General features: G+C 47.1%; 56 protein-coding genes, 1 long non-coding RNA gene, 1 other non-coding gene and 1 pseudogene across 170 annotated transcripts; 27 read left to right on the top strand and 32 right to left on the bottom strand.

The window, feature by feature from the left end:
- The first annotated feature begins 2,831 nt into the window (after positions 1–2,831).
- On the top strand, positions 2,832–10,338 carry LOC133495565 (carbohydrate sulfotransferase 15-like). The gene is made up of 7 exons (XM_061810388.1): positions 2,832–3,342; positions 4,703–5,042; positions 6,936–7,079; positions 7,861–8,020; positions 9,086–9,242; positions 9,361–9,508; positions 9,807–10,338. The coding sequence occupies exons 1-7, from the start codon at positions 2,869–2,871 to the stop codon at positions 9,998–10,000; spliced, it is 1,617 nt and encodes a 538-aa protein (XP_061666372.1). The 5' UTR covers positions 2,832–2,868; the 3' UTR covers positions 10,001–10,338.
- Positions 10,339–13,751: 3,413 nt separating this feature from the next.
- LOC133495564 (potassium voltage-gated channel subfamily H member 4-like) lies at positions 13,752–38,278 on the bottom strand. 3 transcript variants are annotated; one of them, XM_061810386.1, is made up of 19 exons: positions 38,023–38,278; positions 36,169–36,426; positions 34,710–34,903; positions 31,086–31,427; positions 25,604–25,837; positions 24,689–24,820; positions 24,348–24,484; positions 22,002–22,245; positions 21,640–21,797; positions 21,076–21,277; positions 20,794–20,988; positions 20,085–20,284; positions 19,687–19,936; positions 18,828–19,042; positions 17,267–17,305; positions 16,417–16,754; positions 15,969–16,063; positions 15,471–15,547; positions 13,752–14,642 (listed from the first exon to the last, which is right to left on the bottom strand). In XM_061810386.1, exons 4-19 carry the CDS (start codon positions 31,159–31,161, stop codon positions 14,088–14,090), a joined length of 3,147 nt encoding a protein of 1,048 aa, XP_061666370.1. In that variant the 5' UTR covers positions 31,162–31,427; positions 34,710–34,903; positions 36,169–36,426; positions 38,023–38,278; the 3' UTR covers positions 13,752–14,087. The 3 variants fall into 3 exon arrangements, with proteins under 3 accessions (XP_061666370.1, XP_061666371.1, XP_061666369.1); XM_061810387.1 differs by having other exon boundaries at positions 37,838–38,278; XM_061810385.1 differs by having other exon boundaries at positions 37,627–38,278.
- Positions 36,464–36,536, top strand: trnat-ggu (transfer RNA threonine (anticodon GGU)). The gene has a single exon. It is a non-coding gene; the product is annotated as a tRNA-Thr (tRNA).
- A 480-nt stretch (positions 38,279–38,758) lies between the features above and the next one.
- Positions 38,759–55,320, bottom strand: gpam (glycerol-3-phosphate acyltransferase, mitochondrial). The gene is made up of 22 exons (XM_061810655.1): positions 55,218–55,320; positions 54,950–54,980; positions 52,125–52,266; positions 51,320–51,439; positions 51,029–51,102; positions 49,271–49,384; positions 49,037–49,168; positions 48,490–48,589; positions 48,258–48,394; positions 48,068–48,167; positions 46,253–46,465; positions 46,066–46,179; positions 45,388–45,473; positions 45,020–45,138; positions 43,977–44,047; positions 43,431–43,698; positions 43,096–43,265; positions 42,403–42,480; positions 42,196–42,333; positions 41,920–42,109; positions 41,012–41,070; positions 38,759–40,917 (listed from the first exon to the last, which is right to left on the bottom strand). The coding sequence occupies exons 3-22, from the start codon at positions 52,206–52,208 to the stop codon at positions 40,801–40,803; spliced, it is 2,484 nt and encodes an 827-aa protein (XP_061666639.1). The 5' UTR covers positions 52,209–52,266; positions 54,950–54,980; positions 55,218–55,320; the 3' UTR covers positions 38,759–40,800.
- A 438-nt stretch (positions 55,321–55,758) lies between these two features.
- On the top strand, positions 55,759–58,597 carry LOC133495557 (large ribosomal subunit protein eL19-like). The gene is made up of 6 exons (XM_061810367.1): positions 55,759–55,864; positions 56,693–56,799; positions 56,873–56,995; positions 57,346–57,466; positions 57,543–57,653; positions 58,292–58,597. Exons 2-6 carry the CDS (start codon positions 56,694–56,696, stop codon positions 58,413–58,415), a joined length of 585 nt encoding a protein of 194 aa, XP_061666351.1. The 5' UTR covers positions 55,759–55,864; position 56,693; the 3' UTR covers positions 58,416–58,597.
- A 6,339-nt stretch (positions 58,598–64,936) lies between these two features.
- LOC133495567 (SH3 and cysteine-rich domain-containing protein 2-like) lies at positions 64,937–82,654 on the bottom strand. The gene is made up of 11 exons (XM_061810391.1): positions 81,658–82,654; positions 74,266–74,614; positions 73,880–73,974; positions 69,816–69,900; positions 69,606–69,718; positions 69,474–69,537; positions 69,342–69,397; positions 69,077–69,165; positions 68,171–68,222; positions 67,287–67,424; positions 64,937–66,918 (listed from the first exon to the last, which is right to left on the bottom strand). Exons 1-11 carry the CDS (start codon positions 81,745–81,747, stop codon positions 66,820–66,822), a joined length of 1,230 nt encoding a protein of 409 aa, XP_061666375.1. The 5' UTR covers positions 81,748–82,654; the 3' UTR covers positions 64,937–66,819.
- A 1,254-nt stretch (positions 82,655–83,908) lies between these two features.
- On the bottom strand, positions 83,909–94,757 carry med1 (mediator complex subunit 1). Its single transcript, XM_061810390.1, has 16 exons — positions 94,609–94,757; positions 93,588–93,694; positions 93,371–93,449; positions 92,811–92,865; positions 92,593–92,725; positions 92,476–92,504; positions 92,192–92,263; positions 92,010–92,084; positions 91,109–91,269; positions 90,925–91,036; positions 90,480–90,604; positions 90,177–90,307; positions 89,870–90,071; positions 89,659–89,754; positions 88,826–88,931; positions 83,909–88,712 (listed from the first exon to the last, which is right to left on the bottom strand). Exons 1-16 carry the CDS (start codon positions 94,724–94,726, stop codon positions 84,926–84,928), a joined length of 5,388 nt encoding a protein of 1,795 aa, XP_061666374.1. The 5' UTR covers positions 94,727–94,757; the 3' UTR covers positions 83,909–84,925.
- Positions 94,758–110,164: 15,407 nt separating this feature from the next.
- LOC133495834 (neurogenic differentiation factor 2-like) lies at positions 110,165–113,100 on the bottom strand. The gene is made up of 2 exons (XM_061810840.1): positions 113,019–113,100; positions 110,165–111,503 (listed from the first exon to the last, which is right to left on the bottom strand). The coding sequence occupies exon 2, from the start codon at positions 111,495–111,497 to the stop codon at positions 110,388–110,390; it is 1,110 nt and encodes a 369-aa protein (XP_061666824.1). The 5' UTR covers positions 111,498–111,503; positions 113,019–113,100; the 3' UTR covers positions 110,165–110,387.
- Positions 113,101–115,921: 2,821 nt separating this feature from the next.
- LOC133495836 (protein phosphatase 1 regulatory subunit 1B-like) lies at positions 115,922–121,327 on the top strand. Of its 2 annotated transcripts, XM_061810843.1 has the most exons (4): positions 115,922–116,666; positions 118,499–118,698; positions 119,416–119,518; positions 121,199–121,327. In XM_061810843.1, exons 1-4 carry the CDS (start codon positions 116,559–116,561, stop codon positions 121,241–121,243), a joined length of 456 nt encoding a protein of 151 aa, XP_061666827.1. In that variant the 5' UTR covers positions 115,922–116,558; the 3' UTR covers positions 121,244–121,327. The 2 variants fall into 2 exon arrangements, with proteins under 2 accessions (XP_061666827.1, XP_061666828.1); XM_061810844.1 differs by lacking the exon at positions 118,499–118,698 and having other exon boundaries at positions 119,435–119,518.
- On the top strand, positions 121,313–141,000 carry aldh18a1 (aldehyde dehydrogenase 18 family, member A1). 3 transcript variants are annotated; one of them, XM_061810808.1, is made up of 20 exons: positions 121,313–121,327; positions 128,804–128,908; positions 129,046–129,183; positions 129,253–129,368; positions 131,148–131,290; positions 132,065–132,214; positions 132,980–133,084; positions 133,173–133,325; positions 133,929–134,019; positions 134,118–134,242; positions 134,379–134,523; positions 134,605–134,678; positions 134,868–134,967; positions 135,049–135,254; positions 135,322–135,459; positions 136,138–136,336; positions 136,418–136,539; positions 137,242–137,419; positions 138,351–138,446; positions 138,557–141,000. In XM_061810808.1, the coding sequence occupies exons 2-20, from the start codon at positions 128,904–128,906 to the stop codon at positions 138,748–138,750; spliced, it is 2,478 nt and encodes an 825-aa protein (XP_061666792.1). In that variant the 5' UTR covers positions 121,313–121,327; positions 128,804–128,903; the 3' UTR covers positions 138,751–141,000. The 3 variants fall into 3 exon arrangements, with proteins under 3 accessions (XP_061666792.1, XP_061666791.1, XP_061666793.1); XM_061810807.1 differs by having other exon boundaries at positions 134,868–135,254; XM_061810809.1 differs by lacking the exon at positions 121,313–121,327 and having other exon boundaries at positions 128,898–128,948; positions 134,868–135,254.
- On the bottom strand, positions 122,588–124,027 carry LOC133495800 (phenylethanolamine N-methyltransferase). Its single transcript, XM_061810764.1, has 3 exons — positions 123,771–124,027; positions 123,131–123,341; positions 122,588–123,032 (listed from the first exon to the last, which is right to left on the bottom strand). Exons 1-3 carry the CDS (start codon positions 123,940–123,942, stop codon positions 122,594–122,596), a joined length of 822 nt encoding a protein of 273 aa, XP_061666748.1. The 5' UTR covers positions 123,943–124,027; the 3' UTR covers positions 122,588–122,593.
- Positions 141,001–143,843: 2,843 nt separating the features above from the next.
- LOC133495835 (gamma-crystallin S-1-like) lies at positions 143,844–171,566 on the bottom strand. 2 transcript variants are annotated; one of them, XM_061810841.1, is made up of 5 exons: positions 171,557–171,566; positions 161,594–161,702; positions 156,571–156,742; positions 144,826–145,068; positions 143,844–144,331 (listed from the first exon to the last, which is right to left on the bottom strand). In XM_061810841.1, the coding sequence occupies exons 3-5, from the start codon at positions 156,613–156,615 to the stop codon at positions 144,056–144,058; spliced, it is 564 nt and encodes a 187-aa protein (XP_061666825.1). In that variant the 5' UTR covers positions 156,616–156,742; positions 161,594–161,702; positions 171,557–171,566; the 3' UTR covers positions 143,844–144,055. The 2 variants fall into 2 exon arrangements, with proteins under 2 accessions (XP_061666825.1, XP_061666826.1); XM_061810842.1 differs by lacking the exons at positions 161,594–161,702; positions 171,557–171,566 and adding an exon at positions 145,807–145,960 and having other exon boundaries at positions 156,571–157,189.
- On the top strand, positions 146,887–150,286 carry LOC133495712 (uncharacterized). 4 transcript variants are annotated; one of them, XM_061810640.1, is made up of 4 exons: positions 146,887–147,634; positions 147,704–147,788; positions 149,328–149,436; positions 149,682–150,286. In XM_061810640.1, the coding sequence occupies exons 2-4, from the start codon at positions 147,774–147,776 to the stop codon at positions 150,200–150,202; spliced, it is 645 nt and encodes a 214-aa protein (XP_061666624.1). In that variant the 5' UTR covers positions 146,887–147,634; positions 147,704–147,773; the 3' UTR covers positions 150,203–150,286. The 4 variants fall into 4 exon arrangements, with proteins under 4 accessions (XP_061666624.1, XP_061666623.1, XP_061666622.1 ...); XM_061810639.1 differs by having other exon boundaries at positions 146,887–147,788; XM_061810638.1 differs by lacking the exons at positions 146,887–147,634; positions 147,704–147,788 and adding an exon at positions 148,911–149,195.
- An 11,362-nt stretch (positions 171,567–182,928) lies between the features above and the next one.
- On the bottom strand, positions 182,929–276,825 carry tcf7l2 (transcription factor 7 like 2). Of its 29 annotated transcripts, XM_061810831.1 has the most exons (16): positions 275,656–276,823; positions 275,376–275,442; positions 275,122–275,246; positions 242,909–243,010; positions 234,501–234,560; positions 202,568–202,700; positions 200,459–200,561; positions 198,962–199,048; positions 194,318–194,458; positions 194,070–194,232; positions 193,857–193,965; positions 192,445–192,507; positions 191,639–191,689; positions 188,793–188,865; positions 188,231–188,303; positions 185,680–185,816 (listed from the first exon to the last, which is right to left on the bottom strand). In XM_061810831.1, exons 1-15 carry the CDS (start codon positions 275,842–275,844, stop codon positions 188,261–188,263), a joined length of 1,509 nt encoding a protein of 502 aa, XP_061666815.1. In that variant the 5' UTR covers positions 275,845–276,823; the 3' UTR covers positions 185,680–185,816; positions 188,231–188,260. The 29 variants fall into 29 exon arrangements, with proteins under 29 accessions (XP_061666796.1, XP_061666795.1, XP_061666800.1 ...); XM_061810812.1 differs by lacking the exon at positions 188,793–188,865 and having other exon boundaries at positions 182,929–185,816; positions 200,471–200,561; positions 275,656–276,824; XM_061810811.1 differs by lacking the exon at positions 188,231–188,303 and having other exon boundaries at positions 182,929–185,816; positions 275,656–276,824.
- Positions 276,826–293,974: 17,149 nt separating this feature from the next.
- On the bottom strand, positions 293,975–398,136 carry vti1a (vesicle transport through interaction with t-SNAREs 1A). 4 transcript variants are annotated; one of them, XM_061810676.1, is made up of 9 exons: positions 397,915–398,136; positions 395,073–395,131; positions 393,858–393,968; positions 376,953–377,030; positions 371,379–371,399; positions 364,687–364,771; positions 326,083–326,153; positions 323,537–323,598; positions 293,975–294,571 (listed from the first exon to the last, which is right to left on the bottom strand). In XM_061810676.1, the coding sequence occupies exons 1-9, from the start codon at positions 398,006–398,008 to the stop codon at positions 294,478–294,480; spliced, it is 675 nt and encodes a 224-aa protein (XP_061666660.1). In that variant the 5' UTR covers positions 398,009–398,136; the 3' UTR covers positions 293,975–294,477. The 4 variants fall into 4 exon arrangements, with proteins under 4 accessions (XP_061666660.1, XP_061666662.1, XP_061666663.1 ...); XM_061810678.1 differs by having other exon boundaries at positions 323,526–323,598; XM_061810679.1 differs by lacking the exon at positions 371,379–371,399 and having other exon boundaries at positions 323,526–323,598; positions 397,915–398,124.
- A 166-nt stretch (positions 398,137–398,302) lies between these two features.
- zdhhc6 (zinc finger DHHC-type palmitoyltransferase 6) lies at positions 398,303–403,575 on the top strand. 3 transcript variants are annotated; one of them, XM_061810675.1, is made up of 11 exons: positions 398,303–398,455; positions 398,819–399,307; positions 399,394–399,485; positions 399,570–399,729; positions 399,934–400,092; positions 400,410–400,463; positions 401,266–401,433; positions 401,520–401,561; positions 401,927–402,072; positions 402,381–402,427; positions 402,928–403,575. In XM_061810675.1, exons 2-11 carry the CDS (start codon positions 399,053–399,055, stop codon positions 403,026–403,028), a joined length of 1,224 nt encoding a protein of 407 aa, XP_061666659.1. In that variant the 5' UTR covers positions 398,303–398,455; positions 398,819–399,052; the 3' UTR covers positions 403,029–403,575. The 3 variants fall into 3 exon arrangements, with proteins under 3 accessions (XP_061666659.1, XP_061666655.1, XP_061666656.1); XM_061810671.1 differs by having other exon boundaries at positions 398,304–398,455; positions 401,924–402,072; positions 402,928–403,570; XM_061810672.1 differs by having other exon boundaries at positions 398,441–398,576; positions 401,924–402,072; positions 402,928–403,570.
- Positions 403,576–404,389: 814 nt separating this feature from the next.
- coasy (CoA synthase) lies at positions 404,390–409,692 on the top strand. Of its 2 annotated transcripts, none has more exons than XM_061809451.1 (10): positions 404,390–404,528; positions 405,200–405,904; positions 406,601–406,815; positions 406,999–407,130; positions 407,557–407,746; positions 407,819–407,883; positions 407,940–408,024; positions 408,533–408,630; positions 408,729–408,875; positions 408,983–409,692. In XM_061809451.1, the coding sequence occupies exons 2-10, from the start codon at positions 405,241–405,243 to the stop codon at positions 409,040–409,042; spliced, it is 1,656 nt and encodes a 551-aa protein (XP_061665435.1). In that variant the 5' UTR covers positions 404,390–404,528; positions 405,200–405,240; the 3' UTR covers positions 409,043–409,692. The 2 variants fall into 2 exon arrangements, with proteins under 2 accessions (XP_061665435.1, XP_061665436.1); XM_061809452.1 differs by having other exon boundaries at positions 404,426–404,847.
- Positions 409,607–417,350, bottom strand: LOC133495158 (myosin light chain kinase, smooth muscle-like). 2 transcript variants are annotated; one of them, XM_061809450.1, is made up of 15 exons: positions 417,077–417,350; positions 415,195–415,305; positions 415,012–415,110; positions 414,475–414,605; positions 413,909–414,065; positions 413,534–413,845; positions 413,362–413,461; positions 412,999–413,202; positions 412,701–412,918; positions 412,489–412,612; positions 411,744–411,896; positions 411,523–411,652; positions 411,122–411,203; positions 410,479–410,619; positions 409,607–410,162 (listed from the first exon to the last, which is right to left on the bottom strand). In XM_061809450.1, the coding sequence occupies exons 1-15, from the start codon at positions 417,213–417,215 to the stop codon at positions 409,957–409,959; spliced, it is 2,307 nt and encodes a 768-aa protein (XP_061665434.1). In that variant the 5' UTR covers positions 417,216–417,350; the 3' UTR covers positions 409,607–409,956. The 2 variants fall into 2 exon arrangements, with proteins under 2 accessions (XP_061665434.1, XP_061665433.1); XM_061809449.1 differs by having other exon boundaries at positions 413,362–413,458; positions 417,077–417,216.
- A 3,097-nt stretch (positions 417,351–420,447) lies between these two features.
- On the top strand, positions 420,448–423,287 carry pus3 (pseudouridylate synthase 3). The gene is made up of 7 exons (XM_061809453.1): positions 420,448–420,600; positions 420,894–421,266; positions 421,356–421,624; positions 421,765–421,948; positions 422,119–422,228; positions 422,523–422,695; positions 422,877–423,287. Exons 2-7 carry the CDS (start codon positions 420,895–420,897, stop codon positions 423,119–423,121), a joined length of 1,353 nt encoding a protein of 450 aa, XP_061665437.1. The 5' UTR covers positions 420,448–420,600; position 420,894; the 3' UTR covers positions 423,122–423,287.
- Positions 422,954–433,550, top strand: dcakd (dephospho-CoA kinase domain containing). Of its 4 annotated transcripts, none has more exons than XM_061809455.1 (6): positions 423,908–424,453; positions 425,012–425,126; positions 425,324–425,527; positions 426,183–426,270; positions 427,218–427,542; positions 432,973–433,550. In XM_061809455.1, exons 2-5 carry the CDS (start codon positions 425,015–425,017, stop codon positions 427,501–427,503), a joined length of 690 nt encoding a protein of 229 aa, XP_061665439.1. In that variant the 5' UTR covers positions 423,908–424,453; positions 425,012–425,014; the 3' UTR covers positions 427,504–427,542; positions 432,973–433,550. The 4 variants fall into 4 exon arrangements, with proteins under 4 accessions (XP_061665442.1, XP_061665439.1, XP_061665440.1 ...); XM_061809456.1 differs by lacking the exon at positions 432,973–433,550 and adding an exon at positions 428,629–429,195; XM_061809458.1 differs by lacking the exons at positions 423,908–424,453; positions 432,973–433,550 and adding an exon at positions 422,954–423,086 and having other exon boundaries at positions 427,218–429,201.
- A 1,899-nt stretch (positions 433,551–435,449) lies between these two features.
- LOC133495658 (C1q-related factor-like) lies at positions 435,450–440,119 on the bottom strand. Its single transcript, XM_061810554.1, has 2 exons — positions 439,499–440,119; positions 435,450–435,750 (listed from the first exon to the last, which is right to left on the bottom strand). The coding sequence occupies exons 1-2, from the start codon at positions 440,099–440,101 to the stop codon at positions 435,571–435,573; spliced, it is 783 nt and encodes a 260-aa protein (XP_061666538.1). The 5' UTR covers positions 440,102–440,119; the 3' UTR covers positions 435,450–435,570.
- A 3,277-nt stretch (positions 440,120–443,396) lies between these two features.
- LOC133495156 (vinculin) lies at positions 443,397–465,988 on the top strand. Its single transcript, XM_061809442.1, has 21 exons — positions 443,397–443,768; positions 453,531–453,601; positions 455,260–455,410; positions 455,488–455,596; positions 455,727–455,849; positions 455,930–456,090; positions 458,650–458,740; positions 458,814–458,961; positions 459,099–459,252; positions 459,330–459,505; positions 459,731–459,921; positions 460,787–460,986; positions 461,245–461,373; positions 461,476–461,625; positions 461,701–461,809; positions 462,605–462,907; positions 463,017–463,144; positions 463,362–463,547; positions 463,619–463,822; positions 463,889–463,993; positions 464,238–465,988. Exons 1-21 carry the CDS (start codon positions 443,601–443,603, stop codon positions 464,382–464,384), a joined length of 3,204 nt encoding a protein of 1,067 aa, XP_061665426.1. The 5' UTR covers positions 443,397–443,600; the 3' UTR covers positions 464,385–465,988.
- A 104-nt stretch (positions 465,989–466,092) lies between these two features.
- On the top strand, positions 466,093–549,488 carry LOC133495157 (adenosine kinase-like). 6 transcript variants are annotated; one of them, XM_061809444.1, is made up of 11 exons: positions 466,093–466,371; positions 468,431–468,505; positions 468,603–468,656; positions 481,696–481,774; positions 503,898–504,070; positions 506,542–506,650; positions 531,216–531,386; positions 539,084–539,119; positions 541,730–541,844; positions 548,989–549,075; positions 549,161–549,488. In XM_061809444.1, exons 1-11 carry the CDS (start codon positions 466,322–466,324, stop codon positions 549,283–549,285), a joined length of 1,074 nt encoding a protein of 357 aa, XP_061665428.1. In that variant the 5' UTR covers positions 466,093–466,321; the 3' UTR covers positions 549,286–549,488. The 6 variants fall into 6 exon arrangements, 5 of the variants coding, with proteins under 5 accessions (XP_061665428.1, XP_061665429.1, XP_061665430.1 ...); XM_061809443.1 differs by lacking the exon at positions 466,093–466,371 and adding an exon at positions 466,401–467,368; XR_009793499.1 differs by lacking the exons at positions 466,093–466,371; positions 531,216–531,386; positions 539,084–539,119; ... (1 more) ...; positions 548,989–549,075; positions 549,161–549,488 and adding exons at positions 466,397–467,368; positions 525,748–525,913; positions 525,983–526,921.
- A 3,088-nt stretch (positions 549,489–552,576) lies between these two features.
- On the top strand, positions 552,577–582,688 carry kat6b (K(lysine) acetyltransferase 6B). Of its 3 annotated transcripts, none has more exons than XM_061809298.1 (17): positions 552,577–552,751; positions 555,505–556,358; positions 564,458–564,566; positions 565,671–565,786; positions 566,657–566,738; positions 566,999–567,128; positions 567,193–568,184; positions 569,681–569,802; positions 570,264–570,376; positions 570,467–570,608; positions 570,733–570,894; positions 571,762–571,855; positions 574,530–574,761; positions 575,481–575,640; positions 575,977–576,216; positions 577,859–578,129; positions 578,401–582,688. In XM_061809298.1, the coding sequence occupies exons 2-17, from the start codon at positions 555,738–555,740 to the stop codon at positions 581,070–581,072; spliced, it is 6,258 nt and encodes a 2,085-aa protein (XP_061665282.1). In that variant the 5' UTR covers positions 552,577–552,751; positions 555,505–555,737; the 3' UTR covers positions 581,073–582,688. The 3 variants fall into 3 exon arrangements, with proteins under 3 accessions (XP_061665282.1, XP_061665281.1, XP_061665283.1); XM_061809297.1 differs by lacking the exon at positions 552,577–552,751 and adding an exon at positions 553,514–553,864; XM_061809299.1 differs by lacking the exon at positions 552,577–552,751 and adding an exon at positions 553,624–553,736.
- Positions 582,481–585,138, bottom strand: LOC133495093 (dual specificity phosphatase 29-like). Its single transcript, XM_061809303.1, has 3 exons — positions 584,802–585,138; positions 583,654–583,877; positions 582,481–583,564 (listed from the first exon to the last, which is right to left on the bottom strand). The coding sequence occupies exons 1-3, from the start codon at positions 584,921–584,923 to the stop codon at positions 583,347–583,349; spliced, it is 564 nt and encodes a 187-aa protein (XP_061665287.1). The 5' UTR covers positions 584,924–585,138; the 3' UTR covers positions 582,481–583,346.
- A 48-nt stretch (positions 585,139–585,186) lies between these two features.
- LOC133495091 (dual specificity protein phosphatase 13B-like) lies at positions 585,187–587,862 on the bottom strand. The gene is made up of 4 exons (XM_061809302.1): positions 587,700–587,862; positions 587,082–587,241; positions 586,633–586,853; positions 585,187–586,177 (listed from the first exon to the last, which is right to left on the bottom strand). The coding sequence occupies exons 1-4, from the start codon at positions 587,737–587,739 to the stop codon at positions 585,960–585,962; spliced, it is 639 nt and encodes a 212-aa protein (XP_061665286.1). The 5' UTR covers positions 587,740–587,862; the 3' UTR covers positions 585,187–585,959.
- An 82-nt stretch (positions 587,863–587,944) lies between these two features.
- Positions 587,945–590,478, bottom strand: LOC133496014 (dual specificity protein phosphatase 13A-like; annotated as a pseudogene).
- samd8 (sterile alpha motif domain containing 8) lies at positions 588,707–596,871 on the top strand. 2 transcript variants are annotated; one of them, XM_061809301.1, is made up of 6 exons: positions 588,707–588,840; positions 591,457–592,025; positions 592,901–592,996; positions 593,098–593,215; positions 593,335–593,485; positions 594,324–596,871. In XM_061809301.1, exons 2-6 carry the CDS (start codon positions 591,469–591,471, stop codon positions 594,626–594,628), a joined length of 1,227 nt encoding a protein of 408 aa, XP_061665285.1. In that variant the 5' UTR covers positions 588,707–588,840; positions 591,457–591,468; the 3' UTR covers positions 594,629–596,871. The 2 variants fall into 2 exon arrangements, with proteins under 2 accessions (XP_061665285.1, XP_061665284.1); XM_061809300.1 differs by lacking the exon at positions 588,707–588,840 and adding an exon at positions 589,587–590,631.
- A 275-nt stretch (positions 596,872–597,146) lies between these two features.
- On the top strand, positions 597,147–601,297 carry LOC133495448 (voltage-dependent anion-selective channel protein 2-like). 2 transcript variants are annotated; one of them, XM_061810085.1, is made up of 9 exons: positions 597,147–597,302; positions 597,848–597,919; positions 598,000–598,049; positions 598,491–598,643; positions 599,286–599,338; positions 599,640–599,867; positions 600,089–600,239; positions 600,375–600,432; positions 600,741–601,297. In XM_061810085.1, exons 2-9 carry the CDS (start codon positions 597,853–597,855, stop codon positions 600,830–600,832), a joined length of 852 nt encoding a protein of 283 aa, XP_061666069.1. In that variant the 5' UTR covers positions 597,147–597,302; positions 597,848–597,852; the 3' UTR covers positions 600,833–601,297. The 2 variants fall into 2 exon arrangements, with proteins under 2 accessions (XP_061666069.1, XP_061666070.1); XM_061810086.1 differs by having other exon boundaries at positions 597,147–597,298.
- On the bottom strand, positions 600,962–607,310 carry LOC133495447 (catechol O-methyltransferase domain-containing protein 1-like). The gene is made up of 7 exons (XM_061810084.1): positions 607,031–607,310; positions 605,919–606,043; positions 605,590–605,695; positions 603,509–603,627; positions 602,883–602,937; positions 602,630–602,763; positions 600,962–602,559 (listed from the first exon to the last, which is right to left on the bottom strand). The coding sequence occupies exons 1-7, from the start codon at positions 607,209–607,211 to the stop codon at positions 602,407–602,409; spliced, it is 873 nt and encodes a 290-aa protein (XP_061666068.1). The 5' UTR covers positions 607,212–607,310; the 3' UTR covers positions 600,962–602,406.
- Positions 604,162–711,237, top strand: LOC133495449 (uncharacterized). 7 transcript variants are annotated; one of them, XR_009793570.1, is made up of 10 exons: positions 604,162–604,713; positions 608,092–608,204; positions 608,300–608,394; positions 609,019–609,094; positions 636,164–636,324; positions 673,992–674,210; positions 680,947–681,049; positions 709,096–709,221; positions 710,278–710,942; positions 711,098–711,237. It is a non-coding gene; the product is annotated as an uncharacterized LOC133495449 (long non-coding RNA). The 7 variants fall into 7 exon arrangements; XR_009793574.1 differs by lacking the exons at positions 604,162–604,713; positions 636,164–636,324 and adding an exon at positions 652,950–653,636 and having other exon boundaries at positions 607,458–608,204; XR_009793569.1 differs by lacking the exon at positions 604,162–604,713 and having other exon boundaries at positions 607,465–608,204; positions 710,723–710,942.
- Positions 633,624–639,583, bottom strand: LOC133495446 (zinc finger protein 503-like). The gene is made up of 2 exons (XM_061810083.1): positions 636,286–639,583; positions 633,624–635,722 (listed from the first exon to the last, which is right to left on the bottom strand). Exons 1-2 carry the CDS (start codon positions 636,562–636,564, stop codon positions 634,277–634,279), a joined length of 1,725 nt encoding a protein of 574 aa, XP_061666067.1. The 5' UTR covers positions 636,565–639,583; the 3' UTR covers positions 633,624–634,276.
- On the bottom strand, positions 710,010–740,437 carry LOC133495445 (calcium-activated potassium channel subunit alpha-1-like). 2 transcript variants are annotated; one of them, XM_061810082.1, is made up of 28 exons: positions 739,778–740,437; positions 736,247–736,405; positions 733,379–733,440; positions 732,721–732,814; positions 731,989–732,100; positions 730,038–730,113; positions 729,328–729,403; positions 729,044–729,214; positions 726,700–726,791; positions 723,874–723,984; positions 723,258–723,363; positions 723,089–723,171; positions 722,712–722,781; positions 722,149–722,304; positions 721,948–722,057; positions 721,746–721,814; positions 721,176–721,262; positions 721,006–721,082; positions 718,806–718,838; positions 716,750–716,846; positions 714,508–714,631; positions 713,958–714,182; positions 713,065–713,257; positions 712,028–712,141; positions 711,823–711,953; positions 711,545–711,739; positions 711,362–711,480; positions 710,010–711,296 (listed from the first exon to the last, which is right to left on the bottom strand). In XM_061810082.1, the coding sequence occupies exons 1-28, from the start codon at positions 740,012–740,014 to the stop codon at positions 711,023–711,025; spliced, it is 3,453 nt and encodes a 1,150-aa protein (XP_061666066.1). In that variant the 5' UTR covers positions 740,015–740,437; the 3' UTR covers positions 710,010–711,022. The 2 variants fall into 2 exon arrangements, with proteins under 2 accessions (XP_061666066.1, XP_061666065.1); XM_061810081.1 differs by lacking the exon at positions 726,700–726,791 and adding an exon at positions 726,888–726,979.
- Positions 740,438–742,427: 1,990 nt separating this feature from the next.
- Positions 742,428–765,836, bottom strand: LOC133495444 (disks large homolog 5-like). Its single transcript, XM_061810080.1, has 33 exons — positions 764,887–765,836; positions 760,973–761,041; positions 759,666–759,834; positions 759,189–759,332; positions 757,330–757,513; positions 756,588–756,844; positions 756,168–756,474; positions 755,578–755,808; positions 754,044–754,228; positions 753,847–753,972; positions 753,651–753,783; positions 753,436–753,560; positions 752,553–752,728; positions 752,181–752,284; positions 751,997–752,089; positions 750,877–751,722; positions 750,591–750,714; positions 750,248–750,380; positions 750,039–750,154; positions 749,207–749,290; positions 748,961–749,123; positions 747,732–747,894; positions 747,535–747,668; positions 747,310–747,465; positions 747,034–747,217; positions 746,312–746,460; positions 745,938–746,108; positions 745,672–745,868; positions 745,458–745,601; positions 745,149–745,276; positions 744,341–744,453; positions 744,035–744,144; positions 742,428–743,174 (listed from the first exon to the last, which is right to left on the bottom strand). Exons 1-33 carry the CDS (start codon positions 765,173–765,175, stop codon positions 743,071–743,073), a joined length of 5,811 nt encoding a protein of 1,936 aa, XP_061666064.1. The 5' UTR covers positions 765,176–765,836; the 3' UTR covers positions 742,428–743,070.
- A 2,419-nt stretch (positions 765,837–768,255) lies between these two features.
- Positions 768,256–776,153, bottom strand: anxa11b (annexin A11b). Its single transcript, XM_061809939.1, has 15 exons — positions 776,011–776,153; positions 774,579–774,930; positions 774,466–774,503; positions 773,649–773,774; positions 773,463–773,550; positions 772,818–772,912; positions 772,591–772,704; positions 772,136–772,226; positions 771,855–771,934; positions 771,143–771,199; positions 770,969–771,062; positions 770,803–770,898; positions 770,228–770,286; positions 770,030–770,152; positions 768,256–769,729 (listed from the first exon to the last, which is right to left on the bottom strand). The coding sequence occupies exons 2-15, from the start codon at positions 774,919–774,921 to the stop codon at positions 769,670–769,672; spliced, it is 1,464 nt and encodes a 487-aa protein (XP_061665923.1). The 5' UTR covers positions 774,922–774,930; positions 776,011–776,153; the 3' UTR covers positions 768,256–769,669.
- Positions 776,154–776,380: 227 nt separating this feature from the next.
- ppifb (peptidylprolyl isomerase Fb) lies at positions 776,381–780,769 on the bottom strand. The gene is made up of 6 exons (XM_061809940.1): positions 780,523–780,769; positions 780,385–780,415; positions 779,191–779,279; positions 779,010–779,106; positions 778,130–778,205; positions 776,381–777,093 (listed from the first exon to the last, which is right to left on the bottom strand). The coding sequence occupies exons 1-6, from the start codon at positions 780,661–780,663 to the stop codon at positions 776,958–776,960; spliced, it is 570 nt and encodes a 189-aa protein (XP_061665924.1). The 5' UTR covers positions 780,664–780,769; the 3' UTR covers positions 776,381–776,957.
- A 721-nt stretch (positions 780,770–781,490) lies between these two features.
- LOC133495499 (zinc finger MIZ domain-containing protein 1-like) lies at positions 781,491–852,215 on the bottom strand. Of its 5 annotated transcripts, XM_061810234.1 has the most exons (26): positions 851,944–852,215; positions 849,853–849,916; positions 849,463–849,586; positions 829,746–829,913; positions 822,523–822,623; positions 803,509–803,627; positions 801,828–801,941; positions 800,616–800,721; positions 791,114–791,249; positions 790,830–790,944; positions 790,540–790,757; positions 790,021–790,222; positions 789,672–789,947; positions 789,403–789,585; positions 789,222–789,299; positions 788,967–789,135; positions 788,737–788,878; positions 787,644–787,854; positions 787,461–787,566; positions 787,190–787,356; positions 787,048–787,115; positions 786,865–786,933; positions 786,337–786,572; positions 786,102–786,265; positions 785,186–785,458; positions 781,491–784,612 (listed from the first exon to the last, which is right to left on the bottom strand). In XM_061810234.1, exons 6-26 carry the CDS (start codon positions 803,575–803,577, stop codon positions 784,505–784,507), a joined length of 3,210 nt encoding a protein of 1,069 aa, XP_061666218.1. In that variant the 5' UTR covers positions 803,578–803,627; positions 822,523–822,623; positions 829,746–829,913; positions 849,463–849,586; positions 849,853–849,916; positions 851,944–852,215; the 3' UTR covers positions 781,491–784,504. The 5 variants fall into 5 exon arrangements, with proteins under 5 accessions (XP_061666218.1, XP_061666219.1, XP_061666220.1 ...); XM_061810235.1 differs by lacking the exons at positions 822,523–822,623; positions 829,746–829,913; positions 849,463–849,586; positions 849,853–849,916; positions 851,944–852,215 and adding an exon at positions 839,095–839,195; XM_061810236.1 differs by lacking the exons at positions 800,616–800,721; positions 801,828–801,941; positions 803,509–803,627; ... (3 more) ...; positions 849,853–849,916; positions 851,944–852,215 and adding an exon at positions 796,811–796,931.
- Positions 852,216–855,526: 3,311 nt separating this feature from the next.
- On the top strand, positions 855,527–870,761 carry polr3a (polymerase (RNA) III (DNA directed) polypeptide A). Of its 2 annotated transcripts, XM_061809697.1 has the most exons (32): positions 855,528–855,559; positions 855,673–855,735; positions 856,163–856,298; positions 856,398–856,535; positions 857,368–857,539; positions 857,627–857,781; positions 858,549–858,788; positions 859,053–859,215; positions 859,566–859,702; positions 859,784–859,887; positions 859,956–860,097; positions 860,577–860,717; positions 860,811–860,880; positions 861,065–861,192; positions 861,286–861,424; positions 861,651–861,815; positions 861,921–862,093; positions 862,688–862,799; positions 863,363–863,481; positions 863,561–863,698; positions 864,443–864,613; positions 865,266–865,379; positions 866,538–866,624; positions 867,201–867,283; positions 867,397–867,567; positions 867,640–867,733; positions 867,804–867,896; positions 868,042–868,206; positions 869,332–869,496; positions 869,586–869,717; positions 869,870–870,002; positions 870,085–870,761. In XM_061809697.1, the coding sequence occupies exons 2-32, from the start codon at positions 855,692–855,694 to the stop codon at positions 870,231–870,233; spliced, it is 4,173 nt and encodes a 1,390-aa protein (XP_061665681.1). In that variant the 5' UTR covers positions 855,528–855,559; positions 855,673–855,691; the 3' UTR covers positions 870,234–870,761. The 2 variants fall into 2 exon arrangements, with proteins under 2 accessions (XP_061665680.1, XP_061665681.1); XM_061809696.1 differs by having other exon boundaries at positions 855,527–855,735.
- Positions 870,762–870,884: 123 nt separating this feature from the next.
- On the bottom strand, positions 870,885–875,174 carry qrfprb (pyroglutamylated RFamide peptide receptor b). Its single transcript, XM_061809701.1, has 6 exons — positions 874,789–875,174; positions 873,312–873,470; positions 872,921–872,982; positions 872,359–872,594; positions 871,746–871,843; positions 870,885–871,675 (listed from the first exon to the last, which is right to left on the bottom strand). The coding sequence occupies exons 1-6, from the start codon at positions 875,159–875,161 to the stop codon at positions 871,281–871,283; spliced, it is 1,323 nt and encodes a 440-aa protein (XP_061665685.1). The 5' UTR covers positions 875,162–875,174; the 3' UTR covers positions 870,885–871,280.
- tbata (thymus, brain and testes associated) lies at positions 875,163–880,105 on the top strand. 3 transcript variants are annotated; one of them, XM_061809702.1, is made up of 9 exons: positions 875,163–875,295; positions 876,136–876,303; positions 876,421–876,613; positions 876,693–876,763; positions 877,136–877,273; positions 877,679–877,760; positions 878,354–878,462; positions 878,532–878,572; positions 879,251–880,105. In XM_061809702.1, the coding sequence occupies exons 2-9, from the start codon at positions 876,174–876,176 to the stop codon at positions 879,303–879,305; spliced, it is 819 nt and encodes a 272-aa protein (XP_061665686.1). In that variant the 5' UTR covers positions 875,163–875,295; positions 876,136–876,173; the 3' UTR covers positions 879,306–880,105. The 3 variants fall into 3 exon arrangements, with proteins under 3 accessions (XP_061665686.1, XP_061665687.1, XP_061665688.1); XM_061809703.1 differs by having other exon boundaries at positions 876,482–876,613; XM_061809704.1 differs by lacking the exon at positions 877,679–877,760.
- Positions 880,106–880,237: 132 nt separating this feature from the next.
- On the bottom strand, positions 880,238–898,766 carry LOC133495265 (A disintegrin and metalloproteinase with thrombospondin motifs 14). Of its 2 annotated transcripts, none has more exons than XM_061809699.1 (22): positions 898,709–898,766; positions 898,203–898,621; positions 894,936–895,080; positions 894,213–894,412; positions 891,936–892,019; positions 890,531–890,687; positions 887,296–887,401; positions 887,003–887,146; positions 886,769–886,901; positions 886,563–886,676; positions 886,333–886,481; positions 885,864–886,036; positions 885,650–885,783; positions 885,077–885,200; positions 884,780–884,860; positions 883,662–883,825; positions 883,414–883,594; positions 883,047–883,179; positions 882,644–882,851; positions 882,364–882,496; positions 881,849–881,953; positions 880,238–881,755 (listed from the first exon to the last, which is right to left on the bottom strand). In XM_061809699.1, the coding sequence occupies exons 1-22, from the start codon at positions 898,725–898,727 to the stop codon at positions 881,337–881,339; spliced, it is 3,525 nt and encodes a 1,174-aa protein (XP_061665683.1). In that variant the 5' UTR covers positions 898,728–898,766; the 3' UTR covers positions 880,238–881,336. The 2 variants fall into 2 exon arrangements, with proteins under 2 accessions (XP_061665683.1, XP_061665684.1); XM_061809700.1 differs by having other exon boundaries at positions 890,540–890,687; positions 898,709–898,765.
- A 6,373-nt stretch (positions 898,767–905,139) lies between these two features.
- Positions 905,140–942,503, bottom strand: pald1a (phosphatase domain containing paladin 1a). Of its 3 annotated transcripts, none has more exons than XM_061809386.1 (20): positions 942,369–942,503; positions 924,755–924,913; positions 923,973–924,075; positions 923,416–923,598; positions 923,180–923,344; positions 922,361–922,521; positions 922,213–922,288; positions 921,941–922,092; positions 921,500–921,602; positions 921,334–921,438; positions 921,034–921,129; positions 920,827–920,961; positions 920,485–920,601; positions 920,221–920,400; positions 919,547–919,744; positions 919,329–919,469; positions 919,181–919,252; positions 917,591–917,731; positions 911,150–911,305; positions 905,140–906,663 (listed from the first exon to the last, which is right to left on the bottom strand). In XM_061809386.1, exons 2-20 carry the CDS (start codon positions 924,898–924,900, stop codon positions 906,505–906,507), a joined length of 2,589 nt encoding a protein of 862 aa, XP_061665370.1. In that variant the 5' UTR covers positions 924,901–924,913; positions 942,369–942,503; the 3' UTR covers positions 905,140–906,504. The 3 variants fall into 3 exon arrangements, with proteins under 3 accessions (XP_061665370.1, XP_061665371.1, XP_061665369.1); XM_061809387.1 differs by lacking the exon at positions 942,369–942,503 and adding an exon at positions 934,728–934,846; XM_061809385.1 differs by lacking the exon at positions 942,369–942,503 and adding an exon at positions 930,229–930,431.
- On the top strand, positions 935,085–940,261 carry ndr2 (nodal-related 2). Its single transcript, XM_061809388.1, has 3 exons — positions 935,085–937,284; positions 938,725–939,443; positions 939,928–940,261. The coding sequence occupies exons 1-3, from the start codon at positions 937,011–937,013 to the stop codon at positions 940,078–940,080; spliced, it is 1,146 nt and encodes a 381-aa protein (XP_061665372.1). The 5' UTR covers positions 935,085–937,010; the 3' UTR covers positions 940,081–940,261.
- On the top strand, positions 940,381–944,181 carry lrrc20 (leucine rich repeat containing 20). 6 transcript variants are annotated; one of them, XM_061809396.1, is made up of 5 exons: positions 940,381–940,824; positions 942,072–942,153; positions 942,458–942,607; positions 942,690–942,857; positions 943,831–944,181. In XM_061809396.1, exons 2-5 carry the CDS (start codon positions 942,084–942,086, stop codon positions 943,965–943,967), a joined length of 525 nt encoding a protein of 174 aa, XP_061665380.1. In that variant the 5' UTR covers positions 940,381–940,824; positions 942,072–942,083; the 3' UTR covers positions 943,968–944,181. The 6 variants fall into 6 exon arrangements, with proteins under 6 accessions (XP_061665380.1, XP_061665378.1, XP_061665377.1 ...); XM_061809394.1 differs by lacking the exon at positions 940,381–940,824 and adding an exon at positions 940,985–941,170; XM_061809393.1 differs by lacking the exon at positions 940,381–940,824 and adding an exon at positions 941,190–941,468.
- A 146-nt stretch (positions 944,182–944,327) lies between these two features.
- On the top strand, positions 944,328–948,784 carry ppa1a (inorganic pyrophosphatase 1a). Of its 3 annotated transcripts, none has more exons than XM_061809390.1 (11): positions 944,328–945,297; positions 945,390–945,451; positions 946,217–946,270; positions 946,352–946,471; positions 946,540–946,626; positions 946,817–946,943; positions 947,013–947,140; positions 947,388–947,473; positions 947,687–947,756; positions 948,139–948,178; positions 948,264–948,784. In XM_061809390.1, the coding sequence occupies exons 1-11, from the start codon at positions 945,237–945,239 to the stop codon at positions 948,290–948,292; spliced, it is 864 nt and encodes a 287-aa protein (XP_061665374.1). In that variant the 5' UTR covers positions 944,328–945,236; the 3' UTR covers positions 948,293–948,784. The 3 variants fall into 3 exon arrangements, with proteins under 3 accessions (XP_061665374.1, XP_061665375.1, XP_061665373.1); XM_061809389.1 differs by having other exon boundaries at positions 944,760–945,297; positions 945,387–945,451; positions 948,264–948,771; XM_061809391.1 differs by lacking the exon at positions 948,264–948,784 and having other exon boundaries at positions 944,755–945,297; positions 945,387–945,451; positions 947,896–948,181.
- Positions 948,785–950,203: 1,419 nt separating this feature from the next.
- Positions 950,204–957,050, bottom strand: LOC133495136 (testican-2-like). Of its 8 annotated transcripts, XR_009793492.1 has the most exons (10): positions 955,990–956,106; positions 955,561–955,632; positions 954,770–955,246; positions 953,930–953,981; positions 952,722–952,823; positions 952,339–952,557; positions 952,184–952,246; positions 951,724–951,864; positions 951,114–951,410; positions 950,212–951,019 (listed from the first exon to the last, which is right to left on the bottom strand). XR_009793492.1 is itself a non-coding variant. In XM_061809399.1 (9 exons), the coding sequence occupies exons 1-8, from the start codon at positions 957,016–957,018 to the stop codon at positions 951,241–951,243; spliced, it is 993 nt and encodes a 330-aa protein (XP_061665383.1). In that variant the 5' UTR covers positions 957,019–957,050; the 3' UTR covers positions 950,204–951,019; positions 951,205–951,240. The 8 variants fall into 8 exon arrangements, 1 of the variants encoding a protein (XP_061665383.1); XM_061809399.1 differs by lacking the exons at positions 955,561–955,632; positions 955,990–956,106 and adding an exon at positions 956,973–957,050 and having other exon boundaries at positions 950,204–951,019; positions 951,205–951,410; positions 954,770–954,969; XR_009793490.1 differs by lacking the exons at positions 955,561–955,632; positions 955,990–956,106 and adding an exon at positions 956,973–957,050 and having other exon boundaries at positions 950,211–951,019; positions 954,770–954,969.
- Positions 956,036–962,440, top strand: LOC133495135 (prolyl 4-hydroxylase subunit alpha-1-like). Its single transcript, XM_061809398.1, has 15 exons — positions 956,036–956,099; positions 958,074–958,148; positions 958,416–958,512; positions 958,590–958,741; positions 958,815–958,952; positions 959,126–959,371; positions 959,436–959,593; positions 959,659–959,835; positions 960,052–960,122; positions 960,436–960,535; positions 960,739–960,792; positions 961,005–961,070; positions 961,162–961,230; positions 961,337–961,433; positions 962,205–962,440. The coding sequence occupies exons 2-15, from the start codon at positions 958,076–958,078 to the stop codon at positions 962,273–962,275; spliced, it is 1,569 nt and encodes a 522-aa protein (XP_061665382.1). The 5' UTR covers positions 956,036–956,099; positions 958,074–958,075; the 3' UTR covers positions 962,276–962,440.
- A 712-nt stretch (positions 962,441–963,152) lies between these two features.
- Positions 963,153–967,190, bottom strand: arg1 (arginase 1). The gene is made up of 8 exons (XM_061811124.1): positions 967,005–967,190; positions 966,811–966,883; positions 965,938–966,112; positions 965,381–965,540; positions 964,700–964,794; positions 964,388–964,495; positions 964,189–964,325; positions 963,153–963,548 (listed from the first exon to the last, which is right to left on the bottom strand). Exons 1-8 carry the CDS (start codon positions 967,188–967,190, stop codon positions 963,385–963,387), a joined length of 1,098 nt encoding a protein of 365 aa, XP_061667108.1. The 3' UTR covers positions 963,153–963,384.
- Positions 967,191–967,811: 621 nt separating this feature from the next.
- Positions 967,812–984,448, bottom strand: heatr1 (HEAT repeat containing 1). 2 transcript variants are annotated; one of them, XM_061811304.1, is made up of 45 exons: positions 984,017–984,448; positions 983,234–983,389; positions 982,941–983,157; positions 982,557–982,698; positions 982,383–982,484; positions 981,514–981,654; positions 980,966–981,177; positions 980,295–980,425; positions 980,147–980,219; positions 979,864–979,965; positions 979,513–979,630; positions 979,329–979,436; positions 979,151–979,249; positions 978,637–978,725; positions 978,319–978,530; positions 978,142–978,244; positions 977,846–978,014; positions 977,602–977,773; positions 977,390–977,538; positions 977,073–977,265; positions 976,514–976,686; positions 976,165–976,320; positions 975,099–975,338; positions 974,880–975,011; positions 974,693–974,796; positions 974,291–974,437; positions 974,095–974,213; positions 973,857–973,978; positions 973,642–973,770; positions 973,362–973,574; positions 973,135–973,264; positions 972,451–972,629; positions 972,328–972,377; positions 972,138–972,261; positions 971,872–972,012; positions 970,911–971,206; positions 970,529–970,679; positions 970,226–970,399; positions 969,917–970,051; positions 969,747–969,851; positions 969,441–969,603; positions 969,057–969,211; positions 968,687–968,845; positions 968,501–968,609; positions 967,812–968,241 (listed from the first exon to the last, which is right to left on the bottom strand). In XM_061811304.1, the coding sequence occupies exons 2-45, from the start codon at positions 983,373–983,375 to the stop codon at positions 968,153–968,155; spliced, it is 6,369 nt and encodes a 2,122-aa protein (XP_061667288.1). In that variant the 5' UTR covers positions 983,376–983,389; positions 984,017–984,448; the 3' UTR covers positions 967,812–968,152. The 2 variants fall into 2 exon arrangements, with proteins under 2 accessions (XP_061667288.1, XP_061667287.1); XM_061811303.1 differs by having other exon boundaries at positions 977,846–978,043; positions 978,123–978,244.
- An 88-nt stretch (positions 984,449–984,536) lies between these two features.
- On the top strand, positions 984,537–994,412 carry LOC133496089 (SUN domain-containing protein 1-like). Of its 10 annotated transcripts, none has more exons than XM_061811305.1 (22): positions 984,537–984,679; positions 985,629–985,777; positions 986,470–986,619; positions 987,031–987,212; positions 987,299–987,325; positions 987,775–987,990; positions 988,272–988,388; positions 988,693–988,761; positions 989,301–989,414; positions 989,904–989,976; positions 990,244–990,287; positions 990,365–990,507; positions 990,738–990,980; positions 991,064–991,144; positions 991,216–991,259; positions 991,349–991,475; positions 991,625–991,822; positions 991,950–992,034; positions 992,097–992,212; positions 992,623–992,790; positions 993,198–993,343; positions 993,922–994,412. In XM_061811305.1, exons 3-22 carry the CDS (start codon positions 986,519–986,521, stop codon positions 994,061–994,063), a joined length of 2,436 nt encoding a protein of 811 aa, XP_061667289.1. In that variant the 5' UTR covers positions 984,537–984,679; positions 985,629–985,777; positions 986,470–986,518; the 3' UTR covers positions 994,064–994,412. The 10 variants fall into 10 exon arrangements, with proteins under 10 accessions (XP_061667289.1, XP_061667291.1, XP_061667293.1 ...); XM_061811307.1 differs by having other exon boundaries at positions 990,247–990,287; XM_061811309.1 differs by having other exon boundaries at positions 988,272–988,376.
- On the bottom strand, positions 994,082–996,027 carry armc7 (armadillo repeat containing 7). Its single transcript, XM_061811324.1, has 3 exons — positions 995,618–996,027; positions 995,275–995,418; positions 994,082–995,195 (listed from the first exon to the last, which is right to left on the bottom strand). The coding sequence occupies exons 1-3, from the start codon at positions 995,691–995,693 to the stop codon at positions 994,849–994,851; spliced, it is 567 nt and encodes a 188-aa protein (XP_061667308.1). The 5' UTR covers positions 995,694–996,027; the 3' UTR covers positions 994,082–994,848.
- A 379-nt stretch (positions 996,028–996,406) lies between these two features.
- LOC133496091 (prolyl 4-hydroxylase subunit alpha-1-like) lies at positions 996,407–1,002,176 on the bottom strand. Its single transcript, XM_061811318.1, has 15 exons — positions 1,002,123–1,002,176; positions 1,000,020–1,000,094; positions 999,652–999,748; positions 999,423–999,574; positions 999,212–999,349; positions 998,793–999,038; positions 998,571–998,728; positions 998,329–998,505; positions 998,032–998,102; positions 997,645–997,744; positions 997,520–997,573; positions 997,314–997,379; positions 997,114–997,182; positions 996,811–996,907; positions 996,407–996,750 (listed from the first exon to the last, which is right to left on the bottom strand). The coding sequence occupies exons 2-15, from the start codon at positions 1,000,090–1,000,092 to the stop codon at positions 996,680–996,682; spliced, it is 1,569 nt and encodes a 522-aa protein (XP_061667302.1). The 5' UTR covers positions 1,000,093–1,000,094; positions 1,002,123–1,002,176; the 3' UTR covers positions 996,407–996,679.
- On the bottom strand, positions 999,689–1,005,118 carry LOC133496093 (cytochrome c oxidase assembly protein COX11, mitochondrial). 4 transcript variants are annotated; one of them, XM_061811321.1, is made up of 7 exons: positions 1,004,319–1,004,544; positions 1,003,596–1,003,879; positions 1,002,656–1,002,811; positions 1,002,433–1,002,574; positions 1,002,123–1,002,367; positions 1,000,020–1,000,094; positions 999,689–999,748 (listed from the first exon to the last, which is right to left on the bottom strand). In XM_061811321.1, the coding sequence occupies exons 2-6, from the start codon at positions 1,003,860–1,003,862 to the stop codon at positions 1,000,068–1,000,070; spliced, it is 837 nt and encodes a 278-aa protein (XP_061667305.1). In that variant the 5' UTR covers positions 1,003,863–1,003,879; positions 1,004,319–1,004,544; the 3' UTR covers positions 999,689–999,748; positions 1,000,020–1,000,067. The 4 variants fall into 4 exon arrangements, with proteins under 4 accessions (XP_061667305.1, XP_061667304.1, XP_061667303.1 ...); XM_061811320.1 differs by lacking the exons at positions 999,689–999,748; positions 1,000,020–1,000,094; positions 1,004,319–1,004,544 and adding an exon at positions 1,004,980–1,005,118 and having other exon boundaries at positions 1,002,014–1,002,367; XM_061811319.1 differs by lacking the exons at positions 999,689–999,748; positions 1,000,020–1,000,094 and having other exon boundaries at positions 1,002,014–1,002,367.
- A 64-nt stretch (positions 1,005,119–1,005,182) lies between these two features.
- On the top strand, positions 1,005,183–1,010,511 carry LOC133496090 (chromobox protein homolog 2-like). 2 transcript variants are annotated; one of them, XM_061811317.1, is made up of 6 exons: positions 1,005,183–1,005,733; positions 1,005,806–1,005,849; positions 1,006,792–1,006,857; positions 1,006,922–1,006,991; positions 1,007,417–1,007,799; positions 1,008,151–1,010,511. In XM_061811317.1, exons 1-6 carry the CDS (start codon positions 1,005,443–1,005,445, stop codon positions 1,009,076–1,009,078), a joined length of 1,782 nt encoding a protein of 593 aa, XP_061667301.1. In that variant the 5' UTR covers positions 1,005,183–1,005,442; the 3' UTR covers positions 1,009,079–1,010,511. The 2 variants fall into 2 exon arrangements, with proteins under 2 accessions (XP_061667301.1, XP_061667300.1); XM_061811316.1 differs by having other exon boundaries at positions 1,007,417–1,007,808; positions 1,008,151–1,010,510.
- A 1,491-nt stretch (positions 1,010,512–1,012,002) lies between these two features.
- nog3 (noggin 3) lies at positions 1,012,003–1,014,539 on the bottom strand. Its single transcript, XM_061809753.1, has 3 exons — positions 1,014,061–1,014,539; positions 1,013,885–1,013,946; positions 1,012,003–1,012,641 (listed from the first exon to the last, which is right to left on the bottom strand). The coding sequence occupies exon 3, from the start codon at positions 1,012,639–1,012,641 to the stop codon at positions 1,012,003–1,012,005; it is 639 nt and encodes a 212-aa protein (XP_061665737.1). The 5' UTR covers positions 1,013,885–1,013,946; positions 1,014,061–1,014,539.
- A 2,449-nt stretch (positions 1,014,540–1,016,988) lies between these two features.
- On the bottom strand, positions 1,016,989–1,048,427 carry ankfn1 (ankyrin repeat and fibronectin type III domain containing 1). 11 transcript variants are annotated; one of them, XM_061809745.1, is made up of 26 exons: positions 1,047,405–1,047,515; positions 1,045,433–1,046,302; positions 1,043,773–1,043,881; positions 1,042,869–1,042,996; positions 1,042,585–1,042,740; positions 1,040,904–1,041,067; positions 1,038,599–1,038,768; positions 1,032,357–1,032,394; positions 1,028,617–1,028,730; positions 1,025,815–1,026,010; positions 1,024,902–1,025,103; positions 1,024,637–1,024,831; positions 1,024,447–1,024,560; positions 1,024,179–1,024,276; positions 1,023,890–1,023,980; positions 1,023,211–1,023,318; positions 1,021,277–1,021,376; positions 1,020,612–1,020,744; positions 1,020,191–1,020,523; positions 1,019,950–1,020,116; positions 1,019,399–1,019,579; positions 1,019,162–1,019,330; positions 1,018,924–1,019,090; positions 1,018,639–1,018,852; positions 1,018,253–1,018,478; positions 1,016,990–1,017,619 (listed from the first exon to the last, which is right to left on the bottom strand). In XM_061809745.1, the coding sequence occupies exons 4-26, from the start codon at positions 1,042,982–1,042,984 to the stop codon at positions 1,017,049–1,017,051; spliced, it is 4,023 nt and encodes a 1,340-aa protein (XP_061665729.1). In that variant the 5' UTR covers positions 1,042,985–1,042,996; positions 1,043,773–1,043,881; positions 1,045,433–1,046,302; positions 1,047,405–1,047,515; the 3' UTR covers positions 1,016,990–1,017,048. The 11 variants fall into 11 exon arrangements, with proteins under 11 accessions (XP_061665733.1, XP_061665729.1, XP_061665732.1 ...); XM_061809742.1 differs by lacking the exon at positions 1,045,433–1,046,302 and adding an exon at positions 1,048,404–1,048,427 and having other exon boundaries at positions 1,016,991–1,017,619; positions 1,018,639–1,018,855; XM_061809743.1 differs by lacking the exon at positions 1,045,433–1,046,302 and adding an exon at positions 1,047,801–1,047,826 and having other exon boundaries at positions 1,016,991–1,017,619; positions 1,018,639–1,018,855.
- Positions 1,044,918–1,048,468, top strand: LOC133495287 (uncharacterized). Of its 2 annotated transcripts, XM_061809752.1 has the most exons (6): positions 1,045,032–1,045,356; positions 1,046,224–1,046,311; positions 1,046,666–1,046,757; positions 1,046,831–1,046,995; positions 1,047,397–1,047,488; positions 1,048,144–1,048,459. In XM_061809752.1, the coding sequence occupies exons 1-6, from the start codon at positions 1,045,079–1,045,081 to the stop codon at positions 1,048,218–1,048,220; spliced, it is 792 nt and encodes a 263-aa protein (XP_061665736.1). In that variant the 5' UTR covers positions 1,045,032–1,045,078; the 3' UTR covers positions 1,048,221–1,048,459. The 2 variants fall into 2 exon arrangements, with proteins under 2 accessions (XP_061665735.1, XP_061665736.1); XM_061809751.1 differs by lacking the exon at positions 1,046,224–1,046,311 and having other exon boundaries at positions 1,044,918–1,045,356; positions 1,048,144–1,048,468.
- A 2,524-nt stretch (positions 1,048,469–1,050,992) lies between these two features.
- Positions 1,050,993–1,052,545, top strand: LOC133495290 (transmembrane protein 100-like). Its single transcript, XM_061809754.1, has 2 exons — positions 1,050,993–1,051,073; positions 1,051,933–1,052,545. The coding sequence occupies exon 2, from the start codon at positions 1,051,951–1,051,953 to the stop codon at positions 1,052,389–1,052,391; it is 441 nt and encodes a 146-aa protein (XP_061665738.1). The 5' UTR covers positions 1,050,993–1,051,073; positions 1,051,933–1,051,950; the 3' UTR covers positions 1,052,392–1,052,545.
- A 2,500-nt stretch (positions 1,052,546–1,055,045) lies between these two features.
- si:ch73-256g18.2 (small integral membrane protein 36) lies at positions 1,055,046–1,056,659 on the top strand. The gene has a single exon (XM_061809757.1). It carries the CDS (start codon positions 1,056,111–1,056,113, stop codon positions 1,056,414–1,056,416), a length of 306 nt encoding a protein of 101 aa, XP_061665741.1. The 5' UTR covers positions 1,055,046–1,056,110; the 3' UTR covers positions 1,056,417–1,056,659.
- The last annotated feature ends 6,330 nt before the right edge of the window (positions 1,056,660–1,062,989 follow it).

A 1,062,989-nucleotide genomic window follows, 5' to 3' on the forward strand; every position in this document is an offset into this window, starting at 1 on the left:
TTACATTTTTAAACATCTCGTTTGCGTTCTGGCTTCAGCCGCACGTGAGATGAAAAGAGAATTTTGAAAATAGACGCAAAGCCTTCAACAAGGAAGCCACGCAAGTTTCCTACCTGGGGATGCATCAAATAGTTATGGAAAGTCTGCACACCCCTGTTGAAATGCCAGGAAGCTGGCAGCGACCGTGAAGGTGCCGCAGGAATTGCTGGCGAGTAATGACCATGTGACAACGTTTTCTTTTTTTTTAGACCACAGAACAGGGGTGTGTAGACTTTTTATATTTACTAAACCTTGACACCCCCCACACACCTTTACCAAATGCGCCAATTTTGTAGAATTTTAGTGATTCTATTCAGATTTTATTTATTTCTAGTTAGGATTTAGGGTATAATTTGTTTCATTTTTACATTTTCAACAAATCTCTTTGATTTCAATAATATAAATAAATAATGTAAATGTATTTAATTTCTGTTTACACCGTTCATAAATGAAATTTTGATGTATCATGAATAAATAATAAATACTTTTTTTTTTAAAATAACTTATTTTTGAATTCATAGCCGGGACATTTTTAAATTGATTTACTTCTTATTCTTTGGTAATCATTTAAATATTTCTCCATTTGGTTTGTGTGCCTTTCGCTACATGTTGAAAATTGAACAAGACCGCCGCCCCCCCCCCGCAAGCCCGGGATGCATTGGCCAAAAGTGAATAATGCAACGAGAGCGCCCCCCGCAGGCCCGGCATGCGCGTAACAGCCTCTGTTCTCTGAGTGCCGCGGAAGCGAGCGGATGTGGACGCCGGCGCCGCCGAGGAAGAAATCCAATTTGCCGTCTGTTTATCGTCTCGTCGGCCGGATTAATTTCACGCTCGGCTCGTCCGCTTTGCTGGCGCTCCATTTGACGCCTTAGTGAAAATTGATTTCCTTTGTTGACACACTTAAGACGCGTCATTTGCACTCGTCACTGGTCTCTGCCGCAAAGAATCCAGAAACCGAAAGTCTTCCCAATGCGTCGGCAAACGTGTACTGTACGGCTTTTCTCCTCCTCCTTGATCTTTCCTTCCACCAATCGGACGGTGGCGGCACGGTCACATGACTGCGGCCTCCCGCTAAAATATTCTATTCCTCACCAAATTTCAGGCTAATTCACTAAACTAAACATTTCAGATTGGTCCGACCAAAGTGAGCACAAGCGCTAGCGTTAGCGCACTGTTCTGTCTGGAGATTGCGCCGTTCTGCTCCACAGTCTCCACTTGGCTGCAGCACTGCCCCCCCCCCCCATTTCCAACTCCGCTCGCTCCATTTTTGACATTTCTCCCATCTTTTTGCTTCTGAGTGATGTCGGGTTATCGTTTTTTTTTTGGGGGGGGGGGGGTGGGGGGGGGCTGTCATCGCCCCTCACACAGAGAAAATAAATCAAAGTTCCTATCTGACCAGTTCCAGTTGCCCCCCCCCCTTTGCAGAGATGGGAGGGGGTTGGGGGGGGGGGGTTCGTTGTTATTCCCCGGCCTGTGTTGATGTGGCAAGATGGCGAAGTAAAGGACAAAATCGGCAGAGCGAGGATGAGGCCTCGCCTTATCAGTGGGCGTGCACCTGTGGGTTGATGAATCACCTCCACGGCGCTTCTTATCGCCTGATGAACGATCGCACGTGTGGCGGCGCGTCCTCGCTCGATTACGCCCGCGTACGCGGCTCAGACGCCCCGCATGGTCTGCTGTTGCATTCACTGACCTGGATTACCTTCAAGCGTTCGGTTCTTTAGAAGAAATAAATGAATTTCCCCCCTTTCGTCCATTCTTGACTCTTGATCCGCGTGCGAAACTCGATTTTCTGATGATATAATCCCCTTCTGACCGGCTCAGATTGGACGTGCCGGAATCCTTATCGGCGCTTCCATATTGCTGCTCGGAGCGCCGCCGGTTGGACGGGAAGCCTTTCAACGACGGCGACGACGACGTTTGGTACGGTCGTCGTGGCCTCGGGAGATTGAGGTGAAAATGGCCCAATTGGCATTTCGAACAAAATGGTGGACTTCCTGTGCCTTTCCGGGCAGGGATTCCGCACACTTGTGTGTTGGTCCGCTTAAGATGGACGCGTGTACCAAGTGAAAGTGACTTCAGGGGCTGACTAGTTGCAAAATGTGCGGTTGCAAACACAGCGGAACCTGAAATGTCCCCTTTGAACCGGAGTGATGAAGAATTCTTCATCGCGTCGTGGTACACCCACCTGACTTTGGGTTCAGTTCCCACTCAGTGTCACTATGTGCCCTGCGAACGGCTGGTGGCCAGTTCAGGGTGTGCCCCACCTCCTGCCCCAAGATGGCGAGGATGGACTCCAGGACTGCCGTGACCATCTTGAGAATAACGGCTTGAAAACTGAATGGACGACTTCTCGAGACTTTTATGGGGCGATTCTGATGATGAAATGCTGACTGAATTACTAAGTGAACTAAGTGAAACGGGGCCTGAATTTGTCAACAGTGACTGTAGTCAAAATTTCGCTCAAAGACCAGAAATCCAGAAGTGTCCCATTCCAAAGCATTTCACGTTTCAGTTTAGCTTCATGTTTTCAGAACCTCCGAAAGGTTGTTGAGGGTTCAAGTCAGCAAGGTGAATCGTTTGCCGAGATTTCAAAACGGTGACATGTTGCGGCGCCATCTGACTTTTCCCAGCGTCACGCGCAAGTGAGTCACGACCGTGTCCAGTTTGCTACGCCAGCAGAAAGGCCCCGACTTCCTGGTTTTGCGCCACTCGCCCTGCGGTTTCTCGTTCTGGGACTCGCGCATCAGAAAACATGAATCAACGCTCGTTTCTCTTCCCGTCAGGGAGGCGTCATCGGAAGAGGAGGCCCCTCGTCACCGCCTCATCATGGACAGTAGCCGAAGCTCCTCCGAGTCGCGGACTCTGAGCCACGTGGACTACAAGTACAGCCTGCTGGCTTCAGACGGGGACGACTATCTCAAGAGGCCGCTGCTGCTTCAGGTGGACGCGGCGCCCATGAACCTGTTCGCCGTCCTGGAGGTGAAGCCCGAGCCCCCGGGGAGGCGCAGCGTGCCGGGCTTCTTCCGCAGGGCGCGCCTGTGCGGCGTCCTTCTCTGCACGGCCGTCACGTTCGTCATCGTGGCCTCGTACGTCCTGACGGGGGACAGGAAGGACCTCCTGCTCACGCCGTCGCCTTATCACCGCTTGCTCAGCCCCGCGGGACCTTTGGCCTTCAACTTGTCGTCGGTCAGGGACGACGCGCACTTGCAGTCGGTGGTCAAGTCCATCGCGTCCAGGGTGGAGTTCCACGCCGGACGACAGTTGCCGGAGGTCAAGGACCTGATTCACAGTGAGCAACATGTGAGTAGCGACGTCGGGTCAGTCGGGTCACGCCGGCTGCCTCGCAGTCGTCTGGGAAAACGCCGGACGGCCTTTTTCTTTTCAGACTTTGCTGGCTTTTGAAAAAGAATTCAAATGTTCTGGTGGACAAGCCTTTCAAATTTCACCATTAGTGAATTTTGGGAACCGGTGGTGGTATCGGTAGATGGGGCGAGGCCATTTTGAGCTCCATGGCGACGGCAACACTAAGCTAGGGACGTCAAAGTGGTCAGGGCATTCCCCCTTGCTATCTATGGGCGTCGTGCTAACCAAGTGATTGTCAGCCTCAAAGTTCTTCCTTAAAACCAAAAATGGAGACTTCCTGGGTCATTGTAGGCGAAGCTTTTTTCCGACTTATGAGAAACATGCTTACAAAATGTCACGTTGCTAATAAAATGAACAAAAACAACATCAAAGCCAGAATTTTTTACAAAGATACTCCTCGCCAATCACGTTGTCAGTCTTCCACAAAACTCAAAGTCATCCCGTCACGGCCGCGGCCTCACCGCCTCTTCGCTCGGTCGTTAATTCCAATGATAACGACCGGTGGCGGGGCCATCCGCAACGTAACTCATTTCTCGGCCTCGGCGCTAATGAAAAGGAGCGCGGCCGCCGCACGGGACGATCGATACCCAGCGTCCGACGTATCTGGCCGTTAATTGCATTTGGAGGAGACGCCGTCTGGCTTCGTTCACGCTTCCAGCGTGAGGAGAATGTCAGCGTTGCCGGTTCCGCGCCTAACGACGCTCTTCAAACCTTTTGCGTTTATTTCTCTGGTGAAGACGCCAGCCGTCGTCGATCCAAGTACCGGAAAGAATACCGAGATCGGCATTGATATGGCTCAAAAGCAACGTAACGTGATCAATACTTTAATTTCCGTTCAGGACGGATAACACTGCACGCTTTTTTTGTCGTATTTACACGCGCTGCATTCTAGAATCTCGTGTCGATCCATTTTTGTTTTTTCTCAAACCTCGAATATTCTCGCATTTATCCGGAATGAGAGCTACACCCGAATTCTGCGATCCTGACGCTCATCATCTGATTTTGGATCAACTCTGTCCTGACGAATTCCACTTGACGCGAAAATATAACAAAATGTCATCCTGGCATCAAGACTCGCAAAAGACGTCACCGTTCCAGTTATTGTCCTCGTGCGCCGACCTGTGGTTGGATTCTAAAGTGTAAAAAAATCAGTTTTTGAAACGCTTAACGGTGTCTGGCAAGTCCGCCGTTGCTCGCAAGTCGCGTCGGCGCCTCGAGATACGAGCTTAACGGGGCCTGACTTACGTTTGGTTTTCGAGCCGCGTTGAACGGACGCGTTTCTTTCTCGTCCCTCCAGATGTTTTCCGTCACCCCCCGCCGATTCCTCCCGGGCTTCCGCAACCCCTGCTGGTACGAGGAGTACGCCGGCAACGTGACGTCGGACCCGTACCGCGCAAACTCGTACGCGCGCTACGCTCGCAGCTTCCGCGCCGTCTTCCAGCACTTGAGGAGCACGTTCCGGAAAAACTTGCTGAGCCGCGACGGGAAACTCTTCCGCATCCGCTGCCTGCCGTACTTTTACATCATCGGACAGCCAAAGTGCGGCACCACCGACCTTTACGACCGCTTGCGGCTGCACCCCGACGTCAAGTTCTCCACCTTCAAAGAGCCGCACTGGTGGACCCGCAAGAGGTTCGGTGAGTCCGCCTGATGCTCCCAATGTGGCTTTACTCCAGTTATCATCCTTGAATTATGATCATTCATTTCCCAGCACACCAATTGGATCAATACATTCTTGAGTGACTAAATACGGGTACAGCCGGATTATGGCCAGGGGGGGCGCTCTCGAGTCACAGTAAGACTCAAGTCACCAAAGGCGGCAGGCACCTGACTGATTTGGCTATTTACAATAACACTGAACCTTCAAACTTTCCAATTTGATGTTCCCGTGGCTAAAAAGCCAAGCGTGGAGAGTCTCTGTCGTCGAAATAGAATAAACCCAGTCAATGAATCGCTGACACAAGCTTCACAAACACCCCAATTCCACGCTCTTCCTCATTATTATTATAATGAAGTTATTATGCTTCTTCCTTGCGGTCGCACAAAAGCCAAAACACTCATCACGTGCGGTATAACTGCGGCCTTCCCACTGAAAACGTAAGCGGTTGCACTTCTTCCACAGTCGCCAAATACGTGAAAGTCGACCGCCGGAAGATTGTGCGCTTCCGAGTCGGCGACTTTATGTCGCCGCAGGATTGAAAGTCTGAATGTTTTTCAGGCAATTACGAAATAAAAACATTTGACGTCACGCGTTTTGTACGACGTGCAGATCTGTTTCCGCCTGTCAAGATTATTATTATATTTTTAAAATTCCTGTATTGCATCACTCACGGCTGTTAGACTTATGAAAACTTGTTTTGTTGGGGAGGGGGGGGGGGCATACTTGTAAAATTTGCAATATTACAGAAATAGGCCCAAATCTTTTTTAAGTGCACCCTTGATGACGCTCAAGTTGCAAAAAAATATAATTAGCGCACGGCTCATCCCCCGCGCAGTACTCATTTTACACAGAAGAGATAAAGGTTTGATTGACTTTAATCTGTATGACTCATAAGTTTTAATTGACCCAGCGATATTCCTCCATTCGCGGCGGTTCTTTTGCGCCTTTGGGATTTGGGTCTCGCTCCTTTATGGCACTTAAAAGCTGCGCTTCAATTTGAGTGAGTGGATTGCAATCAACGCGAAAGAAAAGTACTTTACCAGTACTTTTCGTCGTGTTACCAATTCATACGCACAAAATACAGCTCCGAGGCAGGAGTGACCACAGTTGCCAATTTTTTCCGAGATACGAGCCAAATCGGACGGTTTTGCGGTTGACGCGCGTGAACTCAACTCAAGTCCCTTCTCATCAAGGACAGAAAGTACGAAGATAGTAAACAATTCTTCAGAAGTTGAGGTTGCATGTCAAGTTAAAGAAAACTTAAATCGAATGACACGTTGTGTATTAAAAAATAAGCACATGCCACCATTGCTTTGCCATAACAAGCTTCGTTAGCTCGACGCTAACACCCGATGCAAAACACCGCAGACAGGCAAAATAATAGCGGCATTAGCATTGTGCGTCAACTCGTCAACACTGTATTGAAACCAGTAGACAAGCAATATATACTCACAGGCATTTATTCTTTATCCTCTGCGAAGACCAGTATTACCGCAGCTCACCGAGGAGCTGAGACCGTCTCCATGATTTGTACATCGCCAGGCCTGTCTTATACTGACCCCCCCCCCCCCCCCCCCCCGGTGGCCGAGACGCGCAGACCAGGATTTCTGTTTGCCGACGTTCACACGAAACAAAAAAAGTCGAGCGACGAGGGTGCTACTAATTTGGAAAGTCGGCATCCAATCGCACGGGTCCTTTGCGTGAAAATTAACTCGACATGACTCGGCCCAGCCGATTGCGAGCCCTCGAGAGTCCTTTTTCCGACCCTGGCTCATAATTACGTCGCGCTAGCTCATGAAGCTCGCCCACGTAGGTCCAAAAGCAGCTAGTCAAGCGTGTCCGTGGCGTTCTGATTGGTTTTGCCCTTCAGGGATCGTCCGTCTGAGCGAGGGCTTCCAGGACCGCTACCCGGTGGAGGACTACCTGGACTTGTTCGACCAGGCCGCTCACCTCATCCAAGGCAGCCCGCCGGCCAACGGCAGCGGGACGCCCGCTCGCCCCGACCTCATCATCGGTAAAAGCCGACGTCGCGGCGCACACACTTGGAGAAGAGCACTCAACAGAATCGAGCGTCCGCTGTACGCATGGCGACGTCCGAACCGGCATCCAAACAAGCAATTTAATGACTAACCGGCCAATCAAATATTTAATAGCGCCGTGATGAACATTTCCTTGCGCGTCGCTGCTATTGAGCGCATCTAATCTCGCCGGTCTTGTTTTCATCATCATTCAAGGCCTTAAAACCCTCGATCAGCATTCCCAGCGACCACACGAGTCCCCCTTTGACTTTTCATAATTGTTCTCCACTGCTGCGTCATTTTTTGCTGCACTTTATTCCGAGAATTGTGCATAAAAGCACTTCAAAAGAAGGAAAAAAAAAAAGTGCCTCTCACAAGACATCCGACAGTCGCCGTCGTGAATTCGATGTGCAACTCCAAAACTCCAGCGGGGGGCGATGATGCGCATTTAAAAAGTGAATCAAGAAGAAAATCTGAGATCGGAACCTGAATCTCAAAGCACGGTCACTGAAAACCTTCTAAATAATGTTACAAGCTGAAAAATGTTTAAAGTTTTACTCCCAAATTAGCCCTTGTAGTCAATGTAAAATAACGATTGTTTTATTTTTACAAAAAGTGTGGAAAAACCGTTAAATGTTGCGAGTAACGTGAATGATTAACTTTTCATTGTAAATTAAAATAGCGGAATTTGTGCATACTCTTGGACAGCGACGCTACGCGAGTCAAACTTGTCACCATAACCATAAATAACCATAAAGTCGTGTTGAATTCCCGCAGGTGAAGCCAGCGCCTCCACCATGTGGGACAACAACGCCTGGGTGCACTTCTACGACAACGCCAGCGCCGGGGGGGAGCCGCCCTTCCTCATCCAGGACTTCCTGCACGCCCTGCAGCCCGACGCCCGCTTCGTCGTCATCCTCAGGGACCCGGTGGAAAGGTGAAAACGCTCATTTTCGCTTGACAAGTTCAACAATTTCAACCCTCCCCCTCCCAAAAAAATATGACAACTTCAAATGGTCAAATAAATATAAATAATGATTCTTATAGTTCTTATAGTCATTTTTGGGTTGCATTTCATGCCTTTTAAAGCCACGCACACACACGCTCAAAGTGACAGACACTACAGTACAATGCTGACAAAAAAGCCAGGATGGTGCCCTCAAGTGGACACCAACAGCAGCTGCACCTCACTTGCCCATGCGGCGATCGCCGGGTTGCTCCAGACCCGTCAAACAATTCTTAGCACCGTACACAGAGTACCTTTGAGAATCCCATCGCCAACTCGTCACGTCAAACCGAAGAAAGCGACGGCAAATGCGAGAGGCCGACGACAGAATTTCAAAACGCGCAAAAAAAACCCCGAGCGCCGCAACGTACTCGGAGCTCCTCGGCGACGGTTGCTTCCGGTCGGTTCCAGCATTTCCACAAGCGAGCCGGGTCACGTGGGCCTGGCGCCCTGGCGACGACCCGCTCCGTGGGCTGCACCCGAAATTAGCCTCCGAGCTCCTCAGGCGTACTTGGGGGCGGGGGGCGTTCAGCGGGAAACGCTCCAACAACTGCACAAGGTTGCCATTCATCAAGCGCTCGACAGCCGCTCGCATTCATCCGGGACGAACTACACTATTTTCCAAAAGTACTCGCAGATGCACGTACTACATTTGTGCCGGCACGCTTGAATCCGGCATAATATCGGTCGGATTTCAACCTGGGCCCACTTTTTTTAAACCCCGCCTCCCTACAGCAAGGCCGTGATTGACTGCCACAGATTCGATTCGTTTGGATAGTTTTATAGTTAGATAGTAGATAATAATAGATAGTTAACAAAATATTTTCGGGGTTTAATCTTTAGATCTGTGTATTGGGGAAGGAACATTCATCTCGAGGGGCGAGGCCAGCAGGCCCCAGTGGCAGGGTCTGGTAATGTCTAATCATGCAATTTTTACCCGCACAATCAGCGGGCGAATCCTTCTGAACATCACGTTATCCCCCCCCCCCCCCCCAGGCTCTACTCGGACTACTTGTACTTCGGCATCGCCAACAAGTCGGCGGAGGATTTCCACGAGAAGGTGTCCGAGTCCCTGCAGCTGTTGGACGGCTGCCTCGCCGACTTCACGCTTCGCTCCTGCGTCTACAACACCACCCTCAACAACGCCATGCCCGTGAGTTACGCCCCGCCTCAAGCTTGCCACCCTCCCCGTCCAAAAAAAATTGCAATTTCGAGACGACTCCAAAATAAAAAGACAAACAACAGCAAGATACATTTGCGGCGTTTTGCAGGTGCGACTGCAGGTGGGCCTCTACGCCGTCTACTTACTGGACTGGCTGAGCGTCTTCGGGCGGGATCAGATCCTGGTCCTCAGGCTGGAGGACCACGCCTCGGACAGGAAGCGCACCATGCACACCGTCTTCCGCTTCCTCGGCCTCGGTGAGCGCCGGAGAGCAAGTCGACCCATTCCCTCAGAAAAAAAAAAGATAGGAAGGAAAAAATAAAAATCTTGACTGCATTCTAGTCCTTTTCATATCCTCTCTTCTATTTTGGGCCTACAAATGACACCCCCCCCCCACACACACACACACGAAATATTAGTGGCTAGTGCAACACTGGCCTCTAGTGTGGAGACACAGTAACGGCAACCCAGTTGGATTTGAGGTTGCAAAACAGGGAAAAAATCCCCAAACTGCGAACCTTTGCTCCATTCTTATTTTGATTTTATCGCTTGTAGATCCCCTGAGCCCGCAAATGGAGTCGGAACTGGACAGAAGCCCGGCGTCCAATAGCAGGAGGCCGGCCGACAAGAACCTGGGCCCCATGCTGCCCGCCACTCAAACGGTCCTCCGGCACTTCTACGCGCCCTTCAACCGCAAACTGGCCCAGGTCTTGCGCAATGACTCCTTCCTGTGGCACGCCCGAGTATGACCTCTGACCTCTACCTTGAACCCCGCGTAATTGACGTCCGGCCCAAAAGATTTGTACTTATTTATGAACCCCGCAAGATGGCAGCAAAGGACTTTTTTATTTTCCTCTCGGACGAGGCTACGGCCTGACTCAGTGAAGCTCCTCAGCTCACGTCAACACAGTTGCTTGGTACCAAGATGCCGCTAGCGAACTATATTTCCCATCCCTGCTCAGTTTCCGCTGGCATCAGTCGTCTTTAACGAGTGCCCTTAAATTATTTTTTTAATTTATAAAAGTAGCAGAAGTTAATCAAAGATGGCAAATAGCACAAGTGTGTTTCTGTGTACAAGATGTACAGTATAAAGACTTTTTTTTTTTTTTTTTCAAAAAAATGTCAGTGGTCCTTTTCCTGAAAGACAGTATACAGAGTTTAATGCTACCGCGGCGCTAACGCTATCGTTAACACTAGCACTAATGCCCGTGCTAACGCTAACAGGGCCGGTTAAAATAAAACATATTGGTAAATATCACTGAGACAAGCCAGTAACGCAGCAGCAACACGCTAGCACAGCGCAAACAGGGCAGGTATAAGTCACTTCCTCGGCACATATATTCCACCATTCATTCTTACCCTTTCCGCTCGAGTGCCCCCTTGCGGCCGTTAGAAAAAAAATACACAAATTAGCCGCATCACCTCATAAACCGCAGGGTTGAAAGCGTGTTAAAGAAGTCGCAGCTTGTAGGCCGTAAATTACGGGTATACCAGTGCAACACTACCCCCTGGTGGCAATTATATGCCCTTGCAATTCATTTTTTTGCAGGGGTGAAAAGCATCTTGAAATCCTGGAAGTTGATGCGCCAGAATTCATGATTGAATCTAACTAATAATGCCAATAATGGATTGATTTGTTTTGCGTAGTTGTTGCACGCCTGAGTCACATTTTCCAGCACTCAACCCCCCCCAAAAAAAAAACACCAAAGACAAGGCGATATGATGAAGCCATACCAAGTGCATATTTATTATGTATGAGTCTTCTTCATAAGTGCTGCGCGGCGTCTTCAGTTGTTGCACAAGTCAGTGACGTCACATACTAAGAAAGTGAATCTGGATTGGCTGGGTGTTGGCTTCTGACCTGAAGTAACCCCGCAAAAACGACAACATTTCTGCTTCTGAGCAAAATGGCAGACATACTGAAACTTTTTTGTGCACCTCTTCGTGAAAGGTGTTGTAAACTGGACCGTTATTGGATTTATACTCATTAGGAAGCAAAAAAAAAAAAAAAAAAGCAAAAACATTCCAGCGCAAAGCAACAACACGATGAGGGTGCAGTTTGGTAACTCTTTCTTGGGGTTTTAAAAAAAAAAAAACAAAGGTTAAAGGTTAAGAAAATGTTGGCAGCAAACTATGAAAGACATCTCGTCCGGCAAAGCGCACAGCAAAAGATGAACCTTTGCATACAATTGATAAATAAAAAAATAAAGCACACAATTTATTGACTTAGCAGCCAATCAAATAGCGCCACCATGAACGATGAACTTGCACGTCGCTGCTATTGAGCGCATCTGATCTCGCCAGTCTTGTTTTCATCCCGGTAATATTATCTTGAGAGCATACAACTTTACTCTCAATATTATGTTTTCCTTTTAGTCAGGAATGCATATTTGTGCAACACTACCCTCTGATGGCAATCACATGCCCTTGCAATTATTATTTTTTTCTTCCAATTCTTGAAGTTGATGTGCAAGGATTCATCGAGTCTAACTATCCATTTTCTTAGCTGCTTATCCTCACAAGGGTCGTGGGGAGCGCTGGAGCCTATCCCAGCTGTCGACGGGCACCCTGAACTGGTTCCCAGCCAATCGCGGCGCACATCGAGACAAAGAACTGTACTCACAATCACACTGATGGGGCAATTTAGAGCGTCCAATTAATGTCGCATGTTTTTGGGATGTGGGAGGAAACCCGAGTGCCCACTCCGAGAAAACCCACGCAAGCACGGGGAGAACATGCAAACTCCACACAGCCGGGTCCCGGATTGAACCCGGTGCCTCAGAACTGCATGAGTCTAACTAATAACGCTAATTATGTATTGATTTATTTTGCTTGTTTGTGTGTAGCGCGCCCGCATCGCATTTTCCTGCACCGAACCCCCCACCAAAAAGCACCAAAGACAAGCCGATAAGATGAAGTCATACCAAGTGCATATTTATTATAGATGCATAAGCGCGGCGTGGCGTCTTCATCGGTTGCACAAGTCGGTGCTGCAGCAGGCCGCGCTGGAGATGCCGGGCCTGTTCAGCAGCTGGCAGCTAAACTTAGTCATGCAGCCTTTAAAGTAGCTTGGAGCTGGGGGGGGGGCACATAAACGTACGAGTCAAAACCAATGCAGCCACCAGACAAAATGATACTGACGAATTTTGTTGTTGAAAAAGAGATGTACTGTACATCACATATTTGGATGAAAATATAGACACCATATTACTCTGATAAAGTCACAATCGTGATTTCTTTTTTTTTAACAAGGATAACGATTGTGAAAGTAAGTACGTTTCTTTCAGCTTGTCCCATTTTTTTTAAGTTGCAAGGTTATATGGCCATTACTTATAAAGAATATGTGATTTTCTTTTAATAGACACTACCAAAAGTATCTTTCTAGGGATAAAAAAAATTCTCTAGAAAAAAACCTCTTTTTATTTATTATGATTTCATACAGACGAGAGGCCTAATATTACGATTTTTTCCCCCAGAAAAGGGTGAAATATGAGAAAGACTAAGTCGAACTGTAATCTCTAAAACTTTGAATGCAAAAATTGTCTGAAAAGAAACACTCACGGTAGCCAACTTCAAAGATGACGGCGCCGCAGGTGGCCTCGTCGGACGTGGCGCAGGTCTCGATATTGCCGTGACACTGACGCCGGCCTCCGCAGTAACACCTCAAGGCCTCGCCTGGACGGCAGCAACAGAACGTAACTTTTCAATCAATACGATTCAACATTTTCCTTCTTCCTTCACACTCACCCTGACTGGCGAGCAAAATGACGAGAAGAGCGACGACGACGATCTTCATGTTGCTCTAGCAAAACCCGAAAAATCCGATTGAGCTTCTTGTTCCGCGGGGCGTCCTTTAAATGCAACCTTCCTGGCCAAATATGGCGTCAAAGCTAGTTCATTATTAACACTGACCCAGTTTGTTGACGGGAACTTACTTCCTTACACAATAGAACAGTACATGCGGTCCAGGTAATAAAATCAGAAAAACACCGTATGTTGACCGCGTCCCAAAAAATACGCAATGAAGCAATTCGGGCAATTCTCAGCTTTTCAGTTATTTGATACTTCTCAGTCTTATGAATAATAATTCATCTGTGTGGTAGTTTGGTAGGTGGCAAATGGACAAAATCTCAAAGACAAGATTGTTTTGAAAAGACCCTTGAAATAGACAAGCTGACCCTAAAATGGCCGCTTCAAATCAAAATAGCAGACTTCCTGTGACCGCCGAATTACGTGTTGTTTCTTTACGAGGCCTCCCTGGAAATGTTCCAAACGACATTCCTGCTTCTGAGTAAAATGGTAGCATGCCAGAACATAATGTGGAGAGAAAATACTGGCAGCAAACTACGAAAGACATCTCGTCCGTCAAAGCGCGCAACAACAAAAAACGGGGGGCTTTTGCTAATTGCTAAAAAGCACACAGGACAATTTGGGCCCATAAAAAAAAAAAAAAAAAGTGAAACATTCAATTCAAAAACTACAAAAGTCAAGGTCAACAAGATCTGTCAATATTCTCAATTTATTCCTTTAAAACAATCCACCCCCCCTCACTTTAAAACGAGCTTTTTTCCCCCCTGTGGTATAATATCATTCTTGTGAAATTTGCATTTTCATATATCCTTTCCCAATTGAATTCTTGCCCAACTGACTTTTTTTTTTTTGCATTACATTATTTTTGTGAATCAGGACTCTCCCCCCAAAATACATTAAGACTGCACCTTTCGTCTTGCAAAATGTTTTGGCTGATAATAGTTTGAATTTAATGTTTTCAAATTGCAACGCAAACATTCCTCCATAAAAAACTTTGAGCCGCACCAATTTTTTTTTTTTTTTTTTTTAATCCGTGAGGTCCAGACACCACGACTGCTCGCTGTTCTGCGTCTGCACGCCAACACTGGACCTGGACGTGCTTTCGCTGTCCCTGCGGCTGCCCAGCAGGCACTCCAGACTGGAGCGGTCCAGACCGGGGCGGTCCACTCGGAGCATAGAATCAGGGACAAAAGGAGAATCCGAATCTCGGATTAAACGGTGAATATCCTCGTTGGAGGTCGGGGTCAGGCCGGGAAGAGGGTACAAACCGGGAGACGGGGGCGCGGTGAGGGGGTCCGCGTCGGCCCGCGGGCACAAAGCGGGTTGGGATTGGCTGATGACGGTCGGGCTGGCGAGACCTCCGCCGGGGAAGCCACCTCGCGTCCACGGCACCGGTGGGGCGACCAAGGTGGTCCCGTGACATTGGTGGACAGAGGCAGGGTGGCTGCGGTAGCCCGGGTGGGCGGGCGCCGTCTCCTGGAGGCGGGAGTTCCGATGGGCGCTCGGATTGGGCTGGAGGAGGTCCGTCATGCGGCGCAGGCCGGCGGCCAGCTCCGATACTTCGCGGTTTAAGTCGGCCAGCTGCCCCAAGAAAAGTCGACAAATGGGAATTAATGCGGGAGTGACGCAAACAGGCCAGCGAGCCCAAAGATATGCCAAGTGCTGGCTCGTCATCAAATTCTCGAGGTTCTTGACAACGTTGTGTCAGCTCTCCCCCGAGAACCTCACTGATTGATTAATGAACGTTGGCCTCGCCCACCGCACCTTTCACGCAACGCTTCACCTAGCAGGAAATCACATCTATTGATGGTACGGCGGCTCCTTCACAAACGAGCCAACTCACCTCAGAGTTTTTTTTAGCTTTGATTGCACGTCCCCCCAAAATTTTGCCGATAAGACCAGTGAAGTCAGGCCAACAGCAATTCCTCAAAAAAGACGCTTCAAGACTTTTCTTGCTATTTGCAATTGAAGTTGAGGGTAAAACTAAAGAACAAAACTAAGACACTTACACGTTGTTTTAATCTAGCGTTGTCTCCAGAAAGTTAGTTCGGGGGTTTGCAGCCAAACAATTCAAAACGCTGCACACGGGTTACCGAATGGCATCACGGATAATTGAGCATGAAAATACTCACGGGAATATATTCTTTATCGTCTGCGAAGGACAGCAAGTTTACTGAGGAGTTTGGAGCATTTACGTGTGGAGTGTGAATCAGCATGTTTGTAATGCGAAATGTAAGACGGAGACCAGAAGGACGAGCATCGTGTCCGGTGAATTGAAGCAAAAAAAAAAAATGGGATGAAAGCTGTTTCACCATCTCAAGGCCCCGCTGTACTCAGCGGTAACTTCAAATTCTGCATTATGGCGCCGTCGAGCGATGAACAGCAATACCATTTATTTATTTTTTTTACCTTTTGGTGGAGTTGACCGATGCTCTGCCGGACCTCGTCGGTCTCCGGCGGCAGACGAGCGTTCGCTTGCGTGGAATCTAGCACAGCGACAAAAAAAAGCAGGATGTTAGCGCACGCTAGGAGCGCTAGTACAATGCAGCAGTCATCATGCAGTGGAACGTGGATTTTTACGCACAAGAACTTGTGACCAGTTGGAACGCAAAATTGGTGCTCTCATGCGGCGCTTTTCAAACAACTGGACCAGGCGTTTTTAGGCCATGGCAAAGTAAGACACAGTCATTTTGTACAATACTCTGAGGTACTGAAAAACGACGACGGGCTCCTATTCGTCCATTGAACTGAGACCGTACTGCACTTTTTCCACCAACTGCATTTATGAAATTGATGTTTTTATTCTGCTAACAGGCCTATTATAGAGCAAATATGGAAATTCCAGTAAAAGACTTTTCCCCCCACAAAACGCGGACGGACCCGGGAGGAGGGAGGTGGGGGGCTTACCTCGGGTTCCGCTACTTCCTCTTCTGGCTGCGGGGCCTCCGCGCTCCACGTTGAAATGAAACGTACCCCCGTTGTCCTCGATGCCGTCCACGACCCTTGAGCAAAAGGAAGTTGCAATCAGGACCGAAGCCAGCGGGTGGGGGAGGGGCTTCAAACCCGAGCTGTCTGAAGCAGCACTTAGACACGTCCCCCCCCCCGAGTTCCTGGAGCCATAGCAAATTTGCCTATTCACAATTTTTTGGGCTGGACAGGCGGGAACTATCATTTGTTACTTCCTGAAAAACTCTCCTTGTGCCATCTGGAGGCAAGTTAGCCGTGGATCTCTTTTGAAGTGAGTTGGGAGCTTTATTTGGGGGGGGGGGTAGTCCTTTGTCGCCATCTAGTGGTACCTATTGGCAACTAACAACCCTTTTGGATGCAACGTGAGCAGACGTGCATGCAGGTTCACCTTGGACTAAGTTCCGGCGGGCCGAAGCAGGTGACGACGGGGACGAGGAGCTCAGACGGCTTGCGCTCATCGCCGTCGCTGTTTGGAGAGGAGTCTCGCTCCGGTTTTGCCGGCGTCCGAGATGAAGAGCCGCGGCCGAGGTTGGGCGAGCGGCAGCGTCGCAGCGCGTTGAACTGCCGCAGCTCGTCGCCCAGCAGGTTTCCCAGGGAGGTGCGTCGCACGGGGCTGCTGAGGCTGGGCAGCAACAGGTTGTGGCGGGACCGTGCCGACGGAGACGAGTGGAAGCGGTCCCAGGAGTCCTCGAGCTTGCCTTCCGCCGTGGGAGTCCATCGAGGCTCCTGATGGATGCAAAAAGCGTGTCAAGAGGGCAACTTTCAAGACTTTTACTCCAAAAATAGGACGCCAGCTACGGTGTGGCCACAAAATAAAAAATTAACAGCCAAATATGTGAAATTTTGAATGAATGCATCATATTCAATTAACCTAAAAAATAAAAGTTAATTTTTTTCCTCTTCTGTAACACTTTCCCTCGTGCGGGTGGCGGGCGCGCTGTCGCCCATCCCATCTGAATTACACTAACCACTGAAATTATGATGAACACTTTTAAATAAAAATATTAGATCCATCTGTCTTGGATACGATTCAGTTTGAAATGAACTGGCGCTCAGCAAACAGTACGTTGCTCCCCAGCGGTTCTGACGGGAACCACTGACCCAGTTGGGTCGCAACGGGCGACACGGACCCCCGACCCGCCCCACCCCACTGGAAGGGGAAGTCCTTCACATCGCCACATCCCAGAAAAAGCAGCACAGACACGTGCAGCGTTCGTAGCAGGTGACGATGAACTCACATGTGGGATCCCGGGCGACCTTGAAAACCTGCCGAGACCCTGCAGAGACAACAACAAAAAAGGCAGGTGAAAGCCACACTTGACTGTATTTGCATAGTCATTTCCAGCCCCCAAGCCCCCAAAACAAAGTCTAAACAAACCCAAACTAAAGAATCCTCCTCCAGAGATATTGGCAGGGATCAGATGGATTGGAATGCCAAACCACATTTGCCCTTTTCCTCATTAAGCGTCGCTGGAGCCAAGCAGACTTTGTCGCCGTCTTCGTCTTATTATTATTATGTGGGCATTAGTTCAGCATCCTACGTTGATACAAGTAGTGACCTAAGCTTTAAAGGTTTCGGGGGGAATTTCAACATCAATTCGAGTTGCGTTCCCTCACATTTGTTATAACTTCACTTCTCTACACCAGGCAAAAAATAAATACTTCATCCGACATCCGACATTCCTCGTTATTTTTAATTGGTATTTCAGTCATGAGCGGGTCCTTAGGGAAAAAAAAAAGAAAAAAAAAAGCTCCAGACGCCCTTCATTGGAGGTCAAAACTGACAAATGTGTCGTTTTTCGAGCTTTTCATCCATGCGTCGAAAATGACTGACTCGGCGAAAGCGCAGCGGGCTTTGTCTGCGCACTCCCCCGCCGAGAGGCGCGGTCATTAAACGCCACAGCGCTCGGACGGCGGCCGAACGCCGCTCGCAAATCTGCTGGCACCGGCAAATTATTATGAAGCGGCAGCTTGAAGCCAGGATTTAAGGGTTTTCCCTGACTCGGAAAATCCTAAAAATAGCGGTCCATCTGGCAGATTGGACACTGCCGGACTGTGGTATTTGCTTTTTCCTATGGTCCGTTTCCCTGGCAACGTCTGAGCATCTTTTCTGACTGTGGGCAACACAAAGTGGACGGCGTCCTCCCCGAGCGTGTCCCGTCCTTGGACGCCGTCATTTTGTTCAACCTCAAATTCTGAACAAATGGTGTGAGACTGGTTGGATGCTAGCAAAGCGTCTGCATACGAAAATGCTGTTTTATTTTTTTTTCCAGGGGTGGAGTGGGCGGGGCAGAATTGCCCGTAAATTTTCTATGTAGGGCAGTGCCCCAACAAAAAGGCCAAAGCCCGGATTCGAACTAGGAGGTGGACGTGCTGCCAAGTCGGCTAGCTGACTAGCTAGCTACCTTCCTTCCTATCATAAGCAAATGGAATAATAAATGTTGATGGGATTACGAAAAAACAAATTGGAAATAAAATATATGAATTACTCGTTAAACGTGGCAAGTTAGGGAAAAAAGGCCGGCATGTTGAATCTATTTTTAATTGATTTAGATACTTCCATAATAAATTCCTAAATAACTCAAGAAATTGAATAGATTTTTACATTTATATAACAAAACTAAATTTATTTAATTTCAAAAACTGATTTGAGTTACAGTTGAAATTACATGGACATATTAAATATCTAAAGAAATAATAAATGATCCCAATTTTAAAGTACATATGTTAAACTAGGACTGTTTTGTTTTTTGTTTTTGTTGTCTCTTTGTCCTCGCCGAGCCCATCGTGGCGCCGTACCTGTTCCTGGCTGCCCTCGCGCAGGTTGTAGGTGATGTTGCTGTGGATGTCGGAGGCGAAGACGCCGGCGTACTCGGGGTAAAGCCGGAGGACCTCGCGCAGGCCGCGCACGCCCACGTACTGGAGGTCGCAGTATGTCAGCGCCTTCACGTCGGCGTTGGCCTTGATGACCCGCTCGCTCTCCGGCAGGTCGCAGCCGATCAGGTCGCCTTTCCCTACGACGCGGGGGCGACAACATGAAGCGCCGCCGCATTCTTGAAATGATAAGATTTTATAACATCTAAAGGCAATATGTATTTCATTATCAAATGAAATACATTGTACTTGTATTGAGTGAACACCTTTAAATCTCATTTCTTGTATTAGAATATAACATTGACTATATTTCCATACACTTTAGGTTTTAAAAATGAAATCAATGATGAGTATTTGTACCAAATATATTGAAAAATAGTGGAGGTGATTCAAGTACGTGTATGATTCAATTTCAGACGTTTCTGGAGAATTTATATGTTTTTAGCTCTACTTCGTCGCGCCCCGGTCGCAGTGAACTTTGGTCAGATGATCCGCAGTGTTCCATCGATGTCAGGCTGGCGCCGTTTGATTAATTAATCAATGTCCAGCGTAGACTGGCAGAACCAAGGCAGGAGGGATCGATTTAATCGTGTCAGCGTCAGGTTACCCGCGCGCACTCGTTATTTGATCCCAACTTTTGGCCACTGGACGTTTTATATCATGTTTGTACCCAAGAAAACATACGCCAACTACGATGAATCCTGGCGTTAAGCGTGTGTCATAATGTCGGGACACGGTGTACATAAACGTTTTTCCGAAGCGGCGGCGGTCTCTCCGAACTAACCCAGTATGGCCAGCACCACGCCGTCCTTGAGCACCTCCAGGGAGCCGGAGCACACGAAGTAGTTGGCGTGCAGCGCGTCGCCCTGGCGGATCAGGTACTCGCCGGGCACGCAGAAGGAGGTCTTGATGTGCAGAGAGAGCGAACGCAGGCACCCGCGGCTGGCGCCCTTGAAGACGGGCAGCTGCAGGATGTCCTTGTTCAGGTGCATGGCGATGTCGGCGCGAAGCTCGTCCGGGAAGTCGTGCAGGAGCTGTCGGGAGCGTTAAAAGTGTCGGCCGGAAAAAAAAAAAAAAAAAAAAAAAAAAAAAAGACCAAAAGGCCCAACGTGGTTTTCCCTCTGGTAATAAAAGTGTCAATAGAAGCTACGCTGCACAAACGCCAGTTGCCAAACTTCTGACCTCGTTGGCGTCTATGCCGTTGTTGACGGACCAGGTGGTCTGGAAGTACTCGAGCATCCGCTGTTTGAGCTGCTGGGGAAGACCGTGCACGCGGATGAAGTCCTTCAGGTCCTTCATGCGGGTGTGGTAGAGAGAACGGCGCGAGTACATGCGCTGGATGATGGCCGTCACGTTCCCGAAGACCAGCGCGTGCATCAGCGCTGCGGCCAAACAGAGCAATTATTGGCTAAAGCGGTTTCCTTGTTTGTAGTCGGCTTTGAAACTTTTCGGCTAAATTCACGGAACGCTAGGACATTTCCGCAGGAAGGTAAAAGGGTATAAAATATCCAAATTTGGAAGGACGAATGGCAATAGATCATAGTCAAGTTCAAATATGAACATAAAGTTTTGTCATAGGTAGGGGTTGAATCAGATAGTTGACAACTTGACCAAACTACTCACCTTCCGGTCAGCTAATTTACAGAAGCTGGACTGTAACGCGTTGTGGGGCAACAAAACGTCCCGCCAACATGGCGACACACTTGGCCCAAAGTAAAGTTGCTACTGACAAAGAAGCTTTTCTGTGATTCTTTATTTAGTGTTGGTCATTTTTGTCGCCTTGAAAAAGTCGTTCCACTGGGATCACTTTTAGGACTGCTTCTCTTTTTTTATTATGTACCACATTTCCGTCCGTGCGGGTCAGACAAAAAAAGGTGATGGTCTGACATACCGCCCACTAGCATGGTGCAGATGGAGAAGATCTTCTCCGCATCCGTGTTGGCGCAGACGTTGCCGAAGCCCACGCTGGTCAGGCTGCTGAGGGTGAAGTAGAGGGCGGCTATGTACGAGCTACGCACCGACGGCCCCCCCACTGTGGTGTTGGCATAGGGGGTCTCCAGACGCTTGCCCAGCTCGTGAAGCCACCCTGTGACCGCACACGAAGACCACTCAGGTGCACAGTGACCCTTTGAATTGCTTGTATTTAGCTATTCAAAATAGTTACTGTACTTACCGATTTCCCAGGACTCACTGGTCTCCAGCTCCTTGCGCCCGATCATGTACCAGATGCAGGCCATCCAGTGCGCCAGCAGGGCGAACACAGACATGAGCAGCGTGAGAACCATGGCGCTGTACTGCGAGTAGCGGTCCAGCTTCTGCAGCAGTCGCAGGAGCCTCAGCAGACGCACCGTCTTCAGCAAGTGCACCAGCGACGTCTGGGAGCATTTAAAAAAAAAAAAAAAAAAAAAAGAGATATGGCTTTGCCCGGAGTTCAAAAACTTTTGCAGCAAATAACGGAGAGCATATTCCGCCACAAATATGAGAATATGTGAATTTGCAAATGCAAATTTGCAAAGAGAATTTTTTTTGGTTACTGTTTAAAAAAATAGCACTAATTGCAGAGAAATAATGCAAAGGAAAAAAATCGTTTTATGTATGAATTACTGTACAGTGTAATTATTGTAGTAATTTTGTGTTGGATGTATGCCTTTAAGGGCTTGGTGAGTGTTTTTGTTCTGTATAAACTCGTCAGACAAGGGGGGGGGGGGGGGCTGAATACGTGTACATCCTTCCTCACCACTGTGATGTTGAAGGCATAGAGGAGGTCAAAGGGCAGAGCGGCCACCAGGTCCACAAAGAACCAAGTGGTGGCGTAGTGAATGCAAATGGAGCGAGACCGGTACACCACCTGACCCGACTGGCTCACGAAGGTCGTGCGGAAGTTCAGGATTATGTCTGCAAGATAAATTGAATTTTAAAAAACATGGCGCAGTGAGCTACTCTAAAAATGATTTCATAAATCAGTCAAATGATTTTTTTTTTATGTTTTCACTTCATTGGAACTTCGATGATTGAATACTTGACTTACATTTGTATACATCATTATTATTAGGAAAGAATGTTTTTGACCCGAATGACACCGACAAAGTCATCGGTGACCTGCGATGAAGAGCATCTCCACGGCGATGTCGCTGACGATGGTGGAGCGGCCGGCGGCGACGGCGTCGTCGTCGCGGGGGGTGAAGCTGACGTTGTACGGGACGGTGACGGCCACGTAGAAGGTGGCCAGCAGGATCAGCCAGTCCCACAGCGCCTTGGACACGCTGTAGTGCAGCAGCAGGAAGCGAGAACGCTGCACCGCCGCCACCTTGTACTCCGGGAGCGACGGCCGCTCCGTCGACATCTGATGGGGGACCAGCAAAAACATTACAGTCAAAATGCAAAGTATTACATTTTGTAAATTCTGCGCTTAAAGGCAGTTTCTCTGAGCAACGTGAAATTGGGTTGGTACAGTCTCTCTCTCTCTCTCAGAGAAGACCAATAAAAAAAGTCTCAAGAAGCCACAGGACATCCGCCATTTTGTTTTGAAGTGGCCATTTTCGGGACACTTTGCCACAAATGTACTCTTTCAAGAGGCCATGTGGGTCCTACAGAAATGTACTTTGTTGGCAACCGACTACAAAACCTGACCCACAGAGGTCATACGTGGCCCGCCCGCTCGCCATCAGTTTCTGACCGGCGCTCGAGAGCCACAGCGTAACGTCACCAACAGCTGTGGACGCTAATGAGCATCCGGGCCACGTCCACGAAAGCTGCTGCCGTTTGACCCCCCAGCTTCTTTTTCATTTGCCTTGTATCCCAGATGGCATGGCGCCAGCCCAGTGATTGGAATGAGGACCGGACGGACCAGGGCGGCCCGGTGGGTACAGGGCACTTCATTAAGTCGAGGCGAGGGAAAGCAAAAGAATTCCCAGCAGGCCTCGGGCTTGATGGAGTGACGGGATTGTCGATTCCTTGACATTTTGGGATGGAATATTTGAAAAATGACAATGGAAAAAAAAAAGCCAAAGTACAACGAGGTTATCATCTTTCTCCATTGAAATGAATGCAAATGCCAATCGCCACCCCCCCCCCCACACAAAAAACCCATCCAAAGTAGAATAACACTCCATAATATTGTACCTGATAATGTCACTCAATACAATGTAAGGAAAGTAAACGTTTTTTTGCCTAATTTTTTTGCTTCAGTCCATTGGACATTGTGCTGCTCCTTTTGATGTGTGCGGCTTGGCCACCTGGGGGCAGTACAATCCAGAAATACGGCTGAACCCGTTCAAAACTCCTCAGGTAGTCTTAAAAACATTGATGGGTTATATAATATATGCCTGTGAGTATTTTTGTGTTGCTCCACCACTTGTTTTGAAATCTCACTTGCTTAAAGGGTGACAATAACAAACGACCAAAAAAAAAAAAATCTCATTCAGGGGACATTATTTGCAACGATGTGGTATTACACAACTATGGAACTTGTTACCTGCGTTCTTGTATTTTCGTGGCTATTTAAAGTTTGTCTATGTGTACAACGAAGGGTTAGCTGGTGCTTTTATCCTTTTTCTCCAAAGAAGTGCGGAGGCAGACCCACGCGAATGTTTGCACTGTGAGAAAAAAAAAGTGAAGAAAGAACGGGGGAGGCAACCACGACGAAGGAAAATAGAACGAAAGGATGTGGGGGGGGGGGGGGTGCTGGACGAGCAGCAGCATTGTGGGAGGGTGGAGGCGTCCGACAAGACGGCTGGCAAACACAACACTCCATTCAGAAAGTCTTTAAAATATCTTCACCCATTGGCAACTAAATGTTTTTTTTAAATCCCAAAATACATTTTAAAAAAATGTAACCTTTTGGTATAATGTAATGTTGGGAGTTGCTCAATATATAGATCTGCATGTCCAAATTCTGTGATTTTTAAAAAGTTGTACTTTTTGCAATTTAGTTTTGAATGTTACAAAAACTGAATTTATTTGACTGATGAAATGTAGCTATTTGAACGCAATTATTTTATTACTTCAAAATAATAAAAGTACAATTTTGTTTGAGCAAGGTCATATTTTTGGGGTCATGCTGTATGAGGTCGTCAACAATTTGGATTTTGTGTGTAACAGTAGGAGCAATACTAGATGCCACAAGATGTGAGGCCAACGTTTTACCAGCCGAATCACCAAACAATATTATATTTCTTAATATCAACTAGGACTTGTTGAAATACTTTTTTTTTTTTTTTTTTTTTTTTTTTAGGACTTGTAAAATGTAAATTGTCTTTTTCCTCAAATAAATGTTGGTACTACCTGCATTTTTTTAATTGGTATAACTTTATGTGACTTGTGTTTTACATGTTACATTTTTAAAAAATGTTTTATATATATATACACATCCTGAACACAAAAGCAGTGAATAGGTGACTTTTTCAGTGAATACCCCCAGATCCCGAAAACGCAGGCGCAACTCACTCCACCGGCGTCGATGTCGCCTTTGCCGCCCCGGGAGAAGCGGCTGGTGAGCCGGTACAAGATGTTGCGCCCTCGCTTGCGGGCCTCGCTCAGGTGGGAGCTGCCCTTCCTCCGCCGACGCTTGTCCTCCTCCGAAACTGCCATACAAAAAAACGCAGCGAGCGCTTAGGCTGAGAATCGATGGAAGAAAGCAACCCGAGCGCAAAAAGCGCAGAAGCAGCCGGATCGGGATTTGACGTGATGCCGTTCCATTTTAAGAAAGGCTTCAATAAAAATGAAAGGGAAAAAAAAAAAAAAAGTTAATTGCTACTGTACGGCAAGTAAGGCGAGAAGGCACGCACCTTCCCTCCTGCTGTTGTGGTGACATTTCCCGTGGCTGTCGGTGATGTCCTTGAAGGAGAACAGGAAGAGAACCATCTCACCCTTCTCGTTCTTGATGGGCACGATGTCCAGCAGGCACCAGAAGGCGACCCCTGATGCACACAATATATAAAAAAAAAAACATTATTATTACTATTATTATTGGTGCTTTCAAACAGTCATTTGATGTTTTAAATGGAAGATCAGTTTTTATTCATGAGAAATCAATGAGTCAGACAATAATAGTACAAAAAACATATTGATACCAAAGCCTGGACGCCTACCTCAAAAAAAATAGTACTCAATGATCATTATTTCGGTGATGGTTTTTTTGTACTATTTCTTCCACATGTACCATCATTTAATGTTGAACATAGCACAGCAAAAAAAAAAAAAAAAAAAGGCAATTGCACCAGTGAATGCACCATCTGGTCCTTTTCATTGTTTTACTTACATGAATTTTTCATGTACCTGTATATCTATGAAAAACAATCTAAAAATGCTTTATAATATTTATTTTTCAAAATTTTATACATCTGTTGAGAATACATATATTTTTCACATTTTATTCTTTTTTTGTTTACATTCAGGATCATTTTTTATTTGTATTTGTATAGAGCTCTGGAAAAAAAATGAAGGGACCAAAATAACACGGGAGCTCAAACTATTATTATTTTTTTTAGATTTATGTTTAGAATTTGAGTTATGTCGTTAAGTAGTTGGTAAAATAAAAGAAAAGGCAAGAGCGAGAAACTCCGAACATCGCTTTGCTCTCAAGTATTTCCAGAGCATTATTATATTTAGATTTTTTAAAAAAAATGGATTTAACTGGACTAAATGTCTGGTCCTCTAGATAAACTGATGAGGATGAGGATGGCTGCGGGCGCGTCCCGTACCGTTCTTGCGGTAGAAGTGCACCTGGGCCTGGTACTCCTGGCGGCCCTCCAGCGCCTTCTCCATCTGCTGGGCCACGCGCTCGCTGGTGTCGGCGCCGCGCAGGAAGCGGCAGCTGCAGTTCTTCTGCATGACCTCGGTCCGCGTGAAGCCCGTCAGCTCGCAGAAGCCGTCCGAGCAGTACACGATGGGGTAGCCGCGCTGGCCCTGCGCGTTGCCCAGCAGGAAGTTGCTGTCTGCAGTGTTTAAGGTGACAAAAAAATTCACGCAATTATTTATTTGGGGAGGTTGAAAACAATCCTAAAGGATATTTTCTTTGAAATTTGAAGCAAAAGGCAGAATGCTAGAAAAATACAGGAATTACTAAACTAAAATGCTCAATTTGACAATATTCACACCGTTAAGAAAACTGAAAAAAGGTTTGTTTCATTGCGTTAGGTAATGGTCAATGTTTTAATTGAAAAATAAAAAAAAAGAAAAAAAGGTAAATTTATAAATACAATTTAAAAAATATGATTTCTTATTCAATGTCAAAAATAGTGTGTAAAATGTTGACGAGAAACCACGCAATTTCCTTAATCCATCCATCTACACAGGTGGTCAGGCAGGGGGCGGGGCACAGCCTGGACTCGTCGCCAGCCAATCGCAGGGCACGTGGAGACATGACAACAGTCGTACCAACGGGGCAATTTCGAGTGTCCAATCGATGCAGAGGTGTTTTTGGGATGTGGGAGGAAACCGAAGTGCCCACCCGTAGAAAAGCCACGCAGCCACCGTGGGGAGAACATGCAAGCCCCGGGATTTGACCCCGGGTCCTCAGAGCCGTGAGGCCAATGCTCTAACTGTGCCATTTAAAAAAAAAAACAAAAAAAAAAAACATTGAAGACTAACAGAGTCCATTTTTTTTAATTAAAATTTACAATTTAAAAAATGTACAACTGAATGTTGAATGACAAAATTTCAATTTCTTCAATGCAGGAATATGAATTTGACACTAATACAATTTTCTTTGTCATCAATAGCCCAAAGCTTTTTTTTTTAAAACAGCCAAGCATACGCTGAAGTGATTTGAGCAGGTTTACTAAAGCCAGTGCCAAGTGGTCCCGTTCGTTCCCAAAGACACAAAGCAAGAAAACAAAAAAAAAAAAAAACAAGATTGCAAATAAGATTTGAGTGCTGCTCTGAATGCAATAAAGACACGAGGAAGCTTCACTTGAGGGCAAATTCAACACGAGCGTGTGTGTGATGACGGCCATTTTGCCACGTTCATCATCATCCGGCAACTTCAGCTTCATTTTTGACCCGTTTTTGGACATCATCGTTGCCTATTGTAGTTTCGTAATGTAAATCCTTCCCAAAAAATGTCTTAGGTAAATGTTATATAAACAGTCTCACTGGACCAATGGGTTGTGTGCATTTTTAATCTTCCCTCTTCTGCACTTTGCTTGTTTTTATCTTTTTTCCCCTCTCTCCATTTTCACTGACATTATATGTGCACCCTTTTTTTTTTTTTTTTTAATTCCCCCCCCAGTCTTAGTCAGCCTGCTGTTTGTTGGATGGCCCGACCTCACTCTGGGCTCTTTTAGGATTTTTTTTTTTTTTTTTATCCCCCGTGATTATAAGGACACTTTTTAAGGAATGGTCTGGCAGAGATTTGCAAGAGTGGTCCCGTGCGAGCCCGGCAACGCTCTGCCATGACGTATAGTTGCAATTGGAACAAATCTGCGGGGGGCCGTGAAGATTTTATTGCGCCGCACGCGACATACGAGGTGGACGCTGGCGGCTTTTTTTATGGGCTCCGTGTTGTCCATAAAAAAGGTTTTTAAAAACAAGATCCAAAATAAATGCAGGTTCTGCAGCGGCTTCGTAATGAAAGCTTTGTCATTTGAAAACGAGACTGTAAAACGGCGTCACTGCCGAGCTCGGTTCAATACATTTGGATTCGATCTTTAACTTGAACACTGCCACAGACGTATAATTACATCAAGTGCGTTTTGCACGGAAGAGGGTCTTGCCCAGCTTCTGTGTGATATTCAGGTTTGTAAACCACTGTAATGACCAACAGATGCCAGTAGTTGAGGGTATTGCGCCACTTTGGATTGGAGTGGAGCACAGCCTTTGAGTAGAAGATAAAGATTAGGTGGGAAACCGAGTCACGTCAATTATAACGGAGATAAAGGCCATCATGTTCGAAGTTTGACCATTTTTGCCACCCCACACTCAAACAGAATTTGTATGGATGTGGTATAAAACTTTTCTTGCAATCGTGAGAAACTGAGTTAATGGTGAATGCCTTACACAAAAAAAAAAAGGCATCGACATTCAGCTAGAGCATGCGGCGAGTCAGTCGCTCACACTACGTTTCATAGCTGATCTGTAAATACATTTTTTCTTGTTTTTGATATCTTGCAGTTCGAGTTGTGACAACGGCAAAAAAAAAAAAAATCAACCCATGTAAATCTCCTGCTGGGATTTCTATTGAGCAAAAAAAATGTAGAAAAACTTTTTTTCATGGTGAAAGAACAGAGGCGAGTCTTTCTTTTGCTAAATTTGGTTCTTACATTGACACAGAACACAATATTGGCTGGAAATATGTGAACATTCCTGGTTGGGAATAAAAGCGTTAAGAACTAATGGCACCGTGTTTGTGTGCGCCAGTGTAACAATCCGGCTGGTGTCCTCCTCCTCACCGCCGCCTGGTGCTCGCTCGTCTTCTGTTTGCGGAAGAGGCTGCGGCTACAAAGGGGCTTCTTATCTTGGCCCGCAGCTGCCTCCACAACGCCGCGAAAAAATACACAGCGGCATGCGCGGCGCGTTTGACACGTCGCACGAGGACGACTTCGAGGCCAACGCTAGCACCTTCGTGCAAAATGACAGCTAATGCTAGCGTTACAGCACAAGGTAAATATGGTGAAAATGCCGCCATCTTGATTGTGCTGCTGGTATCGTATAGAACTAACGGTGTGTCTGCAATGTTTAACCCTAGAAGACCCAAGACATCCAAATCCTCTTTAAAATTGTCACCCCATGGGTTCTCTAGGGCTAAGAAAGTTAATGTTACATAAAACTAAAAAATAAAAGGGGGAAAAAAAGGTTTATGGATGTGGTGAGGGAAGACATGAGGGCAGTTGGGGTTAGAGAGGAAGATGCAGGAGATAGGCTAAGATGGCAAAAGATGACACGCTGTGGCGACCCCTAACGGGACAAGCCGAAAGGAAGAGAAGAAGAAGAAGAAAAGGGGGAAAAAAACCGAGTACGGCGACCGGTACTAGCGTTAGCATCAACTGTCTAATTGCTTTGCAGACTTAAAGTAGTAGTTTCCCCCCCCCCCCCCCCCCCCCCCGCAGTCCCAATCATTAGTGGTGAGAAATTAATGCCCTGGGCTAAACAAAATTAATTAAAATTTAAATTGCTTTTTTGAAGTAATGAGAGCAATAAAACAGACGTGAATGTCACAGCTTTTACTTGGATTGGCACAAACCTGTGTAAAATATAAAAACAAGTGTTGTGTGTGTTTGAGTGACACGTCTGAGCCCGTGTTTTGACATTTGCCGCTGCCATGTCGGCACTTTTTCCCCTCAGATTTTTTTCGTGCCGGTTTGGCACATTCTCCACTGTACTGCCTCAAAACAATCACCGTTCTGCTTTGCCTTGCTCCTTGGCTCAACATATCATTATTCATAATTCAGCACATTAATCGCCGGCGTCTGCTTGAGTTGATAAATGCTACGCCTCAAATAGACAGCGGCCTTATTTTTCAACAACTTTAGAAAAATAAACTAAATGCAGTGGACTATGATTAAGAATAAAGGATGAAGATTATTCTCAATAGGTGCTGCTGATTTGGTTACATCTTTTAACATCCACGCATGAACAATAGTGTCTACAAAGTGAGGCACTTAAAATCAGTAGCCATTGTTTTGTTTTTCAGAAGCGGAGAGAAAGAGAGAAAGAGAGCGGAGATGCCTCCCATCTCCTCCGCTCTCTTTGAGCGACCCCACGAGCTCGACGCCGCTCGAGTCCCGCACGAGAGGTGGCGACCTGTCACCCGGGCAACGGGACCGTAGCTATTTTGAGCGGCAGCCATTTTGGCTCGGGGACGAGGGCAGCAGCGGGAACTTTGGCCGTCGCCGAGGCCAGCCAGCTGAGACCGGCTTTCTTGTACATTTCGAATTTGTTGGAGAGCAGTGACGTTGTGGGGCAGTAAAGATAGAGCCCGATGAAGTCTGCTGAGCAACAAGTGCATTCAAACAAATAAACGTATATACATTTATGTGTTTCTACAGTCATAACTGCTCTCTGAGGGAAAACATCACGACAAAAATGAGTTTGACATCCCTGACGTGGACCCGCAAGAGCATTTTGACGCCACCTGCCGTAGAATCCGGCAACAAATAAAGATCAGGGGGACTGTTAGAAAAACAACCCTAAAAACTACGGCAAAATTGCATCATATTTCTTCATGAATTTTGCGCGGCCCCCGGAGGAGACTTGATGCAAGGTGCACACGCACGTCCCCACGGCCGCTGCCTACAACGAGGCGCACGCTCCCCCGAGGAGCCTGCCGCGACAAAACAAGAGACCCGCAAAGGAGCTTCCTATGCGCTCGTTTGAAAACTTACAGGAAGGAAATCATTCGACCAATCGTCAAGAATGAAACCGGTGCCTACACTTTTTTTTTTTGCTTCAATTCAGTTGACAGGGTTCTCCTCCTTTATGGCGTTTGCGCCTTGACCGCCAGGGGGGAGAATAATGCAGACATCGCGGTACATACAAAGAAGAGTATCACAACTCGGTAAGCCGTCGTATTGTTTTTTGCTGACAATAAATAATATTTATGAGTATTGTTACTAGTATTGTTGTTGTTGCTGCTGCTGTCCACATATTTGTTCAAATATCAGTTGTGTCTAAGGCAATTTGCAGTGGGTGCTAGTTATGAGTTGTTGCAAAAGTTTTTTCCTAAAGATAGAAACGTATTGCCCAAGACAGGTTATTTTAAAAATTTTTAAAAAAGAATGGCAAAATAAGCCAATTTTGTGAGTCCTCATGTCAGATTGACTTTCATTTTTTTGGATTGCCAGCTGGATCATATCAGTTCCTATTTTGTTGCATGGATGGCAAAAACTGAACGGTATCTTGCGCCATTTGTTGGACGAGCGTTTCTCCCTTCTGCCAGTCACTGCCAAAGATGTATTATTTGGAGGAAAGAGGTTATTTTTCTTTTTTTGTGATTGTAGTTGGCAGTGGTTAGGTTGATTCGCCGCCCTGTGACGTCACAGCCAGGTCGCGGGCACATTTACAACACTGGCATGAAACTATCCGGCTATATTATATCTAAATTTGTTTGGTTAATTTCACACTCGCCGGGAGGGGAGCAACTCTAGTGACTCAAATGTTTTGAACCAACATTAAAAAGTACAATTTCCTAATTCAGCACTATCCTCGTTAAAATAAATGATGGGCGATATAGGAAGAAGCACTTACGGGTGCCGTCGAAGCGGGTGGCGATGTTGTCCAGGAATGTGTTCTGGGGGGCCAGGAGCCCCTTCATTACCGGCATCTTGAGTCCGCTTCGGGGTAGGGGGAGAGGGATGGGGGCGGGCGGGGGATTGGTCGGGTGTTTCACATCACTCCAGAGGCGTGGCTGAGGGGGGGTCCGGTAGGGCGGCGCTGGTCGACCATTCTTGGGGAAAAAGGTAAAAAAGCCCAGAAGGAGCTCAATCCAAACATGTTGCGAGGAAGTTGCGCGCCGGGTAGTCGCATCTTCCGCTCTCCTCTCGCATCCCGCTCCCTGTGAGGTGGCGGCCAATCAGACGCTCGCGTCCTCTGAGCGCAAGCGAGAGAGAAAGAGAGAAAGAGAGAGAGCGAGAGAGAGAAAGAAAGAGAGTGAGAGCGAGCGACTGAGGATCTGACAACAGCAGTGGAAGCCACCATCAGCGCTTGGCTTTTGTGCGTTCCCCTCACGGGAAACTTGCGTTCCCCTCACTTACATGCTCTTCATTTTCCATGCACACATGCCGAAGTAGTAGGATCCGGATCAATACTGACCCGGGCCAAGAACACCGTCGTGATAATTGTACATCTGAAATCATGAACCGCGGCGAAAGTAACAAATTCGATTCAATTTCAATTCTTTTTTCATTTATTCAACCTCCAATTAAAGAGTTGACTCAACTGAGTCCCAGCTGGTCTGAGGACAAAGAAATTATTTTAATAGGCAGAACAAATAATTCAGGATTTGGAACAACTCCTCCTTCCTGATTGGTCACTCTTAGATGTGTTAATCATCCAGATGACCATATTTGGCCAATCGTGTTGACACTCACTTCCTTAACAATGTCATAAGTATGAATAATTGTTAGGTTGATTTTGATGGAATTTTTATGGAATGGAATCAATTTTCACCTTGAAAAAATAATCATTTTTAACATAAGATTAGAAATAAGACATTCCACATGTTTCAATGTGTGCAAATGTGGTGGAAAGAAAGAGTTCATGGGACTATTACAAGATCCATTTTGAGCATTAAAAAATAAATATATAAAAAACACTGTACACACAATTCTGGTTTGCAATTTCACTTAAAATTCATCATTTGCCTTAATTTAGCACACGAGTAAATCAAAGATCCGTTTTAGTAAACGGTCAAATTTTGTTGCACCTGTACAACTCTAAACGTCGTAAATATTTTCATTTTTGTGTATTTTGGGTCACTTCAGGAGAAAGAAAAAAAAAAAAAAAAAATCACAGCACATGGATGAAATTGGGATTATCTTCTATTGCAAATATTCCCATTTTGCTCTAACTTTGTTTCGCTGTCACATCATCGGAGCCGCTCTGACAAATTCAGGCTCCCGTCGTCAAAGAGCCTCAACCCCCTCGGCGGCGTCCTCGTGAGAGAATTAAGGAAAGAAAAGCCGCTAAAAGCGGATTACGCACATAAGCCAGGAGATGTTTTTCATGGCGTCGGGATGTTTGACACGCCCAAGTAACACGTCCCTCTCGCAAGACAAACAAACAACTGCTGGCGGACAACAGGTGGGAATGTGCCCCCACCCCCCCACAAAAAAAAACAAAAACACAACTATAATGATGATTAAAACCCTATAAATTAAAACAGAAAATACATAACAAAAGTTAGGTTGTTTTTTTTTTTTTTTTACAATTACCATGAAGCAATAACAATTGCACAGACAATTTTATGCTATTGGTGATAATTTGGACATTTACATCATTGTTAGAATAACGTTACACTATTCTTGTTGTTAGCAATGTTCACTTTGCACTCTGCTCAGGATTATATTACAGATGGGTTTTTAAAATTATTAAAAATAAAAACTACACTAGCAGTAGAAAGATACAAATACATTAAAAGAATAAAAAAGCAAAAGGGATTATGTAATAATAATATAGAAAAACATACAATGATTTTGGATTTGTATGGTTTGTAGTTGGCGCAAGATGCCAGTAAAAACTTAAAATAGAAAGAATCATAAAGCATCAACACCATGCATCAAGCATGTACACAATCATCAACTCATGTTACATGAACTGTATTCAATACTGAAATCATGCAAATAACGTTAAATGAATTAGCTAGCATACTAGCTAACACAAAAACCCCAAAATCTGCTGAAAAAAATGAATATCAGACTGCAAATATGGGGGGTGAGGGAGGGAGCATTGTACTGTGGTTGTTCTAACATTTATTCAGTAAAATAGGGACGGGCAAGTACCAGTAGCAGATATTGGCATTGGGCTGATATCGGCCTAATGTCAAAGTGTCGGGTACTACGGAAGTCTGCCGATAACAGCCGCCCCCCCAAAAAAATAATAGTTGGTAAATTTACCAAAGTCCTCCTTGCCAGTAGATGGCGCTACACTGCAATGATCTAATTCATCGTGTGTTTGTTCACAATCTTCTGTCGTATTAACTTAATTTTTATTTTAAAAGTCAAAAGTAGAAGTGCTGTTGCTGCCGGGGATCTACTTCAGGGTGAATACATCAATCTGAAGGAAAAGAAAATGGTATTGAACATCTGGAAAATCGAAGTTTGGTTTGCAGCGGGACTCGAACCTGCAACCCTTGCCCCCACCTTCCCTATTTGTGTCCTCCAAACAACGCGCACGCATTTACTGTATATGTGAGCTTCCGCGAGGGTGATTAAAAATGAATACGATGGCCGACGCGCTCGTAAATTAGGGGACGACTTGGCCGTTCCGCTTCGTGAGATTGACGGCGGATAAAAAGAATTGTCGGCGCGACGTTCGTCTTCTCGGGTTGCGTTCCGGCTCATGCCGCCCTTCCTATCTTTCCTTTTTGTTTTTCCCTCTCAGTTGGATAGCGTCCCATTGTCGTCCATCATCTGTCTCTCCCCGTCGCCAATCTATGAGACGCGCCGCCCCTCACCGCGCCGGCCGGTAGAAATTCCGCTAATGGAAGCCAAGCGCCGTCCGGAAGAAAGCGGTCATCTCGGGGTCATCGGCAATGGGAGAAAATAAAGTGCTGCGGTGCCGCTAACCCCCAATAATTAACACCCAGAAGACCAAAGCAAAGATTAGCTAACGCAAAATGCAAGCCCAAAAAAATTGCACGTTTTTCACCCTGAAAACAAATTGTCGCGCAACTCATGTAGACAGACGTTATCAACATAATCACAGTCATACATTCTTTATCCTTGATGAAGAACGACTAATGTTACTGCAGCTTGCTATGGTGCTGTGACCGTCATGTGTGTGTTAATAAACTGCCCTCATCTGACAAAGATGGGAACAACAGGAGTGGCAAAATGTCTCCTGAATTGAGGCAAAAATTGTGGCTAACGGTTAGCTTTTTTCCCTTTAATCAGGGTACTGTATGTTGTTTTATAAAGTGCTACATTATGCTATGTGCTATTATCTTTACAAAACATTTTTCAGTCTTTTATGAGTAGCTGGAAACGATAAATGGCTTTCCTATTTATTTCAACGGGGAAAGGGGATTTGAAATACTTAAATTTGCATCTCGTGGCAAAACTGTATGATAATATTTTATGGAATTCATACATACTTACTAAAGTAAGACCAACACCTGAAAAGATGCAACGCAAGTATTTTGCGCTCACTTACTTTCATTCATGACGAAGCTCAACGAGAAACTCCGCACGGCCATTGACGAATCCGAAGGGTCATTGTCAAATCTTGAGCGCTTTGCACTCAATCGACACGAGGCAGATGTGCGCTTAAATCCTTCACGCACGAGGGACGGATGACCAAGGGCCCGGAAAATGCTTCTTGGCTAAAAGCGCCACCAGCCAAGAAATCTGCAGGGAGAGAATAGAAAGCACCGGTAAAAGTCCGTCATTCACGACAAACGGGAGTTGGAAAAAAAAGAAAAGTTGGCTGCGCGACGAGAGCGTGATGCGCGGCAATGTCATATGTGGACAAGGAAATAGGACAACGCAGCTAAAAATATTAGCTCACTTGCCAACAGGGAGACCTCCAAGCTGTGCGAGACCACGTGGGACTGGGTTGGGGACTCCAAAAAAGTCAAAAAGACTGACTTGAGCAAAAAGAACTGTGACAATGTCACTTGTTTCAGCATTCATTAAATCACAACACTGGCAAAACATACACAAAATACATTTTAATGCATTATATTTAAATCTTACTGTAATATTATTTTAATGCGTTGCTTTAGGACACACATTATCAAAAAACAGAAATTAAACGTATTGCTTTGCCTAAGGAGGGATAATTTGGGGGGGTTGTGCAACAGTGACCCCAGCAGGCCAATTTTGTCCTAACAGTACAAAGAAGGCACGCACGCTCCAATTTTCCATCCCTAGTTGAGATTTGCACACCAACCGCGAGCGAGGTTGCCCAAAATATTTGCAAAGTAGGCACTTTTGGTTACTTCAGATTTTTTCCCCCCTAAAATGTGGTCCAGATCAAACTCGAGTGTCAACAGGGCCACCCGCAAATAAATGTTGAAAACCTTGACTTTTAATTCATCCAAATTAAAATAATCTCTGGAATTAAATTTGAAAAATTTATAAAAATTAAGACTATAAATGAACTGAATAAAAATATTTAAAAAAAATAATTTAGTTAAGACTGAGTAAAATACAAGTACATTTGTCCAATGTTTCTATTCACAACATTTTAAACCTCTAAATAAAAAGTGAATACGTTCCTAAAAACAGAAAAGTAAAATTAAAAAAATAAAGAAAAAAAATAATTGTAAAATAAAAGTAAAATGAAAGTTTAAAAAAAAATGACCAAAAGCTTTGTGAATATATTGACAAACAAGGGCCAACTGTGCCACCAGACAACATTTTAAGAAAACAAAAATATAATTAAGACCACTAAAATTAAAAAAAAAAAAAAAAAACACTTTCCGAAGAACATCAGCAATGGAAAGTGACACATGAAAGTCCAATGAAGTTCAGACATTCAATGCAAAGACCAAAAAAAATAAAATAAAATAAAAATAGTTAAAATGGTTTTCCCGTTTTAATAAAACAAAATGGAGGTGAAAATTGTTTTTAAATACAGTAAGGCTCTTTTGCCTCGTGTTTCCATTCACCTTGGATTGAAGCGAAATCGAGGTATCTCCTCCTGGGCCCTGCGCACATCCAGCATGTCGGCCTTCGGCTTGGCCCGCTGGCGCCTGCCCGGGTGCCCGAGCTCCTTGACGGCCACGTACTGGCCAAGCAGGCTGACGAGTCTCGGTCTTGGCCTCTGACCTTACAGTGGACGCCCCCCACGTGTGAGCTCACGCCCAAGGCGGCGGTGAGGGCCACGGCAAGTCGAGGCGGCATGGCTGCAGGGTAACACCACTGATCTAAAAAATAATAATAATAATAATTAAAAAAAAGAGAGGCCCCGTAGCTCAGTGGTTAGAGCACTGGTTTGGTAAACCAGAGGTTGTGGGTTCGTATCCCACTGGGGCCTCCACTCCCTGAGAAGGGTTGCGTCAGGAAGGGCATCCGGCGTAAAAATTGTGCCAAACATATATATGCGTTCATTTGAGATGACACGCTGTGGCGACCCCGAAAGGGACAAGCCGAAAGAAACACAATAGTTAAAAAAAAGACTGGATAGCGCATACATATCTAGCGGTATGCCGATTGGTTGAAGCTGGTTGGCCGCCATCTTGGGACTCCCAAAACCTGTGGAAGACGTCGTTTACAGGTTGGATTATGGTTGGGTTTTTTCTCAAAGTTTGGCATGTACAATTAAAACTGTTCGTGTGAGGTTGACATTTTTTCAGTTCTGGTAACATGAAGGGTTTTTAAATCGACTTGGTAGGCCAAAAAAGGCTAAGTGCAAAGGAAAGACAGAAAACCGTGACTAGCCAGAAAACTTGCATATTACCTAGGGCCCGATTTGCATGACACGTTAACTTTTCCCAAAATACGCTGTGAAGCATTATCATTATAACAGCAAAAAATGAAGCATTTTTTGTGATAAAAACACTCAATTTGAAGTCAATCAGTTAAATATATTTTTGGAAATGAGGACTGGCAATGGGAAAATACATGCTAAACGCAATGTTCATTTGTTGTCTCTCCGACGTCCTATTTCACACAGAAAATTTAAACTTGTTTCCTCTCGCACGTGAAATTCAAATTCAATTTGCAGAGTTCTGCATGGATAGGCTTCCAATAACGCCATCTTGTGTGTCACCACCACCCTTAAACTAATCGGATAAATTAACGATGGAAAAAAAACTTCACCTATCACCTGTGTTCTTTGACCTCTATGACACACAAGATGGCGTAATTGGAAACCTATCCATTTTGAAATTCATCAAAAATTTCACAGAAAATGCGTTTTCCTGCTTATCCACTGATGAAATTCGGGAAAATATTGACATCGCTTTTTCGCGAAAAACCATCGCATCTATAAAGGTGAAGCAGAGAGTGAACAGTCAACAACAACTAGCGGAAACAAGACTTTGTTCAAGTGAATTTAGCTCATCAGAAAAATTAAAAACTCTTTACAAACTTTAACAGTGTCAAAGTAGATATTTCTAATTTACCTTTGGATTGTTTTCTCACAGCCACGAAACAGGTGGGCATGGTTGTTTTGGGAGTATCAAGATGGCGGTTGTCCACTTCCGGCGGCTTCAGTTTTGGTGGATATTGAGCGATCAGTTTTTTTTTTAAAGATGAAATTTCCACCTAGTAACCACGCAGGCGCTGCAATATGATTGGCTGTTGTGTCCATGTAAAACACGCCCCACTGCTTACCGGCGGGAAAGGATGGTCGCGATGAAAGTGAACCCAAACGTCTTTTTGTAAAAAAATTATACATTGTGATACATATTTGGGGTGGTCATGTTGTTCCATCCATGTAGTCTGCCCTCCCGCGACGCAATAGGGCCTGTCTTGTCTGGAAACTAAGTGGGAATCCTAATTAGGAGTCAAGCGATTACCTTCCTCAGCTTGGAACAGTATGGCGACTCCCGCCGATGTCAACGCTAAAAACACATGCGGCACGGCTCGGAAAGACTACATAGGCGCCTTGGAGTGTCCTTTTTTCATTGTTTTCGGGAATAATATGAGTCGTTATGACAAAACACTGGCTGACGAAGACATACTCGGGCAAAAATATGAAGCGCATCGACAACTCCTCCTCCGGGTCGGCCATTATTAGCGTCTTATCACTTCCGGGTTTGGGGTCGTGCTGCGTTCAAGTCCCCACCCAAAAAAGGGGATTTAGGAAAAAGACGCATTCACAACCCATGTCTTAAGATGACACGCTGTGGCGACCCATAACGGGACAAGCCGAAAGAAAAAGAAGTTCAAGTTCTAATTGTACCTTCATTGTCGACAAAAACACAAGAATTTTGACAAAGACTAGCCACAAATAGAGTTGATGCACAGTGAAGAGACGCGTTTGCCATTGGAAACTCGTGTACAGCGGATTACTAGAAGATTTTACGTGTGCTACATTTGTCAGCAATAAAGTATTGCAACAAATACATAAAATATAACAAATATTGCAAAAGTTCACCCATATATAGGAATGACTCTGCTTCCAAGTGTGGTAATTCCAAGATCTTCACCAGTTTTTGGACATTACGTGACCTTATCACGTTTACAACCCCCGTGTCAAGTTGCAAATTCCAGTCAGTCCCAGTCAAAATATCAACCGAGTTCACACACAAGTACACTCAACAGCCATCCATGTTTATTGAACACAAGAAACTGGTTGTATAGTAGAAAAGACTAAAAGATCGGACGTTTGCAAGTGTTTCAATACCCTCCCGAGAATGATATTTACAAGACACGACTACTCTGTCAAGTTAGAATGCCAGTCCCAGTCTCTTAAAACAAAACCAAGAATATTGACAAAAAAATCCAGCCACAAAGAGAGCGACTAGCCACGCATGCACATTTGGGACTGGAACTTGTCTGATTTCACAAAGTCCGAAATAACAGAACACACCAATTTTCCGTCATCGCGTCAAATCGTCATTTAGCAGCGCAAGAAACGAATCAAGACCCCCCCCCCCTGCCCCCTGTCAAACATCTATCATTACTTTATTTACAAACCTAACAATGACATTTGTGCTTTGCTCTGAGAAAGAAAACAAAAAAAAAAAAATTAGGAGACGCTGGTGATTCTCTTTGTCTTATTAGTATTTTTCTTTATGATTCTGAAATGTTAACATGCATAAAAATACAGATAAAAGACTAACACAGTGTTTGTTTTTTTTTTTTAAAAAAAGGCACCTGCTCCCATGATACAGGCATTTTTAACCCTACACAGCTATGTGCACATTTGTTCATTCTCTCACATTCCGTACCATATGCTATATATTAATTTTTTACGCCCGATCGAGTTTTACGACAATCGCGACGCCGCCGTACATTCAGCGGTACTCGCTCTCCTCGGCATAATTCACACAATTGGGACCGTTAAATAAATACAACACCGATTCTACAGTAAAGTGTCCATGAGCGCAAACATGCAGTACAGCACAGTACACGCAGAGGCTTGAAATTCACAAAATGTCAGCAAGCCTCATTCCAATTCGTTCACATACAAGTTTTTTCTTTCTTTTTTTTTTTTTTTAATCCTTTGACATGCTGCCATCCTTCCATACATCACTTTCATTCGTAAATCTGCAATAGCGCATGCAGTTATGATGAAAGATGAAATAACCATCGACGTTTGAGAAGAAGTATTTACTGTAAGTTCCGGCCTACAAGCCGCGACTTTTTTCACACTGCCGTTTATGCTGCGATGCGGCTAATTTGTGCATTTCTTTTTCTAACGGCCGCAAGGGGGCGCTCGGCCGGAAAAGGTAAGAATGCATATGTGTATATCTTTTGATCAACTTTTGTTTGAAGGTTAGGTTAAAGTTATAACGTATGCTAGCTCCCTTTTCGTAGAAGAAGGGGAACTATGAGACCGGGTGATTTCCCAGTAAGCGTCTGCTACGTACCCAGAGTTCCCCGTTTAGTAACGCATGCGCATTAATCACTAGGGGACTTTTCAGCACGGGGGAGCGCTCAGACCGTCACACCGGCCCCGCTAGCAGTAGTGCGGCGTTAGCGCTAGCGTAAAACTCTTTCTCTGTACCATCTTTCTTTGTAAATATTTTCAACGTGGGCACCTGCGGCTTGTACACGGGTGCGGAGTATGTATGTACGTACCAAATGGTATTTCCTTTACAAATGTACTCGATGAAGTTTGCAACCAGGTGCGCTCCGTAGGCCGGGAATTACGGTAAAACTCCTCTGCTAGGACCTGCCACGCACACCTCCTGCACTTTTACAGCATTTTCCTACAATTTTTTCTTAATAAGCAAAGCTGGGAAAAAAAATCTAATTTTTTAGACCTGTTGTGTGGAAGTATGTCTTTAAAAAAACAAAACAAAAATCAGTATTATTTGTCTTCACAGCTGCAATCTGATGTGTACGTAGTAAGAATAAACAACAGCGCTCTTGTTTGCGGTGCTCCATGGCTCGCTCGCTTCCCGTCAATTGATAATAATACAAAGTTATGGATATGTAACGCTACGGTGAAAGGAGAGGGTCTTTTTTTGTTTGTTTGTTTGTTTTTTTGACAAGAAGGCACTTCCTGGTAGCACCTGGAATCGTTATTCGTCATAGTAACCAGTAAGAAGCCCTTTATGTCGGGAAAGGGAGCCTGAAGCGACCTGGGCGTGGTGGGCGGGGGGGTTACAGGTTCGATTTCGGGGTCACAGCAGGGTGAAGCCTGAAATGTACTGCAGCAGTTTGTTGCGGTTGGTCTGAGGTAGAAAGGTGGCGCTCAGCTCCAGCGTGCTCACGCCGTTCTCTCGTCGCTCCTTGAGGACCTGCGGGGAAAACGCGGGCGTGCCGTCATCATCCAATTTGCATTCACAATTTCTATATATCTATGATTATTTTGGGGGTGGGAGGGAAGGTTACCCCGAGATCTTTGAATGTCTTCACTGTGTTCTTCACCAGGTAGTGAGTTGCGCTTTCACCTGAGGACAAAAAAAGGGAACTCGTCAAGATGAGTGAACTGCACTAGCGCACGAGGGGCAAACGATCGCAACTCAGAGTGAACTCTGAGGGGGGAAAAAAATGAACAAAAAACATTGAAATGCAATATAGTTATCCAGTAATGTAGTTATTCCATAAAAGAATATTTTTTTTTAAAAAGTCCTCCCACCTATTATATTTTTTTTAAATGAAATTATAACAGTTCTTATTCTTTTTGCTATTGGAGATGTGAATATTAAGTTACATTTTTGGGGGGGATGGGTATTTTATCAGGGGTTATAAACATTCCAAATTACCCCTTGATTTTTTTTTTTTTATATTTCAGAAATTAAAACTGAATATTCCCTTTAAGTGTATTATTAATGTCCTTACAGTTACTATAATTAGTAGTAGCAAGAATAGTAGTGGTATTGTTATTTTTCTTTGTCATTTTTTTTAATAAACATACTGTAGATTCAGATCAATTGTCATTAACTTTTAGGACACTTGATAATCTCAATCAATCATAAATTAGTATTGTAAAAAAATAGTAGAAATAGTCTTACAATGCTACTTTAATAAATTCAATGAGAAAAGAACTAAGCGTAAAACTTTTTTTTTTAAAGGTGCATTTCCATTAAGGGATTAAAAATAAATATTTTGAATGAAAAATATTATGTTAACAAAAGGGAAAAGTAGCAGTATGAGAATGCAGTGGCACATTTATACTTCATGAAATTGCTGATTAAACCTTCACTTGTCTTGTGATGCCCTCAAATACATATTTTAGGGCATGACAGTTAGTTTTTTTTTTTTTTGCTCAAGGGCAGGCAAGGCAGGCAGGCAGTCACCGTAAGCGGCAATTTTCCTGTGTGTGCGCGTCAGCAGGTATCGGAAGAGCCGCTGCGTGTACTCGGGCTCGGCGGCGGGCCGACTCAGGCTGTGCACGAAGATGGCGGCGCCGCTGTACGCCTCCAGCACGGGGCCGAGGAGCCGCTGCAGGAACACGAAGAACTCCTGGTGCTCCGCCGACGCGCTCACCTGGACGCAAACGCGGGGAAAAGGCGGCCATTGCGCGCTGAGCTGACCAAAATGAGGTCCGAACCAAAACAAGGACAGATGCCAACCTTTAGGTAGCGATCTCGCTGCTCCTCTCCGAAGTCGCTGTCCTCGTCCTCCTCGTCGCTCCTCCACGAGAGCGGCTCGGGGAACCTTTTGGGCCAAGGTTCTTCCGTGGGACTTGGGCTCAGTTCCTCCTGGTCCTCCTGACGCACAACAAAACCATCAGTCCGGAGGAGGCCAGTCCCGGGAGGCGTGGTCCTCCCCGAACTGACCTCCGCTACGTAGAGGACCCCGTACTGGATCAGGCGGGTCACGGCCTCGTGGAAGACCTGGTAGAGGGTCTGACAGGGCTGCCGGACCGACACAAGACAGGAAAGTAAAAACCGGACCCCAAATTAAAAAAAAAAAAAAAAAAAAAGATGCTGTATACGACACACGCAGACAGACAATGTACAGTAACAAGATTCAAAGGATAGTCTTCATTCTCAGTGCAAAGCGACTACCAGTAATTACTGAGCAGTCGTGACTATCTTCTTTGCCTATATGTATTTTGTGTGTGTGTGTGTTGTACTGCCCCCTGGTGGCCACTGCGCGTTCACCAGAAGGAGCCACGCAATGAATGCAGGAAATCTTGACGGACAAACTGGCACATTCTGTTCAGTGATGATACTACTGTATGATTTGTAGAGTGCCACTTTTTGATTAAAAATAACATTTGTAACAAGAATTTTTGTTGTTTTTTTTTTTGTGGGCGGAGAGGGTACTGGAACGGATCAATGGCGTTTCCATTAATGCCATTGGGGGAAGACGATTCGACGTACGGTATTTTGAGTTAGGGAACAAACTCAAGTCGTAAATCGAGGCACACCTGTACTTTCTTGACACCAATGAATACTTTCAGGGCGTCTTTCAAACGACCAATCGATCATCAGCGCGAGTCCGGCGAGTCCGCAGAACGTACGTACCGAGGCCACGGCGACTTCGTTGACCAGGAAGTGCGAGAGGCCGGCGGCCTTGCGGATGACCTTCTCCTGACTGAGCGGCAAGTCGGCGGCCGGGGCGCTCGGGGGTCGTCGCGCGGACTCCGCCTCCGACTCCGCCTCCTGCTCTCGCCGCAGGGACAGGATGCTGCAGGCTGGACACGAATAAATAGTAGTAAAATGAACATGAATGTTGTTAATATTCTTCCATACTGCACTTAGTTAGAACTTCAAAACAATAATTCAAATGAGCATGAAGTTTCCTTTTATTGTTTGATAATGAAAGGATTTTATTCGACTGTTCCGGCGCCGCAACGTACCCACGATGGCGTCGGCGATGAAAACGTGGAAGAGGCCGTTGCTGTAGAAGTTGAGCTCGAAGAGCGCCGGCACCGTCTGGCCGGGCGCGATGGTGAACTCGCCGTTGCGGTTGGCGCCGCCGGTGACGGCGATGCAGTTCTCCAGCAGGTGCAGCGCGCGCATCACCACGTCCTCAGAGTTGCCCGAGAAGCCCAGGTCGAAGTCGCGCGACAGCACCTCCTCCTTCATGTTGAAGAAGTCCTCCACCAGCTTGGACAGCGCCACGCCCTGCAGGGGGGCGGGAAAGCTCTTTTCCTTCACTTTGCCATGCTCAGAAAATGCGCCGCACGACCAGCAGGGGGCACTCGTTTGGAAACAAGCCAATTCGGGAAGGAACCTGATGGCGGGTTCATTAGCATGCAGAAAGCTCTGTGACATTTCTTTCACCTTGGTCGGCACGAGGCCTGAAAAGCAGGGAAGCGTCGTCGTGGGGGTGGATTTAAATAAAAACTATTAAAAATGCGGGGGTGGGGGGGGGGTGGTAAACGACAACATAGGCAACATACCCGTCGGTGTCGGTAGAGCAGCAAACAGGCCACGATGTGCGTGGACATGATGGCGGACGACTTGTTGGCCGCTGCGGGAGATGACAAAAAAAAAAAAAAGAATGTTGAGGGATTGAGACACGCCGGCGCGACGCCTTCAACTTTGCAAGAGGGCTCCACAATAAAAAAATTCTTCCAATCTAAAAACACATCATCTTATGAAATACAAGGTATACACTGGGATTACAGTGTAATTACACGGTGCGCTCTTTGGAAAGACATATTCCTGCATTAACTGTTAATCCTAAAACGTGACCTGATCATCATCTAAGCACTCACAAGACAATAAGCTTGCTTCGACTACTACCGCACAAAAAAACAATTCATTTTAGAGCAACTACTTCAAATTGCACGCCGGCCGACAACTATACTTTTCCCACCCTGCACTGTCAATGAATGTTTACATACTTTGAACAATCTCAAATCATTTCTCTGTTGATGAATTGAGATTCCATGAATGTGTTCCAACGTCTCCCCCGAAAACAAGAAAAAATGAAAAAAGGGAATACTACATGTAATAGTCTTATAATATGTAATATATGTACAATAATGTAAGTCAATGTTCAATTAAATAGAATATAAAGAATAACTGTCACAAGAGCTTTTTTTATATATATATATATATATATAGAGAGAGAGAGAAAAAAGCCTTGAGAGAAAAGGAAGGGAGTCATCGTAAGCATCGTTGCTTCCTTTCGAGGGACGGCGCAAGCGGCAGAACTGCTGCTGCCGCATTCCGGGCCCTCTTGGGCTCCCCCCCCCCCTGTTTCCTATTGGCCCAAAACAACATGCCATGCAGCTGGGGGCGCTGTGATTGGCTGCAGGCTATTTTAAAAAAAATAAATAAATAAATAAATTGTCGAGGACAATGCAGCTGAAGGAGCTGGGGAGAACCGGTTTCTGCTGCTGCTGCTAAAAGCCCGGCCGTGTTTTCCAAAAGGGAAATGCCGACACGCTTCGGGACATCGGGAAGGAACGATGTCCGGCCACGAGGAGCGCCTTACTGAAAAGAACGTGCTTGGCCAGGTTGCTAATGAGCTGGCGGCGGCACAGGTCTTCGGGAAGCTCTCTGCTCTCCTCGTCGTCGTCGTCGTTCTGACCCTCGAACGGCTGAGCGTCGGGCCTGATACAAGACAGATCGCGTTACGCGTTTCATATTGCGGGGGTTCGAACACAAACGCGTGCGGCCGCAGCGGAGCATTGTGCGTCAGCTGGGGGGTGGGCTCTGAACTCAGATGACCCCGAGGTAACGTCAACTCCGGCGCGCTGCGCTAAATGTCAAGTGACGGCGGGAAGAGGGCGGAACCGGGCTCTTTCAGGGACTTCGATTGCGGGTTTTAGAGGCGCAGAAGAGGAAGAGCGCCCCGCTTACTGCGCATCGATGATGGCGGGAACCAAAGCGTGCTCCAGGGACACCGGGGGCGCCACGTGGCGGCTTCTCTGGCTGTCCAGGTACTCCTGCGTTGAAAAGGCACACAATCAATGAAATCAGTCGAGCAGCAAAAATCTTGAACAAGTGGGGATAAACCACCAATAAGTCATTTTGATGGTCGTTCCCCCAAAGTCAAAAATGGAAAAATAACATTTTTACATTTGAATGCGGGTCTCAGACAGTCCCAATTAAGCTCAGGAAGTTGCAGTAAGACTAGCTTCATTTTAAATTGTCTGTGTACCCGTGTTGCTCAGCCGTTTGTGTTCAAATAGCGATTCCTTACAGGGGTTATTACGTCACGACTGATGCTATTTGCTAGCCTGCCCAAGAGGTTTTGAATTCTTTGCTAACACTAATGAAAAAAAAAATGGAAAAAAAATACCTTTGCTAGAATATCAATGAGGAAAATGAGAAAATTGGAATAGTTGACTTAGAAAATGGACTCGATTATTGTATCTATCCAAATATCTGGTTCTCACTTGCACCCAATCACCTGTCAGGTCTGCAATTAAGCATCTTTGTGAGCTGCCTGGTTCCAAAAAAAAGTGATTTGAAGTTGACGCAATTTGTAATACGACGTGTAGTTTCAAAAGAAGTCCTTGAAAAGAGGCGGCGCACCTTTAAGGAAAACGGCTGGTTGAAGTCCACACGGACGCAGCCGTAGTTCTTCCTCAGCATTCGGAACACGCCGCACGCGATCCCCCACAAGCTCTCGTTCTTCTTGGGCTTGCCCTGCTCGCACGCAAGAGTTCAGACACCCCCCACGCGGGCCGGCTGGCCGACTGGCGACGGACGGCGCCCTCACCAGCTGCTCGCTGTTGTAGTTGCCCTCGATGATGCGGTCGTAGGAGATGCCGACCGGCACCACCAGCACGTCGCCGACGGAGCCCGCGCGCAACGCGTCCACCACGATGGACAGCATGCCGGCGCGCGCCGGGGACGGCTTGCCGCTGCGGGACCGCGTCCCTTCCAGGTAGACCTCCAGGAACTGCTGCTGACGTAACAGCTCCTCCGTGTACTGCAGAGAACGCAAGAGCGCAGCAAAGCTAAAATATGGTGCCGGGTGATTCATCCATTTTATCTCAGGGTGGGTGTCAGTTACTTGCAAATGGCCGCAGGGCTTGGCCCCCATTTCTTGTAAGCTTGTAATAATGTCTATGATCCAAAACCCCTTTTTTTTTTTTTTTTTAAATCAACAAGTCGGTTTGATGGTTAATCTAATCAGAGTGAATGGTCCAATCTTTAATTCATTAAGGATCATGTCTATGTACAGGTACAGCTCAATAAATGTGAATATATTTATTCTAATTTATTTTGCTATGTCAACTCAAAAAATTTGAATAAATATATTTAATTTTACTGAACTGTACCCGTTTGTTTTGGTGAAAGTATAAATTGATTTTTTTCTATAAGGGGTGAAATGGATTAAAATGCGAGTTTGGATTTCTTCTAAACAAATCTGAGATTTTATTTTGAGGGCATGCACACGAGCAGTGGTAATTTAAAAAAAAAAAAAAAAAGTGCAAATCCCAAATAATTAGGGCCACAGTCGGCCCGCGAGCCAGCCTTTGGACACCGGCGTTGCGTAACCGTGCCCTTCCGCAGCTGCCCAAGGACTTTTTTCCCCCCCGTCGGGGTGCTTTGTCCTGAAATAGCCCCTCATCTTGGATTCAGCTGCAAAGACGAGAGGCCTTAACAACGTTTACTTTGTTATGTCGGGCAGGCTGCCAGCTGCGCACGGATTCGCACAGTCGGCCAGAACGCCGGGTCGCAGCCACGGTCCGAGGTGTGACGTGCCGTCCGATTTTGAAGGTCAAACTACACGAGTTGACCATTATTACGCGCACGGCTGTCCTCGGCTGATAGCACTTATCTTATTGGCTCGACCCGCAAGCGTTTTGGCGGGTCGATGTACGGCGCAGCCGCGTGTCACAAACGAGAAGCGGGTCGCAAGCCAAAATCCTCAAATCCTCAAGCGCTGCTCTTTAGTGGACATTTTTCCAGTCGTGCAAGATCGCCGCGGGCACATTAGCAGATTAGGCGATGCATAGTTTGCAAATACTCGACTTGCCGCGCATCTGATTACTATGAAGTATTAGGGCAACGCTGAAATTATGAGAATAAAATCATACTCTGACAAGAATAGAGTTTTTCTTTTTACAAAAGCACAATCTTTGCAGAGGAAAAAAAAAATTCCAGGAAACGTATGATAAGCTATATTTTCTTTTTTAGAAAAAGGTTTTTAGTGAAAAAAGTTCAAGAAAAAAACTGTTTTTTTTTTTTAAGTGGATAACTTTTAAAATCCAAAACTACGTGAAATTACTTTGAGTTCCTTTATGTAGTTTTTTGACTTTACCCTTTCAGGATGATCAAAAACCTTTTATCTAAAGTCAACAGCTAAGCTGGAGATAAAAGCCTTTCTTTTTGTGTCAATGTAGCCGTAGAGATGCAATATTTGTGCTTTACAATTGAACAAATTCCAAAGAGAGGCAAAAAAGTCGGATGTCAAATGTACTGCAGGGTTAAATCAGGAGAACAAGTGTAAATTTCGATTGGGCCACCACTACACTTTTTTTTTTTTGTTTGTTTTTGTTTTGAAATCAGTGTAGCAAAAACTCACAGCATACAAGAGCGTCCTGTACAAAATGTCTTTCTTGCCATCCCCCGACTCCTCCATTTTCCGGCGTATGAAGAATCCTCCCAGCTTACGGATCAGGGTGCTGAAGAGTACAAAAAAAAAAAACGCACGTTTGGGCGCAACGTAAAGCTCGGCCATTTTCACGCCGCGGCGGTTCTCGGGGCCCGCTCACCTGAGGATGGGGATGCTGAGGTTGTTGCCGGCGGCGATGTGCGGCGCTTTGATGTTGTGACAGAAGAGGATCAGCGTGATGAGCAGATAGTCGATGTGGGACTTGTGCACGGGCAGGAAGACCATGGGAGCGTCGTGCTGCGCGGGCCCCACACACGTCACGGACAATGCGGACTTGGCTTTTATTGCCTCCGTAATACGACACCGAGGCCTTATTTTCGAGCTCTCCTGACCTCTGCCGCTGCTTTCTTGACCATTTCCAGCTGCCCCTTGTGGATCTGAATGCTCCAGAAGAAACCGTTGAAGAGCCTGAGGAGGACCCAGCCCGTCAGTCTGCATCGGACAGAGAGGGGAAAAAAATTTTGGCATTCCAGCCGTGGCAAATAAACGCCACGTGCCTGTCTGGCATCTTGAGCAGCTTGGAGAGAAAACGGCAACGCGACGGTCACTGGTTGTGTAAAAGGGTCTTTTGAGTTCTCCAAAAATGTCGTCGCTATCTAACGAAGCGCGAGGCTATCGATCAAGTCAATGCAGCAGCGGAGTTGCTTGCTTAGCGCTCAACTTCATCTCATCAGCAAACAAGTCGATACCACTCAGCGAGCGAGCCGTCGGGCCGCAACGTTGCAGGTTTTGTTTTCGGCTCACCGTCCGAGCAAAACGTTTCCACACCTCGCGCCGTTTGTCTTATTCCCGATTGAGCCGCAGACGCGCGCAAAAAAAGCTTCCAAAAGTTTTGGGGCGAAGGCCGGGCAACCGAGATTCGGAGAGGTTTCCGTCTACCTGATGAAGGCCGGCGAGACGCTGGCCACCATCTGCTGGAGGAAGCGTCGGGCTTTCTGCTTGACTTTGGTGACGGACTTGTCGTGGCCGGCGTCCAAGTCGGAGGCCACGCTGGCGATGGCGCTCTCCACGCTGCGACAGAGGAGGAGAAAATTCTGTCCTGGCAAATATTTTGGCGCTCTGGATTGCCTGCCCGCTCGTCGAGGAGGTTTTTTAAACGGAAGCCGTACTCGCCTGCGGCTGTTGAGCACCTTCTCCACCACGTTCCGGGGGAACATGTCCTTGTGAACGTCCCGCTCCATGACGAACAGCACGTAGCTCAGCTGCCGCGCCAACCAGCCGCGCTGCCTGCGCGCCGGACCAACAATTAAAAAAATAAAATAGAAATCGCGTTCCGGAAAGCTTTGAACTCAGCGGAGACGCACGGGTAACTTGGCGTACGGGACGGCATCGACACCGGAGACGGCCTTCGCTACACCTTGAGGCACATCGGTTACATTACTTCAATTTCATCGCAGCTACTTTTGTGTTACATTACATTTTTCCCCTCCTCTTTCCTGCGACATAAAAGCGAAGCAACGCAAATACGTACACGAGTCTTTTTTTTTTTATTTTGAGGGACAAAAAAAATGTCACTTTATCACGTTTTCTACTGTAACTGTCACTTGTACTGCAGTTAAAGCTGTACATGTTTTACGGCAGATGGAGCATATTAATTAACGATTTTTTTCTTAAATGACAACAACTCTCATTTGTGTTCCACTTTGGAGTTTCCGCTGTACAAGCTTAGGATAGAATTTGGAGTTTAGAGGTGTTACAGACCCGACGGAGGTCACACGCGTGCGAGACGTTTCAATTATTCAGCCGTCGACTCTGATGTTACACACAATTTGTCTTTTGTTTTTGTGTTTCCACGACAACTGCGCACGAGAAACCTTGGCAGTGGATTGTTCGAGATGCGTCAATATCACCCCCAAAATTTGAGAATTTTTAAAAGAATTGATATTGAAGACAAAGTACATTACAAAGTAAAGTATATTTTTGGGGGGTTAATATTAGCATTTTATGAGCATATGGCAGACCTTCACGTAGCAAAACGATTCAGTGAGTAGGCTCTTGAAGACAAATGTTTAGAATTTCACAAACGCTATTTATATCAATTAATATTTCACCGGGACAGATCGGACGTGTTGAACTTTACGACATCCGATCATCTACAGAATGTGATGAAAATGACAAAAGGTTTGACTGCAACTGGCCAAAGTTTTGTGCTTATGCAAGCAAATAAGTGCCACCAGGATTTGAATTTGAAATGTAAAGTGATCACATTTTCAATTGTTCTGTTTCTGTGTAACTTTTCAACGGTAACAATTCAACTGGATACAATTCGCTGTCTGAAATTCAAGCAACTCCATTTCGCTGGTAATCAAACAGCCAGCCAATCGCAGTCACGCTTTCTTAGCCACACACTAAGAAAGCGTAACTGCGATTGGCTGGCTGTCCGGTTCTGACCTGAAGTAACCACGCTTGGTGGCACGGACGGTGAATTTTAGACAGCGAATTGTAGCCGGTTGAATTGTTAACGTCGAAAAGTTACACTGAAATATAACTATTGAAAATGTGATCGCTTTACATTCCAAATTCAAATCCTGTTTTCTGTGGCATTTTAAATTCAAATACTGGTGGCACTTATTTATTTCTATATGTGACCAAAAGACAAACTACTGTCAGTGATGTCATTGAAAAGATTAGCGGCTTTTTAAACGGTGGGGGGTGTTCCCCACAATGACAAGGTGTACATCATTTAACGAATAATCAAAGACTTTATTCAGCAGTGCAGAATGTGCGACGAGCCGCGTAAACAAACTAACAACAAAGCATGAAATGAAGGAAACACAATCATCATTTTATCATTGCACTTTTGTCTGCAAATGTCAACAATAAGATGTCAAAGTTTGCCCTCGGCGGTGATTTTGAGCTGGGGGCGCCTACCTGGTGTGGGTCTCGTTGATGTAGATGACGTTACGCAGGCCCAGCGACGGGATGCTGGGGTTGAACAGCTTCTCCTGCGATGGGAATGCAAAGCAATGCCATCAGACGCCAATCGCGGGAACCGTGCGGGCCGAGTCCCCGCGCGCCCCGAAAACCTCATTAGTAACGAACGGCACTCCGCGGGGGCCGCAGTTTGACACTGAAGCCAACCGATTAAATGTCTGCGGGTGCCGGACATCAATTTCGCTAACGGTTGAGCGTTAATTAGCGGCGGCGAGGGTCGAAGGTTACCCAGCTCTGCGGCGTGCAGGAGTGGCAGCAGCGGCCGACGAACGGCCTCTTCCTGTTCAGCAGCCCCTCCTTCCACGTGCTGGCCACGCAGCGCAGGACTGACGGGCTGGTGCTGCGGTCCTTCAACGCAAACACAACCACACGTCGGGAATGCGAATTGTGGAGAAATTAATGAGCCGAACGATCGCAAGATGGGACGCTTTCCAATCGCTTGACAAACGGGCAAAGGCCCTAAATATGTCGATTGCTTTTTTTCTTTGGGATTTTAGCGGGAACATTTTGGAAAACATTGCACACTGGAATGTGAAAAAATAAAAATAAAAATCAGCTCAACATTTGTTTCAAGTTGCAGTGATTTGAATCTGGAATAAGGAAGATTTACGACGTATGAGACATTTCAATTTCTTCATTGCTTTATAGATTTTCGCTTAGAAAATGTAAAATACTGGAAAATGACAATGTGGGAGAATGTGACAAATACTCCACAAGATAAAAATAAAAGAATATTTTAAAATTCTTCGGTAAAAATGGTCAAATGTACAAAGCCATTTAGGAGTTTGGGTAGTGTATCAAAATACCTAGAAATTTATTGTAAATTCCCAAAACTTTTTTTCCAAATTTGGGAAATGTCTCCATTTTCTTTTTGGGTGCAAAATCTGGGGGGGAAAAAAAAAATCTGGGAAATGTTAGAAAACTCTGAAAAAGTGGAATTATTTGACATTGGAAGGGTTTGTGAATCGATTGAGAAATAACGACAAGAGTTGAGCGTTTTCCCGGTGCCGAATTGAGATTGCGTCAGGCTCACGGAGTCGTCGTTGGGTCGCTTCCATCGGTTGCACCAGCGCTCGCCGTTGTTGACCTGCAGCAGCAAGCCGTCCGACAGCTCCATGGCCCGCCGAGGCCTTTCGGTCTCCTCCCTCGGGACCCGACGCCCTCTAACCGGACACCTGCGAGGGACGACAACGGCGACCGTAATTTCCGGCCCATAAGCCGCGAGCGACTTTTTTCACACGCTTTCAACCCTGGGGTTTATGCGGCGATGCGGCTAATTTGTGCGGGTTTTTTTTTAACGGCCACAAGGGGGCACTCGAGCGGAAAAGGTAAGAGGGAGACCTGTGGAATATATGTGTCGAGGAAGTGACTTTACCGGTCTGGCCTGTAAGCGCTGCGCTATCGTCTCAGTGATTTTTACCAGTATGTTTTTTTTTATAACCGGCCCTGTTAGCACGGCGGCGCTAGCGTTAAACTCTCTGTGTACCGTCTTTGTAAATATCTCGTTTCAATGTGGGCACTTGCGGCTTTTACACGGGTGCGGCGTATGTATGTACCAAATGGTATTTCCTTTACAAATGTACCGGGTGAGGCTTATATTACCTGGTTAGGTGCGCTCTGTAGGCCGGGAATTACGGTCCATATTTTAAAAAAATGCACTTTGCAGTCACACGAATACCGGATTGTTTTGTTTTTGCCGCACTTTACCACACCAAACCTGTGAACGATCGTACAAGTTGCGGCGGTTTGGGACCCGTGACCGCACTTCATCTGGCTCAGCTTTTGTTGAACGCTTCGCGGGGCCCAGAGCGAACCCGGCGGCAACCCTTCCGTTCTTTTGTGGCCTGCAACACTCGCTTGGAAAGAAGATAAGCGAGTCACTTTTATGAATGGCCGCTGCCACGCTGCACCGCTCACGCGAGGTACGCGTGTTGCGTTTAAGCGCTGTTGGCCAGCAGGCCTGCTGAGGAGGAGGCCGAGTTTTTTTTTTTTTTTAATAAACGGGGTCATTGGCCGGGAGTAGCCCCCGGGATGGGGTGACTCCGTTGGGAGCCAAACAAAAGCAGCTGAGGAATGAGAAGCCGTGGCCGTTGGGTCACAGTGCAAGGTTGTCGCCACGGCGCTCTGTAGGATTAGCAGGAATCATAGCGCACTTTTTGGATTCCATTTTCAAAGAGCTCATATTTATATTCTCATAATACTTAGTTTCGAAATTGCTTGCTGGTTTGAACTGAGGGCTTGAGCTTCTGAATTGAGGTCAGGTCATATAATTACACATGCGTTATACATTTGTTGGATGCCTCGTTGTCGTAATTTGTTTTAAACTTTAGTGTAAGTTGCTGTGAAGCCCTTTAAGACATTCAAGGGTGTAAAAAAATAAAACAGATTGAAACTTCGAAAAAGCGTACGGTGCCGCCTTGAGTTCGTCATTTCGTTCTGGGACCCTATTTTTAAATGAGAAAAATAACACTCCATTATAATTATCAAAACATACATGAATGACATACTTAAATGGAATGTAAAGGATTTAACATTTTTTTACTTCAACTCAATGGACATTGTGCTGCTCCTGGCGGTGGTATGATGCTGACAGGTGGCGACGGTTATGAGTTGTTGTTTACAGAGGACAGTGGTTTTATATATTTTTTTAGATATTTTGGTGATTTGTTTAATAGTCTACACGTGTTGCTGTTCCACTTGTGTTCAAATACCAGTTGCTTAAAGAGTTGTAACAACGCGAGACTGATGCTAGTCATTAGCCGTCCAAGGTGTTTTTCTTTCTTCTTTTCTTTTAGCCTGACGGTAAATAGACACTAAAGCAAAGCTATGTTTCTTTCTTTGAAACAGACAATTCTTTTATATTTAAAAACATAAACTGTGAGTGGCAATGTGGTTTTGTTTGGGGGGGAGGGGGATTGTTCACTAATTCGATCTACCAAACTGCTGCTTGTAGTGAAATGAGTTGAGTTTCACGTTACTGTACCTCCACAGGGACAAGTTTTAAAGGTTCATTTGGGCCAATCGAACCTCTCGTGATTGTCTGAACACAAAACGTCTAAAACACATCAAAGACGACATGATGAACTCCCTACAAATAACTTGGCAGCTCGTCAGCCCAAATTTTCCAATGACACAACCACTTTCAACTAGCTACCATGCCAAAAAAACTAAAAAGCAAGCAGAGCTGCATTTCGATAACAATTTTTACGTGGGCGTGTGAGATTACTTGCGTTAGCCGCCACACAAACTGCCAAGTTTATATTGACCCCAAAAATGTAAACCCGGATAAAGGCTGGCGCACGGCATGCAACAGACCCGATCCCCTAAAACGAGCCAATTTCACCAAGGCGAGAAACATCCCGTCCAAACAAGTCTTATTCTTGATCCTCCAAGTAATTTGATCAACGTGCATCCCTCGCGTGTAATTGAGATGCAGTTTTAGATGTCATTCAATAGTAATCTCGTTCTGGGGGGGGGGGGGGGGTTTGAACAAAGTAATGTCAGACACAAGCAGGTCATTGCGCCTTCAAGTGACAGATGGGGATGCAAATAACGGGCCTCGCAGACAACAATGGCGAACTGGACGTCTGGCCTCCTCACACAGCATCAGAACCGGGATTAGCCACATGCTAACCTGCAAGGTGCCGCAAAACCCGGCGAGCCCCGCAGTGCCGCTTTCCCCTTTCAAGCTCGTCGTCGGGGTGCAGATAACGAGGCCGAAAAGTCGCTCAAATGCGACGTCACCAACTACTGATGAAGAGGAAGCTAATACTGAGCTCGTTTCCATGACAATGACAGCGGCAGCGCTTCGTTAGCAAGAAGAAAGGCGACGGAGAGACGGGGGCGATGTTCACCTACCTTCAACGTCGCTTTATGTTGTCTCATTTTTCTAAGAACAACAACAAAAAAACGTTACATGAACCATAAAGCAACTTGTCGGGTGTCGATGATGTTGTAGTGCCGGCGACCATGCTAAGCCCTTCTGACGTCCGCCGGCAGAATGCGGCGACTAAAGCTCCAGACTGTTCATTAATATTCAGAAGCTCAACCTTCCGGTGATTGGCTGAGACCGACCTCAAAACCCAATAGCAGAGAAGCAGTTATGAATATGTATTAGGTTACGCACCGAAGTGCGTTCATTCATGAGCGTCTCCCGTCTTCCTCGACTGTTGACGATCAAACTCGCAATCTGTGTAATGCGCAACACTGCCACCTTTTGGTTATTTCGTAAACGACGTTTTTCACTAACTTGCCATCAAAAGCGAAGACAACAAGTCTGCACAAGGACAGGAAATAGCGCCCTATTATCACAACTATAGTCATAACTTCCCGACACGATGCAAAGCAAGTGAACAATTCCCAAAATTCAATTCTCTGTGAGCGTCGACCCGCTGTTATTTTATGCCCTCTAGTGGCTAAAAAAGTTAATTGCATCTAAGTGGAGCATACCACTGCGGCACTTCCAAGGGGTGTTGGATAAAATGTTATGACTCGAATACGTTAGCGTTGTAGGTTAGTTAGACAGTTAGTTTAATAATTGGTGGTTAAAATTCTAATTGTTACGGCCTGATTGAAAATTACGGGCTTTTTTCCTTTACTTACAGCTCGCGTTACCTTTAAGGACGATGACAATGGTTGCGACTGGATCGTCCCTTTGCTCGAGTCTTCGTCAAACTCACTGCGGGCGTGACGTGACTTTGCCCACTGAGGATCTTTTGCGAAAGTTAAAAAGTTCTCGTCTCGGAATTACTGTGCGAACTGTTTAAAACACGAGTAAGAGACACTTTTATTATTATTATTTACTACTGATGTGATTTAAAGCGTCGTTTAAAAAAATGCTGGTTTTGTCCCGGTGTTGGTTAACTTCACAGACATGTCACGACACAAAGCTGAACAAGTCGATGAAATTTGAAACACTTTTCTGTGACTGTTTTGACTTCATATAGCTGCTCCTAAGCGTTTTTCTTTCTTTCAATTATTATTCCGCTTGTGGGAGCAAAACTCACTTGACAAGTCATGTAAGGAACATGTTATAACATATAAAGAACGTAATTATCATAACCAGGTCATCTACTCTGGTGTTTCACGACAACAGAACAAAAATGTGGTTTGAGAATAATCAATATATCGCAAACATGACAAAGACTCACTGCTATATGCAAAAAAAAAAAAAAAAATTGGAATCAAATGCACGAATGATTTAATTCAATTGTGAAGCACATAAAAGGCACAGAAACGTAACTAAAACAAAAATAAAGACTAAACAGTTCTTAAAAATCAAATGCACGGAACTTAAAAGTGAACTGTACTTGTTCAGCGAGTGACTCGTTTACCACAAGTGGTAGTACTAGTACCATACTTTGGAGAATTAAATTAATGTTTAACGTTTTTAAAGACTGACGGATGTAACTTTTTTTTTTTTTTTTAATACAAGCTAGCCAGCGATTACTTTAAGGAAATATATTGGGGTGGAAATTTTCTGGTAAATGTCGACGGGAATTTCATCTGGGGAATTTTGGAAATAATCCAAATTTGGGTGTATTAAAATGGCGTGCATAATTGCAAATAACAAAAGCGCCTACTGAAAACTTGTTTGTCCAGTATGCTCAGGCTCCAGAAGCGCTTGGCGTCCAGCGTCCTGCGCTGCGGCAAGAAGAAGGTTTGGTTGGACCCCAACGAGACCAACGAGATCGCCAACGCCAACTCGCGTGGGTTGATTTTTGCTATCCTCTAACCCTTTTGGCGCCCGCCTAATTGTCCCGATACGCCTTCGCCGGACAGGCCAGCAGATCCGCAAGCTGGTGAAGGACGGCCTGATCATCAAGAAGCCCGTGACGGTGCATTCCCGGGCCCGCTGCCGCAAGAACACGCTGGCGCGCCGCAAGGGACGTCACACGGGCTACGGTGGGCCGCCTTTGGGCCGACTGCACTTGACAGTAATCCGTCCGAGGTAGAGCTCGGGTGCTCGGATTGATTTTAGCAATTCATTTATGATTTAAGTGTATTTGGGACGACAACCTTTTTCTGTTGAAATATTCACGCTGCCGATGACCACAACTAACACAAAGTCATTCAACGTGCAGATTGGCTAACGGCTAGCCAACTCTTCACTCTCATTTGCTGATTCCCACAAATCCGTACACACTCAAAAAGAACAGATACTAGTGAGGATCGAGTTCAAGGGTCAATGCAGTCTATAAATGTTTTTCACCCACAATGGACATCACTTTAACTCATTTTCCTGCCACTTTTAGGTAAGCGCAAGGGTACCGCCAACGCCCGTATGCCCGAGAAGCTGTTGTGGATGCGGCGCATGCGGATCCTGCGCCGTCTCCTCCGCCGCTACAGGGAGTCCAAGAAGATTGACAGGCACATGTGAGCAGGCAGGAATGTTTTTTATTTTTCATTTTTGTGGAATGATATTCAATGAAAGCCGTCTGTCCTTCTCCAGGTACCACAGCCTGTACCTAAAGGTCAAAGGTAACGTCTTCAAAAACAAGCGCATTCTGATGGAGCACATCCACAAGCTGAAGGCTGACAAGGCTCGCAAGAAGCTCCTCGCGTAAGTTTCAAATTCACCCTCAACACACCCTTGCTGTATTTTGGGCCATTCGACAAAAGATCATTTAGTCCTAGAAACAACGTCAATTGCCGTAATTTCCGTTCTACAAGCCGCGACTTTTTTCACATGCTATGAACCGGTGATGCGGCTAATTTGTGCATTTTTTTATGACGTTCGCAAGGGGGCACTCGAGCGGAAAAAGTAAAAATGAGACCGGTGGAATACATGTGCCGAGGAAGTGATTTTTACCGGCCTTGTTAGCGCTGTGCTCGCTTGTTTCTGCAGAGTTACTGGCGTGCCTAAGTTTTATTTTAACCGGCCCTGTTAGCTTTAGCGTGGCGCTAGCGTTAAACTCTCTGTGTACCGTCTTTCTTTGTAAATATCTCGCGTTTCAATGCGGGCACTTGCGGCTTTTACACAGCTGCGGCGTATGTATGTATGTACCAAATGGTATTTCCTTTACAAATGTACTGGGTGAGGCTTATAACCAGGTGCGCTTTGTCGACCGAGAATTACGGGCCTGTTTTCTTCAAAAAATGACTCACTCGGCCCTTAACAGCGACGCCTTGAATTACTCTGTCCGCTACAAAAAAGCGTAACGTTCAGCGTTGACGCCGGTGTCGTCCCGTTCCGTCCAGCGACCAGGCCGAGGCTCGCCGCACTAAGACGAGGGAGGCCCGCAAGCGCAGGGAAGAGCGTCTGCAGGCCAAGAAGGAAGAATTCATCAAAAACTTGGCCAAGGAGGAACAAGCCGGCAAGTAGCGAGTACGTCCCGCTCAGCATTTGTGTGTGTGTGTGTGTGTGTTTTTTTTTTTTTTTAAATAAATTTGAGTTCACTTGCCGGCTAATGTCTTGTTTTTCTGTTTGGATGTTGGACCATAAGTATGTACAGATACAAAAGAAACTGGTTCCATTTGGATGTACCAATAAACTTCCATCGTGAACTTGGTCAGTGAATGAATTGAACTGGCAAACAAGGCCATCAGCCAGCAGGTGGCAGCGGAGAGCAAGAGCAACGTTTGCACATTAAAATGCTTCCATAGTTAAATTCAAGACGCGCTTTATGTGCGAGAAGGCTTCAAAGGCTGAGTTGTTTTGCTTTATTTTACTTAAAAAAAATTTGGAAATTCTTTGATTTTATTTATTAGCGACTCTACCAGGAGTACAACACGGGGTCAAGTCACTAAAAACGCCAGTTTCTGACCAAAAAGGAGAGAAAAGCGTGTCCAACAGATATTGCCGCAAATATGACTTGCTTTAGTGACATCACAAACTCTCGAAACAACCGAAACGAGCCCGAGGACTGCGTACAGCAACTTGGAAACACGTCGTGACCTAACCGCGAGTTGAGCGTGGGTGGCTTTTCCACTTCCATCAAGTACATTATCGTTTCTCACAATCGTGTCGCACACTTTATGCTAAGTACCACATACTTTGTTTATTCATTACATATACAGTACACTCTGCTGGAGGGTCAGCCGCCTAAACTCGTCCGACCTCCGACGTGTCGGCTTTTCTCTCGCTCTCGATCGACGGACAAGCTGAAATTTTGATTCTTCTCCTCAAAAGCAGTGGCACTGCCATCTACAGGGCTCCGGCTGCCGTTGCAGTGCTTTACAAACCAGAATTTCACAGACAAGCTCGACGAGAGCCGCTTCTACACCCGGCGGCCGTTAAAAAAAAAAAAAAAAACTGACTTGACAAATATAAAACGGCAAGCGAGTGAGTTAAAACACGGCTGTCCAATTAAATCCATGATCCATATTTTATGAGCGTGTCACATTGGTGCTCGCTTTAATGGCGCCATAATATAAAAGCAATCCCGCTTCGTGTAGAAATAAAAAGCCATCTCAGGTAAAGTCAATGAGATCCTTCCAGAAAGGGGGGGGGGGGGGTTTGTCAAGCGGAGGCCATTTTGCGACCGGGTGGAGAGAGGGGGGGGGGCACTGCTGTTTCCTGTGCTCGAACCTTAATGGAATTAAACGAGGGGAAGGAATATGAGCTGCTCGTCATCGTTATGATCAGTCTTCAACGCACACTGGGGGGAGGGACGGGGCGACCTCCAGATATGGAATTTCAAATTTGTAAAGTTCCCCATGATAGTCTGCTAATGTTCCTTCACTTGATAAAACAAATAAAATAAAAACAAGACGGTGCTACGCCCAGAAGCGTGCAGCAAATTTAAGATCCATCCATCCATTTTCTTTGCCGCTTATCCACACGAGGGTAGCGGGGCATGCTGGAGCCTATCCCAGCTGTCAACGGGCAGGAGGCGGGTAAAATAGTTTGAAAATGGACATCTGTCCATACTGTCTTTTCAATGTCTTCTGCAACATCTGCTGTATAAATAATATCTATATCTGTAAAAAAAAAAAAAACATGTGGTTGGAGGCGGGGCTTTAAGGCCCAAACACAATTGCACAGAACACAAAAAAATAGAAGAAAAAAAAAACAGCTGGAGGCAGCGAGCAAAAACGCTCGATTAAATAATAAATGAGTCAGCAAGGGCTAAACGCATTAAAATGCTAAACAAGTTAAGCCGCCGCGTGATTCATTTTCTCACTTTTGCGAGCAAGCGGGAGAAGTTTAATTAACGGCGGGGGGGGAACAAATGCGACGCAAACTCTTATTTCTTCCTCTTCAGTGTACGCGGGCAAACGTTGGAGTGCGTGAGCGGTCACGCAAATTTGCATTTCGAGTGGACGCCGGGCGCTAACGCCGCTAAGCGAGTGTCGCCGGAGAGGCCGAGACGGGACCGAAATGGAGGCGGCCAAACGGGACTCGTTTGAATTTTCTGCTTCACGGCCAATCTTCAAAGGCTCCGCCCACACGCCACGGCGTGGGCTCGAAATTCTTTGTCATTCAATCGGGTCGACATGCCTGCTAGTCCTGATTCTGATTTGGGCCCATTCCGAAGACGAGTTGGTGAAAGTGCAAAAAAATGGAAATTTGCTGGGATTTCTGGAAAACAGCGCCGGCAAAACAAAACAATCGCGATTTGGATGCAGAATATGGATCATTTCAGTCTTTTTATTATCGCCACCTGGTCTGTAAATCTTCATCTGGATCAACTCCAAAAGTAGAATTTAGATTTTGAAGAAATTTGGCATCGTGCTGCTTCTTTTGCAACATGCAATATTTCGATTTTGATCTGTAATCTCAATCTACATCTTTTTTGTAACTCCAAATGTTGCGAACATGAAAACATGGAAATTTGGGATTTAACATCCTTATTGTGACGACGATTTTATCTATAGCTTGTATCTTATCTCGCAAATTTTCCCAACGAGCAGAGAAACTGCAACGTTCACGTCGACTAGATTGGCTTTGCTCGAGTGCCCCCTTGCGAGTGTTAGAAAAAAATGCACAAATTAAACATAAATGCACATAAACCGCAGAAAGACGGTACACAGCGAGAGAGCTAGCGCACCCACACTCATGCTAACGCTAGCGCTGCCGCGCTCACGCTAAAGCTAGCACCGCCGCACTAACAGAGCTGGTTAAAAAAAACGTAGCGATAAAAATCACTGAGACACGGCGGTAACACGCTAGCGCAGCGCTAACAGGGCGGACCAGTAAAAGTAACTTCCTCGGCACATATATTCCACCGGCCTTTTCCGCTCGAGTGCCCCCTTGCGGCCGCTAGAAAAAAAAAATGCATTAATTAGCCGCATCACCGCACACACATTTTGAAATACGGGTGCAGAGGTGAGCTTCGGCGGAGGAGATGAAAAATTCATATCCTCACGTCGGCAAATTGCGCCGCGACTCGAGAGAGAACGGAAAGGGGAGCTTCATTTGAAATGCTTTCCCCGGTGACTTTGTGGTGCGCTTTTAAGATTTGAACCGTAGCGAATGTTCGGAAATAAATATGCGAGCGCACCCAATTGCGAAGTGTCCTGACATGAAAAAAAAAAAAAAAAAAGTTCCGCGTACTTTTGCAAAAATACTGAAACAAAAACGACGGCTTACTCGGCCATTCGGGAGATACAGATATAGATTTTTTAGTTCATTTCCCACCCCCCCCACCGCCCGCTTCGACGACGACGCGAGTTGCGGCGATAAATCACCGACCGCCGCACTCGCCGGAGTCGTTAAAAGGCAACATGGAAGAGAAAAAAGATGGCGTCGCGCCAGGAGCGGCGTCCTCATTAACCTCCACGCCGCAGAGTACGAGTACTTTCTTTGCACTGATACTTCTGATACTTGAAAATTCTCCAGCTAAAATCTGGGAGCTCTTATTGTGGCCGTTTTGATCATTTTTGCAAATTTTTGCCTTCGCAATATGAAATGATGAAAATTAATAAAAGGCATTGTGGGGATCGTTGCTTTTTCCATTTATGTTACCAATTTTTTGCAGAAAACAAGCAACATATGCCCGCGAGTCGGCACGGTGGGCTCACAGTTCTGCGGTCCCGGACCCCGCCTGTGTGGAGTTTGCGTGTTCTCCCCGTGCCCGCGTGGGTTTTCTCCGGGTGGGCACTCCGGTTTCCTCCCACATCCCAAAAATATGCAACATTCATTGGCCACTCGAAATTGATTGTTAAGCGTGTCTATGTGCCCTGTGATTAGCTAGCAACCACTTCAGGGTTTCAGCTGGGATAGGCTCCAGCACACCCCTGTGACACTTGTGAGGATAAGCGTCAAAGAAAATGCATGGATGGATGCCCATGAGTATTGTGACGACGCGTTGCTCCACTATTTGTGTTTAAATATCCTCTGTCGTGTCAACACCAGTCCTGTTCCTTCGCCCATCTCTGGCGCTCTGCATTGTTACCGTTGAATGAAGCCGATATTCAGAAGTTTGTTTGGCACTAAACTAAACTAAACTTTTTTGAAAAATTGTTCTTATTTGGTGAAGTGAGTGGAGTTCACTGTGCGACAATGCGGCGCTCAGATCTCAAATTTCCGCTTGTAAGTCAAAGCAAAAAATGCTCAGCTTCCTTTTTTACTTCCACTGAAGTTCAGGAGTTGAACTGCGAGGTGACTTTTGCCACCGCTGCTCGTCAGCGGCCATTTTAGGAGGTGAAAAGAGACAACGTGAAAAATGCGCCGGGCAGGCGTGGGGGTGGGCAAGCGGGAGAGTCGCCTTGCCGCAACGCGCTTCATCCGGCGGGGACGCAAAACAAGCAAGACGTCTGTGACGAGCGCCGACTGGGCCATCTGGAGACGGCGGCACCGAGAGCGCCGGGCCCGCTCCAGGACCAGCTCGAGTCAAGTACGCTAGACCCCGCCCATTCGCGCTTCACCCGATCGGAGATTTTTCCATTTCCGGGACCGACTGAAAAACGCTCGGGCGAAATCGCGTTGCCGTCATCTGCTGACATCTTGGTGCTCGAGTGAGTTGAGGAGCTTCCTTTGGACAAAAGTAGTCCTTTGCAGCCGTCTTGCGTCGTCGCCGTACAGGACGTGACATTTGCTCGGAACCGAGACGCGCTTTTGTATAAAAAGGGGTGTGGCCTAACGAGTGATATCAGGAAGACGCCCTGTGTGAGAGAGTTCGGGCGTGAGTTGTGGCCTACAGCAGCTCCATGCGAGTGTTTTTTTTTTATTTTCTAATATTCGAAAGACCATCTGTGATGATGCCCCGCCCCCAACTTTACACGAGCATTATCTTTAGCTCGTGTGTATCGTGAATTTTGAGAATAAAATAGACCAACGCGATTGTCAATAATCATCTAACGTGGGGAACGGCAGGGATTATTATGGGCAGCACATCCGCACTTTGGTCCGTTTCATTTTTTTTTTTTCCGGAATCTTTCCGCCCTTCTCGCCCGCGTGTGTATTCGAGCTATTTTTAGCTCACAATTTCCCTCCACACTTTGCAACATGGACGGATTCTTGCCCCCCCCCCCCACCCCCAAGCTGTCAATGCAAAGGAATTCGGAACGGTTCAAATGCAAACGCACCAAACGAGATGACGGCTTGACATTTCTAGCACACTTCAACAACAAAACAAAAACAAAAAAAATAAAAAAGGGGGGGGGGTGGAGCACATTTTATTTGATTTGTATTTTTTTTGGGTACTGTAATAATTATTCAGAAAATAATTTCATTTTTGGTTATACATTCTTTTTAAATAATTCAAACATTTATGGTACGTTCAAATGATTGAGTACATGATTAGAATGTTGCAATTATACCAAAATGTACAAATTTTATTTCAAAATTTTTAATTTACAATTTTTTTAAATGGTTGAACAGAATGCATGTGTATTTTCATTTGAATATTTTATGTATAATTTTTGTAATTTATGCTCCAGTGTTTATCAGTATTTATCATTCAAATGTTTTAATTAATTCTAAATTAAATTTGTTTTATGATTTCAAATAGCGTAATTGTGTTAACATTCATATTTATTTCAATTTTGTATTTTTAATGTTTCAATGTTTTTTTTATTCTTTTTTAAATCAGATTAGTTTTGACCTAAAAAAGTGAATAATCTACTAATTTTATTTGTCTTAAATGATCACATTTTAAAATTTAATTGATGAATATTAATGACTGGTTTCAGATTAATCTCATTAACACTGCCAGTGTTTTTCATTAATTTTGTGCAATTTAAAATGTAGATTATATTTACATTTATCTTTTTTTTACATTGTACATTATTATTATTTCTCAAATGATTACAAACGGATGGTAATGACAGTCAAATTTATATTAAATATAATATTTTTAAAATGCATCTTAAAAATCAAACAAATTTTTTAAACTGCAAAAATTGTTCAATACATAGTATTGTATCATTATTATTCTGACAAAGGCATACATACTACAGTACCCGTTTGTGGGTCGTAGCCACTGCGCATCCTCACCAGCGACAGAAAATGGAGGAAAAGCGACGCCGCGCCCGGACGGAAGTTGGCGGCCTGCCGCTCGCGCGCATCTTTCATCCTCTCCGCAAACAGAATTGGGTCGCCATTTGAGAAATGGCGGCGCCGCACGCTCACGCTCTCGCTCTCCGCCAGCGTCGACGACGGGCCGCCAGCGGCTTTTCCGCTGCTGGTGACTTTTATCAGGAGTTAATGGTATTACTTACGCTCATTAGGAGCCGGCGAGATTTCTCGGGGGAGGAGGAGGAGCTGGGGTGGGGTGGGGGGTGGGGGACGCTGGATCCTTCCAAGGTCTGCAAACAAACAAATGGACTAACAAGGATAGAAAGATGCAAAAACTAAAGCTCTCCCGCGGGCCAATTAGTGCAGGTCACGATGACAATAAAATGATAATCTGCTTATCATACCAGACCCCCCCAAAAAAGGCACACAAGGAGGGTTCATGGCATTTTATTATTATCGATACCGAAAAAGGGATCCTGAGCCCAAGAGTGTGTGTGTGTGGACAAAAACAGAGCAGGCGACTTAAATGCGGGTGTGCATAGTCGGTTAAGGTCAACGCATTCAATGGGAATAAATACAGTGCACCCACAAAGTATTTGCAGCTCAAAATTCATGTTCCTCAACGCCGCAATAGGAGAAATCCCGGAAAAAGAAGGAAATATGGAGATCCGGAAAGTATTCACAACACATCGCCCATTATGGGAATTTTCGGGGGGAAAATAAATTATTGACGCAATTTTGGGATAAGGCTCTAACATATGAAGAACATGTGGAAAAAGGTGAGTGGTTGTAAATACTTTGCAAATGAGCAAAATTGGCAGAATTGGCCAAAGATGAATATTCCAAACTCGGGAGAAGATTTTTCTACAAGGGAGGGTGAATTGAATCCATTTTGGAATTAGGTTGTGACATGAGAAAATGTGGGGTGGGGGCGCTTTTATCCATCCATTAATCATTTTTTTTTTCCACTTATCCTCACAAAAGGTTGCGCCGGTTCCATATAAATGGGAATTGGGGTGTGTGTGTGTGTGTGTGTGTGTGGGGGGGGGGGGGGGTCATTGTATTCAATTCAATACGACAACAAAATAAAACAATGGTGGGAAGTAATTTAGCACAAATGTTGTTGTTGTGGTTCCTGTACTCAAAATGATTTTGTCGCTGTCGTCCATCCATCCATTTTCTTAGCCGCTTATCCTCACGAGGGTCGCGGGGAGCCCAGCTGTCAACGGGCCGGAGGAAGGGTACACCCCGGACTGGTCGCCAGCACAAATGCAATTTAGAGGATCCAATTAATGTTGCATGTTTTGGGGATGTGGGAGGAAACCAAAGAGCCCACCCGGAGAAAACCCACGCAGGCACGGGGAGAACGTGCAAACGGGCCAAATCGGCCGAGTGGACGAAACCACTTTGTGGATGCACCGTGGTGAGGCTCCGCTGCCCGAAAGTGAGATATCAATGCCCTTATTAGTCGCTTCCTGCATGGCTCTACGATCCGAGTGACACGAGAAGGCTAACTGCGTTTTATGTACACTTATTGCTTTTCACGCCCGAGCGGTCGGCGCGCCATTCGGCCGTACGTAAGGCAGATTGGAAAATGTCGAATTTAGTGTGACGAGACGCCGGGTTAGCGTACATCGGCGGCGGGGAGAACCTCCGCCCAAGTGGAACGCCGCAAATTTAAGGCAAAATTTGGAGACCAAACGACCGCTAAAAGCCGAAAGACTTCAGCTCGCCGAGCATCCGAAGCAGGGCCGAGAAAAGCACGGCCGGCCTGTTCTTTCCATCCCGTCAAATGTGTTGCCGCCGTCGCCCCCTCACAAAATTCCAAAAAATGCGCCCGGCCCCTAAATTCGATAGGGATGAGCACCGCAAGTGCTTTTCGCTATTTCTTTGGCTTTCTCTTTGCGTTTTGTGACAGCCAAAGAGGGAAAAAAAACTGTGAAAATTCCCGCGACATTTAATCACAACTCGTTCAAAATGCACGACGGCTAGCGATTAGCATGAACGTGATTGCAGAAGCTTAAGGGTTCCACTGCATCCGAAATTGGACAAATATGTTTTCTAGTTGGTCATGATAATTATTATTATGTGCAAATAAAGAATAAAAGGACAGAACGTGCGCGACGCGAAGTCTCCCCGTAGGCTTGCGAAGTCCCATTCAGCGGTGAGGTAGCCAGACTTCCCGTTTGCCCACTTTTGCGCTACAAGAAACGGAGCTCGACGGAAAACAAAACAAGCAAAGCTGTTGTCAGCTGTTCGTTGCGCGGGCGAGAGTGTTTTTGATTTTATGACCGATAACACGTATGAACGTCACAAGCAGCCGACGTCAAATTTCAAGTAAAAGTTCCGCCGGCACCAAGCCTCGCTTCTTGCCACTGCTCAGCCGGAGGAAGCCGTCCGTCTCCTCGTTCTTGCCCACGCAGATCTGAACGCCCGGCGAGGATAATCCCGGATTGGAGGAGGAGCGGCAACGAGGGGTAAAGGTAAGGGTGGGATTTGGGGGGGGGGGGGGGGGGGGGAACAACAATTCGGAAAAAAAAAGACAGATCACCGAAAGAATTAGGAGAGGCGTCAGAGAGGAGAGGGAACATTGAGACGAGTTAAGTGAGGAACGTTGCGGGTGATCCGGGATTAGGGAAGGATTGTTGGAAGAGGGTTACGGGCCAGGTAAAATTGACAGATTGGGAAAAGGGAAAGGACAGAAAACAGGAAAGGAAACGTTCACCCACCCCACCCCCGAAACGACGTTTTCACCCCTCGCGCGCGTCCCATTTGCATTCGCTCGGCGCTCACCTGGGCCTCCTTCACCGTCATCTGGCCTTTGTCTCGGTTGCCGTGGAAACCCGCCGTGACCTTCCACACCCGCTCTCCCGGGCGCACCCGCTGCACGAAGTTGGCCGGGAAATAGCCCACCTTGTTGCGGCTTTTCCCCTGATGAGACACAAAAAAACACGTGACGGCGGGTTGGTGAAGCAGCATGTGGCTCATTTCTGATTATCAGGTTACTGTCGGTGTGTAGATTAGGGTCGGGATTAGACGCTGGGTTCGGGTTTGGATTTAGAGGATGGGATGAGACGTCGGGTTAGGATTATGCGCAGTGCGAGGGATTGGGCGTGAGGGTTAAACCGGGGTTAGTTGTAGAGTTAAGAGGCTGCGGGATTTTGGAGGATTAGGATGACAAAGTGGTGTAAGCGGGTAGTTTTAGGATTTAGGTGCGGCATTACCTATTAGGGGTTGGGGTCAGGGTTCAAGGGAGAATAGACGAGCGGTTGAATTTCAAATTAAAGGCAGCGTTAGGGTCACGTCAAAGCATCCGCAGCCACAATGTTTGAGTGGATAAACGCTGTTTCACGTCACTTCTTATTCACTTGCGATTTCTTGAAATACATTTCAATTCACATTTGGCAACACGTCAAAATCTAATCAACAAATACGCAAAATTGCTCGCTTGACACGTCTTGCGGAGCGCGGACGGCATCCACTCACCTCGCCCCCACTTCCTCCCGCGCGCTTGCTAGCCAAGCTAACGCCCACATCCAGTGACCTTCAAAGGCAACCACGAGGCTCTTAAGTCTCGCCGGCCGCCTTGCCGGACTGGAGGAGGCTTGACTGATTGCACAAGTGCCAGGATGGCATTTGCGCACACGCGAGCCGCGAGAACGAAGAAGACGACTCACCTTCCACCAGTCCTCGTTGGCGTCATCGGTGACTTTGACTCGATCGCCGGGCCTGAAAAGGCAAAAGAAGAAAAGCAAGCAGCTTACTGGATTCATTCATTCAAGATAAGTGATTTTTCATTTTAATTTTCAATCTATTTCTAAGCACCGTCATGCAAAGTGACACTTACTGGCTGCTAAGTGCTAGCTTCCGTTAGCAATCGGCCAAACTGCTACTGCGGCTTTTTAACAGCAGAGATGCGACCACTACACACGAGGTTAGGCCGGGGGACATCACCACATCCTCGAGTACTATCAGCACCGGGGCACCCCAAGCTTGTGTCCTCTCCCCTCTGCTCTTCTACACTAACGACTGCACCTCGTGGCATCCGACTGTCAAACTCCTGAAGTTCGCAGACGACACCGCGGTCACGGGCCTGGTCAAAGACGGCCACGAGTCTACGTATCGACAGCAAGTGACGAGACCGGACCTTTGCTGTGGTCACCACAATCTGACAAGACTGTAGAGATGATTGTGGACTTCAGGAGGCTTCCTTCACCACAGCTAACCCCGAGGCTGTCCAACTGCCTCGTGCCAACTGTCGACACCTTCAAGTTCTTGGGAATTACCGTCTCAAAGGACCTGAGGTGGGGGACAAGAGCCACTCATCCGAGACTCGGTGTCACTCCCCCACAATTCCAGAAGACGTCCCTCTAAGAAACGTCACAAGACTTGCGGTGAGGTGTTCGAGGAGCACGGAGATTACTGGCGGCCATCGCATCATGCTCGTCCCTTCAGCAACTGCTTGGTGGTTCCACTTTTCTGACACTGTCGACACAACTCTTTGGCTTTCTCGCTATCCCCCCCGATGTGTAAAATGGACCATAGTTCATATTGCTACCGCTACTAATAAAAATATGACTGACTGTAGTTCCAAATCGTTGTTCTCCTGAGGCAGGAACTTGTAGAGTGCCACGTAGGTGTGCATGGAGTGGACCGCCACACGTCTGGGAGTCTGAGGACAATCGAAGAGGATGCAGGAGGAGGAAAAAGATGGAGGGGATAAAGACAATTAGGAGGAAGAGGAGGGGGGAGGAATTAAGAGGACAAAAAAATGTCAGGAGAAGAAAATATGGAAGAGGACAAAGATGAGGAGGACAATTGAGGGTGAAGAAGAAGAAGAGTACACACCTTAAGGCTAACTCGCTCTTCGGAATCTGCCTTCTCGCTTTCAGGAGGGGTGAGCACTGGACACAGGAATTGAGGAAGAGGATGTCTGTTAATGTACAGTCGGACCTTCGCATGGAAAAAAGGGTGGCCTACTTCCTGGAATGGGTTCCTCTTCAGCGATTGGCTGATTCTCCAGCTTGTCAGGGAGTTTTTCAGCCTTTAGAAGAAAGTTTGGCTGAGCGTTCTCTTTCCGCAGCGTGACGGCGGCGACGACGGGACGGCTACCTGGTGGCAGGGCGACTCGGAGATGCTGCCGAAGCTGCAACGACTCATTTGCGCCAGCGACGTCCCGTAACGCAGCGCTTCGTAGACGGGGTCCACCGCGGCGTGGCCGACTTCTGTCAGACAACAAACGGCGCCGCGGAGTCGACACTGATCGCCGACAGACGGCAACAGCGATCACTCCCCCAAACAGACGCGCAGGAATTCACTCACCGTGCACCTCGGGCGTCTCCCTGACGACGCCCAGCGGCTCTGTGGTCAGTAGAGGCGAGCTGAAGTTGCGCTTAAAAGCTCCCGTCTGAAGGGAGACGGCGTGCGGGGGAAGATGAGAAGTGACAGGTAAGGCAAAGCGCAGGCTGAAGTGACGTGAAAAGAAGTGGGGGGCAAAAGCAACAGTGGTGCATGTGTGCCAAGATTAGCGGGGGGAAGAAGAAACGTTAGAACGCATGCAGCCACGTCTGCTGCCTGAATGGAATTCCAAAACAGACGTCAAGCTTCCGTAGCGGCTCCAGAAACAGAAACGGGTAAAGTACTCCCTCATTTATCACGAGGCCTTTACGTTCCAGAAGACCCCCGCAATAGACAAAATTTTTTCTAGATCAAACTTTCACTTGGGGAATATCCGGGTTAAATCATTAGCCACTGTACGACGCAGAGACCATTCCTCCCGTTTGGGCAGAGAATTTCACCTTGGGAGGGATTACAGTAGCGCTAACATTAGAACGTCAATATTCCTGCGAGACCCTTCCCAAGGTTGACAATTCCAAGCCGACTGTTGGCAAAGGGAATCAAAAAAAATGAAACCGTATTTGTTGATTTCATCCTTGTTGCCCGAATCATTCCCTTTGCGAGCGGCTGTGTGACCCAGCGACACCTTGAGGAGTGATGGACCCCATTGCTGACTTCATGCCCCGCTGATCTCTGGCAGGCTTATTTGGACAAAGCTGCAGCTGTGAAGAATTGTTGACTTTAGTATTTGTCTTTGTATTGGTATTGCCATCTGTTCCTCCATTGGAATATGTGACCTTTTGACATGGGAAAATCATGAAATGAGGGACACCGGTCAGGCTGATTCAGAACGTGGTTTGGAGCTGCAGCTGGTCAGACAAACCCGTTTCTCCTCACGAGCCAAATTTAAGACCACTTCTGTCCCTTCATTTGCATATTTAGTCCAGCGGTGGTGTCTAAACCTATCGGAAACCTTCCCGATTGGCTCCAACAACATGTAATGCTAATGCTAAGAATTGAAGTTTGATGTCGAACCATTCACACGTACTGCCATTCAGGTGCGATAGTTCAGTCACTACTCATTTAGACAAATGACTATCGATACAGAATTGATGTCATTTCGGACATTTTCAACGGCGTACGACAAACTGGCTGCAAAGAGAAACACTCGAAGTCACCGAGCCGTCTATACTGTAGTCCCGCTGTCGCCTCTTGGGGCCGGCGAGGTCACCCCCGAAGGTGAGCGCGATCGAACGGACGTGAAAAAATAAAAATAGAATGCACGAAAAAGCGTCCTGAGGACGACAACAATAAGATGCCAAAAGTGTCATCGGTTGGCCAGACGGGTCCAGAGCGTCTCCGCAGGGGCCTCCCGTCGCTACATGAAATCAGCTAATGGGTCACTCTTATTATCGTTTCACGTGTGATCAAGCACGACTGAAATGACCACGCCATCCGCCGCCAGACTGCAGATGATCAAGCGCTACGAGGATCAGTGGGAGCTTTATTTAGCGCTGGAGGACTAAGTTTAGAACGCTCGTCGGGACGACGCAAAGACGTGACAAAGGCACGTTTGCTCACCTTGGCGAAAGCTGTTTTGTCCTCGAGTAATAATCACGCACGGGAAAACGTCAACCTTTGCGGGGTGTTTAGGGGTGGTGGGGGACTCACCCGGTTTGCGGAACGGGATGTACACATTCTGTAGCGTCTCCAACAACATGAGATGCTGAGGCTAGAGAACAATTTTTGCTGTATAAGCGCTCGCGAGTACTACATTTAGTCAATGAGTTGCAGGCAGGCGAAAAACTGCAAGGTTCCGTCGTGGTGCCGACAACGTCCATCCATCCACGAGCTGAGCACGCTTAAGTGAGAAAGGCAAAGTTTGTTGTAAAACTAGTCACAAGTACAGTATTGCAAATCCGCCAGGACCCATTTGATGAAAAAAATACGAATAAGAATTTATGGACATGTCTGGTCATGACTTTCCTGCGTCAGTGCCTGGAGGTCATCCTCTGAGGCGAGGCCTCTTTAATCAAGCTGTACTTCTTAACGTTGAATTAACGGTGATGCCGCCACAGCAGTAATACGGAGCTGCTTTATTGCAGGCTTATATTAAAAAAAAAAAAAAAAAAAAAAAAATGGCGGCACACTGCCATTGAACCTGAGCACACACCCGGGGGCTGTACGCATTTATTTGCTGGTCTATTTTAAACCCACCGAGATGTCCACTCTCACAAAGGACAATTACGTCTTCTCTATTTAAAACAAGCACATCGCTTTGCCGGAGGAAAGTCTGCTCATCTTAATGAGCCAAATGCCATAGACAGGCTAACCAGTACTCAAAGGAACACTCTATAATCTTTATCATTCATGAAAAATGACTAATATTCAGCAACTTACAGAAGAGTTGAGAGGGGCTCCATGTACAGAATATCTGTACAGTATGTCTATTATAATGCCCCCTGGTGGCCGGTGCACACACACGAGATGGAGCAGCACAATGTCCGTTGATTTGCTGTTTTTAGGAAGTACAATATTATAGACAGCTTTTTATTTCTTTTTTTTTTTACCCAATTAAAAAAAAACTTTTATGGGGGCTGGCTGGTACAGATTTAATCGCATTTCCATTAATTTCACTGGGGAATGATGATTTGAAATGAGACCGGCAACACTGTAAATCCTTTTGACCCTGTTAAACTAATCAGCCTTTAAAAGCTACTTCAGCACGAAATGTAGTACATAAACAGTTGAAAGGCCAGTATGATTACGATCCAATTCACAAAGTTTACAGCAACATTTCATATCTCTTTTATTGCCCCCTACAAGGGCGCCTCGCTCCTGAAACGATAAACGTGTCCCACCATTGCTCTTGTATCAAACAAAGTGTGTGTGTGTGTGTGTGTGAAATAACGGGTCAAAATCTCCCTGAATGTGATGAATATTTGATGTGTACATTTGAGAGAGAGGACGCTCATCCTCACGGCTACGTCAGCACATTTCCAAGCGCGCTCGCTCGCTGTGCGGATGCGCGGCCGCCTTCCCAAACGTCTAATCCCCGCTTTGAAGAGTGCGCAGCCATCCAAAAGGACAGCGATGACGGCTTGCTTCCTTCCGTGCCCTCAAACGCGCAGAATTTCACACCGAATTAAGCCGGGCCAGCTGGTCGGGGGGCAGATATTGATTTAGGAAAGGGAAGGCAAAGAGGGAAAAGGAGGAGGAGAACTGAGAAAAGCTGCACTGGTGTCATACAACTTGAACTTGGGCCATTTTATAGGGAATGCTTTACCTTGAGTAACCTTTCATACATTGGCCAGTGTCTTCATGGGCTTGGGACCGCATCTTAAATTTGCTCTGTAAGGGGACTTGATCCTCTTTATAGAGAATGGGGAAGGCTAAGGCCATTCGCAAGACTGCTCGGGAAACCATTAGAGCATCCGGATGCCGCTGTAGCAGCAGTTCTGTGAGTCACTGTGCACGTTCCCGCGATGATCGGGTGGAAATGTGCATCCACTGTGAGGCGGATTACTGCCACTACACCAAATAAAGAAGGCAAGTCCTTGCGCTTACTTGCAGCCTAAATGGGTAGGCAGAACAACTCAAAACGGGAAGGAAACGTTCTGTAGCGGTTCCGACAGCGCGTAAGGCTAATCTTAGAAGCAATTCAGGCTTGACAAGTTCACCGACTTCGCAGAGGAACTCACAACATGACGCACAGCAATTACAACAACATGTGATGCTAATTCTCGAACGTTTGCCGTGGAATCATTGACAAATGCGACAAGTCAGCTCCGACTAGTTTTCTGGTTAAATGAGCAGCCGAGGAAGTCCAAATCGGACTTAGACTTTTCCTCCGGGTTCCACCTGTAATCTGAATGCTTCAAACCAAAATTTGCTTTCAGTTCAGGCCTGACTAGCAAGCAGGACATGCGGTACGAGTTCCCAAGCGCTTCCAACGACATGCAATGGTAACGCAAGTACTGTAGGTGAGATTGGTACTGGAATTCAGGCCCGACACTCGTGGATGTTAGCTCGCGCCGCCGGTTCCATACCTTGCCAGTGCAGGGCTGCTGTGACAACTCCGACGAGCACCACAGGTGGGCGGCCATTTTGCAGGCTTTGCAGCGCAGGCCTTGCTTGGAGTTGCCTGTGTGGACATCCCAATCGTTTTCTCAATTACATTCATGGGAATCACAGAGTTGGACTAACCGCAGTCGCGTTGGGCCCGAAAGATTGCCGATGATGGCATTGGAGTAATATTCATCAGCGCTGCTTTCCAGACACACTTTTGTCAGACTCGTCCGCTGCCGAAATGGATTGCAGGGAAACTCAATACAGGCCGTAGATGTTTTGCTAAAGTTACACTCCAAAAGGTGCGGAATTCCGTACTTCACACCTGAGCAGTTTGCAAGAAATGACGTAAGCTAGCCGCTGTTACCTTGGATCGAGTGTTTGCAACGCTCGCAGTTGGTCGGCCTGCGGAAGACGTGCTCGTGGAAACTGTGAGTCTTGAGCGCCGCCGGGGACGGCTGAACCGTGGCGCTCAGGGACAGCGAGGGACTGACGGGGGGCGAGCGCGACGACAACGCCGAGGGCGACGGCTCGGGGCTGACGGCCGGCGAGAGCGAGCGCTCGTAGGCCAGGGGCGACTCGGACAAGGCGGGCGTAGGCGGGATGATGAGCATGCAGGGGGGCCGCGGGTCGACGTTGCCGCGCTGGAAGAAGTTGTCCACGCTCTTGCTGCGCATCACGGACTTGAAGGACAGCGAACGCTTCAGACGCTGCAGCTGGAAGGGAAAAAAACAAGTAGGACTGCAACAACGGGCTGCAGAAGACATCAAAAGAAGAAGTACGTGTTCGATAGCGGTTCCAACGACAAAACAGGAAGTACCCGTTCCATCGTCGATCAGGCAACCCAATTGTTAACACGCACTAGAAAGCTAATTTTGAAAGGAGCCATTCAAAAGTAAAAGTACTGCAATTTGGGCCCGACATATTTGCCGCCTGTACGGGTTGCAGAGTCACGAAAACCGCAAGGTTACCTTGTAGAAGAGTCGACTTTGCTGTGGCAACGTTCCATCACGTACTGATTCGCCAGGATGAAGAAAATCCTGGCGAATCAGCCACATGCTGCTTCACCAAGTCATTCTGATCCAAATCACGTGAAATGAGCGCCAACGGACGACATTGAATCACGCACGAGTGATTTTGCGAGAAAGAACAACCCAAAGCCTTTGAGCGTCCCTGCTCAGTCAGGCTTCTTTCTTGTCGTCCATCTCCGTCACTCCTCCTCCCCCTCCCAACTTCCTGACTTCACAAATTTGCCATCCCTCGCGAATGGACGCCAATCAATAGGCCTTTTAAAAATTCACATTGGATTGGTTTCATTGAGCGGACCCGCCGCCTGCGCCTTGGCACCGGGCGCGACGCTGCCTCTTTTCATCTCATCGCAGCCATAATTAAAAAAAGATTAGGCAAATGTTTATTATGTGGCTCTATGTATTTCCCAAGGTGTTTTTTGGACTCAATGTTACAAAGGATTTGGAGGAACCTCTCCTCTTTCAAGTCTAAAATGTTGGCATTGAAACGAACCAGTCAACACATTTCCATCTCTATCCTTAATCAGCCTAACCTGCTGCGCATCTTTCCCAATCTCTACAAATACACACACACAAAAAAAAAAGACAACTTTGGGTGTTTTCAGGTGCTTGTCGCAACGCTGAAAATCTCGCCGCAAAAGTCATTCGAATCGAAAGCGACTCGATAGCGGCTCTTCTTGATCTCGGCACACACGCGCCAATTAGCGAGAGTGATGGAGACCCGCCATTTTTGACATCGCTTTCTTCAGTGATGTTTCTGGTGGGCATTTAATAACGGATGCCGCCGTATTACGGTTCGATGTCTTCCGAGTTCTTGAGTAGTTCATGTAAAAACCCCAAACAATGGCCTATTAATATTATGGGAAACTGCTTTTTTTTTCATCTCAGCGATTGGCTGTCAACCGGTTCAGGGTGTACCCCGCCTCTTGCCCGAAGATAGCCGCGTAGGGCTTCGGCACTTCCTCGACCCTTGTGAGGAAAAGCGGCGTAGAAAAATGGACGGATGCTTTTTTTTTTTTTTTTTCGGTTCCCTGCCTACCATTCAAAATTGAAATGAAACAACCTAATCTACGGTCTCCAGAGCGAGAGAAGCCTTTTTACATGCAGCAGATAAAGCACGACTATCGTGTCAATGGCAAAAAGGTAAGCAGCGTTGCATTGCAATCGGTTTTTGCCACATTTTTTTCTTCAATTCAATGGAAATCGTGCCGCTCCTTCCAGGGTGTGTGCTTTGGCCACTTGGGGGTGGTGCAATACTGACAAGGGAGCTGGTCTCAACTCCTCAGTAAGACGCAGTAATATTGGGCCTTCTTCGCAGAGGATAAAGAACGTATGCCCGTGACTATAAGCGATAAACAGGATGAAGCCTCTTTTTTGAAGAAGAACAAGAAGAAGAACCGCTTACATCGGGCTAAACTGTCGCTTGTCGCGCGTAACAACTGTCGGTAGGAAGAAGTACAGTTCATGTGTTCCAAACAGCACTTATCCGTCCGACCCTCAGTGGGGAGAGTGCTTTGCTCACGCCGCCATGACCGGGTGATTTTATTACCATATCTATTTTTTAAGACGAAAGCAGCGACTGCACGTCACGTCAAGCGAGTTCGCGCAAAGTGCAGCGCTCGAATTTGAAGAGAAACTCCTCAGAGGCCAGAGCGCAAAAGAGCACGAAAGCAGTGACAAGAACGCTTCCTGCAGCATTTGGGCCGCCGCCGCCGCTTGTTCATCTTATTTAAGCCAGCAGGAGGCCACTTGTCACTGTTGGCGGCATTTCCACGTACAGTCTGGACTCTCTTCTTTCAAAAAAAAACCCAATAAAAAACAAAACCCCAGAAATAGCTGGTACCCCGCTACCATTAGCAATAACCTGATTGAAAATCGGCATAACTGTCGGACAGGAAAAGCCAAATGTATTTATTGACTTGACTACGGAGTGCAGAAAACATTTTGAATGAGGACTTCAATGGGTATCATTTTCATATTCTGGGCTAAAATTACAGCTTGGTGAATTCACTCGTGGCTGACGTGACGATCTCAGCCGTTAGCCAGCTAGCGTTAGCGCAGATGACTTTCAGAACGGCCTTTCATAACACTTGCGTCATCTTTCTATTTGAGGGGAGACTTGCATATTTTGCAAGTGAGCATGTTACCGGTCCAATATTTCGACACGCTTGAGGCGCCGCTGCTATTTTACTGCCGATCACCTCTGAAGTTTAGTGATGTGACCGTGAAAACACGCGATTGGTGATCAATTTTCAATTCTAATCATTGCGCAGTCATACATGCCAACGCCGCACTTTTCACACATCTTTTATTTCGTCACAAGCGCTAATAACATCTCGTCTGACAGACGAAATGTGTCATGAATTATGCATGAAAGAGCCCATTAATTTTTTTCGCAAAATAGCCTGGGAGGATTTAACGGGTCGAACCAAGCGAGACTATTTTTGAAGCGCCGCCACGACAGAGTTTACGCTTGGAGGCTTCGCCGCTCTGCGGGGTTTCGCACAGGTCGTTTGGCTGCCTCACGGCGGCCCGGCGCCTAATGAGCTCGCCTTCCATTTAACACCCGAAAATCACTTTTCACCTTGTGACCCCATCGGCGCTGATCCGGCATGATACTGTACTAGCCGGGCCGGATTACGAAGACGCCGCTGTCACATGGGAGCTTCTATTAAGTCCCACTTATGAAAAAAAAAACGTGCACGCAAAAGTCATCGTGATTTGACGGGCGCCATCGCACCTAAAAATCTGCACGGTCAAGCACAAAAAAATCGCGCGCATAAAATTTGTTACGAGTAGAAATTACTAACTATTAGAAAGACGTCGCTTATTTTGTGTCGTCTTGACCGATGTTCCTTCGAAGCTGCGCCACTGCGCAATTGCGCACTCGTCGCGCACGTGAAAACCGATCCAGCGCAGTGAACCACGGCGTGACGTCTTTAAGAAGCTCTCTAAGAAGCTGCCGCTCAGCCTATTTCTACTTCCTAGTTTACCTGACACCGCCCCCCCCCCCTCCGCTCTTAAAGGGGTACACTCATAATTACAAACAGAACACACAGCCGCAACTTTATACCTGCGGGCATGACTGACCACACCCGTAAATTTTTCAAATGCGAGTGACTGAAGCAAAGAACAGGATGAAATAAGCAAAGCGCACCGTGGCAACGTTCGGCGATACGGCAGTACCGTACAGCAATAACTCAGGAGATGCTCATGAACGTGTGAAACGGCAAAAGGAAGAGTCGGCACCGTTGCATTTGCCAGTTTGAGGGCGAAATATTCAAGAGTGGAGTGGCGACTATGAAAAAAGCCGTAAAGTATTAATACGAGCAAATGCGAAAAAGGCAGCGACACAAACTATTAACGTGTCAATTCTCCACAGATTTGCAATATTCCCATCCCTCGCGAATAAAAGCGGTCCACAAACAATAAGGAATAAAATGAGTAAAATTAACTACACGTGAATAAACACCGTAATTTCCGGCCTATGAGCCGCGACTTTTTCCACACTCTTTCAACCCTGCGGTTTATGCGGTGATGTGGCTAATTTGGGCTTTTTTTTTTCTTTTTCTAACAGCTACAAGGGGGCACTCGGGCAGAAAAAGTAAGAGTGAGACCGGCGGAATATATGTGCCGAGGAAGTGACTTTGACCGGTCCGGCCCTGTTAGCGCTCCGCTAGCGTGTTAACTGCCGTGTCTAAGTGATTTTTACCGGTATGTTGTGTTTTATTTTAACCGGCCCTGTTAGCGTTGGCATTAGCACGGCGGCACTAGCGTTAAACTCTTTCCGTGTACCGCCTTTCTTTGTAAATATCCCGTGTTTCGATGTGGACACATGCAGCTTTTACACAGCTGCGGCGTACGTATGTACCAAATGGTATTTCCTTTCCAAATGTACTGGGTGAGGCTTATAACCAGGTGCGCTCCGAGGCCGAAAGAGAGAGAGAAAGAGGACATTTTGCCACGTAAGCAGTGAACGCAAACTCAAGGCAGTAGGAATCGGCAGCCGCGTTGGACGTGACCACTACATCAACAATAAATACAATAGGAGCAAAAATGACTTGCATGTATGTGAAAAAATACAACAAATAGTTATGTACGTGCTATTGAGAGGGAGCAGTGTTGCAAAAAATCACCATGGTAGTGGCGGCGACATGACTCCCCCCCCCCCTCTACTTGCACACACCCACTACTCAATCATTAATTTATCCCCGCATTCTTCACAACAGCCTATTTTTAGAAGCCTCAGGCAAAGACGAGTCTCTGTGCTCATTTTTTTTTTGTTGTTGGTTTTTTTTTTTTTTTTCCCCAAACGGGCTCGAGAACAAGGCAAAAGAGTGCCGGGATTAAAAACAAGGTGGATGGTGTATTTTGGGAGGGGCGCTATTTCTAGGTCACTTTCAACCATTCTGTCGCCATCTGAAGTCGCAGTAGTAGTAGTAGTAATAGTAGTTGTAGTCTGTAGTCTGCAAAAAATAAAAATAAAAACTCTGTGGCTTTTCATCAAAAAAGGTGCACTAAAATGAGGACATTTTTAAAGGGATTTCAATATATTGAAGGTGTTCTAACATCAGCTATGATCAGCAAATTAGTTTCTTGGTACATTTAAAGCAATATCGCAAAAAAAAAAAAATGTTTACAGTACATCAACACCAATGCTATTTGTTAGCCCACCTATGGCGTTTCCCATTCTGTATTAGCACCAGCGAGCTGACTTGAAGTCATCCAAGCACGCTTATGTACTGCAGTTGTATCAAATGCACAACGTGTACAAGTAACTGTCTTTGTTTGATGTTTAGCTTGACAATAAACTTCTTTTTTGAAGAAATGTTTGCCTCAATCGTCCCTACTCTTTAACTAATACAACCAACAGCATTTTCTCACAAAATGCACTCAACCAACGCTTTATTCGCTATACAGTAGTTGTACACGCTAGTGAGATGCGAGATGAGCGCGGTTTCAAAAATATTGCATGATAGATGTCTTGGTTTTGATGGACATCTGTGTAGAAGTACACTGTCACCGAGGAGCCCCAGGCTACCGGTTCCACAAGGCTCTATGATAGGTCCACATGCTTTGACATAATACTCCACAAATGTCACAATTACTTGCCGTTACAGTAAATTTAAAAAAACGGTGGGGTTCCACTCAGCTCGCTACTTAATCCACTTTATTTTTTTCAGCGTCCACTAAAACTAAACTTTTATAGTGATATATAAAGTTTTGAGTTTACAAACAGCACACAAATTTACAATTTTATTTTTATGGCCTTATGTTTTTCATACAAATATATACTATACTTGAGACTTTCATACCGGGTTAGCGTACATTAGCAACATACGCTAACAAACCCAACAGTCTGGTCTGACTTTGGCTAAAGTGAGGTCAAGTCGCCGCCATAGGACCGGAATTCTGTCGTAAACTGAGTAAAATAATTCGGGCGTGAAAATGTATCGCCTTCAAAACGCAGCCTGCAAAGGTTAAGAAAAGCTGACCCGTCTCTCGGCATCATTTTCTGCGGCGACTGAGTCGGTTTTAGCGGCCCGTTTGCTGTGAATTACGAGGCCGGGCCAGACACAGCAAACATCGGTTCTGGGATTGGCCCATAAATTCAACGCCCACCAAAAGCGACAATGTCACCCGCCGGCCTCGGCGTGATTTGTGAGATGGTTTTGTTTGAAAGGCGACTTGTTGTCGGTCACGCTAGTCGCAAATTGCCTCGTTTGTCGGCGTACCGCAGACATTTTAAGCATCGTATGTATACAAGATGTTACTATGTATTATTTGATCATTGGAAAAAGTCTACATGTTTATATTTGATTATTATAGTCTTACACTAATGAAAAATGTGTAAATATTGACCTCATGTATTTGAATTGTTTTAACATCTTTAGTGTTATTTTTTTCTCGCTGTAATTGCGCATAAATGTGCATTCAATCCGTTTTCGGTTCAGCTTGTTTTCTCGCTTTAAAGGCGATCAATGCAATGTGTACGTGCGCATGTGTGAGGTCAGACACGAAGAATTAAAGCAGCTTAAGTGGAATTATGTAACGCCTTAATTAGCCTCACCAACAGAATAGAAAGAAGAATAAAAGATTTTAATGGGTTGTCAATGGAACCTGGGGCTCATTTGTGGACAGCTAAATAATATGAAAATAATATTATCCCACCAGGTATTCTAACAATACACGGCTAGCAATTGGAGGGAAAGTCGAGCGCCGTCACACTATTTTTACAAGGCCTAAAAATATTGGCGTACACAAATGCAAAAAACATTTGAATGACATTGTCACGCCGATAGAAAAGTGAATGAAATTTTCAATACTGTTTGAATGCAAAAGCAGCTGAATGAAATACATTTTACAAGTTGAATGTTACAAGCGTGATTGTGAGAATCAAAACTTTTGGTTTGTCACGGCAACAAATAACAAAGTAGAGATGAAGACTTTTTTTTTAAAACTGATAACACATTTATTACTGTCCAATTACGCAATTACGTGTATACGCAAAAGTGTTTGAAGTTTTTTGTATTAGTGAAACAATCAACAGAAAGATATTTTATGACAATACTGTCATACATTCAATAAAATAACCATTTCATTAAATGAACATCTCCCTATTTTAGCATGATAATGTCACAAATATTGTTCATGGCAAATGTCACCGGACATTTGATTAGGTACAGCTGCAGGCAAACGCAATATTTTGGACTGGGGGGGGGGGGTCTTACCTTGGACTCCGGTTGGCTGGGTCCAGTGGCCGGTGGTCTCTGGAGGTCCCGCCGCTGCGGTTCGTTCTCCTTGTCGCTGATTTCCGTCATGACGACTTGAACTCGGCACCGCTCGGTTGTTCCGACGTCGACGGAGAGAAAGAAAAAGCGGCCAAGAAATCAGGCGAGCGACGACGTGCACATGGCGAGAAGTCGTCGCGGTTCGGCGTCTTTTAAGCCCACTTGGCGGTCCCGGGATGCTGGCGCGGTCGCCGCCCGGCTTAGTTGCCTCCCGTGCACCGCGATGCTACTTTCCAGCTCCACTCTTGACTCCAAAACTACGTCGCACTCCTCACGCGCTCCACGGCAACTTTGATTGCACAATGACGTCACAGTCGCCCGTTTCCTGATTGGTCGCATGTGCCAAACCAATGAAGAGAGCCGAGATTGGCTGAGCTCACGGTTGTGGGCGGTACTTTGCTATTATCGTTCATGGGGAGGGATACATTTAGGAAACATTAATCTTTTATTTACATAAAAACTCACCTGCCAAAGGACACAACTCAGTCGTAAGACAATGACCCCCCCCCCTCCGCATGGATAGATATTAGTGGTGTTCCACAAGGCTCTACCGTGGGGCTATTGACTTTTGACATTATATTCTACATATAAAACTGGTCATGTTCCGCACGGCTCGCTACTCAGTCCGCACGTATTTACAGTCTGCGCTCAATGAATGTCAAAAATTTGCCTGGAGTGACAGTAGGAAAATACATTTTTTTCATTGGAAAAGTGCAAGTACGGCAAACGTCTTTCATGATATATCACGCGGGTATGCCATAGTCTCTCGTCTGTTTTCTACATTATTTATTACTTAGGAGACTTTTTTTTCCCCACCGTTTCTAATAATGTTTATGAATCTTAAGCGACGTTTCCCCCTCATCTAATTATGCTTTGCTGCGCACATATTTTTTTCCATTTAATGCAAAAAAGGAACAATTAAGTCAACAGAAGGCACACGACTGGTTCTCATTCTCATATGCCAATTACCACATAAAAGTTTAAAAATGCACTGAAATAAACTTTAAAATCAAACTGTTAATAAAAAGCAAATAGAAAAATAATCACTTGAATGACATGAATTATAATTGAAGTGTACGATTCTGACTCATACCGCTAGATGGAGCCCTACTGGGCGAATCTCAAACCTGTGTCGAGTCCTGCTGTTAAATAATAGAATGCACAAAAAAATATTTCCTTAAACTATATAAAAATAAATCCGTCAAGACTTTAGATTTTTATCTGTCATTACATATTTAAAAAAAAAAGCTAATTAATTAAATATTTTTCACAAATCAATATTAGTTTTTTATTGATTTTATATTCTATATTATTTGTAATATATTTAAAAAGGTAATAGTCGAATAAAGTTTCTCTGAAATAATTCTTTTCATATTTTAAATGGATAAAATATATGAAATATACAGTATTTTAAACACAATCAAGAGCATATCAAATTGTGTAGCATGCAGTAAATTTGATCCAGTAATACATGCATATAAAAACAATATGTCATAATAAAAACTCTCCATGTACAAAGTATTATATAAGATGATTTTAGGTTTTTGTATTTTGATTTCACTGATTCATTTTATCATTTCTCAGCTTCTGGCGGGGGGGGGGGGGGGAGAGAGACACACACAGAGATGCACTCGGGCTTCCTTTTTTCAATTTCTTTGAGTCTCCGCAGCCGTCCTAATGAGCGACGTGTTGCGTATGAGGCGGCGCGCGCTGCCGCTCGAAGGCAAAAAGAAACAAAAGCCCAAGTTTGACGCATTCCTCTGAAGAAGAAAACGACGCAAAAACTTTTCATTCCGGAATGGAAAATATGTGACGCTGGTGCTGAATTAGCCTCCAAATAAATCCAATGGGAGGACATTGGAGATGGATGGCTGGACTTCATCAACTTCATTTTCCAATACAATACACATTTCATCGATGTAGTTTTCCCACAAAATATTCATTGGAATACTTTTGTAAGTTATTATTATTTCAGTCATATGGAAAACCGCACGCATTACACACAAACACGCATGAACCTCTGTAAAACAATGGCGCCCTCTAGGGTACGTATGTAGTACAGCAACCCAAGTAGCGTAAAAGGGGATTTTCTTACCAAGTGTCCACTTTTGTTTTAATCCGACTGCGCCGCTGCTGGAAATAAACAAAAAGACAGATTACACATTTCCACAAACTCAAATCTTTATTGAACGAACACATACAAAAATGTATGCTCTTTTTAAAATCTACAGTCGGCTTTATCACACGAGGAAAAAGCCAGAATAATGGCCATTTGTCAAAAAAAACGACATCTTCTCTCGAGAGTTAACCGCGGAGCCCGTTTCGGACTCGATCGCTAAACAAAACAGCAGCAGCCATTCAGGCACACAAACCATTTCTGTTTTCGAGTAAAATAAGCGCACCCAAGATGAGTGTGAAAAATATACATCAAAAAAAAAAAAAAACAAGATAAACGCACGCTCAGTCAATACCTGCAGAATTGCGCTATTGTACCCCCCTCCCCCGATTCAAATACACGCATCCTGCCTACTGTCGCTGCAAATATGTACACATTCTCCAAAATATTGACAGGGGTGCGTTTAATTCACTCAACTTCTCACTAAAACTTGAAGAGATTTGTACGACAGTGCGGCGAATACTTAAAAGTGTGGCGTCCGGAGCCCAAACGAGAGTTGCGCTCGCTCGCCTTGGAACCGGTCGCCATGTTTGGAAGTAAATAAATAACACTTATAAAAGGTTGAAAAAGGGTGTGTGTGGGGGGGGGGGGGTCGTGAGCTGGGGCTGCGCTTTGGCGGGATTTCTCAAGAGAATATTTGTGGAAATGTGATATTCCTCTGGAGAACAAACGTATAACAGTCAAGGTTTGCGGAACTACAAATGCGAAGTACTTGAAGGGAAAAATATGAGGGGAGTTACGAGTGCCCACACTTTTTTTTTTTTTTTTTGCCCCGAGAGCTACTTTTCAACGGGGAGTAAGGGAGGGGGCATGCAGATGAGGATGAGCTGCAGATACGCCGTCTGGTTGTGAAATCAAGTTTCAATCATATTTTGCTGGGCTGGGAAAAATGTCATTTTGCACTTCATCGGCGTATAATTACTTTGCATATCTTTTCCAAAAGTCCAAAATGAAGAATACATAGCATAAATCCAAAGAGAGTGACCCGGGTGCATCTGTTTTTCTTCGTAGAAAAAAAATCGAATCGCGCTATTAAAGGTTGCCGGTGAGCGCCGAGTCCATGAGATCGTCGTCTTCGTTCCTCATGTACATGGGACTGGCTCGCGAGGGCCGCTCCGAGTCCAGCATGGACAAAGAAGATTCCGAGGCCGAGATGGGCGACCGGGACCAGCCGTCCGCTTTCATGGGGTGGGACGACGGCCCGGCGGCCATGGACGACTTCTTCTTCTCTTTGTCGCGTTCCCTCTCGCGCTCCCTCTTCTTCTTCTCCTTTTTGTGCTTCTTGTGCTTCTCCACGGACCCGAGCGGGACGGCGCTCAAGTAGTCCTGCTGGGCGGGAAGAGGTCGAGACGTCTGGTCGTCGTCGGAGCTGGGGCTGTTCTGGTGGGACTTCTCGGCCACCGAGCTGCTGCCCGACTCGCTCTCGCTGTCGTGATTGAGCGGCGTGTGGCCCGGCGAGCGGCTGTGGCTCGGGGACGAGCGGTCGTGTTTGGGCGTGGAGCCGCTGAACAGCGGCGAGGCTTTCAGGCCGCTGATCTGGGGCCGCATGGACTCGCCGGGCCCCTCCGCCCCTTTCTGCAGGGTGACTTTGGCCTTGATGCTGGGCGAGCCTCCGTCGGGTTTGCTGATGATGATCTTGGTCAAGCCGGACCCGCTCACGCCTCCGGTTTTGGGCTCCATCAGCTTTTTATCGCCACTGTTCACCCCCGAAACAGACACTTTGGCCTTCCCTTCTTTATCGGACCTCTCCCGTTTATAGTCTCCGCTTTGGGACGAAGCGGAGTGCTTGGTGGGACCCATGTTTGAAGGCGGGACGTTTCCAGGCACGCCGCTGGCCGGGGCCCCGGAACCAGGCGGGCAACCGGGCGGCCCCACTTCGCACCCGTCCTCCCCCACGCCCCCCACACTCTTCAGCTTGTCAATCACCGCCGTGAGGGACGGTTTCTTGTTTCGGCTGGGAGACTTCCCTTTGGCGTTTGGGTTGTTGGCGTTGTTCTGTCCTGCCCCCCCACAGTTCCCGCCTCCACCTCCGCTGCCACCACTTCCACTCCCCCCGCCTCCGCCGCCCCCTCCGCTATACTGAGACTGGGAACCACCAGAAAAGCCCATGGACCCGGATGAAGAAGAAGAGTTGGAGGAGGAAGACGTGGAAGTGGAGGAGGTCCCGCCTCCTGGTTTCTGGGAGCTCATACCGCCCCCGGAAGAACTCTTGGATTGTCCGGAGCTGCCACCTCCCGAGCCCATTGGGGATTTGGCCTTAGAGGAGGGGGGCGTTCCCGGCACCTGGGACTGCTGCATTTTCATGGGCGAAGACAGCTTTTCACCAGAGCTGCTGGATCGAGAGTGAGAAGGGGAGATGTTGGGCTTGATGCTTGGATTCATCAGAGACCCGGGAGGCTTCCCGCCCTGACTTTTCATCTTGTTCCCAGTCCCGAGACCACCTCCACTGCTTCCTGTACCAGAGAGTCCATGTTTCGTGATCGGGGACGAGCCCGGTTTCCCGACGCCCATTCCCTGAGAAGAACCCTTGGACTGGGATGGTCCGCCACTGATCCCCGGACCGCTCGCTGACTTGGAGCTGTTGCCTTGCGCCATGGAACCTTCCTTGGACTTGATCTTCCCAGAAGAAGAATGAGAATGGTGGCTTTTGCTGCTGCTCGGCCCCCCAACTCCTCCTGTGCCGCTCGAGGCTGAACTGCTGGACGTGTAGCCACTATGGGAGGAGGTTTTCCCACCTTTGGGGATCTGAATTGTAATCTTGGGGATGGGAGGCGTGGCACCGCCGGGCGGAGTCTGAGAGCATCCGGAACTTCCCGGAGACTTGGAGCCTCCTCCGCTCAAGCTGCCCCCGGAGCCGGAGCCGCCGCTGGGAGGCGTGTACGGTCGTCCACCGGAGCTGTGAGAGGGCGACTTACCGTCTGGGTCCAGTTTCTTACGTTTGGGTTGCTTCTCTTTGGACTTTCCCTCACTGGATGGAGTCCTGCTACGCTTCAGCTGCTTCCCCTCAATGGAATTTCCCCCCATTCCGGAGCCGCTACTTCCGCTCCCGCCGTTCTCATCCTTTTGCCGCATGAGGCTCTGTTGTTTTACTTTGGACTCTGCGCTTTTGAAATCAATGCACGCTTGCCCCAAGCCCATCATCAGAGGGCTCTGGGAGCCTCCGAAATGAGTGTCTCCCAAATCTGGGGCTTGTCCGAGAAGCGGCTTGCCGGTGCCGCTGTTGCCTCCGAAAAACATTCCCATATCAAAGGGGTCCTTGAGCGAGGGCTCGGAGGTGTTTTGCCCGTGCGATGCGGGATTCTGGGACAGACCTGAGGGCGTGTTCTGCTGACTGCTGCTGCCAAAGCCCTTGACCTGGTCCATGTCTCTGTCCGTGCTCGGTGAACTGTCCTCAAAGCAATTCTGGGACAGGCTGTGACCCGAGTTCAGAAGGTCGGGGTTGAAGTCGGCAGCGTCGGAGAAGAAATTAGTGGAGGACAAATCGCTGGAGGGTGTGGCCGCGGCCTCGGCGATCAAGTCTGCGGCGTCGGTGAAAGGGTTCTCGTTGCTGTTGGTGTTGAAAATGTCTGCCGAGTCATACATGGCGCTGCCCTGTCCTGAAATGGAGGAGTCCCGAATGGGAGTCCCCAGCGGGCCCGCGTCTTCCCCGCCCCCGGCCATCGGATGCTGTCCTCCACTGTTGGCTTTCCCGGTTTGCTCAGGCAAATCTGACAGGATTTCCGTGATATCTGGTCCGATACTGTCGGAGCTGGACAGGCGCACCATGCGGGGCGGTACGGCGCCCGGCGGCGGCTGAGCCTGAATATGAGACGGCGGATAAGGCATGCCGGAGCCGGAAGGCGGGGTTCCGCATTGGCTCGGGGCCGGGGTGATGCTGTGTGGGGTGTCCAGGCCGTCGCCCGCCAGGTTGACATCAAATATTGAGTTCTGAGATGCATCGACGTCCATAGAGAGAAGCTCGCGATGGAAATCGTCCTCATGCGTGACCGCGTGGTGCTGATGGTGACACATGGAAGACGACTGTTGAGATTTCATACCTCCCGACGCTCCCCCTGCGCCGGGAGTCCCGGGCAACACGCCGCCCTTTTCTGGCACCCGTGGACGCTTCTTCTTGCCTTTTGCGCCCTGCGCTCCAGGGCAAGCACCCCCCATGCTGTCCGTACGAGGCGACCCCGATGACGAATTCTGCCTCTCAAGCGGACTGGAACCATACAGGGCTGCGAAGTCTTGTGAGGGGTTGTCTTTCAACAAGTTCATCAGCATGGGATGATTCTTGGTGTTGCTCGCAGGCGAAGATGTCGGCGGCGGAGTCTGGTGAGGCGGCGGCGCGTTCTGAGAGCTGGGACTGGAACCGACGCTTCCTGTTATCTGCAGAAGACTCGTCAGGATTGGGTTCTGAGTCACTTTGCTGTAGTCATCAGTGTGGCCCTGACCCTGCTGCTGCTGCTGCTGCTGTTGTTGTTGCTGCTGCTGCTGCTGCTGCTGCACCTGCTGTTGTTGTCCATCTTGAGATTGGCACTCCGCTCCTTGCCTTTCACCGCGAGACATCCCGAACAGAGACGTGATCGGCCCGGCGAAATTGGGCCCGCCGGGGGGTCCTCCTCCGGCGGGCGTGTTGTCGCCAGTGAGTCCCATGAAGCCCATTGGGTTCCCCATATCTCCGCCTGCCATGTTGTAGGCCGGACTGCCGGATGGCGGCGGGTTATTTTTTACCATGGTCTCCACCGTCTGCGCGATCAAGGACAGGGCCGGAGTGTCCGCCTGGATGGTCTCCGCTTTCCTCCGGATGGCCCGCATCGTTACGGGGATGGACATACACCTGACACAAGCGGAAAGAGTGTCAAAGTTTGCAACACATTTTGAAGGCCGCATCATTCAAAACATTTCCATTAGTGCCAAATCAAGTCAACCTTACATATAAAGTCGCCTTACCTCTGGACTACTTTGGTAATGAAGTCATCGGTGCAGATCAATGCGTCAGACAATCCTTTATATAGCTTGCAGGACACCTGCCTGGAGTCTATCACGTCCATTACAACTGGAAGATGGGGGGGACAGAATGACGCACTGTGAAGCAGTCACCTGATCAACAGGTGAGAACTCTTATTTTGAAATGATAGCAAATTTATAACTTAGGAGGAAGAACAAGGAAGAGGAAGTGCCAACGTAGACAGAACCTGCCGCGCGTGAGTTTCCAGCTCAAGAGTAGAAACTAAAGTTTCACGCAAGTGGTGAGAAGCCAGCGTCCCACTGATGGAATTCGCTTTGATTGGATTAGTTACATCTTAACGAATGAAGTATTAGCCACGACATTAGTCTCTCTTATTCCTGCTATCATTCTTGCCCATCAATTATTATTATTATTATTGCGTGGCCTTTAAATGTGATTCAATGTGTAAATTAGCAACTTTGGCATTTGCTTCAGCCATGTACGTTTGTTTTTTTTGTTATACTATAAATGGTGATGCTAAATAATTTCTATGTTAGTATTTAGGGACTTATTTTCATGATGACCTGAGTCTGTTTCATGTACTGAGTTAAAAACTGCAAAATGTAAAAAATCGCAAATCTATATATGGGGATTCAGTCTCCAGTACGTCAAATCATTCAGGGTTGTGTTCTATTGTGTGGAAGTTTTGGACTTTTTCTTCCTCCACCGGTTGGGGAGGGTTTCGATCAAAGGATGTCGCCAATCTGTGGACCCGCGAAGCCCTTTCACATTAAGGGCCGCTTTGCAAATAAACTTGACTTGAGTGAGCGTTTACCGCAGACTAACGATTCATTGACGGGATGCTGGAAAGAGACGCTGAAGCTGGAGTCGGTCAGGGGGCAAACCTCGAACTGCAGCAGGCTTACGCTGTCTGAAATCCAAAAGAAGACACAAGTGAATAAGTCCACATTGCCGACAGGCTTATTCGGGGAAAAAAAAAAAAGAACGTATGAATCCAAAATCAAATTATTTCTATTTCTGTCTACCTTCTTTGATGGCTGCCCGCTTGACGCAGCTGCCAATCAAGGTGTTGTAGGTGGCCTGATGCCGGATGATGTCCAGCAGGATTGGCACCTGAGCTGGGTGGCGAAAGGGGATCTTGCTCACCAGGGCGCCTTGGAGAGAATCACCATCCTGCACGGGGGCGTCGCCGTTCAGGAAGTAGCAGTGCTGCTGGTCTGGCAGCACCTGTTAAGAGCGGAGAGAAAATCCAAAAAGAAGAAAAAAAAAAAAGAAATCACATTTCTAAATGGAATAGATTCACCCTCCAAAAAGAAATCGGCATTTGCTTACCGAATAGAAGTGCATGTTGTGCGAGGGCGTCAGCGCGGCGGCGCCCCCCTCCTCCTGGGGCTGAAGTTGGCTCTGCACAATCAGCTGGTAGAGAGCAGACGGGGCGGGGGGGCTTTCAAACACCGGGATAGCTGTCAAACACACACCATGAGTCAAATAGTCCTGAATTAGAACTGAGTGTAATTATTAGCCTATAATGCAATAGTGATTTTTTTTTTTTTTTTTTTTTACTTAAATTGCCATAAAGTCCTGTAATAATCTAGAATATAGCCACTATTAAAAATACCCCCTCCAAAATGTCACCTGTAGCGTTGCCCAGTCTGTGAATAAAGGACAGGGAGAAGGGCATGGGGCGATTCATCTTGAGGAAAAAACAAGCCGGCAGGTCCACACAGTTGGAGTTGGTCACCGTAGAAAAGGACGGTGTTCTGAAATAAAATCCCAAATTATTATTATGATGAAATCAGTACCACAAGTTACGATGAAGTACAACATTATAAAGTGCTGCTATTTTACTTCTTGCATTTTGGGGAAGGCTGGAACGGATTAATGACATTTGCATTCATTTCAGCAGGGGAAGATGAATGAATTTAAACTCGTATGATACAGTACCACGATCTATTTTGCATGCGTAACAAAAAGAAAATATTCATACTTATTCCTGTATGTTCAATTAAAATATCCTCTAAAGTCCCTAAGAGGACTGACAAGGGCTTGACTTTTCAAATGTTGAGCATAAAACGATTACCCCTTGTTGTCCACCGGGTGAGATCCAGTGATGAGCGGCGCAATGGGGAGCTTGTGCGTGTTGGCCGTTCCCTCGATGGTCACGGAAACGCTGACGCCCAGCGAACGTGGCACTGTGTGCAAAGTCAGATTTTCACACACACAAAAAAAGATTAAAAAAGTAGAAACGTGTCAATGCCACTCACCGTTGGCATCTGTCAGGTTGTGCACGCCCATTCCCTTCTCGAATATGTCATACGGCGACACGTAGCACTGCAGAGTGACAAGATGGCCGCCGCTCCTGGCAGTCAGCAGGCCCACGTTGCCATGTAGGATCGTTTCCACGGCATTCGCGTTAGTCGCTAACCTAGAGGGGAGGGCGGGGGGGTTGTGACACGTCAACAAAATCATAACTGGGTGATTCATAGATTTCATCACGGCTCAAAAGTGCGTCTACTGACCAAATGGCTGTTAAAAGAGGGGAGCAACTTTACAAATGTACATAATTCAGTGTTGACAACTTTACGATTTGGTTACTCCCCCCCCCCCCCCAATTTTTTTTTTTCTAAATAAGAGAAAATAGTACGCATGGATGATACAATGGACTTTACAAGAACACACATTGACATAATTAAACAGGATGTATAGATTTTTTTTTGCCGGACTTGAATGTATATTGTGCTTCTCATTCTGATGTGCACACCTTGGCCAGTCGAGGGTAGAATAACACGCTTATACGTGCGTACCGTCACAATTACTCAGCAAAGTGCAATAATATTAGTTGTTCTTCGCAGAGGATGAAGAAGATAAGCCTGTCGTGTTAAATTGTCTACAGTGGTTAAAAGGATTAGATTAAACGAAACTGACTTATCTTAAATCAAAGCAATGCAGTTGTTTTGTATTACAAAACATAATTTTCTTTGTATTATGTTTAGTTTGACAGCAAACGATCATTTCTATCTTCATTTACTTTGATAAGCAACAAGAAAATATTCACCTAAAATCTTTTTTTATTTTTTTTCTGTGATAACAACAACAACAAAAAAAAAGGGATTTTATTTTAAGGCCATTTCGTCGAGCTTGTCCAAGGAATCCACGTACACTCACCGGAACATGTGCATCATCTTGGTGAGATCCAGCTCCAGAGACTGCAAGGCAATATACATCTTTGTTTTCAGTTTACTGGAAGGAAAATAAACACATAAAAAAAAAAAAAAGCAATCAATCAAAATGGAGGCCAACACTTGAGGTGGGCGGAGAGCAAGAGATATTTATTAATAGATATTTACTTGTCTCCGGGGAGCTTGTACAGGTCAACCAGTCCCTTAAGATGTTTGGAAAACTCCTCAAAGTTCTTCTCCCTTGTTATGAAAATGTGGAAGAAATTGATATATACGGTGTCCTAAAAAATGTGTACACACTTTAAATAATTGTAACCTTGATGTTTAATATAATTCAATAAATTGTTAACATGTAAAAGAATTTACAAATACTATTATTTAAAGTGTGTATACTTTTTTTTTGGGACGCCCTGTATTTCCTCATGGATATCAGGGGCAAAGTTTAAGCTCACCTTAGATGTTGAACCAATTCTGGACAGCTCTATAAAAAAAAAAAGAACTTCATTTTTATATGACAGTATTTTCAACCAAATGATGTTTTGGGGATGAGGAAAAAAAAAAAAGCTGACCGTGGGGTTTTCACCCTGATGAGCCACTTTGACGTCCACAAGCTGACCAGCGCCGTCCAGTTGCACCTCCACGTAAAACATATCGGAAGTGATGTAGCACTCGGTTCCCGAGGGGCTCAGGTGGGAGCCCAGCCTGGCCGGGAAAAGACCACAAGTGGCAAAAATCATTCCAGTTGGAGTACATTTTCTGTACGGTCGCGGAAAACGCAAACGCTCACATGTTTTGTCTCGCGATGGACTCCAGACGATCTGTCATGGAGGGCAAAGATGAAACTGAAAAAAAAAAATGGGAAAGAATCAATTTGGGCATGCCTCCACGCACCCCAAAAAAAGAGAGAAAAATCCTTCCCAGGGCCTAAACTTGCTCAAGGACCCAGAACCAAATGTTGCAACTTTAAGTTGTGGCTACGGAAACACTACGCACGACCAAAAGTTCTTTCAACTTTACATGGAAATGCAGCTCCCAACACGAACGGGTACTTTCAGTCGCGACAATCAAAACTTACGTAGTGACTAGAACTAAAATTGACAACAACAACAACAAAAAAAAAACTTCAAGTGGGAATGTGGCTACAGAGTCTTCCAGTATTTCTTCTCTCTCCGGAAACAAAAGTACACAAATACAAAAGGTTCTCTCAACCTTGGATGTAAATACAGCAACACACCGGGTAAATCCGGTTCCGGGAACCTTTAAGCCCCTTGGAAGTTCCCAGAACTTTCGGTGGGAATGCGTCCCTGAAAATTGCAGATGTGCAGCTTTTAAATGTGTCAGACGCACCTTTGAGCGCCCTCTGCAGGGTCTCCAAACAGGTGAGCAGCAGCTGATGACCGGCGGTGTTCATCATCCCGCGTTTCTCCTGCAAAGCAAACCAGAAAAGAACTTTGAAAAAAAAAAAAAAAAAAAAAAACATACTCTTTTTGCGGTAAATATGCAAAACTTGGAAATCGGGTAACACTTTAATTGACTTTTAATAATCCTGATGAGTGTGTCTCACCATGGCTTGACGCACAACCTTGCTGGTCTCTTGCCACGGGCGCGACGCGTTGTGCTTGGCGTGAAGCCTCTCCAGCATGGCAGCCATGCGACTCTGCTTTTCAGATTCTTAAAAAAAAAAAAAAAACACCACAGCTCTACTTTTATGCACCGGACGGTTGAATTGATTTTGAAAACGCCAGGAATTGGAGCCGTGCACAAAACCATTTTCACATTTTGTATGAAGAGGAAGCGCCAACTACCCAGGAAGGCAATCGGTCATGACATCACGGTGGTCATTTTATTTGGTGACATAAATGATTCCAATGACAAATTGGAAAATTGTTATATTTTAACTCTACATGAAAACAAACAGCTGTCAAAAGACGTGGACCAGAAAGGGCGAGCCGTTCATATTAATAAAAATAAAGTAAATTTCGTCACCCAAAAACAAAACGGGGAAAAAATTAGTTATGAATGTCATTGTCGTTTGTTTTTCTCCAAGTATAGTGGGGGAGAACCTCTTACAATTTCAAATCACATTTTTATTTATCTTAAGGACATATTTTTCAGTCTTTTGTTAAATATATTATTTGAATTCACAAGCACATTTTGTTAACTTTATTAATTCTTTCTATACTTACTGTACTATCAAATCATAACAGCTCTATTAGCGCAAACAGGGCCAAGGTGTTGTCCTAGCAACGTGCCAGCAGCTACTATCACATAATGTGCACTTTAATATTAAATTATTGACAAATTGAGACCCTATGCGAAGTTGTCCAAGCTGCTGAAAACTTGCTTATTACGAGGTTACAACCGAAACAAAAAAAAACATATTGTCCAAACGGAGTGCTTTTTGAGAGCAACCGGGGAGGATACAAGATGCGAATTTAAAAATACAAACCCATTTTAATAAAATACAAATAAAGAGTTTACGCAGGCTACCTTGATGTTAGCCTCTGGCTCGTTAGCTTAGCCGGTTAGCTAAGCTAGGCTAAACGGGGGAATGTTGGGGCCACCCTACCGTAAAACACGCTTACCGGTCATCTCTTCGGTTTTCACCCGCTCCCCGTGAGGCTGCCCCCCCGCCGGAAGAACCGGGAGGGGAAGTTCCGTTGCCGGACTGCGCTGCATGCCCACCGCTGGCCCCGCCGCCATTGTGTGCCAGCCTCCTCTCTTCGCGCGCCCATCCGGGCTTCCGTAGATTACCGTAATGCTCACACATGACCCGCGCATGAATTTAATCGTAATTTCATTTCGTCATTTAAAAAGCAAATACAGTACAGTATATTCTCTCTCGTATACGGCTAAAATGAAAAGAAAATCTTATGGGGGAAATTATGAGCCATTTGGGACTTCTGTTATGATCATAAAATGACAAGCACATGAATTGAGTCATTTCCATTTTGCATTTAATAAACCAATCCTTTCGTTGAACGAATGTTGGAAAAAATGTTATATCGGAGGTGGGAAAAAAAAAAACACCAAAAACAACAACAGCACAGTATGACACGTGCCAACGGACTGCAATGCCGCTAGAATGCTCCAGGTGGCTCCCTATCGCTACGAAGAACCGGACCCGGTTCGGTCCCGCTTTACTCCCAAAAGTGGCCCGCGAAGCGTGTCGCTAATCGACCCGTGGTGATGAATGCCGCATTTTAACAATGTGTACAGTTTTTTTTTTCCCCCCCGCCCGTCTCGTGCTGAGGTAATTAACCGGCTGTATGAGGCGACATCCGAACGGCGCACCTGAGCCCAGTTGAGCAGCTGAGCTGGTGCCAGCGGACGCCCTCGCTGACGACTCTCCGGGGAGCCTTTGCCCACCAACCATTAGGACCTGCCCGTCACACGCCGCACCAGTGTAGGCGGAGCTTGACATCACAACCCTGGCTTCATCTCCTGACTCGTCCAAACCCGAACCCTGTCTAGAAACCGGGATTTGAAAGACAGTATGAACCTGTGCTTGAAACCCAAATTTGAAACTCCAACTCTGAAATCCAACCGTGTCTTGAAACCCAAATTTGAAAACCCATCCTTTCTTGAAACCCTCAGCCTGTCTGGAACAAATTATCGCGACTTGAACCCTCAATCCAAAAATCTAACCCCTGCTCGAAACCCTAATTTGAAACTGCAACCCAGGTTTGAAATTCAGTTTTGAAATATGAACTGTAAAACTTGAACCCAAGCCCCTACTTTGAACCATAATTTAAATCCCTGATGCCTGCTTGAAAAACCTGTCATGAAATCCGTGACCATGTCTTAAAACCTGAATTTGAAACCCTAACTCCTGCTTGGAACTGTCAAGCCCGTCCTGAAACCCGAATTAAAAACCCCATCCCTACTTAAAACCCTGCCTTGAAACACTAACGCTGGCTTGAAACCCAAATTTAAGGCCCAAACCTTTGCTTGAAACCCTGATCAAGTCTTATCACCCACAATTGAAACCAAATCCCCGTCGCAAAACCCTAATTCGAAATCTTAGCTTCGAGCCGTAAACCAAAGCGCTTTTGGGAAGACGATTAAAGCGACGCTTCTTTATCGAGGACCCCCTTGCGAGACCGTAGACCGTCACCGAGGGAAAACGAGGGGCGGCGGTTCTCTTTTGTCATTGATGTGCCCCAGCAGAGTTTGGGTTGGCACGTGCAAGATGAGGTGGCGGGCACCGGTGCCAAAGGGGGGGCGAGGCCTACGGAGGGCTGAAGCCGTGCCCATCAATCAGAGGCTAGTTCACCTTAGTGTGCCAAACTGGGGGGGGGGGGGGGGCGCACGCGCCTAGCTCTCCAACCCCCTCCATGCGTTCCTCTCTGCGCCAAGGGATGAAGGGTGGCACAGGAACGGAGGCTGGCACGAGGCCCACGTAATCCTGCGGGTGTGACAGCGCCACCGCGACTTAGCGAACTTCAACTGCCGACGCTGGCTGACGTCCGAGCCGTTCTCGATTCAAAACGACAACTTTGACTTTCCGCTGCTTGCCGTCCTCTTTGAATTTCTTCTTCATTTTTTTGTTACATCGCTTTTGATGACACACCGTTTCGGTCTTAGAGGACAAGATTCTAGATCGGCGGTGGAACTGAATCTTTGCTCGTGGTTTCATGTTGCGAATATGGGGGCGAACAGACTTTTTATCTTTAAAGGTGGGGTGTGTAAGAGATTTAAATGCAGTCTTTTAAGATTGGGAAAATCGTTATGCGTGTACCAAGGCAAAACTGACGGCGGACCTCTGCAAAATCACAGTTTGCCGCTGGCGGATTTGTCTTAACACAGAATCCTTTTCATATTTTCTCGATTTATTTTGCCCAGTCTTTGATCCCGCATACAAGCGGCCGAAATGAGTTTCCTCCGCAGGGTGTCCGGGCTCTCCCTTAGAGAACGGGTGAGAACTTTGGTCATCCGGGAGGGGCTCGGTGTCGAGCCGCTGCTCCTCCGCATCGAGAGGAGCCAGATGAGGTGGCTGGGGCATCTGATCCGGATGCCTCCCGGACGCCTCCCTGGCACGTCCCACCGGAAAGAGACCCCGAGGACGAACCCAGGACACGCCGGAGAGACTATGTCCCTCGGTGGGCTTGGGAACACCTCGGGATCTCTCCGGAAGAGCTGGAAGAACTGGCTGGGGAAAGGGAAGGAAAGCGCTTCTTCTCTCGCATCTAAGTTGGAGAGCAACGAGGAGCCTGAAGGTTGGACACGGTTCAGAAAACAGTGCTGCATTATGGGACGTTAAGGGGAGGCGGCGGTGGGGGCTTGGGCAGTGGGATGGGGTGGGGGGGGTTCCAGTTTCTGCTTCCGCGGCGCCGTGCCCCTTGAAGTGTAAGGGCAGCTGGGAAGAAGACGGGGAGGGAAAGTGACGAAGAGGAGGAGGAATACGGGGAGCCCTGCAGGACCGTTTGCGACGAGGCTCATTTGCACGGCGCCACTTAATTGGCTAAAACAATTAATTAATGTGTTGGAAAGTTGGCAGCAAAAGTTCATTTAAAAGGGTTTTAATATGCAATTAGGGAGAAGGCGGCGAGGTAGAAAGGAAGCACACAGAGGCGCGCGAAAGCGAGAGGAGGAAAATATCTTTTTTTTTTGGGAGGGGGGGGGCATAATGTGGCATATTTGATTGGAAAAGGGGTGGGGTGGGGTGAAAAAAGGGAGTGGCCTTCATGAGCAGTTTGAGTGCACACTGTTGTGAACACGTGACATTAAAACACATCACCCCCCCCCCACCCCTTGGAAAAAAAAACAACAAGACCACCACCGCGGGCCCCCCCTCCCTCTTTGCCGCCCCCACCTCACCCGCGTGAAACATCGCATGACTAATGAGCGGAGCAGGTTGAAATCCTGCATGGGAAGATGTCCTTGGAAGACGAATGCATTTTCAGCAGAATAATTAACTTAATTAACAAATGCGCATGCATATTCATCAGCCTATTAATGTCTCCTGCGCGCGGCTTGATGAGCAGTGGGGTAATAACCGCCTCATTTGCATACGGGCCCGCTCGCACGACGCCCCTTTTTTTAAAAAGGGAAAACCGCTCGAATCGGCAACCCTGCCTTGAAAGTCGACTTCGGAACTTGAACTTCTGTTCGAAAGTCGTTATGACGGCGGGACGCCCTCATTTGGAAGCGGAACCACGGTTCGAAGTTAGGCCTGCAGCTAACCAATATTTCAAGAAATGATAAAGCTGTGGATTATTCAATTCAACTGAATTTCAATCCTCAACTATTTCAAGATGATAAACTGAAGATGATTCTGTTTCAGAAAATCGACAAAAATGTTTTTTTTTTCTCCCAAACTAAAAGCAGATGTTTGAACATTTCTTATTTTGATTCAATACAAAATATGCTTTAACAGATGATGACAGAAATATCACTATTTACTGTTGAAAAGCTAAAATTCCAAGGATTTGGACACTAGAATTGATTATTTGTTGATGAATTGATTAATTATTGCAGCTGGATTTGAAACCCTAACCCTTGTGTGAAACTCACACGATATCTTGAAACTGTAATTTGAAATTTCAAACCCAAACTTCCATCCCTGGACCCCGAATCCAAAACATGAACTCAATCTTGAAACTCGGGCATGTGCACACCTATACCTTAAGTGGTGCCCAAGCACCTGCTGTCTTGCCCTGGATGAAAAACAGTCAGAACATTAAAGAAAAAAAAAAAAGAGGTCCAACCTCTCTGGAGTAGTTTTAGAAGTAGTAGTAGTAGTAGTTAGAACCACGTCAAAGTGCTTAGACCAGTTTTTGGCAACTGGGGAAGTACTTTGCGCATATTCCAGATTGCTGTGATAATTTTGGCTTGAGTGCCTGCCCCTGTTCACGTGGCTGTTGGAACTCCCGTTTAAGGGCTTAGCTCGAAACCTTAAACCGAGTCCTAAAACCCTACTAGTGCCTTCACACCCCCATGTCACGATCACCTCCATCTTCCTCTGCCTCCACTCCGGAAGGGGATTCGTTTGTGGGGGGGTTCTTTGGTGCGAGCGAGGCGGGGGTCTTGTTGGCATGGCTCCACTCCTTTCTTCTGCAGTGGCAGGCTGCCGCGTCCACCGCGCATGTGCGCCGCTGCACGCAACCTGGCGCTCCTAGCAACGCCACCTCGCGCACACGCGCCACATGGCGGCCTGGGCGGCGGCGGGCGCCCCCGCACGCGCGCAGCCACGGGGGGGGTGTCGACCGAGGCTTCTTCGCTGGCTGGCGTCTGCGCTAACATGATCTCGCGCCGCGAGTGTTACTTGAGACGGGAAACAAAGGAAGAATGTCAAGTGCAATGAGTTGCTTGCCAGCATTAAGTCATAACCGAACCTGACTTGAAAGCCCCCCCCCCCCCCACTGCCCCCACTCCCCCCTGGCTGAAAAAAAAAAACAAAACTTAAAACCGTAACCTGGACTACATTGACACGGTAATCGTAAACTTAACCTAACCTGCCTTGAAGCCCCAAAAATGAAACCACGACAATGGCTTGAGAGGCCAATTCCAAAATTCCAACCCGTTTCCGGAACCTTCTTAAAACCCGAACCCAGACCTGAAAACCTGCTTGAAGGGCTAATTTCAAGCCCCTGGCACTAAACCCGAACTTTAAAACCCTCACCCGGCCTTGAACTCCTGATTTGCAGCTCTTAACCTGACAAATGTAGTTCGAAACCCTCGCTGTAACCCCAAATTTGAAGCCCTGGCTCCCGGTTTCTCTCCCCGGGATGTTCGCCGCGTTTCCCCCCGCGCCCATCGCATCGGCGATTGAGACGCGCGGAAGGCATTAAGCGGTGTCACGAGGAAATTAAAGGCCGGATCGCCTTCTTAATCAGAGCACAAGCGCCGCGGTTAAGGAGGAATTAGGTGGACAGCTGCTGCGTGCAGGCGGCCTCTTTCTCTCCCTCGATCGCTCTCCCACGCTTCTCATTCATAAAGCGGTGTGGACGGCCTTCGTTTGTGCATTAAACGACATTAACGCCATTTTCCAAATTATGTCATGAAAATAAAAACGACGCCGAAATGAGATTAGCGGCTTCAAACCCAATTTGCAAAGGGCGCGTACCCCGGGGCGAATGTATGTATCCTGGGGGTGGGGGTTTGTATACCAACACCTCCCCCCCCCCCAAATTTACTCAGTGGCGCCACCTGGATAAACAGAGGTCAGTGTCACCGACTGACGTGAACTTGGACACGCGGAAAAGTCACAAAAATCCGGGCACAAAAGTGAACGGGAAGTTGGCCGTACTTTCCTTCGGAACGCGATTCCTTTCTTCAAACCGTGACTAGAAAATTCAACCTTGGCCTCGTTTGAAGATCAGGATTTGTCTTTAAACCAGAACTTTTGCCCTTGGCATAAAAAAACCCGAGGCGCCGTCTGGAAACCCGACTTTGGCAATCAGTCCCTTTTCTGGAACCCTCATTTAAAACAGTTGCACTGTCTGGAAGGTTTTCTAGAAACCAGAATCCTGTCTCGAAGGCCTCGTTCAAAAGTCTCCTGTCTTGGGACTAAAAATGGTTCCCTGTCTTGAAACCCAAATCCGTGATTTGAAAGCTGCATTCGAAACCCTAACCCAACCCTGTCTGTAAATACTGGTTTGAAAAACCAACTGAGTCTTCAAACCCTGATCTTTGGCAAAACCTGAGCCAGTCTTGGAACTGAGAATTGAAACTGTTGAACCCACTCAGCCCATCTGGGAATTCTGATTGAAAAAACGATTCCTGTCTTGACACCCTCACGCGAAGAGCTTCGGCTTGAAAAGCGGAGACCCCAACCCTACTTGAAAGGCCCATGCAGGACCGTGATCGGAGAGCGGTCCGTTCTGCTCGGAAGCAGCCGTTTTGGGCGTCTTCCAGTTCCCGTCCTGGGGAATTTGCGCAAATGAGCCCAGATCGGAAGCAGGTAACCTCGACAGATGGATGTGAGGCGAAATTGCAAAGCTTTTATTCCCCCCAACGTGGGAGGAGCATTGGCGTCCAACGAAGGTTCGGAAGTGTCTCTGTGAAAAAGGGGGCGGCCTTTGGTTGGCTGCCTTATTTCTATTCAGGACCACCAAATGAAGACACCCTCCTCTAATACGTGCCATAAAACAGCATGCGCGTGCCCCCCCCTCGAGGGGGGAAATTGTTTTGGTGGCGTTCCAGGAGACTCATATCTGGAAAAACTATGAGGAGATCCGTCCATCCATTTTCTTTTGCCGCTTATCCTCACAAGGGAGTGCTGGAGCCTATCCCAGCTGTCAACGGGCAGGAGGCGGGGCACACCCTGAACTGGTCGCCAGCCAATCGCAGGGCACATAGAGACAAGCAACCAATCACACTCACCATCACACCTATGGGCAATTTAGAGTCTCCAATTAATGTCGCATGTTTTTTTGGGGATGTGGGAGGAAAGCGGAGTGGCCGCCCGGAGAAAAGCCACACGGGCGGGGCCGGGATCGTACCCGGGTCTTCAGAACCGTCAGGCCAACGCTTTACCAGCTATTTTGCATCTGAATCACAATGCACACGACTATATTAAGTGCGAGTATTGCCTTCCGCTGCACAAGCGACCACGGATAAAAGCCCGAGTGCTCGTTTTCTCCGCATCGGGTATCACGACAGTCGATTTCGGTCGGGACGGTTTGTGTTCGTGTGTTGAAGAAGGTTTAAGGGGGGGGGGGGGGTGTCAACACAACAGATGGCGCGCCACGCTGCGAGAGACTTCGACTGCCACGGGTGGGGAATGGGGCTGGGGGGGGGGGATGGGGGGGGCTTAGGGGCGATTGCGGGGCAAGTGGGGGCAAATAAATGAAAGTGTGTGTGTGTGGGGGGGGGGGGGGCGTTTCCCCCGTAGTGCCAGCGGGGATACTGAAGATGAGGAGGAAGGCTAGTTGTGCGTGTGTGTACGTTATGTGCATACCTCCGTGTGCGAAGAGAGAGGCTTGGCACACGCCCACGCGCGCGCGCACGCCCACACGCGCCCACGCGCGCGCACTCGCAAACTCACGCACACACCTGCACACAGCTAGTGGAAGAGCCTCCACGCGACCATGCTTGAAAATTACTTTTAACCCAGTTGTTGTGATGAACAACAAATTGGGATGGTCACATTAATCAGCCCGCGGCAAAACGAACATGTGTGAAGGAAATGTAATCACTCTGCTTTTGTTTTGTTTTCTTTTTTTAATTCCATCACCGTGGATTTATTATTTTGCCTGCTCAGCCAAGAATGAAGGAAGACAAATTATTATACTACAGGTATTAATGTTTTCACTTTTCAAAGCAGGCATATTATTGTTTTCCTAAAAAAAAAATATATATATATATATATATATATAGTATAATGTATATATTGATGTGGCCATATCCTAAAAAGAAGATCATAGCAATGTGGGACTTTACAAAAAAAGAAGACAAAGTATGGATGTTGACTTTTGCAAATAAAGACAACGTATTGAGATTGTAATTTTCTTAAAAAAGTAACAACATATATAACATATTTATGTTGCACAAAAAAAGCTGTCGTTGTTGCACAATCCTAAAATAAAGAAGAAATATGTCCTTTTCTCAACTAGAAGACAAAGCATAAATGCTGCATTTCCCTGGAAGCAAGACAAAAAATGTTTTGTTTTTAAATTTAATTTTTAAATAAAGAAGGCAAACTACCGATGGGGAACTTTCTGGAAAAAAAAAAAAAAGCTACAAATGTTCCATTATCCTGAAAAAAACGTTTCATACTGAAAAGAAGACGTTTGAAACAATATTATTGGACTGTACAAAAAAGAAACAAAATATCGCTGCCCGACGTGCAATTGTAAAGATAAATGAAAACCTGCAAATGTCCAAAATGCACAACGACGACGCCGACTTGCTGTCTAAATGGTGCGATCGGCCATCACGCACCAGCCCCGGTTGGTACCTACGACGCTGCCTACTGAACAGATGTTGTGGAATTTAACATGCAAAACAAAAAAACAACAACAAAAAAAAAACCCCACTCCATTCAACACGCATGCACACATGAACAACCCCCCCCCCACCCCCCCAGCTGGCCCCGCCATCAACGTGCCATGTGGCGTTTCAGTCCCTCTGGCAACTCTGCCGCGTCTGGCGACTGGAAAGACGGCGGCGCCTTGGCACAGAAGGCGTTTCACTATTTATTCATCGCCATACTTTATGCATGCGTGCGACGTGACGTCACGCGTTCGTGGCGAGCCTTTCCCGCGGGTCTGGACGCATACGAGGGAATCGAACCTAACCGGACCGAACGCCGCCGCTAGCAAAGCTGCTCGGGAATTCCTGTTACCATGGAGATGGCCAAGCTCATCGGTAATAGAATCTCAACTTGAGAGAGATTAATTCAGGGGGAAAGAGTTGATTTATTCATCCTGTCGGACCCCGACAAGCTTCCCCCCACGTTCGCTCTGATATTCCGGCTTTGACGGACGCTTATTATCTCTGCCAAGGAACGTTTTCATCACCTTCTGCTTACAAAAAGCTACTCCAGTCTCCTTTTATCCAGAAATCTCACCAAATGTGTTTTTCCCCCCAGCTACACAAAAGTAGAAAAGTACAGGAGCTTGTAACTTAACAGGCATCAGGGGGTCCAATCAGCCCGCGAACTCAATCGTGGCATCCCATCCTCACTTGGGAATTTCAACACAAATTTGTTCTGTCAGCGGTGGCGGAAGTCGATGCGTTTCCAGGCATAGTTAACTGCACGCTGTTGTGGTCCAAATGGGCCTCAAAGACACGCGGGTTCTTTTACAGCGGGATGAGGGTGGACCCGTGCGGGACGCCCAAGTGCATCACTGTGTGACATTATAGCCACGAATTTGGAGATAAATGTTTTACGTTGGTGCCTAAACACTGCCAAGCATTGTGTTAACCCAACTTATGTTATCCCAAAAAAATATTCTCATGACATAAAGGTGCTAACATTGAGAACTGATAATAACAACTCGGGGGGGGGGGGGGTATACACTTTGCTCCTCTGGTTTTTCGGATTAGACAATTTTGCTGGTAGGTCGTCTTTATGTCGCTTTCAAGACACAGAACCAAATTACATTGTATAAATGTACATATTTGATGGATGCGGGCGACAAACACCGTAATCAATTCCTAATTTCTCTTTGCTCGAGCTACATTTTCAGAAATGATGCTAACAATAACTCGTAGCGTTTAGCGAGCGCTCGTAAATAACACCAGCCCTTCACTTTCTTCTCGTCGGTAGATTCCATCAATCTCGCGTGTATAAATCCCGTCAGGCCTTTCAGACACTTTTAGAGTCTCTGCGAACGCTGGCATCCAGTTAAAAGTGACTCCGCCGCCGCTAAGTTCATAATTGGACGAGTGTTTATGTTCCTATACGCATAAATTCATTCATGAGTGCATATGCATGAGCATATGTTCAATACCAGCTTGTCTCTACGCGACCGCCACACATCTCCCCGCCTCAACGCGGTGGATGACCCCCCCATGGCAAACTCCTCTCCTCTTCTGATAATCTCTTTTGATCCAGAGAGGCGCGCACTTCATCCCGTTGACCGGCGAGCGACACGCACTCGACAAAGTCATCAAAACGCGCCGCCGCCGTATTTCCGTAAACGTTGCCATCGACTCATTTGACGCTGTGCCACTCGAACCCATTAACACTTGACCACAAATTGCCCCCACCTCAAAAAAAATGAAAAAAAAAAAAAAAAAAAAACAAGAGCCATGGTTATAACTGGAATGAGGCTAACGTTGGTACGAGCCAAAATGGCGGCACCTTGAGATTGATTGACAGGTTTGTGCTTGGGGTAAAAAGCAACGTTAAGAGTTTCTTCTTTTTCAGAAAGTTCAACGTCAGTGTTTTTTTTTTTCTTCTTCTTGCTCACCGTGAAGCAATTGTGTCACTTCAGTGCGCCTTTTTTGGGGAAATTACGTCATCAAAAGCTAAACAGCTTTTTTTAAAATCTTTATTTTGGGTCAGCGCAACATCAGTAGTTTCCTCACTTTCATAAAGTGCAACACCAATTGTGTTTTCTTCAGAAAGCGCAACGCCAATAATTAAAATAAAATTGCATCGTCAGAAGTTAGCTTTCTGTTTCAGAAAGCGCAACACTGATAATTTACATTATATTTCTTTTTGCTTGATCAGAAAATGAGGTTTGCCTTCTTTTTAGGAAAGTTCAACATCAACAGCTTCTTCTTTTTTTTTTGTAAATAACAAAACCAAAATGCCTCCTTTTCAGAAAGTGCAACGTATCCAACACTTTTTCTTTTTTCGGAAAGATTCACATTGATAGCTCGTCTTCATTTTCGGAAAGTGCAACACAAGTCGTTTGTCTTCTTTTTCTGAAATTGACACATGGGCAGTTTGTCCTCTTTTCAGGGAACAATCGTTTGAACCATTGCTACAAAAATGGGACTTTTATTTTAACATCTATAGTATTGCATTTTTTTTTTTTACTGTACGGGGTTTCTGTTTGCGGCGGCGTAAAACCGCGCCGCATCCAACCGAGAGCGAGGTCAAACATACACACAGAGGTCAAAGGGGAAACCTGCGGCTGGTGGCGGAGGAGGAGACGCGAGTGATTAAAAAGTGTGTGTGCACGCATACGTGTGTTCGTGCGTGTACGTGTGTGTGTTGGGCGCATCTGCGCGTTGAAATTCGGCGACAGATGTTCATTAGCGTGACGAGCACACACTGCTCATGTCTCGGAGCAATAAAAGCATGAACATAAGGACCGGTGAGAGAAAACATCCCTACCTCGGAGAGATTGTTTTATAATTATTATTTTTTTTCATATTACTGTTATCGGTCGAATACATTTTGCATCGATTATTACCTTGGGATTAATTTGCTCATCTCGCGCTAAGGAGAGATTTTTTTTAGTTGGTAAATGTGTGCAAATAAACAAACCCAAAAAAAAAAAAAAAAAAATCATTTCACACAGAACCCAGCAAAGCGCAAGGGCGCATGCTTTCACACGGCAACAAGACCCTGGACAGCACGTGCTGTGATTAGTGCAGATTTTTCTTGCCTTGGACTGGCAATATCCCGTTGGATTAGTTTCCAGATTTTGGCTATTTTGCAAGATCTCGGCCTGAAAAAGCCTTCTGATACGCCATAAACGTGCCCGTTTTGACAAATATTTTTCTCCCTTCTGCTTCGGATACGAGCGTAACTCTGACGCCTTTTCAGCTTTGACAAATCAACCACTCGCCGGTCCGTGTTTATCGATAATAGGCTCAGCGGTTCGATCCCACCCGAAGGGTTGTGTCCTGCTCACCGTGCATACCACCACCCGCACGATCTGGTCCAGCACTTTAACGATCCTTTTCCTTCTCAAAGTCCGTACTCATTTTGGTGAGCTGTCTTCTGAATTTGTGCCAAATAATAAAACTCTTGATTCATCTCTTCATCGTTTTCACGGTAATCGCTGCACTGGTTACGAGCACGTTTTAAACTTTTATGCTATGACGTAATGTAATATACAGTACTGTATATGCACTTATATCACACTGTGCAGTATTTGCATTTGTTGTTTTTTTTTCCTCTTTGTCCGCTGCTTGGTTGCTATTGAATACCTCTTAATGGTCTCACTTTGGTAAATAACAGATTCAATAAGAAAAATGAAAAAAATCAGCCTCTTCTGGGGGGCTATGAAAAAAAGCAAAGTCGGTTCATTGCCGTTTGCAGTCAATGATTAAGCGTCCCGAGACTTTTGTCCACGGATTGCTCATTTGAAAGGACTTCGTTTTTAGGTGAGCAGCCAAAAAGCGAAGATCCAGGCCAGGCCAGGCGAGGCGAGGCGAGGCGAGGCGAGTCGAGGGTGTGATGCACTGGGGGAAAAGTGTCAGCCGGCAGCCGCCGTGCGCACAAAAAAGGTGACGAGAAAAGCGCAAAGTGTGATTTTGAAAAGCAAAAAAAAAAAAAAAAAAAAAAAAATGACAAGGAGCAAGAAGACCAAGAAGAAGACGGAGCAAAAAAAAAAAAAAAATGGAGGCAGTGAGTTGGACTGAATATCATGTGACAAGTCCAGCTGGGAGTTTGCCCACCCCGCAGCACTGCAAAACCCCCTCAATATGGACGCCAATTACTGCTGCCCGCGTGACCGTGCCATCGCGGCGGCGGTGGCGGCATCCTCCTCTTCCTCCCTCCCTTATCACTCCCTGAAAGATAAATAAATAAAAAGCTAAATTAAAGAAGTAGAAGAAGAAGAAGAAGAAGAAGAAGAAGAAGGGGGGGGGGGGGAACACTCCCGCCATCTGTGCGGCAAAAACATCGCTGCATAATAGACACTCGGCGGCCACTTCATTAGGTACACCTGCACGCGTTTAATGAGCTCCATCACAAGAGCTTCATAGCATCAATTAAACACACCATTTATGAATATGTCTGTCATCTTTTGCACTCCGCGTCCCTGAAAATAGTCAACTATGAAAAACGGCTCCGGTGTGACAGATGAGGCGTCGATTTCTGCTTTTTTTTTTTTTTTTTTTTGCACGCAGAGTGAAAGAAATCGTTTGAAATTAAATTAAATCAAATCATTGAGCACGGAGGAGGAAGAACAGAAACCCGAACGTGGGACGCCAATCGCTGTTGAGCTGCGGTACCGGCCCGAATACACTTTAACTCATCTTATGTGCGTCATAGCTGCTGATGTTTTGGTTAGCAACAGAGCGACTGTCGACACCTACTAGAAGACCTCCTTTTGGCTATTTTGACCTCCACAGAGTTACTCTCAAACGTCAACTTAGTCTCAAAGTTGTGGTTTTCATTTAAAAAAAAAATAAATAAACAAAAAACAAAACCTGGTTTTGCCACACAAGTGTCGAGAAAATTTACCACCGTCAGCTACGGCTGTTTGACCCAGTCTTGTATCCGCTCCGTCAATACACGACTAACAAGTGTTTGTCATGCCAACGGTTCTCGCTAGTGACGTCAACAAGCATGAGAAATTCCAAAGAGCCGATTTCGGTCCTCTTGGAAATCTGTGAGCGACTTTAATTCATATTTCAGAAGCGCCATGGGGCCGATATTACGTTCGAATACCGTTTGAGGAAAAAAATGTTTTGGCAAAACACAGGACCTTTAAAAAAATATTGAAGATAATTTGCTGCTTTGAAATTTCGAAGTATTGAAGCATTGAACATTTAAATTGAATGTACAAAAAAAAGTCGTAGTAATTGAAGTTTAAAAAAAAAGGTTCCCCAATCATTCATTTAACTCTGTTTGTCTAATTACTGTATACTTAATACTCCAAGTACTTTTGAAAGTCAATATGGGAGAAAGGGAAGTCGATGAAATGTGGGAATTATTGTTTATAAATGCTCGTTTTCAAATTGCACCTCTGAAATTCTTTTTATGATGAAAGATTATGGCTTATGTTTAGACTGATATAAACACAATTAATACGACAAAATAACAAATGTAAAATGATCCAGATGGTGATTGAGACTTCATTAAAAAAATACTTTGCTGGGGTATTTAATTACATCTGCACACGGTATTTATTGAGGCATTTTAGAGACATTTATTTTTACAAATAGACTTGAACTAACCGATTTGAAGGTTATTAAATCCATAAAACAAATAAGTACAAGGCCCTAAAGAGTAATATTTCTAGAGAAATTGATTGGAAATGCAACAACAACAATAACGAGCATTTTGTATGATAAAAACATTCGTTGTTTTATTTTCATTTCGGCTGCGCAGGCGGAGATGAATGAACAGATGCTGGCGGAATTAGCCAAGAAGCACCGTGGGCCTCCGACCAGGGCCCACGCGTGGGGGGGGAATTCAGCACGTGCGCGTGTCCGCGACGCACTGATGCTGAATGGCCGCGAAAAAAGGGGCGCTTGACACCTGTAAAGGCCCGCCGGCCTGCCGCGAAATTGAAAAAAAAAACAAAAAACATTTTTCTCTGAGCGCAGTGCTGCCTGCAAGTCAAGTGGGTTCCGCTCAATTCATAACGCCGCATGGATGGATTCATTTCATGTGAAGGACAACATAAAAAGAGGTTTTATGAAAATAATGCGACATTCCTACACCCACAAGAAACATTTATTTGTTGCATCATGAAACTTAAAGCAATATGTTGCTTCTTCTGTCGGTAGGCCGTTTTTTTCTTCGTTTATGTACTACAAATAATGCAATTTTTACACGAGCCGTTTTGTTAAAACATCTTAAAATACAGCCCAAAAAAAAAGGATTGTCGTTATTTGTGGATATTTTCAAAGTTCAACAGCTGCTTTGCATTTTCAAATCCAGCAGAATGAAAAACGTGTCCGTGCGCATTTGATTCGAGAATTTCTTTCACGTCTCAAGGCATTTTTTTTAAACTTCATTTTAATTTAAATTCAAAGTCTGACCTTTGCAAAAGTTAAAACACCCAAGCGAAAAACGCTCTCAGGTCCAAATGTTCACGTTCTAGATAAATCGAGGCCCACTGGACGTTTTACAACTAAAACTAAAATCACCTTGTCGTAGATTAAATATATATATATATATTTTTTTTTTTTTTTGGGGGGGGCGCCTGCAGAACTCTCTCTCTCTCTCTCTCTCTCTCTCTCTCTCACACACACACACACAACAGGCAACATGTGGAGAACACAGGCTGGCGTCCAACATGGGGTCCGCGAGCTTCCAGTACGATTATTAATTATTATTAATAGCGTCAATTGCAGAAAATCAGCGCCGATGTCATCTGCCCTGCAGACGATAATAATTGCATTTCTGACACTGTCTCGTGGGGGGGGGGAGGTGCGCAGTTAGGAGTTAGAATAGTGGAAATATGAAACATTTCGTACTCGATTCAAAGCTTTCATATGAAAGAAAGATTACAATAATAACGGACACTTGTTTTTGGACATCCAACTGGCTCAGAATTATAAATCAAATGATCGGAAAGTTGGTGGCCACTAAAACATGTGACGTAATAACTGTATTACATTGTCCAGAATTTTAATGTTTTTTTTTTTTTTTGTACACGTGTAATACATGTGAAGTGATTCCAAAAGATATTTCAATGTAAATTCAGAAGCCTTGTTCTTCAACTGGGTAGTCACCCCCCGCCCCCCCCCCCAAAAAAAACCCCAAATGTACTGTTCAATTAATTTTGTCAAATTATATCCTTATGCAAAACAGCTTCTACGCCGCCTCTCTATTCTGTCGTAACAACAAAAAGAAATGTTTTATCATTTGCAAGTCATTTTAAATGATATCACTTTAATTGATGAAAATTATTTTATGGGAAGGTGAGTGAGTGCACTGGTGCAGAAGACGTCAGACAATTATAAATGACTTTTAATTTGCTTATTTCGTCTTCGTTTTGCACGCCGCCGCCGATGAGCACGTGATAGGATCGCAAGAGGCGATCGGGATTGTCAGTCAGTTGTGGAAAAAGGCGCTGATGTCCTCATAGTGGCCCACCGCGCCCTCGTGGAAGGGGGGGATGTTCTCGGAGTGCGCGCCCCCGCCCCCGCCGCGCGCCCCCGCGGGGCCGAACGTCACAGCGCGCCCGGCTCTGGAGTAATGCATAGACGAGTAGTGATAGTTCCGATCGGCGTCGAGCTCCAGCTGCTTGCCGGACCCGCCTGCACCCGAGCCCGCGGCCGAGCATCCCCGCGGGCTGCGCTGGCTCTCGTAGTCCGGACTCTGGCGGTAGTCCGGGGACGCGGCCCCCGGAGGGTACGCGGGCTCGAAGCAGGAGCCGTACGAGTGGCCGCGCGGGTTCAGGGGCCCTGCGCCCCCGGGGGCCCGGTAGTCGGGGCTGGCGAGGCGGCAGCGGTACGGCGCCGACGACGCGGAGTACGGGTGCAGGGGGAAGGGCGAGCCCGGCACGTGGAAGCGCGCCGCGTCCGGGTCGCCGAGGAAGTTGCGGGTGTTGAGCTGCAGGCAGCCGGCCACCAGGTTGGTGGTGGGCTGCGAGAGGCCCTTGCACAGCATCTGCACGTAGCTGACCAGGTCCGGCCGCTTGCCGTGGCGCAGGATCTCGCCCAGCGCCAGGATGTAGTTCTTGGCCAGGCGCAGCGTCTCGATCTTGGACAGCTTCTGGGTCTTGGAGTAGCAGGGGACCACCTTGCGCAGGTTGTCCAGCGCAGAGTTCAGGTCGTGCATGCGCGTCCGCTCCCGGGCGTTGGCCTTCACGCGGCGCACTTTGGAGCGCTCCACGCGGGCCGCGCTCGTCTTGCGCTTCTTGGGTCCTCGCTTTTTGGAGGACTTGTCCCCGGTCCGCTCCTCGTCCCCGCCCCCCGCAGCACCATCATCCTCGTCGTAGTCGTCCTCCTCTTCCTCCTCCTCGTCGTCGTCTGCCATTTCGGACTCGGCCCGGCTGCTGCCGTCTCCTCCGCGCGCCTCCTCCAGCTCGTCCTCGCCGCCGAGGTGCCCTCCGCGTTCGGCCTTCATCTTGGCCTGCAGCTCGCCGTCCGGGTCGTCGGCCCAGTCCGCCGCGAGCCTCTGGACGTCCGGCAGAACCTCACTGAAGAGACGGCTCAACATTGTCACCTGCAACAGAGGAGGCGCGGGGTCCCGTGCGACGTTTACGTGGACGTCTGTCATGTCATCTTCATATTAGGAAGGGGTAAAGCATTACCCCCCCCCCCAAAAAAAAATGGATCAGCCAGGTCACATCATTTGGGACACTTGTAACATGATGTGAGGACAAAAAAAAAAATGGATGTTTCAGGCCACCTAAAACATGACATGATAGAAAGGAAAAAAAAATGTCATGCAATGGTGAAGACGGGGGGGGGGGGGGGCATGGGGGGGGCCTTTGGAAATGGTGGAATTGGAGGTCTCAAGTCACATTATTAGGTACACCTGGAACATGTGAAGCCCCCCCCCCTCCCCCCAAAAAAAGGCTGGGAATGGACGTATCGGGACATATTATAAGGGAGACTTAAAAGATGTGGTGGGGGGGGGGGGCTGACGGCTGGAAATCAATGTCTCGAGTCACATTATTAGGAACACCTTTCACATGGATGGGAGGCGACAAAATGGCGGGAAATGGACGTGTCCGGTCACATTATTAGGCACACCTGCAAAAAGAAGGGTGGAAGGGGGAGCGCTCTGGCCACAATATTAGGTACACCTCCCAAATCAGATGGGACAAAAGACATTTGGAAATGAATGACACGGGTCACTTTATTAGGGACACCTGCAATACACGACACAAAATGGCTGCAAACGGATTTGTCGTCATAATATTAGGGACAACTCCAGGACACAAACATGGAATGAGACCAAAAAAAATGGAAGCATCAAATCACTTTATTAGATGCAAATGCAACATCTGATGACACGCATGCAGACACACACACACACACACCACACACACACACACACACACACACACAAAATCAAAGGTGTTCCTAATATTCCGCCTGCCAAAGCCAAACATTCAAATGGGCATATTTTTTTTGGACACCATCAATCAAAATAATGTTTGTCAAGGGCGTGGCATGGCATGGCATGGCATGGCATGGAGGTGTACCTAATGGTTTGACCGCTGTGCCCAATTGCAGGCGAGATGAACAATTTTTCACGACAATAATTTTCTTTTCATTTAATTGCTGTAAAATGCGGCAAGACCGAAAGGTCAATTTTGATCTGAAAAAGTTTTTCTTGTGAGGGATCCAAAAATGTTGATTCTGTTTTGAAAAACGACCCGGAGGGTTTTTTTTTACCATTTCTTTTTGCAGTTGAAAATACAAAAATATTGCATGTCAAAATTGGTCCACTCTGGACAATTCATTGATTGGAGTTGAAAATCCAACTAAAAACATGCACTCAAAAGCATAATAATAAGATAATCTCGGCGTTGTGATTTCTGCCCCCCCCCTCCCAGCTAATATTAAAAAAAAATGCCTGGGCATAGCTCATCAATTATTATGGACGTTCAGATGCAAACGTATACGCGCACACGTCATGCTTCCCGACTCGGCGATTGAAACGGCCAAACGAACGAATGCCGCGAAGCGCAACAAAGAATTCCAAATGCAGATTTTTGGAAGAACCGACCTGGCTGGAGTTTGTTTACAGCATGTCGACGTCGCGTCGTGCCGGGCGAAGATGAGGCTGCCGTGTGGTGCGCCTGCCTGCCTACCTTCCTCTTCCTCTTCCTCTTCCTCCTCCTCCTCCTCCTCCTCCTCTTCCTCTTCCTCTTCTGCGGCCACCCTGCCTCTGTCTGCAGCCCAGACAGCAAAAGGGGAGGAAGTGGCGCGCGGGTGACTCGCGTACGAGCGGGGGGCTCCGTGATGCCAGGCCCATATGGCGGGCACGTCATTGGCAAGAGCCATCACACGAGAGGCGCTGATTGACGTGCGGTCGCATTCACAGAGACTGGCTGCTCCCCCCCCCACCCACCACCACCACCACCCTGGGGCGGGTGCGGGGTTGGAGGGGGGGTTGAGAAGAACTCGCCATCTGTCGCCGGGCGGGCGCTGAAAGGCAAAATGAAACAAGCGATAAGCGAGTGGATTCACGCTGGTCGCATTTTAGAAGAAAAACGAGGTCAACGGCAAAAAGGTTGCGCGCGGCGTGGCGGGCGTCCCTTTTTAAGCATTCCACTCGAGCCCTGAATTCGGGTGTCAAAAATAGGGCGAGGAGTTCCTCATCAGGCTCTCAAGCGAGGGCTACGGTGTCAAACTTCAGGCCAGGGTGCCAGATGTGGTCCTACATACCGCTAAGCGTCTACTTCACATTTCTCATTTAAAACATGGACTGACATTTATATTGCATATTTCTGTCGCCAAACTCTTCCTAAAAAAATCTCATTTTCATTGAGTGTACATACAGCTCGAAAACAAGTACACCAGTACGCTCAAATTTTGGTTGTTATTTGGCTACATTGGAGAAAAATGAAAATTTTGTTATGGCAAGATCATTCTGAATAGAACTACGGTTGTGAAAAAAAAAAAACAAAAACATATCAAAAAGGTACAGACGGTGGTCAATGGCAAAAAAAATGTTTGCCCCTCTTGTGTTCAGAGGTCAAACTAGCGATCGGGTCTCAAATTAGGGTCACCCGACAAGAATCGGGGCTCAAACCCAACGTGCGAGTCCGTTCCAGACTTATTGGAAACATCGCAAAGTCAATTTTGACAGCGTGTCCCTTTAAAAAGATTCCCGGCCTGCCTGTTTTCGCACTCTTCTCACTCTCTCGTCTCTCGGCAAGCCGCGTGCCCGCCCGTGCCAAGCTTGGCAAGCGGGCACGTCCGCGAGGGCAGCCGCTTTAGCTCGGCTCAATTGACCCGTTTAGGCGACGGCGCCCCGGCGCCCCGGCTTCAGGGCGGCCGCCATATTGCGTCCTTCTGTCTCCCGTAGTTCCCCCGTCCCCGCGTGGGAAATCGGCGATTGTTCCGGAATCATTTCAGCCATGAATCATTTAACCAATGATTAGCGAGGTGTTGGTTTGAGCCGATTGTTTGTTGTCTTGATTGAGGTGCTGAAATACTGTGCCGCATCCGGGAATGGCGGATTTCTTTCACCAAAATCTGATTTTCGATTTTTGCTGATAGAAAACAAAAAGAGGAAATGCCAATAAAAGTGTTGAAACCTACGAACGGGTATCGGATCATTAGCAACAGAGAAAAAAAATCCTTGTGTGTTTTTACACGCTTGGCCAATAAAGCTGATTCGGATGAAACCCCGTCTTGGAACGCTAGCATTATATTGAAACCCTGGTTAAAAATCCTAAACCTGTCCTAAAACCCTAAACCAGACTTCAAAATATACATAACTGAAAAAACAAACCAAAAAAAAAAAAAAAACATCTAAAACCCTAGTGTGAAATCCTTAACAAAGTTAAAAGCCAAATCCTTTCTCCAAACTCCCAAATTAAAAACCCGAACGCCGATTTTACACGCAATCTTGAAATCCTGGTTTAAAACTCTTAACACAATTCTAAACCCTAACCCATACTTGACTACCTAATCTGATTTGAAAACCTGAATTAATCTTGAAACCCTAAACAGTTGAAGTCTCTGCTTGAAACCACAGTTTTAAACCCAAAGCCTAATTTAAACCCCTAACATGACACTCGATCTGATCCAAACGCCCTGACCTCGCAATGAAATCTTACCCAACCTCATCTCTAATACCAAAACCTGATTTGGAACCTGAACCCAGGCATGAAGGGACTAACCTGAGCTTCAAACCTTAACTTGATGACACCCTAAGTCTAGCATAGCATGCTAGCCATTATATTTCGCTAAGTTTCTCAAAGACAGCCCAACCGAACATTTGATACCTATGAAAAACTCCTGTAAATTCCAAGCCTGTCCCTGTAGTCCCTTTCTACTCCTAGTTCCCATTTTTGGGACGATACACGATTTAGTGGTGGCTGACATCTAGTGGGGGTAAACTACTAGTGCAGGACATCGTGCCTATTGTTACATCAATACACAAACTCCAACCATATCAGCTGATGTCTTACTTAGGCCAAGTTTAGGATGTCATGTTGGGCTTTGTAACTAGGCGAGCGATTGAAATCAGGGTTCCCCGCCAGAGTTATGGTTTTATGAGACTTTTATAAGACTGCAAATGAAGGTGTCAAACATGGGTTAGTTTTTCCAAATTCTTTGTTTGCCACCTCTCTGATGGTGTCAGGCAAAACTTTGCATAACAATACTTGACGTATTTTCTGCTCTTGTATCCTATAAAATGGCGACCACGACTGGAGCAAAAAAACAAAAAAACAAACAAAAAACACGTACAATTATTGATTATAAAACAACTACTATAACAATGTACGGAGTAGGAATATAAAAAGTTTATTATAATAATGATTGTGGCGTTTTGGAAGTAATATCAGTAGTTTGCATGCATTATTGCTTTTATTTATTTCTTCATTTATTTCCTATGCGAAGATAGAATTCTGCTTAGCAACAAATGGGGGCGCAAACGCCTCACGTGATCCGGAAGTGAAAGCCGCCGGTTACCTGTGTTGTCGTCATCACATTTGCTAGCAAACACTTCATATCAATTCTCAATCTTAACTAATATTAGAGCGCCGCTTTTTTTTCTTAACTAATATTAGAGCGCCGTTGTGATATAAGTTACACGTTCCGAGAGGCCCCATACTGTAAACGGGGATAAAGAATTAAAAGAAACTTCTGTTCGGATTTTTCTGTACCTCACCAATTTGGACACCCCCCCCCCCATACTCTTATAGGTCTTTTTAGAGCTATCTAAGTATGAGTGACTGTTACATGACGCTTTCTTACCTTTTGTAAAAAAAAAAAAAGAAAAATTCCAGGTTTGTAAAAGATTAAAAAAAAAAAAAGTGCCACTATTGTGACGTTTCCCGTCATTTTGGAGTTCGTCCTAAGGCCTTATTTAGACTTCCGCCGCACTCCCCGGGGTCCTAAAGCCCGTTAGGTTCGATTTGCCTGCGGTCCTATTCCCCTCAAATTCCAGTGCGATATCGCGATGTTTCCGGCAACAAGTTGATCGCGTCATCATCCTCCACGCGAACGCACGCCGTCGTGTCCTCTTGCTTCGTGACCGAGCGTGAACACCAGCCGGAGCGGGAGTGACTGAGCGCGTCGCGCATCGATCATGGAGCCCCCGGTGACGGCCGCCGAGGACAGCGATGCGAAGAGGAAGATCCAGTTCTCGGTGCCTTCGGCGGTGCCCATACAGCTGGACCCGCGGCAGGTGGAACTGGTGAGGAATCGTGCACGATCGGCCCTCGACTCGATCATATCCCATTCGATCACAAAGACAGCCTCACAAATCATTCCTGATTCCACAACAGAAAAATGAATCAATGTAACTTCAGTGAAATCATACACATTTCAATGTGATTGTAGTAAAACGTCAAATATTAACATATATACCTACTGTAAATTGTATTTTCCATAGTCATTGAGCTTGTCAGCTTTACATATGCCATGTCTCCTCTTCAGGCAGTGTACGCACTTGTTTGTTTGTTTGTTTGTTTGATTGATTGATGGATAGATCGTAAGCCGATATTCAGGATAATCATGTATGTATCTTTTAACAATCCTCTCCTAACTTTGCGTCAAGTAACTACTTTTCCCGAAGGGACTGAGCCAAAACTTTGGCTCCCGCTAATTGTAGTTCTGTTCAAGTACATGAGGGGACCCCCGACAGTCGGGATGCATTCATTTGAGCTATGGCGCCATTTCATCCAAGAGGGCAGAAGTGGTCTTATTCGGTCCAAAGTACTCAAAGTTGCACTTATGTGGTTAGTGACCCGTGCGAGTTTTGTTGTTGTTGATCATCACGTTGCCCCCCCCCCCCGCACCAAACCGAGCGCCACTTACGTAACACGAGGACCAGCGTGACTCTCTTCTTCTTCTTGGATGTTTTTTTCTCCCGCGTGTTGGCAGCGGAGGACGGCCGGCGCTGCCCGGGATTAAGCTGGGCTGCCGTGCGGCCGGACTTTTTGCATCTCTTCTAAGTGATGAGCTTGCGAAAGGACTGGACGAGGTTCCGAGGTGAGGGGGATGAAGCCCCCCCCCCCCCACTAGTCATATTACAAACGAGATGACACACCAATCGCGTAGGGTTTTAAAAGAAGGACCAAAATAGAGTTTCAAGGCTCGGTTCAGGTTTTAAAATGGTGAAAAATTCCGTTTAATGCGAGATTTACCGTTTGGAGCCTGGGTTAGAATCTCAAATTACGGTTTTGAGTCTGGGTGCCGGGTTTAAAGCGGGGCTTGGGCTTTCATGTTAGGGTTTCTAGACAACCTAGATAATAATTTCTAGATAAGGTTGCGATTTCAAAATGGACTTTCAGGTTCTGGGTTAGGGTTTCGAGCAAGAGTTACAATTATGGTTTCAAAGTACGATTTCAGTCGATGGGTAGGGTGTGAAGATTTTAAATTAGAGCTTCAGTCTGAGTTTGACTCTTTTGGGTTTAAAGGTAGCCTATTACGTTAGCTCGCCGCATTAAAACGCTCACGCCGGTGCAAATCTCCAACTTTTGAAGCGCGATATTGTCCCCGGCCCGCCTCACAAGCGCCAAGCAAGCACGACTCAAGCACGCGAGGGAAGTGAAAGCGCCGAAGCCAAAGAATTCCGCCCGCGCGTCGAACCCACGCTCGTAGATTTGCGCCGGACCGTCTCGTTTGCATCATGTTGCAAAAGAGCACGACTGCGAGGTTTTGGCACTCTTTGGCTCGCCATTTCCGCCCGACCGCTGTTTGGAGAGCGAACGCTACATTAGGGACGGGAGTCCGTTTTCGCATTTACTCAGTTGCGTAACTCTCCGTGGTGTTTATGACTCACTCGCTTTTGCACGAGCGCGCGTGAAGATCAATAATAGCGCTGCCCGCGTAGCCTCCGAATACAGTTGCAGCACTTAACGTATTCAAAATAACAACTGGGGCCTTTGTTATGAATTTATGAATCAGAAGTCATTTTATGTCGGGCAGGAAATTAATACACTGAACCCACGCATATTTTCTGCATAGAGCTCTTGCACTTTCTAATGCAAGGAACCGTTTATTTCTTTATTTTAATAAATGCAGGTTCCAGGAATCAAAGCCACAGCGTCTGCTCAGGCCACAGCCATGTCACATCAAAAAATAATGTTTTGGCGCCATCTGGTGGTGTCCGTGGAGGTTTCCTCAGTCAAGCCACACTGCGGATTTGCTCTGATCGGGAAAAAGTTCTTTGGCGCCATTTTTGGGGATGGTGACATCTTGTGCTTAAAAATAAATGTTTGCAGGTTATTTGATTTAATAATACTTTTATATATGGAAAGCAAACATACTTTAAAATTATAAATCTATACAGCTGTCCAACACTCCCGCCCAAATAAAAACACATTTTTTTGGGGGGAGTGTTTTAGTCATTTTTCTCGAATAAATTCTGTAAACGAAAATATTTGTATTTGGAATCCCATTTTATGCTGTCAGTAATTTATAACACATATAATCAAATAGAAAAACAATTATTAATCTGTTGATTCTTCTTTACCATTGATTGATTAAAACCTTTTTTTTTTTTTTAACTTTCCAAATGACAGTGTCAAAAATTCAGAAATATAAGTTGATTATGACAATTGCCGTACACAGTTTTTCAAAGTAAGAGCATTATTTGCAGAATTGCCATTTTGTTTCAGCACAAACATAATCGGTCTGCTTTCTTGGAGGATGACATAAATCCAAGAAAATCAAATTCCCAGAATGTGAAGCTAAACAAATGAATAATTGATGATCAAAATAGTTTGATCGTCGATTAGTTGTCGATGCAATCCCGCATCTGCGCTAAATACATTTTATATTTTCCAGTCTCGCAGCCACTGCGTCGTGTTTTTATTTCAACAAAATATCGATCGGGAACTGCAAGACAAGCGAACGTCCGATCGTATCAAAACATCAGTTCTCCAGATATGTAATAAGATTGAAACGGGTGGAAATAAATGAAGGAACTGATCCCGAAGGCCTCCTCGTGTCGTCCAGATCCGACGTCGGAGGCCCACGCCCGCCACCCTCTTCCGCCTGACGGACCCGCCCTCGCCAGAAGACGACGGCGGGCCTCAGCAGGTACGCGGCCCTCGCAGCATTTTTGCGCCGAGTGTCTTTCTATCTCCTGTCGCCCTTTGACCCCCCCACCCCCCACGCCTGCCGCAGTGGGTCGCGGGAGAAAACGCGCTCCCGAAAGCCAAAACGCTCAACAACGCCTATCAGCCGCCCTCGCTCAAAGGTCAGTGGGCTCTCGAAACGCCGCGATTATGTAAGCGCTGCGCTTGCGAAAAAAAAAAAACCCGACATGTGCTCTACATCTGTCCGAAAAAAAAAAAAATGCCTGTTGCGTGTGTGTTGTGTGCGTGGGGGGGGGAGGGGGATTAGACCCCGAGGCAGCAGCGAGTCTGCCGTGGATCATCCCGGATTATGGGATAGACAAACAGCTGCGGCAACGCCACACCCCACGGAATGAATAATTTCATAATAACATCCAGTTAAAATCAATTTGATTGCGTAGATTGAGTGCCGGGGACGGTTCAAGTGAACAATTATGCGCCGAAGTGGCCGAAATGAAGCCACCGTCAGCATTAGGGCGCCACCTGTTGCTTTGTTATGCACGTGCAATACTGTAAACACGTTTCGGTGTGGATTATTACTCAAGTGTACAGTATTACGCGATACCAACACGGCTGTCTTGTATTACACTATAGTGTACTATGTCATTCTATACTAGCCTATGCTGCTATATAAATGATACAGTACTATGTTGTGATACACAAAAAACTAACATTGTATTGTGCTATTATCATTTACAGTGAATCCATTTACATTTTAAAAAAAAATATTCGCAAATTCACTTATTTGAGGATTTTTTTTTTTTTTTACTGAAAACTACACCTTTTTGTTCTCGTGTTGAACTAAATTGGAGGAGCTTCATTTGTCAGGCCATAGCTTTGTCTAATTAAAAAAAAAAGTGATTTGCTGCCACCTTGTGGCAAACCTTCTCATGTGGCCGTCAATCACGCTGCAAACGAACATATGACGGCGTCACGGTGGGTCAGCTGGTAAAGTGTTGGCCTCGGGGTTCCGCGGACCCGGGTTCGATCCCTTTGCATGTTCTCCCCCGTGCCTGCGTGGCTTTTCTCCGGGTGGGCACTCGGCTTTCCTCCCACGTCTCCAAAACATGCAACATTAATTGGACACTCTAAATTGCCCCAAGGTGTGATGGTGAGTGCGACCGTTTGTCTCGATGTGCCCTGCGATTGGCTGGCGACCAGTTCAGGGTGTACCCCGCCCCCTGCCCGTCGACAGCTGGGATAGGCTCTGGCACTCTCCGCAACCTTCGTGAGGATAAGCGGCAAAAGAAAATGGATGGATGGATGGACGGCCATGTAACCGAAAAACAGAATCGAAGGGTTTATAATTGCCGATGGACACCAGAAGATGGCCGCAAATCACTAGTTATGGCCAAATGAAGCTCCTCAGCTCACCTCAACATGGTTCCTTGGTACCATTATTGCACCAAGCAACACTTTTTTCCTTCCAAATGAATCTCGTCAACATAGTTCATCGACAAAAGATGCTGAAAATGTTACCTAAAAGATGCCAGTACAGTTTTCATTTGAGAAGAGTTGAATACATATTTTCCTATGGGTCGGACAAAAAGGTTCCATGTTGGTAGATGCTTGATGAAGTGCTGGGATGAGAAGAAGCAGCTTGAAAAACTTTTTTTTTTGTTATTTTTTTCCCCCATTTCAGCTGTGCAGAGAATGGCCCAAGCGCACCTTTCTTCCATCGACATGAGCTCCGTGGACCAGGACGAGCCACCGTCCGGGGAGGAAGAGGACGACGCCGACGACGACGATGAAGGCCCGCAGTCAGATACAGGTACAAATGATCAACGTAGAAAAAAAAAATAATAATAAAATAAAACATGTACAAATAAGAAAACCTTTTGTTATATAGAACACTTTTGATGAGCCGTCCTGACGTAAGCCTAAAAATACAGCAAAAATAATGAAAGCGTTCATTTGTAAACGTGTTTCAAAGTTGGTGTAAACTGTTTGACGTCAAATTTGACTCTGGGGGTGTGATTGGAGGGGGGGGGGGCATCTCCAAAGAATAAAACATAAGCGTGCTCGTGCATATTAAACCTAGTCAGGCGGAGGTCAACATTGCCCCACAACGTCGACTTTGTGCAACGGAAAAACAAAACGAAGACCTTGTCGTCATTTCCTCGGTGCAGATGCTCAAAGGCCAAACAAAGCGCAGACGGGAGGTTCGCGTTCGCCGCGCGCGCCGACAGCGACCGAGGAGGCCGCCGACGGCGACAAAGGAGAACGGCGGAAAACTTCTTTTGCGTAGGAAAAAAAAAAAATAACGGACGCGAGGTTTGTGTGCGTGCATGCTTGTAAATGTCGTGTAAATAAATAAATTCTGTATGCGGGAAAGGCGAACTTGGCGCCACAAGGTGGCGCTAAAGGAAACATAATTATATATTCATACATTTGTGTACAGTACAAGTGATGGTTTGTCTATTGGGCTTTGGATGCGTATACTGTTTCATAATATTCTACACATGCTTTGTTGGTTGCTAATAAAACCCCTGAAATGGATTTTGATGTGTATCATGTAGTTTCCTCTTTCAAAAGATTGACTTATTGAATTGCTTGAATAATAAATGAAGGGCTAATTTATGTTTTTAGTAGTAGCTTTATTGGTGTTTGAATACCATAAAAATGAATGGAATGATATCTCCCACAACTCAGTTTTGAAATTTATTCACTTATAGTTTTGCTGTATAGTTTACATTTTTCATATATGTGTATATATATATATTATATATATATATATCTGAATACACATGTCCATTTTTTAATACATTAAATTATAAGGCTTTACCATTGATATACTCTATGTATTTGTAGATTTATCGATGTTTATATTTCTGGAATAAATAATAGATATAATCGTGAGAAACAATATTAAAAGACTGGCCTTGGTGTAGTAACCGTGATTAGACAGCAGGGGGTGGTGTGTCACCATATACAGTAATAAAGGGGAGTCTCATGATTTTGGAGATTTGAAAATTGAAATTATTTCAGCGAAGGCACATTGAATGAAGGAAAATACCGCATTAGGGGGAATTGTGCCTTAATCCTTCATGGCCTTTGCGAAAAACACCCCAGTGACGTCATCAACCCCCACTCTCATGTCCTGAGGCAGTGTGTAAATCTCCAGCCGGATCAGGGTGTAGCCGTTCTCCTTCAGACTGGCGCACACCTCCGCCTCGCCTAGCGGCACCACGGGGATCTTCACGCCGGGCCCCCCGAAGTAGAAGCTCTCCCCGAGGGCGCCGATCAGCAACAGGTGGCCGCCGGGCCGCAGCAGCTTCCGGATGTGGCCCAGGGCCCTGGTGAAGGCGGCCAGGTCGGGGCTGACGCTCTCCAGGCAGAAGCAGGACACAAGGCAGTCAGCCCCCGCGGGGGGCAGCGCGCGAGGGTCCAGAGGCTGGGGTTGGTGCACGTCAATTGGGAGGATGTCGGTGATAGCCCGGCGGAGCTTGGCCGCCTTCTCTGTCCATGCCGAGGCCCTGAAAGAGACAAAAAGTCAGGAATTTCAATATCACGATCGCCTGCTGCTCTTGGGGAAAAAGTGGGAATTGATCCGACACGAGGCGTCATCCGATACCCTCGCCCCTCCAGCTTGCAGACGTGCTGCAGGTATGGCGTCCAGTCCAGGCTGCAGCCTTCCTCGCCTTGCACCCAGCGCCTCAGCTCCTTGCGGTTGGCCTCCAGGAAGTCGGTGAGGAGCACCTCCTTGAACACCTCGCAGCCGCTCAGGACTTGGTAGAGCGTGGGTCCAGAGCCGATGTCCACCAGAAGGTCGCCACTTACGTCGCCTTAACACAAAATTGCAAGTGTGTCTGGTACCGTTCCTTTTTCTGTGCTGGTCAGTTATTTGTGGATTTACATTATTTGCAACCGGGTACCGTCTCGATCCCACTAGATATCAAAGTCAGTGTTCTTCTGGGCAAGTTTCTTTTCACAAAATGTCGCTAGAGCGGTGTCTGGGGAAACCAAGCCATGTTCTTTAGCTCATCACCAAAGAAAGGAAAATGTTAGAAACAATGTTTCTTTCGAGTGAAACAAGAGAATCGACCCTTTTGTGGGTCTTGAGAATCAGTCCGATGCTCCTAAACGTCTGTCAAAAGTTGGAACTCTGCTTTGAAAACGGTTGTCAGAGAATGAGGTCATCATCTTAGCCCGAAGCCTTTCGGTCGGGAGCAGCAGCTCCAGTCTGGTACTCGGCAATTAGCGCCCGTGCTTACCTTCGGTGAAGGCTCGATGCAGGCACGCCAGTTTCCACGGGACGATACTGTCCTCGCGGTCAAAGTCGGCCCGTGGAGGCGTGTAGTTGTACTGGAGATACGCTGCCGGGTCAAAGCGTTGGTAGCAGGCAGCCATGGCCGCCACTCCATTTTCCGTTGCCATTTGGTCCATTCCTCCCCTGGCGGAACGACGTCGGTTCGCTTCTGAGCTTCCAGGAGCACCGCTTACGCCGTTGGTGCCTCTTTATATGGTCATACTCGTGTGGGTTGTACCTTGTTGTACCTTATTGTGTGCGGCGAGTTTTTGGGGGCGATAGTGTTGAATCCTGATAGCGTTTGTTTGTGCTTTCTTTCCTTGCCCTCGAGCACTGATGCCATCAGATTTGGCCGCTTTCAGCAACACTAATGGACGCATCATTGCTTTCGGATCTTGCGACCAGATCTCAGCAGGCCTCTATCACCGCGATCAGTCCAGGTTTGCCTTTGCTGCCCGCAAACAGGTCCTCCTTTTTCTTTGGGCTGTCACGGTAAGTGGTTCTATTCTGGTGGCGAGGATTCAAACCTGTTCCTGAGTCTTGTTGAGCGTGGGGATGGCACGGCAGCAGTTTGTGTCTCAAACCTGCACCACTCAGGTCGCCAAGCCTGTTCCTTACAGACTGAAATACCATTCCAGGCCTGGAGGGGCATAACGTTACGACAAATTGTCCGACACTTTTACATTTCAGAAAAGAAGTGAATGAATATTCAATCCCCTTTTGCAGTTCAGAAAACAAAATGACAAAAAGAGACACACTTTTATGTCAGAAAACACAACAAAAGCAGAAGCAATTTTACAAAAGATGAAAAAATTACAATGGAGACAACAAAGAAAGGGAATGTGGAACATGATTTGGAATCCAGTCCATTTTCTTGGAGAAACATGTCCTGTTCCAAAATTTACAGCTCGCTCCAGGAAACCTGCCACCACACTTTTGAGTCCCGGTTGAACTCGCTCTACTGCTTCCGGACAGTTAAAAAAAGAAAGTGGCTTGTTAAATTTGCCCGGCGTTAGTCAACATGCCAATCACCCTGAAGCCTGCTGAGCACCGGTGGGGCGAAGCCGACCGAACCGCGGGCGCACGAATGGCCGCAGGATTTCGAAGAATGTCTGCGAAACGGGACCTTCCATATCCGGGCCGCCTCAATTGTAATTTCTTTTGGGGTTTTTTTTTTTGTAAAATTGTTTCAGTTTTTGTTAATTTACTTTGTGTTTTTTTTTTTACAATGTGTTTCACAACTTGTCAAATTGTTGAGCACTTTCAGGCCCTCGCAGGGTCCGATGCCTTACTCAAGGGCACATCAACGGCGTTCGGTGTTCATGTTTGAATCTGGATTCGGTGTCGAGACTTCAACTCCTCGATGCCCGAGCCAGTTCCTTGAGGATGCAATTCTGTCATGAGATACCTTGCTCAAGGGCGCACAAACGTTCATATTTCGGCCCACACTGGCTCGTGTCCTCCTTTTGTCCCCAAAGCAATCCCTGACAGTTGGAACTATCGCTGCTCCAACCGCACTTCAAAATATCGCGTGAAAGCAAGACAAACACGCGTCACCTGGGTTGTTACGGTTCAATCCTGTCTCCCCTTTTGGTGCGTTGAAATCGCATTTATCGCGGAGGCTAAAGGCACGTGTTCGACTTTGAACAGCGCGAGCAACCAAGGGCAGCTGACAAAAAAAAAACAAGAGTTTGAGCCGATGATTCCATTAATTTACCTTCTATTCCCAGCATCAGCAGCAGCTGAGCTGCTGTGGAAAATTGCCACGTTGTCATCAAACTGCTCTCCCCGGGGGGGTCCTTTGACACCTCCTTTATCTCTGGCACAGTCACACACACAAGTCCTGCGGTTGCACTATTTGAAATTTGGAAGTTTGCCACGTGATGATGATGATGATAAAATGAGATGATGCGATCATCTCCCCTGGCGGCACTTTGGCAACATTTGCCGAAAAAGTATCCATATTTTCCTATGAAAGCAATCAGGACCAATTGTTTACTTCTACTTTGTGGTTTATTAAAAAGCCGAGCCTTGAAAAGTGCCCCGAAGGCCCCCGTGTACGATCTATCGACTGATGGCAAATCTTCTGATAATATTTCAACCCAAGAACCTCGGCAAGGTCATCTTCATTGTCGTCTTGGTTTCCAAGACGAGACTCTTTGGATGGGCGTTCCAGCCTCCTTCCGGAATGTGCGGTGGTCTCGCGTGCTCAACCTTTCCGGTGGGCTCCCCTTTGGAGTCCGGCAGCAGCCCCTGACCGATGGCCCCCGAGAGGAAACGCTGCAGGCGGCGTCTGGCTTCCCAGTATTTCTCCGAGCGCTCCGGCTCGGTCACCGTGGGCCTGGAGAGAGACGCAAAGAAACACACTTGGGATTGATAGTTTCTCCTTCACTTGACCTCACCACAGCCACAAAACCTAAAACCTAACCTAGAACACCCACTCTAAAGATACCTCCCCCAACACAAGTGCTTGATTTCTAAATCCAAACAAACCCAAACCTTAAATAAAACTGGAATAACTCAAACACTAATCGTACTTTGGAGGAGGACTGACCCTAACCCCAACCCCAATCCTAACCCTAACCCAAAACTCAAGTCAGACAGAAACCCGACTCCCACTAATTGTTACCTCATCTAAGACCAAAATCAAACTCTGACTCCATCCATCCATCCATCCATCCATCCATTTTCTTCGCCGCTTATCCTCCTAGCCACAAAATCCAATTAAAACTTTAATGCTAGATTGTACGAGTATCAACACTAATCCGACTTGAAACCTAACCCCAACCTTGAGTCTAACGTGAACCAAAACTCTTAACCTAACCTAAGATAAGATAAACTAAACCTAACTCCAATGGAAACCCTAACCACAAACATTTTTGACACCCAACCTGAACCCTAAAACTAACTTTGATGCAAAACTTAATCCTGACTCCTAAACTGAACCCGAAGCACAAAATCCAACTACGTCTCCAGCTATCCCGAGTTTAAGACCCCAATTCTAGATGCTAAAATGTAGGCTCTAAACAAACCTTGATCCTACCCTTAACTCAAAAACCAAACCCCGAAATCCAACTCTAGCCCCTACCCCACCGTAACCCAATCCCACCCAAAGCGTAGGCACCCATCCCCAATCTCAATCGATCTTTCCTCTATAAAAATCCCCTCGAAATGAACAAACCGTCGGTTGCTAACCAACCCTTGCATCCGAGACACGCCGAGGCTGTGCCAGTGAGCCGAGTAGCTCTGCCCCCGCTGCCAGTCCTCCTCCATCACGCTGCAGTCCAGTCCGCCACCAACACCGCTCATCCTCGCAGAATCACAACCAGAACCTGCAACTTTTTCTGCTGCTCTCACCGGGTTTGCCTGACAGAATGTGGGACAAGTGCGGGGCAGTGTGGGCGCAAGGCGGCTTAGCGCCGTGTTTACATACTTGTGCGTCTGCGGTTATTTTGGTTACATGCCGATGTGAAACAAAAGCGCGCTAAGGCCGGCGTTCTGTACACTTTGCTCTAATGTGACCCTGCAGGCGGGCCGCCAGTCCTCATTTTTCGTTGTTCCGAACCGAACCGCAGCGGGGTGAAATCTGCGAAATACTGTAAATTGGTCAAACAGTTTAGGTTGAATTCACAGAACCGCCGAAGATGCGCAACGCTTGCGGGATCGTAAGGACTTCAAACAAAATGACGAGTGTTCTTCGATCCTGGAAGAATGTGCGACGTTGCCAGCTGCCGACCAGAATGAAAATACCGCAAGACTGCGTCGATATTCATTACAGTGACCTCTTACTGCATTGGACTACTCCACTGAAATGGTTCTTAATCTCTTTTTACACCAAGCACAACCTCCAAAAAAAAAAAAAAAAGGATTATGACCGGCATTAAATCACTGGGGAGTAATTTTCACCAAAAATGAAAGCGGTTTTATTCCTTAAAAGTGTTTGTTAGCAACTCTAACAATAAAAACAACAGTTCCTACAAAACTCCATTGAAAAGTATTTGCCATCAAAGTTTAATTGTACTTTGTGTTTAAAGACAAACTGTACAAAAATATGAAATGCGCATGTATTGAAATCAAGTTAAATATAACTGAACTGAAGTTCGGCAGTGATTCTTTTGTGTGCCACAAGATGGCGCCCCCGCGCCACTTGTGTGATGTGCCACAATTTGAGAGTTTATGCTAATATAAAAAGCTTGAAAACCCCACAGAAATAGATTGCTTAAAAAGAATAATTCTGCGATCCAGCAAGGTTGCAGTAGCGGAACCGTACGCAACATTTTACTCCCTGTAAAACTGGCATTTTCCCACATTTTTTCCATTAAGTTGCAGTTCTGTATAAACAATATTGACACGGAACACGGGGGCAAAGTTGACTCTGCAGTTTTCCGGTTTTGGGTGTAGCCTCAGAATTATTGTTTGACAGTCGAGAGGGAGCGCGAGCTGCGTAAAATACCAACCTAATTAATTTCTTCAAAGACTCGCAAATAAAAGCAAGCGCAAACGCTATGTTAGTCTGTTTGCAAGGTACTAGCATAGCGCCGGAGGCTCAGCCGCTGCTCCGTCGCTTGGACAAAAAACAGACGAGGACGAGGTGGAGATAAAGAGAAAAAAGCGCACTGGAGACAAAACAGAGCTGAAATAATGGAATAACCCGCATCTAAGCCGGAGTCGATTGAGTTAGGACGGGCGCTGAGGGCCGGCGGGGGCGGCGGCGAGGCCGGTGGCACCAGGCGGCACCGCTCGGGGGCTTCTGGCAACCACCAACTGGTGGCCTTGACAAAAAAATACACCGGTAAAAATACATCAAGACATAGTTGTGGTCAGTAAATGAAATGGGGGGGGGGGGGAGATCTAGAAAATACTGAACCTTTTTTGGGTCTTTTGGTACAAATACCTACAAATTGCAAAATCCAACTATTCATTTTGCGGTGGTATGTTTTTCTAGTGCACTTTAAAAAAAAAAAAAGCCACCATCAATTGACATTGATTTCCTTGCAGTGGCCATAGATGATCCGTTGGTGGCGCTAATGTGCCATCAAGCTGTTTTTTCGACCGCCAATCGAGCCCACAGAAGAAGAGGGGGGGGGACACACACGACATGAGGTACAGCTGTGTATCATGCCGGCGTTTTCCGTGCTTGCAGGTCATGCAGAGAGCCCGCGTTATGCAGTATTAATGTGTTGAGTGTAATATTTCTCATCAAAGGAAAATGTTGTACTGCTCGGGTGGGATGTTTTCAGGTCACGGAAGCCGAAGGGCAAGACTTTAATCCAACAGGTGTGTCAGGGGAGGTATGGAGGGAGGGAGGCCGAGGGAGGGTGTCAGCAAAGAGCGTCATCCTCCATTTCCGATGCTGCACTCGACTCCTCGTCTGCATTGTAAGTCAGAGGCCGCGCGCGCGCTCGCCATTCCGAGTGATGTGAGTATCTCCATCGCGTCGCCCGCAGGTTAATCCGCACTCGACCCCTCGTCAAAGTCGTCATGCTGCTCCGGAGGCTGCGCCCCAGGATCCGGCCGGACCCCTCGGAAGGCTTCTGGGGGACCGCCCGAACGCTCTCGACAGGCAAGCCCGCGCACCCCCCCAACCCCCCCCCCCCCCATTCTCGACATTTAAGCCCCCTTACATGTCGGCTTCACAGTTGCCACAGCTGCTCTGCGGCACGCCGTTGCATTGAAAATGTTATTTTTTGCGACAATGGCGTCTTTGACGCAGAACAGAGCCTTAAGGCCAGCTATACAGTTGCCACGCTTGTGTATTTTTTATGTTTTTTTTTTGGGGGGGGGGGTCGCTAGAGCAAGGGAAATCCCAAATGAGTCCACCATTTACCCGCCGTTGCCTTTGCCGCAGAATTGCGTGCCAGAAAATATTTAATACACTTGCTTCAGTCAAGCGCTAACCCCCCCCCCCCCCATGTCACGGCTCCGACACGCCCTTCCAAAGTGAACCGAGTTTGCCACAACCCCGGGGGCCCAATCGTCCTCTCTCATTTGACTCGACGAAATAACTTTGTACCGCTTGACTTGTTATTGACACTTTCGGGCAATAAAGTCGCGTTTTCCCTCTCATTGAGCCGAAGTGCTTGCGGGGAACTTTTTCCGCCTGTCGGGCGCCTCATTGTTCCCCGCTTTCGGTGGGGGTGTGTGATGTCAGCATTTTTTTTTTTTTGTGCCGATGTGGCAGTGTGCACGTTGCCGTGGTTCCAGATAAATGGGAATTGGGGGGGGGGGGCATTGTATTCAATTCAATACAACAAAATAAAACAGTGGTGGAAAGTATCTATCCATCCATCTTCTTGGCCGCTTATCCTCACAAGGGTCGCGGGGAGTGCTGGAGCCTCTCTCCGCTGTCAACGGGCAGGAGCCGGGGTACACCCCGAACTGGTCGCCAGCCAATCGCAGGGCACGTAGACAGACAAACAGCCGCCCTCACAATCACACCGGTAGGGCAATTTTGAGTCTCCAATTGGGGGAAGTAATTCAGCTCAAATACTTTGTTTTTGTACTCAAAATTATTTTTGTAGGTGTCATATAATCATAAAATATTGAATAGTAATATTTAATGTAGTCACTGAATGCATATTTTTGGTGCCTTCATTTTACTTTTCTTACTTACTTACTTTTTTTTTTAAATATAGGTTAACTAGCTCCTAAACTACACCACGTTACACATAATTATGTGAAATGTTACACAATTATGTGCTATGTTACACATAATTATGTGAAATGCGACTTTTTTTTTTGGTGTGGCAGAGCAGAAATATGCTTCCGTATGGTGCTATCAAAAAAAAAACAAAAACAAAAAAACAAAACAACAAACATTTATGGCATTTAAAGTTACACAGTTTTAAGATTGCCACTATGTATTTCCAACCATTTCACTCAATTTAATACGTGTGTAATTTCGGGTCATTGGGATGTGTGAAAGAAGGAGCTTTTGGGTATTTTTCTTGCAATTAAATGTTAAAACACCTCATATAGGATTCAAAGAGTATGTAAAGGTTAAGTACAGGAGTTCAAATAATTTTGTTGTTTTTCTTAAAGAAGAACATCATAAAAATGATGTAAAAAAAAAAAAAAGAAGAAAGCATTTCAATATTTAGTTTGAGTGTGTATGAAACATGTCCGGGTTGCCAGAGGTGAAGTCATTTTCTTTAACAACGTGACGCTTTTCATTATTTGCATACATAAATGTATCGCCTCGGGGGCGCACTTATCGCGACCCCCCGCCCCACCCCCCGGCACCTCACCGTGTCATAACATTCAGAGAGCCGTTTTGTGTGTCACTGCCTCTACTTGTGTACTTTTGCCACCTGTGCCTTAATAGCCGTCCTCGCCCCCCCAGGCCCCCGTGGCAGCGGGCCCTTCGGCCACCGCGGCGAGCTGCGCCACGCCAAGAGGATTGTGGTGAAGCTGGGCAGCGCCGTGGTCACCCGAGGCGACGAGTGCGGCCTGGCGCTGGGCCGGCTGGCGTCCGTCGTGGAGCAGGTCAGCCAAAAAAAAAAGAAAGAAGGCCACGTTCCGCCACATGTCGGGAACGTGCGTTTTCCGAGCCGCTTATCCTCACAAGGGTCGCGGGGCGGGGTACACCCCGAACTGGTCGCCAGCCACTTGCAGGGCGCGTAGAAACAAACAACTAAATGCACTCACAATAACAATTTAGTCTCGTGACTGTTGTTTTTTTTTCTTAAGGAGGACGACCGTATTAACCCCCAATCATGGCTCCAAAGAAAGAAAGTTATTTGTTTAAAGTTATTCTGCACTTTTGTTAATACAATTTTTTTTTACAAGGCCGGGGGCCGAGTCGCTACAGATACGGCAACGCGCTCCCAGCCTAGCCTACTCTACTGCTAGATCATACATTTTAAGCTAAAAATAAATGTATTTCTTAAATTGTGTTTTTATATAAAGTATTTAAAGGAAAAGCTAAAAAAAAATGCTTTAAAAAGCCAAATTTTAAGGATTGGAACGCATTATTTATTTTTCCATCCATTGTAATGGGGAACATCGATTCGGTTTTCAAACAATTCACTTTTCGAACCGTTTTCTGGAACGGATTGTGGCCGAGCACCGAGGCATCATTGTATTTTGTATTGTTTATCAAACCTTTCTTTGTTCCGTCCCGACATGCTCGGGGTCAACGTGATCCGTCGCACATTCCGACATTGTCAAATCTCGCGCATTCAAGACGCAGCCAACGGGCCGTCCCGACCTTCCAAATGAGCGTCTTCCGTGTTTTGATTTTCGTTCTTCCCTCCCAAGGTGGCGGTGCTGCAGGGCCAGGGCCGCGAAATGCTGCTGGTCACCAGCGGGGCGGTGGCCTTCGGCAAGCAGAGGCTGCGGCACGAGATCCTGATGTCGCGGAGCGTCCGCCAGGCGCTGCGCTCGGTCCGGCGCCACCTCACCGACACGGTCGCCCCTTTTCTTGTGCTCTGCCACATCGTTGAACTCACGCAATGCGCCGCTTTGCCGGTTTTGGAGTAGCCTTCTCGGAACCAGTTGAAATTGATTAAAAATGAAATATTTTGTCCCTAAAATTAGTGGGAAAAAAGAATCTGCCAATGGAAGTAGGATAAATCGACTTAATCCAAAATTACTTCGTTTAAAAAAAGCTCTCTTTTTTTTTTCTTTTTTTTTTCTTGCTGAAATGTTTTTTTAAAAAAGTCCAAGTTGTCTTCAGAGAAGTACGGTAAGATGGTGACTCGAAATAGGTCGTATTTTGCTTATTTGCAGTATCGGATAAGATGCGGTTTATCGCTGGGTTAGGTTCTGGACCACACCTTTTTGGACTATTTTTTGGGGACTATTTACACACATTTTAACCCTGCACCAACCTCCCCAGGTTCTTATTAATTACTTGCACACACTCCTGTTCACTTCTAACGTACTCTATTGCCATCTTGTGGCGTCTATAGGCAACTACAGACCACTGGAGGGGATTTTCATTATTATATAGCAGTACTGTACAATGTTATTTTTGTTGTGGACAATACTGGAAACATATTTTTAGGCTTACTGGAACAGATTCAAGTCATTTAAAGATTACTATTAACCTTTTATTGGTCAGTCTTTATGTCCGTCTCTGCCTGTTGTGGTACTGGAGGGGCTCCAACAAGTCCATTCTGACGCCAAGCCAAGCAAACGTGACTTTTGTCCCCTTTGTTGTCGTCGCTGCAGCAGTTGCCCGCGTTGGAGGCCCGAGCGTGCGCGGCCGCCGGCCAGAGCGGCCTGATGGCCCTGTACGAGGCCATGTTCGCGCAATACACCGTCTGCACCGCACAAGTACTCGCTTCCTTTTCCTCGAAGGTGACAAAGTGCATCGCGGGTCGAGGAAAAACACGCCGTCCTCCGTTTCTCTTCCCGCTCTCAGGTTCTGGTGACCAATCTGGACTTCTCTGACGAGCAAAAGCGGAAGAACCTGAACGGCACGCTGCGGGAGCTGCTGCGCATGAACATCGTGCCCATCGTCAACACCAACGACGCCGTGGCGCCGCCGCCGCAGCCCGACAGCGACCTGCAGGGGGTAAACGCGGGTCCCGATGTGGGGAGGTGGTGGGGGTGGTAAAATAAGCCGCGGCCGCGCAGTCCAATCAGACCTAAAAGAAGAGGCGTGTCCATGCAAAGGTGCAACATCGAAGTCGTGTTTAAAGGGAAACGTCACACTCGTCAGGACTGAATTTCAGTCCGTCTTAAGTCTCCACTAAAGTTCGCATTTTCTTGGAAGCGCTACGGAAAATTTGCACACATTTAGAAAAGTTTTTTTTTCACTAATATTTTCAATAACCACTCCTGATTTGACCCGAATTGTAGGACTCGGCAAAGGTTCCACAGCTGACCTCGGGTCGCTTTGGAATGTTAAAAACCTGTTTTGACTCCAGAGGTGATTTATATTCCAATTCTCTATTATTGTTCTTTTTGCAGCATTTTTCACCGCTTTACTCTTCATTTGTGGAGAGATTTTTTTAAATTTTAATATCACTTTTTTTTACAGTATCTTGTATCGTGCAGATGTTGCGGCTAATAGGCATTGTTCTACTTTCCTGCACAAAATCAAATATGATATGGCCTTCGGTGACAGATCTTTCATAACATCTGTTGTTTTTTTTCGGGGGGGGGGGGCGCATAGGTAATCAGCATCAAGGACAACGACAGCCTGGCAGCCCGGCTGGCTGTGGAGATGGAGGCCGACCTGTTCATCGCGCTCTCCGACGTGGCGGGTACGTGCCGCCGTGCCCGCGGACGGAGCTGACGCGGGCGCCGTCTTTGCGTACGTTGACAAATGCATTTTAAAAAATAGACATATTTCTATTATAAGGGTTATACAACCGCCCCCCCGGAACCGACGACGCCAAACTCATCGACGTCTTTTATCCCGGAGAACAGCAGTCCATCACCTACGGGACCAAGTCCAGAGTGGGCCTCGGTGGCATGGAGGCCAAAGTAGGTGGACCCACCCCCCCAACCCCAACCCGAACCCATTAGAGAGAAAATCCGTGAAATCACAGCGCAAATCCGGCCGGAAGGAGCATCGAATTTCCTCACTGGGTTGTCGCTCGTTGGTGTGCCCGTCGCGCAGGTCCAGTCGTCCGTCTGGGCGCTGCAAGGCGGCACCTCGGTGGTCATTGCCAGCGGCACCGATCCCAAAGTCACGGGCCACGTCATCGCCGACATTGTGGAGGGCAAGAAAGTGGGCACGTTCTTCTCTCAGACCAAACCGTCCGGTGAGCGGACTTTTGAGGTGTCCCGCTGGCCACCCGCACCCTCCGCACGGGAACTTGCGAGCGTCGCTGATGTTTTCCCAGGGCCGACCGTGGAGCAGCAGATAGAAATGGCGCGCCGCGACGGGAAGAAATTGGCTTTCCTGCCACCGGAGCAGGTGAGGATTCCAAATTGTGTTGTCAAAGCAAAGACTGCCCCCCCTCCCCTCCATGGAGTGCCCCCATACATTGTAGCTCGGAAGGCGCAGATAATGCAGGATGCGTAGCAACACTGACATCTTGTGGATAGCTGCGGTATTGCAGCCGCTGTCCATCTTTCTTCCCTTTATTTTGATGACTGTTTGCAGAGGAGCGAGATGATCCACCGCCTCGCGGATCTCCTGATTGACAGGAAAGACGACATCCTGTCCGCCAACAAGATGGACGTGGCCCTGGCCGCCGACGCAGGTCAGCCGCGTGGAAAAAAAAAAAACAAAACTGCTGCTTGGCAACATGCAATTGGCGAGCGACATCACTTCCTCCCCGCAGGTCAGCCGTCTGGCGGCGCGCTGACGCGGGCCGAGCTGGACGAGCTGGCGGCCGGCCTGCGCCGGGTGGCCTCGGTCGCCTTGGACTGCGTGGGCCGGGTTCTGCGCAGGACCAGGGTGGCCCCCCAGCTGGAACTGGAGCAGATCGCCGTGCCCATCGGGGTCGTCCTGGTCGTCTTCGACGGCCGGCCGGACTTCCTGCCGCAGGTAAACCGCGCCGAAATGTGCATGGCTTGGGGGGGGTCCTGGATTTTGCTCCATCTTCTGGTTGCAGGTGTCATCTCTGGCGGTCGCCAGCGGCAACGGCGTCCTGCTGAAGGGCGGGCGAGAGACGCCCAACACCAACCGAGTCCTGCACCGGCTGGCCCGGGAAGCCCTCGCCGTGCACGACGTCGCCGAGGCCGCGCAGATGGTAACGCGCTTGCCGCCATTGCTCGAGTTTAGTTTGATTAAAACATGAGAGCTGATAATTCATTTGAAAAACACGAGAAATACAAAATGTATTTTTTTGTGCTGCTTCTGGATGTGTAAACAATTGGAGCACATTTTGAAATGACTGTATGAGATTTTAATTGAACATATTATTTATTCAATTTATTTATCTCAGTCCCTTGCCCAAATCCTACACATCTAGGCGTTTATTATTTTTATGATTAGTAGCAGCATTAGTAGAAGTAGTTGTTGGAGCAGTAAATTGAAAAGTATTTCTTCATTAATACGAAAGTGAAATGTATTTTTTCTTTTTTTAATTAAAATTTTTTCTGCTGATTTTTTTTTTTTTTTAAATTAGATTTTATGTTTAGCTGTTTTTTTTTTCAATTTGATATTTGTTTTGGTTTACTCAAACAATGACAATGCTTATTTTTATTTTGCAGGATTTATTTGAAAAAAAAAAAAAAAATCAACATCTGTTGTTGATCCTCCAATTTTTTTTTAATCATTTTCTTTATTGTCTTTATTGCCGCCAACGGCAAATTGCCCATAATTGGACGTGCATGTTTTTTTTTCCACCTGGCAAGTTTTTGAAAAGACGAGAACAAAAAGTTGTTTTTGTTGAAAGCAAAGGCGAATGTCCCATTTTTCTTGGCAGCTGAGCGCCCACGAGGAGGTTGGGGACGCGTGCCGCCCGGACGGGCCCGTCGACCTGATCGTCCCTCGCGGCTCGGCCCGACTGCTGCGGGACGCGCGGCGGGCGGCCGGCGGCGTCCCCGTCCTCGCCGCCGGCGACGGCGCCGTCTGCCACGTCTACGTGGACGTCCAAGCCAGCGCCGACAAAGCGCTCAGGATCGGTAGGCGTTTTGCCCCCCCCCCCGAAATCGTAAACTTTCCGTGAGTAATTTGCGGGACTAAAGCAGGCGATGTGCCCGCAGTGAGAGACTCCAAGTGCGAGGAGCCGGCGGCGTGCAACGCCATGGAAACGCTGCTGATCCACCGAGACGTACTCGGGATGCCGATCTTCGACCGCATCGTTGACATGTTGCGCGCCGAGCGAGTAGGAACAGTCCACAATTATTTCTTTTTGAATTATGCAACCATAACAAAGACACACAAAAAATGCTCACCTCAAGTGCTAAAGCTGCTTATTGAACTATTTTTTATTTTTTAAGTTTTTATGGTTGTTTTTCAGATTAAAAGGAAAGACACCACATTTTAACACAAAGAAATATTTGGGGTTGCTTTTCTCATCATTGTTTTTGTTGAGTTTTGATCAGATTTTTAAGAAAATTGAGAAAAATGGTGAATGTTTTTCATCTAAAACATTTGGATGCATTTTTCTTTAAAAAAAAAAAAGTCAAACGATTTATTTTGTCTTTTTTTTTTCAATTAAAAGATGAAAATGCATTTCTTAAAATCAGAAAGTTCTGGGGGGGGTAAGTGTTTTTTTTTACGCTGGACAAATGTTATTATAAGTTTAAAAATACATTTTTGTAAACCAAACAAGTCCCAAAAAATAGATGTTTTGCTGTTTTTCCAAAACCAACGAAATTTGAACAGTTTTAAATGTGGAAAAACAACAAATGTCCTTTTTTGGTTGAAGTTTCTTTGATGATAAACATGTCGTAATTTTCTTGAAAAAATAAAATAAAAAAAAAAAGAAAATAGGAAATACATTTTTACATTTTTGGAGAAATATTTTTCAAGTTCTTTTTTTTTTTCTCTTTATTATTTGAATCCACGTCGTCTTTGGGCGCAGGTGCAGATCCGGCCCGGCCCCGCGTTGGCCTCCCTCCTGCCCTTCGGCCCCCCGGGCCCCCTCCGGTCTTGGCGTGACCCCGAATGCCGCGTGGAGCTGGTGGACGGCGTGCAGGCGGCCGTCCGGCACATCCGCAAGCGCGGCGGCTCCCACACGGACGTCATCGTCACGGAAAACGGTACGTTGCGCGATGAGGATGAAGAAAAAAAAGCTGTCGAATGTTTGGATAGATTTTGGATCCATTGTCCGATATTTGACGACACGGTGAGTCAGCTGGTAAAGCGGTGGCCTCACAGTTCTGAGGTCCGGATTCGATCCCGGCCCCACCTGTGTGGAGTTTGCACGTTCTCCCCGTGCCTGAGTGGATTTTCTCCGGGTGAGCGCTTCGGTTTCCTCCCACATCCCAAAAACATGCAACATTGATTGGACACTCGAAATTGCCCCGTCAGTGCGATTGTGAGTGCAGCTGTTTGTCTCTATGTGCCCTGCGATTGGCTGGCGACCAGTTTAGGGTGTACACCGCCTCCTGCCCGTTGACAGCTGGGATAGGCTCTGTGACCCTCGTGAGGATAAGCGGCTAGGAAAATAGTGGATGGATGGATGTACTATATTTTTGCAGCATCCCCACCAAGACAGTTTCATGACATAAAAGTGCCCGTGGCGAAAATATTCAATATTTCATTTTAAAATAGCTTTTGTGGAGATAGCACAAACAACCTCTTTTTGATACGATTTTTTTTTTTTAAATAATGTTTTGCATCCGCATTTCTTTTTTGAAATTGGAAAAACAAAAACAAATGTTGGTTCTTGGGATAATAAGAAAATATAATCCATGTTTTCCAAAACGTGTTTTTCTTGGATTGTTGGGAAAGACGTTTTCTGCCTACGATATAAGTTTTGAGGGACGTCATTTTGGTATATTTTTCGCTTGCAATCGTAAACAAACAAATCCGCAGCGCGCAAGCTAGCCGCGGCTTCTCAGGAAGTTTGCGTTTTCCACTTTTCCACGCCAAGAAAACGCCGGCGGCTAAAACACGTCGAAAGTGATCCTGTGCATGTTTTTTTTTTTTTTTTTTAATTTATTCTTCTTCTTGTGTCTTTGGTCTCAGAGGACACGGCGGAGCAGTTCCTGCGGCAGCTGGACAGCGCCTGCGTCTTCTGGAACGCCAGCTCGCGTTTTGCCGACGGCTACCGCTTTGGACTGGGTGAGCGGCCGCCCGCTCGCCTCGCCCGCCCCGCTCGCCCACCTCTCGCTCCCACTTTCACTTCCAGCTACTTTTTTTGTTGTTGTTGTTGTATGTTTTCCCGTCCGCAGGAGCGATGGCGGGCTTCAGCACGGCGCGCGTCCACGCCCGCGGCCCCGTCGGCCCGGAGGAGCTGCTCACCACCAAGTGGGTCCTGCGGGGGGACGGGCACGCGGCGGCCCGTTTCGGGCGTCCGGGCGGCGAGGGCTTCCTGCACGAGGATCTGCCCACGGGCCGGGCCGACCGACGTCAGCGGCTCACTTGAAAACGTTGCTGTGCAAATTTCACACGGCAACAAAACGCGTTTAATACTTTACGTGTCGTACCCTGAGTGGGGAGTTTCCACCAAATTTGCACAAAAATACTAAACATATCATCCTTGTCCACTTCCAGGCATCTACCTCCAAATTCTTTGATCAGAAGAAGTCATTGAAAAAAAAATTGGGGATGCATGTTTACCCATCCATCCATTTTCATAGCCACTTATCCTCACAAGGGCTGCAGGAGTGCTGTAAACCCTGAACTGGTTGCCAGGACAAGGACAATTATCAGTACCGTCACTGAGCGGGAATCGAACCCACGCTGCCCACACCGAGGTCGGGCGTGTGTACCACTACACCATCAGTCACTCGATGTGTTCAAAGCTAACAGAACGTGTTTTGACATATTTTTCTGTCAAAAATGTGGAAATACTTTTTTTTTTTTTATAATCTGAAAAGCAAGTTTTTCCCACTTATTCTGTTAGGGGTTGCCAAAGTGTGACATCTTAGATGAACGCACATATTTGTTTGGCACTGTTTTTTTTTTTTTTTGAGTAGAGGCAGCAGTGGGATACGAACTCACAACCCCTGGCTTACCAAACCAATGCTCTAACCACTGAGCTATGGGGCCTCTTTAGTATTGACCCAAAAACATTTGATACGCGCTTTTCGTAGGACACACCTTGTGAGTTTTTCTATTACCCCCAAAGAGATATTTTTGAAAAACACATTCACTGCCATTGACGGATTTAGACGTCAAATATCCAACGTTAACTGGGAAGGTTGCCAGTGAATGAGTATGAAGAAGAAACCGCCAAAATTTGGAGACACGTCTTTTACCCTGGACCCGTGTTTTATTTTCATTATAGATGCAAAAGAAAGTCATTTTATTTTTTAAATTACAAAACAGGTATCAGAATCAACTTTTGCTAATTTGTACACAAATAGCAAGTGTTTTTTTTTTTTTTTTTAAATCAGACGTTTGGATTTTTTTTTTCTTTTCCCCTCAAAATACCGAAATCCATTTTGATGTATTTTTTTTCCCCGATTGAAAGAAAATCACGATCAAACGGAAAGGTCACGGTCAAGTCCAGATCTTCCCAAGCGGCCTGAATCTTCGGCGCTGACTGGAGCAAAAGTTGTTCCTGCTTAATTGGGAATAATTCCCGAACTTTCCGCCGCGATCACAGCACTTTCACCGCAATTAACGTACATGAACCGCGTTCGGATTGTACGCGCGATTTCCATCGGGGAGTCCTTACGAGACCCCCCCTTTATGAAGAGAACAACTTTTTCAATGAAGCCTCTCCTTGAAGAATAATATAGTAGCATTAAAAAAACATGTTAAAAAGGAATATTGGGATATTTCATTTCAAACGCGGAAGAATTTGGTCGACACGTGCGCTCGCGCGTCGTCCTGCTTTTAAGACAAAAGAACACAAATTAAGCGGAGGGGCCGGAAAGGAAAGAAGCGCGACTGAAGTCTTTGGAAGCGTCTCGCCCCAAAGGGGAATCGCAATTGCTGGAAGTGGGGCGAGAAAGACAAAAAAAAAAGATGCGAGACAATACTACAGAGGTTTAATTATCCGGCCGTCACAAATGGAAAAAAAGAGCCAGAAGGAGACTTCACAATGGGAATCACAGGATTTCGCACTCTTTCTTTTTTCTTCTTCTTATCATCTAAAGAAGTCCAAAAAACGCAAGACTTTACCCTTCAATCAAGTCCCCGGCACCAAAGACAAAACTCCACCATCTTCCGCCTTGAAACTCTGCAAATGAAAAGGCAGCAAAAAAGCGCCGCCCGCCCGCCCGCTTCCTGTCGTCGTTTTAACTATTAGCGTTGCAACGTTTCTTCTACTTTCCACATTTTTCAACTCTAATTTAGGTTTAAAATCAAAGTTAAACAAACAATTTAAAAAAAAAAAAAATCTAAAGTTTGGAGGTACATTTTGTATTTTTTTCCTTCTGTACTTAAAATAAAAAAAAAAAGATTACACATTTTTCCCCACCCAATTTCATGTAGATATTGAGCGAACCAATCAGAGGTAAACACTACCTCAACCAATCAGAGGACAGACAGTGGTAACAAAAAACAAAACAAAAAAAAAAAAAGCTAAGAATTGGAGAAAAAAATTACATGCGGGGACGCCTCGGTTGTCGACCGCAATCCCTTCCACAAAACGGTTCGAGAAGTCATTTGTTCGAAAACCGAATCGATGTTTCCCATTACAACGGATGGAAAAAGAAATAATGCGTTCCAGGTCTAAAAACAATTGGGCTTTTTAAAGCATTTGTAAAAATCTTTTTATGATAATAAACTGCATCGTAGAAATACATGTATAGTTTAAATACTTTATATAATAACAAAATTTAAGAAATGTATTTATTCTTTTGTAACAAGAAACAACAAAAAAAAAAAGCTAAGAATTGGAGAAAAAATTACATGCGGGGACGCCTCGGTTGTCGACCGCAATCCCTTCCACAAAACGGTTCGAGAAGTCATTTGTTCGAAAACCAAATCGATGTTTCCCATCACAATGGATGGAAAAAGAAATAATGCGTTCCAGGTCTAAAAAAATGGGCTTTTTAAAGCATTTGTAAAAATCTTTTTATGATAATAAACTGCATCATAGAAATACATGTATAGTTTAAATACTTTATATAATACCAAAATTTAAGAAATGTATTTATTCTTTTGTAACAAGAAACAACAACAAAAAAAGCTAAGAATTGGAGAAAAAATTACATGCGGGGACGCCTCGGTTGTCGACCGCAATCCCTTCCACAAAACGGTTCGAGAAGTCATTTGTTCGAAAACCGAATCGATGTTTCCCATCACAATGGATGGAAAAAGAAATAATGCGTTCCAGGTCTAAAAAAATGGGCTTTTTAAAGCATTTGTAAAAATCTTTTTATGATAATAAACTGCATCGTAGAAATACATGTATAGTTTAAATACTTTATATAATAACAAAATTTAAGAAATGTATTTATTCTTTTGTAACAAGAAACAACAAAAAAAAAAGCTAAGAATTGGAGAAAAAATTACATGCGGGGACGCCTCGGTTGTCGACCGCAATCCCTTCCACAAAACGGTTCGAGAAGTCATTTGTTCGAAAACCAAATCGATGTTTCCCATCACAATGGATGGAAAAAGAAATAATGCGTTCCAGGCATATAAAAATAGGTTTTTAAAGCATTTGTAAAAATCTTTTTATGATAATAAACTGCATCGTAGAAATACATGTATAGTTTAAATACTTTATATAATAACAAAATTTAAGAAATGTATTTATTCTTTTGTAACAAAAAACAACAAAAAAAAAAAAAAATCTAAAGTTTGGAGGTACATTTTGTATTTTTTTCCTTCTGTACTTAAAATAAAAAAAAAAAAAAAAGCTAAGAATTGGAGAAAAAATTAAATGCAGGGACGCCTCGGTTGTCGACCGCAATCCATTCCAGAAAACGGTTCGAGAAGTGATTTTTCGAAAACCAAATCAATGTTTCCCATTACAATGGATGGAAAAAGAAATAATGCGTTCCAGGCATATAAAAATAGGTTTTTAAAGCATTTAAGAAATGTATTTATTCTTTGCTTAAAATGAATGCTTTATTAGTAGAGTAGGCTAGGCTGGGAGCGCATTGCTGTATCTGTCGCATTTCTGTTTTTTTTTTTTTTCGGGGGTGGGGGGGGTGGCATTCGAATTGACAATAACAAAATGCGTCGTGGGCGGGTCAACCGCTTGCGCCGCGTGCATGACGTTGTTTTTATTTACATTATGTTATTTTGTCGGGGGCGTCCGAGGACCGATTTTCATTCGAAAATAGAAGCAAAAAAGAAGTCTTGAAATTTTTCGTTCGAAAACGGGGGACGTTCGAGGACCGAGGCTTTACCGTGTATGTTTTATTAAAATAAAATAATGGAAGTTGTCGCCGCTTTTGGATCGTGTTTAGGGATTCTCTCAAGGACGTGATTTTTTTTTTTTTTTTTAAAGGATTTTGACCCCTCCCCCCCCCCAATCAAACAATATTTTGCTAAATTTCTGTGGAAGTTGGCCCCCCTCGAAATGTCTCACGGGAATAATCATCAGCTGGTTCCAAAAGTCAAAGTACTTGACTGGTACCCCCCCCCCCCCCGATAAAAAAGGGGAAATCCTTTAATTGGACTTTACTGGAGGCCAAAACTCATATTTCCTCTCGCTGTTGATCTTAAGAGACCCTCAAAGGGCCCCCCTCCCGCCCCCCCCTTGCCGGGTTCCGTTCTTTTCCTCTTCTTTTTCCTCAATCAATAATTAACGGCGCGAGTTATTTATTCATGCGAATGCCGGCTCCTAATTAACAGTTTCAATAATTGATATTTATTTCTGCAAGAAGAACGTCGGCGCTGATGTAAAATGCATGAGCAGCGGGTTCTGTTTTGGCCGGTTCTCCCCTTTTGGCGCTCGGGGGCGAACGGCGCCCTCTGTGATGCCGATCTAACATGGCCGCCTTTCATGGCGCCATGTGATCCGCTAAAGACGCTTCCTTGTACCGTCCCGGCGTAGCCGCTAGTGCGCTTTAATAGCGACGCTACAAAAGCAAAGCGGCGGGGAGGCCGCGCCGCGCTCGCCTTGATGATAATCTGGGAGCAAACGCAGAACAAAAAGGGGGGGGGGAGGATGAAAAAATAAAAAATAGATCGACGGATGACTGAAGCAGAAATACATCAGCTTACGTTGGAATTGAATTCAAAAGATGGAAAAAATAAAGAAACCCTACAAAATTACCAAACAGAAATTTTGATTCACAAAAAAAAAAAAAAAAACCCCAAACAAACAAAAAAAACCCTTTGCAAAAGTCCACACACCCCTGCTTCAAACCCACCAGATTTTTGTGGATAAGTTTTTTTTTCTTCACAATTTTATTTGAAGTTGAAAAACAACACGTATTTTTACAGTCTTATTTTTAGACAGAAAGAAGAAATGTTAGGAGGTATAAAAAGTCCACACACCCCTGCGCAAACGGTATTCGAGTCCTAGTGAAGACTTTTTGGAGAGCGTCCAAGTTCATTTTTGTTTTGGAATCTTTTTCCTTTTCGGATTGAAGCACCAAAAGCGAGTTGACTTTTATGAGCATTTTTATTATTTGTGACTATTCCAGCAGGGGGAGGGGAAAAAAGAAGATGCCAGCAGGGGACTTTGTGGTGGGCTTACAATACATGGCAAATACACAAAACCATCATAAAACTACCAATACTATGATCAAGTAGCCGTTCGCTGACCCAAAAGCGCAACGCGGGAACAACGCCAGGAACGAAGAGAAGACGAGAACTCAGTTGGGCTGGGTGACGCGTCTCAGCGAGCCGATGGTGGAGTTGGCGCTGCCCCACTCGCTGTGGCGGCGGTACTCGCCGGGGCTCAGGAAGTACTGGCGCCCCCTGTAGTTGGGCTGCTCGTGCAGCATCCAGTAGCCCTCCATCACGTTGAGCGAGGAGATGTCGCGCGTGTGGAAGCGCTCGTTCAGGTCGGGGCAGTCTTCGTTCAGCTCCACGTTCTGGCCGCCGAAATCCGAGCGCTCGAACAGTTTCATCCGGTAGCTGCCGTTGTACTGCGGGGCCCCACACACCGGTAAGATGACTTGCCGTTGCGATAAAAATGCTTTGTTCGAAAGATTATTTAAAAAAAACAAAAAAATTCTCATTTTGCCATTTTTGTTGGTTTTTTTGGGGGAGAAAGAAACGTCCTGTTTTTTTAAAAAAAAAGTAAGAAATGTATTTTTTTGTATAAGGGGAAAAAAAAATGGGAAATACAATTTCTTCAGATTAAGTAATTTTTTTTTTTTTTGTTTTGCGTGAAAATGAAAGATCGTCTGTGATTGGCTGGCAACCAATTGTGGGCGTACCCCGTCACCTGCCCGTGGACAACGGGGAGAGGCTGCAAAAAGCACTCTCGTGACCCTTGTGAGGATAAGCGGCTACGAAGATGGATGGATGTAAAAATCCAAATGTGAAGCTAACATGATTTACCTTTGACCTTTTTTTTTTTTTTTTTTTTTAAACTGAAAGGACTTGAGCTATTTTGTTTTCGACGGTTTGGACTCACGGGCGGAACCATCCGGCAGGAGCGGATGCAGTCGTTGAATCCGGCCCAGCGCTGGTAGTCGGGGTAGTCGCCCTTGTGCAGCATGTACTGGTAGCCGGCGTAGTTGGGCTTCTCGTAGGCCACCCAGCAGCCGTTCTCCACCCGGATGGAGTTGCAGCGCCCGAAGTAGTTTTGCATCTCGGGGCAGTCGCCGTCGCACTCGAAGTGGCGACCTTGGAAGTTGCGATCCTCGAAGAAGATGATCTGCGCCCGGAAAAACCGCAGCAGCAACAACACTCGTCGTTAAAACGTTTTCACGCACAAACGGGAAAAGTTTGTTTAACATTTGAATGACAATCGTTAGTATATTCTCATTAGGAAAAAGATTTTTTATTGCAGTAAATACAAAAAGAAAAACATTGACAATTTTATCTAATGGTCATTTTCTTGATTATTTGCCCTAGAATAATAATAAAAAGAATTTTTGAAACTTTTTTTTTCCCCAAAATTCCAGCTGTTGGATTTCTGTTTTCTCTTGTTGACTTCTCTTTTTTTTTTTTAATTTTTCCTAAAATATAGAAAATAAGGATATCCACCATGGTCTTGCTTTAGCAAATCTTTTTCATTTTTAGGCTATTTTTTTCCGCCCGATACAAATAAAAATATTTGGAGAGGCGTGTTGACTTTTGAAATATGATTTTTTTTTGGTAGTACTTGTTTAATTTTGTGACTTTTAACAAGTACACTTCCAAAAGAAAACTAAACAAAAAGCAATTGGATACACAGTTTTTATTTGACAAAGGTAAGTTTTTTTCTTTATCACTGCAGTATTTGAAATTGTGCAATTTTTTGTGCAAGTTTTCTTTTGCCCCCCCAAATTTTTTTCATTTTATTTAAGAAAAAATACATAATACATATATACACACACACACACACACACACACACACACACGTCTCATCTGTAAAGCGCAAAAATGCAAAAGCAAAACGGGCCTCGCTCACCTTGCTCATGATGACGGCGGCGGCGTCCAGAAGCAACGGCCGATCGGATCCGGAGGGGGGGCCTCTTTATAGACCTCGCCGCATGGCGGCGTCAGCAGGCCGCCCGGCTGGCGCGCGTGCCCGCTTTGTCTGGGCCGAGCTGTTTCGCGCAGCGCTGCACTCCCCCCCCCCCCCCCCCAAAGAGCAAAAACGGAGCCGTCACAAAGGGAGTTGCAACCTGTGCCGTTATCGGGGAGGCTTTGGCGAGCGGGCGGCCGAGTCAGGGGAAAAAAAGAAAACAAAACAAAAAAAAAAACAACTGCACGGACGCGCGTTTGCTTTCAATGGCCGACGCTGGGTGGGCCACCGGATTCAAACTTCAAGCCAAAAGAAGAAGAAAAAAAAAAAAAAAAAAAAGCACATTCAGTTGGATCCCCTTCCAAAATAAAAATAAAAAACCCAATGATTAAAAAAAATAAAAGTGAAATTATTTGTAAATCTAAATTGTATGCCACATTTATTAAATAAAAAAATGCTGAATTTGATCAATTTACTAATAGAATTTTAAAAAAGGGTTACTGGACTTAGGTGGGGCGGAACAGTGGATCAGATGGTAAAGCGTTGGCCTCCCAATTCTGAGGACCGGGGTTCGATCCCGGCCCCTCCCTGTACCTGTGTGGGTTTTCTCCGGGCACTCCGGTTTCCCCCCCACATCCCAAAAACCTGGAAATTGCCCCTTGGTGTGATTGTGAGTGCGACTGCTTGTCTCAATGAGCCCCGCGATTAGTTGGCGACCAGTTCAGGGTTTAACCCGCCTCCTGCCTGTTGACAGCTGGTACAGGCCCCAGTACTCGCCGTGACCCTCGTGAGGATTAGCGGCTAAGAGAATGGATGGATGTATTTGGGTTTTGCATTCTATAGTTATAATTTATTTGATTATATTTTAAACCGGTGATTGACTTCAATTGAAATTAATGAACCAATTATTTAATACAATAAAAATGCTCTTTAATTTTACTATTTCTCCAAAATGAACATTTAATCAAAAAAAAATAAGCAATAGTTGGTAACAGAAATTTTTACTTTTTTTTTTTTAAGGATATTTTTAAACAGTCCAACATAAGAAAAAAACGAGTAACAGGGCATTTTGAGGTGAGCAAGTTTCAGGTGCAACAATTGGACTGGGCCAGCAGAATCCCATTCACAACCAGAACTGGAGCGTCGCGCACTGAGCTGACCTCGGCCTCGCATTTGACCAAACAAACGTATGATTGGTTGTAAACCAGGAAGTGCTCCCGCATGTCTTTTCCCAAACTCGCCACCCAGTGTGGGAAGTAAGTCAGTCGTGTACATTTGAGACGATGCCGTGTGCCACTAAAGAAAATGGGGAAAAAAACAAAAAAGGCCCCCGGGCCGTAGTTTGCACACCACTGACTTGAGTAGCGTGAGAGAGTATTTGTACAGTACTCGATTACCACCCGGTCGCAGGCCTTGCAACGGCGACGCGTTTCTGCAACTGGTTGTGAACTCCGCGCCCCGAGATGATCTTCGGCGTTGAAAGCGAGCGAGGCCGCCGCACAAGTTTACATCCGTTGGTTTATTTATTTGAAAAATTTTCAGCCCGCTGCTTAAAAGCGCCAGAAGCCCTGCGTGTGATTAGCGGAATGAAAATGAAGGCGGCGAGTCTTATGGGGTTGTACGATATTCCTTTTAAAGGCTGACTGCTTCTCCTTTGTGGGCCTCGCAGCGAAAGCCTTTCATGCCGTGACCTGCCAGCGGATCTCGAAATGGAATCAAAAGCTCCCCTGATTGACATCCATTTTGAAAAGGCGGCCATTTGATGTGCAAGGTGAGCGGCGGTTACACCGGGGCGAGGGGGCCGGAGGCGCTGTTTTGCAGCTGTCTCTTTGATTGACAGACCGGCGGGAGCGAGCGAGCGAGCGGAGCCCGATCCGGGCTGCGGAAGTCGGGCTAGTCGCCGGGGCCAGATGGAGCTGCGGAAGGTAGCGTGCCTGCTCGCGGTTGTCTGGAAGAGGCGTCGCTTGGGGACGGCTGATGGAATTTTGCTAGCTCGTCGCTACAATTTGAAAAGTCGGCCCCGAAAGCGGCACGGCTGCGAATCAGAAAACGCGATAGCGAGACCGAAAATGAAGTCGGGAGCGAACACTTAACGGGCGGGGCCTTTCGTGGTCTCCTTTCTTTGCTAAGTTAGCTTCCCTCTGCTACAGTTTAACCGTGATGGTTTTGCTTCCGTAGCCCGAAGTGCTCGCTGCGTTGAAGCCAGGCGGGACCTAACAAGAGCGAAGGTTGCGGACTCTTTGTGGAAAAGCCAAAGATGTTCGCGCTCCTTTAACTCGTAGCCCTGAGCCGCAGAGGGCGCCAAAGGGCCGGAAACCGACGGCGGCGCGCACGGCGCTCCCCCGTCGTCCCCGCTGGACGCCCGAGAGGAAGGTCACTGTCGTCTTTTAGCCTCTCACGGCTGCAAAAAAGAGCGAGCGCCTCCTCTCTCTTTTTGTTGTCGGCTTCGCGGAAACACGATTGGCGCGACGCTTTGGCGTCCTTTGATGGGTGCACAGCTTCACGTTCTGCGCTGTTTTCCCCGTGACACAAGAAGATCACTGATAGCCTCTCATCACGCGGCGCTGCCTAATGGCGGAAGATTACGCGCACAACAGATGCTTTTTCTTCGGAGGGATGAAAACTCACTTTCATCCGGGTCGTATAAGAAAGCAACGTCGAGATGGAGGCTGATAGCTTCTTTAATCTTGCGCGCGATCTCCCAAAAAGACGGAATGCTCTTGACTTTTACGGAGAACCCTCACCCTCACCCGTTTTTCCATTTTTTTTTTTTTTGGTTTTGTTTTCCACCATCGGCGCGTGAAGTTGACACCTGTTGGCTTGAAAGCGAGAAGTGGCACTTTCGAGTCGACGCCGGAACTTTATCGTCGTCGTCTCCTGCGCCAGGTTGCTGCGTGCCGGCGTTGTTGCGCCTTCGCCGGGTTTTGTGTAGACAGCTTTTTCTTGATTTGTTTTTTCCTGCCGTCGAGCTTTTATGTAGAACCTTAACCCCCCCCGCCCCCCATGGAAGTTTTTTCTTTTTCTTTTTTTAAACACTAGAGCCGGAACATAGGCAGGAAAACGCCTGCGTAAGCGCATTCCACAATGCCAATCTCTGTATGAAAGGCGACCTTGAACACAGCCTGTAAAAGCGAGTCTCGTGTAGATTTGCGGCAATATTCTCCCTTTGCTGGTTTCTGTGTGAAAGGCAAATGCAGAAACGTCGGCTCGGACGTGCCAAATTTGCGCTTTCGATTGCCGCTCCATCAACACGAGACGACAGCGAAGCGCTCGCAACTATGGCAGCATCTGGATTTGCTGAGTTTTGCTCTGATGCAGAAACTTTGCAGAAGGTAATCTGTGTAAAACGGGATTTCCATTTGAAGGCGTACACGGTTGCTGCCAATATCTGGATTTGTTCGATTATTGGGGAAAACGCCAGAGGGATGCGTTGGAGATTCTGTTGTGTTCCGATTTCGTTTCAGAACATTCGGTATCTCGAGGTGAAATGGGATTTTCTGCAAAAGCCAGCTGGTCAACTTGAATTAGTACACACAACTGTTGCCGTAACTGGATTTGGACTACAAGTGAAAGGTGACACTTGGAAGTGGGGGCAATGTCCAGATTTGTTGGGTGTTTTCTGTAAAAAGGCAGAGGCATAGAAATACTCGATCTTCTGTTATGGCTCTGCCGTCGAAATGTTTGCTGGATCGCCGTGTGAAAAAGGATTCTTGCTAAACCTGTAAAAGCCAATACAAGAAATTATACGTGAACAAATGTTGCAATATCAGAATTTGTTGGGTTTTGTGCAAAAATGCTGGCTCTTCTTTCCCATCCAGATCCAGATCCAGATCCAGATCTCTGCGTGAAAGCTACGCTAACGATCGCTGTCCCGAATTGCCTCCTCCAAGTACGTCCCGTAAGTTTTGACAAAAATTCCGCCATCACCACCACGACGGCGGCGGCGGGACTCGTCGAGGAACGCCGTTCGAACCCGAGCTCGTTAGCGAGGACCCCGGCTCTCGCCGAAGCGTTTTCTGCGCCTCCCGCGAGTTCATCTTCAGCGGCGGTACAAGACGCCTCCTCCCCTCCCTGGAGGCAAAGTAGCATCACACAGCGCTACGCCTCGCCTTTTTTGCTTCTTCCTCGCTTCCCCCCGGAGGAGACGAAAGCTCCCCGCATTCCGCTCTTCATCTCACAACGATGGAAGAAGGGGAGGAAAGGAGAACTCGGAGGGGTGGCGGCGGCGGCGGTTTTAGCTTCATTTGTGTCCGACCAGCTAGCTGCACGGTCGCGTGCGGCTTGCGGTCGCCTGGGAGATGATGACACCGTTAGCCCGGCGAGGGACGCGTTTGATTGACGCACGCCCCACCGAGCGAGGAAAAACTCCGGTTGACAGCAACACCGCCACCAGTTAACTTTCACCCTCTTTAATCTCTGTGCTTTAAAGCCCCCCCCCCCAAAAAAAAAAAATAAAAATAAAAATATCGTGTAGTTTATTGATGAAATTCCACATGACCTACTAATGATTCGAAGCCGTGAAATCCAAGCGTGGTCGATTTGGACGAGCGTCTCGTCCAGCTTGTACGGGGAACTCGAGCTTCTACATAAGTGCAGTAACCGGCAGAGGCCACTAGATAGCAGCATTGCATTGGATGCGATGAAAACGAGCTCGTCGGGTCGAAGTCGGACCAGTACGGGCGCTTCACGCCGGGGCAGAAAATGATTCCGTTTGGCGTGTAGCAGTAGCTTGAAGAAAGTAAACGTGGAGATGGTGAAAAGAGACGACGGCGTGAATGAGGAACGCCACGGAAAGGAAAACAGCGGCTGACGTTAAATCGGTCCATCGGCATGTCTTGTTCAGTAAAGCTCACAGATTTTCGCTATTTCACAGCAAATTTGGAGTCCCTAACCTCTCTTTGGGCTCCAAAGCAGTCGGCCGGTATTTTTGGTGACACCAGACCCGTGGACAAACGCGAGAACAGTCTGGTGACCTGTCCAAGATCACACCGGCACACAACCTGGCGGCCTGATGGTGCTTGTCGTACGTCATTTCATTACAAAATGTATTCATTGCAATTGTAATCCATAACATTACCGGGAGGGAATTTTGAACTGAATTCCGGGTGAATTTTGAGGTGGCCACATTAGCATGATTTTTGATTTGATTTGATCACTTCCTCCTTCTCAAGCCGACGCCAGTGATCGGCTCGCTCCGGTCATCTTCCCAACTCCTCACGAGACGGTGGACAAAGTCGCCCTCTCGACGGGAGCCGAAGTTGGAATCTGCCTTCACGGCGAGCTTTTCGGGTCACTTCGGTGCCGCCAACGTCATCCTGGCAACGGAATTCGGCTGCACGGGCAACAAAAGTGCCCCACTGAACTCGCTTCAGAAATAACAAGCGAGCGCAGTCAGCAATTTGCGGCCCGTTTTTTTGTCTGCGCCGCGACCAAAAACAAGGGCGACGACGAGCCGACTTCAGAGCGCCGGCGAGATGTACCATTCGCGCCTTCCAAAACAGAAGCATCGGCTGACCCTGGCGTATAGAACAAGTGCCCCCCCCCAAAAAAAAATGTTGTCGTGCGAGATAGGAGAGCAGCCTCGCTCTCCCTCAAAAGCAGCGTGCCGCCGAGGTGGAAACAATGGCGGGCTTAATCTGGTAGCGGGGGGGGGGCGACGGGACCCAAAAAACAAAACCGACGGCGGCCAAGCGAGCCTCCCCAAACGAGGAGCCGGCGAGATCATCCGCTCGGAATTTCCGAGCGCCGCCGCCTCTCTTGTCCCTGCCAGCGTCGCCGCTCTATCGGGAACGCCAGACGCCGGCGCCGCTGTGAGCCCGTGCCAGGGCCTCCGCGTTCGCCGCCGCGCGTCTGATGTGCGCCATCTTTTCTTTCCGCTTTTTTTTTTTTTTTTTTTTTTGCCGTGGGGATAATTAAAAGAGGAAACGGTTTGTCGGAAGCAGACGGGAGGCCCTTGGACCGAGCCAGCGAGCGGATGCAGCTGTCAATTATGCTCACTCGCTTTGCTGCACAAACTTTTCGGATTGGAAGTTTACAGAAAATCTTTGCTTCATTGAAAAAAAATAAAAACGCCTAATTAAAAGTACGCTCACAGCTGTATTTACATTCTTTAGTCAGCCTTTCATGTTGACGGTCGTGCGGCGCGTCACGTGCAGACACAAAAGTAGCGGCGGAGGCCAAGAAGCGACGCTTGCGACCAGAAAATTACCGGAATTGCCGCCCTGCGCAGCGCACCCAGTTACAAGCCTCACCCAGTACATTTGGAAAGGAAATACCATTTGGTAGTGCCACGTGCTAACGCTAATGCAGCCGTGCCAATGCTAGCGCCGCTGCGCTTGCTAACACTAACGCCGCCGCGCTAGCGGGGCTGATTTAAAAACAAAAAAAAAAAAAAAAACATTCTAAAAATCACTGAGACCCGGCAGTAACACGCGAGCGCAGCGTTAACAGGGCAGGTAAAAGTCACTTTCTCGGCACATATATTCCACCTTTTCCGCTCCAGTCCGCAGTCCGGGCCCATTTCGAACAAGTCCGGCCATTTTACTGACACGTGACAAAAGTTGAAGCCCCCCCCCACCCCCCACCCCCCCTCGCCATCTGTCTGCTTACCTCCTAGCCTGGCCCAGTTGGTCCTCCTGAGCCCCCCCCCCGCCCGCCTTCAGCTCTCTAATCACATGTGACGCCCTTGTTGGCATCTTCAAATTTGTCATCAAAGTAAATGTGTTCTGACAACAGCAAGTGACAAGCGCACCAGAGGGGAGGCACAAAAACGCCACTTTTTTCTTTTTCCTTTTTTGCATTGCATTGCGGCGCTTATCAATTATTGATCACGTCACCCGCCGCCACCGGCGCTGGTGCCCACCTGCCCACCACTTCTGCCCCGGCAAGTTGTCTTCGTGATCAACTGCACCCATTTAAAAGAAATAAATTATGACTTTGATTGACTGCCTGCACTCTTTTTTTTTTTTCAAGCTCGGCAACATGAAAGATTTTTTCCCCTCTCTTTTTGCTGGAGGCCATTTGCAATTTATTTAGAGGAGGCGCGCCGCCCCCGTCCCAGCAGGTAAGGGGGGGCCGGGGGGCCCAACAGCGGGCGCAGCTGACACCTCGGCTTCCTCCGCGCTCCAAATTCAACACAACAAAGCGTTTAACGTGATCGACGCTAATACAAAAGTTCCAATCGAAAATGGGGCAATTGAAGATGACGACGTTTGACAGTTATTAACTTCGCAATTTGTTTCTTATCGCGCCGTCGGAACCGGTCCAATGGCCAAACAACAACAACAAAAAGTAGAAACTTTGCTGGTATGCTTTGACAGTCGGAATTGAAAGTGGCGAATTCTGACGGAGCCGCCGATTCCGCGTACGTCCCGTACGTTCAATAATATTTCTTTACCTGACTAATTGGACGAGATGAAGGGAATCATTTTGCAAAACGATGCCGGCGTAAACAGGAGCAAAGTTGTTCCATCATGCAAAAGCGCCTTAGAGAGGAACCGATTGAAGATCACGCTCGATTTGATTATTGGGGTTGTAGTTTGGACTCCGTTAGACTGTTCAGGTTCTTCAAAGTTGGGCAAACAATATCAATGAAAATATTGCTCGATTGACATCTCTCTGGAGCTTTTGTAACGGCTCACAAAAGGAATCTGAAAGCCATCTCATGACAAATGAAATATTGTATTTACGTTACAAATAGGGCCATCACATTCATACATGCTGCGTGAGCTTCAATACTAAAATAATAAATAAACAAACAAACGAACAATCAGTTGTGCTTGACATCATCGGAGAGCCAATCATCACTATTTTTTTCCCATTTTTTATTAATGTCATTTTAGAGATGTACTGCATCACTCCTAAAATGTTCTCTGACATGATATTGAACAGTTATTAATCTTAAATTGGGCATTTTGTTTGGGACGAGCTCCAATAACATCGCAACTGCTCCACAAAGTCGCCAAAACGGCCTTTTAAAATGTCGCAGGTGTACCTAATAAAACGGACAAAAATGTATTTTGTGTTCAAAGGTATAAAAAAAAAAAAAAAAAAAAAAAACGTCCTGCATTGAACTAAGATGTAAGCATTCATAATGTGACAAAAATGGGGCCAATACCCATTTGCCTAATCCTCACATGACTTCAAATTACAATAAAATACTTAAAAGGTGTTAAACCGGAAGGAAGGAAGGAAGAATATAATGTTTCAATTGTTTGGAAAATTACTTTTCTTCCTTTTTCAGCGCAGCAGGCGTGCATACAAAATGAAAGAGGGCACATTAGTGATCACGTTAGAAGGAGAAGAAAGGAGGAGGAGGAGGAGAAGTATGAAGGGAAGGAGAAGGAGGCGGAGGAGGATGAAGAGGAGGAGAAGGAGGAGGAGGAGGATGAAGAGGAGGAGGAGGAGCCCAAGCATGAGCTGCTCAACCAACATCAACAACCAGCAAAATTTCAAAACGCTCCCGAGTTGAATTCGTTTAAGGTTTGTAATAAATTCATCAAGTATTCATAATTCAACTTTTTATACTGCTGGCTTCTACGCAAACTATATATATATATTTCGATACATTAAAAAAAGGGTTATTTTGACCTTCCATCCCTATAAAAGAGAAAAATGTCGACAAGTTATGCCAAGGACGTGAATATTTTACTTGCATGGTTATTTGCTCATTTCAACTTTTTTTTTTTGTAGTCAGTAAGGGTGGAGGGGGGCTTATCCCCCGCAATAATATTTTCCTATAAATGTATTTTCTTCCTTTTTTTTTCGGAAATGTCTTTTTTCCCTTAATGTTCCATTGAAGCCTCACAGATGAGAGCGACTTGTTTTTCCTTCACGTCACCACTAGAGGGCACTAGAAACCAAAGCAATCGCTTCCGCGGAGGAATTCGACTCAGTTTTTGCTTTTTTTTTTTGTTTGTTTCCCCCTTTTCAACGGCTTTGCACGTCTCTGTCGCAGCTTGGATGTGAATTTGTTTGTTTCCAACCAAACATTTGGAACTCGCGAGAGCTCTCCGCCTCTGTTGTCTACTTTAGTGAGGGCGCGCTTAAAACAACAACGACGACGACGACGACGAAATCAATCATCGACTGACGTGACCCGCGTCCCCCGGCACGCCAGCGAGCGCTTTCACAGACACACACGCACGTTGCCTTTGTAGCCCTTTCAAGCCACGGCGTGTGTGTTTTGTGCGCCGCCAGGGCCGTCGAGATGACGGTCGTCGCCGTCGGGGCGCATATTCGATTGTACGTTTGCGTCAGATGAGGACTTTTGCGACTTTAACGTTGGGCGGCCGTCGAGGAATTGCCTTTTTTTTTTTTTTTTTTTTTCTTGCCGTGTGGTTTTGAGGCCTTTCGGCGCCTTCGTATATTTCGGAGGCGGGGTCATCGCGTTTGAAGTTTTCCAAAACCCAACCCCCTTTCACTTCCGTTTCCCTGAGATGGTGGACCATCGTGCCGGAACGCACAAGAAAGCGGCAAAAGTCGGCCATTTTGGGTCTAAAACCTCATTTGGCGTCGAAAGGTCACTTGCAGGATCCTTTCAAAGTCAACTCATCCTTTATCGGCACCGCAATCCTCGGAATGTGACTTTTCATCATCGTGCGTGCGTGCAAGGAGCACGCCGACAAGATTGAGGACTCGCCACGAAAACAAAACAAAAGAAAAAGGCTAATAACTCATTTAAATATGAAGCCACCGTCTCGCATTCCTGCCGTCCTCCGAAGAGGCCTCGTGTCTCTTTTTCCTCCTTCCCACTGGGAACGGCGCACAAAGGACTTACTTGCAAATCAAGCATGCGATTAACATCGCGCACACGTGTGCTACCTTGCGCATTAAAAGTTGCGTCGGCGACTTCCTCCGAGGAGCAGGAGGAGCCTGATAGGCGGCGGCGGCGGCGGCAGCGGCTCCAGGGAAGCGGATTAAAAAACCATGACATGACAATCCAGATCCCGCCGCATTCTTGCCTCGTTTTGACTTTTGGGGAGTCCCCCCACCCCCCCCCCGCCCCCCCGCACCTCCACGAGTGTTGTTTTGGCAGTTTGTTTTCGCCGAGGCGCTGCAGCCACGTTCAAACGCTCGCCTGTCACGGGTGGCCTTTGTTCGAGGCCTCGTTTGAAAGGTTTCGAGGCGCACGTTGATTTGACGGTGGGGGTTTTTGGGGGCTCGGTGGCCGGGCGCCAGTGAATGCGACGAAGGCGAGCGGCCGCCGCGAGCCGAGGAAGAAGAAATACAGAAGACAAAACTGCTCTTAAAGCCTTAAAAAAAAAAAAAAATATGGAAAGGGAGAAATTGTATACAGACGACAAATACTGCATCAAATGCAGTAGACAAGGACAGGCAACAGGGTAAACTTTTTCCCTAGGTTTGTTTTTGTATTGTATTACATTTTACATAAAATGTTGTAATACTGTCATAAACACTGTGTAACACCAAGAGGGGGGAAACTGGATAGAGCAGAGGGCGGAATGCAGTACGCGCGGTTGTCGGCAAAAATTGCCGAGTATCAGCAAAAAGACGACGAAAATAAAGCAGATGAGAAAACCAATGAAGCAAAACTGCTTTTAAAGCGAGTTATTAAAATAAAAATGTGATGGGAAATTGAAATTGGATCGACGAGACGGCGTACATTTTTTTGGAAGTGACTTGAACCAACGCTGTAGTACTGTAAAAATATATCAAAAATAGAGAAGAGATGACGTCAACACTCACCAGAATAAACACCGGGGAGACGTTGCATCGGGCAGAGCGTGGCATGCAGTAAACACCGTCAAGCCTCGGCGGCTCCTCTCGAGCGGCGTTCGCGCGACACGCCGCCGCCGCGGGTCTAGCGGGACGCCGGAATACACGCGTGTGCGTCGTGTGTCCGGCGAGAAAGTCGTCGCTGCATAAAGCGGGACAGGAAGTTAACGTTCGGAGGTGCACTGGAATATTAAAAAATTTACATGATTCACATTTGAGGTTATTATTGGGCGGTGGGTTTATGTCGTCAAGTGGGCAATCAAAGAATTATGTGAGGCACAAAATTACATTTAAGATTAAAACGTTACAATCCTGGTGTGAGTTGAGTTGAGCTTGATCAATCAATTTTGTGACGGAACACGTCGAAAGGTCATTTTAAAAATTATTGCCGGCAAAGGAGATGACTGGGGCGAGGCGTTTAAAAAATGTAAATCAGATCACCCTTCAATTAAAAATGGCCTCACACGAATGTTGCTAATTCAGTCACGTGACATAATTGTACATATTTCTAAACGGCAGCGTTGCCGGCGCCGCTGATGGCTGCGCGAAACACGTTATATAAAAAAAAAAAAAAAAAGAAGAAAAACAATAAAATAATAGCAGAAATGTAGCGCAGCATGCGAGTGGTTTTTGAAAGGCCGCCAAATGTCAAGCGCTCATCTTTTCTGCTAGCAAAGCGCGTGTAACCTTTCAGTCAAGCGACATTTGACAAAAAAAAAAAAAAAGAAAAAATGTCTTCATATTAGGGGTGGGGGGGAGCCCTTTACTTCTTTTGTGCGGACGACCAATCTGGAAAAAAACAAAAAAAATTCTTTTGTGGGACACGTTGGAAGATTACAGCCCCGACATTTGTTCCAAAGTCATCTCAAGGGCGAACACGATTATCAGGAGTCGGCTCTTTATTTCTCTCCCTTCTTATTTTGCGGTCAGTAAAAAAATAAAATGAAATATTTTGTGAGGCGCACATTTATCGATACGCTCTAATATTAAAAGAAGATTATTGGGGGTAAAGCATTTATTTCCATGATTCAGCTTGTATTTCATAAAGTCTTTTGCAAAATAAGTTCCCTCGTGTACAATCATTAATTTTTATTGTTCTGTAGGCAAATAATTATATGAGGCATAAAATTAAAGAAAGAGAGAAAAAGATGACCAGACGATTATTTGGGGTTTGGTGTTAAGTTCTTCTGTCTGTCTTTTTATCCGAGATTCAAACGTGTATTTATTTGATTTCCCCCCCCCCCGCATCGTCGGGCACAACTAGCTTAACGCTCGAGCGTATCCCTCGGCGGCGCTTTGCCTTCGCACTGCGCGCCGTCGACCGACCGCCGACGTTATCTGGGCGAGCCGGGGGGAGCCAACAAAGCCACCGGCGGCGACTCTCTCTCGCTCTCCCCGAGGTTACATAATTCATGTCAAGCATATTCAAACAACATTTATTACATTGTCAATCATGCCGCGTGGCGCCTGCGACGTTATAAATTCATAAGAATCCCGCCGTGGGGAGCGTGTGCGCCAATGAAGCGTCTTTAGTCATTCTGTTTGACAACATCACCAAAAGGGGGCCATTCTGCAAGGGGGGGGTGGGGGGGTGGTGGAAGAGAGAATCAAATTCCACAGTTTCGCGCAGAAATTGTTCCGTCGCAAAGGGGAAAGAACTTTAGTGAACTGGTTGAAGCGTCGCCGCCAGCCACCCCCCCCCCAAAAATAAATCAAGACAGTTCACGAATAACAATAAAAATCTAAAGATTTGACAAAGATAAATCTCAGCATTCTGAAAAATATTTAGAAAATAACATAAAGACCACAATAAACAAATTGAAAAGAAATCACACAATTCAGATGAAAAAAAAATTGCTAAATTTAGGGAAAAATAATAAACGAAAAAAGATCAAAATTCTGAAACAAATTAAAATTGTTAAAGGGGAAGAATAAAAAAAATATAATTTTCATTGGACGATTTACTGCAATGGATATTTATTTTCATTTTTTTTGGGTGAGGGGGGGCTTCTGCAACTTTTTTTGCTAACCTGTCCTGCTAGCTTCACAAAAGGAAAGCGAGAAAAACGTGTTTTTCATCACGGCGCCCTCTGCTGGATGTGCTGGGACACTTCGGAAAAGGCCTCATTACGAAAGGCAGAAATCTGCACGCAATTTGTGGTTTTTTGTTTTGTTGTGTTTTTAAAAGTTTTCCCCCCTTTTGCTTGCGTGTCCTTGCGAACGGGGATGGGGGCCGACGTCTCTCTGAGCCGCCGGCGAGGCGTGACGGCAAAAACAAGCGCACCTCCCCGATCTCAGGTAAGCGCGACGGCCCGTTCATTAGCTCTCCCATGAATAAATGATTGTGACGCGCCGTCGCCATCATTTGCATGCGCCGAAAAGTGACACCTCAGCGCTTTTGTCTACCGAGACGTCTGGAAGGTGTTTTAGTTCTTCCTTTTTTTTTTTTTTATTTCCTTCCCTTCCGTAAGAGGAAAAGGTCTCGCTTTCATTAGCCAGGCTGCGCTTCGTCAAGGCGACGGCGCCGCCGCCTTCCTTCCTGCGGGCGATCGCAGCCTCGGCCCTTCGCTTCTCGCTAATTAGGCGACAGCCCGACCACAAAGCGGCTTCGCCCTTGTCTCGCTTTTTTGAGGTCATTATGCAAATCGATGATGTTGACAAACATGAAAGGAGGCCGACATTTTTTTCCCTTTTTTTTGTTTTTTGATGTGCCGCGTCGGCTCCCGGACGGCTTAAAGCTCGCCCTCGGCAGGTGGCGTGTCAATAGCGAGCGCCGATCGATCAGAGAGGGATGCGATGGGGGGCGGAGGGGGCGGGGGCTTTTCGTTAAAAAAAAAAAAAAAAAAAAAGGACACGAGCTGCAACTATTCTTGTATGCAAAATTGTGAAAACTTTATCACAATTACAAAAATCAACAAAATGAAATTTGTGAAACTTCTGACCCAAAACATTTCATGCCAGATTTGTTATTATTAAGAAACGACAAAAATTGGGCATCTCCAATTGTTTTTCCTTTTCATCTAAAAGTAACCTTTCATGATTTTGGAGAATCAGAAAACGCTTTTTTTTTTCTCCCCAAGCTAAAATGTAGTAAAATCACATTTGGGAGAGGAAAAAAAAAAAAAAAAAACAACATTGCTACAAAAATGAGCTCCTAATTTCCCTAAAATTTCTCAGAAAGTAAATTTAATAAAAAGACTTATTAGAAATATTTTTTTTCTTCGAATCCCAAAAACTGTGCCAAATATTTTCTTATCTGAATCCATAATGAGCAGTTTTTAAGTGAAAGTTTATTTTATGTAAACAACCATCTCAAAAGGGACTCGACAAAGTTCTTCCGATGCAATGACAAAAAAATCCCAAAATTTAGAGAAACCGTACGTGTCCTATATTAACTTTTTTTTTTTAGCTATCTTGCATATGTCTTTATTTTTGGGTGATACGACACTGAAAAAACAAAATCATTTCATTTAAAGAACTTCAAAAAAAAAAAAAAGTCTTTCCGTCTACTCACATGACAAGTCTGCTTGAAAATACGCGATCCAAAAAAACAGCTACAAATATTTTTTGATCCGAAAAATAGTCTGAGAAGAAAAGCGTACGCCTCACATGACGTGACTCGTTTTCTTTTAATCAAATAAAAACAACAAAAAAAGACTTGCCAAAGTTTTCCAGACAAGAACTCGCCAAATTTAGATTTTTTTTTTTTTTTTCATCCGATAACCAAAGACAAAGTTTTTTCGAGCGCTCCGATAATTAGCTCGAATATCGACATAGTTCAACCGGCGCCCCGAAAAAGCAACGCGGGGGGCTTTCATCTTTATTAGCCCTGATAACAAACTTCGACCTATTTGTTTTAAGAGCGTGCGCACAAAAACAACAACAAAAAGAAAACGTCGTAAAACTTTCCAAAGCGCCCGCAATGGAAGTGGAAAACGACAAAAATCAATATTCCTGCATATTTACTGTCAGCGTCATGCCACAAAATGACAAAAAAAAAAGAAAAATGAACCCTGCAGCGAGGCTAGCAATTACATTTTTTTTTTTTTTTTTTTAGTTTGACACCACTGATGTGGCGCTTTAAATTAAAAATACAAAACGAGGTTCACCTCATGTGATCTATTTATAAGAGGTCGGAAGACTTTGCGACATATCACAGGAAGGGTGGGGGGTGGGGGGCGCGACTTGGGGGGCGTCATTGAGGAAGTGCGGCGTCATCCCCCGCACCAGCCAGCCGAGGCCTCTCAAGTCTTTCACACGAGCTCGCTTGCGACTTCTCCACAAAAGCGCTCCTGGAAGTATCGCGGGGGGGGGGGGGGAGGAAAGAAAGACGAGAAACAAACGCTAATTAAAACGTCGCGACTTTTTAGCGGCGCTAAAAGTCGCGCTTAGCTGCGGCTAATTGCTACAAAACTTTGGCGGATGCCGAGTGGAGCGCGCGGACGGACGATTTTGACTGGTCGCCAAATACTTACGTTGATTTTCTTTTGGAATGGCCCGGCTAGTTTATGTACAAGTGTTGCAGCGTTGCTATAGTTTTTTTTTTTTTTTTTTTTTTTTGGGGGGGGGGGTGTCTGTTTGCCAGCTCTAAATTAGCGTGTGGGCCTCAGGGAGCTAATTAACAAATAATTAATACGCTCGCCACCCTGAAACAAAAAAAATCCCTGACATTTGCAAGCCACTCAAGATGTTTCCACTGAGGGCTTTATGGGAAATGGGATGATTAGGGGGGGGGGACACACACACACACAAAAGCCCGGCCCACCCCCCGTGACCTTTTATCGAGTGTCCGATCAATAACCTGCGAGGGTCAGGCGTCTTTGAGCTTCTGGCAGCAAAGCAGGACGGGAAAGAACCACGCAGGAGGGGTGGAGGGGTGGGGGGTGGGAACGACGACACAAGGTGTGTGTGTGTGTGTGTGGGGGGGGGGGGACCCTCCCCATTTAGCCGCCGTGACCTCTTTTTCTCTTCACCACACAAGTTGTAGACGTACACAAAAGCTCCGACGCAAACTGCTTTTCTTGCGTAGAACCCGACAAAGTGTTGCACACGGCGGAACTCAGCTTGGGACGGGGAGGGGGGTGTCACCTGATCCAGAAGACCTGACGAAAACCAAACCCAATGTCAGCCCCGGAGGAAGAAACCAGAACTTAAGATACGGACACAAAGTGTGATGATGAAGGAAGTCGTTTGCAAAAAGTGAAAAAGGAGGCGCCACAAAATACAAAACGGGAGTTGATAACATTTCCTGAAATCGTTTTTTGCGGGACCGAGGCTTCGCCGTACGTGGAATTCCCGCCGGGGGGGGGGGGGGGGCGATCGTTTAATTTGTCGCATTAGCACCTAACATGGCCGCTACACGTGACGCGCTTGTCGCCGGCGCCGCCGCCGAGCCTTCAAACAGCCTTCAAAACTCGCCACGTTCGCGACGACAGACGCCGCTTTTTTGGCGGCTGGGGGGGGGGCGTTAAAACCGCCAAAACGCCACTTGAAAGACGAGCGCGACTTGAAAGTTTCCTTTTAGGCTTCCGGAGGATGCCAACGAGGTCTCAATCACGACGCACAATTACGAAATATTGGCGAGTTGGGACTTGAATATTGGCCGTGACAGCAAAGACGCTAACTGGCGTGCTCCACTTTTGCAGCCGGGAAAAGTGAAATGCGCTCAACCAATCAGCATTCGACGTAGAGCTCAGAGAAAAAACAAAACAAAACCAATTTTTCCAGTCAACATGCATGTAAAAAAAGGTTGATGACTGTCAGTCGGATTTATGCTGTAAGACAGGACGATGTTTTGATATTCAAACTATATCCGACAGGACGATATTCGACCTGCATGAATGAAGCTCCGCCCCTCATTTCTGCATCGTTCCCTGGGACCGACATGCCAACAGATGGCGCCGCAGCGCAACTTTTATGTTCGACACGGCTTTGCCCTGCGCACAAAAACAGTGAGAAATCGCCAGCGGGGAGCAATGCACTTCCTTGACACCAACGACTACATTCCAATTAGTTTGGCGTTGTTTTGGAGGGCAAAACAGGAAAGGAGTGAATTTTTGAACTGTGACCTGCGACGACGCTCCGGTTCATATTTACATAACCGACGCCGCGCTTATCCACCCGGTAGAGCAAAAAAGACAAAGCAGGTCAGGTTTTTACCGGTCCAAACCCGACCGAGCGGCTAACTGTCGTCCCGCATTAGCCGGCGCTAAAAAGTCGGGCCGAGATCCCGCCTCTCGGGGTCACCCGCGCCGCCCGGCGGCTGCCAGACGGAGGCCTGGCGGCGCGACCTCCGCCACGCGGGAGGCGCACCTTGGCAATCCGATAAAAAGCCGAGCGCGATATCGGCGGCTGAAGTCACATGAAAGGCGGCGCTTGCTCATCACGGGCGGCGCCGGAGCGCATCGATCGGTAAAAAGCGTTAAAAAAACCCCGACTCCAGTCAAGAGGGGATCTGAAAGCGGGCCGAGCGGCGGAGGAGCCGTCCCGTTTGTTCCCTGGCAGCTTTGGACCGAGGCCTCCGTGACCGCCGCGCTCTCTGGCGCCCCCCCCCCCCCCCCCCGCGGGACGGCCCGGCTCGCCCGCTTTGATGCAAAGACAAGGCGGGGAAGGTCACGTGTGCAAATACGACGTCTTAATCTTCCGTAAGGTGATCTTTGCATGGGGTGCGCAAAAGAGGAGGCAAGACGAGAAGAAAAGACCAAGTGTACTTGCGAGAGCGCTGGGAGCTCGAGTTCACTACGGGGGCGGCAGGAGTCGACCCCTCCCCGCGCCGTCACCACCCAGCCGCGAGCCCCGGGCCTTTTTTCTTCCGCAGCATTCAAAAGCGCCGAGCAGTCGATACGGAACGCAACTCGCGGAAAAGAGCGGGGAGGGATTTGAAAAGAAAAGAAAATAAAAAAAGACACAAGAGGAGCGCAAAAGGGTTATACAACATGGCGAGATCACACAAAATGGATGCCGGAGCGCAAAAAGGAAGCCGGCATCTCCGCGTGGATGCTTCATTGGGGGTGGCGGTGTGAAGTGGGGGGGTGGGGGGGGACAGGAACGCGCTCCTGCTGCCAAGACGCAAAAAGTTACGCTCAAAATCTTGCTGGGAAAAAAAGAAAAAGAAACCATCGTCGTCGCAGGAAACGTCGGGACCGACAAAAGCGTGCGTTCGGAATCACGGACCCGAAAAAGACGGGCCAGATCGCCGCAAAATTCCTCGACGGAGACGCTAGCAAGAAGGGCTGAGGAGCTAAACTTTGATCAAAGTGGCTGCCGAAAACGAAGACGCGGTAGCTGGTTGCAAAAGTTATGCTAGCCGACGGAAGTGGAAAGAGAACGACAGCAGACGCTGGAGATCATCGGACGCCGTGAAACGTTGGAAAACATGTTAGCTTGCCACAAAAGATCACAACGGGGTTGAGAATGAGAGGCCAGTCGTGCCACAAAGTCGATGCCGGGCGTGCTAGGACACAGCAAAATGGCTGCCGAATCCTACATGAAGCCGAAGGAGACGACAACAGAGCGGCCGGGTCAGATCGCCGCAAAATTGCTTGACGGAGACGCTAGCAAGAAAGGCTGAGGAGCTAAACTTTGATCAAAGTGGCTGCCGAAAACCAAGGCGGAAGGAGGGTGCGCGCGGTAGCTAGTTGCAAAAGTTATGCTAGCTGGCGGAAGTGGAAAGAGAACGACAGCAGATGCTGGAGATGTTCGGACGCGGTGAAACGTTGAAAAAGTCAAAAGGGACTCTGAGCTCAATGTTGCAGCTTGTGATTTGGAAAGAAAGCGCATTCCCGCCACGAAAACACGTTAGCTTCCCACAAAATATCACAACGGCGTTGAGAACGAGAGTCCAGTCCTGCCACAAAGTCGACGCCGGGCTGCCAAATCCTACACGAAGCCGAAGGAGACAACAACAACAAAGCAGTCGGGTCAGACCGTCACCAAACTTGTCGACAAAAGTGTCCGCCGCCATCAATACGAGAGCGGAAGGAGAAGAAAAGCGCAAAGAGACGCTAGGACGCCGCTAAGCGGCGAGGAACGGCTGCCGCTAACACATGCTCGCCATGCTAATGAGCGCGGCCTGGAAACGGAGACTTCAATATTCCCTACTCGCGTTTGGAGATGTGAGAGTTTGTTTACGCGCGGCGCATTGTTCTCAAACGCTCGCCGCCGCCTCTCACTTTCCCGTCCTCCGTCTCTCAAGTTCTTTCAAACGCGATATCTCCCAAACGCTCGACACCTGCTTACCTGGCTGACTTCAAGGGCCCAAATCACGCACGAGTCTGCGCGCCTCCATCTCGGTTTTAATCAACCATTCAGTGCCGCCGATCGGGGGGGGAGACAGATGCGTTTGTGAATTTCAAAAGTAATCCGACTGCGCCTCCACAGCTGGAGTTACGGTAGCGAAGGTGACGTCCGCAAGGCGGCAAAGCAAACTGGCGTCGGGTTGCGGAAATGGCAGGAAAACGACATTGGTGCCTGGCGTGACGCGTGCGGGCCGAAGGTGCCGGAACGGATCGACGGCGTTTCCTTTCATTTCAGAGGGGAAATGCGATTTCGCATCTTGTGAAGCTCCCGTTTTGCTGGACTTTAACACCTTTCTTTGAATTGAATTAAGGTCATTTCAGCCTGCAAGGGAAAAACCTTCTGGCTTATTTAGGCTATTTTCATTCATAATGGCACAACCCGATAATAAGACGACACTTGGGCAAGAACGCAGAGGCCTTGCATTTCAACTCCCACTTGTGGCCACCGCCAAAGAAACCCAGCGACGACGGCGACGCGGCGAGATGAAAAAAACAAGAGTTTACGGCAAAATAAAGGGCCGGCGGCGTGTGACGAGTCTTTAAATCTGGGACAGCGGTCCCAAAGAGGAAGGCGCGCACGCGGCGGCGGCGGCATGAAAGCGCCAAAGAGTTTTTAAGTGCGCTCGCCGGGAGACGCAGACGGGAGGCCATTAGCCGCGTCGCCCCGACGAGACGCGATTGAACCGTTGTTTTTCATTTTTCTCTCCAGCGTGGACGTGCAGATTGCGGTGTCACAATTGATTTGCAGCACGAGACCGCAAAAAAAAAAAAAAATCCACCAAAAGCAACACGGCCGATGTTGTTTTGTTCTTTCGACAGGTTGGGCTTTGATCCCGAATTCGCCCCGGGTGGACTTTTGACTCGTTTTACGCCACTTACGGTACCGTTCGGGACGGTAAATTCCGCCCGGCTTGTGTTTTCCACTGAAGTAACGTAACCGAGAAACACCGACAAGGGGCATTCTCGCTCATGCCCCGTGAAGTCTACCTAGCGACGAGTGGCAAATGGAATCCAAGCAGTTTGCTCATTATTTAAAATAACATAATGTGGTTAGCATAGCGTAGCGTAGCACGGTGGTTCCCAAACTCTTTTTGGAGATGAAATTTTCAGGGCCCCCTTCTTGCAAACGTTATCCCTGGAGAATGAAAAAAAAAAAAAAAATGTAGCCGTAACTTAATATTGGCAAGTTTTTAGAACAGTTAAAAGGTTGCCACGCTCGCTAGCCTCGCCTCGCGTAAGTTTTTCTAACAAGCAAGCAACTGCAAAAGCAACTTCAGCAGCGCAAACAATTCAAGAGATTCTGCCAATCGTTTAAAACAAAAATGGCCTCACTCTAAACCCTAAAAACATTTTGGATTCAAACCCGTCACAAACGCGACAAAGTCAAATTCTGCCTAGCAACAAGCAGCCCAATCAGCTAAAACAATCGGAGCGATTTTCCCCGTTGCCGTGATAACGATGGAAAATCGTTAACGTCGTGTCGTTGCGCTCCGAACACGGGGATGGCAAAAAAATAATAATAATTGTGAAAAAAAATGCTCTGGCTCAAGGATTCGGGTAGCCTTTCACCACTTGACCGTTGAGGCCCCGTCGAATTCATTTCGATGTTAAAGCGGCGATTGGGTGAGTGTTTGTCCTTCGGCTCGACGCGCACGCACGTAAACAATCTAGCGGCGCCGGCGCGCTTATCGGCGGTCCCGATAAGAAAGACCCTCAACCCCGCGGCGGCAACGCCGCCGGCCAAATAGGAAGATGCTATCGCGACCGGCGGATCATCGAGAAGCTCGCGGAGTGGAGCGGAAAAAAACGTTGATTCATTTTCCCAATTGGAGTTTGACATTTGTCACACTTTTTGCGATTGATTCGCTTCATGATCAATAATAAACGCTGGCGAGGAAGATTAATATTGATGGCTTTACGTCAGTGTATTGAGCAACGCGGCTGGAATTACGGAATTATTACATTCAGGGCGGCTCAACAAATACTTTCTCGGACAAAATGACAAGAGTCGTTTTTGGAATCGGACGATTGCGCCGAGGTTGCCGTTTTGCAGATTTGGACTCCAAATCCACTCAGCAAAATGCAGTAGGACAGAGCTAAAATAATAAAACATATGTAACACAAAATAATATTCATATTATGATCACTAATACAAGCCCGTGTATTTACATGTTTGTATGTTTATTTGAATTCCTCCGTTTATTTCAACGTATTTCACTTTTATATCTTTCTGTTGCAGCCACAAAATGAATTCTGTATTCGTACCTTACGTTTAAAAGATATGAACTTTTTTTTGGTTTTATTCCAGTAAAATATAAAAATAGTAAAAGTAAAAATTGTAAAGTTAGGTAAAATATGAAACCAGTTGTGTGAATTTAGTGTAGTAACTCGAATTAGTGCTTTATATAAATATGTATACTTGTAAACTTGTAAAATGTCAAGCCAAACACGTCAATGTAATTTAGCATTATTCAGCTATTATTTTTTATAATATGATCATTTGTACAATCATATTTTACAGAAATTAAATGCATAGGAGTCATTTCCCCCCCCAAAAAATATCCAGCCATTTAAAATGTTTAAAAATAATGCATATTTGAAAAATGACCTGTAAAAGTTGCAAATGCTTGTGAAGTTTGATGAATTTTCCAGTTATAACATTTTTTTTTGTGCGTGTGTTTTATGTTAAAGTGTACTTAAGTGATGATTTATTCGTGAGGAGAAAGCGTCATCACGTTTGGTCTCCTCGACGACGTCTTCAGCGCCTGTTTTTTTTGGGGTGGGGGGGGCTCTGCCTCCTCCATGCCCACGCTCGCCTGGGGAAGGTAACGCAAAAAAAATAAAAATAAAAATAAATAAATAAAATTGCACCAAATTGCAATTGCACCTGTGCAAGCGTAGCCGCCCAGGAAATAGACCCATCCGATAGTTCCACTTTTGCGAGTGGAGCAAGTCGGTAAGCGCCGAAAAGACCAAATTGTGCTCATGTGACCTTTGCAAGCTTCTCAGCAGCTTTTGCGAGTCGAGCGAGATCGCAAGCCGATCGTCACGGTGTGCGCACGCCGTTTAGCATTTACGGCGGATAGCGGAAACCGATTTCCGAGCAGATTAGGGAGGCTGGGGAAAAAAATGAAAATAAAGTAAAACACTGTCGACACACCCAACACCCCGGGACAGTCCAAAACAAATGCAAATAGAGATTGAAGGAACTGATGTAGGCCACTGCTCACACACAGACGCTCACGTCAAGGCAACCCGACTCCAATTTGTGACGTCAAGTGCAAGGCCACACCCCTTAAAGGCACACACCCAACAACTGCTTACAATACCTACACGAGTTACTTTACAAAAACACTTTCTCTCCTTTAGTACATTACACAAAATTTCATCTGGCTAATGTTGATTTTTTTTTTTAAATAAAAAGTAAAATGGGTTTGTTCTTGTCATCTTTTAAGGAAAATAAAAAATGGATTTTGTTTTGTTATGACTCGAAAAAAAAGTGATGTTATTTTCACAAGAGTACAGCTGCTATATCCTCCCTTTATTCTCATAATATTCATTTGCCAAACATCCATTTTATTCTGGTAATATTTCTTACTTCTTTTTGTCAATGACCTCAATATTGATTTGAATTAAAAATGCATAGCAAAAGATTTGTGTTTTGTTTTTGTTTTTGTGTTCGTGACTGGAACGGACTTTTTGGCATTTGGCATCAAAGTGGAAATGGATTCGATAAAAGAATAAATTGTTACAAACTTGGGTCATCCAATAAATGCAATTAAAAAAAAAAAAAAAAACTTAAAAAGGGATTTTTTTTTGGGGTGAGGGTGGGGGCGCACTTCAATGTCTGTCGGTCCTATTTTCTTTTCTTTTTTTGTTTTTTAAAGTCTGTTCCGGCGAAAAAGAAGAAAAGGTTTCATGACGACGCGTGTGGTCCCGCGAGTCCAAAACGTCGGGCGACTCCACTCAGTGATGCAAATGAGGCCCCCCTCGAACGACGTCAACGCCGGGGAGGGGCCGACTTCCTTATTTGGAAGTCGATTGTCTTCGGCGTTAAAAGAAAGAGCAACTGTCACGAGGATGACAACGAGAAATAGAAGAAAAGAGGTGGCGCGAGCTTTATTGTTTAACCGTGGCTGCCTGCGAAAAGTAAAGGGGGGGGGGGGCTTTACGCGGGTCGACCACCAGGTGGCACAAGAGCACAAGGAAGGAGGAGACCACCGGCTTGCAGGCGGGCCACACTTCGTTAGGTACAGCAGAGACAACACCGCGGCCATCCGTCCATCCGTCCGTCCGTCCGTCCGTCCGTCCGTCCGTCCGTCCATCGATCAATCCACCCCCACCCAATCCGTTTTCTGAGCCGCCTCATTCGACAAAGTGACGCCATCGCGCAGCGCAATCGGACGACGACGACGACAAAGTGAACCGTCACAAGTCACAAGAATAAATTGGTGCCCGTCACAAAGAAAGCTTAGAAAGGCGCATCATGAAGAAGGTCATCAAAAATCAAAACCAAAACAAATATTGCGGGAATTGTCATACTTTCAGGAGGAAAGGAAAATTCGGATCAAATGATAGTGGATTATTATTATTATTATGATTATTATGATTGCATCTTTTTTTTATTTTTAAATTGACTTTGTGTTTTGTTATACTTTTTCTTGAAAAAAAATTACACCTTTGTTCCTTTGTAAAAATCCAACTTGAATCTCTTACCGTGATGTTTTTTTAAAAAAAGAAAATCACATATGTATCATTCATCCAACAAAAATGAGATTAAATTGGGATGAAATGATAATTTCTTAAGCGTAAAAAGCAGCTCTTCGATCTTGAAAATGTATGATTTTGTTTCATGTGCAGAGAGGACGTGACACTTTCCATCTTTGCGTCATCAAATGTATTCAAACTTTTCTTGAGCCAGATTTCTCGATTCCCATTTTTGTTCACGAAACTTTAGACTGATGATGTGACTACTTTTCTCTTTGTAACATTGATTTTTTTTGTATTATGGATACCGATGACGGTGCTAAACAAATGTTTGCTGTCCAACATCACATTATTGCAGTCATTATATTGTTTTTACATAAACGAAATATGTCAGACGCACACGATTCACTTTTTTTGTTTTTGTTTTTTTGAGCAGGCATCGTCCGAGTCACCCGCAAGACCGCCGACCGACGCGTGCGTGTCGCGCACTCGGCGGGGCGCACGCACGAATCCCTCCCGTATTTTGGCGCGCGGGCGCGGCGCTAATGATTTTGAGAGGCCAATCAAAGGCGCCGCCACGTGACGCCGGCGCCGATTAGCGCCGGAAGGCCGCTTTGATTTGGCGGCGGGTGTCGTGTTTACAACCACGTGACGGCTTTTGAACAACTTTGGATTTTTATACCCTTGCGCTTCATTTTGGAACATTTTTTGCTTCATTTAAAGAGGGGAAAAAAAATGTGCTCAAAATTTGAAAAATATTAAAAAGCAGTAAGCTATGCGAATAATCAGATTGTAGTATTTCTTTTTTTTCTTTTTTTACAACGCTAAAGTGCATTTTTAAAGCTAAATTTTGATATAATGAGACCGAGACAAAAGGTCACAACTGAACAACCGCACAAGACATAAAACGCAAAGCGGCCACCGAGATATTAAAATGCATATAGAGAAATAAATCTGCAGCTCAACAGAAATTTGGATCGGTCCGCAGCTGTGCGATGGGACAACAAATATTTTTCTTGAAACCAACATTGGGGCAGCTGGTTTAAGGGTCTTTGGGGGTCCTTCAGGGTTCATGATGCTACCAAATAGTTTTGAACTTATTCTTTCATAAGTTGGCGTCCAGATATGAAGCTGGCGACTCCAAGTGTGCGACTTTCTCGTAAGATGTTTTCAACCTTTTTTTTTTTTTTCCTGAATGTGTGTCCTTGTGAGGTCAATTGTCATCACCACGCCGTGTTGGTTTTCTGGCCAAGTCCTCGAAACGCACGCCGAGAAAATAATAAAAAGCCATTTCCATGATTGATTATACTTTCGGTTATGTATGTACCGTAATTTCAAGCTGCGACTTTTTTCCGACGCTTTCAACCCTGCGCGGTTTATGCGACTAATTTGTGCCTTTTTTCTGACGGCCGCAAGCGGGCACTCGAGCGGAAAAAGTAAGCGTGAGACCGGTGGAATGTATGTGCCGAGGAAGCGACTTTTACCGGTCCGGTCCCGTTAGCGCTACGCTAGCGTGTTACTGCCGTGTCTCAGTGATTTTTACCAGTATGTCCCTGTTAGCGCGGCGGGGCTAGCGTTAAACTCTCTGCGTACCATCTTTCTTTGTAAACGCCTCGGATTTAATTTTGCGGTTTTTACACGGCTACGGCCAATGTTCGTACCAAATGGTATTTCCTCGGGGCTTGTAACCAGTTGCGCTCTGTAGGCCGGGAATTACGGTATTATACTTCCACTTTGAAGCAAACATTAAAGGACGATTTTTGTGCCAAGTCCACCGAAAAGCGGGACCACGGAACCGAAACGTGGACTTTGTCGGCCGTGTTAGGAGAGGTGCTGCCAAATATGAAACTAATCTCGCCCATCTTGGGTCTGCTGGAGTTTTTCTTTGAGGCGTGTGGTTTTTGGCGTGTTAAAAAAAAAAAAAAAAAAAAAAAAAAAATGGACTGACATACCTCGGCCCGGTCCAAGTTCTTTACGGCTGTCTTATGTCCCGTTTGCGGCCAGCGCGGTTCCCCTTCTGCGGTCGCGTAGCTGGCGAAGAAGAACAACGGCGTGTCCCGCCATGGCGTTCCTACAACAGCCATGAAATTCAAGTCAACAAAATCGTTTTCGTCCTTCGCGTTCAAACCCGTGAAAATGCCGACGTTTACCTCAGCGTGTGCGCATGAAGCCGTCAAATAGTCTGCGTGAAGAAATTTCGGACCGGTGGCCCGATTGCTCGCTGGCGCCATCACGGGTTGGAGTTGGGTCTTTACGGACGCTTGGCGCGGACCCCGTTTGCCCGCCCGCCGGCCGGCTGTTGGTTTACGTGGACGCACCATGCAGAGGAAGAAGAAGAAGAAGAGAAGCCGACGTTAACTTTTATTTCAACGGAGAGCTCGGGAAATTTATTTTCGCGAGTGATTCCGTTTTTTTTTTTTTCATTTTAGGGTAGTTATTTTTACATTATTTTTTTCAATTTTAGTACATTCTATAATTCTGTATACACTGATGCGCATCGCTGACACTAACAACACGGCCGCAAACAGTGCTGCCAGCTTCGTTTTCCCTCCCAAATTAGCAAAAATATTTCCAAAGGGTGCGATAAGAAATTTTCATTTTCACATTTTGATTGCCTGGCGTAAGACAATCACGATGATTTTGATGACACGTTTATACGTTGCAAAAGTATTACCGATGAACGTATGAAATCATCAACATTTTGGAAACTTTCATTCTTGTGTAGAATACCTCAAAGCGTTACTTGGGTAAAATTAATATACAAATTTGAAGTGATCTTGTTGAAAATGACTCGAGTTAATATATATTCGTATCTGATATTTTCTGAACTTGTGTATTAAAAGTATTTTTCCCATATTTAAGGAGTGGAAGTAGTCTCGCTATTTTCCACAAAGAGCAAAAATCTGTGAATGACGAACAAGGCTTTGTAATTGCCTGCCGACATCACAAGATGGCAGCAGAGACGCGACAACGCAAAGGCTCACACATCATGGCTGCCGTCCATCGTCAACACAGACCAAAAAAAAAAAAAAAAAAACATTCACGCGACACCCATCAACCGTATACGATAGCGCAAACTCACGCGACATCGAATGTGCAAATTAGCAATTTATGCCAACAATAATCATTTCACATTTTGGCATTATTACACAATAATAAATGTTAAGTGAACACAAGCAAATTGGAACGGAAGCTTCACTTTGCATTCAAGGACCGACGATCGATGACAAGATGGGAGCAGGGCATTTTTGTTGTTGTTGAGTCAGCGAAGCAAGCGCCTCCCCTCACTTCAACATAGTTCTTTGGTAACAAGATGGAGCCAAAGCAATACTTAGACATTAGACATGGCTTTGGCCTGAGCACAAAAACATCAAATAAGTCACTTTTTCAGCAAGTAATAGAGAATGAGAGTTTGAAAAAAATCCGATATACTAATATATAAATTGTATGTAATATTTTTCATAAAATACAATGAGGATGAAAATAGGTTTTGGAATGTATAAAATAAAGGGTGTGCTCATTTTCTCTTACAGGGCTCATAGGTTTTGTGGCTAACGTCAACTTCCTGCTGTCAGTTCCTCGAAAATGCATTTTGGAAGAAAAATTTGACGACACATCGATAAAAAAAAAACGTGTTTCTTAAAGAGGGCGGGGGGCGGGGGCGCTTGTTTTCTTTGGTAGGGATCGCAAGTTTTGCATCTCGCAACACGACTTCCTCTTGATGTGTTTTTGGTAGGAAGGAAAGTAAGACTGAGAATGTGATGGAAAGTTCTACAATTAGAGCCCCCCCCCCCCCAAAAAAAAAAAGCAGCGCTTGTTTTCGGCAAGTGTGGGATTGTTTTCCTTTCGGAACATTTTTGCGTACGTACATCGTGTGTTGTGGAAATCCGAAAGGGAAAAAAAAAAAAAAAAAAAAACGGCGAGCGCTTTTTTTCGTCGACGGTTTCGGTGGCCAACGACGTTTGCTCTTCATGTTTTTATTTTGGAAGAAAAATATGATTTGGAATGTGATGAAAAGTTTAGGAATTCCTTAAAAAAAAAAACAGGCGGGGGGTGCGCTTGTTTTCAGCACATGCGAGTTGATACGTTTCTACATGCGTGAAAGTGACAATTTCCTCTGGGGGGGGGGGGGGGGGAACAATAAAGGATTTTTCGTCTTTAGGAACATTTTTGCTGATGTACACGCCGACCTCATCATTTGGAAGCCTCCAATACGGCGCTGATAAAAACCACAAAAATGAGACAGGAGGCTCCACTTCACACAACTTCCTCGCTAGCTTCAAGTTGTCCCCGACTTTTATTTGGAGAAATATTAATTTGGGAGGAGAGGAGTGTCGCGGCATCAGAAAGAGAAAGAAAAAGAGAAAGAGAAGGAGAGGTGCAACGCGAGCACATTTCCCCTCGCTTGACGTTTTGCTGAAGTTTGTACGCCACTTGAGCCGGCGCTAATGATACCGGCAGAGGCTCTCTTGGGAACGCCGTCCGCGGCTTTCCAGCAGAAAGTATTTTAGGAGGCGCTAACGCTAACGCTGCGGCGGGGACGACCGGGAGGCGTCGTTCCAGGAGCGCTTCCTTGCGCTTTTTCTTCTTCTTGTGCACACGCAGACGTTGTGTCTTTTTCGGGGGAGGGGGAGGATTCCAAGCGTGCCCGAGAAATCTTTTTATTAACTTATTCATTGTGTGTGTCGGGGGGCGGGGGATGAAATCAAGCGTCTCCTCCACGTTCTTCGTTAAGGCCGATGAATGTTTAAAGAGGTAATTGATGCCGAGGCCCCGGCAGCCTCGGCGGGCGCGCCGTACACAAACAGGCGCCGACAAAAGGAAATTCCGACGGAGACGCGAACACGGCGGGCGCGCCGCGTCCTCGGCGGGGGGTCCGGATGAATTAGACAACAATCTGTCTGACGGCTTCCCCTCCTCTCATTTAAAGGTCAAGACGGCGTTGAAACGTTGCCCAAAATGTACAAAAAGAGGAAGAAATGCCAGCGAGACGCCGAGTTGGCCACAAAAACTGCAAGCTCACTGTGAGAAAGCAAACACTTGGTTTTTTTTTTTTTCCGTTAGGTATTGCAGAATGTTTTTTTTTTTAAAGTCCAATTGTAAGTCATAGTCATATCAAAATGGCTGAGAAATGACAGCAAGTTTTGTCGGCCATAAAAGCTGGCAGCCCAGAGACGTAAAACAAGCGCTCCCTTTTTCTTTTGGAATTATGTACTTTTTTTAAATGATACAGCAAGTATATATTTTCCTTTTAAATATAGGAAGAAAGATCAGGAAAATGGTTTTGAGCGTGAAAAATGTAAAGCCAGTGAATATTTATTTTTTTCTTAATTTTGGAATGTTTTTATCGCTTTGCACGTCATATTTTCCTTTATATATATTTTTTTTTTCTATTGCACATTTGGTTTCCTTCGAAGATGAGAAAATGGACGTCGTAATACATTTTCCCTCCCTTCAAACCGAGCGTGACGACGCGCTCGCCACATTGGCACGAATTAATTTCATTTCCTCCACCTCGTCCTCGCCCGGCAAGGTTGAGGCCGCCGGTACCGACGCTGTTGGCGCCGGACCGCCGGCGGTCGGGCTGGCCGCGGCCCGCGGTAAATGCAGCCCGCTTTGCCGCTAGCTTGCGACGCGTCGCACCAGATGACGCAACAGTGGTCGTGTTCGGTTCTGCTTGAAAGAGGAAGTGACCAATTGTGCGTGAAACTAAAAACTTTACTTTCAATACATTTTTGAAGATTTGCACTTTTTTTTGGTGTTGTTAACTTTGCTGTGTAAAACTTGACGCTCGCTTGGCTCACACCGCCCCACGCGAAAAAGCAGCCCTTCTTCTTCTTCTTTTTTTTTTTTTATTATTTTTCGTCTCCTTTTTGAAATTGGTGACACAAGGCACCCGAGACGTCGCCTTCTCTCCCCTGCCGTCCTTTTCCCAAATCCCGATTCGGTTCTCGCCGCGCTCGGGATCCGGCAGCCAGCCGCCCGCGATCGCGGCGCTCCGAGGAAGTTAGCGGCCTTTCCTCTCTGGAGGCCGCCGCCGTTTTCCTCTTCATCTGCGCTCGGGATCGTGGCTGGTGTGAGATTGCGTGCGTGTGTGTGTGTGTGTGGGCTACACAAAAATGTGCGTCATCATCACAAAGATGAAACTGTGTGCGTGCGTGTGTGTGTGTGTATTTTGGGCAAGGTGCCTGCCCTGGAGCGAGATAACGCAAAGACAAGCAGATGGGGAGAACTTAAACGCGGCGCCACTCGGGTAAAGCCGAGCTGGCACAAAAAGTGAGAGGAGGTCTTTAGAACGTCTCCCAGCCCGGCGCGCCGGATGCCAGACTTTTCTTTTTCTTTTGTATATTTATTCTTTTAGCAAACTCGCACTGGAAAAACAACAACAACAAGAAAAAAACCCAAACCCGACGACGACGACGTCGCCGCCTTCTACACGCTGAACTGCGCTTCCCGCTTAGATCCGAGCGGGACTAAAACTGTGATGAGGATCGGCGGCGGCGGAAGGCGTCGACGTTCAAATCCGTTCCCGCGAGAGCGCGTCGGTAAATGCCGAACATCCGACGTGGCGGTGAACCAAAAAGGTGTCGCGGAAGACAGACAAAACTAAAGATAGAAGCATAAAATAAACGCCTTAGCCTCTATAAATGTTTTATATCTTTGATCCCTGTAATCATTTGAAAGATTGATTAAATCAATGTCATACTCCTCAACAATTGAAAGTAACTACAGTGATGCCTCCGTTCTCGAGCAAAATCCGTTCCAGAAAACGATTTGTTCGAAAACCAAATCAATGTTTCCCATTACAATGAATGGAAAAAGAAATAATGCGTTCGAGCCCCCCCCCAAAAATTGTCTTTTTAAAGCATTTTAACCTAACCCTCGAAAACGGAAGCAAAAAAATCTCGGAATTTTTATCCAAAAACCGATTTGTTCGAAAACGGGGACGTTTGAGAACCGAGGCTTTACTGTTTACTGCTCCCGTTAATCACCAAATGCGTTTATGCACTTCAAGAAATAAATGCCTCACTCCTCATATTTTATGTCCGGACTTTTAATACTAAAGCTTATGAGAGCCTCAGGAACAGAACAGAAGCAATAAATGTTTTCCCCCCGAGAGGAAGCCGACGCCAAAGAAAAAGCGTTCAGGCTGCGGCGGGACGGACGGCGACGCACAAGCCGCTGCGTGGCTGCCGCAAAGGTCAGAGTTCAACACGGCATCTAATAACGAGCTCCATCGAGCCTTCGACGAGATGGGACGCCGTTTTTCCCCCGCTGAGGGATGGCGAGTGAATGCGTACACGGTTAGGATTCATTTGAAAATTTAGCATAAAAAGAAATGTATTGCATCTATTTTGTGTACTCTGTTAATAATGTCAAGTTGATTAAAAAAACAAAACAACAACAATCATGTTGATATCGCGTGGCCGTGTGTGTAGAATTTTGAGCCGGATCTCATTGGTAAGCGAATGTTTCGATCGAGCGACGCGTTTGATTGATGAGGAAATTGGTGACAAATTGCAGCATCCGTCCTGATGGATGGCATCATTTGCCCCCCCCCCACCCTCCCCCCGGATGCCTAAACCACATATGACGCCCCCCCTCCTCCCCCACTCCCTCCTCTTCTATGAATGAAGCGCGGGATGCATTTTTTTTTTTTTTTTAAATCCAAGCCCATCATCCATCTTCATTTTAGCGGGGGGGGTTGGAGGGGGGGGTCTCGGGGGCCTTTGTTTACATGACAACACTGTAATGAGATGGGCCCTTCCGCAAGGGACTGATTATTGTTGCGCTTCAATTAGCAGCGGCCGCGGGACGGACGGCGGTCAGGCCGGGGACGCCCGATCCCCAACGTGACCGACGGATGAGGAAGAGGAAGAAAAAGGAAGGCGAAGGCAACGAAGCGGAAACGTCGCGACGGACGGCGGCGGCGTTACGGGCCGAGGCCCACCCGAGTACGCGCAATCGTTTGCACGACGACGGAAGGCGCAGAAGGAAAATGCGCCTCAACTTGGAGGTGAAGAAGAACCCGGAAACAAAAAATTGAAAAAAAAAAAAAAAATGAAACAAATCTCCCAAAATGAACTTAGTGAGCAAAGGTCGAGTTGACCCAAAAAGAAATGTTTTGACCCGACGACATTCATTCCGATGTTATCAATGCCCCCTCCCATTCCACGACCCGCAAGGCCAAACATAAAAATATAACATATAAACGTAACATATGTACATAGAAACGTCTTTCTAGTCGCTTCGTGACCCCACGACCCCGCCCCCCCCCCCTTCTCCCACCACCAGCAGGCAACATTTCAATATGGGGGGGGGGGGGGTTTCGAGCAAAATCATCATCTCAATAAATAAATATCACAAGACGCCACTGGAGGGCATTGCTTTAATGTGCGTGAGGTGGGAGGGGGCAGAGGACCTACTTTTTCTTGTTCTTGCTCTCGATTTTCAACCCCAATTTTTAGCGTCAAAGTCATGGGAAAAACTTTTTAGGTGCTGCTGTGTTGGTGAGCAAATTTTGTAAGTGGGACATGAACACACTCAGCAATTACGGCCAATCGCCCAAACGCAACTCGTCGCAGTCTCGGAATCGGGAAATTGTCGAAGTGCCGCCGTTTTGGTTAGCAAACAGGCAGTCGGTCGTCCCTCGGAACATCAACACGCCAGCGTGCAAAATTGTGGCGCAATCGTCGCATCGAGTCCGTTAAAAAAAAACGCTACTCGTCTTGCAGCACTTCAATCATTTGAGAAACTTGCAGTGCTGCTGTTTTGGTTAGCAAGTAGATGATAAAAGTTCCCAAAACGGAACGCACGCAACATTGCTCAGCGACCACTCTTGAGTCAAGCAGAAGGCTAATTAGCACTAACGATGTTGGATACATATCTTTGACGTATGTTTTAAATACAAAAAAAATAAATTGCAGTATATTGCAGTAAAATACCAAACGTTTGACGTCTTCAAGTGTTTTCCGGAAGTCCGCTGGATAAAGAAAATGGAATCTTCAGCTCGGCGCTCAGTTGATTGCAACTGCGAGAAGAAGAAGAAGAAGAAAAAAAAAAAAAAAAAAAGAAAAAAATGTCGTGAAGGTTTTTCGTTTCCTGCGCGTCGAGTTTTGCACGCGCAGGCAAACGCAAGTCGAGCAACAACGCGGGAGGTCGTCGTCGTTTGTGCGTTTTTCCTTTGACGGACCGCCAATCCGTCAAGTTGAGAGGCGGCCGCTCTGTCCTGAGGGCGAGAGAGCGCCGCGCACTTTTCGACGAGAGAAGGTAAGAGAAAACTTTTCCGCGGAAAGAGAAACACGCAAACATTTCAACTTCAGGCCCAAACGCGCGTTTTCCCTTTTTCTTTCCTCTGAAAATATTTGAAGGGATTTTGCCGGGAAGGAAGCGGTCGTCACCCTCGGCGAGCTCGCGTCCAAAGCTGCGATCCCGCAAGACGCCGCAAACAAAGTTGGGGGTGTGTGCAAAACACGTTCGGCCTGGGTCGGAGGAAGACGCAATTTCTTTGGGGCGTTTCGGGTCAAAGGTCACACCTGATTTTTTCAAACAATGGGGGGGGGGGGGGGGGGGTCCTCATTATTTGAAAAAATTGCATTTATCTCTATGGAAAAGGGCATAGCTTAAAAACTACTGTGTATAAAATGTTAATATTGGTTCAACAAAATTAAAATTAATTTTTTGGTCTAATATTTTGGTCTTTTATTTACAATGGATAAACTACATTCTTCGTGCCATAAATTTTAATTCCATGTAAAAAAAAAAAAAAGATTTTTTCAAAAGTATTACTACTATTTTATTTACAAAATACATGAAAAAAAAAAAGAATAATAGCAGATTATTAATGCAATAAATGTCCACTCTCAGACACCATGGTAATGCCCAACCCCCCCCACACCGTCAAACAATTTTTTTTTTTATACATACACATAAGCACACAAATAAAAAAATATCTATTCAAAGTTCAGATGACTGGAAAACATGCCACCAGCTTCTCGCGGGGCTTTTTAACACCACAACGACGAGGCGCTCTAAAGCGCCAACACAAACCTGAAGCCCCGGTTTCCGTAAGGTGGCTGTTACATTTTTTTTTTTTTTTTTGAGGATAAATTAATAGATTTCCTCCCTTCTCACTCTTCTGCCTTCTTCCTGTCATATGCCTGCACTTGTGGTTGACCACGAGGCGCTCTAAAGCGTCCACGCCAGGCCGAACTCCCGGTCTACACACCCGCCCTCGCCTCCTTCTCGCTCTCTCTGAAAAGCGATCGACAACAAGGCACTCAAATAAAAACAAAAAAAATGGGAAAACTGAAATGATATGAAACAGTTTCATGTTCCTAGTACAGCACTGCACAGTTTTAAGACTTTGTATGTTTTAAGTAATTAGAAGCAAGGCAGCGCAATGTATTTCGACAGAAATGTCAGAATCCCCCGTTAAGCACTCGTCCGCTCCATTGACAGGAGTCCATCGTTATTATCGTTACGACTGATACGTGGCGTCACCTTGACAAGCTGGAAAAACAACAGGACTTGTTTCTTCTCCTCGAGGGGATCCCGCTTCCCATCAGAGAAGAGAAAAAGCGGCAAGCCAGCAATTAAGCGGCAGGACTGCTTAACGAGGCAAACGCGCAGCCGTGCCATATCTATCAATTATTTGTCGCTTGGCGGGATCAAGGTGGACCTTGACGGAGAGATGCGGCAATAGCCCGGGGGGGCTCGCTCCGGTCTGAGGCCGCCGAGCCCATCGTTAGGGAGGAGGGCGCTCGTGCTGGCAAGGTGACCCGCAGTCGAGTCAGTCTGCAAGCGCTGATACGGCAACGTGAAAAATCTAATCGCGTTCTTTTCACCCAAAATTGATCGCGTCTACGAACACGAAGACCCACCCCCCCTTCAAATCCTTACAGCTCACGTAAGAGTCACACAGATTCCTCTGTCCATACGTTGCACAACTGCAAAAATTCATTGGAGAAAAAAAAAAACAAAAAAAAAACCAACAACTTATTATCAAATAATTGGCAGCTATTCTTTAGCCACTATTAGTGAAAAAATGACCCTCAATTCATAGACTTTCTTCATTATTGCGTCAACTACAAACAAATATCAGCTGCCACTCAAATTGTTTTGATGATGATGTTTGCTGTTATTTTTTTTTCAATTTATTCACGAGTGGAATGAAACTTTTTTTTTTTTCCCCCCAAAAGGTCGAAACACAGCTCAATTATGATCCAGTTACCGGTTTGATCGGTAACCCGCCAGAATATCGGCAAAAATATTGATCATTATTTTCCAAATTAAAAAGATCCTTGCAAAACTTAATTTAAAAAAAAAATGGAAGATGACGGAAATTTTAGAGTACTTACTTTTTTTTAAGGCTAAAATCAGATTTGGACAACTTGAAGTGAAAGACGCTAAAGAACGATTATCGAAATCATTGATTCATTTGTGTCAGTTTCTCAGTTGCGACACCTCGAGCGTGTTCCGACGATGGAAAACGGCCTCACTCCAAAACCCCCCCAGCCCAGCCCACCCCCGGGTGGCCATTTTGCGGCGGACATTTATTGTCGCTAAACTGCGGCCAATTGTCAAAGCTTTCAGCTTGCTGAAAAGAGTGGCCAGTATATAAATGGAAAAGTAAAAACTCCCGCATTTGTGATCGTGGCCACCTCAGGGACACGTCTAACGCCGCGCTCGATTCGCACGCACGCACGCACGCACGCTCGCCGCCGCTGTCCAGCCGGGACTTCAAAAGCGCCGCTTTCTTTACTCAGGTACGACAAGCCTTTGGTTGCCGCTGTGAAATTGAACCGCTTCGGTGTTTACACGTCGCCAAGACGGTGTGAAGGGCAAGGCCAACGCCGACATTGGAGCGACTGGGCGCATTCACGGGGGAACAAAGACAACCCTCCCCCCGGCCCCCCTGTACACGTTTCTTTGCACCGTCGGAGGACACGAGTACAATACGCGTTGAGGATCCATACGGCAACGCAAGCACAACAACAACAACAACAAGCGCGCCGACAAATTCACACTTACAGGAACAACGACAAAGGAATGGAAACGTTTCCGAGGGAAGCGTCGCGATGGCGCAAAATGCGATCACCGTTTTGTTGCTTGCTTGAAGGCCGTGGCAGGCGTCGCGTGTAAACAAAACTGCAAAGCAAGGAAAGACATACAGCAGATTAGCATCCGATCCGAATTCCCGTGGGCCGGTTACCAGTTTCAAGATCATCAAGTCCAAAAATGCTAAAAATTGCAATCGCATTTTAATTGAGTGACGTGATGTTGTCGGGGCTAATGCTACAACTTTGCCCCATGTCAAAATTATCGTCTTTTCGGGGAATTTTTTTTAGGTACTGTGGCTTGGAAGGTGAAGGGCATCCTGAAGCGTGGCTACTTTCGAAGGCAATACTTCAAAATTGATATCGACGAGCGAGCTGCCCGTCACTCGAGATAAATTCAAGACAACTTTAATGTATTACCGCAACGCTAAATTCAAGATGTTATGTTACTACAACGCCGTCTTGAAAAGATTTGCAACCAGCTTCAAGCGATAGCGTGTCTATGATTGGTCAACAAAATAATATGGAGTCGCTACTGAGGCAACTAGCTAGCTTGCTAACGGTGGTACTCATTTACAGAGAAAAGTACTTTTACCCTTTTATTGCTATTATGAGATTTTGAAAAATTTAATGGGTTACTAACCCAATATTTTCCTTGGAAAATATTCGACACAATGAACAGGGTTTTATTGCTAAAGTGTAATAACGTGAAAATGCAACATTTGTGATGATCCGAGATCCAATTGATGCCAAAGGTCCATCAGCCAAGTATGGAGAAAAAAACATGCCAATATTTCATGTTCTCATATATCAGGATGGAAAAATGAAAGCAGATTTAAAAAAAAAAAAAAAAAAAAAAAACATTTCTACTACCTTTTAGAATACCCTCAATATCGGTTCAGTTCAAAGTTGGGATTACAAGAAGATAACTACTGACGTTCCACTTTCCTAAAAAGAAGACAAAGTATTAAAATTACAGTTCCCTAAAGTGATAATCTATTGATGCTCTCATTACAAAAAAAAAAAGAGAAAATATATGGAACTTACCAAAAATGAAGACAAAATATTGATGGTACTCTTTTCGGGAAGACGGCAGAATTTCGTTCATTTGAAAATGTTTCATTGATGGACGCGTTAATTGCTAGCAGTCCCCCCCCCCAAAAAAAAAAAAATCCCGTGTGGGTGTGAAAATGTTTCTTTTAATACGATTCGCTAATCAGTTCACACAACGTTCAAGTTGAGCTGAAACAAATGACGCAGGTGTGCACATACTAAGTTTCTTTTATTAATACAGAACTGCATGCTACAGAGACTGTACAGCATTAACATTGATTCATTACAAAAAACGTGGTTTCGGGGAACCATTGAAAGTAACGGGAAGGAAACAAACGGACAAACAAAGAAAAGAAAAAGAAAAGATAAGAGCATAAAAGAGAACAGGAACATCACAGCCGTTAAGGAAACATTCAAACTATTTATCATTAGCATCTTAATAAACCAGAGAAGAAATAGACGTCATGTCAACTACAATGGCACCGAGTGGATGATTTCTCTTTGTAGCTTGGTTTTTTTTTTTTTTTTCTTCATATTTTACAACCTCTTGCAACATCAACATGCCTATTTTTTCCTACCTACCTATATGTAGTAGTGTACTTCAAAGTGGCAGTTTGTGTATGTTTTTTATTTTTTTTTTTTTTGCATTTCATAGTTTTTTTTATGAACCTCCTAATATACAGAATTTGGCCCGTGTGGGTTTTATACAGTATGATGCCCGCCATTTTTTTTATTTTTATTATTAGGTTTAAATTTGTAATATTTGACAATTTGCTACCAAACACATTTGTTATAGCAACATTTATACTACATACATAGCAATCTATGTAACATCACAGCAAAAGGATGGCGTTGAACTCAACTGGAAAAAAAAAAAGAAAAGAAAAGAGGAGGAGGATCCTTACAGCGTGGTCTGGAGGGGGGGGGGGGATTATGGTGAAAATTTGGCACGGAAAAATCTGTACACGGCGGATCAACAGTCTGAGGGGTGAAAATGGCGGAGGGAAGGGCTTTCGACGCACTGTTTTGTTTTTTTTTTCTTTTTTTCGTACAATGGCTTATCGACGCGTTTCTCGAAATATGTGCATACGTTGGCTTGGTGAGATCTACACGGTACACGAGCGCTTTTTAGAAAACAAGATGGGGCGGGGGGAATATGCCTTTTAAAACCTTGTAAAAATGGATCGGTCGTGTGTGCGCGTGGGTGTGCATGTGCGTGTGTGTGTGTTTACACACACACGCACGCGCATACACTTACACACCTTAAGAAAAAAATATTTGTACAACTTTTTTTTTTTTTTTTTAAGAAAAAAGGAACTCAAAGGTCAAAAAAGACACGTACAAGATACAACGAGCAAAATCTCTAAAGCAATAAATACTACTGGTCCTAGCGAGGTGACATTTTCAATCTAACGACCCCTTGAACCCCCGCCCACCCCCAACCTTCCCCGAAAGGTAAACAAAGAAAAAGCAGTGGAAGAATGCATAATTAACAACAGCCCCGACCCGACCCGACCAGCCCGTCCCGACCGTCCGAACCCCCAATTTTCTTTTATTCTGTACATTTCAACAAGAACAAGTAACATCACAATTCAAAGTTGTTCCTCGGCGCGCAGTCGCCGCGAGCCTCTCGCTATCGTGCGCCGTGTGAAGGGGTTGCGGGCGGGGGCGGGATTGGTTCGCAAGCTCGTATTTAATACAAATAAAGAAGGAGAACCAACGCGAGCCTTCAGCTTGTTGCGTCCGCTTGAAGGAGAAAACAAACGAAAATAACGAAAAAAAAAAAAAAAAAAAAGGGGGGGGGGGGGGAGAAGAGTCTGCAGATTAAGAGTAATCCGGGTCACAGAAACTGCAATCTTCTTGGTCACCCTTTGAATAAAACACCGCTTCACTGAAAATTTAGAACCAAGAAGAGTCCAGTTGCGTCAATTCAACATTTGCGGCGACCCGATTCCTTCAATTCTAAATTTGATGAAGACTTCTTTTGGAGGAAATTGCAATTTTGCGCGGTTAAAACATTTGGACGTTCTTCAGACAGATTTAGAACTCAAGAAGCCTTTTGGATCAAAGTTCAATTTCAGTTGGGTCCAGAGTCCTTTTGTGGATGACCAGGACCCGGATGATTTTGTCTCTTCGGTTTCAAATTTCACCGAAGAAGAATTTGGGATACAAGATGAACATCTAAACGGAGGCCGAGAGGCCCGCGGTAAAGCTTCTTCAGTCCTAAACCCTGAACCCAGAAAAGTTCGGAAAAGAAGAATATTCTTGGCTGTTGAAGACGTTTTTATCTTGACTCGAGAAGCCCAAATGATTCTGAGTGAAAACACGTCTTCGACAAGCAAGAAGAGTGACGATGTTTTGATTCATCTTTCGCAGATTACCAGGACCTGGAAGACCCGGCCGGCTTCTTGACTTCTAAATTGGACCGTACGAGCCTTTTGGACACAATTTGAAAACATCTCCAGCGACCATAAAAAAAAAAAAAACCTCCAATCAACTTTTGCAGAAAACAAGAAGGATTTATGAAAAACAAAAACATTTTATCGAGCTAGACCACAGCTCCTGGTTTCAATTGTTTGTTTGGGACAATTCGACGGCTCCTTGGCGGGTCAAATATTGACCAATGAGCTTCAAAGCAGAAAAACAGCACGTGGCGACTACAAAAAAAAACAAAAAAAACGAAAGGTCCGACGACTACTCTATAGACTTGGTCACAAGCGACAGAGGCTGCAGTGAATGGGAATGACACAGCAGCGGCGAGGGCCGCGCCGCGGGGGACACCGCCGAGGGGCCCGACAGCCGCGAGGGCGGGACGTCGCCGGGTTCCGGGGCCGGCCTTTTTCCGCCCGCCGCCGCCGTCACGTGTTCCGGCGGCCTGGACAAGAGGTGCGGGTGAGGGAGGAGCGGCTGGTGGGCGGGTTTCATAGTCAGTGAGAGAGGTTGCATTTGTTCAGTCTGAGGTTTGGACTCTTTTGGCGAGGGGGACGGGACCACGGAGGAGGGCGAGGACGGGGGGGAGTCTGGGAAGCTTCCGTCCGAGGAGGGAGGACTGGCGCAGCTGCCTTCACCTTGGATGTAGCGAATGCACTTTTTTTTCCTCCTGGATTGGGAAGGGCGAGGCGAGACAAGACAATCTTTCAGGATTCTGCTTTGAGCCCGGTTCACGTGAACGCACCGCGATGCATCGGTTTTGCCATGCATGATCGAGAAATGACTCCCCAGAGTAGGAAACAGGACACCAAGCAGGCGGGAAATGAGCATGGCGGTGATGAGGGGTGGACACAAAGATGGGAGTAATGGCCGCTCTCTGGATTTACACTGCCTTTGTTTCGCAACCGAACTGGAACAGAGGCGGGATGACGGAATCCCGCAAGGCTGGGACAGGAGTGCCGAGTTTAACACCTGACACGCGCTTCTCCCACACGAGTTGTGGTAAAAACAACGATCGGATTGCGCGGACGCGATTCGGAGCGACATCCCGCCTTCGCGTCGCCTTGGTTACGACTCCAAACGTGGCCTTATATCGGTCGGCGCTTTTATGCCTCGCACAGGCGGAATGAAACCTGCGTCTTATGGAAGTGTGGAACGTTGCGGGGAAGCGCCGCGGACGAAGTGAACCCGCCTCGTAGCGCGTCGCCCAAAATGGTTTGAAATTTCACACCAGCAGTCCTAATTATCTGACTGCAGGACGACATTAAGAGGACGCAGCCTCGGCTGATGTCCGACTTTGATGGCTTCTGGGGAAAACGCAGAGGCGGATAAAAACCCGGGTCTCCCGTTACGGATGGCGTTGGCGTTAACGCAAAAACCGATTCTGAACACCCGACATTCAGCAGTTGTTGCCATCATCTAGTGAAGGTGCGCGAGATGCCACAATTGCTGGGTTGAATGCAAAAGGCGAACGTCGGCAAATTCTGCGGTGCGTTCGCTGTGAAGGAGGCTATTCTTCCAGACAGACGCTACAATCGGGGATCACCCGCCCCTCGCCACACTACCTCCTGAGGGGGTCCCAGTTTCTACACTCGGTACAGAATTTGGATTTGGAAATAAATAAATAAATAAAAAGATGCGCACTGGCTAGCACCTGCCCCACAGACACGAGATTCTACATGAGGGGTCACGACCTCGTGTTTGCATTCTCGCCGGGTTCGGGACCGCTCTCGAGTCGTAAGGTGAGCACCCCGGGCTGGATGTGGTTAAGGGGGGGTTGAAATCTGCCCCCGCTTAGGTTTTTACCTTGACCCTGGTGGTGAACCCGCCTGAAGGCTACGATGGAATCTCAGACTAACACAAAAAAAAAAAAAAAAAAGGGGGGGGGGGGAGATTTTTGTGTCCAATTTTTTTTTTTTTTTTTTTTTTATTTAGGGGAGGGCGGGGGTGGTAGTGAGGATGGGGAATCAAAACCAGAGAGAGCACATTACTGGGGATGAGGCAACACCAACAAAGCACATACATGCTCGGTGGGTGATGGTTTGGGGGGGGGGGGCACACGCAATTCCAGGAGGCGGGACATTGGCAAAAGTATCGAGCGGGCGCGACGGGGTATCGTTTTGCCGCTAAGTACGCGCCCGGCTGCCACTAACTGTCCGTCAAAGAGCAACAAATGAGCTCATATCCATTTTTTAACACACGCATCGATTCATCGTATGCGCCCCTATTGATTTTCTTTTCTTTTTGTTCGCCGCGGCCGCCTCCGGGGAAATTACGCCGGATTTTCGGCAACGGGAGCCCCGGAGAGGACTCTTAACCTCTCGGCTCCTGTAATGAAGATGGAATTATCGCGCCTGATCTTGTGATCTGTAAAGAATCCCCCGTTTTTGTACGTCGGAAGGGGAGCGTCATCACAGCACAAATGGAATATGCCATGGAGAAAAGGGGGGAGGTAGGGGGGGGGGGTACTTAGCAGAAACAAATACCTACCATGAAAGCATTCCCAATTCAAAGACTGCTTGTGTCAGAACAGAAAGACAACAGGTAGGGACTAAGTCAGGGTTATTGAAGAGGAGGAAGAGAGGGAAGGAAGAGGAGGAGGAGCACAGAAAAGAGTGTCACTGAGCGGGCCCCTCAAGAGGAAGCAGGGCTAAATTAAAATGAAAATAAACTGGCGAGCATCACATTGTTATTCAATAAAAGGGAGGCGCCAATTACAACAAACATGACAGTTAAGATCGGGGAAGTGGAGAAAATGGATTTCCAACATACCAAAAAAAAAAAAATGTAATCATGAAAACATTAGAGAAATCCATTTTCTACCAACAGGCTCCTAACTGAGTCCAATCCAGAGAGATTTTTTGGGGTTTTTTTTTTTGTTTTTGACTGCAGCAAATTCCAGAGGGGGAAAAAAAAAAAAGCAGTTTGCCATCTGTTCAGCACACCGATGGAAACGTGTTTTGAAGAAAGAGAAACTCATCAAGGAAATAGGGAGAGGGGAGAAAAAATAAAAATTAAAAAAAAAAAAAAAAAAAAAAAAAGCTCAAGGCGGACGCCTTCCTCCCATTCAGGCAAGTTATGTACCTGCACGGTTTGCACCATAAACTCAGCTGGTCAAGCCCGAACAAGGCACGACACTTCTTTGGGGTATTTGCATCTGTTATAGCCAAAGAGGTAAGGACACAAACAAAAACACACACACAGGAGACGTAGGAAAAAGAAAACACAACAAAAAAAAAAAAATGGACACGTCATTGCACAGACACATAAAAACAACACATGGAGCCTGGGTTGAGGTTTAGGCTGGTAAACACTGGGACCTCCTCCATTATGGACCTCCCCTAGCCCCCTACCTGCCAGTCAATAAAGACCTTCCCCAAATTTGATCACATTCATACAACCACACCACTCACGCACCCCTCGAGATGTAAGACAGACCGGCAGGGCGTGGCTGGAGGAAGCTGACACAGCTCGGCGGGACAAACAGGAAGGGGTGGGAAAAAATAAAAAAAAAATAATAATAAAAAAAAAAAAGGAGCAAGCGAAGGAAGGAGGAAGTCCCAGCGTGGCGTCACCCCACCCGACCGACCCTGCCCAGCCTGCACCCGACCGCCCCGGACTCGGTGCAAGCACACCCCATACACACCTGCACGGGCCACACCAGTTATTCTGTTGATCGAGCCCAAAGCGCGCTCGACACTTCTTAGGAGCGCTCAGGTCTGATGCCGCGACGGCCAAGAAAAGGGGGTGGGGGGAGCCAGCAGAGAAGAGCAAGAAAAGGAGGAGAAAACAAACAAAAAAAAAAGTAGCACCAAAACAAAAAAAAAAAAAAAACAAAAGTAGGAGAGAAATAAAGAGAAACTGTTACAGTGAGTCGAGTGAGATTCACAGCTATTCTCAGTAGTGCCTCATGGCTGGATTTACACTGCTTGGTTTCAACTCTTTAAAAAAAAAAAAAAAAAAAAGAAAAAAAAACCAGAAACGAGCAATTTCCAAATGCGATGTTTGCGGCGGACAGCATAACCGAAATACAACCATCGTCCATCTAAACGGCACAAAAAGTAAAGAAAAACATCCATGGCCTAAGAAAGCTTTGCCCAATAAATAGCCTGCTGAATAGTTACGAAATAATCCACATTAATCAAGTACTGGCAGATTGAAATCAGGCCTGATATCAGAAAAAAAATGATGATCGATGATGTGTACACACACACACACACACACACACACACACCACACACCACTGCCTACCCAAAATAACGTAGACGGTGAACCAAAAGTAAGGGGACCTGGGACTAAGCCAAATGTCGATGTTTAGACTTTGTTGCTGTTTACATTTACCGCAATTTCTCATGTTTGATACACAAGTACGGTACGCATCTCTTAAATTTGTATAAATAAATGATATACATGTAATCGACTTTTGCTGGAAGATACGAGCAATAAAAATTCATTTTTTTCGATGAGAAGTCAGCCATCCGGTTTCAGGGTTTGGTCGCACGATGTTACCCAAAAGCGGATTATAAAGTCCGACGTGATCGGAACGTACCGATTGACGACTTGTACACAAGTGCCCAACACGCAAACCGTCCTGGTGAAACAAAATTATAGAAGTAGAATCCATTCAAAATTGCTTAAATCGATTAACAATCCCAATAGTTTAGCATTAGAGTTGATTATCATTTGGCCTGATGTGTTTGAACTAAACCCATTCATGATGCATACGTACAAGTATCCAAATAACATAAATAAATATGGTACGGTACAGTCAAAATGACGTCATGCACAAACGTGGATTCAAAAATCACACACCTGCGACCGACGGGCAAAGAAAAGACGGCGCAGGGCGAATGGAAAACTACATTCAAAGCAAAAACCATCGTACCTAAAAGTTGAAAAGCCCGAGATCGGGAACGGGCCCAATTGAGGCGAAATACGATGATGAACATCAGATACGAATTAACGTGTATCTGATGTCGTCGAAATACAAATGGATTGAATCGAAACTACCGCGATAATCAAACGTGGTCCAAATATGAGCAGCGCAAAGATCATGAAACGAATAAGGTTTCATTTTCATCTTTGTCGAGCTTTTTTCAGCCGTTCCCTAAACGGAAACAACGGGTGACTGCAGTGTAAATCCAGCCTCAGACAGGATTGCTTTCAAGCATTTATTAGTAGTAGTCCGACCACATTCCATGCACAAGATCAAAAATCAGCATATTAACAGAATCACATTCCAGTAGCTGAGAGTTTACGTTGAGAAAATGCAGGGTGGGTTCAAAAACTTGGCCAGACAGCTGTTGTTAGCCCACGCCAGGGGGGAGCATTAAGATGACTTCCCGGATAGTTTCACTCAAGTCGCTTGGGGGGCATGAGCCGGTTACCGGTTTCGAGGTATGTCGCCGTTTTGCAGCCGAACGACTTCTCCCTTGTCGGAAAACTCTGTTCTTTTCAGGGTTTTGTTTTTTAATTAGCGCGGCGTGGTAACTACTTTCAAAGCGATATTTACGAGCGCACTCTTCAGCAAATTCGAGCTCATGCTAATCATTTTTGTCACGCCGTCTTGAAACGAACTTTTGCAACCCGCTAAGAGTTTGCGTATGTGCAAACGGTGAAAATAAACGGTCAAGATTCTCTACCAGAGGCAGATAACGAGCATGGCGAACATCAGTTTTGTTTTACTCTGATGATACGTCGTAAAGTGGAGACGAGCAGACAAGTAGCTTCTCATTTTCCAAGATATATATATATATACTTACTGTATTACATTTCAATTTATTTTTGTGCGCGTGGCCTCTTGGAAAAGCAATTTCGGCGCTCGGTATATTTTGCAGGAACAAAGTACCGACGGAGACGATGCAACGGAAAAAACTTATTTCCCAAGACGTTTCAAAATAAAGAGGAGCCCTGCATATTTGCACTCCGCAATCTACAAATTCAACTCTTCAAATTAGATTGTGTGAAAGCACTCCCACTTGCATTTTTTTTTCCTGATGATTTTGAAATTTTTGCAATTATAAAAGCGAGCCTTTTCGTAAACGGCGGTCGGGCTCGGTCGCCACCCGCCGTACGACATTTTAGAGGCATAATCGTAGCTATTTTTGCTCAGCGCTTTCAAAGCGAATCTGATTCCGGCCCATGCCGAGTCGCTCGCATTAGTGCGGAAAAGGGGCCTAAAATCATTTCAAGTGGGCATGCGAGCCTACGGGTGAGGCGGAAGGGGCAGCGTCTTATCCATTAAGGAGGTTTACCCCGGCATCAAAAACCTTCAAACAATACGGAAGCATACTTCATTCATGAATGACTTCAGTAAATAACATTTTCCTTCAATAGATCAAAATAAGGAAGCAGGAAAAAAAAAAAAAAAAAAAAGGAAATGAGAGAATATTTTGAAAAAATTTTCAACACATCCAGAAATAAATAAGGATCAATTAAAAAAGGAAGGAAAACAAGTTAGTATATTTAAGAGTCAAAAAATGACATTAGCACCTGTAATCGGAGGGAGTGAAAGGCAAGGGTTTGGAAAATATTCTCTGTGTTCTGCAACAAAAACAAGAACAGATAGAGAGGCCTTCAAGAGGAGATCACCGTCACCCAAAAAACAAAAATCAAAAACAGCGGCAATGAGCACAACGGGAGCAAAACATGACCGGGAGAAATATAAATGCGTGGGAATTATCAAAGGTGGAGCAATCACAGAATGAGAAAACCTCCTTAATTTTTGTTTCCATTGTGATGAAAAAGCAAAGCAAGCGAGGGGACAGCCTGGTTAGTGTCCACACACACACACACACACACACACACACACACACACACACATGCACGCGCGCACAGTTTTTCGCAGGCTGCAGGCATTATAAAAACAGTTCATTTGTCCTCACAGTGTTCTCAAATACACATACCACAACGCAAACAGGCAAAAAAAAAAAAAAAAAAAAAAAGAGGGGGGTGGGTGGTTGGGATTGGGATGGGGGGGGTGTCCTAGGAGGGGAGTGGGGGGGGGGGTTCATGCATATTCAGCTGTTATTAGCAAGGGACGACTACAGAAAAGAGGGAAGGGAGGGAGGGAGGGAGGGAGGTGGGGGGGGTGTTACTGTACAGCCAACGCTACCATTTAAATATTGCATCGCATGACTCTGATGGAGGAAAAAAAAAAAAAAAAAAAAAAAAAAACCAAGCACAAACACACACGCACGCACAACAAAATTAACTTGACTTTTATCTGGCGGGGTGTCACATGTGGCTGACACATGACGGGGCCGCTCTAATATGGGAGATAATTGCCGCTCGCTTACCGTTGCTCTCCGCTTGCTGCTTTTCCCTTTTTCTCTTCTTCCTTTTCCCCTGTTGGTTAGCCGCCAAAAAAATAGAAAGAGGGGGGAAAAAAAGGGAGACAGAGACAGACAGGAACCTTAGTTATTATATTGCAGGACGCCCCAAAACATGAAACCGGGAGACTACAACTCGTCTTTGTCTTTATTTATTTATTCATCACTCCTTTCTCCGTCTTTTCTTTTTTTTTTTTGCCCTGCGGTTGGCACGAGCCCGATGAGAATTGTGTTTTCTTGTAGCGCCGTACACTTCTCGCTTATTTTCCTCGATTTGTCTTGATGGGCTCGCGAAAATGGGACTCTAACAAACAATCATACATGAGGATGGATTTACGCATTTAAAAAAAAAAAAAATAAGAATCAACACAGCGCAGCGTCAACACCAAAGTAAAGGATCATACATAAATAACAAATGGATGAAATCGCAAAGAAAGGTCACAGGTGAAGATTAGCCGCCTTGTGACCCCCAAAATTGCTGTAATTGTTGATTTTGGACGGATTTTGAACGTACAAGAACAATCCTTGCTACTGAGCCTCATGCAGCTTCACCAAGTTTATCGAAAATTTTTGATCATTGACAGAGAAAGATTTTGACATAAAGCATTTGCTAAAAAAAAAAAAAAAAAAAGTTTTGGCAATTCATTTTTGGGGCACTTCTCGTAAGATATACACATGAAAGATTTTTTTCTTTTTTTTTTCATCGCATAACAGGAAAAAAATGTTCTTTCCGCATCCCCGAATTAAACCCGATTTAACGCTTGTCAGAATTTGCAACGGGGCTTCGTCGCCCGCAAGAAGCTTTTCCATCTGCAGACGAGCGAGGAGCTGCGAGCGTCTCCCCGTTGATCCGAATTTTTTGAGCGCTGCCCCTCGGTGGCCGAGGCGCGAGCGCACCAGAAGCGCAATGTCCGCTGAATTGAAATAAAATGGGGCAAAACTGTGAAATTCTTGACATGTACAATATTATACTTCTACTTATACTACTTACATTTCTAATTCTATTTTAAAAAATAGTTTGTTTTTTCTTTCGGGGAAATAGGCTGAAAGGGATGAATGGCATTTGCAATTCATTTCAATTTGAAGAGCAAAAGAAATGAAAGACCGCTAGAGGTCACGTGAACGCTGTCCAGTCAATCCATCTTTTCAGAAGTGAACTCCTAACATGCGGAGGCGGCAAAAATGTACAACTTTGTAGTTTTTCAGTCATCCAGGTCACGGTAGTCCGCAAAGGTTGAATGGAGGCAACTGGACTCTTCCTGTTTTGTTGACCTCAACAAAAGACTGAAGAGTCCACTCGCCTCGATTCGAGCAGACTTGGGTTTGAGGGCGGCGGAGGGAAGGAGAGCCCCGTTACGACTTGTAAACTTCAAAACTTACATAGTTGTCTCGGGCCGACCAGCCGGGGTACAACTGCATGTGGAGCTGTCGTTCTTTCCTGGCCAGCTCATAGTACTTGGCCTGTTCCTCCCTCGATAGCGCGTGCCACTGGAAGAGGACAAGTGGGGGAGGTCCGCAAGACCGCTTGAGCACACGTGACACGGGGGAACGCGGTCCGAGACCGAAGCGCCGCCGCCTGCCGGGTAACTCACCCTCCGGCCCAGAATCTGGTTGATGGCGGCGCTCTCCTTCAGCGTGCATTCGGCCACCACCTTGGCTCGCATTTCCTTCATGTACAACATGAAAGCGTTCAACGGCTTCTTTATGTGCACCTGCTTCTTCTTCTCCTCCTCCTTTTTAGCGTCTGACTGTTTCCTGCGATGACGACCAAAAAAAAAAACCCACTTTCAAATAAAGCCGGGGTGGGGGGGTGGGGAGTCATCACGGCGCGGCTACTTACGAACTGTTGAGGGAACTGATGTCGCTGTGGGAGGATTCCTGCTTGACGTTGGGCGTTACGATGGCCGGGTGCGGGATACCCGTGGTGTGCAAACCGTGGTGGGGGGGCACCATGTGTGGGGGAAATCTAGAGGACAGAAGACTGTGTAAATCGTCAGAATGGACGCGGGTGAGATGGGGCGATGGAGCACATTTAAAAAAAACAAACAAGACGACGGTTCCGACTCGTTTCCGTGAATTGGACCGGACTGAGGGGGGGGAAAAAAAAAAAAAAACACATCCGATGCAAACACAAAAATAAATACTGGATCATTTAAGTCATTCAACACTGCTTTACTCTGCTTGTAAATTACCAACAGTCGACTACCGATCTCGTCAAATGGATAAAACTAATTGTGGGCTTTTGATAACTTAAGCAAGATGGCGATTTTAAAAGAAAAAACAAAAAAGGCATTTTGAAGATGCAAGGATTCCGTCTGACGCCGACATCAAAGTCATCAACTAGCACACGCAACTGTTGTAATTGGTGTAAAATTGAACAATTAAAAGCTTCAGTCATAAAATGGTATTGCAAAGCAGATCCATCCATCAATTTTCTACCGCTTGCTTGTACTGTTCAGGGTGATACTGAAATGTAGCCAATGCTCGTGCCAAAGAAAACCGCGCTCCTGCTCCTGCTCCAATTGGTGCAGCAAAGCGGGGAAATCTATTGACCGGTTTTCTGCCGCGTAACCGATTCAGTGCGACGAAGAGCCTCTCAAAGTCTTTAACGCGTTTTGTCGAATCTGCCTAGCGACGGCTCAAACAGCGAGCTGCTGATAAACGGAAGACGTGCGCAAAAGCCAAACAATGTACAAGCCATTTGGCCGTGAATTGGTGACGATCGCGATGGCAAAGTCAGTAAATACGACCGTGCGCTTCCGTCATTTCAGGGTCAATAAATTGAAGCATCGATCATCAGCTCCGCTCGTTCCTTCTTTTTCGCCCCCTTCGGCCGTCGTCACTCAAAAACGGGCCGTTCCCGCGAGCACATCTAGCCCGGCCGCATTGTTGACAGTGCGGGCCCACCATGTGACCAAACAACCAGGAGAAAAGGATGACGGAGGAGGAGAAAAAAGGAATACTTTCCCCTTTTTTTTGGGGAAGGGAAAGCTCATTATCTCGCCGTGTCTGGCTGCATGGCTCCGAGCCAGAATATAATGATGAGGATAAACTCGCCAGGAACAACTAGTTTCTGTTGGAGGCCATCTCAGGGGAGAGCTGGGGCAGCCCCCCCCCCCAAACACACACAGCCTTCAAACTCTTTTCCCTTCTCCTGCCTTCATCCCTGACACGTTGGTGTTTGTGCCATGTCATGTGCTGATGGGGCGCTCGGCTCGGCTACGCGTCGCCCATCATTAGGGGCTGCCGCCGCCGCCGCCGCCGTTCGCTCCCTCCCCTCTCTGCGCACTTGTTAAAATTTCCTCTGTTCCAAATCTATTTTTCTTCTTTCTTTTTCCTGTCCCCTCACCACCTCCGCGCTTGCCTGCGACCCCCCCCCCCACACCCCACACCCCTTCCCAGCGGGCCCAGGTTATGGTTTAAACATGACGACCGTCTCTTTGAAGAGCAAGGGGCATCGTCGTCACCGCCGTCAGAAAAGCGGCGTCTCGGACCAATTTAATCAACAAGGAATGAGGAACGGCGAGGAGGGCCCCCGCCCTCGACCCCGGGCCCCCCTACGTCTCAATCGCAAACGTATGTCGGGCCGGGGCCGAGATCGCCGGAGCGGCGAGTCAGCGCCGCTTAATTGCCGACACGAAGCGCAACCCCTCCGCGCCTGTTTAATGTGTAATGAGGCGGCCGAGAGGGAGGCGGGGGCGTATCAAAGGCCGGTCCACCTGCCGCGGGCACGCAATTCAGGTGCCGAGAACGCCGTCATTATCCAAAATCTTCTTAAACCATCCCAACGCAGCATTTTCAACGGGGCCCAGCAGAGGTGCAAGGTGCCAGCAAGTACCAGATCCATTTCCTGTACGCTAATTCGGGGTCAGACGGAAAGAGTGCGATGAATCTGAAGCAGTCGGACAATTCTTTTCCATCCTCCCGTTTTAAGCACACCGAGCGCTGCGGCGGAACTGGACGGCGCCGGGTGGGATGGGGGGGCAATCGCAAAAACACTACTGTGGACTGAGCATCGTCATGGCTCACTGGAAAAACCGTAACCCCCGGGGAGTTCTGATCTGGAAACAACACGAATACGATTTTATCGTACCACAACCAACGGGGTGCAATTTTTCAGGGAGAAGCGGATCATCCCAGCCCGACGAGCTATATTCCAAAAAGGGAAAACGAGTTTGGTGACAGAGGCTCTCCATACTTTGCTTTTTCATCCAGTCTACCTAATAGCATAACTACATAAATCATTTTTTAACATTCTTTGAACAAACAAGCGTTTAGGTGTTCCAATGTCACCTTTGCGGATTAGCAAGATCTCGATCACCGAGAAACTACGCAGACATAAAAGCCCCAATCAAGCGCATTCGTATTACGGTGATGGTAAGTTAAAAAAAAAAATATATATCAATTATGCTTTTAGGACAACGCTAAATTGTACTGGGTTTCTGGAGCTGGATCTCACTTGGCACCTGAACACTTTTTGTTGAGAAAGATCAGACGATTTTGCACCGACCTCCACCAGCGATTCCGATTTCCAATATCAGCAAAATTAGCGGTCGATGGTCTAATCCCAAAAACGTCAGTCCTGTTAGGCCCTCTCAAATTATTGGTGATGGTGATGGGTATGGGGGCGCGGGGGTGGGGTGTTGCACTACAGGAGGGAGGGGGAGAGGATGTGTTAAACCCTTCTCCGGAGACCTCTCAAGCAACCCCCCCGCCTCTCTTCTGTTGGGTTATTAAATTAGGGGTTTCATCAGAGGACATTAGCTCCCCACACACACCCCGTAGCCGGCAGATTCAATTAGCCAAACTGGAAAGAGGATGATGACAATGTCGAGAGCAAATTATCAGTCACTTAAAGGGCCAGGCGGGACGCGGACGCCGCTGCCAGATGTCTGGATCTCTGCTCCAGAGGGGACGATCTGGGGCGGCCTTTTCCATAAAGATCTGCTTCAACGAGGTAGACGCATTATAGAGGACAGTTTAACGACTTGGGAACAGCTGTTCCAGATTGAAAAGTCAGCTTTCGCCCCGCCGGCCCCCCAAAACCCTCTTTCGATCCATCAACGTCAGAGAGGTCTAAATACAACACCCACAGGGGCTGCTTTCCCAACCGGGTTGCCATTAAATCCAGCGCCGAGCGGTTCCTCGGCACGAAAAGCGGCCCCCGAAGTCTCGGTCTGACTGGAGCCGGAGAGGAGGACTGCTGCAAAATGGCTGACAATGCTGCAATGTGCACGCCAGGCCACTAGTTGGCGACTTCGCAGACAACAACAAAACCTCATCTTTGATGATGGTTTATCATACGTGTGACTAAGAAAATAAGAGTAATTTAGAAATACAAAGGATTCAATACATGAAAATGCAACACCAATGACTGCTATTCGAAAGATTTTGAAGCATTACAACTTGAACTATACCAAACTAAGTCATCAAGTGGACAACGCAGCAACGGCATCTGAAGCAGATATTGACGCATCGATACTATATCAGGCGACATTAAAAGCCATACGGAGGGATATTTTTATCCACAGAACATTTTTTGAGATATAAATTTTAAAGGGCAGCACTGTGGATCAGCTGGAAAGCCTTTGGCCTCACAGTTCTGAGGACTTGGGTTCAATCCCGGCCCTTTCCTGCCTGATAACAGCTGGGAAAGGCTCGAACCCCCGTGAGGATAAGCGGCTCAGAAAATGGATGGATGGATACAAATTTTAAGTTCACAAGCATCTTTTTCATCACACTTTTTATTGAGCGTGAACTTCTTGGACGTTCGTGCATTGATTCCGTAACGTGAATTATAATCCTTGACGTTGCCATTATTTTACCTGAAAATTATTTGGGGGAAATTCGCTTTCAGTTAAAAACAGCCTTGCGCTGCTTTTGCACCAACGTACATTTAAATCCATCAAGCTTGTCATTAAATGTCTGACAGCGATAGTTTTTATGTTGGATGGCGGAGAGAGATTGTGATATGTGGGAATATTGATTTTTTTTTTTTTGGTTTAGTGTTGTTTTTATAGCATAGCGAAATGAAAAACCTCATCATGAAGACATAGTTTAATTCATTTTGACACAATGTCAAGTTTCTCAAGGGAAACCGTGATCATAAAATCACAAAAAGGGCAAACACACACACGTATACACAATGGCTACGAGTACACACGCTCATAAGCAGAACTTCAGAATGAAAGTACACCTTGTAACTTTTCTCCCAAAGCGCTGCTGTGTTTGTTTATTTCTGGCAATTACGCAGCCCGGATGATTTAGCACCAGGCTGACGTGCGGCAGGGGCTAAATGTTCTTCGGGGGCCTCATTAAGGAGGACAGGGTGGGGTAAATATAATTAATATTTGAGCGCCCTTGCTGGAGATTTGGCCTTTTGAATATGGGGAGGGGCGAGGCATCCTTAAGGGAGAACTTGCAACACAAGCTAAGAGGGCTTAGTGCGCGTGTGTGCGTTTTTAGCGCCGAGGGCTCGACTCACCTTGACATGGATGCGTTGACAGTGAGTGCAGTTGGGTAGGGGTGTCTAAAACCCCCTGTTGTGATTGGATAAACAGGTTGACCTTGCCTGGGAAGGAAAAGAAGAAAGGTAAAGAAACAAGGTTGACAGACGAGGAGAAAGTAGCGAGAGAGACCCCCCCCCCCGCCCCCCCCACTCAAGTCGCCCTCTTTTATTCTCATTTGATCGGGGACAAAAATCTGGGGGATTGCGGAGCGGCGGATCAAAGGCGGGGTGGGAATAAACTCCCGACAATTTGGAACGCCGCAAATCTTGATAGTGGCGGCTAATTAAATTTCATAACCCTTCGCTCGTTGCGCCGCCCCCCACCCCCCTCCTCCCCCCGGTACTGAAACTAGGTGTTTTGTTGTGATAATTAAAGACGAAGTGCGGCTCCCTTTAATGGAGCCATCACGCTAATTGAGGTCTACACATCCAAAAGACAAACAATAATGAATGTAAATTTATACCGAAAATAAAGTGCAGCAAATCAAAGGGTGGCGTGGCGGCGCTCGGGGGCCCTTTCTCACTATTTAGACAGCGGCGAGAAAACATTAAATTAACAGAGCTTAATTTGTAGCCTTTTGTCATATTAACAAGCGCTGACAAGAGTTACCCGGGGAGAGTCCCCGTGCGGAATTGCGGGTAAAAGGCACGCAATCGCCGTCCGTTTATTCTAATTTGACCCTTCAGAGACATGCAGAGCAGTACGCTCTCTAAAAAAAAAAAAAAAAAAGTGTTGGGATTCAGAGGGCTACAAAGTTTGGTGTTCAGAAACTACCCCAGAAAGGTTTTGTTTCTAAAATGAAAATAGGTCCGTTTGTCAAAATAGCACAAGGATCAACCATTGGAGCGCCAGGGGGCGAGGTGGGGGCTTGGTCCTGTCTCCACTGCTCACCCCGCCCCTCCCACTGATTTTATGACCATGATGATGAGCGGCACACTTAAAAGTTAACCAGAGTGACTTCGTTCGAATTTTCACACGTGGAAACAGCACTTCGTCAGCAATTCTGCCAGCTTTCACGTATAACCGATCAGTGCATGTGGTGCAGGCAACGGATGCATTGACACAACAGCCCCGCCGCGATCCCCCACGTCGACAGTTTTACCGAACAATCAAGTACAGATGTTTTTGCGCTCAGGCCAAAGCCAAGTTTCATATCGAAATATTGTTTTGGCATTCTGTTCCAATTCACTTTGTTGAGCTGGGAAGAGGAGCTTCATTTAGTCAGCCCATAGCTTTGTCCAGTACCTAAAAAAAGTGCTTCGCCATCATCTTGTTGGTTCGCCTTCTTTATTTGTATTAAACAAACTTTTTGTGCGCGCGCCAGTTAGTCTCATAGTTGTGCTATTCCCCTGGCTTCACCATTTTCCATCATATGATCCCACTTTCTCCGGACGTGGACTTTTCCCGACTTTTCAAAAACTCATGACAGAAAAAGCACAAAGGGAAGTAGTTAAAAAAAGGGATTCGCTTACTGTGGTACTAACCATCCTAGGGGATGGGGGATCTGGCCGACAGTGCCAGGTGACAGCGGATAATAAGGAGAAATATCTGGAGGATGCGGAGGCCTCGGAATTCCTGTGGAAAAAAACAAAACAAGATGACATGAGCACAGAGAGGAGGTGGACAAGATGAAGAATCAAATCTTTTGTCAGAATCAAGAGTATCACGCACATCACAAGAAGAAGAAGGCTTGTTGCAGCCGCGTATGGTTGCCTCCTCCCCCCCCCCACCCAACGGGAGAAAAAAAAAAAAAAAAAAAAATCACACTTCCTGATCAAAGGCCTTGCCAGGCGACAGCGGCGCAATGTGCTCGGAGGAGGCAGAGAGGGGAGAGAGGTGAGGAAGAGGAGGGGGATAAAGGGGAAAAAATAAAATAAATAACACGCCGACGCAAATCTTGTCACGTTTGTCGCGCAAATTCAGGAGATTAATGATCTAAAATGACGGAGGTTTAGAAGTTAACAAAACTCAACAATATCATTACGCCGTTGCCTGTGATCAGAGGGAGGTTGGCTCCTCATTCGCTGTCACCCAAATCATCCGACATGCACGACAAAAGCTATCAGAAATACGCGCTTGTTAAACATTGTTAGCCGAGCGATTTAGGCTAATTGGTGACTAGTACAATCGCTCTTTGGTGTCACCGACGGTGAAAAATCCACAATTGTCTTCGGGGAACAGGCTCCTTTGATTTAACCGCATCAATCAAATCACGCCGATCCGACAGTAGTAACGGCGGCGCTTCTGATTGTATTGGAAATGCATAACAATAAGGTGGCTGGCAGTTGCTAAGAATAGCTTTGGATAAAGTAAAGCTACTCTTCTAATATTGGGTATCTTACTTTCTGACTTTGCAACCTACACTGCACAGCGGTGAGATGGATGAGGGTATCTAATATGAATTTATTAGTTCATCAAATAACCATAGATTGGCTTTGGCTGGAGAGTAGCACGTACACCTAATGACGAAGTACGTTCCGAGTCACAAAGTATTGAGAAGCATTCTATCAGGGCAAGATGAATGACGGTAACTATGATTCATTTAGCAATTATTTGAACCGTGGCAGGTAGACCTACAGCTAATACTAGCTCGAGCCAAATAAGTTCCGATTCACAACACATATCGAGATTGCATCGTTGGAATGTAGCTTAAGTTTGCTAAAACTAGCCCTGGATGCAGTGAAGCTATTTGTATACCAGCAGCTACGGCTAACGCTAGCTATTGAGCAAAGTCAAATATGGCACCTGGATGGAGACGACATGCTCATTAGACTACATTTCCTCATTATTTCCTGATTCCCTATGAATTTTTACATTGATTTAGATTGGGTTTTTTTTTTAGACTCAGTTGCTTAGGTGCCATTTATTTTACACAGACCTTTGTTACGCAATGCCTGATACCCCCGATTTCAAAATTCACCTTGAGTCAATCTTAATGACACTCTGCTACACTGAACAAACACAAATGTCCAGTACGTGCAGAGAATGACTTCTCACGTAAAGGACGATACATTTTTTTTCCCGGGTTTCTTTCTTCCTGCCAACCTAGCAGAAATCTTCAGGGTGAGGCGTAAAAAACGCGTAGCTCATTTTGGGAGCGCTTGGACGCTAAAAGCCACACGAGCAGCTCGACAAACCGACCGTGCCTCGTTAATTAATTAAACACTGAGTCCCAATTAGGCCGCTCCATTACGCACTGCATTAAACAGCAGCTGGTGCATTAGTTCCTCCCTTGTAAGGGCCGTTCTTAATAAGACGACATCATTACCTAAATGACCAACCGGAGACCAATGGAATAATATATAATGGAGTCAAATTGTTCACCACGTGGAAGCAGGTTGACCTTGAACCGCAGGTCAAGCTACAATGAAGGCCAAAGTACCAAATGTGGTTGGGGAAAAAAAAAAAAAAAAAACAAAAAAACTACAGATAGATAAATAGACGCATCCATAATCCCGGATTCGGCTGCGGAATCCAAACAACCCTCAAGTTTCTGGACCCAAAACGGTCTTTGTTTTGGGTCTTGCAAGTGAACTTCAAAGGGATTTGATGTCTACCCGATCCAAAGTCCTGACACTTGCCTGTTTTGGGGTCCACATCTGTCTGTAGGTGTGGTGGTGGGTTCCCTGGTGTGAAGTGCTCATTGCTGTAGGTGATCAGCGGTGTGAGGGGGTGCACGTGGTGAGGGTGCTGAACCACTGGAACCTTATTCGACTGCAGGAGAGAAAAGAGGTCAGGGTTAATATTCGGGAAGATGTAAAACAGCATATCGTGTTCCGCGTGGTCTGGACGCGCCAAACCGCCAAGCCTCAGTGAAAACAGAGTGGTTTGTAATTAAAGACACTTCTGCGGTGTCACCCTGGAATTCAGCGAGAGTCTCTGAGGCCCTGGGGGGTTGCCACTTGTAGTTTGGGGCCTGATGTGTGATGAGGCACTTAACCACAGCGGAGGCCCAAGTAATCGATCTTGTGCAAACCACCAAAAATCAAGGCGGGGCATGTAAATCCAGAGTCATTAGCGGCTCCGGTCAACGCACCACTGCTCTCCCCTCAGTCTTCGTCGCTCCCCCCTTGGGTATGGTTCTCAGGGGGTAGTAGAACTGTATCCTAATAAAAGAGCTAGGAGCTGGAAAAAAAAAAAAAAAAAATCAATTTCTGCATTTTCACTTCTAGCTATGTAATGTTCTCTTTGTGCTCCTAAGTGGGCTCGCCCACACTCCCCCCCTCCAATTACCCAAAGATTACAGTGGAGCTGTCGTGGGGGCCCTGGATGTTTCGGGCCTGGGACTGTCCCCCAGGCCACCAGATAACCAGATTAGAGCGCTGCTCTAGATTAGCCTGGTGGCTTTCGCCTCTATATCCACACTATATCCTTATCCTGTACTCAGCAGCCAAAGAAGCAACACTAATCAGGCTTATCATAACATGAATGATATTTGCAAGGGGGCGAGGAAGTGTTGTAGCAACGGGGATGTAACGGGGGAGCGGCGGGGTGAGGGGGAGGCTTGCGTGCGTGGTCTCAATCACAATCTGATTAGTGACTTAAAGCTGTGATTGTAGAAACAAAACGACATTACGGCGCATCTACATTTGGCTTTGGAAAATATTAGGGACTATGAGGGAATGGGACTCAATATGGAGACCTGGGGTTAATCCACTTGGATGTATTGGGGCCAAGTGACCATATTTGAAGGTGGGTATGCAGGTAGTTAAATCCGTCTCTCGCGGTTGGAGAATTGTGCGAGGTGGCCGGGGAGGTGGGTGGTATAGGGATTTGGGGGGCATTCCCTATTGCCACGGTCCCAATGAAAGAATAATGAACCCCCGCAGAACTCCAGGGAGGCAAGCGAGACTCCTGGGACTCATTCACAGCCCCGAGCTGAAAAGGCTGTGGAGGAGAGGGAGGGTTCAGAGGGAGATTGGGGAGAGAGGGAGGGAGGGAGGGAGGGCGGGCGTATGTGCGCCTGTGTGTCGGGTCGGGATGGTGGGGGGCGAGGCGGAATGGGATTCGTTAGAAAGAAACACAAACCAAGGCGCTCGCGATCTGATCTGCACATCCAGAATAGAAGGATGATGGGGAGGAAAAAAACAAGATGATGACAGCTGCCGCATGCAGCTGACGAGTTCTGTCGCTCGTCCTCTCTTTCCTAGTCCTCCTCCTCCTCCTTCGCGAATCCCTGCTCCTCCCTCGGGTAATGATGTGAAAGAATGTTGTCGATTCTTCATCTGTACTCTGAAAAGCTTTACTGGCCATTTGAAGGAAATCTTTTGTGCGCAGGGCTCGGCCTTTGAGAGGATAGTTCAAAATTCCAGAGTCCAAACTTAAAGAGAGGGAAAGGGCTCGAGACCACTGGATTTACATCGTAAACCCGTTGTCGGGATTTTGGTACAGTAAGCAAAAATCTTTTGCATTTCTGAGAGTCGAGTACCAAAATGTCTGATTCATACCGAGCCCCTTTTCTTTTTTTAGGGACAAACTCTAGTTGTGTGTCAGAGAATCATTATTCCCGTGTCGTGGCAAAGACAGATACAAAGTGCTTTCCCTCAAAGAAATGTCCAGATATCTTCCGTCGCTGTTCAACGTCTGGATAGTTACGCGCTCAGTGGAAACGTGCCGGACGGTCGCTTACGCAACGAGGGAACGATCGTCAGCAGTACGCGGTCACAGCCGATGACGACGTCGACGCGAGAACCCGGCGGTCCCTGCAGGAACGAGGCCTGGCACCTGCTCTGAATCCTCACAATCGGCTGGCGGCGCGGCGAGGGCGCTTCTGTCGCACAACATCGACACAACAAAGCCCCGAGAGACAAAAGCGGGGCGACGTGGGAGGCTTCTCCTCGAGGGCCAGGGCGGAAAAAAAGAAAGATTTCCTATTCCGACACCCTGCTGACTCGCATCCGTCGTCGCTAGAGCAAACAAAAATAGCATCAGACAATAGACTTCCGAGCTTTTAAAGCCTCCGAAAGACACCTCGCATTCTCAAGACCCTGCAAAACAATTGGCCTCAATGAATACACAGACTTCCTCTGCCTCTGTCCGCGACACGCAAGGGCGCCCTGCTTGCTGAGTAAGGCAACACACTCGAGCACAGCCGTGGGATTTGCCACCTCCGGTTCTGCTTCTGATATTGCCAGCAGTTCTATTTATTCACTGCTTTACTTCTACTTCCAACTGTGACCCTTATATTAAAAACTGAGGTTTTATTCAATTTTTCTGCAACAGTCTGCACTTGTTGTCATCATACCGTTCGGCTACCAGACCGCAGTCTGCCGAGAACCATCAGATCCGTACGACGACGGGAACTGAATGGGAAGATGATCAACGAGTCCGCTGGCCTAAAAGAGCGATGCTCAAGGCTGCAATGTGTCTCAACACTAATCTACCCTACTTTTGGAAAGAGCAGTCACTAACTTTAAAAAGAGCCTCTGGGAAGTGGTCAAATCAATGCGATGCCTCAAGTCAGACCTCCAGTGAGAGAAAGGGGGGGAGGGGGGGGGGCGTTGGAGGTAGCCCAGGGGCCTCAGAAAGTGACAGCAGGACAGAACGAGACAAAGGCAGCAGGGCGGCGAGGTGAAAGCTGGACAGGAAAAAGCTGTTGGCCCTGCGTTTCCGCCTGACGACACCTCGCGGGGGCCCTAAATGTGAAGGCGCTGACCTCACGGGCCCCCAGAGGGCCCGTCCTACGCTAGAGCTGCTTTGTGTCATGATATGATGAGTTGTCACAGCAGCTCGCAGGCCGCTAATTAGCTGCAAGTGAAGCCCGGGCGGGGAAGAGTTTGGCGTGACGGATTGGCCAGGAATCCTTTCGGGCCTCCACGTGCCGGCGCAGGCTGGGAAAATTGAAAATTAAAAAAAAAAATAGCAGGAAGTGGCCTTCTGCAAATAAAAGTGCATCGCAGTGTCAGGAGAAGTCCAAAATCATAAATGTCAGCCTGTGAAATCTGTTTGTTGGTTTTCTTTTCGGCGGGGCAGGGGGGCTCGGATGCGCTCTTCGAAGCTCGAGCTCAAATCCTCAGATTCAAGTGGACAATCTAAAAGGAATACTTAAGAGATTAACGGCGATGGAATATGAAATGCTGAGATAAATTAAAGGCTTATTAGAGGCTAGCTCCGCTGGCGTTCGGCGCTGATTAGCCCTCGCAAATCACACTTCTCGGTCATCCCGGATTTGATCCGAAAGTGTTGATCTCTTTGCCGGGAGAGGCTGCATCTCCGGGGGTCAGGGGAAAAAAAAAAAAAAAAGAGGGGGGGATGATTTATTGAGTTGAGTTATTCACTTTGCATTTGTGACACGCTGACTTGCTTGATCAGAGTGCGGAACAAAAATATTATGTGGGCCAGAGCCCCGTCCTCGCGCTGCCGCTCAGGTCGCTCGTCGGCGCTCATTTTGCCGCTTGCCGCGTCTTTGATAGTCGGCACATCAAATGGAATGGCGGAGAGGACACGTTCTGATGTGTCGCACATAAATAAAGCTGCGCGCAAGTAGCTTAAATATGAAGTGCTATTTGGTGGAAGTGTTGACAAATTGACTCTCAGGCGCACACGTGCGTGAAAGCTGCAACCCCCCACACCCCCCCCACCCCAAACCCCGGCACCAGCAGCAACCTTCCTCTCCGCTACTCTTTTCGACATAAACAGCCTCTTGAGCTCTCGTACCTGAGTTAAACGGGCGATATTGTGTCAAGAGCTCCGGCGAATTCTGCCTTTTGAAATGCAATCAGCCCCGCAGAATTTCACTTGAAAGGCTGGCAATCAAGAGCTTGAATTGGGCGCAGACAAAAGAATATGTTAGGCTGTCAGCTTATCGAATTTTTTTTTTCCTCCTTCCCATGGATAAGACATGAGATTGATTAAATACGGTTTTGTCGGGTAAATAACGTTGCTTTTGACTGGAAAAAAAGAAAAACGCTTGGAAAATGGATTATTATGATGATGGCTTTTTTCAAAGCGCATGACGCTCAGCATGTTTACTTCCGCTAAAATCAGGGGCTTGCAACCCCCCCCCCCCCCCGCCCCCAACCACAACCTGCCTACAAAAAAAAAAGGGGTGCGGCCTACTCACCCAGCTGCTCAGATTGAGGTGCCAGCCGCCCACCCTCTGGAGCAATCCCGGGCCCAGGACTCGCGTTTCCTCCGACCCGGCCACAGATCCATCGCTCGGGTACATGACCTACCCCGTGGCCGCCGCCACACGCCCCCCCCCCCCCCCCCCAAGCGACTCCCGCTTCCACGCCGTACAGAAGCTCCCTTTTCCAGTGCCGTCAAGCCGCTTCTTTCCTCTCCGCCTTCCCGCGCCGAGTGAAGTGTGCATGTGTGTGGGTGAACTTGTGTTCATTGTGCACTCTCTCTTTACACTCGCCCGTGGCTGACCATTGTTCCCCAAGGGTGTTAGTCATTTGAGCAGCCCTGCGCCAGGCTGCGAGGCCTACGACTACTCCATCCCGTCTCACCTCGCGGAAAGTTTTGATACCAATGACAAGAAGTAGGGGGCGGGGAAGGGGGGGGGGGGAATCACCTCAGGCAGCAATAGTTCATAAAAAAAAAAAAAAAAAAAAATCCCTGCTGTAAGTGTGCGCTTGCGTTTGTGTGTGTGTGTGTGTGTGGGGGGGGGCTCTGTTGTCCCCCCCCCCCCCCCAGGATGCTCACAGACCAACCGGTAGCATGAAAAGCGCCAGAAAAGACGAGAGAAAGAAGGGGGACGGGGGGAGTTGGGGGAGAGAAACAGTTCGCAAAGGGAGGGCAGTCCCCTTGCCGACCAAGAATTTGTGGTTCCAACAGGGGTAGAAGAAACATTTATAACAAAGTTTATTCGTTGATATTTTGAGTATTTGGTGCTTGTTCAGAATTGTCGAACTCTGCTCGGGCCAGAACAAATGCTTTAATGTCCTTTTTAAAGTGCAAGAATTCCTGATTTCCTGAAATAGATTTTCAGCAATATTACCCTCCCCATCCAAGAATCAACACGGTCAAAACTTTCTCTATTTTTTTTGTCCCAAAAGGAAGTGAAATAGTGACACGCACCCATTTGTGCTTTTGGAAAATTGCCGGGACATAATGTCAGAAAAGCTCGTTGGCTTACCATCAAATGAAAGAGAACAAAATGCCCATCAAATACAGGCAAATGCAGAATGGGTAACATTTGGGGATATTAAAATTTCACATTTTCAACATTTTGTTGTTGCAAATTAAAAAATATATATATACTTGGTTTCACTCCCCCCCCCAGCCTTAAATTGCAAATGTACACTTCAATGACCTAACCCTGAACAACAAGAATCACATCAAATTAAATATTTATAGCATACATTATCTAAATGTGTGTACATTAGCTTTAAAGAAATATACACTGATTAAAGCTTGAATGAAAGTTGAAATTTGCACAAATTTCTAACATCCGTGATTTAATTTGAAGGTGAAAGAATTTTGATGTTTTTATTTGTTCAACCCTGATTTCTGCAAATCCAAAACGCAAACGTTCCCCCCCGTGCGCACGCTGTCCCGAGCGTCCCGGACGCCGCTCGCAGCGGGTTCTGTCCCGCGGCCCGAAGAAGACTAAACCAAGCCCGGGGAATGTCACGCACAATAGCGTGGGGTGGCGGGGGGGCTCCCCGGCTTGACGAGTAAAAGAGCCCCACCACCGGGCGCCGGCTAATTGCCCGCCCTCCCCGTCCATTCAGCCGGGGCCCGCCACACTCCCGCCGCCTCCCTTTTGTCCCACGTGCAGTTTCTTGACTAAACCAAAGGTGACGGACAGCTCGCCACCGCGCCACCACAATGGAGTCAACAACAACAACACAACAACAACACACCCCCCCCCCAAAAAAAAAAAAAAAAAAAAAAAAGCAGCGAGGGGGCCGGAAAAGTTACCAACTGTCACGAGAATTTAAAAAAGTAGGGAACACAATCATCTTTGACAAAAAAAATAGCTGCTTTTTACTTATTTTGTAGTTTTTAATCACGTGATTATTTTTAGATCTTTTGTTTAGTACAAAAATCTTTTGAAAGTGTATTTTAAATATGCACTTCATTAATCCCATCTGACCCCAAAAAATGGCAAACTACAAAGACAATCCACATTCTATTAAATACCAATTGAAAATGTGCTAAAAAAATGAATGGCTTCATACGTTTCAATTTCATTCGAAAAGACACTAAACAATAATAATAATAATAATAATATTTAGCGGGATGCATCCCTGTCAGCCTGTCAGGACAAAGCAATCAAACACTGCCTTTCATTAATCCAAATTGTCAATCTGTCACTTAGCAACATAAGTGGTATAAATGACCCAAACGCAGCCCAGAGAAATAGCCACAGATTTGAAAAAAAAATAGTAAGTAATATTTACATTCATGCAGCAACAACATGGAATTGCATTTTTTTTTTTTTTTTGAAAGTGTGAAAAGTCTTACCATTTAAAAGCGCTGAACTGGGGATGCTGCTCGCTTCCTGGTTAAAACGCGCATGCTGCCACTCGTGCTCGTGCACTCACTCCAAGCAGACTCCCACCACCATGTCAGCCACTAATCCACTGGGGGGCAGCACCTCGTCAACGGCAGCCCCCCTTCGCTAACGCCCCGATGGGTTAAGCCGATAAGACGACGGCGGCGGCGCCGGGGAGCGTCGCGCCGACGCCGGCCCTTCGGGGTCCGGCCGACGTCGCGGATGCCGCCGGGCGCTCCGCCACGCCGTCCGCCCGGACTCCCTCGCTCTCCCCCTCGCGCGTCTTCATATCCTCCACCGCCCCCCCCCCCCGTGCAATCGGCCCTTTTGTGTCCACGTCTCCCGTCTTTGATAAAATTGAAAAGAAAACGAAGAGGGGCTTTCACTCACCGGCTCGGCGGACATAAGGCGAGTGGGGTGTTGCGTCTTTTTCGGAGTTGCCCTAACTTGGCTAAACTCGAGCAGCGGGGTGTCTCTCCCGTCATGTCAGTAACCCCCCACCAACACCCCCACCCCGGGGAAGAAAAAAAAAAAAAAAAAAAAAGATATATATATAAATATATCCGCGCTCCACTCACACGACGGTAGATGCAAAATTGAGGGGTGGAAAAAGCATCGTAAAGATTTTCTAGCAGTGGGGAAAAAGCGGCAAAAAAAGAGCAACCCGAATACTTCCAAGTGTGCAGAAAAAGTCCCCGCCGACGACGCCAACAAACAACAGCAGCGGCGGCGGCGGCTAGAAAGGAAAAAGCCGGGAGAGAGGAAAAAAAAGAAAAAAAAAAAAGAAAACATACAAAATGCAAAGCGGAGGAGCCGGAGGAGGAAAATTGGGGCCGAGTGGCGGCGACGAGAGGAGGAAGCCCGCTCTTAAAGCCGCGATCCGACCAGCCGCCGCTCGCCACCGCTGTGAGCCTTTCAACCGCCGCAGATAAAAAATGACTATTGATCTTCAAATGGTGATAATTGAAAAGATCAAAAAGATTAAACAAAAAGAAAAAAAAAAAGAAAGGGGAAGAAAAATCAAGAATGCGCCGACTTACCATGTTGTGCGTCCTCTCCTTTTTGTTGCCAGTTTTTTGGAGCTTTTTGTTCCCAAAAAAAAAAAAAAAAAAAAAAAGAAGAAGAAGAAAAGAAAAAGAAGTATTTCACATTGAAGGTGTCAAATTTTTTCCAGCCGCGTCTCTTGATCGTATTACTTCCGCGGTCCTGCTTTCCAATGCGTCTGAACTTTTTCCCTTTTCTCTTTTATTTTGTTTGTGCTACCTTGCCTTTTCCCCCCTTCTTTTTTCTCCTCTTCTTCTCCTACTCCGCTTTAAGACTTGAAAAAGCCTCGCCGCCGCCGCACGCGCACCCGCTCGCTAAAGCAGCACAAATTATCTCGCCACCTTGCGCAGCGCTCTGATGCTTTTGGCCGCCAACTTTGCGAGGCCCTTTTACGACTGCATCAAAATTAGCATTGTCAAAGCGGTTAATGAATATTAATATTGTATTTGTCATTGGAGCTGGCCCATTGCTGAACTCCAAGTCATCCATCAGGGACAAGATTAAGCACACAATTATTTCTGACTGACAGGGACCAAATCTGGAAGATTTTTTTTTTTTTTCCTCCCCTTCTTCCCCCTCCGACAATTTAAAGAAAAAGACACAACATCGTCTTTAAGGTGCCTCCCACGAGAACAGGCGAGATTAATACACTTTTAATGAAGCAAGATTCCATACTTACTTGTGTGTGTGTGGGGGGGGGGGGGGGTAAAAGGGGAAGAATAGTTGAAATCTAAGATCTTATTGTTTAATTGAGAGATATGTGAGATTTCGGCATCTTTTTTTTTTTTTTTTTTTTTGGTGCGGACGATGGATTTTTGCCATAAGCGTTGCGTATTTTCATCATGAAAGATTTATTACGAAAACGTCAGACCCCCGGCGTTGGCCGTTTCCCCCGGCAGAGAGCTGCCGGGCCGCCGGCCGCGGACCGCCGAGGACCACACAGGCGGCCCCCGAATGCATCCGGGAGGCTTTTCCGCGCGAGAGGGAACGGGAGGGGAAAAAAATTTTTAGGAAAGGAAGACGACGACGCATCAAAATTGTCACCGTGGCCTTTTTCCAACGTCGGCATTCCAAGAAGAATTCCCAAATTGTTCATATGCTGCTCTTTTCCAAGAATTTTTGTCCCTTTTCTTACAATTGTTTTGCCCTTCTCCTATTATAATTTTGCCCCGCCCAATCCTTTTCTTACCCTTTTTACCTATATTTTCCCCTTTTATCTACCTTTATTTTTCTCCCAATATTTTGACATTTTCCTCACAATTTTGCCAATATTCTGATCATTATTTTGCCCTGTCCTCCAATTTTTTTTGTCCCCTTTCCAACCCTGATTGTGCCCTTTCCACCATTTTTGTTGTCCTTTTGGCTCCCATTATATTTCCACAAGACCAAATAAGTCTGTGTGAAAGAAAACCAAAATCATAATGCCCGTTTGCCCAAACTTTATAAAAAAAATGGAATATCCCAGATTGCAGATTTTTTTTGCCGTTTTTAGAATTATCTACGACTCCCCCCCCCCCCCCATCCGTTTGTCCTGGGATCACGACGAGTTCTCTATGTGGAAAAAAAAAAAAAAGCGAATTGTAAAAAAAAAGAACGAAAAAAAAAAAAAAAAAAAAAGAGCAGATGTGAGCCACAAACGGCAACCGTCCGGCGAATCGGCAGCGGGGGTGCGGGTCAAGCGGCGGCCCTCGCCAGATCCGAGCGGCCGGACGGGCGACCACCCTGCGGGCTGCCCTAATACCATTAGCGACCCTCAGATGAACACACTAAATTGGCTTTTGTTCTCCGGGTGCAGATCCGGCACACAGATGGTGTTTTCTTTTTCCTCAAGTCGGCGGCGAGCGCGGGAGAAAGTTCGCTAATTCGCCTTCGGGTATTTTCCCCAATACACTCCATATGTACAACTTTTAAGTTATTTCATGTTTTAATTCACTCGGACGATGCGCATTTCACAGAAGTCAAATCAAATTCAAACAATACATATACAGGTGATATTAAGGAAGTCATTTGGGATAGTTTTTAAAATAAAAACGGAGTATAATTCACAATAGATAAAACAAACTCCATCGTTTTTAATGCGCACATTTTCAAAGGGGGGGGAAAAATGATAAAAATCGAATTGAATGAATAAAACGTATATGGTGATTCACAAATAAATATTGTGAAAAATATATAGATTGAATCATTTGTCACATCACAGAGAGATCATTTTTGCCCAACATTTAAGTCCCATAACGCTTATCTATTTTCAAGGATGCTTCCAAAAAGAGGTTTTAATTGTTTGCGCGGATTCATCTCGCCGCCTAAAAATGGCAAAAGAGATGTAAAGGGGGAGGGCAAGCGAGAGACAGAGAGAGAGAAAGAGAAAGAGGCCCAGCGTGATCACATCAGCGCCGGTATCAAATTAACACGGCGACTTTGAAACTTATTGATCTGCTATTAAGACACTCGTGAAGTTGATGAAGTGAGTGCTGTAGGTGACTCGGCCCACTTCAAAGCGGCCGCGGCCAGCCACATAAAACAAGCCGAGCTTTGATCAAGAGAGCGGGGCCTTCGCAGGACAAGGGGGGGCCGGGGGGGGCGCACGCGCACGCGCACACACACACACACACACACACCACCCTCAACCAAATTCCCCTCACACCCAACCCGATCCGAATCCGGCTTCGGCTCGGCTCCACCGGGACCCGGAAACGATTCGAAGTCAGGACGTTGGGGACGGCAAACGACGGGTGCTGCCGTACGCTGGCATCCTTGAAATTTCACTTTTTTTTTTTTTTTTTTTTTAAATAAACGAGCCGAAATTGACGGCGAGCAAACTAAATGCGACGTATTTTTCTATTTCTTTCCACACGAGCGCTTTTGTCCAGATGCGCTTACGGATGTAAACGACGACAGAAAGCAGTTTGGAGAAACCCCGACGACGCGCTCGGCATTAACGTTCGGGGCCCAAAAGGAGGAGCGGGGATGGAGGATTCTTCACGGCAAATACGCCGCGTAATAAGGTGCACGATGAGAGAGACAAAGCAAGAGTGCTCGCGAGATGGCACCACTATTGTGCGATGAAGACACCCCCCCCGGCCCCCCCCCCCCAACACCCACTTCGCTTAAGGCACACAACATTAAATGCGGCGCGCTGCCAATCACACCTGCACTTTTTATGATTATTACCACTGGGTGGAGGTAGTACGTTTTAGTAACATTTGTTCCACGGGCTTAACACTGGAGATATTTTAAAGGGCCGCTCGCAGCACAAATTTGACACTTCTCATTCAGAAAAAAAATGCCAGCTCGGTAGACGGAGATATTCGGAGCTCAAGGGCGGCAAGTAATGCCGTTCAAAATGCTAACGTCATCGAGACGAAATCAATTTTAAGGACAGGAAAAATGAACGCGACTATCAAAAGCTAGGATCACGGAAACATTCCTAATGATGGCAAATGCTAACATCGTTGTTATATGATGATTGTCAAGTGCAGCAAATACTAAAATATTAATGAGAAGTACATTTTTAAGGGCACTTCAGGAGAACTCTTAGACATACCATCTTTTCTCATGATATATATATTTTTTTTTTTGTCCAGCAGATGCTAACTTTGGAGCGATTTAAAAGCTTTAAATGCCAACGTCATAAGAGAGATGATATGGCAGGATGCTAAAAAAGAAATATGACCATTCGGAGTTGACCGAGTTTTGATTAACCCACAACAATTTTGCTGTGAAGACAAATTATTTTTTTAATGATGGCGCAAGCTAACAATCGGGGGAAAATGCTAACGTCAAAGAGAAAATGAAGGCTAAAGCATGGAAAAGGAAACGTGAACTGAAGACAAATCTTTTCAATCCAAAACTAGGAAATGAGGCCTTTTACGTACTCTCCGCCGAGCTTATAACGTGACAAATATTGACGGCTACATTAATCGTCGCCAAGACGACGCTCGCGTGTCCCGTGTGTGGAGGCTAAGCCGTGTCTGTTTAATTAAGAGGCCTAAAACAGATGACAGTTAAACATTTAAAGCTCGCTTATCTCCTCCTCCCCCCCCCCCCTTTTTTTTTTTCTTTTCCTATTTTGTCGGGCGGCAGAATTAAGAGCGCGGCGGGCCCGCCGTGTCGCGACAAGTCTGCAAAGCGACAAAACAGCCGTTTGCTGACAACTGCGTTGACGTTCTGCGACTTACTTACGTGTTTGATGGAGCAAGAAAGAGGTTTAAGGGGCGGGGAGGGGCTCCGCGATAAATCAAATGCGGATTGGCGTTGAAAACAGCTGGGGAATAAAAAAAAAAAATGACAGTTTCACTTAATTATGTATATATGAATTTAAGCAGTGCGGAGGGGGAAATTGCAATTAGAAAAATAGAAATAAAAGCTCCTTCCTCCCTTTTATCCCGACTGACAAAGACTTTATTCCCTTTTCCGCGATGATCCCTACCGCGTATCAGGCGCTGATGCATATTGCCTAGAGTCAATGTCAAATCCCAGCACTGGAGAAGAAGAAAAAAAAAAAATAAAAAAAATAAGAGATGAACAATGCCGGCGGCGCACGCGTAACTATAAGCACCCCACCCCCCAACATCATCATCATCATCATCATCCCGACATGTAATGTGACAGCGATAAACTGGCAAAACAACAAAAGCCTTGCATTTACATCCATAGATGCATATCGTGTTAAGATATTAAATATGTGGTGTTGGGAGGCGGGGTGAAGAAATCAAGAAGAGCAGCTAAGAAAAAAAAAAAAAATAAACACTACAACATACCTCCATCCCCTTTTATGCTTTATTTAATTAGACTTCATGATTTAACAAAATCATGCATGTAAAATTTCTCAAATATTTTGAATTAATTGGTAAATTAATAAACTGAAAATAAATGTTCAAGAAAAAAGGCTAATTTCAACTTTTTAGTCAAATAATTCATTCAAACATTATTATGATTCAAATGTCCATTTTTCAAACCACGAGTTCAGTTATTTGTTGTTGTTCACAGAAAATCAATTTGCTAATCGAATGAGGCTAATAAAATCCATAATTTATTCAATTTAAATATTTCAACCAAGTTTAAGGGGTTATATATTTTCATCTTATTAAATTCCTGCTCGTTCAATTCACGCTTCAAATATTGAATTATTTCACTAATATTCATTTCTTTATTTGCGGCAAATAAATGTGCACATGATTAAAAAACTGACTTTGCCAACCCTCAGGATAAGTCATGGTGTTGTTAAAAACAAAAACAAAACAAGGAGGTGGAAAAGGTTAGGGGAAAAAAAAAAAAAACAAAAACAAAAAACAACCCTCCCACCTCACGATGCATGTGTAAAAAGAAAGCTCGGCCAATTAGTGAAGCGAAACGGGAGAGGGAGCTGCTACTTCTACTCGGGCTTCTGTCGCCGCCGCCGTTGCCGCCGTGCACTCCAAAGAGCCGGCCGGCCTCGCGGCGAAGCCGTCACGTCGGCGGGCCTGATGGACAGGGCCTGCCGTTTCTAATGGCGCCTCGTTACGAAGAAGCCGCATCCACGAGGAGTCACCTGCCTCGGTCCTCGCAACCCCACCAAATCCCCGCGTGGGCGCTCGCGCGTTAACGAAGCGAGCCGACATTTTACGCACCCTTACATATACCGCATATTTACAATGACTTCTTTTTATTTTTACTTACAATTCGGAAACCTCCTCCACCTCCCGTTCTTAACCAGTCTACCTCATCTCGTCCCTGTAGGTGGGAGAAATGTGCCATCACCCCCACCCGCCCCCCTCCTCACGCAGCGCAACCCAGATAAGACAACACAAAGGCGGCGAGAAATATGCACGGCGGCTTGTGAAACGGAAAAACGTACAGTAGCGGCAATGGTTCTCGCTACGCCGACACGACAACTGAGCCGTAAAGACTTGAACGTTACAGGAAGGTGGAGAATCGTTGCTTCGACGATGGAAAATACACAATGCAAAATGATTTGTGACTGAAAGTAAAAAAATCTACGTTGAGGGCTGCACAATACGAGAAAACCAAAAAAAAAAAAAAAAAAGACTTCTTATCTTCAACCCCGTGATAAAAATTCAGGCTAACGTACGTACCGGGACATCTTTCCCTCTGTGCTTTGCCTGACGTACGGCAGCTGGAATGTGTCAAACTACTGCAGCGCAACATAAAACAAGAACATGTTTTCAGCAGGAAACGTTGCCGTAACTATGGCAACCCAATCCAGGCAAAAGTTGTGCCTTTGGATACGAGTAACCCAACGAAGGACCGTTTTTTTTTTTTTATATATATATATATTATATATATATATATATATATATATACGAGCCGCCATCTGGACAAATTTTGTGCTCAACGTCAATTGAGCTATAAAGGGTATATGTTCATTAAAATATTTCATGTTGTATCCCAACATTTCATCTAAAATGCACGCAAGAGGAAGTAATCACTTCAGGAAAACAACTTTGTTCTCGGCTTTTGGCGAGCAAACACGGGAGCCCCTCGGCAACAACGAGGAGAAAGTCAAACAAAAGTTACGGCCAACTTGCCGGTTGAAGGTAGCGGAGGGCTACTCTGCGTGCGCGTCACGTACGGTTAACCTTTTTATCGGGCACGCCTGTGGTCTCATCAGTCGATGAAATTCTTCGCCGGCGGCCGGTGGCGGCTTAACCGAGGGGACGCGAGGCGATGGAAAAAAATATTTCATTGTGTTAGCATTTCAAATGGCGAATGGAGGGCGTTTGGCGGGGGGGGGGGGGAGGCTCCAACCGATCGTTGCCAGTGGAATTAATTGCCTATTCTGAGAATAATGTCCCTTATCCACGATCCTCGAAGGGCTCAATGTGAGCAGAGGCTCTTTTTTTTTTTTTTTTTTTTTAAACTTTCAAAAAGACGAGCACCTTGGGGGGGGGGGGTTGTGGCCCATTTAGCCCCCCCCTCCCAAAAAAAACATGCACTGAACCGAAATAATCCATATGACAATTGCATTTCTTTGACTCTAAAGTGCCTCACGAAGGGCATGTAAATTCATTTTAAAAATAACGATTTAATCACAAAAGTGTACGTTTAAAAAAAAAATGTGATTTCAAAGATACACATTTCTTTTTTCTTTATTTCTAACATTGCTGTTTGAGCTTGCTAAATGGCTCAAGATGGTGCGACCCTGGAGGTGCTTCCATCCTTTTATTTGGTGGGATTTAAGCTCCCCTCGGCCAAGCGTACGCGCTGACCCCAACTTATATCGCTGCTTTTTTTTTTTTTTTTTTTTTTTTTTTAGCCAAATCCTAAAATAACCCTTTATGAAGCACGAATCCTTTTCAGCTCTCGAAACGCCATTAAAAATGCATCTTGTTGGAACCGTAAGATGGAAAAGCTCGCACCCCCCCCCCCGGAGAAGACTGCGCTCTAATCAGTGAGAAAACACCCGGCTCTCGAGAAAAAGGCAACATTTGAGTTTGTTTTTGTTTGCGAGCAAGCGAAATTCTTCATCCGAGGGTGTCGATTTCACTCCTCGCCAGATGGACGGGGCAAAGTCGTCCCCCCCCCCACCGCCAACCATTACGTTGCTTCCTTCCGTTCATTTCGGATTCAGCCCGACCGAGTCAATCTTATTAACTTCCACGCCGGTTCACACGTGACATTTGCTTGAATTTTTCCCTGGCCGACATCAAAAACATCAATTAGCAGCTGGAAAATGGGAAAGCGCGAATGACGGACGCCGATAACGCCGGCTCATTTGAAGCGGGAGGGTAAATCTATTCTCTGGTTTTGAATGTGCTCATTACGATTGCCTGTTTTCAAAGAAGACCTCCAAATAGCAAAGAAATTAAATTTATCTCGTCGAACTGGCCAGGAATTGTCCCCCCCCCCCCCCCCGCCTCCCTTCCTTCCTTCCTTTCTTAATCCGACGTCTATCTCGCAGCTTCAGCGCGGCGACGCATTGTGTCAAAGATGCATTTCTTTTTCTTTTGTATTATTATTATTATTTCTCATTAAAACGGATCACAACTCCCCACAGAAGTTGAAACCCAACACCGTCGCCCCGCGCGCGACCCGTCAAGATTATTTTTAAAGGCGGTCCGACGTCTCTTCGGGCGGGGGGAAAATTATGCAGTAAAGAAGCCTAAATGTGACCTCGCGTTGGGTGCAAAAGCGCTATCAACGATAAATGGCATTTTCGCAATAAAAGGAAGATAATTTGATGTTGGTTTGTTTATCATGAATGTGTCAATCTCACAAATCGGTCGTCACAAAGGCTTCTGCCGTTGGATGCGTTTGCTAAACAAGCAAAACACTTGCTACAAAAGGAACAGTGAGAAATACACTGCATTTCTTTTTTTTTTTTAATAAATCTATTGGCGGCGATATTTTATTTCAATTCTTGAAGGTTACATTTGTATTTTTGTTGGACTTAATTATCATATGTGAATTGTATGGGGTTTTTTTTTGTACAAATGATTACACTTTTAATCCAACATTTGTATGGACAAATTCAATTGAACTTTGATTTCTATTTTTGTAAAAAAAAAAAAAAATTATATGAAATATATATTTCTATAAAATATACTGTATAATATCCCTTAAACATTTAAGCAGAAGATTGTGTATTAATTTCTTTATTCTTGTAAATTAAATTTTGATTCGGTTTTGTTTTGGAAATGACAATTACGAGTGGGTTAAAATGGTTTAAAAATAATCTGCATTTATAAGAACGCAAATCCCCACCACCCCAAAAAAAAGCCCTGTTACATAGGAAAAAGAAAGATGAAATGAGAAAATAGCATTTCAAAACCGGAACAAAAGATTTGGCAGTGGCGTTTCATGGAATCTTTCAGCGCGCCATTGATCGGCGGCTGCGTATTTGATTCAAATCCGAAACGCGAAGCCTCCCGCCGCCCGTCGCTGACGAAGGGGTAACTCAATAAAGGCGTAATCTTTAAGTAAAAGGCTATTTTCGGTGTGCAAATCCCGCTATTGTCAGACGCTTCCTTATGCTTGAGTTACATCTCCGAGGGGGCCCGAACAAAAGCAACTTTCACGGCGGAGGGAAGACGTATCGCGTTCCCCCGGCCCATTGATTCCTGATCTTTTGACATTATTTCGATGCTCTTTTTATTTCTTTATTTTCTTAGCCGTCTTGCTCCTTGCGTGACACTAAAGACAGCGAACGTCCAAACAAGCCGCGCTGGGGAGTATCTACTATCTGTCAAAAGAGCGGGCTTTTTCCCGGTATTAAGCGGCCCGATGCTGGGACGCGGTGCCGAGAATCAGCGGGATGAAAATATCACTCTTTATAATGGAGGCTAATCAGATTTCGGGCCGCTGTTTGCCTTCTGGCTAACGACAAGACAACAGGCTTGTAAGCAATACGCTCGCCGAGACAAAAGGCCGGAAGAAAACATTTTAACAAGCGCGTCTCGTGCCGTACGCGTCTGTAAAATTCACGCAAGTCGGGTTGAACCAGTTGGGGCTCCTCCCCAATTTGATTGATGCTAGCGATTTTGGTCATTTTATCATCGCGGTGGAGGGCTTTGCGCGTGCCCGTGTGTGAATCTTTTGCACGTCGGCAGTTCTCCCCCAGATGAACCTTCAGCGCGTTTTAAGATTAGATCACTGACGGAATGGCCTAATGGTGCACTCCTGTTTGAAATGATTTGGATTGCAATTATTTGCCCAAAAAAAGCCAGACGACTGTTTGACAAAGCGCGCGCAGCGTCTGAGCAAACAAAAAGTCAAGTGCACGCTGGCTCGGTTTAGAGCCTCTCCCGGCTATTAACCCATTACGAGGCTTAATATCAAAATGACGAGCAAACAGAAAGAAAGGCTGCAACGCGCAATTATTGCGGCGTACTTCCCAGGTCAAGACTAAAACGCCAAATGGACTTTCAATGATAATTGGGGGGAATAGTAGACAACATTCGGAACAATTAACTTTGCACTTGTAAAGTCAACTTTTTATCCGCAGATGTCGACGCATTCGCAGTTCGCAGCCGCGTTGACCTTGGCACGAGGGGTCGGCTTTGACATCCCGTTCCTAAGCCTCCGAGTCTTGAAAGAGTCCAGATTGCCCCGCGCTATCATATCATACCACATCACATCATATCATACCTTTCCAAAGGACTTTTAAGACTTTGGACAAATTTGCGCTTTCATGTGCGGCACGTCGGCGGACGATTCGCCGCTCGGAGGGCCTTGAAAGGCGAGATTTTTAATGAGCTGAGGTGAGGTTAATTGGCCCGAGTGATGTGCTGCTTCCCTGCGAAATGAAGTCCATTTCCCGGACGCCTTTTCATAAACAAACACTCCAGCCCAATTTTAGCTTCTCCATGCAAGAGGGCGACGACGTAGGGCTATGTGTGGGGTTTTTTTTTTTTTTTTTTATGACGGGACCCCGTTCGCATCCCATTAGGAACTACGTGATGTGGATGTACGGCGACTAAGCGACCTCGCAATCAAGAGCAAATGCGCCGACGTCCACCGGGCCGCTGGATGGTCCTAGCGGTGAAATTACTGAGCCGCTGATTCTGCAACCGTCTTCGTTGGCGCTAGTGACGCTCCATCAACTGATGGATGGTTATCATTAAGAAATGACAAAGGCCGTGTGTGGAAAAGTGTGTGTGTGTGTGTGTGCACGCGCACACTGTCAAAGCGACGCGTCCCAGCTGACGGCCGCAACGGCAACGCCGCAACTTTATAGCACCAGAAGGACAGGAAATTCCTATTTCCAATTTTCTATGCAGCTTTATTTCCACGTTGTGAATCCAAAACTACGCACTCATGCATACAACACTTATTATGTCCCCTCAATATTGAGACAGTAATGAGTTAAAATGGGTCTTTATTGCAAAAAAAAAAAAAGATCTTCGGTGCCCAAGGAACCGGTCAGCCACAAAGGTTTTCACGGTGCCCCCCCACCACACCACTCTTGTTCAATTAATACTATTTTCTTATTACATTTATTTACAGGCCGCGTCATATGAGATTTTTATGTTTTGTCATGTATGCCCATTGTGTACGAAAAACCCTAATATGCAGACTTGCCACACGGGGTCAAAATCCTGACACATAAACCCACGAGGACCTCACATAAGTCCGTTCCGTCACATGTCCTCATTCAAAAAAAAACAAATCGAACACTTACGCACAAGGTGAAATACTCAATACACACCAAAAACCTGACACTTTAAACACAAATACGCACATCTGTTAATTTCTTACTGCATTGATCAGGTATCAGGCAGATACTCGAGATTAAGCGGCTCAGACTCTGGTGTTAAAAAAAAAAAACAAACAAAAAAAAAAAAGAAATATTTGTGCTCAGGACATACTACCTACTTTTGACTGCACGTCAAAAAGCCGTCACACCCACACACTGGCATGCATACGTGTTCACGTAGACGCACGGACGCTGGGCTGGCGCTGACCCCGACACGCCGAGAGGCAACGCCGGAGTCGCTCGCCTTTTATAGCGCGCTGCTCAGACTACAAACAGACACACACACAGAGCAAAGATACACACACTCGCGCAGCGTCTGCAGCCAAAGACGAAAACCGCAGGCTGCCACTGGTCTTCTCCTCTATATTTTCAGTCTATATATTCGGTCGGCTGTATATGTTAATTATGCCTCTTCTCTGAGAAGACAGAAAATGAGGCCCTTCCCGTCTTGACTTTTACGGCGACGTTATTACACGTCTGCGCAAAAGAAGCGCGCACACACACAGCACACGCTGGGTTTATTTTGCTCACAGGAGCCGTCGCCGTTTGCAGTTTGCGAAGAATAAGCAAACGTATTGTGAAAACGGAGAGCAGCAGGCTGTGCTGGATTAAGACCTCACAAGGTAGAGAAGAGAGAGAACAAACGGCCCCCCCCAAGACTCGCAGCTCAGTGTGATTATCTCCTCCCTTTTTCCTCATGGGTCGCAGCTTTTAGGGGTCACCACCATTTCATTCACCGCGCGCACACACACAGGTTACGGGCCTTTGCCGTCTCAGTGACTCAATCGCATCTGCAGCTTCCCTGTCGATAATGCTCAGCGACCCGGCAAAGGCCCGCGTGGAGAGTGCCCCGGCCCCACCTCTCTCCCGGAATTAGACGTCAACCCCAAGGTGGCGCTGCTGCCGGGGCGGGGCGAGGGAGTGTGCGTTCAGCTGCCGCCAGACGAAAAGGCAAGCGGGGATTTATGCCATAAAAGCAAAGACCCGAGCTGATTCTGGATCGGATTTGATCAATTTCCCCCACAAAGCAAAAACAGATGAAATCATTCCAAACGATTTTGCCTTCTGGCTTTTAAAAAACAACCTTCAACTAGCACAAAACTCAATTGTCTGTCTGACGAATCCTCACCAGCGTCCCACGGGTGAGCTGCGGCCCGTCCTCGTTGACGTTGGGCCGATCGCAGAGCACGTACGGACACGCGACCGCTCATATTCACCCCTCACACCGAGAAACAACTTGGGGGTCTTCAATTAGCCCAAAAGACATTTTGGGAAATATGGCAGTGAGCAGGAACACCCGGAGAAAACCCGGACTCAAACCCGAATCCCCCGATTGGAAGGCAGATATCCTAACCGCACTGACCGAAACAATTTTATATAGCGCTCGTCCTCAGCAGGGTTAAGCGAGTGAGCCGGAGTCAGTCCGAGCTGACTTTGGGTCAGAAGTGGAGCTCACGCCGGGTTTAAACGTGTATTCGTTGCGCTTGTGAGAGTAGAAACATGGAGGAGAGGCCGGATGCCGGAGAAAAAAAAAAAAAAAAAAAAAATCACAAAAAAAAACAACAACAATTGGCCAATAAAGCTGATTTTGATACACCGCAGCCACAACGAAGGCTTCACATGCACACCGGAGGAAGCTGGAGTACCCGCAGGAAAGCCACGCAAGCACAAAACCCCACACATGAAGGTCAGAGCCGTGCCATCGGTTCCCCCCCCCCCCCAAAAAAAAAGACAAATTTACTTCATTCATCTTTCATGAGATTACAGTTGAACGTGTTATTTGTCATTCAACCTCTTGTATGTATACTTTGTGAAATTTTTGTGTAGTGGCATGCCATGAGTTTTTTTTGTTTTTTTTTTCCCCCCCAAAATAAAATGTGCCTTGGATCTAAAAAGGTTGTGGGGAAAAACTCGCAAAGTAGTAATCATATATTTATTTTATGAATTATGATAACTATATTTTAAAGCTTTGTACAAAATACCAATGGAAAATGTGCATTACAGGCGGATGTTATTATTTTCGCCATCCCCATGCTTTCCACTGCAGCATCCGTGACTTTGAATGGGTGTGGCTTTAACAGACTGTTGTCTGGCGTGGGAGTCAGCGAATGAGAGTGGAGAGTTGCCGGGCTTAATTTGGTTAGTTTGTTCAATAAAACGCTCCAAAGTGCACGGGTGGCTTTACCTATCCTTGAAGGATAACGATTCGTTCTAAGCAGGCATATGAAATGACCAAACTAAGTTTACCTTGGGGTTGCGCAAGCCAGTTCTGTTTTGCAGTGGACACATTAGACTTTATCTTCGTTTTCAAGTGTGAAACGATCCCAAACTTCAGACATTGTCATTTACGCACGCTTTCTTCTTGGCTTACGCCGTGGTTCTACGGAGAAGAGAGTGCGGAAAAACGATTAGCGCAAAATCCTCTCCTACGATTTCAAAATCTACGACTGAACGGTGGAGGGAGGATGGCGGGATGCTAAGACTATCTCCGGGAAGCTTCCTCCAAAGCAGAATAAAGGCGCTTTCGAATTTGGGACGGTCCGGATTTGAGGCCACCACGCCGTCGTGGACGAGCTTGGCCTGCCGTAGTTTGTTTAGCGACACTTCTTTCGACAGCGCCTGAAGGCTACAATTAAGCTCAATGAGAGCCTCGTGTCGAGTAAGAGGTGCAGACCGGCCAAAAGGAAGAAAGAGGCAAGGCAGCAGCTGAACAGGCACAGCCAGAGAATATGATGAACCGGTTGCTCGGTGGCTCGCGTAACTTCCGCTGTCAAAAAGCAGCGTGGGGAAGGGGGGGGGGGGGGTAACTTTAAAGCACTTTTTTCCCCCCGTGATCAGAGCAGCGGGGTTACAAAACAAATCGCTCTATAAATACTCGCCCGGCTGCAGTGAATGCAGAGACGTGTGGATGCAGATGTCACAAAGCATTTTTTTTTTTTCGGAAGGGGGTTAAGTGGGTGGTGGCTGTGCCTGTCGTTCCGTGCCCCCCATACGCTGAATAGCGCAATACAGCTGGCTGGGAACAAAAAGCACCGCGTCGCTTTCATCAGCGAATCAAAAACAAAAAAAGGAAGAAGAAGAAGAAGGCAAATGAATGTATCATTTCCACCCCTCCTCCTCACAATATTCCTTTTCCGTCGACCCCTCGATAGGGATGTTTACAGATTCCCCCTCTTTTCTGCATTTGCGCTTGGACACGTTTCAAAAGCGCGGGCCTTTTCATCTGCGAGGAAATTTTGCTCCTTCATGGCTTTCAAAACAGGAAGCGGCGACAATATGAAAGCCGAAGGCGCAGCACCGCCGCCCCTTCAGTCGACGCATCCGAGTGCCGAGGTGCCGACTGTGCCAGTCACGCTGACCCCTCCCCGCGGCGCCCCATCTGCAGCAGGCAAGGCGATACCGTCACTCCGCCAGTCGACTGAATGGCATTCACGGCCCGGGCTGGGGATTGTGCTTGGAGTTCGAGCGCGCTATTTGGTTCTTTGTTTGCAGCTGCTGCGTAGAATACATCAATAAGTGAAAAAGGCTTCCAAAAGTGTCCAGGAACAATTTAGTATTTCAGAATTAGGCTGATTACAGTGACTGCCAGACTCTGATTGGTGAAACCATTAAAAGGAAAAATTCCTAAACTGACGTGGCCATCAAAATTGCTGGGAAACTACGCCGACACGGTTGCGTATATACCTTGTTTTTTTTTTTTTTTTAAGGCTGCTGTTTGCTTCCTATTCAAAAGTGTAACTATTCCATTCCAAGATGGACGTTTCATCCAAATCCGATGACGCGAATTGCGTCTCCTCCGAATTCAGCGGCGCAATAAAATGAATCATCAAACTGAGCACAAGTGCTCTCTTTTCTTTCAACGCTGTACACGGCAAATACGGAAAGTACAGTTTTAATAGCGTACACGTAGGTGTGTGTTTACTCGCGTTGTATTCATAATTTGACCTCGTGCAGGGAATGCGTGTCCACTGTGCATCCTCGAACGCGCCACGAGGAGTCTTTCCAGAGACGGCTACTCGTACACGCGCGGATAAAACAAAGCTTAACCGCACAAGTCAACCTCGGCAAAAGAACTCGTTTCAAATGATGTTCAGATGTTGTCTCTATGGGTATTTTGAAAGAGGGAAGGGAAAAAAAAAAAAAAGAAAAGAAAAAACATTTTTCCACATTCACAACTTGTTCCCCCCTCCCATTGCGCCGTTTCCACGCACGGACAGGAGAGAGTTCCCTCCCATCGATTTTTCTCCCGGCCTTCCGAGTCGGTGTCGTCTCCTTGTGCCCTCCCCCTCCTTTTAACCATCTTTCATACTCCCGTGGCATGACGCTAAAGAGAAACAGGGGGATAAACTGATACACACACTCAGAAGTTTTGGATATTGATTTCTTTTTGATGCAAAAAAAAAAAAAAAAAAAAAAAAGAAAAACAAGCTCAAAAGATGCGCAAGAGCCTTTTTGATCAGTACTACAGCGAGGCCAGTCACTGGTGCCGTTGCGCATTGCATTGTTTTTCTTTTCCGGGCATTGTGCAACCTCCAAAAAGGTCTGCGGGACTGATTAGATGCAGTGACCATAAAGGAATTGCAGATAGGATTCCTGCTGTCCATTGGCCCAGAGAAAGTGTCACCGTGAGGCTGACAGCACTCAGATGAGAAAACAAAACCAAAAAAAAAAAAAAAAAAAACGGGAGAAAGTCGCTACATTCAAGGAAAAGGAGGGAAAAAAAAAAAAACAAACTTCACTGTCAATTTCACTGTGCGCTCGTCCGCTGTGATGTGCGTCCGTGTCCACTGGGGGCTACAATTAGCCCATCAAACTCATTCCGGCAGGGACTCCGCAGTGGGCTTTTTCTGGCTCTCTGAAGCCGGGGCAACTCGAAGAAGGAGCCGGCCTTTCATGTGCCGAGGCTCCACGGCGGCCGCCCCTCTTCTATTTTGCGCCGGTCGGTGCTGATGAGATGCAATTAAAATGGCGGGAGAAGCTCGCCGACGTACGACAGACGGCAAATCGGGGAAAAGGAGCGACCCGTGAAGTGCTGAGAAGGCTTTCTGGTAGCCTTCCGTGCAGGAAATCATCAATTATAGCTATATAAACATAGTTATAGTCTGAATGACGTGAGATTTTGGTGGGGCAAAACAAGACAGTGGCTGGCAACACATATATTGGCCGATACAGAGAAAAAGGAACATTACTCTACACGAACACGGGACTTTTTCCCGATGATTCAAGGGCCAAACTAGCTGTGAATTTTGAGCAAGAAACCTCAAAAATGGAGATGCACATAAAAAAAAAAAAAGCCAGAATTCCCCCAAAATGCTCTGAGAAATTGTCAGGTTCACCAATCCGACATTCATTAAACACGACAAAAAAGGAAGCAATGCCTACAGACAAGCATACTCAGCGCTAAACATAAATTATGATTAGCACGTTTTTTTAAAATTCGTTGAGTACGATTTCAAGACCAAATACAACACAAACGAGCCTAAATCATTTCCAGTACTCCCGTGTTAAACAACAGAAGTGGAGATGACGATGCGCTCGGAGCTTCCCCTGCGACCCGGTCGTAGCGTCGCCAGAACCCGCACGTCGTCCGGATCTCGCCGTTCCAGAGGGCCTCGGTGGCGGGCGGCCAGGTGATTACGCACAAAGGCGCACGTTTGCGCTCGCACCACTCGCAATCTGTCCCCCTCCTCGGGACGCACACTCAAACATGCGGTAATGCCTGGCCAAACGCAAGGACGACTTTCTGTCAAGGAGGATTACAACCGTTCCAACTTGACCTCCGCTTCCAGCCGGCCGGCCGGCCTCTGGCGTTACCGCGCCTGAATTTATGGCGGCGAGGCCAAAGAGCGTTTAAACAGGTGTGCGGCCCATGCAGATGCTCGGTGGGCGAGCATGTGCTTCGCATTAGCCAAAGGAAGCCTGTCGAGCGGAGTCATCTGGCCGCCTCGTCAGTTTCCCGGCCGGATTGAGGAAGCCAATTTTTGGCCTGGACATTTGGGAGTCAAGTGAGAGTTTAACTGCTTTCATCGGGCATTTCCAAATGATTTTTCTAGCGAAAGACAAAACCGACAAGCGTAACGCGACCCCGAAATCCAAAGCCCAAAAACTGTACCGTAACCCTGCCCCGTGAGTCTACCCTCGAAACCCAAATCATTTGCCTAACCCCGAAAGCAGGGACAGAAAAGCAAACTTTTTAAAACCGAGAGAGAGATTCTTGGCTACCAGTTACTCCTAAAAATATGCTAATTGGTTACGCTGTCAGCCAGTGCCGGCCATCCAGATCAATGTCCGCATGCGTGCTTCACAAAAGCAAACGCAAGTTGTTAATTCATCTTCTTCTTCAAAGAAGTGTCCCGAAAATACATATATAAGCAACCCGGCTTTTAATTTTGAGGCAATAAAATGCCACAGGGCTCAGCTTTAAAACCTCTTACGACGGTTCAAGAGAGTAACTAGACTTGTTTACGCTATTCCCAACATTGGTTTATGATGCGCACAAATAGAGGACAACGGTCTCGATTTGCGTCAAATGTTACCATATTTGGACATACTGTACGAGGTTTACCTTATCCTAACGCTTAACCCGAGCGAGCCCCCAATCAACAACAGGACGTCAGACGGTATGTACAATACCAATACTGTACCGAAAATCCTGCAGATATTCAAACAGTTATTCTTGTACAAGACCAACCAACAGATGATCATGTAAAAACGTTTTGCCGCGCAAAGAATCAAGTCGAGTCGCAATGACGTTACACATGCTGCAAAGAACAAGAAGAAGAAGAAGAAGAAAAAAAAAAGAGAGACTAAATTGCAGCAACAAAACAAAAGGGAAGCCACGCTTCAAGGAAGCATGGGCCGGGCCCATCTCCCGCCTTCGTTATTCCAGGGACCCCCCCGACCCCCGCCCGCCCCGCTCCTTGTCCCCACCTCGCCGCTGAAGAAAGAATCTGCCATAGATTCCGAGTGAATGGCTGCCAGCGTCAAGCCAGCTATTCAGGCCGCCGCTTGATTTAAGCACGCCTCGCCACACACACCAATCAGCACCGCCTCGCTAGCCACTCAACTTGTCTGACGTTCCGACGCAAGATGGAGATACTGCCAAAAGTTCCAATTAAAATCCCCGCCGCCGGGGGGACAGGACGCAACAAATACGAGCAAGATTAGCTTGAAGGAAGAGGATCGCGCTGAAAAATGGCCGCCGAGTCAACATCATCGGCTTTTACTGTCCGGTAATGAGCGCGGACTGGAAAACGTGGCTTCTGTCGAGCTCCAATCACGCCGCCGGGGCTTTTTATTTGAATATTTCACACAACTGTCACACAAACTAGTGCTTAGGCACAGCTCAGCTGACTCTAGGAGGATGTTAACAAGACAAATGAATGGATAAATCCAGCAATGATGCGTTTACGTAATGTTAATAATGAACGAACGGGAGGCTGCTTTTTCGACAGCGCAGATGATTGTGCCACCACTTGTGTGACAGGCTCGGTTATTTCTTTATTTTTACCCAGCATGCACTTCTCACTCTTTCACAAGTCTCCTGTTATTAGTTTGGACGTATCCCCCGATATGGCGTCAGGATTGAGCCATCAAGCACGATGATCCCCCTTAATCTCGCCAAATCCAACTCTCCCTTTTCACCCCCGGCCTCCTGCTATTTTTTTCAAAACCTGATCTTCAAATACTTCATTTCAATATAAATAACTACCTGAACATTTTTTTGTATTCTTTGTCAACTATTTTTCTGTTATTTTCGGATATTTATGTCAAAATATGCTTTGAACAATTTTTTGGGGATGGGGGATAAATTCCTTTTTCTCCCAAAAAAATTACATTTTGGTCAGATGTTTTATTTTCTAATTTTGTCACAACTGTTAAATGTTTTAATTTCCGTGAAATATTTTAGCAGTTTTTAGATAATGGAAACTTTGTCATTATTTTTGTATTACTTTAACAATTTTTTTGATCTAATAATTTCAGATTTTTATCAGACGGTTGGTATTTTTTTTTATATATTTTGCTGTATTTTTGTAAAGTTTAAATTGTGATATATTTTGATCACATTATAACATACTTTTTGTCATACTTTATTTGTTGATTTGATTTTTTTTTTTATGATATTTTGCAATAGTTTCCACTTTTTTTGGAAACTTGCAACTTCTGTTAAATCTGTTAAACAAATCTATTGTCTGATTTAAATATTTTTTTCTCAGAATATTTCTGTGTCATTTTCACATAATATTTTTCCACTTTCACGTACATTATAGCGCCGGTGTTCTTTTTAAAGAACTCTAGAAAGTTGAGTTACACAATATGTTGTGCATTTGGATTGTGGTCAATCGTAGAAGCGTGTCTAATGTTTTGGCCACGCCCCTCCCATTTTTGAAATGATGCATTTCCTTTATGGCAACGCCACGATTAACAGCGGTATGTTCACGATGAGTAACTGGCCGAGCATGTGCGCACCTGCCGAGGTATGCGCGCGCCGTCTGATCCAATCATCACCCGCCTCACTCAAGTGTCCAAAACTTCCAGGACGGGGACGGGGACGCACGCACAGGCGAGAATAAACCTCGCAATCGAATTCCTTCCAAAACAAAACAAAAAAGGTCCGAGTGTGGGACTAAAGACAACTTAGACTACGCCAACTTGGAAGACGGAACATTCGGGGGCGGGCACACACACACATCAACACGACAGACGTCAAAACTCGCCGAGCCACACAAATCCGAGTTGAGTTCAGGTAGGTTTGACTCGGAACTGTGGAGAGGAACAAAAAAAAAATCAAATAAATTGGGGGGAGCTTTAGTCTAGTTTTAGATGGCCCAGTCAACCTGAAAGTCGTGTTTGGGATACACCGACAGCGTGACGGTGGGGACACAAATAAAAAAAAAAAAAAAAAAGAAGAGTATTGAGCAGGTACCCACCGTCTAGCCCTGCAAACCGTCAAAGTAAAAGCCCCTCTCCTTTCCCTTTTATAGGGAGGAAGGGGCTTAAGTGCTCTCTGGAATCAGTCAGCATTCGACAGCAGCGTTCACATTTGACCGGGACGGCGTATTCATCCACAGCTTGAAATTGTTCCTCGAGGAATTCAAATATTTTCTCATCTCTGGTGGCAAAAATTCTGCGTATTTTGCCACGTTGACTTCAGTGTGTACTCAATAACTTTGGAGTCATCCTCAGAATCTTCCACCACTTTGGTGATTGACGGAATCTACCACTTCAAATGACACAAAAACATTGAACGAGAAGGATACGAGGATGACTTTATTGGCTATGAACTAGCGGCGCGGCTGGGGGAGGAGTTCGCATCTTAAAGAGTTTAGGAAAGTTCAAATATTGGGCTTGGCCTTAAACCTAACCCTTGAGGTAGCGTCACAGAAAAATTACTCTTTGGCCCTGGCAGGACGTTTTAAACGCACCCAAAAATGTAAACAAAAATGGTGAAAAAACAGTTTCAAGTTATAGAGTGGATCGCACGATTCAAGAAGAATGTCAGGCTGCGAGGCCCGTTATGATGACATTGAGAATTAAAAAAAAAAAAAAAGGACTAAGCGGGGATAAACTACAATTCTCGGTTTTAACCAATAGTTCTCTCCTCACCCCCCCCCAAAAAAAGGGGATGAATACATTGAAAAAAACGTTCAGTTGAATTCATCGCGATAATCTGAGTTTGCCCAAGAATCGTGCAGTATGAACTCCTTTCCAGTGGTTTCTAGATGGCAATCAATAGAAGCGTGTTATGAAAACGTGTTATTAATGACTTGAACAAGGCATGCAATGCAATTCCGACCCCGAAAAACCGTGACCCCCCCCCGCCCCCAAGTCGCCGCAAATGGTTGCCATTGATTCACACAATTGACAAATTCCTCGACATGAAGCGACATTTTTTTTTTTTTTTTTTTTCCCTTTCCTTTCTTCTTTCCTTTCTGACACGAGCTTTGTTAGCAAGGCCCAAGTCTGGCTTCTTCTTCGTCGCATTTCACAATGATGCTCGTTGTATTTTTTGCTTCATATTTGTTTGTTTGTATGAAAGGCAAAAATGCATTCACCTTCTTGTTCTTGAAAGTTCCTTGAAATATGGAGCAGATCTGGCTCGGGAATAGCGGAGGGACGGAAATGTGATTCAGCCCACAAAGTTCGGGATCAACCGTGGCCTGATGAACTTGGACAAACTACCTGGTGGTTCGCATTCGGAGATGACAACCCAAATCGGCAGCGCTCATCAGGAAAATTCTGGATATTTTGTCGGGAACCTCTCTGGACCGCAAACTATTTTCGACTTGTGCGGAACAGATGGCAACTGCCCTGAACATTTGGGATCTCTTGAGTATTAGCATTTGGAACTTTAGGCACGGTGTTTGTTTGGCGTTGTGAGAGGAGCCGCCTTTCAGTTTCTCTCGTCTAGTATGAGTCATAACGCATACCAAAGAAGAACAGGCAGGAAATTTTGGGGATCATTTTCTAATTATGGGCTACTTTTTAAATGCAATATTTCTGCTCCGTTTCCCTGATATTTGTGCTATACATCCGCCACAAAATTAGAGTATGTTTTGGAAGAATTAGTAGTACTATTTTAATATTTCAGGCGTCCGTCTGCGCGGTCCTCATTGGCTTCCTCCATCGCCTGTTGTATTTCTTCCCCCTCCTCTTCCCGGCGCCCCCGCCCTCCATGCGCCCTCGGCCCAGTGCTAATTGGTAAATCTGTTGAACCGTGCCAGAGCCAACAATGAGACACCTGGAGTCCTGTCAAAACAAGTTTCCCTGTGAAACGGCCTCCGGTGTTATACAGTAGCACAGCGAGCCGCCGGGTCTGTTGTCACTCAGCGGCTGGCCGGCCGGCTGCGGGAGTGAGCCAAAGTTTGGACTACGGCGGGGGGTCCGTGAAAATTGATTCGACTGTACAGTTTGCCAGCAACACATCGGATTATTGTTGCCACTTCTAAACTTTGACCCTGACTGTTCACGTAAAAGCCGCGATTAACGCATTTTGCCGACGCCTACTTAACGTCGCCGCGGAGGTGAAATGAGTTCAGGTTGTCGAAGGCCGTGACATGTGACGCCTGCGACCCGACTTCCGTCTGACAAGCTGTCATCTGTAACTCCAGTCACGCCTTTCCGCGCCAGGACGTGAAAAAGTGTGTTTGTGTGACACCGTTGCGCACACGCAAGATAGGCGGGCGGGCACACCCAAACGCGATCCTGCCAGACCTCGTCAAACAAGTTCTAGCAAAGACGCATCGCATGAGACCGAGGCGGCGAAGGTGACATGCGGAAAAGGCAACATTCCCTTTGTGTCTTCTCGTCTCGTTGGCACAATGAAATGCGGTTTGTGTCTTTAAGGCCTGCTGTTATTTACTGTCGAGAGAGCGTGCAAAGTCAACAAGGCCGTGTTGAGCCAAACGATCTAAAAAGGAAGTACTGACTCACCCCTCGGGGCGAAAAATAACCCCCCCTTCGGGTTTTTCCTCCTGAATTACAAAAATGTGGATTGATGTCTTCCAACGTTGAGACAAACAAGGATAGGGGATCCGTGTCTTACGTGACCTCATACGCTGTTGCTATTCATCAACTTGAATGGAACCGTTTACTGCCACAGACGCATTTAACGGGGGGGTGGGGGGCATGTATGAAGTTTGCAAATTCCTGTAATAACTAACAGATCCCTGAAGGATCGCTTTGGATTTGACCTGGACAGCTTTTCAGTAGACGATTAAGATTAGGGGTCAACTCCCGGCTTGTCGCCTCAATTATGGGGGACAGAAATGAATTGGACAAGTTCAGCGACCACACTTGACAAGTGGATGTGTTGTTTAAACGCGTCGGCGGGATTACGTCTCTCGGCTGGCCTGGGAACGCCTCGGGATGCCCCCGGAAGAGCTGGATGAAGTGGCTGGGGAAAGGCAAATCTGGGCGTCCCTGTTAAAGCTACTGCCCCCACGACCGCCTAAGTGCTAGAAGATGAATGCATAAACAGAGTATGTGCCACGGTAGGTAGTTGAAAGCACATATGTCGCAATTATGAGAAATAATGCAATTCATGGAGTGAATGGCAAACGGTATGTTAAAAAAAAAAAAATAGAAAAGAATAATTTTGCCATCAAAAGCCTCCAATGTCAACTTCTGATACGACATTATGTATCCAAGTGTAATCTAGCATCTTGGTAATTAAGTGCCGCCTCCTCCAGAGAAAATACAATCCGGGGGCTCGAATGATTTTTTTTTTTAAGACCGTGGGGATAACAAGTAGCTTCTCGGCTCAACTCCTCGTAGTCATGGAAATGAAAGCTGCACAGTTTATTTTTATGAGACAAAACAGGCCAATTTCTGAGAAGTACAAAATAGAAAGAGTGAAAAGTCTGATAAGAAAAAAAATTGTTGCTCCTTGGGGTATTTAGACAAAAGCAGGTCACAGACATGTTAAGGCAAAAGCATACAGTTTCAAATTGGGGGGGGGGGGGGGGGTGTCATAATAGCGTAATTAATTATATCAACAAGATCAGCCAGGAAATGTGAGTATCGGACAAAAAGTGAGAGAGAAAGAGGGGCAAACACCCAGAAATGGAACAATTCTAATGTAGCTTAGTTTGGTTAAAGATCAGAAATGCTCAAAAAGACCAACAGCCAATAAAGCAGAAGCAGGAACACAAAGTGAGCATCATCAACAACAACACCATCATCCCAAGGTATCACTCATGATTTGGTTTTTTTTTTTTTTAAATCAGCAATTAGCAGGTGTTAATTTATGTGGTGTAGAATCAAACCTTGAAAAAAAAAAAAGAAAAAAAAAATCGGCATGATATTTTGGGGGAATTCAAAGGTCTCTCACCAAATGAAATTGGTGAAGGCTCAGATCTGACTGTCCAGGGAATTCCCAGCAGAAGGGCCCCTGAAAGGCAAAGATGGACGTTCCCAAGTCACACAATTATATCAGTTCTTCGCATGCGCACGCGCACACACACACACACACACCACACACACACACACAGACGTCAGCAACAGCAACACGGTCTCCCCGGAAAATCCCGCATCCCCTTCGCTTTCTGACTTATTCAAAACAACCAGCTCGTCTCCGCGGGCTCGGCCTCCTCCTGGGCGCGTGTCGGAGTCGGTTATTAGGGGTTTTACAGCGAGAAACCGGCAGAAGCGCTACGCTCGTTGCCGCTTACGTACCAGCTGGCTGCTTGTTCAACAATATTACATTCTTTAGTACATTCGGAACATTTTGGTAGCTTTCCGACGAGGGGAGGTGGGGTTTCGCTGCCAACTGCTGGAATTGGGTGGTGGGATCTCTAACGTAAAAATTGCCATCCATTACAAACCAAAATAAAAACATGGGCATTAAAATTGCACACAAATCCCCTAAAATTAGCGCCGGCTGGGGGGGGGGAGTAAATCCTATAAAGTTGGACCAAGTTAGAATTAACCTCAAATGCTCCACACGCAGACTATTTGAAAAGTTGTAAATTACCGTTAAAACTTGCAAAACTCTAAAGTTGTGCAAGTTAGAATAAACCAAAATTTCCAGAAGGTTGTTCACGTTAAAGGAAGAAATCCAGCAAAAATGATGCACTTTAAAATACGGCAAGCATAAACACACTAGGAATTGCACATCAAAAATAAGACTCCTGAAGTTGTCCAATTTAAAAATCAAACTACCATAAATTCTCAAAAGGTTGCCAAAGGTGAAATAAGAAAACCCCAAATCCCCTCGAAATTGGGACGGTGAAAATAGTATTACTTTAAATGCCCCAAAAGTTGCGGAGGATAAAACGAGGCCACAACATTCTGCATCTTAAAAACAAAAAGCACTCACTGAAATCCCACACAAATTACGCAGAAAATAAAATGAGACTACGCAGATTACTCATCCAAAAAGGTTGCACAGGTTCAAATAAAACTACTAGCGTGTAAATGCTCCCAAATATTTTCAAATGACAAGAGTTTGTTCCAAATGCTCCATGGACGGGTCCGGAAAGCCGTGCAGATCCACATCGGCACTTTTCTTGGCATTCATTTGCTCGCCGTCGGTATGTAGCAATTGCACAAGCCCGGTCCACTTCGGATTCCTCGGGACATTCACAAAAGAACAGCACAAGAGGTCTTTGTGCGTGTTCACCGTGCAGCTGTTCCTGCGAGTTATCTAAGCCGACCCTCGGGGGGTTAAGTGCAAGTGCAAATAGAAGCCGGCGATCTCAGCACGGAGAAAGCAACTTGTCGGGTTGCTTCGGGGCACCCGACTTGGTCAGTAAAACTAAAAGGTCACGTTGCTTTTTCTCGGCAAAGTTCTCTGCCCTTTTCTCGCTTTGTCTCTGAAGAAATCAATATACTGTACATCTTTTTATGTTGGATGGATACAGAAATACCCCCTTTTCACATCTACAACAGACAATGAGGGTCTCCCGTATGTTCTGGCCCCGATTTATCCGATGGGAGCAAAAAGGCCGCTGCAGTCGAGCGGAGACTGTGGGGTCCAAAAGCGCTCATAAGCGATTATTTTGCCACACCACTTCTGGGTCATTAATTTTTATTGGTGCGACTTTTGGTTGGGCTATTTTATCCTGCACAATTTTGGGGGAATTTACAGTCGCCTGGTATTAACCTACACAACATTGGGGGTGACTTATGCCTTTTGAAGGCCTTACACTTGTATTACTTTGAACCTGCACCGCTTTTGGCCTTTCGTGGCGTTCTTATTTTCAACTTGCACAAATGTTGAGGGATTTTCTGTTGTTTCATTTTTAACAATCTGATTTTGACCTGCACAACTTCAGAGGTTTTATTCATATTTTATTTGAACCTGCACAACGCAAGACTATAGTAGTCTCTTTAAAACCTTTACGAATTTTGGGGAAAGGGAGGGGGGGGGGGGGGAATTATAGCAGTCTTGTTCTGGATTGACAGAAGTCTTTTTCTGTTCATTGTGGTGGTCCAGTAAACAGGAAATACACAAACCAATCACGTCGTAGCAAACACTCCTGTGGCCAATCAAACGGTTCATTCCCAGCAGCAACATTTGGAAGTGAAATATGTTGCAAATGAGGTTGTATTGGAAGAATCGCCGATTCCTCCTGAAGATATTTTCCGGAAGTGTTTCTCGTGAACGCTGCGGTTCTCAATTGGAAGGAAGGCTCAAATTAGGGATCAGCAGGACTCTAAGTCATTGTTGTCTTGCTGACACAGTCAACACTGAGCGGGGATTGTCTGCGGAAACAAGAGGCCGCCCAGATGGCGGTCTCGGCCCCGACGGGGCGTCTGATGACGTCACCCCTCTCGTGGGCCCTCCCCCCCCAAACGTCTACGGGCGACAGTGCGGAACGGATTGAGTGTACGTAGCCTAGGCGAGGTCCTAAACGCGACGCGTGGTTGGTGTCCGTCGACATTCAATAACGAGCGCCTCCCGGAGTCCCGAGCATTTGTCTCGACCGTTCCAGGTGTGCGCCCCATTCAGACCATCGGAAGTCCCCTTTATCCTCATTCGTCCTGGAAAAGGAAGGCAAAATTGACTACTGCAGCGCTCACGTGTCCGTCCAGGTAAATGTTCAATGTACTCCTCACACAAAAGTGAAAAGTGAAAAATGTCGAGAGGTCACGGTAGGCATAAAAATGGTCAGATTCCACCACTTCCTCTGCGCTAATTATCATCTGCTTGGGGCGGGGAGGGGGTGTCGAGGTGAGTGCCCCCCCCCCCCCCCGCTGCTCAGGGACCTTTTTCTTTGCTACCTTCAAGACACAATGACGCACTCACCCGGGGACGGTCGGGAAATGGTTAACACTCCAGCCGTCCCCTGCTGCCAGCGAAAGCCGGCAAAACAATGGCGACATTGTTGGGCTCTAGACATTGACGCTGTGAGTGTGTGTGTGTGTCCATGTGTGCACATGTCCGCGCTTCTGGCCCAGTTCAGAGAGGCAAATCAAGCAAGAAGAGCAAATCAGAATGTGCGTCGTTTCTACGTACGCCCACTTACAGTGAAAAAGGCTCCCCCCGCCCGCCACTCACCCCTTTATCGTCATATCTTTGGAGATACTAATCCATGAAGTCATCGTCAACAAGTTGGTCGAGCTTATTCCTGATTAATCTGAATGCAAGAGAGGGCAAAAATGGAGGGCACCACTTTGCTGAAAGGAGCGTTTAGAAACCAAAGTCGCATTTTCGGCCCCTCTGTAAGCAAACAGTGCAGCTCAGCTTCTATTTAGAGCAAACCGTGGCTATCAAACAAGCTTTCATATCAATCCTGTTTGAAAAGATATCGCAAGTATGTGATGTCACAAGTAACATCGGTTCATTGTGGCCATAACGAACCAATTAAAACCAAGGTACGGAAAAAAAAAAAAAAGACTTTTACACCCCCCATCCAACGTTATCGCGACGCTTCTGAGCGGCATTACAACAGCGTCCACCAGAACCGTCAACAAAGACTCCTGGAAAGTATGAAATGAAAAACTAGCAATAAAGATGAGACAGCTGACCAAGCAACAAGTGTTTGTGCTCTTTCCCTCCAGAGCTGCTATTTTCTTGGAATTGTTTCCTCGACAACCAACAGCAACCCACGCCCCCCCCCCCCCCAAAAAAAAAAAGCATAAATAGATGGATAAATATTGTATAACTTTCAGCCAACGGTGCAAAAGTTGAGCGGGGGCAGGTTTGGAGGTTGCCCGCGGGGTTGGTCAGGCCCTTCAAAAAGGTCCCACCTGGCCCCCTTTGAGCGCACGCTAAAAAAAGGGCAGGCGGCCGACGCCTCCGGTAGACCGAGCCGGCGTGAGGTCACTTCCTCTTTTCTCCGCTGATGCGCACTCCACAAAGGCTGCGTCCACACATACGCAGATTTTTTTTTATTATTTTTTTTTTTTAAAGCAGCCGTTTTCAGGTCCTTGCTGTCCACGTCTACGTAAAAGCTAGCAGGAGCACACCAAAGTGATGAGTGGCGATAAAAACCCCCTCAGTGTGGAGCTTGAAGAAAGTCATTCCCAGAAAACTTCGAATGCGTCAAGTCGAGTAAGGTCATCATTCATAACCTGGCGCAATTTGGAATGGTTTTTAGTATGTTGAATGGGTAACTAAAAAACTAAATACATTCATAAAAAACTATTTGTAATTTCAACATTCGATTTGGTTAAACAAAAAAACGTCTTGTCCGTGATGCACCAAAGTGAAAATTCCTGGCCAAAACCGAAATGAGGAAAAAAAAAAATAAAACAGAAACACAAAGTAATTTTTATGCCAGTTACGAGTAAAACTGCATTCATGGTGATGATTGCGTACTGATCTTCGAAAAGAAACATCGTTTCAAACAATAAATCAATTACAAGATCAAAATATTCATTGAGCACCGATGGCCAACAATACACAGATAAAGTTGGGCCATAAGAGGAAAAAAAAAAAAAATTTAATCACAATTTTTTTTTTTTATAATGTTCATCATTTGATTTCAATATTTATTTTGCCAACAGCTCTTCAAACAACTTAGTATTTTGCCACTTGTGACATTTTCAACATTAAGATTAATGAGATAACTATCAGTAGGTAAAAATGTTTCCCCAGTTTATGAAAAACATTTGCATTGGCTTACGTTAACAAAAAAATTATACCTAAAATAAAAATGATTGCGGATCAGTGTTGAGAATCTTCATCCCGGTTGCATTTGCCAATCCAATCCAAATATAAATTTGTTGTACAAATTGTTAAATCTTTGAACCCGACAAGTGTGTACAAACGTGAACGGGTTTTATTTACGATCCGCTGGATTTTCACCTCGATGGCTCCTGGACATTTGTCGCCGGGCTTATCTCGCCGGCCAATCGGCGGCGTCTTATCGCGGCCGGGGCAGCCTCGCTACAAGCGCTACGGGCGGCGCAAGGTCAAGGTGTTTAAGTATTTCCTATAATTTGCACACATAAAGAGAAACTACTGTTTATGACACTTAATGATAAGGGGGTGACGCACTGGAAGGAGGCTTGTTGTCAAAAGATTGATTGAGCGACAACGGCGGGGGTCCGTGCAGGGTTAACGCTTTTTTTTTTGTTTTTGTTTTTCTCTCTCTCTCTCTCTCTCTTTTCCAGATGGAACGTAGTTCAGTATGATGCAAACCAGGGAAACATTCAATCGCACCTCCTTCGCAGTCAGGTGGTGGACGGGCGGAGCGGGAGGAAAGAAAGAGCGCCAACAATACAAGCTGCGTTTCACGTTCAATTTCATCACCCGCGCTAACAGCAAAAATTTTGTGTGCACGCAATATGCGAAGCCGCAATGCCTCAGGAGTTTTGCAGCCTGTGTGCAGAAGGGGAAAAGAACGGAGAAAGAGAGGGGGGGGGGGGGGAGTGAGCTTGCTACTAGGTTATTTATCAAGTTCAAGAGTTTTTTCTTGACCAAACAAAGATACCCTGACAACTGCAATGGCTCACATTCACTAGTTCGGCTAATGCATCTTTCTTTGAAAGCAATGTTAAATTCAATGAGAATGTGCACTGCAATTGGATTTTGGATAGGTAAGAATTGTACAGAAGGAAATGTCAATTTGGAGCATTTAGAAGCAAATATTACTGTAGCATGATACCAAATACACAGAGGCGAGGGCCGAGTCCCACCAAACATAAATAGCAAAATCTGTGAAGACCGACCAAATAGCAATAATAACGGAAGAGATGTTCGATGTTGTTGTTGTATTGATCAAGAATGTCAAGAAAGCAAACCTTCCATTTGTGTTTTTTTTTTCCCCTACATTTACCCTCAAGAGGGGAATTTCAAACAAATGAACTAATATAGTACAGCTCAGTTTTGGCTATTGCGGTAACTGTGAAAGTGATACTTGCCGTATTTATAATTCAGCGAGTGAACAAAAGTGTTTTTCTTTTGATAATAAAGTATGTTCTATTAGCTTTTCCCCAAATCATTTCCTGGTTTATAACCAACTAATAAAAACAAAAATTATAGCTTTTCAAACTCATTGTTGAAACTATTTAACAATGAAAATAAAATGTGACTTATAAAAAAAAAAAAAAAAAAAGTGGGGAATTATTATGATGACGTGCGAATATAGCTGCGGGATAAATTATCAGTTGATATATCGCTTGACATAAAATGGAGTGCAGTACTGAACTTCGTCCAGCAGAGGCGCTGGTGACTCACTCAAAAGTTTTGTGTAAAAGAAGAAGAACGCGACCACAGTGGGGTTTTTTTTTGGAAAGCTGAGCTAGCTACCTGTACATCCACAGCGATTTTTGCTTTAGCAACTACGGCGGCGTACTGATCCAATTCAGTAAGAGACTGGCATGAAAACATAATTCGAGACATTCAGAATAGATTGTGTCATTTAGAAAACAATAATTCATCGGTAATTTCCCAAAGATGATCACAAATGTAGTCCGTGTGCTAATGTTACTGCGCATAGTGCTGTATAGAAATCTCGGATAATCACAGATACAATTATGTTAGATGCTCCTTTGTTACTGTACAAAAGTTGCACCTGCAAGCAATAAAACTTTGTTCCCAAACTCCATTTAAAAGGAACCATAAAAGCGGGCATGGGGGTTGGACGCGAGGCCCACGGGTATTTACAGCCGGATGAGTCATTTTCAAGGAAACTAAAAAACTCGGAGTATTTACCTGCCTACGACCGTTTTAAGGACTCATTTTCAGCGACTCCTAAAATAACAGCGCAGGAAAAAGGGGCCTCGCTGAACTCACGGGTTTAAAAATAACACCAGCATCCAGCGGAAGATAAGGAACGACCCGAGTCAGTTTTGTTTTGTACGGAATAACACTTGTCGTCGCTGACGTCCTTTGTCTGCCAGACAACTTTTGACAGCGTTTCTGTTTCAAGTGAAAAGCCTTGTCGACTCTCGCTATTTAAAGAAGGTTCGCGACACAAAAAGAGGCTCGGGCTTTGCCGAAGACGCCGTTCATCCCGCCACGTAACACCGAGCGTACTGATCAGATGTCAAATGTGAATCAAATGATGAGTCAGCGGCTTATTTCAGCACCTCGATGGCCAAGGCAAGGCTTTCCGTAACCCGCCCCACTCAGTATTTCACGTTAACAAATTGCTCAGAGTTGTTGGTTTTTTTTTTTTTTTTATTTTAAAGAAAAACAGCACTGTGTGCAAGAAATATAGTAACGAAGAAATGTACGGTTATTGCATCAGGATGAATTCATTGCGATTGTGAGGCTCCTAATGTGTGCTTGCCTTGGCCACCTGGGGGCAGTAGAATGCAGACAGACAGACAAAAAGAGACGACGGTCACAACCCCTCAGTTCGCTGGAGTAGCAAAAGTCCTTTCTGACAGAGGATAAAAACAGTATTTGCCTCTGAAGTAGGTTGTAAATAATTATTTACATAAATCAGTTAATATCTCGATTGTTTTTCTCAATTGATAAATGTGATTTTTTTTTTTTTTCATGTTAAATCTCCATCACCTTATTATAAAAAGGACATTATCGTATCTCAGGACTTATCTCGAAAAACTCAATTTCGGGTCAGTCGTTTATCATTGTACAACGGTAAAGGTCATTTTTACATTGCATTTCATGTGAATAATTTCTAACGAAATCACTTAAAATGACACCATAAATGAACATTTTACATCTGTATGGCAGGTTGTTGGCGTTTCAAAAATTGGCATGTGGCCCTTGAGCAAATTAGGTTTGCCCACCCCTGCGCAAACCAACTTCACAACTTCTCCATCTCAAAGAAAGAAACTTCCGGTGACTAATTTGGCTGAAGCGCCGCTCGCATTGATTTGCCCACTTCGCTGACCCCTGGCGACCACGCACATAAAACCACATCCTGGCGCATAACCTTCCCCGCCGACCTCTGGAAAACTTTCCGCCTTTGAGCGCAGACTAAGAGTACGACTGCCTGCCTCCTTAGATATCGACGTGCCCGGGGTGGACGGATGCTCGGCCCAGCCAACTCTCTCTTTCTTGCAGTCAAGTGCCAGAGTTCTGTCCTCCATCTCCGCGGGGTAGGATAATCGATGTTGGAGGATCGCCCACACTCGCCTCAAAGCCAACGGCATAGCAGGACAGCAGCATTACCTCATTCCCGAGCAAGGCATCTAAATGTCCCGCGCTTGCACACGCCACACTCCCGGACCCCGAGTGCCTTTCCGATCTAGTCAAACATGCAAGCAAACATGCACTTCTTCACGCCGTTCGTGGGGGGGGGGGGGGGGGGGAGAAGAACATTTCATTGATGCGGGTTGAAGAGCTGGGGGGGAGAAGAAGCAGTTGCTACTTACAACGATGTGCGCCGGTGACGGGGACCTGGCATCTTTAAGTGCTTGTCTACTCTGAAGACCTCCTGGTTGAACATCAAGCAGGGGCCATTTCATCTGTAGGTACTGAACGGCAGGAAGGAAACAGAATGGAAAGAAAGGAACAAAACACGTTAATGCAGAAAGCAAAAGAGCAACGAAAAAGCCAGATGACAAAAAAGGGGCATTTCTTGAGATGCTGCGGAAACTCAAAAACGTGACTGGCGGACGGACGGCGCACTTGGTTGCACGCCGGCTGTATACGTCCGTCCTCCTTCGAGGCACTTAAAGCCGGACAAGGAAAGGTGGCGGTTACACGAGCGCTACGCGGCTTTCGGCTTGGCGATGACCTAATGTCGTAAATGCGACTGTTGAGAGACTTTTATTGGAAGCCATAAAGAGGTCCAAGCGTGGCGTCTCACCAGGCTAGACCTTCTGACTGCTCCCATAAATGATTGACTTGGCCGATATCAGACGTTTCTCCCCCATAGCCTTTTTTTGCTCTCGCTCGCTGCGTCTCCGCATCACAAGTTTGCACACAAACAGATAAGCAGGAACGTGGGTCATGTGAAACATCTGTCAAAATGTGATGACACACTGGATGGACTATTCCAGCGCGCTAGGCCGTTTTCCCGGAAGACTAAACCGGGAAAGAAAAGATTCCCTTTCCTTGGAAATAACTTGGTTCCGTAGCGGCGGTACAATTACTTCTTCAAGTTGGCAACTGGCTGACGAGCTCAGGACAAACTGCAATTCAAACGGTTCTTAATGTCCCAGCGAGAACTGGGACATTTGGACTTAAGTACCTTTCGGCAGATCTAAATATAATAGAAAACAACACAAGCCAATTTACTATAAGGTTCACGTTTGAATGCTTTTCCCACATGCAAATACAAAACCTCAAATTCCAAAGTGTTGCTTGTCGGTCAACAGTTGTACGTGTTGTTAAAATATGACAATTGGACCAGCTGGCCCAGAAAAAACAGCAACAATGCAACGCCTCAACAAACATGCTTGCATGCCTTTTTGTCTTCCTGAAAAAGGGATTTTTGTCGCGATGTGAGGATTCTGCCCGACGCCAGCAGTATGGAATTTAAATAGGGTGGCAACTGGAAAGAGGTGATTTTAAATGACCCCTGAAAATTGCAAAAAAAAAAAATTACATTAAGATGATTTAAATTTGGTACAACTCCTCCCAAGTCTTTAGTACGTGTTCAACTTTGAGCGAGCACTGGAAATGGCCCGTGGGTTTTTCAACACATGCCTACCAAATTTCTGGCCTGTATGTCAAATCATCTTCAGGGGTCAAATTCTCCAAAATTCTGAAAGGTGCAACAAAACAATTTTGGAGGGGTTGTACCGGGAACCACCCTTGAGTGGAAGGATTTTACCGGGATGAATACAACTGCAAAATTGAAAAAAATAAAAAATAAATAAAATAAAATCGGAGAAAGTACTGAAACAGGCAATTTATTTAGCCCAACAATATTCATTACAAGGCTTTCTCACCATCGCTGATTATTCCTTCTGAATGATGGCCGTTTTTTTTTCCCCACTTCGCAAATCAAATCAACTTAAATTGCCACTGAGAAAATGATTTCAGTGACTTGTACTGAAATATTCAAATGAATGTCAGCGTGTGCAAGAGGACGACCTTCCTACTTTTCACACACTGGCTTATTTGTCAAATTTATAATATATTACCACCATCTGACATCCACATGGAGAAGTTTGCTTGAGGTCGAGATGGTATCAGACTAACATTCCCTATAAAGCGCGAGTGAGTGAGTGAGTGTTGTTTATTTTCAATTCAGACCTTTTTGTGTGCAAGGCCGGTTGAAATATCTTTCTGGTTGCCGTCTTTGCGAGAGTGTCCGGCTGGTTCGTGTGTGTGAGTTTGAGGCAGCGCTGGTCTGAGAAAGTGTCACGATCCTTCCTGAGACTGTGTCGAAATCAGTGGTAATTAGCAGAGAGTTCACCGTGGGGTGCCTGCCAGTGGTCGACGCTGGAGGGAGTTATTGACTCCATGACCGTGGTTACAACCCTTGCAAGAGGAGGAGGGGGGGGGGGGGGGGGGGCCTGTTGCCTGGTGTTGTTCCTCCACTGCTCATGTGTAACCGCAAGACAGCTTTTAGTGCTGCAAAACGGTCTTTGTTAATGCTTGTTTGCATGTGGCAAAGAGAAGGAAAGATTGTAAAAACCTGAGCTGTGGGGTCTTTTGGGGATTTATGGACTGCCATGCACGCTGGGTATTAATTGTCTCGGCGGGGGAAAGCGGAGTGTAGTGGGAGTGGGTGGAAGCGAGTGACTGAGCTGAGGTGTGGCCATGGGTGCCGGCATGTTGCATGTGGCAAAGTGGCGCTACGGAAGAAGCGGCCTCGTTTATTTGCTGCTTGGAGTTTTTGCAACTTTTACAGTCAAAGTGAAGTGTCTTGCTGTTAACTTCCCCATGTCGAGACTAAACAATGGCTTGACTTTATTTGACCATCATGTTGCAAATACAATTTGCTGTCTTTGCCTGCTAATAGCATGAAGTCCAGTACGTGCAGAATCCTGACACCAGCCTCCAAAAAAAAAAAGTTGTTCCATTTTAAGTAAACTGGCCCAAAGTAACTACGATGACTGTTGCTAGTTTCCTGGTTGCCATGATAACTAATTCAAAATTATTGACTATCAAGACAATTCATCAGTACCATTTCAATGTAAATGTTTACTCAATAAACCTTTGTCAAAACTACATTTCAGAATGTGGATATGAGAGACTGATTAAATATTCAATATTATTTCAATTTGTATAATCATACAAAAAATAACCGTCACAGATCTTGTAGCTGCAAACAAAAATAAAAGAAAACTACATACACTGGTTTGGTGCTTAAATTTATCCTATCACAAATTGTTTTATGTTCTCTACTTTTGTTTGTGTGCGTACGTGTATGCGTCTGCAGGTATACGTTGATCACAGATTTAGTTTAATTTCCAATTAATTTATGGATTTTTCACCTATATCGTGCAGTTCAGGAACATACCCCATATACGAACATTTCAAATGTACTTTTGTTACAGTTTTGCCTATGAAACTACTGCCGTCATCTACGAGGTAATTCAAGGTGGGTGCGGGAGACGCGGCGAGACGAGCGGACCGTGGCCAGCGCCGCTGCAGCGGGGGAGCGAACTGTGAATCCAGCCACTGGAATGTCCTGTCAGTGCGTGTGCGCACATGCTCACAAATATGTCAATGCAGCTGTAGCAAGAGGACATTCTGATGAGCGTGAAGGTGACACCCCCCCCCCGTGAGTGGCACCAAGGCGATTGGGGGGGTGCGCGCATGTCCAAACAAGTGGCTCCACTTCAGCTCACCGATTGCAAATGTCCCCACACACTAATCTCTCCTGCAGCTTTTACAAGCATGCCAAGGAAAACGGAGCCCTGGCAAGCGGCGGGTTTTCCAACCAACACCCCCGCCGTCTTTGGCCCTGCTTTTCCCCTTTTCGCTCTCTCTCTCTCTCTCTCTCTCTCATTCAATCAACGGACGCACCGCCTGGGCTTGAGTAGGCCACAACCTCTGACCCTCTCTTTACTGCTCCCAAGCCCCCGACTGGCCCCCTCTGCCTGCTCCCCAACGCTGCGACCTGAAAACACTCCCACGATGAGGGGGGCCTCCCGGGTAACTCAAGAGCCATTCCAAAGTGACAAATTGCTGCGGAGTTCCAGGATAACGCTCTGGTCTCTGCTGTCTCTCTTCCTGAACCCCAACCCCCCACCGAGTAAGAACCACCCAGATTGCTTTTCCCCTCTCCTTTTCAGCCCTACACCCTTTTCTCCCCCCCCACCCCCAGGCGGCCCCACAATGGGAGCTGAATGACTCAATTGTCTCTGATGAAGTGAAAGACAACAGAGTCCTCCAAATCATTGTACCGCGATGAACTCAACTCTCGCCGAGGCCAATTTTTTCATCCCAGGCAAAGGAAAACTTCTTGGTAGGGGACTGGAATGGGGGATATATTCTAAATTTGTTCAAACTTTCAGCCCATGCAAACTCCTACAAAGGCCAAAAGTCTCAAAATTGCTCAAGTGGTAAAAGCAACAATTTTGAATTATGATGGATCGAAATGTCCCTTTAAGGGCATAAGAATGAGGACACGCGGGACAAGGAGTTCTCGAAGTGAACTTCAAATAATTTCTGCAATTAAGCTTTCACGACAGCAGTAGAATAGATTGGCTAGGGGCGTTCCAATTTACATACAAATTCTGAACACGAATGGAACGGAACGCCACTGCAAACCACAAACACTTCCAATTTCTCACACATTTACTCTTTTAGCCATTTAGTTTTGGAAGATTTCTTACAAATTCCTGTGAAGACCAAGGTGTTTGTGTCCTTGACATGATGCCGTGCCATTTATTTATTCATTTATGTTCGACCAGGCATAGACTATACTATAATTCCAAAAATTCCCACTCACGCATTGATCGGAAATTACAGGTTTACAGTACGGAGATTTATTGACCACAGAGTACAGAAACATTGTTTCATTTCTCTTAAGACAGGAAACACCAGAAAGACCACCTTTTCTGCAATTTTCAAGAGAAGGAATTTGTCAGTCTAGCGACCATCTGATGTGATGCATCACATGATGGCCGAAACAGAAGTCAAAGCACAGCTTTGTTCGTTGTCGGATTATGACCAAAGGGTACCAGACGGATCAAGTAAGCAGAATTTTATATGTGACAATATGTCGCTCAAATTCTGGTTCACTCTCCAACAAGGGACAGTTGGACAGACGAGGAGTACATCAGGCACCCCCAGCCAAGGCAGCAATTTTAAAGTGGGGGTCTGGGGTGAAAAAGAGGAGGGACGGCCTGGCGGGTCCTAAACGGATCATTTGCAGCTTGGGTTTTAGAGGCGGCGTATGGCTACGTGTTGCGACGGAACACAGCAGATCTCCGTCCCATCTGTCCGACGTAGTCGTCGACGCATCCCATCATCCTGAAAATTCTGACTTAAGGACTGCAGCGCTCGTACGGTCCACACCCCTTGCAGCACACTCGTCAAAAAAAGACGCTACTCGGAGAAAGCCGCGATCATCGCTCCTGATTGGTCGTTTTTTGTCACAGTGCTGTGATGACGTACCCACCGTTCCTCCCTCCTCCACATTCGCCTTCTTTGATCGGTTTTTCAGCATATTTGAACATCTAGTGATTTAGGTCCGTTTGTTCAAGCAAACACTCTTCCACGGTCTCCAATGTTGTTGCTTTGTTCCTAGTTATGGAAAGAAATGTGAAAACGTCTACTGGAAATGATCAAAAACTGGTGAGAAAACTCTAACCTGTAGCGTTCTAAGCAAAACCAGCCCTAGAAAGACTTCTGACTTGGAGAAGAACTGCAGCACATTGTCAAAACTACACGGGTGGGTTGTGCTTGAGTATAATAGCAAACTGCACGCAGGAGAGCTGCAGCGACGCCGGCGCGTTCGCCGCATGTGCGACCTCAAAGAGGCCTTTACATAGCTGAAAGCCAGATTGGAAACACGTTCGGCCCGTTGTAGCGCAAAACTGTTCTAAAATAATAACGCATACCGCAAAGCCATGCAGCTGAACAGGATAGGTTGAAAAAAAAAAAAAAAAAAAAAAACCTCACAGCGATGGGATTGACAGCATGCAGATTACACCCAATCGTACTGCTGGCACTTTAAAGAGCTTTATTAAAGTATGACAAGATAAAGACGAATTAGAGAAGCCCATTTAAAAAAAACCTCTACGAGTAAACTGCCCGCAGATTACTGGATTAACCCCACCAGTTTGACTCCAATCTGATCCCTTTAAAAACACGAAGGCCGGGTTTTCACTTGATCTGTTTGCAGTGAGAGTCTGTCCTGAGTAGCAGGTGCAAAGGAAGACACAAACAACAGTTGTTGAGGATGAACACTTCATTTGTGCGACAGGGGTCAAAGGAAGCTTAATTCTTCCCCTTTGAAATCCCTCCGGGGTTGGAAAACAAATGTGGCGAGCAAATACAGATGTTTTTGGAGAAGTCACTTGATGAACAGACCTGGGCAAATTCTACACAAAACTACTCAAAATTTGGACAACATGGACTCCTTTAGTCCTGCTAATACACATTTTATGAGTAAATGTTGTAGCGAAGAAAAAAAAAAAAGTACACCCCACCTGCATTGATAGCCAGAGGCATTTCACAAGCAGGAAAATAAAGGCGGAATACGGGAAGGCCTGGGGTTTATGCGCCCTGGGCCGGGAATGGGTCCACTGGGCCGATATTTAGTCCACCCAGAAAACCAGAGGCACTTGGAGGTGTCGGGGTGGGTTCCGCTGGTCCAAAAACCACCAGCTCACACTCTCTTCTTCCTTGAGGGAGGAACTCGACCTGACTCTTACAAATAAACGTGCATTCCGACGGGGGATGGCCAACGGCCTCTGCAGTCTTCCTACCAAACACAGACTTGACTTGCATCTTAAAATGAAGGCGTACTTGTCAAACTACAGTTTTATGGATGTTCAACCTTCATGGTCCACCTCAGATACTCATTTACAGCAATGGATGTTTATACGTGTCCATTGCAATCCAACCGCGGACCTGCCGTTGATAGATACACACGCCACAATTCCAATGAGCGCGTGGACGTTTCAACTTATATTCAATTAAATAGACTCGACAGACAAGATATTTAATGTTCAAAAAGATAAACCCTTTTTTGTGGGCAAATATTCACTCATTTTGAATGTGGCGTTTGCAGTACATTCCAAAAATTGTGGGACAGGGTCATGTCTACCAGTCTGTTGGATCACCTTTCCTTTTAACTTCCTGCCACTGACAGCTTTAGAGGTCCAATCTACACATTAACTGGGAAGGCTGTCAGTGAAAGAGTTAACAACACAAGTTCCGTTGTTTAACAGTCCGAGGTCTCCGCTCTTGGATTTTGCGCTTCAGAATGCGCCTGCATACATTTTCAATGGGAGACAGGTCTGGACTTCTGGCGGGCCCGTCTAGCACTCACATACTTTTGCTACTACTAAGAATATTTGAATTGTCATTGACTAGCAACTAGTCCAGGCTGGATATTGCATCTGTTCCCAAGTCAGCTGCGATAGGCTCAAGCTCACCTGTGCCCCTAGCAAAGGTAAGTGGTACAGAAAATGGGTGAGTGGATGGATGGACAGATGTTTCTGTGCAGATCTGAGCCATAATTTTTCCCAAAACACTTCAGAATTAAAACAGCAGTGTGGAAAAGACGCATGACGTTACCAAATTGTACAACCTTCAGACGCATTCCAGTCTTGTTCTGTACCAACTGCCTTTTACTGTCAGACAACAGACTTGACTTTTGCCCCGGCATGTCATGGATGTTTGTCCTTCTCTCTTTAACATGGGTTCTTGAGCTAAATACAGTTTCTGCTGTAGCACTGTTGACTTAACAGGTGCGGACAAACGTGCTAACCAAACACTTGCCCGAGTGACCGCTAAATGGTGACGAAATAGCGTGACGAAATAACATCTATCGTACAACTAACAGAACAAAAGTGACTGAAAAACCAAATTTGGGGGTTGTACCGTCAAGTACACCCCAAAACGTTTGTCTTTTTATCTTCTCAAAACAAATAATACAAAATATACAAAAATAAATATTAAAAATCAAACCTCCGTAAGAGACAGATTGGGACTCAAAACCTCAAAGGCATTACGAACCAAACGCTTTGATTGCCTTTGTGAAATTGGGCAAAAAACATAAGGGACAGCCTGCTGTTTTTAACATTAGCTCAATTTCATCATTAAAAGAGGACGTCTGTGCCCTCAACCCGAGCAACACAAAAATCAATTAATCAGCCAGTCCCTGAATGATCATGCCAACTGAATTTCCGTTATTGTTTCATCAACTCACCGGCTGAAGAGTAAATTACATTCTGATTCTGATCTCCCTTTGAAGCCATTCTTACCTCACATTATCATCTCGTCGAATGGTACTTCAGCCGTTCAAAGTAGAAAAGACAGCTAAAATCAATCAAGGCATTTAACCCAAGTTCTCAAATCGCTGCGCCTTGGTCAAATGACAAAGAAGAGTTTGTTTACTCATCATGCCACCGGAGATCACCAAAGTCTCTGCTTGCGACATCACTGACATCAAAGGTCTATTCAAAATGTTAAATATAGTTTAACTGCTTTTGACTTGAACATTCGCCGTGAATAAAGTCTCCAAACACTACGAGCCAATGATAGAATCTGGGACTTGATTGCCATCCACCAACTTCACAATTAGCCTCAGAGGAGCAAACAGTGTTCCATTTCTGCAACCTCTTCCCTTCGCCAGTCCCGCCTTCCCTCATCCCGTGCCATTAGGAGTATCTTGGCCGCTCTATAAATAGCGGAAGGGCGCATGGAGGGCCAGCAGGAGATGGCGAGGCTTCCATCAGCTTGCCTAATGAACAGGCCTTCGCTGGCAGCTTTAGCATCAGGCGACGCCACACAGCTTGTCCTTAAGGTGCTTCCTCCTCCAACGGAGCCACACTAGCTGCTCATCAGTGACTCTGAGGCGCACATGAAACCAGTTGGCCTTTGCGGGCCTCGAAAAAAAATCACAAGGCTGTCACGCTGAGTGGAAAGTTTTTGCCGTTGGAAAGTTTTGGGCCTAAACCTAACTAACAAATGCTTAAAAAAAAAAAAAAATAGCCTGCTAATCAACAAACACTGATGAACAGATCTTAATTCTGCATAAATCTAGGTATCAATGGTGTTTAAGTATTTGGGTATCCATGCCAACTAACAAACAGCAACCCAAAATTTTCTTTACGCAATTCCACCAATTAACTAACCACACATTTTCTCTGCATCATCCAGTTAAATAACAACCACAAAATATTTGAGGAATCCAATCACGCAAACAACAAAACAGGTTTTGCTTTTTTTGCTGCTATCCTGCGAGACAAAAATTGGCAATTGCAGCATTTTTTCAGTAATCTTATTCAAAAGCTAGGTAGCGATAATGATTATTCTTATCGGTTCAAAGCCTTCAGTTATTTTGGCTGTCGTGATCGAGACAGTCAACGCTTTGCTGGCATGAGTCGAACTGCCTTCACCTTTTTCCCCAAATGAATCGGAAACAGGTCCCTCAACTTGCCTGCTGACGAACGTTCCCTGCAACCGCGCAACTGGTTATATATCCCCGTGCTAACTCCCCAGGAACTGGATTAACTGGTCCGGCCTCGTCTTCCGGAGGCCGTGACATTTATCGATTTAAAGTAGGAGTGAAGCCACTTGTGGTTTAGTGGCGAGGATTTCTCACTGGTAAAACAATCAAAAACCCACGACGTTGCCTGAAGCCTTAGTTTCAATGAAACTTGTTGCTGTTGTGACTTTCAGTTTTACCAATCGATTCGACCAATTTTTTTTTTTTTTTTTTAAATCAAATTACAGTGAACTCCAGGGTATCGTAGAGGACATGTTAAACAACCAGCTGTAATGGGTGAAAATCAACAATAATAAAGAAAAAAAAAAACTATGAAAACTTCATGCACGTTAAGCAACGACACGATAATGTATATGTCAACACATTTCTGGCAAAATTAAAATGTATACAAAAAAATGTCACTGCAAATAATGCCATTGCGTTTCATATTTATGTTAAGAGGGAACGAAAATAAAGCATTCTTAATTCAACAACTGTGTAACTCCATTCGTCCCGAACTATATCCAGGAGTTTTATGTTCCGTTTAATGGTCCAGATGAGAATCCTTCTAAGATACAGAACCCTTGCTTGGTGTGATTGGGCTGAAAATCAAACGCAAAGTGTTGGAACCGCAGACCAAGAGAACAAAAAAAGGGGTCGACCTGACTACCCCACATTGCCTTTTAACGCTTGAAGTCGACTAAACTCGCGTGTTTGTGGCATCTCATCTTTCAGTCTGACTTGCTCATCTGCTTCCGTCGCTGGACTTTAACATTCTGAAGACAGAAAAATGTCCGGCCAATCATGCAACTGAGTCTTAATATATCTTTGCGTGTCCAAATGTACGGATCACTAGCTATCTAATATTGCAGATAGTAAACGTATGCTAACAACCACCAAGAACTTTAGTCATCATAGAAGTTTGTTGCTCCAACATATTCCAACATTGCAACACTTTATGACAATGAACTACACAACAAAATGTCTTAACAGGAAAAAAAAAAAAATCTTTGATTTGAATTTCATCCCCACACCGAAGAATGAAAAATGTAGTCAATAACTACAACTACTACATAGATGAGCTTTTATTGCATTGTAACCAATATTTGGTTTCACTTTTGTGCTTTATTCACCAAAAAAGCTGCAAATGGGCCTGCAAAACAATTTCTTTAAGGCCCACATTTCTACGACAAAGTGTGGATAGCGGCGCTATTACAAGAAGTACCCTCGTGCGTCGACGGCACTAAACCGCCCTGATTGGACTGACCTACAAGATGGCCCCAGTGCAGGCCTCTTCTTTGCGCGAGGCAAGGCCAGGAGGCGGGTTGGGAGGAGGTCGCCACAAGCTCTACGTGAAATGTGGTGGGGGGAGGGGGGGGGGAGTTAAAAAGGTGAAACGGCAGCTGAGCTCAGCTGAGGGTGTGAACTGCGCAGCGCCCACAGTCTGCTGGAGAACGCCGTTATTTGTTATAGCGCTACAAGGAGAGCTGCCCTTGATGTTTTTCTTTTTTTTTTGGGGGGGGGGGGTCCCCCCCCCCCTCTTTTTTGTTCTGCGAGAATTCGCTGTGAATTAGTTAAACGGCAGACGGGATATAAGGAAGCTGCTCCTCACGGGGGAGACAATGTGTGCACTCTCAGGCTTCAACAAAGACTTCCGACACGCCGGGAACACCGCCGCGCGCTATCACACGAATACACCTACACATATTCATCAATCCCAAAGTATCACGCAGGAGGCACCGCGCACACACACAGGCAATTAATCCGCACAAAAGCAACGTACCGAGCTGCAAACACGCTTTTTTTTTTTTTTTTTTGGTCTCTTTGGCACCTGAAAGTGCACCTGGAAGCAGTCCAGCCTGAATATTCATGAGAAACGCCGGATCGCAACGCGAGTCCTAAAAATGGCTTCAAGTTATGCCTTTATTAACTCATCATTTCATAAACTAGACATTTTACAACTTTGAAGAATTATCCTGGCTCATGGGGTAAGATTAGACGGCACCTTGATTGAAATTATGTTTATGAATTCTTTTTTATTTTGAAAGTTTCCTCGAAATTAGTCCAGATGTTTTCAAGTAATGGTGCTACAAACAATGATTGGAGCTTTATGTGTGTTTTATTTTTACCAATCAACAAAAAGAATCAAAACGTTTTTTATCAAAGCACACCCACCGTAAACTGTAATCAAAACGTTTTTTTTTCCACTTAATCCTATGAACAAACAGTGATCAGAAAATGTATTAAAATTGTATAATAATTTCATTACCAACTAACAAAACACAATTAAATGGTGATCAAAACATTTTAGGGCATACAGTGCGTTTGAGTATTCCAGCAATTTCACAAACAGTGACTAAAATGCCTCAATGCTGTTTCCATAATTCTATGAACCAATTAATGAATAAACTGATATAAATTATGGGCTAAAATCTGTGATCAAGACTTTCTATGGCAAAATTGTGCTTTGTAACCAAGAAAGGCGTTTCAAAGTGATTAACTAGAAAAAAAAAAAAGAAAAAAAAAAATCAATTCAAATTGTTGGGTGAAATACTGCTAACCAAATTAATGACGGCAATATTTTTCCCTGCCAACTCCCGAGCTAACCTACAGCTCGCTCGCACTTGACCGTCTTGCACGCTCACTGCCATCACTTCTTCCTTCCACAAGATAGTTTTAATGAATAAATAAGTAATAAAGGGCTCATTAAAATGAGTGACGCTTCCGTGACAATAAGCCCCGACGTATTATCACGCACGGGCCAGAATTTTCCATGTTTCCCCCTCTCCTAACTTGACCATACGACTCCTACGAATCAGACACCCGCACACACACACACCTCACTCTTAATTATCACTTAATCACGTGGCAATCTGTCCTCCCCCCCTGCACAAACATGCCAATTATTGATGAATATTTAATTTGACAAAGTGATTAGTCTTCCGACAGGACAACCGAAAAGCCCGAGTGAGACTATGTGACTTCATGCTTGATATAAATGCCTTAATAAAATAAAAATAAAAAGGTTCTTCCGCTCCCCCCTTTTGTATCTTCTTCCCTTGCATGTCCAAACCCTCTCCTCTCCCGCCCCCGGACAAAAATCCCACGCCGAAGATAACGTGTCAATAATGAGCTGAGGCCATCTATTGATCATCTTAATTTTGCATCTATTAGCAAGGGAACGGTTCGCTCCGAGGGCGAGGAAAGCCGGGCGCTAACGCGCACCGACAGGCTGGATGGAGATCATTACAACTGATGCTCTCAGACACGCGCGCACACACACACACACACACACTTATGCCGTGATTGACATGGAGATAAGACAGCAGAAGCTAGCGCACGCTTCCCCGCACACCGAGCTAATGATACACCAAAACATGCGCATACGCTCGCGTCTATCTAGGAAGCTGAAGCGGCGAAGAAGAAAAGCGGGCCGCACGTTTTTTTGCTAATTGGCACAGTCAGACAAGGAAGCACATGAGAGGGTGAGAGAGAAGCAGCATTTAGCTGGAGCACCTCAGCCGGTCTTAAGTCATTGAAATACTGGAAAAGCACAGTAGAGCCAGGCTATGACCTGGATAACGGGGGAGAGGGGGGTGGCGGGGGGAGGTCTTGGAAACTCACTTATATGCTGCTTATTGCGGGTTCCAAAAAAAAACCTAAATTAAACTAAACATTTGTTTGCTCACAGGTTGCGTGCCATGTAGAAAGATATGGGGCAACGTTCGCTCTCTATTCTATTCTATGGAAGAACAGGTGAGGACGAATTCCTGGTTCATGTCGGAAAACATCACAGCGTCACAATTCATTGGATTTTAATTGTTATATTGGGTGCTACATTTAAGTAAGGCTGATCATCAGCGATTTTTAGCATTTCGAATGCGAGCACAGCTGCATATGAAAAGTGCATCACTTGCAGAAGTGCCTGCAACCTAGTCAGCCAGCCAACAGGGGGCGAATGCACAATGAATGCTTCATTAAACTCTGGCTCTGCACTCCAGTGCCAACTTCAAAATAAAAGCATGAATTTATTATGTTACATTTATTCTTATTTCGAGATTCGTTTTGAAGTGAAAAGTGTTACATAATGTTCGTTTAAAAAGAAAAAGTGCAACAAAAATAAAGATTTTGCCCTAAAGTGATCCACAGTCATGATTAATAATCATGATTACAATATTGATCAAAATAATCCCGATTATTGTTCATTTGGACGTAATTGTGCAGCCCTGGAGGGTGGCATTTTGATTCTGCAGTGGACCATTGGTGAAATGGTATCTCACCAAGGGCAAAACACAAAATATATGAAAAAAAAATAATAATAATTCTCTCTACTTTTGAGAAAAACTGAAGCGACAGCAAGTAAGTAAACGGAAATGGCAACGCTATGTTTGAGGACGAACGTCATGAGAATTTATAAATAGGCAACAAAATGCATACGCCGCGAGTTGGTAGTTTCCAATTGGCTTTACGTGGTAGTTTGTTTTCCAGGGTTAGAAAATGCACCGTCGCCGTTACGAATGGATGGAGGGCGCCGTTTCGATTTCACGCAGTATTGATTCAAAGTGCAACCATTTCAAATGGAGATGTGCATCAAATATCGTCTCTTCTTGGGATATTTTCCTTGCTTCTGGCAGGTGTGATGGGAGGCACGGGGTAGACTAAATCCCAGAATAATAATATGTTGCGATTCCCCTCCTGCCGCAGCAGGCCTCACGGTTGGCATTGACGCAACCGTCTGAAATATACAGGAGAAGGCTGCACCTTTCTAACAACACGGGCCAGACGGCAATACCTTCGTGTACGTCTGAAATTTAAGCGGGGAGGAGGTCTTGCATCGCGCAGCCTCCGCACTATGGAGGTGAGGTCGGAGGCATTAAAACCTTGCCTTCAAACTGTTTTTCTTTTTCTTTTCTTTTTTTTTTTTTGTCAGCTGAGAGATGCAGGAGAGGGATCGAGGGAGCGTTGGAGGGTGGGGCGCGGCGTAGCGGTGGTGGTGGTGGTGGTGTTGGGCTAGAGGAGAGAGGGATGGGTTGTGGTGGTGGGGAGGGAAAAGCCCTCAGCCAAGCCATCAAGTTGAACATTGAACTTCACAGTAGTAGCTGCCTTTCTGCGCCGCGCCGTTTGATGTTACCTCCAAAGCAAAGCGATCAAAGGCTTGGAGTGTATGGCGTGGGGAAGTCCCAAGCTCTTAGCCTGCCAGCTTGTGATATATGCAAAGAGAGAGTTGGGAGCTAAATAAAAATAAATAAATCAGAAACTGGGAGGAAGCGCAAACGGAATGTCGCTAAATACGACGTCGACGAGGAGAATGTGATGCAATTGGCCGCTCGGCGACAGCGTGCTGGAACGAGAGATCCATTTACGTGGCAAAAACCTCATTAAAGCTAGAAATGGGCACAATAAAAAGAGTTTTGTAAACAAAAGGCACCAAGGTACTTCTGAGTACGGCGACACGAGTAACTATTGCTGATTGAAACTGAAAAACGATTCTGGCAGCAGAAAAAAAAAAAAAAAACAAACCCTGAATTAATCCAATGGAATTTGTGGGTAAATGGAGTGGATGTCGTAAACATTTGCACAAAGACCGCCGAGTCACGTAGTCCCCATTTCTGAATGGAGCGACCGGGAACCAAAGCTCGAAAAGCATTCTCGATGAATAAAATGATTGCTTGGGTTGACTTTAAGAAATGCAGCAAAAAATAACGGCTAACTCTATAACACTTGATTCATTTCCGCATCAAAAGAGGACGTCTGTGGCATTAAACCAAGCTGCAGAAAAGTCCGTGAATTAGCCGATCACGTCAACCGAGTATGTGAATGACCACCACGTGAAATATGCCCAGCGTTTCATTTTTCGTTGAACATCATTTTTTTTAAACCGACACTTCACACATTCAAACTGTGGCAGTAGAGAAGAAGGCTAAAAAAAAAAAAAAATCATCATTGAAGCCATTTATCCAGCTGTTTTGGTAAAATGACAAAAAGGTTTGTTCACCGGTGGTGCTTTCAGAGCCATTTAACATCGCGTCTTGGTGAAAAGGTTTTTTTTTGTAGATGTTTTTCTAACAAAAGTAAAAAAAAAAAAAAGCAGAAAATGTGTAGGAATGGGTATATTTAAGAAATAAAAAACATTTAAAAACCTGGCTGGGAAAATACATTTGCTTAAGGTCAAGGTTTGGTTCACAAATCAGTCCAGTATGAACTGCAAAAGTTATCTTTTTTGTAAACGAAGACATTTAAAAAAAAAAAAAATTACAAACCACTGGCAGTAAATTCTACAATGAATTAAAAATTCTCACATAAAAAAATCTGGAATCACAGAGCAGCTTTTAACTTTTTAGCAAAACGCAACATCAGTAGTCGTCTCCTTCAGATGACTCAAGTTTTTGACGTGGCGCCAAAAGTGCGTCACGAAATGTAACCTCTGCGTGCCAGAGGCTGAGCCGCCCCGTGTTCTTTTGAGGAGTAAACCTCCTACGAAAGCCTCTGTCTACTTGCGCTTTCTCGCTTTCTACCCAGTGCGACGGTTCCTGTCCGTAGTTTGCCTTTATGGTCGAGTGCAGTTTTTTGAAAATGTGCTGCAGTTCTTCTCCAAGTCAGAGGTGTCACTACAGCTGGTATTGGCAAGGACGCCACAGGGTGGAGCTTCCTCAGCACTTTTTGCTCCTTTCCTGTAGCCGTTTTTACTTTCCTTTACTTTCCATAATTCTCTTAATCACGCATTGGCATCAAAACAGAACATTCAGAGAGATTCACCATCCCCAAAAAAAACAATGTAACATGACGGCGTAAATTGTTTTCAATTGTTACAATAGTGATTCTCAAATTAAGGGACACGTGACAAAGGTGGCTCAGGAAAGTTCAACTGCATTAAGTCCACCACATTCGTCTTTAGTCTTTAACAACTGTTCTTAAACATTTATTTGAGTACAAATTTTATTTAACGGTGTTTTTTTAATGTTGGTCATCATGCTGGTACGTGGCGAGCTAAGAATTTTTGCATTAGAGTGTTAATTCACAGTGGGGGGGGGGGGGGAGCCTATGACAGCCAGAAATGGGAGGGAGGGTATTATTACAACTTCCTCCTCGCCCCCCCCCCCCCTCCCCGAAATGCTCTCTGTCAAGTGGCAAGAGACAGTGTCGTCTGGATGTGAATACAGAGCGGCGTTTAAAGGGAGCAATACGGTAAACAAACCTTGGTTGTCTCAATGGAGCACAAACACACACACATGGACTCAGCTGGGCTACAGAGTTGCGAGAGATGTGTGCTAGAATTGACACCGAGACAAACACACACACACACACACGCATATATATATATATATATATATATTATATATATATATATATATATACACACACACACACACACCCTTTCCCCAAGGCTGTAGGATTAAGAGGTCCAGCTGGCTGACAGCAAGGCCCTTCCTTCCCACGTATCCTGTCAGCCTTGCATCACCCCACCCCTGCAGAACCCCGGGTCCGTGTGCCAGTCAGCTGGGCCGAGCGTGTCAGCGGGACACACCTGAATTTTTCACGGCTCATCTCGCACGGAATTTCAAGAATAGTAACCCGTGACGCGGGATGTGCGAACGTCAAGGGCTGATCGAGAATCCAAAAACTGGACAACAGCCTTAGAGGCCGTTAAAAACATAAAGCTGGGTGTCCTCAACACAAGCGACGTGACACGTTCCCACGCTTGGACTGTGAGGTCATATCAACCTTCCCTCCGCAGGATCTATTGAGTCACGTTTCCAGCAAGCTTGACATCAAATCCTGATCCGTCTTCTGTTTGCAGCGTCTGCTACGTGAATCCTGTGACGTGATAACAGCGCAACTCTGCCAAGACTCTTTTTGCAGTCGTTTTTAGCATCTGAGCAGAAAACAAGCACTAAGTGATGATTCTTTGTCAACCAATCAATGGACTGAAGCATCTAGTTCCACCCTTTAGAAACAGGAACAATAGTTGTCAATCAACGACATGCATTAGATTAGCACTAAAAACCTTGCAATTTAGACTGCATACCGCACCGAACCGAAATGAATACGGTGTCATAGAAATGGGTCTGGAATGGGGTCTTAGGGTACGTCAGTGTTTCAATAAATATGGCAGTATGTACCAAAACGAAGATTTACAAGGTACCCCTAAAAAAACTTAAAATCGGAGATATGAAAACATGGGGAAATGGGATTTTATTCAGGTGGCCTTCTTTTTAAAGATAAACTATGGTCCCGAGAAGCCTGAGTGGCTCGTGGTAGCAGGAATAAATCCAAGCAATCGAGCCGTGCCTTCTGATAAGGACCCGTAGCAGCTGCGCAGTCCAGCAGGAAGGAGGAGCTTTGCGTTTTGTAGATTATTAATGGGCTCCAGTATCTCGTTACACCTCTACAATCTGGTGAGCATCTCAAGAGACAATACTAAACAATACAGATGCAAATACTGTTAATGTGTTACCATACTGAAGTGAATGAAGTGGTACAACTTTGGGACTCTATTCTGATTACGGGTTCTCTCCAAGCTTCTGGCTTCAAAAGGAACAAAATTCAGATCAAGCCAAGAGAGGTACAAATGATTAGGAACCACAAAAGCCTTGCGGAAGCAAAATAGTGTCCTTAAGGAACAATCAGCAGCGCAACAAGAGCCATTTCATTCGGTAGTATTGTCATTTCGGTCTTGTGTTCATAAATATGGATCACAGAGTCAGAGGTTATAAGAACCAAACACATAAATTCTTCAACTTCCTCATTACCAAGCCTGGCGTGAGTGACGGGCTTAATACAGGAAAGTTTCAGTGAAGACAAAACACGAGCAGCACAAAGGTTGCGAGCACGACCACAGAATGCTAACGCCCGACTTGCAGCTGCCTTGCCTGGATGGCTCACTAATGAGAGCAGAGGAAGAAAATCTATCCGGCTACCCTGATACTGTCGGTGGGGCGAATCACTACCATAGATTGAGGGGAGGGTGGAGTGTAGAAGAAGGGGTCAAAAAAAAAAAAAAAAAAAAAGCAGACAAGGTGTATGGAAAGAATAAAAATGAGGGAGTGAGAAATGGGGGGAAAGGGAGAGAGAGAGAGAAAAAAAAAATCACTATGATGACACATAAGTGCAAAGAGCGATTAAGGATTTACTTTCAAAAGAACTCCCATTGATCTTTTTTTTGATAGACCTGCAATAAATCAAACTGGATTGACTCGCATGAGAACCGAGCCTAATCCTTTAGTCAGATCCGGGAGAACTCCGACCAAACCAGCTGTTAATTTAGGCTTTACAAGATAAAGAAGGAGAAATCCAACCTGATGTACCCTAGGGCAGGGGCTTACATCATCTCTGTAAAGCAATCAACTTATTGCCAGTTTGGAGAGGTAATCAGAGCACATACTGAGAAAGGGATGGCAGGGGAGGGATTTCTGGGTGGAAGAAGAGAATAGGAAGGGAGTTTGAAGGGTAAGAGCATGGCAGAGACAAATCAGTCAGGAAGAGGAACAACTTCAGGCATGCTGGGTACAAACTGGATCAGCTTATAAAATGATGGAATCTGATTGTTTCAAAATATGCTTCACTTCATTCAAATGGTGAACGGACTTGTGTCGGGCTTTATCTACGGCGTCACCGTGCCCAAAGTGCTTTACAAAGCCTCACATTCATCATTGTTCGGTGCCATGAGCCAATCGATCGGCTGGCAACATGTCCAAAGTGTCTCTCGTCTTAAGTCAGATGGCACAGTCTGAAGCCCTCGCACAACCCAAACAAGGACAAGCGCAATACATTTTTTTTTTTTTTATGTACTCCTTCATTCATCTCTCAGGGGCAAAGTTGAACCAGTTGGGACGTGCTAATAGTAACGTGCCATCTACGATTACCGCCCAGCAATTTCCTTGTATCTCATCTCTCAGTTACCCCGTCGGCCTGTGTCACCTCAATCAGGTCCTGCCTGCCGCAAAACGGTCGCACCATGACAACCATAGCAATTAAAATGGTTATTTTTGTACGGCAGAACAAGAGGGATGTTGTTCCTCCCGAAAAGAACGTGACGGAAGTATGGTAAGGCACAGAGTGAACCGTGCTAATGTCTTTTACACATCTGTTGATTCTATTTACTATAATCAGACAAATGCGGGGGTGTAGGCTCCTCTTCTCCGCTCCGTGTCACCGCAATGGCGGATGCAGAGGATAAGGCTTGAAAACTCAACGCACAGCCGCCCCGTCGCGCTCACGCTGACACAAAGGCTCATTAGCTCGCCAACTCTACCCCCCATCCTCTGTCTTTAATGTCCTGTTTACGCAGCAAAAACAACCAGATCAGGCCTGAAATCCAATAACGGAGCTTTGCAGGGCCCTTTACGCCGACCCCGCAGGAGTGCTGAGGAGAAGCAGGCCTTGTAGTCTCTGGATGCTATCCAAAGAGAAACCAAAGCTCAGGAGTCCTTACAAAGCCACACATAAAATAAGAGTTAAAACAGCAGTCGCCGTTGAGGCTATCAACGCACCGCACGGTCAGTCGTTAGTCTCAACCCCGCCGCCATTTTTAAGGCAAACCCAGACTAGGGTGGAAACACATTTCAAAGTGTTTGGTAAACATTTGTCCATCCGATGTATCTATATCGCTGGATTTTAAACGTTAAATCATCCGATCCTGGTATCCACTAGCACCTCCCTCCGCGGCCCCAAGGTCACGTTTAATCGCGCAGAGCATTAATCTCACCGGACAGATGGCAAGCAGGCGGTCCCTCAATTACTTTATGCCCAATTGAATCATTACTGGCATGATTTGTTAAATCACGTCACATCGAAAAGCGAGGCAAGGACTGGATGGATGAGCTACAGGTGGGGTGAAACCTCGATCACAAGGGCAGGTGTGCCTCTTGTGTGTGATGAGATCACAAAAGACTTGAGAATACAAGGGGATGACTTGTGTGGGGATTTTGGCAAATTGGGAAGTTTGGCACCCATCACTGTGGTATTCAGAAAAAACAAATACACGGGCCCTATTTTTCTTGAAACCAAAACCAGAGCAGAAGGCTGATGTGGAAGCAGTCGGCTCCGGGCAGCCCATCCGAGGAAACCGCACGGCAAGACCAATTCAAAACGGGGGGAAAAAAACGATTCTCTCCACAATGTATGCCAAGAAAAGTTGGATTTTCTGTGGTAGCGGGGGTCTATTTTGTGACAACCATTTGTCATAGCGGAGCAATCCCAGTGGGCTCGACTCCATCCAGCATAAAAACCCCAAAGTGGAAGCAGTCCCGTCGCAGCGTTCACCCGTGTTGATGCCTCAATCATTATTTGGAAGCAATTTGAGGTTGACTTTTTTCCGGCGTCTCCGACCGCACCGTGTCGTCTTGCCAGAGACTTTACAAAGCCAACAAACGAAACTCATCGAGTCGGGGCCAGTTTTGTAATTTATTTGTCGCTCAAATGTCAGCAGGGGCCGCTTTCCACCTCAGCCACAGAGTATCTTATCTGTGCTGACTGTCCAAAAATACATTCAGAATACCACGCATGTTCTCCAGGTGACTTTTTCAAATTTTCCCTTTAATCCCCACTTGAGATGTTGAAAATGATACCTTGAATACCTTCACAACTGAGCTGCATAGTGTGAAACTTAATCCAGTGGTCGTGAAAAACATTTGCCCAACTGGCGACCGAAGTCAAGACTGGCAGCTTGCCACTAACTGGGAACAGTTGTGTAAAGACCACCGTACCGCTGATGTAAAACGATCTGCGGGAGCGTATAGAAAACTTCCACAAGTTTTCCTTTTTCAGAGTCAACGTAAGGAATTTGTCTTGCCTATGGGCAGTAGAAACAGTTGTTCTCCCAGGAGATTTGGGAAAGCACTTTGGGAGGGAGTGAGCAGTCGAATTCGGGAATCGATGACATATGCACATGCAAAGCTACAGCGACGTAATTTTCACACTCGCAAAGATGATTGGGACCGTTCCTAAGAGGCGCTGAGGACTTCCTGTGGCTGCCCGTAGACCATTACGCTGCAGTATTCGCCCCATTGCTAATGTGTTCCATGTTTCTGTTGCCACCAAGCAAAATTTTTGCCTGCATCAGATGTTGCTCAAAGAACGCAGAGTCATAATTTACAATGAAAAGTACACCCAAAGGCCATCATATATGGTTAGCATCTGTCCTAAAAGTAAATTAAAAGAATTCATCAATTCATTCACAAATACAATCATGGTTTCAACAATTTGGCAAACAGATATTTGGACAGGAACTCGACTCAAAGTTGTTGGTGCTTGACAGCCAATTTGGATGAGCCTCAGCGAGGACCTTGTAAATTGCCAATGTGCTGTTCATTGCTTTCCGGGTTGTTCAAAGGCATCTTCGCGTGCCGAGGCAGACAATAAATGTTTTCATCAAACATTTGGGAATTTCAACAAAATTTCACTTTCAAAGAAAACAACTGCCATCCTACAATTTGGATCAGCAGCTAAATTGACAATTTTCATAATAATGGATTCAGTCTGGTCTCACGTCCTACCAAAGCTACAAATAAAAGAGCTGAAACCAATGCAGAGAAACCGTTAAAAAGGCTGACGAGCAGTAAGTCCAGTTCACCAAATAGTGGTTCAGAAACTTGCATACAGCGCGTCAAAGTCTTGTAGTTCCCAGTTTCTTCACAGTCAAGGCGGGGGGTGGGGGGGGGGGTCAACCCAAGGCCTCTGACCCGAACTTGACCACGAGCCATAAGTCTTTCCCCAGCTGCTGTGCGTCAAGCCCGAGGGCCAGCACCGCACCTGTTTTTGACAAGCCTCCACATTCGCACCCGGCTTGGCTGCGCTGGGGACGGTCGCTTTGCTGTCAAGTGACAAATGCTGACACACGAACGCTGCGTCCAACTCGGACAAGAGCCACTTCAGACTGGTGTGAGCCACTTATGGAGCATCTTAGCGAGAGGTCTTGCTTTCCATGTTTCAAGGCAAGACCGTGGCAGAACGGTTGGAAAGCAACGCTTCCCTCAACACGGACACTGTGCTAACCTCTGTTTTTGCAAAAGGACTTAGCTCTTGCAACCGTTGAGTGATTCTACCCGAGCAAAACAATAGATTGCTCAAACGGAAAAAGCAAATTTCAGTCATCAGAGTATTGCAAGCGTTGACAAGTTAACAAGCGAGACTCCACTCGCAAAAGACTTCCCACTATCGCAGTAAACGTAGCATCAGCGTCAGCATTGCTCACCGTGTGAGGGAAGATGGAATGCAACTTTCCCTGACGTCAACATCAACAACACAAGACAAATTTTCTCATCAGTTTTTATCTTGAGAAGCGATCTGGCGGCAGAAAAATCTTTGGCTGGAAGTGGACACACTGAGCAATTACAGGGCATGCTGGAGATGACGGCAGCTGATTGAGCGGAGTGGATGCTAAATGATGTTGCTATTCACTCAGGCGTGTGCTGGACCGCGACCACGTCCCCCCCACCTCATTTGCAACGCAATCCCGCACGTTGCGCACACTGCATCTTTTGTGACTTCGATGTCTAGGCTTCATTTGCTTTGCCCGCCAAGTAAACTTCTTTGCGACCGATCAGCATCTCGAGTTCTGTAATCCCTACGCAGTCTCTCCAGCGCAGCCACATCCATCCACACCGTCGAGCCGACACACACACACACACACACACACCACACACACACACACACACACACACACCTCTACCCCAGCCTGACTAATGTGCCCTGACACTCGTACATCACCCCGCAAATTGGCCAAATGAATTAACTGCGGACCCTGCTGAGCTTTACGGGCTTTAAATGGATTTCCTCCACTCCACGTCTGTCCAATAATTGCATTTATCCATCTTGTTGAAGCCAGGTTTACACACTCGCAAAACATCATGCCAATCCCCTGGAAACATTTTCCGCTCTGGCGGCCAGCGCGAGAGGCATTTGTCATCGGATCATAACGGCTAATTCAAACAACAATTAGCTTGATGACCGGGTCGTATGTCAGCGTCTAGCACCTTGTAGGACAACGCTTCATCTATCGCTTTATCTGTCGATAGACACGTGCACACCCGTGCACACACTGCCTTCCATTTTGTCTGCGTGTGACCAATTGAGCCATGTAAGACTTTATGACGTAGTTGTGCTGGTTGAGACAGCACAGCCGCAGGAGGGTAGAAACCGCATGCCTTTGTTCGGCCAAACATTCAGACTGAGTGCTGGGCAGGCAATGAGAACTTGTTCAGTGGGGGTCATCGCAACACTTGGGAGAATGTTTGAAGAGAAGTGCATTAGACACTAGAGGGGGGGGTAGGAGGGGTCGGGGCAAAGGACAATTTAGCTATGTAAACATGCAGCTACTTTCTTCGCACTCATGCACTCCAGAGACAAGCCACTGTTCAAACAGCGTCTATTGCGTTCTTGTGCCTGGGCCGTGACAGACAGGAATAGGGATTTCGCGTGAGGGCCCGGCCGGGTCCAAACCAGGGAGTCTTCAGTCTCCACATTTCATGACGAACCGCAAAACTTATCTTTATTGATATTCCAAATATGCAAAAGTGCGGCGGCCAATAAAGATACCGTAGGCCGTAAAAAGCGAAGATAAGGAGGCTCCGGGTTCTAAAGGGCACTGCGACGGCATCACATGACACAGAGGCCTCCCCTGCGCGGCGATGCCATCTTCTAATCTCAACTTTCATTATGAGGGCTCTGGTTTCTGATTCATAGCCGGTATCGTGTATCAACCTTTGGATTGCGTGCCGATACATTTTGACCTAAAATAACTATCTAACAAAGACTCCGATGGGTTACGCTGATTTTATTATGTTAAGCTTCTTAAGCGGAACAGCCCGTATTTGTGTGTCCAAAAGAGAACAGCGCGTTATTCCAGAGTTTGTCTTGAGCGGATATCATGTGTAGTTGAGCCCCTAAAGACACATTTTGCGGTGTTAATTTTGGACTTCGACAGGGGTTGATCCACTTATGTGGCTTCCAAACTAAACAAAAAATGCAGTCTCCCACTCCCTCAGATAGGAAAAGAAACTGCCACTTGGGAAGCTGCTGAAGTAAAACTCGTCTCATTTTTGTTTCCAGACCCGTCATTACGGAGAGAGCGGGATGCAGCCCAATTCTCCGAGATGCAGGGCCGTGTGTGTGTTTTTGTTTTTTGTTTTTTTAAAACAGGAGGTCCAATATATCTATCATCATTTGGACTCAGCTTTGCTTCATTGCTGCGAGACAAATGCCATTGTTCATTGAGGAGATGCCGCAAGAGCTGCCAGCCGCCATGTCGGGCTGGTCATTATTTGAATCAAACAAGTCATTTCAGGGTGACGAGATTGCATCGTCTTCCGCTTCAAAAGTGCCAAACCACCTGGTGGCCCGCCTGTTCGTTCACTCCCTCGCTCGCTCTGTCAATCATTCAGTCTGTCAATCCCTTCCGGCTGGACCGCGGGGGTCGCGGTTGTCCAAACAAGTCACTTCATTCACTCTGACCTCTGCAGGGAAGGAGACCAATTGACAATTCACTCAATGCCGTGAATCAATTCGCTTTCTTTCGGAACTCAAGTCCCCCGCCCCACCCCCCGAAGGGTGACACAGTGCGCTGAAATAAATACACAGACAACTCGGGACAGTTGGATGGTCTCGACTGAGTGATTGAAATCATTACTGGATTTTGGGCTGCAGTCTTGCGATCTGTGTCATTGGGGCACTCCCTCAAAATCATTCAACTTTGATGCCAGCTCTACCGGCATTCGACTGTGCGGGCCAAGGGTTACCAACATGGTGTCCGTGGGGACCTGGTCGCTCCCAGGGACCCTCCCATGAGTAGCGCACTGGCTTATTCTAAATATAGCTCACCACTGATATGAAATTGTGATTCCTAGCAATGTTGTACAAGTGATCTCCGACATTGGAAACTGTAAACACAGTGATAGAAATCAAGAGGTGAGGGTTGTTGATATTCATAATGGACCAGTTTCCCGCCGTTTTAAAATTGACAATTATTATGAGAAATCCTGGACATGATCAGTGTCTTCAGACTAGATAAGTCGTAACGATAAATTAATTTGAGAAAACATGCGAATCATCCTGGTTGTCATTTGCATTCCTCCGTACTTAAAAAGTAGGCCTCGGTTTCAGAAAGGAGGCCCACCTGTCTTAATAGGGCAAATCCCCTAGCAAGAGTTCCTGAAACCCCGATATTTGCCCAAAGTGACCCTTTCAGACCAAAATGTACACATTTTTCTGACGCTCCAGCAATGTGCTACTGAGAATATTCATCCTAAAATTTCTGAATTCATTTGTCAGAGGAATAATATGAAACAACTCCTAAAACTCAAGGAGAAAAACAGGTCTTTGACAAACACATTGTCAATAACCCAATTTAAAACAGTTAAAGTCAAGGCTTGCAAAAAAAAAAAAAAAAAAACCAAAAAAAAAACCTAAACTAAATTTGCACATTTTTAAATGTATTCATTTTGAGAATGCTGGTGGAAAAAAAAAAAAAAGTAATAATAATTTGAGGTTGAATTGAGCCGTGAGTGAAATCGACATGAAAAAGCAAATCGCGCATATGAAAAGGCCATTTAGCAATCCCATTTGCGGCCGTCGCGTTTTCGGAGTTGTCTAAACGCGGCCAGAGCGCATTACCTTCATTCTAATGCTCGGCGGGGCCCACATGCTCGGGGCAGGCCCGTGTGTGGCCACAACAAGCTGTTCACAGGAAATGTTATCTCGGGCTGTACACAAGTTGGCAGCTGTCTCTTTACAAGAGGCATATTATTATTAATATTATTGTGTAAATAGGTTTCTAACATCTGCTTTAGGAGCCAACATTAATCTGCTTTTCCGCTGTAATGTGTTCATCAACGTCGGAGAGTGGGGGACATAAAAAACAAAATAATAATGTACCACGCTGCGGGGGGGTTACTTTATTAGCTTTTTGCATTGAAGTCATCGCACAAACTTTTTTTTTCCCGTCTTTTAACGTGCAAATCCTGCCATAATCCGTAGATTAGCAGATGAATTTATTGCAGTTTGTGCTGGCAAATCTCCCTCACCTTTCGCACGCAGCCACACGTCCACCACTTTTCATGGCGTATCGCCTCATTAGTGGCCCCCCCTCCCCCGCCCAGACACACACAATTCCACATCACTCCTCGGAGCTTATCCTGCTACAATTAAAAGTTTAATTACGAGATTAAAAATACACAGGCTGGAGTTTTATCGCCATTTAGTACACACCGAAGCCAATTTCCAACAGGAATTCCCTTTACGATAAACACCAAGTATATTAGCATTAAAAAAAATAAAAAAGAAAAAGTGTATGGATGGCTGTGTCAATGAGAGTGGACATACCAATAGTTGGTAATAAAGGATGTGAAAAATACCTCGTTACTTTTATTCCGAGATCTCTGTTCACAACAATCTTTCATCCAATCGCATGCTTCTAACAAGGTAAACAATGAATATTTTCTATGAATTGTTTTTGACCTTTCCGGCTACAATACTAATTATGGAAACGTATTGATTTTTCTACAGAGAAAATGTTTTTTGTACCATAAATTTTGTGCTGTATATTATCCATAGAATATTGTATGTAATCAAATCAATTACAATCCAACAAAATAAAGAAAATTTGGAAAACAAAAATCATTATTGCAATGTAGGACTTTCAACTAGTGTATAATTACAATTTTTTTGGTTTTCATGATTTGAAGTGGGGTTTTTTTAGCCCTTTATATTCAAATTCACATTCTGTAGTTTTCTTATATGGAGGATAACTGATAAGTCAAACCAAAATAAAGCATAAAAAAAAAATCTAAATACTTTATGCAAAATAAATATCCCCCCCCCCCACCTATTGAAGAGTTTCATCCAGTCTCCAAGAAAAAAAGACACGTCGGTCTTTGTTTGTGGTCCTCATGGAGCGCCGCTTTGACAATGTTGCTCATTATGTGGCCTCACGTGATCATTAGGAGCTGCAGTGCCACCGTTTCCAGACACAACGGTCACTCCAAGTTGCTACAAGGGAGGGGGGGGCGTCAGGGATGGGGGCAGGGTGTCCATTGTCTGTGGCAAGCATGTCAGTACCTGTGCACTTTGACCCTTTCCCCAAAGCCAGCAGAGGCAGACTTGAACGTGCGTAAAAAGTGAAAGTTGTTGAGTCCAATTCCATCCCCGGTCTGGCCTGGCTGCTTTTTTTTTTTTTTTTTTTTTTTTGGTGAGCCCTCGCTCGGGGTCGGGCGTGGGTGCGTGGGGGTGCCATTGTTTGGACATCTATCCAGGAACTGTCGCTCGCTCTATTGCCCCGCCATTAACAGCAATTATGCGCTCCATTCAGGCGGCTTTTGTGGGGGTGACCCCGCAGCCCAGTGCCGCTGCCACCTAACCCCTCCCCCTGCCTCCCCTTCTTCCCTCCACTCGCACACATTTCGCGCTTTCTTGACGCCCCCCCCCCTCCCCTCCCCATTTCACTCCGATCACCTTGTGAATGAACTTGAATTTTAACCACTAGCAACTCCTGAGATCACATCCAGCGGATTTATTTGTCTTCCAATCGGTTTGGAGAAAAATGCAAAGCACGGCCCTTTTTTGTTCTTGTATCACACAGAGGTAAACGTGGATGAACTTCAATTTGAACACTTGTAACGCTCTAGATTCTATTCAGTGGATTTATTAATCTTCTGTGAACTTTGAAGAACACTTATGAAGCTTATTTTTTTTACAACTTGCAACTCTCCAAACCAACTCAAGCTGGATTTCCCCATCTGTCCACAATCAACTAGCTAGTCCAGTGGGTTTGCGGAGCCTCCATCTAGTTTAGAGAACAAATAAATATGGAATTTACACATCTAATTTCTTTGAAACACTAGTGATGCTCAGCTTAAATTTAACTACTAGCAACTCTCGAAACGGCCTGCAGAGGATTTACTAGACTCGCCCTCCATCTACTTGGAAGCAGAAATAAATATGGCATTTGTGGCTGTTTCTGTACTCAACCAGCGCTTGAGGTTGACCCCATCTGAAAGATGCAATTGACAAGCATTCTGATGGTTATCTACCGGGCCACGGAAGCCACTTTAAGGCTTTTCAGACGGTGAGTTCGCTCTCAAGGAGAGGGGAGACTCGACGTTCTGCCGAAGTCAGAGGCCTGCTCCCTTGCCCGCGTCGAGGGCCCCCCCCCCCAACCAAACACGCGAAATTTTTACTGCAGATTCCACAGACGGAAGGAAGAAAATGGGGGTACATAAACACACGGCAATTTAACAGCCGGCCCACTGGGGCTGCATTTAACGGGATGACAAAAGTTGCCGTTCCAGATGTACACCACTGTCTTTGTGTGCTGCTGCGGCGGCGGCGGCGGCTATAGAAATGCACGGGAGAAAGAGCAAGCAAGTGAGCGAGCGCAGGGGGGGAAGGTTGCTTGTGAGGCTAGAAGTGGAGGGGGGGGGGGGGTTTACACTAAAAGAGAGACGGGGGGAGTTAGTCGTGCACAGCTGCTAAACGAATGCCTTTGTGCAAGCCTGTCTACAAAAATATGTCAAGATGTTAAAACAGTAGTGTCAATAAAGTTCATTAAAAAAAAAAAAAAAAGTCCAAACCCGACTTGACTGCAGCTGAATTCCCCCAGATACCCCCCCGCCACTTTTTTACCACTCCCTTTGCACCAGTGAAAAATCTGATGAGAAATGCATCCGCGTTTTGATTCCCGCGAATTGAACAATTAAGCCCCCGCGAGCAGAGATTGAAGGGTAAAAACATAAACACACGTCTTCTCGGTAAATATTTACGACAAAAATCTTTCCCATTCATTTGCCAGGCACTGACAAAACCTTACTGTAAAGACTCTCCACAATGCCCCCCCCCCCCTACAACACACACACACACACACACACGCGCACACATGCACTCCCCCCCTCCCTCCTGCACCTCTACATCTGCGATTCATTGACTTCACAATTTACCACATGTCGAGCCGGGGAGAGGTCGAGCCTCCACGTGAATCATGGCGCAAATATGCGAGTGATTTATTGTTTTGCTAAAAAAATAAATAAATAAAAATACATTTATACTCTGTCTCTCGGCTGTTGGCAGAGCGTGAACAATTACATTTCGGACTAATTAAGACGAGAGAACGCGAGGCCACTAACGTGTCGCGGGCCGAGCGTTTCAACGTGCCAAACTTCCAAGCCCGCCTCCTCCGCAGTCGCTTAAAAGTTAACTCGTCAAATCCAAAGCAGATTTCACGAGCGGTGGAAGGGGGGGAGAAATTCGCAAGCTTCCACTTTTTCTGATTTGCAAGACAAAGAGCCCAGCAACCTTGCACATTTTTGACGCCGAGCCGCCCCCCCTCCCCAAACTCCGACCGCCTACCCCCCTGCAGACACCAATTAGACAACATTAGCATGTAAAGCCAATTTGATAAGGTGTAACACCCCCGTGCCCCCCACCCTCCCCAATCCTTTAAATCCCCATCTTTGGCCGAAAAAGGGGGGAAAAAAAAAAAAATCCATTTACAGGAAGGCGAACACGCGTAATCCATACGCTGACGCATTGTTGTGCTGACAATGTCGCCATGTTGAGCCGAGATACCGTCGCTCGGTGCGCCAATTACGACAGATACAAAAGGATCTTGTCGTTCCGTGTTCTGAGGACAATAAAATCCACGTGCATTATTAAAATGAAGAGAATAAGAAGCAAAGTGTGTCTGGAAAGAAAACACAAAGAACGAAAGGCTACCGTTCAGTATGCATGTGGTAAACCGACATCGGAATATTTTCCATTGGCCAAAACTTAAAAAAAAAAAAAAAAAGGCGCTATGGGGTGGGTCAAAGTGGAAGGGTGGGGGGGGAGGGGGCAATTACCTGTTGCGGTGGGATGCCAGCATTTACCTTAACGCTGGCACACAAAACAAGAAAGGCCAAGTGCAGCAGCAGCAGCAGCCCAGCAAGCCTTTGTGCTGGCTTTAAGGAAAAATCCGAGCTGAGCGGATGTGTGTCGAGTGAGGGGGGGGCGTGGAAGGGGGGGGGGTTCTGTTCAAAGGCTGGACACATGTCCAAATGCTTAAATGATACTAAATTGTCAGCCTCTTTAGACTTGGGGGTGCTTGGCAAAACAAATTCCTGCCAGAGGTCACATAAATGATGTTAACCCCCCGCTGTTCTGCAGAAAAAAATAAAAATCCAAATCCAGATCAAACCCCCCCCCCTTTTTTTTTTCCCACCGGTCATCGTCGCAAGTTGCCACATAACAGACCGCTAATCAATGTCCAGGTGAATTATTAATGCCGGCTTAAGTTGAATACATTGATATTAGAGCTAGCGACCGCTTCAAAGACACTAATGGCTCGGACACAGTGGGTGGGGGGGGGGGCTTATTTACAGACCAGTCGCAGGATCCAGGAAGTCCAATTGAAGATGTTTTGAGGTCTTTTTTCGTAAGACCACCTTGATGAAATGGAAGAAAATTGTACCACATAAAAAGGAAAAGCCTCTTCCCAACAGCAGCTCGTGACTATTGATTAACAAACAAACAAAAAAAAAAAAAAGCAGGATTAACAATTAAATGTTATTTTTAAGGATAATGAAGGCCTTCTAAGGATTTTCATGATTTGGGAACCTAAGCTATATTTTATTTAAATCAAGGAAGATCGTGAAGACAAACAATGCAAGTCACCTGCCAATCAAATCCTTTTCTTGTCTTCTTTTATTCTAAATCAGAGAAACTCTTGAGTAAAAAAAAAAAAAAAAAAAAAAATTTAAGGCAAAGCTTCTTTTTTCCCCCCACCAAGCTGAGGAAACTCTTGACAAGGAAATTGAAGACGACGTGCAGACGTGGGAATTACGCTTTAATTTTGTTCCTAATCAGGGAAAATCTTAACTCGGAAATAGAGGAAATAATTAAAAACGACGCCGAGGTGGAATCGAAGGAGCAAAGTTCAACACACGAGGAAGTGCTTCTCGTCTCCGCGCGTGTGTGTCACTTCTGACAAGAATAAATGATGTACGCCTTTACATTAAAAAAAAAAAACTGAAATGTAATCAAATAAAAGACGTGCCTTTTTTGTTTTTCAATGACAAAATAAAAGGAAAATTAGTGCACACAAATCAAAAGCAAACAATTATATCTTACGAGTCCACCATATTCATTTTCAATGCGTGCACAATAGAAAATGGAGGAAACAAATATCAGGAGCTGAGGTTGCGCTGGAAAGGGGGTGGGGGGCCATTGCGGCGAGGAGGGTTCCAATTTCCTAAATGCCTCGCCTTCGCCTTAACCTTGTAAAATGAGATGACAGGTCCTAAAGCGCACAACTTGTAATTGCAAACGTTTAAAATAAAATAAGGGGTGTGTGTAAAAAAAACGGGGAGGGGGGGGGTAAGAGTGCTTAAGGCTCGCTCTGGCCCCGGTGGGAATCATTGAGGTGCATAATTAAAGCCCAGCTAAATAAATAACATTAATTTATTGATGAATTTTGAATTTCCAGTCGTTACGAAAGCCACTCCCCCCTCACCCACACACACACACACAAATATAAAAACCATACAATAATCCTCCAAACGAAAACAAATCAGAACGTGTGGACGCTCGTCCTCCTATATTTGACACTTGCAAATAGAAGCTCATTTGCATATTTCATTGGTGCAGGTTTCACATTGTTGAGAAGGGAAAAGAGGGCATTTTTGATGAGGGCACCCGCCAAATGAATTATTCACTCACCACACGGAAAAAAAAAAACATACACGTTAATAGTGATTATTTCTCGTTATTATGAATTGTTGTTACGATTACGACACGTGAAATTTAAATGTGCACACGCGGCCTTTTTCAGTAGCCACTTAGCATGCTAGCCGCGATGACAGACGGGACTCCAGAGCCTCTCCAACTGTACACTTCAGGGACCCTCGCAAAAAGTCGACTTTTACGTGACTGTCCACTTTTTACACTTTCCCGAAGCGCCGGCGACAAGGCTCGCTCGTGTCACGTTGTCTTGTTTGTGTTCCAGGAAAAAACACAAACAAAAATTTAAAAAAAAAAAAAAAAAAAAGGTGAACTTACTGTGCGTGCTGTGGGAGAAAGTGATCCGTTGGGAAGGTAGGGGCTCGTGAGATCGGGGATCATAATAAACGGATAGCCCGGGTACGGTGGGCTCTTGAACAGCCCTCCATCTTGCCTTTTCGCTGCTAACATGGCGTGGCGGCGGAAAGGAGGAGAAAATGGGGTGGGGGGGGGGGACAAAAAAAGTTTTTAAACAATAAACCAAAAGACACAATTCAAGGGCTGCGGACTTTCAAACGGAAGCCAGAACTCACCCTCCTCTAAACTTTCTCGCGTTTTGTCTCTGAAAGTTTCAGACCGAGGCGGAGGCCGTCTCTCCGCCTTGAGAGAGATTTGGGGGGGGGGGGGAAAGGGGGGAAAAAAAAAGCCATGAAACGCTGGGAGGACCCAGGCCGAATTTTCGCTAGGAGTTGTCCGCCTCGCAAGCCGCCGCCGCGGCGGCCACTCGGAGTTGGTTGGGGTGGGGGGGGGGTAGCGGTGGTGGTGGTGGTGGTGGTGCCGGCGGCGGAGGGGCTAGCGGACCTCCGAACTTACCTCCGAGTCCGACGAGCTGTTCTGATTTGTTTCCGACTCGTTGACGAGCGACGACTTGACGTCCGCTAAATCCCTTTCGGCCGACGAGTTCTCCGAGATTTTCTCCTCTTGCTCGCCTTCGTCTTTAAAGGAGATCATCTCGTCGTTGGCGCCCAGGTCGTCGCCTCCACCGCCGTTAAGTTGCGGCATTTTCTCGCCCTGGCGTGTGCGTGTGTTTCTTTTTTTTTTTCTCTCCCCCCCCACGAGCTTCACTGAAGGCGGCTAGCTCGCTGCTGCTGCTGCTCTCGGTAGTGGGGGTGGGGGGAAGACCTCCAAAAGGAGAAACTTTTTCCTACTTTGAAAAATGGACCCCTCGCCGTCGAAAAAAAGTCCCACTTTCCGCGACTTCGGGGGTGTCGTGGCGGCTGGCGTTTCCCCCCCCTCCGGTTAAAAAAAAAAAAAAAAAAAAAATACACACTCACACAGCGTGCGGCGTTCGCGGTCCCTCATACACACACGCAAAAAAAAAAAAAAGTCCCGAAAAGGAAAAAGGGGGCTCTTGGCGGAAAAAGGGAAAGCCGGAGAAGGAGCCGCGGCGCTCGGATTGAGAGAGTTGAAGTTGGTCGGAGTGGTTTTCAGTTCAAAGGCGGCCCTGATTGACAGATAGAGAGGGATGGAAATAGAGAGAGTCTGGATTCGGGATTATTGACAGGGAGAAACACACAAGAAACTAATGAGATTCAAACAGGGAGGGACCTTCAAGTGACGTTTTCACAAATAGGGAAGAAAAAAAAAAGAGGAGGAGGGAAAGAGAGAGAGAGAGAGAGAGAGAGAGAGAGAGAGAGAGGAAGCCGACTGTGTTGGAGCGTGCGAGGAAGGACAGTGAAGGCAACGCTGCAGGAAGAGGAAAAAAAAAAACACACAAGTTGTTGCACACGTGAAGAAAAAAAATATATCATAAAAAGCGCACATGGGCGGGCTCCAGCAAGGAGTAGCTTCACCATTCCCTCGCATATATTTACATTTTTAAATATTTCACCATCATCCTCTGCTCAAAGGCCTTCTTCTTTAAAAAAAAAAAAAAAAAAAGCAAGATAAAAAAAGAGCGCAATAAACCTTGTTTTTGTCTGCACTGATCTATTTTTTCATCATATTAGGTAATATTTCCTCACATCTATTCCCCATTTTTATTTCATCCTGCCGTGTGACAGCTGAAATGTCCCGTGGGACCAACCTGAATTCCTCAAGGCTGCTCAACTTCACTTTTTGCCTTTATTTCCATTTTTACTATTATCATCAGCAGCTGGAGTGGGCATTATAATATTACACATATATGCATATTCAACATCACCTTCAAACTAATTCTGCGAGAGAAGAGGTTAATAAAAGGCGATTGTTTCTACATAAAATATAATACAAAAACAATGTTTTGAATGAGATTGGGAAGAACAAACGTTGAAGATAGCACGAGCTATTTTCTATTGTTTTCTGAAAGAGAAAAGGTAAAAATGAATAAATGCTTTCACGTGGAAAATGGAAAAAAAAATGTAACTGCAAAGAATTGTCTACTTGTGTTCGGACTGTTTTTTATTTTCAAGCAGAATAATTTGATTTTTAACACCATCTTTCAGCTATTTATTTCAAAAGAGGCACATTTTCCACGTGTGAACATAGATTAAAATAATATAATAACATATTTTAATGAGATTCTGATGTATAAAGATTCAGATAAGGTTTCATGAGCATTTTTTTTTTTTTTTTTGTAATTCAAGACCAGCTTCCATCCATTTATGTTCAAATAAGTTAATAAAGACTTTTACCCCACACAGGAAGACAAATTCTAACCACAAAAAAAAAAAAGAAAATGTTGTAATAGATTACGTGTAATGTAAATAAAAGCAAGGCAGGACTGAGTGGGCGGAATCGTGCGTGGTTTTCCAGGGGCTCGTGTTTGTTTGTGTGCACGTGAACGAAATCAATGATGAGCAACGCTTAGCTTATCTCGTCTTTTTTTCGCTTCCCCTTTTGAGCTGCCGTTCAATGGAACCATGGCGGAATTCACAATGAATTTCACATGGAAACGCACAAAAGGACGCAGTTATAAATATGACATTAGAGACACACACTTACGTGGCGCTCCAAAGACGAGCCCGAGCGTTCCAGACCGAAGCAGCCGAGCACCGACCAGTTCTTACCCGGGATCGCCGAGGCCGATCGCGCTGACCTTGAGTTTAACTACCTTTAATTCGAATAAATATGCAAATTGGTCACTTAAATAATGAAAAAAAAAAAAAAGATAATAGGTACAAACTCTTAATTACCCATCAGGCACCTGTGATGCAAGCTGCCGGGCGTTTACGCATCCTCTTTTGTTGCATTCATTTTAATTTAAAGTCATAATTACATGTACACTATTTATTTATTATTTTTTGTGCCTTATGTTGTGCCGTTCCGATAATGCAATAATGTAAGATACTTTCCATTTTAATTAGTGGCCGTGCTAATCTTTGCACAAAGGGATTTGGATTCCGCACATTCGAATACTCGCAGGGGAGAAGAGAGCCAGCCCCCCCCCCCCCCCTTAGACGATCAAGTCATTATACAGAGATATGTTCCAATATATATATGTATGGCCATCCATCCATTTTCCAAGCCGCCTATCCTCACAAGGGTCGCAGGAGTGCTGGAGCCTATATTATGCTGCAAGAATGGCGAGCCTGGTCCTTTGCCCCCTCTGCGCTCCAACCATTCGAGTATAAAAGAAAATAAAAAATAAAAAAAGCTTTTGTATGCAGCAGTTACGTCTGAGTACGCCCCAAAAAAATAAATGTAAAAGTGGATTGTTTGCCAAAGCCTCGAGGGCAATTTTATGCTGTGCGTTCTAAACCGCGTTTCTAAACGGTAAATAGCAGCTTTGAGCGAGCCTCATCGGATTAAATGTCCTTTTTTTAGGATAAGCGAGACGGTGAAAAATCGGCATTTGATTCTACGTTACATGACTACAATCTCTTCAAGATACGAGTAATTAATTCAGCGCAGCTTACGCTACAATTCCGGTGGTGTTCCACAGAGCTCGCTACTAAGCCCTCGATGGTATTCGCCATATCCATTCATTTTCTGTATTGCTTATCCTCGCAAGGGTCGCGCGTATGCTGGTGCCTATCCCGGGTACCTTCAGGCGAGAGGCAGGATACGCCCTGAACTGGTCGCCAGCCAATCACAGGGCACGCACGACCAAACAACCGTTTGCTCTCACAGTCACAATTTGGCGACTTCATTCCACGGGGAGAACATGCAACACATGCGTGGCTGGATTTGAACCCGAGTCATCAGAAATGTGAGGCAGATGTGCTAACCAGGTCATTCGACCTGCCGCCGGAATTTTCTACGTGAATATCAAAGTTATTATAAGGTTACAAACAGCACACAATCAACTTGTTTTTTTTTTTTTTCACATATTCTCTCGAAAATGTGGTCACACAACATGTAGGGTTAGGACTACTTTAATTACTGCCGTACTGTTGTACTGTTGGTTATGTCCTACAGGTGTTCTTAATACAAATATTTAATGTCGTTATGAATTAATGACTGGGTGAGCATGGGTTAGCAATAGTGATCCCGACTTGGGTAGAAATTTGGGTTACGTCACCACTACAATACAGCGAAGGAAGGTACGCACGGTGTTCCACAAGGTTTCATACCGTTCAAAGATTTTGACATTTTATCCTCGATAAACGTCACCGTCACGCAGCACTGCACTTGGAAATTGGTGGCGTTCCACACAGCTCACTACTCAGTCCACAGATTTTTACAGTATAGGCTACATCAGCGGTTCTCAAAGTACCACCTAAAAAATACTTAGTTCTCCAAATACCATTACAATGAGCAGAGTTGGGGTTAGTCAGTTTTTCAAGTTCTTCATTGCGAATTCCCCCAGTCCTGGATTTTTTTTTCAACGTGACCCATCGACCTTTATTACTTGAACCCGAACTGTTTATTTGCGTTTTTGTTTTTTTTTAACTGATCCTGCACTTATCGATGTTTTTATTGACTTTTAATTCTTAATGGCAATTTGAGATCAGTCTGGGTATTTATCCCCAACAAATTGTGTGTGTGTGTGTTGGGGGGGGCACTGTAATTATAATTCATTTTTAAACCATTTAATATAAGTTAGTAAATTATCCATCCATCCATTTTCTTAGCTGCTTATCCACATGGAAAAATGTGAGCGCTGAGGCCTATCCCAGCTGTCAACGGGCAGGAGGCGGGGCACACCCTGAACTGGTCGCCAGCCAATCGCAGGGCACACGGAGACAGACAACCAGTCGCACTCACAATCACACCGAGGGGCGATTTCGAGAGTTCAATTAATGTTGCATTTTTTGGGGGATGTGGGAGGAAACCGGAGTGCCCACCCGGAGAAAACCCACGCAGACAGGTGGGCCGGGATTGAACCCGGGACCTAAGAACTGTGAGGCCAACGCGTTTCAGCTGAGCCACCGTGCCGCCACCAACCAATTTTAGGGAGAAAAATGTCGAAATGAATGCAACAAACAGTCCTCCGAAGGACTCTCGCTCATGTAAATGCAGACGGGCGGGATGACGCCAGCTTCCCGTTGCCCCACCGGCGCCTCCCCCAAGTGAATCCGGGGGGGGGGGGGGGGGGCACGTATTTGAGCTCTTCTTGAAAGGGACAAAGTGTCCTGTAAGAGGCTGCGAGCATCTTGCTGAAGGGCCGTCCTCAAACAGGGAGAAAGAGGCCTGTTTTGTGGCACAGGCAAAAAAACAAAAAAACGTCTTCTTCAAGGCGGTGCAATTAAAATCCACATCTTTAAGGGACTAAAACCACAAAGGATTCGCCTTGTTTTGTCAAAATGTCAGCCCACGTTTAAAAAAAAAAAAGTTGATAGCGAATGCCGCGATTTCATCTCGACGTGAACTGCAAAATATTTATTGACTGAAGTCTGAGGTAGAGTCGCGTAACTGCTTTCAAGCACAAACGGCAAAATATAAAAACTTTGACTGACGGGGAGCGCGCGAAAAAGGGTTTTGCCGTAAACAAGACGGGGCTTTTTTTTTTTTTTTTTTTTCCATTGACGTCATTTCTCGCAAAATCGCCCCAAAAAGTCAAGCGATCATTTTCCGACAGATTTTCTCGAAGAGCGTACGGCAGCCTGAAATGAATTTTTGACAAAATGAGTCCGTTTCACCGCTGGAGACGGATTCAGGTGGGCTCTCGTAACAGGACGCATGACAAATTCCTGAGCAACCGTGGCCAAAATTGATCGGGAAGTCGGCCATTTTGGGACTTGGCGAACCGCTCCTCGGGAATTTTCCCAATTGAGCCCCAATCAGAAGCGATGGCTTTGCTTGAATTGATTTATTATTATTATTATTATTATCATGATTATTCTTCCACGTTCCCAAAGTGTTTTGGTCAAACTGAGCGCCTTCCTTTCTCCGCTTCGTCGCTCATTTTGCATTTGTGGCTGTTTTCCGCCGATTCTCAGAAAAGCTATAGATTTTTTTTTTTTTTTTTTATTAACGAGTGCCACAATGGCTGCTGACCTTGAGTCAAACGACGGCACAAACGAGAGCAACGTGCGGCGTTCATTAGCCAGAGGGATGGCATCGTTGGGTGGGGGGTCGGGGGGGGGGGCTTTTGTGGTCGCCACAATGCAAAGTCAAAAAGGACACTAAACATCGTCAAGGTTACGGCGCCGACTTGTGCGAGGATTACGCGCCGATAAAGGAAAACGGCGCGCACCCTCCACTGGATGTATTCTTCATAATGTTTATAAAGTTGCTTTTATTTGCGAACGCCGCCATAACAGCTCGCGCTTGCTCCGCGGCGTTGGTTCCTGACGCTTTCAAAGAAGATGGGATGAAAATATCCATTCATCCATCCGTTTTCATTGCCGCTTATCCTCACGAGGGTCGCCGCGGGGAGCGCCGGAGCCTATCGCGGCTGCCGACGGGCAGGAGGCGGTGTGCACCCTGAACTGGCCGCCAGCCAATCGCAGGGCACATAGAGACAATCACACCTTGGGGCAATTTAGAGTGTCCAATGAATGTTGCATGTTTTTTTGGGGGATGTGCCCGGAGAAAACCGACGCAAGCACGGGGAGAACGTGCAAACTCCACACAGGCGGGGCCGGGATTGAACCCGAGACCTCCGAACTGCGAGGCCAACGCTTTCCAGCCGTGCCGCCGGGATGAAACTATATTTGGCTAATTTACTTTCACCTTGCTTGGAACCGACGTACGGCCGAGACCAAACGCGTCGCTAGCCACCATTTTAGATGCGGTCGAATACAATCAGAAAACGGAAATGGTTAAAAAAATCGGTTTCAGGCTATATTTCCAGAATTGAGTACAGCACGACGTAATCCTCAGTTTGCACCTCCAACAATTTGATTCGTTATCTACAAAATTTAATGGGAATTTTTTTTTTTTTTTGTTTGTTTTTTTGGGGGGGGGTGTATTGTTTTGTTATCAAACTCCGACAAAGCTTCCACAGCGGAACATCTTTAAAAATCAATCAACTTTTTTTTGTTTTTTTTTTCCTGACATCAATGACAAATTTGTGAAATTTTGAATAAGAATCTGAATAATTGTTGCCGGGCCACACTTTGCTTTCGAACCGTCCGTTTGACTTTGGACCTGAGCTACCTCAGTCATCCTATTTTGTATTGATCTGAAAACCAGTAACGTTATTCCTTCGACTGTAAGTACGAGCCCCGAAAAATGACACAACAAAGTATTCGTTCGCGCTTCTCAGTTGCAACTATGACTCGTTTGTTTTTGACATCGGAGGCCATCTTTTTTTTTTTTTTTCCACCTCTCGATAACCTCGCAGGTGTTTCCCGGCCACCCCCAAAATGGCTCCCAAAACTCTGGCCCTTGCGGTCTTCCACGGTCCTGATTGAGAAAACTCAGCGGCCTTCGGGTTTCGCATGGTCTTCTTCTTTGGCCACGATCGACGCGCTGCACTTCGCTGCGGGATGAATTTCAATGAAAGCGCCGCTAATGAGTTTTGCACCCCCACCCCCACGGCCGCCATTCCCTGTGATGAATAATGAATATTCCGGGGCACGGGATGACATCGCCGGTCACGTCTTTGGAGCCACCGGGACGTATTGTCTAACCGTCGTCGAGGGAGGGGCCGTTAGCCGCTTGACGATAACGCCGGCCGGCCGGCGGCTCGTAACTTTTAGCAACACGTCGGCGTTAATCAGCCGTCGCGGTCGTCTAACTTTGTACGGCAAGCACACCAAATACGAACTTGGGTCTCCGAGGACTAAAATCGTCACCAGAAGTTAAAGTTGGGTCGTAGACCAGTGCGGGGGGGGCATTTCTGGGAAAGTGGCACATCGCTGAGGGGTCTTCAGACCGGTCTCAGGGGGGCTACTATGACACTAAAATTGGGCCATAACCACATACAATAAAATCATTTTGTGGCGGGGGGGCCGGGGGGGCTTGACAACATTTTGGTGTTGGGGGGCTTCAGCGACGCCACTGAACAAGTGCTTTTTCTGGGGGGGGGGGGCAGCAATGGATGAATTAAATTGAAATGAATTTCAATTCAATAGTTTTGACAAATGCTGAAATAAATTTGCGAGTTTTGAGTGAGCAAATTCAAACGCGTCGAGAAGACAGTTTTATGGCTGCGAGAAATTTGACTTGAATCTTTTTTTTTTTTTTTTTTTTTAATTTCTGCGCTTGTTAGCCACCTCCCAAACTCATCATAAGGCCCCGACATCAGATCACAGCCATATTTTATCAATATTAATAAGGATAAGCAAAACTCCCGCAGTAATTACCGCCGTCTCCCCGGAGCTTTGATTTGGACCATTACGGACGCCTCGGTATCTTTGAGATTAAAAAGAAAAGAACGACGCACGGCCCTCTTCTTTTATTTTATAACATTAAAACCCGACACGCGTCTTCTAAAAGCTCTAATAAGACAAAGATTAGATTTGCATCCCCATACAAGTGTCGTTTTCAATTGATTAGCAAGCGGCCATTGATGTGGCGCAAATGGATGTTTTCCCCTCTGTTCTGAAGGGCGCCTAATAGAAGGGGGCGGGCGTCCGGGATGGGAAGGGAAGGGAAGGGAAGGGAAGGGGGGACTTTGACACTTTGATGTTCAATCAGGAGAATGGGGGGGGGGTCTCACTTCTTCTTTGTCGGACAAACAACGGCGAAGGGGGCAAAGATGGAAGCAAAGTACAACAAACGTGGTGCTGGTGTCACGTCGGGAAAATTATCTTCATCGCGGGCGGCCCAGATTGTGAAGAACCAAACACACACACACACACACACACACACACACACCTCTAACCGGAGTGGGTGCAATTGTGGCCATAAATCATCAAGCAACAGGAACCAACAACAAATGGAAAACAATCGCAAGAAATCTCTTTCTAAAAATGGATATTCCAACAATAATAATAATAATAAAACCAAACACCAAGATATACAATAAAAATACATTTTAAATATTGAAAAATATAATATTTTGCAATGACTACGTTCAGATAATTTGAGGCCCTTTTTGTGTAACTAACAAAATATCGTTTCAAAACAATCATCAAATAAATATAAAAGAAAGCTACATTTGAAAATATAAAAATATATATTATATTTTGAGGTGTTTTCAAATTAATAGATAAAAATACACATTTTAAAAAAATAATAATTAATACAATTAAATATATATATGACTCCAAAAATGTAAATTACTATATAAGATCATAGAAAAAGCACATCATCGTTCCATCCGAAAATCCAGTTTCCACGTCCCAAAAACATGCAACATTCATTGGACACTCTAAATTGCCCCTCGGGTGTGATTGTGAGCGCGACTGGTTGTCTGTCTCAATGTGCCCTGTGATTGGCTGGCGACCAATTCAGGGTGTACCCCGCCTCCTGCCCGTTGACAGCCGAAATAGGCTCTGGGACTCCCGCGACCCTCGTGAGGCTAAGCGGCAAGGAAAATGGAAGGAGGGATCGATGGGTTGCATTCGTTCGCGCCAAACCGCAAACGCTCGCAGTTCACTGTCAATGTTCAACTTACACCACTAGGGGCAGAAACAACTTCATCCATCCATCCACATTCTTTGTCGCTTATTCTCACAAGGGTCGCAGGAGTGCTGGAGCCTATCCCGGCTGTCAACGGGTAGGAGGCGGGATTACACCCCGAACCGGTCGCCAGCCAATCGCAGGGCACATGGAGACAGACAACCAATCGCAGTCACAATCACACGACGGGGGCAATTTAGAGTGTCCAACGGGAATGTGGGAGGACAGCGGAGTGCCCGGAGAAAACCCACGCAGGCACGCACGGGGAGAACTCCACACAGGCGGGCCGGGACTGAACCCAGGACCTCAGAACTGTGAGGCCAACGTGCCGCCAGAAAGGGTTAGGCTAGGGTTAGTTTACCCTAACCCGAAGCGTCGCGATAAATTGTTTCAGATTTTTCATGATTATTATTATTATTATTTTTTAATTTAAAAAGTCCTTGTGCGCAAACTTTTTTGTATTTGTCGGGGCACGAATGAAAACTGCAAGGAGGGCAGGTCCACCAGGCGTGTCAAGAAGTCTGTTTTGGCCCAGGAGCTCATTTGCATATGTGAATAATACATGCTGCTTATAAGCATATTAAATGGGAGGCCGGCCACGTCGTGTCATGTGAGGAGGAAGAGATTAGACCTCGCCGCTTAATTAGAAAGATGTCAAATGTCAGCGGGTGAACTCGCTCCCGGGGGGTCAGCGCCTTTAGTTTGCTGATTATGTGCACAAACTCCAGATAAAGTGTCATCATACGGGCTATTAAGGCCGCGCCATTAGCATGCCAGCGCCGCGGCGCCAAGGCTGAGGCCGGACGGACGCTTCTTCTCGCCACCTACGAAGACACTGCAAATGGCATCCTTTTCCCCTCATATAAGAGGAAAGTCACACATGACAATATTTGAAAGTGTCTTCCGTCCCTCCAGGGGCTCCAAAGTTTGCGTACACTCCAATTTTCCTTCCGCAGTAACAAAGTGCTGATAAATGCGGAAACGGTGACTTCTCCAGCGAGTTTTCAGAATGGAGAGTTTACATTAGCAACGGTGCTAGTGCTAACAACACTCGGGCCGACGATGGCGCGCTAAAGATGTTGGGGTTACCGTGGCAACCACCGAAGCGCCGGTCCCCGCACCCGACAACGACGGGATTACCTCCGCCGAGGCGGCTCTGTTCGCATCGTTCTTCGGACCGGTGGCGCGATTGGCCGCTAGCATTAGCCGTGCCATTAAAGAGCCAATCCGAGCCGCGCCGGACCCTGAGAGAGCCCCCCGTCTTCACCTTGGCGGCACAGCCCGTCGAACCGGGCCGACATTTTCTGTGTTGCTGTCAATCACATGACGAGCCACCCCCCTCCCCAAAAAAAAAAAGATTCAGATGGAATCTCATTCGCACCTGAAAAAACACAAAGCCAATATTGCTGCCATTTTTTCGCCGCCTGGCCCAGAAGGAGGAAGATGGGCCAACTGTACACGTTTTTTTTTAAATTGAGCTTTTCCTCCTTCCTTGCTTCCTTCCCTCCGACACTTTTTCTTCATGCTTCCTCGCATCCTTTTCTTAACGCTTCCTTGCCTGCTTCCTTCCGCCCTTCGGTAGCTGTCCGATCCGCTTCTTGATCCCAATTATTTGTCATTGTTCCTGGTTGGTACTTCAAAAAAAAAAAAAAAAAAGAAAAAAGAACAATATCTGAGTTGATTTCAAATGCGTTGACCTCTTTCTTTTCGCCCTCTGTGGGTCAAAGAGGAAGAGAGGCAGACAAATATCCGAGGGGAGCAAGGCAGCGGCGCGCTGGGCTCTTTCGACTCCACCAAAATGTGATCGGCCAGGAAAAAAATAAAATAAAAATGAGCTCGGTGGAGAAGAAAGACGAAAACGCCCAAGAAAGTCAAGCGGCAAGATGGCGACGGGCAAAATATAACAATGAAAATATTGTGTATAAAAAAAAAGAAAAAAACATGCCAAAAATAGAAAACACGTAAACGTTGACATTGTGTCTTTTGAAAAGACACAAAAATACAAATGGTAACCCAAAAAAAAAAAAAAAAAAAATGAGGAGGAAGGACATGGGTAGTTTAATTTAAAAAAAAAAAAAAAAAATATATATATAAATTCATGAACAATTATACTAATAATACCAAATGGATAATACAATTAAATAATAAAAGTGACAATAGCAAAATTATAAAATTTGAGTAAAAGTTGGATAGAAAATTGAAAAATAGACATGATTAAAAAAATCTGAAAAAAATATGGTAAAAACATACAGAATAAAACCATTAACGTTTGAATGAAACGAGGATAAAAAAAATATTACCAAGTACATAAAGTAATTTTCAAAATGTGCAAAATAGAAAAAAAGTTTTTTAAAAATGATTTTAAAAAATACCGCAAAGATAAAACATAATAAAAGATTCATTTCACAAGGTAAAGGCTCAGGGGCTTCAATAAGTTTGTTTTGGTTTGGGGAGCTGATCCAGTTGCCCCCCCACCCCCACCCTCCCTTCCACCTCCGCCTCCCCCTCCTCCCTCGACTCCCACCCCCACCTCCTCAATATTTCATGTGTTGAGCCCACGCTGAGTATGTGAAGGCCATGCAAGCTGGCTACAAAAAAAAAAAAAAAAAAAAAGCAACAACAACGAGCCCAAACGGAAGCGAGCGCTTTGCTTCAACAGCAACGATTAGCTTGTGCCGCTCGCTGCTCGCATGGTTCGCGCCGTGACGATTCTCCGGAGCCGCAATTGTCGTCCGACGTGTCGGCAGCCTCATTTCGAATGACGTCGCCTCTCGCAGTTATTCACAATTCTGTCGCTGATAACAGCTGCGTCAATTGATTCAATCAGTCATCAATTGCCTAAGTGGCGATTGATTACGATATCGAGTACTCGTGAAGGCAGCCGAAAGGAAAGAACTTTAGAAAAGAACTTCATTTCTTAACATTCTCCTTTATTATGTTTGAGTATTTATGATTCAAAATGTTTTTTCAAACCAAATTGAAAACACACAAAATGAGATGAATTCACCTCCAGTCGAGGACTAGCACGGATGCTAACGCAACGGAGCAGAATCTCCAAAGTGCAAAGCGTCCGGTTGCCCATTTTGCTTTCTTTTGGTTTTACAAATGGTTTCATTTTTATTTAACGTCACATAAAGTGAGCTTTTTCAGCAAATAGTAGCCAGTAGCCAAGTGCATGAACGGTGAACGGGCGGGACTTCAACCGTATGGTAGCTTTTGTTGCTTTTTGGAAAATGCGAAAATGATGGCCAGATGCTCCAGTTTAAAAAAAAAAAAAAAAAAGAAAAACATCAAACATTTGCTGTTTTTTTTTGCCTTCTTTTGTTTGCAGCTGGATGTCATTGGACAGCAAAAAAAACAAAACCTAAACTAAAAGTGTCCCCCCCCCCCCATCCATCCATGTGTGTGTTTCGCAAACGAAGGCGCATTCACGCACTCACGCAGGAAGGCAGGCAGGCAGGCAGGCAGGCTTTGTTTTGCTTTTGAACATCTCTTTGATGCCGCCGCTTGCTTATTTATTTATTTCCCCCCGCTCGCCGGCGCGGCCGGATGAGGCTCGCCGTGCGCCGAGTGGCATCCATCAGCGAGGCGCCTCTCCGGGTGACCTCCACTCCCTGTCAGCGTCGAGCGTGTGTGTTTGGAAGAAGGAAGCGCGCATGAAACCCGAAAGGCCACTCACGGACTTCTTCTTTAATCCTTACACGGTGTGCAGGTGAAATTCGACTCATTTTGACGTGTAAAAATACCCTGAATGTCATTCTCTCTCTCTCTCTCCTCTCTCTCTCTCTCTCTCTTTTTTTCTTACAGTGACCAAAAACATCTAAAAATATATACAGTATATTGACTGCATATTAGCTTCATGTCATTCTTTTGTGAAAATGTTGTGAAGTTTGTGCACTCTGGAATTTGACCAGTCGACTCAAGTTGGGCTTTAGATTTCACAGTTTGGATGAAATCGAGGAAAATCTTGAAATTGTACAAAACAATAATTGGGGGACCGAAAAGTGAAGGGATAAAAATGATACAACTGAATAAGAAGCAACACAGAGTGGATAGAGACAGTCTACACACCTCAGTTTCAATGCAAGATTTTTGTGCTCTAAAATAGTTCCAAATAGAAGTCAGTGTTAGCACAAGACCTTCAGTCATCTGTGGGAAAACAAAAGAAAAAAATGACAGCAAAGGCCTACTAGAACACCCAAACTTTATTTGGGCTTAACAAGAAGCACTGGTTTGTGAAGACTTCCTTCCACTCAACATGAGTTTGAATGTGACCCGTCGATTCTAAACACAATCACGTCCTTGTTATAAGTGGGTGTGTACACTTTTGCAACCAGACATCAGCTGTTTAAATTCCCTTCAAATGGTGACAGGTTAGCGCTCACAAATGTGTGGGTAGGAAAGCGTTGAAGGGATTTATCTTGTCACGAGCACTAGGGTGTGTAGACTTTTTATATGCATGTGTACATTGTTTGGCAAGAGCTGTTGTCAGCCACCCATAAAAAGAGACACTTTCCCCTTGGGCTGACGAGCATTAATCATCCATTTTTGAATATGAGACAGGCCATTTGATCAAGATCTGTCATTCATAATTTTGACGACGGCAACAATTTTTCTGACGATCATCTCAGGAGCGCAACAAAAACGCGCGCGTGTCGAAAAAGAAGACAACGAAAGGGTTAACGACGGCGGGCCGCTGCGGAATCTGTCCATGGTGCTGAAATCCCTGCGGCCCGATCCCAGCATGCATTGCGGAGACCAGAAGACGACAAGGATCTCGGTCAAGGCTGAACGACGACGACAACAGAAGAAGAAGAAGAAAACAGTGGACCGCCGCTCGCCCCTCCCCCACTCTTGAAATACCTTCCGACTTCAAGTCGTCTTGCCGCGTACGTCTTTTCTCCCTCGCGCGTTCAACAACGCAAAAGCGCACACAGTCCGGCCAGAAAAGAGGCCCCGTGTGCTTGCTTCAAGCTGTTTGTCACTCCCACACGTCCCATACGTCACACACATTTACACATGCAAATGTATTGTCATCTGTTCATTCATCAATTAAAACTGTGACTTTTGTACTTTTTATGGCAAACAGTGCAAAATTCTCGTGAGAGCTGAATTGTCTCAAAAAGATTCAATCTCCCACCACTTGACACGTTCCAGCGTTGCGCCCGCTGTGATTTTGAGTCCCCGACTTCGGGTCACTTTACCCATAACCCAACCCGCTTCGCCGCTGACTCCTTCCCCCGCCCGATTAGAATTTCTTCCGTGGCCTTTGGGAGCGAAAGATTTCACCATATTTTATTTAACTGCTTTTGTAAGGCCTAATATTCAGCAGCTGTGATCTATGGCGGAATGACAATTTCCAGGGTCAAGGAGGGACCGAGGCTGCGGGGAAACTGGGGTGCCGGTAAGGGGGACAGGTTGGGGGTCCGGGGGGCGGAGGGGGGGGGGGGGGTGAAGGGATTGATTGAATGGAAAAAAAAAAAAAAACGGATGGAAGAATCTCACGAGTCGTCTTTAAAAATGGATGAGCAAAACGGGTAATCCCGCAGTCATGAAGGGCGGGGGGGGATCAATATGGCCTCTTAACTCATGAGGGTCCTCGCCAACCCTTCACACGAGTAAAAGTTGTTATTCCGAGAAATAATATTTCTTATTGACGGGGAGGGGGGGACGGACCGCGTGACCTTTCAACCTTTGACCGCGACGGGAAGCGACGCAACGCGGTCGTCCGATTCTGCGTTGCTCCCGCGATACGACTGATGTCAGCTGAGGTGCCAGTAAAGCGACGCAAGCCAAGAAGGGAAAACTTCTCGGGTTGGGAGCGGAATGGCGATGCGGTCAGAATGGCAAGAGGAACCCAAAATTGGACATCAAAGAGAAAGATAAGCGTTGGTTAGCACGAAGCTAGCAGACGTTTGTTGCCGAACACAAATATGCAAAGTTTTTCTCTTGTGATTAAGTATGAAGTACGAATGACGACGACGTTCATTATTCCTTCCGCCATCTAGTGGAGGACTATTGGATTATTCTGGCGGTCACCGTGTGTCACTAGCACGGACGGAATAACGAAGATTGATTAATTTGAGAAAATATTCGATTTCCCCCACGGGAGGACCAATCGTCTCCGCCTCCCCTCGCGTTTCGCAGCAAAGCCAAAGTCTTCCTCCTCCATCCATCTTGTCCACGGCGAGCGCTAAACGCACCGCGACACCGCCACCTAGCGCACCCCCCCCCGTTCATTAGCGAGCTCTTCAGTAGCCTGTCACGACGGATGTGCTCCATCAAAGCCGACGGGCTCGCCGTTTTTTCGCGGCGAGATGTCGCGGGTTATCACAGCGCGCTCAGATCTCGGGCTTCGGGCGGAGCGTGAGTGGCAGGCCGCCTTTTGAACGCGCTGATTCCTCCCAGTTGGAAATTTAGAATCGTGTCGGCGAAGACGCCGCGTGCAAAGTAAATTGCCGGGCGGAGAGTAAAAGCTCCTGAACGTCCGACCCGGCCGTGCGTCACGGTCCCTCTGGACCCCGACGGGACGCGTAAAAGGTCGGCAATCCCGGCGGAGGCGACGCGAGGATGAAAAATACGCCGTCCGGAAGTCGTCGTTTGATGTCAAAGAATTGGCGTCGCGCGGTCGCCGATATTTGGGGAGAAAAACGTCGGTGATACACGAGGATAACAGTGGGACTTAAAAAAAAAAAGAACGACACCGGATGCGGTTGCATCAACACTGTGCCGATATCAGCATGCAGCGATATCTGCTGCTGAAACCAAGAAGAAAAACATTTTGGGTATGCTCGCATAATCAATGCAACAAAAGGAAGGAGGAGGATCGAAACTGTACCGAAAAAGATCACGACAGCGTCGCAATACAGCGTGATACCAGGCGTGATACACAACGATACCAACGGAACCGAAAAAGGAATCAAACCGGCTAACTGGTCCAACGATTCGCGACTGAAAGATGAAGTCAGTATCACGACGCTGCCAGATCAAGCGCAAAAACTAAACGAGCGAGGATGCCGGTGTGTTGATACCGTACACAACGTAACAACGGTACGACAAAAAAAAAAAAAAAAAAAATGATATTTGCTGGATGTGGAAAAACATCTATGGAACACTTTGATAGTGATGGAACCGGTTAAATCCAGAATATCCCGGAAGCAATAATGACAGGGAAACGGTGAGCCTCACCGAACCAAACGCGGGAAAAGTTTACACGACACAAAAGTTATTATTAAAATTTGTATCGCGATATCGCAGCCGTATCACCGCCGTGTTGATATGCTGCAAAGTACACGAGCGATGCACATTTTGCTAGCATCCTGATACGGAGCAGCCGCACCGTAAGCGACGGCAACAATATCACAAAAATGTGATAAAATCGGGTGCGAGAGCCGACATTTTGATATCCAGTACGGGTGTGAATTGATACCGGATTATTACAAGAATATTATTAATACTAGTCCGATACCGATTACAGGGTAAGTAACTGAAGACCTTTATCGATACTGCAGTAGATCGGAAGCGATCACGTGTGCGTTTTGCGCAGTTGAGGGAAGATTGCGATCGCCGGGTCGAGTTCCTCGAAGTTTCTGAGCGGGTCTTCCTGCCGCTGAGAAAAAGACGCCGCGTCGGGGGGGGGGGGGGCGAGGAAGGAGGGGGGGGGGGGGGGGGGGGGATAGTGGGAGATTCATTGCGGTGCTCAAACGGCACCATTGTTGCGTCTCCTCGGGGAGTCGTCGCGGCGAGGTTTTTCTTTTTGCTAATGTACGTTTTGTGTCGGTATGTGGGGATGATTTGCTTTTGGGTGGCATCCAAGTGGACCCCCCCCGCCCCCCCCCCCTGTCACCATGCCTTGTCATGCTAAATGGCTGACAAACATCAGCCGAGGGAAGGTGGGGCCCTTTTTTTTTTTTTTTTCCCCTTTCATGTGGTCGAGATGCAAGTGACACGACGTCATCGCTTTGTTGGTTGGCCGGTTAGAAGCGGGGAAGACGCAGCGGGAGGAGTTTTGCTTTTAATATCTTCCTGGGAGGGGGGCGCGCGGGGGGGGGGGGGGGCATCCATTGAGACGGTCGCAAAAGAGGAAAATGGAAGCGGGGACGCGGGTGACCGACACCCATCGCGGGGGGGTGGGGGGGTGCCTACTACCTGCCCACTTTTGGGTGCTGATGAATGGGATGGATTTGGTGGTGGTGGTGGGGGGTGGGTTTGGGGGGGGGGGGTGTGTAAGTTGGGTGACATCCCTCCAAAAGTTTTTTTTTAACGCTTGCTCCTTAATGAACATAATCGCCCGGCGACAGTAATGACAAGAAAATCAAAACATCTAAAAAGAAGAGAGGGGGGTATTCGACGCGCACCCCCCCCCTTTCCCCGACGTGCGCCCCCCACCCCCCACGCCCCCTCCCTCAGGTTGTCGCCGGCGCTCAATTATTTCCTTGTCAAGTGGCTGTGTTTTTAATGAGGCCCTGTGGGACTGACGTCTGTCAGTCAGCCCTGACTTTTTGACACCATTACAACTTCAAATAGAAGCCGGCGCCGGCGCCGGCACCGCCGCCGCCCGCCACGCTGCCTTTCCGCCAGCTCGTCTGACAGGCTGGGAGGGGGCTCGGGAGGGGGTAGCAAAGGTGGCAGGAGAGGAGGGAGGCAGAAAACACAAGAGCATGTAGGTAAGATGAACACACGCCCGCATCGCCGGTCATTAACCCGCCTGGGCGCCCCCCCCCCCCCCCAAAAATCACAACGAGACTCGGCGGGCCGCCCTCCCGCTCGCCGCTGTTTTGTCAATTGTTAAAGTGAGACTTTGAAGCACGTGGGGGGGGGGGGAGATACCGCCCCCACACGTTGCAAAAAAAAAAAAAAATGCCACCCTTGAATCTCAAACGCGCCGCTGACAAGATGGCAGCAACGACCGCCACGCGTCGCCATGGCGCCCCCCCCCCCCCCCACACTCCCAAGCAGATATTTCCAAACAACCTTCCGGGTGGCGCGCAAAATGGATTTCGTTCATAAAGGAGAGTTCTGATATTATCATTTTTCTGCGAGACAATGCAAGATGGCCGCGGTTGAGAAGCGGGGGGCGGCGCTTGCATCGTTCGGGGATGGGCGACCTCCCCGATCTTCACGTTGTCAAAGGGACCGTTTTGATGCCTCCTGTAGCGAGAAGTTGTGAGCAATTTTTAAGCCTCTATCAAATAATGTGGACCCCCCCCCCCGACCCCCCCCCGAGCAAAAAATAATCAACGAGTCTTTTTGGGAATGTTGTCAATGCATTTAGTACTCCATAGAAAATACACTTTGAGCACGACAGAAAGGACTTTACAAATAAATAGCAGAATCACTTCCAAGCTACGCACGAAAAGCGGAGTTACAGAAGATCCGCGTCGGGTGGACGAACCGTCAATTGAAAGGAAACGTGATTTTCATTCAATAATAATAATAAGATTTGCCCCTCATTTATCCCCCGCTGACCCTTCCGGCGATCGGAATACCCCGCAGAACCCGCTTTGTTCCCCTTCCTCCCGTTTGCAGAAGGCTCCGAAAAAAGAAGAGCACGACGACTTCTCTTTACGTCCCTGGAGCATGACAGGGGGGGGGGGGGAGACGACAAAAAGCAAAAAAAAAAAAAAAAAGAAGGGGTTGCGGGGGGGGGGGGGGGGGTCCTTGTCAGCTATTGGAAAGGCTTGATTCATGATGACCATTTGTCCTAATTACGCTTTTTTGTCGCTATTAATCACGTGACAAGACGCCCGTTTCGGGGGTTCAGCGGCCCCGCAGATTGAAATAGATGGCCAGGATGATGGTGAGGACGATGAAGGCTCCCAGGACGAAGACCAGCACGCGGTTTTGGATGATCCTGCAAAAGAGAAATGCACACGCACACACCAAAAAAAAAAAAAAACACAAACGTAAGACCTCACTTAACACATCGCGCAAGGGGGGGGGGGGACAAACGCAACATTCCGCACGGCCCAAAGCGCAACGCAATCATATTCGTTTTAATAATGACTCGGTTCCCGTAACGTATAATATTCAACATTTGGACGAGCTCTTTTCCATAAATAAAGCCCAAAAGTGGTGGCGGCCCGTCACAATCAAATGGAAGTTGAATAATTGAGCGGCTCGTGCGTTATGATTCATTCACGGCGGCTCCTTCTGATGCGGCCGACAACGGCGGCGCCGTCATGCAGTCGTGACGACAAAAAAAAAAAACAAAAAAAACGAATGCAAGTCAATCAATAATTGCAGTCATAGCAATGGTTCTCTGCAGAGGATGAAGAATATATGCCTGTGCGTATTAATGTTGTCATGGCGCTGCCGGTCCACGATGTCGCAATCAGCGGAGGCGCACACCTGCACCTCATCACAAGTAATCACCCGTCCGGTCTGGCCTTTGCCAGATCGTTGCCTCGTGCCTCGTTCCGGCAATTTCCCGATCTTGTTCCCGCTGTCTCGTGCGCCGACTCCTGCCCGCCTACTGACCTTCCTCTCACGCCTGCCTGACTCCATTATGTGTTCGTGTTAAGCTAGCAGACTTAAACGGGAAATTATACGGTTGTTTTAAATACACAATGAATGATTTTGACAGTGAACATTACCCGGGAGAGGCAAAAAAACAGACTGAAGCGAGCACGCCGGGCCTCTTTTTTTGATCTTCCGAGGTAACAAGTGAGGAAAAAACCCGCCGCTCGGGCACGAGAGAACGGCATAATGCAAAGAAGGGGTTGTGGCATTTAACATCCGTCACGCGGCTTGTTCGGTTTGTTGTCGGACAAAATTGAACCCGTCACATCGCGCGTTTTGATGGCCGTACGTCGCGTCTCGACGTGAAATTTGCGGCAAAATCCCATCTTTAGAGATGGAAAAACAAAAAGGTGGCTCACGGAAAGGATCTTTGCGGCTGTGGAGCCTCTCTGGGTGTGAAAAGTGCGAGGTAAAAATAAATAACAACGGCCAACTTTGTTCTAAACAAAGGTTAGCGCAGACGTGCACCCCGAAAAGTGGAAAAACAGCATTGGACTGCTTTGCTGCGAGTCATAAAAAAAAAACAGCAAACTAATGATGGAATTTGCCATAAAAACATTTTGACCAGGCTTGACTTTGGAGGAGGTTGTGCGAGGGGGGGTTGAGAAAATGTTGACAAGACGGATGGAGTGCCGAAGCGTTTGTGGCTCCCCAAAAACTTCTCCACACTGGCTGCCGCTGACAAATGAGAGAATTATCACATTTGCTGACATGTGGAGGGGAGGCCGAGGCTGGGGGGATGGGGGGATGGGGGGGGGGCTACGCTGTCCACTCCTCTAAGCGGGAGACGAATAGCCGCCCCAGTGGTGGTCATTTATCACCCGGGGGCTGCGGCGCTGGCTCTCGCCGGACCGGCCCGCTGCCCGGCGCCACCTTCGTGCTTACGCCAAAGCGCTCGTTTAGCGGAAGACGCGGGACGGCCAAAAAGTGCCGGCGCCGATGCCGACGGCGATGGAGGTGCGCCTGATGGTGGTGGTGGGGGGGGGGGGGCGTCTCCCCGCTATTAATTGACATGCATTATTTAGCGGGTTTATTTACCCTGGCCAAATACTATGGGGGGGGGGGGGGAGCGCTCCTGCTAATTTTGCTCATGAGGAAATCGGTTGAGGGGTTCGCGTTTGCACGAGGGCTCATTAGCACGAATGAGAATTTTCAAAACTCTGAATCAAACAATAATACTTTCTTTTGATTTAAACAAAAAAAAAAAAAAGAATCTACATTTTTTTTCATCACACGGCGTTTACGGCTGATGCTATTTGGTGCTCTCAAATTCACCCCGAGCAGTAAGTGAGGGCAACAAAAGGTGCGACGGGTTCCTCGCAAGACGACGCAAAACGACAACCGGTGCTCCGGTGGTCCATTTTCCGTTTTCGTTTTCGTACTGGGGGAGGAAAGCCGGGCCGAGGGGGAAAAAAAAAAAAAAAAAAAAAAAAACAACAACCTGGAGAAGTTCAAGTGTGAAGAACACGCCGGCCGTTGATCCTGTCCTGACACGTGGCGAGACGGAACACAACTTATCAAACCGGATCCGTCCTGCAGCCTTGACACGGGAGGGGGGGGGAGCGGTGGGGGGTTTCGATGTTTCCGCTCCCTGATCAGTTTAATAGAGAGAAGCCTGCAAGCTCCCTCACTGGCCGGCGAGTTAAGGATCGCTCGGGATGAATTCAGGCTCGCGTTGTGGGAACGTTCGTGTGTCGCCTTCAACTTTGACAATTTGGAGCGCCAACGGGGACGACGCGCCCCGCGTGGGGCCCCTCGGCCGGCGGACGATTCCACGATAATTAACGTCTTCAATTCTGGTTTGCGGACGCCTCAGAGGTCAGACTTGTACTATTAAGCCCGACAGGTGCGCAGATCTGAATGCCCCCCCACCCCCCCCCCCCCCGACTCAGTCCGACGATGAAGTTGCATGTTCAGGGAACAAAAAAAAAAAATAAAAAATAGCGGAAGCCAGAGAAAACTGACACTTAAGAAGAAACAAGAATAGGAAGTCGGTGACGGCCTGAACGGCGAGCGAGCGAGCGAGGGTCCGTTTAGCTGCAGGAGAGAGAGAGCGAGCGAGCGAGCGAGCGAGCGAGGGAGGCCCCCTCGGAGACCACATGAAAATAATGAGGACTTTTCTGTCAGGAAAGATTTACAAAATCGTACCAGTGTTATTAAAATTTCAAATCTCCTGTCCCCCCCATCCTCTTGTTTTTTTTTTTTTTGGTATGTGGCCCCCCCCCCTCCACATCGTTATTAGCTCTAATGAGCGGCGGGGGTACACCTCAGCGCGGGGCGTGCGTGTCGGGGTGCGGGTCCCCCTCTGTGTCGACCTAGTTGGCGCTTTCAGATCCTGATGGGATGGAAGCCAAAGTGGAATTTATTCCGTGAATTTAAAGCACTTGTATCTCAAATCAATTTATCCCATTGAGATGAATGGAAATGCCGTTAATCCGTTCCAGCGCCCCCATTTTTTTTTTTTTAATGTTAAGTGTTGAAAATAACGTGAGAAGAAGAACGCTCTTGAACGCGTCACCTAATTCTAGTCAGACTCCTCCTCTGCGGGAGCCATGCGGGAGTACGTCGCCTCAAGATTGGAAGTCTGCAAGATGTTTTTTTTTTTTTTTTTTTTTTTTCCGACAATGTAGGTGATATGCATTTGAGTAAACCATCATTTTTTTTTTCAAAGAGAGCTGAAATGCTTTGGTGCAGAGGAAAGTGGTTAGGCCACGTAGGCATAAGTGCATACGGATTCATTTTTGACTATTAAAAGTCTTTGGGCAGCGCATCACCAGTCATTTGCTTTTGAGAACTCGTAAAGGCTTCTGGATTGCAAGCAGGCCGGAAATGGGCTGCAGTTCTTGCTCCACGAGCATATTTTCCACAGCGGAAAACGACCGAGTATTTTTCCTTTAAAGGGACGCTTCGGAATCTTCGGAAAGGCAGTCGACGGGCCCGCCGCGACGGCTCGGCCCAAAAACAGCACGTCCGCCGAGAACAAAGTCAGCCGCAGAGTTTCATCTGTCGGGCCCTCCTCCTCGGCACCGCAAACCCGATAAAATAAAAATCGATGGCTGTCTGAGCCGCTCTGGCTCTGCGCGCAAAGAGCCTGGGAATATACTCCGGCTGGCTGGACGAGCGAGCGAGAGAGAGAGAGAGAGAGAGAGAAGGGGGAGGGGGAGGGGCGAGATCAATGCGCTCACAAATGGTTTGAGTGACGGACACGGCGGAGGGGAAGCTCCGCGCCAAAGCGTCAACTTGTTCACGCAAACTTCAACAAAGAAATGTTTGGTTGTGCGGCACAAACACGCATGCATGCTGCAATGAAGTCAAGTCCAACAGTCCTGAGCTGGACTACACAAGACGTTTGCCTCCGTGCAAGCACGGCCATCTTTTTTTTTTAATAAGCGTGCGTTAAACAAAAATTGGAATTTTATACATGTTTTTGGATGTTGTATATTTATTCAAAATACATTTTTAAAAATAATTTCTTAAACAATACAAACTTTTAGTTGGTTGTCTGATAAAAATACATTTATTATTCATCATAATATATATTTATTTAAATTATATTGAAAGAAAAAGCAAGGATTTTTTTAAAGCAAATTTTTGTATTACGGTGTTTTCTGAATATTTATCAAATAAAATGTATGTATTATTCAAAATTATTGGTCTGTAGTTGTTTTTAAAAGCATCTCTAAAGAGAAAATTAGAATTCAATTCAAGATTGAAAATAAACTTTTTTTTGCTTTGGTTTTCCTGTCAGACAAAGAAAAAAAGTTTCATGTATTGTAAGTAAACTTTTGTTTCAATCGTATTTCCTCATTCTGTGACTTTTAAAAAGAACACAATTCATATACAGTATTTACTATTATTATCTATTAATATTCTATACTTTTATACATTTGTGTAGTAAATATACCTTTTATACAATTAACTTTTTTTTTTTTTTTTTTTTTTTTTTTTTTTCCCCTCCCACGGAGGTCTTTGCGATGCTTTTAAAGCCACTTTGGCGTTTTTGGGCGTGTAGACGCAGACAGTGTATCCAGTCGCCGTCCCGCCCCGTTTACATTCCGCCGATGGCTCCCGGGGGCCCGTTCAAGATAAATGATTTGACTTATTTGTTGATTTTGTATCCTCTTTTTTTTTTTTCTTTCCTTCTTTTTCTGGAAGCGCCTTTTGAGCAAAGCAGCTGCCAGAGAGCGCCGCCGCCGCTTAATTGCAAGCTGTTTACGCTAATGAATTATTTAAAGATCATCGCTTAATTCCCCGCAGATGTCGGGAGTGTGCGCAACGAGGCCGCCTCGCACCTTTGACGCTCTCCGAGGTTGGGGGGGGGGGGGGCGTTTCCCAAAGTGTGCCGCCCCCTCCAGGGGGTGCGAGATAGTTAAAGTGGGAAGTAATAAATACTTGCACCAAATACAAAAATGTCAGCACATGTATCATTTTCAGGGATTGTCAATTATTCATGAATTTTCCCTCGCAAACGGCATCGCCCCGCTGGATGCAATTGGGACTGTGGGACTCCCGAAGCCGTCGATGGGTACCGGCTGGCCAAGTGGTCCGGGACTATGGGGTACCGAACCCCCTGATAGGGGCCGTTATGTCCCTGTACGACCCGAGTGAGGGAAGAAGGGGCAAGCGGCGTCAGGAGACGGGAGGATCGGTGCAGCTTCCGCAGTGATGCTGATTTTGCATCGGCCCGTTGTGCGAAAGACGGCCCGAAGTCAAAAGGCGAAGCTCCCAATTTACCAGACGATCTACGTTCCTCCCCCCACCTACGGGCATGAGCTGTAAGGTCGTGAGCGAAAGAACGAGATCCCGGATACAGGCGGCCGAAATGAGTTTCCTCCGCAGGGCGTCCGGGCTCTCCCTTACAGAACGGGTGAGAAGCTCGGTCATCGGGGAGGGGCTCGGTGTCGAGTCCCCGCTCCTCCGCATCGAGAGGAGCCAGATGAGGTGGCTGGGGGATCTGATTCGGATGCATCCCGGACTCCTCCCTGGCGAGGCGTTCCGGGCACGTCGCACAGGAAAGAGACACGGGGGGGGGGGGGGGGTTCCTGAGAACGCCTCCGGTAGACCTGGATGAACGAGCTGGGAAAAGGGAAGTCTGGGCGTTCCCACAACCTGACCTCAGATGGATGGATGAACAAATCCAAAATATCTTCTGCCTTGTTTCGGCCTCCAACATCAGTCATGGTGGAAAGTTCCGAGAGAAGCGAAGTGTTGCTGATGTGAGGCCTCAATTTGACAACATTAATTGCAAAAATATTGACCAGTGAAGGTGAAAATGACACTTGGAAAACGCTAACCACATCAAAGACAAACTGCTTTTTTTTGGGGGTATTTTGTGGCATGAGCTGGGATCAAGGTGTTTTTTTCTCCCCCTTCCCTCCCCTCCCCTCCCCTCCCCTCACCCTCACTCGCTCGCTCGCTCGCTAGGTTCATCCATTTTTAATTCCGGCGGCTAACAAGGCTGGCCGGCTGGCCGGCACAAGAGCGGGACCCCCGTCCTCTCTCGGGCCACGGCGAGCCGGCGCTCGTGAAACGGAGAGAAAGATCTAAAAGGAAGACGGCGAGCGAGAAAGAATCACGCCAAGGAGGAAAAGAAAGCGCGAACGCCGCCACCGCCACTGGAATTTTTCCTGAAATTTTGGATCTTGCTCCGCCTCTCTGCTCGTGTCCCGTCCGTCGCACAATTGGACGTCTGTTTTTTAGCGGCACTGCCCGATTTTCTCATTGACGTCCAAGCTGCTATAATTTGAAAGCATTTCCCCCCCCCCCTCCCCCATGACAGGAAATCCTACAATATTATTATTAATGATGTCGTTTCTAAGATAAATTACATTCATCTGTATTTATCATACCATGTATTATTTCTATGAGTAGCAGTTTTGGAGCAATGTTTATTTTAAAAACCAAAAAATGTGTTTTTAAATTTGTAACCAATATTGATGGATTAATATAAATTATTTATACCTTTGTAGTTTATATAATGAAAATAATATATACAGTAATAGAGCTACAACAAGAAATTGAGAAAAAATCGGATTGCATTATAATCCCATTTAAATTTGTATTTATTTAATTTTTTTCAAAAACCAATTCTCGTATCAGCAGGAGAAGGAAAATCCGCCAATAGGTAAATCTGCAGGCACAGAATGGCGAATACGTGACGGGTGACGAGGAGCGCCCAGCAGCACGACCGGGGACGGAAAATAAAAGCTTTTTACATCAAGTCTGGTACTGAACAGGTTAACGGGTGTTTGTTTTGGGCGAGTTTCTAGCAGGTGTGGCGGTGGAGGGGGTGTGTGGCAACCGTGGCTGGCGGAAAAAGTTTGGGAAAATCTGTTTGGGAGTTTCTTCAGTTGGCTGCTTGTCAAGGAAGCCTCCACACTTGGCCACTCCGTTGCGGCCATAAATCTACAGTACAGTAGCACAGTATCCTCTGTTCCACTCTGAGCTGCGTAAACTTGTCCAACTGCTAACGCGTTGCCATTCCTCTCCTTGAAATTTGACGTGACAAGCCGGGATACGCGACCTAATCTTTATTTTTTACGCAAAAACTGCGATGATCTCAATCCCGAAGTTTTACACGCGACGCGCCTCCACTAGTTGCGCACAAAGATTCAAACGTAAGCTTTCCATACGATGTCCACTTTCAAATTGGAATGAAAGCAGAGTTTGGGGTTTTTTTTTTTCCTGCAGCACGTCGACGAGGTTGTCGTTTGTGGCGTCCGTTTGGATCCGGCGACGACGCACCGGCGATGATATTTGTGTTTACGTCTACGTGGCGCCTGTGCACGCCTTTTGTTTGCAGAAATAAACTCGCCTCTCCAAATATTTGCCTTCCAGTCCCAAGCGATACAGCGAAGTTGACTTTAACACACACACACACACACACGGGTCAGTCCAGAATTGGAAGGCATTTTCTGTTCCGTCTTATTATACGATACCTATTTTTCATGAAAACATGAAACAAATTGCGTGGTTTTTTTTTTGTTTTTTTTTTCAAATATTGCCATCTAAATTCTTCTCCATTTAAGGAATGACTCACACAACATTGCGTTTTTTTTTTTTTTTTTTACCACTAAACGAGAGCATATTTTGCATGCTACTATCACAACTAAAATGTTCTTAATATCCAGAAATAAATGAGGGAGCAATCGGCGCAAAATTTACGCGGCGAGACAGAAAGTTTCAGTCGGGCAGCCCACGCGGAAGCCAAACTGGCCTCCGAGGACAAAAGCAGAGCTGCGAGAAGCCTCGCGTCCGTGCTGATGCGTGACACGGCCACGAGGGCGCGGATGGATGACGGCTGGGAATTTGGCCCCCCCAAAAAAAAAAAAAAAAAAAAAAAAAAAAAAGCTTCACGTTAACTGTAGATAATTGGAAAAGAATACCAGAAAAGTGCAGAGATGACCTGGACAACTTTAGAGGAGCTCTCAGTTGGCCAAACAAGTTCTTGCCAAAAGTCCAAAATGACCTTCAAAATTCACGAGAGGACCCGCACTGTTCCCGTCTTGGATCCTGATTCCCGAGAGAAAAATAAAATATCATTTTTTTCTGGATGGAGTGGAACCTCGCCCGTCGTCTGCCCGAGTTGTCACGAGATTCAGTTTTCTACCAATTTGTACCCATTTTTATACATTCGCCTTTTCGGATAAAAGAAAGCACGCGACTCGGCGATTCAGGTTGCCAGATTTGATGCGCGTTTATCGCAAGCATTTCTGAAGCTTTGCGCTTACGGCCACGCTACCCTAAGAAGAGGCTAAGCGGGTTTGGCCCTGGTTAGTCCTGGGAATACCGGGTACTGTAAGCTTCTATCCCCGGCTAAAATTCAGAGGGGTTGCGCCACGAAGGCCATTTGGCGTAAAACTGTGCAACAAGTACAAATATGAGATGAGACGACGTGGCGACCCCTCACGGGACAAGGCGAAAGGAAACGAAGAATTTCCCAAGTTTTATATTCAGGTTTCAACGTAGGCTAACCCAAGTTCTGTGAAACCTCCAAAATAAAACCCTGCAGTATAAGACCAGAGTTGCACTCCATTTTCTTGGACCGCATTTCATTCATTCATTTCATGGATATTTGACTCCTCAAGCCGTCAATGGACGTGGAGTGAACGTGTTGTAACATTCACGCAGTGCTAAATAAACAACGAGAGGGCCAAATAAAGTCAGGGCGAAGCGTTCTTATTGTCGGAAGCGATAAACGACCGTAAAACGAGATTCCTCTCTTTAGCCAAATGGGGCAAGAGTGCTCAGTCACGGTTTCCCCAAAACTGCGGACCGCGGGGCGCCCTCCGAGGATCATTCCCGACACTTTAGAGATACGCAAAGAAGGCGCTAAAAGATTGAAGACCTCTGGAGGTGCGCTTGCAGGTAAAGTAGCAGAGACGGAAGTGGAGAGTGTAAAGGCTATAATGTCATCCTCCGGCGCCGCGTTTGACACGACAAGGGGAAGCGTTAGTCGTCCTAAATAATCCATGCCGCTCCATTAAATTTGCAGACGAGCTTCTGTTGCCCCTTTCGCACGCGCTTCATTTTTCCCCGTTTAAGATGACGCAGATGAGAGGAACTGGGAAAGCGGGAAAAAAAAAAAGTTGGAGCGTGTTCATCTCCACCGTGGACGGGGGCGGGGATGAAGAACTGCAGGTCCAGTCAAGACCTCTCCCAAATAATAAGAATGATGCACGCCTGTCGAAAATCGTGTTAGCTCCCTCCTAGGATGTACTGTAAATATTTGACGGTACTGGAGCCATAAAGCCAATTTCATTGACTTCAAATGCCTTCAAAATGAATTCAGCTGTTTAAATGTTATGAAAATGTGCCAAAACGGTGAACTATGTAGACGTCAATTGTGGAGAGACGGTCTGAAAATGGTTTCCAGCATTTTGGCAGCCAAAACGGAAACATGAGTTGCGCCTCCCTCCCTCACTGTCAGGGAATTTGAGTGCCTTTGCATCAGTGGTTACCCGGCGCTAGCTAGCTAATTACGTCAACAGCCGCAAAATGGATCTCCCTTTTTTGCTCGTTTGCTGCCGTGGGCGCATTAGAGCGCCTCGTTGTTGGTCGTGAATGCGGGTAGAGAAAAAATGTGGAAGAACTGCGGGCGAGGGGCCCAACTGGTCAGGTACATTCCAGCCGGCGGAGCAGATATTGTTTTGCTTCATAAACGTAGTTATGCGCAAGCGAGAGGAAATTAATCCATTAAGCATCGCAATGACGTGGCATTCATTTTTCCAGGTCGAGGTGATGCTATCAATTGAGAGTTGAATGGGGTGTGGTTTTAGCACACCGAGAACATTTAAGAACACGGGAGAAGGGTGTGATTTTTCATTATTTTCAAGATTCTTTTTATATCCTACTTTACAATTTTCAGTGAAGGAACTTTCTCAATGTTAGATGTTCCCTGAAAACAAGTTTGCTAAAAGTCTTGTTTCCTTCCTTCCACGGACGAAAGAAACTCTCGGCGTGGGCGTGGGCGCGAGGCGCGAGGCGCCACGAGAGACGCAGATTGGCGGCTTGGCCCCTCACGTTCGCTGGGAGTCAAGGGGCCGGGCCCGGGGACGCTTTGGGACTTTTTGGAAACGCGAGGGCCGATCCATATTTGCGGGAGGCCGCGGTGAAATCTCAAGAGTGGCCCGATGTGCAACGCAAACGGCGTGCTCGGGGATTGTGTGGATTTGAAGGAGGGCGGGGTGCCGGGGCCTTCTGACCAACAAAAACAAATAAAGGTATTTTTCATTTGATTTGGAGTTACTGGTCAGCAGTCCGCGGCTATTTGTATTCAAGTGTTCGCAACATCACAAGCCCTCAACGATGCAAAATTCATGGGAGAACTGTCCATCAAGTATTCATGATCAAGGGTTTGTTGGGTTTTTTTTTTTTTTCCCCGTGGTCACTGAGAGACTTCCCCTGAGAGCAAACACCAAAGAGAAAAGCAAACGACAGAAAGGCAGAGGCTGCCGGGGGTGCTAAGGAAAGGCTACGATCATCACGTGCGAGTATTCAATAGTTTTCTTTTCGAGCAGCCGGAACCTGAGCACTAGGTCTTGATATGTGGGTCCCCGGGTATCGACGCAAACTTGTAGGGAGTTAACGCTCTTGTTTTTTTTTTTTTTTTAACCACCCCAAGTCCGAGCCCCGAACCTCTTTTTATAAAGCTAGCAAAGTTTCCAAAGACAAGTGTCAGGATTGAACTATTTGTACATAAATACTAAAAAAGCGTTCCATAGTACCAAATATTCCCAAAAACCTGATCCTGATGGGTCATTTCTGGAGTAATCACAGGTAAGACCAGAAATTTGATACAAACTCCTGCCGACCACCGGAACAGGAGGAAAAGTACAAGGTCAGCAATGGTCCCCTCCGGCCGTGCTGACCAACACATAATAATAATAATAATAATAAGAATAAGAAGAAGAAGGAGAAGAATCTTCTTCCACCATCCCCGCTTTCTAGAGCCGTTTTGGGTACGTGGAAAACGGCCAGCCCCCGTGATCAAACGGGCAAATACCTCCCAGGTCAGCAAAAGGGCTACCCCTGCGTCAGTTAACAATGCGGCATTTAAACATCAGACGTATGCAAAGCGGCCGGTACACAGGGGGAAAGGAGATGGAGATGGGGGAAGCAAGACCTGGACCGGAGAGATAATGAGCACCGGGGAGAGCCTGGAGAGAGCGTCAGCAGCTATTTAACTTTGTTGCATCAGCGCCGGAAAAATTTAGCATGTCAGACAAGGAACGGAATAGCGCTCGGATCACAAGATTGAAGTTTGTTGACCATTTTCAGTTTCCGGTTGAAGGTTTTCAAAAGTACAAGTGCGGAACCTTAAAGACAACGTACGTTTGTCAGTTCCACCGAGTTCTTCATTATTCGTCTCCTTTATAACCCACGAATATGGGCCGTTTGATTGGTCACAACGATCGTCGGGCCACGTCCCGTTGGATTTCTTCATTCGGGGTCTTATCAAGGATCAATTATACCCAAGAAAACGACTTTTAAATTCATTTTAGAAGCATGAGAAAATGCTAACAATGAACAAGTCTGCGTCAGTGTTCATTCAGGGAATGTGTGAAAGCTGAAGGCCAGCCTTATGAACACCACAGGTGGTAATTTGTGTATTATTCTAATTCCCATGGCAAATTTGTGCGCGTTAGAATCACTGACTTTGACTTAGATCACAAGTTTCTTGACCGTTTTCTCTCTTCACAAAAGTACCACCGCAGAATCTTGAAAGTATGGCTAGTTGGACTCCTACGGCTAAGGAATCATAGGGGTGAAAAGGTAAAGGTAGTTTTTTGTTTCCCCGGCCGATTCCCCGTCTGCCTCCGCCTCTTGCTTGGTTAACCGACTGACCTGCTGTCAAAGGAGTCTTTGTGACGGCGCCCTGGCAGGAGGCCCGTCGGATCCTGCGCTTGTCTGTCTTGCAGAGAGGGAGGGAAAAACATTTCGTGCCGTCGGTGGCAGGAATGTCCAGACAGTCTGACTGGTGCGGCCGGTCCTCAACTATGTCCCAGGAATTACCTGCTTGGCACGGGGGCGGGGGGGGGGCACTTTTAACACCCGGGTATTTATTCACGTTGACGCTGGGAACGTCTTAACCCTCGCAATTTCTCAAGCCATTTTGAATACTCGAAATGGCTTAATAATGCATCAAAATAACAGATGACGTGAGCACAGACGAACAGAATCCATTTGAGCATATCCAGACAAACGAGGTCTCTGCCCGACGGTAACGATAAGCCCGACTTGTGGCTGCCTGACTTCAAGGGGCGCGGCCTCGTTGGTGACGTCAGGAGAGTCACGTGGGTCACGTGAGAGTTCGGTTTGAGCGCTGCGACGTCTTTTCGACTATTGTCACTTTGCTTTTCGCGCGACTGTGGCTCTCCTTGCTCACGTGCGAAGGAATTCCACGACCAAAACAGTTTTTTTACTGGAGCGAATCTCTCCTGTCCCTCATATTTTTGCTCGGAACCTCTAAGTCGGGGCACCGGCAAGTCAAGTTCACGCCGTGCCGTGAGCCCTATGCCAAAATCTTAGACGGCAAACACGTTCCGAAAAACAAAAAAGAAAAGTTCTGACAGAGCTGCTTCACGCTAAACTGCGATCGCGACTTCCACGCTGTACTTTCCACATGGCAGGAAAAATGGAAAAACAAGAACCTGTCAGAAAGAAAAACAACAAAAAAGAAAAAGAAAACATCTGCGACAAAGTGCCACTTGTGACACATCATCCAAGGAAGCAAATGTTTAGACGGCTGCTTCAGAAAGGCAACTTCTGACAGCGACAGATGATCAAAAGGTGAGCAGCTGTAAATTATCCTCCCCGATTTTTCAGAAACGCTGCTTAAACCCGCCTCAGCCTGAAGCGCAAACCCCCCCATCGCCTCTCGCCCGTGGGAGAATGAAAGCAGGGGGCGAAACCCTCGGGACGCGTCGACACGAGTGACGTGAATTGAAAAGGTGACGACGGCTTCGACTGCTGTCGCGATCGCGGAAAACCGAGCCCGAATTGAGGCTCGTTTATCGCAACTTCTGCCGGCAAAATTCTCGAGTCTTTTGCAAGCTTTTTTTCCCGCGCCGATGCCAACGTCGAGGGGAGATCCGACTTCCGCCGCCAAATGTGGACGACTTTCGTTGCTTGGCTTCTTTTCCCGAGACAAAAAGACGTGACTACTTTCGGGTGACAACTACGACATTCTGGCCACAAATAGGAAATTAAAGGCTCCAATTCCTGATATTGACGAATGACAATTTTCTCAACGGGTTTCCGGACACATGACAAAAATGCTTGCGAGTCAAGTTAAGACAAAATATGAAATTAAAATGTCGGTTCCCAATATTGGGTTATGGTCAAACAGATCCAATGCAACATTTACTGCCTTTTTGAGAAATAGTTTTCGCACCTTTACACGAAATAAAAAAAAAAAAACAAAACAAAACAATATGAAGTATTTTTAATCTTCTAATTCCGGTGCGCGCATCTATGAAGTCGCGGCTCTCGCGTTTCCAGATAAAATCCAACTTCTGTCGTCTCAGTTTCTGAGCAATTGCGCACAACTAGTAACTGTTGCCTTTGGATGAAAAATGAAAAAATGCGATATTGGATTTTAGAGTTCCTCTAAAACGTGAGAAGTTTTTGTATCACGTACTTTGCTGTTGCTCGCGTGCAGTCAGCAGAAAAGGGAGGACCGAGCCGGAGCCGGAGCCGGAGCCGGAGCATTTCCTCCGGGCCTGCGACATACTGGACGACCGCAATCCAAACGGCGCACTCAGCACATCGTCGGGCGCGTGTGTTTAGGCGCAAAACACAAACGGCATTCTTGGCAGCGCTCGCGCGTCTGCGAACCCGTCGGGTCGTCGCGACTCGCTCATTTCGCACGGCGAGGTGAGCCAAGGAGCAGGAACAAAACGGGGCAATAAAAACAGGGAGCCCGGGAGGGGGGGGGGGGACACACGAGGCCTCGTCTAAGTCCTCTTTGTGTGCGACCTCGCAGGGATTTACCAGGGAACTGTGCGAAAAACTACACTCTACGTGATGTTTGTTAGTCACCGTCCCTTCATTTCAACATTTCGCTTTCGGTTTTGGAGCCAAGTAGAGGAAAGTAATGCCAAACTCGCTTACGAACAGCGGCTATCGTAGGCTATAATTCCGGAACAATATCACATTTATCAGCGCGCCACCCAGGACTGGGAGACAAATCCCAGGCTACGATAACGCTGTCTTGAAATGGAAGCTGGCAACCACTTCGGGAGGTTTGAATGCCTACGACCGGTGAAATAAATACTAAACGCGAGTTACTGAGGCAGTCGGCGAGCTCACTAGCGAAGCTAACGTCACACAAGCGAACACAATTTGTTTCCGCGCTGACTTCCCTTTCCCCAGCCACTTCTTCCAGCTCTTCCGGAGGCGTTCCCAAGCCAGCCGAGAGACGTCGTCCCTCCAGCGTGTCTTGGGTCGTCCTCGGGTTCTCTTTTCCAGGTGCGACGTGCCCAGAACACCTCACCCTGGAGGGGTCCGGCAGGCACCCGGATCACATGCCCCAGCCGCTTCACCTCATCCGGCTGCTCTTAAGCAAACATTTCAAAATAATTTGCGGCTTGTGCCCGATTTTGCACGAGTTGAACATTTTTGCTCAAATTCTGAATTTGGAGAACATCTTGAGACTTGACTCAAGTCGACATTGTCCCGAATTTGACATTTGGTCTTTTGGACGTTCTCCTGCCATTATGCGGGTGGGGGCAGGTGGATCCAGAGGGCACGCGTTGGTCAAGCGTCCCTGCAATGGTGCCATTTCGAATGTGTTGTGGATTTCGCTGGCTCTTTTCTTCTATTCTGGTCTGGAAGCCACAGTGGTGTAGAAAATGAGAGGCACTGCTAGCTTTGGGGAAATCTAATTTGAGGGCCTTGTTTGTTTTTACTGCTCTTATTTTGCAAGCCCGAGGTTGGCTCCAAAATCGCTTTCTCCCCCCCCCCCCCACCCCCCTCCACTTCTTCTTCTTTCTTTTTTTTCCCCTCCTCGCAAGCAACATCTAACAAAAGTCCTCGTTTTCAACAGAAGCAAGGAAGTCCAGGGAGTCTTCGGCTGGCTCCGGCGCGCCGTTGTGCGGGTGGCTAATTGCGAGGTTATCCCGGCGTGTCACCGCAACATATGCACAAGCGCAGACGTATAGCCGGTTTTGAAAAGAGCAGCCATCTTGGGTGGGGCGGCTAATTGCGGCGTATTCCCAGCGGGGCGACAGACAAGCCGTTTTCACCAAGAGTAAACGGGCATTAATTAGCGGGGAATGGGGCCAAGTGCCATTATTTACAAGCGCTGATAATCTGGAACATTCTGGTGCCACTTGTTTCATGTTAGAGGAACGCGTCTGAGCCGGCGGACGGGAGTAGTTCGCACCCCGGCGAACAGATGGCGACGCCTCACAAGGACGCATCTGCACATCGACGCTTTGCTACCTTGACTTGCAAATTGAATTCCTTCCATTACCAAGCTTGTAACTCATTTCATACGTGCAGTAAAGAATACATTTTCCCCACTGGAATGAATGCCATTAACCCATTGCGGCCTCTTCAAAACACATTTTTGAGGAGAAAAAAATAGCATTGATATGCATTCAAACAAAGTGAAAAATTGCCTTACATACGGTAATATCTGTACGCTGAATGTGTGCCTTGAAGGGGCGTGGCCTCGTGAGCGACGCCAGGAACTGCGGTCGGGTTGGCCGGTGACTCCTGGCGAGTCTGCTCATTTTCCGTTTGGTTTTGAACGAGCGTGGCTTTCCTTTCCCGCAGGCGAGGGCATCACACTTTCTTAACTGATTCAATGGCGGCCGGGTTCAATATTGCCAAACGTTTGACACCATTTTGACGGATATTTCAAGACCCGCAGAATCCCTTCTTTTTTTTTTCAGCAATCGTTGGTTTCAATGATAATAATAATAATAATAATAAAAAAATGAAAAAAAAAAAAAACAAAGAAGGAGAGGAAGCTTTTTTTCTAGGAGAACAGTGACTTTGCAAAAGCTGAAAGAACATCAGTCCATGCGACTTTTGCCGAATCCACACAAGCTCTTTCATTAAGCGCCAAACGGTACGAAACCGCTGCCCCGGATTCTGCTGAGGGACTACAAGGAAAATTGCCGCTTGACTTGGGTCGGCGGGTATTCTGGGGTTATTTTGCCAAAGTGGTCATTCCGATTCTTGGCAAAACCGACTTTTGCTTTAAATTGCTCATATACTCATTTTGCCCACTTGTTCATTGTATTTAAACTCCTTGCCTGGGACGGACGGTGTGGTCGTTTTGCCAAAATCCTCATGAAAATATCTGTTCGTGAAATCGAGTCACAACGGTGACAGCGTTTGATTTATTTATTTTGAATCCCGCTAAGCGCAGCGATCGAGGAAGCAGTCCAGTCTTAAAAGTCGGGACACTGCAGCGGCGTCAGTCGAGCTGCTCAGATGGGGAGCGCGCCGACTGCCTGGTTTTAAGTAACAGCGTCCGACGACGCGGCCCGGAGCTCCCCCCGGGTTTGCGATGGTGTGTCCTAAACAACGCAGACGGAGGGCTGTCAAAAAGACACAAACTCGAAGTGCCTCCGAGACGCGAGAAGGAAGTCGAGTGCATTGTTAGTCTGCTAATGAGAAGGTGGCTGCTATTTCCCAAACCCAAAAGTTGAAGACGCCGAGCCCGAGCGGGAGGTTCGACGAGGGCTGCGCTTGACCTTTTCCCTCCCGAACTGGAGGGAAAAAAAGTTCCCAGCGAAATCCGATACCATCCGAGAGGAGCGGGCGTCTCTAATTTGCTCATCCTCGCGCTCGCCACACTTCCACGACCTATTTTCCCTCCGACCGACACGCCGATCGATCTACTTATCTCCGCCGGATCAAAGCCTCGCACCGCCCGTGTACATTTAGCCCCCCCCCCCCCCCCCCCCCGACTCTGGTCCTCCCACGTCATGTCGAAATATTAATGGTAATAAAGTCTCGGGCCCGTTTGCCGTGTCAGGCAATTACGGCCGACATTGATCGCCGGTTCCGCGCTCCAATTAGAAGCCGGCGCTCCTAATGTGTCCTGGCACATCAAAGGATAACCGCCATTGATCCCACTCCTGGTTCTTCACATTTAGCGTTAGACAGAAGAACGATGGGGGGGGGGGGGGGGGGGGTTGGAGGGGGAGGCGGGGTTGTTCTGATCCAAAGGAGAAGGTTTAAAAAAAAAAAAAGAAGAAAAAAAAGAAAATTATTTTGTCCATGTACGTCCGGTAAAGGAAGCGCACAAAATGCGAGGAAGATTGCGGGGGGTTGGGGGGGGGGGGGGTGGGACACACGCAAAATGGCTGGCGAAGGAAACGCCGATCCGGAACCCCGCGACGAGGCCTTGACAACAACTTGATGGATTGAAAGACGTGAAAAACAGCTTGTGAGCTGGTTTGTGGAAGGAGTTCAAAAATAAAAAAAAAAAAAAAAAAAAAAAAAGATCATCAATTTGCAGAGGAGGGGACGTCGTTTGGGATGGGAAATTCTTTGCCAACACACATTTTTCTAAACATCAATAATGTTTGCAAAACAAGGTCACAAAAATGACTTGTTGACATACAGTGTATAGGTGGGATGCTTATTTTAAAATGTAATTAAAAAATGACTTGCATAGTCAAGTTTTGAATTATTTTGGAAATTTGCTGATTGCGGAAATTCTTACACACAAAAAAAAAAATGTCGTCAATAATCCTGCTTTGTAAAACATTTACAAAAAATGATTACTTTGGTGTTCTTTTGCAAAAGGGAGGATTACAATTCCTAACAAAACGGACATTTTTCATCAGAAATAATGATTTGTAAAAGAGGCTAACAAAAAATGATTGTTGCCTTGCCCAGACAAAAATTCCGATCGGAAATACAGATTTGAAAAACGCCACTTACAGCACTTAAGTATGGATTATACTTATGCAGTACTTGTAATATACTTGAAAAATGTCAGATGACCGTTCTGAGCAAAAAAAGAAACATTTGTAAGCAGACATTTTTGACCTGCAAAACAGAAATAAAAGTGAGGCTAACTTGCAGAGGCAGGTTTGATTATTTGGCCCACACGCTGCTGTTCTTATTGTTGTCGTTGTTGTTTTCATTTTTTTTTTATCTGGAATGCTGCTTTGTAAAAATCTGCTCAGACGGGGACTGTGTGTACAACTTGTTTACTTCAAATAACGATTGCTATCAATGTAGTTTTTATCGAAACAAAAACTGCAAAACATCAGAAACGCTTTGTTTGGGGGGCAATTTCTACAAAACCTCTTCTTACAATTACAGTATTATAATTTTTTTTTTTTGGAATCTGTAATCCGGATGTGTAAAACGGGGAAACAAAACCAAGTGCTTGCATTGACGGGTATCAGTTCAGGTTGACTTTGCGCACTGATGTGACACGCAACAGCAAAATAGCGAGACGAGGCCCGTTTAGAATCCCTTGAAAGGTGCGATTTCTTCCCCCCCAAAAAATTGAAATCACACAAGGGGCGAGCTTCGTGTCCAGGTAAACGTGCCCCGACAATCGGCCTGTGTCATGTTGAAGAGCAACACTTGGCCATTGTGAAGCTCGCAAAAGAACAATGCGGCGCATACACTGAAGTACGACCCCCCCCCCCCCCCCCCGTCCAGTCAATAGACGGCGACGTGTCCCCATTAAACCGGCCGCATTCCGCTCACAATTGCCAGCGGACAATCCCGCCGTTGACGGCGTGACAGGGCTCGTTGTCGGCGTCTTTCTCGGCCACGCCGACGGCTCTGATGGTCCCGAGGTTTAGCCGTTGTTCTGCTTTACAATGCCGCGCTTGACGCCGCTCATAATGGACTGAAACGGCGAGCGCGAGCGGAATGCCGGGCCCTCGTACGCACAGCTGATTGACCGACTCTGCAGCGGGGCGGGGGCGCTGATTTTTCCCCTACAAATGGATCAAAATCATCAAGTCTGCACACCGTCTTGTTTTTGCTGGGGTGGTTTTCGCAGATGATATTTTGGCCTGCGGACGCGGCGCGCCTCACTATTATACGCTCCGCTAACACGGTGCCCCACTTCAATTCTCTACCTCGCCTTCCCTTCCAAACGATGTAATTAAAGATTGGTCAAGTGAAAGCAGTGTTTAGAAAACTGTTTGCGTCAAATCCCTCCCGACTTTCTTCTCCCGAAGGAAAAACTTTTGAGGACGGGTGCGCTTCGATCTCTTGACGGAACAGTCCAGAGGAAAAAAAAGAAAAAAACATTTGTTGCCGGATCTCGCCGCGCGCGTCCAATAACCGGCTGAGGCAGTTCGGGTCAGATGAGGAGATTGGACGGGATTTGGAAAAGAACGCGACACTTCCACGTCCTCGCGACTTCCCTTCAACGCGCCAGCCACGTTACGGCACTGGCGCCGTCCGGATACACGAAGGGGGCTGGGAAAGGGGGGGGGGGGGGTTAAGTTCACGGAACGGGCCGCAGGATGTGCCCGTATGACCCGGACTGGGAAAACAAACATTTTCCTGGCTTTAAATCATAAGAATTGAACATCCTTGATGACCTGGTCTATTACTTTATGATGTTCAACGTACTTCTGGGACAGCAAAAGTCATTTCATAGCAGTTATTACACTTGATTGAGTATTCGGCCATGTCGAGGCCTCCAAATAGGCAGTTAATTTGTCGAGAAATTAATAATAAGAAGTCTGTAAATTTGCACCTCAACCCTGACGTGGTGTTCATTTTCCATGCACACGGAGTACCGTAGGTTCCGGGTTCATTTTGATCTGGGCCAAGAATAAAAATGTATGACATTATGGAGGTGCGATGTTTATTTTCATATCGGTGTATTTTTATTGCTGTAAAATGTCAAAATGAGCGTCAATGTCGTCGTTGATTTGTTTCCAGTCAGTGGAATGCTTGTGTCGAAACCAGCCCCAGACTTCGCAACGGGAACGCGTTCTGAAACGGCGGCATTGCTAAACGGGGCGCCGGCGACCTCTTCGCGCCGAGCTCGACGGTTCTTCCATCCGCGTTTGTGAATGCGGGCCTTATGTTGCCGTGGACAAAACAAGCGTCGGCTGCCAAAAGTAAAAATACCCAATTATACAGCACAGTCGCAAATTCTTGCGTGAGACGGCTCGCAAAGGGATGATGTTGACCCGCGAGGCGCAAGCCGAGATCCATGTCGCCACAGAGACGTGAAGACCGCGGCGGAGCGCCCCCTCCCCCTGCCCCCCAAACCACCACCGCCTGGCAACGAGCCTGGCCTAGCACCGGGGTGCTCAGCCAAAAGCTCGTCTTCTCTGTCGGGACGCCCACCCTTCCGACAGCCCCAACGCATGCCGGTCTGTTTGGCCGGCGCGGGCCAAAGGCGAGGGGGTGGCGAGAGAAGGGCTGCCAGCTGGGCCGCCACTTCATCGCAGAGCAGCACTCTCCCCAAACAAACACGAGCAGTCGGTTACATGCAACCCGTCATTAGCAGTCGCGCGCGACGGGTCGACTCCCCGAAAAGCTCCGCCAAGCCTTGAACATGCACTGCACTTGTCTCGGACGGACGTCTCGGCCAAAAGGAGACGTTCTGGCCGCCCCGCAACTTTATCAGTACCGCTGTAACTCGTTCGGCTCGTACTTTTATGTTTGGCGCACGCGAGACCAACGCCAAACGGTCTTATAGGGATTAGCTGCGCGCCGTCTCGTCACGCAACAGTTGAGGTGAGACTAAAAAAGGAGGCCGGGCATCGGACATTACAGGGTATCGATCGAGGCTCGACTGAGTTTTGCGGCGCGACTCTACTTTGGTTGTGGTTTTCGCCATCCCTTGCTGGAAACGGGCAGTCTTGCGAATTCCCGCAACACTAATCAGTCAGCGGCGGGGGACAATTTCAGCGGAATGCTGTTACGCTGCGACGGAAGGCATCCAGGCATGAGGGTAACAGACAAACTAACCTGCCTGCGTCAGCGTCGGCACAAAGATGCGCGTGTGTTCCGAACGGGTCCGGTGGCTTAATTCAATCGTGTGAAAGTGCAAAATGCATCTAATGGGTCATGCCTGAGAGGCCATCTGAGGCCGATTGTTCAAATAAATCCGCGGAGATCAACAGCAGCGACGACGGCGCGATCCGTCCCGAGACTCCGCTTGATCGTCGATTTGGTCAAAGCGAAGCGTCCCGTTTATATCAATTCATTTCAAACCAAACGTCATAAAAATGTGATGAACTGAAAGCAGAAATTTCCCCAATTATGCCGAACGTGTCAGCGGCGAGCGTTAGGAGCTAACCCGGCGGTCGGTGCCTTCTCTCTGCAGTGCTGCTTCCCGTCGGAGATGGCGACTCAAATGCTCGACACCAGTCGGACAAGATCCGAATCCGAGACAACTTTCGTTCATCAGAAGTTGGTTGATGTAAAAAATGGGAATGAAATGAGGAAGTCCGAATCCTCCAAAATGGAAGCGAACTCGCCCACCTGCGCTGAGCAAGAGAAGTTAACTTACATGGTGGCTCCTTTTGATAAACACGAGACCCAAATCCCAAAATATTTTTGTTCTATTGGGTACAGAAACAAAAAAGTAAGAATCTTCTGACTGTGGCAAACACAAGCAAGCCGTGCAAAGACTAACGAATATCATCTCCCACCGCCGTGTTTCTTCATGGCGACTTCCAGTAGATGTTCATCTTCCCTTCTCTCTTTTCAAGTCTTTTCAGAGCACGTTGCCATAAAAGAAAAAAGTCAGAGAACAAAGCAAATCACACACACACACACACAGAGTTGCTTCTCGGACTTCGACAAGTGAAAGTTTTCATTAAAATTTGAAGTCCGCATTTCGGGGTGTCCGCACAACTGTAAGAGATGAAACCAAACAAGAGGAACTGGAGTCCTAGTCGTGGATTATTGGTTCTACATGGCGGAATTCTGTTCAGAACACCACCAGGACTACACAGAACCTACGAGACAGGCCCCCGTGAATACTTTGCTCTTTTGTCCGGCTCCATTCGCTTGTTTTCTCGACGCGAGATGTTTGTGTACTGTCAGAAGACGAACTCCCGCCGGAGGATCGTCACGACGACGTCTGTGTAGTTGCTAAGCAAATAAAAGATGAGCTCGCTTCTCTCCCGACAGCTCTCGACAGACCGACGCGTGCGCGAGGGGGTTTTGGAGCCTTGACTAGAGGGAGGCGGAGGGTCTTACCTCGTGCCTTCTATGGCCCAAAAAAAAAAATGTCCATTTTGAGGATCAAAACAGTGAAGCTCAGTCAGGTTTTAGAAAACGGATGAGTCGTCCTCCGCTTAAACCCGTTTGAATGTTTCACTATCGTCGTCGTCGTCTTTTTGTGATGTCGTAAGAGAGATTTTTTTCCAAACAATCAATAAACAGAACGGCAACTCTTGTCTTTGTTTGAGGGCGCCATCCTCGGGCTCCGCTTGGATTTGCGACGACAGGCAACGCCAGCGTGATTGGAAACAAACCGATCGCAGTGACGGATAAACGGAAAGATCCGTCGCGATCGCAAAGATGACGGCAGGTTTCTCTCTCCGAATTTGAGCAAACCAAACGCATCACCTCTCCAAAGGCTCAGCGGTCAAGGCGCACTCGACATTGAGGTGACGCTTCGCCGACCGTGTGTGTGTGGTGTGTGTGTGTATATATATATATATATATATATATATATATATATATAATTTTTTTTTTTTTTTGTAGCCAGCCCTCCTTTAACCCCCGGCTGACTGTCACTCCGACAAGACGGCGCGAGATCAGTGGCGCTGGCGTCCCTTGAAGTGGCTCCAGGTGTCACTCCAAGGGCACCTGCCCCATTTGATCCGCCGTCGAGCGGCTGTTGGGCCGCGGCGCCCTCTGATTTCACCCGTCAGAAGGATGGGGTGGGGTTCCGGGGAGGCTTTACCTGTCCAAAAGTTGCGCCCTTACTTTCTCCGAGCGATGGCCGGGCAAAGGGACAGAGGACGGCAATCGCCCATTTGCTGTTATAACCTGTCGTGCTTGGCTTCCGAAAAGTTGCAAAACGACGCACTAAAAATTGAACAGATTTTTATTTATTAAGTTGCCGGGTTGAGAAAAAAAAAATGCCTCCTGCACTGCATCGAAAAAGTTATTGATCATAATTTGTCATCAGGTATGAGTTCCAGTTAAAGGCAAAACCCGCCACCCTCCCTACCTTCCTTCCTCAAACTGCATAAAATTAATTTTTTACATCCTAATTAGTCGGCAGGTAAAATGAAACAAACACCTCCCTGAAATTGTTGTGAAAAAGAAAAGAAAATATGTATCAATTAGATGCCAGGTGCACACCATCAAAAAAAAAAAGGAATTTGTTTTTAATACGACACAATTAGTGGCCACGCATTTATTCAATATGCCTCCTTTTATTACAGGAAATATCTGTCGGCACGAATTGAAGATTGTGTCATCTAATTACTGACAAATTCAAAACTTTCCTCAAATAAAAAAAAATAAAATAAAACTGCCGCCTTTTGAAAAACATTTAATCTGTCAAAATTTGTCAATTCATCAAGGTATACAACAATATGTGCCTCCCCAAAATTGTGCACAAAAAACCGGAATATATCTTTTTTTTTTTTTTTTTTTATTAGTCTCCAGGTAATCAAAAGATGAAATAAAAGCCTTCCTTTTATGCTTCAAAAAATTGCAGCGAGTCTTTGATCATCGATGCGATCTATCATTTTACACAATAGCCGTTCCAACTCTACTGCTAACCAAAACTGCAGCGCCTCTTGCCTTTTTGCCAACACCACACGAGGACCTGAACGGTCGGCGGTAGCCTTCGACAAAAGGCGTCTTCCGTTCCCCGGTCGACGACAGCTTCCTCGGCACGGCCCGACAAAAAGCGCCTCGTCAGCACTCTCTAACGGACGAGCTGCGAGACGGGAGAGGAGAAAAGAAGAAGGCGGAGAGGGGTCGGGCGGCGGTGGCGCTCGTTTGCCGGGTACTGCCGCTGTCCCCGTACCAAACACAACCCGTGACCAGTACACAATCTGGCCAAAGTATTGTTCTGCCTACATGCCACAACTCCTCAAATAGTCGCTGTCGCCGAGTGCGTCAAGCGCTCAGAGCGAAATAAGCCGAACCATCACAGCAAGACTTGAAGAAACGGCGGATTTCCTGATCACGTCCCACTTTGCGTACCCGATCAAACGCTCCCGACCCGCGACGACCACTCGTGTACGTTGAGCAGCTGCGCCCGTTTCGCCGCTTAAAAGTTGAAGGGGGGGACGGGCACAATTCAGGTTTTTTTTTTTTTTTTAACTTCACGCCAGAACGGCGACGTTTGAAACATGAAAAGCTTCCCTGGCGGGCGAGGCGGGATAAAGACTGACCCGCGGGGGACGTGACAATATGGCACGCCGAGCAAAGGCAAATGTGTTGCAATGTACGACACGGAACGTATCGCCGCGATCAGAGGTAAACGGGATCCGGCGGGAATGACTGTGATGAGTTCACGTGAGCATGCAAAAGTTCAACCGCCACAACCGCACCTCGCCCGCGCCTTTTTCAGCGATAACAGCGGCACCGAAGCATTGTGGGAAAATATCGCTTTATTTTCCAAAAGCGTTTTTCCATCACGTGAGCGAATCGACACTCCCCCCGCACACGAAGCGCGTAAACTGTCGACGTTTTCCCCGCTCGACTGGCCCTAAAACTCAGCGTCAACAATAAATAAATCAGCGGCGAGTACAAAAAGGCGACGGCGAAAGACGTAAACAACGCCGCGCTCCATCTTTCACCTTCAATTATCGCCAAAATCAAATTGTTTTTGTTCAGTTGTGCACTTCAAGAGGGTCCCGAGACCCCACCGTTGGCCTACATTGCCGGCGGAATCTACAAACGCAGACCTGATGAATGCAAAAGTAGACCATTGTAGTCACTCATAACGACGCAGGATGAGGAAAAAGATGGGAGAAAAGAGAAGAAATTTGAATATTTCTGGTTTGATTTGGCTAATTAAATATAGCACACGGCAGAAAATGGAGACCTTCATCAACGGCAATTGCGCTGACCATACGTTTATACTCATTCTTGATTCCGGATAATTATTCTATCGTGCGCCTCCTCGGTACGGTTACGCAAAAGCCGTTTGCGCCTTTCAGACGTGGTATTTAATATGATGCAAAAAATGCCATCACAATTTTTTCTCAGGGTTGATAAGTCACGCTGTGTCTTTAAACTTTTATTATCCAGGTAAGGCAATTGAGAAGGCACGTAGAACAGAGGCTGAAAATAAGGCAAAAAAAAAAGTGATCCAGCCATCATGTAAAATATAATCAAACTGTGATATTGTGATAATGAATGGCGTTGAATGAAGTGACCGATATTATTTGTTCCAGTTGCTGGGGAGAGAAAAGTGATTGGCGGAACGAGGATCTTAATAAAAGTGCCGAAATCCAGCAGAGAGCTCGGTTTGCATCGACTCTACTCGTCCCAGTACACGCAAGATGAGCTTGTGCGGAAATCGAGCGTGTTTGGCAGACCCGATCCTGGGTGTGCCCGGCTACGAGATCCGTTTCTTCATCCATTTGCACGAGCAATCCACTTTACCTTGTAAATCAGGCCCTGAACGTGGCTGGGTTCATTTTTTTTGGTTTTCGGTAAGCAAACTTTTTTGCGCGGGCGTCGGAAACTACAGCACCTCCCCCGGAATTGCCGGGATCGGAAACATGGCTGGCGGCCCGGTTCGGGAGCCCCGGGACTCTGGCGCCGGGAAGAAGTGGCCACAGTAAAAGGGGGCAGTGAAGCGGGCAAGACAAGGAGGAGCGTGGGGGGGGGGGTTAAGTGAAGCAGCGGGGCAGTCGGACCCTGGCTGGCAGCTGATCCCACGTGCAGGTGGTCGACTCAGTTGCCAGGAAGATCAAAAAGTCCGAGCCCCGGGTGGACCTCCCTTTGAAATGGGAACGGCGGGGCCTCCATATCAGACGGAAAACGTAAGCAAGCTCCCGACTCCAGAACCGCTCCATATTCATGCGACCCCCGTGGACGGAGCTCGGAAGGTGGGACGGCTCCCGGACCGGACATCGCGTCGGGGATCGTCCCCGGTTAGCGGCGACGAGACCCAAGATAAAGACGCTTCCTTCCTTCCGTTCTCCGGACGTCACCTGACAAGCTGCGTCAGTGAAAGCGCGAGTTCCATTCTCCCATCGTTCCAATTTCCCAAAAACCAAGTTGTGCACTTTAGTCACGCACACGTGAAATCAATGACGCCAATTTGGCTGCAACATAACAAGACAAAAGAGGGACAAATGTTCAATATACCAGAGTGAGCGGCAGTAATATTCTATTCTATTCTATTCTATTCCTGGCAGAGGATAAAGAATCGACGCCTGTGCAAAACAACGGAATGTAGATCCCCTTTGTGGTCCGCTCGAGGCTGATTGGCTTTTCTTGAACCCGAGTCTCGGTGATGACGACTTGCCGACCGGCGCGACACTCGGGCGTGACGTGCCGGAGGAAACAATCCTTTTCGCACAACAACAAAAACGTGTCCCCGACCTCGTCTTGACCCCCCCGGCACTTGAATGCCGACTCATTCCGTTTCCGAGAGCTCTCGACATTTTATCGTTTTTCCCATGAATGAGGAACAGAAATGATTTTTTTTCCCATTCTTGAATGCGACGAGTCCAAAATAAACCACAGCGAGTGGGAACAGATTGATGGGGTTTGCATTCATTTCAATGGGGAAGTCAATTTGCGATATGCGCGTGTGCACAATCGTAAGTCAAAGCACCCCTGCTTTCCATCGAAAGGCGGACGGGAACTGACGTTTCCCAATTTCAAGGCAAGTTTGGCTTTCTTCAAATATTGACAACACAATCCAAATCTTTGAGCTTCGAGAGGTGGAGGTTCTCGGGCCCGCTCATAAATCCTGATTTGAGCCTGGCGCTCGACGGGTGCTTGCTGGGACGCAGCGTCTTATTAAGTCTTCCTGTCGGGTGACAGCTGAACTTTAAACATTCATATGAGAATATTGAAATAAGCGTGTTATTTACTTATAACGCAGGGGACGGGATGATGAATGATCGTCGGACAGTTATGGGTGAGTGACCCCCCCCCCCCCCGAGGCCACCCACCCCGCCGGCAATCTCCCTCCTCCCGTCGTAATCAAACGTGACAAAATGGAGACGTATGCAGAAATATCGGTTACAGCCCCCCCACCCCGAGCCCAAATTGTCCACGGGCACTGAAGCATCTATTTCAATTGGCACTTCCTTCCCGGCCCCCCGATTTTACATTTAGGCCCTGTCATTTACATATTACTCTTAATCAAAATCCACAGTGGGGCGACAGCGACGGGAGGAGGGGGGGGGGGGACAAGAAAGAGGCAAGTGGGGAAACAAAACCGTGGCGTCGCGGTTCAGGGGGCTGGCACTTTATGAAATGGAGATGCGATTGTACACTCGTGTGCATGTGCGCGTGTGTTGTAGACACGGGCGGCGCAGCGAGGAGCACTGAATTGTTTGTGTTTGAATTGCGTGTTTGATGGCGAACGCGGAGGCGGGCAAAGTCAAACTTTTGACAGGGGTTTTTATCCGGATGGGGCTTCATCGGATATGGAGCATTAATTAGCTCGAAGGTACGACGAAGAGTTTTCCTCGTGTTGGGAAACGTTCGTAGCCAGGGTGCGAGCGGCCGGGTGGCTGACGGCGAGCGCCTACCGCTGACTTGGATAGAAAATGACGACAAACACACACAAAAGTTTGCTAAGAAATACGTTAGTCTGCGCGCAAATTTAGCGTACACACAAAACCACCAGACAATTTCGTCTCCCGTGCTGCGCTTATGCTCGTGAGTCAGAATTCATTTTAATTGGCGGCTTCGCCGGCTGCAATCTGCATAAGCCACGCCTCCACTTCCCTCCGTTTGATGCATCCAAACGAGACCGGCGAGGAGGTTTGAAGTCCGGAGAGACGGCCCCGAAAATTCAAATGAGGAATTGCACGACGGCAGAAATTGCGGTTACGGCGTCGGCGGCGCGGCCGAGGAAAACCAAGCCTTTCCGCCGGGGCGTCGGTGGCGAACTGAAAAGATGACAAAGAAGTGGGCCGCCGTCGCCGTTGCGGTGCCACCTGAGGTGAAGCAAAAGGGATTCGCAAAGAAAGGAAACCCGAAGGAGGAGGACGACGACCACCCGATCGAAAGCCGCGGGACGAGCAATGCGCGCCATCTCGATGATCACGTTCTGCTTTGGAATCAATTCAGCCGTAGAAACGGAAATGACGCCCAGCTTCCTGTTCCCCTGCCGAGCAATTCGGGTCACGCGACATCTTCTATTTTCGACCGACCGGTCGCACATTCCAACCACGGCAGCAGAGAATGAGGCTAAAAAGCGACGCTCCGACCATTCATTGTGTTTTCTCAATTCATACCAACGGTCATATTTGAAAGATATTTCTCACTGCACGCTCGTGATGCAACTCAATTTGAATGTGACAATTCAATTCCGTCTTCCAAAATGAACGCCAGAAAGGGCAAACCTTTGACTACGTACCCCCTGGAGAGCAAAATACCCCAAAATAATCACGCTTTTTTTATAATTGTACTCCATTTGTCGTCCCAATCCCCGGCGTAAGGGAGCCGTTTTAAATCCCTCGGAAAATTTCGATTCCTTTGATTGCGGAATGAAACACGGCCACGCTTTGAAGAGGCGGAATTCCGACTTTCTTAAATTCCATCGCCGTGATTGTTTGCTGGCTGACGTTCAGCGATCGTCTTCGCCGAGCGAAAGAAAACCCCCCAGATTATCCCGACGCGTTTTTCAAACGGCCGGTGTGGTTTCGTACCTGCCGCTTACCTTCTCAGCATGCCGGTGAGGATGCGAGAGCTCTTGCCCAGGTTGGCGTCCGTTTCTCGCAGCTGGGAGGAGGAAACAAGCGGGGGGTTTAACATCGGTGCAGATCCTGGAGGAGAAGTCGGTTTGATCGCGTTCACGCCGGTCCAACTAAACCACGTTCGCTAATCATAACAGACCAATATCAAATTAAAGCTGCTAACGTATCGAGCTGGTGCACGCGACGTCGCCGTATTGCCGGTCAAGTCGTCCAACCCGAGCAGATTTTTCACAATGCGCGAGACCCGTCGCGCCCTTGGTCGTCACAACAGACGAGAAAGTTCCAGCTGAAAAAATGAGAAAATATCGTCGGATTTCGCCAATTAAACGGGATGGATGGTGCCCAACCAAAATACACGCACGCCTGTGTAGCCATCATTTCATTTCAGGTAGGAATTATTCTTCTCGAGTATTTGTCACGCCAAGTTGACACATTTGAGAACAATGTGTATTTAAAAAAAGCCATAAATCATCTGTCACAGAGAGGTTTACGGAGGTTAACGCATGGCTGCGATACGCTTCTGTGTACGGAGGAGACCACTCACTCCCTGTCCTAGATTTTTTTTCCTAGTTCGCGACTGCGTGTTTGTGTAAAACCAGGGGTCGTTTATTGAAATATTGGGATTTGTATTGAAAAAAATATGAGCGGGTCCATCCCGATGTGGAATTTATTCAGATCCGGCATGGAAGTATTCGCATGCGTCCAGACTTTGAAGGCTTTTTGTGTAAATGTCGACGACTTCTTCACCAGATCCACGTGTACGTATATCCATTTGCCCGAGACAAGCGGAAGTCAATTAACATTCCAATTTCATCGACTTCGGCACGAAATATGGATCCTCTATGCCGAGCGTCTCTCATTTTCCCACGCACCTTCGTTTATCGTCACCTTCTAAATGTTTAACGGTATCCGACAAATCTCTGGGCGCCGTGCTAGAAGTCGTATTTTTGTGCAGTCTCAGCGGAATTAACTGGCAACAATGCTTTGTTTGACCGGCAATATGGCGACGTAAACATAAATGACGTGATTTCATGAGGTTGGTCTACTTTTGCGTAGAGTTGAGACAAGTACAGTATTTTATACCACAAAAGCAAAACAATAAGCGCCACCTCCCGCTGGGCATACTGTAGCACTTGACATGGGTGTACAGTATGGTGTGTTTTTTTTTTCTGTTTCAAAAGCTCCGAAATATTCATTCATCAAACATTTTCCGGCTGGCAAAGTGGTTGTGGAGAACCTCTTGAATGGCGTCCATTTATCTCCTGGCTTCTTTTTCACGTTGCTTACGCCCCACAAACTGACTTTAAAGTCGTGCGTGCCTGGATGTGTGTTTGTATGCGAGTACGGTTGAGCAAAGAAGACTCTCGGGAAGAAAGTAGAGAGAGAGGAAAAAAGCAAAAGAAAGCGAAAGTAGCCTCAGTAGACACCGCGGAGCGTTTTGGAAAGGAGATGTTTGATTTCCTTTGAAAAGGCCCGAGCGAGGCCCACTGCCTTGTTTTTGTGATCCTTAAGCATTCTGCGTTGAGGGGGGCCGCCAGGGGTGGGACGGGCCCGGACGGGGCGGGGGCGGCCCTCGCCGTCTTCGGGCTTCTCTTGCCCGCCCGGCTCATCGGCCCAACAAATGAGGCCCGCGGAAGGCGGACGCGCTGCACGTTTTCAACGGCCCGTTCAAAGTGGGGTTTTTTTTTTTTTTCTACAATCTTGAGCCACATCAATGGTGGAGAACCATGAAATATATTTTTAAAAATGTAAAAAAAAAAAAAAAAAAAAAATTGTGTTAAAAATGTGTTTTATAATTCAATTTTACAATAAAAGGCACTTTCAATTACTTTTTGTAAAATTAGTCATTTTTCTGTTTTCACCTGATCAATGCAAACCAATTTTCAATTTTAGCATTTTGTTCCTTTTCGATAAAGATAATAATCTTGGTCAACACCCGCCTGCCACCACTTTAAGTGCCTCTGATCAACCGCAAATACATTTTGGGTGTTCCGGTAGGCTTTTGCTGACATTTTCGTTGCTTTTTTTCCAAGTAGAAGCTTCAAGGTTTTATTTTATGCTAAAACCAACTGCTTTTTGGAACTGTTCATATTTAAAAAAAAATTTTTTTTTAAATCTAATTACATTGTCAATCTTGAGCCACATTAATAGTGGAGCAACATGAAATATATAAACAAAAAAAATTAAACTGTTCATATTTATAAAAAAAGAGAGAGAAAAAAAGAAAAAAAAAAAAAAATAATCGAGACTATTTTTAAGGCCGTATGGCCCAGTCCCAGGTTAAGGTAGGGCAAATGATCTCGTGAAATAGATGATGATTCCACCGCACGTGACGCTTTGGACGACCGTGTTTAAGCACACCAAACAAACTTATTCAAATGGACAGGAAATATGGATGACTAAAGGTTCCACGCAAACAAGAAAACTGGAGACGCGCCCCCGAGGTGCGCACGCAAGCCGTGTTTGCCGGCGTTTACGGCCTGGCCGTGACTTTGCTGGCGACACTCACCCGCTCTCTGGCCCTCTGGATCTTCTCGCGGTCAGTGTGAAGGTTGGAGAGAATCTCTTGGCCCACTTGTTCTGCGGATGGACAAGGACGCTGCGTCAGCGTTGGGCGCACGAGAACAACGCAACCTCGTTTTCGCCATTCTAGCAGTTGTCGAGCACGTTGCTGATATTTTGCCAACTTGCCCCTGCCAACTACATGGTAATAACAACGGATCTTTTTATGGCAAATCCTTAAAATGGAAACAATCATAAAAAAATACCACAGTGCTTGAGGACAATTGAAGGATTTGGCCAAGTAAACAAATGTTTAAAAAAAATACTGTAAATAAATACATAAATAAAGGAAAACAGGTAAGGTAATGAGGAATCTGTTAATTAATTTCAACAAAATTATCTGCCAATTTGAAAATGTAAAATTTGATTTAGTAATATTTCTTAAAACAAAAAACATAGCTGGCGTTAAAAAAAGTCTTAAAATATTTTGATTTATATGATCAACAACTACAAAACTGTGGTATTTCTTATTTTAAAATGAACTCAAGTGTCCCCCCCCCAAAAAAAATACTTTCCTTCCATTCATAGCAAGCTAGACAGAGCAACGGAGAGACAGACAGACAGACAGACAGACAGACAGACAGACAGACAGACAGACAGACAGACAGACAGACAGACAGACAGATAGATAGATAGATAGATAGATAGATAGATAGATAGATAGATAGATAGATAGATAGATAGATAGAAGAAAACAGGTCAGGTAATGAGAAATCTGTTACATAATTTCAACAAAATTATCTGCCAATTTGAAAATGGGACTTAACAATATTTCTGAAAAACATCAAATCTGGATACATAGATAGATCGATAGAGTAGACAGTGATCGATCAATGAAACATTTGCCACGCTTTCTGTTTTGTTTTAACGGTCTCCTCTCTCGAAATCCTTGTTGTCAGTTGCATTAACGCGTAATTACAACAAACATCACCGACAAGGCACCTGACAAGCTCGTCAGTGGTCACTGTCAGTCTCCTGTCCCTTGGGTGGGATACACCAAAAAAAAAAAAAACAAAAACAAAACAAGACCCTCCCCACTCTCTCTCTCTCAAAAAAAAAAACCATTCCTTCCATCAATGTAGCTACAGCAATAGCGTTTAAAAATGGTGGAGGCGAGAGGATGAATCGGGAGGGGAGTGAAGAATCCTTGCGCGGATCAAAGACGGGCTTTCAAGCGCGCCAAACAAATGCGGGATAAACAACACAGTTGCTGACTGTATTACACTACACAGGTGCCGCACACCAAAGGGCCCACGTGCTGAGCGCCTGTTCGGGAGGGGCGGGGGGAAAAAAAAGAAATAAAAATGAAAAAACGGGGCTACATCTGGCAGCTAAACAAGAGAGCGCGACGGGGGGAGAAGGAGACGGCGTTGTCGGGAGGAACGGCGAGAATGAGGAGATGCCGTCAAACGAATGACACCCCCGGAACCTTTTAGCTCTCCGACACTGTAAGTGACTCAAATGCGTCGTCGCTTCCTGCCTTCATTAATTTCTAATCCGGGAGCAGACAGATTGAAGGATATCCAGATTAAACAACGCAGTCAGACAGTCACATGTGACAAATAGGGCAGATTAAAAAGACTGAGCAGGTATTAATAACCATGAAAGCCCCCCCCCCCCCGCTACCGGAGTTAGAACAAGGGAAGGAACGGGAGGGCGGCGGTAACGGAAATCTTCTGTTAAAGAGACAAATAAGCACATCTATCCGTGTCTGTCACCGCTCGGTTTTCTCTCCTAAATAAATGAGTGTGACATGACAAGCACTGCAAGTAAGAAGACCCCGCCCCCTCCCCCCCCATCACCACCGCCACCCAGCAGATTATTGGAAAAGTTTGCGCTGAGAAGGAGGCCTCCAATCATGCCCGGGGGGGTTAAGTCAAGTCAGGATTCTGCGTTCACTCTCGGTGAGATCCAAATTCACAGTTTTTCTCAATTTCCTCCGATTCACATACGAACGAGAAATGCGCTCTCAAGACCGGTTCCTGCTCTGGCCTTGAGAGATGTCCTTCTACTTGTGCAGTAGACCCGCGCACACTCGCACGTCAGCAACCGTGGATTCAACTATTCGCCCATTAAAAAAATATATATTTTCACATTTTTAACTGTAAACGTTTCATTTTCAGACCTTTTCCTGCTTAAAAAAATGTGATGTGTCAAATATTTCTCTTCATTATTTGCTCATTTGTACTTCTTCGATGTTGGAGAATTGAAAATCAAATTTGGATCTAAAGGCAGCAAACGTTCGGGTTTTCTTTCATTTTCTTTATTCGCGACCACGAGCGCCGAGTGGTTCCGGTTTGAATTTGCTGCTATAGGAAGAAAGTCCGGTCAAGGATTTTGTGTTTACGATGGCGGTCGTCCAATCTCCGTTCCCATATTTTGAATCGTTTTGTCAACGCGCTCCCTTTCAAAAGCGTGTGGCGCAAAGATGACATTAAGGTGTAAAATTCAAAAGGTATTGGAGGTGAAAATATTAATGGCTGCCCTTGGAGAGACAAAAAAAAAAAAAAACAGCCCCTGTATTTGTCATTGATTTTTTTGGGGGGGGATTTTTTTTAATTAAGATCTCAGCCAAACTCTCAACAGTCGTGTCTGAAAGGAGATATTAGATGATCTCCCCAAAAGGAGATTTTTCTTTTTTAACAGCTTAGTAAAGCCCTTTATTGACTTGACTAAGATGGTTTCATAAGAGCTGGCTAGCGCAATTCCTTTCAAATGTCTCACAGCTTCAGCGTCATTACCAGCGTAAACAGGGAGTATCGGATTTAACGTGCGTCGCTTCGGGCCTTTACTCATTTTCTGGCCGGTATCTACGTTTCCATTCGTCTTAATTGAATGTTGCGGTGCGCGGACTTCATTAGTCGCCGGGAAGAACAATAATGCGCAGTGTACTAAAAAAAAAAAAAAAAAAAAAAAACACGTTCATCATCGAGGACCAGGTAGTGGGGGGAAAAAAAAGCCAGCGCAAAACAAAATCCGCAGAGAGGAGGAGAAATTCTTCGGCTCCTGCCCCCCGACTTGTTGCTCGTTAGCGAGTCAAATATTCCCCGGCAGTTTAAACAGCTATTAACAATTTAAATAACCCCGGCGCAGAGCCCTCGCTCTGACTCACTGGCGAAAGATGGCCGCACCCCGAGGTCTATTTAACAAGCCCATTATTACATTACATTATGCTGGGCTTTAAAATGCCTGCTCGCAGCCAGAATGACAGGAACGAATTAGCCTCGGAAAAAGCCAAAGGCCCAAAGCTCGACATTGCCGAAGGGGAAATTGAATCAGAATTAGCTTTCCCGCACTAGAAATCCACAACCTTCTTTAAGGGATTGGCACAGCGCCATCTTATGATCATTTCAGTTTTGTTAACGTTTGGCAAGTACTTTATGTGGAGAGGAAACGATATGCTGCATGCGAGCCCACCGCAAAAGAGCGAAAATCCAACAGAATTGGAAGCCCGCACGAAAAGGTATGACGCTAACTAAAGATGCCACAAGATGGTGGCAGAGCACTTTTTTTCTATTAGACAAGGATGCGGCTCGAATAGCTGCACCGACTTCCCTCACTTCCAGTTTGGTACTTCCCACCGAGAAGCCGCAAAATGCCATCAAAGCCATATTATTATATTTAACTTTAGCTATGGCGTCGATCAAAGTTGGCATGTAAACGGTCCTCTTCACCGTGCGGGTTCATATTTTCATAATAACATCGAGATGATACCAAAGAAATGATCGACAGTACCACGGACTCTGTTCTCACTGAGGTTAGAGCGCCACCAACCGTTTGGAAGAGAAAACACAGAGAGACCGGCTGAGATGTCGGCCATCCTTCCTGGGGGAAAGTCGCACGGAGAGCAGAGGCACGACTGGAGCTTGAGAAGTACGAACCGCTCGTCCGCTGTGCTGCCAAAAGAAAAGTAAAACTCTCCGAAGGCCAGAAGCTGCAGCCGAGAACTTCCTCAACTTCACGCGGACACATTTAATTGGATGCAACAACTTTTTTTGTTGTTTTTTTACAGGAGACTCCAGCGGTCTCTCTTTTTGTCCATGTTGCCCTCCAACCCTCAACACACACACACACACACACACGTAGATTTGACTCCTGCAAACGGTCTACGGTGACCCACAGGAGGGTTGAGGAGGCGGACGGAGGAACCCGGATAAATTTGAGACCATTTCTTCCCCGCACGGTTCTGTAGCTGAGACAAAGCGGAGCAGTCGACTGGCAGCGACTCCCCGGTGCATAAAGCTACCTGCCTTTCTACATTTCTTTTCTCTTCTTTTCGTTTCTTTTCCGGGCGAGTAACAACTTCTACAACTGGCTGGTGACACACTTTCATCACCTTTCATCAAAGTTGTACCCACACTGGGACGCGTTTGCGATGCCGAGCCCACAGGCCATGAGGCTGGCGAGCTGCAGCGCTCCTCGTTTTTGTCGCTGCGAAGAAAGAGGTGCCAGGCGCGCGGGAAATATCACGCAAGATTAAGCGCAGAGACAACAAAACTTCTCTATCCGAGTTAGTTAGGAGGGTTGGAGATGGCGGTGTGAGGAGCTTTGACTTTACGGTGCCAAAAAGGTCGCGGGGGTCACACACTTTGGTAAGCTTGAAGGTTTTGGGTTAGGTTAATGGCTTCATTTAGAGTTTGGGTTTAGGGTTAGGGATTTTGTGCGGGGGTTGACGTTAACGTGGTTCCGTTTCATTTCGAAACAGGAGAGAGATGATGACCAGGCACAGGTAAGATCAGGTCGAAGGTCAAAGCTCCGAGCTCGGGTGAAGTTTAGGGTTTTGGTTCGCTGTTTCGGTTATGGTTAGGGATTAGGGACTACTCAAGGTGCGCACAACTAAATGTTTATATCAGCTGGTTTGTCTTCGTAGTTTCCAGACCAGGCCTGCTCTGGAAACGAAAGTATTCTGGGCTAAGGCAGCGCGTATCCTACTCGATCCCAACTTAGCCTTCCGTCTCGTCGGAGGGCAGGCGAGGTGGATTTTGTGGGCGCTGCCTTCACTCGGCCAGGCTGTGTTTTATTCATCGCCGGCGCCCTGACCCCGCACGGCTCCTGTTCTGACAAATCACTTCTGATTAAGACAGATCTCCGTTAGTCAGCCACTCAACTCGGCCTATTCATCATTCTCGGTTCTCCTCCTACCCCCCGTTCCGCCTCCCGCGACCTCACCGTCATCCCCCGGCCCCCCTTCCCGCCCGCCCCTGGAATCGTTTGCCTGTCCGTCAGACCGGAGCGACGCGCGGGAGAGAAATTTCCACCGCCGCTTTAAACGGGCTGATTATAATGTCGGCGGGACTGTGAGGCGCAAGGCGGTCTTACGGGTGATGAGACGCCGGTTTAATGGGTATAAATGACTGGGCCGGCAGGAGAACAGCTGCTAATAGACGCATTTGTTTAAAAATGAGCAAAGGTGCAGAGAATTGAAAGCTGCATTTCAGCGCCGCTGCCCCCCCCCCCCCCTCTTCAAAGTCTCAAGACGTCAAATTTACATATATTATTTAAGCCCCTCAAAGTCACTTCAAATCACTCGTAAAGCAACTTTTTCAATTCCGGCATTTTTCCTGAAGGCCCACTCACATTAATACCTTGCATTACACACAATATATAGAATAAATGCAATCACCAAGGCAAATAAAAAAAAAAAAAAAAAAAAAAAGCATTCATACGCAAAAATGGTTTTGCGCGGTAAACAAATTGTTCACAATGTGCGCCGGCACGTGCCGACAGGCATTGCATTAACGTGTCCGGCAAACTCCATTAACTCGAGCTGAACGGCAAGCGCCGCCGGTGGCAGAGGGCGACGAGGCGGGAGGGGTGAGCGCAGAAAGTCCGGGTCTGCGGCGAGAACAAATTGCCTGGACTTAATCAAGCGCTCTTTACTCAAGCATCCGAATGAAAACTAATGGACTTTGGGTGCTTGAGTGCGACAAGGCCCGAGTGTGTGCGTGTGTTTTCACCAGGTCGTCAATTAAAAAAAAAAAACACAATAGAAATTGAACAGACGGCCGGTCAGCCGATAGAGCCCAGCTAGCTGTCTTATTAATTCACTTGAGAAAAAGGTTGGTTTTTTTTTTTTTTTTTTTGATTAAACCTGCTGGAACTGGTAAAAAAAATTATGAAGCGCAGAATTAAAAGTCACCTCAGAACCAAGTTTGCATTATTCAACGAGCTGATATTTGTAGCGCACAAAAATGTATGACTAAAAGGAACAGCACACACACAAAAAAAAAAATAATAATGTAAAATGTAACTAATTTGAGTCCATTAGCCGCAGAGTACTTTAGCTGTTTAAAACGACCGCCGTGACACCCATGGAAGGATTACGCTCATGATGCAATGCCAGCAAAATAAGGCGGAACGGCTCATTTGTCAGGTCTGCAAAATCAATGACTCGACGTCACCGACGTTCTGTCAGCGTTTATGGATCAGGATAACGTTATCAGCTCCCGGGACTATTCCATGTGTGGAGTGTTCGTTTTAGAAAAGTCTTCCAAATCTGCCAATCTGGGTCAGAACCAGGTTTGACATTACGGCAGTTACCTCTACTTACAAACGTCTGTAGTAACGAAGCATTCAGGTTACAAAACGCCTCCTCGGAAAAATACTGTCTCTAGTAGCCGAATCATTCAAGCGCTGTCCCACGCTGGCAGAAATTGGTAAAGGACAAATTTTTCGAGAGTTTTTTTGCTTGTTTTTACAAGCGTATTCATCTTTCTTCACCGTGGGCCCGAAGAAACTTTAGTGGAATGAAGTGCTGCGCGTACTCGCACGGCAGGCGAAAAGTTTCCCAGATTGTCGGGAAAGTGGACCCGGCAAGAGACGTCTTCCCGGGCGGGAGACTCGACGTTCGTTTTCAACAGTTTAAGAGCGCTAATCATCGCATTACGGCCGATTAAAGGCTTCGACGACTTTAATCAAGAGAGTTGACGGGCAGATCAAAGAGCCGAACACAACATTTCTTGCCTTTTAATTACGCGTACAACGGCACACCTCGGGCACACTCCTTCCCTGCCCATCCTCTCAAACTCCGCGAAACAGATCTAACGCTCCCCCCCCCCCAAAAAAAAAAAAGTTCATTACCCAATCAAATGGGAGATGGGTGAGAAAAATACACACACACACACACACACACAGAGATACAGATGCGAGCTTTCAGGATTCCTGATTAGGATCTGGGAGGAGGTCTTGTGCAATCTTCTCTATTAACATGTCCCGAATTGGAACACCTTAATTATCCTTGTGGAAAATGGGACGCGGCATCAAGCTCATTTGCATGTTTTGACAAGGCCTTGTCAGAGAGCCGCCTCTCTGTCTTTTCTTCTTCAGAGTCCTCCGAGCGTCTTTACCTCAATGACTGCTGATTACAAGCCCCTCGCCGCTAAATGAATTAAATAGCTTGTTAGAGGCCCCCGCTCGGACCCGCCCACGCCCATCCGCCCACCCGCCTTCCTCGAAACGAGTGAAGTCCACATGAAGGGGCCTCTGAATGACTACAACAACAGCCAAAAAATAAAAATGAAAACCAAATCAAAACCAAGCGGGCAGACAATGGTCCAGCTGTTGGCGAAGTCGCCAACAGTCCGACAGATTTGACATCGACTGGATTTGTACGTAGGATTAGGGTTGGGGTCAGGGTTAGGCCGACCAAGCCGCAGTCATGGCAAGCCATTGGCTTTTCTCGCGGCTCGTTTCAAACGGCATCGGTTACTGCTGTCAAACGATCCTAAAAAGAAGGAAAGCAACCACTGATGTTGAACTTTCTTAAAAAGCAGACAGACTACTGAGGTTGCACTGCTTTGGAAGTTCCCAAAGGTCCCAGCTGGATTTGTACCAGGTGAACCCGCGAGGTCGAGCGCAATCCCTCACATAAAGAAGCATTTTGAGTTACAAGCTCGCTCGCGGGAGGAACGAAACTTATTAGTCAAGGTAGTTGCGGCGCAAACGAAGAAAATAAGGCGTTTAACAAGCGGCGGTGACAAAAGCCAGATGACGTGGCAGCACAAACACAAAGTTGGTCTTTGACTTGAGGCTAATGGCAATACTGCAGCATAAGGACAATAATGGCGCTATTATACGCTGGGTGGCGACATCACGCGCCTCATTTCACTGCGAGCGAGGGGGGCCGCCGAGTTGAAGGCCGATTATTGTTATCTGCCACTGTGAATTCGCGGCGTGGCACCACATGTGAGGGCATTTCAAAACACTTGTGTACAGCGTACATCTTTTTTCCTCCCTTCTTTCAATCCTCAAGTCATTGTGCTTGAAAGCCGCCGTCGTTCGGCGGGACGTATACAACGTATAAGAGGACGTACAATAGGGGAGCTGTGACAGCCAAGATCTTTTATTACAAACCGCGTCGTGTTTGTCGGCCGAGAATGAGACGGACGAGGAAAAAAGGATGCGCGCTGTGTTTTCTTGTATAGAGGCCGTTTATTCTGCTGCTGAATGCGTTGAGGCAAACATAACATTGCGGATTGATATTCGGTGTGAGAGTTGACGTCGAGATGCAACATGGGAGAGTCTTCCATACTTTGGATGCACGGGAACAAAGTCCATATTATAATGATGATGCATGGGAAAAAATAAAAACGTATACCCTCCCTTAAACTGCTGGAACATGTCATTCAAGTTTTTAGATTATAAACATTGCAGTACACACTACACAAAAAAAAAAAAAAAAAACAAAGATTTTTAGAAAAAGTCTTTGGCAAAAATAAACCACATGAAGACTTAGATGGTTGATTTATTACCAAAAAAAAAAAAATATGACTCCGTAAGATTGATTAAAAAGTAAGAAAGAGAACGAAATAAATACCCCCGGGCCACGAAAAGCCAGCAGACAGACATGCAAATATTCTATTCCAATATGAGCACGCTTCATTTTGATTGAGGCTGACACTTGACAGCCCGGCGCAGGGTGGCGGCCCGGCACGGCCACCTCGTCGCACCCGGGGGGGGGGGGGCGCCGACCCGGCCCCCCTTTTCCGCACTCCGCCCCGCCTCGGTCACCGGGGCGTCGCGAAGGCTAACGAGAGGGCGAGGGTGGGGGGTGGGGGGGGGCGGAGACCGCTTAGCCATTCAAGCTCATCCGTCCGCCGGATGTGTAAGCAGCTCCCGGGGAGACGTCGGCGAAACAAGTGTCAAATGCTAAGGAGACGCTTTGTACCTGGGAGGTATATTAATGTTCTGAGGAGGCGAGCAGAGGAAAGAGGAAGGAGGAAGGAAAAAAAAAAAGAAGAAACTTTGTCCTCGTGGAAGAAGATGAAGGACAAAGCCCGAGACAACTTTTGAGGATGTTAACTTGGACAGAACAAACGGCGGACCTTCAGGGAGAAAAAAAAACAAAACCAAGCTCCGGAAGATGCCGTTGACGCGCTTTATTGCCAGGCGTCGATTTTGGGGAGGAATTTAAATTAGCTTGTGTAACAGTACAGTTACGTCACTCGATTTAGACAGTCAATCGGAATGGGTGAGAATTAGTCGCGGATTTTCGCAATTCGCGGTCCGGCCTGGTTCCCGCCCCCGCGAAAATACTATCACCGTCCGCCGTCTCTCGTATTTCGTGATCGACACTGAAATAACTGCAATGAACCCGTAAACGTGGAGCTCTAGTCGGGATTGAAACAGCTCTCCAGATACGGCCAAAGCAATTTCCTGAACAGAAACGAAATTAAACCGCTGGCCTAAAAAGGGGACAAAACATCGACAATGCACCTTCCTGAAAACAAAGACAAACTTCTGATGTTGCACTTTCCCAAAATGAAGACAATTGACGATGCGGATCCCTGAAAACTGATCAATATTGAAAAGGAAAACCTTTTCTGCTGTAATTTCCTAAAAAGAAGACAAGCAATCAACTTTTGAACTATTTTTGATGAGCTTCCGAAGAGAATCCGGGTTCTGGGTTCTGACTCGACTACCCCGACAAGTCCTAGTCTACGGGGGCCTTCTGCCATCATCCTTCGGGCGATGCATAATTTAAGTAACATAGAGACGGACGCGTGTTCCTACCGATCTTTTCATTAGGCAAAGCTAACACGAGGGAGTTACGGTACTGACAACAGGCAGTCAAGTGCAGACAACCGCTACAAGTTTTGCATCATGTCATCGACTAATGGGAGAAAACATTTCATCCCGACATCAGATCTTACGAAAAAAAAAAAAAAAAGAAAAAAGCCAGGCAGTCCTGCTTTTTCTTTCGCCCCGTGATATATTTTCACTCTTTCCAAGCTTAAATTAGACGGGATTTTTAAGATCAGGGAGTGTTTTTTAAGCTATGAAAAATGGATTAAATGAAGAGGAAGTCTGGCCCTAATGAGCTCCCTGGGCTATGGAGCAGCAGGGACTGTGCAGGGGGGGCATCGGGGTTGGGGTTGGGGGGTGGTGGAATGAGGCGAGCCTTTGAGGAAGAAGGGGGACAGTCGGGGCGGTGGGGGACGCGGCCGTGCCCAAAGTGTGCCGGCTTCTGCCAATGCCGCAGACGGCACCTGGGCGAGGCTTTCGTGCCAAAAGCAAGCGAAGAGCAACTTTGCGTCCAACCTGGAAAATTCACGCCGAGTTGGACTTTTAGTCGACGTTTCTGTGCGCTGGGTTTCCTTGAATGTTTGCTCTTAATGCGCTTGCTAGAGCTAAAAGCATCTACCAGTTACCAACCCCCCCCCCCCCAAAAAAAAAATTTCATCTTTCAAGAAATACGGACGCATTTGACAAACGCTAGGAATAAACTAAGATCTGCGGAAAACCAGTTGTGTAAAAACGAGTTTCCAGAAGAAGTCATTTTACTGATTCCATACAGCTTTAAATCCCTCATGCAAAACGGCAAAAATGGACGTAGCCCAATCTAAATCTCCGAGGCTGGCTTACTTCCCCCCGAAACTTATTTCTTCACAGACAGTGGCGGCGGACTGAAGCCGACTTCAAGTAAAACACTCAAATGGCGGCCGGCATGATGGACGACTGGTTCGCACATATGGCTTACATTTCTGACCGCCGGGGTTCAAATCCCGGCCTCGCCTGTTGGCATGTTCTTGCCGTGCCTGTGTGGGTTTTCTCCAGGAACGCCGCTTTCGTCCAACGTCCCAAAAACATGCGAGGTAGGTTGCGTGAAGACTCTAAATTTCCAGTAGGTCCTGAATGTGAGTGCGAATGGTTGTTTGTCTATACGCGAACGGTTCAGGGCGTACCCCACTTCTCGCCTGAAGCAGAAGAGGGTGAGTTGAGGAGGAGTTGGGGGGGGGGGTGTCAAAATGTCTTTGGCACGTTCCTTCACTACTTTTCCCTGACAGCGATTAGAAGCTGTCAGGACCTTTCCGAGCAGCTGCTCCCGAGCGCTAACAGGAGGCCCGTCTTTACAAATAGCCCCGGATTAAAATACCCCACCGTCGAGGTGCGCGGGCCTCGGCCTGGACAACATCGGCAGCTACACCTGCCTCGGTCTCACAAATGTCGACGCACCACGCTGTAATGAGGGGCTCCGCCATTTACCCCGACATTCAAGGTTTCCAGTCATGCAGCCACTGCATTAGTGTAGGTGAGAGCTCGACTTGAGTGCATTCCGACTCGTGTTACTTTGTCAGGGGAGGAAAGATACACAGTCATAAACAAAGGACACCCCGGTTGCTGGTGGCGGTTCACAAGGCTCAATACAATACTAGAGGGGCGTATTTTTAAAATAGAGGGTTGACGGAGACTGGGCCCTGCTGCAAACAGCCAAAATTACCGAGTAGTTGGCACCCATCAAAGTGTCACTTCAACATGACATCAATCTACTACTTTCATATAAGACAGGGCTTAAAACACTAAAACGCAGACACTAAAAACTGAATTTGTGACTAGAAAACCGCAAATATGTGGTCCCTAAACTGGCAGTTTAATTCAGCTAACTGCGACAAAGCACAGAGCGCACCCCCGTCTGTTTGCGCAGTTACTGTCGCCATGTGAAAGTTAACGGAGGCTAACGAGCTCGGCGCGTCCCCGGATCCGTCCGGTGTCAGCTGGTGTTGCCAGTCTTGACACTGAAAAATCGCCCGTCTCGGCGAGATGACAGTCGCCGGCTGCTGCGCTGACAGGCCAATACGGTACCGGAGGGAAGGCATCACTAAGGATGAGCCTCACAAAATGTACACAAAACACACTCTTGTAAACTACTGCCTAAGCTATTGCAACACAAAAACAAATCAAGTAAAACACTTTGACTTTTATTTGGACCTCAAACGGAGCGTGATGAGGTGGGGCCGCTGCTGTCACGTCAAGGAGGCGAGTCAGCCGAGGCGAAACATCACAAAAACCAGAAAATGGAAAGCAATTTTCTCCAGCCCGTCTAACCGTCACAAACCATCGGACCGAGGTGTAAATTGTAATAAAATTGCTCGTGTTAATTATAACTATTTGTCCTCCTTTCCTAAAAACTATACTTGTCAGAAATGTCGCTTATTTGCCGCCATGGAGTCTACGATTGGTGAGTTTTAGAGGAAACCCGCGAAAGCCACACGAGCGAGGCAGCCTTGGAGCTGCCCAAGTCGTAGTCAAACAGGCTGGAAGTGAATTGTTTGTACACCAAGACATCGTAATGAATGTTACAGCGTAGCTGCGATCGGTTGGTATTGCCAAAACCTCACCATCAGCCACAGAAATTAGTGGCCAAGCATGTGAGCGCCCCTCGCTCGCTAACTGGCAAACTCCCAAGTTTACGGATGTCAAGTTCTCTCAACAAAACACGAAAAATTCCCCTTACAAAATAGCCCAGACCCGAACGACTTGGGTGGTTATGTTCTAGAACATACAACATCTACAACATAAACACCCACAACTAGTGTAATTCGTAAAGAAATGGTATTTTTTTTTTTTTATCTCTTGTTTTGTTGGTTTTTTTTTGGGGGGGGGGTGGGGGGGGGGTGGGGGGGTTATGCAGTCCCACCCTTCTGTCTTACCAGAAAGGTTGGGGATCTCCGAGTTACATGACACATAATGGAATGCCACCTAACTCAGAGCGTTAATCGAGTTTCTGAGCGGAACGAGGGAATGTAGACGGATAATACACGCATCCGTCCCAGGAGAATGTCATCAAAATTGATTAGCCAGAAATCGAAAACAAATCAATGGCCATGGGGTTTTTAGGAACGGAAACACCTGCACCGGTTTACACACTGACTGGAATTGTCTTAACTACCGTCAGGGGCTCATGAAAAAGAGTCGCATCAAATCAGATGACGGGGCAGAGCTGTTTCCGGCTACCTGTCCGTGGAATCGGAGCAACGGCGTCTTGAAATGTGCAGCGCCAAAGCGAAAAACACAGACAGAAAAGTGTCAAGCCTGCTGCGAGATGCCCGACGGTCGCGGTGCCAAAAAACACATCATTTGGGCTACTAACTTTCAGCCACGCTGTCAGGAATGAGTACTGACTGCAGACTTGTCTGTTTCTATCCATCATAAGTCCGTCTACACCATCGGGTGAGCTCGCAGACCACGTAGACGTCTAGTTGTTGCTGATTTAGCCATTTGCCCCCATAAAATCGGTAAAAGGAATTCAATTATCTATTTTTACTTTCTATTCATTGCTGTCATAAATGAACTGGTGAATTATTTTCAGACGTTGTTTAGTAAAGACTCGAGACGGTCAGGGAATCGTGTCAAGCCAATAAAAGACGGTTCAAATCCAGGTTGAGGGTACTTCTAACTCAGACTTCTGCCACAAACTGGGGTCACAAGTGGGATAGTAAACTGTGAGGCACGACTGTAAGGACACATGGGACAGGTCCGGTCCTTGGTTCTAATCTAGTTGAGGGGCGTAAACCTCACATTTCAGAGTTGGTTGGGGATCTGGCCACCAAGTAAAGTCCCCGACTGGAGGTGTCAAACCAATAAACGATGATTGAAATCCGCATTAAGAGGACAACCAATTGGTGTCACATGGTCAACTGGACGGACGCTTGGGGCAGGTCCGGTCCTTGGTTCTAATCTAGTTGAGGGGCGTAAACCTTTCACAAAACATTTCAGAGATGGTTTGGCAGGTCTGGACCTTGGTTTGTACCCGGCCGAGGATGTTCCAGAGATGGTCGGGGATCTCAGAAGCACGCTCAAGTGCTGGGTTGTACGGTCTCAAAACAAAAACAAAAAAAAATAAAATACTAGTTGAAGGGACGCTTGGGAAAGTTTGGACTGCGGTTTGAATCCGGTTGAGGGTATGACTCCTCTGACCTTTCCCAGGACCACAAAGTTAGTTAGCGCGTTGTCGAGGCACCGCACCCTGCTGACAAGCCAAAACTTTTAACCATACTGACTTCGAAAAGAAACGAGTTGTGAAATATTCCAGTTCTTTTCCAACTGACCATGTTCCAAAAACAGGCCCGCAAGACTGCGGCTATTTCGGTCAAAGTCGGCGTCGGGTCAGGTGATTGGAATTTGAGGTTTCTCCAGGTTTCAAGGGTCATGCACCCCAATCTACGAAAGAGCATCAAACCTTCAAATCAAATCAAATTTGAAAAACTTCCTGCCAGCTGTATGATAGTGTGGCGGTACGAGCACATGATGTATGATGTATAGAGCATTCCCCCGGCCGGCGCAGGTGGGAAAATATGTACATATTCAAAGAGAGGGAGTTGGTACACAAGGGTAAGTGGCAAGAAGGGAAGGAAATATGTGTTTCTGTGGACAAACTCCCAATAGTGACCCCGTTCCACATCTCCGGGGCATAAATAAACATGTGTGCGCGAGCACGCCGGTGGATTATAATCACAGAGAGAAAAAAGAACCAAATTTATTCCGCGGCGGCCATTAATATTTCAGGCCCGTTACTGTAGCCCGTGTGAGGGAACATGAATGATTAATTTAGACATCACCTCTGTCGCGAGCCCTTACCGGGCTCAGCCCGGGATTAACCTATGAGTGCGGTAAACAAAAGGGGGGCTCCCCCTACCCCCCAAAGGCTTTTTGTTGTTGTGTTATTGTGCGGCTCGGCTTTGGGCTCGTCGTGTCTGGCAAGACAAAAGCGAGGAGTGGGATGTTGTCTTGTGTTCTCGGACAAGTTGCCAGCCTTTGTGCTTTTAAGGCTTTTCTTGTGAATTGGTGACCCCAAAGAGTTTCCGGTCGCCGTGCGGAGGAAAGACCGCCTCTCTGTCGCTTGCTTTTGAGCAATTCAAAAGTGCAACACACATGAAGTTGTACAATTCGACTGGCGGAAAATACCCTGGCGCGCAAGGCACCAGTGTCTTTTTTCAGCGTGTGGTGATCCACACAGCTCGCGACTAAGTCCACAGATTTTGACGGTATTCGCTGCATGAATGTCAAAGCTGTTACAGGAGAAAACTGGTGGTGTTCCACAAGTATCCATACCAGATCCACTCTACATACATGGCAAAAAAACTTCTCACTCCAGTAGGAGAATGTGAACAGAACAGGTTTACAACACCAACGACAAACCGGAACTCAAGTTTTTTTTTTTTACTGTAATTATGACTTTGCTCCTGTATTAGCGTCGCATCATGACTAGGATAGAAACCCCGCCGCGTTCCGATTTGTGTAAAAATTCTGGGTGCCTTCCCCGCCGTAGAAACGGAACTCCCTCGTCAACCAAACACCCCCCGTGCGAAAAAAAAAACAAAGAGGGAAAATCCATATTGCGTTTTACCTTCGACCATACAAAACACCGCACATCAATGTTTAGATTCCGAATCGTCGGCAATATTTGCCATTGACGAGGGAAAAAATAAGAGATGAACGCCACTTAATCATTCAGTCCATTAGTCCACAAAGCCGATCCATCAATAGCGCGTTAACGTCGCTCACGTGGGCCGCGTGCGTATGTTGTTGGTTTTTTTTTTTTATTATTTGTCTTGCAGGCTTTGTGTGACGCTTGTCTGACAAGCGGAGATCACAAGCAGACGGCATCCGTCTGGCGGGCTCTGTGATGCCACCGCCGCCGCCGTCTCTGGGGCCTGAGGGGCCTCTCGGAAAAATACACGCCACGCGCGGTACTGCGTATACCGTGAGCGCATATTGTGCGCAGTAATATTCAAGAAGTTTGCCGCACAACCAAGCAAATTAGGCTTTTGTTTTTTGTTTTAATAGAGCGTTGAGTGGTTAGGATGGGGGGAGGGTGGGGCGGGGTCGGGGGCACATGGCTACCTGCAGTGAGCCCGCGGGGACGCGAGGGAAAATGAAGGCTGCATGACACTGATGTGACGTGTTGGCACATGCCCTCAGGTGGTTTTGGTGTGGTTGTCATTTTGTTGTTGTCCCCCCCACACACCCCCCGCCCCTGCGTCGCTGTCATATCATTCAAATGGCGCGAAACCCCCCCCCCCCCCCCCCCGACAAAAACAAAAACAAAAAGTCCCATCGTAAATAAATAAATGCAGACAACCAGATGGATTGATGAGCTGTGATGTTTTTGCTTGTTGTTTGGACGAAGTTGTTGACAGTCGCTTTTCTCTCCCGGGAGCTCATCACAGTCAAAAAAAAAAAAGAGCCGGCGAAGAAAACTTGCGTTCCACTTTTTCGACATTCTGCAACCGTGCGGGCAATTACCGGCCTGACCTCTGACAGAACCGGCAAACTCAAGGCCCGGGGGCCAGATCCGGACCGCTAGATACGGAAAAAAAAGAAAAAAATTTGAGGCCCACTGAAGCAAATCGAGAGTACTAACTTCATGATTCTCAAACAAAATTGATATTTCTTTCACCATTTATTGATATTGCAAACATTTTCTACAAATCCCTTCCCGACATAAATTGAAGAGTAGTTTTAAACATAATGCTAATAGCATATAAATAATTTCCACGACATATGGTTTTTGAAATTCAATTTGTTGCTGAAAGTATACAATGTCCGTCCATCCATTTTCTTCACCGCTTATCCTCACCAGGGTCGCGGGGAGTGCTGGAGCCTATCCCAGCTGTCAACGGGCAGGAGGCGAGCGGGGTACACCTTGAACTGGTCGCCAGCCAATCGCAGGGCTCGTGGAGACAAACAGCCGCACTCGCAATCGCACCTTGGGGCAATTTAGAGTTTCCAAATAAAGTTGCATGTTTTTTTGGAACGTGGGAGGAAACCGGAGAACCCGGAGAAAAGCCACGCAGGCACGGGGGGAACATGCAAACTCCACACAGGCGCGGCCGGGATCGAACCCGGGTCCTCAGAACGGTGAGGCCAGCCCTTTTACCAGCTGCTCCACCGTGCCGCCAAGATATAAAATATGATAATCAAATAATTTGTGTGCATCTAAGATGATGAGGTGATTGTACATTTATATGATTTTCATCATCAAAAGATTACAGGTAAAACAATAATAATAAATCTGATTACACTTTGCTTATTGAAAAAATAACGATTTTGACATGAATCAAAATGTGTTCTGTGATTTGCTTTCATACTGTTTGTTACTCCTTGCTGGACAACTTTTAAGGTTTTTTCCCCCACAAGCATTACCTTGCATCAACTTCAACACAAATAACGGAAATATTCTTTAAAAATGTACCCGATTTGCTTTCCAACCGGCTCTTTTATCATCATACACAAAACAATGTGAAAATCATTTCGCTCATGTGGTCTGTTTCTTAGTAAGAATTCAACTCCCTAGTCACGTTTTTTTTTTTTTTAGGAAAAAAATAGTATAAATAATAGAAAGCGACCACGTTGCTAAATTGTCAAATCTGTTACTGACAAGGACAACATTTCTCCAACCAATTAATTGGAATCAAGCAATATCATCAATAAATTGCCGAGATCCATTTGAGACGAGCAACTTTTTTGGTATCGACCGACGCACAGACTACATGAAAAAAGGACGCCAACAGAATGGCGCTCGCTGCTCTCTGTTTGAGGCCAACTTATTAGTTAGTGCGAGCAGTGAACATCGGCCGGGAAACGCTTTGAACTCCAAATCGTCCCGGCACCCTCGAATTACCGAATCGACGAAAACCTATTCATCAGTCAAACCACCAACACGGCGTACTGTCGGAATGTTTTTCTTACCTCAAAAGACGCAACTTGGGGAAAAAACAAACAAAACCGCATATCGTGAAATTAACATCATAAAAGATTACGTAGGGGGTCTTATTTCTCGCCACATGGCTGTTGGGACTTTCAGAGATCAGCGGAAAAACGTGTGGGACTTGAAAGCGGCGTCAACTCCCCAACTCTTGTCGGCTATACTTTCTAACGCCAGTCGCGGATCGATACGTAGCCGTACGTAGACCGAGTCCCGTCAAAGGTTACACCTTTTTTCTTCATGCTTGCCTCTTCTTTCGGAACGAAGAGGAGACGCGGGCGAAAGACTTGAGAGCGAGGCGAGACAAACCCGGGCAGCAAAAATAAAATCAAATCCCCGCTCTTGTAGTCGCGGAACTCGGCGCTTAATGGGCTTTGACGTGATCGCCGGCAGGCCGAGCAGAGAGGAGGGTACCGGAGTTGCGTCGATAGCGGCCGGGGGGAGCTCGCAGCGGCGGCTGGGGCCAAATCCCTGGTAAGAGCACGGGCTGGGGGCCTGACCGCTAATCATTAGAAAGTCAATGAGTTCTTTAGCGCTCGCAGCCACGCTCGCCAAGCCGCGGATCTACAAATGGATGCGGAGAAATTCACTTGCCGGTGGAGTACAAATGTGAAGCGCTACTGCTGTGCACGACTCATACACGGTGCGTATGTGTTGATATTCTACCAATATTCTCTGTTTTTGGGGATGAAAATGTACAGTGTGGTCTCACCGATACGCAAATCGCAAATTCATCCGCTAGCCGTGTTAGCCAAAATAGTTAGCGTTAGCCAGACAACAAACTTCTCAAGATCATACCGAGTCATTTGTGGAGACTCGATTTACCAACTTAGCCGGCTACTTCCCCCAACAGATGGGATATTTTACATAGGTTCTACTACATGTCTGTTAAAAATGAGCGTATCCATGTATCACTGAGCAAAAAGTGTAATAACGTGGCTAATGGGAAATTGGTCATTTTTTGTGGGTTGATATTTTACAGATACTGGTATTTTGTGCCGATATTTTGCCAGTTTTGTTCAGTTTTTCAAATAAAAATGAGAAAACTGACGAAATTTGAAGTCATTCTGATCACTAGCAAATATCTGCCACGTCAAACAAAAGAGTTGACGGACTTTGACGCTACGGTTCAAGTGTGGCCCCTTCTGGCGCACGGCACCGGACACACGGGGGCTCTCCGGAGATGGAGGGAATAAACTGCACCGACCCCCCCTCCCACGCCCCCGTCACCTCAACCCCAGACCCCCATGCATTTTTTAAAAGTATCAAACTGATCCTGACACGTAGCCCACTGAGTGGACTACATAATGAGACGTGTAGTTGACATTTAAATGAAAGTCCACTCGGGCCAAAACTGAAAGACACGCCCGACATCACATCAGTCTTCGCTCGCTCTGGTCACAGATTTTCCCTACTTACACGTTAGCATTTTGGTCAACAAGCTAAAGTAGCAGCATAGCAAACATGATATATAGCCATGCCATAAGTCAATAAACATCGGAAAACTACATGATTCATTGAAATAATTTAGTTTGGTTAGTAAATGTTTGGTGTCGAAGCGCAACAACCACAACAAAACAGGTGGCAAGCAGTTGCAGTCAAGACTGAAATGGACTGAGACTTTGAGAAGGCCAGACCAAGACTTTGAGCAGCTCCGACCAAATCAAGACCACTAATTGAAATAGGTTCAGACCAAATCCAAGACTGAGGATTGGAGACCCAGTCAAGACCAAACCTTTGACCAGTCAACCAAGTCAAGACAAAGAATTTGAGCAACTGAAACCTAGTCCGGATTGTGATGACCCCGAGTCAAGGAAAAGATTGCCGATTCCATCCCAAGTCGAGACCGACACGGGATGACGAGACCATGGTTCTTTTTGTGTTCCCCAAGTCAAGACCGATACCTGGTCAAGACTTGACGATTCAAGTCTTAGTCATGACGGAAATTTGGATGAATCCAGACCAAGTCTGAGGGTGTGGCCACCCACTTAGCTTTCCACGTTGCTTGTGCATTTTTGTTTTTTCCAGACCAGGTCTACGAAGGCTCTGGCATTGTGTTCCCCACCCCAGCAGTCGAATGAGCTTGTTTCAATATCCATTTTTTGATTGGAGGAAGTAATGAATCCCACTATGACTGCAATGCATCAGGTACATTCAAGCAGATGTAACACCCTAAATCCAAATTGCGCCCAATCAATAACCTCCTAGCTGCTTCGCCTCCCTCTGATCAATATGCACCCAACCTAAACTTTTTTTTCAAGATTATTACCCCGGCCGTGGCTCGGATCGATAAGACTATCGATCGAGACGCTCAACCTTGAAAGGGGAGGAAGATTTGGACGGACCCCATCTGGATATTTGTGTTGGTCAACTTTGACCTTTGTGGTAATCCTCCAACAAAAGGATGGAACTTGTTGGACACTATCGGGTCTTACCCCGAACACCCGCAAGGGGTCGGACCGGGAGTGGGAAAACTTATGCGCACAAGGGCCACGTTTGAGGCCAGGTCTTTCGGAGAGCTGCTATACGCAAAACTTCAATATGGGAAAGCTCTTTTCATTATAAAATGATCATTCATTCATGTTCAATATTTATTGCATCATTTTAAAATATTTTAACTAAAATATAAAATATATATTCTACAATTTTTACATTATATGTAATTTAAGTGTTTGTAATAATGCTATAAACCACGCTATAGTTTTATTTTATTATTTATAATGACTTTAAATTGCTTCCATCGTAAACCCAATACTTTTATCAATATATTTTCTTTTTTTAACATAATAGTTTATCATATTACTAATAGCTAATTCAATTAGAAATATGTCCAATTATATATAAAAAAAACAATACAAATGTAAAATTGTTTCTTTTTTTAAATATTTTTGTTTTATGTGATATAATACGTTTTGATCATAAAATAAGTTGTGCTTTAATTTTAATTAAATTCTAATAACCTGGAAAGTTATTTATATAAATAATAATATTACCAAAATTTTAATCAATCATTTGACCAATTATTTTATGACATAAGTGAACAAAAAAAATAATAATATGATGAGGACAAAAACCATTGCGACGATTAATACAGGGCTCTCGATAAAAGAATGGAGGCCATCCATACTTTGACCCCCCCCCCCCCCCCGCCCCCACTTCCCACTTGGGATCCAAAAATGGGAGTCTGGTCGCGGCATAGTCGACTAAAAGTGTGACTTTTGAAGGAAGCGATACAAGCAAACGTTGCAAATGAAAATAGTCGCCGATGAGAAGATCAAGAAAAAAAAATAATAAATGAAACAAATGAGGAAAAGAGTGACAGAGGGTGCACGACGGTGCAGGGCTGCCAGAAACGGGGTCTTGGGAGGGGACTGACGTTCACTGAGGCTTCTCAAAGCCACCGAGCTTCCTTTGAAGGGATTATTAACACATTTTGATTACTCTGGTCCAGTTGTCGCGGAAAATATAACCTCCATCAAGGCTAGGGAAAAGCGCCACCCCCCCCCCCCCCAGTCCCCCTGCACATTGTCCCTCGCCATCACCCTCGGCTAGCCCGACTCAAAGCCGGCCGCTAATTATCGCCTCAGACGTCGCAGAGAATAGATGAGCACACCTTATTAGTCTCGCAGACGCACGTCGGGACTTCGGCCATGACCTGAATTAGCAACAAGGCCTGAACATTTTAGCGCAAAGTTGGAGACCCAAAGTGTCGACTTGGCCTGGACTCTTCTCGGTCTTGGTTGCCTCCGAAAAGTGTCGACTTTGTTTTGACTTTGTCCTCAAAGTTCTCAATTTTGAACCTTTTCTTGATCTTGACTCCTTCAAGTCTAGAACTGGGATGAACCCAGACAGGCAGACTTCACCTTCTTCACCTGGACTCCTCAAAATCTTTGTCTTGACTTTTTCTCGATTGCTAAACAGCTTCGTCTTGACTTGGTCTCTTTATATGGTCCGTTTCTCAGCCATTTTTCCCGAAAATTAATTCGCCAAAATTTGACCGTGCCGTCGTGACCGTGAGGGCTTGATTTGAAACCAGCTGAGCCGGGGGGGGGGGGGGGGGGGTGTCTCCTGGCCTTATTGTCCTTTGTTCCGATGCCGTCCTGAAGATTTATCAAAATGTTTTTTCAAGAAATAGCCTCGAGTTTTTTTCATGAATTAAATTTGATTTTAGTAATCATTATTAGCACACACTAAAAAGACTCTTAAGGCTAAAATGGAACAGTCCTTGTCAGACTACTGTGAAGGAAAGAAAGAAAAATAAAGTATGCGATACAGCGATCGTCTGGTTGTGTCAAGCCTCACCCGACCTAGTGAAGTGCATATGCTGGTTGCAATTACATTTTGCTGGCGTTGCAGCTTTTCTAAATACGTTGTGGCATTGGGGACCCTCGCAATTCCCGAGCAATTACGACCACAGCCCACATTTTACTCACAATCACCGTCTTCAAATATGTCAGGAAACGAGCAGTTCGATGAAGGCCCAATGACGACACCAGCGCAAAATTATGCGAAAAGCCTCGTATTAATGTCTATTTCTTAGAAATAGGACACTTTGTCGCCTTTTTTCGGAAAAATGGTCACCGCAAGAGTGCCAAAAGTTGCTAAATATATTGATCCAAGCTGTTGAAAAATGTTTTTCCATTCAGCCCCCCCCCCCAAAAATCCTGCTCGGAAATCAACTTGAAATAACTCGTAAAATCAATTCATTGCCAACCCTCTTTGAGACGAGCAATGTTTTGCCTTATCGGCCTGTAAAGCTGAATGTTGATCATTTCACGCAGAGGCGACATGAAAAAGACGCCAAGGAGATCTGAGTCGAGGAAAAGCCGTCCACGACGACGGTAAAAACGGAACAGACTCCGCGGTGTTGGAAAAGAGGGCTGACTTTCAAGTGGCTCTTGATAACGAGCGACGCTCACTTTGTAGACGACCTGTGTGTGAAATGTATAGTCATAAACACACCAAACTGAGCAAAAGAGAGCGGGGAGGGGGGTGTTTTTGAAAGTACTGTACACATGGTTTGAGGAGAGGGCCAACCAAGTCAACATCAAAAAAGTCCGGAGTGCGAGAGGTAAAAGTAGGCCAGGCCGAAGCCTGGGGGAGAAAGGATCATGTGAGAGAGGCAGCGTGGCTGTAGAAGGGCTCGGTCCCAAGCTGGGAGGGGCTCAGGTGCGAGTCGTGACCAGGCACCTTCTGCTCGCGGCGCCGAGGCCCCCGCGGTGGATAGAAGAGGGGCCCGGGCAGACACGGGCTCCTCGTATTTGGCCCAAATAATCCAGGTGGTCCAAGACGCACGTCCCTGTCACGCCATGAAACTTCAGTCGCTGACCCCCAGTTAGGACTGGGAGTAGAAACTGGGAGCAATCTAGAGCCAGTCGAGACTTTTGAGGCGACCAGACCACGTCAAGATCAGGTCAATATTTTGAGGAGTCCAGACCTGGTCAAAAACTAGGTCAAGGGCAGGACTTTAAAGAGTCCAGACACAGTCAAGATCATGCGCATGTCTAGAGACCAAGTAAAGACTTGGGAAACCAGGCGGGACTATGTCAAGACCAAACTTTTGACGAGTCCAGATCAGATGCTAGTTAATCAGAAAGTAAATTTTGAGGATTCCTGACCAAGTCGAGCCTGTGGGGACTTCCGAGACAAAGTCAGGACCAAGATTTCGAATGATTTTGAACAAATGAGTGAGCGGTGGGATGTGCAGACACGTCTTAACGAAGGCTACACGTGTCAAGGAAGAACATCTCGTTGATGGACATTCACACACATGTCTAATGACCTGCATTTCTCTGATGATCTTGACAGTTCTACCGCCAGGGAAAAAGAAATATGTTCAAACCAGTCAAATCAATTGGATCAAAGGCGGCGCTCACGAATGCAGACTTGTTAAGTCAACTGAAGGTGGGGCGCCCGAGTCGTTTGCCGTCAATGATAGCTCAACTGGGAGTGAAGGGATGGATGACCCGGGGGACTTTGGGAGGACCGTGAACCCCGGTTCCAGGCCAACCCGTCACAGGTGAAAAAACATCATGCCGAAAGAAACCAGACCAAAACACGGTATATTGAAACCTCAAAATCTTAAAACCAAAATCCGCCGGCTTACTGCTAACATACACAAAAAAGATAGCGCCACCCTTGTGGCGATGATCAAAAGTTACTACCGAAACAAACGGATCAGCAACGCATGCGACAATTGGGAATATCACTGTTCAATGTTCACGCACAACATGGTATTACACCAAAGATGTGACTTGCCTGTATTTTCAGTGTAAAAAGCAATATTCATTCAAACAAATAAAAACAGAATCGGTCATGGTTTTAATCAGCATTGTGTCTTGAGTGAATATATGCATGTGTGTGTGTGTGGTGTGTGTGTGTGCGCGTGTCAAAGGAGTTTCCCCTCCCTCAACATCTGCATGAATTCCATACATTCATCCTTGAAAAATAATTATCCACAGAACCGACGGATCAGGCCTATCTGCGGCTCATTAAAACCGCCGCCATACCTGACTTCAAGCGCAAGAAGTGAGGGGGAAAAACTGCCGAGCGGCGCTACGGACTGCTGAAACGTCCGCGTCGGATCACGCGGTTTGGAGCGTTGCGGAGATCTTCGCGTGTTTCCGTTTGATTGTCAGCCACCGTCGACTCCCTCTGGCCAGACACGTCTCAGATTGAGGCCGTGCGTTTTCTTTCTTATTTGTTTGTTTTGTGTAAACGTCTAACAAATGTAGATTTAAACAGTAATTACGGAAGACATCCGAAAAAGCCTTTCATTAAGAAGCTGACTCGAATTTTCATTAAAATACTGCACAAAAACTCGAGGTTCTAAAGAGTCCAGAGGAAACCAAGACTTCGACAGTTCAACGCTAAGCCAATGGCGAGACTTGAATGAGTCCACATCAAGTCAAGACCAAGACTGTGGGGAGTCTATACTAAGTCAAGACCAAGACTCTGAGGAAACCACCGCAAGTTAAGATCAAGACTGTGCGGAGACTACACCAAGACAGGACTAAGACCGTGAGGAGTGTATACTAAGTCAAGACCAAGACTCTGAGGAGTCCACCGCAAGTGAAGCTCAAGAGTGTGCGGAGACTACACCAAGTCAAGACTAAGACCGTGAGGAGTCCACGGCAAGTCAAGACCAAAACTCCGAGGATTTGAGACTAAGCCAAGAATCTTCCTCTGTCACTAAGTTCCAGCTAGCTCGCTAGCTTGTTTGGGCGCCACCCTAGTGCATGAAATAAACTATTGGAACATCTCCCAATGAGGCACGGCAAGACATGCATGTCTATTTATGTCACATTTTCGAAAAAGAAATGGAACACGGCGACTGTGAGACGTACGCCAACAACAAACTCTCTTGTACCCCTCGCACAGGTTCGGAAGCAATGTTTTCAAACACACTCGGTAACCTCAGCGCTAGGCGCAATTGAGCTTTTGTACTGCGTTTACAGGTATTTCCGTCATTCTAGTATGACATTTAAGTTGTGTTTTTATGTTTTAGATTATAAAATGCTTATTTTACCGCGACAATTTTCAAAAGAAAACCCCAAAACTCTGCAATGCGCTGAATCCGCAATAGGTGAAGAGCGATTTAGTGAGGGTTTTCTTTTCTTTTCTTTCCTACAAACGTTTTTTTTTTTTTTTTTATTGGACATTAATAATGCAGCATCAGCGCTTTTCCCAGCAACGGCGCTTATGAAAAGGATGTGAATTTCGAACAGCCGAGTGGGGAGTCCCAACATTCCAGGGGCGCCGTTAATTCATCACATGCATTCCGCGTGTAACCATTAGGACGCGCACCTTCACATCAAACTGCGAGAGGGTCCAGACCAAGCAAACGGGTCCCCGAGGCCACCTTAGCCAGTCCTTCACAACTCCACTTTAAAAGCCGGGCGGCCCGTACGCCGCGCCGCGGTCGGCCTCGATTGATGCTCGACTAACCCGAGATCATAGACGCGCTCGGGGAAGGAGGACCGAGCGGGCCCTGCCGGTACCCGAGCCGCGCATACATCAGCCCTTCAGGATTAGCGCGACACGCTTCACGCGGCGAGGGTCCGACTGATGTGAGCGTCGGGGACGATGTCGGCCACTTAGCCGCCGCTTTCTACCTGCTAGTCAACATTCAAAGTTGACACGAGAGCGACTCGAGTGCCGGACGCAAGGAGGACTTCCCCCCCCCCCCCACTTTCTTTTCTTCCCACTCAATTTGTTTTTTTTTTTTTTTAAATGAACGCCGAACTTTAGGACGCACGTGCCGATGTGTTCAGGTGCTGCCATCCTCGACAAGTACAAAAGCGGAGGGGGGGGGGGGGTGAAGAACTACTTTCTATATGCATTCTCTTTTTAGGATTATTTTGTGTATGCGCACCCATGCCCCCCTCCCCAGCACTTTCTTACGAGGGCAGCAGGCAAGCAAGGCAGGCGGGCGGCTCCTCTTTCTCCGGCAGCTCAAGGGCGCAGCCTATCCACCAAAAAATAGAATGCAGGAGCGGGCGGGAGGGGAAACCGCCACTCATGCACGCTTACGGCTGCGTTAAATGAACAAACTATGAAATGACGGTCATACATTTTCATCTTCGGTAGTTTGACAATTTCTGGTTTGTGGACGAGACGCAACGAACAACTGGCGTACGACGTTGTGTACATTTAAACTGCACGACGCACTCCTGAGGTTACTCGTTGGCCCTGATGTGGGAAGTTTTTTGTTGTCGTTTGACATTATTATTATTACATTACAATTAAGCAGTTTGAAATATGTGCATGTTTACTTCTCACCGCGACTCACATGCTCGAGTAGCAATTGCAGGGTTACGTCCCTCCCCGAGGCCTTCATTTTTATTTTTATTTTATATCCTGGTCAGGTCTAGCAGCTCCATTTTCATTGTCTTTGGTCATATTAAGAAAAAAAAAAAAACGATGTGAATATTGCTTTTGTTTTGTTTTTTTTTTCCGAGGGTTACGTACTCGAGTAGCAGCCCCGGAGCGGTCCTTGGGTCGCCTTCCTCTCCCGGGACAAAAGATTCTTTTTCTGTCGTCTTCGTAACAAAGCAAAAGGGTGCGTGCGCGTTACCGACTTTTGGTGACTCACCCGAGTAGCAGCCACGGAGCTCGACTAGAGTTACCTTGCGCCCCCCCGGGGGTAAAAGCGCTTTAATATTTTTGCTCCTGTACATGATTTTTGTTGTTGTTGTATTCAACCACACAATAACAAAGCAAATAAGTACATTTCGTGTACTTTTGACTCAGGGCGAGTCGCTGGAGCGGCAGCCGTCGAGGTTAAACGTGCGGCGGCTTTCGTTTTTGCCATTTTTGGTCATGTGGCAAACAATTTGGCCCTGTAAAACTGCAGCAGCCTCCTCAGGTAAGCCCCCTGCACGGTGACAAAAGCTCGGCGTTATTTTTGCCGCGGCATCGGAGGCTTTCTATCCCTTACCAGGAAAAACCCTGTCGGCCTAAAAGTCACTCAGGGTGCCCCCCCAGGTTAACAAGTCCCCCCACAGGACGTTTGCTCTTGCGTTACTTTGCCAAGTTGTTGTTATCTTTTGTCCACACCCAATGTGCACAACTCCAGTTGGCTATAGTAGACTTAAAACAGTGACCGGAGTCGGGCCGGAGCGCTTGAGTAGCGCCCGCCGAGGACTCCTCAGGTTAAACCGCGCCTGCCCCCCCCCCCCCCGGTACCCCCATCGACCGGCAGATGGGCCAACCAGCTGATATCCCGGCCCGGCTCCGTTTCATGTTCCTCGGTCGTCTTAAACAGGCGGCCGGCTCGTCTGATGGCCGACAGGACGGCTAAAGGAGGGAAAAAGTCCTTTGACACGGTCGAGGGAAAGGGTGGCGGGGGGCGCGCGGGGGGGGTCGTTGGAGATCCCGGGGCTCCCACTGAGGAGACGCAAGGACAGATGGAGATGCCTAATGCGCCTCGCCGTGTTTGCGCAGGATAATTGCGGTTCTCGCCGGGTAAGATGCTTCAGAAGACGGAGATTAATAAGGAGCTAATGGCACGCGTTTAAGCTCGAGATGCTTTTTCTTTAGCGGGACTTCCTGAAGGCTTTTTAACTTCAGAGCTGCTGCTGGGTCCGCCGCAGCCGCCGCCGCCGCCGCTGCTGCTCTATCTTTGTTTTTTTTTCTTCTTTACATCTAAAAAGGTGTCATGTTGAAAAATTGAGGCTATCGGTTTCGCACGTGCTTAAAAGAACATAAAAGATTTAGGGCTAAACAACAAAATCGCTGCTTAAGAGTGCAACGTAAAAACATTTTTTTTTTTCCTTTTTACATGGAGTTGTTTGTTTTTCAGATGCGCATCCTTGTCTTTCACACATATTTCACAACAGTAATTTGAAGTTATATTTGCTATCATCTACGTAAAAGGTTAATAACAATGAAACATTTGCAAAAGCACCCAGAATTAAAAATTTGATTTTTCTATTATTTTTTTTTCCCCCTCACCAAACTACAAATACACTTTCTACACACCTGGTTTAATTGAAATAAAAGATTCATCTGAATAAATATATTGTGTGTATTTTGTGGATCATGAAATTTGAATTGCACTTTTGGTTATTTTTTTTGTATTCAGGTCAGAGTGATAATATTTTATTTATATTATTATTAATGAGTCACCTGCATTTGCATCATTGGGATACAATATTATACTTGTGTAATTGTATTTACACACTTAAATGATCTTTTCACACTTGCATAGTTCAAATAACAATATATTTGAGAGCAACTTTTCTTTTGAAAGGTATGTTAAAGTTATTGCTCAATAACATCAATTAAACATTATGTTAGGGGCCATCAGTAAAATTTGAAATACAAATAAAACCTCAGAGGAATAGTTAAAAAAAAAAAAAAAAAACCATACTAATAAACATTTTGTTTGTCTGTTCAAAACTGTCATAAGAAGCCAAAGTGGAAATAAGGTAAAATACAAGCACGCAAAAAAGGGCGGCAGATGATTGCGGTGCTTTGGAATGAAAAACAAAATGTAAATGCAGAAAAGATAAAAAAGGCAAAAGATCCAAATTTGCACACGCTGTCCGTTCTGTCATCCTTCCACTCAGCCTCATCATCAATGCGTTACTTTATTACGTTATTTCTCTCCCTCTCCTGCTTCTCCCTTCCCGTTTTTTTTTTTTTCCCCCCTCTGCCTTAAATATTGCGGCGCCTCAGAAGTGGCGGCCCTTTAAAGCGCCCGTGGGGGGGCTCAGAGTCCTCGCTTTTGTCTCCCATTTCCTTCTGAAACCGCTTTTCTTTAACCCCGCGCCGCTCTTCACAGTTGTTGTCTCGGCTCTCTGCTCGCTGTGTGGCTCTTTCTTTTTTCCTACTACCAACAAACCCCCCCCCCCACCACCACCACCACCACCACCACGCACCCCAACACCACCACACTGCCCCCCCCTACCACCACCACCACCACCACCACTCCACCCTCCATCCCTCCCTCCAGCTCTCACCGTGTCAGCCAGAGGTCAATGCTATACTTTTTCTCCAGTATGCAACAAGGCAAGGATAGAAGTGTGTGTGGGGTGGGCTGGGGAGTGTGTGTGTGTGTGTGTGGGGGGGGGGGGGGGGGGTTAATAATCTTTTCAGTCATTGTAACCTAAAAATAGCAAACTACATCTGCTTATTTCGAAGATACACGCGCGAGCAGGTGTTTGGGATCTTCATCCGATGACATCGGAGGGAAGGCGGTCCGGTCCTTCAAGAGCGCTCGCAAATGTTGTTTTGTCATCATAATCTGATGTAAACACAATTGCCCCTGCGCTTGTTTGTTATTTTATTATTAAAAGTGGAATTGCCATTCCTCTGTAGCTTGCGGCCACGACGGCAACTCAAAAAAGCCACAATGCACTTGGTAAAGAAAAAAAAATGGATTGTTTTTTTTTCCCCTTTCTGTCAAAATTCGAGATCGTGGAGGTCTACAAGGGTTGAATTAAGGCAACTGCACTCTTATTGTTTATTTAATTTGTGTGTATTTTTTCTCGTTTAGTAAAATAAATAAATAAATAAATAAATAAAACTTGACTTTTAACTGTGCTGTTTACATTTGAAATCAGAAGTCAAGAAATGCTTGTAATATCTACAAAAAGTCAGGACATTTGTAAATTTCGTTTTTGTTTGTAAATTTTGTTCCGGATTTGATGCCAAAATGACAACAACATGAAGGAGACGTGTTATTTGCTTTCGTGGGCCGCAAAAATGACAACGAGATCTGACCCACTCAATCCCAAGTTTTGCGGCAGTTTGGGTGGAATGAACATTGTTTCCACAAAACGCATCAACAACAACAACAACAACAACAAAAAAGGGATCGTTGCTATGGACAATGTGGAGTCATGAATAATATGAGAATTTGCTGCATTGTTCCTAAGACGAGGTGACTATTTCAAAAGAATCAATGAAGAAAATTGCACATTAAAGCAACCCCCCCCCCCCCAATAAATGCCTGCCTTCCATCTACATTTGGGTAAAGAAACAAAAAAAAAAAACCCCGAAATGCTTTTGTTGCAGCTTTTGAATCCACGGGCTTGTTGTCGGAACACGCCACACTTTTTTTTTTGTCTTCTCCAACCTCGATCCCCTCATAGTCTTTTTTTTTTTTGGGGGGGGGGGTGCGAATCCCGCGCTTGAGTCTGCCAGCAAATAGCGAAAGCAATGACTTGACATTTATCGCAATTTCCTGGGGGTGCTTTGTTTGTTCGCCACACATTTCAAGAGATTCAGGAAGATTAGGTAGTCATCTTCAAACAAACATAGATATATTTGCACAATGGCTCCAATTTTGTCGCGGGTCAAATTGACCCATTTGGAGTTTAAAGGTCTCGATTTCTCCTGCTAAAAAAAATTCTGTATATATAATAATAAACTTGTTAGGGCCTTGTTCTTTCCTTTTGTATGATATTTTTTTATTTTCAAGTTTACAAGGTAGAATCAATAAATTGAACGGGCACCTATTCTCATTATATTTCACCTATGAAAAATTGTGATTAAAAAAAAAAAGTCTTATCACCCTCATGATATAAAAACATTTTAAAAAGTTTTTTTTTTTTTTAATTTCTGGGACTAGCCAAAAATGTTGATTAAAATTTGTTGCTTTTGTTGTGAAAATATCAGCGGGTCACATCAGCCCCTCAACATTTTTGGTGTACTACTGCACAGTGCTACAGAAGTCGGGTCAAATTGTCCCATTTTATTTTATATTCTTTACATTGCATTCTTCAAGTTTGTTTTTTTTTTTTGCCGCAGGTCATTTATCACAAGTTATATTTTCTGCCTCGTTTCTGACACTGTCGGTGAAGTGAACGCGCTCGGGTCAAATTGACCCAGAGACCTTCGAGTTCATCCTGAGAAACATACAAAAAGAGGATCACTTATCACCCCCCCGCGACATGGCTGATATTTTTCTTCCCCATTTCTGACACTTTTAAGGAATTCAACATTAACGGGTCATGTTGACCCGCGGACTTTGCCGCTCTTGCCGGGAGACGGCGTAAAATGGGGGCTAAATAAAGCAGAGCATTGTTTTCTAAAGCCCGTCTAATCTTCAGGTCTTGTGCCACCTCCCGTTTCTTATAATTCATAAAGCTCCATTTCCTGACTTTTTCCTCCGCTGCACTCTCGGTGTTTATTCGCCGCTCCGCACATTCCGAGGAGCTCTCTTTTCATTTGTCTCTTTTAAATAAAAAGGACACTCCTTGAGGTATAGCATAATAAACGCCGCCACAACGCAGCATTGTGCGTTCACACGGAATACGCCGTCATTTGATATTTGTTAGATTAATGGCGCCCAGAGCGAGGACGTAAATATTTCACAGCTTGAATTTTTGCGCCGGGAAAAGGAGGCCTCTGGAAAAAAAAAAAAAAAAAAAATGTTTTGAAGGAGGGGGAGCGAGAGGTGGGGTCGGAAGAGAGTGTGTTTTTCTTCAAATTTAGTTAACTCTATTTCCACAATGTATATGCTTCAGCTCTTAAAAAAAAAAAAAAAATAAAAAATATCCAGCCGCGGGTGTCCTGTTTATCGGCGGATGAAAGGCGGCGCTGTAATTATTCCCTCCTCTCCCTTTCCTAATCGGACCTTGTCAGCAAGGCGTCTTATCGAGGAGAGGAAAATGACACCGATGTTATCGAGTAGCCCCGGAGTCCGAGCCCGGCGGCGCGTGTACCCCCGCCAATCAGGGGTCCGAGCCGCGGCCCCCGCCGTATCTAGCGCCGCCACAAACGGCGGGCAGATGCCTTTTTTTTTTTTTTTTTTTCATGTGGACTTCAAAAAAACGGTCGCCAGTCATTAAAATTGCAGCCGCGTCGTTCCCCTTTTTCGACGGCGGCGGGGATCAGCCGGAGCGAAAATGGGATGTGGGACGAGGAGACGGGCTAAATGTGTTAATTCCGTTCTCACATGTTTACGGCTTAATTTTAATCTGTTTGAGGAGGATGGGGCGAGGGGGGGGGGGGGGGGGGGGGGCGATTGGAAAGGGAGCGTAAGGGCCAACGAGAAAGCTTCGCGCCGCAATAAATCGGCATTATCTTCGACACCCTAGGACTCAGCTGTTCTGCGGGGATTTGGGGGCAGCCTTGTTTACGCTTCAACTGCGCTAGCCGAGGTGCCGGCGCACAAAAGGCCTTTGGTACATAATGGCGAGCTAGCATACGGACCCCTCAATGGGGCGGGAAGAGCTGAACCAACAGACTCGGAGTCCCCGCGTAAAGCCCCGAGTGGCGACGGACCGTACGCATCGTGTTTGTCAACAAAGGTCGCCGGGGGACTGCCGGCTGAAGACCTGAACTGAAAACGGTGACAAAAACATTCCATTTCCTTCCCAAAATAACAAAACCAACGCGAGGAAGATAAATCCAGTGGATGTTGCAAATAGATGTCGCAACTGCTAAAGGGACAGCCTGGAACCAAAACCTCGCCTGCATTTTCTCACAGGCTTCAAATGTTTACACAAACCAGCTAGCATGCTAGCTAGGGGTGCCCAGACTTTTTTACCCCAAGATCTATTTTTCAAACAGCCAGCCTCTCGCGAGGTACTGACGACGGGTGGTTGGGGATGATGATGATGATGATGATGCTCCCAAACCATTTCAAGGTTAATGTTATGTTGCCTCCCATATTTAAAATACAGAATTAGCTTTTTGTGCACTGTATTGTCTGTGCTTTCATCCTGGATCAGGCTGTGTTACGGTGGAATTTTAACATGACACACCATCTTATCCTGCACTTTCTACTTTGGCTTGAGACCAGACCTTTTCCACTCGGAAAAGAGAAAATCTCGTCCAGTTGAACCACTTTTTCTTCGATTATTCACTTACTCCGACAGTCATTGCATCTTAAAACGACAGCATTTCTTTTTTTTCCCTAACTTTCTCCATTAATATCAAAAGTAAACGTAAGCAGCACGTCTAGCTCGTCTTTGCTCTACGTTGCCCGGACTGTGTTGCTAACTAAAGCAGCGGTGGTGGACGCTGTCATTGTAACATTTTTTAATTCTGATTGTACATCTTTAAGAGCAGCGAGGGGGCTGTAAGGTAAACTAGGAAAAAAAAGTGTGGAGGAACAGCGGTCGTTGTTAGAGAAAGTTCCGCGTGCTGCCTAAAAGAAACCAGTGGCTTCTTTTCACTTTTTACAGCACATATGTAGATGCGCGCAAACCAGAATATCTGCAAAGAGACTGCATCGGCGGTGCAAAATTGCGCATGTGTGTAGTTTAGAGGCAACATTGGCTGACGTCCCGAAATTGGCCAAGACTGTCTCGATCACGATCGACGCATTGAGCACCCCTGACGTTATCCAATTCAGAGTCATAAAAGCAAAGGCAATTCATAACTCAGTACCCAAAAAAAAAAAAAAAAAAAAAAAATTCAATCTTCTCAATTTAGCTCATGCGACATCAACTTTGCGACTGACACGTTGTCAGCCGCACATTCAAACGAGGGTTGTTGGGAAGAAACCGAAAATCATCATACGAGCTTTTTATCTAGTTTGCTCAATTAACAAATAACGAGAGGGGCGATCAGAGGTAGTTGAACATTTGTCATCTAGACGTACTAAAATGTGTGTAATATGACTTTAAATGAAGAAGACTCGTGGAGATGACCTTGCAAGACGTATTCATGATTTGCAAATCGCCGTTCCAGAGTTATCCACAATAGTGTAGATGGGCCCTTCGAATACACACAGGCCACTACAATTTGGTTACTTCACTAACCAAAACAGCAGCACCAGCCGAAGAAGTCTGGAGACTGTTTCCTGGGCATAACTCAAGACGAGCGTATGTTACTGCGTAGACGACGTGACCACAGCCAGGCATGACCACAAATTGTGGAAATCCCGTATTTATTCATTCATCTTTTTTTTTTTTTTTTTTCCTTCTTCTGACTGCCGCCGAATCTTCTAACCACGTCAAATAGCGCCGCCGCCCCAAATCAAAGCGCTCCGACGCGACCTTTAATAATGTCGTCACGTCATCACAGCGTCCTCACGCGGGCTCGCTTAGCTCAGCCGCCGCTAATGCTCCAGCTTCCGCCGCCGCTTTGTCGCCCGCTTCAAAAAAAAAAAAAAGAAATCAAGGAAGAGCGAGCGCGAAAGGAGGACAGAAAGAAGCAAGCCCGATTGTGATTGGGAGTCGCTGGCACCTTTGATTGACAAGCTCTAATCAGCTTATCTCCCATCCTAATAAATTTGATGGCCCGCGGTGCTGCTCTCTACCTGGCACGCCGTGAACTTTGGGGGGGGGGGGCGCAGGCCCCAAAGCCCGAACGGCTCTGCTTATCGAAACGGAAGTGAAATCAATCCCTAATGAGCTGTGTCTCTTCTCGCTATTGATTCCTGTCCCTGACCGCATTTATATGCTTTTGGCCCTCCATATTGCAGACATATTCCAAAATGGATGGAATTCATTCGGCCGGTCAGAATTATCCCCACCCTCCGCCCAAAAAAAGTAAAAAAAATATCCCGTGAGGCCAATGTCAAAAGGTTTTTTTTTTTTTTTAAAAATAAATAAATAAATAAATAAATAAATATACCCAAGTTAAGATAAATAATAATAATGACTATTTTTTTCCCCAAATTTCAATGGATTTTATCACATTGCATTACAACACAACAATGATATTTTCAGACATACTCACGGAGCGGAAATATCCCTATTCAAACGCCACAAATAATGTTTGTCACATACGTGCAAAACTTTCATCATAACTATATCGTACAATTTTGACCGAAAACACAGCTACTGCTGTACTGGAACTAAAACAAAATTTGATTTGGGGTCAAATTGATATGAAATCATTACGATGAACTTGCAAACTGAACTAAATCAGCGGGCCAAAGCATTTTTCACTATCCAAGCAGTATATATAATTGCATATAAATCATTGTCCCAGATATGAATTGGAGATTGACGAAGCATTGTGTTCATTGAAAATATGCTGAAATTGAATTACCTTTTAGTAAAGTTGAGAAAATCAAAGATGGGACCTTTCGAGTGTTATCTATGATCTGAGTTATAGATGTAAATATTAATAACAGTGAATCTCCAGTATAGGGCTACTGCAAATAATAGCAATATTGACATATCCAACATCAGATGACCAATTCACACTAACCTGTTATACAAATTAAAAAAAAAATAAAGCAATAAACCTTTTCAATGGAATTAATTGGAGCTTGTAAAAGCTTTGTGTAATCCTGGATTGTTTTATCTAAAAAATGATGTTCACGTGCATGAAATGTACGGTGGATTTTGCGCGCAAACGCAGAAAAAATGTGACATGTAGGATTTGTGTTTTGATTTCTATTAGTTGACAGGACACATTTGATGTCATACGACTGCAAACATGAAAAAAATGCCATTCTTGTAAAACTGAAAGAAAAGCAGAACTTAAACATTTGGCACAAGCGTTTGAATAAATCTCCTTTCTCAAATTGTAAATTGCCCAAATTTTGTGTTCTTTGAAATCATATCTTCTTGATGATTTTAAACAACTATTTTCCTCCATCGGGTCAAAGCGGCATGTCTGCCGCTTGTTGCTGCGTTTATTTTTTTGTTTGTTTTATTATTATTTTTTTCTCCTAATGAACTTCCATACTTTATTTATGAGACAAAACAGAAAGGCCTGCTTGTTGTGGGGGTGGGGGGGGGGGGGCGGGTAGTGGGGAAGGGGGGGGGGGGGGCGCCGCGCCGCGTGTCCAAAGAGTGCGCTCGCTGCATCCCTTTGAGGGCTCTCACCGCTTTTGACAAGGCTTTGTTTTCTTTAAATACACTCGAGACGCTGAGAATAGTCGGGGAAAAAAAAAAATAAAATAAAATACATGCTAAAAGGTGATGATGATTCAGTGCGAAGCGGTGTCTTTTCTTAGAATAAGTGCGCACCCCCCCCCCTCCCTTCTCGCTCCCTTTTCCCTCCCTTTAAATGCGACCCAGAAGCATGCTGGCTCTTTGTTTGCGGTCAGGAAAAAAAAAAAAAAAGGAGAATTTGGACCGGCTTTCTTTGTTCTTCGAAATCTATCAAAAATGCCGGATTTTGTTGCACTTCTCCTCTCTCGCGTTCCTCAAAAGGGCCGACATTTGAACGAGGCCCGACGTCATGACCGCAGCTGACGGATTCGCTCAAATTATTGCATATTTAAATGCGATGTTCAGGAGTCACTCGCTCGACTTCCTTTCTACGGTTGACTGTCGCCTTATCCCAATCTGACTTCCTTCAGGCTTGTGATTGGCTCAAACAGTTCGGAGTTTCTAGCGCCACCTTTTTTGCTCAAGCACGCGATGTATCCTGCGCAGGCTCGGACAAATATTACGGAAGTCGCTCGATTGATGGTGCACTTTCCAAAAAAGAGAAGCCGCTTCCGGAAAAGAAAAAGTTGCAATTTCTCAAACTCCCAACAACACTTTGAAGTACATGCTTCAATCTGGGCCTGGTTACACGAGAGTACACACTTGATATTTTGCAATTTGCTGAATCTTCACAAGCGTACGCACTGAAAATTATGATTTTTTTTTTTTTTTTAGGCCAAGCGTTTTATTTCCCTTTGGGACTTTTTCCTTTCAGATTCTTTTGCTAAGCATTTCTATCCAAGTGTGTTTGAGGGCAAATTTGGTGCGGCTGTGGAGAGCTGTATATATATTCCCGTCCTTTTGTTGCGGGCGCATGACGAGTTTGACCGGAGCTGGCGTCGCCATTTCAGGTTGTGCAGCTGAGCGGAGGGCTTGTATCGACAGCGGAGTGAAGCGAGGGGTCGCGGATTAAACGCGCGGGGGCGAGGCGTTGACCTCCGCCCACCGCGACCAAACGGCCCGGCGACGCGCCCCGCCGTCGGTGCGCGCTGGATTTTTCTCGGATGAGTCGGCCGCCAGTGACAAGAGGGTCAGGGTTCACGCGGCGGTAGAACCGGCGTGGGTTCAAAGGTCGGAGACGGCACCACGTGACCAAACTGCGGCGTGCAAGTTGTCCAAAACAGGGACTGTTGCTAGCGGTGGCGTATTTGTAGCTCATTGCTGAGACTGTTTCCCATTATTTTGTAGTTGCAAGTTTGCGATAATCAGTCGGATTTTTTTCCTCATTTGTCCAGTTGTAGCTCGCCTGCGCGGCTAGCTCGACACTTCTTGGCACCGGCGTCAAGCTATATGCCGCTGAGAAAAAAAAAAAAAAAAAAAAGATCCCGGTCACTCCGCTTGCTTTGCGGGGCTTTCGCAGAATTTGCAGCGAGGAAGATGACACGCATTTTTAAGCAGCCGGCGCCTCGTATTTATGAATCCACGAATAGTTACGCTAGCGGAGGAGAGAACATCAAAAGTTGCCGGTCCTTCCTCGACTTGAATTATTAAATGTGTCAATGTTGCGCACGCGCCATTTATAGTGTAAATTGACAAACTTTCTGGAGAACTACAACGGAAGCTGCAGAACGACACTTGAAGAACTCAACTTTGATACCTCTCGGAGGAATACGCGGCGGCGAGGAAGTGAGAAGGGATGTAAAAAAAAAAAAAAAAAAACCTGTACGCTAACTGGTTGAAATCTATTTAAGAACCAAATGAGGTGACGGAATTATATCACAATAAAACAACAACCTTATTAATAAGTTTCTTTGGAGAGGCTTTATTTAGAAAGTCTTTCACCTGAATTAAAAAGTTTATTTTTGCGAGACCCTTGAAAAGAAAAGAAGAGGGAAAAAAAAACCCACCACCCAAATGCACACACACACACACACACACACACAGAGAAAAAGACGCAGCCAGCGCGGCGGCGCGCATGCCTGAATTTTCCTCTCTCGGATGCGTCGCTCGCTTTCTTTCTCCCAGCCTGCCTCACCTTTGATGTGCACCCGAAAATGTCATCAGGCGTCAAGGAACCTCTTTTTTTTTTTTTTTTTTTTTTAATACATACTACTCCGAGAAGCTCCCCCCCCCCCTCTCCCCCCACAAACACACGTTCCCACCCACCTCACATATGAGCCAGCCAATTTGCCGCGGCTCACTCATCCCTCGCCGAACACGCCCCGACCCCCCCCCCCAAAAAAAAAAAAAACAAAAAAAAAACGAGAGCACGTACCAGTTTCCACCGCTATCTGGTAGCCGGCCTCCAGCCTCCGCGATGACCTTTCCAGCCTCTCTGTGTTGTCCAACAGATGCGCTCTCTACAACAGCAACAACAACAACAACAACAAGATGGAGGACGTGTCAGGCAAAAGACAAACAAACATTGATTGAGAGCGCGCCGGGACGCATTTCAAAAGAAAAGACGTCACCAACCCTAAACGCGCAGACCCGGCGTGTCCGCGGAGACGCCGAGGTTGCCAATAACCTTCACGGATGACGACGTGTTTACGTGCTGATGGGAAAGCGAGCGCGTGCATGCCGGGGATGACAATGACGGCGACGCGTGTCCTCGTCTTGGCCGCCGGAAACCATCCGAGGCCGTTTGTGTTTCCGCGACTGCATTCACAGACGAGTCCCACAACTTCTGAGCTTTCCTTCTTTCGTTACGAGCCATCGCTGATTGCTGAACACATTTCTTTTCATTTTTGTTTGACCCAATGAAGAGCTACAACGTAAAAGCTGATATCGTCCTTTTTTTCTTTTATTTCTGCTTCCAGTTTAAAGCTAATAATTGTTACATATGATCTTGATCAATGAAGACTTCGCAAAAGCAGACAACCAAAAATGATTTTGTCCAAAAACAGACTCTTCACACGACTATACTATACTGTACTCAAATGGTAAATATTATGCATTGTGAATGATGGTAATGGGTGAGTGTACGAGAACTACAATCTCTTGAAGTAACCTTTAACCTTCAATGAATCCCAACTCTTCGGTTCCTGCGGTTGAAAAGTACGGGTGACTCCTGTGCTTTGTGGCCACATTTTCAGGACCACAGACCAGAGAACAAAAGTAGCATCAATATCGCAATAATTAGAAACCGATACCAGAAAACTGGCACTGCAGTTGTTTGAAAGGAAACATTGGCTTCAAACGAAGCTAAGTCAAAAGGCAAAGCTCCCAATTTACCAGAAGATCTACGTTACCCCCCCCCCCACCCCCCCCCCCCCCTACGGGCATGAACTGTAAGGTCGTGACCGAAAGAACGAGATCCCGGATACAGGCGGCCGAAATGATTTTCCTCCGCAGGGCGTCCGGGCTCTCCCTTAGAGAACGGGTGAGGAGCTCGGTCATCGGGGAGGGGCTCGGTGTCGAGCCGCTGATCCTCCGCATTGAGATGCCTCCCTGGTGAGGTGTTTCGGGGACGTCCCACCAGAAAGAGACCCCGAGTACGACCCAGGACACGCTGGAGAGACGGAGTCTCTCGGCTGGCTTGGGAACGCCTCGGGATCCCTCCGGAATAGCTGAAAGAAGTGGCTGGGGAAAGGGAAGTCTGGGTATCCCCGCCGAAGCGACTTCCCCCGCGATCCGACCCGGAAGAGCAGTAGATGATGTATGGATGGATGGATGGATGGACGGACGGATGGCATTGGCTTCAAGGGGTAGGCTTGGCAATCAGTATCGCAGTGTTTTGCATGGCTAGCTGTGACGGTACAAGTATGGTCGGGAAAAAATACTGATAACGTTAAGTGTTGCGTTTGGAAATAAACGATATATTGACGTCTCGTCACTCTCGCACGTTTGGAACGGTATTGCGACGTATTGTACTGTTAGCCTCGCCGCACACTATTGCGTTAACATTCCATATCATTTCCACTGCGTTCAGCAGAGCACACGGCAAAGCGCGCGAGAGTGCGAGCGTCGCGTGTTTACAAAAACGCGGTCGGCTTTTGATGGCTTTTCTCATCCCCCGACGGATTTTGACAGTCACAAACAACTGACGAGAGGTTGACGGCCACCGCGTGAGCGATGCGGACAGGGGGAAGAAGTCAAATCTGCAGATTGGGCTTCGCTGTCACAACACGTAGCAGCTAATCACTCAGAGGAAATGGAAAACACGGAAGGAAGGGGGAGGCGCGTTGTTTTCAAAGTTTGACAAAAAGAGGAAGGGGATGGAGGGAACGGAGCCTCCATCTTCTTGACAGATGTCATTTAAAAGCTTTTTACTTGCTAAAAGCCAGCGCATGCAAAGGATGGGGGAAAGAAAGCAAATGCGAACGCGGCGGCGAGGGAGGAAGTGACTCGGTTTGTTTGTTTGTTTTTTTTATTTTGGGTGTGGGAAAATGGATCATGATGTCGATCGCTTTGATAGCTCTCGCGGTACAGTGTTGACATTTCGATCTATTAGCTCTCAAAGTACCGAATCAAGACTACGGGGGTGAGATCAAATGCGGGGTAGGTATTATTATCCCTCAATGTTAAGTAGCTATACTCGAGGGGCGACAAAATTTACTGTTCGGATCAAAATATGAAGTACATATTACGCATTTTGTTGTTGCTGCTCAACATGCATACCACCACCCACAGTCTCCGCGGGAGCAGCAGATTTAGGAGCCAACTGTGCTACGATGTAACGTAGCGTCGTACTATACCTCCGTTCGTCCGACGACCACTGGATGGTTGGTTCAAATCCCGGCCCACTGGATTGTGGTCCACATAGAACCTTGACCCAATTGAGATACCACTGAACTACCTCACACTGTGTTGCTTTTGTTTTTCCTCTTGTCTACTGCCAGGACAGAATTGAAAATGAGGATTTTTTTTCCCCAAATTCCTCACATCGATAAATACGGGTTAAATAAATAAAAACAAGGTCAGTTTTTTTTCTTTGCTAAAAATGTAAAAAAAAAAATGACGACGCTTTTAGGGGCGTCGGAACCGATTCACGTCATCGCAATTCATTTCCATTGGGAAATTTGATTTTTCGGAACTTGTAAAACGGAGGTTAGAGCTCGGTCAGGAAATGAATGAATATATTTGTACAGAGAAGTCGTCTCTTCACTCATATGTCATTTTTTTTTTTCAAGAAGTTAAAGCAAGGGCGGGGGGGGGGGGGGTGGACAAGCAGCAGGAAGTGAGTTGTTTTCTTTGCCGTGGAAGTGGAAGGCGGCGGCGGAGTCGCGCGGCTTCGGCGGCTGGCGACGACCCCGCGTTCGGGCTATATAATGAGCCCCCCACGGAAAGAGCTGAGACGGCGACGTATTGACGCGGCGCGTCGAAGCCGACACACCTCGACCGTGGCTGCAGTGCGCGCGGCGCACGCTGACAGGAGTGGCGCACTCCCCCGGCTTCTTCAAAGAAGCCAAAGTGATTAGTATGTTATCATTACCATTGGAAACGTGATTTTTCTATTCCCTCTCGGCAAAAGGTGACACGTCTCGGGGAGAGGCGGCCGGGAGACTCGCTGCGATGGGAAGCCACTTCAAAGAATTCTCCCCCTGAATCGTTCTCGCTTCTCTTCCTTCGTTCTGGGGCCGGGGGGAGGGGGGGGGGGTGCCGGAGGTGGCAGAGTAGTATGTGTGTGTGTGTGTGTGTGTACGTGTGTGTGTGAGATCATTAAGAATAATGCGCCCCAAGTTAGACGGCGAAAGATCCCGAGGCAAAAGGGTGAGGGTTCAGCCACTAAGAATGCAGTAATGACACACTGTGACGCTCCTAATAGTGACACAAGCCCGCCAGGAACATGTGGGGTGGGGGGGACATAAAGAACACTTCACTTGGTCTGTGCCAGCCACCGAAGTCGCAATATATGCTTCGAAAGTAGATGCATCGCACAAACATTCAGTATAAAATAAAAGTAAAGTATCGATACAAAGTGGGAGACAAAATAGCGATAACAATGTCATGGATTCTTACTTCTTACCAGAAAGCAATACTTGGGGTGGTGGTCAATAAATGTCAACATCAATATATTGGACTGCGATATCTCACTGTACGGTATCGATTGAAATATTACGGTTGAAATATTACAACAGCCTTCACAGTTTTGTGGCGGAGCAAGACATTGTACATGTACAGTGGCGCCACGGCACAGTATTGTCCTCGGGGTGGTACAAAATTGACGAAATGGTGCAGTAGCAATACCAAAACATGGGACAAATACATTTGTATTTTCACGTATTGTCTTCTGTCACGGTACAGTATCCGTAATTGATAATCCAGCGAAATGGAGCGAATCTTTAGCTCTCACGGTACATATTTTATATCACGAGCCGTTACGGAACTGCCTTGATACTTGTCCTCGGGTAAAACGTTGATATTGTTATTGTCATCTCATCCAATATCGATACGAAGGGTGGGAAACAATATTGATAGACATCATATCGTAAGTAACGATTCTGTGATCGGACAAACTGTGTCCATTGTGATGCGTCACTTTATAAGCTCTCTTATTACAGTCGTGACATTATCGAGACAAATGCCATCGTCTCGACCGTGGTTAATGTGCCGATACCGTTGGTGACGTATCAGATGGTCTTTTTAACTCATGCTCATGTTACGAGGTCCAAAATGAAGGGCGAGCCTTGTGGTTTTCGACATTAAACAACTTTCCACTGAAATCCACAGAACGAAAAGAAATGACCTCGCCGAGCATTTACGTGCATTACAAGATAAATGTTGCATAAATACGACCGCAAACTCCTTCTGTCTGCGTATTTTTTTTTTTTTTCATCTGACACATACAATTTCTTCCGAGGAGGCGTGAAAATTGTGTTGTTGTTGTTGTTGTTTTTGCGCGTGCGTCGAGTGGCGAAGCGCTTCTCGCTTGTAAGTTATTAACAGGGAGCCCCTGCACAATGCAGCGGGAGCTCAAAAGAAATTTCTCTCCTCTTCTTTTTTTTTTTTGCTCTCCTGCCTGTTTTTTTTTTTTTTTTTTCCCCTCCCAATATCAAACACGGGCGGTTTCTATCGCCATTTTCCAAAGTTCAGATGATTTCCTTATTATTTCAATAAGGGGCGGAGGAGGAGGGTGTGAGTCAAAGTGAATAATGATGACAGCTGTGATTCACACTGACTGTGTGATCTTCCGCGCCGTTTGTTTGGGACTTGTAAGACGAGGAATTACAAGTGTCAAACAGCTGTGAATATGGCTGCTAAATATTTAAACATGTTTTGCAGCTGAAGAGAGAGGGGTGAAGAAAAAAAAAAAGTATAGTTCCCCCCCCCCCCCCTTCTTTCTTTAAAGCCGAGCTTAAGTGCGTATAAGCTGTGCCAGCCTTTGAAGGCTGCCGTCGGAAAAGGCGAAAAGGCGGCGCCCGATCGAGGCCGATTACGCCGAAAACGGGAGCCGACAGGTGAGGTAAACGCGAGGTGCCTCCTGACCCCGAGGCGAGGAGGAAATTAACAAAAGTGTGGGAGGAAGGCAGGCAAACTCGACTACAACTAAATAAAAGGGGGAGACGCCGCGATAACGGCATCTGGGCCTGTTCGGTTGGCGCTCCTAAATTATGAATCGCTTTGAAAAGGAGCACAACTCCAGAGATTGGTTGAGAGAGGAAAAAGCAGCTTGAACATTTAAGGCGGCGCACTGCAGCACCTGCGAACAAAAGCAACTGTCGTGCCTCGCGGGGCCGGAGCCGACTTTGCCAAAACGCGAGGAAACTAAATATTGACATTGGCGTCGTAATGGGCAGCGCGGCGCGCTTGTGGTTAGCACCTCTTTGGAAAAATTCGGCTTCTTCAGACATCCCAGGGTGTACCCTGCCTCCCACCCAAAGTCAGTTGGGAAAGCCCCCGGCACACCCCGTGACCCAAATCAGCAGGAACGTTACAAGAGGCGGGGCGAAATATTTCAACCGTGATGTAACATTTCTTTAGCTCTGAAAGAAAACATGCCACAGTCGAGAAACTACATACCATGATGGGGTTGTTACGGCCCAGTATCAAAACTGAGGGCCGGCTAAAGTGTCAAGATTGTGGTGAGACAAAATATTGTTATCGCGATTATACTGACAATACAAGGTTTCATATCCTTAGCCAACACGGTACTGTATCCATACTTGGGGAACGACACAACGTTATTGTGACGTATTTTGTCTTTAGCTGATACGAGGGTTGGCACGACGCTAACTCCGCCATCTTTTTTTTCTTTGTACATTCTGAACATGTTCAGTAATGTGCACTGGCCCGTCATACTAAAGCAATACATGAAATGACATAAAAAGAAATAAAATATCAGGATGAAGCGTTGTTCCGTTATCTCTCACTTTAGAGTGCGAACGCCGGGGAGGTTTGTTGTTTTAGCGTTCCTGATAATGTATCCATCGATCGATCGTCTTGTGACTTGTCCGTATTGATACTTGTGGTCGGTGTTGATATTACAAAGTATTTTTCTGCTAGCTCTGTCGTTACAGTGTTGATATAGGGATGAGAGGAAATACATACAGTAAATCTGTTAGCGCTCATGGTACAGTACAAAACAAGCGATGGGAATGATCGAAAATGCATCATATCGCGAGCACAAAATCACTACAGAGCTCGTATTCATGTTTGTGCGGGTAATCTGTGGATATGTATTTACAAATAGGGGCAAAAAAAAATGTGATTGATGAAGTCGAAGACTGCCTTACTTTCACAACTCGATTGTCTTTTTAAAAAAAATAAAAGGTCAAAATCTTCACTTTCTTACATTTTACATGAGAAAGCGGAACTAGAGAAGTTGGCCTTTTTGTGAATTCATTATCTTTGACTGGGCCTTTCAGCGCTTCAATCACACCCAAAGTGTGTCCAAATGAGCCGGATTTAATTTTCCTCGGAATAGACGAGGAGGGCAAATGGAAATTTCGGTGCAAAAAGGGGGGTGGGGGTGGTGGCGAGGTGAGGGGATGGGGAGGGCAATTTAATAGTCAGAGAAGCACTTACCTCTTCGCGTAACTTTATCAACTGCATCACGAGAGCCAGGCAAAGAGATGGAGAGAGTGGCAGAGAGGGGAAGTGAAAAAGAAAGTGAGAGAGGAAACATTTCCAGGAAGAGGGGATCCGTCACGCGGCGGCGGCGGCGCGCAGAAATTAACCCTGACGATTTTTCTGCTCGCTCGTCGAGCGATCGGAAATCAGCAGACAAACACGCTAAACGCAGCGGAGCGCTGACTTTTTTTTTTCTTTTTTTTTTTTCTGAACAAACAAAGATCAAGTCGTCGCACTGTCACATTAAACAACGGCGAGGAAGTGGAAAGCTCCGCCTGGCAGGATCAGCTAGCATTACCCGGGAAGTCACAGAAAGTGACGGTGCCGGGGAAAACGCCGACATTATGTTCAAAACGTGTCAAAACATGCACTTTACTTCTTTTCAGCTGTCATTTAGCTAAATTCTCCGCAATGGGACTCTGCGCAGTCAAGTTGCACGGCACTGGAGTATTCGTGGTGCACAAAATCCAAGTGCCCTCTCTTTTGCCGCATACGGCCAAACGTCCGCAGAAAATTATTACGACCGCTCAGATGACAGCAACAAAAAAAATCTTTAATCCCTGCTTATAAAGTTTGGTACAAGATCCAACTACATTCTTGCAGGAACAAGCTTAAAACTTCCCCATTCCCTTCACAATTGCAAACAAAATTACAAAATTTTAAACCGGGGAACCGATCACACGCGTAAGTCAAACAGCGCAAAGAAAAATGCTAAAGCTACAAAAATAAGCTATTGTTGGTTTGTTTGTCTATTTTTAAGAATCATATTTTCTCTTATTACCGTGACGATCCTAAAATCTTGAGTTTAATGTTATTGCCGAGAAGAGCCGTAAGAGTAATCACGTTTGTTCCGGAGGATTTGGGAGACGTTTGAAGTGCTCGTTTCGTGTTTTTAAGGAGATTCCGCAAAGATGGCGGCCACTCGTCACATTGCCACTATTAGCATCGGCAATTCGAACCGTTTTAGGGGTTGGCGCACACTTGTTTGAAAGACAAAATGCACGTTTAGGTGATATGAACAACAAAAGCTAACAGTGGTTTCCTGTTATCTCAATGCAGTACCAGGGCAGTCCGTAATGAGGATGTACAGTGTGACTGTTTTTGTACAGTCAAAAACTTTTATTTTATTTCGTCTCGTGTATTATTCCCCCCCCCCCACGACTTTCAGCGAAAGCTAATTTTTTCTTTGGCACAAACAATCTGCGCTGTTTCCCAGATTAAAAAAAAAAAAAACAACTCGAGCGAGAGAAACTCAAGGTAAACAAGTCTAAACGCGCGTCTTCCGCAAGAGCCGCTCGCCGCTAACAAGATGCGACTTAAATCCGCACGGCAAGGTTGGCTTATTTAAAAGGGCAAAGTTTGAAACGACACGATAAGGAGGGGGACGATGCGGCGGTGGCGCGGGGGGGGGGCCTTAACGGAGAGTAGCAGATCCTGCGATCGCTCAATAGCCCGCCAAACAAAACTTCTTCTAGGCTCATTTGTGCCGCATGACTGATTGCAAATCCTCACGGGAGGACTCGCACAAAAGCCTGGTTGAGATGCGGCTTTTTTTTTTTTTTTTACTTGATTTTCCTTCGCCCGGTGGCGTCTCGAGCGCGGCCAACGCCGCCGCCGCCGCCGCTCGCATTGTGGAACGCCGTGAATGTCGTAATTATGCCGTCCCCGTCTTGTGTTTTTGTGGGGCCAACCAGCCAGCATTCAAAATTGCACTGCTGCAATTTTTCTGTTATGATAATCAGCATTTTTTTTTTCCCCAAACAAAAGATTTTTTTTCTTCTCCCCCCGCCACCACCGCCGCCGCCGCCGCCTACCCCAACCCAGAATTCGACACAAGTGGTAATGCGCTTCCTTTGTAGCTCGGGAAAAATCTGGTCGGTTCCGGCTGAAACCGGCGCAATCTCTCGTGGCCGAGCCTTCTGCTGCCACTGAAATCGAAACTATTTGGTGCGTGCGCCATTCGTGTGTGCGTGCGGAAGAGAGGAAAAAAAAAAAAAAACCCCAACATAACGTGCCGAGCACCTGATAGTGCCAATTCCGTCTCTGCCGGCGAAGAGATAACGAAGAAATGTCCGCCTCTATTAACTCGTCCTTTGGCCACTATCGCGAGTTGCCCGTTTGCTTAAGCTGGAAATCCCTTTTTTGCCTCGTAACCGGCGAATTCGTGAGCCGTAATGATCGGCCGGGGCGGGCCAAGCGCTCCGGACCCCTCGTTTTACACGTCGCCGGCAATTAAATTGACCCCACTTTGACCCACCGACTTCTCGGGGCACCGCAAGACTCTCCTATCGCCGCCATCTTGTTAGATGAAGGGGGGGGGGGGGGATGTAAATCCAAAAATGAGAGGACAAGAAGGAGTACTACAGTTTATAAAAGTTAAAAGGTTTATATACCCGACTGTTTATATTTTTAGATGATACCACTATTATACTGTATGTGTTGTGTTCTGGATACCGCATGCCATCTCAAGATACAACAGTTTTTTTTAAATATGAACAAATATGACAGACAAATTATGATATTATTGTACTACTGTTCTTGTTGTTGGTTCACATTTTGTTTTTTTCTTCAATTTGTAAATTTATTTTTATTTTAGTGTGTGTGTGCGTGTGTGTGTGAATGCAATAAAAGAAATTAGTCCATAGGCACACACTGGCATATTATAATAATTATATCATTATTATAATCTACGATGCATTTTTTATGCTTTTTAGTAATACACATTTTGTTGTTAATGTTCAATTAAAAAAAATTTAAATCATTTTTTACATGAAGTTTTGGTTTCTTTTTTACACATAAAAAGATTTTTAAAAAGTCACAAGTGGCTTAGATTAAAGATTAGATTAAAAAAAAACAAATTCAAAAACGAATGCAACTCAAAGAATCATTGTTATTACACTGATTAAAAACAAAAATGACTAAAAAATATCTTGCAGATTTTTCCTCTGTTAATTTGTGATTTCTTTTTAGTCGAGAGGCAGATTGTGCGTGATTGTTATTATGGACAAGGTATTGTATTATTATTATTATTATTATTGATGTTGTTCAGGAAGTACATAGTTGATTAACAGTACCAATAAAAAAACAAACAACAAAACAAAATGCAACAAAAAAAATATTTCTGAAGCATTTGTATGAAAGATTCAAGTCCAACAAATTGTCTATGATTCATGAATTTGGTTTTTTTTAACCTTGACTGTGTACAGCTCTAGAAAAAAAATAAAAGATTGAATATAAACTCGACCTTGATTTGTATTTTTACCATTTTTCATTTTCTCCAAATATTTCTAAATGGCAATATTTCTCTTGAAATATTAAAAAAAAAAAAAACCTCTGAGAAAGTGAACAGTATTCAGTCATCTCTTAATTTCTTCCCAGAGCTGTACATATTTAAAAAAAAAAAAAAAAAAAAAGCTATTTTTAACAGGAAGATGAAAAGGGCTCCAAATGAGATGGCGTGATATTTCTTTTAGGGTGCTTTTTTTTATTTATTATTCCTTCCTTCCTTTTTCTTTTCGATCGGCGTCCGTCAGCTTCTCAAACGTCGCTTTGGTGACAGCGGCTCTCCTTTCCGACTTGCGCGCGTCACTTTTGCGTCTCGCTAATTTGCCGGGAAAATATGCATATCAATTACGCGTCCCGGTTCGGCGCACAGGCACGCGCGCACATATGCTTGGAAGATGGTGGGTCATCATTGAAATGTTAATAAGGGGACTTTAAAAAGACGAAGAAAAAAAAAAAAAACATTTTTACTTCTAAATATAATCTCGTTTATTTTACTCGAGTGCGCTTTTGCATTTAGAATTGGTGCGATCTAATAATTAGTCAGAAGTCCTATTTGAAATGTGGGTGTGTTGCGGGGGGGAGGAGAGGGGGGGGGGGCAAGTGCGTGCACGTGTGGCAGCTGTGGTAGTTTCTATCTTAAAAAAAAAAAAAAAAAAAAAAGTACAAAACAACTTTTTAAAAGGACAAGAGACCGATTTTGCACTTTAAAGAAAGCCGCAAACATTGCTGGGAATATTTCACTGGTGCATAAAAACGTTTAGAATATATAAGGAAAATTTACAGTTCATGTTATTGTGCAAAGAAAAGATGCAGAGTCCACTATTTTGCGTGTGTGTGTTTTGTGCATGTGTCAACACTCAAACGGGCAAAAGACGTACGGTCAGAGCTGAAAAAGTGGGCGTGTGCGTACGATCCACACGAGCCTGATTTATTCTTTATGGATTTTCATGCTTTTCAGCATTTTTCAAAACTCACGTGAAGCGAGATTTGAAATGCAAAACCGGGCCAAGGAGGAAACAACCAGTGTTCTTGGATGAATTTCAGCAGCACTCATATTCATTATTGCTGCCCAATCGCTCATTTATTCTTAAAACATTTTTAAAATCTGGCAGAAGATTCGAAATGCAAAGCTAAATCAAGAAAAGAGAACCTTATTATTACTGTATTTTCATTTAATTCCAGTGAACTTTTATCAAGCTATCGAATCAAAAATAAAATAATTTTGAGAGTTCCTTTTTCCCTTTCTCTGATATATTTGGCACTTTACGACGTGAACAAAACGTTGCAAATGAATATTTTCTTTTTGCGAATAAGTGAAAATGTGTTTTTTGTGCTCTCTGCCGCAAAGTGAAGTTAAAGGAAAACGCTGCTCAATATTTTTTTTTTAAGTACAATTTCAACACTTTGAAAGAGTGGAACTAGTATAAGCTTTTTACTATTAGCATAATTTTGGGTCATTTTTAATTTTGTGATTGTGCAAAAGAAAGAAGCAAATTTCACTACTTTCTGTGTGAGGGTTGATTTATTTTTTGTGTGTGTGTGTGAATGTATCATTTATGACAAGACGTACGACTGGATTCTAAATCATTTTTTTTAAACCTGTCCTGTTCAGCTGCATGGCCTTGCAGAATAAACAATTTTCTTCAGGAAATCAAAACACATTTTGCACAGCAGCAGAAAAAAAAAAAAATAATCTGTGAAAATATTTTAAAATTGTTCACGTTCCCTGCAAAATGTGGCATTTCTGGAAAATACTATATATATATATTTTTTTTTGGGGGGGGGCACATTTGGACTACTTTAAAGATTCCACTTCGCAACACTTTTTGACTTCAAGCAGATTTTTGGCTGATTTTATTTGCTTGATTTCTTTTTAATGACCAGATGTGCAATGACGAAGATTTCAGCATTTTGTGCGCTCGGGTCTCTAACGGGGCGACGCCCAGCTGCGTGCCGACTGCGCTCGGGTATTGAAATCCTGCTTTGCATTGTGTCCGGGTGTGTGCGTCCGTGGGTGTGTGGGTGCCGGCAATCTGGCCGGTCCCATGCCCCGCGTCGGCCCGGCTTTGCATTAAACAGTGTTGCTTCTGCATGACTTGGTGACAATACGCCGGCGTCGTTCTCAGATCTGGCGAGGGGCGAGGCCCCCGCCCCGACCGACCGCCCCCACCCCCCGGGCCCCCGAAGCGGGCCTCCCGCGCCCGGTGGCCGGTGGGGCCGGGTCGGGGCTGATTAGTGCCTCACCTGGCTCTCCGAGGAGCTGGCGTCATCCCCCAGGAGCTCGTTGCGCACCTCGTCACTGTAGGCGATACGTGACCTTTTCTGCCGGGGGGGTAAGAAAGGGGGAGGGGGGGTCGAGAAAGGGAAAACAAGTGGAGAAATATGGATAAGTGTTGTGGTTTTATGTACTGAGAAGAAGAAAAAGAATCAGAACAGGCATTTCTTAAGCACGGGAGCCCCCTAATGGGAAAAAAAGTATAAAAAAATATACAGTATACACACATGCATAGCCCCCCCCCCCTCCCCACACACACACACACATCTGAAGCCAGAGGTTTACATCAACACATAAACGGTGTCTAATTCAAATACATTCAGCAGGTTACTTTGCCCTGTTTGGAAGTTTAAAAAAAAAAAAAAAAAACATATTTTTAAAATGAAAAAATATACACCAAGGCCTTGTTGTTCATTTGTGGTATTTTTTTTTTTTTAATATATTGACGCAAGAGTCGAAAAGAAGTAGAAATCCCTAAAAAAAAAAAAAAAAATCGTATACAAATAAACATAAGATAAAAACGTACTGTGCTTAAGAGATCTTTGCTAGGCTCGGGGGGGGGGGGGGAATCAGGGTGGGGTGGGAGGCTACTAGTGCTGTAAGTAAACTTATACCATCGGGGTGGGGCCTGCAGGAATAAAATGTAATCTTGTGAGCACCAAGAGTCAGTGGGACGGGGGCAGCGCAGCCAGTATGTGTGTGTTTTATGAGGAAGTAGCACTAAATCTTTTCTTGGGGGGCGGGGGGGGGTGTCGGGGGGGGTGATTGTGTCAGCGCTGTCATCCCAGTCCACTGGCAGCCCGTGTGATAACGCCAATGCTGGGACTCAGACAGGGAATAATTCATCACCCGGTGGCACGGGCTTGCCTTGCTTTCTGCGCTCGCACACACCAAAAAAAAAAAAAAAAAAGGGAATGCCGTGTCCAAAACCAGTGAGACCAACACGTACGACCGTGGGGGGGGGGGGCGCAAACACAAAAATAAGACACACACTTCACACAGCGCCGGAGGAGTGGGCTGCCGTTGTCGCGCTTGTTTACAGACGACCGGCCCGCGGAAAGACAACGTGTCGGCGTGCCCTCTTAAACTGAGCGTGCGGCAACAGCAGACGCGCTAAAATGTTTACCGAGCCGCATCCGCTACCACCGACACCCCCGACCCGCAGCCCTCAGCCCGCCCGCACCGCGCTCTGCCTCACTCGCTCTTTGGGAAGGTGAGACGAAAATCAAAGACAAAACAGCACCAGAGGACAACTTCCTCCCAGCGCCGACAGTTTCTTGGATTTAGCGTATTTTTCATTTTCAATGAATTCAGCAAAGAGCACCAAGGCCAACGATAACCTCGTGCATGAGGACACCTTGTAGTGTTGTACCAGCCGTTCAAATATTTTCAAGATAAAAAAATCGCGTATTCATCAAAAAAAGGAAAGAATATTTTAGAGAATTTTCATTTATGTCATTTTCTTTGAGGGAACAAATAGAAAATGGTGACTTTTTGCAAAGAGTTCAATTAAGAAAATGTGGGGAAAAAAAATTAAAAACAAATTGTACACAAGAAAAATAGTCAAACATTTGACAAAAAAAAGATGAATGTTTTGTTTTGGATGAAAAAAAGTTGCATATTTTCCAGAAAAAAAATTATATTTTGGCAGGAATTAAAAATCATACATATTTTCAGAAAAAATGCTAAATATCTTTTAAGGAAAAAAAATGTTTGATATTTATTTTTGAGAAATTCTGAACAGCTACTTGCTCAGTTTGAAGAGGGCGTCTAAACTTATGCAACTGCAATAATAACTGTTTATTTTTAATTCCGCTCTTGAAGAGATTCGATTTTTTTTTTTTTTGTGATTATTGAAATGATTGATCTTGGTCGAGTTTTGTATTTTTTATATATCACAAAAATCTGAAAGAGGGTGTGTAAACTTTTTATATCAAAAGCATAACCGTGATTTAGTGGCCGCTTCGGCCCAAATTTCCCACATCAAAAGCGACAATCAGCGCCGACGGGCTCGAATTCGCAAAAGCGCTCCTCGACTTTGCCGCGGAATCAAGAAAGCGAAACCCAAAAAGTAACAGAAAAAAACCAAAAGCCACCCACATATTCCATTTAAGTGGAGATTCATCATGAAGAGCCACGCGCGGTGCAACTTAGGGGGAGCGACGACTTACAGCCGTAATTGAGACGGCGAAGCGTCGCGAGCGGCATTGATTTGAATGCCTTCAAAAGCGACAAACGCCGACGAGGGCTGTTTCTAAATAGCTGTTTGCGTGTGAAGCACTTCCGCACTAACAAAGGCGCAAAAGGTACAAAAGGACGGGGGAAACGTCACCGCGATGAAAGCGGCGGCGCCGCCGTCCCCCCCTCCCGCCCCTTGCACCCGCTGCCGGCGAGCACGACGGCGTCCCCCCCCCTCTGGAAAACAACACATCCCCCGAATGAGTGCCGCCGTGCCATTTGATGTCAAACGTCAACAACGTGTGCCGCCGTTCCCTCTTTAATACGCTGACACGTGCGATAAGATGCAGGAAAATATGGATTTCGGGGGTTAGGAAAGTCTGCAAATTGATGATGATGGATATAAAACGTCTAAAGACCCCCGTTCGAACGCAAGCTCTTTGTGAGAACAAAAATCAATTCATTTCAAAACTTTTTCCACCTGTGATGAATAAAATTAGAAAAAGAGTCTATATGAAATTGGAACGTCAATTAAAAATCCATCCATCCATCCATCCATCCATCCATCCATTATCCAACCGCTAATCCGAGGTCAGGTCGGATTGGGCGGTCGCATTAGCGGGGACGCCGAGACTTCCCTCTCCCCGGCCACTTCATCCAGGTCTTCCGGGGGGGGGGGGGGGGGGGGGGATCCCGAGGTGTTCCGAGGCCACCCGAGAGACGTAATCTCCCCGGCGTGTCCCGGGTTGTCCCCGGGTCACGTTCCGGCGTCCCGGAAGCATCCGAATCAGACGTCCCAGCCACCTCTGGAAGCGAGAGCCCGGCCCGCTTGTATCCGGGATCTTGTTCTTTCGCTCACGACCCACACCTCGTGAGGGTTGGAACGAACGTTCGCTTTAGAACAGGACAGAAGAGGGTCCAACCCCTCTCTGGAGGACTTGGAGCAGAGCCCGAGTCCTGCGCAGAGGTGAGCCCGACTATATCTAGTCGGAACTTCTCCATCTCCCACGCCAGCCTGGCCTCCTTCCCTGCCAGGGAGGTGACATTCGATGCGAGAGACGAGTACAGTGAGCGGACGATCTTCTACTTCTTTTCCCTTCGGCTTGTCCCGTTAGGGGCCGCCACAGCGTGTCATCTCATATGAACCCATGTGATGAAAATAATTGGCCCGGAAGAACGTGACAACAAACTCAATACAGCGGCTGAATTTGAAGTCAGCTGTTTAAGAAGTTGATCGCGAGGGGGAAGAACCTGTTGGAATGCGCGCCGGTTCTGCTTTGCGTTGTTCGGTACCGCCGACCCGAGGGAAGGAGTTGGAAGAGCCGGCGACCAGGATGTGGATTTTACATGCTCGTCTTCGTGCAAGTCCTCGACTTAGGCAACTATGCTCAAAGGCTAACAATAGTTGCCAAGGCATAGTTGAACATTTGCGATAAAACGAGAAGAAACCATTTTTAGCTAGCATATTGGGATTCTTTTATCGATGCTGTGATGCTAACTTAAAACCGACAAGGCATTGATTTATTTTGGCTTTTTTTTCCTCGACTAAGTTGCAGAGGTCATAGGTCAAAAAAGTCTTTAAATTAACCTTGGTTTCATTTTTTTTATACCACACACCAAAAAAAAAAAATGCCATTTGAACAGGGGTGTGTAGACTTTTCATATCCATTGTGTGTCGATAGATAGATAGATAGATAGATAGATAGATAGATAGATAGATAGATAGAGCCATTATCTGAGCCGCTTATCCTCACAAGGGTCGCGGGGAGTGCTGGAGCCTATCTCAGCTGTCAACAGGCAGGAGGAAGGGTACACCCTGGACTGGGTGCCAGCCAATAAATAAATAAATACATAAAATTAATTTTAAATGCTATACATATATATATATATATATATCACACACACACACTGCCAATGTCTTGAAATAAACCTTATTAATCAGTCTTCTAAAACATCTAAAAGAGAACGGTCGCTTATTGCCGAGATAAGGGAGGAGAAGGAGGCTTGGCTTTTTTTTTGTGTTTTTTTTTTTTTTTTTTGTTAAACCTTTTCAAAGGTTTGTCGTTTGTCACTTTTCTAATCTTGGGTGAACATTTTTGCATCTTATTCCCAGAAGCGCACACGCGGGAATAGTACAAAGGTACATCTTTAACTTGATGCAAACGCCGTCAAAACAGAGCTCTTGGTGTCCTGTCAAAAAAGAAAAAAAAAAAAAAAATGGAAAGAAAAAAAAAATGACATGGATAGGTCTGCTTGACAAAAAAAAAACTGTCTTCATCACTCAAGAAAATGTAATTAACATATGCACGCATAACAATTCATATCAGATATGCTAATGAGTTTTGCATAATCCTCTCTGTACATGATTTCATGATTGTAATATGGATTTTCTCCTTTTGCAGGGAAAACCTTATTGCTACATATTTTCAAGAAGATAGGTTGCAATATTTGTTGTCAACAAAAAAGGTTAAGACAGAAGTTAGACGTTTTTCTAGTGACAATTAATATATCTCTGAGACAAATTTTCTAATCTCCAGTCAAATTTTTGAATATCAAGATAAAAAAAAAAAAATCCACAGACCCCAAAAAAAAAAAATCCTGTTTTCAAGAAAATTCTTATGACAATAAAGTTTTATATTTTTGAGAAAAATCATTTTCAAGAAAAATGTTGAACTTTTTCTTTAAGAAGCTTCTGAGTATAAAGTACTAATTTTGAGAAAAAAGAGTTGACTTTTATATTTTGTCAGAGGCCAAATAAAAAAATTTAAAGTTGAACGTTTTCAAGGTGAAACGTGTTAAAGAGAATGAAGTCGCATTTTAAGGAAAAGATGAACTGAGAAGAAAACCAGAAAAAGTTTTCTTATAAGATAAAAGTTGGATTTAAAAAAAAAAGTCCTCTTGTTGCTGTGCCATAGCCGAGCCACAAAAAAAAAAAAAAAAATTATAATATCGCCCATCAAAATGTAATTACATACACAAGCAAGAATTCATATGGGAAATTTGCATAACCCCATGTACATTACATTCTTTTCGTGATGGATTATTTTTGAAATCTCACCGCTTGACTACAATAGCAAGAACAACAACAAAATAAGAGCATTTTGATTTTTAATGACTTCCAAAGTGTCATGTGTGCGGCCATCTCGCGCCGCCCCCCCGCTGTTCTTTGTGCCTTTTGCCCGGAGCCACGAGTGACACGAGGACAATTGCAAATAATGGCGTGCGCCCGCAAAGCTGGGGAGCAAAATGTAAACAGTTCATTAGATGGAGGGGAATAAAAGGCGTATATATAAAAATAAAACGAAAAAAAAAAAAAAAATACCCAGGGGCAGAGTGTAATGAGGAGCCCCTGAAGTTCCTCGCTCTGTTTGGCCAGCCGCACGCGGCTGCTGGCATAGCGTGAAGTGCAATTAAGTTAAGCGGATTCAGCGCACGGTGGCCCGTTGGCCCGCTCGCCTGGCACCGCGGAGACGGAGGGAAAGGACGGAAAGGAAGAAGCGGGGAGGAGGACAAGAAAGGCGGAGGGAGGCGGGCCCGCTGGCAGCCAGGAAAGAGGCCAAATCGGAGGAGACTTGCTGCGTGTTGTTGGCGGGACGACAACAAAAAGAGATTGCTCTTATTGCAAAAATATACTCGCTTCCCTCAAACGTGAACTGCTTCTTTTGGCGGACTCCATTGAAAAAATAGAAACCTGATTTTCGCAAAAATAAAACATTTGCTCGGCTTAATCGCTCAGAAATAAACAATTGCCTTTGTAAAAAAATAAAAATGCTCCCCCCCCCCCAGCATTCACTTTCATCTAAATATATATTTGTAGAAACTCTCCAAAATGGACATCTTTTACACAAAAATATTCAACTTTATTTGAAGAATGAACAGCTATCTTGAAAATGTTTTTTTATTTATTATATATTTTTTAATATTTACATATATTTTGGACTTTTTTTTCTAAAAATATCAAACTTTAAATATATTTTTAAAAAATGCTTTTTTTCCCCAAAAATATTCATTTCTGTCACGACAATATGTTTTTTTTCTAAACTATATATACATTTTTTCCCTCTGAAATATACAAGCTCGTTATGAATCTTTGATTCTTAAAATCCAGTCCAAAGTCCAAATACAGAACTTTTTAAAGTTTTTCAAAAATAACCCAATTTTCTTGCAACTACACTATTAAAAAAAAAAAAAAATCGAACTTTAGACAGAGCATTTTATTTATTTATTGAAACTGTTTGGTTGTTTATTTCAGGTATGTTGTACATCATGTATGTATAACACATTTGACAATAAACTTACTTGAACTTTTTCCTCAAAAATAGGCTTCTTAGCTATTTTTGGAATGTTACATAGATACATTTGTTTTCTCAAAAATATACACTTTCAAACAAGTACAGAAGTTGTTTCTTAATTATATACACAACTATTTTTTACCTTCAGGAAAAATTCCGACAAATATACGTGTCTATTCATGAAAAGTAAGCTTTTTTTCTTAAAGTATTTGAATTCTTAACTTTTAACATATCTGAAAGATTTCTGTCCAATGTGTAACTGACTCAAAATTCAACTTGATTGCATTTTTAACCTGCTGTTATCAAAGGAAGAAAAAAAAAATACAAATGTGCAGGCTAACTGACTCGATAAATGAAGAAATAAAAAAGATGTTGTATATTTGCTATCTTTTACAGCGCGGCCTTTCCATCGCATGGGAGGCAAAAAGTACGCGCAGGAACGCAAGCACGAGAAGCTGAATTGTTTTTTTTTTTTAATTCTCCTCCCCCCCGATGCAAACTAGCGCAGGAGCCTGTCACTTGTTTTGCTTTTGCTCCGTTGACTTCATCGCACGAGGGGCTACTGTACGCGGCGAGAAAAGAAACCCGGCAAAAAAAAAAAAGAAAGGAAGAAAGAAAGGAAAGAAAGAGGCTTCTTGGGCGAGGAAGGCGACAACGGCGGAGAAAAGAGGAGCCGAGCGCCTCAGATAACAGCATGGGGGCCCTCTCATTAGCTCACAGGTTGGCGCCTTTGGTGGCTTTCCCCTCGACGCCTGCATTGTGTTCTCCTTCCATGAAAAAAAGCGAAAGCGTGTCACCCAAAAACAACGGGGGGGGGGGGGGGGGGGAGATCATCACGCGCCTAAATAGTGAGGTGAGGAGTCTTTGTTTTTCGGTGTGTGTCTATTTCACTTAAAATGACCAACATGTATCAAAGATGGAGTAAACAGCATGGCTGGGGAGAAGGGGGTGGGTGTCTGGTGCGGGGGGGGGGCTTTCAAGCTCGCACCTCTGTGATAGCAGCAAGTATTCCACTCATCTGAGGCCTTAACAAGTGGCCCGAAGACGACGACGACGACGACGACGGCGTCGGCGACGGCGAGGAGGAAAGCGCACCGAACAATAAAAGGCATCAAACCGAGGGAAGGTTTTGATTGAAGGGGCTCTCCGAGGCCGGGGCGCCGCTCTCTATTAAACCCCCAGATTAAAATACCGAGGTGCGTCTAATGAAAAATCAAAGGCGCGCCGTTATTCCTGCCTCCTCGCCGCGGTTGCGCGGCGGGGACGCGAAAAGGCGAGAGAGGAAGACGGGAGGATCGGAGGGGGGGGGGGGGGGAACGAGGGAGGCCGAGGTGCTGCCGGTGCTAAAGACGGGCAGACGGCGCCGGTTCGCGGGAGGGAATCGATAGAGCGGAGCCGAATGTGGAGGGCGGGGGGCCGTGGGGGGGCTTCTGGGGGAATAAAGTGGGCCTCCCCGGGTCAGCGCCAGAGAGAAAGGTGAGATTACAGCAAAGTGGAGGAGGGATTTTCCTGACGGGGGCGGGGGAACGGGGGCTACCTGGCAAGCCCGGGAACCGGCCGGCCCATTCGCCCGTGGCGCTACCTGCGCGGGCTGCGCTTTACAGCAACAACCCCAACCCCAACCCCATACACACCCTTTTCTTGTCGAAAAAGGAAAGAAAGAAAATACCTTCACTTTTAACCCGTTCCTCCGCTTTTTTCAGGAGGCTCACTTCTGACCTCCATTTGTGATTCATTTTTTCTTTGATGTCTATTCTCAGGCTCTTATCTAAAATTGAAAACTGTCATAAAAAAAAAAAAAAAAAAGACTAGACACAAAAGGTAGACAAGATGGTCTGGGCGCGTGTGCGCGCCTTTTATTATTATCACTAAATTATGTGATTTTTCTCTCAAATAGGCCTTTCCGGGAAATGTGCAACTTTTCTTGTTGCAAAAATTTGATTTTTATTACAATTTCCTTCCAAAACCTATACCGCTATTATTTCACTTGAAAACATTTTTTCTTCTAATTTAAAAGATTCTATTTTTATATGACTTTTTCTTTTAAAAAATGCTTTTAAATAGGACTTTGGAATTATTATTATTATATTATTATTAAAAACTATTTTTTTCCTCCAAAAGTACACAACTTTTTTTTTTTCTTTTCCATACACTTCCTACTTTTTAACTCAAAAATTTATTTCTGGGGGGGGGAATGTCTTTAAAAATGTCCTTATAATAAAGAAACAAATGTTTCTTAGAAATAGATATGTCTAGATAGCATGTAACTTTTTTCTCCAAATCTTTTTTGCTGAGACATTCATGAATGATTTTTCTCCAAAATATACAAAATTTGACTTCAAAAGTACACTCGGGACCGATAGTGGAATGGACTTTCCCCAAAGTACTGCATCGCGCTTTGGAAGGAGTATCACTTCTGACCTCTATCTGTGATTCCGTTTTTGTTTGATGTCTGTTCTCGGGCTCTTATCTAAAATTGAAAACTGTCGTGAAATAAAAAAAAAAAAAAAAAAAAAGAAATCAAGCAAAGCGAGACACAAAAGGCAGACGATTCAGCCTGCCCGTCTGCCCGTCTGCCCGTGCGTGCGGTGGACATCCACTCGGTGCCGACTATCTCGCCTTTTCTTGTTCTGTGACCATTGTCGCTCCCCAATTAGCATGAGAATGCGACGGGGACGAAGCCAGATCATTATCGCCGTATAGTGAGGTGTTACTTTGTTATTTCACGTGGTGGGAACGCATTCACATGCTGATGAGCGCCCCCCCCCCCCCCCCCCCAGGCCCTCCAAGATGCACCCTCCCGAACAACCCGAGCGCTTTTCCCGAGAGTCCCCCAAGTCCTGTCTTGGAATTCGCAACAATGGTATGAAAAAGAAGTTATAACAGCAACGGTAAATCATAAAGCACAGCCTTATCGTATTAGAACCTTCGCCGAAGGCCTGTTCCACACATAAGTACAATATTTTGTCCTGTGCTACCAAAAAGATGTGTTATGTTAATAAGTGCGACTGAAATTTTTAAACAAATAAAGCAGCTAATTCAGCTCGGGCGACGTATTTGTTATCAAGGCGGCAGCAGATTCCAACGCGGGCTTCGAAAACAGCAGGAAAAAAAAAAAGGGCAAAATCGCTCATTAGAAACACTTAAGATGAGAGGATGGGAGAGAGGAAAAAAAAAAAAAAATATATATATATATATATATAGCTTGTATATGAAGGCTTCTCATTATCTATTTCTGTTATTAAGAAACAAAGTGCCAGTCCTTAAAAAAGAGAGAGAGAAAGAGAGAGAGAATCCAATGATTCATAATATATGTCATTAATACTTCATGAATCCCCCATATTCAAGACAGTCGAGGCAAAAATAAAAAAAAAAAAAACAACATTGTCACCTATTCTAGTACCCGCTTGTCAGCACATCACTGGGGGGCGGGTGTCACATGTCACTTCTGGTTTACGGCGCTGAGCGGGACGGGCTGCAGACACCGGGGGTAGGATGGCGAAGAAGAAAAAGAAGAAGAAGAAGAAAGTGATGCGGTAGAAGGCTGGGAGGGGGGGTGGGGGAGGCTGAGGAAGGGGATGTTATCGTATCATCGCCCACCTCTTTGTTTCCCTCCCTTATTATCTGCGCCCCCCCCCCCAGCCCCAGCCCTCCTCCCATCCGCACTCACGGCAAGTCACTCAATCACACGAGCCCCGAGGACAGCGAGGGGACCTGGGACGGCCAAAGCCAGACAAGCGTCTGAAAGCTACACCGATCGCTGTCACCAAACTGGGTGACGCGCACGCAACGGAGTGGAGGTTGCGGAAAAAGAGATAAGCCAAAGAGGAAGCCACAGGAGAACGCTTCGCACGCTAACAAACAAATAAATAGACAAATAAAAATGTATTTAAAAAAAAAAAATTAAGAAATAAAGCTGTGGGCAACGTAGACAAGTGTGAGCACGAAGAGATCTCGTGTCTGGTGATCGTCGGTTGTCAAGTGACGGGGGAAGAAAAAAAAAAAAAAACAGCTCCAAAGAGAAAACCACACAACGTTAGCGATGAATTCTTAATCAATTAATCGTGCGCCGCGTTTATTATTATCAGCAAAAGTGATGACTTCAAAACTTGACTTTCTGTTTCAAAAACAATATTGTTTTAAAAAAAAAAAAAAAAAAATATTTGGGGGAGAAAAGTTTTTTTTTTTTTTTCCCCCATCAAAAATATACATCATGGGCGGCACGGTGGATCAGCTGGGAAAGCGTCGGCCTCGCAGTTCTGAGGTCTCGGGTTCCATCCCGGACCCGCCTGTACGGAGTTTGCGTGTTCCCCTCGTGCCTGCGTGGGTTTTCTCCGGGTGGGCACTCCGGTTCCCCCCCCCCCCACATCCCAAAAACAGGCAACATGAATTGGACACTCTAAATTGCCCATAGGTGTGATTGTGAGTGCGGCTGTTTGTCACTATGTGCCCTGCGATTGGTTAGCGACCAGTTCAGGGTGTGCCCCGCCCACCTCGTGCCCGTTGACAGCTGGGATAGGCTCCAGCACTTGCCGCGACCCTCCTGAGGATAAGCGGCAAAGAAAAAGGATGGATGGAATATACAACTTTTTTTCTTTTTGTTACTTGTACCAGTTCAACATTTTTGGGTCACTAGTAACACACTATTTAAAAAAAAACTAAGTTATTCTTGTTATTTGTGAACAATATTAACGTTTCCAAGGTCGAAAATGTGTTGAGGCAACGACGCGCCGCGCAGTTCTTTCCGTGACGCCGTCCTTCAACCATCCCCCTAAAATTAAAGGATTCAACACAAAATGGAGCTTATCCGCAAACTGGCGCGTTGGTAACGACGAGCGCCCGACGCGATAAATCCGTGAAAAAGGGAAAGGACGGAAGTGTTGGACAACAAGATCCATTTGTTTACATCTTAAATCTCGCCTGGCTTTTCACGGCGCGCAGCGAGCGCTCAAGACTTTGCTGTCACTGATGGGGCTGCTGGAAGCATGAAAAGAGTCAATCTGCTTTGGCTCCTCAGCCGAATTAGAACAAGCGAGGCGGGCGCGCGGGGGGGGGGGGGGGGTCCTTTTAAAGCGCCAAGTCGTGTCGGTCTGTCATGTCCGGCGCTGTTTGACGACAGGCGAGGTCAAAACGAGGAGAGGCCTTCATGGCGGATTACAACAATGTGACTGTGTAAATGCTGCACAGACGAATCGCAGCTTTCGGGGTGGGTTGACATTCAAAACTTCCCGTTTTTCGGTCGACCCTCCGCAACCTTGACTCGTCCCCGACCGCTAATTTAAAAAAAAAAAAAAAACGCCTGTGAATATCCATGCCTTAAATAAGCGGCGAGCACTGAGCGCCGAGCGCCGACATCTCAGCAGCGGAGCTTTGTGAGCGAGGACTAAATAACACGGCTCGCGTAAATAAATGGGAAAAAATAAATAAAGGAGAGAGGCCAGCTCAAAGTTGGATATCACTTATGTGGCACTTTAGGGAACAGGCAAAAACATATATTAAAAAAAAAAAAAAACCCAGTCGTTAGCCTCTTGCACGCTGCGCTCCCACAAAATGGCCGCCTCTTTTACGCAAAGATGGCATCGAGAGCTTATGCGCCTGCGCCGATTTAAACAGAACCCGACGAGGTGCGCTGTTGCCATTTCCTGAGATCGCTACAACCGGTCGTGTCATCCGCGTAATAGAAATTAACGCCTCCCTCAAATATCATCAGGATAAAAATACTTTCATACAGAAATCAGCCAAGTGTCTGTCACCGCGGCGATCTGACAAAAAGTGTCGTCAAAACAAAAAGGAAGGGCAAATTCCACTGATAAATAATAAAAACCTCCCTCAAATGAAGGCCTGGAGAAAAAAAGGTTTTATAAAGAACATAAAGTGAGATATTCCAGACTTTTTTTTTTTGACAATCATACATATATAGCATCGTGCACTCAGATTTCGAATTTTTCTCATTTCTCGTCACCCTCTTGTGAAAAGTAAAGACCTACTTTGAATACGCGCCTCTCCTTTCCCATCCAGGTTTCTAGAGAACACAAGTTGGATATTACAAGGGACTTTTTGAACTTTGAAAGTGCTCCGTGGCATCCTGCGCATGATGATCACATTCCCTCAAATAGCCAGAGGCAGACGTGTCACCAGCGTACGAGAACTAAATCCCTCCCTCGAATAGTCGCGTTCCATTTCCCGTCCAGGGAAAGATAACAAAACTCAGCCAAGTAGCGTAACTTCTTGCACCTTTGCATCGGTAAATTCATTTCATTTAAATAAGTAGGTTTCGGCCGGGTGTGTCGTCCCCTTGGGAAAAATGGACGCCTCCCTCCGATAAACTTCGGGGTCTGTGCGGTACCGCATAAGCCGTCGGTCCCTGACACTCAGTCGGCAGCGTGAAAGGGGGCTGCCTATTCATTAGCTCCTTTGCACAGCAATCCGAGGATGGGGGAGGGGGTGATTCGCATGTTGCCCGGCCTGTTTAAAAGCCAAAGTTATTTCTAGAAGGTCACAGATGAAACTGACAGCAGAAAAATGAAAAGAATACAAAAAAAAAGAGAAAAAGAGAGGCCGGGGAATCGGCGCCAACGTTCTATTCACCTCGTCCATCTATCTGGCAAATAAAGTGTTCCGCATTTCAAGGTTGGGCTTTGGAAAGGCATTAATTACCTCCCTGGGCGGACATTGGAAGGCATTCTATCTTCTTTTTTTTTTTTTTTTTTTTTTTTTATTATTATTTAAAAATGAAAAGCCGCAGTCACAGATCCCACTTGACCGTGACTGAAACGCTCGATGACAAAAGTGAGGAAAGGGATAGGTGAGCGGCATAATGACGCACAGAACGCGACGGAGGTCTCACGGAAGTGAAGTGCGTAAAGAAGTGGGAGTCCATCGCCGGCCATCTTATAATAAACGCACACACAATGCGGCTAAGACAACGTACGGCCGATAACGACGGCGGAATGAAAAGAAGCATCTGAATGAAACGCTATCACGCTCTCAAACGGGACTTTTGCGGCGAGCTGATCAATGAAGTCCCTCCACTCATTGTGAGAGGGAAAATTGTGCCCCGCTTCTCGGACCGAGGCTGCCTTGACCGTCGCCGGACCCCCCAATTCCCCACTTCAATAAGATTCCTCGCGCTTTCGTGTTTAATGACATCCGCCAAAGTCAAGGATCCACAAATATGTGGGGTTTTTTTGTTTGTTTGTTTCCTTTTTGGAGCCATTTGGGACATAAAGTTTACTGTGGGGGGGGGATTTCTTGTTCATTTTAATGGCTGGTACCACTTCAGGTATATGATCGGAACAATAAAAGGCTGAATTATTTTAACACAATTTGACATGCTGACTGAGCCTCATTGTACTTGTATCAAGCTAAATTATCAGCTCTGAAAATCTTGTGGGCTATTTTTGTTGTCCTCGTCATATATTTAGTCCAAATGTACGTTTAGGAGGCTAAATCATTTTTTTACCACAAGGCGGCAAACTTCACAACATCCGGCCACAATCAGTTCATGGCGGCGAAAGTACAGCTCTCGAGATGGCGCACGTGACGTCACCATTTTCACGGTGCCGTACTGCCGGCCAAACAGAGCTGCTCGACATTGAACCGCAGGAGAATATTTACAGTGCCCGAGACCTGTTGTGCTGAACAGAAGAAACCGAGATTCAAGTCGATCAATCTATGGAATACCAGTTGAAAAGACCAGAAAATATCGATGGATTTCAGCAATTCGACGTGATGAATGGTGCCCAACCAAAATACACAAATGCCTGTGTAGCGATCGCTTCATTTCAGGTTATTATTATTCTCAATCTCAAATTACCAAGAAGTATTTATGTCAAGTTGGCTCATTTGAGAACAATGCGTATTAAAAAAAAACAAAACTGTCGCGGAGGTTTACGGAGGTTAACGTGTGGCCGCAATCGCTTCCGCGTACGATCCGCGGAGAAGACTTGGTCCTTTTTTTTTTTTCCCCAATCATAGTCAATGAATGCAAGTTTGAGTAAAACCAGGTGTCATTTATTTAAATATTGGCATTTGGCTTGAATACTAGCTGGAAAGATCGACGGATTCCGGCGAAGGTTAACATGTCGCTTCCGCATTCACGAGCCGGCAAAACCGTCACTATGTGGGATTTATTCCTGATTGAGGACAGATCCCGCAACAAAGTATTCGTACGCCTCCAGACTTTTCTACGCGTTCCAACTTTTCCGTGTAAACTTCGACGACTTTTTCACCAGATCCACGTGTAGATCAAGTTGCCCAAGACAAGCGAAAGCCAATTAGCAGTCACATTTCTTTTCGGCGAAAATATCGACTTGGGCATTAAATACGGGTCCTCTGTGCCGAGTTTATCTAATTTTTCCACGTACCGTCATTGATTTTGAGCTTCTAAATGCCTCACGGAATTGGACAGGACTCTGGGCGCCGTCGCGCTATAAGACATATTTTTGTGCAGTCTCCAACCGACTTAGCATTGAACAAGCCTTTGTTTGACCGACAATATGGCGACGGAAACAAAGGTCACATGATTTTATGACGTAGGTAGCACGAGCTCTGTATGTTGTGCTTTGAGGTCACATTTTCAGTTTTTTTTGCGCAGGTATTTGTCCAAATATATTCTTTTCGAACTACGGTCAAAAGAAAGAAAGGACTCGGGTGATGTCTTTTAAATGAAAGTTTGAAATCATCGAAAAAAAGAAGCGAGGCCCGTGCGGAGTTGACTTGGAGACACAGTACGAGCGGAGGACTTGTACTGAGGCAGGAGTACCGCTAACACTGAGACATCAGGCAAGGTTATTGGACCTCTGTCCAAGAAAAGCTCGAAAAGCTGCTGAATACATAAATAAAGAAATGACTTTTGTGTGCGGTTGCTGAAGTGGATGAATGGCGTTTCCATTCATTTCAATGGGGAAAAGTTGATTTAAGATTACAAGAATGGTCACGGAACAAATTAACCCCGTAAGTCAAGGTGCCGCTGTAAAAGACGCTTTATGCTCAGACATATGAATGCACTTCATTTTGATCATCGGTTCAAAGTGCAGGACTAACTGAAGCAAAACGATCTCCCGCAAGGACGTTTACGTAACGTTATTTTCACAGAGGAGATGGGAGATCAAGCAAAGCAATAAGAGGATGTATTTTATGATCAGACATCAGAAAAAAAGGGACGGAGTCATTTGCTAAATGGAGCCCAAATTGTCCTTGTCGTGAACCGGCCAACGGGCCAAAGATTCTTGGGGCGCTGTCGCCATCTGCTGGAAGAGCAGAGGAAAGGCCACACGAGCAGCTATCGTAGATGAAGAATGACTTCAGTAATATCAGCATAAAAATTGCAGTAATCGCTTTGGAAGGTTTCACATACTTTTGTCGGTACGACTGCAATAGATTAAAATTAAATTGCACCGCTTTTCCTCATTACAGTGATAGGTTGAATACAGTAAAATTATTTATATTACAATTCAATTTCATCCACCCATCATTTTATTCTGTTTTGGATTTTCTAAATTATTTAATTTAATTTTATCCTTATTTAATGCATCACGTGTGAATTTACTTTTTGATATTTTTTTTCTTCCAGAATAAAAAAAAAAAAAAAAACAAACACTGTTGATATATGACACTGTAATTATCATTATTAATGTAGTTGTTTTATTCAGATGGTTTTGTAGTTTTATTTTCCCGGACTTGAAAAAAAAAAAAAAACAACAGTGATTATTTATGCATTCTCAGCCCCATTATCATTATTAGAAATGCAGACGAGTTTAGATGCCATTTAGATGTCAAAAGATATTCCCGTTCTTGACACGTGATCACGTTAAAAGCAAAAACAAAAAAAAACAAAAAAAAAAAGACGCAGCAGACACGCGCGGACCCCCGCCGTCCCCGCCGGGACACGCCGACAGGCCCCTTTGAAGACAACGGTCTCTGTTTACCCGATAAATTTGATGAGATTAAGACGACGTTCGGCCTCCTCTTTGCTTGATCAAAGCGGCGATTGAGAGGCGCCGCTTTTCTCTGGCTCCGCGAGCAAAGCGCATCCGTTCCGGGGGAGGCCGGCGGGGGTTCATGATTCCCTTTCCGTCAGTCATCCTCAAAGTGGGCTGACTCGGGCTCCCTCTAGTGCTACGGGAAACAATTCCTGCCTCTGTACAGTTCAGTTGTATTTAACTTTTTAGGATGTTTGTGTTTTTTTTGGGTGATTTTAGAATAAAAGTAATTCGTAAGTTGATGTTTTTTTTCCCGTTGGATTTTGTATAAAAATTATTTTAAGTAGGCTAGCCACATACTTTCAAGGTTCGTGAAAAATGTGCTTTGTGGGTTAACGAAATACCCGAACAAACTCGATTTTCTGCTGATTTCGAGTCACTTTGTGAGTGTTCCGTCGTAACGAGCGCCAAGAGTACTCACAAAGTCCTTCTCCAGCTTGTCCACCTCCTGCTTGTAGCTCTTCAGGCGGCTGTTGTACATGGCCCGACTCTGGACGGGGATCTCGCGCACCTCCAGGTCCATCTGCTCCAACTGACAAAAAACACCCCCAAATTTTTTTTTGCGCTTTAATAAAATCTCTGCTTTTCTGCACAAAAAAAAAAAAAAAAAAAATGCTCCACCGATCCCTGGAGATGGTGGAATTGCATCACTTGATTGATTGAGATCAGCACATCTTTTCGGGAGAAGATAAAAACGATTAGGTGGTAAATCTCGGCTTGTCGCGTCGATTTCCGAGGGAGACAAACGCCAAAAATTCGGAAGTTGAAACAAATTTATGCACCACACTCAAACAGAGGATGTGTCGTGGTGGTTAGTAAAAAGTGTGTGTCGTGATTGTGACAAAACGGCACGTAAAAGGCTCGCTGGACCCACATGTGTGTTTCTTAATTAGATTTTGTCGCAGTGCACAACAATATGCGTGTCTGGAACTATCAGTCAAAATGGCTGCCAATCTGGTAAACTCCACTTTGAACGCCGTTTCAAAACGTCCGGAAGTGAACAATTTCAGAGCCAATCTTCAACTTTAGGATATTCCCGATTGATTCCCGGCGATTCTCGTTAATTCCCACGGAAAGTTTCCAACTGGTAACGTTCCCCGAACTAGAAGTGGTACTGTACATCTTTGTACTTGTCGGGATGATTCTATTTACACGCGGCACAGCGTAAACACGACAACTCCGAAAATAGTCAACTTCGCAAAACGACAAAAACCGGCGTGCTGTTAATTAAGCCCGCGCCCGCGTAGACGACAAAGCGGCGTCACTCATGTTACGGCGATGAAAGCCGTGACAAGAGGAGAACGTACACAAAAATCCATCCAGATGAGGCGCAAGCGCATTTGATGCCTGGCTACGGCGGCTGTTTTGACTAATCACCGCGACATAACGAGACAATTTGTCTCCTGTCGAGCTTCTTTGCACGAGGACTCCCGCTCGCTCGGAGAAAACGGCTTGAAATGTGTCACGTTCAAAAAAAGAAAACAACAACGACGACGACGACGAGGAGAACATTAACGGGCGAGTAATCACGCGGCTCCAAAAGTGGGAGCCTCCTCCACGCTTGACGCGGCGCGGCTGACACTCCTTTTCCCAATTCGTTATTTAGGAAATGGAAATGAGCCATAAAAAGACGTACCAACTCTCTGACTTCTTCGAGCTGTTTGTCGACATTTAGAACCAGCTGCGTCTTCTCCTCTGAAAGAAGAAGAAGAGAAGACATATTGATCAGGCGTCGGCCGGCGGGAACGGCGCTACACGACAACGGCCCCCGCAAAAGGTGCCGATGGGGGGGGGGGGGGGGGGGACGCAACACGAGGACACATTTGAAGCTATATTTACACACTGCCGCTGCGGATGTGCGTGAGAGGCCTTTGTCGGCTGGCAAGACGCATCAAAAGGGGAAAGCGAGGCGGCAGCTCGGCTGGCGAGTCACCAAAGCAGAGCGCCGCACCTCCGCTCGACAGTAAATACTGGAGTTCATCTTCAGCATCGCCGCACGCGCATTCATGTGGCCAGCGATACATACTCTTAAGAAGCGCGACATAATTGCGGCGCTTTAGTCGCTTCCAGGTTTACGTTTGCCGTTGTGACAAATCACATGGAACCGAAAGGCCTGCCCGTCCATCCCAGAATCGTTTTGTCATCATGTGCAGTGTGACAGATTGTGAGACTTACATGCGGTAGAAAATTCATGACGGATTCGGTTCGATCTATTTTCTGATTCAATTTCCACATCAAATTCAGATTTGAATGTGTTACCCGCACAAGGTGCAAAATATACCAATTTGATTTCCTTTTTGATTGAGGATTCGACTCCGTGCTGATTTGATTCAATTCCCGACTTAAATTATGTTTTGAGTTTTGATTTGACTTCTGATTTGATTTCCAATTTACTGTGATTCAGTTTAAGAACGTTAGAGGCAATTTCAGTTGCAATATCACCGTTCCATAGAAATACAAAAAAAAGTATTCAGTCGACACATGTTAAACAGGCGGAACGGTGGATCAGCTGGTAAATCCTCGGCCTCACAGTTCTGAGGACCCGGGTTCGATCCCAGCCCCTGCCTGCGTGGCTTTTCCCCGGGTGGCCACTCCGGTTTTCCTCCCACATCCCAAAAACATGCAACATTAATTGGACACTCCAAATTGGTCTGATTGTAAGTGCGGCTGTTTGTCTCGATGTGCCCTGCGATTGGCTGGCAACCGGTTCAGGGTGTAGCCCGCCTCCTGCCCGTTGACGGCTGGGATAGGCTGCGGCACTCCCCGCGACCCTTGTGAGGATAAGCGGCGAAGAAAATGGACGGATGAATTTCCAATTCAATTTCTGGTTTGAATGCGTTACCCCGCACATGGTGTAAAATATGCCAATTCGATTTCCTTTTCGATTTAGTATTCGACTCCATTCAGATTTGTGATTGAATTCCCGACTCAAATGACGTTTCGAGTTTTGATTTGACTTCCAATTCACTGTGATTCACTTTAACAAAGCTTTTATCCCATGGAAGCAATTTTAGTTGAAATATCACAGTTCAATAGAAAGCTGCATTCACGTCGATTCAAGCAGAAAAATATTAAGATACCCATCATATTAGGCCAAGAAATTCCAATTCCAATCAGCTAACTTGTTTATTATATTTAGTGGCAGAAACAAAATAAGCAGACAGGCACAAGCTGTCACTGGGAGTCCATATTGTCCATTTGGAGTATATTTATAAAAAACAAAATACAAATGTGTCAGACTTTGGTAGTTACTCATTGAAGTAATTATTCAGGTTACGATATATTTTTATCAACAGACATCTTTTCTTGGTTATGATTATTTATACAACATTCTCACTTTGCTTTCACAGAGAAAGAATGTATTTATTTTATTTTATTCATTTGGGGATTTATTTGTTCTTAGTATTAGAGTGGACAATCTTGTCAGAGACCGGAACTCACTGAGCGTCAAGACCGAGACCGACACAAGACGCGTCCGTTAGTCACAGCGCTGGGATGGCCGCGGTCATCACGGATGGGGGGGGGTCTCGAACACGTGAATTGAAGGTATTTGTTCTTTTACCATGTGCTTCGCCTTATGATCACATGCATGAAATTTAAGAATAGCAGATCAGACCTCGAGTCTGGCCAGACACACACCAAGATAAGATCAAGACCGAGCGAGACAAGACCAAGATCTTCTTCAGACTGGTCTAGAGTGTTACAACACTTTATAAAAGCAGTAAATACTTCTCTTTTATTATCTGTTGTGACCATATTTGGCAATATACTGTACAGTTATAGATCTTTATTATAAATGTGTAGAAAATTGTGTTTTTTTGTTTTTGGTTTTTTTTTGAGAGAGGGCAGGGCGGGGGGATCCGGGAATATTTGCATTTATTTTAATTGGAAAATTTGTTGTCAGATAAAACCATGGTCGCAGAATGCATTAAACCTGTATCCCAAGGCACAAATGTAATTTTTTATTGCTGTTTTTCAAATTTTATTTACACCTTTTTCTCTGACATGACATTCTCACGTGGCTTTTGGTGTTAAGTATCATTTTTATAATTAAGTTTGCGGTTTAATCGACGGGAATTTGAGATTGATATTGCTGAGTGGGCTGAACATAACTTAATTTAATACTGGTATTGGGGAGTGAACTGAATATAAAGCATTTACAACACGTATTGACTATGATTTAAAGTGAGCGCAAGTGTGTTACTTTTGATTTTCGAGAGCCATAAAAATGAATTGAAAGCGTCTCAACGGAATGATTTTAGGTCAGACACTAGTCAGAGGAAATGTGTGACTATAGCACCAAAAACTGAGTCTAATGAAGACACAAAGTGGCTAAGAATTAATCATAAGTCATGGCTACATGACATTCATATTCCATCACGATTTTTTATGAAATGATCATAAACACAACGACGAGGCTCCCCCTTGCCACCATTGGCGAGGCTTGTCAAACGACGTTGCTCATACTACTCTCTTACCTCCACCCAGTTTGGGAATTCTGCCGATCTTGTTGGTGATCTCCGCCGTAACGGTTCCAAAGTCCTGCTCGTAGGCTTCGAAGTCTGAAGACATTTTGCCGTTTGCGTTTAAATGGAACTTTTCTCGGGAATTGCACGTTCAGAATAATAAAAACAGCGGATCTCGGGTCTTCTTTCCTTGTGTTACAGTCAAATATATCCGGCATAGAACTGTCTTGGGTTTCTTCCTTTTTTGTCACACAAAAAAAAAGACAGCATATATATACTACCAAGTATTATTAATCATTGTTTCATTTAATCAAAATAATCTGGGTTTTATATCAAACTATAACAATTAAATAAAACGTATACTATGGTAACGTAAAAAAATGTTCGGAAGATACTACGACATGAGATTAGTTCCTTACCCAAACTGGCGAACCGAGGAGGTGGAAAAAAAAACAAGGAAGTGGCCGGGTTGGGCATTTAAAGTGACCGTTTTTTTTTTTTTTTACCTGTTATACAAACCCCAATATTAACGCAAACAGCGCTTTCCAACCCCGTGAGTTAGACATTCCAGTGCTGTTCGTGTTGACTCGGTTGTTGATTCAGTTTTAAACGCCTGTCTTGAGCTGCATGCTAACAAGCTAACACGACCAGCTACTGTCGGACACTGCCGTCAGGTGTAAAATGTGCAAATAAATGTTTTTCATTCCATGTAGTATGTTCGCTTGTTTTTGTTTTTTTTTTTTTTTTTTTTGGCGTGTTCGTTTGAATTGAAACCGATTCACTTTGCTAACTAGATGTGCTTTCAACCCGTCGGATCCGCCGAGTGTCACATGAGATGCAGACCAGCCATTGGATGCAACAGCTGGATGTTTGGTTCTACTAAATGCCACTCTTACTATTTCTTTCCTTTTTCTAGATGGGGAATTGGAGTGCATTCCAAGCATAGCAAACTCCCGAGAGCACCATTAGAGGATGCTCCTTTCTCCCAAGACGAATAAGAATGGCACACACGACGTCCGGCTGAGTCCAAACCACGCTTGTTGTCGGCTCCCTGGAAGCAGAAGCGTCAAAATATGTGCGCGGACTCCGCAAGATAACACGGAGTAACCCGTCGGGCCCTTACGTTTCAAATAGCTCCAATTAGGTCGTCATGAACTTGGTGACGTGGGAGAACCTCCACGAGGTGCGCCGGTTGTGCCACTGGGGGCCGGTCATCGCCCTGTCCGTCGTCGTCGTGTGCTCCACGATGGCCGTGCTGGACTCCATCGTCTGGTACTGGCCCCTGGACACGGCCGGCGGCAGCATCAACTTCATAATGCTCCTTAACTGGACCGTCCTCATCCTTTACAACTACTTCAACGCCATGTTCGTCGGGCCCGGGTACATCCCCCTCAGATGGAAACCCGTACGTAAGCCCTCTCGATGAAATTTCCCACGTTCCACCCAGCGTTCGTGTGTGTGTACCCCTAACTCCAAACGCCACTCAAACAGGAGAACCAAGAGGAGACCCAGTACTTGCAGTTCTGCAGAGTTTGCCAAGGGTTCAAGGCACCGAGGTCCCACCATTGCCGCAAGTGTAACAGGTCCATGTCCCACACCGCAAAGAACTCATCCGTTTATTTGAGCGTGATGTAAAAGGCTTGATGCCATCTCCTTCCCCCTGGCAGGTGTGTGATGAAGATGGACCACCACTGCCCGTGGATCAACAACTGCTGCGGCCACCAGAACCACGCCTACTTCACCAGCTTCCTGCTGCTGGCCCCGCTGGGCTGCTCGCACGCCGCCATTATCTTCGTCATGACCATGTACACGCAGCTCTACGAGAAGGTGAGCGCTCACACGGTTTTTACTCGAGAATTTGGCGGGGGTCCGTTTTTTTCACTGTGATTATGACGTGCATCAATTATTCTCGGATCGGTCGGCCTGGTCTCAATCCTCCCGCCGACAGTCGGAGTCCACTGAAGAACCCTTGCGTGCGGCTTTTATCTGGAAATATGGTGAGAAGGTGGATGACGGTCCGTTCTCGCCCAGGTGTCATTCGGCTGGAGCACGGTGAAGATCGACATGAGCGCCGTGCGCCAGAGCCGGCCCCTCGTGCCCTTCAGCGTCGCCGCCTTCGCCGCCACCCTCTTCGCCTTGGGCCTGGCGCTCGGCACCACCATCGCCGTGGGCATGCTCTTCGTCATACAGGTACATTTTTGCCCGCGACGTCCGTTTTGAGTTTGCCGACGCGCACGGCAAGAGCACCGCTGAAGTCGGCCTTTTCTTATTCCGGTAATTCACATCCGTGTGCGGTGGGAAATTATTGAATTTGGGGAATTATTCATTTGGTACAAATAATGACTCTTAGTCCATTCATCTATCAACAGAATAATTAAACGCTCTTCCACTAGATGTCAGAAGGTACCGCTAAACTGTTTTGGTTACATTTTCGTTTTGGTGCTGTTCCGTAATTCCCCCCCAATGTCAATGTTACCTTGGCTAAATAATATTTGTCTCTTTTTCAGCTAAAAGTCATCATTCGTAACAAAACCTCAATAGAGTCTTGGATCGAGGAAAAGGTCTGGATATTTTTCATCTTATTTTTATCTGTACTCATTTGTTCTTTTTTCCCCTCACCGTAATTAGCCTCAAAGTTTCCCAAGGCGAGGCCTGGAAAGTATTAACAGCGACAGCGCTTCACGTTTTCCACGTAATGTGACAGCCTTTGACCAAGAAGGAATAATTCTTTTGTTTTGCGTTTTCTTATCTCCAATTTGTACATGCAACATTTCTATAATGACATCATGAAAGCGTGCGAAGTGAGCAGTGGGCAAAACTGCGCATTTAGCATTTTTCCAATAATCTGCCAACAAAGTAAGAGCAAAATCTGTGAATATTCATGCACATGTGATGTGGATACATTTTCAAAACCCACATTTTTTGGGGGGGGGGATTTGAATTTTTCACAATGAGCAATAGCTATAAAACACCACTAGATGGCAGTGTTACCCTGCAAACGCCTTCCTGCTCCTCCTGAGTTTTTTTAAACTCCAGTTTTATTAATTCTCTCACGTAGTTTTTGCACAGATAATACGAGACAACTGCGGAAAAGTAATTTTATGACACTTGTACGACAGGTAGCAATGTTATTAGATGACTTAAAACATTGCTTGTAACTTTCATAAATATTCTGTGACGCTGATACTGTGATGAAATAATTCACTCCACGCGATTAGCAATAGTAAAAAATGAAATTCGAAAAACGCATCACAGAACAGATTGTGTTTGACTTTTTAGAACTTCCACTCTGTCATTTTGATGACGTTGCCAATGAGTTTCGTTTACTTTGGAACGAGTAAAAAGAGTCCCATTTCCACGCAGGCCAAAGAGCGAATACAGCACTACCAAACCGGGGAGGAGTTCATCTTCCCGTACGACCTCGGCAGCCGCCGCCTCAACTTCAAGGAGGTCTTCACGTGGTCGGGGGCGCCCAAAGGAGACGGCCTCCGCTGGCCCGTCCACCCCAAGTGTCACCAGCACACCTTAACGGTCGACCCGCGTTCCTTTTTCGTTCAAGCGTGCCGATGTGGCGAGTGAGTGAATCCGTTTCAACTGTGCTTGTCCCGTTGCCACAGATCGAGCAGCTGAAGCAGAAGGCCGACAAACGAGCGAGGAGCGTAAGTACCGGGCCGGGCCGGGCTTTGATTTGTACTTGGGACACGTACAAGTGTCAAGTGCCAAGCAGCGTTTATCAGTAATTAACGTTAATTTTAAGGACCACGGAGAGCGCCACCATGGAAAATGTGCTCCAGGAAACATTCTGAGCCATACGTGTGAAGAATTTGCATACGTGGGGGAAAAAAAATAGTAAAATAGTTTTTAAATGTAATTAATTTGACGAGGTGGGTGGAAGGAAATGTCGCGTGTCTTTTTCAACTGATCTGTCGACGCAACGGTGTCGAGTGTCTGCTCGAGCACAGGACGCCGTTTTAGTCACAAACGTGATGGAATAACCAAAATCGTGACGCGGCTCCACCAGCAGGTGCAGTACCAGGCGGTGGAGGACTACAGCGGCGCTTGCTGCCCCGTGACCAAGGGGATCCAGACCTTTTTCCGGACCCCGTGCACAGAGGAGCCCAGGATACCGTTACAGCGGGGGGACACCATCCTGGCCACCCGTGGAACCAAGTAAGACACTCTCAGCTTTTGCTTTGTCAAAGGAAATGTGGGGCCCGAGTGAATACATTTCGTCAAGAAAGAAATGTTTTCCTAGTTTTTCCACTTTTTATCAAATGTGTTACATTCCAGCCTATGCGCACTGTACAAACATGAAAGTTATTCTTTTGTTTTGTTTTGCTGTTTAACCTAAAAATGTGCTGTGCTTTGTTTTTGTTTGTACTTTGTCTCTTGTACGATATTATTAATGTGAGTGTCTACGTGTGAATTTTGTTGCGGGGATAACCAAATTTCCCTCACATCTTATCTTATTCTCTCAGATGGTGGATGTACGGAGACAAAGTTTTAAACGAGGAGCAAACGAGAGGTGAAACCAACAACAGAAAAATTAGTCAAATGACAGCAGCTAGTAAAGTGAACCCTCGCAAATTCACAATGCAGGATTCAAGAATTTGCGGCTAATAAAGTATCATGAGTTAGAAGAGTATTCTAGCTAAAAACATACCGGTAAAAGTCACTTCCTCGGCACATATATTCCACTCTTACCTTTTCCGCTCGAGTGCCCCCCCCCCCGCCCCTTGAAAAAAAATGCACAAATTAGCCGCATCACCGCATAAGCCGCAGGGTTGAAAGCGTGTGGAAAAAAAAGTCGCGGCTTATAGGCCGGAAATTACGATAATTCTGTTGCTGAGCCTCATGTGAAGGCATTTTGTTTATGTTGAATTATTTCCTGAATAGTTGTTGATGTAACGAGAGTGTGTTCATGCTGATGTTTGTTTGCATTATTTGGGGATTTTCGGGGGTTCACTCTATTTTTTTTTTTTTTTTTTTTTTTTGCAAATGCCTAAACTTATCTTTCCTTTTTAGCCGGGGATCGCATCCGCGGGTGGTTTCCGCGGCGATGCGTGGAGAAGTGCCATTACGACACGGCGACCGTCGACAGCGCCGGCGATAAGAAAGCCAACTGAAGGGCGAAAACGTATAGCGATGTCACTCGGCGTGCATAAATGTTGTGGTCAGCACACGTTTTGATACCGACTTGAATTTGTCCTCATGAAAAGGCCTGCAAGTCTTACTCAGCATCAGTCACGTGAACGACAGAAGAGTCTTAATTTCACCGAGGCTGTAACGCGAGCGCATAAGACGTCCGACTTGAATTCCGTGGTTTTGTACGCGTGCCAATGTCGTGCATTTTTTGCTAATTATGCAATGCCTCTGCTGCCCCAGCCGGCCGAGCCCGGGGCCTCGTCATGCAACTCTTTCTACTACTGTAGCCCAATGAATAGCGCTTGACTCTGTTTTTATTATGTTTTGTAAAAACAAGCTGTTTGCCTCAAATTAAAAAAAAAAAAAGATTCCAAAACATTTCCTTTTTTTTGTAATAATTACAAACAAGCCAAAAGTCATCATCCTCATGCATTTGCCATAAAAGAGTCTGTCCAGGGGCAAAGGTCAAGACACTGGTCAGAAAAGATCGGAGCTTCACTATTGATTATGTCATCAGCTTGTGACGCGTCATCACTGGCAGAACTTGATAACATCGTACACATTTGTCAACGTTTTCAAAATATTCAGTGGTGATTCCCCTTCCAAGCCAATAAATCGAGGCTGTCAAACTCATTTTTGTCACGTGCCACATTGGAGTTACAGTTTCCCTCAGGGGGTCGTTATGGCGAAACCACAGAAATCCTGAATCGTGTCGTCATATTTTCACATGAAATTTATGAACTAGTTTTGGAATCAGAAATCAAGTGTTAACGGGTTTTTCAACCATTGTTCGTGTTTGGTGACACAAAAAATCTTGATATTATCTTAACATTATCATTTATGATATATGACGATTCAAAATGTCGGGACATATTTTCACAAGAATCGTGGATTTTGACACATGATTTTGCCTTTGCGGGCCGGGTCTGGCCCCCAGGCCTTGAGTTTGACACCAGTGCAATAAATTCCATCACAGCTCTCTTTTCCCGGCAGGCGTCCAACAAATGCCAAAATGGCTGACAGGAATTGGAAACATTTTCTTTGTAAGAAGAATGAAATCATTTATTTGTGTGTTAAAACATTTTGTTGCATTTTGTTGGATTATTGAGGGATGGTGGAACGGATTAATGGCGTTTATGTTCTTTTCAACAGGAAATGAGATTTTTAGTGACAAGCATGGTCACGGAATGAATTAAACTCCTATCTCAAGGCATCACTAAATTAAATCGATAACTACTAATACTACACTACAATCAATGCTGTACTGATTTAAATGAGCTTGTTTGGTTTCGGTTTCCTTAAAAGAACTACATATCCCGTGGACCACTGCGGGTTTTTGCTACCCAATCCCCTCACGCTGGGGCTGTCACGTGACAACACACCGACCCTTCCTTCAACGAGCTCCTCTATCAAAGCGGCTGTTTAACCATTTGGATCGCCTCGTTAAACATTCCCTTTTCTAAAAAAGTGCGGCCGCTAAGGTATGTTTTTGTAGGCAGACTACTTTGAAAATCAACCTTTTGTTTTTTTTGAGGGCGTGCCAAGTTTACGAGGTCTCCGAGTGTCAACCTTTGTTGACAGTTGTGCGCGAATGATGGCACGTAGCTAGCTAGTTTTGCTAACCGAGTGTGTAGCGGCCCAACGATGATTTATGGATATTAAAAGCTGATAAGTGGCATTAGTGTGTTCCCGTACTCCCGAGCAAGAGCGTCAACCCACAAAAAGTGAGCCAACTGTAAGCAAAGTAGCTGCTGGTGTACTCGGGAAGTGGTGAGACATCGGAATAAGAAGTTGGATCAAGTAGGACATCCCTCAGCAAACACTCCTCACTAATTTCATATTCGATGGGAGTCAAGCACGGTGGTGGCACAGACACCAGAGGGATTTGAGAGATGTGATTTGTGACCGACTGCCGGAGACCAAATTCCTCGCGTGTAGTTACACATTTAGCGTTTTGTCTAATAGATCAAAGGTGCCTTTGCCTTACATTCCTTTTTGTGTAGTTGTTGGGCTAGACCTGGCTTGCTTCTACCGTAGCGCCTCGTCGCTAAATTGACATCAGTTTTTTTCGGCTCGCATCCCAACCCCGAAAAGTAAAATCATCTACTTTTCCAATTGAAGTTCCTCACCCGTCGTCTCGCCCCGCCTGCAGCTTTCGTTGCGACCGTCCGGGCAACGCCGGCACCCGGGACCATGTCAATGTTCAGCACCGGCATCCTGGTTCTGACATCGCCCCTCCACGCCCTGCGCGTCGTCCCCGTGCTGAGCTCCGCCGCCAAGCTGGTGGAGCGCACCCTCTACGTCCACCTGCACCCGGGCCTCAACCTGGGCGGCGGCGGCCAACCGCGACCCGTCTTCATCCCGCCGGCCGTCGACCTGTGCTCGCTCATCACGCGCCTCTACAGTAACGCGGCCGACGTGTGCGCGCACCTCGACGTCCGCGTCCTGCTCGCCAACGTCCATCCGTCCCCCGGCATCGGCGGCCCCTTTCCCACGCCGCAGTACCTGTCCCACCCCCCCGAGGTGCTCCTGACGGACTTCCCCCTGCAGGATCCGGCGCAGTCCAACCAGGTGACGCAGTGCCTGCGGGGTTACGCCGGACGCTGCTACGCGTGCCGGCCCGGCCTCCCGTCGGTGTTGCTTGATCCTCCGCCGCCGGCTACGTCGGACCAAGAGTCGGATCCCGGGCTTACGGTGCCCGAAGAGGAGGGGAAGCCGTTGGAGACGTACCCCGACGTGGTGGTGGGCGGCACCTTTGACCGCCTCCACGGGGCCCACAAGACTCTGCTCAACGTGTCGTGCTTGCTTGCCACCAGACGCTTCGTGATCGGCGTGTGCGACCGAGGAATGCTGAAAAGTGAGTACTCATCTCCAATTGATGGATCCTTTAATCGGTCACACCTCACTTCCTGAGTCATCAACCCATTTGAACAAAATAAGTCCCCTCCCTCGAGAGTTCCATCCGTGCCCCTTGACACGAAAATACCCGATGAGTATTTGAAGTCAATCAGATGCGGCCATTACACTTCTCACTTCGAGAGAGAGGGGCAACCTTAAGTTGGGGTCACTGACCCATACCTACATATCCATCCATCCATCCATCCATCCATTTTCTTTCACGATTATCCTCACGAAGGTGGCGGGGAGTGCCGGAGCCTATCCCAGCGGGGTACCCCCTGAACTGGTCGCCAGCCAATCGCAGGGCACATTGAGGCAAACAGCCGCACACAAAATTTAGAGTGTCCAATTAATGTTGCATGTTTTTGGGACGCGGGAGGGAACCGCAGTGCCCGAAGAAAAGCCACGCAAGCACGGGGAGAACATGCAAACGCCACACAGGCGGGTCCGGGATTGAACCCGGGACCTCGGAACTGTGAGGCCAACGCTTTCCCAGCTGATCCACCGTGCCGCCCAAATTTAGACAAGGAAGGAAGGAATGAATATGAACCCAAAACAGAGAGAGGTCAAAGGTCATTTTGACCCGCTTCTACAAGCATGAAAACGTGTTTGTGATCTTTGTAAGGAATCGCCCCCCCCCCCCCCCACCCCGCAGAAAAAGTCCTGCAAGAGCTTATCCAGCCGTACACCGTCCGCGTGGAACAGCTGAGCGAGTTCCTGCGGGACGTCAAGCCCACGCTGCAGGTGGAGATCGTGCCCCTGGAAGACCCGCTCGGGGTGTCGGTGGTGGACCCGCTCCTCGGCTGCATCGTGGTCAGCGAGGAGACCCGCAAGGGAGGCGAGGCCGTCAACAGGAAGCGGATTGAGAATGTAAAGTAGACCCTTGCATGTTTTCTGGGGCTTGAGGTTGATTTTGGCGGCTTCCGTTATATTGTAACGAAGGCGAGGAAATGGAAGGCTTGCACAATCCGGACGGGGAATACGTCACAAATCAAACACTCGACTCATCAATAACGACGTGTGTGTTGTCATCTGTTGCCGGGGGTGAAATAGGGCCTTCCTGCGTTGGTCCTTCACGAAATCCACGTGCTCAAGGACGTGCACCACTCCGAGACCGAGGAGGAGAAAATCAGCTCCTCCAGCCTGCGCTCCCGCCTCCTCGGGACCCTTCTCATCCCACCCAAAGTAGGTCCCGTGTTGACAGTCAGAATTTTGAAATCGCATGACTCCTCCTCTACTTGGTAGTCGGAACGTGTGGCGTCCCACGGAAAAAAGATGTCAAAATTAGACTGAGCGTCGGCGGTAATTTATTTCATGGAAAAATAGAGCTCGCCGGGGCCAAGTACATGCTCGTTCCCTGATGCGCGTGCCACTCATCAGGCCAGGCCGCACACTTTCAGTCACAGATACAACAGTGTAGAACACGTGGATGTGGACCTCACATGCGCATTTTGTGTTGTTGATGATGTTTCATCATGCAAATTCAATTTTTTTAAATCTCATTTCTCGATTGATCAACAGCACAATCCATTTTAAAGCACACTACTCATTGTTGACAAAACATTACGACAGGGTCCGAACATTTCACTGAGCTCGTTCCTCCGGCGTTAGGAAAGGCCCGGTCTGCCCCTCCGGCCGTACGTGATCGGCCTGACGGGCGGCAGCGGCAGCGGGAAGACGTCGGTGGCCGAGCGCCTGGAGGCCCTCGGCGCCGTCCGCGTCGACTGCGACAAGCTCAGCCACCGAGTGTACGAGCCGGGAACCGCCGCCTACCGCCGCGTCGTGGAAGAGTTCGGACCGGGTAGGCTCGTGCTTCCCGTCCCGCCCATCATCGAAAACAGTGAAGAGTTTATTTAGTTTTAATCACGTTTAGATGTCCTGAATGAAGACAAAAGCATCAACAGGCCCGCCTTAGGGAAGAAAGTGTTCGGAAACCAGGTAACAGATCGTAACGAAGCCCGTCGAGATTCCAGATGATCGGGTTCCATTTTCAGGAAAGATTAAAAGCGCTAACAGACATCGTGTGGCCAGAGACGGCGCTTCTCGTCAAGAATGCCATCACCCAAGCCAGGGAACAAGGTAATGCTGGCTTGAATTCCTATCGCTAATGGATACACGGCAAAAATCTACCGTCATTCCCGGCCTGCAGAGCGCACCCGCTACATTTGGAAAGGAAATACCATTTAGTACGTACATACGCCGCCGGTGTGTAAAAGGCGCAAGTGCCCACATTGAAACGCGAGATATTTACACACAGAGAGTTTAACGCTAGCACCAGCGCGCTGACGCTAACAGGGCCGGTTAAAAATAAAAAAAAAAAACATATTGGTAAAAATCGCTGAGGCACAGCAGTATCACACTAATAGGGCCTGACCGGTAAAAGTCACTTCCTCGGCACATATATTCCACCGGTCTCTCTTGCATTTTCCGCTAGTGACCCCTTGCTGACATTAGTAAAAATGAACAAATTAGCCACATCACCGCATAAACCGCAGGGTTGAAAGCATATGGAAAAAAAAAAACTCTCGGTTTATAGGCCGGAAATTACGGTATGTTTTTTTTTTTTTTTTTTTTTTTTGTATTCCAGGTAAAGATGTGTGCGTGATAGATGCAGCAGTTCTTCTGGAAGCGGGCTGGACTGAAATGGTCCACGAAGTGTGGGTGACCGTCATCCCCGAGGAGGAGGTGCAGTACGCAAACGCCGACATTTTCCCCACTCACCGGTGTTAAAAGTTTAGATTTGAAAGTTGTACCGAGAGGACTTTGATTCTTCCGGGTTCCAGGCCGTATCCCGGATAACCGAGCGCGACGGCGTGGCGCCGGAAGACGCCCGGCGCCGCCTCCGGAGCCAGGCGTCCGACGCCCGGCGGCTGGAGCACGCAAACGTGGTCCTCAGCACCGCGTGGGAGCCCGAAGTCACCCGAAAACAGGTGACCCGACGTTCGCGCGCACTTTGGGGAGCTCATTTCGAAAGTGAAGCGCTGCGTATACTTTCTGAAAGTACAAACACGGAGCCTTTCACACAACTTTATTCCAGGTATTAAAAGCGTGGAATCTTCTACAGAAAAGGATGCAGCAGAGGCGGGCGGGACAGTAAAAAAGTAAAACAGGCCGCGGCAAGGAGAACCCAAAACGGTACGACTGCAACACTCGAGTGCCTCCGTAGTAGCAGCAGCAGCAGCAGCAGCGCCTTTCGTACAGAGGACTACATCGAAAAGATGTACCTTTCACGCAGAACCCAGCAAAGGCAATGACATTCACGACGTCCAGCGTTAGCTATAAAACACTTTGGTCGGACGGCCGCTGTTGCTTTCAACGCAGCATTGGTATCGTGCGCGGTCGATCCAGTTGAAGACACGCGTACTCGGGGGGGGGGTGGCGGGCATTTTGCGTGGCCGACTTTTACACGCTACAGTGACGGGCTCCAAACATTGTCAAAGGCGCTATAGAATTTCCCGCAGATTCTTTTTATAAACCATCATAGTTTTATCATGCGTGTACTCAAACAATTGTCGCTTTGTAGCAACAAAGCTTTTTTTTTTGTTTGTTTGTTTTCCCCCCTCCCCCTTTCACAACACTCATTTGATTGTATTTATAGATGGCAATAATGACCTTTTTGACTTTGGGCCTTGCACAAAATGAATCATTTGGGCTACCAAGGGACAGAAACGTACACTGTACAAGTAATGCATTTATTGTTTCAGTGCTGTAGAGAATTTCCACAAATAAATCATGACCTTCCTTAGAGACCTTTGCAGTGACTGACACACCAATTTGACAACTCCTGTATGAGTTTTGTTTTTCCCCCCAAATATAGCCTTTAATTATGAACGCTATTAAAAGATTCACATTGAAAATGTATTGTGCAAAAAGGAAAAAAAAAAAAAACACGAAAAATCTGACAAATGTTTGACCTCATAATAGCGCACTCACAAAAAAAAAAAAAAAAAAAAAAAAAGAAAAGAAAAAAATACTTAAGTTCGTGACGACTCCGCCATTCCCGTTTTCGCTTCACGTGTCCACTTCAAGTCGGGCGGAACACGAGGCCGCCCCGACCTGGTTGCTGGCCCGGCACACGTACACGCCGGCGTCCGACGCGTCCACGGCGGACAGCACCAGCGAGCAGCCGCCGTCTTCGCCGTATTCCATCTGCGCTCGGGCCGACTCGGGAATCGGATCGTCGTCTTTGAGCCATTTCACTTCCGGGTGAGGGTAACCTGGAGGTAGAAACGGGCATCATCTGTCGTGTTATTCCAAAATATAATGTGATGGTTTGTTCCAGTATTATAACAGTACATCCATATTGCAAAATTTATGCATCTTTTTGGGTGTGAACTTAGTTTTTACAGAGAATTTGTGACTGTGGTTATTTGCGTGCCGTGGACTTTTTCAGTCCGTAACGTGATTTGATTTAATTAAAAATGCTCACTCCAATCAAAATAATCCCCACAATTTTTTTTTTTTTTTGGGGGGGAGGGCAATCAGTTTTGCCTGCCAGGTAATATTTAATGAAGCGCCGGCGGCAATTCTAACCGTCCACTCGGCACGCCAGACGAGCGGTGGCTCCCGCGGGGAGGCTGGCGTCCCTCAGGGGCTCCCGGAAGCGCGGCTCGCCGTGCAGCTGCTTATCCAGCGAGCGGATGGCCTCCTCCGCCTCTCGGCTCCAGCTCGGCTCTGGATGAAAGGGAGGGAGGGGGGGGCGAAACTCGGAAGTGACAATGTGTGTGAATCCGCTGCCATACGTACGTAGCTCCGGGATCTGGAGCCCCGTAAAAAAAAAAAAAAAACATTTTGTCACCGCTTCATTTCTACAATGGTATAACTTCATGTCCTCCTCCTCAAGATGCTACTAGGCATGCAAACCCTCAAAAGTAAAATGGAAAAAAAAAAATGGCAGGAATTCCAACCTTATGTTTGGATGTGATACCTCAAGCTTGACACCGTTTTTGCAGTTTTGATTGTGGCAAATTCTGTATTTACTTTTAATCCATTTAGAATATTTAGGAAAAGGAATTGAATTTATTTGGGAATAAAAAAAAAAAACATACTACAAAATGTGGGAAAAGAGTTGTGAATGCGTGTTTGTAAAGAATGTCCATGTGTTGTATGTTGGTATGCTACGTTTATGAGTTTGTGTGCGCATTTGTGCAAGTTGGTGTGTGTTAATCAGTTTTACCGTCTGAAGTGGTGCCAGGAGAGTCTGGTCTGTTGTAAAGGTTGGACATGCGCTGCAGGGCCAGAACAGCCTTCCCGGTTTTCTGCACATTTTCAAAAAGGACAACGTGACTACACACTACTTCGCTTCGCTTCGCTCGCTCGCTCAGCACAGCAACCACGAAAGTTCCCCCTCCCATTTGGGGTAAGCATGCGTACGCCAGTAGATGGCGCTGTAGTGACAGAAACTTTATATTTCATAGAGTTGTGAATTCCTGTCCTGATAAGCACCACATCACATTAAATGTCATAGATCTCAATTTTGCACATAGATTTTTAATTTCCAGTCCACCGTATGATGCATCTCGGACAGTGAGTTGCTAATCGGAGACGGATGGAGAGTTTTTGTCCGCATTTTGGTACCTTCCACTTGCACTTGGCCAGGAAGCGCCTCATCTTCTCCTTCCTGAGGGACTTGGTGGGCCGGCGGTTGAGCGAGGTGAAGGCGGCCATCCAGGGGTGGACCAGGGCTTCGATGCACGACATCCTGCTCCTGACGAGGTCAACCCCCCAAAAAAATAAATAAAACAAAATGGACTCCAATTACTGGAGACAAAAAATGTCCTTGTGTATTCTAGGCAGACCTGCGCTCTTTCATCAGAAGGCCACTGATGAAGTCCTTGGCTTGCTCGGAAATATCGTCGAAGCTCTCCGGGTCGAACTTGTAACGGGCTGCGGTGACGAGAGCGAACGTCTCGGCGTCGCTGTTTCCCTGGAAGGGCGACTCTCCGCTCAGCCTGGAGACGGGAGGAAAAACAAACATTGACACCGGGTACGCCTTTGCCAGCATCTTGTAGGATTCTGAAGCACGGGACTATGTTGTCATGGGAGAGGAGCTTCATTTCTTTTAGAGCATAATAATAAGGTTCAAGAAAAATAGTCATTGGCAACAAACGCCAGCGTCCTCACACTTTCAAAATCCAACGCGTGAGCCTTTCACTTGCAAGGGTAACTCAAGACGGAATCATAAATGAGGGCAGATTTATGATTTGAACCCCGACCTCTGCGGGGTTCGCTGCGTCAAGAACTTTAAAAGGAGGGGGCAACTATGAAGGTGAAGGTCCAAATTTGGACCGCTCAGCCTTGGCGCGGGTGCGAGCCCCCGACTCTAAACCGTGTCCTTGGTGTAATACGGGCGTTGGGGGGGGGGGGGATTGAATTCTGCCATTTAAGCCAAGAGACGGCAATGCGTTGCCGTCGCCACCGTGTTATTTATAGAGTTGGCGGGGGGGGGGGGGGGGGGGGACGAGAGTTGAATTCCCTCGAGTATTCTCAGCGGGGTATTTTGAAAAAAAAAAAAGAAAAAGCGGCCGTGCGCGATTTATTTACAGGATGAAGCAGATGACGCCGATGCTCCACATGTCCGTCTCCACGCCCACGGACTCGTAGCTGATCACCTCGGGGGCCACGAACTCCGGCGTTCCGTGCATCACCATGAGGGGCTTACCCTCTTCTGCAAAAAGAGGAGGGGGGGGGGGGGGGATTTGCTCCACGGGCCGTCCAGTCAGATTTCCAAACGACATCCTTTTCCGTTTCCTCACCCAGTTTACTCGCCAGGCCAAAGTCGATAATCTTGATGCACGTTCCCGTGTGATCGGTGCACACGATGTTCTCGGGCTTGAGGTCCAAGTGGACGATGTTCTGCTTGTGCACGTACAGCATGCCCTCCAGGATCTGCCGCATGTAGCCGGCGCTGGTGGGTTCCGTGTGCTCGAAGTTGTCGTCCACGATGCGCTCGAAAAGCTCCCCGCCCGCGATGCTACAAATCGGAGGGGTGAAAAAGAACAAGCGGGAGTCCCGGGTCCAACCCCCGAGGCGGCGCCTCACAGTTTTACTTACTACTCCATGACCATGACGGTCTCGGTGGGGGCCTCGTAGGCCGCCAGACACTGGACCAGTTTGGGGTGGTGGAGGCAGTTCATCAGCTCGATCTCCTGCCGGGCGGCCGAGCGTTCTTTGGCGCTCTTGGCCCGGTAGAACTTGCCCGCGTACACCTCGCCGGACTCCTTGTGGGACAGACGGAACACCTCCCCAAATTTCCCGCTGGACAGGAAAATGGTTGCCAGCATTAGCATTGGATCGTGGATGCATGTTTTAAAATCAATTCTTTCTTCCAATGTATCCGTATCACCGATTTCTCGTATATTCCATGATATCAATTTGTGCTAAGGAAGGGGGGGGGGGGGGGGACACAAAACTTACACCCCGAGCTTCTCATGGACGTTGTAGTGGTCCTGCAGCTCACGTTTTGTGTCGATCGCCACTTTGACGTAACGCCCCACATCATCCTTTTTTTCTTCTTCTAAAAAAAAAAAAAAAAAAAAAAATATAGCGGACGTGTTCTGTAAGAAGTTCGAAGAGTGAAAAGACTCACTGATGGTTGCCATCGTGACGCAGTCCGACTCCTGACTGGGCTCGCTGACCCCCTCGGCGTTGTAGGCCCGGACTCGGAAGCGGTACTTCCCGTAGGGCTCCAGGCCCGAGCCGACCTGGGTCGAGGTGTTCTTACAGCGCTCGGCTATTTCCGTCCAGTCCCCGGATGCGTCGGCGCCCAGCCGCCGGACTTCCACGATGTAACCCAAGACGGCGGTGCCGCCGTCGAAGCTGGGACCCGTCCAGGAGAGGACGAGGGACTCGGCGGACAGCTGGGAGACCACCGGGTGAGACGCGGGCGGATCGGGACGATCTTTTGGAAGGGTTCGGGGTGAGTTCTTGCCTTTCAAAGGGTAGCTTAAAACCGGACACTCACGTATGACGCTCAGCGAGACGGTGTGCTCGCTGGAGCCGTTCCGGTTCCGAGCGATGAGCGTGTAAGAGCCGGTGTCCTCCGGGTGAGCCTCCGAGATCGACAGCGTGCTGTGCGCGTCGTCGCCGCTGACGGACATCCTCGGGTCTGGCAGAACCGCCTTCAGAGAGGAAGAAAATAAATTAGCAGCGATAGCGCCGCAACCTGCTGGTTTTGCAGTACATCCCGAGTCACTATTCAGCGCCGTAATCGGTCGATAATGATGTGGATGATATATGCTGTGCGTTAAAAATCATGCGAGTGAGTCGCCGTGGCAACCCCAAAGTCTTATCTTCCAATACATAAGCACCGTATGGCGACATCAGCATGTATTGCGGATGCTTTTCTTCCAATACAGCCATTGGTGATATCGCTACAGGTACAATAACTCCATTAGCGCTGTCACAATGTCACTGTGCCATGTGGTATCAGATTTTATTTTTTCCCATTATACTGCAGTATATTGTAGACAGTTCGCTTCCAATATGTTGGGCGCCTAAAAATTGTGCCGATTGAAGCGATACCGAGACCTTCCCCCTGTTGAAAATCCAGCAGCAGGCCACAGGCACGGATGACGTGCGGAAGTCGCAGCGCAAGCGGGCCTCCTCGCCGACCCGAACCGCCACGTGCTCCGGCGGGTCCAGAAAGTCCACGGAAGAACCTTGGGAAAAACAAAACCACCAAATGAAATCAAAGTGGCTTTTTTTTTTTTTTTTTTCCCCCTGTCCCTGCAGGTCCTTTTTGTTTGGGTGTCACGGCCTGCGCGCACTAAAGAGGAGGGCGGAGTTACAGGCTTGCGACGCTGCGACCAATCGTGAGCAGGCAGGCACGATCGCTCGGCCTTCTGATTGATTGACGCCGCAGCTGCCACTAACAACCAATCATCACTCGTTTGGGAACCGCAGGTGAGCGCGAGGCTTGTGATTGACGTACGGCGATATCACCAAATTATGACCTGTCCCGCATTGTTGTCTTTTTTTTGTTTTTTGTCAAAACATCCCTTGGTGTGGTACTGGGAGGTCAAGCGCAAACATTTCGGAGGAGGTCCGTCAATCGGTCAACGGTACCAGCTTCGGCTTCTGTCCTGCGTCCGCTCTCTTTCCCGGGCGCCTCCACGTTTTCCGTCTTGAGCTCCATCGCGTCCGGACTGCGACTTTTCTTTGTGTCTGTTTTAGTGCGTACGACAGAATCGCAAGTTCTTAATCAAAGGCAGGAAGTTGTTGTTTTTTTTTTTGGCCATAAAACTGTACCTTTGATGTGCAATCCCGCACCACCCGAATGACTTCCAGAAGAATTGTTGCAGCTCAATGTTGTGGCGGTGCCATTTTTTGCGTTTGATTCTTGAGGATGAAATTTCTCTCCTGGGGGGGGGGGAAAAAAAAAAAAAGGTATTATTAATCACGTCACATGACTAAGAACAAGACCACAAGAGTGAAAACCCAAAACTGATTTTGAAGCACTAGTTTGAAGAACTCATTTGAAACCGTAATCCAGGTTTAAAAAAAAAAAAAAAAAAGAATTGATTTGGAACCCGGTGGGTCAAGTGGCAAAGCGTTGGCCTCAAATTTCTGAGGACTTGGGTTTGATCCCAGCCCCCCCCCCCATGTGGAGTTTGCATGTTCTCCCCGTGCTTGCGTGGCTTTTCTCCGGGGACTCCGGTTTCCTCCCACGTCCCAAAAACATGCAACAATAACTGGACACTCTTAAATTGGTGTTATTGTGAGTGCGGGTGTTTGTCTCTATGTGCCCTGCGATTGGCCGGTGACCGGTCCAGGGTTTACCCCGCCCGCCTCCTGCCCGTTGACAGCTGGGATAGGCTCCGGCACTCCCCGCCACCCTCGTGAGGATAAGCGGCAAAGAAAATGGATGGATGGATTTGAAACCCGACACAAAGCTTGCAGATTTCTGGCGCCATCGCCAAGGACCGGGTCACGTTCACCCGGCATCGTGTAGCCAAGAAACGCTCGGCGTTGGACTCCTTCCTGCGATAGCGTCGCTCCCTTCGCCGCTTCGCCTTCCCGATTACGGATTAAGGCGTTTATTAGCGTTGGCTGAATGTCCACGACAAGTTTGCAATCAACCAGGCGTTTATTTGAAAAAATACGCTTGCTCATCGCTAAAGCGCCTATCAGTGTCTTTTGGAGCGATATCTCCCAAGTACAACGAATCAAAAATGTATGAGGGGGTCAGGTGTTTATTTCTTGAAGTGACTGATTTTCAGCACGGGCACAACCAAAGGTCAATTAGCTGCAAGGAGTTCATTTTAATTTTAGTAGGCGAACAACACGTCAGGTGATTGATTTAGGCACTGTGACCATCATAGAAAATATAGAAGTATGAACAGATCTACCTCCTTCATGCATATCCATCCATCCGTGCATTTTCTTTGCCGCTTATCCTCACGAGGGTGGCGGGGGAGTGCCGGAGCCTATCCCGGCAGCCAACGGGCAGGCGGGGTAAACCCTGGACCGGTCGCCGGCCAATCGCAGGGCACAACGAGACAATCACATTGATGGGCCAATTTAGAGTGTCCTATTAATGTTGCCGGAGAAAAGCCGCGCAGGCGGGTTCGGGATTGAACCCGTGACCTCAGAAGTGCGAGGCCAACGCTTTGCCATCTGATCCACCGTGCACCTTAATGCACACATAATTTGTTTTTAAACACATTCGACACATTCGAAAAGAAAGCGTCAATTAGCGCTACCGTGTTTATTTCTTTCAGTGGACGACCAACACATCCGGAGATTAACTGAGGCATGTCGTCTATTTTGGGAAATGTGGTAGCAGCACGAGCGCAAAGTATCTCCATCTCATCTCTCTCTTGCTTGTTTGCCCCCCCAGCATGTATCACTTCAACAAAAAGAAATGACAATCGGCGGTCGGGTATCGGTTTCTCGGCGCGGACGACGGCGGTCCCCGCGAGATCCGTTCGAACTCGCGAAAGTCGCGATTCGGCCCCCTCTGCGGGGTCCTCGCGCAAAAGTGCTGCGAGTTAAAAAAAGGTCAAGCCTGCAGCCTCGCAAAGGGGGTGTTATACGCTTAACGGGGAGGCCAAAAAAGTTTGGGCCGCAGATGCGCTCGTGTTACAAACGCTCATAAACGATAAATGCGGCCAACGAAGTCAGGCTCTACCTGTCGGACGGAAGCCTCCCGCGGCGTTTCTCATCGCCGTGTCGCCGGCGAGCGGGTCCGGTCGGTTGCGTGCGCGCCCCCCGAGCTGCAGGCGCGCTGTGGACACGTAAGTCTTTGGCTCGCCACCGTCCTGGTCCATCCTTGCGTTTTAAAATAGCAGCTGACTTTTACTTTGAGTGATTCATCCCGCTGGCCTCCTCCTGCGCAAAAAGTCGGCTTCTGGTGTCGGGAGGAGTCCGCGCGCCGAGGGCCCCGCGGGAGCTCTCCTCCGCCCCCCCCCCCCCCCCGCCCCCCCGCGGGACGCAGGAAACCCCGTCCGGCCGCCCTGCTTTCTGGAAAAGGAGGAGAGAGAGAGAGTCATGCCCGGTGGTAAACAACAAAACACGTCAGCGAAGGTCGGAAATGTGCGGGAGAGACAAAAGCGCGAGAAAAAAGAAAAGAGTTACAAGCTGTTTCGTATCCTTTACATCTCAGCGAGCGTGCAAAACAAAGATGAGGAGCTCCCAGGGCGGCCCATAGGAATCAGGAAAAGCAAGTACGGCGACAATGTTGTTGTACCGTAAATGATACGTCGTCGCTACACTAATAAGCCCGACCTGCTCTGTTGAGGGCGCGGCCGCTTTTCCTTCACGGACTGCTGTCGGCGACGTTTTCGCTTATGTGCCCGAATTTGCTTTGATCAGACCTTAATGTTGTGCATCCGTCCATCCCTTTTCTTCGCCGCTTATCCTCACGAGGATAGCGCGGGGAGCGCCGCAGCCTATCCCAGCTGGCAACGGGCAGGAAGCGGGGAACGCCCTGCGTTGGTTGCCAGGCAATCGCAGGGCACATCGAGACCAACACAATCACACCTATAGGATGTGGGAGGGAAACGGGAGCGGCCACCCGGAGAAAACCCACGCGGGCGCGGGGAGAACATGCAAACTCCACACGGGGAGGGCCGGGATTGAACCCGGGACCTCAGAACTGTGAGGCCAACGCTTTCCAGCCATTCGACTTCATGAAATGTTCATTTGGCGTTTCATAGTTGAGTCGACAGATTCATTTGAAATGTGACTAATTGTTGCAACAGACGTGCGATGATTTTTAAAGCAGTCCAAGTGTGACACAATCAGATTCTGGACACGTTTGACTCAGCGGTGGTGAAGGCGACTTGTTGTGGTTGCACAGTCTGCGATGTGGAAAGTCGAACCGTATGGGAGGGGAGCTGGGGTCACGTCGTTGACTCGCAGCAGGTCCCCTGGTGCTGAAAGTATGCAAAAATGCACCGTCCCCTTGCGCACCCTAGACTGTAAACATTGCAGGTTTTTGGTTTTTTTTGTTTTTTTTTTTTTTTTCAGATCAACGCGGACCTGACGGTCAGCTTCAAAACCTCGAAACAGCAGCTTTAAAAAGAACCAGATGCTCGCTCCTTGGTCTATTATGGACATTTCCCCGAAAACCAGAACTTTCATCTTCATATTTCTCCCGAATCGCAGCTCCTGCGCTCATTTCCAAGCAATCGGTTCCATCGTTCCAGAGAAATTGAGACAGGAAAAAGCAAAAGCCCGGCGCATAATGACGCTGATTCTGCTTCCCGTTCCCAGGAAAAGCATGAAAGGCGCCGCGTTCGTCGTTTCACATCCTGTTTACCGCAAGAACGCCAAATTCTGGCACTGAACCGCGACTTTGAAAACAACATTATCGATGTTTAGATGGGAAAAAAAGATAAAAGAAAGCATTTTGAATTGTGTGTTAGCATAAAGCTAACGAACGGTGTTTTGTTAGCTGTGCAGTCGGCTTAGATGCACGCATTTTCTCTTTGTCTTGTATTCGACGCTAATTCCTTTAGCACGCCGATGTCGCTTTGCATTGTGTGTTAGCATTAGGCTAACTTACTTTTGTACGTTTGTTCACCTTAAAGTGGAGTGGCTTTGACGTTGCATCGTTTTTGTATTTTAAAAAAAAAAATCACTTCGTTTTGAATAATCCCTGCAGTTGTTTGAAAAAAAAAAAAAAAGGATTCAAAAATGAGAATTTGTTTTGATTTTATTTAATGCCTATCGCCCAGCTTCTTGCTACTGTGTAAATAAAGTCAAAGAACCGCAGGAATAAAAGTGTTAGCTGACATTTTGTGATCAACGTATGGCTGAGAAACACACTTTTGACATTTGACTCAGACATTTCAGATCCAGGTGGCGTCTACGATGATAAAACCTTATCATGGCTCCAGGTGACCAAGACTAGAATTAATTACTTTTTTTTTAATTTAAGAAATGGGGAAATAACCTATTCTGACCCATATTTTCACATCTATGCTGCGAGTTACTTACAACCTTTTGCTTATTTTCAATGTTATTTAAAGGTTGTGTCAGGGCATCACTTGGAGTTGATTACTCCCGAATACAGCGACAAGTGGACAGCGGAGGTGACTCACAGTTCCGTGGTCCGACGTTTGCATCTCGGCACGGAAATCCGGAAAATGGGTTTTCTCTGTACTCCACTTTCTCTCCAAATTCCTACAAGCGTGAACATTCGCATTTGACGAATTTGCACATTTTTGTACTTTCTGTAAACCACTGTTGTGTAAAAAAAAAAAAAAAAAATCTGTGCAGAATTGACACCAAATTTGTAATTACTTAGAGATGCCACAAGATGGTGGGAAAGCACAATTTATGTCCAAAAGAAGTTCTTCAACTGACTTCAACTTACTTGACACCATGGTGCCACCGGATAGCAGCACAAAACAACACGACTTATTTATTTATTTAATGTGGAACTGCAAATATGTAAACCTGGCTTTGCTATATTATAAATCATTGACTTTGAAATGTAAGTAATTGCACTTTTTTTTAAATACAATTTCAAACCAGGTAATCTGTTCGTCATTTATTTCTAAGGGTAATGAAGATACATTTGAAAATGGCAGCATTTTGGGAAAAAAATGAGTGGATATATTTCAGGTTTGAAATATAATAAACATTTTTTAGGGACGGTGGCCATTTTTCTTTGTGAAGAGGCTGAATCCATATTTCAGTTTTAATTCATCAATTTTACTCGGAAAAGCAGAAAAAGAAAAAGCAAAATCAACAAATTACACATGACTTGAATGAATAATGCAATTGATTTAAAAAAAAAACGGGCGGGCAGTAGCTAGCCCCACACCTGAGATAGGCAGCTAATGTTTTCAGTTTTGTTCAACTGTGTTTGCTTGTACTGATTATAATAGTGAATATATACAGTACACCATAATTTGTGTTTACCTTATGATCAGCAAATCTTATTCTGCAGCGTAGTCGTTGCTGATTTTTCTTCAGCATTAGCAGCTAATGTTTCACCAGTCATTCGCTTTTGACGTCACGGACTACATTTCCCATACATACCGGAAGTTAGCGTTGACCGTAATTCGTTAAGAAATGAAGTAAAATCTGAACGTAAAGCAAGCGTGTTTGGCTGTGCAAAAATCCGAAAGCTGGATAAAAGAAGCAACAAAAACAAAAATAAGTAATACACGCTTGTCGACTATCTTGAGGTTAAAAGTCAAGGTAAACTGCTGATTTACTGCAACATTAGCTGTTATTAATACCAGTCTTGGCACCGTATTATTCACGACGTATTTTTCTTAGTGGGAAGTCGCCTAATAATTGACTGTGGGAGATTAATGAGGGCGTTATCATATATTTTGAAAGCGTGAAGAAAAAAAAATGAAGATTTCAGATAAAAAGAAAAAAAAAGGAATTTGAGCTTCTCGATTTAAGCATCCTGACTTGTATCTACCTGGAGTTATTGGAACCATTTTCATTCTTGCTCCTTTTGGTTCCTCCATTTCTAATACAAGAATGTCTGAGGCCATCATCCAGAGAATGAAGGAGCTGGAGGAGGAACTGGAGAAGGTCAAGTCCCAACTGAATGGATGCCACACAGAAACCAGTCCGTCCCCCGATTATGAGAAGACTCATCACAAAAAGGGGAAGAAAATAGGCAAGGAGCGCCCGTTTGACTTCAGCGCACACCCCCGCCGCCACGTCGCCCTGCGTCTGGCCTACCTGGGATGGGCTTACCAAGGCTTCGCCGTCCAGGAGAACACAGACAACACAGTGGAGGCCAGGCTCTTCGAAGCCCTGCTGAAGACGCGCCTCATCCAGGACCGCCAGAGTTCCAACTATCACCGCTGTGGACGCACAGACAAAGGGGTTAGCGCCTTCTCCCAGGTGAGTCCACCACATCCTGGAGTTTGGGGATCTCGACATCTTCTTCCCTGTTCTTCTTCGCCCCCCCCCCCCCCCCCCCCCCCGTACAGGTTATAACAATCGACCTGCGCTCCACGCAGTATTCGGGTTTGGGGGTCACGATTCCTGAAAATGCCCAGAAAAAAGTCGCCGCGGTCGCCTCAGAGCTTCCCTACGTGAAGATGCTGAACAGAATCCTCCCTCAAGACATCCGCGTTTTTGACTGGGCCCCCGCCGCCGAGGGTTTTAGCGCACGCTTTGATTGCCAGTCCCGCACGTACCGCTACTATTTCCCGCGAGGCTCCTTGGACGTCGCGTTGATGGCGGACGCGGCGAAAAGGTGGGCCAGAAAAACACCCTCGGACACAAGCTCTCAAGGAGACGTGTGTTTGATTTATTTTCCAAAAGTTCTGGGAATATGGCGGAACTTGGACTCAGGCGTGCACAAGGCGCGATTAACTTTCGTACCCTCACCGTCAGGTACGAAGGCACCCACGACTTCCGGAACCTGTGCAAGATGGACGTGGGCAACGGCATCCTGCAGTTCCAGAGGACCATCCTGGCGGCGACGGTCAAGCCGGCGGACCCGCAACGGGCGGACGCCGCGGACCCGCACGACTTGTTCGTGTTTGAGATTAAAGGACTCGCCTTCCTCTACCACCAGGTGAGAAAAAGGAAAAAAAAACCAAATACCGATTCGTGGGTGTGTGATGAAAACCGTCGAACGAGAAACAGAAGTTTGACGTTCACTTTTATGATATCGCGGTTAACGCTATAAGTGTGTGCCCGTTTGGCGTGTGTTGCGAATGTCGGCCCTTTGTCGCGACGCTGCAGGTCCGCTGCATGATGGCCGTCCTCCTGCTGATTGGACAGAAGCTGGAGGCGCCGGAAATAATCCGCAGCCTCCTCGACGTTCACAACAACCCCAGGAAGCCGCAATACAGGTGACTTTCCCTCTCTCGCTTCATCTATTCATCCCTCCGTGTCTGTCCCCATCGTCTTGTCTCTTTCTATCTATCAATATGTATAGTTTGGGATCCATTTTACTTTGTCATCTCTTGCTGTTCCTTTCTTACGGTGCTCTCTTTCTCAGGCTCTCTCATCTCTTTGAATCTCTCTTTATCCATCACTCCATCCATCCATATAACGGCATCGTGAGCGTCAACATCCCAGTTGCAATGCTTTTTGAGAAAATCCAGGACTTTTGTCTTTTGTTTTTTTTTTTTTTTTTAATTCAGCATGGCGGTGGACTACCCGCTGGTCCTGTACGACTGCCAATTCGACGGCTTGAGCTGGAGGCGGGAGGCCGAGGAGCTGAGTCTCGCCCTGACTTCGCTGCAGCGACACTGGACGCAGAGCGCGGTCAAGGCCCACGTTCTCCGCGACATGATTCGAGGCTTGGACGCCACAGGTGAGGAGTCCTCACCTTGACGTTTTTGGTTAAATAAGAACCGGACGCAGAGTGAAAGCTCCAGCTCGTTTTTGCCACACCGAGCACAATATTGTCATTTCGACTTTAAACAAACTAGAATCTGAAGTAGACGTGCGCGATTTCATTCCAACGTTGCCCCTTCGACCCGTTGCATCCGCAGTCGACGGGGCGTCATCCGGCGAATGCGTGCTGGCGGAAGGCAGCCGCCGGAGGAAGTACCGGCCCTTGCTGGAGCGTCCGCTCTGCGAGAGTCTGGAGTCGCGCATCGAGCACTTCGTCAAGAGAGGCCGGCTGGAACGGGAGGAGGGCGACGGCGGCGGGGAAACGGTCCACAAAGGGAAGCGCTCCAAACGTTCCAAGAATTCCGCAGGTTCAGCTGACGTGATCGACGCAGATCCTGAATAGAAATGCATAAAAAAGGGGCTTTTAAAAATTATGAAATTGTAATTGATTTATTTTTTTTTACATACTGTATACTGAAAGAAGTGTATTTTTATGGAACACACATTTTCAATCAAGTTGGGTAGTCGTTCATCTGTAAGCACTTTTGCTTTGGCACCAGAGGGTCGTGGTTTGAGTCCTGCTGCGAAGAAAAATGTAAAATGGCAACAAATTTTAGGGAAAATGCTCTCCACAATTATACAAGGATGAGTATAATACAAAAAAAAAAAAAAAAAATGAATTCCTAACCTGAAGGGAGGGAAAATGGGAATCGTCAAGTGTAAAAGAAAAGCTGTCAATCTTGGACTTGACTGTGTACCCAAACGGTTTAATCACTGTTGAGTTGTAGAAAACTGGATTATAATCAATGTTTGAGTTCAGACTGTCAGTAAGGGAAGATGACGGGCACTGGGTTTGGTGGTGAGGAAGAACAGACTGTCATCTGTGGAACGCTGAAAGCACAAGTTTAATTTACAGTTTTGGAAAAAATTATAATTCTAAGCAGCATGGTGATAAAGACGAAGGGTCCCAAGACAGCGCTCTGGGGCCCGCCAATAGAAAATGGGGAGGGCTAGGATTTGTTTTTTTTTTTTTAAATAATATATATATATATTATATATATATATATATTTGTTTTTAGAAAAAAAAATATATATATATGTATTTAGGGAAACAATCTTTACACCGCGTTCATGACAACGGAAACAGCCTACAGCTATATAACCGGTTTGCTAAAAGTTAGGCAAAGGCAACGCGGTTAATGGGGGGGGGGGGGGAATCGAGAGGCGAGGTAACAACATGGTGCCCGTAAACCACGTGATGCCGATTTAACCAATGACGAGGCAATCCGAACAGTTCACCCAGTGTCCACACCTTTTCATTATGCTTCAGTTTTCCTGCATTTCATCGAAACTCAAAATACGATTGACAGACAGAAAATGTTTCTTTTTTTTAACTACGGATTTTTTTTTTGAGTCGACTCGAGTTCTGTATAGGGAAATTTTTGTCAGATGACCGGACCTGTTATGCAGTGACACATGAAAACTCCCAACATCCGGTCGCTAGTATGTAGTTGACCTCAAGAGACCAAATTGCCGACAATTTGACAAATAACATCGACAAATGTCGATTCTGTCCCAGTCTGAAGTTTTAGAAACGAGCTAAGATGACCTCGTTCGTTGGTCCATCTGCTGCTATTTTGACGCTGTCGGCGACGTCTAGCGTGTTAGCATAAGCTTGAAGTCCGGATGTCAAAGATCTCGTTCGTCTTCGTTTGTGGCGCAGCTGAGAACTAAAGTAAGAAACCCGTCAAAGAAATGGTTTGTTTAATTTCATTTTTCATGACTGACAAGCAGTGAGGGTGTTTGTCATCGCCTCTTATAGTGTAAAACCTTTTTTTTCTCCCCAAAATGCGTCAGGAACAGCTGGATGTAGATAGATGTAAAAAGCGGAAATATATGATGAAAATATTTTGTTTAAAATATGGCAGAAAATCTCAAGCAAGTTCAGCTCAGTGAGCATCTGAATTCCCGAAACCTCGACAGCGACGCAGGGACAATCAAAGTGTAGCCACCAGTTGGCATTCATTAAACACCATAACAGCTTTGTGTACAAAAAAAAACACATTTTATTTTGAAAAATTTCTCTTTTGAATTTGTAAAAATTTCTCTTTAAAAGTGAGATGAGATCATCACTGTTTTTGTTTAACGTAAAGATTTTGTGATACTTTTAGTTGTTCTTACAATGTGGAAAATCTACTTTTGTTCAATCGATGTTGGCAAAATGCTCGTGTAGGTACCGCAAAGCTAGCCTTAGATTTGATTCATATTTCACGTTGTTTTATGCGTTTTTCAGGAGATGTATTTGGTGGGCCTGACGGGAGGTATCGCCTCCGGGAAAAGTACAGTGTCATCGATGCTGCGGGAGCTCGGATGCCCCATCATCGAGGCGGACGTTGTGGCCCGCAAAGGTAAATCCACAATTTTACACGAGTGCAAAAGTTTACGCTAATTTTCAAATTTGGACATTTTGCACGGGAATTAACCTAGGGATGAAAAGAAGAAGGTTGGCTCATAATTCTAAGCAATATTTTGTATAAATAACATTTAATCATTCGACATTTTTACCACCTCTGCCGACCTTCTCGGACTGTTTTTTTTTACGCAGTGGTTGAGCCGCGATCGCCCGCCCACTCGCGTATCGTCCTCCACTTCGGGCGAGACGTGCTGCTGGAAAGCGGCGAGATCGACCGGCCGAAGCTGGGCCGCCTGATCTTCGCCGACGAGGAGAAGCGCCAGCTGCTCAACTCCATCACGCACCCCGAGATCCAAAAGGAGATGCTCAAGCAGATTGTGTTCTACTTCCTCCGAGGTAAGCCTCGACTTAACGCCACAAAAATGGTTTTATATTTAGTGATTCCATTCCCCAATCACGGCGCGTAATCAAACACTCAAAGTGGGCGTGGCTAATGAGGGTTTTTTTTTTTCAAATGTATTTTTATTATTTTTAATTTTATTTCAGGCGATTTACCTCTGTCCCTGGTAATTTACCATTCACACAGTGAAGTAGATGTGGCTGATGTATAAATGTTATTTATTATTTTTATTTCATATCGGACAGTTGAGGGTCTTCTTGGCAACAAGTGGCTGGCCAACCACAAAAAAAAAAAAAAAAAAAAAAAAAATCAAACCAGTTCTGTTAACTAATCTTGAAATTAGGATTTTATTTTATTTTATTTTTTTTTTAAATATCAACTGGATGAAATTGGGAAATCGTCAATGACGGTCCCTGCTGAAGCTACAGGGCCCGCGACCCGACCACAAATAAGTGGTAGAAAATGAATGGAAATATTATTATTATTAATTAGTTTTTCATCTGACTTAAAAAAATATATACATGTATACAACGGGATGAATTAGATTCCAAGCACCAGTGAGCGCATTTAATGCCGTTTTCTCGCTGCGGCCTCTGTGGGACACGTTTGAAAGGTATGAAAATATGAAGATGTGCTTTTCGGTGTCTTCAGGTTATCGCTACGTTGTGCTGGATGTGCCGCTTCTCTTCGAAACCCGAAAGCTCACGCGGTTCCTCAACCACACCGTTGTGGTTTACTGGTAAGGCCGCCCGCACTGGAATTTCATGAACACGCGCCTCTCCGTTTGCTGTCATTTAATCTAAAAATGTATAACTAAATCGATAACCCAATTCAATCAAGGATTGAATGAGGAATGACTTCCGGCTTTCTCCTGGCTTTAAAAGGATGTTTTCATTCAGACATTGAACCTATTTTGTGACCTTTTTTTTTTTTTTCAATGACAATTTTCATTATAAAATTTTAGTTATCATGATTTAATGGTCAAATAACAAAGGTCATATGATTTAAAATAGTCACGAAATAGATGATCAGATTTGTAATAAGCATTCATTAATATTAATGAATTTCTACAATTTACTATACTGCATTTATGAACTATTCAGTTAACAAAATATAAGTATCTCTCAATAAAATCCACAATATTGAGTGGATGTGTGTTTTTGTGGCAAAATGGAGGAAGAAAAAAAAGAAGCAAATAAATAGATAAGTATAGACAAACATGAATGACCACATTGAAATGTAAAATTATTCTTTTTTTTTTTTTTTTTTGAAACTGGATTACATTTTTAAAAAGGGTCATGCAATGTAGTACAAACAAGTCAAGGCAATTGTTAAATATTTGACTTCACAGTTGATTTGATGAAAAATGTCATTATTTCACATTTGAATTGATTCATTTAAGTGTGTATCGTTTTTGCACCCAAAAATTTCCAGAAGAAAAAGTGCTTTGAGTAGGTGGCCATTTTTCATATTCCTATTCCTATTTAGAACCCTTTTCCAAAGCACTTATCCTCACGAGGGTGGCGTGAGTAAATATTTTCAGGCTTGCGCTTAGCCACAAAGACAACTGAGCGTCTATTTCCGTCACGTTTATCTAAAGATATTCTTAAAATTGTCCAGGAGCATCCTGCGTGTACGTACGGGTTTCTAACCAGCGTCCTTGTCTGTCCCTCGCCGCCGCATCAGCGACCCCGCCACTCAGCTGGCACGCCTGATGCAGCGGGACGGCCTGACGCCGGAGGAGGCCAAGCAGCGGCTGGCGGCCCAGATGCCGCTCAACGAGAAGCGCGGCCTGGCCAACCACGTCATCGAGAACTCGGGCACGCGCGAGGACACCCACCGGCAGGTCCTGCGGCTGCACACCAAGCTGGAGGACTCCATGGACTTCCTTCTGGTGCGGGTGCTCGCCGTGGCCGCCGCCGCCGGCCTGGGAGGGGTCCTGCTGTACGCCGCCAAGATGATTTGGTCCTAACGGAGGTCGCGGGACGGGAATACGGTGTGGAAAAAGGAGGTTAGTGACTGGAGCCACGTCCTCACCCGGATTTAGTAACATGCACTTTACAGGAAGTAGCGGGCAAGAACGGACTTTGATTCGATGAAATTAATGTTTAGGGCAATTCTACGGTTGCTTTTCCGTGCTAAGCTCGAATTGCCACTTTTTTTTTTTTTTTGTTCTTCTGAATGTTTAGTTTAATCCCCATAAAAATTGTCTAATTTTAAATATTTTTACAGATGCATTTTCAACTGACTGTGACAAATTAAAACACTGAAACTGCTAATTACCTAATAACTAATGTCACATTTTAACTCTTATAAGTCTCATACAAGTGTTGAAAATAAGTTACACACAGATGTTAGCTAAATATTTAAAAAAAACACGATAATGTGTATTTTTTTTTTTGTGCAATGTCATACGTGACCACAGTTGAACAATTTTCAAATAGTGACAGGTCCATCATTTTTGTTATTCTGAATTTTGCACAATTATTCCTTATAAAAATATCACAACAAAGCTAATATAAAATGAAGCTGCAATATTCGCGGCGGATACGGACCAGGGAGAGTAAAAGTGTGCAATTGACTGACACTTTTCTAACTATCATGATTTTTTTTTTTTTTAGTACATTAGCGTGGAATTGTTTAAAAAAAAATGAAAAAGCAACGGTTTTTGCGAATTATGGCATAGTTGCAAATGCCGACTTGCGAGTATGCAGAAGTCAACTGTAGTGCTTTATTTTGTTCAATTTCCTACTAAATTGTCATGAGGACATTTATGATCCTCAACTCGCACTGACATAGGCAATTTATAATATCTCCACATGCATTTTGCATTTGTTTTATTGATACACGAAAGGATCAGACAGATGATGAATCTTCCAGATTTCATGCATGCAGTACCAAATTTGTCACATGCAAACACCAGAAGCCACTTAAGGACCTGAAGATGATATGAAGACAAATGCATTTGACAATCCAGTTGAAACTGTGACGTAAGGGAATTCGTGAATTTTACTGTATATTCATACACATGATTTTTTTTCCTGTCCTGTACTTTCTTTTCCCCTCTCTGTAAACACCCTTTGTAAAAACCACGCAGTTTTAAGAGAACCAAAATCCAACAGCGTCCTCTGACTCTGGACTTCAAAACACCGGAAAACTTTCTTGGCCCACAAGAGGAACGTCGAGCGCTGCGGACGGAAAACTTGAAGGACGCGGTCGAATGCGATGATGTCATCCGATGTACGTTACTTGGCTTTGTCCGAGGGCCTCCGAGCCACCGCGCCGCTAATGCGGAGTGACGGGTGGCGGGGGGGGGGTGGTTGCATTCGATACGTAGACCGCTTCTCTTCTTGATGCCCCGCCCACGAGACTGTGAAGGTCGCAGTCATGACCTGATAAATTGGCTGAAAGGCATCGTTTACCTGTACTCCATATTTTTTGTTCCGATTCAATGGACAAGATGTTTTTTTTTTTCCGTGTTGTATCATTCGTTGTCCATGACGGATGATCAAATTATAGTCTTGTTTTGAAAAAGTACAGGTATCTATTTTAAGTATCAGAACTAAACGCATAAGCACGGATTTTGGGGGGCGGCGGGGTGTCGACCCCCTACCCAAAAAAAAAAAAAAACACAACTGGGATGATTGATCAGGAGATTCCTCAATCCTGATGTGTCTCCAGGTGTTTTCCAGTTCCTAGTGTGGTTGATGAGGACCACTATGAGGTGGTTCTCGGGGCCCCCGACGAGCTCGACAGCAGTGAGTAAGGAGCCCGACGTGGACAGATTCCCAGTCATTGATAAAGGTCATATTCAGGCCAGTTTCTGGGCTTGCCTCCCCCGGTCCGGGGTCCCTGGTCCGGACCCCTGTAAAGTCTTCGTATTTGCGCTGGCCTGGAACTCGTCTCCACTTAATGCCAGGGCGGCAGCGTGGCTTTTTCCAGCGTGTGTCAGGAGGCGACATTTTTTGCAGCCTTGGACTTTATCTGAACCGGCAAATGTGAACGCTCCCGGGGGGAGGGACGTTCCCGCCTGAATACTAATCGTGGCTTTAATAACGTGGCCGATTATCCGAAAACCGCCGTCGATTCCGCTGCTGCCCGCAGTCTGTAATCTGGCCATCGCCGAGACCTGCCCCCCCTGCGGGCGCCCGCAGAGTGTCATCTGTCAGAGCGCTTTTTCATCACCGCGTGCCCGAGCCGACGCAGAAGTCAATTAAAATTAAAACTGCGACGGATGATAAGCAAGCGGTCCGCGCAAAATGTTAATGACGACTTCATTGTCGTTTCAAATTGCGATTGTTTACCGCGTGACGGCTCAATTCTTTTTTTTTTTTAAATCTCCGTAATGGGAAAAACGTGCCGGGCGAACGCTCGTCTTCCTCAAGGCCTTACAAGCAATTTGTGCTTCTCGGCAGTTATCAAGAAATACAATTAATAAAGGGTAGCGGCACGGTGGTACGTATGCCTCACAGTTCTGAGGTTCAACGTTGGAATCTTGCTACTTGGGCTTCCTCCTGCATTCCAAAAGCATCCATGTGGATCTAATAGATTAATTTGTAACCCAAAGTATGAATTTGTCCTTCGGTCTCGACTGGATGATCCACCGGTTCGTGTAGTAGGAGGCCGTTCAAAGTCTGCTTTGCGTCGTCCGGTCCGCGGGAAAAAGTGCACTTCCTGGCTGAGGCAATAAAAACAGATGCACGTAGCACCACTAATCAAAACTCTCTGTTATGGTTCATATTGCATTCCTGGAATAAGTATTAACCAGAATTATTCTCCGTTCTCAGGATGCTGCCATTTTAGGTCACAACACCCCCTGGTGGTGACAGAAAGCAACCCCTGGAATGGTTACGTATGGCTTGGCGCACTCTTATTTAAGATCGATATCAGTACGGAAAGATGATTTTTCATGATTATTTTGAGACCAGTCCTGAAACTTTTGGATAAATGTTCACATTTGTTTTTATCTATCTGAGGAATTGTGTTTTTCTCTCAAATTCAGAGTTTTTAGTAGATATTTTAAATCTTTGCAGTTCCCCCAAATGAACTCTCGTCCGTTGTCTGCATAAAGCGCTCGCATGTATGGAAATTGTATAGTGATCCAGAACTAGCTAAGAATGTACAATCGGCATGAACAGCTTGTTAGATAACTGTTCCAGGAAAGTGTAAAAGACAGAAAGCAGAAAAGCCGACGGCACGCCTTCCGCGCCGCGGCTCGCAAATGTGGCACGACACCAACGGCTAGCATTAAGCGGCCCTCCGCGGCCATCGCCATCTTGAACTCTGGCGTCTAGCGTCGCGCTAGGCCGGGGCCAGCGCCTCCGTCGCGCGTTGTCACGCCGTATCCCGCCGACATCGGGTGAGGTGAAGAGACAGGCAACACGCCAGCGGAGCGTCCACGGCCACATGAGTCAACCTGTCCGCCCGCGTTAGGCCCGGCTCGGTGAGGGCGGCGCGGACGGCCACCGGTGTTGAGTCACTGACACACTGGACTTGTTCCCCCGGACGCAGCGTGACGCCCGCGAAGGACGTGGGGAGCGGCGTACGCTGTCACGTTCTCCCAAGGAGCGCTAAGACGCGTCGGTGGTGTGCATGGATGCACGCGTGTAGGCCCACCGCGAGCCTCTCGAGCGCTTCCCTATTGCCCCGCGCGAGCTTTCTGCTCTATTTGCTTTCCGTTGGCTGCTGCGAGCGCCGCACGATGACAAAGAGTTAAACGTATATAGCGCCAGGAATTGTTAGCATGCTGGCCCACCTCTTTTTCATTTTCAGGATCACGATGGGTGCGTTTGGAAATTCAGTCAGACGACCTAATTGTACTCTTAAGAAGACCCCCCCCCCCCCTCCGTATAGCACATTAAATGCTAAATGCTTTATGACGCGATTGTTGCCATGTTTAGCGCGCGTTTAGTGTCAGCGTGTGCAAGGGCGGCGTCGGAACGTCGCTCAAGAGGCGCGGCGGGGGTTGGTAATGGTAGCCGAGGCATCCGTCCCTAATTCGGATGCCTCTCGGCGAGTTAATTGGGGCTGCGGACCGGCAAACAAAAGCGAGGCTTGATTAATGTCGCTTTTGCGAAGAGGCAGGAGCCCGACTCGTGTCGCGACCCGCACAAACAAACAAACGCGCGTCTTTGCCGGATCGCCATCGGTATTATCTGGAAAAGCCTTCGCAATCCATCTGGATCAAGTGGTGTCTAACTCGAGGCCCAGGGACCAGATCCGGCCCGCCACTTTTATTTTATAAAGGAAATGAACTTTATCTACTTGTTTCATGCTAAATGAATTGAACTGGTCTTACCGGCGGCGTTTATTGTCACCAAGTGACTGAACTCGGGAATTGCAAGCTCTTGCGAGATGTATTTTTTTTTTTAAAAGCATTTGTCTTCGCCAGTGCTCTCCATCGTCGTCATCGTCTTCTAAATTGTACAACACGGGGAGTCCTCGGGCTAAAACGGTCTCGACTTTACAACGCCCGTCCCCCGTCCGCCATTTTGTCCGGCTAGTGCTTGTCCGTGTTTGTACGCCGGGAGAATCCTCGTTTTTTTTTTTTTTTTGACATTATGGCCCCAAAGAAGAAAGCTGTGGCTTTTAGCAAGGCTTGCGCGGCCAAAAGAAATCCATTAGCATGGAAACGAAGATGAAGATCATAAAAAGATTGGAGAACGGAGAGACACCGACACCAGCAAGGCTTCAGTCGGTCGACCGCGGTGATAATTATGAAAGACAAATCCCGTATTTTAGCGCATGCGATGAAGGGTTCCGTTCTTCGGTCTGATACAATGATCACAAAAACAAGATTCTTTGATAATTGTCGAGATGGTGGCGGAATCCGCCTTAAGTCGAAATTCGAGTGAAGTCGCCACCGTGGGAACGGATCTCAGTCGCGGACCGAGGACTCCCTGTACAGTATTTTTTAACAGTGGTGCCTTGATTTACGATGACTAGCTACAAGCAGTCCATTTTTTTTTTTTTTTTTTTTGCTTTGTGTCGTGAGTCCAAATTTGACTCCAATCTGCCACTGATTGATTGAAATGGATTTAAAATTAAAAAAAAAAAAAAGCATCGGTGAGATCTGCGCTTTCATCCGTTTACCGAGCAGGACCGAACGCACAAGTACAAAATGCCAGTCGAGAGAATCACAGGACAGGTTCTGCAGGACTCCATCTTGTTTTTCTTAAAGCAATCTGTTGTCATTTTTATGTATGGCAGCACGTTAGAATATGGCTCTTGGCAAAGCTATATTTGATTCGTATTTTGCCAATAACCTCACAGGTTTTGTTTGTTTTTAATCCGGGCCCGTCGACTTTTCGGCGTTCAGTCGGCAGCGGAAGGCTTTGGCGACGGCAGCCGCAGCCGCTGCGACGGTTTCTCGCTTGGCCGGGGGGGCGTTCGTCTTTTGACATTGTGACATGAAGTCTCTAATTTGACGATGCTCTCACAGCGCCCGGGAGGACGCCGGGCTTCTCGCCCCCACGCCCGCCCCCCCCTTGGCTCGGGTGACCTCTGCCGAGGCACGGTCGCTCGCTTTTAATTGTGTCTGGAGGATGTGAGCTGTCCGTCTCCGAGGCATTAAATAACATTGATGCTCTGACACTGCAAAGCAATCCAGTCTCTGCTGATTTTTTTTTTTTTTTTTTTTTTTTATTCAGTGCTATGACTTTTTTTTTTTTTTTTTTTAATTTTGGGTGGCAGCGTTTACTCACTGGCTACGTTCGTCGCTCCGTTTTCCACCGTCAGAACCTCAGTGGTTCTTCAGATTTTTTTTTTGCAATAGCGAAGATAAATGAATCCTTTCTTCCCACGGAAGTCCGGAAGCTACGGATTCGCCCCCCGGATGAGTTGTTGTGACGTGTCCCGAACGTGCAACGTCACCAAGTTTTTGCTGATTTTTTTTTGATGAGGAATTAACTTTGTCTTTAACAGAAAAAGAACAAAACAAAAAACATTGGGATGACTTCCAAGCAAACCGATTTTGAGAATACGTTGTATTAAAAAAAAAATAATAAAAAATTAAAAGACCACTGCAAAACTTCTTTGCTTCTCTGACTTTGTTTTTTTATAAGTATATGATTGACTAAAGTGTATATTTTTGTTTTATTTGATAAACCATTCATTCACATGTACTAATTCAGGTGGCAAAAGCACAGTTCAACATTTTAAAGCAGTACTGTACCTTTAAGAAGGGTTTGTTTTTAATCTTTTATTTAGGTGCAACGTTTCACTTTTACGGACAAAATATTTGAACAGAATTATTAAACGCAGCATACGTAAATGTTCAAACGCCGCATCGTTTTGCCGTGGCTTAGAATAACGTACTTTTTCGGTGGTAATTGATGTTAAAACTTTTGATAACCTCAGCGATAAATTCATGACAAATTCCAAACACAAACGTGATTATGATTGCCTTTTATCTGCACTTCTTGTTGTCAATACTGTTGTGATTTTAGTTGATTAGTCTGACATCATTCATATTTTTTTTTCCGCACAGAAAACAAAATGGCAAAGACGTTTGAGTGATTAGTCGACTTCAAAAGTTTGGCACGCCGATGCAGACGATTGAAATTGTCCATTAAACAATTAAATAATATTCATCCCACGCTAGAATTGCGCCAGCTTTCTTGTGACTTCTGCAGTTGAGTAGTCTTTCCAAAACATTTTGCAAACCACACCGGCCGCATAAATTGATGAATGAGACAAAAAAAAAAAAAAAAAACTGTTGTCGTGGAGAACTTTCCTTTAATGGAACCAAAAAAAAAAAATTATCCATTCCAAGTTTGATTATATGTTCTCGATATATTTTCACTCTTGGATTTTTGCATGCAGATGCTAACAAGTGAGCACATCACATGATAAAATGACGACAGTTTGAAAAGGTTTGAACGGACGCACGCCAGGAGGACTGACAAGAAGATTCAGGATCAGATTTGACCGTTTCTAGTCCGTCCTTCCTATTCACACTTTTACATTTTATTATTTTTCCCTCCAGGGAATCTAGCCTTAGTTATTTGCTGAATAACTCCCCACTTTCTTTCTTTCTTTTTTGGGGGGGGGGCGTTCTTTCTCCAATAGTTGAAAGTTGCCACATGATGGCGCCAAAGCCCTGGATGTACTCATTGGTGTCAAGGAGGTATGCTGACTGAAATGCATTTTTACAGTATGTCGGGCAGGAGCGTCTTCGCTACATTCTTCTGGTGTATATTTTTTTTCAATGTCAGCCATTTGTTTTGAAATATAGCACATTTTTTAATTTTAGTTTGTAGCATATTATGGTTTAGAATATTAATATAGGCACCCCAGTCGGGGTTGATTAATCCCTAACCTGAGTGGATATCCTCATGATTTATGAGGGTGACAAATGTCACATCTTGGCCTCTCGCATTGACGGTCCGCCGTCTGGCATTCATTTTCGCAAAACTCATCTTTCCTTATTTTCTACTGGAAAGAATTTGAAGTGAGTTGAGGAGTTTCTTTTAGACAAACAAAGCGCTTTGGCGCCACCTTTCGGCATCAAACCCTTGCCGCGAATTCCTCGCTGATTTTCACGACCGCAGATGGCATTCAATGTCGTTCCTTGGCACCAAAACGGGCCCCAAAGCATCTCTTTGATGTAATCTTGCAGCCTCTCGGCAAATTTCCTAACGAACAAAGCAATAAGCGAGTTTTTCAGCAAATAAGCGAGTGAGATTGCGGCCCAAAGTTCCACAAACAAGCACATTTGCAAATTGCTGAACCCCAAATATGAAAGGCTTCACATTTTCACTCCCCACATAAAATCGTCTCATTTTGGTGGCGGATTTAAAAGTCTTTCAAAAGGACACCACAGCTTATCATACTACTAAAAAAAAAAAAAAAAAAAAGCAATGAACACCAACAAATAACGTGTACAGGGGGTGTCTCCCCCCTCCCCCCCCCCCCCCCTCTCCCCGCCCCCGACACACGAATTCAAAACGTCGACCGTCAAGTCGAGACCGCCGACCCGCAGCTTCCGGGCGACGTCGGGCCCGCCTCTCTGCGAGCCAAAGTCCGCCGCCGGCGCCCGTCAGTCGGCGTACAGGATGAAGCCCGAGAAGGTGCTGTACTTGTTGCTGTTGCCCCCGTGCGCCTTGCCCCCGTCCAGTTTGATGTAGACCTCGTCGCCCGCGTCCAAGTGCAGGATGACGCTGTTGCTGGCGTAGTCGTAGCTCTGGTCCTGGTCCTGAGCGATGGCGCTCGCCCTGACCTGATATGAAGATAAATGCAAAAAAAGTGGCAAAGGATTGAAGCCAATTTAGCTGAAGCCCACGAAGAAGAAGAAGAAGAAAACAACAAATTTACGAGTGAGCTTCAGGCACTCCACTGGCTCAACTTTGGGAATTTCCCAGTCGCAAGCTGAGAAGGGTTGCGTCAGGAAGGGCATCCGGCGTAAAAATTGTGCCAAACATATGTGCGTTCATCTGAGAAAGGGACAAGCCGAAAGAAACGCAAGCTGTTGAATTTCTTGCCTTGTGCTGCTCGGGAAAATAGTAATTCCGGGGTCCTGCCGCTAGGTGGCGACAGCCGACCTAAAAACATCTGGCTGCCATCGGGTCAGAGGTTTTCTTCCAAAGTAGCCATCACGAGTTGTGCTCACTTTTTCCGTTTTTGCAGAAGAAAATTCCCAAATGTAACTTTTTTTTGCAGACGATGGGTTGCTAAGAATGTGAGTGCTGAGAAGGAGTGGATGATGCCTATTGAGTTGAAATGGTAGAAAAATGTAAAAAAAAAAAAAACAACAAAATATTCCGGAAAACTTTTTTCCCCCTCTTCATTTAACTGTAGAAATTACCAAATATAACTCTTTCAGACGGTGGGTGGGTGAAAAATGTAAAAAAAAAAAAAAAAAGAAATATTCAGGAAAACTTTTTTTTTCCCTTTACATTTCATTTTCAAATTTGAAAATTACCAAATGTAACTTTTTCAGACGATGGGTGCTCAGGACGTGAGTGCTGAGAAGGAGTGGATGATGTCTATTGAGTTGAAATGGTAGAAAAATGTGATGATAAAATGTAAACCTTTTTTTCCCCTCTACATTTAGTTTATATTTGTTAAAATATTGCGGAATGCTACTGTCCAATCCCTTAAAAAAAATGTTACAAACTAAACGTTTTCTATTCTTATCAAAGGAGAAAATTGATTTCAGATGGTTTGCATGACCTGCTCAGTCACAAAACAAATTGCAATCGTAATTTAAGTACAATTGTGCGCTTTCATAATATTTTGCAGCTGAAAAAAAAAAAAAAAGCATCAGCTGACGCGAGGAATCCTCCGCGTGCGTTCGTTGAGAGTGTACAAGATAGAAGAAGGCGGTGACTCAAGTGTAAGGCTTGGGCTTGAGTCACCCCGCCTGAGAGGATGCGCAGTGCTGCCAACTATCCCCCCCCCCACCCCCCCCCGTCCTCTTTATTTATTTACTTTTTCAAGTCCCGCGCTTTCATCATCAGCGCCCGTCTGCACGCAGTGTAGAAAGCCTCCACGAGTGCCACGTCTCGTACGCATCACCGAGAACACCGTAGGGCGAGGGGGGCCTTCCACTCGCCCCTGAAAACTTTTTGACGCTTCCGAAATGGCTCGCTGAGGACGCTCGGGACGCGTATTTGACCTTATGGCGCTGGCGACGGTGATGTTTTGCAGTTATTTTTTATTTGAATTTTTTTTTTTTAATTACCCCTGTATGGTGAGAAATCGACAAAAATGCCACCTGATGCAAAATTTCAGCCTACAATTTCGCTTCATTGTAGTACAACTGCAGTGCACGCTACCAGTTTTCGGGCTTACGAGTGCTGTATTGGGGTCATTGAACTCAGTGAACTTGACTTACTTCGCAGTTTGTCAAACAATCAAGAATTGTTCCCTAATAAGGCTCCAATATAATTTTTTTTTTTTTTTGCCACTTGAACTTTACAAGTTAAACAAAGACCAACGCGACCACACAGCTTAGCCTTTCAGTATGCTAGCTTAATGCTAACACTGATTAGCATCATTCTTGCAGTGCTACAACTGTTTAAGTGATGAATTGAACATAAATGGTGCAGCAACACAACTGAAAAACACCATAGCAGTACTTGCAGTCATATATTCTTTATCATCTGTGAAGAACAACTCATATTAGTGCCACACTGATGAGCAGCAGTGCGACGAAAACTTTGAATTCTTTTTCATTATGTCATCGCTGGAAGTTATTACAATGTCCAGTATTAAACAGTGCTACTTTTGGGCGTGAAGTTTAGAACAGACTGAACTTGTATCCCGAGGCGCCGCTGGGTACACTTTTGTGAGCTTTTTCTTGTGCGTATGCGGCTCGGCTCAATCTGGGTCGGTAGAGTGTCTTAAGGTAACAAGTGTTATTTGAGGTTGCCCGCACTATCTGCACTCCCATCATGTTTGTGTTTCGCTTCAGATTTTCACGGCGTTTGATCAGCGTCGTCACCTGAGGCCCGGAAGACTTTAGCAAATCATCCGTGAACGTGGCCAACGCTTCATTTTCGCCGCGGCCCTCCGATAAACGTCAAGTGCACGGACGCCGCCGCGGCGGTGTTAAAAGTTTGTATTTTGTATTTCAAAGCGCTTTGAACTTGTTGTCACGACCCCGGGGCGACGTTTTGATGCGCGGCGAGTCGCGGATCGCGCCCGGCTCGCTTTCCCGTCCGTACGCAATCTGGCAGGCCGCCACAGCGCATCGTCGTTTTTCGGGGGCTTGGACCGAGCCGGCGCTGAGATCACGACACACATGAACGCACGACTTCACCGTTTTGGACTGGTGGGCTCACCCCGCTGCCCGCGTGATGTCGTCTTTCTGAGCTCGGCAAGATCAGAAATGGCCGCACTTGGTCAACAACCCGCACGCACGTCAAGGAAACTCTGCAAATGCTGGACTTTAATCATACATGAGGGCAACTCATCTCACGTTAGAAAATTCTCCTGACAAATTGCGACACGTGATGATGATCACATCTCAATTTACTCTTAAAATGAGCCTGTTCATTAAATACTAATTGAATAAATAGCAACAGTTACAAATATCTTCTACCATCTATCTCATGGATAACATTTAATTGTTCTGGTCTGGTTAATAGGACGATGCGTAATTTGTAATGCAGTAAACAAATCGTTTTCAGACCCTCAACCATCATCGATGCCCCCCCCCCACCCAGCTGACCGGACGAGAGACGGGGTACACCTGCGACCGAAAGGCACGGAAAGAGGGTGGGGGACTGAGACGGAGCCCTGGAGAGTGAAAGTCGAAAATCTGCCAGTGACTGACGGTTAGTCGTTCCTAATCATGCCAGAAGATGGCGGCAAAGCAGTTTTTATGATTAGACAAGGCTCTGGCCTGACGAAACAAAGCTCCGCCCCTCAATTCTCGTTTTTGTTGGTTTGATACAACATATGCGCCTGCCAATGGGTAGTTTGTACGTACGCTATTCAGTCTCTCAAAGCACTTTTTAAAGGTACAATATAAAAATGTTTTTTTTTTTTTTTTTAGTTATTACACCTGCATTGTTGCGCCCCACTCTGCCACCAGATGTCACCTCGGTGATATAAAGGTATACATATTTTTTACGATAGATGTGGCTTCGACTGGAGCACAAAAAAAGTGAAGATAAGCATTTTTCAGTTAATAACGCCAGATGGGTTTCTGAAAATGAAATGCGTGATAATCAAACCGCAAATATTCAGAGGTTCGTTGCTTATCCAAGCAAACAGGCACCCGGTGGCTGAATAATGCGGAGTTGAACTTGAACGACGACAAAAAAATAGCCGGCGGGGTTACTTTTACCTCACGGGACATCTTTGTTTTGATTGACACTTCACAAACTCCGACCATAAACCACAAAATCAAAAATGATCATTCAAGCCTTTTCTCGTGTCGAACGACATCTAAGAGTTGGTTCACGGAGTTTTTGTCGCGGCGGTGCAAAGATCTTAAGGAAGTCTCAGGGGTTACCCACCAGACTGTTCTTGAGCAGGTCCGCCCACATGCTGGTGCCGTCCCCGCCCCTCATCAGAACGTTGTAAATGAAGAAGTAGGTGCCGGGAATTTTGCACGTGAACTTGCCCGTGGCGCCGTCGTAGTTCCCCCCGATGTTGGTCACCACGTCGTCAAAGCGCAGGACGTCGTAGCCTTCCTGCGGGTTCCGGAGCCCCGCGTAGAACGCCACGCGTGGCGCCGTGTTGTAGGTGGCCGTGCTGACCGAGCCCGTACCCCCTAAGCCCAGAATCCCGGTCCGGACCACGTCCGCCGCGTCCCCGGGGGGTCCCTTGGGCCCCGGCGGCCCCGGCTCTCCGGGGGGCCCCGGGGGGCCCGGCTTCCCCGGGCGGCCGGGTCTGCCCTGCGAGGCCCGGGAGGGGAAAGTGGGCAGCGGCGGTCCGACGCTGGGATCCGGGCGGTCGTCCGCCCGCCGCTCGGCGGTGACCGGCTCCTCGGCCGTGGGGAAGGGGTCGCACACCATCCGGCAGGTGCCCAGCATCTCGAACCTGCCGCCGCCCTCCTCGCCCCCTCCCACCGAGCTGACCAGCACGGGGATGAGCACCACCAGGACCAGCACCAGCATGACCCCCACGGCGGCCGCCACCAGGGTCTTGCGCCCGATGCTCAGCCGGGGAAGGGGCTGGGCCGCCAGCGCGGAGCTCTCCGGGGCGGGAATGGTGACTGCGGGTGGCGGGGTCCGCCGGGAAGGGGACGCGAGGATGTTCCGGAGAGCTGGGGAAAGGATTGAGTGACGAGAGAGAGAGAGGAGAGAGAGAGAGAGAGAGAGAGAGGGAGGGAGCCGTAGATCCCTGTCGCCGGCCGGGGGAGGGAGGGAGGGAGGGAGGGATGGGGAGAGAGAGAGAGAGGAGAGAGAGAGACGGAGTAGCATCCACACAGCAACTGTGAGTCAGGCCTGAGGAGGGCACGACAAGGATCGCCGCAGACAGGGAACAAGTCTTCAAACGCACAAGCAGGCGGCTCACCCTTTTGCGTCTGCCGCCGCTTTACAGGTTTCAACTATGTGTAAAACAACAAAAAAAAACAAAACGGTAGTTTTCAAAGTTAATGTCAATTAAGCAGTTAAGAGAAAAGGGTTCAAATGCTTGAGCAGACATTTTGTAAAAAAAAATAAATAAAAAGAAACATTTTTCGTTTATTCCTGGTTTAACGATAATAATTTGGGAGGTTTTTTTGCAAAAAAAAAAAGAAAAAAAATCTTCAAAACAACTAAAAGGTTTAAATGCTCGAGCAAATTACATTTTTTTTTGTGTGAATAAATACAAAAAAAAAAAAACCGTGATCGCTAACACCAATGTCACCAATAAGTTGCTTGCCGTTTGGTTTATTCCTGGTTTAAAGCTAATAATTTGGCGGAGGGGGTGGCAAAAAAATAATAATTTTCTTCACAACAGAGCAAAACAGTTAAGAGGTTCAAATGCTCGAGCAAATTACATTTTTTTTGTGTGTGTGAATAAATACAAAAAACGTGATCGCTAACACCAATGTCACCAATAAGTTGCTTGCCGTTTCTCGGACGATTTACGCACTCGATAAATTTTACGCTCACTTTCAAGCACATTTAAAGAAATATTAACGGCAAATTCTCGAGAAACTTTGGGCGCGGAAATGTTGAAGGATGTAAATGACGAATACGTGACGACGACGTCGACGCTTGGCTTCGACGGACCAAAATGCGAAAGGCGTTTGCCGGCTTCTGGAATCGAACCTTTTATTTCGATGCGATATACGTCGGAGTTGTTTGGCTGTGAGTTGTGAGGAACAATTTTCATATACGAAATAGAGAATAAAAGGAGGCGTTCAACCCGCAGCCGTGACTCATCCCGGTTGCCCTCGCACGGCAAACTTTGCCGCGGTTCCCTGGTGGGCGGAGTGGGATCCCGACGCGCTCTTTAGCTGCAAAAGGACTCCAGACGGAATATCGCGGTGTCCTCGATGAGGGGAGAAAAAAAATATCATCGTACCACGAAATAAATCCGATGTATTTTTTACAATAATGTCTCATGACATTAGAGTTGTACTTTATGAGAGAAAAAAAAAACAGCGTTCTGAAAATAAAATAAATAATAATTTTATGAAATAATGTTTTATGAGGAAAATAATTAAAGTTGTTCCAAGAATAGCAGATACACATTACGAACCAACTTGTAACGCAGTACAATTGCAAAAAAGGTAAAAAAAAATACTTTAGCGCCCCCATGTGGTCAATCAACGCACTATGAAATGACCGCTTGGGTTCACATCCTTATTTCGACCACTAGATGGCGTCCGCAACCCGTTCTTTCTCCTTCCTTTCTTGACATTTCACAGTACTTGGCCGCGTTTACAGTACAGTAGAGTACAATACAGTACTGTACTTTCAGACAAGCTCTTCTTATCTGTTCGACTGGGAAGAGGGGGGGGGTCTGGGGGGGCCATCTTCATCAGCAAGACACATTCCACAGTGGGGAGGGGGTCTTGTCCTCAGTCAGCGGAAAAGTACAAAAAGTACAGATTGGACCAGTGGGGGTTTCTCTCTCTCTTTTTTTTTGGGGGGGGGGGGCAGAATTCTCCAAATAAAATTACAGCCTTGTAATATTTCAAGTTGCATCTCATGATAATACAACATTATTTGTAGTTCTCGTCTCCTCATGCAGCCATATTTTACAATAAATTGAAGAGTTCAGACGCAAAAGCAGATATATCCATTTGTGTCGATTATTTAATTAATAAATACTTTTGATTTATAAATCAAAGAATCTACACAAACAACAAAAATTGATATATTTATAAATAAAAAAATATTTATAAATCAAAGAATTTCTGCTTTTGTGTCTGAACTCTTCAAATAAAGTGTTTTTTTTTTTTAAGAATGAATGCAACTTCATTCTCATAATATTGGGAACTGATCATGAAGACAACTTTTTTTCTTTCAAAATATGTTTTTTTTTAATCAGAAATATGCTGTATTTTTTTTTATCTTTTTTTTCTCTCTTGAGTGAAACTGACTTGTAAAGGTACAACTTCATTTTATTTTGACTGTCAAAATAGAAGTGCATTTTTAGTTTTTGTCTCAAGTCCAACATTTTTGTCGTAACAACAAAGTCAATATTTTCAACGAGATTTGAATGTATTTTTCCTCATCACACTACAACTTGGTTCCCGCTCCGAGGGCTGAAAGCGAAAAATATTTACTGCGCGGGAGAACATCTGCAGGCCCGGCTTGAGAGGATTTTCTATTTTTTTGTTCTTGGGCTTTCGGGTCCTTTTTAGGAAAGCAGCCGCTGCCTCGCGGAATTCTCTGAGAATTCCATTGCCGCTTTTGCATCTAGAAAACAGCGATAGCGGGCAAATTGCTTTGATTGTGAAGACTTATTTACATGTATTTTCTTCAGAAAGATCAAAGATGATGAGTAAATATATCTAGTTTTAAAAGATTTCAGCCTTATCTGCACAACTAGAATTGTGACATTTTTAAATTAGTGCAATGCAACCAACATTATGTTTTTTTTTTTTTTTCCCTGAAAGGTCAATGACATTGATCTTGTCGTTTGTTTTGTCTGCGGTGTGATCAGCTGTGGGGTGAAGGTGAGACCCCATCCACTACCAAAAAAAAAAAAAAAAAAAAAAGCGTGAACAAGTCCAACTGGTTGAATTTCGGCCAAGTGCACTCCACGCACACATATATTTGCCTTTTTAGGGCATGCGCGCCTCTTACGCAATCGCGGGCCGCCCTTTGCCGGATCTCCGCACGGGAAAAACGGAGAGGAAAGGGGAGGGCTCGGGACGGGTGAGCGACACTCGCCTCGGCCAATGGCAGGCGCGGACGGCCCGCCCTCGCGCTTTGCCATTGGACGGTGGGCGCGACCTCGGGAGGTGACGTCACGCTGAGTCGAGAGAGTCGAGGGAGGTTGATGGTTCCGACGCCGACCGTCCGAGTTTGCGGGAGCGGAAAAAAAGTCACTCAGGAAGCGGGCGTCTGACTAGGAGAAGCGGCCTTCTCCGGTGCTTGGAACTCTGACTTTCCACCCGTTTTTGTTTTTTTGTTTGTTTTTTTTATTTCCTCCAAATACTTTTTTGTCACCATGCCGGTGTTTCACACGAAGACGATCGAAAGTATCCTCGAGCCGGTGGCTCAGCAGATCTCCCATCTGGTGATCATGCACGAGGAGGGCGAGGTGGACGGCAAGGCGATCCCGGACTTGACGGCGCCGGTGGCGGCCGTGCAGGCGGCGGTGAGCAACCTGGTCCGGGTGAGTGAACCGCGGGCGCGAGGGCGACCTGTGGCTCCGGCTCGGAACTTTCCGCGATCAAACTGCCATCAAAGCTGTGCAAATGCGACTCAAAGTTAACCTCGCGCGGGGCCCGACGCCCTTTTCCCCTTGAGAATGTCCCCTCCCGCCGACCGTAGCCTCACCTAGGCACGACTGGGCGCCACAGCTACATATCATGCAAATATGTATTGAACTGTACATCAGTCAGTGTGTCCAGCTGGCTCTAATTTATTCACATCTGAAGCTTCATTTAAACAAGTACAATTAAAAATGTTTTTAAACACCCCCCCCCCCCAGAAGGACCATTGGGCCCGCCCTGACCCTCCAGCATGATGGAAAATCAAAGATGTATTTTAGCATGTTATCAACAGAAAAAGTGCGCTGAAGTCATTCATGCTTTCCGACTGAAAAATAACTTTGTGAAAAAAAAAAAATCCCCAAAAGCGAGGCTTCTTCTTACCGCTGTGATTCTGGATTTTTTTTTTTGTTGATTTTGTTTTTGTTTGTCTTGTGGGTTGTTGTTAGTGAATTGGTTCATTTAGTGTTTAATATTTTGGCTTTCTATTCAAAGACCTGAATATGTTAAAAAAAATCAGTACAGTACGCTGATTATTTGAAAAAATTAAATAGGGCCTGGTAATGTGCCATGCGGCACCCCTTTCCCAATTGGCTTTTTTTTTCTGTAGTAAAAAAAACAATTCAAGTAGAATGTTGTCATTTTGATGACAAAATGTTTTTCCTGATACCAAACAAACCTCGAAACAGTTTTTAATCTTAATTCATGAGAATTTGTGAACTAGGTCAGGCAAGGGAAGGCTTCTTCTTACCGCTGTGACTGGATTTTTTTGTTGATTTTTTTTTTTTTTTTGTCTTGTGGGTTATTGTTAATGAAGTGGTTCATTTAGTGTTTAATATTTTGGCTTTCTATTAAAAGATCTGAATATGTTCAAACAAAAATAATTAGCACAGTACGCTGATTATTTGAAAAATTTAATTGGGCCTGGTAATGTGCCCTGCGGCACCCCTCCCCCGATTGGCTGTGTTTTTTTTTTTTTTTTTTTCTTCTGTATTCAAATAAAATCCTCATTAAAACGTCACCTCTTGTCAGTTCCCGCCCTCAGAAGAAGACACTTTGAGTTTATTTTCATAAAAGTCTGCGGTTCGCATGAATTCTCCGATCAGCTGTGCCGCGTACGACTTGGAGCTTGACAAGAATACACCCTGGTTTTCGTCAAAGCCGCATCAGGAAACAGTTGGCCATGTAAACCAGAAAAGACACAAGAGGAAATAAATGTGCGCCGTCAATACTCTCAACGATATTACAGTAGTTCCTGTGCGTGGTCAGTTTCTCTGTGGCGGCGGCGGCGGCGACTTTCTGGATATTTGAACTTTTTGTTTTTCTGGCAGATATTTGATCTGTTGCTTTTGCGTAGAATTTTAGGGCTGCTGAGTACTTTTTCTTTTGTTCCCCGAGTCCCAACCCGGCGTGATAAATAGACAACATGCTGAAGTGTACTTGTTACTGAAACTGAGCAGTTTACAAATTTTTTGGACGGACTGAGTCGAATCACGTCGCCTCCAGAATTGTCCCAATCGCGAGTCGTTATGGAACTTGTTGTTGTGTTGTTTATTGCCTCCTTTAGACAGCACGCTCGTTGAATCGCCTCCAAAATAGTGCCGTGAATGGAAACCAACAAAAATAAAAAATGTGCAAACGATGAATCAGGAATTGGCAGAGGGTTGATTGTAATTAATTGAAAAATATGACTTTCGTCACTGGCAAAAAATGATTCAATCCGCTGCTGTACAGTCCAAGATTATGGTGACCACATTTTTTTTTTTTTTTTTTTTTTTAGATAAATGAGCCTGGAACTCTTTCCAGTTGTTATGGCAACCCTATAACATTGACATGATGATGTCATATCAGTTCCAAGGCGGTGATCCATCTTGTTTGCGCGTTCATGACTCAGACAAAGTTCAGAGGAAAAAAAGGCCATCTCGCTCCCGATTGGGCGACGGTGTGGACGCTCCCAGAATTTCGCCGATGCCGCGTTCCGCCGCCCTCGACCCGTCGTGACCTCGCGAGCTGTCAAGTAGACCGGGAGTCCGTGATCCGCTCCTCCGAAAAGAACCGGAACTGCAGACTTGGCCGACTTATTAGGCCGCTTGTCGGCGTTGCGTCGAAAACCGCATGTTGTGCAAACGCTTCCTGGGAGTGAATTTGCCTCAACAAAAGGCGCCACAATGCCAACCGGGCAAATTTCAGAAACTGAATTTTCATATTTGGCGGAGTGCAAGAAGGCCCTCTGAAGTTGCAACTTGTTTGCTGTAAGAATATGTGTGCTGTACTGCGTTTTTTATTTATGGCCGCAGTGTTTTTCATGCAAATATTGGGTGACTGGCACGTTGGATCAGCTGATAAAGGCTTGGCCTCACACTTCTGAAGTCCCGGGTTCAATCCCGGACCCGCATGTGTGGAGTTTGCATGTTCTCTTTGTGCCTGCGTGGGTTTCCTCCGGGCACTCCGATTTCCTCCCACATCCTGAAAACATGCGACATTCATCGGACACCCTAAAATTGCCCCGTCGGTGTGATTGGTCAAGTGATCGTCTCGACGTGCCCTGCGATTGGCCGGCGACCAGTTCAGGGTGTACCCCGCCCGCCTCCTGCCCGTTGACAGCTGGGATAGGTTCCAGCACTCCCCGTGACCCTGGTGAGGATAAGCGGCTAAGAAACTGGATCGATGGATTTCCACCGCTGCCAGCCGGGTTTCCGTCCCGGTTTCCGGAGTTCTTGTGGTCACCTCGGCAACATTTTCCTTTTTTTTTTTTTTCTTCCATTCCGATGGAAGCGACGAACCGGACGCCGACGGGAGATGAATGGCGGGAATGTGAGGAATTCCCAGCTCGCCCCCGGGGGGGGGGGGGGGGGGTGCTTGGAGGTGACCCTAAGCCTTCAACCAGCCACCTAAAATGAAATTCCGATAAGTCCGGCGGTGCGTTAGCTCGCTGTTCAGGCGAGACTTTTTCAGACTGTATTGGCAGATTTGGATCAATCGCGCATCGTGAAAACTGCAAACCGCCACAATATCACTTCCAAGATCTGGACAAAATATGTTGTTTTCATACATTTTTTGTTTTCTTTTTTAAAAATGCAAACATAATGAGCTTGTTCCGCTTGCCGAGGGAGCTAATCTACGATCCAAGATTTCAGCGATGTTTCCTCTTTCTCCCTTTTTCAGAGCGCCGGCTTGATTTGGTCTCCCTCGAGATTCGGGACTCGTGTGTGTGTGTGTGTGTGTGTGCATCTGTTGTGTCCTAAAGTCTCCCAGAGAACTGTTAAAAAGCAAATTGAGTTCTGCAGAAAAGTCTGCTAAAGTTGGCACCGCGGCGTTTTATTGGGACTGCACGCTTCTGATGTTGTAACGGCGCCGCGCACGACAACGGCACGGTCGTAATTATCCGCTCGCGGGCCGCGTTTAAACAATCCTCCAGCCGGCTGCAATGTGCTCGGCCGGGCTCGGTTTTGGCCGTAAATGACACGGCAACAACGGCGTCGCTAAAAAAAAAGAAAAGGGAGCGGCGCTATTTCGAAGCCACTTTTATCCGTGCGGCCGTTCTTTTGACTTCAGATGGCCATTTGAGCCCTCTTGCGCTGTCGTTTTTTTTTTTTTTTTTTTTTTTTACAGTTTCTTTTTCTAGACTTTTGGATGAAGACAGGCACGCCGGGGACACGGGCTTCCTTTGAGTGTCGGCTTCCTGTTTGTGTTGCGCCGATCGCAAGGCTCGCATCCGACCGCTTCGGGCCCGAACAGCGCCGCTAAATTGCGCCTTCACTCAGGATTGTGGGCTCAAAATGACGTGTGACAGGAAACAATAACTTTGGGGAATCCAGCAAGATCAGAAAAGCCATGTTTTTGTTTTTTTTTACCTTTCTCATTTAACTTTTCTACGGAGCCCCTAAAGGGACATTGGAAAAAAAAAACTAACTTCTTTCTCATTGTAATGAGAAATTTTCTCATTGTAACGAGTAACTAGTGACTTGCATCCGTGCATGTACAAAAGACCTTTATTAATTTCAGTTTGCATTTCTACGCAACAATGACAATGCAGGAGTTAGTTGGGTTCTAGTTTCATCCGGGACTTTATTATGAAGACATTGCTGCTTTACTAGCAAGTCGTCACCGTTATGTGTCTGAGAGACATTTAAAAATAATTTTAAAGTCCTTAATGTCAATCGTTTCAGCCTAGCAAGCGGAAAGGAAGCCTATACTGCTACATTCGTGTGATTAAAAAAAGTTTAGTTATACTCGACTTATCTTCTTTGAGTTGATCGATAAAGGAAAAAGGAAAGAGAGCAAGTCCTCTTCCGTTGCCTTTCTCCCAGCTGACATGCGGAAGGCAAGTTGTCGTTTACAGCGATGTGAATGCAAGAAGCTACGGAGCAGGAATGCTACCGCTAGCTAGCAGGTAAATAAGCTTCGACCCATAGGTAGACATTTCTCTACACTTACTCATTACATTGAGAAATTTACTCATTACATTGAGAAATTTACTCATTACAATGAATAACTTACTCATTATAATGAGAAACATTGTTTTTTTTTTTGTTTTTTTTTTCAGTGTCCCTTCATGGGCTCCGTACTTTTCTGTCGTTTGTGGCAATTTGAAAATTGCAATAGCATGCCAAAAATCTGCTGTGGGGAGGCCAGCACCAATCGTCGCAGTGCGCGAAAATGACCCAGACGTAAGAAAATGGAGGCTTACGTTGCTCCTGCAACTTTGCATCTTTGCGCCTTCACAAATCCCTCCGGCGGCAAATCCTGAGGAGCAGCTCGTTTAAGGATTTAATTTAAGTGGTTCTCACAACATATACATTGATCGAAAAATAGCTGTTGACGTGTTCTCTATTCTCCCGGGTCCGATTAGACCCCGGACGGGTCAGCTCCGGCCCGGAGATAGCTCTGAAATTGCATCGCTCAATAGATATGTCATTATAATTTTGTTTCCCGCACGTCGGTGCAGATTTGCACCTGCCTTTCTGTCACCGCATTTAACGAGGCAAAAATAAGCCATCGTAATTTGTCTCGGCTTTGAATATCCGCTTGCACGCGTCATGAAGTCATTTTGTCCCTTTGTTTCCTCTTCCGGACGGAAAATGTAGCACGTGGTTAGTTTTGTCGCACTTGTTTGAAGCGCACAGTGGCAAAGGCTTCCTTCCTCCTTCCTCCTTCCTTCAGTCGACAACAGGTCGGACAAGTCTCGGGACGCTTCCAATCTCGCCGGTTCACACCCGAGCATAAAGTTGCCGGAGCGGTTTTTTTTTTTTTTTTTTTTTTTTGTATCCCCAGACAGGTCGTGCTTGGGCGACTTTGGCGTGGAAGGAACCCTTCCAGAATCCTCTGAAGAACGCCCAAAACCTCCCACAGAATGTCTCCCCAGAAGAGTAACCACGTACCACTGTGTTTTCTGCCACGTTCGCTACTTGTAGGCGATTCATCTATGTTAATGAATACTGTGGCTTTATCAAGATGATTATTCCAAAAATATACATATGTATTGAGAAAAGACCGAGTGAGCTGGACAGGAAGACCCCAGCAGTTCGAATGAATTTCTAGCGTTTGTTTATTCAGGACCGTCTTTATATACAAATTATGACAATTTCCGAGGAGGGCGCACTCCCGTTCACGTGATCGGTCAAGTAGATGCAAAAAAAATATAGATACTATATTTCAGATATATGTGTGGCTGTTGATGCGAGGTAATTTTGAGAGGGGGTGTTTCCAAACTTTTTCTGCCTTACAAGAAATGTCCACAAATGGGGGTAAAAAAAAAAACAACAACAACAAAACTTTTCAAATCCAGAAAGCAAATTCCGGAAGAGGAAAAATGACAAGAAAAATGAATTTAAATTGGAACTTGGTAGCGCTTATGTTCAGTATGTCTGTGAAGCAAAACATTTATTTCTTTGATTGTCTGCCGAACTCTTTGAAATCGTGGCAATCAGGACAAATTAAGCAAATGCCAGAGCAGAACGACAGTTTTTGGGGACGAATCGTTGTCATTTGCATTTCTCGATCAAGGGAATTGATTCAAGATGAACGACCGGAGGAGGTCGCACGCGCAACGCGTCACCGGTCCTCAATCTCATTTAGCGTCTGGAGCGGAAAGCTCGAGGCAACGGCGCGGGTGAAGCGGCCGCTCGCTCTCTTTCGGAACAGACCGGCTTTGTTGACGCCGGGTCGCCGGCGGGGGAATGAAAGGTCGCTCGGACGGACGGACGGACGGACGCAGGGGGCCTCTCGCATGCCGACGAGCTGCAGCGCAATGCGCCGTCTGAAGATGGTGGCAGCAACAGCGGCAGTAGTAGTACTAGTGCTAGTACTAGTAGTAGTAGTAGTAGTAGTTGTGATGGTATTCGATCTCGTTGTACTGGCACTTACTCAAGATCCTTGATATTTAGTTTGAGGTCCTTGTACTAGTACTCTTTTTGTTGTTGTAGTGCCAGCATTGGTATTCGTTGTGCAAGTTTTAGTAATAGTTGTTATTGTAGTAATAGTACACGTGTTTGTGGTGATATAGTCGTGGTAGTAGTCACAGTGGCGTTTTATTAGTAGTGGTGATGTTGGAAGTAGCAGTTGTGTAGTAGTTTTCATAGTAGAGACGGGGGAAGTATTAGTCATCATGGTTGTAGTTGTATTTGAAGTAGTGGCTGGTGGTGATCCTAGTAGATGTACTACCAATGGTGATGGTAGTCCAGTCCCGGTCAGCCTCCTTCCCGGCGTGGACGAATCCTCATAGGCGGAACCAGTGAGTTGAGTAGCTGTCAGATCGCCTTTGAGCAAACAAGACTCGTTGGTGAATGATGATGGATGCGCCCCTCAAGGTCGGCGCCTTCATCGTCTGTCACGATGCATTCGCGCGCTCCCGGAAGCGGCGAGTCACGAGGCGAAGGCCGCTGCTCACAAATCGAACGGGCCAGCCAGACCTGCCGTACCAGAGACCAGAGACCAGAGAGCGAGTCTCAACGGGCTGGACGTGTTGTGTTACTTGAGCCGAACAAGCGATGCAGCTCAGTCCTGGTTCGGAATTTGCAATTTCATGTCTCTGCAGACTTATTTCTTTCCCTTGTTTCTCGTATGCTCGCTAACACTATTCATGTTGTCCACCACATGCGGTCGTTTAATTGTGGACGCGCTAGAGGCAAGGTGGATGTTACTGGTCATTCGCTGATTATTCTTAATAAATAAATCTAAGTGGAATGCCACCGTGAGTTCCTGACCCGTGTTTGGAACTGGTAGACCTCAACGCGCAATCAACCGATCAACAATCCGAGTGTAATGCGCTGCATCTCCCTCTCGGCCTCGCAGCTGTGAAAGTTTTGGACGCGCAGAGGGCTTTCCCCTCGGTTGGCTCCCACGACCCAACGCTGAGCCGGGGGTGCTGACAGCTGCCGGGTCTTCCTGACTTGGCCGTCTGCGTTTCCTCATCAATTTAACGCTGCGCCACGTACGAGTCTCCGATCGTTGGGGGCAAGTACGGAGTGAGGGGAAGTCCATAAAACGCAAAAGTTGAATTGTTGTGTTGGGCTGATCTGACTGGCTCACTCACGATAGAGGAGAAAGACCTGGCTCTGGCCTGCCCCCAAAGTCCAAAGTGGTCCAAAAAGTCCCAGAATGTTATGCTTAGATGTTAGGTCAAAAAGTTTTGACGTCTAAATAAAGACTCCCAAACATCAGAAATTGCTTGACGACAATAGCCGTGCCAGCGTTGTGTTTTCCATTCATCAATTTTCTTTTGAATTTGGCCTCATTAGGCTCGGAGGTGTGCTGGAACTCGCTAACTTTGCGCTTAAGGCAGAGTTCACGCGACAGTGCTCACCATCCAATCGCTATTCATCTCACGAGGGAAATCAAACTTCGTAAAGTTTTTATCTGGAGCCGTTTCCCAACTGTAATTGAAACAAGGCAAAGGGGCCGGTCTTGGACGCCGCTTTGTAACCGGACCTCCTTGTCGCTTCCATTTAGTTGTTTACTTGTCTGGACTTGACTTCTGAGAATAAAAATTACTGCGTTGCCTTAACGATCCGGTGCAAAGTCAAATTTAGCACGCGCGCTAATGTGTTATCGCGCTTCTTAATACCCTTGGACATTTTGTGTGTTTGGATTGTCTGCGCATCTGGAAGGACTTATGGGATTTTCTTCACATTTGGAACTAACGCCCACTCGGAATTGGAAGATTAGATTTTTGGCCGGGATACAAACCAGTTCTGGGCCTCGTAGTCCTGTAAGCGTCTTAAGATAAATATTAGTTGAAGACGTTTGGGACAGTAGCACTGGAGTGGGGTTACTTTCAGTGGCTGATCAGAAGCGTGGGCGTGCCCAAACGCTTTTTGTGTTACTTCCTCCCTCCTCGGTTTTGCTAACTCGCCCTAGATAGCTTTGCCCTTACCTCGGAGGCTAAACCCAATGTAGAAGAAAAGGAAATGAGTGCAAACAGAGTGAGGTTCTTTTGGAGGGCAAAGTTGGCAAGGCCAAGCGTTTGCAACCTTGCTAGCTTGTTGGTATCGATTTGGTATTTGCCAAAATGAAAGCTACTTGACGTTCATATTTGGAGAAAGAATGTCTGAAACTTTTGTTCCCTGCTGTTTCCTACTGGACTGACTCTCATTTAGCGAGTTTAGCAGTTGAAGCTTTACATTTCTACTTTTCATGTCTGCGCATGCCCCCCCCCCCCACCCCCCATTGTTGTGGCCTCCCTGTCGGGGAGAGATGCAGTCATACCCCCCTCATTCCCCGCATGAATGTGTGTAATTGCTCACCCGTGGCAGCTTTATATGGGTGAGTTGCATCCCCCCAACGGTGCTGAGGTCACTGTGGACGTGGTGGGGGGGTGGGGGGGGGGTATGGGGAATGAGTCATTTTGTCGTTCAGCTGTTTTACACGTTGTGACGACCGAGGCCCGGTGACAAGCGCACCCTCCCGTCGCACTTCCCCGGGAACTTTGCCGTCAAAATAATAGCTTTGGAGGTTGTTGTGGAAACGGGAGTTCTGCTCCGAGGTTGTTCCTGGATCTGCTTTCAATTATTGTGTCTCATGTGGAATATACGGATACCGCTTTTTGAAATCTTGAGCAAATTTTACGATTTGAAAGAACCCCACACAGTTGGTTAAAAATAGATGTTGGACTAACTGCTTGTACAGTGTGCAGCGTACTGGGGATGTAGTCCCCCAGCCCAAAACAGATGTCTGCCGACAGATCATCCGGGCTGCACGGGAATACGACGTTGACCAACGACCGTAAAAACTGTACAGGTTTCAAATTTACGTCGTTGAGCCCGACATATTTTCGAGAAGGAAAAGTCCCTCTTCACACAGCCCACATCACGGCATAATCGCTCTGGATAATCTTTGACGGACATTCGACAACCGGGCCTTCGGTAACCTTGATCGTAAAGCCGGGCCAAAAAAAGTTTCCCTTTTCAAATTCCACAAAATATGATCATCATCTGATGATCGGGCCTTTGCTGCTTTGATATGTGGAATTCGAAGTTGCTTAAATTTGCCGCAGTTATTCATAATTTGTGCACTTCTTGACCAGCTTGCTTCGACCCCTTTGGTTTCCCGACACTTTATATGACATATCCCAAATGACTTCCTTCGTTGGTACATTGTAAGAAACACTTCACAACTTCTCGAGTAGGTTTTGCAGTCTTTTTTTCGACCCGTCTCGTGTCTTCCAGGTGGGGAAGGAGACTGTGCAAACCACCGACGACCAGATCATGAAAAGGGACATGCCGCCGGCGTTTATCAAGTAAGTCGTCCCCTCCGTCGCTCGGATGCCAGTTTCGGACATGGCCTCTGTGTCTTGGCCTGCTGGAGGATAAATAACGGTATGCCCAAGTCCGCAGATTCCCGGAGCGGTGCCTTGACTCACGAGGGCCCCAACTTATAGGCATTTTCAATGTACCAGCCGTTGTTTGGTACGACGGTGAACTGTAAGGAAACAAACTCAACAAAACATTTGTGACGCTGAATCACTCAAAACGTGTTAGCCAGTTAATAGGCGGCCAACTAAACACCGTTCGATAGGTCGTGGGGCAACTGAAGTCGCAGATGCTACAGTGGAAAGAATTCCTGACGTTCAAGTTCAACGGGGAAAAACGTATTTCAAATACGAGAGTCACGGAAGATATTAAACGTTGTCCTGCGAGGTCCCACCCACCGCATCTTGTTTCTTAATTCATCGTAAACGAGGCTTTGTTTGTTTTGGGAAGATCATTTTAACCATTAAGGAGTGCTCAGCTGCCGCCTGTTGCGTGTCACCGAGGGCGAGAGCACAGCCGAGGGACGTGTCTTAGGACGACCACCACCCCCCTCGCCACAAGGTCAGAGATGAAATGCATTGGCAGGCACAGGTTGTCCCTCTCGACACATTTGGCGCCTCCGAGTCACATCGTCACCCCGTCGTCATCCATCAGCGCATGTGTCGGAATGCGTGGGCGCCCGCTAAATATAGTCCCTGTACGGGGGGCGGGGGGGGGAGGCACTTAATGGCCGCTTGTCGCTGTGAAGGACATGTCGGCTCTCGAGACGCGTACCGGTCGCCCGGTCGGTCTGGAACTTTTTCCAAGTCACGCGCCGCCTCCAAAGAATACCTGTCTCGCGAGAAACGTTTCGAAAGCAAACCGTTGAGATTTGAAAGAAAAGTTTTTGTGCGTTAAAGTTGAATATCATTGAATGTTTCCAGAGTTTTGTCCTTCAATGGCTTTTGGTTTTAACCCTCTGGCTTCCACGACAAATAGTCAAACTGCAATCCTTCCTCGAGGACGTATGCCACCTGCGTTTTAGCAAAGCTGCAAAACAAAGAATGAAAGACAGCCGAGGAGCCAAAGATCAACACGGTTTCCCACAGTGGTGGCTTCCTGCTTCTTTCACAGGAAGTACTGACGCCCGGCGCACTCATGACCCAAATGACTGCTGGGGTCCAACTGAAACCGGACTTTTAAAACGCCGACGAGGATGCACACTATTGACGCTTAACATAACGTGACGTAAATATTGTACTTAGCGGTTCCCCCCAGTAATCAAAAACTTGGTGAATTTGCAAAGGGAGAACATTTGGGGTAAAGCAGGGGTTTGCAAAGTGTGGCACATGTGCCACTGCCGGTACATGGACTCCCTTACCTGGGTAGAGGTCAGCTTCCTGTGACCTCCCCCGCCCCCACTTGCTGTCGTGAGTGACATACTCACCAAGTCCAAAGAAAGCACTGACGCCTTTCCTCAAATGGCGAACTGGGTAATTGATAGCCGCCAGGCGGCAACAAGAAAGTGACTTCCGCTCACTTGAGCTGAACCTCCCGACATCATTGGCACCGACACGTCACACACTTACTCGTGGTGACATGGGTCGTTTTTGCTAGCCGGAATTGCACGACGTCACCGAGTTGACTCCGTGTCCTCCTTCTACAGAGTTGAGAATGCTTGCACTAAGCTGGTCAAGGCCGCCTCCATGCTAAAAGCCGACCCGTACTCCGTTCCCGCCCGGGACTACCTCATCGACGGCTCACGGGGGATCCTCTCCGGGACCTCGGACCTGCTCCTCACCTTTGACGAGGCCGAGGTACCTCAAAGCATCCGCATACCCCGATGGCCCGATCATTGGATGCTGTTATAAGCCCTTTCACGTCTTCAACACAGGTCCGCAAAATAATCCGGGTGTGCAAAGGGATTCTGGAGTACCTGACCGTGGCGGAAGTGGTGGAGTCCATGGCAGACCTGATCACGTACACGAAGAACCTAGGACCAGGTAAAGGTGGCAGACGGACACAAACTCTGGAGCTGACCAGATTGCAAAGATTCTGGCATCTAGCAGTTTCTGTTCAAAAACTGACACGGTTGGGTAGTCTGATCCTTTGCGCCTCTCTCTCCTTTTCCAGGAATGACCAAAATGGCCAAGATGATCGACGAGCGGCAGCAGGAACTGACTCACCAGGAGCATCGCGTCATGCTCGTCAACTCCATGAACACGGTCAAAGAACTGCTGCCCATTCTCATCTCAGGTAGTAACGACGCACCGGCGGACCTGGGCGCAGTCGCGCTGGGCCGTCCTGCGCCCAGGTCTGATTCCGTCGCTCTCCAGGTATCAAAATCTTCGTGACCACCAAGACGTCGGGCAGCCAGGGCGTGGAGGAGGCCCTGAAGAACCGCAACTTCACCTTCGAGAAGATGAGCGCCGAGATCGTGGAGATCATCCGAGTGCTGCAGCTCACGTCCTGGGACGAGGACGCCTGGGCCAACAAGGTGCGTTTGGGTTTTTTTTTTTTTTTTAGGGTGGTCCCGATGAATTAAAAAAAAAAAAAAAAAAAAAAACTGGATCTGTATGTGTCAGTTAAAGAATATTTTAGTGTGTGATTCTTGGACACGCCTCTTTCACGTCTGTTCCCAAATGTCTCCTCGCTGTTATCATGATTTTATGCGATCGTTTTGAATTTTTTTTTTACGTGAGCTATAAATTTGTTCACGTTTATCTCACATCTTATTTCCTCATTGAAACGAGTCGAAATGCCACAAATCCGTTCCATTTTGCCAAGAACGCATGCGGGAAACGAGAGCCGCAGTCGCAAATGCAGTTTGCAGCTGCTTATTTTGACCCGACAGATGAGAAAAATGGCAGAAAAATATTCAGAGCGCACTCGCGCAGAAGCTGCTGTCGGCCTCTGCTCACAGCCAAACTCTCACACGAGGACTTGATGACATCCCACGCCATCCCACTAGGCTCCGCCTCCTAAACGCAGACACAGCAATAGGGACAATATTTTCGAGACATTTTATGCCTACAATGTTGTTGTTTTTTTGCATTCAAAGCATTTTTAGTGTGTTAAAGTATGTTTTTACTACGTTGAAATGCGCATGTGGGAGGGGCAAAACCACATCATGTCATAGTTTTTTTTTCCACATGGTGTTTTTTCACCCATCGTGTTGTCTTGAAAAATTTTCGGGTTCACTTTAGATGCTGCAGGGGTCGCGTTTGAAGCGATCAAGTCATTTAATTCCAGCATGCGATCTGTCTCTTTCCAAGCTTCTTGTTCTTAATCCACTTTTCTCTCATTTTGTGTGTTTTTTTTGTTTGTTTTTGTTTTTTTCCCCCCCGAGTTTCGGGATCAATGTTTTTATTTATGTGCTTCTTCCTTTTTTGTTTCTTTTGACTGTTCCTTTCTCCTTTTTTCCACCCCGTTCTGTAGAAGGTAAGCGTCACCTTCTCTCTCTGTCACCGGTTGTGCATGTCTCTGCCATGTTTGTTTGTTTATTATAATGATATTGTGGTGTGTGTGTCTGCTTTTTTGTGATGCCATCGTTTTCCAGTGTGCGTCTCGCATTACAGATGCTAATAAAGCGGCGCGGATTGAAGGACGGTGAACGACGCGAATTTGCTGTTTGTTGACCGTTTTTGATTTTTCCAGTCCTTCGCAGCTTTCCGTGCATGTAACCGTCTGCGGCAGAGGTGAGGGACTCGAGTCAGACTTAATTCGGTAATTTTGGACTTGATGGTGTTACTTGTAGCGTTAAGTACTTGCTGAGGTGGTCCTCGGGTTTAAAAAAAAAAAATAAATTGAGGATACTGGGTGCAGAGTGCGAACAAAATGCATTTTGTGAACTTGTGATTGAGTGAAGTATGAATTTGCTTCGTAACCCAAGTTATGACTTGACTCAAGTTGCCAAGAAAATGTATTACCCTCATTTGATTTTTGGCTTTGGACATGAAGCTCGAATTTTGAGAGCGGAGACTTACCAAAGAGTTCCTCCCACCTCTGGTCTGTGGTAGATCCCTTTTAGTTCCATTCCTGTCATCTCAGAAGCGATGATTCTTTGTGGACCAGTCAAAGGACAACGCGGTACTGGACAGTGGGGCAGTTTCCGGCGGAATTTTCGAGAACCGGCGTAGTCGTCCACCCTGCGTGCGGTTTGCGCTTTGTTTGACCCGCCGTCACTGTCGAACACATTCTAGCATCCGCCGGTAAATACAAATGAAAAGTCGACGTTTGGGTTCCGTAACACGACACGCTCGTTGTTGCGGAGGCGGCATGCCCTCGTGTGTACTTGGACTTTCCTTACCCGAATGAACCGTGTGGAGGTTTAACATGGGGACGTCTGAAAAGCTCATTCGCTCCGATTTATCATTGGAAGGAGGAGTGTGAAGCTGACAGAGCACGTGTTAAACTCATCCCCGCCGGATGGAGCCTCGGACCTTTTCACCGCCACGGCACGCGTACTTCCGGGTGGCTCCTTTCTGTCAACAAACCTTCCTCTGTCATTCGGAAAAATCGCGGTGAATCAAGTCAATTCCTTGGAAGCGAGACAGAATGCCGGCCTGCAAAAAAAAATCCATAGATCCAAAGATCGAAATTCAGACGTAGTTAACGTGAACGTTGAGGGACTGCCTTATGGACTTCTCAGGCGCATCGGCTTGATGGGACGTCGAACTGAACAATAGTGAGCGAGCAAGCTAACTACTAAGACAACCCAAACTGTGAGGAGAAGGTCCGTTTGGTCCCCAGTCTCTCCCTTTAAAAGTGTTTTCTCCACCCCAATCCTCCCTGTTCAACTGTTTCCGGCTTCTGATTTGTGGCGGCGCAAACACAACGAGTCCTCATTTTCAGTCGAGGGCCACCTTAGCCGCACACGTTCTGCCACCCGGAAGTACCGTTAGCACCTTTTATTTCCAAAAAGTCTGAAAAGGTCTGAGATTAACACTAAAGCCTGGCGTTCTTCGGGTTCGTGCCAAGAGTGGGGTGGTGTGTGGTTATTGCTAACATCTTTTATTCTTTTTTTATTTTATTTTTTTTTTGTCTAATCCTAAAGGACACGGAGGCCATGAAACGCGCTCTTGGACTCATCGACTCCAAGATGGCTCAGGCTAAGAACTGGCTGCGCGATCCCAACGCTCCACCAGGTAGCAACCGCCTTAAGAACACCCGGTGCCAGTGTCGCCGACGCGTCCGCTGACGCCGGTCTCGTGCCGGCAGGTGACGCCGGCGAGCAGGCCGTCCGGCAGATCCTGGACGAAGCCGGGAAAGTCGGGGAATTGTGTGCGGGGCGAGAGCGCCGGGATATCCTGGCCACCGCGAAGACTCTGGGACAGATGACGGACCAGGTGTCGGAGATGCGGGCCAGGTAACTTAGCTCAGGCGTGGGACGGCAAAAATCAAAATTCTCGCTCGCAGTCGTGGGGAAAATGTTCACTATCAGGTAAAAAAAATCAAATGCATGCACAACACTTCATTGCATCCGCGTGTTCCACCCCCACCCAGAGGTCAGGGCGCATCCCCGGCCGCCATGCAGAAGGCCCAGCACGTCTCCCAGGGTCTGGACGTCCTGACCGGCAAGGTGGGAAACGCCGCCCGCAAGCTGGAGGCCATGACCAACTCCAAGCAGGCCATCGCCAAGAGGATGGACGCCGCCCAGGCCAGTTGCCGTGCCCTTGCAAGGGACACTATTTGGATGACGAGACCACCGTTTCACAATTTATTTTTCGTCTGCAGAACTGGCTGGCCGACCCCAACGGCCCCCCGGAGGGGGAGGACAACATCGAGGCTCTCCTCGCGGAGGCCAAGAAGATCGCAGACATGTGCGAGGACCCCAAGGAACGGGACGACATCTTGCGCTCCATCGGGGAGATCGCCACCATGACCGCCAAGCTGTCGGATCTCAGGAGGCAGTAAGAACGTCCGCCGGTCGTTTGCCATCTTGTTTGGTAACTGCGGCATCACGAGTTGTCTTCTTTTTTGGAAAGCGTAAGATCGATAGTTTGTTTCGGTTGTGGTTGTCCAGATGGGTTTAGGTGGCAATGGCAGAAGGCTGACCGGCTGCTAGATTTGACGTTGAACTGCAACGACGTCTTTCGTTTGTTTATCCTCAATCCGCATCGCGATCCGTCCCGCAGGGGAAAAGGCGACACCCCTGAGGCCAGAGCCTTCTCCAAACAGATTGCCACAGCCCTGCAGAATCTGCAGTCCAAGACCAACAAAGCCGTGGCCAACAGCAGGCCCGCCAAGGCCGACGTCCACCTGGAAGGAAAGATCGAGCAGGCCCAGCGTTGGATCGACAACCCCACCGTGGATGACAACGGCGTGGGTCCGTGCCCCTCCTCTTTCTTCCTCCCGTCGCCATTTTAACTCCCCAAATACGGTGAACGGTCGCTGTCAGTGAATATCTGACATTGTGGGAGCCTCCTCTTACGCTCGTTAGTGAGCTAACGCTAGCTGGATATGACAGTCAAAGTTCAAGTTTGCTTTTAGGCGTAGACGCTCGACCTGCATATAAATATGCTTTGAAATGCAGCGTTAGCAATTAAGGAAAGCAAGTAGTATTATTTTCCTTTTTTTTTTTTTTTTTTTTTAGCTAGGAAAATGTTTTCAAGGTTAAAAATCTATTTTACAAGAGTCTCCCGGTCATGTGGGTTTTAAAGTTAAAAAATGAACCTGCACCATTTGCCCCTTGTGATTACGTAAAAATGCCACAAGATGGCAGCAAAGCAGTTCGACTGGAGAATATCGTAAATTAGCGGCGTCATGCGCCTAGCACGTTCACAAGCCTGAGCCCGTTTTACATAAATGATTGTATTCAGTCGTTAAATATTCAACGAAAGTGAGCCACCTGCACCTGAGGCTCATCAGTCGTATTGGCTAGCAAACTAGCCTAAAAAAACACGCTAGCAAAAACTCAAAAAACCTCACAGACACAAATATGTTCGCTATCACTTTACGCAAATGGTGTTGAGTCCTTAAACTCGGCATTTATGCACAAGAAGAAATGTTAAACCTGACAGTAACTACAAGGTTCCATCAGATGGCGCTAAAGTAAAGATTTTTCGCATTCACGATCACAAAAACTGAATAGATGCTTGCCCCCCCCCCCCCCAAAAAAAAAAAAACCCCACCAATATGCAAACTGTGTGAATGCCAGAGCTCAGCGTTGACGCTTCTCCCCGCGTCCTCAGGTCAAGCGGCCATCCGCGGGCTGGTGGCGGAGGGCCGCAGGCTGGCCAACGCCCTGCCCGGCCCCTACAGGCAGGAGCTGCTGGGCAAATGCGAGCAGGTGGAGCAGCTCATGGGCCAGCTGGCCGACCTGGCGGCCCGCGGCGAGGGCGACTCCCCTCAGGCGCGCGCCATCGCCCACCAGCTCCAGGAGGCCCTGAAGGTAAATCCGTGTAATACCCCCCCCCCCATAAAAAGTCATTGACTGTCAAACATCCACCCTCTGGTGGTCATTTAAGGAATTACAAGTCAATTTCTGTGAGGGTGGATCCTGGCGTTTTCGGATCCGACATTTATGCAATCCAACGAGAACGTTGCAAAAAAACATCTTCAGCAAAAAAATATGCGGAGTCCCGAAATATTTGGAAATGTGAAAAGCAAAGCTGCTGACTCATGCTAACATCTGCACGCGCCTTGCCAGGACCTGAAAGGGAAAATGCAATCGGCCATGACTCAGGAAGTTTCCGACATCTTCAGCGACACCACCACGCCCATCAAGCTGCTGGCAGTGGCCGCCACCGCACCGCTGGACACGCCCAACAGGGACGAGGTCAGCGATCGGGCCGAAGAGCCCTCTTCGCCGGGGGTGGTGGGGGTTTGCGATTTGCCAGTTGACGGCACGACGCCCGGATGAAATTTGGATGACGTTTAGGTTTTCGACGAGCGCGCCGCCAACTTCGAGAACCACGCCAACAGACTGGGCGCCACGGCGGAGAAGGCGGCCGCCGTGGGCACGGCCAACAAGAGCACGGTGGAGGGCATCCAGGCTGCCGTCAAGTCCACCAGGGACTTAACGCCGCAGGTGCGCCGCCTCCTTTTGCCTCTCGCCGGCCTTTTTCCCCGCACTTCCAAATTCACCGCTGGAATCTCCTTCCAGGTGGTTTCCGCTGCCAGGATCCTGCTGAGGAACCCCGGCAACCAGGCCGCGTACGAACATTTTGAGACCATGAAGAACCAGTGGATTGACAACGTGGAGAAGATGACGGGTACTCGAATATTACGACAAATGTGCGCCGGCGGACAAAGCCAGTGCTTACAAAAAAAAAAATAATAATCATTTTGCAAAATATACATTTGAAAAGTATGAATAAATGATTCATATTTGAAAATGCCAAAATACAACAGTGCAAAAAAATACCACAAATTATTTTGGGGGAAAAAATATGAATTATAAGACCAGAAATATTTGCATATTTAATTAAAAAATTTTATTAGGGGGGGGGAGAATTGTAATAGTAAAGATTACCAGTTATTGAACAGCAAATACAAAAGAATTAGACAAATTGCAAAAATATCAGGAAGAAACACAAATTATTTGAAAATACCAAAATATTACAATGAAATACAAGTCAGGAACAAATATTAGTACCCAAATATTATATAGAAAAATTACATGAAATAAAATACATAAAGAATAGAAAGTAATGGATAACTTGAGCACAAATATGTAAAGGAAAAGTCACAAAAATGAGTAAAAATAAAACATATAAAACAAATCATCGTAAAAATAATCTGTGAAGGAAATGCAAAAAAACATTAAAACTTAAAATGTAATATACTTAAATGTAGTTCAAAAATAATTCAAATTGATCGACAAAAATAGAAGCAAATTGAAAAAAATGTAAAAATTCTATACAACAATACATTGAGCAATGGATGCAAAAGTATCTGGAAAAATATTACAAACAAACAAAAGCTAGAAATGCCAAAATATTGGCTTAATATGAAGCCATCGAGGGCAGAGAAAGGCAACTTTGGGTCAGCTTCCGGCTTCCGTTCAGGTCTGGTGGACGAGGCCATCGACACCAAGTCCCTCCTGGACGCGTCGGAGGAAGCCATCAAGAAGGACTTGGACAAATGCCGCGTGGCCATGGACAAGCAGCAGCCGCAGATGCTGGTCGCCGGCGCCACCAGCATCGCCCGGCGGGCCAACCGCATCCTCCTGGTGGCCAAGCGCGAGGTGGAGAACTCGGAGGACCCCAAATTCCGCGAGGCGGTCAAGGAGGCGTCCGACCAGCTCAGTCAGACCATCTCGCCAATGGTCGTGGACGCCAAAGCGGTGGCCGGGAACATCCGGGATCCCAGTACGTCACGCTTCCTCCAGCACGTCTGACGTTTTTACGATAACAACAACAACAACAACAAAAATAATAAATAATAATAATAATAATAATCACAATATTCTGCCTCCAGATCTGAGGAAGGGCTTTCTGGACTCGGGCTATAAGATTCTCGACGCGGTCGCGAAGGTCAGGGAAGCGTTCCAACCTCAGGAGCCCGACTTCCCGCCGCCGCCGCCTCCCGATTTGGAACAACTTCACGTAAGTCAGCCCATCAAAAGAAAAGTACGTGTGACGGTTTTGCATTTTGCATTTTCACAAAACTATCGATCTCCTTAGCTTAGTTTGAAAGTCCGCCTGCCCGCCCGCCCGCCCGCCCGCCCTCTTTTCACAAGCAGTCGTCCGGGCTAGCGCTTAGAATTCATATTTGAATTGCTCCAACGCACTCACGGCCCAGGGATGCGGGTCTCGCCCGCAGCTTAACGAAGAGCCGGCCCCGCCCAAGCCCCCTCTCCCCGAGGGCGAGGTGCCGCCGCCCAGGCCCCCGCCCCCCGAGGAGAAGGACGAGGAGTTCCCCGAGCAGAAGGCCGGAGACGTGGTCAACGAGCCCATGATGGTGGCCGCCAGGCAGCTCCACGACGAGGCCCGCAAGTGGTCCAGCAAGGTCCCTAACCCTTGTGAGAAAAATGCACGCAAAGGAGGAAAAGAAATACCGACAACCATTTCACGTCGCAGGGTAACGACATCATCGGCGCCGCCAAGCGGATGGCGCTGCTCATGGCCGAGATGTCGCGACTGGTGCGCGGCGGCAGCGGGAACAAGCGCGCCCTCATCCAGTGCGCCAAAGACATCGCCAAGGCCTCCGACGAAGTCACGCGGCTGGCCAAGGAGGTGGCCAAGCAGTGCACCGACAAGCGCATCCGGACCAACCTGCTCCAGGTGCGACGCCGACCCGACTGATCGGCCGTCGTCGCGCTCGCTAACTTTGTCCCACCCCGGCCGCAGGTGTGCGAACGCATTCCCACCATCAGCACGCAGCTGAAGATCCTGTCCACCGTCAAGGCCACCATGTTGGGTCGGACCAACATCAGCGAAGAGGAGTCGGAACAGGTGAAGTTTCTGCGTAATCGTTTCTTCAAATCTCGCTGTTGATGCTCTATTTAATTATCGTTCATACTTCAACATGATTAGTGATATGGCATTTCTGCCGTGGAGACTGTTGGAACACGAAATTATCGTCCTATGACGTTGTTTTTTTTTTTTTTTTTAACGTATCTTAACATATCCCACTCTATCATATCTTAATGCGTCATATTTTGGGTACCATATCATAACGCGTCGTCCATTGTAACAGGCTACCGAGATGCTCGTGCACAACGCTCAGAACCTGATGCAGTCCGTCAAGGAGACGGTGCGGGAGGCCGAGGCGGCGTCCATCAAAATCCGCACGGACGCCGGCTTCACCCTGCACTGGGTCCGCAAGACCCCCTGGTACCAGTGAGCGCCGAAGGGTCCGGGAACCCGCCCGCGTGGACACTAAATGGGCAGGAAAAAGCCTCGCCGGGGCTTCCGTTCTGACTCTGAACGTGTGTACAAATGTGTTGACAAATACCGGGAATATATATTTGGATTAGAAGCTGCATTTCTTATAACATCGATTTACATATTGACAGTACATCGTCATCCTGATTGTATCCGATGAACAATATTTTTCAATTTGCAGATGTTCAACTTACAAGTGTTGCTTTGCCGCCATCTAGTGGCATTGAAGTGCCGGGGGAACTATGTTGAAGTGAGAACTTCTAATAGAAAAAAAAAGTTGGGCTTCACTGCCATTTAGTGGCCTCTATAGGCAATCATAAACTTTTTTTTTTTTTTTTTTTTTTTTTAAAGGGATGGGGTGTCAAAAATGGATTTACAGTTAAACTGACACAAAATACAAACATTTTCCATTTAAACACCAAACTGTTTTAGATATAAAGTCTGCTAGCTTAACGCTAACATAAACTTTGGTTCTTTTTTTTTTTTTTCCCTTCACACCGCAAATTTCCTCAGCTCAAGACCGTTCTTCAGACGTTTCCGTTGCGGAGAGATTAAAATGCCGGCGCTTACGGAACTTGCAAAAACAATCCCGACCGCCAATGTGCCTTTGCAACACGCTTTGCGGCGGACACATTTTTAGAATGGTTCGTATCATTTGCACACGCGCACGCGCGCGCGCAGACAAATATAAAGCCACACTTGACCCGCTATGCAAACGCCGTGCCGAGTGTCCAAATCACGCAACGTGGTGACGACGGGGCCATGATATCATTCACGGTTATTATTTCTCCCCCCCCCCATTTTGTAATAAAGCATTTTATAGCACTTAAGAGATGTTTGCTCATCTGTTGCCTATCAATCTGAAAATCCACCCAAAATATTCAACTACATGGATGAATGCATGAATTTATTTAGTTTGCGAAAAAGATTTGTTATACATGTTCTCGAGGAGAAAAAATGCTCATTTTTTAGCGTAAAATCAAAAAAAAATTTCTTTTAAGAGTTTTGTTTGCCCCCCAAAAAGTTGTAATTATTAGTCACAAATTTCCACATTTGTCAGAAGAAAATAAGAGAGAAAAAAAATCAAACATTTCCGTATTTTCCCCCTCAAATAGAGGAATACTATTTTGGGAATTGTACTGTATTTCTATATTTTTTTTTCCCAAGTGGGTTTTTTTAGTTAATGTTTTCTAAAAGTATTTTTTTATTTTTCATGGGAAAAGAAAAAGTAAATTTATTTTTTTTTGTGTGAAGAAGGCACGTGTTCATATCAGTACTATTTTAATGGGGTATTACGGGAAGGAAATTGCATTTATTTCCAAGTTTTTTTTAAAGTTGTTTTTGCAATAGAAAATGTCCAGTTTTACAGAAAAAAATGTGCAAAAAGATGAGTAAGTTGTTTTTTTTTCTCAGATATTTGATTCCTGAGAAAACTTTTTTTCCCAGAAAACAAATCAAGTACCTTTTGATTTTTTTTTTCTTTTTCCAAGAAAACTGTTGCGTGACACCAAAGATTTGTGACAAAATGTTAAATTTCTTTACAAAAACAAAAACTTCTTGAGGACAAAACGCTGTGCTGTTCGTTTTTTTTTTTAGCTACTCCATGGTAAGGAGTTTTTTTTTCTTATTTCCTCTCTATTTTAATTTGTCTATGATTTTTTTTTTTTTAAAAAAAAGGCTACTTTCATCCATTTTTGGACTTTGTTGATGGGTGCAATTTGCACGTTTACTGTCTGCGGGAGGCCGTCAGATTCCGATAGCAATCTCCACCCGACACTGTTACTCGGCACCATCTGCATCATTTCAAGAGGAAGCTGCGGCGAGTGCCTTCGCGAGTTCCCGCAGCATCTTCATCCCCCACCGCACCGTTAAACTCATAGTTTCATTCGCGCAAACATGTCCCACGAAGACCCGAACGTGTCCAAAAGGAGGCAAATAACGCTGAGGCAAGTGTTCCTATTTTTGCTTATTGATTTTTGCGGCTGTTGTGCTCTTATAGCCCAATTAGCTTTTTAGCTCTCGCGGTCGTCAAGGCTCCGAAGCGGCCTCTGAGCACACCTCAAGCCGCGTTTGTCGCCTTCTTCCCGGAGAGATCGGATGCTAATCGCGGCTAGCCGCCCCCGATGAGGTGTGGACAGTCACGTGACCGACCACAACATATTTTTTTACAGGGCAATTTAGGTTTTTTTGGAAACGGCGATACTAATCTGATGTGAACGCTACTTTATATTTTAATTCACACTTTATTGTAAAGGATAAGTTTTAAAAGTACATTATTGAGCATTTACTCACAGCAGCACTTTCGTCTTGAGTTACTTTTATTTAGAAGTGTTCCCGAATCGGCACTTTCGTCACTCTCACAGATGAGTATACTTACTAAAGAATTGTACTTATTTTGTGTTTTTATATTGCGGTTTGTAACCTGTCGATTTTTAAAGAAGTAATAAACACTCGAATCATGTGAATCAAAGCACATAACAGGGTTAATAGAGAGGAAAACGAGACATTCGTACATTCATTTACGACAAGATACATGGCAGGAATGATGTTTTTTTTTTTTTTTTTAATCATTTAGCTTGTTGCAGTGTGATATTTTTCGATGACAGTGGTCTTCATTCACCCTTTTCAATCGCTGTGCGTTGTTTTAGCGAAAAAAAAGAAGTCCTGCTTCGTTGGCAACGCAAATAACAGACGGCACATGGATCCTGGTCTGTCCCAGTTGCCATTTACGCACCATTTTCTTGACTTCCCGGCCAATCGTGTGCCACGAAGTTGCGTTAACGCCCGCCCCATCTTCCCCGGTAGCCAATTGGGTGTTCCTGTCAGACAGCAGCACTTCCTCCTTTTCCCAAAGCACGTTGTTAGCACTTGTTCAAAGTTTATCAAGAAGTTCTTTTCGACTTTTGAAATTCCACATTTTCGTATAGTTATGCCAGCTCCAAGGTAAGACAGCACTTGTAACACTCTTTGGGTGGATTATGGCGCTAATTGTCGTGCAACTTTAGTGATTTAATTCACTTTTTTTTGCGTGAATAAGATTAAAAACGTGACACTTGCCTTGAAATCTGAATTATTTTAGCACGTTACTTTCTTCCGGTTTGATACTAAATTTTTTTCCCCACTTTCTCAGTAGACCTTCTGTTTGTGGTTAAAGCCGGGTAACATGTTATCAAATAATTGTGACAGGAAGAGACTTTGACCACAGATATGACAGATACATAATGTCCTGTTCGCTTGCGAGGTCATGTGGTGTGATGTGCAAATCATGAATACAAAAAAAAAAGTCATTTCCGAGGTTTTTTTTTTTTTTTTTGTAAATTCAATTTAGGAGAATCTCATCTGGTTGCCATTAAAAACAAGTTGGACCTCAAGAGAACTGTGAAGGGAAAAAAAAAAAACCATTTAACCCACAAAATGCTCACAATACACAATTGAATTTTTATGATATATTGATAGTTTAGTATGCCCTTCGAGGGATTTCATACCAACAAAAATCTCCCTGCTTTTATCCTCTTTTTAAATTGTTTTCCAAGATGTTTTTTCTTTCTTCTGGAAGTTCTCTCTTGGAAAATTTTATCTCTTGAGCTTTGGAATTTTCCAACACAGCATAAAAAAATCTTAGATTATTTAAAAAAAAAAATTAAAATGAACAATAATACTTAACTCACAACTGTCAACTTTGTTTTTTCCCGTTGACACACAGCGAGGTCATAAAATGTTTAAAAAAAACCTAACTTATCACACATGTCAATGCATTCTTTATTTTGGAAAATCTATTTGGTAATGTTTACAGAAAAGATAAAAAAATACAACCTCACAGGTCTTTAAGGGGAAATAAACAAATTTTCACATCATGCACATAAATTATAATTTTTTTTTTCAAATATATTTTAATGTAGCCTTTTGAGACCTATTTTTAAGGTGTGATCTCAAATCCCCAAATTCACAATAGTTTAAAAAAAAAAACATATTGCAGAAGTTTGCACACCGCTGTTTATTTTGCAGTGAAAACACTCTTTTCGGGATGGGCAATCCCCTTCTGGACATTTCTGCTGTGGTGGACAAAGACTTCCTTGATAAGTAAGTAACTTTTCCAATTTATTACCCGTCATATCTTCAATTATCTGTGACGGAACTACATCCAAAATGTACTTTGTGTATTTGTTTTGGAAAAAAGGTACGGGTTGAAGCCGAACGACCAGATCCTTGCTGAGGACAAACACAAGGCATTGTGAGTAAAAAAAACCCCAAAAATGAAAGGAAAACCACTCAATAGGAAAGTATGCGTTTTGGAGCCAAATAAGGGCTTGCTTGCGCTGGTCATTCATCCCCAAGCTCAAAATAGCTACGCAGTAAATTAGCCCAGAACGTGACACACGCGCTACATGGCAACACGAGGTTGCAGTAAATTCTCTTTCCGTTACGTGAAATGTCAAATTCAAAAGTTGTAGAAAAAAAAAAAAAAAAAAAAAGAGGCCTGAATTCATTTTTTCAGAATTTTTGTCAAAGTGCCCCACCTCCCTTGAAGTGCTGTAGCTTTTCTATTCAACCATATACAAGACGACTAAGTATTTGAAGAATGTTCTGTAACGCCATGATGATGATCAAATCTAATCATTAAGGAACATACAATGCTTTCAATGTATAAAATGTATTGCTAAACAAAGGAATTATGAACATGTAATCATAGGTATAATGAATATACATTATGTAATTGACCATAACTTGCACATTTGAAAATAAATTCTGGGTTTAATTACGTTCTGATGAAATATTTCAACTATTAAATTAGATTTTTAAAAATAAATCGACTATATGCATATTTAACCACTTACAGAGCCACATCTGCTTACCATATGTAAACAACTGTAATTCATAATTTAAATAATTGTCATTTTATATATATTATTTTTAAACAAAGGAATTGAGAACATGTAATTATAGGTATAATGAAGATACAGCGTGCAATTTACGATAACTCGTACATTTGAAAATAAATTCTGGGTTTAATTACATCCTGATGAAATATTTCAACTATTAAATTAGATTTTTTAAAATATCTTGAGTATATGAATATTTAACAACTTACACAGCCACATCTACTTACAATATGTAAACAACTATAATAATTGTCATTTTATATACAGTGTAGCAATACATACACTGTAGTTAACTACGATCAATGTAAATAAACATTTTATTCTGAACTAATTGAAATAATTCATCATAATAACATTTCCATTAACTATTTTCTATAAATTGATTATGAAACTAAGACATAATTTAACTGCATATGTGTAGAAAATGTTAGAGCGGAAGATGCACGAAAAAGATGACACGCTGTGGCGACCCCTAACGGGACAAGCCGAAAGGAAAAGAAGACGACATGAACGAAATGTATGATTTAAATGATAACGATTGGACGTAATTCAAATGACAATTGTCTTTAAAAACTTTTAAATATATTGATGACGAGAGACAAAAAGAAGCACTTGCCGTCCTCTGTTGTAGTACCCTGATTTGACCAATGACTGGCGCTGTTGCTATCGCTGTTTTCAAGTGAGCGATTGCGCAATAGGAAGGGAGGCAGGATGCTCGCTGGCGCACTTCACGTCGATTCGGACGAGAGCGACGCACATTCGTACTCTTGCCAGATGCGGCGTAAACGTTGGCGTCGCGCACGACACGGCGGCCCGTGACGTAACGCCAAAGGCGAGCGTGTCGATCACACGGCAACCAACGCTGACTCTCAATCACCGATTGTCGTCTTTGCCCGGGGGGGGGGGCGTGGCAAGAGTGCAGATGGCACCGCTTTCTGTCTGGGTTCACGTGGCGCCCGCTCGGAAAAGCGACCGCGCGTGACGGGAGCCCACGCCAATATGCCTTCCAGTATGTCGACAGGCGTCGTTTGCTGTAGCCAGGGTGGCCCGAGACGTCTTGGTGCACTCGTGGCCGCTGCCGTCTTATCTGCTCGGGACCGGATAGTCCAGGTTACCTAACGGCACGCTGAAGTCTTTATTTTTCATTCCCTTTTTAAAATGTTTATGAATCATGTGATTAGGATTTGCAAAAAAATCCAAACGAGTAAAAAGCAAAACTAGTACTTCAATGAAGATGTTGGATTGGATTTTGAATTGATGTGCTAGTATTTGTGCATCCATCCGTTTTGTTTCCTCGTTAGGGTTGGCGCGAGCCAGTCGACTTGAGGCGGCACTGGCGACTCGGCATTTTGGCGGGTTTACGGTAGAGGCGACTCGGCATTTTGGCGGGTTTTTAAGTCGTATATCAGAATCAGAATCTGCGTTCCTGTCGCAACACACAAGGAATTTGACAAAAAACAAAACAAAAACAGCATTTTTTTGCTATGTTGCAGTGGTCATTTTTTGGACAGGCACTCGTGTAACTATAAATTGTTTTCCGTTGAGTGAATCTCCAAATGGCAAACGACGAGTATGCGGGTGTCCTCACTTTTCTGTCTGTTGAAAAAAAAAAAAAACAAAAAAAAAACCGAGCGTTCCTGCTCACTTTAGGCCTCAGTGAGCCGTGCTGCTAATCATATTTTTGCCGTTACACTCGTCCGTCAGATACGATTAGAATGTGCTTGAAAAGTGTCTTTTAATAGCTTTAAAGTCTGCGGGTAGTGCGGAAGCTTAACCAAGCGACTCCGGTCCACCCTGTCGGGTTTCGTTACCTGACAAAAGGGTCGCAGGACGTGGCCTCAAGGCCCGAAGCGGCACCGGCGCGGCCATAATCTTTTATCTTTAGACTGATTCTGCGCAAGGTAGAGACTCGTCGAACGCGGCGCTTTGCCGGTTAATTCGCAGGCGACGACCCCGGCCTGCGATCGCGCCGCACGTGTGTTCGCTAAAACAAAACAAAATGCTGCATGGTGGCTTCTATTCACTCATTTGCTACGTTTTGAGCAAATTTGAGCAAATTAACACCATCCCCAAAACACTGTGGGATGTCTAATGCTCGACATCTCGCAGACGCAGAAGTCGTCACATATGCCGTTCTTCAGTCTACGTTTCGATCCAGCACAGGCCGGGCCAAAATTCCTGACTCAGTCGTTAGTCATTTTTCTGAACACATGCCAGCACGTTTGCGCTTCAGCATTTGTCTCCCTCTGTGTGTCTCCTCTAAACCGAAATTCATGTTTTTTTTTTTTTTTTTTGCTGAAAAACTCGCTGTTGTGATTTTAGTGCTAAAATTGAGTGCTGTAGCAAGTTGAGGAGCTTCATTTGGACAAAAGTAATCCACGATTCTCGAATACAGAGTGACTTTGAAAGGGCTCCCGTAAACAAAAACCACAAGCTTCCTGTGTCATTTTCTGTGAGCTAGTCAAGATAGACGTGCCTGCCAAATGTCGTGACGCTAAAGGAAACTGGTTTCAGGGGGGGGGGCGGTGGGGGGGGGGGTCCTATTTGGTAGTGAACGGCGAACTTTTGAACCTAATTTTCACAAATTGGACTTCTTGAGACTTTTTTTGTGGGTCGACGCAGGACGACTGCCAAAATCTCGCCTTGCTACGAGGAGCCTCTGCCGGACAGCCGCGCCCCCCGCTCCCCGCCCCCCGCCCTCCGAGCGCTCAGGGCCCCGTGACGGCTAAACGGCGAAACTCAACACAAATGTTTTTTGTTTTTTGTTTTTTTTTTCTGTAGAAAGAAGTGAATCGCCACGTTTTTTGACGTTTTCATAGAACACTCTCTCGACGCCACTCGCTGTCCACCAGGAGGCAAGCGCCGCCTGCTGTTCCCCCTCTTGGTGCCCCCCCCCCCCATCCCCACCCCTCTTTCCACAGAGCCTCAGCAGGAAATAACATGTCATCATAGCGAAGGCCCGCCTGCTTTCTGCAGGAGATCACAATGTGGGCAAACACTCGATTCCAGGGAGGCGCGTTGCATTCCCTGACACGCTACAAAACAACCATATTAGAGTTAATGATTATAAGCAGTGTGGGTTGTCCCCCCCCCCCCATTCAGAACGATAATGAATTGTTTACTGGTCTTTGCAGAGGGTTGTTTGCGCGCAGCAATTAAATTCATCAATCTTCCTCTGCGCTAAATGCAGATTAGCCACGTCACAATCGCGCAGCCCGTCTGTATATCGCGTGTGCGAGCATGAATAATGCAGGCAACATTAGCGAGCCGGCTGAGGGAAGGGAGGGGGGAGGTGTTCCTGTTCCTTGGGGGGGGGGGGGGGTTGAGACGCACGCATCGTCTTCACACGACACGGGAGATCGGCGGCGGTGCCTCCGCGCTCGCGTGCGCCCCGCCGCGTTGTGTACGCGGCACGCGCTCAATCTGCCAAACGGCGAAGGCGAAACAACAAAGAGCGGAACACGCGCGACAATTCCGACTGCGTACGATACGCTCGGCTCCGTCAGCGCGCTCGAACGCGACGTTTTCTGGGCTTTCCCGCGTTCGCGGACGCAAAGAATTTGGGCGAAAAATTCCCATAAAGTCCGCCTGCGGAATCAGCTTCACTTCGCAGCCTCAACTGTGCGGCAATCTCGTACAGACTCAGAAAAAACATCTGAAGAAGCCACGGCGAAAATGACACGCAATGTCCGTCCGGCGTTTTGGTTTGAAGCCGTCCATGTTGCGGCCATTCCGGACATCCGGAATACCGGACGACGTGCGACAGGCCCGCGGCGGCCGCGCTTCCGATCTCGTTGGTGATCGGCGGAATAGTTTTGGGAGCACTTCCTGCTGCATTCACAACAGCTGGGAAATCTCGAGCGCTTTCTACGGACAGTGGAATGATTCACAGGAGCAAAATTATCTCCCATTCTTCGCAAAAGATGAACCCGAAACACTGAAATTGGCCAATTTGGTTGGCTGTAAATTGCCAAAATTGGCTTCGGTGTCCCTTTTTGGGAAATTCAGCCACAGAGACGTTTTTCGCTTGACAAAACACAAACTTTTGTTCGCAAGTCTATCACGAGTAAACTCACAGGAAACAAGCGGACGTAGACTGCCCCAAAAGCCTCAAAAAGCCGTGCTCAAAATGACATTTAGCTCCGGAATGGGCCACTTCCGGGTTTTGGGATCGTTTTTTTTTTGCCCTCCGAAGGTGCTAGCGATTTTTTTCCGGTGTGTACCAAACTTGAACAACGCATACGAGATGCTCGGATGACACTCAGTTGTGACGGCAGATCATTTGTGAACCGCACGTAGACTTGACTGTTGAAGTGAGGAGAGGAGCTTCATTTTATCAGACCGTAGCCTTGTCTAATAGAAAAGTGGTTTGTCGCTATACGTGGCAGGGCTCTGGCGTCTGATTTTTATTTTTTGAGATAAATCATCACTGCTGCCAAACCAACCAACCTCAGCCAACGTCCGGGTGATACCACTCCACAGGATATTCTCGTGCTTTGCAGAGTGTGAAGACCCCTGACACCCCCCCCCCCCCCGTCTTTTGCGGAGTGGGGGTCCCGCAGTTCTTGAAGTCACCTCCGTCGGGCCCCGAATGGGGTCGGTCGCGGGCTGGCATCCATCAGCGGCGGACACCCCCCAGGCCCCCCGGAGCCGAAGAGACAGCGCCGAGATTAATGGCGCTGCCGCCGTAATTGAGACGCCGGCGATGTTTTATTGATATCCATGAACGTGATGAAGTGGCGGCGTTTGCATAAATACGACACGGCCGCCGCCGAACCCCTCGAGAGCGTGAAATGCGGACACCAGGGTCTTCTTGACATGACGGCTAGCGAGTTTGACGTTTTTGACTTCGAGACGACGGCTGCGAGGGAGGTGCGCTTTGCATTTTTCAGGTTTTCCCCAAATATTAATTCACAACCGTCGTACTTTTGGCGGGCTTGACGTCGCAGTGCCGTCTGCTCGTCAAAGCGCGAGCGAGTTTTTTGCCTTTTTGTGATTCAGACAGCGACAGGGAAAGTACGCTTCAAGGAAAGGTTGAAACCCTTCGGATCGCAGTGCCGTTGTGCAAAACCGACAAACCGCCCGAGCGGATCGTTGGACCAGACCAGGGACAGAGACAAATCCCTCGCGCGTTGTTGTTACGTACTCGGGCCGTCAAAGCTAATTCTGATTCCGGTTCTGATCCTTTTCGGTACCCTTGACGTGAGTGTCGGTGGAAGTACTGTAGTACGCTTGTAAAGGTCTGGACGGATAACATTTTTCAACATTTTGGACGTACAGATGCCATCCAAGCTTAGCCGATTTGAACCGCACCACTTATTGGGACCGGTGACATTTTGAGTGTCTGGGTTGCGCTTGATCCAAAGTCCTTTTGCGTAGTTGACTAAAAAAGACTCCAGTTTGGTTCAGAAAAGTACGCCTTTCCATTTTAAAATGTCCCCGAAATATCCAACCTTACTTTCTGCTTTTCTGTTTTGGACCTACAGATGCCATCCGAGCAGTATTTTGGCTTGGTACGCGTTCCTAGAACGTAAACCGTCCGTTCCGCTACCCTTCGAGTTGGATCTCGACCTGCATTTCAAACGAGCAAGTCCATTAAAAAAAAAAAAAAAAAGTCATCATCCGAGGCTGATGCAACGGGTGGGGGTGCTCTTGTCGGCGGCCAGCAGGTGGTGCAACCAACATGATCCAACAAACCCCCCCACCACCACCACCCCAATCCTTTGCTCCATTTTATAATTAATATGTGGGCGTCTCAGCCGCTGCATAATAGTGTGTTCCGTTCAGGGGGGGGGGGGGGGAAGACAAGCACGCTCAGGGCTATTTTTAGTCGTCTTTGATTTACCCCCCCACCTCCCCCGAACCTCCGGCAGCAGCAACAGCCTCTCTTTTTAACCAGGGAGGCTAATCTAGTTATAGTGTGCTATCTGGGCTGATGCTTGGGCGTGTGTTTGGAGGGGGGGCGGGGGGGGGGTCATACCAGGCCATATGGCCCCCGCAGTCGAAGAGGGCTCCGGACCGTGGGCCAACCCCTGATATAAGGAGAAAGTCTCCTGGGTTTTCGAGTCTCGGTCCTCGGGAGGAAAAACGCCAGAAGCTTTCCTCGCGTCCTTCCGCCCGCCCCTTCCTCTTTTTCCGCCACTGTCGCACTGTGACAAAACAACGCCACCCTCTGCGGCGCAAAGAAAGAAAGCGGGGGGGGGGGGGGGGGGGACGGGTACAGGAAATGATACGTGCGAGCGCGGCCTAATTGAGTACACGGTCCTCACACTAACGCCAAGTGAATGGTCCATTTAAAAAAAAAAAAAAAAAAAAAAAAACAAAAAAAAAAAAAAGAAACCGGTGATGCGCGTTTGTTATTTCAACATTGTAATGTAATTACTCCCCCATTACGGCCGTGTAATTGCGCAGTCATTAATTGTGCGCCCAAAAGCTGGAGGTAATAGGGTCTTGTTTTCTCACGCTCAACGGGGATTTAGCCAAATAGGCTGCGATACCTGAACAATGTTCTGACGCTTTTGGCCGACCGCCGTTCGTCCCACACTCGATTAGAGCGCGTCGGCGAGGCCTCCGCTCGTGACTCATTTGCGCATATTCATTCCGCGTTAATTCCCAGCGAGACGTACCTCGCCAGCGGCTTTTGCTTAAAAAAGGAAAGCACGTAGAATATCCATAGGTGGCTTAAAAAAAAAAAAAAAAAAAAAAATGAAATATTACTGCCAGTTATAGAAAATAATCTACCTCTTTTGATAACGTTACATAACAGAGGAAAAAAAATCTTCACAACGTATTTCAATTAAAAAAAAAAACATGGCGGTGAATCCCTGCATATTTTTTTCTTTTCAGTTTTTCAACAACATGTCCCATCTTTGTGCCAAGGAATTACATCAGACTGAGTTGAGGAGCTTCATTTGCGCCAGAAAATAATCCTTTGGCGACAACATTTGGCATCTATCAGCAAATTACAGTCCTGGATGAAAGTTTTTTCATGGGGCGTCAATTACATATTTTCACGATTCAACGGCAGGACTCTGCCGCCATCTTCCGAAAAGCAGGATTCACGTCGCGTTGTGGTTGTTCGAGGCCAAGCTAGCGTTGGATCAACTTGGGTCAGTGAATGTAAAAAGGATTAGCGCCAAAAAATCAAAATCAAAATCAATTCCTAGGTAAATACGTACACCTGAAAAATTGACTCAAGTTTTGTTACTTCTTCTTGCTTGGAGTAACAAATAAAAAAGATAAAATATATATGTATTTTGAAAGGCCAAGAAGATAATTATTGATCGGGAATAAGAAGAGATGAGGCTCAACCTTGAGGAGCGCGGCAGCGGCGAATAATTAATGATCCTGTCTCGCTTCAGGACCGGCGTTTGCGGAGGGACGCCGCATATCGATTTTCATACGGATAAACTGCATAACCCCTCTTGCGAAGGCTTTGACAAACAATTTAATTGGGGGAAGAAAAAAAACGGCTTCCATCCTCTTCCATCTACCTTTCAAGCTGTTTTTCCCTCCTCAAGTCAGCCTGACCTACGGAAACAATTAGCGCACGTGGGGGCTCCAGACCGCCACGGAATGGAGGCGAGGGACACGACGCGCCCGCCGTTGGGGGATTCTAATCAGCGACGGGACTCGTCTCCACTTCTGGAACCGAGATTTCTTTAAGCGCCCTCCCCCCGCGTCACTCGACGGACTTTTAAGGCCGCCGCGCTCGCATGTGCAAAGTCATCAATACTACGGTTTTTCGTGTGAGGATTTGCGACCCCTAGTGAACAATAATACCTGCACCTCGCATGCATAATTTCTAGTAGTATTATGTATAATACTTAAATATATATTTATCCATCTTCCATTCTGCTCATCCTCACTAGGGTCGCTGGAGCGCTGCAGCCGAGTCGCTACAGATATGGCAATGCACTCCCACTAAAGCATACATTTTAAGCAAAAAATAAACATATTTCTTCAATTATTTTATGGAGTCACTGATGGAGTACTGGTACACACGCCTGCCTTTGGTGCGGGCAGCGTGGGATCGATTCCCGCTCAGCGGTGGTGTCGATATCTGCCCTGCGACTGACTGGCGACCAGTTCAGGGTGTGGTCCGCATTTCGCCCGAAGCTCGCTGGGATAGGCTACAGCTTTCCGCAACCCTTGTGAGGATAAGCGGCTTGGATAATAACATTATCAATAATTTTATTATATCAAGTATTTAAACTATACATGTATTTCTAATATGCAGTTTATTATCAGAAAAAAGCTAAAAAAAAAAAAAAATGTTTTTTTTGGCTTGGAACGCATTATTTCTTTTTCCATTAATTGTAATTGGAAATATCGATCCGGTTTTCAAACAAATCACATCTCGAACCCCCTCCTGGAACGGATTGTGGTCGAGAACCGAGGTGGTACTGTAGCTCCGTGGTCGCTGTTCTGCAGATTTTGTTACGAGCTCACTGTAAGTGACAGATTTCTGAAGATGATTAATTGTTTGCGTTTAGTCATGCAAGGAAGGAAAGTCAATTTCCCAGCGCGCTTCAGAAAGCAGACCGATGGTTAAATCGGGCTTTTGTGTGCGTGTGAACACAGCCCGAGAGTATCTGCTTGCTCTTGTTAAAACGGAGATAATGCACGGAGGGCGAGCAAATGAGGGCCCCCCCCCCGCCCCTCGAGCACCGACGGAGGAGACGGTTTTGGGACCTCCGGTGATTTGTTAGCCGCTTCAACGTGAACGAGGCAATTAAAGGAGGACGGGTAGTGCCGCGGTGATCATTAGCGATAAATTACCCCCGGTGCGCTCAACCACTTTGGGACTCTCCCAGACGCTTTTTTTAACCCCTCCAGGCATCCAGATCCAGTCGGGCCATTGATTAACGGAGACCCGTCCTCACTCGTCCGGGTTTTAACGAGGTGGGCTCACGAAGAGCGATCGGCTCAACGGGGCTCGTCTCGCCCCCTTTCTGGAAGATCTTTGCGAGAGCAAGTCTTGAATTGTGGTCTCGTGTAAATAATCTTCTGGGTTGATTTTGGAGGGGGGGGGAGTCATGAGTCACTTTGGGAAGCTGGCGTACTTCCCTTTGATGGCGAGATTGACGGGAACGGAAAGGAGCCTGCCTTTCGGACCTTCACCTCGTGATTTCAAGCGTTAGGTCGCAGGTATTACATGCCGAGTACAAATCAAAAGACTCTACCAAGGAGGCGAAATAAAGCAAAAATAGACTTCCTTTAACGCTATCGTTTCCGGACGATTTGCGTGGTGGACGTGCGCCTGCAACTCTTCCACCGAGTTCCCCGTCTCGACACCGTTTTAGTTTTTGCTTTTCTGTCATTTCAAATTCTAGATATAGAAATATGTTAGGTGGCCTTTCGTGGTAAAATGAGTCATCTATTTCCAGGCTTGACTTGGATGTCAGTGACTTATTTTTTATTTTTTTTACACGGCGTTCCTCATTCGCCCCACAAACTGGGTCACGATGCCGACACGCGCATTTTCTACCACACGCGCAGATCGTGTGTTTGTCGGACCGTCGGGTACTTGTCCGACTTTCGACGCGGTGACATTTCTGTGGGTCGTAACCTTCGTGACAACTGAGATTCGCATCTGCGGGGATGTCTTAGCCGTTAAAAAGCTTCCCCAAACTCTCTTCCAACGGTGCTAAAGAACTCTCCAAGATGTATCTTTATTATGATAAACGTGAATCAGAAATCTATTTGCCAAGAAATTGCTGTTCTGACCTAGAGTTTGGTTAAAAAAAAAGTATGTACAGTATGAACGCGGAGCTGAAATGTTTCCTCAAGTGAGCCCCACCGCCACCGCGCTTGTGTAACACAGTTTAGTGGCTGAGGACATTCTGTCCAAAACAATTCTCTCTTTTTTTTTTTTTTTTTTTTTCCCTTTCCACCCACACACTCCGTCCCTCCATCCCTCCCTCCCTCCCGTCACCAGCTCAGCGGCGGATCGGGAAGGGATTTTCTCTCCCTAAATGGCCAAAGGGGAGGCCGTTTACGATGCCACTACTGCGGGGGATCACGTGTTGTTTGCGGGTGCAAAGGTCTCCGGGCAGCTGCTCCCTTTTCGGATGGGATTTTCGAGGCGGCCTAAGAGCAGGCGACACACCCCCCCCCCCCCCACTCGGTGGAGCAAATATTTCCAGGAAGGAGAGGAAAGAAGGGAAAGGGGGGGGGGGAGAAAACGCTCAGAAGCTGATTTGAAATGACTTCTGGATTCCTTCGTGTTATAAACACCCAGAGTTCTTTTTAATCCGTCTTTTGTCAAGGAGTCATAACAGGTGTCTCGGGGTGGATCCCCCCCACTCCACCCCTCCTAGTTTGCTTATTTTCCACTTGCACGGGAAGTTTTTCGAAAGATGTCCTGGCCTCTCTCGACCACCCGGGGACACGATCTGAAGACTTTCTTTGAAGCCGTAAAGGTTACTTTCACACCGGCTCAAAACTCTGGCGACGCTTCGTTCAAGCGTGGCCGGAGTTCGCAGCGCCACCGGATGACATTTTGTGGCAAATTATTTGCTCGTCTGCAGTAGGTTTGGGATTTGCAAAATAAGTCGGGATATGAAATCGGCGTGGTATTTTCGAAAGGATAGCGGGATTGTGGGCAAAGTGACACACCAGATCCATCGCTATGTATAACTAACGACAAAAAAAAAAAAAAAAAAAACCGTTTTTGTTGGCGAGTGGCTCAATTCCCTTGGACTAGTTCAGGTAGAACCCGTGGAAATGGTACCGAACCAAGTAAAACAGCATCTTCAACCCAAAATGGACGACTCACGTCATTGGTTCTTACTTGATTTTTTTTTTTTTTTTTTTTTGCATCTCGTCCTGATGCCGGATTTATGTATCGATCCATCTCGAGATCAAACTTGGAAAACAAGTTTGCGTAATTCTTCGCTAACGAGCAGGACTGTGGTTTAATTCTTTGACTGTTTGAACGCAAACTTCCGAAAAATGTTTTATTCTTTATGCCTGGTATCTAGTGACATAAGTAAAATACATATACAAAATATGCCTCATTTCCTTCTTCTTGTCGACACCTTCCAAAATGTGGGGAGTGCGTCAACTGAGCATTTTGCTGCTGCTATCAAAACTTTGGAGAATGGATTAGATGAATAGAGCATCCCATGAATTCATTGGGTAATCAGATAAAATATAAAAGTATAATTGTTGTACATTGTCTCGTCGTTTTCACGTTACGCTCTAGAATGTCGTAATGTAACTTTGTGTGTGCGCGGCTTTAAAAGGTGGGACTTGTTCAACTGAGTGACGACGTAGTCAGCGAACGAGAGTGTAGCGTTGGCTGTTGTGCGCTGGCTGTTTATTGGTCAACCGTCAGCTAGCGCTCGGGCGTCGCTTGCGGCCCGAGCAGCTTATTTATGAACGCGCTTATTACGTGTTTATTTTGTCATCGTTTGTCCGGTAAAGCAATTGAAAGTGCACCGCCGCCCGTGTTTATGTATCTTATCGCAAAGCGAAGTGAATAACGACAAGCGAGAAACAAAGTCCGCGGCCCGTGTACGGCATTTAAGGGCCGTGTGTATTTATTTATTTTTTTTCCCGGCTGCGGAATTCCAAGCGCGCTCCCTCCGGAATACGTGCAACCTCCTGTGTGCAAAGATCCTAAAAAGGGAATGCCGCTTGACACCGTGTAATAGTTTGTTGATACAAGCGGCGGTGCTCGTGATCTACGTTCACCTCCACGCTCACTTCATTTAAGGTGGAATTACAGGGCGTTTGTTGGCGGTTTGCGAGTGCGTCTACAAATGGGCGGCGTTCCATTCGGGAACGCAGCGTATCGTCTTGTCGGCCGCTCGGTCGATTTTCCTCAGTGGGGCGCGCACGCGTTTACACGACGAGCCCTTCCCGTGCGGGTGAAGAATGCGCATTATTCATGTCCGCAGTCCCCCAGATAACGCGACAACCTCGCGGCCTTGCATCACATACGCGTGGCATCGGCGCAATTCCGATTCCAAGATTCTGAATGAAGGAATTGCCATTTATTGTCACTGTCGTTACCGCTTTACAAGCAGATAAGAGAGTTTGAGATTTGATTCAGCGAACGTTTGTTTACTCCCTGCGTGTTGTTTCTTTATTTTTGGAAGACATCACTCGGTAAGATGTGGCGGCATTTCCCCAGGAAACCGCACGAGGATATCGTCCCACAAATTTAACACACGGCTTTAAAAAGAATTGAAAATAAAGAAATAAATGGTAAAAAATGGGGTGATTAAAACTGTCGAATTTTATGACATCCACGTGTGAACAACGTTCCTCTTGTGCTTTTTGAAGAAGACCTTCTTACGGCCGCGGTCTCTTTTTATGTCTGCCCAAAGTTATTGAGCGATCATCCTTGAGCAAGCTTTTCAAATTTTGCTTTCTTTCAAGGTTTGAAGAAATCGTCAAGAGGAGGGAAGTTGAATATCACGCCGGCGGTTCGACGCAGAACTCTGTGAAAATCGCTCAGGTTGGTCTTTTGTCTGTGTAATTTATCAGAGGTGTCGCGCGCAGAGAGAGAGAGAAAAGAGCTTTCATAATATTTGCGCCGTTATCTCGTTGGCCCGCTTTCCCCGAGACTCGTCAATTAGAGAGAAATTACTCGCCGCAACACAATTGACGTGTCACAATAAATTTCATCAGACAAATGTTCCCCCGAGGCGGGCCGGCACGTAAAAGAAATTGGTGCTTGTCCAAATCTTGACTGGATCTGTGTTTGGAGATTATTATTCATGGGTTCTCCTGATTGCATGGGATCCTTCTCGGGTCTGTTGATAGTAAACAAAAGCGGCTGAAAATGAGGAGAAATCGAGGAAGTCTCCTTGTGGGTGTTTTTGTTTGTTTGCGCTTTTTCCAAAAAATTGGTATCTACGCAGAGGAGTGCATATGGAACCCGTGTTTGAAATGGAGGCACCCCCGGGAATGGAAATCGGAGAGGCTTGAGCCGTCTGGTTGCTGGTTCAACATCTGGACAAAAAAAAAAAAAAAAAGAATCTTAAAACTCGGAAAATTGTCTCATAGAGTTTGATCCCGGTGAGAGAAATTGGGGCGTCGCAATGGACATAAAATGGTGCAGACCCCCGGTGACTGAAATGGGTGCAGCCACCAAAGCTTCAGATGATTTGGCGTCGCACCCCGACGACCGCAATCGGAGGAACGAGATGCGGGTGGTCCCGGCTCAGTTCCCGATGTCTCCACTAAAGGTCTAACACTTGAAATATTTAATACCCTAAAAATTGAGAGTTGCTTCTAGACGGACTACCGAAGCACCCTTAAGCCTCACATCCACTTCCTTGCAAGCGTGAAGAGAATGAAATATACGGTAGCCTGCCTTTGCGGAATATAGAATGACCTCAGCCAAGAAATGGTGCTCGGGAAGCTTGCCCAAAGGTAAGTTCAAAACTCCCCTGTGAACTCAGGTCCAAATTGCCCTCAGCGGAGTAAGTCGACATGCTCTCCTCGTACCCCGTGCGACTAAATTGCTCCCAAGACGGGATGGCAGAACCCGGTCGAACGGTCTTCTAAAGACGGAATGTTGACTGCGTGAGTGTTTTCCTCCTCCACCCGGCAACCTCTGTCGGTTTTTATACCTCCAAGGTGCTCTTAACTCAGAGCGATATCCTTCATAACTGCCTCACTTTTGTGCACCTCAAAAGAAATCTCGTCCGACACCGAGGCACCCCGCCGGTGGAGCGCTAGCGAGGCTTACGCCGGGTGAACCCCGTGGGTGTGCGTGGATCAATGGTCGACACGCCCGCTCCCCAACTAAGCGCTTCATCAGAGGTTGTAATGGGGTTAAATAGCTCCGTTCCGTCCAAGTTGGGGATCAAGGAAAACCTGAAGCTGGGCTCGGAGGAGCGGTCCGATCGATGGTAATTGGATTCGCTTAAATGAGAATTGACCAAACGGAAGCTTAGACAGATAAGTATCACTTTGCTCCGATGCGTCTCCGCCTCGCTGAGCTTGCTTTGAAAGCGGCCATGTTGCGCATCCAGTCGGTCGTACGCTGTTCCGGCCTCCGCGAAGTATGAACGGGAACATTATTTTTTTTTTTTTTTTGGTTTTCTTTTCTTTTTGTCACCAGCTACAGTGAACGCCGTTTATCCGAGATACATTCCGGATACACACGCAGTCGGGATAAACAGACAATACAGAGAGAATATTTAAAAAAAAAAAAAAAAAAGGCTCCCACATGCTTTAAAAACACGAGCTTATTAAAAAGCACTTTTAAGTGTCAGCCAACTTTCCAACCTTCAGCCACCACCAGTTCATGTGGTGTCTCTTTGGTTTGTTGTTTGGCAAATTTCTGTCCACGGATTCTGAGAATCCGAGCGCTGAGAAGAAGAAGAAGCGGACAATCTCCATTGTTTTAAAGCTTGATACGATCGAAAAACATGAGCGTGTGCGCGTGTAGTTGACATGGCGAAGCAGTACAAGTGTAATAATTCTACAATATGTTCTACACTGAAGCGGAAGGAGTCGATCACAAAGGCTACAAATGCCACTTTTTCCACAAGTCAGGATGTTATATTCTCTCGAAGATGCCTCAGTCAATGTGAAAAAGGAATTTTATTCATCCACACATTTGGAAAGAGAGCCCGAGGACGACCCAGGACACGCCGGAGAGACTGCAGTATGTCTCTCGGCTGGCTTGGGAACGCCTGCGGAAGAGCTGGAAGAAGCGGCTGGGGAAATGGAAGTCTGGGTATCCCTGCTGAAGCCACTTCCCCCGCGACCCGTCCCGGAAAAGCGATGGATAGAAGGATGGATGGAGACATTTTTCCGCTGAGAGGCTTGAAATCCAGTCTTTCGAATTTCTCGAGTTTATCTAGGTCATAAGCGAAGATCTCCGTCGTTGCTTTCCACTCCCGAGCCAGTGAGCTCTCGCGAGTGGATCTTCTACCTGGAGGCAACCACTAAGAGGAAAAGGGGGTGGTCTTCGCCGAATGTGGACAAAACGGATACCAAACTGGTTTCATTTAAAGTCGTTGTCAGTTTTTTTTTTTTTTTTCTGCACTCATGTACGACAGAACCAACTTGTTTTTTTTTGAAATACTTTTATACTAAGTTCATGTCAAAGAGGCACTCTACGAAAGTTGACTTAGCCAAAATATGGAACCTTTGTGACGATGTACTTGTGGACATCCGTCCTGGCGAAGCTGTTAAAAGTGAGGAGCGTTGCACCCTTAAGTCCCGACGGTCGACCTTAAGTTTGCATATTCTCGAACTCTTATTTTGTTTTGGTCGCGTGTCACGGAAGATGCAAGTAGCATGTTGCCGTTTCCCAGCCGACTTGAAGGTTCACCTCCCGCTTTTTTTTGGGGGGGGGGGTTGTAAAGGAACAAAAGCCTCGCCGAGCACATCAAAGAGCCTGTGAGGCCACTAACAAGTCTATTTTCCTCTGTTCCTGGGGAAAACGACGACTTTCTCAACTGCGCAATGCCGTCCCCGTAGGTGACAGAATCGGGAGCGGGAGGCGGTCGACACGGGGGTGTTAGGGGCTGGGGGCAGCGTTTGTCTGGATCAATTCATTTTGACAGAACATCAAAGTCGCGCAACAGTTCCTCAGGGGGGCCACCAGGTTGCGGGACTGATTGCCTCTGCCTCGGAACTGCGTCCGACAGCCGAGTTCGCGAGTGCATATTGTTTGCTTTCATTAGAATCCGAACAAATCAAGCATCGTTTGCAAAATGGACTTTCAACAAAGAGACAAATTACTTTGGTGGAGCTGTTAATGTGTCACCAACTGATTAGGCTTTACTTGATTGATTCTGATTTTCTGCAGCCCTTGCAGTCTGTATTATACATTTGCAGCGACATCTTAATTACCGTTTGGAAAGAAGAAGAGGTGGGGGGGGGGGGGGGTTGGCTGCCATCTCTGTTATGGTTATGATGCCTGTTTAACATTTCCTCAGACTTGGTCAATTGCAGTCGGGGCGAGTAGGGGGGGCCCGGGTTTCGGAGCTCCTAATTGGAAACGCATGTGCGCCGCCACACTGTTGAAAGTTTTATTTAAAAAACAGAAAAAAATCCCACACGGCATCATTTGACTTTTTTTTTTTTTGGAAAAGAAAAAAAGCCCCTCTGCTTAAGGAAATTGGAGGTTTGATGTCTCATTGACTTATTTCTCTTAGTGAAAATATGCCATGACCTAATGTTTGGCTTTTATAGCTCATTCCATTGAATAAATAAAGACCAGCGACTGGCTAAATGAAGAAATTCCGACGCCTGGTACCACTTAGCGAAGGAGAAGGAAGGGGACCAGCAAAGGAGAAAGAGTGGAGCTTTTGTGTCGTCAGCCACCGGCGTAGCACGAGCTTTCCCCGCTACATGAGGCCTTTTTACTCGTACTTCCACCTAATGACTCGCGTTAGGACAGACATTCCTTGTGACTGGACATTCGGTATGAGCGGTCTTCCGAAGAGCCCCGATCACGTTGCCGCAGAAACGTAAGCGGCGGCTCTGCTGAGGGGGCCGATTAAAGAACCCTCGCAAGTCTTTCGCTTGCAGCAGCTCCCGACGACGTGGCCGAACGCGACTCAGGAGGACCGTCACGAAATAAATAAATACAGTTGGCAACGCACCAAACAGAAAAGCTGTGATCCTGTATCGGGTTCTGATGCTGAGAAATTTTTTTATTAAGCCACAGAAACATTGCACGATTGACAGGGAATAATTGGATATGCTGCAAGGAAATGGAAACGACCCATAATAAGGGATTGTGCAGATACTTTTAGGAGATGTTTCCAATGATCACTGCAATCAAGGTGCTGGAATGCTCTCGCATGTGGCCAGGGATCCGCGGTTCCTTTAGGGAATATTAATTTCACATCCCATTTTGAACTCGTCAGAATTACACTTGCAAGGGAAGGCACCGCTGCACGTGTTCCTCCCACCTGTACCATACGAGGATTAGCGCCTCACGTTAAATCTCCGCCGTCGCAGTAATAAAAGTTGACGAGGCGACGATTCCGCGGCGCTATCACGAGAGGGATTTAGCGGCTAGCGGCGGACTGTCCGATCACGCGCCACCTTCTCAGACTTCCTGGAAAGTGCAGGCAGGTGCACTCAAATGTAAGGAGGCATCCACGACGCCAGGCGGGGAAGCAAAAATGTGTTAAGAGCCAGGAAAAAGATGGCAAATAACACAACTCTGACACGGAACAGTAGCTTCTTTTCTGGTGACTGAAATGGGAAAATGCACTCATGTTGACTGAGGGGGGAAAAAAAACAAAACAAGCTAAAGAGATTCAAAGTATATAAATAATTTATAACTTTCCGAGTGCTGGTAACGATGACGTTATCCTGTCAGGCACAAAAAGTTGTTCTTGTCTTACTAATATTAGTATAATCGTCATATTGGACCCTTAATACTTCCTAGAGAGATTCACTGACGGCGTCGTGGTACACTCGCTCGCCTGCAATTCTCCCTTTTGCGTTTAGTTTGTCAGCTTCAACTGGTCGCGGCAATAAATCAAAAGTGTTCACTTGCTGGCAAACGTCCGTGTGTTGAGTTCATCGCCGTCATACAGAGCAGACACTTGCAGTTTTCATCTGTTTATTAATTTTTTCCGTCCCTGTTAAAAGAAAATTCCCCGAGTAGGAAAACTTCTGTTAGCATATGTCCTGTTTCGAAAATGTAATTTAAAAAAAAAAAAATGTTGCCAAAGCTACAATTTACTGCCATAATCAATTCACCGCACTTGATTGTTCCATAAATTTGTCAAGATTACTGAATTTTATAAAAATAATACTATTTTTCTCGAGTGTATCCGACAGTACAATTTATTGGGCACATTTCTCTCATCGTGTCTCATAGCAACAAGTGGGGGGAAAAACATTTATGTAAATATTGGGGTTTCAAACAATCCACCCCCCTCCCCCCCATTCTCTTTAGGAAACAAAGTGAAGGCTGCAATTACTGTCACCGTTTCTCTCTCCCCAGTTCAAAAGTTTAGCGAGTCATCGCGGCGTGCCAGGCAATAAATGAAACCTAAATGAGTTTTTTTTTTTTTGCATGGAAAAACTGACAAGGAGCACACCGCGACTGTTCAACTTATCAACTGCTGTTTTGTTTATCAAATAAAAACACCGGCAACAACTGTTGGTTTTGAGTTGTTTCAAACGCGGGCTAGCCGGGACGGAAAATGTGTAGGTAAGGCCACATCGCAAGTAATACGGCTCAGGAGGGGGTGACAGGCAGACACTAATAGTAACGGCACTTATCGGTGCTCCTGACATCCGCCGCCCACGCCGCCACCACCGCCCTCCCATCTCGGGGTGGGGGCTGCGGCCCGATGAGTCGGAAAGACTCTGCCAAAACAGCGCTTCGCCCTCACATATAAATTGCATCATTAACATCGGCGAGATTATTCCGAGCTCTCCCACCGGGTTTATGGCAGCAACAGCCGCAGCTCAACTTAGCGAGTTGACACTCGGAAGACGTGCGACTTTCTTGAGCGGATCCGCGGGAGGGTGGGCTGACGTGGGGGGGGGGGGGGGGGGGCATGTGCTGCAACCATTCTTTCTGAAGCTTTTACACAAACTCAGAAAAAGGACGACTAGAGTCTTATTATGCGCGTTGATGGCAGCTTTTAAGTGAGATTATTAACACGGGGCCCTCCGTGCCTTAACTGAGCGTTTCCCATACTTAATAGAAGCCGAGGCACATATTTTACATTCTGAAATGTTCATGGGACGCCGCCAGACACAAAAAAATTGCTCAAAAAGGAAATGTAGTTGTTCACTGCGGTAGACGCTTCTACTTGTAAATGGGATCCAAGTGTTTACTGCCAAGTAGCTTTTCCAGTAAGCTGGTGTGGAAGCGGGTCTCGCCCAGGTTGTCTTTGAAGTTCAGCTTTGTAAACCACTGTAATGATTTGTGGAGTTTGATCGCTGCGAATTTGAGATCCCTTTCATTTCATTTAACGCAGAGGCGATCCGAAGCAACGCAATAATTTGAGTCAATGAATGGTTCCATTAACAGCATAGACGTACTCGCCTGTGGTGTCTTTTCTTTGGCGGTCTTGCACACGTGTCAGTTCTCGCAAGGAACCTAAACCCCAAACGGCAGCTGTAGTGTAGCCGCGTAGATCCTGCCCCACCGCCCCCTCACCATCAGGCAATTAACTTGTGATTGCAATCCGAGGTCAGGGTTAAGCTCCAAGTTAAAGGTTGAAGCAGCAAACATTTTAGTATGATCCTCTTACTCGATTATCCTCTTCCGCCACTGCCCGCTTTTACCTCACGGGGAGAGGACGTAACTGTACATAAAGCCCCTCGGCAATTATTCTTCAATGAAGATCTTCGCACTGTACAGTCCGTGTGATTAATGTGGGATCCCCTCTGCTCCCTGAAACCCCCCCCCGCGCGACCGTCCGGCTTCTGCTTACCATGCAAGTTTCCTTTTCACCTGAACAAATGGCTCCTTTGCACAAAAAGTGCCAACCTTTTACTTTTCTGGAGGGCGAGCCGAGCAGTCTGCAGTAATAGACATCCCGACAAGGAACGGGGGGTGGACAAAGTGGCGGTGGAGGGTGTTTTGCGCCTGAGCGTTGAATAAAGGAACGTTTATTTTTGTGCTTTGGCCTGTAACAGCCGCAGGAAATAGCGCGGTCGCTTGATGGGTGAGCAAAGCCTATTAAGTTACAGCACTCTCACCGAAGCTATTGGACTCCATTTTGAGACCCTCTGCCCCCGACGGATTGATGGCGAGGTCACCGGGGCACGGACAGATCGCGTTAAACAACCTACCGTAGAAACACTAAGATGGTTATAACGGAGTTCAGGTTGTTCTCACACCCAAGAGTACTTAAGTGTCCCCTGAGCAGCGCTTGATTTCTCTGGACCGATCAGAGCAGTCGTGTCTTACGCTTTAGACCACCAGGCCGAAAGGCAACTGCAGGGTCCTCGGGCTAGGGTTAGATTTTGTTGACAAATCGACACTTCAGAGATAAAGGAGCTCCTCCACCCCCAATGCAATGCCCAAGAGCAGGTTTTTCTTGGGAATGGTGAAGGTTGCTTTACTATTTACCACTTATATTTGAGCCGACGCACATATTTTACATACCCACGCCTGGCGTGGCAAAGAGACGTCAATTGTTAAAATTGAATCATTTTTGGACCTGGTCAAGTCTAGGCCTAAAGTGAACTTCAGGGTTCCCAGACAAGGTCCCTTTTGTCAAAAAAATGGAAAAACTGAAGGAGGTCCTGCATCCTCAACATCTTGCCCATAGGGTTCCCTTCCCCATGAGAGTACGAAAGCACCCTTCAACAGGATTTGCATTTCCTGGATGGATCGTAGCTTTCATGTCTGTCGTAGACTGTTCACAGGGTAAATGATTTTTGTTGACGACAAATCTACATATAAAATTTAAACATAGCCCAGTAATCATGGTTCCAACACAATGCCCAGTGTCAGTCTAGATCAGAGTTGTCTTGATGATAGACTGTATACCACAAAACGGAGCTCGAGTAGTCTCAAACTTGTAGAAAGCGACAATCTTGAAATTTAGTGAACCTGCAACTCTGGCCCCAACTCTATTCCCAAGATCAGGTTATTACTGACGTAATCATCTCCAAGTTCAAAATCAACATCCCATCCGCCGTGGGTACTCTGCTACCTTACGTCCAGGAGTGTGATCTGGAGCAAAGAATCAACAAAAAACAGATTAGATGACCAGTTTGATTAGGCGCTGTAGAATACCAGGTCAAATGGGGAACTCCAGGATTTTCATTACGGACTAGTCCGTCACATCTTCACACATACCAAGATCAAGTAATTCTGGACTTTTGACAGTATCTCAGCAATGACTGAACGGATTTAGCTTTAACCGTAATGATCTGCGTTGTTGTGCGTGCAGGCCATAAAATAATTCTCAGGACCTTAAGCGTAGTCCTCAAGTCCACTCCGGAAAACTTAAAATAGAGAGGGAACTTTGGTCCAAAAGTCATTCATCTCATTTTCTGTTAGGAATCGGACGTTTTCTAAATGTCTGAATGCCACATAACGTAAGAGGCCATCCGTGAGAACTGGAGCAGATTAGTTTTTCCGGGACTGATTGGAGTTGCCGTGCCTCTTAGTGACTACCAGGGTCAAAAGGGGGACCTGCAGTGTTTTCAGGCGAGGTTGTTTTTTGTTGAAGTGGTTTGGTGAACACTGGCCAAACTCTTCTTCAAACGGTCTTCTTATTTTCTGTCAAAAATCAGAAGCTTCCAAAAGGTCTGCATGCCACATTCTATAATTAGTCATCTGTGAGAACTGGAACATATTTGCTTTTCCGGAAATGATCTGTTCGTGAATACCAGAACTGAAAGGGACCTCAACGGGCTTTTGGGTAGGCCGCATTTTGTAAACAAACGGACCCATAAAACTCGTCTAAATCCAGTTATGGTAACCGCAGTTCTGCAATCGGTATCATATTTTATGGATGTTTTCTAAATTCTGTAATTAGCCGGCTCTGACAACCTCTGGAAAAAATGGGAGGCCGCTCCATCAAAGCGGAGCCGCTCCGGTTTTGACAATCGGCCCTTGCGTCGGCAACAGACGCTTCCAAAATTAGTGAGCAAATCGCTCCTTTCCCAATCGTCGTATTCAAATCCCGATTGCAAAGTGGTTTGAAAAGTTGAGAGGACGTCTGTCAAATAGGGACGGACGCTTATTAGCGATCAACTGTTTTGCTTTTTCTTTGTCTTATTAAATGACATTCATTTGAAGACGATATGATGGAAACAAGTCACGCTTCAAAACGGGACTGCAATTTAACCATCCGCATTTTCAAAGTCACGGGAGAGCCTTTGATTGTTTTGTGTTCTTATCCTTCGTTAGCTTCTTTTTATTTGTGCCACATTTCTTTCAAAATTAAGAAACCGAGGTTTGTTTCAAATTAGGTTTGGAGGCCTGGTTGGTCAGATTCAGGTTTCTCGATGGGATCAGTGTTTCGGTCTAGCGTCTCAATTGAGGGTTATGGTTTGAGATTTGTGTTTTAAGCAAATGATGTTTGAAAAAAAATGTCTTAGGGTTTCCAATTTGGTTTGGGTTACAAATTGGAGTGAAATTGTTCAATTCGCGACCATTGGGGATCGTCTTTGCATCGTTATGAGCGTTTCTGCACGTGGGCGACGCTTGATAATGTCAAAGGGTAACCAGTTATTATCATCCAGGAGGGAAAATGCTGAAATATGAACCATATATAGCTATGACACAGTGTAATTGTGTATCTGCCAACGATTTGGCGACAACACAACGTGTCATATCCCGACGTCGAGCGGCCTGCGGGATTAGCGCCTGGTGACGAGCTGTCAGCAGCTTTGTTGGCTACAATAAAAGCAAAGGAGCGCACGACAATTAGGGTGTCTGTCGGGTGTAATTGTCGCCTGCGCTCCCGGCTAGGATTATGACAGCCTCTCATGTCAAACCAGGCGGATTCGGTTCCCACCGCGTGTTTCCTCCTGCCTCGCGTTGATTCGCATCTCCCCGGCAATTAAGATAATATGTCATAATTAGAGTTTGAATTTAGCACCGTGAGAGTTTTGAGTGACTGCGCAGCCAAAAAAGCTCTCGGCGGCGTCTTCAAGCCCGAGTGGCTTTCTGGTTTGACGGCAGTCGCCGTATATGTTCACACACAAAGCGGACGAAAAAGTTACAGGTCACAACCCCGAGGACGTTTTCAAGACAGCCAAATGGTTTCAAATGAGTGCTTGAAGTAGTTCTAGCAAGGGTTCCGTTTCAAATTTGAAAACAAGGCGACGGTTTTCGATTGAACATTCAAACCCCAGTCAGTGTTGTAAACTGTTTAAGGTCTAAAAACAGGTTTAGACTCTCAAATAAGGGCTTCTGACCTCAATTAGGGTTCCAAAGGGTGTTGTTAGGTGCTGAAGCCAGAGTTCATGTTTTAAAGTCTGCTTTGGTGCCTGGCATAGGGTTTCAAACAAGGTTTCGGCTTTCATACTCGAGCTTCAAGTCAAAGTTGGGATTTCGATTTGGGTTTCAAGGCTGGGTTGAAGTTTAAAATCTGAGTTTTAAGACAGACTTAAGGATTCAAATGATTTTTTTTCAATCCAAGGTTAGGATTTCAAGCAAAGGGTTTGGGGCTTCCAATCAGGATTTCAATGAATGGTTTGTCGCCAAGGTTGCGGTTCGAATGTTCCCTCCACCAGGCTTTACTCATCACAACTACAGGCGTCGTTCGGTATGGTCAGGAGGATTTTGTTGGCCCTTGTCTCGGTTTGTCGCGCTAGCCGTTAATCCCGGCTCCCGCAGGGTGATTTCAGACCGCGTAGCGAAAGGGAAGAAAAAACAAAACCCGAAGACCGTCTTTTGTATTTAGCAAAATTGGCCGCCACAAAGGAACTAATGACGGATCCTCCCGGCATAATTGTGTAATTATGGCGGGGCAGATGGGGCGCTCGCTTTAACTAGGACACGTTGTGCTCGCCTCTCCACAACAAAAGGCCAAGCGCTGTGACAGCCTCTTCAGCACCGAGTGGGCGGGAGAGTGCAAAAAAAATAAAAAATAAGAATCCGGAGAGCGGAGGAAGAGCGAACGGGAGGGTCGCCTTCGCGGGGCCCGTCGGCCGGCCGGCCGGCCATTCCTCCGCTCCGCGTGTTACCACAGAAACAAACGCGCGAACGGCCGCGGCTCCTGGGAGGTGATTCACCGCGCCGTAATGAGCTCGCCTCGCCTCGCCTCGCCTCGCTCTGCGCTTAAAAGCCTTCGATTGAAGACGACCGGACGCTCCGTCATCCGTCTCGATTGAAGACGACCGGACGCTTCGTCATCTGTCACCGGGCGCCCTGAGGTCATCGGGGCGTGACCCGACGTCCACGCAGTGGTGCCTTCACTTACCGCTCAGGCCGTTGCCCATATTTGGCAGGCTACAATTCCGATAAACGATTAATCGCCCGGTTAATTGATGAAATGTATAATATATATATATATATTTTTTAATTCCTTAACCCTTACAACAATAAAGATATGGATTTCAGGTAGAACATTTCAGGTTATGCAATATGTTATCCTTTACGATTTGATCAAGTTGACGACAAATGTTTTCCAGATTCTTGATTTTGTGGTGGATTGTTTGAATGTCATTAATTTTGTCTCACATCTATTTGTCTTGTGCCTGTTATCGGCCTATTAAATTGGATGCCCGATTAATCAATTGCGCCCCACTTACGAGTTGACTTTGTTCCACGACCAAGTTTGTCACGCAATTTAATAGTATCTCAAATGGAAAGTGCTTGACATGACATAAATTGATGAAAGCGCCCCAAATCTGTGGCTAGTCTCAGTAAGGTTGCTTTAAGCTCTACCTGCAGGTCATACGGTGATCCTAAAAGAGTGGAATCCAATTTCTAAATCATTTTACATTAGCCTGAAGAAATGGACGACTCCTCCTCCGTCCAAGATCTCCTTTCGACACCAGAAGATTTCCCGACCCAAATGTGTATGTGAGCGCGTTTGCGTCCCACCATCTGCGGCTAGCGTGCTGTTCCCCCCCCCACCCCGCGCGTGGCTCCATATGGCGCTAACGTACTGTACATAAACAGAACACTCCGAGAGCAAAACAGACCTTTTGAGCATAATGAATTTTGTCGCGGCGACTATTACGCCATGAAAATAGCGCACGTTTAGAGGTCGGGGAAGCGGGCGGCTCGCGGAGCCGACGACGGTCGGGGTTCGGCCGTTTGGTGGTGGCTGCGAAGCGTTTGCTATTTCTGCTCCAAAGGGAAGCGCTCGGATTCGGGAGTTTCTACTGCGTGTTGAAATCACAGAGTAGCACGATGCAATATTTGTGTAGTCACAAGCATAACGTGACCGAGGACGGTCGTACAATATTCGAAAATCAGTTTGTTGCCTCGGCAAAAAGCTGGTGCCAAAGCACTTCTCCTTAATATCTTTGGCGGTTTATGCGAGTTTATCGAATTTGCAAATGCCGGACTGTGAATGTGACGAACGACTAACAGCAATGACACGTGGAACACTTTAAGAAAGAATGGAATGGATGGTGTAACAGTATCAATTCGGCTGGAAGTCCGCCGATGCCGTTAGTCGTTGCTCCGCGCGCTCCATCCAATCGGTATTTATCTGCGTCACGTCACCCTCGGACGATTCATGATCACTTTGCCGGACTTTTGTTTTGTTTCTTTTGAGCGATGCGATGGTTGCGCGGCGTCTGGCCTCCCCTCCCCTCGCCAAACATGTTATTGCTAAGGGGGTGTAACTTCTGCAACCGTGCCAGTCACAGAGTGCAGCTTTGGCGTTTGCGCACTGCCGCCGCCGGCAGCTGTTTGCAATTTTTGCCCGACGGCTCTCGGAGAAAGAAAAGAAACGTTTTCCCCCCTCGTCGTCCGCAATTAGAACGTCGGCAGAGTGCGCGGCGACTGGCGGCGGCTTCCACGTAGCCCCTGCAAACGTTCTAGGACGTGTCGAGCCAAATGTTCATTGCGAGTTAAGCTAAATAAAAATGCTAAGGTGCCATATTTGCATAACAAACCTGATGGGTTTGCACTATTCTAAAGAATAATAATAATAATAATAATAATAGTCATCAAAAATAAATTGGAACTTTTACATGAACATTTACTCTTATTGAGTAAAAATGTTTGACATACAAAATTGAGTGAAGGTTATTTACAGTTTAGCACAGAGAGGACTCTCTGCTTCGCATAGATAAAATACACAATGATTTTATCGTTAATGCAGTACAAGGGAAAAAAAACTAAAATATTTATTGTGAAGGAAAAGAATCTGAAGTGGTAATGTGGCTGTTTAATGTTTCATAACCTACGGTGAGCAAAGTTTTCTGAGATGCGAGTCATTTGGCCGATTTTGTATTTATTGAACTGGTTTAACTTGCAAGCATAACTTTAAGACGCAAGTCAACTGAAATCAACGCACTCTCAGTTGAAGTTTACTGTCAAACAAAACTAAAAAAAGAATTACACGTGTATTGAAGAAGGCCTCACAACTTTCTTTTCACTTCATGCTTTCCATATAATGCAAAATGCGGTGTTGTTATACACACGTAGTTAGCCAATATCACTAGTCACGTGTAAATTCTTGATCCTCTGCATAAAATGTCGACGTTGCCGTTTATTTCGTCACTTAAAGTGGTGTGAATGAATGAACTTGGAAATGTTTTCCAACCTTTTAATTATTCGTTGGTGTATGGTTTTTAAACACCATATTACAGGGTTGTGTTTTGCGTATTAAAATTTTTTTTTTTTTTTTTTTTTTGGAGGGAGGCTGGAGAAGCTTGATGCGATTTCCATTCCATTGAGTGGGGAAAGATGATCTGCAATGAGCGTGTCGAGCAAATTGAACTTGTAGCTCGATGCAAATACTGTATTTTTTTTTTTTTTTTAACGATTATTTGTCTTTGATTTTTTTTTTTTTGTCTTTTCTTTTCTGCACTCGTGCGTTGCGTGATTGTGATCATAAAAATCCGTTAGTCAGGGCACATTTGTCAGAATGAGCTTTTTAGCTCGTCTCGCAAATATTTGAGTTGAGCCCAGCTGTGTGACCGACTACGTTTTCCACAAAACGAGCCTCGCTCGTAACGCTTTAACCGCTGCCGGGGAGCGCGGTCGTTACTCTTGAGCCGTGATCACACCCACGGGCCATTTGTTGTCTTGTACTCCACTCCCATCGCACGCGCGTACTCCATCATCCTCCCGCCGACGTTTATTGACCTTTTAGGATAGATTTCTGCAAAAGTCGGAGCGGATACTCCCGCGCTGCAGCGGCGTGACCCCCGGTTCTTCTCTTTGAGAGCCAACGAGTCCCCGTCCGGCTGCCAAAGCCAACAGGAGGCGGCGCAGCAACAAGAAAAATAATGGAAGGAAAAAAAAAAAAAAAAAAGAGGAGTGGATTTTACAGACCATTTGCCTGCTGAAAAGAGCCTCTTCCTTTATTTTTGCTGCCAGGATTTGGCGGCTTGACAATTTGTATTGTTTTCGTCTCCGCCAAGGCCATCGCGGCCGTTCGGGGTCGAGTTTAGGCTAAGTTCTTAAGGGGAGGGTCCGTTAGGTCGAGGTTCAGGTGTCAATCCATGGTAGGATTGCACGTCAAGTGACATAGAAATTGGACGTAAATAAAAGTTTTAAAACAATGTTAAAGATTCAACGGAATTGTAACTAACGTGGTGAAAACGTGAAATGCAGCCTGTGAAACTGCACGAAGGTGAGTTCAAGGTTAGGTTGAAGGTGGAAGGTGTCAAGTTTCGTAGGGATTCAGGTTCGGGGACGGGATGGTGTTAAGAGTGGTGTTAAGGTCTTGCTTATGGTTGAAAAGAAGTGAGGCAGCTTGAGGGAAGGTGAGTGTTTAATGTTAGCTGGTTTGATTCGATCAGGCGAGGGGAGGATATCGTTACTGTTGGGTGGAGACGCTATGATTTCATATTTTTTCACAAATCGATACTATCGCTACCGTTCCCAAAGCAGGATTGTCCGGCCTTCGCGGAGGTCTCCTGTTGTAGTTAGCGTTAGCAAAGCGCTTCTGCGCTCACGAGGAAGGGGAGCCGGGTCAGTCGGTCTTGGGCCTGTGCGTCGTTCTGAGTTTTCCGGGGTTCGTCCTCGTGGGAGAATACATATGAATTCGATCAAATTGTCGGGCTCGCCGGTTGCGCCGAGCGCTAATGTCAATAGCTATCGCATTATTCACCGGGGTTCTATTTGACCGGAGCGCATTGTCTTCTTCTGGCTGTCTACAAAGTCGCAGCATTAACATCGTTGGCTCGCCGGGATCTAACATCTGGCAAGCGGCGCCCCTTTTTCAGGAAGCGTTTGCGAACGCTCTCATCTTGCTCGAACGTGCCAAGCGTTAAATAGGTCAGTGGCGTTTCCATCGCTCTTGTCGGGTTCTGTAAAACGCACACGACAGGCGGGGCCCCGAACGGGCCCCGTGGACGGAGGCCAAGCGCGTTAATGGCAACCAGGCCGAGTCGAATGACATTGTTATTGCGGCCCTTCCCGGCTGAAAATCTATATCGTGATTTATAGCGCCGTCTGAATTTACGTTGACGGTCCTCCGGGCAGAAGGGCCCCCCGCATCATCTGGTGGAACAAAACCGGGGTTCCCCTCCTGAGAAATGTCCACCTGTAGCGGGATATACTGTTACAGTACTGTGTTGATTGGAAGCCAGTCAAGTGGTGAGCGCTGTGAGAAACGGTTTGAAATAAGAAGGTCTTTGTGGACACGGGCGAAAGCAACAAGTTAGCAGACACGCTTGGCTTGTGCCACGGAGGTCGACCCGGCGGAGAGGTCGCAAACGCCTCCACGTTTTCTTTTTATCTTGACAGTCGAGCGTCGTTTATTTCGCGAGACGTGACGTTGCAGACTCACTTGCGTTCGGCTGTTTTGAGACCGCATCAAGTAAACGTTTACGCTCTCAAACACGCACTTCCATTGCATTTCTACGTTCATACACTTTAAAACAAATTTGAACACAGCAAAACTAAAATATAAAAATTGCTCTGTTTCCACGTCGTGTGCCTTTCAGGGGCGGAGCCTACTGGCAAGTTTGCGTCTGAAGAGTTCAAATGTTTTGAAATGAAGTAAAAGGATAATTGTTTATTAACACATTCGCACATGTGAGACAAATTTATCACACAAATGTAACTTTTTTTATTTTACAAAATGTATGAATTTGTTTTCCCCAAAAATGTGAAGTGTAAAACAAGTATACATTTTTTTTAAATTTAAAAACATATGGCAAATGATTTAAAAAGAGGAAGCAGATTGATTAAAAAAAAATAGTTTAAAATATTAAAAAAAATTGTATAAGCAAAATATCCCACGTATGGAAAGTCTCCACCATTTTTTTTTCTCATTATTTATTTATTATTATTTATTATTCTTTATGTACAGTGTATTTGTTTCAAAAACTGCAAGATCTCCCGGCATTCGCATCTACGTTCAGCAAGTGCAGTATTTCGTGTTTGGGCTCGGAAGGCACATTTGAAGGAAAGTGAAGTCTTTGTTTTGTTGCCTTTTGACTTCAAAACGGCGTCTTTTCCAGGCGATGTGACTCCTCAAGCTACTCTCCCGATCTCAAAGATGGCATTTTTTTTTTATCAGACGATGGACTGACCCTCTCACAGGTGTAAAGATGTTGTCCCATTTGTTTATTTACTGGGGGGGGGGGGGGGGGGGGGGGTTCCAGCGGCGCGTTAACGAGAGCTAGAATTACGTCGGCGTTCATTATCCGCGTGACGCGATGGTACGAATTCCGTTCTTTATGTTTCGGCATCGACTGCCTTCTTTTTCACGATAGAAGGAGCGGCGGTTGATTTATCACTGGGGGCTCACATTGCTGGGGGGAGGGGTCGGGGGCCGGGAATGACGGACGGCCCCGGCGGCGTTGTCTGGCGCGCCGGCAGCGGCCAAAAGGAATCTGGAAGGTAATCGGAGCGATAAATCCAAACTTTTTTTTTTCGAGGTGTCACAATGCGGTGCCGGCGCTCTTTTGCCACTCGCTGTAAACTGTCGAGAAAACATACAAAAATACTTTGCGGACAAGGCAGAGAATGCATGACATGTAAACTCTGGCTTCATCGGATCTGGAGCGTCCAGGAACCACGCCTGGGATGCGAAAACGCAATTCCAAAATAGAAAAAGACCGACCCAGCCATCAGAAATAAACACGATTGTAAAAATGTTGACCCAATTTTTGAAGTGATATAATATCAAAACAAATAGACTAGAAAAATGAACAATTAGTTCAAAGAAATACAAAAATTTTAAATGATACCTTTGTCCAAATTTGAAACAGTAATTGAAAAAAGCTTTACATTTAAAACTAATTTGCAAAAACTAGTTCTCATTTTGCACGTTTTCAGCAACTATCTTCAAATGGCTGAAGTCATTTTACAGTGAGTTTTGATTATTTGTGCATGTCTAATTTAAAATGTAGAGTCCTCTGTTTAATGAATTTCATAAACTATCCTCCCTTTTAAGTGTGCAAGTAGTATGTTAGGCGGCGTGTTATTGCAATGAGAGCCCCTTTTGCGGCAGAGCGAGAGTCAGCTGATTGATCGGCGTCCTTCTCAAGGTCGGACGGCAGCTAAGTTGTTGGTTTTTTTTTTTTTTTTTTTTTCCCCTACTTCTTGCTTACCTGTGCAGACAAACGTAAGCGGAGAAGCTCGTTGTTGATATTTCCATCCGCGGAAGTCTGCAGAGGACATAAAGAGACGCCCGTAACTGGATAGCGGAGTTTTTTTTTTTTTTTTTTTTTTTTTTTTTTTTATTCGGGACCCGGGGGGACGACTCTCGTCCAAAGCCGAGTAGTCCCGCTTGTCAAAAAGTGAAGTGAAAAAGTCGCCTTTTCAGTCAAGGTGCAGACGCTGTTAAAGGTCACGATGGGGAGCGCAGATGTTTTTGTCTGCTGTCTGCTTGTCGCTCGGCTGGATTAACGACCTTTCCGCGCGCTCGCTCGTCCGGGATCCAGAGTGAGGCTTGCGCTGCCTGTGCGTGAGCTGTGGCCTACAGCAGTTCCCTGCGAGTGTTTTCATGTTCTATTTACGTGTTTGACTCTTTCGTCCCATCCGGTGTAAATGTCGTGTGCATCGGTGACTGTTGCTCTCCTCCCGCACATGCCAGGGCAGTACCTTACGTACCTTTTTAAAAATCAACCGAGAGCACTCGTAAGTCATGTACTTTCTTATATATTTTTTCTCAAAACAGTCACTATGTAACTAATAACTCGAGTTGCAATAACATTTTGGCCCTTTCTCTGCATCATCTCCAAACATTCCCCACCGTCCTTTCTCCAAAGAGCTGCATCGTGTCCCCGGCAAGTGTGCAAATGGCGATTCGCAATCCCCGCAAATGCGCATTTTTTGATCCCTGAGCATCCACCGCGCTCATTCCGTATGCCGACAGAAGCCCGCCATCCTTTTATTTGTCCCGTGCGTCGTTCTCGACTTGCAGCGTGCACCCTGCATCACCCACGGAGTGACGTTTTAAGATAAACACGTGATTAGAAGGGCACAATAAACAGCCCTCAATTCCAAGAACCAGGCAAAATTGCATTTTATGATGGGAAGTGGAAATATATACATTGTTATTCTCGCAACCTCAAAACAAGACCAGGAAAGTCGCCCCTTTGGTGTCCAAGGATATTTCTCAGGGACTTGGTATCAGAGGAGTACCAGTCCAGTCTACTCAAAGGAGCCGGCGTAAAACTAGCGCCGCATTTTGACATCGCAAGTTGTCCAGTAGGTGCTGGCAGATTTTTCTCTGGGACTCGGTAACAATGGCATCTAGTCTCTGGTCGCCGGTTAATATCCTGCTCTCCCATTCAAAGAGCAAGAGGGAGAAGCACCAGGACTTTAAAAGACTTGGACCTTTTGTTCTTGGAACGCAATACACGTAAGCCAAACATATGAGTCCAAGAGTTCTCCGTAAAGCATGACAACAAACGTTCGGCGGGAATGAATGATTTCCGAAACAAAAACAGACTGTTTGACACAAGATTGTCCCGGTTTGTGGCCACCGGCTAATATCTGGCACTCGTGGCCATAAAGCAAGACCCGGGAGCACCGGGATTCTAAAGTCTTAGACCCTGATCACTAAACACTGAGCCGGATGCGAGCTGAGGTCGAGCATCCTCAACACGGCTAACGGCGCAAATTGAACTGATTGGAGTTGTTGATCAGGAGTCTTGGGGGGGGGGGGGGCACGGAGGGCTCTCTTCTCCGGTCCCTACGAGTTACCTGATGGACTGTAAAATCCTCGGGCCGGTGTGTTTGACGCCCGCGCAGCACTTTCCGGAAAAGAGTGACTTAATGGAAGCTGCCAGAGCTCGTCAACGTCAGCCTCAAATCCCGTCGCCGCCGCAGCCGCCAGGCTGCGTTTCAGACAAAATGGCCGAGGTGTAAAATTGCGGACGGATTTGAATGTTCCAAGAAGAAATGTTTTTACTTAAGCGGCACGGTGGACCAAGTGGTTAGCACGTCAGCTTCACAGTTCTGAGGTTGGGGGGTTTGAATCTCCTCATCGCCTGCTTGGATTTTCTCCGCTTCCTCCCAAACTCCCAAAACTAGCGCGTTAAGCTCATTAAAGAGCGTAAATGTCCTTTTTCAGTCGGAGGCCCTCAGTGGAAAATGTGAACTTCCCGGCTGTAATGAATGTAAGCGGTGCTCTTCTCAGGAGGATGCTCCCGGTGAATGGAAACTTTTTGTCTTTTTTTAGCTTGGCGAGATGCCCGCGAGGCCTTCCTGGCCACTTCCAGAAGGCGCCACTTTGTTTGCCAGCCTTTTATCAACCTGCCTCCCCGCTCGAGCTTCATTGCATCAGAATTGCATCATTAATAGCGCAGAAATGATTCCCGACAACTCGCGAACACGTTGACCCCGGCCGGGGGAGGAGGGGGGGAGGGCGTCATCTACATAGAAATTCAACGGCGTAGCTTAACGCAACCTTCGCTGGGGCAAAGCTCCGATGTGGATTTTGCATGAGAAAAATCTCACTACACACCGCGAAACAACATAAAAAAAAAAATACATGCAGCGATCAATCGTTGCAATGTAAATATCAAATGGATTGATCTTATATAATGCTTTATCTTCACCATCACGATGCCGAAAGCGCTTTGGAGAGAATTTTTACGTTTACCCGTTCAGCCTCGCATTCATTCGGCCGCCGACGTGCACAAAACATTTTTTTTTTTTTTTTAATATATATAAATATGCTTGATTGTGGGACCTTTTCATTCAATCACCCTCAGTTCCAAGTCAATTTGTGTGGAGACTTTGTGGAATATTTCCAAAACTGCATACTTCGCTGCTACCAATCTTTGAAGTTGGCTCTTTGTGTTGTCCGATTGGAAGATCAGACGCCGAAAGCGTGACAAGCGATTAGGCGACATCAAATGTTAAAACGATGCAAAGTAGTAAAGTTGACTCATCGGGTTAATCCTGACGTCCTGCTCTACTACAAAAATCATGTCCAACCCCCCCCCCCCCAAGCAGAAAATTCCCAGTTTATGTGCCGTAATGGCAGCGTTTTCGAAAAAGGAGGAAGAGGGGGGTGTCAAGCAAGCTCGCTTCCTGGGCTTTCATGCCTTGTCCCAACGGCAGCGTCGGTGAATTTGGAAAGGTCAGAAAGGTTTGCTCTTCATGGTAGTTAATGAGCATTTATTGGAAAATTGTCAAGAAAATGCAAAACAAAATGTTGACATTCCTCTGCCCAATTAATTCCAGTCGGAAGGTGCACACAATTTCCCCATCTGCACTTCCCACAGAACACTTCCACCCAAATCGCGACCCTTGAATGCAACATTTTCACGGCTAATCTGTGAATGGAGACGTTGGGTCACCGGGGTGGAAACGTCCATCTCGACTTTTCAGACACCTTTCTTGCGATCGCTCGCCGCTTTGCGTTTTGTGAGTTACGGGAAGGCGGCTTGGATCTTGCGCGCGGTCGTCAGGCTTTTTCCTCTGCGTGGGTGCGCCGTGCGCTCATGCGCATGTTAGTGTACGTGTGGCTGATAACGACCGTGCAAAATGACAAGCTGAGTTGGCAGCGAGAGTACAGCCGAGGGTCATGCGCGAAGAGGAAGAGGAGGAGGAGGGTGATGATGAGGACGAGAAGAAGGCCGCCGCCGTGATTCACCGAGCTGTCATCGGAGGGACAGGGGTGGGCGGACGTCCGGGGGGGAAGGGGGTGGCGGCGTCATGTTTTCCCACCTGAGCGGTGGGCACACGTCGTTATTTACGGCCCAACCTTGGACGGGGGGGGGCCCATCACGGCGACGGGAGAATCGGATTGGACTCGACGTGTACCCGAGCGGCTGACCTTGATAAGTGCGAAGCGCCTGCAGCAAAGAAGGTGAAAGAGAAGAAGAAGAAGAGTGCGCTTCTGTTGGCTTTCGCCGCCAATTTGCATGTTGGTTCATTTCTAGCGGAGGGAAGGGAAGCGTGGAGTGAATGGATGTCATCGGCCTAACGAACTCAAGCACGAGTGGAAACGACACACTGTAGGTCAAGCGAACATTTCAAAATATGAATCAGAATTTAAAAAAAAAAAAAAAAAAAAAGGCGTTCACGGCACTGCTCAATCTGGAGAGTGGGAAAAAAAAGTTCAGTCGTCGCAGATGTCAGCGAGCGATTCAAACGGAGCGCGAGTGACAAATGCCAAAATGGTTCAGCGTATCTCGGCAAATTTGGGCAAATCTCATGAGACTTGAAGACATCTTTTGCGAGACTCATGTCAGGAGACCAATAAATGTTGAGAGACTTCATCAAATCTCGTGAGGCTGACACATATCTCCTTCTGTACAGTAAGTGTAAAAAATAAAAAGGGGGGGGGGGGCGATGAGTTTACTGAGTGCATTCAGATAGAAACAGAAACAGAGTCGGTGTTTGCGTAAGTGAGGATGAGGTCTTGAATGATCCCACTCGTGTAAACAAGGACGTCAGCCTGCTTTTAAGCCAGCAGCTCTCCACTGACAACGGCGCCTTTGTGTGCACACGCCGGTCTCCTCGTTTACGATGGCCCCTTGAACACATCGCAGGCTGCGTGTTTTCCTGGGTAGACGCGCAAATTCCTGGATTAATGCGGTTTGTTTTTTGTTTGTCCCCACCCCAGTGGATGATCCAGAAGCCCCACAAGGTGGCGACCTTCTTCGGCTGCATCGGCACCGACCGCTTCGGCGAGATCCTCAAGAAGAAGGCCGACGAGGCGCACGTGGACGCCCGCTACTACGAGCAGAGCGAGGAGCCCACCGGCACCTGCGCCGCCTGCATCACCGGCGACAACCGGTGGGTTGCCGCCGACTGTAGAGCCCGCGTTAGCTGGCAGGCTAAATGATTTATGTCTTCCACAAACCCTACCATGGAGGTTCGGTTCCCAGTTTGTCCGTTTACAAATACCTACTCCTCCGCGAGGCGTTCGGAATTAACATCCATTCATCGGAACCTGTGGCGTGGTGAGGATAATTTGAGAGGCTGTCGTAAACAAGCGCAAAGACAAATGCACCAGTCCGTGCTTCTCGAGAAAACAGTCATTGGCAAGACCTCACCATATCTTCACTCTCTACTCACCGTGCATACCACCACCCTCACTCTCTGAGGCAGCAGTTTTATGATCCACTTTTAGGCCCTAAACGACTGGAACACTGCAACAAACTCTCTCGGTTCCTCCCAATGTTATCATTTAAAAGGTTAGTGAGGAATGCTGCACATTCATAATTGCGAAACCTGATTTTTGGCCGTTTTCCACATTTTTTTTTTTTTTTTTTTTTTTATCATGTACTATGTTTTAAGGTAATCCAATATACAAGCACGTCACAGGGGACAGTTTATTTGGATGCGCTTTTATTTTGCTTGGTTTTACTCCACACCCTGCAAATGAGATTCAGCTTTCGAGCTCCTTACCTGGAGAAATAAAGGTTAAATAAGTGAAATCAAACTTTAAGAGCGGGGAAAATGCCGTATCGTATATAACGGTCAGCGCCGAGGTGTCAGTCATGGCGCTCGCCACCGAGCTCGGCGCTCCCTCCTGGCCTGCTTGTCCGATGTCGATCCGTGACGCGCGAAAAGGTCACACGGCGCGTCCGGGGAGATTGGCGGCGGAATATTTCTTACAGGTGTTCCTCAGACGGCTCAGCGGGCTCCGGCAAAGGTCGCCCAACTGACGGGCGCCGATCGCCAGCGTTTCTGAGAGATCCGAGAGCTCTTGTCAATTGGACCTCAATCCAAACATTTATGGAGGAGTTTTTTTCTAGGAATTAGTTGGATCTAAAGGATTTGGGGAATTCAGTCTTTGGAAAAAAACTGATAGGGTTGCTTTGCTAACATTCGCTTGATATTTCACAACTGCATAAAAAACTAGTTAATCATTTTTCTAGATTTGGTAATACAGTATGCTAACTTATTCATATTCATGGTTGCATATGAATTTCCAGAAATGGTAAACTTCTCATTCATTCCACCTTGTTGGGAAATTTCCAATGAAATCTTTTTACTGGTTTCTGAATATGACAAAGGAGAAAAAAAAAACACAAATGATGAGCGATAAATTCTTGTCAATTCAGTTGGTCTGTTTTTAAAGAGAGGAGACTTAGAAAAGGGGAAAACATTTCCTGTGATGTTTTTCTTTTTTTTTTTTTTGTATTTAAAAAATTTGATAAATTTTTTCAAGCGGAAGTTTAATCCAGGAAGTTGGAAATGACTGAAAACAAAGTAAAAAATTGGGCGTAATTGGTGGGATTTTATTCACATATAATGAAGATTTATCTTCCTCGTAACCGACTAGCCTGTTCCTGTTAATGCCCGTAAATTAGCGTTGCAAATTCCTGGAATTTTGTAACGCCGCGTATAATCCGGTCTTTCTTCATTGAAATTCTCGGGCTCCCTTTCCCCTTAAACGCTTCGGTTTTGTAACGGCGTGAAAGGCGGCGGGCGCTCTTTGTGCCGCAGCACCTGCTCTCATCAAGTAGCTCTGATTGTCGCACTCATTTTGATAGGCGGCTCATAAAGGGGCCGCTTAGGAGGGGCTGCTACCTAATGGCCCGTGTTAAGATAATGCCACCTGCCTCTCTTTACGTCAGCCCCTCCCGACTCGGCAACGCCATCACCACTCGCGACTCAAGTGTTGTCACTTGTTTTTTTTTGTTGGTTTTTTTTCCACCACGCCACCCCAACCTCAACTGTGTCCCAAATTTCCACTTGTATGAAATGAACAGGATGCGTCGGAGTTGTCTAAACAGAGGTCTTTTTTTTTTTTTTTTTTAAACACAGAAAGTACCACCTCAAAAAAAAAAAAAAAAGTCATGAGCAACATTAAAATGTAGTATCATAGTGAGCCTGCGTGTTTATCAAAAACAAAGATGTTTTATAAGTAAAAAATCATGTTCAATCAAATGTATTACCTTAAAATGTGGAGCTGACTAAGTGGTGTAGTAGGTCAAAATAAATATGCATGCACTTAACTTCATTGCTGCCCACTTCCTTCATCACCAAAGTATTCCAGTGATCCGTTTTGTACCAAAACTCGCAGTTTTCACTGTTTTTCTCGAAAGGATCCAGACTTTCAGTCTTGAGGCGACGTAATGCCGCACGGCTCCCGCAGAGTGAGTTAGCAGGAGGAGTTTTACGGCACTTCTCTGAGAGTTGAGCCTTCCAGAGATGATTAGATTCAACACTTGCAATCAATTCATAATGCGTAAAAACTGACAGGATGAACAGGAAGAGCATCCATAACATTGATTGATGGAATGATGTGCGGACAGGTCCCTGGTGGCCAACCTGGCCGCGGCCCAATGCTACAAGAAGGAACAACACCTGGACCTGGACAGCAACTGGGACCTGGCGACCAAAGCCAAAGTCTACTACATCGCGGTAAGCTCTTCTTACCCGGCCGCTTCCCCGCCTGCCTGGACATTATTTTTTCCATCCAAAAAATGAAACTCTACATCACAACTTAGATTTTTTTTTTTAACCATAATAGTAAGAACCGCGTACATTTATGCTCTATCTCAAAATGAAATCAACACATTTTAGCACACCTCTACTGGATAGTCATAATATCGATGTGTCGCAATAGGTAAATAATATGCTACATCACAATAGCGATATTTTGTCACGCTCTTATTGGACAGTCATAACATTGATATTTGACGAGTGTCTGCTAATATTGTTCCATAGCATAAAATCAAAAGGTTGAGAGTGTCTTCCACTCTCATCAGATCGATTTTGATCCCAAAGTTGAAGTGTAAAATTTCATGTAGCATGTATCAGAATTTTAGTCATTGACGAAAGATACGGTAGATCACAATATCGATAAGTTTGCCTCCCGCGTAAAAATTGCACCTGGAAAACAATAATGCGCATCTCAATAGCGATATTTTGCCCCACTCCAATTGAAGTGTAAAATAACGAAGTTTGATGGTTGTCTATCGATACCAGGATGTTTTGTTTTGTTTCTCCCCGAACAAGCTAGCCCCCGCCCCCGCCCCCCCCCTCCCTCCCCAGATTTGCCCCCTCACTTTAGCTTCGACAGCTCATTAGCAAGCACAGCACATTTTCTATCAATTGGCAGCTGAGCTAAACGGTGAGGGAGGGGGCATAGCTTCTGTGGCATTTGAATTGAGGGCGGGCGGGTGGCTGAGTGGCGAGCGGGGTGGGGGTGGGGGGGGTTGCAAAGCGAGCCAGAAATGAGTGAACAGTTCCTTCCCACCCTCGTTTTCGACCTAATGATCATTACGACACGCGCGCTGCGTGTCGTGTTTGTCATGTGGTCGACGGTTGCCACATGGAAATGGATCGTCGTCGTCTTCCTCCTCCTCATCACCGTCATCAATATCTTCAACATCACGACTGGTGGCGCAGCTCGAAGAGAGAAGCAGGCAGGCAGGCAGGCAGCGCTGGCGTTTCCCACAAAGAGAGAGAATGTTGAAGCTCTGCCAAATGCTCAGTGGCAGGCTGTTGCTAGGAAATGTGGCTCCTTAGGCAAAGCATTGCACAAAGAGCAATAACAAAGGCGGGAGAGGATGGGAAAGGGGGGGGCGGGGGTGGGGATGGGGATGGGGATGGCGCACAGCATTCACTCACCACGCACACGGACGGGCATAATATCCACGTTTGATGCTTGTGTGTCCAGACTGTCTCAAGAGACAAAAGATATGATACGGATGTTTCTGTCATGCTTTCGCAATCCGACACTTGATTGTTTGACACTGCAAACCCAACACAAAATGATCAGATCCATATTTTGTCCACCACCAATTAGACACCCAAAATGTCAATATTTGATACTCTATTCGAAAGCAACTGATACTCTATTACTGCAAAATAAAATCTTGAAATTGGATATTAGGTATATTTCACACTTAGGGTACGCTGCAACATTGATATTTCGTCCCACTCTCACTTAAGATCCTTATTTTTCTCCCAGATCGTAAAATCAACATTTGATGCTTTTTTTTTTTTTTTTTTTTTTTGTCGATACTGTAATGGATCAGAAAACGATACGGCACGTCGCAATATCAATATTTTGCCTCGCTCTGATCAAATCACATCTCGATAAGCGACCGCACTGTTTGTATCATAAAAAAAAAAAAACGATGCCACACGAGCCGATCTGGATATTTTCCGCCACTCCTACGCGAATGATATTGGACGCCGTGTGGCGAGATAAAACAACACACGAGCGTCTTGCTATTTAGTTCCCGCCGCGCAGTAAACATCGGCTGATGTATTGATGTATTGTGTGAGTGACTCTAATTGCTCGGGATGATGTGTTCATGCTGGCCCAGTTTGCCTCCCGTCCTTCCTCTCAATGCCGTTCGCCCTCCCCCAACGCCAACGCCTCCTCCACCCTTCTCCGCGTTCTTCTTTTATCCACTCTGCAGCATCACCGCCGGCTTGTTTTTCTTACCGCTGAGCGCTTTGACCTGCAATTTGATCGCCACTCGCCGGGTGCATCCTTCAGCTCGCCACTTTGAATTAACCTGCCCTGACGTGCGCAGTCACGACTAAAATTAGAGAAGGGAGGGGGAAAAAAAAAGGCTTTAAGTTAGCACACCTTCTGGTCACATATAGGATGATGATGATGATGATGAGGATGGGGGAGACGGGGGGGGGGCTAGATGAGGAAGACGGGCTATGAAAGAGCTCAGTTAATTACCGGGGGCGCAGATGGTCAGAAATAAGCCAAGGATGGATGGAGGAGACACTGGCCACTGCCAACTGGCTGCAGTCAGAACCGAGCTACACAACTGCTTGCTAGCAAAAAAAAAAAAAAAAAAACCATCAGCAGTGCGCATGTCAGACAAGGACGCAAGATTTGTTTTTAACGCTTCGCAATGCAATTGGAGTCAAGTCGGAAGGTCAACGACGTCCACGCTGTGGATTGTGTGCACTGGAGTCGAGCTAACATACAGTACGCTAGCTTCTTAGTCGTTGCTGGTGAAAATTGCATTCATGCAAATCCTGCGCTAATCAATTCAAATTATGGTTTCCCTCGTGATGCATTATTGATACTATCAACATTGACTGGCTAACGAAATATCCAGTGAACAGTCAGCCAATGCTACACTCTCATTTGCCGAAACCCATGTCACTCACCGGGCCGGGCCCCGCCTTTTAAAGCCATAAACATTCAAAGTCACAGAAACTGCAGTAGAACATGAGCTCGGCGACCCCGTGCAGACCAAAATAATACTGTACCAGCACCACTTATCGGGTTTTTTTTTATCTGAATAAAAGATGAGATAATCAGAATATTGCTCGCTGTCCCCTTACATGATTGTCCACTAGGACAAAATCTCTGTTATGTGATGTATGATATTATGACTGTTCAACAGATTGTTTCTGTGCTGCGGTTCTGGTTAGCAAAAGAGTCGACATGGTCTATGAAGTGAGATTGCGTTCGCCGACGCCAAAAGTTGTATTTTGTCACGATAACGCTGAGGCACGAGAGAGACATTGCTTTTTTATATATATATATATATACATTTTTTTTTTTGACTTTGTTGTCCTGCTTTCGCTTTAGGGGAAAACGGTGAATTTCAGCCTCGTTGACGGCGTGGACGAGCGTCTCTCAAATGTCTGCACATTGTTACTGCGCCTTGGCAACCCCGACAGCTTAGTGGCCCCACAAAAATATGAAATCAAAGTGGGGAAGTTTTTCTAATTGACGACCGGGGGCAAGATTAGTGACCACGAGCAGTCGGAGCTCGGGCGTCCTCACGCTGACCTTGAGCTTCCTCCGCCACCGCCGTTTTGTCTCCGGCATTCCTTTTTTCCCTCCCGCCTCTTCCTCCTTCCTTGCCACACTGCGCCACTCTGTGCGAAGTGCCCCCCCCCCTCTGCCCCCCCCCCATCTCGTCTCTCCATGTTGCTCGGTAAGTGATCACGAGGCTAAACGCAGTCAGGGAAGGAAAGGGCGGGGGAACGACTGAAGAGAAATGGCGCGTCATCCCCATGTATCATTTTGAAAGTCCGATTCGTGTAGTGACAAAATATCGGTCACGATGTGGCATGTGGTTTTCTTGCACTACAATATCGATACACCGACATTAAATATCGGGAAAAAGTCAAAAAGGGTGACACCGTATCGTTTTCCATTCCACGCAACAAGTGAGGATATTATGAATGCTTGACTTTTGATTTCAGGATTCTTACAAACCGTTTTTTTTTTTTTTTGTTTTTTTTTTTTTGATGCATTATAAATAAATGTGCTTCAAGTATCAATATCATGACAAGCCAGTTGGAAAATATTATCAAGGTGTAGCGCATTTTTCTTGCATGGTACAATATTGATAATCAAATTGATGATACTACTGTTGACGAAATTGGGGCAAAATATTGAAATCTGGTTGTATTGGATCATTTAATCAATACGAACATACAAGTTATTTATAACTCATAACTTTATAAGGTATAAGTTTATAACTTATACATTTTTTATAACTATATATAGTCAGTTTTTGTTATAACGACGGTCTACTAGACAGGGGGAAAAAAAATTCCATTCTGAACTGATATCAATATAATAACTGATGACCGTGTGGTGGGGAAAGCAAACGATATCATTTCATATTACATTGCAGTACCGGTGCACAAACGTTGTTGTGACAGTCCGATTGGGGAAAATGCCAAATTGTGATGAACCAAATTTTTCTTTTTTTTTTTTTTTTTTTTTTTTTTGTGATTCAATATTGCTATATGATGTCAAAAGTCGGTTTTACGAATGTTTGCCGGGTGGGACAGGATCTCAATAGCAGGCCGTACCGTGCCCACTCTATCGCCATCGCTCGGGAGGGAACTTGAGGCTAAAATGCGGCCACGGAACAGAAGGGTTAAAAAAAAAAAATGAGGGGGGGGGGGGGGGTGACGAGAAATTTAGAGGGGAGCGAAAACTGGCAGCGTCCCCGCTTTGTCTGCAGGCGATCAGTTACAATGGCGCTCGCCCACCAAATGGAATCGGCGCCGCATTTACATGCCAAGTTTGACTCCTGGCCAGGCTTATTAAATACATTTGTAGATCGTTTCATCTCGATTCGAATCGACTCTCCAGAGAGTCAGCATTTTCCTTGTGTTTTTGTTTGCGCGAGCTGCTCCGAGAGATTTAAATCACTGCGATTTATTTCATTTGCACCGGCTTGAAGTAGTTTTTTTTTTTTTTAGAACGGGATGACGGTTTTTGCTCAAATTCATGTAAAAACTCCCAAGATATGGAACTTGAGTTTTGCCCCTCCTTCGTTTTCTGACTGACAAGAAACGAATCGCACACCACACGATGTTGCCATCCAAAATAACGGCAAGGTCAGAATGTTGAAGACAAAACAATTCGGAACGTCACAACGTTGATATTTTGTTTCACATCTATCAGACGGTCCTGAAATCGACGATGACGACGATGATATTTTGATACCGTTGCTCCCCCCCTCTGGCGTGCTGCAGTAAATACGCCGATGTCTTCCTTTTTATTAGGCTGACAATTTCCTGTCCGATTGCAGCCAAATGCATCCGTATTCATATTTGCGGCCAGTTATGGAATTTCAGCGGAGTCCTAATAAGAGGCGTGAGGCGTTCAAGTGTGTTGTTTCTTTCTGGGGGGATGTTCCACTGGGGGGGAGGGGGGGGGGGGCACACCTGCCTAATTGAGTGGTAATGAGCTGTCGGGAGGATTGCGCGGGGGTGGGGCCTCCCGGTCCAGCGGGAGGCGCAGCCCCTCAGGCGCGAGGGCCTGCGAGCTCACGCTAGACGACGACGCACTTTCCACCGGGGGCAAGTGAAGTACAAATACTTCAACAGATGTTTCACGCATTTTTTTTTTTTACGTTTGATTTGTACTGAATTGGTCCATTTTCAACTCGGTCAGGAATCCGATGCGTTGTTTTGTGTTATCGCGTCCAATTGAGTCATGTTTTTTTGCTGTGCTGACATACTAATATTTGTGATATCGCTGTATATACATTACAACTGCAATATTTGCTTTACGTTTACTGTGTTGCCTCGGATCCCATCTGAATACTGACTTTGGGAATCACGAGGTTAAAAAAAAAAAAGAAAAAAAAAAGAGTCCATTAGTGTGTCGGGTAAAAATAAAAGGAGAAATGATTTTACTGGGCAAAATCACAGAAATATTGCCAGAAGTAAAGCCAAAAAAAAAAAAGTGAGGAAGTGTCTTCCGTCATCACAGAAGCCGGAAGTAAGAGCGAAAAAAATAATGTCCGTCTTTGGACAAGTAAAATGAAAAAAAGATGTAACTGTCTGTCAGGTGAAAATGGAAAAGTCAGAGGTCGCCACAAAAGTGAAATGGAAAAAATGAGAAAATGTCATGGCTGTCCATTACAGAAACAAAATGAAAATGTGCTGACTGTCCAGCATCGGAGAAGTCAAACGAAAAGAGAAAATGTCGTGAGCGTCTGTCATTACGAAAGTGAAACTTAAAAATGGGAAAATGCCACTACTGCCTGTCAACAAACAAGTAAAAGTAAAAAGGGAGAAAGTGACTCACACCGACGTGCCATTACATCAATAAATGAGAACAGAATTAAAACAATGGAACCGTCCGGCAGGAGAGAAATACATTTAAAAACATGAAAATGTCCCAACTGCCCGTCACAGAAATAAACTGAAAAATGAGAAAATATTGTCGCTGTTACATCAGGAATAAAAGTGACAATGGGAACTTGTGGCTGTTCATCATCACAAAAGTTTAAAAAAAAAAAAGCGGGATATTTTGTCATCACTTGAATTTAGCTAAAAGTGGAAGTGTCTGTCATCACAGAAGTGAAACTAAGCCAAAAATAAATTTCAAATCTATAAGCACATTCAAGGAAAAAGGAGATAATGCCGTCAGGGTGCACTGTTAAAAAGTCGGAAAGGACAAAAGGCACCGAAGGAAAATGGGGGCCAAATTGAGCGGCGCTGTCGCATCTCCTCAATTCTGTGCAAAAGCAACTCAGCGTCGGCGTGACGCTGAGAAATCCTGCACATGAACGCAGCCATCTGCCTTTGTTTAGCGATATTGTTGATGGCTTCTCTGTGGAAGTACTTCCAAGTTGGCTTTTGTCCTTTTTATTGCCAGCCCCATAATTCGATCCACCGGGGAGAAAAATGCTTTAATCCGCTGCATCTTGGGTAATTGGCTCCTAGGTAAAAAAAAAAAAAAAAAGGGGGGGGGGGGGCCTCCCGGCTGTTGTTCACATGATTGTATTACATTGTAAAAACAATCTCGCTTGAACTCGAGTGTCCTTTTTCAACCCAGATGACTGCGTGCGGATCTGTTTTGCTTCCCCCGGCCTCGGACTTAATTCTGTTTTTCTTTTCTCCGCCCTCGCCCCGTCGACCTAAACCCACCCGACCGCCTCGACGTCCGCGCCTCTTAGAACTCCCGTCGAATCGGTTACCCCCCCCCCCCCCCCGCCCCCCAACCCCCGGCGCCGTTCGGCCCGAGATTTAATTGAATAGACTTGAGTAATTATTTGCCGGGTAATACCGAGGTGAGGGGAAAATAAATAGCCACTTTGCGGCGGCAAATGATGCCTGATGGCCATGTGTTGATACTCTCACCGGGGAGCGCGAGGAACCTGCTTCGGCGGGCTGAGTGTCTGATTAAGATTCACTCGGCGGAGTTTGAGGATAGCGCGAAAAGATGGCGAGTTAGAGTGTCGGGCTGCCATTTTTCTTTTTCTTTTTTTTTCTTATGGCGCCGGAGCCTCTACGGAATTCCGGTCGTGCGGGGACATTCGGACGGTTTGGAAATTGACGGACAATTCGGGGCAAAATAGCGCACAAAAATCTCGTGTGAAGCTGCGAAAGACACGATGTCGTGAGCGTTGTCGTGTAGTTGCCAAGTTCATTTTTGAAGACTTTGAGCAAAGATGAAAAACGAAAGAATGAAACCAGATCGTCCAGTTATCGCAATCTGATCCGAATGACTGACAATCCCGACCAGCGGTTCCCGAAGTCAACCTGGGCCCGGACCCCCAAGCTCAACTTTCGCCAATGATGTAGCGCCGGACACGGCTATGCCGTTCCGGTACAAAGAAATCCTCAATTTTAGCGGCTCGCGTGCTCTTCCTTTTTATTTTTGCACAATACATCAAAACGGGGCAATTGTCACGTCACGATCAGCTTCCAGATGATTTTGTTTTTTTATCTTGACATCACGGACCCCGTGGAAAGACATTTTTCACCCCCTGCGGGTCCGTGGACCCCACTTTGGGAACCGCTGATCTAGACCATGCCCGTTGCTAAAATTACTCACATCTCAAATCAAATCTCTCCATTTGAATGAATAGAAATGCCATTAATCTGTTCTGCCCCCCCCCTAAAAAAAAAAAAATAGCGGTTTCATTTTTACTGTACAGAATTTTCTCCTCTGTGATGAAATTTGACCTAATAAAAACTGTGCGATGACGGTGACATTTTGTAAATCCGTCGCTCCGAGCGGCCCTCGCTAGCACAATGAATACGTTTACGCATCGTGTGGCACAAAACACAAATGATCTTAACTGGAAAATGACATCATTATTCTCACGTTTGCTGATAAAAATTGAATTAAAAAAAAAAAAAAACAAAACATTGCGTTTCAATTTTTTGCGACGTCCAGCTGTGAGGACTTTGCGAGCATATCGTCGTGTGCTCGCCAGACAGATGTCGAACGTTTCTGCTTTGTGTTTACAATCTGTCACCAGAACCTTCCTGCCAGTTTGGCCTCAGTCCATTATCGCGTGTCAATAAATTTCATTGACTTTCTTGTTCTCTTTTTTTTTTTTTTTGTGGCTTTCGAGGAGACCCAAACGGGTCGTAACGTTTACAGGCCCGCGCGCCCCCGCGCTCCGTCGACTCCGAGCGGCCCCCTCATTACGCCGCAGTCCGTCGCTTTCCATTGTTAGCGGCAGTCGAGTCTGAGGCGACGATAATGCACCTCTTAACCTTTTTCCCCTGACGTCTTTGAATGCATCTTGAGTGGAGGAGGACGACATTTTTGCTCTGTTGTCATGGAGACTGCTCACATGCCACCATGTGACTAAATATAGCGCCTCTGGTATTTTTTTTTTTTTTTTGGGGGGGGGGGATAGGATAGGAGTACGCTGTAGAGCTAGTCAAACTATAGATACACACACACACACACACACATATTACATGTTAGACATTTAGGCAAAGCTCAAAGGGGGTGGCTGGAAGTATTTCAACACCTGGCCCTGAAACCTGCCGGGAGCCAATGTGGAATACTGAGTCCAGCAGTCGAAAGTTCGTCATTGGAGTGAAATTTGTTAACCTTGTGAGTTGTAGACATGCAGTAAAGCCAAAGAATGATTCAAGGAGCTTGTCACACCGACGCACATTTACACGTGATAAGGCACCAAATGAAATCCTCAAGGTCCCAGATCAGCCCAATAAGTCTTTGGACGTGTGAAATATAAATAAGACAAGATACAATAAGAGAAGATTTTTTTTTTTTTTTAAATTCAAACGTATTTGCAGCTGTGAAGGTGCAAATGCAGGAAGGATTCGGATGCAGCAAAAATACAAATGCTAAATTGAACGGCACATAGTTTACGATATTTTCGAGAATAAAGTGTTCATCGTCCAGAGATGAATAGATATGGTAGGTGGGGGCTGATGTCGTGGGGGGTTACAGGTCACTGTTGGAGTATAATAGTCAGACAGGTTCCAGAAAGAAGTTGTTCCTCAGCCCGGTGGTCCTGCGTTGGATGCGCCGGAGCCTCCTCCCCGAGGGGAGGGGACGGAAGGGAAGGCGGGTTGGGATGGGTTTGAGTGGTGGTACTGCGTCTTCTTTCGGTACCTTCTGGTGAATATGTCTGTAGTTTTCGGATTTGTTTCTGTGTAAAAGCCAAAGATGGATCATATTGTTTGTTGAAATTTTGGCTTCGATACACCCAATTGTTTGATGTCTAAAAACTGAAACCGACCTTAAACCCATTTCGATCCCTATTTCGGTCTTCTTAATAAATTGAAAAGGGTGTCAGCTGAGGGATTGCTTGTTCTTCGCCGCTTCACAAGTTCTTGTCACGGAACGTTTGGACTTTCTGGAAAGTGTTGAAATGTTCAGATAGGCAAATTTCTTTTTCACTGACTTCCTCCTTGGGTCTCTGTCGCTTTTTTACTCAAGTCCGAGCATTTTTGCCCGAGAGCCTTCTTCAAAGATTTGTTTCTTCGTTGTTGTTATTCTTAAAAATCCATTTTTAGTGTTTTACAAACACAAAAAACGGTTGCAGGGATCACGTGCAGTATCGCTCAATAACTTTTGTAAGGGTGTTATTGGAAGGAATAAGATGAGTTTTACCATTTGTTCCAGAGTGTTCTGGCCAAAAGTAGTTAAGACTCTCGGAACGAAGACGTCGAAGCGCTGGATCGGGGAGTGAGCGTGGTGGTATGCGTGGTGAGCAGAGAGCGAAAATAGCATCTGATCTTGCCGATGAGATAAACACGGGCCGGTGAATGTTATAAATGTATATAATTTGTCGACTTTCAAAAAATACTCACGCACTCATCCCAGGAAAGCCTCCATTTCGTGGGCATGTTGTTCATTTCCTGGGGTCCTTCAAGAGCGGTCGTTAGTTTGTCCGCTTGCCGCCAAACTTGAAGCTTGCATACTTACATTAATGGCCGATGCTGAGATGTGAGGGATCGGAGGGATTTAGCCACCTGGAATTTGGTCAGCAAATGTCTGTCATGAGTCGTCCCTCAAAATGATCTTTGGATTCCATGTCAGAAAAATGATACGGGAAGTCTGGCATTTTGGTTTTCGGGTCACGTCGGCCGTTTCAATCAGTCCTTCAAAATCCGCTGTTAACTTTTGTCTGGTCGCTAGCGCATTTGAAGACAGATGGGCAACGCTGAATTGTGAGAGATTTGAATTCTTTAGATTTTCGAAGGGGCCAAGAGAATAGAAAAGGCTTAATAACTGGCAGAAAGATGCAAAAACGCACAAGAACGCCTCTCAGCGCTATTTACTTTTGTGCCATTGGTTGTGCTGGTGCTCGGACCCTTGAGGGGGTGGGGGGGGGGGTGGGGGGGGGGACGGGTCGTGGCATTTTTCTTTTTTTTTTTTTTTTCCTTGTCAGAGCATCTGCACATCCGCAGGACATTCCTCTGAGCCCCCCCCCCCCCCCCCCGCTCGAACACCACGGCCGCATCGCGCCGCACAAGACTGTCGGCCGCTGCAAATAAAAAGCAGACCTTTCGTCCTTTTTGATGCGCCGCATGTGCGTGCCTTTGCGGCAGAGGCTGCGGCGCGGTCACAGAGGGGAGGGGGAGGGGGCTGGCAATCAAAACAATAACAAGGGGCCCGTTTCGACAAAGCCCCCACTCGATTGTCAGAAGATGTCAGCTGACTCACGCACACAAGAAGGGCACGCATCCCTGCGAGCGAGGGGACAGAAAAGAAAAAAAACTTTTGCAGGGATTAATTACGAGCCGTTATCTTAGTACCGCTATTTATCTGTCTAATTTGGACTATTCCCGTTCACGTGCTTGAATTTACCAGATGATGCAATATGACGTTATTGTTAGGTCGAATGTCGAGCCTTTCCATTTTCAAAAACCGCCCCAAAGTTGCGCTTTTTCCCCTTCGCATCGCCGTCCGCAATTGTTTGGAAATTCTGTTTGACTGAGCGACGTGAAATTTGGTATTCCAGCAAAAACGTTTCCAGCAGCCCCGTAAGAAAAGACACAGGAAGTCTGCCATGTTGGTTTGAAGTGGGGGATTTTCGCGCGCCCGTCTGAGGATCCGAAAAAAAAGTCAACCTCCCCGAGAGATTTTTGGCAAATGACGTGTCTGTTGTGTGCTTGACAGACAGGCCACACGTCATCTTGCGGGTTTTCTCGTTGCTGTCAGTGCTCTTTTTATGAAGTTTTGCCAAATGTTGAGGTCATCAAGCCATTTCCTCCTCTCTCCTCTTCCCGCGGTGAGTTTTTTCCGCCGTGTGGAAATAAAAGCACATTGATTGTTTCCCATCACCGACAGAGAAATAACGCGCCTTCCCTCTAATTAGTTTGTTTATCATGAGCACCAGACTGCGGGGCTTGTTTGGATGCTGGCAGGCATTCATCGCTCGGCGCCGATTACTCGCCTCCGGGGGGTGGGGCGGACGAGCCGGAGCGAGGTGACGGTTCCGTCCGGCCGTCACTCTCGCCGCCGATGCGATGCCCTTTGCCGAGACACATTTGTAATGAGAAATGTGCAGTTCTGTTGGGATTGCGTTAAGAGTGGGAGATGGATGGATGAATCAATAATAATGTATCAAAATAACAATAACATTTGTGAACCAACAATAAGAGTCGCAGTTCGACTTCGGAGGTTCGGCCGTACGTCGGGCGGCGAGTTATCGGGCTAAGTCATCTCTCTCTTGACGCGTCGTGCTTTTATATTGGCAATGGGACACTGTCCCGCTGAAAGCAGCATAAAAGGATTAACGCGGCGCTTGTCCTTTTGGAAACAACGCCCCTTTTATTGAACCGATTTGACGCCGTGTAAAAAAAAAAAAAAAAAAAATGAATGGCGCCAGAATAATTAATGTCTCATCAGAGCGAGCGAGCGAGCGAGCGTTGTTGCTATTTTGCATCCGGCCGGATCAAAGCCCATCGATCGAGCTGGTCGAGGCACCGGCTTGTTTTTCCTCGGCCGCGTTACTCAATCATCGGCTTTCCTGCGGCTAATGGCCGTCGTCTCGCCGCGAGCCCGATGACGCGCTCCCTTCGCCGTCAAACTTGCAGCCCAATTACCTGGCGGGAAACCCAATCATTGTGATACTTGACAGCGACAAATTGCCTGTATTAATTGTTTCAAGCGGGGGGGGGGGGGGTGCAAACCTCTGCGCTGAAGCGCCACGTGTGATTTTTCAAATTGACAAATTGGCGAGGTTATTTGTCGACGCGCATACAAAGAAATAAAGTACAGCGGCACCTCATCACTTTTCTCTATTGAAAGTTATCGAAATGCAATTAATCTGTTGCTACTTGGTCCATGCATTCATTGATTCATTCATTTTCCCACCAGTAAAATCAGCAGTCGGCTATTGTGACGCTGGTGTATCCACGCCAAATGTTCCAGTAGATCACAATAGTTTGTCCCATTCCGATTAGCTCGTCACAGCTAAAATTTTTTCCCACTCAAACGGGTGCTAATCAGTGTGTATTTTGAACAAAAGCCTCAAGAGTCTCTCCAAGCTGTCGCCGTGGCGCAATCCCATTCAAATAAGCCAACATTTTCCCTGGATTTTCAACAGCGTCCCTCCTCCCGTCTCCCTCGCTCTCTGCCCAAATCACCTGCCTTTACATTCTCCGCGTGAAAAATTGCACCCGGGCGAAAAGTCAAGTGGCAAAAAAAAAAAAAAAAAGAGAAAGTTGAAAAGCACAAGACTTTCCTTTGCATTTTCCACTCTGAGCACTTTTCAGTGAATTTCCCGGAGTGATAAGGCCTTAGCCAATGTAATCCTCACAAGACCTTTCTCTGGCATGCGAGGAATCAAGAACACGCTTTTCCTTTCGCGGGGGGGGGGGGGGGGGGACCCAAATGTCAGGAAAAAGGGAGGCGCAGCCTAACGATACAATTAAAACAAGTTTATACAGCACTGCAATTTTTAAATAAGTCTAACAAATGTACGCACGTTTCTCTTAGTTGATTCCTTTTTAACTCAAATAGTCCCCCCAAAAATATCTGGGTGGCGAGCAGGAGTATCACTGGCAGCCATTGAAAAGCGAAGTGCGAGAAAGAGCGGGCGGGCGTCGGCTCAGCCTGTCGCCCGGCGGTGGGTTGCTCGCGCGCGGCCGACACATTTTCGCATCTTCACAGCGGTACGCGCGGCAGTGTTGCGGCGGCGACACGTGACGACGTAACCGGAGTGGGCGTTTGCTCCCTGCGAGGAGAAACGACGGCGGGAGGGAGTTGCGAGGAAACACCAACGAACGCGGCCGAAGCTTAAAACGACAATCGGCGAACGACGCTGAAGATGGGCTGGAAAAACAGCGTGGACGGACGGACGGACAGAATTGCTGCTGGATAGATGATCCATCGGTAGACAGGAGTGATTGAAGGAAAGACCAACAAAGTGAAGGCGGGATGGAGGGAAGAACCGAATTATGCCAGGATCATCCATCCTCAATGGATAGGAACGGTCAAAGGAAGTACAGATCAGTGAAGTTAGAATGAAAGGCTGGACAGAAGGATGGAAGGAGGAGTGAAACTCAGGACAGACAGACAGAGTTAAGATCAGATTGATCGATGCACTAACGGGCAGACAGATGGGCTCAAGGATGGTAAACATTAGCCGGCTCTGTTGTGCGTTTCCTTCCGATGTCAGTGGAAAGCGATCTCACGTCCTGTCGGTTCGCAGCCGTTTCGTCGCTCTTCCTGCGCCTGCGGTCGAGCGAGGAAGCGCAAACCACTACAAACAAAAAAAAAAAACCGCGACACGTTCGTCCGTCTGGGACGATGAGCTCACTGGAACGGCCGGGATCATCTTCGCGGGGGAAAAAAGGGATCGACCGTTTCCGCGGGTGGCAAGAGGGAGAATTTTCTCCGGTGGCAGGTCACGTACGCAAAGCCTTCCGGGAAAGGTCGACGGCTTGAACCGCCATTTTTGCTCCCGTCGTAGGTTGTAATGCGCAGAGAGTGAGTTTAAAAGATGAGGTTACATGGTGAGGTCAGTTGCTTACAACGGACCAAAACTGCACTTCTCAATATTGGTGCGGGTCAGATCTGTACCATACCACATTCCGTAGAGGCACCAGCATCAGCACCACGGTCCGGTTCAGTTGTGAACACCCCCCCCTGCACGGATGGTAGACGTGGCAAACGGAACCATGAAGTATTTCAGCACAGTGCGGAAGTCTGATCGGGGCCTTGCTGATCTGATCTTGTTGACTGAAACACGGCGCTTGGTGGGAGGTTTGCTTACTGGACCGCCATCTGTTCCGAGCTCCGAGGCTTGAGGCCGACCGTGGAGCGAGGGAATATAGAATGCGATCCTTGGCCTCGCGAAACGCGGCATCCGGAAGCGTGGCCGCGGAGCTCGGCGGCAGCTCATTAAAAATGTACGTGGCATTTTTAGCGATTTATATACACGGCATTCTTGGCCCATGACAGCGGTTTCGTTGATCTGTTGTGTCAGAGGTCATCGATGCTGTCGCAGAGTGAGTGCAGTTGAGTGCACTTTTTTTTTTTTTTCCATTGACTTCGTCTAAAATGGCAAAGCTACTCAATCAAAGCCATTGTTTTACTGTTAACATCGTCCGGTGCCACCCTGGATCTTAACGTCAATTTGGAGTTCTGCTTTTCAATTTAGTAGTCCCTCTCCGTCCACCAGATGGCGCAAGTTTCCCCCTTCAAAAGCATGCAGCAAAATTCCGCACCTTTTTACTGCTTTCCGGACGGGTGCCTCTTTTGCTGGATCTTTAATGCAAGCATAAAAAGTCCAAATGCCCCACAAAATGTGAACGTCCTCTTTGGAGGTGGTCGCAGATTCGTCGGAACGAGGTCAGCAGATCCTCAGCACTCTGTGCCGCCGTCCAACATAATTTGGAATATTTGGACACACACAAATACACCAAAATATCTCTTCACGCGGTCCTCATTAAAACGCTCGGCACATTGCCCGAGGAAGACAACGTTTTAGTTGGCGTTGTGCTCTATTTTGGGGCTGGCGTCACAAGTTTGGGCTACTTATGTGCGCATCGGATGGTTGGCCGAACGAAAGAAAGGAGGGAGAGCGGCTGCGCCCGGCGCCAGGTCGGGCCCTTGTTGCGTTTGGGAGTGTGGCTGCGCCAACCCCGCCGTGATTTTGAGCACAAAATGCGTAATTGTCTCCCAAGAAAACAATGAGGCAATGCTACTGCTGAAAAGAGATGACCACACGGTAAGTCCTTGGCGGGCGGGGGGATGGGCCAGTCGTGATTGATCCCCTGACCGATCTCAGATGGTCAACAAAAGTCGTAAGGGATGCGGCAATTTAGCGTGGAGCGCTCCTTAAGCGGTCGCCCGCTGGACACAAAATGGCCCATCCTATTAAAAACATGACAGATTTATGATGACGTTTGGTTAACCTCTTTATAATCAAATCGCAGCGGTTCAAGGAGACTCTCCGGGGGTGCATTACAATCGTTTTAGCCGTGATTTACATCCCGCTAAAGCGCGCGGCTCGTTTGAGGCCGCTCGCGGCAGGCTGAAATGCAGTTTTGTTTTGTTTTTTTTTAAATGTAATTTTCCGTATTCATGTACACTGGACTGTGTTACTAATAACTTTGCACAATGACGCGGTGAATTACAGTAAGACTGAAAACGCTAAATTCTTTTGAAATGCTTGAGATTTATTTTGAATCCAGTTCCTGAAAACATGCAAAGACAAAGAACTGTGTAGTACTCGTGAAGATTTATTGTCATTTTTAATTAATATAATTTATTAATTGTAAACTACAATATTGTCACAAGCTTACTTTAATTAGCTAGTTCAGTTCAAAAAGTGATTTTTTTTTTTTTTTTGATGAATGTATATCTATTTGCAGTGCCAAAAATGAACAGACTTTTCAAGCATATTCTGATTTATTGATGCATACCTGTACATACTTGACTTTTTAGATTTGGATGGGTTGTTCACAACACTCTTCCCTGCATTGTTTGACAGAAGACGGGTACTGCATTTTGATGTTGTCCTGATGGCGGTACTTTCAGATTTCTGAAGTATTTCTGAGCGCCGGAGAACCGTGCGACTCCGCAGGCCGAAGCCCGACCCGCAACCTCGCCGCCCGCGTTTCTCTCCGTCAGTTACGAATAACCGCGACGCGATTCCGTTGACCGCGCGTCGTACGTGGCGACCCCCTGCGCCTTCCTCGTGATGTATAATGCTTTTAAGCGACCCCGCCCCCGGTTGTGAGTGTTTGCGCTCGTCCTGGCCCAATACCAAAAAGGCTCTGTGCTGGATCAAATCCCACCCCCCCTTCCATCGATCAGACTTGTTTACTTACTCCGACGTGGCTTCTGCCGCAATTAGAAGGCAACCTTGCGCCTCCTCGCTCCTCACAGCATCTTTTCTCGGGGGGTATTTTTCTCCTTAAGTGGCCAAGCTCAAATTGTAGGCCAGGTTAACAAAACCTCTTCAGTGTTTGTTTGTTTTTTAACTATAGCAAGCTTTGTCTTGTGCCAGTCATTTCAAGGGGATTATTTATTTGAAATTAATGCAACAAAATACCACTGTCACAAATTTGAAAACTCTTCTATCTAGCATAAAATAATACACATAATAATCATGTAAAAATATTGCTTTAGAACCTACTCGTGGCACCTTTGAGCCAAGCAACACTGTTGAACAGATTTAGTCAAGCCATTGCCATGTCTAATCAGAAAAAAATGTTTTACCGCCATCTTGTGGCATCTATAGGCTTCAATTGAAGAATTTTTACTCCTCCTGGTCAAGTAAATTTTTTTATGATTAGCCCTAGCGGAGCAGTATGGATTGTAGAGGTGGTACAAAATATTTATCGTATGTCCTATCGTATATTTGTTCATTTTCATGGTCCAGTACTACCAGGTACCTAGATGTAGGCCACAAAAATTGATATCAAGATGCACGGTACGAAATTGATACTAGACGTCTTGCGTAAAAAGACAAAGATATTATTATCGTTATCATTTCTTTTCAGGTACAAAACTAAAAATATCAATATCGAGGTGTATAATTATATATAGTATCAATACTCGTTGTGGGACAAAAAAATCGATATCAAGATGGATCGTTAACCGTCGGTATCGTTAGCAGTGTTTTGTTTCTAAATTGATGTCAATGTCATTGTACATATCTGTAGTGCTATGAGATATTAGTATTGTTTCAATGTTGTGTTATACAAAAAAAAAAAAAAGAATTTCAAAGGTGTTTATGTCCGTAATTAAAAACAGGTGTTTTGAAGACGGTTGCGAGCGCGCGCGACGATCCGGCTTCAGCGACTTTGGCGCGGCAGCCCGACGCCTCCAAGCCGACGGTCCCGCGACCCGCCGCTCGATGGCTAATTTTCCTTGGCCCGGACGCCGCTCTCGGGTCGGGAGGGAACGGCTGAGCCACAAATATTTGACCGCTCTTGAGGAGGAGAGGAAATATTCCCCCATAAATACAAAAAGTCCTTGAATAAAAAAAAAACCAAAAAACAGAAAACTGAGCCTCATCCGCTCTTGCGCGGAATATTCCAAAAACAATCGGCTCTTAAATAAACAAGCTCCAACTTTTCTCCGCCTGAGAGTTTGTGCACGGTTAAATGTCTCTTTTGCATAATTCCACACCCGCATCGCCTCGGCTTGATGTGATTTAGGGCCCTCCGCTTTCAAGGAAATTGGACTTAGGGTATGAAAGTTCACACTTCTCGCCTGCGGGCGATCGATTCTTTTTTCTTTTTTTTTTCCCGCTTCCCTCTCGCGCTTTCCGCCGCTCGAGTTGCCGCTTGTTGTGAGTGTAAAACACGATGTTAGTGTCGGCGGGGTCGGAAACCTCAGCGTGACTTCTGCGGAATGTAATGATTTTTACAGCGCGTTGCAGGAGATGCACCGCTTTTACCGTGAGCTCATCTTTATAAACAATTTCCAGCTAGGGCCGCAATGACATTATAATAAAGCCTTGATACGTACAGATTGCAGTGCTTGTTACCATTTGGCGCAAAATCAACTTTGTGTTTGAAGAATCCCTACAAATGGACCTGGAGATGGTTGCTAGGTAACCAAATAGCAAAGTTTCTGTCGCCTCTCGTGACTTTTTCTCCGGGTCGATTCATTATGGACGTGGCTTTAAATGTCACCTTGTCCACCACGGGAAGTCACAGTCTTTGAATTTGAGGATGCCTTCCTAACAGATGACGGCATCCGTGAATCCCACTTGGGAGTCTGCAGACAAAGTAGTGCAGTTCAGCTTTAAAGGAAGCTCTGGAAACGGCCGCGAGGAGGTGAAAATGGAAACGTTTTGGATGGGAACGCTGGTCTGCTTATACAGTAGTAGACATCGATAGTGCTCACTCAAGTTGGCGCTGGCTGTGAATTGTCCAATTTGGCGGCCATTGGACAAACTCTCCAGGACAAGTTTGTCTCAGAAGTACGCCTGCAAATGGCAAACCAAAATGGCCGACTTCCTCTCTCCCTTTGATCATGGTTTCTGAAGAAGTCAAATTGTCTTCAGGGGGTGAATTTTCCCAAAAGCCCACCACCACCCGGAATGTAAATTTTCCCTCCTGTGTGTGTGTCTTCTGAGAGTGAGGAACTCCCTCAAAACGGGGCGCACCGACCTCGCCCGTACCCGGACTGGTCGGCCCCCGCGGCGTCGCCCCCTTTCCACGGCACATCCAAATTAGTACACTCAAGAGTTTAAAGGTGGCGGACGTCCATCGGTCATTCGGGTGAGGAAGAGGCCCTCCTTTGTCCAAGCGGCGTCGCACGCGGCCCAGCGCCAATTTCGTGTAACGCGACATTTTTTTCAATCCAGACGCAGACCGTCCGAGCGTATTATTAGTCCCGCGCCGAGTTTGACAGCCTTCGCACAATATTGCGCAAGAGCGCTCGCCTCACCTTCTCCCGCTGCGTCAACGTAATCTGCCAGACGGGGAGAGTATTTGCGAGGAGGGGGCAGCGCGGCGCGACTACATTTCAAGGTGGGTGGAGAAACGTGTATCAAATTAACTCTTTGGGGCCTCCGAGCAATCACGGCTTTGTTGTTTTAGGCTCTCGGGCGACGCCAAACCGGATTGGACGGCTCGGCCAATTACCTGTAATTTTCCGTGCGGCCGCCAACACTGGACCACTGTCTGCCCGCCGCTCCCGTCGCGGCGTTCGACCTCACGTGACCCCCGCGGACTCCTTGGCATCCGTGGCGGTTAGCGCCTTTTGGAAATGTCCACTGAAAGTCGAAACCCGGGGGCAGTTATTCACTCCACCGCGCGCGCATTTTCCACCATCGATGTCAAGTGATTTAACGGCCGCCATTTTGTTCCATCCTTATCCTCGATACGCACCGCAGGGCTTATAATACCGTGCGTATTAGCGGTGATATTTGCTTACCGCCCCAATTATCCATAGTCTACCATGTGATCTAACAACGATATGCTTCAAAGGGACATTATTTAATTTTTCATTTACTGTAAATATGTTTAGATGTGTATGAATAGAATACAAAAGCATTGATATTGATACACATCACGATATTGGTACTTTGTCCCTTACCTATTATGGATATTGCAAATGCTAATGACAAATATGGATATCTTTCCCATTCCCCGTATCAATATTGTATCGGTACTGTAATTTTAACTCTCATGATATGAAACATACAGTAAGTAGTGATGTCTGTACTTATTTCCATCCCTTATTAAAAAAAAACCAAACAAACTCAACAATGTACACATTGATATTGAAAGTGTTCCCCCCCGAGTATCGATATTGGACTACAAGACATGATAATAGGATATATGCCGATGTCAATATTTTTGTTTTTGACATATCATTATTGTACCAGGAAAGCCAGCAACACGATACACCTTGGTATTGATATTACACGACCCCATATATAGATACTGAACTGAGCTCTTGATAATATTATCCATAGCGCGATCAATATTTTAGTCCGGCACGTTGTCATTGTACTGTGAAATCTAAGAATAGGACACATATTGTACCCCCCAAAGTATTCTTCCAACAATATAGCTGTTTTGCCCTGTCCCGAGTACGGCTACTGTACCGAGAGAGCTCGCAATACAGTATCGGCATTGATATTCTCCCCCCCCCCCCCCTCGTACCGATACTGGATTGTGAGCTGGAATGATACGAAATATGACTAGATGTGATATTTTGTCCCATTGTGTGACTTTTCTTCTTGAGGGAGAGCAAACCACTGGCATTGAAACGCTTATCAAGTGCCACGTGGCGCACAAGCAAGATGGAGAAACGCGTACGTGAGTCCGTTTTTCAAGCCGTCTCGTCCCGGGCTGCCCACGTTCTTGAAACGATCCGAGTGATCATTTTAGCCTTTTGCACTCTTACGGGGGGGATCATAGATTGGGGTATATTTAGCGTTTATCAAAATAAACCTGACCACGTCCGTCCGGTCATCATTTGCGCGCCTCTTTTTGGGAAAAATAGAAAGAAGGCAGTTTGTTCGCGACGTCCGCCCAGGTTGTTGGATCCCAATTGCGTCGCCCGCGGAGATGCGGGCTAAAAACGCGGCCCACCCGTACGTCTTCCGCTACGATTGGCTCCCCGCTACGCTAAGCTCCCCTTTGGCGGCGGCGGCGGCGGATCTGATAAACCGCAGCAGAACGCGACACCTGGATGGGAGCCGGGAACCGAGACCCGGAGGGAGATTTTATCGCTGAGTGCCAAAACGCACATCAAACGCTCCTCGCCGGAAAAGGCGACCTTTACTCTCTTGATACTGGGGGGGCCGCACAATATCACTAGCGTCAATATTGTACAGTATATATAGAGACAAAACTGTACCGCTCGCCGTGTTTATTTACTGAACCTGTACGGGTGAATATAAATAAACGGACAAACAAATAAATAGATGCTGTGTAGTCGGGGGCATGGAGTGAAGAGCAAAAATTTGCTCCCCCAAAAATATTCGAAAGAACCGCAGATTTGATCTTTTTAATTTTAAAACTATTTTTCCTATCGGTCCATTAATTGAAGAAATCCAGTATCGGCACAACACAATCGGTGCGGTTCGGCTTTTTGCCAAGGTGATGCTCAATATACAGTAAATCTCAGCAGGCTATGAAATTGACATTGAACTTTTAGTGGAGGGGAGGGCGATTAAAAATCTTATTTTGCCTGCAGTGCCTTTCTTAAAATAGATTTTTTTTTTTTTTTTTTTTCCCCGCCACGCTTCAGGCATCCACTTGTATCTTAAGTTGGGTGACACGTTACGATCCATCACCGCCAACCACCCAGCAAGCAGAGACACACACGACGATGCTGTGACGAAAATCTTCCATCAATCCTTTTTCTTGCCGATTTTGCTGAGGTCTGAGCCGGCCGACTCTGACAAACAACAGTCCAGACTCTCGTACGTACCGGAATCCAAACGGTTGTTTCAACTGAGCGAAAAGAAGACGAGCTCGACGTCGCGCTTTCCGGAAAAGAAGACAAACGGTTGCTTTTGCGCTCTCCGGTAAGAGACGTGCACTTTCTGGAAAAGACATCCGTTGTCAGATTTCCTTGAAAGAAGACAAACTATTTATTGCAATTAAATTGAGGTTGCCCTTCCCTAAAAAGAAAAGCAAATATTAACGTTACTTTCTCATCTTTCCAGGAACGTGTATTAATGTTGGATTTTCCCATCTGCATTTTTGGATGTTGTACTTTCCTTTAAAAAAAAAAAAACCGGATTATTTGACTTTTCCCTCCCCCCAAAAAAAGACAAACTCGAGTTTGCACTTTCCTAAAAAGAAGACAAACCATTGATTTTTGCAGTTTCCTCAAAAGAAAGCAAACTATTGCTCTATCCCGCCGCCGCCTGTGTAAGCCAAGTAACCCCCGTGGATCCCGCGCCCGCCTCACCGCAACCGCTAAAGACTTTCCCGTCTTCTGTTTTGCCGGTGCAAACTGGAATTTGACTTGGCGCCCGTCCCGACGCCGCTCGACTGGCAACTCGCGGGACTTTTAGGAACGCGACTCCTGCGCCTCTTCCCTTGATTGGAAAGGCAGACGACAAACTGGGTCCTCGCTGCTCCCTGACAACTTTCCACCGTTGCCGTTTGGGCTTTGACCATTGAAATGTTAAGTTAAGAAGAGTCTCCGCGGAGGAACTTTATGCCGTTATGACATTTTGATTTGAGCTACCGAGACCGTTTTGGGTCGGGATGGCCTTGAAAGGTCACCGAGTGGGGGACCCCGGAAGGTGTGACGAACCTTTTTTTACTTTGTTGCCCTTAATTCGAAATCAATCCCTTTAGTGTTGAATATGCGTTTTAAAGGAAACCTGGCACATTCTACAATATGTATATATATATATATATATTATCCCAAGGACACACTTTTGCCACTGTTTTCTCTTGCAAGTGTGAGCGGCTGTCTTCTCTTCTGTTGGGCCGGCGGTAATTTCAGGTTTTGTTGCCGTGACAACCTGGGTCAAAACCGATGACAGCACTACTTGCATCAGCATAGGCCAAAAAGAATATTCTCTCTTGATGATGCGCAGAAGGAAGACCGCCAGTCGATGTTACACTTTACTACAACAACAACACGATTGTTACAGACAAACTCACGATGTTGCGCATTCCTTGAGGAAAATGAAATCATGAAAGATCCTTCAAATGCAGCTGCTAATTGTTCCTCTTTCGGGCATCAGTTCGCGTATTTCCACTGGTGACTTCTGGACGCCGGTTCCGGCGCTTTTGGAAGTTGGCCGCGCCTCAGGATATTGGAGCGAGTCCTCGGGGTCCTTTGATCGGCGGCGGGTTTATTTGGAAGCGCTCGCGTCAGAGGACAATCTCCGGCCGACGCGGCGTTGGCACGTGGCTAGAGGAAAATGTCGAGGTCGCCGATGGGCCATTAGCTTCCCGCCCTCTGTGTTCTTTTTTGCCCTCGGCCAGACGCCGCCCGCGACACGGCTTCACTCAAGTGCGGCCGTTCTCAAAGTGGCTGCGCCGTCGCACCTCGTACGTTGAATGAAGTGCTTGGCTTTTGGCCTGATGTCATCGCGCTTTAATGAGCGCCGGGGAAAGTAGCCCGATTAAAAGGATCATCTGAAACTCTTCCTTTTTCTTGTGTGTGTTTTTTATGCCGCCCTACTGGTTTTCCAGAGGCAGCTCATTGCTGGAAAACGAGGTTAAGCAGATCAGTATCAAAGGCCAGCAGCTTTTCTGTGCGACCCGTGTCGAGTTTCCGCCAGAAACCCGAAGGTGTTTTCTTACCCGATTTGTATTCATTCACACAATGGCCAACCGTGGCTCTCTTGTTTCCGAGTAAGGGGAGTCCAGACCGGACTTTTGTTCACCCATCATCAGATACCGGCGTGTTGTTTCCCCAACCGCGGGGTTTGTTCTAAATTGACCACCACCACCCCCTACCCCCTGCCCGCTCGCCCATTGTCTTTCTTCCCCTTCTCTGTGCTTTCAAAATACTTGTTTGGATGTTATTAATTCTGTCAGTTTCAAAATCTTTGGGTCGGTCAGATCGTGTTACGTCCTTCCGTATGTAACCGTGAGTGATGCCTTCAAATTTGTTTGCCCGGGGGGGACATTTCAAAGTTGAAGCACCAGTTTGATGACTAGCTAGCTACCAGTCGCAGAAAATCCGAATCCTCCAAAAAGTTTTTCGATACCTGGAAATTTTGGACACCTCTATTGCAAGAAGCTATCGAAGCAGTCCCGTCATCACTCAGCCATCGGGGAAAACGGACCAAATAAGCTCTGAATCAAAGTCTTTGTTCACAAAAGTTGATAGTCTGACATTTGGATGTTCTTAAAGTCGTACAATTAAAAGTTCAGCCGACGTTTTTTTGCAAGCAGAGATTTGCTAGCGGCACAATCTACGTCATCACTCATTGGCGGGCGAAACCAGATGGATTCAAACGTACGACCCGCTCGTAGAAGATCAGAATCAAAGTGCCGAGTTCAGAAAGTGTTGAGAACATCGATAACACCGGCCGAGAATCCTGTCAAAACAGCGGCAATAGGGATGAAAACAGGAAGAAGCAACCTTACCAAAAAAAAAAAAAAAGTCAATAAATCATTGCTCAGACGTCCTGTTTTTCCCTGTGATCGAAAACTCTTACACAATTGTTCTCATTTTTGGTTAATTCGAATTTCCGAGTACGTCTTCGGCGATAACGGATTCCTTTTCCCGGTGAAAAGTGGCGGCCACGAAACAAAGAAAAAGGAAGAAACAAACCAACAGATCTCCAGGTTGACTCGTTTGAAATTTTTCTTTGTGTTTCCTGCGGTCTGATTTCGGCAGGGTTTTTTCCTGACGGTGTCCCCGCCGTCCATGCTGAAGGTGGCCAAGCACGCGTCGCAAAACGACAAACTCTTCTGCATGAACCTGTCGGCGCCTTTCATCTGCCAGTTTTTCAACGGCGCCATGATGGACATCATGCCTTACGTGGACATCCTGTTTGGCAACGAAACGGTAAGTCGCCTTCGACCGTCAAGTTTCAAGCCAGTCCCAAGTTCCGATGGGCAAATTCAAATCCGGGCTGGAGCGTGTGCAGTCGACTTCTACACGGCTGGAACCCCCCCCCCCCAGTGATTTATGGCTTCCTTCAGCATTTTGCGTCGTGCCTCTTTCCTTAATTGCGCTGAGGAATGGTTCCGCCCCCCCAACATCCCCCCCCCCCCCCCCACCGCCGAACCGCGCCGCGCGCGTGTTTTGCAAACACGGCGTGTTTTTTTGCGTCTGTGGCTACTGTAACCGCTCGCCTCGAGACGTTTTTCCTCCCACCTCCAGTCATTATTGACTTTAATGATTCGGGATAATTGCGTGTTTGCCGACGGATTAACGTCGGAAAAGTCTGTCAGGACTCGTTCGCTGGAAAGCGAAATAAGAGCAAACGGCGGCAAACAGAGCGGATATTCAGTCGTCGAAGCGCCTGGAGCGGAGAGCGACGCGGACGCCTCCCTCGTATCTGTCCGCTAGCGTTTTGACTGCCGGGGTGGGGTGGGGGGTGGGGCGGGCCGGGGGTTGTGCGGCCCCTGCGGTCGCACGTCGCCCACTTTGATGAGCGAAGCGATACTTGTAGGGACGACTTCACTCGATGTTGCACTTCCCACAGGCGAAAACAAACTATTGATTTTGCACTTTTGGAAAAAAAATAGCTAAATATTCGAGCCTACAAAAGAATGCTAACTACTGACATAACCATGTCGGTTAAGCATTTAATTGACGGGACAAAGTAAATGAGATTACGGAGACACGATTGGACCATTAAATGATTAAACGTGATGGTGAGCGTGTTTGTGGAGCTAATTAACGCGAGTGCAAAGTGACTAATGTGCAAATAAATGGGAGCGAGCAGGACCGCATGACTTGCGACGTCGTGAGCGGCGCCGCCGCCTTGTTGGATTGGCTAACGTCGCGCAATAACCCGACTTTAATTGACTCCTCCCGCCTTGTCCTTTTAACTACCTGACACAGAAACAACCATCGATTCCATTTTTTTTTTTTTTTAATGGCGGCAATTATACGGCCCCCGACGAGAGAACTGATTACCGGCTCTTTCACCGATAAAATTGGTCGCGCTCGCTTTACCTACGCGCTCTCTTAAGTGTGGGAGATAAAGAAGCGGGCCAGCGGGGACGATGGAACCGTTAGCCTTGGCTTTGCGTTGCCGTATTTAAGAGGAACCCAACGATCGTTACAGAATTAATCTCCCTGACTGATTGGACCTTTAAGTCTTGGCGCCATTCATCGACACGCACATGTACATCCTCTTTTTGCGGCTGTATTGAAAAGCGGAAGCGCTCGTTTACCAAAACAGTTTTTAAATTTGTTCCCCGTTATCTGATGCCTATCATTTGAATCTTCTGTAAATGTGGTCAAATGTCATCCCGAAAGAGCCAAAGTGCGATTGGCTGGGCGACCAGTTCAGGGTGTACCCCGACTCCTGCCCGATGACAGCTGGGATAGGCCCCGGCACTCCCGCGACCCTTGTGAGGATAAGGGGCTAAGAAGATGGATGGATGAACCCTAAAGACGATTTTTATTTTATAACTTCGCCAAGTCACGTTGAACATTCGAGTGTACCTTCAAACTGCAAAACCATATGAATTTGAGTAAATAAGAGCATCCATCCATCCATTTTCCTTGCCGCTTATCCTGACGAGGGTCGCGGGGAGTGCAGGAAGCCTATCCCAGCTGTCAAACGGGCAGGAGGCGGGGCACACCCTGAACTGGTCGCCCAGCCAATCGCAGGGCACATAGAGACAAACAGCCGCACTCACGATCACACCTTGGGGCAATTTAGAGTGTCCAATCAATGTTGCGTGTTTTTGGGATGTGGGAGAAGACGCAAACTCCACAAGGCGGGGCCGGGACTGAACCCGGGACCTCAGAACTGTAAAGCCAACGCTCTACCAGCGGATCCACCGTGCTCAAGCTAATAAGAAATATGGAAAACAAAATGTATTCGTGACCGTCGCCCCTTCACAGCTTCTGAACATGATATCGCACCCGGTACCGTAGGAAACCTCTTGCGGGCCTACTTATCGGTCTCGTCTCTTTGCAACTGACCACACGTTCGGAGGCCATCGTCATTCCAAGCTGTCCCCTTCACAGCTGAGCCGCAACAGAAGCAAAAACTCTCCACAGTCCGTGCGGGTGGACGGGACACTGAATCGGCAGACCGATCGCGGGAGCCCCCCGCTTTGACGCGGGCCAGTCCGCTTTGAATTGAAGCGGCACCTCTCGGTTCTCCGCGATGACTCACCCGACCGGAGAACCGCTGACCTTGGCTGCGACGAACACTTGCGGAGCCGGATGAGTCACCGAGCATATTCGTCTTGTTGATTTTGTCCACGTGGGAGAACAAAGGAAACTGCGACTTTTTGGAATTTCAGACCTGGGAGAAGAAGAATGGAGCGGCGCTCTCACAAGTTGGAGTCGCGTCCAAGGATCTCGGCGAGGTGGCTGTGGAGTGTCCGCTGGGACTTTGGCTCGTTTGAAGCAAACTCAACTTGGAACTTGGAACTTGGAATTTGGAATTTTCACATCCTCAACATGGAGAAAGTGCCGTGCGTGGCGCTCGGCAGTTGGAGTTCCTGCGAAAGTCTGGCGATTGGATTGACAGGAGGTTTGCGTTGTTTCGAGCAAAAACGATTGGGATTTCGACCCTCTGGAATGTTCAACTCCGAACGGGGAAAAGTGCCGTCCCGCTCTCGTAACTTGGATCAATTGATCGTCATTGACGATTCGGTTTTTGGGTAAAAACCATCTGGGAATGAGGACACTTGAGACCCTCCGCATGAAAAAGTGCAGTGTTGCTCTCATTACACGGAGTCTGGCAGCCGTTTGAGTTTTTGGGGTGGGGCGGGGCGGGTTACCGTGACAACTGCGAATTTTGACTTTTCAGACTCTCAACAAGGAAACTCTCCTAACTTTGAGATGAGATGGTTTGCTTTTTGCTTTTAGACAAAAGGGAAGGAGGGATTTGGACCTTCCAGAAGAGGAACCGCTTCCTTCGTGAAGAAAACCTGCAACGCCACCAAGCTCGTAACTTTCGGTTCCCGCTGAAATATGAGATTGCAATTGAATACTTTTTTTGGGCTGCAATATTCGCGTTTCAGACCCTCGTAAGGCGACATTTGTTTGCTTTGCCTCGTTTGGACTTTATTGCAACTCGGGGGAGATGAGCTCGATTGACTGTTTCTTGTTCTAGTGGCAAGACAAAAGTAAAATCATGCTTTGAATTTTGTTGGAGCTAGTTAAGAGCAAACAAATCTGTGAATCTCATCATTTCGGGGCCCTCACAACGTGGACTTCCTACTGAAATATTGAAAGTCGTTGAGGTTGGAGTGAGTTTCTTTGACTTGGCCTCGTTTGAAGCAAAGCCTCAAACAGAGAAACTGGAGTCCCCCCGGCATGGTCTTGCTCGTACACTTACAAAAAAGTATTTACAGGGAAATACCGCAACGGCGCGGACCGACATTGGTGTTTTTCTTGGGACACCCGGTGGGCTTTCCAAGATACCCCTGCAGTCCTAATTACCGCTGCTCAGGGTTTGGCCACTTGCTCCCGTAATCCTCTTATCCTCACAGAGTTGGCGGGAGCGCAGTCCTTTGTCTCCCCGTGATTGTGTTTCCCAGCTTTTTTGGCAGCCGCGTCTCAGGGCTTCGCCGTCTTTGCCGCGCTTGGGAGAAAACTGGCAAGCCGTCGAAAGCGCAATCGACGTGCACCATCTCCCTGATATTACGGGGGGCCGTAATCCCGTTCAAAAAGTTGGTGCGCTTCAGGCGGGTTACGTAGAAGAGCGGAAGTCACCAAAGTTGCTGCTGAATCCCTCACAGTTGAGCAGCGTCCGTCCGTCCAGTACCGCCGGTTGCAATTTGAGTGAAATCGATCAGTTGATCTTTGCGGGAAACGAGAACTGCAACTGGCGCAAAACGTTGCACCCCAACGCCGGCACTTGAACCAGAAGCGATCGGTTCAAATCTTGAGAACTTTTGAAAGACCCCTGGAAATGGAAATGATTCCCCAAAATGGCCTCTTTCAACCAAATCGGTCGACATGTTGCGTCTTTTTTGTCACTGTCGTGCGACGACATGACGACCCTTTTCCTGGGTCTAGGTGATGAAATTTCACGTCGCTGGCTGGGGGGGGGGCGAGATTCTTCTGCAAAGACCACCACCAAAAGTCATTTTTCAGAGCACCTTGAATACGACTTTAAACTGAAATGGCAGACGCGGGTTTGTGCGTTTCCTGTCCTGAAGTAAAACTGGCTTTGGGTACTGATTAATTCCCAAAACGTCCCAAAAAGTGCGCTTTCCTCCTCCAGAGACAGCGCTCGGCCTTTCCCGGTGTTCATGACTAGACCGGCAGACGTCGTAAAAGACGACGCGGGCTATCGGATGTCGGCGGACTTCCTTGAGGCAGCTAACGGCTACTGAGGCGACACGCGCGATCGAGGCCGTCGGCAGACCGAGGTTAACGCCTCCCCCCTGTCGACCTCCCTTTATGCGCGCGTTTGCGGTTGTTTAACGTCACCCGCCGCTGCCCTTGTGGGAGTCGGGCGGACGGAGATGGATGGCGAGCGAGGCCGCCGCCGGAGGGGAGTTACGGGGCAAGGGCACACGAAAGCCCAGGTCCGTTTTCAAAAATGGAAGCCTCCCGTTCCAGCGAGTTCTACTAAAGAGAGAAATATCCCGGCAAATTGACTTTTGAATATTTGTTTTGCCCGTTTCACCTTAATGGCACGCATTTTTTTGCAGGTGGCGGTTGCTACGACGCCGCCGTGAGTAAACAAAACATTCTGTCATTTGGCATTTTGTCGGTCTCAGCTGTCGACGCATTTTTGTTTGTCGGCGTTGTGCGCCGCTCCGGTACGCTCGTCAGGTGTAGTTCTGTAGCTCGCTGATGAAATATTGCACCCGCCCGTGATATTGCAATACAATCTCTATGTCGGATAATGTTGCTTTGATGAAAATATACCGTAGAAATGTTATCAAGACATCTGGGAACTGTTTCAAACTCTGATATTTGTCTTCTTGTAAAAAAAAAAAAAAAAAAAGGAACTGAAATTATGTATTGTAAGGCTTTTTTTTAAAATGTTGTGTGTATTTTAATGACGGAGAATAATATTAATTTTACTTTTTAAAGCAATATGATTGTGATTTTTTTTTTTTTTTTTTTGGTTTGCGGCCATCGTACGTCATGGTGTCACTTAGCTGTTGAGCGCTCCATCCATCCTATTTTCTGAGCTTCTTATCCTCACGAGGGTCGCGGGGAGCGCTGGAGCCGATCCTAGCTGTAATCGTGCAGGAGGCGGGGTACACCCTGAACTCAATCACACCTACGGGCAATTTGGTGTCGCCAATGAATGTGGCATGTTTTTGGGGATGTGGGAGGAAACCCGAGTGCCCGGAGAAAACCCACGCAGCCACGGGGAGAACATGCAAACTTTGCACAGGCAGGTCCGGGATTTGAACCCCGTTCCTCAGACCTGTGAGGCCAGGGCGGAAAGAGGACGGCGATCGGCGCCGTTTCCTCCGAAGGAGTTCAAACAGCCGCCAGCCCGTCTGTCCGCCGCTCCACCCGCGGACGCCGTGTCAACTACAAATTCCATTTCTGGGAAAAGCTCAGGCTAGCTCGCTCCAGCAAATTTCTTCCCCTGCGGCCTTTTCAACCTTTTTCAGCTTATCAACTTTTATTAACCTTCACACTGAGTGCCGCGCTTTGATTCGCCGCCTTTGGGAAAAGGCTGCAATTGGATTCCGAGTCTGTTCGGGTCTGGCTGCGGCCGAGGCCCAGGTGACAAAAATAACAAATGAACGCTTTCTCCTGCACGGTGCCCACAGTCTCCTCTGGGATCAAATCTGTATCCGTGTTGGGGCGACGAAATACAGGAGATTGATGGCCTCCCTCAGCATGTCTCATTCCACTTTGCACACGTGGCCCTTAGTCTCCTCTTGGATAAAAATGTTATCTTGCCATCCAGACCTCCTGGTGAAGTCAAATACAGGTGACCCTTGTTCTTGCTCATTGTTACTGTTTAGGTTAGCGTGTCTCATTCTGTTTTCTTGCAGTGGCCCTTAGTCTCAATTTGGATAATTCTTTTTTTTTTTTTTTTCCCACGTACAGTAGCTCCTGTAATAATAGAACCTACTGAAGTATCCTTTGACCATGTCATTGGCGTCTTTTGCTAAAGTTTCCCGTACTTAGTGGTGGGGGGAAAAAAAAAAAAAAAGTCATATCAACACGAAAAGTGCTCTCGTTTTGTCTCGGCTTGAAATTGCCGACTGTAGCTTATTAGCTTAAGCGCTCGCTCTAAAAATACCTCTTTGACTGTTTAATCCTCTGACAGCGGCGGCGCACATTCTGACGGCTTTTTAGCAACTACGGCTGCACGCCGCCCTTCTTCGCCCCCACTCCCGCCCATTGGCCAAAAGCATGTTTTGGCGTTATTTTTCCATCTTTCGCCAGCAACTCGACTGTTTTTTTTTTGTTTTGTTGTTGTTTTTTTTTGGCCCCCACCGCTCTCTCTTTGCGGGCCCAGATGTCACTTGAAGTAGTCGGCATTGTGGCGACAGCTGCGGCGGCACACGGCGCGTCATTGCAAAGCTGTCGAGCGCAACATCCCAAAACAGATCATGTCACATGTAAAACACACACACGCGCACACACACACACACACACTAAGGCCATCAAATATTGACGCGTTGGGCCACTGAATTGGAATCTGGTATTTATGGCCCATTATGTCAGTTTTACGACTCCCGATGTAGCTTTAATAGTTGCAACTTTACATAATTATTTGCGCTCATCACCCACAATATTAGATTGTTGGGGAAATGTAATGAATGAATGAGTTTGTAAGATGTTGGTCATGAGTATGTCAAAATATTACATACACTAGTGGAAAACTAAATGTGTATATTATAATCTTTTCCATTATCATCTTGGATATTTCCAATTCTACAGCTATCCAGTTTTTATTTTTTTATTTCCCTTTTTTTTGCATTAATACACAGTATGTGCAGTGCAACTGCAAATAAATACAATTATCAATGCATTTTCTTTTTGCATCTTTATTTTTTTTCCATTTCTGATTTGAATTTATTTTGGTTTTATTGATTTAAAAATGCATTTTATGCATAGAATTCTCTTGATACGGTCAATTCTTTGCTATTGTATTTTTATATACGTACCACGATCTGGTACTTTTTTTTTTTTTTTACTTTTTACTTGTATTTTTAACCCTTATTTTTTATTATAGTAACTGTAAATAACTCAGTTTGTATTTTTACATTTATGAATTTTTGGTATGTTTTGTAGGTGTTTTTCAATATTTATTCCTTGTGTATTTTTTTCTCAGATTATCACGTTTGTATTTTGTTTAAAAAATGATTTTACAACAAAAATGGGAAGTTTTATTTCAGAATATTTACATTTTTTTCAATTTTTCTTTTTTTTTTTTTTTTGGGGGGGGGGGGGGATACCGTATTTCCAATGTAGTCCACTGAAAGGATCCATTTTCATAGTTATCGAGAGGAGTAAGTACTTTATGTCGTCTTTGTTGCACGCTGGCAACAAGATGAAGCGCATCTCTGTCTGCTTTTGAAGAAGTTTTGTGGTGTGGGGCGCTAACGGCGCCTTTTGTGTTTTCTTGCGCGCAGGAGGCGGCGTCGTTCGGCAAGCAGCTGGGCTTCCAGGTGAGTCGTCCGCAACACGGCCGAGCTTTTCACTTTCGACTGATAATGAAGTTCTTTTTTGGACAGTGATTGATGCGCTCTTCTACTCCGCGGGCCCCGCTGCAGTTGCCATGGCAACCGGGCCGTCGTCATGGTTTCTTTGTTCGGCCGCCACTCTCTCTCTCTCGCTCTCTCACTCGCCCGACACGGCGTCCAGATGCAATTTCTCGAATTTTTTTGCGAGCCGACGCTTCGGCTTTCCTCGCCAAACCCGTCGCCGTGACGTCTCGCGATAGTCCAATTCCAGAAGCGCACGCCAAAGCCGCTTGGGGGTGTTTTGTGTTACTAATATAAGTTTTATTTTTATTGTCATTTCTGAACCGCTGTAAACGACAACAAAATATTCAAGGTGGTTTTATTTTCATATTTTCTGGATTTTTTTCCAGCGGTCGTTTCTTTGTTTTAAATTCAATGAAGTTGAAGTGCTCGTGTGAAAGTTTTCTTTTTTTTTTGTCTTTAATTTAGATTCTCAACTTCTTAAACAGAGGTTAATTTTAATGCCGCTGCAAACAATCAATTTTATATTTTTTCAAATATATTTTTAGTTTTTTCTGTATTAAAACTAAAATAGATTTGTATTTATGGACTTTTACTTCCTGGCTAGGATTGTTGCGGAGCCCGTGTAGGCAGCGGGTCGATTTCAGGTCATTTTTTTTTTTCTTTGATCACGTTCAAGTCATATCAGACTCGCTTTAGGTTCTGGCGCCGTCCGACTCGCTCGAGATCGGCACTTGCGTTGCCTGTTTAGGCTTCAAACGAGTTGAATTAGCTGCATCGGTCCAGTTCTTAACGATGGAAAAGAATAAAATAAAATCAATGTCATTGTTTTTTTTTTTTAGGCTGTTTTGTAAAGTTGGCGTCACCTGCGAATGCCTGTTGGTTCCCCCCCGCCCCGGCTCGGCCGCCCCCTTCAGCAGCGCCTCCGAGCACCTTCAAGCAGAGGCCGGCACCTTTTTTTTTTTTTTTTTTTTTTTAATGTCAGGAACATAAAAGCGAAGGGCGACAATGTGCCGAAGCCTTGTGCGCTTTTGCGTGGGCTGCCCGGAGAGGTGCTTGCGGTTCCGTCCAGTCACGCTGACAAATTGCTTTTTTTTTTCTTCCTCAACCTCGGCCGGCTGGCAAAGGGCCTCCGCATTAACCTCAGCGTTAGCACTTAACTTAGAGCGTCACGCGCGCTTTTCCTCGGCCTCGGCGGACCTCTCGGTGCTGATTAAAGCGCCTTTGGAGGTGGAAAAGCGCGCCGGTCCAACTGGTTTTTGGAGGACGGCGCGAGGCGCCCGGGTTGTCGCCCATCTCCGTGCGCTGATGATAACTTTAATAATAATCATAACTGATTTTCACCGGCGCAATCAAAGGCAACACGAAACGGTTCAGCGTTAAAAACAAACAATTTCAAGAATTTTGTATTGGAGCGTTAAAATAAAAAGAGTGACTGAATATCCCTACAATATTAGTAAATAAAAAAGATCGTGTAAAAATTGGTCATTAAAAGATTTCAATAAAAAGCTGAAAATAAAAAGATGTGGAAAAAAGTTACATTTCAAATTCACTATTTTTATTTAAAATGTGAGTGCCTTGTAACCCGATAACACAAAGCTGAGACTGTTTTTTTTTTTTTAGGCTGTTTTGTAAAGTTGGCGTCACCTGCGAATGCCTGTTGGTTCCCCCCCGCCCCGGCTCGGCCGCCCCCTTCAGCAGCGCCTCCGAGCACCTTCAAGCAGAGGCCGGCACCTTTTTTTTTTTTTTTTTTTTAATGTCAGGAACATAAAAGCGAAGGGCGACAATGTGCCGAAGCCTTGTGCGCTTTTGCGTGGGCTGCCCGGAGAGGTGCTTGCGGTTCCGTCCAGTCACGCTGACAAATTGCTTTTTTTTTTCTTCCTCAACCTCGGCCGGCTGGCAAAGGGCCTCCGCATTAACCTCAGCGTTAGCACTTAACTTAGAGCGTCACGCGCGCTTTTCCTCGGCCTCGGCGGACCTCTCGGTGCTGATTAAAGCGCCTTTGGAGGTGGAAAAGCGCGCCGGTCCAACTGGTTTTTGGAGGACGGCGCGAGGCGCCCGGGTTGTCGCCCATCTCCGTGCGCTGATGATAACTTTAATAATAATCATAACTGATTTTCACCGGCGCAATCAAAGGCAACACGAAACGGTTCAGCGTTAAAAACAAACAATTTCAAGAATTTTGTATTGGAGCGTTAAAATAAAAAGAGTGACTGAATATCCCTACAATATTAGTAAATAAAAAAGATCGTGTAAAAATTGGTCATTAAAAGATTTCAATAAAAAGCTGAAAATAAAAAGATGTGGAAAAAAGTTACATTTCAAATTCACTATTTTTATTTAAAATGTGAGTGCCTTGTAACCCGATAACACAAAGCTGAGACTGTTTTTTTTTTTAATAATTGAAAGAAATTTTATTTTTCATCTTTCACCTTGAGCCACAGACCCCCCCCCCCATCTCCTCTCCCCCTCCTCCCAGCATACGTGATCATTTTCTTGTATTGATCCGCCGCACTTGAAGAATTTCTGCTACTTCGTCTCCCCGTTAAACGGGCCTCGTTTTTTTTTTTACAGACGGACGACATCGGCGAGATCGCCGGGCTGACCCGATCGCTGCCCAAGGACAACCCGGCCAGGCCCAGAGTGGTGGTCTTCACCCAGGGAAAGGACCCCACCGTGGCCACCGTCGGTAAGGCAAAAAGAATGGGGGGGGGGCGCAAATTCCAAATAAAAATACTGACTCAAAATAAAGGTTACTACATTTTACATTTATTCAATTTTGAAGTTGAAAAAAAAAACGTCATAAATTTTTAGATTGAAAATTTTAAATAAGCTGGAAATTTAGAAAATCTCACACATCTTAAACATTTTTTAAATGTCAAAATGTTGAATGAAAATTTGTCACTTTTTTTTTTAAAGAAAATTTGCCTCACCATTTTATAAATTTGAAATTGTCAATATACTAAGTTTGTTTGACTTAATATTTCAAACAAATATGAACATGACAAGATGGGGGGGATGAAAAAAAGTTGATGAAAAAAAAGTGCCTCGATTTTTATTTAAAACTTTATTTGGAATGTGCAGAGGTATCAATCTTCCATGACACAAATATTAGTAACAGCTTTGTCACCACTATTTATCTTCTGTTTACCTTCTTAGCATATTGTTGATTTTTATCATTTTTTTATGAAGAAAATTTGAGCATTTTTCCGAACGTACGCTTCAGTGAAAAAACATCCCTGATCTGGTCCATTTCCCCAGCACTTTAGTGGGTCCGGCAAATTTTCCCGGGGTGCCCGCAGACCCCCGACGCACCGACGGCCCCACTTTTCCACTCGTCCGTCGTCGCAGATGTGCGGCGCCGACGCGGACTCGTCCGACTCGGGCCTCGGCGGCTTTGAAGTGAAGCTCCGGTATTGACGCCAGATGCCCCCCGTCACAAAAAAAAAAAAAAAAAAAGAAAGAAAAGAACAAATCAACACTCAGGCATTGATTTGTGGAGTACTTGCAACTTGGACGCACTCCAGACATTTTCTTGAAGGCTTCTTCGCCTCCTCCGTGCTGCCTTCAAGCCTTCGTTTTCTTCTTCAGGCTTAAAAAAAAAAACTCTGGTTTGAAAGCCTCATTTGAAACGAGTTTGAGTTTGGAAGCCAACCTTGTCTTGGAACCTGTAACCCAAATCAGAACCCCCACCTGAGGCTGGAAACCCGAACTCTCGTGGAAAAGCCTCAGCCCGCTTCAAAACGGAACCCGTCCGTGAACTCGAACGCCGGCACAAAACTTTCATCTTAAACCTTATTGGACACACTAACCCAGGCTTGAAATCGTAAATTGTTGAAACCCGAACCCCGCCGGCTTGCTCAAAACTCCAGAGCCTAACTAGAAACAAGAGCACTGAGACCGAAAACCACCTAAATTGAAACGTCAACACCAAAACATTCAAGCGGCCCAAATAATTCTAATCGGTCAGCTCCCTGAAAGCTAACATGCTAACGCCAAACACCATAGACGGGCTAACAGAAATTCCCATCGATGTCGCGGCAATTGTAAACCTCAAAAAAATTGTTTGTGATTGCGTGCAGAACTTTGGAGCCTTGGAACCTTTTCTCCTTGCTGCACATTTTTAAAAAAAAATAATAATTTTAGTAGCCAGGCAAAGACACCCTGAAGTCAGGATCCCGTCACACGCTGCCCACCCTGGAAACCGCAGGCTCGTTTGCGCCGCACTCTCTTTTTTTTTTTTTGCCACACGTTCTGCTTTTTATTCCATTTTTTCTTTTTTTTTACCAGCATATTTCGCTTTTTATCGTCCGTCTGCCCTTTTCGCTCGGGATAAAAGAAAGGTGAAAGCGACCGTAATCGTCCCGACGACGGGCCGAGGCGTCGTGTCGTGAGAACAAATCGCCTTTCGGGTCTTTACGCGCCGCCCGGTTGGGATTTTGGTTGCGCGAGCGTTACCTGGAAAAAGGAGATCGTCCGAAAAATGCAGACAAAAGCAATCGATCGGCTGAGAAGTGCGGCTGCACCATAAGCCTCCCCATTGAATACATAAATAAATTGTTCTGCCCTTTGTTATTAATAAAAGCAAATGACAATGGCAACTTGTTTTTTCTTTACGGATAACCGGAAAATCACGCTGCTTCTTTTGGGGGGGGGGGGGGGGGGGACACTTTTATCTGAATAGTCGACGATAAGGGTCTAGGATAATATCTGATTTCCCATTTCATCGATTTTTTTTTTTTCCCTCTTTGCGTAGCGAAAAAGCAGATGACAATGACAAGTTGTGTTCCATCACAGATCATAAAATAAAAGAGAAACGTTTCCTCTTGGAAAACGATGTCTCAGGCTGGTCGATGCGGCTTTCGCGACAAAATGTCCTTTTTGCGATTGTAATCGGCGCCCCGCCCTTAAATATAAAAGCGGCAAACAAGCAGGCCACGATTCAAAATTGATATTCCTGGAGTTTTTTTTTTTTTTTTCTGCAGTTTGCTTTATTTGACTGATAGCGAACAAGCTTAGCTCCCTTTTGCACAGAAGTAAAAATATAGAGAGAGTACAGAAAAATGATTTTTTTTTTTATTACAGCAAATGTGGTGAAAAGACAAAAAGTCTTGCATGTAAGCGAAATCCTCGGGAAATAACAATTGAAGCTAATAAAAAGCCGCCTTCATATTTGCGGCCTGCGCTTGGCATTCGCCTTCCACGGCAAACACAACGGCGACGTTATTCCACTCATGTCACTTTCTTAGCGGGAAGCAAACCTGTTAGTCAAGATTTTGTTTATTTATATCGTCATAAATGCCACCACATGGCACCGTCGACCGCGCTTCAGTTTGCAGTCATCTCGTTTGTGAATGAGCTGTCAATCAAAATGTGTCATATCACCAACAAAAGAAAACGTGTGCAATATTCGCACTGACGCACATCGAGACAAACGTCGAATGTTGTTTGTCTGGTCGTGCAGGTTTAAAAAAAAAGGAAAAAAATCATAAAAATCAAGCGACGAGCGTGCAGCTGCCCTTCGCGTCGGTCGTACGTCAGATGCAAGTCGCGTATTCAATGGCGGAACCGTCTCGCTCGCAATTGAATTGGATCCGGGGACAATTACTTGACAAAATCAACAAAACGGCAACGGCGGCGTGACAACCTGATTGCCGCAATTCCAAAATCGCTCATCGCCGGCTAACGAGCCGTGTTGGGATCAATCCGAGCCCGGGGCGGGAAAGTTCTGACGAACGGCGACGGAGGTGTCGCCGTTCGTCGTTGCGGCGCGTAAAGTGCGCGACGGCAGACGCACGGCGTCTTTTAGATGTCACGTACAAAGGCGAACGTGACGAACGCCGCCGAGCGCTTCACAGCCAAATAAATGTCAGCGTAACAACTGAACGGAAAAAAAAAAAAAAGAATTAAAGATTTCCCAGAGGCGGCGCTCTAATAAACTTGACGGCTCATTTTGTTGCCAATTTGTCCTCCTGTTGGGATTTGAGCGTTCGCCAGCTTCGCCTCGACACGTCCTGTTAAAACCGTTTTATAGTGATTAAAGATGGCGGGGGGGGGTGGGGGGGGTCCCTACAGTGAATCCTTGATGATCACGGGGGTACGTTCCACACCCGACCTGTGAAATCCTTTTCCCCTCCTTCGAATGTATTAAAAATACACGACAGGTTCTTGAAACACACTTTTAAAAGTTTTCAGAAAACGGAGAGCCGATGGCATAAAATCACACAAAACCCATTTGCGCAGTTCTCATATTTGGTTTTGGGTTTTTCTTTTTTCTTTTTTTTTGGGGGGGGGTGCATTACTGTAGAATAAACCACAATTAAACCTGTATTTAAAGACCAAAAAGCTGGAAGAAATCCCATACGAAGTCTTGCGTATGATGCGAAATGCCATAGACAGGCTACTTGGAATTAGCGTCATTAGTGAGTAAATTGTGGCAGACAGCAGTCCAATCCAAGTCCTCCCCTTTTGTGTTTACGTGTTCGTCCCGTTGAGTCAACAACTGCGTCGGTGACCGTGGCGATACTTGCCCACATGTGGGGGGGGGGGGGGGGGTGTTTATACGGTCTTTATTAACTGGTCCAAATTGAATTTACCCCAAATTTGAGTTGAGGGGAGAAGGCCGTCGAAGGCTCACGAGCGGCGGTGTTGAGTCCGCTGTCCTCTTGGAGCAAACGCGAGGGACGGATGTTTACGTTGCGTACGTCCTATTAGCCAAAATCAATGAGAGAGAAAGAAGCGGCGGCGTAGCGCCTGAAACGTTTTCTTTCATGGCGTCTCTCTGCGGAGCGGCGTTTGGCCGCGTTCCTCCCCGTGCCGGCGGTCGGCGTAATTACAGCCTTGCGAAATGTTTTCAAGTTGACGTTTCTCGTTTGCCAAGAAGGCGGTTTTTCTTCGTCTTCTCGCCGCATTTTTTTTTTTTTTATTTTATTTTTGGGGCTGGACGCAGCTGGAATTGTTCCAGAAGAAGAAGAAGAAGAAGAAGAAGAAGTTTCTCACACTGAAGGTGTTGTTGCGCTTGGGTGGGAGCCTCATCCTGGAAAGTCTGAAACACATTTTAGCATTCAAATAGTTTTTTGCCCCTCTCAAAAGCTGTAAACACATTTAAACGTGTTAACCCCCCCCCCACACACCCCCCCACACACACACATGTTGTGAATTTCGTGGTTTTGGGAAGGAGGGGGGGGGTTTCCTTCAATCCAAAAGGTCTGATTAAAACCAAGTCATCCATTCATCTGTTCCTGACACCCAAAAATATTAACAAACAAAAATGACGGGGAATTGGGGCGACGCGCCAAAACAAAAGTCTCAAGGATCCTCACCCCCGAAATCAAACAGGAAGTCGGCCATTTTGGTTGAAAGCAGCCATTTTTATTGACTTTTTTTGGAGAGAGTTTGAAAACAATTCTGCCCCATTGACACAAAATCCCAGTCAACAAGGACGCATGACGCAAGTCTCCAAGACCCGTGCCCAAAAGTAAACAGGAAGTCGGCCATTTTTGGGAGCGATTTGCAGAGTTTGTTGTCTGAACGCCTCCCGGGAGGAGCACCCCGTCGAAAAGTTTGGAAAAACGGACCCGCGGCTGAAATCCAACAGGAAGCGGAGGATTTTGGTCCCGAGCGGCCTTTGGGGCCGTACTGTACCACCAAGGGAGGGCTTTGACCAACTCCGACGAGGGAGTCTCCCCCCCCCCCCGCCCCCGGCAGATGGGCGACGCCACGTTGCCAAGCCGGTCCGCCGTCGGCGGGGCGCGGCCGGTTTGATGAGCCCGGCGTCAAAGAACTCGTCGAATCCTCGGCGCGACGTCTGATCTGCGCATTCAGCTGTTTTTTTTCTTCTGACTTTTGAAAAGAATCCCGGCTAATAAAGGACTTAATTGATACGCCTTTCAAAGAGACTCTTGTTGAAAGACCTTCGCCGTTTTCATCAGCGCCACACAAGAGCGCTAATGAGGGTATTAGGAACAAAAGCGCCACAATTAGAGCGCTTCTTTCCTCTCTCTTGTTACGTGTCAAAAGCCACAAATTTGATTTTTCTTGGAACACGAGTCCGGCCGCCAGCCCCCCCACCCCCCCCCTCCCCCCGGTTCTGAAACTGGGGTCCCCGGGCCGTCAGTGGTCCCGTCGCGCCTGACACGGCCGCTAAAACCGCTTACAGGAGAGAAACAATTCAAAGTCGGCACCGTGTGAACCCTTCAGTGCTTCCGGCATGAACGAACCCCCCCCGACACATTCGTGCCCATTGGACCCGTCTTGCGCAGAAATAAAAATGACACCAAATGTACTGCTTTCATCCCGAAATTTGATGAATTATACAAACGTGGCCCAAAAATGCACAAAAATGAAAATACAGCGGAACCTCGGCTTTCGGGAAGAATCCATTCCAGAAGGTCGGATTGTAACGGACTCTTGCAAAAGCCCTGGAAAGGTTTTCCATAGAAAATTCATGTCATGTCAAATAATCCGTTCCAAATCTATTTTGTAGATCTCTTTCAAAAGTTTGTTTTTTTTTTTGTTTGTTTTTTTAACCAAGTTAAACTGACAAAATTTCGACAGATAAACCAGGACACACAAAAACCGAGTTCCCGCTCCGTTGCCTGTTAAAAAACATTCGTGGCTGATGTTTTTATTCGTACGACAAACATTGAAGAACGACTCGTCCACATGTTAGCGTGAGACGGGCTAATAAATACATTTTGGAACGATGCGGACCTGCAATTATGATGAGGATGTTCTCGCCCCGGGTCGATTCCGTAAAAAATCGTAGCGTGAGTCTCTTTGGCGCTCGTTTGGAATTGGCTCGCCACTCGTCTTGCGTCGCTATTTGTCAACAACGTGCCAGGAAAAAAATACCGAACAAAAAAGTCGTTAACGGTGCGATTAATCCGCAGCGCCTGACTGCTGACAGGATGCGATTATTGTGTTTGTTGATTTAAGGACGACGTGTGGCGTTGTTGTGTGTTTTGCCCCACAGGAAAACGACCCAAATTGAAGCTGGCCGCCGGCTGACTTTCATTCCCGCGCGGGGCCGCGTTCTGCCACCATGGCGCTTTTTGCCCTTGTTTTCGGTTCAGGTCAGCGGTGGCCCCCCCAACCCCACGTTCTGCCCCCTTGGAAGTACCCTGGCCCACATTTGCTTATACACATGAGGAAAAGGTCCGGAGGAGGCCCGGCGTGCTCGCCGTCTTCTTTCGGTCCTCGTCAGACTTTTTTTGTCCCAAATTTCCCCTTTTTGACGGTAGCGAGATTTGGACCGTTCAAGTTCGCGTCACTCCGCACCTTCAGACTCACTCATCTGGGGCCGCACCCCCCCCCCCAACCCCCCAACCCCGATCCCCTACCTCACACCCCCGACGCGCTCTGCAATTGTGACGAAAACAAACCACAAACATCTGCCGCGCCGTCCGCCTTGTAGTTCAAAACTGGAGACCGGGGGTCCCCCAAAACTTTTTTACCCCAAGAGCTACTTTTTTTTTTTTTTTTTTTTTAGCAGCCAACCTCCCCCTGTGTCCTTTAAGTGCGGCATAATGTGTATTTATTAAAATATTTGTAGCACTTTTTCAGCAGCACGTTGCCCTCACAGTTCTGAGGTCCCGGGTTCAATCCCGGACCCACCTGTGTCGAGTTTGCATGTTCTCCCCGTGCCTGCGTGGGTTTTTCAGGGTGTACCTCGCCCCCTGCCCATTGAGATAGGCTCCAGCGCTCCCTGCGACCCTTGTGAGGATAAGCGGTGAAGAAAATGGACTGATGGACGGTGTCACTTTTTGAAATGAATTCAGGACTGGTTTGCAGACGACGGCGTCAAAGCTTTTTGGGTTGTGTCTCGTTCCCAGGCGACAAGGTGACGACGTTCCCCGTCCTGGACATCGACCAGAACCACATCGTGGACACCAACGGAGCTGGTGACGCCTTCGTTGGAGGTGCGTTGAAAAAAAAAAAAAAAAAAAAACCCCAAACATTTCAGTTTTTGTACGTGGTTCCATATCTTTTTTGCGCCCCCACCAGGGTTCCTGTCGGCCTTGGTCCAGGAGCATCCCCTGGAGGAGTGCATCCGAGCGGGCCACTACGCCGCCAACGTCATCATCCGGCGAGTGGGCTGCACCTTCCCGGAGCAGCCCGACTTTCACTAGCGTCGGGATTTTTATCTGCAACTTTTTTCCATTTCTATTTTTCTTTTTTTGGTTTTTCTACTCACACTGACCATCTCGGAAGCGTCATTCATTTTTACCAGCGTCAATTAAAAGAAACAAACTTTGAACTGCGATGACATGATTGCATTTTTCCGCTCATGGATTCAATGTTTAGAAATCATAATAAAGCAATTTTAACTCACTATTTGTTTGGAAAAAAGTTACATTGGTGAACGTTAAAATGTGTCCATTTTCAGGGGGTCGCGGGGCGAAAACCGGACTCCGCCCACAACAACTGGTCGCCCGTCAGTCGCAGAGCACGTTAAAATGCAAGTTATTGATCGTTTGTGTCAATTACAAGTCAATTTGATTTATTTTTAATCAACCCTCGTGAGGATTCCCCATTCCGTAGCGTGTATGAAAAATACGTCGACGTGAAATCGATCTACGTTTAGTCACAATTTAAAGGGGTGACGAGCACCCTGCGAAAACTCCTCAACGGGGTGGACTGCTCCTGCGGCTTTTTTTTTTTTTTTTTTACCACACAGATGCGCCTTGAAAAAAAAAACAAGGGGGGGGGCATTCGTGATTAGGCAAGATCGCCACTCACATGGCAGCTGCCTCGTTGGCCTCCCTCAAGATGACAGATGGCAAAAGACAAACACAAAAAGCGGAGGGAGGCCGCCATGATGAAGCTGTGACAATGGAAGTGGGGGGGCCGGGTCGGGGGCTTCTCCCTCACTTTCCCAGTTGAACTAACTTTTTTTTTTTTTTTCACCTCAAGTGGAAACGCAAGCGGCGCGGCCGCCGCAGGTTTGGAGGACGGAACGCCGCAGACGCTCAAAAGGAAAAAGGGCAACGTCAGTTTGTCAAACAATCAATCAACATCCGTGATCAATGAATCGACTCTTCTGATTAAGCGTTAAGAGAACTTGCTGAAGTTCAAATTCTCCAAATCCTCGCAATTCCCGCCTCTCGATTGTAAAGATTTTACAATTTCTGTCATTTTCCAGCAAAGCAGATTGAACCCCAAAGTAAGACATCTGTTTTGACTTTGGAGGACAACAATTTTACAAACGATGACAAATCCGATTCATTTAATAAGTGATCTCCGGTTCCTCCCACATCTCAAAAACATGCGACATTAATTGGACACTCTAAATTGCCCCAAGGTGTGATCGTGAGTGCGGCTGTTTGTCTCCATGTGCCCTGCGATTGGCCGCCGACCAGTCCAGGGTGACTCCTCGTGAGGATAAGCGGCAAAGGAAACGGATGGATGGATTTTGGTGGCAGGTTGACAGAATGGAATCATGAAATTGAAGTTGACGTCAGTGGGGAAAGCTGATTTGAGATAAGAATGTTTGGAGTTGCGGCGGCGCTAAAGCTAAGAGATGCTCTGGCAGATGGGGCGGCAGTGGTTGTGTGGTCGTTGGCGAGGACCTTGCGGGGGGGCAGATTGCAACGCTCCCTCGTTCAATTGAAGTGATGAAGGAAGGGCCCGGCGGGCCCCCCGCTCGACATTCATTGGCCGGCTCCTCTATTCTTCTTTTGCTCCACCTGCCCCCCCCCCAAGGCTGCAGTCGCACGTCTTATTTGCTGCCAATTAACATTGAACACCAGGGAAACGTGACAAGCACTCACTGCAAAACGCTCGAAAGTGAAATGAAATCTCACGTCACAGCCCGCAGTCTCCAACTGGATGTGTCCCACTACAGCGGAAATACTTTCAAACGGGTTGATGCTCTTTTTTTTAATTTCAGTTTAGGTTTGAAGTCTTCTACAGCAGATTGTATTTGAAGTACCTCAAAAAAAGAATCATCGTCATCTTCTATTTAGTTTTTTGGTCATGTCATCCACAACAGACATTTTTTTTATATGGGCCTTAGTCCCTACTTGGATAAAAAGGTCACCTTAATCCTGTTTTTTTTTTGTTTGTTTGTTTAAGTCATCCATAAAAGATTTTTTGTTCTCATTGCCCTGAATCTCTTCTTAGATGACGTACCACCTTACTGTGGAAACGCTTCAAGACAGGTAATTGCTGTCTTATTCTTTGGGGGGGATTTTTTTTCTCATAGCCCTTAGTCTCCTCTTGGTTCAAATGTGTCCAAATTATATGGAAATGCTTCAAAACACAATCATGTTCATTTTAATGTACTTGTGTTTAAGTAATCCGCACCAGTTATTTTTATCTTCCCTCACGGCCCGTAGTCTCTTGAAGGATAACATGTACCCTTACCATAGGAGTACCTCGAAAAAAAAAAAAACAAAAAAAAAAACAATAATAATAATGCTCATCTTGTATTTAGTTTTTTGGTTAACTCATCCACAACGGATATTTATTTTATATGGCCCTTAGTCTCCTCTTGGATAAAAGGGTCACCTTAATGCTGTTTTTGTTGTTCTTTAAGTCATCCACAACAGATTTTTGTTCTCACTGCCCTGAATCTCTTCTTAGATGACGTACCACCTTACTATGGAAACGCTTCAAAACAGGTAACTGCTGTCTTATTCTTTGGGGGGGATTTTTTTTTTCCTCGTGGCCCTTAATCTCCTCGTGGTTCAAATGTGTCCAAATTATATGGAAACACTTCAAAATAGAATGATGTTCATTTGTTTAAGATATCCACAGCAGTTCTTTTGTTCCCTCATGGCCCTGAGTCTCCTCTTGGATAATATGTATATTGCGTATATTGTTCTGATTGCACATTCGCGACAGTGTTTCTGCTTTAATATTTGTTTAACTTTACAACTGAGAGAAAAATGTGTAAAAATGAATAGTTATATACTGTATATTTTAATGTTAATGTCGTATGTTATGTAATATGTAAAAAAATGGAAATTGGCAAAATCTGTCAGAATTTGATTATCTGAAAAGGGCTAGTATTATCCAATCGAATCGGCCATCTGATTAATCTGTTGGGCCCTCGTTGAATCATGAATTCATTTTTCCCCAATAGTTAATGCTTTAATGGTAATAGTTTTTTTTTTTTTTGGGGGGGGGGAATTGTGAAGAAAACCATCTCAATTTTCATGTCTCTGGCTCTCCCTTCGCTCTCTCTTTTTTTTTTTTTTTTTTTTTTTTTTTTAGGTGGTACTTGCTTTAAAAGACAATTTCGCAAATTCTGGTCGAGAGGGTCCAAATATTCGAGAGTCGCGGACGTCTTGTTGATTTCCTGCGTCCAAATCGTCCCCGCTGGATTGCGCAGGTGAGCGCCCACAGTCTGATATGTGAAGCACTCCACTGGAGAAGAAGGGAGGAGGGAGGGAGGGAGGGAGGACCGACGGAGGGAGGGATGGAGGAGGGGAGGAGGGTACCATTTTGTCACAGGCTGCTATGTAGATTAACCTTTCAATTAGTTGTTATCAGCTGCTCTCCACGCAGCGAGCTCCGCGTGTCGGATTATGTCTTCTTGTTTTTATCACGTCACCGTCATGGAGCCGAGAGGACTCTGGGAAACTTGAAGAGGTAAAATAATAATAATATTAACAGAGAGAAAAAGAAATACAATCCAAATGTTGTCGCCGTCTTTGCATGCAACTCTCCACGATTTTGTCTGATTTGCGAGTTTCGCGGCGACGAAACGCGGCTCGTGCGTGCGTGCGTGCGCGCGTGCGCGCCTGCTTCGGTTGCGCAACGCACGTACACCGGGAGGGACGTTCACGGTCGTCGCCACAAGATCGGAAAACGCACAACCAGTCGTGCGCTTTTTTTCTTTTTTTTTTAAAGTCGCTTAAAGAGGCGTTTATGGGAAATTATCGGGGGAATTAACGCTGAGGAAAGAAGGGAAGGGAGGCGGCGGTGCTCGATTTTACGACGAGCGTTCAACATTTTTATTCTCCTCCCTTAAGAGTCATTAAACACGTTGGATCGGTGTCCCACTCTTTTTTTATCGCCATTATTGATCGCCCTAATGAATCATTCAAGAATGTTCCCCCAAAAATACTAAAAAATGAAAAAAAAAACACCCACTCTGGAAGCGTTTCAAGCAGGAATGTGTCGGATAAGGTGGCGCGGCGTGATCATGTTGCGATATGAAAATATCCGCCGGGTTCGGTCGCACGACGGTGTCAAACGGCCTTGGCGCCCCCCCCCCTCGACGTCGACGCACGCGCCATTTAAACAAAACAAGCGCGTGAAATTATTATTTAAAAAAAAAAAAAAAAAAAAAAACCTTCGGGTTGCCGTCCGCCGAGCGCCACCTTAAGAGGGCGGCACCGGCACCGCGGAAGTGACAGCCGGGCCAGCCAATGGGGTCGCCGCGCTTGCGATGACTGACAGGCCCTCCGTCAAACCGGTGATCGGATGTGCTCCGTTCACGGCCAATAATGAAGTTGCTCGGGGAGGGCGCATTAGTGTCGGCGAGCTTTAATGAGACTCCATTGGATTGTAATCAGCGTCATGTCGAATTCGACGTAAACTACAACACTGTAACAAAATGGCGACTGTTTAGGTGACGCCACTTTTTAACGCTGGCGTTTTATACCCCGTCTGTCGTCTCTTATTTTATACTTTTGTGGTGTGGGGTTTTTTTTTTTAATGATTGTTTTTAATCCAGCTCGGAGTGACTCGGACGTCAAGGTTTGTTACTCGCTGGCGTTTCGCCGTCGGCGGTCGCTCGGTCGGCGGGCAGCTGTCAGGGGAGAAAGCGGCGATGGATTGTGCGGGTGGCGTTCAGCACTTTGTTGTGGCGGCCATTCAGCTGTCAAAAAAAAAAAAAAAAAAAAAGTGGCGAGCGGGGCATCTTCACGCGTGCAATGTCCACCTTGTTATGGACATCTTGTTGTCTTTCTTTTTTTTTTTTTTTTCTTTTTTTTTGTGCCGTTGTCGGACGGAGAGTTGTCGCGTTCGTTGAAATGTCGCCCCCCCCAAAAAAAAACAAAAAAAAAAACCCAAAACTTGAAGCAGGCGTTTAACAGAGGACTTTTTATTTTCCTTTTTCTTCCTAAAACTCGAACTAAGTTTCTGGCTAAACACTTGACTAAGTTATGTCAGATTTCGAATTGAACGTCCTTCTTGGATTTGAAGCTGCTGCTGCCTTCTTTTCTCGGTCATCTTGTCAAAAGTCCTTGTTATTGTTTATGTCAGTGGCTGTCACTTTATTCGTCTGTTGTTTTATACCAAGTACCACCTGTTTAATATTGTTGTAAGCCGTTGTAATAACATTATGCACACCTTGAACATTAGCATTATTAACATGTTAATACAGGAAATCCCAAGTGTAACTTGGGATTCAATGAAAAAACACATAGAAGTTAAATCGAAGTTGTACCCTTTTGTATGGACAGTAAGGAGTAATTCTTCCATGTTTTGCCATTTAAAGTCAAATACAACTGAACTGATTGGGCAGCAATCCTTTCGCATACCACTAGAGGGAGACTGCATACCACCAGTGGTACTTGTACTGCACTTTGACAACATTGAATGGGTGAAGTACTTTATCGGTAAGAAAAGGAGACGTGAATTTCATTCCTAAAGGCTATTTTATTACAAATGCAGGGAAATGGATCGATACATAAACAATTCCTGTAAAGTACAGACAAATCTATCCATTTTCCAAGCCATTTATCCTCACAAGGGTCGCGGGAGTGCTGGATCCTAACTCGGCTAACTTCAGGCGACAGGCAGATGAATCCCTGAACCGGTCGCGTGTTGAAGAAAAACTTTTACCAAAATATCTATTTTTAAATCAAAAATATTAAATGCAAATATTTTGCACATTAAAGTTAAATACAACTGAGCTGTCATTGGGCACTGAATCTTTTGTATACCCTTAGAGGAAGTCCACATACCAATCGTGGTATCATGTCACAGGGGAAAATAAGATTTATGTGTAAAATTTCTCCGTCAAGGTTTGTTGTCGGTCATGTTCAGAAACGGTTCACTAAAGGTTTCACCAAGGAATGTTTTATTTATTTCATCCCATAATGGTATCAAAGTTTCTGGCTAAGCTAGCTGCCCCCGTACTAAAACTTACAAAGTTACGTCTGTGTCTAATTTGGAATCGGTTTTCCACCGGATTTATGATCCTTTCTCCGTAACAGCAACGCTGTTCCTGGATCAATTTGACACACATATGAGCAAAAATCAGTCGTTATAGCTTGTTATTAACTCCTTTGCCAACCAATTTCCTGCGCAAATGCTGGTTATACAGTTTAAAATTTATAGATGATTTTCCTATTTTCCAATCATATCACCACCAAATGTGTTTCTCTTAACAGATTTGACGTGAAACAGCATCAAGCCCAGTTCCAGGTTGTGGAATTTATGAGTGGCAACTTTTCCCCTTGAATGTCCTTGGTCTCGACCGCCAGGATTTGACAAGCCAGTTTGGACGGCGCCGTGGAACGTACCTTTTTGTGACCTCGTCAAAGGATGTGGATGTACCCGTTGGGGCTTGGCAGCACGCGGGATTCCGCATGGATGGCGTATTTGTGAGGTTCCCGGTCCAACCATGGTGAAACTCGCCAACCCTCTGTACACGGAGTGGATCCTGGAGGCCATACAGAAAATCAAGAGGCAGAAGCAGCGTCCCTCTGAGGAGAGGATTTCCCACGCCGTGGGCACGTCACACGGACTGGACCGAAAGACGGTCCTGGAGCAGTTGGATTTAAGCGTTCACGATGGCACTATTCTCAAGGTTACCAACAAGGGGAGCACGTCGTACAAGGACCCGGGGAGCGCCGGGCGATCCGGGTCCATCCCGCCTCTGGCTTCGCCCTTGTCTTCAAAGGAATCTATGTGGGGTTCCGGCGATCTCCGCCACTTGGATTGGAATAAGATCCTGCGGAGGGCCATCGAGGGCCTGGACGACACCCACGGCTCCTCGCTCAAGAACATCGAGAGGTACCTGAGGAACCAGGACGACCTCGTCGAGGCGGCCGACAACCCGGCCTTCCGTCAGCGCTTGCGCCTGGCGGCCAAGCGCTCGGTCAACAGCGGCAGACTGTTCAAGAACGGCCCGCGGTACCAGCTCGGCAGGCGCGGCGCGGCCGAGGCCGGGACGCCCAGGTGTCCGATGGCCTCCCCTTTGCTGCTGACGTCGGCGAGGCTCCTACCCCATGAGCGAGAGCAGGTATACTCGTGTGACTTTTGTATTTAATGCAGTCGGTGGGGATCGCAACACAAACCAGAACACTATCTCGATGTTTACCCGTGCTAGCGCGCCATCACGTGCACACGGGGGTCCTCTGTTTACAACGGTACCAGCATACGACGTTTCGAAGTTCCGAACACTGCCCAATGAACTACCTTGTGCAGTCTTGTAAGACGATGTCGTGACACAGCGCAAAAAGACACGCTTGGATTTAGACCCCACGTTTATAATGATGCACACACTCATTTACAGACTTTGTTTCATGTAAAATCCATTTTTACATGATTCCTCAATCAATAAGATCATAGATATTGATCCGAAAGATATTTGATAGCTGCTGCCATGATGTTTTTCTATGCAAATTTCTTTGGGCTATGCTTCCATTGGACAAACGAAACTCGTAAGAATGGCTACCTCGCGGACATCAGATAACGACAATATTATTTTATGTCTGTAGAGAGAACGATATCATCTCTTGACATCGCGGTCCACTAAAAGGGAAACGATACCCATTTTCTTAGGGTATCCTAGTTTTTGTGACCGGAATTCTTTCATTGATCTCTGGGGCAGTTAGCATGGAGGCCCAAGAATTCTGCTCAGTGACAAGTGACGACGCGAATCAGGAAAAGAAAAATCCGAGCAATTTTGGTGAGCTAGCATTTTGTTCCGCTCATAATGAATGCTGGAAGATTAGTCATAGAAAGTTCTGTACTTTCCCTGGGATGTCGCGACATAAGTAGTTGCTGCACTTCGATTTAATTCACCTTTGGCTTGGCACCGGTCCTTTCGCCACCAGAACGTATTTTGTTTGTATCGTCATTATCTCGAAGTCGACTCAGCACTCGGACAGTTCGGCTGCAGAGGCTTAGCGTCACTGTCGCTGTCGCTGGTCTTCCTGAGAATAAGCGAGCGCTGACAACCAGGAAGTCGTGCTGCGTCTGTGTGGTCGGTGCTTTGCTGTAGGCTTCCCACGGGTTACATAAGCCCGGCCAAAGTGACCCATAAAGGATGTGGTCAGCTGTCTTGTGAGTAGCAGTGTATTACATACATATCATTATTGGGAGAGTTAAGAACTGATGTGCCTCAAGGAGTTTGTGGTAGGAGAGTAGTTTGACAATTTAAGGCAACGTCAAAGCTGGTTGCTGAAGAAGCGCGAGGTTGAGTGCATTTCCAGCCTGTGTTTCCTCCGTGGCGTGTCAATTGAATTCGGCTCCAAGGGGCACTTAAGGATTGTCCTCAATTCCTGCGGGGCGCCTCGGGGGGTGGTCGACAGCATGCGGCAGGACGGTGTCGAGCGCCGATCGGTTCTCCGTTTTAACACGTCCGGCGAGAACATAAACTTGAATGACGTTTATTAATCTGAATGAATCAGGAACGGGCAAAGTATAAGCGTATAATTAATTTGTTGTTGCTTGTGTCCATGGAGCGCGCTTCAGGGTGTCCTCAGTTGACAAAAAAAGTTCTGTTCTACGGTTACGCAAGACAAGATGTAACGCACCGTAGTCCATGGTTAACCCATGTGAAGTCATAATAGCATTACAATATCTGTATCAAGCGGCTTCAGGCTATAAATTTGAAACAAATCATTGAACTGAGCCCCCCTATTTACCTAGTTTCTTTGTGGCATTTTTAACCTTGAAATGTCACATTTTGGAACTGTAAACAAGCGGTCAAGGAGAGACACAGCCGCGGTCAACTTTCACTCGGTCGGAAAATAAACTCATTCATACACCAGCCGGCAATGGCAACAACTCGGGGGAGTCACTCAACGCGCTGGTTGACAGCCGGCCAACTCGACGCCAGGCTAGGCCCCGCCTTTTTAAGACCATGTACGCAGTCATTCAAAGTCACAGATTCTACAGTAAAATTTGTGAAAATGGCGAACCCAAGGGCACAAAAGTCGCACCTCACCTGCAGGCTTTTGTGTTTTAATAATGTGAAATTCATTTTTGTCTGATTTCATAGGTGGAATAATCGGTGCACCGCTTGATTCTGCCGATTCAGTCGTAAACCAAGGTTGACAATGTTGACAGTTTGGTGAAAGCTCAAGTTAACGTCGGAATGATGCTAACCAATCAAACAGATTTCTTTCATCTGTGCCGAAGTCACCCTGCTCGGAACTCAGATTGATTTGCGCAGTGTTACTTAAATGCAGCCTAGCTTTGACTTTTTGTCATAATGTGTGTGTGTGTGTGTGTGTGTGTCCCCCCGCCCCCATCCGAGATGAGCTGTGGTCTCCGTCAAGGATTCGTGCATTTACAGAGATGTCGCCTCGCTCCTCGCCAGTTTCACAGTGAATAATCAGGAAGCGACACCTCAATTCTGCAGCCGCAAACTCTGTGACTGTCTGTGGTTGCCCGCCCCCTAAAAAAAATACATATTTGGTTAAAAGAAAAAAAAAAAACTGAGATGGTTCTCACAGCTGTTTTCCATTTGGACCGTTTTTTTTTTTCCTCTCGTTTCTTTCTTGACATCACCAAGCCCAGTCAAGGTTTACCTTGCACTTGAAACTGCTGAGACTTCTCTCAGCTTCTCTTTGCAGACACACAATGGTCGTGTTATGCGTTGAGGGGGGAAAGAAGAAGAAGAAGAAAAAAAAAAAAAAAAGCAGGTACTTTGCTGGTGGAAAAGACCAGTGTTGGCTCACAGTTTAGAAGAGTCTGAAGAGACTGTGCCAGGAACAAAGGCGAGGAATTGGATTTTTTTTTTTTTTTTGTCTCCCGCTGTGTTATGCAACCACTTGAGCTGTTTCCACCGGCAGCGTTCTCGCAGAACCCCACCCCCTCGCTCAGGACAGCCTGCTCTTTTCATGCGGCATCATTTCCTGTCATGAACTTCATTTAGACTGCCCGTGAAACCCGTCAAAATCGTCAGCGCCATATTCTCCTTTTTGGTTTATGTAAAAACGTTGTGACCGAGAATAACTCCTTGTTCCGGGATTAGATGCTATCCCTCGGTCAGTACCGCGAAAACGATATCAATAGTTTGTTTGAATCCAGACGTGTTGTCTACTCTGTTAGTTGTCTGGAATCCAAACCTCCCACTCCAACCTTTTGGCGTCGGCTCCAAATCATTATTACGGGTGTTGCTGTCCGCCTAGCTGTCATGTCTGCCTGCGCTGCAAACCTCCCTGCAAGTTGTCTAGCGAGGACGCTTCCTGGGGACCGAATACAGGTGGTGCGCAGAATGGCCTTAAAGAGCTCCTAAATATTCTTTGTGCGCCCGTCTCCAGGCGGATTATGTCATATGCAAAGGATTTTTTTTTTTTTTTTTTTTTTTTGCAGCAGCAGCAGCAGTGAAGGAGACGGAAAAAACATACCAGGGACTAATTCAAAGCAGAGCGATTTGTACGGGATGTCTGAAAGAAAAGCTTCTAAAGCCCGTCATACCCCCCCCCAAAAAAAGCTCGTTTCAAGACTGATTCCAGGTTAGCTGTTCCCGACGGGTCCTACGCCAATCATATATATTTTTTATGGTTGATCTCACACATTTGGACCAGAAATCCAACAACACAAACTGGATTAACTTCATGTTTCATACGTCGATTTGGCATTGGGAGAAGTTTGGTTTCTGATTGCGTTCCATCGCCCCAGGAACTGAATTTGTGTATATAACCTGTGGAAGGGGAAGCATTCAGAATTTTTGAGGTGGATTGGGTGAACTGTAGACGGGTGAGAGCTGATAGACTTTTTCCCGGTGCAGAAAATAATCATCAACAGGGCGGGGACTTATGGTGCTCGTGACCTATGCTAATCCAGTTCTAAATTCGTAACTACAGTCCATATTTATGACAAACGCTGAGGTAATAAATATATACAGTGGTGTGTTGACATAAGAGCTTGTTCTGTGACCCAAAATACTCTTGAATCAAACGCAAAAGAATACCTCTCCTTAATATTATACTTGGGGAAAAAAAAGAAAAACAAAAAAAGACTATTAACAAAATAAAGTTTTTTGTCACATTGCATCAGGTGAGAATCTTTGGCGCTGCTCTTATTGCTGTGCCCGTTTTGGCCGCCTGGGGGCAGGATAAGACAGACAGATGGATAGAATGTTCACTAAAAAGAGCTCACACCTCATCAGTACAGCACTAATAGTCATTTTAGAGTGAACGTCAACCGGGAGTGACAACAAACTTTCTGAAGACTTGTTCGCTATTTGCACAAGTTCGGCTCGTCGTGACCCAAGATGAGCTGAGTTTACGTAACATACGACGGCTCGAAAAACTCGACCATTCAACCAGTCATATCTCAAGACGCCGCTGTAAATGTATTCTTTCGCTGACATCTGTTTGTAATTTCAACTATTGTAACACAGGTCTTTTCAACTCATATTTTTCTGTTTGAAACTTAAGGACTTTAGTGGAACAGCGTCAACCCGAAACGCTAGCTTCGGTGTTAGCTTTGACGTGAGCGTCAGCGTCGGCGTTCTGTCATAGGCGATTAAGTCGTACAGTGCGAAGATGTCACGAACCTGTCCCGCAAATCAATGGAAGTCTTTGTAGTCGGTGGTTTCTGTTGCTGGTTAAGATGACAGACATCTTGTTATGATTAACATTGGATGGTACTCTGGATTTTTGAAGGTGGGGGTTGGAGTGCAAAAACCACAGTTTGGAAAGCAACATGGGAATGGCCCAGAACAAAAAAACATGTTTATCTGATTAAGTCAACTGATGTGGATCAGGAGTATGTGGTAGTTGTTTAATTAACTGTCTACATACTTTTACGAAGCTTCTATTGTACTCCTGTTCCCTCTTTGTCGGTTGTCAGCTACTACGAGGTGATAAATCGAGCCCTTTTATAAATTCCTACTCAAAAGCAAAAGATAAACATAATCCGCTTCCAAGAAATTGTATTTTTAAAGGAGATAAATCACCATGAGCCCCACGTGACGCTTTTTGTACATGAAGAAGCAATAACTTATGTAAGCGGGAACACTTAGGGCCTTCTGTTCAAAAGAAGATGATGTCGTTTTTTTTTTTTTTTGTTTGTTTTGTTTTTTGGGGGGGTGGGGGGTTAAAACGAAGCCAAAACAGCTTCATACGCTGCCATTCAGCTGCGTAAATGTCAGATGATTTGTAGCTGGACATTGTGCGCCGTTGCCTTGCAGGAATTACTGTCACTATTATGTTACCATTGTGCCGTACACAGTACTTAACAGGCTGTGCGGCCAGGTGCTTGGAATTGATATTTCAACAATCATATATACAGCATTTACACGTCTAACTTTGCTCATCTCTGCATGCCAGAAATGTATCGTGAAAGGCAGCACATATAAATGCTCCTCCATTCGACGGCAGAAGGTACAATAAACAGGGCTGTCAACCCGTTGCCAATGGTACAAAGCGTGAGGTAACGACTTCCTGCGAGTGAAGTACATCAGTTTTGTCAGTGTTCAATTGAAAAGGTCCAAGAGTTCACACAAAGTCAATTTGGCAGTAACTTCAGGCGAGAACTTCACTATTTCGTTCACTCGTCATACTTTTTGCGACAGCCTTGTTTTGGTGGTGTACTGTCAGATTCTTCTTACATAAAGTAAACGGCGTTGCTCAACAAAGGTTGGAATGCAAAAGATTTGCAAAAACCTTGTGCTCATCGGGTTCATGCTTATTGCACGTTTCCCCAACCAGAACAAAATAAACCGAAGCGGCATTCTATTTCGACGCTACTCTGCTTTGCAAACGAACTTCCCGAACACCTGAAAAATGTACGACATTTTGCATTTGAAAAACAAAATCTATTGTTATTCATTCAAACATTTCAAAATGTTTTTCAGCTGCGATTGAAATACGGTAAAAAGTTTTGTCATGTTAGTGTTTCTCTTTTCATTGTCCCTTCTTTAATGTTGGCCTTCATCTTGATTTTTTCATCTTTTAGCTTGGTCCTTTTTTTTTCCTTTGGCTCTAGTTGTCTACTACGGCCTTGTGTATGATTTTTTTATTTTTTTTTTTTGCGCCACAAACCGGTCCAGGGTCTTACGGAAGGCGCACCGAAAAATGTGAGTTTTGAATAAAATAGTGAATTGCGAAATCAGCGGGGGCCCCCTTTCACTTCTATTGTCCGCAAGCTGACCGGAATAAACGTTTCCGCTTTCGAGGGGACATCCTCAAGGTGCCGTCCGGCCATCTTATTTCCGGTCGGCTCCCGGCTGCGGGATGCCGGTGTCAAATATTGACAAGGCCGGTTGGGAAAAAAGTCGTCGTTGACGTGGGCGTAAACACTCCCCGCCGCGCTCGCAGCGTCTAAATAACACGGAAACCGTCAACAAGGACGACATCCTGGCCGTGCGCCCGCTGTGTGTCGCCCCCCCCCTCCCCCGCCCCAGAGGACGCTGCGGGCTTTGAAAGAGTGGTCCTGTCATGTATCCCTTGATGGATGGAGGAGAAAACCACATTCAATTGCGGGTCAGGAGGCGGTCACGAGGACGTGCTTCACAGCAAGCGGCGACTGTTTGTGCATCCCCAGAGTGGCCCTTTTACAGCTCGATTGACAGAGCGCCGTGAGGAGATACCATCAGCGCACCCTTAAGTAAAGATCATATCGGCCAGTTGTTCACAAGCGGGGCGACGCGCCACCGCTCGCTTTAACGCTCCTCCGGGGGGTTGACCCACGTCGTGGCAGTTTTTTTCGAGCTGCCGTCGTTTTAAAAGAGAAGAATCCACGTAAGCGCTGCGTTCGTCGCGACAATTTTAGAGCAATGGCGTCGACTGTGTTTTACTACGGCGGTAATTTGATCCCGCACTCGTTAATCCTCTTCGTCTGGAGTGCTAACGCTTGAGAAGAATCGGATTAAGCCCTTAGACGACGCTGACTAAGATCGCCGTGCCGCTCTGATGTCACGGATAACGGGAGTTTGGCCGTTTCCCGAAGGTGCACATTGGAGTTCTTAAAGTATCCATTCTTACTACATTGAACAGAAACAACTCTTTAACACTTGATATGAAAAAATGCATCAAATTGATATTTGATGCATTTTTTTTTTTTGGGTGTGATTTACACATTTTTTTTTTTTTTTTTTGCCCCCAGAAGGTGGATGGAGCAAATTCACTCTTAATGGTGCTTTCATTTGCTTTTGTACAGATTGCTTCAAAATAGTTTTGCGATATGCTGTGGTCTTGCATCATCTTGTGGCCATAATCGACACATACTGGTTAAGGCTGGGTGATTCATCAATTGTATTGATTTCATCTAAATTGATTATGAATCTTTTTTTAATCTTTTGTAATTTAATGCTCGACCCCGCTAATGAACAGGCTGTGATTTACAACAAAGGATTTTATTTCCCGCTAAGAAATGGCAACATGATTTTCACTTGATCGAAGGCAAAATGCGTCAATCGCGCCAAACGTTTCCAAAAGTATCGATCGTTGCAATTTTTGTGCTTCTAGTTCCAAGCAGCAAAGGTTTTGCTGAGGTGGCCAACTTAATCTGTACAACTCTACGTGAGAAAAGACCACGAGCGAGCTGGAAGGGTTGCGATGTTCCTCTTCCACGTGGAGCAGCTGAGCCACCCAGTTTGACTTTTCATCTCTTACGAAAGAAGCCTGTGTGGGATATGAAAGAAATCGGAACTGTACTGTTCACTTTGGCCTTAGGTGGGGTCACATTGGCCCAACGATTCAGAATTGACCTGCAGTCTAAATTTGACCGTAAGGAATCTCTGTAGGATTTCTGACTCAATGAAGTGCCTTAGCTCACTTTCTCATAAAATGGTGCCAAAGCAATCTTTTTTTTTTTTTTTTTTTTTTGTTAGACAAAGCATAAAAACAGCCAATAAGTATGTTTTCACTTCATAAGGAAGGATAGGGTAGGAGGGGGGAAAAAAGCAAACGGGCAAATGGCGAAGTGCGAATCTGTGCGGCTCACTGTAAAGCAAAACTGTTTCCTCATTCCAGATGGAAAAGTCATGTTTTCGCAGTCTGACACTTCCACCTGCTGATATGTTCAAACAATTCAGTGAAAGAGGACTTTGGGGGCGATTGTACCACTGTTGTGCTGTAATGTCAAATTGTGACCACGTCTCCACGATTTGCATGCTTCCGCCCTGAGCACTTCTTCCATGTTTGTGTTCCCACTCAGCTCCGGGTCGACCCCATCCCAATATGCAGTTTCTGTCTTGGAACGAAAGAGTCCAACCGGGACAAGCGTCCGGAAGAGCTCCTGTCCTGCGCCGACTGCGGGAGCAGCGGTAAGTCCGCACGGGCGGCGCCGTATCGCTAAGTGTTGCAAAATCAACGGTGGCCGTGACGTTTTATGGGCAAGCACGCGACGAGGCTAGTCGGCCCTTCTGCACATCTTGTAGGAATTTGATCTTTTTGCAATTAAAAAAAAATAGGTTCGACGGTGCTTCCGTAGTGTCATATGTCAGGCTAGATTGTCTTTGAATACTTTACAAAATCTTAATAATGGACAGCCTGCTAGCTCTACAACAAGCGATCCATTTCAGCATAAAAGAAGAAGAAGTGCCGTTAGTCCGAACAACAAAAAGGTCAATTAGCCGCTCCCTCAATCATCACGTTATCAGTTTGAATTTCCACCGTGTCTAATTTTCATTAACTTACCTCTTGTAATATAAACTATGGCCAACTAATTTGCCTCATGTTTGACTGGAACATCAAACATTTCATCTACAAAACAAAACAAAGAGGCTAAAATATATTGGAGCCATTTCCTTGTTCTCCCACTGGCATGAAGTGGTTTGTTTACAAGTGGAAGCTCCGTCTATTGCCACTCAGTCATCCTGGGGGAAAGGTCTACTGAAAAAAATTGTTTCAATTAAGTGCTTTGATAGCGTGATTCCAATTCTTTTCATTGGTCCGGGTTCAAAGAGCTCCTTTTTTTTCCAGCAAACGTGTAGCGTTTGCTTTTTGTCTGCTTTTTCATCACCAGTCATGGAGACGCTCATGTTTGAGTAATTATTTTCAACTTAAAGTGTTCCGCCGTGAAATTTTTACAGTGCAAATTTGATTAACTGGTGTTTTTTATTGAGTGTACACAAATGGTCATTTTCCTGTAAAACAGCTGTTTTACAAGCGTGACAGGGCGCTTTTTTTTTTTTTTCCTACACGACTTTCATGCCTCAGCTTTCATTAGAAATGAGCGCCACTACTGTTTCTGCCTCATTAGGATCAAATTATCTTTAATTAGCCGCTCAGATGTTTTGATCGTACTGGTTTTACATGCAGATTGTGGCAGTGAAGAGTTTTCAGCACTGCATGTGTGAATATTTCAGCAGCCATGCAATGCCAACGTGCATTAAAAGCGCTTTCATGCTTTTTTTCCTGTCTTGTAGGGCATCCCTCATGTCTGAAGTTCTCCCCAGAGTTGACCTCCCATGTGAAGCGATTGCGGTGGCAGTGCATTGAATGCAAAACCTGCAGCTCCTGTCAAATACAGGGCAAAAATGCAGTAAGTCCCTTTCATTGACTGCCATGTATTTCATCCTCACAGGCAGCCAAACATCCAAATTGGAACACAATCTGTGCCACGATTCCAAGATATTGCGTTGTCAAAACACGTGCCCACGGGAGATAATGGTTCAACTTCCTCCTTCATAAAACCCCAATTAAGTATTCATGTCTAATTCATCAAAAAAAGAGGCTTCAAGTTGTCTCAGTCTCAGTTGAAGTTTACTGACATCACCTCGTGTGTGTCATATCTTAGCTTTTAGTCCTCTTACTTAATGCTATTGCTACTACATAATGGAAAAAAAAAACATACATAAGCCTTCAAGCTACTGGTATATGAAGATAAATGGAGCAGCAACACATTAAGAACTCTAATGTAACAGTCACCAGTCATATATTCTTTGTCCTGTGCGAGGAGCTGAGCTGTCTAGACTATATTTCTCAATTTACAGTATATCTGTCTGTTTGTGTTGTAGTGACCCATGGTGGTCATGGAGGTTATCCGCACAATAGCCATTTTATTAATGCTGAATGTGATGAAAATTGTTTGATTCATTTCAATTCTATTTTGCTGTCATTACTGTGTTTTTACGAGGTACAATATTGTACAGTTGTTTTTCCTTTAGAAAAACATTGTACAGATTTCATGACGCTTCCATTCGTTTTGATGACAAACGTTAATTCCAGATGAGTTATTTGAGTGATAAGTGTAGTCACAGTATGAGTTTGAGTCCTGTCTCAAGGCACCACTGAGGCGTTTGCTGAGCGATGCCGTCACCTAGTGGCTTGTCGGCGCTACCTACCCCCATCCCTATCCTGTGCTTCCCGGTCATTGACGCCGACGCGCTTTGCGTGTCTTGTGTCCCTCCAGGACCAGATGCTCTTCTGCGATTCCTGCGACCGGGGCTTCCACATGGAGTGCTGCGACCCGCCGCTTTCCAGAATGCCAAAAGGTGACACGTCGGGTGGCGCCTTTGGAGCGTTTTTGTTCAGCATTACAGATCTTAGGGCCAGGTTATGCGATAATTAAACTAGAACTAACTATAGCAGACGCCTAAAATTCAGTCGGCACACTGCACGGAACAGAACCTTTCACGTGTGGGTTTCCGCTTCTCTGCTGAGTAGTTGGTTGTCATTGTCAGGAAACGTCCTGGAAATTGATGAGCCCACCCCCCAGCATGATCGTGCGTGTATGTTTTTGGATGTCCTCCAGGAACGTGGCTTTGCCAGGTCTGCAGGCCCAAGGAGAACGGAAGGAAGCTGCTGCACAGAAAAGCCGACGAGATCAAACGCCGCTACGCCAAGCCCGTCGGAAGGCCCAGGAATAGGCTCACGCGACGAATGTATGGGCGCGCCACTCACCACTTATGTCTCGCGTGCTTCCCTAACTGCGACGTGTGCTTGTAGGTGTCTAAGCAGTGGTGACGGTTCCATGGTGGCACTTGGAGGAAGGGGGTCACCTGGTAGGGGTCCGAAGTTTAGCGTGTGTACCTCATCCGGTCATGCTGCATCTGTGAAGGACGCCAGAGGCAGCTTGGCTGTTCCAGACGCCACCCGATTCACCATCCCAACTCCCACCTCCTCCTCCTCCTCCTCCTCCTCCTCCACCACCTCCTCCTCCTCCTCCTCCTCCTCCACCACCACCACCAACACCACAGCCGCCGCCACCACCGTCACTCCGCTCCTCACGCCCTCCTTCGCCACCCCAGCTGCGCTCTGCGTTAACAAGAAAACCAAAGGGCTCATCGACGGGCTTTCCAAATTCTTCACCCCTTCCCCCGTGGGGCGTCGCTCGCGCGCCGTCACCAACGAGTTGCTCGCCGACGGCCGGTTGAGCTCTCGGGACGACGCGGCCGCATCGGTCGCCCCCCCGTCGGCGCTCCCCGCCTCCGCCGCTTCCCCGACGTCGCCCAGGTTTAGCCCGCCCTCGCAGGTGTCCAGCGGCTCCACGTCGGCTAACTCCCCCCAGAGCTCTTCCAGCCAGTCTAGCGTTCCGTCCCTGGGCAGCCTCTGCAATAGCAGCCAGCTCAAGGGACTGTTTGACGGACTCTCGCACATTTACGCCACTCAGGGACAGTCGCGGAAAAAGAGGCTAGCGTGCTACGCGCCGCCCAAGCGCACGCAGCAAAAGCGGGACGCGCCCCACGCTTCCAAAGCGCTGCCCCACCGTCTGGGAAAGAGCGAGTTTAGTAAAAACCGTCTCAGCTCCACGTCGGCGGGGCCGGGCCGACCCAGAGGACACGCCTTTAAGTTGGTCAGCCATTTCAAGCGCAACCCCTTTCTTAAAAAGCACAGGACGCTAGGCAGGCTGAGGTATAAAGTGAGCCCCCCGAAGGGAGCCGCCCCGCCAGGAAAGGGAGTCTTGACAGACGGAAGAGTTAAGACAGAGAGTAAGCATGGTAAGCAAGGATCTCCAGCGCCAGCCCAGGCCTGCGTCTCCACACCTTCTCAAGCTTCTTCTTGACTTTCTTTGTAACGCTTGCAATTATTATTTGTCGTAGCGACGAGAGCCGAGACGGCCCTCGCTCTTCTAACAGACTAATCTTTTGCTTTTTTTTATTTGGTTTTTAACTTTCTTAACTTGGCTGCGGACTTGACGTGGCTTCCGTCCTCCATCGTGCATGGCCCACTAACACGCCCTCCCTCCCTGCCTCCGTGTCACCCCCTCGCTCCGTCCTCGACCCTCGTACCCTCAGCATCGTCAGGTCGGGGCCGCCGTCATCGCGTCGCCGCTTTTCCTCATCTGCACCCTCATCCTCGCCCGCCGTAGTCATTAGTCCAGCGATTGACCCGCACGAGCTGCGTAATCGATGACGCGAGTCACTGCGGCGATGCTTCACTTCGCCGTCCGCAGCTGCGACGCGCCTTGCCGTAGAAACAACAACCTACACACGCTATTTTATCAACAAAATGGCCCCCAAACAACACTCGTAAATAGTGTCCCAATTAGTTGTCGGGTCGTAAACAGTTGCCTCTGGGGAAAAACAAAAACACTAACTGTAATTCATTGTATACGATAATGTTCTCGCGCAGATATAAAATTGTAATTGTCAAGACAGCAGCACTGGTAAAAGAGTACTGCGAAATATAATAAACATAACATAAACTGATGAATTGGGGGGATGGGGGGGAGCCCCCTTTGCGTGAACATGAAGTAAATGACTTCAAAACAAAGTTTGCCCTGTTTATTTTTTGTTTTTTCAAGTTACTATTATTATTATCCCCCCCGTTCTGGGATAAGCTTTTTTTTCTGGCTGGTACCAAGCAAGCTTGGGGGGAAAAAAAAGATGTCCAACCAGTTTTCTTTCAGCAGAGAAATAATAAACATTTTTTTATTTTTTACATCTAAGTAAATGTCAAATGCATTCAAGAGTAGAGAGTGAACGCACGTTCCAGGGAGCTACGTGACCTACTCACAGCGCCCATTTGTCCGTTTCGCTTCATTAGTCCTTAACAATCCTTTTTATTGAGTTTCAAAGTGTAAGTAACAGCGTTTGGCTAAACTCCCCGCCCCACGCCCCCATCCCCCTGGACACCATTTGCTGCAATATGATGCGTTCATGACAAATTGCTCCCACCGGACATTTTGGTTTCCATTCGGCGGTTAAGCCACGACGATTCTCGTACGACGGCGTCCTGCCCGCTCGCCGGCATCGCTCATCGTCGTCCGTCTTAATTCGCGGGCTCTCGGAGGATGACTAGGCACATGAAAGTGGTTATGCAATTAGTGATTTAGTTTCACTTCATTACATTAGGGATTTTTCTCACACGCATGAATATGAAAAGATGATACATTACAAACACTCCTCCCGAGTCGCCCGGGCAGTTTAGAAGCGCATTTGCATAGAATGTAGCGAGGAGTTGATTCATTGTGCGTTTATTGTGCCGCTGATAGGAAACAACGGGGAGCTGCGGGTGAAGCACGAGGCCCGCCCCGACTCGGCGGCCATGTCCGGAGCGCACGTGACTGACGGGGACACGGAGACGTTCGCCAGCGTCCGAGCGGTCGCCGCGCAGGTGGAGTGCGCGATTTTCAGCATCTTGTCATCTTGTGACGGTGCCGACTCTCAAATTTCGGTGCACAGCCGAGCCCTGCAGATTGACTTCATTGGAGATTTTATATATATTTCATTTAGGTTTTGTGGGGGGAGTAGGGCAAGCTTTATCATGACTTACTAAAACATTTTGGGGAGCTACAAAAAAATTGCCTTCATAAGGAGTGTCAATTATTTCCGTGCTGGCTCGATCCCCCCCCAAAAAAGACCCAAAAGTATCATTTTTAAATCTTTTTTTTCACTTCTCTTGAATGTTAAACCTATGCTGATCTGTATTGTCGTATAATGGGGATTTAATTAAACATGGCTCATATCTACAACTTATCAAAGTTTATTAGCTGTTGTATTTGCGGCGTTGCAGGAATAATGATCGGTGTGTTCCTTGAATGCATTCTTTGAGAGCTTTTTTTCCTTTGTTCGCAGAGAACGGGATGTCAAATGAACACGGACTCCACGCGATGTCCAGCTGTTATTGAATTTGGGAAATACGAAGTCCAAACCTGGTATTCATCACCGTACCCGCCTGAATATTTAAGGTATTGTTAACCTCCGACGCGTTTGCTTTCTGCATCAGTACAAAGCCACAGCGCTTCTCCTCTTTTTTTCTTGTTGTTGTTGTGTATCAGATTACAAAAGCTTTATCTGTGCGAGTTCTGTCTGAAGTACATGAGAAGCAAAAACATTCTCCAGAGCCACACAAAGAAGTGCGGCTGGTTCCACCCGCCGGCCAACGAGATCTACCGAAAGGACGGCCTCTCCGTCTTCGAGGTCAGCCTCGTCTTTCCGGCAATGAAGCAAAGAGCGCGCGCTGCGTGCGATTTGTGGGAGGCGGAGGGAGAGGGAAAAAAATGGACTCTCCAGTTTCGTCTTGCTCTTTTTCTGCCCCGCTTAGGTTGACGGAAATGTCAGCAAACTCTTCTGCCAAAACCTCTGCCTGTTAGCCAAGCTTTTCCTGGATCACAAGACCTTGTATTACGACGTGGAGCCGTTCCTCTTCTACATCCTCACAAAGAACGACCACAAAGGCTGTCATCTGGTGGGCTACTTCTCCAAGGTAAGCCATCGCATGCCGAGGGGAATCTCCGGTGCGATCGCTGGGATGTCATCAGCTTTTTACATTTTTTTTTTTTTTTTTTTTTGAGTAGGGATGGGTGATATAGCTTGAAAATAAAATCGGACATTTTTCGATTTGAATTGATTTTTCCATACACGACAAAGACCACCACATTATTTAAAAGAAGTTATGGCTCTTTCCCCCCCCCGCACAACTTGAAACAAATTCTTTTTGATTTTTCAGCCAAGCTCCTGAAGCCCAGGCTAACCTAGCCAAGTTCACAATCTCGTTTTTTTTTTTTTTTTTCCCCTCTGCGCTGGCGGTAGTTTCCTGCAAATTAAATTACAGGCACGAGATGGAGCCTGAGGGAACTTATTTTAATCATGTAGTAGTGTCAGGTCATGCTGACAGTTTGAATAAATATGAGAAATGTGCTTTGTTTGGGGGGGGGGGGGGTTGCAAACTGTGTCCCACTCATTTTTAGATTGATTATTATTATTTATTTTTTTATTTCAGAAAAGCAGACAATATCAATGCAAATCACCCAGCCCTAATAGAAACGTTTTCAAAATAAAATCCGGAACAGCTTTAAACAGAAGCGACAGTGGACAAAAGTACTTGTTTCGTAAAAATCCCAAGAATAAAGCAAAAGGCACACGCAGTTAATCCTTTCACGCCGTCTGAAATGAGGTCAAGCGAAGTGCACTGACATCACGTATTATAAGTGACATTTTGAAGGCAAATTCATCTTTGTATGGAAATCTTTTGACCGCGTGAAGGAAGTGCGGGCGTCACGACGGACAAGGACAATGGCAGGTGTGCGCGAAACGGCGCCGGCTTGACTTGATCCCTTCCTCCTTCCCGCAGGAAAAGCTTTGCCAGCAGAAGTACAACGTCTCCTGCATAATGATCATGCCTCAGTACCAACGGCAAGGATTTGGACGCTTCCTTATTGATTTCAGTAAGTTGCTCGATGCTCAATTTGCCTGCAATGGTTTTTTTTGTTTGTTTTTGTCCCCCCCCCCCCCCCGCCCCTCCTTCCTCATCCCCACAGAAGGCATTTTCACACGCGTTAAGTGGTGAACGCGTAGCTGGTGGCGAGGCGCTGTCGTTTGCTTTGAAGTGGCCTAATCAAGAGCGTTCATGAACAGCGCTTAAGGATTAAGTGTTGGGAACGCGACTTTGTCATCTTATATTATTTAAATGGATGCACACTATTAGGGAAAATTGACTTTTTAAGTTGCTTGCATAAAAATAGTTCTGAGTCTCTGGAGCGCCTGCTCAGCCTTCAGTCATCTGAAATTTAACTACCAAGTCCATCTTTACCGCCATGAGCTGCCTGGAGTGCGACCTTGACTTGTGCCTCTCAACAAGTACCGTAATTCTCGGCCTACAGAGCTGGTTCCAAGCCTCGCCGAGTACATTTGGAAAGGAAATACCATTTGGTACATACATTCATACGCTGCAGCTATGTAAAAGCTGCAAGTGCCCACATTGAAACACGAGATATTTACAAAGAAAGGCGGTACACGGAAAGAGTTTAACGCTCCCGCTAACGCTAACAGGGCCGGTTAAAATAAAACTTAACGGTAAATATCACTGAGACACGCCAGTAACACAGCGGCAACACGCTAGCGCAGGGCTAACAGGGCCGGTAAACGTCACTTCCTCGGCACATATATTCCACCGGTCTCATTCTTGCCTTTTCCACTAGAGTGCCCCCTTTTGCACAAATTAGCTACATCACCACATAAACCGCAGGGTTGAAAGCGTGTGGAAAAAAAGTCGCGGCTCGTAGGCCAGAAATTACGGCGATAGCAACAAAAGGCGCACTTGGCTTTGGCCCCGCAGTCGAGGGGAAGAGACGGGACTGCCCCGTGGCACAAAAAGCAGTCCAAAATGTTTGCAAATCTCCATCTCTAGGTTTTGTTATTTTCAGACACGTGGGAACTCTGAACCTGGAAAAAAAAAGAGATTAATTTGGTTTTGCGTGTGGAACTTCGAGGTTTTCGCTCAGTAAATGAGTCACCGGCAAATTAGAATCTCAATGTCCTCTTTCCCCCCCCCCCCCCTTTTTTTTTTTTTTTTTATTGCGTTCAAGATGTGATTCACTTTGGATAAGTCGGGCGGATAATGGCGCATTTGATTTCCTGTTCACTTTGGGGAGTCATTGAAACACGGCGTGATATTGAGAGCGCGCCGATAACAAAGATGAGAGGATTAAGGGAGATTGAATGCATCTGACTTCCCAGCTCGGTGACGTCTTCGTGGGACCATGTGGCCAGTTTGGCTGAACGGATTTTGCGATTCATTACAGAACACTAAAGGGACGTTCTTAAGTGCAAAATGTTATGCAGTTGTTTGTTTGTTTGTTTTTTTAAAGGGGACATATTCTGGAAAATGTACTTTTTATTGTTTGTGTACAAATTGTCGGGTCTCTGGAGTGCGTGCCAGTCGATCTTTCTGGCTATTTCTGGGAAAAAAAAAAAAAAAAAAAGTCTGGTGAGCGAGCTCGACCGTTGCCAAGTAATGGGAGTAATTATTATCCGGCGCCGCCTTGGGATGCCGCTGACCTGATTTCGCACGTTTTCCAAAATAAGAGCCGTTGTTTGGCCGATTTCACGCTTTATTCTTTTGCTCTGACTTGAAAGCAACTATTTGAGATATGCGTGCTGCATGGTGGCAGGAAATGAAAACTCTCCTCGCAGAAAGCAGCAGTTTGGCAGATCATGAATAATCCTTCCAAAAAAAGATTCTTCATGCTGTTTGTTGCCACTCCCGGTTGAAGATCAGCTTAGTGAGAAGCGGAGACTGCCTTATCGATATTAGGGTTAGGGTAATATTGTTAAACACCGAAATGGTAGAATTTATTTTTGGTGGGGCAGGAATATATTTGGCATCTCTATTTAATTCCAATTGGGAAAGATGATTTACAGCGCGTGTTTTGAGTTGCAAGCACGGTCACGGTGCTATTTTAGACTTGTATTTGAAGGCAGCGGCGTAAACACCACCCCAGCATCCAAGTTCTGGGGTGAAAGTGGTCAAGTCAAAGCCCAAACGGTACCTGGGAGCGGTTTTGAATTGTGGAAGAAAATTCATATGAATCCTTTAAAGCCTTGTGAATCCTCCCGTGAGCCGCACTGCAGAATATTTTCATCATGATGCAAACACAAGGCCCTCAGTGTTTGACGATTAGATTTGCTTGTTTGCTTCTCAGTGGTGGGTTCGCATTAAAAAGCGTTCATTAATTTCGCGCAGCTCATAACGCGCGACCCTTCACGCAGGAAGGGGGTGGGGGGGGTGGGGGCACGGGGGTGTTGCTATGAAACTAATTCCACACACGGTTACATATTTGTTGTTTCTTGGCTGGCTTGTTATCGTCGCTCATGCAGTCCTTTTTGAAAGGCGGCTTTTTCCTCCCGGCCCGTTTTGTCACATCTTTATTTCTCTCCCGCTGGCTTCCGACGTAGCTTATGGACCAGACGAGAAGTGATTGCTTCTCTTTGACTGTTGGAAGGTGAAACCCCAGGCAGGGCACGATATCGCTTCCTCGCCACGACTGAAATGCAATCTGAAAGAAATTGCTTCGAGCTCGACTAACATTTCAATTTTAATTTATTTTTTATTTTTTTCAGGTTACCTTCTCACAAGGCAAGAAGGACAAGCCGGTTCCCCCGAGAAGCCGCTGTCAGATTTGGGTCGCTTATCCTACCTGGCGTATTGGAAAAGTGTCATCCTGGAGTACCTTTACAGGCAGCCGTACAAACACCTCAGCGTTAAAGGCATAAGCAGGGCCACGGGGATGTGCCCGCACGACATCGCCGCCACTCTGCAGCAACTCGGCATGATTGACAGACGGGATGGACGGTCAGTTTGCACGCTGCCACCTCCGGGCTCACTTTCTCGCTCGCTCTCTCTCTCTCTCCACACTTTCTGTGTGTCTGTCGTCTGACTTATCCAGGCCAGTGGGTATTTTTAACTGTGTATCCATTTAATGGGGTGGAATATTGACAAAAGTAAGTCAGGCTAAGCACCCCCAAGGACAGGAGCACCTGCTTTGTGCAGCCGCGCATCTTTTGCAGTTTCCGAGACAAATCTATATATGTACTGTTTTTATTTGATTAAGATTTTAAAGTATTGCGCATCACTGGAAAAGTGTCATTTCTCCCAACGTTACAGTACTCAGGACAGAGGCCTGCAGGATATTGTGAAAAACGTAGCTGCTAACCGTCCTCCCCCTTTTCACAAACTCTTGACACTTCTTATTAGCTTTGGGCTAGTCAAATTAAATTCATAGAAACGTGCAAAATACGCAGGTGAGGTGCCGATATTATTTTCGTCCACTCATCCTCACGTTTTGCACTGTTGTATGTGTGACTTAGGATGCGTGTGCCTTTTAAAAGCTGGGGCCTGTCCCGGTGAGTAACGTGGGAGTCAGCGAATGAAAGTGCAGCGTACATTGGCCGTGTTACGGTCGGTTACTGAAACGCACGGCGCGACGTGGCGAAGGATGACGTGATATCTCGTCGCAAATGTGTGTAATCCGATCTGACGGTCTTTTTTTTTTTCTGTCGCGTGCGACTCAGGGTGGTGCTGATCCGAAGAGAGCGACTGATCCATCGGCACATGGAAAGACTGCGGTCAGACCCGCGTCGTCACGAGGTGGACCCCGGCGCTCTACGCTGGACGCGCTCCACGTGGCACAACGCTGTCCCGTCTGAGGAAGAGAGGGAGGCGGAGATGGATGTAGGTTCTCAATCGGACGCCGTTCCGTTTGTTGACGCTCGGCCGCCGCCGCCGCCGCCGGGAATATTTGCAGGATTAGCTAACGAGTTCAAATGGAGGCCAGAAGCAGGCGGCGCGTCCTCGCTTGTCAGCATTGCTGTAAATCACTTCAATGCATCTGACGGCACTTTATAGCCACTCTTTGACTGATTGGCTAACATCAGATGTGGATGTTGCTCTTGTACCAAGGATGCAGTCAGCCTGCATAATTCGCCACAGTTTTACACCTCAAGACCAAGAAGAAAATTTGAAAATACTCCATCTCGTGTTTTTTTTTTTTTTTTGTCTGTTTATCAGGCCGAGCTTCTGAGGGAGCACGCGAGGCGGGGGAGCCACGCGGCCAATCACGGCCGCAGGCAAGCGCTCACCAAGATGCACTGCAAGGTGCCCTACAGGACGTACGAGCGGCGCCACGCTCCGTCGTGGAGCAGACGTGTTCAGCCGCCGCAGAACATCAGCGACGACGACGACGTGGACTCCGACAGCTCGCCGGCCGCCCTCGCAAAAGCGCACGCCGTGCTGGCGGCCAAGCGAAAGGTGACGTCACCCGCCTCCAAATCAGACGCTGGGAGTTTCACATTAACCGTCTGGCGCAAAAGCACGCGCGCGTCCTAAAATTCTTTCGAACGTGGCGTGCACCCAGCCGAGATGAAAGTTGCGATGAATATTCATGAATTCAGCCGAAGCTTCGGCGGAGTCCCGCTGTCATCCGGTGCCTCCCCTCCCTTGCGGCAGCTGTGGATAATGGATCGTGTTCACTGCTGGCGGCCACGCTGCGCTGGTTGAAACCTTCATCACGTTCTGTTAGGCCAGCCCGGTTGACTTCCAACTTGTTCAATCGTCGAAACCATCCCCACATCCGTCATTCATCCATTTTATCCTCGCGACCTCTCCACGGTCACAGGGAGAGTTGGGAAAACATTAGGTTTAATATCGGAATTATCGTGACTGAAAATGTCACAAACATATGGAAACACACAAAGGATCACAGATACACACTCAAGCACTTTACTCACAACCTCACAATTCCAAAGTGCTGCCCAGAACTAAGTTTCAGTGTGAATTGAATCCATCATTTGTCGTAAAGTTAAGATAATTTAAAGATTCAGTGGCAGAGGAAGAGGGAACAGGAAGGTGTTTCCACAGAAATGCTGCCCCCTTGTGGTCTTGTACCTTTAATGCCGAACAATATGAACACATCTTAGCTTTGTGCTTGCTATGTGGCTCTATTTGTTTTTCGTCCATTACTCACTACTTGTTGAGAATGCTTAAAATCACATCTTTCCTTTCCTCTTTACTCATCTGTGCTGGCATCACCAAAACAAAAAAAAAACCCACACAACTTTGGATGCACCTGGACTGACTTGCGACCAGTTCAGGATGTAGTTCGCCTCCCGCCTGAAGTTAGCTGGGACAGGCTCCAGCACTCCCGCGACCTTTGTGAGGATAAGCAGCGGCTGCCCGATGCTTGGGAATTGAAGCAGGGGAAAAAAAAAAAACACGATGGAAATGGACTCGAAACATTGCGGTTGTTCCATTTATTGATTTCGCATTCGTCTTGTGAGGTACAGAAGAGGGCAGCAGTTGTTGTGACTGCCACGGGAGTATATGAAATATCTGAACTGCTCCACTGCTAAGTGGAGATAGCCTGGACATTTTCTCCTTTTTTCTGGAGACAGCATTCACACACGCCATGGTTGCTATGTGCCACATGGGCACATCACTAAAAACGAGTACCCTCGTGCAGAGGAACCTTCACTTATGTGCTCCTCACCACTGTTTTTTCAGCCAAGATTTGTCTTACTGGTGAACTTTAGATAAGCTGCCGCTCAAGCGAAGTGGAAAATAACTCGTATGGAGAGCCACGCTTTTTTTTTTTTTTTTTCGTTTGTTTAAACACACAAGTACAAAATGAATTGGAGTCTTCTTCTTTGTGGTCCAATGTAGGCCTCACTAACATTAGAAAGACGTGACCACAAATCTTCACAATTATATAGATGGCTAAAGATTTACTTGGTTGTTTTTATTTTCACGCTTAATTGGTCAAAACACCAAACTCTTTGCATACAAGACATTCAAAAGTCTTATTTCCCCCTACTCTGGCCCCTTTAAATATTGCAGTCAGCCCAAGTAGCGCTCTTCGTTCTCATTTGGGGGTGCGTTTTGTTTTGTGTTTTAGAGGAGCATCGCGCTGAAGAAGAGGGGACGCAAGCGAAAGCGAATCAACAGCAGCGTCACAACGGAGACCATCTCCGAGACCACCGAGGTGCTGAACGAGCCCTTTGACAACTCCGAGGACGAGGGTCCCGTGCCGCTCACCTGCGGCGCGGAAGAAGACGAGGGTGAAGAGGAGGAGAAAAAGAGCCACATCGCCGCCGTGAAACGGCGCAGGGGTCGACCGAGGATCAGGGAGAAGGTGCAGAGAGACGATCCTCAAGACTGGAATGAAGGTACGCATGCTGATTTCCAAAAAACACTTAAGACGAGTGCACTACCATCCACGTCACACTTCTGGGGCTGCGCTTCGAATGAACGGAATCTCAATTCATTTCTATGCGTAACACTGATTTAATAAGAGTAAAGTGAATCAAGAGTTTGGGCACAGAATTTGGTGAACTTGTTAAAGGAAGGTGCCACTGTGTGTGGACATTTATATAAATGATTAGAAAATGGTTTGCTCCATCAGATTGCACCTCATACCTTGATTCTTTCTATGTGCAGAGGCCGACGCCCCCTCCAAGAGACCCAGCAGACCTCGTCCGGTGAAGAGAAAGAAAGGTTGGCCCAAGGGAGTCAAGCGAGGCCCCCCGAAGTGGCGCCTGAAGAACGAACGGAAAATGGGCTTCAAGCTGAACCTTTACACCCCGCCCGAAACGCCCATGGAGGCGGAGCAGCACCAAATCCAGGCCGAGGAAGCGCAGGGAGACCCGGACTGCCAGTTCGACGGCAACAGGGCGGCCCGACGCTCGGCCCGGCCGCCTTCGCAGTTCGAGCCCCCGCCTAAGTCGAGCTCCCCCGTCGGGCCACCCGCCGCCTCTCCCGTCGCCGCGTCCCCCAGGGACGGAGATGGCGGCGATTCGCCGGAGTATCGGCGAGATGAGCTGCAAGAAAGCGATCGCGAAATGGACTCCCTGACCAAAGATGTAGATCGGACCGCGGAAATCGCTGCATCGCCAGATAATCACAGCAAGTACGTGGAGGAGGATTTTGAGCCGATCGCAAGAGTCGAGGCGGCACGTGATGATGACGAAGGCCTCAAAAAGACAGCAGAGCCTGAAAGGGGCCAACTGGACGTGGCGGAAGGTTCAAAAGAAACGGCTGAATGTTTTTTAGACACTGAAGACGACGGCGCGTCATGTCACCCGCTTTCGAAAGAAGACAAAGCCACGGCTGCCGCAGAGCGAATTCAGCACGCGGAGGCGGAAACTGAAGGACCGTCGCCGCCCCCCGCAGCCCAACAGCTTTCTTCATCTGCAGCCGCCGACTCCGACAACCTCGCAGAGTCCGAGTCGGAAGAGGAGAGCGCGCCCAGTCCTCGCCAAGGTCACGCGGCACCTCCGCCGGCCAAGAGGCCGCCCCTCAGTCCCCCGCTCAGGGACGGCCCCCCGATCTGCGCGGAGGTCGACTCGGAAACCGCGCGGGCCGTTCAGTCCCTGACGCGGGAGAGCGAGCGGGACGCTGTGTTCCAGGACTGCGTGGAGAGTCAGGAACCCTGCAGGAACTTGCACACCTTCGCCCCCATCACGCCGCTGGAAGACTGCCCCCAGTCCGACCACAGCAGCCCGCTGTCGTCGGCGCAGTCTCATCCCAGCCAGTCGGTGCGCTCGGTGAACAGCCCGGCCGTGTCCATCCTGGAGACGGGCTACACGCAGATCAGCCCCGACCACAGCGCCATCTCGGTGCCCTCCATCCACAACATGGAGACCAGCCCCATGATGGATGTGCCGTCCGTGTCGGACCACTCGCAGCAGGTGGTGGACAGCGGCTTCAGTGACTTGGGCAGCATTGAGAGCACCACCGAGAACTACGAGAACCCCAGCAGCTACGACTCCACCATGGGGGGCAGCATCTGCGGGGCCGGTCCCCCCCAGAGCGGCTGCCCCTACGGGGGCATGCCGCCCAGCGGCCTGGCCCAGAGCAGCTGCGCCGTGAGCCAGCAGATGTCCGCCGTCAACCCGGGCGGCTGCGGCATCATTCAGCAGAACAGCCTGAGCTCGCCCCCGCACTGCAACGTCAAGTCGCCGCAGGGTTGCGCGGTGGTGGCGGCGGCGGCGGAGCAGCGGCCCCCCAGCGCCACCCAGCACGGCCAGCGCGGCGCGCACGGCAGGCACGGCCCCCACAATCAGCTCGGCCAGCACGGCCACCACCACAATCTCCACCTGCAGCACAATCAGCTGAGTCAGCACAATCAGCACCCGCCGCATAACCTCCACAATCAGCACACGCCGCAGGACCCCGCTGCCCAGTGCGCCATCCCCGCCAACTTCGCCGCCAGCATGCAGTTGCCCGACATCCCCGAGTCGGGCAATCCCAACTTCGCCCTCTACGAGAGGATCAACCACCAGGGCGAGTACGCCGGCGGGCACTACCCGCAGTCGTCGGGCCTGAGCCTGGCCAAGCTGCAGCAGTTCACCAACACGTTCATCGAGCACCCGCGCTCGCTGCCCTTCAACCACTCGGCGTCGCACCCCATCACGTCCTACGCCAGCACCCCGTCCCTGTCCTCGCAGCACTCGGGCCTGGTGTCCCTGTCGCAGACCCCGCACCGAGTCCCCAACGCCCAGGCGCAGGCCGCCATGACGCCGCCCCCCCCCAGCGGCCTGGGATCGCCCCCGGCCGTGATGCTCCAGCGCAACGTGGGCGTCCCGCCGGCGCAGCGCATCCAGGCCCAGATGACGGCCAAGGGCCACGCGTCGGCGGCGGCGCGCTCCAAGTCGGCGGCGCTGGCGCACCACCACCACCACCACCACCACCACCATCACCAGCACCAGCACCAGCACCAGCAGCAGATGTACTCGCGGCAGGCCCAGAGCGTCGCCGTGCAGGCGCCGGCCAGGACGCTGGCGGGAATGCCGCGCGTCAACATGAGCGTCAACATCATGCCGGCGCCGGCCTACAACTCCATGAACATGCCCTCGCTCAACGCCATGAACGGCTACGGCATGAGCCAGCCCATGATGAACAGCGGCTACCACGGCAACCACACCGCCTACATGAACCAGTCGCCCCAGTACTCTATGCAGATGGGCATGATGGGAACGCAGCCATACCCCCAGCAGCCCATGCAGGCGCCGGCGCACGGCAACGTGGTGTACACTCCGGCCGGTCACCACGGCTACATAAACGCGGGCATGTCCAAGCAATCGCTCAAAGGGCCTTTCATCAGGCGGTAGCCCGCCGCCGCCGTTACGCGGTTCTGCTCTCGATGCACTGATCTGGCCTGTCTTTTTCTTCTTCTTCTTTGTGTGATCGACACTACGCCCAAAAAGGTTGAGGCTTTCGGGTGAAATTTCCAGATGAACCGAAAATGCAGGATTGTGGACAAGACCCGATTCAAATCGTGGTCCACTTCCAAAAGGCCACACCCCGGGTCAGTGTCTCCCTCTTGCGGATCCATCGCAGTACAACCTTAAAGCAGTTCACTCCATTCGTACCTCGTCCGCGGAGTCCAAGAATGACTCCAGCGCCTGGTCAGATTTTGGATTCACTGGAGGAAAAAAAAAAAAAAAAAAAAGATTAGATGGGCGACTAGTTAGCACAGTTGAGAGGTTGCGAGTTCAAATCTGACCTCGCATGTGTGAATGTTCTCCCCGCGGCTGCTTGGGTTTTTCTCCGGGTACTACGTTTTCCCCCCGCTTCCCTAAAACGCGCATTTTAGATTGACCGAGGACTCTAAATTGCCCGTAGGTGCGAATGGGAGTGTGAATGGTTGGTTTCTGTCCGCGCTGCGATTGGCTGGCGACCAGTTTGGGGTGTACCCCGCCTCTCGCCCAAAGATCGCGTGAGGATAAGTGGCACAGAAAATGGATGGATGGAACTGATGTGTAGTGCGAAAGAGGGATGTCCCCAGCAAAAGCGTCATCTTGCTTTTTTTTTTTTTTTATCCTGTCCGCTCTCTTCTTTGACCTTTTAGTGCATTTAAGGTTCATCCGAGGGAAATTTCACCCAAAAGTAGAATTATTCCTGACTTTGTGTGTAAGTGTATATACATATATATGTATATGTACACATTTATGTGTGTATATATATATATATATATATATAAATAGTGAGCGAGAGAGATGCGTGTGTGTGTATATATATAGTTCTTTAAAGACAAAAACCAGCAGCAGCACTTGGAACGAATGCAAACATTTTCATTCACGCGTTCAAGAAAAGAAGAAAGGAAAGCGAGTATTTTTTGTTCCTCCATAGCGGGAAGCCTTACAGGAAGCCACGGCGATGTCGACGATGACGATGATGATGATGACGAAATTCTATTTAATTAGCGGCAGGTTCAGAGGCTCCGAGGTCGGCCTTCCGTCGTCGTGTAGCGGCCTCCGCCGGAAGCCATTTTTGAATGTGCCTGTTCACGAGTGGAACCTGTTCAGTGTGTTAACTGTCCAACAGTGCTCACGCGTACACCGTTTTAGTTTGTACCATATTTGCGCCTTTGTATATTTAAATTATTGTACGTATTTTTTTTTTTGTTTGTTTGTTTTGGGTTTGTTTGTTTTTGTTTTTGTAAAGTGGCAAACCTTAGCATGCTTGGGTCTCTCCTTTAGTGACAGTGCGTTGAGTAGTACTGTACGTACAAGTGTCGTGCTTAACAAATAGCAAGCCATTTTCAAGCTACCGGGCCTTTTATTAGGTGAAAAATGAAATTATATTTTGTTAATGCTAATAATATAAACGAAAAAAAAAAAAAACCACGTAAACTTTTAGTCCAGTTTTTTTGTTGCGCTTTGAGAGGATTTATTGCTCTACGTATGTATAAGTCTTTTTGTAACAGATCTCCTTGAGGCAGCTTTCTGTTTAATAAAGCAGACTGATTTCTGTCCAAATATGCCAGCGGATCTCCCCATTTGTACACTCCCGAACCGTGTGTGTGTGTGTCAATTCCATTAATATTTTGCAGAATGCCTTTTGAAAGCTTTTCATTTTGGATCTTTTTCAAAAGTCACTGCATGCTCTGAAATGAATTTGGGGGGAAAATGAATGAGTACTGGTCCAAATCGAGGTTTAGCTGCAATTGCTTTATTGCATTCGGCACTTTGGTTGATTGATTTTGGGCCATTTCCGAGATTGACGAGTCCCGAAACCGGGAACAACCCACAAAGAAAGTAAGCCGCATTTTCACAAATACTTGGACGTTGCATTTAGACCACTGTTGCACTAACAAATTGTACACTTTATTTCTTTTCTGTCAGGGAACCAAGAAGATGCTGACCGGGATGCAGCCTTTTAACAGAAAGGTAATAATTGCTCACTTTGATTTTTTTTTTTTTTTTTTTCCATTTTGATCCAAATTGCCCCAACTTCTGTAAAAACGATTACTCAGAATAGGAAATGACTGCCGCATAAATCATCAGAATAGATGAAATTGCAGCCCTTCAAGCGCTCGCAGTGGACTGGAGTTGTCAGGGGCCTAATAACGAAATTATTATTATTATTTTTTTTTTTCTTCTTTAGTCCCCCCCATGCGGACCGTCCCGCCTCCGTTCCAGCAGCTGCGCGTCCAGCTCCCTCAGCTGCTTGAGGAAGCCCCAGTTGGGCAGGATCCTGCGGCGCGTCTTGACGTGCTCGGCGGCGTCGGCCAGCGTCATGCCCTCGCCGATCATCAGGTAGGCCAGGAAGAGCGAGGCCGAGCGGCTCCTGCCCATCACGCAGTGCACCAGCAGTTTGTCTGCGGGGACGCGGGCACACGCGACGCCAACGGAGTCCTTCAGCCGAGCGCCGTTTGCCAAAGGCTGTTTTTCAAATTTTGGGTCTTACTGTTCGGGTCGGCCAGCGCCGTTGCGATGAAGTCGGCGGCGCTGAAAAAGTACTGGCCGAGGTCAAACGAGGGCGTGTCCGAAGCCACCACGCCGTGGTACACCGCGGCCATGTCGTCGTAGTAACCGGCGCCGGTGTCCACGTTGTTCCACGTGCCCTCTGCCGCGTTCAGGATGTGCGTGATTCCCAACTTCTTCAGTTTCGGCTTGTCCTTTGCCGTCGCCCTGTCGTCGTCAAAAGATATTTTTTTTTGAACGGCCATCATTTCTTACAACCTGGAGGAAATTTTCTTTGGGATTTCTTTTTTTTTTTTAAATTTGATTTATTTTTTAATTTTTAATATTTCACTCGTTCAGTGGCAATTTTAGTTGAATTTTTTTTTTTTCGAAATTAGTTAATAGTTCCAATATTTTAACAATATGTCATTGGACTTTTTTTAAATATATTTAGATGCATGTACAAATATTGAAAATAGAGTTAAAAAAATCAATTCAAGAAATTCAAATTTTTGCAACCAAAAAGTTAGCAATAATGAAACCAAAGAATGAAAAATGTTTTTATTTTAAAGAAACAAATTAACTTGAGAGCTGCTAAAACTACCAAACGTTAAACAATTTACAATGTTACTCCCTCACTGAGTTAAGTTTTTAATCAACAAAAAGTTCATATTTTCTTTAAATGGTAATATATCTTTTTATTGCTCATCAAGCCAAGAATCAAATACATGTCAGAAATGACAAAAAAAAAACACATTTCCACTGCAGACTTGCTTAATACTACCAAACATGAAATGTTTTTAAGGATTTTAAGCATTGAAATGCTTGGATTTATTTAAATTAACTCTTTTCCATATATTGATAATTTAGATGAAATGTTAGGTACATTGCATTTACTTTAATGCAATCCATAAAATATTAAATTCTAAAAAACATATCATTTAAAAAAAAATGCCCGAAAGTGTCATAAATTCTTTTAAAAACCACAAAATGATATTTTTGGTAATATTTGATAACTTTGATCCAGGAAAAAAAATTAACCATGAAAAATATTGATGCATGAGGATTAGATTTTTTTTGGTTTGTGGCCGTGAAGCATTTTTGTATCCAAATGTTTGCAAATATGGCAACTTTTTGTGTTTTGCTACTTACTCGTCGCCGATGTAGACTCGAGGCCACACTTGGTCGCAAGGCGCGTACGCCGCGCAGCCCCGGTTGAGGATCTTGTCCAGCTCGTAGCAGCTCGGCGTCGCGCTCGCGTCTCTTTCGCCCATGCTTGATCTGGTTTCCGTGGCAACGCCAAAGCTTGAAGACTCGCGTTGTTTTGGAGCCTCCGGCCCTCCTTGGAGGAGACGATTGTGTAACGGCCGCTCGACGCCGACGATATTTTTAGGGGCTGCGACTGCGTGTCTGACCTTAGCGGCTCCACTGAAAAACGTCCGCCGTCTCTGTGCACGTAACGCGTTCAACTCCGCTATGGAAATTTCAAAACCGGCTGCCGATCCAAGACAAAAAGTCTTCTGAAAAGTGGCCAGACAAGTAGAAAGTTCAGATGATGTTCACGTTTTATTCTGCAGTATCTTCTGTGCCTCCGGAGGAAATAGTTGTGAAAGTTTATTTATTTTTGGGGAAAAAAAGTCGGACACTTTTGAGGATTAAGAAAACATGAGAAACATTTTTTTAAATTGTACTAGAGTTTTTTTTTTTTTTTTTCTAGAAGTTTGTGCTTCATTTTTACATTACCAGGAAAAACAATTTTTTGATGAAAGCCAAATTTTCAGGAAATCATTGATTTGCTAGAGGTCATTTGGATTTTGGAGGGGGAAAAAATGTTTTCTCAATACTTTCATAATTTCAAAGAAAAGTGGTATATTTTCAACAACAAAAAAAAAGAAAAGCTGCCCATCAGTGGCAAAGGATTTGTAGACCGATGGCGTTCCACAAGGACGTATAACCACATTTCACGCATGGTGTCCAAATTCTGGTGCGTGGGCAGCCATCTGCACTCTCGAGTTCCGGGACGGGTCGGCCGCTTGCTTTTCTGAAGGCTCGGAGGCGCCGCATATTTAGTAGGCTCGCGTCAAGCCTGTTCCGGAGCGTTCTGTGAGTTTTCAAGAAGGCACGATGACAGTTTAGGCCGCCGACGCTCGCACGGGCTCGCGGGGTTCCCAACTTCTCCAGGACTTTTTCCAAATGAGTTTTTTGTTGAAATATAATTATCATCTTAGGTATAACTTAAAACAAACAAATCTCTCGAAACGACGGAAAAACGACGCTGGCCGAGCAATCAAAAGACGACAGTCGTTGAATCTATCGCGGCGTTTCCCAGGCGTTCGGTCTCCCGCGCCGCAGCCGGACGTCCAGCGCCCGCAGCTGCTCCAAGAAGCCGGCGTTGGGCGCGATGTTGCGCTCGGCGCCGACCGCCTGGACGGCCGCGGCGAGCGGCATCTTCTCGTGGATCATCAGGTAGGCCAGCACCAGGCTGGAGGAGCGGCTCAGGCCCATGGCGCAGTGCACCAGAACTCGCCCTGCGTGCGCGAGCCAGCAAAAACGGCGCTTTGTCACTTTCCGGAAAGGAAAAATACTTTTAGAGGCAAAAAAAACAGATGTTACGGCCTAATTACAATTTTACAAAAATTGTATATTAGCTTTAAAAAAAAAAGTTCATTTTCATAGATTTTGAAATTTTTCGAGATAATAGTTGTATTCATCGAGAAAGAAATCACGTTTTCTCAACTTTCTGATTTTTGCAGGAGGTAATATTTTAAGGCAAAATTGGTTCAAGTTGGAATGTTTTTTTTTTTTAATTTAGAAAAAAAATCTTTGCAGGGAAATGATATTGTTGAGAAAATATTGTATTTTTTTTTTTGTACTTTTTGGGAGATATTTTGGTGGATTTTTTTTTACGTTGGAAAGACTCGGGTCATTCGGATTTCTGGGCACCATCGGAGCGATTGCCACGGACGCGACCGACGGTTCTCACCCGCGGGCGAACTCAACGCGGTCCGGATGAAGTCGGCCGCCGGGTAGAAGGAAGCGCTCAGGTTAAAGGTCACCATGTCGTAGGCTTCCACGCCGTGATAGGCCAACTTGATGTCGCGGTAGAATCCGGCGCCCGTCCGGACGTTGAACTTGCCGTGCGCGGCGTTAAGCACGTGGCTGATGGCGTGCGCCTGCAGGCTGCGTTTGTCTTTGGCGGCGTACCTGAAAAAGAGGGCGGGGGGCCGGGGGGTGTTTAGCGTCTCGTTTGCGGAAAATCTCTAGGGTGAGGACCCCTGGAAGTGGCACCGGCAGACTTCCTGTGCATTGTCAGGCACGGATTCTCGAGACATTTTGGGGTGTCCGCGCACGATAAGCACGCACAGCAAATTTGGAGTTTCCTTAAGTGTCAGGAACGCGTTGAGTGCTCCGAAAGGGCGACTTCCGACTTACATGTCTCCCAAGTAGATCCGGGGCCAGACCTGGTCCATGTGGTTGTACCGGCTTCCTTTCTTGGCCCACATCAGTCTTTGGAGTTGGGACGCCGGGGGGGCCTCGTAGCTGGCGGGGCTCTCGGGCTCAGGATGCGCCACTTTGGCTTTTTCGACACGAGCTGGTCCATAAAAAAAAAAAAAAAAACGTAAGAAATAAATGCAGCACCTTCGTCACGACACACGTCACAATTGTCAGTTTTTAAATATGAATGTGCAACATATTAAGAGGGCTTCACATTTTCCAGTTTGTTTTTTTTAGCAAATGTATTCCAAAAGGGATTGACTTTCTTTTTCTTCCTTCTCACCAAACTTCCATCCTTTCTTCCTTGGATGATCCCCCCCCCCCACCCCCTCCTTCTCTTTACTTCCTTGCATTCTTCCAACTGTCCTGCTTTTTCTTTCTTTCTTTTCTTCTTTCCCTCCCTTCCTTCCTGTTTCCATCCATTCTTCCTCTCACTTTCCTTCCTCTCTCCTAATCTACACACACACACACACACACACATCCTCACCCGCAGCACATTCCGAGGCAGTAAGACGCACTCCGTGTTTGTATTAGAAGGTACGACGAGACACTTACGGCGCTTGGTGGCGACGCGGGCGAACGGGCTGGACGACATTTGTCGCGGCGGTCGACGTCCTCGTCCGTAATCTACCCGGCGAGCCTTTTTGCCTATTTTAGCTCTGGCCCAAAAATAATTGCGCCGAAAGGTCAGCCCGGCCGGCCGGGGAGCGGCCCACACCGCAAAGAACGGAGGGGCGACCCGGATAGTTCACTTTGTGTTTAGGACGAAATTGAAGAATACACTGTACTGTATGTTCAGTCAGCAAAAAAAAGAAATAAAAAAAAAAAAAAAAAAAAACTTTAATTGTAAACCTTACTAAATTTATCAGCTTAGGTTGCAAGAGACTTACATTTACTAACTTGGTACAGAAGTACAATACTTGTGCGTGTGATGATTTTAAATCATTTTTTATTTTGGTGACATGGGTATGTTGTTGTATTTTGCTATTTTTGGCTGTTTGTATCTTGCATTTGGTTAGAGTTGAGTATTTTTAATTCACTTTACATTTTGTTTTGAGTAAACGGTGCATTTTAAATGATTTCATACGATTTATTTAAAATGGTTGTCATTTTTGTATTGAATCACATTTATATTAATTTGGGTCTTTTTATGTCATTTGTAATTTGGTGAATTAGCATATTTTAAATAATGTCCCATTGGTATTTGGTGATTTAATTTTTATTTTCACATTTGAAACCAATTTACAGGGACGTGTATTTTGAAAATGTTTTAGCAGTTTTTAAAAAAACATTTTAAATTGATCCTGACTTTTTTTTTTTTTTTAGATTTTCCTTTTTTTTCTATTCGTGTATTTAAACGAGTGAACATTTTTGCTGATGTTTATATTTGAATGAAACGTGCATAATTGAAAAGATTTCCCATGTGGCTCTTGACAACAACGATTTTCTCTGGACATGTTGCGATTTGAAAACGTTGCTTCTGTGCGTCTGCGTGTTTTCCAGCCAGCTCCCAAGATGACCTTTTTGGCGGCTTGACGATTTACTGCAGCGGCGGACGCGGTCGTGGAGGTTCCCGCGAGAGTCGGCCGTCCAAGGCTCGCAGCTGCCGGAGGAAGCCCGCGTTGGGGAAGATCCAGCGGGCCTCTTTCACTTTGCCGACGGCCTCCAGCAAGGTCAGGCCCTGGCAAATCGTGAGGTACGCCAGCACCAGGGACGCCCACCGCGCAGTGGACCAAAACACTGGCTGGATGAAAAGGGGGGTGGGAAACATCCTTGGAACTCAAATCGGCCCTCCCCATCGAAACGAATGGAAATGGCATGAATGGGTTCTGGTGGGACGTGACCTTTGCTGCTGCCATCTAGTGGTCAAATGTCTGATCTTCACTTGCATGTCAAAATGTATTTTGTGCAGTGGGTAGCAGGTTTCAAACTAGATTTTGTTTTTTTAATGTATTCCAAATGTTCACCCATTGTGGGTGAGTCCGGAACGCATCTCGTGCAATTGAACGAGTTCACCGCAGCACATCAGAACGTTGACGTACCGCCGCTTGTGGCGAGCGCGTTGTCGATGTACGCCGCGCACGGAAAGAAATAGGGCGACAGGTCGAAGGTCGGCGAGTCGTCGGCGGGCACGCCGTAATAATCCACCGAGGGTCCGTAGAACCGGCGGCCGCCCTCGCAGCGCTTCGCCCCGTGAGCCGCGTTGACCACGTGCGTGATGCCCAACTTCCACAGGACGTAGCGGTCGTTGGCCACACACCTGCGTGCACCATAGTTGGACTCGTCGCCGAAGTCTGAAGAATCGCTCACAAGTGAGCGGTTTAGCTGTCGGTAGCACAGTCGCAGTCGCGTACTCACAGGTCGCCAATGAAGAGGCCGGGCCAAACCCGGTCCACGTGGTTCCCCGAGCGCTTTCCTCCAAACAAGATCTTCCTCAAGTCTTTGACGGAGGGAGTCGCGCGTGTTCTCTCTCGTCCATCGCAAATGCACAATTCCGTAACGCTGCAGTCCCGCGTTCAGCTGCGAGTGTTTTGACTGGGCTTTGACACGAGATGGCAGCTGCGATTCGTCTCAACTTACACCGACGAGCCCGATTTCCGTTGCGACAGCACGTCGTCGTTGGTGAGACGCGTTCACGCTTTCCACCGACTCCATAAGGTCATCGCAGGTCATTTAGCTGTGGAACAGTCGTAGAAATGTTGAGCTGTACGGTTGCGTAGTACTATTTGTCTTTCCACTACTACTCATGATGATTAACAGCAAGTAGCAATGTTTCGAGCTCACTCGTCACCAATGTGCAGGATTCATTCTAGCAGAACTTGCATGTCTCCAATGGATGTGTTTCCAATTACACCATCTTTTGTGTCACAGAGGTCAGAGAACACGGGTGATAGGTGAAGCGTGGAGTTTTTGGGTCTAAGGACTGTGGCGACGTCATTGGAAAGCTATCCATATACAGTTGCTAGCATAGCAGTCGTCGTGTTTAGCGCAGCGCTCGTGCCACCAACTCAGTCGAAGTATTATTTCAAGCAGTTCTCACGGGTCCACATGACAGTCGGTAGGGTGTTTGGTAGTCTGCCCAAAATGCCCGAAAGCGACCCTTTAAGAGACACCAATGGAGCAGGAGTGGGTTAGTTTTACAGTCAGGCCCAAAGCGTCACAAAAATGTGATTTGGATGCAAAACCAAGCCCAGTTATATCAAACCAGTGCAATTCGGGCAATAACAGAGCACAAATGAGAGATTTTCTCGAGTCATTTTTCGTTGCGCTTCTATTGTGGACATTACCTGCCGAGTGACGTCACGACGGAGCTGGACGCCAAACAGCGCGACATGTTTGCAAACAAGCGCCGCGATCGTCTTCTCCTTCGGCGTCTTCTCCTTCTTCCGTCAAGCGACATCGCTGCCATGAGTCGCCCTTCCAGCTGGCCTTCCTTCGGACCGCGTCCGCGGCGGACGGCGACGTCCTGTTGAGATTCCGGTCCCGGGTGGGTGAGCCGACGATAGCCGAGCTAGCTCGGGCGGCGAGCCGCCTTCGAGGCGACGTCGCCGGCGTTTGTCTTCGTGTTGCGTTGCACACGCTCTCCAAAATGTTTCTTTTTGACATATCGACGGCTTATTGGTGTCGTTAAACTTGTGGTGAACGTCTTTGTTCGCATTACAATGTTTGTAACTTGCCCAGTCTGCTAGCAGTCTGTTAGCAAATGCTAACAACTAGCGACGTGTTCACGGAGCATCTGTTCTCATAATGTAATATCGTAATTCGCCATTTTAGCGGTTTCACAGAAGAAGCTGAACTCATTAGCTGCACCCACAATGAACAGTCTGTTTCGTATTACTAGTTTTTTTTTTTCTAAATACAGTATTTTGAAGATAAGTGGCCTAAACGTGAAAACGGAACAATTCACTGAAATGTGGACAACAGCGTTCAACTGTTTTTCACCTTCAAACCAAAGCAAGCTTATTTTGATGCATTAAAATGCAATCATCCCCATCACATCCACACACATGGATGCCAAACACGCACGTCACAATTTGAAGAACAATGTCTCGAGCTGTCACAATCAGGATGCTGCCCCAAAGACCACCGCGACCCTTGAAATGAATCTTTCATGTACCACGAGGGAGAGCCTGCAGCAGACCACACTCGAGGCTGCTTGGGTCATTTTTCACCACAGTACAGCTGATTGATGCTTTGAAAAGTGGGGGGGAAAAAAATGCCCAAATGCACGCATAAATATCTGTTCCCCCGACCTCCAGAGTCTGTCATGTATTTTTCGACTCATAATAACTCTCCTATGGTTGTTTTCCAGCATTTTGCGTTCATGCGAACCAGCGAAATGAGCCCGCCGAGCGTCCGGCGCTGGACGCCCAAGCACGTGGCCAAGTGGCTGAAGGACGAGGGCTTCTGCGACTACGTGGACCTGCTGTGCCACCGGCACCGGCTGGACGGCACCAGCCTGCTGGCCCTCAGCGAGTACGACCTGCGCTCGCCCCCGCTGGAGCTCAAGGTCCTCGGCGACATCAAGCGCCTCATGGCGTCCGTGCGCAAGCTCCAGAAGCAGAACCTGGACGTGCTGGAGGAGCTGGGCCTGCCCTTCGACGGGCACTCGCCCGCCGCCTCGGGCGACCGGCTGTGCAACGGCGAGGCGGCGCGCGACGGCGCCGACACGGCGCCCGTCGGGGAGGAGTACCAGAAGTACGGCGACGGCAAGTACAAGCAGCAGACCCGCCGGCTGGATCCCGAGTGCTGGAAGACGGTGCTGAGCTCCGTCTACGTGGTCTTCGTGTTTGGATTCACCTCCTTCGTCATGGTCATCGTGCACGAGCGCGTCCCCGACATGCGCACCTACCCGCCCCTGCCCGACATCTTCCTGGACAGGTGGGCCGACGCTGCAGTGCCACCCTCGAAAATTGATCGTAGCCCTCAAAAACTTTGCTTGAATTTTAAATGTAGCTTTTTTTTTTTTTAGCATCCATAAAAACACACCAAACAAATTTATAAAACTTTTTTTAATAAGCTAAATTGCGCTGTATAAATGCATACAATAATAATAATAAGCGGGATGTGATTTTTTTTTTTTTTTTGCTTTAATTCGATGGACATTGTGCCGCTCCTGATATGTGCATCTTGGCCATTAGGGGCAGTACAATTCATAGGTGACCAGTTGAAGAAATAGAAAGAATTCTGTCGCAACTAAGATGCCGTACTAATCGTTTTTTGCAGAATGGTAACAATAAATGCCTCTGAGTATTGTTCCGAGAGTATTATTTGTATTTTAAAAAAAAAAAAAAAAAAAAGTTTTTAAACCTTTCAGGATAAAGTTGAGCTTGGTAAAACATCTCTACCTTTTTCTGATGAGACATTTTTTCATCGTTTAGTCAGTTTAACAAAACTGAAGTGTAAAACATTTGTAAAGTCAATGAAGAAAGGTTTACAAAGGTCATATTGATACCAGTTTTGTTTTGTGACTCGGTTAAGTACACGACGTGTAATTCCATTTGTTTGATGTTTACACTTACAGAAAACTGCAAGTATTATTGGCAATAAACATGAATTGGTAAACTTGGAAGTCGTGCCACTCGCACGCAGTACCGAGACGCTGTTCTGATTCCACCTCTCAAAGGTGGAAATTGTGGGTGGATGGTCGAGGATGTCTTTCCGTTCCGTGACGGCAACGTTTGGACAAAACGGCGACGGAACAAACGATGGCTTTGCTCCCGGCGCTCAGTGGTCTCCTTTTGTTTTGTCCACAGCGTGCCTCGAATCCCGTGGGCCTTCGCCATGGCGGAGGCGTGCGGCGTGATCCTCTGCGTCATTTGGCTGCTCGTTCTGCTGCTGCATAAACATCGGTACTGTTCGGCGGTGACGTGGATGTGAACGTTTGAGGCTGGCGACTGCGGATCAAAATGACGGCAATCAAATGAAAGCCAATTGCGTGCCGTCTTGACAGGTCCATACTCCTGCGCCGCATGTGCAGCCTCATGGGTACGGTGTTCATGCTGCGCTGCATCACCATGTTCGTCACCTCCCTGTCCGTGCCGGGTCAGCACCTGCAGTGTTCCGGGAAGGTAACGTCGGCCCGCTCGGCGCGTCTCGCAAAGTTGACGTGGTTTCAAAAAAAAGGAATTTGACATTGTTCCCGGAAAGAAGGTGACGGGTTTTGTCGTCGTCGTCGTCGTCTTGGCAGATGTACGGCGACACGTGGGCCAAGCTGCGGCGGGCCGTGGCCATCTGGAGCGGCTTCGGCATGACGCTGACGGGCGTTCACACGTGCGGCGACTACATGTTCAGCGGACACACCGTCGTCCTCACCCTGCTCAACTTCTTCGTCACGGAGTGTGAGTCGCCCACCCGCGTCACTCTTTTCATGCTCGGCCGTACAAATATGGAATCCAGAAATGCATTTAAAACTGCAGGAAGTTGCTTATCATTTGAGCTGCTACACGTATGCTATATGTAAATATAATGAGTTGGTTTCTTTATGCTTTTGTTGCCAATTTCTCATCTCATAATGGCTGAATATGCTTTTATAAATGTTTACTGACCTGCCATCAAAATACAATATAAAATAGTTATGCTATAACTTGATATGTAGTTTGAAAACTTTAATAATGGGTAATGAAAGGTTTACTATATTGGAATCTTTAAAATACATCTGATTATTACATATGCAAATACTTGCATTTGTATAAAATTTAAAAAAATATTCAAATTCTGAGTCCAGCTTTTGTTTAATAATTCTGTAGAAATATTTTAATTTATTTCCATTTGTGTATTTTTGTACAATTATTTTTTTTAGCTTTTATCTAACATTTTGCACTTATTGCATATTTATTGATTTTGTATTTTTTTTTATGTAACAGTTATTGTAATGTAATATTTGTCTTTATGCATTTTTTTTGCTACAGTTTTCATCTAATTTTGATCAATACTTTGCAATATGTGTATTTTCTAGTAATTATACCCAAATAGTTTTTCTTGTGTACTATTTGGACATTAGTATATTGGATAGTATTTTTTTTGTAATCATGCATTTTTCTCTGGAGTTTATATCTGTACATTACTAATGTTTGTTGTTGAATATTAGTGTATTTTCCCGTCCCAAAGTAGCATTTCATCCGTTTTTCATTTTCGTACCACCGACGTGAAACGTGTTGTGTTGTTGTTTTGGGGCAGACACGCCTCGCGGCTGGCACTTCATCCACACGCTGTCGTGGGTGCTCAACCTGTTCGGCATCTTCTTCATCCTGGCGGCGCACGAGCACTACTCCATCGACGTCTTCATCGCCTTCTACATCACCACGCGCCTCTTCCTCTACTACCACACGCTGGCCAACACGCGCGCCTACCAGCAGAGCCGGCGGGCGCGCATCTGGTTCCCCATGTTCTCCTTCTTCGAGTGCAACGTCAACGGGCCGGTGCCCAACGAGTACTGCTGGCCCTTCTCGCGGCCCTCCGTCCTCAAGTTGATCGTCGGCTAGAGTGACTTTACGCGGGCGAGCCTTTCGCGTACGGGATTTGTTGCATCAAAAGTAAGCCAAAATTGTCTGTTGTCTTAACTGTGACTCCGTTTGCCAATGACGTTGCGCTTTGCCGTAGATTTTATTAGGCAGAAATGTCCAAAAAAAAAACCAAAAGATTAGGGTTGAGGAGCTTTTTCCTTTCAGGGGCCATTCAACATTTCACCGGGGGAAAGTACAGCAGTCACTTCAGATGGGAACGACCTGTCAAGAGTCTTCATTCGGATGTTTATATTTATTTTTATATATATTAAAAAATATTTTTGCGCCACGGTGGATCAGCTGGTAAAACATTGGCCTCAGAGTTCTGAGGACCCAGGTCTGATCCCGGCCCCTTCCTGCGTGGAGTTTGCACGTTCTCCCCGTGCCCGAGTGGATTTTATCGGGGCAATCCGGTTTCCTCCCGCGTCCCAAAAAACATGCAACAATAATTGGACACTCGAAATTGCCCCAAGGTGTGATTGTCAGAGTGCGACGGTTTGTCTCCATGTGCCCTGCGATTGGCTGCCGACCAGTTCAGGGTGTGCCCCGCCTCCTGGCCGTTGACAGCTGGGATAGGCTCCGGCATTCCCCCCGACCCTTGTGAGGATAAGCGGCCCCACAAATATTTTTTGCCTTGAGTGCATACATTTGAGTCTTTTCGGGTGGCATTGAACTCAACTCAACTCGCAACATGCAATTGTTTGTCAGACATAATTCAAGTGGTTTAATTCCACTTCCAGTGAAAATGCACTACCAAATAAAATTGTAAAAATTGGAATATTTAAGAACATAAACTTTGCCTTAAAGTCCATAATGGGAAACGCCTTGGCCGGGCTAAGGCAACTAGCGAGAATGTTGAGGCAGTTGTAACTCTTTCAGCAAGGGGTTATTTGAACACAATCGGTGGGGCAACACATTTACACTGACAACATAGCAATACAACCAGTTCAGGGTGTACCCCGCCTCCTGCCGTTTGACAGCTGGGATAGGCTCCAGCACTCCCTGTGACCCTGGTGAGGATAAGCTGCGAAGAAAATGGATGGATGGATATAGCAATACAGGCTCATCTTCTTTATCTGTGTAAAATGACAGCTGCTTACTGAGTCACAGTAGTAAAATGTTTTACTGTACATTTTTTGTCTTTTGGGTCATTTTGATGGGCAAAGATTGAGATATGAACGTGAAAAGAATTTGTCAAGGGACCACGTATTTGAATTCTGTTCCACATTGGAATGAATTTACTTTCCCTTCGAAATTGAACACGTAACCCCGTTATGACAAGTATAATGTATTTCAAAACAAATCTCTGCATTCACTTTCCAGGCTCTTGAATATTAAATGTGGAAGAAGTGATGTGCTGGAAATCCTGTCGGGATGCACTTTGAAATGTGGAAAAGTAATTCTCACAATTTGTGTGTTCAAGTTTTTTTTTTTTTATTGTTTTTGTACAGTGACGTGGATCGTATGTTCTGGTGGAGCCACACGTGGTCCACGTGCCACAGGTTTCATACTGCCAATGTATAGTGTTAAAGCAAGGACGATGTTTTATTTATAGAAGGGATATTTCAGAAATGTATGTGAACTTGTTCAATTGTTTGTTTTGTAACTGAGGCAGCGATGTGCACGTTTCACGTCTGTGATGGGGAATTTTTTTTTTTTTTTTGGGGGGGGTGAGTACTATTTTAATGTAACTACACTTGTTGGAAATTGTTCTTTTAATGTAATGTAATAACAAAACAGCAAGCCTCGGCCATGGTTTCACATCTGAAGTCGTTTGTGATATAATGGTGGAAAACCGACGTTTTTAAACTGTTGGGTTTGCCTGTCCGTCAAATGTGATCTGCCTTTTTTTTTTTTTCAATTATTATTGATATTATTATTAGCCCCTGCAAATTTGTACATAGACAAGCCATTTTAGTTGAGAGTATTTTGCTGGCTTGGAGATGAAATGCTCCATCCACCGGGTAATCATGCAACGAAAATTGGCCCACCATAAATGCTTTGATTGCTACGAGAATAACGAGACTTGATCCGCCTCTAAAACGTGCCAAATATCATCCATGTCAAGCTTTGAAAATGCCAATCAATTATGATTGTCCTTGAGATCATATTGGGATGAAGGCATGCGACAGACGCCGGGAAGACACCAGGGAAATGTTGTGAAAAAATGCATGTCTCCTTTGAACACAGTTTTTTTTTTATTATCAATAAATAGGCAATTAAAAAGACGCATTTTTTTTGTTTGTTCTGGTTTAGTATTTCATCAAATTAAAATACTCGAAAAAAATAAAAGGTAACACGGCCCGTCCGTTACCATAGTAATTTAGAGGCCTCCTAAAGTGCCTTTATTCAATTCGTATCGAATATACGTTTTAAATTTGAAACAGAGTAACTTAAAATGTTTTTCCGAAGTAAACATGTTCTATGAATCAGAAATAATGCGTTGGACGGTTGAAGATAACTTTTTTTTCTCAGCGTTTTTCATTAAAAGTCAGTCGGGCACAACACGGACAGCTTTAGGGTCCTTGCACGGCCGAGGTCAGCCGTGTCTCCTCCACAAGCCGCAATCGTCCTGCACCGGCCGGCCGGCGTCTTTGCACTCTGCACACCGTCAACATTCGAAGGCGACCTTGACAACAGGAAAACGCTGTTCGTGAGTTAAATGCCTCACAGTTCATCTTGTTGTTACCCTAAAAATGTTGCCATAAATTCGATAAAAAAAAAACAACAATAATCTCGAGTATGTGCTTTGCTAGCTTGAAAACGCCCTAGCTAGCCTACCTTGTACTGTACACAAACTAACTAAACTGGTCCTTCTCAAACTTTCGACACTAAGCATCATCTTTAAAAAATGAAAAAAAAAAAACAAAACATCTCTAAATGTCACCGTCAGGATAATATAAAAACACCATCGGTATTAGGACAACTTTTAACCCTTAAGTATAGATTTATGGATAGCTACTCCATGTAGTTTACTGCCCCTAAATATATGTACAAATAATTAACCAGCAAGATGGACGAGTGGTGAGCACATCTGCATGAGAAGTTTGAGATTCGGCGTTACGTTTTTGGGGGGAAAAAAAAAAAAAAAAAAAAAGTTGCTTGAGGAACCATTGCATTTTCCTGAAAAAAGTGCATGAAAATTTTGGGGGGAAGCAAAATTGAATATTTATCTTCTGTTCATTCATGGATACGCAGGAACAATGGCTGTCCCTCCAGCATATGCAGACCTGGGAAAATCCGCAAAGGACATCTTCAGCAAGGGATATGGTAAATTTAAATCTATCTTATTTTATTTATCCGTTCATCCAACCAACCACTTAATCCATCCCCTGCCATTGTGGTCACAGGTTTTGGACTGGTCAAGCTCGATGTCAAGACAAAGTCGTCAAGTGGAGTGGTGAGTAAAACACTGAATTAATAGAACTACATTAAAAGTAGATGGATTTTTATTTATTTATTTAAAAACAAAACGGAAATCCTTTTTTTAAAGATATCAAAGTTTTGGAAAGAATAGTATTTCCTCAAAAATTGCTTATTCAACTCTAGACTAGATGGCAATACCGTCGGTATTAGGACAGCTAATTCAGGGCTAGGTTTTTATGGAGGGATGCGTTCATCTAAGGACACATTGTGGCAACCCCTAACGGGACAAGCCGAAAGGAAAAAAAAGAAGAAGAAGGGCTATTGATTTAAACGGCACAGAAACATGTTACATGTGCTCCTTCGTGTCGTTTTATTGTGCTACAGTGTCAGTTTGAGTAGTTGCCACTATTTTAGGTGATTGCCTGTAACATGGGCAGGAATAATTTGGACTGACGTCGATGTGCGGACATTTCAGGAGTTCAAAACGAGCGGCTCGTCCAACGTGGACACCAGCAAGGTGACGGGCACTCTGGAGACCAAGTACAAGTGGGCCGAGTACGGGCTGACCTTCACGGAGAAGTGGACCACCGAGAACACGCTCGGCACGGAAATCTGCATCGAGGATCAGGTACGATGTCGGAGGGCGACAAATGAAGGGATGAACTGAAGGTGCACACAACAATGCATGTTATTCAAACTAATGCGCTCAGATATGGAAATGCTAATGGATCCATCCAGCCATCCATTTTCTACACTGCTTAGCATCACTCAGGTGGCAGGTATGCTGGAGCCTTATGTTAAAACGTAAACGTCAAATAACATTGATTAAAAAGAGATGAATATTGTTGGAATGTGCTAATCCCTTTGCAGTATAACAGAGCATGAAAAGAAATGATTTCAATTTTGTCTGACTGATCAATACTACATTGCATCTAATAGCGGTACACTTGAAATGACTCAAAATACATTGGTCTGTTGAGCATAGTTTATTTAATTTACTAGAGCTTATTATTTGAGTATAGACCCTACAAACAATAAATAGATGAAAAAGACAAATGTATGCTTACACTGCAGGGTAGGTTTTTTTTTTTTTCTCTTCAAATTGAAAATATATTTGTCACTTGCAGGATGACAAAATCATGCTTGCTTTTCAACACAATAGGACAAGAAAAGCGAGTTGTAGGTGTTAAAATGTTGTGGATGTGATTCTACCTCAAAGTGTGGAAAATGGACAGACGGATGGTTGTAATACGATAATTTTCTTGTTTAGATCACCAAAGGCCTGAAACTGAATTTTGAGACGACGTTTTCCCCCAACACTGGGTACGTACATTCATTGTCTTTTATTAAAAAACATAAACAGTGAGGGAGCCAGCTTCAGTTTTTCGAGATATTTTTCTTTGACTTGCAAGCAAAAAAAAAATAATTTAGGGGGAAGCCTGTGAACACTTTATTTTTAACTTGCTAGCAAAAATGTCAGAAAACACATTTGATGTTTACATTTTGCCTGTTATGTTTAGAATTTAGAGGAAAAACTGAATTGAATCCACTTTGTGGTCGTAATAATATCAAAATGTGCAACAAGTCAAGTGCTTCAGTTTTTGAATGTTTATGTTTTGCACAGTAAAAAGAGTGGCAAAATCAAGACGGCCTACAAACGAGAGTACCTGCACGCAGGTGCGGACGTGGACCTGGACTTTGCCGGGCCCACCATCCACGGCGCGGCCGTGGCGGGCTACGAAGGGTGGCTGGCCGGCTACCAGATGAGCTTCGACACGGCCAAGTCCAGGATGCTCCAGAGTAACTTTGCCGTTGGCTACAAGACGGGAGATTTCCAGCTACACACCAACGTGTATGTATAGACTGAGGAATGGAGTAAGGAGGCTTTTGAAATATATTCTAGATATAACCGGTAGCTTGTAAAACTGAATTATACAAGAATGAGTTCCTGACGGTGATGATGAGGGGCCCCAGGATAGAGACCTGGGGCACACCTGCGGTGCCCGTCGACAGCCGGGAGGGTGAAAGACTTAAGCCCAGTGAAACAAATTGGTGCCTTTTTTGTTTTGGCAGAAACAACGGTTGCGAATTTGGGGGCTCCATTTACCAGAAGGTGAACGAGCAGCTGGAGACGGCCGTCAATCTGGCCTGGGCGGCGGGCAGCAACGGAACTCGCTTTGGGATTGCTGCCAAATACCAGCTGGACTCCAGTGCCTCCATATCGGTCAGGCTCTTTCACGCTCATTACTTGATTGAATGGGGTTATTCGTTTTGATATTTTGTAGTATACATTTAAAATTATATATATTTAAAATCCTTGTATTACATTTTAGCTAATCTAAGATTAATCTCTCTACAGGCCAAGGTAAACAACGCCAGCCTGGTCGGGATCGGATACAGTCAGACCCTTCGGCCCGGTAAGGCAAACGTTCTTGTGTATCTTTACGTTTTCCTTGGATCGTTTTCATTTCAAAATGAATCTTAAAGCGGCGGTACACCCTTCTCGTGGAAGCTTTTTGTAAATCTTTGGAAATACATCCGGAGACGCCATTTTTACATCATTCCAGGTGGAAATTACAAGAATGTAACGTGAATGTTCTTCTGACAAAAGTGACGTCAGTTTCTGGAGCTACTAGCGCGTTTTTTAGGCTAGCCTAGTATGTTTAATGAAGTTACGAGTTACTTTTCCCTTTGGTTCCTCTTTTCAAACATTTGATGGGCGCAGGTATGAAACTCGTCCTGTCAGCGCTGGTGGATGGGAAAAACATCAACGCCGGCGGGCACAAACTGGGCCTGGGACTGGAGCTGGAGGCATGAGGCTCCATTTTGACAGAATTTATTTGACCCCCTCCGAGAAATAATGGAGGAAAAAATAATCCCCCTGCCCCCGATTCTTTAAACACTACTGAAATGTCACTTCCTAGTCGTCAAGTAATGAATTCATAGTGGAGTTCCAGTCATGAAAGACCAGCCAACCTATTGGAATTTATTAGGAAACAACTCAAAACACCTTTAAAAAAACAACAACAACAACAACAATCATGTACCTGTTTGAGCATCAAGTTTAAAAAAAAAAAAAAAAAAAAAAATGGTGACCAAAAACGTTGGGAGCGATTTGAGGCACCGACGTACAAGTTGGGAACGTTTGCTGGCCATCGCAACGCCGAAAACTAAGCGGCGCCATCTTCTCCGTTCACATCCAAGCCGGTGCAAGTAGAATGTACATCACGAGTGTTATTTTTGCACACCTTTATCAAGTAAAGCTTTTCCTCCTTTCTTGTACTATCTATTCTTTTTTTTCCCTTGCCTTTAAAATTACAAATTTGTACTATCAAGTTCTTACAGAACTAATCGCCTTAGACGTGGAGCACCGTACATTATTTGCAGCTATGCTCCAAATAGTTGCCCTGATTAAAAAAAAATAAAATAAACTACACACACACACAGCAAGTAAACATTTGTGAACACTTTCAGTGTTTGCTTCATTTTTTTTTTTTTAAATTACAGTCGGAACACAATTACTGCCCGAGTATATTTCAGTTGTACTTAAAAGGAAAATTCAGGTGGTTTGCATTAATAATGTATCCAATACGTCACGTAATATGTACTCTAGTTTGACAAAGTGATGTTAAATCCTCTTTCATTTAAAAGTGTTTTGAGAAGATTTTGACTGACAATTACAACTTTTCAGGGGCGCTGCCATTTTGGCGAGTCACGTGACCTCCGCGCGCGGACGTGACGTGTTAGGAAATAGCGGTATCGGTCGATCGGGAAGCCGGATTTGAACCTGTGGCTCGCCGGGGAGCGAGCTCATGGCTTAATATTCCTCCGTCTTCCCAATCAAGCGATTCTGCTATTTCTTCATCAGATGAGGGTAAAAGGGCATAATGGTGTCCAATGTAATCGAGCGTTTGGAACCCCACCTAACATGTCACATCCGCGCACGTAGGTCATGTGACTCGTGAAAATGGCGGCGCCCCTGAAAATTCGGAATCGTAGATAAAAAAAAATGTTCTCAAAACACTATTAAATGAGAGAGGATTTAACATCACATTATCAAGATAAAGTACATATTACGTGAGGTATTTGATACATTGTTCACGCAAACCACCTGAATTTTCCTTCAACATTTCAGTCCATTTGTTGAGTTGAATTTGTTGGTCATCCGTTTTATTGAACCATTGAAGTACTTTGTACTTTTTTTTTTTTTTTTTCTTCCCCCCTCCACCTGTTCCTATACAATTCCAATCGTTTCAGATTTAAAACCTGTCCGGCTTTTGCTAAACTTTTATGCTCCAAAACGTTGACACTCGTAGAGCCAACGAAAAGGCCATTTAAGACCGGTACCGCGCTATTCTCCGCGGTCGAGCAATAATTGACGGGCGACCTTCCTACAGTTTGATGGCCAGCGTGAGGCCGTCCCCCACGGTCAGCATGCTCAGGTTGATGCGGGCGTCTCTGTGCAGCTTCTTGTTCAGCCTGTCGATGGCCAACGTGTCCGGGTCGTCGGCGGCGGGCTGCAGCACCTTACCCCCCCACAGCACCTGCACGCGTAAACGTGTTAACGTGTAACGTCCTCGTTTGGGAAGGGGGACCCCAAAAAAAAAAACATACGTTGTCGATGGCAATGATGCCGCCTTTCCTGATGAGCTGCAGCGACTTTTCGTAGTACGGCTCGTAGTTGACTTTGTCGGCGTCGATAAAGACAAAGTCAAAAGTTTCAGCCTCGCCCGCAGCCAACAGCTGGTCTAAAAATGACGACATTTGGATAACGGCCGTCACAAGTACTGGAAAGGCCTTCAAACTGTCAAGCAACCGGCGCGTCCTGCGATGGTCGCGTGTCGGAATTTGAGTGTTTGAACGTTACCCAGCGTGTTCAACGCCGGCTGAAGGCGGAGATCAATTTTCTTCTCCACTCCGGCCTGGAAAGCGAGAAGCAGTACAAATCTGTCAACTTGGGACGACGACAAGAAAAACGAAAGGCGACTGAACATGCTTGGAAAGATAGCTGAAATTTTCACGAGTTAGAACTTTGAAATGTGCAAACAATAACTTTGTTTATGATTGAGCGATTTTTATCACGCAGTGCCAACGCATTGATCGGGGTGATTCCTTTTTGAGGTCGCCTCCGACGACAGATTGATGTGAAAAATGGTTGAACTTCTAAAATGTTCATTTATGTGTGAGGTTTACACGCTTTGAGCAGGAAGCTGTTAGTTTCGCATTATCTGTCCAGAAAAATCTACTTCTGTAATTTCTGCAGAAACTTGAAAACATGAATTTGTTTGCTACTGGGAGACGTAAAGATAATCCCAAAAGAGTTAAAAAAAAAATAAATAAATAAACATTTAGGAATAATATTGGTATTTGCTTTTTCAAAAAGCAAAGGGGAATTAAACCAAATTTGACTTTTGTGAAAATTAAAAAAAATATATTTTTTTAGACCGTATCTTGTTCAGTTGAAATGCAATAAAAGCGGTCATCATCGTTTACCTCCTTCCAGAAAGGTTTGCCAATGTCGGCGTATTTGTCGTTGACGTCGCACGCCACGACGACGCCGTCGTCGGGCAACGCCAACGCGATGCTCAGCGTGTTGTACCCTGTGTACACTCCTGCCCAACGTAAAAGAAAAAAATGACGTACCTTTTATTCAATCGAACAGAGTGTAGCAATTCAATTCCTATCAGTTGAGCAATTTTATTGACCTTCCAGAATGATTGTAAACAATCGGTGCCAAGGAACCTCTTGGGGGGGGGGGGGTTGCCCCGAGTTAAATTAATCACCCCCCTCAAAAAAAAAAATAATAATCCAGTGGAATTTTTCAGTGAGTAGGGTAAATTGAGTGATTAATAACAATAAAGTCACCACTTTTAAAATAAAAGTTGGAACTTTACAAGAATGAAGTCATCAGAATCAAGTTTGAATTTTATGAGAATGAAGTCAGTATTTGCAAAATAAATAAATGTAATTTCACCAAGGCAAAAGTTGGAATTTGACCATCATAAAGTCAGAATTTTAGGAGCTAAACTTAAACTTGCACATGAGTAAAATGTATATATATTTTTCAATATATATGAAAAAGTTAAATTTTTTGGGACCAAAAAGTCAATATAACGAGAAAAGATTTCCAATGATCTTTTTTTTTTTTTAACATATTCAAACTACGGCACGCAAGCAGGCTAAATTTATCATTCCATCAATTCATTCTGCCCGTTTTGTCAATCGCTCGACGTTGATGAAATGACGGAACGGCGCCGTCGAAAATACAAACCGCGACGATTGTTCTCGACAGCGCCTTTACTGGTGGCGCCAAGCAATGCACCCAATTCTTCTTCTTCAACACACCAATGACAATTGACCCCTACGTGGATGTTGCGCAATCCGCGTCACTGACCAATCAGAGGCCAGAGATCTGCATAATCTCGGTCTCAAATCTCAAGACAACGCTGGCTGGATGGTCCAAGTATAGCTTCTGTTGGCGTTTTATCGCGTATTTGGGTTCTTTAACAATAGATATATATGGTTAAGAGGTGCAGTCACGGACTTTATAATAGTGAAAGGCTAGTCGGTGGAGTTCAATTCGTACCCTTTCAAAAACCGAAGACCCAGTACGAAAAATGTCTTTGATGGATCAAACTTTGAGGAAGACCGCATGATCAACTGAATCCATCAACCGGAACAGATATGTTTGCACGAAGGTAAGAGCCCTATATTTGATTTTCAATACATGTCTCGTATAAATGAATGAGCAGTTCTTCGCTTGCATAACATAGCTACGTGTGAACGATTGACGCACTTGATCCGCGTTGAGCGATATTTTGCGATGATCCGACTGCACAAACGTGTCTCTGTTGCCGGCTAGCGAGCTAAGCTAAACCGGACTAGCGAGTCCTAAAAGCCTTCGACGTGCACCGAGACACCAAGACCGAAGGAAGGATGTTTGAGGACACTAAAGTAGCGATTGTCGTACTCGGTCGGGACTTGCGTAGGTTCGGCACTACTTCAAGAATAATTATTGAGGGGAGCGCGTGACGTTACGCAAAGAAAACGAGAGAAACAACTCGTAAATCAAGCCTCGCCTTGTTCTTTTCCTTCATACGGCGGTTCACAAACGGCTATGCAGATACATATACACAAGTGTGATATGTAACACGAAAATAGGAAACTGTCAATGACGACTTCGTCTTTGGGTTATAATATATTATATTATGTGGCTTCTCGGTCGTCCTCTGACTCGGGAAAGATCTCGCGCTCATATCGATGGTTTCTCCGTCGACATGCATGGAAATGCCATTGACGTACCGCTCGCTGAAATACTTGAAGCCCTGCTGTCTGCTCTTCAACCATATTTCACTGTTCGCTAAGAATGCGAGTGAGAAATCAGTCGGTAAATCGGACAGTTTCGCTCAATTCCTTTCTTGCTGCGCCGATATTTTTCCCAATTGTTTGTCTGACGTCAGCGCACGTGGCGTGACGTCACTTCTGGAGGCCTGGTTAAGTGCCCTGTACGGAGGGGTCAATTCCATTCAATCAGACGCAAGCGAGAAGATTATTAAGAATTAATGACACATTACCGATCTCGATGGCCTTCTTGGATTTGATCAGCCTGGCCAAATTGGCCATAAACTGCGACTGCTCGCAGGAGACCATCATGGAGTTGCTGTCCAGCTCCAGTGTCCTCTAAAACCACAAAAATACATACAGTATATATATATTAAAATGTATTTTATCAATTATATATATATATGGATTTTTTTTTTCATGACATCCATGTGTACCAAAAATTAGGATTACAAAACACCATGGATTTTGTATTTCACGGTGGGGTGGGATTGGATTTTTTTTTTAAAATTCATCTTTTTTGTGGTTATACAAAAAACCAAAAACAAACTGCCATGCGTACCAGTCTGAGGTTGGCCAAGGCCGGGTGTTCCCTCATGGAGTGGCGCAGGAGGTACTGCATCAGCGGGTTGCTTTGCCCCTTGCCGTGACTTTTGGACAAGTTCATTGTCAAAGGTTTTCTCTTGCCTGTAGGCAAAAATATCACAACGATACATCAAACGTAGCTTTTATCATTCATTCGACGACCGCGCTCTTTTCGACATACTTGGCAAATAAACGTGCCGCTGATACGAAACGTTATTTCAAAATTGGTGTGCTGCAATTTAGTATTTTGTGTGTAATTTTTCTTGTACTTTCAGAGAAATTGGTTTCATACTTTGAAAAACATTTTTCCATTGAAACATTAAAATTACACACATTATCACGAGGACAGTGGGTGTTGGGGAAGAGGATGCACAAGATCGCCTTGGATGGAAAAAGATGACGGGACAAGCCGAAAGAACAAGAAGATCATTATTTTAAAAATAGCTTTTCAACCCGCTAATTTATTATCATACATTCAATCATATATTTTGAGTTTTGAAAAAATCTGCAACTCCCCCCCGACCAAAACTCATACGTTACAGCACTGGTGTCAAACTCGAGGCCCGGGGGCCAGATTCGTCCCACCGCATGATTTTTATGTGGCCCGCGGAGGCAAATCATGCGTATCAACTTCCATGATTTTTTTTTTTTTTTGTTCAAATCTGTACCAAAATCTGAAATTGTCACATCACAAATGATAACGTTGACATATTACAAGTATTTTTGTGTTAAGAAACAATAGTTGGGAGGGGAAAAAAAAAACACTACCCTTGATTTCTGATTCCAGAACTAGCTCATAAATTTCACGTGTAAATATGATGAGGCGGTTAAAGATTTTTTTTTAATGGTTTTGATTGTTTGTCTTAAAGCAGCTGCATATTCTGCAAATTTACTTCAATGTATTCTTTTGAAAATTGACACAATATTTAGGTGTTAAAAAAAAGGAACTTATTCATTAGGAAGAGTTTACTACAAGATGTCCTGTAATGCATTTGGATTGTTGAAAACTAAAGTAAAGCACAAGCAGGTGTGGCCATGCCAATCGGCCTATATGACACAATAATCATACACAAAATTTCTGCTCCATACCGAACAAATATCCTGCGATAAAAATAACTCCCAGAGTGACCGTTCCGATGAGTGCTTCTCTGGAAACGTCGCGGAAGGCCATGGCCGGTCGGCTACTTACGATGTCGGACGACGGGGACAACCGACAGGACCGCTTTCCGTCACCTTTCGCCGTAATGACGTCACAAGCGTCGGGCGACATTCGCGGCCACAGACATACGAGCGGTAGATACGACTCGCCCCACTTGACTGTGTACCTACGGCGCCGCTAAGCTAGGAGGGTCATGCAACGCCGTATGATGACGACAAGGGAACTCGTGAGTAACTATCCGAAGGGTGAAACATTATTGGAGTTTCTTTTTACAATCTAAATGCAGCGATAGCTGACCAAAAAAAAAAAAAATAAGGAAATCTTACGTAAATCTGTTGCAAAATGGACAAGGTTCAACTCAGGGCATTGAAAATTGACCTTTCCAATAAGGCCGCCGCGTCGGTTAGCTGAGCTCTACGTTGTGCCGACCTATCTAGCTTCATATCTATGTGTTTGGAAACAAGTCCTGGACGCACTTGCGCCTGCGCACATCGTAAACAAATCATATGCGTTACATAAAGAAACTTATGTAACGCACACGATTTCACAACATTGGGAGCATTTTTCCACGACGACACTTTTATTATGTTCTTAACTAAAATAAGACGACCTCATGACAAAAGCCGTAGCGTTACCGATTGCAGTCGACCAACAAAAAGAGAAGTTATGCGAAAAAGGACAGGATAAAAGTTTGCGCACAAGTCGGGAGTGCGTTTGTTGTCCGAGATGCACAAAATGGAGGAAATTGGTCGTCCTTACAAGCGATGACAAGAGGAAGGAAACCGCCTCACCGCTTGGTCCCAGTCGTCAATTTCCAGCCTGAAAAATCTGGGTCCAAACCCATGGGCCGTCACATGATCACCCCCATTGGAAGTTAATCTTTAATACAAATCTCTATCGCGATAATTCCATATTAAATATGGTAGTCGTTTGTGTGTGTGGTGGCGCCCCCTGTACGTAGTGTGTAGTGTGACAACTGGCATGCAAACAGGTGGAGTTGATTGGGATGGCGCCATGATGTAGTTCAGGTTCCCAAACGGAAGAGGGCGGTGTTGGCTCGTCGAAAATGGCGCTCGGGAATTTGATACCGGAAAGTAACAACAGGTGAGACGTGCAACTTAATTTTCCCTTTTGAATCCATCTTTTCCTTTTAATAGTAATGCGAATAATGATGTTGGGGCACGGTGTTCTGTGGTTAGAAGATGTTCCTCACGGGGCTGAGGCTTTGGGTCTGCACTGGGACCAGCAGCCAAACTTTTTTCATCCGGTTGTGGGAGTCAATTGTGATTTACAGGTATGGATTAATTATTCACTTGGGTTGTTCTCGAGTAGCTTGGCAAAAACATAACCGCTAGCCTGCTCGCGAATGTCTCGTGCTATCCATTTCAGCGCCCTGACGTCCTTCCAACGGGAAGTTCCATTTATTAGCCAGTCACTCGGTAATCTTCTCAATGAAGAAGTTGCGGGACGTCTTTCTTTTTCCATCAACTCACCTGTTGAAGTTTAAATTGTGCCTCAACATTTTTCCTTTCGGCTGATGCTTCACACATGCTAGCTACTAAGAGGGCTAAAATATGCACTCGAGCCATTTATGGTAAATCATACAAAATGACAAAAAAATACGCAAATGTCGGGTGAAAAATATGCATTGAATTAAAAAAAAAAAGTAAGAATAGACTACATTTTGAAACAGTGGGGGGAAGAAGGAAAGGAGGAAAAAAATACAAATTCTAAAACTGCATTTTTTTTTTTAATGTAATATACAGAAACTTGGAAAAAAAAAATACAAACAGCACTTGAAAAATGATAAACGTACTCATTGAAGTGATTCAATGCACTCATCTTTTAAGTGAATAAATGCAAACTGTGTGGTGTCTCCAAAAATCATCACGTGACACTTTCTGCTTGCACTTCCCAGGTTGTCAGAAGTTGCCCGCGAGTGCCCACCGTGCCCGACGTCGCCTGGTGACTGAGAAACGCCGGCGAGTCTTCCGGTATGTCCCAACACCCTTGATTTGATTTGAATTTCTTTGGCTCGCGTGTGTGGTAGTTTGGGTGCCTTCATCGAGATCTTGTTGGATAGCCTACTGGGGTAATTATTAGGAATCATTTCAGCTGTGTGTTTAGAAAATTAAAACAGGAGCATACATGAGTGGCTGCATGTCCCAAAAAAGCAAAACGAGCACCCTCTTTATACTCACTGCTAACTAAAATGAGGTGTCAGATGTCAGTTTGAGCTCATTTTTCACTCCCAAATCGTCGGCAGCGTCGGACTTTCGGCACCCAAACGTGTTTTTTCTCTCTCGCTCTCGCTCTCTCTCTCTCTCTCGTGTCCTTATTATAAAAGCAGCGGAGTCAAAAGTTTTTAACCGCGTGGCTCTGACGGGCGCCGTCAATCACCCTCTTCACCCAGAAAATGAAATGTCATGTAAGTTATCGGTCCTTTCACCTCTCGCTTCCCCCCGAGCGGCGGGCGCCTGACGTTTTGATTTGACAGCCCTCTTCAAAGCAAATATTCTCGTCGCGCCGCATCCGCCTGACGGGAGGGGAAAAATGCAAAGTGGGATTGCATTGGGACAAAGGCCTATAAGTGAGGGTCACCCGTTTTTCTTGGGATGGCAGTTTATCTCGAATAATTCATTTGGGGCCGCAGTGGATACATCGTTCATATTTATACACAATTTTCACCTGTCCAATAGCAAAACACGAGTGACAGTAAGTCCACGCAACTGCAAAAAAAAACAACAAAAGTCTATTTTAGTTCTGGAAATAATCAACAAACCTCTGCATAATGAAACGCATAAATGCCCTGTTCAATCAATTGAGAGGTTTTATTTTTCAAAAATGTTAAATATGTTTGAAAATAATTGTTGCAATGACTTAGAACTCTGTTATGAAGTACTGAGTTGTGGAGGTCATCCATTCTTAAGCGGGGTTGAAAGAGGGCCCAGTGACACAATTTGGCTGGCTAGTTTTGCGTACGCCTCGAAAATGCAACTCGCATTCAGTCCGTTTCTGCTTTCGAGGGAAAAAAAAAAAAATGAAAAAAATCACGGACAGGGGCTTCGTGTTGGGTTGGCCACTTTTGAAGATTTGTTGGCATGAACTGATAATTCAGCATTTGTCATTTCACATTTTTGAGAAATACATGATCCATTATTCGCTGAAAAACATACCTGTTTACATTTTTGTCGTCACGACAAAGCTGCTGTGTCCAATATTATACTATTTCACGCCATCTTGCAGGACAAGAGATATTTTGAAGTGAGACAAAAGCGTCATTAATTTAGGCCATCGCTTTGTGTAATATAAAAAGTGCTCTGCTGCCATCGTGTGGCACCTCGTGGCCATTACAAATGAGGCATTTGCGGGGTGCTGCAAATAGCAAAAAAAAAAAAAAACTGCCAGTAAATGTCTTGCATAACATAGAAAGCGATAGTCTCAGTTCAGTTGATTCTGTTTTAGGGGGAAATGCAATTCCTATGCTCAGCACAAGAAGTTTAAAACGCTTTAATAACATCACACCGACATCCTTTGTCCGTTATTTATGAATATGACGTGTTTTCCTGCCATTAGCTGCTAAATACGCTTGTACTTGAGCGCGTAAATGCGACGCGCTTTTGATTCCCGCTCGAGTAATACACAATGCATAGAGCTAAATGATTCACGGCAACCTTTCACATAATTCATAATTAATCGCGAGCCGCCGGCTCGGAATTTATGAGTAGCGAAAACGCCGAGCCGCCACCGCGATATACTAATTAATATCTCGAGTTCCCGTCGCCCGCCGGGCCGGGCGCCAGGGAAGTAACGCGAGGCAACGACAGACGACGTGCGGAACGTCTGGACGCGACGGCCGCAATATGCGTTCGCCTGAAGAAATGAACAGGAGGGAATATTTTATCGGACTTGTCACATGTTGTGGCTAATCACTCAGAGCGCCGTTAAGATTAGCGCTAATGCGTTTCCACCCTCTCAGCTGCGGGGCATCTTCAGTCGACTCATTTTGCCGCGGTCGGAAGAAGAAGCTGCGCGATTGACGGCGGGGAAAATGAGCCGGGCTTGCAGTCCACAAAATTGTCTTGAAAAACGTCAACAGAAAGTTTTGTTTGTTTTCCTTCCGATCGTGCCGTTCAAACAACGGGGTGTGTGTTTCTACCACAGACCTGAATGGAAAAACGACTGAATCCCAGCCGTGATTAGATACACGCCATCGTATCAGCACTTGTACTTGGACTACTTCTGCTCTTAAGATGGATAAATGATCAAAAAGTCAGCTCAGCTGTGCAGTTTTATAACCGGAAGTGACCGTGTTCCCCTTTCAGCCATTTTCAAAGTCTTGCCGACGGTTTTACACTTTTTGACTGATAATTCAAGACCTACGGATTATGTTCTGTGACAAAAGTACCGACCAAATACTGAACTTTTACCGGAAAAAGTTTAATGGCAGCAGCGATCAGCGGTAGAACTTGGTTTGCTCTGACCAAAAACACAAAAAGAGCAGAATACAAGCATTTTGGGTTAGAATCACTCCCAGCAGAACAGTGACGTTAATATTTCTTACTATAGAACAGCACAATCAAGGCTCGTAAAGGCCTTTTGATCTGAAAATGTGAATTTATTCAGATATACAGTCATCATTCGCCCTGTGAGCTGCGTTATTTTTTTTTTTTCCTCATGATCGTGACATAACCTTTCGTACCACCACACTCGGTCTCCGATATCCGCCGTATCCACCTTCCCTTCTAATCCGAGGTGGCAAAAGTTGCCCGACTTCCAGCGTCTTGGTGTTTTTCTTCTCCCTCGTAATCGACGTGACAAGCAGAGATGCGCCGTCTAACGGCGAGGGATCGGTTGGTTACCCCAAACTGGTGGCAAACGTGTTTGAGGACTATATACGTCAATGGCAGTAAATGGTTGGATTTGACCCGAACGTCAACATCCGAGGGGGTGATGTGTTGGATTGTGACCAAAATATATGTATTGTGTGACCTTAAGGCGACGCGCAAGTGTTTTCAGAAGAAGCCCATGAGTCAAGCTTAACGAATTGTGTTTCCAAGGCCAATGTATTCTTAGTTTGGACAGTTAATTCACAGGCGCGTGTCTGCTAGAACCTCCCCGCCAGCGCGCCGCTAACAAAGGGGCTCCTCTTCACTAATAGTCCCCGAGGCTTCTCCACTATCTATTGATCTGCTGTCACCCAATTTCTCCGAGACTTATGTCCCTTCTTAATTCCCATTACCGTGCACACTGAGGCCTTATCGCCGGCGAACAATGGGCTCCTTGTCATCGGGCGCGAGAAAAAATACGAGGGTGCGAGCGCAAGCTCGTGACTCCTCGCCGCGCCGTGACCTCCGCGCTCCCAGCTAGGCTAATGCTAATCGCTTGCCGACGCATCAGAAAATGGCATCTGGCCTTCTTTTTTTTTTTTTTTTTTTTCCTCCCCCTGCACTGTCCTCCATTTAAAAAAAAAAAATAAATAAAAAAAAAAAAAAAAAAAAAAAAATAATAATAATGCAAACCATAAAAATGTCGCAGCGATGACTTGTCTCCGTTCCCGCCCGAGCTTCCTTTCAATTATGTTTCTCTCGTCTTTTTCCACAAAGAGTAATAAAGCCATAAATTGGGGATCCGGCGCGAGGTGCGCACGTCGCGTCTCTGAACTGCAGTTGAAAGTGCCATAAACCACCCGCAAAGTCAAAGATATGGATTTACACTCATTTAACATCATCCCGGTGACCTAAATCACTCGCACGAGGGAATTTAACAGTGGCTTTCGCTTCTTTGTCCTTTTGGCCAAACGCCTTTGTTTGCTTTCATAGTGGAACGCTGTAGACAGTATTTTTAAATTGTTGTTATTAATATTAATATTATTATTATTTTTTTGTATCCGTAGCTACAGGATCACCGTGATAATGTTTGCTCCGTCGTTAACGCTCCTGGAAGAATGCGCGCCACATTTTGGAGGGGGGGGGGGAATATTCTCCAAATTAAAAGTCATTATTTATGTGCAGTTTCATAAGAAGCTGCGGGAAAAAAACAGATTCCAAAAGTATTGCCTTAGATTTTTTTTTTTTTTTTTTAAATGGGTCAACATGGCCCCCAGTAAAATTGATGAAACAAACATTCAATCATTGATATTCCATTTTTTTTTTTTTTGGGTGCGTCGGGTTACATTGACCCATTGGCTGATAGCCAATGCTTTTAGCCACTATTTACTTGCTTCATAAGTGCATATGTTAATTACATATTCTGTATAAAAAGACAATAGATCATTATTAGAATGTTTACTCCTTTTATCTTGCAGGTCCTTTTGCCCCCTTTTAAAACTATATAAATATTTGCGTTAAACTCTTACTTTAACTCGTGTATTTTGCATGACTTTTTTTTTTTTTTTTTTTGAAAGATACCTTTTTATGACAAAAGTTGCAACTGCTGGAATAAGGTTAATTTAAAAACCTGAGAAACTATTTTAATGAATTATTAATAAAGGGTAGCTCTGGGGATTTCCTTATTCTTACAAATTTAGTGTAGTTATTTGAAATATTTCAAACATTTGAATGATTTTTTTTTTTTTTTTTTTAAATGTATTTTTAGACATTTTAAAAAATAATTCTTTTTTTTTTTCTTTCCATGACTAGACAGACAAACGGGTCACACGCTGACGCATGAGCTTTTCGGTTGTTCCACAGAAACAAAAAAACCAGCCAAAAAGTTCAAAGCCAAGTCCAGACGATCCGGAGCCGCGGCTTGATTTCGTTAGCCTAATAGCATAATTGCCTCTGCCTAAATCATTTTTTGACTTGAATGTCGCAATATCAATAAAAGAATAGCAGCGTGCTTGCTAAAAATCATGTTTGTGTAGATTCTCAGTAATGTATTCCGCAAATTTTGTGTTTTACAAAACATTCGAAAAGGACTTCGGGCAAACAATGTGGTTATTATTATTATTATTTTTTTTTTTTTTTTCCACCGCTATACTACAGTTGGCCCACTTCTCCTAATCCCGAGCACAATAACGCCATGTGGCCTAGTTAAGTGGAGAGCGTGCACTAAATAAGAATCCTTGTTCACTTTTTGGCTTATGACTCGATTCGCAGGAAGACATCCATCTTTGTTATCCGCGCTGGTATTCATATCGCAAATGTGGCGAAAATCAGCTCGTTAAAGTCTTCATTGTTTGGGCAAGCCCGACGCGTCCAAACGTCCCGTTTCGAACAAAGACTCGTTGAACTCGCTGGCTCGCTGGTTTCATCGCGAAAACGCTCGCGTCGGTCACTCAGTGACGGGGGGGGGGCCCGCACCCGCGCTCAGCATCTCCGGGTTCGCGACCCCGCAGCTACGATAAATGTCAAGCGCGCCGACGTCCCGCTAACTAGGCGCGCCACCGCCAGCCAATCATCTGGTTGTTGAGCGGCAAGGCGTGAAGGGCCTCCGTAATGTGACTCTAAATGCTACATTACAGCCTATTTACCCGGCTAAGCACGCGGGCCGGTTATTCCGGCTCACGCGGTCATCCGGTCGGCCCTCCGGCCCGCCTCTCGGATTCTGGTTGGGGAATCACCCCCGACGCCGGCGTCCTCGGAACGTGGAGCAGTTTTTGTCCATCCGTCGCCGGGGGAGTTCTTTCCGTTTCGCTTTCAGTGGGCAATTTGAGCCCTTTTTTTTTTTTTTTTTTTTTGCCCTCTCCAGTGTCCGGTCTTTCGGACCACACATTCTCTACGCCAAAGGCGAGCCGAGAAGAACTTTTCACCGTGACATCACGCGTACTTCGGCACGGCCTTCGAGTTTTATCTGCCCTATTTTTTTGATGTGTGAAATATCTGTTGAAAGCCAAAATGTTATACAGTCCACACCCATAAATTTAGCTAGATTCATTGATGTACATACTGTATAGTATATCCATAGCTCTATTATACTGCCTCCTGGTGGCCATGATATACGCACAAGGAAGTAGTATAGGAGTAATTGTATTTAGGTGAGCTTTTTTTATTTATATATTATATATATATAGTATTCAATCATGTCATCACTGTGTGTTTTTATAGATCACAGTACAATCTAGTGTTATTTTTCCTATTAAATAAATTCTTTTGGGGGGGACAGATAGTGGCATTTCCATTCATTTCATTAGGAAAGAGACCACTACAGTTCAAAAACAAGTATCATCTTTTTTTTTTTTTTTTTTTTTTCATAAAGGCGCACAACATAAGGATGATTGTGAATAAATGACCGCTGCTTCGCAAACGCAACGGCGTTGGCCTCTTTTCTCCCACACCGAAGCTTTTGTCCCCCTCCGTCGTCGACTTGCGATAAATCCGTCACTCTCAGCTGTTCACTCGGAGCGTGACGCGGCGTTTGTCGAGAGACGTTCATTATGTCCCGGTGTCGCACTCGACCCGACGCGCTGGCAACAATTCATGCGTCCAGTCCCGCCGCGCATGAAAATAGTTGAGCGCTGTGGCCTTTGTCTTGACCCTCCCGTACCCCCCAGCAGCACTTTTTTAAAAAATGTTTTAACTGGGTTTACCCCCTCCCCCCCCCCCAATCCTCCGTTGACCTCATTGCATCACCCTTCATCAAAGTGTCCGTTATAAAGTCGGCCCACGTGCGCTTGAACTGGAGAATTTACTGTCTCAAATTGTGTACTTTACATTCAGTGCCGTGCCGTTCGACATTCACTCAAACGTGAGGCATATTTTCTACTACTTTCTGTGACTCATAGTTAATACGTTGGATATACTCTACCGACTGTGTTGGCGTGTCAACTTGTGCAAACTTTCGTTTTGACATTTCTCCTCCTCGCAATGGACGTGACAGGCGGAGATTCACCCCCGAGTCTGTATCTTTTCCTCAAAAACTGTGCTGATCTCAAAACCGAAGCCGTCCATGTTTACAAATTGAATCTCACACAGTGGGCGAGAATCCTTTGGAATGTTCCCAATCTCTGCCGCTCCGGTTCTAGAGAACAAAAACCTAACGGTGACCTTGGAGGCTAGTATCCGCGCGCTGACGACGAAACTTGAAACTGCCAACAATTCAGAGGCCTTCTTGCCGTGACCCAGGTCATGTGGGTGAAAAGTATTTACGATGCTTCAAAACCGCCAAGCACCGCAGGGGCCGCTCGGTGGCCGTATTTCACGCCGTCGGAATAAGCTAAAGGGTCACTCGTCTATCTATAGCCAGATGGGTTTTCTTTTGGCTGAGGAGGTCATTTCATCTTTCGAACAGACCCCCCCCCGAAGGAGGGAGTGGTGTCAACGTGCATGCTAACACACATGCTGAGCTCCTTTCCACCGCCATCTACCCATGAACAGCCAGAGCGTTTTGAATTCCGGCTTCCTTCTCAAAATAAGACGAATAATCTTGTGGAAGATGTTTTCTCAGCAGTTTTAACACCCGTGTTCTTTCACGACACGGCCTAACGTGCAGAATGTACAATTATTTGCATGACTCTGATTGGAAGTTGTCGTCTTCTAAACATTTTTTTGTTGGATGGTTTAGGATTGCTGGAACGGATTAATGCTATTTCAATTCATTTCAATAGGGAAAGACTATTTGAGTACTAGGGAGGAGCAAATTCGCCTCGTATCCAATGACGGCACTGTTTTGCATTCCAACTAGGGCAGAATTATAATCAATCATCAATTAGTTCTTAGAACATTTTTTTCCAATCAATCCATTGTTTTAGCTGGTTCTGCAGTTTCGCGTTGTTCGTTGACAAAAGCATGCTGAGTGTTACCAACGTAGTGATTATTGTCGCTATATTTTGGGGCGGGGGCGTCACAGTTTGCATATTCCAGTGTTGTGCTCTTTTTGCACTAAGTGGATGTGAGAACAGGCCAACGCGATCACATTTCAGGGGCTCCGCAGGAACAAAAAGACTGCGGCGGGCTCACAAACGCACACATAAACATCGCCCGGTGAGAATTTTTGCTCAAACGTAAAACTTCCAATCAAATCCTGGATCGCGAACGTCTCCGGGGCGTCGTCCAAAACTCCTCCGCTATCCATCAACAATATTGGCCGCACAAGAAGCGGAGAAACTGCTTCTTTAAGCATTTCTCCGGGAGGCATAAAAGTGTATTTACGGTCGCCACGGGCAGGTATAAAAGAAGATTGGCAAACATGAAAATCAAGTCCTCTCGCGGGTACCGTGGAGCTGCGTGCCGCCGCGCTAAATCATCGGCGGGCCGGGGGAAAAAAAAACAAAAGCGTCGCCATTGGGCCTCAGCTTTTTTTTTTTTTTTTGCATTCTTTCCCAAGCGCGTTATTGCACTCAATGCCTGTTTTCGGTCTCCTAATGAACTTCATCCGTCTTGTCCCGCACGCCGACGACACGTCGCAGTTTAATGTAACCTATAGTTTACCGTTTATTACCCGGCGCCGAGATTTAAGGATGCTGAGGATCGTCTTTCTGGGCTCAAGTGACGCGGGATTGATTTCCTTGACAAATGTATGAATCAGCGAGGTCGTTCCGGCTCCGGGCGCTTTCATTAAAGTGAGCTACGTCTCCTGCTCGACCTCGCGCCGAGAAAATACTGTACCCCGGCCGCCGGACTGCTCCGGGAACGGGACGTGTAAACTATAGCTTCATTTATCCCGATGTTGGAGCGCATTGATCCGTTGTCCTGGAAACGGACGACTGCTTACGCCCGATGTCTTTTTTTTTTTTTTTTTTAATTAATTGAAATGTAGATGGAAAAGATGCAAAAATGTAATAAATGCAAACACTGCTTCCTTCACCGTCTCGTAACGTTGTTGGTCCTGTAATGGATGACGGCGCTAGAAAATTCCTCACGCGCACGGGCAATATTGACTTTTCAAATAAAAAGACATTAATGTGGGTAACGGCCATTTTGAATCCTCATTAGTCACCGCTAATCTGGAAACACGGGCGACGCGTTAATGCCGGGGGGGGGGGGGGGTGCAGTCGTTCATTAAAGGAGAAATAAAAGACCAAATAAATCCAATGCGGGAAGGCGAGCCATTAATCACGTCGGCCGCCGCCGGCTGCCCGCTTAACACTTTTATTGAGTCGTCGGGGCCCGGCCGATCTGATAATCAATCCATTTGTCCCGAAGAACGCCTGCCGTCGCCCTCAAAAAGCTACGTCCGGGCGATCCCGTACCTCCGCCGTGTTGGCCGCTAGTAGCGGTGGAAAGGATAGACGACCAAACCCTTCGTTATTTGGGGCCCAAATGGGTAACCCCAATTATTATCGTTTTTTGAGTGCGTTTGTTGAATGCGTGACTTAATTAATTGTCTGGTCCTATTTATCGTGTGTACATTTGCATATCTACGCTTACTCATCTTGAAGAGACAACAGGAAGCCGAACCGGAGGTGGCAGAAATGAACATGTTGAGGTTCTCGTTCGGAGCGAGCAGGTTGGATAGGACTAGAAATGAGCTCAGCCGAAGTTGGGTGTTTGAGTTTGGTTTGGTTTGGTTTGGTTTGAGAGAGGAGACGTCGGTGGTTTGGACATGTTCAGTCTTGAGGATGGAGGGAGGACATGAGGACAGCGGGTGTTAGAGAGGAAGATGACTCCCTGTGTTGACCCCTAACGGGACAAGCCGAAAGGGAAAGAAGAAGACTCGTCTAATCCCAAACACCTTCATGGTCACAAACTCTTGCGCTGATCCAAGTAAACCAACTACTCGAAATTATTGCAAAGGATTCCGTCTTCTAATTTTTATTTTGCAGCGAGTGACGATCCCGCAGTCGTTACTTGACTGGGTGAAAACGTCCAAATGTGATTGGATGAATGAGTCGGGGGGGGGGGCGGAGCCTGTGAAATTGGGACGGTGGGGGAGTGAACACGGGGGGGGGGGCACGTAGCGAGTTGACTAAAAAAAAAAAACAAAACATTGTGATGTCAACGTTTAGTTGACTAGCATCATTTTAGTGTCTGTCGACTACAAAAAATGTCCTTCAAAGTGGATCAAATTTTCACGGAATGTGTGTGTTGCTTTGCAGCCGGCCACATGTGAGTCATTTCACGGTCACTGACTTTTGGATTTATCTCTCAGGACGCATCGTAAACTCCAAATTCCTTTCGGGGGGGGTAAACAAAGTCGTTGAAAAAGAGGAAAATCCCAGCTGGGGTTTTTCAAGCGCAACAAAGGGAGCCCGTCTCGGGCCAAGTGAATTTGTAGCCGCGTGTACCGCAATCAGCGTCTCGAGCGCCGCTGGGGACTTTCTCGAAAGGACTGCGGGAATATCAAGTATCCCACGACCCCGCCCGCTCCAGTCCTAGCACCTGACCATGTGGCCTTCTGCCGGGAGTTGCCGCTGTCACAATAAATCAGCGGCGGACGGGATGCGGTTTAATCGGGCCGGTGCCCCGTTTCATTGGCCAGAAACGCGGCGGCGCGGACCACGAGAGCGCCGAGGCCGTCGTGCCGCACCGCTTGATGGTTGACTGAGCCCGATAAAGCCTCGGCCATTAAATCATTGAGAGAAAATTCCGATTCTTTGGAAATGGACCCTCTATTAGTCCTTCCTCTGCTTTCCATTGAAAGTACAAGGAGATGGAATCTTTTATAACCGAGCGAGCTGCGCAAATGTATTTCGTCATTCAAATGAAACTATACATTTGAATTTGAGATGCCATTTTCACTTTTTGTCACACACCCCACCGGTGTAGGATCCTTTCCATGAGAAATGCTGCAGGTACGAGTGACCCCCCCACCTACGAGTTTATCAAATTAAACTAAACTTACTCGGTTTAAAACAACCCTGTAGCTTTGCTTAAAAAAAGTCATCTTAGCGCTATGCTAACACAAAATGGCAGAGACGTGCTAACAAATAGCATCAAGTGTTAGTGTTAAGTAACATATGTATTTAATTTTGTCCTTAGTGTATATTGTTGTTGTTGTTGTTGTTAACAGTTATTATATTTATTTTCGTTTTGCGAGGTTGTCATGGATTAATTGCGTTTCAGTGGAAAAGTGGAACCCAGCTTGCAACTTTTTATTTTGTAGGGGAAAGACTCGTGCAGGGGGGGGGGCACTTTTAATTTGTCGCCCTCCTAGCGGTGCACGTACTACAATACAGTTTGGGAAGGTCTGTTTTCCAAAATGAAACTGAGATGACCCGTTTTATAAATGACACCCACACGCGAGAGACGATTCAAGTCTTGTGAGCCGACCGCAATAATTCAAAGATCCTTAAAAAAAAGGGATCCTCATGTTCTGTTTGTCCAAAATGTTCCAAAAAAAAGAAGAAAAAAAAACCCCATAAAACACGACTTCTTGTACTTCTTTGCTCCAAGTAGTCGCTGTCACTTTTTTTTTTTTTTTTTTTTTTTTTAACGACGCGTTTGATGTGCTGGAAAAAGCCCGACGTGATGGATGATAACTCGGGGCGTCGCTCTTTGTTGTGGGCCGGGCCTACTGAGCGCGTGCGAGATGCGAGGGGGTGGCTGCTTGAATGGAAGATGTCTTGTGCTTTAAAAAAATATATATAATAAATAAATGAAATCAAATCATGGCTTCTTTGAAGTTTTTGAATGATTGCGAGGCAAACACAAATAGAAGATTCCACTGTGCCCTTGCGCCGAGAAACGCTCTTCAACTCGGGGGGGGGGGGGGGGGGTTTCCCCCAGCGAGAAGCAAACAGAGCTGCAGTGTCGATTTAGCGGCTCAGTGCTAGTTCATGTCACCTGCGTGTAAAATGTGATTTATTTGAAGCCGGTGGACAGCTCATGTCGTTGCCTTCTGATCCCAACTCGAAAAAAATAAAATGAAATTTAAAGCGTTACGGGCTCAGCCAGTTACTTTAGAGTCGTGCGAGAAAGGGCACAGGTGTTAACTGGACAAAAAAAAAAAAAAAAATTGGAAAAACAGACATTTTAAAAACTAACCATCGTCAAACTGGCTTGTGAACCCCGTGACCCGTTCCCCAGCCGAACGGCGTCACGCAGAGTTTTTATTGAAAGCGATAACGGTTGAGCAAACTCCTAACTTGACTCAAAGACTGCACGGCGATGAAGAAATCCAACAGGCGTCGTGAATGGTCATGGGGGGGGGGGGGGGGTAACTTGACTTAAGCGTGCCTCAATTTGATGTTTTTTGTTACGACGAGCCTTCCGCAGCTTTTGTGCGTTCGCTGTAGCCTCCATCATTTGCTGCAAAACCTTTTCCTGCTTATGTGATCGGGCCAAAGCTACATTGAAAAAAATAATAAAAAATATTGCTTTGGTCCCTGTGTGAACGACGGCGTGTATGACCTGAGGTGATTAAAGTTAATACCGACCCCCGCCTTTTTTTTTTTTTTTTTTTTTTTTTTAAGTCAAGTGGCGCGATTTGAGGAAATTTGGCGTTTTAATGTGGTCGTTGCGCTCGGCGTGCCCACGTCAGGCTCTCCTTGATGTTTGTCTTAAAGCTCTTACTGCGGCGCTCTTTACACTTACGAGCAAACATTTACACCATTTAATAAGCCCTACTTATGGGAACGCCGCGTAGTTAAATCCGTCTGGCGGCTGGCCATCGTCATTAGTCACATGCGGTAGATTGCTGATAACGCTTCTCCGTGAGACATAAATATGGCTTTTGACTTAGTCGAAAACGGTCACGTTTATAGCATATTTGTGGGAAATAATCTACTCGAGTGGCGAGTAAATGTGCCCCTTGTCGAAATCCTGAAATGAAATGCTTGAGCATTAGCTGCTAAATTCAGTTTCTGTTCACAAATGCAAAAATATTGAAACTTTACCGAATCTTTGTCCAATCATAACTAAGAAATACTTTAAGTAAATACGGTGCTCGTAAGCAGGACTTTGCTCATCGGACTTGACGGAACCCTCCGGTCCCGGGTGACCAACCGCACCCCCCCGACTCCTGCGCTGTGTTAGCATTGAAACGGCTAACTTTTTAATCTCTCAGTACAAAATGTGATCAACCATTTATCAGGAAAGTAGTAATTGGTATTTTTGTCAGGTAGTGCAAGATACACACTAGCCTTCTCAATGTTTTTTTTTTTTTTTTGTAAATGGGATAACTTTTTTTAAGTTTTGGAATGATAGTAAAAGTGTGTGTGGGGGGGGGGGTGCAAGATTCTGTATGTGCCCCCATGAGTCTATAAACACCGTGTTGAATATTGTGTTTGTGGGGTAAGAATAAATCAATTGGAGACTCTAAATTGGCCCCCCAAGTGTGATTATGACCGGGGTTAAGGTATGACCAGTTCAGTGCGTACCCCGCCTCCTGCCCCCCTGACAGCTGGGATCGGCTCCAGCACTGCCGCGACCCTCGTGAGGATAAGCGGCTCGGAAAACGTACGGACGGAATAAGAATAAAACAACTAAGTTCACCGATTTGGGCAATCTTGCCTTCTGCTTTTGACTGAAACGAGCGTCACAAATGCCTTCGCGACCGTCGCTTGAGGTGTGCTGCGATAACTAGCAAACTACGAGTCGGTTACACGATGGCTCGGCGCATATTCCGGCAAGTTTGGGTTCCAAAAACAAAACCACTACACTGTAGTCATAAATGACGAATGCAAAAAGGTGCCTTAAATTCAAGCAAACGAGTTGAAAACGTGACCTGTTTGCGCGTCTGAGGAAACGCTAAAAGTAAAAAGCATCTGGATCCTTTGACATTACAGAGTAATTACCAGCGCGAAGATGGACGACGGCTTCGCACCTGCGTTTTCACCCCGGCCCCCCAGATGCAAATGAATAATGCGCGACGGCCTCCGGCTAACGTTTTGAAGGCTATCAAACGCCCGGCCGGGGTGCTTCAAATTGACCTCGTCTTCGGCTTTTGCGGCTGTGCTTGAGTTTCCCGTGCAGAGCGGCGTGATGTTGTGCGCAACGCGCCGTCGGCCATCTGCTTTTCATTTCCTGCAAGAAAAACAGCGGCTAATGTAGTCAAGACGGAATCCGTCGCTCACGTTATCGAGCTAATTCTCAAAATGTGCTACGCGTAACTTCCTACGTTGTACAGTTCAGTTCTACTTAACTTTTAACTTACCTTAAGTAGCATTCCTCTCTCTCTTTTTTTTTTTTTTTAAACATTTATCCAGTAATTGTTTTGTGTGGTTTTTATCCTTTTTTATTTTATTTTATTTTTTTTTTTTAAATTGAATCAGTATTTAAGTACGGTGGCGTCTTGAGATGCAAGTGACCAGGGATTCAAGTTTTCAAGTCGTCCCAATTATTTTATTTTTTTGCTTTGACTTGCGAGCAAAATCTCGAGGTACAAGCGCCGAATGGCAGCTGTGAATTCAGTTTAGCTCACTTGATGACAAGCAGCAAATTTTTGGACAAATAGTGAGCAAAAACTTGAGAAAAGAGGCTTCAAAATGTTTGTCACTCCAAGTCAAAGTTTACTGTCAAGCTATGCATAAAAAGAAACTCACACTGTGTATGCAAAACAAATATGAAGCATTTCCTTTTGATGTGCTAGCTTAATGCTAATGTTAACAAAATGGGGAACACCGTAGTCTGGCTAACAAATAGCATCTATGCGGCAGTGTCGTAACCCTTTAAGCAACAGACACAAATATGGAGCAATACATGTAGACAAACAATACACGTGTGTATTCTTGATCCTCTGGAAAGACTTCATTTATATTTTATACTGCCCCCATGTGGCCAAGGCACAACGGCCATTGAATTGAAATCAAAAGGTGTCTCAAGAAACTTTCTTTTCTTTAAATAAACACAATAGCGTACTATTTTGCTCATTAACAACGCATTGAACTGCCAACACCACCACAGCCAGATCCAATCCTGTATTTAAAAAAATAAAATAAAACAAAATGCTAGCGTTGGGCGTGATGGTAGCACTCGGGGAGTTAAGTATTATTTTTAAGGTGGTAGTTGGTGTCAAAAGTTCGAGAACCGACGGTGATTCATGGACACCGAGTGAAATCTGGCAAGCAAAAAGCCAAGTCTGAGTTCAGGGGCTAAGCAACAGGCCTTTTTTTTTTTTTTTTTTTTTGGCAGCGGCGGGCGGCCGCGCCTCGCTTTTGCTTTCCGCTCATGCCAAAGTATTTCGCACGGCAATTAGCTCCGTCCTCATTTGGGTCTCCGGTCCCGCAGGGTTAGGAGAGCCATTTATCATCCTCGGGGCCTGGAACGCCGCCACGCCAACTTGAGGTACTTTTTGTAAACAGTCGCTCGCTCTTTCCATGTCATCGGTCGGGGGGTGGGGGGGGGGGTCGCGGGCTAGCTTTCGTTCGTCCAGTCGGCCGCCGGATGCTTCGCCGTTTCTCTTGCGAATGGGGGGTGTCATTAAGCACGGCTCATTTCTCACGTGATAAATACGTGAGGCGAAAAGAGCGATGACAACGGCGAGGCACGAAAGCCGAAACCGCCTTGTTATTTACGCTCGTCATAACCTTAAGAACGGCGAGCCACCGGCGGGCCAAATTTACGACGCTCTTTACGAGCGGACTTGACATTTAGCTCATGTTTACATACATATAGACGCAAGATAAGTAAGCTTGTTAGACCGGCATTAAAAGCACTATTCTTGTTTTATGTTTGATCAGCGCCTTGAATTACAGCAAAAGTCTTGGCGGCCGCACAAGTATTTATATAGCCTCCAAAGGCCTGCAGGGCGTTCATTAAAAAGCGCATTTGAGTAGGCAGAGCCGCCTGTAAATACGCGTCGGATGCGTCCTGGCTCGGAGTTCAGCCAGGAAAATAATTGAGCTACAATACGTGCGCGTCCTAATCTGACGCGTTCAAACCATGTATGTCGCTCGCCATCAATCAGAATTAAGCCGTTACGTTAAGCTCTTTTTTTTTTTTTTTTTTTTTTTTTTTTGGCTTTCGTTTGGGTCAGATTTGACCTGTTTTGATATTTGACAGCGGTAAAAATACTCCAAATTTGATGATCCAAAATGCACCTTCGATCACAAGTCGTCATTTGAACAATTTTGTTCTTTACTCTCTACTTTTGCTTTGACTCGAGAACTGTGTGCAGAATCGTGACGGTGACTCGACTTACTTCATATCAAGCAGCAGTTTCCAAATAGAATTAGCAAACGGTTTGTCAATAAAGAGGCTTCAAGTTGTTTGTCGCCACTCCCCCTTGAGCTAAACTGTCAAAGTAAACATTTTCTTTTTGTATTTCAAACAAGCACATGGCTGCCTTTTAGTCTGCCAGCTGTTTGCTAAAACCAAAACGAGTAGCTTGCAGTATCTGTATCGTTCTGATTAACCCTTTAACCAAACAAATATTTGAACACAAACAGTAAAGCTACACGCGTAGACAGATATAACATTTCTCACTGGTGTATATTCTTTATCCTCTGCAAAGAATAACTTAATATTACTGCCGAGGCGGTGTGACATCTCCGTCTCAATGTACTCCATTAAAGTGCAATAGAGGAATTAGTACAATGTCCATTAAGTTGAACCAAAAAGTGTGAAAATGATTGAATTCTACTAAAGTATGCCATTACTATATGCTTTTATAATGTAGAATATTGTAGCGTACTATTTTTCTCCTGGAAAAAAACCTTCAAAAAAAAAAAATCGAGAGACTGTCACAGATTATTAGCGTTTCCATCCATTTCAATGGGGTAAGATGATTTGACATGCAAGTGTTTTTAGTCACGCGTGTGGTCACATAACGGATTCAACTCTTATCTCAAGGCACCGCTAATTTTTTTTTTTTTTTTTTTTTCCCCCCCCATGGGACACAGGACGGAGAACTTGATCATCCAAACTAAATCCATAGATAGTTTTTACCCCAAATGTACACATGCATAATGCACTTTTTCTCAAACTTTGATTGTGGATTAAGCATCCATTTATCACTGTCAGCCAGGCTATTAATACATTTGGAAAAGATCTGCAGTTCATCATTCGATAGGCGCAATTGCTGTCGAACTTGAGTGGGATCGTGTGCGCGCACGCTTGTAAAATGAACCCTATGCTTAAGTGGAGTCACGGACGTTATCAGATGGGACTAATTGTCAAGGTCGGCCGTCTGGCCGTATGATTGATGCCGAGCCGAGCCGTTTTTGTCGAGGCCTCAGGTGGCCGCAATGTTTAATGTTCTCATTATTGCCGGTCGTGCCGTGTGTATTTCTCCGTCAGCGCCGCCGAAGCCGCCTGACTCGGCGCGGCACTTGAAAGGCCTCCGGGTCAATCCGTCTTCCCCTCCGATGTTCAGCCTCACTCGAGTGCCGCTGATTTGTTTTGACGGACAGGTTTTCTATTTAAAAAAAAAAAAAAAAAAAAAAAAAACGAAAGCATCCATTTTCATCTTTACAAGCTGGGGGAGCGTCGTTGCCTTTGTAATTGGGCGGATGAAAAACGGCCTTGTTTTTGCCGTCACGCTGGAATCCGCATTTTCCTGTTGTTGCTAAGTCGCGACCCGCTTTTATAGAAGCTCAAAACAAGGAAATGTTCAAACACAGCCATTGGGAAAAAAAAAAAAAAAAATATGTATGGACAGTAGAGCCTTGGTTCTCGACCGCGATCTGGTCCAGAAGGCTGTTCGAAAACCGATTTGTTGGAAAACCGGATCAACCGCCGCGCGAGTTATGTTATTTCTGTTTTGTTTGTTTTTTTTTTTTCTGGGATTCGTTCAAATTGACAATAAGAAAGCGTTTCGTGTGGGGGTCAGCTGGTCGGGCCAGGCGCGTTCAGTTATTTCCGGGTTTTGTTGGGGGCGTTCGAGTACCGATTTTCGTTCGAAAAAAAAGTCTCAAAATTTTTGTTTGAGAACGGGGACGTTCAAGAACAGAGGCTGTACTAAATATGCATACATGTAGTAATTGAAAGTACAGCTGGGCACAGCCCCAATTGTGAAAGTCTGCGATTCCTTTTTTTTTTTTCTTTTTTTTTTTCCCCCCGGTTAGATAAGGCTATGGCCTGGCTAAATGAGGCTCCTCCCCTCAGTTCAACATCCCAGGATGACACGAGATGGGGGCGAGATTTAAAAAAAAAAAAAAAAAAAAAAAGTGAACATGTGGGGTTTCGCTGTATTCTCTAAGCGTTGAAAAAATGTGAGCGAAAGAAACGAGCGAGGGAATATCAATTCTTTTCCAAGGCTATTAACAAGATTGATTCTTTTGTGCTGCTCTAATTTTGGATTTTCCGCAAAAAAAAAAAAAAAAATATCCAGTCCATTTGTCTCACGGGAAAAATGACATGCCACACGCGGTGCGGGTGGATTATTTTATTTTTTTTTTCTTCAAACAATTAAAGAGAAAGTGGTGCTGTTGAAGCCCAATCACCAGCCGTCCATTACGGCGGCCATTTAAAGCAGATGGCGGTCTCGATAACGTGGCACCGCCGCGATGCCGGCGCAGGCTCGTCCGTCATGTTTGACTGGCTCGAGTGACACGTCCATCACCTGAAACGGTCTGCCAGCTGGCAGTACGCATTCCGCTCCACTTTACCTCCATTTTTCACTTCCAGCTTTTTTTTTTTCTTCTTTTTTTTTGTTCTTGTTGGCTGCTATTTTCCATCACTGTCACTGTCGTGGTAACTTTTTTTTTTTTTTTTTTTTCCCCTTTAGCGGAAAGAAAGAACGTTGTGTCCCCAGCTAATTTCCTCTCATAGGTCAGCGCCACTAAAACTGTCGCGATTACAGTTTGACGGTAACGTGATTAAGTGAACCCTCTCGGCAGGGGAGGAGATTTATGTTAACAAACTAATAAAAATAATAATAATAAGGAAGCCTGCCACACTCGCGTTTGCACAAAGACCTGTTGCTCATCTTCATTCCGTGAAATAATTCAGTGGTACCTTCATTTACATCTTTCATTTGTTCCATGCTCATGAATCAAATCGCGTGTATCTTAAATCAACTTTCCGCAGGGAAATGAAAAAGAAATTCCATTAATCTTTTCCTCTGCCGCCCCCCCCCCCCCCCCCCCCCAAAAACAAGCAAAAATCTTTGTGACGTGTTTTTTTTGTGGCAAGAAAAATGGCTCGTTACACTATCGTACTGTAAGAAATCTGAAAGTAATTTAACGTGATAATTCAGCAGCCATTGTGCTACTCATTCTGCTCTGCACAACTCGGCCACCAGGGGACGGTAAAATACATATTGCGCGTGGGTTTGAGCACGAAAGGCAAGATCGCCTCGACCAGGTTGCAAAAACATGTATTGTTTTTCGGACTAGATGAAGAATATTACGCCTGTGGGTATTGTTATATTGTCAGTCTGCATGTGTTGATTAAAATTGCCGCCACAGCAATTCTGACTTTTTCCTTCTAGGTTAGCATGAAGCTAGCTGTGTTTTATTATTATTTTTTTTTTTTCTCAGTCAAAGTTAATGTTTTCCTTTGGCGAAAGACATAATATGGAATTGTCTTTGTTTTGTATTTCATTTTAGCAAACTGGCACTAAACGGATTGGCAGGCACCATAGCTAGCGTAGCATAACTACAATTTTTGCTTGCAAATGAAGATGAAAAATCTGCCAGGGAACTGCTCGCATCTCATGAATTTGTTAATCCGGTTGACGTCCTTGTAACTCGAGGTATATTATATACTTTAAAAACCAATCAAAAAACAATTCTTCTAAATATGCGACGCGTCGGGGAACTCTCTCTTTGTTGTGACTGCATCACAGACCTTAAACGCAGCCAACATCTTCGCCAAGTACCAAAACCTCCCCGCGCGCCGAGGCCGAATGTAATTTTAAATTTGTGGCGGTGGTAGGGTTAGCGGCGGCGGCGGCGGGGGGAACTTGGGCCACATTTTCCTCGACGAGGGAGCACGAACAGCGGGAAGGCGCCGTGCCAGCGTGTCATACATTTAAACGCTGTGAAATTAGAGGCTGTTTACCGGACTCGGCGGCCATCCGTCTTTGTCAACGTCGGTCCGCCTCTCGCAAATTTGTCAGTAAGCGCTTCCACATGCCACGAGTGAGCGAGCGGTGGAGGGAGGGAGGACGGGGTTATCGGAGGCGGCTTTCGTAGCGCTTCGGTCGGCCTGCAGTTAATTAGCCATCTTCATACAAACGCGCACACAATAGGCCTCGGACGGTCATTAATCACACGCCCCCCCCCCCCCCAAAAAAAAAAAAAAACAAAGAGTGGCAGTCGACAAACTGTGAGCAAGACGCTTTTAGAGACAAGTTTTCCGCCTATGACAGACTTCAAAAGTGGCCTCTCGTCATTGGCGGGGTGTCGATTTACAGGCCGCGAGGAGTGCTGAAAGACAAAAATCTACGGTTCAACTCACTCTCGCGCTTGGCTGTTTTTTACGTGGCGACAGATTATCGGCACGGGAACGTTTTTCAACGGACGGCCGCTTCGGCTTATTGTGCAAAAAAAAAACAAAAAAACACTGCAGACCAATAACAACAAATCTGCACAGATTTACCTTTGTGGCTGACAACTTCCTTCTGCAACGTAGCCGTTTTTTTTTTTTTTTTTAACCAAAATGTGTCTAACGTCTAAAAAAACAAAAACAAAAACCACCAATACTTTCAGTCTTGGCAACCTGTTGGTCCAATCACTTTTAGTATTAGTGATGTCATGGCACTGGTCTACAGCAGTGAACCGCACTCCGGAACTGTTCTTGTTAGTTTCTTTGTTCTTTGGTTTGGTTTCTGAACGTCGTACCACGGGCGGCACCGACTGCCGGAGACAAATTCCTTGTGCGTCGTTTCATACTCGTGCCATTCAAGCCGATTCTGGTTCCGATTGAGGCAACATAATGCCGTGCAACTCCCCGTGGAGTGACAGAAGAGATGGAGTTTTATGACGCTTTCAAAGCGCTCGAAGCAAGCACGCATTGCCTCTTTTTCGTACAACTGTGAGTGACAGCGTGTTTTCATAAGTTTCAATGTGTTTCATTTGCATTCGTGTGATTCGGGGAAGTTGATTGAGATATGAGTGTCAAATTCATTTAGTACGCAAGTATTTGCTGGCAACAGTTCTTGCAGGTGTGTAAAGTATATATAATATACAAAATCGGCTTATTTCCGGAGGCAACCCCGCCACCCCCTCCACAAACACACGAGACACACAGTCATTTTTATTATTATTATTATTTTTTTTTTTCCTGCGGTCAGACAGATGACAGCATCTCCTTCTGATTTGTCGTCGTACCTTCGGGCCTTTCAGTCCGAGCTTAGCGGCTTCTGCACGGCTCATAAACTGAGAGCAGGAAGTCGGTCCGAGCGGCGGGGGTTGGAAATTCCCCCGGTTGGGTCATTAAGATGCTCGACACCAGGCTGTCAAGCGATAGGACGACAAGCGTGTAGAACAAAGCTTTGAAAATGTCCTCCGCTGCAGCTGCTGCATCGTGTCTGTCACACATTGGAAATTATTTTTAGCGCAAAAGAGACCGAATTTTCACTTTGCTTAAAAAAAAAAAAAACGGTAACAAAATAATTCCTGCTATGAAATGGGTGTCTTGTGACCATAAAATACATTTGTACAGTTCTTAATATATTTCCATATAAGTTTCAGCGACCGTCCAGTATCGTCAAATGCGTTCGCGTGGAGAATTTCACCGACGTTTTACCATTTTTCAAAATGCTCAGCTGTCGTGTTTCTGTGCGTGCGGAAGCGTCAAATTGAAAATTCAAGGATCACAACAATTATTATATTTTTAGCACGAAAAGCATCATTTGAGCATCAGCTCCATACTGGTATATTTACCATTATAGAAAGATTTGGATAATTCCCAGTTATGCTTATCTGAGACGACATTACATCGGGCGGTGAGCTAATAGAATTTCTGCACACTTTTTTTTTTGAACGTAACTCATTCTCATCCCTCAAAGCGGAAATTCATTGAAACCCCCCCCCCCCCTAATTTATCTCTAACACAGTTTCTTGTTTTATCTTTTATCTCGTTGTATTTCCAGCTGTGGGCCACCCTTTCGCCAGATAAAAAAAAAAGTCCAAGGTGAAACGGGGATAAACGGCATAAGAAACGGATCAAGGCGACTATGACCAGAATAAAACTTGCACCCGTGACCCATTTGGGCTAAGAAAAAAAAAAAAAAAAAAAAATCTGCTGGTTTGAACATCAGTGCAATTATCACAGCATCAGATCATATGACTTAAGTTGAATTAAGGCCGGTCTTGCCAACCCTGTCCTTATCAAAAACTTTAAAAAAAAAAAAAAAAAAAAACTCCTCCAAGGAACTTGATAAAATAATATGATGATGTATCAATGGAACAACAGTTTGCCACGAAGCACAAAGCAACAATTGGACCGAATGTGAGCATCTTTTCTACCTCGCGATCAACATTAAATAAAATAAAATAAAAAGCCCCAGTACTCAGAAATCTCAAAGATGAAATATTATACCGAGCCGTCATCTTGTTGTATGGGGTGTGTTTATAAAAAAAAAAAAAATAATAATAATAATTCTCCTCCATGATCTTCTCGGTAGCAACCATCACAAGTGTTAAATGTTCAAATAGGGCTGGGCGAGATACAGCTCTAAGTATTTTTTTTTTAACACAAAAATCTAATTTCTGACTTTTCATTGCTCTTTCCCATGATAGTGACCATAATTTAAAACGAGTATTGACCTTTTATTTTTTTTACATTTTGGTGTTTTTATCCCCCCCAGCATGTTTATCTCCATTAACTTGAATCAAGTTCCACAGAATTTTTTTTTTTCTTTTTTTAACAGTTGAGAAAATTTTCAACAATTGACTCAGTGATTACCTTGTAATGGATTCCAAATTCAATGATGGATGAAAAATAATTTTTGATTGCTTTTTTTTTTTTTTTTTTAAACGATGGCTGAAAATAAAACAATCAAATGGCTAATTTGGCAAATGGTTTTGTAAACCAGCGAATGTTTACAATCAATGTAGTCCACGAGAACGAATAAGATTCCCCCCCAAAAAAATCTAAAAAAAAAAAAAAAATCATTTTCTGGAGTGAAACTGAAATTGTAATTGACAGCCCCCCTCCCCCCAAAAAAGGTTTTTACTTTTTTGTAATTTCATAAGAAACCACATGATGGCACCGAAGGACAATTTCTTTTTGGTCAAAATGAAGTCCATCTGCTCTATTTTAACAGTCCTTTGGTACTAAGCTACTATTACACGAAGTGGAAAACTGCAAATAGGTATGTTTTGCGGGGTGAATCAGCAAATTTGCTAATGTCGAAACAAAAATGTGCAAGGTGATTTAAGTGCGTTTTTGGAGCGTTTGCCGGTTCAATCGTTTCGATCGCTTTTTAGAAAACTCAACTTCTATCTGTTTGGCGAACCTTATTAAATGCTCTCAAGGACCGGGATACGGCCCACGGACTGCAGATTGCCCAACCCTGCGAGTACTGATTGCTAACTTGCGATAATATCAAAACAAATGGCCCCAAAACACAAAACAGCCTTCAGCGTTGCATGTTGGCACTGATCAATTGTGTCTTCAGCATACTTTCTTCACCCGCCAGCCGCCTTCATGCCTAAAACATTCAATGATTGACGCTACGTATACGTGTGTACAATACGTGACATCAGCGGACTTCTTTTTGCCAGAAGGCGATGATAACACGCACATGCAACATTTAAAGTTTAAAAAAAAAAAAAAAAAACACCTTAAGGAGGATATCCACAACTGAGAGCAGGGGTGGTCAAACCTGCGGCCCGTGTGTCACGTAAGGCCCCTGAGGGGAATTGGTCTGGCCCATTGTGCAATTCTAAAAACCTCGGAAGGTGTTATTATACCCAACCCACAAGTGATCAAAATAGATCGTGATAAACGTTTATTTTTTTTTTTTTTTCCACAAGCCCTCAGATGAGAAATGTTTCATTTTTTTTACATTTGGAGGTCAACGGAATGCTGTAATTTAGTCCATCAACGCAAACTGAGATGGGGAAAAAAATGTCTACCTTCCCAAAGATAATAGATCCACTTTTGTTGACTTTAATACTGTATTTAATATTGTGACTGTAGGAAAATAATGCAGAGAGCCATTCCTAATATTTCGACCCTCTCGCGTATTGTTGTTGAACACCAAAATGGGTGAATTGTTACATAAATTGTATTATTACCAAATCTGCTCATTTTAATGTATGGGCCGTTCCTCAAAATCGGTGCCATTTGCACCCGCACAAAATAAAAACACTGAAGGTTTTTTGTTTTTTTTTAAGTAGAGCATCTTGAATAGTGAGCTTATTGTATATTTCATAAATAAAAAAAAAAAAAATGAACTACCTTGAACAGTTGAAAAATAGCATCTGTTGCCTGTCCGCCGTGTGCCAAAATTAGAAATGACTATGAAATATGATCATTTAAATCTTTCAGAATTGTACAAATGTGTTAGTCCTCATCTCAATTACCGTACGTATATTTTCTTTTAAAAAAGACAAGCATTTAGTTTAATCCACACGAGTCGTGTCCCTGGGTTTTCACTCACTCTCGTGGTCCAAACAGTCATCTGGTCCACCGGAAGTTGCGTCACTCGTCACTCGGATCGGGACGTGGCCAAAAGTGCCCCCCCCCCTCCCCCCTCCCCACCCCTCACCCAATTTTAATCGTTTCATCGCTGTAAAGCTAATAGCACAAACGCCGTCTTCCATACATTTTCCAATTTTATGCGAAGACTTCACTTGTATTACTTTCGGTCGTGCTACTCAAATGAGTTTTACTCCAATAAAATGACGACAAAAGCAAGGTTGCCTGAGAAGGACCCATGCACACTTTGAGTAGTTCAATATGTCTCATCATCTCAAACGCTGACAAAGTTTCTTTTGAGAGCGAGACGAGCAAAAGGCACCAATTTAGCCCAGAAGTTTAAGTATTGCAAAATTATATTTTAATTTGAACACCATAATGTTCAAGCCTTAAGGCCTGTTGGCTACTCCGTGGAAAAGGAACGAGTATTTTTAAAAAGTAGAAATGTGCCATACGGGCTTCATGCTGCTTTTTGTTCCCCACAAAAATCAACACAAATCCGCTGATTGTTCTTCCACATCCATCAAAAGTGCTGACAACCCAAAAGGCCCGTTTTGTTTGAATTCCTTCCTTTAGGGGTTGGGTGTCTCCCAAATAATGCACATTGACGCTCTTGCAAGTTATATTATAATAGCTTTTTTAATTTTTTTTTTTTTTTTTTTTTTAAAGTCACGCTTGAAGCTATCTCAAATAAATACACCGATCCCCAGATGGATCCAGTCCCTGCATGAAGTACATATAAAAACTCATCGGGCCCAAATCACCTTTATAAATGTATTTTATATATATATATCTATATATATATAGTTGTCGGAATTGTCTCTACTGGTATCCCAAAGCCGAGGCTGTCGTCAGTCTTTGTCCATACAAGGCGTACGGGGAGTAATAGGTTCCGGCGGCCGCAGGCACCGGCACCGGCACCGGCGCTCCGGGGGCGGGCAGGGGGCTCTTGGAGTACGGGTGGTAGCGGCTGCCCAGCCCGAGCGGGTGATGCGGTCCCCGCAGGGAGAGGGCGCCGGGGGTGGCCGGGCTGCCGCCGGAGGGCACGTGCATGTGGCAGGCCATGGCGGCGGCGGCGGCGAGCGAGGACGACGATCCCGGGTAGCCGGCGAGCAGCTTCTCCGAACCGGTCGCGAAGGCCGTGTGAGTCCGCAGGTGGCCGAGCAGCTCCTCGGAGCTGGAGAAGCGCTTGTCGCACGCGCCGTTCGCCGACACCCAGTTGCAGACGTGCGGCAGCGGGTCGTTGGGCAGCACGAAGCCGTACGGGTACAGCGGGTGTCCGCCGAACGTCGGCGCCGAGGAAGGCACGCCGTGCAGCGGGTGCGCGGAGTACACGAGCGGGTATCCGGACTTGAGTGCCGAGGCGGCGTCGTGCGCGCAGTTTGCCCCGGAGGCCGCCGCCGCCGCCGTCAAATGGCCGCTGCAGTGGTAGCTGAGGCAGTAGGGGTCCCGGCACAGGCTGGCCGACATGAGGGAGGGAGGGGACGCCGCGGCCAGGGGGCTGGTCCCGGCCTTGCTGCACGCTGCGAACTGCGCGCTCAGGAGCTGCCCGCCGGATTTGGCGTGCTCCAGGCTCATGCCGGGAGGCAGGAACGGCTGCGGATAACCCGCGTAGGCGCCCGCGAGACTCCCGGGGTAGGAAATGCCGGCGGGGGGCAGGGGGAAAACCGCGTGGCCTGGCTTGTAAGGGGAAACCGGAGCCACCAACCCGGAGCCGAGCACCGAGGAGTCCGACGTGAGAGCCTTGGACCCCGGCGTGCTCTCCTGGGTCCTGTCGGGGCTTATTCCACTGGTCCTGTGGCCGCCGTTACTCTCCGGCGAAGCCGCGTTTGTGTTGCGCTCGCCGCACTCCTTTTTGTCCTCCTTGTCCGTCGCCGCTTTGCCCTCGCACGGCAGCGGGGAGTCCGAGGCGGAGCTGGAGCTGGAGCCGGAGCCCGGGCTGGGGCCGGGGCCGGGGCTGGCGGAGGCGCCGGGGCTGCCTGTCCTGGGCGTAAACGGCGGGCAGGTGGCGCTCGGCACCCGGAAACCGTTCTTATCCCCGTTCGGGCTCGACTCCTTCTTGCTGTCCGACGACGACGACTTTGCGTACGGTTTGAAGCTCGACTTGTCGTCCGCGCCGATGTCGCTGATCTTCAGGGGCCCGGCCTTGCCGTCTTTGTCCCCGCCGGAGGCCACCGAGGAGAGCTTGGACGAGGCGGGGGGGTCCGGCTTGCCGATCTGGGAGCACGTTTGAGCCAAAAGCGCCAGTGGGCTTTTCTTGGCGTCCAGCTGGGACACAGAGCACATCTCCGTTAACAACTTTGTGTTTGTGTATTTATGCAAGCAAAATAAATGCATCGTTTTAGACGTACCGCAGCCCTTTTCGCCCCCCCCCCAAAAAAAAAAAATCTGATTGATTTCAAAGTCTAACATCTTGAAAGCATTCCATCATTTTTATTTGTTTACCTATTTGTAAAAGAGGCGTTTTATTGTTGTTGTTGTTGCGGCCACGTTAGAAACATTTGCAAGTCGGCCTTTAACCGAAAATCCTACAAATGAAGCGGCCGCCTCGTCAATATTTACAATTGCTCGTGCGTGCATTCCGTGTCAAATGCGTCTGCGTTTTAGCAACGGATTCGAATTGGAAATCAGAAGTCAGGAAATGCAGTGGCGACCACATTTTAACTCGCCAAGACAAAACAAATGATCGAGTCCATTCATATCGAGCAGGGAAGAAGATCCGTTTGCTACAGTTGTGCCAGACGACGTGGCCAGCGGCCCGGATCTGCCACCCGGCCCGACCCCACCCCGGCCAACTTTGCCGCGGAAAGGAGCGACGCGGGCGGACTCACCTCGATGGGGCTGATCGGCGTGGACGGCAGCGGCTGGAGGTACTCCGGGTGCATGATGTGTCCCGCCCGGGCCGTCAGCATTTTCAGCAGCTTGATGGGCAGACGGCCGGCCTGGCGGTGCGGGTCCGCGGGGGAGAAAACTGCGTCTGCGGCGAAGCTGCGGTGCGCGTACGGACGGCCGACGGGGCTCGGCGCGCCTCTCTCCCCGGACGCGGGGCGGCTCTCCCACGCTGGATTGCTGCTATGTCTCGGGACAGACACCGCGGGCGACGTGATCATGACCCGAAGCCCGAAGCCGAGAAATGCATGTGTGGGTAATGCCCCGTGGAAAGCCCCAAACACCCAAAGCGTTAAATCCTCACGGGCGAGCGTGGAGAATCCGTCGCGCGTCACCTTCTCCCGTCGGCGTCCTGTGACGGTGTGGTCGCAGGTCCGAAAGCGCGCTCGGATTACAGCGGCAGCGGCGGCAGGAGGAGGGGTCGTGGTGCGCCAAAGGAAGGCAGGATCACTCCGCCTCCACCCGCTCGGCCGCGTCCTTGCACGCGCGCTCTAGTCCGCGCGGACGGCAGCCTGCAAGAGTTGATTCGAGGTGAAAAGATGATGTGCGGCATCTACGCCGGGGTGTCTTTCACGCGTGACGTGCGGCACCCACGCGAGGGTGTCTTTCGCGCTCGCGGCGCCTTTTAACGTGGACTTTCCACGTGCAATTGGGAATGTGCGCATGCGCGGCACTCCCCGACGTGACCGAAATCAACGAATCCGGCGGTTCGTTCGCCCTCATTGAGCCAAAGTAGAAATTTTACATCCACAAAATGGGAAAAGTGACGATCTCTTCTAACTATTATGAAGACCGAAATAAATCTTTCACTTATCAACAAGTTTGAGGCTTCAAGGTGGCGTTCCTGGTAGGGTAAAGGGCCCGTATTCGAACCCCAAACTTCAGAAACGCGAGGCACACATGCTAACCGCGCAGGCACTGTGCTGTCACAAACAGGAATTTAGAGACGTGAGCGTTTTGGACACTTACTGTCACGTTATTTGTGGGAGTTGATGCGAGTTCAGGTTGGCCAAACAACTCGTTTGCACCAGGACAAGTAAAGCAAACCCCAAAAGTGGTGGGGAAAAAAAAAAAAAAAAAAGGGAAGACAAACAAAATCGGAACAGTTTTTTTTCAGGGGCGTGGGGGGGGGGTGTCAGATCTCTTTTTAAAGACCCTGTGAAGTGAATTCCGAGATTTGTTTAACGCTAATTGTTGAAAACGTGACAATTACGGAGACATTGTGGTCTTCCTGCTTTGTTGGGTGTGGCTGAAACGGAGCGCCTCGGTTCTTATTTGTGGTTTTACCATCAAGCCGATCCTGTTAGCTCAGATGCAAGCTAGTGGCTAGCAAACGTTGGCGCATTTTTCACTCTTTTTTTTTTTAAGTCTCATTTGATATAGTCGGAAATGTATTTTTAATTGTGAAAATTTGGGACTCTCAAGGCCGAGCTCTACTTCGACCATAATTGCAAGCCTTTCCGATTGGCAACAACGCGCAAGTCAACCAGCACCACTTGGACTTGAGATCTTCCACTGTAGGTCGTCGCTGCTCATTCCCATGTCGACAAGACAAAGAGTCTTTTTTTTTTTTTTTTTGGGTTGTTTTTTGACCTTGCGTGAGTCATTACTAACAAAAAAAAAAACCAAACCTATGGCTGGGGAAAACAAGCAAGACGGCGACGTTTGCTCCCGTCCATCCGCTGACGCGTTTTCACGTCCTTTCCTGGCATCTGTCACTCCTCCGTCCCGCTTGCCAGTTTACCCGTCAGCCGTCTTCGCCTCAGTCATATTCAGGTCAGCGCCGAGCGCAAAATAAAGCGAAGTGGAAGCGTCTTTGCCGTAGCCCTCCATCATCTTGGCCTCTGTAATCTTCCCGTAAATCTCTTTAATGAAAGACAAACAAGAAGACGTTGCTGAGCTTTTCGTTCGACTATCCTGACCGTACTTCACTCTCGCTCTTCTGTGCTTTTTTTTTTTTTTTTTTAAACCTTCTCCAGGGCGGAAAAAAATTGAAATTCATAAAAAGTGCCAAAGTTTTGGTTCTTGTGGTGTGCCCCAGAGTTTGTTTTGAACTGTACCGAGGACCATTTGATTTGGTCCCGACGGGAGTTTTACCAGCCTTCTTTCTGAACCGCACCAAGGCCCAGTTGGCAAACTGCATCGAGGGGTTAAAACAAGCTAGAATGAAATAACTTTAAGATGGAGCGTGAAAGTCGCACCGCGAGATCTAAGGTTTGAGTCGGAGTCCTTCCTAATCATGTACTACGTGAAACCCGGGTAACTGTTTGTACCTTTTCATGTTGGAAAAGTGCAAAATGAAATGTTTGTGGAATAAATGAATGTCAGCGCATTGAATCCAAACTGCCATTTTTTTTTTTTCCCCCCCAACGCAAAGTGTTTTATGAAAACCTCCCGCGGTTGCAATTCATCACGAAATCTTCCATTTCCCAATTCCCGCCACCTCCTTTTCGAAAGAGGCCCACTTATCTTATTACTCAATAGCCTATAAACGTCCTGCTGATCAGGCGAAAAGTTAAACAGATGCAAGTGTTTTTTGATTGATAACGGCCACTGCCGTATTCGGCACCGGCCTGTCAGCCGCTGACACGGCCGCTTGACTTATTAGGACAGGGAAGGGCGACCATAAATTCCCGGCGTCAGCCAAAAACTCTTTTATTGTGGCCCTGATGGATGGGCCGCCGAGGCGCTCACCAAATTCCCGGCTCGGTCCCTAAATGGCTGCACATTTTTCCTCCCCCTTCCACTGTCGTCGTAATTCATTACTTTTAAACGGAGGGCCTGAAATCTCCCGCTTGTATTTCACCGAGCCGGGACACGTTTATGGACCGGGCGCAGCCGCGCTGCCAATACGGCAGCTTCAAAGTAGGACATCGGCGAAGGAGTCGGGTCTCGGGGAGCTTTCAAAGATTTAGCAATTTGGACGTACCGAGTGATCGTAACTCAACGGCGCTTCCTCCGCTTTTAGTTTGTTTTTTTTTTTTTTTTTTTTTTTTGTGCGGTCGCCGTTCCCGGTCCTTGGCCGGAATGAACACAACGCAAAATAATTGACATTGTTTGTAAACTTTTGACACCGAATCCCACCTCCAAAATACTTGGCTCTTTTGAGTACCACCATCGTGACCGACATGAAACTATAGCAGCTTAGCGTGTTTTATTGCTATTTACTGTATTCATGTGAACGTCCACTTTTTGTGGAATATCGAGGCCGAGTCCTAAAATCGACAATTGAAACGCTCAAAAGATGTGTAATTTCTTTTAGATCAAAGAAAATGGCGGCAAAGCACTAGTTAGGGCTACATTGGAAGTCCTCCACTTATATAAAAAAAAAACATAAATATGTATATTGTTTGTGCATAGGAAAATAATAATAATAAAAGAACAATTCCAACAAAGAAGAGTCCAGGTGCCTCGATTCGCACGACCTGGGTCACCGACAAGCTACAAAGGCATAAAGAAAAAACATTTTTCTTGACCTTGTGACAGTTGAAAATGACTTTCACAATAATGCTCCGACGCTAACAATCAAATGCCCCTGTGGCGAAATCCCAAAGCATTCTGGTTCAGCCGGCGTCGCTTAAAACATCCCAGAGGGCTTCGAGAACGACCAACTGAAAAAAAGTCAAACGGGTCTTCGTACGCGAGCAGAAACCGCCGCGACGCGAAAATTCTCCCGTCACGTCACGTCAGGGCGGCGGCGGGCCGATCGGACGTGACAGCTAAAAAGGAGAGAGGACGGTCGGAAGGTGCTATTGTTTCACGGCGCTCTCCTGCCTTAAAATGGCGCCGCCCGGACGACGGCGATTGCTCCTGTTTAATTGATTCGCCTTGCGCCGAGGCCTGTCACATTAATAATGGTTAAGTACAGCCCCAGTGTGTGGCGTCTGCGGGGAAATTAAAGGCCTTAACTAACTGCCGTCTGCCAGGCGAGGGCTGCCTTTTATACTCACAAGAGGCATCGGGCCACTTCCATCCTAAGTGGGACAAATTACTAGTTGCTGTACTGTATTGCCTTGACTTATACAAGTTTTCAGATTCCGAGCGAAGCCAGAAACATATCGGCGCGTTTGCCGACAAACTGTTGAAGGGGACAAGCGGGTCGGACGGCCTTGTCGTGACTTAAAAATAAGTATTTGCGGTCAATCTATCGCAAACTATTCTCCAAAAAGAGTCAAAGTCAAAATCATCTTACAAAACCCTGAAAAAATATACAGCTGACTCTCCATAAATCCCACTCACAACCCAGTTTAAACTTGGCCCCTCCCTCAAATAGAAATCTTTCTCAGCCAAGATGTATCGCTTACTCCGGCAAACTCCCTCGATGCCTATTAACGTGCAACTTTCCGATTAAGACGACGTTTTGGCGTTTCGGAACGAGCACCAAAAAAAAATGCAAATTGCTGAATACGAGGAGCTACTGTTGTATTTTCACACATATTATATATATATAAAAGAAACCTTTTTTATTTGAATAGCTCTGAATCTGTCTTTATTATAACCTGATCTCATTATGATGTCGCGTGTCGAGGCAAAGCGCTGACAAGGAAAAACGGTGTTGAGTGAATAAGATCCAGATTAGCGCTAACGTCGCCGGGCCCTTTGACAGCCCGCAGGAGACACGGGAGTCGCTCCGATATTTCCGCCACCGAATGACAGTTTGAAATTGCTCCCATCACCTCGATAGCCGCGGTAATGCACCTTGAATGCGCCGCGTCTTTAAAGTGCGGGGAATTAAGACTCGGGAGTCGTCCTTCGAGAAAATAGACTAGCTTTCTTCTTTGAAGGCGGGCGGTGGTCCCTGCCACGGAATAAGAAGTTGTCGGGTAGTGTTACCGGTGTGACGCGGGTAAGAGGGGACACTTTGGATCCTTAAAAGTCAAGCCGGCGTACGCCCCCTCGTTCTCGGAGGGGAATCTCGAAGAGTTGGCGAAGTTGAGGTGCCGCCAAAGATGGCGGCGGCTGAAGGGTCTTTTTCCACGTTGTCTCCTCGATTAGTCAAAGCTGGTCAGGAGGAGGAAGTTAAAGCCCGCCGAGATTAAGCGCGGTCGTCCACTCGCCGCAGTATCAGGCAGGTGAGGATGTCATGGTGTACGCCGGCGTTAGCGTCAGCGCTGAACGACGGCTCAGTGCCACCCGACAGCTGCCATATTACCCGTTAAGAACTTTGCGGAAACTTTGTCAAGTCACTCCTGCGCAAGCGTTATCTGCTTGTCTGGCCCTGGGGGATTAGGAACACGCTTCTGTCATTTCGGGGGTTCTGTAGTCGTTTTTAGTTGTTTTCCATCCTCGCCGATTAAACCAGAAGGCAAAGTAAATCTGCGATGGCTCAGATTTGATTTTCCATGGGTGGAGAATGTACAGGTAGCGTGTTTTGACGCTCGGGGGGGGATGAGCGTCTGTGATGGGCAGATGATTTCCCGTAAAGCGGGACCCGGAGAACCGTCCTGTCACATTTCACAAGCGGGATTAGAGATTCGCGGGAGGGGCCCCGGAATTAGCGTCAGGCGGTCGGTCGGAGCCTTTCGACACTTACCGCTCCATTTGTCGACTTAGTGATCAAATGCGCGGTCTGACGGTTTGTTGGCTCGTCGTCCGCGGTCTGTTTGCTACGCGCTCGCTCGTGGGCGTTTTCCATTAGGTCACTCGTTCTCCGAGTTGTGACGCTCATCCAAGACAGCTTTTGTTCCTAAAAAAAAAAAAAAGTTGTATTATTATTATGGCAAGGCACTGGAAGATTACGCACAGTTTTTAGCGTTAACATTCCCGGTTAAATGTAGAACAAAACGGTACGTCGTGATTTGTTTTGAATGTAGTGCACATGAAAGTTTAAAAAAAAAAAAAAGAGCAACCTAAATGTTTTTTAAAAACATATTGAACGTAAAAGTTAAACACTGTACAACAGAAGTGAATTCAGGGCAGTGATCTTTTGGCATACTGCTAGCGGGAGATTAGCGCTACACGGGCTTCCTCTCGTTTTCTACAATCACTGAATTGAATGTTCAAACTGTGCATGATCATATTGTACATTTTTTTGTAAGTATCATTCAGTTGCGTTTAACTTGGGCACGCATGTCGTCTTTTGGAATTTATTGTCAAACAATACTATTAATATGTTTCAGCAATGAAGTTTCCCCAGTGTTTTGATCAACACTTTTAGACGGGGAAGTTTTCATTGCGGTTGTACTCGGTGTAGTTGTTGAAGTACTGCTTCAGGATCAGGTTACGCCGGTCTCGTTCTGCAAGAAGCGGTCTTGGCGCGCCGTGTGGTACAGCTGCCCGGGAGCCTTCAGGCTAGGGAGCGACTGAACTCAAAAGACAAAGTGGAAGGAGGCCCGACAAATGAAATAAAACTTCATAAAACCTGCCAGCGGTGTCAGTTATTATCCGTATCTCCGGCGCGTTACAGTTGGGCGACGCCGCCCCGCCGCCTTCTCGTCCCGTCGGCTCGGATCCGTCACGTCCTCGACTGTTTCTTTCAAGTCGCGAGTGTCAGCGCGGCGAGGACTCCTAATTGACAAGTGAGCGGCACGGAGCGCGGACGGCCGCCTTTATTTGGGTGCCAAGAAGGCCCGCGTTTGTTGTGATGAGCTATTATTGGCAGGACCCGGCGGCGGATGGCAGTCAGGCTGGAAATTGGATTTGGCGGTGGACAGAGAGGAGCCTTGTCGTTGTCTCCGGCCCAGTTCAGTCTCACCGTACGTTCCGGGCTGCGGGTCTCCGTACCGTTCGCGAGGCGCACAGAAATGGATCCGTTCATCAGATTCTCTTGCGAGGCTAATTTACTGATGGAATGCTGTGTAACGGCAGACATAATTGAATGTCTGCTGGATTATGCGGTATCATGAAACATTTTAATCCATTAACCGGGAAGTCTGGATAACTCTTGCCCTGAAAACCAAATCCTCAGAACTAAGTCGCTGCAGCCAACCGTGTAAATGAACTTAACGGAGCCAATTCGTCAGAACCAATGCGTTGACCTCTGCATTTACAAGAGAAATCTGAGAATTTGTTGTAATGATGATGTACTGCTCCAGACTAAGTCGCCAGGACCTCGTCATTTCCACAAAAACGAGCCAATGGAACCAAAGATTATCCGTTTTATCATCTTGATCCTTGGATCAACATCCTTTCGAACCGGGCCCTTAAAACCCAATTCTTACACCCTCATGTTTTGAACTGCCGTAATCCCTTAGAACGCAAAAATCTTCCCCAAATGATTCGAAATAGACGGAATCGGAATGTGTGCGGGCTTTATGAGACCGTTATTCCTTTTTTTTTTTTTTTTTTCTTGTCATTATTATCGTGTATTCCCCCCCCCCCCCAACGCTAATGGCTTTTTCTATGGTCCTGTTGATTTACGGCCTTTCAAGCTTTGCGGCTGTCCATTAGACGCAGAGCTCCAGCACGCGAGTCCCGAAAGTCGTGCTTTTCAAAAACACGTTTGCGTGCGCCATTTTCTTTATTTTTGGTGTCTCTGCATCGCAAAGCCATTTTTTGTGTGTGAGCGCAAATCTTGTACATAAATGAAACTGTTTTACATACAATCAAAAACGCATTACAGAGAGCTGCTTTTTGTTATGACACATAGTGTGGGTATGGTATTCAGAAATAAATATGATTACAATATGAATATTAAATGTTGTGTTTTGACGAAAGTGGAACATCTTTACATTTTTTTTTTTTTTAAGGAAAGAGTGTCCGTTTAGGAAGGTGTAAGATCAATAGATTTTCATCATTTTAGTAACGTGGAATATAAAAAGTTTCTTCTCTTTAGAAAAAGTGCAACATTGTTGGGTTGCTATCTTTTTGAAGAAAGCGCAACGTCGATAGTTCGTCTCAATCTTAGGAAAGTGTGACACCGACGACGACGTCTTCTTTTCAGGAAATGAAAGATGCGGACAAGATCATAGATTTCAATCAATGATACGCTGCGTTTTCAGCGCTGCATTCGAGAACGGTAGCCGGCACACGCCCTTCCCCAATTGCAGACCATTCCAGAACCACATTCCGTTTGCGATGAATTATTTGCAGTCAACTTCCGGAATGAGCCCACGGCGAGGAATGTTTCATTTCAAGCGGATCGGCCGAGCGTCACCGGCCGACAAAGCCACCTGAAAATGAGATCTCCGTTGGCTTTTCTCTGAACTTTCCTGAAAGACATCCTCCCGCCGGTTTTTTTTTTTTTTTTTTTTTGGAACATTCTGCCGGGCTAGCTTTAAACTCCCCGGACAGTTGCCGTTCCTTGGCGTAAAATGTCCCCGGATCTTCCATAAACCTCACTTTTTATTAGCTCCTACACGAGGACGAGCCGTGCGGAACGAGGCGAGGCAAATCTAGAGCCGTGTCAGTTTAACTTTGTTCCCGTGGCGTCTATCTCGCCATTGATTAGCCGGTCGCCACGGGCGAGAGTATTTTGCCGTCGTCGTATTTCCTTGCCAGGTGATCCGGCTTTGCGCAAAATCAATGGTGGCCTTTGGTGTCGGCAAGCGCGGGGGAGCACATGTCTGACGCCTCCTGACTTTTTCATGAGGTGGCGTTTGAAGTTTTAAAACCCCCGTGGAGGATTCTCGAGGCGATGAGCGTAAAAAAAGGAAAGGAAAGAGGCGCGGCTTTCGAGCTGAAGCATTTTAATCGAATCGCCGTCTGATGGGCAAGGTCCAATGAGTCGATTTCACCCCCTGTAAGTCATTTCCCCGGCGTGGAGATATGACACATTTTGTAATTTATGGTAACATAATGGCATGTGTTTTCTCTTACGATTATCCTCATAAGTCCCCTCTTAAGTCTTCCTTGTCTTCGGGCTTACTCAAAGAAGAAGAAGAAGAAGAGGAGGAGGAGGAGGAGCATGACCTCAAAGCGTCTTTTGTTGAGCAGGCACGATTCATGTGATTGGGGGGGGGGGGGGGGGGGCTGTGCGGCGAGTCGACGGGTGGTCCCGCAAAGTCCAGCTTGAGTTCAGCAGTGCCGGTGGTCTCGACCGTTGGGTCACGTCTGGCCGTTCCCCGCAAAGTTCAGGAGCACGCCATCGAGAATCCAAAAGTCCAAAAATGAAAACCAATGAAATGATCATGATGATGATGATCGGCGTGTAAATCGGTGAAGGGACGATGAATTTGCCCGTCACGGCTACCTTTGACAATCGTCATAAATCGGATTGAGCGGGGCCAGTTGGGACAAATCAGGCGTGTCCAAACATTTTGCTCCACGGACCGCATCCAGAATTATGGAAGGATGCCAGGGCCACTTTGGCATTCTGCAGCTTTAATTTATAAAATACAATAAAACCAATCAACCAACTCTACAATGTTTTTTTTTTTTTAATAAATACAGTGGTGGTATCTTGACTTCCTAGTCAATCCATATCAAGTCAAATGGAGTCGAGTTCGACGGTTAGTTTGCGTGTAAACTGCTGCTAAAGTGTAGTATGAGGAGTGCTTGGAGTATGTACAGTGTGTAGTGTAAGTGGCCACTTGTGGTACTTCGAAGAATCACTGATTAAATACTAAACTGTGCTTGAACCTAGCGGTGGATCCCACCTTTAAAAAAAAAAAAGAAAAAAATCCAGTTCATTACATTTGACTACAGTTGGGTTGTATTTAACTTTTCCGACATTTGTATCGGTTCAATGTTAATCGAAGCACGCATAATGTTAATTTTTCGTTATGTTGTGCCTTGTTTTTAAATGTAAACGAAAGCCGCTACACGGACCGGTTTTGCAATCTAAGTGTAGGCGAATTGCGAGCCGGGTGGGGGAGCACCGTATACCCCGAAACTTTGGACATCCCCTGTGTGGCGTAAAGCGTCAAAGGAGCCATTTAGCGGCGGATGGATGGGAACAGGCGACGCGGGGCGGCGGCATCCCGTGACCATCTGCGCGGGGGTCACGCTCGTTATGTGCGTCGGACGCAGATGCTCGTCGTACAACGCGGGCCTCTATGCGGGGCGTTGGACGCGTGACAAGACGCTTTAACGCCGCGTCACGCCGCATCAAGCCCGTTGCCGTTGCTGAACAGGTTTATTTGTGTATTTCCAACTGACAAAAAAGGGGGCGCTTTGTGTCGGAGCTTGGCGTCGTCTGCCCGGCCGACTTTTCCAGACGTCCGTGACGGCGTCAACAGAAGTTAAAGAAAGTCGGACTTTTCGGGCATAACGCGCTGCGCAAAGACGCTGAATTTGGGGAGAACGTGTCACGTCGCGTTCAACGGCCCCAACGTCGACGTTTAGCGTGCACGTCGGAGGCAACTCGAGGGTCATCGATTCCTGACTTGCAATCGTAAAGTTCAGTATTCAATCCTGCCACTGTTGTTTCCATAAGAGGACGTTAATCGGAGTAATGCTGACAATGCTGCGTTTTGTTTATTGCCATTTCATATTCTCTAACAGTGATGCTCAACCGGTGGGTCGCGGACAGCTAGAAAAAAAAATGTACACGTATTTGTACCGTGATTCTTTTCAGTACAGTACGTAGCCGTACCGAGTTCACACACGGAACATGTTGCGTAATTGTACTGACTTGATTTCTATCCATCCACTTAATCGTGACTAGGATGACGTCATCCCAGCTGACTTTTGGGTCAAAGGTGAGGTCGATAGTCGCCGGTTGACTCCGTGAACAAATGCCGTGCAGCTCGGCCTCTGGATAGCGGTCGTCATAGCTACCAACACACTCTTTTTAGACAGTGTTTAAAAGTGTGACACACTCTTAATGTATTCTCGGAGGCTATTTTCAAAGAAACAAAAGCGGGTCATCCCTTTGCGACAAGAGGAAAATGCATGGAAACGTGACATAGAAATTGAAGTGCCGTGCACGTTCCCCCAAAATCACCACGTTTCTTCACCTTCTTTTTCCACTGACCGCATCACACATCTAAATTTTGTCGGTATAGAAGTCGTCTAAAACCGTCATTCCGGCCATTTAGCTTCTTTTCGTCCTGCTCAAATGGCGGGTTAGGGTTCCTGCAATCACTTTTTTTTTTTTTTTTTTGAAGGATGTGCTGTATGACATCATGATGAAAAGCTCTATATTTCATCATCTTCATTTTGGCTGCCACTTAGTTTCCTCGCATACATTCCGACCGATAAAGAGTTTGCAGCGATGTAAAGCAAACGTAAATGCCAGCAAATACTCCAGCGGTGCGGTGGGTGTGGGTGTGGGTCTCCCCCTCGACACTCCTACCCTCCCTCTCTCGAAATGCGCCGCAGAGGACAGCGGGAAATATTTGACGTCGACACGTCCAGGGCCAGAAGTAGGATTAATGGCCGCCCGCCTGCCTGCAAGGTCCTCTCGCGGTAATTGCAAGCAGAATCGGAGTCTGTGATCTCAGCGGCGGTATGCGACGTGCCAAAACAGCCCGGCCTTTTGACAGATTGCCTTCCCTTCAGAAAATAACTTAAGCGCATTTGTTCTCTGAAATTCGGTATTGGCGCGCCACAAAACGGGAGCGACGGCTCCTTTCGAGAGCGCGCCGCTCAACGTGCGCTCGCTTCAGGTTTTGTTCGCCACCGCACTTGATTGCAGGTGGAGCCAAATGCGGCGTTTCGATGATGTCATTTTGACGCTTGGAATATTATCATACAACGGAAAACGATTCACAAATCATCTGTAGCGTGGGAGGTGTACGCCGTGTACACCGACGGCGCTTTGCGAAAACCGGTTCTGTCCGACTCGTGATTTTGATACGAAAGCTCGCAAAATAACCCGAGTTTTTATCCCTCCCCTAATGATGCGATACGTCACGATATCGTTATACGGTATAGCATATAATGTGGGGGGTTTTTGCACAAGCGATAACGAAGCAGTTTCAATATTGCCAGTCTCATTCGGTGTGTGTGTCCCCCCCCCCCCCCACCGCAACCCTTGCCGGCCTCCAGACCTGCGCTGGAAAAAAAATCTCCCGTGGTCGTCCCGCCCGAGGACAGAGGGCTTCATTCTTACGTGGCCCGGGCCGCGTCCTCGGGAGCGGAGAGGCAGCCAGGCAGCCTCTCACCACCTCGTGACTGTCCAAACACACATCAAAGGCTTCTGTCGGCGCAGCCCCCCTTTGGCAATCGCTTTTACCGCGGGGGTGCTAAATCTATTTACTTTCCACGTTTAAAATACAGATTGGAAGGGAGGGAAAAGGGGGGAGCCAAAATGTGCTCATCAAACTTGTCCCAGGCGTATTTGAAGAGAGGGTTTTCAACACGCGGGTGAGTGAGAGAGAACGGTCCTTTCAGTCCGCAACGAGGACTTCCATCCATATGCTTGTGCTAGTGCTTGTCCTCATCAGGGTGACAGTCGGCGTATCACGCCGACTTTGGGGGCGAGAGGCGTGGTCCGCCCTGAACTAGTCGCCAGCCGATCAACAAAATAGTACTCGGTCATAGATTCTTCATCTTCTGCAAAGAACTAGTAATATTAGTGCAGTAATGATGAGCGGAAAAGAATTGTGACGGCCCGTTTGTGTCAGATTTGCAAGTTTGATTTGTTTCAGTGTGAGAAGATGATTTGTGTTTTGAGTCGCTCTCAGTCCTCCACGCTAACGTGAACGCTTGACTTCAACAGCCGTCAGCGGCAGCGAATGAGTTAAAATTGGGGGAAAAGTATACAACGTCCGGGATACTTTACCGCCGCAGACTTCGCCGAGCGTACAGGCTGGCAAAACATTCAGTTTTTGGCAACAGCTGAGGAGGAGGAGGAGGACAAGGTTGGCGTCCCGCCCTCGTAACAATAACGCAAACCTCTGAACCGCAGCTGGTCGGCGAGGCCGCCGGGGTCAGCGCGCGGCCAGCTCCGATCAAGGCCTCTCGACAGCGGTGCCCCGTAACTATAAATTTCATGACCCCGAAAGCTCCTCCAAAGTTTATTTACGGACAATGTCGTCGCCAGGTAGCCGTCGGCGGCACGCGTGCTGGACGGCGACCCCAACTGAACATTTGGATTGCCGTGTTTAGCACACAGTTCCAAGGTTCGGGGTTCAATTCTAAACTCTGGTGACCGCTTGAGAAAGAATCCCTCTTCTCTCGCTAAAACTGAAGTGTCCGCAGGTGGGAATGCCGTTCTAAACATTGGTGTGGATGTGCCGCGGTGCTCTCGCCAAAAGTTTGAAGATTCCCTGGAAAATGAGAGCAACGAAAACAGTCGACGCGCTAGCCAGTCATTTAATGATCAGGCTCACTTTGTCTGATTTTTAATCAACATAACATCTTTTCACCTCACAAATTCAAACTTCGTCAACAGAGAAGAAATTGAAGCTTCCTGAATCGGCAGCTCCGCTCAACTCCGCTGCGTGGCGCTGGCTCTTTCAAGTCAAATCGCCGCCCAAAAACGTCGACGTGGCTTCCGAGTGCCAGTTACGTGTTGCAGATGACTCCGTTAAACGGCGGTCGTGGCTGTCGGGCTGCCGCCGGCTTTGCTCAGAGGCCACAAAGAGTTTCATTTCTTGAATGCATAATAAAGCAGCGGCGGCCTTTCAAGGAATAAAGCTGTGTAGGATCACGGATTAGCAAAGAGATCTTGAGCGAAATGATTTAAAAGGCCTTTGAGTTCTTTCGGTAGAACGCCATTTTTCCGAGAATGTTAACTTTGTTTTACCTTGACAAAACGTCACCGCATTTGAACCCAAAACGAGAGCTCGCTTCCCGTCTGGTGCCAGAACATACGCCAGCGGGCACGCTAACCTGAGCCCCTCCCCTAATACAGACATCGTCCAAGAACGAAGAAACCGAACTTTATTGACATTGGAGGAGAAACAATTGATTCGATTAACATTAAGACACAACTGATCATTTGTTTGCTGTTTAGAGCCATTGTTGAACTTAAAGCTATCAAGCTAGTAGCCCTTCCTTCGCATTAATCAGGACCCAAGAAGTAGCTCGTAGTTTCAAAACGGTTGGGGAGTACATCACTCCCTATCGTGCGACACTGCTTTATTCTTATTTCCTTTTTGTTTAATCATGAAGGAATATCAGATAAACCGCAATGATCGTTTAGTAAACAGTAATCGGGGGGGAAAAAAACTGATATCCGATACAATATTTTTGATTCTAAAAGCAGTCGGTAGTCTCCGCCCCGCTTGACGTTGGTAACATCTCACTTCAATGTTCATTTACCAAATTCTATAATATGCACAGCATAAACGGCCAGAGCTGATTTCATATTGCATGTCTTGGGGTGTTTCCAGTTATGTCGCCGATAGGCTAGCGTGCGCCGTCTCTCCTGCTAACCATCAGCCGTCAACGGCGAGTAAGCCGCCCTTTCCGGGGGTGACCCCCGTCGCTGTCCCTCGGGACCCCCTTCCGATCGGGACCCTCGCCCGGCTTGCCTGCTCCTGTCGCGGCTTGTGTGCGCGCGAGCGCTGCAACTATTAATTTGCGTAGCGCCACCCCGTTTAATTGGTCTTAATCTGAAGTGAGCGGCTTTGATCTGCCTGACAGTTTGACTGCATTAGCGCGAGCGCGGGGGCTAATCCTCGCCGTAGCTTGTTCTCGCGGCTCAGCCGGCGGCCTGTCCAAGCATAATATGTCAGCTGAGGGGATAAGCCGTCATCAAACAAGCGCGTCTAAGCTTCTGGAACGCGAGGGGTTGAAGGGCCGCCATCACGCTGCGACGACGAGCGCCGAGCGCCGAGCCGTGCGTCTCTCCACCACGACTTCCAAGTGGGAAAACCTTCAAGTTTGCCACATTTTCATTCTGGGGATTCAGTGGTAGTCGTACAGTGGGGGCACAATCAGTCTTTTCTCAGAAGTTACATTATTAATAAGTGCTGTGGAAAACGGGTGGATGGATTTGAAGAAAAAATCACAAGGATCAGATCTCTACAAGTTCTGTATTGTCAATTTATGCGCATGTGCCTTTAAGAGGCGTGGCCTGGTTGGTCGGGGTGCGAGCGTCCGACAGTGAGCCGTGGTCGACGGCGGCTTCTGCACGGTGACGACAAGGAAACGCTCGTCGCCGTGGCTCATCAATTATGGATGCAAATGGCTCGACAAAGTCAAAACAATTTTAATAATGCGGTTGGGGGGGGGGGGGGTGTTCCTGCCCCCCAGGCTCAGATGACAGCCACGAACGAAGCAACTTTACTCATCATTAACTATATTCCAATATACGGCGCAAATGTTTGGTTGTAAGTTTGAATTTTGTGAAGCGTTCCACCCCTAATGGCGACTAAAGCATAAGAATTGCGTTGTTACGTAATCACGTATGCTTGTCACCCGCTTGCAAAAGTTGGACTTTTATCTACTTTGACTGCGGAACAAAGAATTCCAGTCAAGTCTTGTTGACGCTCAGGTCCTGTGACCACACGCACTTGATGGCAGATGATGATAATAATAATAATAATAATAGTACAATAGCATCTTTATCGCACATCTGCACAAACGTCTGATTTATTTATTTTTTGGTGTTTTTTTTTTTTTTTTTTTTTTTTTTTAACCGAGCCATCATTTCACATCCCGAACTCCGATTGAACCGCGATAGCCATCTCGACAGTCGACAGTGAGCGCTTTGAGCGCGGACGAGGGAGGGATGAAGAGATAAGTCTTTCGGATGAAGAAAATGGCAGCCCGTCAGCGATATCGCCACGCGTCACGCTGATTTAAACGCAGGCACTTTTCAGAAGGGCCTTTTTGTTTATCATCCCGCCGCGGAGGAATGTGGACGCATTCACGCTTTCCTTTACGGCGTTTCGTACTCGGTAATCAACACTTTTCCTTTCGCTGTACGGAAATTTGCAGAAGGTTCTCATCACACTGAAGCTATCCTTTCGGTAACTTGAAAGAAAAGCTTTCATTTATTACACTTTATCGCCTTTGTAAGTCAAAAAAAAAAAATGGTAACAAATAAAATCGGTAACACAAAAGTGCGTCTAACCAAGGGCCGACAGCTCGAGCGTTAGCGGGGCCATTAAGAGGTGGAGAACATTTCCAGCCAAAGCGTTTGAAAAATGAAAACCTTCCAGCACCGCCGCGATATTAATTATGCGCAGAGGCCAGCGGAAAAAACGCATGTGGAAACGGTTGGGGGGGGGGGGGAACAAAAGACGCCTTGTTTCCCCTCACAAGGTGCCTTGTTTGTGCGTCAGGCGTTCAACTCAAACAACTGTGAGCTCATTGTTTGTGCACTGCGTCGGCCTAATTAAACAACACTTGCACGTGTGTCTATGCGGAAATTTGTGTTACAGTACAATGACTGACGATTTTCCAGTCAATTCTTTCCCATTTTCTAATTCCAATTTAATAGCCCAACGGAGAATGAATTTACCACCATGAAATATGATATACATGCAGTGTGTGTATAAGTATGTACGTGTACACACACACACACACACGCACATACAATTTGAAGCCAGAAGTTTGCATAGACTGCAAAAACATTTTTGAACATCTCCCGGATCACAACAATAATGAGAGAATTTTACATTATTTTCTTTGAGGTCAAAGGATACGCAAAATTACTATGTCTGTAAAGAACATGGGGAGGACCTTTGGCAACATGTGAGTTAATAGACGGCACAACTGCAGATGTATTTAAAGCCACACTTCAAACAGTCTCCTTCCGTTTTTGAAATCAAGGGAAAAAAATTGTAGGACCCCACAAGTTTGACTCATCCTTGGGTGCAATTTCCAGATGCTTGAAGCTGCCACAGTCATCTGTTGAAACATCCATCCATTATCCAAGCCGCTTGTCCTCACAAGGGTCACGGGAGAGCTGGAGCCTAACCCAGCCAGCTTCGGGCAAAAAGCGGACTCCACCCTGAACTGGTCCGCCAGTCAGTCGCAGGGCAGATGCGTTGAAACATTATGGGAACGTTGAAGCTGGTAAGAAAGTGTCATCGTCCGCAATGAAACGAGTCGTGGACCAGGAATGAAGCCGTTACGCTGAAAGAAAAAGACACCGAGACGAAGATGTCCTGTGGTCTGGTGAAACTAAAGTTGGAGCTGTTTGCCCATCAGGACCAACGTTACAAAAGAGGAAAAAGAACACCGGACCAACTGTGAAGCACGGAGGTGGCATCATATTGTTTTGACGCTGGTTTACTGCGGCGGGAACTGGAGCTCTTCAGAAAATAGGCGGCGCGTCATGAAGAACGAACATTACACGGAGACATTGCTGATATTACAATGTCTCCAAAAATAGTTCACAAGTGGCTTGAAGGGGATAAAGTCAATGTCTCGGACTGGCCCTGATCTGAATCGCACGGGAAAAATTTGGAGGCGGATTTGAAAAGGGTTGCGCCGGCAAGGCCACCGACAAACCTGACTCGGGAAGAAGATTTTGGGATTCCAGCGGAGTACTGTCAGAAGCTCGCCCAAGGTGTATTAACTACCAATTAATTACAGAAAACCTAAAAAAAAAAAAATTCCTCCCCACACCGGATCACTTGATAGTCTGGGTGAAGGTTATGAACGTTATCATCAGCGGCAGCGTTTCATAACTCTTCCATTCTTAACTTGAGGTGGAAGCTAAATCCGCCTGCGATGTAAATTGGGGATTCATTTTCTGTCTTTTCACTAAGACGGCGGCGCCGACATTAACGAGGATCCGACGAGGTGCCTCCGAATTAAAAGCGGAAATTCCCCAAAGGTTGCGCTCCTAACGAGATTCCGGCTCGCGGGCTCCGATTGGGTTTCCGCCGAGCGGGGCCGCGGCTACTTATGCCGTTCGTCGTCGCCTCCCGATTCATAACCATCATCGTCGCCGCTTGCGTACGGGCAAGATGAGACCTCGGGAATGTGGCTGAAGCGCTGCGAGCGCTCGAGTGCGTGGAGGGATGTTGGCGGCGGGGTCGCTCGTTATGTCTCATTTTGCATGTCATTTGCCTGCCCAGCTGTCATCTCCATAAAGGATCAAACGGGAAGTGGTTTATTTATGTTTTACAGCTGCTACATGTTATTGTATTATTATAATTTTTTTTTTTTTTTGGTTCTCTGGGAAGTGGCGGTCACAGAGGTGCGCAGACCGATGAGATGGGATGATCGATGACGGGCCCGCGTCCCGGCTCTCCTCCGGCCCGTTGTCATTAATCAGCGCCGTTAGGCTGCGCTGCGGCCTCCCTTTTGTCTCATATCCATAAAAAAAAAAAAAAAAAAAAAGGGCCGGATGTATTTCCACCCGCCTCTGCCGAGACGCTGGCCAGCAAAAGACAAAAATGTAAACATAAGCGAGGCATCGGAGGGAATTGCGGTTAGAATTACAACTGCGGCAGCAATTTCTCAGATATGGAAGTCGTTCTCGGACATCCGGTTAATCATCGTCAATAACTGTATTCTAAAACCAATCCAGCACGCCCTGGAACGGGACCACCTTGACTTAGAAGTTGCATTTTTTTTTTTTTTTTTTTTTTTTTCCGTGCCCAAGCTTGTAACTCAATTTACCCTCGTTCCAAATACATATTTTTTTTTCCCCCGGTTTTTTTATGTGAATGAAAAATCAGTGAATCCATTCCTGTCCCCCATTCGTTGCAAGTACTGCGAACCGGTACTTTATTTCCAAGGTATGAGGTACTCGCAGAGGCCGCTGATACCAGCCACAAGAGCCGTTTCCATTCATTTGCTCGTTGTTTGTTAGCATTGAGCTAGCTGTTGCTTTTCCAGACGCAACCCGCAATCGTCACCAAACTTCAACTTGGAGTGGCATTAAAAAGCGTTGATGAAATGTTTATTTAGTTGGCTTAAGATGACTACCACCAAATAAGCGCTCGGACGTCAACGTTAAATCCAACTCTTCAGAAAAGCAGTGCGACAGATGAGATTTTCCTTTTAGCTGATGTAACATTCTGCAGCGTTTCAGGATTTAGCGCCGCGATTCCTTTCTTCTTCGGCCTCGGAGGGACTATTTTTCATTTTTTTTTATTTTATAAAATGCTGATGTTCATCTTCCGTCCTCCATTTGATCTTAAACAAATGAGCATTGTTTAATTTGAAGCTGTTATCATCCACGTTGTCGCTAATCAGCATACAGTGGCGCAGTAGCTCACCATCATCATCGCTGGTGTCACCCAACCCGAGAGGTTCCGATCCGACGATAACGCGTGAAAGCAATTCGCGCTGCTTCGTTCCGAGGCGCGTCGCGTGTTTGATTTGCATAACTAGAGAAAACGATACGAGATGGGCATATTGATTTAATTTGGTCCGGGCGCGCCGTTAATTACGCTATCGTAAAAGTGTCACGGCTTTATTGGCTCGGTCGGGGGCCGGACGGGGGTGCTTTACGGCGGCGGCGAGGTTATCGACATCATATTGTCAGGCGTAATTTTTTACGTTAGCGGGTCACCTCCATAAAAAATGGAAGCGACGCTTTGAAGGATTAACCCGGGCTGGTCTGACTTTGTTCTGTTATCGCGCGGCTCGGCGAGTGTTTTCCCGTCTGCCCGAAACCCCCTTTCGCGCCGGCGTCTTGATTTATATTCGGCTTTTGGCAGGACGAGGCGTGTTTTACGTAATTCCCAAGAGCAACTTGTCCTTTCATCTCGATGGCCGATGCCAGAGTTGCAGACGTTCCCAGATGACGACGTCGCCGCACCTTTGTTGTTAGCTTCTATGTTAGCGTTAGCATCCCGAGTCTTCTGGATTTGTTTTGATACTCGACAACAGTTTTCGACGGCGTCATCTTTCACAATTTTGAGGCCTGTGGTTGGAAGGGTTGTTAACGAAACGTTACGCCAAATTTAGAAGACGTTCAACGTGTAATGGTGGATTCGTTGCGAATCCGAATGCAGCATTCTAAATTGTGCGGCGTCCAGATTCCCCCCCCCCGACGTCTGCGCACACCCGGAGGAGACCCAACGGCGTGATTGGAAGTGGGCGGACGGCGTCGTCGTGCTCCGTCTGAATTTGGATATTTTCAAATGGATTGGCCCAGGCGCAACTCATCTAAACGAGTGGGCCTCATCCTTCGGTTCGAGGATCTCGTTTCTCTGAGGCGCAGCAAAGTCAGGGCGGCCCGTCGGCTCGCGCCAATCTTCGGTCTTCTCCTTTGTCCCGGGCAACACAAAGCGGCGCATAATGTGCAATCTGATAAGTGCGCCGCCCCCGCCCGACGTCCCGTACATCAGCGGCCAGCTAATCTGGGCCGCGCGACCGGGGACGTCTGCGGCTGAAGTTGATGAATCGGCGCGCCGGGGCGAAGAACTCCGGGGCGGGGGTGGCGGCGATCCGCGGGTTCGCCAACCTTCCCGCCCACCGACGGCGCGTCACGTCGATGGGCCGTGTCCCGAGCGGACATTAAGATTAAGCGGCGTTGTCGGGACGCTGAGAGGCGCACTGCGTCACGGCGGCGGGGACGAGAACAAAAAAAAAAAAGCTGCGGCGACGACAGACGGCTGAAGATAACCGTCCGTGACTTCTGCTAAAGATCGGAAACTTTGCCTCCCATCTCGCTTGAAAATGGGGAACGAGGCCGAGCAGATGCTTGGAAACAAATAACGTCGGCGTGCGATACCGTCCGTCGTCGCCTTTCGCTGAAAATCTCCAAATCGAGAGATCTGTTGCAAACACTTCCTACAGTACGATTTCCATATTCGCCGGAATTGAATTGCCATAACCAATTAATCCGCTGATTTAAAAATAAATAACTGAAGTTAAAAAAAAAAAAGGTACATAAGAATGCGGAACCTTACCAAAAGCTTATTGCAAAACTCTTTTCCCATTGGAATGAAAGGAAACGCCAATCATCTCTTCAAATCTCCGCCCCCCTCACAAAAAAATGTGGATTTTTTTTTTTATAACGAGAAAAATAGTACTGACAATAGTACTAATAGTAGTAGTATAATATAATATGATATAATCTAAGCAATCGTGAGGTAGAAAGCCATGATATTAATTTCAGCTGCCAACAGAGGGAGACATTGCCTAAAATGGCGGCGCACAGAGTTTGCTGGAGACCGCTGAATCGTTCTGTTTAATTCTCATTCTACGAACGTAGCACAAGGGCGAGTTTTGATTAGTGGTGGTACACGCAAGGTATTCTTACCCCCCAAATTGTGGGTTTCCTCCCCCTTTAATGCTGCAATCCAATTGGTTGGGCGCCACAGTCTTGTGGGTGAATGATATACATGCAGTGACAACCCATAATAGTTCTTCTTCTGCTAATACCGGAAGATGCTGTAGTATTAGGTATATGCCTGTGAGTACTGTCATATTTTCTTTCTATATACATTTCTGTGCAAATATCCAACGTCTAAAACTTCAACCGTCAACGCTAAGCCTTGGCATTGTTTTGTTTTTTTTTTTTCCCCCCCATCGTTTGTATCTCGCTGAAACCGGCAAGTTTTTGTCATCTTTTTCAGTTCAGTTTGTGACTCGCGCAGGAGTCGTAGCTAGCGGCTAGCCACTCGCGTTCTACCACCAGGAAATAGCCTCGCGCTGATTGTTTGCAAACATTCCCAAAACGCTGAGCGACGTTTATTGAAGGTGGGAAATTTTGCTTCAGTCTTTTCAGGGCTTTCCGAGCCGAAAGAATGTCACCGGTGGCGTTTCCATCCCCGTCCGCGATCGCTCTTGTTCTCGGGTCTGAGGCCGGCGGACAGCGCCGCGCTCAATCACACGTTCCGAGTCACGGCAAATGTCGTTTAAACGGGCGCATTTCGGCATATTTTCCGTTTGTTGTCGACGCGATGTCGCTGTCAGGGCGTGATGGATGAACAACGGTCGCGTTAGAGAGTCAAGCTTTGGGCCCGGAAAGACGCGACTGGGGGATGGTTCTCCCCCGACCAACATTTTCCTTCCCAGCTGCGCTAATTCCGCTCCCCTCGAGAGATCCTTTTGGGATGATATATTCAGCTTGGGTGACAGTGACACATTAGTTCGGATCGGGATAACTTCAAATTTACCACCTTGTTAGCTTTTGATTAATGTGAACCGGCTACCCCCCACCCCGGCACCGGCTAAAGTAATTGGGCCGGGCCCCTTGTAGGAAATAATCAGCCCGTGCGCAGGAACAAATGCCGCTCCGACGCTAATGAGCCACCGCCACTGACGGTTATTAATGACTGTTATGATAAACTGAAGAATTGAGTCGCGGTGCGCCGAGTGGGGAAAGAGACCTGACGTGGTTGCGTAGGGAGGGGAAAAAAAATAAAAATAAAAAAAAATAATGGCAGCGATGTGGAATTAGCAGGCAATCGATGAATTGTCGGGGGGCTATGCTCGTCGTGTCAATTGGGGACAGTCGACTGACCCCAAAAGAGGAAGCCAACCCACGGACGGACGAGTCCACTTCATCTGCATACGTGCAATAGTCCCGCCAAAAATGATTTGATTGCATATTACTCATGCACAGCGGTAACTTGATCCAAGTTAAGAGGTCTTTTTTGTTTGTCGTAAGAGCACATTTAAGGAGCAATTAAAATAGCAAAACACAAGATGTCCATACAAAAGTTGAAACGCTCACTTAGAGCTGCTGTTGACCGCAGCTCACATCAAGACGCTCACACGTAAGATTAATCGGCCAATCTGGCTTCAAAAGTCACTCATTAGGCCACGCCCCTTAAAAGGCACGCACCCGGTACAAGGATGCTACATACGATGGAACAAAAGCGCTGAACGGTGAACCGATAGCGGCGTTCCGCACACAGTTGCCATTTTGTTTCGCTGTCAAAACGCTCCGTCTTCGTTTTCCCACTCGAGAGGGGGAAAAAAAAAAAAAAAAAGAGAGAATTTAAATCCTCGCAGCTGCTCCCTGTCGCTGCGTCCACCGAACACGACCCCACCCGCCCCCTCGTTCAACCTCGCCCGTCCCCCCCAATCCAGCTCGGACCGCAAAAAGAGTCCCAGGCCCGTCAAAACAGATTAAAGCCGAGGCCGCGGCGGTCGCGGCGCTGCTCGGTTGTCACGCGGCGTTACGCTCACGCGAACGCTGACCGTTTTTGTCAGCTATTATTTCAATACACGAGCACGTCGGCCCTCGTTTGGCGGCCGCGTCTTCGCCTTCGCCCGATGCCGGGACTTCGCCACTCCGGGCGCGCCGGGCAGGTCGCGTTTATGATTTTGGACCGAGCGCTAGCGGGCCACATTATGTCGTTTCGTGTGTGAGATTAAAAATGATTTGAAAAATTTCGAGGACCCCCTTAATAAGACCAAATACGAGTTTATATCCTCACAAAAAGACACAACACACCAAACTTTACACTATCAATAATTTGAGCAACAAAATGCATATTTTCATTAAATACAAAAATTCCCTCCCCTCAAAATAAGATTAAAAACTGTATATATATATATATATATATATATAAAATAAGATCAAATATTCTAAATAGCAACAAATGCATTTTTTGTTGCATTTTTTTTTTAATTGTATAGAAATATCAAGAAAAATAGTGATTTTTATAATATATATACAAATTGTACTGGCCAAAGGGGGGGGGGGATCTTTTTTTTTTTTTTTTTTTTTTTTTTTTTTTTTTTAGCTTTGTGGGTCGGACAGAGGAATGAAGTGTTCCCCAGTTCTTATTTTATTTTTATTTTATTAAATTTTTTTTTACACATCATGAGCATAAAGCGGCCTCTCTATCTGCACCCCCACCTCCATTTTGTCCATTTATCAGTTAGCGCACACTCAACTTCAAACTGGAGTCATTGGTTTTCATACGGAATCGGTGTGGGGGCGCTGTTGATGCCGGGGGTGCGTGTGATTAGCGCATCGGACCCCTTTTGACACCTGTCGAGCCGGACCGGATCCCACTTCCACGGGGCCGGTCAATTGGAGGATTATTATCACGGCAATGATGCGTACGGTACGAGTATTCTGTCGTCAGTATTTACTGGTACCGCTCGTACCGACACTGCTTGGACTTTGGATTCACACAATTTGAATGAACTCCATGATAGATGCAAGACCTTTTTTTTTCCCTCTCATGTGATGTTTGGCCGATCTAGTAAACTGCTACAGTGTACGCCAACTACTGGCCAGGAGGACATACTGCATGTCCGTTTATGTATTTATTTTTTGCTTTAAATATTGGTTTTGGATTGATTCTTTTAGCCCTAGACCAGATACTTCCTTCCTTTTTTTTTTTTTTCTTCACAGGCTTCGTACTTGTTTGAAAAGTATTCACGAGGCTTTCGTAGTTTGCTAGATGATGAAATACCGCATGCAACAGACCCGCCCCTGCAACCGGCCAATTTCATAGTAGCAGGAAAAATACTGTGAAAATATGTCCGGAAATCACGGAGACGCCCGGCAACGCTTTTTAATGGTGACGAAAGACGTGCGCTTCAAAAACTAAAACGAGGCCAAACAAAGCACGACGACGGCACGCGGTCGGTCGGCTTTCGCCGGCGTCAATCGGAATCGACCGTTTTGATGGACGCCGCCTGTTATCTAATTGTTTCGTCCGCGAGTGTGCGCGCCTTCCGGCCGCATCGTGCCGATCGATGGCGATTGATTTGCTTGCCGTTGCACGCGGCATGTGTGCTGCAAAAGGTGCAATTCTTTGACGTAGAACATCATTTTTTTTTCCCCCAAAACAAGGAAAGGTTGGTGGCATTTTTAAAAATCGGTTTCAAAATGGAAATATCTACGTGTAGACAATGTTATTTATTTAATATAGAAGGCTGATAGCTAACATGAGGCAACGATACGACAGGAATGGTGACTTTAAACGGCAAAGCCGCTTCCTGTTGTCCCGGCACGCCCTGCGAACGTCCATCGAGATGAATCAGCCCAGCCGTCCCCCGGTGGCCGTAAAAAGCCGGCGACGTCGATGTTTGCGCTTCTTTTTTCGACGAATGCGGATAATCGTCCAGGCCGTCGGTTGCGGCGATCTCTCATCCGTGGCCTTCCGTCGGGCAAAGGAAAAGCGGGACGATAAACGCTACTGATGATGCCGTTTGTTGACGAGCGCGTCAGCGTCAGTCAGCTCATTTGTGCAGCAACAAAGTGGAATTACATATTGATATGCAAGCTGCATGCTCGGGAGGGACGGACGGACGGACCTTTAGCGACAATCCTTCATCCACGATAGCAAAATTCATTCATTGAAAACTGCCGTCTTATTTTTAGCATATTTATTTCATATTAAATATAATACATATACTTATATCATAGTTAATATTAATATTTTTATATGCAATATTTGTTACATTTGTCTACTCCAATGTGCAAATAAAACTTGAACAAATAGATTGATTTAATATGACACTTTTAAACTGCATTCATGTTGATTTTACCACTCAAATGTAGAAGGAAAAAAAATACCGATGTCCATCTACAAAACGTTTTTGCACACAAATGTCAAGGCTATAAAATCTGCATTTTAAAATGCATTGCATACAAATCTATTTGAGGTGGTGCCGATTTTTTTTTTTTTTTTTTTTTTTTTTTTGTGGTGGAGTTCACCAGCGCCGCGGTCGCAGGGCACTCGAACCTCCCGAGTTGCAGCCAATTAACACGTTTTGGGGAAACGGTAAATCTCTGCTGAGCAAAGAGTGCCTGTGAAATCTCGGGAAAGGCCCAAATTCCACACGGCGACACTTTGAGCGAGCGCCGATGTCAACTGTGACCTCGGCGTTTTCCACGCCAGTGACATTTTCGTCGTTTATTTTTCGGCGCGTCGCTGGCCAGATCCGGCCCAAAGTGTCATTTTTGTGGCTCAAGAGAATAAATTGTGTTTCTTGTTAAATAAATATGTTCCTTTCCTTTCATTTTAGGCAGGAAATCTCAGCCAATAATTTATAGCACAATATGAACTCGTTCAACGATGGCGTTTATTTTCCGGTTTCACTGTTTTTCAATACTTTTATATCTACTGAGAAAACAATGAAATGCTGGGGCAATGCTGTATACTCTATTACATGTAATATGTCATCTTTTTTGCAATGTTTTGTGCTTTAATTCAACTGACCGCTATCTTAACTGTAACCCAAAATGGGAAACGCCATAGACGGGCTGTCGAATAGCATTTATGTGGCGTCGTTATAATGAATTGAAAAATGGATCATTTACGGGAAGTGGTGTTTTTTTTTGGGGTTTTTTTTTTTTTTTTGTAAAGAACGACTAACATTATTCTAAATTACTGTCGCTAGACAAATTGGTCTTTCCCTTTCTTTCAGTGGGGAAATATGATTGTTTAGAAGTTCCAAAAGCAATTGAAACCGAGGCACCACTGTACATTGATGCTAGCTTTTGTATGGGGTTTTGCACTATGTGTTAGCATTAAGCTAGCAGACTTTTGTAAGACACAATCGCTTCGACAATATAATAATTCTCTGAAACAAAAAGTCCAAAATAAGCCTAACTTGCACGTAAATAAGTAAGTGTATAAAATGTTTCATTTACTTGCCGGACATTCCACAAAATTGATGTTCCAAGATAAGAAGCTTCTCTCGCTCGGGCCGCCATTGAGCGGCTCTGCAGTCGAGCGCCCTCGCCCCTTGGCCCCGCCCCCCGCCCCCTGCCCTTCGAACTCCTGACCCGCCGCCACGCTGCACAGTAGCCACATTTACGAAACGCAAGCAGGCCGCATGCCAGCAAAGCGCGACGGACGACTGCGATAGCATCTCGCCCCCCCCCTTTTTGTATTTATGGCCCCAGTCCCGTGCTTACCCCCCAGCCATAAATCTTGTTAATTGGCTTACTGATAAAATGCCTTTCGGGGTGGGGTTACCGTTTCATCTTTGCGGAACAAGAGTTCATCTGTTGACACGCAGTCGAACGACGACGCGACGCAAACGAAAATCTCGTCATGCTGACTCAGCGGGAACGTTTTTTTTTTTTTTTTTTTTTTTTTCTCGTCGGCCACCATTTTTGAGAAAAATGCTCCCGTAACATCACAGGTAGTTTTCTCGTAACGTTTTCCTCAACATTGGGCACGTACTACTTTCTGGTCATGCTGACAGTTTTCATAAATAGAAAAAAGTTATTTTGGGGGAGGTTTGCAAACTCCTCTGTCCAGGTTTAATGACGACATTTCGTGTATGTTTATTGGTGTCAAATGTCAAAACTTTTCAGATTGGACCCCAAACAGTGTCTAAGCTCATTTTTGGAGTAAATGAAAGCCAAATAAAACACATCAAAGGATGTGGACCAACAAAGGGGAGCGACTCGCTCGTAAAACGTTTTGAGTGTGTTCCGCTGGTGGGAAGGGGGCCGCCTGACGGGAATTATTATTTATTTGTCACGCTGCACGTAATAAGCTGAAGATACGGCGGCAGAAGGCCGGCTGATTTATCGCCGTGTCCAAACGTGCGTCGTGAATGGCGCGCTTGTGTCACTTGTCACGCGCGGCCATCGCCAAAACGCCCGACGGGCTCACCGCCGACACGCGTAGACGAGCGAGCTTTCATTAGTTGCGCGCAATCTTCTCTCGATCGGCCGGCCGCACGTACGACTGGAACGAATGCGCACACGAATTCCCGCATACTTCTGAAAAATGCTCAAATTACAACAAAATGAAGAAAACATGAGGAAACAAGAACCAAAAGCCAAACAAAAAAGACACAAAAGAGAGAGAGTTCCATTTGCCGTTGTCTGGTACAGCCACAAGTCGGCGCTCCGTTCGGCTCACGTAAAGCCGTCACGGTTTTAGGATTACGGTACTGCAATGTCACCTAAGTGGATAAACTTGTTTTTTTGTTTTTTTACCCAGAGAAATGTTAGATATTGCGGGGGTGCCTTAAAGTGCAAGCGAGTGGCAAGGCGGCGACCGCTCGAGCCGGTTTTGCGAGACGCATCGCGGGGAAAAACGCTCCACAACCGGCGAGTCCGAGGCTGGCGAGGGCCGGCGACGGCGCTTCATCACGCGAGCGCCCGAAATCGCACGTGAAGCCTCGGGATCATCTGACACGGGCGAAATCAGAGCAGATTAGCCAAATGGCCGCCATCGTGCTCCAAGAAATCAACGTCAGGGATTTGCTCATTAGGACCTGGCAGCAGACAAAATCTGCTTTGATCAAAGTCCAAAGCAATCAAAGTCAAAATATTACAACGCGCATATAAAAGTACCAAAAAAAAAAAAATGTTCAAACTATTAGAACACAAAAGTATGCGAGTCATCACAATATAAAAGGGAAAATAGTAAAAGTAAATGTAAAAATGTTGTGAAGAATACTCATCGAAAATATTTGATGGAAATTGCATAACTATAATAAAAAAAGATAAACCAAGGATGTGCAAATATTGGAAAAATGTGGAAAGATAAAAGGTACAAAATAGGTAAAAATATACATTTTGCTGAGAGAGGAAAACGCAGAAGAACACACACGTTTGCAAACAATATCCATTCATCCATTATCCAAGCCCCTTATCCTCACAAGGGTCACGGGAGAGCTGCTATCCCACTTCTGCAAACGAGATATCGATATAATGTTAACGCAAAAATTGAAAACGTCAAAAACATGAGTTAAAGAGAGAGAGAGAGAGAGAGAGAGAAAATCCAAGCGCAAAGTTATGTTCCTTCCCTTGTTGCTTGTTTTTGACCTTTGACCGGCCACATTTTCATTGTGTGGGGCTCGCCTTTGTCCGCCCTCCCAGCGTCATCTCGCGCAACTTTCAGGGTAAAATCGCGATTTGCGGCCTTTGACGTGTTCTCGTCTGCGTCGTGACGAATAAAACGGCTGACGCCCGTCGTTTCTTGTTTTGCGACGCGAGCGCTGAAGCGACGATTCTCATTTGGGGGTTGAAGAGAGCGACGACGGTGCCAAAACGTCCGACTCGTTAATAAGCCGCCCGTCAGCGTCCCATTTAGTGCTCCTTGCGCCCGCCGGCGTACGGCAAAGGCGGATAAATGCCGCCGCGTATTCTCCGGATGGGTATTTGCGCAACGGGTTGCACCTTTCCTCAGGAGGGCCGCCGACGTATCTCGTGCGACAAATGTGCCGTCGCTCGAGAGCTGATTTGCCACTCGTGAAGACTGAAATTCGGATTTATTTTCCAGCCTTGATGCATATTAGGCTTAGTAAAAGGGGGCAAAGTGACAAATGCTCCATTTCGTCACGTCTCCCGACACTTTGTTTTGTTTTGCTGTCCTGTGCAATAGAAAAAGAAAAAAAAAAGCGCGTCAGGGGCTCCCGCGTCAGCCGACGCAAACGGGAGGTGAAAAAGCTCCCGCGGGTCGACTCTCGCACTTGATTGCCGCCGCCGGGAGGAAGTCTGCGCTGACAAAGTGCGGCCGTTGATGGATGGACGGAGGCGGGAACTGGACGCGAGAACGGGTGGGGCCGCGGCCCGGGGAAACGAACGCCGAGAGGAATTACCTGCCAAATCCCACGGCAATTTTTTCTTACCGTGAAGCAAGCGCAGATGGAGTCTTTGCCGTTTGTTTTCTTGCGAGTCGCTTGGCTTTTCTGCCCTGTTCTCAGAAAAGATGAGCGTGAAATCAATCCCAAATGTCACGTAAAACCTTCAAATGTAGGAACACCAAAGTTGGAAAATTTCAATGGGAATTTTGGGGGATAAATGGGAATAAATCAGTATTTTATCAAATTGAAGGGTGGCTTTTAATAGTAAACTACTTTGAAAAAAAAATTACAGCAACCACATAGATATCATTTATATTATATAAGTAGATTTGAAGGCAAACTAACTTGATAGCTAACCAACAAATGAAGTTGATAGCAGGTTAATTTGCTAATGAAATAAGGAGCTCGCTAACAGACTAACTTGAGAGCTAGCTAACTACCGTGCTAGCTAACGCGTGCCTATTTTACGTTGTGAAATCCTTCATAAGAAATCTCCGTCTCACCTGGATAACTAACGAGCCAGATAGCAAAGTAATGAAAATCGCACACTGAGAAGAAAGCAAACTAACTCCAGAGCTAACTAGCTAGTTAGCTAACAACTAAGCAAATTGCAAAGTAACCAGATAGCTTGCAGATAGCAAACATACGAACAAGCTAGATAGCAAGCAAACTCCCTTCTCTTTTGAGGAAAAGATTGATGAGGAAATCGATTGGCATTGTAATGCAAAATGTGAAACCGTAAGCGCTAGGGAGCTGCGTGGGTAGGCCTCAAGTTACCTTCAGGTGACCCAGACTTTAGTTTCCCCAAAACAGGCAACCTGCTCTTGAGTGAAAAGACAAATTGGAAGCGGGGATCGCGGCTGCTTAAGATGCGGTGACCCTCGGCGGTGACCGCCTCTGCCCCCCACTCGGAGACGACGACGACAGCAGCTTTAAATTGTTGCTATCTCGGCGACTGTGATTAATGCGACGAGTTCTAATCGGCGGTCCGGGGGGGGGGGGGGCGATGGCATTCGTCTTAATCTCACGCTGCCCACCTCGTGCGGTCACCGCCCTGACATTTAACGCAGTACTAGTGAACTGAGCTGCAGTGGTAATAAGAGCTGTCCAGCTCAAGTCTTTAAACCTTTTAAGCATTAGGTCAGATGTGTTTCCGAGCGATCTTCGGTTACCTCACTGGGAAGGAAACGGGCCAAAGGCAGAGCGAGAGCCAGAACGATTGAGGGAAAAACCCGGAAACGGCTTGTGTGATCATTTTAGCCGTTGTCTTTGGTGCCGTACTTGAAATGTGTGAAGTTTTTAGTTCAGGTCACTTGGACACACTCCCATTCTCCCATCCAGGAGTACGCTTACGCTCGTGCCTGTTTACGTGATGAAATCTCCATCTCACCCGGATAATCCCTCGGTTGATTTTTGGGGTCTTCACGTTCTCTTTGGGCCTGAAAGTAGCTGGTAACCCTGGTTGAGTGTTTGAGACTGCTCGTCTACCACGACCAGAATTCTCAGCGGGTCTTGCAAAACCTCAGTCAGGCAGCATCAGCGGCGTTTTGGGGAACTTGGCCTCAGAGGACGACATCAGGCAGCCAGAGAGATTCTCTCTTCATGGCAGGTCTTGGTCCCGACCACACTGGGTACCCGGAAAAACACAAAATTGTTGCGAAAGATCACGCGAGGAGACGAGGACGTGGCGCTTTGCAATCTGAGATTCAAATTTGGGATGACGGCAAAACGGGGTGCAGGTGATGAGAACGAGTTGCTGCGTCACATCTAAGTCACTCGTTTGTTTCTAAAATGGGCCTTTTTATTGGAGGCGCACAACCATCCTCCGGCTATCTTTGACACCCAATAAATGGCCGCCCGCGAGCTCCTTAAACCCTGCGGGGACCGAGCCAGTTCTTCTGTGGGGGAGTCGATGTATTCTGTAAACACGAGAGGCCGAGCAGAGGAAAGTCTCGTAAATCTTGTGATGTAGCAGGATAATTTCCTTCAGCTGACCTTGGCGACGCTGTAGGACGGGAAGCCCGAGCGGCGGGAGGCGGGGGGGGGCCGGAACGAGCGTCATATGATGTATGAGGAAAGGGACCGGGGTTCGCCATGAATCACGAGCACTGCGCCATGAAGATTTCCAGCATCTGAACTGCCTCCCGGCCGTGACTCATTGTTCAGCCACCGTCGCTCTTGACCCTTTTTTAACTTTGGAGTCTCCGAGACCTGGAAGAGCCTCGACGCGGTGCTCCTCTAACTCATGTTCGCGGGTTTTCAAAGCCTTTCGCAGATGGTCCTTTTCTCTGTCGTCGTTGCGATGCGTTCCGCGGTTTTCCGACTCGGGCAGACGCTCGAGGTACGCCGTCGTCACGTGAACGGATCTCTCTCGCAAACTGACGACTAAGCGGTACTATCGACCGAAGCGATAGATGCTAATATCGTGCGATTATATTGCATCGCAAGCCCGAGTGGCCGTCAGAATCGATGCGACAGCCCCGATCAAAATGGCCTCTCCCGTGTGCGGATCTTGCAGGAGCAGGCGCAACGTTTCTCTCGGCCGTATGCTTATCAGCAAACCGTGAAGCAATCAATGAGGATAATCTATCTGGAAGCCCGTCGATGTGGTAATGACGCCGTCTCATCGTTACTGCCGCGCGGCCACATAAATCATCGGCCCCGCCGGAACGCTTTGCAGCTGTTGCAACAATCCGCCTTTCATTGTGCGGCGGACTCAGGCGGGCCCCTCTCGTGATTAATGCCCCCTGCATTGTGCGGCGCCGTGCTCTGATTGTTTTCAAATTCTCTGCAAAAAGCCTACGAGCAGTCGATGGGCTCCAGTGTACAAGCGCAGCGCGACTCCATCGCTCACGTTCTGCGACGTATCGACTTGCGACGGCGCCGGGGTGAGGGATCGGCTTTTGAGCCATCGAGAATAGGTAATGGCCACGTTTAACGCCGACATATAAAATTAGACTGGAGCTTGAAAATCGCTTTCCGCCAAGTGATACAAATCGCCGAGCTACGTGACGCAGTTTACGGTTTTGCCAGCCGCAAAACAGATCTTCTCGTAACGTTTGTAAACAGTGGGCGGAGGCCATTAAAACCTTGAGTCCACTTTACAACCGCATCGACGTTTCATGCTTGACGTTTTGGCATCTCGTCTTCCAATCGGCTGACGGACAGACGACTTCCCACTGCCGTCGCCAGACGATCGCGCTCTGCGGAGCAGCAAACTGTCCAGTCAACGAGGCGACTTTTCTTGTAGTACGTTTCACCTCGCTAGCTTCGGCGGGTCTTTCGTCAGATGAGAAGAAAGCTGAAATCATCGATCGAGCCGGTGGTCACGGCACCCGTTTGTTGATTACGACAACACTTGAGCCGTAGCTAGCCGGAAGTCTGCGTGACGTCACGAAATTGAAATAAAAATGGTGTTCGTTTGAAGTTGGGCGCCGATAGGAACGGCAACTGAGGCGTGTGCGTCTCGTTCTCTTGTCTGCGGCGGGCGGGTAGGAAGAAGCGCCCACAAAAGGACAACCCGGACCGATAGCGCCAGTGTGAACGGCAGCCCGGATGGAAACAATTTATTCAAACAATCATCCGAGCACGTGAAGTGCGGCCGTGCCGCCGCCGCCGCCTCCTCAGCTTGGATGCTGGAAAATGTGACGCTTGTTCCCCAGCGCTATGAATCACCGGCGGGCAGGATGCAAAGTGGATTGTTGTGCGTCCTGATAACAATTTAAATCCTGTTATGGATCATGCTCGGCAAAGCCCCGCACTGGAAATTGAACGTGACACTCGAGCGATTTATGATCCTCGTGCGTTCTTAACCTCGGATGTCAGATTGTTTGTCGAAGCGTATCCTCGTGATCCTGCGTGGAAAGTGCGCCCGATGAAAGAGCGCGAGCGGAAAAATGAGCCGTGATGAATGTATCTGCGAGCCATTTACACTGATTAATGCCTTCACGTATCACACAAAAGCCGTATTTACCAATAGACAAATACACCAGAAGGATTCATTCGACTTTCGGCGCGTAGTTTATCATCGTAGCGAAGGGAACGTTTCAGACGTGCAGATGTGAAGCGGCTGGCGTATAAATCACTTTTTTTGGGGGGGGGGGGGACGGGACCCCTAAGTCTGTAATCACGTCGGCTACGTCACCTCGTTAACGTCAAGTATGAGTTACAGTTTGGGAATAACAAACAGTTCGTCATGCCCCTCGCTTGTGTCCAGCTGCTTTCACGAGGCCAGCTGCGGGGGTGGGGGGCTGGGGGGGGTCCACAACAAATAGGCCATCCTCATTGTTGCCGAGCGTTTCCTCCCCCGAGTGGGGCCTTTTGCTCTGATTTAGGAGGCTGTCCCGCCACTGACCCCTCTCCCGTCTTTGGCTGCAGCTTAGCTCCGACTTTGGGGAAAGTCTCGCTCGTTCCCGCCACCGCTCATTAATCCGCCCAACATTGGAAGCAGCTGAGCGCTCTTGTGTGTAATTCTTTCATGCGCAGAGTTTTACTCGCGTGTACTTTTGTTTTACAAGGCCACCGCTTTGTGGATGTTTGTTTTTTTTTTTACCAGTTCTGCAAAGGGGCAACGATTGTTCTTATTTTTTCCCCCCTTCCAAAGCGCAGTAACCGATTCCCTGTTCTAGCAGCGACTCCTTAAACAATCAATCCCAAATTCTTTGCCATCAAACGGTCCGTTTGGCGAGTTCTCCTTCGAAAGGTGCATCGCGGATTTAAGATGGACGACACGTGGAAGGGTCCAAGGCGGTGATTTAAAGGTTTGCGCGCGCAGACGTGATTGCTGACACAAACAGATGTGGAAGCTGATCTACGACTCTGCCAAAAAGGCAAAAATGGCCGTGCACTTCATCTAGCGCGTTCTGAGAGGAGTTTATCCGCGGCCCAAAACATAAAACCTCCTTTCGGCAAGTTTTTCTAATTGGCGGATTTCACCTTTGATTAATAATATTTAAAAAAAAAAAAAAAGTCAGTTTTTGGGGTTTTGCGTTCCAGCAAATTGATTGATTTTTGCCCGTAACCTTTGACATGTGTCTTTAACAGGGGTCTCAAAGTCTGTTGACCTTGGAGGCGCTGGGGGCCGAGTCTGGCTTAAGCTGGGCCGTGGCCTTGGCGCGCGCCATTTCAATTAGAATCTTTTTATTTTTTTTTTTAAACCAGCAGGCCTGTATGTGCAAAACTGTTAATAAAACTCAACATGGCAACGCTGCTGCTGTAACTTTCACCCATTGGAAAACGTTTGTCTGTTTGCATCAAACCCGGTCGACGTCAAGTCCCCGAGAGCCTGACACCGGTCGTCAGCTCCGCGCACTACACTGTAAAAGCGCCATTCACGTAAAATCCGAAGTGCCGCGCTCACATTAGACTAACCACAAAATATCGCCTTGTGGGCCACAAATGGCCCGCGGCCCGCCAGTTTGAGACCCCTGACCCTACAGCAGCGGAAAACCACCACCGGTGGGCGTAACCGAGGCAGAGAAACAAAATAAAAATAAAAGGCAAAGGCAACAGCAAAGCCGATACACTAGTTTAGACCTGTTTGAAATACCAGAAACAAAAAAAGAATATCTTGACATATCGATTCAGAAATGCGGTTTTGGAGCACCTGGATGATTTGAACCGCTAACCTTGAGCCGTTCCCAGGAAGGAGTCAAATGTCAACGTCGTGACATTTCGGGTCATTTCAGTGCACCGCGGCAATTATCGCATAGCAGTTCTCTGGCGTTCCGTCCCAGCTTTTGAAATTGAAAACCGCGCACGCTGGCCAGATGCGTCAAATTGTTGCCTTTACGCAGTTGCCGCCCTCTCGGAAAGGATCATAGGGAGGATTAGATGTCTTTTCTGTGGCTGTGTCGCTTCAAACTTCATTTTGGTAAAAGCCATCAGATGTAAAAACTGTCTTTTTTTTTTTTTTTCAATCTACTACAGTTGTCTCCAACCCTTTTACAAATGCTGCTCACTGCGTCACAATCTGAGCAGACCCCGCCCACTAGCCTGCTAGCATGAACAAGCAAGTTAGCGCCCTCAAATTTCAGATGTTTAAGGGAATTTGAGAAGAGGTTGAAAAGCGAAAACATGGAGGGTCCGCAATCCGCGTTTTAAGTTGTCACCGTGGTCATTATGAGGACGGGCCCACTTTAGCTCGGCCTCGGGGCGCTTCCAGGTCGTCATGCATAATTAAAAAAGTTGGACAAATGAAAGTGGCCGCGGGAAACGGAAGCGGCTTACGTGAAAATGTATTTTTTTTTTGTTCCCCCCTCGCCGACTGACAGGAAATCAATTAGATGTGATGTATTGTTTGGTGAGCATGGAGATTGGATCCAGCTGCTCCCAGTACTGTACTGCGTAGTACTGCGTAGTACTGCGTGTGTGCGGGTGTCACAAAATGGCTGAAGGCCATCATGCACTCGATACTGTCTTGCTTTTATTGTATTTATTCGTCACGCCTGTGCCAGTTGCAAAATAATAAGCGTCGAGACACTGAAAATTGTTATGCCATAGAATGAAATGAATAACCAAAACTTTCTTTCCCTTAATCTTCAAATTACTTTGATGTTTTAAGAGCTGGATACAACAACAAAGCCTCTAAATAAATAAAACTTATGCCCGCTCTTTTAAAAATGTGGCTCTTAGCATGGCTAGAAAGGTTTTAGTAATCGGTGTGTGTCTAGGTTTAGAGACACGACTTTACAGCATAATTACTACTATTTTAAATATGGCTGTTGTAAAAAAAAAAAAAAAAAAAAGTTTGGCCAATAACGAGAGACAAAATCCTACAAAAAAATTATATTTGAAAATTGGCAAATTGGCCATCAAAATGGAGAAACGAGCCAAGAGGTTTTTTTTTTTTTTTTTTTTTGTATTTAAAATACAGCTACAGAGAGGCCCTGTAGCTCAGTGGTTAGAGCACTGGTTTGGTAAACCAGGGGTTGTGGGTTCGTATCCCACTGGGGCCTCCACTCCCTGAGAAGGGTTGCGTCAGGAAGGGCATCCGGCGTAAAAATTGTGCCAAAACGTATGTGCGTTCATCTGAGATGACACGCTGTGGCGACCCCGAAAGGGACAAGCCGAAAGAAACTTACTATTTAAAATACAGCTACTGTTACATTTTGTCTCAATAAATGTTGACATCATTGAAAGTGCATTTTTTTTTAATCATTTGAAATGTCATATTCAGAAAATGCCCTCCATTTCTGTAATTATCTATATTTCCCCAGTGCATACCGAATTCTCATCGTTGTTGCCGGAAGGCACGGCGACACAGCTCATAACTGGAACGCAGTTTGTCAACGCGACGTCGTCATGTAGCCGTTCGTCACGCTGAACTTTGGCTGTCCCCCCCACCCCGTTTCGAGGAGGCGCCATCTTTCGCGCGTCTTTGTTAATTGAGATCCCTAACGGGCGAGAAGTGACTTAAGTGTGGTGCTGACACTGTCGCACGTAGCTAATAAGAGACCATGAATATCCCTCAACATAAAACGTAGCTTAGTTGTGGATTCCGAGGTCAGTCTTTGTTCCTTGTTTTTTTGGGGGGGACAAAAAGTGACAGATATGAAGTGGTTTCATCTCAAAAACCTGCCATTGCACCTCAAAAACAACACTGATGAGTAGAGTTTATCATGGTGCGTACATTCTAAACCCAACCAGAGTTAGCATCCAGCTATTAGCGCTGTCCTTGGCTAACCATGCTAACTCGCTTTTGTAGTCATCAATCAAATACTTGCTTTTTCTACTAAACCAGCTATTCTGTGCGTTTTATATTGTTTTTTTTTTTTCTTTTTCTATAAACCAGTGCTAAACAGTGACCAAACATGACCTCAGTCGTTACAAGCTAATTGCTGCTTGTCGGTTTATTTACAGCACGTACGTCTCGTCAAATCTCTGTGGAATTTTTTTCTTTTTTAGCTAGTTTTGCTCGTTCCATGTGCTTTCAACATATTAAAACCCATTTGAACTCATTAAAACGTGCCCCTTTTTAATAGCGCCTGTTTTCCCTCAATCAATTTATTCAGTTTTGGAATAAGGCTGCAAGGCAGCAAAATGTGGGAAAACGTAAAGACCTGTGATGACTTCCTTACTGCCCTGACTTCAGTTCGACTAAACGCAGCAGCACCTGCGAGCGAACATGTCGGGCCTTCCCCCCCTTTGAGCGACGTCTCCGCCTCGCAGATATAGATCGCACAACAGCGCGACGGCGGCGCGTATCAGGTCGCCTGGCAGGAACTATTGAACTTTTCCTCGGCGGGAGTGCATCGACTGTACTTGACACGCCATTCCCCGCACGCTTTTCTTCTTCTTCTGTGGTACCTGTCAAAGGAAGCGGGGCCCGCGTTAGCCCCGGGGGATATCCTGAGAACGCCCTGCTCACACAAAGGCCGAGCCTCCCCCGGCTTGGCGCTGTTTATTTTCACTCATAACACGGCGCACAATTGCGAGTGTGGGTCAAGGTGAGGCTAGGACACAAACAGATGTTCTTTGATGATAATTGCAGGGAAGGGGAAAGGACTTCGGCGGGGGGATCATAAAGGCCTCCCGCCTCCTCTTGAGCACCGCGGCGGTATGTCGTTTGGCCTCGGGAGTCGGAGGAGGGATGCCGGCGCCGTTATCGGGCGCTCACCTCTGGGTGACATCTGTCCGTAGTCCCGTGAAGTCACACCTACTTGAGAATTGCAGAACTGAAGGACGCCAGGACCACGTTGACATTTTTGTGGTAAATAGCTTCTTAGTTTGTTTGACGTATCACAACTGCTTGTCGTCCTAGTTTGCAGAGGTGTCACCTTTCAAGTGTTTGGTATATGCCGCATATGTAGCCGTCTGCAAAAAAAAAAAAAAAAAAAATGGATATTGGGCTGCAAATAGCCCCAATAGCAATAGTTAGCAAGTTAACATAAAAACAAATCGGCTAACTTGATAATGATCCTACGACATAGCTTGTAAATTTTTATGGAGAATTGTACGTCAAAAACAGCTAACTATAATAATAATACAATCATTGAAATGGGGTATGCCGTTTGACTCTGATAATTAACTAGCAAGTTAATGTAGCGGTTCAAACAATCTGAAGCACTAACTAATTTATCAATCTACCACGCAAACTGGCTTTCTAGCTAGATAGCAAGCTAATGAATTAAGTGGACAGCTAACTAGCTAGATAGTAAACAGACTAGGAAGCCAATTAAAACAGGTTATGCTAATGTTCCAGCAAGTTAAGTAATTAATGTGAAAACCAACAAACGAAAAGCTTACATCACTAGCCACATAGCGTAACTGATCAAGAATGCTTTGTTGAATAGGGTGTGTCCTTTATGTCTGCTAAAGAATGAGCACATCACCTTAAAACCATGTAACTAACCATCTAGCTAGCTAGCTAGCTGATTAAAATGGTCGTTGATCATTGCTGTATGCTATGTAACTACCTGTCAAATTCATTTACACACTGACCAACCGACAAAGTAACTCGCTCGATGAAAAGTAAATGTAAAAGTTGTAAATAAAAGAGCTAAGAAGCTAGCTAACAATCCAAGGCCTCTCCTTGAACTGAGCCGCCTGAGGGAAAAGTTTTGTCATGCTGGATCTTTTAATCGAGGTTGTCTGTCAGCAGACGCCCCGCAAAAGACAGGTTGCCAGCGTTGGTCGCGCGAGTGATTGATTTGTCGAGAGCGGCGCGGAGGAGGGCGAGGACGCCTTCATCGGATTAAGTGCCGCAGCTCCCGTGGGCCGCTGCGAGCCGCCGTGATTAATGAACATCTCGCGGCGTATCAAATCACGTCGGGACTGATGAGGCCGCGCGACATCAGCGGCAGCCGCCGCCGCTCGCGTGTCGACTCCGCCGCCTGTCGAGTGTGGCGACGCCTTGTTTGGGGAAAAGATAACGATAAATCATATTGACATAACGTGAGGAGCGAAATCTCTCTGAAGTATGTTTTTCAATCAATCAATCAATCAATCAATTTGTCAGTCACCTACAAGTGAAAAGCGGTGTAGACAAAAGCCAGAAAACAAAGTGCTGTTGACAGCAACCGTCCAGCTAGCTACAGCCATGGCTAAAAACTATTCTAAAAATTCTTCTTCTTCTTCTTGCATTTAGCAAATGGAGATATTTGGGGTAATTGTAATTATATTTTCAATTGCTATAATGGTAATTGACGTTAAAAAAGGCAAGTTTAATCTGAGTTCATGGTCACGACTATGACCATCTATAAATCCGATCGTTGAATTGATAAAAATGTTGTGATAGAAAATGTCAACATTTTATGTTTAAGATGGAAAAAAAAAAAAAAAAAAAAAACCCCAATCAAATGAAATCGACTTAGCGGTCAGCCCTAAAAACCAAAAGGTGCGTGCTTCTGCAGAACGCAGACAGTTCTGGTTTCGAGCTCCTTTTGGAAACTCCTGCAAGGGTTCCAAGAAAAGTACTTCCCGGAGTTATCAACAATTTCCTTGAGTTTCCACACATCCGTCAATCTAAAATCCATTTCTCGAGACTCACAATCCCTTTTTCGCACCTGTACAAAAGTGTGGCATTTTCAAATACTTTGAATTATGGAATGACATTGACGGTATTGTTTTTATTGCCATCAAAACGGGTCCGATTTTCGCCCGACAAGGTTGCAACCTTTAATAACTTTGAAGCGATTCGTTGTTGGTGACTTTGCAGCTTCTTGTCCAAATTTGGGAATCTCCGCCCCTCAGAAAGCGCCGATCCGGTCGGAGCTTTTCCACGTGTGGTGTCTTTCCCCCCCCCAAAAGAAGAGGATTTTGTTCCTCTTTTGCTGCGTTTATTTGGAAGCGATCATTTCCCGGCATTCGTCGCAGGAAAAACGCCATCGATCGGCCGCCTGATAGATGGCCGCCGTCCGGCTATCGACGGGCGTATTGACGACTCTTTGTTAGCTCTGCATCTTATTACCGTCGGGTCAAACGATACGCCTCGTTGAACGACGCTGGTGGGAAGTCATCAAGTATAAACGTATTATAACGCTACTTAAGTAGATCTTTTGGGTATTTCTACTTTACTTGAGTACTTTGAGTTCCCACGTTTGAAAGCAGATATTTGTATGATTATGTGCAAGCCTTTCTATTCGAAGACGACGTGAGCAACGCTAACCGCTGTCGTGATTCCCGACCATCTTCTTTCCTTGCGCGGATGAAGACGCCTTGCGTCACCCTGTTGAAAAACCTCAACAAATTGGCCCGTTTGAAGACGAGATGGCAAAAACTTTCAATGTCAACGTGGAGTAGTCAAGTCGACCAATCGGTTCAGTTCCTAATAGAAAAACAACATTTAATTTTTTTTTTTTTTTTTTCCATTCTGTTATTTGCTGAAACCCGATCCCTTACCTATTCAGGTAAAACCAGGCGTATTTTGCATATTTTTGCCCGTCTGTCTCTACTATACAATCCTTCTGTACATTAGATATGATTTCATAGCTTTTCTTTATTTTTAATTAGTTTGCAAACATTTCCAAAAGGCTCCTTTCACGTTACCGTAATCGAGTAATGTGTGCATAATTTTGTGGGAACGAATGAATTTATTCAATTTTGGAATCAGGCTGGAACATAACGTAACAAATGCTGTTTTTCCTGATTCAACAAAATAAAGGTTGTTGTTTTTTTTGGGGGGGGACAATTCGTGCATTTATATACATTATATATATATTTTTTAAAATGGTCACGATCAAGCATTCCAGACACTTCATTTAAACAGGCTGGTTACACAAATCTTGCTCTCTATGAACAAATTCAAGCAGATAAGACGGGAAAGAAGCTTCAAAAGCACGACAAAGAAGCGCTGCATCGTGTGAATGTCAATGTTTAGTTTTTGTAACTGCAATAATCCCGTCCGCGTGCAAACGACTTATGCCAAGCCGTAAATGTGCAGTGGAACAACGGTGTTGTTTACTACTTGTTATTTGACTGTCCAAGTTGAGCGCGTCTCAGTCCGAGCGAGGACGCCAAGTAATGTTCCGCCGCCAAGCCCGGCCCCGGCGTCTCCATTTGTTCGAAGAGGAAGGCGCGATTTAACCTTCACGCTAGCATTCGCGGGATCGTCGCGCTCGCAACGGCCGTCACTTTTCCAACAATGTCACCCCGTTTATCTCCTTTTCTAATAACGCGTCGTATTAATCTGCGACGCCGTTTACGACGCGTGACCGCCGCCACGGTGACCGGGATTCACGTTCGGCTGTTTTACGATTCATTTATTTATTTGTATATGTGCGTGTATTTTTAATGTAGCGCCTTTTGTGGGAGTTTGTTGCTCTTTGCTCAGAAGCCTGTGAGGTCTTGTACTTTATGGAGGGTGAAATAGGCTCTCGTGCTTCGGAAACTCGGAAACGGGACTTCTCGTGCTCCGGCGCGCCTTGTGATCCATTTTTGTGGCGTGCGTTTGTTTTTGTTTTTTTTCTCGTAGATCGTGTTGCTCTCGTCACCAAAATAAGACGAGAACATTTTGTCAGTGTCCTTTCATTACTCTGCTGTAAAACGAACAAAGAAAAGCTCAAACTCGTTTATGTCACGGAAGTAAAAAAAAACAGGAACATTTTGTCCGTCATCACAGAATTACAAGAAAACGTCTGAGCCTAAGACGTAAAAATGAAACCATTGTCACAGTGGTAAAATGTGAAAATGTTCCCATCCAAATGACTAAAGAAATAAAATGAGAACATTTTGTAACTGGCCATCATCGCAGCTGTAAATTAAAACCATATAACCTGAAAATGTCACCACTGCTTACGTCGCTACGTAAGATGAATAGAAAATGTGAACATTTTTGTAATTGTGCTAGAATGAGAAAATGTAACTGCGCGGCATTGTGTGAGCAAAATGTCAGCTTTTAATCATCACACACGTCAAACTCCAAAAATGAGAAAATCTCGTAACTGCCGCTGAAGTTAAACGAGACAACGTAACTGGACATTAGCGCGCAGGTGACATGAGAAAACGTCGTTCCAGAAACTCGAGTGACAAACGAGAACACGGACGCGAGAAATATTTTACGCACGTGAGAAAAACTGACTGTCCGTCATCAGAAAAGAAAACGAGAAAGGCTCGCGTGTCACAGAAGTCAACTGGTAGACTTCAGTCATCGCAGAAGTTATTAAAGGTGTCCAGATAAAAAAAAAATTGTCATTTTCATCTGAAAGTTAAATGAGAAGAGCCAACCGTCCAGAAAATGTCACGACTTTTACGGTCACGACCGCAAACCGACGTCTCCCAAGTCCGGCTTTTCCTCCCCCCTTCGTCCTTTAGCTGCCGAGATGAACGAGCGGCGTGGAAACAACGCCGTACGCCCTGATCGTCTTTGATTAGTCGCGAGCGGCACGGCGGCCACCCGACGAAATTGGTCATCAGCGTAAATAACGAGCGAATGAAGTGATAGAAGGCAAAGTCCCCGGCCGCCATAAATCAAAGGGGCTCCGCCGAGCGTGGAAGTGGGCGGAATTAGAAGCGGGCGCTCCTATTAATTACGTCGCCTCGTGAAGGTGACGGCGCGATAAATCAGCGCCGAAAGGCCCCCTTCGCCGCCGCCACCCTCGCGGCTCCGCCGCTGGCCGCAAATTGCTTTGTGTGCGCTCCTAATTGTTTCTTAAATAAGCCTCGCTTTTTGGGGGCCAGCGGCCAGAGGCGGCGTCCCCGCCGAGGGCTCGCCCGATGTCGGCGATGACGCGCCGCCCGTCCGTCTCCAAGGTGTTCTCTTGCGGGCCAGAGAAGCTGCCGCCGTCTCGTACGGCCCCCGCGAGCCAACACACAAGTCATGTCCCAGTCATGTGACCGAGGCGGACACAATGCCATCCACGGCGTTTGTGAAGAAACTTTTTTTGGGAATCCACAGAGTCTTCCTTCCTCTTGATTTCTCAGCGCTTTGATGGGAACGTCCACGGTGCTAATAGCGCAGCCTCTTGCCCCCGTTCGGCTACGATTTGTGTCAGGTCCCGATCAAAACAAAGCTCAAACTATGTAGAAATGAGCGTGATAGGTACGAGCATTTCAGTTGCGTGCGCGCTTTTTCTTTTTTTATATGATCGTCCGATCGTACTGCGCAGTTTCAGCTCACGTCGTTTTGCTTCCGGTTCGGCCGCGTCATCGCCCGGAGTGGTGAAACATTTCTTTTAAAAGCGGCTGCACAACGAACCTTTTTTGTCTTCGTTTGAGTTAAAACAAACTCAAGGGCAGTCGTTGTTTTATGTTTGGTGCGGTAGCAACAAATATGCTATGCTAACAGTCGTAAAATGCAACGATTCCGTCCCTAGGAGGTCAGAGTTCAGGTTGGCGGCGCACATTACCGGAATGTATATAAATCTGTAACATAACACATCAAATATCCTATCAAAATCTATATGTATACCTTTTTTTTTTAAGCCACGCTATGTACCTGTTTACGACTATACAATGTGTTTTTCATCCACACCTAAATATAATGCATTGTATTGACTTTTTGAAAATATTTTTGGGGAAAAAATTGCGCATTACTTTCGAGAAATGGCGGTATTTTAGGAGAAATAATCTGACCCAAAAACTCGCTTCATCGCGCAGCCCTACTTGCTAGCACGCGCGCGCGTGTCCTTGGGGGTGACATTGAGGGCCCCCCCCCTCCACGTTGAAACAACGGCGGCAATAACGCCGTGCACTCTGATGACTGAGCGGAGGAGGAGTGATGGCTGCCCCGAGCCCCCCCGACCCCCCCCCCCCCCCCCCCCCCCACCGGGCCCTCAGCCCCTTCTCACCCTGTCAATAGCGAGCGTCTCGTCTGAGGGAGTCACGTCAGGGCGCACACCTGACACCGCCGCCGCCGCGTCTTTATTTCCTGCAGCGCGCGTCGCTGGTGATTAACACGCTGACAGCAGCCGCCGGGAGCTGCACGCACAACAACGGTTACTGTTACCGCGCTTCAGCGACGCTCGACGGCCACCTGTAACGTCCAACTCAAATACAGTCAAAGTGCTCGAAGCGGCGTCATTTTCACGACGACGTGAGGCCTCACGACGAGTCCAGATTTCGGATTTGGTGCCGATTCCACCAAGGGCAGTCACGTCGCTCATGAACATGAAAATTGGTTTTCGTGCAGCGTGCCGGCATACTCGACTTCCTCAAAAAGTGAAGGCGAGCACTTTACTAAAAAGAAAACAAACTGTTCATCAAATGAAGAAAAACTGCAAACTAGCGATGTTGCACTTGATGAGAAGAGAAATGACAAACGTTAAAAATAATAATAATAAGCCCATCCGTTGATGTTGCGCATTCCGAAACAAGCAAAAATGAGTGATGTGGCGTTTTATGAAAAAAAAAAAACAATTTTCCTAGAAATACGACAAATTGTTGATTATTGCGCTTTTATAAGCGAAGACCCAAAATTGATGTTGCATGCCGTTTCCACGCTGAACTGTTTTGTTTTCGACCTCCAGTCACATGATTCCGCCGAACTCATTCAGAACGATTCTTTGCAGCCAATCCAATCCAATCCAAGCCAAGCCACGCGAGGACATGGAGAAGACTCCGACGACGCTGGCCCGCTGCTTTCTGCGTCACCAAACTTCAACCGTCCCACCGGTGAGTTTTTCCGGGGTGTTCCGACCGTTAAGCGCCGCCGGTGAGGTGCGGTCGCGGTTGATTGGCTGTTGCATGCACGAGGCGCGTCGGCAATGTCGTTTTGTAAGCGCCGCGGCCGTTCGGCGCCCACGCGGCACCCTAAGTGATACTTCGTCAGCCGCCGTCGAGACGTGAATAAATCAAAGCGGCCAAGGAACTGCCCCGAGCGATACATTTAACGGCGAAGACCTCGGCTTTCATAATAAGTCGACGCGACCGTTTGATTGAATAGAAAAGACATTTTGGAGCGGCGGGAAATCATCGGGTGCCATTGATCGAATATAAAGTGCACCGAGCTTGGCGAGCTGCTCCATTTCTACCTTTTAGGATTTATGCGCACACACACACGCACACCAGAGAATAAATCCAGAAGCCTGTAAGTTAGCATAATGCTAATTGGACAAGGCTCGACATGGCTTTTATTAACTTACATAAAAACGTAACGTTAAAGTGTTGGTCTTGCCGTCATCGTTGGAGTCACCTTGACATTTCGGGTCCAATTAAGGATTCGGAGGGCCCGCACTGTATCGAATTTGCCCGAGTGCGCCCTCTGAGCGGAGGGGAGCTTGCCATTGTGTCATTTATCAAGCGTAAATGAGTCGGCTGCCAGGGACTCATTGCTGCGCGGCTTCCTGCGGGGAGATGTTTGCTCTAAATGGCAGCTAATCAAGATCCAAAGCGCGGCCACCGCTGCAGCGACTCGTGCGTCAGCAGGACACGCGAGGTGGCCCGCTTGCCGGCAAATGTCACGCAGAGGGCGGCGGCGGCGGCCCCTCCAGCCGCCCAGCTGCCGCTCCCACCTCTCGGTCATTAATTCTCACGCCCGAGCTCGTAATTAGGGCTCCTGGCGGCCACCGCGACGCGTCGCGCGTCGGGACGCGTTTCCCGAGCTGTCATCCTCGTGACACGGATCAGCCGGCGCCGCGCGCTGGTATCGATGTCACCGGCCCCGAGACGCTTCCTACTGAGTCCGTCCCACCCCGACCTAAATTGACAAACGCAGTTAGCTTGTAGCCTTTCTCAAAGACGGACAAAATTATTCAAAATTATAGCAGTGCGCGCGACACTCAATAACTTCCACAAACGACTCGGGCTAAACTTACCTCCTCCCCGGAAACATACAAAGATGTAAGGACAGCCGAGATGTATGGTATCGCCGCAACTTACTTCCATGACGCCAATTGCTACTTCCCTTTTAGGCCTTACTCTGGCACCATCTTGTGGCGTCTGAGGGTTACAGCGTCACAGAAACGTTTATCAAATATTGCAGATCGTATAAAACCGTTTTAAACGCATTTTAAATGATGAAAACTTACTTAAATTACAAAGCTATTCGTCCAAAATAATACATCTTAGAGCTTTAATTGTGATACCGCAAAACAGCGATACTTTTGCTCATGATTATGATACCCCGGAAATCTGATACGGCCTGCACGTAAGTCAAAGCAAAAAAAACAAAACCAAAACTAAAAGCATTATTTTCTTTTTTTAAAACCACGCCCGAGCTGGGGAACATTATCCCGTAGATGCGTCCACGTAGAATGTCCCGCGTTTCCTTTCCGATATTTTATGTTGCAAACGTGCAGAGCGACGCGGCGAGCGGCGACGGCCTCTCAAGGTCGCCTGAAAAAAAAGATAAGAGGCTTTCTGGGAATTACACCAGGAGGGCCCGATTCAATTTGAATTGCATTTATAATGGGACGCCGTTGACAATCCAATTGCTCAAGTGTCAAATATCCCGTGTAATAAGGTCGGACCTGCCAGAGTGATTAATGAGTTGTCGCAGGCAAAGGAAGCGCCGTCGCCGTCGGTGATTTGTACCCGCGGGGCCGGGCACGGATCGCGCCGTATTCCGTCCTCCGGACCGGACCGGACCAGCTGGGCGGGTCTGACGCTTTTGCGCCGTGACAGCTCGCCGCGTTCTGCCACCTTCTCTGCCGGGCCTTCACACGACGGAGGGCGGCCGCCGCGTCTTGACAGACCGCTGTCGCTTCCCATCACGCTCGCGCCGCGTAGCCAAAACCGCTAACCCCCACCCCCTCCCCTGCTCTCTGACGCAATTATTATTTAATTATTTTTTTTGGGGGGGGGGACAAGCCATCCATCATCTTTAACTTTAAAGCACTTTTCCAGCTGTAGCCATTGTTGCACCTCCTTACCTTTTTATGCGGGACGCTCACACTTTCCTGCTGTGCAAATCAGTTTTTTAACCGCGTTTATTTGCAGTTTGTTGCTAGCAAGATGCTCTTGTCAGGTTGAAATAAAATTGGTGAGCGCAGAATGAAAGTCGCGCTCAAGTCCAGGCACCTCACCTCAAGTCGGATGGCATCGTTGTCAAATCCAAACACAAACGGCTCTTATAGGTCCGCTAAAAGTTGACATTTCCACCACTTTTCTCGCTGGGACTGTTTTGTCTCAACGGCTCACTGGGGACAAAGCCAAGCTGCCATTTAAAGCTGCTCCAGCGGAGCCTCGGTTCTCGACCGCAATCCGTTCTTTTATTTCCGGCTGGTGGGAATTCACAACAGCGCGCGTCGTGGGTCAGCCGGTCTTGCCGCGCGCGTTCTGTTATTTATTGGTTTTGTTGGGGGCGTTCCAGTACCGATTTTCGTTCGAAAACAGAAGGAAAAAAAAAAAATCGAGAATCGAGGCTGTACTGTATACGTTTGTAAATTTAACAAAAGTACAAGAAATAAGGACACAATACGGATTAGACGTAACATTTCCTCTAACATCTTGCTAGTTTTCACGGTTTCATTTGTTTGAATATTTCGTGAACGCTTGATTCATTTCGCACACTGGCCCACTCGGTGGCGCACTGAAAATGCCGTCGTGGAAAAGATGCATTTTAGCTAGCAATGGATGCAGCGTGTCCATTTTCAAAGCGTATTATTTTGCCTTTCGTCGGTCATTTTTATTGTCCCTCAGCTTTCACTTCACGGGCGGTTCTACAAATTCGGTGGGATGCGCATCATGACCACTTGTTACTATTGGCGGAAGAGCTCGGCCTTACTCTTGTGTCTCGCTCCTTCACGCGTCAGCCGTTTGATCGGAAGGACGACACGTGGCGCGCCCTCGCCGAGGATCAACGGACGGCTAATAGATGGAGACGCAATTTAGCGAGGACGGACCCCTTCGCCGCCGGCGGATCGATGGGCGCGACGCCCTCAAAATTCAGCAATAATCGTGACAAACGAGGACCGGCACCGCGGCCAGAAAATCGTCAATAATCGGCGTCGGAGGCAAAATGCCAAGGTTGGAAACAAAAGGATAGTGGAGCTTTGGCCCGTATTGATAAATACATCAGAAGCAAGTTATTAATTAGGCTTTCGGATCCCAGCGGGATGTCCTCCAGTTATGGATTTCTTGCCAGACGCTCTGGAAGCAAAGGGCGGACATTCTGTTTATGAACTTTTGCAATTGAAAGAGTTGATCGCAACCGAGACTTAACAAATGTTCAAAGTGACCAAATGGGGAAAATATCAGATCTTCTTCAAGTTGGCCAACCGACAGATGAGTCCAACTTGTCAAACTAATTTTGGTGTACTTTCAATCAAAAATTGCGTGACGAATTTGATTCCTGGAGCGATGACAACATTTTTAGCATCAGCATTTCTCTCCCTCACGATTGACGGGACAAGCAGAGATTGGCCGCCTAATCTTTATCTTTATCTTCTGCGCGAAAGCTGTGCTGGCCTCAAATCCGGCGCGAGGTAACGCCGCCCTCTGCGGTGATCCGTTTGTCGCGACAAGTCCTCCATTTCACTGACAATCTCGGACGATGCCCTCTTCCACGCCTACCCGTGATTAAAAAAAAAAAAAAACGCACGAGACGAATGAATTTGTTGTCGGTAGTAAAGGGTTGAATTCCAGGGGCCAAATATAAACTCGCTCGTCACTCTTGAGCTTATTTGAGTTGTGTGGCCGAGGTTCAAAAGGGCGACGGGTGAAAAAGCCGAGGCAATCGTTTGTACCCGCAGTGTCACGCCGGCGTGATGGAGTTGAACCGCGGCTTTGGACCTGCCGTGTGGCCTCCCTGCGAAAAGTGGCGTGAGGCTGAAGGTATGCGCGCCTCTTTGGACCGACGCGTTCTCTCACCTGTGCTCCAAACTCGCACGCCGCGAAGAACAACTCCAGTTATTAATCTTCGCTTGAGGGGAGCGACCCGGCGGTGGCCCGAAGCAATTAAGCGTCGCTCGGTGAGGTGCGTCGGGCCGCGGTGGAACGTTGACGTCCCTTCACGTGCAGCTGCGCCTTTTTTTTTTTTTTTTTTCTTTAAATATTGCTAGCGTCATCCCACCACGTGTCGCTCATGTTTGAATCTTTGCTTGTCCGCCATCTTGTGTGTAATTGCAAACCAGATTTGTGCGGACAGAATCTTCCCGTGAATAGAGACAATCTATGAGAAAAACTTTAAAAGGTTTCTACTATCTTGTATTTAAGTACAGACATGACCAGAAAGCAGCAAATTGTTGTTTTGAAGCTTCTCATCGCAATTCAGCACAAACGTGCCACAGATGAGTTCCCCAAAAATATGCAAACGGGCAAAATTTCCTGATGAATTTTTACTTTTACGCCGTACTTTTTAAAAGCCAGAAGTTTTCCTATTCCTATTCCTGACTTTGTCAAAACAGACGCGTTCCTTTTTTCTCGTTCAAAGGACGACGACGACGACGCTAGTTGGCTAACCGCACGTCACAGTTAACGCCGGTTAAAAACCGATGCGAAGTGAAATGTTAAAGTTCTCAATTGGTGGACGAGAAGCGACTAGTTTTAGCTACCCTACAAAAAGTGGAATGATGGAATTCTCTCCTCCGTAGTTCCCAGTCTTTCTGCCCTTATCCTCAAAAACGTAGAACGCATTTAGAAATATGGCATTTCACATTAGAGTGTCAGTCCAGACTGGTTAGTCAGTACTTCGACATTCATCAAAGTATTTTTCACAGTTTTAGCGACCTCCTGCATACACGCGTGCGTTGGTGCACTTCCTCCGCTGCGAGGATAAAGTGCAGTTCCTGTTTTTCCGCCACCATCTGTAAAGGAAAAACGAGCTCAAGGTAAAAGCGATGACCGCCACTTGGCACCAGATAAAGCGGGCGCGCTACAAAAGCCGTTAATAATTCTCAGATTTGGGGAAAGAGAGCATACATACAGTATCTGCACTATTTGATCTCCTCGTGTAGGGAGGATAGTTTAAAAAAAGGGGGGTGGGGGCGTGGGGTGGGGGTCAGCTGAGTCCTTCCTCCCCGGCCCATTTGTCTGTCAGGGCCGTGAGCCTCGCTGCTGATTTAGCGAGCCGCCGTCGCCTTGATGGTGCCGTAAGCTCGCTCGCTCGCTCGGCCGTTGCCTCGGAATTTGTCAGCCGGAGCCTTGACGGGAAGATAATTGCTGATGGGGAGCAGATTAATAGCGTTTGGCCACATGCGAGGAGTATTTGTTCCTTACGCGATGCTTCGTTCGACTTTTTAAGATGGCAAACACCAACGGTTTCAAAATAAAGGCGTCTTGATTACAGCAATCATCCAATTATGATCGAAAATGCGATCAAGCCATTGTTAATATCGTATCACAAGTTGTACCGCGATACCAAGCTTTCACTGGACGGCAATTCCTCACTGGAAGCTTTTCCTAACAATTTATAGCAATAACCCCCCCCCGGTCTGCTCTGCAAAATGTGTCTCACACATCCTGTCAAAAGTCAGACTTTCAAAATAAAGGCACGCTGTATAATATCACATTTTCAGCACACATACTTGGAGTAGACGGCGGGTTACGTAACACCTCCACATCACAATGTGTAAACGTACAAACGGAGATTTAAACGGGAAGTCTCGGTGCCGGCCTAATAAAGACGGCAGTTTTGCGAAGTCTCCGGCGCGCATTGACAAATGAGCGATGACGTCAGCGGAACGGCCGCCGGGCTCCGGGTGACGGACGACTCGCCGGAATGACTTTCTTGCCCGGCCGACGCTGTTGTGAAATCTTTTCATTGTCAACGATGAACGACGGGAGCGAGTGTGAGGAAGGCTTTCGTGCGCCCCGCCCGTCCTGACTTCCAAACGGACAAAGTCACCATCGAATCCAGCCTCCCTTTCTCACCTCCGTATTGATCCCCGCCAGTGCCCAAGGTTGAAGTTTTGCTGGAAAACTTAACATACGACAGAAAAAAAACGGCTATGTTGTGTGTTTTAACTAAGGTCAGCGAGCTTAGTGCTAACACATCATTCAAAATACCATAGACCGGCTGACAAAACTAGCATTGATGTTGTCAACTTTTTAAACGAGGGCTACTTACCCCTTACCAACCATTTCGCGTGCGTTGAACAGTACTCGCAGGTTTGTCGGGCAGAATCTTCGCAGCTCCAAAAGCAGAAATAACCGCATTAAATTGTCAACACGAGCAAGGCAATTTTAACTATTATTGGTCAGTAATTTGTTTATAAAAAAAAATAATAATAATTAAACTCCGAAAATGCTCCGTGGCAGTTTAACCAATAATTTGGGGATTAAAAAAAAAAAAAAAAAAAAAAAATTCTCTTCCCGGGCGACACGGTGGTTCGGCTGCTAAAGCGTTGGCCTCACAATTCTGAGGTCCCGGGTTCAATCCCGGCCCAGCCTGTGTGGAGTTTGCATGTTCTCCCCGTGCCTGCAAGCGTGGCTTTTCCCCGGGTGGGCACTCTGTTTTCCTCCCACATCCCAAGAAACATGCAACTCTAAATTGTCCGTAGGTGTGATTGTGAGTGCGGCCGTTTGTCTCCATGCGCCCTGCGATTGGCTGGCGACCAGTTCAGGGTGTACCCCGCCTGCTGCCCGTTGACAGCTGGGATGGGCTCCAGCGCTTCCCGCGACCCTTGTGAGGATAAGCACCTTAGAAAATGGATGGATTTCTCCCCCTCCCCTCTAATGCAATTCAGATTGTTGCTGTCGACGGTCCGACCGGGTTCCCACGGCCACGATTCGCAATTCTGCGTTTGTTTTTTTGTTTTTTTTGGTCCACTACTAAGACCCGGGAAGGAAATAACAGGAGTAAGGCATGCGTCCAATTATGCACACTTTTTCCTTCCGCATCCTTGAAGAAGCTTATTTTTTGGGGGGCAATTTGGTTTGTCTCTGACCTTGCAGCTTTTTGCGCGGCCCATCCATCTCGAGCTGTTTAGCTGTTTCAGTGGATACGCCGCGGCCAGATGAAGACAATTCATCACCGCGATCATCCTCCATTCATCACCCGCGCCCCCCCCCTCCCACACACACACGCACACTCGCCCTATGAATGTTTTGACGTCCAGTTAATTTTCAGCTGATGATTTATCAAACGATAATTACCATACTCTGAAGCAGTCATTCGTTATCTTGATGAATGATAATGACGCCAAAGTGGATTGAATTTTAAGCAAGCTCCCTCCGATGCTAACATATGCGTCGCCGCGAGTTATGGCGGACCGGCAAGGACGGAGGTGCCGCAAATGTTGAAATACAATAGAGCGATTTTGCAAATCGCCGCGTTACAAAGAACCATTTATCAGGTGCAAAGTCATTTTTCTTCTTCTTGCTCTTTTGCTGTTTAATTGGATTAGCAACCCAGATTAGCACGTACGCCGTTATTTAATCATTTTTGTCAGGGGGTTGTCACGGTCATTTGCTAAATATGTTGTTCTGTTATGGTGGCAGAATATTTTGCATTTTTTAATAAGAACTTTGGGGGGGGGGGGGGAAATCATCCCGTAACACGTAATTAAAACGGAATGAAAAGAGTTCAAGTGTTGTTTATATAGCATATATGTTGCATTGGTGCGCGTGCTTTGGCCACCTGGTGGCAGTCTAGTACAGACAGACTGGCAATGTGTTTTGCAGAGGATAAAGAATATATGCCTGTGATTATTGTGACATTATCCGTCGACAGGTTGCTCAATTTACTGGTTGAAACGCAAATTCTCTGTTCCAAGCAATTTATCTCACATTTAGTCATCTTTTCGACAGACGCGTTCAAACTTTGGCTGCAAACGTCATTACTCAACGGCTCTGCCTTGCTCAAATGTCGTGGAAGGCTTTTGTTTGCTGGCAGCTCCTTTGGTCAGCATCAACCGCTGCCACAGCACGTCCCAAGGAGTTCACAATCTTGGGTGGGGGTGGGGGGGGTCCACGAACCCTTTTGAGCCCTCCCGTGTCCTCCGCGGGCTTGTCAGCCGCGATGTGCAGTCGCTCGCCGCGAGATCGCACGGCTTAATCCGGGCCTCGAAAAGGTCGGCGGCCGGTAATTGATGTTGCTTATTATTCATCTGTTTCCTGTGTCTGTTCTTTTGGCCTTTTTTTTTTTTTTGATTATTTGAGGATTCTCTCCTCTGCTTCAAAACAAAGTTCTCTTTTGAGCGAGTTCCCAACGCGTCCCCTTCCTCGCAGGAGGTTGACCGCAGATCAGTCTTGCGGTCACAGACAAAGGCTTGTGTGACCCCCCAGCCCCCCCCCCTTAACGTTCATAACAATGGAGACGCGAAGTGAATGAGACTTCAAGTCACACGGTGGACTTTGTCTGAAACGATCACGGAATTTTGTGGCCCATTCGGAAGTCACACAAGAAGCTAAAAAAACCCAAAAAACGCTTAATCCCGTCTCGACACGGCCGAAGTATTCCCGGCCGGGCTTTGAAGTGACAATCTTCTCAGACCCTCGACTCATTGCACAAGAAAGACCACCTCGTACCTAACGGAAGGGGGCGGCGGCGGGGGGAGGCCGTTTAATTGTCGGCACTTTGAAGGGGAAATTTCATCAGCGTTCGGACATTCTTCAGATGGTTTCACACGGCAATCCCGCAGATCGTCACTTTCGCGTCACTATTGCGATATCATCATCGTAGACAAAATATGGCGCCACCCTGCGGACATTTCAATCATGCGTTACCGTTGCGGACGGTCGTGATATCAATCTAGACAGCAAAATGGAAAAGTACGACGACGGCGGAACACAAATTTTAATGATGTTATCGTCAAAATTGCCGTATTGTTTTGAATGTTGTTGTGATATCATTGTCTTTGCACAAATATCTTGAATCACGAGTGATACATTGCACGTGGAAAAAATATCACAGCATTGTTCGCTACCGTGGCAAAATATGTCATATTTTCATTGTCAAAATACATCGTATAAAGAGTTGTCCCGTAACGTTGAGGGGGGAAAATATTTCGTCATCGAGTTGTATCGTGCAAGAAAGCAAAATGGAAATGTTTTGCAAAAGTTGCAATCTGATACAATGAGGTGATCATAGGGGTTTTTTTTGTTTTTTTTTTTTTTGGGGGGGGGGTGCTCGCACTTTGTTTTCCCGTTCAAACGCGTTTGACACTCGACTTGAAGTGTCGAAAGGTGAGAAACCGCTCCGAGGGTCTCAAGGAGCGTTTTTTTTTTTTTTTTTTTTTTTCTTTTTCTCCCGAGCGGGGATTACGCGCCGCCACCTGCGTCGTTATCCTCGCGGGCCCCATTATCGGCCTCCTTATTAGTTTTTGACTCAGCGGAAGAAAAAACGTGAGCGCCTCCCCTCTTTTTGATCTCTCGCGCGCTGACACAAATCCCTTCTAGCCTGACGGGCCTTCTCGGCTATGCTAATTAGCGCTAATTAAAAGGTTTCCGGCTGCCTAGCGCGCGCGTTTGCCGTCGTTGCGTGTCGGTGTGCGGCGCATTGTCCTGGCAGGTGCGCGCGTTGCGTTGGGCGCAGGCCGGCCGAGCGGCGCCGGCATTCCTCGCGGTCGGAGATCAAGCAGATTAGGACTTTTGTTGTTTACAAAAGGAGTGAAAACGTTTTGCCGGTGGAAAGCCGTGAAAAGACTCGTCGAGGGGGAAAGAGCTCGGCTTAGCGCACAATGAAAAGTTTTGACCGTTTAGCTGCAGCTTTTTTATCAGGCGGTTTTTGGTGGCTTTGCACAGTTTACGCTGGCACTTTGACCAACGAGTAGAACCCGACCGATGTGGATTTTTGGCAGCGGAAAGAAAGATGTGAAAGATGCTTTGCGTCGTGAGCGTTTTGCGTTTAAAGTGTGGCTGGAAACAAATTCTCGAGTCTCAAGTCATCACTTTCCAGATTTTGGGGCCACGTTTATTATTTAATTGAAATTCATTTCAGTGGGGAAAATTGAAGTGACTTCCAGGTAAAATGAGTTAGCAGCTTGGTCACGAACGGTAGCACTGCCAAGGCAATTGTAACTTTTTGGGGGGAGGGGGGCATTCATCACCTCTTGTGAATGTTGGCGCTCCGTACGGGGGGGCTCCCGAAACCCTCGTCACCTGCGAGCGTTTGCCGTATTGAGGTTACATTAGGGTCCATTTTTGTCCAGTATCAGCGAGTCCTCACGCGACGATTAGGTGAACCTGTCAGGCAACAAGTGCAAAGTGGTGACTACACGAGCCAGAGGGTGCGTCAGTTTGCCAGTCACAAGCCATCAAGTCAAGGCAGACGGTGACGAAGCGAGTCCGAGCGAGTTTGGTTTTTTTTGTTTTGTTTTTTTTTCCTCAGCCAGGTCAAATCCTGCTCGAAGTCGCTCCCTCGCTTTCACATCCAATTCAGCGTCACATTCTTACCTACCGGCAACCTCTGCCCAGCTCCGGTCATTAATCAAAGTGGAGTGCTTGTCCTGACCTCAACCCCCCGCCCTCCCGCTTCACTTTGAAGTGCTGCGTCCTCCGCCGCACGAGGAAATCATTTGCTGCCCGGTTCAATGAGCCGTCAGTCCGGCCGGGCCACCTAATGACACGTGAGAATATGAACCCGGTACCACCAAGAGCGCCGTTGCCGTCTCCGGGAAGCGCTCGATTATTCGTCGCGGTAGTCGCGTCGAGAGCTTTTTGGCAGTGACGTCACGCGAGCGTTCTGGCCACAAAAACGTGCTAAACAAACCCTTCCACGTCGGTCGAATGGAAGGTGGAATGTTTGACGCGGGAGTCAGATAGATGGCAAGATATCAGTTCCATTTCAACGGGCAAGTCGATTTAAAAAAAAAAAAAAAAAAATCGACATGAATTTCATCAAGAATTTGGAAATGATTACTAAGGGACTGACTGACTTTTCAGATTTTTCTGAATGGCCACAAAGCGGCTTCGCGACCGTACTGTACTGCGGAAGAGGGTCAGTCATCCTGGAAGCTGTCAGACTCGCAGGCATCTGAAGTCGGGCATCGGGGGCCAGCTTCCTCCTTGTCACAAACAGTAGCGCAAACGTCCGGAGTGACGCGGCGCGCCATCCGCCGTGACAAGTGACGAAAAAGTGTTTTGGCACGCGACGTGCCCGGAGGGCCGGCGAGGGCGCCCCCGCGGTCGCGGGTTGAGGACATCCGACCTGAAGTGCACGCAAACTAATGGCCGGCGTGACGGACGGACGGACGGACGGACGGACGGCTCGGCCCGCGAGCTCCGAGCGTTCGGCCTTGTCGTCGGCGGGGGTTTATCGATAGGTCTGCCGGCGGGGGGGGATGGATGCTACAGTCTTCCCGCCATAATTTACACAGTAAAATAATAGAGGCTCTTTTCTCAGGTGTATGCATCACATGGACAATTTTCGGGAAAACACGCAGAAATAGTTTCCAAGGACGATACTGATTATTAAGACAAAAATAACCGATAATTGAGGGAAAATATTGCCCTCAAAAGTCAGAATACAAACTCTGACACATCCATCAAATTCCCTAAGCAAACATTTATTCAAGTAAAAATGAAAACCTAGCCCCAACCTGAAAACCGCGGGTTACAGAAAACAAAAACAAAACAACAAAACCCGGTGACGCCACGTTAATCGGGCCTCGTTTGCAACTTCGGGCCCCGACGGGACCGACGTGGCGTTTTGCCTAATTGCAACGCGACGCTCTCGTCCCTCCTGATCGGGCCGGCCGGGTGAGGAGAAAGAAGCCGTTTGGGGTCTCACGGGGGACACGGGGAGGTCTTGAGGGATGCCGGCAAACAAGATCGGACCTGCGAGGGACGGACGGGGCCCCCGGGTCATTAGAGGAAACGCACAGTAGACGCGCTCACACGACTCGTTGCTTATCAATGTCGGAGACGACCGGCAGAGTCTTAGTCCACCTGTGTCCTTTTTTTAAAAAAAAAAAATAATAATAATAAGTAAATACAAATATAGCACTCAATTGCGAAGGTTTGCGCAGCCTGTCGTCGGCGAAACCGGCTAGGCCGACTCCTTCGCCGGCCGCTGCAAGCTAACTCCTCAACCCGAGTGAAAATTCCCACGGCACGAAGATTGCGTTACAAAAGCGCGGCGCCGCGAACGTGGCGGGGCGGCTACCGACGACGGATGTGTAAATCGCGGCTTCGTCGCCGTTTGCCTGCCGTGCGCGCGCAGCTACGGCTAGCTCCCACGACGGTAAATTTAGCTGATTAAATCACCGGGTGCACACAGCGCTTGTGACACCAAAACAACAATTAATAAGCTCGCCCACCCCAGTGCACAGCGGCTTCATTTGAAGGAGGCCGCTAATCACGTTACATTTCGGGGGAAGGGGGGGGGGGGACCAAAACTTAATCAGACAGTTGAAAAGGGGATTAGCATGTTAGCGCATGGCTGATGTAATAACGAGCGTACAGCATGTCCTCAAACAGTGGCCTTGCGACCTTCTCGTAATGTTTGTAAACAATAAGCGCCGGCGTACTTTGCAACCGCAGAAAATTTGGTAACTTCTGCTAACATACAAAACAATGTGGATGACTATATTTGTTTGGCTGTAACATGATATTACAAAAGAATTTGAATGAAAAGAACTCACAGACGTGTCAATTAAGTCCAAATTGAGAAAGAATTATCGATATGCTCGTCTGTTGGCGACGAAGGGGAACCCGCGTGGTCGTGTTCAGAGGAGTTACTGAACCGGGGGGGGGATAAAAATGTCGTTACTGAACTGGGGGGGGGGGGGGGGGAAGATAACACAGCGGGATGATGGATGAGAGGTAAAATTTGCGCCCAGGGACTGGACCGAGGTATTTATCTTGAGAAAGGGGGTCGGGGTCAGGCGGGGTCAGCCCAGGCGAGGCCAAGCGCCCGAAGGTGCGACGACGACGACGGATTTCTCCAGCGCTCGGGCCTTTTTCTTTCTTTTCAAGCCCAAGTCACCCGCATCGCTCAAGCTGCCCCACTGTGGACCCTTTTTTTTTTTTTTTTTTTTCAAACTGGTTTTGAACCTTCGTCTGGGTCCGCTTGTTCTCAAGTGATACCTTACGTATGGAAAAAATGTTTGTGCTAGCTATTGCTGCGAAGTAGTACCCGCCGGGTGAAAAATCCACAATGTAGCGAGACAAAAAAAAAAATAATAATAATAATAACTGGTACGCGAGGTTTTCGTAAAGCTGTGTGTGGCGTTACGTCTCCTTTCGATTGGAAGTCCGGATGTTCATCATCCAGATGTCCGGAAGTAACGTAGGGCAAAAGACAAAAAAAAAAAAAGTTTTGGTTTTCTTTTCCAATAGATTCCACGAGACGGTGGCAAAGCACAACTTATGCCGAAATGAAACTCCTCAGCTCACATCAATTGAAATCCGTTACACTAAGATTATTGGTTCCCCCTCATATTTCTAATTAACACGAAGCCATAATTAGAGAAGAAGGATTCATTCAGTCTGGTTGTTCAGACAGCTTAAAAACAACAGCAAGGAAACAAGGATGCTAATTCATATTAATGTTTGCACTTCATTTGTGCGTCCGCGCTCTCATTTTCCAATTAGTCGTCCGTCGCCGCTCGCCGCGCATGAAAACACTCGTTTGTTTTGGCGCTCCTGGACCGCGTTTTCCGAGCCTGCGAGGCGGGCGTAGCACTTAAGCGCGCGTCGTCCATCATGTTGTCAACGCGTGAACGTTTTGGACGCGCGCGAGCTCGGCGCAGACAAAACAGTTTAGCGGCGTCGGCGACGCGAGCGCGTTTCGGGTCGCGCGCATTTTGCGGGGAAATGCGATCGGGGTCGATTTTTGATCATCTTGCAGTTGGAAATGGGAAAAACATTGCGCTCACTATACGTATTAACATTTTATAAGGAGTAAAATTGTGCGGGGAGGGTGGTTACTCGTGAAGTAAAGACTCTTAAACTCAAATTCAACCAAAGGTTGTGATTCGATGAAAGTTACAAAAAAATGCATTAAAACAAGTTCTGCAATATCAAATATGACATTAACCAATGCAGCAATTTGCAGCCAATCTCCGACATTTCGAGATCCGCGTGTGAAATTGAACATTTTTGAAGGGCGTGGCATCTGTAAAGCTGATGTTTGATATAGAGAGTTCATAATTCAGCTCGGTACGGCTCGGTATTTTTCAGGAAGTCGAGCATTTTTTTCAGCTGGTGCAAAAGTTTGAGAAAACTTCTTTTGGCGGATGCCGGGTCCGATCCAGTCAAAACGCCCCCCCTGCACCCTTTCAGGCAGGCTTTTATTTCCGGGAAGCGCCGCCTACTTTAGTGGCGTCATTTTAATTTGTTTTTTTTTTTTTTAACTTTTTTCACAATGCGCCCCCCCTCCGCCGTCCATCATTTAGCGCACCGGAATGCCTTCGAGGAATCGTTTGCCGCGGGAGCTGTTTGATGCCGACGGGCTGATGAGATATTTAGGATCGAGTCCAGCTGAGCGGGCTTCATTGTTTTGTAGGCACGAGCAGGTCATCCATTGTGAGGTCCGACCGAGGAAAGGATAACCCTCGGCGTTATCGTCAACCAACGCAACAAGGTGCTTCCTGTCCGTTGGGCCGTGTTTACGTGCGTGTCGTGAACCCCATTGTGGGAGAGAGGCCCCCCCCCCGACCCCCTCTCGCCCCCCCCCCCGAAGCCACGTGAACATTTCGCAAAAAGAGTCTCAAGAAGGCTTGCCCGAAAAGACGGGAAGTCTGCCGCTTTCTGGTTTGAAACTGCCCGAAGAAAACAAATCAGCAATGGGCGCAAACTGGGCTGCACACGTGCGGCTTCCTGACCGTTGACGATGCCATTTCCTCATTGTCGGACTTTCTCAAAAAGACCACAAGCGCGTTTTGAAGATGAACACAACTACTGCCGTAAATGAAAACAAACTGGTTCTTATTGGATTTTTTTTTTTTTAACTAGCGCTTTTATGCAAGACATATCGGGCAGGTTTGCGGTCGCTGCGTCATGAATATTTACGACAAGCTGTTACGGCGACGGTCCGCAAAAGTGCATTTGAAGTCGTCGTCAATTACGGGCGTCAAAACAAACATTTGCAAGACTCGGCACGCTCGGGATTCTATTTGAGCGTCTCTGGGAAAAAAAAGGCTTCCTCGCGCTCCACCTGCCAGCTGTGCAGCCTTTGATCGGCTCGCGTGACCCCCGCCTGCCCCCTCTGCGTCAACAGCGGGCCGAGCGCCATCCGGCTCCTTCCTCGTCTTTGATGGCGCCGCCCCTCCGACGCGATGGCCGCCTCGCTTCCGCTTGTTTTGAGCGTGGGGAGGAAGGACGCCGACGTTTTTTAATTTTCCTTGCCTGGGTTCAATCTGTCAATCTATTTATCTTCTGTCTAATTAGGGTTTTAAAAATATTTGAAAACCTTTCATATGCGCCTAATTTTTTGTATTTTTCCCCAATAACAATGATGTAAAATAACCAGGCATTTTTAATATATTTTTTTTAATAAATAGGCCCTTTTTAAAATAACTAGAGAGTGTTTATGACAACGAGGTGCTTTTGATGTCCACAAAATGTTTTCTACAGAATTTCTTTCAGTGGGTTTTTCAATAAAAATTTGTTTTTTTTAATAAATGGGGATTTGTTTTTTTTTTTTTTTTTTTTATGGGACTAAGTTTTGTTAATAATAAATCCTCGTTAATTCTCATGGAAAGTTTCCCACCGAAAATTGCTGGAATTTTGCAACCCTGGCGGCTAATTATAGCCAAGAGTCCAAACCCTTTTTGAACTTTGTGAGTCGCCAATACAGCAGCGGCACCTATTGAGCATCTCAGTCTGGTGCAGTCGTGCTGATCGCACGAGAGCAGAAATGGACCTCAAATTTCTACTGTCCATTCCAAACAAAACAAAGTGCAGTTAGCGTACTCGTCGGCGTGCACCTCGTAAAGCGCGTCGTTGGTCTTTGACGCCGGCGCTCGTAACGGATCCACGAGCGGCACGCGACGCCTCCTCAGCGTCGTGCGTCGGTGGTTTTGTTCCTGGCGTGACTCCAGATGATCCACATCCGCTGCAACCTTTGCCTCATAATGTTTATAGGGCAATCGAAAAATAACCTCAATTTCATTCTTTCACTCTGAAGTTTGAAGAATTTTCCTAAGTGACGCAAAGGACACCAAAGCAAAAAGTCATCTGCGATGTTGGTGCCCAATTCTCATTTTAGATTTGAATAAAGATGCGGACCATGTCAGCTTTTTGCTCCTAGTCGGATTCCATTGGTGACTTTGTCGTTTTTTTGTCACATAAGCTTGCAAGATGGCGACTGCTCGCTAGCTGTTAGCTTCTCGCGCTAGGCCCTCGCTAGCCGTCGTAAATTCTGCTCGTTTGCAAGTCAACGTACCGCAGCGCAGCTAAATGGCGCTCGCGTTTGAAATTGTCGTCCTCCCGACGCATCTGGACTTTTCAGGAACAATTCCAGACGACAAAAAAAGGAAATTGTTCCCAGCTACTGGAAGCGCCGTCACGGGGACGTCTGCCCCCGTTGATAGATTCCCCCTTCGTTAGCCCCGTCGAGAGCGCATTCATCACCGCTTTCCGTGGCAGCCCTCGAATGTGCTGCTGGGAGGAGAAAGTTTTTCCTTCTTTCCTGACGCGAGGCGAGTTGCAATCAATCACGTTGATTGGCAACACTGATCGCTTCCACTATTTATGCAACGCGGAACGAGCGATCGATCGGCTTAGCCGCCCTTGTCGTTGCGGGGCTCGTGTGTACTCGTACGCCAGAGAAGTACTGGATTAAAATGCTCCAGCGGTGTATCACCTTACAGTGCTTTCAACTTTATTTCAATTCACTTCAGCGCTTTCGTGAAGTCCTCTTCAGTTGTTTTTAACTTGAAAGACGAGTCGGGCTACCGGGTATTGATCCAGTCGAGTGACCCAATATGGCGCCAGTGAAATGAGCAAATGCAGTTCTGCTTAGTGACAAAATGTTTTGACTGCTAAGGTTCTAGCACATAGGAGGATCTCTTTTAAGCGAGCCAATACGGTTCCACTTGATCCGTTTCCACTCCTTTGAGCGAATCGAGGTCCACTTCACGTGGTTCCAACGATTGTCCCGTTTAAGTGAGCAAATTTGGTTCCACTTTGCAAGTTTCCACTTGGGTGAGCGAACATGTTTTGTACCGGTACTTAACACGGCTCCACTTAAATGTGGCGACGCTTTGTGTTCGTGTTTGTTTTGGGCTAATATTTCGAGCTTCGCCATCGCGCTGACATCTCGGCGATACCTAACGAGAACCGTATTAAAATTTGAGCAGTTCTGCCACATAACGTTCTCGTACATCATTTTAATACGGACATTTCGGTCTGCTGAAAACTGCACGTTTGCAGTAATTGCCCCGACATTTTACTTTTGTAATTTCGTACAAATCTGGGGAATTTGAACCTTGAACTTTAGAGTTGAATGATTAGCTTGACATACGTGTCCATTGTAACACATGCTTTGTGTGCTCACACTTCATGCTAGCGCTTGAATATAGAGAAAATACTTGCTCCAGACTCTTGCGCGCCATACGCTCAACTTTTGTGATCCAAATGCAGCATGATACCATTTTACGCATTGTTGGCGCTTGAGTTGAATTTGTACCCGTGTATACCAGCTCTGAGTAAAGATGTAAACTGCAGCGTTAGCTTGTCGCGCTAGCCTCCCGTAAGGCAATTGAAGACATTAGCGCTTGATGTCATTTTATATGGCTTGCGCTAGCATCTTCCTCATTTCTAATGAAAAGTGTAAAGGGTTACTAATTTCCATGAAGTTGGCGCTTAATTCTAACTGACATCGTGCTAACCTTGATGGCCGAGCCACCTTCGCGGCCGCATGCTAAGCTAACCCTGTGACGCTCTCCCCTGGTCGAGAGATCGCGGTCGTCACGCATTTGTGGAGTCGCACTTCGCCACCGATGACGGTTTGATGCGTCTGGAGAGCAGCGAGACCAAAGCGAAACGCACCCGTCGAGCGAAATGTTGCGTTCAAAAGCCGCTCGACGCTCATACGAGCAGATTGATTAGCACAAATTCTTAACGCTTACATACTGCTCAGATGAAATTTGACATTTGACAGCAAGTCTTGAACTTTGACTTTTTTTTTTTTTTTTTTTTTTTAAGTGACTCATAGGTGAAACTATTTTGAAATGTCAAATTATATTTATGGATGTCTTTTTTTTTTTTTTTTTAATTTGTCATCATAACAAGCTTAGACACGGTGCACGACGCAATTGTTAAAATATTTTTTTCAATATCAAACTAAGAGTATTTTTCGGCTTTGATGTCTAATGACTCACACGTCGGTGAATTGTTTGGCAACGTCGGCCTCCGTCCTGCGTATCAGAGATAAGCTGATGAGTATTTTCCTTATTTTTTTTTTTTTTTTTTTTACGGCCGGTCGTGTCGTATTCTCAGATTTATGAAAACAAAATAGCTGTCATCGGAACGGATGCGGAGAACTTCGCTATCGTGGACTTTATGTGGCGCGTTTGGGATCTCTTATTAGGCAGGTGGAGTTCCGTCGTCCAGTTTTTGTTGCTTTGCTGCTTTTATGCGTTGAATTTTATACTGTATATTTGTCTTTACACATATGTAGTATCTCTGTTTTTATTCTTTTTTTAACTTAATTGTTGACATCAACAGCAATTTCTCTGTTTGTTTATTTTCATAATTCAGGGCCGATCAGAATCAAGACTCCGCCAAGTACAAACCATCAAATGAGCTTTTTAAAGTGGCGATGAAGAAAACCGAACTTGCATGTGACGCTGGTCAACGACACAAAAAGCCCCTCGCGAAAGTTTGACACTCCCTCGGAAGGCGTGAGACATTTTGCGTCCGGTGAAAAGCTGTAAAAATATAATTGAGCGCGCTACACGTTTCTGAAACGGGCCGACGAACGACATCGTTTATTGCAAAGTATTTTGCGCGAGTCCGAGTTGCGGCTCTGGCGGTGCCCCCCGAGTGTGACAAACGCGGCTCCGAGAGTCCGCCCCGTCCTTTGCTCAAAAGGGGTCTTTGTGCCTGTAGGGGCCCCCCCCCCCCCCCCCCCCATCATTTACCTGCTGACAGGCCTTGCATGACTGATGAGCCGCCCGAGGGCGAAACCCCTTCCCCCCGATAGCCACCCACCCACCTCCGCGCTGGACTTTGTCAGGCGGCTCATCATTTATACATCTTATCAGAAACAAAAGGCAAGACCACCGCCGCGTGGAAATGAAAACAGAGACGTGCAGTCGGGTGCGGCGCAGGCAAGACGAGCCGGCCCCGGTCTGCAGAACCGTTGCGTCTGCCCGCACCTCCGCCGCGGTTCTGGCGCTGTGAGGCCGGCTTTTGGTCTCAGGTGACAAAGACATGAAACGCGCTGTCGTCACCGCGCCGATGCGCGTTACTCAAGGACGGCGGGTCTCGACCGACCCCGAGTGGCCAGTGGTCCATGGAAATAAAATCTGTTTTGAAAAGATCCTATGATATTTATAGCATTAGGATTATTTTACTCAAATATGAGTGAGACCTTTTTTTTTATGTCGTTCCAAGTGAAATTCATTAATTTTTATGATTTTTCCCTCACATTTGCAAGTTTCCGCATGTCACCGGTCACATAATTAGCATTATTTTCAAATTGTGACTCCCCTAGCGTGTCAACGGTCACGCAGCATTGATTCAACCGCTTTTCCCTGTGGAGAAAGATGTTGCCAAAAGACTTGTTTTTAATTTCATAATGACTTACTTGGACGAGGATCCCCCTCTGCATCGTGGCCGCGGTCTTAACACGGCGGCGTCGGTGCGAATCCACGCTGGCTGCCTGGCGACGTCTCCTTCTACGGGGCCAGCTAGTTAGCTTAGCCGTTGGACACCTCGTTGCGCGGAGATTTTCGCCTCGGGGGAAGAGTTTTGCTCTATGTTGGACTGCAAATCTACGTGCACCGTGACCACAGGAAAGCATAAAATGCGCAGTTTGATTTCTTTTCTTTTGAATGTGAAAATGGTGACTTGGTATGACTTGATTTTTCAGTGGACTGATTGTGAATCAGCACTCTTTTGTCGGGAGTTCTGCCGGCGACCACTCAAGGATGGACGCTTGCCTCTGTCTGAGTCACGGCTGGGATATTTTGGCTTCCGCCACGTAATGTTGCATCAAAGTACGTTCACCGTTTACACGGTCGGCCTGTCGCTCGCCGCTTCGTCTTTCATTTCCGGAAGAAAGATTGCGATGACGTGTGCGAACATATTGAAATGATCAACTCGTTTCTGTCTCTGCAACGTGTAATCAGTCTTGCGCAGTCGCGCCGGATCAAGGCCAGATTTCAGTTATGCGTCGCGTTAGCAACATTTTCATTTGATTTGCGACGTGCAAACGTCACGCGATGTTAATAAAGTTTTGCTTGACGGGGGGCGGCTCGGAGCCGACCCCGAGAGCCGAATTTGAGTCTGCCGGCAGGATACGAAGGAGTCGAAAACAAAAAGTGAGCTGAGGCCCCGACGGAGTTCATGCTTGACTTTTGCTTTTTGTACTGCATCGGTGACGGCGTAACTGTATATCTTATTATTATTAAAAACACATGTTCGAGGCCGTGTCCGTACAAAACGGGAAAGTGGAAAAGTGCGCACACCCTGGAAGGCAAACGACGGGCGACACTCGACAGCCTCACGGAGCGACTGTCTGTGTGTGCGTTTGCAGATTAGAGGCGCGCGAAGGCCCCCCCGCTTGGAGGGGGGGGGGGGGGCAAACTCGGGAATGCCAGCTGCCAAACGCTTCACCTGGCACAACGCTCGTCTCTCGGCGCCCACTGTGGAAAGCCCCCCCCTTCCCCCCTTCAGCGACTGAAGAGTGGGATGAGAGATAAGTCATATCTCTGGAAGCCCTCCACAGGTGTAGGGACAACCCCCCCCCAACCGAGACGCTTTTCCGCACTCGTTCCGCCGTTACCGATTTGGCATGCAGACGCTATCGCGGTCGTCATCTTTCCCATCCAAATTATGACGGGAAATAAAAGCAGCGAGGTGGAGAGTTAGGCCGCCATGAAAGTTGATTACAGCAAAAAATTGGAATCATCTTCCGAGGCACTCGATGCTGAGATGGATTTTCACGCTTTTTGAGGGACGGACGTCAGCGTTCGGCTCCTCTTGTAAAACCGCTCGTCAAATCGGACGACGGCGACCCCCGAGCGAGTTACAAAAATCGGCTTGTCTGAAGTTGTTAATTGCTCACAGGATCATAAAGCATCAGCGTCATAAATCGAGCGTGAACACATGTTACATAATCACCTGACTTCTGTCCTGTGACAGCACAGAAAATGATTTTTTTTCTATGCATTATACTCCTTTTATGGATGTGGGTTTTTATTTTAGAATATTCTCAAATATAATTGTGCTGCGTATGGACTTTAATGATCTTCAATTCATCTCCCGCGCTAAATACATTTTTTTTTGTTGTTGTTGTTTCTCGCATTGGGCACTTCGCCATCGACCAAGTCAAGCAACCCAACGTCGCGACCGCGTTTGCATTTGTAGTTGAGCTGGGAAGGCCTCGATCCAAAGCGCCGCTCATGCGTGCGCCGGCCCCGCTCCGAAAGCCGGCCTTTGTCGCCGACGCACAATCGCGTTTCCACTACAAGGACGCATGCGAGTGGCAAAATCGAATGAGCAACTTCTCCGGGGGGGGTCTTCTTGCGCTATCCCCTTTTCTACGGGGCCACGATTTCATATTCTTTTCAAGTGATGCCAAGCTATTCTCACAGCTTTGATCGGGACGATGACGTGCGGCGTTTTAGGGGCTAGCGGCTAAGGCGACCGCCTCCCACTCCCCGCTCGCCCTCCCTCCGCTAATCACGTTGTGAACACGAGACGCACAAAGGCGCCATTGTTTCGCATCTATCTGCGTTTACGTTGACACTACCTCGCCGACGTTACAGATGGCTGATTGTCGGATTTTAGAAATCGCTTAGCGCGCGCCTTGCTCGAGCCTCCCTCGGGGAACGTTTACTCTTTCAATTTTTTTGATCACTGGATTATGCAAAAATGATCATTGGCGAATGCTTGGTTGGGTCATGAGCATTAAAACCAAAAAAATAGTCTTTAAAAATGTTTCTCATTCTCTGGACTCATGAAAACATCCAAAATGTCCTTAGCATGGTTGCTTCAAAGTAAAATGGCTGACTTCCTGCGTCTGTTTGGGTATTGAATTTGAGCCTTTGTGGGTCTACTCATGGCCGACCCGCGACCAAATTTCATGTCGGAACCGGCTTCGGCCCATTTCTGTCTTTTCAGGACCTTTCAAAATGATCCCAACTTTTCTTGAAAACGTCACTTTAAGCCAACGTGGCGGCCGCCCCGTGTCTTTTGGGGCGTGGCTTCTACGGACTTTTTTTGGGGCTTCGATTTTGCTTGATGGGCCTACCAAATTTCATGTTTCTGACTGAAACTGGCTCCCAGGGCTGAACAGCATCATATTTTCCTACGAATGGACTCTGACCACATGTACCTAATGTTGTGACCACTGATTAAAGCGAAAACGCTGACCGAAGGCTTCAAAAGTCCAAAGGGGTTCCCGCTGCCTGTTTGGAGGAGGAGGGGGAGGAGGGCGTTTCCCAGCCTTGCCCGTGGGTGGCGGTGTTGATAACGTGGCAAATGAATTGCGGACAAGCAACCGTATTATGCTGTGATCTTTGAAGCCCGGAAGAAATTTTTTAAAAGAAAATGAAAGCGAGCGGCCAGCAAATGGTTGACATTGTTGAGAGCCGTCCGCCACATGAATGTTCACCCGAGGCGTGTTTTGGGATCTCATTGAAGCGGCTTAAATCTTTCAATTCGGTGCCGTCAGGAGGGAAGGACGCCACCTGTTGGATTCTTCTCCTCACGTAGAAGAATCTTCTTCTTCTCACGCTTGGACTTTCTGCGTAAACGACTTTATCGTGGTAACGTTGACGTCCGGATTCGGGGACAAAAAGCGGCAGGCCTCCATCCCGTCGTCTTCATCTTCGTCGCTCGGCTGCGATCGTGTCACGCGGCCAAGCGGGAAATGCGCCGTGAGCTGCGTATCGTGTCCGATTACAATTAGCTGCGTCGGGCCCGAGCCCGGCGGCGCCGTCCAGATGATGTGAGAATATTACAGTAGTGCCCCAACAGCTTGGGCTGTTTTTCCGTTTTGTGTGTTGCATGCAGAAAATTCAACTCGTAAGCGGGCGGTGGCAGTCCTAGCTTGAATGGTGACCCCCCCCCCCCCCCCTCCCTCTCTCTCTCTTTCACCCTACTAAATCCTTGAAGACCCCACAAGGGGGCGGAAATTCACCAGATAAACAACTGTCGTGATCCCAAGAGAAAAGTTCCCAGCGGTGGCGTCCTGTGCGCCCCCACGTACTGCACACGTGCCACTTTTTATGAGCGAGATCCAGAAACGGGTCGCGGGGGGGGGGGCTCCACAGTCACCGACGCGCTTTCAGCAAAGGTCCCAAACACACCAACGCTTGCAAGTCATTCAAAAGTATGAATGTCAACCATAAATGCTAGCTAACAAGCGTCAAACGCGTAATATGCAAGAAACGTTTTTTTGGTTTGTTTTGTTTTCGGATGTCACAAGCTGGCCCCGCCGCCGACTCTCAGTTATTACTTTCATCACGTCGCGTCTTCTCATGCTCGATAAGCGACCACCTGAGGGCGTCCGTCTCCCCGGCCGTGATTGGAAGTGGCAAGGAGACGGTAGAAAGTGGGGGAGGGCAGGAATAAAAAAGAACAAGGGATTAAAAATAAGCGCGGCGGTCGGGCGGTGCGGTGCGGGGCCCATCAGCACCGATAAGCGTTAACGTGCGTCACCGCGAGACGAGTGTCAACTCGCTCAGGCCGCTGCCTCATCTGACCGGCGCGTCTCAATCACCGCCGCCGAATGCGCCGCGACGGGCCGCCGCGGCTTCACCGCCGGCTCCCTCATTATGTTGCGTCAGTGTTACCGAAACCGCCCGCCTGTCAGCAAACGTGAGTACGTGCTTTTTTTTTTCCCTTTTTGCTTCTTTTTCCACTTGTAACGTCCGTCCTGGCCGCGCGCGTTCGGCATTTAGGTGAACTCGGCCAACGCCGAGCGTCTGCGGGGATGCGCGCCGTCCGTCCGTCCGTCGGCATGCTCGAGGCCAAATGTCAGTGCCGACCATTCGCCACACATCCAAGTCTACGGAGAGCAGAACTGCCCGCCTCCCCCCCAAAAAAAATAAAAGCAGCAAAGGAAGGGACGAATAAGAGACGTTCGTAAGTGAAAAATACAAAGGGGGGGGGGGCGTGTATTCAAAACAAGGGGCGAGCTTTGCGCTTAGCTTAATTCTAGCAAACGATGCAAAATGCCGTTGACGGGCTCGAAAATAGCGAGCAAATATTCACACATCGAACAGCAGAAACGCATCTCGGCAGACGGTATAGTAGTACTCAGTCGTGTATTGTTTATCCTCTGCAAAGAACAACCGACATGCATGTTGATGCATTTGCGTGGACTTTGTTTTAATACGATGACGTGCGATCAATGTGATCTTCCACTCTTACGTTGTAAACAGTAGGCGATGATATTAGTGCCGTACTGTGGAGCTGGGACCGAGGAGTTGAGGCCGTTTCCGTGTATATCTGTCGGTCTGTCCAAAAGTGCGCACACCCGAGGGATCAGCGCAATGTCCATTGAATTAATCCTGTCTGACTTGAATTCTTATGAGCTCATTACTTTGTTTTTATAAATCGCAACGTTAGTGGGGTTTTTTTTTTGGTATTTAAAAATTGCTCGTAATATCACTAAAATAATACCAATAGCAGAATTGTGAGGATGTTCTCGACCTGGGTCAAAGGTGAGCGAGGAGACGTCTTCCCTCATTTTATCGGCCGCCGTCACGCCGACTTGTCGACGCGGGCCGGCGTGATTGGCTGCGAGCGAGCGGCGCCTCTTAACCGCCGCCGTCGTGACAGTAAGAGCGCGGTGATGGATTGCCTTGCCGAAAGTGCTGATCGGGGGGGGGGTCAAAGTTCAAATCGGTTGAGCGATTCGATCACCTCACGTGTCCACGCGCAGCGCACAAGATTGCTGATGCTGGCTTCGTCATTATTTATTCTTTTTAATCTGTTGATATAATATTGCGTATCATTAGAATTAGTATTTTTAGCAGCGACGACGGCGTCCCGCCCTGCGACTCGCGGCCCCGTCGGCGTCACGGGCTCGCGCGAGCGTTCGGTTTTCGTTCCCCGCGTCCGGCCGTCCGCCCCGATCGGGCGCGGCGCCGCGCCGAAAAAGAGCAGACGCGAAAAGTTTGTGACATGTGTCACGGCGGCGTACGCGGAGACGACGGGCGCCGCGGATGTAGGCGGAGCTGACAGGCGCAGATGGCTCTGGGACATCGCAGGTTTGGTACGCGTCAAGTCGCATCGGCGTCACCCGCTGGAAGCTGCGCAAATATGTCAACACTGTCATTAAAAAAAAAAAAAAAAAAATTGGATTGCGCTGCAGTCATCTGAAATACACGGACAGGACGTACTCCATGTACACGCTAAGCATGTACAAAGTCAACTAACTTCCTGATTTGTTGTTGATCTTAAATGAATCCTCTTGTTATGGTTCAAAAATTGGACTCGCAAGTCAGTCAGACCCTGCGCCACAAGAGGGCAGCAGCAGATTTCACAACATCCAGCCACCATCAGTTCTTAAGAATTTTCAAGCTGCGAGCGCTTTCTCTCTCTCTCTCTCTCTCTCTGCTTATCTTATTTCACGCTTATTTCATCTTGAAATTCTTGAAAAACGTCACATCCGTTTGGCGGTTGCAAGAATTTGTCCAAAAAGACGTTTCAAGCTGTTCAGTGACACAAGACGGAGAATTTTTGCACGTGTACTTCATCAAACCATCGAACTTTGCCTTAGCTATCTTACTGCTAACAAAATGAGCGAAACCATAAACGCGCTAAAAAAAAAAATAGCATCAATAATCTGCTCAGAAAATGGATAGATAATAATAAATAATATAAAATATAACACAACGCTCACAGGCACATATTTTTTATCCTCCAGCTGAGTTGGGACTATTATCTTCTTTGCCCATCAAATCTACCAGTACGCACACCAGATACACGATACACATTGAGTTGCTGCATGACATCGTGATCTCCATGAGGATAAGCAGTATAGAAAATGGATGATGTATTTCATTGTTCTTACTATGTTATTATAAAGTTCCATACTGTAATTGCTATTCTTATTACGAGAAAACACAACAAACATTTTTGTTAGTGTTTTTTTTTTTTTTTGAGGAAGCTGGAACAGATTAAAAGCATTTCCATTCATTTGAAAGGGGAAAGATGCTTTGAGACACTAGTTTTGATTCAACTCGCTTTCAGACAATCGATCAATGATTTCCGAAAACCGACAAAGGATAAAAGCCACGTTGTTGACTTCTTTTTTCTTCCTACTCGTATTTTGTTGACATTGAAACGGAAGGCCCGAATGTCGACCTCGCAATACGTCCGACGTGTAGTTTGCGTGTAACTTCCAGGCCACTCGCTTACCCGCCATCCCAACGTCGAACCCGAGTCGGCCTGAGCGTGCGGCCTCGGGAGGTCCGAGCCCGACTCGCGGCGACGGCTGAAGGTCACGTCGGCGACCTTGTGCATAATGCATGAATCCCGGGGAACCTTGGACGCCGGCCGACGTTTGACGAAAGTAAATCACGGCGCCGCGCTGGCATTTCTATTAACCTCCAGCGTGACGCAGACGCCGGCATGAATCAAGTGGTAATAATGCGGCGTGCAACGTAAATCACGTTGAACGGCGCAGAATCCGGGAGAGGTCGGACGCAAAACGCTCCGTTTCATTTACAGCGAAGGCCTGATGAACGCATTCCCGTCGGAAGAGGGAAGTTATTTGCATCTTGGGTCAAATAAAATTGAAAATTGTTTGGTAATTTTGCCGCATTTCATTGGACGGTTGCACAGCGATAGGTTTGATCCGGCTGGCCAATGAAAAGCATGTACTGTACATTTAATATAGTTTCCTTTTTTGCTGAGAAATGCTTTATTGTTCAAGTTAACTTTAGACTCTTAAAAGCATTCACACAATTACATAAAAGCAATTTGAGTTCCTAACCCGCTACTTGAAAGTGTAAACAAATGGCGACCGGAACCCCGAGCCAAAAATCAATGCCCGTCGGGAACGTGAACTGAAATGAATGAGCAAAAGTTGTCGTGGTTCTTTTTGGGCCCCTTTCCTCCAAAAACCCAGCAGAACCCGCGTGAGGAGGACAAACGTCGCGGGACAGTTCCGAGCCGGATCCTTGAAAAGCAAACGCAGTCAATTCCGTTTATGCTTTTCAATCATGGACGCCGGCGTTACGGGACCGGCGCGAACCGTGATCCTCCATTTCCCGATCAAAGGGTGACGTCGTGCCCCCCCCCCCCCCCCCCCCCGGCGCCAAAGATGGCTTAAGAGCTCCCAACATCTGTGTCAACACGCGAGCTTTTTTCCCCCCCAAACGCGGCGAGCCTTTCCTCGTAGCCCGCCGAGGGCCCCGAAGAGAACCGTGTAGCTAGTGGGCAGAAAAGTTCTTTATTTTGGCTTTTTCTTCCACTTGCAATTTGCTTCATGGCTCAAGGTAAAGATTTATCCGCTCGTGTCAATTCACCTCGTCTTGAGCGCCCGGCGCCAAGGTCGCTTTTTTTTTTTTTTGGGATTAAGCTGTCACGTCGCTCCGATAGGCGGCGGAGGGAATCGTCAGTCCGGCCATTTCGCTCCAATCGCGGGAGCGCGCCGGCCGCTGTTGACGCCTTAATCAGCCGGGACGCTCCCAACGTTGATTTGACGAGCTGACGTAATGACACCGTCCCCCCCCCCCCCCTTTTTTTTTTTTTTTTTGCCAAAGGATCACCGTTTGAGCACGGCCGTCAGTCGTCATGGAAACCGCTCGGGTTCCCCGCTGCGTTTGACGGGACGGCGCCGGCTCTGGTCCTGCAATGGGAAATGATGAAGGTAGCGAGCGGACTTACAGGTTCGTGCCACCTTGACCCAATTTCTTAGGACGCTTCAGTCGAAAAGAAAAATTCAATTAAAAAAAAACTAAGCAGTTGAACGCAAGCGCAAAATAGCGGTCATAAAATGTTCCACTCCAGTCCTGCAGGTGGCAGTAAGCGAGATCCAATGTCGTGCAGCTCTGAAATGAATTAGTTTTCTTTTTAACCAGAACAGTCTAATTTATATTCTGGATAAATGACAAAAATAGTTTTTATTCTGTTTGGTTTTCAACTTGAAAAATGTTTTGAGTAGATAACCACAATAAGAGATGTTACCAATGTTGTGTACTTCGTAAACATTTTGTTAAAACTGGTTCGCAATGTCGTCCTGAATCGACTAGTTCTCTGAATATTTTTAAACATTTTAATCTAAAAATATTATATAGTTATATAGTTTATTAATTTACATATATATATAATAATGAATTTATTAATATTAATATATATACTATACTGTACATTACTATAATATACTGTACAGCTATTTTTAATGCTCCAAATGAAGGTAAATCTAATTATATAAAATAAAAACAAAATACAGATTTGGATATTAAATAGAAGTATCATCGAAACCACAAAAAAATGCTTTTCAGTGACTGTATGGTAGAAGAGGGCCCGCTCCAAAACAGACACACGAGCGACAAAAAACGCTGAACGGAGGCAATAACGTATTGCAATGTTTTTGTTGTTGATATCGGTGCGTGGCGGGCCATCTTTGGCCCGCACCCTGTAGGATTCGCACCTCTAAGAATAACATGCATGCGAGGACATTAAATAGGCATTTATTTCATTGAAAATACACAAAAAAAAGTACAACGTTATGTACGAGCGTGTTTGTGCTCGACAGTCAAGTGTCCAGTGAACCTGTCTGATTTTTAACTAAAATTAGAATCTACATTTTTCAGTCATCTTAATATGTGAATAATTTTGAACGCGTGAACCTCAACTGGGAGCCAGCCCACTTTTTTTTTATCTCATTTCATACTTTTTAATGATTCGTGTAAAATGTAATCCCCCCCCCCCCCGGTAAACAGGGGTTCATTGTACTGTTTACTGGGGTGTCGCGCGCGGTCACAAGAAATCCATTCCGAGCTGCGACGGTGGCAGGAGTGGGGCCCCCACCCACCGACGCCCACGCGGAGGTCTTCGGTCACCTGGCGCCCGCCAACCTAACAAGCGCCAAGTATGGTATGTAAAAAGCGGGCGGGGCTTGGACCTGAAGGAGGACTTGGCGGCCCCCTCGGTGCGAGATTTGGCTTTAATTACATTTGGAAAAGAGCTCCATCATATTTGGAAGAGAAAACTCAGGTGGGCGTCCCGACTCTGAAAGTCATCGACTTCATCCCCTTCTATGTCGTTTGGGGGGGGATGCCCGCGGGGCTTCGTGCGGTTGGACGTCACACACCGACGTTGTGAACACGGCGCCGAAGGGCAGACCGGGTCGCCGCCAAGGAAACGCCTCGTGACTTCTTTTCCCAGATCGTCGATTTGCCTTTGTTTGGCGGTCGTCCCGCCACCGCCGGCGTTGGTCTTGTGCTCCTCGGACGGGCCCGAGCGATGTTTGGAAGCGTCGGCGTGCGTATTGACGAGCTTGCTTTGCGTGGGCCCCCCCCCCCCCCACTGCTCATCTGCAAACCACGTCTTTTCTGGAAGACACCCACAGATCGTGACGTCATCGTACGAGAGGCCAAGTTTTCTGGTAAGCCTTCGTCTTATGCTGACATTTTGAAAAGAATACTCGACGCACGATTAGCATTCCTGAGCAGGCTTTGGGCCGTTTCAGCGCTTTTTTGTGGCTCGATCCGGACGTTTGTAACAAATTAAGACTTTGAAAGCGCCCCTTACGTACTTCAGCTTGTCCCGGGGGTCCCGGCCCTTGCTCCGATTGGCCCGGTTGACGGCGGCGACGGAGCGCGGCGACGAGCTCTTCTTGCCGGACGAGCGCGAGAGGCCCGTCCGCGACTGGCCGGCGTTGTGGTCGAACTGCACGAGGCAGAAGATGAGGTCGGAGGGCACCAGCTCAAAGGCGTACGGCGGATTGGTGATGACGTATCTGCGGAGGACACGCGGGAGCGAGCTTGGAATCGACTCGGTGGCCGTTAAAGACACAAGACTCACCGTTTGGTGCACTGATTTGGCCCGTTGAGATGCGCGTCGCGGAGCCGGTAGATGCCGAAGCAGAGCATGTTGTACGTTTTCAGAGCTTTGCAGAACAGGTCGCCGTAGCAGCCGCCGTCCTGCCAAACGACGACGACGACGACGTCAGCCAAGTCCGCGAAACTCGGGACGTTCGGGTCTCACCCCGAGGTCAGCGAAGGGCCCGTCATACAAGGCCAGCTGGGCCACGCGGCAGCGGTCCCTGTTGGCCAGCGTCTGCGGCGTGCTGTAGCCGCCCGGCAGGGCGTTCTCCTCCGCCAGGAGCCTCTCCAGCTCGGGGGTGGCGCCGCCCGTCACCAGCGTGCGGATCAGGGTCAGGATGTTGTCGTTAAAGTACGTCTGAGGCAGTGGTGGGAAGTACAAAAACGGTATTATTTTTACACGTGTCCTTTCAGGAAAGATGCAAAGTTTGGTGGTCGTACAGCGCTCATCAAGGAGTCCAGCACGCTGACGGCGAAGGCGGTACCGCAGGCGAACGGCTGGGTCAGGTACAGCTCCGTGTCGGGGTCGTCGTCGTCGTCTTGGTCCAGGAACTGCACGTTGGAATCGTTCACTAGGAATGTTGAAAAATAAAGACATTTCATTTCTTTTTGCATTTAAACACGTGGCGCAGGACGCGACGCTGACCCAGTTCGGTGATGATGGGAACGTTGGCCCCCGTGGTCACGGAGGTCTGCCGCACCATTCCGTGGATCGGGCTGTTTTCCGGCGACGACGGTTCCATTCCCGGCGGCGTGAAGCCTGCCGAGCGGAGCGGTCAGTCGGTAGTACGCGCGCAGTTCTGTACTTGCGTAGAAGTATCAAATATGGGCCTTGTGTAAAAGCGTAAGTGGCAAAAGTACTTACGAGGGATTTTAATACCAGTACAAGTAATCACTCTTCAGTGTCCACCAATACCTCTAGTACTTTTGACACATTGAAGGTTTTTAGTTCCGATCCGCATGATGATTTGGCGCATCGGAGCGCCACCCACTGGCATGGAGGACTTACTCCGTGTCCGTTTCGTAAGGCAGTATTAGCAGATGTCATGTGACATTGAAATAAGGCCACAATACTCTATTACTGCTACTTTCTACTTAAGTAGAACTACAGGTAAGTGTCAAGAAAGCAGAGGTGGCAGAAGTATCAATACTTAAATCAGTAAATATTACATTTCTCTGGGCTTGTCTTTCCCGTTAAGCGTCGCCACAGTGTGACAGCTCAGATGAACGCTCTTATTTGTTTGGCAGTTTTTAATGCCGGCTGCCCTTCCTGACGCCTTGGGGAGCGGAGGCCCGAGTGGGATGCGAACTCGCAACCCCTGGTGCACCAAACCGTTGCTCGAACCACTGAGCTACGGGGCCTCACCAGTACTTCCGTGATAACAGACACAAATACTCAAAGGTGTACTTTAGTGGTTTTTTTACACCGTTTCTAAGATACTGTACTGCCTTGTTTTAAATGTATTTTTCCAGTGTCCATCTCGTTTTCTTAATTGTATTTTCTTTACGAACCTTGATGATCTTTAACAAAAATAAAATATAATCTAAGTGAATAATCCTGTCCCACAGTCCCTAATTGCTGCAACTCTGGGATCGTTTTCATCGTTGCATAACTACTCTATCGAACCCAGTTGCTACGGTAACCCACCACCGAGTCATGTGACCCCCCCCCCCCCCGCTCACCTTGGGAATTGGCCTGCAAGACGCCGATGCTGTCGTCAAACAGCATCGACTTGATGTTGAGCGACGCCAAGATGCACTCTTTGTCCTGCAGTGACGCGTCGTCAATATTGTTCTGATTGGCTGACAGGATGACGCACATGTCGCAGAGGTTGATGTTGACGGCCCTCAGGTCGGCCCGGCTCAGCGGCGTGCCCTTTCCGACGAGGGGGGAGAAATTCCGTTAGCTCACCTTTTCCACGGGGGGTGTCACCTGGTGACTTCCAAAACATTTCTTGCATAGCAACAATTAATTACTACAATATTGGTGGATTATTTCTTCAATTTATTGCATTACAAAAACTTTTTTTTTTTTCATTTCCATCTAGTTTTTTTTTTTTTTCAAATTTTCAGTGAACATGAGCTGAATTGATGACGATTCAGTTCCTGGTTTGGTCTGTATCGTCTCAGAAATTGGACAAAAATGTCGATTACTGTTTTCCAAAGTAAAAGCTAATTTTATTTATTCATTTATTTTAAAATCCAACACAAAAGATACTCGTTTCGCTTTCAACACTAATTTGAGAATGTTTTCTCATGAGAGGCTAAACTCATTTGAACAAGGTTTGATTGATCTATTATTAAAATACTTCATTAACTTGATGACAATTCATTATTGTGGCTCCAATTTTTTGTATTAAAGTTGATTAAACTGAATTGATTTCAAATAATTATTTGATTTATTGTATATATTTCCTCCAAAATCACTGTGGTTTTAGAATTTTTTTTTTTTTAAAAAGTAGCCAAACTTGTCATTCAAGATTTCAAGCTGATGTCGTACCATATGTTGCTAATGCTATCATATCATATTATATCATATCACAGCAACACTTAATGACTCAGTATGTGTGACTCACGGGCAGGATGGAGACCTTGGGGAAGTTGTGCAGCGTCTCCCACTCGCGCTTGAGGTACTCGAGCGAGCCCACGAAGACGATGTGCTTGAGCTCGTGGTAGTGGAAGTTGCTGGCCCTCAGCGGCATGACAAAGTTGCGCAGGCCGATCACCGCCGACTTGACGTCGCCGAAGATGCACACCACCACGTGACCGCTCAGCACCGTCATGGCCGCCTCGCTGCGAGTCTGAGAAGAAAAGAAAAAAATAAAATCACATGCAGGCAGTGGTGGGAAGGACATTCGCAACATTCTTAACACTCCCGGTCCCGGCAATGTCGTCAGGAAAACAGATTATTAAGTACTCAGAAGTCAGTGTGGTGATGTTTTTAACTTTGGTACTGCAGTTAAAAATCAAGCTAAGCGTTGCTCTTTACTGTGGATATTAGTGTGTCTCTGAAATTAGCTTGTCAGGCTAAGGTCGGTATTTGCACATTTGCATTTTTAAACTGAAATCTTGTACTTAAGTCGAGCGCGTGAGCACTTTTGCCGCACGTGCATCAGGGCCGCTCACCAGGACGACTTTCTCGATGTCCTTGGACAGGCACCAGTGGAACATCCCGGTGGAGTCGTACCTCTTCACGTTGTCGTCCACGCTTTCCATCTGCTCGTTGACGGAGATGAGGAGCGGGTCGTGCCTGACAGAGAAAGAGTTCAGAGTTCATCCGACGTTCGACGTCGTCCCGAGTAGCGGTCGACGCAACCGGAGCCGTCAAACCAACGCCTAGCCGTAGTCGACGGCGACAGCCGAGTCAGCCGGAAATGACGGCGACCGAGTTGACTGGCATGAGCGCAAAGACAATTAGGGGCTCCTTTTGCACGGCGCGCCGTAAAAGCTCGAACAGGCCAGACTTTAAATATTTTAGCAATTTGCCCAATCGTGTTTACGTCCCAAAATGACGGCCCCCATGAATGTTTGAACGGGGCGACGCGGCTACATCAAGCTAATGCGGCACTTCGAGGTCCTACAAAAGCGCACGAATAAGAAAATGTTTCGTACGTTCAAATGTGTTTGAAATGTGTGGGACAAGCAAAACCCTCCCAAAAACGTTTTGTTACTCTTCTGGGTGAGTGTGGAACGTTGATCGTAGCAGCGAGCCAATATTTGAAGCCACCCGGGTTTAAAATAAAAAAAAAAAAAAAAAAAAGCGGACAGCCGTTAAAAGCTGAGGGCTTCTTCGAACGCCGGCGGCGGCCGCAACTGTCGGGACGACGCGCTCCCATTTGCACTTCAAAAAACTCGACACATCAAAGTCGGCAAAGACAGCGGCCTTCTGTCTCTGTCCAAAACCTTTTAGAATGCGCAGAGTCCCCCTCGTCCATATGGGCGCTCCAGAAGAATACGACGTTAAGTACGCCGTTAAGTATGCATGAAAGTGCGGGGCCCAAACTAGCCATCCCTTTGGGGCGGCGCCGGAACCGAAGCCTCGCCTGATGCGCGCCTTAAAGATTTTGTTTTACTTTAAACATTTCAAAGTAGTATTACAATAAATCCTAGTGATTTTTTTTTTTATTAATTAGAATTATTTAACAAAAATGTAGTATAAAAAAAAAAAAAATCTAATTATTCTATTCAAAATACATTCAGTCATTGTTGGATTAAAATCAATTATTGAACTGGATGAATAAACATAATACTGGTATTTTAGATTTACTGCATAGAACCTTTCAAGGGACACAAACCCTAAATTTATTTTTATTCGCACATTTTACATTTCCTTAGGCTCATAAAATAATTTTCCCGATTCCTTTTTGAAAATGTTCGGAAATCATGAAAAAAAAAAAAACGCCCATAATGACCACCTTTCTTTTTTTGTTGATCTTATCAATAGTGATCAGCGATTAGGCTCTAACGGGTTAATGATTTTAACTTTTGCTAGCCTCATCTAGGAATGAGCTGGCCTAACTGTCCCTTTTTAAATGTTAAAACACAAAAGTTTACACACCCTTGTCGTGTAGCGTTCCTCCCTCCTGCATCAGCTCTTTGTAAAATTGCGATTCGCTAACACGCACGCGAGCTCGCCGTCATGCAAGCTGTCAGCGGCGTGCGCTTCAAAACCCAAAGCCAATCTGCTCGCCATGACTTATTTACAAAGGCCCGCAGGCCGCACATTGACGGGAGATCCGCGTTTCAACGCTCACTCTTCTGGTTGTCGCGGCGGAGTCGGCCCGAGGCTACGTCGGGAAATGCCACCGCGCCGCCGTCTCGCGCTGTGCGGCAAACAAACAGCTTTGGTTCTTTTCAGGTTGGAGGCCTTTGTGAGGGACTGACTGAAGGACCAAACGTAAACAAATATTCATTTTTCAAGGGTAGGCAATTTCCTGACGACAGTTGATGCCCCGCGTCACCACTCTTGAGTTTTGGGGGAAAAAAACGTATCAATAATTTGCTGAAAATGTAGTATTTACTGCTGAAGTGAGTTGAGACACTTCACTGAGACAAAAATAGTACTTTGCCGCCATCGCATGGCATCTTGGCGGCAGGGAATTCTGCTGAGGTGAGTTCAGATGCTTAAGACAAAAACAGTGCTACGCCGCATCTGTATGCAATTACAACATTTTGGGATTGTCAATTTGATTTATTTTTGTCTTGTTTTGTATTACTTTATTACTTGGCGGGTTTTCCAATGCGTGAAAATATTGCTGAAATAAGTAGTGAAGTAATACAATCGTGACTAATTCTGTCTTCGTCTAATCGGCCTGTCGTAAATGCTAAACGCTAAAGGCGTAAATTACGTAACGAAGTCGTGTCCTACCTGATGATGATCTTTGGCGAGGAGTTGGGGGAGCTTCTCATGCCGCCGTTTCGCTGCTTTTTTTTAGACGACAGCACCGACTGCTGGTCGTCTTCGACTGCAACGACAGCGAGGACGTCAGCTAGCTTCAGCGGGAAGTTATCCAGCCACAAGAATGACTTTGCACCGCCAAATCCTTTTTTTTAAATGATGTAAATCGTTACCTTTCTCATACAGTTGAATACTTTAAAGGGGCGGAAAAGAAGATTGCATTTTTTTCCCCTTCTGGTTTGGGTCTGGAACGAGTGCTGTCATTTTCCTTCATTTCGATGGTAAAAGTTGATTTGAGATGGAAGTGACTTTTAGTGTATTTCGATGTCACCCAGCGCATGTTGCGATTATTTATATGGACGCGCGCATATCAAACGCAGCCGACATGTTGGAATGTGACACCGTAATGGAAAAGGACGAGGGCGGGGCGGGGCGGGGGCGCCGTTCCAGGGCGCTCTGACAACAATGTCCGCTCACATGTTGGCGGCTCTGTTGAATATTTCATGTTGCGCAGCTGACATCTGCACACGCCGCCTCATTAGTCGGGAACGCTCGCACGCAGCGCTCACTTACCCGCCGTCGGTACTTCACGACGCCCGCGGCCGCCTGGCCCGGGACCCGCGGGCACAGTAAGCGAGCTTCCCCGATGTTGTCCAACCGACAGCGTTGCTGAGCCACACCAGGAGTCGATTTAGACGATTAGCGCATGAAGCTTTTCATTATTTTGTCGCGTAGACCTCGTAAATGTAAAATCGAAAAATCGCTTACAGAGATCGCAAAATTGTACGGCGGCCGCAGAGTTGCCTCATTCAAAGGGGACACTTCACCATGCTAGCAAAATTTCATCGTGAGATGGTTAGATTGAAGAATTTCACTTTATCCATCCATTTCCTGAGCCGCTTATCCACAAAAGGGTGGCGGGGGGGGCAACACCCTAAACTGGTTGCCAGCCAATCGCATACAAAATCTTTTTGACTTCAATTGGGACGGACAAATCCCAATAGAAGCGCGCGTCTTTCATTTTCTGGGATTTTATACGATAATCTTCCATCTGCTGACAACAGATAATTAAAAACTTATTTTGTTCAAATTTATGGATAAAAGTATATATCTTTGAAAAACTATTTAAATGGTTCAACTGTCTCTTTTTTTAATCAATGATTCTATTTATTTTAGTATTTAAATGCAGTTGACAGATTTTTCATAATCTAATTTTGTGGATTTGAATTGTTTTTTATTTTATTTTCATTTTATTTAGAATTATTATAGTTTATATAAAATTTAAAGTCAGATTTTTGTACATATTTTATTTCAATTTTTTTTGCGTATTTCTTCCTTGATGTTTCTATACAATGTTAAACTATATTAAAATTGGGAAAAAATGTGATTACTTTCAATGTGAACAAATGTAACACGTAAAAACATCCCCATAGGAAATGAAGTACAAACGTCGCCACTGTAAAGATTTAAGAAAACAACTACAGTACATATATTTATCATTGATATTGTGATTTTGGTGGTGTAACCCAGGCCAAAACAATTGAACTTGAATAATATCAGAATTTGAATAAATCATGACGTGACTCCTATTGGCCATTAAAGCATTAATATCAGCGTAATTCTTCCTGGCACAAGAATGCCAAATCGTGAATAATTCAACAAAAGGCTCATTTCTATGATCACCACTTGAGCGTCGCGTCACGTCGCACATTTATATTTATAACGGCCATAAATTAGTGAGCGTGCTTTCAGGTGTTCCCGCCACGCGGATGTCGAAATTCTCGTCCGCTCTCCGTTTGTTTGCCGGTCGCCGACGTTCGAGCTGACGTCAACAAGTTCACAAGAGCGAAATGTCGAAGGGTTACGGCTTCATTTACAGGAAGTTCATCGCCAACGTAATGCGCTCATTATGTTTGGATTCACAAAGTACAGGGAGCATTTTTGTGTTGGCCTCATCGGTATTTGCAGACAATTATTTTCTTTTCATAGCTTGAAAATGTGACGAGAGAAATAAACGCACGCTTACCTGATTTGATGTATCCATTGAAGGTGTTTTTCGCTGAGAACACAAAAGGGAAAAACATGTTAATGGGTGGCGGCCATCGTTTTTACGGCAATTGACCCCTCCTACAGGGCACATAACCACGTCACGCCATGCGCACTGACGTAAGACAAACGGTGAAAATGGCAAATACAATACAATACATTCTGAACTGAGACAGACTCCATGCTTCTGATTTCGTTCAATCATTCACACGTAGCAATGTTATGCTAGCGAATAACTTTGAATTCATTTATACGAGACATGTATTGAAAATCAAATTTAGGGCATATCTTCGTGCAAACATATGTGTTCCGGTTGATATTAGATGGATTCAGTTGATCACGCGGTCTTCCACAAAGTTTGATCCATCGAAGGCATTTTTCGTACTGGGTCTTCGGTTTTGGAAAGGGTACGAATGGAACTCCGCCAACTCGCCTTTCAGGATACCCGTCGTCACTATTACAAAGTCCGTGACTACACCTCTTAACCATATTTTTTGTGAAAGAACCCAAATACGCGATAAAACGCTAACAAAACCTATACTGGACCATGCAATGTTGAGTGAGAAAATGGCGGGAGCAAAATCGGGCTGACGAGTGACCGCCGCTGACCAAGCTGAAAACAAACACAAAAATTGTCAAAAGCAAAATTTGCTCTCCGAAATGTTCATTTCATCTTTTTTGCTCCAATTTTCAAAACTCCATTGTCGTTGCCAACGCGTCATTTCCTCAATGAACCTCGCAACTCTGGCGGAAACTTCTTTTCCCGGTCGGCCTACCTGATGAAATATAAATTAGGGATATTCCATACCCCTTTCAGTATTTCACAGATACTACAGAGAGTACTGATACCGCTCCTACTTTTGAAAAATAACATTTCAATTAACTGAACATGTTGAAGACTTCTCTCTCTCTCTCTGTGTGTGTGTGTGTGGGACATGATGATTCGTTCCTGTTAAATTGCCGCAGTGTTGCGCCAGCTAGTGGCAAGGAGGACTTTTTCCCTTTTTTTTTTTTTTTTTTTTTTTAATTGCTTAAGTATGGATGAGAGCTTTCAGCAGCCTTCACGGGTGCTCGATATGCGACATGCACGCATTTGTTTACTGCGTCATGTGAGCCTTTGCCAAGCGGAAGTACGTGCGATGTCATCGCGAAAAGGTCCCAAAAGGTCACGCGGGGCCCCTCGGGCGGCCTCGCCCGCGCCGCCATGTGTCGCCCGCAATCGGAGGGTCGCGCCACTAACGGGCTAGCATCTGTCCCGCTGCCTGCCGGTGAGGAACTGTCAGGCCGACTTTAGTGACGAGCCTCGCCTGCCCCCTCCTCCCAAAAGTGAAATTGCAAACATAATTCCCACGTCAGGCCACGTAAGGCTCCGTCGGGAGCTAAACCGGGCCGGACTGGCGGCCGTGCCCCGAAGTGCGCACGGACTCCGTCGGGAGGCTTTTTTGCTCAAAATGGATGACGGCCGACGCGGTTTCGGAGCCAAGTGTACGCGCGTGCGGATGGTCTGTGGATGCCCGTTGCGATACGGCGCCACAATCTTCACGCTACAAGGGCTCCATGTCAAATATTCTGTTCGATTATTGGTTGCCCTTGTAACAAAACAAGTGTAAAACAAATGCAACATGAAAAAAATAATAATAAGTAAACAAAGGAATAAATTGTCATGTTAGAGAACAATTGTTAGTTAAAATTATGAATACAAATCCAGCTTGTTGTAACTAATATAATACAAATGTTTGGTACCCATCTGGTTTATAAAACAAATTAATTTATTTTAAATAAATGCCACTACTTATCATAATGAGCTTAATAACCAATATTAAGGCATAATGTGCATAAAATAAATAAACCCTTTTTAGATCTTTAAAAATGACCATGAATCACAAATAATCATTTATTTTTTTAACCGATTTGTATATTGTTTTATGTCATGTTATTTATTGTTTATAAATAAAATATTGAAATGTTAATTATTTTCATTTCAACTTCTTTTCAATATCTTAAGTGTCCGCTTTTCTTGTTGAAGGACGCTAGCGCCCTCGAGGGGAAATTTTGTGTATTGCCTTGCTTAGTTTCCCAATTAGCACTAATGCAGTTGTGAACTTTAAAATTGCATTCCGCCATCTGAAGCCTTCGTGCACAAAAAGTATTTGGACACCTGACGGCATCCCACAACTTACATTTCTTGCACGCGCACTTCTTTATGCGTTTAGGATCCGTGACGTCATCGTGGCACGCTTTGCAGTAGAACAGCGCCCTGTGGCGGTAAACGACATCTCACGTAATCAGCGTCGAAGGTATTAAGAAACAAAAAAATAAGTGCCTGTGAAGAATGTTGCGTGGCGGTGACCTCTTGACTTCTTTGGCGTCGCTGGCGATGAAGAAGCCCAACGTGCCCTCTTGCATCTTCACGTGGTTGCCGGGGTTGATGAGCGTGCTGCAAAACCCACGTGGGCGAGACAAACAATTTCGGGATTATCATCGCTCGATATTGCGACAGGAGACCCACGTTAGGAACTAATATCATCATCAACTTGGGAAAAAAAAATATATACAAATTGAAAGCGTGTGTTTTTGTGAACTCCACTTTTTTTTTGGGGGGGGGGGCAATAAAGCAAAAAAAGCATTACTTGGGCGCCATCTTGTGGGATCTTAGCGGTAAAAAGTATGATGAAGTGAGTTGGAAAAATCATGCATTCGTTTGTACAGGAGTCATTCGGGTCATGGTAACATGAGAAAGTTGAATCAAGCCAACTGGACTCTTCCAAATTATTGTGCTTTTTTTTTTACTGCTCGCCGTTTTGCTGTTCGGCTGATAAAGAATTTCCTTAATTGACGCTCACAACTCAATCAATCAATGTGAGGAAACTGAATGATTACGTGCCTTGAGAATTCTGTTGCCGATCAACGATTGGCTTACCTGCTCTCCCTTTGATCAGACTTGTACTCGATGGCAATCAGCAGAAGCTTCAGCTTCACGTAGCACAATCTGAAGAAGAAGAAGAAAAACAAGACGAGGCTTCCATTATGTCGGGAAAGTTTTTTTTTTTTTTTGCTGATGTTCACCGCTTGCAAAAACACACAGAAAGCTGTTGACTGGTGCAGAGTCGCTCAGTACTCACTCGCAGATCACAGGAAAGGACAAGCCCACAAAGGCACTTGACAGGTACTCGGTGTACATCTCGTTGGCGACACCCTCCAGGTAATACTTCTGCCACGTGTCCTCCTCGATCTGCGGGCGACACCGCCGTCAAACGTACACGTCTAAAAAAAAAAAAAAAAAAATCGCGAGGGAGGTTGATTTTAGGCGGCGTGTACTGGACCTTGATGAAGGACCTCATGGAGAAGAGGTTGGCCAACATGGTGGACAGCCCTTGAGCCAGGCAGCTCTGAGCGATGAAGCCCAACTTGAGCTCGGCCAGGCAGATGGCGTCGTCGCCCTCCTTCCAGTTCCAGCTGGGGATGTTCAACAGGTGGGCCTGGAAATGTCAAAAGCGTGACCGTGAAAACCTTGAACCGCTATCAAAGAGGAGCCAGCCAAACGGGAGCAAAACGTAAATCTTGGTCACTTTAAAAGGTATTGACAAAAGGTGTTCCACAAGGGTCATTACTGGCTACTCTCCTGTTTACTAGTTATATATTCTGCATTACATCCTCCATAGCAGTGATTGAACTTGGTCAAACCACTTAGTTTTTCGGCAATACCCCACAACAATCACTTTGGTAACCACGTATCACGTCAATAATGTGAGCGACAACTACTTTGCGTGTGAATGTTAACTGTTGTATTCTCATGACAGAAAATGAGGACGAGCCCCCAGGAGTCTTTAGTGATTTAAATACATTTTTGAAAAGGAAAAAAAAAAATGTGGTTGACATCGCCTACCTTGTTGTGATACTGCAACATTTGGGTGATGATGCGGATCTTTGGGTGGTAGTTTTTGATGGATATTACCCTGACACGACATAAAAACGATGTCAAAACCTGCAAACTTTGATGTTAAAATGTTACTTCAAAAAGGTGATTTTTTTTTCCAAACAGTCTATTTTGGTTTCTGGTATGTCCTGTGCTGGAGGAATTACAAAAACAAAAAGAAATATATATACAATTACAGAAAATTTGGGAAAATGCGGGCAAAAACGGCGACCGTTGAACCGGACAACGTCTGGGATATTTTTCAATGATTTGCAGAGCAATTTGTTTTCAAACCCAAACCGATGTTTTGCCGTGCGATGCAGCGGCAAAAGTCGGCGACGCGTCACCTCATGATGTTGGAGGCGTCCTCAGCATCGGGGTCGGCGCAGTATTTGTTCGCCAAGATCAGACACGCGTCGGCTGATTCAATCTGCGGAGACAAAAAATTTAAATTAAAAAAATTGTACGTCAACGAGAGTTGAGAATACAGCATAAATGTGCGGCGTGTGCATTTACTTTGACTCTGGCGAGGTCGTGAGGGTTCAGGACGGAGCCTTGGTAGAACTCCACCTGGGTGAAGTGACGTTTGAACAAGGCTTCCAGCTCAAGATTAGGGGAAATACTGAATAATACAAAAAAAAAAAAAAAAAAAAGGAGGTTGTATTCTTTTCCAATTGCTGTGTTGTGCATCTGTAAAGTATTTGCAACGCTTCCTTTTTTCCACATTTTTTTGCGTGACAATGTTGAAACTGATTTTGATCCGTTTTGAAACAAGACAAGCGTATGATTATTATTTTTTTTTTAATAAGACAACCGTTGAACGGCAGCTGTCCTTCGGAAGCGGTTACGAGCGAGCGCTACCAGGTCGTGTGCGCGAGTAGGCAAGGCTGTCAAAATGTCTCTTTTGCACTGCGATGGCCTTAGTGAATGTTTGCTTGTTAGGGTTTGGAATGTTATCAATGTTTTGCTGATAATTTTTTTATATTGACGGCCGCATTCCGTCGGTGGTGGTGTTGACAAAAGCTTGCATTGTGTAATAAGGCCTTGCCTTCTGCTGAACCCTTTATAAAATTTAAAATGCAGAAAATGTGAAGCGCTGCGGCTACTTTCCAGACGTTATTTTGTGACTCACTTATGGAGAAAAACGATTTCTACATTGACATCATCCCTGTCCTTGTGCAGGAAGTCTTTGAGGAAGTTGGAGACGCTCTCCAGCGTGATGTGGCCGCACACCACGATGTGCCTGGCCGGAAGCGGAACGAGAGTTAGTCGCGCTTCCCACGGGACGGACGGAGATTGGCTGACGTGACGCGACAAGCACGGGAGAGGGGATCGGCGTCGGGGAGAACGAGCCGGACAGAGAGCGGATTTACGAGGGATCACAGTTGATTTCAGGGGAGATTGGGACGGCCGCACATTTCCCCTTTTCATTTGTTTTTGACTTTTCATTGGAAGTATCGTATTGTGCAAATATATACAAAAAACATTCATTCATCCATCCATCAATTATTTGAACTGCTTATCCTTACAAGGATGCTGGGAATTCCTGGAGCCCACCCCTGTTGTCTTTGGGCGAGAGGTGCGGTGCGGTACACCCTGAAGCGGTCACACAGAAACAAGTAACCACGGCGGGCAATTTAGAATCTCCAATGAATGCTTTGGGGATGTGCGGGGGTCGGGGAGAATACGCAAATTGCACACAGGCCAGGTTGGGAATTGAACCCCGGTCCTCAACTGTGACGCAGATGTGCAAACCAGTCTGTCAACGTGCTGCCCAAATCATTGAAAAACTAATAGTTTTATTTTTTTTATTAGTTGTAGTTTAGAAAATAGTTTGCATGTGTTAACTATTAGAATACTTCAAAAAATGTTACCTTTTTTTACCTTTATAAAGCTTATAAAGTGCGTGAATTCCAATCCTTTTGGAATGTATTTTGCCTCCGGAGCTCAAAGCTCTGAAGGAGACCAAATCTAAAAAATCTCTTTCGTTTGAATTATGTTGGCTTGCTTTTTTTTTTTTTTTTTTTTTTTTGGGGTGGGGGTGCAAAAGCAAAGCGAGGAAAATATGCCATTCATGTAACCTTTTACACTTTTCCATTCATTTGCTGAATGAATTCACCTAAACTGTTTGCTTTTCCACACACACAGTTAATTGTACAACTGCAATGCAAGGGTTTAGGCTAATCGTTAACAAGCTAAAAATAATACATACTGTATGTACTGTACTATGCTTCCATTAATTTAAGATGAAAAAAAAACTTCTTCAGAGGGACGGTTAACATTTTGCAAAAGCTGCTTAATTCGCTTCTAGCCGAGACGGATGAAACTAAATCTATAACTTGTGAATTGACTACTGCGCTAGCTTAGCATAGCCTAGCCTAATTTAATGAAGAAACCGAATATATCTACATTCACTCTCATCCACTACTTGCTTGTTAATAATCAGTCAATCATCAGACCGTTGAATATTGCAATTAATAAGAGACGTAGTTCGACAAGCCCTTTAACACAACTTATGTTAGCCTAGCATTAGCATAAATTAAGCCTAGTCTGCCTTGAAATATGATTTTTATCTCGTGGGTCAGGACCTACTGTACTTTGCTACGACATCAGCTCCATCGGCATTTCTAAATCGACTTACTGGCACATCATTTTGAGGTAACCAACGCTGCGAAATTAACTGCTTTGATAAGAATACTGGATACAGTTACTTACTTACTCCGTTGGTGGGGGTGGGGGCGGTTTTTTGTTTTGTTTGTTTTCTAGCTAGCGTGCTTCCACTAGCACGCGAACACAAAACAAGACCACAAGAAATAGTGCACAAGTCTTTTCACGATAAGTACCTCGGCAAGAAAACAAACGAAACACGTTTTGTCAAAATGTCACCGACGTATGTGTTTAGTCCTGGGGGTGTAGGTCAGACTGAAGAGAAAGGCCAAGAATGTTCCAGAAGCAAAAAAAAAAAAAAAAAAAAGCACATTAAATTCAACATGGGTTTTTTTTTTTTTTTTCCATATTCAAATGTCAAATTAAACTAAACATACACTGCATAGTTTGGGAAACAAATTTCACTCAGCTGCTACTATTTTACGTCTTTGCGTGGACGTGTGTGCAATACTTTTGATAGATGGACTGTAAGAGAATAAATGGAAAGAAGTGGAAATGAAAGCAAACGCACGCAAAAACACAAACACAAAAGACACAAATGCATGCTGACAATATGCAGGTCACGTGAGCGTCCGTCACAAATGTGGAAAATCCATAAATAAAACGCGGAGAATCGTAATTTTACGAGAATGAGGTGGAAACGTGAGGAGGAGGTCGGGATATTAGCAAAATACAATCGCAACTTTATGTGAAATATGTTAAACTATCACTGAGCCAAAACTGGGTACGATTATTTGTAAATAAATAAATAAATCCAATATTACAATTACAAAGTAATTTTCCAAGCTGAAAGTGCAAATATTACAAAATAAATTTATTTTACCGTGACCTGAAAGTTACACAAGAAAACAAAATATTGCAATAAAATGTCATAATTCTTCAAGTGCAGTTCAACATGAAGAAAAAAAAGCTCATCATTTTATGAGAATAAAATGGAAAATTTTACGATTAAACGGTCATTTTATCAGACTGCAGAGAAACGCAGTGACAAAAAGGGTGGATTTTTAAAAGAAAAATATTCATACAAAGTACTACATTTATTGTAGTTTTACGAGAATAGAGAGGAATATTACACGACTAGTCGATGCGTCGACTATTCGGTCCAACCGCGGCTCGTAAAAACGTTTGACGGGTCAACGACGATCTCTGGCGAGAGCGCACAAACGCGGCAAAAGCAAGCGTGGCCCCGCTTCTTCATTCGCGGTGGGACTTGAACATCTCGCATTTCCAAGGACACAAAGAAGGAAAAGTCACACACGTCGGGTTCACCCACGGTGGCCCGCGGACTTACTTTCTGCCTCTGGTCGAGTTATAACTGCCGCCGTATTTCTTCCGATTAAGGATGAGAGCGGCGATTTCCGGCACGTAGCGAGCAAACATGGCCTACATGCGTGGAAAAGAAAAGAAAAAAAAAAAAAAAAAAAAAAAAAGAAGAAGAAGAAAGGCGCATGCAAGAGGAGCCTCGCGACGAATACTTACTTCCTGCCGTTAACGGCACTATAGGAACCGGCGTATTTCTTGCGGTTGCCTATTAACTCTATGATTTCAGGCACGTAGCTCGCAAACATGGCCTAAGGAGGAAATGGAGGAAACACAGCAGGCGGGCACAGAAAGGAAATCGAACGCCCAAACTTCAATTGAATCAATTGAATCTCAAGTGCAGGAAAAGGTTTTGTTTGTTTGTTTTTTTTTTTTTTTTTTTTTTTTTGTTTTTTTTTGGGGGGGGGGGGTGCAAGCCATGCTTCATTAACAACCAGTCGAAAATGTTAAGGCAAATGTAGCCTGACATCAAATCAGTTACATTGCAAAAAATAAATAAAACAAAGAGGGGGGGGGCACAGTGGTACCTCGACTTACGAGTCAAAACATTCACTGAGGAAGTTACTGGCAAAGTATTATTTATGCATGTGCTAAATAAATCTTTTTTTTTTTTTTTTCCAACGCTCATCTCATTCGATGAATCGATCAGTCGACTTTTTCGGATTTTTTGTGTGTCGAGAGCAAAATGGTGAGTTTTTGGTTGCGCTTGAAACTTTCAGCCGCTAGATGGCGGCAACGAAGTTCACAACATCCGGCGGGTGACCCGTCTACTTTTGTACAATGGGGAGTGGGGGGGGGTACTTTAAAAAGTAAACATCATTCTGTCAGTAAGGTGGGAAAAACAAAAACATTGTTTTATTTATTTGCATGAGATTATATTGCCATACGTTTCTATTGTGGTGTGGAGCACTATTTTTTCTTAAATTCGAGATAAAAAAATGAAAGGCAAACGATTTCATTTACGAGCATGGTGACAAAAATAAACTCGTAAATCAAGTACCACCGTATATGGAAAAATAGAGAGATCAAGAATGTTATTAAAAATGGTAGCCAATTGATCCATTTGGAAAATGATTCTTTATTTGGAACGATTATGAAAGGGAAAGCCTTAAGTGCCATGTTTTGATCAACAAACACACCACATGATTTGCAATCTACTGAAACCTCATAATTGTTGCCACTAAATATTTATAGTGTTATAATTCCATATTGTGTGGGGGGTTTTTTTGTTTGTTTTTGTTTACTTGTTTTAGATTTACAAAGGAAGTATGAGGGTACACTGAAGAAAATACGCACCGAGAAGACAACCGCCGACAAGAGCTAAAAATTGTAAACTCGATGGAGATGTTTTGTGATTTGAGGTGCAAAATTATTTCAGTAAAGTTTAAATATTACAGAATTGAGAATTGACAATTTGTGGAAGCGTTACCTGAAGAATGCATGTAAAGTCAAATTAGGAAGTGAAAAAGTACGAGAAGTCAAACTATTACAAGGATATTTTCATTTGACATTTTATATGCCACTGTGAGCATAAAGTTGAGGTTATTGCCAAATGTTATTGAGAAAAATGTGTATTTTTCCTCTCATAATTTTCCAAGAATAAAATTGGATTGTTATTATGGAGTATTTTCTTGTTTATATATTTTTTCTGATAATTTTATCCTGCCAAAAAACCCTCAATTTTACATCAATGAAGTGGAAATATAAAGATATATATATAAATATGTATATATATATTTTTTTTAATATATATATTTTTTAAAATACTTCTTATTTAATGTAATGTTTATTTTTTTGAAGTGCTCCATTGGTCTGAGAGCTTCAGAACAAATCATTTCAATGTGGGTGTTTGTTGGGAGTCGAGAAGTTGGAAAGTTCGGGAGGGGGGCACAAAGGGGCGCAAAGGGGCACGAAGGGGCGGAGCCACCTGAAATCGCAAGGCTTTTAACAACTCGCAATAAAAATAAGAATATCTGCAACTCAGTTGTGAGAACGCTGAGAGACGACGTCTGCGACCCAAAGAGAGAAACGCCGCACGGAAAATTTGCATTTGTGACAGTTGAAAAATTTGGGGGTGTTCGTTCAAGATTAAAGTCGAAATACGACAAGACAAAAACCGAAATACATGTACTTCACTTAAAAAAAATGTTTTGTGATAATAGACTGTGGAAAATTGAAATATTCCAATAATATCATAATGGGGGAAAAAAAAAAAAAAAAGCTCGTCCCTCAGCATTCGCCCAAAAAGTGCAACAACTTTTGATGATGATGATGTTCGGATCATCGTTGTTTATGAACAAGAGGCTTTTCTTTACCAGACCGCCGAGGATGAAGAAGACCATAAAGAGTCGACCCAAAGTGGTTTTGGCGTAAACGTCGCCGTAGCCCACCGTCGACATGGTGACCATCAGCAGGTAGACGCATTCCCAGTACGACAGCGCCTGAGAGTTCTGGAAGTTTTCCCAGGGATCCCCGGAATTTTCCACCTGCGAGCGTCGGCCCGAAGAAGGAGAGAGAAAGAGGAACCCGCACGCCATCACAAAAACGTTTTGGTCCATTTTGCCCCGGCGCCAGCCGCCACGTTCGGACGGGCGCTCACCAAATGGATGAAGCCCGCCGCCGTCAGCCACGTGCTGATGAAGATGGAACACAAGTTGACCAGCTTGATGGAGTTGCTGTGTGTGTGTCCGACCACCAGAAAGAAAAAAAAATTCAAAAGCGGACATTTTAAAAAGAAAATCTCAAACTCACTTCATAAAAAATGACTATTTTGAAAGGGGGGAAAAAAGTTAGTTACAAAAGTCTGTTTCAATATTTTAAACCTTGTTTAGCTCAAGTGAGACTGATTATTTCATTAGTCAAATAAAATTTAAATAAATAGTACATTTACTGCACAATACTTTTTAATAAAATTATACCTTTAATTTTAGAAATGCAATCTATCCCAAATGAAAAACAGATATTTGAAAATGTATTTGTTTTTTCAATTCAATATATTTATTTAAAATTGATTAAGCAATCCAAATTCTATCAGTTCTGTCCAAATACTTGGCACGCATTTCAAGAGACTTTTTTTAAAATCATTGTTAAAAAAAATATATATTTGAAAATGTATTTATGTTTTTTGATTAAATATATTTATTTAAAATTGATTAACGCAATCCAAATTCTATCAGTTCTGTCCAAATACTTGGCATGCATTCCAAAAGAATTTTTTTAACTCATTATTTAAAAAAAAAAAAAAAATACATTGCAATCCAAGGCATAGCACATCGAACTAGTAAGTGTAAAAAAAAAAAAAAAAATTACCTTGTCTTGAGTATATTCAAAAACTGCAAAATTTCTGAGAACTGGATCAACCTTAAGGCCCTTAAAAATCTCAAACCTGTCAGACAAAAAAAAAAACAAGAAATAATATAAGACAACGTACATAAAAAACAGACATGAATGAATGAATGAATGAATGAATGAATGAATGCACCCCAGTAGGAGACGGCCCGCACGCAGGAAGCCAAACCGGAGCCGCGATCGTCCCCCCGCTCGTCTTTGTCGTGGCCGTTGCGGACCCGGTAGCCTTTCTGGAAGAGCTCGCCGGTGGATTTCTTCCGCCGCAAGGCGACCGACGCGGTCTGGACGCCGCCGTCGGGCCCCTTGTACGCTAACATCTTGGTGGGAATCATTTTTGGACTCCTTCGACCCCGCCAAACAGAAAGTTTTGTCCCGCACGTCAGGCCGCTAGCGCGCTTATGGCGAGCTTTAAGCCGCCGCGGGGATTTTTAGCGCGGCGGCGGCGGCGTATAAGCTCCTTTTGGACTCATCCAAAGAAGCGGGAAGCGGGCGCGTTCATGGACGTGACCTCCGGCTGGTGCCTTGGAGCCCGGAACAAATGTCTCGTGGCGTTAAGCTCGGCAAAACAACAGCTTGAGGTCTTTGAGCGGGAAAACGCCGATCACGTGACGGCGGGGGAAGCTTCGGCACTCGCTTAATCCCAAAAAAATGACAGATGTCGCGCTATTGTTGTGCAATTTAGAGAAGAGGAAGACATTGAAACGGTCGCGTGGTATTTACTCTTAGCATGAAACGCGCTAGCCACAAACGTCATTTGTGTTATTACATTGCAATTGCATATTTTTTTACTTGAGTTTTGTCATCTGTTTAACATTAAAACAGCAGTTGTACATATTCAACTTAATGTACTACTTTATTTCTTTATTTATGTTCGTCTTATTTTACATGGTGTTCAATATTAGCATTAGTATATTATTTTTTTTTAGTTCTATCAATCAAGGCAACCGCAATATTTTTATTTCATAATTAGAGATGCATGTAATTCATGTATTATACTAAAACTTTATACATGGATTTTGTTTTCATTTTTTACATTTCATACATATTCAGCTACTCAAATTTCATTCTTTTATGTATTCTTAGAATTATTGTAATGTTCTACTTACATTTATATTTTTCATTTTAGAAAAAGCTTCAAAATACAAGTATCGTACCCTACAGTAGACGTATAGAGAAAATATTTGAAAAACAAACGAGAAAAGTGAGCAAAGAGTAAATGAGATACATAAAACAAGTCGCATTGTTTCTGTATAATGATTCAAAAGGGAAAAGAATTACAATAGCCGTTGCAATTGGAATGATCTGAAAATGAAATATCATCCATTGAAAGGGAGTTGACATCCGGGTGTACCTAATGAAGCGGCTGGGGAGTGGACGCCCGGTGGCAACGGCGCAATTCGCCCACGGGGCGGCGCCACCGCTCACAAGAAAGGAGCCACTTCCGCTGGCACGATGACGTTACGCAACACATTTCTCGTACTTTGGCTTTGATTGCGTGCGCGCGTCGGATTTGTTCCCCCGCAGACAAGAAAGAAAAAAAAAATATTTAAAGCTGTCCAAAATGATCCCCCATAATCCTTCATTTCCTGCCACCGCCAAAGGCTTTTCATCTACTGAGCTTGTTGTGTGTGTGGTTTGTTGTTGTTTTTTGGCCTGCAGAAGTGAAGGACGCACGTGTTGCACAATAGAGCGGGGCTTCTCAAACTGTGGTCCGGGGACCACCCGCAAAATGCTTTTCAAAAAATGGTCGCATTTTCCGTAGGTGCTTGAAAACAAACGCAATATCAGATCCAGATCCGGATCCAAATTTGCCGTTGGAACTTCACAAGATTTTCGCGAGGTCGACGCCCGCGTCGCCGTCAGGGTCCCGATCGCGACCGGCGGACCCCGAACGTTTGCGAGTCGACCTTACCCAGCCAGCTGCGGTTGAGGTAGACGGACACGAAGACGGGCGGCACGGTGAAGAAGTCCACCACCGAGTTGACCTCCAGCCAGAACCACAACTTGTCGTTGGCGGCGATGAACTGCGGGCCACAACGTCGGGTTTTGTCACTCAGCGCTCAACGTTTGGACAATTTTTCGTTTGCTGGATTGCAATTAAGGCCTCGTCATTGTCCGCTGATACATTGTACGCAGTATTCAAAGTATTTTAGCATAACTAATGAACGTACTTTATAAATAATGCTATTAGAACATTACAAACATTAAATTGTAATTCATTTAGATTATTTAAAAAATCCATCTCTGCAATAGGATAAAAAAAATGCACAGAAAAACTAGAAATATTGTAAAAAAAATCCATTTAGTCATTCATATAACAAAAGTAGCGATATCTGCGTTATATTACACTCAATTGCTAGCAAAATACAGTTGCAAAATGGAAGTGGAAGAAAACATTTTGGTTTTCAAAAATGGCAAGAATTGGGGACATTTTTTAGAAAAGTAGTAGTAGTACAAGATACAAATATGCAGTAATCGATAACAGGAAGACATAATTGCAAAATATGATAACGCACGATGGGCAGCAGTCACGAAGGTTCAAAATGGAAAAAATAAATCGCAAAAGTCCATTAAAGTTCGCAATACTGCGAGTTGAGTCTGATAATAACGACGAAATGAATCATAACTTGGTGGTTTTACTTACTCGGAGGCCGAAGTACAAGAGGAAGAAGATGTTGAAGGCCATGTCGATCTGCAGCGTCACGTCCTCGTAGAAGTTCTGGCACAACTCGATGGGGCTGCAAGACACACAAAAACCCACAGAAAGTCCAAATCCACCAACGCCGTCCTCCGCCATCTTTTGTCCCGGAAAAGACGGCCGAAAGCGCCGCGATGCGACGTCGCCGTGGCGACCGCGCCGGGCTCGACGCTGACGTGCGCTCGCAGCCGTCATCTTGCAATTCGCCGCCGAGGCTAACTTCCTGCTTCCTGTCGTCTCGGCGGCCTTTGTTTCCCGCCACAACAGGGACTCGCGCCGATTGATTGATTGATTGATTGATGGACTTTCTCCCCGCCAATTTTCGGGCAAACGTTATTTTTCAATTTTGGCCGTTTTTCCGAAAGACGTCACAGGAAGTCATTTGCGTTTGGAACGCGATTCGATTGCAAAATTTTCCTCCAAAGATTGGACGACTCCATTTTGCCTTCACTTTTCTGCCTGGCGCATTTATTTCGTTTACCCGACCAAATTACGAAAAGATCGACCGCCATCTTTGCCGGGTGGAAACGAAAAGCTCGCTTCGCAGCGTCACTTTTTCACGTGAAATGAAAAATGAAAAAAAATGAAGAAGATGAATACTCACTCCGAGGAATCGATGAAGTAAATGACCAGAGCGCCGATGCTGAGCACAAACACCAGCACCACCTGAAAGACGGCAAAAAGTCTGTAGTTAGACGCCCGATTTGGTACCAAGTTGCACCAATCGACAAGAAATCGGGCGGGCGGCTCAATCGGCACACGAAGCGCAAAAAAAAGTTGGCCATTTTGGCTGAACGCGGACATTTTGGACCGATTCCGAAGCTGCTACTTTTACCAAAGCTTCGGAGGAAATTCATGTTGGTAACTTTTCATTAATACCCTCAATGGGGGTGAATATAGTTTGGAGTGCACTTTAACGTTTATTTTTACTGGGTTGCCGTTAAGTTTGCATTATCTCAATGTTGTTATGATTTTTAACATTTGAGTACAGATTTGGAGCAAGAATCGTAGAAGTTGACACAAAGGTTTTGCTTTCACGGGCCACATAAAAAAATAATGCGGAAGGCCTTATTCGGCCCACAAGCCGCGAGTTGGATACCCGCCTAACGACCCTTCCGAATAAATCGGAATCGGTGGCGATCAATATTTAGAAAAAAAGTTTTTGGTTTATTTTTGTGATATAGATGGAGTTCCGATCATATTTCACTCGTCCGTCAGTGTGGGAGGGCGTGAGGGGGCGGAGCTTCCGCGCCTGAGCCGAGCTGGCTGCGGTCCATTTCCAAATGACACAAAAGGTCTTCGGCAACAGGAGAGCGCCGGGCATCCATAATGGATGAGCGCCCCCCCCCCCCCCCCCCATTCATCTCCATGATGCGCCATCGCATCGGCAACACAAAAAAAAAAAAACAAACATGAATTTTTAATCAACATTTTCCCTCTTTTGGCAGAGAGGAAACAACTTTTGTGGTTCCCCGCGACAGCCGCGAGTGCGAATGCCGCCTTTGCTCTTGAGCGAGCACCAAAACTTCCATCCATCGAGAGGATGACAAGAGGACAAAACAAAACCGTCCCACACGATGCACACTTTTTCATTATTATTATTCCAAAGTCAGGCGAGCGCAGCACGACGACGTCAACAAGTTTGTGCCCCGTGTGATGCTCGCCACACGCCCGTCATCTGTTGCTTGGCAGAATTTGTGAATTCATCATCCGGAAAAGAAGACAGACGACGATTCCGTCCGCCGTGCATCTTGCGGACTTCCTCGACACTTCCCGGCGGCGGAAGTCCGAGACGGCCGGCGATGGCGAGCGGAGGCCCGTCGGCCCAAAAGACGCTCGCACGACGGATGGGATGAAAACGCGCAACTTTTTTTTTTTTTTTTTTTTTTTTCCCTCGGGCCTCCCACAGTCACGTTGCACTTTCATCAACAGGAGAAAAATAAATCAATAAAACTTCACGTAAACTTCAAATTGTTGACGCGGTACAAGACAAAATATTGAAAACAAAGACATGATTGATGTAGGAATAGACGAGCGACATGTTCGCTTTACTAAAAAGAAAACCAGAACTGTTTTATTGTCCAGTTCAGGGCGTAGAGTCCGCCTTTCACCCGAACTTAGCTGGGAGTGGCTTGGAAATAGGAATGGAATGGAATGGAGTTTTCAGGCTTTCCGTCCATTCATTTTCTTTGCCGCTTATCCTCACAAGGGTCGCAGGGAGTGCTAGACCCTATCCCGGCTGTCAACGGGCAGGAGGCGGGGTACACCCTGATCTGGTCGCCAGCCAATCGCAGGGCACATAGAGACAAACGGCCTAGGGGCAATTTAGAGCGTCCAATTCATGTTGCGTGTTTTTGGGATGTGGGAGGAAAGCGGAGTGCCCACCCGTAGAAAAGCCACCCATGCACGAGGAGAACATGCAAACTCCACACAGGCGGGCCCGGGATCGAACCCGGCACCTCAGAACTGTGAGGCCAAGGCTTTACCAGCTGATCCATTGTGCCGCCAAGTTTTCAGATTTTATGGAAAAAAAAAAAAAAAAAAAGTAAACAAAGCGCTAATTACAAACTGTGTGGGGAAAAAAAAAAAAAAAAAAAAAAAAAAAATGGTGGCACTTTTTTTCACCACAGAGTGGACAAACCTGTTGGACTTTCACCCCAAAACAAGACAAGACAAACAACTGATGTTGCACTTTGTACTATCACATAAGTATTTGGAGCAATTTCATTTGTCGTTTTTCAGCATGTTTTTTTTTTTTCTCCATTTTTTCCGCAACCTCGTGTAAAAGTAGGCGGCGGCGGCGCCGGCGCGGGAAACAATGACAGCGGCCCTCCTTCACGCACTGTCGTCACCGACGTCAACACGTTTCGATTTGGGGCTCCAGAGAGTCGACGGCAGCGTCGGCAAACAAAAACTTTGTTGACTCAAACGCCGCGCGGCTATTTTAAGCAATCGGTCGACACAAAGCGCAAGTTGGGATTCTTCCATCCACGGACGCGTCCGAGCTGCCGGGCAGCGTGCACGACAAAAGGCTTTCAAACCGGGCGGACCATTAAAAGCGGCCGATACGCATCTGCTACATTTAGCTAAGCCGCCGTTGCCCTGGCGACGGCGCTCGCCACGTTTGGGGAGTGACGGAAAAAAATGAAAATGTAGAAAGACGTGCGTTTACGTGCCGCTGTTTTGGTCGGCAACGGCACTTGCGTGAGTTAGCGCAAGGCTTGCAGACAACAACAAGTGCATATTTGGACATTTTTGTGATTTAAAAAAAAAAATTCCAATTCCACTCATCGTCCTGGTTTCTGCTATTTGAAGGCATTTGTCAGACGAGCAGCCGTCGCCGTGGCAACCGCCCTCACTCGACCAGATGCCGTCCCTCGCTCGCGCTCTCCGAGGGGCATTATGGGATGCCGCCGCCTGACCTCAATACGCCGTTTAAAGCCCCCAACCTCTTTGTCTGCCCCACACTTACCAGGACCCGTCCGGTCAGCGTCTGCGCCGAGATCATCACTCCCGCCCAGTCCTTCACCGACGTCATCCATCCAACCTCGCCGGCGCCCGCCGCCGCCGCCGCCTCGTCTTTGTCGGCGCGCTTGAGGACGCCGTCGGCCGCGGTCAGCCGCTGCACGTCCTGAGGCGACGACATGTTGGAAATGAAGCGGCACGTCAGTGTCGATAATCATGGTCAGAAAAAGTATACACACCCCGATTGAAATGCCAGAGGGAGAAGGAAAAGCCTCCTCGACCATCTGAAATTGATTTGGGTTAGTCAAGCCTGACTCCCAATTGACGTGACTTTCAATCAGACAGCCACCCACAAGGGTGTGCTCACTTTTGCAACCACATTATCTCTCAAAAGTCTCTCATACTGGCGGAACAGTGACGAAACCGGTTAGAGGGTTGCTTCGCAGTTCTGAGGGCCGGTGTTCAAATCCCGACCCCGCCTGTGTGGAGTTTGCACGTCCTCCCCCGTGGCTGCGTGGCTTTTTCCCCGGGTGGGCACTCCGCTTTCCTCCCGCATCCCAAAAACGTCCATTCATTGGGGACTGTAAATTGCCCATAGGTGTGATTGTGAGTGCGACTGTGGTTGGCCGGCGACCGGTTCAGGGCGTACCCCGCCTCTCGCCCCAAAATTTCAACAAGGGTGTGTGGACTTTTCATCTCCAACAACAACCTGATCACAATATTTCCTAATTTTTACCGGTTTTGCGACCCTCTCAACAGGAAGTAAAGCGCATTGAACTTTTTTTTTGCTTGCATGACGGTCACGTTTAAAATTTCATTCAGACTCAGCTGAAAAAAATAAACCAGACCAGAAAGACACCGTAAACGCCGTCACCACGAGAACGGTTACCGTGGCTACTGTTGCTAAGGGCTGCCAAGCTGGACAGAAGGCGCTCCAGAAGCGCAGGCCGACTACGCACCAGCAAAAGTATCGATCGGACGGATCTTTCAGCGCCACGAGGCCAATCAACGCTCTGCTGCTTCGTTTTTAGGGGTAATATAACGAAAATAAATGTTAAAAAAAAAAGGGGGTAGGGGCGGGGCGGGGGAGACAGATGAAAATAGCAAAGCGGTAATTATGTCCTTAAACGGGGAAGCTCATTGTCAACCGTGCACGTCGGCAGACGTCGGGAAAATTGATGGCTGTGCTGAAAAATTCAATTCGGCGGCACGTCTCTTAAGCGGAGGCGAGCATGCTAGCTAGCGCTAGGCTTGGTTGCTAACCCTGTAAATAGCGGGGGTCACTAAAGGTCAACATAACCGGAATATTTTGATCAAAAATGTCACAATCTTCCGCAACAGCACAAATAACCTTGTCGAAATATCAAAAGGCAGAAACAGTGGAAATGAAATATTTGGAAAATATTTGTCCCTGCCAATGTGAAATCTTGACATTTGGTCTTCTCCACCTGATTTCTGTTTGAAATGAGGGAAACGACATCAAATTTTCAGGTTTTGTATTTTCTGTTTCAGAATCAATGCTTTTTTTTTTTTTTAAATAATTTCGAATTGAAAATTAAAATTGAAACATTTTCCAAAAAGGGTGACTATTTTAGTTTTTTTAAATTTAATTATTATTTGTTTTTGGTTTTTTTTACAGAAAATGCAAAAATTTTCACCCAATCTGGAAGACGTGTTTAGCGGAAAAACTTTAGAAGCTTGTCGCGTATTATTTTCTGTCTTCCATTCAGCGCATGACTTTTTGCAAATATGTAAAGCTACTCCGTTGCCACGTCCCGTGTGGGCTTCGCTGGCGTCACATTTATTAACGGCGGCGAGGTGAGAGTTCAAACGCTGGCGCTCGATGACGTCCAATTATTGTCCCCGGGACCCGATTCGATGCGAAAAGGTCACAGGCGGGAAGCGCTCGTGGAGGCGACTTGTCAAAAAGTGGCATTTGCGGCTATTGGGGACGATAAAAAAAAAAATAAATAAAGTGTATCTATTATACAGCATCTCAGAGGATGACTCAAATTGCCTTAATGGTGCCAGATGCCGTGGTTCGGTCTAAAAAAAAAAATAAGAATATATGCGAAAGTGCTGCGATTGGCTGGCAACCGGTTCGGCGTCGGCTTCACTCAGCGCTCCTGTGACCCTTGTGAGGATAAGCGGCTCAGAAAAGGGACGACGCCTGTCGAATGAATGGATGAGCTTTCGATGTGCGTCCAGGCCCCCTTTGGGAAAAGCACCTCAAATGGACGACAGTGAAGAAAATAAATGCTGACAAAGCGGGTAAAAACTTCAAAATTATTCATTATTTGAGCTTTACCTTGAAAATACACATAAATACACGTTTTAAAAAATCCTGTGTCTGTTGATTTTTGCGCTTTTTTCCCCCCCAATAACTATCATCACGATCCTATTCTAACAGCGATGATAGTTTGCATCTTTCTTTGATGGTGGGAGGTTTTTCCTCCACGCACGACACAACACGCCGAGGACGCGCACACACGCTCCGTACTTGCTTGCTAGTTGCTTAGCAACAACAACACAAAAAAATTAAAAAAAAGATTTCCACGTGCAAGTGCCAGACGCTGCGTTTCTGACACTGATGCACTTTTCCAACATTTATTACTGGGGGGAGTAAAAGGATTTGGGGGCCGACTGTTTAATCCTACTAAATCCCGAAACTGGAAATTGTTGCTTTTCCGCTCGTGATGAAAATTCACGTTTTCGAACAACATCTGGGAAAAAAATACGTGCATGACCCCCCGACCCTAAAATAAGAGGAAATCAAAAGGTGGACTTTGGGGCGGGGCGACGAAGAATTCAAGTTGGTTTGTTTCCCCCACTTTTCATTTTTATGAACGCTATTGAGGGCCGGGGGATGGGGGGGGGGCACAATTAGGCGAATCTGTGAATATTATTGTTTAAACGACTGTAACAGCAACAGTTGCGGTAACGACAGGAAGAACAAGAACACAAAGGAGAATTACAAAAAGGAGAACAGAAAGAACAAAAAGAAGGGAAAGGAGAAGAAGAAGGAGGGAAAGGAAGAACGAGGGGACAAAAAAAATTGTGGCGTGCAGTTGAAGTTTGAGGTTCAAAGTGCATCGCAAATGAAATCGAAAATGTGCGACTTTCCCACTGAACGCCACATTCCGCAAAGAATTGGGGGGCTGGGGGGGGGGGCATTCTCAGTCCGGACCTGTATGCGTAGCTACGCCCCTGCAAACAACCAACAGTGATTGTTAAAGAACCTAAAAAGAGGTTCAACATTTTTCTTTTGATATTATATTGTGTTTGTTTGGGACAAATCAATTCAAACGCATTGAAAAAAGTATTTTTTTTTTTTTTTTTTTGCTTTCCTTTTCATCCAAGAATGTGCTAAATGTACTTTTTAGAAATCAAATCTGCCCTATTTTTGATTTGGAAGACTTGTCTTGATGTTGCTCATGAAGTCGGACCTTCCATTTTTGTTTTGTTTTTGTTGTTGTTGTTGTTCCCCCCCCCCCTCCCCCCTCCAAGAAATGTGTCGGACTTTGGAGGGTCTTCTTACCTTCTTCCGGGCTCGGCACCGGCAGCAGACGATGCCCAGAAACTTGAGGCTCCTCCACAGCAGGATGATGAAGAGCCCCCCGAAGAAGGTGACCATGGACGAGGCCAGGAAAGCCCACCACATGCGCTGACCGTCGCTGTCGCACGGCACGTCGGCCGAGAAGGGGATGATGACGCTCATCTTGGGGAAGTGCGCCGCCGGGACCGGCGGGGCCAGGCGCTCCGGGCTCTTCGGCATGGTGGCCTCAGAGCGGCGGGGGCGAGCGGTGCTCGTCGGCGGCCTGCATGACGGCCGCAAAAGTCGCCCGGCTTCGGCTCGGCGGCCTTCGGGCGGGGAGCGCGTTCCTCGCGGACGCGAGCATCCGGCGTCGCCGCGCCGACGCGGCTTGTTGCCCGTCCGCGCGTCGAACCTGGTCGGTGCCGGAGAATCCCACGAGGGATGCTTCCTTTCCGATCAGATCTTTTCAACGATTTAAAAAAAAACAAACAAAAAAAAAAAACAGAAGAACAATCAGCAGGGTGCAAAGAGGAGCGGGCGGCGTGGCTGCTGCGAGCGCGACCGTCGCGAGTGTGCGTGGATCGTGGCAGAAGCGCAGGTGGGGCCGAGTGGGGGCGGGCCCAAAGAGGGCTGCTGACCTGATGCCAATCAGCACGGGGGAGGGGCGCGCTTGGCCACGTTCAAAAAAGCAAACAAACAAAAAAAAAAATCACCCCGTCCAACCAAAAACTGTTAAAACAAACAAACGAACAAAAAAAAAAACCTCGGCCGGCAACCCCGGTCCAGGATCGCCACTGGTTCCGAGCCCTCTAAAAAGTACTGTCAAATAGAGGCGGTGAGTATGCGCTAAACACGGAGAGAAAAACATGGGGAACATTCGCACTCGGTGTTATTATTTGGAATAATAATGACGCACATAGCGCGGGGACGTCACAATTTGCACAGGAGGAAAATTTGATGCATCCTTAGAAAGAAGTGCAGTAGAAAACAGCCAAAGGTTGTGTGACCTACTGTCATAATTATTGCGACGAGTCGACGGTACAAAATTATTGGTTATTGCTGTACTACCACAAAGTGTCCACTCGATGGCGCCAGAATTTACGGTCTACCGGTAGAAGCCAAAGTCGAGGTCAAGAGGTCAGTCCAGCAAATGTCTTCTACGCAAATTAGGCAATACACTCGTCTGCTTGCTCAATTCAAACCATCAAACATATCAAATGAGTAACAGCTAATGATGATTGATCAGCAGTGCAATAGAAATACGAATCGGCTTCTCCAGTTGTTCCGCCGCCGACGGATGAGCAATGCTTTGCTCGCGGTATTTTTAGGTTTCATTCATTGGTTGGTTGGCAGCGTCGGTTCAAATTTTGCATTGCGAAAAACTTCCGGGTGAAATTCAGTCGACCGGGGAGCGCGGCCTCATTTTCATTTCTAAGTTTTCTTTCTACAACAAATGCGAAAATAACTTGATAACTGGAAATGATCTGAAGGGATATAGCACAGCATATTTTTTTTCCTCACGGAGGATTATTTTACAGATTTACCCTTTCAATCAACAAATAAAACTATTCAATTGATATTCGACAGTTTAAAAAAAATGGATCCGATTGTAATGTAATGATCTGAAGACTTGATAAAAAAAATATTAATAAAATCACAGTATGGTAAAGGGAGGGGGAGACTGCAGAGACGATCAGGGCAATAGCACATGTTGACACTAGGTGGCACTTCAGAGTTATATTAAAGAGATTGAGGTGCGTAAAAAGTGTATTGTCGTTTATGAATCACGAATAAAGGAAGCTGTGTTCGACTTACCCGTCTGTCGTCCACTTTTATACAAGATTTGCACACAAAGATCTTTTCGAATTGCACAAATTTCTCGTTGGCTGCCATCACAGCCGCCCCGCAGGGGGCAGTCTCGACGGAAGGCCGGCTGCCGTTCTGCGTCTACGGCCAAGCCGACCGCCGGCGCGGGACCGACCGCATTCGTTTGATTACCTCACGGGCAATTTTTTTTTTGCGCCTCGAATTTCAAATTACATTTTGTCTGCAACGTTCACTAAGGTGTCAGGAACTCGCTGTCCGAGATATGAGCGCTCAAACCTGTGGAGGACAGTGCCAAAATTAAGTCAACCCGTCATCAAGAATGTACTCGTTACTTTCAACGTAACCATTGGAATATTCATTGCAATATTCATCTCTAACATGGTGGAACACCTTGATTGTTGTAAATAGTGGCGATGAAAGTAGGACTGATTTCCGACACTTGCAAAGATTTAAACAAAGTGTTGAGAGTTGATATTTATTTTGTGCCTAAATGATTGTTCATAAATACTGCGGGAAATCTGATAGATTAATATTTAATATTTGGAATGATTTAACCGACGACAATAAAAATGTGGGCTGCCACAAGTTCAATATTTGTGAAAAAATTAATTTTCACTATGTATTTTTATACGTGTACAATTGTTTCACGCTATCAATTGCCTCCCATCCATCTGAGCGTCTGACTTTTCAAAAGATACGTACAGTGGCGAACGGTATCCCACAGGGTAGCGTGCCAAGTACGTGGCTTTTTCCAAATCGCACGTAATCGACATAAGAAAAGCTCTTGGAAAAGAATGCGCTGAAACTCGAGACAATATCATCATTCGTACCCTTTTTAATCATGTGAAGAAATTTGGGCTTTACATTCAGACAGATGAAATTGTGGAAGATGCGCGTGGGCTAACCAGGACTGCAAAGCGGGGAGGGGCGTGTCCCTTTGAAACTATCCAAGGAAAAAAAAACAAAAAAAAAACAACAAAAACGAACAAAAATGAACGCTCAGAACGCAAGCGGCAACTCAAGCAGAAAACAGACACACACGCACACAAAAGCTGCTGCTTAGCTTTTGACATCGCATGTCTTGTAGTAATAAATATTAGAAAAGATTGGCATGATGACATCATAATGTGAAGCCTGAAATGACGAGGGGGGGGGGTCATCCTCCATATCAAATACTATTTTAGCTACATTATGATTTGATAAAAATATACATAAATACACATTATAGCAAGTGGAGCCTGCTTGCACAGTGGTCCACGGTGTGATTAAAAGTAGAAACATGAATTCAAGTAGTATTAAATACTAGTGTAAACAACTAACTGCAGTACAGTACATCACTATTGTATAGCGTGCATATTACGTCGACGGCAGTGGCTTCGGGTGAACCGGAAAGAGTTCGTGACGAGGATGACCTGCTGTGGAGTTAAGACAGTATAGATAGATAGAAAGATTTGTATTTATTGTCCCCCCTACTGGACTCCGTCGGGGATCCACAGAACTTTATTCTGTTCCTGCTCCACGATGGTGACGATCTGAGTGCAAATGAAGGAGACGCTGCCGCCTTGGACGACACCTGTTGGGGGACGACATGAAAGGATGCGGGGGGAAGGGGGGGGGGGGTTAGTAATCATGAAGCGAATTCTCCTCAAAGTTCGGAGGAGGGCCTCGTCCGTTTGGTCTGTGAATACCGAGTGCGCAAACCAGATCCCGGAGACGGAAGCGCCGCATCGCTTCAGAATAGAGATCAGCACAGCTTTTGAGTAGAAAATTAAGATTAGGGTGAAGAGAAATGCCGTGTTTGTGCATGTGTGACATCATCGCACGATGGGTTGCCGTAGTTAGTGGAAAGTCGGCGTGCGACGACTGCGACACTAGTATGAGGTGGCGCAAAGTCACTGTGACAAAACCCTCAGTTTCTTGGTCACAACCAGAAATCTGCTCTTAGCAAAGTCAGCCCAGCCCACGTTTGGGAGCTCACTACGAAAAAAGGGGGAAGATGAAATGAGAGAAGAGAAGATGGGCTTTCTTTGGGCAGGATCGCAGAAGACAAGATTCCGCAGGTCTGGAGAGAGCAGCCAAAATGTTCTAAAACAGCTGACAACAAAGGTCGTCCGTCAACATTTTTGATTTGCCTTTTTAGCCACGCTGGCTCAGAATTTTCAATGCCTTTCTGCTTTCATTCCCTTTTTCCACTGTCTTGGGAGCGGGAGCGGTGGTTAGAAAATTTGCCAGAAACACAACAACTACTACTCGTACTTTCACAGTATGTATGGCCTGATGGTCGCTGGTCGCCGTCTCGCGAGCTCACCTGTAAGTCCAACTTTTGCTCGCAAAACAAATAAACATCATAAAAATGTGAGCTTCTAAGGTCGTTTACAGACTGACGGATCCATCCGCTTTGACAGAAGATCCTTTTTGGGGAGGGGGGCTGACCTGTGAAGAAGCGTCCGTAGTCCTGCTCCGTCTTCTGGGCCGCCTCAAAGTGCTCCTTGGACAGCTTCTGGGAGAGTTTATCCCGCAGGTACGTCGGATCCTTCTGCTCTCTGAGGAAGACGCGCCGGCGGTCAACATTGTCGGCTTTTGCCCGACGCACACACCCAAAAGCCGCGCTCGCCAGTCATAAATAATAAAGCGGCAGAGGGCCCGAGACGGCAGGTTCACATCCGGGACTACTTCTTGCCGTCCGGGACGCCTTCTGATGGTGGAAAAGAAGCCAAAAGGAGCCAAGAATTTACTCACTTGATCTGCTTGGCATTTTTGTAGCGAATGAAAATGACGATTGGGTAGATGTGAACGCTGTGCAGGCGTTCGATGGCGTGCGCGGCGATGTCAAGCAAGCAGTGCTTGGCGTCCTGCGGGGAAGGGAGGGGGCGTGGCCACGGCGCGGGACAACCGACCGTGGATGGCACAACACACAAAAGCAGCAAAAGCAATGAACAAGATGGAAGGCGAGCTTCACTTCTTCCACATTTTTCTCATCTTATTACAGCCTCATCGCGTTATCGTCCTCAAAAGGTCGAAGGGAAGCCCTGTGAATGCTTTCCGACAGGTGATTGATTGATTCATTGACAACTAATTATTTCATAATCCTTTCAACACTTCATATTTGGGCATTTTCTGCACTGTCAATTTCATTGTGATAATTTTTTTACTACGATGGGGTAAAAAAAAAAAAAAAAAATCTGACTCAAGTATTTGAAAAATAATGTTGGCAGATGCACTTGTCCTGCAGAGGTTTATGAATAAAGATTTGAGAAAATGCTGCAAATACTTACTCACAATATGTGAGTTTGGGTTGTCACTGCTTTTTGGGTGTTGTATGTAGAATTTCGATGGAAAAAATGAATTCCACTTTGTACTTTGGCCGTGACGTAAATGAAGCGCTGCAAAGGGCTTCACTTTTTTTAAAGGCCAAGAAAGGAATTGAGGCCATTTTTGCAAGAAGGCTGCAACTCCCGAAAAAAAGGTGGCCAAAGTGAACAAATCGTGAACGCGACCTCCCCGATGCGTTGAGGAGTCGGACGACGTGCGGAGAGACGAAGTCTACCTTCTCCGTGATCTCCTTGATGGAGGCCACAGTGGTGACGTCAAAATGGCCGCTGCGTCGCTTGTAGTCGATGAACACGCAGTCCTTCACGCCTCGCTCGATGGCCTGCTGGGACGCTTTCATGACTTCTGCGTGCCGTCCATTGATTGACGCCAGTGCGAGTTTCAAAAGGAAGAAGAAAACGATTTTGAAAGGCAATCGAAGCGGACCTCAAAAAAAATCCCAGAATTCTCCGATTGTGTTGAATTGTGAAAACAAACCCCCCCCAAAAAAAAAAAAGTCAGCGGTGGGTAAGATGCGCGATCTTACCCGGCAGACAGCGACTGAACTTGGCGGGCGCCTCGTTGACCAGCATGTCCTTACTGGTCTCGGCCAGCGGACCCAGGATCAGCACCGGTCTGGGGGCCGAGCACTCCACCTTCTGGACCCGCTGGTACATGAAGCTGACGCCATCTGAGCGGGGAACGAGACGGTATGTCGCCGTGGATTGCGACGACTCCTTCCCGGGGGCGGCACACCTCACCTTCTGTGATGGGCAAGTAGTCGGACATCACGGTTTCGGACGCCATCAGGTCCTTCCCGTCCTTGGATCCGCTGCGCTTGTGCTTGAGCCTCCGGCGGAAGAAGGAGCGCCGGGCGGCGGCCGACAAGCTTTTGCCCCCGCTGCCGTCGTCTTTCGTGTCGCTCGTGCCGTGTCTCCTGTAGAACTCCTGGTCCACCCTTGGGAGAAGAGCGAGCAGATTCCCAACGTGTTCCTCAAGACCACGAGCGGCTGTTGGGACAACTTACATGAATTTGCTCGGAATCTGGCCTTTCTCCAACTTCTGCCCCTTCTCGTCGAGGTGCCACGCCGTCCAGTAGCCGAAGTTGCCGTTGGGCAACGTGTCCTCCACGTACAGGATGTCGTCTTTGTTGAAGCTCAGCTCTTGCTCCGATTCGGCCACCCTCTCGTACAACGACCTGGCGACGCCCGTTCGAAACCGTAAATCACAGCTGGCGAGTATCTGTGCTTGCGCGTAACTTGGTGGTTGTCGAGTGACACGTCGCACACTTTGCCGTTAAAGATGTGATCGTTTGTAGCTAATGTTTATTCCAAACGCAGCTGAATGTCCGCTTCCTGCAGGTTCACGTGTAAAGCCTGCCGAAAGATTGATTTCGTATACCTGATGAAAATTCCATCTCCGGGCTTCTCTTTGACGGCAGCGAGTTCGTCCAAGCGGTTTTGCACTTTGAACGTGACCGTTTCGGCGGGCTTTAACAATTCCAGGTAGGCCTCCTCTTTGGTTTTGTTCTTCATGCTGACGCCGTTGTACTGTGGGGAAAACAAAAGGGTTGATTCCTGTGCGTCAACGTGGGGGGACTCATCCTTTTCCATGAAAGTAAGTGCAATACTTTTCTTCTCAAATTGAGCTTCTCAATGGCACGAAAGAACATGGTACCTTTAATTCAATCTGTGAACTCGTTTTTTTTCTTCTTTGAAAATAGTGGAGGTCACTGTCATGAAATATAGCACCGTATAAACAGTGAAAAGTACAACATAAGCGTTTCACTTCTTTTGCAGAGTTTTGCTTAAATTCAAATGGATATTGTGCCGCTAACTCTGATGTGCAAGCCTTTGGCCAATGGGGGGTGGTAAAATCCACAACGTTTCACCTTTGTCTAATGTTTAGTTTGGCTGTAAACTTTGAAGCGAGCACATTGGACGCTCACGGAGTGCCGGACATTATCGGCTTTCTTTGGACTGGCAGTTACATTTATAAAAAAAAAAAAAAAAAAAAGTTTGGTTTTTCTCACCATGCAAAGCAAAAACGGCAAGTTGAAAAACGTGTAAGTTAGGAAGCCATAAGTCAAGGTCCAAGTTCAGGGAATGCCGGTGGGCACATACCTCCAGGATCAGGTCCCCAGGCAGCAGGCCCTCAGCACTTTTGGCAGGACTGTCTTCATCCAGAGACTCCACAAAGACACCGTACAGGTTGCCTCCGCATATTTGGACTCCCAATTCCGCCTGGATCCTCTTCAGTCTCACCAGTCGCGACTCCGCAGTGCGACGCAGACCAACAACGGGAAGCCTAGGGAGGAATGACACCTTTTCATTGTTTCAACCTCCATATTTCTCAAATTTTCCAGCTTAAACCTCATCGGAAACTTTGCCAGCGTGTACCTGTGAGGGCTGGCGGCGGGGGTGGTCTGCTCGGACGGCGGCGTCACGGTGCCCTCGTCCTGCTCGCTGAGGGCGTCGCCCGCGGAGCTGTCGTCCGGGGTGGCGGCGCCGCTGTCGTGCCGGGTCGGCTGGTTGCCGATGGACTCCATGCGAGAGCTGAGGGGGAGGCGTAAAAAAGGAATGAAACAAACGTCATGTTGACCGCGGGCGTCTCATATTCATTACCTGGATCGAGAGTGATTGCCCAGCTGAAACATGTGCGGGTTGTACTGAGCCAAAATGGTGACCGTGTCGCACTGTTGCCCGATCACCAAGCGCGCCTGCTGCTCGTTTGCGTTCCGCAGGTTGATCCCATTGAACTGGAGGCAGCCGACATTTGTCACGCGAGGCGGCGAATCGTCTGGGTTACGCTTTCTGTTTACCTCCAACAGCTGATCGCCGAACTCCAAACGCGCTTGGTGAGCGATGCTTCCTGCCGTGACTTTGGACACAAACACTCCGCCGTTGTCGCCGCTCACGATGGAGATGCCCAGCGGCTCGGCTCCTTTCTGCACCGTCACGTTGCGAGGCTCCTCCAAATACGGCCTGAGAGAGAAATGGGATGCGACGTCTGACCGAGAAAAGCTGAAAAACGTGGAATTTATGGAAACCAAACCTAGCGTGTCACTTCTTTCTTGCCCTACCTCACCAGATAACATTTGGATTTTGGTCTGTTTTATTGCTGCCGCTTCTCTCCCCCACCGCATTTTTCCCCAGATACGGGAGTCCAACTTTGATTCAAATAAGATTAACGGTAAATCCAGGGAAAATTATGGATTTTTTTTTTGTTTGTTTGTTTACACTAAAACTGACATTGTAAGCACCACCAATATACTGGATACATATTTCAGACTTGCAAGTAGTCTTGAAAGCAACATAATTGCTACGTCAGAAGAGTGGACGTGCATCACTGCGTCAAACTACAAGTCCCAAAATAATGTTTGTGTATATGTAATGTGCAACATGTACTCGATATTTGTATTAGGCGTTTCATATACCTGAATTGGGAAATCCTTTTTGAGGTAAAAGATGAGAAAATGAAAAATCCGTTGAATGCATCTCTGCTTTGACTCATCTCCCGCTCTCGCAAAACTCTCGCAAAACTCTCGTAAGACTTGTCGCAGTTACACTGGGAGAAATCGCAAACTCGGAGAGGATCCAACAACACCCCGGCAAGTTGAAAGTCACGCCTGGGACCAGACAAGAGCGGGTGACCGGTTTCAAGGGATTGAAATACCCTTGTTTCAAAACTGCGGCGTTATTTTCATTTTGCGTGCTGTGCCACTGTAGCTCTTGTTGTCCACAAACATGAAAGCGTCCACTCGCGACAAGAAACAAACCTCAAGCGTCTCACAGAGAGGAACGTGGGCCGAGCAGCCAGCCGATGCCCGAAAGATCTGAAAGCACGAAGAGCAGGAGAGAGGAAGGATTGACAATAGTCGTTAACGAGTAGCGGGGAGGAAAGCGGGAAAGACGCACACAGATCACGCCAGCCCCCCCCCCCCCCCCCCCCCCCCCCCACTCCAGCCTTTCGGACACAAACGGCAAGCGGGCGGCGCGTCAAAGCCCGAGCGACGGCGGCTCAATGGCCCGAACGAGGAGGCCGCCTTACCCGTCCTTGCGGCCGTCGCCGGTCGCCGCGGGGCTGACGGATATCCTGAGCCGCGTGGAGACGGAGCTCGCCGATTGGTTGCCGGAAAAGGGCAACGCGTCCGGGCCGACGGGGGACTCGGGAGGCGTCGTCGGGGAGCTGCACTCCGAACGGGAGCGGGACCCTGGAGACGGAGAATCCACGCGTCAAACGCCAAAACTTCTTTGATTTATGACTTGCTCGCCGGATCGGAAATGCACCACGCACCTCGATCCCATCCGGCGGAGCCCGGATACCGAGTCACTGGAATCCTAATGCGCTCGGCCCGGAACTGGAACGCGCTCAGGGAGCCTAAAAAAAAAAAAAAGCACAAATGACTGAAATGAGAAATTCAAGTTCAACCTTCTGCGCCAGTCATTATCTTTACAAGGACAATACCATTCTTGAGGTTTACAACATGACGTGGCATCTGTAAAGCTGGCGTTAAGGGTGGACTTCAAAGAGGGAGGGCTGCAGTATGTCTCATCATATTGTAATTATCATTACTTTCTTTAAGGGAAGAATGACTGATCTTTTCAAAAACTTGCTTGTATCAAACTACTTTTAAAGAATAAAAAATGAACTCTTCAGTGTGTTCATCAATTTTTTTTTCTGCATCAAAGTCAAATTTACAACTTGTAATATTTGGGCTGTCACAACAGGCTTAGTACATTTATTTCTTTTCTTTTAAATCTATTCTTCCATTAAATGTTGATCATATTTGATCCAATTTTCAACTTTATTCTTAACGCTGCGGTTTTGTCATAGATTGATGTTAAAATCATCCACTGTCAAAAAAAAATAAATAAAAATCCCTTGATTGTCTGACTTTATTCTCTGGGAATTCAATCATACCTTTACACTTTCTTCTCATATTCTGATTTGATTTCTTAGAATATTCCGACTTGGTTTTTTTGTAACTTTATGTACGTACCATTTGTTTGCGCTTGACAGTATTCTAGCCGTGCATTCCATTTTCTACTGGGATGGTCTCGGGTCAGCCGGCGCCGATCCCACCTGACTCGAGCGCAAGACTAAACGAGGATGGCGGTGCACATACCCAGTCTGGACCCGGAGGGGAGGGAATTGGTGCCGTGAGGTACTCGGCTGGAGTCTCCAACGTCCCCGGCGAGCTTGTGGTTGAGGTCCACACTGTGGCGACCGTGATGCTGGGGGCTAAAATGCGGCGCGGGAAAAACAATTTCATCTGATTTCATCCATTTATTGTTGGGAAAAAACATCTTCTTAAAGAAGTCCACAGGACGGTACTTTGCACGGGAATGCGCGAGGACGCCGGAGCTGGGGCCCGGCAGGCTGTTGGCGGTCTGCACTTCGTGACTCCAGGCGGCGTAGACCGGGTTCCTCATCACGGCGGTCTTCGCTAAGCCTCGCTGCACCGGGTCTGCAAGGACACCGGAATGTCTGACTCCATCGAGCCTTTCATAATCTTTGTTACTTGGTGGAAGTTCATGACTGTGTATATCCTAGAAAACGTGTTGATGTGTTATGATGGCCGGTTCACTATTCCTGGATTTGTTTTTGCCACCCAGAAATCCGTATGACATCATTCTGAAAAGGTTCATGTGTGGACTGATGTTTTTTGGGGACTCACGTGCGACGCCGCTGCTGTAGCTGGGGGGCCCAAAGTGCATGCTGTAGCGATTATTTCGCATCGGCGAGAAGCGCAACAGATCCATCGGCTCGGGCGAGTGCTCGTCATTTGAGAAATTATGAACCTGGATGGGGGGAGGATTGATCTCTTATTGCATCAATGAACATTTGTAAATACAATATTGTCTATTGAGGGGGAAGCACTCGACTGAAGCAACTATTTCTGGCCCGTCCAACCAAAACGTACATGGAGGTAAAAAGTGTATTCCACTGTACTTTCAACACACCTGCATGGGAACCGGGATGTGCAACGGCGTCACGTTCCGCCGCAGCGCCGGCGCCGATTTGGGCCGGTACCTTCTCTTCTCCGGTTGTAGACACCGTTGACTCCCGTCGTCGTCCGCCAGCAACTTGGACTCTCGCTGCGCCGCTTCCGCCGTGTAGTAGAGCAGCTTCGCGCATTCGCTTTCCACCACGGGACTGCTCCCTCGGCTCGGCTCGGCCGGGATGGCGGAGTCTGACGCCGAGCTGTTCTGCTGCGAGTGTTTGAATCTGAACGAGTCGCTCCTGGCCGGCGGGGTGGGCGGAGCTTGAGAGGATTCGCCCAGCGAGCTCTGCGGGGAGTCTTTGGGCAGCTGAGAAAGCGGCACGTAGTCCAGTTTTGCCGGAGCTTCCGGTCTCCTGAATGTATTCGTGTCAAAGATGGACTTGCGTTGCTTGGATCTCTTGTAGATGGAAAGCTGCGCACACTCCGGGACGGACGGTCCCGCGATGACTTTGGGCCACGTGCCTCCGCCGGCCTTCTCCGAAGGAGGGCCGCAGTCGGGGTGCACGGGCGTGAAGGTGAACGGCCGACGGTGGAAGTCCTGCCTCCCGTAAGAGAACTCCGCCAGGGGTTCCGAGGGGCTACGCGAGTGCAGGAAGTCGTCGGGCACGTGGTGACAACGAAGCTCGGCCTCGCCGGGTGCTCCGTCGACGTCCCCGCCGCCGCCAAATCGGCACCTCATCTCGCAGGCGCAGCCGTCGGCCTGCGTGGGACAGTTGTGCTTGGAGTTGCCGCAGTTTTTGGAGACTTTCTCAGAGTCTCTCAGACTGTCGTATAAACCGTGGCCGGAGCAGCTCTGAGGAAAGAACTGACCACAAGGACGGCTCATTATTTTCAAATCCTTCCATTCGTATTATTACTAAAACGGGTTTCACAAATAATGATGATCAGGACAAATTTTGAAGGACTGGTGATTACAAAGACGGTAAATTCAATTTTCATTGCAGTTGTGATTTTTGATTCTTGCGATCACCCAAACATTACAGCCCTGTACGTGCATGTTTATAATTCTTGACTATAAAAAATCAAGCCACTAGTGTACTGGTGTTTTCTTTTTGTTTTTGGAAGTGTGTAGCGGTCACCCTGGCGAGGGAGATGCAGAGCGACTCCCGACACGTCCTCAGCAGGGCGTCACATTCGGGCAGCGACTTGGTATCCACAGAGACGCCGTTAATCTGAAATGTACAAAACCCCCCCAAAAAATCAGAGGCGGGATCTTTTTGGTGTATTGGTCAGCAGGGGGCGCTAGAGGCACGGCATCCTCACAGCTAGCAGCCTGTCCCCAACTGTGAGCGCATTGTCTCTGGCTGCCGGACTGCCAGGCGCCAGCGAAGCGACAAACACTCCACTTTCCAGGCAGATGCCGCAGTCTGACAGGACAACGACAAGTCATTTGCGAGGCGCTTCAAATTCTGGACTTGCGCTAGCCACAAAAAGTTAGGGATGGTCAGTTTACAGGTGAAATTTCATTTCCATTCTTGCCCCCCCAACCGTTTTCCAAGCCGTTTATCCTCACAACATTCAATCTTTTTGAGAAGGCGTTCGAGAAGACGGCGTAACCGCACAGCAGCCGCGGTGCCTTTTCGGTTCATCGTGAAATTTCACCCAAAAGCTGGACGTCCCAAACTTTGGTCGGACCTTTGTGTCCGGCGAGGTTTATCTGGACGGGAGTGGCGACCCGTCCCCCGAGCGACTTCCTGCGGCGGACCACCATGTTGATCACGCCCTGGCCGCTCAGCACCGCTTTGATGGCCTGCTTCCTGTCCTTGCTGGTCAGGTCCACGTTGTTGATCTTCAGCAGCCAGTCGTTCACCCTGCACGCAAAAACAAGAGAATGCAACTGAAATAGCTTAATCTATGGGGGGGTAACAAAATACAAATATTTGGGATTTTATTTTTCAGACAACTTTTATATACTATGTTTGTAGCAGCATGCAAGTTTAATTTGACCAAGGTCTTAACATCTTTCCACAACGAAATGAACGCAAATGCCATAAAATACTCCGTTTTACACACACAAAAAAAAAAAAACGCATACAGTACTACCATGATTAAATAGAATGCAAAGAAATTAAAATGTTTTTTTCTTGAGTTCTTGGACCTTGGCAAAATGAGGCCAGTAGAGAGTCACAAATCTATGTACTGTAGTGTACATGAAACCATTAAAAAAATCCTCCCCAAACTGCAGTCATCTAAGTCATTCTTTGCAGAGGATAAAGAACATATGCATGTGAATATTGTTAAATTGTGTTCCAAATATCTGTTGCTTAAAGCATTCCAACAACAGCTATTTCTTGCCCGTCTATATTTGTCTTAAAATCATATTAAACAGACTTGTTTTGAATACACAATGTGTAATTCAATTTGGATTATCAGTAAACTTCATCTCGGAGTGTCAAAACAATTTTTAGGGGGAAGATTTGTTCAAGCTGCCAAATTCCTGGTTGATGTGAAGTGACTTAAAAAAAAATAAAAATAATAATAATAATAAAAATTGTCTTGACCGGCACGAGACGCTTACCTTAATCGTCCCTCTGCAAGACTTCCTTTGTCCACCTTACTGATAAACACGCCACAATCTCCCGGTAAATAAGGATCATTTAGCCCCTCTGCGATATCAAAGCCAAGCGCGTTCAAATCCATGTCCTGCGATATGATTTTCAAAAAAAAAAAAAAGACTTTTCTCCAATGTTACTCGGTTGTACGGCTGCGGGTAAAAGGCGGCGGTGGACTCACCCAGCACTTATCAAACTCGACAACTTCCGTCTCCCATTCGACCGAGTCCATGTCGATGGCGGAGTCGTGCGAACTGTGAGCCATGAGCTGGCGGAACCGCGCCTCCTTTTCCAATTGGTCCTCCATCTTTTCCCTAAAAGCAAAGTAGATTTTAAATTAAAACACCCAAATGCCACATTTAGCAGTTGGGACTCACTTGAGCTCCTTGAGCTCTCGCACGACGTCGTTCTTCTGCTTCCTGGTGTCGTCCAGATTCCTCAGCGCGTCCGCCAGATCGCTGACGGCTCTGTCCCTCTCGCGCCTCAGGTTGTCGCACAAGGTGCTAAAAGGAGACGACGTCAAACGGGCGTGTCCCAAAAGGGGAAAGGCTCCCCGGGCTCGCCCTCCCCTCACCGGACGCTTTCTCTCTCCCCCACGATCTTGTCCCGCTCCTGGAAGGCCCAGTCCCGGCGACACTTGGCCACTTCGGCCTCCTGCAGCGCCTCCTTCAGCTCCTGGCCGACGGCCTCGTATTGTTTCCGGAGCGTCTCCATCTCCTTGTTGGCCCGTTCCACGTCCAGAGAGGCCGAGTCTTGTTTCTGGCCGGAGACATCGGGGGAGGGGGGGATTTAGGAGTACAGACGAATACCGCGGTCAGAGGGAAGCGGTGACCAAACTCCGCTCCACGGCACATGATGAAAGTGACCTTTGACGCGGCCCGCGAGGCTCTTTAAAAACTAAAGGGTGGGGGCGGGGGTCAAAAAAAAGTGCCACGCCCCTCACAATTTCTCAAGTAAGATTGAAATGATCATTTCATTATCTCAAGATGATTCAGGGGAAAAAAAAAAAAAAAGTACAACAAATAGAATACACAGTACAAAACCGTTTCTGATTTTTTTTTTTTGTTTCTACTATTCAAATAATTAGTTATTGGCAAAAATATAAAATTACATCAAGTCAATTTCATTCGTCTTTCGTACCTTCTATTCTCACTAGGGTCACGGGTCATAAACTCGTATGATAAACGCATAAAACTAAATTGGTTTTATGTCAAGATTTTCTTGAGAGAGAAACAACTTACAAACAAAATACCATTTGTCTTCATAACACAACAGAAAATCACATAATTGTTTCCCTTTCTGCGCCGCGTCCACAAATAACAAGCCTTTGAAAAGTTTGCTCCTGTTTTGGTTCCGAATATTCTCAGCCGCTCAGGGCAGAGGGGGGATCTACTCTAACGGGATACGTCTCAAAACCCTGGAAAAAAAAAAAAAAAAAAAAGAAAATTAAAATTTGAAGAGATTGCAGTTACCCGTGTCGTAGCATCCATTTAAAAATAACGACTGTACCAACAACGCAGAAGTCAAAATGAGCCTTGCGCCCTCTGATTATAACCCAAATTCTTTAAATGTACAAATCTATCACAAACATGCAACAATCAAGACAAAAATACAGTAAATATTAGCATTAAAAAAAAACACTGGTAGTTAATTAATAGCGAACAATCAATAGATAGGTAATAATCAGTTGATCTAAATTTGTATTAATTCGCTGTATGTTTTTGGACAATTTGCGACATAATAATAATAGTAATAATGCAACAAATAATTATGGTCAAATCTCTCAGTGCTGTTCTTCTCCATCCAGAAAAAGAAACGGAGTCAGGGAGAGCATTAATTAAGCCCGTGGCTGAATTGAGACCTGTCCTTTATTGCTTGGATGAATTATTCGGCCTCTAGAGAAAGAAAAGCTGTGTGCACCGATCATTTTTTGATCGGAGGGGGGAGGGGGAACAATGCATGGATGCATGCCAGCAGCAGCTGAGGGAATTAAAAAAACAAAAACAAATCAACGTTTATGACTATCATATGAGATGGACGGGATGAAGGGATTATCGTCCGAAGAATAAATCAATCCGTCCATTTGTAAATAAATCTCCCGTCTGTACCTGTCTGGCCTGGTAATACTCTCGCAGCAGCTGGTCCCGCTGGATGATGGCCTCGGTCCTCTCCTTGCGGGCCACGTCTCGCTCCTCGCGGACCGTCTCCACGTCCTTGCAGGCCTGGTTCAGCTCCTTCTGCGCCTCCGCCTTGTCCTTGACCTCGTGGCAGTACTTCTCCAGAAGTTCGCTCTTCTCGCACACCGCACGGTCGCGCTCCATCAGCGACGACGACAGCTCCTTGTGGGGACGCAATCGTACAAGATTGGAAAGGAACAAATCAGTACTGGACTGTTGTTATCCCTTCTTCTGTCCACTGTGTGAAAATACTGACATAGTGTACGGACAACACGGAGCAGGTCAGAACTCCTCGGATAGCCACTGTAATATTAGTCATTCTTCACTGAGGATATAGAATATACAGTGTGACTGTGAGTACTGTAATAATGCACGTTTGCGCCACCATTACAAATACGGTGTGTCATTCTTAATGTTATGTAACTGGGAGGAGCATTAAAGACCTTGATGCCTCTTTTTTTTTTTTTTTTTTCAAGTGCTCACTATCCCCAAAAACGTTATCGAGGCTCAGACGACGTTACCTGTCGGAGAGCCTCCAGCTCCTCGCTGGCCACCCGCCGCTCCGAGGACGTGTTCTTCAGCTTGGCCTGGGCCAGCTCCAGCCCGGTCTGAAGCCGCTCCACCTCCTTGATCACCTGGTCGCGCTCGCTCATGATCAGACGGTACTCGCCCATGACCGAGTCGCGCTCCTCCTTGTACTTCTCGCAATCCTTGGCCGCTTTGAGCTGCTGCGTTTTGGAGCGCGTGGCCTCCGACTGCAGCCGCTCCATCTCGCGCTGCAGCTCCACGTTGTGGGCGGCCGCCTTGGTCAGCTCCTGCTGGTCCAACCTGGGCGGGAGTTTGTCACGTATCAGCATTTGGTACACAAATCAGTACTATTGGGCGGTGCTCACGTGGGTCTGATTTGACTGAAGGCGTTTTTTGTTCCTCCTCGCTCTCACCTGCGTACGGACGACGAGTACTGTTGCTGGTAGTGGATGGCGGCGTCCCGCTGCTTCATCAGCACGTCCAGCTGCTTCTGGAGGCGCCGCTTCTCGTCCTCGGCGCGCTCCAGGCGACTCAGGTCGGCGTTGCGACCGGCCGTCGCGTCCTCGTAGAGCTTCCGCAGACCCTCGTAGTCGCACCGCACGCTCTCCAGTTTGTCCACGGCAGAGTCGTACAGCTTGTGCAGGGCGTCCGACGAGCCCTCCCGGATCACCTGCCGATCAACCCGCAGACTCACTGACGCGCCCAAGATTGGGGAAAAAAATACTTTTCATTTGATGAGGTTAAAGATGGAATATTAAGAGGGAAAAACGTTTCAATACAAAGAAAAAAAATGCGTGCGTGCGGATAAATAAGGTTTTCTGAATCTGAGAAGATCGGCAAAACGGTGTTACACAGAACACATTTCAAATAAATGAAAGGAAAATGTCGATTTAGCTTCATAAAAAACAAAGTTATAACGTGAGTTGGGTGAAATACAAAAGTCTGAATGTGAGAAAAAAGTAAATTTTGTAGAAATAAAGTCAAAGTACTGAGAAGCAAAAAAAAAAAAAAAAAAAGTGCAAGGAAAAAAAAGTTGGAAGAATAGAGCAGAGTTTTTTTCTTGAAGGACTGAACGATGGCTGGCGGCCTGTCGTGAAGTGGTGGAATTTGTGCGGGCGAGTCTGGCCCACCACGACGCCCCCTGCCGGCGGGTACCTGCTGGTGCAGCGCGCGCACGTCAGCCGCCTCTCGCCGGTCGTGCTCGCGCAGCCTCCGCAGTTCCTCGCAAGTGCGCTTGGCGTGTTCGTGCTCGCGGATCAGCCCCGCGTTGTCCAGCCTCAGCGCCTCCAGCTCGTCCTTCAGCTGGCCGTGCTCGGCGGCCAGGCGGCTGTGCAGCGTGCTGACAACATGCACGAGTCAAGATTTCATTTCTCTAGAAACAGTATGCACTTCTAGAACTATTTGAAGCCATCTGTGAGTCCGAAATTTGCATCAATAACTAACTTGTTACAACAAATACATGAGAATTATGCTGTTAAGAATCAAACCATCTGTACTTGAAATCACGTGTGCGTCATGCTAACAAACGGATATAAATGGAAGTGCTTTGACAATTTCAGAACTGACTTGACATTTGGCTGAGTTTGAAAGAAAAAAAAAAAAAAAAAAAGAAGCCGACCAAGCCGCCAAACCAGCTTGAAGAGAGAAAAAAAAAAAAGTTCACAGCAGGCTAAATATGGTCTGCGTGGTTTTGTGTGTCAGAAGGCCAGATGTTGGCCGTTGCAGATCATTTTCACGTTAATTACTCCAATTGTGCTGACACTCAAAAGATGGTCTTATGCAACGACGCCTCAAAATTTTCCGCCATGCGCCAAAAGAGTCGCAGCACAAAACAAAACAATTTGGAAGTTTACAGATTGGAAACGTCACGAACCGAAGGAGACAAAAACAGCAAAAAAAAAAAAAAAAAAGGTCAATTTCTATGAATAACGTTGTGCACGTACGATGAGGAAGTTGAGATTTTAAAAAAATTGGAAACGCAGCGAATGAGACGAAAGCGAGAAGACGACGAGGCTTTGTGCGCTGTGCAAACGCCCCGAGCGCGGCAATAATCTTAATAATACGTAATCTTCTCTTGACATCGCTGCCAGATGTTGTCGGGAGGAGACGCGACCCTCGCGCCAACTCACCGGCTCCCCACACCATCGCCGACACGCAAATTGAAGAGCCTCATTTGGCGTGCCTTCTTCAAGATGGCTGAAAGTTACAAATTCTCGCGCCTACGCGAAGTCGGCGATGACGCACAAGAAAAAAAATATTTGCTGGGTTGCAGACGGGCTCTCACAAATATGAAATTAAGTTGATGGAAAGGCTTTTTAGGGGCTTAACGCACGATGTAGAGTTCATCCCTAACGACGTCACAAAAAAAAAAAAAAAAAAAAATAATCAAATCTGCGCTGTGCAATCTGCTGCCAATATGGATCAAAAGATATTCATTAAGAAAAAAACTCAGTTGCTACGTCTCATGAGAATTAAGTCAAATTTTAATTTTAATTCTCCAGGAGGAAATTGAAATGTTCGAAGGAAGAAAAGTTACAAGAACAGGAAAAAGTTTTAATTTGATGACAACAAGGTCAACATGTGCATTGTGAGAAATTAATAAGTCGTCTTTTAAATTTAGAAAAAAACTTGGAATATCATAACAAATACGTTGTTCCTTTATGAAAATAAGGCGGAGATATTATAATAAAAAAAAGGTCTTTCTAGAGCAGGAAAAAGTAAAAAAAAAAAAGCTGAAGTTGTAATGTGAATGTACATTTGTTAGGATGAAGTCAAAATATTAGGAGAAAAACACATCGGTGTATGATGAGAAATGTCACAAACACAATGTAAATTTAGTGACGGAATATTGCAGGCAAAAAATATATATACGTAAAAATGGGAAAAAAATGAAAAATAAAAGTTGTAATATAGCAAGTATTAATTTGTATAATATTGGAACATTAGAAGAAAAAAAGTCAAAAGAAAATGGTCAGAAAAGATTTGTGAAAAAACAAGCGCAGGCTGTCACTCACTGGTAGAAGTCGGCCTTCTTGACGGCCTCCTCGCACCTCTTGAGGGTCCCGCTGTGCTGGTTCTGCAGCGACTGCAGCTCGGCCATGGCCTTCATGCACTGCAGCTTCAGACGCTCGTAGTCGTGACCCGCTCTGGAGTCGGGCCTGCGCCGCAACCGCAAACATCAAAGCCCGTTTCAATTTCAACAGATTCCTCGGGCAAAACTTTATGCGGGATTGCTGGAATTCTTTTCTCTGCGTTGAGTTTTGGGAGTGAACTTCAACTGCGGTGTCAATCAACGACTTTGAGGACGTAACATTTCCTCGTCTTAGGAAGCAGCTGTTGTGATCGCATTCTCCACCTCGGTGGACGGAAATGCTGGAACGGACCGAGCAGAGATTGGCGATCCCGTTTGCATTTTCTTTTTTGACATCGGACAGATCGGGACGCCCGTGATGAAAACCGCCAGAAGTACAAAGAGGTCTCCGATGGCGTACCTGCAGTCGTCGAAGGTACTGCCGGGCGAGGAGAGCGCCAGCCGCTTGCGTAGCTCGTCGCGCTCCCGGGAAACGTGGCGGAGCTGCAACAGGACGCCCTCCATCTTCTCGTTGAGCTGGTGACCGTCCACGTGGGCCGGCGGCGGCGAGGAGGCCGGAGTGGCCGTACCTGCAGGAGTTAGCCGCCAGAGAAGCGTAAAGGACCTTGACCCGTTTTCCCACGTTTTGGGAGATTTCTTTATTTTTGTACTTCTCCACGCAAATCTTTGTAATTGCTAACTTCGACATAACTTCCTGCGCTGGTGGCCGCAAGCGAAGCTCAACTTCTATTTTAGTCGAGTCGTTCGGTGAGCCAAAGAAGCGAGTCCGTGTGCGCGTAGCGTCACTAAATCCCCTCTCACATCTGTGTAATCGGCAGCACGTGCCAAGCCTGAACAGGGTCCGGCCGGCGCTCTAAGTAAGACGCAGCCTCGGAGTCCAGCAAGTTCGCGTGGGTTCCGTTTGCCACGTCGTGCTTGCTGCCTACGGACCCTCCTCTATTTGGAACCACGCTGTTGTTGTGCCCGAATTGAGGGTACCAAAAAATGTTATGGTCCAGTTATGTGAAGGAAGTCACCACTTTTTTTTTTTTTTTGGACTGAAACTCTTGATCAATACCCCGTGACCCTTGTGAGGATAAGTGGCTCAGATAATGGATGGATGGATGTTCTATCGATACAGTGTATGTATGTACATCAATCATCTCTCTACCTTTTTGATATCTACAGTATTTATGACGCTCGAGGGCAACCCACAAGCTCAATTTTGAAAATGTACCGCAGTTCTCCTCCAGGTCAGAGGTGTCGCTACACTTTTTGGTCCTAAATGACCAGATATCTTTAATTATTCTGCAAAATAAGAAGGAGAAGGCAGTGACATTAAGCGCAGCCGGGAGGAACGGCGATTATGTCGTCACAGTATATGACTAAAAACGGGGCAATCGCGAGCGATGAGCTCGGCGGCTTCACCCCCAAGCAAATTTTTTGAAGCTACACGCGGGTCACGTGATGCAATGGCGGGAGTATGAAATTAATCATTACCGATCGGAATTTACCAAACTGTAAATTTGATCGGCTCAACATTTATACATCATAAAGAATACGGTGGGTCTTGTTTGACCGTGGGTTCAATCAGCAGCTCCCCAGAAGTCACCCCCCCACCCCCCCCGAACCAATTACACTTCCCGTGTAATTCAGCCACAAGCTGGTTGAGGATTTGAACCTTCCGTTTTGCAGCGAAGGGAACACAACGTAAGACGAGCAACTCACCCACGCTGCTGAGAGAGCCGCTGCTCTCAGAGTCCGACGGCATGGCGGACAAGACGCTGTAGGTGGACCCTGCGAGGAGGTCAAAAAAAAAAAACAAAACAAAAAAAAAACATCAGTCGACTCAGGTGGTCGTTTCCAGTACCGGACTGGACGTCTCGGGTTACATTCAGAAGAAAGAAATGCAACGGGGGGGGGGGGGGGGGGAGGGCCAGTCGGGGGGATAATAAGGTGGGACTTTCCCCGAATCGGCATGACGGCGGAGTCTTGCTAATCGTCGCTGGGGCCCGGGAGCTTCAATAGCGACTGGCCGGGGGCCCAAAGAGGCCGCGGCCCTTCATCTCCGGTGACAAGATCACACAGACACCCACTGAAAGCCCCCAAACCCCCTCCCTTTCTTTTATAGCCCGCTGTGTGACTCACAAGTGACAGTTAGGGGATAAACACAAGACACTGAGGAAGAAGACACTGCTAGAAGGTCAGTCAGCTGGAAAAGCTAAACAAGGTCCTCATTGTCGCATGGCAATTGTCAAGTGCGCATACAAATGAAAGTGGGCGAGATCTGGAGGCAAAAATACTCTTCGAATTGGTCACAGTCGCGGCCAAAGCGCATATGAAGATATTAGCGTGGAAGCGGAAGAGCCCATCCAAGTTGACGTTTGGACTACAACCATTTTTGCATTGGAAAAGAATGCGAGCTTAACGTTTCTTCTCGAGCTAAACGAGCTACCCGGTGGTTCGCTATTTGCAAATTCATCTGCTGAAACTGAAAAATGACCAATTAAAGTGTTACTTTGATGCAATCCCGTGGCAAATAAGTACTGTATGTTGAAGTGAGCTGAGTATTTTTCATTTCGACAGCTCCAACGCTTTGCTACCATCTTGCAGCATTAAAATGCGCTTACAGTGCAGTATAAACCTTTATAGTGGATGCTTGAAAAATCTTTGTTACCTGTGACAGGATGAACCTGTCAGTACGAGCTAACACTGGAAAATGTATCAGAAAGTTATATGAAATTAAAAAAAAAAAAATCCATTTGAATCATAAAGCACTTTCACTTTCAGCCTCAGCACGAACAAAGGTGCTTTACACTGATACAAATCAAATACGATAACAGAATTGAATAAAACAAAACGGTGACGGGATATGCTCCCTTTGACGTCTTCCAGCATTTGGATCTGGACTGGCTGCCTCCAAAGTAAACTGAAAAAATTAAATAAAATAAAAAAATACACTAAATCAGCAGAGATGTGATGAATGTATAGACTTGCAATACTCGAGGTGGATTCACGTATTCTCGGATTTTTGTACAGTTCTTATTATCTGATTTTATTCAGAGGAACCGACCCAAAATTGCTTATTGGTTGTTTATCCTCTCTTGTTAAAAAAAACTTGTGGGATTTTAAAAAAATGTGTCGAAATAATTTTCCGTGGATGTTGGCTATTCACAGCCCCTCCAAACGGCACCGATCCACTGGATGTGGCTCGCTCCTGTGTGCGCCATCTTAAAAAAATGAGCAACAGCATTTGGAGGCAAATGCAGACATTAAAAGTAAAATCAAGTAAAAAGGACTCACCCTGTGACAACAAATACACGTTGCCGGAGCAGTGCCAATCCTGTTCTGGTCACGTCCGTGTTAGTCATGAGCCAACATGGCTTTTAACTGAGGTTTTTTCTTCAGAATGTGCACAACACTGAAAGAAATTCTGGAATCTGGACTGCCAACCTCAGTGGCTCCGCTGTATTTGCAATCATACGGAAAGAAAAGAAGGCAGGACCTCTCCACGAAGTGTCTCGACTCCTGCTAGTGAAGCAGACGTTTAGTGTCTTGGCCCTCTTTTTTCTCCTCCTCAGGCGAGGAGGTTAAAAGAAAACAAAAATGGATGCGCCTCAGGAATCGCCACATCCCATGGATCGAGCCCTCTTTTGTTACGGTGCCCGCCAAAGTTTCCCATGACCGTTTGAAAGCTCGTCGGCGTGCAAAGTTCACCCACCGTTTGGCCAGCTCGCCCGTACCCGGCAAGTACCAGCGACAGTTCCCCTCACTGACGCCAAACAGAACGTTCCGTGCGGCAGCTTCCGACGCCTCGGGACAGTAGCGGGAAATATCCAACTAAGAATTCGCCATCTTTTACCCGCTGCCCACGACAGCAATCCTCTGTCTGTAGACCTTTTCAAATATTTGCATTTTATTGATTCCTGTTCAAGGTGATGAAGGTGGCGCCCGCGATCGGCCGTCCGCCACCGCCGAAGTATTTTGCGCAGACACGGCAGGGCGTTTTCCCACCAACAAATGACGAGCGGCGCGTCCCAGCGGGCGTCGAGCGCTGCGCTCACAGAAGATCTGCTCGCTCATTGCAGTGCATCCACGCTGCTAGAAATAATAAACGATATTTTATCAAATGAAGGGCGCGTGCGTGATACATGATAAGAGCCATGCACACTGATGACAGGTGTTAAGTGGCTTCACCCCTTGCTCGCTACACTTGTCCTCCTTTTTCAGGCGCGCACCGGAAGAACCAGTCCGCCCTGTCCTCAACGCCGACTCGGCCCACTTTTGTGCGCCGGCGGGCGGCACCCCTCGCGCGCCGTACAAAAGTGCTCTTTAGCGCGTCATCGCGTGCTGCCCCGTTGTGAAATGCACAGGAAACAAAACGGTAAAGAAGCCGGGGAACGTTCGCGGCGACCAGCCCGGCCTCCTAGGAATAACAAAGAACGCACGGAGAACCAATGCATAATTGACACGTCGCGGCGGGTCGGAAAACTCGCTGCCGACGCAAAGGCTGATGGTGGAAACGGAGCCAAATTGTCGGGAAAAAGACCGTTTTCAAATCAGTGAGAGAAGCACTTCAAGGGTGCCGCTCGATAAGCGAACGACATGCAAAACAAACAAACAAACAAAAAAAGTGATTTCCTTTCTTTAATTGAATTGCATTATTTTTCAACAAAATGCATATCGCTAGCAGAAGATGCCACAGTTCGCCAAACGCAGCAAAAATGTTGTGGTCTCGTCCGCGGACTCCACGTTGACCTTCGGTCCTCACTGAGCACAGCAGGCCACGTTGATTTGGTTAATGGTCAAATTGGCTTTTTGCCCCATTAAAAGATGGCGTCGCGTCGCGTCACGCGGAGGGCCCGTCAGCGGCGGGGACGGATCGCCGGCGAACGGCGACCGTTTGCCTTTCGCGCCCAGCCAGCCGAGGGAGGCGCCTGCCTATTCCACGTGAACCCTCAACGCTGTCGAAAATCGTCGGGGCGAAACCTTTTCTGTCCGAATCTGGCCCATTTCCATTTCAATTGTCCAGCCAACATCCTGGTTTGTTTACTGACAAAGGTAAAGCGCTACAAATGCTCTTCATGCTTATGCTCTTTATCTTAGCAAACTGCTGAAAAATGCCAGTTTTGGAGATGCAAGGATTAAGCCGGACCACAGTGTTCGCCCATCTATGTCAGCCAAATATCATGACGGGAAGATTGTCATTTTGGTTCAACACAACACTTTGTTTTCATTGTGGACCCTGGAAATCTGAGAATATTTAATACTGGCCAGAGGCTGAAATTCTGAGGATTTGGACAATTTCACGTCAAACAAGGTCAGTACAATAATTACATAAATGGCTTAATGGACGTGTACTCAATTAATTGTTATGCTTCGACTAAGCGGAAAGATGGTTGAAATGAAGATCCTCCACTGATGTCAACATAGTTCCTCAGCGCTAAGATACGACGAGATGGTTTTGTTTTGGCAAGAGCACCAACAGCAAATGTTTTTGTTTGTTCGTTTAAGTCATTTGAACTGCAAATAGCACACGTGCCAATACGTTCAAGTGGACCGCATACAACACCCACTGTAAAATTCGCACCCTGGAAAAGTGATTTAGAATTTCACGTCGTTCTGGAAATTTTTGGACTTACCGGCGCTTGGCATCCCGGGCCCGGCGAGCAGGACCGCGCGCAGGTGAGGGTTGGTCTCCTCCAGGGCCGAGCAGAAGTCGGCGAAGTGGTCCCGGTCCTTCCGGAGCAGGATCTTGACGAGGAGTTCCACTTTCTCCCTGCCGCCCGCGCCGCGGGCCAGTTCGTGGCGCTCGGCCGGGCTCAGCGTCCCGCCCCGGGACAGAACCTCCACGAGCTGGTCGGCGTCGGTGACGGACTCGGCCAAGTTGCGGTGACACTTCTCCAGAAAGTCCCTGTGCCGCGGATCCATGGCGCCCCGCGACCTCCTCCTCCTCCTCCTCCTCGGCCGGCGCCACCTTGGCTTCGCGCAAGCTAATCAAATCCTTCCGCGAGACGCTTTCCGAGCTATTTCGGCGACAAGGAGAAGACGAAGGAGGGGGTGACCCGGTTCGGTTCGGTCGGTGCTACACGACGAGTAGCCATGTTTGTTGACGGCGCCGAGACGACGACACTTTCCTCCCCCTCCCTCCTTTCTTTCTGCGTCCCTCCCAGCGGAAAGTTGTCCTTACAGCCCCGCTCGAGCCGCTGGCGGAGTGCTCTCGAGTTGTTGCTGGGACATGCTGAAAAGTAGCCCAAAACGGCTCCGCTTTCGAACTCGCGCCCCGGCGAACTTCAACTCAACAACAACAAGAAGAAAGAGAAGAAGAAGAAGAAGAAGAAGAAGACGACGAAGAAGAAGCTCTCCTGCTTCCCAGTACGGGAGTTCCCCCCCCCCCAGTGGGCGTGGCCTTGCGGTTGGACGCACCTGGCTCGCCACACGTGTAATTGTTAGCAAAACAACACAAACTGCTAATCATAATAAATACAGGAAGCCTACTGGAACATATCACGGCTGTCATTGGGCGAGAAGCGGGGCCACACCCTGAACTGGTCGCCGGTCGTTCGCAGGGCGCAAAGAAACAAGCGCCTGCGATTGATTGACGTACCACGCTCGATTTGGGGATGTGGGAGGAAACCGGAAGACCCGGAGAAAAGCCAAGCGAGGGGAAACCCGCAAACGCCACAGAACCGAGGGGAGATTTGAACCCGCAAACTCAATATTGTAATGCAGATGTGCCGCCCATCAATTTCTTTTGCATACGTAAAACCGCCTCCCGTGCGATGATCGGTTTTGTTTCCGCCTTGCCTGCACCACTCCTGTATGACTTTCAAATGCTTGCAGTTTTCAACTTTATTAAAAGTGGTGACAACCCGCATGATTAACTTCCACGGGCCACTTGAAATGATTTGGCAGGCCAGATCTAGCCCTGGAGGTTAACACTTGTACTATGCAGTACTATCCTTTTGCAGAGGATAAAGAATATATGCCCGAGTATTGTTATACAATGTATTAGATCTCTGCATGTGTTGCTGCAGCACTTGTGTTCAAATATCTGCTTTTCAAAGCATTATAACCACTCCCGCATCAATGGTAGTTTCATTAGCCCGTCTATGCCCTTTCACGTTATTGTTAGCTTGACCGGTAAGCTTAAATGCAGCAAACAAATCATGTTGACAGTGGCGAACCCTGATGGGACAAGCCAAAAGTCACAACAACAACAACAACAACTGGAGAATGCGGTCGCCTCCCAAATTGTGCGCAAATGCCAGATCACAAGACGAGTGCAACGATGTCCCATAATAATCTTCCCACCACGCGAGATTGCAATGCAGCCCCAAATCCTCGAGAAACAACGCAATCAGGAGCGTTTCATCTCCATATGTAGCGAAAATCTACTCAAATGTGTTCTTATAGATCGCCGCTCGCACACACACACACACACACCACGTTTAAACAATGAAACGGTTATGTAAGACTTTCCCGCAGAGAAAATCCATGCGGCTCTCGGCAAGAATTTGGAATGTAAATTCCCGCGCGGGGGTGTTACGGCCCATAAAAATAAAATAAAAAAAAAATAAGAAAAGGGGGAACATAAATGTCACACTTTTGTTGTGGTCTCAAAGCGAGCAAGCCTTTTGGGTTGTGGTTCTGGACCGTCGTCTTTTTTTCTTTTTTTTTTTTAAAGAGTGAAAAAACAGGACCAGCAGGTTTGTCCCTATCAATTTTTTTGTGTGTGTTTTCGTCAATCGTGACAGGAGGAAACGCAGGCGACATGGAGGAAGGCGATGATAACCATAGAACAGGAAACCCGACCTGGAGCAGAAAACGGGTCAGGTCGTCGCGTCGTCGCGATACTTACGTGGTCGTAAGGGCGAGTTCGTAATTCCTTCGGATTAGAATACGGAGACTGTTTTGTACTATCTTTATATTATGCTGCTATGTTTGAACATGGCGGCACGGTGGATCAGCTGGTAAAGCGTTGGCCTCACAGTTCTGAGGTCCCGGGTTCAATACCGGACCCGCCTGTGTGGAGTTTGCATTTTCTCCCCGTGCGGGTTTTCTCCGGGTACGCCACTTTCCTCTCACATCCCAAAAGCCTGCAACATTAATTGGACATTCTAAATTGCCCGGAGTGCGACTGTTTGTCTCCATGTGCCCTGCGATTGGCTGGCGACCATTTCAGGGTGTAACTCGCCTCCTGCCCGTCGACAGCTGGGATCGGCTCCAGTGCGAGGATAAGCGGCAAAGAAAATGGATGGATGGATGAATGTTTGAACATAGCAAACTTCACCGAAGCCTTTCCTGAAAGATCCTGATGCATGGACGGTATGTAGACAAATGAAAAACAAAAACAACATTCATTCAAAATGGGCCATGCTCAAAACTGATCCGAGCCTTCGTTGGGTGAAAATACACAAATCGAACACAAAGCTCGCAGGTCAACTTGAATCAGTCGCAGTTCATTTCATCGATCGCTAGCGGGCCGAGAGGGCCCCCGCCGTGCCTAATAAAGCGAGCGGTCGTCTTGCGGGGTTCAGCATTCGAGCGTCCCCACAGCGCCTCCTCCGTGTCTTCAAATCAGGGATCAACGAAATCTGGGATCTCTCGAAAAGCAAAATCCGCTATACTGAGTAAGCAAGGTATCACTAAAGAAAAAATAACCCTCCGAAATATTAACATCAAATATTTACGCATGGCCTCCCCCGTTTCATAATGGATGAGCGCGAAGTGAAGGGGAAAAGTTGCGGCGGGCGGCATCATTCGCCGGCCCCTCCGAGGCCTGTGGCCCGTGGACATCCACGCGTCTGCAATATGGCCGCTATTTATAGCCCGCAGGACGCCGTTCGCTGTCCTGAATCATTTCGTCACATATTGCCGCTTGCGTAAGGCTCGGGAATCGTACCTTTAAACACACAAACCTGGAGCCTGGGAAGCTCTGAAGAAGACAAAGGGCAAAAAAAAGAAAAGAAAAAAAAAAATGAAATGACAAGCAGGTAGCATGTAACGTGTCGTTTTTTTTTTTTTTTAATTTATCTGATTGAAGTGACAACTGTGGTATTAGTCCGTATATTTTGTACATGTCCAGCTTTAAAATCCCAAGATTGTCAAATGGAAAAAGAGATTCAGGTGCAAAATGTCTCGACAGGGCCCCCTAGTGGCACTGGCGCAGAAGGCCGCTGACTGAACTAGCCGGAAATGAAAAAAAAAAAAAAAATACAATTCTGTTCAATAAAAAGGCTAACCCAAGTGCATGAGGCGATGATTACGTTGCATAGGTTAGCAGGCACGAGTATACTTCAGGTTAGGGCACAGGCATTAATATTGCAGATATTATGCACATAAATCATAACGGGAAATGTATTAGGGACCCTACAAAAAAGCTTGCACGAGTAACATCTTTATAATTGATATACATGTAAAATGGCTCTACCTGTATGGTAACGTTTGGCGGCAGGGCCCAATCGACTGGCTTATAAAGTATAAAATCAGAAAAGTTCAAAAGTAGAAAATACTTTGATACCTTGACTTGAGGGTTGTTCAACACAGAATGCAAAACGCCACAGACGGGCTAAAAAAAGAGCATCGGCTCGGAGGAGACTCAACAATGAAACTACTCACAGGTATTTATACTCTTGAACCTCAGCGGAAAACGACAAATATTACTGCAGTTATTGAGGAGTCGTGACCCTGCATTATCCTGCCCCCGGGCGGCCATCTTGAATTCTCTGATTCTCGTTCAAAACATGACAACTTTTTTCATTTTTGTTGATTAGAGCTACAAATGCTGTGAGTCACACACGGCCGACTTTGCGGTGGGCACCGTGGGTTCGATTCCCGCTCAGTGACGGTGTCGACATGTGACCCCCCCCCCCCCGCGACTGACGGGCGACCGGTTCTGGACGCAGTCCGCCTTTCGCCTCAAGTTAACTCAGTCCGGCACTCCCGCGACCCTTGTGAGGCTGAGCGGCTTGGAAAGTGGATGTTGTGAGTCAAGGTACCACCGTAGATGTACAGTACGTCATTTTTTTTTTCCTGTTCGATGCATTTGTAAAGCTGTTTAAAAACAAAAATACTATTTGAGTTTTTCACGATGCGCAGCGCTATGATTCAATTGTAGAATCAAACTAACATGTAATGTGGGAAAAAAAGTGAAGCACTGAAGTATTTACAGCACTTCACTTGACACTCGACAATGGCGTATTAATGAATATATGGATACACATTCAATCTTCTGCGTGGGCAAATTTCCAGGCAGGCACTTCTTCGATGCGCTAAAGTTCAAACGTGTCTTCTAAGCGTTAATTTGGCTAGCGATGGCTACAACGTAGACACAAAACTAAGGACGAGGTGGCCGCGGTCAGACTTGCTGCGAGGTCGGGCGGAGCGCTGACGTGTGGCGCCCTCGTCGTCGTACGACGTCTTTTAGTCGTTACCGCCGCAAAGCTTCAACAACAGCTTCTTGTAGTCACCGGAGGTGTCGCCCTGACAACAGACAAACGTTAAAACACAAAAATTAAATATACAGGATATTTTTTAGATTTTTTTTTGTCTAATGATATTTAGTCAAATTCATTTTAATCTATTATTATTATTTTGTCACACTTTAATTTCTCTGTTGCCAACTAATAAAAGGCAGCCTTGAGCAGAAATAAGCCTGTTTTGAGGGGCCGGGCACTTCATCGCCAAGGTGGCAAGTGATACATTTCTTGGGGAGGGTTGAAGTGAGGGTGAGGAGCTTCATTCGCCTTTTTTTGCTGCCATCTCGCGGCAAGTGCAACTTACGGAGATGTGCGTGTACAGCGACTTCCCGTAGGTCCTCACGTACGCCTGCCTGATGTCCAGCATGTCAATCTCGGAGCGGGACACCATGATGCGGACCAGGGTCCTGTCCTTGGTCCCGGCGCCCTGAGGAACGGCAAAGTTTAGATGTTTTCGGAAAAAAGCAACGAGCGGGTGAGGCAAATGGAGAGCGGGCCGCACCTGCATGGCCTTGTGCAGTCGCTCGGCAAAGTAGGCGGGCGTGTTCTTGATGCATTTCACTAGGGGAGGAACACGCGCATTCATCACGTTAGCGTTCCTGATGACTCTGCCGTGAACGATGCAAATCTCTCTCCCCCCCCACAGGCTGAGGCAGAACAAAATTCCCTTAACCCATTCACCGCCTGAATACTTTGAAGGTGGAACGTTGGATTATTTTACAATAATTTGTCCTTTACAACAAACAGAAAAATCTGCACATTTGATTTTGTTTGAACGTTAATCTTTGTCTGGTGTAGATTTAAAGAAAAAAAATAAATGAAAACTTTGTAAAAAATACACCTGATTTGAAAAAAAAAAATCACCATTGAATCGGTCATGTCCTAATTATTACGCCTACGTTGCTATGCGGGATATTGTACAACATGAATAAAAAGCAAAGATAAAAAGCAGGCACATTCAAGAGTTAACGGAATGGATAAAAGATTTTGTTCATTTTGACTTTGTGTCAAAGGCAGAGTAGTTTTGATTTGATTTGATTTGTACGTGTGGCGTGGTGCCGGTGACGGGCCACTTACCCACCGCCACCATGCCAGACTCCACGTTGCCCGACATTTCTCTGCAGATGCTCTTCTCGATGTCTCGACCGCACATCTGCTGGTACTCCTGGAAGACTGCGAGAATCATCGCACGTTTATTTCAAAATTGCCAGAGCGAAATTAAGCTAACGCGTCGTGTACCCACCGGCCCGCAGGTGAGGCTTGCTGCGGGCGCACAGGATGGCGTTGAACTGGGATTCGTCCGTGCCCACTTTGTTCTCCCCCGCGGCGTAAAGTTTCTGTCGCGGGGACGCGTGCGCACGTTCAGACGACGGGAAGTGGCGGGAAGACGTTTCACGAGACGATGGCGGCGAGTTACCTGAGCGTCCTGTTTGGCGAGCGACAGGTCGACGTTGTCTCTTTCGTCGCGGTTGCCCTGAACCCATCGAAAGAGGACAGTCCGGGGTTAGGAGCCGCTTCCGTGATGCCGCGGACATTTTACATACATTAAAAGGATTCTTAAAAAAAAAAAAAAAAAAAAATCCAAAAAGTCCAGTTATAATGTTTATATATTATTATTATCTATGTTTTTTTTTTAATTCAATTTTATATATATACATTTTTTATTATTATACATATATATATATATATATTTTTTTTTATTATTATACCATGTACCGGCGTGTCAAGTGTTTTTTCTTCTGACTTTTATTACAGTGTAAATAGAGAGTGAAAAAACTCACTCCGTTGTAATTTATATTGCGATTTAAGACTAGTTAAACCCAAACGAGGACTTGTGTCGACTTGGCTGAAATTTGCTGGGGGCTTGACTTGCACGTATATGATTTTGGCACAGTGTCCTTGGGAAGGTGCTGCGGTTTTGGTTAGCAAAGCGTTGAAATTCAGTGTACGTGTGTGAACAATAGCCAAGTATAAAAATACAAAGTGTTTTATTTCCCCCTGATGGGAAAAGGAATGCATTAATTTGTCTTTAGTTGGACAAGCTTTTTTTTTTTTTTTTTTTTTAAGGGGTTGGGGGGGGGGGGCACATTGTCACACAAGAGGAGGCCACTATTAGAGGAAAGGCCGACCTGGCAGAGGGAAACCAGGAGTCTTCGGAAGTGACCGGAAGTGTCACTGTTGATGGCGTCCTCCAGACTTTTGCCGTACTCTGGAAACAAAGTGTGGAATTTGGTTGGAGCGCAAAGATGTGGTGGAAAGTCACACTACCAGAATCACACTCCCCAAAATATATTCAAAGTGCAGCAGAACCAGAAGCGAAAGAACAACCACGACGACAACAAAAATGGTGGCAGCAAGTCAAGCATTGCTGTATTCAAGTTGTTGTGTTCTTGGCTGTTTGATAACTCACCCGCTTTGTAAATCCTCACTATTTCCTGAATCTCAGAGTTGGAGCGAGACGAGAGGATCTCGATCAGACAAGCCTCATCCGTCCCGGCTCCCTGAAAGCCAAAGAAGATCTGATCAGTTGAATGTTTTGAAAACGGATACTTTGCTGCCTTCATTTCTGACTTTCATTTGCTCCTCTACCACGCTTCTAAATCTGATAATCTTGTTTCCAAAATGTGCTTCGGAAGCGCTTAAATTAACTTAGAATGGCTTGATAACCTGCAACCACAAACAAGACAGCCTTGGCCTACATTGATGGAAGTTTGCTTTTGCGCTTGAGAGCTCCCTCTGCTGGCCACAAATGGTTATAAACAAACTGGACAGAATACAGTAGTAAAATCCCAACAAGTCATCGGAGCTCATTTAAAAAAAAAAAAAAAAAACAACCTACTGTAGCCTATTTAACAACCAGCTGACCTTTATTGCCTCTCTGAGTTCAGACGCGTCAAAATGCGCCGGGCTCTTCATCATGGAAAGAACGAGATGCTCAAAGTTTCCAGTCAGCTCCGACTTGAGGTCGTGGAGCAAATCCTGCGGGGAGGGAAACACGGAAAAGACAAACTAGTGCCACGTCTCAAAACGCAAGATTCTCAGCCATCTAACAGGTCCACCGGCTCAGGAACACGAGTCGGCAAACAAGCCACCTTTCCGTAAGTTGTTTTGTACGCCGCCACCATGGGAACTCTCTGCTTGTTGCTTCGGCTTCCCAGAAGTTCAATGATGGCGTTTTCGTCCGTGCCTGTGGCAAATTTTACATCCTCAATGTGTGCACATAGATACATACACGCATACACACGTACACGATATTAATACAGTGGGAATCAAAGCCATTTCAGACTTTTCTTTTGAAGTTGGCGCCATAACCGTGCGTTCGCCGCCTGGTGGCTGACCGACTGCATTGCAGGCACTGCTGCGTATGAAGCTCATTTCAGTTGCAGCAATCCCAGCATTTTAAATATTAAAATAAGTAAATACAGCACTGGCCAACAGGCTCGTTTCATTGTGGAAGCCAAAACCGCAATCACCATTAAAACTCGATTAATTGTGCAGCCCTGTATAGATAAATAACATAATTATGCAACATTAATGTCCTCGGTAGTAAAAAAAAAAAAAAAAAAAAAAGACAGACAAGTGCAACAGTAACATTGTATATAATTGCATGAATTATTTTAGTATATTAATGGTATTATCATTGTGAGCTGCAATGTTTTTGTTTCCAGCGTGGACGAGTACTGAAGAGCGCCAGGCGGCGAGACCTTTGCCTCTGAATATGTTATATTAATACTCACCGAAACCCTTCATGGCCTTGCGAAGAACCTCCACGTCCCTCAGTGGATCGGCCCCAGGGAAGTCCTTAATGGAGCCCCTGAAGCCCGTCTATTTGTTCAAACACAACAAAAAGCGACAAATTTAAGTGCGTTTGGCCTGGAGGGGAAACATTTGGAAAAAAAAAAATAATGCATCGGTCACATTACCGGGACGGCGGGCGCCTGAGGGTTGGCCGGAACGCCGCTTCCGTACCCGCCTCCGCTGGGGTAGTTGGGCATGGGCTGCTGGCCTGGTGCCGCCGCCCCGGGGTACCCCTGTGGAGCCCCCCCTGACTGAAAGCAGATGACAGCTGTGAAGGCTGAATGTACTATGATTGATGATATCGCTACATTGCAAATTTTAAAGCCGTGGTTCTGTCTGAATTTTTACTTGTGCGCCGGAAGTGTACGAACGCACGGTCCCAAAACGCGGTAATGAAGTCTACCGGAAGAAATGCAGCAGAAAAAGATGAAAAGAAGCTCCAGAAAAAGTTGTCCAGACATGATAGCCAACGCAACAACGATGTGATGATTCACAGCCATATCATTTGAGCCAACGCATCATTTATTACATTTAATATTTCATCAAATTTATAGAAATCAGTATCCAAGAAGTTGCTAGCCCCCAGTTTTAAAAGGCTTGGCAACGCCTGTTTTTAGAACTTTGACGTCTGACCTCATTTCGTATTAGACGTTAGCAATACGCTAGCGGACGTCTGCTGAATGAACATTTTGCGGTTTAAAATGTTTTCTCTTTTTTTAATTGTCGAGGATATTAATTTGACAGTCAAAATCAACAGACTGAAGAAAACATCTTAACGTAAGCACAATTTGCCTCTTATTTGGAAAACTGTGATACTGAGACCCCCCCCCCCCCCCCGCTAACACTGAGTTCTTTTGTGTTCAAATACATTTTGAAGGTACATAAACGAAACCTTTTTATACAATTCAGGTGAGCCTTTATCCCCACAAAGATTTTACATACCACGCCGTAAGCTCCTGGCGCCGCCCCCCAGCCACCACCTGTGGAAAAACGCTGCGGTGTCATCCATTTTGTCCTCAAGACAGGAGTCCAAAACGGAGGACTTCATGTCTTACCTCCCGGAGGCACGGACGGAAAGCCCCCCGCCTGAGGCTGTTGGTATCCTCCGGCCTGAGGCTGTTGGTATCCTGCGGCCGGCGCAGGGTAGCCGCCGCCCTGTCCAGGGTAGCCCCCCGCTGCGGGCGGGTAACCGCCGCCCGCGGGTGGGTAACCTCCGCCGGCTTGGGGTGGGTATCCGCCGCCCGCCTGCGGGGGATAGCCTCCGGCCTGGGGCGGGTAGCCCCCTGCCGCCTGGGGCGGGTAGCCGCCGGCCTGCGGGTAGCCTCCCCCTTGCGGCGGGTATCCGCCCGCTTGGGGTGGATAACCGCCCGACTGAGGAGGATAACCTGGGTAACTCATCTCCACAACCTGAGGGTGACAAGAAGTTCCGTCACAGCTACTTCTTCGTCGAAACAGGTACTTGCTCAATGGGATGTTCTGGTTCCTGATCTTGACATTAGTTCTCCAAAATAATAGTTGCAGAGCAGCATATATTTGTGTTTCACAGGAGCTTTTCTGTATGGTCATTTGGATGTTGACCTACCACAACTGCAGCCTCTCGTTGCAGGACGACATCTTGTTTTTTTTTTTTTTTTTAAATGCCGGGCTCAGTGCGTTCTTATACAGTACAGCACAGTAAAGCCCCTCGAGTCTGTTCTTGCATCGTAAGTGATAGTTTAATTCATTACACATTTCAACTGTTGAAATGCGTCCCTTGATAGTGAAAGCCCATCTTGAAAGGGGGGGGGGTGGACACTTGGTGAGATTTTGACCCTTGAAAAGCACAAAATGTTCACAAACACGACGCTAAAGCCAAGTAGAAGTGAGGCCCGAACTCTTTGTTTATAGATTAACAACCAACTAATAGTGAAGAATCCTCAAAATCTTTTCATAAAAAGGAAGTAAGCACCGTGTTATTAGTTATTCTTTGAACAGTTTTTACTGTCCGACGTTCAATGGCGGTATCACCGCAAGACGGCCCAATAATGAACTGGGCAGCAGCTCGGCTGAGCTTCTCCGTTAAAATGACGAAAACTTCATTTTCAAATATTTGACGGACGATGTCTCCGCCTGATGTCATTTAGTGTTACATAACTCTTCCACCCCCCCCCCGCCATCCACCGGCAAGCCCTCGACAGAGTTAGCTTCCTTTTAGCATCCGCTATTATTAGCTCGTGAGCTTGCTCGCTGTTTGATGAGAATAATTTTGAAGAAATGAATATTTAGCACGAAAGCGATTCAATAGATTAGCTGGTTTAGTGGCGATGTAATTATGCTGGGATACGTTGCTCTTGACCTCGAGCGTGCATGGGTGGGCGACATGTTACATTCTATGAACAAGTCAATGGTGGGGGTGGGCAAAGGGCAAAACAGCACAAACACTCGGGGGGCTGTGTCGTCTTAATCGTAAATACCGTTTAAAATGAGACGAAGAGAAGTTTCACTTACGTGCGGCTGCTGCGCGCTTCAGGAAGAAGAAGAGGATCGACGAGGGAAGTGGAAGTCTTGGGTGTGTCCTGGGGAAGGGGGGGGGGGGGGTCGACCAACTCAAATCCACAAAACAACCTTTGCGCTCAGCTGCTGCTGCAGCTTTAGTGACCTTCGCTTGTTCTCGCCAAGGACATTCAAAATGGAGACAATGCGACACTTGTGTCAACAATTATGGCCTGGACAATATGCTCGTTTGTGAGCCCCAAGAAAAAGTTGCCCCCCCCCCCAAAAAAAAGCAAGTAGAAGTATGGAGGATTGTTTTAAAAAAAAGAAATAAAGTACTGCATCAGCATCGATCCCTGCTGACACCGAGTCAGTCTTCAGGCACCACAAACTCAACGCTCAAGACTGCCAAACAGTTTCATCCGTCACGCTCTCAACTTTTGGAACAGAACGATTCTGGGCACCGATTATTTGGCTTTTTGACACATATCTTTTTTTTTTTTATTAATTGAAATGCATTCATTCAGATTTAATCAAATGTCGTTGTTACGCGAGAGAAAGTAACAAATAGTAACTGTTGGATTTCGAACTGGGTAACGTGTAACGCCAACGACATTTGCAGTCATCTTTCCCACCGATGTGCTGGAAAGGAATCGGTGAGATTTCTAATAACGCGATTGGCCTTCACGTCTGGAGCAAGACGCCGTGTCCGACCTGCGTGCATCTCTGCAGTTTTCTTACAAAAATATTGATGGTGAACGACAACCACCTTGAAAAAAAAAAAAAAAAAATCCCCTTTATTGATGGAAAATTTAAAAAAAAAACCCCTTTTCCAAGTCAGATGACATAATGGCTCAAGTTCACATTTCACAGTGAGACGTTCGAGTGCGTCTAGCGGTTGGCCGATCAAAAAAGGGAAACGCCCGACCGGAGGGCTTCCCGTCGGGAATTTTGACAGCAGACTACTTGAGCTCGCCGCAGTCCGTGATGGTGATCTTCTTGGATGTGTGTCCCGACCGCGAGCCGAAAGATTCCACTTTCTTCACCACGTCCAGTCCCGCCTTCACGCTGCCGAACACCACGTGTCTGCCATCCAGCCTGCGTGAGGGAGCCGCGCCGTTAATACGCATTTGCATTATATCGCGTTACATTTACTACCGGCCCTCGGAAAAGCCGCCGGATGAGACCTCACTCAACTATTTTAAAACGATTCCTGGATGAACACAACGTGCTGCAAATGAAAACAAACACTAGTCCTTTGGAAAAAGGCGCAGAAAGTCCACATTTTTCAACCTTTACGGCATTCCAGACACGTGTAGTAAGTGCCCTCATGACAAGGGTACTTTATAGCATCGTTTATGGGATTGTTGGAAAGTCAAAGATTCTTGGAAATCTATTGTTCAGACAATTTTCTATAATAGTTGGCATTCAGGTTTCTCGTTGCGCAACGCTGTGTATCTTGGGTGTATGTATCCCGAGGATTTTGCTGTTCATAAAAAGAAGGCCACGCTGATAGATTTTGGCCTCCTGCAGGCCAGGACAACAATTGCATCCTTATTTTGGACAAAAGTGGACGTTCCTTCAATAAAAGTATGGATGTTGGAAATGGCATCTTGTGTTGCACTGGAAAGACTCACGTATATCAGGAGAGGAAGAGCTCAGGAATTTGAGGACATATGGAGACCCTTGGAAGAGTTTTTGAAAAAAAATGGGAACACTATTATGTCTGTGCATACTGTTTTTTTTTGTTTTACTGTTATTGTGTTGTTTTTGTAAAATTATGTATGAAAAATCAAATATATTGTTTAAAAAAAAAAAAAAAAAAACCTTTACGGCATCTTTGCTGTGTGGTTTTTTTTTTTAAGATAGCATTTAGAAAAGGACCCCAATCATTTCATATGAATCCAACGGCAGATATTGCTGAGGTAAATCTCCAGCTTGCCCTCCTTTTCCCCCCCCTCACTCAAAAGTTTTAACCCCAACACGTTTCTGTATTGGAGCTTACAGATTTTTTTATATCTTTTTTGAATGGAGAAATGTGAGTTTTGAGTGGCCAGTGACTTCGAGATGACCACATAACGGCGTAACTTTGAAGAGCGACAAGACGGAAACGTCATGAAGTCTGCGGTCGTACCATTCCGTCTTACTGGTGCAGATGAAAAACTGGGATCCATTTGTGTTGGGTCCTGCGTTGGCCATTGACAAGATGCCTTGAGGAAATAAACATTTTCGGATCAATATTCTGAAAAACACCACACACACACACACACCAATTGATCTCAAAACGTAAACACTTTCCAGATTTTGGAGCCGTATTCCTCCAATTGGACAGAGATATTACAAACATTCATCTAATGAAATATGGCTCATAATAATACAGTGAACCCACATTACGACAGCAAGAATCTACAAATTGGCAACAATCTCAAAATCAAAGAGCAATATACAGTGGATTAAAAAAAAAAAAAAAAGTCTCCATCCCCCGCTCAAATGCCAAAAATTAAACAAAACATTATCTCCAATTAATGTGACCTATAACATGTAGAAACCAATTGGGGGGGGGGGGGAATACAACGGGAAAGATAAAAATGAATTCCTGAAAAAATATGGTGACAAAAGCCGAGCAGAACAGCTGAACTTTATTTAGGGTCAACGGGACAAGCCGAAAGAAAAACAAGAAGGGGCGGAGGCGCTTCAGATGCTAACTGCGATGATTCACTTTATGACATAACGTTGAATATGATTGGCTGATTCTGAACACAGCCTCAAACTTAATTTTTTTTTTCCCCCCTCAATGAATTATTGGGCCCCACGTTTTAGATGACAAAATCTGTCATTTGAAGAAGGGTGTGCGTACTTTAACTACTCTAGTGATCATTTTCTGTTTTTTTTTTTTTTTTTTTTAAGTCTCTTCGATGCGTTTTAGGGTTTATCAGCCATCTTAATAGACGAAAAAGTTCTGATATGATTTTTCTTCAAGGTGGCAACATTGAGCGTGTCCGGTAGGTTCCTACCAGGTCCGGTGTGCTTCAGTTTGAAGTTTTCATCTGGAAACTTCCATCCGTAAATGGACTTCCCACCGGTTCCGTTGTGGTTTGTGAAATCGCCACCCTAAAAAAAATGAATAAAAACAAATTTGTAAATAAAGCGTGACCGAAAAAACAAAAACAATATGTAGATAATATGTGTGCGTACCTGGCACATGAACTGCGGGATGACGCGGTGGAACGTGGAGCCCTTGTAGCCGAAGCCGTGCTCCCCCGTGCACAGGGCCCGGAAGTTTTCTGTCACAGGGAAATTATTTTCATTAAATGTTAATATTAAAAAAAAAAAAAACATCCTTGACGCAAGAACGTTGCATAACATCCTCCTTCTGAAGAATTCACTTCCAGGAAAGTTGTGGTTGACAATTACGGTACAACAAAGGCGGGGAAGCATTGTCATTTTTGGACACAGCCCTAAGTGGCACGGGGAACAAACGCTTCGCACACCCGTAGTCGCGGGTTCAAGTCCAGCCCTCCCTGTGTGGCGTTTGCATGTTCTCCCCGTGCCTGTGCGGGTTTTACGAGGGTACGCCGCCTTCCTCCCCACATTGCAAAATCATACACGGGAGGTCAAATGAAGAGCGGGAATCAGAAATCTCGAATTCGAGGCCCGGAAGGAGCCTGCCACGCTGTTTTATGTGGCCCGTGTACCAACTTCTGTGATTCTTGCTAAGATTTCTACCAAATTTTACATTATACGTAATGTTCAAATATATATATACATTTTTGGTTCCCTCATAAGAGCCCTGAGGGAAACTGACTGTGCGGTTCCGACCGCCTTTGCGACGGCGGAGGCCTCGCCCCGGCACTCGCCGCTCGTTGACGTGATTTAACTGCGGTCATACACGCTTCCACGTCTCCAAAATATCTGCAAGAGTCACGAGATTTGCCGTTAATCGCTTTTGCCACAAAACAACAACGACAAATATCACTGGCGTCAAACCGCCACAGTGTAGCGCCAACTACTGGTAAGGAGGACTACATTGACTTCATATTTCCTTTTTTTTTTTAAGATTATGATTATACTAAATATCTGTAGCTGGTATGAGGACCTGAAACCTTGAAATCAGGTCGGTTTCGGCTCGATATTCGGCCCTGACACCCGGTATCCCTACATACCCTCCTCCGCTTTACGTAAGATTATGTTTTACATTACATTGTGTCATTACAGTTAACGTTAAAACATTCAAACAACATTACATTTGATGAACATTCTGCTTGTGTTTTGTTTTCGTTTTCATTTTTCCCCGTGGGGTCGGTCTGCTGCTCCGTAATGACGACCTAAGGTGGCTTTTAAGCGGCGTAAAAACCACGAGTCAATACTTGACTTAAGGTGACCGCTTACCTGCAGTTTTGGGCACAACTTCAGCGTTGAGCTTGCCACATACGAGAGAAAACCGAAAGAGAAAGGAAGTTAGTCGGTGTGTGACAAAACTCCACAGACGCCATGAAAGTCAAAGAAAGGTCACGTTTTGTTGCTGACCTCGAAGGTGACCCTGCCAAGCGGCTCCTTGTCGGCCGAAATGTCGAAGTAGACCGTCGGCTTGCTGTTGCCGGTGCTGCAAAGCCTCGCGGCGGTCACCGCCAGCGAGCAAACCCCCACGCGCATCGAAAGGGACATCATTTTGTCTCGAGAACGATTCGAATCGCGCAGAACGTAACTCGCTGCCGTGCCGAAGTCACGTGTTCATGCCGCTCGCGTTACGTCGGCGCGACTCGGAAGTAGACGCGATACGAGATTCGCGTTCAAAAAACATCGCGAGATGACTACGGTCGAAACAATATGGCGCACGGTCACGCACTAAGCGCTTGCCAAATACTGTACCGTTATTTTTTATGTGTATATACACACATATACATATATATATATACACACACACACATATATATATATATATATATTTTTTTTTTTTTTTAAATTTCTCTTGGTCTCATTTGATTCTGTTGTCATGTATTTTTGTGAGCGTGTTTATCATATGGGGACTACGGCATTGGCAGTTATGTAAGAATTCCATAAGTAATCGTTGCTTTGCACGACTGGAGTAGTTCATTTTATTCATTGAAGGATTTCTTATTCGGGTTTTGCACTTGTTTTTGACTCTTGCCAACAGTTTGTGCTTTTCATACGTTTTTCCCTTGAATCTCTTCAATTTCTGTCCTTAGTGAAATCAAATATTACTTTGCTCTGACTTGCACTGGGAGCTGGAAGATGTGTGCCTTTGCTAGAATTTAAGAGAGTCTGAATAATTTCCGTACCCACAGAAAAGACAAATGTACATACATTTTTTAAAAAGAAACCGTAAGTAGCTATAAAATATCTCCTGTCTCATTTCATTATACATTTTATTTTTAATTGTTTGCTTGTAAATTATGATACCCATTGTTCGTTTATAGTTTTTCTTGCAAAATAAAAACTAATTTAAGTACATTAACTGAAAAATAAAGACCACGTAGGATCTGAATACATATTTATTCGATAAATATGAGGGTGTCACATGGTCTACCTACATACAGCTCTGCAAAACTAAAAAAAAAAAAAGTCAGAGCAGTATGAAATGATTGTACATACTGAAATGTACAAACACAGACAGTGGCTTGTCGATGATAGTTAAAAAAAAATAAATATGTGACTTACAATCTTTTGGACTACTTTTTTTTTTTTTTTTTTTATAAAGTATACAAGCGACAGACAATAACATAACACAGACAGTCCCAAAAAGGGAGGTGGGCATAAAATTACCAATTTTCCACTTCCAATAGAGGGCTTGCAATTTTTTTTTTTTTTTTTAACGTATTCGGAGGAAACAATGCACATTCCCAGGGAACATGAATACATTTCTGCTCACGTTTCTATGTTCATTTACATATTTACAGGCATCTTTAGCACACGTGACCTCACTTTATTTCCTGGCCTTTCTCGCTTTATTCCCCCCCCCCCCAAAAAAAAAGATTGAGGCGACACAAATGTGGCTCACCCGTATGCAAGAAATAAACATGAATTCATCTGTTTCCTTTCAGATAGTATTAAAAAATAAATAAAATGATGTGGCAGTGGATAGTCAAAGATTAATATTATTATTTTTTGGCCAGTGTCCCGAACTGGAAGAAGTGAATTCAATGATAACAAATTCTGAGGAAGGCTACAGTGAGATATTTGATTTCCAGACTTACATATGAATAAAAAAAGGGGGTGAAATGTATCATGTATAGTTAAAATAGCCTTGATTCTTTTAATGACAAAACAATATGAACAATACCGTTACAGTATTTTAAAATATGCTCATTAAAATTCCACCGTATTGACACATGATGTTCACATTACATTGAAAGCCAGTAAGGGAAAACACAAAAGTAGCACAAAATAAATTACAAAAAGAAAAAAAAAAAAGAGGGGAATGTATACAGCAATAATAAAAATACAGGCTACAGTGAGATTGAAAATTTAGCATTACTGATTAATAAAATAGTACACAAAAATACATTTCCAGAAGGGGCAAAGTATGTATACGGCAACCGATAAGGCAGAAATTTCATGAAAACAATCATTAAAAAAGTCGACAGTGAGAGACATTTTCATTTCTAGTGTTACAGATGAAAATCAATGGTGACAAAGTATAAAAATTACCACAAAAAAAAAGGGTTGGGGGGCAAGATGACATCTGACAATAACCCCAAAATGTTTTTTTTTTCAAGACAAATATACTGTTTTTATTAAAAACAATGTCTTAAACTGATTTTTTTTTTTCTTTAAATATACACTTGATATAACTCAATATACCAACGTGTTGGCAATAATTAAAACAGTGAATATCGGCAAAATAAAGAATTGAAAGCAACACAATGGATGGATGAACAGTTCAGAATCTCTGACTGGTTTTTGTTTCCTAAAAATAAAAATGAAAAAAAAAAAAAAAGAAACAACAACAGACAGGAAATAACTTAGAAGACATTTTAGGCGGACGAGTGTGGGTTAACGTGAGGACGATGAGGATGACGCGCAAACAGTTTTGTTTTGTTTTTTTTTTTGTTTCTTCATTGAGATGATAGAAAAATATTCACAGTGATATTTACAATCACAATAGCATTTCTTAGAAAATAATACATTTGCATACTGGAACAGCATCAAACAGACAGTCCAGGAAATGTAGCACAAATACTGCGTTTGCCACCCATTTTGCCGTGGAACGAGCATCGCTTTCGACACGCACGCGCGTCGTCGTCGCCCTCCCGACTTTGGTGAGCGCTTTCCCAAAAAATGTTTTAGCTCCGATGAGGTTAACACGACAAAACGAAACAAAAAATAAAAGGAGCAAAAAAAAAAAAAAAAAAAAATTGCAGCGAGCATTAACGATGTGCCTTCCGTGTTAGTGTTTCATTAAATCCAACAAAATACCCAAAATTTTGCTTGGCGCACTTTTCCATCCGTCAGTCACATTCAAACTCCTTTTGGGCGTCATTTCACAGATTGAGTGGCGACGAGAGAGAGAAAGAAGGAATGGGCATTTCGTCAACCGTTTTGGGGGGATGGTTCCGAATTAAGGAATTCTTCCCATTGTCATTTTAGATGACGAGAGTTCCAAACCTGAATTGATTTCAAACATGGGCAAATTTGGAGTTGAAACGTTTCTCATATACATGAATAAAAGCTAATTCTCCACAGTACAAAGAAGATCGCATTTTATCCAAGCGGAGACTAAGGGCCGTTGCAGAAAGGTGGAGCCCCCGGAGTACATTTCTGCCACGTCCAGAGCAGGAAGCTGTAAAAAACCGCGTCGAGTCGAGTGCGCGGCTCGGCGTGAAACCCGAGAAAACAAACCGGGCTTTTGGGAGCTTATCCGTGGTGAGAAGACGGGTTCCGTCCAAGAGGGGACGAAGGGCACAGCAGGAACCTGTGAAAACGCAAGAAAGACTGGCCGGCAGAACGAGCATCTCGTACTTCTCCAAAATACGGGCTGAACTCGGAGACTGCGGAGCACAACGCAGCGGCGTCCACAGTGAGAAACGGTCAAGCACTTCCTCGAACTTCCGAATTTGACAACATTTGCTTACATTGCGAAAGCATAAATGTGGGGGAAAGTGAAGCGCTGCGGATACTTTCCGCACCCACAAATGACTCCCGGCGCTTCGCTTTCAGAGACGTACAAGTTTGAGGGAAATAATTCATGACGTTGTGCTTCTGAAGTGGGGCATGGCGGGACGAACAAAGCGGTTCCTTCTCTGATGATGATGATGATGATTTCAATGCGACAAGGGGAATGTTTGTGGACTCCAAACAATTTCTCATAGCTGCGCGATTCAAACGTTCCCTTCCGACGTGTCCTTTTTTTTTTTTTTTTTTTCCATCGTCCTTTCCGAAGCCAAACAATACAAGAGGAAGAAGAGAAGGGGAGTGCATCTTTGTTGTGTTAGTCAAGTACTGAGTCTTCTTGTTTTTGTTTTTTTGTTTTTGCAGTCCACGACGAGCCTCAATTGTTCTCGAAGAGCGACAAGAGGTCATCGTTGCTATTGCTGGGGAGGTCCGGGGGGTCCAGGTAGGACAGCAGCTCGTCCGGGTTGGCCAGTTCTGGAAGAAGCTGTGGGAGGGAGAAGCCAAACTGAGTTGAGGTGCTTTTGCAAAAGTCTGCACACCCTCACACACCGGGGCTGCGACTGTGTAGAATCCGCCAGTCACATGCAAACTCCTTCAATGAGAATCTATCATGTACTCATTCATCTAGCGAGCTAGCTAGCAATCAATTTAAGCCCACTTTATACTCCCGCATTGCGTCACGTGACCGACGCGATTGAAGTCACATGACGTACCCCGCCATTCCCACGCCACCCCCACCTCGACTTCTTTTGCAGTACAATTAAACGTATCATCCGGTCATTTCTTTGATGGCCGCCATTGTTGTTGCTTAGTTCCCAAATCCTACCCGATACCAGCCGTAGCGACACCACTGGCTTGGAGAAGAACTGCAGTGCTTTTTCAAAAACTGTAACGCGTGGGTTGCGCATGAGTATTAAAGGGAAAGTACGCGCGGGACAGCCGCAGTGACGTCTGCGCCGAGTATGAAGAGGCCTCTACAGGTCCATCTTTCAGTCCGGCCGGACATCCGCCCGCAAATCTGTCCTCAAAAACGGCTTGAACGTCACGGTTGACTCACGTCTAAAGACGGTTCGGGCATGTCCGACCCGGCTTGGCTGTCCAAACTGCCGGAGGTGTTGAACGTCAGGTCGCCGTGGGGGTGGCTGTTTGGACCGGGCTGCTGCTGAGGAGGAGGGGGAGGGAGTGGCGGGGGTTGCCTCGAGGGGGGCGGGGGTCCGCTGTGGTGGACCTGCTGCTGCTGCTGCTGCTGCTGCGGTTGTTGACGCGGCGACCCGTGCATGCCGTGCTGCAACGCGCCGTGCGACGGCTCGTTGACGGAGGAGTGAGGTATCTGCCGGGATGAGGGCAAAATGTGAATACACGCCCAGACAGGAAGAGAACCGGGGTCTTACTTCTCCACTTCACCCGAGAGGAGACTAAGGGCACACGTGAAATTCGGACAACAATGCGCCACTGCACTTATTGGTCAAAACAAGACACACAGACAAGAGTGGCGCAGAATGAGGGTACCCTGAACTCCCTTCTCTACTGTAGGCAGAGACAGTTCATCCAAAACTGGACTAAGGGCAACTGTGAAAGTGCTAACCCTGCAGCTTTGAACACAGCAATTGGACGGAGACACGCTGAGAAGAGTCTCCCGCGCCAGGGTCTTACCTCTCCTCTCTAAGGAGACATGCCATCCCAAATGAGATTAAGGGCACCTGTGACAGTTTAATTTATTGGTTGAGGCGAGACACACTGACAACAGCGGTGCAGAAGGACGGGTATCCTACTTCTCCTCTGTCAGAACAAATGTTATCCAAGAGGAGACTAAGGGCAGCAAGGTGAAGACTATGGTAATGTGCAATTCAGACAAAACAAAAAACAGTGACGCTAACACAAGGACCCACACCGTACGTCTCCTGTCAAACACTATCCAAGAGGAGATTCGGGGCAAAATGTCTTTCCACAAACGTGCCAATGGGCCACCTCACCGTGTCGGGCATACTGTGGGAAAGCGGCTTGTCCGCGCTCATCAGGCTGTTGGAGACGTCGGGCGGGTGCGACAATTGCGGCGCGTGCATAAAATCGTTCATGGACGTCGCTCCCGGCGCGCCCTGCGGGAACTCAAAGTTGCCGTGGCCCTGGTAACTGTTGCCTAGGAGATGAAAACGCACGTCATTCGGCGGCTTCAAACTCGGCTCGCCGTCGTCGTCGTCCGGGCCCTACCTTGACCGCCGTAGTCGCCATTGTTGCCCCCCTGCTGAGACGGGTACGGCGAGGGTCCCGGGCCCAGCTGGGCGATCATGTCCATGACGTTGGGCATGATCATCTGACTCGGGCTCATGGTCTTGAAGCGCTTGGCCAGAGGAGCGTCCGGGTCCTCCTTGATGTGGATTTCCGACTTGATGGCGACGGGCCGCCAGCTGCACGTCGGGTCGATGGTCACTTCCTCAAACTCGGAGCTGAGGATTGAAGATGAAGAAATTAAAAGGGGAAAAAAAAGAAAACGCTAACCACAAAAATCATGGAGAAATTGATCATTCAAAGATGGAAGCCCTTTTTAATGACAAAAGAAAATACGCCACGGGTGTCGAAAAGGTGGGGCGGGGGCCGGATCCGGTCCGCCACGTCATTTTATGTGGCCTCCGAGAGCAAATCAAGTGCGTCGACGGTTTCTTGCTAAAATTACAAATTGGCCCGTGACAAAAATGAGCTTGGCACCCGTGCATTCCAGTACATGCCTTGCTGACTTACTTTTGAATGGCATTCAAGATGCCCCACATGTACTGGTCCACCTCCAACCCTTCTAACAAAGCCGTTTTACTGAGGAGAGAAGCACAAAGCACCGCTTAAGTGGGGAAAAACTCAAACAAACCATTTCGCAATCGAATACTTTGGATTTTTTTTTTTTTTTTGTCCTCCTGTGTGTAAACGTACTTGCATACAGGACATCGCCACGTTCCTCGCTCGCAGTTCAGTTGGAGATATGATTCCAAATCGAAACACTGAAACGGGAAATCAACGCGATTCTCATCGAACGGAGCCGTCGATGTCGGTGACTTTCCGGCGCCGGGCGTACCTGAACGTGCTTGCAGTCGTGACCTCTGGCCGGGAGCTGTATCCGTCGGAAAGTGATGGGACATTTGAGTGAGACCTTGATGGCCGTCTGCTCCACGCCATCCTCGCCGTTGAGGGCGGCGTTGCCCGACGACGACGACGCCGCCACGCTGCTGAAGTTCCTCTTGACTTTGAGGGTTTGAGCACAGGTCAGTCAGGGGAGTGCAGTGCACATAAATGATGAACATTCCCGGCAAATTGTGTGGCTTTTGCTGTCGGGGTTCACCGTGTACCTTTGGTGATGCAGTGCTCGGCCGGTAAGAGCCTCTTCTTCAGTAAACCCTGGAGGACGGAGCGGACCGACGGCCTGTGGACCAGTTGCAGCACGAACAAGTGCGACTGCGGGAGGAAACCCTCGTGTTAATTCAAAGTCCGCATTTTGCAGATTCTTTGGTCGCCGGACGTGTTGCACTAACACAGCAGCAGGCTGTGACGGTGATCTGGATGGTGTTCCTGCCCGGTTGGCAGACGTGCTTCAGGTGCAAGGGCTTGTGGGAAGTCTTGTTGTCACCGCGCTCGATGGTGAGCGGCGTGGCGTTGACGCTGACCTGCACCGACGCCGGCCAGTTGGTGTTCATCTGCCGGTCTTCGTGGTGGTAGCACTTGAATTGCAGCTCCAGATCCGACCTGGAAGGAGGAACTTTGCAATCATTATCACGTGCTAAGATGGCGGCGTTTCACTGAGGATTCGACTATTGGGACACATGCCAGCAAATATTTTGATGCTACGGCAGCTTTAACCTGGTCTTGGTCCTCTGCCTTCATGTCAGTATCAACTCTGTCTTTGCTTTTCCTTGTTGTGTATCTTAATCTGCTTTGGTCTTGAGTTCAACTTTGTCTTACATTGCCCATGTCTTTGTCTCACCTTGGCCTTGTGCTCAACTCCATCTAAGCTCGTGTCAAGCCTTAGTCTCAACTCGGTCTTGCTCTTAACTTGGTCTCACATTGCCTTGCTCTAGATCTATCTTGATCTTGTGCTCAACTCTGTTTTTAAATAGGTCTCATGTCGCCTTGGTCTAGATCTGTCTTGGCCTCGACTGAGTCTTCCGTTGCCTTGGTCTGGGTTTGACCTGTCTTGAGGTTGTTCTTGACTCCGTTTTACTCTGGTCTGGGTCTCAATCTGCCATGGTCTTGAGTTGAACTTTGTCCTCCATTGCCTTGTCTCCCCTTGATCATCTTCTCAACTCTGTTTCACATTGCCTTGGTCTTATTCTTCACTTGTTCTTAGTCTTGTTCCCAACTGTTCTCAACTTGGTCTAACATGCTTTTGGTCTGACATTTCCTGGGCTTTTGTCTCAACATGGTGCCACATTGCCCCTTTGTAGTCAATCTACCATTGTCTGCTTCTTAACTGGGTATCGCTCTGGCTTGTTTTGGTCTTAGTTTTAACCTGACCTCAACGTCTTGGTCTGTAATTGATCGTCATTCACCCACATTTTCCAGAAACCTTTGAATGAATCGTCCTTGTATCCTGACCGTTGACAGTTCCCAGACCACGTGATGTCTTACCTCCACATGAGTGTCTGGTGCACCGAGGGCCGCAAGTGGAAGACGTGATTGCTGACTGCTAGGTTATGCTCGAGCCTGAAAGGCTCCAGGACAACCCCGTCACGCACCGGGAAGGTGAGGCGGAGCTCCTCGTTATGGTTGCCTATAAAATATGACGAGCAGTCAGACCCGTCGCAAAACGTCACAGAGCACACACAATGGCAAGTTTCAGAAGTCAAACGGTTACTGACCAGGTGGTGGAGGAAGAGCAGTAATACTTGGTTTGATGTCAGGAGGAAATGGCGGCTTCACGTCCTGACTGGGTGATAAATATGGAGGGATGTTGCTTCCTGGGGTCATTGGAGGGGTGGGGTTGCCCGGTACTGGCGAGTGGGGGTAGTTGCCCATTGGTCTGGGTGGCTGTACGGCATAAAAAAAAGGAACGTTTGAAATAAAGTCAAAAGGATTTCTGGGTGCCAAATCGAGGGTTTCGACTGTGGACTTACCCCATTCATATTTCCCTGGCTGTACTGATAACCACTCGCAGAAAAGTTGGTGGTTTGGCCGTTAAAAGGCAGCTCTTGCTGGAGTTATCAAAAAAAAAAAAAAAAAAAAGCGACAATATGAGAAAATTCTCCCACTAGTCAGAACAAGAATCCCACAAGGGGGACGCACGATGCGACGTACCTTATAGTACTGCCCCATGGGACCGCTGGGCGGTGGATATTGGGATTGGAGCTGCTGTCCCGGCGTGCGCTGGCTGTGGTAGTTGCTGGACGGCAGCGGCCTGGAAGCACTGGGTGTCGGGTACTGGCCCTGCTGGCTGGGGAACTGGTTGTTTGGTCCGTACTGCTGTCCGCCGTAATTAGGCTGTGATTTGGAAAGACCCTTCAGAATAAAAAGCGACGGGCAGGTAAAGTTCCAGGCTGAGAGCAAGAACCTCCATGTGCGCTCACCTCCCCTGGATAGGGCCTCTTCATGCCCTGGATTGGCATGCCCTGAAGCCGGGCTCCGGCATACCCTTGCTGGGCCATCCTTTGGCCGTGACCTCCAAAGGGTCCCATGCCTTGGCCCCTGGGTTGGTTCATCCCCATTGGGGGACCGCCCATGCTGGATGCATTCATGCCCGAGCCCATGTTCCCAGGGAGCGCTGGGGGTCCACGTGGTGCTTGCTGGTTCATGAACTGGCTGTTGTAGGCCTGGTTTGGTCCCATCTGGAACGAGGAACTCATCTGGAGGACAAAAAGGGGCTCAATCTGCATATCGGAGGTGTACAGGTTTCTTAGCTACTGCATTCGGTCTTACCGGTCCGTATTGATTCATGTCCTTGTTCTGAGTCTCCTGCAGTGCGGCTACAGTGGCGGTGGCAGTAGCGGTCGCCGTGGCAGCGGCGGCGGCGACGGCGGCGGCGGCGGCGGCGGCCGCAGGCTGAGTGAAGTCCGACGGCGGACGCGAGTGTGGGGGCATGCCCATTCCTCCGGGTCCAGCATTGGGGCCCCCGGGATAGCTTGAAAAGTGACATTGGACAATGGTACCTACCCTTGACTCACAAGTACCCCAACTCACAAGTGGTTTAAGTTATCAACCGTTTTTTCGATTGTGTGATGATCACAAAATAGACTTATGAGTTAGCCTCAGATACTCGGTTGGCAGCAGCGTGTCAAAGTTACCTCGCAGTGAAAGTACAAGTATTGGTTATCTTTTTCATTAGCATGCAAAATTCATTTAGGATTTGAGATCTGAGCGTCGTCAGACAACAAATGAATCAATTTGAAGTCAAAGTAGCATTTTCGGAGCACTTTTAAGGAGCCGGGCCCAACTCACTTGCCGACAAAGCCGCCTCCGCCGGGGTAGTTGGGTCGTCCGTACATGCCCGGCTGCATGTAGCCCTGGTTGGGGGGGCCCTTGCTGGGGAACTGCTGCTGCGGACCGCTGAACTGAGAGGGGTTCATCCCAGGATTATTGCCAGACATCCCCGAAGCCATCGGGTTGCCGCCCGGGTTCATGGGATTGTTGCTGTTGCTCATGGGATTCCCCAAAACCTGCAGACAATCACGACGGGCTCACGTTTAGTCCCGCCGGGTCGCTAATCTGTAGCGGAAGCCAATTGTCACCTGGCTCTGCGAGGTGTTGGTAACGCCCCAGACGGTGGTCACCACCGACAGTGAACCGGGAGGCTGATTGGTGTTCTGTTGCCAGGGAACCGAGTCGTAGGGAAAAGGCCCATCTCTGTGGGGGAATCCGGACAACCGTTTTTGTCAATTGCACACATTTGCCGTCGTTCGTTGTGAGCACGCTCGCAGATGAGTCGCTGGCTTTTCGTCCCTTTACAATTTCTTTCAAGCGTTCTTCTCACAGGAGAACCGCTTCAAATGTTGCGGAAACGGACAACACTGACCCGTGCGAGAGTCCGGGCTTCATGGAGCTCATGGGGGGGTGCATGGGCGCTTTTCCGGGGGGCTCGTTCTGTCGGTTCTTTTGGTGACGCAGCAGGAGGAGCCGTCCCAGTTCCTCGCACCAGGAGGACAGAAGCGCTAGAAAGAAAAGGAAGCAGAGAGGAGGCTCAGCACCTCCACCTTTGGTGAATCGCGTTACTTATTGATCAACTCAGGACACGTTTATGGATCACGTATCGGCGATCCTAGCGTTCCTGCCGCAGTAGACTCAGATGCGGCGAGTCTCACCGGCTCTCGGCCACTAGGGTTCACTCTCGATCTAAATCGTGCGCCCGTTTGGGTAGCGGGAGATGACGGAATGATGTCTTTTTCATCTGCAGTGTACACACGGCTCGTTTTTCTGTCTCTCTCGCTCGCTCTCTGACTGCTAATAGCCTCTCGTCGGAGTCAGAAACGGAATGTGCACCGGATCCAAAGAGCCGGCGCCAGCTCTCGAGATTCGCATGGCTCCCGGGCCGGGAGGGGCCGGTGCCTAAAAGCGGAGCGCCATACGCCGTGTTCCCAGGTCCGCGGGCGGCGACGGAGTTGGTCTCTGACTAATGGAGCTGACGGGAACAAACAGAAAAGCCATCCTGCGCAAACATGGCAACCGAGCCGTCGGGCACGAGCGCCGGAAAGAGAAAAAAACCCCAGGCCGACTTGTACACGCGCACTGGCCCAACAAATAGGACGCAAAGATGTCCTCTGACGGCAGAATTTCCACGACGCGGGGCACATCCTCACTTGACTGGTGCGAAGATGAGGGATGGAATAGAAAAGACGAGTACAGATGGCGCCAGGAGAACTCTCGCCTCCTTGAGACTGACTCCCCTCCTCCCGCAAAACAACAACAACAACAACAACAACAACAACAACACAGGGCTGCGGAGCGTGCAGTGAAGCCGCCGGAGACATTTCCAGAATCTTTCTCAGCAGTAGGAACCAGGCTCCTTCCGGGGGGCAGAAAATTGAGCGGCTACCGCTGACCTGAACTGATTTTTGGGGGTCATTTCTGCGCCAATAATCTTGGGAAGAGAAAAGTCCACCCATTAGTCAGTCACTCAATGATCAAGTTCACTTGTTTTTAGGAAAGGTCTATTTGTTGCTCCACTATCTGCTTTTTTTTGGGCTGCTTTTCCGATACAGTATCACGCAAAATGCTGAAAGTATTGATCGGTGTCAAGGAAGAGCCTAACATCTGGGTACGGAATATTGACGCGGCGTGGGGCAACACTCACAAAATATTCCAAACGCGTCAGAAGTGCGACGAGTCAGAATTTAGACGGCTCACGTCGTTCTCGAAGGAACTGAAATATGTCGTAAAATATGCCCCCCCGCCCCCACCTCTCTTTTCTAGCCATATTTCAAAACTGGGTGCTAACTTTTTCTTTTACAGAATAAAGACAACAAGTTTGTCTTACCCGCATGTGTCCAGTGCAGGAATTGCACAAAAAGGTTTGCTTAAGAGGTGAAAAGGTCCAAAGAGTCGATCTATGACTCGGTGTTTTTACACCCACATTCTTCTTTCTTTTTTTTTAAATATTCTTCTTCTTCTTCTTCCCCATCCCCAGTGAAGGGCTTGGCCCTCGGCCAGCGTGTAACACCTCAATTAGGTCCCATTACTCACGAGCAACAAGCGCTAACTTGCTCCCCCCTCCTGTGCGTTGATAAACACGTCCGCGCTATTTACCCGCTAAGTGGCGGCGCTAAGGTTGACGTCCACGAGCTAAAAAGGTGCGCCGGGAACGTTTTGCCACCGCTCGACGGACGGAGGGGCGAGACGTTTCCGGTGTCTTGTTTCCCTTCATCTGCACTTGTGACGTCGAAAAGAGGCTTTGCGGCGTCATTTTCAGTCAGCTACTGTTTGGAAAAGGAAGTAAAATGGCTTCTGACTTGGACGGATATTTTTTTGGGTCTCCCGCAACTGAGTCCAAACATCGTCCGTCTATCCGAGCCTTTTGTCTCCATCCTCTCATCAGTCAGACGGCTTCCAAAAGGTAGAACTTGCCCTCGAGCAAAAATGACACCATCGATTTAGGACGTTATCATCCGGCCAGCAACCCCGGTTTCCTGAAATCAAAACCGGGCCTGGGCATCGCTGTTGGTCATTTGTGAATATTTGGATGTGTGCGTGTGTGTGTGTGTGTGGGGGGGGGGGGGGGTTGTTGAGACGCCGTATCTGTTCGGTCGTCCGCAGCGTCTTTGTGAGGCTGACTTTAACCTCCCTGGTGGTCCGTGTCCTCAATTAGGATGGGAGCCAGACCCCCGATTGCCTCTCGCAGATGGTCCCAGGGGCTTGCCCCCCGCCCCCTCCGTATTGCTATTCTGGTGCTCAGCTGTGGCGCCTGACGGGCTTGGCGGACGAGATGGGTCGCTTCGCCTTGCCTCTCGCGCCCTGGCCGTCGTCAGGCCCGCCGGGAGGCATGACAAATGAGGCGCACCTTGCCGTGTCTGCCTTCAATTTCAGCGTACAGGCGAAAAGCCTCGCGTCCGTCTCAACGCACGTGGCGGTCGTCAACTGATGCTGATCACGGCGGGCCTTTTCAAAGTGTTTGCAAATGACAGGTGGTGGCGCATTTCTGGCTCACAGCCGAAACGATGACATACGGCGACATTGTCCTCAGGTCCGTCCAGGCTACCTGACTGCCCGAGGATTGATGGTAAAATACACCGGCTAGAGTCTAAAGCTCAAAACGGTTTAGATCACGGACCTCGGACCATCCGGAGGGCAGAACTGCATCGGTTTCTAGTACAAAGGCAGCAGCAGTGAATAAAGGCTGATCCCTCCCCCTTCCTCTTCTCCAGCTCCCAATCTAATGGACACCTGCTCCCTTGTCGACCGCCCTGGGTGTTGTCCTCTCTTGGCTCGGACACAAACAAACAGCCTCGGTCATCCCCAACGAAGCTCCTGACGTCCTATTGGGTCCCGCCCCTCATTGCTGAAAGCACCTGAGAGGGTTCACCTGGTGATCGACGCAAACGGATTTGGGGTTTCCAAGTTGCCGCAGCCCGCAGTCTCCTTTTGGATCAAATGTGTCCGACAAGAAATACTGCGGGTTGCTCGTTGGTCAAGCAGACTCACAACTGTAAAGTTCGAGTACACCCGGCTAGAAATGTCAATGATGAACAATTTCATGCTCCACAGTCTCCACGTAGCTGTAATAGTGCATAGTCTCCTCTTGGATCAAAGTCTCTGGCATAAAAAGTGCAATGTTTGAGGTGATTACTTGTAGACGTGCATTATTTGCCGTGAGAGATGACCAAAGTAAAGACAATATGCTCCACAGTCTCCTGATTGCTGCAGCGGGCCTCGGTCTGCTCCTTGATAAGGTTTGTCTGACATCAAGTACCGCTTGTTTCTCATCGGGTGAGCCGACTCGCCATCGCTGCTAGAAATGATGAAATTCAAAGCAAGCTCACGCTCCGCAGTCTCTAATTTGCCGTTGAAGCCCTTAGTGTCCTTTAGGATAAAACGCGTCTGAAGTGAACCAATAGCATGAACTCAACGTTATGAAGGCCGCAGCAGGAGAGCTAAATAGTTTTTTTTTTTTTTTTTTTTTTAAACGGCCCGAGTTTTGTAAGCAACCCCGAGCAAAAAAAACGTGTTTGGCACGTGACGCGTTGACTGCTAAGCAGGCCGGCAGACGACCGCGCCTCATGTTTGTCAATACCTCCTTTTCTTTCCTTTCCTTTCTTTTTTCACGATTTTCTGGCGCCGCTGCTGGCGTCTGTTCAACGGCTACTTAAGCCTGTCGCCTCGCGGGACGCCAGACTTGCTGACTGGCAGCCTGAAAAAGAAAACCTCCTGCTGTCCACAAACAAAAGAGCAAGGGCTGGAAAAGAAAAGAAATTGTTTCTTTGGAAAAAGTGCTCCACGGACCAGAGTTGAAAATTCCACACATCGACGTGTTCGTGGCGACGTTTGCCGCCATAATCTCTCTTTGGCGCCGGCGAATCTCCTCATTAAAAGTCATCCGGAGCGCCGATAAAGCGAGGAGGCGGACGGCCGTGGCGTTTCCGTGGCCCGCGCCGGGAAATCATTCCGAGCTTGCCGGATAAGACGCGAAGATGACTGGGAAGCGAAAACGCCCGCAAACCTGAAACTCGATGGCGCCAATCTGGTCGTTCGTATTCATTTCATGAACAGTCAAGGTTATTTTTACATTAAAATGTAGTTGAAATGTATATACAAAATATTTTGATAAAATTGTAATGCAACAATTATGATCAAAGACATTATGAGAAACACGTCAATGTCTACGGAAAATATGTTTCACTTCATAAAATTATTTTCTAATCTATTCAATTACTTCTTAACGACAAAAATTGAACTCACTGAACAAAATGTGTACCTAAACTAGTTTCTTTTGATGAAAGAATTTCTTTTCATTGTATTATTGATAATACATTGAATTCATCAGGTATTTGAACGCACCGCACTGCCCTGAACTGGTCGCCGACCAATCGCTGGGCACGTACTTGATAAACAAACACTTTCGCACCTGCGGGCAGGCAATTGGGAGTCTTCGATGGCGCCGGCGTGCACGTTTGATGGCGATGGCGCAAAATGCTCGCCCGCGCTTGGCCTGTCGGGCCCTTGAGCAAAAACAACTTTATCGACCAGAGTTGCAGAAACGAGCGAGCGCGCGTCGCCCCGAGCAACAGGCCGCTCGCTACAAAAGCCGATGCTAACGAGGCGAGGCGCAGGTGTGCCCGGGCAAAAAGTCCGGCCTGGTTCACCTGAGACCCGTTTCCATTGGGGGGGGGCAAATCAATGCGGGCTCATTACCCTCATCCATATTTTTGCCACTCTTTTTGTCATCAAGACTCAAAAGAAATCAGTTTAGTAGTTTCCGACAAATTCGACACTTTTGCGGAGCACTTTCCCAAAATGAAAACAACCAACTGTGGAGCTGAAATTTCCCAAAAATTGGACAAATTCACATTGCACTGACATATTGACATGACATCTGCAAAATCAAAAAAACTCCTGATGCGTTTACACTCCCTAAAACCAAGACAAGCCATTTTTGTTGCGCTCGTCTAAAACGTCATTCTCAAAACAAGACCGGCTATTTTGAAAAAAAAAATCCAAAATAGAATTCTGTTGCTTCTTCCTAAAACAGAGACAAAGTAGTGACGTTGCACTTCCAGAAAAGAAGGCAAACTGTTGACGTTACACCGTCCGAAAAACAAGACAAGCGATCTTGCACTTGACTGACGATGGCGGCGGCGAGACACTTTCAAGGCTTTTCAAGGCTTTTCAAGGCCTTTCCAAGGCCTCCTTTTTCTAGCATTCTCCCTCTTCCACCTCGTTTCGCTCGGGGCTCTCTCTTCCCCGGCGTGTCCAGTGCCTGACTGCACAATGCGCATCAATTATTCATGGATGGCTTGCAAGACCGGGAAAAAAAAGGGGGTGGGGTGGGGGGGGTGGAGGAAAGGCAGCAACGCCAATCGCAGATGGAGCCGTCGCCCCGCTCGCCGGCGGCTCCCGTGGACGCCCCCGGAGACGACCCGGGAGAGGGGAAGCCATGTTTGTAGTCCAAGGAGAGGAGGTCGCAAATGATTCCAGCGAAGGAAGGAAGGAAAGAAGGACGGAAGGAAGGATGGAAGGAAAGGCAGAGCGAGCGAGAGAGTCAAGAGAAGGCTTATCTCCTCACCTCCGTCTTGCTGTATCTCGCGTTCTTCCGTCTAGTGATCCGGTGCATGCCCTCGCGATACACACATCACGTTACTCTCGCGCACACTCACCAGAGCGGCGGACACTTCTCGCCAGCCGGCAGGCGAGGCGAGGCGAGGCGAGCCGAGCCGAGGGGAGGGGAAGAAGGAAAAAAGGAGAGCGGGGAAGGGGGGGTGGGGGGGGGGTCGCCGACACACAGGCAGCTCACGTTTCAAACTTGCAAAGAGAGGGGGTGGTGCCCCGTGTGCGACGACGACGCACTGCCTGTGCCTTGGCCTCGCTCCACTTAAACCAACCCCCCACCTCCCAAAAAAGCAACATTTAAAAAAAAAAAAAAAACATATACATATATATATATATATCTATCTCCTCTACTTACGAAATTCATTTGCGCCGAATGTCGTTTCGGAATGTGAATTTTTCGTAAAGCGACAGCGCTTTTGACATGTAAAACAGCCTCATCTGTTCCAAGCCTCCCCCCACCCCTTGCCCCCCCCCCCCCAAAATAAAAGGCATTCAAGGTACATCATAGAAAGAAGAATAAAAATGTGTCTTTGGCGTTGGGCGACGACGCGAAAAGACAAGCGGAAGGCATCATGGGGGACGGAGGAGGAGGCAAACGTACCAACGCGCGCAACTTCATTAAACACGGATGGAAAACTGTACCAATGGTGACAGCGTGAGAATGCGCTAGCGTGTGATTCGGTGACATTTGAGTGAAACTAAAAGCATCTTGGGCGGACTTCCTAGCCAATGGGAGGACAGCAAGATGCTACGGCGATAGCCAATGAGAGAGCAGCTCTATCGCCAAGATAGATAGATGTTTACGTTCGGTGGAATTTGGGGGCTGCGAATCCTGTGCCAATTTTTTCCCCTTTCCTGTCCTGAATTTTCCTTTGTGACAAGTGACAATATTTTTCCCAGGAAGAATTTTTCATTACGAGAGATGTTCGGAAGTAGAGCTACAGCTGGATAAAAAAAAAAAAAAAAAAAAAAAAATCACAAATGTTGTGCCACAACAAGCTGGGCAGTAATGAGGGCTACTGGAAGAGATGCAGCGTAATAGCAGAAAGAGAAGAAGAAGAAGAGGAGGAGGCAGAGAAACTCCAGCAATAGTTGTCATTCCCACAGAGGAGAGAGAAAATATGTTTTACTGTACAGTACGCTTTGATGTTGTTGTAGCCATTGTTAGTTTTAAAATGACCAGAACATTGATGATATTTTCCACTAGCACATCTATGGCATTTTGCACTGTAGCTGACTTGTGTTATGAGCGTGCTGTTGAACATTTTTGGTATTTAAATGTCGAATGTAAACTCTTTGGTGTGACAATTTCCTCGCGTCTTCTTTGAAGTGATTTCTTGATAGCGAGAGAATCACAAAGCGTGCTAAAGAATATTTTCAAAAGTATCTTTTGATTTGTTAGCGTTTTAAAACGTTTTCATGTGCGGAGGAGGGGCAAAACTCTCTCGACAAGAAACGGGAGTTGATTGTATACTTTGCGTTCTTGTAGTGTCGCCACGGCGGCCGGGCCGACCCGATCGGCTTCCTGCTTGACAATCGCATCGTGTTTTTGTGGTTGATCAAGCAGGACCTGCAAACATTGCGCTCACCGGCAAGTCGGGGAAGTAGGCGGGCTAATTTGTTCGCCAGCGTCCAGTTCCGACCGGTTCGGCCGGAAGCAGCTGACAACTCGTGGTGCGGGTATTAAAAACAACAAGAAGCACCGACCAATGACCTCGCTGAAAAGCTTGTTTACCCGCCCCCTTTTGTCCGCCACCCCCCTCTTCTGAAGCCAGCCGGGAATTCCAAGAGCCTGTTGAGGCGCAAACAATTGGGAGGGTACCATTCTGGAAAAATAGCCATTAAGCCCCCCTACCCCCACCACCGCCGCCACTTTTACACTTTGGGGGGACCGACAGACGTCTTTTGCGAGCGTAAACCGGGACGGACCCCGGACTTTGACGTAATCACGGATTAATAACGCAGGCTAATCTTGCTCACAAAGAGGTCACGACCGGCGGCCACCCCCCCCCCACTTCTCCGCCGCCCGCCCCGGTGCATTGTGGGTCTCCGCCCCCTTCCCCCGCGTCTCCCTCCCTTCCCCCCAGTGCAGCCATTCAAGCTATCGCTGGTCTTGTCAAGCGAGCAGTAAAAAGCAATTACGCTTAAGCACAACACGCGTCGGCAGGAAAAAGGAGCTCGCCATTTTGCCGGGGCGGACGTTTTATCTCCACGAGTCGGCCTCGAACTGACTTTTTCGTGACCAAGGAAGATGCGAGCGTCGTTTTTTTTTACGGCCGATTGCGACGACTCGACGGAATTGCGACGGGCCGTTTAAAACCGAACCCGACATTTTTATTGTAACTTCCGAGGAAAAGAAAGCGCCGGAAGGAACGGGAAGGGGGGGGGCACATTAAATGCTCACTTTGAATGTTGAGCTCAGCACAGCTTTTGAGTTAAAGACAAAGAGGAAGCGGCGAACCTCGTCTGGTCGCGTCCGTTACGAGCGAGCGCAAGAAACGGCGTCGCGTTGAAAGCCGGTCGGACGCAAAAGGCTCGTTTTCTCTGCTTCTTGCTCAGAAACTGGAAGCAACGTGATGGGAAAGCGCTGAAGAAAAAATTGCTAAAAAACAATCCGCTCTTTCTTTTGGAAGGAATTTTCAAATGCAATCACCCTCAAAGTTTTTCAACAAACCTCCTAATGAAAAAAGGTTTTTTTTTTTTTCTTTTTTTCCCTGAAATCAAGCGAATGCAATCAAAAACATTGAAGCAGCCCCCAATTTGCAAAATCCTCACACCAGTTGTTGTCAGCTTTTCCTTTCCGCTCCCCTGCAGGAGCCGACCGGACCGGACTCGGGGGGGCCCCCCCGCCCGCCGCCCCAGAATCCGCAACTGAGCTGTCGGCACTTGATCTTTTCCTCGGTATAGAATCGCTCGTTTATTGTGCTCAACGTTTCAACAAAAATGCCCTCCCACATCCGTCCGTTTTTCCGTCCTCGGCGGCAAACGAGGTTCCGGGGCCCCGTCGTACGACTCCGGTCGCTCGGCAACGGCCCGGGCCGAACGTCAGGGGAACTGGTCCCGGCCCCCGGGGCCGGCGGGGGGGCCTCCCGAAATGCGGCAGGAGCGAAACTCTGAAATGTGGGAAAACTTAACCTCTGGCAAACTTTTCAAGAGGGAGGCCGGCTTCCACAGTTTTTGAACCCCCAGCGCTCGTCCACCGTGTTCTGCGGACCGCCACCCACCCGTTCACACAAACACACTCGTGAGCGCTGCTGATGCAATTATTTGCCAATAAGCAACAAGCCGGCCTCGTGGTCGTCACACTCGGGAGGCCGCGATCGCGGCGCACCAAAGCAAAACCGTTTGTTCAGGACAGAGAATCAATTATCGAAAAGCGGAAAAGCCTCCGGAGGTTCGAGTTGACGGCGAGTCGCAGCGGCGCTTTTGGGCACAACCGGCTGCCAAAGTTCAGTTGGGTGTGATTCGAGGCCTCCTTTAACCTCCTCCTGGGATGTGTTCGACAGCAAAAAAGGCAAAATTCACGCAATATACGACGCTGACATGGGCGGAAATGACAAATTGCTTCACCTACGATGATGATGCGCTCACTTCTTCTTCTTCTTCTTCTTCTGCTTTTTTTTTTTTTAAGGTCACGGTCAGCGTGACGGGGGAAGATGAAGACGGACGCCGGCGGCGGCGGCGGCTCTCGGAAACGGCGGCCGAGGGGGCGGATAAAACAAAAACAAAACCAAAAAAAAAAAAAAACCCGGCGTTCTTACCTGCCGACTTCGGCGTGAACTTGTCGCGGTTGGCGGCGCACACGGCCAGCAGGCGGTAGCCGAGGTCCAGGTCGAAGCCCTGTTGCGCCGCCACGCGGCTCACCACCTGAACACGGGAAAAGAAAGGCGGGCCGACGCCGCTCAGTCCCGCCTCAGTGTTGCCACATCCACTCACAACCGCGCGCGAGAGCGACTCCGTAGTTTGGCCGAGAACCGCTCGGTATCGCTTCAGAAAGTGCAACATCGGCATTTTATTCAAACGCTGCCTTCCGGACACACGCAGAATGTTGTTGAAATGCTACGTGCTCATTGAAATGATTGTCACTGCGACCTCTAGTGGGCAAAATGAGCAAAAGCAGCTCCATTTTGTGTGTGGGGGAGGGTCATTGCACTTAACGTGTCCTAAACCCACCCCCGCGGGCTGCATGTTCGACACCCGCCTTCGAACATTTAGGATGCCGTGAAAAAAGTATCGGCCCGCTTCTCAACTTCTTACATTTGGGCATATTTCTTTATGATCATCAAAACAAATGTAAATACGTAAGCCAAACGAACGCGGATTTGAAATTGACAAGTGCAGAAAACAAGTTCCTGCTTTCGGTCTCACAGGTCAGTCGGAAAATGTCGATCAAAGTGACCGAAGGTTGGAAAATGTTTGGATTTCTGCAGAAATGTGAGAATATTTGCTCAAATTCGGAGACATGAGATCGCATTATCGTGGCAGAGCTGTGCTGAAACAGATCCACGACGACGACTTGACTTCATTCAAGACTTTACTCATTAAATCGACAAAATATGTTCAGTGGCTCCAGCCCGACTTGGCATTATAAAGAAATGAAATGAAATGATAGAACTTTTTTTTTTTTGGGCCATGCTGAAATTTTTTCCAGCCAGCAGTTTGAAGGGAGGCATCGCAAAGACCTTCTCGAGGCCTCCCGCGTGGCCCCCACGTACTTTTTCCAAGCCATTCTCGCCAACGGACGACGCCCGAGTACGCAAATCGGCCGGCGGTTCCGGCGCCGCTGGTCCGAAACTCGCTTCCTCGCGCGGATTTCGCCAGGCTGAGATTTCAAAGCTTGTCGGCAACCTTTCAAAGTCGACGTCTTTTGCGACGGGCCGCTCGTCGCTTTGTGCTTTGAGGACTTTACGTGGCGCTCAGACGGGAAGTCGCATGCACTCTTTTTTTTTTTTGGGGGGGGGGGGGGGGCTTACCGTCAGACATCCCATCAGGCTTTGCTCGAAGGGACGCTGGAAGGCTCGGGGGTCGCCGCACCAGTCCAACAGCTCGGTCGCCGCCGTTTGGAAATTGGCCGGATTCTGTAAGTGCTGCATGGGGGGGGGGGGGGGGGGGGGTAATAAAAAAAAAATTAACAAAATGCATATGAGCAAATGAAATCCCAAAGTTCGTTTCCGCGTGGACAATTTACGTGCGTGCACCGGTTTTCAATAAAGAGAAATTGAAGTTCATTCATTTCATTTGAAATCATTCGAAAGGAGCCAATGAAAGTAGTACATAATAAATACATAGTAATACATACATACATAATACTATATAATAACATACACTATATAATATACTTACATAATAAAGTAAGACTAAACAAGAAAATATTTTTTCACTTGAGGATTATTGAAATAAAAGATAAAATAATTGGAATATAATATTAAAACAATAAATGTTAGTCTTTTCAATTGACCGAAAATTAAATTAATTAGAATTCCAAGTTTCGTATAATTAACTGAAAACGATTACATTAAACTAGAATAAAAATAATTACAAAATACAATTAACAAATTTGTTTGTTAGCCTCTTTTTTTTTTTGTGGGAGATTAATTTGGACGCTGTGGGATGATAATCCTGGAACCAGAAATGGAATTTATACCGCATACAAATAATTACAGAGCAAAACCCACTAAAATATTATTTTGTACGAATGCGAGTAAATTTCCCCAAAGCGGCGCCGCGGCTGCTGCTGCTGCTGTTCCGCCACTGGAATGACCCAAAGTGGTGTTTAAAAATCAAATTAGCGTAATTCGGCAGCACGAAGAAATTAGCGGCGTAATGATTTCGCTCGGGAGCGCGAGATTCAATCGGGCTGACACCTTCCAATTTCCTTCACTTTGTCATCCAGTCGGACGCTGATTCTTCATCGCCGCAACAAAATCAATTGCAGGTTTTTCTTTTGTCGCCATTTAGGCCGCCGCGTCACCTCACGCAACCAGCCGGGATTGATTTACATTCCAAAAACTGGGACTGAAAGACAACAGCTGGACTGCCTGCCGGTCCTTCCTTAATTATTTGAACGGCACAAAGGGGGAGGGGGGAGGGGGGGGGGCAAACCATAGCGAGCTAATTGTCGCCATCTCCCTTGATGCTCATCTTTGTCCGCGAGGAAGGAGAATAGACGGGCGGAGATGATCTAATCGGCAGAGTATAAGCGCCATTTGTTATGCCCCCCCCCCCCCTCCGCCCACAAAAAAAAACAACACAACCCCAATTGTTGTGCGACGATCCCACGCGCTAAATCATTTAACACCCGCGGCAGATCGAGCTAATTGGCAAAAGAGGCTAACAAGGCGTTCGTTTCAACCTTCGCCTCAACGGGGTTAATTCGCGCGATTTGGCCGTTGAGGCGCTAGCTGGTCCGAGCTCAATTAGCATCGCCCGGGTCGTCTGTAATTCAGATATTCAGCCACCAGAGGGCGGCGGCAAAGCTTCGGTTGCCATTGTAACTTTGCGACAAAAGCGTGCGTTAGGCGCAACTTGTCAAACGTTTGTTTTGAACGTGTGTGAGGGGAACAGCGCAATAAAAAGTCCAAAAACAAATCGATGCATGGGCAACTATGACTTGGAAACGTGTTCATATTTTCCACTCCCGTTTTTGCGTCTCACCTGTTTGATGCACTGCAGCCGGTCATTGGTCTGCTGGATGTGTCGGTCCATGGACGGAACGGAGTTCATGTCGCCTGTCCCTCGTCGGCCTCCTCGCGCTCTAGCTGCCGGCCATCAAACTGAAACCCAAAGCCGGATTTCCATTCGGTAGCTGACGAGAACCCCTCTTCGCTACGGCGGGGCACCGCTAATCGTTTTTGGAAAACAATTTGGACGCCTCAACCGGTAGAGCGGCAGTACTCGCGCTTTACTACTTGCGTTTTACAACCTTGGCTACCGCAGTAAGAAGTATATGCCACAATTAGCGCCAGCTGTCCCGGGTAGACGCCGAAGGAGCTTCAGAGCTGACACGAGCCCGGCGTCCCCCGAAATTTCAGCTCCGTCCGCTTGTGTCGTTTTGATGCTTGTTTTGTCAGCTCCCTCGTTGCTTTGCAGTCATTGAAAATTTTGATACAAAATTAAAGAAAAAAAACATGGGAACATGTATGACACAAAATTGCAATTCGATCATTTAACTGCAATTGAATTATATTGTATGTTTTTAGACTGGAGTTTCAATTCAATTTTTTTGTTCAATAACTAGTGTATTATTATTCATAATACATAGGGCTCCTGCTGTTACTTGCTGTTTGCAAGATAGGACAGCAGATAATCATCAATTCTAATCTTCGCTATGAAGGATCAAAATACAGTTTCTGATGGAAATCCTTTGAAAAACGTTTCTGTCCATTTTTCTCCGGACAATTGTGCAATTCAGCCAGCAGGGGGCGCTGATGCCGGCCATGAAGTCGGAGAGGCCCGGCTTTGAGCCTGTGAACGGAGCGCCACAAAACCTCGACCCCCCCCCCCCCCACACACACACACCATCTTCCGGCCCCTCCACTTTGCTTCCACGTGCAGTTGTTTGAATTGAGCACCTCCCACTCCAATTAATGCCTCCCCCAATAAACGCTTCCCCCCTTAAATGTACACACGCCGTTGAAATTAACAACAATTTTCTGGGCCGCTTATCCTCGCAAGGGTCGCGGGCGTGTTAGCAACTAGCCCGGCTAGCTTCGGGCAGGAGGCGGGGCACAAATAAACAACCAATCATTAACACTCAATTTAGTCATCAATTAAACTGCCGTCCATGTTTTTGCGATGTGGGTGGAAAGCCACGTTGGGGGCACACAGGCCAGGTCGGGATTTGAGAAAATACAAGAAAAAAATAATGGAATATTACAGAAAAACACAGACATATTTGACGGAAAATTGAAAAATACATTTTCGAAAAAAGAAATTCATATGGGGAAAAAATGAAAAGATGCAAAAACGTACACATGTACCCCACTTAGTTAGGGAGGGAGGAAAGAAGGAAGGAAGGAAGGAGGAAGCGAGGGAGGGAAGAATCAAGGGAGGGAGGAGGAAGGAAGGAAGGAGGTAGGGAGGGAAGAAGGGAAGGGGAGGAATCAAGGAAGGAAGGAAGGAAGGAAGGAAGGAGGAAGGGAGGGAGGGAAGAATCAAGGGATGGAGGAAGGAAGGAAGGAGGTAGGGAGGGAAGGAAGAGAAGGGAGGGAGGAATCAAGGAAGGAAGGGAGGAATCAGGGGGGGGAAAGAAGGAAGGAAGGAAAGAAGGGAGGAATCAAGGGAGGAAAGGAGGAAGGAAGGAATGAAGGAAGGAGGAAGGGAGGAAGATCAAGGGAGGAGGAAGAAGGAAGGAGTAGGGAGGGAAGAAGGGAGGGAGGAATCAAGGAAGAAGGAAGGAAGGAAGGAAGGAGGAAGGGAGGGAGGGAGAATCAAGGAAGGAAGGAGGAAACGAGCGAAGAAGGAAGAAAGGGAGGAAAGAAGGAAGGAAGGAAGGGAGGAAAGAAGGAAGGAAGGAAGGGAGGGAGCAAAGAAGGAAGGATTTCCTCGCTGTCCTTTTAATGAGCTTCGATTCTGAGATCTCGCTTTTTCCCCGAAGTCCACTCGCCTTTAATTGTGTCTTTTTCCCTCCGCCAACGTTTAGGCAAGCGAGACGGAAAGGTCAGACCACGCTAACGCGCTGACCCGACTTCCGATCTTTTTGGGAAAAAAAAAAAAAATTGTCGTCGGGCTGATTTTTTTTTTCCGCCGGTGATCGACGGCGGTCAACTCGAGTCGCTCCCACGTCCAAACTAATTGCAAAAAATATCGACAACACAATTTTGCCTTCTGAGGGCCTCATGCTAACGCACAATTTGAAACGCCATAGGCAGGCTAACGGATAGCATGGGCAGAGCAGAGGTATTAACATTTGCACAACAGAGAGTTGAACGCAAACGGTGGCGCAGCACAACACAGACAATATGATGATACCCAAGAGGCATCCTGCGCAAAGAAAGATTAATATCATTGCAGTCTACTGAATATCTTGTGCAGGAATTTGTTTGTGGTCGAATAAAAACCATCACAACTGCAAAAAAAAAATGGTATATACAGGGGATAGATGCAAGAATACTGTATTGATAGTTGATACATTGAAATTGTCCAACCAATTCCGTCAAATTGGATACTAGAAAAATGGATTTTCAACATTTCCAAAGGCCGATTTGTGCTTTCGAGCCATCGAAAAAGCCTCAACAACCCCAAAGCTGCCCTTTAATTAGGCGGCCATTGTGCTGACGTTTCAGGAAGCCCAGCGCAAGTGTGCGGGGGTGGGGGTCGTTTAGACAGGACACTTACGGTGGGGGGTGGGGTGGGGGCGGTTGTGGGGGGGGGGGTAGCTCGTCCTCAGTCCAGGTGCCCGGCGGAGGGACAAGGGTGCGTTTGTTCCGTGCAGCAGAAGCGGCAAAAGGACGATGGAAATGTGGATGACTTCCATTGTTGCCTCACAAAATGTGCCCTAATCCCCCCCCCCCACCACCACCACCCCCAGCAGGCTCCATCCAGAGCTGGCACGGAGTCTGCCCCCCCCCCCCCCCACACCCCACGACGTATGCGCCCGGCTCCTTAACGGGCCTGGGAATGGATTTCTCTTCTTGAATGTGGTTCCGTGTGCGGTGGCAAAATGTGAGCGAGGGCACGCACACACTTCACTGATCTTCACGCCCCCCCCCCCCAATTGCCCCCCCCACCCCGCGACCCCACCCCGTCGCTCACATAAGCAAACCCTCCCGAAATTCCTGTGGGAGCCCCACGCGCACACAAGAGATTGTTCAGCCATCACGCACATCTGCAGCGTGATTGCAAAAGTGAAGGGAGCGCAGCAGCGGTGGGGGGGGGGGTGTGCCGCCCCCCCCCCACCGCCACGAATACTAGGCAAGGAAAACAAGAGGGGCCAAAGCAATAAGTTCTCTCCAGCCAAGTGTAACGCTTCACATAGCCCCTCCCACCACCAGCGCCAGCACGCCATCATCTTGCATGGGGGGGACGGGGGGGGGGGGGTCCATCCTGCTTCGCCCTCAGCCCCCCCCCCCACCTACTGCAAACAGCTACTCTTTTAATTTGCTTCCAGCCCTCACACTAATAGCAAAATGGGCGAGAGGAGAGGGTCAAATCCCCCTGCTGGGGAGGAGGAGTGGGGGGGGGGGTCACGGGGGCGTGCGTGGGGGGGGGTGTGCGTCAGAAACGCAGGAGTCAGCGCAGAAAAAAAAAAGATTCTTCAACCTGCACCCCCCAAATATACCTCAGCACAATCTGCTCGGACTTCAGATCTCAATAATCAAATCGGCATTTTATTTTTTAATTGGGGGGGTGCAGGGGGGGATATTTCAGTTGGCAGAATGTGGACTACATTTGCCTACAGATTTTTTTTTATACTTAGTGTTTATGTTTTATCTGATTTTATTCATGTGTCAAATGTAAATTGTATGTTCTGTTTTTTGGAATTTTCTAACTGCATTTTTTTTTCTGACGATAATTGCTAATATTTTATTTTCTTTATATTCATTTTTTGATTGTACTGTAATTATTTATTTAATCGGTTTATTCCTTTCCAATTATTTGATTTTATTTGATTCTATTTCATTTGTAATGATATTTTTATTTTGCTGCAAAGGGGGGAGGGCAGCCCCCGGGCGGCACTTGTTTGATGCGCCGCTCCTAACTGGTCAATGACGACACATGCAACTCAGGAGGCCTTTGACCCCCCCGCCCCCTCCCAAGTGGGCCACGTGGGTCTCCGCCAGCCTTCCCAGTTAACACAAATATTTGACGTCTATGGCCGTCAATGGCAGTGAACGTCTGACAAAAGGTGGGGCGGAGTCGAGGTCGAGACGAACCAATTAGAGGTCGTATTTCAACGTTAATGGTGCGTCAATGCATTTACACATTCAATATAATCGCACACAGAGTCATATATTCTTTATCTACCGGACGAAGGTCCATGTACACAAATCCGTCCGTCCGTCTATCTTACTATATCGCCCCCGAGTGGCCACAGCCGGCAGCAGCACGACGCCCAAAGTGGCTAATTTGAGCTAACGACAGCCAGCTAAACTCTCATCGGTCCGCGTCATGCACCGGGTCAGGCCCCGCCCGCCCGTTAAAGACACACACACACACATTCAAAGTCACAAATACTACAGTGTGGAATGTGAGGACGGTGATCCCCGAGTGTACAAAAATTAATACCTGCATCTCCAAATTTTTTTTTTTGCAGGTTTCAAAAGTATCTTCGATCAAAACAAAATGTTTGATTTCAAAAGGAAATCTGTCAACCGCGAGCGCGAAAGCAGCCCAACATTTGCAGAAGAGTACGTTTCATTTTATGTAATTGTACAGCGCGCTATAAATAGCATCAAATAAATACTGTATGCAAGTATGGGGGGGCTTGCTGCAGAAGGCGTGTACAATTTATGCTGTCAAATGAAGCAATACGAAGCCCTTCAGCGCGCACAAATACGCCACTTGTGGGCTTTTTTGCAGCCAGATGGCAGAAATATGCATTTCACTGAATATAGAGATGCACAGGATATGCCGCAAATGACAAAATGGGACGTGGTGGAGCAGTCAGAGGGAGGCAGAGGACAATTTTGTACTCAAGCATGCACTGAAAATGAACATTTCGGCAGCACACCATTCGGATTCAAAATCGTATGGCGGCACATGAGCGTACGTTGCGACCATATCGTGCGATTATTGGGCCCTTTTCAAATTTAGTTTGGCCCCTTTTGAAAACATTCACACACAACAGCGCTCGAAAATCGGCCCATTTTCTCTCGACTGTGAAGTTAAACAAATACAAAGGGACAAAGTAATACAAAAGAGTGACATTTTCTGCCCCAAAGATGATACATATTTTCAAATGAATCCACCACGGGAATAAATCCCAGCTGTTATGTGAAGAGCAAAGTTAACTGAAGACGAGTCACGAGTATTTCAGCCTGTCGTCCGGAAGGCGACGACGACTGCATCGCGACCCGACAAAACGGCGATCGGGCGCCCGTCGTGTTGCTAATCTCATTTGCGGCGTCGACGGCCGAGCGCCGAAAGCCGCACGTGCGCAACCTTTTCCTGGAATTGTAATGAATGAGCTTGTGTAGCGCTCGAGAGGCGGCGGCGACGACCCATCTCGGCGACCTGCGCCGCAAAAACCGAGCCGAGGTCGCCAAATCGCGCAGCCGCGCCGGCCAACTCCGACTGACAACTCGAGAGAGGTTGCGATCGGCGGCCGAAAAAAAAGCTACAAAAAGCGCGGTGATTTGCAATCGTTTCGTCATCAGAAATATCAGAAATTGTGCGTCGAACCACACAAAGATCACAATCATCGCATCGCATTTCCGTTGACGTCGAGGTTCGAAACGAAGCGTACGAGGGGGCAGCCTTACGATCGTCGTCAAATCGCCTTTCGGTGACGTTAGCCAAACGCCGAATTTGTCTGACCGTTATCGATGGCCGGCGTCGAGGTACAAGCGCCGCATCGCCTCTCGACTGAGCCGTCGGGAGAGGCTTTGCCCCCCCCCCCCCCCGCCCCGGCCTCAGACCGGCCAGACTTCAGCCTCCGATGGCCGCAACCATGGCAACCGCCTTCATTCAACTGTTGCAAATAATGAAGACAATGCGTTTTCCATTTAGATGAGTTTTTTTTTTTTTAAAAAAGGAGATATGAGAGTCCATCCCGACTGTTTCATTAAAGGGGCTTAATAGTGCGATTCCTCTTCGCACATTAAATTGCTCCGGGTTGGGTAGGACGATACAACACACGTCGTGAAATAAGTTCTGACGACTCCGCTCGGGAAGTTGTTTTTACATATTGTACGGTTTGTACTTCCAACCGCGTCTTTTCACATTTCAAGTGCGCTGGCTCCCTCTAGTGGCACACAAAAGAATCACTGAATTGATTATTCAAACCGTGCGAAATGTGACGTACAGTACAGCTGAACTTCGGTTTTCGTACAGCTCAATCTCCGCGAGAAAGTCGAGGTTCCGCCTTACGGTCCACTTGGGCTGAACTTCATCTTCGATTTGGGTACTAGTTCAAAATGTTACAGCGGCTAATATTTTGGGATGAACGAGCCTCGTTGTTTTTGTATCTTCGCACAATTTGAATTGGACTGCAAGGAAAGCGCTTTCCTTCCTTCTGGCGACACCCCCACGACTTTTTCTTTGGCTCCCATCCAGCCAGCAGCCGCCGTGACACTAAAAACGCGTGCGTTACCTCAAAAGCGACGACAATTTCCCGGCTAACTTGGCAAAACGATGCCGCGGCCGATTCTCGATTTGCTCTCCAGCTGGCCGCTTTTCAGACTCCCTCGCCGGCGATACGCCGGCTAGCTTCATTATTTTCTCTTTTTAAATCCTTCGAAAAAAAACTCTTAAATGAATCGGGCGGAACCCGTCGGTTAACTTGAGCGGACGTCGTCAAAAAGTCGATTGATGATTCCATGCCTCAAGCGACATTTCGCAATTCCCGCCACCTTCGTTACCTCAAATACTACAAATGATAAATACATACACACATCCAAATTGAGATTAAGACAAACAAAAGTTTTTCAAAAATACAAAAAGATGAAATTCTCCCATCACAGGGGAACAATAACATTAAAAAGAAAAAAGAAACAAAATACAATCTTTTACATTCACAGTTTTTAAAAAGTATACAAATGTTGTGGAAAAATACAAAATAGGTTCTAAAAGATTGAAGAAAAATACTAAGATTTTACTCAGTTCAAAACTATTACAAATAAGCTACTATATACATATTTTAAAATAAAAAAACAAATGCACCGATATATATATATATATATATATATATATATACATATATACAAACAATACACAAACTACAAAAATAAAAAAATCACATTAAGTTGTAATTTTTGGGGAGAGATTTGAGTGATTATAATTAAGGAATTTTAATAATATTTATTTTTTTAGTTTTGTAATATTTTGAAAATGGAAAGAAATACCTCAAAATACAGAAATACTTCAACAACGAAAAAAAAAAAAAAAAAGCCTTGCAAAGCGGCGCCGGAGGTCAACTGAGGTCAGCCGAGAGGAGGCGGCGGGGCGACCCCCCCGAGCTCGGGGTCACGACTTTCCACACCGAGGCCGGAGAAAGCGACACGGCGGCAATACGGTGGCTCGGCCGGCCTCCGTCCTCCCAAATTGACGTCCAACAAATAAACGCTTCCCGGCAAAACTTTTCATTTCCTGCCCTCCACCTGCAAAACGTTAAAAAAAAAGCTCCGAGGCAACAATCGGGCACGCGTTACGCGCACGATTCTCGCCGCTCTCAGACGGCGGCGTTCCGTGTTGACCGAACGGGGAATCGAGTTCAGGAAATTAGCCACTTCCTGTCACTTGCGAGCGAAACATTTTTACTGCTCGACTTTCGTCAACGTCGTACGGTTTCTTCGAGCGCAGCGAAAACCTCACAAAATGTAGTAGTCGTGTGGGAAAAAAAAAAAAAACATTTTGGGACAGACTGTGGTGTTACTCGGTGAATGTCCGGCGTTTCCGCGTCGCCGAGTGTCCCTGAAGGCACCGTAACGTACCGGGTCTGTGGTGATTGGTGGAGAACCAGGAAGTAAACGCAATCGGGCTTGTGATATTGAAAGGTTAGAGCGTCTGCCTCACAGTTGTGAGGACCTGGGTTCGAATCCGGGCTTGCCTCCCAAAAAATACGCATTGCTAGTTAAGGGAAAACTCGTTTGTTCCGACCTGCCCCTGCCGTCGGCCGATTCGGGGTGTACCCCGACTCTCACCCCAAAGATAGCTGGGATGGGGAGAAGCGCTACAGAAAATGGGCAGCTGGATGGATCTAAAATTACACAATTAAATTCAGGAAAAATAAATAAATCATAGTATTGTCATATTACACAGAGAGAGAGAGATTTTTTGTGTGAAAAAAAAAAAAGTAACATAAAAGACGGAGGTGGAAAATAGCAACATATTCAACGCAAATACAAAAATATATAAAATAAATATTGAAAATATGAATATACACAAATATTAAAGAACACAATATATTCCAGCTAAAAAGCTACAAAAAATTAAAGCAAGATATATTCCAGGAAACGAACATCAAAATACTAAAACATTTGGAAAGATACTAAAGTATCATTTTGACGTACAAAAATATTTGAAACATATTTGGAATATATAGCCAAAAATAGCTAAATATGAGGGGGAGGGGGGACAAAACTATTGGTTTGTCGGCGTGGTTGGGGTTGGGGGGGGGGGGGTGACACCACACTGAGGTCAAACGGCAGACCCGAAGTCCTCGCCGTCCTCGCCAAGAGCTTCATTGGCTCGAGAGGAAGCGAGCGGCCATCCAAAAATTGTGTTTGTCAGCGGGCGAGAAGTAAAGCCGGCCGGCGCATTCTCGGGCTAGCAAATAAGGATTGGAGGGGAGTGTGGGGGGGGGGGGATATTGTGTAAAGGAAGTGCGTAAAGGGGAAGGAGTTCATGCAGACTGACATCTGGGATATTTCTTCACGTTGTACTGCCCCCTCCCCCAAGGAAAGATGCCCCCCCCCCCCCCCCCCCCCCCACGAGAGTACCAAAGGCTCAGTTGTTCACCCCGTTTTTTATGGTAAGACCCCCGGGTAGGGTGGGGGGCAAAGTTCATTCCAACAAAACTTGACTTAATTGCATTTTGTGGTTTGCCCGGGCCCGCTGCAAAGCCTGAGCGAAATTCATTTTACTTTTCAGCTTTTTTTAACAAACCAAACCAAAACAAATGCAAATTGTGGTTCACTGCAAAAGATGCAGTGAATATCACGTAGAAATATCATTTTCCATCTTCCAAACTGCACTTAAAAGCATTTCATTTTCATCTCATCAGGCTTGTTTGGCTGTTTTTACCCAAATGTCTCATTAGCAGAGCTAACATGCTAAGCGGCTTCTTGTCAGTGATGGGGGGCGTGGGGGGGGGAAGAAGCTCATCGCAAATGGCATTTGGCTGCTGGGGTTTGCGTGTTTAATGGGGTTTGCGCACGCCGGTCCATGTGTTCCGGCTTAGCGGCTAATTAATTAAAACCTGCTCGGAAGACGTACACCCCCCCCCCCCAACCCGAAGGCATGACGCTAAACAAATCTGTTTGTGTATCGGTTGATAGAGCGCAAAAGTAAAAATGGTTGTCAGTGACATTTTGGGTGACTTTTGATGAGCTAATAAACGGCTCATGCGGCTGCGCCCTCCGCCGGCGTACATCCGTCCGTGATGCCCCCCCCCCCCCCCCCCAAAAAAAAAGCAGCTGGGATGAATCTAATAAGGGCTCCCTCCCGCAGCCACATGCTTAAATGGGATGCAAATGAGGCGCGCCGTCTGTTTGGCGACCCCCCCGTCCAAGAACTAAAGGAGAGGGACGGGAGGGAGGCAAATGATTGAATTGATGCTCGTCTATTTGCTCAAAAACGCGCTAATGATGATTGCGATTAAGATTCGTCGGCGACACGAGCGACAAGCAACGCCGGCGCGCAGGAAAAGATCAACTTTCGTTTCGTGCCCAAAAAATACATAAAAATGAAAGCAGCACAAAATTGCTTATTTTTTGTACCGGATTTGCTCATTTCTAACATCGTATTGCTAATTGTTAGCGATATTTATGCTTTATTCCATGAGCCTTTTGAGCATATTTTCAAAGGAATGAAAGATGAGAATTTTTGGTCGAATCTGATAACCATTATATACTCAACTTGACAAGTCTCTCTTTTTTACTATTATTACTTAATTACTATTTTTCTTGTAGAAATTGAAGTGAAGATTTGCTCCAATTACAGTTAATGTTATAATTATTAATGAATAAGATTCATGGACGTGAAAAGACAAATATCCAAATGCAAGACTTTATATCACGACCGTTTACATTTTCCCTCGGACAAGATCCCTAGAAAATCGCAAGGTCCCATCGCGGGTGAGCCGTTCTCCGAACAGAACCGCGTGCGACTCGCGCGGCTCCACCCACCACGTGATCGTTTCGGTCCAGCCGACAAAAGACCGCTGAATGCAAATTGGCCCATCTGCGACGGGACGCGACTACGACTCGGCGAACCCGAACGCAGTCGGGCCCGGACTGGACTTGCTCGATTTTTTTCCCCACAATAACCTTTGCTTGAACTCGAAGGTTTGGGACTCGGAAGCGGCTCCCGGACGGAGTTTTTTTTTTTTTTTTTTGTCGGGTTGGTGAGGTCACGCCGGTTCTTAGCGCAGGCCGGGCTATTTACAGAACCCGCCCCCGCCCCCGCCCCACCGCCGACTACAACCCCCTCGAGCGGATCGGCCGCCACAAAGCTCCGTGTACCGCGCAGTCATGCGGACAGATGGGGAGGCTATTCACGATTCACGGCATCCAGTTATGTCCTCCATAACTGTGACATACTTAACCCCCCCCCCCCCCCCCCTCCAAAGCAACCTTCTGACTTCTCAGTAAATGAGATACGATTGGCTGAGGCGAAACGTGATTCATGGACGCGAACCGACAGCCGACGTGATTTCACGCACGCGGGAACGCGAGGGCGCCCGATCGCCCGGATGACGATCGATCGGCAGGAAATCGCACACAAAATTCCAGGAAGCTCCCAAATTGGAAACGTCCCCGCCGGAATTCGCGCAGAGTAGTTTGTGCAAAATGCGGCTGTGAACTGAATTCACAGCGTTTTGCGCGATAGTCGAAGCGCCGCAGAACATCGCGACATCAAAACTGAACCCGTCCAAGGAAAGAGGAAACTCTCCTTCCTTCACCGGAAGAAACAAAAATTTGTCTTTCTTTAATCATAAACATAAAAAAAAAAAATCTGGGTTTTTTTTTCCTGGAGAAAGATGTCAAGCAGAACAGTGACTGATGCTAATATTTTTTGCTTTTGCGACACTTCATACCATAAAACAACAAGAATAACACCAAGTAATTTTTATAGCTTCAGAAAATAGACCATGTGGCAAATAATCATAATCATCTTCATTTTGGGAACGCAACGTCCCGGTAGGGGGGGGCCACAGTCTCCGACGGAAAGAGGACAAGGAGCTGCTGTCGGCCACAACTCACACACGGAAGCTCACGCGTGGACGAGCCGGCCTGGCTCCTGACGTCACTCAACGGGCCGCGGCCCTTGAAGGACGCCATTGGTTTTTTTGTTTTTTAATAATAATAATAATAATAATAATAATAATCAATAATTTTCATTTATGCCAAACACCTACGGATGGATTTGAGATATTTCATTGGCCGAAGAAATCCAAGTAAATGAAATCAATTCAAGTCCTGAATAAAGGTACCACTGCAATTGTTTTTTTTTTATCCGTTAAATGGGGGGGGGGGGGGGGGGCATCAACTGGTGTTCTTCCGCTATTGGGAACCAGGCCCAGTACCCGACTTCCTTTGCCCTCGCTCATCTGGGGTCAACTCTGACAGGCGCATCCTGCCGCCCCCCCCCCGTGTCCACAACGCCACTGCGCCGAGCTAAAGCGCCGCCGCTGTCGGCGGGGGTGAAGCATTGTTGCCTGACAAAAGACCGGAAAGCTGCATATCTGGCAGAACAAACGCAGATTACAATATTTGCGGAAATCAAGTCTTTGGGTTGACCTACATAATTGGAATCTCACCCCCCCCCCCCCCCCCAACGAACTTCGACATTCCGAAGGCAAAAACGGCTTTTGGTGGCACAACGCGCGGAAGTGGAGCCGATTCATAAAACGCTCAATGGGCCCGGCAGCGACCCGACTTCATCGCGCTCGCCGAAGGCAGCTGCGGACATTCTTCAGAATATGAAATGTATAAAAGTGGATCAAAATAGCGACGGTCCAAAGTTTTGCAAATTTAGCACGCTGCACGTTCTCAAACCGTTTTACTGCTCGAGCGCTCGCAGCAGCAGGTGAGCGGAACCCGTGCAAATGTGGCAGCAACTCAGACAGTTCCAGAAGGGTTTCGGACACGCCCCCACGAAAATGGACAAAGATGGCCGACAGGAGCACCTTTTGCTAGAATCTGAGCACATGCGGTGGAAACACAAACAATTGATCAAACCCACCCATAAAAAAAAAAAAAAAAAAAACATTCAGTTTCAAGATTCTCACAATTCACAATGCTAAAATTAACACAATTTGATTTGTGCGGGCATGAATCGACCCGAGACGGTCTCATAGTTCCAGATTTTTTGAAAAAATACATACATTTTTGATGCAATTTGAGGAACTTGAAGAAAAGCCCGCCAATGTGAGGGTGAAAGAACGTCATCAAGGGTCTTTTCTTGCCGTTTACACGCATCAGATCTGCAGTAATATTAGTGGTTCTTTGCAGAGGATAAAGAATAGATGCCTGTGGGTAGTGTTGGATTCTGTGCCTACAGGTGTTGGTGCAAATATTTGTTGCTTCAAGGGTTAAAAGACCGCAACGCAGATGCTATTTGTTAGCCCGCGGGCAGCATTTTCACGGCTTGTTAGCGCCAAGCTTAACGGACTGCAAAGCTTTGCCGTCCTTTTATTAAATACACGTGGAATTCTATCATTACTTTGAAGTTTAGTTGTACAATAAACCTCAAGTGGGACTTGGGAATCGGTGACGGGTCGAGTCGAGGTCACCGCTGCCGGAGGTCGTCGCTCAAAGTTTGGAGCGCGACCGCGGGGGCTCGTATCTTGAGAAATTCACAAGCGGAATCATTCCCGCCACTCTGAAAAATTGAAATTCATAAAAAGCCAAATGTCTTTTACACGGAATATAAACTACACAAGCTGCATTGTGCTTTTTTTTTTTTTTTGCCCCCCCCCCCCCCATCTACAGTATATTATCATATGATTTTGAGCGTCCGAAGGAGGGAAAAGAACAACGGGGTCCGTTTGTTTATGAACTGTCAGGAAATACCAGGACAGGCACCGTGACTCTCTTTCGCGAGCCTGTCCAAACCATGTGACTGGAAACGCACACACACAGGCCAGATTGTTTGCACGTTTGCTGCGAGGCCGTCCGATAAGAACATTTTGGATTGGGAGAAATGTCAACGCGGAGCCGACGGCTTGCGAGCAGCCTCCGAGGGTGGGAGGGGGTCGGACGAGGGTGGGGTGGGGGGGGTCGCAGTACGTAACCAGACTTCAGCGTGTCGCGTAGATCGAGTCCGAATCCTGAGGATGGACCGATTACGGTGCAGATAGTCCAAACCATTTTTCTTTTCTTAAATCAATCCGACAGCTGATATGATCTTAATTTAATTTGGCTTCACTTCAAGGAAATTTTGATGTCATTATTTACATATTTTAGCTTACAGTATTTGGAAAGCGATGACGCTTGGCAAGCGCCTGCACTTTTTTTGCTTTTTTTTTTTCATGAAAGATTCAAATTTACGTTCAGTGGAAATTTTGGGAAACTTTATTCAGTGAGCTTCTGATTTGTTGAAGTTTTTCATATATTTTTCAAAAACATCTTTTCCAGGAGAAATGTTGCAAATGTGAAACGCTTCTCAATAAGCGTGTGCTAAAAGACATTTCAACAAAGGGACATAAGTGTCAAATTTTTTGAAGCCAATACTCTTTGCCTCCAAATATCAGTTATTGGCCTCCTTAATTTTGAAAAAAAAAAAAAAAAAAAAAAAAAAAAAATCGATATCAGCCATGAATAGAAGGTATCCGTTTACATATCCCCAACAACCTTGGGCAGGTAAGTGACTGGAATGGAGCGCCACGTGGCTTTCACCATCTGCCGTCTCGCCGTCGGAAGGTGAAAATGCCACGTTTGGATTTCCATTTTCCGTTCCGCTCGCTCGTCTTCCGTTGACTTTTTGCGTTCTGATGTTGTGTTAGCCGGAGGATGAATTTCGGGGGCGCGTCCCAAAAAAGGCTAACGGCTCGTTTTGGCGGCTAATTGTTGGTACCTAAAATCTTTTACCGCCACCCGCGGGTCCCAAGCGGAACAACAAGGCTCACACGCTGCAGTTTTTCAAAAAGGGGAGTCGAACGGCGGACGTTCTCCTCCCGGGTCGCCGGAATTCAGTTTTTATGCTTTCACATGCAAGTTCACATTCATGCAAACCGACGCCGGGACCGTAAAAACAGAGCCTCTTTATTCATTTCAATAGGACCTTTGTGCCGTGACCACGAGGGGGAAAAACAACGTTGGACCAAAAAAAATGCAAGTTGAACACGCAACCTCCAACTTCCTCATACAATCAATTTCATCACTCGCTTAAACCGTCGCTGATACTTTTAATGACGACGAGCGTGCGCGTTTTCTTACTCCTTCACATTCCCACGGGGGCTTTTAGACGTCACAACAACGAGGCACTCGGAAGGGGCCAAAGTCCGAACCTTTTCCCTTTTCTCGGTGTGGGGGGCGTGCAGTCGACCGCCGACGAGGCGTTCGCAGGCGGCCTGACTGTGCTGACGGAAGATACGTTTGCAGCTTCTAGACCATATTTGCAAGCGGTTAGCAACGTACAAAACAACAACACAAAACGAGGATGACGAAACCTTCTCCTGTGAGAAAAAGTTATTGAAAATAACGTCTGTACGAATATAAGATTTCTCCCCCCAAAACAACCTTTTGGCCTCAACTTTTTCTGTCAAGAAACTGGATTGATTCCGAATGGCGCAACTCTTGATGCAAATAAAGCGAACACACAAAAATCAACTCGACACCAAAACGCAACAAGTCAACCAATCGTGGTCTGCGCCAACTTTATCCTGTTGTTGCGAAAAAGATCCAAAATGTTTTTTTTTTTTTTTTGAAAAAGCAATGAATCAGGCTAACAATGGCTATCCGGCGCGCCAATTGGCGACGTCTCCGCCGCCGCTCCCTGACCTCGACCTCGCGGCTCCTACGCGAGCGGGAGAGTCCTCGCGAGATGCTCGGGCCCCAGTTGAGGGCGGCCGGCAAAAAAAAAAAAAAAAAAAAAAAAAAAAAGCTTTGATGGATGCCATGTTCTTCCAGCGCTTCCTCTCCGCAGTGACTAATGGGCTAATCATTTATCGCTAACCCTGCGCGATGTCATCTCGCGCCGCCGCCCAGGAAGGCCGTCGGCGTCCAGATATGACGGCGAAGCCCAAAGTATCTGGCGAGCGGATGACGTTGGAGTCAATGTTGCCTTTGTGAGCGGGACTCCAAAGAACTGGAAACTTCTTGTCCAGTCACTTTTGGGAATCGACACAAACACAAAGGAACCGGTCGACCACAAAACGCCGCACAACTAGCCGAGATCCAATTCGCTACGGTCAACCTGAGAAAACGAGCGTTGACGCCATCACATATTTTCAAAATGGATGATTCGACCGATTATGCCTTCCATTAAATGGGACAGTGCATTACGAGACAACAATGCAAAATATGGGCGGTATTATTTGTGTCCACTCGAGGTCGCCAAACTCACGTTCTGCGCTGTAATCTTTACGATTTGGAATTCAAAATATAATTGCGAGTCGACAGCTCGGGTTCGCCGTCGGCGTCCGTTACGGCGAGTGGAGGAACGCGCTTTGTTCATTTTGTTGCAGTTTGTTCAGTTAGGTGTGCTAGCTAGCAGTTAGCGCTGGGAGGTGAACGAAAATGAGCTAACGAGCGGGATTACGGCGGACGTACTGTAAGGCGCCCCCGCATGCTCGCAATTTTTGAAGCGTGAAATGATCCCAAAGGTGGGACGTCGTCCAACCTTTTACGTATTCTTTCCTCCTGCCGCCGTATTGCTACGACAATCCAGGAGCACTATTTATTTATTTTGCTTCGACTAATCCAATTATCGGAGCAAAAGTGGTCCTACTTGCAAAAAATATGAAATGGACGTTTTGTTTTCAGTAGACACTTGAGCCTACGACCTACTGACCGTATTTTGACGCTAGCCGTTATGGCTGTACTTTGAGAGCCAAGCATTTTATGAGGTAACAGGCTAAGGTTCAGGGAACCGTTCTAGAACATTCTGACAGTTTGTCTCCAGTCCTTAGCGCTGACTGGCACGAACTTGTTGTAACGAAGGACTTTCACTTTGCTCGCTCGCCTTCTGCCGTCAACGTCCTCGGAGTGGGGGGGAGGAAAAAAAGTCGACTCATTCCACGAAAAAGAGTCGTAAGCTCAAGTACGGTGACGGCAACCCCCATCCCCGCCTTCTCCTCCGCTGCGCTTGTTTGTGCAGCAAAGGTGGACATGTGTGCGGAGGAGGGGAGGGTGGGGGGGGGGGGAGACGGGGCTCCAAGGCCGGACCCTCTATCCTTCCTGTTCGGGTACCAGAGGCCTCTCGCACTTATCACTTCCAGATCTCACCAGAGCAGAAAGACAGAGAGACCACAGAGACAGGAAGGGGATTTTGAACTCTCCTCCCTCCCCCACTCCACGTTTTCCTTTAACAGAACGTCTGTGTCTGTCCCTCACATTTCACAGGGGAAAGCAATTTATTCATCAGGCCCGCGGACCGCCCAACGGCCCGGAAGGCTTCGGACGTCACCGGTGAAACCGAGTGGCGCAAAAATCGGGAATTCAACCGTTCGCAACATAAAGACAGAAAGTTACGTTTTGCTCGTAGGCTCTGCTGTGAAAGTTCACTAGAGCTTGAAATTTGGGGAGGAACAGCTGAAGTAGAAACGGGTCGAAAATTCTGGTACTTTTTTCAGTTGAAATTGGCCATTTTAGAAACAGTCGGGGTCATTTCATGTTAAGCTGTCACATTTTGGGATGACTCCAAAAAGTTTTGGCGGAAACAGCCAATAGCAAATCTCCTTGGCCACCTGCCGGAACATTTCGCCGACCGAACCGACACTTTTGTCACCGGCGTATTTGGCGCTCGCTCGCTCGCTCGCTCGCTCAGATTTTGTCTCGAAACCAAAGCGAACTTGAAAAACCCGAAACTTTGAGCTCTTGTAAATCAAAGTACTGCTACCACGCAAAACGTTTGTTTCAGTCAAGGTTGTGCTCAAATATTGACTTTTTGGAGAGTTTCCAAATGACAGCTTATCATACACAGTATGAATTTACTTGCATTTTTTAAATGCATTTTTTCCCTCCACTTCAAACGTCATTCCCTTTTTTCTATCTTACATTTCGATCCTTTGTTTTTAATGCACTGCTGCTTTAGAACCAAGCTAGCCTACGATTGCTTATGCATATGGATATTTAACTGTATTATACAAGCAATAGTAGTAGTTCCAGACGTCGCAAAAAGAAGAAAATACCGCGCTTTAAATTTCATGCCGGATTCTCCGGGGAACACAAATGCGCACAAGTTGAAACCGGACCGGACAAAAACAGGGAAATAGTCATTAATCACAGTCGGGCACATGTTTCATTTTCCGGAGACAGAATTTCACAGACTGCAGCCGTCCGTCGACAAAATGGGAGGGGGGGTAGTTTGGACGCACCAGTGCGTCTGTGCGACATTTTCCACAATAATCGCTTTGGTTTATCCCACTCAGGCAGATGTTTGTCAGTAGAAGTGTATTATTTCTCAGCATCCATCAAGATTAACTCTCATCTACGCTGCGGATGCCCCAATTCTTAATCCGTTGCCGCCATTGTATAATACAGTCGACAAACCTACGCAGACATATTGAGCACTCAATTTGTAACTAGCGCAAGTTAATTGGAGACAAAACATTCAAAAGAATTCATCCCAACACACTATTCATCCCCAAAATACACGTTTGTTCAATATTATTTTCATTAGCAGTTGATGAGATTCAAGCGTTTCTTGAGGGTAGCAGCAGAACTTGCATGGCTGAAGAGCAAGCATGTTAGCAATCAAAGGCCGTGCTTGCTAGCCAATAAAATCACAAATCTGCACAGTTTATCAAGAAAAAAAGTGATTTGTCTCTTAAACATTTGGATTTCAGTTATTTTTAAGGCAATTTTGAGTGAAAACATTGACAAAAATGTTGATCCCTAGTGTAAGATAGTCAGTGGACTAGCACGTTAGCAAAACAAGACCGCGATTGTGCCAGTGAGTAAATCATGAAGCACTCAGAAATCATCCTCAAAATACGCTGGATTTCATGTCACACGTTTACAGGCCTTGATCATGAACAACCATCCGAAGTGTCCTGTAACGACGTTAGCTCAAACGTCGGCTCAACATTAGCGTTCAATGCTTGTGTCCAATGATACAGTCTAAAGTTAGCATCAACAGTTTCGCTCACGTAAGCTTTCAAAGTTAGCGCCAACGTTGGCCTAGCTTCCACCGTGAACGTCAACATTAGCTTCACGCTTAGCTCGGCAATCGGTTAGCCAATCAGAGCTGCTCCTCCACACAGCAACAAGCATTTTGACCAGAAACAGTAACAGACTCAAAACACGTCGGAAACTCGTGTCGACGGAACCTTTTAACCGATCTCGGGAGCAACGGCGATGGAAACGCACGTGACAAAACGCACAAGCGTACATACGCAAATTGTATGCTAATCAGCCGCGCGCTCGCGGCGCTCTTGTAAAAAAGGCAGTTCAAATCCCGGCTGGAGGACAAACCAAAACATTTCTAAGCTTTTTTAGATTTACTTGCAGTACAGTAAACAATCAATTCAGACTTTACGGTTGTATAACGGCCCGAAAAAAAAAAAAAGATTCAAGATAGCGATCGACAGGCTGTAACGGAGGAAATCGAGGTTCCGTGGCTAACGCGGACGCCGCCGCTAGATGCAATAAATACATAAATACAACAACAACAACAACTCACCTTTGTTGGCGTTAATCCTCACTTCAGAAGACCCCCCCCCCCCACCCACCCATCCACGCAGCAGGAGGACAAAAAACCCCAGCGCCGCAAGTCTTCCAGGTCTATGGACAGAAAAAAAAAAAAAAACACGCAAAAATTAAGATTTAGGTCGAGGCCAAAACACAAAGTTCCATATTTTGGGTCATTTTTCCCCACATTTCTACTTCCCGCTTCTTTGTGATCACAAACGAGCATCTCCTGCACGCCGTCAATTCTACGACTAAAATCGCACTTCAGTTGCGTCCTGTTGGGAAAACCTGTCGACTGCGCTTTTCAAAAAAATATGTATCCACGTATATATATATATATGTATCTGCTGCATTTCTACAATTCCCCGCTTGAGTTGCAGCCTGGTAGGAATATCACATCATCATCAGACGTCAAAGCTTGTAAAAATCCATCCGAGCCCATCGCCTGGACTCAAGGTTGACAGGACTAAAAGTCTAAAAGCTCCGAATATTAAAATTAGTAAATAAAAAAAAAAAAAAAAAACAGAAACACGCAGCAGCAATCCCGTGTGTCCTGCACTTTTTCTGCGGTGGCAAATGTCTTTTGAAAAAGAAAGTAGAGAGCGGTCTTTGCGGGGTGTCTCAATGGGTTCCGGCAGCACTGGAGGGGGCCCCCCCCCCCACCCAACCCCCACCCCCACAGAGACCTCAGCGCTATTCATCAACAACTTTTATTACTGGGCGGGGGGAAATCAATGCTCTCCTTGCGGCAAACACTTTATTATAACGCAAGATGGAAAAAGCTCAACCGCTGCAATAACTTGACAGAAGCCAATGATTGGCAGCAGCAGCAATTGAACGGCTGCAAAAAATGTGAACAATAAAACAAATAAATACATGAAAATACGCACCCATTGACGCGGAATACTTTTGGTGTGGCCATTGAGAAAAATACACTGCGATCAAAGATGACGGAAAACACGCCACCCGACTGTACTACTTCCTGTTTGGGAAAAGGTGTTAAAGAAGGTCACCTCTTGAAAAAAATGGATATATATTATTATACTTCTCCAAAACGATGTGTAACCTTCACTGTTAGTTTACGCACTCGTCTGGTTTTCCTTCGTTTGATTGAAGTTTTTGATGTATTTTTGCCGATTTGGATTTTTAAAAGCTTTTGTCATTCCATTTCTGTTCGGGGCAGAGGCAGCGTACGCCCTCGACCGGTCGACAGCCAGAAACAAACAACCGTTCCATTCGCACCAACGGGCAATTTGGTGCACAGGCAGGGCCGGGATTCGTACCCACAACCTGACAAATAAAAAGTTGCGCTGACCGCTGGGCGTTTAACTCACAACCGTCATCAAACTTCTGGAAACAAAATGCGCAGGAGGCGCTTCTGGGGGGGTGGTTGGGGGTTCGGTGGTCACCGAGAGGCCTCTTTTTATTTTATTGTATTTTTTTTTTTGTGGGGGGGGGGGGGGGGGGACAGAAAAGTACAGTTTGTAAAAATGAACTAATTGTGCTAGATCAATTAAAAAAGGGGTTTAAGACTGTAACTTCAATTTAAATAAATTCTGAATGAATGTTGGAAAACAAAATATTACCATGAAATGCAAATGTATTGTACTCCAAAGTTAGATACAAGTAAACAATACTTAAATCACGCACCGTATATTTAGCACAATGGATTTTGTCCCCCTTTCACATTTCTATTATGAAGCGCGCCAAATAATTTTTAGTTTGTCAAAGTAGACAAGGAAGCTGCCCCCGTTGGCGCTTTACAAATGTTTCCTTTCACTTTCGCCGCCGCTCTCCTGTCGCAACTCAGCCGTGACGCTTTCCTCCACTTCACTTCTCTTTTCCGCAGCGCTCGTCAAAAAAAACAAAAAAAAAAAACGGCGAGCATTACAGCCAACGAGCACCGACGGCAACGCGTGCCGAAGGAACGCGTGAAATCGGCGTTTAGCGTCCCGGAGTCGACGGTGGCTAAATCAACTGCGATGCTGGAGGACTTATGTGAGCATCTTTTTTCACCGTAACATTGTATAAAAAAAAAAAAAAAAAAAAAAAAAGAAATATGAGGGAAAGAAGAATGGGGTGGGGTGGGGTGCGTGGGGTGGGGTGCGTGGGGTGGGGGGGGGGGGTGATGCATGTCCACTGAGGAATCCGGGCCGGCAAAAGGCAGCACATGACTATTGGGAGGAAAATGATTAAAGGCTGAGATGAACACAATCTGCTGGTGCCAGAGGAAAAGGGGGAAGGAATTTCCAGGGCCAATAAAAGAAGCATCACATGGGTGAGGGTCAGGGGGGAGGATGGGGGTGGGGGCCATCTACCTTTCGGCGCTACTCAACCCTGACCGCGCTGGCCGAGCCACATTTCTTGCAGCCGCTCTTTAAAATAGCCTTCAGCGCGCTTGCTAGCGGTGCTGGGGCTATCGATTTTTCCGGCCGCAAGCTCGACAGAATCGAGAAAACGGGGTTCCCGCTGACGGGGTTCGTGGCGGCCCGCAGCAGCGACGTCCAACGATCGATAACGCTACGGCGCGTTTGCGCGATGTTCCCGGCGGCAGCGACGAACCCGTTTCGGGCCTCCGGAGACAAAAACGGGACGGACGGGACGCGGCGTCGGCGGACGGGGATCGGCGAAAACGTTAAAAGAATGCGGATGTGTCTGCCGTAGGCAAACAAGGTCAAGGCGGCAAAATCTGGAAAGCAAAGAGGAAGCGGTCCACAGCGGGACAGGAAGGAGATGAAATGCTCGGCATCTCGCGGCCCTTTCAAGGTTTCTCCCATTCTGCCGGGTCAGATGGCACGATAGCACTCGCCGCGCCCGACTACGGCTGCCTTGACGGAACAGGAAAACCTCGCCAGGCCCTGATCAGAACGCGGCGGGCCTGGAGGAAACGCAGCAGCGTCGGAGGTAGACCGCGGTCCGAAAAAGTAGTGCGCCGTCTTCCCCCTCACGGATACCTCGATTGAGCGTGAGGAAACTCTGAACAGGGAATCGTATACAAAATGACAAAACGAGCTGCGGCCAGCAGGAAAAGTCTGTAAACGTAGCACAAAGGTGGCGGAAGAACACAAAAGGCGCCGGGAACTAACTAGAAAACAGCAGAAGCATCATCGCATCGGGGCACTCGCGACAATCAATTAGCAATTTCTCCTGATCTCGGCAGCGGCGCACTGGAAGGCGTCTTAATGAGTCCCATTTCCATTAAGCGCACCGTGACGAGAATCCTCCGTCTGCGCGGCTAATGACGGCCGCGGCGGATTACTCGCTTCTCTTCGTTTAGCCGCCTTGTAAATAACAAACAGTCGGCCTTTACAACGCATTAAACAGAAACGCTCCAGGCGGAGAATGGAAAAAAAAAAAAAATCTGCGGAACTCGCAAACGACCGCTAACATGCTGGCTAATCAGAGGCGGTTAATTGGTTTTAAGTGTCAGGTACTGCGTGGGAACAACAAGGAAAAATTGGCACGAGTGCTCGCACTATCGGTTATCTTTTTCTGTGATTAAATAATAACCCCCCCCCCACTCCCAAAAAATATGTAATCAATTCTTATTTATGAGGGATTGGCTCGTAATCTTAAACTGCACATGTTGGTAGTGTGGTATAAATTTTCTGCACAGAACTTGAGACAACAAAATGCGAAATGCTAAACGGTTGGCAACTGCAATTCTAATTAACATGCAAGCGATTACTATTTCATGTTCAAAAAAATGCTAGCTATTATTTAGCTCACTCATATTATATGCACATTACATATCTAACGCTGTCTTAAAAATCCTTTACAGACGCTAGTCTGAGGTGTTTTGGCAAAAAGGTTTTCTCACTGCACGTGTCCTGGCACTGCAAAACAACTTTCTGGCCGGAACTTTTGTTTTTCTTTGTTTCCGGGGGAGCGACGAGGAGGAACGCTCGCGTTGACCCCCTTTCGAAGTCGGCTTAGCAGAGTTGTTTGTCAGTTTGTTTGTTTTTTTTTTTTTTTTTTTTTTCCCCGGAAACTGCAGCCTCGGGATTTTGTCGACATTTTATGAAATGAACAGCGCAGGTAATATAAGTGCAAACAGTCTGCATGATTTTATTGCAGATAGAATATTATAATAGAGTGGCTATTGGCGAGGGAAGGGGGCCGGACCGCGACCGCGACCTGTCACGCTTCAGCACCGAAAGAAGCGCATCAGCCGTGACGGGACGTTGGCGTGATTGGTTGCGATTCATTTCCACTCCGTCGTCCAATCACCGTTTTATTTGTTGCCTCACTCGAGGCGCTAACAACTTTTTTTTTTTTTTTTAAACAAAGAGTTTGAGGAGAAAACGGACCCGACATTTCTTTTCTTCTTCAATGAAACAACTGAGTGTTCAAACCAAATATTTCCAAATTGATCTTCTTGAAAATAATTGTGGAAATGTCATGCTTTGAATTGTATTTTCTTGCGTATTTATCATCTGGCTCACAGTCCTGAGGACCGGGGGTTCAAAAGCCGACCCCCGATTGAGTTCAGATGAGACGGGATGGGCTACGGATGGACGGAGAGAATTATTATGCTTGAATGTGAATTTCCAAAACTCCCCATGCAAATTTGATGGAAACTTTCACCCAAAAAAAAAAAAAAAAAAAATTGAATGGAAATTCCCCCCCCCCCCCATTACAAACTCCGTGGCATCAAGATGACACTTGGGATGGTGGGGGTTGGAGAAATCCGTGACGAAATATTTGTGCTTCTTCCATCCAACACGAAAACGCTGAAAGGTTCTTTTGATTCTTCACGTCCAGGCGATCAGGAAGCGTTCAGCCGCTCTCCGTTGAGAAGCCGTCCCGGGACAATTTTTACTTGGGACGGCAAAAACAGGTATCAAGTACCGGTGTGTTGTTTTTCCGGTGACCCTAAATGAAGAAAACTACATTTCTAGAAACGCTAAACATGAAACTTGCAGTTCAGGATCAGCAAAGACTCGCATAAACGTCAACCGGAAGTTCTCAGACAGAATACAAATCAACGGCAAAAAAGACGTCACAAAGGCGCTATGTACCATTTTCGGCCCAACCCGGTTGTATTTCTACGGCATACTTTTGCCATGATTGCGTCCCGCCCGTCAGCGCGTGTGAATGTGTGAAGCTGAACCCCCCCCCCCAAAAAAAAATGCTAACCAACAGCAGCAGCACAGCCGAGCGTGTCATCTGCGCACCGCAGGGGGAGAGCTTTCCGAGCGGCAGCAAATTCCTGGTTTTGTCTGGGAAAAGTGCTTCTTTACAAACCACAGGTGCGTACAAGAACCGCCGCCGACCCGCTACCTTTTTCACAATTACTCGCAAGGTCAACTTTTCCCTCCCAAGTGTCTTTTGAAGGAGGTAAAACACAGAAGCCAGCAGGGGGGAACAAAAACACTTCCTCCCGACCCCAACAGGAAACGTTTGAGTTTGCCGCCACTAAAACGCAATTCTTGCCCGGCTTTGGGACACCGAAAAAAAAAGACGAATTGAGAAGTTTAGCTAGCGTGCGGCAGAACCAAGTCCATACCAATCAATGGAGAAACATGGACACGAGATGATTTTGCCACCTCAGCACCAAAACTTGAACAAATTAGCAAGGTCGGAGGCACTCGTCGCCGAAACATCGCGGTGGTCGTTTCTAGCAAGGCAAAGACTTAGCGCCGAGGCAGATGCAACGCGTCCGGTCCGAGAGGCAGGAGAACCTCGCGGGGGTCCCATTGTGTCCGTGTGGGGAAATCACGGCCTTTGACTGGATGCAACAGAATCATATCATACAAGACTGAAGATTCTTTTTTTTAATCCAGGGAAAAAGACCAGTCGAAACTGACGTCACAAGCGGTCAACAGCACGTCTCACGTTTCCTGGATTGGATTTCTCGAAACCAAAAGTGACAAAGTGCGGGACTCGTGAACGTGGCAACCATTAACAGCTCCAGTTCACTGTCAGACGTTTTCAAAGCGGACCTTTGAGGGCATTCGGATTCATCCGTCAAGACCCACAAAATACTCGGTCCTAGAATTATGGAAGCAGCACAACGACCAAAAAAGTTAACTCATTTTTTTTGCCATTTTTCTTCTACTTCTTTAGTAATCAGGAGAAGAACCACCATCAAGCACAACAGTGACTTTGACGCAAACATTTTGTTGCTTTTGAAACCGTAAAAGGAAGAGCAAGAAAAGGCTTTTCAAAGTAATCATTTCTTTACAAATACCCGGATAATTAAAACCACGCCGACTCAGCGCATGCTTAGGGTGGCACATCAGCAGCTTTTTTTACGCCGTTTGCCATTCAATCCGTGAACCGCGTCACGGTTTTCTCCAGACTTTCTGCTATCAACAGCGACACATACTCCCATTGATCGGGCCGTACGGATCCACCAACTTCCAGTGTGAACTGCACGAACTGGTCCAACTTCCAACGTGTTTGGATTTCTCTCTTTCAATTAATGTGAGAAGAAGAGATGAACCACCTAGTCTTTATTTTTACAACTCAAAATCTGGTCAGATCTCAAATCTCAAATCCTACCGCCTACAGGGATCTGCTGGTCAGTACAGCACTTTCCAAACTTGATATTCGCAGAGAAGCAAGGCGAGACTCCACACCTACACCCCAAAAACCACATTTGACGAATATATTCGTCGGTGGCAGCGAACGATTGGATTGAATCCACTGTCTGTTTTTTTTTTTTTTTTTTTTTTTTAAATGAACACTTGTGCCTACTACCTACTGTATTTAAATTTAAATGCGGATCTTGTTCCTATTCTTTGAGGCGGTACTTGTTGTAAAACCTTTGAAAAGCAAGAGGGTTTTTCCTGCGCGGGGCCGGCCGAAGGGGTCTCGGGCTCGTGAATGCCGAGTGAGCAAGTAAATGAGGCGTATCACGCTTTGACGTGCTGAACATCCACCTTTGGCCCGAGCCTTCCACAAAGCCAACAAGGTGTAGCAGCAGAACAAATCTGTGAGTTTGTTCGGGGGTGGCAACAAACGCTGCCGACTCTTCAAAACAAAAGACAAAATGTTTGTCGGCGAGCTGCTTCACAGGGATCCGATTTCCTCTGCGGAATCCAACTTGCTGCTCCTCTAGTTAGCAGGCTGCGATGAAAACCGTGAAGTGCGCTGCAAGATGCTGACATTTAAATTCATACGAGACGGCGCGGGGGGGGGGGGGGAATTTTCCCCACTACGATAATCCCTGCTGGTATCAAAATGTTTGCTGTGAAAATATTTACCCACCCAGAGTCACATCTCAAGCTGAACGACGGCAGGCACCTTGAGACATCTTTGAGCGAGCGTTGCCTCCCTGAGGAGACGCAACCGACGCGGCGTCGTTCTTGTGAGCAATCCTCAAAGAGTTTGCGGGTGAGAGCGCCGTTTGCCGCCGACGGAAGGTTGCGGATTCGTCTGCAAAGCCGTCAATTAGAAAGTAAACATTGAAGCTTTGCCGGACTTCGTTGACAAGGTTTATAGATTCTGGACCGTCTCACGTGCACGCAAGTACAGCAAAAGAAGTTCTTGAATCGAAGCTTAATAGGCTTTGTACTCGAGGGGCAATAACTAATGGATTATCAAATTATCTGAGAGATATTTTGATAAACAATTAATCTATAAAACACATCCTCATTTTTACCAGTGTCATCTTCTTTGCGGCCATCAGCGTCTTACGCGGGTCACTAAAAACTCAGACAAACTATATCGTAGGCGGCGCCTCAAAAGCCGGAAGACAGTCGCAGTTTTTCCCTTTGCGCGCATCAGTTGATGTGCAGTCAAGACCGGTGACGAGAAAAGTTGATTTTTTTTTTTTTTTAGGAATTTTGTTGCCTGTGACAATTGTTGATTCGGCCTCAACTGGTCTGCCGGCTAAATTGGCAGTTGCTTGTGATTTGGTCTGAGCGAGCCAGCTGATGAACGAAGAAGTGCTCGTAACCTGTTGATTCAGTCTCAACCAGTTTGCCGGCTGAATGGCCGAAAGAAGAAGTCGTCGGAATCCCCGCGGATGCGGTCGCATCGAGTCCGCTGGCTGGGCTGCACCAACCCCCGACCGCACGCCGGGCCCCGTGTGTAAAACTGCACTTTGGACCTCTCATTGTGGGGGTTGTAAAGCCTGCATTGTCTTCCTCTGCAGGGCGGCCGCGGGGACCGGTAGGCGCATACTCGGGAAAACCACGCTGAGGACCGGCAACGATCGCGCGCCCAAACAATCTTCAAGATGCGGAACGATCCGCGAGGCTGACCTTTTACGAGGGATGATTAAACATAACAAAAACCGGGGCTGATTGCCATTCTTGAGTGCGTTTAACTCAATTGAAAAAAAAAAAAAAGCAGCAGAGCCGCTGTAATAACCTCGCTGCGTTCAACAAAAAAAAAGGTTATCAATCTGAACAATCGTCACAGTGTCTGTCTGCTACAAGGCTGCCTTGGCGGAGGCTGGGCTAGAATTTTAAAAATGTAACTAAAGCAGAACAAGGAGGAGGAGGTGGAGGAGGGGACTCTTTGGACCCAAGACCCTTCGGGATGCTTGTGAACGATCGTTGACGTCTTCATGATGGGTTAGGAAAGACTCGGTCTGGTGGCAAAAGTTGAGGTGGTTGAGTTTTAGCGAGTCAGCTGCCGTGACGGTTGGCGATTTGGTCGCAGCTCGTCTGCCGTCACAAGAAGTTGCCTTTGCAAGGCCGTCTGGTTGCGTCTCTTCAAGTTTGCCTGTGAAAGAAGCAACGGTTGTAACGGGCTCACGATTCAATCTCCAATTGTGCGCCTGCTCGGGAAGCGAGTCTGAAATAGTCGAGTGGCTAAAGGAGAGGCCATTTGGAGCGCAGTTGATCAAGTCGAAACTAACCTGGTGGCAAAAGAAGCACTGCTGGTGACGCCCGTGAAGTTAAGCTAAATATTTGTGGGCTAAAATTGAAATCCTTCTCATGGGTTTTCATTCAGTCTCAACGAGTCTGTTTGCCGAAGGAGACCCACTTTTAAGACAACTTAGTCACACAAATTGTTGCCTGGCAACTTTTGTTTGTCTCAACTCCTCCGCTGGCTGAAGAAGAGTTGCCAAGACCGTTGCTCAAATTATGTATCACATAATCTGCGGGCTAAAGGATGTGGTTGAACGGCTGTTGGATTCATTTAGCGCATATGTTGTTGTTGACTGGCTGTGGACTCAGTCTCCACTAAGTCTGCTGGCTGACGAAGCCGTGGTAATTCACTATCGGGTCCGCGAGCGAAAGAAGTCGTAATATTGTTGAGGAAGAAAGTGAACTAAATAATGACAAAATTCAGATATCCAGACACAATCCACATATTTGATTGCGGCTCTCGAGCGTGACCAAGTCTTCGCTTCCCCGACGCATCCGCTGGGATTTTATGACTCTGGTTAAAATGCGGGCAATAACTATTCATGCCGTGTGAGGGCTTTCACCCATCCAGCCGTCTCCCACGCCGCCTCGTCTTCTTTCCCCTCGCATAAAATCTGAAACTTTTTCGGTGGGGGGTGAGGACCGGGGCGTACGATGGAAACAGATCAGAGAAAGAACCGAGTCTGGGTGCCCTGCCCCCAGCACTCAAGAGTCATAAACTACCACAAGTGGCAACGTTCTCCTAACAGAAGCCCCAAACACACCGGCACCCTTTTTATGTCCCCTCCAGGCAGCACTGATTGGGTTTCACATTCCAACCTCACAACGGACACCCGCACGCACACCGAGGAGGAATGAGACACCTCCACTTTTGTTTGGGACCTTTGTGACCCGGACAGCGTTTCATCAAACCTCAGCATGCGCCCTCGACGTCCTCGCTTCTCTCCGCCCGGATGGATGGATGACGAACAAATCACCGGCGTCTAAAGGAGCGGTCGTTCTGAAATAGACGTCTGAATAGCACGAGCGCGGCGAAAGAGAAGTTGCCCGCAAAATCTGTTTATTCAGTTCCAGCTATCCATCTATCCTTCTTATTTTCTGTAGCACGGGTGACAGGCATGCTGGCACCGATTCCAGCTATCCTCGGGCGAGAGGCGCGGCACACCCAGAACTGGTCGCCGGTCGACTGCCGGGAAAACGACCATTCGCACTCACATTCACAGCAACGGGCAAATTAGCACCTTCAAGCAGCCCAGCGCGCTTCATGATTGGTTAGGAAAGAATCGGTTTGGTGGCAAAAGTTGAAGTGGTTGAGTTTTGGCAAGTCAGCTGCCGTAACGGTTGGCGATTTGGTCTCAGCTCGTCTGCTGCCTCAAGAAGTTGTCTTTGCAAGGCCGTCTGGCCGTTTTAGGATGTGGGAGGAAACCAGAGTACCCGGAGAAAAGCCACGCATGCACGCGGACAACAAGCAAGCTCCAGACGAGCGGGCGCGGGATTTGAACCTCAGTCCTCACGACTGCGTGGGAGACTCGCTAAGCAGACGGTCAGCGTGCCGCTCAGTTCCAACTGAATCTAGCTAAGCGGCAGCAGTTGTTTGAGTCACAACTAAGTTGGCTTTATGTCTAAAATCTTTTGTTTTTGTCTTTGAGTCATTTAGCAAAACACGATGGCTAGCCTGTAAGCTAGCGCCAGCATCAAAACAACACATCTGTGCCATGAACCCGAGCAACGCAAAAGTCCATCCATTAGCTCGTCCGTGAGTTTGTTGACCGTGTGAATTTCTACCAAGTCCAAAATTGTTCATTGAAGGAAATTTGCAAACAGCCATAAAATGGCAGATTCAAAGCAAAATGCTTAACTCCCTGCGCATTTTCGGGTTTCGATTTTGAGAGGGTTTTTTTTTTTTGTGGGTCCACTCATGATAGACAAGTCTACAAAGTGTCATGTTGCTAAGTCAAGCGAGCACTCGGGAAATGTTCCAAAAGGTCGAAAAAGGCCCTCCTGAGGCAAATTTCCCATTTATTTACTCGACTCTAAAACTCAAGATAGCAGCAAATTATCACATTTAAGAAGCGGGAACAAGTAAGCCTCGTCTCGCTTCATAAATCAAGCAGTCAGGATCGCATGCGGATGTTTTCTCCCCCAACCTCGTCAGATGGTTTTCGCCCTTGACAACAAATGCTGAACGTGAAACTTTAAACACCGGCCGGACCCGCAAACTAGCGAGACGTTGAACGACGGCTAATCACAAGAGTGCGCGGCTGCAGCTGTACGAGCGGGCGGCTCCATTGTCGGCGCTAACAAGGGGGCGCCGGGGTCACTCGCATTTTCACAAGAGCTTTGCCGGAGGGCCGAGCGGCACGCTAGTCTGTTTGGTATGGATCTGCGCTAAAGCTCCCGGTCTATAGAGTCACATCGTCGCCGCTCTATTATAGCCGGGGGATAGATTAGATTAAGTGAGATTACGCGGCAAAAGGGGCTCCCTTAAAAAGAGCAAAAATAACACACTCGGGCTTTAGCGCGCGAGTCAACAGCGGGATTAGGCCAAGAGCGCCACGTTCAAATCCAATGCTAATATCCACAAGTGTCCTCTTTGATGTCAAAAGCAACAAATGCCGCCGTGTCACATTTAGGCTAAAGCCGTCCGCGGGGGCGCGGCTACCAGTTTTCGGCGGTTTTGACATTTGAAGAACCGATGCTGGATGAAGCGACGCCGCGGAGATAACGGCTAATCAAAAAGCCGCGTCGCATCACGTGATCTTTCGCAATTAAAGTGACGTTTCCGGGCGTCAAGCGAGATCTCGCTAGCTAGCTCCGAGTTTTCAGTGGAAAATCACCAAAAAGCTTTTCCAGTTCGATTCTGTCCCAAAATCTTAGCACATCCGTTCCGGCTTTTTTACGAGAGAAAAAAAAACAAAAAACAGAAGACATCGCTTGGGCTTTTGTTTCCGGGAATTGTTCATCCGAAGCATTTGCGGATGACAGGACGGCCAATTTCACAATACAAGCTCTTGTTAATATCTCACGGCAATAAGCCCCCCGAGCCGCTCGGCACACACCCGTGTCGCGCATCCTGTCAAAGGTCAGGATTCAGGATTTCATTTCAATCGCAAAATAAACAAAAATGGACTGTTGTCTCGTGTTCATTGTGATGACAGTTTTGAGTCGTATTTTCACGTGACAATTTCATTTTACATGCAACTCCGAACAGGATAAGCGGCACCGACAAAGAATTCATTGATTTCAGACATCTCCTCTTTCAAGTCATTTCAATGGCTACAAATAGTAACAAGCTTGGTCACACTGCATTAAAATCATGAATCAAGTCACTATATTTTCCATGACTATTAGAGAAGGAGAAAAATCTTTCTAATGAGGAGTCTTTTTTTTTTTTTTTTAATTATTATTTAAAGCAAATGAAGTAGCCAAGACAAACGGGAACTGCGCGTCCGCTTACAGTACGAAAAAACAAGCGCCATCAGCGACTGGAGCCAAAAATACAAAGCGAGAGGCCGCACGGTAAACGCGATTAAATGACGACGCGGTCTTGGCCGCCTTCCCGGCACGTCGGGCTCTCCCCCTTCCCCGGAGTCGTGTTTTCAAAATACAAGCCGCGTATTAACAGTCAACAGTCAAGACGACCTTCCTCCGTTGTTATAAAAAAAAAAAAAAAAAACCTCAGCGTGGTGGTGGGATGGGGGGGCCACAAATCATATCATATTTCACACATGCCCGACATGTACTCACACACGCGAGATGCATCCCCTGCTGTCAGGAGATAAATCGGCGGCAAAGAAGACACACTTTCCCCTCCGACTGGATGGATTTATTCAGATGCCGACATTTTCCCCGTTAAACATTGGAAGAGTCTTGACGATAACGCGGTGGATGGGGGGGGGGGGGGTGACACACGTTGGCTTCAAACTGACGGCAAAGCTTTGCAAACACCTGTTTGACGGATCGCACCGACGACTAGTACAGTGGAGTAAAAGTAGGAGTGACCCGAAGACTCGCCCTCATAAAACTCGGGGTAAAAAAAAAAAAAAAAAAAAACAGGCAAGAGGAAACGCACAAATGCAGCATGAAACTTGCATTGTGGTTCATTTTGACCACTTGACAACAAAATTGTTGAATAATCTAAAATGTATCCAAAAAAAAAACCCTCCTAATGACTCATTTTTCATTTTAATTGGCTTTAGTCGTTAAGGAAAAATTATTGACAATATATCGGGTTTTGCGGCTGCCTGTTACCGTCTTTTGTTTTGAGGTTTTGGGTTTTTTTTTTTGAACCACAAAAGCATGGCATGATTGTCAAGACAAAAGTGGATCCACCTCCCCTCGAGATTAAAACGACTTCTCAACTCGTCGACTTCCCGACCGCCGCTCGGACTTGACGAACTACTCGTCACGTGGTTTTGGAGTGGTGCTAGCTGCAAAGTGTCCGAACGCTGCGGAAAAACTCGATCTCTCAATCACGCTTGAAGAAATGCATTTGTCTCGTCTTAAAGGTTGCCTCCAAAACGACCCCTTTCAACTTGTGTGCAAAGGACGCCCGGCGCAAAAACTCTGCTTCTCCCATCCGACCGCTAATTCTCGACAACCGTATGCAATCTCCGCAATCGTGAGATGGAAAAGCGACGTTCTTTTTTTTACCATAAGACAACCAAAAGTGTCGACTTGACCAGTCACGTGCGTAAAAAAAATAAATCTCCAAAATGTCTGAAAAATGAGCACTCTGACCTTCGACCTCATCGTACTTTCTAGCCGCTAATCACGATTGAATTATTGATAGCTAAAAAAACAACAACTCGCTCGTATGGCCTCGGCTCCACCGACTTGAGCGCGATCCCAACGCCAAAACCAGTTCTTGGACTCGGCTAAGTTGACATCAAGCAAATCTTTGACTTTATCCTCCAATCGCACTGAAAAGCGCACTTGATTGGTCTTATTATACGCGCTTAAAAATGTGATACGAATCATTAGGCAAATAAGTTCAGTATATCGGTGGCTCGCGTGACGCGTCAAAGTTACTTTTAAATGGCAGCGCGCCGCTGCCAATATTTGGCGACCGGCCGTTAATCATATTCATACGTTTTTAACTGTAATGAATTGCTTTGTTTTCCCGCGCGACGCACAATCCGATCAATCTCCGACGAGAACAACGCTCCGGCAAACGGGTCAACGGAGCTCATTAGATTTCCCGCAGCTCCGCTCGGCACCTGAAGGCAACGTCGTCAGGCACCTTTTTTTTGCAGATAAATATTCTCAAATACGGAATTGAATCATCTGAGCAGATTCTGCGAGGCGGGACGTCCCCGGTGATGAACTTTCCCTTCCTTTGCAATTTTTTTTTTTTTTTTTGGGAAGCAGCTCCAGACGCCGTCCTCCATCCGACCGCGTGATTCGTCCCAGGAGAGAGCAGAACCTTCACAAACCGCAGACACGTGGAGGATTTTTTTTTTTTTTTTTTTTAAATAAGGAATGTTGAAGAGGAGATTCCCGGGATGAAATCAATAAAAATGACGACATAAGACACAAAAAAACACATTACGTAGGCAAAAGATGCCTAAAAAAAATCCGCCAGCATCATCTTTTGTTTTTAATCCTTTGGCTGTTACCACCATCAATAAATGATAAGCACAGAAATGTCCTTTTGATTGGAGCACAGCAACAAAAAGACGTTGACACCCGCACACACACACACGCGCAAACAAAAAAAAGCGGCCTGACGGGAATCAAACGAGACTTTGGGTCAGCGCCAACGAGGAAGAAGATGGCGACCCACAGAAGTGGCAGGTGAGCGGATTGTGGCGCAACCGCTTTTCCGTGCGCTTCGGTCGCTGATGTTTGTTTTGGTCAGCGACGGATTTGCTGGGAAGAACCCGAAGTACCCGCAAAAAAGAAAAAAAAAAAAGTTCACACAGGAGGACCGAAGGCGAGATTTGAACCCGGCCGGGGCTTCGCCATGCGAGGCAGACATATGATCCACTACCCTACTATACCCTAACAATAACAAAAGAGTGCTAACGTACCCTGCAAATGAGCTGCGTTTAACCTTCAATAATAAAAAATGTACAGTTAACCTTTGACCCTGGGTCAAGCATGCACGTTTACATTGGTCAGTTGCTTTCCAGCCATTTTCTTCCACTGATAAAAATATTTCTCAAATCATTTTTCCCCCAATCTCACCCACTTTGTCTGTGGCATTTGGGTTTGGACGGCAACGCTATGGCGAACACATCCCTGTAGATGGCGCCACCGCAAACATTGGATTTGACATCAGCACCGCTTTTGAGTAAAAGAATAAGACGAGTTCGATGAGGGAAACAAATGCCAACGCGTTAAAGTTTTGACAACACGATATGCATGATCATGAGAATTTTTCTTTGACTTTGAAAGGCAACCGGCGTGTAAAAAAAAAAAAATGGCGGCCTCGTCAGTTGAGTATCTGGAAAGAAAATGATTACGTTGCCATGGAAAGCACTTCCTCAGTCTTGTTTTACACTTTGACGGTCGGCATCACCGTCGCGACCGCCACGCGGCCCTCGTGACGAAAACGACTTTGACGGCCCGGACCCAATTTCGGAGAAGATTTTGCCCGACGCTCGGCGCCAGCGACCGCGTCCCGGGCGGCGGGGCAGGAAGCAAAGCGGTTCATAAATAGTCCCCGGGCAGACGCACGTGCTGCGTTGCGGATCCTCAAGCTCAATGCGCCTTTTGTGCCACGGCCGGCCGGCGTTTCCACTGGTTCCGCTCGAACGGAAGACCCGTGGGCGGGCGGGCGGGCCCTTATTCGGGAACCCCGCAAAAACCTGCTAGCGGGGCCTCGTAAACGCTCATTTATTATGATAATGACGCCACTGGAACTTTGACGGTTGCCAGCGAAGGGGGCCAGGTGCAGAAATCAGCAGCCGTCCCGGGAGGGGGGAGGGGGGGGGGCGCGACATGACACAAATGTAAACAAGCCTACGGGACTCGGACGGCGACGGCAGCGTCGACAACAAAAACAAAGCAAATATGTCTGAAAATGTGTGTCACTGTCTGGGAGGCTCTCGCGCGGCCGACGGCGGATGCTCATGTGCACAAACGGACACAAAATGACATCTTTGCAATGCAGCCCTCGTGCACAAAAACCTCCGCACCGCACGCCTGCCTGCATGTGCTGCTGCCAAATCGCTGCAAAAAGCGGTCAATTCCAGAGAAAAATCGGGCACTGCAGTGACCGCCGCTGAGGTTTCGTTTCTGGCCATCCTGCAGCGTGCAACGCATCAGCTCAATAATAGCGCTCAACTTGCCCCCCCCCCACCACCACCACCACCACCAAAAAAAAAAAAAAAAAAAGACAAAAGCCTTTTAAATCAATCGACCCAAAAAAAAAAAAAAGCGACGTGTGAATGAATCACGGCGGATGCACGCGAGCCGGGAGAGTCGGAAGCCGGCAGCCCGAGCAGATGCCCCCCACCTCACCCGGCAGGGAGAGCCACGTTGAGCGGAGGGTTTGCCTCCTCCGAGCCGGCCACTCTCCCATTGTTGGGAGGTCGGGCACAATCTGAGCCGAAACGGGGAGGACGGCGAAACAAGACCCCCCCCCCCCCAAAAAAAAAAAAAAAACAAAAATAATAATAATAATAATAATAATTTGGGAAAAAAAAAAAAAAAAACAACAAACAAACAGACAAAAAAAAAAAAAAAAAAAAACCGCTTCCCGAGGCCGGCCTGACTTGGCGGAAACTCACCGGCGGGCCCGAGGGGAGAAAGTCCTCGCTAATTGTCGCCTCTTGCTCGGAAACGGGGCTCGACGTCCGCGGCGAGTAAAGCGGAGACACTCCGGCGGAGCGCAGTAAGTTGAAGTGTCAAATTACATCGGCGATTCGATTACCGCTGGGACGCCAGAACCGCGGCGGGCTCGAAAACCCGGCCCGGAGTTTGCCCGCTCGGCGCGCGGGCAGGCGGATTCCTCGCCAAAAGCCGTGCTGGTGATTTCAACAATGGGTTTGCTTTTGCTTCAGAAGGACACCCACGAATTCACCAAGTGACGGATTGTTGGAAAAAAATGGTGGGAACCTAAATTGCTAGTTTATCCCTGCTTATTTAAGAGTTTCTAAAATGATTTGAAAAAAAATAATTCAATGCCATTACAACGAATTTTATGACCCCCCCCCCCCCCACCTCCTCCTCCATAGCAGGGGTCCACTCGACACTAACGACATCATTAAATCGAATGTAAAGACTTAAACTGTGGGCTTCAATTCAATGGCCATTGTGCTGCTCCTTCCGGTCTGTGTGGGCGGGCAGTGTCGTGCAGACTTTTACGTCTGACCTGTATGTCGAAAACAAGCACGTTAAGTTTAAGACTAGATCAGCGGGAGGAGCACAAGGGGAGCCTTTTCCAAAACTCGCCGGTACGATTTCCGATGACCGTCTGAAAATGTACACAACTCGCTTTCACGTGAAGTTTGCGGCTTTGAAAAAAAAAAAAAAAAAAATTGCACTTGACCTCGTGACCTTTTGTGCAATCAGGCAATGTATTTTCAAAAGAATACACGGAAAGTCGGATCAACTAAACCATAAATCAGTGTTTGACGACATCGTACGAGTACCGCTGGCTCCCTCTAGTGGTATGCAAATGCATCACTGAAAAATGTTCAACCTGTGCATTTTGGAGTTTAAAAAAAAAATTGAGTTAAGTATAGTTGAGTTTTATTTAAGATTTTTTTTCTTTAAAAAAAAAAACATTTATTCAGGTTCAATCTTCATTTACATTTTTTGGCAGTAATTTTATTTTATTTTTCATTATTTTACTGCGGTGTTAACGTTTAAACAGTGCGCAACTTCAAATGGACTTGGAGACCTGGGTATTGTTATTTTTTCATGTGGTACTTAAAGTAAAAAAATTTAAGAACTGCCATCGATGGTCGTGTGTACCATAACCACACAAGGCGGCCATGAAATAAATTAAGACTAAAGGTGCCGTTAGACTCCAGGTTCGTCCCACAAATACTCAAAACCGAATCTACATGAGATCATGCCTTGAAAAACTCTATTCTATTTAGTATATAATATAAAGTAAATAGTCGTATCAAGTAAATATAATATATATATATATAGAAATTTGAAAATTTCTTTGCAATTGTTGGAAAACTTGAAAGTTTCAAAGTACCTCAGTGAGTGTAATTGAACTCTTTTTATTTTGGTTAAATTAACCATTTCTTCAAATACTCTTAAAAAAAAAATCTAGCTTTAAATCTTTAAAATAATTGATTTCTTATCAGGAATAATTTGTATTCGATTGCATTCGCCGTTCCAGATGGAAACAGTGGAAAAAAAATATGAAAACTAAAAAGGATTTTCCTGCGGTCAGAGCACTCAGCTTGACGTCATTTCTGCCAAGTCACGCGTCGGACTGCTTTTCTCCTTTCCGAAATGGTTCTCGGGCAACAAAGTCGCATTTACGTTGACAAAATGATTAATACTGTGCGAAATATGGCTGTGATTAAACAAAACGATTGAGCAAGTGCATGGAAGCCTGAACAAAATCATACCCCGTCAAAAGATAAAGATTCCAAAGCATATTTTATCCATTACATTTGATATGGGGGCAAAAAAAAAAAAAAATATATATATATCTGTAATTGTGGAATGATCCCATTTACCCAAAATAAATCAAATCCCATGTGATGTGTGACTGGCGCGGCCGGTCGCCCCCCCCCCCGTCCACCCTCCATGTTTTGCGGGTGGCCGCTCTCTGATAGAAAGCCGTGAATAACAAAGACATGTTTGAGAGCAGGCAGCCATGACTGTGCCAAGCATCACACACTTGTTAAAGTTACAAATTCTGAGACTTGGACGGGGAGGAGTGGGTGTGGGGGGGGGGGGTCATGCAAAAGTCTAGGAATTCTTTCACGGCGATATTGCGCAAAGAATACATTTTGTGTGTGTGTGTGTGTGTGTGTCTGATGGATGTGAGTGAACAAACCAGCAAGTGGATCATAAGAAATTTGGCTTTTCTGCAGTAGCAATTTGAAATAGTCGTGTCTTGTTTTTGGAAGACAGGAATGGAAATGGAAATTTTTTTTTAATTAAAAAAAAATCAATTATTCCCTACTCCCCCCCCCCTCCAGATTGTAAAAGGAGATTTCTATGTAGATATGACTGACTTCATACTCAAATATGAAAAATGAAACATTGTTGAAATCCTCGTACTGTGTTACTTCCACTATTTGATTTCTTCCCCCCCCCCCCACGTTGACCCACCGTGGCCCCTTTAGAGCCAATCAAATGTCACAAAGCGGCCTGTGTTGCTGTCATTGACTTTAAATTAGGGATAGAAGGAGAATGAAGGGGGGTGGACTAGACTTGTGTGTTTGAGCCCCCTCCCCACGCATCTCTGGCCCGTGTGTCTACTACCCCAGCTGTCTAAAGTTAGGGGGAGGGAAAGGCCCGGGACAATAGACGCCATTTGTCCGGCTAAAAGGTGACAGGAAGCATTGATTTCAGCCCACGCGTGCGCCGCTCGGAAAACATCCTACCACGCACCCGCGCTCGCGTTTTACTTTTACGAGGCCTCCGAAAGACACACTGCATTGAGGAAACGGGATGGACAAACTCAAACTTCAGTGTTTTGAAGCTGTTGATTCCCCCCCCCCCCCAGCAATTACACCATCTTTTGTAGACCAGACCAACGAAAAAAAAAAAAAAAAAAAAAAAGTTTGGTCTGGAACAGCCTCGGTGTGCACAATTTTGCACCATCTGACCAGAGAAAAAAAAAAAAAAAAAAAAAAAAAAAACATGACATGGGGGAGGAGGGAGTGTATGACCATCAAATGTCTAACCAGGTCCAATTTGACCCAAACATCATGTAAGATTTAAGAAAGATGTGATATTAACCCCCCCCCCACACACACACACACGATTTCTTGCCACAAATCTCATTGAATGTAATAAAACTACACCAGTAATAAATAAGTTCAATTTTCCAACAAGAGTAAAAGGCCGGGCTGACGAGCATACTTGGGCTTTGACCATAATTAATAATAAAAAAAAAAAACCTTCTTTCCGCTCTGCCAAGTCATGTGGCTGGAAATTAAAAAAAAATAAAAATTATTTTAAAAAAGCCTGTGAGCCTCCTGCCAGCTAACGCAGAAAAAGAAAGAGGGAAAAAAAAAATCTCAATTATTTGCGTCGTGACAATAGTCCCAAACACGGGCGGACGGCTTTTATTCGCCGTGAGATGCGCAACGCAAATCGGCGACAATTCCACGCGTTTGATGAATCGTCTGCAAAGTTCAAATTTCTGCTTGCGGCGGCAAAACAACAAAGTCACCAAAACATTAACATATATAATACACTTTTTTTTTGCAACCTAAAAATAAAAAAAGGGAACAATATCTTGAGGATGTGGTTGGGGGGGGTGTCTTAAATCTGTTTAATGCCCCCCCGGTGAACTTTGTCAAATTGAACATAAAACAAAACAGAATTACACATTGCATATTTCGCTAAATTGCATAACGTTATGTGCAAATCCGCTAGCGTAAATGCTAACGTACCACGCAAAACAGAGACAAGCAACTGAAATGAGCAAAGATGTAATAAAACTAAACTGATATTTGAACACAAAGTGTGGAGCAACACATGTAGGAATCAATGTATGACTGGATTCCATTCGTTTTAATAAAGAATGACAACTTTTCAAGGTTCCACTGTATCCAACACAAATACTACAGTAATTGCAATTCATAAAACCTGTTTTTAACAGGACTTTTTATACAATGCAGTGCTTTTTTTTTTTTAAACAGGTAAAAACGTTTCTTTTTTGGAGGGTTTAGAACAGATGAACAGCCTTTCTATTCATTTCACTGGGGGAAATTGATTTGCAATACCGTTAAAAAGTCAAGTAATTGAACGCACAGAAAATCTTCTCCGGTACTTGTATCCAACCATTAAAAAAAAAAAAAAAAACAATTTCCCATAACATGCGCTCTATAAATAAGCTCAGCTGAGCGACTTCTTTTGATGGCCGCATAACGATCGCGTAACGACGCAACAATGACTCATTTTGCCACTCGGACACGACTGCGTCTGATTTATGATTTTCCGCAGGGGTGCGGCGCACTTTACGGCGCACGGCGGGTGACGCAGCACTTTCACAGCGACTCGGAGACGACGGTATATCGGTGACGCTAAATGCTACTTGAACTCTTCCAGCTCTTATTTTGAAAAATTGCTCATCATAAAAGGGGTATTAACGAATACTGATCGGAAGAAATGGGGAGAAAATTCGAGTGAAAAATCCCAAGAAATTAATTACATGTCAGAATCAAATTAAGAAATAAATTCACATTTACAATAAAGAGATTTTAAATGTGATTTTACTCATACATAATTGCAATATTAGGAGGGGAAAAAATACTAGAATTTTTTTCAAGATAAAAAAAAAAAAAAATCTCAATACTGCAAGAAAAAGTCAATTTTCGAGAAGTAGTCAATTTTCAATTAAAAAAAAAAAGTGAATATTGCCATAGTCACAATTTTACAGAATGATTTTCTTTATTCAAATTGTAAACTTATAAAGGGGGAAAAAAATCATTTGAGACAATATGAGGAAAAGGCTTAAAAACCACTGAACTTTTTTTTTTTTTTTTTTTTTTTTTAAGCGCAAACTTCTGTTTTCCTTTGTGGGAACGTCGCCTTGATTGTTTCCCTGTGAGCGTTTCGGACCGCAGCGGACGGACGGACGAACGGACGGACGGACGGACGGATCCCCGGCTTTCCACAGTCGCCGGTCGCCAAAGCGAACGTTGAGGGGAAGTGCGAGGTGGGAAGTTGCAACCGTGAAGATTTCAACCTTCGCATAGGAAAAATAATAATTCAACCGCGTGATTATTCCTACCAACGGGAGAAATAAGGACGGGACTTTTATAATACCGCATCACCAAACTGTCATCTAAAAATCACATCATATGACATCTCTCTCAATAATCCAGTCCCGAATTTCCACTGGAATTTGGTGGCACGAGTCCCGTAGAACTCGAAGCTTCTTTCTTAGGACCAAGACCTCCTTTGGGAGTGGAACGTCTTGGACCCTGAGACCCTTTTCCTTGGGACCAGGACATTCTATCTGGACTGCCTCCTCAGACTTGTCTTGGGACGACAACAATTCCACTTGGGACTTTTGAGACGAAAACCTTCTTGAAATTAGAGTCCGTCTACAAATGGGTAGAACCTTCTGCCTCGCTACTAGAACTTTCCTTTCCTTGGAGCTCAAACTTCCTTTAGGACCAGATCATTTCCTCTGACACTGATACTTTTCCCGCACCTACAAGTGATTTTGTGATTACTTGCTTAATGAATAAAACTCACCCAGGACTGTAGTCGGGCAAATATGGGTGTCAAGGTCAATCATCATCAATGATCAATATTGGAAAAATCAATCAATCCACTGGTAATAGTTCTGATGTTAGCATTCATAAATATAATAAAAATACAACGGCCACAAAGCCTCAATTTTTGAAAACCTTTTTTGGGGTGTTTTCATTCTTCGTCCCATCACATTCATTGTTTTCTGATCATGAAAATTTGAAAAAATATGTTCCCCCCCCCCCCCCATCCTTGATGTGTTTTTTCCAATTTTGAGGGAAGACTTTTTTTTTTTTAATAAATCCTTTTTCAGCACACTACTCTTCCATGTGTTCGACACGTGACTGCGACCATAATTGTTCATCCTACACACTTCTCCCTGGAGGAATAATCGTTCCTTCCAAAGGAAGGTGGAAAAAAAAAATGGGGGAAGCGGGGGTCCCCATTTTTTTGCCACCTCTATTATCCCTAAATCCGAGCTGGTTTCCATGAAAACCTCGAAGGAATGTCTTTCATTAACATTCCTCGTGGAATGCGTAACCGCTACCAACGTAAAAGCTGCCCCCCCCCCCCCCAGCAATCGTGTCTTTTAAGTGGCGCTCGAGTGGCCTCAAGCAAGTCCGTTTTGCTCCACGGGCATTTGCGATACCGTGCCGGGGATGTTTGTGGATCGCTTTCGGCCCGAAGTTCCAAAAACCAACATCTGCGATGGTACAGGAGTGCGTTAGTGCCAAAGGCATCGGTAACTTTCATATCTGTGAAACCACCGTTATTCCCAAAAGGTGGATCCAGGTTTTGGAGCAGCGTGTGCTGCCATCCAAGCAATGTTTTTTTTTTTTTTTTTTTTTTTTCCCAGGGATGTTGCCACTTATTTTAGCAAGACATCACCAAGCCGCATTCTGGTAACGGGTGACAACAGCGCGGCTTGGTAGTTTAGTTTAGAGAGCACGAGTGTTAGACTGGCCTGAGGCAGTCCAGAACATTACGAAGCCCAAAATATCACAGGGGAGACTCCTGACTGTTGAGCAAGTCAAGTTGAATTTGGTCTCCAAGCTTCAATTAATTTGCGTCCTCACTTCCCAAACGCTTCAAAAGGTGACGTAACACAGTGGTAAACAGACGCTTTCTGGGGAGCGAACGTGTTGCAGCAATTAAATTCAAAAAGAGATTTTGATGAAAATGGCTTGAATGGATTTTCAAATCGTTGTATTCCGTTTTACACAAGGTCCAAACTTCGCTAGAATTGGGATTTGTACTTAAGTACGGTCACCAAGCGCTGCTGCTCAAACACCGGCGGCGACGACGACGACGACGAGATTCAAAATGGATGCTGGGGGGGGGGGGGGCAGATACGCGAGGTGACCAGCGAGTCCCGCCCTCCTCCACACAAATCAGACAGCAGGCCATTGATTTCCCCCGACCGCCTCCCCCCCACCCTCTTTTCCAGAGTCAGACAGCGGACGTGGGGGGCATACGCGTCACTCCACCCCCCCGGCCCCACGGCTCAGGCTGGCAAACGCCCCCCCACGCTCGCTCCTCCCGTCTCATTCGGGCCTTTGCGCAGCAGCTGCTGCCCACACAACGTCGGGGAGCGCCATTCACATGCGAGCGCGTTAAGTCACCAGATGTCACCTTTTGCTGCCAGCCCGGTCCGCGTCCGGCCACACAATCGTTACACGGGGAGGGAACGTCAGGACCGACCCACTTCGGAGGCGCTTGGTCGGACTCCTGACCGCCTTGGAGTGGACCCCGACGCCGACAGTCCACTTGGCGTGTTCATACGAGCTCATCTTTCGAGATCCTGAAAAATGAATCCAAAAATTGGGGCCGAGACCAAGTACGCTGTAGTACTGACTTGTGGAAGTCCATTTTTTCCAGATTTGGACTAAAATGGGGCTTAATTATTGAAAGGACCTCGAGTGCCTTCATCCACATCAGGGGTTTTCTGGCTCAATTGCGACGGGCAGTATGGCCACACCCCAAAAATGCAGCTCACCTTTGGATAGTCTCCTGGCGTGGCCGCTTTAGAGTGCCTCATTGTTGGCCGTGAGTGCATGCACGTCAGCCAGATAGAGGCAGAATACCAAGGAGGTGGAACACCCCCCCCCCCCACCGTCCCCGTCCCCCATCCTACACGACAGCCGGCGTGTGGACGCGTCTTCTTTAGAACGCTCCGTCGTCGGCCTTGAGTGCTTGCGTAGCGCACAGACAAAACCGCAATAATGACGTGGGATTGATTTATTTTTTCTGAAATCCAACTTGACAGCCAAGACCTGGACTTGAGCGTCGTGCAGTCTTGACCACTTTCGGGCACCTCGTCGTCAGCCACGAGCGCGTGCACGTCACACAGACAAAAGCAGAAGGGCGAGGACGTGTATTCCGGCCAGCGGAGGGTTTAAGTGGCTCAAAAATGGATCTACATGTACAATCAAAAATATATTCACCACTCCGGATTTATTTTTCATATAAAAACTGCGGCGTGAATGAAATAAAACGAGGCCAGGCCAAAAAGTGCAACCCTCACTTCTTGGGTGGAGAAGTTTGGATTGTTTCCATATATATATATATATATATATATTTTTTTTTTTTTTTTTTCCCCCTCCTGCACGTGAAATATGTCTAAGCAGGGCTCACCGGCAGCTCAGATGTTCCCTCCGACAGCCGAAACACATCCGCCGCCGTCACCTTCGGGGCATCAAACGCGCGCCTGCACAGGAGACGACGGTATTAAATATGTTTTGTTTTGAGGGTTTTTTTTTGGTTGTTGTTGTCTTTTTCCTCCCCGCACAATTATTGTGCGAGGCAGACGTAAGGAGACACTTTTGCATGTTGGTGCTCGAGAGGTTTAAAAAAAAAAAAAAAAAAAGTCTAAAATATACAAAATGCATTCATGTGAAAGTTTTTTTTTTCTTTTTCAGGAAAAATGTTTACTGTATTTGATGGGCAATAACAGTTGTAGCTAGCTAGCTAGCGCTCTCTCTCTCTCTCTCTTTGTAGCTACTAATATTCCTCTTATAATTATTCTTCCATGTATTTCGAGGGCCACGCGGCAAGCATCCTTGTTCTCGTCCTTTTCCGTTTTCAGGTCAGCGGTCCATTTCACGTGCGGTCGGCTCGGAACCGGCCGCCCGGCCGGCAGGCCGGCGCCACATTTTGTTTAGGAGCTCGGCCGCGCTAGCGTCGCTAAATGCGCATGGCCTGTCATTTTTCTGGGAAAAATGAGAACGTGCCGGCAGGGAGGCTGTGATGGAATTGATATTCAACCTCCGGCACGTGGGGGGTTGGGGCGGGGTGCAGAGGTTCATTAGCATCGGCTTCACGTGAGGCACAGCGGCATTCCGTGCTTAAGACTCCATGTTGATAATTGGGGGGGCACGTTAATGATTCAAATGACGTGATTAGAACACCATGTATTTTTAAAAATGAGAGAAATAAATACATTCATGCTTGCATGCCGGAAGTCGCGAGAAAAGGAAACACTTGACACGCTGTCAGGGGACATTAGAAGGATCAAAAAGTGCGCGAGCGCTACAAGACTTCCTGTCACCGTTAAATACATTGTCGCAAAATGACGACGTACCCAACTAATTTTTTTTGATTACACAACTTCTATGTCACTATATAACTCATTGTGTAAAATGCAATACTGCTCTTTCCACTTAATTACCGCAAAGAAAGACTAGAAAACATGCCGTTAAAGATAAATCTCAAAATTTTGCGAGACTTTAAATTTCGACCTGACAAAGAACAAAACATTGTCTTTCCATTGAATTAACCAAATACTAACCCGTAATATTCATCCATATTTAGAAATACGGAGGTACGCGCTTCTCCCTTTTTTGTCAGATGTTCAGCTAAGCACATTAGCGTTAGCCGGCTGTTAGCGCCACAACATGTCGGGAGGGGCCCGGCAAATATTGAAAGGCGTTGCTCAAGACATCATCAGCAGTGCAAATAAATGACCCCCCCCCCACCCCCCCTCCCGTTCCGTTCCCACCCTCTACCTTAACGGATACTTGATCCCCGGGGACCAACTTTGCAATCTGCGCTGGCTTCCTGTCCCCCCCCCCCCCCCACACACACACACACATCCCTCCCAAATGCACCCCCCGCCCCCCTCCTGTCTCTGCGAGAAGCAAACGCTGACTTTGAAGTCTGCGGGGCTGATGATAAATATGCTAATAGGTGTAGTGGGGGGGGGGGCTGGGGCTGACTCCATGTAGCAGACAGCGCTGTGAGGGGAAAGTGCCACCCGTGGTTAGAAAATAAAATATGGAAGCTCGGAGGCCAGACGCTCTTCTGACAATAAACAAGCCCCCTCAAGCTCCCTGTATGTATAAATTGCTATTTTTTTTTTTAAGAATTGCACCTTACCTCCTGTTGCGTTCAATTGGACATATTTTCATTTTAAAAAATAATAGCAATTTTTTTTTCCACCCCGAAATTTGATGACTTTGATGAAAGTGATGCAAAGCAAAAAAAAAAATTTCATGTGCACCAAATGGGGCTTTTCCAGGTCAAATTTGAAAAAAAAAATAAAAATGGATTTGGGTTTAGTTAAGACCAACGGTGGGAATTCACAAAATTTCCAATTGTCATATTTGCATAATACAGTAATTTGTCGTTTGATAACTATTGACAACGATGAGGATCTTCTTGGTCCAATAAAAAGTGACCACGAGTGGAAAAGAAGAATTGTGAGTAAAATCTGAAATAAACACTTTGTAGCAGCAAATGACGTTCGTTACCTTGATCCATACAATTGCAGTACTTTTGACAGCGTCCCTCCTCGCTCGCACCTCGAGGGACGAGCATCCATGGTAGGGACCGCCGCGCTCGGGCGTTCCCTCTCCATTGGTGAACTAGCGCCACCTGTTGTCGGGAGCGACACAGGAAATGCGGCGGGCTCAGAAACGACTGCAAAATCGCTTATTTGGCCGTTTTGCTACCATTTACAATCATCCCAGCAAGTGAGTGAGTATCCAATTTTATGGAGGGGGGGAAAAAACGGCTGAATTGCAACAAATAACGGGATTTTTTTGGAAAATACAACCACCATTTTATGCAGGTTATTCAGAAGTTGGTTACATTTATTTTCTGTTGTATAAATTACAAAGTCACTGTAGTACTACACTCACCAGACTTTGGTGCAAGCAGTGTGAGTTCAGTTCCCCCGCCATCCATTTGTGCACAGCCGCGACCCTTGTGAGGATAGGCGGTTAAGAAAAATGGATGGATAATCATATCATTGTCACGGTCGGGGCAAAAATACTCAAAGAAATAAAACACGACTTCAACTGGAACCAGAACTTTGACATGACTTTCAAAAACCAACAAGGAAGCCGTGGGAAGGACGACGGACCGACAGGAAGTTAGCAACACGGGAGGCTAACGAGAAACACCTGGGCAAGTGGCTGGAGGGAGCTGATTGGTCAACATTTGGGAGGCGGGGCGTACGCCAACAGGTGGACACATAATCAGCACAAAACAACAACAAAAACAAGCCAATTCAACCAAAACTGAGAGCGGGACAACAAGTAATCAATTTTGTTTAATGACATCAATTAATAGCAAAAAAAAAAAAAACAACAACAAAAACAAGCCAATTCAACCAAAACTGAGAGCGGGACAACAAGTAATCAATTTTGTTTAATGACATCAATTAATAGCAAAAAAAAAAACAACAACAAAAACAAGCCAATTCAACCAAAACTGAGAGCGGGACAACAAGTAATCAATTTTGTTTAATGACATCAATTAATAGCAAAAAAAAAAACAACAACAAAAACAAGCCAATTCAACCAAAACTGAGAGCGGGACAACAAGTAATCAATTTTGTTTAATGACATCAATTAATAGCAAAAAAAAAAACAACAACAAAAACAAGCCAATTCAACCAAAACTGAGAGCGGGACAACAAGTAATCAATTTTGTTTAATGACATCAATTAATAGCAAAAAAAAAAAAAAAAAAAAAAATCAATTGAGTTCAAGTGTGGGGGAAAAAAAAATGCACAATTTAATGCAACAAATATTACAAGAGTGTCGCGCATGTTAAAATGCTCGTTGGGCCGGATTAAAAAACGAGAACATGCATTATTGAGCCAATTACTTGTCTGCTCTAATCCGACTGCACTTCATTTGCATAATTCAAAATGCAAAACCTTCACACCGTGAGGAGGATTTGTGTATTTTCACATGCCATTAAGACACAAACGTGTTCACGTTTTTGTTTGAAAGTATTTCTCCGGGGGTCATTTGTCGCTGAGGAGACAATTTTGCAGAATTTTTGTGCCGCTCAACATGTTCGGAAATCCATTGCAAGCTCCTTTTCAAGGCTCCGAAATGGGAAGTTGCAAACGCAGAGCGCTCTCGATATAATAACACAAAATGTGCCGATGCAGAAGTACCAACTCGTATTCAGTAGCAAAGTTACTTGATGCCAAACTTACGGAGAGTTGCTGGTTGTTTCGGTAGAATTATTAAACCTTCCAAAATTCTGTTCAATTTCTTATGCTAATACCTAGCCACCTAGCGTCAAACACTACAAAATCTCCTTGATAACAAAGTACCATAACTATTTGATACCAAAAGTCAAATTGGTAGAAATGTGACTTTTGCTCAACCTTCAAACTTCTGTTCCATTTCTTATGCTAATAGGTAGCCACCTAGCATCAACACCTGAGGCTGGCATACAAACATCAAGTATTTGATACCAAAAGTCAAATTGGTAGAAATGTGACTTTTGCTCAACCTTCAAACTTCTGTTCCATTTCTTATGCTAATAGGTAGCCACCTAGCATCAACACCTGAGGCTGGGATACAAACATCAAGTATTTGATACCAAAAGTCAAATTGGTAGAAATGTGACTTTTGCTCAACCTTCAAACTTCTGTTCCATTTCTTACGCTAATAGGTAGCCACCTAGCATCAACACCTGAGGCTGGGATACAAACATCAAGTATTTGATACCAAAAGTCAAATTGGTAGAAATGTGACTTTTGCTCAACCTTCAAACTTCTGTTCCATTTCTTACGCTAATAGGTAGCCACCTAGCATCAACACCTGAGGCTGGAATACAAACATTAAATCTCCTTGATAACAAAGTACCACAAGTATTTGCGATATTTGTGTGACCTTCAAATATCTGTTAATATTGTAATGCTAACACTTAGCCACAAGACCGGCTCCTACGAAGGGCGCAAGCGACACCTCGGCCCCTCCGCTCACCTTTCATGGAACGCTCCGACTAGGCAGGCCTTGATGGCAATTAGCATTTAGCCACATGCTAAGATGCAAGAACCGGTGTGGGCGCTCCCTCTGCCTGCTCCCCACCTGGCGCCAGATGACGCACGGCGAGTTTGGCCGCGCTCGTCCATATCAATCAGCCGCTCCCGTCTCACGTGGCGGCCGAGCATCCGCAGACGAGACGCCGGCGTGAATCCTAATTCCTCCTCCTGCGCGACACTTTGCAGGGTTTTTCTATGCAAATCTGCCCGCGGAGGCAGCGAGCCTCATTTATACAAGGCCCAATGTGCGCAGGAATCTGACACAAAAAAAAAAAAAAAAAAATGAAGAAGAATCCGCGGCTGCTATTATAATTCATTTTGGATAAATTATTCATCTGGCTATCTGAAGTGAGAGGAACTACACGTGTGCGGAAAATGCTCTAACGCGTACGTGTTTGGCGTTAAGATGTATGGCTTTAATAAGAGTGACAGTGATGCACAAATAATGAGATACGTGCTCGATAAGAACATTAATCTTCACTGTTTCAGCACGACCGGCGACGTTTTTACACCTTTTACAAATAACCGCGCCAGCAAATCTTTGATACAGTCGTCGACGGCATCCGTGTGCGCTATCATTGTGTTTTTGTGCCATCATTCATGGAAAACCGATCGCAAAATGCGCCGCACGGTCGGGAAGGGAAAGCGCTAACTTTTCGCAGCCCGGTATCGCGTATCGTTTTGGGTGAGAAATCTTGCCGAATGCGACGATAAAATTGTCGCCATGTCACCTGGCGTTGTCATGGGAATGCAGGAGGCGACCCTGATCGAGAAACTAGAAGCCAAGAGTTATTGGTCATTTTGCTCAAAATGGACATTTTTGGAAGACGTTACAATCGGAATGCTAACGTAGCCAGCTAGCGACGGGCAAAACGGAATCGTTCTGGGTTCTTTTGGTCAAAATGCACTTTTTTGTTTAACTTTGATTGTAATGCTAAGACTTCGGCAGCTAGCATCCTTATTTAAAGGTCCAATTCATCCTTGTGTTGTCCAGAAAAATGACCCTTTGTTTTTCTGCATTTTCCAACGTTGCATCTTTATCCCCAAATTGATGAAATTCATGTATTCACCGAAAAAAAAAAAAAAAAAAAAAACATACAACACCACACAATCACAACATGATATATACATACATATATCCATCCATTTTCTTTGCCGCTTATCCTCACTAGGGTCGCGGGGAGTGCCCAGCTGTCGACGGGCAGGAGGCGGGAGGGGTACACCCTGAACTGGTTGTCAGCCAATCGCAGGGCACATGGAGACAAACAGCCGCAACCGCAATCACACCTATGGGCAATTTAGAGCGTCCAATCAATGTTGTATGTTTTGGGATGTGGGAGGAAACCGGAGTGCCCGGAGGAAAGCCGCACAGGCGGGGCCGGGATCGAACTCAGAACTGTGAGGCCCACGCGTATATGTATATATTTTTTGCACATTTATTAAAAATGAAAAGTGAGAAATTTCATTTTGGAAGCGATTCCTAGCCCTTTTGTTGGTGCAGCAATTGGAGCCTCAAGTCTTTTGTGAATATGAAGCCACAACTAGCCGCTTTTTCGTCAGTCCGGATCTTTCCTCTTTGCAACATTCTGCATTTGACTTTCTAATTTTTTTGCGACGATGTGATTATATGACTTGGCGCGCGGCCATTTATTTATTTTTCTTAATCAGGCTGTAACATAAACTGTATGAAAAAAGTGATATTTTCAACTCAATTTAGTACCCGACGTGAGTACGTCGGCATTGCGCCTCCTCCTGTCTGACGCTCTGCGGCATGTGTGAAATTGAAATGGATTTCGTTTTCTTCATAGTTTATTGACAATCAACTTCCAACAATGTTGCCACGGCGACACCGGGGATAATTATTGGCGCCGCTTTCGCGTGGCTTCTTCTTCATCCCCCCACGTGCCCCCCACCCTCTTTCCTCCACGTTTCTCGCTCTGTTCCTGTGGCGAATTAGTTCTGCATAAATTACCCGCCGCAATATTGAATCGGTCTGCAGCCACCGAAGAAGGCGCGTGTGGAGGAGCCGCAACCAACGCGGGAAAACGTGGAAGGCGACGACGAGCTGATGTCCGCGCATGTGCCGAGATGAAAAGGAGGCGAGGCGGGATCGATCCGCTGTCATCGTGCGTGTTAATCACAGCGAGATGGCCACCGCATCAATCGCCATTACAGTAACGTCTTCTCGCTAACCGACAAAGCGGCGTCTCAGCTCCGTCGTCGGACAACCCGTCAGCGCTCCGGCACCGTCATGGCGACGTTACTACGTTCTTGCACTCAACCTGCGAACCGGCTAACGGGTTAGCTAGTTAACAGCCGGCCAACTCTCCGCTCTCATTCGCTGACTCCCGCGTCACTCAACAGGCCAGGGCCCGCAGCCGCAGTCACAGATACTACAGTACACGAATACCTCCACCTCACATGCATATATTGTTTTGCCATTGTGCCTACATCTGTTTAATAATGATAAATACATCCATAAAATCATCCATTTTCTTACCCGCTTACCCTCACTATGCCAGCTGTCGACGGGCAGGACGCGGGGTACACCCTGAACTGTTTCCCACCCGATCGCAGGGCACATCGAGACAAACAGCTGCAGGCACGGGGAGAAAAATTATTCTTATCGAATTTGGATTTTTTTTTTTTTTTGGGTGTAAATCCTTTTGTAGTTTGGAAATGAATAATTGGTAAGCAATACGATATTTTAAAGAAATCCATTAGAACGTGAATCTGATTTTGGAAGAAGTTGGTCAGCTAAACAAATGACCGGGACCCTCCATAAAATAAACGACATTCCGCCTCATTCATCTGAGAATACATCTAAATTTGAACAGTAGAACGATCCAGATTTGGAGCAGCGACATTGCAGATTCCTCCTCTGGGAATTTCTTGTGTCTACAGTACATCTTTGCATTGATTAATTGGAACCGGTTGTCCGTGGAATGTAAGTCGTGGTTTTGTGCATGAAGAGGCGCTCTGGGGGCTGTTAGAAGCCAGATCCGGTCGCCGCCTGCAGTGTGGTGAGAGACACTGGCGATCCCTCGGGAGTCTTTCCAGACGCGTGCGTGGCATCTCGTCTCTAGAAAACAAAAAAAAAAAGGGCAACAACCATTCCTGATTTTGTTAGACCTGGCGTGTATTTGGCGACATCTAGTGGCAAGATGCAAAACTGTAATCGGCTCAGCGTCACTTCACCATCGAATATGTCAACAAAACTTGTGATATCAACAAGGAAGACGTACATTTCAAAACGTTTTAAAAATGCGCTCATACGCGTTGTCGTGTGTGACAAATAGAACAGAATCTGAAGCAACTCGACTAATAAAGTTATTAAAACGAGTTGTGCGGCGTTCCCGCAAACATGACCTGATCTTTGTCCGGTCTTTCGGTCAACTTCAAATATTAACTTTTACCAGTAAAAGATGTATAAGACGATGTCGACTCAATAGTTTCAATACAATTAATTCGGGAGGCGTGGAAATCTTTAAAACAGAAGGCAGCTTGTCAGATTTCCGTTTGACACTGAACTCACCACCAACGTGGAGCGGAGTCGCGTGAGTTTGCTGCGCGACTTCATCAACAACATGAAGAAATAAACAAATAGCGCATCTAATCTTGCTGGTTCGAATGAAAGCAAAGGTTGCCGAATCTCTCTTTATTCGTGTAGGACGTGAGCCGCTGCCAACATGGTGAAGGAGCAGTTTAGAGAGACGGACGTGGCCAAGAAAATGTGAGTAGCAAGCTAGCGGTGGTTAGCTCGTCGGCTAAAGCTAACGCCAATGAAAGCTTTTCTTGTTTGTTTATGTTTGTTTGTTTGTTTCTTACGTGCCATATAACTACATTTAATGTCATAGCCGTAGTGCGCATACAGTCTGGGTCAGAAGTAGCCATACTTTATTCTCTTCTTTCTTTTTAACCTTTACTTATCCAGGGTTAGGATTGCAAATTTTACAACAGTGCAAGACTTCTCATTTTATCTAATTGATTCAAACTACGATTCCAGATTTGTATGATTTCTGTGAATGTGATATATATATATATATATATTTTTTTTAAATCAAGGTTTATCATGCCATACTTGAAGAAAATATGAGCTTGGATGTAAACAAGTGGCGGTGTCATTATTATTGTTGTTATTTTGTTTGTTTTGGTTACAGAAGCCACATTTGCTTCGGCATGAAATCAGCCGATCAAATGCGTCAGCAGGCCCACATTCAGGTGGTCAGTAAGAATCTCTACAGCCAGGACACCAAACACTCGCCGCTGCCTTACGGCGTGTTGGACCACCGCATGGTATAGAATTTTTTTTCAAATGTAATTGTATTTGTTTTAAATTGAAACCACATCATCCTTGGCCTGTTGCTATGTTTTCCTACGTCCGTTCCTCCGCAGGGGACCAGCGAGAAAGACCGACCGTGCCTAACGTGCGGGAAGAATCTGGCCGACTGCTTGGGACACTACGGCTTCCTGGATTTGGAACTGCCGTGTTTCCACGTGGGCTACTTCAAAGCCATCATTGGAATCTTGCAGGCAAGTGCGCTTTGGATGCAATGCAGTGCATTTGAATTTCCATCAGGGTCGGGCACCCGTGAAAATATTTTCGTTTGAGTTGCCCGCTTACAAAGTGGAATTATGCCAAAGATGGACTTTCAGAACAAAACTTCTCATTCAGATGCAAAAGTTGCAATTATAAAAAAAATTAAAAAAAAAAAAAAATCAAGCACGACAAACTAAAGTGGCAGTCGGTACTTTTTTTTTTTCCCCCTTCTTCTGGCACTGACAGTTATCCCCATATCCAAATGTCTAAAATAAAGTGAATTAATAATCTATTGATCTTTGGTTGTACCTAATTTCCATGTCTCCCAATTGGAAATTAGCACAAATATGTATCGTGATCAAATGTAAAACCGAAATAATGTGAATGGATCACGAGTAGCTATTTTTTTTTTTTTTTTTTTGCTTCAAACTAAATGCTCTTTTTTTTTTTTTTTTTTGAATTTAGGAGTTCCAATGTCAGTGTTTTATCGAGTGAAACTAAAATGTTATTTTTACTCCGACTTGTGTTTATAACAAGCAAATAAGAAAAAGTCATCATTTTTCAGCGGTCTCTTAATTTGTTATAACCACAGAATGTCTTAACGGACCCTGTGAAAATAATCGAACTTGATTGTCGAATCGAAGTTTATTTTTTTTCCTTTAGGTGGCGCCGCAGTATTAAAAATGGCACAAAGTGGGCTTGCGCCGTCAGCGAATGTTATGCCAAAAAACATGCTCGAGTTGAAATGATTCTGAATCATGGCAACCCAAAATTTGGATGTCCTTTTAATAATCCCAAAAGGTAACAAACATTTCCTCCATCCAGATGATTTGCAAGACGTGCTCGAGCATCATGCTGACCAAAGAAGAGAAGCTGCAGTTCATGGACATGCTGAAGCGGCCCAACCTGCCGTACCTCCACAAACGAGGCCTGAAGAAGAAGATCTCCGACAAATGCCGCAAACGAAGCCTCTGTCTCAATTGCTCGGCGTTCAACGGTGAGGAATAAGCCGGCCAAACCGTTTCGCTCTGTGTCGGTCTTCCCGTCGCCCTCGCGCCATTCTACGTCCCGTCTTGCTCCTCAGGCACGGTGAAGAAGTGCGGCCTGCTGAAGATCATCCACGAGAAGTACAAGAGCAGCAAGAAGGTGGTGGAGCCTTTCGTGTCCGAGTTCCTGCAGTCCTTCGACACGGCCATCGAGCACAACAAACTCATGGAGCCGCTTTTGGCGCGGGCGCAGGTTAAAACCGCTTCCCTCTTACGGGCCGCTGACTTCGCCGCTTTTATCTGCTTTGTACCCCCAAAAATCATTTTCTTTCTTCAGTTTGACGCGTTGATCAAAAAATTTTTTGTGTCAGCTGGATTTTTCTTTGTTGTTGTTGTTGTTAAATGTTTATCTGTTTTGGTTTTTTTTTTTTTTTTTTTTTTTTCAAAAACATAAAATTGCTTCAAATTGACAGGGCAGAAAATGCGCAAACGTCAAATGATTATGATTCAGTTGTCTTTCAGAAAATTGGCAAACATGTTGATGAATGTTTCCCAGAGCAAAAGCAGATTTCTGCATGACTTATTTTGATTAAATGCAAAAGATGATCAGTCTTCTCTCGAGGTAAGTTAATGTCTGGCAACGATTAATCAATTACCAAAATACTTGACAATCGATTAGTTGTTGCGCCTCTACGCTCTCACAATTACCAAATTCATAAAAACGAGGGAATAGCTGGGGTAATTGCCGAAATAATTTTTTGTTTTGGGAAGGAAAATTGAATTAGAGGAAAGAAAGGCTTTTTAAAAAAAAAAAAAAAAAAAACGAGCGTTTACTGCCATTTTCAGTTCAGGTCACTTTTCTGCCACCCAAAAGTAAGTTTGTTTTTTTTTTTTGGTTTTTTTTTTTTTTTTTGAAACAAATATTATGAATCTATCAAACGGAATTGGAAAGAATGAAAGTCACCGAATGCGGACAGAGTTGGCCACCAGTCTTGAACCGCGCCGGCGTCTGTTCCGTAGGAGAACCTCAACCCTCTGGTGGTGCTCAACATGTTGAAGCGCATCCCCCAGGAGGACGTGCCGCTGCTGCTGATGAACCCCGAGGCGGGCAAACCGGCCGACCTCATCCTCACCCGCCTGCTGGTGCCGCCGCTCTGCATCCGGCCCTCCGTGGTCAGCGACCTCAAGTCGGGCACCAACGAGGACGACCTCACCATGAAGCTCACGGAGATCATCTTCCTCAACGACGTCATCAAAAAGGTTCCGAGCCGGTGACGCGCACCCAAAATATTTGGTCACTGCTTTGAGGTACCACAAAATGAATATTTTTAGATTGCAACTACCACTCTTTGGTCAAAGTAGAAAAATTGGTTGGTCATTAAAAAACGGAGCATCCATTTCTCCGACGTCATTTTCCCACATTGGTCGCATTTCCTTGAATTTGACCGGAATCAGCTGAGAAAGTTTTGAATTGAGTTTTCCGTCACCGACGCGGTGCGCTGGAATTGAATTCTTGTCCTCCAGCATCGCATGAGCGGCGCCAAGACGCAGATGATCATGGAGGACTGGGACTTCCTGCAGCTGCAGTGCGCGCTGTACATCAACAGCGAGCTGTCCGGCATCCCGCTCAACATGGCGCCCAAGAAGTGGACCAGAGGCTTTGTGCAGAGACTCAAGGGCAAGCAAGGTGAGCCACGGGCGCCGTGGCAGGATCTCAAATGCGTCAACAAACTTTGAGCCACTTGACTAAGACTGGCGCCGATCCGCAGGCGCCTTTCTCGCCGTCCGTCGTGACAGTCCGAGTGTGTGTAAGCACTCAAACAAACACTCGAGTCAATTTGAGAGTACACCGTAATGGCTGTGAAGGGGAAAAAAAAAAAACAAACCGTGGCTTCGCTCTTTGTAATTTCATCCTCCTGTCCCTGAGGGGTTTTATTTTGTCGAGCGACAGAAATGACTGAAAAGCTTTTACTCGCCAAGAATTTTCAGAAAACGTCTTTGACGGATTATTCAATGAAGCGCCGCGGTGTGACGCAGGTCGATTCCGAGGCAATCTGTCGGGGAAAAGGGTGGACTTTTCGGGCAGAACCGTCATCTCCCCCGACCCCAACCTGAGGATCGACGAAGTGGCCGTACCCGTGCACGTGGCCAAAATCCTGACCTACCCGGAGAGGGTGAGCGCCGATGTCCTCGGCTTGCGTCGCTCTCTTCCTCTCGTCTCCTTCGTTAATTGGTTGGCGACCGTGTCCCCAAAGGTGAACAAAGCCAACCTGGAGCTCATGAGAAAACTGGTCCGAAACGGCCCGGACGTTCACCCCGGCGCCAACTTCATCGAAAATCGACGCAACCAAATGAAAAGGTTGACGCCCGAACCCGACGCTCGGCGGCCGCATCAATTCCCCAGCGTGACGTTTTTCTCCCTGGCAGGTTCTTGAAGTACGGCAACCGGGAGAAGATTGCGCAGGAGCTGCGCTTCGGCGACGTGGTGGAGAGGCACATGATCGACGGAGACATCGTGCTGTTCAATCGGCAGCCCTCGCTGCACAAGCTCAGCATCATGGCTCACATCGTGAGTTGCTTTCGTCCATCCAAAATCTCGGCCGGGCTCGCTCGTTCCAGCTGTCGTTGTGTCATCGGCATTTATTTGATTTTTTTTTTTTTTTTTTTTTTTTTTTTAATTGAATTATCGCGCCCCCCCCCCCCCCAAAAAAAAAAAAAAAACGCTCTCTGCCAGTCGGGGCTACAATCCGGAGGGAAAATGAAAAAAGTTTTAACCAACGGCAAGCACGGCTGCGTGCGCTCTTAGCTCGTTTGTATATTTCCAGCGGATGAGGAGCGTCGCCATCCGAAGGGACGACCTCAAGCGTGACGCCTCGCACCCGATGTGTAGGCGATATTTTCGAAAAAAAGAGGTCATGCGTTAGGCAGTCAACATACAATTCAAATTCGAGAAAGACGGACAAAAGACACCGATAAAAAAACGGATAAAATAGCACTGTCGAGTTTTTCAATGTGCTCAAATCTTTTTTTTGTTCCCCAACGGCGCAGGCCCGCGTCAAGCCTCACCGGACTTTCCGCTTCAACGAGTGCGTGTGCACGCCGTACAACGCCGACTTTGACGGCGACGAAATGAATCTCCACCTGCCCCAGACTGAGGAGGCCAAAGCTGAGGCTCTGGTGCTCATGGGGGTAACACGCGGGCGGTCCCGCTATCGAAATTCTTTTCTTCCTCTCATCGTCCTCAAGACATTCGTTCCAACGCTGCGCCGTTTTCTCCCCCAGACAAAAGCTAATCTCGTCACGCCAAGAAATGGCGAGCCGCTCATCGCCGCTATTCAGGACTTCCTGACAGGTAACAGCCAGCTACTCTCGCGCTTACCCGTACAAGACTGACGGTTCATCATTTTATGTCGAAATTGACGTGGGACATGTTGTGCGTGTGTATTTCAAATGAGCGTCATACATCTTAACCTCTCCTTCTGCGAGTCAAGCGGGAAGTTAAACAAAGAGTTGAAGAGCGTGTTTGTCCCTCCCAGCCGGCTACCTCCTGACGCTGAAGGACACCTTCTTCGACCGATCCAAAGCCTGCCAGATTGTGGCGTCCATCCTCGTGGGCAAGGACGAAAAAGTCAAGATCGCCCTCCCCCGCCCGGCTGTAATGAAGGTACATTTCGGATCTCCAAAATGAGCGACTTTTTTTGTTTTTCTGCTTGGTATGCGTGTATCCTGTTTAATTCTCGGCGCGGTGTGTCACTAGCCCATGGCTCTTTGGACAGGCAAGCAAATATTCAGCCTCATCCTGAAGCCCAGCAAAGATTGTCCCGTCAAGGCCAACCTGCGGACGAAGGGCAAGCAGTACTGTGGCAAAGGCGAGGACTTGTGCCACAACGACTCGTGTGAGCAGCAAACGTGGCGATATTTGTGAAAACCTTCGGGACTCTCCATCTACTCCTTTTGATTGATTTGTTTCATGAATCGAAAACGCCTCATGGTTGAATTCTGCGCTTGTACGCAGGTTTTGCTCGGAAATGTAAACGAGTCTCGCTTTATGTTCATCTGCGTGTGATATATTGCGTTTTTTCTTTCTTCTACTTTGATTTGTTTTTGTTTTTTCGGTTCCAGTCGTGGTAATCCACAACAGCGAGCTGATGTGCGGCAGCATGGACAAGAGCACCTTGGGCTCAGGCTCCAAGAACAACATCTTCTACATCCTGCTGAGAGACTGGGGACAGCTGGAGGCGGCCAACGCCATGTCCCGCCTGGCGCGACTCGCCCCCGTCTATCTTTGTACGTCATCGCCTCCTTCCCCGGGGCTTCAAGGGCTTTTCATTTGGTATTTATGTTTTTTGGGGGGTTTTTTCTCTCTCTCTCTCTCCCCTCTCCGCTTTCCAGCTAACCGAGGCTTTTCCATCGGTATCGGGGACGTGACGCCCGGCCAGGGCCTGCTGAAGGCCAAGCAGGACCTCCTGGACGACGGCTACCGCAAATGCGACGAGTACATCGAAGCCCTGCAGACGGGGAAGCTGCAGCAGCAGCCCGGCTGCTCGGCCGAGGAGACCCTGGAGGTGCGCCGGGGCCAAGACGCTTCGCTTCGCTTCTCGTATTATGTGTACACGTACACTTGCCCCTGCATTTGATCATTTTCTATCTGAACGACAAATTCAATTGGGCTGCATTAAAAACGCAGGATGTGGACCTTGTGACGCTTGTCATTTAAACAAATATCAGAGTTCAGATTTGTAGCACAAACCTCAGATCTGTGAGGCAGAAGTAAAACTAAATCACAACAAAAGATTACCTTTAGAGTTAAGAAAGGTTGGTGTTTTTTTCGGCCACAATCCGATTCCGGAGCAATTACCATAATTGCACTTGACTTCTTTTGGAAGTTCCACTTTATTTCCCCCCGAACCTGCATACAGCGACTGATCGCCGGCCATGAACACACCGTGAATAAATCCCATCTTTCTATCGATTGGTCGCACGCTGCTTTGTTGTCATTGATCAGCGGTGACATTTCCCGTCCTTTTGCGTTGGCTTCACTTACGAACGTTGTACGTTTGCTTTGGTAACCGCGAGTGCGCCAACGGGGGAAAATTCTCCCGCGGCCGCACCAAGCATGCAATTCCAGTTTGTTTGTTTTTTTTTTTTTTCCCCATCAGGCCCTCATCCTGCGTGAGCTGTCGGTCATCAGAGACCGAGCTGGCAGCGCCTGCCTCAGGGAACTGGACAAGAGCAACAGTCCTCTGATCATGGCTCTCTGCGGCTCCAAAGGCCAGTGCCGCATGCGTTTTTATTCTTCTCTAGAAGAGCCATACCTTGACTTACAAGTTCTCCAGGTTTTTTTTTTTTTTTTTTTTTGACTGGGTGAAGCAGTGCAAGCGTAATACGATACGCAGCAGTCGATGAAGGCTTACCGTGAGCCGTTTGTGACAATAATCTCAAAGATGGGCGATGCTGTCCATGAAAAACCGGAGCCGCTGCTGAAAGTGAGGAAAGAAAGATAATAAATTAGATCGTGGAAAAAAATAGAGCAGCTAAGGACAACCTTTTTTTTTCTTTTCTATTTTATTACTCCGTGTGTTGGTGCCGAACTGTTTTTCTTACGAACATGCATTTACCCCCCCAAATGTTGCCGTTTAGGGGGCCGGAGGGGATTCTTGATGTGATATGAAACATTTTGGCCTAAGAGCACGGTCGTTCAACGCATTCAACCGGAAGTCTCGAGTCTTTTGTCCGTTTGTCTTTGTAGCCTCTCATAATGTCGTCCTTGTGCACGCACAGGCGCAGACACACGGTTGTGAGATTTGTTTCCTCCTTTATTGTCGTGCACGCAGGATCTTTTATTAACATCTCTCAGATGATTGCATGCGTGGGCCAGCAGGCCATAAGTGGATCTCGAGTACCTGACGGTTTTGAAAATCGTTCCCTGCCTCACTTTGAAAAGCACTCCAAAGTAAGAGCCAAAACGTAAGGCCCGATTAGTGCTCGTCTTTCTTTACCTTTTTACGAGCAAAGCTTTTTGGTTCCCGCAGTTGCCCGCCGCGAAAGGCTTCGTGGCCGACAGCTTCTACTCCGGCCTGACGCCCACTGAGTTCTTCTTCCACACGATGGCTGGCCGCGAGGGCCTGGTGGACACCGCCGTGAAAACCGCAGAGACGGGCTACATGCAGGTGAGGTCGGAGAGACCGTCCCCTTCCCGAATCTCTGATCTTCAAGGACGCGTCCGGTGTTCGCGTTGTCCTGCAGACCTAATTGGGGCTTCGCGCTGCCAACTGCAGGGCGTAACACGTATTGAAACATCAGAAAAGACACGCGGCTATGTACGGGGGTCCTCGGCTCACGTCGGTCCAGCCCGGGGCCAGTACGTCTGACGCGTCATTGGTCGTTTCTGGAGGGCTGGGTGTGACGTAGGCGTGAAAGCGGCAGTGGGTGAGCAGAGAGGCGCCAGAGTTCTCGAGGATCCAAAATTTGAGAACCTTTAGGGAACGCCGTTGCAGAGGTTTATGTTACAAATGAATGATGAAATACTGGGATAGGCTCCAGCACTCCCCCCCCCCCGACCCTTCTGAGGATAAGCGGCTTGGAAAAATGCCGTCCAAAGTAACTTCCGAGCTTGCAGATGTGACGAGAAGAAATGCAAATTGACGCTGTGACTGTAAATCGTATTTTCAAGGCGCAGAATGTAAAGGATGAACTGGAGGAGCTCAAGCAGCGAACCCTGGGGGATACCCTGAGGCATTAATTTAGTGAACTTGTCAGTTATTAGGATATGAGATGATCCAGGAGAGGGCAGTGAGAGAGGTTTTGAAATTGGTTCACGTTTGCCTCGATGCTCGGTTGTGAAACTGAGATCGTTTTTTTTATTAAAAAAAAAAGTCAGCAAAAACCAAAGTGACTTTTTTGGGGGGGCACAGCGGCGTTTGGTGAAGTCGCTGGAGGATCTGTGCTCCCAGTACGACCTCACAGTGCGAAGCTCCACCGGCGACATCATCCAGTTCATCTACGGCGGCGACGGCCTGGACCCCGCAGACATGGAGGGCAAGGACGAACCGCTGGAGTTCAAGAGGGTCCTGGACAACATCCGGGTAAGGGTGCCCCGCCGGTGGGTGCGTCCAACTCTTGCTGTTCGTGCAGGAGACGAATCAAACGGCCTCAGATTACAGTCTTAAAAAAAAAAAACGGAATGTTGAGAAACGCCGCTCTTTTTGGAAATGACATCAATGGCCTTGCCTCTTTTATAGCCTTTCTCAACCTTCTTCAGTAATGCAGTAGTACATATCTTCAACCAAAATTTGACTGCATTTTCCCATCATGTCCAGGTTTAATTCAATGGACATTTTTCCTCAAAGCGAAAGAGATGAAAACAAAAGAATTGACTAAAAACTCCTACATTGTGGCGTTCTCTAGTCGAGGCGCCGCTTCGGCAATGACATTTTTTTTCCCCACTCTAAAATAAAGCGCCTGGCAATTTAAGAGTTGGGGAACGCTGCGATTGCATGACAGAAGTTTCTCATTTTCTGGTCATTAATTTTTGAAGTGAAGCTGCATTGTTTCCATCCGGTCCGATTGAAAGAACGATGCCCGGAGCGTTCCGGTTCAAATCCAGGAATGGCAATTTTGCCATTGCACCGCATGGCGAGTCGATGCGCAGGTGGCAAAAGTTCGGACGCTCCATAATTCCCCAAAAAAGACCGCACGCTCCAAGTAATTGATGGAGGTTCTTTTCCGTCCCCACAGGCGGTCCACACGTGTCCGGACGAGCCCACGCTCAGCCAGGGCGAGCTGCTGCTCACGTCAGAAGCAATCATGAAGCAAGCGGACTTTGGGTGCTGCCGAGACAGCTTCTTGGAGGTACGCCACCCAAAGCGGCTCCGTGCGCTCACGTCGGATACCGACAACTCTTCGGACCGATCGCACGTTGAGGAAGAATTGCGAGAAAGGAGGGCAAGAAATATGTACATATTGCTCTCTTTTCACTGAATCTGCAAAGTTTGTGCAGCGGTTCTCTCTTTTCACACTTGGTCATGTTACAGCCTCAGTGACTCCAAAATTGATTCAGTGCTGCTTTTTTTTTTTTTTTTTTCCTCAGTCTCTAAAAATAAAGCCTTGTTAATAATTTTACACTTCACTTTTTCCTCCTTTTTTTTTTTTTTTTTTTAAGACACCCTTATTTCAAATTAGATTTTCGAAAAAGGACAAAAGTCAAAATCCGACATGCAGCACCCATAGTGATAATGTAAAAAGTTCGCACAAGGTTTTTTTTTTTTTTTTTTTTTCCAAATTCCAAACAAAGCACCCTTCGATGTGCAATTATTATTATAATTTTTTTCTTTTTTTTTTAAATGAATTATTAAAGGTTTGTCTATTGTATGTGAAACCGTGTCAACTTAAGTAGGGAGCAGTCATTTGCATAATGGATAGTTGAGTAATATTGCCCTCGCCACTATTTGAGGGGATTCAGTAATTCTTATGTAAAGACTCGAGTGACAAAGCCGAACATTTCATCCTGTGGACTCTTTTAGTATGCTTTGTGCTTAATTAACAACAACAACAACTGGTACTCTCTGCAGTTGAGTAAATATAACGTGACGTAATTCCTGTTGAACTTTTTGTCTAGGCGCTAACCGAGACGGGCTCAGAGAAGTTCAAAGAGGTATAGTTGCTGAGCATGCTGGGACGCGAGTGGAGTGTCATTGCGCTTATTTTATTGAAACAAATGACTAAATTTGTTGAAGCGACGAGTGCCTCGGTACAATTCGGTTGTCTTTAACATTTGCATTCGTGACTTTAGGTCGAATTGAGGGATGTGCATTCCATTTCCGTTGAATGATTATAAAACTAACAACTAACAGAACGAGTTTTGCTCACCCCGCACCAAAGCCGTCATCCCAAATTCCCCCGCCTGCCTTTTGGTCGTGTCGCGTCTTAACGACCGCATGCGACGCCGCATCTCTTTTTGTATCCCTTGACAAAGATCTCCTCTCACGGCTCCTTTCCCTCCATCTGCAGGAAATCCAAAAATTCATCAAGGGCATCTCCGAGAGGATCAAGAAGACCAGAGACAAGTACGGCATCAACGACAACGGCACCAGCGAGGTAGACGCCACGTACGCGAAGAATCCGCCGGGCAAATCGTTGGAGGCAGTTTGCTCAACGGGCCGTTGGGCTTTTGTGCCCGACGAGGCCTTGGGATCAATATCAATAGCATTTGAGCCACGTGCTAACCGGAGAAATTCCTGCAGCCAATCGCCTTCCCGGGTGCTGGTGCTGGTGCTGGTGGCGCCTAATCAATGAAAGGACAAGTGCCATCATTTCGGCAGCGTCTTTGTGAAATCGGGACAGCCATAGGTGGAGAAATTCGTCCGCTAATATGGATCTGCAGACAGCTTTGCTTCGCCTCCACCCACATGAAGTCTTAAGAACGGAGGATGCGTTTACGTGAACATCCTCCATTTGTGCCCCCTGCACGTTTCTCCACCCCGTGAAGCAAAAAAGGGAAATTAAAAGTATGCGATATTCGTCTCAAGGCCTTTTGAGGCAGAAAACCTCTCATCTGATGAGCAAACGTTCTGGAACGACTCATCGCTCAGCAGATAGCGCCAGTGTTCGGCTTAGATGCGGGCGCAGTTGTTGATTTTCTGTATTTTTCACCGTTTGCCAACTTCTCCGCAGCCAAAGGTCCTCTATCAGCTGGACCGCATAACTCCCACACAGTTGAAGAAGTTTCTGGAAACATGCAGAGACAAATACATGAGGTTGTTGTTGTTGTTGTTGTTGTTGCTCGATGTTCACCCCCCCCCCTTTTTTTTTTTTGTTGTTGTTGTTGTTGATTGAAGGCAATCTTCTAACTTTGCCCGGCGTCCCGCAGAGCGCAGATGGAGCCGGGCTCGGCGGTGGGGGCCCTGTGCGCCCAGAGCATCGGCGAGCCCGGCACGCAGATGACCCTCAAGACCTTCCACTTCGCCGGCGTGGCGTCCATGAACATCACGCTCGGCGTACCTCGCATCAAGGAGATCATCAACGCCTCCAAGAACATCAGGTCACATGTTTAATTGAGCGTCCACGTTTGAATACAGCTCGTTATGTTTGTATTTCCATCCTCACCTCTCAGCACGCCGATCATCACCGCGCACTTGGACGTGGAGGACGACGCCGACTTTGGCCGGCTGGTGAAGGGCAGGATCGAAAAAACGCTCCTGGGCGAGGTAACCGCAAAGCCGCCGGTTAGCCCGGATTTGAAGGACCACGCCAATAGCGGCTGCGTTCACCTTTCAGATTTCGGAATACATCGAAGAGGTCTTTCTACCAGACGACTGTTTCATCTTGGTCAAATTGTCCTTGGAGCGAATAAGGCTGCTGCGACTGGAGGTGCGACAAATAAAACTTTTCACCACGCTGTCGTAAAAAGTACTTCTGAGCGTTGTCAGAGTAAACAAAGCCTTCCGTGTTATTTGACCGCAGCTGCGCTCGCACCTGCTGTTGTTATTATTACGTATGTGGTCGGATTTCATAGGTGAACGCCGAGACGGTGCGTTACTCCATCTGCATGTCGAAGCTGCGCGTGAAGCCGGGCGACATCGCCGTGCACGGCGAGGCTGTGGTGTGCGTGTCGCCGCGGGAAAGCAGCAAAAGCTCCATGTACTACGTCATGCAGTCGCTGAAGGCCGAGCTGCCCAAGGTGAGGAAGCCGCCGGCTTGTCCGGGAAAACGCTCAACGGTGGAAGGGGGGGGGGGGGGGGGGCGTTAGCGCCACCAAAGCGTCGATCAGTTGCCTCGAACGAGTGACCGAAGTCGGTCGAGATAAACTCCAGCGACTAATGACAAGCACTACCAAAAAAAAAAAAAAAGTCCTCTTAGCTATTTTTTTTTTTCCCCAAGATATGCAATAAATGTTAGATATGAACAGTCAATATTATGGATATTAACATACAGCTCTGGAGAAAAACATTGGATTGGACTGAAGTGGGTTTTTTTTTTTTTTTGGTTGTTCAAAAAGAGAACAAAGCACAAACGTAAATTATGTCAAAAAGTCTCGGAACAATTACTCAATGATTAAAAATACAATAATTGATGATGGATTACTTGCCAATTGATTAATTGTTGCGCTTCTACACTGCATCTGTTTTGATATCATGATTCACGATTTTTCAGTTTTGGGGGAAAAAAAAAACAACTTTGTGTTTGGGATATGTTGTGAGTAGTTTATGGAACAAATATGACCCTAAATGTACCTCGAATCTGAGAAAGGGATCATTTTACAGAGATCTCTATTTTTTGTGTGTGTCAGGCCCTTTTCTTTATTATTCATCATAATTATAGCTCTCTGACAAATGACAGAATAGACGCTCTTGAGGGTATTTGTTGATAGCTGATATTCACTTTCTCATTTTGCGCTTTTGTTCTCCCCCGGCGAGATTTCTCTGCTTTAATGAGTGACATTCTTCCTCTTTTTGAGCTTTAATTGTGGCCTTCTGGGATAAATGAACTGCATTCAAAGTACATGAATTGAATTTTTACACTCTTATCTGACACTTAACGGCGCTATAAATAATTTTGTACAAGTTGAGTAAATGGAGATTTGATTTTCCACACGAGCGTTCAATGTCACTTTCCTTTCGATGCGATCCCTTATTTTGCGCTTTCTCGGAACGGCAAAAAAGTCTTTGTACACTTTGAAAGATTTGTTGCTTAATATATTGTTGAGAAATAAATGCACTGGTCCAAAGTGGCTTTTAAAAGGCGGTGATAGTCGCACGTCTGACGCCTTCTACTTGAAACCCAACCTTGTCGACGCCGGCGGAAGGTGGTGGTCCAAGGAATACCCGAGGTCGCCCGGGCCGTCATCCACATCGACGAGCAGAGCGGCAAGAGCAAGTACAAGTTGCTGGTGGAGGGCGACAACCTGCGCGCCGTCATGGCAACCCACGGCGTGAACGGAAGCAGGACCACTTCCAACAACACGTACGAGGTGCGAATGAAAGGAAGACGACACCTTGCGCGAGGGCCCGTCGATGACTCGTTGACCCCCCCACCCCCCCCCCCGACGTCGTCGCGCAGGTGGAGAAGACGCTGGGCATCGAGGCGGCCAGGTCCACGATCATCAACGAGATCCAGTACACCATGGTCAACCACGGGATGAGCATCGACCGGCGCCACGTCATGCTCCTCGCCGACCTCATGTCCTACAAGGTGCGCCGATCTCAGCCCGGCTTCCGTAGTTTAAAAATCGCGTGGAAGACCGCTGGCCACAAAACCTGAAGCATGTGAATTATTGACCCCCCCACCCCACCCCACCCCACCCCAAAAAAAAAAAAAAAAACCAAAAAAAAACCCCGCAACAGGGGGAGATACTTGGAATCACCAGATTCGGCTTGGCCAAAATGAAGGAGAGCGTCCTCATGCTGGCGTCCTTCGAGAAAACGGCCGACCACCTCTTCGACGCCGCCTACTTCGGCCAGAAGGACTCGGTCTGCGGTAAACACACGAATGGTTCATCCGTCAAAGCGTAGCAAAGGGCCTTCTCTCAAAATCACTGACCGCCCGGTTCCGTCGGCAGGCGTGTCGGAGTGCATCATCATGGGCATTCCCATGAACATCGGCACGGGCCTCTTCAAGCTGCTGCACAAGGCGGAGCGAGACCCCCGCCTGGCCACGAGGCCCCTGCTCTTCGACACGCCCGACCTCCACGTACCTCTCGTCACGTAACGGTGAGCGCGCCGTCCGGTCCGGTCGCTTCAGAGACAGACAATCGCTCGTGTGCGAGGATGATGATTGTTTGGGGTTTTGTCGACTCGAGGGTCTCCTCAATCCGCGGGCCGACCGCTACCGAAATGCCTTCAAGTTTCTGTTTATGTCAACGTCGCCTCTCTGAGAAAAATCCCGCGAGACTTCAGCTCAATTGCAGTTTAGTTGAGTCCCTTTCACGCGAGAGGTCACTGCAAGAAACGGTCGACGACCGTAGAGCAGCAAATCGGACTCACTGGGACGGACGAAAAGTGTTTAGCACCAATGGAGAAATTCGAGAAGTACAACGAAGGCCTCGTTAAGTCCATCAATCGTCACCACTTTGAGTTCATGTAAATTTCTTCTCCGGTTGTTTTACTTGGGTGACTGAAGAATGTTCAAATAGGAAGAGAGACACTTTTGTTTTCAAAACAACTGAGGAATTGCACTGTGTACATGTACGTATCATGTCAGCCAATAAAGAAACGCATTTGAAGGATGCCTTCCTTACCGGCCCACTCATCAATTAGCACTTTACTAGGAAAAATCATTTTCAGTCACCAAATTGGGTTCATTTTCCTCGTGATGTCCCCCCCCGCATCTTTCATGAGGACAGAAAAGCAAGTTTCCAACATATTTAATGACGTCATAAATGTCTGTACGCTGGGCACTCATCGGAAAAAATTGTGGTTGTGCGAATGCTTTTTTTTTTTTTCTGAAACTTGTATTCTTTTGTCCTTTGTTACTGCCTTTTGCTTTTTGAAATATATTTACATAACTCATAAACAATTTCACATTTGGACGGGAAGATCACGTTCACTGTAAACGGCACCACGAAGCAAACACAATCGCGAAACGGCGGCGGCCACATTTGACCCTGAAGTTCGTCAAGGACGGAAGGATCTCGTGGCCGCGGTCGAACCGGACCACCGTCGGACCGGCCCCGTTTCCAATTCATTGTAAAACTCTCATTTTGTATTCTACGCAATCCAAACGAGCTTGTGCGAACGTCGACTGAGTCCTCGGCGCTCATTTCGTCTGAGAGTCGGCGTTGGCGGCGAGCTCGGTCTGAACGGTGGAGAGCTTTTCCCCGGCACCCCCCAAGGAGCTCTCGGCGCGCGACGAAGCGGGCGGACCTTCGGCCGCCTGGCGCCGCTTCGGGGCCCCGCCCGTGTCCGACTCCGGGAAGGCCTCTCTGGTTTGCGGTTTGATGAACTGCACGCGCGGCAGCCCGGCCGGCACGCCGGCGTGCCGGCCGGGCTGCCGCGCGCACGTGGAGAGCGCCGAGACGCAGCTCTTCTTGAAGTTCTCGTTCATGAAGGCGTACACGATGGGGTTGTTGAAGCTGTTGAAGAAGCCGACGGCCTGCACGACGGCGACGATGGTGTTGAGCGTCACGTCGTCGTATTTGTTCTCCAAGTCGTCTAAAAGGAAGCGCAGACGGATGAAGCGTCCCGAGGCCAAAGCCAAAGGTGTCGCGTTTGTGCTATTTACAGTATTCAAAGAGCATGTGGACCGTGTGGAAGGGAGCCCAGCAAATGGTGAAGAGCAGAACGACGACGATCATCATCTTGACGGCTCTCTTCTTTTTCCTGCGGAAGGCAAACCCGAAGGTGGAAACCCCAAAGGCAACGTGTCCTGTCCTGATAATATACTGGGTAGCAGTCCCTTTTCTCAACGACTGGACTTTTTGCGCAAACGCGGTCTTTGGGTCCAGCTTCTGCCACTTGGATCAATGAGGTCCCGCTTTGTAAGTGAACGAATGACCCGTTCTTGTCATTTTTTTTCCCGGGTCAACGCCCCGTGGACAAATTAGGAAGAAAGACAAAGTCGCGTGATCTGTCCCTGGAATCTGGAGCCCAATTAGGTTCCGTTCTGCATTCCTCTTTCCAGATCTTTGTGAAGAAAAACTCTCGATTGGTGAACGCTATCGGATCTTCTCGTATCCCCGCTTTTAGCTAAGCCGCCTCCCGTCATTGGGAAATGCAACTCACTCTTTCCAGACCGCAACTTCCGACAGCGCGATTTATGAAATCCCGACAATGCTCCGATTGGATTTCCCCGCGAGAGCAGGCTTTCCGCCGCGGACGACCACGTCGCGACCCACCTGTCCATCTTAACCAGCTCCCGCTGATTCATGGTGTCGAGTACCGACGAGTCGCCCACCCGCTTGCGGATCCACAGCTCAAAGGCGATGCGGCTGTAGAGGAAGAGCATGGCGGCCAGGGGAAGCAGGAACAGGGCCACCATGATGAAGGTGCTGTAGGCCTGCCGGTCGGTCGGCGAGCGCCACATCTCCTGGCAGCACACGTGGTGGCGCTCGTACACAAAGTCGTACTTGACCTGGAGGGAAAGGACGCCGCTTTTAAGCCCGGGAAATGTTTGATTTGGCAAAACTTTGGAATTTGCTCGGAAGCCGACTTAGAAACGATCCCGCAGGCCTGAAACTATTTGGTTTGAATCCTGGATTTCTTTTTTCTTTTCCTCGCAGGATTTCACAAAAACCAATTTCCGCTAAACTTTAGCAGGAGGAGCTCACGTTCCTGTCGGACAAGAACAAACGGCTTCAAGTTTCCGAATTTCTCGTCTTTGGCGGTTTTGATTAGGAAGAGAGCCGCGACCGGCTGCGATTGTTTTTCCGGCGCTCGGCACCTGGAGGCGTCACTCACTTTGAGCTGCTGCACAAACAACATCGGCGAGCCCACCGTCACCGAGGCCGTCCACACGAGACCTGCGCACGGGCGGAAAACAACATTTACACAATGAAAAGCTCGCTCGCTTTCGCTTCATTTTGGAGAAAGCGCCCCAGTCTGTCGTGTTGCGCGCTCGCAAATTTCCCGTTGACTTTGTACACGAATTTTCTGAGCACGGGTCGGAATAGGGAGAGAGAGAGAGAGAGAGAGTTCTGACGGCGGATGATGTCGATCAGAGAAAAGCGCAAACGAGCGTGGCAAAACGGAACTTTGGAGGATTTATAGTTATTGAAAAAAAAAGTGGTCGGGAATCGCTGCACAGAACCGTCTAAAATTGAAAGCAGACGAAAAATGGCGCCATAAATACCCAGCATCTTGTACGCTCTCCTGGACGTGGACTGCCGCCTCATTCGGAGCGGGAAGACGATGCCGAGGTATCTCTCGATGGCGATGCAGGTCATGGTGAGGATGCCCGTCACCACCGCCGTGGTCTGCACGAAGGGGACCGTCTTGCACACGAACACGCCTGCGAAAGAGAACGCTCGGAAATTGGCCGGGTCGGCGCTCGCGTGACGCGCAGAATCGTGTTGAATTGCGGTGTTCTGCCGGCTACAGGTGACCAAATGTGTCAGATGTCCGGTTAGCACTTAGCGCCTTTGCTAAGATGCTCAGCTAGCTCGCGACATGGCTAACAACCGTAAGCCAAACGCTTTGAACAGATGCACGCGCGCGGGATTTACCGGAAAACTATTTGCTGCCATCTGGTGGCATCGTGGTGGAACGGAACCTGTTGGAGTGAGCTTAGGCGCTTGTGATGGGAAAATGTTTGAAAGTCAACTGAACAATGGTTTGTGTATTTTGAGGATATTAAAAAAAAAAAAAACAACATAAAATTGTTGTATTTGCCTTCAATAATTTCAATATGTTTTTTTTTTTTAAACCCAACATTTTGGAATGTAAAATAATCCAAAATCCCTTTGAACCACTTTTAAATGACAGAACTATATCTGCTAATTTCAACATTCCTTAAGTAACAGCTTTAATTCACATACCTGGCCAAATGTTCATCTCTGCAACGGCAAAAGCGTTTTGGAGCAAACAGTTCTGATGTTGTCAGACAAAAGTTTTTTTTTGTTTTTTTTTTTTTTATAGTGCTCAGTTATTGATTTCATTTTTGAATGGGGGACAAATTCCCAGTGAAAAATGTCAGTCATGCAGTGCAGTGCTCGCTTCAGCATGTGAGTCACATCGGTTAGACCAATTTGCCACCTTTTAAAATTGATGCTTCCACCCCCCAAGTCGTTGGCGTTATGTTGAATTTTATTTGATTGCTAACTCTCCAAAGGGATTTTTAGGGAACATAATTGAAAATGACCTTTTTGTGCGTGTCCAGTTTTGCACGCACTGTCTCAATGTGTACGTTGTGCTTCATGGAAAGATGCTTCTTCCTGCGTTCGTGTCGTGTGTTGGGGGGGGGACAAAAAAATATAACTCGAAATGTAACAGTGACTGTACAAAAAAAATGAAATGTTTCCAACAGACGTGACATCAGCGCCAATGTTTTCAGGTTCAAAAGGCTGCGATTTTTCTTGCACCGTAAGCTCTCGGAATTGTGTATTTCCATTTATTTGCATTTATGTATTTCAAAAAAAAGAAAGAAAGAAAGAAAAGAAAAGATTGAGACGCGTGAAAATGTATTTCACAATTTTAAGAGCGGAGAGGTCAGTTCGGACCAGAGAGGGAGACAAACGCGAGTATTTCAGTCGGTCCCGTGCGGTCGAAGGAAGCGGGACGCTTTCGCCAAACGGGGTTCGCGCGAGAAGAAGCGCGCTCGTCCGACTCACCTCCGAGCCACTGCGAGGTGATGTTCTGCAGCAAAGTGAAGGGCACGCAGAAGAAGGTGATGAGCAGGTCGCTGACGGCCAGCGAGCAGATGAAGACGTCGGTGGCGGTGCGCACGGCGCGCTTCTTCAGCACCACCGAGACCACCAGACCGTTGCCGGCCAGCGCCAGCGCGAAGATCAGCGCGTAGACCACCACCAAGCCGGTCTTGGCGCCCCGCGGCAGCTCGGCCACGTACACCAGCGGCTGGATGTTGTACGTGCTGAGGAAGTCCTGCCGGCTCAGGTTGTAGTAGAGCAGCGTCTCGCGCAGCACCTCCGGCGTGATGCGGGGACCCGACGCCCACCCCCGGGGCTCCGCGGAGGGCGCCGACATCGCCGACTGGGATGGGTGAGAGGCGGCCGCCGAGTGCGCTGGAGGAGGAGGAGAGAAAAGGAGGAGAAGGAGGAGGAGGACGACGGGACTTGCGGCCACGCCCACCACGCCGCCTGCAGACGCACTTGCAAAAGGTACAAAACTCGCACGTGGACTTTTTGCAACACGTGCAACAACAACAACAAAAAGTACATTTTATATCTTTTTTTTTTTTTTTTTTTACGGTAAACATGCTCGCAGTGTTACGTTTGAGAAGAAATGAAAAATGTCGTCGTCGTTCCGTGCGAAGCTAATTTTAAGCTAAGGCTAGCGTTAGCAGAGTTCGCGCAAAATGTCTCAAGTGGTTTGGGCTCATTTGTCATATTCCATTTTCGTCTGATAGAAAAGCTTATTTTCAAATAAAAACAAAATCAATTGGATATTGAATTTTATCCTTGTTTTGTTAGTTGCCAAATCCGTCGCGACAACTGACCCCGTGAAGGGTGCTTATAACGTTGCTCCAAAGTGGCATATGAAAAATGACTTGAATACAAAATCTCAACGCTTTCTAAATGATGTATTGAATCCAACCCCGGTCTCGTCTACTCGCACCATACTCGATTTAGTGACGTGTTACCAAGTCCATTATTAAAAAAAAAAAAATTTTTTTGTCTTACATTTTTTTACTGTGATGAAAACGGTGACTGTCATTTGAATACGGTCGAAAATGTAGAACGACAGCGCAGTGCGGTAACGTATACGTTATTGCAAACCACGCTAAAAGAAAGTGGTCGCTAATTTGCCGTCTTGGGCTGAGCTCATAATGCGCTTTTGCGTGCTGGTATTGTTTTGCTTGAAGTGGTTGTGAAGCAACACGATGTGGCGCTTTGCTCTCGTTTCTTAGCGACCGCCACAACTCCTCGTCTGTTTGCCAAAGCACTTGCCGACCTTCTCTTCTTCTCTTGCTTTTGCACTTTGTACGGCACTTCCCAAAGTTTTGGGCTCGAAAGGCCTCTCCTCGCTTTGCCAGAACATGTCGGCCCCGAGCGGGGGTCCCGTCGGGCCCGACCCCGAGCGGAGCGCCGCGAGGTTCGGCTTCCTGAGCCGCCACTCCTTCTTCTCCAGGCACAACCCTCACCCGCACCGCGTCAGGCACATTCAAGGTGAGCCCACGGCCGACAGTTTGATTTTTTTTTGTCTGCATTTTAAAGACGTTTTGACTTCTGCTGCGGCTGTTTCTTAAATGCCGTGAAAATCCTGTTGACATCCCGACGAAGCAGGTCGGGTTATGCATCGGATTGACTTTTTGGCAAGTGGTAATCGGCGTCGTCCTCCGCTCAGGACTGAACGGCAGGCCCGTCTGCAGCGTGCGAGACGACTGGTCGGTCGCGTCCTCGCTGTTCCCGCATCCGCTGCTCAAGAGTCACGCGCCGCGGCGGCGAGCTCGCGACGGCCTCGACGCCGGCGAACCAGGTCCAATACGGCCAAACGTCTTCTGAAATCGTGCACGTGAAGAATGCCCACGCGACAATATTTGCTTCTTTTGGGTCAGCCGTGTTTTCAGAGGCGTGGAGAGAGGAGCTCAGAGAGCTGACGGCCAAAGTCACGTCGGCCCAAAAAGAGGTACCGGACACGCGCTGGAGTCATGGCCGCTGTCTAAACAAGCTCTTTTCCCGCTAGCGATTTTTTTTTTTTTTTGGAGGGGGAGGGGGTCCTGAACACCCCCCCCCCCTCGAAATGAAGCAAATCAATCGTCACATCGTCTCAATTCACTTTCCTAAAAGCGAGGATCCACATTTGTCCGCTTTGCGCTCAGCTAACGGCGAGTTTTGCTCAAACAAACCCGCCCGACACGGAAGTGAACCCAAACGACGCTTTTGTCACTTTGCTTGACTTTTATCTGCGCGTTCCACAAAGAAAGAAGCTCACGTTTAAAAAAAAAAAAAAAAAGTAGCCCCCCGACCCACCCCCGTACTTTCCTCACTCCCGTCGCAGGCTCGACCCGCCGAGGAGCCCGTCTCGCGCCAGACCCAATACTCGGCCGAAACCGGAAGACTCGTCCCTCCGACCGCCAAGTCTTCCCCCCGCCGACCGCTTTCCCAGCACAAACCTTTCCACGATCAAGAACTTCTGGTGAGACGCCCCTTGGCCTTCATTTCCTCCTTAAAGTGCCTGGAAAGGGGACACAAAACAATTCCGTTGACTATTTTGAACAAGCCTGCCAAATTTGAACGGGTAAAGAAACGGGCAAGGCTCCCAAAATTGTGCCGGCCCGCCGAAGCCGACTCGTAACGTGTTGGACTTTGGTGACGGGCGCCCGGAGCTGGCGTCGGTAGACGTGCGGCAGACGCCGCCAATAGCCGTAGATGGCGCTGCAGCCTGCGTCGTGGGGTCCAAACCCCAAAAAGTGAAGTCAACTCGACGCCGAACGCTTTTCAAGTCCTAGCGGGCACTTTACCGAGGAAAGCGGCTGGATGTCATTTTCCCTTCGGCGAGGCGCGCTCGCACGCGTGACCCGGCCCGTTGTTCTGTCCGCAGGTGCTGGAGCTGCTTTGTCAGATCCTGCAGACGGACTCGTTGCGGGCCGTCCAGCGCTGGCTTTTGTCGGCCGGCCGCGGAGGTGATCGCGACGTGCTCGGGTTCCGCCGCTTTGCGTCCACGCGACGTTCAGCTCGACCGCTAGAATCGAGCAGAACTCAATCGAGTCCGATGGGTTTTGTTTTTTCAATTTCTACCGTGGTGCGCTTGTGTTCTGGGGGTGGCCTTTTCTAACCACGTCGACCGGGTCCCGGTTGGCTTTACGCTGACTGTTCATACTGGGTCCTCGTTTGCCGAGTCAGCGGTTTTTGTGGCGCTCAATCTTCTGAAACGTTCAAAATGAAATTCGTCTCGTACCTCAATGCGTCCATTTTGCATTGCCGCTTTCGTGTTTTGTTTTGCGAGCTTCGTTTTAATTGTGAGCCTTTTGACATCTTTCATCATCGTCCTTTTTGTTTTTCGACACCTTTTCCGTCGCCAAAGCGGGTGGCAGGAAATGAAATTCCACAGACGAGCCCTTTCGTGCGGCCTAATTCGAAGTCTATATTGACCTTTGGCCGAAGCTTTCGAAATGATTTTGTGCCAAACGCGTTCAAATCGTGTTGAAATTTGATCGGAGCTGCGACGTCGTTTACGTGATCTTTCGAAATTAGCGTTTCCCACGCGTCTCCGCAGAGAAAGAGTCGGTGACCAGGATGATCCGACAGACGGAGCCGACGGGCCGCCGGCCGCTCGGAGCCCCCCGGGACCCGTCGTCCTTCGTCCCCCCGCCGCTCGGCACCAGGTGGGCGACTCCCGTTTGACCTTTCGGGCCACTTCTGGCTGTCACATTGTGGTTTGTTTGCATCCTCAGACGGAACCGGGTCGACGCGACTTCTGCCGGCGCCGGACCAGGTAAGGGCCTTCAAACTTCCTCGAGACCTCCCCGGCTTTTAATTTTGTTTCTATAACGCCGAGTCACAGGCAAGGTTATCTCCAGCTTCTGTCCAAAGAAGAAGAAATTACTGCCGGCAGCTTATTTAACGTGGAAGAAAAGAAATGCTCTCGCTTGACCTCAACTCGTAAAGGGCGCACAAAACGTTCGCCGTTGCCGTCGCCGCATGCGCGCCAAAAGGTTTATTTATTTTTTTATGATTGGAAAAAAAAAAAAAAATTCCAAATGATTCCAGGATAACCTGCGGGTGACGAGTATAAATCAAATTGCGCGGACGTCGGAAACGCCGCAGAGGAGGTCGCGAGCCCGCTGAGCCGCGGAAAGCGTTGAGCAAATTGCCCAAATGGAAAAAGTTGCGGGGGGGGGGGGGGGGGGAGCCTGAGGCAGAAAGAGAGAGATAAAGAAAAGGAGAGCAAGAGAATAAAAAGATTCTGTGGGCCCAATTTGGACATTTTCCCTCGCTTTTGTTGCATGCGGTTGGCTCATCGGAGGCCGCGTGGCAAATAAGTCGGTGCAGCGCTTGAAACGCGCAAAATGTTTGAAAGAGACAGAAAACATCTGCGCAATCAATTTTGGACCTGGAAAAATGAAACCGTGACGTATTTCTCTTTTGTTTTGTTCCATTTGCGCGCGGGCAGAGACGGTCGGCGACGCGGAGGTCCTCGCCGTCCACGCCGACGATCGGGAGGATGAAGCGGACGCCCGCCGGGAGCTCGCGTGGGAACGCGACCATTTGTAGCCTGAAAAAGAATAAAGAACCTGCTTCTTCTCCGACCGTCAGCAGGCTCGTCTAAATCCCGCTTTGCAAAACTGCTCACGCTTTGACCTCAAGGAGAACAAAATACATAATGCGTGCATGCATATGCATAAAAAGGATGAAAAAGAGTGGAACGAGTCAAGTGCTTAATGGGAAGTCACCAGCAGCAGACTTGAGCCTGTCTTGCAACCCTGCACAGTTTTTTTTTTTTTTTTTTTTTTTTGGGAAACACCAACTGTGCTTTGAGACCCGGCCATCCTTTAGCCAAGCTGCTTATCCTCACAAGTGCCTCTCCCAGCTCACTTTGAGCGTACCACGGACCGCACCTTGAACCGGTCGCCAGCGTCACCGAGTGGGAATTGAACCCACGCTGCCCGCACCAAAGTCAGGCGTGTGGACCGCTACACCATCGGTGACCTCTTCTGGAGCCGGAAGAGAAATCCTCCTCTCCTTGTCCAGGACGAATTTCAAATATGAATAATTTTTCCTCTGTACAATAGCTTCCATTTGCAATTCTCTTCCTGGGCCGGAAATGTATGAAATCAATGCCTGTACTTTTCAGATGCGCATCCCAGTAGCGGAAGCCCGCCTCTCCCAATTGCATAAACCACATTTTCAGATGCGGGCGTCGGATCGCGGGAAAACACTCGCGCGTTCCTCAAACGCCGGACGATTGTTGGCCGACAACAAAAAAAGGCCTTTTCGCTCGTTTCATTTTCGCCGCATTCAAAAATCCATCCGTCCACTTTCCGGGTCGCCGTCCCAGCTGACTCGCGCTCACATCTACACGCAAACTTCACACAGGCCAGGCCGGATTTGAACCCAGAACCTCCGAACTGTGAGGCAGTCAAGCAATGTGACGCCCACATCTAACCCCCAAATTTTAAAACAATAAAAATGTAAATCCGACGCAGGTGAGGACGAGCATTCCGGAAAATAATGAATATGAATGAACTTTCAGTGTGAAAAGCACATACGGTATCCACGTTTTGTATACTTTCCATACTAAAAAAAAAACATTGAATTTCTTTGTGACAGGTTTTTACTGTTCTCTGTTACCACTTAAAAATTCAATAAATATTAACATTTAAAGCTTTCCATTCACCAATGTATATACAAGAACTATACAATAAAAGTGGAAAACGCCGTCGTCGACGTGGGGCAACGGCGCAACGCGCACTCTTCAGTTACTTAGTTTTGGTAATAATGGTTTTTTTTAACCTAACTGGTAATTTACATTATATACATTATTAGCATACAAAGCTATCACGTAAAAAAAAAAAAAAAAGTACTATTTAAATGTCGCCCCACCTCAATACGTTTTAATGCATAAGCGGGCGCCGACGACAACGAAGCCGCGACGTGCGAATTACGGACTCCGCTCTCCCGCCATCCGGGTCGGCTACGCCAAATTCCGCATTAAAAAGTCCAAACGGAACCGGCGCTCAAGCGTCGCTCACGTGGAAAGTCGAGGTCGACGCAGTCGGGGGTGGAATTCACACTCTAGCTAGTAGCCTGGTTCCAGTGCTAGCTGGCACTTTCGAAGCCTGACGTGGAAGGTCCAAGTCGAGTCGGCTTTCGAGCGACCTAGCGCGGAAAGTCGAGGACTCGACCTCGGCGAGCTCCGAACGGGCAAAGAAGAAAGCGGCAGTTTTTGCCGAGTCCGCAATCCCATAAGCGGCGCACGCTGGACTCCGCTGCCGATCTCGCACGAGTTTGCTAGTAGTTCTGCTGCACTTCGGGGGTTCAAACGCCGGCGGGAGCAACGCGGTCGTCGCGTTTTGACGGCACCGAGGACAGAGCGACCCCGACGTGGGTCCGTCGCTCTTCGGAGGTTGGATGAGGTAACCGTCTTGCCCGGAGAGAGGGGGGGAAAAAAAAAAAAATAATAATAATAATAATTCCCAACGCTGAGTTGTTTTGAGATGATGTAGCGCCACCGCCAGGCCACCGCACGGCGCCGTTGTTCATCTGTGGCCGGAGTCCCTCTCGGATCCTAAATGGTCCCTTTCTGAATTTGCAGCGAGTGGGCCTAAAGTGCTGTCGGGCCTTCTCTCCTTAGGGGAGGGGTCACCCGGAGGTAGAACAGGCACCGGGGCGACGGCGGCGGGCGGCCGGGTCGTTGAACGCGACCGCCCGTTTACTCCTTCGGTGGTGTGTGTTGGATTCTGGGCAACGGAGGGACGAGTGGAGAAACGGGCGGCGGCGGCGGCGGCGGTCTCGGGTTCCGCTGAGGCTTTGGTGGCTTTTGAGAGGTGAGGAGAGGGCGTGGCCGGGTTCTTGCCGCACGACTCGCAACAAAGTTTATTGTATCCGGGGATGGAGCAATAGCGGGCGAGAACCTCCATTTGGCAAAAAATTGATTTGTCCCCCTGGCACGCCTCATCTAAGGAAAGCACACACACGGAAGGAAGGAAGGAAGGTTTTCCCCGTGAGAACTTTTCTTTGTCCCCGTCACACTCGTGAAAACTTTTCTTACTTGAGATGATTTGAAGAACGGGCTGGCCCGGCCCCCTTTGGGGGGAGGCTTCGTCTTTGACGGTCACGGTCTCCGTGCCAAAAGGGGGCGCCGGCAGTCCTACAACTACAAAACAAAAAAAAAAACCCCAGAGGAAGACCACATTTATTTTTTTTTTTTTTGTGTGTAGGTATTATTTACACCTGCCGTACTTGATCCGCTTTAAAGGAACCAGAGTTGGTTCCCGCTTTGGTTCTGGCGATTTCAGCTTTTGCCATCCCCCGCCCCGCACAGAACCGCAATACTCCACTCTTATCGCTCCAAAAGATTTTGTAGCTCAGTCAGATCTCGGGGTTGCAGCTCGCTTTGTCCCGCCGTCGTCGTCGTCGTTTTTGTCCAACGGGAGGACCGATCGCTCCTCACGCGCGCAACTTTTGTTTACAATTTGGACGCGGAGTCCCCTTTTGGTCCGGACCAGGACTACGTCGGCCCGTGAGCCGCCGTCTCCTTTTTCCCCGTGCGTGTTTTTTCATTACCTGAACAAGGAGCGGCCATCTTGCAGACGCGCAGCGTCTCGGGTCCGTCGCCCTCGCAGTGTCCCGCCGAGTTGTCGCTGGTCTTGCACACCGCTTGCCGTTGCTGGATGCCGTCGCCGCAGGTCACAGAGCACTAGCGGGCATCGCGGCAAAAACCCAGGAATCAAAAATGTGCGCTGATGGATGTTTTCATACGGGGGTGGGGGGCACACCACTTGAAAAGACCCCATTCTTAACGCCAAAGCGTGGGGTCCCGAGTGACTTTTGGGGTCTTGCTCACCTGGGACCACGCCCCCGTCCTCCACTGGGCGGGGCAGGCCGCGCGGTTGCAGGCCCTCTTGGGTTCCGGCCGGTCCTCGGCGCAGTGTTTGCTGTGGACGGGCCGCCCGGTGCCGTTGTGCAGCGCCTGCACGCACTGCAGCGCCCTCGTCTGGTAGCCCTGCTTCCCGCACGTCTTACTGCAGGCGCTCCACTCGCCCGCCACCCACCTGGAGGAGACGCCGCAGCCTTCGGTCCTCGCGGGGTCAACAAAAGACCTTCAAACGACGAACCGAAAAGAAGGCCGAAACCCACTTCGAGCCCTCCGTCGCGGTTTCGCCGTCGGGGAAAGCCCCCTCCGGCCTTTCGCCGCCCCGAAGTCCGAGTCCCGTCCCGTCCCGTCCCGTCACGTCACGCCGACTTACGTGGGCCGGCTGCACTCTTGGACGTTGCAGCGTTTGCGGACGGGTTTGGGCTTCTTGTTCACGTCGCAGAAGTCGCGATGCACCAAGCGGCCGTCGCTCTTCCTCCTGCATCCGTATTTGGTGTACTGCACGCCTGCACCGACGGGGAAAAGACCCGAGTTCGAGTCAAGACCCTTTGGCTGGATGAACGCCAAACTCAACGGACGAGCCGATTTGTTCATTTGAGGCTCTTTTGAACTGCTGGCGGATTTGTTTTATATCTCATTCGGTGGCGTTGACGCAGGGCGGACCCCAAAAACGTCTCATTTTTCCATTTGTTTCAACAAGAAAGAAGCCAAAAGACGACCTTTGAACCGGGCTCACCGACCTCCACCGCAGGCCTTGGAGCACTGCGACCAGCTCTTCAGCGCCCACTCGTACGAGTCCAAGTCGGCCAGAAGGACGTTGTTGTTGGCGACGAGCGGCAGGAGGTCCTCGTGGATGATGTACTTGTACGTCAAGCTGATCTCGGCTTCTTCTTCTTCTTCTTCTCCTCCCCGGGGGACGACCTGCCGGTGGCGGACGAAGAGCGTCAGCTGGCGAAAAGCCCACGCGGAAGGAGGTCGGCGCACCGACCAGCACCGAGACGCCCTCGTGGAGCGGACCGGACGTCCGCAGGATCTCTTTCCCGTCCCGGAGGGTGTAGTCCCACTGTAAACCGTTCTCGATGAAGCTTTTGGACTCGGGTTCGGCGCCTTTGGCCTCCAGGATGAAGTTGCCGCTCACTTGATTTTTCACCGCTGTCGCAGGGGGAGGAACCAAAAAAAAAAAAAAAAAAAAACAAAAAGTGGCATGGGTGGAGGAGAAATATGTCAAGAACCCCCCCGACCCAAAATAATCAGCCAATAGTATCCAATGTAGCTTTATCAAAAAGAAAACATTTGAAGAATAACACATTTGAATGTTAACAAAGAAAATAAAAACAAGACAAGGAACACTATTAATAGAATAGCAGGGATATAAAATAAAGGTTAAAAAAAAAACAATAAAATATATATAAAAATATTTGAATAAAAGCAAATCAATTTAGCAATCAAACAGTCCTGAAAAAAAAAAAAAAAAAAATCAAGAAAGGGGGAAAAAAAGTGCGTTTAAAGAGAGGAACTTTAAAGCCCAAAATGAAATGAAAGTTGAAGCTCAGGGAAGATTTTCTCTTGGTTTGGGGCATGACGTGCACCCCCCCGAACCCCCCCTAATGTAACCCACCCCGAGGCGAGGGCCAGCTGACGCCGTGAAGGGTGGGTGGTGCGTACAAAGATTGGTCGCCGGCGAGCCCTGTGAGGCTTGTGACGCCATCGCCCCCCCCCGTGTCTTCAGGCAGCACCTGAAGAGCCTTTCAAGATGTCCAAATTGGCCTTTGGCGTATTTCACGAGTCCATTTGCATGGTCAAGGTTGCAATAACCCCCCGCCCCCCGCCACCATCTTTGTTTCCGAGCGACATTTTTAACGCGAGCGTACGCGGGCTGACCCTTCCCCGTGACCTTTGTGAACGGCAGGCGCGCCGGCGTAATGAAAAGCGAAGCGGCGGGTCGTCCCTCCGCTGCCATTTCTTGACGGGTTCGCCCGCCGGCAGCGATTAGCGCCAACCTTTTCCGGCTTTGTGCCTTGGGCGACCCCTTCGACCGCGCGTCTTACTTCAATGCGACCCGCTGACCCGGAAAAAGACGAGAAACGCAAAAGGGCGCCATCTCACCGACGAGATGAGGGGAGGTGTCGTTCTCCTCGATGACGATGTGCCGGGCGCCCGTGGGGATATCGAACATTTTCAGCATCCCTGGCGAGAAAAAGAGGACGTCATTTTCTTTGTCTTTCTTTTGACGCAATTTCATTTGAACACAAGTCGTCCAGAATGTTTGTAAACAACAGGTGGCACATCCCATCCGGCCGGCCGGCAGAAAAGCACGGAAAGCGTGAGCGGAACTTGCTGGCTTTTGGTTGCGTCAGTGCAGGAACAGGGCTGGGGGCTGGGGGCTGGGGGCCCTCAGTTTACCGTTCTTTTTGGGCGTCTTGGTCAGCGTCAGCTTGACGGTGCGACAGTGCGAGTTGTCGCCCTCGCACACGCCGCATTTGTCCTCCTCCTTGTACGAGCCGACCTCCTTGTCGCAGCCGACGTGCTGCGAGAGGGCGACAGCAAAGACGGACGGCGCTCAGACCGGAGCCGGACGGCAACGCGGCGGCCGACGTCCCGACACCCAAAGCCGCACGTTTTGCACTACGCGCTACATTGTAGCACGGTCTGGTGTGCGGTATAGAGTTAGAAACATGATACTGTATGGTTATAAGTTATAGGATAGAATAGTGTAGTATGCTGATATCGGAATAGGAAGTAGTAGTATTGTGCATGCTATGATTTTGTATAGTATCGTATTATGTATGGCATAGTGGATGATTGAATGTGATGGTAATGATATTGAGTATTCTCGGTATAACACGCTTCTCCTATCTTAGAACGTACGTTTGATAGACGCGAGTACAACCGAGTAGCTAGGCTGTAGTACGACTTTCTGTGCGTAATAAACAGCTCAGCGTATGAAGTATGAAAGTATGACTGCGCGGCACGTACCAGGCACTCTCCTCTCGCGCAGACGCTGAAGTGGTCGGCGTAGCTGCAGCGGGTCCCGTCGTGCATCACCTGGTTCATGAAGACCACCTCGCCCGTCTCCTTGGACCGGCAGCTCAGCTCGCACTTGCGACTCTCTGACGACGACGACGGTAACCAGGCTCAAGTTGCGCGTGCGACGCCATTCGTATTACGTCGCCGCGCGTGCGCTTCTTACCGTCCGGGTGCTCGTGAGGCAGCCACGTGTGCTTGACGTTGTTGTGGTACTTGTTGCTCCTCTGCAGGCACTGCTGAGCGCGAAAGTCCTCGTAGGGGCCGGCGCACTCCTCCGTGTTGCACATCTGGTAGTCCAAGGACGACCCGGGGCACTCGCGACCGCCGTAGGCCGGCCTGGCGCAAAAAGCGGCACCGGCGACGTGAACGGCAGGTGGCGCGGGCGGACCCGTTACCAGGAAAGCCGCGCCCATTACACACATTTACGTCAATAATGTTACATATTTGGGGGTTAGTCATGATGGTGCTGCTTGCAGTATTTCCCGGAAAACGGTTGAAAATGACCGATTTTGCATTTTTTTTGCACTTTTTTTCTGCTTTTCACAGTACAACCCAATTGGGTTCCCCGGCACCCCCCAAGTTAAACGCGGCTAACGCCGGCCGTGGGACCGAACGTAGCGGCGGCCGCTCACGGGGGGTCGTCGCACTGCCGGCTGCGGGATCGGACGCCTCCCCCGCACGTCCGCGAACACGAGCCGAACTTGGACCAGGAGCTCCAGTTGCCGTCGTGGCCCGAAATCTCCTGGCTGGACCTCCAGATGCAGTGGCCTTTGAAACACCACTTGACAGACGGACAGACGGACGGACAGCAGTTGAAAGCGAAAGCAAGCGGCGCCATATTGCCCAAAATGATCGGCCACACCTTCCCCGGCCCGCATTCCGTTCCGTCCACCGGTGGGCCTTTCTTGGTTTTGCAGAAGTACTGGTTGTCGGGGTGGCTGCACCACAGCTGCTTGCAGGGGTCGTAGGTGCGAAACTGGAGGAGCGGGGGGGGGCAGTCGCGAGGTCAAAGGCGCGTTCCCAAGGGCTGGCGGGGGCATCTTTTCTCACGGCGGGCTCGTTACTCACGGCCGTGCACATCTTGTAACCCGCGCCGAAGTCAAAGCGGCACTGTTGGTCCATGGAATAATTGATCCCGGGGAGCTCGGGCAGTTTGGGCCACTTGTGCCGGAAGGGATCGTCCAGCAAGCAGTCGTACGAGCTGCGAGACCAAACAAGGCGGCGTGAACGGACGGCGTGGCGCCGAAGGGCGGAGGGAGGGAGGGAGGGAGGGAGGGAGGGAGGGAGGGAGGGCGGACGCACTGGATGTAGCGGGCCAGCTCCTGCTTGCTGCAGCGGGACCAGTGGTAGCGATGGAAGGCGGCCTGCACCAGCGGCGCCATGATGCTGCCCATGCCCGTCTCGTCGGCGCAGCGGTTGCCCTGCCCGTCGTGCTCCATGCCCAGCCTGCCGCCGCGTACACACACACACACACACACACACACACAAAGAAGAGCTCGGACAGTGACGCGACACCCCCCCCCCCCCCCGGCCACCAACATTCAGCAGCGTTTTGCAGGACTTCAACGGGATTTAGCGCGGGCTCGGGCACTCACACGTGGCCCGTCTCGTGGGCGACCACGAAGGCCGACGAGAAGCCGTCCTCGTGGTTGAGGGTGCAGCTCCTCAGCGGGTGGCACATGCCCGTCACCGGAGCGTAACCTAGGCAACGGCAGACACCGACACGGCCCCCGTCAAACGCGTCTTACTATTCACAATTACAAAACATGCAGGATCTTTATGCGATAAGATTTGAGTCAATTTGAATTTATGTTTCCCCAAATTTTTTTCCAAACAAATTTAAAAAGTGTGATGGCAACTGTAAAATGTCATTTTGCCATTTTTGTACATTATTTCTGAACAGATTGGAATGTCGATTTTTCAATGAAAAAGAGATTCTTTGTATTTCGAAAAATACTTAATTTTTCTTGCCGCTTCTACGGAGACGCGAGAGAGCCCAAAAGCATCGGAAAGGGCCGCAAAGCAAGCGCGTCCATGCCGGTGTCAGCCAAACAGAAGGCCAAAAGGCCGAAAGACACAAACCAACTCGATCAAGATGTGTGCAGCGACGCCGATTTCTGAGATGTTTTTGGCATGCGGCTAAAAAGCAGAAATTAAAAAAAAAAAAAAAAAAAAAAAAAGCCAGGCGGTGCCATCGGGTTCAGTGACATCCGTAAACACGCTAACTACATCGACGGAAACGTGCTGCGGCGTGCGCGTGACAACAATGCGAATTCTTTTTAGCCGCCGGGCGGATGGAAAGATTCCAGGAGGAAGAAAAAGCGACATGAGCGACAGCGCCAGCAGAAAAGACAAAAAAAAGGGCACTTTTTTTTTCGTCTTATTCAAACAAACATAAGACACATACGTGAAAATGAATTGTCAATTATGTTTCTCAAGAAACACCAAACCATCAGCATTTGCAACTAAGCTATACAGAACAACTAACTTTGACAACACCACTTGTAACAGTACAAAAAAAAAAGTACAAAGAGCCACACAACTATGTAACTAGGTAGCTAACTAACATGCTGTTTAGCTAACTAAATTAGATTGAATGATTTGCTAACTTAACTTGAGCTTAGCTTATCTTAGCTTAGCTTAGTTTGACAACCTGTTAACTTGTTTTCTTAGTCAAGCTAATGATGGTAAATTCTTGGTTGGATCATGTGGTCAACTAACAAACCGCTTTCAATTAAGTGTTTTTAGCCTTACAGTTTTATAATAACAACCTACTAGCTAGCCGCCCAACCAATTTACAAGCTAACTGAATTTGAACAGTTTTGTCCTTTGGCCAGTTTAACTTTATGGTTTCGTCCAGTCAACAACTTGCTAACTAGCAAAGTGAGCAACTCAATAAGAAGCTAACTAAATTGGATTAGATGGTTAAATCCCGTGTCTTAACTCCAAATTATTTCTGCTAACTAATGAGCGACCAAACTTGGTTTTATCCTCCAGCTATTTAATGTTTTTTTTTTTTTTTGGATAACTAGATTTATTTGCAGGGGGTCTGATCCTTCATTTTGAGCTAAATGACTAGCTTAGCTGATATGTGCACATGGGAAAAAGTTTGATGAGAACGAGCAGCGAGCAATCAGGCGCCAGTCGGCCCTCTGCAAGTTCTCCTGGGAATTTCAGAAGTCGTCCTTATTTTTATTTGAACACAGAACCTCCCGCTTAAAAGTCACATTTTTAACAAGCCGGTGCAATGTCTACTTGGCGAGTCGCCGGCACCGTCCTTACCCGACCTAACCCAAAACAGCGCCCCGGCGCCCCGTCTGTTGCGATCGCAAGACGACCGTCGCCGTGGCAACAGCGGGCCGGCGGGTAAAGCGTGGGCTTGCCTTCTCAACGTGACGCGTGCGCTTGAAAAGATGCAAAAGTTGTGCACGGGGCAGATTTCGCAACATGGCTGCACAAAGTCGAGCCCCAGATATGCTCGCAGCAAAATCAAAGCGGATACAGAATAGGATAGTTTGAAAAAAACAAAAAACAACCTTGACATGTTGGTGACTACTAGCGTGTCGAGATAATTCCTCTGGACTCCGATTTTTATCTAGCACGATAAATAAACAAAGGTTCATTAAAAACAGTGTAACAAAAGAATCAACTTACGAGAGAGCCGACTAAGTAAAACAAATAAAGTTAAATTGAACTTTTTAATCGTTGGTTTCATCCAGTAAACAACTGACTAAGTACCAAAAACTTGATGATATGCTCTTTGCTCAGTAAACAACAAACAAGCCGACTTTGACTTTTATAAGATTCGTCAGTCCGGCTAACCCGATTCAAGCTAACAGCGCTCAACTCAGATCCTTTCACGCGGTCACTTGTTGCTAGACAGAATTCAGCGCATTCCCGGTGGCTGATTAAAAAGCGCCAGCTGCTAAGAAATTCCAATAATTTTGGGGGAAAAAAGCATTCTGAAGTCCTTGTGCGCAGCCGTGACCAAAGCAGAGCATAAATGAGCTTTTAGGATGAAGCTACGCTACATTTTATCTTTAGTTTCCTGTGAAAAATAATTCTGATTTTTCACTCCATGCCAAAAACGTCCTTGGATGGCCAATTTTTTTTTTTCCACCGTTGAAGGCATCAAACGTCCAGTCCGGAAGGTTCTGGAGAGCCGCTCGCTCCATTGACCCTTCGCTAAACGCTAGCGAACGGATACGCAGAGCGCACAATCACGGCGGCAAATTTGCATTCGAAATAGGGAAAAATAGCGAGACGCTGTCGTCGGCTGACGGAGCAAAATGCGAACATTACTAGCTCAAGCTATGCTAACCAAGCTAGCTAGCAGCGCGAATGCAGTGCTTGACTTCAAAAAGGAAAAAGGTTGTACGCTTTCAAAATACAAAAATAGGCAGTACATTCTATTTTCTTTTTCTTTTTAGGTAAAAAGTCATAAATCTTGGATAAGTCAAATTTGTATAGTCACGTTTTTGGGATTCAAGTAGAATTTTTTTTCCATAAAAGTTAGACATGTTTGAAGAAAAAAAGATTTTACCTTTTCAAGATTAAACGTTTTGCTATCAAAAGGAGTTTATTTTTTGGGGGGGCAAAACGTCGTTTCTTTTTTCAATAAAACATCATCCATATTTTAGAAAAAAATCCAAAGTCCTATTTTTGATGCGTAGGCGTGAGCTCCTTAGCGAAAGGTCAAATGTCAAGCGGCGGCGGCGGCCCCCCCCCCGCGCCCGCCGCTTACCTCCACTTGATGCCGCCCCCTAGTGAACGCAAGCAGAATTCAGCAGTCAGTCTGCACAGGCCTCGATCGAGCGGGGAATACAGTACCTTGCATACCTGCGGGACCAAAATCTTGCCTTGTGAGGAAGATGGCGTGGTCGTGGTACTCGGCGTGATCGGGGTCGGCGCGCTGCTGCGTGTTGGCCCACCGGCAAACCTGCTCCAGGCTGCGCGACGGGTTGCCGCGCTCGATCAGGCCGACGGACTGCAAAAAAAAAAAAAAAAAAAAAAAAAATGGGAACGGGGAGCTCGGATGCGGATGAAGTTTCCACCCTTGTGAGGATGAGCGGCCACAAAGGTCAGCTTGCATGCAGATCGGGTGACGGAAGCGCACTGGTGCCGGTTTAATAAATTTGCGTATTACATGAACACCATTTGGGGGGGGGGGGGTCGATGTTGGTATGCTGTAATACCAATTTCAACTGAGACGTGAGGATTAAAATTATGATCTGACTAACATTTTTTACGTGATTAATTACAATAAATCTGGTAAACAACATATATTGACATATATTGCATGAAATAATAAATCCAAATGAAAAATCCATTTAATTGAATGCCAGAAATGTTATCGGAATGCTCAACGGGCCATTCATACGATAATTCGTCTGCCCCTGAGTAACAATATTTTTTGTCATGTACCCCCACCCCCCCCCCTTTTTTTTGTGAATATTTTGGCCCAAAGGAGACTCCATCCTTCGCTTTCCAAATGGCTCCAACCGTTCGGGATCCATGACGACAACGACGACCCAAAAAACAAAAATCGGGGCGGCGCACCGGGAAAATTTGAAGGCAGCCGCCGAGGCGGGGGCGGACACGTTGGAGCGCGTCGCAATCGGGCGGCGGGTAAATAAACGCCGCTCTGCTTTGACGACCGGCGACATGGAAAAGCTTCAGCGCCGACGCAAAAAAAAAAGATGACATTACGTTAGACTGCATACAAAATGGAAGGGGGGCGGGGGGGGGGGGGGTTGCCAGGGGGTTGATTAGCTTGCAAATTGATTTATGTTTTATTCCTTTAACAAACAACTCCAAACTTATACAGCGAACACAGTTAAAATTGTTGAAACGCACTTCCTTTTATTTCACTGTGTGATGTTCTTTAGCGACTTGAACGCATCCCGTCGGATTCCCCGACCCACTTGAAACGACGCCAATTCTTTTATGCAATTGCCACCGCTGCAAATATTCCAAAATTTGCGCGCGTGCAGCTGCCGGGAGGCTAACGTTAGCATTAGGAAGAATTGGCGATTGCTGCCCATGAAAAAAATTGGCACGTAAACTACACAAAAATGACAAAAATTTGGCGTCCGTGGCAGACGTGGACTGACTGAGCCCCGTTGCAGGTCTCTGTCCAAAATTGGCTGATAGTCGTCCCGTTCAAGCTCACTCATCTTAAATGAGCCTGAAAATAAAAAGCTGACGCGCGACGAAAGGAAATTCTTTGTCTCACCTGTCGATAGCCGACCATGATCATGCGCACCAGGACGATGTTGATGTCGGCCCCCAACGATTCATCGTGGTAGATTTCGTCAACCTGGAAGAAAGAACACAAGAAGTTTGGACGCTTTTAATTCTTTAACGTTAGCCAATGCTAATTGCGGTCAGCGACCGCAATTAGCATTGCTGCGCTACTGATTACCATTTTAGGTTAAAAACGACAAAAAAAAAACAAAAACATCACACACACATCATTTTAAACGTAATGAACCCTTTTTACAGTATCTTGTCTTCCAGATGCACCCCTGTGGTTTTTGGCAATATTTTTAATTAGGCCTGTGCTATAAATATGGAATAAAACGGTCAGATGAAGTTCCGGGCGACGTAAAAATGCTTTGAATTAAAAAAAAAAAAAAAAAAAAAGGATTTTGCCTCAAGGTAGATGAAATATTTCATTTCTCCCCAGCACTTTAATGACGTCCCGCTACACGGACGCACGGTTAGCGCATTGTCTCACAGTCGTGAGGACCGGGGTTCAAGTCCCGGCCCCGCCTGTGTGGAGTTTCGATTGTCCTCCCCGTCTGTGCCTTTGTGGCTTTTCTCCGGGCACTCCCAAAAAACACGCAAGCTCGGTTCATTCAAGAGTCTAAATTGCCCGTCGGTGTGAATCTGACGCGAATAATTGTTTGTATGTGCCCTGCGATCGGTCGGCGACCCGTTCAGGGTGTACCCCGCCACTCGCCGGAGTCAGCTGAGATCGGCTTCAGCGTGTCCGTGACCCGTTCGAGGATCAGCGGTACGCAAGACGGACGTATGAATGTCACTCGGCTCACAGCGCGTCGATCCGCCGGCCGGCGGGGGCGAGCAAACGCGTCAGCTGCCGTCGGTTTGACGACGCCGAGGTATGCGCGATATGCGCCGCTGACATTCCGACCGGTTATGACGTTGCCAAATGTTATTTTCAACAAAAGGTCGGCGCGTCGTTAAGGAGCTAAAGTGAGTCTGGACTGCGTTTCTTGGACGTTTGGGGTCTCTGGTGCAGGATTGGCTCCACCCCCCGCACCTCCTCTGTCCGAATCTCTTCCCGCTAATGAGATTTTCAGGATAAAATGAAATACTCCTTCTGGGAATAGAACCGCTGGCTCACTTTCGATGAACACTTAGCACGCGACCACATTTGAATGTTGCTCTTGACGATCTGTTTTGGGGGGGGGGGGGGGGGGGGTTCTTTTCTCAAAAGTTGGGAAACTAGCAAATGCTGAAATTGCATATTGGGGGGGGGGGGGGCGCCCCCATTAGGAGGATGCAAGTTCCTGGTATGTCCTCCGAGGACCGAAATAATTGCAAAGCCAGGAGGAACGCACGCAAACCCACGTTGACCCGCGCGGGCCGGAATGGCGCTACAAACGAGGGAAGCAGCTGTGGACCGCGGGAGCGAGCCCGTCCGTCCCGGACCGGCCCGCGCACGGGGACACGTCCGAACCGGCCGCGGCTGGAACAAGGCGCCCGTTGTGCAGGCAGGCACCTCACGCAGACGGGATGGAGGGGAGGGGGGACTTCCTCCGGGTGGTCTCCACATTCGGCTTTGATTAGCAGCAGTATGTTGGAATTTAGCTCTAGTCGCTCGATCCCTCTAGGTGGCAGCATTGCACCACTTTGAGGTTGTTGTCAGCACAGCTTTTGAGTTGAGGACAGCGATGAGACGATGTTGTCGAGTTCATCACGAAGGCCGAGAATGGTCGGACAACTTTTGGCATTTGCCATCCAAACAGACGTATAAACAAGCAGCATTTTGCTGGCTTTGCTTCTCGGTGTAAACGCTCACAGACAAAACTATTCTGTCCTCGTAAGCGGATGGAAACGGGCTGGCGTTGTACTTTGGTACTTTTGCCATCCCCGCTGAGAGGACGTCGGCCAAGTAGTACCAGTACGCGTTAACCCTTTATTGAAGCACTGCAGGTTTCCATGACGGAAGTACAATAGCAAGCCCCCCCCCCCCCAACCCGCCAGTCGACTCTGCAGCTTATCAGAACACCGTGTGGGTTCTGACTGGTAACTGTTACCGAGTGAGACCAGCGCCCTGTGAAAATCTGACTTGAGGGATTTGGGACACGTAAGAAGATTACGGTGGTAGGAGCTGCTGGAGTCCGTAATGAATGAGCTGCACATTTTTTTTAACCTCCCGTGTAAATCCATAAACGCTACGGAAAAAAAGCAGCAGAAGTCTGTTGGCAAAAAAAAAGATCCTCGCCACCCGAGGAACCCAAAGAACCCGACGACCCCGACTTACAATGTTCATGAGGGTCAGCACGTAGTTCTGGACGTGCTCTTTGCCGTGGAATCGCACCACCGAGTCGTCCACGGCGAGGAGGACCTCGATGTTGTAGTCGTCGTCGTCCTCGGCGTGCCGCCGCTGGCGTTCCGGTTCGGGAATCTTGCGCTTCAGCAGGTCCGCGGCGGCCGGGAGGTCCGCGATGCCGAAGTCGGACACTGACGGGAGCGGACGACAGGGTTTACTCGCCGGAATAGAACCGCCATCCCCGACGTAATATTTGAAGATCGAACTCCAAAGTTGATTTTGGCGTTAGCGCGACAACAGGAAATTGCTTGATTGCGGCAATTAGTCTTGCCTGCGGTTTTTCATGGCGAGGGCAACCTCGACATTATGATCCAACGAGATATTTGTTTCCCGCCTTGAAACTGTCGACGGTTGGGAATCGGTCCAATGGATTCCGGCTATGTGACGAAAGATTTGGAGATAGTCAAAGGAAGGCTTTTATTCTCTTGACATTTTTAGCCATCCGCTATGAAGGACCCCCCGAGCCTCCTTCGCACCATCAGAGGTGTGAAATTTTTTTTTGAAGACGATTCTTTTTCATTTTCAGGGCTTTTCTTGCTCGCTCAGAGGCAGACGGAAGCCTCTTAATGGTTGAACGCCGACCTGCTGGCGATCGCTGGCTTTTTTTTTTTTTTTTTTGTCCCCCCCCCCCATCAGTTCGCGTGCTTGACCCACCTTGATTGCGGGGCCCCCCACCTCGGCGCTTGAGCGCCGAGCGGCGGTAGACCACGTGCACGCGGCCCTCGGCCTCCGCGTCCCGCCGGCCCTTCTCGAGGGGCTCGATGAAGAACTCGCCGGCGTCGGTGCGGATGAGGCCCGCCTGGAACGAGAAGACGCATAAAAGAGGCTTTGAAAAAGGCCGCCGCCTCGTTCTTTCCCGCTTCCCTTGTCGGATTTCGAGGGTGACGCACGTTCGGTATTTTGGAACGTCGGCTGTCGGTTCGCTTTTAAATGTCAGATGACGGCGAGGTCTATAATTTTGCAATCATCGAGAGCCCGCCTCGGATTTGTTTTTTTTTTTGCTCAAGTGAATGTACAGTACGCGACTGTGAGAAGTGCGGCGGTTATTCTGGGAAAAGTATGTTTTCATCTTGTTGCCATGACTGCAACTTAACCCGCACGAGCTGGCGGCTGCCGACCGCGTACGGAACGAAAAACACGAGAGCCTCATCCCCTCGGTCCGATCGCTGCTTTCCATCGAGCACGATTATCGTCTTACTTTCTGCCAACGCGGTCACCGAAACTGCAACCGGAACCTAACAAAAGTTGACCGGCACGGCTTCGTACTCTCGTCCTGGGGTGCGCTCGCAGACGATCGGGTGGCACCTTTTTGAGTCATCTCGGATGAACCCCCAGACAAAGTCGCTCATTTCCTGCCTCCAGCTTTTTTTCTGCTTGCTCACGAGTTCCGTGTAGCGCCACGCCGCTCAAATCATTCCCAGCGGCGCAGGAAGTTGAATACCTGCTGAATGTCTAGCGCGAGATGGCGGCCGCTTGGAGGGGTTCATCGGGGGAAGATGGGGGGGGGGGGGGGTCGTCTGGGACGGTCGAGCGAGCGTCTGAGGAAAACAAAGTTTTGGAAGGCTTCCAAAAGTGCAGAAGAGAAGCCGCGCCAGGAAAAGCTGCTTCTCTCCGTAGTTGCGTCATCTTTGCGCTCACACCCGACTGGTCGTGTCATCCTGGGCCCTGCGGGGGGCGGGGGGCGGGGGGCGGGGGGGGAGGGGCACGCATGCCGTTCCTATTTGGGATGTTAGAAAACGTGAGCCACCTTGCGTAACTTGCGGCGGGCGCTGTGGAACAACGCGCACCAAAAGGCAGCTGACATTCCCACAGATTTCTTCCTCTTGTGATGTCAGTTTGGAACTTCTACTCGGTACCGACGTGATTGTTTTCTTGGTACCAGCGCCGTTCCTTGGTATCACACAACAAGGAAAGACCTCCAACCACAACGAACTCCACCTCCGTCCGTCACGTACGATTCACGGCCTCCACCGAACAGCGCCCCCTCCAGGAGCCTTTCTTGCTGATCAGTCTCTAATCAGGACTTCTGAACGCGGTCCAACTTTTGGTGTTGTGTCAGACTTCCGATTTGGAAATGGATCTTTTGGTTCTGCACAAAAAGAGACCAGCAGAGCAACTTTTTCCAACCCAAACCAACACGACGGCTTCTTCTATTTTCTCACAGCTGACTCCTCCGATTGCTCCCCCTGAAAGCAAAGACAGAACAAATGGCCCCCACGAAAACATATTTCCATCTTGAAATGCCTCGTGAGACTTCCTCTGCGTTTTATGGGGGGGGGCTGAAAGCCGGCAACATCTGGAGAGCGTCGCCGTGCAAACAGAAGTGGGCGTGAGTAAGAAAGTCAGCGTTGGGGTGGGGGGACGAATGAGCCGCCGCACTGTAGGGGAAGCCAGCGTATGGACGGACTCACAGGGGGGGCACATTGATTGAAAAAAAAAAAAAAAAATGGATCAATTGGATACTGTCCCATGGAACAATGGTGACATCACTTGTCTCCATGACGACGGGTTCAACCCTCCATCCATCTCCGCCGGGCCCAATAAGACGTGAAGAGCCCCCCCGGCAGCGCGAAACCACTGAGCGGCGGGCGTGCACAGACACGTCCGTCCGTGTTTGCGTCGGCGCCAAAGTGCGACTCGGGCCTCGAAGGCGGCTGACAAGTACGAAATACATCAGATGGACTCGAGTACACGCCCCCCCACGACACGGTTTGACTTTTACTCGCTACGTTTGAAAACAGAGCAAGCGGATGAATTTCCGACGCTTCGCTTTGTCGAAAATTTCAGTTTTAACCTCGAGGAAAAAAAGAAAACATGTAACTAGAATCAAGTCAAGTACTTCCTGCTTCTGGTGTTAAAAAGCTCCAACAATTGCGCATAACATTACGACAATATGTGTAAATACAACATTTTCCTTTTGTACAATTTCTTTTTTAACGTTGACTCAAGTAGCAAAGTTGTATTTCTGTGTTTCTACTTAAGCGGGGTTAGTGGCAGTTGTTTTGCCAGATTGCCATCGCGCTCCGTTTTCACAACCGCCGCAATCGTGGCCGGCCTCCAAGATGGCGGCCCCTTCTTCCCAAATGTTACGAGAACTTTTCCGGGGCGGGCCGACATCAGGCTGACCTTCTCGTCCCAACATTTAAATGTTATCAGCGATTCAAGAATGCGTCAAAACGACGGAATTCTTTCCTTTCTACTTGATGATGTCACAACTGCATGTTTTTTGTTTGTTTGTTGTTCGTCGGGGTCCGGGCCGGACGCCACGGGGGCACTGCATCTCCCCCCCCCCCCCCCGTCCATTTTTCTCCAAACTAACCTCCGCCATTCCCGCCGCTGTAGGTCGTTGGTTTGGCAGCAAAGTCGATTAGCGTACGAAACCCATCTGGAGTTGACGGAGGTGCTAATTAGCCTGAACGCTCCTTAGCACTGCGCATAATTAAACACGTCTTCCGTGGAGCTAATTAGTGTGAGCGCTACTCAACGTTGCACCTCATTAAACATCAATTTGCATCTGTGGTGCGGTTTGGCATCGACAAGCTTGAAAATGCGGCTTTGGGCGGGGGTGACCTCCGCCGAGGCTTCTTCTTCAGTTCGCGAGCTATTCCCAATGGATTTGCACCACTAGGTCACCGGATGTCGACCGGCCATTTTCGAACTACCCTCCGCCAAGGCTTGTCGTTTAGCTACCAGGCCACTTTGAACGCGGCTATAGCGACTCCGGCAAAAACAGGTCTGCATCTTGGAGTAGAAACCGAGGTCCGCTAGCAAATGGACCCTTCTTACAATAGCGGACCCCTTCCAATGTGGCTCAGTGTGAAAAATGAAGTCCTAACCCGTCCATCTTAATATGGATCTGAAGCAACCCGGCAATGGTGTTCGGGGAACCCGAAACCTCCCCCGAGGCCAGTCGACGCTTACCAGTCCGTCGCAGTTGCTGACGGCCACGGCGGCGCGCGGCGCGTCGCTGACGTCGCCGGTGAACACGCAGTTGCCGCGGACCCGCTCCTCGGCCTGGACCTCGAAGTCCTCCTGCCACTCCAGCGAGGCCCCGGGGGCCACCAGCCTCCGGTTGGCCCTCAGCCTCAGGTGCAGCTCTTTGCCGAAGACGGTCACATTGAAGAACAAGAACTCGGACGCCGAGCCGGAGCCCGCCGAGGGCGCGTCGGGGGCCCGGCGCGCCGCCCTCCTGCTCCTCCTCGTCGTCGTCGTCCTCCTCCTCCTGCCGCCGCTTCCTTCGTTGTCCGTCGACAGCACGTGAGACACGAAGCGGCCGTGGGAGTCGGTGCTGAACGGGACCATCAGGCCGTAGTCGCTTAACTTGGCGGAGAGAAGTTTTTCTGAGGGGAGGGATCGGCAAAAAGTCAGTCGACACCTGACAAACGGAACCACAGTTCTTGATCTTCTCTTCCGGCATGAACACAAACCAGAAGCATTTAGCGTCATCCATCCATTTTGAACAGCGCTGCTCCGGGTTCGGGTCGCGAAAGACAGACTACGCCCTGAACTGGTCGCCGGTCGATCGCGGGGGAACACATGCGGTAGACACAGACGACCATGCGCAGCGTCACTGGGTGGGAATTGAACCCACGCTTCCCGCAACATCATCAGCGAGCCACTTAACCAGATCATTTGTCACGCCTTCAGCTCTCGACATATCGTTCACGGTAATCGCGGCTTTCTAACTTTAGCTTCCTCACCACGTGGTGGCCGTCATCGTTCCCCCACGCGGACGAAAGTTACAAAGACTCGCGCAGCAACAGGTACGAAGTGGGAGGAAAGCGTGCGTGAAAGACAGAAAATGGTCACAGTTAAGAAAAACAAGATAAAGGTGAGAGGACTAGCTAACTGTTAGCCAGTTAACTAGTTGTCGCTAAACTTAGCCAACAACTCCCAACGATCGACTGTCATCCGATGACGTACAAAAAAAAAAATCATACCTGCACCTCACATGCATATTTTTAATTGGAGTGATGCATCACCAGTATATTTGACGACACGGTTGCTACTTTTGAGGGGAAACTGAACTGAATCCATTTTACAATAAGAAGTGTGAGGACGTCCCAGTTGCGTTCAATTGTGTCGCAGCACCGCACCAGCAAGTATCGAGTTGCATCGAAGTGACTCTGCAGCAAAAGACCACGCCGGGTCGCTCCAAATGGTTTCTTGAGGTTTTGTTCTGAACCTGACCCTAACCAAGGCCTTTTCTTTAGTTATGACACGTCCTGTCGCGCTTTAGTCGTGAAAAACCTTGACCTGGACCCGGGCCAGAATAGCACTTCTAATTTCGAGTTCATCTCGCTGACCTCCGCCAAGGTTAGCTGAACAAAAGACAAAAAGATCCCGGATGTGCATCAAAATGTCATTTTGTCAGCTGGCAAGTTGACTCGCCAACGTTTGATGGCAACAAAAAATTAAAACCCTGGACCAGCAGTGTTGTTTTTGTGGGTTCCTCGAGAGCAAGTGATTTACTGAGCCGCTAACAGATCAAGAAAACTTGGAAAAATGTGTAAAGCGGCAATCTTGCTGACTAACTAACCTTTCAATGCTGCCAAAAACAAATTTGCGGCTGTGAACAATGTCATTAGGTGGAAATGTTTTTTTTTTTTTTCCATTTAGGTAACCTCTGCAAGGCTGTGCTTTAGTTTTGCCGGCTACATCCAATGAGGACTAATGGCTGCATTTCAAACCAAGTCTGGGATCTGCTTAGAGATGTCTGTTGTTGTTTTTTTTTTTAATTCTTTTAATGTAATGTTGGGGTGCCCCCCCCCCAGCAACACCAACCAGCAGGCCGCTTCCGATGGCTACCTGGCGGCGTTTTGTTTGTTTTGCTGGCACACAACCCCGCATAGTGGAAAAAGAACATAAAACGCAAAAAGTTGCCACTCACCGGACGTTGACGTCCCCGCCGCAAAAAAAAGCCGCAGCAAAAGTTGACTGAGCGAGAAGCACACCAGGACGTGCACGCGCCCCATAGCGGAGCCTTAGATGCTCCACTTTTTCTTTTTTTCTTTTTTTGGTTGGTTTGGGGGGAGGAAGGGAAGGGGAGGGGAGGGGGGAGGTGTCACCGTGCGACGTTGCTCCCCGGCGAGGAGGCGGCTGGTCCCTGCGTCCGAGTCCGCGAGCTGCGCGCAGTCTCCCGGCCTGAGCTGAGCGCCGCAGACCGACGCTGGGCCATCCGTGGGTGGGGGTGGGTAATGGGGGTGACCGAAACCGGGGCCGGTCCAGTCAAAAACTGCCGGGGGACGACGAGCGAGCGAGCGAGCGAGCAAAGAAAGAGAAAGAAAGAAATTCGCCTTTGCCGTAATCCAAAGTTGCTGTCGTGAACTTTTGACAAAGTTCGCCGCCGCCGCCGCGCCAACATCTGCGAGTCGTGCGCGCGCCTGCAGCGGGAGCCGCGCGCACTTTTTGCGCGTGCGCGGGTTCCAGGCGGCGGCTGCCTGCGCGCGACCGCGGCGAAACGAAAACTTCCAAACTCGACACGGGAGCAGAAGCGGCGGAAGATACCAAAAGATCCATTCCAAAATACAAGACAAATCACAATTTGTCGTGATGACCGTCGCCCTTTCACAAATTCACAAAAGAAAATTTTGAATGAAAGAAAAAAAAAAAAAAAAAAAAAGGGAAATTTGGCGTGCAAAAAAAGTCTCAGGCAGCAACCACGCCTGAAACTGAAGCGGAAGTCGAATTCCAAGACTCCCGCTTTGACAAAGTCCGAATTTGCCCAACCCGAAACCCAAATCACGTGTTGACTTTTGACTTTGAACCCTGCGCCAAATCCTGCAGAGGTCATTCTGCCCACGCGTGCCGACAGATAGAAAGTCGCGAAGTCTTTGGGACCCATCACGAGGACGGACAGCAGCGGGGGGGACAAAAGACGCGCCGGCCCGGCCCGGCGTTTCTGAGCCCGCCATTTGAAAAGCTCAGAGAAACCCGTCAAACGAAAAGTAGCAAACGCGCCAGAGTCGAAACCAAGACCGTGAAAATCCATTTTAAAAGAAAGTGGCTACCTTTAAAAAAAAAATTATTGTAAGGGTCCGACTACGCGCCCGGTTTAAGGGCTGCAACACGCCAATCTGCCGCTTGTTTGCTGAAAGTGCTTGTGCGTCAAATATCTGCTCTCAAGTCAAAGCGAGAAAGCGAACGGCGACTTGCAGCTCAGCAAATATCGTAGCCGGTTTCGCTCTCTGTCTGTATCTCGGGGCACCGCTGAAGCGTCAACGAAAAGGTTACAAGATAGCAGCCGGCGCTGGAGAACCCCTTGAAAGACGATAAGATGACATTTTGCACTTTTTCCTGGCGACGCTCCGCAACACAACCGAGTCTTCAATTAGAAGGCCGGGGGAAATGAGCAGGCGCCGCCATCCAAGCGGCTTCTGCGGTTTGCTACGCGAACCGAGAACAGGAGGAAGAAGACGACGGATTGTCTTCACGTTTTAATTTGCAAGACGTCAGACATCTGTCGGCCTCCCGGGACGCAATTAATCCGCTCGATTTGGACCGACTCGCTCCTGCGCTTGATTAGCGGAGCCGAGCTTCAGCCGCGGCGCCGGCTGTAATTTTGCCAGCGCGCTGAGAAAATATGCGAGTTCTTTTGGCTTTTTTTTCTTCTCCCTCGGGAGTTCGGAGGAGAAGATGCGAAGCAGCTGCTGGCCTCGTCGAGCCGAGCGGCGACGTAGCTTGTGATTACGCGTCCTTCCTTTGCCTCCACCTCGCTCGCGTGGCACCGACGGAATCCCAAGAAGCTTTCCGACGGCCAACAAACTGCTGATCCCGCCCGCCGCCCTGTTTGGGTTTTTTTTTCCCGGCTTGGCGAGGCCGAGGAAGTCGCTCCCAGTCCCGGTAAAATGGCGCGTTAGCTTATCGGCGACCGCTCGAGGTCGTTTTCGCCATCTCGAAAGTCAAAGCACCTCCACTGAGTTGTCGGCGCTCCCGTTGTCGCGAATCGCAAGTGGCGCTCGGCTACTTTCGGTCTTCCGTCGACTCCCGTGCCTGGAAAACGGAACGGAAAAAAATGTAGCTTTACAAGACAAGAGTGAATCCCCCCCAAAAAGCATAAAAGTTGTCATTTTACAAGAATAAACTCATAAATTAGTTATTTTTGATGATTAGGCTTATTAAAGTGAGCAAAAAAAAAAAAATGAACAGGAATTTCAAACAGAATATCAGAATTTTGATCCTTCCGTTCACTGAGCTACTTATCCTCACAAGGGTCTCGGGAGTGCTGGAGCCTAACCCGGCAGGAGGCGGGGCACACCCTGAACCGGTCGCCAGCCAATTGCAGGGCACGTAGAAACAAGCAACCATTCGCACGAGGACGGAATGAGGACTTTTGTCTGGCCCCAACCGAGTCCAGAACCGTACAACCGGTGCCGCAAGTCTGGCGCCGAGATCTGAAAAACGGGTGACGAGTAAGGCGCCGCGTTTACTCCGTTCCATTTCCAGCCCTAACCCTAACCCTATTTGAAAGTATTCTCCCGACGTCATAATTTCGTGTCATTTTTGTGAGAAAAGCTCCGCAAAAACGGGGGATTGTTGCCACGCGTACACGTCGCGCAATCGCCTCGAATTCCGTCCCATCGGCAATCGCGAGACCTTCGGGAAATTTCAATGACGTTTCTCGGAAGGAAAAAGCGACGGCGGTCCGGCCGATCGACGGCTACGTTCCGTCATCTCGCCAGGCGCTTGCGCGTGATACCAAAACTTTTGGATTGAGCGAGCGGGCGGCGTTTGCGCCAGATGGCCCGCGGCCTCCTCACCCGTCCGGGACGATTTCCTTTTTCTTTTTGCAACGTCCTCCGGCCGCCGCTCGTCTCTCTCAATGGCGCTCTTTGTTCGACGTAATCTGGAAAGCTTCAGAAGCGCCGGTTCGGATTTCACGCGGGCGAAGATCGCAGTGAAGGTTTCACAGAGAAAGTGGGGAAGATGTGGAGGGGTGGGGGGGGGGGGACGTACCCCCCCCCACATCGTCCTTATCTCCGGAAGAGGCGGGCGTGCTCGAGCGCTAATGCTAACGCACGTGTGCTAGCGACAACTCCACGTTAAAAAAAGCCCGACTTGTGGGGCCCAGCTGCGTAGAAGTGTCACAATTGGAAAAGAATGAACGGAGCACAGCTGCCTCGCAGTCGGGAGGTTCTGGGTTCAAACCCGGCCTTGCTTGTTTGGCTTTGCACTTCGATCCAGTGAAGATTCAAAATAGGTGTGAACGGGCGCGCCGATGGTTGCCCTCCGATTGGCCGGCAAGTAGAAAAAGTCAAAAGTAAAGAAAAGTAGTCAAAGAAAATGGATTGATGGCTGTGATTTTACAAGTTGGCCAAATTTGAATTTGGAAAAAGTCCATTTGACAAAAAAAAAAAAAAAAAAGTGCAATCATCTCCTGGGAGTTCCGATTCATTTAGGAAAAGCCCCGAAGAGGCCGCGAGTCACGCGATCTCGACAATCCACCAAACCCCCCCGACAATTTCCGCAGGCCAAGATAAGACGAGCCGGGCCGGGTCGTCCGACTTCCAAAGAAAGCCTCTTTTAAACCACATCAAAACGCCCGGCGGACAGATTAGCGCTTTTCATCCGCGTAATCTCCTTTTGGGCCGGAGTCGGAATACGAGAGCGGGTCGGGCCCCACAATGCGTCATCTGTTCGGCCCGCGGACGGGTCCAACGGGGGGGCGGGGGCGGGGCCGGGGCGCCGCCCGTCCGATGGGGCGACGTGTGACCGACACTGATCCAAAAAAACTGGATATCGCGTCCACATCGAGCGGTGTGTTGATTGCTTGAAGGCAGTCGGACGCCATCTTGGTGCTCCCAAAACGTGTGGAGGACATGCTTCACAGGTTGCATTATGGCGGGGGTTTTCTCAATAAAGTATGCCACGTACGCTTGACATTTTTTCAGTTCCGGTATCATGAAGGATTTTTCATTGGACTTTGTAGGCCCAAAAAAAGGCAAAGTGCATAGAACAGCGTGACTAGCAAGAAACCTTGCATATTAGCTCGGGCCCCAAAATACGCTGTGAAGCGCTATCATCAGAGCATAGCAAAAAAACTAAGCAGTTTTTTTTTTTTTTGTGATAAAAACATGAAATTGTAAGTCAAGCAGTCGGATACATTTTTGGAAATAAGGACTCACAATGAGCAACTACACACTAAAGGCATTGTTCGTCTGTCTCTGCGACGTCCTAATTCAGACAGAACATTTCAACTTGTTTCCTCGCATTTGAAAATCAAATTGAATTTCCTGAGTGCTTTATTAGGAAATTCCTCAAAAATTTCACTGAAAATGTGTTTTCTCGCTTACCCACTGATGAAGTTTGGGAAAACATTGACATCGGTTTTTGGTAAAAAACCCGTCGGCCTATAAAGGTCAAGCAGAGAGTCAACAGTCAACAACAACCACCGCAAACAAAACTTTTTCAAGTGAATTAAGCTCATCAGAAAATACAATAAAAAAAACAAAACTTGAACAGTGTCAAAGTAAATCTTTCTAACCCTAACCATGTGGAATGTTTTCTCACAGCCACGAAACTGCCGATTAACGCACAGGTCGGCGTGCTTGCTTTGGGAGCATCAAGATGGCGGACGGCGACTTCAGTTTTGGTGGCCGATGAGCCAGACAGTCTTTTTTTTATTTTTATTATTATTATTTTTTTTTTTATCAGTGGTGAGCGGCAGATCGAGCGGAAATGCTGAGACAGAAAAAAAAAAAAAAAGCGGGGTATGGCACTGAATTCTCAGAGAATGTTGAGATTAATGTTATAATTTTATGAGAAAATGCTACTGGATTTTTTTTTTTCATTTTGTAATTTTCCAGGAAAATTGAAGCAAATTGACAGATTAAAACAGAAAATTAAAAAAAAAGTTGTATTCGTTCATTTCCTCAAAAACGTTTGTAATTTTACATTCAAGTTGTAATTTGAAGAGAATTTTACTTTGAAATAGTCATACACTTCAAAGAATTTTAACATCCAACAGCCATTTTTACAAAAACAAAAACATTTTTTTGCTCTAATATTACAAGAATAAAATGTGTTTTACTAGAATAATCGTGTAATATTATAAAAATGAAGCCCTCATTTTGAGACTGTTCCAATATTAGTGGAAAAAAAATGAACAAACCTGTAATATGATGGGAATAAGTCATCATTTCAAGACCAAAGTCATATTACAAGAAAAAAAAAGTTAAGAATGTCACAAATTTAATTAGCCAAAGTACAAATTTGACAAGATATAAAGTTTCAATTTTACAGATGTTTTTTTTACAGGAAGAAAAAAAATGGAAAAAAAAAGAAACCAAGTCAACATCACCAGCGCCAAAGAGAAAAAAGTTGGCAAGGGAAAACACAAACGTCAAAAAAAAACCCGCATAAAATGCAGCACAACACTTTATTGCGCTCTTAGAAAAAAAAAAAAGGAAACAGAACATCGTCCATTTTTTTTTTCAAGTCCGAATAGTCAGAAACACGTCTAACTCGAACCAGACAAAAGTTGCCATGTCACAATTAAATTCCATTTTTGCACAATGTGAGAAAACAAAAGTCAGCGTTTGACAGGAATAAAGTCAATATTAATAAACAAAAAGTCATTACTTTATAACAACTTGAATAGCAAGAGAACTGCTATTTATGACCACAGTAAAGGCCAAATATGCAAAAAAATTACAATTCATACAAAAAAATTCTTCCGTGAGAGCGTCGACACGAAAAAACAAGGAGACTAAATTCAATTTGATAAGAAAAATTCCTTTTGATGACAGAAAAGTCAAATAATGTTCACTTCGAGAAAAAAAAAAAAAAGTCAATCCATCAAAAAAAGTCATTTTGTGAAAAAAAAAAGCCAAAATTTTTTTTTAACAAAGCAAAAAGTTCACATTTTGCGAGAAACAGTTAAACAAGTGAAAAAGTCCAAAAGTTACAAGAAGAAAGTCAAACTGAGGAGAAAATATTCGTCAGTGAAATGTTTAGCTCGTCATTTTGCAAACTCGTACGACAAGAAAGAGCTCCTCACTCAACAACAACCAGGTTGGCTGAAGTGACGTCATGACAAAACTTTTCACTTTGCAAGGATAAAAAGTATTAGAAGTTAAAAAAGGCATTTTGAAAGGAATGACAACGTAGTATTGCATTTGGAATCTCGAGTCTTTTAGTCCACGGAAAAGTTGAGACGAGTCGAGTCCAAACGGAACGAGTGGAGTGGAGTTTTCGAGTCCGTGACTCGAAACGGCGTTTGCCCTCAGAGGAAGCGCCCTCGGAAAGGAAGCTCGGGGAGAAGGTTCTGCCGCTGCCAGCGCCGGCGCAGTCGCGCCAGCGGGGCTTCCCCCGCGGTCGGGGTCTCGAACTCGCGGAAGCTCAGCCGGTTGAGGATGTCGTACACGCCCGCCCTGGAGGCCACCTGGCGTTCCGTCGCCATGGAAACACAACAAAACAACAACAACAACAACAACGCTGGTGGAGCGCAACCTTAATTACAGAACGCGCACAGGACACCGTAGTTGAAAAATCCCCAAAATGTTCCTTTCCTTTGTCAGTTCTTTGGTTTTCCCCTGGCCTGAGCCGCCCTCTGGGAACAAACGAGTCAGGACATTTGAAGCCGTCACGTCAGCGGATGCCACTTACGCCACCCTCGACGAGCTGCTCCGTCCCTTTCCTCTCAAGTAGACTTGACTATCGTCAGGGTCTTCTGACCGGACTCCCCAGAGAGAGCATTCAACAGCCGCAGCTCGGGTTCTGACCACAGCAAAGCGCTCGGAACATAAAACTCTGAGTCTAAAGTCCTTGCGCCGGTTTTGCAGTCAGCTTTAGAATAGATTGGAAAGTCCTGAATACGTGAAAGAAATGCTCACGGGACACAAAACCAGCAGAGTTCTGAGACGGACCGACTCGGGTCAAATGAAATGCGCTACGCTGTACAAATACACATTTGCAGACAGAGAGAGATAATGCAGACTTTTTTTTTTCCACAAAACATCTCTGACTCCGCCCTTTCCATAGTCGAGATATTCAATAATAGCAGCAGCCTTTATTGCGCCGCGACTGGCCGTCGCGTTTGTGTCGACTACTCCAGCAACTCCGACGACCGGAGACAAATCCCTTGTACGTTTCCGACGCGGGCGGCGAATAAAGATGATTGCGATTCTGAATCCAAACGACCAAAAGAGAGGCAGAGAAAAGTAAAGTTGAAGCGTTTGAAGTGAATTGAGGAGCAGCGGGCAACACAAATGACTCATCTCCAAGTTTTTCTCACCTCGAAAAGAGCGATTTTCTTTTTTTGGGGGGCAGATCGTTTTGCTGCCAACTCAATCCGATGAAAGGAAGGTGCCAGATCTAAGTGAGTCAGGTCAACTGTTCCAACCGAGGAACCGAGCTTGACAGCTAAAAAGGACGTCGTCATCCGCCTTCGACCTTTGCTCGGAGACATCGAAGAAAGCCTCAGCGATTCCATCAAGCCATCTTTTTCATTTTTTTTTTTAACAAAGTTAAAGTCTGCCTGTAATGTGGTGTCAGGCTGTGAGATGTCTGATTTGGAACAATATCAAATATTACCATATCTTTGAAGAGATTTTAGCCTCGTTGTTCATAAAAAGTGGGAAAAGTAGCGGCCCCGGGGAAGAGCCCTGGGGTACACCCTTCTCAATGGGGCATAGGTTCCATCCCATCCAAAAATCTGTGAAAAGGTGAAGATGCGAATACCAAATTGTGATGATGTGAGGGTTCATAAATAAAACAACACGGTTTTTGTTTTGTTTTGTTTTGTTTTTTTTGGGGGGGGATGCAGTAAATTTACACGAGCGTATTGTATGCCGTGCATGTACTGAATAAAATCCAAAAGTGTGAGTGGTGTAGTCACTTTTGTGAGCTAACTTAATATTGCGGCCACGTTCACGCCCGGGGCGTCGTATATCGGCGGCTCGCTTTCGGCCCGACGCTGAGCTGGCGCCTTCGGGGGACGCGATTAAATTGGAGTAGCGTCAACGCAAAGAGGGCCAGCACATGCCGCGGGACAGCTCGTACCCTTCAAAAGCGGCCGCTTGCGTAACGGCGGCTTTGTGTCTCTGTCTGTGTGTGTGTTGTGGGGTGGGGTGGGGTGGGGGCAAGGACCCCCCCAACGCCCCCAACGTTCGGGGCTTGTCACGAATGATCCCGCCACGGTCACTGGTGACGGGCTACCGATCGTAGCCGCAGGCTGTTTGGCACTGATTGGTTGGTTAAGGGGGGGGGGGGGGCACGCTTAGCAGCAAGTGGGCCACTTAACACATCCGCCTTGCTTTTGACAGCTCAGAGCCAGACCGAGTCCTTTTGAAGACCCGAAAGGCTGCGCTCTTTGTGTACGTTTCGAAAAACCGCCCCCGTTGCAGCTTTCTGTCAAAGTGGTTTTGGTCCCTCGCTTTCCTCACCCGGCAACGCTTTCGTACGTAACGTCAGTTCAAATCAGGACAGCCGACTATTCTCCGCTTTCTGGAAAACGTCCGACTTCGCTTCCTTGGTCTCGTTTGCCGACCTAAAACAATCGATCCAGACCTCGTTGGACGCAATCTGCTCAGCTGGGTTGTTGCGTCAGCGCATTCCAAAGTTGGATCCCGTCGCAGACCTCGGCTCAGTGACACACCGGGAAAAAAAAACAAACCAAGTCCAAGATCTTTGTCACGTTTTGGTCTTGAGGATTTGCTTCTTGTAGGAACAGAATTTGACGACAATCACAGTCACAGTCGTCGTTTGAGCCAATTCCGAGCTTGTATCCGACCGCTGACCTCAGTATGAGTCGAGCAGTCCAAGTTCCTGCGGCAAACGGGAGCCTTGCTGCTCGGGTTGTCGTACGATCGCAATCAAACCTTCGATGTGACCACCGGCCCCCGGATTACGTGTCCTCGAGACGGACGGAGTCTCGTCGGCATGGTTCTCGCTTGACCTCAAAGTGACTCCGGGTGGGTGGCAGGAACAAGTGCGAGCGTCGTTCGCCAGATTTTCAGGCTTTGACGAAGCTCCCCAATGGAAGGAAGGAAGGACCTGGAAGACGTGCAAGAGACTTTGCAGATTGTCTGCGGCTATCTGATACTTTCAGCAGGTGGCTTCCACTGGAGAGGTTTTTGGGGCACATCCAAGAGGTGCAAAGCTCGCCCACCTTCTTGGCTTCCGGCCTTCCTCTGCGAATGAGCAGGATCTGAATTTGGAAAACCAAGGCCGTGTACTGACGCCATTTCCAGCCAAAGGTCTCACTCGCTACGCCGTCTGGGAAAGGTGATTGCGATAAAGCGTCACTAAGATGGCGGACTTTCTACTTGGGGGGCGGTCAGACCACATCCCTTTTCAGGGTGGAGAATTTGAGGCCAACAGTTAACAAGCAGGCGGCTGCAATGACTGACTTTTGCCATCAATGCAAGGATGTTTTATTCTGTCCATTTCATTGCAACGTTTGCTCGCGTCCATTTTGAACAAAATCCATCCTGGTTTCGAGCAAGACCACCACCAGTGGATCAAATTGGGCCTGCGTTTTGCCACATTTCACGCGATCATCAAAAGTTGCGCAGCGTTTGGCGTACGTTTGTCTTCATTCTGAGCGGGTCGACGGCGGAGGGGGCGAGCAAATTATTGGGACGCGGCGCACATATTTGGTATTCATAACAGGAAGGCTGTGCCTCCGTCGAGCGCGCAGATTTCTCTGACAGCTGTTGTCTTAGTGATTGTTCCAGTCCTTTCTGGAATGCCGGACCCGCTTTTATTCCGCACCAATAAAGACAAAAAAAAAAAAAGAGGGCGAATTTCAAAGGGTCTTTTTGCGTCGGCCCGCAATTGTCGTTGGAATGCAAAGCGCGAGACCTTTCGAGGACAAAGTCCCGCCGGTCTGAACACGGCCAAGGATCGCGAATTTCTACGACCGTATTTTTCAACAGTTCCGTTTACTGTATTGTACATTTGCTTCTATGATGTTCAATTCCCCCCCCAATCCCTGCTGTGGACATTTTTAATCGGTCATCTGGAATCGGCACGTTCCTCACCACGTGGACATTTTCCAACGGGAAGGGGAAGACGGTCTTCCCCAGCTTGTCTGTGAAATTCAGCTTCGCGAGCCGCTGCCGTGACTAACAGATACCCGTAGATGGCGCCACTGCACAGCTTTTGTAAAGAAGACAACGATTAGGAGTGAATCTCGGCATTTCCCACCGTTGATGCAATTAACACGGAAGGCGCATTTTACACTCCAGCAGAGTCGCAGTAGGCAGTAGAAAACCAAGCGTGCACTTCCCCGAGTGACTGAGCAACGCCGTGGGAAAAAAACGTAACCGTGTGGCGACGCAGCAGAGCTAACGCCGTATTTCTTAGTTATGTATCTGAAAATAAATGATTCCCCCGCAATTAAAATCAATTTCTTGGTCATGGACCCAAAGTCACTTCTCCGCTTGATGTTTCTTTTCACACATTTGACCAATTTCGATCTATAGAAGTGGGCCACTAAAGGGATCCGGGACCCAGAACAGCGGAGTCTTGAAGTCCCACAACAAAGCTGGTCCCAAAGTCCCGTAAGAGTGGGTCCTGGGGTCCACAAAAGTGAGACTCGGGGTCTACGACAGCTGGTCCCGGGGGGTCCACACGACTCAGAACCTCTGGCTTGGTCAACTTGACTTTATTGCTGATATCAGCATGAAAATGATTTGTGGGTCGTGCAGTACTTGGCGTCCTGATACATAAAAGACAGAAACCCTCGCAACCTCTGCCAGATTCTCACGTTAACCCCCCCCCCCAATGTCCCAGGACTGTATTTTTCTCACAGGGTCCACATAAAGACTCTCCGGAATGCACGTAAACAGCCGACTTTGACATTACAAAAGACGTGCGAAGAAACAACAACGGCACCCGAAGCAAGCTGGCAAAAGCGAGGCTACCTGCTCCATCCACAGCGTGAAGGAACGCCGCCACGAGTCCTTCTTCTCCAGGTGCAGGTACGTGTTGAAGAGGATGAGGTAAACGTAGCGCTCCAGATACTGCAGACTCCTCAGCAGGAGCTGATGACGCTCCTTCTCAGTCTTGCCGCTTTTGATCTTTGAAAAGCAGCGGCGAGAGGAGACGTCCATAATCACACAACTATCCAAAAGTCATCATTATCCACACGACACGTTTGCACAATTAAACATGTAACCCCCCCCCCCACCAAAAAACAAAACACTGGCCGGCATAATTTGCCCTTGAGGTATAATTCAGAACGAAAACACGAGCGACGACAAGAAGACAAAAGCCGCTTTCCTCCAAAACTTGACTTTTGTCTTTCGTCTTCACTCCTCCAAACAAAGAAAAGCGACGCAAAATGCAAAAGAAAAAGACAAAACATCCCCCGTTGTGCTTTTTGGATTTTTGAAAACAAAAAGGGAAAAGCAGATTTATTGGACTCAACGTTGGCCGTTTTCCAAAATCCAAGCGGCGGGGGGTGGGGGGGGGTGGGGGGGGGACTGGTTTCTTCCCCGTCTTACGTTGCTACTGTTCCCGACCGCGTTCGAGCCCCGACAACTTCCCGCGCGGCTCGTCGATTTCAGGGCTGAGCCTTGGCCGAAGTGGTCCACCTTCACTCGCAGCCGCTCCCAGGACCGTTAAGACTCAAATCGGTCCTGTCCGCCTGGCCCCGTCCTACCTCAAGGACCCAACCGGAATTCCTGACTCACCTTTCCAAAGTGTCTCTCAAAGTTTAATTTTAGAGAGTCGAAAGAAGTGCTTCATAGAAAAAAAAAAAAAAAAAAGTTCATTATGATTATTATGGTCAATTAATTATGACATTTGTGGGCACTCTGCACTTCTGGGTACACGTCCAGATATGGCACTACCTCGACTTCCCAGTTGTTTGAGTCGTCTCGCTTGCAATTTCATTGCTTTGTCAAAGCAATTGTGAGTGACCTCGTGCGAAAATTGCAGCTCGCGTGCACCAATTTGAGAAAAAAAAAAAAGACAAAGAAAAAGCGATGCCTCATAACTCTGGTCAAGGTCCAAATACTGATCCAACTCCTGCGCAAAGTGAAAAAGTACACACAAGTCGGAAATGAACTTAAACGCAAGCACGAAAAAGAAGTCAAACGAATCTTTGCTTTCCGCCATTTTCATAACGTAACACAATGAAATATGAGCTTTGCATCCAAAGGATCCCCCCCCCCCCCCCAAAGATCGAACCGATTTGGAATAAAAAGCAAAACAAACTTCTTCTTATTCTTTTTTTTTGCAATGTTCTTCCCACCTTTGAAGATGACCACCAAGTCGGAGTGACTGCGCTCAGTAATCACATGAAAATGCGCAAGCTCAGCATAACGCAATCGTTCCGGAGCGGGCTGACGCAACAGGGGCGCCCCCACCCCCCCCCCCTCCTCAAACATGCGGACCGAAGACGGTCCGTTGTCAAGCAGCGGACACAGGAACAGGAAGCAGGTTTCCATGGCCCGAGGCTCGGATTTGCATCGAGAACACGATCACCGCCGGCGCCTGGGACCCCCAAAAAATGCTTTTCACGTTGTTGAAACAAGAGGAAAAAAAAAAAAAAAAAAAAAAAAAAAGAGAGAAGGATTTGCATATTTATTACCTTGCTCAATTTACATAGTAGGTGTAAAATCATATACGGCCTGCCTCCTTCTACAGCGTCTGCAGACACCTGCGTGCTCAAATATGGACGAAAGTCCAAGGGCATCAAAATGGACTGTTAAAGGTTAAAGGTCGAGCGACTAACCTGGCACAAGTGCAAATTTGCTGGGCAATTTCTTTTTCTTTTACCAAATCAAAAACTCATCTGGCATGTTTTGAAAAGCCCACGTTTGCAACGACGACGACGTCGATGAGGTAGCAGGAGACAAAGCGAGTTTCGGACTTTTTGGCTTGTGGGAACATTTTTCAAATGCCACAAACCCAAAAATTTGAGCAGCATTTGCATTTGAGCCATTTGGCTGGTTTGGCCTCGCGTGTGCTGCCAATTCCCATCCGGAAGGGTCGGCGGGGCTAAACCGAGCGATCCGTACCAGCCTCCCCAGCCGGACCCAAAACGGAACCCCCCCAACTGCCGTTTCTACGTGGACCCTTGGTCCGGTTCACAAGTGAAGGGCGGTGCGGATTCCGTCTCGGTCCGTGGTGGCGAAGGCGCGTTTTCGCCTGAGCTGTCGATCTACGTTCTTCCCCTCACCTTTGGTGGCGAGTGGCGGCGCAAGATCCCGCATAAAACGAGTTTCCTCTGCTCTGCGGGGTTCCCCCTTTGACAACGAAGACCCGGACCGGGTGGCTGGGGACAGACAAGTCTGGGCTTCCTTGCTCGCGGCGAGCGGGTTGCCGGCTCCGTGACCCGAAAATCGACAAGTGGATGTTGGGAGTGGCCAAAATGCTGTCGCTTGACTTTTGACCGACGCCAGCAAGTGACGACTTGATTTTGCGGGGACTCGATCGACTTTTAGCGCCCCAACACGGGACCGACGGCTAAGGCGCGTTGTACTCGTACGACACGTCACTTCTCCCCAACTGTGACTTGTCTGACTCCGACAAGTTCCGACGCATTTGTAAAGGGAATCCTTTTTGTGTTCCCGGCGAAGAGCGCACGGCCGGCGGTAACGTCATCCGCACTCGGCGACGTCGGGGGGTGACCTCGCGACCGGCAGCTTTCGGGAGAATACGAAAAAGACGGCACTCTACAAAGCCAACTCGCAGGTGGTTTCGCGTTGACGTTTTACACAAACGGACGTGCGAGATGTGTCATCTGGCTTCAGGCGAGCCCAGTCGGGAACGAGGAGGAGGCGCCTCCGTGTTAATAGCTTCGACAGATTCCGCTCCTCCGTCTTTTTCCAGTTACTCAGCCACATTGTCACGATTACATCCACCAAAGTCTTGCGGGATTTCTCAAGGCTCGGTGGATGGAAACCGCAAACCGTATAAGCAGGAGCAAAGTAATGCAACTCTGTACTCTCGCGGTTAAGACTCTTGAGTCTCGTGCGTCACGACCTCTGGGGATGCATAGCCAACATACCGACAACATTTATGTGGCCCCAGCCAGCGCAAAAAGCCAAAAGTGCAAAAGGTCTCGGGAGACAAAGATGACAAAAAGCCGGCGAGGGGGGCGGGCCTCGTCAGCGCAGCCGGAAATAATCGTTCTTCTCGGACCGCGCTCAAAACGCCAACCTGACTGACGTGAATTTCCAGGAGAGGACGCGGCGGCCTTCGCTGATTGGAGGAGGTGGAACGGCCAATTTCCAAGCGGCTCCTCGGAGCTCGCGTTTGGGTCGGCGTTTTATGTCGCAATTCTTTTTTTTTTTGAACCCCGCTCCTCAGAACCGTAACCAGTTACGCAACCGTGGCCCCGCTAACGAGGTGCAATACTTTGCAATTGCAGAAATATTTTTAGGCGGTAATCAATCAAGCGAGCCGAGGCCACACGGCGCCCGCTGGAAACGCTCGCCGGGGGCTTTAAAGCGGGGGTCGCTTCATTCGCAGTTGTGGAAAGTGCCCGAAAATAAATAAGCTCCAGGAACACTGCCGACCCCCCGCAGTACACAAGTAAATAAACGCAAAAATGTATATACGGGCGGCAGCGCGGTGGATCAGCTGGAAAGCGTTGGCCTCACAGTTCTGAGGACCCGGGTTCAATCCCGGCCCCGCCTGTGTGGAGTTTGCGTGTCCTCCCTCGTGCCCGCGTGGCTTTTCTCCGGGTGGGCACTCCGCTTTCCTCCCACATCCCAAAAACGTGCAACATGAATCAATAACTTGCCCCGTTATCTGTCTCCATGCGCCCACGTGTACCCCGCCTCCTGCCCGTCGACGGCCGAGATAGGCTGCGGCCCTCCCCGCGACCCTTGTGAGGATAGGCGGTAAAGAAAATGGATGGATGGATGGATGGATGGAAATAGGGCGACAACTTTCTGGAAGGAAGCAAAGTTGGCAAAAAAAGTTGAGCTGTACTTGGAATTGACTACGTTTTGTTTTTTGTTGTTGTTGTTGTTGTTGTTGTCACGTCTGCCTGCGAGCCACTTTGGCAAATCCAAAGTGATGAACAATTCGTCAAATAGAAGCGTTGGCCCCCCTCCCCCGCCCGAGCTTGTCCACGCCGTCCGGCGGCCATATTTCCAGCTCCACGTTGGCCAAGTAGGCCTTGTCCACTTTTATCCGTGAAAAGGAAGATTTGGTTGCTGACTGGAGTGGAACTCCTAACGATTGCGAAGATGGATACGAGACGGATGGATAGATGAGGCGAAAATGTCAAGAGAGAACAAAGAGCGAGAGAGTAAACGTCTAAGAGCTGTGAAAACGGACTGGGCCCGAAGTTTCCCCACTCCATTGTTTCAACTCATCAAACAAAGAGAGCAAAAGTCACCTTGAAATGCACTTTTTAAACACGACTACTTTTTAGAAGGAAAAAAGTAACCATTCAAAGTGACCTGCCCCTGTGTGAAAAAGTTATGACACACTGTGTGCATAAATTAAAAAAAAATACATATATACAGTACAAACTACCGAAGATAAATAGCGATTAAAATAGAGAGCGAGCGATTGCTGGTTCGCTACATGGCTAACCCTTCCCATGAAGGAAATGGAATATTGCCCCGGCAGGATGGCGGCTTATGGAAATTTGCTTCCGGCTCCTTCGGCTGCAACGTTGCAGGACGCGTGTACCACGCTTGGGGGGGGGCCACGGGTATTTGCCACCCCCTCCCAAACTTTCTGGGAGCTGCGGAATCTTTCAGGTCCCAGCGTAAATGTATGTTTCTCTCCATGGAAGGAAGGAAGACACATTTTCCAACCGCCGGCAAAGTGGAGGAGGAGGGGGGGGGGTGCGCTCAGGCAATGATTGGTGCGGGTGGGGGGGGGGGGGGGCTTATATGAGAGACAAGAGTGCTGGTGAAATTTTCCCCTCTTCCAGCAACATCTGGCACTGTTTAGCACCTGGCCTGCTGTTTTCAGGCTAAACGGAAAGAGGGTGGGGGGGGGAAAGAAAGCAGAGATGGGGGGAGGGGGAGCGAAGCTGGTGGTGGTGGCGGTGGGGGGGGGCGTGAGGGCGCAGTATCAACACGTAACCTCCGGGTAAATCGAGTCTCGTCTCAATGTGGACTTGACCCGGCCGTCCCGTCTGTGTCGATCGCAAAGGTCAACCGAAACACACTTGCGGCGCAAAATCCCTCCAAAGCCAAAAGGGGGGGGGGGGCCTTACAATGAGGCACTTGTGAGGGCCCCCCCACCCCCGACGCAAATGACCTCGAAATGTGGAATTACGCGAAGGGGGCGGCTAGTGAAAAGTTTGACAACAGAGTTTTCAAACCATTCCCCCGTTGATTAACCAGATGAAAAGCAATTTGTTACTTTTCGCCAACAGAATGTCCAAATGTGCTCAGCTTATTATCTTCCCACAAATCTATAATATCACGCATTATCATCACGATTATTGTACGGCTCGAGTGACGAGGCCGTCAGCGAACGAGAGCGCAGAGTTGGCCGCGTTTGGAGCAACTCGGCGGAACTTGTGGACAGCGGCAGCCCGTCTACAAAAGGACCCCCCCCCCCCCGTCCCAAATCCCCCGGTTTAAGCCACGCCTCCTCGCCGACATCTCATGACAGTTACGACACAACGGAGGCTTTTCCAAAGTGACGGACGCGGACGGAAGACAAAGGCGCTCATTGGTTGGCTCGCGTTCCGTCCGGCTCGGCCCGGGTACCTCCGGCGCCTCCGGGAACGGCTGCGGGTGCGCAGCGGCGCGTGGCTTGCGCCGTTTGTCAGAAAATGCATGAAGGGGGGCCGCTGTCTGTCGTCTTTTGTCCTCGGCGAGCTTTGTTTGCGCAGAACGCAAAACAATGGAAGCCCAACTCGCAGCTCGACGTCGCGTTTGGAAAGACAAGTTGCGTTTTTCACGGCAATTTTCTGACGTTCCGTTCAAAGTGCCGTCTGAAAACATTGCAAAAAATGAGCAGCGCGAAACGCCGTGACGGATATTTCGGGAAGGTTTCATTCCCTTCGGCACCCGACCGGCTTCCATTCAGTTACATCATCATCATTGTCAATTTTTCCACGCCGGGCCTCTCGCGGCCGCATTCCGCTCATTCAAACGTGAGGAAGACGAGCTGCCCGTCGCCCTCCGTGGGGCGCCGGCGTCCAATCCGCGATCTCATTTTACGTTTCGCGACCGTTGGGCGGGCTGCCGGTTAAAGCGTCAAAATTCCTGGCCCCGCCCACCCGCGTGGAGTTCGCATGTTGTCCCCGTGCGTGCGTGCGCGCGTGGCTTTTCTCCGGTTGCCTCCCATCTCCCAAAAACATGCGAAGGTGCAAACGTGTCCATTTGTGTGCTGCAAAATCCAGTTCGAAAAGCGCCCAAAAGGTGGAAGCTGACCTGTCTGTAGGTGCAGATGATGATTTCCCGCAGGTGGTAGTGCATGGGCGTCATGGTCTCGGAGACCGAGTCCAGCGCCATGTCCACCTCGCGCTTCATCCGCTGGCCGTCGGGCAGCAGGCGCACCAGCTGCATCACCACCTGCCACGGAAAACCACAAACGCCCGACTCGGTGAGGACCGCGGCTCGAGTCGAGGAGCTTCGACTCGTCTTCATCGAGGGACAGTGACAAAACTTTTCGGTCGGTCGGTCGGTCGGACGTTCTATCGCTTGCGGATTGTCGGAGGGTTGCGGGCGGCATTTAGTCATCAAATGAAAGTAATCGGATGACAAATTTGAATATTGAAACGTGCCACGCGACAAAATACATCGAAACAGAATGAATTCATTTGAAATAGCCTCCAGGTGTTGTTTTTGTGTACACGAATACGCATTTTTGTGGCGGGACTTGTTCCTGAGCGTCTGACAGTGTCGGCACGAGTGCATTTTCCTCTCGTTCTACCGACTGAAAAGTCCTTCGGCTACTCCGGCTCTCCGTTGTTGTGACTGTAAATACGCTAACAAACCAAAGAAAGGTAACTTCAAAAATGTGCACATTATTTTGAACGCTACTTCTTGGGTTTTGGCTAGCACGCACGGAGCAGCCAGACTGGATGTAGATAAGGTTTCCGTGGCAACCCCCCAGTATCCTAGAAACGTGCCAGGCTGCCATCGTGGCTAATTTTGCGCCGCCGGGCCCGCCGTGCGCTCCGTCTTCAATTTCCAGACGGGTTTTGTGCGGCTACAAGAAGCCGCTGGTGGCCAATCAAAGAGGAAGTTCTTTCATTTGGCCGCAGCAGCGGGGAGGAAAGCGTTAGCGCGCACAAACGTGCTCTTGACACAACTAATATTTCTTCATTTCGCAGCGAGACATAAATATATGAATACTCAAACAGCTCGGGGGACAAAACACCGGGAAGCTTTCTTTTTGTTTTTCCAAATTAAATGCGCTAATTGACAATTTTCAAAGTTGTTTGAGAGAATTTTTATTTGACTCAAACGCAGCAAAATGAAATGACTAATTATTTGGCCGCAGCTCCATATGAACACACTGGAATCATAACAATAAACAAGGGAGGAAAAATTAAGCACCTTGAAATAAAACAAAGAAAAATGACTTCGAAGAAGCTCGCAGAAGAAGGTTGTAGCGCAACACTGCGCCCTAGTGGTAATTTCTAGATACTGCTGAAATTAAGTGTGGAGATAGCAAGGGGGTGTCACCGGAAAAAAAAAAGAAATGCTTCAAAACAGCTTTCCCAGATACACAATTATTTTACTTTATTATTTTTATCAGGGGAAAAAAAAACAAGAATTGAAGTAATTACATGGAGATGCAAATTGGGAGGCCATCCGGGGTAAAACTGTGCCAAAGAAACGTGCGTTCATCCGAGATGACACGCCGTGGCGACCCCTCACGGGACAAGCCGAACGGAAAAGAGGAAGATGATAAAAAGTGGGAGGGAATGTTTTTCCGAGAAAACACATGAAAAAAGTGCTACTTTTATGAGAAATACAATTCACAATTTGGAAAAAGGTCAACGAAAAACCTACCTGAAATTCTCCTTTTGTGTACTTGGCATCCGGGACGCTGACGATCTCGTCTTCGGTAAAGTCCGGAAAGCCCTGTGGGCGACAAACAAGTGCCATTGAGCCCGACGCGGCGCCGTGCGGAAACCCGAGGGCGGCGGCGGCGCCGTACGTTGAAGTGCCACAGAGTCAGCACGGAGAGCACCGTGGCCGTGGTGGTCCTGCCTTTGCCGTCGGAGCAGTTGAAGACGAAGGCCGAGCGCGAATCCTCGGCCAGGGCGCCCTTCATGGCGTCCAGCAGCTCGTCCAAATCCTGCGCACGCAGGAAAAAAGCTCAACCGGCGGCACGCGGAGGGGAAAGCGCCGCCGGCGCGTCGCGCCTGCACTCACCTCCTCGCGGGGGGCGGCGCACTCGGGCAGGGGGACGCGCTTGTAGGCCAGCGCCGGCGTGGCCTTCTTGTGCCGGGCGAAGATCTCCTGCGGCGTGGCGACGCTCTTCAGCATCTTCATCTGCTTCTCCTGCTCCAGCGTCACTTCCAACCACTTCTGGGCGCGCAGGATCTCCTCCTTCAGGGAGCTCTCCAGTTTCTAGGGGAAAAAAAAAAAAAAAAAAAAAAAAAAAAAAAAAAAGGGGGGGGGGCGGGGACACACAGAAAAAATTTCTTGAACTTTATTGACACTTGTTTAAATTGGGTCACCTATTTGGCCCGTAGAGCACTGATTTAAAAAAAAAAAAAAAAAAGAACTAAATGAATTTCAAGCGTACTACAATACTCTTATTGTATTATGATTATACATGTTCTAAGTGCTTGCATATTGTTTATAAGGTGTGTTTTAATAAGATTACACGCGTGATTGACGACTATGTCAATACTTAAAACAATTTTTTTTTTTTAACTAGGTTCCATCCAGGATAAGCATCTTGGAAATGGATGAATTTAGAGAAAAGAAATGTGATTTTGATTTGCTCCACTGCCAGTTGTTGGATTTCAGTTCCCCGTAAGTTGTCCAATTTCAGCGTGTGACATTTTTGTGACATTTGGGCCATTTGTGTTGCTCTCCACCTCGATGACGTGCGGGTCTGACGTCGGGACGGCGATGTGCTGATCCAAGCGCGACGGCTCCCTGGGCGTGAAGATCTGCCCGTTAGCCTCCAGGACCAGCTCCTCCTGCAGGTTGACCCACAAAACGCGGCGGTGCTGCCGCTTCTGGTCCGTCAGGTGGGCCAGCACGGCTCCGGCGGCCTGCGAGCGCAAATCCCACAGCGCGTGATTCAAACATTCGACAAGTTGAGCTTTTGGGCGTTTTTTGGGGGGCAGGCACGACACCTCGGACGTGGGCTGCGCCATCCCGTAGACGGGCATCTTGGGCACGCGGCGGAAGTTGGGCGCCTTCATCTCCTTGGCCGTTCTCAACACGTCGGGGGCCAAATACTCGCCCGCCACCTGCGCGCACCCCACATTTGACAAAAAGGAAACTGGAATAAACAATGCATGGCCCGTTATGGTAAAAAAAAAATATATCCATTTTCAAAAAAAAAAAAAAATCATCTTTTTGTGGCCACCGCTCGATATTTTGCTGGCAATTCAAGAGCGAAAAAAACATAACGTTGGGTCACCCCGACGTCAAAGCGTCCCGCGACTAAGCGAGCAACGAAAAAAAAAACTGACCAGGACCCGGGCTCCTCTGGTGACCAGCTCGGGCGGCGCCGACAGCTCGGAAAGGTCCATCCGGGCCAGCAGGCGGTACAGCCAAGTGTGGCGGCACATCCACTGGCTGAAGTTGCACACGAAGGCGAGCGGGTACTGAAAGGCGCCGCACGACTTTAGTGGCCGGCCGATAGCGAGCGCTCCGATCGAGCGGTCGCCGACGCTCACCTGCTCGTGGAGGTACGCGTTAAACACGATCAGGTAGAAGTAGCGCTCCAAGCTCTGCCGGGTTCTGTTGCGGAAGTACTCTTTGGTGCTGTTCCCCTAAACGGGCGACAGAAGAAAACCTTTCGTCAACACTTGTCAGTCCTCCAGTGGCTTAAGAAGTCGTTCACTGCAAAGAGGTTCACACTTGTCAAGTGGAATTCAAACGCTGAGTGCCACCGACGTATTTTTCCGTCAAGTGCATTTTTCAAGGGGAAGGAAGCAGCGCACGGCAAAAAAGGCAAAATGGAGGCGAGCACAAACCTCGAGCTGATAATCGTCTCCGATGCCCTCCAGCTTGCTTTTGTTCTCGTAGATTGCTTCTTTGATGTTGTGCATTTCCGAGCACAGCGCGATGGCCCGGTCCACCTGGGGGAAAACGCGCCGCGTCACAACCGGAACCGCGCGGGACCCTCGGCGAGAAACTCACCTCCTCCGTGACTTGCTGTCCATTAGGCAGCTTGGCCGTCAGAGTCTGGATGATGCGGAAAACCGGTTTGGCCTCCGGAGGTCCGTCGGTCGCCTCCTCGAGTCTGCAAAACGGGTAACGCAGTCGTGTGCAAATACACTCGTCCACCGCGCCATCGCACTTCAGCATTTGCTAGGTCACCGATTTTTTTTTGGGTGGGGGGTGGGGGGTGCTTGTCCTCAATTATTTGCAGCATTTTGTTTACACCAAAGTCATGTTGTCGAGAAAAAAAAAATATGTACGTATTGCTGTGGCGCCATCCAGTGGCATCTCGGCGCCAAGCACCTATTTGGAACTGAGGTGGGCGGGGTTAGAATATAACATATCAAATTAAGAACGACATGTCAGATGGGTGAAAGTCGACGCGTATCACTCGAGCGGGTCACGCTGACGTGCACTCACGGGGGGGGGCGTGACTCGCCCCGGAGTCGGTTGACGGCCAGGGCGCCGAGGATCATGGCCAGGTTGGTGCGGCCGACGCCCACCTGGCAGCCGAAGAGCAGAGCGGGAGGCTCCGCCGGCGCCGCCCGCCGCGGGGACAGGCTGGGGTGCTCCTGTGTTCAAAAACAAGTCAGCGGCGCCTTTATTAAGCGGTTGATGTCTTTAGCGATATACACTTTTGTCTCTTTGTCAGGGTAAAAGCAGCACATAGTAAGTCTACAACGCGGACTCACCCTGAGTATGTTGACAAAGGCGTCAAAGTCTTCTTCCAAAGGTGCGCCCTCTACAGGTAGCGGCAATCTGTAATAGCTGCAATGAAAAGCGCAACGAGCTAAGTCGCGAGCCCCGAGGGACCGGCCGGGGGGCCCGGGAGGGGGGCACCTGTAGGTCGGCACGGTGAACACGGGACGCTTGTAGACCTCCTCGGTCACGTGGACGTCCTCCTCGCACGTGATGATCATCTTCTGGGGCTCGTCTTTCAGGTACTCGATGTCGTTGTACACGTAGTAGACGTCGTCGTTGAGCTTGGCGAAGTCGTGGAGCTGCGGACCGACGACCGGAAAAAAAAAAAACAAAAAAAAAAGCGCAGACGCGCCTTGAGAGACCGGCGACGCCACTTTCGAGTTTCAAGATGGAAAGCGGCGTTCAGTGAAGCGACACGTGTACATGCGTAATATTACAATGCTCTCAGGCATGTATTCTTTATCCTCTGTGAAAAGTGAATGAATATTACCGCTGTACTGAGGAAGTGTGACCAATTGCATGTACAGTATTATCCGAAGTTGGCATTGTACTGCACCCTGGTGGACAAGGTGCCTCCTTCGTCCACCTGAAAGAGCAGCACGATGTCCAAGGAATTGAAGTTGTTTTTGAAAAAAGGGGCAAATTACATCATTCATTGCATGGTTTTATGAAATATAGCAATCTGCTATTTAGCCTTTAAAAAAAAACGACAAATATTTTTGTTGGATACTTTGGGACGGTGGCTTAACGTCATTCGTGTTCACTTCAAGCACAGCCAAAGAACATATGAAATTCATATCTTATGGCATCACTGTACCAAAAAAAAAAAAAAAAAGGGGGGGGGGGGCAACCAGGTAAGATGGTCTTCAAAACAAATCAGCTTTTTTTTTTTCCCCATCTCCAGTTTCCAAATAATATTTTCAACGCCCCCCCCCCCCGGTCGGACGTTTCCGTCACCTCCTTCCTGACGGTCAGCTCCAGCGCTTCCACCGGCTGCGCCTTTTCCAGGCCGTGGAGGTTCTCGTGGAGGTTCTCCTTCCTTCTGGGGGTGTACGGAACAAAATCGTCGCCTTTGTGCAGGAAGACCACCGGCTCCTCTCGCACGCAGACGAATATCACCTCCTACAAAATAAACTAAAATGAATTTCAAAGAAATGGCAACGCTTGAGGAGTGACGGGTGGCGCGGGGCGACCTGGTGTCCTTGCGCCTGGAGCCTCTGCAGGACCCGCCCGAAGCCGCCGACGCTGGGCTGGCCCATCCCGTAGAGCGGGTACGACGATCCCTTCACCCGGCGGAAGTTGGGCGCCCCGAAAGAGGCGGCCGTGCTGAGGACGTCCGCTTTGCCGTACACGTCCTGCACCATGAAGTACTCGCCCTGGAAGGAAAAGCGGGCGGCGCTATTCAAAGTCATCGCGACCGCAGCGTAGAAATGAAATTGTTGAATAATAATCACTTGGCACGTTTGCTGGTTTTGTATGTGGCGGTTGACATTTCCCCAAAGTAAAAATACGCAAATTGGCTCGAGAAAGGTTGGGAAACGCCGCCTGCTGCCATCTAGTGGCCATCGTTTCACTCGAGCTGCAAAGGGTCACGGATTCTGGGCTCTGCGGGGCAGCGGCACGTCTCTCTTAACCGGGCCAAGGACCGAAAATATGCCGACGACGCCGCCGCGCTACTTGAGCTCGAGTGCGTCACATCACAATCATTTCCCCCCAAAAAATGTTACATTTTTTTGCGCGCCTACTTTACCTGCACCAGGTAATGCTCGGGCATGGCGTCCGATATCCGGCCAACTTTGTAGTTGCTCTTGCGGAGATCATCGTGAATCTGAAATTCCTGCTTGCAATTATATCTGTGAGCGCACAAACACACACACCGCACGGGAACACATTAGCACAGACGTAAAATAAGGGGAAAACAGCTGCAAACAAACACAGAACAGCGATGAACATACACAAAAGTCAAACAACACACACCAATACAAACAATCACAGACAGGAATACACACAAACGCAATACGTGAAGACACACACACACACACACACTCGGTGGCAGGACAGTGAGAGGGATCAATTCAATTCTCAGGCGCTGTTTACAAAAGCCCGCGCTGACAAATGAGGTGATAAGAGGGGCAAACGGTGAGGCCGGAGCCCACCGGGGGGTTACGACGCCAAAAAAGACCAAGAGAACATTTCGAACAACCGCTGACAAAACGAAAGAAGGCCCTAAAAAGGGATGACCGGTTAGCTGCCAGCCAACTCTCCACTCTCATTCGCTGACGCCCACATCGCTCACCGGGACACGCCCCGGACCAAAATAAGGCCTCGACCTCCCACGCTGGTTTCTATCATCATCTTGTTACTCCACGAATCGAGGAGATTCATCGCTAGAATAGCGGCTTACAAAAAAATACGGGCTATCTGCAACCCAGGACAGGACGCGGAGAAGAGGTTGGCGCCTCCAGGTGGGGGGCAACGATCAAAGAGCTTCGGCACCCAAGCCACAAAAGACGCAATCGGGGAGGGGCTTACGTGATCACCACAGGCGCCACCTTGTTGGTGATGATGGACTTGGCCTTGCCGTTGACGGCGTGGAAGGGGCTCGTGGCGGCCATCCCGTTGCCGTGGACGCTTTCAGGCGGCGGCGGGGGCGGCGCTGCGCTGGCGGTCGTACCCATGCTCCACCCGCAGCTGGAGGGGACGCACAGCAGATGCGCTCACAAACAGGAAGTACAACGTTGGACACGAGACAAAACAACGGCAGCAGGCTAACGTGTAACGAGGGGGGTGCAGGATGACACACACAAATTACCGCACTTTTGACTTGTGTTTTGTTGAGCCGCACGATTCAACCCAGAGAGAACATTTGTGTTAACCTTCACTGTGTTATGCTGCCCCCGGGTGGCCAAAGCAGAGGGAGCAGCACAACGGCCATTGAATTGTCACAACAAATGTGGCAGAAACTCTATATCAATGTTACTGCTGTATTTGCATTTATATTATATTATAGCATGCTTTTTTTTTTCCCTCTCAAGAGGCATCAATTTTATTTCATATCTGAGCCGCCTATCCTCACAAGTGTCGCGGGAGTGCCAACGCCTACCCCGTCGCCACTCAAACCACGCAGGCTCGCGCAGAGCACGGAAAGGAGGTTCGAACCCCGGTCCTCAGAAGCGCGAGGCGGACGTTCTCACCAGTTGTCCGCCCCGTTGCCTTTTCCCATAATCTACAAAGAAATGAATATTTGTTTCGGGTCTATTTTGGGAAGTTAAAATGTGAGACCGCTGGAGAAGAAAACCAGCCGGAAAAGCCTGAGCTTGTTTTCACGAGGGAAAGAGAAGAAAAGTCCGAAATGTCAAACTTGATTTGAATCACATCTGCTTTTTCTTTCAATTGAAGAGGTGGGGGGAAAAAAATACATTTAAATCAGAACGTGAAACAAAACCTCCCATGTCTTTTTGTTTTTTCCCAAGCTCCGCTCGCTGCCCCGGTCTTACTTGAAAAGCAGAAGCGACGGCGCACCGAGTCACCCGACATGTCCGCCCAGACCGAAGCGCTCGCGGGTAACGTCCACGTTTGAATTGTCGCGCGGAGACGAGCGGCGGCCGAGTGTCGCGTCTCCAGCCGAGCGGAGCACGTCCAAGTCCACAAGGACATTTCCTACTCCCCCCCCCAGAAAATAGCCCCTTTCTGAAGAAATTGGTACAATCCGGCATCTTCAAGCCAGAAACTTTCCACAAGTAAAAGGAAGTCAAGTATTCCGGTTGCCCTGTCCTATTTCCATCCTCACCGCACACCAAAAGTATCTTCATCCCTTGAATTTCGCATCAGCCGACCGCGAAGGGGGGCCGGGGGGGGGGGGGGAATAGAATCATACGAGCAAAAGCCTTTGCAAAGCAGCAGTTCTCCCAGCAACGTTGTCATCTTACGTGGGGCTTGACTGGAAAGCCGAACTTGCAGAGCTTTTTCTGCGCTGCTTGTTGTCCGCCATGGTCCAAAAGGAGTGTGAGAACTTGGCAGCACGTCTTGACACAAACCTCTGCCCTCGCCGGTACCGCCCCCCCTCCTCGCGGGGATCCCGAAACGGCACCGAGCTTTCGGTCGCCGCTGTCGGTCTTGGGGACGGGGGCGGTCGTGTGAGGAGAGAAAGAGAAAAATAAAAGCGTGGAATGATGCTCCATCTGTTGGCCAGATGGCTAAAGTTCAAGTCATTCTGGCGCCGGGGGAGGGGGGGGGGGGGGGGGGGGGGGGGCGTACACGACCCCCCGCCACACACACAATCCGTCCTAACGGCGGAAACCCGACGGACGTTTTCGTTTCGGGCCGTCGGCGCGCTTTGTAGCGCATCGACTCAACGCGTTCGGAAAATTCTCAACTCATGACCAAAGCTCCAAAAACTACGACGACAGCTTTACTTTGGACCAGTTGGCCGTTTTGCAGACTCTCAGCAGAAAGTACGGGCAAATATTTGTAGAAAATATCCACTTTTGTGTTTTTTGGCCGCTTTGGAAAATACCTGAAGTTGCCACATGACAGCAATTGGTGTCAAGGAAGTCCCGTTGCATTCAAATTGTTTTTTGTTTTTTTTTTAACATTTACGAACTGCAGCTTGATCGCGGTCGCGTTTTCTGTTGAAGGCCCAAATTGTAGTTATGAGTCGTTTTCGATCGGCCGTCCCGCCCGCGACATTGCGCCGGACGCCGCTCGCCTCCGATTGAAAAGCCGCTGCCGGGCGGTCCGCCGTCGCGGAAGCGGGCAAACTGCACGACGACCGCCCAGCGACGTCCGGCCACGCGAACGCGCCGACTTGACCGCAGCCCGTTCCGGCGTGCCGCGGCCCGACTCGGGCAGAAAATAGCAGCGAGTCATAAACATCCTCCTCGCCGGCAGCCCCTCCGTCCAGGCGACTCGTCGCCGCGGGTCAACGAGGCCTCGCGGGGCCAATAAAGACTCGGATTTCCTCTCGAGAAAAAACAAAAAGAAGCAATTGAGAAAGAAAACAGGAGAAAAGAGAAGAGAAGAGAAGCAGAAAGGTAGTCATGTCAAGAAAAAAACAAAATGGCAGCCTTCACTTGCTCGTGATAAAGCGTAATAACCTACAAAAATGCCGTCGTCAACCTTATTTACATATGTACATTAATATCTTCTTATCTGGGCTTGGCAGGTACTGGGACTCACGAGAAATGATCCCTGTAGAAGGAAAATGTTTAGTCCATTTGACACACCACAGACAATAGTGTTGTGAACAATCCCGCCAAATTTGAACGAAGGAAGCCTTCAAAAAAAAAAAAAAAAAGTACAGAAATCAAATAAAAACATGCTCCCTGCTCTCAAACACCGGAGGCGCGTCCACTGAATACTTCCACGAACTGCAAAAACGGACCCGACGTGGTCGAGTATCCCTACGTGATGGCGCCGTGAAGATATTTCCTCTTAAAGCCTGCAGTGGCGTGAGCATATTCCACCGCCCGGTCGGTAGGGGGATTTTTCACCCTACGACAATGAGGCGCTCGAAAGCAAGCGCGTCAGCCTGACGTCACAAGTCCACCTTGCGGGACTTTTATTTCCTTCTTTAAACTCGAAGCTCTTCCACCTTCTCACTATGATGTGCAAAGGTTCACGGCCAACGACGAGGCGCTCTAAAGTGGCACACCAACGAACGCTCCGAGGTGAAGATGCATTTCTGGACTGTAGTCATAGCTTGCTCGCTAAATGTAGGCCACAGTTGAGCCAGGTAACCGCTGATGCGATGAAAGTGCTCAAGTTCTGATATGGCAAGGGGGGCTCACAAAGCCCCCCAGAAAAATAAATAACAAGGAAAACAAATAATTGCATGGGTCTCAGTCTGGGAGTGTTTGGTTTTAGGGAAGAAAAAAAAAAAAAAAAGAGCAAAAACACAGCGGGCCACGCACGGCCCACGGGCCTCACTTTGGATCCCCGCCGTAATCCGGCATTGTCCCCCCTGAATGAGAAATCCACGACCGGTGGGAGAAAACCATGGCGACGGGAGCCCCCCTGCCAGCGCGCTCCCATTCACGGCCACCCCATTGAAATTCCGCCGGCGCGCCGACCTCGGCGCGGACAAAAGGCCGCCGCGGCAGGAAGGAGCTCGCAGCCCAGCTGCAGGATGCGCCCGCCGCCGGCCCCGGGAAGGATGCGCCGGCGCATCCCCGTCACGCGTCGCCTGAGCATTTCTCCCGGCGGCGTTTTCGGAAATTAACGGCAACTTACGGGAATAACGTCGGACGTTACAAAACCCAAGGTTGACTGCCAGCTGCGGCGGAATGATTTTTTGATCTTCACCTTTGACCTTTTGACTAAGAAATGTGCCACCAGCGACCCTGACCGAGCGCTTGGCTCCAATTGAGACGGTGTTGGCCGTTGACTCCATCAACTCTGTGACGGGAGGGACTCTATATAAGATATACGCAATTTTATGCTCTCTACCAGCTGAGGTCGATCATCGAACGAGAAAAATGGGGCTAGTTATATGAAAAAAGTCACTTTTGGATCACTGAAGTCTGACTCGACTCGAGTCTCCCACTTGCTTTTCCGGTGTAAACATCGCAAACGGTTCAATCAAAAGATTCGAAATAACAGTCGTCGATTCGGCCGCTTTGACTTGACGGCGAGGAAGCGTGGGCGCGCCTCGACAGGAAGCGCTCGCTCGTACTCGCTTTGCGACATCCTCTCGGAGGCCGTCCGCGAGGAAATGAGCTCAGCGCGTCTTCCTCTGCTCTCGAGCATTGTTCCCGATCTGTGCAAGTCCAAACGGGATTTTTCGCGGCCGCAATGACAAAAGGAAAGGAGAGAAAGAAAGAATGAAAAGAAGAAAAAACAAAAAAAAAAAACGACAAACAAGCAAAAACTATGCTAGCGCTAGCTCGGAATGCCAAATCATGCGGTAGCGCTTCCGGCTGCTTTGCTGACAGCCCCAATGACAAGCTACTAAAAAAAGCCTCTGGCAACCGGGCATTTAAATGCCTGCCTGTAATTTCTTCCACTTCAAGTGGAGCATTTTAAAGCCAACCCCCCCCCCCTCCCCCCCCATCATTTCTGAGCTGCAGTCATTGCACTTTTTTTTTTTTGGGTCCCTTTAAGTGAGCAACAACATTCTGCCGGCAACGTGCGCTCGCGTGAACAAAGTCAAAGGCGAGTGCGGACCGCAGACGGGCCACGACACCCCGGGACGGGGCGGGGGTAGCAAAGTACGACCTGGGGGGGGGGGGGGGGGGGCAGCCCACAGAGCACTTACATTAGCAAGAATCTGCTAATATTTATTGGAATGCTTCTGCATAAGATATGGCTGATTCTTTAAAAAAAAAAAAAAAAACAATATATATATATATATATATTTGTAAATAAAGTACATGATTAACTAAGTACACGCGACATAATTTTTAAAAATCCTATTGCTTGCAAATCACATTACAACTACTGAAATATGAAGTACCAGCATTTTATGATCCTAAACTGGTGAGGTTATTTGGTGCCGGTGCAAAAATTGCAAAACTTTCCATCAACTGTACATTTTTTTTTCTAATGGTTAATTTATTTTGTCTGGATAAAAGGAAAATTACTCAAATTCAATTTTTTCAATTGCTTCGTGTTTCTAATATATAGCTACAATTTTAATTGATCACATTTATTTAGCACAATGAACACATTTGAACTATTACACATTTTTGAAAATGGTTAATATAATCAGTGCAAATAAATTTAATATTACAATCAACAAGTTTGTAACTACATAATATGATATATACATTGCTTTAAATATATTTTTGTGAACTATTTCTTTGTAAATCAAAACACTAGAATGAATGACAAAATGATTCAAATCAAATAAAAGGGGCGTGCACATTTTGAAGAATTTCGTTTGCCCAATCGTCCCGAGCACAAAAGTTTGCCCAGCCAACCTCGCCCGACCCCACCGGCGACTTGCGCTCGTTCAGGTCTTCGGTCTTACTGAAGCCAGCCCGGACCGGGAGGCGTCGGGACCCTACCTAACGTTCGGCTGCCGAGTCCGTGGTCAGAGGGGCGCCGCGGTCCGCTGAGAAACAACCCGGTCGAAAAAAATGCGGCAATTCAAAAATAAGGAAAAAAAAAGAAAAAAATCATAATAATAAATGTGCGCAGCGGGGCAGGCGGAGCTGGCGCTCAGTCGCACGTCCCCGACGGCCGCACGACGGCCACCTCAAGTGGTTGCCTCGCGTCCCCCTCGGCAGATTTTTGGGGGGAGGGCGCGGGAGGCGCATGTGGGGGCGGAGCCGGACGAGTGGCTTACTCACCATCTCCGCCGCCGCTGGCCAATGGCGACGCCGCGCCTCCCACATTTTCGCAAAAGGCAATTAAAGCCGAGGCTCTCAAAAGCTTTCGCGCAAAAGCAGCGGCACCGTCAACACTCACGTGCAAGAGCTCATTTTAATAATATTCAACATGGTTTGAGCGGTGACACCGCATTTAAAGACAGGATTGTTTTTTTTTTTTTTCAAATACTCAAAAATGATGCATAATCAGGTCATAGAATAGGATAATGTAAGACTTTTTCCTCACCATATCGCCACTGAGTTCTCACAGTATCGCAGATTTTCTATTTTCACTCCGGTACCTCACGAGACTTTCCCACACTGACCGCAGGCGGCAGACACCAGCCAGGAGGAGAGGCCGTCCAAAGTCTGGGATCAGTCCGCACTTGGGGGCGTCGAGTGCAAAGCAGAAATCTCGTCTGCAGTAAACAGGTTTAATACCGCCGAGCGCCATAAATCACAACCATTTCTAATCCCTCCGCAGCCGGTGGCCTTTCAATCGCTTCGTTAAACAAACAAAGCGGCTAACGGCTGGCCAACTTTACGCTCTCGTTCGACAGGACGCACTCAAAGTCCCGGATACTACGGTATACACTGTAAGGCCGGCGACTCCAAGCGGACAAAAATACTAACTGCACATCACGTGTATATTTTGGAACGGTACTATGCGTAAAGCTTTAAAACACGCGCATAAATAATACTGTAGGGATTGCATTTAGGTTTTTTTTACCGTCTTCAAATTTGGGAGCTAACAGTTGCTGAGGTGCTTTTCAGCCATTTTTTTGAACAGAATCATACATTACTAATTATGTCAGGCTTGCATTTTTTGCCCATTCAAATCCATTTACAACGTGTTGATACAGAGTGTTAAGTTGATGAGCTCCACAAGGTGTCGGAGGTGTTAATCCACACACGCGCAAAAATGAAATGAATGAAAAATTGTGCTATACACGTAACAGTACGATGAAGACATTCGAAATGTGTATGTGTGGATGTATGTATCACTTTGATTTTTAAATTTCACCATCTGATGGGAAGACAACTCAAACAACAAACTAAAAACTTTGGCCGCCTGGCGCCAGGCGACCAAAAGGGGCTCGCCGAGCGCATCCAGACGACGTTGCGTAAAGCGAATTCACGACGACGCTCTAATCAGCGCATTCATTAGCGGCCGACGCCGCTCACGGTCGGGCAAATAAGACGCCGGGATCCATTCATCATCCGGAGAGAGTCCCGTTTCATCTGCAGATGTGCGGGAACAACTTGTTTTTTGTTGCCCTTTTCTCGTCTCCCAAATAACCCGCCGCCAAAGACGACAACGTGGGAACGCTCTTGCTCAACGGCATCCTTTACGAAAGAAAAAAATAAATAACCACACCTCTTCCTTCCTTCCTTCCTCCCACCCATGCAGTAGCAGCTGAGGCGGGCTGAGCGGACGCCAAAAACCGACTCGTCAGACCGCATAAAAACCACATCTGGTGTAGTACCGGGACTGACCTGCGAGAGGCGGGGCGGAAGCACTGCCGGGAAATACAGAGAAGAAGAAAGAGTCGTAGGAAAAAATACCGATCTTATCGTTATGTCAGGCACCGGGGCAAATCCCAAATCGGAGCGGACGCGACGTGAAGTGCGACTATTTTTTATTTCAGACAAAAAAATAAAATGTCGCTTGCATCGTTACTTTGTGCTGTACAACAGACGGACTTATAAAAACGTTTGATTCGGTACTTGCCTTGAACCGCTCGTGCACTTGACTTGTATCCCCAAAAATAAATATATATATATATATATATTTAAAAAAAAATAGATTTAATATTATTCAATATTTTTTTCATGAAAATAATTGAGACAATTCGGCTGCCAATTGTTTTTTTCTTCTTAACGCGCATGCCAAGGTATCGATCGGATCAGGACACGGTAGACAAATTAAGTGACTCAGGGTTAGAGAATTGCCAGTACAGGTAATAAATGTTTCGTGGTTGTGTCATTACAAAAAAATAAAATTAAAAAACAAAAAGATTCCACTGACTGAACGAGGGAGACTCTCTGGAACGCTCAGGCTCTTCGCTTCCAGAACGACGGGAAGCTCGCAAAAAAAAAAAAAACAAAAAAAAAAAAAAGAGCCGGAGTCCGGTCCCCGAAAGGCCCTCTTTTGCGAAACGGCTCGCAGGCTCGGAACAGGAACCGGGAGAGGGAACTGCTTCACCACAGACAGTGCAGCGTGTTGAAATCAATAGTAAGGCACAATTCTGCAACAAGCAATAGCGCGACACGGATTTCAACCACTCACGTACGTCTGAAGTTTATCATCATGACTCGAGCCAACTATTTTCCAGCACATAAAGAAAAAGGAAAATGTCTAATAATGCCGTCAAAGTGGGACGATAACCACCTGTAAAACAACACACCAACATGTGGACGGAAAGAAAAGAAAAATAATAATCTGCTGGCACGCCGTCAAGCAAAAACGTTTCTCCTGCCATCTAGCGGCAGATAAAAAAAAAAACAGTTGTCGCTCGTCGCGACCCGTCATTGGCATGGACACGTTCAAAAAAAAATAACTCAAGCATTGGAGCAGCTCAACAAAATGACTTTTCAATATTTACATTTTGCGGGATTTGGATTTGAATTTAGAATATAGAATTTTAGGGGAAAGAAATCACATTCAGGTCCATTTTATTTCTGTCAGATCTCATTTCAACCAAATACGTAAGAGTTGAAAAAAAGAGAGCAGCTGTAGTCCAAGTGCGAGAATTAATCGACAACTCGTCAATTATCAAATTCATCGATCGGCTAGAGCCCTCGTCTGATGTCCCAAATCCTCAAAATTGCAGCTTCTCAACAGTACATAATAATCATAGCTATCATAATTATAATAAGAATAATGTACTTACATTTTGGCAAAGCCGACTTTCATTCAAGTAAGACATTTGCAAACATCTGCTTTTACTTTGAAGACATTTGCAAACATCTGCTTTTACTTGAGAAAACAATCCAGAACATTTTTGCTTATTTTCTGACGGATGTGACAGAAAAAACATGGAAATTCATACTCGCGCATTTTCCACATTGTGAATTTGAAATCAAGCCGATAATAATGTTACCTGTAAGCCATTTTCATGGTACTGTATTCGAATGAGCTGTCATATTTTGGAATCATAGTCTGCAGTATTTACACTTTGAGCAAAAACTATGGACAAAGAAGGACCTTTTTGGTCATTTAGTTCACTCTGCCCATAAGCCTGTAGAGTTATGTTTTTTCTTTAAAAAAAAAAAAAAAAGAAAAAAAAATACATCAAGAACTGAACTCGGACATCGCAAGGAGATGACGGCTCCATCTCTGATGAAGATTTGACAATTTCTGGGCAATTCCATTCCAGATACATTTGAGTAGGCTTGCTTTGTTAAACCCGGACTGGTCGCGGGAAGAAGTCGCCGTAGTCAGCTGGCCGTTTTGCTTCCCGTTGTTTTAAACGCATCGGGCGGCTTTCGGACTTTTTCTCGAAAGAGTTTGTTCGCAGCCGTCGGCTTTTGTTGAGCATTAAAGGCTTTGCCCTCATCGGAGCCTCGCCGAGAGCGCCGACTTTAAGGCGCACGGGCGGCGACGGACCGTCTTGATCAAGGACAGTGTCGCGAATTAGCAATCGAACACCGTTATGCGGATGTTGATGCGCAACAATTTATGACAACATACAGCAAATCAACTTTACCACATGGAAAAAAAAGTCAATGTTTGACGATTCAAGGATATGGCAAGATATTCTCAATAGCTGATGATATCACTATTTTTATCGACTATGTTATTCACATTGCTGCAACAATATTCATAAATCCACTGAATAGGTAAACTTGATGATGGCCACTCATAGGTGACCGAAAGAAACATGATTGAACGTTCACGTCACTCATTCTACAAATATGTAAATCATATGAAATGCTAATCTTGCACGTCTTCCATCGTTGTAAACCCCGTGAAAGAGTGGGGGGGGGTGGAGTGCACCAAGACACCCCCCCCCCCGCCCCCAATCCGCACTCTAGTGTCAAGAATTTGTGCTTATTGTGAAAGGAGCCGACAACAAGCATGAAAACGAGCAGCGAGCTCGGAGAGGCTAACAGGCGTTAGCATCCGGCCTCGGCGGAGACCCCAACAACGGGCGACAAGTGACCCCAAAAGTGGCGACGAGAGGCCAACTCACCATTGCTGCTGCTCGGGGGTCCAAACACGGTCGAGTCGGGGGGGGGGGTGCACTTCGGCCGGGAGGGGGTTGCAACCGGTGGCCGGCGTTTGCCCCTTCACAACAAATCATTCATTGTGGATTTTTTTTTTTTTTTTTTTTTTTTGGAGGACGGGAGGGGGGGGGGGGGCATCAGGAGTTTGCGCCGAGGAGAATGTCAGATTGCGCATGCCCAGAAAAACGGACGAATACCAGAAGTGGGGGAAAAGAATCCGTTTTTTTTTTTTTTTTTTAAAGACAAATTCAAGCGCAATTGTAACTTTGGGATGATTACATTAGCAAACGCATTTGTATGCTCAGCACTAGACAAAAATCGCACTTCGGCAAACATATCCAACATAAAACAAACTCGTGTTTTTTCATTCACCGTTTGAACTTAAAATGGGCTCTTTTCAATCTATTTATTCTTGTTTCAATTTAGCTCCTGAAATCGGTGGCTAATTTATTTATCCATAAAACAAAAATAGTGTTTCTTCAACCTGCATGCAACACTGTCATATTTTTATTCATCGGCAGATTCAATGTAACGGAATGTACATAATTTAATAGTCATATACTCATTTTTTAATTGTTATTATTTTATTTCATCAGGCTAAGTGGTAATTGGATTTTTTGCTGCCATCACATTTACATTGTGATGTGTTCAAGAACTCGGGACTTTTGCACCTTTTGTTTGTGCATCCTTTTTTCAAGTCAACAAAAGTATTGGACCATGTAAGCGACGCGTGTTTGTAGTTGTTCAGGTGGCGGCGCCTTTTAGAGTCATTGCTTGAACGTTGCTTGTTTTTAGGCTTTGGGTTACACCTGTGAAAACTGCATTTGCTGCTAAGCAAACGTGAAGACCAGCGAGCTCTCCGTGGGAGAAAAGCAAACCATTGTGACGCTGAGAGGAGAAGGAAAATCAATCCGAACTAGTGCACTAACACTGGGCGAAGCAATGTGGAAGGTCCTGAAAAACAAAGAAACTGCTGCCGGCATACTGAACGACAGACATCCAACAGGTCGGCTCAGACACGACAGAAACATTGTGAGCGCTGTGAAGAAACCAGAGTCAGCGACGTCGGGCAGGTCGGAAGCGATCGCGATCCACCGTCGGCCGGGAGAAGACGTCCACAGGAGACGTTCACTGGCCGTACTGCGAGATGCGACTCGTCGGCAAAACGGTTGGGAAGACCCGATTGGGCTTTGCAAAGAAGTACAGACCTTTTCTGGACCGACGGACCGAGATGAACCTCTCGGAAAGTGATGGAAAGGACAAAGAAAGGACCTGCTCGTGATCTGAAGCACGGTAGCGGAGGTCATTTGAAGAGTTTGTTTTCAAAACGAGACATAGGCATTTTTTTTTTTTCAGATTTACGAAACTCGCGCCCAAATTATCCAGCTCCGAATGGATAATTTTGGCGCGAGTTTCGTGAATCGTTTTGAAACCAAGCTCTTCATTTTGTGGCTGCTTTGCGAACAGGTCACCAGTCTTTACTGAGGATGTCACCCGTGAGGGCAGCAGCAGAATGACGACAAAGTTGACAAAACCACGGACAAGCTCCGTCGTGCGACAAGACAAACACGCACAGCGCAAACCAAATCTTTGGGGAGAGAGTGAAAAGGCCTGACAGTGGCCAAGTCACTCACCGGACCTTGACCCAATCGAGCACGCGTTTCAAATCCTGAAGAGGAGAAAGTCCCGGAAATGAGCCAAGAGCTGGAAGAAAACTGTATTCAAAGTCTGGAAAAGCATTTCAAACCAAGTACACGACGGTCGGGTGCAGTCGATGGGTCGCAGCGTTGGTCCGCGCACTTATTGCAAGTTATGGGCCGTGTCAACAAATATGAAATGTTATTCAAAGCAGGTGGCTTCAGCGCATCACCGTGGAGCTGGCATGACATAAATGGCGCTCAGTATACCTGAACTTGACTTTTGCGGCCCCACTTGCCCCGTTTCTGTGTCACTTGAGCACAAAAGCTCGGCGCTCGGCGCTCGCGCTCGGCGGGCGTGGGCGTGGGCGTGGGCGCTTGTAAACACGCCAGCGCCAGCTCGGCCATTAGCAGCTGAATGGCCGACGAGCTGTCAGGTAGCAGCGCGTCAACTTCCTTTCATGTTCTCAGCTACTTGTCGAACATGAAAGGAGGCGAGGAGGAGGTCCGGGGTTTCGTGATGATTTTGGGGGGTGGGGGGGGGGGTCGTCTGAGGGTATATAAGACACCCCAGGAGTGAGATGCGGGGCCAAATCGTTGCGATCGCTCGACATGCGCTCATCGCGAGGCTCCCTGCTGCTGCCGGTCCTCCTCCTCCTCCTCCTCGTCGTCGTCGTCCTCATCCAGCGAACTCGGGGAGTCCACCTGCAGCTCGGCCGCGACGGAGCTCGGGCGCACGGCCTGCGGGAGCGCGCCGGGGCCGCCCAGGGAAGCGGCCACCACCCGCCGCCCACCTACATGGTGCACCTCTACCGCAACTTCCGGGCCAACGCGTCGGCGTCGGCGGAGAGGCGAGCGGACACCGTGAGGAGTTTGACGGCCAAAGGTACCCCCCCCCCCCCACCTTATTCCAAAATCGCAAAGGGGCGATGCCAGACGCGCGGAGGGCTGCAATCCACATCCCGCTCGGGGTGAGGATCAGCCAGTCTAATTCTCAAAGCAAACCTCCCTCGCGGCCTCTTTTTTCTTTCTTTTTTTTTTTCTTGTCTAACTCGCACTTGTTGATTGCGCACCTCGCCAGACGCGCCCCCTCCTGCTCAAAATCCTCCTACACACGCAGCAGCAGCAGCAGCAGCAGCAACAGCTAATCAACAAGCGCCCTTAGTTTTTTTTTTTTTTTTGTTCTTCTCCCTTTTCACACTTGTCCTGATTAGATTAGCGGCGCGAGGGGATTTGTTGGCTCGCATTTCGCTGCGAGGTGTCACAGAGTCGGCAGCTATTTGCTCGCGGGCCGCCGCGGAGGAAGGAGGAGGATATGCGCAATTATGCACAAGCCAGCTCGGCTCTGGCTCAGGTTTGTTTGCCGAGCGGGTTTCGGGCCTCTGCCTTGAGTGGATTGCGCTGATCCTCTGATCGTCCACAATGCCAAAATCTTCAAGATGCTCGTTCATCCTTTAAATTCACTTCAACCACACCTGAATACTCATAAACCCAAATTTGCATCCCTGGTGGCCTTTAACCTCTCACCTTCAATGTTTTGATGCGGCTAAAATGTTGCAATACCCAACGGCAGCTCGAGATTGCCACGAAATGTGCAAAAAAACGGAATTAAAAGTCAATATTGGACAGTCGGTCGGTGACACGTGATTACATTGATTAATCGGTCAATTATATTTCCAATTCATGCATGAATCTTAAAATAAAAATTAACATCACAGACAAAAAATTATTCCAAATTGACTTCTTGCGGTTAAACAAAAAAAAGAATCGTTTGGCTTGCCGGAGATTCTTTTACTGTTGACAGGCTGAAATGTAAGAAATATCATCCATCCATTTTCTTAGCTGCTTATCCTCACAAAGGTCACGGGAGTGCTGGAGCCGATCCCAGCTGTCAACGGGCAGGAGGCGGGCGGGGTCCACCCTGAACCGGTCGCCAGCCAATTGCACTCACAATCACAATCGAGAGGGTGCAATTAATCTGTAACAAATATTTTGGATGGATTTCACATTCATGACTTTATTATTTTACCATTTATGTAAAGAACAAATATGTGGTTCATCACAAAATAATGATACGTGGGTTTTCCTCACACCGAGACGTTTTTGGTTTTGTTTTTTGGGGGGGGACAAGATGATGCATTCATTCCAAATGAAGAAAAATCATTCAAGTGTCAGCAGATGTTATGAATTTTAAGAGCACCATTGAACTAATTGCACTACATTTACATTTTCAACACCGTAAGCGAGCATGTTTGCAAAGCTGGCTTGCTTCCTTCCTTCCTTTCCTTTTTACTGACTCGCCGTTCGGCGTCCGTGGTTCTTCCAGGTTTGACTTACGGACTCGGGCGCTGGGCGGCCACGTTCGACCTGCACGCCCTCCTGCCCGACAAGCGGATCCAAGCGGCCGAGTTGAGACTGCGGCTCCCCCCGGGCGCCCCAGAGGCCCGGGTGGCCGTGTACCACCAGCACGGCCCCGGGTGCCACCCGGCGTCGGACGTCTGCCGCGAAGAGCCGCAGCGGGTGGGCCTGCTGGGTCCCTCCTCCCTGGTGTCGTCCTTCCGCAGCTGGAGGGTCTTCAACGTGACGGGCCCGCTCCTCGCCTGGCAGCGCCAGAGATCCTCGCACGGGGTCCGACGGCGAGGGCTCACCCGGAAGAGGAAGGGCGGGGGCGGGGGCGGGGCCCCGCCCGCCGGATCGAGCGCGGCCGTCGACCGAGCCTTGCTGGTGGTCTTTTCGCGCACCGGCTCGGATCGGAGCCCCGGAGCCGAGGCCGGCTTGCTCCACACGGCCGAGCGCTCAAAGTTCTTGAGCCTGGCCGAGAGCGGGCGGCCCGACGGGCGCAGGAGCAAGCGGGGTCAGGAGGAGCGCCCGAGCGGGGCCGGCGAGTCGGCGTGCCGCAGAGTGGACCTGCACGTGGATTTTCAGCGGATCGGCTGGGGGTCCTGGATCGTCTTCCCCAAACGGTACAATGCGTACCGCTGCCAAGGATCCTGCCCGGGACCCTTGAGCGCAGACCTCAACCCCACCAATCACGCCTACGTGCAGGTGAGCAAACTCGTCGCCACGTCCTTTTTCTTCCTTTCTTCTGCCGTTTGCTCTGACCGACCTCCTTTCTTTCCTCCCTGGCTGTCATCCATCCATCCATCCATCCTTCCATCTATCCATCCACCCACCCGACCGACCACTCTTTCTTTCTTCTCCTTTCTGGTTTCCTCCCCTCTCCCTTCTTCTCTTGCTTCCATATTTCCTCTCTTTTCTCTCCCCACATCCCTTTTTAATTTCTTCCTGCCTCCACCCTTCCATACGTCTTTGCTCAGTATCTTTTCTTTTCCCATCCTTCAAGCTTTCCTTGCTTCCCTCTGTTTTCTTGATTTTCTTTCCTTATTCCTTCCGTCGGGTTGTTTCTTTCTTCCACCCATCCTCACGTTGGCGTCGTGAATCCGACGCCGCGTTGTTTGAATCTTTCCACGGCGTCTCCATCCACGCAGTCCCGAGCCGACCTTGCGCCTTGTGTCTCTTCCGCTTGCAGAGTTTACTGAACCATTACCACCCCGACCGAGCGGCCTCGCCGTGCTGCGCCCCCACCAGGATGAGCCCGCTGAGCATGCTTTACTACGAGAACGGCGAGATGCTCCTGCGCCATCACGAGGACATGATGGTGGACGAGTGCGGTTGCCTGTGAAGAAGACTTGAGAAAAAAAAAAAAAAAGAAAAAAAAAAAAAACGCGCACACACACACACACACACACTTAGAACTGGAAAAGGCGGAGCTCCTTGGTCGCCATGCACTGTACGGTCTTATGTAAATTAATGTATATTTATTGTGAATATTAAAAATATTTATGTACATCTTTTTACAAAGATGAGGTGTTCCATCCTATTACTGATGTGCACTCTGCAGCTTTTTTCCCGTGCAGCTCTGCTTTCAATCGACCTTTTGCATAATGTTTGTCAACAAGAAGCAAGGGCGGCAGAACAACAAACAAAGGTGAGCTTTGCTGACCTGAACTGAAAACAACAAAAACTCGCAATCGGCCTTCAAGGCTGCAACTGTTTTCCAAGGTATTTCACCTTATTTGCTCACTTGCTACGTCACTGGCACTTGGCATGCGAGGGTTTGTTTACTATACCGGAGTTTTTGCCACCCCAAGCACATGTGTGACGTCGTGGTGAAAAGGACACAATGGAGAGAAACGGGGAGACTTTTCTGTTTGGTGTGCCAGCCACGCGCAATGAGTTGTGCCGCCTCAACCCAAAAAAGCACTGGAGAGGAGGGAAATCTAGCGAATGCTCTACGGTTGTGACAATACACCACTAAAGGCTACAGAGCCCACTGAATAAATTTCACTGAATAGCCAGAAATGGGCCACGGGGGGTACCGGTAGAGAAAGGAGGCCGACGGAGAGAAGTGGACCGGTACTGACAGGTAGGGCTCGTGTGACTTTCTAAAGTAGAAAACTCGGTAACAGTTTTTTTTTTTTTTAAAAAAAACTTATACAATATATCACTATAGTCTTATACGTTTTACCAACATGTACAGTAAAGCTTTTTTGTTTCTTGTTGGTTTTTTTTTTTTTTTTTTTAATATAGACTGGGCTGCGTTTATAATGCGCAATTTTGATGCTCGTAATGATCAACACAGGAAGACTGTATTAAATATTTTTACGTGCGTTACAATATTCACAGGCCTGACCTCGTTTTAAAGTATTGCGAGTAGAACATCACGCACGTAGAATGGTCACTGAGGCCGCCCGACTCGAAATATATTCCAAGTATGTTCCGACACTCTCCTGTAAAATGTACATTTGATGGCGCATTAACCCTGCGCAATTGTGACGCTCTCGAGAAACCGTTCATGAAATCCCAGCACCGTAGCCGCCTCCAAAGCAGTAATTTAGCTTCCAAACAAAACGTAGAATGTGGAATTGGTATGATTTACCAAGTTATTAGTCCGCCTTTCTTGCTTATTCGGCAGTCACTTTAGGACACGTTAGCTAACACTAGCTAGCGGCTGATTTCCGGTGGAGCAAGGTTGGAGAAACTTTCTCCCTCTTTTGACGGCAAACACTGGTGAGTGAATGGTGACGGACTTCCACGATGTTGCTAAAAAAAAAAAAAAATGGTATCGAATGAGTATACTGGAATGCAACTATTAAGGAGTTATTTCCAAACTTGGCCACCCACCCCACGATATCAAATGTCATTCATTGGAGTTAATTTTAGCAGTACGACCTTCATTTTCATGCGATGCCGAGTTCGTTCGCTTTCTACTTTTTTCCCCGTCGTAAACGATGACGGGTGCAAAGTGGTTAAACAAGTTTTTCGTGCCATTTAATTGTTCGGCACACAAAAGATGCAGCTGGATTTTTTTTCCAACCCAACAGTGTTGTCTCCCTCTGCCGGCCGTTAGGAGGAGGCGCATCCGCTCCGGGCGCTCATTTCCGTCAAGCGTCTGCACGTCTTTTATGTGAAGGGGTTCGGACATTAGAATCAAGTCCAATTAGGCAAAGTAATAATTCAGGTCTCTTCTCATTTCTGAAAATGTAAGCGACCAGTTGTGCTTGTTTTGGGCGGGGAGGCGCGTCATCAAAACACACGGGAACTCCGATTTGTGAAAATCCATAATGTGTCCTTCCACAATATTTTGTGACATCACCCCCTGATCTGCCTTAGGCATCCCACAAAATGGCGGAGGCGGTGGTCAACGTGGCCCGGAGGGTCAACGCGACCGTTGAGGAAGGACGGGATCACCTGGGTAAGCGCAAGGAGCAGCAATCCAAATCAATCGTCAAATCGAGCCGCAACTACCTGGATGATTGCTTCATCTTTCGGAGCCCTCGCGGAATTTGAAATGTTCAAATTCCTCCAAATTTCACCCTGTCAACTGTAAATATTCTCAGATTTCTGTAGTTGTCATGTTTGTACACAATACCTGCCCCAGCTCCCTTTTGGTGCTATTTGTATGTTTACCTGCAGGTGGCGGCAGCGGACGCCCTGGTTTTTCCTCCAGTCAGGCCAATTTCGCTTGCCCACCGTTTTGGGTCTTCTTCTCTCTGCAGACCTGTCCAACTGCAAGCTCATGTCCTTCCCGGACGGCGTTTTCAAGGTTCTCAGCAGCGTGTCGGAGAACATCCGGGTCATCACCCTGGCGGACAATGAAATGAAGGCCATTTCCAGCAAGTTCTTTTTGACCTTCACGCAGCTGAGAGGTGTCGTATTCGAGGCCAAATGTTAGCGAGAAGAGGTCGCTCCCGCTAGTCGACTCGCGAGAAAAACAAATTCTCTTTGCAGAATTGGACCTGCACGGAAACATTCTCACCAAACTGCCCGACTGTCTGGAGGAAATGAAGCACTTGACCAGCATCGACCTGGCCAACAACAACTTCTCCGCCTTCCCCGAGAAGCTCACGCAGATTTCCACCCTGGAGCGCATCAACCTGGAGGGCAACAGCATCTCGGGTGAGGACGCAAACCCAAAAGCATCGACGTGCAGCGCCGCCGCCAAAACATCACGAGAAATGATCCCTCCCTCTCTCATTTAGGGGGGGGGGGGAAATCGGGCAATGTTTTTTTTTCCAGGATTACATATTTGTACTGTGATCAATTACATTGGCAATAATTATCGTTTCTGTTGCTTAAGAAGTTCTCCTTTGATGTTGCTAACGTGATGTAGCGCTGACATTAGCGAGCGCGCTAACCTTTTTGCAACACACATCCAAAACAAAGCGCCGCGCCAAATAGTTTCCTGCTAATATTGACGTGCTCAAGGTTAGCAGAGATTGTCATGCTTCTGGAAACCCAATATTTGAACACAAAACTATCAAACGCATACTGCAGTGGCTCGGTACGTTGAATTGGATTGCAGAATTTGCTATAACGTTCGTTCCTGTTACTTTCAGACAAAGACAAAAGCGAAAGAATAAAGTTGCATGAGATGGGCCAACGTGTGAATTATCAGATTTAGAGAGGGGAAAAAAAACATGTTTATTATGATGAGTTCCAACAAGCAAATGGCACAGATTTTGGTCGGTGGGCCGGCCCGTTTAGTGTACCGCATGTTCACTACTTTACCTTCAAGGTGTTCAAAGGTCTTGAAGAGGATGCTAAAGTTAATATAGGAGGAGGGTAGGGAACTATAATTGGACTTGCACAGTTTGAAAACTGTATAAATCCAAAAACGTGGTTGTTCCTGGCATCTCTAGCGGTGTTTATCCAAGAGCGTACACAGGCGGCTAACACACACACACACACACACAGAAAGAAAGTCATAAAATGGCAAAAGCACAATCGTAGAATGAAGACAAAACGCACTCGCTTATGTCAAAAACAAAGTGTTGTTGGTGACACATGAAGTAGTCGTACTTGTTTTGAGCGCGCTCCGTCCGGTTGACCCGCTGCGCTAACCCGGCTGCCTTGTCGTTTGCACCCACAGAAATCCCGCTGGCCCGGTTGGCCGCCATGCCGGCGCTCAAGTGGCTCAACGTCACGTCCAACCCTCTGGACGCAAACACGCAGTCTGCTCTGACTTCTCCGCACAAATTTGAGATTTTAGCCCAAAGGGCGTCATAAAGTAGTCGCGATGCGTGGCCGGCTCGCAAAACTCCCTTTGAGACTTTGTACTCCAAGATGGCCGACCAAACGCCGCCGCCGCTGCCGCATGGCACCTTTGGACACTTACTTGGCTTCGTTTTCTCTGAATTGACAACAACAAGCAAACATCTCGGCTGGGATATTTCTGATCTAATTTATTACTTTGCTTTCATAAAGGTATTTCTTCCTCCAATTTACCAATGTCATGTCCTCATGTGTCACTTTATGCTGCTTTGGAATGTCTCTATGATATTAGACACCAATTGGACAAATGAATAGCAAACACGTATGTAAGAATTATTTGTGGATTTTTTTTTGCATCATTTTATTGAATAAAATCATGTCAATTTTGAAATCCATTTACATAAAAATTAAGGGCTTTCCTAAACATTAAAAAAAAACTTAACATACTCATATCAATTAGTGGGGAAAATCTTTTTCAAATATGCGTAAGGAGATTGGATATTGAATGTACAAATAATAGTACATTTCAATTTTGTAACATTTGTAGAAATGTCATTTTTGTATCTTAATTATGGAGTAGTTAATTTATAAAACTAAAGGCCTTTCCTCAATAAGGGTCTTTCAATCATCAGCAATAATTTCTGGGGAAAACATTGTAAATATATTACTAGAAATGGATTCAATAAATGCCTCAATCCTTATCGAAATGAACAACATTTTTAGAAACGTCACGTATGAAACGTGTAATCTTGATTACAAATAAAAACAACAATCCTTAACTGATCTTGTTTACATTTGGTACCATTTGAGGGAGACGCATTCCTAGACTGGCGGTTCTTATTTTTGGAACAAATTGAAAGTGAATTCACGAAAATGAAGGCCACCCCCAAAGCAATTCCAAATTTGTGTCTGCGCCGCCTGCATATCTGCTCAGCGCACAATCAAGAAACGCGCGCGCGCGCCTCTGAAGTTTAGCAGCAACATTTTGCTTTCCCTGCCCCTGTCGGACAGCCCAAAATAACGCGGTCAGAGTATAAAAAGGACACGTTAAGTCGCTCGCGGCAGGAGACGACGAGGCGCGCTAATCCGGCCCCTTAATTGGTTTACGCGGCGCCATCTGGTTTGGTCGGAATTTCCGAATCCCGGAGGGAAAGCAAACGCGGGTCGCTAGCCGGGCCTCGGACTCGCACCTCCAAGCCGAGCGCTTTTGTTTTCAGGGGTGGTGTCGTGCCTCGTCTGCGGGGTTGGGGAGGAGGGCAGGCGGACCCGGGATCGGTCGCCGCCATGAGCTTCAGCACCGAAGAGCGCGGCTCGCCAAACACGGACGACTACAGGATCTTCTTTAGTGAGCGTTGGCACCGGCCGCCACGTGTCGCCGTCCGTCTTTCGTCAATGGCACAGACGCCTTATTTGTCCCGTTTCTCCTTGGCACAGAAGACGCAGATGGGCGATACGTTTCCCCCTTCCACGATATTCCCATCTTTGCAGATGAAGCGCAGGTGAGAGACAATTCACCGACACCTAATCAATCCATCGAAGGAGGCGCAAACCGGTTTGCTAATCCACAAATTGAAGTTGTCCCAATTTTGGGAATTTCAGTCCCATGAAATGTTACAAATGTTTATCTGATTCATCGTTGAATTAGGGGGGGAAAAAAATCATTAGTTGCAGCACTACTGTCCTACTTCAATTTGACCCTTTTGCCTCTTGGTTGACAAATTACAAAAAATAAAAAATAATAATAATAATAACAGTTTTCATCCTAAAATGTGATGACTTTTCTTAATAAACCATGTCTAGAAAAATGGATTCAAATTTTAGCAGTGCGTGGTTAAGCGAAGGAAACCTGCGCCGTTTGCTCATCGGGGAAAGCCGCGAGGGAATCTCCAAACACTGAACCGGCCAAAAAAAAAAAACGTAGGAAATGTTAGTTAAAGCTTAATCGCGATTAATGATGACAAGCACTTCTCGTCTACTCTTGAATTGAAATGAGAACCGATCAAAGCGACGAGTAGCAAGAAAGCAACGACTCACAAAAAGCGCAAATGCTGCCCAATGGCGGTTAGCTCGTTTTTCCAAATGAAGATTGCTAAAATGCCAACGCGTCGCAAAACCGCCATCTCGGCGGACAAATGGCAGAGGCACGTAATGCTACACGTTGGCTCCTTTTGGAAAGAAGAATGAAAAGAAAGAATGAAAAGAAAGAAAGAAAGCTAACACCGGGAAAATGAAATAATCCCTTGTAATATCGGTGTGGCCCGCAGAACATTTTTCACGCCGTTGTGGAGGTTCCGAGGTGGACCAACGCAAAGATGGAGGTACTGGCCACGAGCGTCCATTTCCAGTCACGTCGTCGGCGTGATCCCCATAAAATTTTTGCCTGCTTGCTTGCGTTCCAGATTGCCACCAAAGATGCGCTCAACCCTCTGAAGCAGGACGTGAAAAACGGGAAAGTTCGCTACGTGGCAAACGTGTTCCCGCACAAAGGTTACATCTGGAACTACGGCGCCATCCCGCAGGTACGACGTTGACTGTATTGCGCGGCGCACTCGCTTTTCCGAGACCGGAGTGTTTTGCGCTGGGACAGACGTGGGAGGACCCCCGCCACCGGGACGCCGACACGGGTTGCTGCGGGGACGACGACCCCATCGACGTGTGCGACATCGGCGACAGGGTACGACATTTTGACGTTTTTCACAGCCCGGCCCGTCTGTCGGTTTAAAAAAAAAAAATGAAATGTCTCGAGCGCCAGTTTTCCCTGTCCTGATGTAATATGAAAAATATATTTGACCTGAGCAACTTTTTTTTTGGAGAAAAAAAAAAAACGAACGAAGGACGCTTGACGGTGAAACGTCCTCCGTCAGGTGTGCTCTCCGGGGGAAGTGATCCGAGTGAAAGTCCTCGGCACGCTGGCGCTCATCGACGAGGGCGAAACCGACTGGAAGGTCATCGCCATCAACGCCGACGACCCCGGGGCCGACCGCTTCCACGGTAGGAGCGACCGTCGGCCCAGCGCCGCGCGCCCGAGCGCTACGTTTGTCCGCTCCGCTCCTTCCGCAGACATCGACGACGTCAGGCGACTCAAGCCCGGCTACTTGGAGGCCACGCTCGATTGGTTCAAGCGATACAAAGTCCCCGACGGGAAAGCCGAAAACCAGTTTGCGTTTGACGGACACTTCAAGGACAGGGTAAGGAAAAGTACTGCAGTACTTTTACTACAAGAGTCAGGATGCGCTTTGAAAACTGCGAGCGGGATTTCTTAGTAGCCTTCTTGGCTAAAGAATAAAAATCACATTTAGAATTAACTTTATAGATTGTTTTGACATAATGTAAATGAGGAAAAAGTGTTTTTTTTTTCACGTTGCACAACTAAATTTGAACCCGATTTTACAAAAAAAAAAAAAAATGTATGATTATTTGTGGCCCCCTCTTAAGGACTTTGCCTTGGAGACGGTGAAAAGTACGCACGAGTTCTGGAAAGCGCTCATCTGTCAGAAGAGCGCCGCTGGCGAGTTGAACTGGTGAGGAAGCTCCACCCACACACGCGGCCCACGCCAACGATTCCCAAGCAGCACCACGGGGGGGGGGGGGGTATTATTATTCGCTGCAAATAATAACCAGTAATCTTTTATTTTTTTTGTCATCCATCTATGCCAGCGAAGTTTAGTGACAGGCAGAACAATGAAACGCTCATTTCACGACTGAATTTGAATGAATTGGATCTTTTTGCTCAGCATGAACACGAGCGTCTCCGAGAGTCCATTTCGTTGCAGTGCCGAAGACGCCGCCGCCGTGGTGGACTCGGTAAGAACGGAAACGTTTCTGCACGTTTAGCGACGCACGCATGCACGGCGGGTACTTTTCTCCCGCTTCCTTCCACACGACGAGAAAGCCGTCCGAGGTTAGATGAAGATTCAAAATTGTCCTTTTTCTGTCTGCGAAGAGAAAGTGGATGAATTGCTGGCAACAAAAGTGAGTCCACCACCAAGTGGACGAACTGGGACTAAGGCGCCTATATTTTGTATTTACACACGAAGATCTCCTTTTATTGACGCACGTATTGCATTTGTCTTATTCTAAAAAAAAAGTACGGCAGACGACATAGCTCCCGACATCCATATGCACGATGACTATGTTGTAGCATATTTTGTCAAATTTGACAAGATTATGCGTGCACTATTTGCAGGCTTGTGCTTTCGGAGCTGCAGAGCCAATTCCCATTTCGGGTGTGTATAAAGTACAACGTTACATTCTGGGTTTGTTTCTCACAAAATAATGAGCCTAATTTACTTTTTTCTTTTCTTTTTTCAGTTGACAAATGGTTTTACTCTAATATGTAAGGAAGCTTTGGACGGGAAATCAGTGACTTCCTGGGAACACAAACTACATTGTGTGTAATTCTTCTAATAAATCTAATACTGTTTATTATGTTGCTACTAATCTATCGTATAAATGAGAACTTTATCCAAACTGGAAGTAGTTTGTTCTAGTACTTAAATATTTTTCAAGTACCTGCCATTATTTATTTTTCTGACATTTTACTTTTACTCTATTTGTTCTGTTCTACTGATCCTTTTGTCAAAACGGGTACCGGATAGAAATGACACTATGAACAAAAAAAAATACATTTCAGTCTTGCACTTAAAATTTGCTTCTGGAGTTTTACTTTTGCAGTTGTTTTGCATTTCTACCTTCTGTACTTCTACTTAGGTTTAGAGCGCGATTATAGTTTTGTGCACCTCTCGAATAAAAAAAAAAAAAACACAAAAACAAAAACTCAATCCAAGCATCCTTTCCGCCGTTACACAAAAAGGGGGCGCTCGTGAGTTGGAGTGATTCATTTTACTAATCGAAGATCCCCGCTTGACTGTTTCCAGGGAGACCATTGACGAGGTGACGTTATTCTCACTGATCTAAAAAAACAACAACAAATAAACAAACAAACAAACAAAAAAGATTGGGTAGCTCATACACATCGAGCGGTATGTCGATTGGTTGAAGCCAGTTGGTCGCCATCTTGGCGGGGTTTTTCCTCAAAGTTTGGCATGTACAATTAAAACTGGTCGCGCGAGCTTCACATTTTTACAATCCTTGTAACATGAAGGATTTTTTTTTTTTTATTCGACTTGGTAACCCAAAGTGCAAAAAAAAAAAAGACATAGAACACGTGACTTCCAAGAAAGCTTCCATTTTACCTAGGGCCCAATTTGGGTGACATGTTAACTTTTGCCAAAATACGCTGTGAAGCACTATCATCAGAACATAGCAAAAAAAAAAAAAAACCTAGAATTTTTTGTCATCAAAACATCACATTTTAAGTCAATCAGCTCGATATGTTTTTTGAAATAAGGACTCGCAATGCGAAAATACATGCTAAACATTCAATTGTTGTCTCTGCGACGTTCCATGGATAGGTTTCCAATGACGTCACCACCACCCTTAGACCAATCGGATAAATTAAGTGTTGAAAAAAAAAAAAACCACGCTTCACCTATGACCCGTTTTCGCTGACCTCGATGTCACACGAGATGGCGTCATTGGAAACCTAACATTGAAACTTGCTAACCTAACCTTAAGTGAAGCAGAGAGTGAACAACAACCATGAACATAACTTTCTTGAAGTGAATTAAGCTCATCAGAAAATAAAAACAACAACAACTTTACGAACAAACTTCAACTTACCTGTGGAATGTTTTCTCACAGCCACGAAACTGGCGAATCGCCGTCACTGCACAGGTCGACATGCTTGTTTTGGGAGGATCAAGATGGCGGATGGCGACTTCAGTTTTGGTAGCCAATGAGCTATCCAGTCTTTTTTTTTTTTAAAAGATCAGTGGATATTCTGAGTAAGCCACGTTGAGGGGGGAAAACAACCAAACAAATTTTATTTTGTTAAATTTGACGCCCTGTGAATAATTCGTAATTGACTACGAGCTAGTTTGACTGTACAGTTGTTAGCATCGTCAAAGCTAAACGTTAACTTGAGCACACCAAGACAAGTGTCAAGAGAACAAGGGGAAAATAAACCTGCCAATTGTAACGTCAAACATGTTTTAAGTGGTTTCATTACTCCCGTGGAACGTTAAAAATGCTTTAACTGCTTTAATTGAGCTCTAACAATGACACCACTGTGGAAAGTTCGATTGGACGTCATCGTTGACGAAGTGCTACTGCTGCGTTCCAAGAACCTCGGAAATTTACAACTTCGATGGTGATTGCGTCACAAAGTTTTGAGTGAGCAAAAAAAAAAAAAAAAAAACCACAATGGAAAGAAAGAAAGGACTTGAACATTACAAAGAAAAAAATAAAAACTCACATTCATCCCTATATTGATGAAAAATGAGTAAGTGATAGTGGACACATTGGCTCAAACATCTGAGCAAAGCCACTCCTGCCATTTAGTGTGAATTTATTATATTCAAAACATTCCAATGCCAAGATCTTTTGGCTGAGGAGCTGCACAAAGCCCTTGACTAATTTCAATTTTAAAAACACTCAAAATGGAACCTCGTGTCCGTGGCATCAAATGGTCGAGTTTTTTTCCAGGCATAATTTTACATTGGTGCTGATTAAAAAAATGTTTAAAATAATTTATTTTTCATTCTCATATCTATTTCTCCATTTTGTGGATTTTTTTTAATGAATGATGGAAATTAAATGTCATGCTTTTCATTGTTGAAAGGTTTTAAAAAGAACATATTATGCAATGTATAATTTTTCCCCAATAACTGTATTCTAAAGAAAGCTAAATTGAACTTGCCAAGCAGTAATCATCTCACGCGAGTGTTGAACAACAAAGATAAAAAGCTTTCATCCACAAATGAACAGGAAGTGACATATTTTGAAATACATTTCCTTTGGCCCTTTGCATTCAAGCGTCTTCGGCGTCACAGTTTTTCTTCCAGAAGCGATCTGCCCAGACGCACATTCTTATTTGTCCCACACCGAAACCAAAAATGGTAAACGAACAAACAAAAGAAGAAAAGTAAGCATGCCATGCTGTGGTCGAAGGAGAGCACAATGCGCACTTCAAGTGCACACAACGCCAAGTTATCGTCATCCTCCTCCTACGAAAGACATGATTTATTTCAGGACCATTTGGCACACATTTGCGTCCTTATGCTAAGCTAACAGTTAGCGTAACAGCGCCAACTTACTCACTTTATATTTGATGTCCAGAAAAAGAATGAAGAAGCAACGAGGGAATATGTAAGAGACAAATATGGCGCACGTCGCCTCCTCGTCGACCTACACGACTTTACGCTCTCGGTTCGGGCTCCCGCGGCAGCTACCAGATGTAGCCTCCGTCCTCGTCCTCGTCGTCGTCGTCGGCGTCGGCCTCTTCCTCCTTCTCCTTCTCCTTTTCGTCGTCTCCTCCTTCTTCTTGCTCCTCCTTCTCATCTTCGTCCCCCCAGCCGACTCCGCTCCCGAAATGGCCCGAATATCCCAACACTTCGTCTGAGAGGCACAAACAAACTGACGTAAAGCGTTTATGGAGTCGTGTATTGTATGAATGCCGGAGCAACGCCGTAAGCCATCTAACCATATTTCTGTACTTAATACCGTTCGTGACAAAAATATTTGTCACATTGCTGACTTTATCAGGACAGCCGTCCCTCATTTATTCATCGGTCGTTAACGTTCCGTATTGCAATCATTCCCGTTCCTTCCTCCAAACGTCTCGACCGTGATCGTTTTGACGGCCGTTGCGATCGACGGCGTGGCCGCCTTTGACCCGCAAGTTTTTGTTCCGCGCGTTTTGCGTGTTTACCGCAGCGGGGATCGCCGTGGGTTCTGGTGCCGGCCACCTCGCCGCCGCCCTGCCGGTCCACGCACCAGCACTCGCCGCCGCCGGGCCGGCACTGCAACTTCCGGAAGTTGCCGTCCTCGTCGCAGCTGGGGACGTGCGTGTCTGCGTGCGCAAGGTCAAAAGGTCAAATGACGCAAACATTCTAATTAAATACCGTTCAAGAACAGTTAGAAATGAAAATAATATCAAGGTCAAAGCTGACATAAAAACACAAAAAGAAAGAAAATGTTTTCATGAAATGACATTTAAAACAAAGATGAAGGCTGACAATTGAAAGTCTTACAAACAAAATAGAAGAACAAATCTCGAAAAATTAAAAAAAGCAATACAAACGAAAATATAATTAAATGAGAAAAGGTTGAAAAAAAAAAAAAAAAAAACAAAAAAAACCCAAAAGTACAAAACTATTGTAAGCGCTTACCGGGCGTGTTTTGCGGCAGGTTGTTGACTTGGATCTTCTCCAGCTGCGCGAGGCACGGCGGCTCTACCGCAATTTCAGAAAGGAGAAAGCGGACGGCGTGTTTGGTGTAGCGGCAACGCGGGTCACCCCCACCCCCCACTGCACCCCCGACTGACTTTGGGCCCAGAAGCACAGGCACCACTCGGCCGCGGTCAGCTTGCCGTCACCGCGGCCGTCGCACGACTGGAAGAACGCGCCGGCGCAGGCCTCGTACTCGTCCAGGCGGACGGCGTCCAGCTCGCTCGGGTCCAGCTGCCGGTCGCCGTCGGCGTCCAACTTGAGGAACATCCAGCCCGTGGCGTCCTTGCAGCTGGCCAGCGAGCTCTTGTCCGGCGCTGGAAACGCAAAATGCCCAAAAATGACTTTCTCGTGCAGATAATCCACTTTTACGGCCCAAGTACTGTCGAGACCCCGTCTGAGTGCCGTTGTCGCCTGTGGGTTCTACCCTGGTTGTGGTTTTTTTGGGCCCAATTGTCAACGTTGCCACGCGAATGCCAACCTGAGGCGGCCGACTTGTTCTGCTCGCCGTTGGCGTGCAGAAGTTGGAACCAGTCCGCCAGACGCCCGCCCAGGGCGACCAAGTCGTCGCTCGTGCAAAACCCTGAAAGGACAAAAGCTCCCTTCAAAACGTGAAAAGAAAAAGTGGACTCAAACAAAATAAATATACATTTCCGTTGACAAAAAACAAAACAAAAAAAAAAAACAACGTTAAAATCAATTACAAATATATTAGAATAAAATATGAACATGGAAATTAAATTAAACAGAAAATTGCGGTATGAAGTACAGATTTCATAAAACTAGAATTACAATTTGGAATTAATGAAAAACATTTTACTGGCATCCCGTTACTACGACTATGACAATGAAATACAAATACATAAAACAGCTAATAAAAAATTCCCAATAAAAAGAATGAAAATATGCATCACAGTGCCACATGACATTTTTTAAAATAGTAAAATCAAAATAAAAAATACTAATGAAAATATAAATGAGTAAAAGAGCTCGTCAAAATTTTTTCACTTGGATGCATTTCGGCAAATAAGCTGAAAGACAAAAAAGCAAATGAAAAAAAGGCCCGTCAGAATCAGAAGGTGCTGAGTTGGGCCGTCGGGCGGGTCCAGTGTGTGCGCGAGGGTTCGAATTTCAGTCCCAAAAATATTTTATTGGAGAATCATTGTTGACAACATCATGAAAAAATAAACAAAGTTTTTGCTTTTATTACTACATATTTAATTTGCATTCCTATAATAATTTACATGCATGTCCTATGCATGAGTATATGTAGTATATATTTTTATTTCACTTTTATCAACAGATTTTACTATGCATTATTGTTATTTTATTGAATATGAGTGGGATTTAATATTTATTTTAATATTTTTTTTTATTACGCTATTGCAGGACAAGCCGAAAGGAAAAGAAGAAGAATTGATCGCATTTCTAACTAGATTAATTTTTTCTTAACAACATTTTTATTTTGTAAACCTTTTGAATACATCTTATGTGGTATTATTTTCTTGCCCATGGCTGTGTTTTTTTTTTTTTTTTTTTGGGGGGGGGGGGGGCGGGGGGATTTTATATTATTTATTAGGGATTTTTTTCAAAATGATAATTCTCATTTTGGAACGTATTGTTTCATCCAGTTTGATCAAAAACTTCCCCAATGTCGTCAAGACAAATTTGAAAGAAATGAGAACTTACCAGCATGCTCGTGTGTGACCGCGCCTTCATCTACATTTTGGATGGAGCCATCCTGGAAGGGAAATAGAAATAATCATAAAATTTAAAAAAATGAGAAGTCAGAGGCAACATAGTTGCAAAATGTCTGACTTTTGACAGATGTGTTTGTTTGTTCTTGCGCAGTGTCTTGCTATTGCCTTGAGAGCCAAAAAAAAAAAAAAAAAAAATTGCAAAAAATAAAATCCTTTCCATCCCTTGGGCACTTTTGGCACAACTTCCAAAATGCTTCAGATTAACGAGCATCGATTGCCGGAAAAGAAGCGTCAAGTCACAAGTTTGTTTTGAACAACAAGCAATTTTCCCGGAAAACCCCTCGTCGGAAATTAATGCGTTAAGAAAACTGCGCTTGCTTTGTATGCATATTTTGAACAAGATATTAACCAAGAAATTGGAAGTCACAGATGACAGCGGCAAGCGAATATTTAATTACACACTTAAGGCAGTTCCGCATTTGCAAACTCATTTGCAATTTTCAGCCTGGAAAAGAGGAGGGTGGAAAAAAATCGGGAAGCGCCGAGATAAGCGGTGACTTCTAAAGACAAATGGACACCGCGCTCATTTTCATTAGCCCGTCTATGGCCATTCATACAGCGGGTTAGCATTAAGCTAGCCGACAAACAGAATTAGGAATATTTTGCGGTTCACTCTTGTGCAAAGTCGAAGAACGACGTACGAGGTAGCATTTAAACGAGACCCACAACCTTGAAAAAACAAAAGAAGGCAAAGGAGGTGAGCGTCACTTGAACGCAGCACGGCCCCAACGCACGCTTTTCCCCACAGGGCGGCAAAGGCAACGCTCACGTCTGCAAAGCGGCGCCGGCGCTCGTCCTCCGTCTTTTCTGCACGCTCGCTCGCTTCTCCTCGCCGCGCCGCCTCCTCGCCATCCAGCCGCGGGCAAACGGAGCCCAGAAGCAGGCACAGCACGAAGGCGGCCGTCGCCATGGTGATGGGCACCGGGGACTCTGCGAGCGGCGGCGATCCTCGCGCGAGACCGCTGCCCACTGGAAAGCACATCGGAGGAACACAGAGGAGACGCTAGAGGGGGAGGAGGGATGGCATCCTGCATTCCGAATTGCCTTGAGGACCAGGAGGAGGAGGAGGAGGAGGAGGACGAAGAGGAGGAGGAGCTTAGCGTCCTTTCGCACTGGCTTGGCGTTCGTTTGCACGCTGCTAGCTGAGATATTTTGGGTGGTCCACAAGATGGTGGGCAGCACCGAAGCATCCTGGGAGCTCTGCCGTGTAAACCCAGAGCAAAAACAAGAAGAGGCTGACGTTCTCCTATGAGGGGGGAAAGATGACTTATCTTTGTTATCTCTATTGTTATTTCAAAAGTTTGCTTTGAATTCGCTAGTTTGTCATCATTTGACCTCTATATGCATCAAGTCTGCTCATAAAACCAAAAATGAAGATTATGTTTCGTGAAGAGGGAAAAAAAAAAAGCGAAAAAGTTGATTTCCTGGCACTCTTAATTAATTTTGGGGGGGATATGATGCAATACTTTAAACTTGTTACTGTCATGAAATGAAGCTCATTATCGTATTTCTGCCTGCATGGCTGTAATATTACTGTGCATGTAATTCGTCGAGGCTCACCGTGCCCCCCGCTGTTCAATTTGAGGGTTGCATTGAGCGGTGCGGAACCAACTTCACATCATCGGGAATTTGCTTGAAGAGCAAACACAGTGTGAGGAAAGCAAATTCATATTTTTCCCCTGACTACAATACAGTACTCGTAAATTCCAGCTCATTTTTCATCCCAAAACGGTTTGTGGAGAATAAGAGTAGTTGGAAAAAAATACATCTATATTTTGTAAGCAGTTGTAACATGTGACCAGAACGTTTGAAGGAGCGAAAGTTCGCGTATCGTCACATCCAATATGGCGACGAGGTCGCTCGGGATGAGATCGGGCTCGAACTCCAGCCGACAGGAAACTCCAGTCCAACTCGATGCCGAACGTGAAAGGCGAGCGAGCCGACGGCGACAAAGACGAGACGAGCGGGTGCGGCCCGAAATTGACTCACTTTACGAGCCACGTCGAAAGCAGAAGCCAAAGACGCGCATCGAGGCCACCCGAGCTGGTCCGGATTGGCCGCTGCCGACACCTCCCGGGCCCGTTCGACCTTTTCCTCAGGTGTGTCATACTTCTTTTGGGGATGGGGGGCATTTCATTAGCCTTGCAGCTTGTATTCAACTTTCTGTTAATTGAGAAGGGAAGTCAAAAAAAAAAGAGGGTGAGGGACAGTATTTTTTTAAACTTGTTTAAGTGACAACTAAGTATAATTTCTTTCAATTTTATGATTTCTTTCCTCCATTTTCCTGTATGTTCACACAACTTGGGGTTTGTTTGCGAGTGATAGTCAAAAATGACTGAAATAAACCAATCATTTAATGAATAGAATGTAATGTTTCACACCCCCCCCCGCTCCAAAAAAAAAAAAAAGTTCAGTTGAATTGTACCAACAAGCACTCTTTTGTGTTCCTTTGGCTGCGCCAAATAATTATGGCTCATAACAATAATGAAAAGGTATGGGGTGGCGTTCTTTGACTCACCAAGTTGATCAACTGGAACGTAACCACAAACGTCAAAATTGTGATCGCATGTTGACAGTGGCCTGACATGCTGCTTCAAAAATCAAAATAATAATTTCAACTAGCAATACACAGTTGCAACCAGAAGGTGGAGACATAGAGCGTGTCACTCGTATTGACGTCATACAGTCGTCCAGTTTTTGCTTGCTTAGAATGCATAGTTGCAAAAATAGACATCAGCTTCTTAAATCATATGAGTTGATTTTGGTAATCTGTGAATAAAACCCACAAACATTGGGACAATACGAATTTCGTGCGTAAAAATAACAAACGAGTCAATGTGCGTAATAGAATAGGACGATTTGAGATGTTTTCTTTATTATCAGATATTATCTGAACAATTTTCTTTTTACAAAAGTATTTTAAGAATGACAATTAGTTCTTTGAAGCAAAAGTTTGACAAAAAAAAACATACCGTGTGTGCCGTAGCAACTTCCGTTTCGTCTCTTTTCTCGCGCCATCCGCAAACGTCACAGCAAGCGGAAGGGAACGTCTACATTTGTAAAATAAATGAATCAACAACAAAAAAATAACACGAAAAAATCTGCAATAGAATGACTTGAATTGTAGATGCCCGTATAAATAAATACATGTAAATAGTAAAGTCAATAGATAAAGATTTAACCTCTGTTGTCGTAGCAACCTCTCCCTACCACAAAGCTGTCATTTCAGCTTCACTAAATGCTTCCTAAACTTGTAACTTTCAATGTGGTCAAAGTACAGTACTGTGTATGTAGTATTGTCAAGTGTTTGGATTACTTTGTTTGACATTTTCATGAGCCACTTTGGAACCTTCATTTTGTTTTTCCTCACCCAGTTCACTTCGCGTGGATTCCGTTGTTTGTATTTGTTAATATGTTTTCCATCGTGCGAATGGAAATATTTGATTGCTAAATTTTGTCAATTAATACGTCTGTTTGCGTTTCTTCTGAATGATTAGTGCTGGGTTGTCAGTGGTAGCAGACCTAATAAGTTATGGACACCAAAACTTATCGCTCAAAGGTTTTGAAAAGTTATTTCAGCAAATTTAAACTTAGAAAAATATCAAATACAACATGGGAAGGAAGCAGCCTGAAATGAGCGTGGTTGATGTTTTATTGGATACCCAAAGGTTCGTAAAGCATAAATAATGCGACAATGGGCCCGGAGAACCTCGGCGGATCTCGCACAGGACCAGCTCGAGCGGCAGAGACACGAGAACAACGAGGAACTTTAAACCTTTAAGCGGAGAACGGGTCCAGACTCCCGTGCGGGATAAGCGAGGCAAATTCTGGCGCAGGTTCCACTTGTGTACGCGCCCTCGTAGGACTCGAGATGTGATCAGAACCAAGCAGTCGCGTTCAAAGTGGTGAGGAACAGCGACCGGCTCCCGAATCGAGTTCAGCTGTTCTCGTAGGCTTCGACAACTGTGACTGGATGAAGCGAGTCGGGCTCCATTTTGGCTCATTTCTGCCCGTGTAATACAAACTAAGCATGCAATTATGTGAATAACCATACGGCGACGTGGTCCATCCAGAGATGGCGATCTTTTTCTCGTTGTTGCTGCTCATCGGCTCATCCTCGGCTGACCACGAGTTCTACTCTTCCATCAGTGAGTCTGCTCGAGTGTTGTTGCTGTTAATGATCACTCCGTCATATTGTACTGACGACTTTGTGTGAAAGTGCTCGCGAGCAAATTTGCGTGTCCCATCAGAGCCTCACGGAAAGTTGCTAGAATTGAACCAGTGAATTCACTCATTTATCTCGCATGGCTCCATAACCGGGTCCATGCTAGATGCGTGCTGTTGATGTTTTATGGTCCCACCAGTATTGCGGCATCGACATGCAACAATAAGCGAAATGACGTGTGCGCGCTCAGGTCACATGACGGATCTGCTGTACACTGAGCACGACCTGGTGGCCTCGCTGGAGGATTACATCCAAGCCGAGGAGACAAAACTGGAGCAGATCAAAAGGTTCCGGAGCAGCAAAACCTTCAGAGTTGGTGCGGGCGACGCTGAACCGGCCAAATTGCTCTTTGTGTGGCGCTCAGGTGGGCTCAGAAGCTGGCTAACCTCTCGGCGTTTGCCCTGGAGGACCCCGAAGGCTTCCTGGGCCATCCCGTCAACGCCTTTAAACTTCTGAAGCGGATCAACAAAGAGTGGAGCGAGCTGGAGAGCCTGGTGCTCACCGACGTCTCTGACGGTGAACACCCGCAAAACTCATCCGCCGGACCCCAAAAGTTTGACTTTTGACGCTCGCTCTCTTGTCTTTTGAGGTTTTGTCTCCGAACTCGGCGTCAAGAGGCAGCGCTTCCCCGACAACGGAGACCTGACGGGGGCGGCCCAAGCCCTCCTGAGGCTCCAGGACACGTACGAGCTGGACACCGACACCCTCGCCAAAGGGGAGCTGCCAGGTGACGAGCCCCTTCTTTCTTTGCGTACTTTGCGCGCCGGTAAACAGGAAAGCACTAAGCGCCGTCAAGGAAGTACGTTGACGTAGCACTTCTTGACTGAGAGGAAGGGGTGGGGGTTTAGCTTAAGTTTAGCTTGGCTTGTTCCAGAGAGTCACTTGGAATGCATCTCACAGGAAACTCGCGGCTCTGCAGCGGCCTGACGGTGGACGACTGCTACGACTTGGGCATGGTGGCGTACAAGGGAAACGACTTCTACCACACCGAGCTGTGGACGTCTCAGGCTCTCCGACAGCTGGAGGAGGGCGAGACGCCCGCGACCGCGGACGCCGTCACCCTCCTGGACTACCACAGCTACTCCCTCTACAAGCAAGGAGATCTGGAGAGAGCCAAGGAGTCCACCAAGCGGCTGCTGGAGATCGGTGAGTCGACCGCGAGGAGGCTCCGCTAAGCCGAACGTGCAAAGCTGTTCTGTCGTTTCTTTAGATCCGGGAAACGAGCGAGCCGTCCAGAACCTCAAGTACTTCGAGTTCCACCTGGAGAAACAGAAGACGGGCGAGGAGACGCCGGAGACGCTCGCGAGCGGTCGAGCCGGCCGCAACGGCGCGTACGAGCGGCTGTGCCGCGGCGACAGCGTGGAGTTGGTGAGAGGACGGCGAGTGTTCGCGACGCCGGTACCACGTACACTCTCGGACCGTCTTCCCGACAGACGCCGCGCCGCTGGAGCCGCCTGTTCTGCCGTTACCAAGACAACCGCGGTCATCCCAACCTCCTGATCGATCCCGCCAAGGAGGAAGACGTGTGGGACCTCCCGCGCATCGTCCGCTATCACGACGTGGCGTCGGACCGCGACATGGAGACGGTCAAAGAGTTGGCCAGACCCAAAGTCAGTCCGTTAGGCTTTTTGGACACGTCGACGAAAATGTTGCTCTGACAATTCTTTTCCTCAGAATTGCCTTTTTTTTTTTTTTTTTGTAACTTCAAGATGAAACGCTTGTTGTCGTTCTCCAAAAAAAGCGTCGATGAATCCACGAATGATTTTTGTTTTTCTTCTTCTATTTTTCTTTTTCTGTGGTCGACAATCGTACGACGGCTGGGCCAGCTCCTGCGCTCAATGGTGAAAGACGGCGTGACGGAAAAAAGTTATACCGTTTCTTACAGAATCTCCAAGAAGTAAGGACGACCGAATGGACGCGGGGGCGGGGGAGGGGGGAATAAGCCGTGGGCGGCTCTTTGCGGTCTGTGACTTGTCCAGAAATGTCAGGAAAACCCTCTTTGGATCGGTTGGCTTCATTTGGGGTTCCTCAGGGCAGGTGTGTGCCGACTTCCATTGAATTTGAATGTCATTGGTTCACTCTGAACGCAATCAAAGGTCACGTTGCAAAATGTGCTGAAATGACTTTTTTTTCCCTTGGTAAATGTCAAAAAGTTGGGGCGAATCGGGGTGTGTGGACTTTTTCAAATCACACATATCGTTCCTCCTCAGCGCCTGGCTGGGCGACAAGAAGTTTGCGGCGGTGGACAGAATGGTCCGGAGGATGGGGGACATCACGGGCCTGGACACGTCCACGGCCGAGGAGATGCAGGTGAGACCGTCGCCACTGCGCCCCCCCCCCCCAAAAAAAAAAAAAAATGGGGGGGGGTGGGGTGGGGTCAGTGGACCTGTGACGGGCATCATTTGTCCACAAATGTTCCCCGTCTGCGGTCCAGCCCGGCGAGTCGCGGGCGTCCGCTGCCACGAAAACGTCTGCAACTATTTAAGGTTCTTTTTTTTGGTGTGTTTGCGCAGGTGGTCAACTACGGCGTCGGAGGACAGTACGAACCCCATATGGACTTTCAAGGGGTAAACGCGTACACGTGGACTGCGACGCAGACCCGACTCACCCAAAAACTGTTTCGGCCTGAAATCGATGCATGAACCTAAACTGCGCTGCAAAATTGACCTTCTCTGAACTTCTTACCGTGCGCGTTGCAGGATGTGACGGAGACTCTCCACACTTTGCTTTTCCTCACTCCTCCATAAACATGAAATGATGCTGGCTGCGTTTTTCTCAGGACGACGTTCCCGAACCGTACGCGGAATTTGGCACCGGAAACCGAATCGCCACCTGGCTGCTTTACGTGAGCGCGCCGCTCGGTTTTTGTGAAGAAAAAAAAAAAAAAACAACAACCCGATTTGGGCTTCTCACCGGCTCGGCCTTTTGTGCCGCAGATGAGCGACGTGCAGGCAGGGGGCGCCACCGTCTTCCCCAGAGCGGGCGCCGTCGTCTGGCCCGTCAAGGTTCGACGCTCTTCTTCTTTTTTCATTCCTCGGACCGTGGGACGCTCGAAGTATCGTGGGGGGTGCGAGCGGTTCCGATATTAGCCGCCATTTTGTGTCCGTGCAGGGCTCGGCCGTCTTCTGGTACAACCTCCTGCTCAACGGAAAGGGAGACAGAAAAACCGAGCACGCCGCCTGCCCCGTCCTGGTGGGGAGCAAGTGGGGTGAGTTTTTGGGAGCGACGTTTCGGGACCCCCGAGACATCAGGGGAGTCAGGAGGGCGGGAGGGACGCGTTCCGAATGATTCGCCGGTTCCGAGAATGTCCCGTCGGTCACCCCAAAGACATTTTAGGAACCATCCGGTGGCAAAGTCAAGGCCCGGGGGCCGCACCCGGCGCGCCGCATGATTTCATGTGGTCCGCAAATGCAAATGGTTTGTGTCATCAAAAATTTCAAACGGCAAAGAAATGTTACAAGCATTTTTGTGTTATCCAACATCAACGATAGTCGAAAAAAAACATTAGTACTGATTCTAAAAACTAGCTCAAAAATTTGACGTGTAAATAGGACGACGATGGTTTTCAATCATAACGGCCCTCAGAGGGAAAGCGTAACCGCAATGTGGCCTGGGACAAAAATGACTTTGACACCCGTGATATAGTGCGGCGGCGGTTTTCAAATTGGGGGGAGAGGTCCCCGTATGACAGTGGGGGGGCAATAACTGACTCTCGATTTAAGTTACACCCCAGTTGTTGTTGATGTTTTTTGTTTGCAAGTGGGGGGCATTGGCGGTGAAAAGTTGGAAGTGGGTGGGGCCCATCTCCAAAGAGGGGGGGGGGTGCCACACACACACACCACACACACACACACACACACACACACACACCAGGGCTTTGCTATTGGCTGACTTTGTCCCTAAAATGTCCGCTGAGGATTTCTGCGCAGGAAGTCGGGAACGTTTGCAGAGACTAAAACCGTGTGACCTTTCACCTCAGTGTCCAACAAGTGGCTGCACGAGCGGGGTCAGGAGTTCAGGAGGCGCTGCTCTCTGGAAAGTTCCGACTGAGCGCGGCCCGACTTCACCGAGGCCATCTTCTGGCCGTTACCACGACAACCGTAACAACTCCTCATGGGTATAAGCTGCAATGTGACCACGTTCAGCTTGTTTGTTTTGCCTTCAAATAAGCGGAATAATCGATTGTGGGAATATTTTAAGAAGAATTTCCTGTTGGCTGCTTGAAGAATCCAAAGTTGTTTTGTTCCGCTCAGTCTGCTTTTGTCTCTTTTTTTTTTTTTTTTTTTTTTGGGGGGGGGGGGGGGGGGATGCGGGGGAGACGCTGCCGGCCTTCGTCTCCACCAGTGGCACGCTTGCGACGTCCTCGACATCTTTTACGGTGGCGAAGTTGCGGAGGTCGCATCGCATTATCAGTTGTCCCGAAATGACACCTTGGAAGACGGTTAGCACGTCTGCCTCACAAAAATGAGGTTGTGGGTTCAAGTCCGGCCTCGCTATGTCATACACTCCCCACCGAATTTCCCCAGACTCCAAATTGCCCGTCGCTTTGCTGTGAGTGCGAATGGTCGTCCGTTTGTACGTGGTCTGCGACTGGCCGGCGACCAGTTGCGGGTGCGCCCCGCCTCTCGCCCCGATTTGCCCGGGACAGACGCCGGGACCCCGGCGACCCGCCGCCTGTTGAGAAGCGCCACAGAAAACAATAAATGGAACTTGGATGATGAAAAAAAAGTTAGACAGATTCAAAAGTTCGATTGATTGTAAATATCATTTAAAAATCAAATAAACAATTTTATGTACACATTTGACATTTTATTAACTTGGTTACTTGTATTTAACAGTGAATTATTTTTATTCAAATAAGCGATTATAGATACACACTGAAGTATTTTTGTAACTACTTCATCCAATGTAGTTTTTGAGTGTTGCTTTGGCTTTTTTTTTTTTTTTTTTTTTTTTTAACCCGCCTCCAGCAGAGGGACTCGTCTTCCCCGGGGGGCCCTCTTCAAAAACCTTTTCCTAACCAGCCTAGGACTGCAATGAGTCATCCTACTGGTGCACTCACTTCTCTTTCAAGTGAGGACAATGAATGGAACTTGGACTTAGAGCGCAAGCAGGATATGAAGATTCTGGAATCACTTGCTGGAAGCGTTTTGGCGCGTTCACGCGTCAGGCACGCAGAAATGAGGAGGGTGGGTGCCCCCCCGCCGCCGTCCGAAGCAGCACAGCAAAATGTCGAGCGCCGCCCGGGCCGTCGAGCTCACGTCGCGCTCCGTTGCGCCGCGCGACGGGTTCACCTCCACCACGTCCACCGCGGACAGCGAGCCTGGCGACCGGAGGACCGTGCGCGCACCGATCAACACCAATAACGAACACGCCAGGACGGCAAAGCACACAGCGACGCGCACGTCGACTGGAAGAGGCGCGTACTCTCGATCAAACAGCAAGGTACAAGAACAGGGAAACACACAGGAATTAACTTTTGAACAGGAACTCAGAAGAAAAGGAACATACACACTAACAGACACACACGCAGGGACAGGAACACACTCAAACAGGAACATTCAAAACAGACATCGGAACAGGAGCATTCACGTAATCCAAAAGGAAAATAGGAGAACAGGAACACACACACAAAAACACAGAACAAGAGGACCATACACACAGACACGCATACGCAGGGACAGGAACATTCAAACACATACAGGAACATACAAAAAACAAAACAAAACAAAAAATCAGGAACACACATGAACAGGAACATTCACAAACATTGACAAACACACAAGAGCAGGAACATACACACTTAAACATAGACGAACGCAAATCAACAGGATTATGCACGGCAGAAACTTAACACACACTGGAACAGAGACAAAGACAGGAACATGCATAGAAACAAGAACGTACAAACAGGAACACAGACGTGCGTTTGTTGTTGACGGGCTCGCGTGGGCGTTTCCGACCTGTTTCGCTGAGGCACTCCGCGATGTAGACGCCCTCCCGGTAGGTGAGGCCGCCCGGCACGGGCGTCCCCGTCGCCGGGGTGAGGGTCGGGTCCAAGGCGTCCACGTCGTAGCTCAGGTGGATGGGTCTGTCCCCCCTGCGCCGAGCGACGGCGTGAAATGCAGACGAACCGGCACGGGGCGGGGGCTACGTACTCACCCGCGTTTCCGCAGGAAGTCGCACGTCTCCTCCATCACGCGGCCGACGCCCAGACGGTCGACGTCCGTCATGGAGAACGCCTTCGCCCCCGCCAGCTTCAGAAGGTAACTGCAAAACCAGTTTGGCATCAACTTGGATTTTTTTTTTTTTTTTTTTTTCTTTCAGGTTGATCCTGAGCAAAGATTAATCGGAGGTTTAATTCCACCACCCCCCCCCCCAAAAAAAAAAAAAAAGAAAATCACGAATGAAAGCAAACGATTTGGTTCCGTAACCCTTCCGACAATAAAAGCCGAGAACTTGCGGAAGACTCACTGCTCCTCGGGGTCCAGGTCTCTCAGACCGATGTAGACCAAATGTTTGGCCGACACGCACGACGTCAGCCACGAGAAGTTCGGCAGGACGGGGATCTGAAAAAAAATCAAATCAAATAACTTCACACACGAGTCCAAAATTCGAGTTCGCGGAATTGTTTTGCATCGGCGTGTCTTTTGGCCGCCATTTGTTCCTCAAGCAAATCAGCGGGATGCATTTGGAATACGTTCAAAATGTGACAATGTCTCCTTTTTTTTTTTCCTTTTGTTTGGGTCTAACCGAATTTTAATGCACCCTGTGAATCGCACAATCTTCATTTGAAGAAGTGGACACACCCTCCGCTGACCATGAAAGGAAAAACACAAACAAAACCACAAAATCTCCCAACAATAACATTCAGTCATTGAAAACGTTGACGCGCCCAATACTGGATATAAAAAGTCTACAATGCCGAAAGAAAAAAAATGACACGTAAAATAAGACATAACCTACAAACGAGCACTTTGAAGTCAAAACATAAAAGTCCTTTACCGTAACGTCAAACAGTGGCGGGAGTTCAAAACTTTCAGCAGTCAAAGCTCGCATCGGGTCCAAAATGGCCACAAACGCGCCAAAAGTGCGAATCGTAAAGTCTGAGGGAAGTTTTGGTTTGCACTACAGAAATTATTTGCAATATTTCACCTTTGGCCGCAGCTCATGAAGCAGATACGACACGGGCTGCCCGTGCATGTTTCCCGTGGGCGTGCTGAGCGGCGTGTTGATGTCGGCGTGGGCGTCCACCCAAACCAGGCTCAGGTCGCCCACCGCCGACGCGTGCCCGTGCACCGAGCCCATTGCCAGGCTGCAAACAAAAAAATTGTCGGCTTCAGTTCGACGTGCATTGTGCTGCTCCGTTTGGCCGTGGACACAAAGACGGCGGCAGCTCCTCAGTGCGGCGGTAACACTAATCATTCTTCACACATGGTTCAGAATATATGCATTGTTTTTATATTTATCCATCTACATGTTTGAGTTCAAACGTGCACAGCTTGAAGACATTGACGCGACCCGTTAGCCCGTCTATGGCAACTCCCTTGATGCGTTAGCATTAACGGAAAACGTGTTCTACCGCTGATTATTAAAGAATTGCAAGAGATAGAAACAGAGTTTTTTCCCCTTCTTCCGGAACCTGGTTTTATGCCGGAGCACCCGGAGAAAAACCGCCGCCCCCCCCCACCCACCCCATCCCCACAGCTGACCTGTGGTCTCCGCCCAGCACGACCGCGGTGCGCCCGTCGCGCTTCACGGCCCGCACCGCCTCCGACAGCCTGCGGTTGGCGCTGCCCACCGCCCGGGCATTTTTGACCCGTCCCACCGGCTCGTCGGGCAGCACATCCTCAAAGGTCAAATTCCCATAATCCTTCACGGCGCAGCCTGTGGCAGCCAAAAAAGAAAAAAAATCAACAAAATCATATTTGAAAAGATGGCGTGCGGTCAGGACACAAATGCTTGAGGCTGTCCGAGCAAACAGAAATTAAAATACCAACAGAATGAATATTCATATAGCCGGGTATTATAATGCTGTCAATCACACACGCACGCACACGCACACACACACAAGTAGGAACAGGAACAAACACACGGCAACAGAAGATACACAAAGGTGTGATGAACAAAAGGCAAAACAGCAACAAACACTTTGGGACACACCCAGGAACAAGAATACGCACACAAACACAGGAATAGGAACAACGGACCCTAACGCTGCATATCGGTTGATCAATAAATTCCTTTCGATTGATTTGATGGGCCTTGAAGTTGTTTCCTCCGAACGGAACGTCGCCACTCGAAAGCAAAGTCAGAGCCGCCCGCGCGCTGTCAAATATGCAACCGGGTCAGCCAAAGTCAATTTCAGCTCCCGACGTTACACCGGCGCCGGGCAAGCACAAGACTTGCTCACCCGTCCGATGACACGTTAACCCTTCACGTCGGCATCTGCACACGAGCAGTCACTCCATTAGGTACCCACGGCAAGGCAAGACCTCCTCGTCCCTAATATTTGGACCGAAGTCGGAGCGTTCCCGGGTGTGCCTAATGAAGTGACCGGTGAGCGCGTGGGTCGGTGACGTCACCTTGCTCCCGGAGCTTGTGCACGAGTCCCCCGGCGCGGATTACGTCCGGTCCGAGCTGCACGCCGTCCCGGGGCTGCAACGCACAATCAGGTTGATCCCAAACGGACTTGCGATTTTGCACGAACGCTGCATCCGAGCTTGACTTTTTTCGCTGCGCTTGTCCCGTGCTGAGCAGCGCCTCACCTCGACCTCACCTGTCCTTTGGAGAAAGGCGCGCCGATGATCCCCACTGAGCGCCCCGCCGCCGCCGCCGCCGCCGCCTGTTGAGAACCGTAAAGATGGAAACGACGACGATGATGATGATGATGATGATGATGATGATGACGCCGAAGCGTGGAGGACGCGACGAGGAGCTGCAGGGGTGCCCAGGCACGTTGCATGGCGCTGGAAGAAAAATGAAGCGGCAGAGAAAGAGGCGGCCAGCGAGCGTTGTGACGTCTCTCCGCCGGCCAGTGACGTCACGCGGGTTAATCATTGGTCGGCCAAAACGAGAGGCCACCGGACACTCTTTGACATCAAGCGCGCAAATACTCAACTTCGGTGCACTCCTTGTTGAAAATTAACTTACACGTGTTCGAAAAGTCAACGCTCTCTTTCATCCAAATTCACAACTGCGCACCGAAAACACTCGCAGACAGATTTGAGCACATTTGGCGCGTGACACGAAATATTTCCTTTTCCTCCTTGTGTCAAAATTTTGGGGGGAATTTGCTCCAAAATGCCTTTTGAGACTTCCAACATATTGGAACACAAACAAGGTCATCTTCAGTCTCCGCCCTGAGAAAATGAAATCCGAGATGAGCGTGAAACATTTTTACATATCTCGTTGCAATATCCAAAATCGTTTCCGAACGGGACTCGGCTGCTCGTGTGAAATCAATAGAAACCAATCCATTAATGCGGCCGCCGGCATTTTTTTTTTTTTTTTTTTTGTGGCCCAATTTGAAATCTCAGTACACAGCAGCAAATTGCTTCAACACGAAAAAAGGTGCTCCCAAAAGTTCACGTCAGTGTAAATATTTATTTTGCAACCATCCACCGTTCCAGCTTCCATTCCAGAAAGACAAAACGGCCATCGTCGTCATATCGCTCAACGCATCCGAGGGCTTCTTAAAGGGGCCGTGGGCAAAATGATTAAAATACAAAATTTACATGATCAAAACGACTTCATCATCAAATAGCTTGCTGAAGACAATAAAACCATGAAAAATAAGAGAGAGAGATTTTGTACTATTATATACACCTCATGCGGAAATAAAATGGAGGAAACATTTTCACAACGCAAATATTTGGCCTCAGATTTTCATCATTGCGGCAAACAATTATGGGCCGCGCTTGAAAGTTAGAAGTAGCTCTGCAGCGGTTCTCCCAGAATCTTCTCCATCTCCTGAACGACCTTCTGGACCTGCTGCTCCACCTCCTCGCACTCGTCTGCAAAACAAACACAACAAGTCAACATACGCTCGTCCCCAATCGTCTGCGCACGTGTCAGGATGAACCGAAAGTGCACTTTGAACTGAAAGTCAACTTTTTCCCGTTCAAGTTTGCCTCGAGTCCAGAACATCTCCCAATGTGTGGCAATGCCAAAGGCGAAATTGTCTTTTTGTGTTTCGAGCAAAGCGCTAGCGTTCATACTGGCCTGCGCGAGGCTGAAGCTAGCAAATGCTAACGATTTCAGTATGGTACCGACCTTCCATGAGCTCAGCCAGGAAGGGAACGGTCTCCGGGAGCAGCACCACGTAGTTCTCCTTCAGTTTGGCCGCCACCTCCGTCAGCATCAGCAGCGAGGAGAAGCGCACCTGACCACAGGAAGAGGAAGGTGGGATCGAACCCCGCAACGCGGCCGCCCGCAAGGGCGCTCGGAAGCCGCCGTCACCTCGGCGTCGGCGTGTCTGCTCTTGAGCAGGATGCGGTAGTTGAGGCTCTTCCACTGCGTGTCGTCGGCCAGCGCCACGGCGAACTGACCCGCGCACGGGACCAGCTGCTCCGTCACCCTGCGCTGGTACCGCGCCCGCCCCCCGAGCGTGTTCTCCAGCTGGGACACAACATAAACACGGGTCCCGGTCACGTTTGTTGCCTCCCTAAAGTGGGACAACTGAAATCTGGTGGAAATGATTTCCAACACTGAACAATAATTGCTGAATTATAACCACCACCACCACGACGACGACGACGACATCAACACGGATTCTGGGACAGAACCACCAAATGCGTCCGATGGCGTCGGGGTCGGATTCTGTTCCCACCTGGTCGACGAGCGGTCCCAGGAGGGTGTCGGCTCGCTCCTTGCTGAGGAAGCGCTGCGTGTCGTACAAGAAGATCTTGCGGAGGCAGTCCAGGACGTAGCCGAGCAGCAGGTCGCTTTTCTCAGCGGCGTGATCGGAATCGAAAAACGGCTCGGCTGGGGAACCCAAACAAAGGATTTTGACGTCGGTGGCGGAAAAACATGCTGGCGGGGATCGCCCCACCTTTTCAAAAACTGGTTCGTGAACGGGACCACCGCGTTCAGTGAACGCCTTCTGAAATGTTTGCACTTAATATTATATGCATGTCCGTGTCCCACTGTACATTCCTTTTCGTTCTTCTCTTCAATGAAGAAAACAATAAAAAAACAAGTAAGCGAACTTCACCCGTCTTGGAGACGTTGGTCTGCTCTAGGAGGTCCGCGATGGGCTTGATGAGGTTTCCCGCGAACAGGACGAAAAGACCTTTGAGGCGCTCGGCGATGCAGTCGGAGAGTCGGAAGAACGTCAGCACACGCTCTTTGTTGCCGGACTTACTCCAGTCGAACAGCTGAGGCGATAAGAAAAGCAAAAGGAAATGGAAAACCTCAATGCAAACGAAGGCGCCTTGTTAAGTTGATCCAGGACGGGCCGGGACATCCCCATTCGCCGCTCTTGCGCTGGCCCAACCGATAGCACAAAAGAAGCCGTCACCTTGAAGAAGAGCGGCCTGAACGTGACTTCGGACAGTTTCATCACCATGACCAGCAGACAGTCGATGGCGCCGCCCTCGATCTGCGCCGTCCTCGCCAGGTCGCCCTGCAGCCGGCGAAAAAAATGTCACAAGCCGCCGCAGACCAAATGCCAAAAAGGGGCGCCGGCACCTGGCAGAACTGAGCTCTGAAGTCCAGGGCGGCCAGGAAGAAGGCGCTCAGCGTCGATTGGTGACTGCTCAGCTGGCCCTGCTCCATGCGGCCCACGTGTTCCTTGAGGATGTCCATCAGCGCCCCCAGCTGGTCCTGAGGGCAAACGCGCGCCGGTCAAATTTCGAATTTTGGGGTCCAGGTTGTGGCTCGCTGAAGTTTGGTCCGTTCTTTTGGGGCAGGCTGCCACATCCAATACGGCCGCACGAGAGGCCGACATCCAGGCCGGGGTCGGCGTGGGCGTTGCACGTGTAACACGTCCTCGCTCACCTTCTTGTCCGCAACCATGACGTCGTAGCACTTGGTCAGGACGGGCAGCAGGACCCTGGGGGGGAGCTTGGTCGCCAGGGAGCTCCTGAGGGAGGCCAGACGCGCGGACAGCTGATTGGCTGCGGACGAGGAGGGAGACGCGCAATCCTCCAGTTGACGGGTCAGCCGGCACACCTGCGAGGGATTTTTTTTTTTTTTTTTTAAAAACTCGGATGTAACGGGAGCCGCAAAGGAAATGACACGGGCACATCTTTGTTTGCTTTTGGCTCACGAACACTCGAGAACGGACGGATTGCAACGAGCCTGCGAGGTGGTGTCGAGCAGGTAGGGGCTGATGAAGTGCGGCAGCGCCACGGCGACGCGCTGCAGGGCGGTGACGGCGCTCAGTGAGTAAACGTCGTTGGTCGCCGGCTCTTTCCTGTCGCCCAGCACGTGCAGCACGGCCGGCATCAACCTGCGGGGAGGGGCACGCGTCTTTTGGAAACGTCCTCACAGAAAGACGAGAGAATAGTTGTCCGTCTGCAAAATGCCACTTTCGGGATTGACCTGATAATTGTCAACCAACCACAGTTAAAACCCAGCGTCATCCAAATCTGTGATTGTTGGTTGGGGACCACCGATTGTTTCCGATAATGGCTGCTCAGCGATCGAACGACATTTAGCAACACGAGTTCCCGCCGCTGACCTGGGCAGCTGAGGTACGGCGAGCGCTTTGAGGGCGCCGACCAACTCGGCGATGCACAGCAGAGCGCTGGCCGTCACGTTCTTCTCCTCGTGCGGCGACTCGACGATCTCCACGGCGCGCGACATGACGGGGACGAAGGCCTCGCGGTGGGCCTCGCCGAAGAGGCGGCACAGCAGCTTGAGGCTGTAGAGCGCCGTCTGCCTGGTTACCGCCGCTTCCTGAGCGTGTGCCGCCTTCCCCTGTGGCGTGCCCACCACGGCGAGGAGGTCCACCGTCAGCCCCAGGAGGAAGCTGACCTGCGGCGGGAAGACATTTGACGTCATCGACAACAAGCCCACGCGTCTGAAATTGCTTTTATTTGGCGAGGGTCGACGGATGACATACATGAGCAAAATTATTTCACTCATCAGTCACCACATACCGTTGACAACTCAAAATTTGAAATGTTTTTTTTTTTAAACACTCTTAAGTTTTCGTCTTCGAGGAATGTAACGCAGGTGATGGTGCGGCATCCAAAACGGTCCCGTCAGCCCTCGTTATTGGCCACAGTGAAGGAGCAAAATCGAAAACTGCGTTTTTGGTTCCATTCAGGGTTGAAGCTCTTCATACAGACATTTGGAAGCTGATTATGCGATATTTACATGATGCCATTCATTCAGTTAGAAAAGATCAACTCGTCATTCAAATGTCTGCTTGTGGAAATCCATCTGAAACGCTTGAATGGATTTCAAATTATAGTCAGTCAGCATTTGATTTATTCTGCTCTATATAATTAATGTGTGCCTACACAGCTTACTTACTCATATTTTCTTTCTCTTTGTTTACAGGTGTGTGGGGAGCGGCGCTACCTTTTTTTTTTTTTGGGAGTGTGTGCTTATTCCCCCAAAAAGAAAACGCACGAGCGGCAGAACTGCCCCCCCCCCTCCCCCCGTGACATCCCGAAAGCGCGCCAAGGGCACACCTGTTGCTCCGCCCACTGCGTCTTTTGCTGCAGCTTGTTGTTGAGCAGCTCCAAGGCTTTCCTCCTCACCGACGGGAGCCTATTTTGCATCAGCCCCCGCATCACCTTGATGAACGAGTCCGTGGGCAACAAAGCGTTCACCTTGGCCAGGATAAAAGGGAACAGACAACTTCAATCGGACAGCGCTTAAAAAACAAAAACGGCGGTTTTGTGTAGGGCGTTCTAAAGTTGACATCTTGTTGTGTCGGGTCAAAGCAAGCCCTCACCTTATCCAAAACGTCGTACGTTTTATTCAGCAGGACTCTCCAGAACTTTGCAATGGGCTTGTCAGCGTTCTCCTCCACGCAGTGAGCGACGCACTGGATGTAATGCAGATTCTTCTCCAGCAGCCTGGACCAAGCGTCGCTTTTGACCAACCAGTTTTACGTTTTTTTTTTGGTCGAGAAATAAACTCACCGCTGCTGCAGCCGCTGCAGAGACTGGCCGACGTCCTGAGTGTCCGCCACCTGAAGGACAGACGGAAGACGCTCGAGGACCCGCTAAAAGGTCAAAGTGGACGCGGGTCCACAGCGGGCTGACCTTGCCGATGAAGTCGGCCGAGCCCAGCAGCTGAGCCATGAAGGCGACGCAGAGGAACTTGAAGTGTCTCAGCTCTTTGCCGCTGTGGGCCTCCACGCTGAAGATCAGCTCCTCCACTTTCTCCTCCTTTTCCTTCTTTTTGACGGCTCCACGCCGAGTGACGGCCGGCTTGGCCGCATCTGCCGAAGACGTGACAATATCAGCTATAGAGCAAAAAAAAAAAAAACAAAAAAAAAAAAAACCCAACAACAACAAAGAGGAAAATGGGACAAAAAACAAAAAAAAAAAAAAAAACCCAACAACAACAAAGAGGAAAATGGGACAAAAAACAAAAAGTATGTATGGTGGACCTGTGGATTTCAACTACATTGTACACAATTGTTTCTAATGTTTATCCTCTCATCTTATTTGTGGGGTGGTGGTGGTGAAGGGGAATTCACTGCAAAAACATTTTTGGGTTTAAAATGTCCCCCCAACCCCCGTGTAAGTAATTACAAAGGGGCAATAAGAAGCACATATTTGTTACTGGATCCAGTTTCTTAAGTACAGAAGACACGAAAAGAGTTTTACTTCCGACTTAGAAGCTGCATCAAATCACAGCATTAAAAATTAAAATCGCTGAAAGCAAGACTACGTGTGTACGAGTGCATTTGTTGTGAGCTACGACGACGACGACGTTCTCACCGTCCTCTTTGTCGTCGGGCAGCTGAATGAGGAAGCTGAAGATGTTGATGAGAGACGTGAGCTGCTCGGTCACCTTGAACCGGCAACAGACCGAGATCCAGAAGTCCACGTCTCGCTCCCGAGCCGCTTCCTAAGCGGTCGACGGTGACAAAAGGTCATCTCGTTAGCCGGGACAGACGTCTCACTAGAGATGCTCCCGTGGCCGAGCCTCCCCCAAAGTTTCTTGCCTTCTCGCTTTCTGAGCCGGACGTCTTCGTAGTGTGGAGCTTGAACAGGAGGAGCATCAGGACCCAGAGGAAGCGGCTCGGGCCCAGCGTGGCGACCAGCCGAGCGACGATCGGCAGCCGCCGGTGTTCGGGCACGTGCGGCAGCGCGTCGGCGAACACGTGCGCGATCCTCGTCACCGTCGCGTCCACGCCGCCGTCCGATGGGCCGTGGGCCTGCGGGGGCGGAGACCTCGAGAGTTGGGGAAAATGTCCGACGTGCGAAATCCCGTCACGCGCTTGCCTTGATGACAGCCGGGATGACCATCTGCACCGTCTTGTCGATGACTCTGAAGCTGTAGGCGTCGTCCAGACGCATGATGTTGGTGCCCATGAAGGTGAAGATGGGCATGATGTTGTGCAGAACTTTCTCCTGACCGCACAAGACAACGCGCAGGTCAGTTTGTCCGCACGTACCAGATGCGAGCGCGTCTCTACGAGAAGTCCAAAACTACTGACGGGAAAGATGGTGGCGACGGCGCCCAGCAGCAGCAGAGCGTGGTGGTGAATCTGCGGCACGTCCGACGTTCGGACGCACTGGACGACCAGCTCCACGCTGAACTTGTCTTCATCCAGGACGTCTGGAAAGACAAATACGGCGTTTATGTCGGATCCGAGAGCGACATAAGACAGACGCAGGGATAGTGGAAATGAAAAAAGGCGAAATTCGACTCAAGCTGCAAAAGATCGCACTCACCTGCTTCGATTGGCTGTCCGTCCGGTGCCACTTTGTTACAGATGTTGAGCAGGCAGCTGAGCAGAAGCTGCTTGGTGTAGTCCACGTTGGTCTGCTCCACGGAGGTGGCCTCCAGGCTCCTGTGAGGAGACGAGCAACGAGAGGAGCGTCAGGCGCCGTCGCCGACTCGGTTCCCGTTCGCGTCACCCGCCGGTACCTGGCCAGCAGCGAGAACAGAACTGGCACCAAGGCCTGGGCTCGCTTCAACTTCTTCTTGTGCTGCAGCAGCTCCAGAATCAGAGAGACTCTGGACCAAGAAACGGCGCCCCCCTCTGGAGAAACGTCGCCGCTCTCTTCCGGTTTCCTGAGGAGGACGTGACAGCAGCAGTCGTGAGCTCAGCACGGGAAGTCCTCAAAATTGCAGCCGGGACTAACGTTACGATTCTCCTGGAATGGTTCAAATTAAAAATTGCTCTTCCCAGTTTCAAGGCCTACAGGCACACACTTGAAGATCCTGCGACTATACTTAATATTTCTAGATATACATTAAGTTCGCGACCACAAACAAACAAAGGCTCCGCGCATTCAGGTCTTCTCCTGGATTCGGGTAGGACATCACCTGTTGATTCTTTTGCTCCTCCGGGTTTGCTGCACCGTCACGGCCGTCTTGGCTTTTTCAGGTGGCGCCAGCTCGTTGGCCACCAGCTGACCGTCCACAGCGATCTGCCCGCACAAGCACAAGAGGAGCGCCATCATCATTTCATCCCGTATGCTCATTACAAATTGTGAAGACGGCGAGCGCCCACCGCTTTAAAGGCGGTGCCGACAGCGTTGGCAACTGCCGGACTCTTGCTGTCCTCCTGCAGGTCGAACATGACCGTCAGCAGCTTCTGTTGGACCTTCTCATCTTCCACGGCAGCGAAGAACGACTTTGTGATCTGCGGGACGAGTTCGCTAAGCTCTTCTGTCCTACGTTCTAACCGCTCCTGAGCCGGACTAGAGAAAAAAAAAAAAAAAGTTCTGACCTGTTCCAGAGCCATGATCTGGACGCTGGGGACACCCGGGAACGGCGCGGTGGGGGTCCGCATGGCTCTGAGCAGCAGGTCCAGACAGTTGCCGTCGGCAGCCAGCAGAGGCGCCGACGCCTCGTCGTACTTGCCCAGGACCAGCTGCAGCAACCGGGCCTCGTCCGGAAGCAGCGTGGACGTGTCGGGGTCGTCGTGGAGCAGCCGATCCAGCACGGGAAGCAGCGCGGACAGGACGGCCTGAGGAGAGCCCAACGAGACCACTTCTCAGACCTCGTACGGGCAATGAACTCTTCATACTGCTAATGACAATACTCAGAAATACCAGAAGAATTCAAATCTGCCATCTTGGGGTTTTAAAAAAAAAAAAAAAAAAAAAAAAAATCAATAAGCAGATTGTGATGTTTGTGAATATTCTTATGCGTCCCGGTCATTTCATTCTCAGGGCTCTGACTCAACACTGACATCGTGAGGCCAGATGCAATCGATCCAATGCCGGAAATGACACGTTTCGATTTCTGAGGAAAATAACTGCAATGTTGGGAAAATAAAGAAATATTGCAAAGCAGTGAGGATAGCAAAGGTCATGTGTGTCAATGTATACATCACACACATGGCAATTCGGCTGTATTTTTCATACAAGTCAGTTTAAAATGAAAATGAAATGAAAAAAAAAAAAAAAAAAACGCAATATTGTTTTCATCATACTGTCTTCCTCTCTGAGGAAAAAGCAAAATATCCTCCCCACAAAAAACACTTTTTTCGATGGAAAAAAAAAAAATACAACTATTCCTCTAATTTACTTTTTGTATAAAAGGTAGGATTAGATATTTATTTATTCATGAAAGAATTAGACTTATGTGACGATGGAGAGAGTTTTTTTATTGGGCGAACGCTAACGCAGAGAAAATCAACGGTTTTATAGGCTTGTCGGTATGCACATACAAAATAAATAAATAAATATTGGTGCCATTCTGCAGACCCCAAAGTCAGGACTCACGGAAAGAGGGTCCGCGGACCCCAGTCCGCCTTAAGGAATGTTCACGGTTGGTTCCGCTGGACTCACCGGCCCGTTGACGTGACTCAGCGCCTTCAGCAGGGCGGCGGCGGTATAAGATGGGCAGCAGGGCGCCTGGACGCTCAGCAGCAGCTGATGCATTGACGCCTGCAGCGGCGACGTCTTCTTTGCGGACTTGCACGCTTCGTGTGCACCGCTAAGCGCCTGCGGGTAGGTCGACATCCACGTTACACGAGATTATCGCAAAAGCAAGTGAGAACGAGCACTGAGGAAAACGTCGTGACAATTAGAGTTACCAACAGCCTTCTGCAACACAATTCGTCCAAACTGGGGAGTTTCTGTGTATGATTATGCGTATGATATTGCTACGTAGCCCGAAGGCCGCTTCCTTCCTTACCGTGCTCAAGTACAACGGGTCGGCGACAATCTCCTCCGAGGTCTTCAAAAGCTTCTCTATGATTGGCTGGAAGGGAGCGAGCCCGGCGCGCGACAGGCTCTGCAGGGCGTCGAGCGCCGCCCGTCGGATCTCCGTCACGGGAGAGCTGAGACAGCACAGCAAGGACGGAACCACTGGAAATAAACGCACACATGGGTAGATGAGGAAATGACCACCTCGACCCCCCCGCACACAGCCATCCATCCGTCCGTCCGTCCGTCCGTCCGTCCATTCATTCATTTTCTGTACCGCTTCTCCTCACCCGGGTCACGGGTGTGCCGGAGCCTATCGCAGCAATCTTCAAGCGAGACGCAGGGTACACCCTGAAATAGTCGCCAGCCAATTGCAGCAAAAAGCAGCAAATAACAATGCGCGCTTACATTGATACCTACGGGCAATTTAGAGTCTTCAACAGAGCGACACACATCCACACGCCAAAAATAAAAAAAATGCACGCATTTGTAAAAGGTCAACATATTTTGAGGCAAGAGGCATTCGAATTGGACATTTATTGATTTACCGGGCGAGTCGGCTCCAGCGAGCTCCGCCAGCGTCGCGACGGGCTGTCCGTTCAGCAAAGCGCCGCCAACGTAGAGAGCCTGAACGTGCAGGACGGCGTCCACGTTGATGCCCAGCTGGTCCCCGTGGTTGCCGCCGTAGCCCCACAACACGCACAGGAACCTGAAGAGCGTCCTCGCGTCGCTCAGATGAACCTGAATTTAGGGGGGCATTCGAAAATGAAAAGCAAATGTAGAAGAGCGGCTGGTCTTTTTGACGTTTTGGGCAATCGATTTTAACAACTCATTGATACAAAAATGTACAGAAAGCAGCTCAAACCTCGACGAGCAGCTTCGTGAGCTCCTGAAAGCAGCCGGCCGTCGGCCCCTCGCCGGCGCCGCCGACGCCGATGGCGAAGAGGCGGGAGAGGAGCCCCAGGTAGCAGCAAGCGTTGGCATCCAGCTTCTCCGGGTTCCACCACACGGCGGCTGCCGACGAGAGAGGCGCTCGCTCAACTCGTGTCGGGTTTGCGGCGGCAGGAAGCGGCCCACCTTTGAAGGCGGCGTCGTGACACCGGAGGGAGGTGATGAAGTCTCGGAGGAGCCAAATCATCACCAAGCCGTACTCTCGCTCCCCCTGCTCGCTTGGATGTTGCTCACGGCTGATCAGGTACGAGGTCAGCGCCTTGCTGAAGGTGGCGGGGACGGCAGGAGGCGGGACTTTCTGTTACACGCACAAGGAGAGGAAGTCAGAACGAAGACTCCAATCTTAATTTCGGCGCTCGTCTGGACTCACCTCAGCGCCTTTGCCCTTGACGACTTCCAGCAGCGGCGCCTCCAGAACGGCGAAGACCCGCCGGGCGGTGAGCAGGTGCTCGGTCTCGCCCAGCTGCTCCAGGGCCAGCAGAAGCGTCTGCGTCATCAGCGTGAAGAAGGCGGCGCCTCTGACGCCACGGCCGCGCTGCTGCTCCGCCAACGCGCCCAACTTCTCCAGCTGACGAGAGCAAAGATCGCTTGGATTCCAAAATCGGTGTGAAATGTATCAAACCAGTTCCGACTTTCCGGCAACTTACAGCATCACGTTTGGCCAAGTGCTCCATGTTGGCCAAGTTTTTCGTCAACGTGGTGACCAGACACAGGTTGGCCAAACCGACCACATTGACTTTAGAGCTCCGCTTCATCACTTCGTTCAGTTCTGTGTGCACAGGAGAAAAGACTTTCAGGCCCAAGGCGGAGCTCAGGAAGGCTCGGGGACGTCCCGGCCGCTACCTTCCGCCCAGTTCAGGGTGAGCGGATGCCGGGCGATGGCGGAGCAGCGGGCCACGCAGTGCGCGAGTCGGAGCTGGGCGGAGTCCGGACGAGCGGTGGTGATCACCAAGAAGGGCAGCAGACCCCAGCTGGTCTTCTCCACCTGCTGGGCGCTCCCCTTCCCCAGCCGGGAATGGGTCAGTAAACGCACCGTTTCGCATAAAACCGGAAGCCTGGTGGAGGAAAACACAAAGCATGGATGAGGCTGTTCGGTTTGTCTTTAATAGAACACAAAAGTCAAAGTTGACACAAATAAAGGGTAATGGGGGCAGTTCTGACCAGCTGTCTGCCTCGGGCTCGTCGACTCGGTCCAGCAGAGACAGTAAATCGGACACCGCGTCCTCAAAGTCCAAAACATCAAACAGCATCTGCAAAACAACAACCAAAAATTGGCCGCATGCGAAGGTTTTTTTTTGTTTTTAAAACACGCGGACCAGCGTGAAAGAATCGACCGTCACCGATGGATTTTGCGTGAGGAGAACAGCACAACTTGTGCGGTAACTAAAGATGCGAGTGACAGATAAGACGGGGGGGGGGGGGGGGGGACGACGGCGCGAAATACAACGGCCGCAGCTTATTATCCGGTATGCGCGGTCGTCCGGGAAAGACGGTGAATTGATTTTACACTCCTAGTTTCTTCCTTTTTGTCTAAATCAGAGTTCCCCAAGCACCGGGAAGAGGAGCATTCGGGGACACGCTGCACAGGGAGAGGCAAAGCAAAACAAAACAAAGAGTCAGGAACTGCAGTTATTATTATAATAATAATAAAGAAGCTTCCTGGAATTTCACTGACCTCCAAGGTTTGAAGTGCCGCGCTGACGACCTCCAGCACGTCATCCTTCAGGCGCTCGACGACAGCGTTTTTCAGAAAGCCCCGATTCAAACTCTGAAGCTAAGGAGGCGCAACAGAAGTCAGAACTGAACCGGCAGCAGCAGAACACGCGGCGCACCGGCGAGGTCTGCGGTCGCACCTGCCCCGATCCCACGACGCCCCTCAGGTGCTCCAGGGCCGAGACCCGTAGCGACGGCTGCGGGTGCTTCAAGCTGAGAAGCAGCGAGGTGTCCGAGTCGCCCAGAATCTGATTATGACAACATCGAGTCGACGTTTTGGTCACACGTTTCGTTTAGTCCGTTTCGTCCCATTAGTCATCGCACCTGGAATTTTCCGCTGCTCGCGGACAGAGAGAGGAAGTGGTGGAAAAGTCGCTTCTGTTCAGAGTTTCTGAGGTCTGTCACGTGACTTGAGAGGACGCCGTCCAGAGCGCCGCAGTACCTGAGGCGGACCGAGCACAAACTTCAGCGTCGTTGGCCTGCATTTTCATCTTCATTCCAAATGCATACTGAGCAATTTATTCATGTCCTGGAATCGATGCGCATTCATTGAAAGAATTTCCTCGACAATTTTCAAAGTCTTCTCCTAACTTCACTTGTTTTTGGGACGTGTGAGGAAACGTAGCAGTGATAAATGTCGAGTCAGCGGACTCGGCAGGCAGCAGCCACACTCACTTGGACTCAAACAGTCGCACCAATGGCTGCAGACGCCGGTTGAGGGCGGAGATCTGGTCCTCGGAGACCTCCGCCTGACTCAGGTAGTCGTCCAGCAGCAAACTGCAGCAGCGGACGGAGAAGTCAATCAGAAAATTCACTTTTCTGGCAGCTACAGAACCAACTACCCAAACAGGAATGTGTAAACTTCACAACAACAAAGCTGCCAACTGCACAAAACGCTATTGCTTGGCGTCAAGTTGTAAGTTTACGCGACTTCTCAAAAGGTTAAAAAGACCTTTACCGAGCCACGAGTCCATCCAGGCCTTTGGTCAGGGGGACGCACTGCAGGAGCGACTCCAGGACGTGGCTCTCATCTGTCCAAAACACACGGGAATCTTCAGACGAGCCAAAACCTTACGTGACACGTTTGGCCACGGTTCGGTTCTCACCCGGTCCGGCGAAGACGGCGTGGACCAGGTGAGGTAGCAGGTAGCGCAGTAGAGCGCTCACGTCGTGGGCGGCGGCCATGAGCTGCAGCGTGGATGCCAGCTCGGGCATGGAACACACGTGGCTGCAGAATCTGAACACACACACACACACACACAAAATGACAGAGGCGGGTCGGCACTGAGCTCAGGTGCAAAGTCGTGCGTGCAGCAAATACAATAAAACAGGAAGAAAAAAAAAAACAAAAAAAAAAACTGCAGTACTCTAGTGCAATGGTGTTAAGTGTGATTTTTTTTACTTTTTTTTTTTTTTATTTTAGGATGGCTGGAAAATACAAGGTGTCCAAATAAAAATGTATACACACTTTAAATAATGACATTTGTAAATTCTTCTACATGTTAAAAATTATAATAAAACATCAAATTTATAATTATATAAAGTGCGTGTACATTTTTGGGACACCCTAAATCATACGTTTGTGTAAGAAAAAAAAAAAAAAATCTTATCGACGATCGCTTTTTTTTTTTTTTAATAAACATTGTTCAGTCATTTAAAAAAAAAAAAAAAAAAAAAAAAAAATGTGCTCATTTTGACAAAGTAAGGAGTAGAACATACAGATATGTGTAGCGAGTAAAAGTACTCCCCGGCAGCGCCGAGGCGCCGGCCGCCCTACCTGGACCCGGCCGCGCCCTCCTTCTGGCTCTGCAGCAGCACGACCAGGCAGCCCAGCCCCTCCCGGGCCAACACGGGCCCCTTGAGCACAGACTTGCCCACGTGCGCGGCCAACGTGCCGACCAGGTCGGCCTCCAGGGGCGCCTTCGCCGCCATCTGGCACACGATCATGTAGGTGGACGCCTTGTAGTCGGCCACGGTCGACTTCAGACCCTGAGAGGGGGACGGGAGGGAAAAAATGGGACGACAGCCCAGCTTCAAAATGCCGCTTCTACAAAAGATGAGAATCTTCCCTTTTGGGAGTTGACGCCTTTTTTTTTTTTTTTTTTTTTTTAAATGGTTGGAGGTGGAACCCTATACCGCTTTATAACACTTTTTTTGTACATTATTCAGCGGCATCAAAATATTAGCTCCAGCTCTCTCTCAAGATGAGCGTCACTTCAAACTATCTGTAGGTTACTTGTATTAAACAATGGCACAACCTCACGAGGTCAGAATACTAATAATTGATGAAGGATGTAGTAATCCTCGTAAAACTGTAAAGCGCACCTTTTGCACATATGGGAGCAGTTTGGCAACGATGGCGTCTGACACTTTGTCGACGGCGTCCAGAGCGCACACGACAGTGGAGGCGTAGAAGGAGAAGACCACTCGGAGCTGGGAGAAACTTTGGGAATATCCGGAAAAAGCCTGCGAGAAGTAATACACCAAATAACCTTTAGAATCCTCTTTTTTTTTTTTTTTTAAATAAAAATGGGTCGTGCAGGAGTGTTTACAAAAAAAAAAAAAAAAGTCTTGGAATGTTCAAAGTTGGAAACTTTCCGTGGGAATTCATCAAAATGATGGCAATAAAACACAAATGGAATCAACTCAAAGGTTGGCCCTTCCTGCAGAATTTCAATTTCAAAATAATCCTCACACCTACATAATTACAATTCGATGACAATATTTCAAACAATACACTCGTACTTGACTCACAAGCAGTGAAGCAACAAAAAAACGTTTTGGTCAAAACTTGCAAACCAACGAGGAGGAAACCGAGAACAAAAGAAATGACCAACTATCAGTAAAATTGCATGGAAAAAACTCAGAGGATTACCGCAAAGTTATTCTGTGTACTGTTGAATTGCACAACAGTCATCAGTCTGTACTTGTCAATAAATTACAATACTTGAGCGTATTTAACTCTTATTTGTTGGAGTCTGCGTGACTGTATTACACTGCCCCCGGTGGCCAAGTCGTCCTCACCAGAAAATGTTTCTTTTTTTTTTTTGACTGTACAATATCATAGCATGCTACCGAAAAAAAAGAATGACAAAACAATGATTTTTTTTTTTTTTTTAAATTTCCAGTTAATTCCCAGTGAAAATGTCCAATTATTTGCAATTTTCCATCCCGCACGTGTGACGCGGGGCTACCTGAATGGACGTTGAGACCATTTTGCAGATGAAGTCCATGAAGCTCAGGTCCGAGTAGCAGTGAGTGACCAGAGTCCCTTTGGCTAAAGGCACGCCGGGTTTCTGCACGGACGGACAAAGTGAACAACGAGTAGAAATGCCACCTTTTCCGCGGTCTAAATCGTCGCGTCTCACCTGCAAAGGCTGCAGCCAATTCCAGCGGTTTGCGCCGTCCCCGATCTTGAGCAGCTGCAGCACTCGGACGAACGTGTTGGTGTGGTGATAAGGCAGCGTGCAAGCCAGCAGGCTGTCGACGTTGTACAGATGAATGTGGAAGCTGCGCACGGAAACCAGAAGGAACCCTTCACGACAGGTTCCAGTGGAACTGCAGTTCGCGAAACTACATTTGCTCTGGGGCGATTTTTCACCGTGCAAAAGGAATGCAAAATTACAGCGAACCTCCACTACATTGCTTAAAAGTATCCAATTCTCTTCATTTTCACCCCCCATCTAACCCGTTCGTACGCAGGTCCGGCGGAAAGCGTTCCGACGAATTTGCGCGTTTGAGCGGCAGCGTACCGGTGCACCAGCCACTCGATGCACTTGAGCGCCGGCTTGAGTAGGAAGTACGGGGAGACGCGAGTGAGGAACACAGAGATGTCGGCATCCAGCTTCTTGTTAATATCTCTGGACTGGACGCTCCGCTCCAACGTGAGCGACGCCCGGCTGAACAGAGAGTCCTGGAACTCCCGGAACGCGGGTTCGATGCCCAGCAGCTCCTCCAGGCCCGTGCAGCCTGCGGAGAGGCAAAAGCCGAAGGGTTGCGGAGGAATGGCCAAGACGAGCCGAGGAGGTGGAGGAAACGGACTCACCGAGGGCGTAGAAGGTGCTTCTGTCGAGGGTAGCCGCTTCTTTGGGCTCGAAGAGAAGTGAGGCCACCTCTGTGCGTGACAGGAGGCTGGGGTCATTTTGGGGCAACGCCAGCTGCTTCAGCTGGTAGGCCAACGACGTCATGGCGGCCCTTCAGGCTAAAAAAAAAAAAATAAAAAAAATAGCAGCACAATCAGCTTTTTGGACACAGTTCTGTCTCTGCTTTCACGCAAACCCTCCCTCAAAAAGCGTTGATTGATTTGTCAACAAAATAATTCAATGACGTTCCCCTGACAAGACGCTTCTTTCTTGCGTTGTGACGGAGGCTTGAACTGTGGCTTCTGTCAATCCTATCATTTGTTCTGCAAATGTACAAGATATCTGCAGGTAATCTGAATTCTCGTGTACTTTTTGTTTTAGCAACATATGACAATGTCCATTCCATCCTTTTCCCGAGTATATTGTGAACAGGGGAAGGAACTATGTCATGTTGAGTTTTTAATCATCGACAAAACGTGTGCATTGTATGTACATGGAGATGTCTCGTGGTATGCAATGAGTGTTCAAGCATCAAATGAACGCAGTAAAGGCTCAACTATGTCGTCTTCCAAAATTCGTAGTGGCAACAAATTGGGTTTGTGGAAACTTTATGGCATTTTAGCTTGCACGTGGCTATCACGAACACATAACACGTGCATTACTAAAACATTAACAACGTTATATCCGCAACGGTGTTTTTATAATATCCAGGCTTCGTTTGATGCAATAGAAACGTATATACGAACCTGTTTTCTTGCTTTCAACGAAACACGTGCCAGAGCCGAAAAACTGTGGCGACCTCCTGCCGGATCGTTTCTTTTCCGGGTTACGTCCTGGTGAATTCGGATGGTTCACGTCGCTGACATCCGGTTTCGTCTTAAAAGGAAGTCGGAAGTCGTCTTCAGATTTTGTGAAATTATTTTCATCAACAAGTGTATCTACACAAATAAAATAAACCCCCTGAGAGTGGAATATTTCTGGGTTACATTCAGATAAATTACGTTGGTTCACATCACTAATGTCCGGTCAGTCCGGAGATAGCGAGATCCTCGTGAGGATAAGAATGAATATTCTCATCATACGGTGAGAAAAAGGAATAAACAAAACGATCTGATATCACAAATCCGTTCTATTCTCTTCGATTCCATGTCGTCATTGTTGTACATTCCGTCCGTACTAAGATGAAGTAATCACGCCAACCACGCGGGGGCGACAGTTCAACTTGAGTGCTCTCAACAGAAAACACCTGCTCATTTTCCACTTTTCTAATTAACGAAGCAGAAGGCGAGATAAGAGTCGGCTCGTCGCAATTTGAACTTTCACCTGGACGGCGACTTACCCCCCCCCCCCCCCCCGTAGACTCTTCTTTTTCTTTCTCTGGGTGAAAAGAATTGACTTTTGAAATTGAGGTTTGAAATGATCGTAAATAATACGCTGCTGTTGTTAGCTAGCCGCACTTTTAAGCTTAATGCTGGGCAGCGGACCGGCCAGTTGCTGTCTGTTGTTTGTTTTCTCCTTTAACTGCACGAGTGTTTTTTTTTTTTTTTTTTCGTTTGTTTTGTTTTGCGTTTTTGTTTTTAAAGAGCTAGCTTCTTAATGCTAACCGCTAACACGAGACCACTTTTTTTGGGCTGGTCGTGTACGCAAACTCTGCTGTGATTGGCTGAAAATTGACAGCAGCCACTTAATTCCTTCGAGCCTGTTGTGCAATTGCCGCTTAAATCAGGGGCTCAAACTCATTTGAGTTCAGGGACCAGTATTTTCCTGCCATAATGAGCAAAAAATAATGACAATTCCAAAATATTCACGTTGTTTTGGGCCAAATACAAGTCCATTCGTAAAAATCTGAGAATGGCGACAAAACATGCTCATCGGAGCAAATCAACGAAAGTGATGGAAAAAGACAGCTGGGCTATGCGCTAGCATTCGCGTGACCCAAGCGAGGAGAAAGTGTGGAGGAAATGGATGGATGGATGGATAACTGTCGGAAAGAATGTGCAGTTGCCTTGTTACTAAGTAGATTTAGACAAGTTGTGGCAATGCATGGGGAGGGGAAAAAAAAAAAAAAAAAAAAGACTTCCACCAAACCAACTTCTTTCAAACTGACTGACATTTTGCAGTGTTTTGATTTCAGTTTGTGTATTGCGTCCCAACGAGCCAGATTGGACCCACTGATGGGGCGCAGTGACTTTTTTTTAAAATTTTTCTCAACAGAACTAAAATGTGTCATTTATCCAGCACTCATCGTCGTTAGGGATATTCAGTGTCTGGGTGGAATTTCCAAATGAACCTCGTACTGAAATTTCAAGCGTGAAGCCTCACTCGGGTTTTGCATATGCTGTATTTTTCTGTCTGCAGCCCCACAAAAACGACGTCCTTCTCCTCAGCTTCCATTAATCGGCTCAAAGGGCGTGGACTTCCGTCTAATCCGAGAAGGCTTATCGAAAGGCTGAGTGACGTTTCCGCAGGTGCAGCGAGCCAAAAGGCAGAACTTCTAATAGCTGGCGGTAAGTCCTCTGAAACGCCGGCTCGGCGTCGAGGTTGCCTCTGCGGGAGGAAGGGGCGTGGCCTCAGCCATTCACTGACCGACAGGAAGCGGGTTGCGTTATGAGAAAGATGCGGGCGCGTGACGTCCGCCTGAGCCGGAATGAGCGTCGGTGACGGGGATGAGGACCTGCGGAGCTGGGGCTGGACTGACCTGTGCGTGTCTGCTCATTATTGCGCCGTCGGTGCACTCACGAGACGTACACAATACGTACAGTAGGTCCGTGCGCCCGAGCTTCACGTTTGCCAACTGACGATGACGCAACAAAATGGTGACCCCGTTTTTTTTCAATCTGACTTTTATCGTTCGTCGGTCTCTGAGAAAAGTTGCATTTATCATTGCGGTTCGACTACGGATGACGGATGTGGGCCTTTGAGAGCGCCTCGTTGTCACTGCATGGAAAAGCCCAAGAATTTGCCAAAAAGCACAGAATTCCTCGCTTCCATTCACAACACCTTTTTTTTTTCCCCATCAAAATATCTGTGAAAGCTAACCTACCCTAGGTCGGGGGCTGCCGTTGTTTTTTTTTTTTTTTTTTGATGACAAAAGTCAAGTCTTAACGGAGTCACTTTTGACACCACCTCATACCAGAAACGCAGTCTCATTTTTCTCCAGACGAATGTGCTTGAAATGTTCCCTCCTCTGCCCCCTCAGATCCAGTTCCTGGTCAGCAGAGTCCGACTCCGACGGCGAGACCGGCACCATGTCCGGGCGCAGTCTACGTCTGGATGGCAGCCGGCTGGACCGCGACCTGCCGCTCTGCGGCGCCTCCTGCAGTGCGGGAGGAAACGGTTGGACCAACAGGTAAGCCAAGAAAATGTAGACGCAGCGGAAACATAAAGTGCGTTTCATACACGATGTGAGTCACGTGATTTTTAAGCACTGCTTCTGAGTTGTGCAATGAAGTTCTATGACAACTCTGTTCTTATCTCTAAATCTCGTCAGCCACATAAAAGAGCGTTTTGATGGCGGAACTTTGTTTCTGCATTGCGCACAATCCAATTTTTGAATCCAACCAAAATGACTTGGACAAAAGTAGGTCTTTGCCGCCATCTCGTGGCATCAATGGACCATTTTGGGACGGGGGCGCCAATTGCTGGCCCATTTCCGCCATCCTGGGCACACGAGCGGCGGCGATTCATTTGAAAGAAATCAGACTGACCGCTTTTCTGCCGCCTCGCTCCTCCTTGATGTTGTTCTTCTTCTTCCCAACAGAGGGTTGAAATCTCGCCGTCCCCGGCAGCTCTCCGCGTCCCGCTCGGAGTCGTTCCTCGCCCACACGCCTCGTAAACCCTCCGACCTGTCGCTCCACGGCGACGTTTCCGACGCCTCGCTGCTCTCCTCCTTGCTGGACGAGTCCGCCGTCCGCGAGCGCAGTGCGGTTGACGCCTTCTGGGGTAAGAAACGCAACGGAGTGATCCTCCGCTCGTCCTTTTCATGTCCTGACTGATGATGTCGTGATCTCCCTCTTGCGCCGCTCCAGATGTGGACCACGACCTCGATCCTAAAGGTTGGTAAAACCTTCAAATTAGAATGTTGGAATCCTCCCTGTCCACTATTTAGCGAAATAACCTGGCACTGTTCAAACGTGGACTGAGTCTACGGTAAGTTAGCCCCCATGTATCTCCCCCAAAAATGAACTTCATAAAAAATACAATCTCTGAGAGGGGAAGTCAAAAACGAACTGTGCGTCCACCCTCCTCTAATCGGGCAAGCTGAAGATAAGAAATACTGTGTACTAACTACCATTCCAAGTCTTTCGAAACATCCTAAACTGTAAGCGCGTGCGTGCACTTGTGCACCAACAGTTTTTTTTTTTTTTTTTTAATGTTTTCTCTCTGGGTAAAAAAAAAAAAAAAGAAAAGTTCTAAGTGACGTGATAGAAAAAAAAGTTTGAGCTGATTTCTTTTGCGTGCACTTTTTCCATCCACTGCACTTTATCGTTTTTGCCTTTTCCAGAGAGCACCATGATGGAGGAGCAGAGCAGCGTGTTAGCCAACAGCACTCTGATCGACTCTGACGGCCACCGTCCCAAACACTCGCTGAGCCGGGCCTCCCGCAAAGACCGCGATTACGGAACCCCAAAGCCACCGTCGCCCTCCGAGCGCTCGAGGTCGCCGGCCTCGCACGCGTCCGACGTCCGCTGCGGGGACAGGAGTCGGCGAGCCGCGACAGGTGACCGTGGAAATGAAAGAAGTTTGCGTGGCTCTCAGGCGGACCGCTACGATTGATAAAGTCCCGAAACTGCACCTAACTTTCAATATAGTTTCCTGGAATGTTTTTGCATCATTTTGTACCTGGGGAAAAATCCAGTTTTAAAGTGAAATACTAAATGACGAGGTAAGGGGGGGGGGGGGGGGGGATTGGCGTGGGCCTCAAAAATCCAAAACTGTTGCAGCTTCTTCCGCGGCCGTTCTTTCTTTCTTTCTCCTCACATCCGTGCGCGCCGCTTGCAGATGCGCCGCGGCCGTGGTTGGACTCGTTGCTGGTGGGCGCCAGGACGGCGGGGGCCCGTTGCCGCTCTGCGCTGGCGCGTGCCTGGCGGAGGCGTCGGGCTGACGGTAATTGCGGAGGTCGAGCTGCCCGTCAAATTTGTCTCTTTGGCGTTTTTCACTGTGGTCGTCTTCGGTGGACTTTGAATCACTTTGTCCTGGTCACCACTCTCGTACCTGTTGAGAAACCCATTTTGTACGTGAGCATCCAGGAAAGAGATGTCTCGTTTCCCTCGCACGCATTTGGGCTGCACCTCTTGTGACTTTGCCTGTTTCTGTGGAGAAATGCAAATCCCCTCGTCGCAGGCGGCCGGTGTGAGCAGGCATATTTTTATTTATTTTTTTTTTTGTCCCGACTGACGGCATTTGCGTTGTTTGTTTGCAGCTTGTCCGGGCCACGGCGGCGGCGACATGAGCGCCAAACGCGAGGCGCGTCTCCCCATCGCATCTCTGTGTGAGTCTGCGCACACAGACACACACGCGCTCACTTGGCTACGTTGACCATCAGCGAGGCGTGCGTGCCTTACTTGGGCTTTCGCTGACTGGACTCAATCCCGCCACTATCACGTTACAATGATATTAAGCAAAAAAACGTTACGTGACGCCACGTGATTGTTTGGAGAAATGATCCCAGTGCTAAGATTGCTGATATTTTGTGGGCCACAGTGATTGTTGTGGAGGTTTTGGGCACGTTGCACTCAGACTGAAATTTGGTCAGATTAAAAAAAAAAAAAAAAATCAACCAAACATGGACCGAAAGCACTGCAGTCCTCGAAACGCTATGAAATGACGATAATAGAAGTTTAGGGATAAAATATGGAATCAGTAAACGAGTATTCAAATGTCAGTGGCTCATGTTAACGTTGAGGTCCGCAGAGACGGCTTTGCAGGCCCTGATGAGGAGGAAGAATCCCCCTCCAGTCCGCTTTCGTTCTTGCTCTTTTGCCACCTGGTGTGGCGCCCCCCCCCCCGACTCACTGCTGCCATCTACAGGCGACGACTGCAAGGAGCAACAGCAGGCGGAGGAGCGGCGCGCCGTCGGATCGTCTCGGTGGGCTCGGGCCTCGGCGTTCCCCCGCTTGTTGTGGAACGTCGCTGTGTTTCCAGGTTAACTTGGCGCGGATGCTGCCTCAAACGTTTTTTCCCTTTCATGCGCTCGCAGGCTGAGTTGTCAATTCATCAATTGTCACGTAGTCGTCCATTTCTTCGTCAAACTGTAAATCGCAGCTAATCATCATCATTGATCACATTGTGGGGCTGTGCCTAATCAAGTGTCTTGAGCCAAAATTGTGACATGCCTTGTTTTTGCGTGGGTCGCCCTCGCCGACCGGGACGACGTCGCCGTCGTCTTCTCCCGCCGGCGCGCTGAAAGTCGTCCGTCTTGCTCGCAGTTGTTGCCGACTGCCGTAAGAGAACTGATGAAGTTCTTTTTGTTTCATCCCCAATATCCGATCAAGGCTTCCTTTACAGGTTTTCGAGCGTCACTTTACATCCTGCGCGTTGACTTCTTTTCCTCTGGCCTTGAATTGAATTTTGTCAGCTTTTGACGTTATGATATGATTCTCATCTTTTGATGAAATGTGCTCGTGTGTTAAGGTAAGCCGGTCCAGCTCGGCGCCGCGTTCCAGTTGATCGGCAGACGGTGGCGCGCCGGCCCTCTGCTGACTCGGTAAATCCGCGGCGCCCAACAACCATTGGTAGCGTTTGTTGTACGTGCTTGAGATGTGACATTAGATGATGTTGATGATGACATTAGCGCTCCAACGAAGGATAACTGACCTATGTTGGAGTGAATTGAGTTTGGTTTTGTTCTGCTTAGTAGGCAAAAGGAGTGACCCTCAGGGTTTGAGTTTGACACCTGCGTTTGTGTACAGAGGACGAGGTCATAAACTTTGAAAGAACTTTTATTTTATTTTATTTTTTTTTTTCTCCCCAGCAGGTTTCCTCTGGCACTCTTCTTGTTTCTTCTGACCCTCTTCGGTAGGTCCCCGCTCGCGCGTCATCTTCTGCCAGACCGACTAGAATTTAGGAAAAGTATCACCTCATCATGCCTTCAGGTGTTTGTTGGTTCAGCTTTGCCGGTCTGCCAGTTCTAAGCGTCCTGGAGTGGAAGACTTCAGTCTCTGACCCGCCTGCCCTGTCCTCGGTCGACGGTCTGGCGTCTTCAGCGGCCCGTGACCATGCGGAGGACTCGGCGCAGGTGACGTTGACATTCCGAAGCCCCGCTGAACAATTGGGACAAGTTCTGTTGGGACCGTACTAAGGAATCTTGCTTCGCGCACCAAAGGCTTTCAACTTTGTCAGAACATGCGCTAAAAATCCAAATATGGCGTACAAAATTATCTGGCGGCTAATGTCCCGATACTTTAGACTCGGTCAACGTTTTGGATCCAGGGGAGGGATGCACAATAGAAACTCTCCACCTGGCAGGAAGCGGAGTCCGAGTCCGAGTCCGGGCGCCTCGCTCGTCTGGAGCGCAGTGTTGCGTCGCTGCGGGAGAGCGTGGAGGCCGGCGCCGAGCTGGCGGAGAAGAGGCACGGCGAGATGCTGGAGTTGCACTCGGAACTGCGGCACCACGCCCTGGACGGCGAAGTGCGGCTGAGCGGCCTGGTAGAGCGCCGGCTGGCCCGGCTGAGGAGGCGAATGGACACGGAGAGACGGCGCAGGGAGCAGGTGGGGAAAATCCATTTTTCCTAACGAGGATCAAATTCTCTTCTCGACAGCAGTCCAATTGCACCTTGTTTCTTTCTGTGCAGGAGTTGCTTTGGCAACAGACACAAACGTCTCGACTGGACCTTTTGGAGGCCACGTTGCAGAACCTGGCGGCCGAGGCGGAGGTAGGCTTTTTCCCTCACCAGTGGCGAGCGCCAAGTGGCCTCGCTCACGGCGCACGTTTGCTCTCCTCCAGGAGGCCGCGTCCAGGGCGGCGGCGAGACTTTCTGATGCGGCCGGGTGAGCTTCGGCTTCTTCTTCTTTTTTTGTTTTTATGTCAAGGCCAACATGCATTTGATTTCAATGTTTTGTCGTCGATTTGAGATCAGCGTGGCCGTGGACCGTCAGTCCCACGATGCCCTGCTGGCAGAGGTGGGCCGTCTGGGGGCGGCCCTGGAGGACATCGGGCGGAAAGTGGAAGGCCTGCCGGGATGTCAGCGGCTGGACCAGGAGACTGTGAGATTGCTTCAACTGTGACAGTTTTTTTTTTTTTTTTATGAAGTAGCGCGCTTGAAAAATCAATCTCCAATTTGCGTGTTCAGATGTTGTATTTTTCCCCATTATTCTAGATATACTTGACTTGTGTTTTCCTGCCTCCTTGTCAGATTTCCGCTCAGGTCCACCAGGAAGTTTCACTTCTTCTCTCCGGGTGGGACTGGGACGCGGAGTCCGGCTTCCCCGATTCGCTGCGGCGGCGCTACGTGGCCGGCCCCGACTCGCGAGCGTCTCTGGCCGCGCTGGAGCGCGGCATCCTCCGCAACGTCAGCCGGCGTCGGACGGACGGGAAGGCGGTGACCAGGGAGGTGAGCGTGTGAAACGGTCTCGCGCACAACCGCCCTGGCCAATAAACGGCAAGCGGCTCCTGCCTTGATTTGAGAATCCGGGTCAGATTGGAGTTGTTGGGCCCGGCGGCTCTTTGCTTGTCTGCAGGACGTGGATGTGATCGTGAAGAACGCTTTGCGCCTTTTCTCGCACGACCGCACCGGCATGGCCGACTACGCGCTGGAGTCAGGAGGTCACAAAGCATCTCGCAGCTTTGTTGTGACGTTTTCAGTTCATCTCACTTTTGGCCTACAGGTGGCAGCATCCTGAGCACTCGCTGCTCCGAGACCTACGAAACCAAAGCGGCGCTGCTCAGTTTGTTTGGCGTTCCTCTCTGGTACTTCTCGCAGTCCCCTCGAGTTGTCATCCAGGTGACACACACGCACACATGCTTCCATCGTTCAAAGTTCGTTCCCGCTAACGAGTAAAGTCACCGATGCCAATTTGTTATTGGGCTCGCTGTATTCTGTGTTTGTCTGACCCCCCCCCCCGATAGCGAGTATTCTTCAAAGAAAAAGCGGCTCGCGACATGAGCTGAAATCATTTTCAGTTTTTTTTTTTTTTTTTTTTGTATGACAACAAAGGAGCCTGTAAAATGTGCTGTCCCTTTTAGCCCCATGTTGGAGAAACGGTACGCGTTGGTGACTGACGAGCCGCGGAAAGACAACCACATTTTTCACTTCCGGGTTGCGATTCTATGAGGCAAACGTCTTGAGTCCGCTTTTCCGTGTGGGGAAAAGTGGCTTAGCTCCAGGTTTTCTTCTTCCCTGCGTTTGCGCAGCCGAACGTGCAACCGGGCAACTGCTGGGCCTTCCGAGGGTCGGCGGGCTTCCTGGTGATCCGCTTGTCCATGCGGGTGGTGCCCAGCGCCTTCTCCTTGGAGCACATCCCCAAATCTTTGGCCCCCAGCGGGACTCTGCGCAGCGCACCCAGACACTTCGCCGTCTCCGTGAGTCGAAAGCTTTTATTCCAGAGATAAAAGTCACAATTACTTTTAATAATCGATTTCAAAAGTCGGCGACCAGGTTAGAGAGTCTGCCTCACAGTTCTGAGGACCGGGGTTTGAATCCTGGCCCCGCCTGTGTGGACTTTTTTTTTTTTTTTTTAAACCTCCCACATCCCAGAAACATGCGTTCATTGGAGACTCAATTGCCCGTAGGTGTGGTTGTGAATGCTTGCTTGTTTCTATGTGCCCTGCGATTGGCTGAATTTTTTTTTTTTTTTTTTTTTTTTAGTTCTCTGTGGAAAAATAGAATCTTTAAAATTGCCAGTGAAGCGCATGCACAAACCTGAAGCGATTCTGTTAGCGTTTTGTTCTGCAACCAGTGAGGACAGGACACAAACTATCACTTTTAGCCTGTTCCGTACCTCGGACGATGGTCTCGGCTGTTGCGTGCGTCCCCCTTCAGGGTCTGGACGACGGCGCGCAGGAGCGAGGGACGCCGCTGGGCTCGTACGTGTACGAGGAGGACGGAGAAGCGCTGCAGACTTTCTACGTCACGGTGAGTCGGCACTTCCTCCGCGACGCGTGGCGCGCTCGTACTTGTGCAAAACAGAAGAAAACTGTTAGCGACAGTTGCGCCACTTCAACAAAATCAACCAATGACCTCCCTTCGCTCAGCCTTTGGGCCAATTGCAAGCTCTAAGATTGTCGGGGGGGGGGGGGGGGGGGAATTCTAGAATAAAAAGCCATCTTTTGAGCATAAATGAATTTATATTACAGCTGTCTTGGAAAGCTACAAAAAAAGTGACAAGATTACAGCTTTATGACAAAATACATTTCTTCTTATGATTATTACAACCTGTCCCCCCCCCATTTTTTTAGTATTTATTTTAATATTACAACTATTGTAGGCTGGAAAACAAAGACTTTAAAAAAAAAAAAAAGATTGCTGCTTTTTATCATGACTTTTTTTTTTTCTTAAAAATTTGGCTTGATTCTCATATTACAACCCCCAAACAATTTTTACCGTAGCGTGATGACTTTTTATGAGGGTCTCCTTGTAAGTTTGAGGAGGGCCTCTTACTTTCCATTGCAGCTTCACCTCTGTGACGTTTTGACGTTTTTGCTGGTTCGCAGGAGGAGACCGAGCGAGCCTTCCAGATCATCGAAGTGCAGGTGTTGTCCAACTGGGGCCACGAGGAGTACACGTGCATGTACCGCTTCCGAGTGCACGGTTCTCCCAGGGACGTCTGAACGCACCGTCCACCTTGCCTCTTAAGTTGCTGAGTTTCAGTTGGGGGGGGGGGGGGGGGGGGCGACTAAGCTGTGGCAACTTTGCCAATATTTTCAAGATTTGATCCCCTCATTGCTGTAATGTTTTAGAATCTCTTGCATTTTCTTCCAGTCCTTTCAAAAGGATGAACCTGCTGAGTGACCTTGAATGCAACATTGACCTTTCCAAAGTTGCCTTGACGTGTGCCAAATGGATGTTTGAACTTGATGCCTTCAAATTTGCAATTGCACTGAACTGACTGTATTTTTGTCTTCAGTTTGTTTGTCACATGTTATGCCTTTTTAAATGTTTTCTCCACCTATTTGAGGCGTAAATAAAGATTTTATGTTTCTGAGTTGTGCTTTGGTGTTCCTCAGCAGTTTCTATTTATTGCGACTGGATTTGCGGAGCAAAACAGCCTGCGTCAAGTCAGTTTCTTCTTGGCCGGCTGAATCAAAATGCACATTACAGTAAAGTTATTTATATCACAGAGGTCGTCTCAAGAAAGGCACTTGATGTTTTCTTCCAAAAATACCTTTCAAACCACGCAAGGTGACTGTACAAGACATTCAAAACTGCAGGCATTTGTGCAGTTTTGAACGTTTTGTATTTGTAACATGCATTTTATGAAAAAAAAAAACCCTAGTATATTAACTTTTTTATGTAAAACAAAAACAAACAAAAAAAAAAACTTATGTTCAACTCCCCAATGACTATGTTGGGATTCGTACAAAGTGCACAACACAGTTCCCTGGACCTGGAAATCAAACCCCAACGTAGTTCCTTTTCCTTCAGTCTGGAGGCAGCGGGATGCCGAGCGCAGTCTGCGTCCTTCCGGCCGCGTCCCGGCGGGCCCGGCTCACTTGGTCCTCGCTACAGCAGTCCTGCAGGAAGATGTCGGCCAGGTTGCGCAGGCGGGGGCTCTCGCACAGGGAGAAGCGCAGCATGCACTCGACCACGGCCACGTCGCAGACGCCCCCGAGCGACGGCGGCCCGGCCAGGTTCACGAGGGTGCCCGCGGCCGACAGCACCGTCTCTTCCCGGTGGCTCGACAAACACTTGGTGATCAGAGGGATGCCGTTGCTCTGCAGGATGAAGTCGCGACATTCCGGGTCCATGCTGAGGTTGCACAGCCCCCCTGAGTGCGAAACGGCAAATGGGCAGCTGGCTCACTTTCACGTCATAACGGAAAAACATCGAGTGCGCCGGATCCTCACCCATTCCGAACTCCACAAAGTTGTCGTTCTCCTCGGTGAGCATGTCCAGGAAGAGATCAGCAACCTGAAGCTGCTTCAAGTGCTCCACGTTCTTCGGATCGTACGCAAAGTTGGCCAAGTTCGCCAGAACTTGCTCCTTTGCCTCTGGAAACAAACACATCTGAATCGTCAACGTCAAGAACATGTGGAATTGCAAAGAAAAAAAAAACACCGAAAACATTTCAAATCACACACAACGCGGTGCTTAAAAGTCTCTTAAGCTACGCAATCGTCCATATCGGTCCCCATTTTTCCAGCCTTTCGGAAAGATGGAGAAGAAAAGGGAGATTGTTTTATATCTCACCATCACTGTCGGTGTCCTGAAACTCCGTGACGAGCGTTTGCAAATACTCGAAGCGGTCAGAGTCCTTCTTCCACATGTTACCCTTTAACAGGTTATCTTGTCGTGCAAAGCATTAAAATCGTTCTTAACTTTAACTACTGAGGCGAGGCGGATAAAACGACGATCAAGGCGATGTTGAGGATCAAGATGTCCGTCGGCTAAATACGTCCGCTCCTAGCTCGCCTCCTCTCATGGCTTTTCCACTTTATATTTGACGTCAAAAGACATGAAATTCCCCACCCGATACGAAAAAAAAAAATAACCCTTAAAAATTTAAATCATTATCATCGACGGCACCGAAAGTGAAACAACGTCGACAAAACAGCGACGTGTTAATCGGTCCGTCACTTAAATGTACCCGATGGTCGATCGTTTCCTCGCAAGTTTAGTTCCATTAAATGGTAACATTATGTGTTCCGTTGGAAAAGAAGTGAAAAATATTATACAAATATTTCGAAACCGATTCCATTCTACAGTAGACAATGCACCTTAAGCTTTTTAAGTCTGAACAAGAGGGAAAGCGCAACAGTTTTGGCATTCGGCAAAATACTTCGTTCCGGCTCGAGTCAATGACGTAAGTAGACCGACACGAAAAAAAAAGGAAGTTTCTTTCGGCTTGTCCCTTACACCGCCTGGTGGAATCTGAGCAAGAAGCACAAGAAAATCTTCATCAAGATGAAATCCGCTCGAGGCTCATGTCGTTTACATTTAGGCCGGAATGAGTCCGTTTGAAACACGTCATCTGATGAGTAAGGTTTAAAAACTTTTATTTGCCTTTAAATCATTTGAACAACACTCGTCGCAGCAGGCCATAAAATCGCATTCAAGTTGCATATTCTGATTGGCGACGCGATGGAGAACAATAGCGAAGAATAGAAGTCGGAATACAGTCCTGAAATAAAAGCCATTTGATGCAAAGGGCGCGAATCAAGCCCAACTGTACAATTAGTATAAAAAGACTCGTTTGTTGAAGTGTTTGAAAAAACTTAAAACGTAGGAATTCATTCCATCGAGTCGCGTTGCTCAACTGGAACTTTGCAGGCCACAGCGCCGTCTGAACTCCTGACCTCTCTCGTGAAGCCACGTGTTTCCCACTGAGGAAAGATTTGAATCCACCACTGAAAATGGTCACCTGGGTCAATGTGATGACTCACCCCACTTGCTCCCCACCAGGACGGGACAGGCGGCGTGTCGGGTCCGATAATCTCCCTCTCCGCTGAGGAAAAGATTGTACCAGAACACGGCCGACCCCTGCACAAACCGAGAAACCGCCACTTCGTTAGGTACACCCCGCACAACCCGGTGTCGGGTTGCAAGTGCGGTTCCGAGACGCGTCAGACAGGAGAAGAGTCCGGTTGACCGGGCAGATGATAAAGTGGCTGTCGTGTAGTATATATATATATGTGTGTGTGTGTGTGTGTGTGTGTGTGTGTGTGTTCGTGTCCTGGAAAGCAAACCTTTATGGGCCAGACAACGGCGCCCACTTCGGGGAACACGGTGGCGCCCCCTGCCTGCACGTCAGTCATCTGCAGCGCAAAAGGTGAAGCCGGTAAAAAGCTGAGCCGTCAAGCTTTAGGTTTGTTTTTTTTTTTTTTTTTTGTTGTTGTTGTTCGGGGGCGGAGGGGATGAAAAGTGAAAGAAAGTGTCCTGTACTGACGTAAAGCAGCCATGTGGCGATCCGGTTTCCTGTGCCCAACCGTTCGTACGGTTCATTGACAAATTCCTGTCAAAACATGACAAAGTTCAATTTGGGCTGGGCGATTATTTTCAAGGGTTTGCATTTTGCCGACTTGGACTTAGTGGAAAATGTGTCAATACGTCTTTTTTTTTTTTTATGCGCAAGGACCGGCTGTTTATATTTACCACTTGAAAGTCTAAATGTGGTTCGTACTGGCCTCCGACGCCGTAGTTGGCCACCTGCGCAGACAAACGGAGGAGAGTCAAGCACTTTTTGGCGCAGCGTCGGATGCGGGCGGGGACAACTTGACCTGCAGCTCCTCTGCAGTGGACGTGTCCAGGCCCGTGACGGCCGCCAGCCTCTTGGCCAGCTTGTCCACCACCGCGTGCTGGTGGCCGCTCAGCCAGGCGCTGAGGAGGAAAAACTCGCGTCACTAATCGGCTGTTGCGCCCGTGACGTTGACCTCGGAAAGCAAAGTGCGCGTCTTATTGTACAAGCGTGGATGCGCGAATGTCTGGACAACAGTTGGGAATATCGGGCGAGTCCGGAAGGAGGCGTCCATTCCCGGCTGATATTCATATCTCATACCCAGCCATATTTGGAGCAAACCGTTCCAGAGTAGTATTATTCAACACTTCACGTCACACTCAAAAGCTGAATAATGTCAAGAAAGCCACGCACGGCCTCCTTCCCTTACTTTTGGGAGACTCTTTCGGGAACTGTGATGCTCACGTTCTCCTTGTCGTCCCTCACTTGGGAGCGCGCGAGCTAGCGCGGCCGCGGCGCCGTCGAGAGGAAGACAAAACGCAAGCGTCAAGTTCAAGTTTGGCAAAGAGCAAAACGTTCGCGGACGCGTCAAAACTTCTGCGTCGCGAGCGTTCATCACTGATGATAAAGAATCGTCTCAAGTGGCTTTTGATTCCTATTCCGAAAGATAAACCTCGTCGTGAGTTCAAAGGAACAAGCAGAACCGAATTTTGAAACGCGGACTCACTTTGGGTCTGGCCAACTCTTTGACCGTCTCCATGTCGCCGTCCGACGCCACGTCGTGATAGCGGACGATGCGCGGCAGGTCCCACACGTCTTCCTCTTTGGCGGGAGCGATCAGGAGGCTGGGATGGCCGCGGTTGTCATGGTAACGGCAGAACAGCCGGCTCCGTCGCCCCGGCGTCTGTCGGGAAGACGAGCCGAGAGAGTACGTGGTACCGGTGTCGCGAACTCTCGCCGTCCTCTCACCAGCTCCACGCTGTCGCCGCGGCACAGCCGCTGGTACACGTCGTGGTAGCTATCCTGACTCCCCGTGACCGTCTCCGGGGCCTCCTCGCCCGTCTTCTGTTTCTCCAGGTGGAACTCGAAGTACTTGAGGTTCTTGACGGCTCGCTCGTTTCCCGGATCTAAAGAAACGACAGAACAGCTTTGCACGTTCGGCTTAGCGGAGCCTCCTCGCGGTCGACTCACCGATCTCCAGCAGCCGCTTGGTGGACTCCTTGGCTCTCTCCAGATCTCCTTGCTTGTAGAGGGAGTAGCTGTGGTAGTCCAGGAGGGTGACGGCGTCCGCGGTCGCGGGCGTCTCGCCCTCCTCCAGCTGTCGGAGAGCCTGAGACGTCCACAGCTCGGTGTGGTAGAAGTCGTTTCCCTTGTACGCCACCATGCCCAAGTCGTAGCAGTCGTCCACCGTCAGGCCGCTGCAGAGCCGCGAGTTTCCTGTGAGATGCATTCCAAGTGACTCTCTGGAACAAGCCAAGCTAAACTTAAGCTAAACCCCCACCCCTTCCTCTCAGTCAAGAAGTGCTACGTCAACGTACTTCCTTGACGGCGCTTAGTGCTTTCCTGTTTACCGGCGCGCAAAGTACGCAAAGAAAGAAGGGGCTCGTCACCTGGCAGCTCCCCTTTGGCGAGGGTGTCGGTGTCCAGCTCGTACGTGTCCTGGAGCCTCAGGAGGGCTTGGGCCGCCCCCGTCAGGTCTCCGTTGTCGGGGAAGCGCTGCCTCTTGACGCCGAGTTCGGAGACAAAACCTCAAAAGACAAGAGAGCGAGCGTCAAAAGTCAAACTTTTGGGGTCCGGCGGATGAGTTTTGCGGGTGTTCACCGTCAGAGACGTCGGTGAGCACCAGGCTCTCCAGCTCGCTCCACTCTTTGTTGATCCGCTTCAGAAGTTTAAAGGCGTTGACGGGATGGCCCAGGAAGCCTTCGGGGTCCTCCAGGGCAAACGCCGAGAGGTTAGCCAGCTTCTGAGCCCACCTGAGCGCCACACAAAGAGCAATTTGGCCGGTTCAGCGTCGCCCGCACCAACTCTGAAGGTTTTGCTGCTCCGGAACCTTTTGATCTGCTCCAGTTTTGTCTCCGCGGCTTGGATGTAATCCTCCAGCGAGGCCACCAGGTCGTGCTCAGTGTACAGCAGATCCGTCATGTGACCTGAGCGCGCACACGTCATTACGCTTATTGTTGCATGTGTTTTCATTTTTTTTCCCCATTTAAGTGGCAATGGAAAGCAAAAACCAAAAAATGAATGTGATTATTTTGGAGTTGAGGCTCAAATTCAGTCCTGTACTCGATGATTCCCCAGAGGAAGTCACCTTCAGATGAATCATACTATCTTAATTGGCACACTAGCACAAAATAATGTTGCACCACACAAACAAACCTGCAAATAGTAGTAATAATAATCAGAACGGAGCAGACTCACCTATGGAACTGTAGAACTCGCCGGCAGCCGAGGACAAGCCGATGACGATCAAGAGCAGGCAACGCGTCTCCATATCTAAAAGATCATTGTTCATGACTTTCTTATTTGATGAATGACTACCACACACGCGGTCGACGGATCATTACACTGTAATTAAGTGTAATTAGCAGGTGTGCGCCGACTCCCGTTTAACATGAGTTGAAACGGGATTGGTTCGTCCTGAACGCAGCCACGCCCCCCCCGTAAGAAGGGGGTGTGCGCACTTGAGCAACCGCATTGTCACACTCGTAATCCGGCATTCGGCCTCCCAGAAAAGCGACGCACGCGTCGGCCACGTTAGCTCAATCAAATCACGAGCGAGGAATGCGGCTTCGGCGCAAGTAATTCCGGTTCATTAACTTAACGCCAATCAAAGCGCCGGCGTGACAAGGAACAAACTCGAAATCGGCGGCCAAAATATTTCAAGACCGATCAATGTCTGCCTTAAAATGATGAAATTAGGCACTTGTCAATCAAACATCTCTCGGACTTTAGGAAGTAAAAAGTGACAAACAAAAAGATATTTATATGAGCTTTGAAATCCGCTATCGAGGTTCCGAAGTGCCAACAAATGGGAAAAGTACAAACTGGCTGGTGAGAGTATCCAACGCTATCATCATCATCATCATCATCATCATCGAGTACTAGTGTACTGCGACGCACCTGCAACGTTGCTCTCAATTCGGCTGTTTGGAAACGGGTCACGAAGTTCCGCTGAAAGCAAAATCGGGTTCGGTTTCTCCTCCTGGCGTCTTCTTTCCCGACCCGCCCGTTCGACTTCCTGGGCGGTTTCTTGCTTGTCGTATCCGTTGGCGAGCCGGACTGGACCTACCTGTTCCACCTTCTCACGCGTCATCACACGCTGGTCGGATGGATCAAAGGGAGAGCGTTTGCACTTTGATCCTCACGCGGTTTTTGGCGCAAAAACCAAAAGAACGCACGGGAGCGGCGCCATCCCGCTCCGGGGCCACTCCGTCGTCAGGATCGAGGGCATCGTGAACGCTTCCGAAAGCGGCTTCGGATGTGAAAGTCCCGTCGGACCCTTAGCCGATTTCGACTCGCTTTTAGGAAGGTTCTTCGAGACGATGACTTCAGCTATTTCCTAAGTGAGGGTAGCGTACTTCAAGTCTACGTTCCGGATGACCCGGTAAACATTTCTGTTCAAAAATGCCAGCACTGCTTAGTCTGGATACATTTCAGCTTTTCCAATCTTGCATTTTCACAACTTTTTTTTTTTTGTTTTTTGTTTTGTTTGGTGGCAACTTCTGGGCTCGTCCCGGTCGGGGTCGCCGCATCTCCTTCATCTTCTTTTCCTCACGTCTTCCGTCAACCTTCTCTTGGGTCTTCCTGGCGTCGGCCTCGCAGTTCTGAGGTCACGGGTTCAAACCCGGAGCCGCCTGTTCAGAGTTTGCGGGTTGTCCCCGTCCCTGCGTGAGTTTCCTCCCACATTATGCAACATTAATTGGACACATTGGACTAAATTGCCCCAAGGTGTGTTTGCGAGTGCGGCTGTTTGTCTCGAATGTGCCCTGCGATTGCCTGGCAACCAGTTGACGGTTTGCCCCGCTTACTGCCCGTTGACAGCTGGGATATGCTCTAGCGCGACCCTCGTGAGGATAAGCGGCAAAGTAAATGGATGGATGGATTCCCTCCAGCATGTTTGAGTGTTGGCTAAAATGCTCATTCTTGCTAAGGCGCTCCAAATATGTTCATGACCACCAGATGTTGAATTCTGAAAAAAAATATATCTTTTTTTTTTTTTCCATTTCCAAAAGGAAATTTTGCTTTGGGAAAATCTAACAAATAAGAATGTTGGATAATTCCACAACCCCCCCCCCCCCCGAAAAAAAACAAAAAAAGGACCTTCCCGTCACTGCAAGTTCAATTGTTGCAATATGATGAGAAAAGTCACTTGATCATCATTTCTTGATTTGACTCTTGAAAACATTGAAACGTCCCGATGCAATAACTTTAATTATGGATCGCTTTTCCAAAATAAGGTCAGAAAGCGCTTAACAATCACAAACGTGACGAGTTGCCAGTGAGGCCGAGGCAAATATCTACCAAGGAGATGTTCCGCACTTGCGCTCCAGCCTTCCACGGCACGGAAAAACTCGGCTTCGGGCTCAGCGCCGGCCCGGCAGAGGCAGATGCTGGCCGTCCTTGGCCTCGAAGAAGGTGTAGGACAGCGTGATGGTGTCCACGCGAGCCATCCTGGGGTCCACGTCGAACTCGGGGTCGATGTAGAAGAAGACGGGCATGTCCACCTCCTCGTGGGGGTTCAGGCGCTGCTCCTCGAAGCAGAAGCACTGAGGGAGGGAAAAGAGGATCCGTAAAAAGTCCCACCCGGAAAGACGCGCTCCGTCTTCCTAACTTTTCTTTTCCCCTGCCTGGATCTTGTTGAAGTACTGTCCCGCCTCGAAGGGCACCACGTTGTAGGTGGAGATGCCGACGACGGCCTTGTCTGTGGGGTTCTTGGCTCTGTAGAAGGCCAGCGCCGTCTCACCCGGGACCACCTGCGCGACAAACCCGTCGCAGTTTGAGCCGCCGGCGGGCCGGCCATCGCGCGGGCCTCCGACTTTCGCCGGGCGTCTTACGAAGATCTCCGTCTGCTGAGGTCTGAAGTTCCACTGCATGCTGGCGTGGGTGTCGGCGTTGAAGGTGACCTTGACGACGCGCTCCCTGACCGGGTCCATGCTCTGCACCAGCTCGGAGTCGTGACCGCTCACCGCCGTGCCGCCGAGGCCCGCCGCCTGCCGGGAGAGCCGAGCTCAAATCGCAAACGGCGAAACGCTTTCGCGAGACAGACGCGTTTGCCGCCTTGAAATATGTGCAAGAGGAACTGTCTGGATGGAGCGCTACCAGATCTGTAAGCCATTGTATTTGCGAGTCTCAATCGAGACTTGTAGGACCGAGACCGGCACCACTGAGTTCTGCTGGGACAAATGAAGCGCAATCAAGTGCACAGAAGAAGGAGGCCCCGAACCGTTCCCGCGGAGAGAGGAGAGACGTTCGTATCGTATGGTATCGTATCGTATCGTTCTGTTCTCCATTTGTGTGTGTTGAAGTAGCACTTGTTCCAACGTTTATCATCGCCATTACGCATAATACGCTCGTATCAAACTAGCATACTTTTATTTTATGGGTTGCTCAAAGAGTTTCGGGTTTAGCCAACCAGAAGCAATAAAAAAGCTTTCCCTCTTCGGACAATCGGACAAATACTTCAAGAGAAAGTAACTTTGACTACGCTGACGCTTAAATGGAGTTCAAGTACGGGAGGTGTAAAACTCCTCCAAAGTTTTTATACGTGGGCTTGATATCCGTTCTATAGATCCCTGGGAAACTCTATCAAATTGGAAAAAAAAAAATGAAAGAATCTCATGTCAAAAAATCACTGTTTTCCAAAACAAAGGCAGACGTTTGATTTGGATTCAACGCGCTTTCACGGAAAAGCGACGGTCCAGAGGGAAATTTGGAGGATTGGGACAATTTGAAGTGAACCGGGGGTCCCGAAACTCCGCCGCCACGCACGCTCACCTGGCAGTAGAGCCTGTAGAGCGGCACGGCGGCGTAGGACAGGCCCACCATGGCCACGCCGGCGGCCGCCACGTAGGTGAGCGCCGTCTTGTTGCGGCTCCTTCGCTGCTCCTCGTGGCCGGGACGCCTTTGGGTCTTGAGCCCCCGGATCTGGACGTGGGGGCGCCACAGGAAGAGCGGCGGCCTCCCGGCGCGCCACCGCAGGGCCCGCAGGAAAGCGGAAAGCGAGAGGCCGCCCAGCGACCGGCGGACGACCGGTGGCGTCATGGCGGCAGCTGGGTCACCTGCGTGGAGGAACGGCGGTCAGCATTCGATTTCTGTCGCTTCGTCCTGAAAAATCTATTTGCACTTTTGTTTGTTTTGTTGCACCCGAAAATTGCTGCATTGTTACTGCTTTGCATCGCTCAGAACTTTCCTCGAATATGTCACAGCCAAGAAAATGACACTTATACCAACGCAACGTGTCTGGAACCCTCTTTAAAAGTTCTGTCCCATGATGATGTTTCCGTGTCAATCTATTCAACTGGACTTCAAAATTCTCCACCTAACTACGCGGACAGGACGCTTTCAATTTGTCACTTCTCTGGATTGTGATTATGAATGCATTTTAATGAAGTAATGAATGATTACAATAGGATTAAAGATTTAAACCGCTGTTAAGAAAAACAACAATAACAAGAAGAACACATTGAAAAGCGTGGTCGGGACGAGGAGACGACCGACCTGCAAGTGTCCACCACCGCCGCAGTCCACGCTCGGCAACAACAACAACAACAACAAAACGGTCCAATGAGTCATGGAACAAAGACGCTTGATTTACACGCTGTCACTTCATAATTCATAATTCCGAAAGAGAAAAAAAATTAAAAACTTCCACCGGGAGACGAGGACAAGCCGGCGGACGGGTTTGAAGGAGACACAACATTACACAAGGAACCGGCGTGCAACACATAAAAGCTTCCCCCCGGGAAGTCGTCACAAAATAATCTTTCTGCTTGTTTGGAACCCGGGCTGGAAAATGTAAATGAAATATCTTTTTTGAATGAATTGACTCATCGAGTGAAAAAAAAAAAAAAAAAGATTCATTTCTCGGCGTACTATGAATGCGAAAATTCTACGACAAAAAAAAAAACCGTGCAATAAACGGATACATTAAAAAAATTGGACCGTCAGAGTGGAAAGTAAGATTTTGGAAAATCCAAATATGAAAAGAAATATTGTAAATGAGATTTTCAACCCCAAACCGCCTCATACAAAATCCCGATGGCACCATGCAATTTCAGATTGTGACAATATTTCAACTAACATATTGTAAATTGTTTATACTAGTATTTATATTCATGCTTTAGTACTCATTAGTTCAATACAATACATATTACTGTACCTCCAAAGCCAGGATCTGTGATGGAATGTTCGTGCCAGTGGCACGAGTAACCTTCACATCTGGGAAGACACCACGAATGCTAAGAGGTCCATGCAGGTTTTGGAGGATCACGTGCTGCCATCCAAGCAACGTGTTTTTTTCACAGACGTGCCATCTTCTTTAAACAAGACCATAAATGGTCGACATCGAGCAAGAACGTGAAAGAATTCCACCTGCAAAGCTTCAACAGTGAGTGTCCTCAGCTCACAAACAATTATTGAATATTGTTCTTTTTAAAAAAAAAATAAAATAAATGCAGGTGACGCAGGAGTGTTTGTTGTCCTGTATTCAATTAAAAATGGGTTAAACGTGATTTGCAAATCATTGTATTCTGTTTTTACTTGTGTTTAACACAAACTTCTTTGGAATTCCACCTAAGTGACGTGTTTGTGTTGCACTTTGTTGCTTGTTCCTGGAATAAAATATGACTAGTGAATATTTGATGATTATGAAATATTGTGCTGATTACTCCGGGCTTTGGATCGCGTGTTGCGTTTGTGAGATACTTGGCATTCTGTTTTTTGTTTTTGTTTTTTTGATGGTGAAATTTGAAAAATGGAAGCAATTTGAGAACGATGTCGAGCGGAGCGCCTACGGAGGCCGCGCGCGGACGAAAAGGCGTTCGTGTTCTCCCGGCGGCCGTCCTGCAATGGAGGGGGTGACAGTGGGCCAGGTATTTGATGCCGAATGCATCCTCAGCAAGCGGCCGAGAAAGGTGAGGAAGCCCCGGGGCGGCTCGGCGGCCCTACCGGAAGCCGTTCAAGCTGCTCTGTGTGCTCTCTTGCAGGGGAAGTTCGAGTATCTCGTCAAGTGGCGAGGGTGGTCGTCCAAGTAAGTCGCTAGCATGTCTCAGCTAGCCGCCGCCGAGGCTAACCGTGCGCGCACGTACACACGCACGCACTCGCGCGCACAGGCGAGGACGCGAAAGCCGACACACGATCGCAACACAAAACAAAAACAAAAACAAAAACAAAAACCCTTTCTCGGCTCTCGTCGGAATCTTTTGCCTTGGGGGACGTGCGGCTTTCTTTTTGTCTTTGCGGGAAGACCCAAAAAAAAACAACAACAAAAAAACAACAACAAACAATTCAAGCTGCTGAACGTTTTTCCTCTTTTGTATTTGTTGTTGTTGTTGTTGTTGCTGCTGCTGCTGTTGGTTGTGATAGCAGCTCATGCAAATAAAATATTGTTATCATTAAAAAAAAAAAAGGAACACAATGCTCCTGTTTCCCAGAGTGCTTTGAGTTTGACATTACAATTCATATTGTTCCTCTTCTGGTGCACCCAGTCTCTGATAATCGACACTAAATTGGCAATGATGACAAATGTGACCTTTTCAAAGATACATCGTTTTATACTATTGTTTGTTTTTTTTTTTTTTCGTCCTTGTAGTTGTTTTTATTGTGTTGATTAGTTGGAGCGTCCTTAAATTACGTTCAACTTTATTGACGTGTCCCGAGAACAAAGCAACAAAATGCAAACGTTCCCATTTCCTGACTAACTGTATACATGTTGCAGGTTCTATGAAATGTGTAACAAATACAAAAATGTAAACCAAAAAGTTTCCGGTGTAAGAGTTGGACGGAGGCCGGGTCGACCGGCGACGGCCGCGTCCCACAGTGCGGGCGCCATCGACCGGCCGCTAACCGTCGTGAAAGTCACAGATTCTACAGTGCAGCATGTGGATATGGTGACCCCTAGTGGACAAAAAATAACAGGCATATTGTGTATTGTTTCTAATGAAAATTAAATGCTTTGTTGTGGTCGTTTTAGGCACAACAGTTGGGAGCCAGAGGAAAATATTTTGGACCCGAGGTTATTGGCGGCCTTTCACAAAAGGTTCCTTACTGCGTGCACTCGGCTAATAACGCGACGTGCGCTCATTAAAATTGTGTCGTTTTAGGGAACAAGAGCGAGAACTTTTGTTCCAGAAGAAAGGAAAGAGGCCGAGAGGACGACCGCGCAAGATTCCGGTAATTTCCCGACGCGTCCCACTAACAGTGACAAATTGGTTGTTGTGTCTTTTGAAATGCGCAAAGTATTCCAAGCTGATGTAATGATTGGCATTTATTTACAAATGTATTTTATTTCTACTTAAAATCTCACATTTTTCAAATGTACTCCTTTCTTTGTATTTTTTGGTCATGAATTTGTATTTATTATTAAGTTGAAGTATTTCAGCTTAAATAATAGTCATAATAATGGCTCATTTAATTGAAACGCAATTTGATGCATTTTGACACCTTGGGTATTTGATTCCCGTTTTTATTTTTACTTTCTTGTCTGCATTTGTCGTTATTATCCGACGTCTTTAAAGTTGAATGAAAAATGGAATCTGTCAAATGTTCAACTACTGGCACCTAACGAAGTGTCCCACGACGTGTGACGCCGTCTTCAGCTCCTCGCCGCAAAAGGCGGCCGCTGGTCCTCCTCGTCGTTTTCCGGCGCGTCTTCGTCAGCTGCGTCGTCGTCTGAGGAAGAAGAAGACGAGGCGGAGCGCGAGCGCAAGAAGGCCAAGGCGCCGGGGGCGGGGCCCGGGGCGGCCCCCCGGCTGCAAGCCGTCCCCCAGAAGAGGCCTCAGATCCCGCCCGCCAAAGCCGAGCCCCCTCGCAGGAAGCGCGGCCGGAAACCGCTCCGGGCCGACGCGGGCGCTTTGAGGCACCCCAAAGCCAGGACGCCGCCCTCGCCCTCGCCCCCGCCCCCGCCCCCGCCCTCGAGCCACCACCACCACCATCACCACCACCACCACCACCACCAGCTGCTGCCGGGGTTCCTACGCAAGTATGGAAAGTACGGAATTGGGTCTGATATGTTTTCAGGCAACGAAAAGTGCGGCAATAAAGAGCGCAGACATATTTGGTGGCTGAAGCTTGAATGTAAACAAACAAGTGCCGGTTGTCAGTGGGGACCTCGGTCAGACTGAATGCTTCATATCTGCGGTCTTCTCACTTGATTTCCCCGCAACCGGTTCTTCTTTTGTTTATCCTTTAAATATCTGCCATACAGCGGGGCAACAATGAAATACATATTTAGAATAATGAAGGCAAAAGATTACGTGAGTCATTTACACGACATCTGCTTGTTAATGTCTGGAAAATGTTTTTCAATGGCAAATGTCTCGTAACGTTCCAGGGCGGACCCTCGGCCGGGGATGAAGAAGCCGCTCCAGCCGGCGAGCTTCACTTACCCCGGACTCGGCAGGACCGCCAGAGAGCACCACGCCGCCCAGAGCTCGGCTTTCTCTCAGGCGGCGGCGTCCAAAGGGGGCTGCGTTTGGAACCGGCACTCGCCCGCCGGGCCCTCGCCGTCGTCGCTCGGCAAAGCCGGCAGCTCGCCGCAAAGGAAGGCGTCGGAGCCGGGCGGCGGTCGGGGCGACGGGACGAGAAGCCTCTTCGGTGGCGGTCCGGCGGCAGCGCCGGGTCTGCGGAGGCAAGACGTCCACGGCGGGCACACCGCTCTGCTACAGCACAGGCGATCGCTCACCAAGTCGGCGCCGTCGTCGTCGTCGTCGTCGTCCTCGCGGCGGGCAACCAATCAGACGCTCAGCTTGCGGGCGCTGAACCTGCAGAGCGTCACAAAGACTCCGCCCGCCGGCTATCACGGCAACAGCGGCGCGGCCGTGCGCTCCAGCACGCGCAGCGGCGGCCTGGTGCTCATCAAGGACTCTTGCGTCATACCAGGAGGGCAGCGGGCGGGCCCGCCCGCAGGGGGCGTCGGCGAGCAGGGCAGGAAGGACGCGACGACGACGACGACGGCGGCGGCGGCGGCGGGCGGCGGACGCGACGAGCGCAAGTCCGGCCGCGGCCTCAACGAGCTCAGCACCGGCGACTCCGACGACAGCAGCGGCAGCGAATCGGAGCGGGACGCCGTGTCGTATCCTAGCGACGGCCGGCCCAGCCTGGGCGACACCGCCACGGAATCGGACGCCGAGACGGACTGGCGCCCCACGCGGAACCTCCTGGAGCACGTCTTTGTCACCGACGTCACCGCCAACTTCATCACCGTCACCGTCAAGGAGTCGCCCACCAGCGTGGGCTTCTTCAACCCGCGCAACCACTAGCCGGCCCCCCTTAGCGCCGCGCGCGGAATGGGGCGCCCGGCCAATTTGTCGGCTTTGTCCGAGGCAGGAACGCGACGGCGTCGGCGTGGAGTTTAAGTCAACCTGCAAATTTCCCAACGTCGTCGGAGGCGCAACGGAAGCGGAGAGCCGTCGTCGTGAAGGGTTAGACGTGCCGCTTGCGCCGCATCGCGTTGACAGCAACCGTCGCCGCGGATGTAATTATCTGAACGCCTGAAGGCGCCACGAGCCTTCCGTGCGAAACGAACCGTCCGCCCAAGTCGCCTTCTGCGCGAGTTGGGTCGGAAATTCGACACGCGAGATCGCGGGACGCCAGATGCGGACGTGCCAAAACGGCGGCTGTGTAGAACAGGTCGACGTGGACCCTGACGTTAAGTCCGAGCCTGCTTCCTCCTCAGCCCATTTTCACAAGGGCGACTGTCTCGTCAATGCCAAAGCGTATGCAGTACACAACATTTGAGGAAAAAAAAAGTCAATGTACGGCGTTGCATGGGGCAACATTTCTTCAAGTTCTTTGGCTCTTCCTGCCGTCCGCCCACACGGAACGCGTCGATGATTCGGTGGCTGTCTTGTGTCCGCCGGATCGGCGACCGCGTCACGTGGACATTTTGTCACGCGAGTCGGTGAAAACGATTCCAGCGTCACCTGCGAGGAGCTCGGAAGCAACCTTCAGCACGGCACAACGGGGAGTCGGATCGCGACTTGTTTTGTCGGTCATGAAATTGGCCAAAGTGACTCGCCCGCGTTGCGTGTGCTGCTGCTGTTGTACACCACCAAACGTGCGTTCGGTCGTAAACGTGAACCGGTATTCTGGTTCGGTTGCTTTCAAACAGACAAAACAAAAGGCTGCTCTCTCTCAATTTGCGACGGACATTTTAGCGGCGCGCATCTCACGAATAACTTCCCGGTCCGCCGTTACACCTCCAGTGGGGCCATTTTGCGGCGTAAAAGGCGCCCCCGAGGGAACCGCCGGCTCTCTGCTGCGGCAACACTTTTTTTTGAGCTGACGAAACAGGAAGTCCTCAGTGCCTCAGGTTCCGGTCCACGACGTAACGACCACAAAACTAATTTGTACATTTCGACTGTCTTGGTAAAGGTTTTTTCTGTGTGTGTTTGGACCAAAGGTGCTATGAATGTTATTTAATTGTCAGTATTACACAGACAGTATTGATCCATTAATTTATTCTGTAAATATCTTTGTGTTCGCCTCAACTCGACCTGACTGTGTGCCTCATTTTTCAACATTTGGGTATTGAATAAATCAAAAAGCAACACAAAAGTTTGCTTCCATCCACAAGTACAGTTTGCGACACCCAACATTAAATAATTTTTCAAATCGTTAATTGGTGTGAAAGATTCAAATTTGATGAAATCAGGGTTAAATAAATTATCATTTCCATGCATACTGGGACAAAAAAAAAAAATAATAATGGCATAAATCTTACTAACAATACCAAATACATAAAAAAAAAACTATTTAAGTCTGGAAAAGCTCAAAATTAGATTATGGACATTTGAATAAAAAAATAAATAAATCATTTCTTATGTTAAAAAAAATAACCCGGTTGAATGAGCCAAGGAGAAAAATGAAGTTAAAATTTGAAATTTCCCACCAGGACCGTCTCAGTTGCACGTCACGCGTGACGTGTCCGTCAAGAGGAAATGACCTCAGCGGAGACGGCGCAACCACGTGCGAGCCATCCAAGTCCCGTTCTGTACTTTCTTTTTCTCTCTTCAGTGTATGCAAATTGAGTTTGCAATTACTTTCAACAGGCGACAATTGGATCCAAGTGCGTCACCCTTGAGGCAACAAATTCATGAGTCTCAATCAATTTTGCCTCCGGGGCAGCGTGCGCAGGAGGAGGAGGTGGAAGTGGAATTTTCCCCAAATAAATAAAGTTTGGGCAAACAAGCGGCGGGGCGACAAGGCGCCCTCACAGCGCGCCGAGTGCACAAACACGCAAGACTGCGCGGCAGTGTGCGACGCGCGCGCACGGCCGAAACGCGGTCTAAAAGGCCCAGAATGAAAAAGGGACAAAAACGAAGGGAAGGGAACGCGTTGTGGGGGCCAATCGAAGTGAATTGACCTTTGCCCGATCGGATGCACTCTCCGGTCGAGTCCTCAGCCATTGCCGATGAACCCCAACCAACGCGGTCCGAGGGGGCCCGCGCCCGGCGTCGGCGCGCGAATCCCGATCTCGTGCGACGAGCGACCGCGTGAAAGTCTCTCACGAGCGATTCATTCATTCCAAGTCTGTAGACGCTTGAATTGACTCGGGCGGGCGGGCGGGGTGGCGCTTGTAAGTCTCTCATTAAGCCATTCTGTCACGTAGCACTAGAGGGAGCCTGCGTAACCACCGGCGAGCCTCATACCACAGTTTGAGAACCAGTGACAACTTTTGAAAGGCCATAAAGTAAGCACTTCAGCTTGGAATGAGACAAATTTCTTCTCATTTGTTCGTGGAGAGATTACAACTTTGTTTTTCTAGCACAGAAAACAACTTTCTGCTTTGAAAAAAAATTTGGATGGCATATCGGAGTCGGCGTCTCGGGAAACGTTTCTGGGGCGCACACAGAAAAATTTGGCAACTGACCACAAACACACACAGGAATGATGGAACCCAAGTGTGTGTGTGTGTGTGTGTGTGCGCGCCGCGGAAGCATTTTTGTTTGTTTTGACATTTTAATGAAGCAGCAGATTGCACACACACATGAGCCGCAATCACGCGCGTTCAACAGATTTGATCTTCTTCGTCCCAAAATGGCCAGTTGGCAAACTTTGCTGCTGGCAGCAAAAATGGCTTTCATTCATTCATTCATTCATTCATGCATTCGAAGGAGCAACGGACGCTTCCCACGTTTCCATTTTCTTCTTTTATTTGCCAAACTTTCAGAAAGCGCAGCGGTCAGGTCGCGCACGAGCACCTGCACTCGGACACCACGGGGTATTGAACGGGGATCCAGGCGCACTTGCGAGCCGCCTTCCTGCGCACGCAGCGCCAGCGCAGCAGCGTCAGGTGCTCGGCCTTGGCGGGGGCGCAGCGCATCCCCTCGGGCACGGAGCAGGAGCGCTCGTCGGGGCAGCGGCCCGTTTTGACGTAGCGCGGCCAGAAGCGGACCCCCACGTCGGTCCAAGCGCGGAGCACGGGGCAAGCCGCGTACGACCGCAGCCACATCTGCAGCCGGCGGCGCAGATTCCTGCTCGGCTTCTGCTTCTTGCCGCCAGAGTCCAGCGCGTGCGGGTCCGACTCCGGGCTCCCCGCGGCCTCCCGGTCCCGGTCCCGGGGGTCCTCGTGCTCGGGCGACGACGGCGGCAGCACCGACATGAAGCGCGCGTCAAAGTGTCCGCCCAGCGCGCCCCGCAGCTCCGTCTCGTTCAGGTCCTTCTCGCGGGGGTCCAGCAGAGGGTCCGGGTCCTCCTTGAGCTCCACGAGCGGAAGGTGCTCGCTCGGGACCGGTCGCAGCAGCAAGTAGTGCTGGCACCTGGCCCGAGCCAGGAGAAGCGTCCACACCACCAGCAGGCAGGGAAGCCACCGGGGAGCCATCTCGGAAACGCAAAAAAAAAAGTCCGCTTGAGCACTTCACGCGACCGCGGGAGACCGAGGCGGAGCCCGGGGGCCGCATGGCTGCTGCTCAGAACCAGCTTCTTCCTCCCCGCGGAGTCCAAACACAAGCAAGTTGTCACTCCTCGACTGGGCCGCGCCGGCTGTGACGTCGTCGGGATGCTGGACCAACCGCACGCACACACGTACCGCAAGCTACTAAAAGAGGCAAACTATTTCTTTGCACTTTTTTCTTTTCATTGTGCCAAAAGTGATGCTGTACATAACTGACGTAGTCATACTTCTTCAATTCTGTTGAGTTTGTTCTTTTCTCATAGTCAAACCATTATGAGTACTTTTTTGTACCACGCGGTGCCGGCGTTGTTGACCTTCGGCGCCGAAAATGTTCCGCTGGCGTCCGCTTGAACGCCCCCCCGACCCCCCTCTTTCTTTTTCTCTCACGCCGCATCAAAGTTTTTGTGGAGCTGAAAATTTCACGGCCGGACGCGGAAGGAGAAGCGGCCGCACTTCGGCGTCTGGGTCTGACTTTGCTTCTCCAGCTTTCCTCTTCACGTTTGGACTCCTTGGCGGAGGTACCAGAACATTCCGCGGCCAGCGGAGGCATTTCGGGCATTTTGCGAGCGGCGCCGCCGCCGGATTGTGAAAATCGGTCAGAGGCGCTGAGGCGACCCTCCGCTAAGAAAAGCGTCTTCGCAACTTGCGTCACATTTGTCAGCTGCACGTACACAGGCGATGTGTTCCTTTTTCATTTTTTCTTTTTTCAAGGTTTCCCGACAACAACAAATTCATTTAAAAAAAATTGGCATCCAGACCTGGTCACACTTCACATGCCAGGCCTGAAGGGGGCGCAGTAACGCCGAACCGGGAACTCACTCAAAACAGAGAATAAGTTAAGTGGCGACGAGCTGGGAAAAAAAAAGTCCCCGATCGGCGCCAAGGTGAAGAACATCCGACAAGGTGAGCCACCGTGGGGGGGCGAGCACGGGACACCAAAGGCGCCCACCAAGGGGGGGGGGGGGGCACCTCTCTCGTTTGACAAAGTTTCCCGTAAACACACAAACCTTTGAAGAAATCCACACAAACGGGCCGCCAGAGGAACATTCTCAAAGTCCTCGTCGGGCAAGCGACTGACTTCACTTCTACGCTATTTACCAAGTTGCGTGTATGTGATTAAAAAAAAAAAACAAAAACACAAAGATTTTTCGTCTGTTTTGCTTGTACTCACCACGCACGAAGATTCTTTTCTTCCGGCGACCCAGAATCCAATCCTCCGAGACGGAAAAATCTCTGGTGAGCAAACGCCATTCAATTAAAACAAAGAACAAACAAACAATTTGGGATACGTCGCGTCCGGTTCCTGAGGAACCGGACGTGACGTCGACTTTGGCGTAGTCGACTCACTTTAATCCCAAAGCCGACACTGGCGAGGATCTTTCAAGTTTTTTTGGTTTACAGCTGCTCCCACGTGGCTTGGATTCCAGTTCACGTCGGCTTTCCGCGCACGTAAAGATTTCTGGGTGGTAAATATTGAGCGTCACTTCGGGCCAAATTCACTCTTAAAACCTCAGCGCAGGAAGATGATTGAAAATAATCTGCCATTTGATGTCCTTGGGCAAAGCTGGAACACAAAAAGTTTGATCATCTTTGTGGGCGAGGCAAACAAAACGTGGGCGCCGTTTAGCGCGCGCCGAGCTCGAGGCGCCCACGCGTCTGCGTCTACGTCAGCTCCGCACGCGCGAAAGCCGCAAACGTCGGGGTCCGGCCGTCGACGTTTTCCGCTGGGCTGCTGACGGGCGCGACCTTTGCCTTTGACCTCACGCGACAAGCGGGCAGACGACGTGATTTGCCGATAACGCGAAAACCAAAAGTCGTCTGTGTGAAGCCGAAAGCTCCGAAGGCAAAACGACGGCCGCGATTGCAGGCTCCGGCGGCTTTATGGCCAGTTTTCAGTGAGATTTCGCAACAATAGTTTTTGGGGGAGCTTCAACTGGAAATTGTGAACAATATTTTTCTTTGCTTTGAAACGTGAATTTCTCGCTCAAGTTTGTGTCTGCGTCTCAAGCGGGATTTGCCAACCGGTCGTCACCGCGCGCAGCGTGCCAGCATCTCGGCTCTGCCCGGCTCCCGAACACCCTCGCCCCCCGCCGGGCCTCCCATTCCGTCCACTTCTCACCCACGTGCGCGACGCGACGTCTGCCGGATCTTCGTGCCAGCTTTGCATTTTGTAACTTCCTCCTCGGTCAAGCAATTTAGCACAAAATGCATTTTATCCATCCATCCACCCTTTTTGTTTTTCGACACGACGTAGGCAACGGACGTTAATTCCCTGATCTGTGATTGTGCACCAATTCAAGTCGCAGCACTTTGAGAGGTCGCCCACTAGGTGGCGCCCGAGCGGGCCGGCGTCCCTCGAGGGATTCAAAGAGTTCCACACCCAACAAGTACGAGCTGCACGCGGGAGGCTTTGGACTAAATCGAGAAGGGAAGAGAACGCGGTATCTGAATCCCAAATTCATCGAGCGCGTTTTGTGGACGTGTGGAATGATCACAAGTTCCATCAGCTTTTTATTCCAGAATGTGCACACGCGATAAAAATTTGGAGAAAAAAAAAAACAAACAAAAAAAAAATAGAAGACGAACCGTGCATACGCACGGTGAACAATTTGTGCTCCTCGGGAACATAAATAACACAATAAGCGGCTCAATAAACAAACGTACAATCCAACCGAAGCGTCTGCGGGAACAAACGGGGAGTGAAGAGAGAGAGAGAAAAAAACAAAAACAAAAACGTCGTCAGCGCACGAAGGAAAAGAAAGAGTAGAACAAAGAAAAATTCCGTGTTTTCGTGGGGCCTTCAGTCGGCGGGAGGGTCCTTGCAAAACTTTCGTTCCACAGGCCAAATTTGCAAAAGCGATGCTTGGACGGCTGAAAAGAACACGTTTGGAGATAATTAGCCATTAGACGGAGAACTACATGGGAGATTCGGGATGGCCAAGTATTGAGGCCACCGTATCAGAAGTGGACTCACAAAGGCCAGCAAAAAAAAAAAAAAAAACAGACACGGAGGAAGTCCTCCTCGTCAGCGGGTGGCGCTACATTGCGGCAGTTTGAGGCATCGGTGAACCTCTGCGCGCACCAAAGACAAACAATAATCTCTCTTCAAAACTTTGAAAAAGTACTCGCCGCAACAGTAACGGGTGACCGAATACTCGTACTGACATCGCTCCAATAAAAGTGCCATCAAACATTTCAGTGTTTGTTTGTTTTTTTTTGAATCCATTTCATCTTTTCCAGATTGTCGGGGGCGTGGCTAACCTGAGGGGTAGTGATGCACTTCCTCTTGGGCAAGAATCGCCCCTCCCCTCTTAAAAAAAGAACTCCTCATCATTCAGTGCAATTGCAACACGCGGCCGCTGGGTCTCAGAAAGAAACTACACGACGGAGCATCCATTATTCCAGGCGGTGGGGGGCGTGGTTTCAACACATTTTACCCGCACTTTGACTGAAATGTTGCACCCATTTGCAGTCTTGAAAAGCGATCATCGGACCCTGCAGACTGCCACGACTTCAAGTCGCTTCAAGCGGGCCACCGCCCGCCCGTCCGGATTCGCACCACTCACTCAGCACAAAACCTTCCCTGGTTTTTTTTTTTTTGGGCTGCGGTTTTGGTTCCTGCTTGCGTTGTAACAGTCGACGCCGGGAGGAGTCCCGAAGGTGGGCCAAGTTGAACCAGCAACTTTTGGTTTCTACCATCCACGCGGCAAGTCCGGGCGGCGGTGCCGAGTACAAGAAGGGCCTTGGTTCCGGTTCGGACCACCTGGAGCTTTGTGGGGGGGGGGTGGTTGTATCATCTCCGCATGCTCGACAACTGGGGCGGTCCGAAAGCAGCGTGCCAAGCAGACCGAGGTCCCCGCTTCCATCTTGAAGCTTCCTCTGTGAACCTTCTCCAGTGAAGTTTTGTTTTTGTACAGATTTGCACTTTAAGTCGGTGTGAAACTGGCCAACGGGACCACGTCCAGAGTCAAGAAGGAGTGGGACCGGGTACAAAAAGGTCTCTGGGGGGGGCGAGTACGCTAGCTTTCCAGTCAGTCCATTCTCCGAGGTACCGGGGGGAGGGGGGGGGGGCGAGGCCGACGAGGGTCAGGGCGGGGCTGCAATGTCCACGTGGACACTTTGCACTTGGACCTTTTGTCCACCCATTTGGAGCATTTCATGTAGACGCAGGACTCATTCCAGGCCGTCCGCACACGAGTGTCCGACGTCTACTCGTCTTCCTTCCATTTAAAACTTTGCCGTTGCAGCGTCGCCGATGTAATGCCCCCCCCCCCCCCCCCCCAAAAAAAAAAAAAAAGAAAAGAAAAGAAAAGAGAAGAGAAGAGCTCCGGGCGCCTAAAGCGTGCTGCTGAGAATCTCCGACACCTGCGCGTTGGTTTGGTCGTCCGAGTCGACGTCCCGTCCGGCCGCCCCTTCCGGGTCGTCGCCCCCGCCCTCCCGGTCCTTCGGGGCCTCCGGGAAGATCCGTCTCACGTGGGGCCTCTGCTCTCGGGGGAGCCCCTCGCGGCTCTCCGGCGCGCAGTCCTCGGCGCCGTGCAGTTCCGGGTGGCGCTGCTCGGTGTAGACGCCCTCGGATAGAGACCCCGTGTGGCTTGCGCCGCTGTGGCCTCTCAGCCAGCGCCGGGGCCCGCTGAAATACTGGCCCCGGTGACTCCTGGAGAGCAGCTTGCGCTTTGAGAGCGGGTTGGGGGCGGGCTTCGGTTGGGGGGCCGCCCCCTCCTGGCGGGTCCTCGAGGGCGACGGGCCCTCCGGAGTCTCGGCGGTGTGGCGAGAGAAGCGCTGGGCCAGGAGGGCGGACGGCGACAAGGGGGGGGGGCGGGGGAGGGGGGGCGGCGCGCCATCTTTGGATTTGGCCTCTCTCAGAGCTGGCGACCGGGGGCGGTCCTTCACGGGGGGGGTGCTGTACCTGGACAACGAAACAAAATGACGGTTACGCGGCTACGGCCCGCAAAGTACGTTATCCAAAGTTGGATGAATTCAGAACGAAATAATTCAAATACGGTTTAGTGCAGAGGACCGGGGTTCGAATCCGGGCCCTAACCCGCCCCTACGTGGCCTTCCTCCGGTTTCCTGCCACATCACCGAAACACGCAGCGTCGGCGTCAACGCGGGCCGGCTAACCCCCGCCTTTCGCCACCCTCGTAGGGATAAGTGGAACGGAAAGAAAGTCGAATTAATTATTGTAATAGCAAAATAAAGCATTTTATTTCTTGGATTACTGTGGCCATCTTTCTCGTGATTGATGAATTGATTTTGGAAATTCCGCCATACTTGCTTCTTTTTACGCTCTTAAGGAAATGGCTAATCAATTACAATAACGTTCTCCAGAAAGAACTACAATTGAAAAGTTGCCGCATTAATTCCCCTGAAAATTGGTGAATATTTATGACGTTTTTATTCATCCACACCGTTAAGTGTAAATGATGAATAAAAGAAAGAAAGAAAGAAACGTATTTAACTTTTGAGTTGATATGATTCCCCAAATCCCCGAACAGTTTCGACGTCGGAAAGAAAACAACGGGCTGCGGGCGACACAAACCTGAGCTCGTGGATCTGAAGCACGTCGGGGGCGCTGCCCCCCAGCGAGCGCACGGCCTGCCGGGACAGGTCCCGGGGCGGCGAGTAGAGCAGGTCCAGCTCCCGGGGACTCAGGGCGTCGCTGGAGTCGTAGTCGCTGTCCGTGGGCAGGAACACCTCCGAGGAACCGTCCTCGTCCGAGCCCGGCGGCGAGTCTAAAGATGGCGGCCACATGGACGTCAGGACGGCTGTGAATATTTGACAGGTCGCCGCCCTTTTAGCGACTGACAAACTCCGAACGGCCGCCGAACCCACAGAAATTTCAGCAGCGGACACTTGCGCACACGTGGAATGCAAACGGCCCCCACCCCGCCCCCCGTCAGGAAAAAGCGGGATGACGACGCTCACCGCTGATGGCCTTCCTCCTGCGCAGTTCCGGCGAGGGCGACGGCAGGTAGTCCATGGCGGACGAGGTGGAGTCGGTCTTCCGCTGGCCGTCGTCGCTTTCCGGGGCGCCGGCGTCCACCAGGCAGGTGACGGGCACGCCGCCCCGCGGGTGCTTGTAGCGGGCGTACTGCAAGGCGTCCGTCAGCCAGCGCAGGTCTTGCCTGGTCTCGTCCAGCTGCTGCATATTTTGTGTGTATGAAAGAAAAGAAGAAACCTCCCCCAAACGTCCTTCAACTTGCAAGTTACTTGGATGTAGTCGAGGATGAGCTGATGTCTGGCTTTGGCGCCGGCCACCTCGCCGTCCGTGATGGCCTCCCGCAGCGCCTGCTGGGTGATGAGGGCGTCCAAGTCCAGCACGGACGACAGGCGGCAGTACAAACTGATGAACTTCTCCTTGTAGGTGCAGAAGTGCGCTGGGGGAGGGGAGGGAGGCCGCTTGTTGATTTATTTTTGTTCTTAAATAGAAATATACATCGATCGTTACCGAGCTCGAACATCTGCAGCGGCAAGTGCAGGAAGCCCGACAGCGGCGCGAAGGGGTTGGACTGGCCGGGGGCCGAGCAGACGTCGTCGGCGGCCGGCAGCAGCAGCAGGAAGCTGACGCCGTGGCCCAGCTCCACCACTTCCTGGCTGTACAGGCGCAAGCGGCGCGCCTGCCAACGGGAAACGTGTCATCGGTGGGGGGAGATCAGCCGGAACCGGCGCCAAATGAGCGCCCCACCTGCTGCAGAGGTAGGTTGAGGTTCTTCAGCAGGGACTTGATGGCCGTCTGGAGCTCGTAGAAGAGGAGGGGGGCGTGGCCGGAGCGGCTCTCGGGCCGAGCCCCCTCGCCCCCTTCGCCCCCTTCGCCCCCCTCGCCCCCCTCGCCGGCCGACAGCGTGCGGATCCAATCCCACTCCTCCCTGAAGAGAAAACACGCCGGGGCACTTTTAGTGCAGTTCTGGCTTCGACTCTCTGGATCTTTTCTTTTCTTTCTTCTGAGCTTTCCTCCCTTTTTTTCATGATTTCATTTCTTTCTGTCCTGATTTTTCTTTTCTTTTCTTCTTTTGTGACAAAGGTGACAAAATCTCCTTCCTACGTTTTGCTCTCAAGGCGAGAGACGTCGCGTTCCGGAACATCGCGTTCAAGGGAGTCACGGCAAGCCGGAACACGTCGAGACGCGTCCCCGTCGGACGGGACGCCGCGTCAAAACGTCGCCGGCCCTCCCGGGCCCCCCGTGACCCAGACCTCGGAACCGTGAGGCAAACGTGCCGGCCGAAAGCGGTGCGCTACCTGGACACGTTGGCGTTTTCCCGCACGCGGGCGTGACACAGCACGCTGGGGGTCCGCCGGGAGACCAGAACGCGGATCTGGTCCACGGAGCTGCTGAGCTTCAGGTAGCCCAGGTAGAGACCCGGCGCCAGGCGCTGCGTGCTGCGCCGCTGGTACGCCACGATGTCCTGCACCAGAGCGCGAACGTGAACTGGGGCCCGCGTCGAGTTGGAGGAGAGGCGCGCAGGCCCGTTTTTGGCACCTGCAGGGTGATGACGAGGACGTCGAGGGCGTACGGCTCCTCGGGCGTGGACAGCGACTTGCGCTGACTCTGCAGTTTGGCCACCTGCATCCACTTGCCGCTGAAGAGCGAGTGCTGGCCGTCGGCGTCGCGCGCCGTCACCAGCAGCACGTTGCCGTGGCGATCCTTGATGGGCTCGTAGTGGACCCGACCCAGGTTGTGCGTGCCCAGCAGGCTCTGCATCTGCCCGGCGGCGCTCAGCATCTTGTGGCGGGCCTGCAGCGCCGACGACGACGACGCCGACGCCGACGCGCTCTGGCGGAGCCACCGGACGTCCTCCCACATGCACGACAGCTGCGGGGGGGGGGGGGGGGGGAGAACAACAAACGCCCACCTCAACTCACTTCCACGCGGTTCCTCGGCACGAGTGCGACGGACGCGCCTTGGTGAACCACAGGAAGTCCTGCACGAGGGAGCTGCCGTAGGAGTCGTCCACCTCCACGATGGGGATCTGGTCCTCGGCCGTCACCAGTAAACGGTCCTTGTGGTAGAACACGGCCGCTAAGTAGATCCCCCTGAAGCCAGGAAGGACCGGCGGGGCGGGGGAAAAAAAACAACAACAACAAAAAACTCAACGTGGGTTCGTCGTCTTCCGATTTGCACTTTAAAGGACTTTTGCAGTTCACTAGAACTGCCTTGGGCCCATTTCCTCGGCGAAGACGTTCATATTTTTTCAGAACGTACAGCCCATGTGAATAACAACACAATGCCCTGCGATTGGCTGGGATGGACTCTGTGACGCCTGCGACCCGCGTGAGGATAAGCGGCTCAGAAAATGGATGGATGCATGCGTTATGCGGATGAAGATGGAATCCCGCTTCGACGCCAAATTGCCGGCCAAGAATTTGTCTTTGGTTTTCAATTCTTTTGGTGATATCTTGATAATTGCACAATGAGCGCCATCCTTTTCCTCAAAATGATTGGGATATGAACATGAATCTTTCAGTCCAAACCAATGAGGTCAAGATTTCAGCGACTCCATCAGTGGCAGAAACGGGTCAAATGATTCGAAACGGTTCTGGAGAGACGACCAGATTTGAAACCAACCTTTTCAGTGTCTTCACAAACTTGTTGGAGGAGTGGAAAAGATGCTTGAGGCTTCGGGACACCGACTGCTTCCTGCTGGGGTTCTGCAGCTTGGACACGTCTGCGCAGAAAAACGAGCAACAAACTTTTTTTCATCTATTTTCTCTCCAGCCCGACGGAGTCTGACTGGACGTGAGCTTATCGGGTCGGCTGTCGATATCTTTTTTTTTTCTTCCTTCCTGGATTGCCGCCGACGCCGCCGCCGGTCAGCGATGCCAATCTCCAAAATCCCAGAAGTCCTTTTTGAGGCGGGCTAACGAAGGTCCCGTAAACGGCCCTCAGACGCCAGCGTCGAGTTGGCCGACGCTGGCGACTTCATCGCCGAGCGGGGAAAAAGAGGCCTCGACAAGTTCCTTTCCAAAAAGGTACAACAAGGACCAAGTTCTGCTTCTTTGGAAGCCAGCGCCGACGTCATCAAGTGAAACTTCAGAGGTTAACCTTTTGACGGTCGGAGGACGCGTGAGACGTTAGTGGAGTCGTTCATCTTTATCAAGGAGGCTCGCAAATGCAGTTAGACGTAGTACAAGTACGCTGAGAGCTCTCGTGAACGGCACCGCTGGTATGTGCCAATGGAAGCGGGTCGCGGATTGATCCCTGAGGAACGCAGCGACAATTTACAGCTTTACGTTCTTTGTCAGATGAATGGTGGGCAACTGCCGTAATCCACATTTTTTTCCCTTTTATCCAATCCAAATTAAGGTTCTTTATTGTCTTGTGAATTTTGCAAACACAAGACTATGCTGGACTGTGACCAGCCACTGTCAAGGAAGGTTTCCATTTTATTCTTTCGATTTGGGAAGAATATCTCTGAGGATTCAGGTGCAAAAAATTTGCGTGAGAAGTTGCAGAAAAACACAAATCAGTGAGTGTGCTTTGTGTATTCCCCTCACGTCTGTCAAAGTGCTGGAAAAAGCCACTTGTCGATCTTCCGGTCAACTTGTCGCTCGTTCTTTTAACATCTCCACAGTGGTTTTGAATTGGGTCCGTTTTAACGCTTCGAGTCGCCGGTCCGAATTTTGCCCAACCGCCGCTTTTGGCCGAGGGACGGAACGAGCCAACCGCCCAATCTGAGGCCCGACAAATGTCAGCAAAAAGAACAAAATGCAGCAGTTGTCATGAAATCAGTCAAGCGCAACTCAAAGTCATTTCTTGTATTTATTCAGAGTGAGTGCACGGCGGCCCCCCGGCCGGGCCCCCGCCTCGTCATTTTATCTTTCCCCTCGTCAAAGCCGAGTTGGTCTCCGCCGCTGACGACTCAAAAGAGAGCTTTTAAAGTCTCCCTTCTGGCGCAAAAGGAACCGCCCGCGTCAGCGTGAGGCCGCACGGGTTTTCCAGGAGCTGTGGGGAAAGCTCCCGAAGCCCCGGGCGTCGCTCCAGGGTGGTCGGCGATGATGCCGACCGAGCGACTCGACGCAGTCCGTCAACCCCGAAAAGGCTGACAAGTGCTCTGTCCCTGCCCAATCGAGATTGTTTTTCCCCAATGCAGTTAGAACGGGTGACAATTTCCACAGATTTTCACCATTTGCATTTGGGTCGTTATCTTCTACGATTTGGGCAGGTCCGCAAAGATGAATTTGCAAATGCCAAACTGTGAATATGCAGTGCAGGAGGGGTTACGGTTGCACAAACTTTTTTGTGTGTGTGATTCCAAAATAAAAATTTGCACCCGCATGGCGGATGTGCCTTTTAGGGGCGTGGCCTCGCAATTGTCGGGTTGGCTGGTTATTATGCGTGTGAGCTTACAGCAGCCTTATTTTGTCCTCATGTGTTCGCTGCACGCAATAAACGCCCAAAAAAATCGACTGGCAAGTGCGGCTCTCCTCGCCCACATGCGAGGGCATCGGGAACTGGCCAATCTTGAGGCAAAGCAGCAGCATTTTGGCGGCGGCGCTCACCTCCGCAGCAGTAGTGCGAGTGCGTGGCTCGGACTTGCTGGAGCAGCCGCTCCATAACCTCGATGTGGCTGTGCCGCCTGGCCTTGCGCCCGTCACTCTCTCGCCAGTCTGACGGGAAACAAAACAAAAAAACAAAAAAGGGAAAAATTCATTCACGGCGGGAAGGTCCACAGCACGCACACACACACACACACACACACACACACACACACACACGCTGAAATTTTCTTGATAGCAACCAATATTGCCGAGAATTCGATTAATCCCTATCACACAAAACCAGGAAAAGCATTTTGGAATCTGATTATCTTTTGTCGTGTTCATAGTATTCCTCAGCGTATTCCGCGTACACGTTTAGTTGAATGTCGAGCGTCCAAAACGGCTTCATGCAGAAAATCGTTCGCTAACTCAGTTCGGTCTCGCGAGGTTGATGATGTGCAGAAATGTGATTTGTGAACATCCCCCAGGCGGGGGCGCTGGCGCCGCCGATCGCCGTCATCTTTACATCTGCTCCAGATGGACATTAGCGGAGTGCAAAAAAAAAAAAAAAAAAAAAAAAACATACGCCCACACGCGCACACGCAACCACTCGCTGTGTATATTAACTGCACAAAAAATATGCAGAAGCACACACACACACACACACACACAGAGAAACAAACGCGGACACGCAACGTACTGGAAGGAGCGGCGGCCGGGGGGGAGGCGCAGGCGGGCGGGCCCCAGCCCCTCACGTTGCAGGCCGACACTCGCACGTAGTACGGACGACCCTGCAGCAGGAACGCCACAAAAAAAAAAAACACGGCCACGCTTGTCACGTCCAAATATTTTCAGAAACTGAACAGAGCAAAATGAAGAAAAGCGCAGGCAAGACTTGAGTCAAAACGGTTCCAAGTCCGGAAACCGCCGCTGACTCGAGTGGCGCAGAAGAAGCCCTGACGGTTGTGAACGACGAAGGACGTTTGTACCGTGCTGAGGCCGCCGATGGTGCATTTGAGGCTCTGCAGGTTCTCCAGCAGCATCTCACCGGCCAGCAGCGAAAAGTCCTTCAAGCAGCTCCACTCCACTGCACGCAAACGCTCGCTTTAGCCTTTCATCCGCAATGGATCGTGTTAGGCCGCGCGTCCCCCGACGCCATTGACTCGGCTCCGGGCTAAGCGGTGACGCCACCGAACGTCTCTTCCCGTTTGCCTCCGAGCACACGCGAGCGCGCTGACCGACGGCGACGGGGCGTACCTCTGTACTTGGTGACCACGGCGGAGTTGAGGCCTTGCGCTTCCTGGAAGGCGACGCTCAGCGAGGAGGTGCCGCCGACGCTCAGACGGACGCGCGTGGGAGCCTCGGGCGGACCTGCGCGGCAGCGAGCTCTCACCCAATCGCCGCCAACCAACCAATCAACGAGCGAGCGGGCGGGCGTCTGCCTCACGTGCGTTCTGGACCGCGCTCTTCATGCGCTTGTAGAGCTTGCACTTCCACTCCCAGGCCCTCAGCTGCTTGTCCTTGTGGCAGGCCTCCAGCGACAGGCCGTCCCGCTGCGCCCGCGCGGCCAGGTCGGCGGCGCGCCGCTCCGCTTCGGCCACCAGGGCCGCCAGGCGGGCCTCGCGACTCTCGGCGCTCGCGACTGCGCCGCCACCGACACGGAGCCGGTTAGCCCCTCGCCCTCGTCGAACCCCGCGACCCGCCGTACTCACAGAGCGGCCCCTCCCTCGCGCCGGCCTTCAGCAGCATCCTGGCGATGGGCGCGTTGTTGGTCATGACCGCCACGTCCAGCGGCGTCAGGCCCTGGCCGTCGGGCGTGTTCAGGTCCAGCTCCTGGGCCGAAAACTGGCCCAGCAGGATCTGCACCGTATCCAAGTCCTGCTGCTCCACCGCCTCCGACAGGCACTCGCCGCCCTGCATCGTCACCATCAAAGGCTTTCTCATCAAGCTAAATCATCACAATTCAAGAAATGGCAGAAATATTTCTTTCTTTCTCGACAACTAAGAACGGGGGTTGTACGGTTGGGGGGTCCCCCCCCCCCCCCCCTTTTTCTCATGAGCGCGACGCCCACGTTCCACACCCGCAAAACGCCAAGATGCCAAAACTTTCAACTTGGTGCCATTTCTCCGCCTCACAATTGACGTGACAATAATTTTGCATCTTCTACTCAAAAACCCGAAGTGGGCCAATTACGTCGTCGGGGTTATTTTCCGTTTCTGTCAGTAATTAGTCAGTTCTGATTTTGGGGGTCAATTCAGGAGTTAAGTCCATTTTTTAAGATTAAATTGATTGATTGTGTGACGAGTATACATTAACTCAAATTCATGATAAGTGATACAAGTTGAAAAAAATAGGATGACTTAAATATTGAAATATACTTTTGCAATGGATCCAAATGCAAACAATTTTACACGATTTTGAAATTGTTAAATAATTGGCTAATTATTATTTTGCGTTCCTATTTTCAATTTTTTGCCCAACTAAATCCAATCACATGACGCCACATTCACGGATTCATTTGGTCGTATTTGACCTTTGAACCCGAGTTTTGTGGTTTCAGTCGATGTCCGACCTACCGCGGACGGAAAGAATCGACGATAAAGCTGACTTTGACTTTGACTCACCGAGGCCTTGCGAAGGCGATCGCTCTTCCCGAAGAAGTAGGCGTCCTCGAAGGACGACGTGCTTCCTCGCAGCTTCTCCGACAGGTTGCGATAAAGGCGCTTGGCGGCGTTGGGGGAGGCCGGCCCCCCCGCGACCTTCTTGGCTTGAGACAACTGCAAGTTCTGCATCTGCTGGGTCATAACGGCCGGGAGGCGTCTGAGGGGACGGGAGGAACAAGGGAGGAAAAGGGTCCGGGAAGCCAATCATGCGCGAGTCACATTGGGAATGACTGAAAGATGCCAGCAGGTGGCGGCGTTGCACGACTTCGGATTTCAGGTCGGCACAGCTTCTGAGTAGAAGATGAAGATTTCGGCCTGACGAATCGAAGAGGCTCACTTGGCAAGTTTAAGCACGTCGCACCACGACCAACACGCGTCGTGGTCGCCATCGGGAAGAAAAGACGACGGCGCGCTTCAAGGGCTGAAAGGCGAAGGCCACGTGAAAAAGTCGCATGTTCATCGTGCAAATTGTTAGGAACGGATCAGTACATAAATGAACGGCTCGTTTTTGCTCTTTTATATTGGAGGTGTCACAAAAGCAAAAAAAAAAAAAAAAAGTTGCTCCGTCCTTCTTGGATCTTTTAAACAGATTAATATCATTTCAGATCGTTTAATCAATAGAGAAAATTGATACGGTTTCCAATGAAATTGAGCCGGCTAATGCGGGCCATTAGTCAATTAGCACGAACGAACGTGCAGCAGATTGCGGGGGTCCACTCGGCAAATGAAGACTTCTCGTTCTCCGGCTTCCCGCCCGGCTTCGGCCATTTTCCTTCGCGTCGCTTCGAATGCTCTTGATGAGAGCTCGGCGGCGGGGGTGGGTGGTGGTGGGGGGGGGGGGGGAGAAACCCACCCTCGGGGTCTCGTCATTAGCCGGCGACAAATGAAAATTGCGGCTCTCCGGCTGATTGTTCCGCTCGGGCCCAGCGGGATTCGGCCCGCGACGCCAAACTGAAGCTGATTGGCTCAAAGGCAAAGCTCCTCGCCGTCGGCGACGACACTTCAAAGTCTCGTCATTGAACTGCGAGCCCGGGTTTCAATTGGCAAAACGGTTCTGATGATTAAAGCTTCTTCTGCACAGCGGCACACTGATGCAAATTGTTGGACGACTGACTAATGATGACAAATTAAAGGCGGTCCAAACGCCATTGAGCGGGTCAGGATACCCAACTTCCCATTGGGTCGCATTTGTGCGTATCCCACGGCAGCAGTTTTGGCCAACCCTAATTTCAGACTGATCGGTGAAGTCTTTGACTTCGACGTCCGGCAACCTGTCTGGGACTGGCATTCGGACAAATTTCCTCGCAGAACCAGTCCTGGCGTCCGCCCAAAATGGCGGCTGCGAGCCCAAATGGCTGCCTGCTTGTTCGGTTTTGTGCGGAAAAAACGATTTCAGAGGGTGCATCCTCGAAATGACGATCAAACTTTAGTGGCATCCCGTGGCCGACATCAGAGGGCATTCCTCGGGGGGGCGCGGACCTCAAAATATTTATATTTTGATTTTTTTTGCCACCAGCATACGTGAAATAGTGATGGAATTGATAAGAATTTAGCAATTATCAAAACTTAGCAATTTTCTAATCAATTCCCCCCAACGATGATACGTAAAAAAAGGTGACGGCTAAGTGAAATTGTCAGGCATGTAAAAAAAAAAAAAAAAAAAAAAAAGCATTTGTAGGTTTCCAAAAATTAATTTTCTAGGTACGTTGAGGGCCTTGATAAAGTCCACTCAACTCAAAAGGATCTCTGATTCTTTTTGGACATCCTTCAATGTGTCAAATGAGATTTGCATAACGTTACCGATAAAAACAACAAAGCAAAAAACATCCTCAGGCGAGACGACGAGGTCGGACACCTCGCCCGAGTCTGGACGAAATCCCGGACGTCGGTTCGCCACGTCTGGTTGAACCGCCGCTGTTGCCACGGTTACCAGCAGCAAAAGTGAATTCAGACTTTTGTTTGGCAATACGTTGCAAACAGAACGGCGGGAAAAAAAGGAAAGATGAATTGAAGAAATTGAGAAAAAAAAACCACTTTCTAATGTCGGTCACGACATTCTTACAAAGCGAAAAAGCAGAAACATAAACTCATTACGATTTGGGCCGTAGGGTCAGAAAAGCGTCAAAATGTTTGAGAAGGTAAAAAGCAGATGTTTGCAAAATGCATCTGTGGCAGGATTTGGTATTCCAATTATCTTCATAAATGATCGCCGCCCACTCAACTCGGCCGAACGGCAACACGTGTTCACGTGAGCGCCTCTCAAGTGCTGCGAATCCATCGGCGGTTCTGTGTTGGGGGGGGGGGGGGTTCGGGGCCAGTTCCCCCCCCAACAAGTTGCCCGGCTTAGCAAAGCTTGCATTGATTGTCGCCCACACACAATCTGCGCCCACCTTTTCTATGAGCGGGCAAATAATCTGACGCTGGCTGAATTTTGCCTCACTGAGATCCACACGCGCTCGAGCGCCACCTCGGTTATCTTCTGCGGGTCAGCGGGCGTCTCTCAGGGCGCTCTCTCGCCCGCATCCCGACATGGCCACACCCTTTGTGTCGCCTCCGCTCGGATGTATTTTTTAGATTTGAACCAGGTATTGTCGTGTGAAAAACGATTTTGTTGAAAGATTGCGCCTGAAGCTGCAATCTCGGCCAGAAAAAGAAGCGCCCGCGTCTCAACGGAAGCCGACTGGCCAATCGAAGGCGAAATCCAAATTCGGACACAATCGTGCGCAAGCACGCAGAGAGAAGAAAAGCACGTGCGGTCCTCACCTGTCCAGACTTCGCGAGGAAGGGGGGATTTCCGCGCAAAACAGGGGCTTCAGGTCGCCGGCCGCCGTGCGTCCGTTCCACCTCTGCGCCAATCGGGCGAGCTTGCTGTCCGACCTGGCGACAGACGAGCGGCGACCGGCGCCGAGACGAGGACACAAAGACAAAACGCTGCCGTCACGGAGGAACGTTTTCCGCTCATCGTGCTCGGGACGCGGACGAGCGGGACGCGATCGCTTTTGGGGCGGGAGGCGGGCTGCGCCCTGGACTGGTCGCCGGTCGTTCTCGGGCCGCAAGGTGACCATTCCAATCTGGTCCTTTCCCTGCCGAGATGTCATCTTCGCTGGCAGTTTGTGCGCGAGAGCGCTTGCTTTGCTTCAAGCATTTCCCCCCATGAGAAATTGATTTGGAAGAAATGTTAACATTCTAAAAAAATTTAACCAATACGAATAGAAATATAATCAATTAAGACATCGGTCTTTTTTAAGGCTACAAATGCGTTTCCTTCTTTAAAAAAAAAAAAAAAAAAAAAAGTGTACATTTGTCTGCTCCATTCTTGTCTCATTTTGCTTCAACGAAGTCAGAAATCCCAATTTATAATATATATATATATATATTCTTTTTTTTTTTTTTTAATCAAACGTTGCTTGCACGGCAAAAAAAACAAAAAAAAAAACATCAGCTCGGATACTCACGATCGAAAGACGAGCCAAGAGAAGAAGATCTAAGGCAGCGCGTGCAGCATCACGGCACGCCGGCGCCGCAGCAGCGGAGATGTCGCGCTCGCCGACCGATGCCTGCGCGCGGCTGTCCGACGCCCGAGGGCTGGGCCGGGCCGGGCCGGGCCGGGGGGGGGGCGCATGGCCGGCTCCGATGAGAGAGAGAGAGAGAGAGAGAGAGAGAGAGAGAAAAGACGAGCGAGCGCGAGAGACTGCGAAGCCCGACGCGAGCGAGCAACGTGTGAGAACCTGCGCGGAGGAGGAGCAGAAGCAGCAGCCGGGAGTGAGGATGAGGAGGGGATCCATGCCCTGATGATGAAGATGAAGTGCGCCCCCCCCCGCCCCCCCACAACCCAAAAAACAAACGGAAAAACAGGAAGGACAGGAAAGATTTGCCCTCAATTGTCAAAGAAAAGGGCCACAACTGCGTTAATTAACGTTCCAGTAATTTCACTTTTTGCAGATTGCGAGGAGCAATTTCTCATCAGCATGACTGGAAATTCCATTTTCATCAAATAAATACACAAATACCAACCGCACCCGGACGACGAGCTCACGTACAAACTCCTAACAATACAAATGCAAGTGAAGAGCAATGTTTAGCTTGGCTATCTCGACTTCAAAAGCTCGCCGCTAAGAACTCTGGGAAGCCGCGGGATCTGCCGGCCTTCCATCCCATAATGTTTTGCACCGACGACGTCGCCAGGCCCGCCAGCGAGGCACCGTGCCAACGCTTAAAGGCGGGAAACGGCCCTCGTGGGCTGACGCTCGTGCGGTGCGTGGGCAGCGCCCTCAAGTGGACAACTTATTGCCATTCAATTGCATATATGACGCTTTTACATTCATCCGACTTCGAAGACCTTTGCCGGCCATCTTGTTTCAACATTTGTTTTGTCGGATTCCTTCAAGTGGGCTCTCGAATCCTCTTCGTAGCTCTCAGACCAGCGACGCAGGCACGCGCGCAACCTGCACAATTTTCTTTACGGATGCGTCACTTTGCAACGTGAGCGCAATGAAGCCTCGAGTCGGCGAGCGCCGCTCTCGGAGGCGTCTCCGAACTCCCCGAAGAAGCCAACGATGCAAACCATGAAGACGGCGAGCACTTGAAGCGTGAGCGGCGGCGGATGATTGGCTCACGCTGTTGCCGTGACTCCCATTGAGCGCAACAGGTGAAGGGATGCGGGGGATGGGAAGTGAGTTTGAAGGGGGGTTAGCTTGAAACCATTTGCAAACAAATTCTTTGAAAATCAGATTTCATTTTGTTTCGGAAATTCCTGTCCCGTCATCTTTTTTCAGTGGGACAATTGGCCTGATCTGTATGTATTGTTCTTTTCAAATTTTGGGCCGCGCGGAACGGACCACTTTCCTTTGGGAAACACGGCTTCGGGTTTTCATCCCATTTGCCTTTCTGGAGAAAACCGAAGTTCCGCTGGATCGGGAGAGGTCGCCGATGTCCGAATCGCGACCGAGCGGGAGAAGACTGGGAAGCGGCGCACGCACAATTCGGGTTCTGAGCATTCTGATACTGGGTACCGACAACAAGTCAGGATTCTGCGGCAAAGCGCAAGTCGACCCAACTTTAATGGCGCGCGTGTGGGCGGGAAGTTTTCGAGGCAGCACTTTTGGGAGCCAGGAAATGACTCACATCAATCAAACAACGCGGCGTTAGCGCCTCCCCGGGTGTCGCGCGGCTCCGACGCCGACCAAATGTCACGAACGCCGCGCCGACTGGCGCCCCCCCCCCCCGGGCCGTCCGCGCTCGGTCGGCTGCTGCCGAAACCTCAGAACCGCAAAAGGATGCGACCATTTTGTTTTAGCGGCGGCAGCAGTGAAGCGCTGCTCGTGCTCGTGGAAGCTACAAGTAGTTGCCATTCAAGTTCAACCGAGTGGTGGTACTGGTGGCGTGGGGGGGGGGGGGGGGGTCCACACCACACATCAGACACTGTAATCAGGCAGTCAGAAGTGGGGGTGGTACTAGTAGAAATAGAAATAGTCACAGTAATGCGTCGTGTTTTTGCATTATGTTTTGATCGCAAGTGAATTTCTTCGTTGTAAAAGTGGCGGCTGGTGAACATTTATAGATATGGGGGGAAACACCCCCCCCCCCCCCAGAAAGAAAAGCGCCACAGAGCCGCAATTTACATGACAGAGGCACAAAGCCGCAGTTTGCCGCGCCGCTCCAGTACTGTACCTTGCTTGCCATCGCCATGGCAACAAGTAGCCAGAGGCATATTGGACTTAATGGCTACCTTGGGCCTCCCGCGTTTGTTGTGAAGATCGCGCACGGATGAGCGCAATTGTCAAGCGAAGCTACCAGAGAGCACGTCCTTGTGGCGGAAACGCGCCGTGGCTGCAAATCGACTCCTTTTCGTCCAGCGCGTCAGCGAGTTTGCGGCCGTGGCCGAGGGACACTTCATTAGGGACAAGCGAGCGCCTTTTTTTTTTTTTTTTTTTTTTTACACCAACTTTGATTCTGTGATCTCATTCAATTATAGCTTCATATATAGCGTAAAACATTAGAATTGTTACCATTTGGAAAAATACCATGATTTATTATAAATAAAACATTCTACCGGTGGCGGGGGGGTCGCTTTGTGTGCGGTTCACAAAAATAAACCTTAACCCTTCCCACGGAAACGACAAAGCTTCTAAATCAATATTGAATCACGGCCTTAAGAATCGAACCCAAATCCGATTGTGAGCTCCTTACCAATAGCAGCCCCTAATTGTTCATTTTAAATAACGAGCTATTTCATTAGAATCGGATAAAGAATAAGATTCAATTTAGGGTTAGGGTTAAATACGCTACACACATTATTTGCCACAGACTTCATTTTGGCTCGAATGAAGACAAACGCAACATTCGGCCGTGCCCGCCGACGTGTCCCGGGCGTGCCCCGCCCTCTCGCCCAACGTCGGGCCGTGTTGCCGAGCGGTCGGTGCCACGCGACGGGATGTGTGCGTGTGTGTGCGTGTGTGTGTGTGGGGGGGGGGGGGGGGGAGACACACACACGACACACTTACTTCTTTCTGCAGTCGTATCTGGTCGGACTTCCCAGACTCTGCGGAGGAGACGAAATGGAGACAAAGCGTCAGAAAGGGCGAGCGAGTCTCGGGCCGACATTTATTTCAGGGATTGAGATCAAGATATGAAAACATTGCGGAGGTACAAAGTATTTTATGCTCTTCTTCATCAATGTCGCCCGCGTGTTGATTCCGCGTTCGTCCAGGGGTGGGGTGGGGGGTCCCGACGAGTGCACCGAGGGCAAAGTCGCCGCATAACGCCGGCATACAGCGTTACCGTGGCGACACAGCAGGACACACTCACGCGCCGGCGCACTCGAGTTGAAAGTTTTCATCGCGACGAACACCGAGCGTCTCCGTTGGGCCACTCGGCTGCAAAATGTCCACGAAGGACAAGTGCGGAAGGAGATTAGCGCCACCGGGATTTCAACGTGAAATGTAAAGTCATCACGTTTTCAATAGTTGCTACAATTCGCCGTCTAAAAATTCACCGTCCGAGCCAATCGCAGTTACGCTTTCTCGGTCACGTGACGAAAGCGGAACTTCTGACCTGAAGTAACCCCGCCTGGTTCCTGGGATCAAGTTTTTATGATCATTTGGAAAGACAAACAAAGTGACATTGGACATTCACAGAAACAAACAAACAAACAAACCTTTTGTCAGCAAGACGCAAGACACAAACGGTTGCTTTTGCGCCATCGACCAAATTCTCCACATCGGAGCTTCCCGAACTTCCCATCGAGGTTGCCGAGCTCAGGCTGAGCTTTCCGAGGACGTCGGCGAATTATTCACAATCATTTCGCCAATTGCGGATAAAAGAACTCTCCGTCCTTCCACGCGGGTTCCTGCTCGCCCCCCCCCCCACAAGAGAAAAAGGCAGCGGGAGCAAAATCGCTGAGACGACTCTGTCGCGCCCGCTCGCTTCTGCTCACTTGACTCGGGTCAATTTGGCCACACGACCGCCAGCCGGCGTCCGGATCGGATCGTCGCCGGAGCCGCGCCTGCGGCATTTTCCCGAGTGCCGAAATCGTCTGGTGTGCCGCGGAAAAACATCTGATTGGACTTCATTGCTGCCAAAACTGTTTGCGGTGAACCCTGAGAGCATCTCGCGTCGCCGTGCGCACGACCTCGTTTCTGTCAATCGAAGGAAGCTAGCAAGCTAGCGGCCGACGTTAGCACAGCTGCGGTCAAAACTGAAGCCTAACGGAAAATAAAACCATAAAATACTGGAAATCAATCGCAATTTGCGGCAGATCGCGAGTGAATTGACGAGCGAGCCTCCAACGGACGTCGGCACGGCGACAGGACAGACGGGACGGCGCCGGACGGTAGCGGCCCGTCTCGGTCCCGTCTTTGGCCTTCGGGAGGCGCCATTGTGCAGATCCGACTTATTTTGATGGGCAGAGTGCAGGTGGGCTCCGTCAAAACTAGTTTTGGACCTGAGCAAGGTGAAGAACGTGAAGCCCGTCAGAATGGGCGTGGCGTCAATACAAAAGGCCGTGTTGTGGATGGTCGTTACCGTGACAACCAATCCCCATTTGTTGTTGTTGTTTGTTTTTATGCCCTTCCGACATTCCTCCATTTCTCTTGCAAAATGACGTTTGGCTTGTCGGCATTTTGTCGCGCACTCCATAAAAGAACTGGACCACCGTCGTCGCAAATTTGCCTGTGAAATCCTCCGCTGGTGTTTGTGGTCTCATCCGGAATTTTATAAAGCGGGCCCCTCGGCTGAAATCTGATGAAATAATGACGAGCCGGTCCGGCGTTCACTCTTGACTGCCAACAGGTGGCGACGCAGGTCGACTGAGCGGCGCTGAATTGTTTTGCCGCCGCATACCTTTAAAGAATTTCATTCTGGCGAAGGAATCGTCGTTTCTGGACCAGCTCGGTAAAACTGGATGATTTCTGACCATCTGCGGAAGACATTTGGACTGCGTGAAATATTTGAAGAGCTGGTCAAACTCTGCCGGAAGAGAAAGCGAAAGCGGCGCCGTCCGGACGCATGCGGCAGCCGATTGCGCTCGCTGCTGCACTGCAGATGATTTCTTTCTTTCTTTCTCTCTCTCTTCTCTGCCGCCCTTCGCACGCGTCGATGCGGGTCCCGTTTTGGAGGGGGTGAAGACGGCGGGCCCAATTTATGGAGCTAATATTCGCCCCCGCTGAGGATCGGGACGCGCCGCTGCTCACAAAGACTCGCTTGACTCGATACGACGAGCCCGGCGGGAACTTCTTCGGGCGCCGCCGTTTGCGTACGAGACGGCGAGTGAGGGCGGCCCAGTAAACAGCTCGCGTACGCCAATCCCGAACGCGCCCGAGCCCACCGACAAATCGTGACAAACGGACCGATGGATGGATTCATTCAATTGCCAAGCCGCCTATCCTCACAAGGCCCGCCGTCTGCCCCAGCTTTCATCTGGCAGCCAATCCCGCACTCGCAATCACACCTACGGGCAATTTAGAGTTTTTGGGGTGTGGGAGGAAAGCGCAAAGTGCCCACCGCGCAGGGACAGCGGGGAAAACATGCAAACTCGACACTGGCGCGGCCGGGATTTGAACACCGGACCTCAGAACTGTGAGGCCGACGCTCTGACCACTTCCTCCGCCGCATCTCTACATATAAATATGTATTTTTTTTTTTCCAATTGGCATAACAATACACAGTGACCAGCACCGATATAACAAAATCTCCTCCCATTACATGATAATTGGCCCACTTAAAAGCTTTCAAAAAATACATTTTTTTTTGTTTTAGAAAAAAAAAAAACGTTCCAAACGGTCCAGATTTTGTTGTTATGAATAAAGGCTTCCAGATGAAAAGGCAGAACTTTACAAGAATAAACTCATTTCGGGTCAGCTATCAAATATTTTGAATCCAAACGCGACAGCGCGAGCTCGCCCCCTGCTGGTGTCCTCGGCACAAACCTCCCAAAATGGGGGCGACCCGATGACAACGAAATGCAAGAAATACGGAAAGCGATTTGGCCGAAGGGCCCAAAGACCAAAAAACTACCACTACATACTCAAAACACGTGTATCTCAAGTCAGCTTTCCTCATTGAAATGAATGGACATGTCATTAATCTGTTCCAGATTCTCCCACAATATAATATATTGCAGCTCCTTGTCCAATGTGACGAGGCCACTCGGGGGGGGGGGGGGGGGGGGGGGGACGTCAAGCAGTCCCAAATCAAGAAGAGATTTGCAACTAGTGCGAAAACAAGAGAAATATTCCTTCTTTTGTTTGTTTCTTTGTCGAGGATGTACTCCACTGACTATTGTCATATTGTCTGTCTACATGTGTTGTAGCACTGTTTTTAGTTCAAACATTTCCTTTTGCGTTCTCCGACGTTTGTTAGCATGACTCTAAATGGACTTCGCCCAAAGTTCTGGTCTCATGCAGTTGTCTTCGTTTTAGCGCTAGAGAGGATTGACGCGTCGCCGCAGTAACGAGTCGAAAGGCAAATAAGGCGAAGAGGCCTTGGAGGGATTTTCCATTCGGGCTTTTGGGGATGTTTACGTGGCCGCGTTGCCCGGAAATCGAGCATTCGCTCGGCCGCGAGGTCACGCGACTCGAGACGAGTTTGCGTTGTCAACGTCGTTAACGGCGCTCCGAGGCGATTCGGTGAGGTCGGGATATGAAAGTCTCGAGTGATGGTGAAATCGTCGTCGTTAAACTGAAAGCGGGATTCTAGCGACCCTTTTTACACGTGAATAAATACAACGGGATGCTTGGTCATATTTGTTCTGATGGAAAGTATTTTCTGAGCTGTGTTCTGGAACTGAGCAAAAGGAACCGACAATGCGGCGACTTCAGCCCAAAAAAGGCAAAAACGTTGGCTCCGCTGTGTGAGTTCATTTGGGCCCGACGGCGCGACCGCCGCCGCCGTCGTCGTCGTCGTCCTCTCGTGTCTGGATGTTATTTTTGGTCCGTTTGCCAACTCATACACACGAGTACAGCAGACTCCTCCTCATCCTCATCCTCATCCTCTCATGACGACCTTTGGGCAATTACACCTCATTTTCTTCAAATGTCACTTCTTCCTTCTGGGTAATACGACGGTCCAATTACTGCCATCCAAGTTTGCCGTAATTACGGCTTTTAGCGGCACGTTCAGCACTGCGAATTGTGTACGCACACACACCCGCGTATAGTGTCATTTTTTTTAAGTGTATGTCAAAAATAGAGAATTTCCAACTTTACGGCGCCAAAGAAGAAAAACGTGGAGCGAGAAAATGGGCACGTCGGCGCTGGTTGGTTTTGACTGCTTATGGCGCCTTATCGGAAGAAAATCTCATTTTATTGTTTTCCATTTTTACTAATTTTAGCAGTCATTTTAATTGCCCCCCCCCACCCCCCCACTTCACTTATTGAAAACTCTCAAGAAATCCTTCGAAACGAGTTTATCCCACATCCCAAAAAAAGCTTTCCAACTTTTACGACCCCCAACCCCAGGAAGTTCTTTCCCTCGAACGATCGACCAATCAGAAGGCGGAGCACACTTTTGCGCACGCAAGACTGCTACTCAAAATGATTCAAGTCATCTTTATTTTATGATTGATTTTGTGGTTTTCTCGGGAAATCGGCTTCTTATTTTGCTTTCGGCACGGAGATGATTTGTCTTCTTTCTTGGAGGATGACAGTATTTGCTAAAAAGATGAAATCTTGACGATTTGGACAATTTTATGTTGAACAAGGTCTCCACGCCACGGGTGGATTGTCAAAATACATGTTGATTAATTTGATGATCAATTAACTGCGGCCGCTCGACCTACAAATGTTTTTCCGGCCTTGCATAACCACCACAGCTCGCGTGCAAAAATGTCATCTGGATTCTGGCGCTTCTCCTCCGTCCCGCGGGTCGGGGATCGGACCGTAGACTCGCTTGCCGGCCAGCCGCGGGGCACATGCAGACGACCAAACGTGAGAAAATGGATAATTCATGAACGCCCCGCCCGCGAGGAAGCCCAACTAGCGGAGATTCAAACCCCAAAAGTCCGCCGTCCCTCGGCTTCTGCACTTCACTCGACAATTAGCGTCATTACGACAAATGAATAACCGCCATCAAAATGAGTCACGGCGGCGGGCGTCACAGAAAATGACGGCAACAAAGTGGCCCTCGTCTGGTCGCCCGGCGACGGCATCCAAACGCCTGACGGGGGCTTTTGCGCGACCTCAGCGGCTCACTTTGAGACTCTCCAAAAGTTGGGACTCTGCTAAAAGCTTCCAATTGGCGATTGTGACTCACCGACGCACGCGCGACTCGCCGTTGTCCACGCAAAAAAAAATACACATTGAGCACAAGATCTCCTATGAACAAAAGTCTACACACCCCTAACGTGCCTCCACGTCTGTTTCAGAGCATCTTGCAAGACCTGCAGAATGTTATTGTGCACAGGCTGGTGTCGTATCAGCACTGAAAGTACTAAAAGAAACCGTGAAAATTAGCTCGTTAGCTTTTTTTTTTTGAACAAAAAGTAGATCAATAGCCGAAGAGAGCAGTGACTTTGACGCTTCTCTAACACCTGAAAGCAAATTACGACGACGACGACGACGAGAATGATAAGGCCAAGCTAATCTTTTCCTCGACAACGAGCCTGAGTTGATTTGCGTCGCTGTGCTCGCCGCTCGAGTGTCAAGCGCCTGAATGTGGCCGGTTTCCGTCTCGCTACTTCTCTTGCCACGATGGATGCGACAAGACGAGCCGCCTAATTCTTTATCCGCTACCTAAAACCTGTGCTGATCACAGAGCCAGAGCAGTGCAACGGCACCACCTACAGCCTTCTTTTAGTTATTACACTGGTTTCCCAAAAAACACACAAAAAACAAACGTACTCGAAAGGTTTGTGCACGGTTCGATTCCAGTGGATGAAAATAAACCTCGAGCGGATTGCCCCGCCTGCCCTGTTGGTCTGTAGAGCAAGGCAGACCAAGCTGGCAAGACAAGACGAGCAAAAGCACCCTCGTCACGACCCGCCGGACCCTTTGCATATCTGTGCTCAGGCATGTGCTGCTGCTGCTGCTCCGCCCCCCGAAATCTATTATTTCTGGGGTTTTTCTCCCCCCCCCCCTTTCTTTTTGGGGGGCAGGAAAGCAACCTAGAAAAAGCTTGTTGGCAGTAATTCAATCTTTGTTGTTGTTGTTTTTCCAATGCAATGACGAGAGCCGCCAATGAACCACAAATGCATATTCTGACATATTTCCGCTGCTATCCGAGGTTTTTTTTGACCCGCAAGCGAACTCACGTGGACGTCGCGCAGCTTCTTGCGTCCTCGCTCCAGTCGGCCCAGCAGCTTCAGGTGTCGTCGCTCGGCGCCGGCCGGCTGCAGAAGTCGCTCGTCCGCCGAAAGCGTTTTCCTGACGGGCGCCCGCTGGGCCGGGCGGTGGCCGCCCTCCTCGGGTGACCCCGGCGGACCTGGACGAGGGAAACCGGAGACGCGTCAGAGTCACCCGACACGCGATGAAAGCCAACCCTCGAGAAAAATGGCGTCAGAACAGTGCAAGCTTGTGGAGTTCAACGCCACCAGACAATGGAACGAGGCCCTTGAGCAAGAAGGCTTGCACGCCCACGAGAGAAACATTTGTTGGGATGTTTTTTGTGCCCGGTGTGAAGGAGCACCTCGTTAAGGGTTTCGCGGCAGGACGTTTGTCACCTTCAAATTTCCACGCGCGATCGGATGTCTGCGGGCCGCCCTGGCATTAAAAGTGCATCAGACGACAGCAGGAGTGCGTGCGCCTCGCTTTGCGTCAAAACACCGCACGGTATCCATTACATTGCATTGAATGGGAAGAATTCAGACGTTTTTGCTTCAATTCAATGTCTGTTGCGCTCCTTGGCCACCTGGCGCAACGTAACCCAACAAACACGAAGATGGTCAAAACTCTTCAGAATTCCACAGTCATTTTTTGCAGAGGAAAAAGAATGTCTACCGGTAAGTGCAGCCGTATTTCTGTCTACGTGCGATGCTCCACTATTTGTGTTCAAATACCCATTGCTTAAGAGTTTTAACATCGTGATACTGATTCTATTTGTTGCCCCACCTATGGCATTTTACATTGTTTGAAGCTTGATTTCACATACGTTGTGAATTTTTGATTTGATTTTTTATTTTTTTTATGTCATTCTATTTTTGGCGGGCTTGTTAATAATAGTCTTCTCTGTAGTGCGTCAAATTTACAAGACCTTGTTTTGGTCACTTTATGCCGAGTCAGCTGACGGAGTGGTTTTATATTCTCTTTTTTTCTTTTAAGTTGAGTGTTTTCTGAAGGATTTTGACTCGCTGCAAAATGGCTACCTGCTGTGAAGCCAGTTGAACCCAGTTCACTGCCACCAATCGGGCGGCGGGAACGAGTCAAGGCCTCGCAACGCAGCCTTTAAGAACTGATGGCGATGTAATATCATAACATAAAATCACATATGCGCTAACGGCTTTGTAATGTCATCTTATACAGGTATTAATTAATAACTTCTGTGTTAGTAACGACCACCTGACGTTTGTGGCCATATAATTGCGTTGACTCATTTTCCACCCCCAACGTTCATTTGTCGCCCTCTGGTGGGAAGATGAGAAAACACTCGCCCAAGAACCCTAAGTTAATGCAGATTCCTGGTTTATGAGTCACTATTTCACATATTTGCATTTTTTTGCGGGGTTGGGAGGGGCTGTTACTCCCTGAAAATGTCACCGATGTCTTTTATTATTCACGATAGACTAACAATAACAAACCAATTATTGAATTAGATCGTTCTACAAAAAACAAATTTGAGGCCGAAATGGAAACTGTTAATACATTTGACTTAACCCAAGTTAAAGAAAATACAGCTCAACTCAAACAAATTTAACAGGACTCTGGATGATGCGACTTTTCGTGCGGCAGATTAAATAAAATAAATAAATTAAAAAAAAAAAACAGAGCGGCCTGTATTGAGCCCACGGGCCTTACTTTGCTGACCTTCTGAGCCCCAGAGCAAAAAGCAGCGAAAAATTTGAAAGGCGTTTTGATGCACGACAGGAAACTCATTAACGTGCCTGTGATGGGCGGCGCTAACGAGCGGCCGCCATCAACACAGGAAGTCTCTCGATTTGATAAACAAAAGCGGTGCGAGCGTGTTTGGACTCGACATTCTTCGCTCGTCTGCACATATCTCTTCCCCCCCAATCGACGTTTACTGCAACGATGAAACGATATACTCACCGAGTGCATCGGCAATATTCACATGTTCTTGGCTTTGGGGGTTATTTGTGGACTCCGTCCCCCCGAATTCTCACTGCGGGACGTCCACTCGACAAATAACAGCATTCAAAATTGGGCCGCGTGCATCAGAATGATTCTGAAGCGATGTTTCTCATCGTCGGCCGCGTTTGGACTCATTCATCCCCCCAGACTTATCCGCCACGCTCATTTCTATATCGGCGACGGTCCTCGCTCGTTTGCGTGGGAATTTCTTGCAGCAATACGATTTCACTTAACTTTTTGTTCCCCCTGACGCATCGAGGAGACGAGGACGGACGAGCGAATGTGACGGGGCGGGGCCTCAACACAACCCACCTGTTGACTTCCAGTGAAGTCCTCCCGGACCGGCGGCGAGGCGCCGACGCTTCCTTATGCCGGCGGGCGTAGACGAGAGGACGGGCAGCGGCGGCGTCACCGGGACGGCCGTCTCCTCGCTCAAGGCCGGGGCCGGGAAGGCGGCGTCCCGCTCGGGCGTCCCGCTGGACAGTCGACAACATATTTCATCGACCATATTTTACATGACGTTTATTTAACGGTCTCCCTGGTACACTTCGACTGTGCGTGAACTAGTCGGACGCATGTAGTGCTACCGACGCATCCTCGGTTGTCGCTGGATCTCATAACTCCTTCCAACTGTGGGAACTCTGCGTTTTGTTTGGTTTTGTTTTTGTTCCCCGAGCGAGTTTCATCAAAGCTCTGGATGAGTTGCAACCTTCTGACCTCAAAACGCTCTTGGAGACCAATTCCCACAGACGCGGTCCAAAAGACGTCCCGCGGGGGGACATCAAGTTTTGATGCGTCCCATATGGAGACCGCTCAGACGACGTCAAACCCCGATTGGCGCTGCCGCGTTCGCCCGACCCGGCCGCAACAGTTGAAGTTCTGCAATGTGGAGACGCCGGAGAAAAGAACCCAGCCGTGATGGACGAAGAGCCGACAGGAAGTGGAAATGAAGATGGCGACCATCTTCGAAGTGAGCTCGGCGAGCTCCTGGGCCAGCACAACTTGGATGTTTTGGAGAGAAAAAAGTGCCGCTTGATGGAGACAGGAGAGGCCCACACGAGGCGCTGTGGCGGCCCCGTACGAAGGAAAAGACGACGACTCGTATCGGAACCTTGCCAAAAGGCACTTTTCGTCAAACACGTTGTAAACATTTGACCCCACAAAACAAAGGCCAACGAGAAGACTTGCTAACAGTTCGGCCGAACCTCAACTCTCATTCTCTTGACGCTCACGTCACTTACTGGCCAAGCTCCGCCTCTTGAAGCCAGTCACAGGTACTACATGACGACGGCGACCCCAAGTGGACAACAATAATAGTACACGCACCTCACTTGGGCATTTTGTTGTGTTCAAGATTTTTTTTTTTTTTTTCCTGATCGCTCAAATAACGTCTGATATAAATACAAATATCCGATAGCCGCAGTCCCAGCGGGCGCGTCTCATACCTGGCCCCTGAGACCACGTAGCTGCGACTTCGCCACGAGCGCCGTTCACAACTTCCCTTTTTTTCCCTTCGCAGGACAACGTCCAGCAGCTCGCTCCACGTCAACATGGTGCTTGGTACGTTCCGCTCCGAGTAAAAATGTCAAGGAACGAAAAAGTCAAGCACAATTTCCATAATTTCCATCTCAAGTCAGCGAGTTCTCCTTCCAGAGCTGTCGGCGTACTCGGCGAGTGTGCAACAAGAGCGCAAAACTAAAGACTGCAGCGGTCGCTATCGATATGGCGCTTATCAAGTGCTGCCCGTCGGCTCTTTGTGCCACTTTCAAAAGGGAGCTGCAACGCACACCCAATGTGGCTTTTCTCCGGGTACTCCGGTTTCCTCCCACATCCCTAAAACATGCGTTCACCGGTCGTTTGTTTCTACGTGCCCTGCGATCGGGCGGCGACCGGTTCGCAGTCAGCCGAGACAGACGGCGGCATTCCCGTCACCCGACCCGCGTCGGCAGAAACATGAAGGGAAACGCATAGATCATAATTTCAAGTTCCAGACCTGTCGGCATCGCCGCAGGCGGAGCGACGGCGGTCGGAGGAGGACGACGGCGACGTCGGGGCCGAGTCCAGGAGGGACGGCAGCAGGAGCGACGAGGGCATGCACAGCCATGTTTCCAAGTCCGAGAACTTGGAGCAGCTCAGCATCTCCAGAACGCTGCGAGCGGAGCCAAAGGTGGCGAATCAGTCGGAGGGGATCCAGTACGGCACAGATGCTCGACTGATTCAAATCCTCGAGTACGATTCGACAAAGTAGGTCGGCACTACAATTCCAAGATGTCTTACCTCTCGTCTCCCGCCGCCTGGACGTCATCTTTGTCGTCCGCCGCCAGGTAGGCGCAGGAGATCCGCGACTCTCGTGAGGACAACAGCACGCAAGAGTTCTCAGAATCCACAGACATCTTGGGCCATATCTGCAGAGACCAGCAGACTTCGTTCCCGGCTAGCTTCTACCAGAGATCCGGATACGATGTCAGCTTTTACTTTGAAAGGTAATCCTCAATAGTTTGAGTGATTTTCAGACAGCGACTGAATCGGACTTTGTTTGCATTTTCTGAACCGTCACTTTAAATGAGCACTTTCTTTCGAATGCATTCGTGGAAAAGTTCCGTTTATTTGAAATATTTTTTGGGGAGCCCAAATATAGACGATGAGATATTCAATGTAAATACACAGCAGACATGTCGGAGTCTTTGTTTAGCGTGATGGCGGCTGACCGCAAAGTGCCGTCGCTCGCGCCGTTTTGTCCCTGTAGCCAACGTCAGCCGAATTTCATGCTTTTTGGCAAACATTTGAATTGTGTCGGGATCGCCGCATCTTCGCCGCTGCATCCGAAGTTTCTTAAGGAGTTTGTTGACCGTTCGTCACACGACTGACACGAAAAGCTTTTTGCTGGTTAGCTTGCGCACTTGTGACAAACGTCTGGCCCGCTTCGCGGCTTTTGGTTTGGCCGGGGTCAAATGTCGCCACGGAAAGGGCTTCGCGTACATTTTCCTGTCGCAACTTGAAGGCAGTTTGACTACACACGTGCGAGGTGAGCGTTGTGACGTCAAATGACGCAATTGTCAATGGCGTGACGGCGTTTTCGGCACGTTGGGTCGACGGAGCGAGACAAAGTGCCCAAACGAGCTTTTCCAGGAAATCTCGCGCAAAAGCGTCCGCGGTGACGTTGCCTCACGTCTCCACTCACCGTCTCGCAGCGTCCTTTCCTCGGCGTCCCCGGCGTGGCTTCCCCTTGTTTTCCCGGAGCTCCAACATCTGCTCCGGCTGGGCCGTGGCCTGCTCACGTGTCGGCTGTCCTGCCCAGAGTAAAACATCCCCAAAATTACGGACCGGGCTCACGTTTCATTGCGGTACCTTCCCGGGCCGGCCCAGCGACATCTGGGCCCGCGGCCGCGATCCGACGCGCACTCGACGTCGGGCCCGCGGCCAGGAGGACAAACGGACGCCCGACACGAGCCCGGAGGTCCAAAAAAAAAAAAAAAACCTCAGAATGGCAGCGCTCAAGTTGACGACGGAGGGGAAGGCCAAAAAGGGAGGCGCCCAAGGAGGGAAAAGGAAAATGAAAACGTGAGGAAGAGAAATAGAAAGGGGGAGGGAATGGGCCTGCACATTGGACACGACAAGAAGAGCACAAAAAAGAACAAGAAAAAAAAATTCATCTTGACAGATAAGACGGCAGGAAGGAAGGAAAGACATCCGCCCCCCCCCCCCAAAAAAAACACACTTTGACCAAATAATTTCATGTGGTCACACTCGTGCTTTGATTCATTGGGGGAAACTTGTCATGGGTGGGTCCCAGATTTGTTTTTTTTTTTGAGATTCTTACAGTTAAAGACCTTCAAAGTGTAATACCAAGTTGCGCCATGACATCGGGGGCAGCATTGAGCTCCACTGGGAGAGATGCGACCTCATTTAGGACACCAAGAAGATGCAACGCAAATAAATCAATCATTCTGTATTTAGTTGTAAATTTCTCAGTCGCATTTCTGCCTGCTCAGAACAGTTCTACGGTATTTAAAAAAAAAAGTTTTTAGTACAGTAGTGTGCCCCCCCCCCGTCAAGCACAAATGGGACAAGGGTCCATTTTTCTTCTCACGTTGTACACTGTGGGCCGCAAACCGTAGTTTGGGAACCCGGGATTTAGTTGTTGTGACCTCCAGAATTCTGTTTGGGATCAGGACGAGTCCCGCTCGCGAGCCACCTTTGATCTCGTCTCGTTTACTTGTCGCGGTCCTGCCAAAGGACAAGTCTTGCCGGAACCGGCCCGTGACGTCACAAAGGGAGTCCGAGTCATTGTCGTCGGGCGCTTGTGTGGCGTCAAACTCTTTGAAACGGATCCCTTTCCTTGGTGATGCCAGGCGCGGGCGGCTCCGCGTGGAAATCGGACTCCGCTGCCGTCCTCTCATCTCCCCCGGAGACCGCCCCCCCCCCCCAAAGTCTCCCCTGGCGCTTTTTCTTTCATTTAAAAAAAAAAAAAAAAAAACATTTTAAGGATGTTCGTGGCGGTGGAAAGCCGGCAGCTGTCCGAGAACGACCGCCGGGTTTTGGCCATGCAGGCCCTGTGCAGGAGCTCCGAGCCGGTGGCCTCCTTCCTCCCGGTGGTGGTGGAGCCCCCCCAGACCCAGCCCCAGCCCCAGCCGCCCCCGCCGCCGCCTGCTGCTGCTGCTGCTGCTGCTGCTGCTGTTGCCCGGCAAGCCGCCCTTCCTGCCTCCTCCACGCGCAGACCCGCCGCCCGCTGGACCGCCAAGCCGCGCACGGGCCCGCAGATTCAGTAATAATAATAATAATAGTAATACACACACACACACACACTGTAACAATAATCATAACAACAACAATGCTCTCACCACAATTTGTGCTGAAGGAAAGCCGGAAGCTTTGTTCTGTTTTTCAGCGCACTTGTAACGTTTCTCAGAATGATTGAATGACTGCAATTCAATATCCTTGACCGCTCACTTGAGTCCACCTCACATTTCAAAACACGAGTTGAACAACTGTGGCTCACTGAGCGGTTTTCTCCATTATTAGCGAGGATATGTAATCGACCACACCCTGCTACACTCGCAACTTGTACTTGTCTGCACTAGTAAGGCCATCCAGCACACCCGTAGAACTCTTTTTGTCGTAGTAGAGCAAGTGTCTTACGAGTAAAGTTTTGTCTGCGCTCCTATCAAAGATGTCAAGGCATTTATGCCATAAACGTGATCTTTATCTTCACCTTTGCCAACTAGCATGTGCCTTTATCCTCACCAGTAGGCAGTTTAGCTCATGAGTTATATAACGTGCTGAATCCTTGCACTAGCATCAACGATATTCATGACGGCGTACGCTCTTTGTTCTGACTAGTAACAATTTAGCAAAGCGATCGAACCGCTATCGTTTTGACATTTCTTTCTGCGCTCTTGTGCAGCGAGACTGCGCTTTCGTCAACATCTGCGTGCCGCTAGCATGTTCATTCATAGAGAATGTCAAAAGTGGTGCTAGTAGTATGCAATTGCCAACTGGTGAACAGTCTCGCCAGTAACACGCAGTTGTACTAGCGTGTGGTAGGAGTGTTGCGGTCTCACGAGTGAGGACAAAGAGCGAACTAGTGCACGGACATTGGAATGCACTACTAGTATGTGGGGCTTTTGTGCAGGAACGTGACATCTTCGGTGAAGCTGGGATGCGATCTGGATCTGGAGTTCATTGCTCGGAACTCGTGGAATGTGCAGCACCTGTCAACGGTACCACCAAAAACTTCATTGGCAATAATTAAGCAGCTGGAAAATAATAATGGGGGGGGGGGCAAGAAAGGTGGTGGCGCGACATTTTTGGGATTGGATTTTTCCAAGTCTGACGTGACGGCTCCGCTTGACCGATTTTGGAAGACGCTGGCATCGATTGCGGCCAGGGCAGGTTTTAAGACGACATATTTGCCTGGTCGTCGTGGCGTCAACGTATTCAACGGGCACGGCCGCAGCCTTGGCTTGATTTGTTTTTTTTAAAAACATTTTTGAAGACTTTTTTTTTTTTCCCCCCCATCAAAACGTTCCCGTAGCTTTGCTAACGCCACTGAGCTTCAATTTCTGCCGGGTCAGGTCTTCAAGTCGCTCGTCATGAAGATCCGCAAGCCCCAAACCACGGCCAGGATCTTCCAGTCGGGAATCCTGTTCTGCACAGGAGCCAAGAGGTGCGCGATTCGATCCCCGCGTCCGTCCGTCCGTCCGCTTTTGGTTGAATCCCGGCTGTTTGTCGCCCGCCAGCGAGGGCGAGTCCCGGGTGGCCGCCAGGAAGTTCGCCTTCAAAATCCTCAAGCTGGGCTACCCGGTCCGCTTCCTGGACTTTAAGGTGCTCAACATCGGCGGCACTTGCAAGACGTTCCCCATCAACCTGGAGGATCTGTTCTTGGCCCACCAGGACCACTGCAGGTCAGCTAACGGGCGCACTCACTCTCTTTGCGAAGGTGCGCTTGTTTACGCGTTCCTCTTACGGCATACTTGTCACCTTTTTGTCCCACCGAAGATTTCTGTTCAGTCAAGCGTGTAGGCGTAACATTGAAAATACCTTTGCTCCTCCCACACTTTTTCTGCACATTTAACTGAGTCTCTCTCAAAACGATCAGGAGTTCCCCAAATTAAGAGGCAAAGCGTGCTTGCTTCAAGCTCTTTGCCGCTCCCAGTTGAAGTTGACTTTTTCCACACCAAAATATTGGGTACTAGCTTAACGCTAACATATAATGCGACCCCATTGATTGGCGGAGGGAAATTAGCAAAGACCCAAACGCTCGCATGCCACTTCAATATTTGTTTGTTGGACTTTGTTTCCACAGTTACGAACCGGAGTTGTTCCCCGCGCTCCAGTACAACTTCCGCCCCGGCATGACGGCGTCCATCTTTTCCTCGGGTTCGGTCTCGCTGGTCGGTAAGTTGACAACACGGAGCCGCTTAGCTGGGAAGAGAAGATACGCACGTATGGAGTCGTAATACAGCAAACGCTCGCGTAGTCACAGACGGGATTTGCGGAACCCGTCTTTTCAGCAGATCTCTTGCATGCCAAAATTCATTGTTGCAGATTTTCCCTCCCCACGGTCAGGCTCGTTTTCCCAATAACTTCACGAGCAGCGTTGAGGGCTGATTAAAATCAAGTGAAATCAAATGTCAAAAAAAACTTGCAATAATGACTGCAATCTTAACTGGGCTGTAATATTTGTTTCAATGGGGCAAATAATATTACCGTCGCCTACGCCGATGTCATCGAGGGCCGGCTGCCGGCGTTTTGGCTGAATTTGAAATGTGACTGCTCAAAACCAACGACGGCCGTTGCTGATGTTGTCGAAAGTCACGTGACAAGACGAGCGTTTGCCTGGGGCAGATTACGGCGACGCATCGAGGCTGGAAGCTGATTGGACAAAACAAACACAAAAACATTCACCTACAGCCTATAGAAATGCGTCGACGTTTGGGAATCAGTGCATCCAACGTCACGGAATACGCTTTGCAAATGTACGTTTAGCGCGTTTGGATGAGCGGTCGCCACAGTTCACGCCAACGTTTGCCGTTGATGTGTCAACTCGCAGGCGCCAAAACGGAGGACGAATTCTACAGAGCCTTTCGCAGCCTGGACGCCATCTTGACGGGATTCCGCAGGACGTGAAGGCCGCCGGGCCTCCCGCTCGCCACGCTGACCTTCTGCTCCCGTCTTAGCGTGTAGCGTCAGCCACATTTACGTTGCACCGCGATCCCAATTTTCGCCCATTATCACCTCAAATTGCGGCATACAGTCAAATTATGAATATCGTCAACAAGTGCAAGTTGCATTGTGAGTGTTGATGTGTACCTGCTGTCTTCATGTAAAGATGGAATCATATAAAAAGTCCCAAGGAAGCAAAAGAAGGTGTCCTTTGTATTCGCGCCACTAGATGTCACCAGAGGGCAGCAATGGAAATTCTCATGGTCGAAACCGGAAACCTACAAAAAAAAAAAAAAGGCTGCCCTCAATTCATTAAGTCAAAAAATGTTATTTTAACAGGACATTAAAACCACTCAATATGAACCCAGCTAATAAGTTTTGTTTTTTTAAACAAATGTTTTGTAATATGGGCAATACATCAATGAACACATTTAGTGACAATTGATAAGATGTACATCTATTTTACAGAAGCAAAACGGAAAAACTAAGGTGACTAACCAAGAAATATTACAGGGAAAAGCCATAAATCATACACGTGACTACAGTATTTCTAACGATGACATCAAACAAGTACTGTACTTTATTATGCTACGTGGATTGCGTCACTCAGAATTCACAGTAAGATTTGAAATCATTATTTGAAAACTAATATTTACTTCAGTTGGTCAGTTGCCATTAAAATAACTTCATTTACATGAAAAAATATTACATCATTTAACGTATCCTGTTAACAGTTTATTAGGTACATAATCAAATGTAAATGTTCTAATAAACTGCTTCATTCAATTTTTGTATTAACTATTGATGTAACTGTAAAAACGTGAACCTAATTATTATCTACATCCACTTCAAATGTTGTGATTTCAACTTCAAATGTCAAATATTTGAGGGCTGAATGTTTGCTTTGGACGCTCAACACCTACAAAGACGAGTTTTTTCCATGACGCCGACTGTCAAACACACCTCGAGACGTTTCCAGGGCAACAGAAGAAAAATCTTTTTTTTTTTTTTTTTTTTTTTTTGGTTTTTGGCCTTCAAGTCTTGCCAAACATTCGTCAAGCACTCGGACGCGCATCGCAGCCTGCGCCGAGGACGGAGCGATGCTGAACGCCGGCTCACAACTAGCGGCGGTTTACCAGAGACTCGGGAAGTCTTCCAGAAAGTTCTCCCAGTTCCCAAACGCCCTCGTCGGATTACATTGTGGGTGAAAAGTCTGCTCGCTTGAAGCTGCGCCAGTAAGAAACGCCATAGATGGGTTAAGAAATAGCATCGCCGTGGCAGCATTCCCCAAAAAACGCTTCAAGCATTTGGAACACAAATGAAGCAAGGCAGAGGCAAACGCTACAACGCCATGCAAAGGATTATTAATTATTCTCATTTTTTTTAAATCTGTGAACTACTGATTTTACCACATCTCGTTCAGGAGCCGAGATTGGACAACAACAACTAATACTACATATGAAAATGTATTCAGTTAGGCACCCGAGGGTCCACCTACTCGTGGATTGAAAAAAATGCTTTATTTTTAATGACCCCTCCCCCCCAGAAAAAAATCTAATCTTTTTTGGGGGCCTAACCCTAACCCAACTGGGGTGACTTATTCAAGAATCTGGGCTTTAAAAACAAAAATCTCCCAATGCGTAATAACTAAGTCTTAAGAATTCTTGATTTTTTTTTTTTTTTTTCTTCTTCTTCTCCTATTCTCAGTCCGGGACGGTCCTGATCCCCTCGCAACGTTGTCATTCCCGAATTGACGGGATTCTGGGGACTTTTTGGGGACCAATCTCGATCTACAAATTCCGATCGCCCAGCCATCCATTACGGCTTTTCCGGGGCTTCAGCAGGGATAGCCGGACTTGCCTTTCCCCAGCCACTTCTTCCTCCGTGTCCCGGGTGGTCCCGGGGGGTCTCTTTCGGGTGGGACGTGCCCACAACACCTCACCGGTGAGGTGTCAGATGCCCCAGCGGCCACCTCATCTGGCTCCTCTCAATGCGGAGGAGCAGCGGCTCGACACTTCTTCTGACCTGTTCTCGAAGGGAGAGCCCGATGGTTTCAGATGAGTTGACCCCGGACCAAAAGGGTCAGCGGGGCCGCCGCCTGCTGCACAAGCAAAGCCTTTGACGATCCAAGCATGGAAAAAAAAAAAAAAAACATTGGGGAGGGCGGGGGGTAAGCGGGCCAGATGTTCCCAGTTGGATGGGGGAACATGGAAACCAGGATCTGGATCTGTGAGTCACTTTAACCCCTTAGCGAACACACGAGCGCTAGACTACAACACAATACTCTGATAACGAGATGAGCGCTTGTTCATGATAGCGCCCTGGCCAGAGCGGGCAGAACTGGGGCCCCCCCCCCCCCCCCCCCCTTTGATGTGCCCCCATGCTTGACAGAAGCGTCATTACATGAAAGTGACGTGGACTACGTTTTAAGAGCAAAGTTGCCCTTTTGTTGGAAATGTGCTACAACGCACCCTCAAAGTTACGCAAGGGCCGGGAAGACAAAGCAGGCCAAAAATTGGGGGGGGGGGAGACACACATGCCCCCAGCGCTCTCTATGGTTCCGCCAGAATCCTCTGATCTATCGACGTACGCCGCCAATTGTGGATCAGTCACGACCGTACAGTACCGTTGCAATATGAAGGCAGGAAAGAGTTAAAAGTTGCCGCTGTGTGGAGGAGGCCGGGGAGGCGTGGGGGGGGGGGAGGGGGGGGGGCGCGCTGTCTATTGATAGTCATCTTCACTCCGACTCCAGTTTGGAGGGGACGGCGCGCAAACCTGGAGGCAAGGAAAGGAGATGAAGAACCCAACACTTCAGTCGTGAGTTGATTGATTGTCGTCACGCGCAGTTAGTTGCCGCTTTCTTCTTCTTCTTCGGTGGTGCTCACGTTCGTGAAACGTCGTCTCCAGCTGCGTTTGCCAACCTTTATACAGACAAGCCACATACTTGAACTTGGGAAAATATTACAGCACACCGCTAAACAGAAACCGTGAAATTAGGACGGCCTCCTTGCCTGAATGCTTAATTGTTGCCTTCTGCCATCTAGTGGAAGAGCGCGGAAGTGTTGCGATCGTCACGCCACGTCGCTGGCGCGGATCGACGGATCGCCAAAGAAATTATTTGGCGAACTTAAGGAATACGATTTCGACCGATTCGTAAGTCGAATCCGATCATTTGAATGCCGGGCCGCGCACCACACGAAAATTCCTCAAAATTCAAATGTACCGAAAGAACGATTATCAGACACGTACCGATACTCGGGCGCCCCGCGTGATTATTGCATATCTCGAAAGAGCCCTACAATAATAAACATGGCCGGATCCATTTGCCCTCTCCGAATGAAGTCGGCAAGAATCAGATCTGGTCTGACGCGGACTACGCACGCGTGCCGCCAAGCTGACCGATTTTGTGTCTCCATCAACGCGACAATTGGACCCGTTTTTAGACCAGGCGTGATTGAACCAGTTGCGCCACATTATTGGATGCAGTGCACACATTCCAATGATCGAAAGTCGGCGAGGACCCGATGATCACAGCTCAAAGGCGGGGTACAGACGTACCGATAACAGAACCCGTTCGAGTCAGCGGAGGCTGGATTATCAGACGCGGCTAACGCGAGACGCGCGCACGGCCAAATCCAAATACTCAAGGTGTCAGTCGTCCGTGTGATCTCCCCAGCTGCTCCGCGATTGGCCGATGAAGATGGCCCACCTCTTCCTGGCCGGCAAGACGGTCCCGTCAGAGGGCGGCGACCTGGCGTCTTTCTCCTACGAGAAGCTCCATTCGCCCGGTAGGGACCGCGACGCCGCGGTCACGGCGACGTGGGCCCCGCACGCCGACGAGGCGCAGGTCCTGAGCGCGGCCACCGGGGGCGCCGAGATGTCCTGCTACCGCTGCACGGTGCCCTTCGGGGTGGTGGTCCTCATCGCCGGCGTGGTGGTGACGGGGGTGGCCTACACCTTCAACTCGCACGGCTCCACCATCTCCGTCCTGGGACTGGTCCTGCTGGGGGCCGGGCTGGGCCTGCTGGGGGCCAGCGCCACCTGCTGGAGGCTGCGGGCCCGCGGGGACAGCGACCGCAGGAGGAGGGAGAGCCAGGCCGACCTCGTGGCGGGCCCGGGGTACTTCGGGGCGTGAAAAACCACTTGCGGGAAATTGCCGGAGGAGGAGTTTGAAAACTTTGGGACTCCAAAGATTACAGAGGAGACATTTTCACAAGGAATCCTTTATGATGAGCCTAACCCTAAATTGGAAAAACACTCCCCAAACGGCATCGTGAAAAAAGGAATATCTAGAGAGAAAAAAAAATAATAAATTGGCATTTTACGAGAATCAAGAATAGTCAAAAGTTTCATGAGGGAAGAAAATAGGAAGGAATTGTTTTTGTAAAAAAAAAAAAAAAAAAAAAAAAAAATTTGTAAGGTATTGAGAATAAGGGGCATATTTTTTGTTTAAAAAACAAAAACAAACATTGGAATCTTAACTACAACTTCAAGATAAAATTCATAACATTATGGGAAAAAAAGTCAGCATAACTTGAATGTTTCAAAACAAAAAAAAGTTGCCTCTTTAAACGTTGAATTTTTTTTTTAGTTCATTGATTAGTAGGTTGGCCAATCAGTGTAATTAAAAAAAAAAAAAAATCTCCCAATATTTCTATTCCTGTTGGTTTGCTGTGCAGCGCCCCCTGTGGTCAGGAGGTTAACTTAAACATTAAGCATCAGGCTGTCACGATGAACTCGCTCTCAAAGTTTGAATTCAATAAATACTGTCCATCAAAACACTCAATGTAACTTTCAAGGAGTGTATAAGTTTGAATTAATAATTGCTGCTATGAGAAATGGTACTTTGTATTACGTGATCCTTTTTGACAAAAGTGACTCTTCCGATAAACTGGCTCAACACATAACGATAATCAAAACCATTTTTTCAGCAACATTCTCCCTACTTGCGATCAAAGTCAGCATACTTCTTTTACTGTATATTTTCCGCTCCTCTGGATAACTTGTTGCGCCATGCTGCCTTCCACAGGTCAGTCTTGGTACTACAGTTTAACGCGGTTGTGAGATTAACTTTGGCCCACGCTCTGAATATAAATGTATTTTTTTTTTTATGTAAACACGCACAAATGCCAGCAGAATACTGAACTTTCTTGCCAGAGGAATACGGTATTATTATTTCTAATGATAATACTAATCTACCACAAAAATTGAACAGTCAATAAAAATGTTTTTTTTTTTTTTTAGCTTTATTTATTCATGCGTCACATTCTGCACAACTGGATGCTTTTCTATGAATAAAGTCACCCCAAAGTTGGTTTTTGGAATTGTTCTTTGATGTTTATGTTAACTGGTGACTCGTGTGCATGGGTGGCGAGAGATGGAAGGGGAGGGGGGGGGGGCGCTACTTCTACCGGCCTTACTTCATCCCGACCAGACCACAGCGGGCTGACAATCCCTCCGTCTATTTTCTCTGCCGCTTATCCTCACAAGGCTCCCGGACGCACTGGAGCCAATCCCAGCAACCATTGGGCAGGAGGCGGGGTACACACCAGCCAATCACAGAACACATGAAGACCGACAGTCGCACTCACAGTCACACCTACGGGCAATTTAGAGTGTTGTTGTTTTTGGGATTTTGGGGGGGGGGACGACACACATGCAAACTCCACACGGGAGGGATCGGAACCTCGGCGACGCTCTAACCAATTGCGAGACATCACAACCGCGTCAGTCCGACATTTGAAAGCAAAGATATTTCTTTCCACATAGGAGCTCATATTTATCATAAATGCAGCAAAAATAATCATTTAGATAACACTTTGGGCAGAATGGAATTATGATATCCAAAATGCTGGATCGCAAAAAAAAAAAAAAATTCTAATAATCATGTATTAAACTAAATAATTATGGCATTTACAATACAATTCAACTGCATAACAATGCCATATTCAGTTTCACATGAAATGACGTTTAAGGTTGGCTCAGCGTCGGTGATTGTTTCTCGGTGAGCGGCGTCGTGTTCAAATTGTTCCATGATGACGTTTTCAAGATCAAATTGAAAGAAACATTTAAGTCTATGGAACTGTACAATTACGGCATTTGGGACCCCACATGAAATTGTAGAGTGCCAAAAATTGCCCAGATTCCAACGATGAATATTTCCAAATGTCGGCCGGCGTACCTAATGAAGTGACGCGCGGGAGTGAAGTGAAGGATTGGTGGAGTTTGGATTCTTTGGAAGGGGATATCCCATCCGTGGCCTCCCTTCCTGAGGTGGAGCACAGTGGCACTGCCCCCCCCAACGCTGATCACACCCGAGACCCCCGCGCGGAAACGGCCCGGCACGCAAAGAGACCGCATGAAAGGCGCCGACCGGACGACAGGAAGACGTTTGTCGCCCGTCCGCGCCCGCCGCCTCCACTCTGACCCCCGGAGGCGGGTTGCGGGTCACCCCCCAAAATCGGGGCCGAACGCAGCCAGACAGGCGGCCCGGCCCGGCCCGGCCCGCCTCCTTCACGGGAGCTACTGCAGAACCAAACGGGTCTCTGAATAAATGCACGCAGGAGCAACTTGCCCATTATTTCATACATCAAAGACGTTCCACAATGATGTCATTTATGGTACAATTGTTTTTATAAATGAATACAAACTAAACATTTTTCTTCGGTGGGACAGCTGTAAAAAGCGTCGGGCTCACAGTTCTGAGGACCGAGGGTTCGAATCCCCCCCCCCCCCGCGGCTTTTCTCCTGTCGTCGGTCTCCGTGTGCCGTGCGATTGGCCGGCGACCGGTTCAGGATATCCCGTTCCCGCTCAGCGACGTTGCTAACGCGAGTACGAATGGTCGCCCTTGTCTGTATGCGCCCCGCAATTGGCCGGTGACCAGTTCAGGGCGTCGTCCGCCTTTCAGCCCAACTCTGGCTAACCAGGTTTAGTCCTGTTAAAAAATGGATTATTTGTTGTTGTTATGGCCACGTGACGCTTTGCTTTCAAGTCGAACGTCCGTCAGCGTGGATTTACTTCCTCGTTTCAATTTGGTTCCATTTGGACGAGGGCGCTCACCATCTGCTGGCGAGGACGTGCCCTTAGGTGGCGCTACTTCCTGTCCGTGTTATTGGACGAGCTTTTGGACTTCCTGCGAGGCGACGACGCGTTCGCTGACTCACATGGAGTCCATCTGGACGAGACTCAGGGCGCTCTGATGAGCACCAGATGCACGACGACACTGTTGAGGAACTTTTTCTTTTTCCTTCAGACCACCAATCAGAACTCACACTTTTCCCCTCTTCTAAAAAAAAAAAAAAAAAAAAAAAAAAAAAACAGAGCGCTGGACGCTTCCATGCTCAAAACTCCTTTTCAGTTGGGAAAGGTATTTTTCCACCAAGTCAGCAATTTCTTGACAAATTTCAATCAGGTTTCCAAACTCATGACTCAGTAATGGTGTCAATTTTGGTCCCGTCGGCGCCGAGTGCTGCTTTCGATCCAGGAGGTCAGAATATACTGCTGAACAGTCCTTAAGCAACGTCCCTCAAGGGTCTGTTCTTGGACCCCGTTCTCCCGCTGATTACTCAACAAGGCAAAACGCTACAAAGTCCAAAGTTCTGCCGCCAGCCTCGCCGCAGCGCTCTCCAAAGGTGCTGCCAGCCGATTATTTTGATTCCGGTCCCTCCGAGCGACGTCACGGCGCCAGGCGTGGCCCGGCGCGGCGCGGCTTAAGTTATTAGAAGCGAGCCGCTTCAACCATTGGTCAGATTAATTCCGCCCGCTCGCATTTCACCTCTGGCCGACCGGCGTCTCGCAGGGCCCCGGAAGCCCCCCGCCCCGCGGACCCTCGGGTCGCGCTATGAAGCGTCGGCATGGGTTTTATGGAATTCTACCTGGAGATTGACCCGGTTACGCTGAACCTGATCATCCTGGTGGCCAGCTATGTCATCCTGCTACTGGTCTTCCTCATCTCCTGCATCCTGTACGACTGCCGGGGGAAGGACCCCACAAAGGAGTACGCCCCCGACAACGTCCCGCCGCCCCCCGGGCAGTCGCCCATCCGCCTGGTGGTCATGCAGAACTCGCCCGCCTCCGCCCGCTACGAGCCCGACCGCGCGGCCGAGCCGCAGACGCCCGACCTGAGCCGAGATCGCGAGAAGAGGAGCACGCTGGTGTGAGGGGACCCGAAACCCGGGGCGGCCCAGGGACCCTCCCGTCGTTCGCCGCCGTCCCGCTTGGCGGGCGTCGAAACGGGTGAGGTGACGTCGCCCTTGAAATCGGGAGTTAGACTGGCAAAATGCCATCTACTACTAAAGCACTATCAAACTTTTCGGGTCCAAAATCTTCCATTTTTGTTACAGCCAGTTAAAATACTAAAGGAAAAAATTATTTCAACAAGTGAATTAAAAAATAAATTCAACTTTACACTCAAAAGGGTCACATTAAATGCATATATATATATATTTTTTTTTGTTTTTTGTTTTTTTTAATACAGTGGAGCCCCCATTATTCGTCAAGGACGTTGATCGCCAACACCGAAAATTTGCAAATAACGGATGCGCCCAAATTATTACGGCGGGAAAAATATATGAACGAATCCGAAAAGAAGCCAAAAATTTTAAAAAATAAGCACGGGTTTTCCTCCACTAACAGGAGAAAGACCCTCCATAAATGTCATCAAAAGAAAATGAGAGGACCGGTTAAAAACAGGTGGGATCATAAAAGAAAAAAAAAGTCACAATTTAATAGTATTGAAGTCAAAACCATCAAATAATTCAATTCTGATTCATTTTTTTATTCCGGAAAAGATGACGTGATGCACCCCTGTAAAAAAAAAAAAAAAGTCAGTATTCACCCCCCAAAAATTTGCTTTTAGTTAAAAATAAATTATGAGACCTAATAAAGATGGATAGTAATATTGACTTATGTAACAAAATATGAAAATAAATAAATATTTGAATCCCAACTCAAATCTCATCTAATCCCTCCACTTGACAACGTCCTACTTTTAGGATTCGCGTAGCGATGCCGCCGCGAGCCACAAGTGCAACTTAACGTTGATGGGAGCGGCGGTTGCCACGGAAACAGAGCCACCGGGACGGCATTGCGGCCGGCGGGTGACCGCGGCGATGATGCGACACCGGAACCGAATTCACAAATCATTTGGTTCACTTTTCAACGGACCAACAAGATGACTCAATCCAAATGAAAGTTTCAAACAAACAATCTTCGGCGGTCGTACCGCAACCAAGACCGCCCGGCCCCCCCCCCCCCCGCCTCTTGGATCCCAATTGGCCGTTGCAATAGCCAATCGGAAGGCAAGCAGAACATCAAGTAGGACGCCAGACACGGGAGCATCTCATCGGATTACGAGATTAACGTCACGTTGAAATCTGATTCATGATCGGCGCAGCTGTTGAAATCATACTTTGTGTATTACGTGACGGGGGGGGGGGGGGGAAATCATCATAAGTGAGGTCTTGCCACTTGACCACTGTCATCATCATCATCACGTTGCCTCCACCACAACTGCATGCTTTCGTCCCAGATCCTAAAAAACTCGCTTGCCTTCGTTGGCCACTCTAAATTGCCCATAGGTGTGATTGGCTGGCGACCACTTCAGGGTATTTGTTCTTTCAATGCTCACACAAGCTTTGACTGGGACAAACATGGCTAACGTTGCTCATTTTGGGTGATTCTTACCCACTAAATGGAACTCATTTACTGACTTATTTGTTTTCGTGCAGGCTTTTGTCTTGGCTCAGCCAGCTGGGGAGGGAGGAGAGAAGGAAAAAAAAAAAAAAAAAAAAAGGACTACAACTCCCACTATCTCCTTCAACCGCACGTGACCTCCGAAGGCAGGAAGGAAGTCGGACGGCCTGCTGACTTCTGGAGTCACCACAATTGGGAACCTTTCACCTCATCGGCTGTTTGTTGCCGTGTTAGCCAAATGCTAACTTACAGTACACTGTTACTTGAGCTCGCGTGCTATCAAAAGTTTACTTATGGAATGTTTTGGGTTTTTTTTAGATATTATTTTTCTTTCGTATTTATTTCTAACATTCTTTTAAAATGAGAATGAGGGTTAAAAAAAAAAAAAAAGAAAAAGTGCCATTTCAGAATTATAAATGGCAAAATTAGCAACTGAAAGTTGGCCACTAGCTGCTGGATAAAAGTTAGCTCAATCAATGAGAGTTGAGCTCGAGCAAGTGGACCACGAAGTGACCGTATTTGGACATGTTTCATGCTTACGCCTGTTAGTTTTGACGTTAGCGTTCACAATTGTTCCTTAATCTAGGTAGTGACATCATGTCGACTTTGAGTGAAGGGTTAGTTAGCGTTAACCCTAACCCAAACTATTTAAACAAAGCTAAAAGTGGCACATCTGAGTTCGCCACCACTAATGACCGTCTCTTGATAAAATATCGACTTTTGATGAGGAACCAAAACAAGCAGGAGGGTTTACATTTTCCCTGAAAAACTAAACCTACCTTAGGTTAGCTTTAGCCATGTTTCAGAACCTCATCCGTTTGTTGTGATACTATACGATGCTAACGTTTTTAATTCGGCTAGTAGAATAAAGTTGGTTGCCAGAAAAATGTCTTTAAATGAATGCGAAAAACAGACAAGCAGAATATTTTGGAAAGCTAGGATAAGAAAGTGGGAATATTGGCCACAAATGACGATAAATCGCAACTAGAAGTTAGCAGGAAACCGCTAACAGCAGCACACGCTAGTTAGCCACTAACTGTTACATTAGCTTTCCCAAGTGAACCAAACAAAGCAGACTTGAACTTTATTTTAATGATGTCCGTCAAACTTAATTTGAAGCTAATCAAACATTTCCCTCGATCACTTTCTTGTCTTCAAACAACATTCCTGTTTTGTTTCCCAAAAAATGGCACGCTCACTTTTCTGCTATTTTAAAAAAAAAAAAAAAAAAAAACTTAATCTGTGTTCCTTTGTGAAACAACATAAAAAGTAAAATAAAAAAAAATAAAAAAATTGGGGCTCAAGAGGACAAAAGGAAGTTGTTTTTGTGCAACGGTGGCAAATCCTCTTACGTAAAGCAGGAGCCCAGTGCGGCCTGTCAATCATCCATCATACGAATTGCACAATTATCCGCCTGCCTGCATCCATATTTCGTGTTTGTGGATTACGTTCTGCCATAAGAGTATTAGCAGGCCGTATTAAGTATGAGTTTGTGCTTTTTTTGTGCATCCGTCGGGGGGGGGGCTTACGTAAGGCTTTGCCGGGCCACAAACACGCAAACCTCTGCAATTGTGGCACCGGTGACGATGATGATGATAATAATAATAATAATAATAATGATGATGATGACGACGACGACGACCACATCAGGTTGCGTGATTATCTTTTAATATCAATTGGTTGATTGTATTTGTCACGCTCGATTGACACGATAAAATGATGGAAATGAATTAAAGGCCCCTGATCACAAAATACTTTGACATTATTTTGGAAATGAATTTTACATTTTAGCTTTGGTCAAGCCATGGATAGAACACAAAGTCCATTTTTTAAAATACTATGCATTCATCATGTTTTTTTATTATGTTTTCATATATGTTTAGCAATTAAGCTTGATGAAATGTTTCATTAAATGACATTTCTTTAATATTTTTAATATCTAACATTTGATGACATTTTTGATCAGTTCAAACATATTTCAATTGAAAAGTATTTAAGGTAATTTATATTTTATTGATTTTCATTTACAAATATTTAATTTCATGTTTATCCAGGCACAATTAATTTTATTTTATGTCTGATCATTAACTGTAACTGTGAGTTAATATATTCAGTAACATGTACTTTATTAAATTATTTAATATTTACTATTTTTTTTTGCTTAACTCTTAGATCATTATTATTTTTTTTAATTTAAAATGACTTATTTGCCATTAATTTTTCATGGTATTCAAGATTTTGTCTGAACATTTGTTTCACCCCCCCCCTCCCCCGTAATACAATTATTTGCTTCATGTATTTAAATATCCGATGCAAGAAAGATTTTTCTTTGTTATGGACCACTTGCTCCCCCAGTGTTAACCATTTTTCATACAATGATTTTTTTTCCGTATTTACTTTTCAGTACAATTCTGTCATTGCTTTATTTCAATTGAATATGATCTGTCTGATTTATGAACTTTATTTCCCTGCTCATCTGACCTCGAGATGAAGTGAAATGACGGCAATGGTCCTCGTTTGCGAGCCAAAGCAAAAAGTTGACAAAGTCAAGTTATTGTTCATATTGTAAGAGTGTGAAAATGGCAAAAGCGGCACAGGAGGCCCACGAAAGTATTTTCAAGCACATTTTCAAGGTGAAAAGGGATTTAAAATTGTTGCAGTGGCGTTACGTAATATTCGTGACATGACACGCACACATCATCAAGTACCAACTGCATAGAAAATGTCCGCGTACTTGAGCAGCAGAAAGTTTTTACGTGTGTACTTTTCCTCAGACCACTCCGTTGTTCATCTTCAGACATTTCTTAATTACCTCTGAAAAATGTACTTTACTTTTTGTACAACTTATTTCGACTTCCATTTATTTTTTGTTTGAATTTGTATTTATGATGAAATTCTTAACTCTTAATTAAATTACCATTTTAAATTTTTTCAATGGCATTATCCATATTTGAAGTGACAAATATTTTTCCCATGAACATAATTTCACGATGTGAAGTTTTAAATGATTTTTTTTACATTTTAATGAGACTACGATATTTCTTATTTTTTATTCACCACAATTCATATTTCAAAGTCAAGTTTATTAGATTTTCTGTTGAAACCATTTTTTTAAAATATCTCTGTTAGTGCTACATTTATGAGTATAATTTTTTAATCTCGGTCTATATATTTTTGATATTTATTTTTCAGTCAAACTACTTCTCAAATTTCAAAACATTTTGTTGCGTTAAAAATGGATAGTCCCGTATTTATTTGTATTGACTTTCTTTTTTTTTTTTTAAGAGGGAGGCCTGCATCATTTTGAATTTCCCATTTGTGTGACGCTGCCGCCACCTGCTGGTGATCACCAGACGTGCAACAACCCCTTTCGGCAACGAGCAAATGCAAATCGTGCAACTTCCTCGATTCTTGGAAGGAAAGTCGGTAAAATTAACTACAGTCATCCAATATAAAGATTGTTCTGATAATACTTTGGAACAAATATTTATATTATTTCAGATAAGAGATGTCGGCTTCGGCTACTTTTTTTCCCCCGTTGCACGGAGATGTTTAACAGGTGTTCAAATTATGAGTGACAAACAGAATTCTGAGAATCTCAGTTTGGGACGGAGAACATCATCAGAAGGCAGATATGTAAAAGGGTTTTGGAAACTTTTTTTAAGGCATGGTGCTGGTAAAGCATTAATAAATCTGAAACTAGCGTCCCGTGACCGACGTGTGCGTAGCAGCAAGCAAGCTAAGCTAACGCAAGGTAGAGCAAATCGATTGGACACGCGCATCCTTATTGATCATTTTTCGCTCATCGTCTTGACTTTTACATATCGGACTGTCCGAGATTTTTGTCTATAAAGTGACTTAAAACGAGCACACTCACGCGTAATTGTGTTTTCTCGAAGCACGAAGGGAGACAAACGTCTTCTTGTCGGGATCGTGAGGAAGACCGTGACGAAGAAGAATTCTGCGCCGTAGAAGAAGAAGCCGGGTAGCGGCCATGTTGGAAAGGTTACCTTACCTTACCTTACCTTACCTTAACTTCCTCATTTCTTAACCGATTCCCATGAATGTTATTTTGTCAATGGATTCTAGCGAAAAAAAAAAAAAGTATTTATGCCATCTTTTTTTGTTTGTTTAACCTCCTTATTTGGCATCGTCGTCGCCATGGAGCTCCAAATGGCCCCGCCTTTTCAATCTTGGGGCCAACGGCTGTGCGCTCTATGAAATCAATTTTCAGCATGTTTCATGGAAATACAACACATTCATACCCAGCCTGCCATGCAAACTCCCAGCGTGTTGCGTCCTTGTACCGATACCATCAATCAATTGATTACATTTTAAAATGATTTCAATCAATATAATTTCCTCAGCAAGGCCAACCAGCAGACCACAGATCAGTTCAGTTGGATCGTAGGAATTAAAATCGATCCATCGATGGATCGACTGAATTGTTACACCCGCACATTTAAGATCAACTTTGTCTCACAACGCGCATTAATTTTGTATCCTGATAAAACAGTCTTTTTTAAAAAAAAAAAAAAAAAACTTTTCTTCTTGTATAACTTTCAATCCCCAGAAATATTGTATTTATTTATTTCATGGTGGTAAAATTCAGGACAAATAAAAGGAAACGAGCATAGAAAACATCAGCGAGAACACAAAGAAAATGACGCCATAACGAAAGAAAACAACAGCAGCGAGTGCTCGGTGTCGAGTGTTTACATTCACAGAGGCCCAATAAAGCCAATAAAAGTTTCTCTACACCGATATCAAGCTCATTCAGCGTGTCGACAAAACGGGTGCTCTTCGTCTTGATTTATTTTTGGATTCTCTTGAGGTATTTTCAACTACAAACAGGAGAAAGAAAAGAACTAGCTTAATGCCCGCGTAACGTGTCGCCCCGACTGAGCGGCCATACAGCAAACCTCCGCTTTATTGGCAGTCATCGTTCGCTATATGGACCATTTCTAAACATTTATCGTGTATTATGGTGTTCACAGTAAAGTACGTGTAGAATATACGCCTGTATTATTTTATGCTCT

Source organism: Syngnathoides biaculeatus, chromosome 22 (assembly GCF_019802595.1).
Source record: "Syngnathoides biaculeatus isolate LvHL_M chromosome 22, ASM1980259v1, whole genome shotgun sequence".
NCBI classification, from domain to species: Eukaryota; Metazoa; Chordata; class Actinopteri; order Syngnathiformes; family Syngnathidae; genus Syngnathoides; species Syngnathoides biaculeatus.

What these genes read in the sequence shown, in the direction of transcription:
- LOC133495565 (XM_061810388.1), top strand. Translation starts at nt 2,869, where the DNA reads ATGGACAGTAGCCGAAGCTCCTCCGAGTCGCGGACTCTGAGCCACGTG. An exon ending in TGATTCACAGTGAGCAACAT is followed by an intron (nt 3,343 to 4,702) that starts GTGAGTAGCGAC and finishes TCGTCCCTCCAG; the next exon opens with ATGTTTTCCGTCACCCCCCG. An exon ending in CCCTCAACAACGCCATGCCC is followed by an intron (nt 9,243 to 9,360) that starts GTGAGTTACGCC and finishes GGCGTTTTGCAG; the next exon opens with GTGCGACTGCAGGTGGGCCT.
- LOC133495564 (XM_061810386.1), bottom strand. Translation starts at nt 31,161, where the DNA reads ATGCCGGTAATGAAGGGGCTCCTGGCCCCCCAGAACACATTCCTGGAC. An exon ending in GCGACATCGACGCCGGTGGA is followed by an intron (nt 22,246 to 24,347) that starts GTGAGTTGCGCC and finishes GTCCCCCATCAG; the next exon opens with ATGTCGACGGAGCGGCCGTC. An exon ending in ACGGCATAGACGCCAACGAG is followed by an intron (nt 19,937 to 20,084) that starts GTCAGAAGTTTG and finishes CGCTCCCGACAG; the next exon opens with CTCCTGCACGACTTCCCGGA.
- gpam (XM_061810655.1), bottom strand. Translation starts at nt 52,208, where the DNA reads ATGGAGCTGTCGGACGGCTTGCTGCTGCAGGTCAACAACGGCGAGCGC. An exon ending in ACTACAACAGCGAGCAGCTG is followed by an intron (nt 46,180 to 46,252) that starts GTGAGGGCGCCG and finishes GCGTGCGAGCAG; the next exon opens with GGCAAGCCCAAGAAGAACGA. An exon ending in ACGAAGTCGCCGTGGCCTCG is followed by an intron (nt 42,481 to 43,095) that starts GTACGTACGTTC and finishes TCGGTCCGGCAG; the next exon opens with CCCTGTCAGACCCTCTACCA.
- LOC133495557 (XM_061810367.1), top strand. Translation starts at nt 56,694, where the DNA reads ATGCTCAGGCTCCAGAAGCGCTTGGCGTCCAGCGTCCTGCGCTGCGGC. An exon ending in GATCGCCAACGCCAACTCGC is followed by an intron (nt 56,800 to 56,872) that starts GTGGGTTGATTT and finishes TTCGCCGGACAG; the next exon opens with GCCAGCAGATCCGCAAGCTG. An exon ending in GGGACGTCACACGGGCTACG is followed by an intron (nt 56,996 to 57,345) that starts GTGGGCCGCCTT and finishes TGCCACTTTTAG; the next exon opens with GTAAGCGCAAGGGTACCGCC.
- LOC133495567 (XM_061810391.1), bottom strand. Translation starts at nt 81,747, where the DNA reads ATGACGGAAATCAGCGACAAGGAGAACGAACCGCAGCGGCGGGACCTC. An exon ending in CCAGCCAACCGGAGTCCAAG is followed by an intron (nt 74,615 to 81,657) that starts GTAAGACCCCCC and finishes TTTCCCTTCCAG; the next exon opens with CTGCAGCGTCTGAAGCGTTC. An exon ending in AAGAGCGAGTTAGCCTTAAG is followed by an intron (nt 69,166 to 69,341) that starts GTGTGTACTCTT and finishes GATTGTCCTCAG; the next exon opens with ACTCCCAGACGTGTGGCGGT.
- med1 (XM_061810390.1), bottom strand. Translation starts at nt 94,726, where the DNA reads ATGGCGGCGGGGCCAGCGGTGGGCATGCAGCGCAGTCCGGCAACGGAA. An exon ending in GAAAACCGAAGAGATGACCG is followed by an intron (nt 93,695 to 94,608) that starts GTAAGCGTGTTT and finishes TTTTTTTTTAAG; the next exon opens with AATCTGAAAAGCAGAGTCGC. An exon ending in AGGTTGTGCGTCAAGCCATG is followed by an intron (nt 93,450 to 93,587) that starts GTGAGACACACT and finishes TTTGCTTTGCAG; the next exon opens with GAGAAACGCGGGATGATGAA.
- LOC133495834 (XM_061810840.1), bottom strand. Translation starts at nt 111,497, where the DNA reads ATGTTGAGCCGTCTCTTCAGTGAGGTTCTGCCGGACGTCCAGAGGCTC.
- LOC133495836 (XM_061810843.1), top strand. Translation starts at nt 116,559, where the DNA reads ATGGAGCCCCCGGTGACGGCCGCCGAGGACAGCGATGCGAAGAGGAAG. An exon ending in TTAAAAATAAATGTTTGCAG is followed by an intron (nt 118,699 to 119,415) that starts GTTATTTGATTT and finishes CTGATCCCGAAG; the next exon opens with GCCTCCTCGTGTCGTCCAGA. An exon ending in ACGACGGCGGGCCTCAGCAG is followed by an intron (nt 119,519 to 121,198) that starts GTACGCGGCCCT and finishes CCCCCATTTCAG; the next exon opens with CTGTGCAGAGAATGGCCCAA.
- LOC133495800 (XM_061810764.1), bottom strand. Translation starts at nt 123,942, where the DNA reads ATGGACCAAATGGCAACGGAAAATGGAGTGGCGGCCATGGCTGCCTGC. An exon ending in GCATCGAGCCTTCACCGAAG is followed by an intron (nt 123,342 to 123,770) that starts GTAAGCACGGGC and finishes TTTTGTGTTAAG; the next exon opens with GCGACGTAAGTGGCGACCTT. An exon ending in TGCAAGCTGGAGGGGCGAGG is followed by an intron (nt 123,033 to 123,130) that starts GTATCGGATGAC and finishes TGTCTCTTTCAG; the next exon opens with GGCCTCGGCATGGACAGAGA.
- aldh18a1 (XM_061810807.1), top strand. An exon ending in TCGCCGAGGCCGCGCAGATG is followed by an intron (nt 135,460 to 136,137) that starts GTAACGCGCTTG and finishes TTTTCTTGGCAG; the next exon opens with CTGAGCGCCCACGAGGAGGT. An exon ending in ACATGTTGCGCGCCGAGCGA is followed by an intron (nt 136,540 to 137,241) that starts GTAGGAACAGTC and finishes CTTTGGGCGCAG; the next exon opens with GTGCAGATCCGGCCCGGCCC.
- LOC133495712 (XM_061810636.1), top strand. Translation starts at nt 149,055, where the DNA reads ATGCAGAAACGTCGGCTCGGACGTGCCAAATTTGCGCTTTCGATTGCC. An exon ending in ATTTGGACTACAAGTGAAAG is followed by an intron (nt 149,437 to 149,681) that starts GTGACACTTGGA and finishes TTTCCCATCCAG; the next exon opens with ATCCAGATCCAGATCCAGAT.
- LOC133495835 (XM_061810841.1), bottom strand. Translation starts at nt 156,615, where the DNA reads ATGCCACGCTCTGCCCGATGCAACGTCTCCCCGGTGTTTATTCTG. An exon ending in TCTCCCCGGTGTTTATTCTG is followed by an intron (nt 145,069 to 156,570) that starts GTGAGTGTTGAC and finishes TTCCGGGCGCAG; the next exon opens with ATCATCTTCTTCGAGGATCG. An exon ending in CCTGCCGGATGGTTCCGCCC is followed by an intron (nt 144,332 to 144,825) that starts GTGAGTCCAAAC and finishes GGGGCCCCGCAG; the next exon opens with TACAACGGCAGCTACCGGAT.
- tcf7l2 (XM_061810811.1), bottom strand. Translation starts at nt 275,844, where the DNA reads ATGCCGCAACTTAACGGCGGTGGAGGCGACGACCTGGGCGCCAACGAC. An exon ending in GCGAGAAAGTTTAGAGGAGG is followed by an intron (nt 275,247 to 275,375) that starts GTGAGTTCTGGC and finishes ACGCCATGTTAG; the next exon opens with CAGCGAAAAGGCAAGATGGA. An exon ending in GCAGCAAGCGGAGAGCAACG is followed by an intron (nt 191,690 to 192,444) that starts GTAAGCGAGCGG and finishes TTTTTGTTGCAG; the next exon opens with AACACAGAGAATATTTTCCA.
- vti1a (XM_061810676.1), bottom strand. Translation starts at nt 398,008, where the DNA reads ATGTCTTCAGACTTCGAAGCCTACGAGCAGGACTTTGGAACCGTTACG. An exon ending in TCGAAGAAGTCAGAGAGTTG is followed by an intron (nt 393,969 to 395,072) that starts GTACGTCTTTTT and finishes GTTTTTTGTCAG; the next exon opens with TTGGAGCAGATGGACCTGGA. An exon ending in CCAGATAGCGGTGGAAACTG is followed by an intron (nt 326,154 to 364,686) that starts GTACGTGCTCTC and finishes GTCCATCCGCAG; the next exon opens with AACAAGTGGGCCAAGAGATT.
- zdhhc6 (XM_061810671.1), top strand. Translation starts at nt 399,053, where the DNA reads ATGAACTTGGTGACGTGGGAGAACCTCCACGAGGTGCGCCGGTTGTGC. An exon ending in CATTGCCGCAAGTGTAACAG is followed by an intron (nt 399,486 to 399,569) that starts GTCCATGTCCCA and finishes TCCCCCTGGCAG; the next exon opens with GTGTGTGATGAAGATGGACC. An exon ending in CTGGCCACCCGTGGAACCAA is followed by an intron (nt 402,073 to 402,380) that starts GTAAGACACTCT and finishes TTATTCTCTCAG; the next exon opens with ATGGTGGATGTACGGAGACA.
- coasy (XM_061809451.1), top strand. Translation starts at nt 405,241, where the DNA reads ATGTCAATGTTCAGCACCGGCATCCTGGTTCTGACATCGCCCCTCCAC. An exon ending in ACAGGAAGCGGATTGAGAAT is followed by an intron (nt 406,816 to 406,998) that starts GTAAAGTAGACC and finishes GGGGTGAAATAG; the next exon opens with GGCCTTCCTGCGTTGGTCCT. An exon ending in CCGTCATCCCCGAGGAGGAG is followed by an intron (nt 408,631 to 408,728) that starts GTGCAGTACGCA and finishes TCCGGGTTCCAG; the next exon opens with GCCGTATCCCGGATAACCGA.
- LOC133495158 (XM_061809450.1), bottom strand. Translation starts at nt 417,215, where the DNA reads ATGGACCAGGACGGTGGCGAGCCAAAGACTTACGTGTCCACAGCGCGC. An exon ending in GGGAGGCTTCCGTCCGACAG is followed by an intron (nt 415,306 to 417,076) that starts GTAGAGCCTGAC and finishes CCCCCCCCCCAG; the next exon opens with GAGAGAAATTTCATCCTCAA. An exon ending in TGGCCAAGTGCAAGTGGAAG is followed by an intron (nt 411,204 to 411,522) that starts GTACCAAAATGC and finishes GAAAATGTGCAG; the next exon opens with AAAACCGGGAAGGCTGTTCT.
- pus3 (XM_061809453.1), top strand. Translation starts at nt 420,895, where the DNA reads ATGTCTGAGGCCATCATCCAGAGAATGAAGGAGCTGGAGGAGGAACTG. An exon ending in ATGGCGGACGCGGCGAAAAG is followed by an intron (nt 421,625 to 421,764) that starts GTGGGCCAGAAA and finishes CCTCACCGTCAG; the next exon opens with GTACGAAGGCACCCACGACT. An exon ending in TCGAGGCTTGGACGCCACAG is followed by an intron (nt 422,696 to 422,876) that starts GTGAGGAGTCCT and finishes TTGCATCCGCAG; the next exon opens with TCGACGGGGCGTCATCCGGC.
- dcakd (XM_061809458.1), top strand. Translation starts at nt 425,015, where the DNA reads ATGTATTTGGTGGGCCTGACGGGAGGTATCGCCTCCGGGAAAAGTACA. An exon ending in GGACGTTGTGGCCCGCAAAG is followed by an intron (nt 425,127 to 425,323) that starts GTAAATCCACAA and finishes TTTTTTACGCAG; the next exon opens with TGGTTGAGCCGCGATCGCCC. An exon ending in CACACCGTTGTGGTTTACTG is followed by an intron (nt 426,271 to 427,217) that starts GTAAGGCCGCCC and finishes CCGCCGCATCAG; the next exon opens with CGACCCCGCCACTCAGCTGG.
- LOC133495658 (XM_061810554.1), bottom strand. Translation starts at nt 440,101, where the DNA reads ATGCTGGTGCTGGTCCTGGTGGTGCTCATCCCCGTGCTGGTCAGCTCG. An exon ending in ACCTGCTCAAGAACAGTCTG is followed by an intron (nt 435,751 to 439,498) that starts GTGGGTAACCCC and finishes TCTTCATATCAG; the next exon opens with GTCAGGGCGAGCGCCATCGC.
- LOC133495156 (XM_061809442.1), top strand. Translation starts at nt 443,601, where the DNA reads ATGCCGGTGTTTCACACGAAGACGATCGAAAGTATCCTCGAGCCGGTG. An exon ending in ATGCCGCCGGCGTTTATCAA is followed by an intron (nt 453,602 to 455,259) that starts GTAAGTCGTCCC and finishes CTCCTTCTACAG; the next exon opens with AGTTGAGAATGCTTGCACTA. An exon ending in CCGATTTGGAACAACTTCAC is followed by an intron (nt 463,145 to 463,361) that starts GTAAGTCAGCCC and finishes TCTCGCCCGCAG; the next exon opens with CTTAACGAAGAGCCGGCCCC.
- LOC133495157 (XM_061809443.1), top strand. Translation starts at nt 467,025, where the DNA reads ATGACAGTGGTCTTCATTCACCCTTTTCAATCGCTGTGCGTTGTTTTA. An exon ending in ATAGTTATGCCAGCTCCAAG is followed by an intron (nt 467,369 to 468,430) that starts GTAAGACAGCAC and finishes TTTATTTTGCAG; the next exon opens with TGAAAACACTCTTTTCGGGA. An exon ending in CCAAAGTCTACTACATCGCG is followed by an intron (nt 506,651 to 531,215) that starts GTAAGCTCTTCT and finishes TGATTTCGGCAG; the next exon opens with GGTTTTTTCCTGACGGTGTC.
- kat6b (XM_061809298.1), top strand. Translation starts at nt 555,738, where the DNA reads ATGGTGAAACTCGCCAACCCTCTGTACACGGAGTGGATCCTGGAGGCC. An exon ending in ATTGACAGACGGGATGGACG is followed by an intron (nt 574,762 to 575,480) that starts GTCAGTTTGCAC and finishes CGTGCGACTCAG; the next exon opens with GGTGGTGCTGATCCGAAGAG. An exon ending in TGCTGGCGGCCAAGCGAAAG is followed by an intron (nt 576,217 to 577,858) that starts GTGACGTCACCC and finishes TTTGTGTTTTAG; the next exon opens with AGGAGCATCGCGCTGAAGAA.
- LOC133495093 (XM_061809303.1), bottom strand. Translation starts at nt 584,923, where the DNA reads ATGGGCGAAAGAGACGCGAGCGCGACGCCGAGCTGCTACGAGCTGGAC. An exon ending in CGAGTCTACATCGGCGACGA is followed by an intron (nt 583,878 to 584,801) that starts GTAAGTAGCAAA and finishes TGACGACGACAG; the next exon opens with GGCGACGGCAAAGGACAAGC. An exon ending in GGCGCTGGCCGACCCGAACA is followed by an intron (nt 583,565 to 583,653) that starts GTAAGACCCAAA and finishes GCGTCCCCGCAG; the next exon opens with ACAAACTGCTGGTGCACTGC.
- LOC133495091 (XM_061809302.1), bottom strand. Translation starts at nt 587,739, where the DNA reads ATGTCGTCCAGCCCGTTCGCCCGCGTCGCCACCAAGCGCC. An exon ending in CCGCGTCGCCACCAAGCGCC is followed by an intron (nt 587,242 to 587,699) that starts GTAAGTGTCTCG and finishes TTTATGGACCAG; the next exon opens with CTCGTGTCGAAAAAGCCAAA. An exon ending in CGCGTTGAGTTCGCCCGCGG is followed by an intron (nt 586,178 to 586,632) that starts GTGAGAACCGTC and finishes TCGCGCACGCAG; the next exon opens with GGCGAGTTCTGGTGCACTGC.
- samd8 (XM_061809301.1), top strand. Translation starts at nt 591,469, where the DNA reads ATGCGAACCAGCGAAATGAGCCCGCCGAGCGTCCGGCGCTGGACGCCC. An exon ending in CTGCTGCTGCATAAACATCG is followed by an intron (nt 592,997 to 593,097) that starts GTACTGTTCGGC and finishes CCGTCTTGACAG; the next exon opens with GTCCATACTCCTGCGCCGCA. An exon ending in CAACTTCTTCGTCACGGAGT is followed by an intron (nt 593,486 to 594,323) that starts GTGAGTCGCCCA and finishes GTTTTGGGGCAG; the next exon opens with ACACGCCTCGCGGCTGGCAC.
- LOC133495448 (XM_061810085.1), top strand. Translation starts at nt 597,853, where the DNA reads ATGGCTGTCCCTCCAGCATATGCAGACCTGGGAAAATCCGCAAAGGAC. An exon ending in CAAAGTCGTCAAGTGGAGTG is followed by an intron (nt 598,050 to 598,490) that starts GTGAGTAAAACA and finishes CGGACATTTCAG; the next exon opens with GAGTTCAAAACGAGCGGCTC. An exon ending in CAGTCAGACCCTTCGGCCCG is followed by an intron (nt 600,433 to 600,740) that starts GTAAGGCAAACG and finishes TGATGGGCGCAG; the next exon opens with GTATGAAACTCGTCCTGTCA.
- LOC133495447 (XM_061810084.1), bottom strand. Translation starts at nt 607,211, where the DNA reads ATGTCGCCCGACGCTTGTGACGTCATTACGGCGAAAGGTGACGGAAAG. An exon ending in TATCGCAGGATATTTGTTCG is followed by an intron (nt 606,044 to 607,030) that starts GTATGGAGCAGA and finishes TTTTGCCTACAG; the next exon opens with GCAAGAGAAAACCTTTGACA. An exon ending in GCAAACCTTTCTGGAAGGAG is followed by an intron (nt 602,938 to 603,508) that starts GTAAACGATGAT and finishes CTCGCTTTCCAG; the next exon opens with GCCGGAGTGGAGAAGAAAAT.
- LOC133495446 (XM_061810083.1), bottom strand. Translation starts at nt 636,564, where the DNA reads ATGATCACGTCGCCCGCGGTGTCTGTCCCGAGACATAGCAGCAATCCA. An exon ending in CGCCGATCAGCCCCATCGAG is followed by an intron (nt 635,723 to 636,285) that starts GTGAGTCCGCCC and finishes TCTGTGTCCCAG; the next exon opens with CTGGACGCCAAGAAAAGCCC.
- LOC133495445 (XM_061810082.1), bottom strand. Translation starts at nt 740,014, where the DNA reads ATGCCGAAGAGCCCGGAGCGCCTGGCCCCGCCGGTCCCGGCGGCGCAC. An exon ending in TCTTGTACTTCGGCCTCCGA is followed by an intron (nt 732,101 to 732,720) that starts GTAAGTAAAACC and finishes TGTGGCCCGCAG; the next exon opens with TTCATCGCCGCCAACGACAA. An exon ending in GAAGTGCGCGTGCAAGAAAT is followed by an intron (nt 718,839 to 721,005) that starts GTAAGTTGTGGG and finishes TTGTGTTCTCAG; the next exon opens with CGAAAAACACCTTCAATGGA.
- LOC133495444 (XM_061810080.1), bottom strand. Translation starts at nt 765,175, where the DNA reads ATGGATCCGCGGCACAGGGACTTTCTGGAGAAGTGTCACCGCAACTTG. An exon ending in AGTACCTTCGACGACTGCAG is followed by an intron (nt 759,333 to 759,665) that starts GTACGCCATCGG and finishes GTTGCGGCGCAG; the next exon opens with GCCCGACTCCAGAGCGGGTC. An exon ending in TGCGCGCGCTGCACCAGCAG is followed by an intron (nt 756,845 to 757,329) that starts GTACCCGCCGGC and finishes GTTGATCGGCAG; the next exon opens with GTGATCCGGGAGGGCTCGTC.
- anxa11b (XM_061809939.1), bottom strand. Translation starts at nt 774,921, where the DNA reads ATGAGTTACCCAGGTTATCCTCCTCAGTCGGGCGGTTATCCACCCCAA. An exon ending in AGTGAGGATTTACAAAGCGG is followed by an intron (nt 771,935 to 772,135) that starts GTGAGTTATCAA and finishes CTTTGTTTCCAG; the next exon opens with AGTACGGCAAAAGTCTGGAG. An exon ending in GTCTGGCATGGTGGCGGTGG is followed by an intron (nt 770,287 to 770,802) that starts GTAAGTGGCCCG and finishes TTCCTCCCCTAG; the next exon opens with TGAAATGCATCAAGAACACG.
- ppifb (XM_061809940.1), bottom strand. Translation starts at nt 780,663, where the DNA reads ATGATGTCCCTTTCGATGCGCGTGGGGGTTTGCTCGCTGGCGGTGACC. An exon ending in AGTTGTGCCCAAAACTGCAG is followed by an intron (nt 779,280 to 780,384) that starts GTAAGCGGTCAC and finishes TCCCTGTGACAG; the next exon opens with AAAACTTCCGGGCCCTGTGC. An exon ending in TCCCGCAGTTCATGTGCCAG is followed by an intron (nt 779,107 to 779,190) that starts GTACGCACACAT and finishes CATTTTTTTTAG; the next exon opens with GGTGGCGATTTCACAAACCA.
- LOC133495499 (XM_061810234.1), bottom strand. Translation starts at nt 803,577, where the DNA reads ATGAACTCCGTTCCGTCCATGGACCGACACATCCAGCAGACCAATGAC. An exon ending in GTTCACGCCGAAGTCGGCAG is followed by an intron (nt 791,250 to 800,615) that starts GTAAGAACGCCG and finishes TTTTCTTTCTAG; the next exon opens with CGCTTCTGTCCTCCTGGTGC. An exon ending in CCGTCACAGCCTGCTGCTGT is followed by an intron (nt 787,567 to 787,643) that starts GTTAGTGCAACA and finishes TTCCTCCCGCAG; the next exon opens with TCGCACTTGTTCGTGCTGCA.
- polr3a (XM_061809696.1), top strand. Translation starts at nt 855,692, where the DNA reads ATGGTGAAGGAGCAGTTTAGAGAGACGGACGTGGCCAAGAAAAT. An exon ending in ACTCGCCCCCGTCTATCTTT is followed by an intron (nt 861,816 to 861,920) that starts GTACGTCATCGC and finishes TCCGCTTTCCAG; the next exon opens with CTAACCGAGGCTTTTCCATC. An exon ending in AACGCCTCCAAGAACATCAG is followed by an intron (nt 867,568 to 867,639) that starts GTCACATGTTTA and finishes CTCACCTCTCAG; the next exon opens with CACGCCGATCATCACCGCGC.
- qrfprb (XM_061809701.1), bottom strand. Translation starts at nt 875,161, where the DNA reads ATGTCGGCGCCCTCCGCGGAGCCCCGGGGGTGGGCGTCGGGTCCCCGC. An exon ending in GAGCTGGTTAAGATGGACAG is followed by an intron (nt 871,844 to 872,358) that starts GTGGGTCGCGAC and finishes TGCCTTCCGCAG; the next exon opens with GAAAAAGAAGAGAGCCGTCA. An exon ending in CCACATGCTCTTTGAATACT is followed by an intron (nt 871,676 to 871,745) that starts GTAAATAGCACA and finishes GCTTCCTTTTAG; the next exon opens with ACGACTTGGAGAACAAATAC.
- tbata (XM_061809702.1), top strand. Translation starts at nt 876,174, where the DNA reads ATGTCGGCCCCGAGCGGGGGTCCCGTCGGGCCCGACCCCGAGCGGAGC. An exon ending in CCTCGACGCCGGCGAACCAG is followed by an intron (nt 876,614 to 876,692) that starts GTCCAATACGGC and finishes CTTTTGGGTCAG; the next exon opens with CCGTGTTTTCAGAGGCGTGG. An exon ending in TTCTGCCGGCGCCGGACCAG is followed by an intron (nt 878,573 to 879,250) that starts GTAAGGGCCTTC and finishes GCGCGCGGGCAG; the next exon opens with AGACGGTCGGCGACGCGGAG.
- LOC133495265 (XM_061809699.1), bottom strand. An exon ending in CACCTCCCCTCATCTCGTCG is followed by an intron (nt 883,826 to 884,779) that starts GTGAGATGGCGC and finishes CCCCTGCGACAG; the next exon opens with CGGTGAAAAATCAAGTGAGC. An exon ending in GGACGGGGGCGTGGTCCCAG is followed by an intron (nt 882,497 to 882,643) that starts GTGAGCAAGACC and finishes GATGCCCGCTAG; the next exon opens with TGCTCTGTGACCTGCGGCGA.
- pald1a (XM_061809386.1), bottom strand. Translation starts at nt 924,900, where the DNA reads ATGGGTACGACCGCCAGCGCAGCGCCGCCCCCGCCGCCGCCTGAAAGC. An exon ending in GAGACGATTATCAGCTCGAG is followed by an intron (nt 921,130 to 921,333) that starts GTTTGTGCTCGC and finishes TCGCCCGTTTAG; the next exon opens with GGGAACAGCACCAAAGAGTA. An exon ending in ACACAAAAGGAGAATTTCAG is followed by an intron (nt 917,732 to 919,180) that starts GTAGGTTTTTCG and finishes TTTCCGTGGCAG; the next exon opens with GTGGTGATGCAGCTGGTGCG.
- ndr2 (XM_061809388.1), top strand. Translation starts at nt 937,011, where the DNA reads ATGCGCTCATCGCGAGGCTCCCTGCTGCTGCCGGTCCTCCTCCTCCTC. An exon ending in GAGGAGTTTGACGGCCAAAG is followed by an intron (nt 937,285 to 938,724) that starts GTACCCCCCCCC and finishes TGGTTCTTCCAG; the next exon opens with GTTTGACTTACGGACTCGGG. An exon ending in CCAATCACGCCTACGTGCAG is followed by an intron (nt 939,444 to 939,927) that starts GTGAGCAAACTC and finishes TTCCGCTTGCAG; the next exon opens with AGTTTACTGAACCATTACCA.
- lrrc20 (XM_061809392.1), top strand. Translation starts at nt 942,211, where the DNA reads ATGATTGCTTCATCTTTCGGAGCCCTCGCGGAATTTGAAATGTTCAAA. An exon ending in GACCTTCACGCAGCTGAGAG is followed by an intron (nt 942,608 to 942,689) that starts GTGTCGTATTCG and finishes TTCTCTTTGCAG; the next exon opens with AATTGGACCTGCACGGAAAC. An exon ending in GGAGGGCAACAGCATCTCGG is followed by an intron (nt 942,858 to 943,830) that starts GTGAGGACGCAA and finishes TTGCACCCACAG; the next exon opens with AAATCCCGCTGGCCCGGTTG.
- ppa1a (XM_061809389.1), top strand. Translation starts at nt 945,237, where the DNA reads ATGAGCTTCAGCACCGAAGAGCGCGGCTCGCCAAACACGGACGACTAC. An exon ending in TCTTTGCAGATGAAGCGCAG is followed by an intron (nt 945,452 to 946,216) that starts GTGAGAGACAAT and finishes TGTGGCCCGCAG; the next exon opens with AACATTTTTCACGCCGTTGT. An exon ending in ACTACGGCGCCATCCCGCAG is followed by an intron (nt 946,472 to 946,539) that starts GTACGACGTTGA and finishes GCGCTGGGACAG; the next exon opens with ACGTGGGAGGACCCCCGCCA.
- LOC133495136 (XM_061809399.1), bottom strand. Translation starts at nt 957,018, where the DNA reads ATGGCGCGAGAAAAGAGACGAAACGGAAGTTGCTACGGCACACACG. An exon ending in AAGTTGCTACGGCACACACG is followed by an intron (nt 954,970 to 956,972) that starts GTATGTTTTTTT and finishes TGTGCTTTCCAG; the next exon opens with TGGGCAGCGGTCTCGCGCGA. An exon ending in CCTGTGCTTCTGGGCCCAAA is followed by an intron (nt 952,247 to 952,338) that starts GTCAGTCGGGGG and finishes AAATTGCGGTAG; the next exon opens with AGCCGCCGTGCCTCGCGCAG.
- LOC133495135 (XM_061809398.1), top strand. Translation starts at nt 958,076, where the DNA reads ATGGCGATCTTTTTCTCGTTGTTGCTGCTCATCGGCTCATCCTCGGCT. An exon ending in AAACTGGAGCAGATCAAAAG is followed by an intron (nt 958,513 to 958,589) that starts GTTCCGGAGCAG and finishes TGTGGCGCTCAG; the next exon opens with GTGGGCTCAGAAGCTGGCTA. An exon ending in CCCATATGGACTTTCAAGGG is followed by an intron (nt 960,793 to 961,004) that starts GTAAACGCGTAC and finishes CGTTTTTCTCAG; the next exon opens with GACGACGTTCCCGAACCGTA.
- arg1 (XM_061811124.1), bottom strand. Translation starts at nt 967,190, where the DNA reads ATGCAACGTGCCTGGGCACCCCTGCAGCTCCTCGTCGCGTCCTCCACG. An exon ending in GTGCTGGGCGGAGACCACAG is followed by an intron (nt 965,541 to 965,937) that starts GTCAGCTGTGGG and finishes TTTTGTTTGCAG; the next exon opens with CCTGGCAATGGGCTCGGTGC. An exon ending in GGAGTGCCTCAGCGAAACAG is followed by an intron (nt 963,549 to 964,188) that starts GTCGGAAACGCC and finishes TCCGGTCGCCAG; the next exon opens with GCTCGCTGTCCGCGGTGGAC.
- heatr1 (XM_061811303.1), bottom strand. Translation starts at nt 983,375, where the DNA reads ATGACGTCGTTGGCCTACCAGCTGAAGCAGCTGGCGTTGCCCCAAAAT. An exon ending in TGGTCTCAACGTCCATTCAG is followed by an intron (nt 981,655 to 982,382) that starts GTAGCCCCGCGT and finishes TACTTCTCGCAG; the next exon opens with GCTTTTTCCGGATATTCCCA. An exon ending in CGAGCAGCGGAAAATTCCAG is followed by an intron (nt 979,437 to 979,512) that starts GTGCGATGACTA and finishes TGTCATAATCAG; the next exon opens with ATTCTGGGCGACTCGGACAC.
- LOC133496089 (XM_061811305.1), top strand. Translation starts at nt 986,519, where the DNA reads ATGTCCGGGCGCAGTCTACGTCTGGATGGCAGCCGGCTGGACCGCGAC. An exon ending in GGAAACGGTTGGACCAACAG is followed by an intron (nt 986,620 to 987,030) that starts GTAAGCCAAGAA and finishes TCTTCCCAACAG; the next exon opens with AGGGTTGAAATCTCGCCGTC. An exon ending in ATGCGGAGGACTCGGCGCAG is followed by an intron (nt 990,508 to 990,737) that starts GTGACGTTGACA and finishes TCCACCTGGCAG; the next exon opens with GAAGCGGAGTCCGAGTCCGA.
- armc7 (XM_061811324.1), bottom strand. Translation starts at nt 995,693, where the DNA reads ATGTGGAAGAAGGACTCTGACCGCTTCGAGTATTTGCAAACGCTCGTC. An exon ending in TCAGGACACCGACAGTGATG is followed by an intron (nt 995,419 to 995,617) that starts GTGAGATATAAA and finishes GTTTGTTTCCAG; the next exon opens with AGGCAAAGGAGCAAGTTCTG. An exon ending in CTTTGTGGAGTTCGGAATGG is followed by an intron (nt 995,196 to 995,274) that starts GTGAGGATCCGG and finishes TTTCGCACTCAG; the next exon opens with GGGGGCTGTGCAACCTCAGC.
- LOC133496091 (XM_061811318.1), bottom strand. Translation starts at nt 1,000,092, where the DNA reads ATGGAGACGCGTTGCCTGCTCTTGATCGTCATCGGCTTGTCCTCGGCT. An exon ending in CCCGAAAGAGTCTCCCAAAA is followed by an intron (nt 997,745 to 998,031) that starts GTAAGGGAAGGA and finishes TTTCCTCCTCAG; the next exon opens with CGCCTGGCTGAGCGGCCACC. An exon ending in CCGTTGTCTGGCCCATAAAG is followed by an intron (nt 996,908 to 997,113) that starts GTTTGCTTTCCA and finishes CGGTTTGTGCAG; the next exon opens with GGGTCGGCCGTGTTCTGGTA.
- LOC133496093 (XM_061811320.1), bottom strand. Translation starts at nt 1,003,862, where the DNA reads ATGACGCCACCGGTCGTCCGCCGGTCGCTGGGCGGCCTCTCGCTTTCC. An exon ending in CTCAGCAGACGGAGATCTTC is followed by an intron (nt 1,002,575 to 1,002,655) that starts GTAAGACGCCCG and finishes TTTGTCGCGCAG; the next exon opens with GTGGTCCCGGGTGAGACGGC. An exon ending in CCAGGCAGGGGAAAAGAAAA is followed by an intron (nt 1,002,368 to 1,002,432) that starts GTTAGGAAGACG and finishes TCCCTCCCTCAG; the next exon opens with TGCTTCTGCTTCGAGGAGCA.
- LOC133496090 (XM_061811316.1), top strand. Translation starts at nt 1,005,443, where the DNA reads ATGACTAGTGAATATTTGATGATTATGAAATATTGTGCTGATTACTCC. An exon ending in GACGACCGCGCAAGATTCCG is followed by an intron (nt 1,006,992 to 1,007,416) that starts GTAATTTCCCGA and finishes CGCCGTCTTCAG; the next exon opens with CTCCTCGCCGCAAAAGGCGG. An exon ending in TTCCTACGCAAGTATGGAAA is followed by an intron (nt 1,007,809 to 1,008,150) that starts GTACGGAATTGG and finishes GTAACGTTCCAG; the next exon opens with GGCGGACCCTCGGCCGGGGA.
- nog3 (XM_061809753.1), bottom strand. Translation starts at nt 1,012,641, where the DNA reads ATGGCTCCCCGGTGGCTTCCCTGCCTGCTGGTGGTGTGGACGCTTCTC.
- ankfn1 (XM_061809742.1), bottom strand. Translation starts at nt 1,042,984, where the DNA reads ATGTCTGTGGATTCTGAGAACTCTTGCGTGCTGTTGTCCTCACGAGAG. An exon ending in CAGGCGGCGGGAGACGAGAG is followed by an intron (nt 1,042,741 to 1,042,868) that starts GTAAGACATCTT and finishes CTCCGCTCGCAG; the next exon opens with CGTTCTGGAGATGCTGAGCT. An exon ending in AGAAGCTGCGCGACGTCCAC is followed by an intron (nt 1,032,395 to 1,038,598) that starts GTGAGTTCGCTT and finishes TCTCCTCCGCAG; the next exon opens with AGTCTGGGAAGTCCGACCAG.
- LOC133495287 (XM_061809751.1), top strand. Translation starts at nt 1,044,937, where the DNA reads ATGCCAGGCGCGGGCGGCTCCGCGTGGAAATCGGACTCCGCTGCCGTC. An exon ending in TTCTGCACAGGAGCCAAGAG is followed by an intron (nt 1,046,758 to 1,046,830) that starts GTGCGCGATTCG and finishes GTCGCCCGCCAG; the next exon opens with CGAGGGCGAGTCCCGGGTGG. An exon ending in GCCCACCAGGACCACTGCAG is followed by an intron (nt 1,046,996 to 1,047,396) that starts GTCAGCTAACGG and finishes TTGTTTCCACAG; the next exon opens with TTACGAACCGGAGTTGTTCC.
- LOC133495290 (XM_061809754.1), top strand. Translation starts at nt 1,051,951, where the DNA reads ATGAAGATGGCCCACCTCTTCCTGGCCGGCAAGACGGTCCCGTCAGAG.
- si:ch73-256g18.2 (XM_061809757.1), top strand. Translation starts at nt 1,056,111, where the DNA reads ATGGGTTTTATGGAATTCTACCTGGAGATTGACCCGGTTACGCTGAAC.